This window comes from Danaus plexippus, chromosome 12 (genome assembly GCF_018135715.1).
Source record: "Danaus plexippus chromosome 12, MEX_DaPlex, whole genome shotgun sequence".
Classification (NCBI taxonomy): Eukaryota; Metazoa; Arthropoda; class Insecta; order Lepidoptera; family Nymphalidae; genus Danaus; species Danaus plexippus.
In genome coordinates this window covers 4,854,083-5,951,272 of record NC_083545.1, presented here as the reverse complement: position 1 = coordinate 5,951,272, position 1,097,190 = coordinate 4,854,083, and the positions used below count along the sequence as shown (strand labels likewise).

The window sequence follows — 1,097,190 nt, the reverse complement described above, 5'->3', positions numbered from 1 at the left end:
GATTAAAATTATTTTGTATCACCAGTAGACCATTTATTGCGATGGTTACATATCTTCCTTATCATATTCTGTTCATCATCTTGAGCTGCGAGGATTCCTTTGAACTAGAAACAAGCTTAATAATTAATATTGTAAATAAATATTAATGTAAATTTCATTATTTTAATTTCAATAAAATTACTGAACCTTATGTTGTCTAAATTTTAAACATATGCCATGAGAAGGTGAGTAAATTAAAAATGATTTTTAAATATTAATAGTCCCAATGAAATCATGAGTTGTATTAAGAATAATAAAAAAAGGACCAAACCATATATAATTAAAAGCAAATTGGACATGTGATGGAGAATTTCTGAGATTTATGTGCAGTAACTTCCGTTAAAATCAAGTTTATTTAACACCTTCACTCATTAAAGTTTAATAATACGAGTTAATTGAATTCGCATCGTTTAATTAATATAATGCTCCATGAAAGCTAATCGGATAACAAGCTACAAGTATCGCTGGTAATTATTACAGAACTATGGAAGCTTAGTGGTTAAGCAATTTAAATAAGTTAGTTGTGTCCTTTTAACTTAATGTGTGTCTCTTGTATAACTAATTAACACGGATTTGAATTGATTTGTGCAGTCAAAACACTTTACCCAAAGAAGATATTGAATAAAAAGCTAGTAAGTGATTTTTCTACAACATTTTTAATAACGCTACATTAATATACATATTTTTTGAGATTATTTGTAATATAATCATAACCTGTCTTATAATGGGATTTTTATATAAAACGCTTGATTCTTCCAAATTACATTGTAATCGGAATCGTAATAATTACAGTGAAATTTAATTATTTTGAAAGGGTAATAAGCGAAAAGTGTCATTGAAACAAAGCTTTGTATCACACCCTTGAACTATATATCTATGTTAGCAACGAAATAACCTACCTCGATGAAAATGTGCTTACAATAGATACGAATATATTTTTTTTAATATTGTTTTAAATCTCAAAAACTACGTCATTCAACACAATACAGTGTATGGAAATTCCTACATTTGAGTTATTTAATATGGTCTAAAAAAATAGCGTAATCCCTTGGTTTTGCCACCTGACCATATTTTATCTTTCACATTGAGTAATAGGAAAGATTTGGTGCGGGGAAGATCGATCGATTTTTTATAAATATTAATTGAGGACCATCCAGAGAATTTAAACGATTTGAAAAAAACAACAGAGCGAAAATTTTATTTAATTGGAATGTTGACAGAGTCGAGAATTTAAACTACAAATTTATTACAATTCTATTTATACAAACTACAAATTTATTACAATTCTATTCTCAAGTCTTATATCATTATTATTTTATACTTTATAATTGTGCAAGTTCAAGAGGTTTGAAGCTTAGCAATAGTACGAGAAGAAATATTTGAGAAAATTTTAATCAATTACATAAAAATAAATAAAAAATCCGACAAAAAAATTTAAAATACTTCTTATTATTTAAGAATTTTTATTTGGCTGTCACGAGGATAGAACGAAACGTAATGTGTTTGTAACGTGGTGCCTTAGACTTGGTCTGTTACGTGGGTAAGTAACGAAAAGGCATCTTCTAAAGATATTGACTGATTAGGTATTATCTTTAAGATTTAAGTATGCGAATCTTTAAGATACGTGCAACGATAAAATCATTTACCATATATTTACGATAAAACATACGCATTTAAAATGTAAATATATACGTGTATTCAAGTATAATAAATAAGACAACATTTAAAGTATAATGAGATCTATAACTTTCGCGAGTTTTATTCATTTAAATGAAACTAATATTTTTCGGATATACTACGCGTGCTTTATTTATGTAAAGAACTACATACTCGTGACGTTTCGGTTACTTTTCAGCAACCGTGACCACGTTCAGACGAGATGTGAATGACATTCACACCGAACGTCGTAGTAACTGAAACGTCGGGAGTATGTTGTTTTTTACAAAACTACAGCACGCGTAGTATATCCGAATAATATTAGTTTCGTTTATGTCAAAGGTATTTTTTTCTAGAAAAAATGAAATTCAAAAATTCGTATGTAGTCATTAAATAATGTAAGTTATGAATTGCAAGTTTGATGGAAAATTTCTTTCAAGAAATTGACTATGTAATTTATACAAGGTGCTCTAGAATTTTCAAGAATTTATTTGATATTTTGTCCTTAGTTATTTTTACTTATTGTATATTGGGTACATGGATTTTAATTTACGTTCACATATCCCCTTCCGGATTATCAGGTTGTTCATTGATTTGATCAGGATTCAAATCCAAGAAAAGTCGTTCTTTTATAGTATTTTCATATAGTGTATTTTAATAACACAGTTGTATACTTTAAAAAAAATATTGTTATGAAATCTTATTTCATATTCCTATTTTAAGTTATTGCGTTCCCAATGACGCAGAAAAGTTGATTTCATAATTAAAAAAAAAACAAAAAGATGAATACATATTAAATAACTGTATCTCATATTTTATATATATATATGTTTTTATGTTCTCATTTTATTGGTCCAGAATAAATCTTATATAACAAAAATACAGATATTATCTGTATGTCCGTGATACACTTCATATTAAAGATTCTTGTGTACTTATTCTATACCAAGAAATGTGATCGTTATCAACAATGCTGGCAAACAGATATTTTATTATGTAAGAAACAAAATATTCTTTATACATAACAAAATTTCATATAAAAGAAATTTAATAGGTTATAATATTTTTTTTTATGTATAAGTTGGCAAAAGAAGAGACGGCCTACTTGATGGGCAGTAGTCACCGTCGCTCATGGACATCCGCACCATACATGTTGAGGATGCTTTGCCAACCTTAGTTGTTGAGGAAAAAAGAGGTGTGGGAATAAGGAATGACAGGAAAGGGTGGGAACAGGGAAAGGGCAAACGGCTCTCTCACTTATCGGACGAAACGCAGTCATTAATGACTACTTCACGCCGATCTGTGAGAGGGTGGTACTTCCCCGGTCGAGCCAGCCCATGTTTGAGCTGTAGTTATTTGACCACAGCTAAGCTCTACCACCTATAAAATATGCGAATGGAGTTTGATAAAACTAAAGAAGACAGAGTAAAAAATATTAAAGTTATTGAAGCACTCACGAGCTGCATCACTAGGATGGCTAGGTCCAATTAAATGTTATATATTTATACTTTTTTTCTCGGATTTAGATGTTATTTATGTATAGAAATTTAATCACACATTATTAATTATAATTATCATATAGTCGAAGAAAAATTCAGATGTAATTCTAAGAAAATAGTAGTTGAAAGTAAGGGAATAATGAGATCTAAGATTTTCGCGAGTTTTATTCATTTAAATAAGTAAGAGAATAGTCCTATAAGAAGATTTGAGTAGAAATGAATAATCTCAGACTATATAAAGCGGAGTTACGATAACCATGATAAAGAATACAACCAACAAAAATATTCTAGAATCCTTACGTTAGATAATAAATATAACTGGATTATTATCATAAACAGAATATTTCACAAGGATTTCTATAACTATATAAATTAAAACCAAATACAAAATTGTTAAGTTTATTTCGTATTGTTTTATATACGGTATCAAATTTCTCGTTACAACCATTCAACAATTTAACAACTCGGAACATAATGATTTCCCACAAGTTTCCCTTATTTCCAAGAAGCCAACTAGGCTTGAGGTTGGATTATATTGAAGTGGAAAATATTTTGAGGTTTTGTCTAATGTCTCGGGGCGGCGAGTTGTTTAAAATTTCGTTATCTAATTAATAGGTATTGATATTCCATAAAATATTATAAACGAACATCTCACTTAGAAGATCAACATTATTCTAATCTATAATTATAAGTTGTTTTATTTCATGTTTGGTTATAATCTATATGGTGTGTAAACTTTGCAGTTTAGTTTTCATTAATCGCACAAACTCCGGACTTTGAAGAGACTTTGTAAGATGAACCGCTTTGTGGGTCCTTTCATGTCTACCATTTTATTTAACCAGACGATGTCTATGTAAGGGGACACTGAATATAAAATTCGACTTCAGATAGTAACAACTTAGTAGTATTAATAAATATTTTCATATATTATTGTCATAATTATTATTAGAACTGTAACAATATTAAAATTCAAATTGTTTTATTCCACCTTTTATCGAAAAGTATCTGAAACCAATTACAAACACGATTGCAATGCAATTATAATTTTACTACAATTATACATACATACATACATACACATATATATATATATATATATATATATATATAAAATATATATATATCGGCGCAAGCAGCTTCAACGACGGATGCAACATGGAAATAACTGGCATCAATTATTATAACAACTTATTGGTCGTCGTTACTATTGTTAAAAGTAAAACGAAATCAAAGAGAATAGAACAATGTTTGAATTCTGGTTTAAATATGACGTCTGGACGCACGACAGGGGACTGCAGAGTTCAGCGAGTGCGGAGCTTAAAGAACCTTCGAGAAATACAAGAACATTTAGAAGAATTGAAGTTTCATTTTAAAATATCTGGAACTTACTGAAACAAGTGACATTAGTGACGTCAGCGAGGCTGGCGTCCTGTCTTTAAAATAATGAATTTATAATAAATCCGATATATAAATATATATATAAAATCAATTATGGGATACAGCAAATTTTCATTCAAATCGTTTTCGTTAACAAAATTTTATTTCTCCTTCACTCATTCATATATTATTTCTATCGGCATTTTAACAATTGAAAAATAGTCCTTTCGTAACGGATTAGTAACGGACAGTCTATCAATAACGGATTCTACATGACAAATCGTTGCCGCTATCAGGAACGTTAAGTGTAACGGCTGTCAATTCCTCCGTCTCTAGTTTGATAACGAATTTTTTCAGATAGAAACAACGCAATACGAATCGTTATTTATCAGAATCGTTAAAAAATTCGTTTGTTATAATAATCTTTATATGACGCTATTGAAAAGACGTCACTCGGAGACTTAGTGGATAATAATGCAAGCAGCGAATGGCACATTGTAAGTGCGCTTATTGTTTGAACACAATAACACACACTCTTTGTTACTAACTTCTGTTACCTGCTTCTATGGAAAGTCCAACAACTATTTATAGACGTCAAATTAGGGCAATGTAGTTCGAAACAGTCTTATACATACAACTATATAGCGTAGATGCTAAGCAGAATTTTTAATTACAATCAAACAATTACTTTTCAAGTAAAATTCCACTAATGATATTCACTGCGTTTTGAGCCAGAAAACGCTCAGAATCTTTAAGAAACTTCTGAATAATTTCTTATATTTTATTTTTACATGTATATAACATAAACATGTATATAAAAATATGTCCAACTAATGTAATAGTGTAATGTTTCTGATAGATGGTTCTATTTATTTCCAAAAAATAAAAGGACAGAATTGTTTTTTTTTTTAATTCACAATAATGTGGCTGACGTATTATATTATTTTTTTCAGCATACAGATAATATATAAATTTACAGAAGGTATACAATAATTAATTATACATAAAATAACGTTTCCATTTATATGTACTTAATTCATAGTAGAAATCTTATATAGTAAAAAAAATACAACACACTGAATCTATGACCATCTTTTAAGCGATGTGAGAGTAAAACTGCTTGATAAAGCTTGTAGCTATATATTTATATAAAAAAACGACTACCCACAAATCAAGGAGAATAGTCGTGAAAACGTGTTTACGACTTCTTTAAGTTAAATGAAGACACAATAATTGCAACTATTGCAACATTGCCACGTGCCCAAAGGTTTAATTTAATTTTTTTTTAAACAGATTATAAAAAAATTATATGCAGATAAATTTTTTACTGTGCAACCACAGATCGTCGTTATTACAAGTGATTTGTTTCAATTTCCACTTGTAAATCATCTTAACGGTGCCGCTTTAACGACGCGAATAAGTAACGGCGACGTTTTCCAGTGATTTTTTTAAAATGTTATTCGTTTATCTATGGATCTTATCAATATTACAATCTTGCGTTTAAATATATCTAACGGCAATAAAAATATCTTAGAGAACAATTATTTTCAGTGTCCTAACATTTTTTTTTACAATAGCTGTCGACCAAATTCTTTTTATGTTACGATCACAAAGTATTTTACTAAATCTGAAACAAACCGAAGCATTATATGGAAAGTATTTTGCTATTTTGTAACATTATTGTATTTTGAGAGATGACATTGAATACTGAAGGAGAGGAAAAAAAATATAGACTCATAGATCTGTGTGACCTGTACTGTAAAAGAACAAAGTCGCGTTTGGGAAAGAGATGTCAGCCCTGAGCATTTAATTAGGGGAAAAAGTTGACAGCACTGAGCTCTGGCTCACTTTTATCTTGCAAATAGATCTCATTGTAAATTGCAAATGTATTCCACAAAACAAAAATAAGAACAAAAATGTTATCATATTACCTTCACACGATATTTTATCTCGCCTTTACAAACAGACACTTCAATGTAACTTCTATGTATAGATATAGATTTTATTATGAGTTTTTTTTACTAATATCCGTTGTTTCTTTTAGTTTATCATTACTAAAATTTTCTTTCTTATATTTTTTCAAACATCTACATTTAGCACAAATAAAATCTATTTTTAAAAGCGAGTAAAGCATGACCCAATGTAATTTTTAATCAATTTTCATGACGCAGATTAAACCGTAAGCAATAAATGGTAATGTGATCATACAGATGCAACCATTTAATTATTTACTGGAAATAAAATCGTGTAGAATAGTGACACAGAATAATAACCAAACAGAGGCTATCGTCCTAAACAATTAAGCAAGATGTTATTCCATAGCGTAACACAGAAAAAGTACTGTTTGAGATAACTTTATCTATTTATAACAAGTTCAATCACGAGAAAAGATTAGAAGGACATGTCAATAGATATCAAAAAAATTGAAATATATTTGAATGTAAAATAAAATACAAGTGATTTTTATTATAACCATTAGGTTGTAAAGTCAAGTAAAAATATTGATTCGGATTATGTGTTAAAGGTGTTCCATTATTGTATATTTGGTGACGAAAGAAAAAAAAACTTCATACGCGGCACATAACGATAACATGTATACAAGTATATATAGTTTGACATCTGCCTTTTTTATCTGTGGCGAATAAAGCAAAAGCAATAAAATCGGTATATCGACACTCGAACCCAACGTTCCGTGTCTGAACCATGTCGTATTGATCACGTAACGTTCCTGTGAAATGACACCCACTCTTTTTATATACGTCATATTTAAAAAGTAAATTCTACATAATAAAACGGTCACTACAATGAATCATTGAAGTACAAACTGAAGTCAATATTTTGTACAGCTCTGTTTAATGCTTATGAGTTAACTTGATGAAGATCTTATCGAAATCCGATGCAAGGTTGTAACTTGATAATGGAATCTAATATAAGATTGTGAGATTAAAGTTTTACATTTGTTTCAATGTTAAAGGTCTGTTTACGCGAGGTTTAATTTACATTTTGATATATTTGACGATAATAGTGATGCCTTAGACATGCCCGGGGGAAACCCATATTCAACATTGTCTCGGCTCTTGACACGTAGTAAATTATAAATTTCACTTAACCCATGTATAACAGTTCGGCAAACTTTAATTTTTTTTTTAAACATTTCTTTCTTCAGTAGATTATAACGAAATTATATACACCTAAAATGTAAAAGTATTAAAGAAGTTAAATCTTGACTTAGGAATAAAAAAAAAAGGAAAAAGTTTAGTTTGACGACAAGAAACAAAAAAAAGGTTATTTTCCTGATAATTACAAATGTTTTTATATATTTATGATAATTTATTTTCTATTTTAGTAGAATATAGTTGACAAAAAATCAAGAAAAGAGGTTACATTACATACAGTAATACAGTAAGGTAAAATTATTCATTTTGTCCTCACAAACGCAAAAATGTCTTACTCGTGTCACCTAACATGAAACAGCACTTGGTTTTAAAATTAATATTAATCAAATAACACACACAAAAGTTTTCTGTGTCATATAAACAAATCTGCATACATAGTTATTACTACATAGAAATATTAAAACACTTCTCATTTTATGTACAATTTTTATTTTATCTTATCTGTGACAATTAAATGTCAGATATTTGACATTTAAATGTCGTTTTAATGGTATTCAAATATTAATGATTGCATTAGTAACGTCATACAATAATAATTATTTTCAACTATCATACAATTTTCGTTTATGTACTTTAAATTCGACTGATGAGATTATATAGAATTGGTAATATACATGATAATGTCCAACCAAACCTTTTACTGCACAATCGTATAATAGAATAGAGAATTAATTGTATGTTTAAAAATATTAATAAATAAATGCTAAAGATTTAACAAATATTTATTAGCAATATTATATTATTAAAATCAAATAAAGCCAATAAATACTTATTTTTATCCAAATCATTTAGCAGCAGTATTGACATCAGTGTTTAAGAATTTAAATTAGTAATTAACCAGTATATTAGAATAATACGGGACGAAAAATTTCTCAGCATTCCATGGATTCACCGTCCGGATGTCGGGTCTATCACGTTGCAGAGAGACGAGCTTCAACATTGCCAGGGACTTGCGACCCAGGTGTAGGTTTGAGGGACGCCTATCTAACGCGCGTTAAACGCTCACCTCCGCCGTCCAAGCTCCTCTCTCTACCTAACCAAACAGAAAAATATTTCTTATGAATGACTTAAAAGCACTGAGTGTGTTTTAAACAACTGATAATAATAGTTTGGTTCATCTGATTAATAATCCGATTCTTGGAGAAACTTTTACGGTACTCCTGAATTCTGTGCTTCGTAAACCAAGGTCAAGCATTCATACCAATTCTTATACTTAAGTATGTATGAAATGAAAAATATTTTACCGAGCATTAACACCACAATATTTTCCATTTAATATTTATATGCAAAAATAAAATTAACTGTAGAAAAATAAAGCTAATAAATGAACCAGACAATAAGCATAATGATTGTAGCATAAATAGATAAAAGAAAGCGTCTCTGTCTAGTTTCCTTACTATCCTTAGAGACCAGTAAAGTCCGCTTTGTAATTATTCTGGTAGAGTACAGCTGTTCCACGACCATGTCTTCAGTTCAATTAAATATAAAACGTCATCATTAAAAAAATTATATAACTAGACAATGTTGTTCTTGTATGGTCTGATTACGAGGTTTCGTTTGCTCGATCTATGAAATTGCTCCACAGATTAGAGGTTTTCATTATATTATTTTTGTTCTATAAGATTTACCATTGTTTTTCAATTTGAACAAATTACGTAGTCAGTTAGCTACTCCGAATACGCAGTCGCAACAAACTATTTGGTTATAAATATATATTAATGTTTAATTCAAAATATCACCGAATGTAAAACAAGTCTCGTAAAATTTTCCATTTCGGTGATAACTGAACAATTTGATTGAACATTCGTGACCTATGTAAATTCGGTTACCACTCCTGAAGCCAGTTTTGTATAAACTTGTTTCATACATGACGAATATTCTGTATTTATTTTAAGATATTTTATTTAAAATTATATTTAATTTTGTAAAAAATTTTAATTTATTTTGTATACCTAATAGATGTAAAACATAACCGCTCTTTGAAACATTATGCCAGATAATATCAATGTCAATTTATTATTATAATAATCACAATCATATTTGTTCAAATTGATCTTGTTACGAATTTCCTAATATTTTGATGCATATTTGTATATTTAACTTCAAAACAATAAAATATCTTAAGAGTTATGTTCGGATACTCTAAGAGAAATAAATATTTCTACCTTTTATAAATTGATCTCTAAAGATAAATAAATTGACAATTTGTATCACAAACACGGTCGCGTCTCCTTTTACTGTTATATCCAATTGATCTGAAAATACTTTGTTTTAGAATATTACAATAATTTTTTGACAAATATCCTTTAACAAGAAAAAAAGAAAAAGATAACTTCCCAAGCTTTACTAGATTCAATATTTAAATAAAGATATTTAAGACAAACAGTCTTAATTTTTTAAGAAATTTCTAGTAGCAAATTATGAACTATGTATTAACCGAGTAACTTATAAGGGTAATAAGGGCGTTATAATCATTACGCATGATCCGGACCCTTCTGCTCGATATTTTATTTACAACATTGAATTTACTAACGTGTGAGCTATAATCCAGGGTGTAAATGATCCTAAGTACTGAAATCCATCAGCATAACTTTAGGTCTTGGAATGTTTTGTCGTGAGCTTTACGAGCTTTGTTTACACTCGTGGATGGCTGCTAACTAGCTCATACTAAGTATATTAATTAATATGTACTGGTTATATCTCGGTCAATTTAAATAATAACTTATCATTTATCTTGCTGGGTGGAATTTTAGAATAGCAACTTTTAGATTACTGTCTGCTATTAAATTGAATGTAAGATTTTTGCCTATTATAATTCTAAAATACCAACAAAAAAAATCAGTGACCTGCAAAATTATTTTGTAGTAAGGGTTTCCAATAAATTGTGCAGATACAAATACACGTAATATTTATGCTTCAAAGCTGTTAAATAATATTAAAATAAATGAGCAAAACCAATTTATCTGCATTGTCACTTATCTCTTTGAAACAATAAATCTAGTACACACTATAATTGTCGACAATTCTCTATTACAAAATATCAAAAAGTAGGATTTAATGGCCTGAAATGTTAGATTAAAAAGTCAAATTTAAAAAAAGAATTAACGATGTTAGGTAAATACTGACGTCAAAGAAATAAAAATAATTACATAGGCAACGATAACTTGTAACGGTCCCAGTTAAAAGTACAAATTGTGAAAACTTGTGAAGCACGTACCAAACAGGTGAATTTGTGTTCATCCAAAGGTAATAATGCATAATCCGTTGTCACCATAAAGGAGATAATTCAACTTATAATTTCACATTATAGCAGACATTACTCCCTTATGAGATCGTAAAAGTTCTTATAAATTCGGAGTATCGTGAAAGGTTAACCGTTATTAATTCAATAGTTTCCTATTAACCGACTTCGAGAAGAGAGGTATACAAAGTCTCTAAGAGGTATTTCAATGTTATTACATCATCTAAAACACTTCCAAAAAGCTTAAACTAATAGACATAAAGATGTTTTTATAAAAAAAAAAAGAGTAAACTCCTCACAAATAATCCGAAACTTTGTTCTTGTTACTATCCCAGCTTTTAAAAATTATATTATACGTATATTACATTGAATTAAATCAGAAGACAATATTCCAAAACAGAGTTCTGTGACCAATAAATTTTTAACTTAGATAAAGTTGATCGTGGAAGCTTCACTTGTTTCCTTAAGGTCACAAAACGCACAATAATTATGACTCACATCACAATATTGAGAAGTAATTTCGACAAATAAATAGATTTTTTTAATGTCTGATAAGGATTTTAATAGTTATATTGATTATAAAAATAACAAATGATACAATTTAAAAATAATGTTAAATAAAAGAACTTAATTATAGGTTTTAAAAGAATATACTAATGACTCAATAAGAACTTTAACAAATTTCTCCAATTTCAGTTTTGAGTGTAAAGTTCATCGCAAAATATACAGTTGCGATTTGCATTGAGGAACCACGAATCTACCCAATCAAAGCCTGAAGGTAAATATGACAAAAAAATGCCTTAAGTATTTAAATGAAACTTATATTTTTCGGATAAACTACTCGGATTTTTATTATTTAAAAAAAATCATAATCCCGACGTTTCGGTTACTTTTCAGCAACCGTGATCACGGTAGTTTATCCGAAAAATATTAGTTTCATTTAAATGAATAAAACTCGCGAAAATCTTAGACCTCATTATGCCTTAAGTATTTTCATCGCTATACAATGTCGATTTGCTATGAGGAAACATGTTTAAGACGTAAAAGCGACTCTTGCAAATTTATGGGTAAAATCAATCCTTTAAAAGCCCATCATGTAATTCCTTTTTTACGTTTCGTAAAACCATTTTATACCCTATACGTATCATTTATTAAAAGAAAAGGAATAAATTTATTATAAATAACTAATATGTTTATACCAAGATAAATTGTCAAAGATTTTAAATTAATATTAATTAATAATAGGTATTAACCTCGAACCGTTTAAGGAAAACAGCTTACATTAAAATCGTTCCGAAAGGTAAAATTTGGTGAATGTCCTGTTGCTATTCTTCCCAAAAATTCAATATTATAAAATGAATTATTGAAAAGAAAAATTGAAAGGATTACTGCTGACAATATCTTTAATAAATTTGAACGTTCTGCAAATACGTACTCATCTCTTAATTAAATTAATTAAATCAACGGATATCAAGGGAAGCAAATGCTAAGATGACAAAAAAATGACTTAAATATTTTATCTGACTTTAACTACATATTTTGTAGCAAAGAATGCTTCTTGTATAACCTTTCGTACTTTGTTATATTACATTTTATATTTTAATATCTTAAAATCCTTCAAACGTGCTATTAAAGATCAAACTTTTACAAATTTGCCGCTGTCATCTTTTCCTCTCAATTTTTTTTATTTGTTAGTTCTATCTTTAAACAATATTTGTTTAGTTTATAAATAAAATATTAATATTAATAATGTTTTACTAAGAAAATTACTGCATGCTGACTTGTATCCAATCTATCGTTAGTTTGTTTCTGTTTACGACCGTTAAATGAAATCAAAAACGTATAAAATAATAAAATCTTATATTCCGACACCGAAGAGATTGAAGGTGATTGTGTTTTCCACTAATTCGGTTTTTATCGGGACCGTCTAATTTAATCAGTGTCGAGATTTAGATACCATCTCATGCCACGTTGACTTGGTGGGATTAAAAGTAATACCAGAAAATTATATTTACAAATAAACAGAATAATTTTATTTATTCATTGAGAACACCATTTTTTTTAACTGTACATTCTGTTACATTATTAACAATAAAATGAAATAATATTTCACGTGACACTATGTTTAATGTCGAACATTTTTTCTTATTAATGTGAGCATCGTTTTGAAGTTCTCTCTGTAGAGCTGAGAGCAAATTTTTAGAACGTCTAGGGAAATTACTTTTGAGTATTACAAGAACTCGAACACAAAGATGAAACAATATTCGAATTCTAAGCATTCCTTTATGAAGTATCTAAAGAAAAATTATATACAAACATTTAGATATTCGTAAATTTGATATCGGTTACGTAATTTTTGCAAAGTTAATAAAAATGTTTTGAGGGTGATTTCAAAACTGAACTTAAACCACATAACATGTTGAAAGGTTAAAAATCAATAATAAAAATAATTATTTGAAAGATTCTTTATAAGGACTAAATAAAATAAAATATATACTTGATACCCAATATATTTATTCAATTTGTTTTGCACAGTAACATTCTAATGAGCGGGCACCGTTTCAACACTCAGTTATTAGACGATTTAATTACACTTAACAATATAAGTATGTATGTAGAGCTCTCGAACTACTTATAAATACATTTTTGCGAATTGACTCACAATAAACCCAGCCTATATAACATATATCTTACAATGTTGAAGTTACGCCTTTCCCCTCACATAATCTACAGATAATAAACAGAGTGAGACATGGAAAAGAAATCTACAACAATAAATGTCAAGTCTTTCATCTCATATTTATTTGGAGTATACAGTTATACTTTTATATGAATATTAGAAATGAAGAAGGCATTAATATTGTGTGAATAAAAAGCACCTTTATTAAAGATACCACAAGAATAATCCTATAGACTTAGCTGTTATTGTACGTTAAGGATTCTGCAAAAAATCTTTAGGAAATGAACGAAGCTGGCTAACATTGTAGTACGGAACCAAATAGTACAGTGGTAATTGTTTAAAATGATAATAATGTGATTACAAGTCGAATAAATAAAATAAACGAATTTTTAAATACGAATTATATTAACACAGTACATGTTACAGAATCATGGCAATCTAAATGCACCGAAAATTATAGACAATTTAAAAGTATTTACAAAGTATTAATATCTGTCAAGTCATAAATAATAGACGTTTATATTTTCATGAAACAATATTTAATATATCACAGTGCCGTAAGTTACAAAATGATTATAACTCAGTAAAAGATTTATATAAAACTAATCAATGGGTTAAAGAGAATCACGAGATTTAACAGAAATCATTCAATATTTTCTTAAAAGTTCCTCCGCTGAGAGCATGCCGTCCTGAAAGCAAGGGTTTTTTTTAATAAATTTAAATATTATAAAAAGGATATTAAAAAAAAAACAACATAAAACATTATTACTTTGGTTATTTAATTCTATTTTAAAAACAAAAGATGTACGAATTAGCAGAGAATAAATGTATGATTGGCAATAAAAAGTTGATGGTACGATCTTTGTTATAATCTTTGTATGTCATTCGTGTCTGAGTGTGGGTCTCTGCAGATGTGTGTGTGCGTTAAAATATTCTGTTAGTAACAAAATTACATTTCACAACAAAAATAAAGTTTATTTTGATGAAATAAACGTGGAATCGAACAATAACAGACTATTATAACAAGTGACCTCTCCATGGGCATCAGTCACCCGTAAAATTATACTCATGTTTGTACTAAATATAGTGATATTTATATGACAAATAACCTTTTACCATATTATATGAACAAAATACAATACATAATATTATTCATAATTTTTCAAGTTGTTAATGTTATGAAAACAATTTGCATAAAATAGAACTATATATATATATACAGATATATCTAAAGATATCTTAATATAATGTGTTCATTAAGAACATGATGAAAGAAATTAATAATAAATAAAGACTTTACCTGATTAAGGTCTATGAATTTGAGTACGACAGATCGGACGAAATCGGGGCTATTTATCATTTCATTGACGAACCAATCCATCGGAATACTGTAAAGATATAAACTAAATTAACTAATAATATAAATATGAAAAACACTTGCAGCAACATTAAATACTGTTCGAGTTGAAATGTTCATCATGTGTGATTAAATTACACATATCTTAAACTTCCATAAGCCTTTCCTAAACAAAAACAATTTCTTAGGATTAATATAATTTAAAACATCTTATAAGTCTATTCAACATTAGACCATAAATAGAATGACCTAGAAGTAAGCTAATAATAAGTTATTGTCATTTTTCTTTGAATAGACTAAGACAATGCTATGTTACGAGTATGACAGGGTAGCAAAACTTTGTGACTGCCCACTAGAGACAGATTCTCGCCAGTTTATAGAAGCTCACTATATATCTGACGTTTTATAAGTCGAGTTAATTAAAAAAAATATTGAATATACGTACTAATCCACTTTAATTCTACCATTGATACTTTAAACAACTTATTTTTATTGTCTGTATCTTTTTTTTTTACGTAAATGAAATTTTTATCATATATATAAAAAGCATAGAAACCTTTGCAATTGTTTTCTTTTTCTAATGAGTGTAGACGTCATATCGTTTGGCCTTTTCTACTATAGAAGTAAGACAAAACACAAGGAAACAATGTGATTCCTATCTTTGATTACTGCAATAATATCATTGAAATAGGAACCAATGAAGCTTTCGTACAATAAAAAATAATACGAGATTATTTGTTCAAATAATGACAAACATTTCGGATTTAAAACAAAACTCACTAACGTAAACAGAGATTGCGAAAACGAAATTGCAAACTTTAGCATAAATAAAGTACGCCAAGGAAGCCTGACGATTCTTCAACAGTGGAACAGAGTTAATATTCAGTTATTGAAAAAAAAAAAGTTATTCTAGATATTTTCAGCTTCGTCACGTTTCGTTTTAAATTCTAGGTTCGTTTTAGTTTAACCGAGTTTAGTTTGCCTTTTTAAATCTTACCTTATGAAGTCATTCATGTTCTCTCTAATAAATATATCATTATAGTTCCGTTCCTTAACAAGTCAGAAAACTTTCAATGTGTTACTTTGATTATATATTGAAATAATTCGTATGTATTTCAAGGTTTGACCGACTGCCATTCGTTAAAATGACCTTACCGAAACATATTTTAGTTATAAAATAAAATAGTTCTATGATCATATATATATACTAAAATGAAAAAGCAGTGGTACTTACAAAATGCTTACATTAACCGACACAGAAAAGCATTTCGGTACATACATTTTATTGCAATAAATAAAATCCACGAATTCAATGACAAAATCACAATTTATAGCCATGACATATTCAGTACGATAAAATAAATTGGTATTATAAGAATAGCTAAAAATAATATCAAATCCAGAAGAATCACAAAATAATATGATACCATTTGAAATATCGATAACTCATATCTAAGCTGTGCTAATGTGTGTAAACAAAACGTGATTGATACAAAAATAGAAGATTTGCAACGCTTCTATTTCTTCTGGCAAATTGTCATTTCATTTTCGTAGGCCGTTTTTGGTTTTGTGTTCAAAACATTTTGTAAATATAATAATTCAAATCATAGTCGTGTATTTATTTAGGACTGGTATAAAATCGTGTAGATTGCATTAATTATTTTTTATTTATTATAATAAACCTGTCTCTATCTAACTATGACATATATATAGGATAGAATTTAAATAACAACTAAAGTTAGCTAAGTATAATATTCCGTTGTTCCCATTAAATTATATTCAATGAAGGTATTGTCAAAATTAATTCGTTAAAAGGAGATAATTTTTTAAAAGTTCCATATTAAAAAAAAATCTAATGGATCCTTATAAATATTAAAGCATTTTGTATGTTTTTCAACTCGGGTTTTCTTTGAGTTATTATAAGTTCATTTAAAGGATAAAATTTTGTTTAAGCTAAAAGCTTTATAAGAAAATATTAATAATAAAGTTTATAAGTTACTTAAAATATGGCAAATTTTAAGAATGGTATTAACGTGAGACGCTTCAAAGGTAAGGTAAAAAATATAGGAATATCAAGAGGGGAGTCACTTTGTTATGAAAACGAAGAGACATAAAAACTAATCCAATGCCCTTTATAATAGAGTTTTAAGGCTTTAGTTCTAGAATATGTTATTATTTTTTAATAATTAGCTCACCTGTCCACCGTCTTTTCATCATTACCATTGTCGCCGTCCTGTGATGCCTCAAGATTTTCCCAGAAATTATTCGGCTCGTGTTCTAAAAACATAACATATCAATAAAACTATCCATATAAGTTTTGTAATCACAGAAACATTGGTCAGTTATAAATAGCCACCTTTATTTAATTGATTAAGTTTTCTTATCAATTAAAAGGTAAAAGCAAAATAATTGACGATATCACTATCTCAGTACGTTAACGTCACAATGACATTCCCATAATAGGTAATAAGTTACCACATTTCTGATACAATAGAGTCACGAAATGTGTTGTAAAACACATAAAATGTACGACAAGCAATAATAGGTCTTATTTGTAGACGATAAAACACACATTAAATTATACCAGGTAATGCTTATAAAATACTCTTAGTATAATTACAAAAGCCAGCTAAGCGTTTCCATATTAACGCATCTTACCAATACGTACGCATACACACATATTTTGTAAATGTGTGAGTTAAGCTTACACAAAGCGAGCCATATATGAGTTTTTTTTTTGTTCGAGTTTCATGTTTTAGTGTACGGAACCCGTCCCAAAGGAATTTTCCAGTCAATAAATAAACATTAATTTATTAACGTATGCTTCATAAAGTATTTAACCCACAATTGCCAAATTTCTGTGTTATTGTGGCAATATTGTGAGCTTTTTTTTGTCTTTGATACCTTCATCTCTTGACTCCCTTTTTCCATATCCTCTAGCAATAAGCACATTAGAATGTGGATTGAATGTTCCTCTAGTCACTCTAATTTCTTCCTCTGTCAGAAAACGATTAAACAATCAATGCTTTGATATTTAAAGATACTTGATTAAGCAATTCTTCGTTCTTTTTATATCTTATCAACTGTATATAACAAGCAAAAACCATGAAAGGCACTAATTCCTTCATAATATATAATATATTGAACACTCCAGTAAGTATGATTTATTTATCATCTTAATCTAAATCCCTCTTTAAATTTATATATTTTTGAATGTTTTCTTCTTTAATTACCTCCTTTGGGATCTTCCTGCCTCTTGCCATATCCTCGGGCAATAAGTATTTTAGCATTTGGCTTGAAACTCCCTCTAATCACTCTGACAACTTCTTCTGTTAAAATTCATATTATTTATAATACTGTGAACTAAACTATATGCACATCACCATAAACTTATAATACTACATAATTCTTACTCCGAATATAAGAAGCATGAAGCGGTACACAGTTTGAAAGCGCCGTTTTTTGTATCTGTAAGCCTGATTTTTCGAAGCAATTTACCTTCCTCTCTTAAGTAATCATTATCAGTCCTTTTTCCGTAGTATGTAGCGACCATCAATGGGCCCTTCAAATGAAATTTTTTCCTGTTCGGCTCATCTGTTGAGGGATCAAGACAGTGTGATACTGTGTGAAGTGTTTGTGTAATGTGATTGTCACACGTGTATGCCATAAATATAAAGCGTCTTAATAACATTTACACTTCAGCATGGCCGCTTGTGGACATATTTTGCTAGCAAAAAAGTTCATAAGGAACTCGTATAGGTTATCCAGCATGACACTGAAATGTAAATGTATTAAATACCAGTCCTAAGGGTATTATACACATATAGTATCAGAACACTCTGTTGGTAATTGTTTCCTGAACACAGAGAAGCGCGTAAGAAACCCTGTTAGAAGGTTCTTAAATGATAAATGGATTATTTTCCAAGTTGTTTATTGATTGTGACATTGTTGTGATCATTCCAGCCAGTGGATTAAATTCTCTGTGATACCTTCCGATTCCATATCTGGCGTTCTTTTGCCATAATCTCTAGCAATTCCAACAGAGGGGCTCTTAAAAGTGGGTGTACCACGATTAGTGCGCTCCGGTGGAGGCTGTTGATTGACGTCGCCTTAACAAAATTAAACGATAAAAACATCTTTAATAACATCAATTATATCCTAGTTGAAAACTTTCGCTCCTGTTCCGCTCCATTAGCACTAAAGTGTTAAACTTCTCCTTTAAAATTTAACACCTTATATGTTACAAAGTGCATATGATATTATGCTAACAAAAAAAAATGAACTACGATGATACTTACTTATACTCTTAGTATTAACAAACTTTGATATTAAATATGAGAGACGAATATCGTAGTTATTTTAGTACATATAAGTAAAATTTAAAAGTATATTTTAACTAAAATTACTTATATTATAAAACCTACGCTCAATCCTGTCGCGTTTTCCAAAGCTACGGGCTGCTAGAGTGTTGAAGTTTACCAACCCTCGGGTTGGACGCTCCTGTTTCCTATTGAACCTTCCATCAGGAGCTGACTCCACCGACAACAGGACCACCAGCACCAACGCCAGATGCACCGTGATATTCATGGCTAAAGGATAGTTGAAAAGTGTATTGATGAATTATAATCACAATATGGTTATTCATAAAGAGATCGCTGATATTGCTTTACAAAGCAGCTCGGCTTGAAATCTTTTGTTATTGGTTTAAATATTATTGTTAACTTCTAAATAGTATATAAAATTTTTAGTATACCACAAACTTATACAGAAACTAAGTTTTGAAAATAAATTTGTGATGTCCATCACGGAAACAGGAAGAAAACGAAATGAACGTGTCTGTTAAATTTCACACAGCTTTGCACTCAGCCATAAGAAACTTAAACATAATGGGACTATTCAGGCACTATCCAGAGGTTTTTTGGTATAGACTAATGTACACCCGCCAACACAACTCTCTGTAATTAAATAAATATACAAGTATTAGTGCTTAATAAAAACGAATTGCTCCTTCCTAGATTCGACTGGATACTTTTCAACAATTTTTAACATACTTTTTGTTGAAAACACGGTAAACATAAAACATGGTGTAGATTTGTTTGGATAAAATTTAATCCAATTAATTTAAATAAAAATAGATACTAAGAATTATTTCTTTAACACCCTGTACAGTGTACACTATTGTTACGTACTAAAGGTAATAAGGTGTGACATGCACGGATTTACGAGTTATTACATAAACAACTTCATGCTACGTCTTTTAGTGTTAAACTTAAGTATCGCTATTAAAATGTTTACGAACGAGATTTTTTTTCACCTCATACAGCTTTGTAACAATCACCTAATTATAGTACAAAAAGATTTTATTTTTACATTATTTAATTTAAAATGTTACTAGCTATATAGAAACACATACAACTATTTAATTTGAATTTTTAGTTGATAACTTTTTGATATTTTTAGGAAGTTCGTTGGCGATGATATTATAATCCAGTTTTTTCACTAATCCAAATTTATTTACGAATAGGAAACATTAAACAATGTATTATTATGACGAGTCAGTGACATATATAATAAAATATCTTTCATATGACACTGACGTAAGTATGACTGCAAAATTATAGAATTTCTTTCATGTAAATAAAAATACCTCCGTATATTAAACCCAACGTCACATTTCACTCCCAAACGGTGGCTCTTTGATGTCGTTCTCTGGAAAGTTACTTGGAACGACTCCAATTTACACTTACATATGGACAATGATATAAATTGTCCAATAACACACATATTTTAACTACAGATTAAAAATTAACTAAAAATATATTTAAACGGCTCGTTAATCGAAAAGCAATGCTGATCTAACGACGTGATCTTAGTTGTTTACTGTATCTTTTGATCTATCTTTTATTTTATCTATAATTTAAATTAATAAAATATCTAAAATTTATAAAGAAATATTAAAAAAGAATTTTATTTGTAATTATACATAATGTAAGTAATGAATGAATTACATACGCTCTGTTTTTTGCTTTCTTCAAATCAATCAAATAGTATCTAACCAAATATGCAAAATTCGAGTATCTGTTATAAAAAAATTAAACATTAAATTAAATTTATATGTAAAATAATAAAAAAGAAATGCTTTTAAATTTCAATAATCTTTTAAGTACGTTTTCGTAATATTAAATCAATGTTTTTCCTTAGAGATTACCTTAAAGGTTTAATACAAAGCCAATGAGCTCTCTCGCCGTTTTTTTATATTTTTATTTTGTTGTAATCATATAAAAACTATTTCAGAATTTACACTTTTTTTTTTAAAATAACCCTTAATCCTCTGTCTTCTTTTATTCGACGGACTCTTAGAAAAAGCACCTAGCCTTGATGAAATGAAATCATGCTGATTGCTGCTAAAATCTAATCAAAATTCATAATCATATTATAATTTAATATTTGTTTTTGTATCACCTTTATTAAAATTCTCAAATATAAAATTCGTCATTATATCAGTTGTTATATGTATGTATACTTTATTTAATAATAAAACGAGGAAAAGTAATAAAAAAATTTAAGGTGGAACATAATATCCGCTGATCTTTTATAATTATTATAAAGTAGCCTTTGTCAAATTTTCTCCGACTTTGAGAAAGAAAATTAACATTACATTGTTATCATATAATTGTATTTTAAGCTTTCTCTTTATATTTTTATGAAAGTTTATTTTAAGAGAGATTCGTCACTAATTAATCAATGAAAAAACATATATATTTTATTGTATTTGAATACACAATATTAACTCGAGTTTTATGACTTGATTTCGGATGCAAAATAGTAGAAAAAAATTAAAGTAGTTAATTTAATAAATCTGAGACCTACCAAGAGAATATTATTATTATAAAATTACTTAATATATACCTATATGTACACTAACAACCAATATTATTTTATGCTCCATTAATTTCATACAAATATATATTCGTTCGCTTAACATTAATAAAAAAATAATTTAAAACATCAAAACCTTATTAAAGTATGAGAATAAACAGTACATTTCATACAAAAAGGTCGGATACATTAATAATTTATACGATAACAACAAAAATAAAAGACAATTGTCAAGTCACAGACGATTCTATAAACCATCCACTATAAAACGCGTTGAAGTTGTAAAAAGTCCTCTCGTAGAATGCCAATCGGATATCTGATGTGAAACGGGGAATTAAAATGTCCGCTTGTGATCCTAATGTTAAGAGATCATAAATAATTATCATATTATATAATATTATTCATATATGTACCTCTTACTTTATATGCAAATGTAAGATTTTTTTATACAAAGATGAGAAATATAAATGTTTTATGTTACAACACGAAACCAACCTAGAAATTTACTCATTGATATATGTAATTATATTATCGATTCCCTGTAGTAACGTGAGGTTTTTAATATATATATTAATTAAACGAAAGTGTCACGCTATTCAGCCGAAGATTCTGTTTTTAAATTTTTATTTTTAAAAAGTATATACATATTAATATTTTAAACTGAAAATTTTAATTCATATATATAACTATGTGAGAGACTATAGATGTCTATCATTGAAGAAGGGCTATGAAGACAGTGCTGTGTAGGTTTCAATACAAGTTTATAAATTTATTTCATATGCAAACATTGTTAGTACAAATGTCATTGCGAAAGAAATCTAACATATCAGCTAGTTTAAAATAAAAAAAAACATTATTTACGGGCAGATCGTCAAAGACCAAGTCACCTAAGAATTTTTTTGATAAAGATGTTTCGAATACAAATATCGTTGAACTAAATTATTATCGGATCACAATACAATAACTGTAAAACAATTTTTACAATCAGAATATAATTGCTTTATGTTGAAAGTCGTTTAGAACTTTAATTGGCTGCGACAACTCGACAAGATACGTCATACTAGCCGAGCAAGTATCTTTCATACTGCAGTCCGCTGAGAATATGTTTAATATTTAATAAATGATTTAAATTAGATTTGAAAATTATAGTGACATTGTGGCTTAAGCACAGCCTGAGTAGTTCTGAATTCATATAAACAAATGATAAAATTATAAGTGGACAATATTTACGAAATTAGCTGAAAATGACAAATGCATTAGGAGATAAAGAATTATAATAATGTACAAAGTAATGTAAGGTTTAAATGAAACTAGTATTATTCGGATTTACTACGCGGATTTTATTATTTAAAACCTCGTTTGCCCGTGATCACGGTTGCTGCAAAGTAACCGAAACGTCGGGATTATGTAGTTTTTAAATAATAAAATCTGCGTAGTAAATCCGAATAATACTAGCTTCATTTAAATGAATACTCGCGAAAATCTTAGATCTCATAATGTAAGGTTATTAGAGGTGAGTAAATTGTATATATTGTTTGTTTAGCAAGCAATATTGAACAAGCTGTACAATTTCATGTAACGTAATGACTACTTTAAAAATAACTCAAGCTTTTTGTGCAATTAAGATGAAGTTAAATGGATGTATCTGTTTAGTTTTAAAAAAATAATAGATTAGATTTACATTATGTTTAATATAAATATGAAATCACATGACTTTAAAAAGATCTCAAGATACCTTGGTGATATTAGCTTAATCCGTGATCATATTCCTTATTCCATAATCCTCTTTGCGTACGGCTCTGTGATCGCTGTACCGATGTGTTTGTGAGATTTAAAAAGAGAAAACGTATGAAAAACAAAAGAGCATAAAATATAACACATCATACGACTCAATGTTATATTTTTTCCGGCATTCTCATTCACTCGTTCAACACTCTGAAGCACCATTCACATAAAAGTGAAGTTCATAATTAGTTTTAAAACTATTTTATAAAAGCTATCATTATTTCAATATTATATCAAAAGGAAATCATAAAAAATAATCAAAACTTATGCTTTATAATAAAAATAGTTTCATTCTAACATAGTTTTTGATATAATTAAATATTCTTTTTATTAGTAGCAATTTTTTTTGAGTCGCTTTTCTTGTATTAATAGAAGACAAAAAATATATAGACATGAATTATTTAAATTATATATCTTGATTTGATATATTATTTAGAACTTTTTTCCACTGGCTCTGCCGGCTGTTCTGATGTTTAGAGTTTAAAAAACAATCGCCTCGGTTTGCTGATAACAAAATTGTATTATAGCTTCTGATATATTTATAGAAATGAGCAAGAAGTGAAACAAGGGTCAAATTTGGAAAAATAAGCCCAATGTTAATTTAATATTTATTTGATGGATCTCCAGTATTCTAATATAACAGTAATATAAGCTCTTGAAGCGGAACTGACCTTTATCGTAACTAATATTAAAAATGCTCCGTTTGTTTAGCTCCTTCAACTTTTAACGCTAAGAAATCTTTAATCTGCGTATAGATTGTTAGGATGAAAGTAAATTTGGTCCAGATAAGAAGTGATTTCGACTGACAAATACATAAACAAATTTAAAGCGATCGTGACCCTTAACTCCTAATTAATAAAGGCGACCTCAAAGAGTTGCGGGAATTTTGAAAATTCTAATCAGATCTCTTAAATAAATTAATTATATTTAACAAAAATTTTCGTTCGTTGATTTTAATTAAAAGTATCTTTTCGGAAATAACTTTTCTTACTAAGTTTAATATTAAAAAAGAAAATTAATCATCACATGAGTTATTTTCTCGATTTTTTCGATGCTGTAATATAAAAGATTTTTTAATAATTATATTCACACGTCTTAACAAAGATAAGATCTAAGATATACTTACAACAAATGTAGCCGAACTATTAGTACCATAAACAATATTTGCTTTAGACTTATCCGAACCAGTTTAGTTACAAAGGTTCTTAAGTTCGGAACAAGGATTAAAGCCGTCAAAGATATTGTTTACTTATAAATAATTTATACAAGATAAGCAATATATACCAAATAACACAGCGGCCCGTTTTAACACAAAATGTATTATTAATAACATGTCTATGAACAAATATTTTCTCTTGAAATCCCTTCAAATTTTTAATACTTAATATTATCTATAATAAAATAATGGTTAGTCCTCCTGAAATCGTCATCAAGAGTACTATGACGCTATCTTATAATTTTCATTTCTATTCAGTGATCCATTTATTCGCAACAGCGAAGTAAAAGATGTTATATTATATTACTGTTATCTTAAATAATATCCAACAATATTACATGGAATATAAACAAGTGTAGCTGGAAGACTATAGCCGACGGCAGTACAATAATTTCAATCATTTTCCAAGAATATACATATTCTTTAATAGAAATATATATATATATTCTTACGTTGATAAATTTTCTCTACTTTCGTAATTCATTACTGATAAAGCCTACAAACATTTTTCATGCTATGGAAGTTAAATTAAAATGTATTCTAACACGAACAAACAGAAAGACGTATGAATAAAAGACTAGCTTATTTAATGTCATATAAATAGCTGTTTTGTTTATGAACTCGGACAAATATATCTTTCATACGACGGATTCTCATTGAATTATTTAAATGGCAGCAAGAATTCATAATCTTAATTCTAATAGTTTACTTCTTGTAACATTCGAAATTACATTCGGGAGACTGAATTAGTAATGATGTATTTTTATTTCGTCTTTCACATACCAATATTTATAAGCAAAGGAAAGATTTTTATGGGACTTTATAAAGGTAACTGTTGACAATATGAAGCAGAAATAAACCATGATGTTCTGTTATTCGACTGAAAAAAATACTGGAAAAATAATAGTTAGTGCTAAAAATATATAAAAAAAATATGGCGACTGGTTCAGGAGTTTGATCAAAACATAAAAACCAACAAACCAGATTTAAACCCATCTAACTTTACATATAAAAACGAAACCTAAAAATTTATTCCCTACTGTTATGTTATTGTATTTTGTAGTACTATATCAATACAACATATGATTCAAATAAACGTTTGTTTCCATTGTAACAACATTACTTAACAGTGGAAGAACAAATAGAGTGCATTGTATTCTGTTCATATTCAAGACAAATAAACCTTGAAGTTGTATTAAAGTGGCGTTATATAAAGTTGTGATTATAATATTTGATGTCACCTTAAATTTTAAGACTCTTATATTCATATTATAGTGATATGAGTTCATATAATGAGATTACAATGAGATATTTATATCTCTTTTCTCAACCATATCTACACATATCAAACTCACTCATAATAGTCGAATATCTTAATTATATCTATAATCTATATGCAACATAGAATCGTACGTGAATGCTTTAACATTGTCTGGCAATGTAGAAATAAGTAGCTACTATAAACAAACCCGCTCAGCATCATTCAGTAGAGGTGAACAGAATAAACAAAGCAATGCACTAGCAATCCGTTCAAATCAAATTCTGTTTTGTTAGATTTTGATTCCTGTATTCGTTCCTGTATTCGTGCATGAGACTGTTTGGTGCGGTTATCCCGATTGATGCTCCTCTGAACGATTCACGTATCGTTTCCAGCTCTTCAATAAAAACATCGTGGGTTGCACGTATTTGGATTTAATTTGCATATTTGTAGGCAAGCAGTGGGAAGTTATATATAGATGTTAAATATAAGTGAGTGCATTTACATTATTATTATAAACCAGTTTTCATGTGGTTCGAGAACGCAATTCATTGTTTTATAGAATTTCACTTATTTGTATAGCGAAGTTTCTAATCCCATTCACCCAGAGAAAGAAAATAGGTAAAACAACTCTCTCGGTTTTATAATTTCAAAATGAACTAATTTAAAATAAAGTCTTTAATATGACGTAAAAAGAAAAATATAAATGAGATTGTTCATATATATTTTTGTAAATTAACTTCTCGGTGTTTATTTTACGCCTTTTTTAACTTTGGTTATACACAATAAAAAAAGTTCTAGACGACTACGATATATCACATCATAAAAAGTTTCATAATCTGTTTCAAATTCATAATGCGAAAGGGATTTAATACTGTTATTTTTTTATTAAGTATAAATGTAGCCTTCATACGTTTTTGAGCTGTGAAATAAAAAAATATGTTCAGTAATCAAGAATCTTTTGCGACGTGAATATATCAAACGTACAACACATGAACGAAAGCTCTTAACTGACAGTGTTTAAGTAATCGTAACAGTCTACAAGTAGTAATTGAAAAGAGTTCTTGCTACTAACATAATATAATTGTTTACTATCAGACTGTTGGATAATTTCTGTTCAGCGTGTCTTTGCTCAAATTTGTTGAGTTGTTCATATTCTAAGGGGCTATAATTAATAACCTTTTGTAACAAACTCCGTGTCATTATGTTTTTAATTGAAACCCTTCAACCTCCATTATGAATTAAGACTGCTCACTCGGCTGATATCTCGTTTACATCAAAAACTAAGCCTATAATTAACATTACCTTGTTAATGTACAACATTTGTATGTCCACAAAATTGCCGTTATTACGATGACAATTTATAGTTAAAAAAAAAATTTTTTTTCTAATTAAACCTTCTTTTGAATGATGTTTGATAACTTTTATAAAAATTTTAAAAAAAATACTAGCATTATTGGCACTTAATCGAATAATCATAAACCATTTTTTTTTTACATCATTCTGGGTAAGAACTTTCAAACCGCTGGACCGATATCAACCAAACGTATCTAATAACCACTACTTAATTCACTTTCAAATGAAAAAAGATCTCAAACTTAATTTACGAAAGATATTGTATACAAAGCGTTATACGTATCCTTAAGAGAGTCCAAGATTTACCAGAAGTATTGTACGCTATATGACTGATAGACAAATTATATACTTTATTAAACTCAGAAAATAACTGAAAATAATTTTAATAATATCCTTAAATTAAATTGGGTTGGTTTATAAAAACATTTTCCATATAACTCCTTATGAACTTCCAGATTAAACCATAAGGTGCCCGTTTTCCGCACCACCCAGTCATTATTGGCTGTTTTTGTTTGCAAGTAGAATGCAATTACAGACTGCAACTGTGAATGTAACCCGTTGACTTTATGTTAGAGCAGTTGGTTCCGATTACTTTAGTTTAATGAGAAGCTCTGAAGTAAGGCGAAATAGTTAACGACATAATTGACATACGGTAGATAATGCAAATGTAACCCAAAGTGTCTTTACCGAGGTATTCATGAGTTCAGACAGAATTATACCAGAGATTGTGATCATTTAGTACACTGCAATTATCTTGTATATATTAGTAAAAAGAAGTTTTTTTTTCTTAGAACCAGAATATATACGACGACTATATAAACATACCGCAAATATTGACGAGAAATATTACAATATGAGATAAGAATGTTACAAATATAGCGGAAATGTAAAAAAAGTATGTACATAGTTATAATTATTTTTTTAATTTTTTTTTTCCAAAACCTTTTAATTTGATTTGATCTAAACATTTCTTTAATGTATTTTGAAATCCTATCGTATTAATACCGCAATTATATCGTCGAAGATAAACAAAAGTGTTAATTGAGGCTATTTATAACAGATGGTAAAGCTCCAGGCGGGTTAATATATGACAAAAATAAATAAAAGTCACTTATAGAACCTCCCACAAATAGTGAGCTTCAAATATAATTAAGGGGTAAGCTTTTCTTTCAATATTTTTAACATATTGTTACTGTTTAGATTGTAATTATGTAAACACCAAAAGATAATTAATAATGTAGTTTTGTTTTTTAAAATAACCAAATTTTATTAAAAAATAATTTATTGTGATATATATTATATGATATAACGAATCTCTCTCTAGTTTCTTAGAAGTTTTCTATCGAGTGTTATGTTTCCGAACTTCGAATGGTATTTGCATCTTTGAAATAAATACTTTTTTATTTTTATTTTAATTATGGACAAGAAAATGTTGAAACGAAAAGAGTTTTTACTGGAAATATAAAACGCCTCAATCAATACAATGTTCATAAACATGTATCAACGTGTCAAGACAATAAAGATATATTTTTACGTTGATTATATTTTAGAAACATTTATATTATGTTAGTTTTATATTATATATATGACGTTTGTGAAAATTAGTCACGCTTTTATTATGGCTATGGTCTAAATTACTTGAAACAAGAAACGAGATTAGATAAGGTTAGATGATTTCAGCAATATTTTTTAAAACATTACTTTTTACTAACGTTTTTAGGATGTGACCACATATAAACACAGACAGACAGACATATTACAGTGTACTTATTAGTTTCCCTAGTATAGAGTACTTGGTTCATGCAATAAAGCATATATACACGTATGACAAAAAAATATACAATTAGCTTTTCAAAGAATTAATTAAAAGCTATATGTTTAACATTATGATACACTATGGTTTTTGATAATCATAATTATTGTGTATCTAAATAATATGTAATAATTACAGTAATCCATTGAACAACATAAAAAAAAATATTACAGGAAAACTTAAAGGATTGGAAAGACAGCTCACAATGAATCTTTATTTGTACTTTATATGCAATTCAGATCCTCATTATATAATGGAACGAATATTTGCTCGAACATTTCAAGATTAATGAAATAAAATGTTCATACATTTATCTTTTTTTAACCTTTGAAAGGTACTTATATTGTATTAAAAAAAATTTAAATAAACGTTATTTTATTTGTAATATTATAAAAAAGTTGATTGTCGGTGTAGTTGAATAATATATAAAGACATATTTATATATATATATATATTTTAATATAATTTATTTTAATTGAAATCATTTTTAAAATGCCAAAAACCATACATATAACTAAATTTATATGTCCAACTATTTGCTATTTGTTCAATAACATATAATTTTATCTATATAGCAAATTTTTTTTGACAAACCTGTTACAAATTATCCTTAAAATAAAAAATAAAAGTTTTTTAACGGAATCGTAACGTTACGTGGAATTAATTAATTATTTTTTATCATATTATATACCCTCGAAGCGTTAAAGATTATTAAACACGCTCATTCTCACTTTAGATAAAATCCCATATAGTTTTAGATTAAATTGAATTTAATATTAATATATGTTTTAATTTTTCATTTTCATTTAACCTGAGGTTTCTATCGCTTTGTAGCAATGGTGTAATTTTTTTTATTAACATTATAAATAACATTTGCGTTTTTATTTTTAAAATTAATTTAACTTTTATTGTAGTGAAATTAACTATTTTAATGTGAAAGAGTGTTATTAAAAAATAAAAGATTTTTTTTTTTTAATCAAGCAAGACTAACGCATTCATAAATTATGAACAAAATTTGAGGTTTTCAGGTTTAAATATAATGCACACCGTAATTTTAAAACAGTGTGATGATTTTTTATATTTATTATATTTAATTAAATATATTTTTACTAAGCAGCCATTGTAATTTAGTTTATAGGTCACAAGACACCCTTCGAACTACATGTGCAGTCGATTAAGTTTTCCAAGTTTAAAATAAACACTATTTGAATTAATTTATATTAAATAAGAAAAATATTCATTAATCATTAAAGTTCTTAACATCGTAAATAATGTATAATTTAACCAAAATTAATCAATTTCATAATTAAAAGTTTCTTTTTTCATATTAAAATTTTGTTGCGATTCCACCAACTTACCTCAAAGTTTCCGTAACACAAACCACTGCACTGACGGACACGTTGTCCACGTAAAGTGATCTAACCCGGAATGGTTTAGGCGGGACACAGCAGCCCATTATATAGTAGCGGGTTCGTAGCGCCGTAGCGCGTTCGTAGCGGTTGGTCTACGAACGCCGCGCCCAAAACATCCGTGCGTAGGCCCTACCCTACAGCGTACTACGAGAAGTTCACGATGATATTTCTAGATGATTTATTTTTGGTTCATTAATTACAAATTGGCTCACATTGACGAGTTCATTTGAGGTATATATTAATTGGTAGTCCGATTTCTAGTTTCTTCTAGATTATTAATTTATAATTTATAAAATTTGAAATGGATTTTTAACTTTCAATTACAAAACTATATTTTAAACAAACTTCTACGCTTACGTCTCATCCCTATATAATATTTCATAAAACAACCCCTTACTACTAAATGCGCATCACACAAAGGTTTTCAAAGATGAAATTAATTTTTTCAAAGCTTATTTTTGGTGAAATTTAAGCACCTTCATTTTAATGATCTGACTATGATATTATATCTTGTTATTGATAATTAATATAAAATAATTTCAAGTGAATATGATATACATATTTATATTGTTGAAAATCGTATTTTATATAGAACTAATAATGAATAACAAAATGCAATGTTTAAGCAAGAAAAATAAAGCGTTTCAATATTCCGATAATATTAAATGTTTCTGAGATTTTTTTATTTCAACTTATGGCAAAATATTTATTATTATAGCGAAAGAAATCTACATTTATGATAAAACAGCGAACTAGACAAAATATACGCATACAACACAACAACAATATAATCATTTGTTAAAGCATATTTTAAACGACTTCAAAAATCTGTTACTTTAAAATTTTGAATATCAATAATACAGTAAAACCTCTTACAATCATTGCGAGATTTAATTAGTATCTATATTTAGAATAATTTGTACTAGAAAATTTGATAGGAAAGGTATGTTTCTAACGAGCAGCGGAAGGCGAACAAGTAATATATGGATTGGTTACATAAACTATACATCGAACGGAAAAGTAACACAAATTATTATATATATTAAATTAAAAAAAATATGCTATTATCTTGTTCCTTTCCTGCGATTTCTTCAAAAATATCATAGTTATGATTTCGAAGGAAAAATTTTCAAACAACTTGTATATATAAAACTTTTACAGTAAGTTAATTGAAGCCTTAGTGAATTGTGGTTACTCGAGTTAAATTCTTTATATTCATCGGATGCTAGGTGATACATTAATAAGTAATAAAATATCATCAGAAATACTAGTAAGATGAAATTATTTATTAAAAAACAAGCTAGTATACAAGAAACTCATTAACATAATATTCATTTATATTTTTATAACTGAAATCATTTTTTTGCTTCTAAACTCATATATTCTCTGTTTGTGGTCCTCTTAAAACACACAGAGTAATAAAACCAGAGACACCAAGGTGATTGACACCGAGATGGTTAATGAATTTTGTAAATGAGAGGACTTTGAATACCAAAAATCTATTTGGTACATTAAGAATCTTTATCTAAATGATTCTTCGTAACATTGAGAATGTTTTTCCTCTATATAAAATTAATCTTATACAAGTGACGTTTCATTCTAATTTGTAGGCTTAAAACAAGTTAGCATCTTCACAATACATACAAACCAGGTTATCAATAACCTTAGTTGATTTAAATAAGACAAATATTTTCGGATTTAGTACGCTTTTTTTATTACTTTAAACTACGTAGTCCCGACGCGTCGATTACTTTGCAGCAACCGTAGATGTCTGCCTTTGACCATGCTGTTTTCATCCATGTCAAAAATATTAGTTTAATTTAAATGAATACTCGCGAAAGTCTTAGATATTATTAATCTTAGATGATTATATTGCAATTACATAATGCATAAAACTTAAATATGTATACAAATAAGTAAATAACTTTATTTTTTAAGTTGTACTGTTCAATCTTTCGTCCATGTAGATTGCATCTATAGGAAAAATGACAAAGAATACGACTAACAGACTTATAAAATGTATACTCAAAAAAACTATTAACTAAGAACTCATTTAAGAATAACTCAATAAAAAAGTAACGCCTGTTGAGTCCTTTTATTAATTAAGTGCAAGTATCTATTTAAGTTGTTCTTTTTTTAAACTGGAATTAAAGAATTTCTTTCATTTAATAATATTTTATTTATTACACTTCATGGGTATAAATCTTTAATCTCCGTATCGTTAATGGAACATTGTCTATGCGTTATGCTTATTTTTTCACACTACTTCGCGTTATGCCGCGTTAAGAAATGAATTTCTATAATTTTCTCTTCATATTTCTCTTGATTCGTAAATCATAATGAATGTAGACATTTTAACGTGATGAAAATTCGTTTTCTTTAAGTCATAATGAATATTTTCATTTTCCAAATGTACTTCGCAATTTAATGACACCGTATTATATACTTTAATAGAATGCTTTATTGTAATGGATATTTTTACATCATTTTATTAAGTATTAATTCAAATCAGAATATGAACTCCTAATAGTACACTGTTATATAATATTTCTTACACATGACAAGGGATCAGAAAGGTTCGTATATTGGCACATCGAAGTCACAGTGTCAAACATGATTAGCAGGCGGATATACATGATTTAATTGAAAATTTAAACATTCATATGGTCCCATATAAAACCATTTACAAGTAAATTGACATTATTGTATGTAACAAAGATATGAGTATATGAATTACCCATAAAATAAGTTTCAAAGAAGTATAATTCAATTCATTAGTTACTAAATATGGTAAAGTTGGGTATATTATTTGTGTGTCTTGAATTGAGTATTTTTATGTAGGCTTTATTATTTGTACGTTAATTAGTTGATCACGAAATTAATTTTACATAGGCCAGTAACTAAAACCAATATGCTAGTTTATCCTTTGCAAATATAAGACATTATCATCGGTATAACAATAATAGCTTTGTGATTATTGTACAATAAACTTGTAACAAAACAATAAACGTTAATATATTTTGTTAAATTCTCTCTTTCTATATAAATTTATCTTTAATATAAATTTTGTACCTCATTAGTTTATTTCAAGAATATTTAATTTACTTTCAAACTATGGAATTGTTCTTTTTATTTGTATTATTATTATTATTCTTATTACATTTTTATTACGTTTAAGATTATAATAAAAAATATAAATAAGTAACATCACTCATATTATAAATGAGAAAATTTATAACGGTGTTTTTATGGATGTACAATAATCGATTATTGTTAACATTAACGCAAAAACAAACAACGGATTTCGATAAAACTTAAGTTTTAAATAGGTCAATAGTATAGAGATATGGCTCATAAATACCGTGTGCTTCCGACTTAACAAGGCTTAAGAGATGTTTTGCATTTGAATCCACGCGACACATACTATAAATGTCCTTACCGATTTGATATATAAATATATATATTTAATAATTTTTTTTTTTCTATTTAAACTAAAACAAAAATTTCCTGAGAAATACCATATTTTAATTTTTTTTTTCCTGCATTATATAAAACATTTTTTTTTAATTATTTTATTTGAGAAATGTATTATTAACCTATCATATATATATATATATAACAAAAGTCATACGATTTAGTCATTGCCTATTTCAAAATACAACTTTAAATTCGTTATAAAAACGTTAAACGACCTCTCAATCATGCTAAAATAAAAATGTAAAGTATTCTGAACAGAAATTTAATGTTTTTAGAATTCAAAATAGACTACACTGTCATCTACTAAATGGATACATATATAAGGATAAAAATACATTAATTCCAAGGTTTTGATAATTCAGCTTAATTAACAGGAAGACGTAAGATAGAAATGTTTTTAAAAGAGGCGAAAAATTGATTTGAAATTTATCGTAAGAATTTTCTAAGTTTGATTTTTTTTTAAAATTAGAAGACGTAACTTAACGTATTTCAAATTCAAACTCTTTATTTCTGTAGACTCGATGGATCTAGATCATTGCTTCCAAAACAAAAGTGAAGGACTATTTAAAAAAAAAACAGGACACGGATTCTCCTTAAAAATGTGTAAAGAACTATAAATATCAGTTACTGAAAAGAGCTGAGTAGTGTGTTAACATAAAATACTGATCACAGTTTTTATGATATTCAGTAAATCATTAGCATTTATTACTTCTGCATTATGAATATAATGCAGTTCTGAAGGGTAATGAGCTATGGTATCTTTGGCACATAATTCCTTACGAGATATAAAAAAGAAATAGTCAACTTAGCTTGACCGTTAACGGTTATGAAATCTTAGTTTATTGAAACTTTTTATATTCATCTCCTTCTGTAAATCGGCCATGTTTCCTATATTTAAAAAAACATAGTAATTTAAAAGATAATGTCATTTCATCTAGGCTATCCACAACTTCTTCTGATCTTTCCCATTCTGATATTGCGAGATAAGTAAATTTAAGTAATTTAATTGCAGCCAGTATTTTAAGAGCTTAAGTTTTATGAAAAAAAAACACAGATATTTTCTTTTTTGTATCAATGGAGGTGTCTGTGGGCTACGATAGTCTTACCTAAGTATTAATAGTATTACGTACATGCATGATTTGACAAACCATTGTTGAAGAAAATATAAAATAAAAGAATACTGGCTTTGAATTTTAGATAATGTAATACTAAGCAAATAAATAAGCGTATTTTTACATATGCAGCAAAATAGGAATATCTATTAAATTGTTTAAATAATTTTAGAAAATGTATCTCCAGGGGCAGTCCCGTAACAAATTTGTTTGTCTTATTTAAATATATGCGGACTCTACTACACTTGTTTCGTGAATTTAATAATACGATATAATAGTCCAGACATTTCGTAATAAAAGGAATTTATTATTATTATAATTATTTAAAAAACAGTGACATCTATGGTATGTTCTACATTAAATCTTACCTGTTAATGTCTTACATTGAACTAGACAGAACGATAAGTATAAAAAGTAATAAATAATTATGACTGTATTTTTAATTAGTAATAGTTCTTAGTATATACAATCTCCGAAATAACAATATTTTATAAAAGTTTAAAAATCATTGTCATTACACGTTAATACTGGAACTCGTGAAGCACTTAATCGAGTAAAGAACGTCAAAAAAACTTCACATTATTTTGGGAGAGAGCTGATACCCTTATACTGCTGGACCGATATTAATCAAACTGGATTTCAAACCAAAAAAACCACATCAAAATAGGTCCATCAATTCGCGAGCTACGATACTACAGACACACATATGTACATATATCGACGTCTAACTTATTAACACTTCTATTCACATAGAGTCTTGAAAAGTACAAAATAAAAACTTTATAATTTTAAACACATGATGGAACACTGATAAATATTTAAAATACGTTTCATATAATATGTAATGGTTATATTTCCTACAATATTCATTATACCAGAAACTATAGATAAATAATTTTACATACTAAAATAAAAAATGATATATTTTGTCAAACTTTTGAATTTCCTACATTGGCATTTACAAATGCAAGTTCTTAAAGTAATATTTAACGAAGAAATAAGCTTTTATTTGTTTATTTTATTTTATTTACATATGAAAAAAAAGATAATGATAATTACAAATTCTTTTAAACAAATGATAACTTATCTCTCATAAAAAATGTTTGACCGAAATCCTTTTAATATAGGAAACAAGTGCAAAATTATATTACGATAAATGGAATCATAGATTAGGCCGTAAGATAAATTCTGTGTTTCGTCCAATAAAAGGTCACGTGTTTAATTTGTCCTAACATCGTGTTGTCTTAGTCATTGGTACTTGAATCAAACATAGTTTGGTACTTATCCGTATAGAAAATTTTTGATCTGTCGCCTTAACAGAATATCAAATACGGACACAAAATTATCGTCAATAAATGTTATTTACTTCACGTCTGTCTTAGTAACATAAAGTAAAATAATCATTATTATTTCTGACCTGTTTTTGAAACAGTACATTTCTTTCATTTTCTCACTCTCCGTTTCATATCCGAAGAGTATTGCACCACACAGCTCTGTGTCAAACGCCATCTAAGTTAGGGGTAGCTAATTATTTTAAATTATATCTCAAATTGAAACATGCATGCACGAATTAATTTTAAGTTTCTGAATATTCAAATCGACTCGGTATACCCTTGGAGGTTGGTTAAAACTAGAAGTTACTTTATACCGTTGCTACATATTGTTTTAATAGTCTACTATTCAGTAACTAAATATTATTTTATTGCTCTTATAAATGTGAAGGCAAATTTACAGGTCTTATAAAGAAATTAAATAAAAAATTCGAAATTCGAAATTCAAATATTCAAGAAAATATACTATTTGTAAATGTTTTTTTTTTCAGAACATTTTTTGCTTAAGTGGTCAGGGATTGGGCCACAGATTGAATATAGGGGCTCCAAATTCAATATTTCCTGCCAATATTAGATAATAATGTTAGTTTCATAGGAAGACGACACGTATTACGTCATAAGTCATAACTTAAACACAAAAACTTTTAAAAACAATTTAAATGAAACTAATATATTATCGGACATTCTACGCGGATTTTATTATTTTAAAACTACATAATCCCGACGTTTCGGTTACTTTTCAGCAACCGAGATCACTGGCAGACGAGATGGGCACATCTTATGATTATGTAGTTTTAAAATGATAAAATCCGCGTAGTATATCCGAAAATATATTAGTTGAATTTAAATGAATAAAACTCGCGAAAGTCTTAGATCTCATTATTTTAAAAACAACTTTATTTAGAATTTATTTAATAGAAATAACTAAATGTAAATGCCAAATGAGACAACCGTTGATATCTTGAGTAATTAATGAGTTAATTTGTAACCCTTTTCAGTGGCCTGGGTTCGGTTTAAGAATGAATTAAAGGATAATTACAAAACGATGAACAAAGATTACTGCAGACATTTCTAAAGTCTGGTTATCTAGTTTGAAATTAATGTCTATTTTTACCATTCTCAAAATAGTGCGCGCTATAAATGTCTATTGCGATCGATTATAGATTTTTTTACTTTATCCATCAAATACTTTTCGACTGATTGAAAAAAATTACTTCTTAAGCTATCAATTTACTTTCCAGCCTCTGTACGGACTTAATTATTAGCATCCTAACCAATAATTTTACTGCTTTTTACTCAGAAAAATTATTAAAGGTCAATTATTTATACGAAACCTTTACATTTAGTAATCGAAATTCGTCAGACGTATTTTGTGTTGAATTCAAATTAGTGCCTTAAGTAACACTTAAAAAGCCCACAGAAGTAGACTGTTCTACTAAAATAATACTCGCAATTCAGGCGACATCTTAAAACATCAAAATAATCAAATTAGAATTTGAAAATTTACTTCTGACTATTTCTTTGTAGAAAATTTATATTGTATATTTAAAATATTTCGGTGTTGCAATTCGACAGTTACATCTCAGTATTAGAATGACGATCGATAAGGAGCAAGTTTATCGTGAAACAGATTTATAACCTTTAATTTATTGTCGTTTTGCTACAAACCCAATGTCAAGGATATTTTTTTTGTAACGCTTATCTCGAAACTTTTTGGTAATCCAGCACAAACAAAAAAATAATCTGGATTACAGATCTACTTCACAAGAATTATAATGACCGTTTAGAAACGTTATAGTTGCCCCCATATAGCATAATAGACTACTGAAGTGGAATACGTGCGAAGCTTCGTTATATGTATTTTTAATTCTTAATATTTTATTTATTTGTACTGTGTAAACAAATAAACTATAGGTTAAAAAGATTTAATCAGCATTTTTATCTAATAGGTTGTTTAGTGAAGCCAGTAAGTAGAGAATACATGGAGCGGAAAGTAATAGCAATCCACTGAAAATGCTCACGATAGGCCGATAGGACGCTAAAAATGTTTCCTTCTTTTTCATACAACTCTACTGGATACTTGAATTCATTTCGATGTATTTACTTGAATATCTTCCTACGTTTTTTCTCGGAACTTGACTTGAAAGTCGTTAACAGACAGTCCCACACAACTTATTACACGTGTTTAGTTGATGATTCGTGCAATCCTTTGGTCACACCAACTCCAGTAATACATGCATGTAATACGCACATAAGACCTAAAAAGTTTTACCAAAAAGCAACACATGAAAGTTCTATTAAAGTAACAAATTATGGATTTTAAATTCAGACCAGAGGTAATATTTTTTTTGATAATCATATCTTTAGAAAAACCGGAAGGCCAGCATATTTTGAGAAATAACTTAAATGTTGCGTGGTCACCATATTATAAGTAATGTCTCGGGGCAAGATCGCCATGAGAATTATTATGGAGTTTTAATAGATAATACTTGTAAAAGGTCTTCATTTTATTTCATTTATTACAATAGAAAAACTGACTCGGAACACACCCGAAAGTGGTCCCAACCAGGTAACAACACAAAGCACAATCCACGACACAATGTTCACTACATTATAATTTTCATGGAGAAGTTTCAAGTGCTATGGAAATATTTTTCATAAAAAAATAATCAAAAATTTAAATTTGAAATTAAAAATTAAAATGTTATATGAAGCAATTTTCGTAAAAAACGCTATCACTGTATCTCTTCGCATTACTATAAAATACGATTTAAATTAAATAATATATAACATATGTCCATACAGATTTTCCATTTCAGACATAAAGCAGAATATTTTGTACACACATACTTACGTTACCTCTTTATAATATATATATGTCTATAACAAAAGTGCAATGAATATTTAAATCCTGATTTAAAAGCCTCAAGCAATTATCCGTGCTCCGTTGTCATACATATTGCTACTAGCTTTCAAATCACATTAAAATTTGCATAATGACTAGTCCGAGCACTCAGTGTAAACTAGACGTCTTAATTAGTCATTCAAACAAAAAAAATATGTCCCTATGTTACCAGATGTTAACTATATATAATTTTAAATATTATACAAATAATATGACGCTATCAATACAACATAACACAATGTTAATATGATTACGAGAAAAAAAAATTACAATGTTTTTCTACGTACAACCGTTTTAATAAGATGCCTTTGTACATATGTATTTATTAAGGTATTAAATTTTTATATAAACATGATAACCGTATAAAATGTGTTCCGTTTGTGTTGTATAATAATATGAAATTTATATCATGAAATAAAATTTGATTTGTTTTTTTTAAACAATGTCTGTCAGATTTCTTCTGATCATACAAGCACAGTATGTTCAATAGATTACTTTGGGCATTTCCCATCGGTATACTTTCTGTGTAAAATTACTCAACATGCAAGAAGTGGCAAAAAGTTTATCGCTTTCACTTCACAGTTCCTTTCTGTCAGGATTTTTTATTAAAAAACTTTCAAATATTTAGATTAATTTGAATGTTATAGAGTCTAGCTGTAGTCAAGTTACTGTAGCTCGAACATGGGCTAGCTCGACCGGTGAAGTACTCTCACAGAATGTCGGCATGAAGTAGTCTTAAATGGTTGCATTTCGTCCGATGAGTGAGGGAGCCGGTTGTCCTTTCTTTTTTCCCATCCTTTCCTCTCTCCGGATGTTGACGTGTACAGTGACCTTTTGTTCTGCATTAGCGTTTTTTGAAGTGTTAAGAATGTTTCATTGGCATGTATCCAGGGAGACCCTGCAACTGTGGACCCTGGATCCGACCCATCGGATCGTGCGCCCTGCCATGCCTCGTGCCAACGATACACAAAACTGGACTCTCAGTTCAGACCAAGGGCAAAAGTCTTTGACTCGATGGCTATTAAATTATCGCCATTCTTCTATCATTCCCTTCACCTCAAGGGTTACAACGCATTCTCAACACCACGTTCTAGATTGTCGTGGAGGACGATAGCTCCCATTCCATCAGGTCGGTCGTCTACTTGTTTGCCCCCTTTACCAAAAAAAAAAAATATGTTAGCTCCATAATACTTAATTTTGTTAAAGGTAAGATCAATGAAGTTAGTATATGCCATATGTTTTTTTTTCGGGCCATTGTTTTTACAGCACTGACAGGCAGTGAAGGAAAACATCGTGGGAAACCTGGACATATTATTTCAAATTATAAGCTTGAAATCACCAATCCGCCTTGAGCAAGCGTGGTGTTTAATGCTCTAAACCCTCTCCATGTGAGAAAAGGCCTTTGCTCAATAGTGGGCACCATGGGCTGATGATGATGATAGATAGTTTAACTATTTTTAATGTAAAATATAATAACTAGATACCAAAAATAACTAAAAAAATGAAAACAGCGACAACTAAACGGATAAAATATTAAAGAAAAAAATGAACTTATTCAAATTTTTTCTTCTCATTTATTTGTATTAGTAATCAGCGACATCAAAACATTATATTTTAAAAAGAACTTAATAGTATTAAAGGTAGTTTAAATAATATTCCGAATAAGCTAAGACATATTTATAATCCATGTGACGTCAATACTTTTATACCATGGCGATAATCTTATAAGTAATATGAAAATATTTCCGCTGAGCATCACGTAGCCATCGAATTGGCGGAGTTGAACAAACATGGCAATATTTGTAAAGATAAGAGGCTCTCTAATAGAATCTGAGATCGTAGGCAGGTGGGTTGACTCACGTAAACCAAATTCGGTCAAGAGTAATAATGCGAAGGACACGTCATATGTGAAAAAATTAAAGTATTTATGTAAAAAGGTACGGTGACCTTTTAATATAAAAAATAATACAAGATATTTTTATAACATATTTAGATTTTAAAATATTGGTGCATTTAGTGATTTTACATGGGCTTGTAAACGCATTAAATAAAGATCGCAAAAAAATAATTACAGATTAATAACAAGAATTTTGGACACTTCATCATTGATAAATCGTTCAAAGTATAAACAGTTGAAAAATAAAGTCCTAGAAAAATATCAAATTTAAAAACAATATGGTTATATAAGCTATTTAAAAATATGTACAAATAATGATACCTAGTGATATCAATAACTTTTCTATGAAAAAAACTAGTATGTCAGAACTTAGTTCTACGAAGTCTCCTCTGCAAACAAGGGCGGCAACTCATCTGCAACATCCCTTATGTTGCAGATGTCCATGGGCGACGGTGACTAGCTTCCATCAGGTAGACCGTCTGCCCGTTTGCCCCTTTGGGTCATATAAAAAAATACATTATAATAACAGCTAACAGCTGTCACTTTCTTTGAAACAACGCTTTTAACTCTATAAGCAGAGAAAATAATTACTTTTACTATCAATATTATCCTATTTATTGATAGTGATCTGTAATGATAATTTTCTTCCCCACTTGAAAATTTTATAATAATAATTGAATAATAATGTTTTTATTTTTATTTTGAAATATTAAAACCTCACATTTAATGATCTAGTATTTAAACGACTTTGTCAATGTTTAAATTTTCACCATCGAACTACGAACTTTTACTATGACATTATATGTACATATGTATGTAATATCACAAACTAAATATAACATCATATTTCTTTTTTTTAACTACAGAAGTTCAAATCATTTATGCTTCATTGTGAGGGAATAATTTACAATCAAAACTGTATTTTTTTTTTATATATAAGGGTAATATAAGGTTACTTATATTTAATATAAGGTAAATAAACCGAGTTAAAATAATTAAATGTTCTATTATCACAATAAATTGACGAATTGATTAAACTAACCTTTAAGTGCTTATTTATTTTAACTAATTGATTAACCTCTAATTAAACCCGTTTGATACACCGTAAAATGTCATTTATAAATGTGCTGACTTAACAATTGATTCATTAAGTTGTTAACTTACTGTCAGCGCCATCTGTCTTCAAGTGGCTTTGTAAATTTAAGTACAAGACAATCTAGTGTCAACCATACGAAACATTATGTTTTTAAGGAAATGAGTAGAAAAATATTTTGGATAATATAAAGAAAAAATATGTAAATAAGTTATTTTGTCAAAGAAATACATAAACAATTTGAAAATTTCTTTTTTTTTTAATATCTTTCGTTTTTAAAAGTTTTCTTTTAAACTTCCGTTTTGAAACTACAGGTAATCCGTTACCAGTTTAACATGGCGAATAAATGCCCTAATGAAAAAGATACTAAAAAATTAGGGTTGCGCTATTATTGTTGCCAGTACAAAACTTAAATAACATTATTTTGTATATAGAATATATTATTTTTACCAAGTTTTTTAAAAATAACACTGAAACTTTAAATTTTATAAAACAAATTTAAAAAAAAGTTAATTATAATTGTAGATAATAATGATAGTGCACTTATCTTTATTGTCAAGAAACGTCACATCCGTACAGGTTTGACAACATTCAGATACATGAATTTAATTAACTCCTTTCGTCTATGGTTACAATTCTATATTTCTATTGGCTACGTAAAAGAAATTGAAAATGGCGCGGGTTTTGTCACATCCTGTTATGTGTTGGTGAGTGCATGGCCTCGACGTTGATCCCGTTCCAAGATTTTTATTCCGCTACGCCGCAGTCCCTTTACATATGTAATATTTAATATAATATTATTCGTAATGGTGTTCTGTAAAAGGCCATGGATTTAATGAAAACGGTAAGGATTGTTTAGTTGCAGTATTATATTAAATTTTGTTTGGCTTTTGTTTCTTGTTTTGGTGATATTGAAACTAGCCATTACATTAGAAAAAATATCTCTTTCCAGAATTTGTGTGCACGTGGGAGGTAAGTCTTAGTAGTTTTAATTTTGTAAAAGGTTGTAAACGGTGATTTCCTTAGAACAGAAGTACGGTTTGTTTGATTTGTCAATACATGGCACCCGGCGACTGAGCGTTGTTACGCCATCTTATAGTCCGTTTAATGTTCTGCACTTTTTACCGCTATGAGCTGTTACAAAATGTAATTATAATTAGTCTTTGGTAATAATGTTTTTTTGCAAGGGATTTGTGGTGGAAACGATTCAGTAAACATTGGTCATAGGTATGTCATTTTCACTTAAGCATTGCATCGTATTACATGACTTGACAAACCACATGTGCATAGAAGGATTTGTTGTTGTTATTTAGTCGGCATCAACCCAAATGCATAATAAAATTATGCATGATAGTATACCGCTTTTTCGTTAAATATTTATGGTTTCATTGCTCTCGATATATATAGTTTATACAGTACATCTGTCCATGTATAACCTCTAACTGACATGTAGTGAAACGGTTCAATGTTCATATTGAATTGTCAGACTCGATAATTTTGCATCATATTCAAGGCTAATATATGTATATTAATTAAACTCAAATACTTTTTATGAATATAATTTTATGTTTATCTACGATAGGAACCAAAAAAACAATCGGGAAAGGAAAAAAAAGAAATCGTGAATTTAGAAAACAATATTACTATGTCTTAAATACATGTGCTACCAAATCCAATCATTAATGTTATGTAATTTTAGAATTAATTATGATCAAAGCTCAAAGCTATAAAACAATGATATGAAAAAGGTATAAATTACATTCATCAATGAGGAATAAATTTCGAAAATAAGTAAGCATAAGGAGCAAAGTCCCGCATTAGTAAAACTTGATAAAAAAATTGTTATTATCTCTTTAAGAATCACTTTCCGTGACGAAGTATGGGAGTGTATTTTATTCAGTGAATATATTAAGTTTGTGCTACCATCAGCTATATTTGTATCAAGAAAGAGCTACATGTTGACCTTAAAATAAAGTTTAAAATGTAATAAGTCTTTTTTTTTATATATCCTCTTATCATATTTATCTTGTTTTTTATTGGCTGCTGTTTGTATATTGAGGGGATAGTAGTGTTTAAGTTGGTTGTTGTGGCATCACACGCATGCATGATTGCAATCTCAATTTTTATTAATGTTCATAATATTGGTGTCATTTATTGTCTATTTTTAATATTTTATAAGTATGTAATATCGAATCAATTCAAGCTGTTATATATATACATATGTATATTTACTTTTGATATGAGTGATCCATTTAAAAGTATAAAAAGTCTTCAGGTTGTCCTTCGTTAATAATTATTTGCATTAAATTTGCTTTTAATATTTACTCGTTATCTTTAAGTATGCTTTTATAAGAGAACTGTCCTTCATTTCAATAAGCAATGTCCTTGATTTTGATAAATATAAAATATTTTTTCTTTGTTGTATGTGGAATGGAGCTTATCATATATGTTTGTCAACATAATATATATATTTATACATACATGTCGGTTGCTTATGAAGTAATACTATGAAAGAAAGCACTGGCAGTTTAAGTTTTAAAGATATTGTGTATATTATTATGTGATTTCAGCTCTATCATATGATTTTTTTCATAGAAATAAATGAAAAATAAATCAAGTCTCCGGAACATTATTAACATTCATAGAAGCAACTGAAATTTAAAGTTAAACTAAATGAATCTTTTATGAGAATTGGTGTATGGATATGTATTTAGTGTCTTTGATGATTCGCAATAATTCTACAGGACTACATTAATTATATGTGACATATTACAGGAATATGAGTTCCTAGACTTGTCAGATGTGAAAGAAGCGGAACTAAGCAGCCTGCAGTGCGCTCTCTTCGAAAAAAAGCCCAGAGTTGCGTCCACCGCACCCAACGGTTGGAACGATCCTACTGTAGGTAAGATTAAAGATACTATATTTATTAAAATATAACATTTATATGTTGTAGTTTTAATTTACCATTCTGGTGCCACAAGTTCTTATATCTATTCATATAAATTGAAAATAAAATGTAAATATATATTGGAAAAACAATCATAATGAAAGTCACATGATTTCAATTATTTTTTAATCTAACTCGGTCTAATAAAAATTCTCCCATGATAATTAAACGTCTCCATGTTTTTAATATATAGATTTTAATTAAATTGACACTTTAATTGTGTATACAATTCTTAATATCCCATATTTAAATATCAGTATGTTGGTTATAGACGTTTCATCTTGTTCATCGAGTACGGCGGGAGCACCGACGGTGTCGAGCAGCCTGGACAGCCTGTCCGGCGGCGAGTGCGAGATGGCGCCACACTCGCCACAGCGAGGCGCGGGTGGGCCACCACACGCGCCGCCGCCATACGTCCAGCCGCCGACATACCCGCCACACCAATGGCCCGTCGCCCCGCCAAACGTATACGTCAGCCAAGTCACAGCCAATGTGAACGTTCACGGCTACATGGGCCAGTACTACCAACCTCCGCAGCCACAATACATCCCACCTCCACAAGTTGAACGCCCGGCGAGGAATCAGAGGAGAGAGCGACGAAATAAAAGAGCCCCATCTCCTCCACCGCCGCAACCGCCTCCCTACTATGTGCCGTATTCTCAATACTATCCTGCGGCTCAAGCTCAAGGCGCGCCGCTGTACCATCTGCCTATGTATCAGCCCTTGATGTATGGGCCATATGCATATCCACCTTATTACCCTGAGTACCCTATACCAGTTGAAGGCGACGCTGGTGATAAGGGGCCCGATGAATATCAGCAAGAAGTTGTCATGGAACAAGAAGCGGTAGATGCTTATTATGCAAGCGCTCATTACGCCGCTCCGCCATACGGACCGCCAGTCGATGGAGGTGTAGAATACATGCCGCCTTTGTATCTGCCTCCACCGCATCATCCAGCCCAAATGCACATACCGCAACAACAGTTACATCAACCCGTCCCTCATCAATTCAATGTACATGCTAAAAATTTTGTACAAGGGCAAAATCAAATTAAAAACTACACACCTGACAAGACTCAGGAACCAAAACCACCTGTTGTTGCACCTTCATCTACTCCGCCAACAACGGTATCATCAACGACAGTCAGTCCAGTTGAATCGCTGCCAATCAAAGATCTCAAGATAAACAAAGGACCCGGAAGTCCAAACCAGGAAAGGTCTCCTGAAATTCCAAAAGATGCCACATCTAACTCTAAAATTTCTCCAACTCTTAAAACCGATCCATCAAAACCAGCTTGGACATCTGATAATAAGCCTCAAGAACCGAGTGTAGCTCAAAATACACCGAAAACTTTTACGCCAACGCCAACTACTAATGTTCCGTCAGCAAGCGCAAAAGTCCCCCCAGTTCCTACTAAAGCTCCAAAGGGACCGACAGCACCATTCTCAGCTAACAAACAGCTTCCTAAACCACCTCTACCATCAGCTGTTCCGGTACAGCAATCGGTTACCACACCAAAAGCGCCGTTTGGTAACAGACAAAAGCGTGAAGGAAATTCAAATCGTTCACCATCCACTGAAATGCCAGAAATGGATAAACCTGCACCGATAGAGCATACCAAGCGCGAGCCTCCCCTACCACCTAGCAAGGCGCCGATGCCTATATCTATTACACTGCACGCTCAAGGACCGCCGGTGATTGTGACAAACAAATCTCCTTTTGCACACTCAAGGAAGGTCGTTCCCGTTCCGGAACTACCTCCAGTACCACAGCCTCCACCTCCAGCGCCGACAGCATCAGATTTTCCTCCACCCCCCACGCCCAGAAATAGGGGAGAACCTGTCCCCCCACCAGTGGTACAACCGCAACCGCAACCAGCACCAGGAAAATCTTGGGCTAGTCTTTTCTCAAACAAACCCAGCAGTATAACTACGACAATCGCACAAACAACTGTTGCTCCTACAGAAGAACCGTCAAGCCCAACAACTTTGACGCCGCCGGCTGCTACAAACATTCAGAAACCCGTAGCAAAAGTCCCTCCATATGATGCTTCACCATTACAAACGAATTCAGTAGAAAAACAAATTGCACCAAGGCCTATACCGACGCCCGCACCCACTCTGTCGTATTCAGAAAAGACTTCAGTGAATGCTGTGAGCAATGTTACTACTACTATGCCTCCGGCTAAAACAGCGACATCCCCTACTACAGAGGTTCGAGAAATGCCAATACAAAAGGAAGCTACACCAGCTTTACCACTACCACCTTCACCATTCAGTGATGATCCCAATTCATACAGGATGGGAGGTAAGACACAGTCTCAATGTTATACCGACTCAATCTAAATCACACAATAATATTAATTATTTTTTATTGTTTTTCCAGAGTTTTTGTCTAAATACACGCTGGACAATAGGCCAGTTTCTTTAACACCTCGCGGCCTTACAAATCATTCAAACTACTGCTATGTTAACGCTATACTTCAGGCTTTGATAGCTTGTCCGCCATTCTACAATATGTTAAAGGCGCTGCCTTACCAAACTAGGCGTGGGAAGTCTAGTACTCCAGTTATCGATTCTATGTAAGTAGATAAATTCAATAGTATCTTGTTATACCTTATAGAGAATTAAGCAAATGTTGAAATTTATTTTGAAAATCGTCGTTAAGTATGAATTTAACGGTGTCCCAGTCCTATGACAAGTCTATATATTTTTTTATTAATTGTATATTTGTATTAATTTAAAATGCTTTGATTTTCAGGGTCGAGCTATGTTACGCTTTCGGTCCATTACCGAGCGCAAACCGAAGAGGCCGTGGTGAATCTGGCGCGTCGGGAGCTCCGGCCGTGCCCGCCATGTCGCCGCTAGATGGCTCGGCGGGTCTCCGAGTTTTGAGAGCGTTGCGACCCTTCCCCGGCTCACAAGAAGGTCGCCAGGAAGATGCCGAGGAATTCCTTGGATGCTTACTAAACTCGCTCAATGATGAAATGCTCGAGGTTAGTCCATTAATAAAGCTGAAGTTGAAATTGCAAAATGCAACTTCAACATGCTATTAGTAGACATTTCAAAAGCGTTATAATATTTATCTATTTCGCTCAACTTTGACATAATGTACTTTAAAATATTACTAAATTGATTATTACATAGCAATCCAATTTGTGAAAACTAGATATTTTGAATTTAAAAAAAACTTACACATTCATTGTTGTCACAGATAAACAATAAATTTTGTTATAATGATAATTTGGTCAACAATTATATCAACTACTATTAATTATATAATTCATATATTTTTCAGTTAATAAAATTAGTTGAACCTGAAGAGCCAAAAGATTTGAATGGAAAGCCAAATGGCATTGTAGCACAAGAACAACCCCCAGACGAGGACAATGATGATGACGAGTGGAAGGTAATTTGATATTATTACTTAATATTTAAAAACATTATTTATTTACTTGGTATTGAGATTCTTAAAATAAAGCAATTGAATCTACCATCTATACATAAAGGACAATATATAAAACTATCAATTATTCCTCATCAGAACACCAAAGGGAATAAAACCTAAACATAATTTGTATAACATAAAAAACTTTCATTATACAGTATTCAATCATTTATGAATAAAATATATATATATACTAAGTACCACTACCAATTCGCATGGTCTCTTTACAAATAAATAAAAAAGCCTATTTAATTTTGAGAATGATTAAACTTATATTATGATAACTTTCAAATGGCCGATTTGAATGATTTAAAAATTAATTTACTGACACTGATGTAGGCTTAAAAACGAAGTAATTTTTTTTTTATATATATAAAACCTAGTACCGTATTTATGTAAATAGCTTTCCAATAAACGCTTTAGAAATGCCAATTTCTAAAAGTTTTAAAATGGGTATAATATGTTATGCTTAAGGTATAGACATATGCCACCCGGACTTTTCTGTAGACCTATATAAGATACACAATGCCGCCATATATTATTTTGTTATATCTCAAAGACTTAACACAGCGTTTTTGTTAAAACCTCTCAGACGGCTCATGTTTTCCCGACATCTTAAACAAATATCGTTAATCTACACACAAATCAATACAAAAACTTAACAAATTATGTACTAAAACCTTCCCCGAGAATCACGCTATCGAGCGGTGATAACTGTTTGATAAAAAACGGTGCAGTAGTTTTCCGTTTTGTCGCGAACAGACAGACATATTGATATATATAGCTATATCAATATTAAATTAAACCTTAAAGGTGATGGGTCCTCGTAACCGTGGTGCTGTTGAACGTCGCTGGGCGGCACGTCGGACACCAGTAGCAGATATCTTCAGAGGTCGCACTCGCCTACGTCTTCACAGAGCCCCTAATCATGACGTCACAGATGCCGTACAACCATTCTTCACACTCCAACTTGATATTGAGGTGAGTAATTTTTTATTTGTTTGAATATACTATATATTATATCCTTACATGTATCTTAATAACATTTTTTTTTTTTGAGGTTGTTTGGGTGTTTGTTGCTCTTTCTTGCAAAATGTACTGAACCGATTTTAGTAAAACTTTCCAAATAAAAAGTAACTTTGTCATTAGACTCATATAATTTAATGAACATTTAAGTAGTTCAGCTGCAGTGTAGTTTACATGGAAACACATTTGATTGTAGTGTGAAGTCACATGAAATAGAAAATGGTTGCCACCCATCGGCTATTAAATTTGTTTTATTTTGAACATAAAAAAGGAAAATTATGAATGGTGCCAATAATATTAATAAAGTATGAATTGTAGAATCTTTAAAAGTGAAAAAATTTAAATTTTGCACTACATTACTTGACTGGTTATGAAAATCTATTTGATAGCACTATTAATAATATCCTTTCCTATAATTTATTGTCTTATATTCAACAATGACATTAAATATTTATTATTATTGAAAAATGTAAAGTCCATATATTTTTTGTCTTTTATAGCGTTCTACCACAGTTAAAGATGCGTTAGAACTTCTCGCCGGCAAGGATACTTTGGAAGGTGTATCGGATGCTTGGCAGCAATTGTCTCTGGAACAACTCCCTGTAGTGCTATTGCTGCATTTGAAATGTTTCCAACTGGATTCCGAGGGCCACACAGCCAAAATTGTGAAGAACATTGACTTCCCCATTGATCTCAAAATTGACCCCAGTATGTATTTACTTATAATTTTATTTACATATTAATTATTATTCAGAAATACGAAGTTTTATGAACACATTTCATGATGTTATATATTTTTCGTCTCCGAAAGCGACAAAGTCGCTAACATGTAGAAAAAACTTACTGATCATATAAAAAAAATATTTGTTATACATTTTAATTTAAGAACAAAATTTAAATGTATGTTTTGTTTCAGAAATAATTTCATCGAAGCACACGACTAAGCAACGTCTATACAAACTGTTTGCTGTTGTGTACCATGAAGGTGTAGAGGCTGTGAAGGGACACTATCTGACTGACACCTTCCACGGACAGGTTGGATGGATTAGGTGAATATTTTTTATATATGTATCTATAGATAGAAACATATTTATCTACTTCAATACTTTAAATCCTTTCTTTTGTTATTCAAGCCAGTATAATTTCAATGATCTTGAGTCTTGACCAACTGTCCTGTAAAATTGTTGTTATCTTATTGTACAAAATAATTACCAAAAAAATAATCACAGAAATACTGACAAATTTAATTCTAAAGAGAATAATAGGCAAGCATTAGCATAGTTTTAATGCTTATATATGCTATGATGTCATTTATTTTTCGTCTCTGAAAGTGTAACACACTTAGTTGTAGACAAACGTAACTGAGCATAAATCGCTATATTTTAATATCGCGTTTGTAATAATTACGTTTTGTATTAATTTTAATATAAAATTCCTCGAAGGTACGACGACTCCACTGTGACTCAAGTGACGGATGCCCAGGTGTTGAAACCCAAGCCGCCAAGGATGCCGTACCTGCTGATGTATCGTAGGCACGATACGCTTGCACCTAATCGTCAATCTGGCAAGGCGGAATAGTAACGTATTGAAAGAAACTTATAAGTTCGGCCTAAAGTTATCTGTCTTCACGTACTGTTGTGTTCAGTGATGTGTATTGTGGATGTAAGTGAGGTGTCAAACTTAGTTTTGCACAAGTTTTATATGTAAGTAAATTTATATTATTTTTCCTTTACTCACCCAACCCATTTGGAATTTTTAATTTGGCACAAATTTCACGAGTGCCGCTTTTACTAGTTATCCTTTTAAGAAATGATCAAAAAAAAAATTAATATATTGTCGTTTGTATATAGGAGTAGATGTATATAAATATGTTTTTGTATTAAAAGTAAGTAAATACATTTTGTCATAACGACATCGATTTCAATATATATATATATATGTATAATGAAATTTTACTTTGCATCTGTTCAAAAGTTACGCGAATATATTGTAAAGCTTGTAAATATTTAGGTTTTTGAAAAAAAAATATATATATGTATATTTTTTTTTTTTTTTTGGTCGTAATTGCCGAGACGTAAATATATTTATATGTATAAGCAATGTAAATATTTAAATAACATGTAAATTAATGTGATATTATTTGATGTGAATGTTTCTCCTTGATAGTTTTAAGATCTTGACAATATGGAATTGTGGTATAAATTTTTAAAAAGTATAAAAAAAAATGCGTATTATTAAAAGAAAAAAAAAATAGATGCATCATAAATCTTTATTAAGGAATCCTTGAACGCTGAACGAGACATTCGGAGAATTAAAGTACAAAGATTGTCTATTGTTGTGATAACCGATGGCATGTTTTGTTTTTTTTTTAAATTCACAAACTGTCTGAAATTGTGTAATTCTTTTACTTTGTGATTTCGTACTGTAAATTTTGATGTAAATATGATATTATGCGGAGGAACAATTTGTTTTGTAACTGAAAAAAAAATTATAACGTCCTAAATATCAATAGGTTTAGGGAATGGTTATCGATTAGGAAAGGTGCTGCTTCAATGGACTGAGTATAGAGGAATGTGCCCTTGTTATGTGATAATGTCTGCGCGTATGACTGTTTACTTATATTCTGTTAAGTGTTATATATAAATAGATATATAGTAACAATCTGTTGGCTTCGGTGTACTGTTTTTAATATTATTCGAAAGTAAAATTAAATCAAATATCTAGATCTTATTTGTTGAGAATGAAATGATATGCTCAGGGGTTATTTTTTTTTTGTTTGTTTTTTGGGTGTAAAATCTTTCACTGGTGTGTTTGTTTGTTTTTCTAGTAAGGGAATATTGAAACAACTCGTACGGATGCTGTCGGCTTAGTTATATAGTGTAATGTCTGATCTCACATTTATGTTGTTTGTATCATAAAACACATAATGTATGTGGACATGAATGTAGGCTTACCGGCCGAGGGCTCCGAGTGGGGCCCTTGAATACAAATAATATTATAGCATCAAATATAATGATTAATAGCATTTGGAAGTTTGCTAACGAATAGAGCTTTCTAATTAAGTGTTGAAAAAAAAAATTATTTGTAAAATACAATTTGGTTTTGAGTCCAATTGTAATAAAAAATATTTAGTCTTAAACTTAGTCAATTTAACTATTATTATAATGAAGGTTGCTGTAAGTTTAGTTTTATAATTTTATTTTTAGTACAGAGTTATTTACGCCTAACGTTCTAAGCTTTTATATGTATAACTCGGTTGTTGTTATTTTAATTTTTTTTTTTTTTTTTTGGTAGAATTTACGATTATTTAGTGATATTGGCATTATTTACATAACATCCCAACACTGAATCTGAAGCGATCTTAATATCATCGTATATATATTAATATATATATATGTATATTTTAAAAACCTGAAATGTATTTAATTATACAAAAATTATCAGAATGTATGCAATTATACAAAAGTGATGGAAATCTTAATAGTTAGTGTCGGTTCAGTGTTTTATACAAAAAAAAAAATATTTTAATTTCGTTATATTCTCTGGTAGAATGATAAACAATGAGTATACCATGTAATGCACAAATTTTATTTTACTCAAATGTTCCTCGGATCACATGATGCATGTCACACCCCGCACCATAGATGATAGACGTGTCTAATGTAACAGTATTTTATGACTATACGAACACGCTGTAGAACAAATAGTTATCTGCTTTCTGTGTAATGTTAATTTAAATGGCTATATTCTAGTGTATACTTGGTATGAAAGGAAAATTTGTGCGTAAGACTGACCGCAGGGTTTTTTTTTTTTTGTTTTGTATTTTTTGGTGTTCTGAGCACATAGCTTTTAAGATTCATTTTTCAAGCGCTGCCTTTTAGTTAAGTATCCGTTGCATATTTATTGCGAACTATGTACTGAAGTTGAAAAGTAGCCGGATTTTAATATACATGAAATTTTTTATATCAATGCATTAATGTAATATATTTGCGTGTATGAGTGCAGCTCCGACTCGATATGATATTAGACGCATATATTTTTATCGATGATTCTTTGTTTGTTGTGTTTATTTTTATCGTCTCTGGATGGATGTTTCAACTTCAGCGTGCATACAAACTGTTATAATTTAAATTAATTCGTATTAATTAGTGAATGTTCCTGATATTGAGGTAGTGAGTTCTATGTTTTTGAGTGGACATAATCTTAGCGGCCCCTAGTATGATAGCTCATGTGCCAATATTAATTATTTAATTGGTTTTTATATAATAAACACATGGGCTTTTATTAATTCACTCACTAATTGTATCGATAGTTTTACATACGAATGTAATATAGATGTTTCGAATATAAAGAGGTTTTCATGACAACGCTACTAAAGTAGCGTCCCTTGTAAATCCATCATTGACTTGCTTTTATTATTATTTTTATTTTTTTTTGTCTCACACGCATCATATTTCTAGTCCAAAACTATTAACAATTTTGGTGCAATCAAAGAAATATAACGAATTTGAATACGAAATAGCTGTAACATAGAAATGAATGTGCAATAGTCTGATATAACGAATCTGGATTGTAACACGTCAGCGGTCTATATACTTAGGTTAAAACAGTTACAGTATAATTAAATATTAATTTTTTATATGAGGAGTTCACTATTTAAGTTATGTTTAATTTTAGTTTCTAAGATCCAAGGCTGTATTAAAAGTTTTCCCAATGACTATGAATAAATTAACTCGCTATACGAATTGTATTTTGACACTGTGGTTTGGTGAATTTTTTTCGCTCACATTTTTTTTTTTTATAGTTCTTGTCTATGGTCTTTTTTTTCTGTAACATGTGCACTTTTGTTTTTAACTTAACTCGTGGCGTTCAATATGTCCGTTTTACAATTCTTATAGTGGGGAAATATTTTTTTTTTGTTTAACCTTTAATTTGAAACTTGTAAATATACTCGCTGATTGTAATGGATAACGCCCCACATCGATCTAAGTCCGGCTTTATCCATTACATCAGAGTCCTAAGTTGTTAATGGATGTGTGTATGACTAATTATAAAAATAATCCTTTATTTTGGTAACAAATTGGTGTTATGAAAAAATTTTGTGAATAAAATATGGTGTCATTCTGAATAGTTTTGTTTTATTTGATAAATTTTTATTATCAATATTCACTTCTCCGTAGCGACGATATTCTGTAAAGCGAAATATTTGTACAAACATGGAATTACGGAAAAAATACATTGATAAATTATTTGAAATGCGAACCCGAACTCTAAATTTATAAACGAGGAAAAGGAACGTTAATACGGCCAATGGCAGTAGTGACGTCATCACTAACGACCAGCCGGCGACTGACTCGGGCACAGGCGACGAAGCCATGCCAGATACAAAAGTTATCTGAAATTAATATTTATTTATACATTTTTATCAATATACAAGTTATTGAAACCAGCGACACTACTTGCTTGGTTTTTACGCCCAAGAATATATTAATACCAAAAATTACAACATTCTTAGTCCTAGATTGCTCGGTCGCACCACGTCTTGGAACACAGTATTTATACAAAATAATTCAACTAAAGGCCTATGATTGAAAGGTAATTATTTTAAATAAACTTTTAAAACAGCATACCTACATAAAAGTAAAGCTTTAAGTAGTCGCCAAGTTGGCATATTTAATAAAGAATAATAACCTTTCTTGGAACAAAATAAAACTTTTATGAAAGGTGAAAAATTACTTATGAATATAATGAAGGTCGAATAGTTGGATTGAGTTAAATTATTTATATAAGGGAATTCAAATTCCCAAGTCGATGTGAAATAAAGTATATTTTTTTACCATTTTCTCTTCTAAAATATTTGGCCAAAGTTGAAACTAACATGTAACATGTATGTCGTGGAAAGTTGAACCGTACAAGTCAATATATAAAATAAAAATATTAAATTATTTTTTAAATACTTAACCCATCACTTGATGTTGATTCTTGATACTTACCAAAAGGAAAATCGGTGTCAAGGCCCAACAGACTCTTAAAAATACACAAGGGTATTCCCCCACAGCATAAAATACATCCTCACAAAATGTACTCTGTCCATATTGGTACGTCACTACGAAGGCCACGACTGCTGCGATAGGAATTCGCGGTTTTGTTACAGGCCAAGTCAAAAGGAAATTCAAAATGTACAGTCCACCCTAGAAAACACACATTTTATTTATGCCTCATAACAATATCAACGAAATGAGCTTTAAGTGTTACTCACTTGAGTACATAATGTAATGATACCAATAAATGAAAACAGAAAACATAACAGAATAAGAAAGGTCCAGCTAATTTTTCTCATGGATCTACCAGTAAAAGATGACATAATAGTTTGGACGAGTAATGCCTGAAATAAAAAGTAATTATGTAGATTTTTCATAGCATATTAATATTTATATATATACATACATAAAATACCCGTCTTTTTATTACTATAAGTACTTATTTTTTTTAATGAATCTGTACAAAAAAATATTACCGTTGAGCAAACGGACAAAACAAACAATGTAAAAAAAGTCAAAATCGACCAAAACTGGCTTCCGGGTGCTCTTGCAACAAAGTCTGCCCAAATTATAATGGACGCGGAAGAACCTGTAAACAAAACCGTAAAAAAATTGTTTCTTCTCAGACACAAAGAAAGATATAGAAGAGATCTCTAACCTAAAATAATATAAATTTTTTGAATACCTTTCACAATGTGAGTGCTGTTATTGTCATAATCCCAATTCAAAGCGCCGTGGGCACCTCCAAGAATAAGAGCCGTTGCTGAACAACTGATTTTAGAAACGCCGAAAGCAAATACTGATGTATTCCCAAGCATACGTTTCTGTTTAGGACAATAGGATCCCAACATTATGAGCGTGCCTTGGGATACCGACATTTGAATAAATGCAAATTCCAAAGCCTCTCGCCAAATCTATATAAATAATAATAACATTAAATATCTTGTAAACTGTACAGTTAACAGAATTAAATTGTTAATACAACTAAACAAATACAATTAGGTAGGTACTAGACAGAATTATACATTTAAATGAAACTAGTATTATTCGGATTTACTACGCGGATTTTATTATTTAAAAACTACATAATCCCGAAGTTTATTATTTAGTTTTTAAATAATAAAATCCGCGTAGTAAATCCGAATAATACTAGTTTCATTTAAATGAATACTCGCGAAAATCTTAGATCTCATTAGAATTATACATATTGCAGAACTTTACATACGTATTTACCGATGAGGATTATTTACCTGAAAACTTTCAAAGAGAACATTCCAATCGCAATCATAAAACATACGCGATGATCCCTTCAATCTGATTACACCGAACGCACTCCACACCAAAACGAAAAACGCTAAAGAATCCTTGAAGAGCACCAGCTGTGGATAATGTTTGGTCAAAACTAAGTCTTAAATTACAGATATCCATAACCTATACTGAAAGGAGACCAGAATACATACTTTCGAATAGCTATAGATTTTCTTGCACGCAATGAAGTACACCAGTATCCAGGATATGACGTAATAAACGGATAATTCTGATACAATACTGCCTAGACCCCCGTGCAGTCCGTCACGTTTCAACTTCAGAACAAAGTTACTAAGAAAATAATATAAAACTATATACTGCATTCATTACATTGATATATACTATGTTTTGTTAACCAAACTTTTAACTTACAAGAAGAAAGACTGAGGTGGGGTTTCACTACCAGCTGGTAGCGGTCTATGTCGAGCTGCACACGGCGGATTAGCCGTTGAAGCGCAGTGAAGCCAAGGTAAAAACGAATGAAACGAATGAACTACCAGCGCCAAACACCATGAACTCACAGCACTCAGAGACAACGCCGTAAATGTACATAATATTAACATCGCTAGACCCAGACCTTTAACAACAGTTTCACTCAATGTTAACGATTTGATATTAAGATACTATAATATTTTATGAATATAAAGTATAGCTGTGTTTAAAATGTTAACGTTGCCCTAACTCTTAGACAAAACAGCTCATGAGATTTTTACATCCCTTACATTGTTGCTATTGAACTGCTTGCTACTTACAATTAAACAGTAAATTACGAGTAAATAATAAATAAAACAGTAATGAAAGATATCACTATTGCGCGTCATTTTTAATACCTCGGGCCACAGGAGCCAAATCCCAGCAGTTAAGAACGCCTTTCTTTGTCACCACACCGAGAGCAAGCTCCAGATAGAAAGCGGGGTAGGCAAAGAATACACTGAACACGTTATAGAGGAAAAGGAAGGGGACTAATTTCCGGAAGTCGTGAATGTAAGGTTGCCACCACAATTGTACGATGCCAATACATGATGACATCACCAACTGGCGGTAACTGATATTGTTCGTCCAGCGGTCTACGACCTAAAACATTTAATACGATTTGTCCTTAAATGTATTTAAAAAAACATTTTATTGTGTGATTCTATTTGTTTTATCTGCGACATCAACCGAAAACATCAAATCCTGGCCTAATATTTAACTAATTCAGATATAACCATGGAAATTTATATATGAAATCTTGGAAATACAAATACCAAATTGTCTTCAGTGGATTCCGTATCAACGGTCTCGGTGACTGTCTTCGTAACACTACTCTGCAATAATATAAATTGTGAACGATTGCGTACCTTATAGTTATAAAGAGTTTTTTTTTTTAATATTAATTACCAGACTTTCGCTCATAGTTAAAAATTATTATTATAATCTTCTAAAACATATATTATAAGACGAATACAAAATAACGTGACATTGAAGTTTGAGATAGTTACGTTTATAGACAATTTCAAAAAGATTACATCTCTTTGCGAATTTTTTAAAGAAGTCTATTTACCTGTCTGATGTTTTGGTTTCAGTGTAAAATTCTGAATTGCAACATTCGAAATGAAAATCACTACGTGTTTTCTTTACACGGTACTAATTATAATTCGTTCAAAAAAAAAAACGTTGAGATTGGCAGAATATTTCTGGATTCCAGTGCGAATGAAGCCTTAGCATAAAAAAAAGAAATAAAAGACATCCTTGTTAATATAACAAAATTTATTTAATAACTATACCGATACTGAAATCAAGCTAAACATTAAAAGTAGTAAGAAAAACTAAAGTCCGGAAACCGATTAAACTATTATTTGGCAAAAGGATCGAATTCCTACGTACATTTAAAATAGAACAAACACAAATATGTATTTCTTGTGACAACTAACAACCAAATATCATATAAATACATTAATTAATTATACTATGTGATAATATTAAACAAAAAGTACCTACCGTATCGGAATTTGAATAACTTTAAATTATTTTTGGGTTCATATAATATATACGAGTACTTTGCATTTAAATGTTTAAGTTTCGCTGTTCTCTCATAGGGAGATAAGACACGGATCTCAACCAATAAACTCAAGTCAAATTCAAATCCATACAAGTATTTATTCGTTAACTCTATTCTGAGCGTTTACAGTTCTTCGTTCAGTTATCTTCACGCGTGGTAGTATTAATAATGGTACTAACCGACAAACACAAAACGCTTCGTGTGTAGCGACTACGCGAACTTGTACTAAGCACACCGATCCTAGGACATAATACATTTGTAACATGTTAAAATCCATTACTTCCTATACGGCGACATTAATAGAAATTTCTTAATATTATATTCGTAGCTTTAACAAAAATCTTATTATATAAAAATATTTCATACTGGAAGCTATTTATGATAAGGCAACATTTTTAGAAACTGTTTAAACATGTTCATTACGCGGTTCGTCATTATTCTATTATTGTAAATATGGATATATATACCATTAAAATTGAAATACATTTATTGCTTATATATGATCGGCCGAACCTGAAGTGATAACCTCTAACAAAGCCTTTAAGTTATAATAAGAACTATTCGCAATTTGTTTATTTTATAATCGGTAGGAATATATTTTCAAAGATTTGTGATTTTAATAAATAAATATATATGTGGATTCACAATGACGCTTTGCGGTACCTTAACTACGCAACACTACTTACTATTGATAGTCTTATGGCTTACTACAGAAGGCAGTTGGTTTAAAGTTCCTTATATATAATAACAAGGTCTTTTAATAGTGTCGTACATCATTCAATTATACAAATAAACAAATTACAATGTTTTTTTTTTGTAATATATCAGAAAAACTCAAACGCAAACATAACAAATATTTATTATTATTAAAATATTTTTATTCTATGCTATGATGGTGTTACAGTCCACTGTTACGTGTTAACTGTCAATACTGCCAACTGTCAGCGGCGTCAACTGTAAGTTGTCATGTATCAAACACTGAAAAGGTCCCCAGCGGAGGGTAAGGGCGCCAAACCTCCTGTAACATCAGGCAGGCGGGAAACATCTGGCAAATTCTCTATATGAGACTTCACCTCGGCTTTCACTTCGTAGATTTTTTGAAGTTTTATGTTGTACTCCTAGAAAAAGATACATAATATTGTAACATAGTACAAAAATCTTATAAGTTGATACCATTTTTGAGACTTAACGTAATTAAACAGTACAAAGCGTTTTTGACTGATTAAACATAATATATTGTTATTTTTCCACGAATTTTTTTATTTACCAAACTCTAGACATATGTTTAATTTTCTTACCATGTTTCATTGGCCTTTGTCTCAGTAAGATTAAGGTAAACTATTATTCATATAAAAATATATTTGGCTTGAATTCTTTATATTTTAGTATTAAAAAAAAACATTCTGACAAAATGGGAGTTTTTGTTTTTATGTGAATATCAGAAATCTAACTTAATGAAAAAAACGCCTTTTACACAACATAGTTTCATTTAAAAGGAAAATAAAGTATTGTTTTATAACATAGGAATATCTAAGCTTCGTGAAATAATATGATCAAAGTGCACACCAATTTTTTTTGTCTAGAACTGAATTAATGACTTTGTTTTAAACAACTATCTTTTAACATATAAATTTCCAGTATCTAATATCATTATTATAAAACAAATAATTAAGAATTATGGTCTTTCCAAAAACATTACAGGAAACTAATAGACATTTAATGATCATGTGGCAATAAAGTGTTTAAAAATGAGCAGAAATTTCAAAATAAAACAATTGTTAAAAAAGTCTCATTAACTAATATTATTGAGTGTTAATAAACAAAAAAATTAATAATTTCCAAGTTATTTGTAAGTCATGCAAAAACTGTAACAATACAGAATATTATTTTTTTTAAATTAAATCTTGACAGTGTAATTCGTAGAAGACATTCTAACCTCATTTCAAAAGAAAACTTCTTTAATAGAGTAAATAATAAACTGTATTTAAAAATAGAGAATAATTTCAGAGATTTTCTACAAAAATCATTGAATAATCATTTAATAAAACATACCTCTAAGGTAGCCTCAGCTTTCTTTGCAAGTTCCCTCTGTGCTTGTTCAAAGTCCCTTAACATGGTTGCCACCTTTCGCCGTTTCTCCAATTCTTCGGATAGTCTTAAATTATACTCGGCCAGTAATTCTACTGCTGAATTAACTACAGCGCTAAGACTTAGAGCTGATTCTTTATCTATAAACAAATCATATATTCATTTTAGAATGGTGTATATTATGACATAGTATATATGAATATTTTACAATCAAATATTTTTGTGTACATTAAGTGTATGTGATATGGTTGAAGAATTAAGACTATAAAAAAAAAATGTAATGCGCATGCCTATTGTGTAATGTGACAAACAGAAAAAATAAGGAATTTGGTAGGACTTTTTACATTAAAATATATATCTATGTGTCAAAGAAAAGGAATTTTGAGGGTATTTGAAAATAAAATTGTGAGAATAAAAGGTGTTTTGGTGCATGAGATTTTTATTTTATTTTTATTGATGAAAAATAAAACAGTAATCTTTGTCCAACATTTATTATACCAGGTACACACATTGAATATTTTATCTGTGTAACTAAATTACCTTCTAACTTAGATAATAATTGCACTTCGGAAACCTCTGGGGGGAGGGAGGCGATACGTTCTCGGACAGCTTCATCGCTTGAAGCACTGGATTCAAGTTCCAGTAGGGCCTGGAAATATGGATGTAACAATTACAGCACATATATTAATTTTTTCTATATATGAAGAATTTATCAAAATTTCTAATAAGTATCTCTGGGTTTGGAACAGGGGTGACTTTTATATTTATAATGCAAATATATAAAAGTTTATACCTTGATAAGTTCTTCAGGTTCCGGCGGATCGCCTGGTGGTGTCTTAGGGCTGCTTGAATGATTGTCATTATGTCCATCAGAACCAGCCTTTGATTCAAGTTTAGAATCACTTTTTCTTCTTTCTTTATGTTCTTTTTGCCTCGTCTTCTCCTCCTGCCTAGATTTTTTTACATTGTCTTTTGTTTCTATATCAACAGCCTTTCTTTTAGCATTCGTAACTTCAGTATCATTTGGATCAACTAAAATGTTTACATTAATTTGTATATACATATTTGTCATCATGTATAAATGACCTGATGATTTTGAGTGTTAATGTACCTACCAGCAACCTTGAATTCCTGTATTCTTTCCGGTTCATACACACCCCTCTCCTCCCATATATTTAATATTCTATGTAGTGCATGTTTCGTTTTTGCATTGATACCAGTCTTTGCCATGTGCTTCAGTGCATCTATTAACACGGCCCCAAACTCTTTGCCATATTCCGGACCTTTCTTCTTACTATTTTGTATAACATCGTTAGCTAGGTACATAAACGTTACTTGTTTGCTGTCTTTAGCTAGAATCACGATTTATAGGTTAGGTTTTTAAGAACTCAATAATGTATTTCCTTTATTTCTATTATTATACTTGTTAGATAAAAATTATATAAAACGAATGTGAACAAAAAAAATTCAATAAAATTATTTTTTAAACATAACCAAACGCAAGTAAGTAGATGTTACTTAGTACTTTGTGATTTAACTGTGAATAAACTCCATGTATATTAACTGTATTTACCTTTCAGAAGTTCCTTATACCATGTTTTAACAATAGCGGCATGATGTTTACGGTGATGTATTAGCCATAGTGATAATGTTTGTATACTTTGTTGACTTGAATTAAGTTCCTGTAACTTTCGAATCAACGCATTTTCGGTAAAACCGGACATATTATAAACTAAACTGTTATGTAATTAGCACTTAACACTCAAAAGGAACCATAAATCGAAGAAAAAGATATTTCTAATTCGTAATTGCATTGAAAAGTGAAGTACAGAATACTGACGTTTGAAAAGTTAAAATTCTAGACTTGATTCTTGAACCTCAAGATGATGTTTCGAATTAGCCACAGATATAATAATTGGTTTAGAAATGACAGATATCACACTACTTTTTCTTAGTAAAGTTTATCAAAATTCAAAGTAAGTGTAAGTGATAATAAATTCAAATTAATTAATTTCACAAACATATTACCAAATTCACTCATATTGTTTTTTATAAGTATGCATGAACAGTTGAAACACTATTAAAACAATTAAATAGGTTGTATAATTTAAATTCGTTTAGGAATGACAAATGTTTGTATTTTTTTTCTCTATACTTATTACATTCTATAAAAGACACATTCACGTAGTATTAGTAGTATTCACGTAGTTGTAATTATTATTAATTCATAACAATTTATGTTTAGTTAAAAACTATTAAAACATTACAAACTATTATTTAATGTTTAATAATTAGCACGATTATATAGAATTCCATTAAATAATTCCAGTTAATAAGAATAATAAAAAAAATCTAGAGAAAAAGTAAATTGCCGAAACCCGGGATCGAACCAGGGACCTTTAGATCTTCAGTCTAACGCTCTCCCAACTGAGCTATTTCGGCTATAAACGGTGTTACTTATTTATAGTTGATATTATAAAATGCCAAAATCCGTGATCCTTATAAAATTTTACAAAATACTTATCAACATTAAATTTTCATGAAATTTATTTATTTAGATTTAGTCGACTAGTATACATCATAATGTATTGTAAAAATGTAAATTGTAAACATTTAAAACTTTGACATCAATATTTTCATTTTAATGGAACTTTGGTGAAAGGCGAACACCTAGTACGTACTGTTAGTATGACTTTAAATAATATCAAAAGAAATATCTATACTAACACTAATATCAACCATTCAACAAAATTGGGCTTCTAATTATTTTACAAATTCTATCATCATCAAAATTTCAATAACAGTGCCTGCAACAAAATACTTAACTAAATGTGTAGTTCTATACTTTTGCCATTTTTTTCGTACATCGATGTGTCCGGTTCTTTCTTGTTATCCATTAAATTATTTATTTTTTGTATGGTGTCAAAAAAATAAAATAAAATGGTAGGCAGGACATTTATTTAGTATTAACTAATTTGAATATAGAAAGCAGACTAATTTGAATATAGATATACACTTATATTGCATAATATATCCTTTGAGATAGGTCTAGTTAGTTATAAATAATATATTTATATGAGTCTTACAAAGGAATAAATGACATAATATTTTCCATCATACGGAACTTACTTTACATACCTTACAGTTACGCACCAAACATAATTAACGGTACCCGCTACACTGGTTGCAAGTGTATACTAGACTAACACACAGACACTTTCATCTCGTCTGTCCATGATCATAATTCCTGTAAAGTAATCTAAACTTCGGGAATGTATAGAAATAAAATAATAAAAAATGCATTGCATACGAAACACATGGGAAATACATAAGTTATAAGTAAACTGAGGAATATTTATTACATTATACAAGATGAAATTTATTGTTATTTTTTTATGCATTTTTTTAAATAAAATTAATGAATTATTTACACTGTTTAAGTATTCAGATTATCATACCTAGCTCCTTGAAAATAAATAAATATTTATATTTTTTAATAATCCACTTTAAATTGTGTCATATAAAATAATCACTGAGGCTTCTTAAAATTTTAAATTATGATATTATCCTCCTATATTCTAGAATTCAACAACAATAATTTCAACAACAACAGAACAAGTAATATAAGAAATAAATAATTCCTAAAATTGTTATGAAAAAATAGTAACTAGTCAATCTAGTTATAAATAAATATTTAAAATTTTTCCATTTAATAAAATGACTTAAGAAGTAGATGTTAAAATAAATATTTATAGATGATATCCATTATGAATAACGGTGAAGAATAACCTTCATTGTTTTAATCTTACAATCTCCAATCCCATCCACTAATCAGTAATGCATACCATAAAAAAAAAAACTATTACATACCTACTATTTAAAAATTAAAAGATATCGTCGAAAGTACAGACAAATGATATATGTAGGTGGGTAAATATATTCCAATAATGGTGAACAAAGTAAAAGCAGGTTATACCTACCAAAAATATAATTTTTAATATTTTTATACCAACTCATTATTGAATTCCAAAATCACGTTAGGTTTGCCATAAATCTCGTAAACATAACTTTTGGCATATGATAATATATGAAAAACAGTAATACAGTAACATTAATATAAAAATTATGATAATAACTCGATGTCCAGCTATTAAAGGACCAACTAGACGCGTCGGTCTTTCAACGCACACCTGCGCTAGCGCTCTCATCAGTAAACAGTTTTCAAAGGCGGCATCGCACGCGCCCACCGATCGCGGTCGAAAGCACGACAAAATGAATTCGAGTTTCTAAATTTGAATTATTAAATACATTTTTTTTTGTAATTCGTAATTCGTACTTATTGGACATTTTTTGTTTTATTTTTTTTTTAATTAAGAAAATGTTCGTTCATAAAAATTTATCGAGTGTTTTCGTCATTGTATCGCTGGTTTTACTAGCTAATGCCCAGAAGCCAGGCAATGTCGGTGAGATATAAAATTTATTTCTATTTAGCAGTTTTTTAAGCATTTTTTTATATTTATTTTTTACTGTGCTATGAAAAACTTGAGAAATTATAACTTTCAAACGAATTATTAGAACTCTATAAAATTATTCGTTGTCGGTTTTCTTCTATTTAATGCAGTGATGGTCTAAATTTAAAATTTAAAGATTTTGTACCCTGGTATATATGATACCTTATTTATTTATTACATGAAACATTTATTTTGTAAGTAATAAAAAATACCAGGAACCATTATTAATATACTTATAGATTATATTGATTTTAAATAGCATTATTTCTAATTTCATAAATGACATACATTTGCATGACTTGAGGAGTAAACAATATTTCATGAATTAATTCTTATAAAATGAACTTTCTTTACTTTTTTTTACGTCACATAAAAAATAGGCAGGTGTTTATTTATGAATTATATAATTTATGTCTGATATAGTGTATATTATCGTGTTTCGACTTGAGCCGTTTACTACTTTTACTTTCAGTGACACAACTGAGTGATTTCTCTCTCGAAAACGAGTTAATGCATTGTAGATATATTAAGAAGTATGTATATGCAAATTTAACATAAAAGTAAGATAACATAGATATGTGTCTTCAGATTAAGATGTTAAACAAATATAATACTGAATTTTGTGTTTTGTGACGGTTAAAATGCTACCTTTTTTATAGAAACATTTTTATTCATTAAATTATTTTTAAGACGGCCTCACAAAACATAGTCTAAAACATGTTAAGCTGCCAGTAACATCGATAATTAATTATCTGTTTAACATTTTTGTCAATGTGGTTTTAATAATTGATTATATCCGTGAACTTGTTTAATAAGAAAAACTTAATAAAAATGCTTATTGAATCTAAAATTTTATTAATTTCTTATAGAACTTTAGAATAACTTAATGATTTTCCTTACTCAGTCAAGGTGAAACTTTGAAATTGATTTAAAAGTATCAGAAGAACTCTAATATAAAAAACTTATTTTTTTAAATTTAAAAGTGTGCATAAATTGATTAAAAATAAAACAATGAAAAAAGTTTTATTTTGGACATAAGTCACTAATAAGTATAAAAAGTAAACGAAATACAATGTCCTTTCAAGGACATAAAGTTCTTTTGTTTTCTATAAATTCTTATTTTAAACTGCATTAAAAAATGTCATAGTTATTTTCTTGAGAGTAATGGATACAGTTTTTTTAATATTTTAGTTTAAGTAAATTAAAGTTTTGAAGTATATATATATATATAGAATATATGTATATATATATATTATGTCATAATTTAAAAATTTCAATTATTTAAAAAGTCTTATTGTAGCTTCGATATTTTTTTATTTATTAATAATAAAACGTCATTTTTTAAGGTTAATATCTCTTTATTCTAGATGTACTTAGATCAAGAACATTATGTATTTTTGTTAGAGGAGACTTCTGTCATAGATTATACATACACCTGGCTTTAATTTTTTTCTATCAACTATTCCGCAGCTAAGGTGTTAATTTATAAAGCATCTTATTTTTACTGATATAAGGTTATTTTTAAGGTCGCAAGTTATAAACTTAGATGCCGATCTTATTTCTGATGTGTTCGTAATTATTTAGGTTCACGATTGTTTTTTAGAAAGTCATTGAAGAACTTCAAAGTTAACAGATTCATTTTCACCTGTCTGTCTACCGTTCACAATTTAATATTATAAATAATGAGCTGTTTGGTTTATGTATGTTGGCAGAGTAAGTTTAATTACGTATACGTTTCTTAATAAAAAAGACCTAATTACAAAATAAATATTTAAACAACCAGACCGCGAAAATTGCATGAGAGTGGAGACGCTGCCTACATCCGTGTCAAGGATCAATCTACGGTATGAATAACTATTGTATATATTTATATAGGTATTTTTTTTGTAATAATTATATATATGTTATATATATTGTACAGGTTTACAAAAAAAGGTCTATTTTTTTTAAATACTGTTTTTTGTATGCCATGACTTTATTCACGCTATATACCTAACTACTATTGTAGGTAGAAATTAGATAATTTGATGATATCTGAAATAAAATCTTTGGAGGTCACATGGTTTCTTTTGTATAAGAGAAAATTACTTTTTGGATATTCAGCTTGCTAATATTTTTTAAGATTGCCATGATTAAAAACAATATATATTAAACTAGTTTCTGACCATGACTTCTGCCGTGTGAACTTCGAAATTGGTATTGCACAGAAATGTATTACGTATCATAAAACTACACATATGACAGTCAACCAGAAATGTCATTTGTAGCCTATGTCACACGATTTCATATACTGTGTACGACACACAATACAACTATTATACCATGATTCTGTTTGAACTACACTTAATTCCAAAATAACTGACATCCTATTATTGCAATTTCTTAGATATTTTACTGTAAAGCTTTATCAAAATTTGTTTAGCAGTTATTGAATGAAAGATCTACCAACATCAATACATCCTAAAAATTGTGTAATTTACAATATTAGTGCGATGATTGCTGAATATTGATCGTAAGAATTTCAAATATGAGTCATTGACACTTACATATTTATTGTTTCATAATTAAGCTTTATGCAACAAACAAATAAAAATAAATTAAGTGGCAATAAAAAGCGAAAAGATTTCAGCAATATTGTAATAAAATGCAAAAAAATTAAGTGATATATTTAAATTTAAATATTACAATAGAAATGACATTTTGTACGAAAAAACTGTCACATTAAAATACAGCCAGTGTTTTTATACTTGACCTCTAAGTGACTTTGTAACGTTTTGTTAATAAAGTTGCGAAATATCTAACTTCAACAAAAAAAAATTCAATGACTATATAAATAGCTCCGTTCAATATTTTATTCACTACCATGGGAATCGACGCTCCCAAGTTGAATCAAACATAAAATACTTTTACAATCCTGTTTTTTTAAGCAAACAATACGCTCTGTTTATTTCAATGTTGTTTACTTGTATGGTTGCATTTTGTAATCAATCTCCCGACTTCTCGTGTCATTTTAAAAAGTCCATCAAAACTTGAGAACAGTGATTCGACATTTTTGGCTGTACATCCGTAAACCGTAATAACACTTCCTATCGCTCAGTTGACAGAACATCCACATTCCGCAATAAAAACAAAAAAATTTACACTGACACTCTGACGTAACCGATCTTTGTTGAAATAGAGAAAGTTTGACGGTTTTATTTGTTTTTCCATACATTTGGCGACGTTTTTGACAAATAATTTACTTGTGAACTTGAATACGGTAATGAGTGAAATTTTATTTTACTTTATACTTAAAAAAAAAGTATTAAACATTTAATACATTTGTGTAAATTTTTTAAAACAAACTACTATCCCGTTTCAACAACACAATTTTTTCTTTAACTGTTGTATTATATCGATCTTTACAATATACATGTACACATGTATGTACAATGTATATGTATATAATATGTACATTTGTGGTTATTTAAAAATAACTTTCCAATGAACAAAAAAAAAAGACTATAGATTGTCAAATTGAAGACTTAATCCTTTTGAAATGTTGAATATAAACAATACAGAAATATTAATTAGAAATGATGTATGTGAATTGTAGAACTTGATGAATTTCACATTTTAAAAACATTTTAACTTAAATAATATCCTTATTATATTGTCAAAAAGTCATTTGAATCGATATGATCACCGCATTTTAGTATCGGATTCATGTCGATATTGTGTATCAACGACCTTGAAACGACAATGTAGTGTGGTTTATAACAAAATTATAATTAACATACGTATTATACAATATTGGTCTTTATCATATTCCAAGACGCTATAGATTTGAATATCAAAAACACTTACGTCAGAATTAGAGACAACTGTTAAGAATTTGTTATACAACTTTTGAGGCCTCCATTTATTTTACGATATTAAAAAATATATGAGTTAATTGTAGTGAAAATAATAGTATATTGTTCTGTCAAGGAATGAACTGTAATAGATGGTATGCTTAGGTATTATTTTTATCATAAATTATTAGAATATAGTCGCATGAGATTCAAAAATATTGTTCACAGATAAAATATATTACATAATGTTCAACTCATCAAAACTAGTTTATATTTGTTATATAAAAATAATTAATAATAAAATAAAGCTTATTTAATACATATAATAAAATATATTGCAAAATATAATATTTTTGACACATTCGAAGGTCGATACAGTAAAAGTTGCTTGTCTCCCTTCAAACGACTCCCTAGTTCATGTAATAGCCGCGTGACGTCACAGATTCCATTGCGAGGGATTTCATACGATATATTTTTGTTTCAAACTAACATAGTTTTTTTTTCATTAAATTTTGTCATAAATTTTCCAAATAATAGTGAAATATTAGACCGGAAAGAAGTCAACGGTATTTCTAAATATAAATAAGTTTAAACTATTTTAATTTTCTGAAAATTTACATTAGGAAGTATGATTTTAATGTTAATTTTTCGTTGCTTTTGTATCACCATATAATCTGGTTTTAAAATATTTGACATTTCACTATTTTTTTCTCATGGAATGTAACTTCTTATTTTCACCAGCCAGTATCAAAGACTTGACATGTCTTACAAAAGATGATAATACAAAAAAAGGAAGATCAATAAAAATTAAACCAAAAGAGAAACATGTATTGAAAGAAATATTGCAATAAAGTGTGCTGATGGTCAAAAGAAAATTGTACTTTGTAAAATTTATTATAAGGCATTTTAAGTACTTTATTCTTAAAAATGCCATGGTTTGGTTCTAACAATATACAAATTAATATATATTCTGTAAAAATATTAACTTTTGATTTAAAAAAAATTGTTCACTAAAATCGAAATTTTATCAGAGTTACGTATAACTAAATTTAATTTCAACAATTAACATACAAACGAAAATAGTCGATTATAGATAGAGTAATAATAAAAAATAAATCCTTGTACATAATTTTTAAAAGCAAGAGTATTAGAATTTAGGAGTTGTGTTAGGACTTTCTCATACATGTTAATAAATTTAATATTAATGTGAAAGTCTATTCCTATGTTGGTGTATTCATATTTATTTATGAGGGAACGTTTATTTGACCAAGTAATCACCACAAATTTGTTAGTCAATCTCAACGCAGATAGCAATTAGATTTTTATTATTTTATTCACTTTGTTACCGTGTATATGGATTTATGAATTATATACTGGAAATTCTACATATTTAGTTCGAAATGCGAATTTGTGGTAAGAATGTACTTACATCTATATTAGTTTCAAGGTATTTATCATCGTGCTCAGTTTAAAGCGTGTTTAGTTCCTAAGGCTAAATGACTGGGTCGAAGGCTAATTGAGATGATTTTTTATCATAAACTTAAATGTTTTATCAGAGTTACCTTGTTTTTTATCCGCTGTGAGTGTAGCTACTCTAAAGTATCATCTGCCACACATCAAAATATACTACGTGCTAGACAAAAATATATGCAAACACGTTTATTAATTGATTTTAACCTTAACCTTTGGTTGTTATGAAATTTATGTGAGATGGATGGGTTTTTAAGTGATCTGTAAATAGCATAGCGTTAACAAATTATAACTTTTGCAATGTCATTTGAAGATATGGGAATGCGGTTGATTTTGGAGTTACATACAAGCATAGTGTAGTTATGTACAAGTTTTTATAATTGTATGGTATATGCGTCAAAATGACTTTGTTTGTTCGTAAACGATTTTATATGTTTAAAAAAAAAACACTTCAATTGTTTCGGTTTTTTTATTATTATTTGAAATATTTATATTTGAACAATTTTCAAACAGCCATGTTTCAAACCATTACCCTCGTGTCCTTTCTCATATTTATTTATTTTAATTTTTTTTTCTACAAATTTTATAAAATTTTAGGTATACGAAATTCGCATATACTATTATTGATACGAAATTAGCAACCAGAATATAAAGATTATTTCTATAGCATCAGAAAATATTTTAAAAATTATTTTGACCGTCATTCAACTTAACGTATTGTGATATAATGTGGTCTAGCTTAGAAATTTAATCTTTGAACGCGTGTTTGTACTGATTTAAATCAGAGTTTCATTTTAATCTGTAAACACTGCTCAATATTTTATGACCGTTTGTTAACAATATATTATTAAATTCCGAGTAATTCGATGTAATTGTAAGACTTTGGCGAGGGTTATTTATTTCCGACGTTTCGGTTACTTTTCAGCAACCGTGATCACGGGCAGACGAGATGTGCCCGAAACCGAAAACCGAAACGTCGGTAGTATGTAGTTTTTTACAAAAATAAAGCACGCGTAGTATATCCGAATAATATTAGTTTCATTTAAATTCCTAGTAATATCTTCGAATTGAAAAAAATAAAAAAAACGAATTACTATTAAAACAGTCACGACAACAGCTCGCCGTCAAAACTGTCCAACTCATTCCGTGTTAAAAATCGTTTAGTGTTACAACTTCAATTTCATTTATTTCGTCTATAAAATATAAAATTCATAGAAGGGATCGGCATCGTTTTTAATTTCTGTTTTAATCGTAACTTTACATGTACGCGTTAATTGGGTTTTGACATGCGTCACAATTATTTTTTGTTGCATAATCGAAAGTATCCTTTGTTATAGGGTTTATATATTTTTTTTAATTTACACGTAAATATGTATTGAAAAAATCGTAAGCAATTTTAAATTTCGAGCCTTGAAAGTTGAACGACATGTTTTAATCAACGTTTATTAATAAAAAATATTAAATTTATTTAATTAAATGATTTTTATATATTAAGCGAAATTTATACTTTTTTTTAACATTTTCCCGGCTTTTCCATTACCCTACAGTACAGTACAGTAACAAGTAAGTTCACAGTTGGTCTTGTTATTTATCATTTTCTGTTACCTGATTGCTGTAAATTAATCGAAACTTAATATTTAAGATAATAAAATTGTGTGAATATATCCTAGAATCATAGTTTCATCCTAAATTTGTACTCGCAAAATCTTTCATATCATTTTTTAAACAAAACTTTCTTGTACATTCCAATCTGATCTTATGCATCATAAAGAAAATATATATATATTCGGTTACATATTATATAATGTACAAGAAAAATAAAAAGTATAACTCATATTTAATAACTTTGAAGTCACATTGTATGAATCTTATAGTGGTTTAGCTTTAGAAGAGATTTTTTTTAACTAACTTGCATCATTTATTACGAAATTTTATCACAGAGTTTTAAAAGATTCCTAATTGTGAATATTTGAAATAGCTTAAATCTCGAGAGTTTTTGATTCGAAAGCAATTTAGTTTTAATCAATTGCAAATATCTCAGTGGCTATAACAGTTCTATTTTATTATCAAATGTTTTCTTAATTAATAAATACATTTAAAAACGCGGTTACGATTCATTTAAACAAAGATATATAAAAGTTACGTTGCTTTGTGCTTTCGAAAGAGACTATATTGGCGAGTTCAACAGAAACGTAACAATCGTAAAATATTTTTTGAACTATAAAAAGACGTGTACTAAATTTAATATTATTTTTAATTGCTTGTTACGTATGTTATATAATAAAGAAATTTTTTTTTATTACATTGAATTTAAACTTGCATGTAAGAAGTATGCAGTATTAAGTAATTTAAATAACAATTCTTATTGCTAGAATTTTGGGGGATTCCGACTACGTAGTTGTTAACGTGTTTATAAAGTCGTTTTCTGGTTTGAGGTTTCCTATATTTTTTTAACAACGAATACTTTTATTCAATTAAAACCTATTTGTGATCATATAAATTTATGTAATAAAAAAAAAGAAAGTGTACGAAATTTTTATATCTAGATATTCTGAAATGTGTCTTAAAATATTTTCATTATTGTATATATTGCAAAAGTAATTCAAACAAATTGAGTTCACAATATCCACGTAATTAAACCGTAAAAAAAGAGAACGGTATCTTTTGCAATGTCTTAAAAATGTATTCGGAATTCGGCTTATTTGTAACACGTGACAGATTAATTTTGTTGAAGTGGGATAAACATTGCTTTTTGATCACATAAGGCGCTTTAATTTAATCTCATCAGAATCTAATGATATTTGATAAACAGATCGTCTATATATTTTTGTAATTACAATTTTATTAATATGTTAGATTGCTTTTAATAGTAACTGTAATATAAGACTTGATTTATTAAATTAATTTGTAGTGTTATTTATATTCGTTTGATATTTAAAAAAGGAATTTCTGTTTTTAAACAAGTATAACTTGGTCAACCTTATACAGAAATAAATACGTCTATACGTACCGTTTTAATTTGAGTTGGACTAGTTTATCAAATTCGCTTTAATTGAATCTTGTGTATCTACTTTCTAATCTATATGTATGTATCTAATTAATGGTATGTATCAGTACGGGCTTGAGCTTTTGAATATTCCTAACTACAAAAGGAAATACCTGCTCAAATTGCTTATCTTTCATTGCTAAATAAGTATTGTTTTTGGATCGTAATAATTTTACACAAACAGTGTGATATTTCGAAACAGTTTTGTTAATTCGAAATTCTTATCAAGAAAAAAAATAATTTTAGTTTTTTATTATTTAACATTTTTTTTATGGATTTGATGAGCTCTTGCCAAATTTCAACTCTAATATTATTAAAATGTCATCTAGTTCAGGTTTTATTAATCAAAATAATAACAAACAAAATATTTATTTCTTAACAAATTAGGCATTGATATATTTTCTTGAAAGTACCTACTGATTTTAACACGCGAGTGCGGCAAAATATACTTCAAAATGGTTTACGCGGAAAAATTTGTTTATGTAAACGAGGGAAACAAAGGACCTTTTTTGAGGTGAGTCATTACTCAATCAGGATCGTTGCAGCGTCAGCTTCTTAGTTTAGAACAATTTCCTTAATATATTCTTAGTCCTTGTTTGCAAACTACATACGAAGCATTGACAGTTTATCTTTCAAGAACCTATTTCAAAAATATGCAGATTTTAATTAATGACAATCTGTTCACTATCCGCAAATATTGACGATTCTTACTTGAACCATTTATAAGATTATACAAATTATTCTTGAGTATCGAGATCACAGGTCGAAATACCCCAACAATTTATTTCTAAAACGGAGTAGTTAAAATGGCAAAAAGCTAGGCATTTGAGGTAGCTTCTTGTGTATACAAGAAATAAGTCTTAGCATTTCCGGAGTTGGACTCAAGATGAAAGGCTGGAATCTGGTAATGGGAATCAGTATTTTTGTGCCTCTGCAAAAATTATTTGCTCAGTTAATTTATTCCTATACCATTAATAAAACTAGTACATATGAAATGAATCTTACTGTACAATTGTTTCTATTTTCAGCCGGAAAATCAATAGTTATATGTATTTCTTTACAATAAAAATATATTTTATTGCTCTCAAAACACATTTTGTTTTATATTCGGAGATGATTTAGGGCACACTTATTTGAATTTGACTTGATTTTATTTGACGTGATCCTTGTTTTCATGTAAGTCGGATTACAGCAAAATATCATAAAAGTTTTCATATACAAAGTACTCGTATATGAGACTTAAATCCAAAAAATATTCCATAGTTATTTAAATCCTGTTAAGTAGGTAGTTTACGATATATAATTAACATCTAATGAATAATATCTGACGACAGTAGACGTATCCTGACTTGTTTATCGACGGGTCGTTTCATGTTTGTGATTTTATATATAAACTGTAACAAGTTTAAAACTTGACTTGATAATCGTATTGTGCTAAAACTTGCTCTTGTTGTGTGAAATACTTATACGATTTTGCACTTTATTCTTCTTTATTTAGGGCTTATAATTATATGACAATGTATAATTTTAAGTCGCGTGGAGATATCGATACAATTTAGCGTTTATGGTGTTCGTGCAACGTTTGCTTGTAACGTTACGATCAATTCTTATAGTATTTTAAACACGAAACTGGTCATGGTTTATGTATACGGTGTTCTGGTAAACTTTCGCTTTTGTTACATTTAAATTTATGGCATTTTTTTTTATACAAACATCAGATTACCAGGATTTTGTTCATATTTTTTACAATCGAATATAATGATTTAACGCTTGAGTTATAGTCTGATAAAATCGCTGAAGTAATTTTTTTTTTCGATTTTAAATAAAAATATTTCTTTATAAATAAGTAAGTGAAAGATATAGCTATTTATCCGTAAATTCCTTAAATCGAATAACGTTACACGAAAATTTTATTTACAACGTACCTAATATGAAAATTATAATAAAATGTATCGTAATTAAAAACATAGACGACTGAGCTAGAGGAGAGCGGATTATTGTTTAGTGTTCAAATATTTATTCCTAACAACAGCGCTCCAGAAAAGTCTTGTGAGATGAAAATAATTTAACGCCACTTATAACGGAAAGAGCTTTGTAAATGCAATCCGAAGTTACTGAAAGTAGGGCAGGTTTGTAGACTTTCATACTGTTACAAAATTTACATATATCTAGATCTAGACTGTCTAGAATTCTAGAACAGAATGTTTAATAGTTCTTCAATAAGCCTTTATAAAGTCAGCTTGCTTGTACATTTTTATTGATAACTAAATGATATATTCTTTGTACATATGTATGTATATTTTTGTATATATATTGTATTGTATCCTAATCAAAAATTTGTAGCATCATTAATAAATTGAAGCTTAAAATCTATTCTTAATTGTTTATAGAAGAATCATTAAGAAAAGACCTAAATAATTACGTCACATCCTACGTCATTCTTTACAAGCAGAAATTTATTGTACGCGTTGAAGTGTCTAAGTATAATTTTTGAGATTGATTTATTTATTGACACACATTAATCATCTTAATAATCGCCCTGGGCATGAAATATCATGAATTATAATAAAATCTAAAACATTCCTAAGTTGCAAAGCATTTAATTCAATAATAATTAATGTCAATATGATGGTCATGATTCTCGTTGATGTCTGTTTATTCAATGTTAATTGTATGTAATTTTATTGACCACCTATCGCCTGTTGACATTAATTATTGCAATTCGATGACATTTCAATTAACAAATTAAAGTAGACGTGTAAATTTTAAATAGCTATTAAGTGTAATCAACGGTTTCACTGAAATATTATTTCGATACATAATTACTAATATAATGCAAGTTAATTAAATAGATGTCGTTTTATAGTTGCCGTGCTTACTGATGTTTCGGAATTAACAAATATTATTTGAGGGAATTACGAAATTAATGCATTTAATGCGAATAATATTGTACTTATTATAGGCATGTATTCATGTAGACCAAATCAACTGCACATTTTAATATACATAATACATATTTTAGTAACATTTTAATGTTTGTCTCCCAATGTACATATTTGTTGGTGGTAAAAAGTTCTAATAAATTAATAAAGATATAAAGAAATAAATAAAAAAATTAGTTATACACTTATCGTTATATTTATAGCCTTGTCAACTGTGTTTATTTAAGAATGTAATTTTTTTTATGTTTATTTAACGCCTTAGGCGATGGCTTACATATTTGTATGTATGTATGTACACTAGAATAAAAATAATCTAAGTCATTTAATATGATTTTTGGTACGTAATTATAAATGTGAACGGTTGACGTGATTTAATACAAAACTGCAATTTACTTCGTTATCGTAACTTGCTAAAATATTCGATTGTCCTGATATATTTTTTTTTAACTTTGAAATATAACAAATATGTGTATTAATAATTTATTACGTTTTAACTTTACGTGTTATTTGGAAATTTCTTTACTGAACAAAGTCTATAATAGTTTTTTCATAAGAAAAAGTTCTCGTTTGATTGAAACCTTAGGAGTGTTAGGTTGAAGTAAAGGCAATCGACTATATTTAGAAAAATCCGACCCTTACAGGTAATAATACAGACAGAAATAGGTACATGTAGACATAAAACATTGCGCTTTTGTTAACGAGCTTCTTGTAAAAGTTTATAAGTGTCCATATTTAAATGCAAGTATGATTCTTGTAAATGTATAAAAGCAAGCCGTATCCGAACGCCGAACGTTTCCGAGATCAATCTCTCTCAAAGTATAATTGCTTTTCAACTCTATCGAACCCCGATACGTTCTACTAGTATTCCAATTTCGAATTATTCTCAAAATGGAAAATAATTTTTTTTTTTAAAGAAAAAATATGTTAAATGCGTTTACTGTTTTATGACATGAATAGTAGTAAATTGAATTTTTAAATTAAAATTAGCTTACAACGACTTAACTCGGACAAAAGGTAGAGAGTATAATTCTTTATTCGATTTATCACATACGTAAAATACGACATCGTGTTCAGAAAAGACATACAAGAAGCAATTGAAATTATGACAAATGCTAAACATATATATTTTTATCGTTTATTAATAGTAATTACCCATTTGTCTTATATTTAGTATTTCATATTCGAAGCCTCTTAATCGTAAATTAGTAACTCATTTATATTTGTAAGTATATAATATTAGACATGGTTAATTTCGTTCAGAAATGAAGCTTTGCCATTTGGACTAGACAATATTTGAAATATAACCTACAATAAGTTATTAAGGTTTAAAATGAACTTAAATTTGAAAGAGATTCTTAATATATCTAGTTATGTGATTAATGTGAACTTAAGTATATTATGATATTGTGGTTCATGAGTTTAGAGTTAAGTCAGACATTTTAGTAACTAATAAACATTTTAACAAATTATATGTTAAATTAATGTCTGTTTGATAGAATTTTTAAAACAAACAGCAATCAATACAAATGATTCACTAAATATCATGTTTAATTTAATCACATTAATAATTTTGATAACATAAATCAAATTTAACATATCTAACAAATTGTTCACATAGAACCTATTGATCAAATTGAACATTTTGATCAGATTGATTGAACAGAAGTTATTGACCACAATATTTTTAACATTTTATAAAATTAATGCGTATAAATGTTTATTAAACAGCATACATTGATCACAGAATATATTAAACACATAGATGACTTGATTGTTTCGACAAATTTAAAAGCATTGTTAACGTTGAACACATTGATCAAATGTGATAAGATGAAGATGCGATAAAAATGATAGTTTTTTTTTTATTAACAACATACTAAGATTCGTCAAGAAAAGGGATGACGTTAAAATTTTATAACGTTAGTTTTAATAATTTGAGATTATGTTTTATGTATTAAGATGTGGATGTATGGATCTTTGGTGTACGTCTAAATAAAATATATGTTAGTAACGTATCCATACACTTTCCGTACAGTCCAAGAATTTTAGATACTCATTGATTTTAAATAACAGCAACAAATATACGATAAAGTGCAATGTATAGGCCTTGAATTAAGATGAAATAGAATCTTAACAACAACACAGCCTTGAATATAATATTTATCATATAGGAAACTTATTGTCGCATGTTAAAATTCTAATAGGTCGGTTTACCAAACATATGTAGGTGAGTACCACTGTGATATGTTACGCTCCGCGAGAGCCAAAATACTGTGATGTAACAATTTGTTGGTTGGATTACACGTTGCAGTAAATTACTGTTATGGCATTTCACGCTCTAATTTTAATACAGAAAAAACACATACATAATTACCATATAAAAACAATGCCGGCAAACAGAATTTGAGATCCTCATACTATTGTTTATAAAATATTCATAAACTTGAAGGTATTTTTATCATATTATATACATTGTTATTCACCTAGTAATATCTTTAAGTTATAGCAAAAATGTACTACTTATTACAATATCGGTACTATATATTGTTTGATACTATATTTATATGAAATGACAGTCGATTGATGAATTTATGCTTGTGAAAAACCTCAAAAAATAACAAAAAAAATCAATGATTATAATCAATAATTATTGGACACACTGGCTGACGGACCTACTTTATTTTTTCAGAAGTATGAGGAAAAAAAAAAACTTTAATTTCTATGCAATGTCAAGAACAATAACTGTATATTTGTAATTCATCCAGTCTCATAGAATTTTTATTACATGTTAAAATTCACCATTGAGGTCCCGATTTTAAAGACTCCTTGGACAAAAATAGGCCGTCATATTTTTGATTTACATATGGATTTTGTTACATTTTCGTTGTGAACAAGCATAAAACCTACCGCATTTATATATTAGAAGAATATTTATTTGAAAGCGTTAATCAAATCGACCTTGATTAACACCGTTCGTGGGTGACCTTAAAATTACTCTAATTGATAAATTATTAAATGATTTTATATCAGGGATTACTCACTTTAGAGAAAATTGCGTGTGTTTTTATGTGTGTATAAGAATTTATATATAGGTGTCTGTGTGTTTGTATGCGTGTGTTATGCAGTAAATGTATCAAGGACGAAGTAAAAGTTGCCTTCATTTAGGTTCACAATGTTATCCGGATATTACGTAATAATCCGCTTAAAAAGGAACTGTGACATTTTAGTTTTTACGTGCTTAAATTGATATATAAAATATGATATAAAAAAAATATGAAATACTTCAAATAGAGTTTAATAAGTACATAAAGTTCAATCTACATAAATTAAATATAAAAGGGCAGAACTATTGTTCTGTTTGTATAGAATTTATTGGTTTTTGCTGTTAAAAAAAATGTGCTCAAAATACATAGATGCTATACATCCTACGATACATGAAATTATACTTGCATTGTCTGCATGACTTTCTCCAATGCTCTCAATTTGAACGAGAGAAATTTTATAATCATCAACCAGTTGTTTCGTTGTGAAGGTGTGTGTCAGATCGCTGGTGAAGAATTATGACATTCAATCATTGTATTGATTCGTTTCTGTATTTTAATTTTTTTTTTATTTTTAGCAATCTTAAAAGTTTTATGACAATCAGTAGTATGTAGATTGTGGTATATACAATGTTTTACGTGTAATATATATTTATAATGGAATCTATATTAATATTATTTTGAGACTTCTAGAATATTCAAATCAAATTAACAGTTGAAAGTTTCATTAAGAACTATTTTGACGTTCCAGAGAATAAAATGTTTGACGATTGCTTACTATACTTAAAAAAAAAACTCTTCTAAAATTCATCGATATCATATTTTTGAGCGGCATTTAAATTTGAGCACATAAAATATAGGTTTAGAGTTTGATAACAGGGCTCGTTACGACTATTTCCAGATATCAGTGTTCAATGTTTATAAGGTTTTGTAAGAACGAGAAAAATTAAAAAATAATAAATGTAACAAAATCATATATTTTTGGAAAACATTTGAATTTATCAATCTTCCGTTGCTGTTGTCCCATGATATTTATGTGTTATCAAACTATAATTTACTCATTGTTTGTTTCCAGAAGCGCTTTAACTTTTTCCTGATACACGCGATGTTGTGCTTCCAAAGCCCTTAAAGCGCTCGATGGTCTTACTCCTCCAACATTTACTAAGAAACTTATATGAACAGGGGATACTTCAGAGTTATTCAACTTTTCATCTGGTTTTGTCCTAGTTCTAGCACTAGATTTTATCCTTGAACTGGCTTTGAGAGACTCCATACAGCCTACCTCCGAGTTTCGTTTAACCTCACCCTTGATAACGTTAAAATCGTTCTTATTTGTTTTCTTTTCCGTAAAAGTCTTTTCTTTACGTTTCCTTTGGACGTCAGCAGATTTGGATTTATATATATTTTTCATAGCTGAAGATTTTTCTTGCTCAGTTCTATTCACTAAATAAGAAGTTTTATTTTCTTTTGGCTCCCTGCTTAATTTTTCTGGTGCTTCTCGTTGTTTTGAGGAACTCAATCTTTCAGCTCGTTTTTCTTTGTCCGTTTCTACTGACTTTTTGTAAATTCTGAGACGGTTCTCCATTCTAACTTTCTCTGAATATCTTTGAAGGCTTCTCGCTCGCTCTAGTCTCGGTTTAATATTTTCCATATCTGGTCCCAAGCCACCCAAGTGTACATTTTGTATTGGAGGTACTGTCGCTCTTCTGGCGTGATGCTGTGGCTGCGAAACTTCTGATACACTCTTAAGATTATCGATATTGGTGTCCTCCGTAGATTTTCTTTCTATGTCCACGTTTAGTTGTAATTCGTCTCCCATAAAGTCGTCAAAATATTGTTTAAGTTCCCTGTTCATAAGTTTTTCGTAATATATCTCATTATATGATTCTGTATTGTAAAATTCACCCTCGCAATTGTTTTCTATACCATTTTCAATACTTTCTCTTTCTGTGTCACCAAATTCTGGTGATATAGATCTTATTTCATCTTCATTTTTATTTTGCACAGTTGAAAAATTTGATGTAAACTGCTTACGGAATGTCTCTAAATATGATGTCTTTTTATCTTTCTTAGAGTCTTTGTTCATTAAATAACTCCTCGTCTGAGAATTTTTTAATTTATCATTATTTTCTTTAGATTTTCTAATATTTATGTTTTTTTTTTTATTACCTTTCGGTACCTTTATGAGTATATCTTTTTCATAGAATGGAACAAGAATAGTGTCTACATTCTCTCTTGACTTTTTAACTTTAGCTGACGAATTCTTTTTCTGTCCAATTTCCAAGCTATCTAGTGATATGTCGCTACTTAAATCTGTTTCTCTGTTCATTTTAAGTTTTTAAAGTCATAAACTAAGCTTGAAAATTGAGGCAATGACGTTATAGAAAATTACACTTCATAATTTTTGACGTGAGAAATTTAATTATAAACATTATTTAAAATTAAAAAAGGTGATATATTTTTCGAATGAATATTTAAATATAAAAGAAATATACCTATGTCATATATATAATTTATGTATATAACACTTAAATCATAAAAAAATATTTGAGGTAAAGGTCATTTAAGAATGTATTATGATCGACAGATGTAACTTCCGCGTTATAACAATTTTAATATATAGTTTAATATCATTAATAATGCCCCGGTATTTTATAGGTCAACATAGTTTCATCAAATGAGCATTCAATAACAAAACTATGTCGCATAAATTAACCTTTCATAATTAATAGATTTGCGAATTTTAAAATCTATAACTAATAAGTAGAATTGATAATGTCAAATTATCTGGAAATTTCCTTGGATAAAAACGTATGAAATTTTTTTTTTTAATTTTCTTTGAAAAAGAAAAACTTATATATTTCATTAGTCTAGGCTTCAGAGATTTTGCAGGAATGCAGCTCGCAATCGGAGCGTGAAGTGGTGTAGGGGCGAGCGTGATCATGCATTCCTAAAGCTATTCCTTTAACCTGGAACTCAGCCAAGAAATCTGCCGTCACAGCAAAATGTTGAATGTAGACTTCGTCATTATTCATGTATAAAATAAAAAAAAAAAATTACACATATAAGACCTTTTTAATAACTTTTTTTTTTTAAACGTATGTATCTAGTTTGATCTATATAAGTTTAAAACAAAAATGGTGTGATAACGTATGCGATTGTATTGGTGTCAACTTGTTTGACTTAAGATTAACATTATTTAACAAAAATAGGGATATTAATGAGACGTTAATTACTTATCTCGTTAGGTTTCTGCTGAAAGACGGTCTTGGACGCTCTTTGCAATATTTAATTGGGCCGCATGAAGTATTCAGACGGACGGATTTATTCGCAGATAAAACCTAATTGCAATCTTTATCTCGACGAGCGAATGGAAGTTATGACGTTGAGTGGTAATTATAGCTTCACATATGTTGTCACCTTAGCAAGTTTTTGTAGTAGTTAGGGAATTCTAGGACTAATTTGAATAAAAGTAAAACAATGATCGAGGAAAATACGTCGTGGAAGCAGTTGATTATATCTTTTAAATTCATAACGTTATACAAAATGTTGAACATCCTGAACAACTTTAATAGGATAGATAAACAAAAACGTTTTAATTGGAATATATTTTTATATTGATTTATTGCTTATAAAGTTACAAGGTGTTGAGGTCAATGCAGCTTGTGATATTTGATTTCAAAGTTAAGAATTATAATTAATTACATTTTACGATATTGTCTTTGTGCAAATGATGCTGTTATTTCCTCTTTGCTGGAATATTTTTTTTTTTTTAATCATGCAAAGTAGAATCCCGCCAAATATCCTCAAAATGTTTGGCCAATATTACATTTATATTATTATGGAATTACGAACACATAATTTCTAGAAATGATAATAAAAAATCAAGAAAGATCTTTAGGAAAAAAAACATATTTCAATAAACAGTTAAAATGTAAAAATTACTCTTTGCTATTTAAAGTGCATTTTTACCAAAAAAATATTTTGTTCTCTATTAATTATTATACATCTAATGCCGATATCTCAACGGTATGAACAGCAATTTTCACATTGTGTACAAATTAATATATTATAATTGTAGGTTATTAAATTAAATTGTAGACAGTGTACTCTCTAATATATATATACACTTTTTTATACACACTAGTGCTTTATATGTGAGAAATCAATCTCATACTTTAATATCATAAAACAAAAACTAAAAATTTGGTTATTACTAAGCAAAGCTGTAGGAAGCAGCTAGTGAAAAAATGACCCAGAAAAAAATTAAAATATTTTATATTTTTTTTTGTCGTAAATCTTATTAATATAAAAATATTGCGGGGTCATAGACGACATTATTCACCTCATTAGCTGCATAAGGTTACAAGTTTGCCTCATCCAATTTAAATGATGAGCCGAAAATTAACAATATCACTCTATATTCATCAATAACTATTGACATTTAATATTAATATATTTAGATGGCAGAAATATAAAAATGTTAACAAGTTAAACTGCGATTAAAATTATGTATTAATGACTTTTGAATATTTTTTTTTTAATTATATCGGCTGTTGAATTTGGATTTTTGTCTGAATAAGATTTTAGAAGACTAAAAAAAAAATAAAGTCATGTCAATTAAACAGAAGTAACTGGTAACTTTTCAACTGTAAACAACTGCTACATCAACTATAGACGCGTCCAAGTTTGTTATTACAATGCTAAGGTTGTTAAAAAAAATTGTTTGTGGAATGATTTTCATGCTTGGACAAGGTGATTTGAATTAGGATGTGTTTAGGCTTTAGCGAAACATTTAGGTCAAGGTATATAAATTATGTTAGTAACACGACGCGAAAATACATAAGAAATAATTGTTTTTAAAAAACAATCAGTTTTTTGGCTTCTTTGCCGCGACTCCTTTGTAACTATGTATTTAAATAAAAAAAAAGTTTTTGTCGCGATTGCAACATATGTTTATTTAGAATATTCATCACTTTAAACTTTTTTTATTATTTTGAAAGCGGTTTAATTACGCTAATTGGTAGGTACTTTTATTACATATTACTTAAGAATAAATGTATATTGAGACACAAATATTATACATTCAAATTATAATGAAGGGTATGTAATCATTAAATTACAACAATAAATGTTATTTCATATTGTTGTTTCATAACAGTCTATATTTCAGATTGTAATATTTAAATAAATATTTTATCAAAATATGTATAATATTCTATAAAAAATATAACTTATTAGCCAATAAATTAAACGAATGTCACCAAATATATGAAACATCCACAGATATATTGTATAAAAATGTTAATTTTAATAAAACAGAATCAAAATCGCAAAGCGTTGATTTTTTTTTAATTATAAATCGCACTTGACCCACTTCATGCGTTCATTTAATATATAACAATAGATTATACTCCTTGTTTACTCAACATTGCAATTTCAACTTAATTATTATAAAATAAAGTTTATATTTGTTAGTCCGTATGATTGTAGGCACGATGGTTTAAATCGCCGTTCTTAAAGTAATGACACCGGCGATATTTCAGTCACGATTTCTAAATGTGAATTCAGATGATATAATTTGTGTGTTTAAAGTTTCTATTTTTTCAAGGTTGCACACAATTTATATATATTTTGATTAGTTTTAAACGATATCGTTAAGAGAATTAATTTTAAATTAAGGTTAAGATTTCAATTATCGAATGTCATCCGATCGTTATATATTTAAGGAAGCCCAATGTACAATCACTATCAAGCTTCGAAGTTTACGATCTGATGACATGATCTCAAATATTTACAACCTCAATATAAATGCATTACAATTTCCTTATTTACAAGAAAAAATATTACTTGATAATTGATTAAACTTTCGTGTTATCGACAGCGGATGGTGTTTACATCATAAAAAATTATTAAGTTCTAAAGATTATATTTTTAATGAAATTTTAAACGATATAAACTAGACTTATTCTATCACAATTTAAGCATATGGAATAAAGTTAGGTCACGTGATATTTTATAACACTAAACGACATTATAACAGCATAAGACGTATTAGGTGTACTCTCACAGAAGAAAATCCTTCATTATCGTTAATTTAATCTGTATAGTTAGTTTATTATAAAAAGGAATTATTTTACCCGATCCATTAAGTTTCACATCGAAGCACAGCTCACTATTAAATGACTACGTGACATGTGCATCGCCTATAAATGTGTTGCTAGTGTTGAATTATTAAAATTAATTTTAATTAGATTGTTTTATAGGAAACGGAAAATACGTTATATTTTTTTATCTAGATGAAAAATGCTTATTTAAATTGCTGTTAAAATATATATATTTTTAAATTTCTATATATAAAATAACTTTTATATATTTGTAACATTCATGGAGTATTATCAATACTATTATAATATACAACAAAAACTATTATATATCTAATAATATATTTATTTTGTATTATGAAACATTCTGTTAGCCGGATATAATAATATATACATTCAGTTTAAGTGTATATAGCTGTTAGTGTTAGATTTTGTTGATAAGACCTTTAGAACCTACGTTACCATAGAAACCAAATACTTGTTGAAACTACGTAAAAACTAAAAATAAAATAGTAAACAGTATAAAACACCACATAAATGAGGATCTTCGATTTTAAGGAGATAATGAGAGTAAAAATAAGCGTGGGACGAAAAAAAAATATGCAAATTTGTGATGGGATTACGGCTTTTATATATTGAATTTATGTTTTTTATAGCGTCAACGATATCCAATATCATTGGTATTGGTTTAATCATCCTCGAGAGTTATACTCAATAAAATTACATTCTTATGAGAATTGTTCATAGTGATAAGTAAGGCGCCTTACGGACAAAACATGGTGTGATTTCTTATCTAGTTCTTCGTATTATATCTATTCTAAAGATATTATAGGCGTATATCCTGTTAAACTAGTTATTATCGAAGATTTCACTTAAGCAAAAATTTATGTGAAATTCTTTACTGATCTATTACTCAAATTGATGCTGATATACAGATAAAAAAAATATTTGTGTAAGAAACAAATCTCTTGTATCAACGTAACAGACACGCTTTTGTAATTATTTTTGCATGATAAAATAGTAAATCGATACCCGATAAATAATTGTCTCTCTCGACATTATAAAAATATACGTACTTATAAGTATATATATGTATATCTATTGTAATTAAATATAAAGAAAGTTACGGCTGTATCAACAATGACTTTCGCCTCTCTTTTTGGTAGAAGCTCTTAATAAAAAATACCATTTTAATCACAAATATAATATAATAAATACAACGACTTTCATAGTTTATTTTAATGTTGATACTAAATAAGAATAAATTTAGATTACATTATACTTTAAAGGACGTAGCCAACTCAAGGTTTGGTAATTTATATTTCATACTTCCTTACAAGTTTCGATCCATTACAAAATGTGCTTCCTCGCATTCAAGACATCTGATAAAACGTCCATTGTTCTCTTTACGGCTACTGTTACAATTGTTTTAATGGCAGATCTTATTAGAGTAGTACATAAAGAAGATTAATACTTCTGACATATAAATGGAAAGTATGCTAAAATACTTGTTTTGTTTTAAACTCATAAAGTCATTTACTAAAAATAGTTTTTATATTTTTCAAGGGCCAGTCGTTCTAATTTTAAAAGATGATAAATATAGCGTAAGAGTCATAGCCTCTAGAGAACGGGGAAGCAGATAAAAATGACGTGAAATTCGTTTAAAAAATCTTTTTTTCTTCGACTCTATCTAATTGGTTTTAACGCGAAGTCATTTTTATCTGTCTTTCTCCTTTCTCCGCAGATGTTCGCGAGCTGTCCAGGCAGAACAAAATAACTCAGCAGATTCTAGAGGCCTACATTCAAAAGAAGCTGGGTCTAGCGAGTACAAATGTTAGGGCGCCGTCCATTTTCGATATACTACCAATGAAGAAGACCGAAGACCGACCGATACGCGAGTCATCAGCTAACAGTAGCACCGACACATCAGACTACAATTACCAAGAACAATCAGACGTTCCTGAAAACCAGGATTACGTTGAGGACGACAATTTACAAACTGTTGAAAGCGAACAGATTGATTCGATATATCCAGAAGGTATAATATCTAATATCTATTGTAATAAACAAAAGATCTTTGATCGTAAACATATAATAATTTGCAAAAACACTTTTAAAACCGTACAGAACATATATTAACTTGTTAGGCAATATGCAATAAATTTTGCGTTGATATATTTGGCTTATGAATAACTAAGTAAGGAATTCAAACTATAATTTTAGTTATTAGCAAACGACGTTCGGCAAACTGATTTAACCTATATAGTTTATTGCGTTTATGTTTGTCTGTTTGCAAATGGAGTATGTAAAGGCGTGACAACACTTCGTAATATCGTCGCGTAGATGAAAAACATCTCAAAGTTACTAATTATTGTTGCTTAATATGTTTTTGTTTGAAGTTTTGATACTACCTTGTAACCTTTAAGAGGCGAGGTGTAATTCATTTACGATGTTAAGATGTAAAAATTATTTACAAACTAGGCTTGAAATTTCAACTTACGATGATATTTAGTTTTGTTTGGATCAAAATATTACGTTGATTTATTTTTTTTGTTACACGATACGATACAATACACCAAAACTTATTACAACAAGCTTTTATTTTGCAACATAATAAAGTATTTAAATAATTTAAATTTAACTATATAAAACCTATGAGGCGAATAAATAAGGAATTTCTTTTATGAAATAAAAAAATCCTGATTTCATCAAGAACCGGTAATAAATTTGTATTACTTAGTGAGCCTTGACAAGGTTGTTGGTATTGAACCGGTTAAATTAAGAAAGTAATAAAAAAATAATAAAAATATACCGATTCCTCTAATTCTTGATATTATTATATTGATAAAACTGAATCGTTATACCATAAATTATAGACCCAATCGGTTTACATTAATAATAATGTATGTTATTCCAATAAATGATTACTTTATCTTGTTTCAAGTTATTTTAAAATCTATAAAATATTTCTATTTTAATAATAAATATCTTGCTGTTGTGTTTATGATGAATATTCTTAGTCCAAGTTTGCATCTTCAGACTTTACACGAACCTTTTCCAGTTTCTCATGGTATAACCTACGTTAATACTATAGTATGTGATGATTTACGACTGATAAATTCTTATCGCCCCATACGTAGTGTCCATGTTCATGTATCCAACTTAGAATAAGTGCACTGATTATCTTTGAGATTCAAGACTCTCCTGAGATAAAATCAAGCAGTTTAGATTAGAAGTTATTGCAGGTTCATTGATGAATATAAGATACGAAATTGTTATTAAATAAAAATCGTAATTTATATATTTCATGATCGTTCCTAGAAATATTCTTCTTTTGAATTAAAAATACAAAAAAACACACTTAAAATAATTTTAAACTATATATAGCAAACCTGATAAATATAGAGAATAGATAAACTGAATTTAGTTACATTTAAAAACAATATGATGTGAACATTTAATTTGTATAATAAAATTTTTACAACCAAAAAATATAAATCGGTTTGATGATTGTTAAAATTTTTGTTTTGGTAACAGACTGTTTTGTAACATTTGCTATAATTAGCTCCGCATATAATTAAGTTTTAAATGACAAAAGGTTAATCAGAACATTATTAAATAATGTATTTACTTAGAATTTTATAGATCTCATTTATAGCCCCGAAACAACCATTTGAAAAACCGATAAAAATACATTTTTATTTCGATTTTTGGGTTATCGGAGTCGTAATTTTCTAATTTACATACATTTAATACCCTAAACTTTTATAGCAATTACAATTTAAAAAGTAACAATTTTATATATATATAAAATTAGTTAACTAGTTTGAAAATCAATCAATAAATAGTGAATTAATAGCCATTTAAGGTAACCTTGACCTAATAGCAATTTCTATAAATCTAGAAATACAATTAAGGTAAATGTCAAATACTTCATCATTTTATGCGTCTCATCTGCATTAAAAAATGTCTTAGTATCATCTTTTATTGGATCACTTTATTACTGTTTAGAAACGTTTGAACACATAACAGGATAATACAAACAAACTATATTTAATAAGTTGATTAAGAAGGATAATATCAAATTAAATAGATTATATCGCTTTAAGTAATATGAGCTTTATATGGCTATGGTTTTTTTTGAGCTTTTTTTTTCACTTGTAATGACAGTTTTAACTTTTTCCTCTAGATTTACATACAATATACTTGAAATATAAACTAGTTTAGATAGTGCATAATACATAAGTCAAAATATTCGAAAAAATACGTAATATTTTAAAATAAAGAAATATTTTGGATATATATACATATATATGTTAATAGTTTTGATTTGTTATTTATTATAAAGAAGCATAGATATTTTTTTTTAAATAATATAATAATATTAAATTAATTAATATGGAAATTGAAATAAGGTGCAAAATAAAAAACACATTGTCAAAACAAGCCAAATTATATAAACGAACTAATTAGCGTAATGTGGTGATTTCCCGACATTTTTAACATAACTTGCCTATTAACGTGTTCGGGCGAAGTTATTATGAAGTAATAATAATAATAAATTAAATTCTAAGACATAATAACGTTTTATTAAAAGATTTTATAAATGCTAAGTTATGGCACTCTTGATTTTTCGCGACTGCTGTCGGTGATACGACTTTCATCAATTAATCTTACCTTCTATCCTGACTTTCCATTGATTTCCCGGCGGAATGTTTCCCTCATAATGCCATGAAGAAGCGCAAAAAGACTACGAGTATTGACCTATTTGGGAAAGCTTTGAAAATATTCTCAAAGACCTTAGATGTATAACAGTTTCGTTCATTGAACACGCATTGTTTTTTATGATTGGTTTACCGTTAAAAAATATTTTTTTTTATATGTGCTTAATGACAGTGTATATCTATATCAAAAACTAACTTTTGTGAGAATAATTTGTGGGCCGAGACCAAAATAAATTTAATTGGCGAATGCTATTTACGATCGAAAATATATTTTGTAAAGTTTACAGACTTAAAAAAATTTTACATTCACCAAATAATAATGTCAGACAGTCTAATTTAATCTGTTTATCGTTAATCAACATGTTTTTGTCATTTGGCTTAATTATAACGGAAGTTATTTTTGGATTTCACGACAATTTCTCTATTTATTTTTTTTGACCAGAGAAGACAAAGTACAAAAAAAATCTCATCATCGAGACACTAGTCTGTGACACGACGTTTGATGCTTTCAACTACAAATTATTTATGTTAAGGATATTCACGTTATTAAATATACTATGAGTTGTGAGACAATAATAAATTTATTGCAATGAATGTTTCTAAGGATAAGAAGATTTAAAATAACTAAAAATCTTTAAGATATTAATAACATAACTAACAAAGTTAAAATGAGCACTATAAAATATACAGCTCTATTTGGATTCAATAAAAAGATAGATTACAGTTAAATATGAATAATAAAAAAAATAATGTCTTTAAGCTATTGTTTAAAATTCTAAAAAAATCCTTTCTATCTTTCAGGAAGGAGTAAGAAATACGCCGGTCACACATACGAAAATGAACTAGAACCGGGATATCGTAAGCATAACATTTTTATCATTTAAAGAATATTCTAGACTTTTATTTGAATGTCGCATTAAAATAATACTCACATTTAATACGAAACAAAAATGTCATCCGAGATATAGTGTGACGTACGAAATATTTATATATAGAATAAAATTTCAAAATATCAACCAATAAAAACGTACCGTTGTAAATTCTGTTTAATCTCATAAAAATTTAACCAACATCCGAGTAATTAAAGACGTCATATTAATTAACCTTTTGGGAGATTACACGTGTGATATCTTATATGAAAAAAAAAAATAAAATTGAAAATAAAGCACTTTGACCCAAGGAACGCTCATCTTAATTTATGATCCGCTATACAGGATGTGTAGAACCGTAACGACTTAATATTTTAATCCATTAATTAGTGGAGCATCACGGTTAGAGGTTGTAATTAAAAATGCTGTTAATGTTAAGGTCTGTTGGCTGGTTTGTAAATTAAAGTAATACTAAAGCTTTTGGTCTAGAGCAATGGAATTATTAACATAATGTCTTGAGTGTTTGAGGAACTTTAAACGATAAAATACTTTAGATATTTTGTTTGTCTTGTTTGAACAATCGAAAGTTAGGAATATTATGAGATATCTTATGTGAAACCTTGAAGTAATAATAATTAAGTACTATAAAATGTCAATTATGTTAATTCAGACGTATCATTCCTGAAACATTAGAATTGGAAATATATACATATCTGTATCGATTAGCATAGCTTTTTCGCATACATTTTTATAAATAATTTAAATATAAACGTCGTTTCCTTGGTATTTTATTTTAATTGGTTTTCGGTCAGTGATTTATCGATTTAATTGCGATCTTTGTTCTTTATTTAAAATTTATTTATTTATACAATGTGTTTCTAGTTGCTAAAATTCAAATGAATTCAACCTCTTTCATACGTACTAAGAAGGGTAAATGATTGCATTGATAATGAAAATAACAGTGAATGTGAATAATATAAAACGAAATGAGCAGGACCGACTAGTTTGTAAAGTGACATTTGAACCGGTCAAATTGAGCCAAGGCTGTGATTTTACACATTTGATGTACGAAATGCGAATGTACTACAATTATACTCCAAGTGTCCAGATATAAAAAAAAGTAACGCCCATATAAAATCTAAATTTATGTTCGTCCGTAAAATTCACGATTTGATAAAATAGATATTTGTTTTATTTTCAAACTTATTTATCCATTTATTGATATAACTCAAATAATTTAATGCAAGTCACTTTATTATTATTTACATCAATATATCTCGCAAGGCTTTCATGAAAAAAAAAATTTAACTTTCTTTAGGACATATTTAATGTGACCCTGTAATTTAAACCGTACATTGTTGCAGACATCTTTATAGTTTTATAAAGGATTTTGATGTAATTGTAAATATTAATTAATTGAAAAATGTTCTATTTCCGTAAATAAAATTTATATAATAATTCTACTGTAATATCAGATACCTACGTTTTACAACAAAAAAATTAATAAAAAAAAAAGTTGTTTGGTGTTTTTCAGATAGCATGTAATGTGTTACTGGTTTTATTATATCGGCTATGGCTATAAAAGTTCCCGAGGTAAAATGTTAAAAACGAATAAAACGAAGCACAAAAGCCTAGACTTAACCTTGCCCTTTACATCCTATAGAACATTGCTCTCAATAAGACGCTCTCGAATTGTACAATCGGATACATAACTATTACTTTTATATTCATTTTTTTTTAACGCACATGCATTAATCCAATTTTATTCTTTCATAAAAATAATTAAGACTTTTTAAAAAGATGAAATAATTACACATGAAATAACACTAGCAAAAATATACAAAAAAATCAGATTAATTTTAATAGTATGAAATGATATGTACATTGACTCCGTATACTGTGAAGCCGAGGTTGGCAGCGGTCAATCTATTAGGGAGATGGCCTTGATGAGGCTGGAACAGGTATAGCTGGGACCGATGTATTAAAAGTCCAGGCAATTAAAAACTAGACTAGGGTTGCACTTTCAAGGCTGGTTCGTGGGTTTTTTTTCTTAACATTTGAATCTTCCGGATGTTGTCGTGTTCACGTCTTTTTCACGTTCTTATTCACGTCTTATTCACGACATTTTTGATAATACAAATAAGAAAATAATAAATATTATCGTAGTTTTAAATGAATATATACAATATTTTATTAAAAAAAAAATACTATGGTGATTATTTTGTCTGTGAGAAAATAAAAATTAAGTGCTATCGTCAGAGTAAAGAAAGGAAAATTTTCATGCGAAGATATGCTATAAATTTATTAATTGATGAATTATTCTAAGACAATGCAATAACGAGGTATATTAGAAAAATTCTTATCATACCGGAAACACATAAAGCCTTATGATTTAAACACGTGTGATCAATATCACATACTTAAAATTTATAACTATCTAATACAATTCAAGTGATCTTAAGTAATAATATTTTAGGGAATAGGTTAAGGTTAAACTGTTACACATTAACCTGCGACAAGTATTAATATACCTACCACGAAAATAATATATGTATTGTTTTTTTGAATTTTCTATTCATTCCATTTATTAAAAATTAAAAAAATTACACACAAAATTCTAAATAAATTTTGCCAAAAGAAATTGGTATCGTATCAAAGAATGAGAATAAAAGTTTATTTAAACATTACTAAATAACTTTCTCTGCAGATAGTTTTATTTTTATTTGTTGATAATTTTATTTCTTCGGATTTATCTGTTATATATTAAAATTAGTCTTAAATGCAACGAGTAAAGACTTCAAGTTGTTAATCTCTGAGGTTGGGAACGCGAACTCAGTCCGTATTAAGTATAATTATTAATTACCAACGAACTTATAAGTATTTGAGATGAATCGTAAATGATAAAAAATATATAACATCACATAAACAAAGTGTCACTTATTTCAATGACTGAAACCCTATTTAAGAATGACTCTGCCTCCACAGACTAAATATATAGTTTTGTTTGTTAATTCAGAAACATGGAACTATTGAGTTTTATGTGAACCACAACGTATGATTGAACCAACACGATAACTGTCATAGTTTTTAACTCGTACATCATAAACATATACAAAGGTATTTTCGATTTCGTATCCAGAAATAAATTCTTAAATCACTAAGTCAGTGACAATATAATGCAAAATTTTCGTTATGTTAATAAAAAAAAATAGTTTAGTTTATTCCAAAATAGTTTCAATTTAAAATAAATTCAAAAATTTTCACCCACCCAATATTAAAATGTCATATTATTTTAGAACATGCAGTATTTTATGCTCTTAATAAACTAATAAAATAGTATGACGCTTTTACCAGTTTTCCGTGTTAATGCTTTGTGCGAATCCTTTTCGCCATAAAGGGTGTGGGATTATAAGTAAAATTTATATTCATTTGGTTTCATTTTTACTCTGGCGTCAGTGGTATAAGTTGACTTGTCTGGCCTTTAAACAAAATATAGATTTATTGTACGCAATCGAATCAGAAGGTTTTTGTATTTTATATATTCAATGTTTCCCTTAATATGAAATTTTTATAAATATAATATAAATTTAAATTTTAAATGTGTTTTTTAATAAATTATACTTTACTCAAAGTTATAAGACAGGAATGTTTTTCTGGATTGTAGGATGTAATTGTTAAAGAATGATTAAGCATTGACAGATGGTAAGCGGACACACCATATGGGAAGCATTACTTCTTCACCGAAAAAATAAAAAAATATATATAATATATATATTATTCATGTAATTATATATGTATATATAATATTCTGTAAAATATCTTTTAATAATGCTTCTATTACCAACAACAAATTGAATTATGATGAATGTAAGCAATGCTTCCATCATAGATAATTATGTATACGATTCAAATATGATCCTTGCAAAGGTCAATGATGCAATATGTATTTGAAAAGTTTGCGACATCTTCATCAGAACACGCTTGACCGCAAAGAATGTTGGTGGAACGAAGGTTACGTAAAAGCTTTGCTTATTTTATCATTGTTAATGCCTTAGTATAACAGCAACTAGCGCCGCGCACGCGCGTTCTTTGCGCATTCTAAATAATTTATTTGATTTTTGTGTTTCTTCGTTGTCAGTGAGTAATGGGAACAAACGTGGTTTAATACATTTCAAATTGTTCTGTAAGTGATAGGTTGATTATTGCTGTACGGTTATTAACTTGCGTTCCGGTGATTAATTCTCAAAACATACTTAATATAAAGGTGTCATTTAAAAATGTCTGTAATAGAAACCCAGTCCTGCTATTTCTAAATATCCTTACTGTCAGGAACCTACAAAACCAGTCGCGTACCAAATCTCATTAAACAAATTATATACTTGTTTCAAATTTACGTAGTACTTATATAAATAATATTGACATAAAATTACTTATAAAAATATTTTCATAAATTAATATTTACGTCACATCATCACATTATTTAATTAACACGATATACAATAAACTAATTGTTGTTGATACATTAATTGTAGTGCCTAAGAGGATTTCTCAAAGGCAGTTCAGTTGATAAATATCGTCGGCGATATGAAAAGCCATTGAGTAAATTATCAATTTATTCAGATTCTTCAACGTCGCCTCTGTTGGAATATAATTTTTCATTGCATGATATAAACTTATTGTTGAAACCTTTTAAACCAAGGTTTAAGGTTTTATATCTTTTTTAAATGTATCTGTGAATAGTTTTTCAATTACTGTATATGTTTGTTGTTATTAAAATAAACATATATATTGAGCTATTAGTACCAGGTTAATTACATGACTATGGCTACGATGATGGCTGAATGAAAACTTTTTAGAACACTTTTGCATATAATCTATTTTCACACACAGATTTATAAACCTTAATAAAGAAAGTAGATTTATTTTAACACAAATGAGAGACCAACGTCCATTTATCTATTGGAAATCTCTGACGCTTTCTAAATAATCTTCATATTGTAATATATTAAAATAGAAAAAAATGTTACAATTTAAAGGATGTTCCGCTTTAACCTCGTTCGAAGGTTAATGTTAATATCAAGTAGGTGCTAACGAGTTCTATATAAATATTCGACTATGACGTCATATAAGTTACAGATAATACAATAAATTATTATAACAATATTGGCTCTAAAGATGAAAACCTTCGCTTTTTATTTCAGGTAGATAAGTAACGCATGATTGGCGTGTTTCATAATGTTACCAATCTCATGTAGTAATAGTGTATGGAAAATGTCAATTTCCTTCGAAACCAATCCACGCATAACGTGTCTGCTGGAAGTTAATGCGACATTATCTCGTTATTTTGTTGCATATTCATAGTTTAATAAGTAATTAAACTCGCATCAGTGTTTAAAGTTCGTATGCATCATTTTGAACTGAGTGAATATTTTTAAGGATTTGATTTGCTTTTTATTATGATAAGTTATTTTAAAAACATTAGCTCCACTGTTATCTATTTGTTATATTTAATTATAAAACACATTAATATATATTTGAAAAATGAATCCACAATGCTAAGAAGTCTAAAAGTCGCTTCAGTTTTAAATAACTTCCAATCAGATAAATCAAAATTTTTATTACATTGAAACACCGACAATTTTTTTTTTACTTATCACATACTTGATTCATTATCGGTATTTCCGCATAAATGTTAACCTTCTTTAACAGATACTAATTAAATATATTTTATTTATATTAAAAAACAAAAAATATATACATCGTGTTTACATTGAAGGAAGTAAGAATGAGTGATGTTTTTAAAACCTTTTATTATTTATAAAAAATATACTGTTATATTTGATGAATAGTTCATAAATTACTTCAAATAGATTCAACATCACCTCTGATAAAGCAGATTATTTTTGCCTTTATTTTTTGTTAAAAAGTTTTGATAAGAACAACTTGCCTATTTTATACATCGTATTTTTTTTTTCCAAAAGCGACTCGTTTTCGGCAGTACTATTATCATTGAACATTGTTGTTCTAATTTAAAATATTAACAAGAAAATAGTTTTCAAAAAAATTTAATTCGGCTGCTTTAGTACAAAACATATTGACATCTGGCGCAGCGTGAAGTTTCAAAGTTATAGACGCAAACTTTATTAGTTATCGTGATTGATAGATAGTTTGAAAAGTATTATTAGAATACATTTTCATTGTTCAATACATTAAGGATCCTTTTTGAAGATTCAAATCGTTTACAGGCAACGTTGTGTAAAGATTTCGACTGTTCAAATTCTTAAGAGATGAAATCATTTCGCTGTAAGCATCTCTCTTGTATTGGCTTTCGATATGAATCATTCAGGACATCCTTTTATTTTGATTTATTCCGCGATACAAACTTATCTGTGTACATAAATCATTACGATGTGTACTATAAGCATACATACAATTTTGTTGTGTAAGTTAGGCGTAGTGTTAAAAAGTAGAGACAACATGTCGGTAGTAAAAAAAAAATACAAAATAATTTTTTATTCTTACAGTCCACATAATACTTTTATTATTCATTACGTATATAATATCCCGTTCCGGCCGCCATATTAGAAAATGAAATGACATTACTTCAGTCACAAATTTTCATACGACCAAAGTAAATGTCAACTATTTACGTTTAAATTAGAAAATATTTAAGCTAAATTATTTTTATTTTTATTATAATGTTAAAAATATTGTACTTTACGATATAAAAGTTTATAAACGCCTTGAGACCTTTCATTTATTGATTCATATCATTTTTCAATATGGATGTAGTGAAAGGATATTATTATGATTAATTTATGTTTTTACAATCGTATTATTACATACCAAAATATATACGACCAAAGAAAGGGTAGAAGGACTTATTAAATACATAAATAATATAGATAATATATTTTACCTGGTATTTTTTAAAACTATAAGTAAATTCCTTTTTTTTTAATAAAGCGGGTTTTACCTTCAAATTGAAGCTTTTTTTTCTTTTTTATGAACTCCAACTTCAATATTTTATAAAACTCTTTAAAAAGCGAAATAATCTATTATTAAAATGGAACTTAACATAGTTTTTTCAAATGTTTTAAAACATATTTTTAACCCGTTTCATGTAATTGAATTATAATATTTTATTAACTAAAAAATGTTACGATAATATTCGTTATAGTAACTTATAAATAAAATAATAATAACCTATGCACTTGATACATATATTAAAACGAAATCAATCACCAGAACACAACTAAATACCCGGCTAGAAAACTACCTGATCAACAAACAAGTATATGAAACCCCAGCCATTTGAAGGCAGGATTAGTTTGCGGATAGTGTAGAGGTGTTAGTGACAATGTTCCAACGGCAGTATCTTCCCGTGTTGATGCTCATCATGAGCTGCATAGCGGACACCAAGACTGTGAACTACCAATCACCCCTCAGCGCCTTCGGGGGGAAGTCAGGTAATGATAACCAAAGAGTTCGAACACCAAGAAGTTTCTACTTTCACAAAATAGCAATACATTTCCTCGTTTTATTTGACTCACATTTGTATTTGGTTATGTTACATGTGGTCGAAAAAAAAGTTGCAAGTTGCAAAATACGGCCGCTCAAGGCAGTGGCGGTTACCACATGCAACATTTGCATTTTAGAATATTTTTTTTTATCTCATAGAGGCCATCTATTAAACTATATTTTTCAAATATACGCTTTCTTAATCATAGTGATATTTTCTTTATAGTTTATTCAGTACCAGAAAACCGGAAGACAATTGGAAGGGAACCCATATCGCTAACCGATAAATCGTTAGAAGTAAGCCTAGTGACTTCAGCCCACGGTAAAGAACTAAATATTGAAAAATCTGAGACGTAAATTTTTCTATTGATGAATATTCGAAATCTAAAGAGAAAAAAAGTTTGATTCCTTTTAAAATCGAGTTAATAATAGACAAAAAATCTTACATCACCATATGAATCAATTCTAACCTTTGAAAAGGTTAAGGATGTTAAACTGACTTTTTATTAATAGAATTATATTATTGACTGCTTCCAAAATCAGTTTTTATAAAACTAGTATAAAAATTAAAACTAAATTTTATGCAACTTTTTTTTTATTGACATTTTCAATAGAGTTACTGTCAGAGATAAATGGCAAAAGCTTTGCGGTGTCTTTGTAACATAAAAGACATTGTTTTCAAGACATAATAGGTCATAAATTTATTTATCGATTTTATTTATAATTATTAACATACGAACCAAAAGCAAATGGCGTCTTGTTTTCAATGTCAATGTGGCATCCAGCTATAAATTTAAACTTCAAACCATAAATTAAAACGTCAAACCATAGACAACAATTTTATCAGTTTTAACCTGATAGATATAGAACCTGTGCCGTTTTGTTTTTTTTTTTATTCTTTACAATCATAAGACAGTAACATGTCGTGTGTGACCTTTGGTATTGTAGAAACTTTTTCTTGTAACCTCATCGTCCTAATTGTCCTCTATTATTTCGTGACTGATGAATGTACAGGATAAAGTCAAAACCGAGTTGATCGTTTTTTAATTATGAGTTTTCCTTTATTGCCTTCTTGGTTCTCATTTTTATTTCTATATTTAAAAAAAATATTTAATTTATTATACAATATATACAATTATACTATTATTAGATAGATTATATCTCGAATATAATGGCGGGAATTGGCGGTAAATTGAACAAATCGATGCTGTAAATAATTCTCGATAGTTTTTTTTTTAAATAACATCAGACGTCACTTTTTTATATATTTTTTTCTTTTTAATAGTCTCTTGGCGCCAGTCTCTTATTATCTTATAGGTGTCTTCGTTTATAATAATACACGAATAACTTATGTTAATATAAATAACAATTTTTTTGCAAACGATTGCATAAAATATTCCTAATAAATAAATTTTCCATAGAGAAGCTGTAAAACTGTCACGTTATGATTATTTTAAACGCTTTCTCAGTGTTACGTAGCTGTTTTATAAGAAAATAATGTTTGACGTGTTTGATTAAAATAAATTTAACATTTATGTCAATGGATCATATTACTTATATATATTAATGTTATTTTAATAAATTTTTTCGTACCTTGTTCAGATTGTTCGAGTTGCAACGAAGACGAATTGGGCGTGACGCGATGGACAATGCCTTTACTCAAGTCCGGTGAAAAGAGATACTATCTAGGGATATTTTTTAAGGTAATATTTACTGTTTTGTTTGAAATAAATCTTAACATATTCAATTATTATAATTATTTTTATTTGTTGCTTAAAGAACACGTCTTAAATTACCCAAATATGAAATTACTAACTCATTTGAATAAAAATATATGTTTTACATAGATGAATAAATTCATATCCTAATTTAATTATTAATTTATTTATTTATGTACCATAGATGTTATGTTATAGTTACTGTACATAATAATTTGATACAAATTTTATGTCGAATAAATTTAATATTGATGGTATTTTACGAATATATTATATACATATCGATATTTCCCTATATTCAGTAAAAAGCTTTTAAATAAATACTTAATTTATTTCTAAGTTTAATGACCGAAAAATGTCACAAAGACATTTAAAAAAATATATAGATATATTGAAACCGTATCCTAATTGATTTTACAAATGCGAATAACTTGACAACATAAATAGACGCAGTAATTTCGACGGATATCGACATTAATATTATAAATGTATATGTTAATTAAATAGCCAAAATATAAGACAGTTATGGGACAGGCAAAATATTTCTTTATAAGAAAACTAACATAAAACATATATAGCTATGTATATATAATATATTTTTGAAATCTCGTAAAACTCGATCTTAAAACAAGATATTTAGATTTTTTTAATTAATTATTTCAACAAGAACCACTATATCTAAGATTTTTATAAGTAATTCATATTTAAATAAAAATTACTTTTTAACTAGCTCGCGGGTTTAAATTATGTCTTATTTTATCAGACACTATCATCTGCCTCCCGTGCTTTCGATGGTTAGATTACTCGGTAGAAAACGCAGAACACTGCTGACTAATCGAAACGCCTGAATGGAAATGAAAATATAAACAAAATACCCGAGATTTTAAACCGATAATTAAGTTCTATTAAATCTGAAGACAACGCCTTAAGTATGGCTAAATTGAATCATACCTAAAGAGCTTAAGGTTATAAAATAGTATCCAATGATGAGCAAGGTCGCAGCCATTCATCCAAAGCAAATAAAGCCTCAATTAAACACGTCACATCTCGTTACGCAACGCACTCATCTCAGCGGCTTTCACTTTTTACCGCCACACCCGAATTAGTTGTTAATATGTAATTACAAATAAACATTCGAAAGCTGTGGAATGCATTTTTTTCTAAGTGAATAAATATTCGACGATGTATTAAAACGGATGTTGTTAGCTCCAAAGAGGTTGTTATTACAAAAGCTAGCTCCGAGAATATAATGAGCGAAGATGAAATCGCTACATTAGTCTAAATTATAAACAGTTCCAAGGCTCTTCGTTGATACTGTGAGTTGGTTACGACGATTTGTTAATGAAAAACATCGAAGTAGTTATTTAATCGTATATAAATCTAAATCTTCAGAATAAATATTGATTGACACACTTCACGTAATATAGAACTTCCATAAATATCATCAATAAATGCGGTGACATCGTATCGTGTATTTCAGTTGCAGTGGAATTAGCTTTCCCGGTTAAGCGGAAGTAATATGACGGTCTGCGGACAAACTGACCGACTAATATTATATATAGCATGATATATATTTGAAAACGTCATCCCAATACGATTCCCTTCCAACGGAATCCACTGATTGCTATAAAAACTTCTGTCTCGTGTTTAGAAACTACATTGCATCTCAGTCTGTAATAAACGATATTGCAATAATAATACGTAAATGTATGTATTCTCATTGCCAATTACTGTAATAGTAATAAAATATCTTGTACAAAAGGAGAATTGTTTAGGGCGAAGTCACGGCAAGCCATCGTTTTCGATTTATGATGTATTGAAAAGTAAATAGAATGTCATTGTTTTTCCGTCAGCTTTCTTGTCTGCGGTTACATACGGATTTATAAAAAAAGTGCTAGTTTTTCATGATTTATTGTATTTTAGTTATAATGTATTTGTTCGTACGCTGCAAGTTTTTCAACTTAAGACATTCGCTTTATCCATAGATTCGATCCTCTCATTGAACTTGTCTGACAGAATATAGAATTTATTAGTATTACGTTCGACATAGAACAAGCAAAACTGGTATTCACAATTATGTCATTATCGATTCCTGGCAATTTATGTGTCGTATTAAATTTTTAAGTATGTGCCTTTGATGTCACTGGTGCAGTAAAATTAAGTAAAACGCTATTAGCCTCGTCATACCATATAAGTCCATCTTCAACTTATTTCGAACTTGTAAACAATATGTTATTAGCATTTTTGAAACAAAAACACTTCTGTTCTTTGATGGTTTTTAGAAAGTACTGACAAATGACTATTATTATATATAGTTACATAGTTTGGGAACTGGGTAAACTGCTTTACATTGTTTATGCAGATAATATTAGCAAAATTTTTTTGTATTATTATACAACATTAAATTTAAAATAGTTCAGAATAACTTAAAGTCGTTAAGGATGGGATGTAAGAGAAGCTTATGAAAAATATTTATAAATATTTTTGTATTTATATTGCTTCATCAGATTTCATTATGAATAAAAAATAATGTACTAATAGATTTAAATATTTAAATTTATCATTCATATATACATAGGTTTTTGGATATAAATATATATGACATCAGCATCAGTGCGCTTTATCTTAACAAGTTTTCATCGACAGACTACATACGGAAAGTCAAAAGCTCTTAGTTCCTACATCTAATATATAAATATATATATCTATAGTATAAATGTAGGTTATGAATGAAAAATGGTTAACGCTTCGCACATATGTTATAGCAATGAAAAAGTTATGCGTTAGGTACAGAGAATAAATTGTATTGTTGTGGTTGTAATCGTATAAATGTTACAAAGTAAAACCTTTGGTGTACCACAAGAATATACAATAATAGTTGCGAATAATAAAATTATTTCGTGATATAGAAACTTTGTAGTTGTTTTAAATATTAACTCAAAAATGAAATGCTTAAAAGCTTTTTGGCAATCACTAATATTGATATATATATTTTATTAAAACGATTTATGCATCCTTCCGTGAAGCCTGTAGTGTCTTACGAAACGTGAATCTAAGACAGGACCTCAATTAGAACTCAGAACCCGAAACCGTGATACAATATTTGGTCGCACTTTGTTAACATTTGTTACTTTTGGACTACACCAACTTTACCGTACAACGCTTTAAAATTTCATGTAAATTTAACTTAGAATAACAACATTAATAATTTGTTATTTTAACTTAAAAATTAAAACGGTTTTATATCCTACTTTAATATACAATGAAATTGATATTATAATTTATTTAAAACTTATTCGAAAAACTGCCGTAAAGCTATCGACACTATCTCAAAACAAACTGACTACACACCAAAAACTAACTTTCCAACTGGTACACTTTCACTTATTACTTATTATTATATATAAAATTAGGTTATACAAATTTCAATATACAAATATACAAATATCAATACAATTATACAAATATCAATTATACAAATATCAATTTCACAGACTTTAAGTTTATATATATATAGACTAAAAAAATTGTTTCACATTCAACACGTACCTTGATATAACCTATGAAATTTAGACCGAACTTATTGTCAAACTAAAAAATTCTTTATTTCAACCAATGAAATTTTTCATTCAACCGAATCAATCATATATAACAGCAGACATATTCTGTATCTACATAACAAGGTCAAAAGGCTACCTCTACCTTGAATGCATCAACATCTTTGACAGTTGGCCTGTGTGCTTCACGTCGCGACGAGAGAACGTACGCACATAGCATTGCATTACAATCTTAAGCAGATCTCCACTATGCAAGATATGAAACGATCAAAACATTTATTAAAGTAAATTAAAGATAATAAGTATTATATCTATTTATATGTGCGCATAAAAATCAATGTTTTACAGACCAATTCCAAATAGGTCTTATTTATACTTCCGTTCCGATAATTCATTGTTACAATTGTTTTATTTTAAAAGTGAAATGACACTTGACATTGCTTTAAGAACATTTTAAATTCGCACAAGGTTAAGCTAAATAAGAAATTATATTATCAATGTAGATTATATTATTTTAATGTTATCTGTGCATTATTAAATATTCAATGACTAAATCAACGCATTCTCAATCAAGTATGTTAGTTGCTCATGACAGGGCTCCACATGGCTCGATGAAATTCTAGACGCAATCAACTTGCAATAAGTCTAATAAGCGAACACCTACACTGTATCGTGTAGCGATTAACAGCATTTGTTACACGGTAATATAGCTTTTACGGCCTCAGCAGTAAATCATGTTATGGCTTCCATAATAATTATGTTACTCCCGCTACATTAGTCGCGGTTATTAGGCAGCCGATGAAAGGCGACCCACTTCGCTTGGTATGACGGGAGATTTTGTACTCACTATTAAAATGCTTTCGAATACAGATAACACCTAAATACTGTCACGTAGCTTTAAAATGTAACAGGTTTACGTCGTAATTTTAGTAATAAATGATATCTCGGTTGCAGCTCCGGTTTAAAACCGTTGACTTATGTAACAATGAGAATTTAAATCGTTCGTTATGAATTTAACTGTGAGAATTTAAAAGTATGACACTATACTAAATTAAAGATAATCGTGTTATTAAAATAAATGTTTCTTACTTCCAGGCTAACTGGTTCAAAGCACAACAATACTGCAGATTCCACGGCATGCACCTCGCTTCGATTTCGTCACAAGAAGAGAATGACAGATTAGAAAAATATGTCCGTGAATCAGGTACGTTTTACATTTATATTAATTATCTGTGCAATTAAACTAAATACAGAAAAAAATGGTATTAGCGAAGCTTCTTTATATTTTATTTATGCTACACCAGTATATAAAACAGTTATGTTACTGATGAATAAATGACACAGGTTACGGCAAAGAACATTTCTGGACATCGGGTACTGATTTGGCTGAAGAAGGCAGCTTCTTCTGGCTGGCTAACGGCAGACCTTTGACTTTCGTCAATTGGAATGCTGGAGAACCAAATAACTTCAGATATGAAAACGGAGAAGAGGAGAACTGCCTGGAACTCTGGAACAGAGATGACAAAGGTTTGAAATGGAATGACTCACCATGCTCGTTCGAAACCTACTTCATCTGCGAAGTCCGAACCGATTAACAGGGTTGTTGAGATTGCATTAGACACATGTAAAATATTTAATAACATTATAATATCAATTTGTTAAGTACAAACTCATTGTATACAAGGTCACAACGAAATAAGTTAGATGGAAACAGATTAAAAATCATGAACATTTTGTTGAAATCTGTCAAATAGAATGTCATTTAGTCGCCATTTTTGTTGCGATAAAAGACACAGTGTGCTAGAAATTCAAATGCCTTTTCTATTTTTATATGAAAAATGTTATTTAAAAATCTTTTTATATATTTTTATTGCAATCCAAGAATTATGACGTGGTTCGTTATTAAAAATTATTTATTTTATAATGTTGGCCGAAATAATATGTATATAGATATACAATCAATAAATAAAACATAATTTGTAAGAAACGGTCACTGCCTAATGATCTTTTTATTTCATAATCTGGACAAAGGTCCAAGGACTGTCGTCCATAGTCAAACATAGTGGTAAATACAATAGTTACCTTAGCAATAACTGTAAAAATAGATGTAAGGGTCAAAAATAAAGAGTAAAAAATTATATTTGTTTTTTTTTTTTGAACCGAATGTATTTTTACAAAACATTTATCTGACGATAAAGGCTGAGTCGAACTGAACTGAATTATGTGGGAAGTTAACAGTAACTCCTTTAAACGGATGAATATTTCATGAAGAAATCTCTGTTGCTAGCTGCGCTTTTTAAAATGAATCTAAAACTGGGACACCAATATTTGTCCATAACAGCCTTTAAAGGCATTTTTAGTACCCTTATAGTTTTTTCGCATAAACTAATAACAAACTCACACTTATTGTGATATTTACTTATAAAAATTTTAATTATATATTTAAACTTTATTACTTTATAAAATATCATAGCTATTTTATTGACGTAAGCTTTTTTTTTTTGTCTGAAATTGACCTTTATGTTTGAAGGGGGAAAGCTCTTAACATTAGTAACCCTCGACCTATCTAATCTTTAGAAGTTAATCTGGATCACCTCGGATGCTGTTTTATGAGTTTTTTATATAAAGATACCTCATCTTTGTCTTGTCCTAAACGTTTCATTCGAATATAGAATACGAACAATTTTTATTTTATTTAGCTTTGTGTAATAATACTCGTACATATTTTTGCACTTTTCCAAAATTGATCCTCATTTTATTTTTTCACTAACAATGTTTAACCTTATTCCAGTAACTTTGATGATCGTTGATATATAGATTTGAAATTTAAAATATATAACATCCCACTTCTTTGCCTGCAAAGTTATATGAGTTATATACATATATATATGCGGTTGTGAATACAGAATTATATTAATTATATTTATAAATTTGTACATTCTTATTCTTTAGCTATAATGAATCTGTAATAAATTCGTACTACCCTCGCCTACACAATATTAAAGTCACCTGAAAATGTCTTTGAAAGGGCAAATATTGTTAAAGGATTCATTCTATTGGCTGCACCAAGTGAGAAAACATTGTAAGCAGAAACTCAAGAAATTTTAAATATAAATCTTAAACTGTGTATTATTTCTAAGCAATATATAAAGAAATGGAACATAATAATAATCCGGAGTGCTTTACTTTACTTTACGACATATACATATATATATATCTACATATACATATATATATATATATATATATATATATATATATGTATATGTAGATGTATATATATATGTGTGTGTGTATTTGATTAACCTTAATTTTAATAATAAATAGCCAGGAAAAGTAATATTTAGCAGACGGCGATCTTTATTAGGTCGTTGATCGTTTTAAAACCTTGTTAGGGTTGGTCGCTGCCACTCGTTACTGAATTCGACGATGCTAATCGAATTCTGTTTAAGCTACCTGAAGTGAAAATGTCTATGATAGCTATGATATACTTTTAATATTATGACGAATAATAATATTTTTGTTACATTTTTAGATGTTATACATTTTAAATATTTAAAAAATTGCTGAATTCATTTCATTTCTTGTAAAGACAAAAAGTATATACAAACTTTAAAGGGATATACGTTTTTATGATAATATCATTTAACCTCTAACTGTTTCTTAACATACGGATTTTTTTAATATCTTTTAAATTACATGAACTTAAGATAGATTCATTAAACAATATAATTTCAACATTGAATATATCAGTATGTATTATTTGGTGACATTTTATAACATATCTTGTAGTAAATCATTCTCAAATATTCGTTCACGACACAGTTCTACTTATGTATAAAAATCAGAATCAAAATGACGCAGTAACTGTGTTCCCGATTCAGAACTTTACAAACTGAAATTAAATTTTTCACTTGTTTCTTTTATTTGCGTACAAAACAATGATTTGTATGAAACGTATTCGCCCTACTTATTGAAGGGCTAGAATTTTTTATTGTGTCGATTTACGGATAATATCAAATGTATATGTATGTATGTATTTATATTTTACACACTTAAATCGTATGAATAACTAAAACTAAAGTCAGGTTTACACTAATGAAATACAAGTATATTATTTAGTTAAATGTAACCTTTTTGTGAAAGGACTACGTGCGAACGTCTAGTTTTGAGTACGGAGTGAGTAACATGTACAACTAACTCTCATACCTCATACCTTCTCAACTCTTTGCGAGGCAACGCAAGCTTTCAGTGCACTCCATTGTTGTCTGACCTAGTATCAAACGCGGGGTGAAAGGGACATCATATCCTGAACGTAAGTATCCTTTGCCAACAATGGAAATGAAAAAGTGTGTGTTTTTTTATCGTGTGTTGATTTTAACAAACGCATAATATTTTTCACAACCCTATACGTGTAATACATAATATTTTTCACAACCCTATCTCAACAGGCTGTTCAACGTTAATTTTTATATAAAAACGTGAACCGTTTATAATTCTATCTCGTTTTGCTTTATTGAGAATCATTAACATACACCATATTTGTATATGAATTAAAAGGTGCAGCTACCACTAAGAGCAAACACATTCATAGATATTTCATTTAATATATTTCTTTATCGAAACATAAAATATTTTTTTTTTCATCATTTCAATTCAAGTATCGGGTTAGATGATAAGGCATATTGTCTTATTACAAGCTAATATAGATATTTGATTGAATTAATTTCAATCTATTCCAACAGAATTGAAACTTGGCCCGACATGTGAGTCAGCATTTAAATTAAATCGTCTGGAGTGTGCAAAATTGCCAATCGTAAAATCCGAAATGCACTCCAACGTATTTAATCTCAATTTTTGCAATCATTGTGCTAGATCGATTGTTAATCTTTTTTCGTATTCGCTTTCATTAAAAAGAAACTCATTGTCTTTATTCATATTCATCACAAAAGACGAAACCTTTATTTAAAATCACAGTTTTTATCCATTAATTCAATACAATTCGTTATAAAAAGCGTTTCTATTTAAACAGTTCTGTGGTGAGTTTAATAAAATGTACGAAAAATCTATATTTTCGTCGTGTATTCCGCGTCGTTTATTAAATTCGTCAGCTCTAGATGCGGTATCTCGTTACTTCCCGACCATCGTCGGAATACTGTTTGAATTTAAACGTTAATATTATAAAGTGTGATATACACAACCTTTTATTACTGAATGATAGACAGACTCTTTGGCTAGGTTTGATACAAACTCCATTGATGTCACAAAATATTTTACGATTAGTTCAAAAATTTTAATTTTTTGATTCGTATTATTGTGAATAAGGCTTATAACGGAAAAAAATATATAAAAGATTAGAGAGAGCAATAAAATGTAATCTTTGAAAACGTTATCCTTTAATATTGACAGAGGTCTTTGACATTGGGGCGGCTTAGGAAATGTTGGAGGAATATTAGGTATATCATTGGTAAAAAAAAATGTATGGGAATCGATTTGAAATTATGTGTTTAAAATATTGAAAATATTTCATTTATATGCTTATGATAATGAAACTTATAACTTTAAATCATTTATAATATTATAAGGGCAGTATAATCTTTTGTAAGAGGATTTCATCGTAAGCGGTCATGTTACTAGTTAAGAGTGAGTAAATTTATAAAAGCAAAATATCCTACGCTGTATTATAGTGTATATTCGTATAGCAATAAGAGCTATAATATTTATAAACAAATGCTGACATTATCCGTTTAAAATGCAATGCGTTGTGTTCCGGAAAGCATTGTGCTGTAGGAAGCCCTTTCATTAAGCCGTACTTAAAGGATATGCAAAAATTATTTAAGATATTTCTATTGAAATATAAATAGCAGTCATGCTTACCGTCTCAACAAATACGAAACTTTTATATATTTCTTTACATTTGTAACCAATATATAAGCAAAAGATTCGAATATAATTCTAGAAATAATATCTTTTATATAAATATCGGCCTAGATTTATATGAAGTAATTTTTTTTGTTACATTCATCGATACTAGAGAGAAATCTAGTTAAACTTAATTAAATTACTTAGTAACGAGTGTCTGCCATGTTCTTTATAAAACCGTTATCCTTCGCCGAGCTACATGCATTCAATTCTTATGTAATTTCTGAACTTCTGTAAGTATTTAAATAAGAAATTAATTTAAAACCTTTGCCTTTTATTTAACAAACACACCAACGTATGTTGTGTTATAATTTTGAATTAACTTTCAAAATAAAATTTTCCCAATTGACATCACAAACATTCATGATAATTTTATTGTGTGTAAAACGAAAGTTACAATATTATTTTCTTTAAATACATGAGTACATGAAAATATTTATAGCATTTTTCAGTCGATTTTGATCGTATCCATTTAAGCAAACATTCTTAAAAATATATTTCCTATATTGAGGCTTCCTTTATAAATGTCTTAATAGTAGCAAAAAAAAAAAGAAAAAAAAACTAGATATTTCTATATTCAAGGAATTTTGACCGATTTAAAAGTATTAATAACAAAGTGTTGTTGTTTTAAGAAATTACAATGCAAAACTATTTTTTAATTATAGTTGACAATAGTAAATATAAAATTTAATGTCAATCTCTTAAATCGAGTCTGAAATACATATAAAATATAATTAGCGCCTGTGAAAAAGTAATTACAAAATTTATTTCATTCGCTCATGATAACGCATACAGCATAGAGGAGAAAATAGTCAAATTACATATATTATGTACTCGGGTGATGGAAGTCATTGGCCCTGCCATATAAGTTTAGCCACGGCTGTAATGCGACATGCGACAGGTACATAGAATTATTGTATCATACGAATAACAGAAATAAATACTTTCTATAGAAATCATCAATTATTTTATCCACTATATATCCTTTTAACGTTTTCATTATGATGTATTTTTTCACGTTTCATTATGAAGTTTTATATTTCATTCATTGGAAACAAAAATATCAAAAACAAAAAAAACTTTTCAACATAAATTAAAACACGTATAATGGAGCGATTCCCGTATTGAAATTCCCATGTAGTATTAAATATTTATGCTGCCCGCTCGAGTTAGCGCCAGGGAAGCGATGACTGTATTAAAACAGATTACTTCTACCAGAATACTCGGATGGACTGTAAATTATGCCAGATATTATTATTATAGTGAATAAGGTTAATTTAGGAAACTCTGCTGGTGCTATACGAGAACTAGGTCTCTTTAAATATATGTAAGTTACGTTATTCTTGACGTAATTATGACTGTCGAAAATTGTAATTTTAGTCTTGAATGTGTAACGAAATAAATATATATATATATATATTATCTTTTATACAAGTCCATGTGTCCATAACCGTTACTGGAACGTTTGTCAACGAGCAATAAGCTGAGTACCTCGTATTGTGGTTTTGTGTATTGTCTGTGCATTATGCATTGCTAACCTACTTTATATTTGAGCATAGTTTTAAGCACTACTTCTTTTAACCTACCTTCTTATAAACTACTTTTTTAAATATTACGTATGCAAGGGTAATAAAAATTCGAAACTATTGAGGTACTCCTTTGTAATGAAGTAACCAATATTCCAAAGTGATTTTGGCCCTGTGCCAAATCAATCATTTGCTCTGCTTTTTAGGTTTTCCAGTTAAGTTAAATTCAATGATTGGCTTTACTGTAATATAAAGATTTGAGAAGTATTCATAGTTGATACATTATAATTAGTTTTAATCAGATATTTGTTTTACAGTCTTCATTTGCTTGGGATTTTTAAATAGCAAGAAATACGTAGAAATAAAAAGAAATAATATAATTATTATACATTCTATCGATGTATGTTTTATGTTAATAATGAATGATCTAAAACAACATTTCGTAAATCTCACATCGTTACTTGAACCGACTAATATCGATCAACTAAATGTTGACCTATGACCTTTTCCTCGAGCGATTGTAATTTCTCGTCCCCCGTCCCGTATCTTTCGTGTTGTTCCGATGCTCTACATCTGTCGCTTCTATTTATAACTTGTCTCTTTAATATACTATATAATATTATAATGTAACACCTGAAGCAAAACTTCAAAATATTCCTAACTATTTACTGAACATTTATCCTCAACCTTTCTTCACCCTAATGTCATTGTCATTCAGAATTCAAAGTCATAATATAATCAGGATGTATAAGTAATATAGAGGTCGGCGAATATAAAGGTTAACATCGTCATCCGCTCCCTGACCTTTCAGCGGCGGCTTGGTAATCCTCGGCGCGACATTCCTGAAAGCGTCTCATTAGTACACCTGTGTATGTGAACGAGTGACGCGCACTACTGCAGGCGCGGTGGTGGAAATTCAGCTCTGCGCATGTGCGGCCGCCATTAAAAAATGAATTCCATTTTCCCGCACTGTACGCCGCACGCTCCGTGTGGACGAGTCGCGAGCTATTTTAACGTTGAGAGGCGACGTGTTTTCGGGTGTGGTCGTGACTTGGTGCGGGGGGGCCGATGTGAGTGAGGAATGCGCCCCACGAGGCTCGGGCTTCGGTTAGTGCGCCTCTGCTAGCGGCCGGTATGGCGCCACGCGCCGCCCGCGCCCGCGCCCCAACACTTCAAACATGAGCGATCTGCAGGCCACCTTCGAGTTCTCTGTGGAACTTTACAAGTTCTACAATGTCGATCTCTTCCAGCGAGGGTAAATAACGCATGACTGTTATAGAGTGGCTGATAAGAGATAAGGACGAAGCTATTATTTTTAGCCAGCCGGGTGCTTTTGCGTTTACCTAGCCGTTAGCATAGATCATAATGTATTAATTAATGTGTTCTATCTAAATAAAACTAAGACATATAAAATTCTTCTACAAAATTCTTTAAATATACCGTCTTGAGCATTAAATTATTCAGTGGATTCAGTTATTACGTTTGATACACTTCAATTATCATATTTTTTGTTTCAATCGTGGTATTTTCGTCTGAATATATTGAATACATCTTGAACCGCTGATAATAATTACGGTGTTTGAGTTAGTTACATAACAAGGAATTACTATAACATTCATAATAATGTCAAAGAGAGTTATAACTAAATTACCATATTGCGACGTAGAAGCAAGAAAGAATGTGAATTATTTCACATTTTGCTACAATCGAGTTAATTACTTTAAAACAGACATGTCGATTGACTCCTTAAAGATTCGTTAAATAGAAAATTATTAAATAATCTGTTCGTTAATTGAATTTGTCGCCAAGAAAGCCGATAGTGAGAAAACCTTAAATCAATTTCAGACGGAAACCAACATTTATATTAGTAAGGGATCAGAAGTATATTTTATTTGAATTTAGCAAATGTTATAGTCCGTAGTAGAATATAGAATACATTTTATATATAAGCAAGAATCAATAAAATGTCTCCCACATATATTTATCGGAACTATGTAAGACGTTTACAACAAGTTATAATATTAATTGTACTTAAAGTTTAAGTTTTTTAATTATTCTCGGATCTCTATTTTAATAGAAATCTTTTAACTTCACTACTCAGTCTGTTTAATTAATATTATTTAATAACTTCGCTTTACAAACACAGCTAAATGATTTAAATATCTTTGATATTGAAATAAAGATACATAAAACATAATTTTCGATATATTAAATGACAATAAATATTTTTGATTATAGTAATAGGAAAAATTGGATAACACCCATGATTTGAGTAGATTTACTTGCAAATATGAATAATTCAGTACTGTGGGGTTTTCCGATGTCAGTTGAGACCCCTCAGGGCAAAATATTACTATGTTTCTAAGGAACATAAAGAGAATGAGGTGATGGAAAAATAATGGATTTTTAGTAAGCCTATTTATATACAGACAACAATAATTTATGAATGTTAATATCATATCCGCATTGGAAAGAAGAAAGATTTAGGATTCTAAAGTAGTTATTATAAAATAGTTGATATTTTATGTTACGAAAAAAATAATATTTTATGTCAAAAAACAGAACTGTCGAATGCATTCAATGAAGAAATACTATAACGACGTCTAACAAGAATGATATATAATAAGCAAAATAATCTCGCACCATATCTTTTAACCCATAAAACAAACTCTACCTTCAGATCGAAATCGGAGTAGGTACATATATGGACTCATTTGAATTTATTACCGTCACCAGAAGACGTTTTAATATTGCTATTAATATATAAATAAAAAACTGATATTTCATGGCATAATTTAAGATTATAATGTATTCTGTAACATTTATTATGAAAGATCTAAAGATGCAATTATGATTTTAAATAGAGTGAAGTTAATATAGTACTTTAAAGGCTGGTCAAATATAACCTATTTTTAAGCTCTCCCACCGCTATTTAAATAAATAATTACAATGACAAAAACTACAAACTATTCAGTTATTAAGGTGGTTTTTTTTTTATATATTCCATGAGCTCAAAACATATTATTTTATTCGTCAATTAAACGTCTCCCTTACTTGTCCCCTCATTGGAAACATTTCCGTATCTTGTTTAACAAATTAGACAGATTGGGATCCGCTGTTCTTAATTGGTAGCCGCCCAATATTGATTACCACGACCCTGACATAATCGAAAACGTTTCAGACAAATAATAATATTAAAAAATGAAAGTTTATTTGTTCTGTGAGTTGATACGTTGACTGGCTGGATTGGTTTTAAATATTAAAAAATATAAATAGTTTTATATCAGAAGCGAATTCCCACAAGAATTAAAAAAAAAAAAATAAGCTATAGCATATAAGCAGTGCAATATTATAATATTATAGTTCACTTATGCGACACTCATATGCAACACAGCCATTTAATTTATGAAATAATTCATTTTATATGAATTTTCATATTAACATTTAATATAAAAAATGTTCTGAGATAAATGAATGATATGAAATAGTGATAAAGCTGACATCACTCCGCTAATTACTCAATCTGTTAGTCAACAGGGTGCCTCCGAAATTGGAAAAGCTTTTAGTAAAATATCCGTGTGATGTACGAGTGTATACGAAGTCGGATATAGTATAAATTGAATTTAATTAATGGTTTCTGAGAGTGTTTAGGATGTGATAAAGGAAGACATTTAGGGTACACTATTTTTATTAAGGCGAAGTTAACGCAACATGGTAACTAATCTGATGCCGTTGACTGCTGACCTCGGGGTCAAATGACATTAAGTGCAGTAAACAAGGATCTACCCTGTTCGCGATTTATTGATGCATATGTCCATTAACCCTATTACTGATATCATGTATAAAAGAAATTCTTACATCAAATTATTTATTCCGTAAAAAGATTTCCTTTCAAATGTTATTTGGGATAAAAATTTCACCAACAAATTCGTGTTTATGGTGCTAGTATTTACCATGTAAATTTTGGTTAATACGTTAACGATAACTTAATTTTTGACTTGAATTATAGCTGAACTTTAAATTAAGGTCATTTAATATATAAGGTATTCTGCTTTAGATATATATAAATGTTTGCATCAATTATTTAACAGACCTATTCAATGTATGTTTTAAATACGCACAGGTTAAAAGCTAATATTTAAACTGTAATTAAAAGTAAAACGTCTACTTTCAAGGTAAACGTATTATAGTTGGCACTAAGTAATAAAATATTTTATAATAATGTCAGCAGCCTCAACAAAACATGCGTCAGGTATATAATATATAAATAGCCAATACTAACTTAAATAAATAATATGAAACTTTCCAACTAATATTAATCTATTTGTGAAGCGTCTAACCCATACAGTCAGTTAATAACTTTTCTCTAGTCATATACAATAAATTGCAATAAAAATATGCTCTGAATCAAGTGAATTGTAATTGGAAGACTTAAGCAGAATTATGCGAGTGAATTATCGATTGAAATTATTAAACATTCATTCTTTCATTCATTCATAATTATCATAAATGTTCATGGTTTACAGACTATAACTTCTCGTCTATTTTCTTTAAATCAATCAGCATACCTAGTACATAAAAGTCAGAAATGTCATTCCTTGATCCGTCAGCTAATAAAATTAATCGATGATTTAAGAAAAAAAGTGCTAAAACAGATCTGTTTATACCTAGTGAACTATCTTATAAACTCTGACGTTTTAACACATTAGTTTAAGTATAGTTGTAACCGTAAAAGTTGAAAGGTGAAATACTTTCCGCAAGCTATTATCGTCAGTTCTAAAATGTAAAGATCAGATTAACAGGTTTACAATATGTAGCAAATATATAGATTTATTATCTGTATGCTAAGAACGAGTTTGCATCGGAACAATGCATGCGAAGCTTATACTTTTGCTCTGCCTTAATACTATAACGTGTGGAGGTTCATAAACGAATAACTTTTAACTCTCCGTTTATAGTGTAACAATGAAAATTTGTGTTAAGAGTATTTTAATGTTAAGTTTCCTTATCAGAGATTTATGAAACATTTGCTTTGTCAAATTCGGAAATAATAGAATTCATAATATATTTTAAGAAATGTATAACATTACATATAGATATATTTACATACATTCTGAATAAAAAAATCACTTCTTATATCGATACACGGTTATAATAAAAGGCCGCCAATCCCTCAGTCACCTCTATGCGAGTAGGTTGCGATGCCAACGGATTGTTGTATCGAAACCCGCATTTAATACGAGCCAAAAGATTTACAAGCTTTTTTAAATAACTATTTGACAGCGTTTCATAATAATGCTATTACAGGCTATTGCTGTAATAGTTTTTGAAGATAATTTGAACATGAATTTAATGAAATTATGTTATTTTCCTGTAACAAATATCTAATTCTAATGGTTGGTATTTTATTTCACGTTATCAGAGTCGCTGTTTAATCTTTCTATAAAGAAGTATTGTAATGGCAAAGTGCCCATCAAGCTTCAAATAGCGTTTATTTCAATTAACATACCTGTTATTTTTCGTTGATAGTCATCTTATAATTATTACATATTTAGCTTAAAGAAAAATATTAAAAGTAGTGGAAGTAGCCGAATAAAGCCAGACTTCTATAAAATATCTACGTAATATAAATTATAAAAAGCTATACTTTAAGAATAAAGCATTTATTAAAAATGTTACTGCTATAATTATGATATCCCAATTAAGTAGTAAATAAAAAACAATAAAACTTTGTTGCCCTCTCCGCAATCAAAAAAACATGTATTTTTTTACTCTATACATAAAATATTCTTAAGTAAAGATATTTTTACGGATATTTCTATTTCCGCCAGCAACCCGTATTTCCGGAAGTCATTCACCTGTAATTGCATCAGTGCCAAATAGTACGGTTCCTGCTGAAGATTGTATTATTCTTTAAAAATTATTTACAGAAGCAAATGTCACTTATGATATATATATAAAAAAAAATTCGTTTTCTATACAATAAATATTTTAAATATAGATAAATTTTACACGTTATAATTATATACGTACATATAAGACACTTAAAAAGAAAATATGTTTTTTCGTTTCTGTCGTCCTCATCTCGTCTGCTCGTCTGCTCGTTTGCTATCATCACAGATGCTGGGAAGTTACTTAGTTAGAGTTGCGCGAAATATATTAAAAAGACATGGTATATTTTTAAATAAATATGATACATATAACATTTTTATTTACGTGAACATTCAGTATGTGAATTAAAATTTCAAAATTCGATATTGAGATATACAATTCTAAATATAGAACAGAAAAATAACATCATGTAATAAAATGGAAAAGCGTTACCTGCTTTGTGAAATTTAAGGAAATATTTATAAATACCTAACTTTTTAATATATTGCTGTTTAAAAGACTTAGTTCGTCCGACGTTTTATCTTAATAATATAAAGCTTGAAAATGTTTTTTGAAGAATTAATGAGTATAGCCGTCTCGTAAGTTTTCACGAAAGTTGTTATTAAATAAGATAGAATATAATGTAAATATAATGTAAATATTTGTAACAATCCGTTCGGTAGATAGAGAGGATGAAAATAATTCTAAGTTCATATATTTTTATAATGTTAACAACTTGAAAAGAATTTTCGAAGTTGCATAAAAAGTAAAAAAAATATTAAATCAATCGCAATTTTAAATGATAATACCAAACTAAGCTACTAACATTGAAATTATGCGAATTCTCTTAGGATTCCACACAATTATTCTCATAATTCATATTCAATCTGTAATAAATTTAATTTTTATAATAATAACAAATATGTGAAAATGCAAATAGTGAAAGAGGTAGGTTTTAAAATAAACTATGCTTCGTTAACAGGAACAGCACAAACTATTTATATTCTTTCAAACAAACCCCATTTCTTTGAAAGTTAAAAATAAATACTTCATTTAAAAATATAAAACTTCAACCGTATTTTTTCGTCCTCATTAAATTATTTCTATTTTTTCTTATTGTAACGAAACTTTTTACTGACACAACGTTTTGTAGTTTCAACTCTCCTGCTAAGAATATTTTGTTACACATAGGTCTTCGATCATCTTTTTATAATGAACTTAGGCATTTATAACATTTTTCGTTTTCACAGTAATTTTTCTGAATATTTTCTACTAACATTATTAATAAAATAAATGTGATCAAATATATGTGTTTGTGTGTAATACGGAACTTAGGACCAGAGCCAAAACAAGGTTGGCATACGTTTAACTATGCTTCTTATAAGGTAAAAGTTAAATCCTACGTTGGAGCAGTTCTCAATCCTTTGCTGAATGAACATTGAAGATCTGTATCACTGACTCAAGACGTCTTTAAAATTAGAAAATAACGGTTAATAAATGTTATATTCAATTTTATAGACGGCTGTGACATATTAACAATAGAAAGATATTTTTTGTCTGATTGTATTGGCTTGTCGAAGAAAAAACTTATGTATGTATTGTATTTATATAAATACTACTAAATTATAAATAAATGAGAAACTTTGTGAGTATGTTTGCTGCTATTTAAAAAAAAAAACTTTACAGACAACAGTACAAGACGTAAGTGATAATTTATCAAAAAATTTATGCTCGTTGTTCACCATATCTATTGTTTTATCACACTAATACATTTTCCTCTGAGCTTAATTCTGACGTCTACGAAGATTATTGTACACAAAAACTACTAGTGCATAAACAAGCAAAGACTTATCTACACAGATACATGAATATTTTATCCATGTATGGGTATGAAATGTTGACTTTCATAATATTTATCATAAAGCAGTTTCACAATTAAATTATTTTATCGAAAATATAAAACAGATCAGAATTTACGATGATTCAATTAATTGAAAATATATATGTATTTTAAAAGAGTCCTTTAATACCATAACACATTTATGTTTGTGAAATTGGACAGGAAGCAGTGAACTTTATGCTCTATTGTAGAGCCTTTAATGAGTTATTTATATTTAACAAAAAAAAAATAAAGTTATTGCTGCCAGTGCTCGTAAGAACTTTATAAAAGTTTTGATGAAAGAATTTTATCCTATTTTACATTTCTAGGTTGAACTTCAGATTGGTTAATTTTACGATATAGTGATTAGGTACATAGAAGGAAACGCAAGGGAACATAGAAAATTTATATGTATATGGACGAAAGAAATATTAGTGTGGGTCTTTGTTTAATATCCAAAAGATATGATAATATAATCAATTAGACATGAAGACGAATCATTATATTTTTTTCGAACTACAAACACTGAAATGATTGCGTGGTTATGGATTTTTATGTATATTTTTCTAATTTTGGGAGAGTTCAGCATAGTTTTCTGAAACATAACGAAATATAGCAAACATATTTATTAACTATATTACTTTTATATGGTTAAAATTTTATAATTACCTAGAAACGACCCCGGAATCATTAGTTACTTGTGTGTATGTATAAATAAATTGAAAGGTCTGTTTGTCATTTCCAATTAACTACAGTTTTTAATGCTTATTGATTTTTGCGTGATACTAAAATTTACTAGTTTTTTTCTTGTTACTCTGTATGTTAATTGATGACGAATAATTGTACCTTATCAAATGAGGGACGTATATAAAGTCTAATGTCCTTTTAATCCTTAAAATAAAGCAAACGCTCTACAACAAACTAAGCATTTGGTTGAAATCGTAGTTATAATAAAATTTAAAACAATTGTCTGCAGGCTTTATCAAGTCCGTGTGGGGCTTCGCGTGTCACCAAAAGTTCCAGTGCACATTGAGGCGACGGTATCCAGTGGAAATGGCGCGGCGAGGACTGGTAGGCCGGCCGCCAACGCGTCGCTTATCGGAGGCCTCGCTGCCTCCAGGGCTTTCCAGATTATGTATAGAAACGAGGAGATCACTTTAAGGGACATAGTACACTTTAGAGCCCATCTTTTAGGTGAGATTATTCGTTGTATTGAATAAGCCCGGCTATTTTGAAATAAATTAAGAGTTCTTATTTGGTGGCTACTATTTAATTTCAATCGATCGTCCGAATTGATTCCTTTCAAATATTTAACCTTCAATATATTGTCATGCCTTCAGGCTTATATTTGTCGCATATTATAAGTTATATACGCAATCTGGTAATAAACTAAACAGACATTGAACTCAAACACCAAGTATTTGGTTCAGTGGATACTATACGTCAGAAATTGTCACTGTGCTATTAACCACGAGTTCGGTGTACTTTAACATGTTCAGTCGTTTACACCCTAGTATCTTAATATCTACCATTACAAAAGCAAGTTTGTGGCTAGGAAGCACTTTTGAAAGAGATAAACCAGGACAAGTTATAGCAACACTGGCGTCCCGCCAAACAGGCTGACCCAATATAAAGTAAATGTCCTAATTTCTAAAAACAAAGAACCCGTTATACGTGGATTGCCATTCATTTAATTGTTTGGTTTTTCAGTCCCATCATAAATTTTGGGCATTACATTTAACTAATTCTACCATGATTATTTATTTTTGTCTTTCTATATTAATTAGTTTATATCATCTACCAGTTGATAGCCGCAACCTTAAAGAGTCCTTGGAAAGGGCGGAATGGAGTCTTGGTGTTGAACTCTGGTGCAGTGAGGGTGCCCAGTCTAGTACTTTGACTCCTGTCTCCTGCCGCGTGCTGAAGCTGCACTTTCAGCCTTCCCAGGGCTTGCACTACCATCTGCCTGTGCTGTTTGACTACTTCCATCTCTCTGCAGTATCTGTCACCATCCACGCTAGCTTGGTTGCCTTACATCAGCCGTATATCAAGTAAGTTACAACAGATTTTGAACAGACTAGGAAACGGTTTGAATGGGAGGCTGAAAACATTAAGTATATACAAAATTTTGAAAAGACTTCATGTTAGTAAAATTTAAAGTTAATAATCTGACAATAATGTATATAATAATCTTTATTATCATATGCATAAAACGAAAAAAAACCACACATGTGTGAACAAAAAGATATATGACAAACAAGAAGCTCAAGTTCCAGGGACAATGCTAAGTGGATATACAATAACAACCTTACCTTCAAGTTCTTTTGACATATATTTCAACACACCCAGATAAAACAAAATTCGTTTGTTACATGTCTTTATTTAGGAAGAGCATCATGCATTATGTCCAAAGCTGGTAAGTATTAGTTGTAGCTTAGCTAGATCATAATATAGATATAAAGTAATAATATTATATATTAAATTTAGTTTTTTATCTTCCTACAACTCGTCTACGAAAAGGTAATGCTTTTCGTCATTGTTAAATTTTTCAATCGATGAATGACTAAATTGATTTGTTACATTTTAAGCGCATCTTTTTGTTATAAATAGTATCATCAAGTAAACATCGACTGCTAGGGTAGTTGTAGATTGATAATGACGTAAGATATTTTCTCCAACATTTCTTAGATACATTATCTTTAATTTTAAAATCATTGAAGTAATGACATTAATCAATAAATAATAGTGTCATCAATGAATCTGATAAAATTATTGGTTATTTCATGTAAAACCTTATTATTACGACTACGTACTAACGTATTTTTTATTTCTTGACTACTCAATTTAAGCATGACGATTATCTTATGAAGTACTTAACAGTTGGAAAAGTAGTGCCTTTTACTTTACCATAAATAAGTACTTTAGGATTTAGGTCTAGATATGCATGGAGGTCAAAATTCCATTTCAAGCTGCTATAGAACAAGCTATTGTCCTACTTCCAGCACGCCCCGCTCTAGCAAACAGTGGGGTAAACTGATGAAGAGTGCAGGTTCAAGCTTCAATGCTACTGGCAGCTTGGAGAACATTCTATTTGGATCGAGTGGAAAATGCGCTGGAGGAAATTCAAGCAAAATAGCTCACGCCAGGTATTGTTTTAAATAATCTTGTAGTAGAGTACCTGGATTTAACATAAACTTCTTCATGTTAATTATGAGTATGTATATATTCTAATATTATTAAATCATAACATACTATATAGTGTCATCTGATCTGCCAAATACAACAAAATACAAAAATTTATCTTCTTGGCCATTAAGAATCTTGATTCTTAAAATGTGAATGAACGTAGCGTTTGTGCACTTATAAATTTGTTTTCACAGACAAGTTCATGCTGAAGTTTGCGGTATATTATTGGGTTCATTGGAAGGGCTTCAGAGTGCATTAACTGTGTGCGGTTCAACTGGAGTGTTGTTGACTCCTGAAGAGTCTGCTTCCAACTCTGTGGTCGGTGAAGTAGCACAGCGGATAAAAGACTTGAGTGATTTGGGCAAAGTAAGTGATGTGGATTGGGTAATTAGTTTTTTTTTATATCTCTTATAATTTCTAATATATTTTATTGATTAACATGACTGCAGTTGAAGTAGCGTTATTAATGTAATCATTCAATTACTTTTTTCATTTATATTATTTAGACAAAAAGAGATAGAACTAACTTTAGAGACTATATTTTATTGAGTTATTTTTGATTGAAATAAATAAAATAAATTTTAAATAAAATTCAAATTAGTTAATTTTATTCTTTCCCCATCATGCAAGAATCTAAAATCAAGATAGACTTAGAGAGTCTTGCGTCACAATGACTTTTTGATATAGCTAATGTTTGAGCTATGGATACACGTAATTCATATAAAATATGACCAAGAACAAAAAAACTTACAATAATAACCTATTTTTATTTTAAGAAGTCTGAAGCTGGGGAAGAAGAAGAGTGGGCAATGGGAGCTGCCCATGACATTGCTCGGCTCTGCGCAGAAGTAACACTACGATGGCGTGCTTTTCTTCACCACACCTCTGATAGGCCACACGTTCATCACGCGCTTGCAGCCAGACATCATGCACTACGGTCCGTTATGACAATTTATACAAACTATTAAGCCAATAGAAAAGAAAATATTTTCAAAAAACAGACGCAAAGTATGTTGAAGCTTTGAGAATCACTTGTAAACATTCAAAACATCCCACCCGCCCTCTAAATGTTGAAATTATTTAACTATTTAGTCTTAACTTTTTTTATAATCTATAGCATCAAACGCTTCTCCGAGTGTTTCTTCGTATTGGACAATCCTCGTCATTCCCTCGCTGGCTGTTACGACAGTAACTACCAGTCCTACCAGAGCGTGGGTGAGACCGCCCGGCGTTCGCGTTACCTGGCGCTTCTGCCACCATTGCCAGTACATTGCATTGCTTTGGATGGCGATCCACATATAATGCCTATTATATTTGAGGATAGGTAACTGAATAATTTAAGTTTTTTAACTGAACTCTTATTTTTCAAACTAAAAACATGAAAATTTACTTGAATTCGTTTATAGCACATAAATGAAAACAAATACCTTAGATTTTTCTTTTATAGATACCAGGACACAGCCGAGTTTGCAAGACGGCGATCGTTTTTAAATTCTAACGCCAATAAAGCTGGAAGTGGTAAATATTTTTCACATAATTATTCTTTTTTCATTATGTCTTTTGCTAATTCTGATACGTTTCAGATCCGTTCCTATGTTCGGACCCTGCCGGAGAAGACTGTGCTTGCAGTGTTAGTTCTATAATGGACTCTAGGAGACCGTCATCAGAAGCTTCTCGCGTAACTTTATCATTGCCAAAAAATATAATAGATGTTCTCGAACCACATTTTGATAACCAAAAAGCACCCACAGGTGTGGTACAAGCCACTTTAACATTAGCGCCTCAAAAATCAGCCAGAGGATCTCCAAAGCGAACACTTGTAAAACAACACGTCGTAGAGATGACTAAACCCCATAATAAGCAATTAGAACTTACGGGAAGAAATAGATACATTGTACAAAACAATCAAATTAGCGAAATCCAACTTCCCCCTAATAATGTATTTGCTTCATGTCCTATCCAGCAAGGACAACAAATGTCCAGATACTCAGCCTCAACGCTGTTAGACATAAACTCCGCCAAGAGTACAACAAATGTTTCACATTTAGGTAAAGAGAAAACTGATCGTGATGAAGTTTTCAACCAAAAGCATGATATTACAAGTGGCGTTAGTACATTACCGGCAAGACATAGTAAATCTTTAGATCAGTTAAGAGTATCACAAATGGCGCCTCTAAGTGTCCAAACATTATCGAAAAATGTGAAAAATAGCTCAAACAACTCCGTGAATTATCACAAATCATACGCACCGCCACAACAACAAGTAAAACCAACTACTCTCCCTAGAAGTATTACAACTACATCTTATCCTACTAGCACAACGACAAGATGTGGATCGAAAGGTGATGAATATAGACGTAATATAAACGAATTTAGAGAAAAATATAAAAATCCAGGTAATTCTGTTAATTTTCATGGTTTAAATAATGAAGTATTTCACTCTGTAGGCCATAAGTACGATGGGACAATGAAAGGAGGTAGTAATCAAATTTATGGTTACACTTTCGGTAATCAGGGTAATATGACAGTGAATAATACTATTCGTAATCCTTTAGAGTTTCAAAGAGGCTACAGTGTAAATTTACCCCGTCCTATGTTGCCTCCTCGTAATTCTTATCCACCTGTTAGTGGTAAGACACAAGTGACTGAACAGAGCAATTTAGCTTCTAGCAAACATGTTCATAGATCGAATTCAACTCATGTTTTCAACCCAAATGTAGAAAAACAACACATGGACATTGAGGCCGCACGAAATCAATTAAGACACGAATTAAATTATTACCTTCAAAAAGGGGACTGGAGCTATGACTTTAACACAGGGAGTCTTATTCAAAATTATCAAAAGAAATCGAGTAAAAGTAGTGATGATAGCGGCTTTGTAATGACTTTAGACCGGAGTAGCGATGGAACATCAAAATCAACATATTCAAAAACTCCACCATCAACTCCTCATTCGACGTTACCATCTGTAAGACATAAAAAGAGTCGTTCTAAAGATTCTAAATTAAACCTTAATGGAACTGAAATTACAAAGATCAATTCAAGTCGCGATTCTCTGAGTAGCCATCATTCTGTCAAATCTAGAGACAGCAAATCCGATCGACAGACGCCAAAATCAGATAGAAGTACTCCAAAATCTGAAAAAGAGACACCTAAATCAGGTAAGGCTACGCCTAAATCAGGAGTAGTAACTCCGAGATCTGGTTTAGCTACACCAAAATCGGGTGGAACAACACCCAAAAGTGGTAGATCAAGCGGTAAACCAGAAAAACGAGGAAAACATAAAGCATCCGAGAAAATGACTCAACTAATGTCAGAGGCAGCGTCGTCATCTAGTGATGAAAGCATACCTTTTGAACTGCGGCGCTTAGAATCTTCATCCAGTGTACCTTATAGTTTAGACCACGGCACTGAGCTACGACATTGTCGAAGTGCTGTATCAATAATAGAGGAAGCCAATCTTCACAACAACTTTGGATCAGAGTCTTTGCCAAATTTAGCTCCACCGCCAGCGTTTGAGTCGCCGCCTCTAGATATAACTGATAAAGATTTTAAAATATTACCACCAGATAATTTTCTCAACAAAGATGAAAAACACAGTAGCTCAACATCGAGTCTAAGCGAACAAAGTGGTTGGGTTTCTAGTGGACGTAGTTCAGGCCCTTCTTCGCCGGATAATGGGAGTTGTCAATTAAGTCAAAATTTTCCACCCACTAAACCCACAACAATGACGAAGACTAGTAGCAAGAAAGAGGATGAAGCTACTGAAACTCGGAAAAAAGATGGAGATAAAATTTGCGACTTTAAAAGAACAGTTTTAAATGGAGAACAACTACGGGAACGCCTACTTAAATTGGCGATAAAAGCAGCTCAAAGTAGTTCAACTGAAAAAATAGAGTGTTGTGATAAAGAAGTATGTGAAGAATGTACAATATGTAGTGATTCTATATGCACAGACAGCCAGTGTGAATATAATAAAATGATGCATACCAACGGAATTGATGCGGGATGTAATTCCGATACATGCACAGCCAATTGCTTTCAACAGTATCCTGAAACTAAAGTTAATAAAATTAACCAAAGACATAATTCATTCAGTGCAATTCAAGGAAAGACTTATAGCACTGTAAGTAGAAATTCTAGTGAGGCTACAGTAAAAAAATCACAAACAGTTAGTGATAACTTACATCCATATATAAGAAAGGAAATAGCTTCAAAAACACAACCCCCCACTACACAAGCAGGGGTTCCGGACAAACAGACAGATAAAAAGTCCAGCACGCTAGATAAAACTAAATTAAAAGATAGAATACAATACACAGAAAAGTTAATAGCTGCAGAAATTTTAAGTTTAACTGTCGACAGATCATGTAAACCATTTACACCAAGTGGTGCTGTGAGTGCTACAAAAAAATACCAGGGTAAAGCAAAATCTGAAGTGGATTTGAGTCACTTTGGAACGAACGTTTACGAACATTTACCACCACCGCAACAATTTAGAGATGCTCCACCACCACCAGAACAATTTAAGGTGAACTAATTTCTATTCGTTTTCGTTTTAACACGTATTATTAAACAGAATAATATTAATCATCATTTTATTTGATATACTTTAGGACCCACCATCTAAGTCTCCAATGTTAAGCCGTCAAAGTAGTAAATCTTCAACACCTTCGAAAGGTCAACGAAAAGCTTCTCAGCCTACTACGTTGCAGCTAGACAATCCTCTATATCATGTGTGTGAAGGTATACAAAAAATATATATTCATACTCTTAATAATTACTCATGCTTCTGCTTAAAAGACTAACACTGTTATTGGTCTCCAATTAGGAATATTGGAAAGACGAAAGTTAAGGCCAAACCAATCAATGACTTACAATGCTACACCCTCATCTAGTACACTAAACAAAAGCCAGAGCACAGGTGAATTAGCAAGCAGAAACGAACTTAATAAAGGTAGGTCGCAAACAAGCGTACTAATACAGCATAAAAAATCAAGTCATTGACTGGTTTAAATAAATAAAAAAATCTTTAAACATTTTGCTTCCAGAACAACGCCAAAGCAACCTTATCAGTATTTTTGGATTGGCTGAATCTGAGAGGCTGTTTGTGAAATGTAGGGAAGAGTTTAGACAAAGCGTTAAATACCCAGGAGCGATATATTCGGATTTTCCACCTGTCGAAAATTCCTTGCCATATTTCCATATAAGCGACGAATACAGAATGTTTAATCCTGAAGGTATTGTTTTCTTATTACCACAGAACTTCATATAAAATGTCACTATAACAATGCTTGCTCTTTTCAGGATTACATCTCATCATATGTGTACACGGCCTAGATGGCAATGCAGCCGACCTACGGTTGGTTAAAACATATTTGGAGTTAGGATTACCAGGCGCGCGGTTAGACTTTCTTATGTCTGAGAGGAATCAAGGTGATACATTTTCTGACTTTGACACAATGACGGACAGGTAATTGTAATATTTTATGAACCTTATATTTAAAAGCGCTTCAAAAATAATAAGAACATATTTAAATTTTCAGACTGATTCAGGAGATCATGACACACATACAAAGCTCAAACGAGCCGGCGAGAATCAGTTTTGTTGGTCATTCTTTAGGTACAATCATCATTAGGTCTGCCCTTGCAAGACCACAAATGAAACCATTTTTGGGCAAGCTGCATACCTTTTTGTCGCTAAGCGGGCCGCATTTAGGAACTCTATACAACTCTAGTGGACTTGTGAATGCAGGTAAATTAAAAAATAATCTATATGGATTTGTAATCTACTGTTTAATATTTTGCAAAAAAGGTATTATTTTCAGACAGCTTAATGATAACTTTAAATATATTCAACTTTCCAGGAATGTGGTTTATGCAGAAATGGAAAAAGTCTGGATCCTTACTCCAGTTATCACTTCGTGACGCCTCCGATCCCCGAAAATCGTTTCTGTATCGTCTAAGCGAACGAAGTCAATTGCACCAATTCAAACATATCTTACTTTGTGGTTCAGGGCAAGATAGATATGTGCCCTTACACTCAGCGAGACTGGAGCTGTGCAAAGCTGCTGCCAAGGACACATCTTTATTGGGACAGGCTTATAGAGAAATGGTATATCAGAATTTATAATTTTATGGCCATATATCAGAAAAAGCGGTGTTCAAATATATCGATTGTCACATACATTTATTATCCAACATGTTACGTGTATAGTAAAAATTATATATGTTAAATATAAATTTCAAAAAGTAGGCAAAGAGATATTAACACTTTGTCACCAAGGATTATATTCAAACCAGAATTCTGAGTGTTATAATGTGAAGTGTTTGCTATTTATACCAGAAACTTTCAAGTTCAAAATTACTTTTTCAGGTCCACAATATGGTATCTCCTCTCGCTGCACGTGCTTCCTCAGTGTCCGTCGTTCGTTATGATGTCCAGCACGCATTGCCGCACACCGCCAGCGCTCTCGTAGGCCGCGCAGCACATATTGCAGCATTGGACTCCGACCTCTTCATTGAGAAGTTTTTATTGGTCTCCGCTCTGAAATACTTCCGTTAACTCCGTTATTCTCGTAATGCCACATCTTTATATTGATAATGAAAAAACATTTAATATCTGTGAAGCTCGGGTGTATTGTTTAATATTGCCAAATTTATTACATATTTAAACATTAGCTTTAGAAACAGGATATTACGTGTTTTGAAATGAGCATAAAACATCCCAGATTCATAGTTTTTTAATGTTTTTTTTTCGTCAAACTTAAAAACCGAGTCTTGAGCGTTCTCCTATGGTTTGTTCCTTTTACATCTTAATTCAAATTTTCAATATCTGTGATTAGTGATAAATTTATTTAAATGCTATAGCCTATTATAAAATCCATTTAAACCGTTTTATTTGAAGTTATATCGTTTTTGAACCACAAACTTTCTTAAGTTTAATTAAATACCATTCCTAATACTAGTCTATTCCGAATAAGAAAAAACATAAAAAAGAAAGATAAGATTGTTTTTTTTTTTGCTTTTACAAGTCTAAAAAATACAGAGTTTTTATTTTGGAAATAAAAACTCAGGTATTGTGTAAAATTCACGCGAATTTCGGATTCTACTGACAAATTTCTTTTAGGTTCAACGAGAACAATAATATTACACATCTATCATATCTCTTGGGACTTCTACGAATATTTTTCGCTTTTCTCACACAAAAAAAAAAAAACATTTTTGCACGTGATATTCTTCCGAAACATATATAATCATTACAGAAGCATCGAATTGACCTATGTTGTGATCTAAGATTTTCGCGAGTACTCATTTAAATGAAACTAATAGGTATTTTTCGGATTGCTAAGCGTATTTTAGTATTTTACATTGCAGCAACCGTGATCACGGTCGCTGAAAAGTAACCGAAACGGAAATTATTTCAAAATACTACATACCCCCGAGGGTATGTAGTATTTTGAAATAACAAAATAATCGTAGTAATCCGAAATATATTAGTTTCAATGATATATGTCATAAAGCGCTTAATTATAATATTACTTGGTAATGTGTGATATGAGAGTCCCTGCTGTTACAGCATTTTATTACGATACAGAATTTAATCAGCAATTTTAATTACTCATAGGTTAAGATGGATCTTTACACCAATTAATTAAGACTTTCGAATTAGCAAGTGTAGATATTGTAGATGTTATTTGTATTAGTAATTTATTGATCGTTGTGTATTGTCGTATGAATATCGGCTTCTGGAATGCTAAGCCCGTGACTATTTGGTTTTGCAATTGTTGATCGTTTTCATGATTTTTAAACTATTTCTATATAGTTATACAGGTTTAATGGATTACAATAGGTTTTCTTTGACGATATTTCAATATACTATATTATAAGATACTAGCATTTAACTACATACATACCTATGTGAAAATCTTTAAATCTCCTAATTAACAAGCAACGTAACCTCATATCAATATGTTGAAACACCAAAGGAATTTTACGTAACAATAATTAAAGTAATTAAATCTTTATTTTACTGTTGGAAATAGTTACGAGTTATTATACTGTCATAGTTTATACATCAATAGCAGTAATACATAGAATTTAATAATTATAAACAAGTCAAAAATCTATGTAATATTATAACCGATATGTATAAATAAATTTTATTCGTCAGATTCTCAAACCCTATTCTATATTAATTCTGGTTATCAGATTATAACTACAGATTTTCGTCTCTTTTAAGCACAAGCAACAAGCAGCAGACTTGTAGGTTGTTTTTTGAACAAAACAATACCATTTTTTTGAATTTTTTACGCACTTTTATATTATTTTTTTCTTTATCACTAAGCTACGTTTATTGAATTGTTACTTAAGCAAACGCATTCAAGAGGGCCTTATTACGTATAAGGACAGGCTCAGGCCTTAAATCAAATAATGGATTTAGATTAAATATGTAAATTTAAAACGAATGTTAGACTGATCTTTAAAAATATATGGTATCGGTAAGTTTAATAGGTTATAATTTTGTTTTTGATTTGTAGATATCTTTATTTGATGAAGTTGTTATCTTGCTCTGTCCACTTTGTCTATATTTTTTAAATTGTAGGTAACGTTTTATACAGGGGCTTAGGAATTCTAGTCTTTATTTAAAAGTTTTAGATCAGTACAACAACGTGCTCAAAAATATCGAAAATTTTACAGAGGCTTATGTTACATTTAACTTTTTTATCATCAACTGTCACATGGTTTTCATTGTTATTTTTGAACATGTTGTTATCTAACGTGAAATAGAGTAATATATCAATATTGCCCATGAGCATGCTTTTAAATATAATATGAATTAATGTTGTAGACGTAACAGAATCATTAAAAGAATTGTAAATAGAAAATCTAAATTTTATTTGTAAATTAAATTCGTATGTTAAATGTCGATGTTACACATAAGAACAAATAAATATGCCTGAAAACTTAGTCTTGTTTTAATTTGTCAATAAAAGCGATATAATAGTTCAAGATATCCAATTTAATATTTTTATAAAGCTCTGCAAAATATTTTATTACTTAAATATTTTTGAATAAACTTATGAATATTTATTATTTCGATAAAACTTAAGACTAATGTAGTTACATATCACGACAAAATAAATCAAATATAAAAATCCGTGTCATCCCAATAGTATTGAAAATTCTGAAATTCAATATTTTGACATAGAATACGTAAATATCTTACGAAGATGAAAACTTTTAGTTTTGTTCAAATTAGTATACAATTTTATTTGGTTTTAAACACATAAGTCGCCATCTATTGATCCCACAATACATTAAATTTCCTCTAGCACGTTGTGTCGTGTAATTCAACGATTTTTATATAAAACAGTGAACATATATTTTATTTTCGATTAGGTAAGGTTATATAAAAAATATTTTTTTATCTTTGTAATGAAATAAAAATACATAAAACTAAATAAGATTTACGAATTAAACATAAAATATACATATTTCTGAACGTTAATTTATCGGGCGGGTGGTGGTCGTCAACTCGTCAGTCACTGTCAATTCAGTTGGTGGGGTATTATCAGTGGAGAACGGTTGTAGTGTTAAATAATTATTGTTTAATTAATTTAAATGACACTTTTTTAAACTGTTATGAATTAACTGTGAAGTTTTTTTTTGATATTACAATTGTTATATTTTAAACAAATATTTTACAATACAAAAGAACTGGGCAATGCTATCGATGCTTTCCAGGAGTTATTTATAATATATTAAGTAAATTGTGATTTAAAACAAAACAAAATGGGTAAATTATTGAGTCTTTTGGCCCGTGACGAATCAAACTGTTGTTCCTCACCCCGTTACGATATATTCTTGGATTTCGAAAACGCTGCGCCCACAGATACGGAACGTAATGTTTACGAAGAGGTACAAAGAGTTTTAATAGATTCGGATAAAATTTTAGAAGAAATACAATGCTACAAAGGAGCCGGGAAAGAAATTAGAGAAGCTATAGCTGACCCTTCGACTATAACTCAAGAAAGGGCTTGGCGCGCTGTTAAACCCCTGGTTGATAAATTGCTGCGATTTTATAGCCACTCATTAGAATTGCAACGGGTGAGTTATTAATACCGCATTTAATATCCCATATATATGATTTAAAAACAGTTTGTATTATGAAAAAATATTTAACATACCCTCATATTAAATTGTGAGGGATCATACATGTCTATTTATTTTCGATGATTAATTTACTATTAAAATACTGCAATATTAACAAGGTAAAAGTATAAAATACAATAGATTAAAAAATATATATATATTTTTTAATTTACACTATTTTGCTATATAAGATAAAAAAACAAATAATTTCATGGTAGGATGGTATTTCGGTGTATTATCAAGAGGATGTTTATCCTTATCAGTTGTGATTAATGTAACAAGTAAAGATAACACTCTCCAAAGATACCAGTTATCATAAATGTGTACAGCAAACTTCCTGAAGCCATTTTATTTATTACAAAGATTTTAAAACAGATACATACATATAATTTATGTATAAATATTATGTCTATGTGTTTTTTTTTAAATAAATGCTATATGAATAATTATTATTAAATAATATGTTACTGTAGAAGTGTAGAATATATGTCTAGGACATTTATTGAGCTAAGTGCACACATATATCGGCTTATTTAAGCTTGCCACCCACTATATCCTCTCCAGTGGTCTAACCAATGTATTTTTGTGGTTTATTTATAAGATGTGTTATTTACATGATGTATCCGTCGTAATAAATCATCGTGACTATATAAATGTTATGGAATAATGACGATTTATTCGTTTAAGTTTGCTTAAAAGCATCCAGAATTGTTTTTATTATTTTAAAATAACATAAAAAAAATGCTAAATTTTTTTTTTTTTTAATATATACCTAGATTAATTAATTCCATATTGTAAACAAGCTAATACACATAATTTAATCAATAAAGTGAATGTGTCGTTTGTATAATGTTAAGTGTGTGTTGTTTTTAAATTAAAAATATAAATGGACACAAACAAGTTAGCCGGGTAATTTTCACTCTTCTAATCTTTATAGGATTTAAATGAATTGGTCCATAAAACTAGTAAGTTTTACCCGACTTTTTTTGAGGTTTTTAAATCACACAACAAAAAATATCTGCTAACAATTGATTTTACACATAAATTCAATGCTATATTTAATCAAGACATGAATTTTCATATTACGAAAATCAGTCTAATAAAAAAAATAATGTAAGTTAAATGTACAATATTTTAAATGTAAATCACCGTCGTTAATGTTACGGACGGACATAAATATAAGCACTGTTACAATCGAAACTTCTATTACACACATTGAACCATGAATCATTGACAACAACAAACAATAAAACCGCAAGCCTTTAGAGTTCTGTGTAAATTTAACTGACAATATTTATATGTATTGGTGTGAAAAAAACACTTCGGCTGCAATAAAATGTTGCTCACGATCAACATCCGCAGTAGCGGCCGCAATGCAGACACAGAACAAATCTTAATCCCATCTAACAATACATTAATAAAAATTAAAAATTACATTTATGTCAAAAGGTAACGTCTATAAAAAAACGTTCGGAAATCTATGGTCGATTATTTTTAGTTCGATGATATAATTTTTTTTTTTTTGTCGTTGTTATGTTTGATTTAGTTCACATCGGAGATATTTTTATTTCAAACGTAATTGCCAACGGTATTGGCCGTGACAATCATTCAATCGAGCGAACAGTCACAGCGCGTGAGAATATCATTTATAAATGACGTACAATGTATCCTTTGGGGACGATGAGGACATTGGCTTTGTTTGTTATGTATATCATGAAGTATATATATACATTTTTTTTTTCTTCAAAATACAGTAAATTGTATACAATATGTAGAGTTATACGTAATAATTCTTATCTCTATACTTTACTTGCATTTCCAATCCCTTGATGATATATTTCATTGGCTGTTTTACTCTTCAAGCGCTTATCGTAATCTTGAAATATGTCAATATTAATGTCACGTTATAAAAATTCAATATCTCGTAAGTAAAATAATTCTACTTAATTATTTTCTAAACTTTGATACCAACGAACGTGATTTATTAAATTATTGATTACTAACAAATCGAAAATTCATATATAGTAAATATTTCTATCATATATAACTTACGTATCATCAAACTATTTTAAGCAGATACAAATTGTGTGTAGGTTTAATTTGAACTGACAAAGAAGTTCCTTTTCTCGCAAGAATCTTTAACAAAGTGGAGCTCTATACTCAAAAGAAAACCTCCTTTGCGTTGTACAAAAAAAATAATAAAGAATTTCGTTCCAATTATTCTTTCATACACCCTGTGTAGGATTAATATCTCATGTAAAACGAAAACAAAACGTAATACCATCTACAAACGTACTCGTACATCAGTGCGGTGTCTACTAACATTTAATGAACTTGTTAACTAGATACAAATAGCTGTTGTCAAAATACTCGAATCTCACGACGCTGGAAGATGATCACGTCCTCATTCTCACTACACAATTCCAATTTTACTTACTTTTCCATCGCAAATTAATAAGAAAAGAGATAACATATCTACAAAAACTTACTGTCAGATGAAAAATAAAGAAAAGACGATCGACTTTTATCTATATATATATATATATATAAATTTATATAAAATACATTGCAGTGTATGATGACGATATTAATAAAAAAATATATAAAAATTATACTAAGTAACAAAGAAAAAAAATAGTATAAAATATATAATTTTTATAACATAATAATTTTAAAATAACTCCATAACAAGTCGGGCTTTAACAAGAAATGCATGTTTTACATGGGAAACATATTCTCTCAATGAGTTAGCTATAACTATGACTAAGCAATTCGCTATTTCTACGATTAAGATTGTATTGTTAATAAACAAATCGCTGACTATATAAATAAACAAAATATTCATATACGTGATTTATGTAAACCTCCTTCGTTCCGTTCGGAAACAGCTATTGTAATTACGGTGAAAATGTTTTTGGACGGAATCCAACCAGCTACAACTTTGATAGCTCTTATCGTACCAAAATAGCACAGCCTATTTAATTTTTTTTTCTCTAGCCGCTCGTAAAATAATAAAACTATCCAATTAATCTTATGACATATCAGTCGAATTGTTAAGATTTTTAGAAATATGTAACGTTTCTGAGTCTCGTCTAAATAACAGAAAGTTAATTTTTATTAAACCTTTAATATTTTGTTTTTATATAAATTCAGTCCACTTGATTTAATTAATGAAAAGGCTTTCTTTAATCTGATGAATTAATCAGTGCTTTGTTTTAATCAAGACCGAAGTTGTCAAGGTTTAAGACGCGAGTTCCTGCCTCACTGGTGCTGAGGTATATATATTTATATATTCTTATTTTATATATAAGTTACTTCTATTCATATAAATCTCTAAGGTATAGCTTAGTAGTTAGTAGTTAATATTAAATAATAGAAGCAGACGTAAAATATTGTTCATTTTAATGTCGCCTTCGCGAAACTCGATTACCTATTTACATATCTTAAACACGAACAATCTGGATGTGAGTAACTTCTTCGTATTGCCTGACAATAGTCTGTACGCATTCAGTGCGCCTTATTTGGATCAACCATTTACAGTTTATAAGTTATCTTTGATATACTATATATATGTATATATATATTCATGTTATAAAACTATAAGCAAATATCTATGTATTATATTTGGTCCTTATATGTGAAATTGGCGTTTTGTCGTACTACCCACTTTGATCGATCCCTTTGGTTAGGAATTCAATTATCAAATTTACACAGCTACTCACTCGTGCCTTTTTCAAAAACCGTTATCCATTATCCATATGATAGGTATTTCCATATTTGGTTTTTTTCTTTTGCATCAATCAGTTTACAAAATGAAAAATTTTAAATATTGTTATTATATAATATGTATATAGTTCATTTCAATAGAATTTAACAATCTCGTAAACAAACGTGATCAGCTGATATTGACAGCGACTTGTCTATGTCCCCAGTGATGTGAGTACTTTAAGATACTTTATATATAATATGTTAGTCATGAATTGTGTTACATAAACTTTATTACTTGAATGAATTACAAAATATAATTTTATTTGCCTCAAGACATAAGTAAGACTCGTGAAATGTATATTTTAAATAACTCCGTATTTTCAAATAAAATGTAAACATCTGCGCTGTTCGTATGACTACAATTTAAAAAACGTAGCCAAAACCAGCTGATGTGTAATCATTTATGTACGAGAGTTGTTGGACATTTCAACTCTACCTCGAGAAAAGTTACATAAATATCAAGAAGGAATATTTTATTCACTATATATGTATATGTAATGACATATATATATGTGTAGTTTGCTTATACAAATTTATATTAATATATCAAACTAATAAAGCGTTATGTACATACATATAAACATTTATGTCATCATAACTAGCACAGTATTCGGTTTTTCATTCATAAATATTAGTACATGATAGTATTAAAGTTGATATATGACCAAAAACCCGTACTTAGTTACAGGTCAGGTGCAAAGCTACGTAATTATCCCATGCACCGGGCTAATTTACCTTTTTGTTGGGTGTCTTAAATGGCACAGCTATGGCTATTTAAAACAAGTACCCTTAAGTACAGCCAAGCCACGTCGCACTAAAAAATAATAGGAGTCACCATAAAAATACGTATATAAATACTATAATACGTATACAAACGTGCAACTCACTTATAAGAGAAGCAGGTGGTGGCTCAAAACGTATGGTCCGTACCTATCCTATTTCATCAGCAGGTGCTTATATACGTTTAACTATCAACCTTAAATACGTCTTAAAAATTGTATATAATCTATACGACTACAAAAAGGTGTTTTCGTAAAACAGAACCCAATAAAACATGTGCTCTTCATGTTGCATATTATAATTTAAAGACGTCGATACCCTTATATACTTACAGGTATTTAGGGATATTATAATAGTATATTCAAACAGACATACCGTTGTGGGACACACCTAGCTCAAACCGCAGTAAAATCATAACAATAGTCGTATCAATTTCCTCCCCGCTTCTTTTTCTTGTTGTGTAATTCGACCTTAATTTTATGTGTTCGAACGTTGTTTAACGTCCATACGAACTGTCAAAGATACATATACAGATACTTAAAAAATGTTATCATCTGTTACTATAATTTTTTTCAACAATTACACTTGTATAATATCATGAACGGTTGGATCAAATACGTTACTATATTAAGGTAAAGACCTCACAGGGTTTATAACTTTGTAGTTGGCTCATGTCGGTCAAAGGTTCGTCATAGAGACGCTTTGATTGGTGTATTGCAGGCTTAGCTTGTGAGGGTGGAAATTAATAGTATGTGAGAAATATAAAATGAAAAACTTTGATTATAAATATATATATTGTTTTTATCACCAAACCATAATGTATAGTCCACTATATTATGTCTACATCTATTATAAGTTTAACACAACAATAGATAATTAATTGATTGGTAAAAATCATAAACATGAAACACTATTAATTTATTATGTAAATATAAGATACATCAGATATAAAGACGAGTACACACTTAAAAAGCATTTTATCACAAAAACAAACTTCTCGTTTCTTGTGTGTCTGGCTTATGACCGTTCTGCGGAACCAAATTAATGGTGCATGCCGCATGCGGTACGTTGCACTCGAGATGCTGGCTTGCATGACGTTATAGGACCAGGTATACCACAGATAAGACATTTCTAATTATTGTTTTCATACAGCCAATTAGAAAGCATCTGTGTTGCAATTATAAATCGTTGATTACTGAAGTAGATGTTATTTTTTTCTTTTAAAAGGCAAATTGTATACCTTCCTTTTTATGCTATTAAGCCCGATGCTCATATCTGATTTTGTGACATATAAATGTCAATGAAAAATACGGTTAATAAAATTATATTTACAACAGAGATCTTTAAACATAAGTTGTATCCAAATTTGAATGATAAATTAAAATTTCTATCGATTCGTCAAAGCACATGTTAACAATCTTAGTAAGACATCGAGATATTTACGGCACACTCTCCCGCGTTTTGTTATCGCATGCCGCTAAATAACATCACAAATCTCGCAATTGGATGACAAATGGTGTTAATTAAGTAACAACTGCATATTACAAATGCTGGCAACTTAAACGCTATTATACCTAATTAAATCTATTTACTTGTTGCTTTTCATACGTCGTTTTAGTTTTGGTTTTCGCCTAAGGATTTATCTGGGGCATGGACTATATCTGTTCCAATTGTGATGAACTGCTCAACCGTTAAGGTTTCAAACTGGGACATGGGTTCGGAGAGTGTACATTATAATATGCATGTATGAGACTTTTAAACTGACGTTTGTATTAAATTAATTTAGCTCAGCTTTTAATCAAAACCGATAGATTCTGAATTGGAATTAAATGCGATTGATTCTGTTATAAATATAAATCGTCTAGCGTGTTCAAGAAAATTTTTGACTATGCATAAATTTTGGATAATGTCAGTCACATTTTTTCTTTATGTTTAGTACAGGTGTATTCTATATATTATAGGAATGATAACATACTGGAGAATAATAATAGGAGAATTCATATTAAAACCAAATATCATCACATTTTGGTTTTATTTTTAGTGTTTGATTTGTTACTTACTTGTTGTGAAGCCTCAACAAATGAAATGAACGTACTGTGATCAAATTATTAATAATTATGTAAAATTACTATTACAACTTTTTGTACAAACCAGATCTTTGAGTTGGTCGGTATCTGTTACAATTTTACATTTTTTTTTTTAATTTCGTATAGTTTACATGAATGAACCCCACAGGGAAAAGAAAATTCCGTCCCATTAAATTCTCAATCGATTGCGATAATTATTTTTCAGTTTAAACAAAATCATGACTTTTATTTAGGTTTTCATTAAATTTATCTAGTTTTATGTATCTTTTTGTGTCATTATAAACATTTTTTATCTCCAATAATATAAATGTTAGTAAGATCTCAGCTTCTTCGATACGATTAATACGTTATTGCATTAACTCTATCGGCTCGGTTGATTTACGATTCTTGAGTTTAAATTAATTTTATTAAACACGTGCTTATTCAGTCGATTCCACAGTTACATCTTGGCCTAGTCACTGTTTCCAATATAAACAACAGTTTGACGGTTTTTGTTTATAGACTCTGTATATTCTGCTGAACGCGGAACTCGGAACTCCTGACCGCTCTCTGTGTGCGCGGGCTATGGATTCGTAACGCCAATGATTTATGACTTAAATATAATGAAACTATAGATTTTAGAATGACGATTCCAACCCTTAGTGAGATTATCCTTAATGTTAACATGTCTTAGTAAAAGACGTGTGTACATTATACCACTTAATAAAGTTTATGAAATACGATATTTTTTTATTACAGAGATAAATTTGTGCGTAATTTATCTCAATGCAAACGCCCACTCTGATGTTTCATCTGCAAGGCACATCTGTAATTTAGTTTTATTACAATAATTACATATTATTATTCAATATTGATTTTTTTATACAATACCTATAATATCTAAAACGATCTAATTACATACGAACACTGTTAAAGTGTCAATAGTTAAAAAAAATAATATTTTTGAATCTGGATAATAGCGATTTCATGAAAGAATTTTAAATAATATCAACATTTTTAATTACTTTTTTATCCAGATTTTGTCTCTTATATTACGTTAATCAAAATCATTTTATCAGTTAAAAAATACTAAATTTCAGTAATCATATTAAAAGAGAGACATAATAATTAACAAATGTGAATATTTAAATGTATGTTTGATTTTTCATAATTTTCCTTGAACTCAAACAACTCAAAAATAACAACATACTGTTAAAATTTTCTATTTTCATATTTAATTACTGATATAAAATATATATGATTGAAGTTATTCCATTTCCTCTCTGATAGACATTAAATATACGTGTTATGAATAAAAGTAACAATCAGACGTGATTTTAAAAATAAATAATACAGCGCTTTCGTCGTTTATAATGACATCTTTATTTTTATCCGTTGTTTAGTTTTATTTTATCATATAGTATATATATATATATATATATATATAACATTTTGATCATCTGTCACATGCGATTTACCAACGTCATTTTACCAACCTTAAAATGCATCGTAGATTGATTATAATCAGCCTCATTAGATACGAATAAATTATTGGCAAACAAGAAAATTTCGGCACAAATATAAAGATTTTTTACACTCTAGAACTACGGAATTGATACCGTCTTGTTAATGCGGGACCCTAAAAATACTTGGCGATGTAAGACAATAAAGTTGTAAAAGAATAAGATTGTAAATTTGGTAGGCAATAAACTCTGTTTTATATAAAGGATTGAATTGTTTATAAATAAGGATAATAAAAGGGTTCGCCCGATTTTTTGTATTTCACTTATCCGGTAACGAGCTAATCAAATAAATATTAAACAATATTTACATAATTTAAATAAATACAATTACAAAATCCAAATTTTACAGCCGGCTCTGAGAAATAGATCAATGATTAATCGGATCTTGTTAAGGAGCTATGACCCAACTATCTGGAGCCAGTCAGACATCCCCGCTGTGAACACGTGTTCAAATCGCCATTATACCGTTTACGGCGCATTACGTCATCTGAAACTAAATTCACTGTATGCTTTCGTGGTTACAATATACCTATATATAGCCATACATCAAACCATCAAAAATTATTACTAAACAAATTAATTTAATTATTCATGTCGCAGAACGTTGAAAAATTCATTCTTTTTAAGAAAATACCATGTTATGATTGTATTTATTTTAGAAGTGATCTAATTTGAATATGACCAAATAACAGGATAACCGCAACACACGGGACAGTTTCTTATTTCTGAGCCTCAACGTCATCGGGATGCGAGCGACACGTGACTCACCTCGTAATATGTGACTCAGCGACACCATACCTATTATTACTCAAATTATAAAGGATAACTTATACATATAACTGTATAAAATACACATTTAATGTCATATTGTCTGTAAATTTTGTTATAATATTAAAATTATATTAATTTCGCTTAATATGTAAGTTACTTTAACAAAGCAAGATATTATGAAGTCTATCGGATGTGATTGTTAATTAATGATTTGTGACCAATTAATGTCCTGCTTCAGTTAATATAACTTGTTACAGTAGGATGAATGTCTGCATACATATTATATATAATTATGTGTACAAATATATTGTGATTCAAACATTTTAAGAGGTTAAAAAAATTAAAAACGAATGCTTCATATTATATAAATAACATTATTTAATATTTATTCAAGAATATAGAAATAATATCTTCATTATTTTTATATTTCCACAGCGGATTTTTAAAGAGCTATTAATTAAAATATTAACTTAAACATCCGAACGGGGACAGGTGAAAAATACAAAAATACAGATAAAAAAGTCATTGCAAATATTAAACGCATCATTATATAACGTTAATCAGCCAGGTTTTAGGTTATGGCCATTATAAAATATATTAAAAAAAAATCCTCAAAAATCCAATAAGTTTTCATGCTGTAAGACATTAAATCTTCTGAGCAACCTTAATTATAAGGATCCATTGTCTTTACCGGATTGTACATAACAAGGCCCGTCTCCAACAGGCGTGGATAAAAACTTTAATTAGGTCGAGGGAATCAAGAAAGTTGAATGATTTAAGTTGAAAATGTAAAGAAAATTTATTACGAATAACATGCAAAGCTTAAATTCATTCATGGCTATATTATAATGTTACTTTTTTTTTCTCTAAATCGCAATGACCAAGAACTAATACATAAATCCATTAACGAGGTGTGAACGCAACTTAAAACACAATCTATTGGACATGCCCTTCCTGTAGCATGCAAATCAACTTAACGACACGCTTATACATATTCGCCTGTCACTTGAACTATGTTAAAACAATGTTAGTGTGAAAAATATAAGTATCGATAATGAGGAATCGATATTATAAATGAAGTGCGAATTAACAGCGGAATGTTAACGTAGGGAACAATAACATCCGGTCACTATGGACACGAAACAGAGTGTTTTTGGTTCGCGCTATTTTACCTGTTTATATTTTTGTTATAAAATAATTAATGTAACCTTAATACATCTTCATATATATAAATATTTTATGTTTGTATGTCACTGAACTCCTCATAAACGGCTGGATTGGATTTGAACGAATTTTCTTCTATGCATTTGGGTGGATTCTCGGACGATTTAGATTTACAAATCAGCACAATTTTTTTTAAAACATTTTATACATTTCTCTCCAAGTACAACTCTGATGTTCACGCGGACGGAGTCGCTGGGAAGTTCGGGTTTTGTACTCAGTATTACTGAGTTTACTTTTGATCCTATTTTTTTAAACTTTGAAATAGACAACTTTTTTTTTTTAATTTCAGCCATTTTTTTGTGTTAAGTAAACCTGCTTACAGTATTTTAATATCGACATTATTGAACTACATACTTATTATATGAACCTTTTTTCTAATTCGAGGCGATCAATATTCATATTTAAGCGTGCGAATTTATTTTTTGAACAGACGACCTTTTCTCTGTGGGTCAAATAAGGATCGGTTATTATGCTTGGCCAGTTTAAATTGGAATGTTAAAAAAAATATGTATATATAGTTTGAAATTAGAATTCTGTCTATGACCCAAATTGACAAAGTGTTGCGCTCAAAGAAATCAAACATCACAAAGCTAGTGAACAATGACTAAATTTATGTTTTAAAAATTGTCATATAAATAATATATGTGAAACTGAATACTATATAATAATAAATCAAGATGTTTTCAAGTGGACTGATTAGCGCCAGCTTCATTTAAACTGCGTATGAAGATATCGATTATTGAACACGTAAATAGATGCTAACACCGTCGTTCGTGACAATATTCATATGACGTACATAATCCCTGCCTTACCACGAGTTGGCAATGTCACACCACTTACGGAGAGTTTCCGGTTTTTCATAAACCTACACTGACATTATCATATGCGAAGATTTTGGTTACAACGTGTAACTTTATTTAGTCGGTTTTCTTGTAACGTTTCTGCCTTTAAATTCCCACTCGGTTCATTCAACCTTACTAAATCGCTGCACGTCACGAAACTCCACATATACTCCGATATAAATTTAAACGTCCAGCAAACGATGTCTGTTATAACAGAACATGTAACAAAAACTGTGTTTGCCATTCCGAAACATATTTCACTGTGCAGCAATCAACAATTCCTCTGGAATTAACTGCTCGCATTTTTTTTCGTAACTATGTTCTACCCTCGTCTTTGTGCGTATTTTTATTATTGTTTGTATTTTATCGTTTTTTAAAGAATACGTATTAGACTGGGTTTTATTTCGCGTATTCTCAGATACCGGCCTACCCTTGGTAAATTGTTGTAACTATTTTTTTGACGCGACTTTGTCTGCGTTTTACTTACTACTCATGTTAATACATGATTCTGTTCAAATTAGGCTGGTTTATATTTTGGTTTTCTAAAATTTTCTCATTTACAGTACAAGTCTCTTTAAACATCAACATCCATTTTTGAACGAAAAGCTATTAAGATTATACTATTATAATATATTTTCTATCTATTGCGCTTACGAAATCCTTATACATATATATAACCACAAACGGACAGTCAAATTTTATGTAGGTAAAGAACATTAATACTTTAGCTAGCAGTTTTCAGTTTTGTTTTTCCATCTTACCAAAATAAAAATGTTCCCATTTAATACTACGGTTATATTAACCGGTATTGATACTTATTTAATGTCTTCCAGGTGGTACCACGCTTACTGGGCTCTCTGGTCGGGGGAGCGATGAGTCCCACACAGCATTTGGAGCAACAGCAGGCCTTGGTCAAACAATTCGCTGAAATTTTAGAGTTTGTTCTGAAATTCGATGAACACAAAGTAAGTAGTCAACCAGTAAAATATATCTCTTGTCAGTATCACTTACATTGTGTTTTTTTCTCAGTAGTTGCAATTATTTTTGCTTTTCATGTTTACGACGTCTATACAATGTGCTTGCAAAATGATTATGCAAATTTGATCGAGTTGGTTCTCTCGCTTGTTATAACTCAGTCAATGTGGCTTTTAAATTAAGTTCTGTGCAATTTAACTTGTTTTATGAACTTGCATGCATTAAAAATATTTGTAAGATTGTAAAGTTATTATGTAATAGATAATGTCGCTCTAACGAGACCTAGATCAAGTGTCAGGCCTCCGGATAGGACCTGTTCGACACTAGAATTTATCAAAGCCTAGATCTGAAGAGATGTTGAACTTATTAATTTATCTTTTATGAATTCCTTATGTCGGTATAAAACTTTCATATACAGATTAATTTATTTTATATTATTATATATAACTAACTTACGTCTGCGGCTTTGCTCGCGTATTACACCTCTTTTGAGTTTCATGTTATCGTCTTTATGACGTTTACTCCGAATTTATCAAAAATAAACAGTAGGTATTTCAAGTCAATGACCTTTCGATTAAAAAAGTTATTTTGAAGAACGGCCCTAAATTGAACAAAATAAGGCCCTAAAGTAATAGCATAACGAACATGTTATCGAACTGAAACCTTCCTGCCAATTGAAAGCCTAAATTACTCCTTATGACATTGCCTTCCTGAGAGTGAAATTCTCTTCAAAATTGGTTCAGCCGTTCTAGAGATAAGCCGGAACCAACAGACAGACTGATCAAAATTTTCAATTCAAACATATGTCAATTTGAAATTACAAACAGACACTTCCACTTTCATTAACATAGATATATATTCTTTGTGTTTTCTTTGTAGTATAAAAAATCTGATTGTTATTGTAATATCTATAAACTATTTCCGCGGCAACAAACACCTGTTATGGAAACAACTAATTACACTATTGTAATTAAAGAACAATTAAATGAATCATCTGAATGAATCCAAGCTTGATTTAAATCATTCCAACACACAATAGTTCCGATGATCTCAAAACTTAAGACGATTCCCATTGCATAGCGTGTAACACAACAATTTGCGAGCCTCTTTAATTTATTTACTATCTCATCTTATCTCCATTTATCTATAGATAGAGAGTTCAAATATTATCAAGTACACGGTAAAATTCATACGTATATAATATATATACAAATCTAGTATATGCAGTTCCCGTATCAATTGATACAATTGCTATTAGTTAGACCCGCTGTATACTAGCAGTCATTATTATGTAAACATGTCATTGGCTGATACGACCCTTAAATTAAATAAACGCTTCGACGATTAAATCTCTTATAAATAAAGCTATCTTTTTTTTTTTTATCAAACACTTGATTATTCTATACCTATATGACCTTCTTGATCCTTACGTCATTTCGTTTTTAGTCTTTGTGGTCCATGTTCTACTTACAGCTCTACTTATCTGGTTTTACGTAGGACTCGGTTCAGTAATTCCAACGTATAAAAAAACAAACATAAATATTGCACTTTAATATTTGTGGGAAAAGAATTATGTTCGTGTAATGAATCTTAAATTTTCATTCACGTTGCAAATTAAATGGCACTGTACTTCACTTCACATAAAATGAAATGTCGTATAAGTTTCATTTTAAACGTGATGTTGCAACCTTTTATAAAAAAAAAAAATTACACCGTCCTCTCTGTTGTTGAAAGTGCTCTGTTAATTGCATTCGCATGTGATATTTTTATAAAAAACTATCTATTAATTGTAATTAAAATTAAAATTAAGAAATGTATTGATTATTTAAAAAATATATAGTTTTGCTTAATTATATCATGAATCCATTACTTGGCTAAAACTGAGTGGTTAGAATGGTCAACTTGTTCAACCTAAATTTAAGCTTTTGAAAGTCTATTGATTGCCTTATATGGTCCGTGAAACGCTCCGATGCCACAGGATATAGTGCTGAGCGAATAAACGGGGAATAAGGATGCGTTGACATAAAGGAGGTACTTATTAATATCACAAAGAGTTCCAATTTCAAATCCGAGTATCGGTTCCGATTTGATTAAACATCAAAGTAGGGCGTAAACTGTTATTCGCTTAACTTACGGAGCGTAGCGGAAATACGACCTTATTTCTATTGATATAAGATCTAAGCTATCCGTGGTATTGTAACAAAGAAAGTAGGTCAACGTTTTATTTTGACGATTTTTGAACGTATCGTGCATAGATAATTAATATGCAATGAATAATTTGAGTGAGATTTGTACTTTTGACAATTATTATATGTAGTTAACTATATATCTATTTTTGTATTAATTATATTATACTAATAAAAATAAAATTTTAAAGTCTTGTTGTAGTTCCTATATCATGCACAGTATTAAAAAATTTCGTTTGTCATAATAAATATAAAATAAAATGAGTCAGGTAAAAATATGTGTATGAATTGCCCGCAATCTGATTCACAGCCGATCCGTTTATTTTCTTGTTAAGTGGGTTGAGAATAAATAAATAAATTCGTAACTATTCTCGCTCAGAAACTCCGTAAACACGAGATAACTTTATTATTATGTTTTATTCTGACCGATTAACTGTATTGTTTATTGAATTGTAAATTATATATTTTTTTTTAATTTTAAAGTGTATTTTTAACCTCAAATCAGATTGTATAAATTATTTAAAAAATATATATTTTGTCATTGGTTATATTTGGATATTTATGGGACTAAATTTCATGAATAATTTTCAACAAAATTCAGATGAAGACACCAGCTATCCAGAACGACTTCAGTTATTACAGACGGATAGTTTCACGAGGGGGTCTGATAAACGCTGAACTTCCACCGGGCGAAGAACCCCACATAGGCGCGGAGGTGGCCAACAGAATGTCCCTTTTCTATGCTCAAGCGACACCAATGCTCAAAGTGTTGTCAGAGGCGACCAGCCAGTTCGTGAATGACAATCAACAGGACTTGGAGAACACGACAGAAACACTCAGCACCATGGCGAAGGTCTGCTTGAGGATGTTAGAAAATCCGTAAGTATCCTCACGCTCATTACATCCTCAGTAGCCTTACTATAAGTTTATATCGTCAAACTAAAAATGTTGAGTTTCCAGTTAAATCCATAAACATATGTTGATACTATCCTGTGCGAAGGTTACGTAGGGAAAATGCAACTTTTGGTAGGTGAAGAAATTTTTTAAAAATAGAATGTAAATTGCCTCCAAAACTTTCCATGAATCAACAGAAAACAAAAAAAAAATATTCCTTTAAAGCATCGAATTCTGAGAATGTAAATTCTCTGTGTATTTTCGGTGACCACAAATCATTTCCTTTAGCAACTTTTCGTGCACAACTTTCTGAACATTGTTGCACTGGAAGATCAATTCTTGAAGTTTGGAATGAATGCAGCTTCTAAACTTCAGCCTCACGACATATCGGACATAATCGAGCCAGTGTTTAGATTTTATTTTATAAGAGATGTTACATTTATGTTGTTGGTAGCATGCATTTCTGAATCGCACGTCGACATCCTCATTGCCGTGCAAGGGCGAATTATAGTGATGTACTAGCCCGGGGTCAAGTGTCAAGTGTCGACATATGATAGGACAGTGATGACATAATGCTTCATCAAATACTCTAGGCTCCCCTTTCTATTAATATGATTTTCTTCCTTGTTAAAAATATTATACGTACCAAATACATATCAACGTCTGTATAATATAAATGAATTGCCCTTAGAACATTTATATATTTTTTTGTACAACCAAAAACGAATATTTGTTTAGTCTTAAGTCCTTTTTTGTCTTGAAGCCATACAAAGAAACATCTGTATATAAATATAAATACCGAAAGGTATCGTATCATACTGACATATAATTTGGATAAACTATGACAAATCGATTTTCAATAATGGCTTATCATGTATCAGATGCTATATGGTGTGCCGCTTTTAACACGAACCGTCCTCTGACGTAGGCACTTCCTTATCAGACGTATTCGGTTATAGTCAGTTGATGGGAGACACATGCTGTACAAGTTTAAGCGAATTTAATCTGTATTCCTATGGGCTATAGCTTAGAATTCTATGCTGATTTTTAATGATTACAATGTTCAGACTGGGCTACACCAATCGGGCTTCCCATTGAGTGACAATAGAGCAATGTGCCTTGAATGATAACATTAACAGAACTCGATGACACATTCATAATTAGAATCGCACAAAACGTTTGAGATTTATTCTGCAACGAAATCCGAGTGATTTAATTAGTTTAGATCAACAAAACATTCAAGAACAATAAAGTGGCTCTTAGTGGCTTTTAGATTCTATATCTTTAAAACGTGTTTAAGAAAAACTGCAACAGAATTATGAAAATTTTTAAGTCGAATGAGATAAAAGGCGTGTGATTTTAATCAATGAAATTTCTAACCGGATTTCTTCTCGCACATTTGTTAATTGAAAACACAATAAATACACAATCAGTAATCAGCAGGAGTTTTGCATTGTTAACCCGAATGCCAACCGATGTTAGGCTGTTCGCCAGATATATTGAATAAGAAACCTTAAATCATACGCATTTAAGTTGATATTGCAAAACTCACGCATAATTTAAAACGTTCAAGAATAACCCAAAAATATACTGATGACGTCATTAGTATTTGTCTTAATTTTGTGTATTGATTACTAAGAAAACTGCTGATAAATTATTTCCAATAAATTAGTAGATATTTTTTAAAGTATTTAGTGAAATTATAATGAAAATTTTCATTATTTTGAAATGTCGTTTATCGTTTTAACCTCGATGTTGTTCTCTAGCTGCGTTTTCCTCCGTACTAAAATAGAGGCATATAAATGGAGCATCTCTGTTATAACTCAAGTTTATAGTAAATAATACAGAAAATACGCTTAAAGAACAATTTTTAAAAATTTGTATATTAAATATAAATTGTTATGTCGTTTTAGGCGTTATTTACCAACTATACTATCTTGTAATTACGATTTTAAAGTTAAGGACATGTCAGGTTAATACTAGAATTGATATTAAAATATATGTAGAGTGAAATAGTCATAGACACGAGCGAGACTCGACTCTACGACCTGCGTAATATCGCTTTCAATTTTGTTTTCGACAATAGGTGCGATAGCTTACAAAATAATGAAACTGAGATACAGCATTCCCAAAGACACGGCCTCGAACCTGTCCGTGTAGATAAATTATAGCTCTACATCTTATATTTGAATTTAATTTTCCAACTATATTCCTTAAAAAAATTAGTTTTAGTAAATAAAAAATAAATTAGTTTGTTTTTTTATCATTTTACGGCTGGGGTCCGTACATGTCAGTCTCGACTGTTATAATATCAAACAAGAATATAAATGAAACTAGTGTTATTCGGATTTACTACGCGGATTTTATTATTTAATAGTAAATCCGAATAACACTAGTTTCATTTAAATGAATACTCGCGAAAATCTTAGATCTCATTATGCAAACAAGAATATGTTAAATCGAAACTTTTACAGCCAACTTCGCAAATGTTGTTTCTTTAATTCCACCACCGCACCGTCCGAAGGACGCTGGTATCCTTTCCACGTCTTCACGGATTTTCATTCATATATTTTCGCGTATGATAGGTAACGAAGACACCATACAAAATGTTTATGTTACACTATTAATAACTATGAGAATTCTAATACATATAATATTTTATTTAATTACAATATTTCGTTTCACGATACACACTAGTATTAAGTTACTGAACGCACGACGTTTATGTTATAGCTACAACCATTTCCATTTCACGAGGACCCCCAGCAACAGCTAGATATTCAAAGCAGGTGTACATTAAATCATAAATTTTGGTCACAAGAAAAACTGTTATGGGCGAAAGTTAGTAGTAACTTCCGTTCGTGGACTATAAGTGTCGGATGGTTTTAGTCCTACGATAAAATACGATGTATTGAAAATACAAAATGGAGCCGGCACCCGCACGGGGAAACCATGGAATGTCAGAAGTTTTGTCTCTTGTCAGTCTCATTACGAAAATCTAATTGATTAATGTTATTATCATGAATTGTCTAAAGATATCGTCATAGAAATTTAGCGAATATAAAATTTTGTAAGCTATGTCACCACAAACAAACGTGCTATAATTAAAAATAACTCCATTGTAAATGCCTTTTTACTTTTACAGTAAACTAGTCGCCCAGTTCAGTCGTGAAGAGACGTCTCTCTTGGTACTGCGAGTGATGGTCGGTCTGATAATCCTGTACGATTGGGTCCACCCATCCGGCGCTTTCTGCCGTTCATCATCAGTGGATGTGAAGGGTTGCGTTAAATTCCTTCAACAGCAGCCGCCGCCGAAGGCTGAGCCTCTCTTGAACGCTCTCAGATACACCACAAAGCACCTCAACAGCCAATCCACGCCACGGAACATTCGAAGTCTTTTGGCTGCGTGAGGACACCATTCAAGCCTTGCATGTTGTTGTGGGGATTGATGTGACAATAAACTAATGGGGATTTCTCGCTGGCATTTATTTCGCTGTTTGCTTCTTTGTAGCTTGATCTTTTATATTTATATCGATTTATATAACTATATTAATCATTAGCTTATATAACGTCAATATAAAAATCCTAATACCGAAAGATCACGCCACAATACGAATATTGTATAAGTAGATTAAATGTTGTAGCCTATAGTGATTTGATGATACGTTGTGTATAAGAGATGCTATAAATTTATACCGATTTAACATTTAAAACAATAAGCATAACTAAAATATTTAATGTATTAAAAAAATAAAATTTTCTAAGTGACACAGATTATATCTGTGAATGTAGACTATACATGCTTTTAAAGCGATTACAGATCAGTTATTTTTGAGAAATCTATCCCTTACCCCACAATTGTGCAAGGTTATTAGTAAATGGTGTCACAGATTATATGAGTCACTGTAATGTAGGTAATAAATTAAGATATGTTATAGATTAAATGAAATGTATTAAATAATAAAAAAAAAAACTGCCTTGAAATAATGATAATCGGTTACCACAGAAATTGTGCAATAAGTGAAACCAGTGTTGAAATAAATTTTTGAGAACATTTTTACTACTCAATTAGAATTTAAGATTAATGAAAGGAATTGATACAACTATAACAATTTTTAATACCCACTTGTTGTAGATATATTTTATATAGCATAGGCATATGTATTGTGCAATCTTTCTTGTCTTAAATATATATGTTACAATACATTCTCTGAACTATACGTGACTTCTATACTTGTTTCATAATAAATTAAAATTATATTAAACGGCTGGTAATATGAAGACATAACTGAAGCCTTTAATATATTATTCTGTAAGTACTAGTAATGTAATTATGCATGTACCACTGCCTTGATGTTAACAAAGTAATTTTAAATGGATTTTATATATGTTTTAATATAAATATTATCTATACAGAATATTTAATCTGTGTAGTCGTTGTGCACAATGATGTATGATTGAGTCTATAGAACGTCTTCCACTGATCATTTGCTGTAACTTATTACCTAAATTTAAAACACTAAGTTAATTTACCTATTTACATATATGAATGATTTTCCTATGCAAGATTTTAATATTTTTTTCGCTGTACTTGTTGTCTTCAGAGTATATCCTAGCACAAATATAAGTTAGTTTAGATGTTATGAAGTATTATATATTCATAGTTAGATTAGTTCGTATAAATTGCACAGTTAGCACAATATCGTTGTTTATGTAGTTAGAAGTGTTGTTTATGTATTATTATATAGTGTAAATTTATTAGTAATTCTAGTTATTCCTACCTACCACTGCCTGAATTCAAAACTATCACTTGATTCGTATTAAAAATAAGAGAAAATTTTGTCATAATAGACACTCGTTAGATGTTTAACTCTGATATTTTCTATGTTACAAGAAAAACCCTTTTCAACCACATAATATATGCATTAAAATTATTTTTTATTACTGTTAAAAATTAACTGTCAGTTGTCCTTAGAATGATTGTTACGAATCCATCAAATATTCTATTATAACGATAATCTATTAATTTTATTATATAATTATAAATTTGGTTAATATTGAATTATGAGAAAAATCAACATGAAGTTTTACTACTTATTATTACTATTAATTCTATTTAAAAACATCCTTTATATGTGATCTGTTAACTTTTAAAACAATTTATATGAAAAAAAAAAAATACTATAACAGAAATGATTTTCTAGAAAAAATTCGTTCATTACTATTGAATTTAAGTCAATTGCGTTTAAATATAGTTAAGATGTATTATAAATATATTTTCTTAGTTGTCATTAATTTATTTATAATCAACACACCAAAGTTATATATAATAAACAAATAGGCTCTCCGTATGTGTTTTATTTAACATAACAATATTTTATAATTATTTTATAATAAATGTATTTAAGTATTTGCTGGTCTCGGTTTAAGTATGAGTTTGCCGGTTTCATCGCACGACATGTTGAAGTCGTTCAGCACAGAACGTGTTCTTGCCGTTATAATGCTGGGTGCGATTACTTTTCTATGGACTCCCGTCATAAATAGTAGAACTGGAATATTAATAATGGCAACATTAATCACATGATTGTTAAGTGTTGCTGTGATAGATCCACGGGCAATTAAGTACTATTTTTTTACCATTTAAAAATTGCAAAGCTAAACACTAGCACCAAGATTCATATAAAAAAAAATGAACCTACAATTTCTGGGATATAGTTTCAGTGCTTTCTATAATTAAACCATATTTATTGCCTGGACTAAAGTTAATAACTTTTAGTCGATCTGTTTAATATTCAACAGGAATGTTAAAATTTCTTAATTTTTTGTCATGCATTATGTGCTTAGGAAGTTTTTAAGAGATCTTTTCTTCTCACTCTTTACTTAAATATTGGATTTGTTATTGTGCATATACAATATTGATTTGGAACCAATTCATATTTTAACAATTGAATGCCAATATAGCCATTATGATAAGTGTTGTACTAAAAGTCAAAGCAAACCCTTTAAATTTTTAAAGTTAGAAATACATAGCACCAAATGCATTGCGTCTAGAACTACTATAGACATGAAAATATTTATATATTTTGAATATACTAACCTAGAAAGGTAGACGTAAATGCAAAAAATGGGTGATTCCAGAGAGATTGTGTCAGTGATACCACAGGAGTAAGAGGATCAGTCAGCCAATGCCAGGCGGCTATGGCTGTACACACAGACACCACAGCAAGAACAACTGGAAAATGTAAAAATGATGCTTTATAAAATAAAACTCTGAAGAATAAGTTGTTTAAAGTTTTAAGTACCACATATTATTGAAATATAATTAATTATTAGTTTTAATTAACTGTACTAACTTCTCCATCTCATTGTAGCCGGCTGGAGACATGCTATCACCTCTGTTAGCCGTCTTTCAAAAGCCTTCAGGTCTGTAAGAATTGCTTGCAACATTAGAAAAAACGTATTTTAATATTTAGTCGTATCACAAAGTATATGTTTTTCCCGGCATGAATGCTCTAATATCTTAGTTTTTAAACTTATACCAAAATATTTCTTTTAATCACTAATTAATAGATTTTTCACTTACCATCACAAGCAGTTTGTTCTAAAGACATTACAATTTAATAAATTACTAGTAACTTTAATGACTACCCGTAACAGATTTTTCGAAAATTTATATTAATTAACACTTATCAATTTACGTCTCAAAAATAGATATTATCATTTTTTTTTATTAATACCTAAGGTTGTTTAATGTTGACGAATAATAAAGAAACGAAGGCAAAAGACGGGGAACTTTTGTCACCTGTCAATGTCATTTAAATTGTTATGTCAAGATCAGGGAAGTTCGTTTAAAAATTTAACTGTAGGTCGAACGACGACTTTTTAATGTTTAAAAATATCCGTTAAAAAAATATTATAAAATCAACTTATCACCATTACTGCTAAACGTAGACTGCCCCCATAGTGTGAAAACTGTCCCAGGCTTAAACCGCCCGCTTCGTACCCCAGCCGATCACCTTTTTCATATTGACTGTACATTTTTGGGCATCATTCATTAAGTTTATTTTAATGCGGCCTTTTTGCTAACACATTTTTACTCTATATGTAATTTAACCGCCCAGAGACGTGACTGGCCCATTTCAACACTGGTGTACTTATTCTTCGAGCAATATCCTTAACTTTAGATCTGGCTGGTTGGCTTATGATTTACTTGTGGACCTTATAGGTCCCTAAGTAACTTTGAATTTCTAAAGTAGGTCTTCGGAGAATGACAAAGTTTGGATCTTCAAATAGGACTATCAGGACGAAATGGTTGAAAATTTCTGAATCGTTTGGCCAAGATAATTGTATTCTTGCTAAACTTCAAGAATACCATTTACAGATACGAAATCACAAATGTTTAACAATTTGATTATTATAAACGAAGCTGCAGTATAAATAAAAAAGAGTTTTAATTTTTGAAGTTAATGAAGCTTCTATTCCAATTCCGCGTCCTATTTTTTTTTTATGTTAAAGGCGGCAAATGAGCAGACGGCTTACTTGATGGGCAGTAGTGACCGTGGCCCATGGACATCCGTAACATAGTTGTTGCGGATGCGTTGCCAACCTTGATTGTTGAGGAAAAGGAAGGGGTGGGAATAAGGAAATGGCAGGAAAGGGTGGGAATAGGGTAAGGGCAATCGGCTGAAAACCACTAAATAAAGTTAATAATATAAATTTATAATTACATAACAGTCTATCTTATAAAAAGGTAAAAACAATTATCGTGATATGCATATATTGTAATATAAAAAAATAATAAAAACTAAATAAACTTAAAAGTACGCGTTACTAGGACATATTTGACTTAAAGCTTATGAGATTGCAGGACAAAATCAATCATAATTTTGACTATGTTGTTTAGCATTAATATTTTAATATAATTTATTTGTTAATATGTAAGTATTTTCATTATCGAATATTTCCATGTTGTCTTATAATATATTATATGTTGTCTTATAATATAGTTATAAACTAGGGACTAGGGCAAATAAAACCTCAATTATTTAAAAGTATCCTCTTTCATCATTTCAATTAAGTATGTGAGTTAAGGCGGGATCCTGCTGTTTTTCCGACACGGTTTGTTAGAAAAGTGGCTGTTATCTTATATAAAAAGCAAGTAAATCTGGACAGAAATACAGTTTCAGCTCAGGACGTCTGCTGGCAGCACTATAATTTTAAACCAAAAAATGATGGGAAAAATCACGTTTGCACTTTTCGCCGTTGCGATATTTCAATTGTACTCGTCACCAGTGTCAGCCAATCCTGCCATAATCACTGGATACGAGCCCATGGAAGTGTGCATTGAAAACTGCGCTCAATGTAAGAAAATGCTGGGAGCGTGGTTCGAAGGACAGCTCTGTGCGGAATCCTGTATTAAATACAGAGGAAAAATGATCCCGGACTGTGAAAACTTCGCTTCAATTTCACCATTCCTTAACAAATTTTAAAGAAAGCAACGTAATAACAAGGTCTAAAGTCAATCTCCAGCATTAGATGACGTATTGTTATTTTATTGAAATAAAACCTCTTTAACAATGAAACGTATATTTCTTTGTTTATTATTATTATTTTTTTTTTTTTTTGATTGCTGAAGTCCCAAAATATTGAATACAATCAGGTATAATATAAATTATCATCAATCATAAGTTCCACGTAGAGTATAGTTCTTATGTATATGTAGGTTAATGTTACTTTTCCAATGGGTATTTAAGAAGAAGAACAGCAATATTTTTTTCATTACGTTATAGATAATATTAATTTGGATCCATAAATATTTACGTATAAAACCGTCATACCACATCATAATATGTCGGCATTTCTTGGTGTATCAAAGAAATTTTTTAAATTAAATACAAATAAAATATTGTGTTAATAAATGTAATAATTAAGTAAAAGTTAAAATAGTCATAGTTAATCGATGTGTGGTAAAGGTGATAGAGCCTTGCTGTAGTCAAGTAACTACAGCTGGAACAAGGCTTGGCTGAACCGGGGAGGTACCAACTCTCACAGGAGATCGGTGTGAAGTAGTCTTTAATGGCTGCGTTTCGTCCGATGACGGTTGCCCTTTCAATGTTCCCACCCGTTCCTCTATCTCTTCCGCAATCATGGTCTAAGGACGGTGACTACCCCCTTTCAGGTAGGCCGTCTGCTTGTTTGCCAGCTTTAAAATAAAACAAGAATAAGATGTTTATCGACTCAATAGGATCAAGAAATGTTCTATTTAAGCAACTCCGATACAAATGAATAATTCTCTTCTATTAAGCTACTGTCAGTGTATCACAAATTCAATATATGGTCAAAATCACTTTACGGATAAGGAGGTTACGAACACATAAATTCAATTATACTGGTATTGTGAACATCCGCGTGCTTTTAGTCTCGGGTTGTATGTAATAGAATTGTTTTTTAAGATTGTTATGATCTTAAAAAATCTATTCTATATAACATTGTCATTTGTATGTTATATATTATTTTTCTCATAAATGATTATTGCCTCTTTATCTTTTATAGAGCGTCTTTGCAGGCAACACTTATGTGACGTGTTACTTTTATTTGAAATAATTTAATCACAATGCCTTATTAGACTAGTCTAGGTTTTTCGGAAACAATATCCATGCAGTGATCCAAAATTAAACATTAAAATTACTTGAAACTCTTAAAAGTCTTTCAAGTTACGATCAGTAATCGGTAGCATTAAATATTTACAAAAAAAAATCAATATTTTCATGTCCATTTTGTAAAATATTGAAAATCACAAAATATAATATATAATGAGTATATCAGAATAATTTAAGTTTACGGGACACTGAATTTATTTTTATTAAAACCTGAACGTGTGACATGACCTTTCCTTTTGTTTTTTGAAAATGAAATCTTTATTGGTTAGACGTTTTTCCTCTCTTATCACCATACTTATTTAGTTTTATAAAACAATTCGTGTCTCCTCCATTCTTCGCGACACTGGCAGAATATCCCGTGCACATCTTTGTACGGATGAAGGCCATATTTAAAACAACCAACCATTAATAAATCAAAGGTCTTTGTCATAATAGAACATTGATTTTATAAAATTTATATAAAATGTTTGTAAAGACAAAACAATCTTCTATCGTATATCATTTTGTTAAGAAAAGAGAAATGGAAAAAATTTTTTCAGTCTCAAATTTTTGGAATGTATTGTTTAGTTCGGCTCAAAGTTGTCCTTCGAACCAAATAGAAGGCATTTTTATAATTGAATACTATGCATCTCTCAATAGGGTCATATCCAGTACCCAGTAACGATTTTAGGATTAGCCGACATTGCAACAAGTTAAACTAAATGATGACTAAATGTACGTAAGTAAAACTCCAACCATTGAAGGGAAATTAAGACTGGAGTGTGAAGGCAATATGAAAATCAAACTCTTTGTAACAATCATACCAATGAACCACGAGTAAAACACGCCAGGACGTCGCATTATCTGATGTAATCTAATTCCGTTAAGAGACAATGGTTTTTTTATTAAATCTCGTACTTTTTGACGTTTCCACCATATCCAAATATAAACAAAATATATAATTTTATAAAAATATTAACACATTAAAAACGAGAGTGCCAATTTGCCTAATTAATCTATATAACCAGAAGAGCAATTCTGAAAGATTTAAAAGATATATTTGGTTAGATAAAGAGAGGAGATGGAAGGTGGAAGTTAGCGTTTAACGAGTTTCAGATAGGAGCCTCTTAAACCTACACCTAGGTCGCAAGTCCCATGTACTGTTGAAGCTCCTCTCCCTGCAACGCGATAGACCTGACTCCTGCACCGTGAATCCATGGAATGCTGAGAAATTTCGTCTCTGAAAATTAATAATACCCAATATGGTTGACATATAATTTGAATATAATAATATTAAAAAATAATTATTAACTAATAACATTCATTGCAATATTTCTTGTTTAAATCATGTAAGTGTTATATATTTGGTTTTATTAAATTTTCTTCTTTTTCCATGCGATATATTGCATCTAAAAAAGTTATTTTTTTAGTCTAATATGTTAAATAAATGCTATTTAAAAACCAACACGGACATCGATATGATCAAATTAATACTCAAATACACATATTAACTAGAAATTAAATTAGAAAATAGAAAATACATTTGCATTTGGATTTAACGTTAGTTTTTAAGTTAAAGAGAGTAAATGAAAGTCAACTTAGAAATTAATTTTTCTTTTAGTTTTTTGACTTCTAATATCATAAAAAAACGAATTTATATTTTCAAATTCTAATTTAAAAATTCCTTCGCACTTATCTATGTTCTATGTAAAAGGTACAAAGATTTATACAATGTCTTACTGACTCAGAGAGGAGTGCGACGCCCTGGTGTTTTTCTCTCATGGTTCATTAGTAAAGTGGTTACATTTTGATATAAAAAGCTTGGAAACCCATTTATTATCACACTCGAGTCTCAATACTACTTCCATCAACACAACACTTATTTATTCTAAAATGGTTGGAAAATTTATGTTCGTACTTTTCGTAGTCGCCGTCTTTCAGTTTTACTCGTCGCCAGTGTCAGCCAATCCTGCCATCATCACTGGATACGACCCCATGGAAGTGTGCATTGAAAACTGCGCTCAGTGTAAGAAAATGCTGGGAGCGTGGTTCGAAGGACAGCTCTGTGCGGAATCCTGTATTAAATACAGAGGGAAAATGATCCCGGACTGTGAAAACTTCGCTTCCATTTCACCATTCCTTAACAAATTTTAAAAAAAGCAACGTAATAACAAGGTCTAAAGTCAATCTTCAGCATTAGATGACGTATTGTAATTTTATTGAAATAAAACCTCTTTAACAATGAAACGTATATTTCTTTGTTTATTTATTTTATTTTATTTTTTTTGATTGCTGAAGTCCCAAAATATTGAATACAATCAGGTATAATATAAATTATCATCAATCATAAGTTCCACGTAGAGTATAGTTCTTATGTATATGTAGGTTAATGTTAGAATTCCAATGGGTATTTAAGAAGAAGAACAGCAATATTTTTTTCATTACGTTATAGATAATATTAATTTGGATCCATAAATATTTACGTATAAAACCGTCACACCACATCATATGTCGGCATTTCTTGGTGAATCCAAGAAAATGTTTAATTTGAATACAATAAAAAAATGTGTTAACAAATGTGATAATTAAGTAAAAGTTAAAATAGTTATAGTTAATCGATGTGTGATAAAGGTGATAGCTGGACCGGGGAAGTACCAACCTCTCACAGGAGATAGGCGTGAAGTAGTCTTTAATGACTGCGTTTCATCCGATTAGTCAGAAAGCCGGTTGCCCTTTCAATGGACCCACCCTTTCCTCTACCTCTTCCACAATCAAGGTCGGCTAAGCATCAGCAACATCCCTAATTTTTCCGACGTCCATGGGCGACGGTGACTACCCTCTTTCATGTAGGCCGTCTGCTTGTTTGCCAGCTTTGAAATAAAAAAAGAATAAGATGTTTATCGACTCAATAGGATCAAGAAATGCTCTATTTAAGCAACTCCGATACAAATGAATAATTCTCTTCTATTAAGCTACTGTCAGTCTATCACAAATTCAATATATGGTCAAAATCACTTTACGGATAAGGAGGTTACGAACACATAAATTCAATTATACTGGTATTGTGAACATCCGAGTGCTTTTAGTATCGGGTTGTATGAAATAGAATTGTTTTTTAAGATTGTTATGATCTTAAAAAATCTATTCTATATAACTTTGTCATTTGTATCTTGTATTATATTATTTTTCTCATAAATGATTATTGCCTCTTTACCTTTTATAGAGCGTCTTTGCAGGCAACACTTATGTGACATGTTACTTTTTTTTTAAACTATTTAATCTCAATGCCTTATTAGACTAGACTAGGTCTTTCGGAAACAATATCCATGAAGCGATCCAAAATTAAACATTTAAATTACTTAAAACTCTTAAAAGTCTTTCAAGTTACGATCAGTAATCGGTAGCATTAAATATTTACAAAAAAAAAATCAATATTTTCATGTCCATTTTGTAAAATATTGAAAATCACAAAATATAATATATAATGTGTATATCAGAATAATTTATGTTTACGGGACACTGAATTTATTTTTATTAAAACCTGAACGTGTGACATGACCTTTCCTTTTGTTTTTTGAAAATGAAATCTTTATTGGTTTGACAACAACGTTTTATCTCTCTTATCACCATACTTATTTAGTTTTATAAAACAATTCGTGTCTCCTCCATTCTTCGCGACACTGGCAGAATATCCCGTGCACATCTTTGTACGGATGAAGGCCATATTTAAAACAACCAACCATTAATAAATCAAAGGTCTTTGTCATAATAGAACATTGATTTTACAAAATTTATATAAAATGTTTGTAAAGACAAAACAATCTTCTACCGTATATCATTTTGTTAAGAAAAGAGAAATGGAAAAAAATTTTTCAGTCTCAAATTTTTGGAATGTATTGTTTAGTTCGGCTCAAAGTTGTCCTTCGAACCAAATAGTAGGCATTTTTATAATTGAATACTATGCATCTCTCAATAGGGTCATATCCAGTACCCAGTAACGATTTTAGGATTAGCCGACATTGCAACAAGTTAAACTAAATGATGACTAAATGTACGTAAGTAAAACTCCAACCATTGAAGGGAAATTAAGACTGGAGTGTGAAGGCAATATGAAAATCAAACTCTTTATAACAATCATACCAATGAACCATGAGTAAAACACGCCAGGACGTTCCATTATCTGATGTAATCTAATTTCGTTAAGAGACAATGTTTTTTTATTAAATCTCGTACTTTTTGACGTTTCCACCATATCCAAATATAAACAAAATATATAATTTTATAAAAATATTAACACATTAAAAACGAGAGTGCCAATTTGCCTAATTAATCTATATAACCAGAAGAGCAATTCTGAAAGATTTAAAAGATATATTTGGTTAGATAAAGAGAGGAGATGGAAGGTGGAAGTTAGCGTTTAACGAGTTTCAGATAGGAGCCTCTTAAACCTACACCTGGGTCGCAAGTCCCATGCACAGTTGAAGCTCCTCTCCCTGCAACGCGATAGACCTGACTCCCGCACCGTGAATCCATGGAATGCTGAGAAATTTCGTCTCTGAAAATTAATAATACCCAATATGGTTGACATATAATTTGAATATAATAATGTAAGAAATAATTATTAACTAGTAACATTCATTGCAATATTTCTTGTTTAAATCATATACAGTGTTATGTGCCTGGTTTTATTAAATTTTCTTCTTTTTCCATGCGATACATTGCATCTAAAAAAGTTATTTTTTTACTTTGGTATTTTAAATAAATGTTATTTAAAAATACAACACGGACATCGATATGATTAAGTTAAATGAAACTAGTATTATTCGGATTTACTACACGAATTTTATTATTTAAAAACCACATAATCCCGACGTTTCGGTTACTTTGCAGCAACCGTGATCACGGGCAGACGAGGTGTGAATGTCTGTCAGTTGGTCCTTGTAAAATAGATGATAAATAACAATTATTTACACCTCGTCTGCCCGTGATCACGGTTGCTGCAAAGTAACCGAAACGTCGGGATTATGTGGTTTTTAAATAATAAAATCCGCGTAGTAAATCCGAATAATACTAGTTTCATTTAAATGAATACTCACGAAAATCTTAGATCTCATTATAATTAAGTTAATACTCAAATACACATATTAACTAGAAATTAAAATAGAAAATAGAAATTCATTTGCATTTGGATTTAACGTTAGTTTTTAAGTTAAACAGAGTAAATGAAAGTTCAACTTAGAAATTAATTTTTCTTTTAGTTTTTTGACTTCTAATATCATAAAAAAACGAATTCATGTTTTCAAATACTAATTTAAAAATTCTTTCGCACCTATCTATGTTCAATGTAAAAGTTACAAAGATTTATACAATGTCTTACTGACTCAGAGAGGAATGCGACGTCCTGGTGTTTTTCTCTCATGGTTCATTAGTAAAGTGGTTACATTTTGATATAAAAAGCTTGGAAACCCATTTATAATCACACTCGAGTCTCAATACTACTTCCATCAACACAACACTTATTTATTCTAAAATGGTTGCAAAATTTATGTTCGTACTTTTCGTAGTCGCCGTCTTTCAGTTTTACTCGTCGCCAGTGTCAGCCAATCCTGCCATCATCACTGGATACGACCCATGGAAGTGTGCATTGAAAACTGCGCTCAATGTAAGAAAATGCTGGGAGCGTGGTTCGAAGGACAGCTCTGTGCGGAATCCTGTATTAAATACAGAGGGAAAATGATCCCGGACTGTGAAAACTTCGCTTCGATTTCTCCATTTCTTAACAAACTATAGATAACTATAATACTCAAGACACGATAGATTACAATATTCCTCTATTAAAATATGATTTTATAGTAATAACAAAATAAAACAAAACCAAAATATTCTCATCTTTTCTTTTTCTGAACATATGACATTATAATTTTACACTTTTAAGGACATAATAACAATTTGACTAAAAGATTGCACATAGTAGACAATTCCAAACCACTTTATGGAAAACCATACTATATATATACACCTAGTAAATATGTACACTTATAAGAAAAAGTTAAATTATAATAAAAAAAAATATTTTCTGAGTTTGCTTGAACACATTCTGATAATCCAACATCATGCGAATAGTGTTATTGACGTCCCGCTTTCATATCTTAAACAATATTTGCGACCTTTACACTTATTGCCTTTATTGCTAAAAAAATATCGATCAAGAGAGAGTAATTTCGTTTTTACTATAAAGTACTTTTACTTATTTTTTTTTAACTTCAAAAATTATAGTGTTTCAAATTTATTATTATTAACTAATTGAAACAGTCGTCGTGGATTACTGCAGCGCTCTTTGTTTTAATTGTAGTCTAATAGGACTGTTCACAATTTATATAATAGAAGCTTTGAAAAAGCGTAAAGCGTTCCGCTCGTTTCAGTTGCATTTATTTAGTATGAAATAAGTTATTGAGTTAGAAGGCACTTGGGCTACAAAATAAAACCTCAAGCCTTACTCTATCCTTAATGGCTGCGTTTCGTTCGATGAGTGAGAGCCCCGGTTTGCGTTTTCCCACCCTTGCCTGCCCTTTCGGTTTCCCACCTTTTATTCTCTCTCTTCCTCAGTAAAGAATGGCAACGCATCCGCAAAACTATGTTGCGGATAGTTGTTGTCTATGTTGTCCATAGGCAACGATAACTACCTTCATCAGGTAGGCCGTTTGCTCGTTCGTCACCTTTAGTCCGAGTAGATAACAATATTTCGTTCATAAATCTTTACATATTCGCTGACGATCTCGCAATACTGACACGTAACCCCAAACACTGTCAAGTACTATTAGATGAAGTGGATAGATTCTGTGAGTGGACCGATGGATTGAGGACAAAACCAAGTAAATGTCACTGTCTGTGTCTCGGTAGGCGGAGTACAAAATACACCTCATACGATCCGGGATTATCGTTAGGCGGTCAATGCATTTCTACGGTTACAGAAAATGCACCATTTAAATTTCTCGGTCGGAAGATTGATAATATAGGTCGTACTCCATCTTTGGAAGGTATAGTAGATAGCTTTTTGAACGATCTCAACAAGGTAGATAGCCAACAGATCAGCAACGTAAAAAAAGCTTGGATCTACGATAATTATCTAACTTCACGTTTAAATTGGCCTTTCCTCGTTTATGATTTTAATAAAACCCTTTTGTCAAAGTTAGATGCAGGCGTCATAAAGATGTTGAAGTTGTGGCTCGGGCTCGCGCTAACGGTTGATTCATCGACTTTATTTAGGGATCGCAATAGTTTTGGGATGAGTCTAAAAAGGCCATCGGAGCTCTATAAACACCTAAGAGTTTCCAAGAGATACATCCTGGGGAAATCCCAGGATGACGTCGTTACATCGCTCCCAAAAGACAAAGATGCCCCAGAGCTAGAGTCAAGGCTTCAATTCCACAAGCAGTTTATAATAGGAGCGCAAAGTAACAGAGTAGGGTTAGGATCAAGTAGGAAGGTCCAAGATACGGATATATTGAAGTCTTTTATTCGACAAGACGAGAATGATAAATATAAGATCCATGCAATAAGTTTAGAAATGCAGAACGAGTGGTTAGACATAGGAGATTTTTGCATCCCATTAGCACTAAAATGGCGCACCTTAATCCATGATTGGTCGCCAGCATTGCTAAAATTCTATCTCAATGCGTTCCAGATGACTCTCCCAGATCAGAGTAATTTAGTAAGATGGGGTAAAGGTACCGAAAAGACTTGCTATATCTGTGGGAAGGCAGTTGGAACTGCTAGGCACTTGTTAGTGGGATGTAAGGTACTCCTCGATAGCGGTCAATACTCGCGTCGTCACGATAGGGTTCTGGAAATCATACGTGAAGCGGTTAGTCTTTCGGTAGCCAGAGCGCAAAAGGAAATAACCACAAACGAGCGATCAGTAGGTTTTGTGAGAGAGGGCACTAGGGCTATAAAAACTAATGTCAAGCCTTACTCCATCCTTAAAGCGGCTACGGATTGGACTATAATGATGGATACGTGTGAAAAACAATACAAAATCCCCGAGGATATTTGTGCGTCGGCCTCCAGACCAGACATATTCATGTATTCGCGAATCTTAGAGCGCGTTGTGATGATAGAGCTTACGGTTCCTTGGGAAACCAACATCCCCAAAGACCATACCATCAAGGTCAACAAATATTACGAGCTCACAAACGAACTCACTCGAAATAGGTTCGTCGTGGATTTATATGCGGTAGAAGTAGGAGCGAGAGGTATAACGGCTAAATCTCTCTACAACCTACTAAAAGACTTGGGCCTGTCCAGAACTCACATCAATTCGTTCTTGGAACGTACTTCGAAGGCAGCCCTAGTAAGTTCTTTTCAAATATGGTTAGGTAGGGAGAGGAGCTTGGACAGTGGAGGTGAGCGTTTAACGCGCGTTAGTTAGGGGCCCCTTAAACCTACACCTGGGTCGCAAGTCCCAGGCACTGTTGAAGCTCCACTCCCTGCAACGCAATGGACCCGGCACCCGCACGGTGAATCCATTGAATGCTAAGAGGTTTCGTCTCGTCTTAACGTAGGTAGTTAAAGATAATCGAGGAACTTCGTATGTAAATGACGCTGCATATTTCGAGTTGGCGTGATGTTTGCAGTAACTCTGAAAACAGTTACTTTTTGCTATATTTAAATTGTATCGTTAATTAATACACCCAAATTCAATAATTGGATAAACACTTTATTTCTGTAATCACATGTTGAAGCATAGACAATCTCAGTCCTAAGATCGATCTAAAAAGGTTTAGTGCTGCCATCTAGTTAAACTTAACCACACATTAATGGAATAAGTTTCTAGATATTTTTATTATTTAGGAAGAACAATATTTAATGTTAGCTGTGAAAGGTATGTTTTTTTATAGACAAAACTTATGCATTCATGTTTGGATAATTGAAATTCCTACTGAATAAAGTTCACTTTAGTTTTCCACGATGAATGCACGAACAATCAAAATAGAATAAAATGTATATTATACAATAAAATAATTACCATGATATAGTACAAATAAAAAAATGAGTTTTTAATATATTATAAAAGTAATAAAAAATACATTGTCTTGTTACAAATGAGATTTTGCACACTCATTAAATAAGGCAGTCTTGAAGGACGAATCCAAACATTTTCTTCATGTGTTTAATAACTTAAAATCTTTAAAGATAATAATAAAATATCGTCATATCAAAAAGTGAAAAGGCAGATTTCAATGGCTTCACTACGATAAATAATATTATATGAGTGATGCCATTACCTTACGTATTACATACACATATATAACTATCTGTTACCTGCGACTCTGTCTGCGTAACAGAAAAAAATGAAAATCTTTTAAGCGCCGTATGCGCCCAGCCTCCCGCTCGCGCAAAGATAATGCTTAATATCGGTATCGAGATTCGGGATCTTGATAAAAAGTAGCATTAGTTACTCCTTATTACATCACATGCCAATAGAACTCAAGTCAAAATTTTTCTAGCCATTTCAGATATTAGCCGGAACAAAGAGACAGACAGACAAAAATTTTATAAAATGTTACTTTTGTGTATGTACCTACTGTATATATTTATATGCATGTAGTAAAAAATGGTTATTTCAGTGTTACAAAGAGACACTTCAATTTTATATATTATATATACGTATATGGATGAACTGTCGTATAATATTATGTAATTATTGCCGATACTTTTTTTTTGTTGTAAGAAATAACATGTTTACTATCTGCGACTTGAGAAAGTCAAAGTCTTTTCTTATTCCCCCATCTTGTGGAACTTAGTTTATTTAAATCTATATGTATTTTTAAGTCTGTCTAAATTAACACCTATGCTATCAATAAGAGGGGAATAAAATAAAATAACTTGGGCTATGTTTTATAATTTTTAATGGCTTAAAACTCTAAATAAGGAAACAATATTAATTAGAGATAAATAATTTGTAAAGATAATCCCTCTTCTGTAATATGACATCTTCTATAGGTGGGTAAGAAATGGGGAAATTGAAGCGAAGTTTTCACAATCCGGGATCATTTTCCCTCTGTATCTAACACAGGATTCCGCACAGAGCTGTCCTTCGAACCACGCTCCCAGCATTTTCTTACATTGAGCGCAGTTTTCGATGCACACTTCCATGGGGTCGTATCCAGTGATGATGGCAGGATTGGCTGACACTGGCGACGAGTAAAACTGAAAGACGGCGACTACGAAAACTACGAACATAATTTTTCCAACCATTTTAGAATAAATAAGTGTTGTGTTGATGGAAGTAGTATTGAGACTCGAGTGTGATAATAAATGGGTTTCCGAGCTTTTTATATCAAAATGTAACCACTTTACTAATGAACCATGAGAGAAAAACACCCTAGGACGCCGCATTTTCTGATATAACCTAATTCCAGTAACAAAAGTATATTACTTTATTCTCTTCAAACTGAATTCATTATGACGTTTCAATCATAGTATGTACAGTATGCCTAAAACATGGATCCTAAAAATCTTATGAGGATAAAATGTAATCTGTATGCATATATATGTATGAAATATTATATTTGTTGCTTTTGAAAGGAACTTCGGCTCTCAGGAATAAACTAAAACAGGCCAAATCAGCTGTTATCTACATTTAAAGCAATAGTAATATATTTAATGAATAGAAATATAAATGATCAAAATCTATGAGAATCACAAAATTTTCTTTCCTTAGGCTTATTTATTGATTTGTTATTATACTTTTTGGTATATTTAATTAATATTTTGTCTATGCCATATAAATGATGTTTATAATTTCTGATCTTTTAAAATTTAATAGATCTTATGTTTTTCTTAACAATTGACGCAAATATTCATAATTTTACCTAAACATTAAGTTGGGAAATGAAAAATGCGTATATGCTATGAACCACAACTATATGGAAATCTAAATATAAGATTAAGAAGTAAATTTTCCGTCAGCCAGGAATGGTGTTGACATAAAATTAAGAAATTATATGTATGTATGTTATATTATTATACCTAATAGTGAAAGGTGAATTTAAAATTTATGAAAATCCAAGAATTTATCGAAAATTTTATGGCAAAAAACTATATTTGAAAATGTTTTTAATTTGTTTGAAGAAGTAGAGCGTATAATATATTTAAAATAAAAATAAAGAAATTCTCGTATCGGAATTAGATTACACTATTCAATGCGTTGTCCTGCTGTGTTTCCGTCGCGGTTCATTAGTAAGGTTGTTTTATTTGTATATAAAAAGCTCGTGAATCTGAATTGATATCACACTCAAGTCTTAACACTACTATCTTGTACACAACATTTCATAGCAACAAAATGGTTGGAAAATTTATGTTCGTCCTTTTCGTAGTCGCCGTCTTTCAGTTTTACTCGTCGCCAGTGACAGCCAATCCTGCCATCATCACTGGATACGACCCCATGGAAGTGTGCATTGAAAACTGCGCTCAATGTAAGAAAATGCTGGGAGCGTGGTTCGAAGGACAGCTCTGTGCGGAATCCTGTATTACATACAGAGGGAAAATGATCCCGGATTGTGAAAACTTCGCTTCAATTTCTCAATTTCTTAACAAACTATAGATAACTATAATAGTCATGAAACGATAGATTACAATATTCCTCTATTAAAATTATTCTCCTGTTAAAATTATATATGTAATGAAACGTAAACATATTATATTACTTTCTGTTTTTCTCTTATTGATATCCAATTGCAAATTATATTTCCTGTTTATTTCCTTATGAGATCGTCCTTTACATTATACGAGTACATGTATCAAGAAAAAAAGAATGAATTTTCCTATTAAAGAAAGTACATTTCTTTTGTAATTTTTTTTTTTCAAACTTACGCGTACAAAAATTCAATAAATCATATTAATTCACAACCGTATTAAACTAAAGACATTTACAACTTGTGCTGAGGTTCTATATACTGCGATTTATAATTTAAATCTCATCCAATACTCATAAAATATACAAACATAACGAGAGACAAACTAATTAACTGAGGTAGAACATATTTGAAGGAACCGCAACTCCATTTAATTGACTGGACTTCTTTTTTTTTCTTTTTTTTTATAAAGGGGAAAATCATCATATGACCCCTCTTGTCCTGGATGGGGCAAGAGGGAATATCAGACTCTTACTGACTAAAAAACCCCCATACCTTCTCCTGCTCCGAGCCAGGTCGCGGTACATTATTTCGCTTGCATCCGCAACCCGGCTTGGCAACGGCTCTAGGACCCTATCTGTGGTGGTCAGATGTCTCTTTGATGCACGCGCGGTACGCTACGCGCCGATCGCTTAGTTCTGGTTCTGATCGGGCGACAAGCTACCCTTGCTCGCCGTCCACAGACCAGCGCTTACGGTGGCTGGAGATCATCTCGCGATGCCCAACGCCTGGAGCGTCCCCTGCGGTGTCTGGGGCGTGAGGAGGATCATTCCCTCATGCGCTCCGCACCCTCCTTAGCTAGCGTGACTGCTTCGCAGAAGGAGGAGACGGCTTCCCAGTGCCTCTTGCTCCGCACCATGGCCTGAACTAAAGCCGAACGCGAGAGGTCGCCGCCGCAGATGGCTACCCTGAGGACACGACGGTGATCAGCCCAAACTGGGCACTCCGCCACCGTATGCTCCACCGTATCCTCTGGTTGGTCGTCGCAATGTAATTAACTGGACTTGGTTTTATAATCTTATTAAAAAGTTTCGAAGAAGTTTATTTTAAGGAATAATAAATATATTAATATAAAGATTCGTCTCCGGAACCTCTAAAAGGTATCAATTTATTAAAAAGCAGAAAAAAATATCAGTTGAATATTGAGTTACAGTTTAGCTATGAACGAAAATGTTTTCAAACGTTGAACTTAATATACTATATTTTAAGATGATTTGTAATTAAAGCTTCGTTTTCAAAATGTTACTTGGCTTAGAACTCCGTTTTACAATTCCTTTTATGTTTTCAAAACAGTCGTAGCATTTTTATTATTAAAAGGAAATATTGTCAAAATGGACTGCTAACGTTTCTTTCTAAAACATTTTGCAACAGATAGAAAATGGTGAGTCGTCACAGATTCCGGACGTGAATTTCAATGTTTCTATGAAAATGATGAAAAGAATCTTTCAGTGACATTCGTGATGTAATTAATACATTTTAACTCTGGTTATATGATAATTAAAGGAAGCTGAACCGTACATTGGTTATTAGAAAGTTCTTGAGTGACAAATATTATAGCAAAATTTCAGATATTTAAGATCCCTTCCCTTACAATATTTTAGAATTGAATTTCGATTTTTATTATAGCCTACAATCACACCAATGTATGCCTCGCGTAAAATGAATTTTGAGAAGAAAAATTCTCTACAATTTTAAGGATATGATCAGTGTGAAAACCAGTTTGGTAACAAATTTTGTGACAACTGAAAATGTTGAAACGCTCATGACTAACTTAACTTATAATAGATTAGTGAGTATCGTAACTACAATTATCAACATATGTAAGTTTTTCTAAAATGTGCTGTGATCTCAAAAACTATTCCTCTAAAAATTTCGTCACGACTTTGCAAATAGCTAGTGATTATCGAGATCCATTACTTAAATAATACAAATCACACAAATCTGTTCATTGTAAAAACTCCTTGAACAAACCTTTTTGTAAATAGAAGGTTTAAAAAGTTTCTAACTGTGCCGCTGGAGCTGTGATGCAATGTAGCGAAATCTGGATAATGAAAATATACCTATATGTACGTATGACACGTACCTTTGGTAACAGTTGCTTATAATATTTGTTGTTTAAATAACAATCCTTAATAATATAATGTATAATAAATTCGGATGTACTTCTTTTTATCATTATTATTGTATATATCGGATTTTATTACAAATTCATTGTTTTAAAGACAGGACGCCAGCCTCGCTGACGTCACTAATGTCACTTGTTTCAGTACGTTCCAGATATTTTAAAATGAAACTTCAATTCTTCTAAATGTTCTTGTATTTCTCCAAGATTCTTCATAATCACATTCTTTATGATCCGCACTCGCTGAACTCTGCCGTCCGCTGTCGTGCGTCCAGACGTCATATTTATACCAGAATTCAAACATAGTTCTATTCTCTTTGATTTCGTTTTACTTTTAACAATAGTAACGACGACCAATAGTTTTATAGTTTAACCAAGTTTTATAGTAATTGATGCCAGCCTTGAGTTATTTTCATGTTGCATCCGTCATTGAAGCTGCTTGCGCCGATATATATATAAATTTATTGTTTTTTATTTTTGTTTTGTTACCTATATAAATGATTATCGCAGTAAATTGTATGTTTGATACTTCTTGCTGTTAATGTTCTTGTTATATTTGTTGTTTTATTATTATTATATTATTTCTAAGGAAAGGTATAATACACTCCATGTCTAAATAACAGTGGAAACTGTTCTGGCAAATTGTTTTTACCCTACCGAAATAATTTACTGTAATACAAGCTGTATGTTTTCCCATAAATATAAACAAATAAATAAATACATAAACTCGTGAATCATATTTAATATTTAAAAATTTATTTTATATTGAACAGTTAAATATCTTTTTCAATAATATAATATAATAGTTTATTTTCGTATTAATAATATATAACCATATTTTTTTGTAAATTGCTTAATTTTTTTTTTGTTACCCTGAACAAAGCTTGCTCTGAGCATATATTATTAAATTATTTTTTTAGGTCGTTTACTTATGGATAAATTATGAGTAAATTGTAATGTTTATAAAGAAAAATTCGGCTTTCATGACTTTATATAACTGAAAAAGTAGTGAAAAAAGTTATTTTTAGTTATGCTTTATTTTATTCATAGCTTACAATTATTTTTTTATGAGATAAAAGAAACTTGTATGTCGTAATTATTGTTTTTAAAGTTTGTTAAGAAAGGGGGAAATTGAAGCGAAGTTTTCACAGTCCGGGATCATTTTTCCTCTGTATTTAACACAGGATTCCGCACAGAGCTGTCCTTCGAACCACGCTCCCAGCATTTTCTTACATTGAGCGCAGTTTTCAATGCACACTTCCATGGGGTCGTATCCAGTGATGATGGCAGGATTGGCTGACACTGGCGACGAGTAAAACTGAAAGACGGCGACTACGAAAAGTACGAACATAATTTTTCCAACCATTATGTATTGCTGAGTAAAATGAAAGTGTTGAAGGAAGTATTATTGTAACTTGAATGTGATAACAAACGGCTCTTCGAACTTTATATATCAAAGTGATAGTACGAACGAAATGAATCAGAAAATAAAACAGCAGGATGCTGCATTAACTGACATAATCTAATTCCCTTAAGAAAATATCCTTACATTTATTCTCTGTTACCCAAATGAAATTATTTTCTCAGTTCCGTTATTCATTTGCTAATTCTTATTACTCCTACCAGAAGCAAGACTTATTTATGAATTAATTATCTATAAATAAATAACTTTAAAATTATATTGTCTATTTTGTATGCTTTTGATCAAATTTCAAAATGCGTAATAGATTTGTATTTGATAATTGATAAATATTCTTAAATACATAGACTAGTAAATACTTAGTCTCAACTATACATGAAATTATAATTTGGTACAACACTTTGCTATTGTGGATTAATACAATACAACAAAGTTATTGTAGGTGATACCTACTAATTTAACTTTATTAATGATACACCTTTTTTTTTTTGATGACGCAGGGAAACTCTTTTTCCGAGCCGTCTCACCGGCCTTGGTGGGGCCGGAGAGGATGTGTGAGACTCGAACTGGGCAGGTCCCTACTCACTAAAACCACTGCGAAAGCCATCGGCCCCTATGTTGGTGCACCCCGGATCTGTCAGCGACAGGGCACACCAGCGACTGGCCGGTCGTTGAATGATACACCTTAGACCAATATATTATATAGTGAAATAATACGCAAAGAACAGAAACTACAAAATTATAGAAATTTATGCTTACATACTTGGTACATAGAACCATTGAGAGACTAGTTATAGGAATATTAAAACATAGGACAATAGGACACATACAACAGAATCATCGATTCACACGTAAATAATTCTCATTAGTAAATAATGGTAGTATCGAGGTCAGCTACCCTATTTTCTTAATTTAATCAGTTTTTACAGACAGTCGTTGCAAATACAAAAATACTTAAAAATATTATATGACGATAAAATAAACGAGAATTAGCGTATTACGTAACTTTTATATCAACTAAATTTAAAAAACCATTAGTGTCATAACATTATCATATATATTTATCACATTCATGATATTACCAATATAAAAATAATTAACGTAAAATAATCACACGCAGGGGTGATAAGATATTCTGTTGTCATTCTTATGAGACGAAAGAATCTAATGAACACAATTCAGAATAAACAAATGAGGAATTCAAATCGTTAATGTTGGCAAAATTGTTTAAACCTTCATACCAATATAATAAAGCTAAAAATGAAAACTTTGTTGTCAATGTAAAAATGGCATATCATATTATCTGTTTAAGCGAATGGACGTTACTATATAAACTCAAGAATTTAAAATTATTAAAAAAAACTTGCTTTTAATTACACCTGACTGGTGAGTATTATAATAAAATTATTAAAATTTTATTGGAAAATGCAAGCTTTATTTGCATTTGTAGAGTTATTTGTATTATAATTGTTCCGTATAGTATTCTTTTGTAAAGATTGGTTAAGCAATTAAGAAATATATCTATTATAATACACAAATGATTTATAAGTCTATATTATAATAGCTCTGTGTAATTTCATGACGTAAAAGATTTTTGTTGATATGTTGGCAATTTAATTGGCAATTTTATTTGAAGTTCAATTTGAATTTTAATGTGTGCAAAAAGTTTTACTTCGTAAATTATCGTAATAGTCATGTTAATGGTTCGATTTAATTTTGTTACTATCTATAGTTGTCTCATTAAGAAAAAACAGTATGTTATGGAAGTTTTATTAAAAAAGAATTGTTATTTTTTTAAAGTTAGATTTTTTATTCGAATAAACAAACCAGTAACTACATAAGTAAGTAACGTTTTTATGGAATTCAATTCTTTTTTATTATTTTATTCAATTATAATATGCCTTATCAGCATTATTTTGTAACCTTTATAATCTTAGATAAATGAATCGTTGAACTGATGAATATTTTTGATACTTAATAAATTTCCGTTAATAATGTTTGTGAACCGACATATATTTACTAACAATAAAATATAAATCAATAAGTACAAATCTGAAAGTTCCAATTTTTATTCTAAATAAACTCAATCCAGCATGATGAAAATAAAGTTTTGAGAAAAAATCTACCAATATTATTCAGACTTAAGTCTAATCTCCGTTCTCATTATTATTCTGCAATAGTATAAGTCTCTTGTCTCATTTAATGAAACTATTGACCCGCATAACATGCATGCATTTGGACAAAACTAAATTGACTGAAATTTTGAGTTTAATCTTTAGATATTAAAATCTTAAAAGTCACATCAAGGTTTTTTTTTTAAAAAAAGCCCTTCAATTAAAGAAACTTATGCCAACATCAAATCAAAACTTCAAATTTACGGAAGGAAAGTTTTTATGGTATGTTAAAGTTGAATGTAGCTATTATAGAAAGGATTCTGATAGTTTAAAACACGCAAAGTTATATTAAGAGGAGCAAAAGTAAAGCAAAAAATACTTCCATCCTCGCAATAACATGCGAAAAAATGGCAACTGGAATCTATGTAAAGATGTATTGTATTCAATGTAAAGATTTTTTTTTAAATATAAATACTGTCTGTTCATCATGTAGCATAATAAATAAAACAAACTGATAGAAAAAACATACTAATTCCCTATAATATTATTATTTTTAACTTTTGAACTTATAATTTTATTTGAATTTTTTTAACATATATGCTTATCCCTAGTTTGGACTACTACAAAATTTTTACACATTAAAGTATTGGTGTGGGTTATTGAACGAAAAACGTGAAACGCTTCGTGTGTAGTCTGACAATGCAAACTTATTGTTAGAATAAGTGCAACGATGGCAACGCTTCTTAACACAATACTTTCAATCACCTATTGTATCTACTAACAAGTACAAATGTAAATAAAATGTAAATTACTTTATATTCTATAGTCCATTTCTAGTTATAGGCTTATATAGGCTTTTATATATAAAAATATATAGTACATTAAAAGAAGTTTACGCTGCAACATATTTAAACCAATGGACTATTAAAAACGCACATTATATGATTTAAAAAAATATACACTTGTGTGTCTGAAGTATTAGAATAACCCCTTTTCACTTAATCCATATGGTCCATATACTAAACTATTTTCTTTTTACAACTGTTGTGTGTCCATCTGTTAAAATAAACAAAAACCTGTTTAAGGTATCTACTCGATTTTTTTATTTTCATTATTACATTTTCCTGACGTTTCGATTACTTTTCAGCAACCGTGATCACGGGCTGATGAAAGGTTGCCCGGCATAGTTTTGTAACAATTTCCAGTCCATATTGGTTCACATAATTATATCTAAGATTTTAAAAATCACGTATTTATCCGAAAAACTTAGTTCCATTTAAACAGACAATCAGAAAAACTTGTACAAAGAAAATGTTTGTTTGTTTCACTTTCTTTCTGAAACGGTGGGATTAATTTTGTCGGGACTTTCATTAGCGGATAGAGGATGATGATTTAATGAAAAAAATAACTCCCTCACGCGAACGTAGTCGCAGACACATCCAGTTTTAAATATTATCTAATGGCATATCATGATATCTAGGATTTTCACGAATATTACACTATATTAATTAAAACGGTATACTCGGATTTAACCTTCTATTTCAATCTCGTTTTCACATGAACACGGACGGTTACCTACTGCAAAGTTAACTATCCATCGTCGCGTTATAAATCGATGTTTTTTTAACAAAATATGCGTAGATTCTTCAGTTAAATCCAGAAATAAGTATCCATTTACATTCATTTAAAGGCTTATTTATTTATTTAAACTTTCTATCCGTACCTTCAAAATATAATGAGGAACAATAATATATAATGCCGGCCACACAAGATACAATTCAGGATTTGCGCAACATGTATTGGAAGAAAACTGCGCAAATTTCCGACATGCACAAATTCTGAAAAATTAACTTTTTTCAGAATTTGTGCATGTGCATGTTTCAATTATCAATTTGTGCAATATTGCGTATGCCAAAGTTTACATCAACGTGTGTGGTAGCAGTATCAGCCACCTACATTTGCACGTAAATTTCGCGCCAAAATGAACGAGACTACCGAGGGGCACGGAGTACACGCTATCATAGAAGAATTTACAAATATATATAGGAATGAGCCCTGTCTTTGACAAATAAAAAGTAAAGAATACTAAAGGTACAAAAAAAAAATTAACCACTTTAGTCCATATAATTCGGTGCCTTTTCTAAAGTTTCAGTTTTTTTTATTATAATTAAAATAAAGCATAAGTAGCTCGCTGCATGTACGGACACTTGAACTAATATCACTGAGATGACATTTGTGCAAGCTTGCTCGAGCCGTTTGTGGTCACCCCCGAAATACATGTATTTGTGCAAGTATGAACTTACTCAAGTATCTTGGATCGTCTGTGGCCGGCTCAAATACATAGATATGTAAACAAAACTCCCCGGTGACGCTGTCAAAACCAATAGGGCTAACAAAAGACGAATAAAAAAGACAGTTTAAAAATAATTTTTCCAGGCTAAATCCAACTATTTGGTCCACACAACTTTATATAAAGAAAAATAAACAAAACTATTTGATCATGTTGTTTTATCTCTAAAGTCACATGGCTGTATCAAAATAAAATAAAGATATTTATAATGATTTTGACCATTATCACAATGGTATATATTTCAAAAATGTATAGGTGCATTCACCTAATTATATCAAGTATTTATTCAAAAAGAAACTAATAATTTGTTTGCTTACTTAACATTAGTACTTTGCATTCGCTATGTCTTTAAAAGTATAATAAAGTGGAGTCGTATAAATAAGTTTTGAACACACAAAAAATATTTTGAATAGATTATTGCATATATAGATATGAAGCTAAAAATAAATATATTTTAGGAGGCATGTTACTTCGACGGGTATATAAGCAGCATAGATGGGTAACATCACATGTGAAGCTATTATCAACACAGAAACCCTCGATAGACCTGAAAGTCGACAGCGATGGAGTCGCTATACTTAACTTACAGAGACCTCCTGTTAACAGTTTCAACTTGGACTTTCTCAAAGAAATGAGCCATACATTAGACTTTGTCGAGAAAAATAAAATCACAGCCATGATATTAACATCAGTAAGTTTATTGTAATTGTTGAAAAGTCCTTTTGTATTTGCATAATTTTACGGTTTTTTGTAATTTTGAAGATTTCGTAGGCGTTTCCAAAGGTATTTTCAGCTGGTTTGGATATAAAGGAGATTTACAAGCCTGATGCCGTCAGGTTTAAGGAGTTCTGGTCAACTCTTCAAGAAGTCTGGATGAAATTGTTCGGTGCGAGTTTCATAACAGCAGCTGCTATCAATGCAAGTCTAGTTATGAGTTATTCTACTACTAACAAAACCAGAAGTTCGTAATGATGGATGAATTTTATTGCTCATTCACACCAAAAAACTGAAGAACCAATTTTTATCCATCCATATATTAAAATATAGGATAAAGAATTTATTTTTCAAAATCTTCAAATCATTTATTTTGATTTCAAAACAGAATTAGTATGTAATAATAAATATTTCTAAATATATTTTAAATCTATTATAAAATTGTGTTAAACTTAATTTTGAACCTTATATTGTTCGTGGTGAAGGCCTTATTACCATCTCGTCGATTCCAGGGTCAATCTCCAGCGGGTGGTTGTCTCATGGCAATGAGTTGTGAATACAGAGTAATGACGAAAGGTAATTTTACTATTGGGATGAATGAAACCAGCCTGGGTTTAGTCGCTCCGAGCTGGTTCATGGAACTCATAAAAAATACTATCAATCAGAGGGAAGCTGAATACGCGTTTACCACGTCGAGGATGTTCACCCCTGAAGAGGCATTGAAGGTATTGTACCTACTGTTATTATAAATGTAAAAGAAAACAATACATAATCAACTCTGTATATCAGAAAAGTCATTAATAAAATCTATTTATAAATTAAAACATTTTTACGAGAAAAATTTTAGTTCAAGAATTTCAAAGGTCGATTCATACGATCACATTAAAAATAATCATGTCTGAAATCGAATATTTATAAATACAACTAAATATAAATAGCTTTCTTTCTTAATGAAATAATTTAATTATTAAAACGTAGAAAATTAAGGCTATCTTATAACAAAATTAGTGTAATATTGTTCCAGTGGCAGTTGTTGTTGCTTTTCGTTTATATTGTAATATATTATTATAAGTAATAATCTTGTAACAAAAACTAAAAACTTATTAAAATAAGCTTATTATAATGGCTTATATTTATCGCAACATTTATTACCAGGTAAGACTTATAGATGAGATCGCCACCGACAAAGATGACGCCATTGCTAAATGTAAGATATTCATAAAAAAGTTCGATGAGATAACACCAGCATCTAGAATAAACACCAAGATGAAGCTGAGGGAACCGCTCATTAAAAAACTTCAAAATACAAGACAGGAAGATACGGAGGAAATTTATGAATTGTTCGTACGTCCTGAGACACAAAGAACTCTTCAAATGTACATGCAAAAGATAAAATGAATGCATTAGATTGATATATTATTTAAATTTTTTGATGGCAACACTGACTGTTCATGTAATTTAGAATAAAACTTACTTTTTCTTTTAAAATTATATCTAGTATAAAGAAAAATAAAACATTCACCAAATTATTATTTTTTTAATTTCGTTAATACTTTTAAGTATTTAATTAAGTACTTAGTTAAAAAGTACGAATACGTTTTAGAAATATGAGATGTTTGAATATCTGGTAATAAAATCTATGTTTGTAAGTGTTGATACTAGTTGAACTAGTGATATTAATTCTAATATCACTAGTTCTCATTTCCTTGGACAATTCAATTATAGGAAACAGAGTGGCGTCCTGGAGTTTAGTGTGCACAGTTGTATAGAAAATAGAATCCGCATTTTGGTATAAAAAGCTTGAAAACTCACTGAACATCACACTCACTTCTCAATACCACTTTCTTCGACATAACATTTCGCTACTCTAAAATGGTTGGAAAATTTATGTTCGTACTTTTCGTAGTCGCCATCTTTCAGTTTTACTCGTCGCCAGTGTCAGCCAATCCTGCCATCATCACTGGATACGACCCCATGGAAGTGTGCATTGAAAACTGCGCTCAGTGTAAGAAAATGCTGGGAGCGTGGTTCGAAGGACAGCTCTGTGCGGAATCCTGTATTAAATACAGAGGAAAAATGATCCCGGATTGTGAAAACTTCGCTTCCATTTCTCCATTTATTACCAAACTTTGAAAAAAAAAAAAGGAAAAAATTTTCCCTCGATAACATATACAATTTTGGTTTATATCAATCAACATGTTTCATTTTAAATGACCGCAAAAATAACATTAATAAAGTGTAATCATAAATTATTGTGACAATTATTGTTTAAAGTATTTCATCAAACCTTCCAAAAAAAATTTCAATTTCAATTCCACCAAGTCATCTAAAGATTATCGCTCGTTTCCATTTATCAAAAAGACCGCTTTAATAAAAGTACCTACTGCAGAAATCATTTTTTTTTAAATGTTTTATGTATTATTTTACACAAAATAATTTGTATTGAAGACATATAAGACATAGTTTGGTAACTTAACTTAGTAAATACATTGGTATGTCCCCTAAGATTCTAATCAAAATAGATAAAAATAAATCAAAGTTTAGCAGAAAATTAACATAGAATTGAAAAGTGGGAGAGACGTCAAATACGAAATTGTAAATAAATTATCAAAAATCCATAAAACAAATAAAACACTTTTGAGTAGATTTGCAAATCTTAGCACTATGATTATATCTAAAACATTTATAACATTGCATAAGAGGCGCTTTGTTTTCACTGACACTAAATCGGTATATGGTATACACATTCAGATAATATAGCTGTTGAAAAAGTAATACTGATGGTACCTAATGGTTTTCTTTCACCATTCACCCTTCTCATAAAACGCCTCTCACCAGTAATTTGATGTGAATATTAATAGTAAAGATTAAGTTTTTAAACAATTCTTCAATAGATAAACTTGTGAGAACATCTTTTATTACTCCGATTGTTTTCTAGGCCCGAGCTAATATGTAAGTTTTTAAATCATTTTTAGTATGTAAATCGCAATTTTTAAGAAACGCTTTGGGTTTATTATTATTTACTATTGGGTTTATATATAATTGCATTAACTCGTTTAATATTTTTCACGCCCTTCACGTCATTTTTTAATAAACTGGTAGGTAAATGTTAGTGGATTTTGGTTCCCAAGTTTAGTGTCTTTAGTGCTCTCAACAAAAACAGAGCAAAGCTATTAGGGAATACCATCACGTATATACCAATACACGTGTGTCAATCCATGTTTATATTATAGCTTGTAATACCTATCCTTGACCTCGCTGCTATTGTTCCGCTAAACCTCGTCTCCGGAATAATGTCTCTTAGGCAGTGCCGGCGTTAGGGGGGGGCGTGATGGGGCGATGGCCCAGGGCGACAAATTCGGGGGGGCGCCAAGGTCTGAAGTTGGAGTCTCTTGCCTCTCCTGGTGCAAACCCTCAGAACTGTCCTCTACGCTCTGTGCATATGCATATTTTTTATTGAGATTTTTTTTAGATGGATTTTTTGAGGGTTTGTGGTCGAGGAGCGACTCTAACGATATCGTTAGAGTCACTCCTCGACCACACGGTGCTTACGCTTACGATTGGTGCAATACTTCCACCGCCAAACCGATACGCGTGACACGTGGTAGATGGTGGGGATAACTGAACCTTCTACGTCCGCGTCGTTAGCTCTGGGTAACGCTAAAGGAAAGATGAAATTCTTAATATAATTTTACTTGGGATCAGCAAAAAACTAACACTTGAAATTGCTTCCCTCAAGTGGACGCCACAATATTTTCGCCCGGGGTATCAGTGGCCCTTACGCCGGCACTGCTCTTAGGGGGTGGAGGCCTACAGGCCCCACGGTTGTCCGGGGCGGTATCCCCCAGAGGTGCAAACATATTTTACACTATTTATACTTTTGCTTATTATTTACAACTAATTTTAAAACACCACCTTTAAGTAAATATTGGCAAATTTTTAAATTTCCCGCTTGTAATTTTGAAAAAAAATTCACTTGTAACAATAGTTTTAGATTTGCCGCCAATTCACAAAAACAAATGACATATGAATGCAATAGGTTACCAGAAAGTAATAAAATTGAAATTGAAAAAGTTTTTATTAGCAATATTGCTAACTGGCCAGTTCTAAACATTTTCATTGCCTACGCATATATTACCCACGCGTATATATTATTTATAAATATATTTTATTTATAATGGCAACCCTATATTCTAACAGATTCAGATTTCAGAGTGATAGACGAGAGTCTAAGAGACTAAGAACCGAAAAGTCAAAGTCCGCTTTTGGACTATTTTAAAAGTTTCGTAATAAAATTTTATTTTATTTTCAATTGACAATTACTTTGATAACTTCGCAAAAGTTTGCACGTTACAACTGGTTATTATTGTAAGTTTTGAGTTAGTTTACAATTAGTTTGTCAATTTTGAAATTGTATTAATTTATACTAACACATTTATATCTTTTGCTTCATAAACACAAACTTTGTTTTTATAAATAAAATTGTATGAAGTAACTTAATCTAGTATACTTATTATAAACGCAACTTTTTTTATAGGCATTATGTCTGTTTTACGACGTGTACTGTGCCAAAACAGGTGGTTACCACAAACCAGAGCACTTTCCACTCAAGGGCCCTTAGTGGATTTAAAGGTGGATAATGCCGGTGTGGCTGTAATGACTTTACAAAGACCACCCGTTAACAGTCTTAACCTGGACTTACTCAAAGAAATGAGCAAATCATTAGACGAAATTGCAAAGAATAAAAGTAAAGCCATGATTTTAACATCAGTACGTTTATTAGAATGTTGTTATATTTATAGTAAAATCTGTTGATGTTTTATCAAAAGAGACATTATTTACAGGCATCACCAAAAGTATTTTCAGCAGGTCTTGATATAATGGAGATGTATAAACCAGACCTAAAACGGGTAGAGGAGTTCTGGACAACTCTTCAAGAAGTTTGGTTTAAATTGTTCGGATCAAACTTTATAACCGCTGCTGCAATCAATGTAAATAGACCTTATATTTGTTTGTATGAGCTAGTACAAAGAAAATACACAAAAATTCACATAAAAAAATTATGTATCACAAAATAAGAATAAATAATGTTCACCTTAATATACATAAATTATCTAATCTGTGTTTATTACATACAGCAAGTAAGCTGCTTTAAGCCTCTTTAAAATAAATATATTTAAATTTAGAATTTAAATTAATTACTATTGAATATCTTCAGGGTCATGCTCCAGCGGGCGGTTGTCTTTTGGCTATGTGTTGTGAATATAGAGTTATGACTGGTGGCAATTTCTCGATTGGCCTGAATGAGACCGCTTTAGGGATTGTCGCCCCCAATTGGTTTATGGACACCATGACCAATACCATTCCTGTGAGAGAAGCTGAATATGCACTCACAACTGCTAGGATGTTCAATGTTGAAGAGGCTTTAAAGGTATAAAAAATCTATAACAGGTATAATATAAAGGTTTAAAGAGCGATTACTGTTTGACTTACAATATTGTCCTTTGTTGTTCACAATAGTCATTACAGGCAATCACATCATTAGTAAACAACTATATATTTAAAAGACATTAATTACTTAGATTTCATACATTATTTTATGTTACAAAGCAGTTTTATTGACATGTATGGATTGTTAGCATCATGCTCATTGTGGCTGAATCAGCTTGTTTCAATTATTTGGACTTCCAGTTGAAACTATTGTTCAGCTCTGATATATGAATTCCTTATTAATGCAATTCTTCATTATAGTTTATCCTTAATTAATTTCAGCTTAATGCTTTTATTATTCTGATAATTTTAATACAGTGTCTTGAAAACAGGTTGGACTCATAGATGAAGTCGCAACTGACAAAGATGACGCTATTGCTAAATGCAAAGGATTCATTGGGAAGTTCGATAGAATCCCGGCACTGGCTCGTTCCATCACGAAATTGAAAATGAGACAAGCTGCTATAAAGAGACTACAGGACGGTAGACGTGAGGATCTGAATGAATTTTTACAGTTCGTCCAAAATCCTAAAATCCAGAAGAGCCTCGAAATGTATATACAGTCATTAAAAAAGAAAGCTTAAATATTTTACAGTTTTGCTTGTGCTAGTCCGTTTACAGTTTTATATTGAAATAATCAATAAATATAAGTGAAAATGTTGACCAGAGATGTTTATAAATATTAGCAATCTGCAAAAGTAGATTATAAACATTGCGAAAGTGACCTTATTACATCGTTATCATCTTTTTTTTGTTAACTATCATAAAAATAGAAATATATTATACAAATAATATGACATAATAATACTATACAATTGTTTAATAAATAATTTACAGAATAAGTTCTTTTTTATACCAACAAATTTTCCTCTATTTGCCCTCCGGTATTAAATGCTGCATGAAATGTACTAAGAAGCAAATTTGAATGCTTAAAACCAATGCATCTGACACTAAAAAGTGCATTTGACAAAGTTAATTTAAACATAAAAACTTAATTTTGTTTGTACAAGTTGGGCCAACAGAAATCACCCTATCGGAATAATCTCATTTTAGCAAATGGCTGCCAATCCAAATCTGTTTTGACATTTGATGAATGGAAAGATGTAAAATACAAATGAATAGGCCGTGGAGCGGTACAATCCCCAAGAACGCAGGATAATCGTGTTCATTTTTTTTTGCATAACAATTTTGTCGACAGCACAAACGAATGTCTGTGGTGTTAGCGCAGCTCTCACTCCGTCGCCGATTCCCCGGTCGTCCGACACTAACTGCACAAACACTGCGTTATTTAGCCACGAATCTTAAAGAGTATGGGACCACATGAGACGTTGCCAAGAGTGGCTGGCCCCGGAGCAGCCATTCTACCTCGAATATCGCCGCTGTTGCCGCGGATGCCAAGCTGTTGCCCTAAACATCGACCAGACGCCGTGCGACAAATTTAGCCATCAGCCAAACGTTCCGAAGGCGAATTTTGGTGAAAGACCTGCGCATATTCCGGTACAAATCAGCTGCTGCTTGCCGACCGCCAAATCCGCATAACCTACTCCTAAGCCATCCTCAATCTCAAGGATGAAGTGGCCAATGTCTCGGCCAAAAACATAATGAGTGATGAGGCTACATCCCCCTCAGCGGGTATGTGAACAAGCAAAACTATCGCTTCTGCGGCACCGAAAATCCAAGAGTGATTGAAGAGGAGCTATTACACCCGATCAAAATGACTGCATGGTGCGCTGTTCACAGTGGAGCAGTCATCGGAGCATATATTATTTTTTGACAATCGACGACAGTGGACGTTGCGCGTTTTAGACCCATGTGGACTGAATATTTTCTGTCAATATCCACCTAATTCGTCCGATGTTCTATTGGACGAATTATGTTGAATATGTGATTCTAACGTATATTGTGGGAAATGTGATTCCAACAGAACGGAGCAACGGCACACACTGTACGACCCAATCTGATATTCTGAAGGCAGAGTTCCCGGGTCACCTCATATCTTGTTTTAGAGATTTGCACTGACCAAGAAGATCGAACGATTTAAGCTTTTCAGCCGTTTTTTTGTAGGGTTTTTTTGTAGTCCCATGTTTACGAGATCAAGCCCAAGACTCTCCGAAGTTCCGAAAGTCCGAAGTCCGAAGTTCTCGCCGAAGTGATAAAAAACGCCATAAAACGAGCCTGTATGGCAATCAATGGAGGCGGCGCCCATTTGGGCGATAATCGTGTCGACTTACCAAATAGAATTCTAAAGGTTCAAACAAACATAATCAAACAATAGGATCAAAGTTTTTCATTTAGAAAAAAAAGAGAGCTAGACATCATAGGATGACTTCTTTTGGTCCATCTGGTATACTAGTTTAGTTATTAAAATTAGGTCATTTAAAATAAGAACAGAATTTGATGAAAGCAAAAGATACATACTTATTAATGAGTTGTTGAATTGATTTTTACAAGATTTCTTATTGTTTTTATGTTATGTTGGCCTTGGCAAACAAATTTTTGTTACTTTTCTAAAATTTAATAATTTAAATTTATATAAAACCTTTTTATACTTTTAAAAATCATCTCCCAACAGGGCCGCTGTTTCTGGATCTACTGCAGTTACTGTCATGCTCATTTGCATATCCGTCCATTCCTCTCGCTGATTGTCAATGAAATAATAAATTTCCAAAATTCTATCCCTATTTCTCTTTATTTCATTGCTGAAAATTAAAAAAAAAAAAACATTTATCTATTTCAAATTCCATTTAAATATTTTTTAAGATCGTATCTTTATCATTGATAGAACCGCCATAGATTAAGCAGTTTAATATTGGCACCGTTATAAAAATATGGCTATAAAAAAGGACTTACTCGTTAGTGCCTTGTACGAGTTCATCTCGCCAGGCATTGGCACGAGTCATGAGAAGATCCTCCCTTGCATCGATAAACCTCATGTGATTGTCCGACGATTGAGCAACAAGATTCATCATTTGATCTCTATCCATCATGATCTAGTATTTAAGAAAAGTAAAATATAAACAATATTCACAAAATATTCGTTTATAAATACAAGGGTTCCTATGAAATAATATAAATTTAATTAGCGCAACATTTTATGTTCTTATAGGCAATCAAGTTTAACGATTTATAATTGTAACCAACAATTACTTCTATAATATTATTATTTAAAATACTTTGAAACCGATAATTTTGCAGCATATCAAGGTATAGTCGGAATTTTGTTAATTAAGGGAACGATATGACTAACTTGACATAAACGCATAGAGTTAGGGCCCCTGACGGAATATTAAATAAGTAGATAATCAACTTTTCTTAACACAAATAAATCGACAAAATTAAATGACCTCAAACAGCTCCGGTGGTGCGTCTCCGAGCATAACTTTATTTCCTAACAGCTTGGACAGCGTCTCGAACTGACGCATGGACCACATGCCCTCGTGTTCTCGCCACGCTCCGAACGCGTTTCTCGAAATTTCGAGCAGTTTTGTTATCATCTCCGTCATGTTCACCGCGAATTGAACCCGGGATTCCTGGATTAATTTTTATGTTAGATTTTACTGAATCAAAAATTAAAAATTTAAACTGAGTTGGTGATAAAATAAAATAACGTCATCAAAGCGAACGAACTCGAATTGGTATACTCAATTATTCAGAATTCAAATTATTTAGACCTCGCATTGTTCATAGAGTTGCATCTCTAGGGTCATCAGCTTTTTCCACAGGTCATAAATGAGATCGTTAAACGCTTCACCCGCATCTATAATGTTGGGTTCCAGTTGCTCTAGTGTAGCCTGTTTGGCCGTATATTTTCCTATAATCTGATTCATTTGTTCCACTAAAGGTTTCTTTTTTTCTTCAAATTCAAAAACCACTCTGGAAGAAAATGTTTTACAATAGTCCCTTTAACTCATTTCAAAAGATAGTAAAGAGAAAATTTTGTAAGGTGCCATAAATGACTTACTCTTTGCTTTTCTGTACACTCTCTTCTAGAGCATTGTCGACGAGATCTTTGAATAGTTTAATTTCATGTTGTCTTGCATTGTAAGCTTCTTGAGCAAACTCGACTAAGCCAGCCATGGTTTCGACGTATTGTTCCTTGTACCTAAGGAATTTATAATATATAAACACAACTATTAACAACATTATATTATACTGTGTTCAATTTAATAAATGGTTCTCCTGCCTCTTTGTCCACGCGTATAATGTGACAAAACTAATTTAAAAACTTCTTACTGATCAAAAAATCCTATAAGCTCTCCGCCAACTTTCAACAATAAACTTCCATCTGGATCTTTTTCGAACATTGACTCTAAAAGCTCAGGCCCACTTAAATATTCCACAAAAGAGAGGGCATAAAATTTAACTCTAGCATCGTATTCCTCCTTAGCTATTCTTTCTTTTTCAGCTTTTTCGTCTGCTTCATCTAATTTTCTTAGAAGGCCTCTAAAAATAACCCATAATACTCGGCATTTATTAATTTAATTTGATGACTTTGGTGTGTATGCAAAAATATGAATTCTGCAATCTTTTAAGTTACCTACCGGAAAACAGCAACTCCAGCTTCTCTTTCTTCTTCGGTTACTAATTTATAATCTAAATATGTCACTCTAGTGAGAGCAGATTTTAAGAACTGATAAGTCATAGGGTCATCACAACACGGATTGCCCTTAAAACTCACAGACCTTAGTTTTCGAAAACGCCTCACGTATGCCATCTAAAATTTAAATTAATAATTTACTTATATACATTTTTTAGTGCATTTAAAGAGGTTTTGATGCATAAAATAGAGGATGTAGGTAAGCAATCATGTGTTGTCATTACAAAATAGAGTTACCTCCTTATAATCTTCTATGAGATTGTCACCAATACTAAACACCAATAATTCTTGGAGAGTTTCCATATTCTCCAGTTTTCTTATTCTATTGTGGAATAATGTCAAAACTTCTAAATTAACGAGACTATCTAAATTTTCTATTTTCTCAATTTTATTAAATGATAAATCCAATTCATTGAGACCAGTTAAAAGATCCAAATGTTCAATTTTTTCTATTAGATTATGTGCTAGGGTTAACTTTCTCAATGACTTAAGCATCCATAGATGATCAATTCTTAAAATATTTTGAAATTCAAGCCGTACTACGGGTGCTTCATCTAAATGAACACCCTCTTCTGCGAACAATCTTCCTGCTTCTTCAGTGGGTCCTATGCAACAAAATTAATTTTTTAATAGTTATGACTTGTCTATTCTGTTTATGTAAGTAATTTTACTATCTGAATTTTAAGATAGCTTTCTAACCATATTCCAAAATGCAACGAGTTAGCATGGCATTATCTATCACACCAGGTTCTATATCTGGTAGTATAATTAAACTATTTAATGATGATTTCTCTCCCATCTTGGCAAGAAATAAATATATGAATCAAAAATAAGCTAAATTGTTTGAAGAAATCTAACTGATTAAAATTGGTTAGCTTGTTACTTGGTTACCGTTGTTAAAAACTTATATGTTCGAAAACGAATATTTTAATATTGCTTAGCTATTTTGCAATTAACTTGTACTTTTAAAATTACAAGAAATTACCTACTTTGCAGTTAGGAGGACTTAGATGCTATTTATTATACGCAAAACCATAAAATTTTAATACATTATATTCAAGAGACTTCCTATTACTAAAAAATATTACATTACTGAGAAAAAAAGAAAAGCAACTTGTTTTGTATGGTACATAGTTAAATGAAAAAATATAATAAAAAAAAATGGATCAATAATCAAAATTTAAATTTTACCGATGGTATTAATTAAAATTACTTCAACATTTCCTTCTATAATAATAAAAATACACTTACTTATAAAGCGTAGTCCTTGTCCTAGAAATTTTATCAAAATCTGTTTTTTTTAACGTACTTTAGCGTAAAAATAGTCGTATCATTATTTTGATTTGACAAGTGACATATTTTGTCACAAGGATTTAGTTCTACGTCTAATTAGGTGACAAGTGAAATCTGTGGAAATTATTTATTTATCATAGGATAGATCACGAAAATGTCGTTTTTTGGAGTAGGGAACCCATTTGCTACGCCGGTTGGTCAGAAGATAGGTAAATAGTAAAAAAATAAAACATTAAATAAAACAAATCTTTCGTTAAGAATTGCATTTACTTTTGTTGCGCATTAAGAAATCATAATTTACCTTTGTTATAAGTTTTATCTTCGTTCTGTCTTGAATTTGAAATAAATTTCTTGAATACATATATCGTCATCATAAATGATTGACTTTAATCAATACATTTGACCTTTACTATAGTAAATTAATACTACTATAGTATACTATACCTATACTATTGATGAAACTTGTTTCAGAACAAGCTACCGATGGATCTCTACCATCAGAGAATTGGGCCCTTAATATGGAGATATGCGATATAATAAATAGTAGCACTGACGGACCCAAGGATGCAATTAAGGCCATAAGAAAGAGGTTGACTCAAAGTGCAGGCAAAAACTACACCGTTGTCATGTATACACTAACTGTATTGGAAACCTGTGTTAAAAATTGCAGCAAAACATTTCATGTTCTAGTATGCAATAAGGAGTTTATATCAGAACTGGTAAGTTTAAAATTTTATTTCACCTCTTAATCGGATTACATTAAGCCACTACTATCTGGCACTATACGGGTAGAAACTTGATATTCTGCTAGCTATATATATATAACAAAAGATTATCTGTGATTTATAAACGAAATTCTTAATTTGAACAACAACTCATGAAATTGTACATATTTGATTATGAGTAATATTCTAATACAACACATAACTTATCAAAATTTTGTGCTATCAGATAAAATGTCATTCACAGTGAAATTTATCTCTCAAGAATACATTTTGTTGACTTAAAACAAAGGAATGCTTTTATCATCATATAAATATATCATAAACATTTTATAGTAAATTTATTTGCAATATGTCATATGTTTATGTCACTGTAGATATGTCTTGTGATGTCACAGTTGTAACACTGAATGTCTTTCAACTGTGTTACAAGAGTTAATTGTGACTCATTAAACTTTGTTACTGTAGTGAAACATTTTGTTTGTTTAAAATATTACTAAAGCCTATCTGGCTCAAATTTTATATCTGGTCTATAACTATGAGAAGTATATGACTCAAAGAATTAAGGCACTTTATTTAAGATAGATGACTGTGAATTTTTTATAACAGAAAAAAAAAAATATACAAATGAAAAAATAACAGTTTCTCCATGTTTAAAAGCACCAGACGCTTTTATAAGTGTAATGGTTTCTACTAAACTATGTTGGGTCCGATATTCTAGCTGTAAGATGGGTTGAATATTCAGTATTTAGTACCTAACTCAATTGTGATTGACCCAGCACACTCGCCATGCAGTTAATCCACGGAATGCCGGAAAGTTATCTCTCTCTCCGTCGATTAATCTTGATACATTAAATATACATCACTTTAACGGGTTTTAACAATACTCATTTATAGCTAACTATAATAAAAATTATATAGAGTTTTATTCAGTATATTCTCTATTTCATAATATGATGCAATTGTGTGCAATTTGTTTTAAATGCATCCTTCACCTGCCAATGTAAAAAAATTATATATAATTATTTACAAAGAAAATAATACAAATATATTTAGTAATTATTATTAATACAAGCCTTTAAATATTTTAAGTTTAGCAAACTTTGTCATTAAATAATGGATTTTGAAACTGATTTTTAAAACAATGGATTCATTGCATAGTTTTTTTGTTATATTTAAATCATACAAACATTTCAAAGGTTTTACAACTTTATATATATCTGTGTGACTGTGTATATATATATATATAATTTATTCCATATAACTGCTTCTCTGCATGATGTCACCATTTTCTTAATTATATATTCAACGGGACAACAGTGAACTGGTTTATTATAATATTAATTGATATATGTAAAAACTCCATGGTATTAAACAGTGTCTGTTTTTTTTTTCTTCTTAAATGTGAATGTGTATCATTAAAAAAGAAAAAGTTATTATTATACATATTTTATAATCTGTGCATAGATATAATTTTTTAATTACTAAATAATTTATAATCATAATATATCCCTGTGCAGATTGAAAGTATTTAATTATCAAACGATTTAGAATTCACCTTATAATGACAGAATAAATTACAGTATTTATTAGTTAACATATTCTAAACCAATCCATTACTCAATTAACATTTATAATGTAATTTAAAAAGCTGATATTATACAAAAATGTCTCATATTTTTCTTTACATAATTAATATAAAATTTAATTTATAATCAGGTCAAACTCATTGGACCCAAAAATGATCCACCGACTGTGGTACAGGAGAAGGTTCTCAGCCTCATTCAATGTTGGGCGGATGCTTTCCAAAACCAACCTGAATTACAGGTATGATAAAAAACTTTTCTACGATTTTTTAAATAGAATTTATTCCAAATTCAAATATAAAACAAAAACTATCAATAACAAAGAATATAGATAAGTAAAGTCAACCTCTTTTTTATGTATTCCATAGTCTTTTGTAACCTTGTTTCTATGAAGGTCAAATTTACAAGTATAACTGCTACCATAGTATTGTTTACTGGCTGAAAAAGAATTCTTCACACTCGACAGAACAAGTGGAACTTAATCGTACTTTCATATTTCTGAACTGTTTTTCTTAATCTGAAATATTTTATACCTATAAATTTTATTTTCAAGGCCTTGCATATTTATGCAGTATAAGAATTTTTCTTAGTTATTTTAGCATTTACACGTCATAAAAATAAAAAAAACGATTATTTTTTTAAACAACTAATATGTCGGTTTCGGATATACTTGCAATTCATGCAAGAGAAATTTAATAAGTGCTTTAATGACCGACTAAAAATAAAATATGTATAGAAAATTTTATTTATCGTTTAGTTTTTAGATCATTTATATTATGTATAACGATGATATTCTTTATTTGATAACAGGGCGTTGGTCAAGTGTATAATGAATTGCGCAACAAAGGTGTCGAGTTTCCAATGACAGACCTAGATGCGATGGCGCCAATTTTCACACCGCAGAGGGTAATCTATATAATTATACGTATATGTTTCAAAAAGTACTTCACATTATACACATGCTATGTTTTTAATATCTAAGCAATATAGAGTTAGTAAATTTAAATTTAAATTTCAAAATGTAGAATGAAAAATTCATCGGCACTACTCAGGTCGCGATAGCTTATTTGGTAAAGTAAGTTGAACTTGCAAAGTTCGCTGGTTCGAATCCCGCTCGTGTAATTTCATTATATATTTCTAATTTCAATTATATTTATATTGTGTTATAAATTGTGGAGTTATATAACTTTACTAGCATTATTTAGTATATGGAAAGTACTAGCAATTACTAGTCAAATAGTTTTTAGTTCATGACTTACTCGTTTCCATGCTCGTAATTGTGTTAGAGTAATGGTTTAAATATAGTAACCTCCACAGAGTGTGATTGACGGCGGGGAGCCGGTAGTTGGTTCTCCACAACGTACTATTCCGCAGAACTCTCCAAGTCGACCATCTCAGGAGCAAGTCGTAGGGACAGTAAGACTAATTTCTAATATATATAACCTTTTCATATTCAAATAAAAAAAATACATACGGAGAAAACTCGTAAATTTTATAACCAATGTAATAATCAATTTGAGGTAATCAAATACATTTAAAAAATATTTTTCTCTATCTTTAGATGTGCGTAAGATCTTTACCAATGAACATAATTTAAATGAACCACAGATATATATATTTTTTATCTATCACATGCCATGACCTGTTTACCATAGACTATATTTTACAGATTCTGTCAGACAGTCAGAGCAGTAAGCTGCGGGCGGACCTGTCAGTGGTTGAGGGGAACATGACAGTCATGAACGACATGCTGACCGAACTCACAAGCCTTCCATACACACAGCATCACGAACAAGACATCGAACTACTGAATGTAGGATTTTTCATACGAATATATATATATTGTAAACAGCAGAATTAATTCTTTTTAATAGATTATATTTTTGTTTCATATATGTACTTATTATTGAAATAAAACTTCCTAATCCTAGCCTGTATTTTACGATCTAACATATATTTGTAAATATTTCAGGAGCTAGCAGACACTCTGAAGGCGATGCAGACTCGTGTCGCTGAGCTGGTGGGTCGTTTAGGGGAATCCCCGCTGACGGCCGACCTTCTGCTGACCAATGACCGCCTCCACAACCTGTTACTGAGACACTCCAGGTTCATCAATAACAGGTGAACACACTGTATATAATAGTGACTTCAAAAATTTCAAAAATAAAAGTACAATTAATTCTAGTCTTACCATAGACGTAAATAACAACACTTAAGCATTTCTATTTATAAGTCAACATATTTATTACGTGATTATTACACAACAGGTGACGCTACTGTATACAGTTATACATCTAATTTTTTGAGGGCTTATTCAATACATACTCCGTATGTTTTGAACTGGAATGAATAATAACAATTGTATGTGCTATGTTGTAATCACTTGAAACGGCCGATAGATGTCGCTAGCGGTCGGTTAACATGTTTATTATATTAAATTAACTATTAATTTCTATCTCAATTCTCAAGTCTAACTAAACTTTACTATACTGGTATAATATACGCGGCTTAAAAATTTATTTTTGTTGCAATAATTATTATTTTTATAGAATTGCCGCGACTGGTGGGGCGACGCCATCCGCCATTTTGGGCGCCGCCATGGGTGTGCCGGGCGCCACTTCACGTTAGTATATAATGAAAAAAAAAAAACATTTTAATTATCTGCCATGAAATAATTATCTATGTCATTTTTTTCAGCTGAGAAAAAAGATGACGACGCTTTAATTGATCTCAGTGATGACGTACCCGATGTTGCTAAACTATGTAAGTATATATATGTATTTAATAAACATATAATTGTATAATAATAGTATATATATAATTATATATATATATATATATATATATAAACTATGAACAAGAGACTGTTAAAAAATACTACTGTAGTATTGATAAATAAAATTAAATATTATAACAAATTAATTTAGTGTCTGTAAGCATAATGTGGCTTCTATATCATTATATACTTGCAGCTGTTAAAGACGATACAATCGATAAATCACCAAGCAGTTCCAAGGATGAGTTCGATATGTTTGCTCAGTCTAGGAACGTTACCTATGAGACCACTAAGACGGGGTAAGTAATGACTGCCATTAAAAGACACTACATGTTATATAATATTGTGTGTTTGTTTCTTATTACTATGATATATATTGCTTAGTTATATAGAGTAACTAACTTAATTCAGTGAGACTGACTGAAAATAAAACTACCGGCTTTTATAATATACATGTCTTCCATAATGCATGTATGTATATTTTTGTATTCCAGCGGCAGTAGCTATGCTGATAATGCTGAAGCTCCCGTCGGAGGTCTGGGAACCGCTATGAGGGCTCATAACACACTGGTTAGTATTTACATCTTAGTTACAATATGTTTTATATATTAACATTTATTTTATAGGAAAATAATTACATATAATGTATAGTATATTCAACTTGGTATCCAATTTATTATCTGATTTTTTTTTTTTATTTACGACTATTCGTTCTTTATTTTCAACATTATTTTTGTTGTTTTTCTTTTTGGTTATTTTTATTTTTTTCCCATCAACAGCCGACAGGAATGGATCAAAGGGAATTTGATGAAATATCGGCTTGGTTGGCCCAAGAGAAGGTGACTTTGAAATATCTTACACAGAGTTCACTGATCATTTCGTTTTCATCTCTAGACATGCTATACTCACAGAGTACTTACAATTCATAACTCACTTTCAAAATATCTACAAGCATTAAGTGATAACACATGTGTTGTATGCACCAAGTTTTAATAACTTGCCTGATTTACCATAGATTAGTATTATTTATCCGTAATAAAAATTAAAAAGTACTTATAGTATTGATTTTTCTCACGTTTCCACCGCTTACTGTGTTTACATATACATATGTATTTGCTATAATTTTTATATCATATAATTATAATTTTGCAGGCAGCAACAGAAGCCAACGGACAGGAGAGTGTGACGAGCAGCGATTTTGACAAGTTCCTCGCCGAGAGGGCCGCGGCCGCAGACAGCCTGCCGAATGCTGGCCAGGGGCAAGGTCAAGGTCAGGGTCAGGGTCAAGCGACGCCCCGCCACCGCCACATCAAGAAGGACGAGGACTCTATGTTCGCGCTATGATGTGCTCGTCACACTATTAATTATGTCGATGTAGCTTCACAAACCGGCTTTATAACAAGTCTGTGACGTCAGATTACACACGTTTCGCCAGTCCTGGCATACAACGTGTTCATTACCAGAAACTGTCCGAGTTTAGTCTGATGATGCAGGCTTGTGACAAAGACTTGGTGTGGGTCGCGCGGGCTAGTATGAAACATGGCCGGTATAGGATGTAAACTTGTTCAGCACTGATATGTATTGACTCGACCCTGCATATGCAAAGCCTAGCTGGCACGACCTGCATCGAATGTTCCACATGTAACGGCGTAACACAATATTAGACCGCCTCAGTCATAGTCACACTTATTTCATTATAGTAACGAGGTCCGCTTAGCGTTTCGTAATATAGTTTCCGCATCGAACTGTTATAATCATTTTTAATGTATATCGAGATTAAGTCATTCCAACAGGTGCCTGGCTTTTATATGAAGTGAACGATTACATTATTTATTCAACAAAATATAAAATTTATATGATATAAGTTTTTAAGTGTTATCTGTCACCGTAATATAGTTCGCATATGAATAGAGTGTAAGGGTCGCTACACACGGACTCGAAATACGCAAGACTAATAAGCTAAGTCGTTTGTCAATGGCTCGAACGGTGACCCTTAGCTATTTAGGCTAAGTATACATTATTGTTATATTTGTAAACTCGACCACGGGACTGATGAAAAATGTTGGTGTTTTGCAAGAAATTTGATAAAAAAAGTTCTGTTATCAAACGGGACGTTCTTACAATGTTTGAAATTAATAAATGTCGCCGAAAAACTGCCTATGATTGGAAAACTTTACACGTGTGATATTATGTATATGTTATACATTTTGTAGTTTATTTTATTTCAGCGGTTAATTTGATCGTAATTGTATTCATACAAATGTATTTAATTTTTTTTTTTGTCAGCAAACAAACGTCTCCACACTTCCCGCTTTGTATTTTTATGAATTAACTCTCCAGCCCTTGTTACCTTCGCGTACCAAAGTAGATGCTTAGAATTCTTAACACAAAACTAAGACGCGTTTGTTTACGAATATTTAATATATTATGTATACACGAAATAAAGCTTTCGTAACGTTTTAGACGTCGTGTTTGTAGATTGTAAAGACTCATTCCATTTCGACTCTTAAAAACATTCGTTTTATTGTGATGATGTACGGAACAAGCTTAATGTTAATTAATTTAAAGAGTTATTTTATGTTTCGATCGTTTTATTTAAGAAAATAAATTAATTATCGCAATGAAATCGTTTTTTTTTTCTGTTTACCAAATACAAGTGTTTAAACGCGAGACAGGTCACGTAAAGAAAAGACAGATTATATTCCTAGTGTTATTTATTTATCAATTTCTGTATCCACAACAGACAAACAGATGATGTGGATTTGGCGATAATCATGTAGATATTTACACAGATCTTCAGAATTACTAATAAAATTTTAAGGGAATACGAAAATATGTATATTGAATTTCCACGAAAGCACCTTCTCGAAAACTCTCAAACGTAAAACAAAACAATAAAATCGATACAAAAATATAAACGATAGTTCACTGTCAAGATGATTCCATCTTAAAAATATCTCTTGTGATGTACATAACGATACACGGAGGAAAAAAACATACAAAAATAACCATCTCCAATAGAAAAATTAACAAACTTGTTCGATTATTTCTTCAATCGATTTCAAACGAATGCAAAGAAGAAACCTATTATGATACAGAAATTATAAATACGCTTAAGACATACATAACACGAATTGTGCTGCTGAGGAATAAATTACGAGCGATAAACTACCCTCCTGGATCGCGGTCGGAAGAATACGAGAGTATTTCCTTAGAAAATATCATAGATCATAGACAACGTAGACAGATCAAACCTACCGACTATGGAATAGACAGACATACAACAACTGGACACAGTTGTATAACTATAAAAAAAAGTAAACAGTCGAGCAAAAAATGCAGTTAATATATATAGGATGTTCAAGACCGCACCGGCGATCGCAATATAAGATATATATTATACAGGATGTTCAGAGACCGCACTGGCCTTTGTATTTATTATCATAAAAATATTATTATATAGATGGTGTTTATAGCTCGTCTCGGGGTTGTTCGTGGTCGTCGCTGTCGGACTCCTCGTCCACCGGCACGGGCTCGGCGCCCTCCCCGCCGGTTTCCACGAACTTTGTGAGCGCGCTCAGAGTACGCTCACCGTTGTACTCACGAACCTACACATAAGATATATATTAATACGATACAAATATATTGAAAACGTATTAATGATCCGGTATCAGGACATTAAAAATACTATTTAACTCTCAATAACTTACAAGTTTTCTTTAGAAAATGTTTTGTTATTTATGACTTAAATTATTGTAAATTACTGCAAGATATATTTATATATATAAAGTTATGGCTTATGGTTGCATCAAGTATATGAATACCTGATTGTCCTTGGTGTAGAGCTTGATGGTCGGGAAGGAGGTGATCTTGGTGTGTTCCAGCTCGTTGGCGGTGGCGTCAATTTTGGCGATGACGATGTCGCTGTCCTTCTCGAAGTGCTCACCGAGTTTGTCGTAGATAGGCACCAGTTGCTTGCAGTGGCCGCACCTTCAGCAACATGTCGTGTTTATTATAATGTATGACAATAATATCGAACTAATCGATTTGGTTAATAATCGTTTAACATCGATTCAGTTTGATATTTATATCGATTAAATATTTTTCACATATTAGTCACTGTGTTGTATAATAAACATCAATGTTTCAATGAGTTCATGGACGTCATCGAGCTCGTGAAACCTTGACGACAGACGAATAATTTACATAAAAGAGGTGTTCGGAGTAGTTGGAGCGTGTGCTGTGAGCGGCGCTCGTCGTTAAGATCTCATTGAACACTTGAATAAACAACATGAATTACGTCACCGGTACTATAATTTACTTTCTTGTTACTAAAAAGATTATATATATATATATATGTACGTTTACTACACGTGTCTTTCTAATATTGTATTTAATTAAAACAAAAACGCAAACGTCTTCGATTATAATATATAGAATTTCCTAAACTTTTTATTCACTTCGTGTTAACTTAATATCGTGAGGAACTCGAGCACCGTAGGTACAAAACAATATCGAATAATAAGAATAATGTCTCAAGGCTGCGATATCGTTACAAAGACTTATTTCAATTATATTATCGCTTATTGTGTGCAGTCGGACTAACGCTACTTAGTATTGTTTATAGAAATATGGTACATTTGTGAACAATGTTGCAACCAAAATTCTTAATTTAATTTAAGTATACACATATATTTTGTTCAGTCAGTGTATATGATATTTATCACTAAAAAGCCTTGAATTATATTCGTATCAACAACTGTATACTATAATGATATATATAATATAACTTCAAGCAAAATTTACGTATAACCAAAGTATATAATATTTACCACGGCGCGTAGAACTCCACGAGCACAGTCTTTTCGTTATCAAAGACGACTTCATCGAAGTTGGAAGCGACTAGCACTTTCACGGGTTTGTCGGCCCAGTCCGCGGGGAGAGACTCGCTCAACAAATGCTGCTTCAGAGTGCCGGCGAAGAAAGACTGAACGAATTCCTGAATAAAAAGAAGATATTATATTAACAACAACAAATAATCCACAAAGAGCAGCATTCTACGGTTACCATTAGTTCGCATTATCAAACTACCCACTGTGCGTTTGAATATCAATCATAAGTACTATGTGAATAAAAAAAACTTAAAACGCTCCGTGTGTCGGACTAAGCAAACTTTTGGTTAAAAGTGCAAAGCTATACATAGAAATAATTTACAAATCTAACCGATTGTATGAGTTAAACCAGTTATAAATCTTCATGGTTATTCAGTCAGTAATTATAATCAAACAAAGAGCAAACACACACAGAACATAATCAATTAAAGTCGAGTACGAGCCGTCTAAACACGATTATAGAGTAATGAGAAAGCGAATTAAATTAACACGAACCAAAGATAACGCGAGGGAAGTGGAAACAAAACACTGAATTATATATTAAAAGTGAATAATGATGCATTACGTGGAATTATGTTTGTTGCTGTATTAAATGTAAACTAATTTATTTTTTTTATTAAATTTAAATCTTTTTTGCATTTTGTCCACTGACACAAAATGTTTAGTGTTGCTACAACAAAATATGTGAAACACTACTATTTATTATGTATAATTGAAAAAGGAACACACACACATACACACACCCACAAACACAAACACATACACACACACACACACACACACAGACACACACACACACACGCGCACGCACACGCACACGCACACGCACACGCACACGCACACGCACACGCACACGCACACGCACACGCACACGCACACGCACACGCACACACGCACACGCACACACACACACACACACATATATATATGTCTGACAACCTACTTTATATAATGCATATGGTAATTAAGACAATTAATAATTATCACTATATAATAATCTCGTAACGTTTTTTTTCATGTTCATTATAATTTTTAATTATTAAAAGTTTAAATTTAAAAATAATAACCGCCAACCGTAAAAACTCTAGTCACCTTTCGAGAAAACGAATGTCAAGGTCGGACGTGTTACATTGAAAGTAAACAAAGAATTTAATATTATACAGAACTATTTATATGATATTAAATACTGATTTTAACAATTATTTCTTCATATATTTTTCAAGTCCTGTATGCATGGTTGCAACCTTCAGTATAAAGCTAAGACCACACAAACAACTTTCGGTTGAAAAAGTATAATAAATTTAATTCTTATGAATCCGCTGGTCAGAAAATGTTCAAAAGCTCATATATTTATCACATTTTGACGTGCTTGAGATAATTAATATGAACATAGGAATTTCAAGTTTTGACTGCATATAAAAATTACAAGAGCTACAATAACATTAGCTCAAAGAAGTTTAGTAGGAATAAATGAAAAAAATAGCTCTTCATTATGCCTATTACGTCAGTCTGGCTGTTTCTTCCGGCTCATCTCTAAAATGCCTGAACCAATTATTATAGAACTTCGATTGTACGATAGCTTGTATAAATAATAAGTGCTTAGGCTACTGTTATTATAGAAAGTGTATTTATTATTATTAATATAAAAGAAATATCTACAGGGTGCTAAGTGATATTCACAACTAGTGTTGAACATATACGAGTTAATATATATGTGTTAAATGTATTACCTCAACAGTGTTGGCATTAAGTTCATCGGCCGCTGGCTTGTACTTGGCCATGTCTTGTTCCAGGGCTATGAGACGTACGGATGGGACCTCATCCTTCTTCATACCAAAGAACTCCAGGATTCTGTATAATAATAGTATTTACTGTACCGCCTCCAAATAAAACAAAGACAACAAAACAAATTTATATATAGGACAGTCTGGTTCCTACAAATCACTGTCCGACAGCCCATTATAAATATTATTATTTTATTATATTATAACATATTTATTTTTATATATGCAGTAGTTATGGCAGTAATATATTGTAATGAGATTAAAAACTCCAAAATTTTTTTACAAAACTCCAAAAAAATTTCTGTGAATTCAGAAGTACATATCTCTAAATAAAATATATATATATATATATATATATATATATATATATATATATATGTGTCTATTTGTTACCTCTGATGGTCATCTTCGTCAGTGTCGATGGAGACGGTCATGATCTTGTCTCGGTAGTTCTTGGCAACAGGTTTCAACTCATCGATGTATTTCTCGAAGTGACCGTCTTTCTGTAATTTGATTAAATTTTAATAATAAATAATCAAAGCGTGTTACATCTCTATGAATGAGTCGATTACAATATATTGATGCTGTTTTTCAATTAACTATTTCACAAAATAAAAGCAAAGTCGCAAGCGGAGCCTAGTTTTATGTATTGTAACACAAAATTAGTTGCTACTATTATAATTTTATATAGAAATTTATTTTTATTACAATATAAAACGGCCATGAAGCTGCTACGAAAAATTCTAATTTGAAACACATCCGTGCGATAGGACGCTTAAATTCCGTTACGTAGAGGTCATTCAACTATTATCTATATGGTAGTTGATGAGTGAATGTGAACTTAAAAAAAAAAAGTTTTTTCATAGAAAAAAAATGTAATATCTATTATATAAAGTACAAAAAAATATATAGTTCATAAAAATATGGTTATTAATGAATGATAAATAGAAAGCAACTGTTGTTTGACCTCTAATTGAGAGTTCAGCTAACTGTGTCATTTCATAGAACTGTGATCTTTAATTATGGTAAAAGTTACTTTCTCTAGACGCATGAATAAAGCTCCAATCATTGGTCGGTTAAAAGTTCACGACTTTCAGCTCTTAGGACAGACATATCAAAATATTTTAGTCTGATATTGTTCCACAGATAATATAAAAGCAATAATTGTTAAGTTACACAATCTTATAATGACCCCACGGTGTCAAGATAACAGATTATATCAGAAAATATGTGTGATTATAAAAAAATATCAAAAAATAAATACTTTTTTTTAGACCAATGACTAATATTAAAATAAAGATAGTTTATCTTAATATAAAACTTACCTTGGACAGGAATAAAAGGAGGTGGTATTTGATCTGACCACCGAAGATCTTGGACGCTGTTTCATGAGAGAATTCGACAATTGTGGGCATGCTCTGCATGAACACCCAATTCTTGAGGAGGTCTTCATTCAACTCTTCAGCATCATACTTGACTTGGGGATCTTCGAACTGTTTAAACAAACATTATATTAGTTATTTTGACAAAACTATTTCTGTTTTGACTAAAGTATTAAACTTACTTTCTTGTATAAAACAATGTCGCCAGCTTTAGCTTCCATCTCTTCGATAACTTTCTCATCAGATACAATAGCAAAGATCTGGTCATCAACAACTCCAGCAGTGTTAAGGAAAGCTAATGCCCGTTCAGATGATTGGTCTGGGAAGAAACCAAATACAACAACGAGGTTGGCAACAGTGAGTTCTTTAGCTTGTTCTGCCGAGGCAACTTCGACTGCCGGAGGACCAGTCTTCTTCTTTAGCCATGCAATGATGTCATCAGCCTGTCGTCCGCCTGTTCAAATATAATATAACTAATCAAAACATTTATCACTTGATAAATTATAACTGCCATGATTCAAGTTAGAGATAATAATTTGGGGAAATACTTTTATCAGTCAAGATTGGTTAGTTACTAAATTTTATGGTTTGAAATTTAATATAATTGCATAAATTAAAATAAATTATTTTCATATTCATCTCAATAACTGTATAACTTCCATGATCAATTATTCCTTAATAATAACTGAAAATCTCTCATTTAATGATTAGCCAAAGAAATCGGTAATCAGTTATCACTAATTACACTTGCACATGTTTTCAAAACTTTGATTACAGTAATTCATGCAACTAATAACCATGAATTATAACAATCAATTAGTTTGTTTTTCTAATTAAAGTTAAACTAGAAGGGGTAAGACATTTTTTTACCTGTGTAGTCAATACTGCTGCCTTTCTTGAAGAAAATAAGGGTTGGGTATCCCTTAACTTTGTAGTACTCAGCCAAATCTTGTTCTTGAGTAGCATCTACTTTAGCCAACTTTATAGGAGAATCTTCTTCGGCAAGTTTTGTGGCGGCTTTTGCGTATTCCGGCGCGAGAGACTTGCAGTGGCCGCACCATGGCGCATCTGTGACGTAGACAAAAACTTACAATGCCGCCCGGTACGAAACATACAAATAACATAAAATGGTAATATAACTAAGTAATTATAAGTTTAAAACATGTTTTAGTCATTAATCAAAGCGGGTTAAGTTATATTATCATCTTACATCTTTGACTTACAGAATTCCACTAAAACGTAGTCGTTGCTTGAAATAACAGAATCAAAAAGAGGTTTGCTTAGAACAAGTACATTGTCTTCAGTGGGTATTTCGTCTCCATAAGCGGAACCCAGAAGGGCTATCGCTACTGTTAATAAAACGGCACGCATCTTCAGTTCCCTATAGTCGTATTGAAACTACCGATTTCAGTCGGAAGACGAAACTGATAAAAATGCCGAAACTGCCACTTCATTCACACTAGTACCGTCTCACTTGACGTGGCAGCGTCGAACGTGTGTTTGGCTGTGATTGGTCGAATGTTTTTTTACCCGTCCGTCATGCATCGATTTTATCGTCAATAAATAAAACAATAATTTAAAACTTTTAATTTAATTTCAAAATTACTCCACATTTATGGCTTAAACCTCCATAATAATTTTGGATTTTTATCAATATATGTATTTACTTTAATATGATAGCTTTTTAGTGATAAATAAATTATGCTCCAAAAAATACCACAGAACAAAGAAACATTCGTTAAGCCAGCTACAGTTTGAAAATCTTCACAATAAATGCTTTTATTATATTATTCATTATGCAATTTTAATTTCAATCTTTATTTATAAACAAGACACCAAATGTCAGTTTTGTTTTTGACAAATTTGAATGTAAACATACAACGTTAAGTTGAGGAAAATTTAAACTAATAAGATAACTTTTCCATTCAGATAGAAAGAAGTTATTGTAAAATTCAATATATCCAAAGATTTCTTCTCACTAGTATTGTTTTCTCTAATTTTAAAAGTGTATATACATAAGGATATCGAAACTTTTATAAATTTATTGAATGTAGTATTCAATACTACTTTGCACGAAACAATGAGTAAAGTTTAGTGTGCATCCATATAATGTTTATAGTTGAATCAAATACCTAGAGTTATAATCTCGTTTGGCATAAGATATTGTTTATATTAAATATTTATGTTTAGTGATGATAAAATGTCGCGCTTAATAGTTGTGACATTTGCTTCTGTAAATCACCAATCGTGGCCTTCGTGTCCAAACTAAAGAATATATTTTAGAATTTTAAAATTGGACACTATCCAATTTTTATTCTGGATCATTTTTATAGTTCACTTTTAATAGTAGGTCTTAGCTAAATACGAATCTTTAAAGGTGATGTATATATTGCATAAATATATTTTTAATTAAAAATATATTTATTGATTGCTTACATCATTTGAATATTATAAGAACTATGTATATTAAGTTTGATTTAGTATAAATCCATTCTTCAGATGCCAGAACTCACAGTGAGATCAGAAATATATGATGAATATAACTACAAAACTGAGATGAAACCAAGTAAAGAAGGCAGTAAGTTTGGACTTATAGAAAAATATTTGATGTCTTATCTTATCTGTGGCAATATTAAATATTTACTAATTTATTTTATTTTTAATTTTCCAAAATTAAAAATTTCATTGGGATTTTTTTTACAGTGGTTTACAGTGGTAACAGTTTTTTGTAGTGGAAAATATTGTTTTGATACTCAATTTTTTATTTTTATTTTTACTGTGTTATTTTTAATAAATAATATATACCAAATATGACTACATTTTCAAACCTTATTGTAAATTAAAATGTTTCAGATGTGATATCGCTATTTCCATTTTGGGTACCGGCCAGGAACAATACTTTAAAATTTGATGAAGATGATGACTTGGATGTTGAAAGACGGCATAAGGAAGTAATTAAAATAGGTGATTAAAAAACTATTATCTTTATATATACATCTTAATTAATAGCCAGCCATAAAAATGTGTTATAGCAAATATTATTTAATGTTAAAGAACACAGTTCAAAAACAAAAATCGCTATGGTCGGATTACAAGTATGGCGAGGTGCATTCTTATTGGGCGATCTCTTAATACATTTGGGTGAAAGTTTGAATGGGAAGGCAATAATGGAACTCGGAGCTGGTACAGGATTGACGAGCTTTGTAGCCGCTATTTATGCAAAGAGTGTTGTTTGCACTGGTATGTAAGAAAATTTTATTTAAATTTGTTATATATCTTTGCAATATTAGATATCAAATAAAGAATAAACATGTCATTACACACATATATGAGCAAAAGCTTAGTAAAACGAAAAATTATTTGAATTAGGTATATTAAAATTTTTTTTTTTTTTTAGATATAAATATAGGAGGTATACTGGATTTAATAAAATTAAATGCGAAATATAATACAAAACTTATCAAATCTCAGTTCAAAGTGATGCCACTGGATTTCACAAACACCGATTGGGATGGATCTCTGTTAAATGAAATTAGAAAAACAGATATTTTTATTGCTGCAGATGGTATGATTTTGGTCGTACTTTTAGTTTTAAGGGTTTGTGACTGATGAAGTTAACATATTAATAGGACTATTATTTAAACCTTTTTAGAAAAATATTCAGAACCCTCTATAATCTGTTACTGAATACTTGTTTTATCTTAAAAACTAAGTTTATTAAAGCAAGATAAAGATAGGTCTCTAAGATTTTGATGCTTTAAGCAAATAGTTTTAATACTAGGAGATGCAACTTCGTATTATTTTTCTTATTATGCTCGAAAAAAAGCTCTCGGTGCAAGTTGAGTAAAGCGTCTTTATAGTTTCGGTAGCCAACCATTTAATGGACATAGGTTCCGTTTTCCGGCCCGAAATCAAATCGGTGGTCAAATCTAATTTTTTTATAATAAAAACTACCCCAGATAACAGGGCTATCGAAAAACCTCGACTCGATCGGACACTCGTTTGCCGTATCGTCTCCCGAGAGAATGACCCGAGTCGCCAATGTAACTAGCGTTCCAACTTCCATTCGCTTCATTCAATAATAACTAACACTAACTAAAATCAAGTCGTATTTATTTAAAATGTAAATTAGGTTTCATTTTAATAATTTCTTGTAAAATTAAGAATAATATACAATATTTTTCAGTGATTTACGACGACGACGTTACGGCGGCATTCGTGTCGACCATAGAGAAGATATTGAATATAGAACCGCCAAAAACTATATACATAGTGTTAGAAAAACGTTACGTGTTCACAATAGAACATATGGACTCAGTGGCGCCATGCTACGAAACATTCCTGTCATTGTTAGACAAAATAAAGTTGAATAGTCAATGGACGACAGAAAAAATACCCTTAGATTTTCCCAAATATTTCACATACGACCGTGTCAAGGAACTGGTCTGTTGGAAGATCACATCAAAAAGTATATCGGCACAACTGTGATAACATAAATAATATTAGCAAATACCGTATTTTTATTTTCAACTGAAAACCTTTTTAAATTATGAAAAATTTGAATGGTACAAACAGTTCAAAGTTTCTTTTTCGCTAATTACGTTTTTAAATTCACTATTATATGCATAAACCGACTATCATGATTTTTTGTAGAAATATCTTATAATTTGTTTTATAGTTCTTTTATTTTGCATATCCCCCCCCATGTATCTACCCAATTTTTAAATTCAAGGGTACTTAGCTTGAGGCACTTCCGGTTTTTCTCTTATCATTATCGTTTGTCAAATACATGTAATGTGTTTGAATGTATTCTACTTTCTTAAATATGATTCTATATCTGAATATAAGCATTCAAATCCCAAGTACCGTGAGCTTATCCTTAAGACCTTCGTAAAGGAAACGGGTAGTTTCAATTATTTTGTATTGTAATATATCTCAAAATAATATAAAATTTATGCAATATAAATAAAAACCATTAAAAACATCTGCTTTCTCAAAAAAATTCATTAAAGATATTTTTAGTAACAAATTACATAAATTTTAAAAAATAAATTTAACTCAAGGGCGAAATATTTTATTTGGACCGATGAATTTGGTCTTTATAAATAAACAAAAAAAACGCAACGTCCATTCATAATTTTTAAACGTACAAAAATGTGTATAAATTAACATTATTCAAAATAACTTTCGTGTCTAGCCGACGAAAAGTTAAACTTGCTCACCCTATACTAAAAGTGATATATTCTAGATTAAAATTACTTTTGGGTGGGCCATAGTTCGTTGTATTTTGTTAAAAATGTTTTCCTTAGTTCCGAATTCCTCGCCTGCTGGTCTTTTTCCTTGCTTAGTGTTTCGATACTCTGACCTACACAAAGGTCACCGGTGAAGTGAATTATCACGACTTGCGTGTTGAATGACACATTCTTATCTGGTATTTGCTTGGTATAATTTGTTTGTGGACCAAAATCCATAGTGAATGTTAAGTCTTCAGCTGCAAAAATGTTTGTTTATTAATAAAATATTCACCTTAACCAGAATAAATGATAGTCTGAACATGCTTTTCATAATTTTGATAGAAAACGATACATTAAAAAGATACATTTAATAATAATAATCAAATTACAGGCGTTATATCCTTCCGTGTCGTGAATAGACGAGTCACCGGTACACTCCGGGCCGCAGCGGCCATCTTTAAGAATTCCACGCATAGTAGTTAGTTTACTTATAGCCTTTTCCGTGCTTTTACTCATTTGTTCATTTTTGTGTTTGTCGATATTGCGAAGGAATTTCTTCATCTGAAGAAGATTTTTATGTTAAAATATAATTTATGAGAAATAACAAATTAACTCAAACGTTATATTATTACGGTTTTCGATATTTTCTTAGGCGGATCTTGATACGCCATTTTAGGTTCGCCGGGATTACTTCCTGTTACGTATAAAGTGTTTTTCGGTAGGTCAAAGTCGGAATGCACTGGCACTCCAACATCTAAGATTTCCTTTTGTCTTCCAGAGGTTGTGGAAGATTTGCTGTTTGAGGGCACGTATGCTGTCTTGGCGGAATCCTGTTGTGCTTTCTTCTTGGAATGTCTTCTACGTACAGGAGACTCATCGTCTGATAGACTTTCCTCAGATGTTGAAGGGAAAACTTCGTTAAGACTCAATACTTCAACGTTGCATTCCTCGAGATTGGCTGGGTTTTCTATATCTGACACTTGACACGGGTAATCAGTTGAATGTATGCTTATAAATGACTTTTGACCTGCACACAGCGCAGTTTCCTCTGCTGCTGAAGACTTTTTCGACACCGTTACTGAAAATTTCATACGAAAAGTGCAACAAAAACCGTACAAAACAATGAAATAATTAAGCATCGAGTCTTACCAGCGTATGTACAATTTTTGTTTTCTTCACAATTAATTTGATCTAAAATGAGACATATATTTTTAATTCTTTACTTGTCACGCCAATATACTGTATTTAATTACTATCATTACCTTTGTCTGCATCGTCCACGGTTGTCTGTGTGTCTATTCTACTTTTATCAGTTATTTTATGAACATTCTTCGTGTGTGACATATTTAAACAAAAAATTTCAGTTCGTGATCTTTGTCAAATGGCTTTCCATTTTTCTTTTTATCACACATTTGACAATTCTAATTTTGATATTGTTGGCCATGTTGTTTTAAAGCATTGCCTCGATAAGACTATTTAAAAAGTATTTACTTCATAAAAGCACAATAATGGTTCAAGTAAAACAATCGATACCGAAAATATTAATTATATTTCATTTCATAAGTACAAATAATTACTGAAATTTTCAATGAAAACATCTTTAAAAAAATAACAAAATGTTACAAATTCATTATTGCATTGAAATACTAAAAAGGCTAACGTAAACACAACTAGTATATAGTGACAATAAAGATCACGTCCGATTTGACTGAGGTGATATTTAAGGCAATCGAAGTTAGCAGTCTTATGCGGCGTCCAATAAGTTTCCACATTGGTACATCACTAGCCGTCGTGTAAAAAAACGTAAACACTAGCGTCCTAATGTGAAACAATTCATTATTGATTATAAATAATTCCCGTGGAGGTAGTTCCGCCTAGCGCTCGATATATTAAGTCTCGACAGTGAACACTGAACTCGTATTACAACATCGACACAATATATTGCAAGCATCTGTCATAACCGGGAACGGAACCGGAACACAAGTGGCAATCCCTTGGTCGCTCTGATGAAGTATCCCGGGACTTTGGACTACAATAAACTAACATAAAGCTGAGATTATTGTTTTGTTCTAATCTTTATATTCCTATTCAGTTTTAGTCTTTTGAATCAGTCTATTGAATGATTACAAAGTGCTGTTCGAATAAAGACTTAAATAAGAGATCCTGGATCGGCAAAAAAAAATGACATAATTTATGAAACTTAACTACGCGCCTTCCATTTGATGGACTTAAATTAATCTTATAATTACTGGGCAGTAACGAAATAATTATCTAATCACGTGGCAGAATTCTGTTAAAACATCAGTTAAATCCTTGTAATTTTACATATATTTTTTTAAAACGTACATCCCGATTGTACTAAAAGCCTCGAACGAAGACCAGTCCTGTAAACCGGTTCAATACTGATTATTCGCTATACCGAGCTCTTTCTTTCGGATATAGAAGACCTCTTTCTACTCTGAATGCTTCCGGAAGACATTTTCCTTTTGGTTTCGCCGTTGGCGGGTCCGGGACTAGATGATTTGTTGAAGTTGGAGCTAGCGCTGCCCATCCTGTTGGCGTTCTGTAAATTCGACGTTTTTCTTCTGACGGACGGCGACGCCTCGACGTTGTTCAGCTTGACAGTGGCGTTGTTAGGTTTTTGTTCTATTATCACAGGTTGCTGGAATTTCCCTACGGCGTTCCAGTGGTCCCTCTGCGCCCTCAGCGACTCTCTCATCTTCTCTTTGGCGTCGGCGCTGTCCGCCAACATTTGGTTCAGCATTTGTACGGTTTGATAGAGCGCCACCGGACTCAAAAGTCCGAAATCGTGCAATGAACACATGTGGAGTATGAAATTCCTGTATAGATTCTTCTCGAGCAGTTCCTTGCCCTTCATCTGTAGGAACATCTGGCAAGCGAGCGGTATCTGGCAGTCGCCGACGTAGTTGTACTTCATGACGTGAAGGTTCCACATCTTCATGAGCTCCTTCTCTCCCTCGTTGACGTCGGTGAACTCGTCTATCATCATCATGGTCTTCTGTTGGAGCCAGAGCGGATCCGTTTCGCTCTCGGAGTCGATGTCCAGCTCGTTAGGGTACACCGGCAGGCAGGTTATTGTGTGGTGGTATAATCTGAAAGAATATTATTCTATTTTATTTTACTCAAATTAATAAGAAAATAATTTTAATTTTAATCAAATCTTTATAAACCAGTTATATCCTTTATTTTATTGTGCAGACAAAAAGAATATGTTGGCTGTAATAGTGAGTTTATAACCAATAAATATACCAATTAAAATATATCAATATTACCTATTATGTCCTGTTAGGTAGGGTCTCTGTGCATCTACATCATTATCATCCAGTTCTAGGAATTCTGCCAGACTATGCCTGTGTCTTCGTCGTCTCAACACTAGTAGATGTGTCAGCGAAGCCCTACGAGTGGGCCCCGCGCGTGGGCCTCCGCCCCTGGACCGACCTTGAGCCGCTATCAGGTCGTGAGGGGAGCCCGTGTACGATCCATCATATAACTCGTTGATAGACACATCGATACGAGCGCCACCTGGTATTGGCTGAAACAGATATTGGTATTTTGTTTAATCTATTCAAACAAGAATACGAAAACAGCAACAAAATAATAGATAATTTGACCATATCATACTATCTTTTTCTAATTTTCATATGTCGACATAACTGTATTAGCTATTGTAAACGTCGCGAAATAGTAAAGAGGGTTTTATTATATTGGTTGAGTACACATCGTATAAACTTACAAAATAAGTAAAATTAAATCTTGAGTGGCACAGCTTGAGATGTTTGAGCAGGGAGTATAGCGCTCCGCAGTCGAGGGAGCACCATGGACAATGTAAGTCATCGCAGGCCTCGGTCTGCTGGCGGGAGTTGTTGTTGTATAGGAACTGATAAATGATCTGTTGACGTTTGGATGAATCTGTAGACTCCTGCTTGGATTTCTCTCCTGAAATAAAAAATAAATAAATGTGAAAGTTTTAAAAGAAAATGACCACATGATTAAATCCTAAGTATTGTGGTCCAATATCACGAAAATAACTATTCTATTGATCATAAAAATATATTGATTGCAAATCACTATCTTAAATATGTGAAATTGAAGTATGATGCAATTATCCATAAAAGTGAACTGATATCATAAAGCAGATCATTTTTTTCCTGTATTGAACAAATTACTACATAAAAACAAAATGCACAAAGACCTTAAGGAAAATCTTAAAAAACACTACTGCAAGTTTTGATACCGTTTTACCAAAAAAATAAGTGAAAAATCTTATCTATATACAAATTAAATCTCATTTCTTGATATAACTACTCTGAAGAGAATTATCATACCATTTTTTATTTCACTAGTGGAGCACCTCGGGGTGGAAATTTTCTCTTTGGCAGTGTTATCTTTTTTCACACCATTACTGTCCTGCTGGTAGAGTTTCGGCCGGTTCACTAAACCGTTTGTGGGTTCCTGACTCCAGCTGAGCTTTAACTTCAATAACGGTCTAACTTTGAATATATCGAAAGGATTTGTCTCTGTTTGTAGGTCATTTTCCTGAAAATTATAATGATTTGTTGTTACTTTGATAAGAATGGCATATTTTACACAGATAAAGTAAATATATTAGCAAACAAACCTAAATCAAAGCAGTAAAGAGCATTATATTTAAAATAAACCCACTAACCTACATCACTGAATGGTGGGTGTAAGTCCAAGATAACTTAGTCTAAATCAGAGGCCTGAGCTCAACAAATGTAGAGGTATTTTATTAACAACAAACAAATGTACTTACATTAGGTATAGTTTCCCATTGCGCCATCAGAGCTTTGTGAGGAGATCTGGCAATGGTAGCGCTCCGGCCGCCGGGGGTTACATCATGCAACACTAGATCATACTCCCCGTTAGTTAGAAGACATCTGTTATGTTTGTCATACACTATTAACTCACTGCCATAAAGTTTGCTCCATTTATTATCTGTGCTTGAATTTATATCGGATGATGATTTGAGACGTTTTGTTAGAGGTTCTAAAAAAAGGATTTATTACAAAAATAGTTATTTACTGCCAAGAGAGATAATATTTGCATCTAATAATTAATGATAGAAAACTTTATCAAACATAAAAAATTTATAACATAATATATGAATGAGCTCATTTTGCAAATTCTGATAATGATGTTAAAAATCAGCTAAGTAAAACTAATATGTACTAATAATAAATTATTATTGAAGCAAAAGATAGGGCTAGATCATAGGGAAAGATAACACCAAGGAACACTCATAAAAAAGTAAGTTTTGATTTTTATATATATCATCAAGACATAAGATAATTAAGTAATGAACTGAATACACATTTTAATATATGTAATTTGTATGAAAAAATTTAAGACATCATTTTCATAAACAACAGAGCAGATTAATATTATATGAAAATTATAATAATATTCTGGAAAATTTAATTACCATCATCTCCATTAGTTATTTCTGTTGAACTTGCACCATTACTCATGGAAGCCTTTGTGACAGTTACCCTTAACATGAGCATGTAGGATTTTACATTGGGTCCATGTGAAGGGCTGAAAGTGTCACTTGATATGCTCACAGCAGAGGCCATAGCTGGAGGCTCAGAAGTCGAAGGGTTGAGGGGAACTGAACAACTGCCAACCTATAAAGAAGAAAAGAATTTTTTCATTCTAATTTTGAAATGAAATACAACAAATAAAAAGGTAGCTGTGATTGTTTTTATTTGTACATACAGAAACTTCCACTATAGCTGATGAGCTTTCTTTCCTTTTCTTGTGACATATCTTTAAGAGTAATGTTTCAACTTTCACTTGATAATCACTAGGTTCTTCTAAACTTTTGTCGTAAAAACCCAAAAACGTTAAAGTCATATAACCACCCAGACTGTTAAGCTGTAATTCAGTGCTCTTTTTTAATGTTATCTTTTCAAGCAAGGAGTCCACTTTGAAGCCGATACGGCTTTTATTGCTTCTAGACATCCTACGTTTCATATAAGACAGCGTCCGATTTAAAAATATGGGCTGAAAACAAGAATATCAACAGTTTTTATAAAATAACTACAGCACTAACATTAAAATCTGCATTAACAACCTCAAATACACACCGATAACATATTACGTGTTCTCAAAAATCGGTATATTTGTGTTGGTTCTGAAATAAAAAACAAATTTCAATAAATTAGAATGTGTAAATTATCCACGAGAGAATGCCACTATCTCTCTAAGAAATCAAGACTTACTTTCGAAAGCTTGTAAGAATAGTTCATGATCCGCTTGCAAATGATCTATTTTAGAGTTTTTATTTGTTTCGCTTTCTTTTTCACGCTTCTTCGGGGGCATTTTTGGGTTTATCTATCCAACTTATTACTAAAACCGCCAAGTTCATCAGTTCGTTGACTTGACAGCGTCAGGTCAAACAATAGACAACCAAATGCTTGAACTTCATAATTCCATTACTTCGGAATGTAAAAATACATGATGTTATCATGGAGTAGTATTGGTGACGTAATATTTAAAATTATATACTGGATTAAAGTAGTTCTATCAAAACTAAAATAATCTGAAAAACAAATTCCTCTGCTACTATTCATTTATTAAAAAGCATAATGAAATTTGAAGTTTCCGTTTTGACAGCTTCTGGCGAGTTCAATGTGACTGTTTTTAAACTTTTGTAACTTTTATAGTATGTACTATATTAAATATTCATTCATTCTATAACTGTTGTACAATGATGTTATAATGAAAATAGAAAATGAAGAAAAATCTATTATTTACCATAAAATAAAAACTCTACAGAAAATCGCCTTTGACAAAGGGATAGAAAATGTTTTAAATACGCAATTTAATTGTGATGTTACACACAAATCAGGACATATTTTGTACAATAAAACATTAATATCAGTGAGTGTAGCTTTTATATCGTTACTTGTCGCAAGTTCTGTAATAGAATATTTATTAAGTGCAAGGTGTTTATTACCTATTAACCACTTAGTGTGGGAAGCGACTCGACCTCTTGCTGATTGCGGCTATTGTGAGAATGTTACAAAACCTCTCATATTGTGGAACGTTACAAGATATAGCTTTAAGGTAAGGTTTCTTCTTTATTATTAATAGAGAAAGGCTTTGTGAATCATTTATATTTTTCTTTCAGAAATATGCATATTCATCAAAACCCATAATAGTCAAGAATGCCATAAAACATTGGAGTGCCTCAAAATTTTTTAGCATAAATTTTTTCAAAACATTATACGAACAAACTCCTCAGAGTTATGAAAGTTTGGAGAATGGTTGCCAGTTTTTAAATTTTAAATCTGATCTATTTACTCTGAAAGAAGTGTTTGAGATGCCTAAAGCTAGAGTTTCAAACCAGTTTGGACAAGAGCCCTGGTATGTTGGCTGGTAAGCAATAATATAGACAATAGACATATATTTTTAGCTTATACTGTTAACCAATTAATTGTTATGCTTTAATGTGATATGATACATATATTATATATTTTTATTTTGCACAGGGGCAACTGTCATCCGACCATCTTATCGAAAGTTCGTGAATATTACTCCATACCAGAATTCCTGCCTGATGATGCAGAGTTTCCGGCAACTGAAAATATATTTATAGGATATGAAATGGGAGCGGTCATGCATGTAAATATATATATAAAAAAATTATACAACATATTTAAATGATTTTTTATTTAAAATTACAAACAAAACACAATATAATTATTTTTTAGCTTTAGAGCAATGTTGAGCTTAATCTTATTTTAGATTCAAATGAAAAATATACAATGAAAATTAATTATGTTTCACTTATATAATTCTGAAGGTTGCAATTTGGATCCGGCTAATGTCAATTTTGCTTTCTACATTTCTGATTTGAATTTTTACAACAAAGTATTTTTTATTATTGTCTACATACATACATATCACTTTTATTTTAGTTAGATTATATACCAAGACTGATGTGGCAAGGACAAGTCAAAGGAAATAAAACCTGGTTAATAAAACCAGTGCCGGAATGTGAGAACTCTTGTAGTGAAATCAAATTTTATGTTGAACCAGGCGATGTAGGTGGGTAATCCAAAATATATTATAGTATGTTTATGAATGGTATTGCCAGTTGTCAAAATTTGTGCTTAAAAAATTTCTATGTTAATCTGTTAAAAATTTGTAGTTGGTTATTTTAATCTATTCCTTTACGTAATAGAATTAAGTACAGTATATTATTTTTTTCAGTGCTATTGGACACTCGTCTTTGGTACCATTCTACGACTATTCCAAAAGGTCAACTGTCACTCACTGTTCAATCAGAATATGGCTGATATTATATTTGGAGACAGTTTTCAGATCAGTATTATTATATTTAAAATATTCTATTATTTATTTTTCACTACTCTGATGTGCCATTTTACATTTATACCAAAAACTTTTATTGTATTTTAAGTTTAGCAACTCATTTATATTATTTACATGACTTTTATGATGATTAAATATTTTTATGAAAGGAGTTTTTCATTGGAAAAAATAAAACCAGATATTTCTTCAAATGTTTTTATCTAATTCTATTATTATATCACCGCATAGAATTGGTTAACACATGCAAGTACTCAAAACAGTTTTAAAAACTTATTAGAGGGCGCGGTCATTGCGTGTCATTACCAATCCTTTGAGGGAAATGATTTTTTTTTTTAAAGTTCAAATAGAGATCAGGTTTAAAACACAAGGGACAGTAAGCTCCGACGAATGCAAAGATACTATAATATCACATTATCGTTATATAGCAATATTGTACAGCTCAATAAACTCAAATGCAATTTATGCAGTTGCAAAATAATTCTCACTTGACCAGATAGATGCTAAATTAAAATGGACAATTTTTAATTGACATAGCACAAGGATATCACAAAAAAAAATCAGTACCGTCGTAGGTACAGAGCATACAGTAACAGATAGTATTAAAGTTGAAAACAAATTTGGGTATACAAAATTTCACATAAACAAGCCCCAGCACACAGATTTATATGGTAAATTTATCTATTTATATGTATTTATTATGGCGTATTTGTGCTAGGGCGTTACGAACGCAATTGATAATTTTTAAATATATTGCAACTACCCAAGTAGCTTTCCAGGTGATATATATGATACAAGTGTGTATTAAAAGAACTGCCAAACACCGAGAACAGCATCTTTTATGGCTTCAATATACTGGGCGGGGACCCAGTACACCCAATACCTTGAAGCTTCCGTTGGCCCCAACTGTAAACCCTGAAAAGTAATGCGTTATACTATAAGAATATGCAAATATATCTTTAAAAACTTGAGGATTTAAATTAGAAAAGCAGAATTTTAACACATTATTTTTAATACTTATGCAGAAATATTAATATAAAGTTTTGGGATTATATTTAAAGAGAAAATTAAAATATCTAGATATCTCATAACTCGGCAAAAACTTTTCATATAGTCAGTGGTAGTGGTGTGGTATGAGAATGAAATGAACACTTATACTATGACATCTTATAAGAAATCAATTACATACTAACTTTTACAAGATTTCAATGCATAATATGTAGTTAATTTATATGTTTACTAATAAAAAATAATAATAATTATATGTTAAAATTACCATGATATGATACTCTTCATGTTCTTTAATCGGTTCGGATGTTATACCTGAAAAGGTACATTTGTTATACATTGAATAATAATGTCAAAACCTTCATTACTTCACAGTAAATTTTCTTATAATTTCATATTGCTACTAAAAAATAAAAACTTCAGTAATCATTTGCATAGCATTTTTGATAATAAATTCATTCACATGAAAGTTATTTTATTAAAATTTGTTTGCTGTCAAGAAATTTGTTACTTATAATAATAAAAGTATAGTTTCAGGTAGTAAGAAATTTTTACTTTGACCGAGTATAATATTGTGTTAATATGTTTCTGTTAACTACTAATATACTCAAGGACTCTGTTGTTCGGTTAAAACTATTTCTAATAGATGTTTATGTTTAAAACATTTACTATAAACTATATAAAAAGTAAACATTTGTGTCTATTCTTACTTTTAATGGATGTCATAGCAAGCTTTTCAGTGCGCTCTTTAGTTCCGAGCCATAGTTGATCTTGCTCTGGTTTGAAAGTCAACCGCACTTTTCCTCCATGTTTATTTAACATTCCACTTAATGGCACTGGGGGCAATGGCTCCTATTAACCATAACAAAAAATATTAACAGCTTTCACAAACAATAATTTCTCAAATAAACTTCTGATAACAGTACAAGTTATAATTTAGAAAGCTAAAACAGAATTATTTTAATGCTCGTAATAGTCAAACTACCTTCACTCCTTTGATACCCGGCATCACATCTGGGGGGATGCCTTTATCTAGAACTTTCCTGTGTATTTTCTGCATGCATAACGGTTCTTTACTTGTCTGACTACTATTCTTTTCTTCAAGTATTTCCTACAATAGACATGTTAAATCTTAGAGAATCTTAAGAAAATTCACATAATTTTATTTTAAATTTAAGGTATAGTATCAGAATTTAATACGAAAGAAATATTTAAGATTAGTATAATATTAACCACAACTATAGGATACATTATACATTTCGAAACAAAAGAAAAATACCTTTGGTGCACTTTTCACAGCCAATATGTCATCCATTTTTGATCCAACAAGCATCACTTTCCCACCTTTGACTATACCAGTACTTCGCAATGTCACATTATCCTTAGCCATACCCTTGATTATTAGTTTTTGAGCAGATTGGGGAACGCCGCATATTCGCTCTAAATGAGCTTTAAGTTCTAAGACAGTAGCATCGTATGCAAATGTGATGTCATGTTTATTTTTATTAAAAACTACAGTAAATTCGATTTGTTCTGGGATCTCGCAGACTTCAGATTCTTCTGCAGATTCTGAAGTGCACGCACGCTCAGTGGGAGCTTCGATGTGAGGGCCTTCATTTTCAATAGATTTTGTTTCTAAATTTGGCTTTGAGCTGCCATTTGCTATTAAAGAATTAGGATCCCGATTTTCTGTTGTATCACCCTTTTCTGACGCTGAAAAACACACCATGATTTAGCAAAATCCAGAACAAAAGGACTCTATGAGCCGCTTAAAATTTGTCAAAAGGTTTCTTAAATGCAGGTATTTAATTTTGAATGAAACCTCACCGATATAATCCATCGTTGGATGGTAATGTAAAGGTAAAATATTATTAGTACACAAAAAATCTGTAGTTTCGCTGCAGTTGTTTTGAAAAATAATTAAAAATATAGCCGACTGGCTGACGTGAAGCAACAAATTTTTCATCAATCGTCACAAAATGCTACGTTCAGAATTAATATAAGTACCGCTTTGTTCATAATAAAATATAATATAATATTTAATGATGTAAAACTCATTACATTTAAACAGAATAATTAGTATAGCTTAAAACAAAATATAATATATTTTTTGATGTTTAATTTAAGACACGATAAAAAATATGAAGAATTAAAATCCCTAATGTCTGATTTACGAAAACAAATCAACAGAATTTTATTTCTAAAATATTTAATAAAATTATAAATTTCTTTTCATCAATTAAGCATATAATTTAGAATTTTTGGTGCAGGATAAAAAGTAGCATAATTGGATTGCATGTATTATAATGTTGCTATGGAAACCAATCCTAGCATTGCTAAAATAATGCTAGACATTGTTAATTAAATAGTTTATTGAATAATGTTACATTTTCTTTAATTCGATTTAATATTTAAACAAACAATGAGTTTTAATCTCGAAGATCCTCTAGCGGGAATATTAAGTGATGGTAGTGATGATAGCTTCTTTGATGATGATATACTAGGTAAAAAGAAACCTCAAAAACAAAAGATAACTCAAAATGTAGAAAAGAAAAGTAGTTTATTCGACTTGGGTGAAACAAAGCCACAAACGAGCATTAAGAAAGACGATGATATAATATTACAGAATACAAAGAAAACATCAATTATTGAGGATAAGAATACTGCGCGAAAGGATAATTTAAGCAGTATTTCGCCTACTCCATTTAAACGTACAACGTCAAAGGAATCGATTTCATTTAATAAGGGAGATATCAGTTTTAAAACAACGTCTGATAAAATCGAAGCAGTTAAATCTCCAGCTAAAGCTAAATCAGGTACTGATCTTGATAAATTGGATATTTTAGAAGAATACAATGTTGACAAAAAGAAAGAGAAAGTAAAAGAGAAGAGCAAACAATCTAACTTATTATTAGACGATATATTGGGGGGTCCGCCTTCTAAGCCCACAGCAGCATCGAAGAAAAATGACTTTGATTTAGATTCTTTTCTCGGAAACACTGAATCAAAACAAACTTTAAAATCTTCGAAAAGTGAAAAGCCAAAGCCTACAATTTTGACTGAAACTCAAAAACCTCCGAAAACAAAGAAATCCAGTGAAAATTGGCTTGGTATATTCCAAGATAAAGATGAAGCGGGTGACGAAGAAGAAGACGATATACCTGCTTGGTTAGGAGGTGGAACAAACAAAAAGAAAAAACCCAAAGAGACTAAAATTGAGAGTAATAATGCGCCTATCGCTGATGATATACCGAAGCCTGAAGAAACTGAAACGGAAGAGAAGCAGATCAATATTAAAGAGGTTAAAAAGGAACAAGTTCAAATAGAACCGTCTGAAACATTTAAGTTGAATGTTGCCCAGGAAGATGTAACATTAGCAGGAGCTGCACTTTACTTACAACAACAGGAGTCCCAGCTAATGGTTGCAATGCAACTGAAAGCACAGGATGAAAAATTAGCAGCAATGCAGAGTAAGAAGTGGTTTTGAGATTATACAGCATCACGATTTTTTAAACTTATCTTTATCTAGTTCTTTAAACGTATTTTTTTCTGCAAACTTTAAGTCTTAATAAAAGTATTCTGATAAAAGCGATGTCCACATTTACATAATTTAGTGCGTCAAAAAGAAAGTCAAAGAGTGCAGCACGAGGCTGCTATGGCTCAACACGAGCAGGTGGAGGCGATGCTGAATAGACAGGCTGAGCATCGACAACAGATGCAAGCGATCATAGCGTCACATCAGGAGAGAATCACTCAAAGAATTAAGGTTTATCGTTATAATATATTTTATTGAAGATTTGTTTGTTAATACGAATATCCTAAAAAGAGTTTCCTTTATTTCATTAAATCTAATTGATTTTATAATACATTCATAAGTATAGGATAATAAATTTAGATATTAAGATCTTCATTGGCTCACCTATCTGCATTTACTGTTTATTTTACCTACAGTTGGGTCTTTCAAAGAAAAAATGTTGTAACTTTACCTGAATATCTACAGGCTTTATTAAGTGATTCGAGTCCAAATTACGATGACGTACAAGGAGAAACTGCACAATACGTAGACTCAGACCGGAAGGATAGTCCATTTGCAAAGGAGAGAAGACAGTTGCTGCAACTCGTACAATCTCTGCAAGAAAATCACGATAAAGAAATAGATTTAATGGAAACTTCTTACAGGTAGTTTTACTCATAAATATTAATAAAATAGTACGAATTGAAATCCAAAAACCATTCGATGAAATGTGTTGTAGTCACTTTTATTTTTTTGCAATAGACAGTTTATTTTGTTACAGACGACAATTAGGTTTTTTAGAGCTTTCGTTCGTACAAGCAGAGGAAAGAATGAAGGACGAAACTGAAAAACTTGTTAATTTTTATAAAGAAAAGATAAGTTGGCTGAACGAACACCACCAGTTGTATAGGAAAATGTCCGAAGACAATCTGAATTCACTTACAGATAGACATAAAGTTGAAAACGATATGCTACGAGAACAACATTTGGAGAACATTAAAGTCTTACAAGAACATCACGCTGCATTGATGGAGAATGTTAAGTGGGTTGTTCATCTTTATTAATACCAGTTCGGGCGCCATTTTTCTTGAGCTAATTTCTATCTTATATTTAAGAAACGCGGTTAAACAGGAACAGCTGCTGATAAAAGATTCGGCTGGATTCTCATCAGAATTGCAAGAACTCTTGTCGAATGTTAGGGAGGGTAATGAAAAATGTGGAAAGTTATACGAGCAAATGGAAACGTTATCAAATAGGAATCAACGAGACTCTGAGAGGAGTTTGCAAATCCGAGAAACACAGGTCAGCGGTAAGTTGCAGTGAATTCAAGTTTAATGTATCCACTTAAATACTTTTTAATATTATATTTCAATGTCCAAAGATATGATACAACAGCTCAAAAAGGAACGGGAGTCATTCGAAAAGGAAAAGACTGAAAGCAAGGATTTAGTCAACATGTTAGAGGCCAGGCTTAAACAAATGACAAGTGTAATTTCTTTGAATATAATCAGTTTTACTTGGAGTAATTTTTTGGATACTGTGACATTTTAATCTTTTATCTACAGATGATCGAAGAAGAAACGTCAGCTCTGAGACAAAGGAAGATGGAGTTTGAGTTCGAGAGAGCGACGTTCAACAAACAGACAGAGTTCGCGAAAAACATGTTAAAGAAACAGGATGAGGAAGTTAAAGTAAAAAAATGTTTTAGTACAAAAAACAGTTTAACAATAGGTAGCTATATAACTGTAAATTGATTTTCAGATGTTGAAAGAAGACATCCAGAAAGAATATCACGAGAAGATTTCGAGGATTGAAGAAGAGAGGGCCAAGACGTTAAAGGACAGTGCGTTCGTTGCTAAAGAGAAAGCTTCCATCCAAAGCTTGAAATTGGAATTGGAGGTAAGATGTCGCTATTACGATTCTTTATTCGATATAAAGGGACAATACAATTTCTAGTTTTTCACATAGAAAACCAAAGCTGAACTTCAAGCTCAGTTAGAAGAAATGAGCGAGGAAAGAACGAAACTAAACGCCGACAAAGAGGAACTCCGCATGGAAGAACAGAGAGTCATGTCCAAGTAAGAATTAAAAATGATTTTTTTTTATTACAAAAAAGAAAGTTTCGCAAAATAAATTTATATTTATTTCAGGAGTAGAGATTTGGATTTACTCGCAAAAACGGCTATGGAGAAACAATCTCAAGCCGATAAAAAATATTCCGAGGCGGAATTCCTTCAAAGGAAGTATGAAGATAGGATTAGAAGGATACAAGAACACGTGGTGTCATTAAACAATAGAGAGAAGCAGATCGCGAAAGAAAAGGTCGCTTTATCAAGGGAGAGGCTCAGTCTGCACAATGAAAAGAAAGAGCTAGAAAACAGACAGCAGTGTTCATTGTGCAGGACTTCTCAATATGACGCGTATTTGCCTTACACTGGAAGAGATTACGGAAATTACAACCCTGCCGTTAACATAATAGAGGCGGATATAGCTCAAACGTTTGGCAGGTCTGGTCAAAATGGTACTGGTCTCCAAGAACAGTCCCATGAACCTTTCAAGGTAGATGTAATTTGTATTTGTGTAGATATAAATATAGTTGAGAGTTAATTATTTTCACAGACAGCTTTGCTCCTCATGACATTTCCTGGAAATCGAAGTAAGCTGAAACATTATTTTTATTAGCTTCACATGTATGTTTGTTTGTATGTTTGTAACCGACTTCTTTGGGCGCGATTCTGACCCACTTTAAACGGCCAGATTTCGTTCAAACTTTGTAGATTTATCGAGGACCGATGACAATACACTAATTTGATAAAATTATTCCATTTTTCAATTTGCAAAATATAATTTTTGTTAATTTATATAATTTTCATCTATAGTCGATAAGGTAAGAAACTTAATTAAAATTTAAAAAAAAAAAGATTTTATAAATAAACCAAACTAAAAAGTAAAAAATAAATAATAGTTTAAAAAAACTAAAAAACACGCTTTTTATAGAAAACCGAACTAAAAAATAGAAAATAAATTTTAATAAATTTAAATTAAGAAAATAGTGTCAAAAATTTCAATAAATATAAATTAATAAAAGTGTGAATAAAAAAAAATGAATTTTATTTTTAAAAAAGCGTGGGGTGCTTTTTAAGATATTATTGAAATGATAATCACTCTACTCATATCTGTCAATAAAATATTTATAACTATTGACACCATGCACCCCACGCTTTTTTTTTTAAAATAAAATTTAACACTATTTTCTAAATTTAAATTTATTAAAATTTATTTTCTATTTTTTAGTTCGGTTTTCTATAAAAAGCGTGTTTTTTAGTTTTTTTAAACTATTATTTATTAATTTTAAATATACATTGATTGCTATTTTTTTCTCTATGAACGTAACCGTATTTTGCATGTATTTTAGATAATATATACGAGTACATGGTTAGGTTATAAAAAGCAAGGAGTGTTTGTCTGTTTGTTCCTAATAATGTATATTAAGTAAATTATTCAAATTAACGTTATTTTATCCCCAGGATTACATGGATCCGAAACTGATGATGCTGCGTTTGGATGTCCAGCAAGTCATCAACAATTTGGATCAAACGAGGAGAATTGAAGATAGGAACGACCAACAACAATAGTAAACGCTGATCATCAATTATTTTGATAGTATGAAGTAAATTTATATACACTATTAAATTAAATAAATTTTACTACAAGCATCACATGTGATTTTTTTCGGGTGAAAATAAAAGTCTGACAGCAATATTATTATTGTTTCATTTAATTCATTTTCTATAATTATAACATGTATACTATACTTCATATTAATTGTGTTATCAAAATGTACACAGACATACTCAACTACACTATCCAATATCTCATTGTAAAAATAGTAACATATATTAATTATAGGTACTATGCTATTTATATTAAAAATATTATTAATAAACACGAATATGTTTAATGGCTTTATAAATAATATTAGTGTATATATAATCTTGGAACACATTGTTGCACCGTTCGTGTCCAATAAATCCAGTCTTAGCATAAAATGTACAAGCTGTTGGACGGTCATGCCTTGGAAACGGCTGAAGCTAACCCCAGATCTGTTTAACTATATATTTTAACTGGAGCGTTAACATTCCGATACTACAGCTAGAGATAATCTATACATTATTTACAGTTACAAGGAATATTCGAATGATATAACCGTGGAGCGGGATATTATTTGATATATATATTTTTTTAATTATCACAGAATTTTATCATAAAATCCATTATTAGTTGAGAAAATATATTGAGAGTAAGAGAACAATAAGTTACACAGAGCACATTGTTAATAGGGAATAATTTAGAATTAAATATTATTAAAAATATAATTTTATCCAGAGATGAGTTTGTCATAATGTTTTATAACAAATGGATCTGATCTTTTGATATTCAGCTAATATTTATTAATACAGAATTTTCTATTGTAATATTTGTCTAAAATAAATTTAATCGGTGTTATGACTTCATTTCCGGTTTCTGTTGATATTTCACTTCCAGCAGTTGAGGGTAGTTTTCGACGATCGATAACAGAATTCCATCTATATAATTTCTCAATTGGACGTTTACATCTTGTTGCTCTTTTAAGGCTTTCTGCAACTGAAACATATATTTTAAATTAGATATTTTATTTGACACCAAAATAATTATGGGAAGCATAAAGCGTGAAAAGGCACAGGCGATAATGGGTTCCGTATGAATTTGATGATAAAGCAATTTAAAATTTTGTGTCAGTTAAAATGGGTACATATTTTAATAATTAAGGTAAAATTAAAGTCGAGGGTCCATTAATAGTGGTACATAATCCGTTTCATGCATTTTACTTTGTTATAATGATCCACCCAGCATATAAAGGCATGCGTGTAAGTTATGTCCGTGCATGTTAGTAATGGCGTACCTTTTCCAGCTCTACGCTGTCTGTGTGTTTGCTACCAACGAGCTGCAAAAACGCATATATATCAATAAAGAATAAAGCGAAAGCAACAAAGCTGTTTGATGATCCCAAGTAATATGATCAATGGACTTGGAGAGAAATTTAAAAAATATATTCGTAATCATAATGAGATCTATGATTTTCATGAGTTTCATTCGTTTACATGAAACTAATATATTTCGGATGAACTACGCGTGATTTTTTTTTTGTAAAAAACTACAGATCTCGTCTGCCCGTGATCACGGTTGCTGAGAAGTAACCGAAACGTCGGGATTATGTAGCTTTAAAACAATAAATCACGCGTAGTATATCCGAAAAATATTAGTTTCATTTAAATATTTCGTGATCGTTAGTGAAGGCAAAATTTATAATGGAGTTTCCTATTATAGTAATGAGATTGCTGTGATATTTTTTGCGGTCGTTATGGGCCTTATGTCTGTTATAGTCATAGTATTTACCTCGTGGTCCGACATCTGTGACAGTTCGTGAGCCAGCGAGTTGGTCGCTACCAAGGGTCCACTGACTCCGTCCAACAAACTTCTGCCTTCTTCAACACCACGCGTGAGGATCTGCGCCTGAAGCTCCTCCTGGGTTTCAGTTAAGGCTGGAACATAATTGATGACGTTTTATTTAATGTGTTGATTTCGGTTATGAATCACAGATCGGGAGCAACCTTCATTATCTTTAAAGTAGAAGGCTTCATTACTTTAATTAATAACAAAATTATCTTACGTTTAAAACTAAAAATACATCAAAGTAATAGAAAAAAAAATGTTATTTAAGAACCAACTTAGCACGTTTCCTATTTATACAAGTCTATGTTAATATTTTATTTCTTAAAATTTCATAGCTATATCCTGAACATTATTTAACATTTGCATTTCCATGAGTTGATACAAATCTCACCTCAGTATCCAAACTGTTTGCCATACGAAACTTAAATTATATTTCCATCCGTCATTCTCAGCAACTTCCCTCCAAAATCACACTGCATTATATTACTATTAATACTCATACAATCAATATCAACTGACATTTGTTCTGAGTCCGTAGTAACTCTAGTTCCATGGTGAGTTCCTGTAGCCTCGGGTCGGGGGGTGGAGGAGCCACGTCCCTCATGTCCTCCAACTCTTCCTTGAGCCTCGCCAGTTGTCCTCTCGCGATCTCCGCAGCATCTCTCTCCTTCCTCTCAGCCTCTCTCGCCGCACTCAACTGTGCCGCCAATTCGCTCGAAGCCTCTTGAGCCTCTCGAGCCACACGAGCACTGGTCTCGGAGTTAGCACGGAGAGTTTCAGCTACACCACGTAAACGACCCACCTGTTTGGATTTATACAGTATATGAGTACATTTATTTTGTTGGAATATGTTGGCAGGTGTTGGAAAATGAATTTTCTCACTTTATTTTTCCTTCCTAATCATATTTTTAACGTTCTACGTGGCTAAAGATTAAACCCGTGTGGCATAACCAAGACTATATTAATCCAGGGATTTGTTTGCTATGAATATGTATCGACTGGAACAATCGCTGAGGCAAGTGTTATATCAACAAGCCATAATTGTGATCGCTAAAGACGGATATTGAATTGAGAAAGTTGTTTAAAGTTATAACAGTCGTAATAACGAAGAATGAAACTTCGTATTAAACAGTTGTTATGTTATAATTATACGTTTATATGAATATATTGAATTCAGTGTTTTTAGTATGATATGAATTTAAAAGTCAGGAAGGTTAAAACTGGCTTATATTACTCGTTTGTATTGAATTGTATTTTTTTGGACGATATAAATGGAAGAAGTCAAAAAAATATTTATATATAGAGGTTGTAAGTTTATTGCTTTGTACGAGAAATTGTAGGTAAATTCGAGTCCACCTGTAATTTTATCGTAAGTTTTGTAGAAAATAGACAGCAGTGTTCATTGTGCAGGACTTCTCAATATGACGCGTATTTGCCTTACACTGGAAGAGATTACGGAAATTACAACCCTGCCGTTAACATAATAGAGGCGGATATAGCTCAAACGTTTGGCAGGTCTGGTCAAAATGATACTGGTCTCCAAGAACAGTCCCATGAACCTTTCAAGGTAGATAATTTGTATTTGTGTAGATATAAATATAGTTGAGGGTTAATTATTTTCACACACAGCTTTGCTCCGCATGACATTTCCTGGATATCGAAGTAGGCTGAAACATTATTTTTAATTTTAAATAAAAATTGATTGGTAATTTTTTCTCTATGAGTGTAACCTTGTTTTGCATGTATTCTAGATAATATATACGAGTACATGGTTAGGTTATAAAAAGCAAGGAGTGTTTGTCTGTTTGTTCCTAATAATGTATATTAAGTAAATTATTCAAATTAACGTTATTTATCCCCAGGATTACATGGATCCGAAACTGATGATGCTGCGTTTGGATGTCCAGCAAGTCATCAACAATTTGGATCAAACGAGGAGAATTGAAGATAGGAACGACCAAGAACAATAGTAAACGCTGATTATCAATTATTTCGATACCATGAAGTAAATTTATATACACTACAAGTATTAATTAAAGAAATTTTACTACAAGCATCACATGTGATTTTTTTTAGGGTGAAAATAAAAGTCTGACAGCAATATTATTATTGTTTCATTTAATTCATTTTCTATAATTATAACATGTATACCATACTTCATATTAATTGTGTTATCAAAATGTACACAGACATACTCAACTACACTATCCAATATCTCATTGTAAAAATAGTAACATATATTAATTATAGGTACTATGCTATTTATATTAAAAATATTATTAATAAACACGAATATGTTTAATGGCTTTATAAATAATATTAGTGTATATATAATCTTGGAACACATTGTTGCACCGTTCGTGTCCAATAAATCCAGTCTTAGCATAAAATGTACAAGCTGTTGGACGGTCATGCCTTGGAAACGGCTGAATCTAACCCCAGATCTGTTTAACTATATATTTTAACTGGAGCGTTAACATTCCGATACTACAGCTAGAGATAATCTATACATTATTTACAGTTACAAGGAATATTCGAATGATATAACCGTGGAGTGGGATATTATTTGATATATATATTTTTTTAATTATCACAAAATTTTATCATAAAATCCATTATTAGTTGAGAAAATATATTGAGAGTAAGAGAACAATAAGTTACACAGAGCACATTGTTAATAGGGAATAATTTAGAATTAAATATTATTAAAAATATAATTTAATCCAGAGATGAGTTTGTCACTACTGTTTATAACAAATGGATCCTGATCTTTTCATATATCAGCTAATATTTATTAATACAGGATTTTCTATTGTAATATTTGTCTAAAATAAATTTAATCGGTGTTATGACTTCATTTCCGGTTTCTGTTGATATTTCACCTCCAGCAGTTGAGGGTAGTTTTCGACGATCGATAACAGAATTCCATCTATATAATTTCTCAATTGGACGTTTACATCTTGTTGCTCTTTTAAGGCTTTCTGCAACTGAAACATATATTTTAAATTAGATATTTTATTTGACACCAAAATAATTATGGGAAGCATAAAGCGTGAAAAGGCACAGGCGATAATGGGTTCCGTATGAATTTGATGATAAAGCAATTTAAAATTTTGTGTCAGTTAAAATGGGTACATATTTTAATAATTAAGGTAAAATTAAAGTCGAGGGTCCATTAATAGTGGTACATAATCCGTTTCATGCATTTTACTTTGTTATAATGATCCACCCAGCATATAAAGGCATGCGTGTAAGTTATGTCCGTGCATGTTAGTAATGGCGTACCTTTTCCAGCTCTACGCTGTCTGTGTGTTTGCTACCAACGAGCTGCAAAAACGCATATATATCAATAAAGATTTAAGCGAAAGCAACAAAGCTGTTTGATGATCCCAAGTAATGTGATCCATGGACTTAGAGAGAAATTTAAAATATATATTCGTAATCATAATGAGACCTAAGATTTTCATGAGTTTTATTCGTTTACATGAAACTAATATATTTCGGATGAACTACGCGTGATTTATTTTTGTACAAAACTACAGATTTCGTCTGCCCGTGATCACGGTTGCTGAGAAGTAACCGAAACGTCGGGATTATGTAGCTTTAAAACAATAAATCACGCGAAGTATATCCGAAAAATATTAGTTTCATTTAAATCTTTCGTGATCGTTAGTGAGGGCAAATTTTTAATGGAGTATCCTATTATAGTAATGAGATTGCTGTGATATTTTTTGTGGTCGTTATGGGCCTTATGTCTGTTATGGTCATAGTATTTACCTCGTGGTCCGACATCTGTGACAGTTCGTGAGCCAGCGAGTTAGTCGCTACTAAGGGTCCACTGACTCCGTCCAACAAACTTCTGCCTTCTTCAACACCACGCGTGAGGATCTGTGCCTGAAGCTCCTCCTGGGTTTCAGTTAAGGCTGGAACATAATTGATGACGTTTTATTTAATGTGTTGATTTCGGTTATGAATCACAGATCGGGAGCAACCTTCATTATCTTTAAAGTAGAAGGCTTCATTACTTTAATCAATAACAAAATTATCTTCTGGTTAAAATTCAAAATATATCAAAATAATAGATTCTTTTTTTAATTTAAGAACCAACTTAGCACGTTTCCTATTTATACAAGTCTATGTTAATATTTTATTTCTTAAAATTTCATAACTATATCCCGAACATTATTTTACATTTATATTTCCACGAGCTGATACAACTTTCACCTCAGTATCCGAACTGTTTCAGTACGAAACTTAAATTATATTTCCATCCGTCATTCTCAGCAACTACCCTCCAAAATCACACTACATTATATTACTATTAATACTCATACAATCAATATCAACTGACATTTGTTCTGAGTCCGTAGTAACTCTAGTTCCATGGTGAGTTCCTGAAGCCTCGGGTCGGGGGGTGGAGGAGCCACGTCCCTCATGTCCTCCAACTCTTCCTTGAGCCTCGCCAGTTGTCCTCTCGCGATCTCCGCAGCATCTCTCTCCTTCCTCTCAGCCTCTCTCGCCGCACTCAACTGTGCCGCCAATTCGCTCGAAGCCTCTTGAGCCTCTCGAGCCACACGAGCACTGGTCTCGGAGTTAGCACGGAGAGTTTCAGCTACACCACGTAAACGACCCACCTGTTTGGATTTATACAGTATATGAGTACATTTATTTTGTTGGAAAATGTTGGCAGGTGTTGGAAAATGAATTTTCTCACGTTATTTTTCTTTCCTAATCATATTTTTAACGTTCTACATGGCTAAATATTAAACCCGTGTGGCATAACCAAGACTATAATATATTAATCCAGGGATTTGTTTGCTATGAATATGTATCGACTGGAACAATCGCTGAGGTAAGTGTTATATCAACAAGCCATAATTGTGATCGCTAAAGACGGATATTGAATTGAGAAAGTTGTTTAAAGTTATAACAGTCGTAATAACGAAGAATGAAACTTCGTATTAAACAGTTGTTATGTTATAATTAAACGTTTATATAAATATATTGAATTCAGTGTTTTTAGTATGATATGAATTTAAAAGTCAGGAAGGTTAAAACTGGCTTTTATTACTCGTTTGTATTGAGTTGTATTTTTTTCGACGATATAAATGGAAGCAGTCAAAAAAATATTTATATATAGAGGTTGTAAGTTTATTGTTTTGTACGAGAAATTGTATGTAAATTCGAGTTCACCTGTAATTTTATCTTAAGTTGGTTTTTTAACTCAAACTTTCGATCACACTACGGGTTGAGATTAAGAATGAAGTACTGTAAACTATATGTAATTAGATTCATATTAGTGGTAAGGGTAAGATAAAAGTTCATTGACCTCTTGTTTAAGGTGTGATGCTTCAGCCTCCGCGGCCGCCAGTCTGTCGGTGAGGGCCGCGAGTTGAGCTTCCCTGTCCCTCTCCACACGTGAGATGGCTTCTCTACAACGACGCTGCTCCTCTGATATACGTTCCTCGCATCTGCATTCGATCTGACAAATCGAAGACGGGTCAGTCATTTTCATAGAAGATACCTTAATATTAAATAATCATATTTCTATGTCCACATATAAGATAACACCGTTATACGCAAGCTTAGAACTCTTTAGGTTGTGACTATTTCATAATACAATTAACTCGACTATGTGAGTAGTATACAGCTCGTGTGCTCACCGTTCACTTGAAACAATGACTGATCAGTCACACGCAGCAACTGAACATATGTGTAATTAAGTCAAATCAATATAAAAAAATGTATAATTTAAAACGATAATTCGTTTTTTTTTTACCTCCGATTTCATTCAAACGAGCCTAATTTAATTAATTGCGTACGAGTACTGCACACGCTAGCCTCGATTTGCTAATGTTAAACCACAAATACCTTACAAATTTGTATAAATTTAAGCAATTTCTTCATGATTGTAATGAAAATTCGATGTAAATAATGATATTGATTTCACAATGCTTGAACATTATTTGTCTTATAGATAAATATTTTATAGAAGCCTTACTCCGCTATTTTTTGTATTTATTTCTTTTTGCTTATTCTCTTTTGTCGTCACGCTAACGTATTAAAAGTTTTGTATTAATAAATCTTAGCGCATTACAGTATCGACGCGGGTTACTGAATGTGAAACGGGAATTCGTATGTATGTGACGATAGATACAAATACATTAAGGATGATATTGATACTCAGATTAGTACGATCATGAGGTGAGATTTTAGTTTCTAAAACGACTTCTTTTCCTTTGTTTTTGTCATAAAATATATATAAACTAGATAATTAAGTCAATTCGAAGTAGCACATGACTAGCGGGAGCAACAGACATGCTAATGGTCTATGTATGAAAAAATCCAGTAGAAACTCTATTAAAACAGGTTCAGTAGTTTGTGTGAGTAAACAAGAACAGACATATATTTCATACATCGTTGCGCCATTCCTGTAATGAGAATCGTTTGCGTTCGTTTGATCTCATTGTACTTATATTACACACTACGTGTATACTGTTACAAATATAACGAAATACTCATATTGAACGACAATTAGTTTATCGGAAATTGGTAGTTAAGGAAATTCAAATTTAAATAATCTTACGTATTGACAAACTTGCTGTAAGGCGTTATTTAAGCAAATATTTAATTCATTCAGTTAAGATGTTTGCTATGCCAAGGCGATATTTTTTTCCGATACATAGGGCGTATACGTAAGGTCAGGATATTTTTTTGAAATAAAACTTCTTATGCGACTTCCAAAACGGTTGCGTTAAACGTTTAACGCTTAACTAAAAGAGACAAACCGAGAGGGAATTAGTGGCGCTCGAACGCGTGCACCATGCAGGTAACCAATTGTGACTTGTAAGTAATGTTAATAAAATTTGTCTTAAAGAAACACAAAAAAAATCCTTAAAAATCAATTTCTATCCCTTCCTGTTTCCATTCCAACATTACGAAGTTTCACTTCTTCAACGCAGAGGGACTCAACGCACAATTTTTATTTTTTATTTTTAATCGTTAAATACATAGCTTTAAATATACAGATGTTTGAGTCAAATAATTAATCGTATATATATAAGGAGTACCTCTCTTATCTGTTCGTCCAGCATGTGTACTCTGGATTGTAGTACGGCGTTTTCTGCTTTAGCTCTGGCGTACCTCTCGTCTGCTGTGCTCTGGGTGTCCGCTAGTGACGTCACTTGCTGTTGCAAACGTTGAAGCTGGGAATTGTATTGTGAATTCTTAACATTATAAATATGATTTTAAACATTTTATTCCTGTTCTCTTAATTTGTGCCTAACTTAAAATAAAACTATGTTTTTCAGATATAAATAGTAATCACGCGATTGTATTTTTTTTTTAATTTTAATATTTTCCCGACGATGAAATCATTCCGTCTGCCAATGATCACGGATGCTGTAAAACAATCGAAGCGTCGGGTAAATGTAAAAACTAAAAACATAAAAAAGCTTTGTATATTATTTATATCCTTAAACGTAGTTTCATTCAAAATACGTACTCACTACAATGTAATATATAATCAATATTATTCATAACATGTACAGATTATATGTATATATCGTAATTTCCTTAAAAGAAATTTTACATAATGTTTTTAATATTTAGGACAATCTGTGTCAAGTATAGACAGTGCAGGTTTTGTAATAGAGCATTAAGTGACGTAACACTGATTGTCAAACACGATCGTTATGCGTGTAAAGTTTGCTCGTCCGCTAGTGATTCGTTCTTGACCTTGAATTGTTCTGTGAACTTGAGATGGAAATAACTTTCCACGTACGTTTTATACTGTATTAATTTTATTACCAGCTGTGATTTTATGCAACGAACATCATAAAACTAATAACTATAGTCTTTTCATATAGATTTTATAAATTAATAGAATGTTGTGTTTGTTATATACAATATTCTAATACATAAATAAACAAGCCTGTTGATTAGCAATTAATAGCATTTTGAGGCATTTCCTTAGGTCATGCGGTTTTAAATTAGATAAAATAACATTTCCAATCATTTCTTACGGGTCATATGGAAGCATTAAAAAAAGACTAACATTATTTTTTTTTTTAAATAAACGCCTATAAAAAACTAAAACATATTCATAAAACATTACATTTGAATTTAAAAATGTAAGAAATACATTATTTGCGTGTACAAGGCTTCAAATATTGCAAAGGTTGTATATAACGTCCTTGACATTTAGTGGAACACTACAAAATTAGAGAAAAAAAAGAGGATATTTAAAATAGTTTTTATTGTTTTCGTCTCAATACCTAAGCTCATTATTTCTAATGACATTAGAAATTAGAATTTTTAGATGGCTTCCAACGACGGGGTCTATCGTACCTACTGTTCTTATAGACTAACCAATAACGTAACTTTAATATCCATATTACCTAAAACGTATATGTTTTTTTAAAAACATATATTCTATACTAATTATAAAATTCCGTTTAGAAATCTGATTATTTTATTAACAATTTAAGTTTCATGATTTAAAAGATTTATCAATCCTCCACACGGGCTATGGAGGATATAGTATGTACATTAAGTGGTATGAGTAGATACTTGTATCTGCAAATCATAGACGACAAACAGGAAGGGATTTGTTTAAGTTAAGGAGAGCGGTGAACGTGTCCCGTCAACGACTAAAACTATTTAAATATTAATATATCTTTCAAAATATATTAACGGGTGCAAATATCCAAAATAACAATGACTTTATAATGAACAAGAAATTGAAAAGGCGCCAGAAATGATTCATTTAGAAACAAACACTAAAATGTGCGAGATGTATGTATATAATCTGTGAAATCCTATTGCTCTTATTTTTTATATTCATTACAATTTTATATCATTTTAATTTATTATCTGTGAAAGTTATTGATAGTGTAATAATTATTAAGGTGTATTAAAGATTATAATTTGGTCCAACTTTCACGCGGTGTCATAGATTAAAAATGTACCGTGAATGACAGATAATAAAAAATGAATAGAAGATGGATTCATGAACCATATCTGTTAAGAAAAAACGCCAAAATTAAAATCTATAGAGTAAAAGTTGAGTATAATGCTTACTACAAGTTTGCATCTATGTATAACGACAATCGGAGTATTCACAGTTTTTCATACGTAAAAAGTTGCATATAGTATGTATTGAATGACAAACGCGAGACGTTTCGTATGCACTATGACGATGAAAACTAGTGTTAAGTACATTTCTCTGAGTATGATTCATCATTAATTAGTTTTATATTTGAGTCAGCCCCGTATTCACTATTCGGAGACAGGATATAAGTCAGCTGCAGTCAATTTGTTCAATGAGTCTTTAAGAACGGATAACATTTAATGGGTTCCCTTGTAGTGCTTTAAATCTTCGGCTGCTATATTCAAGTGGATCATTTAAGTTTTTAGTCTGTGTTATGATTAATTTTGACTTGGACGTTCCTCGTCTATAGGGATTGATTTTTGTAGTTTAATATCACTGGTACATAGTAATCATCCGACGGTAAATACAATAGAAAAGTATTAAGAAATATAATTAATACATATTTTAGAATCTTCTAGAACTAAAATTTATTATACTTTGTAGTCACACACATAAAATTGGTAAATTAATTTATATTTTTTGTAAAATAGTTTCGCTTATTTATACAATTCCTTAAAAAAATATCAGAAGTGTTGCCAATACTATGTATGTTATATTAGAATAGATTTTTTTTTATGGCAACATAAAATCATTCCTTCTAAAAATAACAAAATAATGTTATTTAATGTCCTCTGTAATAAAAATAAAGGTTTTCTTGTTGTTGTTTTTTTTTTTAATAATACATAATATATTTTTACAAATTAATAGAACTGTTTATCTGATTATATGTAGAATTTTAATTGATGACATTATAAATCATCAAAAAGGGAAAAAAAATAAAATGAGATTGTCTTTACAGTTCCAATATATGTAATAAAAATATATTTTTTCGTTTTTTTTTAGTATATATTTTGTTTGTGAATGCAAACAGCATTCAAACAGCTATAATTTATTCAGTGAGTTTGTTAGTTAACTAATAAATTGTAACATTTGTAATAAAATAAAAATATAATATATACTGAATATGTATAGTAAGTTTAAATTATTATAATGTCTTAGAAAGATGATTAGAAAGTTGTCTTTTAATTTTATATATATGTACATATATCGTTTTGAGTGGTTGTGACAAAAAAAAGTATGCTATTTGACCTTTATAAATATAATGATACTACAATGAAAACAGCCTTCCGCGTCTATTTAGTTTTTACTAACAGTACATATATACATGAACATATTCATATAAGGTTCAAATAAAGAAACATATATATTTAAAGGAAACCGAGTATAATATTCGATTGAAAACTTGACTAATTGTAAAGCAATATCGTGAAACGAATACGAAGTACCTCACGTGTATAGAATACGTGAAAAGTAGAAATTTAATGTTAAAAAAAACACACTCTTTAAAATGAAAAAGTCGCATTACGTGCAGCAAAACTCGATTCACTTTGAGATATGTAAACGCATAACAATCCCATAGATGTTGAACTGCAAAAATAACGAAGTCAAAGTATTTAAACACAGAATCGACCTGTTTGAAGTCGGTTAAATTGTGGAGACAATCTAAAACTTAGAAACGTGTAGTTGGAATTAATAAACACAATGCAGGTTAGTATTGGTATCACCGAGAGCAATCAGTGGACACAACTGAATGTCTGCTCGTGACTTCCCAGAGAATTTTCTTGTAGCCCGTCTTACAACTTTCATGTATTCTCTAAACACATAATATATTGTACATAACAAGCGAATTGACGGTGAATGTACCAGAAAGTGAAGCGCTTTAAAATGACTACAGGTTCATCGATTCGTATTTATATTTATATTATAATAATTTTTAATGTAAATATTTTTATTCTATTATACGAGTAAGTTGATAATATCCTGAAATAATATCTCATATCCTGTATACGGTTACATATACTGTTACACTATTAATAATCACTGTCATGTTTGCTTCACTCCTTCGTATTATAATGATTAAATTTAAAATTAAAATTATCAGCTCTATCGTTTGATACCGAGACGAATTATGTACAATTGCATGGAATTTAGAGCGTAGTTCACCACGGCTTAGCATTGTCGAAACAAACGGAGACTATAGTTTTTCATTAGTAAACATATAGTTATACTATCATATGCGATGTTTTATGAATGAAAAAATATAAGTTAAATTCATTTATGAAAATCGTAGTGAATTACGTAATGAAACGTAAATATGTACAAGTAACTAAGGATTGGACAAAATATAAAAAGATTCTTCCGTTTTGATAGAAATATGTTGGAAGTTTGTGTAAAGGAGAATAAAAAAGTACGTTTCCCACAGATGATATTAATTTGTAGCAGCAATAAGATATGATCTGAGCGAACCCGTTGACCGGATCGAATCAATAGGAGGCGATAACGGTGAGATCCCCCGATTTATATTAATAAGCTGAGAAACAGACAATTTAGATAAATTGCAGAAAAATAGTTGATAGTCGGAGTTTTTACTGTATACTATAAAAGCTTTAATTTGCTAGACGTGTTATAGACATAAGTATAATTGGGGCATAATCTAAACATTCTATGTTTTGAATTAAATTGGTCCACGTATTTTGTTGGTTATATTATAAAAATACATAATTAATAGCGAGACTGTAGCTTATATCAGATTATACTAGTCAGTTTAGGCATTTGTTTGGTTCTTCGATTGTGTTCAAATAACTAATCAAATAATATATTTCATGATACAAATAAATACTTAAATGAAATTGAATGCTTATTTGAAGTGTCGCTACTTCAAATATTTAAACATAACGCTTTTTAAGTGTCATTGACCTCTAAATATATAATCTTATATATTCGAATGAGAAAATTTCTAAATTTCTAAATATATGTTATAATTAAGACGATTACTTATTAAATATTTTTTTTATATGAATAAGTTTTCCTCGTGTATGCGATCGCGTGAGATCATGAGAAATATGATAAGGAAAATTTTGTTCTGTCAATCAAAATAACATTGAAATCATCTATCTATCTATATACAAGAAGCAGATCACACAACACGCTGCTATCATTGATAACAATCTCGTGTTAGAGTTAAAAACAAGAATAATAAGTGTGATGAAGTCGTATTTCATTAATATAATAAAATTTATCGATCGTGAAATCTATATAAATATGTATGATGATAAAAACGATAAGAAATGGAGAGTGAACACGCTCGTTTTTAAAACTGCGCGTTTTTATATGAAGACGCTCGTTTTTTTAAACTTTCATTTACAAGGTGATTTTATTATAAATAGTTCAAAATATATCGTTTCTTTTATTATTATTTTTTTGTTAATATTTAATATTGAGAAAAAAAATACCTGTATTAGGAATAAAACTCACTTTTTAGTTTTCTTTATCTTTACGAGTTAAGAAGAAATGTCAAATAATTTGTTAGAAATATAAAATTACAGAAATGTTCATATAATTCTTTATTATAATAAAGATAAATAAATATATCACGCTTTAACTTGAAAGTCAATTTAAGTGTAAAATATACTGAATTTTATCACCAACAGAACGAACGACCTTTGACCTTTGATAAACTTCCATGGATTAAATTACTGAAGTAAGTTATACATATATAATTTTTGTTAAATTAAACTCGGAGTCTTTATAAAATGAAATAATTCGAAATGAAAGTCGTACTGCCTTAACCGATATCAATTAAAGATAATTCAATATATCAAATAAACTAAAGCAAATAATATTATGAAAACTATATAAAAAAAACAACATATTTATTATTTTGTATGTACTTCTTGTATCTTAAATATTTATGATGTATTCAAATATCTGATACATTTTGATTATCTAGTGAGTGTTTTATTAAAACAAATCTATCAACGATGACAGATAAGATAAAAATAAAGAAACAATGTTTTTAATTAGCTCCAAGGCTTTCTATTATCTGTGACGGAACTTATGTCAATGTATTATATAAAGAGAATAGTGCTTCTATTAATAATAGAATAATTACAACAAGTTTTACAATCGTAGACCATGCGTTAGTTAATAGATTAATGAGAAGACTTTAGAATGTAAAACTATTAACGGTCGGTAAGTAGTGTGACGTTGCAAACTTGTGGTAGGGTTGTTACTTGTTATAGCAAGGCGTTAAGTCGTAATACTTGACAAGCGTAACCTTTCTAAAGAAACCTTCCGAGTTTTTCCCTTTAAATTCAGTATTATCAATAATTTACTAACTTCGATGTAACTTTTTAATTTCATAGATTTTATGCTAGTTTCTGTTTAAAATTTATATGTTTGTGAGTTTTTAAATGTGAGTAAATGTTTAACTGTCAGACTTGAGTTATTGAGATTTGTTTTTAACTTGTCAATATAATTTCAAAGAATAAATCCTTCCAATATACGTATATCTTCGGTTACATTAAAATATTTTTTTGTTGATCAACTGGTGAGATATTTTTTGAGTTGGGTGCAAGAAATATCAACTGATAACCTTATGTCGCCTCCTCTGATAATCTTTACCGTAAGTGGTAGTGGATGCTGATAGTGATTTCAAATACATCAATCCTATCAGCTGTACAAACATTAAAGAATAATCTCGAACGAAAAAATCACAAGTAAACATAGTTATTACGCGAATTGTTTTAATAGTTTGAACAAGTATTCGAGATCGCGTGTACATGCTGCGGGTATTTAACGCGTATAAAATCACGCAGAACATTTTGGGCCTTATTATGTGTTGTTAGGTGAGATATCGGCGTGGCGGTATAACGGATCTGTTTACAGACGTCGTGGATCGCGTGATGGCAATCGGTGATGGTACCAACATCAGGATCCGAGACGTCGCGCTCCAATCGCTCGATAAAGCACTTTTGTTTTCTATAGCGGTTCATAGTTTTCATAAACTTGACATCTTATTTATATATTTTTTTACCTATTTAAATCATTCTTTATATTTTCATTCATAATCTAAAATTTCAATTTTATAACATACTTTAGGTGTAATTGGAGGCACTTGGTGCGTCGTGTACTATCGTAAGCGGTAAATTCAATATGATTCAATTAAGGACAATAACGGAGTCATATTTGGACGTAATTAGAGCTTTGTATGGTGGGTGTCCTTACTTGGTCTGAGAGGTTGTCGCACCATTGATGTGCTGGCGTCTTTTTACCGCCGTTGACACCGTTGGTCAGATGTGGTGTCAGTGGACCACCAGTGAAAAGGTCTTCGGGGACGCTGGTATCGGACGTGATCCGATCACGTATAGGAGTCTCTTGGGGTCCAACAAAGTCGAACTGACCATCCCACATATCATACTCCAATTCCAAACTGTCCTCGACATCAATTGATTCACCCATATCTCTGGAGCGAGCGAAAAACCCGGACTTCAACATTAAAATGTCCACGGAACACTTCTTTGGCTATTCCTATTATTGCACGAACACATTAAATCTAATCAACATCTAATTTGACTTCCAAAATGGATTAGATTAGTACAGATAAGTTGGAAAATGGCACTGAATTATACAATATCACGTTAACGCGTATAAATAACGTAAGTATTTATAAGAACTTCCATCACACAGTCAAAACAGTTGTTCACAACACATAAAACATTGCTAGCGTTCGTATGTAATTATTTAATTGTTGTCGTATATAAGAATCAAAATATCCGGTAAGAATAGACTGTGTCGGAGTCTATTCAAAACTTTTAACGGTTTTTTTATCATCGTTTCGCGAAACTTCAAGTCCCAACGAGACTGTCAAAGCTTCATTGAATTAATTTGAAATCAATCACAAGTGAAAATTAAGCAATGAGGAGAAAGAATCGCACAAACGTCTGTACGACTTGAAGCGGCGGCTTGAACTAAACGCCCCCTCCGCAGATCGCTTCGGCCTGTGATAATCATTCGGAGGCGTCACACAAACTTTATTCGCTCTTGCACATATGCACTGATGGACGGTCCCAAGGCAATAACCCCTTGCATCGCTCCCCTAGTCGGCTTCATCTCTTTATTTTATGCACCAGGGGTCACCACAATGATAGGTCATTTGGGAGACGCTTTTAACGGGCCCGGTTTAATAACGTGGCATGTTTATATGAGATTTGTTACTGCTTCCTTTTATAATAGATTTACTCATTGCATAGATCGTGGAAATTTCCTGTTTGAGTATCATCGTAATAATAGGAAAATATCGAGAAAGCGAGTATCACGTCATCAATAATTAACTCATTATGCTTGAAATGGAGAAATACAAGAAGTAAATAAGACGCTAAGATTTAATCCGACATCGAAATTGAAGGTATTGTTAGTGAGAGCGTGTGAAATGGTTTGCTTAGATTGAATTGTATCACTGCGATGTTATTCAACAGATAACAGGTGGTCGATAAGTAAATAGATTACTGTTTTTTTGTGTTAACCCTTCCATACATTACTTACTAATCGAGCAACGTGTAAAATTAAATAATGAACGATACAAGTGTCTTCTATCAATAAACAAAGATGATATCCATGTGGCCGCAGTCATTTTACACATACTCATCGCCAGAAATAGAACAGGCACTACATCTTGCTGGTGCTACAGATGAGATTACGAGTGGCTTTGCCAAATTCTTTAAATATGCCATGACTAAGTAATCACGTACCTACAGATAAATATTTATAACTTTGTACGAAATTTACATGTATTATTTAAGATAATCAAACTTTTTCCATACATACATATGTCTTAATAATATTCTGTCAGTTAATTTGTGGGATGTTCTAGATATTATCTCGCATTTTATATTACACAAACATAACAGAACAATAAGCCATTATGTATTTTGTTACTCCGTAATCAGTTGGCAGTAGTAGCACAAGAACTAATGATGCCAATATATCCATGTTACATAACTAAGTGAAATATAATTTTATTATTTTTATTTAATACGTAAATTATACGTTAATTTTGGTTGATGTTGGTCAAGGATATAACATTTGATTAAACGGATTTATGTTCGATATATTTGAAGTTTATTTAACGTAAGCAAGTCTGTAAAGAAAAAAGCGTTTGTCAGATGATAACTCCTGAACTAACCTACATTTGAGTTGGCTGTGAGGTCTGATACTCAAGGATCGTGATGAGAATGTTCCTCCACATCCGACCTCATTCGGTCTTTTGTTAGCTTTTTGTTCTCAGAACTTTCTTTTGAACGACTATCTCTATATTCCTATTCCTACTATCTTGCCATCTTGATGACAAATTTTACATTTCATAACACAATATATTTATCAGATATGATTCGCGTGTTTAATTTTAGATTTTACAAGAAGATTTATCATACAGTGTCCCTGCTTAAGGAAAAACGAGATGAAAGCGACTTTTGGAATCGAAAAGTACATTTTCTTTGTCGCATGTCAGTGAAATGTGATTTCCATTGTTACTGTCTGAAAATTCATCAGAAACGACTGGTTCAGCAGTTATTGAACATGCGATATCTATCGACCCTCAACGGAATCTCCACTGAGTCATGCGATAGATGAGCTACTTTATTCATTCCTTTGAATTTTATTAATATTTCATGCATTATAAGATCGTTGAGATTATAAATATTACGCTGAGAAACTATTCTAATAGACATTACTAAGGATACGTGCAATAGTTACGATTGCATCTGTCCGACAATTTAATGTAATAGTAAATTTCAAATTGATTACAATATTTATTTAAAATATAAACCGTAATGGTAGTAAAATATTATTAATAATAAATAATAGTTTTGTAACGTGTTGATAATATAGACATAATCGGAGGGCAAACTATAGGAAAATATCCGTGGTCCATACGGACGTGGCGATGTATTGAGATAATATTACAATCTCTGTTCATCGATAACGCAACATTTGATATGAATAATGAGATCTTAGACTATCGCGAGTAATAATTTAAATGAAACTAATATTTTTTCGCCTATTTTATCATTTTAAAAAGCTTACATACTCCCGACCGCGATCACGGTTGCTGCAATTAACCGAAACGTCGGGAGTATGTAGTTATTTAAAATAATAAAATACGCGTAGCAATCCGAAAAACATTAGTTTTATTCATTGGATATTAATATTAAAGAAATTTATGACGAAGATTTTAACTTCTCATATAACATATAAATAAGATATATGTACAGAGGTCCCGTATATATTAATTATATAAAAGGTAAAATCTGAACGCCGGCTACATGGATGTTGGTAACGTTTTGTTCCACTTAAATCTAATTATAACAACGACTTGAATACCAGATGATGGAAACGTGTTGCCTACTTCAAATTAAAATAGTGCTATCGTTAGGCGACCTGAATTACTAACACCCCTACAGAGTTTATTACTCCATTAAGTTTTTAAAATTATAAAACATATATTATTATCTGGTTCATTATTTATTTCTTAAAATTTGTCAGGACTGAGTAAATTTTTAAAGTAGGTATTCTTATATTTTATTTGCGATTTAACAAAAAAATAAATTCATTATGCAAATATAAAATATTCTCGATATTTACGATGATTATTAAACAATTTTAACAAATCAGTAAGTTAATTATAAGTATATATTGCGTTCAGAATAAACAATGGTAATCTATAAGTTAGATTATATCTCCCAGGCGTATTTAAACACGGAATCCGCAATCAACTGTAGATAACCGTAGCTATAACTTAATTGTGTAGAACTCATACATTCAGTACAGGTGAATTCGCACGTTGTTCTTAGCGACTTTCATTTTCACATGTTCTTGCCGTTAGATAATTTTATGTCTAACACCTGTAAGGTTTCCCATTAAATTGTATTAGCGAGCAACTCATGTGTAATAAGGAATATGAAATATGGGTGTATTATTGATTTCCTACATATTTACATGAACTGCGACATCCGTTTGTGCTTTATATTAAAGATACCGATCTAATTGCTTTCTTTTGTAACCGATACAAATAACAAAAGTGATTTCTTTTTGATAATATCGGCAGAAAGGTTCACTAAAATATGTCGAAATTATTTTACTATAGACAGTTTTGTTCAGTTTGACGTCAAACTATTAATAAAATACACTATCAAACGATTTTCTTAAAGGGAGCCCGGTTACGCGTTGCATAATACGATTTCTTATAAACTTCTTATTTATTTAAAACTATATATAAGTGTATCAAAATATTCCTCATCTATCTTTCATTGAGTGAATTATATTCGATTGTTCCAATTCATCGTTTTAATCGTTAAGCTATTTCGGCTATCCGCATCCTTGACACGCTTAACCCACACGAGCCCACGCGTATTGTTTTGCTTAAATTTACAATACGTTTAAACATAGATTTCATACAATTCGTACTTCCGTGCGACGAAAACTTTCATACAATCTTCCCGTCTCGCATAAAGTAAGCGAAATTGGATCAAATATATAAAAAAAAAACGCCTGCAGTATTTTAAAATACAGTTATATAATAGCTATAAAAATATTTATAGACAATTTTATATTATAACACACTAATGAAACCATGAAATTAATATGACATAATAAAAACAGTTTTATCGATATAACATAACAAGTACAGTTAATCGATACACCGTACAACACTTAACATCTCGTAGAGATAAAATTTGGTTAGTATTTTGTGACGTATTTTAAATACACTATATATTTGTTCGAACATAAGCGACATTACGAAACCTAATGATAAATTAATTCTGGTATTCACAGCGTTAGTTCTGCATAGCTTAAGTTTATACAGGTAATGTTGCGTGCATTTTCTCCCAGACATTGTCTGTTTGAAACAAATATCGAATTTGTATCTTATGGTATTGGATTAGGGCTTTATTTTAAATGACTGGATAACGCCCACGATACACAAAATAACCCTTGTAGAATTGTTTGCTTCGTTAGAATATTGCGTTGGATGATGTTTTCCAATCTGTATACCCAATATTAAGTTTACTATGTAGCAGTGTAACTAATAGTATATTTAACTACCGTTTTCTATGAGGATAGATAAGTTAAATCTATATAAAACTGATATTTTCGGATTACTACCCGTTTTTTAATATTTAAACTACACGCTCACGACGTTTCGGTTAAACGCAGCAGCCGTGCGGGGAGACGAGATGAAAATGTAAACAAATTAAGTCTTTTGTATACATCAAATTTATAGCATTTCAAGTCAAACAGACGATAATTTTATAGTATATTGTAATAAAATTACTAGGTGAATACAAACAAGTATGAGAAATGTTTTTGGTCGCCGATTTCAAAACGGTCGTTTGTATACATTTATAACCGATAACCTTGTTGTAAATAAACTAACTCGTTTTGGAACGCAACTCTCTTAACTGATAGTTATTCCTAGAATTCGGTGAGCTTTAATATTGCAGGTTGCGACCAGATAGTTAAATAGTCTTTACTTCACTATCGAGCTTAAATTAGTTTCTGGTGTACATTTATAAAAATCTATTTTTTGAATTATAAAATTCAGAAACAAATATATTTTTACAACTTTATACATAGAAAGCTTTTGATTTCTAAACGGAATATTAACAGACTTAGCTCCCGTAAATATATAATTTTGTTTATAATGAAATCCAAACCGAAACTATTTTGTAACATCAAAACAAATACATTATAAACTTAATTATGATTCCATATTGTTTATGATATGAGGCACGCATCTGACCGGAAGGCGCACACGCGTTTCCGTCCGCCATGTTGTATCAAATGAACCGGGACAGCCATTGTTTGATACCTTTCCTTGATCACATCGGGGTCAATGGACATAACTTTATGGTTATGCCTGTTTTATTTTTTTACTAATTAAATTATTAAAAATTCGCAATTAAAATTATTTAGGTATTTATTCTTTTAGTACATTTTCTCGAAATAATGTTACTCTTTCATTATATGATATATATAGTTAACATTTAAGTTTATTTACGTATACTAATTAGTTACGTTAAGTGTTATTGGTTATATATTTTTATAATTTTCTTTAACAGATTTATAATTTAATAAAAAAAATAATTACAATTACATGCAGGTAAATTAAATTAGAAAAGATTAATTCTAGCCAAAACAATTATCTTTCTAACAAATGTCTAAAAATTATGAACCTTCAAGGTCATGTACTGACATACATTTACAGAATTTAACTTTTCAGTTGTATTATTTCGACGCAAAATATATATGCTCATAAATTGGTGAATGGTGTCAGTTAATTCTACAACAATTGTCGATAATTCAGCGAAAGATACGTAACACAGAAAAAAAGACGTTACTGCAACTTCAATCAAATTCCAGAGACAACAGCGAACCCTTAAGCCATAACTAGACATTATGTTTCTGGACACGTAACAAAATCTCATAACGCATTATAGTTGGCTATTAGCTGCGGCCTTAAAAGGTAGCATGCTTGCTAGTGACGTCATCGGAGCATCACCAAGGAAGGAAGTTGAGGTAATGTTAATCGACAAACAATGACTTTGAAATGACACACGATAATAGGAACCAGTTCTTGTACATTGTCATTATTTTCGGGGAAACTGGTTCCTTATCAACAGAAACAAACTTGACTCGGTTTGTTGCTCGAATTAAAATTGTATTACGAATATCATTGCAAGTTTTTATGAAGCGAATCGAATTGTCAGTGCATTCTATGCTGTTTGGAATTCCTTATATTTTTAATATTAAAAGTATAATTAATTAATTGATAGAATATATCAGAATAGCATAAAAGCTATAAATTAATATGAAATTCCTAGTAATTCGTGGTGGGTCATAACGCTCGTACTTTGTAGGCATCACGTGACACAAATAATATATGATACAGACAATAGATGGCGTTGGTCAGTAGCTTTAGTCTCCTTAGGAATTAAGATATTTATACACGTGTGTGATGTGTCCTATGAAGAGGATTTCTACACTACATACAATACTATGTATATTTTTTAACAGTCGAGAATTTTTAAGATTTTTAACCATAACTTATGTATATATATATATATATATATATATATATATATTTATTTATTACAAATATTTATTATAAATAGCCTTGTTATCGACAAACAGCTGGAAGATAATGTCTTTCATCATTAAATTTTGAGTGATATGTTAGGATTTTCTTAGCTTCCCAATAATATATATAACGCGTAAGATCGTAAAATTCTTAAATTCCATTATGGAATAAATTCGTTATTTTCTTAGCAATTTTAAATAAAATCATCAGCCTCATTAATCTCTTACGGATAAATTAAGGATGCATTCTCAATTCTGGCTACCCGCGGAGGTATTCTGCATACCTTAACACAGAGGCCCGATGGATCGCTGCTAATTCAATTGCTCCTACTTTAATTGTTTAATGGGTCATAAATTACCATGACTCTTAAATCTCCAATAACAGAAGACTGTTTTTAAGCGGGACTGAGTGTTATAGAACAAGAAAAGCTAAGACTTATTATTTGATGTATGTTCATTAGGAAACTAAATGAGTTCGTCACAGTCACTTAATGTCATTTTTTTGATTAACCTCGTATACACGGAGAGACGAGTCACCTTTACATGAATACAACTGAAGATTTGGTAACTATTAACCAGTCTAGTTTTTTACCTGGTAACATCGTTTAAATCTAAAATCAGGGCATTTTTAATTGATTTTTTTTTTAACCAAAAGCCCCAGTAATTATGGCTAATTATGTAGATATGACATCTTAGTAGATGTGTATGTAAATATGTTTAGGTAAACTGAATTATATATACAGGTGCCTGCATAAACTATTTTTTAATCAAAAGAGTTTTTCTAATTATACTTGAAATATAATCTGTGGTGTTGCCAGTATGTACGTGATTTTATGAAAACATGCATTTAATATATATACAGTGTTTAATTATTTAATTACTTTTAACAGCTATTTAGTATTTATAGAAATGTATGGATAACGTAATAGAGGTTAAAAATGTGCTATGAAAAAATAATTTCTATGATCTATGAATTAGTAATTAGCTTAATATCGGGTCACTATAGTTCATGATATTTTTTTTTAGTTTTCATTTGTGTGCTCCTATTTATACGGAACGAGTATAACTTAGGGTTCGTTCGTTACAATATTGAATAACGTGGTTTAAATCGAAATGAATAAATAACATTAAAATTGTACTTTTTAATGCACTGCAAAATATTTGTAAGGAGACAAAGAAGAGAGAAAACATGTTATATTTAGCCATGTCCTAAAATAGTGGTGGGATGACATGTGAGTATGAAGCAGTGGTATTGACTCACCTTATAATTAAGTCCTTGTACATCTTCCTCCAGCGATACATCGGAGTACATATCGTCCGCCGGCTCGCCCCCCGACCCGCAGCCAGACGAGTTGAAGGACGACGACCGATACAATTGGCTAAGAAAATAATAATGTTCTCACTTCTTAATTCGCATTAAACAGGACACCTTAGCGTTAATTTCATTCAAAACAACTAGCGACATCTGTTCTAAAGAGAGAAAACCAATGCCATCTAGGGATAACAAACGGTCGGCACAATAGTTTACGTTGGTGTGGGTAGATGGCGCTAAGTTCAAAATATTGTTAACTACTCTAATATTAAGTATAGTTGTTCTAATTATTAAAAACAAATATTTACCTGGCTAAGACATTGGAGCCTATTTGACGTTTTCCGGAACTGAAACAGAAAGATAACAAAGTCGTTTAATAGGAGGTAATTTGAGAAAATGATAACAAATTAGTGTTCTTACTTAAAACAATCTTAAAACTACAGTAGAAACACGACAGAATATAATATATATGTCTGAAAACTATATTTTCGCTTTGATCTTCAGATTCTGGTGAATTTTTAAAAGTTATGTTATTAAATTAACATTACGTAGGAACAAATTTTTTACGTAACATCACAGATATGAATATGATACAAAAGAGTGAGTACCAAACATTAAAATTGCATGATATTTCAAACGACTCACTCTAGCGATTTGTAAAAGTAGGCTAGATAAGTAAGATATGAATTGAATTACTAAATTACGTAGCCGAATGATAATATAGTATTTGAGAGAAAGATGCGTTTCGCTTGTACATATGAAAAATAATACATACGTAAGTAATTACATCAAACGGATTTAATCAAATAAGTTTGGCACTTATTATTAAGAAATAAGTTTATTTTAATAATTTTTAACCAACTTCAAAAAGGAGGTTCCTCAATTCGACCGTATATATGCTTTTTTGTAGTTGAACTTAATATTTACTAAAACGTACAAATAAATGGATTTATGTTATATATGATCTTATTTTAACATATAGTTAGTTTAATTTTAGTTCTCATTGCCGATAATTATAATAATTTTCGGTTACATTGTCAATGATTCTAGTTAACAGTGAAGTTAAAACGCTATATATTTGTATAAATAACTTAAAACAACCGATTCTTATTTTCGCGTAATTCGTGAACGTGCAAGATTATTTTTTAGTTTTATCAAAAATTACAATAAAGATACGAAAGTACATTATGCATGCAAGTGATATTTTGTTGATAATTAAATTTGTTACGTGTTCCTTCTTGTTTCTTCTGCATGCAAGTGATATTTTGTTGATAATTAAAGTCGTTACGTGTTCCTACGTGCCGTTACGTAAAGACAGGACGATGGTGAAACCATGGGTGCACAGCGCCATGAAATTGTCCAAGAAAGCGTTGCATTTAATGCGTTCAAGACCCGCGATTGTGATGTATAATAGACGCTTCAATATAGGGAACCAGATATACTCTAGGTCTTACGATTTAATTAGAACAAAAAATATATATTTTTCTTAATGATTAAAATGTGTTTTACGAATTTAAATACGTTTTTGTTTCTCATATAAATAATATTATGGTGTATAGTATTTGTTCGTTTGTACTTGCATAGAGTATATGTTTGTATATAGTATACTGTATAGATTTTGATGAATGAAAATGGTATTTTGAGAAGTTCCGTTCTGATATGACTGATGAAATAATAAAGATGTGATGTTGACTTAAAGACGGACGATTAGAATTCTTGGTATAAACCTCGTTAACGTTTCTCCGGACATGAAGATATCAATACATTTTACTTATTAGTTATTTGTATTCATCATGAAAAATGCCTGTTGCTATTTGTAAATATTTTCCGTATTCAGTGTTGTTCATATTAATTTCAAGAAATAATTCTTTGAAAAATTTCATTGCGTTTTTAAGTAACAATGTTTTTATACACTTATGTTGTTAATTAAGATATGTAATGTTTATTGTCGTGTGTTGAAATCATGAATCAAATACTTTCAGTGTTTTCGACGATTTTCTCTTCAAACAAACAGTCTGTGACGAACGCGTTATAATAATAACAAAATATATATATATACATATCAATATATATATAACTTTTTAACAATATATAAAACATTTGTACCTACATTAAAATTTTATTCATAGTTTCTTTGTCATAATATTATGATTATTATTATATACACGCTTCTTAGTTCTTGGCGCCGTATTTGAAATATGTTACCAAATAGTTTTATTGTTTTCATATAACATTTTAGCTTACGGCTGAATAAACGAGTCCATTGCCGTCGCATGTCGAACCTTTGAACAATGGAATGGCCACTATAAAACACCAACGCTCACATTGTATTTACTGACAATGATTTATGTGTAAATAATATTTATTTTTATATAAAATACATTTTATTCATATTAAATGTGGATATTGCGTAACTTCTGTTATATACGGAATAGATTTTGGTAACTGGTTAGCCTTAACGAGATACTTTATTTGGAGCATAAAAAAGGAAATGTAAGGTCATTATAATAGAATTGCAACATTTTTAATTTAGCATGAAGGAATTTTAAAATTATAGAAACTTATTAAGCAATAATGCTTTAAAATGGTTGTGTCAAAATTGTTGTTTATATTTGTGTCTATTCAAAAATCGAACACAGATTGTAAAATATATATCACCAAAAAAAATATGTCCAAACCTGTAAGTTCGCTTTCTGTAATGCATGTGTGTATTAAAACGATCCAGCTTAACAATAATATTTAACAGTTAAAATATTGAAAAAAAATTAACACGTTGACCAAACATCACACAACTTGTAACACGTATATCTATCACGACCGTCGACGGCTTACTGACGGTCCCGGGTCCGCGGTTGTGTGAGCCATCACGACTGAGGTATGAATTATCTACAAACAAACCGTTATTAAATTATTAAGTTGCAGGCCGTATTATGTTCGCGTTCAGTTCTCATCACGACTATTGTAATGTCAGTTGCTAAATCTTAGCTTGAAACATAAAAAAAAACGATCCTGCCGTAAACATCCTGAAATCAATGTGATGTGGTTCCATTTTTAAATTATATATATATTTTTTTATCAATGTGAATCAGACGGCTTTTTGTATAATGCCTTGATTTAATTTTTGTATTAGCACCTTTTAACAAATTTCACGTGACACCTGACGACACGTGGGTCTTACTTTAATCTCAAGTTATTAGGATCACGTTGTCGACGTGAAGCAAAGACAGAGATATATAAACCTTATATTAGACACAGTTATATATATTTTTACCTGTTGGCGTCTGACGTTTGCGTGTTAGAAGGACATTTTATTTATACATCTTGGTCAAACAAAGGTTGTTAAAACATCTAACCAAATTTGCCCACAGTCCAAACTATACAGCCATAGGTTTTATATTTACAAGTTAGCGTTATGACGTCCCATATTAATATTAATCGCTGATGATAAATATTATGTTTGGTGTTATATCCTAAACAACTAACAATAAAATTTATTGTAAAATAGCTCTCATATATAGTAACATTATCATACATAAAGCGAGTGTTTAAAATCGCAAATAATATTTTATACAAATCGTAAGAAGTATACAATAATAGCAGCTGAGAAATAATAAGCGGCTTTTAGTTAACAAAAATATTAAAAAAATATAACTTCGTTATTGACATGAAGTTGCACCTTCAAACAGATACTATTACGTGAGAATATTTATTAGTGATAAATTTGAGAGTATCTGTTTAGTTCAACTCGTAGTAGGGGTATACGTCAAACAGACAGTTTTCAATAATTTATTCATTTAACTTCGTTGATACTATCACGTCCGGAAATTTATTAGTCTAGAACTTGACACTGTCTGTATGGTTAGACTATAAAAACACGTGGTAGGGGTATAATGCACAGACGACTAAAGATCGTGATACAACCGTAATATAATAATTTTACGATACATTGCATGAACTCAAGCATCCAAAGCTAATTACGACAGACATTAAAATGTTCACAAATCATGCGAATTAGAACAGGAAGCTGTAGAAGCAATATAAGTAAACGTTATATAGGGTGCGAAACATATATAGAATTTTATAGAGTTTATACAGTGTGATCATAATTGTAACGATTTGAATAACATAGTGAATTTTTTTAGATAAAAAATATGTTTTTGGGATAAGCGATTTACTTAGACACGGAAAATTTGTCATAAATAACAGTTTTATTTTTCTTGGATTATTTAATTTTTGCTTTTTCATAAATATATGACTGAGACTAACTTGGTACACCAGGTAATAAGAGATTTACTTTTTGAAAGGTTTAAAAAAATTTACTCTACAATTCGAATCACTAGTGCCAGAGTAGCAAATTAACTAACTAACTGACATGTATAATATGCTTAAAATGCTAAAATACAGAACCTCCCTTTTCGAAGTCGTTCAGTCGTATAAAACGTTAAGTTTTCTCTGACCACAAATTATAACAGTTTGACCATAAATGTTGCAACGTAACATTACAATTGTTCGAACGTAAAACGTAGTGTTGTGCAAACGGAGCCGCGGCAAGGACAGCAGGCGAAATTAAATAGTTTTGGAGATTGTGAGAACAGTAATTACACGTGTTACGGAACAAACATGAACATGGAATAATGAGAAGAGAGAAGTTAAAGAATTTCATTGACCTTTGCTTGACAGCAGATGGCCAGTGGAGACTACGAATCAGTAAACTGTACGTAGAGAGTTCTATAGTTGGGTGAGAGAATAATGTACGTAAGGTCACCTTACAGATGTACGCTGAAGTGGGAGCGAGAGGTGTAACAGCCAAATCTCTCTACAACCTACAAAAAGATTTGGGCTGTCCAGAACTAATATCAATTCATTCTTGGACCGTACTTCGAAGGCAGTCCTAGTAGGTTCTTTTTATATTTGGTAAGTTAGAGAGAGGTGCTTGGACGGTGGAGGTGAGCGTTTAGCGCGCGTTAGATAGGGACCCCTTAAAACTACACATGGGTCGCAAGTCCCAGGCACTGTTGAAGCTCCTCTTCTTACAACGCAATGGATCCAACACCCGGACGGTGAATCCATTGAATGCTGAGAGGTTTCGTCTCTTGGTTGGTGAGATTGAAGGAGAGAATGGCAGATGAAGTTCAGTAACGAGCTATGTAGACGCCTTAGTTACGATGAGGACTGATCACCATAATGGTGATGAACACGTTTTTACATTTCTTTGTTTCTGTTTAAAAAAACTACTAATAAGATTCGATTAATAGTAAACTGTGAGTTAATTTTGGCCATTTTACGTAATATGCATATATATATATTTAAATATATGTTAAATTTAATTGGAATATTTGATAATATATACGATCAGTTCGGTACATTCTGAATTAATTTTGCTTAATACGTAGAGGTACGTTATTATTAGACCGACAATAGTCTTGCAAATAGAAAAAAAGTTTAAATCTCAGACGCTACCGTAATAGAAGTCTAAAATTGATTGACATAACTTTGGTCGAGAGACATTTAGAGAAATCAAAAGATTAGTAAACAATATAATTTCATTACATAGCTGCGGTTATAAAAAAAAATTAAAAGTATATATTATATATAGAACTATTAAAATAAAAATGTAAGGACGGTTTGATAATTATTTTTGTTACTTGAGGATTTAGAGAATACCTATTTAGCTTGATCCGCTTTAATAGGCTTGTATAATGGATATACGAAATTTAATAAGGTTTTTTTTGGGTACCGTAGCATAGCATCTTTAATCTCAATATAGTTAGTTCCGTATGAATATTATAAAGTTAACCAATGAGAAGAATTTAACTCCTTTTACATAAAACAATTAATAGTTATAATGATTCAGAACTTTTTCTGGAACGTGTTATGAATTAAGCAATCACATGTACTTTTTATAATTATTAAGTAGAAATAGATTAATTGGCATGATTGATTTAATTTTTGTTAGGTCATTGAACTATGTGACGTTGTTTTCAAGCTGTGAAATAACCGGAGGAGGTCAAACTAGAAATACGTTATATTAATTCTTAATGTCAGAGGTCGATATTAGAGGTCAATGTCGTTGTTAATGAAAACATATGACATATGCTGTTATATATGAAACGTCAATTAAATCTGACTATTTTTATTAGGATAACACATTCAACCGACTTCAAGGGAATAGGTTCTGTATTCGACAATCATATAAGCGTTTCGTCGGTCACGTTAAATATATTATAGGTTCCGTAGAACACGATCACGTATATAAAACATAAATCAAGCTGTTTTGTTAATAATTAATAATATAAAATAGAAAATATATACTCACTGTCTCATCGAACCCCACCTTCGATGCGGCAGATTCTCTTGGTGACTAAGGAAAACGACGAAATATAAGCGATAAGGATGCGAAAACTTTAAGCGTCACAACTTACGGTAATAAAACTAGCGTTACTAAACAATAGACAATAAGATAACTATTAAATGACAGCAAAAAATGTGGTGAAAGAAATTAACGTTTTACTTGATATATATAAATAAATAATAAATATTACATAATGGTCTTACCTTGGTGGGGTCCGTCTTAGACTGGTCCTGGTCCATGAATGTCTGTTCAATTGATTCCCGGGACTCCTGTGGCCGTTTTCCAACCTGTTATATTAAAAATATTCGTAACGCAATCCGGACTTTATTTTAATGGATATTAGGTATATTCTTAATTAATAGGTGGATTTTTTAAATTTATCGTTATGTATTAGGGAATTCGCGAATACATAATTCACTCTGTCATATAATTCATAATAAACGTTAATGCATACGTGTGTGTACATTTTTTTTAGTGCGTATATAAAAAAAATATTGGCAGCCTGTTGATAGTTACATTGTTATTAGATGTTAAAATGTCTGCTCTTAAGGCCGAACAAATCCGTATCTGTTTGGACGCTAACATTATCGTCACTTTCTAAATATTTATCACGGAGCTTATATTTTATTTTTTTGTCATCATAACTTCAGTGTTACGTAAAAAACAGATTCATTACGGTGCCTTTGTCATATTTATTGTACTGCAAACAATTCGTACATCTACCTGATCAGGTAACAACCAGTACTAAGGCCTTCGATAGCCGAATCTTTCATATTAATCAGTAGAAGTTAACCATTGAAAAACTCTGTACTTAATGTTCGTCGGTAAATAAATTACGGATAAAACTCATAACGATGGATCTTTGTTTATGGAAAAAATGTCGCAATGTCTAGCCTTTATTTATAACCGGTTCAAAATAGTCTAAGTACAACTTTAAACTATAACTCAAAGAAATATGTATATATATTTTTAAAAGCACAACATAGCTGTCTATACCGTCATATAATAATTAGTTATAGTATATATTATATAGCTGGATGCTAAGAAAATATTTTATATTTATATATATATATTATGTTTCTTTCATATTATTATAAAAAAAAAATTGTCAAAAGATACAATGGGATACTTTCGAACTAAGATAAGTTGACATAAATATATTATCTAAGATACTTTCGGATATTCTAGTACGATTAAGAGGTATTACATCGACAAGATACTAAGCAACAACTGCTTGATACGACGAGATGTTGGTTGTACGAAACAATGTTCCTATATCGTTAGTTAATATTGAACTAAAATTTATTGTTAAAACTATGAAACACAACTAAATAAGACCCTTAAATATGACACACCAGTAAGATATGTTTTTCGTATAATATTTTACTGTAAGATACTGTTTTACTGTAAGTTTTTCGTATCTACATCATGATAAAAAACTAACTATTTTTTATGAGAATTCAAATTATATAATTATATATATATATACTAACGTGGCAGCGGGCGCGGCTTCCCCATCAGCTTCACCATAACATTCATAGTTCTCAGCGTCGGAGATCGAGTTCCCGGGGCTAGAGTCCGCGGTCGACTGAACCGATGCTGTACCGTTCTGGAAGTATTGATGACGTCATGACATTTTAAAATTGGAATCAACTAAATTTCAATACTATTGTACACATACAGTACGTTATTTTAAATATAATACGATAAAAAAAGAATTTATATTTTCTATCACGATCAATATATAAAGTTATTATTTTATATAAAATATATATGGATATATTTTTTTTAGAAATTTTTAAATTAAGAACATGACTTGTAATAGGCATTTGTTGATAAGAGTCTAGCATATTGCTGTGGAAAAGGAAAACAAATTATGCAGTTATTTAATACTAAATTATATTTTTTGTAAATACCTGTAGTTTCCTAGGTATATTCCCTGGCGAGGACCGCGGCGATTTGGTTCTCTGGAACACACTGGGCGCCATCATGACCTCAGGCACCTTTAACTCTGGAAAAAAAAAAGTTCTTATATAAATCACATTGGCATTATACAATAAACTATTGTTTCCAACTTTATTTTATGATGAGGTTCTGTTGTTTCCACCTTTTATTGTGATGATATTAATTTCTTATATACAGATATTGTTGTATGTTAATTTAAAATATTTAATACCTTTCTAGATAAATGATTATCTTCTATGAAAAATTGATGCTTGTTTTTATTATGAGATGGGAATAAATTTTTAGATTTTTTAAAAAGGAAAGGCAACGACCCAAAGTTTTGGAAACAGCAAAAATTTTGCAGCACATTAATTGTGTTATTTTTTTTTCGTAATTTATGAACGATTAAAAGTCTTATCAGGTGACCGATAAGATACTTCTATCGCAATCACTGCACCGTTGTTATGTGTTATTGTAATCGGAACAGTCGCTTAACAAATAATTGCCATTCCAATTAAGATTATTTTTTTATCATGTGTAATATTTATTTTATTTATCACTTTTATTTTCAGTTGCGTTAGAACCTTTTTGTTCACATTGACACGCGGAAACGAAGTTGTCAATTGTAGTGATGTGTATTTTTGGTTATTTTTTAATCTTTTACATGTATTTTTTTACTGTATTTTTTAATTACGGGGTATTCTGATTTATACTCTACTGTAATCTTTCTTATTTATACGAAATGAAAAACCAAAGACGTCATGGTCAGATCAGTAAATTCCTATAAATATATCATTCGTACCAAACTCCTTGTCGTTAAAATCTCTTAAACGTCTCTTTGGCATAAAGAAATATCTTTTTAAACGTAATGCCCACCATATATGACCTGGTTCAGCAGCCTGCAGCAGCAGAGGAAGAGCCTAGCGAGCAGCAGCAGAGCTCGCCACCACGACTCCAATAAACCGACCACATCCAAAACATCACTCTTGAACACCACTACCACATCCGACAATAACGGCAACATTCGGTGACATTTAGTTCTATTGTTAATATAAAACCTCTTTGTTTACAAACTTTTTTATGATATATTTTTGATCCGTTTAAAAATCGAACTAGTTCAGATCTAGTATAGGTTATTTAATTGTTTCCAATCACATGTTTTAATCAGCATGAACTATGAATGCCGATAGTTTTTAGTTACACTCATGTTATAATCGCGAAAATAATTCTTTATCGCTCAGCAGATGTCGGTTGTTATCTCGATCGTATGTTGAGATTGCACTTCGTTTAAACCCACATTTCTATATAATTGAAATATAAATATTATGAAAGGTCTTTTAATTTGAAATCATCAGATTACACAAAAAGTTTTTTCTTTTAATTTCCTATTAAAACTCCTTAGCTGTTAAAATTATTACCAAAAGATCTAAATAAAAAAAATAAATAACATTTTCTTTTTCGGTAGATTTTTGTTTCGGCTTCGTCGGTTATTTTAATTCGATAAAAGCGTTATATTGTAACCCGTGCGTGATAAATCAGCTGAGGTTCTTATAAACGAATTCACTTTCACAACGAATGCAACATTTCTGTCAAATTCGTCTTTACTTGTCAAACGTTTGCATTGTTTTTTTTTCCGCTCTCTTCATCGGCATGTTACTTATCGCACTGATTAACTCCTATTAAATCGGTTTGCACTTTAATTTAAAACGGCATTAATAATTGTCGATGTTACTTTTATATGTATGAGACGTTTAAATTGAACTTGGAACGTAAACTTATAAAAAAAAGAAATCATTTGTTTTTTTTTACTGATTATAAAGAATTTTTTTAGTACTCTAAAATTTATAAAATAAAATAATTTTTTAAAATTCACACATTGATCTGTCTTAACGTGAGCACTAATAGTGCGGTTATATCGAGCTGTTGGTTTAAAAGTATCGTTGTAAGCAGGTAGACCGTTTCGAAACATGTTCATAGCACTTGTGGTCCGTATTTAATTATAGTGTGTTAAAATACCGACGTTGCGTTATCCTCAACTTACGTAAAATATCGATAATACATCCTTTAAGACTTTTTGAATTCCTATGAAAATACATTTTTACCAATCTATAAAAAAACTATTGAAAATATTTTATTTTTCTATATTATTTTATCTTTTTGTATTTTCGAGATAGTTTAAGAAATATTTTGAGTTGAACTGATAATTATTAAAAGAATTGTCTAAAACATTTATAAAACCGAGCATATTTAGTAAATTTATATTAGACAATCAGAAGATCTAGCACGTTAATATTGACGTCGAGTGTCAAAAAGAAACCTCTAAAACCTATTTTAAAAAATAAAAAAAATATGAAAACTTTATGTTAACACACTTAGATATAATATGGAAACAGAACAACGACAAATAAAGATTACACTATCATTACCTGCCAGTATTAAAACTAATTTATATTTATAAAAGGAAATTGTGCTGATAACGTAAGAAGATACATTATAAAGCTTTCACTCATCAGATATTACTTAGGTTATTTAGAAAACGATGATTTCACTATGACATACAGAAGCAGAAAAACAAGTAATACGCCGGTCAATAAAATATGCACTCATTACAAAACTATTAGAAAACTTTCTGTATAATACTGGCTGGAAACATAAAGACCATTTATGGAAATAAAAAAAAAATCACTTAATGTTGCCAACATTATTAACACAGCACTAGTTTTTTTCGTAAAGTTGCAATGGCCGCCGCCGAGCGCGGACCGCCGTCAACTGCAGCCCTGCACCGCGGCTTATGCAACCAATATTAACGGTAACATTGATAAACATAAAAAACTGTTCTTAAAAAAATAACTACGGAGCAGAAAATCGTTTAACGCTTTTTTACTCAATTAAAACAGATTTTACCGATATAACTCAATCGGCGACGAATAAATATTAAAATAGAAATTGATTTCAGAATTCTTATTTGATGCAATTTTATATTCGCTTTGGAATATAATTTTTAACTTTGTAAAGTTAGATCGGAGATGTTTTAAAACGTCATAAAGTTACGACAATTAATTGTTATAAAGCCTAATTTTAACGCTAAGTTATGTTGATATAAGTGTTACATTTTCTAATATTACCCACAATAACATTTGTATTATTAGTATTTATCAGTATAAAAAACCTCAGTAGGTTGTTATAGCTATGGTACTAGCGAGAACGCTGAGCCTACGTTGATGAAATTCAGAATAAAATTATATAGGGTCTCAGATAAACAAAAAGCATGTCGGTCATGTATATTACATCCAGAGATGTTAGTACAAGTTACAATAGTGAATTAAAAATGTCGCATAAATATAATAAAATATTTTAGGACTACGTTTCTGCAATACATTCACTAACTTTAAATAGCCTTGTACTTACGTATTCATAATTTGATAGTTGCAAAGCAATGAAAAATTATATTAATATAAAAAAAATAAAAATATTTTAATGGAACAGAAGAAAATGTTTTCAGCAATCGGTTTCATTGAGACAGAGTCATCGACCTCGTCTTATGCAAGAGCTCTAATTTGTTCACAATTTTGTGATTATATTAAATTATTATTAACAATTTTTTACTATATTAGTGTATTCGTATTGTTTAAGAACTGGTTTTACTTTAGGTGCTATTGGTAATTGATGAGCAAACACTCATATGCTCATGTTGGTGGATAGTAATCATATATGAGATCTTAAGGAGTTAAAAATTTACTTAGTGAATAATCAATAACTAACTATATTCTTAGCAAACGCATCGTTTACCGTTACCCATTCAATAATGTACATGAATAGAGCAATATGCGAATATTTAAATATTAGTAAATATATATATTAGTATATATATTAGTAAATATTAAAACTTTTAATCCTCTGTATGCAAGCGTACTTATACGAGACTCGTATATGTTCGGCGATGTCTGATCTCATAAAATGAGTTATCAAGGTTTTTCTTATTATAATAAATTTCTTAGCAAACATTATTTGGTACTATTGAAAATGTTTGTTTCTTACTAACGCTGTTAATGAAAAATAAATTTTAATCACGTATAATTAATACCTTTTATCAAATGAGGAATTTCGAGAAACAGAGAAATGAACTAAATTTGAGTTAATTATGGACCAGAATTTTATATAATTCTATAAAGCTGAATAGTGTGTGATTTCCCTTATAAGCTAATATATTTGGAAGAAAAATTCAAATAGAACTTAGAGAATAAAAAATTAATCGACACGAGCGGGATACGAATCTACGACCTCAAGAATATCTCGTTTCAGTTTCTTTACGAATCAAGCTATCGTGTCCTAAGTCAGATATTTGCAATAACCAAGAGAGATTTTATGAATGCTGTTGATAAAGATTGTGAGATGTTAATAATCAAATAGGAAAAAATCTTATCAGTTAGAACTTCCGTGGGAAAGTAATGGACATTGTATCGAAATAAAAGCATTCACCAACAGACATTCACTACACGGCTTACATGGAAAGTAGAGCAAAACAGTACATTACTGAATTTTAATGGACAGATAATGGAACATTACGGAAAAACAAATTTTATGATGAGATTACAATTGCAAAATAGTTTAACATCAGGAGAAAGTTATCGCTTTTTAAATTATAACTTAATTTTCGGAATTAACTTGTTAGTAGGATAACAAGTTACTTATGAGTATTTTGATTTATATTTTAATTTTCAATGTGAAGTTTCGATTGGTGTGAACTGTGGACTGTACAGTGACCGTATTCACGGATGGATCGGAATCATTAAAATTATCTCTGGATGAGACAAAACCTACAATATAGCTATATCTAGACATACACTTTTCGTGAGAATGATTTGTATAAAACATGTGTTATTTTCTCTTAATAAAAATTAACTACTAAAACTAAATTAACAACGAAATTAAAAGTTAACGTTTGACAAATACTTTATTATAAACAATATTGAGGCCATTTAAATATGTGTCTTACTAAAAAGAGAAAAATTGTTAGTTTTTCTTTAAGAATAACAAAAATTTAAAATAAATTAGAAATAAATTAATATTTACCTGATCAAATTGCGCTTTATTAAAATCGTTGGACTTGTATAATCTGTAACAATAAAAATAATCGGTTAATTAATTATTATCTGTTACTTTCAAAGAGAGCGACCTCGCGGAATCCGTCTCGGATCGTATAAGAATCGTAATAACGGTTTTGTGTGCCATATATCTTATTACTATGAAGACAGTAATTAAACATCGCATTATATACCACTCTCAAAGCGTATTTATATTGTAAATCGGTAACCAACGGATGATTTCGCCGATTTTTAAAAAGATTCGTTTTTAGTCACGCCCGACACGGATTATGTAATGAGATGAAATCGTGCAGAAAGTTATTTTTTATCTCACTATCGATTTAAGATTATATCTTATTATATGTATTATTTTAGTATTCGAGTTTTGTTCAATGTTTAGTTAATATCTTCTACAATATAAATTATTCAAAGCTGAATTAAATTTAATTTAGTTTAAAATATAATATTTATATATAAACATTATTTTATTAAATGCTACCCACGTTAGTCTAGCGTCAATTCTGATCCAAGCGACAACCCGTAAGACACGGACTTCTATTATTTTCTATTATTTTTTATTTATCAATAACGTGGCCGTGAGGTATTGTAACGTTCATTTTTATAAAAAGAAGGTTTTATATTAAGATCGTGTTACAAGTGAATATAGTATATTTTTTATTAACACCAATGTACATGACTATAAAGGATATCCTTTATTGTGTACTTTTCAACGGAAAACCTAACGGATGTTATCTAAGTTTTTTATAGCGAGAAAGTATTAAACGTACAAACTATTTTTAAAATGTAACATTTTTTTTTTTATTAGTCAAGAACAAACACCAGTTTTAATAAATAATGCCAAATAAAAATCGATTAAATTGTAGATCACGATGAAGGTAGCAGAGAAGGTTATTTAGGCAGTATAACTAAATATAAAGTTATTTAATGACAAAGTTAATATATACAAGGAATTAGCTATGATTTTACGTGCGGTCATGTGTATTTTACGGTGGTATTAAAAACCCTTGTCTTTTGAAATGTCATCGTGGAAATTTTCTTAGTCAAACCCATCATAACGTAACCATAGGTTAAAGCGTAACGAATAAGACATTTGCCGCGTGAAATATTGAATTCAAATATTGTATGATATCCCAAGAAACTTTAATAAATCAATGTATATAATTCAGTTCATCTTAGACGTGTTAGTTAAGTTTAAAAAAATATATGCCTCGAGCTTATGTTTTGTATTTTATATATTATTAATGGAGCAACCGTGATCCTTGAGCAAAGTTATCGTAACATCGGGAGTGTGTAGTTTTTAAAAATAACCGAAAATATTAGTTTGATTTAAATGAATACTCGCGAAAGTATTAGATTAGAAGTTTTGTGACACTCAAAATCTACTCGGAATTCGCGATCCCCGTTTTAAAAACTGTTTGCCTAATCTTATAAGTTTTGAAACTAACGCGATTTCGTTTGGCTCTTGTGATACTGAGGGTTTATAGCCCAGCGATATTTAACTCAACCTCAGTATCATACTGAGAAAGTTCCAGAGAAACCTATGCAGTTCAAATATATATAGAAATTATAAATATATGTAAAAATAAATGTATAAGAAGTAATAACTAAACAATTTGCATTCCGTTTTAATTTACTTATGACAATTTTAGTTTTATTTATAACTTATTGAGTGATAGGGAAAGAGTGGACCAAGAGAAACTACAAATCTCTCTTCATCAATCGAATGACTTTACAAACACCGTAATATTGGATTTCAAATTGAGTAATAACAATAATAATAAGTATAATTATAAAAAAATATAATGATTACTTCTCAATCTATTTATTACTAATGCATTTTCTACCCCCGATATACTTTTTAAGTAGACAATAGCAATGAGTTTTTGAGAAAAGTGGGACACACCAATACTTATCAAACACAGAACGTCATCTTTCGCAGTCGGTTAAAACGCGCAACGGACACCGTCGTGCGCTATTATGTTACACAGCTACTGGTCAGATGACCGGATAGTGACCGCTCTGATTCACAGCCTGCTCAACCTGCTTTTGTTACATCGCATTTTGTTTAGTTAACAATAAGCAAAAGTAATACTTTAAATATAAACTTACTAATCAAGAGACTGAAAGTATTATATATAATTATATTTTGAGATATCGTGGTTATTATGATTAGCGAATTAAACTTATTTAAAACACATGACTTTGTAGACAAGACGACTTCTAATATTAAAACCTATGACAAATTTACAGAGCTCGGATTGCAGCCATGAAAATTCGCTTTTATCATACAGTCCATTGTTGTGAACTTGGCATAGAAAGACTAGTTATGAACTATGTCTTCACTCATAGATTTGACGGGATGGAATATTGCCACAAATCTGTACCAAGCACTGCAAATAAATACCTACTTTATAAGCCCTCAGATAAGTTACTTATCAAACTTAAAATATGGCTATTTTTTATGCTTACTCCAGGTTGGCAGCACACTACAATACGGAGAGTTAATAGTTTTTCATTCATAAATCCTCGCACTTTATAGAACTATGGCAGTTACTGAGTGGGAAACGCGGAAAGCTACGTACTTAGTAGGCGATAGAAAGTAGGACTAAGAATACTGAAATTATAACAAATTATACACATTAATATGTCAGTACTTTCTGTTTTAATTATGTTTTAAAGTATTTTAAATTGTGATAGTCAAAACAAATTGTGGTACCGACAAAAACATTGGTATTAATCAAATTAAATTTCGTTTTATCCGATTGCGAACCTAAAACTGAGGGGGATGATTATAACTTATATATGTATATAAATAATGTTATTATATTTGTACCCTCATAATAAATAGCTAACTGGATCTGACAAATTATTCAATAAATTAAACTATACGCTTTCGGAACAACCTTTTTTATATAAACATATTTTGCACAGTCTTTCTACTCGTAATATCATTGTATACACTACTTAATAAGTACTACTTATATATGAAAAAAATATTTATTAGTGTGTGTGCGTCTCTGTGTGTTTACTGTGACTAACATTTATAATTATTATGCATAAAAAACGTTATTGTCACTTCTCACTATGCTAGAGTCGGCGTGGATGACGTTTCGTGTGATTAGTCATGGCTTAGTACCGGTTTCCGAATGACCCCGAGACTTAGTTCTCATTGAACCTCTTTGAATGGAGAAACTTTTAATGTTTATGTAAGTTTAGAGTACATAAGATATCCTAGCAGATCATATATTACTCACATGTATTTATAAAGGACATTTCATTACATAAACACATATGAAACGAGTTATATAGAAAAAAAAATTAAAAAAATGGAATTTAATTTATATGCGTCGACTATCTTACAAGCAACGCTAGAAATTCTTCATCTTAATCCAAGAATAGTTATATAATAATTTTTTTTATCACAATAAAGGTATATTTTGTCCCACTTAGATTCTTAATACGATTTAATCTATACGAATTACATATATCAAGGATACCTTTACAACGAGTTTTTATCGTCAAACTAAACAGAAAGTATTCCGTTTTTCATTAATAAATACTTCGAAATTATAGTTCTAAGTCTCTCTAAGGTGATATATATGGTAAGTACCATATATATTATTTTATTACGTTACTATATGTTATGAATCGTGGTGGCGTAGAAGTTAAAGGCTTGCCTCTCATGCATGAGGGTATGGATCCGAAACCTGGCAAGTACCAATGTGATTATTTCCGAGTTATACGTACTGTCTTACAGTATTTATACACCACGGACAGGCGGTGGAGGAAAACTCACAACATCGTGAGGAAACCCGGACTCATAATTTATATTATAAGCTTGTAATCGTCAATCCACGTTGAGCAAAGGTGGTGTTAATGCGCTAACCTTCTCCATGAAGAGGCTTTTGCTCAGCAGTGAGCATCAAAACCCTGATGATCAGATTATTATCTTTTACTACAAATAGAAATATTTAGGATATCATTACTTGTTTTAAGTCTTCCCATAATATAGTATTTTTATTTCAGCCCTTATTATATTGAAATTGTAGATAACGACTATAAGATTCAATATAGTAAAATTAATTTATTTCGCAACACAGACGTGTCTTCCTTATAATATTGATCCTACATTTTACTGAGAGTTAGTCAGTGACATTCAGGACTTTTAAACTGGATATTGAAAGGAATTGCTGTCGGACGTGCTGTTCGGTGAACTCAAGTACATTTAAATATCACTTTGATATCTTGATGTTTGCGCGAGTATCTGGCGTGATTCCAAAATACCGAAAGACAGTTTCACTCAGATAGACTCGCAGATAAAGCGCACTATTAATGTTAGCTATAATTGGCATAAGACGACGCGAAGTCTGCTGCCTCGAGAACACTTGGTTACATAAAATGCGAGTATTTATTTATGACTACGTATATTATATGAACTGAAGCATTAAAACAATTTAAAAAAAACGAAATAAACCTTAAAATTGTTGGCTGTAAAGTCTAAGTTCGTACTTTCATTAACCCTTTTTTACAAATATATGGACGCAATATTTTAACTTTCATTTTAAATAACATTTTAATTATGGAAGTTTAAATCCAAAGATTATTAATTTATGGGATAGTCACGAATGCATATCAAACACACATACATTTTATATTTAAACTCATGATCCACTTTAATGTAATGCAAAAAAAACAGATATAGTATTTTAAACGTGACGTACTAAAAATAATGGTTTTAATTTAATCTTGTTTACTCTTAATAAATTAATGCCGATGTATTGGAAATACTCCAAATTTTTATTACATGTTGAATTATAACAAAACTCAGTTCTTTATTAGTGAAGCTATAAATTCTGGGTTGTAAGGCAACTATCAATGAGGTAGGTTTATGTATTTATAGACAATTATGAGATAAGTGTGGTATTTCTTATCGAACTACCCAAATGACTCATTTAAGTCACACTAATGTCGGTACTCTAACACGAATTTGCGTAATTAGATCAAACAGAAAATGTCTTGGTTTAATTCATTTGCAAGTAAAAAAAATATAGATTACTATTATGATTGAAAAACAAGTGACTATCTGTATTTAGTTCCACAATACAAACTCATTGTAACGATGGTCATGTTTTGATTGATTTAAAAATATAGATTTTGACGAAAAGTTGCAACACTACTTTAAATGGGTTAAAGCGATTTTGTTCATTATCATAACACAAATATAATATTAACCTTATTCAGTTAAAATTCAGCAGAAATGCTTATTCTGATTTAGATAAGATAAAGTCTGTTTTCCATGAGATTTATATAGAGAACTCGAATATTGATATGATAACTAAAGAAGTCTTGACACTTTAATTTTCTCTGTTTTCGACAAACCATATTAAAGAGAAGCAATACTTAGTTGTATACCACAAATCAAGCCAGGGATAGAATAACGTTAATTTTCAACCACCCTAAAAACGGATCGTAAAAAACATTACAATATAAAAATAGCTTCATATAATAATTCATATATAATTCACGTTAATATAAGATCTAGAACCTCAAACACTAGTTAGCTAGGTCGATGGAAACTCTTACAAAAACTATGTCCAGCTAGATGTACCTAAGTGTAAACACGACATATGCACATTTTAAATGAATGGTCGCATACTGCGAGTGCATTTGTTATTACAATAGCTGTGTTTTTGTTAACATTTACATATAAAACAAATAAAGCATTGAAAGTTTATTGTGATACAGGAATGTGATTGCAATATGTTGGCACGCGGTGATACTTGTCTCATTTGGAAACTTAAAAGTGGGTAATATTTAATGTTTAGATAGGATATTAGCGCGCGAGGGATACTTGGGACTAAAAAATAACCACATAGCGACTATAAGGCTATAAAATTTTGTATTAAAGAGTGGTGATTTACGAGATTTATAACCACAGACAATCAAACACACGTGCATATCGGTGGTTACATTAAAACTCAGTTAGTTTATAAAGTAGATTATACAAAATTAATTATTACATGTTACAGTGAATTGAATTTAAGTTAAAAAAAAAACACTTTTTCATTTAAATTTTTTTTAAATGTTTATCTAGTCTGCCTGTGATCATGGTTGCTGAAAAATAATCGAAACGACGGAAAAATGTTAAAAAAAAAGGTAGTATCCGAAAAACTTACTTTCATTTAATTGTATATACGCCAAAATCTTAGATATCATTATATAATAGCAGTTATTTTACACATTAGAACTAAAGAAACTATACTAATGTGCATATTTACTCATTTTCCGTATAAACATTTAGTTTCTCTATAACTTTCTCATGTGTTATAAATATTTAACAGACAACAGTGGTATCGAAAAGTAAAATATAACATGCATGTTGGTCTGTGTCGGTTTTAGGTCGTAGGCCAACGAACGAATCTCTATCGATCGTAATATTGTAGGACAAACGGAAACACACGTCAGCTGTGGCTGTATGTTAGATCGGATGTAAAGCCTTTATTACGTAGATAGCTCTGTATGGACCTATAAATAAATAAAAAATAAAAATTTTGAAATAATCTACTTATCTCTCCTTCCTTTAGTATTTTTTATTAAATAACATTTTTTACTCTGAAATACGTGTGAACGCGCGCACACACGCACGCACGCACGCACGCACGCACGCACGCACACACACACACACTCACACACATATAGTGGTCTCTGTATACACGTATGCAATTTTAGATACAACAGTGTTTATATGTATAGCATAAGAGAGCTAAGTCAGTATAATTACCAGAATTTTGCGAAGCCTACATATAGTAACTTCGCAAATACTATCATGAAAAACTGGCAACACCCTGTATGTAGAGTAACGATACAAACTTGTGACGAGCATACTGAGAATGAGTCTTGGTTATATTATTAAAAAGGTAATAAATTGTTTCAAATGATAAAACTTTTATTTTCAAATTAAATCAAACTTTTAAATTCATATTCTTTAACCTTAGGAGAAAACATAGTTCTCGAAAATTCTCGAATATCCTAGAACATAAATTTGGCGAAAAGAATAGTTCGTAATTACTGACAACCAATGACACTATGACATTTGGCAGTGCTTGTGGTTTTACGTCACACAGCACATGACTTAACGTCAAGTGTATATTAATAAACAAATAACAGTTGCTGGTAAAAATATAAGCGGAGTCGTTCAAAAATATTTGTTATTCCATCAGACAAACTCAACGACATGCAATGATAAATACTTTTCAATCTCTAACACATTCAGAAAATAACTGCAGTATTGGTAGAGGAATATAACATGGGGAAAATATGTATGGTTGAATAATTAAAAATTTAATGAGATCTAAGATTTTCGCGAGTTTTATTCATTTAAATGAAACTAGTATTATTCGGATATACTACGCGGATTTTAAAAACTACGTAATCCCGACGTTTCGGTTACTTTGCAGCGACCGTGATCACACACACCTCGTCTGCCCGTGATCACGGTTGCTGCAGAGTAACCGAAACGTCGGGATTATGTAGTTTTTAAATAATAAAATCCGCGTAGTATATCCGAATAATACTAGTTTCATTTAAATAGTTTGTATGCACCAACACTTTTGTGCTCGAAATGTTCGGTGTCGTCTTCGCTCTGATCGCCTGGTTTGAATTTCAGTACATGTGATAAATATTAAAGATAGCGGTGTGATAAGTACTTCGGGATAATAATATAAAACGTGTCATTGTATTTTTTAATTTATCGGATTACAAGGTACTGGGGTGTCAGGCAGTGCTCTATAATAGGAAAAATTCAAAGACGTATAAAAACGTAGTATTTTTAATATGTGACTAAATAAATGAATTACATTAACCCTATTAAGGTTCTATTTTACAAACAAAATTGTCTTAGTATTTATATTAAAAATGCAAATAACCGAACTGCCACAGATAATATACAATATAATTTTATAAATAAAAATTGAGTTTTACATATGCACATTAAAAATTAATAGACAACCGAGTCTCACAAAGGCACGTACACTGCATTAGACGTACATTCTAGTAGATTTCATAGAATTATCATACTAGAACTAGCAAAAATTATACAAAAAACAAATCCCCTTTAAAACAGTAGAATAAAGTTAAATTATAATTCATAGAAAAAAATAATTATATATCTCACTTTACAATTTTGTATACAGTATGTGAAGAACACGAGTTCTGACGCGCTCAAGGTTAACCAGTGACAAGTGGATTGCGAACAACGAAGACGTAAAAATTAACACGTTTTATAAACAACACTCACTGGGACCGGGTAAAATATATTATTAAATTTTAAATATTCCGTTACATTTATTCTGGTTTTCTAAGGAGATGGTGATGAAGTATATTGGATTGTATTAATGCAATTATTTGTTTCGTGCGAAATTCGTTTTTATCTAAAAGCAATAAGAGCTGTAATGCTGTGAACGCGCTAGATAAACTTGTCCGACTTGTTTAGCGAACATATAAGATTTTATGTGGAAACTCTTAATGGGCATTGAATGCCTTTAGTCTTTAGAGGTTAAATTCAGTGGTGGTCGTCATAAAGATATTATGTATATCGATCATTGGTAATACATACCTGGTGATTAGCTGGGTATTTCACGTCTTTGATAATATTATTGATACTTATATTATATGTAGTAAATCTCCAATACAAATGCGCTACAATTTAATGGAAATACGTCTCAAAATCAGGGAGACGTTAAAATAATTTCGTTTCATAACATCCTTAAATGTTAACTAATAATTTGCAACAAGGATATTTATATTCTAGAAACAATACATATATGGAATAACTTATTGATGCTGAGAATGTAATTATTTTATTCGAATTTTTTTTTTTTATTATATTATTGGCCACAAAATAATTTTTAATATAACTTTCAGTGTTAATACGAGTATGATAATCACTAGTTTTTTTTCTGCCGCAAGGAAATATAACCATTTAAAAGATTATCAAAACGCACGTCAGGCTATTAAAGATAGAATTGCAGACTTTGGATAATTTTAATTACACGCCCTTGAGCGTATTGTTAAATTTTAAACAATGGTTTAATAGTTTTCCGTCGAAGGTCTAAGCTGAACACTTTGGGGATTAGTGCCTAATTTTTTTAGTTCTTATAATATTGTTATTGTTTGATTAAAAAAACACTATTTCATAGAAAGTATAAGATTTAATTGCTTTAATGCTATGTTAATTTACTTTAATGTCTGTGAATTTAGCGTAACGTTACCATTTAGATCAGATGAAGACTGATACAAACTTATAAACTTTATATATACTTTTTTTTTAGATCATTTAAGTATTTTTTTAATAATAAGTTTCTCTATGGACCATAGATTAAAGATCTTTGACATTCAAAGTGACGTTATTATGACAGCTCAGGAACATCACTATTCCAATGTTAGCCTGAATAGTGACGGGCAATCTGGCACCAAAATAACCTGATGCACTGACATGCCCTATTTGTATTGTGTTATATTACAGTATAACTAACAAGCGGTTTCAAACAGCTAATGAGCATAAAAATAGTTATAACTCACAAAAACAAAATTAATGCGCCGACACATTATGGAATAAAGTACAAAAGTTTATAAACATACTATAAAAAAAAAGGTACAGTTAAAATGATTTTTTATTTACCGTGAATATTTATTACGACTGTTTTATTGGAATAGAAAATTCCAGTGATTGTTCCGAGTTGTATAACAACGAACATCTGAATAAACATTCATTGTTCTCGGCAATCGCAATATGATTAGCCAGTCACGATAAAGAAGTCCATCGCTAATACAGTTCTCATAACCAACACTGAAGCTGGCTTCTAAAGGATCATCAATTTATTCTTCATACTTCTAAACTTTCTTTACTACATATAAACTGACTTCACTTTTGTCACAAATCACAATACATCCAATTCAGTGGTTCCCAAACTTATTTCGTGCAATTCAAATGAAATTAATTAATTATTGTGAGTTAGTTATATTAGCGCAACCCAATTTTTTAGTGGGCTTCTCAGTACCGTTTGGGCCTGCAGCTCCCACAAGGGGGAGTAAATGTCCAATTTGGAAAAGGCTGATTTAAAGTAACCTCGATTTTGATTTTTGTCGTAATACACCTAGAGAATTAAAGGATTATTTCCTTCACAAAATTTCAAAAAAAATTATATTTTGTAGTAAGGATACGTACATACATCTAAGTATACTCAATTTATTAATAACACTTCCAAAGTATATATTTCGTCGAGCTATATTCAGAATAACCTCAATCAGATCTGAAAACTTCTATACTAACATCAACTTTGTAACAATACTTTTAAATCAACATCAATATGGTTTCAACATACGCCCACCTATCAATAACTAACATACGCCCACGAACGTGATCACAAATAAATGTTACTAACAAAGCAAAACAGGCATCGAAACGCGATTCAAAAACTAATCTAATTGTCAAGGTCGGTTAGGTGCGTACTAAATGTTCAATGGACTAACTGATACAAGTATTTTACTATATTTATTCACTGTTCCTTTATGATACCAGTTACCAGTTATTACCAGATAATACCGGTTTTATTGAAGAAGGTTTTAGTTTAAATATTATATTGTAATAAAATTGGTGCGTGTTAAATTCAAGCTACGATTGGATTCCACGATGAGAGGCAGTGCTGTAAGTTTCTTCTTGTTTCTAGACTTCGCTTGGGTAATACTTGTATGTTTGGGATAGGATGTTGTATTTTGACTTTACTCGACCAAATTGTAAATAAGGAAATGTAATATATATACATATATATGTATATATGTGTATATGAGTATATATTTTTTTATATTTTAAAGTAAAAGAAACCTTTTGTATGTACTTGTTTAAAAGTACAATTTTGCTAAAACTTATCAGATCAACTAAATTATAACGAAATAAATATAAATTACTTTTTATTCATATATACGGAACCATAGTGAATGTAAGATTTCTAACAGATACCTTGCGGTTACGTGAATCGAGCGGTTTAAACAAGCGCAGCGGAGTTAACTGTCACAGTATTAGCAATGGAGTTGATGAGGAAATAATGCTTTTATATTAGTTATAGTGGAGAAGTAATGGACTTAAAAAAGTTTGGACCCATAAACATAGAACCGTTGTGAGATATATATCCTATGTACTTGATAAATGCTATACAGCCATTATGAAGCGAATCAAACTTTTAAGAAAACTTTATTGTATGTTACTAGATAAATTTTGAAAGAAAATAACCCAATTTAAGTTTCAGTACTTGGAATATAAAAAAAAAATACACTGAATTCCGGTCTAATAAGGTAAGCAGTTAAGAAGAATAGCTGAGAATTAAAAAGATTTTAATTTATTAAATATTTTTTTTAATAAATGTAATGGCAGACATTATACGACTTTAATACTACAAGCTTCAGTATAGGTCAGAATGTTTTAGAATTACGTCTATTTTCTTTTGTCAGATGTCCACTATTCCTTAATATTAACATTCGAAATTCAAACTCATTCAGTACAAAATAAATTACTCTCCATTTTCGAATATGGAATTATCAGATTTGTGATATACGATTAAAAGCTTGTAGTTTTTTTAAATTGGCGTTATTTTCATTTTTTTTTGTTAATAATCGTCGAATAAAATTAATCTGATGAATTAGTTCATTCACCGCATTTACTACTATGATATAAAGACGATTGACACGCTATAGAAATAATAAAAGAAATATAATTAAAACTTTTTACTTAAAAACTCTTTAGATTCATTTTAAAATAAAAAAATGATATATGCCAGGAATTATTGGAATGTATGATGAGTTTTAATAGTATTTTTCTGTATACGTTGTAATTGATATAACGTCGCCTTTATTTGCGTCAGTATTTAATAGTTTTACGCTGACAATGTTAAGATTGTTTTCTATTGTTCGAGTGACTAATTATACTTTGACAATGGCCTTCGAGACAAAGAATTATTAATAAGCTAGGCTATATAGAAATGTAATATATTCATCGCTTACTTGATACCGACAGTTTGTATGTTATGAATCGTGAAATGTAAAATAACTTTATAAAGAGAAAACGAAGACTCCATGGTAAGTGACGTGGGACGATACGCATAAACAATGCCTGATAAGAAACCATTCGAAAGTAGCCGCGCTCTATTTAAAATATCCACTAACAAACCAGTAAAAAATCTATACAGATTTGAAAGATGTTTGACGTAATTTCTTAGTAATGAAGGCGTTTGCGTTTTTTAAAAGATTTTCGTACTTCATGTATTCTATTCCATATTATTTAAATTTATATAAATACTATCTAAAGTAAAATAGAAATTATAAAGAAGAATCGATTGGAATCGATTTGAGAACCTCTTTTTTTGTAGGTCGGTTAATAGCATCGTGTTTGTTACAGTACTTATTAATATCGCAACATAATTTCCATAGAGTTTTTAATCTGAACAAAAATCAATTTTGTGTTTTATTTTAGGATTACGTAAGCGAGACGAAAAGTTTTCAAACATAAACCTTTTCCAATTAATTCGTTCTGTTGCGTCAATCATCGAATATTAAATTCACATTATGTATAACAATAACTTCAATGTTTTACAGTTGTGAAAACTTTTCCATATCTCAGATAAGAGTGAAACAGTCGGGAAGGAGAGACGGTAGTCGTTATTTGAATGTTTAGATTGTCTTTGGAACATTTAAAAGTTATTGCTGTATAGCGAGTAACGATGGCAAGAATTAAATTTCATTCAATAGAATAAATATATGAATTCAGATCAATTTGTAAGGAATTTATTTATTTTTTAAGCTTTTAAGTCGTGTTCACACGAATATTTAATTTTATTGTTGGCTTCATTACTATTAAATTCTGTGCAGTATTACTTGGAATAGTCCAATTAGTTAAACAAATTAACTTTTAAAACAAATTACATTTAATTTAATACGCTGGTACAAAACTAAAGAAATCATTTTATGTATTATAAGAGAAATATTAATTATATCCGTACGATCTACTATCGTCTTCAGGAATACGCACAGAAAACTAAATATTCAAATATCTTATAACATAACGTTAATTATCTATTATATAATGTACCCCACATTACCGTTATGAAATAGATGTAATAATTTAATTGTTACAAAATAGTATACATATAATCTTTCGTTTAATTTTAATATCACCAAAGAGGTTTTAAGTATTTATGAAAGAAGGATGTGTGTTATGAGCGTTTAAAAAATACAAGTATCCTAAAAAGGAGTTTTAATATGTCGAACTTTTTATAAACCAGCACCCTAATAAGTGCGGTCACTGCGGCGTATCCTTCCTGTTGAAGGTATGCAGACGTTTTTCAAGACGTGGGAACCTCATATTATTCTGACCTTTCCCCAGGGAATCACATGATACATTAGCTAGTCATTTATGTATCTGTGATCGCATTTCTATTGTCATTGTTATTTATTGAAGCGTAATTTTTTATTCAGTGTATATTATAACGGTATCTCATTAATATTGTATACCTATCTGTTATAGATAATTATGACGTATTTGCTCTTTAAAAATAATATAAAAATTACGTGATTTTATATTAAATTCATATGTTGAATCAATTTCTTGTTAAAATTCTCTTCATTTTAAAATAAAACGTAATTTTTTAAAAAACGTTAACTTATCGTAACATTTACATATATAAAACATTTTACCTAAAAAGGTGTTATATGAAGGTAATATTTTTTTTAATGCATTAAAAATAGACCACTCGCTATATATTGTTCTAAAAGCGGTTCAATTTGGTTCTAGGTTAAAACTATTACATTAATGCATAGCTTGGTTGCATTAAACATGAACAAAATTTATCTGATGTGTTTATCACAAACTTAATTAAAATGAAATATATTCAAAATATTAGAAAATTGATATAAAAATATTTTGAAAAAAAAATTGCTTCACTCAAACCAAAAGAGAATACTAAGAAATTCTTAAGAAAGCTTAAGTTATAATCGCTCTCTGTCGGGACGTTGGAATCTAAAGTTTTATGACAAAGTCATAAGATTCAACAAAAAAGGGTACACAGCTTAAAAACTACTACAAAATAAGGAATTATAATACAAGATGAAACCCTCGAAATGTTAAAATCTATATTAAAATTCCTTTTACAGACAATAATTTAATCTATATCATTATTAAAAATATCTGATAAAATTATTTAAATGAAATATCGTGATCTTAGGTCGGAATTTTATTTGTAAACTTGAGCGCCTGTTTATACACACATTGGCTGTTTGAATTGATGTGTTCGCTTTTAAAATTAAAGAGTGAATGGTTGTCGCCATATTGCCATGGCGCGAAACTAGACGATTGATTTTATATTAATGAATAAGATATGTTATTACCAAAGTTCATAGATTTGCAACCAGTAAAAAAACTAATATATCAAATAAGTTTTTGTATAAATGGGAATAAATGTTTAAAAAAATAAACGCTAAACTGTTTGGATGGAGGTGATTTATATGTTAAAATTTAATATATCATGAATTTACAGTGAACTAAGTAGAAAGTAGGGTCCAATTGGTAAAGAATATTATCGATTGCTTCATGAAAGTCGGCAGTGAGTTCAAGGTGACAACGGCGACCCATTTAGACAAGGAGCAATTATGTAATATATACTAGAGTTGAATGACCTATTTCACCGAATTATATGAACTATTTACAGCTAACTGCCAAACTGGAAGTCCAACAAACATTGTACTCTTTAATTGTATATGAAAAAAGACAGTATATTAAAAAATTAATATACGACAACATAAGTTGATCAACAACTAATGTTTTTTTTTACCTTATACTATACCGTAACCATTTTTGAATGTTTTAAATCAAGTATTGTTATAAAATCTTTACATACCGAATGTCAAGAATCTGTTGAAAGTATTAAGTCTGTGAAGCGGTGAGTCACTATGTCGAAACGCAGTGATGTCACATCCAACAAAGCCAGCTTGCATAACTATCTTTTATTGTACCTTTCTTACTAATTATACACAAAAATTATCTACAAAAAAAAATTACGTTCGGAAATGAAATATTCTTTTTTTATTAAATTTATAAATTTTTAAATTATTGTTTTATTAAATTTAGCGATATAAAAGTTTATTTTAGGATTTTTTTTAATAAACAGTTGTTTCGAACATGTTCTCTAAATAAAATAAAAAAAACTGGCGCCAAAAAAACTTATAAGAATGAAATATACAATTTTATGTAAGTATAAATGTATGGAGTGGCAACAGGTAGGTATGTTATTGGGGACATTTCTCACCCCCCATATAATAGAATATTCAAACAAGACGCGATAAGGGTTGCAGGTAGAAGAGGTGGCACCCCAGTATCACATACACCTGTTGTGTTATTGGCCGTGTTAAGCTATGAAAAGACTGATTATACGTTTTTTGTATTCAAATTAATGTTATTTAAGAGTTGGCTCTTAAGGATTAACCTTTTATTTATTGAATGAAGTAATTTAATATCTGTATATGCTACAGAAATTATAGACTATCAATCTCCTCTGAAGAATGTCAAGTGTTTCAGAATGCACGCTTCTTATTTTTTGCTTCTGTAATAACATGAAAGACCGGGTTTAAATTAAAAATGTAGAGTCATTGTGTGGAAATAAATACATACGATGCTGTATAAAGTAAATGTAATTGCTGTAGGTTAAAAAAGAATGAAAATAATAACTAATGTGTGTCAAAATTATTTTCATACATATAAATTGTAAAGGTTAATATTTGAAGCCACGTAATGTATGTAAAGTTGATGTAGCTTTCTATTCGCTGTTAGATCTCGCTCGTAAAGGACCAGAACAGGTTACCTGGGCGCCCGCATCCGTCTTGATTTACATTTTAAGCTGAACCATGGTAATACAAGTTTACCAGGTTTTTTACGAAATCGTCACTAATAATATAAACATTAAGAAGAGAATTTGCACTTAAATATTCACTAAACGTACCATACAGCTCTTAACATCTTGAATAAAATTTTTAACAGATAACATAAAAATTACGATAGCATACCTTGACGGCTAATTGCCAGCACAAATAAGAAAGCCTCCGACACACACAAGTGAACTGATAACAAACACAGGCACGTTTTATATCTATTTTCACTGAACCACCTATGTATGTGTATTATACACTTTGTGTACAAACAAGTTTGTTTACCACTAACAACACACCTGTGTCGCACGTTGACTGTGCAGTGACTGAATGTGTTGTAAGAGAGAGACGGAGACATGTGGGGGGGAGATAGCCATGACGTGGAGGGAGGACGACCGCTAGACTACAAGAACGCACACTGGTCACGTTTAAATATTCCAGACAAAAATATATTTAAAATATTCATATAATTTTATATCAAACTAATGTATGTTTAACGTTTTAATTTGTTAATACAATGTTGAGTAATTAATTGCATAAGAGGTTGTAAAGTAATGTCGTGATCTTCATTTAGGTCATTAATACGCAAGTAATATAATAAAGGTGTTCAGTGATTTTGTTATTAAATAATAACTTTACTAATTATTGGCAGTGAAATTATCTATTAATTTGACAATTACTATTTTCACGTCTATTAAAATTAAAATTATGGTCATTACAGATTGGATAGGTTTAATATATTTTTTGAAGATATATTATGACGTCATTATTGTCTATAAAAGTATCAACCGTCCCACTGTGCCGTACCTCCTGTTACCTGGCACCGACGATCACGGCGCCCCGCACCTCTGTTTAAAATTTTAAACTTTATGACCAACTAAATAACATTCGTGGTCAGATTACTAACGCTATAACAATTTATGTACAGAATACATTGTTTTTTTAATTTCTAATCGATTTTTAAAACCGAATTAATTCTTATTTTTGTTTAATACACTTTCAATGTAAAATACAGATCATAAAAAGTTTTAGAGAGCCAATAATTCTATATTTCTAAATCATCTGTTTATTGGTTAAATATTTAAAATCTATATTAGAGGCTAGAAGATATTTAATACATTTATATTTTATATGCAAGCCTGTTTTATATTATATATAATTTACATTTCACAATAATAGTGTGATTATTTCCTTATGTGTCAGTGTGTAATTCTATTCAATGTAGGTTTGTTAGCGGTATCTACGAGGAATGTTTTATTTATTTTTAACTTATACAGACAGGTTACGAGTTGTTTAACACAGATAATAAATAATTTTTAGATGAAATGTCTAATTGTAGGTTGGATCGTTTTACTTAATACTACATTTTAAAAAAAGAATAGTTATGTACCGTTCTACATAATTAACACTGAAATTAAATATTTTTTATCTATTTTCCAAAAAAATTAGCTTAATCGGTGACGAAGGTGTAATTTTCTTTTTGCCAAAATATTTCCTATTTACATTTATTTCTCATACGTGCATAATATCATTAGAAAATCGTAGAATATTCTTGTTAAAGATGGAAAGATATCATAAACTTTAACAACTCTCGCAGACTTACGAGTAAGCTAAGAGTACAATATTTATAATAAACCATAGGTTACATATTTTTCAAAAGCCTTACTAAACCTTTTAAGTTAATATATCGAGGTGAGCCATCTGACATCCTTTAAAGCCTCGGTTTCTAGCCCGTATACATATTGCAGTTAATTAGTTAAGATAAGGTACGTGGCCTGCTGTTATACATATTTACTTTACTTATAAATATGGATTTATTACTAATAACTTAATTGATAGAAATGAGTAGGTATAAATTATGAGTGTCGCATTTACCATGACTCGAGCCTGAAGTCTTATTTTGCTCTTTGAAAATTTTTATCAAGACAACTTTTGCTATGTATCCTTGAATAAGGCGGACATTTATGAGGGAGAACGCTTGCTCGTTTGTATCTTCATAACAAGAAAATTAAATAAAAATATATTAAAACATCTTGAAAAGTTAATGTGCAATACCTACTGAAATAAAACTAATATTTCCGGTTTTGCTAAGCGTTTTTAATTAGACGAGTTTCTCATCTCGTGATCACGGTTTCTGAAAAGTAAGCGAAATTTCAGGAGTAGGTACATATGTGGCTAAAATAAAGAAAAAGGCGTAGTAAATCCGAAAATCATAAATTAATTTCAATGAATAGGTGCTCGCGAAAGTCTTAGATCCCTCAATATACAATACCTAGGATCTAAGAGTATGTTGTAGACATTTGTCTCAACTGTCTTATAATATAAATATATAATGTTAGACTATTTTAATTTATGTCATATATATAATTAATAATACATAATAAAATCATCTAAAGAGAAAAAATATTTCAACACACCGTATTAATTACGCATTTGTTAAGAATCAAGATCATAATGGGACACCTTATTTTTAAACAGCTGATCTTTGCTCAGTTCAATTTACCGGCATTCATAACAAACTTAGCAATACCTGCTAAATTTAATTTACATGATTTAAAGAGCACGTGAAATTATATGTAACGATTGTACTTGGCTACAAGTTCGAGGAAATTTCAAACAAACTAGCTACTGAGTACTGACCTCATTCTTGCTTAACCTGCGACTGGTTTTATGGTGATTTCTTAATCTCCGTGCATAGACCGAGCCGCAGTGATTATGAACTTTGACCTACAATAACTGAATAACTTACCACGTAGATGCTTCATGTTGTGTGACGTTTGATGTAGGTACTTTATAAAAATTTATAGGATTGAATTCATTAATACGAGTAACTCCTGGGTTCTATGTGATTTTCATTTATTCTGAAGTAATGTTAATTCCTCTTCCGTACTAAAATAAGTACCACGACTATACTAGTAAGTAATAAGTTTTATGAAAAACGATTTATTAATATTTTTTCAATTCAAAATACTGATTATCCAGAAAGAGTTGTGTTAGATATTGTATCAAATAAGATGAATAAACTGTTTTACGCTTTAGTCGTAAATAATTTATCTCAATATATCTTAAATATCATATAGCATTCACTAATATTCAAGCAATATTAATACGCGCGTCGTAAGTTTTTTTTTATCTGGTTCTAAATAACCTTTTATGTTTAATTTTATTCATTTCCTCATGCCTGTCGCCTTATTACTATAAACATGTTGAAATAACAAAATTTCAAAAACAACCAAATCATGGTTAAATAATAAGTTCGTCGAATACAGTCGGTTCAATACAATTAGTCAATTACTACATACATATTTTAAATAATATGACTAATAAAAGAAATATATCCAAAATTATTATTATTAAGCAAAATAATAATAAAAAAATAATTAATTAACTTTAAGAATGCATAATTAATAATTATAAATAACACACTATCCATTAAGGGTAATATGGTTAGGGTCCGGGGATCACTAAGCATTAAACTCGCAAATTAGTTTATGATAGTATTAAAGCTGTCTTCCTCATATAAAGAGGCACCACTAAGACCTTTTTTTAGTCTCGAATTGACTGTAGCTGTTAACCCTATTAGCTTTGGCAGCGTCACCGGGAGGGCCCACTAATATCTAAGACCGTTCAGCATGCGTTATATCAGAATCGAAGTCCACTTACGGCAAATCGATTCAGTCACACACTGCAAGTGATGTACATTGTACAGTACTTTTAATAGAATGCAATCTTCACAGTTACTGAACTATCTACACGTGAGTATTTTGGTTATTGGTATCCATACTTGTGGGCTCTATCACTGCCCTAGTGATAAGAAGCTAAATATTTTTTTTTTTTGGGAAATGAATACGCGATTTTATTAATTTATTTTTATCCTCTGACGTTTCGATTAGTTTTCACAAGCCTTGATCTCGGATAGTGATGAAATACAGCGACGATTCATGTGAATAGCATTTAATAATGATATCTAAGATTGTAATAGTGAGGGTGTTTGATTTGATACTCTGACGTCTGGAGTATAACTGAATGGAAAATTAATTGACTTGACTTTGTATCTATGTGCTATGACAATCGCTTTCTCGAACGACTTCTAGCTAGTTAATCCTCAGGTTAAATCAAAGGTGATGATGATGATGGTCGCATAATTTTACAACACTTTCAAAAGTACTCAAAAGTTAAGTCATTGGTTTCGCCTACCGGACAGTATCGGTATGAAGCCATGACGCAGATTGCCGTATCAGGATCCTAGTAATTAATAAACTGCTTAGTATATATGGGCTATACATTTCCTCCCGCAGAAAATCGTACGGGACAAGGTCAGAAGACCTGGAAATATACACCACTCGGTCGTATACCGCTATGTTTCAATTCATATACTACTTTACGATAAGCCTTTGTATTTTTTGCTAAACTGATTGTCATGAGACCAAGGTGTGGACCTTTAGCTTTGATTAAGCGTCCATCGTCTGATACCTTAGCCGTCATATTCTGCGGTACCGTCTGGTGTTTACATTGGAAATATAAACGATTTTAAATAGTAACAGGCTGGTAAATGTGGTTCATCACTATAATATTGCTAGAACTGTAATAACGAGTCCCGTCGGGCGATTACTGGTATTATGTGAGCGAACCGTGACCAGCGTATATGTCACATGCAGAATGTCTTCTTCTTCTTCTTTTTAATGTCACTCTATCATGCACTCTCGCCCAGGTTTCTTCTTGACAACCTGGTGCCACCTGTGACTAGGCATATATATTCAGTTGAAAATATGAGATTTTAAGCATTCGCACCATTCACACTTAAGGCAAGTCAGGGCGAAAATTAACTTTCTTTCGTTGTCCAGTCATCATGAGTGTGATTTTTGGTGTATGTGCAGCGACAGCAAACAACAACTTCCTACATGTCAAAATAAAAATAGCTGGACTGAGGTAAAAAGTATTCAGTAACGCTCTAATTTTAGAATACCATCAGTCAGTCAATATGTCATCAGCTACGCTTAATGTTTCAGTAACAATGTTACATTCACCACCAGAATGTCTATTAATTTAAATTCCCAGATTATCCACATAATACTTTACAAAGTGGCAGAGCTTAGCTGTCGTCAGGTTATTACATGGGCTGGCTCGACCGGGGAAGTACCCCCATTTCACTGAAGATCGGCCTGAAGTAGGAGTAGTAGTTCAATAGCTGTGTTTTGTCCGATGAGTGAGGAGCCGGTTGCCTTTTCCCTGTTCCCTGTACCCTTCCAGCCTTTCCCCTAGTCTCACCCTATCTTCCTCTCAAAAATCAAGGTCGACATTGCATCCGCAATATCTCTTATATACGAAATTTCCATGGGCAACGGTGTATATTGCCCATCAGGTAGGCCGTCTGCTCGTTTGTCATCTTTCTTATAAAAAAAATATACTTCTTTGCTCTTTTTAAGTCATACCAAATAATCAATAATTTTTTATGTACAACGTTCAAACTGTAAAATTTACTTTAACACAAAACTATTGTTATCTAACATAAAATCTATTCAACATAAAATATATATTAGTTATTATTATTATTTCATTGCTATGTTTAAAGCTACCATACTTAATAAGATACTCGCAGTTACTAGCAGACTTCATCATCATCATCATCAGCGTATAGGAGCCCACTGTTGAACAAAGGCCTCTTCTCACATGGAGAAGGTTAGAGCATAACTGGTAACCAAGTAACTGGTTTTGAAATACGACGTTTTATTACCAACGAAATAAAAAATAAAAATATGGACAAAGATACATTAAATTCAAGATGGGAGAATCCTTGAAATATGTTGGGTATATTTCAGGTACTATCTTTATGTTTTTTATCACACTCAACAGATGTTTTATCAAATACTAAGGTGATGTACTTAGGTATCTTTTTTACTCTCGTATTTAATAACGATAACGTGACAGTTGAGCGTGACAGTTGACACTTTTTTTTTTATTTTACGAACAAAATGTTGTATTGACGTCTTAATATGTTGGATATTATTTGTTTAATCAACTAACTGGATTATGTGAAAAATAAATTAAACATAGAACATTGAACTACGAGGTCTATGTACATTTCAACCTTTCTTCACGTGTCTCAGATTGTCATAAAGTTTTTGTAAATCTTAAGGCGATTTAAATAATTCATATCTATGGCTTGCGTGTATGTGTAAGTGCATGTGTGTCTGTGTGTGTATAACCTAGTAGTAGGTATAAATTATTCTATTGAAGTCAATTGTAGCGCGAGGTGTAGTTCACTCGATGGGTGTAGTGTGCGCATATCCGTCGCTGGAAAGTTTATGTAGAAAATACGTAAATTAAATTTCCTATATTCGTGAGTGTTTTAAAATAAATTATTTTTATCTAAAGTAAGTAGTAATTATACATTACTTTCTATATTATATAATTTTACAACTATCATTAAATCGTCTCATTGATTTACGTTTTTAATAGTATGTACTTAAATAGATATGATTACTTTTCTATGCATACCATTGAAGATTTATATTTGTTAATTAATTTTTTAACATCATTATTATTAATAGTTTTATTACCTTTAAAGCAATATAATTTGTACATATATATATAATAAATGTCACTTATGTATTACATAGAATTATATATTATCATTGGCTTAGCAATATCAAAGAATATCACATAGAGGACTTGTCAAATTGAACATGTTTTTATTATTTATGAATGATTATGTAAAATAAAATAGTTATTTATTGAAAATAGCGAAACCGCCATATTGATGATTAATAAAGATCGTGTATTGATCTCGATCAATATTAAATATAATATATTAATGATTATTTTTTTAATGAATGGTTATAACCTCAGTATCTAACTTGGTATTGAAGGCAAAATGTATTCGTATATAACATGTATTCGTATATAAAATTTACATATAATTTAAGGAATAATGGCGTACCGTTTGTCGGGCTGGTTCCGCAGCTCGCTAAAGAAGCGTCCCGTCCTCACTAACACCGCCGTGTACGCCGCTTTCTACACCGCTGCGGAGTTGTCGCAGCAAACGTTTAATAAAATATATTCGGTAATTTAAATCGCATCTGTGTGAGGTGCAATCTCCTGTCTGCTAGCTGATAAATGGATTCAGTTTGTATTCGTTATCATATTTTAAATAGACTGGAACGCATGCACGTATGAATGAAATTTATGTGTCAAACTCAGATATGGAGTTTTTTTATAGGAATATGTGAAGGAACGTGTAGTATTTATAATTTAAATCAAAGACTGCCTTTAATAACCCTTTGGCTTCAACACGATTTACTTTATAATAATATTATTATAATTTGAGTAATAATAATATACTAAATTATGAATTATTCTATAATAACACATAGCGTATTGCCAATCAGTGTCTTTACTTTTACGATATAACAATAATTTTCCTTAATTTATATTCTGTACTTTCCGTATTGTATAGCATTGATTAATTAAATAAATTTTGAATATATATATTTTTAAATTTTAAATAAAAAATATTGGCAGCGGTGGGATTCGAACCCACGCCTCCGAAGAGACTGGTGCCTTAAACCAGCGCCTTAGACCGCTCGGCCACGCTACCTATTGACGGTGTTCCCGAAATATCCATTAGAGCCCTACACGGGATTTATGATGCGCTATATTTTTAGACCACTAGATAACCACTGGACAATTTTCAGTTTTATGTCATAGAAACTTGTCCCTTAAATAAGAAAAATCTTGAGATATTATAGTTTAATTTAATGTTAGTTTTAAGAGACAACGATAACTATAAAATATTAAATGAGTATTATATGTTCGGTAACGCGTCTTATCTTAAATGTATGTATCTTTCTTCACATATCCAATAATGCGGAAAAAGCCTTGGATATCAGCTTCGTTAGAAATAACTATAGTTAAATATTATCTCGGTCTAAAAACATCACCGAGGTATATTATAAGAATGCAAAACGACGACTTTTACAAATTATATACGAGTTTCAAGTTTATTTACTTCTTGGCAGTTACTTTATGTTATATTACTGAACATGTTGATGATAATTATGATTTGGTTTTATACAGTCAGATAAGCCAGAAATCGACTTCGCAGCGGCGGGTCGTATAGTGACGGTTGGGAGCTGTCTCTACGCCCCTACACTGTACCATTGGTGAGTGACTTTACGTGGAGGCCTTAGGCGAACGAGTTTTAGACATTACATTATTATTTTTACCACGAGTTTTCACGTATACTATAAACGGAGCGTTTCCGAATTTTATTCATAAGTCTTCGTACATGACAGCATGAAGATTGGGTTACAATGAAAAACAAGAAACGCTGTCTGGTAACGACGAAAATTCGGGTAAGATAATGAGATCTAAGACTTTCGCGAGTTTTATTCATTTAAATGAAACTAATATTTTTCGTATATAATACTCGTGCTTTATTTTTTGTTTTAACAAAATATTCGTTTCACAAAATATTCGTTTCATCCGGGTAAGATGGCTTACTATTTAAGTACGCTACAACATTGATATAGAAAACTAAATCAACTGATAGGTGAATATCTTAGTAAGTGTGACTTAAATATTAACTGATAAAAATAGGCAAGTATGATTTCATTGAGAATTTTAATATGGAATATCTGTTATATAAAAGCTTAATATAAAGAGAGAGCAATACGTAGCACATCCCCTTCTATTTTATTTTGATTCTAAACTCTGATCCTACCCGTCAAAGGCGACATGCAGTCAATATGCAAGTTGAGCAATTGGGTCTAGATTTTAGTGATAAATAATTCCTTGATGAAATAAAACCGATTTTTATATTTTATTAGAAATACATTCCACTTTACATACTTACCTAGTGGTAGTTGTATTTATATTGATAATACATTTACATAAAATACTAGTAAGTAATTAATAGTCAATGTTCCTAGGAATGTCGTCACAATATCAGTTTATTTTTAATACTAAATACTTGCATTTATTTTAGCTTTTTTCGTATTTTTGTTTCATTCCGTTAAATTTTATTACTTTGAAGGTACAAGTTCCTGGATAGAAAATTCGTTGGCACTACTTTAAAAGTGGTCGCCACCAAAGTTCTGTGCGACCAGCTCATTATGACACCGATTCTCCTGGCAATATTTTACACGGGTATGACGTAACTGACATATATTACGCGACTCTGTTCGTGTGATCAAGTTTAATATCGCGTATTATTTACGGAAATTTTTGACCAAATCACATTTTCATACACTCTAAAACCAAATATTACGAACACTAAAAGTTTGTTAGTAGGTTTTTCGCAATTAACATACAAATATACTTTTTATTGAACGCACGAGTTTCTGTTTGTTCTCAGAGAAATGTTTTAAAACGATTAATGTAATGTTAACCTACCGTCATCGACGACCATAGTATGTCACGTGACTATATAACATAAAACTGTTATGACGTAAGCGCACAGATTAAACAGAATTAAAGTTTTACTTGTAGCTTATGTCTTATTCTGAAATCGCAGCTCCATTACGATAAAGTTTCAGAAAACTCCGTTAAGCAGTTGTTTGCGAAAGAGCAATGAAGGTCCACACGTCTCACGAACTTTAAATTTTATAATATAGGATAGGAATGGTAGCATAAAGCAAACAAGGATTGGGACATGTTAATTACTGTTGCAGGGATGGGTATCGTCGAAAGGAGGGAAGACGTTTTCTCAGAACTCAAAGCCAAGTACTGGCGTACGTTTATCGCTAACCAGGCTTACTGGATACCAGCGCAGACGGTCAACTTTTTATTGATGCCACCAAACCTACGAGTTGTTTACGTCGCTTCCGCCTCATTCATATGGATCAACGTGCTCTGTTTTATTAAACGACAAACGACTGACAAGAAATAAAATGAGAAACAATCTGCATGATCCCTAATATTAATTGAAATACTACATCTCCTTTGTCTATACTTACAGCATGAGTTATTATATATGTAATTACACGGAAAATTTCCTATACATAACTCCATACATACTTTCTATTTAAAGCAAATTGTAAATAATATAGAGGACATCTCATATTTTAAGTTATTTGCTAGAAAAAAATTATTCCAACTTAAGTCTTAATCTTAAGATAATAGTGATTTTATTAATAAATGATAATTCAAGCAATAGAATAATGTTGAGATACCTTATATACCTACCAATGTTAAAGATTTAGAAAAATCTTTTTCGTTTGTGTTTTTTTACCTTCAGTTTTTATCTTACAGATTAATATAAAATTTCTTGCGAAAATTACTGTAATGAAAACGAAAGTCCGATTTCAAAACGTATAAACGAAACTTAAATTGTATATGGAGAATGATAATTTCTCTTTATGTAACGATATCTAAGATTCTTCCGACGTTTCCATTACTTTACAGCAACCTGCTGAGAAATAGGAAAGTAAATGTGCCTAGTATATTCGAAAAACATAGTTTAATTATTGTTGCTCAAAGTTTTGCTTATTTCGGTTCTCTTATAAAGCAGATTATATTTTATTCCTTAAACGATTTGTTTGCCTGAAATGTGTTCAGAGACAATAATTATTTGTTATTAAAATCATTACCCACAGACATTGCATAATAAATAGGCAAACGGTACATGCATTTCTAATTTGATTAGAGGAATCTTAGAACGTTATAAGGTTTCATGTCTTCATAATAGTGTGTGAAAGAAAAGTGTTCAGTGTCTGAAGTCTTAGCGGCTCGGAGACAACTTTTAGAGGAAAAATTATATATTTCATCGTCAAGAAATGGAAGATTTAAACGTATTGTTTAATTTGTCAATGCCCATGAATAACGGTTATCAGAACCAGATGACAAAATCCTCGTTTAATATGACGCTAAGTGGAAAAAGTGCATTCATAATTGGAGCTGTACAATCAAGTACCATTGGGAGTATTGTGGTGCTCTCATTGGTAACACTTCTTTTGAGTTTGAACGTGAGTACGTTTCAGATGAGTATGGTACTGGTATTGAAGATGGCAGTTTATATTTTATTTTCTTGTTACAGTACGAAACACTTAAGAAGAAGGTGAAAATGAAAACTGATTCTAGAAGGACATTACAGAAATCATTATTGCTGATGATTTTATTGGTAATGTCACCGATGGTGGTTTTGTTAATTTTGTTGAGCTGCGGATATAAATGCATATGTTACGTAATAATTAAGAAAAAAGATAAACATTTCGCCGGATTTCTCGACAGCTTTGATGTTTTCTGGAGTTTGGAAGACGACGCGACTAAGAGTGTTATTACGACACTCGGGGTGGTTGAATGTGAATCAACTTTACAATTAGTTGACTGCGTCACGGAGAAGTTACATTACATTATTGGCGATCCGGAAGCACAGAAGTTATTTTACAGAAGAAGCGAGGATTATGGATTCTTTTATTGGAGGAAATGTTGCTATGTGGACGTGAACCAATACGTTAGAGTTATCAACGTGTCGAACAAAACAAAGCTAAACGTATCGGATGTGGAAAAGGTTCTCACAGAAGTCTCGTATCAACCTTTACCCTTCAATGACGAGGGTCTGTTTCAGATATTGGTAGTTAACCAAACACTAGACATTGAAAATAAGGAAAATCAGTACGCCTTAATATTCAGAGTCCATCACAGTTTAGGTGATGGGGTCGCTTTGATTGAATTTCTCTGTAAAACTTTGGCAGACGGTAAAGACGAGTCTATTATGTTTTGCATGCCGGAGAGGTGCCCAGGGAAAAGTGACAAATCCCCAGAATATTTATTAGGGATGATGTCAGCATTATATGAAATGTTTAGCTGTTTCATAGACGGTATTCTAAGATATCCTGATGTAAGCTGTCTTCATGGGCCCACTTTGATTGGCAGAAAAGTATATAAATGGATAGAGACAGATGCGAAACTATTCGAAATGGTTATGGAAATCAAAGCAAAGTATACATATGTTAAATTTTCTGATATTTTAGCGACAGCGTTATCTTGTGGTTTGCGTGATTATTTTTTAAAGGTACGTAGTATTATGTTCAAAGTATTTTTTTTTAATTCCTTCATTTCTATTCCCATTCTGTTGCAAGGAGGAGGTTCCTGTTCCTATCAACGCAGCCGTAATTTTGCCAATAAGATTCCCTAACAAAGAAAAAGATGGTTTGAAATTGGAAAATAACTTCACAGTCAGCATATTGGACTTACCGATCGGTGAAGATATAAAGGTTGTAAAGCAATCTATAAACAGACTACAAGAAAGTGCCGACCCTTTAGTGAGTCTCGTTATATTTTAAAATAATGGGAAAATTACGAAATCAATAATTTTAAGACTTCGCTCGAAAAGATTTTCCTTCTATTTAGGTACAGTTTTTCCAATAAATCTTCTGTTTAAATATTGCAGACCAATTATTACTTCCTAAAAATCTGCGGTATAATGCCAAAGGAAATTTTGCGACCATTATTTAATAGTAGTCAAGCTTCTATGGTATTAAGCAACATGCCGGGACCTCAACTGTTAAGTATTTGTGGCGGTGAAGTTAAATCTTTGGTGTTCTTTGTACCAAATAAAGGGAATACAGGTATATAGGTATTAATTAAAATTTTGTGCCAAGCCATAGTCGTTATTGATTGTCATATATTTTATTTATAGGTTTAGGGGTAACAGCCCTTAGTTACGGGGGAGTACTGCGATTTGCAGCAATGGCGGATGCAGCTCTAGTGCCAAGCTCTCAAAAGTTAGCCGTAATCTTGAGAGGGATGGCCAATGAAATAATAAGAATGCATAAAGAATTAGTTCTAAAGTAGTATAATATAATAATAATGGAGTGTAGTCCTGACTTCTCAGTAAAAGGTAATTTACGTTTAGATAATTGTGAAATCGATTCTAAGTTATAACAAGCCTTGAAATTATTTTTATTTCAGTGATGGAGAAGGTCAAACGGAAGGGATTTGTTAAGAACAAAGAATCCTGCTTGTCGAACACGGTATATAAAGTTCGGCAGAAAAAGGGTCATAGAATTTTAGAACGTATGTTTTAATCTAAAATAATAAATATTATTACAATTCGACTAAAGTAAAATTTACAATAACAAACGCACTTACTGTATTTAAATTAAAAAAAAACTAGAAATCACATCCGATACTTCAGTCTCAAGTTCTCCAAAAGTAACAAATTGCACTTTTTTATCTGTAGACAAAGGTAAATACCTAAAAACATTGTATAAATTCTCCTCATACTACACACCAAACTAAGTGTAATGAATTTTCTACTTTATATGACAAACTAATCAAAAACATTCCAAGATATACAAACTTCCGCCAGTAGTAAAGAGACTGCAGCATCCTGTTGACTATTCAGTACACTTTCAAGTTTGTCGTCTAACTCGATCCGAGCGCGCTCCGCCGACGACAAAATGGCTTCCATCGAACACTTCAAGTGAAATAGTCTCTCTTCGTACCAAACTTTCTAAGCATAATCTCATATTAAAATATATATATTCTTTTTGGATATTAAATAATATTTTAGTTTTTTTTTTACGTATATACCTACTCATTGATTTTTATTACCTGAAAGAACCTTTTGCATTTAAGATCTATATATTGTTTCCCAACTAATAATAAAGCTCTATTAACACGCTGCAACTCGTCATCCGTCTTTTTGACACATAAACGTAATGTTGCCAGTTCAACGTCGCGGGATGTTAGTAAACTACACCGCTCGACGTATAATTTCGATAAAATTTCATAACGTTTTAAAAGATCCTCGTACCTTAAACACAGATGTATTTTATGATGTATAAAGCAACGATGTATTATCTAAAACTATTATAGTATTTATTTTTTTAAAGTAAACTTGCAATTAATTATTATATCTAACGTTCATTACTAAATCCCGGTAAAAAGATTGACAATCGTCCATATTGTAATTACTTAGACAATGTTTTAATAAAAAATACTACTTTATTGTATTCACAAAATTGATACTTGTTTTGCAGGCAGAATAAGTTGATTGAAGACAATGATTCGTCAATTTTTACAAGGCTTACATTCTGCGATTTACATGTATTTAGTTTTGAATGGTTTGATTCACCTAAAATGGTAATAATATTTCAAAAACAAACTTATACTCAACGGTAGCCTATATTGACTAATAGTATTTAAAATATATATTATCTGTACCAGAACACTTTGAAAATCTTGAATTAGAAACGTCGCTTTCCCACCATTCATTTATATCATGACTGTGGCTGTGACTCTTTTTGCATTTAAAAAGCTTTTCCTCATATCTTTCACTTTTTTTAATACTTCGCTCAAGTTCCCCAATAATACTTTTGGCATTCTGAAGACCAACTAGGAATTTTTGTTCTCGATTTTTTTGCTGAAATATATAGATACAGATTATGCCAATTTATTTATTGTTTATAAAATATATGTTTGTTAATTAGGGAACAGGTATAAATCACAATACCGATAACCGATTAACGTTTACATATTTAAAATTACTAGGCATAAAAAGATCATTGTTACTATCAAAGGTACTCATTTCACGCATTACAACAGTTTAGATATAATTAGAAAAATAATATTTATTTCAAAGAATTAATATTCTTAGTCGAAATTTAACAAAAAAGTCAAGAATATGACAGAAATTTTTACACATGACAGATAAAAAATAAAGAGGTTTCGCAAAAAAAAGAGGTCAAATAAAAATTACGTGTTAACTTTGTCAGGTGGTTTATTCAACTACAACGAAAAGCATAACTTTTAATAACTAAATCAGTCTAAATATATTATACCTCCTGCTATAACTACATATATTCAATCTAAAATGTTAAAAACTATGGTGCTTTCAAGTTATTTACAACAAAGATACGTCTTTTATCGGCTCTAACATGAAATTATTAATATAGAAATTTCATAAATATCCTGTTACATAATGTAAGCTTTTTATACGGTATTCATACAAATAATTATCTGTATTGTATTTATATACTTTTAACATAGTTGCAGGTCAGGCATTTTTATTGTGAATCTTCTATAATTATTTACAAGTACATTAATTTTCAAATATTTTAGGCATTTTCTTCAGTTCCATTAACTTGTAAAGCTTACCATTTTGCGATGGTTATTTACTAAGTTACAAGGGATTTTTAATATTCATAATAAATAAATTTATGTAAATTTCAATATATCATGTAAATTATTTTATATCATCTGCAATTTATTATCTGTATGAATACAGCTGAGTACATAACAAAACCAATATTCCAAAGATTTAAAAAAAAAAATATTCACCAACATTGGAAGACTTTTGCACTTGGAGCGCTAGAAGCTAAAAAGTATAACAACTACATTATATGGAACAAGTAACAAAATAAAATACTGATTATTCAACAACTGTACAAATCTGTATAAAAAATGTGATGATAGTATAATTACGTTTTTATATTACACAGAAAAACTATTTAGGTTACTCGAGTCGTAGCTATCATGAATGTGACTTTGGACTTTATATACAATGTTCGTTCGGTAAAATCATTAATATTGCACATTTTGTCTTACACAATTATATAAAACAAAATTATTAAAATCTGTAAAACAAAAACCGCTATATATCAATATTGTACATAGGCAGAGTACATTGTGTGTATATATGTCACAAACAAAACAATGCTTTCATATAATACAATATTTTATTGCTTCAATATCTCGTACTGTTTGTGATTAATTTATTGTGACATTAATGCCGTTTCTAAATATAAATACATTATCTGTGTCAATTGTCTTGAATACATACAAATACATTATGAAAAATTAGAAACTTTAAACGAACAATTTCTAAATTTATACATCCAAATTGTTAAACTAAAAATTCTTTCTAGGAACCTATTTCATTCTCACTTGTATAATATCAATAACTACAGATTAAATAAGCAATGGTTCAACAGATATAATGTGATGATAGTTTATATGTATAAGCGAGTACATAACAATACATTTCGTTTAATATTGCTTGATGTATATATAAATAATTTAACAATGTACATAATAAAAATAACATGATCTGTAATATTTGGTTACATTTGATTAAAAACTCTTTGGTACTTCATGTCAGTATAGTCTGCGGTACAATATACATTTAAAGGCAAATAACAGGAACAAAACATCCAAATAAAACAACAATCTTAAAGAATATTGGTTCAATGCAAAGCCAGTTGCAAATAATTGAGCTTTGGAAAATTTCCTTAACATCATAACTGAGATCCACAATCAACTGTATATTACTAAACTTAAAGCATCCCTGTACAGATCATACTCATGAAAACTCCACAAAAATATTTAATGTAAACATTTATAAAATTTAGTAATTTGCAATTGATTGTACTTACGATATTTTCTATATTGAATTGGTTATGTTGTGGAAGAGACGTTTTCCCCACCAGGTCTCGAGGTCAAAGGGCGTGAAGTTTTCTAGTTCGGCACTCGGTGGATCCTGATAGTACAGGGTTGACGGAGCTGGAGATGAACTGCCGGAGCCTTGAGAATTTACATAAATTACATGCTAAATACTTATTATAGAATATAAGTAAAATAACAACAGTATATAATGATTTAAGGATGAAATTAGGTCTATAACCTGTGTATAAATTTTATTGTAGGTGGTGGGTTACATGGGGATTCCGTCTAGGCTATGCAAGAGTTTCTCAGGTTCTTAGTATCAATCAGAATCGTAAAATAATTAAAACATATACTTCAATGTGATAGTCAGTGTACACTATAGACACATTTGTTTAGAAGAAAATCAATTCCAAGAACATTGGATGAACCTTGTGTTGAGGCACACTAATTGTTTCGCTTATATAACAGAATAAAATAAGAAAACAAAACAAGATCACTCCTTATATTTACCAAAATTTTTATCGATTGTAATAAATGTATAATTTTTTCTAACAAACAGCCAACATTGTATATAATAGTGTTTATACACAGTACAATTCCATCAAGATATTTCCATCCGTTTTATACTAATTTATCTCGTGAACTTCTCCTGTTAAAGGGGTATTATTACTATCTAGATCATACCTCTATTGTGTGAGCACTTACAATACAACAGTTTTGTTTAAATTATCTTTTGTGCTCTGTCCTGTTTGTGTAAATGGTCTGTTATTTAAGATCTATTTTATAATAGTGTATTTATATTAGGTATATATATATATGTATGTATACTAGGTATTTATTATTTTGTGAATAGCTTTTTGGTTAAGTTGCACTCAGTTTTTTTTTAATTTTAAAAGAATTTTAATTATGCTATTAACCCTTAATATTAATCTTTTTGTAAGATGCCTGACAAAATCCTCTGTTTTAAACAGTATCAAAAAAAAAAATTATTGTCTAGGCAAATAACAAGTGGTCTATTATTGCCTACAAATAAAAGTTTAACTTGTTTTATTTACAATTTGTTGGCATAAACTAGTCTTATAAATAATACATTTAGTAAGAATTTCAGTATTATTAATTTCTAGAAATAAATATACAAGAAGAAATGTTCAAAACTAATAAGTTTGTTATTAAAATATTATTATTTACTTACCAATTGTACTTGTTGGTGTGGAGGGCTCGCTATCAGCATTGGATGTTTGTGTCCAGGCTGGAAAAACATTTTGCCATAAAATATCATGCGTTTATAAGTTTCCTTTAGATTTGGTAATTCCAAAATAATACTTTTAAGAAAAATAAAATCTATTAGAAATGACTATTATGATAGTAAATTATAATTTGCATTAATTATGTCTAAAGGTTAGCATATTTATACTAAATCATTTTATAAATGCTTTACAACATCCGTTGCACTGCAATCATTAAGTACATTTTAACAAGCAGTGGTCCCAATGGTTTATTGTAAAAAAATACTTCTATTTAATAAATAGTATGAATTTAATTGCAAAATTTTTTTATTGAAAGCATTTTTATCACTAGTGTGAAACTTACTTTCGCTTATATATCTAATCATTTCTTCATGCTGTGGTGTGATCACATTGTGCTGTATTCTTTGATGTACTGTCTTTTTTCCATTGGAATGAAATACTGGCTTAGGCATGCTGAAATATATGAATTGGAAAAAGATATGATTTAACACAATCATGGATTCAGTTGTCACACAAAACAAAATAATTTGTTGATAGTAATGTCGGATTAATAAATAATAATAAAATATTTATTGACAAAAACGTAGTGCTGACCTCCGGTCGGAGGTTATGTAAAATTAATGATGAAACTTTAAGAGTGCACTTCTTGCATCACAATACTTAAATTTAACTTACCTTAGAATTTCCCCATTGTCGGAGTCTGAAGATTTCCTATGAGACTCTTTACGGTTGTCTAATCTCTCTAAATTCTGAGTGAGACCTGGAAATACAAAATATTAGTCCTATGATCGCTCTAGGTTAAATGTATATTGTTACTCAATTGTCTAAAATTTAAAAAAAAATCACCTCTTCGAGTTTTAGCTACAATCTTGCTGGGTCCTTTAGACACTGTATACATTTTAAAATTTTAAACGAAATTCTATTCAACTAATTTCAAGCAAGTATTGTATTGAAATCAACCTGAAGTACAATTTTGTGTTGCCATAACTAACTAAACCGAATACCTAAACTTAACAGACTAAAAAATAACAACACGTGATTTGAACTATGAAAGGTCTTGTTATGGATAGTTGTTAAATAATCTTCAATAAACATATATTTTCATTATAATTAATTTATATAATTTATAAAATAACTATCTCTTTCATTTGTTTCTGTTAATAGGAAGGGATTCATGCAAAAATGATAGAGGGAAGCTTATTAGACGATTAACATCCATTATTTAATAAACCTGACTTATTGTAATGAAAGTACTAATGATATAAATATTTACTTTATTTAATTATTCTTCTACTTCAGTGTTTTGGAATAGGCTGTAAAAGTAATAAAATAACTTAGTATGATTGGAGAACTTTAGGTCCAAGGCCTGATAAGGTGAGTTTTCTATATTCAAATATTTCAAATATGACGCTTTCAGAAAATTTTGCAGAATGGTGGCTTCATGTCTTACTCACTTACCTTTATATTTTTTTTATTCGCAAAATTTCCAACTTATAACCCGCTTTGTTCTGAGTTATAAAAAATTGCAACAAAATGCATTATAGTACGCCATCAATCGTGCTTATATATTTAAATAATTTGCATGTTTATTTTGAACATTACTTCTGTTTTATACATTTTAGCGATCAATAGTCATTAAAATATTTCTCAATAATGAATCTAATACAATCACTTCGGGAATTTTTATACTCAGATTCCACTCTGATTTAATTATGTGAATTGATAAGTTGTACATACATAATTTGTTTTTATATCGTCACATTCAAATATCATTAAAAGTAAATTAGTACATGTTACAAATGAATGTGTTGGTTTCCATTCGACATGAAGAAATTTTATATTACATCCCAAATTATAGGTCCCAAATCAATGCCATCAATTTCGCAGCTTTTTGCTACTATCGTTCAAGTAGGATATAAGAATTTTGTTAAAATCACATTCTCGTACATATTTCAATCCGAAAAATAAAAACGAAAGTACCAATTCGAAAATAACAAAAGAAAATTAAGATCTGTCTATTTCCACGTAGTGAATGACAATGCAGTTTTGTATGAAATACATCACCCGTTGATGGATATGAAAATATACCTACACCTTATGCCACAAGCAATGTATATTAAATATAAAATAAATCATAAATTTATTTTGGATGAAGCTTCGAACACTGTAGTTTCTGTTGTTGTCAATTAATTATGTGCTCATTAATAGTGAAGAGCTATTATTAAGTGGTTCAAAAATGTTCAATACCTAAAAATTTATGTTTATATCTCGGTAAGTATATTATTTAATTTCACATTTTAGATATGCAAATGTAACATTTCCATGAGTAGAAATAAAATTAGATTGTTATTAACGTAAATGAGAGATGAGAGAAAATTTTACATGGAAAAAAACTAGCTACTCTAATTATAGTTCCGAAACTGTTAAAATAACTACTTTTAAACTTTTTATTTTGTAATTTATAATGTAGAACCCGAATTTTAGGAAAAGGTGTACCAAAATTACCAGTGTGCATAAGTTAATCTATTAAACGTCACTTGTCGTTGGCGAAAGGTAAGTATAACGTGAAGATAACTAGGTACTAGATGTACTATTTACTAGATAGGAATATGTTACCATAAATTTATGTTTTTGAAGCACATCAGGATAAAATCTACCGAGATTGACATTTATAGTATGTCTGATTTATTTATAGTATGTCTGTTATAACACTAAGAATAAATAGGATGTTCTTGTCTAGGAAAATCATCCAACAATCTGTAATATTTTTTTGTAATGGCAATGTAGTTTTGAAAAAACAAGAAAGATGTCGCTAGCAGTTGTTTATTCAACTAATCAAAATGGATATAATATGTATCTGTCAATATGTACAGTCTAAGATCCTGACCTGAATCGACCTTCACGGAGCAAATAATAGAATATAACTTATTTTTTAATAAATACATATAGTATATTAGGAAATTTACAAAGAATGGGTTGTCGCAAAACTCCTGAGCAAATATTTTATAATAATTAAAAAAAAAGATTTTTCTATAAAAGTTGCAACATCAAGATTTTGACATTCCGATTAACTGTTTGGTATAGTGCCTTCGTCACCATTTTACCATCGCACTACCCGCCGTAGGGTTCGATTTCCTCCACATCACCTTGATGCATTTAGTTGCAAGACTGCACGTGCGTCGCTGTCATTTTTTCCACGCTCTTGCAGGATGTGGAATGATCTTCCACCCGAGGTTTTCCCAGAGAGCAACAATATGGGGTCTTTCAAACATCAAGTATTCAGGTGACTCCTTCACAAACAAGGCCGGCATCGCATCTGCAACACAAGGTATGTTGCAGATGTCCATGGACGACGGTCACTACCTTCCATCAGGTAGACCGTCTGCCCGTTTGCCCCTTTGGGTCATATAAAAAAAAGACTAAATTTGAATTGCAAACAAAATAATAAATTGAATACGTAACCTTCTAATATAATGAATATCATAAAAAAATATTAAACAATATAACATAAATTAGGCAAATAAATATATATATTAAAAACTTAATAATCTAATATAAACGTTACAATAGTAACTCAAAATATAATAACGGAATGTAATAAATGAAAATATCAATTACTTACTTTGATTTAAAAAAATAATGAAAAATATTTTGTGCAGGATTTTTTTTTGAGAGTCTATTTTTAATATTTTTTCTAATATAATAAGTTTAACACAAAATTAGTTTTTTTTTAATATGTGCTCGGTAAAAGTCGATGTAGGTTCTGATATCAGACTAGTATACTTTTCCTTTGTATCGATTATTAAAAATGATGGTTGAATAAAAAATAATAACCTAACTTTTTATAATTATTTAGGAAATATTAGTTGAGCTCCTGTTTGATTAAAATTAATTTCCTATTTTTTTAACAAATGTCGGTTTTTCTTCAAAAGTAAAATTTTACTGTTATGTTACCAGAATATTATTTTAAAGTATTATGATACTGTATTAGTTCTTTTATAATGTTTTTTACGTATTAGAAATAGACAATTATATTAAAATTGCGATTATAATGAATACTACAATGCTTTTCCTCTAAAGCCCCCGAATTTATGTATTTAATAATCATAATAGCAACACTTAATGGGAGCGCCATCTATATAATTTATTTGGTAATAATTAACGTAGATGAGTTCTACTGTCTTCAAATTTTGATGAGCTAATCCTAGTAATTAATAAATTAAACTGGAAAACTTTGAATTGGTGGTAGAATGCAGATAACTTTACACAATACTACTGATTTCATATTTGTACTTTACAAGGATATTATATTGATTATAATTTATACCGATATCCCGTGTCGCTCCTTTATACGGAATGTAAGTTATGTTTTGTGTGAAGACTACAGATGGCGCTGGTAGATGGTTACCATATTTATATAATTACTAAAATATCTTCTTCCCTGAATCCATTAAGTGCTATCCATTAAGTACTAAATCCATTAAGTACTAAATCTGTTATATCAGACATCTCCGGTGATAGATCTTCTTATTTTTAATTGTATTTTTAGGGTTTATAGAGTGATTTCTAAGATTTTGAGAGTGTTATGTATATATACATAAGTCAGACACGACACTTAGGTTTTTTCAACAATAAGACAATTTTGACTTATCATTTGGTTAAAAATTCAAATAAAATACTACATTCGTACTGGTTGCTTTTAATACGTTATATAATACGGCTTAGGTATATTATATACGGGATACATATGATTTCGGATTAAAATATTTTAGAATAAACATATTTTTAGTAACATGGAATGATTTAAAATAAAAATGTGTCAAAGTTTTTTAAAGTTTACTTTGTAATCCTCTAAAAAAATTTGTGTCAAAGTTAATTGAAATTTCACCCCAGTCTTTGGTTGCTACTATAAGGGGCCGGATTAACCATCTCGGGGCTCCTAGGCGCAGCTCGTTTCGGGCCCCCCCTTTTTCATACCACAACGCAATTTGGATTTTTTTACTGTCTACATACATAATGAAATATAATGAAGATACAATCATCATCACCAACAGACTTCAGTCATCACATAGTTAAGGTATAGGTACGCCTTCCTTGAAGTGTTTTGACTTTCGCCACAATCTACAGGGCGAAGTATCCGAGTCATTTAAAAATGACACAAAGAATAGGAAAATGTTGAATATTTTTATGAAACTAATATAAATATTAAAAAATAAAAATGTACATATTGTACTGATAAAGAGGCATGTTTAAATATTAACCCGTCTAATTTTTTTAAGATACCAAATCGTTTAAAACTTCTTGAAAATTGACCTTTTTTGACACATCATATTCAATACAATTTTTTATAGACACTATTGCCAATGAGTTTAAACGGCTTTGCGAGATTGTTGACCGAAGATAATTTTTGACTAATTTTAATTTAGAAAAATTTCTTTCTCCTGTTGCGGTTGTAATCATAAGACTTCTGTTAGTTCGTAACGCCGTCATCACATTTGGGAATGCTGATTGTGCCATGTTACCATAAATCAGCTCGTAAGATTTTTCGGCAGGTATAGTCTTTTCTTTATTTCCGGTAGATATCCTCTAATTGTGACACAAAGTATTTGAAGTAGACCACTCGTCTATGAATTCGGGTTCTATATCATTGCAATAATTCTCCTTAAACTTGGAGCATTCCTTTCTAATATCCTCATCGGGCTTTTTCAAGAAATCTGTTAGTAATCCAAGAGAGAATCAATTTCACTATATGCTTCTAGACGTCGCGAAAATTCTGTATAGAGCCTGTCTATAACGGGCAAATCCATACTAATATTATAAATGCGAAAGTAACTCTGTCTGTCTGTCTGTTACTCAATCACGCTTAAATTACTGAAACAATTTTCACGAAATTTGGTATGGAGATATTTTGATACCCGAAAACGGACAAAGGCTACTTTTTTGCCCGGGAAAATTACGCATTCCCATGGGAAAATTCAGATGGGTCGATCGCTTTTACACCTAAACTACTGAACAGATTTAAATGAAATTTGGTAAGAAGATAGTTTGGGACTTAAGAAAGGACATGAGTTACTTTTTACCGCGGGAAAACAACACAATCCCATGGGAAAAAATACTTTTCTGGCCAAGGAAGCAAAACCAAAAAACATCGTATATAAAAATGTATTGCAGTAACCTATCTTCTTCTTAAAATGTATTAACCTAACCTATGACAATCACACTTAGTATGGCCTCATCCCATCTCGGCACAATTCAAACAAACGTACAAAAAAGTACAGCTCAGGTTTTTTCATACTACTATACAAAAAACTATCTAATGCGGAGGAAGTCGCGGGTAAAAACTAGCAAGCTTCTATTTCTAATTTATCTCTACTTCTACGAACCACTTCTTCTGCTGATCATTTAATAATTCATATTGTTTAATTCGTGTACACTAAACTTATACGCATGCGCATTAGACCTGGTAAGAATGGGGGTTTTTGGGGTGTCAATAGACCCCGATCCCATTTTGCCCTGTCAATAATACCCACACTTGAGTTGCTGATTTCAGATTACTATATTTGCCATAAATTGTACAAATTAATAGGTAAATTAATAAAAGTGTCTAATACAAAAAAGAAATAGTTAGACATTTACGACACAATGACCTTTTTTTGATTTTTTAATAGGGAGTGCTGGGCCCCTGATCATAGATGGCCCCAGATCATAGTGGGCCCTTAGGCACTGGCTTAAAGTGCCTTATGGATAATACGGCACAGGCTACTATTGTTTTGTTTTGTTCTTAGCTTAAAAAGCTTACTTAAAAAAACAGATAGTATAATTATAGTCCCGACGTTATGACAATTTTTTTTTTTTATAAATTTTGTTGAAAATCCATGTGAAAACGAAAATAGAGGTGGAATACGGTCAAATATTATTTTGTATTCCGATGGATTAAAAAATATAGGAATAAAAAAGAGACTTATTCGAATTTCAAAAAGAACCGAATATTCTAACGTAAATTACCATTATTTTAATATTTTTCACAGAAAAAATTGTGGCAACAATCAACAAACGAAGAATCTAGAATGAAAATGAAATTTAGTAAAATCCAACAGAAACTTGTGAATGTTTATAAGAATCGAACGATTTTTTCGTGGCATAGAATAATTTAGGTAAATTAAAATTTTGTTTTTTAAGAAATATAATGTTTAGCTTTCAATTTTTTTTATCTTATCCTTATAATATTATATAGGAGACAAAGATACTTTTTATTCCATAGATATCGACAAACAGGTTTTACTAGAAGGATATTAAAAATTGTGTACGTAAATTCATATTTTCCTTCATTTGACTTTGTATTTGTCTCATTCTATAACGACCTGCATTATATAGGTAGGTATGTTTAATTTTTCAAACACAATTTATAAAGATAACATAAATCTGTATTCAATTATACGAATAGATCTAACGGAAAGTTATAGTTATTTTTGGTACGAATTACGATGCCCAAAACATCTAACTTTTTAAACTACGCAACTTTTAATGAAGCCATGACACGAAATATAAGTCGTTGATAATAGTTATATAGTTGACATTTAACTTTGATATTAAAAAAGATGTTTATTGTATTTTAAGAGAAAGTAAGGTTATTTTTTATTAAAATATAAAAATTAATTTAATGAGTATTATGTTTGAAAGATTGGTATTTCACATAATGTGGTGTAAGATATCAAATCAATATGTTATTTATTTGGTGTGCCGTCTGACGTATGCTCACTCCAAGACCGCACACTGCACGAGACAGCAGTGACAGCAGAAACGGAAGCTTACCAGATTTTAATTAATAAATATTTCCAAATTATAATAGTAAATTATTGAATGAGATACAGTAAACGCTGCGGAAGTAGTTACGACACAAAGTTGAAAACTCTGTTAGGCATAGCGATATAATTTACTTTTTTCATTTCAAGTGGACAAAGTGATTGAGGTTTAAACCAGTAGTAATAGTTAGTAAAAAAAAGTAATAAAAATAGTAACAGTATTTGTTAGCTGTTTTATTACCATGAATCTAGGTTCTATTTCGATTACTTCTGAATGTATTTTAAATGCTAAAATTCTAATCTCTGTTAGACTCTTACGTAAGATATTTGTTAGTTTTACATACACATGTATAAAATACATGACCTTCGAAACCGACTCCAAACACACTCCACATCTATAATAAATTATTCATTATGTTACTTTCAATCAATAATTCGTATTTATACCGTTATATATAAAATAAAAATGTTGATAACACCTAACACCCAATAGGAAAGACATAATAATATATTCAAGGATATCACAGTTCACACTATTATTTTCTGTTATAAATCTTTATATGTAATTGTATCAGTAAGTTACGTGTGAAAAAACGTTCAAACTGTAGGTATTTTAACAATAAAACTTAAACTAATGGTAGGTACATGTGAAATGTTGTGAATGCATTATATTTGAATATATTGTCACTGAAGAATTTTTACTATTACCTACATGTACTAATGTGATTTTTCCGAGTCATATGTACTTTCTCAGAGTATTAAGATACCACTGACTGACGGTTTCACCCAGCAGTGGCGGGATAACCACACAAGCCCAGCTGGGAAACTTGCTGGAAGGGAGACTACAGCAAGCCTTGGGTTCTAAATAGCCCCAAAAAGTGCTGGTGCAGAAGGCAAGGGGAAACCACTGAAACTGTCTTCCCATGAAAGTCATCACAGATCACTGATACATGATGACCACGACGAGTCTGCAAAGACTCTTGCGACGATGATGATGATTATTTACTCGTATATATATAATTTTATGTTGTAATTTGTTAAATTAAAAGAAATATAATGAGATATATAAATTGAAATAATGAGTTAAGTGATGTGTGTTTCCATACGAACACAATATTATAACTCAAACAACGAGAGAGAAGTCACGGCCATTCAATAGTTTACAATCATTTAAACCAAATGTTGTTAATATTACACATTTACATGTACATATATCCATCTCATTAATATTAAGTTTGCAAGTAAATAATTATGTAAACAATATGTTACAATATATTATTGAATCTTTATGTTTGAATGTCTTTATATTTGCTATCCTTAAAATTGAATCGCATGTTTTTTATCAAAAAAATTTAACCGATATCACAAACAACTTTATCAATAAGAATTACATACATTTTTATTTTTATTTTATGTATACGGTGAAAATTCTTGTATAACATTTTATCGGAATTATCAGAAGACATCTATATTATCAGGAGAATATATCCTAACACATGCTTAAGTTCTTAGCAACACATACTAAGCGCATACACTTTTTCATTCATGAATTAAATATACATTAATAGTGTCATGTGTGAAAATGTGTGAATAAAAAAGTGTTAAGACTCCTTGAGTAAGTAGTGTGATGCACACTTGTGGCTAAGGCACGCATGACTTTATTTAATACTAGCTGTTTCTCTTGGCTTTGCCCGCACATTAAACCGCCTTTGAGATGCGATATCATCTATATGGTTACAGTGGATTTGCCGACTACTTTCAGATAGACTTGGTGACTATTGTTCTGCTTTAGAGCAATGTACTTTCTTTTAACTCATAAAATATATCTTTAATCAGCCTTGAAGAGGTAATAGCTTTGGTAGTTTGAAATTACAAACATTTAATATATTTTTTAGTGTAGATTTCAAGGAGTATATAAAAAAAAAACTTTAAAAATGTAGTGCGCCTGTGTGTGTAGTCTGTATATATATTTTTATCCGTAATTATAATCTATAGCCTCGATGTTTTTCTAGTTTTTGAATCCGTTTATGACACCAAGTCGATGCTCTACAGACTTTCGCTATTGTTACACTTTCACCGAACGGGCCTTTCTAAATTTGTTTCCGTGTGTTCATTTTAAAACGGTGAGAGCGTTTCATTTATTAAAAAAAAATCTATTAGCTATTAAATAATTTATGACCGTGAATTCAATAGATTGTTGTAACGACTAAGTAAACGACGCTGAAATTTATTACATACTGAATACGTACTTTGTGAAATTGTTTTATATATTGAAATAAATAGTTGATATTGAAACATTATATTTTAATTGTAACATCAAATGTAAGCATTATTCAATAATCAATAGTAATATTATTTGCATTAAAGTATATAAAGTCTCGTCGCGTACATCTCGTCTGCCCGTGATCACGGTTGCTGAAAAGTAACCGAAACGTCGGGAGTATGTATGTATGTATGAATGTATGCAGTTTTTTACAAAGATAAATCACGCGTATTTTATTCGAAAAATATTAGTTTCATGTAAATGAATAAAACTCGCCAAAATCTAAGATCTCGTTATATAAAAAGTATTTATTACTTACACGTCTCAAATAAAACAGAATAAAAAAAGATAAAAAGTAAGTTTTTTTTTTTGAACCAATAGTGTTTTTGTAAACATTTTCTGTCAATATTTTTTTTTCATAGCAATTTACGTATTTTTTTTGTGTCTTTTAGAATTATATCGTAAATCATTTAATAGTTGCTACATTTATACTAGAAATATCTCGTTAATATTACATTTTTGTGTTCTGGATGATCGTTCCAATATAGTTCATTAATTCGCATTAAGTTAAATGACATTATTAAAAATCGATTTTTACTATAATAATTTTATTAACGTATACAGTATTAATGCTCTAACCTTCTCCGTGTGAGAAGAGGACTTTGCTCAGCAGTGGGCTTCTATAGGCTGATGATGATGATGATGATGATGATACAATGTGAATCATATTTTGTTTCGTCTTATTTTAGTTTTCGTTGTCTTATAACACTGACGTTAATCGCATTGTACTAAACTGTGAATGAAGCGACAGCGACTTCATTACTGACAGTATGAAGGTTAATAGTTAACTGCAATATATTAAAATGTTGGTAATTTAAATCGTTTTGGACATAAATCTAGCTGGTGAATTGTTTATTATGTTAATATATATATTTTATTACTTGTTTGCACATTAATTACTGCTAAGCGCTTTTTTCGGACGCTATATAATCAGTTTACAGTTAAGACACGTTATTCGTAGTTAGTTTTTAAAGATTATAATCTACATTTTTCTATTTTCATATATATATAAGTACTTTAGATTTTTTAACACGGATGTTATAAATACTCTTAAACGTTTTGAAACTTCGTAATGTTAATTATTTACGTTTTCATTTTGTTTTTATCAATTACGTACAGCATATGACGCAGGCAGTTCTATAGGTAGCGAGTTTTTAAAACAAATAATTGTATAATATTGTATATATGAATGAAATATTTTTTAGTTGCGGTAAAACTGGAAAGTCGTGAACTACATCAATTGCGCATCGCAACGAACAATGGTTTTTCTCACCATGGCTCATGGTTCATGGCGATGCAACTAACGGTATCGCTGGCAAGATCTGACGATAAAACGCTAACAATGTGTACTTTGTTGGCACCAGTGTAATGGATTATTTGAATCTTTGTACGCGAATGCAAATATTTAGTATAACATTACAATAACAAGACACTAGCTGCCTTTCTTTTCCTATTCTATGTACCGAACTGTAGATACATTATGTTTTATATATATACACTTTATGTGTCACGTTGAAAGTGAGATTTTATATTTTAATGAATATATTTAGTCTATTGTTCCACAGAGTTTTGAAATTGTGAGAGGTGTGCCGTTTATGTAATATGTTAAAGTGATTTTGGCTTCGACGCCATTGACGTCAGGAAGCGAAGGGCTATTCGTGTATCCACTATTAATAAAACACCAATAAGTACCAGGATTTGCTCCAACATTAAATATATATATAAAACGATGGCATTCAAGCTGTAAGGATAATTATTTAGACAGTTTACTTGATGATGGAATATTTTATTTGGAATTCCTTTGTGTATTGTGTATACGTACATGTAAAAATACTATTTCATACAAATCCTCAGTTATTAAAGAGCAGCAGTCTTTTAAATAATAATAGAGATTAATTTAACTTCATTGATATTGTTATATACAAATAATTTTAAAGATTTTTTTTCAGCTAATATATTTTTTATGCTGATCTTGTATAATTTGAAATCAAAATAGGTTTTATATGTAGTTGGATTTACTTTTTTTGCGTCCTAAAAGTATATACCAAATGAGCTTCTATTACCTTATATTATTATTTTTTATAAAAAAACACTAGGCACATATTATGATGGCGTAAACATTTTTGAACAAAAAAAAAAACACTCTTTTTGTGTGATAACACGGTTTATCTTTTTCTCGAGAGGACAGTGTCCTATTTGTCACTTTTATCAGTTAACAATAAAATACTTTTAAGAATTACTTTTGCATCTATGACCGAAACTGTTAAAGCATTTTCAAATCTTAAAACCTTATTAACGTAAACATAATTAAAGAAATATACATAAAGTGTTTGATGACAGTCGACAAACATAAAACGATTAATGTATACTGAATAGACATTAATGCAATTTGAGTATTTAGCGCTCTTCGCTTTACACGCTTTATCAATAATTGATAAAGCGTACGTTAAACTATAACAAAACTACTTAAAACCGTGTCAAGCAACAAGCGAGCCATAGCACACGCCAGTCTCGACGCGGCCGCATCTAGCGCGAAAAGTGCAGTCCGGTTTCTAAACGAAAAAATAATACAAATCCTGTTCGCTCGAGACGTTTGCATGTTTTTTTTTTTTTATTAATTTAAAATCAGAACGTATTTGATTTAAAGCCGCTGAATAATAAAAGTGATAGTTGTGTGACCAGTTAGAAATAAAAGTGACAGTAACAAAGGGGATAAATGAATTTACTTATACAATTAAAGTAAGTATTTCAATTAACTGTATGTTAATTATCGTAAACCTATTTTATATTATCACCGTCGCTAATGCTATTAATATCTATTTAACGCTTATATGTATGCATACAAATAGTTACTTTTTACTGTGTCTATATTAATTTTGATTAGGTATATGAATTAGTTATATTGACCTCGTTTTGTTTTGTTTTGAAATTACCATAATTTTTATGATATTATTATACATAAGAATATTTTATTTTTCAATGAAATCACTTTAAATTTGAATCTCTTTAAATTTAAATTTATTATAATTTTCTAAACATTTGTTCATAAAAATAAAGACTTATTACCCAACCTCGCCACATGTATTGGTAAATAAACGTGTAATAAATACGATGCTTGTAAAAAAATACTGAAAGCAATTAATGCCATCTTTGCACTTAATACGAGAATGGCTGCATTGCTTCCCAGTAAATAAATAATAATTGCAAATGTTTCACATTTAAAATGTGATAACAAGGTATTATACGATGATATAAATATTATTTTATGTATTATTAAATACAAATATCTAGTATCTACTTACCTTTTAATACGAAACAATTTTATATTTTATTTTTTGTGAGTGCAATAATATTTTGTTAAAAAAAAACTATTTACTCGCTGCCCTATCATGGTTTATAAAAACTTTGTCCATGTCGTTTCATAAACGACTAAACTAATTTTTATGATCAGCGGATTAGACATTAAGAAGTTACAGCGTAATAAAGAACCATAAAAAAAAATAGCACAAGGAAATAAATCAACATAATGTATATTTAATAGAACACTTACCATCTATTTTATGAAATACGGATGACATGAAAGTGCCGGAAGCATTAATCCTCTTTTTCACGAAAAAAAAATGTATGACATTTTTTATTCATATTTCAACCAAGGAGGTTTATTACTGTAACTCAAAATTATCATAGTTGGACATATTTATCAGTACATTTTTATTTATGATATACAAACTATTTGTTATCATTATACGGCCTTGCGTTTTATGATCAATAACTTTGACATAAATGATCGTTCTTAATTGGGGATATTAACTCAAGATAAGTTATATGTATTCTGAATAATTAATGTGTTAGAAAAATAGCATTCTATAGAAAACTATTAAACGAATGCTGCTACTGAGAAAGTTGATTGTTATTTGTTAATGATCTATAGGTTACATAAATACGCCTTTTCTGCATTTTGGAACGAAAATGATATAACACAAAAATATAGTTTCCGGTAACATATTTTTGAATATTAGATATTTCATAGTGCCGATTTGACATACAACATAATCAATTATTATTACGCAGAAGCTTCCAAAAAGTATCAGATGTTAATATATAAAAACTCTTTATATTACTAGCAGACGCTGCTGGCCCTTACATATACTTATTTGACAGGGCATTACAATAGATGTAGCAGAATCTAAGTGAACGTCAGTTTAAGATTATTGTCATTTCTATGATGGAGAATCAAAAACACAAATTAAATTGTTCCCTACGGATTACTGCTGTCCAAATAGAAAATAAACGAAGCAAATGACAACAGTATCTAAATAACGAACTGTTATACAAAGACAATAACGTATTGTGAACAATGTAGTGAAAAAAAAAATCAAATATCGACCATATTAACATAGAAATTAATTAAGATTTAATTTTAGTAAAAAAAGTACAACTACTATATCTTACTCCTTTCCCATTTTCTTAAATATATTTTAACAACACTTATTAGAGCTTGATGAGAACCACAAAATCCCATCGACGATGTTCTGGTCTCAATCAGCTAAGATCGATGTGATAGATTCAAAATATCTTCAATATTTTTTTCATTTATTTGAAGTTATTCTTGGATAATTCTGATAATTTCGAACATCTTCAGTAAACCTACACGTATACATTAACATGTTTATAACCATTTTATGTTAAAAATAACATATTTTTTTATTACATCATCATCAGCTTTTTATAGGTGGTAGAGCCTAGCTGTGGTAAAATAACTACAGTTCAAACATGGGCTGGCTCGACCGGGGAAGTACCACCCTCTCACAGAAGATCGGCGTGAAGTAGTCATTAATGACTGCGTTTGGTTCGATGAGTGAGAGAGCCGCTTGCCCTTTCCCTATTCCAAACCTTTCCTGTCATTTCCTTATTCCCGCCCCTGCCTATTCCTCAACAACTAAGGTTGGCAAAGCATCCGTAACATCTATGGTGCGGATGTCCATGAGCGACGGTGACTACTGCCCATCAAGTAGGCCGTCTGCTCGTGTGGCAATTTTTACATAAAAAAAGCTCATCGGTGCCCACTGCTGAACAAAGGCCTCTTCGCACATGGATATTGTCAGAGCATTAATCACCACGCTTGCTCAAGGCGGATTGGCGATTTCAAACTTATGATTTGAAATTATAAGTCCAGGTTTCCTCACGACGTTTTCATTCACCATCTGTCAGTTGTGTATCTTAGAAAGTATATATCATCCGGTAAAATTACATTGGTACTTCCCAGGTTTCGAATGCGCAACCTCCAGGCCATCGACATTTTTCTATTTCTATTAAATATTCAACGTGAATGTTCTTATAACCGTTTGAACCAGTTACAATGGAGATACGAGTAAGAAATTGCATTTAATTAATTGTTTTGTACACAGCAAACACCCGCCATTAAACAACTCGACAAGCAAACTTAAGGTTGCAGAAGTTAATACCGCTACCTATTAATTATTCATTTCAACTAACGTTACTTACTATGTATGCTTTCGTATATTCATATTAATTTTATTAAAATCGAATATGCTTACTTACTTCTGTCGGAGTGTAAAAAAATCACACTAACTTTAAAATTTTACACTGAGGTTGTACTGATAATTCTTTATATTCTTAGTAGTTTGGGTTATACCTATATAAAAATATTGTTTTTTTTTTCTATTTCGGAACTAAATGTATCGGAAATCGGAAACGTTGAAGTGTATAATTTTTATGTGCATATAATTTGTTTTTAAAATCACGCTCAGTTGGTATTGTGAACGTCAGTTATCGTGTCCGCATCATGCGAGGAAGCAGAGGTTCCGATAAAGCTATGCCAATGTAACACGCAACACTGACTGACAACGGTTTAAAACATTCACAATAATATTTATGTTGTTTACAAACGTGTCGGAATTTAAAAAACATCCTGGAGATGTATCGGACTGATAATATTTAATTTTAACATTTTCATCATTAATTCTCATTCACATTTCACAATCAGATCATTTGCGGCTACGGTTAAGTGAATTTAGTAGTAGGAAATTTTAATCGCCGCGATTACTTAGTGCCTCTTGAACAAGTTAAATATAACCGCTTTTATAACCGAATTCGTCGTGTAAATTAGCCGAGGTTTTGTAAAATATAACGACGGATATATGACTACAGTACAATAATTATACTGAAATTATTATTCTAGATGATAATATAATCTTCACTCGTATCAAAAACCCTCTAAAATAAGTACATTATCGCATATTATGTATATCATTAATGTCTATGTACGTCTGGCTATCAGTTTCTCCTTCAAACGAAGCAGAATAACTTATTTTTGACTTACACGTAATGTATTTAATATTATTCAGGTTAATAAAAATGTGTCGTCTGCTGGTGCTGGCGATAGTATTGGTGCATTTAGTCAACTGTCAGGACAAAGAAAATGATATAGAGGAATCAACACCGCTTGTCTATGAGTAAGTATTCGGTAGAATATGTCACATTTTACATCCTCGCTCTTCATACGAGGCGTTAAGAGGGTGTTAACGTAAGTTATAAGATAACAAACGGTAAACTAGTCAGTAAACGGTAAACTAGTCACTGCGAAATTGTGGTAAGCACACTAATAACCAATAAAATAAACAGCACTATCAACTTTAAAGAAAATTATAAAACTATTACTTTCGGATTACAACTTACTTACTCGTGGTTGAGCAAAGTAATTGTGACGTCGGGAGTACGTAGCTTTTAAAAAGAATATAATAACGTGTAGTAATCCGAAAATAATAGTAGGTATCATTTAAAGGAATACTCGCGAAAGTTTTAGATATCGTTTAAATAAAAATGTTTTTACGTACGTTACAAACTATGTTATTTTTAAATAAAAATATAGTTGACATGTACGATATTTATTTATCTGTCCGATTAACCTAAAATTCCTTAACAATGTTTTTGAATTTATGCATCGTCATCTACAATTTAAATGCGGTTTTAATGTGTATTATTCAAAAATATGAAGTCTCGTGAAGTTATATTACAACACCGCGTCAGTCTTTAAATCATTTCATTAATTTAATTTTGATTTAATAACTCAAATTAACATGATTGTTGCGAATTAAGATCTGTAAGTTGTAACTTTAGACTAGAATTAATTTGAGACTGTTGTTGAATAGTTGTAAACATTAATTCTGTACATTTGGTTCAAGATAACAACATATACATTATATAATTCCAGACCATCCTGGACATATGAATGTGTGCCGGATGAGGGCTGTCAACGCTCCGATTTTCCGCAGCCGACCCTGAACAGGAGTATGATCTTCGATAGCATCGACCTATGCAGGACCGTCTGCGGCCGCTTCGGAGGAATCTGGCCCAAACCGGTCACGGCGGCCTTGAGCATGCAGACTATTAAGATACATCCGAATTACTTGAGGTATCCTCAATGACATTTATACAAAACAATGTCTATATTCTATTGGTCTAACCCAAAGTGTTACTCGCTAGCAATCTATAACGTCAACTCATATTTTGCATGGTCATTCAGAATGAGTTTGGCCTTTTTGAATTTTAATCTTCAGTCGTGATAATTTAAGGTCACTTTCTTCTAAGACGTTCACATTAATAAGAAACATTTTTAATTATAAGGACACCGTGTTTATTCAATATAATCGTTCGAACTTTCCGCTACACAACATAGAAACTAGATATAGTTGAAACTTGAAGGCACATTGATATTTAAAAGACATAAATACATGAGTTTTATAATACATAATAGATATATGGTTTTCACATGCGATATGTTTCAAAAGTATGTACCTACCCTTTGACAAGAATTCATCCTGAAATAGATTTATTCTATTTTCAAAATTAAGAATAAATTAGAAATATAAAAAAAACACGCAAATTGTTGAAATATTTAAATGAGATTGCTAAATTATCCAAAAATTTCAAGGTTAGGTTCCCAATCACTATCAACGTTTAGTAACCTTCAGAATGTATAATGCATAGCTATCTGGAAACCTTCTTGTTTAAAAATTATTACAATGTTATTTCACTTCACAGTATAGGAATTTAATTTTTTAATTATATATTTTTTTTAATATCAACATAACGAAACTTACGGAACGCAGCCAGAATCAAATTTAATTAAGATAGTTGTTCACAATGAATTCATTATCTGTAGCATTTGTTCGTTTCTGAACTTTAACCTCATCACATATGAACACGTGGTCGGTTCGCAGGTTCTTGGAACGTTCTGACTATAAATATGTCCTCATTAAATACCATGCAAGGGAAATTTAATAAAATACAAATAAATAAAACTAATATAATGAATTCTGTTTACTACATGTTTTGACATAAATGTTTATTATGCATTACGCTAGAAACGTGTCGAAATATATTTCTCCTATCAACTTCTAAGAAGTTATGCAGTGCTAGTACTTTTTAAAATAAATTATTATATAAGTTACTTTTTAAATGTTAATATATATTTTTTTGCTACGTGGATTATTTTGCCAGTAACGTTTTTATTTGTTGGACTTACATTAATTGATTATACATCATGTTTTTAAAAACGTGTCTTTTGTTATATTTTTCTGACTATTGATTTAAATGGTATCTATTGTCAACAAATTAATTTATATTATTAAACATTTTGATGGGTAAATCAACATCGGGAGTAACAAGATTTTTACTGTAAGAAAACTAGGTCTAGATCAAAATTTTATTCGATCATATTTAACAAATTACACGAAAGAATTTTACTTGCTTTGCATTTACAAAAAAAAAAAATGCATTATCTTGTTTTGCAAGAATCTCTCAAAAAAAAAAAACTCAATTTTGCTAAAAATAATCAAATCGAAACTATTTACCTTTACATGAAATATTAAGTTTAGTATTATATTCATGCTACTAATATAATAGATGCGAAAGTTTTTGTATGTTTGTAACACTTTCCCATTAAATATGTGATTAAATTATAATATAAAAATATTAGCATAAAACATGGGAATATTCATAAACGTATATAGGCATTGAATATATATTATAAAGTGAATACGAAACCTTGTATTGTATTGTATATTCAGACCCAAATACCGTGACGATGACGGTATACGTAATTATTTACTGCCGTTTTTCAAGTAACATGTCCTTCATGATGACTGATAGTCATCGATTAAGACACCAATATATATACCAAATATTACTTGACAATAATTATTTCAGGTGATTTCTTATTTGGATTTTTTTTTCTTTTTCCCGCCAAATGGCATAATAGATCCTCCTTTGTGCCCCTGTCCGATGCAGGATTACACATTATACAGACGTATATTTATCTCGTGTAAATATAATGAACAGTCATTTATATTATTAGTGAAAAATTGACATGAAAAATAGAATAATCTCCGAGAATTGTGACGCTTATAACTCGCCTCTTAGTTACGATTTTAGAATGCCCTAATACTAGCCATGTGATCGCGTTGTATCTGAACCAAAACGTATTTTTATTTACGATTTGCTCATTATAAAAATACAAATCTTCTTTTTTATCATTTCTGTTAGACATACTATATTATGTTATTTACATGTCTGTGTCTATTTCTATAAGGTGACATAAAATGGGAGTACGATACATTGCGTCATCACAGTTTTATTTTTAAAACGGCCGTAGGCATAGAATTATATCGCAGAGTTCACAGAAATACTAAGGAGTTATTAAAAATAAGGTTATCTATTGATTTATCGATTTCTGAATAATAACAAACAGAATTCATACTATAAAGATTGAAGTAACTAAAAAGGAATTATGTGCGTGTGAAAATTATCAATGCTATGTCCAAATATGGCAAACAACGGTACATTATTTTAACATACGCATAATATTGAGCGATTCTCATAAAATCTATTCCCGTGTCCTCTGACTGCTGTCCACTCGTCACCAGGAATACGCAAGCGCAATTTATTTGTTCAAGATAAATAAACGTGTAAACGTCACTCGGTCTATTTTGAATGGGATAGTTGGATACGTGCGTATTAATTTACGATTTAATTTTATGATTTCAGGTTCTTGACCTTTGATTTAACATTTAGTTGTGTGTAGAATTTTTTGGAACCGTCCACTCAAATGATAAATCACATTTTTAAATATTTTAAATGAAATCTTTTCATATTAATGTTATATGCATAAATATATAAGGTGTTTTGTTTAGCTCTTTAATATAATTTTTATCGTCAGCTTTTACTTGTAATGCATTTCTTAGATACAAAAAATTGTTAAATCTATAAAATTTCATAAAGATTCATTTATACATAGTTGTATAATATGAGCGGTCATTGCTCGCTTGATAACTGCTAGGAAGGGCTCGCGGACAGCTGTCAAATCTTTTATTTTGTACGAGAAGTTCAGACAGATTATATTTAGCACAAATACATGGTTACAATGACTGCTTCATACACATATTAGCTTAAATTTATTCCTAGTAGATAGTTATATTTAATTTGCTCGGATTTATTTACGTTTTGTTGTGATTTTTTTCATATTCTTAAAGTTTCTAATATAAGCACTAGATCAGCCTCTAAGACTTCACTATAATATCGTCCACCATAAATTCCAAAGATGCATGATAATACAAATGTTTTTGTACATGCTCGGGCTGTAATTTGCTCAGCAAGCGCAATTGAACAGGTGTTTATAATCGAGCAACCTGATTATGAAGCAAGAAGTAATTAAAATTATTGTTATGCTAACTGTATCTTGGTTTATTAAAGATTATTAATTTGTGCCTCGTTTAATGATATCAAAGAATTATATATATTTATTTACATATAAATATATTTGATATAAGTTTATGGCGTGAGATCATCTAACGCCAACGCTAGGATGTGTGGATGTTTATCTTGTGTTTGCGTAAAGCATTTTAGGTTCAATGAACGTTTTATAAGATGGACAACGGTACCTCGACCTACGATCTTTGATCATTTATTTGACAGCCAAGTCGTGAATACAATGTTCAGAATCACCCACTCTCTTCGTTACAATACGACTCTACACTGGAATCATATTTTTTTAATTTTTTATTATAATTTTGCCCTTTCTGAGGTTTCCCAATAAAATTAATTATTTCGCTGCTTAAATTTTAATCTATTTGATTCCAGATTCGATCTTAGCAACGCGCCGGCAGAAACCCGAAAGATATTGGCCGAGATGTCTCAAGTGGCCACTCAGAATATCATAAGTGAATGCGAGGGTAATGTCACGGAGGTCGTTGAGATGCCTGTCATTGTACACATCACGGTCAAAACAGACAACATGAACCTAACCTGGCAGACTGACGAACAATACCGCTTGGATGTCCAGAGCAAAGGTGAACCAAAGTTTCGAAGCACAAAGAAATAATAAAAGAGAATATTTTAAAATTCCATGGACTCATTTCCAGATACCAGCGTCGTGGTTCAAGTTATCGCGGAAACGGTTTTCGGAGCACGCCATGGTTTAGAGACTTTGACGCACCTGATTTCGGCTGATAAGCCAGATTTATCGGAACAATCTAAATGTGGGCTCCGTATGGTAGCGGGTGCCAAAATATGGGATAAACCTGTGTACCCACATAGAGGATTTCTTCTGGACACGTCAAGAAACTTCATCCCTATGGACGATATCAAAAGAATGATCGATGGTTTGGCTACACTCAAGATGAACGTCTTCCACTGGCACGTAACAGATTCACACAGCTTCCCGTTGGAATCAAGACGAGTGCCGCAGTTTACTAAGTAAGCCCTACCATAATATAACATACACAACATAAGATCAAATCTTCGGCTTGTAGTACGTTGTTAAAAAAAAAAAACAGATTTTTTTCTAGAGCAGATGTCATTTTTTTTATTCTTTTTACAAACTTTTCCAAAACAGCCGTGATTATTTCCAAGTTCTGTCAGCATGTATTAAGGTATTCAAGTTAAAATGCATTCCATTATCAGGTACGGTGCTTATTCCGCCTCAGAGATCTACAGTTCGGAGGAAGTACGTGGTCTGGTGGAATACGCTCTCGTTCGCGGAGTCCGTATCTTAATTGAAATAGACTCACCAGCGCACGCCGGCAATGGCTGGCAGTGGGGGAATGTAAGCAATAAGCAACACTACTGTTGGATATACACACATACATGTCACTTATCGTAAATCCCTTCGATCTACCTTCAGCTATTATAATAAGATTTAAAAGAATACATAGAATTTAATGATGTTTTAAAAAAAAAATACATCTATAGATTTTTTTTTTGTTATATTCATCAAAATCTAATTTTTCATTCGAGACACATAAAATATAGACCGCTTCTTGAAAATTATACAAAGACAGATCAGTTCCAATTTTGACTTTTTTATGCGAAGAGTTTGTGACGCAATAGGATTTAATGAAGATGTCAACACATGAAAACAAAGAAATCTTTATTTGAAGATAGAAATGTCTTTCTTGGGGCTTTTAAGTGGCATGGTTTTGTTTAAAAGATACGACCTACGTGCAGTACTTTTAATACTTAAATATATGGTGTTATATTTAATTTGAAAACAATCATAACAAAGAGGATGTTAAATAGTAATAATTCGGTAGCCAAGGGACTAGTTATATTAAATCCACAATCAAGTTGAAGTTAAACTGATATTATTTATTTTCAACATTATTACTTTGTTCTAAATTACAATTTCCATCGTCAGGTTGTCCGCGTTTTCCTAAATGGGTAGCAAACGTAATATACGTCAAGTTAAAAATACGTTGGCATTTTTAATGGTACCGTTTTTTGGCATCTGAACCATACGTTGAGATTGTCAATCTAAATTCTAAACGAAGAGTTGCAGGGTATTAAAACATAAATTTCATACCAAGTAGTACCAACATGTTTGTGTATGAAAAACTGTTATATTGTAATGTAGTAAGTTTAGTAAGGGAACCGTTGCACTACCTACAATGGAATATTTTCGCTTGATGTTGTCGTTGTTTATATTTACAAGTTGGAAGTCGTTACCTATGTCGATATTCACAGGAGTACGGTTTGGGTGATCTGGCGGTTTGTGTGAACGAGAAACCCTGGCGGCAGCTTTGTATTCAGCCACCCTGCGGGCAACTGAACCCCGCCAACCCTGCCGTATATAGAGTATTGAGAGACTTGTACAGAGACATCGCTGAAACTCTCACCAAACCTCCTCTATTTCACATCGGCGGTGATGAGGTATTTCGAAAGAAATTTTCATATTTTTTTTTACTTACCGTCTCTATTGGAAATGAACACAAATAATCGTCTTATCAACATAAATCAAACTTTGAAAAGAGTCAATATATCTCGGGATGCAATAATCACGAAAGTTCTTAGGCCATGATGATGACGTTAATAGTTAAGTACATACATCATTTATTTTTGTTATATCTGATTTATTTGTTGGTGCCTTCTTAGACAAGACCATACTTTGTTAATTTTTTGTCAAAATTAAGAAAATAGATTTCATTTTCGATGCAGTTCTTGCTTCTGATGCGAACATTTGTACAACAGAATAAATAATTAACATTGGATACAATTTTCAATATTTTCAGGTATTCTTTGAATGCTGGAACTCGTCAAATACGATCCTAGAGTACATGCAGACTAAAGGCTACAGCAGGAATGTTGAAGGTTTCATCAATTTATGGTCGGAATTTCATGAGAAGGCTCTCAATATTTGGGATGAAGAACTAGCAGCGATCGGAGAAACGGAGAAGCAGCCAGTCTTAATCTGGTCTTCCGAACTCACACAAGCCCACAGGATACAAAAACATTTGGACAAAAAAAGGTACTGTCTAGAATATCAAAGAACTGAGCCCATTTTAAGGTCACTGCAATTTTTGAACTGTACAAATATTTGTTAGACGTAAGGTGTTATTATTCTAATTGCTCGCCGTTTATCTTCCAGATACACAATTGAAGTTTGGGAACCTCTGTCCAGTCCTTTGTTAATTCAACTGATACGTCTGGGCTACAACGTTATATCAGTCCCCAAAGACGTGTGGTATCTCGATCATGGGTTTTGGGGTCAGACGAAATACTCTAACTGGAGAAGAATGTACGCACACACACTGCCAAGAGATCCAAATGTTTTGGGGGGTGAAGTCGCTATGTGGACTGAATATGTGGATAAAGAGGCTTTGGGTATGTTGTTTTGATATCACACTTCTTTCTGTTACAATCAAATTTAATCAATTATCTTTGAAGCGACGAATGACTATCTGAAATTATGTTGTCATATACACCTATTATCTATAAAAATCTTTCAAAAACTGATATCTTTAGTGAACATCATAAAAATTGCTTAGTCCAATCAAAAATGAGGCCACTTGGGTTAGGACAACAGTGGATTACACATAGATCATTACATAGACATCAAACAAGACTACAAGGAGTATTAAAGAAAACAATGTTAATATCTTATTCCTCAGATCCGAGAGTGTTCCCTCGAGTGGCTAGCGTGGCGGAACGTCTTTGGTCGGATCCCACGACGGGAGCGAGTGGCGCTCAGCCTCGCCTGCAGCGGGTGAGGACGAGACTCGTCCAACGAGGACTGAGGGCGGACGTGCTAGCTCCAGGCTGGTGCGCTCAACACGACACGCGCTGCTTATAGCGAGCTGAGTGATTCGTTGGTACGTTTCTATGCGATGCTTGTACGGTGGTTGACATTTTAGATTGTTTTTAGTCTTCTGCTTACTATGGGGGTTAAAAATACATTCGAATTTGCAAGTGTATAGCGATATAGAATAGGTTTAAAGTGATGAGATCTAAGACTTTCGCGAGTTTTATTCATTTAAATGAAGCTAATATATTTCGGATATACTACGCGGATTTTATTATTTTGAAACTACATAATCCCACATTCGCATATCGTCTGCCCGTGATCACGGTTGCTGAAAAGTAACCGAAACGTCGGGATTATGTAGTTTTAAAATAATAAAATTCGCGTAGTATATCCGAAAAATATTAGTATCATTTAAATGAGGTTTAAAGTGACTATCTATATTAGATAGAAAATTTGCTTCTGTTTAGGGACTAGTTAATTAGGTAGTAGAATTGTAGTAAATAGTTGGATGTGGATAATATAGTTTAGTTACTGATGTACAATGAAAATAAAAACAGCTGTGACATAAATTTGGAGTTGCCAATCTTTTAAGTTAATATTAATTAAATGAATCAATTGGGATCGTAAGGAGCGAGTAGGTGACGGTTTAAGAAAAAAGTTGTATCAGTTATGTCTGGTCGTAAAGCGAAGATAATAGTTGGTTTAAAAATAGAAAACATAAGGATGGTAATAATTGTTACATAACCATTGAGTTTCGTGATTTTTAAGAATACATCAATATACAAGAGGCGCTTAACCTCGAAACATTTACTTAGAATCTTCTCAAAGAGCCGTAACACATAAGTTCGTCTTGATTACAGAAGACATAAAAATTATTTACATTATCTTACTTCTTCTTATTTACTCGAAATTGTCCAAAAATAATAAACAAATCCCGGAAGACTTAATATGATTGCTATAACAATATTTATACAATTATTATTATTGTTTACTGTTTCAATTTATAAAAATAGTTTCATCCAATTAAATTCCTAGTCAAGACCTAGACGTTTCTTTAAATCTTGTTAATTCATATATCATTAATATTATTGTAGATAATTTTTTTTTTTTTTACAGGACGAAAGTCAGCCAGAAGCTATAAAAGCGTTCCCAAAATGTCTATCAGCTGCCGTTTTATTCCATATTCAAAATATTTCGTGTAAGGTTTTATTTGAGTCATATTTATTTATAATTTAAGAATAAAATTTTAAAAAAATAAATTAAACTAACCAACTGATTCTTATCATAATGAAATGAAACGCTCAAATTAGTTTAAGACTTTCATGATTTTATAAAAGACATAAGTTTAAGGTTAATCTCGGAGGAGATCTCATATTTTAGTTCAATATCCTTACTGGATTAATTATGTATATTTTACTTACCTATCAACTTATGTACCTGTTTTATTGTTGACGATTTGTAAATAAGTAACTATGCTTAAAATTATTATTTTTTTTATTGTGATAATAATTTGACGTAATTATGACACGGTGTACAGTTCTTATGTCCGATTCGTAACTTTCACATCGAAGTTGTAGTGTAACGTCGCCTATTATAAACGCTAAGTTACTTTAAAATAAATACAATGATCTTATTTCTAACTATTATTCAATTTACATCCTAAACTAAAACTATAAGGAAAACAATCTAAAATATTACACGTTTTACATTACGCTATCTACAACAGCCGTCTGTCCTAGCCACGATTCTCAACTACGAACTCCATGGAGTCTCAACTTTTTTTTAATTCATAAACCAATAATACTATATGAAAAGATTTATCAATGAAAAACTTTAAATTATTAGTGAGACAATGACTCGTGGCGGGGGTAGCGGTAACAGAATACAAAAATAATAACTAACAGTATCTAAATTCTATGAAATACAAATTGCGTGTAGTAGAAACAGCTTACTTATAGTTACATCGTTACGTTTCTACCATTCCTATCGTTATTCTTAACGGCCATCGTCAGATCGTTAGGTAACAGGTCGTGCAGCACGGTGTCACTTCTGAACATATTTGTTGCTATCCTCTTTGCGAGTCTTTCTGATTCTCTTAAATCATCCTCTTTGGAGTGTGACGTGAGATCTATTTCCGTATCGCTTTCGCTGTCACTGACGTCCTCGCTTCGTTTCCGGTATGCTAGGTTTTCCGGCTCATTTATTTCTTCTCCTGTGCAATGACAGGGATTGCTCTTCGCCATTCTCAAGTCAGTTGGCGCTATTTCGTTGTTGTCCATCTGCTGGGGCATCAGTAATGGCGGGAACGGGAACGGTGGCTGTTGAAGTATCCTGTCGTCGTTGCCGTACGGCATGGGGGGTGGTATGTCATGGGGCAGGGGTAGATTGTCGGACATATTTCCGTTATGGTGGTAAGTCTCCTGTTGGGGTGATTTCATACCAGCACTGTTTTCATTAGACTGTGTTTCTAAATTGTCTTTGGGTGGCGGCGATTCCCCTCCTTCTGGTGACGATTCAGGTGGTTTTGTGTGACCTGCAACAAAAATTAATAATTACACCATAATTTTTCCAATATTTCAATCATTACTTTCTCTCCCAATAAAACTCTTCCTACTCTGTTTATTTTAATTAATTGTGATACGTTCTTTTTTTAAATCTCTTTAACAATTATGAAGCTTACGAATTACTTATTTCATTATTTCTATAATAATTAATAAAAAAAAATTGATTACAATTTAGCGATATGTGAATAAAAATTAAAAGACGTGAATGTTTAAATGTGTTTTCTTTTTCAGTACCAAAAATAAGTAGGGCATCCTTTGATTATTTAAAAATATATACATATTAATGCACTTAATTATTTAAATTTATATAAAATATATTTGCAATTACTATGAGTGAATATGTTGACCATTCCACAAATTTAACGTCTTTAACATTATAATACATTTCTAAATAATTCTAGACCAGGGTTTGTTATTATAATTTAATAAACAAATCAATACAGGCCGTTGGCGAGTGAATATACCCGTCATAAAATATTTTTGTTATTATTTGAAATTACCCCAAAGAAGTATTTTATCAATTTTGTACGCTAAATCATTGCAAACGTCTGTGACGTTTATTTATTTGTTAGTGATTAATATGAAATATATTTAAATAGAAATGAGGGGTTTTTATTATAGCATCGAGATTTTACAGTTAGCATCGTAGAAACTAATTCATGATTCAACTTGCTTATGACGGAAATAGTTATGTAATATGTATAAAATTACCTGATGAAGATGTACCAACCTGGCAGTCCAAGAGGTGGTGTCCCGAGCCCCAAACACCTCATTCTCCAGGCGTCCTGCAAAAGCTGGAGGCGAGCTTGCTTACGCCATTTAGCTCGTCGATTTTGAAACCAGACCTTATATAGAAAAAATTGTGATAGTTTTTAAATTTAAATATAATTCTTGACATGTTATTAGAGTACATGAAACTTATAACAATTAAATATGCGTAATTTTTTTAGGTTGAATGGAAACGACTAGCTTTTATGTATTTAACATGTGTAATTTTAGATTTTTGTTGATAGATATTAGTTTTAACTTTATTGGACAGACATTAAAGTTATCATGATAACAGTGATTTAGTTTAAAGCGATCTCTATTTGCCTACTTGCACTCTCGCTTCAGATAGACTGATTCTCAACGCGACTTCTTCCCTGAGGAACACATCAGGGTAATGAGTCTTCTGGAATAATGACTCCAGCTCGCTCAACTGCTGCGGAGTGAAAGTCGTCCTGTTCCGTCTCTGCCGTCGTCTGCCGAACATGTACTCGGTCAGAAGGTCCCCCGGCAACGGTGACAAATACGGTCCCGCCATTTTAATTTACAAATAAACTATAAAAGTCCCGAATCAAGTTCTAGAAAACATCGCCACTTGGTCGAATTTAGTTGACTACGATCACGCGATCACCGAACAACTTTTACCCCGACTCGCGTGAGGGTAACAGCACTACACTGATTCGAGTCAGGGGAAATACTGTGATATAAACTACCCCGGCTCCACCCTCGCGCAATATAATGGGTAAGTGTGATTGGCCGAACGCCCTAGGGGTTGGAGACGTCATCCAATGGCAGCGAGTTCCTGGGGGTTGTTTAAAATATGTGTAGATTGAGTTATGGCGTATCTGTAAATATAAATTTTGTATAAATGTGGTTAATTTCGCGCTAACCGTTAATGAGATATTGAAATCCGTAGAGTCGCTGATTGAATGTCTATTTAAACGATGTTGTTTTAGAGTTTGCAACACGTTTGGGGCCATTTGAATTGATTTGCACATGTTTAGTTAAAAAAAAATGTTAACTGGCAAAACTTTTTGACGGTTTAGATGAGTAAATTAGAGTTCTTATTATTATTTAGTGATTTTTTTATCGCGGTCAGTTATTTAGCTATTATTTTTGTTGATTATAAACTTATTTACTTCTATATCTTGGATTAATTATTTACCTAATTTTACAACGCTAGCTTTTCCGGCTGAAAATATAAGTTTCGGTAAAATATAAGTTTACTAATCTAATAAAATATGTAAAAATAAAATAAAATATTGAATCATCAATTAAAATTTTTCTAAATTAATATTTTTTTGGCGATGCAACCACAACTATTATTTGTGAATATAAAATAGTTCACAACATTATTGTCTTAAAGAATATGAAGTGACTTTTTCAATAAAAACAATTAATATTTTAATTAACACAATAATACATACAACCTATAAATTTACTTCATGTGAAAATAAAGTACAAAAAATTATCATTAAATGCAGTGTCAATCTCAATTTTATTAGTATAGGTACATATATTTCTCGTTTATTTATAGACAATACCTACTTTTTTTTGTACTACTACTGTACTGGACAATTTTTTTTTTTAAATTTAAATGCTTCGAAAAAAAAATTATATCAAATTTTTTTAATTTGTTATGACCTTTTTATTAAACATACATTTATTAAAAAGTTATGTTGCAAACGATATATTAATGTGTGTACATGGACGCATGCAAAGTTATACCGGAGGGCACTTTCTTAATTATGTTGAAGCGAAATATAATTGGCAAAGGAACGAAACAAACGGCTTTACTAAGTGGGTTGCAGATAACGGAAACTGCGATTACGAGAGCAAATGAATGTTACCCACGCCCCGTGAACATTACAGGGCTGACAGATCTTATTAAGAATAAAGGAGTGTCTCATTTACCACATAAATATGGAGTGTTTCATAAAAAACGTTGTTATACTTAAATACATAACATTTCCGTTCAGCTCAAACTAAAGAATCAGACTAAGATTAAATGTTGTACATAATATGTCGTTTTCATTTTGCGAGGAATTAATTAGAATTGAATTATATATAAGTTAATAATCTGTGGTTAATTAGGAACTATATAAAAACTTTTTAAACGCAAAAACAAAAAAAAAATTAAAGAGCTCCAAGGGATGAACAAATAATATGAATATAAAATTCCTATAAATTAAAAAAACAACAACTTAAGGTCCCTATTACAAAAGTAATTAAGAGCAAGACAGCCCTGTAGCGGCGGCGCGACTACCGCAGCGGCGCTAAACGAGTTTCCGCAAACATTTTAATGAATAACACCTCCCCCCACTCCTCAGAACTCCCCCCCACAACAACCTCACAACCCCCCTCGCCCCCCACAACCCCTCCCCACAGCCTGCAATGCGCTAATTAAACATTCGAGCCATATTGTTTCAGATACGATGCTGAATTTCGTTGCCTTATAATGCGCTGATTAAATTTGGCTTTAATTAAACACAGTACGCGATATAATGTTAGCTGGTATTAAAAACTCTATGTAACCGGAAAGCGTATGTTTCATGTGTATTTTTGCAAGTAAATTTCGTGTGTAATTTGTTTTATAATATAAATGAGAACCGTTCAGATTCCAGTTCATTGAACTCACGGTTTCCAATAAGTATCATCGGTTGTATAATTAAAGTAAATTACTATACCTATAAGTATTTCTCAAAGTCATCGCGTCTTAAAGTAATACCTTATTAATTTAATTGTTTTGTACAATCTCATTATTACAATTGGATTGAGAAAATTTCTTTCTTAGGTACAAATAATAAGGAATTATGATTTCAATGTCATCAAAAATTTATTAAGATGACTTTTAACAATCGATTCTTACAAACACTAAAATAAATCTTGAATGTATATAATCGTGTTAATAGAAATTTTACTCAATACCATTTTGATTATCCAAGCAATTTTAAAATAAATGTAACAAAAATACGAAAATTGTAACCTTCTTATATAACTGTTATAATTGCAGATTTATCGCATAGAAATGTTTAATTTTGACATTAAATATTGTCTTAAAATAATGTTTGTAAAACAATTCAAAAGTGAAAAGAAACAAATTTCAATTAATACTATAAAAACTTTAAATTGTAAAAATTTTGCAATAGAATATGACAACCTTTAGCAAAAAAAAAATATAAACGAACTGTCACTGTCATTACACTTAAATAGCACAGATTATCAAAGGGCTCAACGATTCGTTAGCTTATTTGACACATTCCTCCAAAAAAGGATCATTGTAATCAGGAGTCTTTGCGTTTGGAAAGCTGATATATCACTAAACATCTACATTAGCATATCTAAGTGACAAGTGTCATTACCCCAGACACAATACCAACTACCAGCAGATGAAAGTGCAGGGATGTCGGGCATCTCAATTAGTTAATTAATCTTTTTTCCCGCGTTAAAATAGCATTTATAAGCGAGACGCGAACCAGTGAGAACTGCCTCCCCTGTTACAAGCTGTCTTTAGGGTTGCTATTTTTCTAAATATCCCTTTTATTCCGATGTTGCTAACTTGTTGATATAAGTCGCCTGAAATCCGCTCAAATATCATTCGAATTACAACTCGGCCGAAAATTGTTCACTTAAATTGATAATCGATATTTCGAATCAATTTCATAATAATAAGAAGATCTCAATCGAAACCAAGATTATACCTAAAGTAAACATGAGTAGTGCCATGATGATTACAATACGAATAGCATTATGTTTGTTATAACAGATTTCTAAACTGTTAACTGTATAACGTCAACCCTGCAGTGTGACTAACAGCGTTTAGTTATCTGCTGCAGAGCGGACTGACAATGGATCGCGCGGACGGAGTCGCGAGGCATCTAACTGCTAATCAACTCTACCCAGCTCAAACATCGCATTTCAATCAGGGTTTTGTCTATTGATTGAACTGCTTTTTACACTTGAGCTCATTTCAAATGGCCCGATTATTTAATAGTTTTTAGTTTAATTAACCTGTCATATGCTGTTATTCACCATTGTCTATTTAATTTCCAAATATATATAACAAATTAATATCTGTCGTAACAGATTTCAGAGGTTATATATAACTTTTTAAATAAATGACAGAATATATAAAACCTTTTCATGTATCTAAAAGCCGGATCTAAAACAGATCCTTTTGAATTGTAATCAACAAAGCCCTTTGTATATAAAGATGACTTTCATTAATCAAAATATGTTATGTATGATAGAATGAAGTCTTTTAATCGCAGACACGCGTCGTTTCCTTTGTCCGGATTCATTCGTTTTGTTTTAACACCCCCTTTAACGTTCATACGGCAATGTACACCTTCTTGGAGCTTCTTGAGCTACTCGCACACTTAAGGCCTATAATACATATCACGCATACACGTCTGGTACATCATTGAGGCATGTTAAATAAATTATGTTAAATTAATTATAATCAGTTCAACTAAATGCCAAGTTTTATTTGATTTACTCTAAGTTTAAATAAATAAATTTGTTTGTGGAAACTTTAAATCCCACTGGCTGTATAATTAAGAACAATTTGAATCAGAAATTACTAATCAGTTTGGTTAAAACCTTTGCCTCGTTTTGTTATTCAAATTAAATTTCGATAAGTATTTTTCGGCGAGTGCTATTCGTGTACGACGATTTAGTTTGTCGGAAGCGTTATAGCAATGTTTATAATATTTTAATGCATATGTGGATTGTCACAAGTGTGCTCAGAGCCTGAATGTCTCCGCTTGATATATTTATGATTAAGCATCGCTTCCAAAGCGGCATTGTCTTTGCGAATCCCCTCTGTGGCGCCCCATCCGTCTTGCTTCGCGCCACTTCCCCCTTTCTTTGCAGGCACGAGATTTTTTTAATTATGACGTTGGGCCTTTTTGTCTCAGATATAACAGGGGGCTCCGGGTTCGTCGGATGATCCAGTCGGCTGTAGCGGGTTCGAATTTGGGTGATGTTTCTTGATAGTTTAACTGACTTGTAACCCGTGTTTGCAAAAAACTATTAAGGGTAAAACTTTTCAAGTAATTGAGTTAAAATTTGTTTTCGACCTGTAGGTGTGTAAGTTTTTATAAAACGCATGACATTTTTTTAATCTACAGAAAGAGTCTTCAAAATACCTATTAGAGATTCTTAAAAAAGGAATAGAAAACAAATTTATGAATTCGTTAATGTCAATTCTTGTCAACAAAAGAGAGAAATGTTTTACAAAAAATTTCATAAATCGCAACTTTACAGATTATAGTAATAATAAACAAAAATTTCCACCAAGGTAATAACAAAAAAAAAATGAGTCAAGAAATAAATTGAACTGAGTAAAAAGGCATGAAGCTACAAACGGGCGGTTCGCTAACGGAAGTTTTGATTATGTAGAGGAATTAATTTTCAGGCGCGACGAAACCGTACTCTGGTAGTGTGAGGAGTGGGAGGGAGAAGGAGTTGGGGAGGGAACAACTACGTCCACACCTGCAACGTAATAACTACGAGCAAATCCGTTTGAGCTACGTCAAAGAATAAATTAGTTCACAACTACGACGCCGCTTCGCCTTTTCAATCCGTATTTACTTTTTTTTTATATCAATATTTTTGTCGCAACAAAAAAGTTTTTATACAGATGTATATAAACTTTTTGTTGTTATCATAATGGCGGAATGAGATTAAAATGTTTATAATCCAACTTAATTTGAATATAAGTATTTGAAATAATTATCGTATATTATGCTACTGTTAAAACGAAAGTTTTCTATGAAACTGAAAAAAAATACAATCTACCATTGTACGTACAAATAGCGTACAAAATAATTATAATTATATAGTAAATTATTGCGTAAGCGGCAGTGACCTGTGAAAACTTGCTTTAAATAAAACTATTCAAATATAATTTAAGAGAAAACACAAATTGGACATGATTAAATGGCCATAAACAACATGTTACCTAGAGGGGCCGGTTGTTGCCTTTGTGAGTACATCTCGACATGGTATTATTATAAAACAATTCGTCCCTACCCTGTTACGCGCTTTACACTACCGGACACTATAAGGGAATACGTATCAAAATATGTAATTTATGATGCATATTAAAAAGTGCCTAACATTTTGCACTTAAGTATATTCTGTTATATTATATTTGAAGGCTCATCAAAATAATTTATACGATAAATATTAAAAAAAAAAACTCTGATTTCTATCACACCGACAAACTTTCTTTCGACATTATACAAAACAATATTTTGTGTCAACAAAGGTACAAATAAAAAAATTTCCTCTATAAACTTCTAATATTAAAACTAGAAATGTAAAAAAACTATGATACATCCAAATGTCATGTACAACAAAAATAAAATCAAATTGAATAGAGACTTATAATTATTTGTTCCTTAAGTACACACAAAGCGATCCCCAAAGACTATGCATATGCGCGCTGGCTGCAATCAGCGATTTCTCCCATTGTGGCTCAGATTAAAATTTTAGGGTTCACCCGCTAATGTGATTGCACTCTTTCCTCGCTACGGAACCAACTCTCATGCTATTAATCGCAGCTATTATAGGGGCGGTCTGTTATTTTTAATCACATTCACCAAATTGACATGTAAAAGAAATACAACAATGGACATACACTTGTATTCTATCGTGTGTTTGAATGATTTTATGACGATATTAAAATTTGATTCATTTTGTTTCACATTAAAACCTTTTTCGAGGTCATAACGAACATCTCAACTACAGATAAACAAAGGCATCGAAAGAAATAAATCACATAATATTCGAGGCTGATATTTCATCATAACAACAAAAGACGTCTTGCAGAAATAATAAATGAAAATATCCACCATGAGGCTGAGTAAACTTTTTAATTTAAATCCATTTTTCAATAGCAGAGAGATGATTGAATAGACAAATTGATTGCACGCCGTTGTATTGTCGGCGCCATCGGCTCGCAAAGTTGATTAAAATGGCCGCCCCCGCACCGCTACTTCCCTTCATTAATCCGATTTGTTTATCATTTAACTGTTCTGTTTTTTTTATTCTATTGTTGAACGTATTGTACAATTTTGTAAATTAAAGTACATTTCGTTTTATATTTAAATATATTATGACAAAAATATTTACAGTTCATTTGTTTTATGATGATACAAAGGTGTTTCTATACGGATAATGTCGGCCAAATTGATAAAGACAATTTTTGGTCGTCTTAAACTTTTCTTGACGTTTGACGTTTACCAATAGAGATTTTTAAGGTCTATGCAAAGGAATATTTATTATACTATTAAGGCTTTCGGAAAACTATCAGACGACGAATTGGATTTGCATTATGTAAAAATAGATTAAAGAACTTATACATAATTTCTTTTGTGTATTGACTTTGTTTAGTAAAACAATAGTTTACGTTAGATAGTTTCTCATGCTAATGTTACCATATGAATGAAAATTGTCTTGCGTCTTTTGAAATTGAAAGTCTGAAATCAGTTTCCATAACATTTATGACAGATTTTAACAATCAACAATTTTATTACTTTTAAAACCATTAGGTACTATAATTTCGTTTGTTTTTTTTTTATTCACCATCGACAAGAGGAATATTTAATCGATTTTATTATAATTAAATAAAGTGAATGGGACTTCACCAATAGATAAAGTCCCAACTTAAAAACTTTTCTCTTAGTGTTTTTTTTGAAGTTGGTCATTATTTTATCGGTTTTATTTAACTTGACGTGTTTGTTTGTAAATGTAAAAATGATACGGATATTAATTTAAACGATTATTTGAACGTGTAAAATTATTTACATTGCTATTGAATATTACGCAAAATTTATAACTCGCATCCGAATTAATAAATTCTATTTAACAAATAAACATAATTTGGAACGCAGCAATTCGATTTCATTTTCCAATCAACAAGGGATATTACAGAAATACTTTTGTTGGTAAACAATTAAATTTTCTTTTATAAAAAAAAAAATATAAATCTGTAATTGTGAATGTTTTAACATAACATACAGGAGATAGACGATCACAATATCACATTCAAAAGAATAACTCCCGCCGGTTTTTAATGTAACAGGAAAATGCGCTAAAGCAGATTATCAATAAACGTTAATGCGAACTCATTTCAAATAAAACTCCTGGGAATATCACTTGGTTTCCATTCGGCTCGCATTTTGCGATTCATTCAATATTTTCGGTATAAAATAAATATATTCAATATCCAATATTAATGTATTCAGCGTCGACGGGCCGCGATTTCCATTTTGTAATTTATGTTGAACGCTATGTCTGCTGTCAAAATTCTTACATAAGGTGTTTGCTTTATTTGTTAATATCGACGTATTATTACTCGGGATATTAAAATGTAATTTTATATTTCATGTCATGATTTACTTTGGAATATATGTACATACCTACCTTAATATAAATAATATTTTTGACTCGCTTTCATAACACTTTCAATAAATATAGTTGATGATTTATACAACTAGTAGGTACACGAAATATTTTTTTAAGTAACAAGTATCACAGATACGAAAAGAGGTTTAATAAAAAGAGTTTTCGCATCTCCATATCTGTATTATCTGTATCCAGGGTTGCAAATGCTTTTTTTTTTTTTCAAAAGGTGTTTTTCGTTAGCCATTGTGTTGGCACTACACTATGACACCGTTAATTAGTAGGTGCATGCATGTCCCGGTACCGGCGAAGTAATCAATCTTGCACCTGCTATAACTTGGAATCATAGGAAATAGAAGTGTTATAGCTTTAAGGAGAAAATTTAAATGAAGATAAATTACTTAATACCTTCAATTAGAGATAAATAAAAATGAGAGGTTTACTAATGGTAAGAATTAAATTTTAATATAACAGAAAAACGTACTGGCTGGTTAGAAAAAGCATGAATATTTCGTCGTATTTGTAGCTAATAACAAATAAAAGAAATAGATTAATCCGACTATGACATAGGGTAAAACATATTACGGCTGTTTTAAAATATATCAAACGACATTATATCGTCTGGATGTCACATCCAGAGACCTGGAGCAGGTGTCGCCGGTTGCATTACTTGATGACGTCACGGCCTGCCGCGCCACATATTGCGATGCGGTAATTCGCCTTAAAAGATTGAAGTACCATTTTAGAATCGCGATGCAAGTAATTGTTTGTCAAGAATCCCAACATTCGTGTTTTACGTTCATTGGATTAGCTAAATTTTATATTTTATATATATCCGTACAATTTATATCTGCCAGCCGATGTTACTTGTTGGAATGTTCATTATTTTGATTATTATAATTCCATTCTAAGGATTGTTTTATTAAAGAAAATTAATGAATTTACGTTTTCTTTTATAATGGTAACCCTGAACCGTTATCGTATTCGTTTTAATACGATTTTTCAGTATTGTGTTATTTATTTAAAAAAAAATTCACAATATTCTTGTGGTTTTTTGTTTTAGTATTCATTAAATCTTACAAAAATAGATATAAAATAAATTATCAATTTTCATATTTGGAGTAATCTTTAATTCGAGCTATATCTATTTATTTTATATATATAATTGCATTAGTGACTAATTGCTCGTACAAGATAGAAGTCACATATAAAAACAAAGAGTGTACATGAGATAAAAGGCTTAATAAAAGCTTTGAGGTAAAGATAAAAGCAATCTGCATTCTCTTGTTTGTGAAAACGTCCATTATTATGTTATATTTAATATTTCAACTAAATATAATAAATATAAAGAGAATTCGCAATAAACTTAATTAAGAACAAAGACAATCTCAATAATAAGACCCAAATGTTACTAAAATTTTAGGAAACACTGAATTTTAGTCGTGATTATTATGCCTCTAACAATACGAAACCGAGATTTGATTATGAAGCGAAAACCGTCATTTCAGCATTAATTTTCCAAGTAGAATGGAGCTTCTTAAGATTCCATAAAACATAACAAAGGTTAAGGTAAGTACATTATGATGGAAAATTCAAAAGGACTAAGCAATCACTAAGCGAAAACGGGAATGAATCGCGCCGGTTGGCATTGTGGCCGTGAATGGAAATTGTATAATACCTAAAACGAATGAATGTGCAAGAGCATTGTACTCGGAATATCCCAATTATGTAGCGGTGGAGGGAATATAATCAAAGTGATCCTCCAGTAAGGACAGAGGGAATGAAAAATTTTAATTTCGAATGCAGTTTGTTAAAGCACAATACGCCTCGGGCCTAAAGTAGATAATGTACAAAAATGTTTTGTTTGTATCCGATCGTTATAGCTGCTTTTATTTTTATTCCGTTTCAAATATGGCCAAAATGTCAACCTATAATTACTAGCGTTGCATTATATGAATTTAATTTAAAACAGCAAAAAGGTCGATACCTATATTCTATAGTATAACACAAATATGTTAAAAGCTTTGAAGAAAACGAGATTATTGATATCTCATATGAAACATAACGGAATACTGCACTCTTATAGATTAAAATTTGCCTTTAACTAAAACATAATTACACGAAGTGTATTAGATAGGTTTAAAGCATTAGAAAATTCAATTTCTAGTTAAAAATCGAACCTTTTCAATACGCTTCATGTTTCAGACACCGCTGACCAAAGATTTCGTGTTTCAGTGACGAGCATCCAAAAAAATCAATCCGCCACCTGAAGTAAACTGGTCAGAGCGATCCGTTTGATAAATGGATACAAAAGTCCTGTGGATGCAAGCTTTTCTTTGGATTCTTTTCAATCGAATAGATTGAGTGAATGTTCCGCTCTATTTGAAACTTCAAAATATTTATATTTTGCATCCGTTCCGTAGAATGTTAATATTCAAGAGTAAGCTGACTGTATATAGTTAGAGAATTATATTCTTTAAATTTAAATGCAATAATAATTCATACAGACTATAACAGTCCAAGAAAACTATCAAATTAATTTACATAGAATTAAATACTACGAGAGTTAGGTACACCAAAGGCCTTCTTTTTTTAAATAACAATAAAATTAAAAAACTGACAAACGTACCAGAGTTACAAAGACATTATCCCTAAATTGTATGTACTTGCCAATATAATTATTAAAATAAAAATCAAAGCTTTAATAATTAAATTAATTAAAATGCGGTAACAAATTAACGAGCCACGGTTCATTTGGAGTAATCACTTTACATTTTACTTTACCTAATTCCCTGTCGTTTAATCTGCTGCCCGTGAAAGCTATCTTGCTTTTCGCATTTATCTTAATTAATAGTACTCTATGGCATTATCGTTTGGTTGTTTGACGTAACAATTTCGAATTAAGTATTTGATTTTTTTTTCACTGGCAATGTTTTCGTATCCCTAAATTTTGAAATGACTTTTAGTGTGTTTCTAAATATTAAATTTTAACAGTTTTGTTTATATAATTTAAAATAAATTAACAAAGAAATATTATTGATATGTTTTTTCTAGACATGTGAAAGACATAATATAATAAATAAATAAATTATATTGTATACTGTGGTCAACCAAAATTTTATAATATACTGTTTTTAAAAACATCAAAGTGAAATAAAAAAAAGTAAAAATAGCTTCAAATATATTTAAATTAAATAGTTTGATCGTAAATGTACATCAGTTTACCCTAATCAAGTCCTAATGAATTAGGCAGACCGCAGACTCCGCAAATCTACTAAACTGATGTAAATACCCTTTGACCAAACAACGCTAATTACTATCTACATGTTTTTTTTTAAAAGGGCATGTACTTTTAAAATACAGCCAGTTTCAATATATTGTGTTACAGATAATTAATAAATTTTATTATCATTATCAAATCTTCAAACGATATACTTAATATTTTACTATGATATATTTATAACTTTGAAATTTTACCTAATTTAGATTTAATTCTAAATTCAAAACTTTTTTCGCGGTATATTCGTAAAAATTCAGAGTAAACTTGAATTACAAGTTTATAATCATAATTTTCATTACCACGTAAACTAATCAATTCCACTTATACAATAGATATAAAGCAAGACATCTAGTTTGTGGGTATGTACGGGGAGTTATGGGGTGGCAATTATTGAGCAAATGTAATAGCCGTATTGTGAAGGCTCAGACTCACTGATTACCACGGAGTAGCCCACGCTTTGTTATTGGCTTGTTATGCCTTATGTCATTTGTAGCATAGATCACAGAGCTCCGTCGAATGTCATAATTGTATTTATGACATATGACGCAGATGTATAAATTGTTTAGGCTTGACATTCTGTCACCAACTATATTTCATGTATATTAAAGTACTTTGAAAGGAGCTGGAAATATATTGATTTCCCTTTATTAAATAAACAAAAAAAATTTGGTTATATTCTTTATTTACTTTACAATATGAATATCTTTAGGATATCTTTATACTATACTTATTTGTATTATTGTCAATTAGCATAGAAATACTTAATTAAATGATTGTCAGAAGGTTAGGGGTTATTTAATAACAATTACGTCACAACAATACCTCCCAGTAAGTTTATTGTAATTCTACTCTTGATTATATTTCGAACACGCCCCTTCCATCCCCTATTATATTACAAAGATGATGTTAAAATGACATAAATACCACTGGATCGTTATTAATTTTAAGTCTTAATGTTATAAACTTAAGGTCTTAATCACATTAATATTTATAATGTTAGTACATTGTGATCATTTGATTTGTGTATCAAATAATACACTTTGAGCTTTGCCAATGAATCACTGGTAAGCAAACGTTTATTAAATAATAAAAGAATGCTAATGTAATTAAAATAATTAATTATTCAGCCATTTTTTATTTATAAATTCAATTCCTAATTTGTAGTTAGTTACCGTTAATGTGCACAGTATATTCAGCCAATAGGTATGTATGTTATTCTTATTAATTTCTAATTAATTGCTATATAAAAACGAAAATTACTTTCGAGTATTCTAATAGCTAACAAAACATTCGTTACTTAATATAAAACACTGTATATAAATATTTCCATTAGAACTCTCATCATTACCTGTCCGTTTTCAAAAGAGTTCCAAACAATTTCTCGCAAAATTTTTATTCTTTGAATGTGAAATGCGAAACGTTTGTATATAAATGCACAATGGTAGCGCGTTACTTGCATTGCTAAGAGGTTCTATTGTTTAATGCCACAATTAGTTGTGAATTCTGCTCCGAATGAAAGAAACTGCCCAAGTCGCGGGCTGGACACAGCAACTGATGTTGGACTTATGGTTTTGATCGTTTCAATTCGAATTTATTTTTATCTGTGATATGCTTGACAGACGTAACATTCAATGTCATTGGGTATTACATCATTCGATGTAAAAAAAAACAAGCGAGATATCAATGTATTGAATATTTCAAATAAATCGGTATTTTTAAAAATATCAAATAATTATTAACTATAATATAGAATAGAAATATTTTATTAAACTGAATTTTAGTTACTTGCTTCGAGTAGTAATTTTATTTTTTTAAACAGATATATAAAATATTCAGCAACTGTTTCCTTGTTTTTATTTATAGATATAACTAAGTTTTCTCTGTGGAAAACACATACCGTTCGGAAATCACATACTAGTTTGTATACATAGTGGCTGAATAACTTTAAAGCTTGGAGGCTAACGCTTATAGACATTTTTTATATAATATTAATTTACTGTAAATATTTTAACTGTATATAATTATTGTATGTATCAAGATGTATTGGTCGCGGTATAGGATATTTGGGCGAACGGCCAGCGAAAGTTGGACGCTATTCTGTCAGCAGAATACACGAAATATTTATATGGAATTGATACATGGAGTTTTATTAAAAAAATAAAAGAAATATATATGTAAATTTTATTCAATAATTTTATTGGAATACATTTAATCATTACGATAAGCTATTCATGTTAACGATAGTGAATAACATTATTCAAACTTATGACAAATTAATTTAATAAAAATTTTAATTGTCAAAAAAATAGGAATAAAAAATATTCTTAACCTACTTAAACTACTTTCGGTTAAAATAACTTCATTTGTTACATTTGATTGGTTAACTGAGAAGGCATACAGCAATGTCAAATTCAATTTCTAAAAAACTGTCATAATACCGACCTTTTATAAATTTTCGAGCTGTTTTTCAAAACCCCAAAAGGTATTACAGGGATATTTTGATCTGTTGGTTTCTAACCACAACTTATTGATTATTTCAAGTTTAAGAACAGTATAAAAATATTATTATGTTTGATAATTAGTGACAAGACACACTGGGGAATCGGTAAGAATTGATCAATATTATAATTCGTCCAACAAATAAAAACGTTGTCTTCGGCAAAATATTCCACGATTCAAGTGCGAATGAAGCCATAGCATTCAAAAAACTGATGTCTTAAGTGTGTTAAAAATCAAAATCGTAGTAGTAAAGTACTATGTATTTTAACTTATTTAATTTTTATACATGAATAAATACAATTATAAAACTTCTAATACATTTATATATGAATAAATATCCATGCACTTCTACCCTATATAAACTTTGACTGCGTTAATTCTACGTACGTCCTTTCCCCTAATTTTCTTTAAAAGGGATACGAAGTTTTCGCTTCTACTCTTATTATAAGAAATGATTAGTTGAATATAAAAGGCAACTTTAGAACTACAATTACTATTCAAAAATGATTATTTATAAAAATTATTAGTACTTCTTTTTTTAATGTCATGCTATGGCTTCATTCGCACTGGATTCGGGGAAATTAGTACTTATAATTATTGTTTTTTAGTAACAACATGAATACTGTCACTAACGTCAAAGCTTATTTGACATCTACATATTTAAATAGATTAAAAACATCTATCAAACTTTAAGATTTATTTATTAAATTAAAAAGAATAACATAAGTGTTAAAATTAAAAATATATGTATATTTGAAGAAATAAAGTTTTATTCATAAAGACTTACCTACTAAATGTTTTTTAATATTCTTTACGTGAAGAATGTTTAATATTTAGTTTGGAAACAAATTTGAATTTAGAGAGCATATTTTAAAGCATTTGAGCCAGAATAAGAAACAAGATTTTTTTTTTACATTTTATGACTTTTAAGGGTTTACTAATTAAATATTATTACTGCAAATGTCAAGTGTTATAACTAGCTGACACCCACGACAGTTCCCGTTGTTCACATTAGTTTAGTTTTCGTTAGTGCTAGAAAACACTCTTAACTAAACAGTTGTATGTCTTTTTTTTATTCATAAGTGTATATATATTAAGTTTTAACTTATTATTGTTTTACAGGATCCAGTAGTTTCGTCGTGGTGCGAACGCTATCACAGACCTCTAACATTTTATATGGATTAATAATTTAGAGCCCCGCGACCACAACACATCCGCAGCACGTTCACCTAGACTCCATTGTTGTTAAGCCAAAAAAAGTTTCCATTTCAGCATTGTGATGCTCTTTTGTTTTATAGAATGCACAGGCTTTAGATGGTCGGTTTTTGTGCAAATTGGGGAAGAGTTATACGGCACATAAATTCTGTGTATTCAATACATGAATTTTTCTATAGTTATTCGCTATCGTATCTACTGTTGAAGTTTCAAGTATTATTTGTAGCAACTATTCAGAAACAATGCATAATATAATATAATTTTATTATTCTATACGTTATAAAAGTTATAATTTTATTGGCTCACTTTATAAGAAATTTCATTTTAAATTATATTAAATAAATAGCTGTCAAAAAGTTCTGTCAGATTATAATTTATATGTCAGTTTTGACTTAATCTTTGCCACGGATAACGTAAAGTATAAGCACAGGTGACGTCATCAACTAATGCATATGCAACCTCATCAGCGTACCTGGAAACGAGAAATAATTACCGCCAAGATGAGATGCGACTTCTCGTTATTTAAGGTTGTACTTTAAAGGTATGACACGTCTATGTCTTGGTAGAATCTCTTTTGTAGTTCAGGCCTTTGTTTTTATGTCATGTATAGATTGCTGCGGGATAGTGTTGTATTAATGACAAAGTAATGACAATTTTCTGATACTTGGAGAAAGCAGCGACATCTGTTCGCAAAACTCCAAAAGTTTAATAGGTTGATGATATTATTATTTTTTTTTAATATTATTTGCGGTTTCATTAATTCTGACATACTAATGTTACTGATAATTTGAGCTTTATCTCGCCTAATAATTTATGTCTTAAAACTTTTGTAACGACACAAATGATATAATTTGTTTGAGAAACAATTAAAAAATACAAGTACTCGTAGATACTCTAATATTCATCAAAGTTTTAATATTTTTTTTTATGCTATGGCGTCGTTCGGACTGGAATCGAGGAATATACAGCCAATGTCAATGTTTTATTTGTTGGACATTTTTAATTTTATTAGATAATTTTAATTATAGCACAGATTTAAACGTCGCTATATGTCATAATGATTAGTTTTTGGCTCATTATTTTATGAGTATATATTATAAGAAATGTTTTGATTAAAATTTGGAAATAAATCTGTTTTAATTATTATGTATTGTGATATGCCTTAATATATTATGCAGGTAACTTAACGAAGCACGAAAATATCTTTAATATTCATATTATTGGTCTGATTTAAATTGACGTTTGAACAATAATTAATAACTTACTGATTTATTTCACATTCAGTACGAGTTTTATAACACGCCGGTGAATTAAGTACTATCTAACAAAAATTCCAAACAAGCACACTCCCAATGTTATCGATTAATAAAGATCGATAATGAAATGAGATTAGCGTTTATTACTATATTATTATTATTATTTAACTTTCCTTTTAGATCTGCCTCTCGTGTTGGTCGTATATTTCTTTTATAAATTATTTGACCTAATCCTGTAAGATACGAAAGTTTACAACATACGAATTATTGATAGGTATATAAAATTTATTTGATTAAAACAACTCTCCTTTTATTGTCGTTGTTGATGGTGGCGTTCATATGTTGGATGTGGATCTCTACGAGCTGCCTCACGAGGTTTGTCGTGTCCACGTTCGTGTGTACAATTAATTCGAAGACCTTCATTTGTTCCAGAGCTTTCCAATCCTCTCTGTGCTTAACCGCGACATTGAACAGCTCGTTCAACACGTCCTTGGACTTCTTTATCATGCTCAAAATGAACCCTGTCTTGTATGGGGCCTCGTTTCTGTGCTGTTCCTTCAGATGTTGTATGGACGATACTTTAGTCTGGGTGTCGTGTAGCGTCTGTTCAACGAGCGTTGTTATTTTGCTTTTAAGTCTTTCGTCCTTTTCTTCTTCATCGGCTTGCTTCGGCGGTTCATTCAGATTCAGATCTGAGGAGACGAGCCAATATCTCCGTCCCTCTCTGGTCGTTCCTCTTATATCATCACTACTCATCTCATAGTCATCATGATCCTCATACCCATCGTTACTTATATCCAAATCTATGAGATTTATTCCGAAAGTCTCTTGCACTACGAAAACTATTCCTGTGAAATATTCAAATGTAATCTAAATTATTTTATTGTTTGCCCATTTTCATCTAAAAACTTACCCAAATTATAAACAAAAGTAAGCCACATGGTATTGGATTCAATTAAACATTTTTAATTTAATTTTTTTTTTTTACACTCTTATCATGTTTTTAATTAGTTCTCGTATAACTGTTACTCCATTAAGATGCTATAATTGTTAAATCTGTTGATAAGATTTCTCTTACGGACGCTAAATAGTTTTAAACGGAGAAAACATTAATAAATATGCACTTACTTAGTGTTGTACACATGGTTTATATGTGACAGGTAAACAAAGAGTTATTTGAAAATCATTTTTCTATAATTAAGCTTAAGATAACAAATCAATTAGAAATACGGGTAAATCAAAAATGAAAAGTAAGCTTGGTTCATGATCGTATTTATACGTATCTAAAACAATATGGCCGCGTGAAGAAGATGAGAGTAAGAAAGTTTATGAATGGTTTTGGGAAAGTCAAATTAGGTTTTCTTGATGTAATAGTTGCAGATATAAATATAGATCAGAATTGACAGGAATATATTGATATTAGAGAGCTGCTGCATGTCTATCGTAAGAGGAGGTATTCCTTAACACAAATGAACTACACCGTATGGAAAGGACACAGGCAATTTAAAAAAGGTTTTTAAATTCCTTGTATGCGCCAAAAACTGACCTGAAAATACCGTAAACTGAAAAAAGACTGGAAATCGTGCTTTTATTTATCATAAATCGAAATCGGTACCTACCTAGTAAGAATCTGTTATCAGTCAATGTAGGATAATAATTAGAGCAACAATAAGACAAATTTTAAATATAACCACTGCTTGAATTAAATTACTGTGTTTTATTTATCGTTACAAATATATATATACATAATATATACTATTTTTATCCTATGCGAAACGATTCTATATATATATTCATTTAGCATTGGATTTGTTTTATATATTATATTAATAATTTCACACGCTTTCTTACAGAAAATTTTAGTACTGAGGGACGGAAACGACTCATTCCTTCCTTTAAAACCCGAAAGTCCAAAACTTTAAACTGCTCACATAAGTTGAACCTAAATGCATATGTACAAGTTTTAATTAAAATACGATAGACAATTTTAAGTAAACAAAATAGTTTATTTTCTAAACATTATCCAAACTTAGTAAAGAGTTATGATTTTTTTTATGCTATGGCTTCAATCGAATCGCGGAATATTTTGCCAATGTCAAAATTTGACATTTTAAAACAACTGCAAAATTTCATGACATCTATCAGAAACGTCAAATTAGCCGTGTAATTATAAAATATAATTTTTAACATTAAAAAAATGCTTTTCGCGAGAAAAGTCATAAATCTATCTATATTAAAAACTCTTAAATTGCAATCGAGAAAATGTCATAGTTTATTTGGTATCAAAGATATTCTTCAACAACAAGAGCAGGTAACTCATCTTCATTATCATTTATTCGACGAAATTACCTAATCCTAAAAAACTCTGTTTTTCAAAACTTTTCTTATTTTTCAAATTTTTTTCTTGATTTATATAAACAATAAAATCTTCATCTTTAAACCGATATAATTATTATTTGACCTTCGATATGTTTGTCAACTGTCCCTCAAACTATAACATCAAACGAAATTCGTTTAAGTTGTATAATTTTAGTCTGTTTGAATTGTCGCTAGAATGTATTAATATGCTTATAGTTTATTAGTTTCGAGTGAATTTCTCTGATCCCGTGTAAATATCTCAATTTAAGAGTTTCCAAATATAACGAAAGCTTTTATGTTCAGGTTTTTGTATTTCTCTTTATAACTGAACTGTTACGAGGTTTGACGATTAGTTCTTTGGTTAAACTTTCATATAAATACATTTAGTCTCGCATCTGCCACTACGCATATAATTCTCCTATCTGTTCTTGTATCTTCCTTTAGTATTAAATATTTAAAAAAAAAGGTAATGATTTAAAAAATTAAACGTTACCTACATGGAGTTTGGATATAACACTCTGTAACACACCTACGAACAACTTAATATCTAAAAACACAATCGTACTTTCTGCAACAAAAAAATCACTTCAATTAATGTATTTTATTTACCAGCCGGATGTATTTTCTATCCACCTGGTCAAAAAGCAGGATCATGAAATGGCTGTAGACCTCATAAAGACCCATTACCTCACAGAACACGTGCTGGTGCGAACACGGAAGATGGACCTCTCAAACGACAATGCGCTTGATGAATACCTCGTTAGTCTCATGAAACAGGGTAAAATACTACCATTTTTATTGCTCTATATATCCGTACATACAGATTATAACTTTACTAATGCAAGCAATGGTTTATTTTTAATCTATTTCGTTATTTAATCAATATTATCTGTGCTATAATTATAGTTTTATTTCAACAGGCAACACAATTTTCGCCAAAACAGAAGACGGAAGGGTAGCTGGGATTTGCGTTAATTTCGCGACCAGTCCAGTTGATTGTCAAAACTTAAGAAACTATGCTTTTTATAGACAAGTAAATTAATATATATAATCTGAAACGCTACATTACATAGTGTATGTTTGTATTGTTGTTACATACGAAGCCTTTCCCGTTTCACATTCAATAACCCGCGTTGATACTGTGATGTGCTAAGATTTATTAATACAAAACTATTAACGCTCCGTATATAGTGTGACGATGCCGACTCGGACTAAGCATGCAGAAGTCGAAGGTTTAAATCCCGATAGTGTCCCGGTATTCTCCGTTGTGAAGTCCACGTTATTTCAACCCGAGAACTTAGCTTAGCGCTGTTTTAATTATTTTAACATAATGACATAAAAATCTCCAAATAAATGACCTTTCACACGACAGGACCCGAACACAAAGGATTTTCTTTACTTCAACGCAAAGTTGCAAGAGACGCCTAATCTGTGGAATATATATAAGCAACCGAAGGTTTTCGAGGTAATTTTTTTTTTTTTTTTTTTTTTTACATAGAAATCATCAGTTCCTCAGATTTTACAGAAAACTGCGTTTGTAGATTAAAATGTTGGCAGTTCTACCGGAGTTTAGACGACAGGGTCTGGGTACCAGGCTCGCTGAGAAGTCAATGTCTCAAGCACAAGACCAAGGTTACAACGTCATAAGAATGGATTGTATAAATCCCTACGAGTAATAAAACATTTTGACTCATGCGACTAACCTGTTTGTACTCTAAACATTACAACTCGCATTACTTATATAATCTATGTAAATTTTTCTTCAACTTCGTGCGTTGGTCGTAAAAAATTCAATTGCATTTCGTCTATTTAACGTGTTTTTGCTTATTTTAAGTTTTGCATACATATCTTACATCTCATAAGCAGTATATCCATTATTTTAAGTGGAAATTTTTTATCATAATATTATTTGTTTGACCAGTACATGTTTATATAGTTGTAGTGTTAATGGTATTTTTTAAATAAAATCAAAAAAGAACCCTTATAGAGACGTAGTTTTGTCGTCTGGTATTATATACTGGCATCCTTAGTAGTGAATTCAAAATACACAATATTTGTGGTTAGCTCACGAACACGTACTAAGGTTACCCTACTCTGTAGCGGTAACTCTTGACGAACTTCCAGGACTTGACTAAATAGACGAGTAGGACCTATAGTTGTAAATAGTTATTGAAGATTTTCTTTCAGTAGTTTTAAATTAAACTCCGACGTAAAGATTGCATTAGATATAAATTATCATAAATAAACATTGATATCGCATAAAATTTTCGACAGTTACAAAATAGCGGAACGCCTCCTTCTTAATTGCATAGTGAAGTATCCGCTTCACAAGCTGCGAGGCGCGAACGCGTCTTTCGTAAAACGCAGCTCCGAGCACAACACATGTGTCAGAGTGTACGTGAACACTCGCGTGCAGAACGAGTCGTGCTACGTGAACTCCAAAGAAGATTTGGAGAACATATTCGAGTGATCCTTTGATATATGTAAATTTCAAGTTGTCCTTTGTTTGTATTTAGTAAAAAAAATATACTTAAATTATGTACGAAAACTATTTGTTGTTTTATTTCAAGGTTGTTTTCGGCGTATCGTATCGTATACTATGGGATAGTTGTCTATGAAAATTAGAAGTGATAAATCACGGCCAATCTTTATATTAATACACGCTGGTACTCGGTGAATTTAAATAAAAAATACTCCGACCAAAACCGAAGGTGAAAGCTAGTTTGTAACCAAAGTTTAATTTACTTCTGAATATTTCATGTTATTTGCAAAGCGAGTTTACCGCCATGGAGTTTTTAATCAGTCCCTTTTAATGGTCATTTTTAACTGTGTTAATATTGTAGCGTATAAACAAAGGAGATATTGTATAAAGGCCCTGCAAATATTTGTATGCGCTTATAACACGAGCATAATTATTTGCGAAATAAAACTCGACATAACAAACATTTTATATGATTATTTATTTTTGTAACATGTAGATAAAAATAATTCTTAACCGGTTAAATAAAGTCGTTTGTAGATAGCCTTAATGCGGTCAGTCTTATCTCACACCAGATATGGTTTAAGAATGTTATCTATAAACCATTCTTGTGAGAACTTCAAGTGATCGCCCGGCTGTGAGAGGAAAACTAGTTTACCAGCTTCGTCCATCGTCTTTAAACCCAAGCGATCCTGAAAACAGCGAAGGAAACTCATGTTATAAGTATAAATATATATACATATATATATATATGATGAAAACCAAATCTTTATTTAGATCATCGAAAATGGCATCATTGTTTGAAATTAAACAAATAATTAAAATGATATTAGAGAGAAAAACAAGATTATTTAAGAAAAATCATAATGTAGGCCTAGTACGGGTTCGCATTGGAGTCACACGATCAGTTTCGACGACTGCTGATTCGTGAATCTTCGGGTGTCTTCGCCGATGTTCGTGAATCTCCGTATCGCTACACAAAAAGTGACGGGAAGTCAAAAAAAGTTTACCTGTTTATATAAATCTGTCTCCTGTAACGTCACCAACTTCTTCGCCTGGCCGACCTCGTAGAAGCCGAACCACTCCGTCTCTCTCGGCTGCACGACGCTGTCGTTATTGAACATAACCATAACGAAGTGTTCTAACTTATTCAAATTATCTATGTACGTGTTATTTATTATCAGCTCGTTGTTGATGTCGGCTAGGAATTGACTGTTTTTAATATATTTATCATTGTCCAAAGGATCGTGCCAGTATGTAGCTTGCACGAGAGATTTTTGGACCCAACTGGAAAAAAAAAATGCTTTTGTTGGAATATATCTAACGAGTGACAAGTTATAGAAACGTATTTATATAATTAAACGAAGTTTTAGTCTAGTTCTTAATAAGATGAATGATTTTTTAATTAAATAAATTTATTTAATTCATTATCAGTACTCACGATACTTGCATACGTAAATGTATTCATGAATGCAGTTATGTTTGAATTAAATGTATAAACCAGTCCTATATATTAAGATAAAATATTAAACAATGTTCAATAAAAAAATAATTACATTATTTCTGCGTTTCAAAACACGATTACCGAGCAACAAATTAAAGACAATAATTTTTCATAAATACAAATATAAAACCATAAATTACTATTATTTTACGAAATCTTTTGTTGCAAAAAAACATCTAACTATCGGTATGTTCGACTACGTAAACTCGTACTAATGTCGTTCTTATGTCCGGCATATTGGGCACAAGGTCCGAAGCACATAACAAATACTAAATTGCACTCAAAGAGCAAATATCTCATACACATTACTAATATGAATAGTTTGTACACACTAAATTGCTTTACTGCATATATTTCTTGTAACCAATCATAAGTAATAAATGTATTAAAAAATAACAGCAACAATTTCCACTAAAGGATGAATAAGTACACATTTATTGTAACTCATTTATATTCTCTGAACTACGTAAATTGATCGCATATACAAGAGATTCGGTTGATGCCGAGAATGCAATAATATCAGATAACCTTTGCTTTAAGACCTTTCATATAAAAACAAATTTATCATTTGACTAACAAACAACATTTTCCTCACTGGCGATCTGCCACGACACAATTGTGAAGTATACAAGCATCAGCGAAGTTTTTCTCGATCATGATCAAAAAATATTAAGTAATGACGTGTTTTTGTTAAACGAACCATATATAAACAATAAGCAATAGACAACGCAGACTCAACAAAGATAAAATTATGTCTAAATAGAGATATAAATGTGGTTTATTCACAAAAAAATATAACCCCCTGTTTTATTAAGACGCAATCAATGATGAACAACAGTCAGTTAAAAGGTCTCAATCAAGTAACGGTCATTACACAAACATGCACTCGTATAAAATTAAGATGTTTTTATTATAAATTATAATTGTTTATATTTGTCTATGAATTACACACACAAGCGCACAAGCTCACGCACACACGAACAATATATAATATATTATGTATACTATGGTTGCGATTACTTTAAATTCTAATTTTATATAATAAATTAAATATTGTAACTACATAAATACACAAACTTTCTTTATATTACTTATCAATTTCTTTAAAACACGAAACCTCAGGACTGTGTTTTTTTTTCTATTAAATTAATGAACGCATGTAACTCAATGTCAAAAAAAAATGACGCATTATATAAATATTCATTTGGACTTCCTTTGTAAAATAACAAAGAGCTATTAAGAACGCAATGAGATTTGTTACGTAACATACTTTACAATTCAATCATTGATAGCTCTAAACAATCATGATAGACTATTTATATATCCATATAAAAGCATAGACCATAAAAGTTGTCAGTATATTTTTTTTGTCTTACACGCGAACGTTGACCGTATTCTGACGAACTATATAGTTCTGTAGTTCACATGTCAGAATAATGTAAACAAATAATATATTAAGAAGGACAATTAAGTTGAACTATAATCATTAAGGTTTAAGATATCATCAGTTCTTGTTTGTTTGCTAATTATGAACATTAATAAATTACCAATACAAAACGCATTGTACAAATATTATTGTAAAAGCGATCACTTCTTATTCAATGCCACTGCGATTATATTCTATATAAGTAAAGGAAATCATTAATTATTTATATAATTTTAATACTCACCTATAATATGCGGCAAAGTTAAGAAGTTTTCGGATATAATCACAGGTTTCGTGATGCAATGCAAAACAATGAGGTATTCCGTAAACACCTTGGTGTTGTCCGCCCAAAGTTATCAGGTTCTTTATAGGGGCAAGATTATGTCCACATCTCTGTACAACAGCTCTTCTGGAAATGTAAACAAGTAAAACGCCCAATTATGCAATGACTGAAGTGCTCAATGACACAAAAATGTTAAATACAAACATCGGCTTATTGGAAAGTTTGATTGATGTCAAAAGATTATTATGTAATATTTAAAAAAAAACATTATTCCACTCAACAAACTCCTTTCTGTTGAATGAAGCCATAGTATTAAAAAAAAATACATTGGCTGTTTGATATAATAAAATATAAAATTTAATTATATATGTATATATATTATAAATTATTTTTTTTAAAACCTATATACTGATATTATATTGGAATAAAAAAGTTTTTTTTTTTAAATGCTTTTAATATAACTATTTACTTTTCTTTATTTAAAATTTATTAGATTAAATATTTAAATCCAGATTTGATGTCGTTTGTACAAGTATTAGTCACAAGACATTTCAAAATAAAATCCTATGAGAACCATTGTTATTACTTAAATTATTCTTTTTATCTTAAATTTAACTTTTGTTTTACTAATTAATTAATATTTTTAACACAAATTTAAAACAAATATAATAAAAGGAATAACTTATTTAAGATAAAATATAGAAATATATATTTTTTTATTTAATATTAAATTATATTATAGCTATGTTTAAGTACAGTTCAAAAATTAACAAACAATGAGGTTGGTTGAACTTAAGGCCAATGAACTTTGGTTTTATAGTTCAATATTAATATTATATTTGATATAAATATTATTTTTTAAGTTTAAAATAGTTAAAATTGTTTTATATGGATTAAAATAATTGTATTTTTAAAATAATTACTTACAAAAATTGACTTCCTTGTGAGAATCCTATAGCATTGAAACCATTTTGTAGCTTTGGATCCTTTGAGAGTTTGTCACATACAAACTCAACTTGTTTGTTTGGGTTCATGAAGTATCCATTTTCATAGTCTTCAATAGTAGAATTACCAATCCTTAAAGACAACACATAAACTCCTGGTATCTGACCTTCTAGGAAAGTTTTAAATCCACCAAGGCTAAATGACATACAACAGGTGTCTCCTTAAAAATGCATATATAAATTTAATTATTTTTTTATTATATCGATTTAACTATTATATTGTTTTAACTTACCCATTCCGTGCCATAATACTATAGGCGTTGGATCAGCAAGAATATTTTTTAATAAGAACAATAATGCCAAGCAATATTTCATTTTGGACTAACAAATTAATAATTTAATGTTAATTATAAATACCAGCGACTTTCTTATTAATTTAATTATACAATTTCACCTACAACTCTCACTTTCCCTGACAAAAGAAATTGTTTTCCAGGAAATTATCTTTATAATACTTTCGCGATTTTTTAATAACAATTTAGTATCACACTGCCACTATAGAATCTCCGGTGAACAATGTTTTTTATTTACAAAACAAGTGAGAGAAGACGAGTGAATGACAACATTTGAAACTTATTACCTCTATACTAGAAGATTTAAAATTGTCAATGAATTGGTCGTAACTGCCCTCTAGCGTAAATCTAAATAACTAATAGAAGCTCTTACAACTGCTTACAATCCTTTGGTTCTAATATTTAACAACAGATGGCGCACAACATAAATGGCAGTTGTAAAAAACGTTCATACATAAAACTAAGTGACCAGTAAATATATGAATATCAAATAGTATTTAAACTTATTAAAAATAGGTCCGGACTGTATAAATAAGGTACAAAATTTATCCAATACGTTATTGTACATCCAAATCATTAATTTCAAAGGTCAAGTGATCGCATTTTCGAGCGTTATATAATTGGATTTTTGACGTAATTTCTCAGACTTTAAATAGACACATATCTCCTATTATGTTTATATATTATTATGTGAATATTTTATTTGTAATATCTCATGTTTCATTATTTATATACTACATATTTTTATTTATCAATCGAGAAGTATTGTATGATTGATGTGAAATGTATTAATTAATTCCTTAATTTATTCGTTTATGAAGAAATAAACATGATTTCGATTTTATGGTATATTACTTAGTTAAAAATCATTGCCGTCACCATGCATATAAAAAATTAAATATTATGACGACTGACTGTCAATAACATTTGAACACCAATGATATCGAATAAGAAAAAAAGAAATCTATTTAAAAAAATTGACACGTATATACAAACGTACGGATCTTCTCCTAAGATATTCCGTATTGTTAGGTTTTCATTTCTTAGTTTACTTCTTGATGTGGTCTTAAACATATTTGAGGCCCAATTCAATAAAAGTCCTATTAAATTTAAAATAAAAAAGAAATAACGTTATCGTTTAAGAACATGTGAGCGATAGTGCAGATTTCATTTACTGACAGACGTAAGATCATTTTTAAGTCGGTTAAAAATAAAATGCTTTTATAATTTTGTACATATTTTTTATTCAGACTTACAAAAACAGGTTGCATATACTTACATTTTTTTATAATTGTGCTCGTTGGACTCTTTAAAAAATACTAAGCAACACTATCAAATTAGATATAATAAATGTAACCATCTATACATTTCTTAAAATGTGTAACACTAAAGCCGTGTTCTTTTAAAAATTGGACAAAATAATTCACGTTACTAAAATAGACGTGACATTTTGTATTGATGACTCTATAATTTTTTTTATTATGACTTTCATACATGCCAAATGCGCACATTATATTCATCCAATGTCAATTATTTTAACATTATCTATGGTCTGTCATTTCCTACAATAACCTATTTACCCTATCAAAGGTAAATGTCAAAGTGAAAAAAGCCCGCCGTCAAATCGACGACTGGCAGACAGCATTATATGCGATTATCTGATAATTAAAACTTACAAAATAGATCTGTTCGTTATAAATAAGTTAAAACTAAACTCAATCACAGTCTCGTTCACAAAACATCACGTTGGGATCATATAACTAGATCAAGTAAATACAAAACAACACCGAACTAGATTCGTCAGCCTCAATATATTTACTTATAGTATTCTTTCGGTGTGTTTGAGGATGTTTCGTTGTATGTAAGTTTTTGAATCACAACAGTCGCTGGAATCGGACGAGTCTTGAAATCTTCGGGACGCCATCCTAGTGTGCGTATCAGAATCGTATGTGAGTGTGTGTATGAGCCCTTTCCTCGATCTGAACGGTATCCGGTAAGGCGTACTGCTTTGTACATCTGACATAGATCTGATGTGTCTCCTTAGTTTAGATTCCTTTGTTAGCGGCTTAAACATGAACGTCCCTTGTGAATTGTAGTCTTCAACGGACCTGAAAATAAGATTATATTCAGCATAAATACTAACAATAGGAAACATATAATAGAACAATCGTGAATGTTTTGGAGAATGTATTTTAAACAAGTGTACATGACTACACCATTTGCATAAGATTCTTCATCACGTATCACAAATAAATACCTCTTAAACGCAATCAACATTGAAACGAGACGAACGGTCTTTTCCGATGCCGTTTCGCCGCCGTAATTATTTTCGGCAAGTCAAGCGTGACACGGTTTTTATCCGTTCACAGACTAAAACATTTTCATATTCGTTTTAAACGAATAAAAATAAATTAACCGCGTAAATATTAATCAAACAAAGAGTGGACCGATGTTTGTTTACGTAAAATATTTTTTATCAGAGAACAATCAAAAACATCACAATAAACTGTGACAAAGAGATGTTTAGATAATCAGAAAACATTAAACATAGTCATATAATAACAAACTCATTAGTTTTGTTTTGTCTGCGCCATTAAAATTAACCTTTATTTTATCATCTTCGTGTATTATTTATTCATGGTAATAATTATATTTTTAATAATATCGAATCAATGCAAAGAATTTTTATCGTAAAGAACAAAGGTTTTAACTAGTAAGTAATAAATAGGAATGAAATATTTAATTTAATTTTTATTTTATTTGCGTATATAAAACCTTTCTATAATAGTTAATTGTATGTTATTCTTTAAATAGAATACACTTGACTCTAAAGTATATGCATTAGCGTATTGTATGCTTTATCGTGAGTAGAATACATTTAAAACATACGTTTAATTGTACATTTATCAATGAGTAATATATATAAAAAATAGCCTTGTATTTATTAAATATTTTATTAAAAAGGTATAATTAATTCAATAAAATCTCGGTACCCTCTGCGTTATCAGTAGGTATATGAAAATGCGTTTGTTTTATATATTAAATATGTTTTGAAATAAAAGATCATATGTTGACATAAAACATGTTTAATAAATAATAATGTTTACTTCATTATCACGTAAAGAACTTTTGTTTTATATAAGATTCTATATAAATATAGTTCTACAATAGTCTTTGTCATTGTTTACATTACTGACACAGGTCCGACGGTAGTCCATTATTGTGTGACTTAGAAAGCAAATCATATTAACTTAGACATAAGAATTGGTATTTGATTTTGTTAAAACATTTTTCAATAGTGGGTAATACCTAACACAAAATACGTTTGTTTTATGTTTGAAAAAAATTAAAACTCAATGAGAGCAAGGCCGTGGACTCAATTAAAAAAAAAACGCAACAAAACTCATTCATTTTGTGTACAAAATGTTAAAAAAAAACATATAACTTATAAGCCTCTTCAATTATATAAACGGCGTCATTAACAAGTCAGAATATGCATAGACCTTCGTCTGCCAATTGACAACTGCCAATTGTGCAAGCTGTCCAAATACGAAATTCATGTCGCAAACAAAACATAAAATAGTTATGATCGTTATACTACGATGAAGGCAAAGGTTTTGAAACAAAGGGTTTTGATTAAGGTAAATATATTAATATGTAAATACTCTTTGACCTGGATTAAGATTTCAATAGAAAAATAATGAACATCTTTCATTAAGTTAATTATTATCACATCTTAACCTTTTTGAACGGAAAACTATAAATCCGTGGAAGTTAAGATATAGAAACTCGTGCTAATTACACAGTATCGTTCTAAACAGAATATTCTTTGCATTCTGACCCTGACCGATTATCAATATAATATAATATTCACTATAATATTGTCTTGTTTCCCTAATGATTATTCCTATGAGTTAAAAAGCTTTTAATTTGACATAAAATACCTATAGACTATTAAGAAATATTTCTTGATTATGCCGTACGACAGTAAAACTTTATAACATGAATCGTCTGTCATCTATAGTCTAAAATTTGTATGGAACAGAATATTATAATATATTATCTTCCGATCATAACTTGACAGAGAACGGAAATTATTCTCATATATTTTGTTACACGAATGTTTGTATTCTAAAATATTATAAACAAAATTCATAAGGATATTTACACACTATTTACATCAACATTAAGGAATGTAATTAATAATAATAAATAAGCTGTAAAAGAAATATAAGCAGTTTTTCGTTCAGGAATCTTTTTATATTATAATAGTAAGTATTGGCGTGGGTTGCTAATGAGAACCGAATACGTTGCTTATACAGGGTGTGCAAGGTTGTGATGAGCATTCAAGTTGCGGAATAAGTAATTCTTACGTAGTTTATTATGTACATTATATATATGTACAATAACATTATAATCGATACGTATCTAATTAGATTGTCACGAGAGCTTGCATGTGACTATGACTAATATCAAATGATATTACACGTTTGTTTGTAACTAATAATATTTTATATAGATTTGAATATAAATCGTCTGTAGAGCTTATTGAATTTCTTTTTAATTAATTGCAATTTATCTATATCTAAGATATCTATATAAAGACGCGAATGTAGTTGTAGGATTTAAAACTGTATTTTAATATAAGAAATGAAACTCTTGCCACTTCCTAATAGACAAATATTAATTTCGTTATGTTAGGAGAATAAAAGAAATCTATAAAGATTTTAGTAATCTATTATTTTTCTGTTTTTCATATCTAATGTAATTAAATTTAAGTATAATTTCGTTTTTAAAAACTGTTCACTCTCGATTAGGTATATATTTTTAAAAAGAATTTATAAAACATATTGAATTCAAATACTTTTAAAACTCATTAATGAATTAGAATGCAATAAGCAAAAACAACATCCAATTATAAAACCTCTTTGGAGGTTGTTTAGACTTGTATGATCTCAGTGCGTTTAACAACAAGAACCAATTTAGTTAAGGTCATCACCAAGAAGACCATAACCATTGATGTTTTACTGTACCTGTACAAATATTTGTTTTAAGAGAGACAAAAAATTAGAACGCATAATGAGGTTTTATTTTAAACAGTCACGAAATAAACAGAAAATACTATTTTTTCATATTTAGAAGACAAACATTTCCGAAAAATAGAATATCCCTACGTAAAATGAATAACAAATAAAATAATCAGAACGTTAATATGAGACATTTTGGGTATAATCTAATTTTGAAAAATACGTCATTTTAATTAATTCTTTAACTTTAGCATAGATTATAAAAAAAAAAAAACAGAATTCATCAATACATAAGATGTCACTAAATATGTACACTTTAAGTTGTTGCTTTGATAATTTTAATACTTTATTAAACAAATTTATATTACCACAGTTAGCAATTCAATGAATCTTATATATATATATATATTTAAAAAAAAAATCCTATTCTTTTATAATTTTTTAAATTTTTATAATGCACCAGAATCTAATTTCTGCTATCACAACATACAGACACCAGAATTTAACGGCGTTTTAAAGTTAGTTGTAAATGTTGAAATATCAAAAATAAGGAAAACTAGCGATTAAAATCTAATTTAATAATCATTATTGATTCCAATTGGCTTGATGAAGAAATCTTAATAAATTCAAATAATAAAAATCAAGGTGACAGACAACGGAAATTGAACTCAGATACAACGGATATTAAATACTGACGTAGAAACCTTTGTACAATTATTTTGGCTTTTCTATATTTGACAGCACGTTCGTGACAGAAAATGAGCGCGAAAAAAAAAACATTTCAATCCCTTTAAAAAAGGTTCCACACTGAAAAACATATGATTTTTTGTTAACTTTTTTATAACAATTGGATTACAGATATACGTTGTACTTTTATTTGAAAGGAAATACAAATTTTTATATATTTATATAAACTAAATTTTATATCGAATATTTTAATTTATGGCCTGAATTGTTGGTATCTACAATGATAAAAATAAAATCTACCTAAATATATCACGTTTGAGTTCTAATCTATGAAAATCTTTGAATATTGTATGTATGTAATCTTATTTGAAAATAATTGATTACATCTAAGTGTTATTTATATGAAGGGAAAGTATATTATATAATGCTGGATGCAATCAAATCTAGTTATACAATAGTTGTTAGATTATTAATTGTTTGGCACGAGTCGCTACCGATCAAGGCCATAGACAACGGATTTAGAATGAATCGTTTTGGTAGTATTTTTTTTTCCGTTTTTGATTATCTTTTTAGGAATTCGACGTTTAATAAAAACTCTTTTCTCATTGACGTATATGAACCAGAATACCGGCTTAGTTGTAGAAGAGCTTCCAAAGAGGTTCACTCACAAATTTTCAGCGACCATACACAGATATAAAAAAAAAAAACAAAACAATCAAAGATGTAATAATGCCAGTATTCATGTTCAAGACACAAACTTTTACCAAGCACTCTGATTAGAAGATATGGAGAGACTGCATTTATTATGCAAAGTATCACTTCGATTAACAATTGGCCAAGATTGTGTAAAATATACAGAAAATTCAATAATTAAAAATAATTTTAAAAATTAATAATCTTTCAAGAAATAGGTCTGCTCAATTCAGAACATTGACGCGTGTAGATAATAGACTTGGCGAAAAACAAATTAGATCAAAGTCTCTCTTTAAATAGATTATATAGACAATCATTCATTGCCATCTCTAAGGATGCTGATTTGAAACGATTTATATGAAATTCTATTGACCTCTGGACAGATCTCGGTTTAAAGAGAGGGATTCAACGACAAATAGATCGTAGATCTGATCAATTTTTCCATCCTATAGATTTAGAGAAAAAAAAATCTTAAAGACTAAATCCTAGCTTTTGAGAACAATTTTTTCGCATATAATTAAATACTTAAAGATAATATTATACATGGAACTAAAGTAACTGAATGTAAAAAAACTTAGAAGCTTTAAATTTGATAATATTTTATATTAGATGATGATCGTAGAAATAAAACTAATATTTTCGGATTTTTTTTTTCCGAAAACTTTTGATAATTTTCCCCTAATATCTAATTACAAATTATAAAATAACGCGTAGTAAATAGTTATCTTAGACCTCATTAAATATCATACCACATATATATGTAAATTGAAATAAAAAACACATATAAATTGATGATAATTTAGTTAATAGTAAGAACAACGCAATTTATATCTCACACGACATCTCTAAAAGGCGGGATCTAAAATTATATTTACCTACAATAAGTTATTCGTGTTCTATCTTCTAAAATCGAATGACGGAATAAAACTGTCTCATAATATATCAAAACGCAAACAAAGAAAAGGAAGCGAATACAATCAATATGTTTTCTTGGACATATTAACGTTCAATGATGTTTGTACACGGAACTGAATATAATTGAACGAAAAGAGAATTAATAAAAAATAAAAAAATTATCAAACAGGAAACGCGCGAATAGTTTCCTATTTTTTTTTTTTTACATTTTTGGAGTAAAGAGTTTGTATATTATTAATTTATTTACATGATCGTGCGATTTGTAAGTTATAACGTCTAGTATGTGTGAGTTAGTCCAAAGTCGATTCAAGCAGCGTAAATCAACTCGGAAGTCTATAGAGCCTTCACAAAACATAGTTATTTTTAGACGGACCTTTAATAGCCTGGTTTGCCGTGAATTCGTCTAAATAACTTCTAAATACTTATATATTTTATGATAAATATGATTTTTTTTACAGAAAAACCAATTCAACGGTTATAAAGTATGTTTTTTCTCTAATAATATTTAAATTATTTTTATTATATATTTGTAAATAAAAGCGTCTAGATCGGGCAGGTGCTATATACAATCTGTTACGTGTTATAAGAATTATATAAAAGGTAATAATTCAGTTATGATCCAACCTTGTGGGTGTTGGCAGCGATGCATGTTTTAAAAGTTGTTGAAGTGGGAAATGAAATTAGCATGACTAATAATAATAACAGTTTTGAAGTTAAAATGTTTAGCAATAATAAGCCTTGTATTTAAAATAATTAGTTAATAAAATATTGAATGATTCAACAGAAGGTCCTGATGTGTTACGTGTCTTAATTCTTTTATGTACTTATTGAGAAGAAATTGGTAATATTTAATGATATATAACCTGACGCTTTAAAACCAATGCGATGACTATTGCAGACTCGTTATATTATCAACACATCACCAGCCTATGCCAGCCAGCCAGCACTGCTGAGCAAAGGCCTCTTCTCACATGGAGAAGGTTAGAGCAATAATCACCACGCTTGCTCAAGGCGGATTGGCGATTTCAAACTTATAATTATAAATTATAATGCCAGGTTTCCTCACGATGTTTTTTTCACCGCCTGTCAGTGGTGTCCTAATACTCTTAGAAATTAATACTACTTATAACTCGGAAAAAATGACATAGGTACTTGCCAGGTTCCGAACCCGCGCCCTCATGACCGAGAGGAAGACCTTTAACCTCTATGCCACCACCGTTAGTCCTTACTATATATTTATAATTTCCCAGCTTTGTCCAAGACAATGTGTACCATAATGGTGAGTTTCCATCAGACTTCACAGAGACGGATCCCTTTCTGATTCACATACTACCTTGATATTAGGTTGTACGAAGATTTATGAACGAAAAAACTTCAAACTGCCCGTGTTAAGTTTGACATGAAAATCATACTAAGGGTGAAGTCTATAGATATTCATGTCTCTGGATGTACCAATCATTAAAATCGTTCCAAGTATGGAAATGAAATATTCAGAGGTATTTTCACATTTATAAGATTAGTATGGCAGAATGGTTTAAGACTTAGGTGAAACGTACTTATGTCTTCTAGGTTTAAAAAAGTGTTTATCTTGATAATCTGTGACTTCTTTTATTTTATTCATCCAATTTATAGAATAGTATAGAAATATATATAATAATTTATAACAAATAGATATCTTATGACAGAAATACTTGACGTTTAAAAATTTATACAAGACATTAATTATTATATAATAATATTTTTAGGAAAACGCTTCATAATTTAATGTCAATAATTAAAATGTCATACAAGCAATACATTTGAGATAAGACCTAATAAATTCTCAAGAATTCGTTACCGTAAGGTAAAACACAATCATTTAGATTACATAAATAAATTTTATTGAACGCATACGTTAATTTTACTTCTTTTAATTTAATATATCGTCATATTTTAGTACGAAATTTCATAATATTTTTGTTTAAAAAAAAAAAATGTACAGCTTCATATGTACGTACTTTGGTCTAAATTTAGCTCCCCGGTGAACCTGTCAAAGCCAAGCCGCTAACAGTAATAGACACATAAAAAAAAATAACACATAATTTTCGTAAATAAAATTTTCGGCACACCTAAACATTTAAGTCCAAGAGACAGGAGAGGCGTTCGTTAAAATGTATTAATATATATATTTTTGAAAACGTATAATAAAAACTACTAATAAACAAATAACTTCCGCATCCGCAAGCGAAGTTGCCGGAAGCAAGTGATGTTTTTTTAATTCTCTTGGGCCAACTTTCGCTAGACGTAAGTGGTCCCAAGGAATAATTGTTACTAAAATAACCAATAAATCAAATCTCAGACCAATTAAAGTATAATCATAATATTATATTATAAATACGAAGGTTTATAAGGATGTATGTATGTTGCTAATTCACGCAAAACTACTTAAAGCATTTTGACCTAACTTTAGACGTGTAGACATAACACAGACTAAAAAAATCCTGAATTTCCTGTATTTCGAGGAAATCATTTGTATCAGACGTTAGATGTCGCTGAAGATTAGTTACCATATATATTATTTACCCACCTTATAAATTTCTTTTTGACCCACTATCCCGAGAAGTTTCAGAAAATAATGTAAGAAATAAAATAGTTACTTTCGATAATATATTTCATACTATAACATAGGTTGTATAGCTAATGTCACGTTTATAAATGTCAGTGGAACACAGGGGTTTGAAATTTAAGTGCATCGTGATTTAGGATGTCCTTCATTCTGGAACAACAGACACAACGAGCATCGGAAAATTATAGACAAAAAATACGTGACATAAAATAGTTCAATAATATGGAAGTTAAAGAAACCTCTTAAAAAAAGTTTTCTTTTGTATCACTGTCACATTTTGTATAATTTATGATACAGATGTTTTCTTTTCTTTTCGATAGTTTTTTTTTTTAATAAACCGAAGCAAACGTTCTACATCAAAAATATTATGCCATCATTCCTTCAATACCAGACATGTCTAGCTACATATCTGAATACTGTCACTATACACTATTGAATATACTATAGTCACGTTTGCACGACAATATGAACAGCTGCCAGGTAAAGTTATATTTAATTTACGTGTTAAATAATAAATTATTTTATACAAAATGCATATCGTATATAAGTAGTAGTACTTCACAGAATTTATGTAAAAATATTTAACGTCTGATTTCTTCTGTTCTGGCAATATTCTTCTTTTATATTACATCCATTTTGTAGCAATAATTTCGCTATCAAAACAAAATTATGTAGCAAACGTGACATTTGTTCTGTTTTAATTTCTTAAAAACAAATCAACAAACAAATAATTAATCAGAGTTTTGTTGATTAATGAAACAATTGTAAGAATTCGCTTTTGTTTAAAATACGCATACAGTGGAAGCATAATGAATCGTTAATATCGTTAATGCTATTACGATTCCATATTCAAATGTTAAACGAGTAAAGTTTTATAGATGTATAAAAACTTTTTTGTTAATCACGTAAAGTTTTTAACAATTATAGAAAACTTTCTCATGATTTTTATTGTTACAAGTAGAATTTCCTTTGTTGTTTTTGTTTGGTAATTACGGGACTTTCTTATTCGGGAAAACCTTAACTCCTTATTTAATATTAGCTAAACTGTACCATATCGATTCCGTGTTGGAATATACAAAAGATGACTTCAGAATTTTCTCAGTATTCGCAAGTTTTGTTATCAATGTTTAATTTGTATTACTCATAGATTGTAGTAGATAAACCATTAAAGGTTATTTCGAATTATGACATTTTATTCTGTATTTATCAAACAATCGCATCAAATGCTTAAAAAATGTACATAAATAAATCATAAAGATGCCTAACTAATGTTACCATATCGAAAATACTTATTCCTTTTCATAAATTGTTCTATTTTACAGCATTGTGTTATGGATATGTTTTTACTCTGTCATACACGTAAATAATATCAATTTAAATTTTCAAAACTGTTTGAATCACCTTCATCAAGTGCGTTCGGTACACAAACATACATTTTAATTTATCTAACAGCTGTCCTTCTTACCTTCAAGAATGAAGATAATAAAATATAAGAAAGACGCGCCAAACTACATGAGAACAATTTACAGTACACAACACTTAAAATGTGTGGGTTTCGCATATTAATAATTGTATTATTAGTTATAGTTTTGTCAAATATTATACGCCAGTAACATAAAACTAGTTTTTTTATTAAACAAGACTACTCTATTTATAAACTACGTTTGATATTTGGTTATCTGAATAAATTAGATTGTGTATAGGTTTCATATCAACATATATATATCATTGATAAATAATTTTTTTATGAAAAATAACTTACTTCTGTTTAAAATAATCCGATATTTGGCTGATCTTCCAGAACATTTGCACCAATAGCATTAACAACGTGTTGTTAATCCATGTGTATAACTTATAACAGCTTTCCATTGCACCTTCTCGAGCCCAAAAAAACTTTAACGAAATGTCAGTCATCTAATCTAATTTATATTATTAATAAAAACTTTTGTTTATTTATTAATCGGTGTGAATTTCTTTAAAAGTACCACGCTCAAAACGTACTCGAGTTGATTGTTGCTTATCAGAAGCACCTTGAACGAAAATAAACGACCGATGCTATAGAATTGACCGCACACCGACGCTAGTGCACGCGAACTGAGCAAGCAACAACTAAGAAGTATAAGCTTCGTGAATCGTGAGTTACAACGAGTGACGCTCGCTGCCAGCTCTATGAGTGATGTCAAATGAGTCACTATCGACTATCGAATGTAATGTAAGTGATAACCGCCAAAAGAATTCTCGGCTCTATTACGCTCGATGTTATAACAATAATTTCCAGCTAAATAGTCAGACATATATTTTTTCTAATCTTTTATCTTCATGATAAGATAGCGTTCGGTTTACAAGTAATGACTTTTAAATTATTATTCATTTTATGTATGAATACAATATTAATTGTATTCTTTCAAGGTTTCAACGGTAACTGTCCTCAAATTATAATACTAAAAGACATATTTTTATTAATAAAAGATTATATAAAACCCGTATTTAATTACAGATAAAATAATGATGGCAGAATAAATACCGTTAATAATTAATAATAACAAACCGTGAAAGCTATTAAGTACAGACATAAATAAATCCAGTTTCTGGTTTGACTTACAATGACGCGAATAATAAATTATGTAAAGATTTTTCTCAGAATAAATTTCTCTCAAATAGAATGTCGTCGAAACTTTTACCGATTATTTTCTATAAGTTTAGATAAAAAGTTGATTGATTCGCCATCCCTATAATATATTTATGTAATTCGACGTTAAAAAATCAATGTAGGAAAAGTATTATTGTTTTGAACTATTAGGATACGGCCACGCCTTTGGCATATTTATTATAGTTTAATACTGAAACCTAGGTGTAGCCGTCCATTAAGCTCAAGGTCTTTCAATGTTTATGGCACTTCGTAAACCAGTATAAAAACATAACTTTTAAGGCTTTGACGGCGCATAAACTTCAGTTAAAGTTGGCTCTGTAAATATTTTTAAAATATGGATTCATTATGAATTTATGACCACTACTGCAAGAAACAGAATATTTGTAGGAATTTCTTCTTTTAATTACTGGCTGAATATATATTTTTTTCCATCGGGTCTCATACTGGCACAATCTACAAATGAAGCTGTCAAAGCAGAGCTAAAAGCAATATTCCCCAAACAAAAAAAAAACTTTCGTCCAACTTATATCAGGACATTAACCATCAAATCACATTTTTAGATTTTCATGGAATACTTAAAAAATATTTTTAAAAATTATTTTATCTTCTTGATAATATTTGTTGACCAATATATAAAAGAATGTTTATATCATACAAACGTTTATTATTAATTCATTGGTTCGCTGCCAACCAAATAAAAAATGTGCCTTAAAGTTTAAACAATAAATTTTACTATACGAACATATAGAAACGTCGCGTTTGTTGAACTTTTTTTATCCAATCATTTAATGTACTGGCAAGAAATTCTTATCCATGCATGTATATCCTGTTTCCTTTGTATATTATAAATAAGAATAATTTTAAGAAAATAACTTACGGTTACAATTTTGTAAGAGAAAATGATACAAATATGTATTGTCTTTTTCTTTTTACCTTTATATGAGATTTCGAAATCTATAAAGTACAAATCATAGTGTGTACAATTAAATCTTTATGTTCAGGTTTAAATTGCTTAAAACACTTCTGTCAGTCACAGAACTAAAATCTATTTAAAGCGGCAGCAAATATTTGTTTTGGAATGAGCACAAACGGTCAGTAAATTTATTACGAGTTTGTACCATAAACTTTATACCTACAGTTACACGTATTTTATAACGTTTTCATGTTTTGATAAGTGAATTGAAAAGAGAGCCTTGGTCCTTATGACGGAGAATGAAAAGTATTTTTACAGACCATACACATAGCAGTACATCCCATATGTTTGGCAATTTTATTTTGAGTGTTGGCCCGCGACCAAACATTTGGATGCTGACTGTGCAGAAAAATACTAAACCAACAGATAATATAAAGGTATTCGTTTATTTTTTATTTTGAATGGCATAAAGATAAAAACGTTTTTTGTTAAAAATGCTGTCGCATCGATTATCAACGATGACTTTTTGTTATCGATACATATATTCATGTGCTATAATATCTCTCAAAGGTGTCTTATATAAATAATGAAAAGCTAAATCACATGTTCAGCTTAAATCTAAACATCGCTAGGTAAGATGGGTTCAAAATTTTCTCAAATTTTCTCAAATGAATGTTCCTCCTCTTACTACATGTCAACAACTGACAACTGACACATGTCAGATGAAAAATCAACTTTTTAAAATCAACAGCTTATATATTTTTTTATATTAATAGTGATGTGTGTATTTTTTTAAAAGATTCTGACTATTTTTTTATGATTTTGGTTTATACGTACAATAACCGTTTGTATGATTGTTTACTTCATTACCATTTATCTACATACTTATCTGTTTGAAGTAGAATTGGGAAAATGATAAGATTATTTCATAAGCTAGATAGCTGAAAGTGGAACTGATAAATGAATTTTTTGACGATGCAATAATTGTAACATATATAATAATGAACGGTAATTTTTAATAGTCCAAATTTAGACCACTTCACCCATTGCTAGACGAGTTTAAGAACGTATGTGTATATAAAAAGTATATTTCTGAACGGTTTCGTCAAGGATAGTTAAGCTTTCAATGAAAACTTTAATAAAATAACAGTATTTGAAATATTGGATCCACGGTCATTGGTCCCTATCGACATAGAAATTGGTCATGACTAAAGTCATTTATTAACCTCGCGAGGACAAGGTCATGTGGGACATTTAGAAGCCATCAAACGGCTATGGACTTCAGTGTACTGCCAGCAAAATATCAAAAAATTGTTCGGTTTATAGTTTATTTAACGTGAAAATGTAATTCGGTTTGTGACTAGTTCAAAAGATATTTTAAAAACTGTTTTCTAAAGAATATATGTATTTAAAATTATGTATTTAGAATATTAAAAAATATCTTCAAAATTATGAACCGTATAATGTCTAATGGAATTGACAGTCAAAAATAACATTTGCCTTTTAATATTATTTCTGTCTGAGAGCTAGATATATTTTTAATTTGTTATTAGAACAATTTATAACCTAAAAATAACTTTAAAACATAAAACTTTTATATTATAATTTTGTAATAAATAAAAGATGGGATGAGAAATAAAAAGATTGATAACGCTTAAATTCCTCCATTTTGTTTTTATCGATAAAATTGTGTTGTCCAGGACAATCTTTTCATTTTAAGTTACTAATACCGATAGTAAAGCATAACCCTCTCTTTTTAATTGTGCCCAGTATTATAAAACAATGCTGTTTTTTATAAAATTTCTGTTCAACAACGACTTCTCAAAAACTACATAATTTAATTATTTACGAGTTACGACTGTTCCTGTCAAATCCTTTTATATACGTGTATATTTATCCAGGTAACTGTAAATATAATCTATGAAGGAAATTAAATCAATTTTAATGTTCAAAGACTATATGTATGTCTATAACCCTTTTAAAGTTTAACCCAGATAGCACCGATGACTTAAGCCAAGATTCTTTTATGGGGGTCGACGTCCTCATTACTATGGTATATTGTATTCAGATGAGGTGTAACAGACGCTGGTACTGTGTTACATTCACATGGTTATGTAACACGACACTCTTGTGTCATATAAATCCTATACAATGACGTCTTTTTAATTTACGCTCTGTCTTTCACCAGCTATAACTCCATAAACTGTTATCCCCACTCAGCACTCAATATTATAATCCGTCCAACAAATAAAAACGTTGACATTGGCAGAATATTCCACGATTCCAGAGCGAATGAAGACTTTGTTTATAAAAAAAATAACTCCTTATATATCTGTCGGCTAAACTAAATTAGAAACAATAGTTTTGTTACTTAAAACTTATGACAGGTATATTTAATGAAAATAATACAATTCTATAATTATTAAGGATTATAAATTAAAATTCATAAAAAGATTACTGGTGATTTTTTTGTTTCACAGGCTTTAGGACTTTAAATCTAAATACCTAAACGTGATTAAATTCATACAATTTATTTCAAGTGACGAAATAGACAACCTGCACTTTCATTACATAAAGATGTATTTGTTTTAGCTTGAAATTAAATACATTTATGTTTATATCATATTAAATATTTGCTCAAAGGCAGACATCGCGAGACGTGGAAAATTTTCCGAATACTATTTTCGGTTTATCACAGTGCGCGGGGACCTGATATTATTATGAATATTAATTAAGATTTTTCATACTTTATGTGAAAATCTTTAATATTAAGCCGTTCTTCTCATATTTCATTCGACTCGTCTTCGTCTATGGCAAGTTTAATACATATGTGCACTTTTGTTTCGATCGTAGATTGAATTACAAACACACATACTAATTGTGAAATATAAAACATTAGATTCATAATATCATTCATATGAACAAAACAGAATAACCGAAGCGGCTGTGTGAACTTTTATGTTTTGACATTGTAAAATCAATATTACATGTCGCGTGACTCGTTTTGTTCATCACGTAACAGAAGTAGCTATGATACCTAACTTAAAATTTCATCAGTCTAATGTTGGACCTGTATCGATGGAAACTTCGTAGTATGTTGAAATACATAATACAGATAATAAAAGTATTAACAGTATGTATATTCTACATTGCTGTTAAGTTCAAGGACATATTGTAAAGTTTTTTTTTTAATAATCACACCCCAATCGATCTTCATAAATTCTTGCATTTTTATAATTAATTAATTTAACAGTATATATATTCTTTATATGTTTGTAATGTACAGCCTCATCTGCAATAACTTAGCTACCTGTTGTTTCATTGTTAATTTTTTTTTTATTCTAATTATAAAAATTAATATGTATACAAATTTTGTCTCCATTCCGTTTATATGTTGTCAATTATTAATTAATAATCACAGAATTATATGTCACGTCTTGATATCGGAATTTATTACGATACACTATTTTATAGTGACCGGCGTATATTATTATTGATTTTCACTGGAAGGGAAGGGTTATTACCTTTTGACTTGGTTAATACAAAAAATCATAGGTTCGACTGTGAATTTTCTGAAGTAAAGAACTGCTGAATTCCTAAATGATTATTAAAAACAATTAAATTTATAAGTATTGCATCAGCTGTCAAATAGACAGTTATATAAATATTACAATAAAATAATAATAAAAACTAAGAACTCTTTGGCTTATTGGCTGTAAAGTATTAGCCGTCGCCCCTTCCTTATTATAACTATTGTCCGTGAATAACAAAATAAATTGTTTCTGAATAAAGTGATTAATGCTAAATTAGTTTTGTCATTAGCTTACTAAGTCATACATAAATATAAAGCTATGACTCCTTTAATTATATATTGTTTTAGTTTAAACACGCCATTACGTGTAATATTTGTTTGAGGCGGTAAATTTTATAAAACCACAAGATGTCGTCAATGAGGTTGCTATAGCTTGTTAACTTAAAATTAATATTACGTAATATATAATACAATGTTTCAGAATTCATGTAAAATCGAGTGTCTGTAGAAAGATGAGGAGATTAAATAAAAATAATATTTTGTTACTGAGGCACATTTATTTGAACATGGTTCACTAACATATATATATTTTTTAAGTTTTTGTAAATGAATAATTACAGAAATAATATTTGCGGTCCTTATACAAAGTTTTGTGATAAATAATGTAGAAAATTATTTCGTCAAGAAATTCGTCAATGATTTCCCTTATTTATAACTCCGTTTAAACTTTTTGAGTATTTTACTTATAAATAACTAGTTTCTTGTTTAACATAATGAGATCTAAGATTTTCGCGAGTTTCATTCATTTAAATGAAACTAATATTTTTCGGATAAACTACGCGTGATTTGTTTTTGTAAAAAAACTACATACTCCCGACGTTTCGCTTACTTTTCAGCAACCGTGATCACGGTGAGTGTGTAGTTTTTTACATAAATAAATCACGCGTAGTTTATCCGAAAAATATTAGTTTCATTTAGTTTCTTGTTCTCTGCAGAAATAATAACAGACAGAGTCTGTCGTTTGTACTAGTCTAGATAAATCTCTTAATTTCTCATTTCATCATAATAATCCACTGGTTACACACATTGGATTGCATTAGTTGAAGTAAGCTAGGATCTACGCAGTTCGTCAATGAGGTCATCTTTGAGGATTTTGTTTAGAACATTACGCCATCTAAGTCAATATTGGTCAATTCATACATATTTCACGATCGTGTAAGCTAATGCCAATGCGATGATAATAGTTACATATAATATCTATAAACTTTTCATCATAATATGTATAATATATTGAAATAAAATAAATATTTTTCGCATTACACTAATCGTATTTCGGCCTACGAGATGTCCCCCGGTCTCGTGCCCGTGATCACGGTTGCTGCAAAGTAACCGAAACGTCAGTTAAAATAATAAAATACGCGTAGTATAATCCGAAAAATATTAATTTTATTAAAATGAATACTCACGAAAGTTTTAGATCTCGTTATGTATAATATATGTACATATATTTAATTTGTTATCGATAAGTAACTCATTACTAATTTGTAGAACTAGAAACGCAAAAAAAAAAACATATACTTAATTATTAATAAGTTGTTAAAAACGGAAAGAAGTGTAATAAATTGTTTACCACATTTTACATATTTTCTATTCTCAATTAGCTCTCCGATGTGTAAGAACTATATTGTCGTTTTGGCATTTAGTAAGTTTAAATTATAAGTCCAAAATATAACTAGTCTTCTTTTTGAAAAAATATATTATAATAAAATAAACGCCCTTATTCCATACGACAAACTTCTTCGCGTGACCTCCGCTCAGTACGCAAGATTATAATTTGTCCAACAAATTAAAACGTTGACATTGGCAGAATATTACTATTATAATATTATATTATATTACACGATTCCACAGCGAAAAAGCCATAGCATAAATATATATATAAATATTCAATAAATTCTTATTTTTTTTTCTAATCTAATATTACGTATAATTATCACAATCAACATACATTAATATTTGGTATTTTAAAATATTTCTATGTATTAAATTATTTTTTTTTTTAACAAAAGACACGTGCGGAAAGAAACATCATATTTGTTAAATATATAAAAACATGAAATAACCACTTAAAACTATATCTTTAAATTTATGGTTTAATTACTAAAAAATTTAATTTGTCAAACATATTACCATTAGAATAAGGACTTCTTGTTTGTTTTAGCTTAAAAAATTCAATAAATTATTCTAACATATGTAGATTTAGACTATTACAAATAAGATGTCCTGTGTCAAACAAGGTTACAATTTTATAATTTTTATCTGTTCTAATGTGAATAAAAACCATTTAAGATTACTTCATATGTCGTTAACCTCAATTAAACAAGTTTATTTTATGTTAACTATGTGTATGTGCAGCTGAAATCTGAATATATAAACACACACATGTTTAATTTCATATTTCTATTTTTTTTTTTTTTTTTTGTTATAATCGCCATTCGTTCATTCATGTCATAGTATCCGAACTCTTTGGAATGGGAACAGGAACATTTAATAATAATATTCTATACATGGTAACAGAGACTATACATTGGTGTAAAGCAGAACCCTCTTCAGCAAGGTAGGGTAAAATTGGTATGTATTGTTACAAGTGGCGCCATCTTTGTCGTACTAATTATGACATACTATAAACCTTAGAATTAATTTTATAATAATTATAATACTGAACCATTGTAATTTTGTAATAACAACATTTAAGTATCTTGAAGTATTTGAATAATATAAATACTGGCTTCAGCCATTTTGTACAATACTGGAAGTGACGCTGAACATTAAAAATCAAGACTAAAACTGTACCTCCAACAGTATACTCCAAATACTGGGGCGAGCGTCAGTCAATGAGGAAACAATTGACTCCCGCGTATTTGACCTTTAGATTGTCGTGATTCAAGAGGTTTTTTTTTATCAACACAGAAAACAATACAAGATGATTTACAGTCACAATAAAAGGAATTTATTATTCGGCTGTTCTGTAATCTTATAAGTAACGATAAAAAAAAAACGCTTATTGACAGGTCCTCTGTTAGTAATTTATATATTATCTGCAGCTGTCATTTTCAAAAACATTAAATTTCTGGCAAAGTCACCATCAGGCTGTCTACAAGCAAACTAAATGTACTTTGCACGGATGAAGGCCAAATTATATTAAAAAAAAAAAGTAAATGTAAACCTTGATGCATATATTTCTATTGTTTGCATAATAAAGAACTTCAACGTTCTGATTTTACAGATAAAATACAAGTAATAGGGATCACCTAATGTTCGTAAGGTGTCAGTGACAATTTAAATTCCTTTTTCCTTTTCATTATGGTCTCAAGAGTTGATGATATGCTTTATAACTTATATTATAAAGTACAACAAATTTCTATATTATCTAGTAAAAGTAAATAATATTTTGAGTCAATTTACAGATTCCAACCAAAGAGAAAGACGGAAGAAAGTAAAAAAAAAAGTTCACTATCTCTTTGTAGAGTATGTATATGTCAGTAAAAAGACGCGCTTCAATAAAAAACTAACACCTCCTGAATTCACACGCCGAGAGACAATTTAGTATTTAACGTGTAAACTAACAAATTATATATTTTGTATTTTTTTTTGTTCCGTATTTACAAAAAAAAATTTATAATACAGACAACATACTTACGTTATTTTATAAAACCAACTCCCTCTTAAATAATTTAAATGTCAAATCATCTCGATCATCACTACAAACAAAAAAAACAATAAACATCTTTATTACAAGCCCGTTTAGGTTAAACCTTAGCCTGATCTAAATTAAAGACTTTAAAAAAATTGTAATGAAACTGACATGAATAGATTTATATTTTCTTATCTGTATTCCAAACTTATTTTTTATCTCTTGTTACTAGTAGATCATTAACTATTATTGTTAAAGATTTCTTTTCTTGTGTTACGATGGTGCAATCTTTATATAAATATAATTATTATTTGCTGTTGTTACTACGTAAACCACAGATAATGATAAAATATGGCTATATAAATGTTTCGATATAAAAAGCAAAACAAACATCGATTATATTATTTCACAATACCGTTATAACATAAATGATTAGGAATTCTTTTGATATTTTATGGAAATTTTATTACTATTAAGTATTTTTTAACAAACGATTTTAAATATACTCTGCCTCTAATAACGATCCATTGCTTGTGTACTTTTATGCTATCCAGATTTATAGAAACATTTCTCAATAAAACAAAAACATGTAATTGAATTAATTAATAATAAAATATGATCATTTGAATTTTTTTCTTAAGGTCACTTGATGTGGCTGTTTGACGATGGTCTGTTTAATAAAAATATTTAAAAAATCCAGTTTGGTCGCACATTAAGGAATAGCTAATAAATTTTATATATAGCAACGAAAAAAACAAATCGTAAAAAGTAATGTGATATTTCCTACTGATAATTTGATGTAGGCTGGTAGGTAATATTGATTCGATATTAGGTCGCTTATAAACGATTAAGTAACGCACTCATGTAAGGTTATTTTTATAAAATAATGAAATCCGAGGGAAAATTAATGTCAGTAATTTATAATTTATATTTAAATAATATCATTGTCATCAAAACTTATTTGTAAGACCATCCAAACATCGTAAATAACTTATTCGATTTTGTTTATATTAAGAGAATTACTGTAATATTAATCTATGGCAATACGTTCGGAAAAAAAAAAGAAAAGAAATGTCAGAAAAAAATAAAGGGGAGTTGGAAGGGTTTTGAAAGAAGGTTCGAGAACAGTCGGCGGACACGCGTGAAAAAGAATCGTAATAAATCGAGATTGTAACCTTAGTTGTGTTGGGTTTCATTTGTACCCCATACTGAAAGCCTCTTTACTACACTCTGTTGTTTTTATTTTTCTGTTTATCATCAAGTTTTTTTTGTGTTTTGAAATATATAGCGACGATTTTCGTATTATCATTAATAATAAAAGCATTTTTTCCACGAGTATTTTTTAATGAGGGTGAAGTCTTCAAGGTAAAAATATAAAGTATAATATATACTTTTCAATGATGACTAAAATAATGCTAATGAATTCACGTAATGAAAACTTTAAAGCTTTATTTCCTTTTAAACTTCTTCTACGTAATAGCTGTGAGACCTTTGAGAGGTATCGCTCCTTTCACATAACAAAGGAATGGAAAAGTTTTTTAAAAAAGTCACCGTAATTGCCATGAAAGAAATAAAAAGCAAAAATACATATAAATACTGGCAATATTATGAATTTGATATTTCTACAAGCTGTCGAGTACCTACACACTACACAGGATTTATTATTTGTTATAAAATTCCATAATATGTTTGAATTTAATTGAATTTGTGTTGTTTTATATTTACTAACAAAGTTCGTAATTGCGACATCAGTCGAAACTGTTAAATTTTATTACATTCCTAAGTTAATACCAGATCGTGTCTCCTCCATTCTTCGCGATACTGGCAGAATATACTGTGCGCGTCTTTGTACGGATGAAGGCCATATTTAAAACAATCAACCAACCAAAATTCCATAATATTTCATCATATAACCTGATCCTTGTGTCTTTTCCTACGACAATCTCGTCAAGACGTACATATATAGAATAATAGTGTAAAAATGGTCTATTAATATAATTCAGTGTTGTCTGTGAGTCAGTCCGAGTTATGTGGTCAAGATGGCTTAAGGATTGCGTGGGACATTGTCAGGTGCGAGTTTAGTGCTCGTGTACTCGTCAGGCTCGCCATTAATTGCGCAGTGGAACGTTGAATTGAAATAACTCAATTTTTATTGACTCTAACAGCGAGTGCCTTGAGATTAGCATTTTTTATTTGATGTTTTGTTTGCAACTGTCGTATAATTTAATTTGTTTCACTTCCTGTATGTATGTTAACGATACAGTGAAATTTTGAGCCTTTATGTTTGATAATTATTATTTTATGTCAGCTGTTAAGAAAATTACTGATTTTAACTCAAAGACGTCAGAACATAAAATATGTATAATTCAACCGTGATCACGGGCTTTTCTGTTTCGTCTGTCCGTGATCACGGTCGTTGCGAAGTAACCGAAACGTCGACAGTACGTAGTTTAGAATGACAAAAAACGCGTAGTAATCCGAAAATATTAGTTTTATTTGAATATACACTCGTGGAAGTCTTAGTTATCAATTATCGTCACGTATAATTCAGTCTTATGTTCGGCTCGTTGTCTTTATGCCTTCGACTGTAAAATCTATTGAACATCTTTATCGAGTCGAGTCTTAATTTACAAATCTTTTGTTTTATAAGATTTTATAACAATTTGTTAAAGGTTTGTTTAAAATTTTTAATATCGTCTTTGGATTTAATTTATTTTGATTCAATGGCTGAAAGATTTTTTCATAGCCTATATTATTAAATAATTTCGATTTTTTAGATTTTTAACATAACGATTGAAAATTTTTGTTGTGAATATGCGTATTACCGATCAATTCGTATAAAGATAGAAACGAACACACATAAATATACAGACTAAAAAAATATTTTTAATCTATTGAAAATAAAAAAGTTATAATTCTAAAACATAAGAAATATTTTGATATATTCGCTCATACATACTATACTATTTATATGATATGCCAATTTTTTTATACATACGTTCTTTATATAATTGTGATTAATCAATTTATTGCAATCATATATTGAAGTACATCGTACTAGAGCTAAAACAACTCAAACACTGAAGTAACGAATTCATCTTTTTGTGTTCAAATAAATGTCTTTATAAAATAAATCTTTATTAATCAATCTTTTTGAAATAAAATACTTTTTGAAATATGTTTCTGACAAGAAAAGTATATCTTTTCTTTCACGTTGATTGTCCATGACCTTTTAGTATCATCTACAAATATCGTACGTGAACCATAGAATAAAAATACACCTGTGTATAAATAATCTCATACGTCAATTATTAACATCACTTCTAGTCAATCCCGGATCGTGTCTCCTCCATTCTACACGACACTGGCAGAATATACTGTGCACGTCTTTGCACGGATGAAGGCCAAATTATAAAAAAAAATACTTCTATATTTATAACTTATTTTAAAAAAATACTATTCTTTTCTTCTGTAATTGTAATCGATATCAACAAACACGTCACCTGCTGCTAATAAGAGTTTTGCACATAATATTATTTATTATATCAAACATACAAAAATTACTTTAACATGAATAAAGAATTCGTTAAATTCGTGGTTAAACACTGCGGGAAAATCTCATTTTACCTGATATGTTAAATATTCCATTGTTGGTATTAAATACAGTCTACTAATAAGTAAAATTAGCAAGCATAAGTGAGTATTGTAACGACGTTAACACGAGGCGAGTTGAACTATTACGTTATATCCATACATATTTGCAACGGTTAGATGTTTAATTAGACAAATTAACAAAATTCACGGTCAGAACACGTAGCATAAGAATACTATATTTAAATACTTGCTTACTAAGATTGAAAATACTGTAAAAGAAATTTAATTTTTAGTTACTCAATAAAATTACTTACATATATTTTTTACAATATTAATGTTATTATAAATTAAGTAATACGAATTATTAGATAATATATTTTTAGCGGCTTCGCAAAAAGTCAACTCAAAAAAGTTCCAATTTCCTCGAAGCAGCTGATCCTCAAACCTCAAGGTTCGATAGAAGATTATTACGTAAAATTTATATATATAAGTATACACAACATGGTAATGTCATTAATTGTAAAGATTTATAGTATATTAAAACTAGCTTTATAATGAGTCATTCATTTCCAAGATAATGTGATTTAATTTCCACGAAACATATAAGGTAATGAAAAATTAATATAACTTTTGTTTAGCTTATCACAGACATAACAATTTTTGATATAAAAAAAGAAATGACAAATATCGTATTAGAAAAAAAAGGTTAAATTGTTGTTTCAGTAGAGATTACTTTATTATTTTTCGGGTTTCATTTTGCAATATCGTTTTATATATATACGTACTTGCTAAAAACTGAGGTATTTGAAAATATTAATTTAAGTTTGATTTATTAAAGATCATTGACAAAATCTAAGTGATAAATCGTCTTAAAACGAGGGCACCCTTTATGCTTACATCAGTTTGAATTGTCAAAAGAAGTTTTATTCATATATCTACATCGATACTTATATTTCTGAAGATTATTATTAAGAAAAAATGTACCCTTGTACCTGTGTTAAAAACTTTCAACGATATTGAAATTCAAATTGTTTGCTTGTCAAAGTTTGACTTTGACAGCTGTCATAATAATTAATTGTAGGCCATTAAATACTACAGTTGTAATATATTCGTATTATTTTCGAAATTATTTCCTTTTGTATCACAAACAGACAAATAAGATGTTTTCTATTAATTTATTTACATAATATCTTGTCGGATCAGAAGATGTTATTTTACAATTCAGTGATTGTGTTGTTTATCCGATACATGAACTTGAGTTCACTAGGGATTCGTATTAGATTTATGTATGTCATCACCGACACACTTACTCATTCATTAAAATAACGTTAACTAACTATAAAATTTAATTTTCTCAATCATTAACTATCAATTGATTATTGATTGACTAAGCGTACATTTTGACTGGACATTAATTATAATGTTTACATAATAGATTTCATACAAACTCATACACAATACGGAAGTGTTCGAGTCCCACGGATCGTCTTACATGAGAATATTGTAATGTTATTGTTTAATATGAAGCTGTTCAACATTATTATAAATAATTTACTAGTTACAAAGTCATTTTGTCTATTATTCTTGATAAACAGAGCAAAAAAATTATTTATTCAAAAATCCCTTACAAATGTTTTGAACTTTATACTGACCTTTGAATGAATAACCCACAAAATGGTATTCAAATGAATTTATAGCTTAATATTTAGATAATATGGTTTAAAACAGATCATCGGATGTAGTTCAGAGGATTGGTACAGTGAATTGAAGTGGAGGAGGCGAATTATCTCGTTAGTTCCCGAGTTCTCATCCGGTACAAACTGAGTGTGCCCGCACTTAGAACAATAAACAATATTTTATGATAACGTTGGTAATAGCCGAATATTGGCATAAACAGAGAAGGAATTCAATCGAATTAACATATAATTTAATCTCACAAAATACTAACACCAAAACAATGATTCATGTTTAAATGCGGCGATGCGATCAGGTTCATAAAAAAAGATTTCGATGAATTGCGACCCTCCTCTTTTTATGGCGGTTAAAAAGTTCATTCAGGATACCTGATACCAGTATGAGTTAAGGTTATACGAAAAATGATGTCAGGAGACTTAAGATATATGCTTAATCAAAATATATAATGCTTTGGTAATCTCTCTGGTGTTGTAATATTATATGTTGTAAATTATAATTAAATTTAAGTTAAGCGATTATTGATGGATGGTCAAAACTAAGGATTACCTATTTTTATGAAATATCAACTAACTGTAATAGGAAACTGTAGTTTAAAATCTCTTAATAAAGTTTACTCTTAAATCTCGTAATAAATACATTGATTATTTTCCACTTAAACTTATAAAATACTCTTTAATAGTTAGAAATTTTTTAAAAACTATCATCATTAAGAGAAAAGAAATCGAAGACTTGAAATATCGTTAAAAAATTAAGTTATTATTTAGTGACAAAGTTTTATGATCAAAATAACTAGAAGTGAACAGCCAATATCCGTTGTATGTGACCCTTAAAATATGATGTCAGTACAACAAAAATGTATATGGCAAAATGTTGCAAATTTATGTAAATTATAATCACTTAACGTTAAAACTACTTGTACTTAGTATTATATTATTCTTTTGTAGTGAAGCAAATCGTGACTGCATGTTAAATTCAAGTTACTTCTTTTCTAGTACTTACTTGCATTGTACATTTTCTTGTTTATTACTTTGCTTTATTGTTTTGTCAATTAATGTTTTAATTTGTATTCTCATTATAAGCTAATGACCTTAAGACCCAGTTTCACCAAACTCGGTAGGTATGTTAAATCTAAACGAGCTTAAAGAGACATTTACTAACGAATCTTCCAAAATATAATTTTGTCCGTCAAAATATTTACGCCCAACGATGAAAAATTAACAACGCATTATTAAATATCACGTTAAATGACCGACTACCAAATTATTCGTTGCTATCATAACAGAATAAAATTAAACAATTGTTATCAATTCTTAGCCTTCAAAATCTCATTAACGCCATCTCTTTTCAATTTTGTAAACTATAACATTCTTTATATTACCAAACTGTCATTGTTAAGATTTAGTTTGTTGCAGTTACACGTAATGTGCGTTAGATGGTGTTGATTATAATTACTAATAACGAAGTCATAGACTCCCAAATTATTTAAATTAATTATTATTGGGTGAAGTAGAACGCTATACTTTCGACATAGGTCGTTAATCCACGGAGATGATCTCGCCATTCAAATGTCCCATCCAAACGAGATTTTTCTTGTTTTACAGCCCAGTTATCTGGGGTGGTAATTGTAAAAAAAATTATAATAATTCAGCGGACTACCAATTTCAATTTTAGGTTTGAAAAACGCAACCCATGTCCAAAAAAAAAAAACGATTTACTTAATTTGCACCGAAAAAACTTGCAAAAAATGCAAATACTTCTAGTTTAATTTGGTTTCGTAATTTACAATTGTTGTAGTAAAACTTTTAAAGTGTGCGTTTTCATTGATTATAATTGAATATATGTAGTCATAAAAAAATAATTTCCTTTCAATAAAATAAAACCACAAACATGTGTACGTGTATTTATTTTTTCAACAGTTCCAAGCAGAACGACGGACCAAGAATATACAATTGAAGTCCAAAGTTTTCACTTCTGATTATGGCATTATTATTTTTACTTTAAATTAAATACTGAAATTACTTAAAACTAGTTCTTTCGTATTCTTAATCATTATATGGATATGACGGTGTACCACGTGACAATAAAGAAAGTAATGGAATGATTCCTATAACATAACAACAAAAATGCAGGCTGCCGTTATTGATACGATAAATATCTATAAAACATTATTGCAATTATATCAGTTGCTGTGCTCAGAACAGACCAAGATGAATAAATACAGGATTGTTTGGAATATATAAAGATATATGAGACCTCTTTGCAACTTCGATATAGCTTAAAATATATTAAAAAATTTCGCCGTTAATTTCCATGTTCGAAATTTAAACAGCAGCCTATGACCATAGATTTACATTTTGACATAACATTAAATATCACAAGCTCTCGATAAAAAAAAATCAGCAAGCGAGACCTCCTCCTTCGTTGCGTTCTATCTCGTGACGCACGTAATCCGCTTGTTTCTCGCTGAGACCCAATTTATTGACCTCCTCCTCGAACTGAGACCTGCCTCCCACTCCCACCAGATAGCCGTTCAATCTAGCAGCTAGATGGGAAGTCTGTAGTTTAGATGAGTCCAGACCTAGACTCCGACAGAGATCTTTGTGACCTTGCAATCTATATTTTTGATGATAACTGTAACAATACGTCTCATTTAAATATATCGCTGAGAGAGTCGTTAAAAGATAATTAGAGATAATATTCTTATGTCTCGTGATCAAACACGTGTCACAACATTGTCAATTCCAAATAAAAAATCATTATAAAAATGTTTAGGTTTTATGAGTATTTTGCAAGTTTCTAACTGTATATACGATCGGGAAAACGATGAGAAATATTTCAAAGAAATAGTATGTAAGTAAATTTCTTTGAATAATATTAAGAAGAAAATTCATATACGAACAATGGGAATAAAATAACTATTATTATGAATTACAAATTATATATAGAATATAAACGGTATTGATTTACAACTCTCATAAGACAGATACAGCACAAAGTATTTTATATGGTAGCCGCGCTAACATTTTGTCAGTCATAACACTATGTTTTTTTACGTGTCTGTGATAAAAAAAAATTTATAAGAATATATTAACTAGGCAAAAAAAAATTCTAGCATGTTTTAATAAAATTAATAATTTGGCAACACTGAACACATATTATTATTACTATTATCTGTCAAATATTTCATTATCTATTGCTTCTAATTCGTTTATTTTTTTATTTCAAAAGTTTAACTTCCGTGTGGTTTTGTTTTTACAATAACGTATAGATGTTGGTACAAAGGTCAAGGTTGTGAAAACTAGCACCGCGCATAGCTGCGGTATCGATCGAGCGTAGAATTCATATATGAATGAAAAGACTTAAAGATATTATAAACGCGGTTGTAACTGAATGAGAGAGTTTAGAGAAAAAGTTAATGTTTTCAGTCAAAAAATAGAAGCCATGTATATAACCCTAATCTATAATGTAATTCAAAAGATTTTTAATTTGCACTTTTTGAACATCTTAAATAACATGTAAAATTATAAAAAAAACTACCATCCGTTTTTTTATTCCTTAATTTTTTCCATTACTGTATTATTTTTTAATAAGAGACACAGAGATATACAAATCGTCAAGCTAAGATTTGAAATGTTGATTCAACTTCATTCCTCACTAAGGCTTTGTCTCGTCAAATTATACACTGACAGTTTGAAGTCATAGTCTAAATGTATCGCATATTATGTTTTTTATGCTGTGGCTTCATCGCGTATTGTTTGACATTTAGCAAACGTTTAACGTAACAAATATATGGGACAGGAAAATAGATGACATTCAAAACGGAGGTTATATTCAATTGATGGCGCTAAATTGAAATGTGACCCTGGCATAATAGTTTTGATACGAACAATACTAGCTGCATACATTTGATCTTTATACTTATGTTGCCGTCTGTTCGTCTAGGTCGCTGTAAGTTATTATTCCGTATAAACGTTATATACGTTACGTTCTACGTCTGTATAAACTTTGTGAATCATTTTGAAGGATTGATACTGATGGACATATTTTAATGTTTAACTGTCGCAATTGCTATCTAAGTAAACGCTTCAATTTGGTTGTTATAGTTTTAAATTAGGATCAAGATAATAACTTTATTATAACATTAAAATGAAATTTCGATTGTTCAAAGCACTTATTATAGCTGATGATATAATGATAACTTATATGGCCAATGATAGAACTCACTCCTCCGCTGCGTAGAACGCGTCCGCTGGCGCGATCTCAGTGCGTAAGGGTTCGTTGCATCTAGCCTGCATCTTGTTGTAAGACTGTTCGGCTACTTTGCGCTGTTCCTCGTCGTGGTACAGAATCATAGATTGGTACTGGAATTTATAAAATTATCACGATTGATAACCTTATTTTTTTAAATATTTACTATTATCCTGCTCTCTGATAACTTATTTTTCATTTGATCGGACTGATTAAACAAAATCTTCGCCGAAATATTTCACATACTTTACGTCTATTGACTTTAAATAATGAGAGGGGCGGAAGACATTAATTGAATTATACTGGTAAAAAAAAATGAGATATATTTTTTTATACCTTATTTTTTTTCTAGATGGCGATCTTTACATATGGTAACATTTTAATGGCGTCGAAAAAAACACATACCACACCATGTTTGGTATAAAATATAGAAATATATTGTGAAACGATAATTTTCTTTACACATTATTAACTATGGATAGTAAGTGACTTTTATTGATGTATTATCATCGTGATTAATGTGTCGCTACAATTGAATGAATTGCAAATATTAATAGTCGCGTAAATAAAATTGTCATAGTAATGCTTACGTACTCAATTGTTCAATAGCATTATATCTCAAGATGACGCGTGGATTTAGTTAGAGCGTGTCGATAATTGAAGTTTGTATTTTGTTATATACTAGAGGTGACCCGCGACTTCATTCCAATTCATTTCTCTATGTTTATAAGGTTTTCGTTTAGGAAAAATGGTATATCATTCGATGAAAGTTCAATCAAAAATCTGACTAAATTAGAGAGAATTGAAGACAGGGGACTAAAAAATGTTATCCGTTTTTAAATCATCCAAAATAAAAGTGTTAGAAAATAATTTTATAAGGAATATATATATATATATATATATATATATATTAATTTTTAAAACACATGCACATATACATACGTACACATACATACATACACGTTCGAATATATATCATAGATAATAAAAATATGAACAAAAATATATTCAATGGCGATATCGTACATTTTTAGATGCTATATATAGGCTGAATTATTTAAGTTTTCGCATCACAGTGAAAAAAAATCTTATCTATGATTTCAAAATCTTCGATTGGTTTTTCTCAAAAAAGTTAAAATTAAAATAATAATTATATACGACTGACGTTTAGTGATTTAGTACTATGAAGTTTTAATGGTTTCATGTTAATAAAAGTGAGTGACTACCTGTCTCTTGAGCTTAGTTGTGAGCCCGTACTCGTGGTTCGCCCAAAATATATCGAGAAGCTCTTCGAAGGTCACCGTTTTCGGATCATAGTCTAATTCGATAACTTCTGTGTGGTCTCCTCTGTGAATAAACAATACATTTATAAATAATAACTTATTTTATAATGCCAGATATTGAATTACCATTTGAAGAATACTCTATTTTTCACATGACATATTTTTTTTGAAATAAAAAAAACTAAAATAATTTCAATATATCTGCTAGTAATGTTATCAAAAAAAAAAAGATTATCTATGAAAACGTGTATCGCTAATGGCAGTTCGGCCTCTGGCCTTGGCCTTGTTCATATTATCGGACTAGACTACCTTGACGAAAAAATAACTATGCCAAAATATATAAAGAAAGAGTTCCTTATTATAAGTTTGTATATACATATATGAAATTAGATTTTACTAAGAATACGGTTTTTATTACATAGTATTTTAATGTCTCAAGACAAGTGGACACTTTTGAAATAATCTCAGTAAGAGTTCAACCGTCTTTTCAGACTATAATAATTCTTTCTTCTCCATAATTGTAAATTGTTACGTCACACACGTATATTAAGGGCATCGTTGCCAGATTCAAAAAAGAAATATAATCGAGATACTTTATTCCTGTACTTATCAATCGTTTAATATGTAATATGAAAATAGATATTTTAAGTGTGCACAATTGATTCTTAGTAATAAATTAATTATCTTTGTTTTTAGCCTATAAATCGTATGCCATATCTAGGTGTTTTATTATATAATCTGTTTGAACAACTCACATTGTATTGGCGTGATTTACTCAGATACTTTCTTTCAGTTTTATAACCTGTTATCATTATAAATCTTTACGATACGGTTTAAATGAGCATACCTCAAAGAATATGGCATTAGATTACAATGTAAATAATTGTTTTTAATATATTCAAACAACAAAATATAAAAGTCTCTTCGTATGTCTATTTGAACTTGTGTGGATTTCGAAGGAAGTGACTTACTGCGATAACCGACATCCACGCGAACGAAGTCGCGGTAAGGAGCTGGTATATTAACATTTTATTCAACGCAATTAAAGGTTAGTGTTTAACAGATATAATTGGTCCTATTATGACGATTCTTCGTATTAGATCAATTCTGTCAGTACACGGAGTAGTGCTTAGATAATTATTGGATATAATACTATTGTTTTTTGCAATACACCTGTAAAACGCCACGTGTAGAACAATTGAATTAGACGACTAATCTTCACCTTGACTTATATTGATTTGAAGGCGTCAAGGTCAACTGTATTTTTGAGATTATATGTAAATATTCGAAAACACGTCTTAAAAACGAATAGCATAAATTGGTTTAATTTAAAGGCAAATGTATTAAAATAACGACCCTTATTATACAAATTTCGGGACTGGAGTATTATTAATCGCATCGCAAAAATTCGTATAACGAACCAGTTCCGAGAAGACAATTTCTGAGTTCATTGCCTGGGAAGGATTGCATGCGCGACCTTTCGTTATTACTTTAAATTATGTACTTTTTTTATATAAATTTCTGCAGACAAACCCAATTACATGACCATACGGCTTACGATAAAGCCTTATGAAATCAAAACTTTTATATTTTTATATATCTAGACAGATTATAACACAGAAAATTTTTGTAACTCAAAAATATCGATTATATTATAATTTTAAACTGCGATATAGCTGGGTATAATTTATTGCAACGAATAATTGAATATTTTTTAAAACCAAGCAAGATGCTCGCAGCTAAGAGATACACAAATAGTGTTCTAAATAATTTTTACTTTTGATACTGCCACATGTGAATAAGGATCCCTAAATAAGATTGTAACACGTTAAAAAGATAAAAAATACTTACATATTTCTGTAATGAGGGTTCTTGGTGGTTCCACCAGCGTAACCGACCCTCGTGCGAATGATTCCTGGTGTAGCTCCGAACAATGAGTCGTTGGACCAGAAACACCCCATACCGAAGGTGGCCTTCTTTGTAGGGATGTCCACATCATGTAAAAGCGCTGCCTGTTGAAAAAGGATAAAGTTTTAACATAAACAAAAATATATAAACGACAGAACGAGTACAATGAAGTGTAAATAAAAATTACAACACCGATTCTATTATTGTAACTATTATAATAATAAACTTTTATTAATGAATAACATGTATTATTAATTACCTCGTTTTCTAAAAGACAGTTGTTTTGTTATAAGTCAAGTTATTATAAGGTGAATATAAACAACTGTTCATTATTTTTGTGTGCGGGTAACACAAAGAGTGATCTGTTATATATTTGTAATGTCAAATGTTACAAACAATAATCGCTTCTTATAAATAAAACCTCTTATGACTAGTTTTATGAATGGTTCTCTAGACTTCTGTGTATAATAAAAAAATAATAATATCAAGCTTATTTTCTACTTTTATGAGTAAACATATTTGTTTTTATCGCAATGTATATTTTTGGGCGTTTGACATAAAAGTTATGATGAGTCGGTTCATTTTCAAAACCTATATTTAAATATATTCTGTACCATTCGTCAAATTTGCTAAGTCTCACAAATATGGGTAATTTTTATTCGTGTTCTACTCCATATTGGCGGTGACTGAGAAAAGACTGCTCTGTTTTAGAACAATGAGTACGTGTAATAGAAATGCATCGTAATTCGTATCGTGTCATTTAATAATTCTTGATCTTTGATTGTACTTCTCTTACGATCAATCTATTTCTGTCCGTCCAAATTGTTCTCTTCCCTTGAGTTGACAATTGATGAAACGTGACTTTGGTTACACTCGTTAACAAATGTCACATTCGATTTAAAATCGTTAAGAACGAAGACTAAAAACAGCAATTTTACAATGTTAAATAACATAAACACCTACCGGTCGGTGTATTCCGAGTTTAACAGGTTTCTAGAAGAAATTAATTAATTTGATGATAATGAAACAATTAATCAAGTTTAATTATTTTTTTTTATGAAAATAACAAATTTTGGAACCCCATTAGTATGATAACCAACGTGTTGCCCACGTATTGAATTATCAAAATTTTGTAAAATGTGTAAAATAGATTTTTAAGTAGGTACATAAAATTATAAGTTTTCACGTTTACATCTTTGTGTATTGTTTAGTATTTACTAGAACCAGGATATAAATAAGAAGCATTATTTTAAAATATTTAAAAGAAAAGTAGGAGAAAAGCCTAAAAAATATCTAGGATACGTGACAATGAAAGTTTCTGATAATTAAGAGCGACAGAAGACGGGTTTATTGTTCTACTTTCTCACGCAAAATCTTCCATGTCCATCAAGAGATCTCGAATTATCTATCAAAGTAATAAATCATTCTAATGTGAGCCTAAAAACACTTTTTCAAATACCATCTCAATATTCAACAATAATAAAACATTCGTTTTATTACAAAATATTTCCAAACAATTAAATATGTAAAATTACTCGACATATATTTTAAATATAATTTTTTGGGCAATCAAGTCTATAATTATTTTGCTGGTATTATAATTTAAATTACTTGATTTTAAAAAAGCTTCCTATTTGGCAATTATTTAAACGGCAAGCAATAGTATAAGGTCCAAACAACTTACATTTGTCGGTGGTTTCATTGTGCAAAATTTTCTTATAAGTGTCAGCATACACGAGGATATTAGGGTTATTTTGAATTAAAATGCAGCGCAGAAATTTATATTTATTCCCCGCGTGGTTAGAGCGGTTGAAGAGTGGAGCCGTGACACGTCTTATACCAATAGCGGCCCGGCGAACACTGGTCACCGAATGAATTTAGACATAGATTATAGTGTCAATGCCGCAATACAGTTAACAATATACGCAACTTCAGACCGCTACAATCAAGGATATGTTTAACGAAAACATTGATGTTTAAAATTCAAAAAGTGCTTTCAAGATAAGTTTTAAATTCTCAATAATCTATTAGCAACTTTTTCTATGGTTATATAGATCTTAATTTGAAATAAAAATACTTACACGACTTTATATACACGTTTATCATTAACAATGATATTTAGATAATTCATATAGATGCTTTTAGTGAATTTTTTGGATCTCTTTTCGCTTTATCTTCTGTGTTTAAGAGAACATATTCCATTGCCTTATAATTCAGTCATGGTAATGGTTTGTGATGTTAAATTGAACCAAACTATCAAATCACTCACCACGTCATATTGGCAGGTGAGATAATGATGCAATCTGCTATCCACTTGCGTTACTCGTCAGTTCATCCGGACTAGTTTTAATATAAACAAACTAAACTTAATCGGGATACAGTTTCTTGTGACTTTTTATTTAATGATAAATAATTCCTTTTATTTTATTCGTTTCCAAAGCAATTCTATTAAGATATAGATAGTGAGAGACCCTATACAAGATTCAATATTCTCATCTTTAGAATTCAAATAAGGCTTCTTACAAACATTTAATCGACTTTCTTATTATGAAGGTTTAAAGTATTAGTGTCGCTGACGTTTTGTGAAATAAAAAATGTAGTTAATTTAGATGTGTAGTGAACCTTCCTCGTTAAAAAATGTTACTTACTTCAAAGGTAATAAATAATAATATTATTTTAGAAATTTAAAAATAAAAATTCATAATAATTTAAACAATCGATTTATTCATACAATCATAAGAAAATTAGGAATTTCGATGAAACACCGCTGTTTAAAATACGTAGGTAGGTAAGATATAAATAACGAATAGTTTTTCTCTAATATAGGTACAACAGATGTTTGCATTCATATAATTTAAACATAGAACATTTAAACAGCGGTTATTTAACAACAATACAATCATACGGAAAACATATTTCAATCACAATCTTATTATTTTAGTTCATATATAATTTATTTATCATTGTAGTGTTTTTAATATATTTCTCGTTTTTTTTTTTAAATGTGCGTTAAATAGCCATTGCGGTAGGAACAGTTATAAGGGTGACTGTGTTGCCATTACGAAAACCTTTGCCGGCAAGAATTTAAATGGCAAGCCAAAAATATAATATTACAGATTTTTTTAGGAATTATTATAACAATATTCTCCAATTACGTATAATTTTTTTTTTTAAATATAAAACACTTTATACTATCAAATATCCGAATTGATAACCAAATTTTTTTTTCTATAGGTATATTTAAGGCAAGAAAAGAAGAGGCACTGTGTAGGATACTTTCTACTTTACATAATATATTAAATTACGTCAGTGTGAAATATAAAAAATATCAATATTTTTACTGTATTATATATTAATATCTATTGAATTATTTTATATTTCAATTATAATGATATGTAAGTCCCTAATGAAACTGTGTTCTCTAATCTTCGATGGGTCATTTAAAAAATCCCATATGATTTAATCTGAGAATTTTAAACATTTCCAATGACATTAAACTTACAGTTCTAAAAAACATATAATTTCTGAATAACATCTATCACAAAATTCAATCTGTAAAATGCTTATATAATACTGTGGAAATAAAATAATAAAAAAAATATATATATAATGTTTAAAAGACAATCAGTTTGTGCTTATTCAACTATAAGGCCATTGTATTGCTTCGCTTGTTCCATGATAAATTCATTTTATACACATTTTTGTTATACAATATTATTATATTTTCTTTGCTACACAACAATTCACACGCATAAGTACTTTTTAAGTACGGGAACACTAAACTACCCAGCTCTACTACACTAATGACTAATGATATGGACGTATGAATTACAAATGGATTGGAACTAATGACTCCTACATTAATATATTTACATTATAACATGTTAAACTATGGAATGTTAGCTGCCCTTAGCGATATCACCATTATGAACACTGGATTTTGGATTCTCTCTCTTTTAATATATAGATTAAAATCAATTAAACATTAAGCCAGCAGCTGCAAGAGAATTGGCACAAAAGAGTATTAGCTAAGAAATATAAAATGATGTCATTTATCATAAATTGTATTTCTATCAAATTTAATACAATAAAATCGGTGAAAAAACTTCAATAATATAACTGTATACATTTTTAAAATCACAACTCCCGGTTAGATCACATATATATGAAAGCAGAATAGAACGCTACCATTAATAATATACAACAGCAACAAGACAAATTCAAATTAAAGGCACAATTAATATCCTAGTATTACAATCAATACATGATATCTTCTAGAATATTCTTGAAGAATCTAGAAGGTTTTTTTTTCTTAAATCATACATAAAGGTTACCGCTGTATTATTGTAACACATGGATTCATAGCAAACCATCGGTATGCATGGCCCCCTCACATCGTCAACAGACAGCTGTCTCTACAAATGCTATACGTCAAATCAAATATAGTAGGAAATAGTTTTGCATTAAAACGACGTTTATGATGTTGTTATATGTGATTTTACACTTCAGGAAATAAATAAGCAAATAAATCCAGTCTTAAGATTCCTATTTATAAATACTACCTATCATTGTACTCAATACGAGTGTGTAAAGGCAATGTTGGAATATAAACGGGAACTATGAGAAAATCGAGTGGCAGTTGTCACACTGTATATAACTATTTCGCCTCCCGCATATCACAATGTTGTTAATTTTATCGTATATAAAATTTCAAAATGATTTTGACTTACCTTTTATGATAAGTCAAAAATACAATGATTGAATATATCGACAGAATTAATTATTTACAGAGCGAAATAATATTAACAAAATGATCGAAAAATCAATATATATATGTATTGGAAATTAAATTAATATTTATAAATAAATTAAAAGGACTGGGAATGTATTGAATTTTTTTTATGTCTATGTAAATTGTACGGAATGTTGTATGAAAATAATTATATAATATAAATAGAGAAAAAAATTAAGTTAATTTAGTTAAAAATAAATCGTATAATCGATTGAGCTGATGTACTGTATATGTAAATTCTAATTGGCAAGGCCTTCCGTGAGCAGAAATGGCAACAACCTTCCACTGTCAACGTCATATTTGGGGTTAAAATTGTTTAATTTTAATAAATATCTCTTAGTTTACCAAAAGAAAAATAATAATAATAATAATATGATACATTTGGTAAAACGAGCACACACATTTTGTACTTATGATCCGAACACAAATATGTCGTCCTACATCAATAACTAGATCATATATTTTTTGGGTGAATAAGACCTTCGTTATACGTTAATAGTGATGTGCTTTTACATTATGATGCAGCATCTGCGCGATTTACTGTCACCGACCACATCACTAGTGTTGCCAGTGAACCTCGGCACGATTATAGACGGCGCCGCTTCTTGTATCTGTACTTGGTCGGACTTTGTTTCTGCTATAGAATTCAGACTGTGATTGGCCGTTGAATTCGCGCTATTTTCTACCGGACTCCCATTGGTTCTTATTTGTGCCCTTTGCTTCTTCAAATCGGCTAGTGTTCCTGAAACATACATCGAATATAATTGATAAGAGAAATAATACTAAACTTCTCATTTGCAAGTGCCTTTAAAGAAAAAAAATTTTTTTAATGAACTCTAAGATTTTCGCGAGTATCGGAAAAAACTGATATTTTTCGAATTTATTATGCGTTTTTAATTTCATTTACCAACACCCTCCGGACGTCACATCTCGTCTACCCTTGATCACGAAACGTCGGGGAGCACGTACTTAAAAATAATTATAAACGCATAGTTAATCCTAAAAATATCATTTTCATTTCAAATAATATTAAAATAATAAGTAATAAAGCAGTTGTTATGTTAGACGAAGAATATTAATCAATAAGACGATATAATGAACGTAAGTGGAAGACAAGCGTGTGATGGAATGTGATATTTCTTAATTACGTAGTTACTTTCACGCACATTTACTTAAACAACTCATTTACACAAGATGTGATTTCAAATACAACGTGATGTAACCAGATAACTGCTAGACAAACTAACGACTGTGACTCAAAACTACGACCGACTGCAGTGTAAAATTACCTCTTATTTCTTTGAAAGACAACATAATATATACATTATGAAAAAAAAATGAAAAATTTAAGCTGCGTGCGAAAAGCCAGAAAAATATACAACATACATCTAAAATCAAACCTCGCCTTAATGAAGTCGGTTAAATAGAGCAATATAGAGAGATGATATGAGCATAGACTATACAAGTGCTAAGCAAAAACATATAACATTGAACATGCACTACGGGAGACGTCTTGCCTCATATGCATCCTGGATAATCCAAGTCCCATCCGACTGTGCAAAAAACTGTTAGGACTGTACAATGTTAAAAATCCGGTTGCTTAACGTATGTTATAGTGCTTATAGTTGTCGTAAGGATGCATATAATTACCTGCGTTAATCATGACGGTGACATGAACATTGATTTTACCATTATTGTCTGTGCTGTAGGTCGCTGTGCCACCGTCCGCTATCGATATCTGATCGGCCACCAGCATTTCTTTCCTACCATCTAAGACGTCCTCGGTTTTGAACGCCTCGTTGTCCTGACCCTCCGGTGCTTTTCTCACACCGTTCGGTAATTTCTCTTTATCATCGTGAAGCGGACCCGGTGAGTAATTCGTGGCTGCATTCACACCGAACAACGGATTCGTTATCTTGGGTTGGTTGTATGTTATGTTGTCGTTTGAATCTGTTTCACTTCTGTGTTTCGGATAGCTGTGCTTCGGTACAGCGTAATCGACGTTTCCCGAGTCGTAGCTCTGGTTTGAGGTCGTGGAACTGATTGACAGCCTGGTGTTGGATAAGTCAGCGGGTATGTTGGCTGTGTTCTGATCGTTTTCCACTCCATTTGTGAGACCCTGTAATGAAAGTAAACATAAGTAACCAACCAATAATAACTAGTACAGTATGATAAATCATATTCCTTACTTCATTAGAATTATTTTTGGCTGTTTTGTGATAATTTAGTTTATTTTTTTAATATTAATGACTTTATAGCCAAAATAAATTTGTCTCTTTGAAAACCGACGAACACTTACATAGTTATTACAAAGACTTATTATCGTATTAAAATATCTCAACGAATTTTTAATACACGACCTATTAAATAGAATAACGTGTCCATTATTTATATACGAGATAAAAAACTCAATCAGCAGAGTCCAACTAAAAACATACGGAAACTGCATTTCAAAGTGATTATATCAGAGTGTTTTAATTACTTCAAGTGTCCTTTGTGTATGGTCATAAATGAAGGTAAATGTGTTCCTAGGTTAAGGCTGAAACAATATAATTTTATACAGAAATACGCATAACACTATCGTATTGTGAGCTCGTAAGAAATCGGACCCTTGTTGCGGTTAAAAATATATATTTTATCACACGAAAGATATCACGTGCTGTGTGAAATGAAAAATTAAATTTTAGTTAACATCATACTGTACTTTTTCTGATGAATTCATAACATGTCTTCTATATTTTTCATACAACATTAATATTGTAGAAAATCACAATGCATTAGTTTAGTTTAAACCTAATTGTAACATGTTTTTATATATATATATATATATAAATTTAATCTTTACTTTTGAAAATCTACAAGACATTACAAATATGTGACACACAAGCAACGGTATACAAAAGCGTAAAGCGTCTTTCATTAAAAGTACAATGATGATTATATAATTATAAATAATATATTATTTTTAACGAAATTTAGATCACAGAAGTCTTAAGGTCCACAAAAATTCAACATACCCGATAACGCAGCCCCAACACTTGCGGTTCCTTCCTCATGCGATGCAAATTATCGTTTGTAAGAAACATAATATCCAGAGACATTTTTGTTTTATTTTTTTCAATAAACTTCACATCACTATATCGTAAAATCTGTGACTGTCGTATCTATCGTACATCGTAATGCATTATCTATAGTGCGTGTAACGTTAGGCCGGCGCGGCGTCGGCCGACTGAGTGTATAGCACGCGAATCCACCAATAGTTGGGGAAATCGCTGGAAAATGCGTGATGTGATATCCACTAATGGAAACTGATGCACCGATGTTGGACTCGATGGAATCATCCTGGTGTACACCGAGTCTAGTACGTTCTATCACACAAAAACAACAAAATTGTTTTTACATATAATATAAAAATATAACGTTAGTTTTAGTTACGAAAATACATCCACAATTAGATACGATCGCACATATTACATTATATTGTTAATATTTTTTTCTTAACACGAGTGACATAAAGTAAGCTTCAAGTAATAATCACGTCTTATTACTTTGATTAAAGGTATATGATTTTAAATGTGATTAAATTTATATATAATATTAACAACACACATTAAACATGCCACACCTGAATGGGCTGGTCTTTAAGTCGTTCTAATTTATCAAACAAATACCTAACTGTTGCTAGTAGACGAGCGTGTCAAGGATAAAACTTTGAGTGCACCCAATCACTGGCATATAACAACGTTTAGAAGTTAAGTTCTTTAGATAAAAATTTCGCTATAGAAACTCCTTACTGCCCTCCACTTCACATTGGCTGAATATAATATACACATATACGAAAAAAAAAATGGATTAGAAATAAAAATGAATTTGTAACTTCATTAAATTACTTCAAATTATTCTTATATCAAGTGTCTAATCGTATTATGGCTGAAATTAATTACAATAATAATTTCATTAGTATATCGCATTGAAAGTAGAAAGCGCGGTTGAAAAAACAGCCGACATCATAAATAACTCAGTGTTACCAGTTAGTTACATACGGTCGTAATCATTTCTAACATTTCTATAAAAGTAAGAATTATACCATAAAATATATATATTATAATTTAATATATTTTAAGGAGTTGTACGTCAGTCGTATAATATATTTTATTTCAGAGTACTAGTAAATAACGTTGTAGAAAAAACGTTATAACTGTCATAATTAGGATCGTTGCTTTCAACCAATTATAATAACAATGGACTCGATTCTTGTTCACGCATCGTCCGTCAACGAGTAATCACAACTAGTTCACACTTAAACACCGTCAGTATCGTACTTTTTTCATTTCTTTCAAAGATATAACTTTAAACTTACTGAGATTAATTTGGCTTGAGTGTAATTGTGTTTAATAATAAATAGATGTAACGAATATTTAGGAATAAAAAATTTTCATGCTAATTAAAACTATTCATAACGTCGTCAAAACCTTGTAACTGTAGGTTTTTAGTTTATACATGAAAATGCTCGTATTACCCTACACATGCAAAACAATTAGTTACATATGCAAACGTTGTTCAATCATAAATCATCGTAAATTTTCGTATCACTGGCGATTTACTAATGGCAAACTTTCAAACCGTCGGTATCGAGTTGACCATAGCCTGATAACTGATACCTACAATAACAAACGCATTACGAGATTACTTTTATAGAAATGAAACTAAGGTTTTTGGATTTTACTAAGCGTGTTAAGAGTAACCGACCAAGTTTTATCTCGTGTGCCCGGTTGCTGCATAGTAACCGAAACGATAAATTTCAGATATCATTATTGTTATTAGTTTCACTGAAATGTAAAAAGTCTTAATATATCTATCTACAAATTAAAATTATATTTAAATCACCGAGCTGAAGTTGGGATTATTATTGAAATTTTTTTTATTAATGATTCCAACATGTTAAATGAATTGAACAATAGAAAAAAATTGTCTGGTTAGTTTTTGACTGTAAGTTCAGTTGTTGACAGCTTTAAATAAGTTTGTGGGTTTTTTACGCACAACCAGAGGTCTACTTTAAACTTATGCTCAAGGTAGACTAGATTGGTTTTAACCAATATGGCTTTTTGCACGTCTCTCCGCGGAGTCCAATCTAGTGAGGTGATTTTTGACAATGCCAGCTCAAATGTGACAACAGAATTTCAGAGACAGCCTGTGATTATTTTTTTTATATAATAAATTGTCCCAGCCCGAATACTGTCGTGCTTTTTGTGCAAAGAAACTAAGTTTCCTTGCAGCTTCCCTGGTTTTGAACTCCATGAACCAACCAAAGCAAATTCAAGGATGATTCAACCACTAATAAGTTAAAGCTGTCTGGGTTCAGGATGCATTCTGGGAAGATTAGACGCCATGTGATCGGACCTCTCTGGGCGATGAAAACAGACGCTCGTGTTATGCTCTTTTTCTAACGCTATTAATTCTTGGCTGGATTGCTAACACAACTACTGTACTGTCATCTGCGTAACCAAAATCACTCTGCAATAGAGTTGCGAAGAGGACAATTCCTTGAGAATGAACGTAGGGAGGGACCAATGACCACTATTGGTTGAGACCAGCAGCCACTAATAACTACCTTTAGAGCACGGTCCCTCATAAAGTTAGAAATGTAGGCAAACACACCAGAGTATATACCGTACCTAGAAAGCCTACCAAAAAGGCTTTCGTTCTAAAACACTGCCCAAAGCTGGCGAGACGTTAAGTAAAGCTGCAAGAGTTTTACCGTTGTTCTCCACAGCTCTAACCCGTAAATGTATAACGTGCAGAAAGAGATCCCAGTCTACTGATTAGTATACTCGGTCACTGACAGAGTCATCATTATCTAGGTGTGCCATGAGGTGTCCATATCATAATTGAAATGAAATGATAATTACCAGGCCCTGTACGGCTACCTTCATTAGGCATTACGTTGGAAAGCTTCCACAGTTCATACCAGTTATTAAAGAGGGGGTAAAATTATGTCAAAGCAGGAGGCAACTCAGGTGCACATATTTTTAAACACAATAATGGCTGAAATTCAAACAAGGTTTGTTTCTCCTTTTGGAAACATTTGTTGTTAGTATGGGCAGCTTAACAATTTCGAGGGTCTACTCGTGAATTGCTTGTGTATTTGTACTTCTCTTGATTTCGAGACCGATCACATTCGACTGTGAAGTATTTGGAGGCGATAATGTCTTTTTGTGTCTGAAGTATCACGTTAGTTATAGCGTCCGGACATCTCGCTTGATCTTAAGTAAAGAAAACCTGCCGATATTAAAGTTACAAATTAAAGTCGCAAATCACAAAAGTCGTGAAGTTCTTGCCGTGGAGGAGATTAGTCAAAGATTTTCAATTTCTGTAACATTTCGATGGTCTACATATCTGCAACTATGTCAGAAGATCAAGAAGCAACAAGGGGAAATTCCGAACTTCTCCTATAAAGTACTTGGAAACTTATTCAGCGTATATGGAAACAACCAAAATGGTGCGCATCAAAATCTCCCAAGTTAGACTAGCTGTGCCGAAGGGTACCGAACTCGAGTCATATCAGTAGCGGCACTGAGAGGTTCAAATAAACGTGTCGTTTCCTGGCCACTAATTAGGTTTAAGTTGGGAGGTTAGATTCGTACGTCAGCCATTGTTTTATTATACCGCCAGAGCCTCGTTTTATAAAGTTAAGAGATTTAAGTTTTGTCTTGTCATTACAAGTGCAGACAATCGATGCAACCTGACTTGATTGTTTGATTGAAGTATGTAATGTCACTTTGTTTACCCTTATAAAAATTTTAACGTATACTAATATAAAATGAACTAAATCGTATAAAATTTATTTATGTCTGTCATTGAAAAAAAAAGGTATACATTACTGAGATGTTTTTAAAATCAATCACACTTTCGGCTTGATAGGTTATATGTTATTCAGACAAAGATTTCTCAAGAAAATTTGTATGAGTTAAAAATTTCTACAATTGATAGTTTTAAAAAGCCGTTGCCTGGCAAAATTTTGGACAAGCACCAAAATAAATCATAATATATTCTACTCACGACCTGATCTGGTCTATTCGTTCTATTTACAAGTAACCAGTAACAAACAAAACGATTACAGTATTGACTTTTTCATTTACTCAGTTTCGAAGACCGATTTCCGTAACCTTATTTACTTACCGAAAAGCATAGACAATTTTGTTTATGGACATTCTATTAATACATATGTTTGTACCCATCTATTCTCACCTGATAGTCGTCGTCTCCGGTACTGTCGAAGGTCTCCCTGAGCCTGGCTTCGCCTCGAGCATCCGCCTTGGCCGCCAACTGCTTCTCCCGGAGCGACGTGCGGCGGACGGAACGCACCCTGGGCAATAATAACAGATAAATTACTAGGTGGTTCCCAAAGCCAGTTTGCTACCAAGGAATATTGGTATTTTGACACTAATGTTTGTGATGTATCAATTAAATGACAGTGATAAGTGTGATAATGCTGATAATATCATAGTGTTGTCTGATAAATCTGGTATGGGTCACCTGCTTGCGGAGGCTGTCGAGGAGGACCTCCTGGCCGCCCGCAGCCTGTCCCCGGCCACGCTGGCCGCTCGCCGCCTCACCTCCTCCTGCTCCACGGCCAACCGAAGAATGCGACCCCTCATCTCACCCTCCTCGCAGATATCTGATTACATACAAAATATATAATATATAAAAAGATTCAATATAGAAGATGTATTATTTGGCGCAGTTTCTGAACGTTTATTTATGAATTGTAAATTCAGATAATTATCATGTGAGCATCACCACAAATATGTTTCATCAAACTACAAACAGAGAATTTTCAATATTCCATTCAGAAATTTATACTGACGCTATCACGCTAGAAGACTTATGAATGATCGTCGTATAAAGTTTGAAAATGCATAGTAGTGTTAAGGGCGGTGTTTTAACTTATACATGCTTAAAACTATCAACAGTTGGACGGAAGCTTTTCTGACACATACATTATTATATAACATTTAACAAAAAACATATCTGTAATAACCTTCCATTAATTTTTCATACCTGCTGGTGTTTCATCGTGTTTGTTCCTCACGTTCAGATCGGCTCCGTATTGCACTAAAAGCTCTAACACTTCCAACTGAAACAAAATACCAAAAAAAATTATACAACTAGTGACAAAAAAAATCTATAAAGATTATAGTAAATTGTCAATTAACATTATTTTAACAATTTAACATTTTAAATTATCAAAAAATAGACTATCAGAAAGCCACACCTCATCAGTGCTGAAGTGTCCTGCTACCTCGCACTAGAGAATAAATTACAGTCCTAACAATTACTAATTAATAATGCATGATCGAAAACGACAAGAGACAAAAACAAACGTCCTATTTAAGTAAATTCCACATTGATAAGTAGTCAACAAAGACACCGCAAGGCTTTTTTGTAGTCCCACAAAACATTTTTTTTTCTGAGATACATGTATAATTCGTAAAAAAAATTGCCTTAACGTATTATAAGTCAGTCAGTTACCTATTCAGTTGAACATAATTCTACGGGCCTTGAGCAGACATAGTTCTAATAAGCAAAAACTCTACATCGCTTCTTAAATCATGAATTCAGCACATATTTTACAGTGTTATATGTTTCCATTTTTTAGGTGATATTTTAACCAAAATACGAGTAATTATTATATATGTAATTATTATAAATGCATGTATGTTTATAAGTATAGTTTTTTATTTATGCTAAAGGGGGTAACTGAGCAGATGGCCTACCTGACGGAGGTAGTACCGTCGCCCATGGACATCATAGATTTGCGGATGTGTTGCCACCGTCGATTAAGGAAGAAGGGGAGGAAAAAGTGAGAAAGAGAGGAAAAAAGGAACGGATAGGAAAGGGTGGGAAAAGGGAAAGGGCAAGTTTATAAGTACAGTATACTTACATGTCCCCAACAGGCGGCCGCGTGGACCGGCTGCCACATGTCGTGATCCACTACATCCGTTGACGCACGATGCTCTAACAGAAACTCAACCACTTTGAGGTAACCGTTCGCTGACGCTATATGCAACTGTAATATAAGCTCTTATTTAATACTGTATATTAAATTTAGAAACACTAAATTATTAAAATAAGGCTGTCTACAGCAGGGGAGTGCACAGAGTTTGGGGGTAGGGTGAGCAGAATATGTTTGAAAAAAAAAACACAATTTTCATCATAGTTTCTTTCTCAAAAACATTGATAATATATGCGCATAAAGTTAAATCAGTCCGATCAGTACTAAGATCTTTATATTTTATAAATCTATCAGCTACCTCTGAGCCACGAAAGTACCTTAAAACGATTACGATCTGTTCATCACCGCTTTATGAAAGCTATTTAAATCGGAATATCCAGTGGAGATCCAAACATTCTCATAATTATTATTACTTGAATACACCAAACAAGGAAAGCAAAATAACTTATTTGTATCTATTATAATACAAACTTATTATTTAAACGAGTAACATTACCTTTTTTTAAATTTAATCTAAACTGGACACACATCTTCCCTTTGTAATTATTTTAATTTTAACATCAAACGACAAAATTTCAAATGTACTTGTACTCGTAAAGAAATTAGTTAAGCACACACCAGTACAGAGCCCACAGCTAAAATTTTCCATAATTTGTTAAAAAATTCACTAATTAGCTAATTAAAACTTATTCACTTGCGCTTAGACAGACAATAATAACAAAATGGCGAAAAAAATATTTGTACGATATACAGACAAAATAAATTAATACCTTTTCATTTTAAAAATCAAATTAGTTTCTTTGACGTTTTAAACGAGTAGCGTTAAGGACGCAGTGTCTCTCGGACACTACAACACGCATAGTTTTTGCACACACACACGCAAATGTTTCCTGCATACAACACGAGATTTGAGGATCGTCCTTGAGATTATTTGTATGGAATATATGCACCGAGTAGTTGTGCATACGGCCGCTTTGATTGGGAAGCGGCGCTAGCTGCTAGCAGTAAAAACAAAAATGTTAGTTTTTACGTTGATAGATCGCATTTTAAACAATTTTACCTAATCCTGAATCAAATGACATATTAAATATCTTTAAAAATTCGTATTCCGAAATGTATGATTAAAACTATGTAAGTAAGTAAGAATTAAAAAATATTGGTTGAGTTGTTATATATATAGGGTAAGCAGTGCCTATTCGCATCTATGGTGTGCACGCCACTGGTCTACAGACGAGGGACATTATATAGTTTGTATGATGTCGTTGGTATGAAAATCATTTGAGTGTTTCTATCAAGCATTGCGAATTAATATAACAGACGAAAATAATGAAAGGTGAAATAAAAGACAAATGATTGTACGAGATTAAGAAAAAAATTAAATGTAATACAATTTTCTTTAAATAACATTTCTCCTAAGCAAACGCGTTCGGAAAACTATTTTGCAAGCCTTTGCATCTATATTGCAGGCCACGTAATAGTTTAAAAATAATATTCGTTTGCTATTAAATATATTTCAGTAGTAATCCTTATAAAGCCTTCAAGCCAATTCCTTAAGACATTCTATACTAAACTTTTAATACAAGTAAGGTAAAATTGAAGCTAACTGCGTAACGTTAACGCGAATGTTACTACATAATTCATGAATACAAAAAAAAACACAGGAAATACCTGAATTCAGACAATAGCTATCTCTTTTTACTACTAATAACGTACGCGTGAAAGAGAGAGACAGAGATATATAGTTAAGATTGTGTGCGTATAATACTACGTCACGACGCCAGTATGCACAGACGCTAACATTTCAATGTATTGCCAGCTCGTATTAAGAACTTAATGATGTGTTAAAGAAAATATATATATATTTTTTTAGTATACTCATAAAACATTATTCAGATGATTTCTTCTGTATAAGGAATGTTTTTAATTAACAATGTTTTTTTATTGTTTACTTAGCGATATTTTATTTCTATAATTTCCATATATTGTCGATAAAAACGTTTGAGCTACATTTACAATCTGTATATATTTACCTACGTATTATAAATGTCGTACTGAAACTCGCCAAACAGGCAATGTTTCACGCAAATAAATTATCTTGTTACGGAATGACTGCAACAATTATACTAACGAGATCATTTAAACCTCCTGTAGATTTATTGTTCTCATTGCATGTGGTATACATTATTATAAGCGTTGATCTTATACAATATAAAGTACCACTTTATAGTACTTTTAATTTGGTCCCGTTACGTTATTAAAATGATGTCGATTTTTGTTAAATTTAGAATGGAAATACGATTTGGGACTGAGAATATAGGAATTGTGGTCTACTTTTGGCCTACGGGGATTGATTGCCAGTCATAAGCCATATATTCAACTCACCAAGGTAGCGCCCTGATTATCTCTGGGCTCGTCCAAATCCATTCCCTTCTTCACCATATCGGCCACATCCATCAGCATTTGCATTTCAGTGGCAGCCCTGGTTTCATCGATCAGTCTTTGCGTGACACCCCTAGCTGCCATTTCACTTTCTATGGCGTCCAGGGTCCTCTCTTCCTCGCATATATCGTAGGGCATATTCCCGTCACCGTTCACTGCTAGAAGGTTCGCACCACACTGTATTAATATCCTGACCAGGTTGAGGTTGCCGCAGGTCGCTGCTGCGTGTAGGGGGGTCCATTTCTCGCTGTCTTCGGCATTGACATTCGCTCCATGGTCAAGCAATAACCTCATCATGGCCTCATTGTTGTCAATACAGCACTGATGCAGGGCTGTCAAACCATCCTCGTTTGTCGCGTCCGGTGTCACTCCACGAGCGAGCAATCGTCGGACTGAAATTAATACAATGGTTTCAATAGTGACAATTTTTTTTTTCATACATCAAAGTGTTAACTGACCGTCGTGTACATGGCAAAGCTTTAAAAATTTTAAGGGTTACCTATTTATATAGTTTACGAGTAGGTTACTTTTTTGGTATTATAATATATACATATTTAGAATTAGTCATTACTATGTTCTATATGAGAATATTAATAACTTATGACGTCACTTTAAATGACGTCACCATATAGGTGAACAGAAAATGTAAACTATTACAATATTCATATTTTTAAATCTACATGTTAGGAGATATTATCTTTGTACCTGTAAGTATATTTGTTGTTTTCTATACATGACACAGATTAAAGCAGATATAACTAGTAAAATAATAAAGACTCCTTATCCTTAATATGAATATTTTAAGCCGCAATGATATATTATATATTATATTATGTTAAAATTACGTGAAATGTATTAACGTGTTTCACTGCAATTTGAATAAGGCCGATGGAAAATAAATTGCAGTTCAATGGACTTTACGATATGCGTTACCAGTAAAATAGTGTAACCGAGATCAGACTGCTATTACACCTTTCAGTCACCACTGATTTGCATGCACGCTAGTGTACACTAAGCTTATAATTAAGGCTGAGTACAAATGTACTGTGACATTAAAGACAATTATTTCCACACAACAACAGAGTATATATTTTTATTTCTTGTTAGTTGAAATGTAAACAAAATTTAGATAAGAGATTACTATACTTAAAAATTATTCAGAGTAATCGGTATATTTATTATGAGAAGTATATGGTAGTACATATGAATTGTTTTACCTTCATCGATGTCATTTCTAGCGGCCGCCTCAAGTAACATAACACTATCATTGAAGTATATGTTGCGTTTGTTACTTTTCTCTCGTTTCGTTCTTGTTCTCGCCCATTCCTTCTCCCTCTGCTGCCACAGCTTCAACTGCTGCATCCGTCGTCTGTAAGCCACCATCATGATAGTTTTATATTAATATATATATATATAGAACAATGTATTGTCATAAGAAAGTAACAGTACGCTGTACCCTTTTAGTATATTATAGTGACTGAATGCATTTGATATTAAGTCGTTCATGACCCACTTTCGACGTCATAAATACGAGTTTAATTTTATACGGCTTTGTAGCTTTTTGCAATCTATACCTAACGATGTCGTCCAGTTCGTATTACGTTAAATAAGCTATTTTTAAAACAATTCCGAAATGCATATCGCAATACGATCGAAACCTTAGATCACCGACGCCTTCGCACCTTACGCTAAAGGTCAGAGATAAAGGATAGTAGTTTATTCGGACTTAAAATCACATCAATATACATATATTTTATTGGTTAAATATAACCAACAGGTCAAACGAGTGACTCTAGTTCTCATTTAAAAGAATTAAAAGTATATATATATGGTACGAAAGAAATAAGTAACAGAGTTACGAACATGTCACACAAGTTGAGACCGGTTCTTGAGCCTACACTCCAGGATGCAAGTGTAACAAACCTTTATCAAAACTAGGCCGCTTACACACATACACGATATGTAAAAAAAACTATCAGCTTCAAGTCAACCTGTGCGAGATGGTAACCTTCGAATGACGGTGTGATTGATGTCCGTACGACAGAGACTTTAGCTCGTGTTTTGCCTATTAGCGTGTAATTGATACGTATAAGAGTTTGTTGTGCTTGTGTAGTATTTTATTGTGACAATTGTATATCAATTGACACGGAGTCCCCGCTAAATAATTATGATCCTCGTTCTTACTGCGTACTATATGATATTTGTCCAAAATATAAAAAAATATATATTTTAGGACTCGCTCGAAATTCAAGAGAATTATATTTAAGCCTAAACGTTTCTTGTATGCTGGGAGGTTTTTCTGTTGACCTGACCTTTGTAAGCAATATTGACATTGCTAAATCAGATATCTTTTAGAGCCTTTATCTCCAGGTCATCTGAACCCTATGAGTCGGAAGATATCAGGCTTTACTTTACTGATGCAGCTGGCAGTAGACTGTCACACTGTAACCATCACGTCTTGGACACATTACATCACATTTTATTTTATTCGAATTAATAAAAAATGACTAATATGAAATGACAATGTTAAAAATTCAACATAAATAACTTCTGTCAAACAAAGTCTAAAATTCTCTTCTATTTAAACGTGTCTTCGATAATAATAGTCTGTTGTAAATGTGAACAAAATGTTTTATATTAAAACAACATCCGTGTACGCAGAATAATATTAAAAAAAAATTAATACAACAATAGCCTAACACTAGTTTAGTATAGTGGAACTAAAAAAATGTAATATGCAAATTGGCACTTCATTTTTATATCTAGTTTTGATATCTATTTTAACTATTTAACTATGACTGTATTAATAACCAATAATTTTATATATAGCCGTCATACTTACAAACTTAATTCATACACAGTATTTGTCAAATCATTTCAAACGGTTACAAGGCAAATGCAAAAACTTGAGACAACTTTAATAAAACGGAAAAATTAATCAGCTCTGTATGAATGTTACATTGTTGCCGACCAACGACATTAACACTTACGAATATTTAATCACACCAAATATACTATAACATTCTTTTATTACTCCCCATTCGGGCTAACTGTATGCAGTCACGCGATAAATTTTTAAAATCTAAACAGTAATATTTTTACGAACCTTGATTTATCTTTCTTCATATTATAACAATCACTTTATGGTATTAACAAAATCACTTTTATTAGAATAAACTGAACTCATAAGCAACTCAGCATCGAGACGACGAAAATAAAATGATAAAATACATCAGAGCGTTGTGTTTGACACGAAAATATATTTTATAAATCTCATCACAAACACGTAAGATCTATTAATAATAAGATCATAATATATTGCCATATATATTGCGTGTATGGATGTATAAAAAGTTATATCTTTTACTTTAAAAAAAATATATATCAGTTTTATCAAAGAACCAAGATTACGCACTCTATAAACAGTCCCAGAGGATTATCCTCACTGAGATTAAGATACAAGAGATTGTGGTCTGATATAAATATTAAATATATATACATATATAACATGTTATAAAACACAAACAGCCATACAAAGCGACATGTTATTTTTATACTGGAATTTATTTATTTGAATATTCGTTATGTTCACTCCGTGTGATATTTTGTTTAACATAAGCTTATTTAACATTTAGGTAAATAATAAATTCTCTATATAATTCTACGTCAACATCGTTATCTCGATAGCGTGGTAGTTTTGGACACATGTCCTCTAATACGTCAATATTATCAAACAATTGACGTATTGATAAGATACTATATTATATAAAATGAGGGAAAGCATAAAAAAAAATGCCTCCAATTACGAACAAGTGGGTCAGAACAGCAACGTATTTTCACCAATCGGTTAAGAATATGACTGACGCTTTCTAGAGTTAAGCCTAACTTTTACTAATTCAAAGATGGTCATTGATGATGATCTCGTAATTAGCACTTGGATCTTATTTCGTCTTATCTGATCAGTATTATGTTATCGTTTCAAACGATTTAGTAAAATTATTAATCTTTTAATTTTTCAGATTTTTTTATGTATCTGGTGATATTTGAAAAATAAAATGTCTTGTGCAAAATACACATTACATTATTCTTGCAATAATTTAATCTAAATCCTAGTATTTGTATATACGCGTGACATGTTTGTCGAGGTCAAAAATTGCAAAATTTTTTTTTATTGTTAAACATAAGCCATGCAGATAAAATTCTTATATCCTAACAAATTTAAAATAATTATATACATATATATATATAATACTTTTTGTTACTATAGCTATTGGTTTTTATTTTCCTTATAACTCTATATCAAAATATACTTGTATGTTTCTTTTACAAACTAAGTAAATTATTGTCATTATGGTGGACTGTAACTAACATTACGTCAATATTACGAACCCACCTGAACATATTACGATGAAATATTTTTTCGAACTAGATAGGACAGTGGATAAAACAGATTTTTTGACAGCGGAACACCAAGCGGGATGAAAACAGGAAAATCATTTTATAATACATAATAAAAAAGTAACAAAATTTACTTTAAAAGTTTAACAAGATTAAAATGATAGATAACGTGACCTTATCTTTGATTAGGGAAGGAAACCTCTGATCCTTACCACAAGCTTATATTGTCTCACTACGCACGCAGCGTTTCCAGTTTTTCTTAAATCTTCGTACATACTATCAAGCTACGTTGATACTGCGCTATGTACTACTAGGTATTTCAATGATATCATGTTCGTGTGGCCATAATTATAAAACGTTCATCGAAATTGATCAAATATTTTTGATTGAGGCAAATGTAAAAAAAAAAATCTTAAATGCACCAAGCAGGGAAAAGCATAAAAAAATATGATTCCAAACCGAATAAACAGCAGAAACTTTGCAGTCAGTTTCTTCATAATAAAAACAAGACCAAGGTCGTTTTTGACAGATATACAACTGTTACTTACAAAATATCGTAGTTGGTCGAGCATTCCGCTGAAATTCTGCTCATTCATCCAAGCTCATAGCGATCATTGTGCGTCGTGGGAACGGTTTCAAAACTATCACAATGTACTAGACGGAGATGGTATGAGATAAGGTATTTTACGAGATATAAAATATTGATTACACTGTAATATATATATTTTTTTATATAATAAACTAGGCATTTTGTGTATAGGGTTGTATGAGTATGCGTGTCTATTTATCTTAATATTATAATTCCCGCAGGGTCAGAACTTAACAAATGCATTTTGTATGAAGTCACGTGACCTAGACTACAGATGGCGCTGGTGCGAGATTGTTTCCACATAAATTTATTGGCACACACTAAATCCAAATCTGAAGTCAAATCGAACAAAGTCGCGAGCAAAAATTTGTGTTAATATTTTGGTTTGAATAGGGCGGTTGATTTAATTTTGTTTTGGTAATACAAGTAATGTCTGCTAGTGAATTAAATTTTATATTTAGGTACATGTTCAAAAAGATTTTGATCCATCTTATCTGTTATAAAAAGCCTTGTTAATTACACTATTTATAACTCAAGAACGGCTGCACGGATTTGGCTGAACATTGGCGGGGAGGTCGCTTAGAACCAGGAGCTGGCCAAAAGATACTTTACATTCCGTTAGACCGAATAAAATAAAGTAAATAAAATTTACAAAATTGATTTATTTACCGCCTGTCAGCTATATGTACATTTCTAATTTTTAAACTGATGCAGACGAGATCACGGGCAATAACTAGTTAATTATAAAACTGTACTGTACTGCTGACTCTGAGTTATTATCGTTACATGATGTACGGAGTTTTGACAGTATTTCATTCATAAAGTGCGGACATTAACTTAGGATATTAAATGAGAAACGGAAAATGCTATATATACGATGACCTAGACTGACGATGCCATACAGAATTAGGGTTATATGTATATATATATATATATATCCCTTTTTTCTGTCTATTAATATGTCTTAGTTTTTACAGCGACACATGGGAGTAAACTATTCCTGTTTCACATACCCACATATATATTTCTTTATTTGCTTATAATCCAATCTTGCCTGAAGACGTGAACGGCTCTAAATTTGGGACAGACAAATCGTGATATGAAGCAGAACATATATTTTTCATCAGTGTGATAGAATCGTTTGTTAATCGCCATACATATGAAAAGCCATGCCTTATGAACAGTTGTATAAACGTGTGAAGAAATAAAAAGAAAAAAAATATTATATTATTCGCTAACCATCAACTAGACTACCATTACTCCGAAACATAATAATAAAGATATTTTCGTGTTATCGTTGTATAAAAATATATATAAAAAAAAAACAGTGGTAGTGGTGAGCAATTCGATTTGATTACATACAGGTCTAAATTGCATAATTTTGTTAAGTTTAAGAAATTTGGCCCTTTGAGTGTACATTTTAAAAACCTTTATTGTAATTTTTAAAAAACGAACGAACGTCAAGCGTTAATCACGGATGACGAGTCATAAAACGAATAACTAAATAATGATGGAATTTTGAAAGCTTTTTTAAAAGGTTTTTTTTTTTTTTGACAGGAGTTATTAAAAACCTTTTTGTATATATATATTTTTTTTTAAAACAGTGGTTGATAAAATATGTATACTCCGTATTACATACACTTTATTGGACAATCAATTTATATATGAATATACGACGTACAATATTCTTTCTTTTTAAATTAAATAATATATGTACGAAATTAAGATTGTTGCTCGCAAAGTGAAAGTTAAAAAAAGTGAGAGTCATGACTAACTTTGCATTGGGTGCAATACTGTTGTATCGTGTTGAGATTAATTAGTTTTGTTGAAAATAATTTTCTATAAAGTAATTCAGAATACTTGAAAGGCTAAAATGTATTCTATTTCCTTCCGAAACAGTATATTATTGTCTGTGGATATTTTTATTCATTAATTAAAACAAGTAAACCTTTATTGTATACTTAGATTTATCTTAATTTTATTGTTCAGTTAAGATGTAAACGAGTGAGAGCTAAATCTGAATAGATGTAAATAACATAAACAAAAAAAAAAAAGATTCTCTGTGAACGAGAGAAGGATCAGATTATTTGGTATCAATAAGGATATTTTTTATCTTACTAAATGAATTTCACACACAGTAAATTAATAATTCCATACAACATTTTGCCGCAATAGTTTTTTCAACACAATCAGGATTCCAACCTGCAACCATTTTCTGGTTGCTTTAAAAGATAAATAAATACATATTTAAACTATTAGCTTAAAATTTATTTTATATAAAAAATATTATTGGTCGTTTTTAATAATTTCGGACGTCATTATAATTAATAACAGTGTAACGTGTGAAACAAAACGTGATAACCGAATAACTAGTTAGTATTTAAATGAAACTAGTATTATTCGGTGAAACTACGCGTGATTTATTTTTGTAGAGAACTACGTACTCCCGACGTTTCGGTTACTTTGCAGCAACCGTGATCACGGTTTCATTTAAATGAATAAAACTCGAAAAATCTTAGATCTAACTAGTTAGTAGTTTTGTGTGTACAAAAGTTCTGTTAAATTAAATGTCTTTTTAATACAATATAAAGTTACAATAATTTCTACTCATATCTCGTCGATCCGTGATCTGGGCTGATGGAAAGAAATCGTCAAGTCGTACAATCCTAAATAGTTCTTTACAGTTGTTATTCTATAAGAAATTTAGATTAAAAAAAAATATAGATACTAAGTTTCCTTTTTTTTTTTCAATGATATAGAAGTAGCCGTATAGGCTATTGCCGCGATTGCAGAAAAATCAGGTTAATTATATTTAGCAAAATATTTTTCATTTCGTCTGTATTTCGCTACATAACGCTATAGGAATTAGATCTGGGGATACCTTTGTAATGCCCAGTATTGTATCCCCTACTCATATATATATTATCCCCTACTCACAGCACAAAAAATGAAAAAAAAAATTATATAGAACAGATTTCATTGATTTTCTACAGTAATTGTTTTGTAGCTCAAGGACCAATTGTTTTTATATATATTGCGAGACGCAATTTTTTGTTCTTCACACTTTCACTGGCACTGAGATAAGATGCACTATAATTTTTACGCCTCCAACATATTAAAGCATTTTTAAACACAATTCATGGATTGCCAACGTGTGTTGGCATAAAGGTAAAGTATTGTTTAAACAACAAAATAAAATAAAAAAAATACGAGGAATTTATTGTTATTGAAACCATTTTTATGGCACTCGTAAAACAATTAATAACGTAATCGTAAGTCAAAAATGCCTTCCATGATTTTGGCGAACAACTGATAACAACAAAAACTCAATGAAACTGGCTTTCAAATAAAAGAAACCGCATCCATATCGGTCAATCCGTTAAAGTTACGATGTTAAATACAGGCAGATATCGACGTCAAACTTATAACAGCCGTCTTTTTGCGTGGTAGGTTAAAAAAAAACATGAGCTTAACCAATTACACTCATCTTTGTTATCATTATTATTACAAAATCTCTGTAATCAATTTACTCTACACCAAACTTTCGGAATTAGTGTTTGCTGTAAAACCTTGCTTTATCTATGGCACATAATGAACCTCCGCAAACAAACCATAAATAGAGATATTTCGGTCGCAGTAGAATATGGTATTAGTCATTTTTAAATCTCAATTATAAAGAATTTCAGAGATAAGGAACTAAGTAACGCGTTGTAAATTTTGAACATTATTAGTAACTATTAAACAGAATACTGGTAAATAGTACTGTTATATATATATTCATATACCTTGAGGGTGCTGGTTTCATAAATATCTTATTAAAAAAAAATTGTTTGTCAACAAAAATTTATAAAAATGTTGAGAACTAAAACACTTAGTTTTTAACATTGTATTTTATAAAAGTACTATAAAAGTATCGAAATTCTAAAATAAACTTAATAATTAATGAGCAATCATAAAGATATATTTTACGCCAACACTGCCTCTCACGTTTGAAGGTGAAATTATCTGACAGTTTAATTAAATGTCTCACAGATTAAAAAAATGTATTAAAGCAGACAGTTTAATTTTTTAATATCCACAAATAAATCCGGAAAGGATTATTTCTACAAAAAAGAAAAAAAAACAATATCGTTACTATTAAATATATTTGAATTGATGAATATAAATGCTATTATTAGTTTCTGTCACTTTCTATACTTTTTACAACACCAATGAAATGATTCATAATGCAGGTGGCATTATGACTTATTGGCATACAATGTTCAACGGAAGTAGAATTTTATTACTTAATAGCTTCAACGAGAGTCATAATTAAATGTATAATAACCCTCATCGTTAATAAATGTGTATGTGCTGTTTAATTTAAAATATTTTGTAGTGCAACAGAAAAATAATCTTATTTTCCATATACAGATTATTTAAATATGATGATAATAGATCTTTCTCAGCTGTGGCTGTATATATCATGTCTAAACCTAATTCCATGCTTGCGTATGTCAAGTTTAGATGAAAGTGAAAATCAATTTATGCTATGTAATAAAGTGAATGCTCAATATATTATATGCAAATGAAAGTACATATCTGACTGTTTCATGAAAATTTGTTTAGTAAATTTAGTATGATTTTGATTTTAAACAAACAGGCATATATTCTTTTACTATCTTTAGAATACTATGATGTAATATCAAATTAAATTAAAAAAATCCTCTAAACAAAATAAATTTCGCTACCCTAAATGACATGAAGTCCTTACTGCTACCATTCTATTCTTCTTACTTTAACTTACTTAGAAAAATTATTTAACATTGATAGATGTACTTATTATCTCTGGCTAACTCGGTAACTTAACTAACAGTATTAGTTCTTACCTCCGAGCCAGGTGAAGTCTCTCTTGGGTGGTGAGATGCTCCACCTGAGCCATCTCCGCCACCAAATCGGAGTGCTCCATCCCGAGCTATAAGCAACAAATATTTAGAAGAAATGATTTAAATAAATATTTATAAAGATGAAACATCCATAACTTGAAAGGAGAATAATGAGATACAACTCTAATATATATAAATATGAATATTATTTACAAATGTATAGAATTATAAAATCTTAGAAAATTTGTGATATTAAAGGAAAAGAAAAATTTATCTATTTTAACTACCTATCAGGTGGTAAAAATGTAAACTTTTCTGAGTTAAAATATATTATTTTTTAAATTTACTGAATAAAAAGCACTCCTGTAGTATTTAATTTTTCTCCAAATGACTGCACCAATTAAAACCACTCTCTTATAATACTGAAAATGTATGTAAAGTAAATGTACAATATTTTTTTTTCAAAACTATAACCGTATGTAAAATTATATGTTATTTCTTTTAAGAACATTTGAATGACAATGAAACCTTTTTTGTCAGATTCTTTTCTAATTAGTTAAGCAAATTATGTATATTTACTTAATTAGTGATGCTTCAATACAAGTGTGTTATAGGATTTATATATGTCAGAATAATTACATTCCTATCAAAATATTTTAATACTGAAACTATTTGTTTCTAACTTAGTTTCTAGTTAACTCATAATAACTATGTCCAGTTTTTAAATAACTCCTCACATAGTGAAAACTATGGTAATGATAGAATTATAACTTTTTAAATACGGTTTACGACGACGTCTTATTTTGTAACAGGAATAGGATATGAATGAGTACATACTTATTGATAGCTGAACTGATAAGATTAAAATAAAAGATAAAATGATCGCTTTTCATAACTCTATTTATCTTGTTTAGAATACTTTAAAGTAGCAAAATTATTATAGTTTTTAGTGGGTAAATTTATTTCAAAGATAATATTATCAACGTATTTAGAAAGTACTACTGTTTATCATACATCGCCAGTTATGGTATTTTTGAGTACTCTATAAAATCATTGTTTATAAACTGATATAGCGCTTACCGTTTTGAATTATTTACTAGAATACAAAAGTATGTTTCATTCTCGTCTTCACAGGTTTCAAACACATCACACTTTTAAAAAACACTTAATTTTCTGTGTTAGAAATAGCAAAATTTTAAATGAACTTAAGATAAAGTTTTACAGTTATAAGACATTTTCCGTTATTTTTCATGAAAATTATAAACAGGAAGAAAAACTACAAGGCACCAAGCAATAAGCATACGGGCTAACGAACGGACTACAGATAAAGTATGAGTTTGACTGATGTCGACACGGTCACGTGACAATAATATTTCAAAATATTTTTTGTTTATAACAAATAAATAATTAGAAATATATGATTACGTAATAATTAGGTTATATAGTAATAAAACATATTTTATTTTATTTTACTAGAATTCATAACTGTGCGGTCAAGCGCCATCTACATAACAGTGCATAAACTAATATTGTGAATTCCTTATTACTGCAAGCGGGAAATTCGATTTTTCAAGAACTGTTAGCTACAATATTTTACATTTGGATATATTTCCAATAAAAATACTTAATGTTTTTGAAACAGTCTTATTAGAAAACGACACTTACTTAAACCTAATAAGAAACCGATAACATTTTTTCGCAGTTTTAGAATTCTTTTCAGATATAAAAAGTTCTATCATTGTCATACTTTTAAATAATAAAAAGATATTTGAGACTTGATTTTTTTCTATTTAAAAAGAAAACAACACCGTACATGTATATTTAAAGTCGATGAAATTTAAATAAAATGTTTGAATTAGTTAAGTTTAAAAAATACATTACATACAACGTGAGATTTAAGCAGAATCAACTGTGCATTTTTTTTATGTAGGTCTTAATTTAAGCAATAGAATAAATTAATAACAAGGGCAAGGTAAAGAAAAACAAAGAATAATTTAAATTCATTATTATTTATTTCAAATAATAATGTTTTACAATCTATCGTTTGCTAGAATTTTTGTAGTTATTATAACAAGATTAAAAACAATGACATGTGGTACACTAAAGCTAGGCACTATTTTTTTTTCAATTGACACTCCATAGTTTTTAGAAAGCTTATAATATAACTATTACCCACGTCTATCGTGTTGTTAATCTGACAAATATATCAATCCAGACATAATTATTAAAATTTTAAAACGTAATCATCTATTTTTTTTTAATGAACATTTACTTTTTATCGACCATGGAAGAAACGAGAGTATGTTTTTGAATTTATCATAGTAAATTAATCCTGTCATTTTTGATCATTTTAATTCCAAATCAGATTTTATATTAATTTTTACCTCTTCTTATAAAATAACATCATGATTTTTCAATTTTATTAATATATATTTTTGAATTCAATATTTAGCAAATATACAGATTATTTGTTATACTTTTTACGTTATCTGTGGCGTTGATAGAAGTTTGAATAGTTAATCTATTTGATAAAAATAAATAAAAAAAACTAAAGTAATTACACTCGTATGAATTACAATGTAATGTTGTACTTTGACTGTTTTCAATGAAAAGATATTTTATAATTAGGTATATTGAATAATTCTTTTACCAGATGTGTGGAATCGTCTGTAGAAAATGTATTTCCGAAAACTAGAATAAATTGTTTATCATGTCACCTTGATCTTTGTCATCTGTCAACGATGTTTTAATTTTTCCTACAATTGACAATGACTCGGTAGCCTAAAAAAAAAAAAACAAATATTTTCTTTGTACTACTCTGTACTACTTTTAAAAATGTATGAAACCTTTATTGTTTTGTTTAAAAATCCAAATTTTTATGAGTTGCTGTCATTATGCCGTAATATTCCGAAAATATTTTAGCAAATGCCGATAGTCTACATTTAAAACACTTAGTATTTCCGACCCATAAACGCCGCATGAAGTAAACGCGTACAAGCTTATGTTATTCAGCCCTTTAATCAAATGCTTATTAAAGTAAAAAACAATAAAGGCTATACTATTGTCAAATTTCTATCATCATTTCATTAAACAATAATTCTAAACAACATTTTTATAAATATACTTATTGATGAATACACAAATTTATATATTATATGTATTTACATTATCACAACTCACGTGACTCTAAAATAAAGCTTATTTTTTTTAATTAAATTCAAACCAGAAAAAACACGACATTAATTTCATTAATTATAATAATTCACAACGGGAGTATACAATTTTTAAAGTTCTTTTAGATTTTGTAATGATTTAAAAATGAATCGGAACGAAAATCGGGAGAAAATGAATCATAATATAATAAATTATACAACTATTGTGCTGTATCGGATGTAGGCCATATGAACGAATAAAAACTAATACTAACAGGGATTATTAAAATTAACTTATCGAAGAAACATTTCAACAAACTTTGTGAACAAGCATATTATTGTACGAATTAACCTATTTAGCTCTTAATTTAACTACTTTACAAACAAATTTACTAATAACAATCAATTGCTGAGCTAACATACGATTAGAGCATAATTGAGGTAATTTATAACTACAACTCACTTATTAAAATTCACCACTGACAACGTCAGAAAACAATCTCAAATCTGTGACGTATACGTTCCCTAATACTCATGACAGGAGTAAACACTCGACTATATAAAATACAGCAGTGAACACTCACTTGTGTTAATTATAATAGTAAATATTTTCCAATACCAATGCAGTAAACATTCCCGATTACTACAGAAAGTTGTTAAAACGTCCCAATGCTAGAAACATATGATGGTAATATAGTTTTTCTTTGAGAAGAAGGTCTTCTTCATTCTCATCTAGTCCCCACAGTGTGTTCATAGTTAATAGTTAATAAACACCATTATAGTTTCAGAATACACCGTTTCACATCTGACACAGCCCCATATTAAGCCAGTAAAAGATTTTAGTATTGACCAAATAGCTTTTCTGCGTCTATATATAAGCGATCATTTTTATCTGCCTTCTAGAAAGAGGTTCTCTATTCGACCATTTTGATTGCTAGTGTGTATTTGTGATAGCAATATTCTTCAAAACTCCCGATGCTATTTGGATGAGTTTTGGAATTTAAAAATGAGAATCAATATATGATTATCTTCGTTTTAAAATCGGTAACAAATGTTTTAAAAATAGTATTTTTCGGAGGAGTAAGTTTTATTTTTCAATCAAATTAAAAGTTCTGAAATACATTTACATAATATGTGTCCAATAATTAATCCGTTCACAAGTATAGTCCCAACATTTAGTTCGTATTAAATGTAGGAAATATTACTTTGGTTAAGTTAAAAGCTTAGAAAAATATTGATGAATAGAATTTATGATTCCCTAAAAATATAACAAATTATTAGTAGTAAATACATTCACTTTTAAGGTTAGACAAAACTTTAAAAAGGAATTATACAGAAATAGCTTCATATAATGTCTTATTACGTCACAGGGATCCCCAAAAGTCATTAAAATAGCACTGGCTATCCGCTCGCTGGTTATCACACTTCAGAGATGTCCGTCCAAAAGTCATCTATGGAAATATCTCAAGTGCTAGAATAATAACTATTCTAAAGTCCTATACTTGAGTAGTGGCAGCCTGTCGTGGTTGCCACAACGGGTTACTCAGGTGAATTCATCGGAGGATTCATCGGACGATGAGCTGGTGAGGAGGTTGGTGGCTATGGTCGGTTGTCTGATGAATGATTCCCTCGGAAGGCTCTGCTGACCCAGTGCGAGGCGGCGGACACCCATCCGTTCACTTTCCGGCAGCGACTTGCAAGATTTCTCTTCTGTTATAGCATCCCGAGATAGAGAGCTGGAAATAATACATATAAATATATTTACTTAGAGACATCACCATCATGTCGCTGAAAAATATATATTGTTGGAATATGAGAGGGTAGGAGATTGTTGGAATATGAGAGGGTAGGAGAGGCTCGAACGACATGTAAGCAGTTGTCAGAGCCCAGAAGAGTTCAGGACTCTTTCGTTCGTAACGCGCGTTGATGTGATAGATTAATGGATCGCAGTTTTTCGAAGAGGGTGTGTTGTTTTTAGTTTGTGTAAATTAATAGGGAAATTTTATCGAATATTATTTTTAAAAAGTCAATTTTGATCTTGTTTCTAGAGTATTTTATTATCACAAGTCCTGGCATTTTTTGTCATTTCACCTTTGTTATACAATAAAGTCTTGTTTTAAAAAAAATCTTACTATGTCAAAATATTGTAAGGTATTCTTAATAAAACGGTTAAATTCAAAAACACTCAAGCGATAGTTACTTTGTAACGTTCTTTTCACTTATTCATTTATTGTATATTAAGCTTTTATAGCAACTAACCCAGTAAGTTCCAACATGGATCCTCTCCTGCATTGCCCTCGATGAGGTCCCTGCATGATACTGGCTGGTCGGGAAGAAGCGCCCAAGGGATCAGAGTGGGCTACATCTTCCATCAACAAAACCGAAGGTCCACCAAGACTCGTACTCCTCTTAGACAACAAACTGGGTCCTTGCTTTGCTTGTGATAATAGGGGCTCCCCCTTTTGTGGAGCACACGGAAGAACACTCGCCCTTCAGTGAATCAGCTTTGCTCTCTGAATCTGATACGACTGGCAAGTCTGCAGCTTGTTGTGAGCAAGTACTCTCTCTTCGGATAGACCTATGATAGATTTTGGATGTTTTGGCTTCTCTATACCACCTATCGGATGGACGGTGGTGAAAAATGGGTTGGAAAGAAAAAAGAAAATCAATAAAGTTTTAATAAACATATATTAGAAGCTAAGGACCGATAAATATATTTTTAATTATTATAAAAAGTGCGGATAAAGCACTACGTTTTAGGTGTTAATTTGTTGGAAAGTAAATACATTAAAATAAAATGTGCTACTATTTTGGGATTGATAGAAAAGCCTTTTCTTGAGTTTATGCTAAAACTAACGAAAAATAATAAATAAAATTAGTATAGGGTTTCTAATTATTGCATAAATGTTTTATAAAACTAAATTACCATGAGTCGCATGCAATTTGCAAACGATGACCGTTTGAATTGCAGTCCCTTGCATAGAAAAATATTTGAGAATAAATTCACCTTTTTTTTTTTTCTAAAAACGTCGAAAATTATGACATAGTCTCTAAAAAACCATTACAAATACAAAATCAAAAAGTTTTACAGTTTGATGTTATTGCTTTTTAAAGTGTTTTAAATGTTTTATCTCTGCTGTCACTACTTCTGTGCTTCAATTGTTCTACCTGATTTTTGAGTTATGAAGAGTGTTGTTTACCTAAAAATGTAGCAGACGGCGAGCTGTACGCTAGATACTCCTTGTTGGAAGCCCACGAGGGGAACTCTGATTGTTTGAGGGCTGTCGTCCCTTCCGCCTCCTCCCGTTTCCATGGCAACATGGTCTCCGTAGCCGTAGGGGTGGCGACCCGTCCCTGCTCTGCTATCGTCATGTATGTATCTGATTTAGAAACGATCTATAAATATCCAACCACCAACCTGAATGGCTGGAGTGGTGGGTTTAGACTTAAACTATATTCATATATAGTCCATATATGAAAAAAGTTATGAGAAGAGCAACGGCAATAATTATAATGGCTTTGCTTTAGCAAAAAGTATAAGATTAAAAAATCAAATTAGTCAAATTTACCATTATCATCTGACATTCGTCTTTCGTCCTCTTCAAGGATATCCTCATTTGGAACTGAAAGGTAAAGAGGTATTTTTTATTTATCTTAGAAATGGTTAGAATATAATAAATAACATGCGTCTAAAGTTTGGCAGAAGTCGCATGGAATGCATTGCTAATTCTGATATTGGCAATACTTCAAGTGACTTATGTTTATTAATTTCCTATAAATTTGCAGATGAGTTATACTTAAATTATTCGATTGTATGGATATTAATGAAATTATCGAAAATTTCCATGCTGTTTCATAAACATTATATGACACGAACAAATTATTTCATAGCAGAAATATATTAGAGTTACAAATTTATTCCATGATTAAACTATGATACTAAGCCATTTTCTATTTATCTATCGTTTAAAACATTAAAGTACTAAACTTAATATGATTACAAAGGAAAATATGTACAGAGGGACACTAAATATCTAACTAAAAGGACTATAATTTTAAATACGTCTATGTGACAATACAAAAATGAATTTATTCCACTGCATGAAGATAAATGAATCAAAAAGTTTTTATATTTTTTAAATGACTGTGCATAAAAAGTTGAATGCGACGTGAATCTTTTCAGCGGTGGATTTGTACTAATGAAGCTCTACCTAGATTAAACTGCGCGCTAGGCGTAGCTTCTTTAAACGAACGTTTTAAGACATGTTTCCGACAGTTTATCAACATGCAGCAAAAATACGGAAGCGTAACCAATAAACCTTGTTGTATCCACCAATGAGATTACTTTTCATAATATAATAATCTGATAATACGGAATGAATGAATCCTATTGGTGGAATATAATTCGCTAACAAGTTATTCTCTGTTTGATTTCAACTATTAACATTACACATGCATTTTTATATAATTTTATGATTGTGATCGAACTACAGAATTAAGCATAGATAAACAAAATAACATCGCCTTTTCATCCAGAAGCGTAAGTGTTTTTTTTTTTAATACACATACCGAAGTTGTAGGTGGACCTGTCTCTTCGCCAGGGCAGTGATTTTTCAACGGCCGTTGGCAATATCTCCTCTGGTGTTTTAGCGTACTGCTTAACAATTCTCGCTTTCAGAGGATTGAAGCCAGGCAAGTTAGCCAATTGGTTAAGAAGGGAACTACTGTTCTCCTTATGTGAGGATGTAAGACTGACTTCGTTACATCCGGCTATTTAAGTATCGCCACAGCAGATTTTGAGGCGTCAGATGTTGCCAGAAGGGAAGAAAACGACAATCAAACAATGATAAAAAGCAGAGAGCAAGTTAACTATACCTTTAAAAAGATAGTACATGATTACATTAGCAAACTGAGCGTTAATCGAAGAAGTTAAATATATACACTCATGGACGTATTGAGATAGTTTTTTTAAAATAACACTTTTTTTATAATTCGTACAAGGGGATGGCCCTAACGAAGTTAGTAACTTTATCTAATCTACTAAGACATGTTGTTGCTCGATGCAAAGGCCAAGGTTGAACATCAACGACACTACATGAAAGATTTATTGTACAGAGAAGCTTCAGAAGTCACTACTAACTTCGCAAAATTGATAAGTGGTAAATGTCAGTTAGCAAAACAAGATTTAACTAAACACATTCAAAACCATACGATTGTTAATAACTTTAAGATAACAAGTCTAACGTGGTCTGCTATGTTATTAATTAATTATCAAAATATATCCACGAATGTAATTTCCAAGTCATGTCAGAAAAATCATTAGCAGTGTTAACATAAAAAAAAAACAAACCAAATGCATTAAACGTTCGTATTCGACGAAATGAAATGCTTTAGAAAAAAAATTAGTTTATTTTAGTACATACCAAGTTAGTTCCATTTTTAAGTATATGTTTTTTTTTAAATAAAAATAAAAGTGACGTTGCAAAATAATATTTTAAAACAACATCAAGAGCATCTGAACTTGAACATTGTTTAAATTTTATTCTGATGTTCAAATTCAAAATAGGAATTGCCATGCAGAATACCTACGCGGGGTTTTGGCTGTGAAAGTTATACCGCCATCATCATTTTCGCGACGAGGTTCCTCATCCTCTTGGAGCACCTCGTCTATGTAGTCTGCAGACAATACAAACCACGTTCAAAGAATCCATTATCATCATTTTTCCTTCCCGAATTCTAATTTATCTGATATCTATTACAAATTTCTTAAATACATTTATAAAATATATATATATATTATATCCTTATTAAACGGACCATAGAGAGATATTATTATTTTTAATTTAAAAAACATACTTCATTAAAAAAGAAGTAGACTTTGTCTGCGAATTCACCATAGCAATTTTTGTGAAAATTTATTAACAATAACGTTTGTTTTGAGACTGTGTGAAAAATAACCACTGGAATAAATAACAATAATAAAGCAATGGTATGATCCAATAAACAATATTTTATGTACATTACGTTTTTTAGCACAAGTGTAAGGTGTTTCATTTTCTATCACAAGTCACTAAAGTGTTTTAAGACGCAGAAAATAAATAGAAGCCAACAGATTATTAAATATAAGATAAAAAAAAAATTCAATTCGATGTAATCTAATATACCAATTGTGCTGCAAAATAAAAAGTAAGGATGTCATCAAATAAAATAAACAAAAAATAACTTAACCCACACGTGCATGCGATTGACACTCGTGATAATATTTAAAAAATCATTAAGTACCTAATCTATAATATTTTTTTTTACCGTGCGTGAACTGTTTGGCCGAACCGTTTTGCTGGAACTCGGGAAAAGTTACATGATTTTTCCCATCCTGTAATCAAAAAAAATATATAACAACGTTCAAATCAATCACAATGAAGGCTAGACTAAACATTTTTTTAAAAAACACTGAACATATAACATCAACAGCTATGGACTCCTATAATATGAGGTGAACACCTACATAATACTAAATAAACATCAATAATATTTCTAGAACATCCTAGAACACTTCGTTCACGACTCACTTGCTTCCCTCGTTTACTGCGTTTGTGATGATGCTTCCTGTCTCCAACAAGCCTCCGTATGTTCATATGTGTCTTGTAATTAACCTGCATACCCAGATCACGATCATTTACAGCGTGTCGACTGTAGCTTAATCGACGATGCTGGCGACAAGAGAAAGATTTTTTACTAAGCAAAAGATATTTCTCTTTCAGTCTTCCGATAGATTTATTTCTTTAAATTTTATAGCCACAGATTTACTTTAAGGAAATTATCTAATGTTGATAACATTCTTAAAGTAAAGAATATGATTTATCATACAAAAAAAGTATACTACACGTCGATATGGCTTGCAAAGTTCTTCGGCGAGGAGATGGTGAATTCTGGCGTCAGTCAGATCCTTTTTGGACGGATTGTATTCCAATTCTTGCATATCTATATTCCAAGTAGACGAATCTAGCTGGCTAAAACTGGGGCTGTACAAATAATTATGTTTAATTTAATGAATGTATGTATTTAATAAATGCATAGAAAGTGTAACTGTTTCCTTCCTACCTGCCATTGAAGTTAGCATTGGTGTAATTCTTAAAGATAGCTGACATTGACTCGGCTCCGGATATATTTCCAATAGTTGATGCATTCCTTTGCATATATTCTATAGCGTCTCTCATCGCTAATTTCGAATACGTTTCTAGAATTTTTGGCTCTTGGCCCTGGAACGCACGTTTGGTTGATGCTAGTCTAAATTAAATTCATCACGTAAGTAAGTATAATAAATAATTACCTGATAATTTCTTAGCAGAAATGGTCGTATAAATCTATTGTCAAATCGCTTAAATTTGTCCCTCATGTGGTGATTTCCATGTTTGCCTAAAATGTCCTCTATGCCTGCCATCAGGTGATCCATGAACTAGAAAAAAGTCGGTGACAGATTTTCTTTATTAATTGCTGTTCATGTTCACTTAACTTACTCATACTTATACTTAAAATAGACTTTTTTTGTTACAACTTCATCTATCTTCCAGTACCATTTCTATCGATTTTGATACTACAGTTACAGAAATAAATAGATAGATAAAAAATAGAAAGGCCTTGTTTGTTTTACAAGTACATGGAATAAATATAGTTGTTACCAAGAATTTTAATAAATGTAAGAATGGTACAAAATTACCCTTTCATGAATTCTTTCGTTCATCGTTGGTTTCCTCTTTTCAACGGTTTTAACGTTTAATATCTTCACTAAGGGCTTAATCGTGATCCCTTGAATGAAAACTGTGAAGTATATAACAGCTATTGTCGTCGTTACAAACATTGGCTGGAGCTTTACTACTTCGGGATCTATTAATAGCACCAATGCAAAGGCGACCGCGCCTCGAAGACCTGGTAAATGTAAATCATAAATGGAGGTCACGGTTCTAGTATCCCATAAAAACGTTTATGATTACATATACAAACAAACAAGACATAAAACGTGGCTATTTCTAGAATATTCTATTGAAATTTTAACGTATCAGTTATGTTTCAATCTCACCTCCATAAGACATAACGAACTTTTCCACCGTATTCAATTTGTGCAAACGGAATTTATTAGCTACAGCACTAAATATGTACACTCCTGAAAAAAATTATATTTAATTTAAGTGAATAGTGTAATGATAATATAGAATAACGTTGTCTTACCTATAATACGAAATACTGAGCAGAAAACGATAGTCAACAACACAAACCAAGTGTTCCAGTCATGGTTGTTATTGACAGTAGCAACGCCTAGGAACATAAAAATTATAGTCTCCGACGAAGATGACAGCATTTTCATTGTATATTTAATTGTTGTGTGCGATTTGTGCGATATGTTGGCTTCTACGTAGTTTTTCATTGTAATACCGCAAAACGTTATCCTACAAAATATAAAAAACAATTAAATACCATTGTTACTATCAATAAAATCTAAAAGAGCATATAGTGGAAGTTTTCTTACGCCAGTATGCCACTCATATGGAACATCTCCGCGTTTAAATACGCCAAATATGCCATCACGAATATGAAAATGGGCTCAATTACTCTTACTTCATTCGTGAAGCGTGTAACGAGACCAGTACCAAAACCCCAAACGACCCCAATACAGGTACCACCAACTGCCACCACCAAGAAAGATGCGAAACCAGCCAAAAAGTCTGTATACATAAGTCGAGATGGACCCATCTCTCTGTAAAAAGTTCATATTTATTATAATAGGAAACAATATTTTTCGATTTATAAGTTACCGTTAATAGCAAGTGACTTACGTATAAGCCTCGAACATATGGTAAAGTACAACAGTAACGGCGTCATTTAGTAAGGATTCTCCAAAGACGACAATGTAAAGGACTTCATCAACGTGGATTTCCTCAAAAACCGCGAGCACTGCTACTGGATCCACGGCTGAGATAAGTGCCCCAAATAACAGCATATCTAATAAAGGCGTTGTACATCCGAACATTCCAGTTTGCCCACATGCCCATAAAGAAGCACCTATCATTGAAAAACATTAAAGTTTTTCATTTAGATTCAACACGAATATCAAATAATATAAGATATAATGTTATAGAACTTACCGATCGTAATAGTATTAAATACAGTGCCCACGACCGCGAAAAGCAGAATTGTTCCGAGATGGTCAAAGAATAATCTGTTGGGCATAAAATATCCAGCGTCTAGAATGATCGGTGGCAGCATGTAGAGGAAAAATGTATCAGGTGTCAGTGGTTGCACGTGCACACTGTGGGTACTTAGTAACAACGCGCCAATCAGGACTCCGACGAAAATAAGGAGACACGACTCCGGAAACATCTTCGATAGCTTCGGTGCCATGTGGAATCCTGGAAAGTTAGATATACTAGTAACTGTAGCCCTTTAAGTCGTATTATGACGTGCAATTGTTATTTAGTAGTCCTAAGGATATATATGCATATCGAGATAAAAAAAATATAAGTTCCACAAAATAATGTAACAAAAATATACTTTGCAAGTAAAAATAAAAAATATAGGTTAAAAATATATTCATATTTTTTTGATAGAATAACATTAAACTACAAAAAAATGACATTGGAAAGTCAATTTACTATGTAACTTCTTAAGTCCTTGACATAATAGAAAAAGGTAAAAAAAATATTGAAATATAAAATTTGGAAGTGATGAGGCTTCACAGTTTTGAGAAGAAAAATAAATTAAATTAGTTGTAATGAGTTGTTCATCCGTAGGGACCAAAAGTCAACCAAGATCATTCTCATGTTTTTCTGATATTTTATCACCTGCACCATTTGATGATGTGTATCATTTGGATGACCAGAAAACGAAAAATGCAATACCAGTTTTTCAGGCAAGTTGTTATTCCAAATGTAAGAGCTCTTACAATACTGAAGAATCACATTTATTCAATAGAACATCTTATGTTACAAGTGAAAATTACCATTCCTTAAACAAAAATATAAGCGATAAATCTATGGTAAGATCTACAAGTACTTTGTTTTACGATCTAGATAAAATAGCGAAAAGACATTCGTATCACTCTATGGCGGAAGGTCTGGCTTCCAAGAGTATAAAACTTAAAAGAAATTCTAATAAAACGAATAAAACTTGTTTTGTGGCAAAATCTGAAGCTATTGTTCAAGAGTGCGAAACTAAAATACAGCCAAAATTAAGAGTACGAGACAGCATACAAACAAATTCAAAAAAATCTAAAAGAACAAGTATTAATGAACCAATGTTATCATCGGAAATATTTCTGAATGACGACGGTGTTAGCCAGAAGTGTAACTCTTACGCACAAGAACAAGATTTGCGTCAGCAAAAGTTTTGGTCCTTTGCTAAGTATCGCACTGAATTTACTAACCCTACATCAGAAAAAAAGAAAGCCCGGAAAAAAGATCGCGGTAAACGTACTGAAGACCCTTGTCCGTGCCAATTATTTTCATATGCATGCCCCTGTAGTGATAAAAAATCTCTAACAGAGTTAGCCAAAAGTAGTAAAACGCAAACATTGGCAGAACAAGTAACTAATACTTCTAAGCCATTTCTTGCTGAAGATCAGCTTCTTATAAAGAACAGCACACAATATTCCAAAGAATATGACTGTAATGAAGAAATACAAACGCATTCAGATATTAAGAACTATTCAAATAAATATGATATAATTGCTTCAGCTGGACCAGCAACACAAATGTCTTTGAGACGCGAAACATCAAAAGGAACTGATAAAAATTTGGATATCAAAGATAATTCTCAGAGTAAAACTAAGTCAAAGAAAAAAATTAAACAAGTCGTATGTCCGAATTGTAATGAAAAACTTGACATTTTGAGTACTACTGAAGAAGAAATCCTAAACGCCAGAAGTTCGCCAAACGCTCGTAACAATGGGTTCACCACACCCACAGAAAATATAATTATAAAAAATACTATTCAGAACGATATCGATTCATGTAATCATGATCCTCCCTGCGAATTGGTACCAATTTGTCAAATTTTACCCATAGATAATGTTTATGTAAATACAAAATATAAAAATAAATATTCCGCACATAAATATAACCAACAAAAATCGATAAAAATTACAAAAGGGTGCAGACACCACCCCCCATGTACAGTTGTGCCATCATGTCAAAGGGTTAATGTCTTGAATAACAACTGTGAATACATTCCTCAATGTCTACACCGTCCACGCTGCGTGAATTTACCAATATGTGTTCCATTTTCTAAGACTTTAAACTACGATGACTTGAGTAGGACTGCAGAAGAAATAGATAATACAGAATACAGTCATACTCCTAGATATAAATATCATTTAGGGTATCACCGTGATTCACTGAGTAATTCTGTTGATAATCAATTTAGAGCAGGACAGAATACATGTGAATACGTTAACGAATATACTTCAAGATATTTAATGAACTCTGACCCTATAAAGACGCCTACAACATTTTCACCATTTATATTACCCTCACCAAAACCCTGTCTTTGCTGCAAATACGATAAGTCGTGTCAGTACGACTGCTTAGATTGTAAATGCACATCATCTTTCAAGCACAGGATTAAAAAGAGTACGAGTAGTGATGCTGTGATATATATTAGGGATGTTGGTTGCCAATTTAAATATAAATATATATCTCCTAGAAATTCAACACTTCATTCGAAAATTTCCAGCTCATCATTTGATTTAAATAACACTAGAGCAAATAATTACTACGCAAATTATCACACATTGAGATACGAAGATAAATTCACAAATCCAATATCTGGCGCAGAACTATCGATGTCAACATTCACGACGTCCTCTTTGGAAATTGATGTTCATTGTCCATCTCACGGGAAACATGCTAAAAATAAGCGTGATACCGGGTTTAACCCAGTGTCCAACTCTCCTTTTGTGGCTGCATTTATCACTAACACTAATTCATGTAGTAGGAACTATTTTGACACAGAATTCAGCAGCAAGACAAACAGAAACCGCTTAAATACGTACCTCACTAAATCTCGTAGAAGCTTTTTGAACCATAAATATAAAAAAGCATTTTCTGTTAGACGACGAAGAAAGTCTAGAGCCAACGCCTTGTTTCATTCAAGTTCAAGGAGAGGACCGCTTACACAGAAGAGTTTGTAACATGTTTCTACCCAATTATTTTATAAATTGTGTATTTCTTTTTAAATGTTGAATATAAAGAATATTATTTTGTATCACAATAATTTTTAATATCTTAAACCTGTTGATTGTTACCGCTAAAGTTTCAACAGTATAAATATGAAAAAAAGTTAAAATGTTTTCATTTATTTTTGTCACATAAAAAATCTAAAACTTGTACAAAAGATATGAAAATCGTTTTACCATTTTAACGAAAACATATTGTATTAATTTCCTCAACAAACTTAAAATACATTAGCAGGTTTCGTAGCATGTTGAGACAGCGTAATGTTACCAACCTAATGAAAGTTTACCTACTTTTGTGAATTTAAATATGAGTGGCGCAATTTCTATGTATTTTCAAATAATTACAACAGCCACGTAATACACGTGTAAACGAGAATAAGTTTGAGGGAGAGTCACTGATATATTTAGATTTTAGATGCTTGAGAATTTTCAATGGATGAGAGACTTCTACATACATATGTCGTGGTTTAAATTGTATTTCATTAATACAGAGTTACTAGCTTCGCCTATTAAATCAGATTTATACATCAATTATTTTTTATTTTCCTATTTGTAATATTTTAACAATATATATTTTTCTAATAATAATTTTATCTCGGCCAATTTAGTAGACTTTTTAATAGACTTGCTTCACAGCAAAATTACCTATTTTAGCTAAGCTCGCAAAGAAGATCCACACTCCAATCAGGAACGGTGTTTCAACCCTGTGGAATTCGACCGCAGCAATCACGAAGGTCCTTTCTTTCTTTGGTTTCTGAGTTGTAGTCGCTTCTTGTGTTGTGGTTTCCTGTTGCTGACGGAGTTGTGTTCCAGGGGGCTCGCCGGGCAGAGGTGCCACTGGGCCATCGGTCCAAAGCCGAGCCCGGGGTATGTTGAGATGCCATCGACAATTATGGACGGACTCTGTTTCGTGGTGCTCTAGATTAAAGTAATAAGACTCATTACTTATAAAAATATGTTTGAAATACACAACATAGGTACTTTTTTTTAAGCAAAACTAAGACTAGTGTAATTATAGCCTTAGTTTTAGACTAGTGTTACGAAATTTAAGCCGAGAATGTATGAGATGAAAATAATAACAATATTTTAAAACAATAATCTTATTGACAAACAGGCTTTTTGGGTGGATCTAAACTTAAAGCTTGAACATTTGCGAATATCTGAACGTGTTTTTTATACGTGAATAGATGAAAATATTTGCAATGACTTTATTATTTTCCAAAAGTTAAATCTACGGATGAATATTTTAAAACTGACGGCTCTGACCTACACTAAAAAGTTCAGTTAAAGTAGGTTTTAATTTCTCTGTTCGTGTGTTAAATATTCACTCTTATCTTCGAAACGAATTAAGCAATAAATACTTGGATATCATTAGTTCCATATTTCAGCATTTACTTGTCCAAGAGAAAGTCCTATTGAATCGCCCTGCCATATTCCTAACGTGCTACGGAGTGTTTTGGTCCAAGAACAGAATGCAAACTCTCACTGCTAGATAAGCATCAAAAATTTCTTATAGAAATGTAACTTTTAAACACAGCGTTATGTTAATCTAGCATCAATACATGCTCCGAATGAAAAAAGAAATCGTATCCTTCATTTTGAAACCGTGAAAGAAACCGCTCAATACAGTAGGAAATTGTCGCAACCAGTTTGGAACCTTTACGAAACAGTAACCATTCTATGTATATTCAAGTGTATGGGATCTATTAATACTAACGACGATGTGGCTTGTGCTTATATAGATAGTTGGAACAAAACATAGTGATAATTATGACCGGGGGGGGGGGGGGGTGAACATTTTCAGTCTATAATGAAAACTCCATCACGTATATAAGTAAAAAAAAAAGATTATACTTTCACACGTTATTTACGGTTATCTTGTCTTACGAAGCTAAAAACGGAGGAAACTGTCGATATCGATCTAGTTTATAAGGTTTTTGTTATTATAAATTAACTAAATATATATTTTTTTTTATTTATGCCATGGAAACTTATTTTTTTTTTAATTATATGGCTTCATTCGCAATCGAATTGTGAAATATTTTGCCAATGTCAACGTTTTAATTTGTTGGACGAATTATAATCTTGCGTACTGAGTGGAGAAAATCTAAATATGTATGTATTTTATTTTCAAAAATTAAAGTGACAAATATTCAATCACTATTTTTACTTTTTACATCTATCGCATGTTGCCTGTAATAATTCTGTTTTAATATAAATGTGATTAAATAATTTTAATCGTTTCTGAATATAATATTTGATACAAAGTTTACTGGCCTATATAATACATGATTTATTCAAAGAGTAAAATAACTCATTATAGACTCTTATATTCTCATATTCAATTACAATGTAAAAGCCTAACATTTGTATTGTTTTTAAATAATCCATTACACAAACCTAGCTGCAAAATATTTTTAATCCTCATGCTAAAAATAGAAATGCAAATGTCTATTTAGCCATCGAGAAGCATATTGTCAAAAGTAGCTGGTATCAGCGAATTGGTCGCCGTAGACGTAAAGAGGTTTTCACTTTTAACAAGAAGTATGTCGTTTCGTCCAGAGATTATTTTAATACATATTATCCCTTGATACTTTTATTAAATTGAATATAAAATAATATATAAACAACTAATGTAATATAATAAATGGACTATGTAATATTTTATAAACAATTTATTGTATATAATAAAAAATACAATTAATTAATTGAAGTTTTTGCCACAATGTTTAATAAAATTTTGTTCTTGAAGTAATCAACTTATGAGACACGTGGCGTTTTTAAGTTCCTACATGGGATTTTGCGACAGAGCTTAAATCTTGGCAACTGCGGATTGTATCTTGATTCTTGACCTTAACACGGACACTTTGTATTTTGTTGCGACCTTCACGTAATCTTGAAGCTAAATCAACGGATAATCATTGAATACATGGACAAAATGTTATATAGTTTTTAAAGCAATCCAAAGTCAGGTGATCGAGCCATTAAAATATTCAAATCCAAGTTCTACTACACATTTCAACTTAAATTCTAACTAGACACCACCGCCATTTATGTAGAAACTTTGATTCTACGAACTTATTGGATAGACAGACAGCTATGTACTTAGATATAGCTATAATTAACTTGTCCGTGTCTAGACTATTTAAAACAAGAAAAGTTTTGTCTCTCGTGAACTGTAATTGTATCTCAGTGAACTACTTTCTACTTTTATGGTAGCGTACATCACGGAGCTTATGAGACTCTCACACTGTTAATGGTTTTACTATGAAGAGCATGTGCTTTTTATTCAGACCACCACAAGTTGGAACAGAAATAGATATTTCATAGGGAAACATCGTAAAACTCTTTGACTTCCTGTACTTCATACATGCATTTCAGCGTTGAAGTCATTTGGAAAATCACTTTTTATGTGCAATAATAAAGTTATTCAATATGTGTCTTATCTTATCAGTACATAAGTTTTACATAAATATGTCAATATAACGGTCCAAAGCCATCAAGTTTTATATTGCTTATTAAAATATTATAATAACAATAATGTTTTGTTTCAAGAAGAAAGAGGAACCAATGTAACAATAGAGAAATACTTAAATAAAATAGGCTCTTTTATTCAGAAACGCGTTCGTCGGACAATGAGAAGTAAAGCGGTGGACTACGTAGAAACTTTTTATTAAAATTATACTGAACTATTGATTTAATATCAATCACATAATTTTGTAGGTTTTTTAGATTTTGTTAGTAAGGAAATATTTTAGTATTTTTATGTTATAATTAATGAAATAAAGGACTTTTTTAATAATACGTACATTCTAATGGTATAAAAAGGGAAGGAACTGTCCATGATTGTTTTTTGTTGCTTTATATTTGTCAAGTTAACTTTAATGTAATTTGGTATCCACGGATAATATTCCGGTATATAATACGCAGTGATTTAATTAATGCTTATATAAAATTAGGTACTTACTTCAATAGGGTTTGCTGATGCTACTGATAGAAGCGTGGCAGCGGCGAGCAGGCTTATTCGTTGCCTACAAGCACGACGGCTGAGATTAACACCATGCTTCAACGACGTCATCCTTCTACATTTATTCACCTCGATAACATTAGACACTCCGATCTCTTGACAATTTGTACATAATAATTATATATTACATCACATTTGACACCACAGACGTATGTATATACAGTGAGGGACTGAAGAAATTCTCCGCTATATAGTGTTACGAATCTTTCATTCGTAATGCTGATAACTTACTGCCAATGGCGAGTACCCTGCCAAGGTCGCTGAATATTATTATTTGTTATATTTGCGTTTTATTTATCGGATTTATTTTGATGTATGGATGTTTTATTGCAACCTTAAAATGCCTACAAATCCTGATTTTCCGTTATTTTTATGATTATATTATTTCCATGTTTTTTTTAATTGAACATAAAATGCATATAACGATTGTATAAAACTCGAAACGATTTTAATTCTCATTCTATACAACTAACATGTAGAAGTATTTATATTATAAGATTAAATATAATAATTAATAGAAGTTATAACTAATAAGCCTTCATAATGAGATCTCAGATTTTCGCGAGTTTTATTCATTTAAATGAAACTAGTATTATTCGGATATACTACGCGGATTTTATTATTTAAAAACTACATAATCCCGACGTTTCGGTTACTTTGCAGCATGATCGATGGCGGTAGATGATAAATAACAAGGACCAACTGACAGACATTCACACCTCGTCTGCCCGTGATCACGGTTGCTGCAAAGTAACCGAAACGTCGGGATTATCTAGATTTTAAATAATACAATCCGCGTAGTAAATCCGAATAATGCTAGTTTCATTTAAATAATAAGCCTTCAATTTCCAAAAGTGAAAGCAAATCACAAATTTGATTCATATAAGACCTATGTTCATAACAACGGAGAAACTTTATGGACAATAAGATTGATAAATATTTCGTCAACATTTAGATGGAATGAGGCCAAGTACGAGGGACTGACGTGCTAACGGCGACAGGGAGACGCGGAGTTTCGTCTCAAGGATTCCAAGTCCGTGAGGAACAGTTGAATATCACAAGAATATAATACTCCTATTATTAAATTACACAACCATTCTATTACTGTATTATAATGGTAATTTTATTATAATAATCCTCACATCTTTATTATAAACAATGAACAAATTGTATAACATTAATATACGTAAGTTTAGTGTGGTTGAAAACGTTGTCGGCACGTAACTTATTATATGCCGCGAAGCCTGAACACGTGCAAGCCTTCATTGCTACGTCATAAACATGAAATTCGATGGAAACACACAGTACAGTAAAAAAACCAGCGGTTTCTTCTTTCTAGACGAGGTCAAGTTGTAGATATAGTTTGTGTGTGCATTTTAAGTAATTCTCATGTAATTTTGCTATTTATCTCATAGCATATCACTTATTGACTGACAACGAGTATTGTAAAATATTGGTAAATTTGATTCTTTGTAAATTTCGCTATTAAAACACGACGCAGCTATGAATAACTTTCCAGTACACGTGTTTCATTCGGGGTAAAATAAAATCGAACCGTCTGGAATACAAACTACGAAGCACATAAATATTTGATTTTTAAGTCTCCTTTTAATATAAATATAATTTTGTACAATCAATACATAGTCAGTCTCTACATATTTTATTATTTAAATAAAAAGCTCATGTGAGTGTTTCGTTTCATTTCTTTATTAAACAATATATAATCTTCTTCGTGTCTTAATATGGAATTCATTAAGATAGTGACCTGTTTTATAGAGTAGGCGGACTTGCAAACAATGAACCTGATCGGGAGCTATTGTGCATAGACACAGGTGACACAAATAGGAGAAATAAATTAAAACCTAGAAGTAAATAACTTAAAAAGTAATAATTCAAGTCTTAATATACTCAACTGCGTACAGGAAATTCAATAGTTACTTCAAGCGAAACTTTTATACTACCGATGGAAGAAAAGCCATGAAAATTCTTCCTTCAACTGATCGAAAATACTAGTACTGAGTACATATATTGAACTGAAACTCCCATTACATTTGATTTTAATACATTTATCTCAAAAACATTAAGAATATATAAATTACGATGAGTTATTCTGTCATTTGATATAGTTAATAATATCGTAACACTGTTTATGTGATGGCTGCACGTAGCGTATTACGTTCAAAGCGCGTTTAATCCCACATTACGTTAGAGGCTCTACATGCAACGTTAGCTTCATTTCGATCAGGGTTGCACAATTTAATTACACTAAAAGACTACGCTCTTCTAGCATTTCATAATCAATAATGGTTACTGATGTTGTTTCGTCTTTTACTTCGTCTGTTTTTCATATACACAGTTATTTTAAGATTTTTTCTAAAGAAATTAATTAATAAAGTATAAATTAATATATATTTTTTAACTTTAAGCTTTATTTTATTTTCAAAAACTATGTAATCTTTTCGTTTCTCTTTTGATATCTTCGTGATCTTCTATTACGTCATTCTTAAGTTTAAACACAAAATAAAAAACGTGTACTCAAGAGACCTAATCTGTAAATTTTGTTAATATCAGTGTCATGATATATGAGTGTTTCTGTGAAAAATAAATATCCAAGCATCGTTACAAGCTTGTTATGTATAATTGTATTACAATGTATTAAGATTTAAAACACCACGTGATATAATACAGTCAGATAGATCAATATCAAATTGATTACACCGCTGTCGACTCGGGTATCCCAATGTACTTTATACAAGGAAATTCGCTTCACTTGTCGATGTAATACTGTATTTTGGATTAAAATTATTTAAATTAATCTATTTTTGTTTTAATAATAATAATAATTTGTTTATTTCAGACAATTTACAGTCCATTTGTTAGTTACAAAAAAAAGAACCCTTACAACTATGTTAGTATAATAAATAATGATAATAAGACAAAAAAAATTACGTAAGAAAGGAAAAAAAATTAAGTAATATAATTTTTGATATCCCATTATTCCGGCTAGTAGTATAAAACAAAAAATACGTGTTGGTATGATTGTAAATGTGTTTCTTAGCTGTTTTCAAATTATATCGAAAAAAATTTGTTAGTAAGCAGTAACTTATAGTACGGGTTGTTAATAACACGTGAAAGCGACTTTTTCGTCCTATAAATATCTAAAATGGTTTTCGATAGCAAATTTCAGACACGCGAATGCCTCGCATAAAATCTAGAACATTGTAATTTTAGACCTGGCCTCTTGTTTCCTACCTTTCATGTTATTGGCATTTTTTACCTTCATCGAATATATAGTAGATTTATATATAGAAACGTAATGTAAATCAATGTAATCTGCCTAGAAAATTATGGTTTCTTCAAACGATTTGAGATTAATTTTGAATTTATGTTTTTTTGTTATCGATTACAGGTGATTACATCGCATTGAACAAATCAATTTATTTATAACCCAACAAACATTAATTAAATGTTAACTAAAAATATATCTTAAGCCTGGAGGTATTTTCCAGGAATTCAATGGAACATTCCTAATCAAGTTTAAATTGAACTTATGTACGTAATTGTAAATCTCAAATAATTTATAAAAGTTAAAAAGACGAAGACGGTTAATAACTCCGATGCTGTCTCTTTAATATATTAGTTTAATTTAATGCAAGTATTATGTAAAAAAAAATCTATTTACTTAATTAAAAATTCTATGAAACGGAGTAATTGTAATGCAGGAATAAGAAAAAAGTTATCCGACGTAATGAAAGCACCGTCTATATTAATAGAAAAATAAAAGCAAATAAACGACGCTTAGTTAATTAATAAAATAATAGAATTCCTGTTCGAACTAATAACTTAAACATTCTTTATAACAAATATATATTGTTTTACTATTAAAATGTGTATTTAACAAATCACATGTGTTACAAACAAAAAGCGTTTCTGTTTCTCAAAATGTTAATTAAAAAATGAGAATAAATTAAAAACATGTGATGATCATCAAAATACAAGTTGATAAGAACGAAGGCGATAATTAACTTTCTTTGACGAAACTCTCGAGCTTCACAAAGGCTTTGTTGAAATCATGTATAACAAATAACAATACATATTTTTGTGAAATATATTTTTCATACAATTTCCGACCTTGAACTCCAAATGGCTAGCTCGTGAAATGTTTTATAAAATCGAGCGACGCTGTAAAAATTATGAGAAGAAACTGCTATGAGTTACGTAATACGTTTTATGTAACGGCCCCGAAGTGCATGTCGCTTTTGAATTATATCGTAATTATAAAATTAAGAAAGAATTTAAGAGGAAAACCTAAGAAAATAGAACATTTTTGCTGTAGTGAAGTCCAATTATGTTTGGCGTGGAAATTACAATTCCGGATTGCGTGTAATAGTTAGATCTCTGGTTATATTTATCGTTTAAGAGAATGTAGTAAAACTCCACAGGTTTACTAACTTAAACCACCATATCACTCAAACACAAGCTGGTGGGTTTGAACTCGCACATGGGACATTTATTTTCCGTTCCACAACATATTCTGAGAAAATTTTATGTATTCCTTCATTAAGTAGAATTGTATTTATATACAATTTATAATTATAGGTTCGGAAATGTTAAAATACTATACAAATTGGTTATTTCGCTGGAAGGTTCATTTGAAGTATTTAAAACCAATAATATGGGCTAAGTACAATATCACATAAAAAGCTCAGATTAGATGACAACCGGATACTGGCTCCGCAAGGGGATAGAAATACCATTGACAAATGTATTTTATAATATATTCTGTATTTAATCCTATGTTATATATACTTTTTAGTTTTGACCTTCTTCCATACCCTACCCTATTTTTAAATTAAATGTCTGTGAAGAACTGTTATAAATATGAAATGTTAAAAATATTAATATGTACAAAAAAGTTAAGCTCTCAATTTTTGTACCATATAGAGTATACCACAGACATAACAAAGTTTAAATATTTTATTACAACAATATTAATTAAAAATTTACTGGTAACATTAAAAAATATATATTAAAAAAGCATTTATGTCACTCCCTATTAAAATAAAGAGTTTTTAATGTGCCGCTTTTCGCTATTTCGTCTAGTTGTGCACGTAATGACTACGTAATGAATTGCGTAATAAGTCTACATTGCTCTTTAGGATTTCAAATCTGTATTTTCTGAGTAAAAGGTTATTAACATCTATTCACGAACACTTACATTAATAATAATATTTTTGTAACAACAGCAGAACAATATCACTCTATAAAACTTGCAGCCTAGCCAACTTTAAGTCTAGATATACTGACAGTGCCATCATATTAAAGAAAACTAACAAACATAACATAACATTAACATTTAACATTTGAAACAATGGAACCAGATTTCAATGTTTAATAATAGCTCCGAATTCATACTTTCCGTTTGACCAACCAACTGTATCAGATTGTCTGACTGACCATGACGCTATAACTATTTGTAAGCCGCGATGGGATTCATTCACCATCGACCACTACAATAACACATTTATATCTTGCAATCACTCAGAAGTCGAAGACATCACTACAATTAGTACCAGATGCAGCATAGGAAGTCTTGTTCAAGGAGGAAGATATAAAAAATGAGGTGAACTTGTATATATATAAACAAAACATCTGTATTTGTTACCTCAGGCTAAATGATTTTATTAGCAGTCCGTCTAATGTTGATAGATAAAATTAATTTACATCCCAATATGTTACAAGTTCGTTAAGCTTATTGTTGTAAAGTCTCAAATAACGAGCCTTGAGCGTTACTAAGATTATGATGAAAATATTCTTATAAAGTTGCATTTATATGCATATCGCATATTATTTAATATCCTAAAGGACACGGTGTTGTGGGGGTAAATATTGCAAATAAATAATATATTGAATATAAAAATATATTTAAATAATGAATAGAAAAATGGCTGAACAAATGACATCAGCTTTTAAGTGAAATAGATCAAAAATATGTCTGGTTAAAGATTTTTTTTCATTCATATATAACGAAACGATTACATCATATGCAAAACATCAATATATTAATTTAAAAAAAAATGTTTAACACATTTTTATTACCTCGAAAATTTTGCCACCCAATCAAAATCTTCAAAATCAAAATTGAGATGAATTGTTCAGTACCAGCCATTTTTTAAAAGGAACTTATGTTGATTACTGAGTCGTCTACGAGAATATAATTCAAGCACACAAAAAATATTCAAACTTACTGAGTTGAGACAATTACATTATTATCACTATCAGATAATCTTGTCTGAGTTGAATATTTCTTTGTATAACATACTGACTGAACTGAACCAAATTGAAGTTACAGGAACCTGTGATGAGATAATGTTCATGCAAATTGGCTATCGTTGTCGCTACTTTAGCCACAATTATCCGAGTGTAGAACAACGTTGATCAAAACGTAAAAACTTTAACGCCTTTACCTGTTACTGAATGGTTTCTTAGCTTGCATTAACGTCTAAAAGCTAAACGTGAATAAAATTTTAAAAATTTCACAATTTTTTTTAGTAATATTTAACCAAAGGAACAAAATTTTAATCCATTGATAAATATAAAATGAAATTCATTAAGTTTTCACTTTTATACTCCTCACCCATAATTTATACAATTAAGATAAAACTAATAACGATAAAACAGTGTATAGCATGAAAGGTGCACAGACAAAACAGGACAGAACACTTGTTTGTTTTTAATTACAACTGTCAATTCAAAGCTAAATTGTTTTGAAGACATATATTCAGGAACTCACATCACTATTCGGTTACATGGAGTATTTTACTCCCGAAATCATAGGTTTTCTTTGGTTAATAGTAGTTATAAACAGTATAAGTGAAATTAAATACGATATTTATGTCATACAATTTGTTTATTTTCGAACGACCAAGTTAAATTGACCTTCAGTCGACGCTTTAACTCAAGACTGTTGAAAAGCAAACAGCGCAAATTGTTAGTCAACGTTTGTGAAGTGTGTTTTATGTCGGCAATAAATATATACACGTGGCACATACACCTGGATACATAATATAACTTTATTGATGCTTTGCATATATAATACTAAAGTTATCTCAAAACTATCAAAGGCAAAATGACTATAAAGACGATAATAATAAAACTTTTTGTTCAAAACTATAATACATATTTAAATCACTACACTAAAGAAAGAATATCATGTCAACGATTAACGAATCCCAAACAGTGGACCCAATCGATTAAAATAACCTAGCAACCAAAGACTTCATTGGAAAAATGAACCAGCATACTTACTTATACAATATCCAAAAAAGACCATAATGCTGAAATCTATTTTACCCTCAATTTTAAAAGAAACGTTCGCGTACCTATTTACAGAAAAAAAAACACACAAAATATATACTTATTTCCAGAAAACGATGCATGAGAAGAATTTTTTTAACCGACTTCTATTTGCATAAGGTTTTAAGCACAATTGTATTTATTAAGAGGGGTTCACGCAAAACTTCGTGTTTCATAAATGCATTCTGACCTATGGTTTTCACTATCCTGGTGTGCAATAAATTTGTTATATTCAATTAAATTTCGTTGAAGCTTTCATGAACTCGTAAGAACTTTCTAGAAACGACACAGCTGATGGAATTATTAGTTATACAAAGTTTCTTCATATGTACCCTAAATTTAATCTTCAGTTTCAATGCTTATGAAATTCACTCAATCTTGCTGAGTCTTTTCGTGTTTACAGTTTTGCTAGTTTGTTAATAGTATCTACACGTTTCAATTTCTCATCTTTTAATAAATAATTAATTGTAAAATTTCATACAATACGCTTAATAATACATTTTCTTGATTGAATAAAAATCAAATGACTTCTAAACATTGATTTGAATAAAACCAGCAATTTGCTGCTGTTTAAGAAAATTAAAATTAACAATCTTGTTTTTAAATTTTCCGTGCATATAAGTTATTTCACAAAATACCAACGTTTACAATTTAACGTATAAAAGTTTATAAAAACGCAATTTTAAATGGCAAACTTTTAACGATGTTGTCGAAGGAGTTTTTTTAACAATTTTGTATAATAACTGTTGAGTTTTCTTTGATATTTTTGTAAATAAATCAGACCATTGTTCAACAATCCCACCAATCGGCAGATGTTTCGTGTTTGGAGAGCAAAGATATTTTTTTCTTTAAAATATGAATGGAAACAAAACAAAATACAGTAATAATATTATGTTATTTAAATGTCATTAGATATGAATTTCATTTTAAACTCGCCCGAATGTAATAAAATTTATGCTACACCTTAAATCGACTTATGTTCAAGTTGAAGGTTAAAAATGCCGCAGGATATCGAGTGGTTTGGCTTTAAATGTAAGTTTATATAATACCTCACACGTCTTCAGCTAACTGGTCCACTCACAAAATACATCGAAATAATATATGATTGTTTTTGAATAACCGTTATGCTCCCGTTTCGTCGGCAAACCAATAATGACTTGTCCTAATTAGGGCACAACTGGTGTACAAATAACAACATAGGATCATAAACCCTAAGTTACGTCACAAACAGGACCGTGTTATATAACATGTTACCTAAAAAAAAAATCTATTTACTGCTTCGATCAGTACGTAAGTTGATAGTTAGGCTTTTTTAACTTAACGATGTATTCTCTTTAATTAAATATGAACTTAAATATCTACGCCTAAGATATAAATTTGTATGAAATGATTATTACAATTTTGCTTAGTTTTAATTACATTTAATCAGAAAAAATTTAAGTAATTGGAGTTTTTACGTATTTTTTTTTTCGAAATTTCCATTTTTTTTTTAGCTGAACCCGCCACTGCGCGGTATTTACATAATGCTACCTATTCCATCATAATTAGACAAACATGAATAGTCGAACCAAGAATAACTCACGACCACAGAAATCTTAATTGTCGGCGATCATGTGTTTGATGTGGTAGCCATGTTTGTTGTGTCAGCGAACACAAACTAAATTTAAATTTGTAACACCGTATCAAACAGACTGGTTTATAGTTATAACATGGATGTTATTTAATAGTTTATATATTAATTATAACTGCATTTGTTATCGATCGCGTCAGGACGCGTGGTTATCGCGAGGCACCCAGTGCCGCTACTGTGCCGCCCGCCCGCCGCATTTTGCGCCCTTTACGACTGCGCGCTCAGTCCCCTTCTACTTCGCAGGGATTCTTGAATACAGATCCACGTGAAGCGTTGTCAATAAACCAGCCAGTATTTATTTCAGGCTTAAAATAGTTGTTTAACACACAGTAAATAAATGTTCATAGATATGTTTTGTATATACGTATATACAATCATCCAAACCTAGGCTATATATAAGGATGCTTATGTAATAATGATGTTCGACTTTATCCTTACAGATTTCTTATGTAGCGAAAACCACAAACGCTTAAAATGACACACTTTCATACATTAGAAAACCTTTACATTACCTGATATGTGATTAGATATTTATTTATTTCGTCAATGTTTTTATCAACCAAAAATAAGGTTCATTACAAACTGGTCAAACGTTTATGTAACGAAGGCTCGTGTGGATTTCTGATAAATAAATATCACAATTTTGTATGAGTATACAGAGTAGGTACATTTAGAGAATTGATTTAGATATCGCTGGGTAAAACCTTAAAATTCTTTAAGTGGACACAATTGCTATTGAACTAAAAACTGATAGATAAAAGTTATATATACAAAGTATAGAATAGTCAGCTAACGATCAGCGCTCTGTCTAGACTCTTTTGGTAAATCTCCAAGTACGAACTAAACTGGAATAAATCGTTTACATTTATGTAAAAACCCACATATGGGGAAACATATTTTTACAATGATGTGCATTCTTTTATTATATTTTTGGCTCCTTAAGACCATTTTCCTTTAAAATATAAATGAAATAATAAAAATATGTTAAGGATTAAATTCTATAATTAGTTACGTTTCAACATTTAAAAGCAATCTTTGAATACGACCTGAATGCTGACCACAAGTGTCCATCGTCACACTACATACGGAGCGTTAAAAGTTTTTCATTAATAAACGGTCACTCATTACGTTATTTATTCGATATTTAGTCAGAAACTGGAAACGCTTCTTATGAAAACTTGTACTAAGCGTAGCTATTAAACGGATTTTTGTCTGCAATATCTGAGTTTTAATTTGATCATTTAAATAAACCTAAAAATCCTACATAACATGATTTAAATTCTTACTAGCATGTGCAGTATATCCAGCTTGGTTTTTCGTACAGCAATTGTACGTATTCCAGGAAAATATTATTCAAATAATGTACGCTATGTGGTAAAAAATAAGTGACTTTTCAAATTTCATTGGCAACGGACAAGATTTAGTTTTTTTTTTAATTCCCTGTATTAGTACACAAGCCGCTAAAATAATTACAGTTACATGTATGTATATAACCTATTTAGTTTTTGCTCGTCAAATATAAACTTGTGACTTGTTTGGGTGACTTCAGCGATTTCCTGCTATAGTAAAAATGGACAGAAGAATTTCCTGTAAATTTTATGTAAAAAAAAAATGTAATAGTAATTAGAAGCTCAATAGCACTTGAAATCTATCCTAATTTAAAAAATTTTTATTAGGGTCACTAACTCTTCAAGGTGGCCGGTAAGATTCCAATGACAAACCAAGTTCTGGACGTCCCAACATGTCAACAACAGTGAAACATTGCATTAGGAAAGAAACTGGTTTTATACCTCGATCAAATCGCCGCTAGAGAATTTACTAAGCATAACAATTAGTTCGTGCTGAGAAATTTATTCAGATATGTTAGGTCTCAAACAGGTGTTAGAGTAGCTTGTTTCGAAACTTCTTAATCTTGATTAGAAAGACGTCGAATGACCCTAGCTCACGAGCTGTTGAATACGCCAACGGAGATCCTAATTATTCAGAAAGATCAGAACTGGTGTCAAATTTTAACACTATAGTCGTACTTTGACTATATTTTTACCGTCTGCAACTTTTCTGCTTTCTAAAACCGAAGGTGTTTACAACGATTGAGTAAATAAAAGCTGCATCGATGAAAAAATTCAAGGTTAACACGAAACGTAATTATACGAAAATTGGAAAAACGTCATAAACATATTCGAGGATCACATCGCTGTGAAACACGTGGATATTGATATATATATACAGCCACCTTCCTTTCGCAATATACCCCTTACATAATATATACTTTGAATCCCAAAACGTTTAATAATCTGTTATTTCATATTTTTTTTTGTATTTATATTAATGGAACTATTTGAATTTTCTATTTACTTTATTACTATGACAATAATTTTTCCGACTTTTACGTCCCAATTCAATATTTGATCCTCATAATTCACATTCAAATTTTTTTTATGAAAATTACATATTGGAACTCTTACACAATATCAAAATTAAAATATAAACAGTTTGGCGGGAAAAGTAGTGACATATAAAAATTAATAGTCTGTGATACACCCGTGTTCAATACATTTGACATAACAGCATTATAATAAATAAGATTAAATTGAATCCGATATTCAGAATCAGATATTCTAATATGTACTGAATACGTAATATTCTTCGCTGAATGGAAATAGATAAATTACTAGTTCTAGAAAAACTATTTCGGAGAAAAGCTATTTTGTATAGCTTCTATCATCAAATATATTGTATGTATATAATTTTGTAGAATTAAACGGCTTATATCATATTTATCTAAGTATTTATGTATGTTGTAACTTATTGTTTATTATGTTTGTGTGTATGTTTTCAATATACCTAATTACGACTACTTATAATATAGAATATACTCCCATTGTTTGAGAATATCTAGTACGATAAAGTAAAACTAAATATAATTAAAAATAATACTATTTTTGTAACTAGTAAACAACTTTTTGTTTTATCAAGTACAAGCTATCAATCAATTGACCGTCAGACGAACAATCACAGCGATGTATGAGTTAAATTAAAAATGGACGAGTTTTTAAAAATCGATGTTATCTAATACCTGTTTAACAATAAAATCGATAATCGGAATAATAAATCGCACTTGCTAGGCTTCGTGGTTTCGTGTATGACAATGTCTAATGAATGTGTGAACGAACAATTAAAATTTTTTTTTTGACACATCCCTATTTCCACGTGACATTTATAAGACCATGAATATTGCAAATAAAAAGACTTTAAATGGAGAACGTTAAGACATCTCGTGTCACGTGGTCAGTTGTATTTAAGACATCTCGTGTCACGTGGTCAGTTGTATTTAAGACATCTCGTGGCACGTGGTCAGTTGTATTTGGCTTCATCAATTAAAGACTTAAGTAATTTTAATTAACTATTACATAAAACGGTAAAAAAAAAATTTTTTGGACCCTTTGACTAAAATCCGTTCTGATGGTTCAATACGAATAGAAGTCATTGAAATACAAAATTCGCAGAAATTTTTAAGTTATTTATTATTTATTTCTCATGTACATTTTATTACGGCTTTCTTTTTATTAATCAATATGCTATACCTACGTATAACTACATCATGTGTATACGAAATACTGTAATAATTAGATAATATTTTTAAGTTTCTACCGTAAAATTAAAGTAATTTGGTATTTCAGCTTAACTAACTTCTTCACTAGTTTTTCTGTAAACCACTCACCTGTAAACAGTAACCACACGAGTTAGAAATCTCAAACAGTAGTTATTAGAAGTTATGTTCTCTTTATTAAACATAATATTAATATACGAACGATTTATAAATATAATAGGTATATTAAGGCTTACTTTCATCAAGTCAACTTCATGTAAATAAATACAAGAGCTTCCATTGTCTAGTTACTTTTGAGAACTGAAGCAAATAGACCGCTAAATTGAAACATTTCTTAGTCAATAAGGCAATTACATAGCATACATGTTGGAATGAAATTTATAAAATAGCGATAAATTATATATATGTAAAGTTATAACGAATTTGTTTTTTTAATTATTTTATACAAAAAGTAACCGGTGAGTTGATTCTTTTGCATTATGTCGCGACACCAATCTCCTGTTAGCGTGATCGAACGAATCCAATTACGACAATTGAGAACACGACCAGTTTTTTAACTTGTTTCGACTTTAAGGAAGTATGTTATTTAAGGTTGTATCTTATAATAGCTAAAAGCTTTCACAAACACGAGTACCCTCCATTAATCTACATTTTCTCATCTAGTTTTCTGGTGAACAAGATTATTGGAATAAGTAATACAGGTATAAATAAAAAATATATTTATTAGTTTGTTAAAAATATATGAACTCGTATGTATCAATAATTTAAAATATATCGGAGAGCTTGTTTGACCTAAACGACTATTTATGGTAATGTGTGTTTAACGTATCTCCCGACTTTGGACGGGTGAGGGAATTCGGAAAAGAAAAACCAAGAAATTCATTCACTTCGGATTTTTGAGGGTAAATTAGTTCCCTCGTTTCTGTTTGCGGTAACATCACCAGGTTTGCACAAGCACAGACCACTATATCAAGTTCCCAATCATGATAGCGATGTCAACAACAACGAGGAAAAGATACAAATAAAATAAATACTGCTTATTCCAAACGAAATATTATTAATTAAAATATCAAACCACTCAACTCTGAGTAAACGTCCTGTCGCATTTATCTTGTTTGAAATTTAATTACATTGTATTGTTATTCGTCAGGAACACCCTTGTTGTCGCTTACAGATGATATTGCTTGGACAATATTAATACCTTGCAAGCGTCATCGCTATAACGGAGTGACGTCAGGAGAAGAAAATACTCCGTCTAAAAATATAAACACCCAATAAAACCTGTACTTTTCCACTGTTATATAAAAATATAGTAATTTTAGATGAATTACTTGTGAACAATGAATTAATTAATTGTGATTTTATATAGGAAACAATAATTTACTTTTTGTGTTACATAAAATATATCAATATTTTTGGTCCTCGTGCGTAAAAATAAATTTTAGTACTAAAACTTACCAGTAATTCTCTGTTCATTCTGTTGATTAAAAAATGTATAAAAAGCGACTTAAACATAATTTTTTGTACATATTTTTCTATACCTCACTTTAGCTGTTAACCCTATTGGCTCTGACGGCGTCACTGGGGAGGGTATTTCTCAACAGGAACGTTACGTGATACAATTAAAGAAAAATCCACACAAATTATTTCAAATAAATCCAACTAACGTTATAATAATTTTCGTTCATTATTCACTCGAATAGTTCTCTTACTAAACGGATTTTGATTAAGCTCCTCTTACTATTGGATTACCATGGCATAGTGTAACAGTTGTATCGTATATAAACTCCTTATCACGTATGACACAGACTGCATATGTCCCTGACGGTTAATTACAACACCTATTGTTTAAACACTTTCCTCTCAGGCCTCTCTGAGTCCTATCGCGAATTTGATGCGGCCAAAGTCGCGAGCAAAAACTAATACGATATTATTAAAAAGAAATCTATACGTATATATTACTTCCACTTACAACACGCTGTTTACTTTTATAGTTACTAGTTAAAAGTGACCTTGCTCCAATAGTCCTAATGGTCAAAACTTATTATTTGTTAAATACGGCTCGGGATTAATAAAATTATAAGTCGCTTTTGTTTTTAAACAAATTTATTATTTATGCTACTTAACGCAGTACTTTGAAGATAATGTCAAATTTAATGTTACGTTTTCAATTTTTAATGGCCACACGTAATATACATATATATGACATTATTCCAAACCTCCATTTTTTCTGCCACAGTCGGGTTAAAACAGATTCATTACCTGTTAAGAAGGTATTTCCTAATTAGACATCGTTTCATAATACGTACGTTTAGCGACAATCACATCAATTATCGACATTATATTAAATGTTCTAGACATTGAAGGGCTAGTTGAGAATCTGATTAGACCAACAGACGGCATAATGCCTTCCGGTGTGATATTCATGATTTATATCCCGTCAAGTAATTTCGAAAACATCTTGAAGTACGGTAAACGTGGTGATCTGATATCTATTAATGATGCCGGAGAGACACCGCAATTGGAGGTTGAATTGCGTTATAAAAAAGCAAAGAATATACCAATACAGTTCACCCAGAACCACTACGATGTGTTCAGCGCAACCCTGGAAAATATAACGGAGGCAGACGAATTTTTTACCATGGAAAGCGTATGTGTAATCAATTATCAGCATAATTTTATTCACAACTTTTTTATACATTTTCTTTATTATATGTTGTATTAAATATGTTTTATATGATTATTACATAATAATTTTCTTTCTTATGCACTTATATTTTTTTGCATCTGTCGTCACTTTTCCTCGATGGTAAATTTCTAGTAATTGCAATCTACTTGAAAATAAAATCCTATATAGATTTTACAGGAGTTGCTAAGAAAGCTCGATGTGGAGCAAGCGATATGGGTCAGCGATAAACCAGGCAACTACTACCAGGTCGCGTTCCCTCTACCGACAGGAGACCAATGCGAAACCATGTTGCATTGCCTCACGCAATTGGGCATTGGAGTTCGTAATAAATCTATCGTTAAGTAGGTTTATGACAGTCATGACCTCAACATATATCATAAGCTGACAAAAAAATATAATTTATAATAGTTCTGGGTTCAATATTTAAGCATAGATAATAAGTAATATTAAGTAGGAAACAATATTACAAACAAACATGTTGTGACATTAACTTGTCCTGTTTCAGCGTACTGCCGTGTAATGTAGTGCACGCCGCTTCGGATCACGAAATTGAAGACGATGAGTCACTGCTGTGAGTTGAACTAGTTTTGTCAAAGAATGTTTAGAAGTCCTGAGATACCTCACATTAAAATCTGTTCTCAATTCCATATTTATTCTATACGAATAACATCGTTTCAACGATTAATAAAGTGCTTTTTCATAAACAAAAGTTGATCTAATTAGAACGCCTGTGGTAACTGAATTCTAAAATTTTGACAGAACGAGAGTTGTCAATTTCCCTTTTTCGTATAATTATTTTGCCTTATATCAGTAATCAGGGCAATGTTATATTCTACTCGTTATTATCATACTAATCTATATGAACACGAGCTATATTTGGTTGATATTTATATTTCTACAGAGCTATATTTATATATATCCCTACCATATAAAATGGATATTGTTTTATAGAAACGATAACTATATTTATAAATGAAATACTGTTGACGCTCTGTACGTAGTGTGATTTGGTAAACTTCGTGTAAGGATACATTTAAATTTTTTTATCATTTTCAAGAAGGAAAAATGAAGAAGTAAAACGTTGGCGCAACTTCGTCGAATCAATCAGATCTAAATTGACAGTTAAACAGGTAGTGGACGGAGTCAGGGGAGGCGGCGAATTGTCATTTGACTATCTGACGTTGATTATAACTGCCGAGTGAGTGTTTGTACTTCCAACTATGTATTGTACGACATTCGTCAATGGAATATAACTTACAAAAAGTTATTATCATCAAACAGTCATATGAAACGCACTCATAATTAATACATATTTTATAGAAATAAACTATTTATGTTGCTACGTTGATTTTGCCATTTTATTGATGTAATTTTTTCAATTTTAGTTCCTTGGCTGCTTTGGGTCTTGTGGAAAACAATGCATCAAACATAGTAGCCGCCATGCTGGTTTCCCCGTTAATGGGCCCCGTCATGTCAATTACGTTTGGTACAATTATCGCTGATCGAAATCTTGTGAGAAGCGGCTTCGAGAGTCTTATATTGGGCATGTTCCTATCTCTATTATTCGGTTTTATATTTGGGCTCATTCTCGGAACTACGGAAATGCCCTGGGGTTTTGGTGATTGGCCCACTGAAGAAATGAAGTCAAGGTAATTCAGTATAGATAAATGAGTAAGAATTATGCCTTAGTTATTCTATAATGAACAGCGAAGAAATCTTGATGAACGTAGGATTATAAAGTTTGATAGCAAACAAAAATAATATAAAGCATCCTTACCTTAATAGACCAGTTTGTCTAAGAACCTTAAGCAATGCTATTTTCAGAGGTAATGTGCGGTCATTATGGATGGGCGTCCTTTGGGCTTTGACCTCCGGGACAGGTGTAGCCCTCGCCCTACTTCAGGGCAGCGCTGGCCCACTGATAGGCATCGCCATATCTGCGTCTTTGTTACCACCAGTTGTTAATTGTGTTAGTAAATAATACATCAATTATGAGCCATATACATACATATATATATATATATATATATATATATATAGTTTATTGTATTTGTTTTAAAGTAGTATTACTTTCAAACTGTCTATTAAAACACTGTTCAGAAACAACTGTCCGAGTGTTTTCCAACTCTCCAATTGCTCTTTAAACAATTAAAAATGTATAAATGCAATGAACTAAACGAGGGCGAATGAATATAATACATTTATAATTCATAGCTTTTTGTGTATCCTTTTTGTCCCAGTTTCATTGTGAGACATTTATAATTTACGTGACGTCACTTTCTATCCCAAGGGCTTATTCTGGGCATTGGCATGTATATGGTTGTTGTACCCGGGCGTCAAAATACCACACATCAAAGGGGAGCCTTATTCTGGTAATTCGTCTTACGTCCCACTTTATCATGACTACTTGCCGATAGAATTTGCTATAAATGGTGAGTTTTTACATATATGAAATAATTGATAGATATGATAATAGCTAGTGACAAAATTAGTCGTAACAACGACGTTTCAACAGGTATTGTAAGCTGTTGTCTTACAATAGTAAACGTCATCTGCATATTCATAACCGCGATAATATTTCTAAAAATAAAAGAAGTGGCAGCCCCGTACACATCGACGCCGGACTTGAGACGTTTCTGGGAACAGGACATCAAGGTGGCAAGGGAAGCCAACCGTGCAAATTTACAGCAGGCTGAGGACGATGAAAGGACTGAGTAAGAAATGATATAAACATGAAACTAATATTTTCGGAATATTAATAGATGAATGACATACACATCTCGTTTGCCCGTGATCACGGTTGCTGCAAAGTAACCGAAATTTTGGGAGCATTAAGTTTTTTAAAAATAATAAAACAACGCGCGGTAAACCGAAAATATTAGTTTCTTTTACATGAATACAAGCGAATGTCTTAGATAACATGACATAAGTATGTTTCAATTAATCCACGAAAAACAAAATTTCCTTTTGAAAATTTATATAAAGGTTATAAAATCCAAGCAATTTATAGGAAATAAAAAAGGTTCTATCAATAAAAAGGTTCATAACTTTTGTTTGTATATTGCATGTATGTCTAAACATATGTTTTTTATGGACCAGCTGCTTCCTTAACAGCTCGCTACGATCCTAATGTTATGGTTCAATAAACAAATGCCTATTAATTTTAAATTGTACGAGTTTGGTTCATGTTTTTATAATTAAAATTTGTTTCAGTAAAGTATTATTGAAATGTGTGCAATAGTTTTCTTAAATGGTATTTATTAATATAATATTAAAGTATAAGACTCAACCAACAATAATAATAGCTATGACTTTTGGAAAAACATTAAGGGTTTGCTTATTTTTAAATATCGTTTTATAATACTGTTAGTGTTATTTAAAAACTTTGTTTTTTTTTTATTTTCCTGTAACAATTTTTTTTTATTATTATTTTTTAATAACTTTTTGGCCTATGAGGGTTTAAACTTAAAAAAATAATAAGTTAAAAATTTGGTTCCCATTTTCAGATTGGTGTTAGAAGACATGAATCAGACCGATGAGGGGGTAAAAGAAAAACTGGAAGCGGCCGTCCAAGAAGCACTCGACGACGAAACTTATAGAAAAGTCAAAAGAATGAGCTATCAAAGTCACAATGCTGACGAGGTTTGACACCTTTTTTTATTATCAAAACGAAAAGTCAGTTAAGACAAACAGTTCAGGAATGAATAAATAAAATTGCGAATTCATTTTGGAATGCTAAAAATAACCTTTGAACTGTTAAACTCTGCACAGAAATGTGTCGGCATTTTTGCTAGAAAATACATTCTAGTTCTGAAATTATATTTCGAATTGGTTCTGTTATTTAAAGCTTGTGCGTTCGTGATTCACAGTGATTCATTAGATATGAAGTCAAATATATTTTTCTTAAAACTGATTAATTGTGAGTAAAACAAAAAAAATACACTTAACAAGGACTTGTAATAAGAGAATAAACCAAATAAGTGTTAATCATTAACAAGTTCACAATCATGATAAGTTATTTATATAATTTAATATTAAAGAAAAATTATATACAACCTTGCCTATCTCAATTAACAGTAAACAAAACTAACAGCGTATTTTCTAAATTCTTTACCATCTTAAAGTCTTGAAGAACTCGAGCTTTATTTGGTAGCCATTTCATTTCTAGAGAAACTTTTCAAATCTTTAATTCATAATCTATTTATAATTTCTTAGGTAATCCGAACGATCGGTCTACACCCTCGTTCTCCGCCATCTAACCGCTCGAGTGCGATTGGTTCGGGGGTAGCAACCCCTCATAATAAGGGCTCCAATGTCAATGACATCGTAACACTGGACAAACTACTCACATCGTTGCTAGGACTACAGAATAAAAGGCCGAGATCGTTCAGGTCCCATTTTGGATCTCCAAGAGCGAGCAGGCTGCCTACGTTGCAGGAATTTGGACAAAATAGACGCATAGAATCCTGGCCAGAGAAAATATTTGAGGATAGCGTAGTCAGAAACGTTATTAGTAATTTGAGAGCCAGTAAGAGAAATTCAAAAATTTCGGCAACTGACGAAACATTTTTAACGCCGAAGTAATTTTTATCTGCTATGTACTAATTCCAAAATTAATATTCGCTGAATAGAGAGTTACTAAAGTACGCTTCGTGTATACTATACTTAACATAATAAACAAGTTAAAACATTAAATGATAAATCTTTTTTTGCCACGTACCCGTATTTTTTTGTTAAATTTTTAAAATATACCCGATTTCTATTTTGATAAATTCAATATTGTCATCTGTTCCTGCCTCTGCCTCTGCTCTCTTTGATGCCTCTTTTAACTGGCAATAATCTGTTTTATAAGAAATACTTGGCTCAAAAGGACTCGTATCCAGAGCCGTAAAAACATTTACAAAAAATAAGAAATACTTTCTAAATATAAATGACGCAATTGCCTTGGATATTTATAAAAATAAACCTACTGGAAATTGCTAAAATACTCTGAATTGTATAGTTGGTGTCAAGAAAAGCATAGAAAGACTTACGTACTTTAATTATGTAGTTATTACTGTATTTATTTAGTTTTAACGTTATTTCAATAATTCAATAAATTTTTATCCTTTTATTTCTCATGCCTATAAAACCTAACACGAAATAATTTGTCTTTGAATATTTTTAAACGCAATATGTGAAAAAATTTTTTTTGATAAGAGGATCTTTGAAAATAAAAAAATAAATAAATATGAACTTGTATATAATATAATAACAAAATAATAGGTAACAAATTTAATTGACATTATTTTACAGTTATCACAGCCGAGCTACAAGTATCTGCAGAAACATTGTATTCTTATAATATACATTTGTATACAAATATTACAATAATATTACAGAACCGTCTGGATGTGTTGTAAAGTTTGTACATACATATTATGTTATAATCTATTTAAAAGACCAGTTAAATTATAACAAAAAAAAAAATGGTAGTATTACTTTTTAAGTGACTTATTGTGCTTAACCTGTGAGGTATATACGTCATATCCTAAGGATATAGTGTTGTCATATAAAACTCTAAATCTAGTTGGTAGGAAATAAAAATTTATAATCTGTGCCGGCGGCCACACCATCCACTCCGCTTGGTACAAAGTTGTAAACTTGTCTCTAACTTCCTCTTTAAAATTAGCTACAGGATCTTTTTCGAATAATGCTAAACTACCGAACAATGTTACTATCATTATGGGTGAAAATATAAATTGATCTAGAAGCAATTTCTTAGTAACCATGTTGAATGTTTTACCAATAATAACCTTATCTAACACTTTGTACCAGTGGTGACATAGCACACCAAGTGCAGCACCAGAAAAGCCCATGTGTCTCGTCCTTTTGAAATCATAGTTATCCTGATCTCCGGTATAAATTTCATATGTTTGTTCCATCAAATCACCAACAGATGATAGACTCACAGATATCGTAACATTTGTATACAATAAATATTTATCACTAAACGCCACTTTCACTAATCTTCGGAAACTAGTTGCTGTATTGGATGAGCGGATGTTGTCGGCTAATCGTCTCCAAGTTATACCAATCGCTTGCATTTTATGCTAAGCCTGAAAACCAAAGATGATATAAAATAATATAGGTCCTGTATAAATCAGATTAAAACAAGGCAATATGGCAGTGGAAAATTTTATTTAACTATTTAAATTTCATATGAAGAACATTTTCAATATTTTTTTTTAGAAAATAACAATTATTGCAATTTCGATTCTACTTTTTCCTTTTTATTTGTCTTGCTGTGTTTAACATGAGATGTGTATATATCATAGCCCAGTGAAATTGTATTATCATAAACTACCCTATATTTGGTAGGCAGAAAGTAAAAATTTATGATTTGAGCTGGTGGCCACACAACCCACTCGGCTTTGTACAATTTCCAAAACTTGCCACGAACCTCTTCGGTAAAATTATTTAAAGGATTTTCTTCAAAAATCGCTACAGTAGCAAAAAATGATAAAATAATAACAGGGGAGCAAATGAATTGATCAAGCAAGAGCTTCTTAATAACCATATCAAAGGTACGACCCGTGATAACTTTGTCCAGAATTTGGTACCAGTGATGACATAAAATGCCAGCCGTACAACCAGAAAATGCCATATGGGCAGTCCGTTTAAAATTAATATAGTCAATTTCTTTCAAATGCAATTCATAACTTTGTTCTAATATGTCACCTGTGCTCGATATACCTATTGATAGCAAGACATTGGTGTAAAATAAATATTTTTTACTAAAGGCTCTGTGTACAAACTTTTGGTATGTATTACATGCTTTATAGAGCAATCTTCTCATCAGAACCTAGAACAAATTTTTAAACTTTATTGATGTTAATTGAGTTAAGGAAAAAATATAAATATCTATATATAAGTTCTAGTACACATATATGTCATATCTATGAAAACACAGGCATGTGACTTTTGTATCTCACATCGGATAACTATTGCTATTTTGATTGTGCATGTTTTCGATAAGCTACTTGGTAATGAATTACGTATAATATGACATAACTAATATATTTTTAACTCATGAAATAGACAACCGACGAAATAATTAATTTGTAACATCTTCAGTAAATTTTATAATAATTATGAGCTCTCAAATGAAAAGTTATTCAAAAATTAAATGAAATTGTTTTTTAATACGATAAATATACTTACCTTTTCGTTCGTATGTCGTGAATTATTTTTAATATATTATTTTAATCTTTAAGTAAGACTGTTACTTTAAGTAATACTTAAAAATTATTATAACAATTTACACTAAATTGTAAAATATGGGAATTACGTTGATTTTTTTTTATATGTGTATATTATTTTATAACCTTAAAAATATACATAATGATATGACAGCCTAAAGACTATGAAGAACATACCTATGAAAAGCCCATGTCAGATATCAATGTCATTTTATGGCTACATTTTCAGTTGATTGATAGGCTTTGTTATTTTATTTATAAAATTATATATCTATGGTCCCAATTTTTAACGGAACCTTTGCATTTATAATAAAAGAAATGTAAGAGAATGTTTCTTACAAATTTGTAATATTTATGTTCTACTTAATTGTATATGCAATAGAATGTTTAGAATGTGCTATATATAACATAAATGTAATTATTTAGTTATATTAGAGGTCCAGATCTGAGTTTAATCTTCTTTTTAATTGCCAAAAACTACTGTAATATGTATTATGTTTTTGATTTATTAATATTTGTATTTGGTACATTATTTGGTACTGTAAATTTAAAAACTAAATAGTTTTAGTTGTACAAAATATGGTTGTAATTAAATATTTTATAATTAATTTTTTAAATAGTAGTAATGTACATTATATTGTGTTTGTATATTGTTTTAGGTAGCATTCCTCACTAATTATTTCTATTAGATTAAATAAAAGATAATAATAAGATAATAGGATAATAAATTTAATATATATATATATATATATAAACGGAATAGTTTCCTCATAATAAGTTAATGATTACATGAGATTAGCGGGATGGACTATGCAGGTTGTTGCACGGAGCAAAGGCATAATACAAGAAGTAAAAACTCGATTTAGTTTTGACATATGTCAATTGTCAGTCATAATTTGTCGATTTCGGCTTTAATTGAACATTTATGATTGTTATTTAAATTTCCTTGTAATTAATTTTTTTTTTTTCTAATATAATTAAATAATTTTACTTAGTTTATAAATTAATATTTTTTTCTTTTTATTAACAACTCCATCATGGCAGGTTAGTGATTTTTCCTTAGAAATATTTATTAGCGCCTTTTTCAAGCAGTATTTTAAACAATTTGTTTCTGTTGCAGATAAATTAACGCTCGATAAAGTTGCCATGAAAGATCGTGCAACGGCACATCTTCGAATATACGTTGGGGGGCTTACGGATGAGGCCAATGTAGACGAACTATACAACCATTTTATAGAGTATGGCCAAATTGACGGTATCATAATAAACAGAATATTCGGATTTGTACAATTCCAACAGGAATCAAGCGCTAATGATGCTATAGCAAAAGCAAATGGAAGTGTTTTTCAAGGCAAAAAGATAACAGTTAGAGCAGCTCTTAGAAATAGTGGACCAAAACCGTAAGTGTGTTTGAATTAATATGATTATATAAAAGAAGTGTCTAAATTAATAAATTTATTAAGATTCCTGAAAATTTGAACTGTAATATTTATTATATTTCAGCAGGGAAACAGAAACAGTAACAATTAAAAACGACATTCCTCCCGCTGCACCTCTCAGTGATAATAAAATGCCTGTTCCAGAAGAGGTTCCTGAAGAACAATATGACAATTATGGAAACTATGATCAGGGTAAGAATAAGCAATTTTTTAAGGTACATTGTTACACAGGTTTCATGACTTAAACATCATTTGAATTAAATTTAATTAGAAAATACAGATTCTCAAACTCAAGTAGAATTATCATTCAAATCTCTAACCTTTGAAATCAGCTGCTATTTGGACTTCTATTCATGCTAAGCTCCTTACTAATTTTAAGAATTTGACTATGTAAATTTTAACTATCGCGTTACATGTTAAGAGATCCAACTAATTTCCTGTAAATTTAGGAATTAATTAAGTTTGTTTAAACATGATAATTATTAAGAGTTTGAGTTTATTGATTTTTGTTATTTAACTGGCACTTAAATAAGTTTACTTAAAATATTTCATAATTTTTTTTAACCACATTGAATGTACATTAAATATTTGTCAGGTTATAGAGAAGAAGACTATGATGATGGTTACAAGGGTTGGAACGAGCGGGACGTATCTCGGGGAGGCTTGAGGGGGAGAGGCCGCGGTAGAGGCAGAGGGAGGGGGAGTATAAGAGAAAACGATGCTAGGGGGTTCAGGGACAGATCACCACTAAGAGGTAACTTAATTGATAAAATCTTATAAATATGACCTGAAGATGTTAATAATGTTTGAAACTAACATTTTCGGATTACTACGCATTTTTTATTATTTAAAAAAAAAAAAAATACTCCCAATGTTGCAGTTTCTTTGCAACCGTGTTCACGGCACACATCTCGTCTGCCCGTCTTATAATAAAATTGTAATCAATATATTTTGTTACATAATATAGTCACATATAACAAACCATAGCAGTATACAATATAAAATTAAGGTAACACTTTTCCCTCGTTTTCTATTAAAGTAGCCAGAGGTGCTTAAAGCACCATATTCTTGAAACATGTTAACCCAGTTGATTTTTAAATTATTTGTCAACCTCTTTATAACATTGAGTGTTTATGAAAAATAAATACTGTTTTTTTTATATATAAAAGTAAATTATGACTCATAACAAGACCTTTGTAGGTGACTGGCCCGAAAGAAACTTTGACCGATACACACAACCTGATTATCCGAGAGCATTACCAGTACCTGAAAGGAATGACTGTGAGATTATTGTAGTGTCAAAAGCTTTAACGTAAGTAAATTCAAACAATGGTTATGTTGATGAAATTTAAGAAAACAAAAGATTTTTCAAGCATTGATTATTCTTACAGAGAATATGCAGAGTACATAGAAGAGCGTCTGAAGAGATTAGGCATAGTCGTAGACCTTTTATTCCCCATGGAAGATGTGCCAATAGGCAAAGTGCTTGGTAACATTGCGTCACGTGGATGTCTTTACGCAATACTAGTTATGCCAACGAACCTTGAACACAGATCTCTCACGCTGACCATATTACATGGACTACCGCAAGGTACACTTCATTACATATATTTCTATAGTTTGCCTTAACATTAGAATATAGTGTATATGCTAAAAAGTCTAATTGTCTTCATGAAATGTCCATTATGACGTTCTCCTTTAATTTCACGTCAACTATTAGCTCAAAGTACCTTTAATGTTAAAAACACAGTTATACACTTATATAGTACTACATCACCGACTGCTTTATACCTATATAATTCTAAATAATAGTCCAGTTTCATAATTTCAATTAATCTGTATCAATAAAATCATATATATCATCAGGTATCTGCATTAAATTGATTATGAACATTGTTATTAATACATGTTCTAACGGTCTTTCATCCTCAGAGCACCGCAACATGCCTATAGAAGACGCGTTGACGTTAATGTCGCGGAACTTCCAGGAGGTGCAGAGGGGAGGGGCGCGGGGGAGGGAGGCGGTGTACGCACTTCTGGGACAGCTGGCTGACGGACGAGCGCTTACCGTGCTGCAATACGACAAGGTCATCGAGTACCTCCAGGTACACACATACATATTCTCTAATCCCATCTGGTATAAGTATATAGCATATACCGTATACGTACGCTCTGAAACAAATTGCAATGAAGCATGTTGATTTAGTTTTAGCTTAATTATATGTTATTACATCTTATTATTTGACTGATAATTATTGTTATTTATGTAAAGGACAAGATTTTGTTCTTGTAAATATTTGTTTTTCAACCGTCTAATATTATCTCTTGTCCAAATGGCAGCAAACAAATTTATCACATACATTGTTCCACAGGAACGCAGAGAGCAGCAAGTTAAATTAGAATTAGGGGAACCGACGCCAGCACCGAACAACAAAACTCAAGTTGATTTGCAACAGAGAATATTAAGTATACTCAATGACAAGAAGACGAAAACCGAATCACCTCCCGCCCCGTCCCCGCCTAAACCGGAACAAAATAAACTTCTGAACGACCCGACGGTCAGAAAGGCTTTAGATTCCATCTTGCAGAAGTTCATATAAGTTAATGAAATTTACATCAAAAGACCTACTATGTAGTTCTTTAATGTAAACTTTTTTTTTTTTAATTTCCAGCTTTTTTGTACATGAATTTTATTTATGAATTAAATGTGTTAAGTAAATATAATTCTTTTTATGCAATTTTAAATAAATTTGTCAAGTTCAAACCAGCCAAGTGAGAGATAATAAACATGATTGTCATAATATGTAAGCGATAAATTTAAGTAAGAATAGGTAATAAAGTAATTTCTTAATATATCATTGTGTTTATATTAAATGTAAATAAAACTCAGGCCTAATTTAATGTTATTTTTATAGTTCACATATAATCATGGTGTACAATGTCTTTACAGAGCTAGCAGTTGACCGGTGATTCAAAGACAAACAATGGTGAATTTTATTTTACAAACAACACGAAACCATTCGATAAATACTCTATGAACTAAGTTTTGTTATTTTGTACACATAATATCCGAATTATATAAGCTGCGTCTACACATACCGCATCGATACCTAACATCCGAGTAGCATTACAGCCTTTTATACATAACAAATTTAAAAAAAAAAAATCATGCAATATAATCGATTTGTATTCAAATGTTGTAAATATAATATAAAGGAATTTTATATTACAAAATTGATTACTAATTCTATAATAATGAAACACCGCCAGCGGTTGTCGTGAACTTTTATTTTTCAGGACAATTAAAAATATTTTTTTTTTTATAGACGATACCATCAGTTATTGAGGCATAGATAATTAATGTTGGCAATAAAATTATTGCGGAGTCAATGATATTACTTTTTTTTTTTATAATTTAGTATGTAATTATGCTTCGAGATCAAGGCCTGACGTATTTAGGTCTTTCAAAAGCACAATCATCGTAGTTAATTTCAAGAGTTGTTTGCTATACAAGATATTTAATATACTATAGGATAACATTAGGAATATCCACAACTTACTCTATATAAACAAGTCCACATACGCCCTTACTACTATATCAACTAAATGCGATCACACACCATTCGATCTCCATAAAGCTATGTTTGGAAGATTTGGTGTCAATTCGGAGTTCGAAGGGTGAGCGCCTTATATACAAGAGATTTCAGTCAGATATGACCATGAGGCTAACGACTTCAGGCTGTTCCATGTTATTGTCAGATAATCTAAGATGTTCTTTCCGGAGGGTCTTCTTGCTTGGAGGGGTCAAAGCCTTCTTTAATGTGTCCACCGGTACCTTTAGGATCCAAATCTGTAGCCCAGCTGAAGTGCATCAGGGCTAGGTGGGAATTTCCAAGTTTGTTGTGCACCTTCCCAAGTAAATAATAAACTAACGATTCTCTTGGTGCAATGTCTTTCAAATGATGCAAGTCAGATAGGGCGTCCTGAGGTCTCCCCGCTCTGAGCAAGACTGAAGCCCTATGAAATCTGCACAGAGGATTTTCTGTGTCCAATGCCACGGCTCTTTCTAAAGTAGCGAGCGCTCGGTCCATTTTGCCTAAAGCGGCTTGTGCCAAACCCAGTTGGCATCTCAGGACACCAGAATGGGGATGCACAGCCAGGGCTCTGCGAATATGAACCTCTGATGCTTTCCAACGTTCCTGTCTGGCGTAAACCGTTGCAATACCGAACCAGGCAACGTAATTACGAGGATCAATACTTACAGCCGTGCGGAAACTTGTCAGCGCTTTATCTGTTTCTTCAGCTACAGCATATTCGTGACCTAACAAAGCATGAGCATATGCTGCTTCGGGGTCGATTTGAACAGCTCGCTTGAAGAATTTCAAAGCTGTTTCACGCTCTTTATGAAGTGAGAAGCAGTTACCGGCTGCTAGCCATGAAATTGAATTGTTTTTGTCTAATTCGACTAACTCTTGCGCTAGAGCTGATAACTGTGCTTCACGTTGAAGATGCCATAAACAAGTACTATATATATCCATCCCTTCAGTTCTGTTTGGGTGTTGTTTTCTTATTTCGGCGAATATTTTAGCTGCAGCGTCGTATTGTGCCAGTTCATAGTGAGCCCGAGCGATCATAGTCTGAACCCACGGCGACGCTAGCTGTTTGGGCGGTATTTCTTGAAATAACTTAATTGCATTCTTACAATCTAAAAGTGTTAGGGATTTATAAGCCTCTCCTAACTCTTTAAGCAGGTTCAACAATGCTACACCATTCGTATTCTTTGGCGTTATCGTAGGCGTTAAAGTTTCTATATTTTTAGTTCTCTCATTGGTGTCAGAGTTGCTTTTGATATTTTTAGCTGTCCGCTGTTTATTTTTTCTTGGGCTTTTTGGTGCGACAAATTTCCTACTTGGTGACTTATTGTTTTCTTTTACTGAATAACTGCTATTGTTATTGCTAAACAACCTTGACGATCTCCGGGGTGCCGGACCAAGTGTACATCTTGGACCGGGACTGAACACGGCATCTTTCAACTGACCAACATGTGCTCTTAATGAGTTAACAATCTTTGGAATAGCCTTCTGCTCGTTTGAATCTGTGAGAGTTGGCGTATATAATATAGGAGATTCTTCCATAGGTAGCATTCCGAAAGACGGTGAAAATGGTATTGGGGCCATTCCACTAAAAACACTGTGCATCCTTTTCACAGGTGCCTGTGTCTCGGGTGTGATGCTCGTTGACATTGTCATAGGTGTACGATTTGACACATTATTTGGAGTAACATTGGCATTCATATTAGCATTATTAGGAATGTTACTATTAACAAATGATATATTCTCTGAGTTACTGACTAGATTAACTAATGTCGATACACCAAATGTAAATTCAGCATTGTTTATTTGGAATACCTGATGAGGTTCTACTTTTTCACCCATGTTACATAGTTGCAGAAATGATTTCCACATGAAGGGGTTAAGAGCGAGTGCTTTCCTTGAGGCATCAGCCGCCTTTGTTCTTCTTTCTGTTGTATTAAATATTTTTGCGAGTAGTTGCAGAGCGTAGGGTGCCTGTTCCCCAAACTCGGAGGCAACAATGTCTAAATTTGTTCCTAGAGCAATTTCAGCATCCTTGTACCTGAAAATTTACAAATATTATATATACAAGCATCTAATATGAAGGTAAACATTAGCAATGTTAGTAATGGTGGTACCTGTATTTTGTAATAAAAGAAAATTTTACTTTGACTTATTTTTTACTATTCGCAAGATCTAATGAAAGACATGAATAAAAAAATAATTAAGTACACATAGTCTTATATAATTGCAAATATTCAGAATTTTCACAATGTACATAAATACGTCATAAGACGTCTTAATTATCTAAGAAACATTGTTTTAAATCAAGTTCCTTTAAATTTAATTGTTTTTATTCAAACCTATTTTTAATTGTACTTAAATTTCATTTGCAGATACATTAATAGTTTATAAATGTATATTCATTTATCATGTTTAGTTAAATGATAAGCTACAACAATTAGACCAGTTAATGACAAATATTCCTCATCAGATCATGACATTAAAGACATTAAGCTAATGGCACATTAAGTTCGATTAGAAATAAAATATAATATATATATATATAAATACAAATATTTGTGAGCTTGTATGAAATGAAGAGTTAAAAAAAAGAAGGAAAATATTTTCTATAATACTTACAGTTTTAGATCTACACAACATTTAGCTAAAAGAAATCGGGCCTGTGGCAATGTAAGTGGTATATTTTGTAGCAAATAATGGGCTTCATTCAGACGTCTAGCTCTGTAGTAACAAGTACCCAATAAAAATGCAGTTTCTTCCGATGCAACTGCAACAATAATAAGGACGAAATATTGATTTTTTGAATAATTCAATGTAACATAAAATCGATATAATTTAATGTTTTCGTGATTGAAATATAATGTTTGAAACAATTCAACCATATAATATTACCCTCAGCGTGTAATCTCTCAGCCAGGAAAATAGCATTGTCAAATTCATAATTATTAAGACAATCCCAAACGATAACCTGTAGAAAATTAAAATGGACAATATACATTTAAAGTATTAGAACGAATATTGACAGATTTTGGAATATTTCCGAACACCCACCTGTATGGGCTCTTGAACGATCATTTTTCTAGATTATTGTACACTTGGATGATAATAAATACTATAAAATATTTCACATAGCTAACCACAATCGTTACACAGTCACAAAGTAAAATAAAAACGTTTCTTTTACGACGGACATTTTCATTTCAGTTTGTTGATTGTCTATGGGCGGATGATTGTTGTTGCGAAAGCTAGGCTTCGCTCGATAGTATTTGATTCTTAAAAATTGCCATATGTAAATAAAAAAACTTGTGGCTACTTTCATGGTAAATTTCCATTTAATATATTTAAGGAAAAAATATAATTTAGCGATACAAATTCAGTTTTACAACACTAAATCACTAAATATGTTTAAACTTATACGGTTTTCAGTTTTGTAAAATAATAGTGAAAAATAGAAAAAATAGTGATTAGGCATTGATTTTGTTTCTTAATTATTTATTTCATCCCCTTTTCCGTTTAATTATACTGTTATATATTTTTATTTAACATTCAATATAAAGCTACCAAAGAACTTTCTTACATTTTTATTCAATCTGTATTCGTGATAAGTAAAGTTCTCCATGGAATGAAAATGAAATAGCAATAGCGAACGAATCGTCACCAAAGATACGAGTACGAGTGAAGTGAAAAGAAAAATAAAGAAAAAAGATATCAAACAGACTTCTGATACATTTAAATTTAACATATTGGTGTTGTGGATGTGATTGTTTACCTTTAGTGTTTATTGTTATTGTTTCGTTACTGATGTAGACAAAATCGATGAGATTGTGTGTACAGTAAATTCAGACAATATGTGCTGTGTTGATTGCGATTGACATCTGACGTGAAACAATAGGAAAACGTATCTTAAAAAACTTCATAAGCAATAAGGTAAATTTTATTAATATATCATCGGGTTAAGAATATTCTAGATTCCAATAAGTTAATCATAATATTATTGGAAACCATTTCGCTATGATTTGCCAATAAATGATTCCAAATTACTTTACAGTGACCTCCACACGAGATCCGTGTTATTTATCATTCTTTAGTGCATTAAATTGCTCAAGCCGTTATGTGGTTTGCAAATGATGCATTAACGCTCAGATTGTTCCACTTATCATCTAGGTGAAATGAAATGGTGCTTGCACATCTTAATGTGTGGTTAAATAATTTCACTTTTACATTTTATAAAACGATCCAAAGTTTGTGGGAGCTAACAATATGTTATACGTCTCTATTTTTTCAGCTGTTATTAATGCAAATAAAACATACTAGTCTCTTGAAGTCCAATTTTTCCATCATATATTTATACATTGCTACAAATATTTTTGTTCTTATCTCAGTCCTTATTTTTTTCATATTTCCGTTTGTTAACAGCCCAAATGTGCAAACATATATTCATTAACAATTTAACGAAACTGACCTTGAGAATGATCAAAACAGAAGGGGAGCAGATTTTTTTCATCTGTCATACTATTACCAATTTTCATATTATTTAACTATGTTGTATGTTTCTTTTTATTAACAGAAAGATATATAAGAAATGATTGATTTTGAGAAGAACATTGTAATCAATAAATCAATAAGATGATTGCATCATTTTTGTGCATCATATTCAAACTCTGAGTAATACTGTTATATCTGTTGAAATAAAATAATTAATGATCTAACCTACTATCTATATGTTAATTAAATGATATCTGTTAGATCACACTATGTTTTCGTTTCAAAAATTCATTTATACGGATAAACATGTCATCTATGAAAAAAAAATGCCAATAAGGTATTATATGTGTTCAATAATAAAATAAAATTTTAAAATATTATTTTCTAACAGGCTATAAATTAAAAATATTAATTGACTACATATTAACAAGTTTTATATACTACAGTATTGTATGTCTTAAATCTGTATTATAAGCTAATATGTTTTGCATCAGAATGAGTTCAACGGAGACGATCAACGTAACGGCTCAGCCGCTCTCGAAAGCAGTTGAAGAGATCCTGAAGCCGCTCCAGGAACCGGTGTTCCTACAGACGAGAAGTGCCCAGGTCATTGCGGGGATATTTGTATGGACGGCACTGTTCATTACTTGCCAACAGGTACATTAAAATGCTTTCATGTAAGCGGTTGTGGGTCCCTGGGGTAATAATAATGTTTTTAGTTCACGACTGTTATAACAACTCTTTTTTGTCTAAAATAGATTTTGATACATAAATACAAATACAATGTCCGGAAATTTATGATATAATTAAATGTCTATGTTATATTAAATACATACATTTCAGTTTGTTCCTCTTTTCTAGTTATTGTAATAGCACAAAGTTATGGTATGAGTGATATAAATAGCCACAGTATTTATTGAAAAATACCTTTTATGTGACACATGAAGTTTATGAGAAGTGTATATTTTGATAAAAAACCATTGACAGATAATAAAATTAATGTGATGTTTTTACATTGTTATTTAATTGGCTGTAGATAAGCGAAACTCTTTGCAAAGGAGTGTATCAACTCTTATCTGTGGTGATAAACATTAGTTCTGATGTTATTTCAGGGGCTTTCAATCATTCAGTGTAATAATTTAATACAAATAAACTATTTTCTATTTCATTTTTAAAATTTATGTTTGGTGCTCTGCTATAGACACAGTTGTTATTTAATTTTAGATTGTTATAGTAAAAAATATTGTCTATTAAAATTACAAGTTAAGTGAGGATAATTAGCTAGCTTTTCTGATGTACATGAATCGTAAAATGTGTATAGAAATAAATAAATAATTTGGAGTTTTAAAGCAATTTCTATATACAAATCATTATAGATTTTCCCAAAGATAAAAATATGAGTAATCAAATAGGCCACATATGTTTATATTGTAATAAATTCAGATTTATGTTATGATTAGTTAAATTACTGTTCATAATCCAGTAACAACGGTTACACAACTGAAATACGGTTACAGTTAAATGGTTTACGTTCAAATAATCTTTGGTTTATGCATACATTAACATTTTTTCATATGCAAAGAAACCATATGGTACAAGAAAATAGTTAGTTATAATGTTTAAAAAAATACACTGGTAAATTCTCAACTAATAACTGTAAACTTTTTGGTTAAAGACTGTAAATATTTTTGATCTGTATAAAATTGTGTAGGTATTGGCGTTAACAAAAAAATTGGGACGTCATTGGACTCTAAAAATGATTTGTCGGTTTTATATCTTTTTACTTAAAATTACAACGAAAAAGTTTTATATCGTAACGTTATTAAAGTGTCATAGCGTGGTACATTTATTAGTTTCGCGCCAGTCGTGTTTACTATTTTTCTTAGTGGAACTTAGTTTCAACATAACAGGTGAAAGTCATACTGATATGGCAAATGGCAATCACGGTAACATACATTAAAAATTTTTGGATTAAAATATTTAACGCTATAATTTTTGTTTTCTATTTTGTCGTTGAAAAATTTGTGTATTATATATATATTTTTTTTATTTTCATATTCGAATACGAAATTACTATATTTACATATTTTATTTATCTAGCAGATATTAATTAATGTTATTATTAAATTTAAATGAACAAATGAATCCGTTTATTTAATTAATTAAAATAGGATAAATTTCAATCCAGATAAGATTGCAGTATTATATAAAAATCATGTTTAAAATTATTTTTTATTTCAATTCTATAGAATGTTCTAGATTTTTTTTTGTTTATTATATATAATCGTCCCCAAAGTCGTTTTAACAACTTTTAAACTGGCAACTCGTGAAGGTCGTCTAAAGACCTGAATACATTACAACTAAAATTATAAAATAACAACATTACACGAAATAGCCAATGAGAGTCAACATTGATTTTTACGTGTGCTGCAAATTATAATAAATTATTTCACTATATAAAAACATAAATAAATGTAAAGGCATCACATTTCAAAGTTAAAACAACATATTTAATGTATAGTGTGAAAGTTTAAAATTAATTTAGCAAAAACTTCCGTGTTTTACTTAAAAATTAAAGAGTTCATATCTTCGCCAGTCACCAGTCACTAGGTGCGGCCTTGGCGGAAAGCAACAAGCATTTTAATGCTTTTTAGGTGCTCGAAATTGCTAAACTGGTTTAATATCGATTTATTTGGTCTGGTCTGAGGATTTTAAAAATCATATGTTATTACTTATGATTATAGTAGTGTATTGCTACTATGGGAAACGGGAATCGATCGAATGACAGATTGTAATTTAAAAATGTATTAAAACATTATGACATTAACGACTTAATATTACTTTGTGACAAAACTATGATTAAAAAATTATTAGAAGTCTGAAGTAAGGCTAACTTCATAAGGCGATGTGTTCTTTGTTACAGAATAATGTCTTATCGGGGCTTTATAGGTTTACGTCTAGCTAATGGAAAGTTATTTTTAGTACATAAATCGAACTATTTTCTCACTAGCTGCTACCTCCGACGTTGCGTAATATAAGTTGCACCTATCCTATTTAAACTCACACTTTAATTTTTTTTTTTATCCAAATAATTCACAATGATTTAACTAATAATATATTCTACATGAATGAAGAGAAAAAAAAATCGTTCATAATAATTTAATTCTATTTTAAAGTTTTTTTTACTAGGATAATTGAATAATAATAACTATGATATTTGTATCGATTGACACCAAGATGGCGTTGAACCTTTAGCTCGCGTGTAATAGAATATGTGAAACTATAATGTAGTGTAAATATATTAAACCAATACATTGCAGATTTATCAACACCTCCGTTGGTACACGAATCCGTCTGAGCAGCGATGGATAGTACGTATTCTTTTCATCGTACCAATCTACGGATGCTACAGTTGGATATCGCTGCTTTTCTTCAATGGCGACTCTTACTACGTCTACTTTTTCACAGTCAGAGACTGTTATGAAGGTAATTATGTATGTTACATTTAATGAGTTATTACTATACAGTCGGCAATTAGCGGAATAGGTTTTGATTACTTAAACTGTTCGTTGGTAGATGTTAAATATAGACAAAGAATGTGTTGGAAGGCTTAATTGTAAATGCCACGAATTAATTATAATTTTTTACCAGTTATTACGTACATATACTACTTAATATTACATACATAACACAATAACTATGCATTAATTGAAGTAATTAATATTAGAAAGAGATAGCATTGATTTATACCAAGAAGATCTTACGAACAATGTGATACCAGTCACTATAAATCACGTCCTTGTTGTAGATTTTTTTTTAAATGTCAAAGTTTAAATTTGGAACAATCTATTATGCTACTATAGATTTATATAAATAGCGTTATAAGAAATTTCTTATTGATATTACTTGAATAATGAAATTAATGCCAAGTAGGTAAATATACATCACACATCAGAATATTCGTAAAATACTAATAAGTAAATTCGAATGACAATTTAGATCGGATGTGCCTTTAGTAAGTCAAGGACACCCATAAAATATGTCTAACTAGTTTCCGCCTGCGACTGCGTCTAAGCTCAAAGAGAAATTTATAGTGTCTTAAAAAATACACATAGTGTAGTAATTACCTGTCAACGACGTCTATCGACTGTGTCATGAGATTTCATAGCCGTTCTGACACAATATAACTATGATATCATGATCATGCTGTGACACTGTTCTGGGATCAACTACATCCTATATTTTATCCGGATGTATCAACTACATTATTGTAAAGTATCATCAAAATCCTTTAAGTGATTTTTGGTGTGAAAGAGTTAGGAACATACGTCTTTAAATCCTTACAAACCTGTGTATTTATAATATCTGAAGGATATAAGGTAAACAGGATTATTTTCAATCTAACTAGATTAATGTAATAAAAAAGTTACAATGGAATTAATTTTGAATCGTAAATGTTCTTATAATAGACATGTTTTTTTATATGTAGCGAATAAAAAATAAATGAATCATGTTAATTCAAACAATAAGTATTTTGAATCACAGTCTTATCTTATCAACATAACTATCTAAATCTGTTCTAAATTACAATCACATATAGGGTATTTGTTTATTTAAATAAAATTTTGATTCCATTATATGAAGTATTAGAAATAATTCTCAATTTTTTTATCTTTGTATATATAGTTGATTGTTTTAAACTATTTAATTAGTATTTTTATAGTAATCGTAAATAAATATTTTGTATTCCAGCGTTCGTGATATACAGTTTCCTGTCTCTATGCTATGAGTACCTCGGAGGTGAGGGTAACATAATGTCTGAGCTGAGAGGTCGCCCAGTGAGAGCTTCCTGTGTCAATGGCACCTGTTGCCTCTCCGGTGCGACTTACACTATAGGCTTCTTGAGATTCTGTAAGCAGGCCACGCTGCAGTTCTGTCTGGTGAAGCCGGTTTGCGCTTTCATCATCATCTTCCTGCAGGTTGGTGATGAATTCAATCATAGTTATACATATTTTTTTTGCTTGTATGTAAATCCATTATTGTTATTGTTTAGTGTATATTTATGTTTTTAGAGTTGTGTATATTGCTTTTTTTTACAACATCAAATTGGCACACTGTGGAGATCTATCGCATGTCGCATTACAGCCGTCAGTAGTGAAGTCAAAGCTAATGTGAAAATCAATCCATCAATAACATATAACCTATGTATGCCTGAAATGGTCATTCAGTATGCCAGTATGGCATAAGATTATGATTGCAAAAAAAAAAAAATAACAATTTTACATCTTTTTTTATACCTTCATGATATGATAAAAAAAAGAAAATTCAAATTATAGAATCGTTGACTTGAAGTTACAAATGATTAAGAGCAGAAAATGATTTTAGCTTAAATTTGTTAAAATTTATATTAAGGTCAGATATAAATATGTAACCAAAGATATTTCTATGCTTTATAACATGTATCTATTAATATGTCATTTAATGGCTTATTACGTAACAGCTTTGAAACAATTCTTAAATAAAAATTTGATAGAATATCGTAACTCAATTAAATTTGTAATTTTTTACACAATCATGTCAATGATATGTATTGATTTTAATTAAATTCATATTATTATTAATTAATTAATTTTTTTACAAGGCTTCTGTATATTTCTATTATTACTCAAACAAAACTAGCAAATTGATATTAGTGATTTTTTATGTAAGGTATAATGATTAAAGAATAAAAAATCTGGGTTATTGTTCAAGAATAAGGTTGGATCATGTAAAAAACATATAACATATATATACATATATATATATGGTGGGATATGGGTTTTGATTGAATAGCATATACTTAAAAAAACAAAAGCTTTATTAGCTCAAACACAAAACGTAAATAAAGTATACTTAGTTACAAAAGAAAACGTTGCCACCTAAAATTTTTTTACATCTCTAATATTTTGTTTACAGTCCTCTGGCCACTACCATGATGGCGATTGGACAGCTAACGGCGGGTACCTGTATATCACCATAGTGTACAATTTCTCCGTGAGCCTTGCTCTGTATGGCCTGTTCCTGTTCCTCGGAGCCACCAGGGAGATGCTGAAGCCTTTCGATCCTGTGCTGAAGTTCTTCACCGTGAAATCCGTCATATTCTTGTCTTTCTGGCAAGGTTTGTGAATACATGATTGTAGTTATTTAATTTCATATCTATTCGTGGATAAAACTATTCTTAGTAACGACTTATTATATCACTTTTTTGAGATCACCACCAAATTACCAATATATTAATTATTAGATTTGTTTAATGATATAGAATACATTGATATTTCTTCACATCTTATTAGAATAGGATACTCACAGTTAAACAAGATTTATCTCAATAATATAACCAGTTATAATTGTTATAAAAACAGGTTAAGAAAAGATAGGTTCTTTATTTTTTTTAAGGATTTTTGTTAAGTTCCATATTTCACATTAAGAAATATAAATGTAGGAAACTTTTGGATTATGTAGTCTGAGTCGGTTGTCGCTTGCTCTATCATGAAACCTGATAAGTCTGGCGGATGAAATGAATGTAACACAACTGAACTAGCAATAAAAATAATAATAATAATTACATCTTTTCGATGATAAGTTAAATTTATTACAATAATTTTCATCTCCGGTCCCACAGATGTGGAGTTTGAGATATGTAGTAGGTATTATATGAATAATAGTTATCGTACTCGTTCCAGGCGTCGCTCTGGCCATAATGGAGAAGGCGGAGGTGATCTCTCCTCTGTTCGACGCTAACGGAGTCCCCACCACTGCCGGTACCGTGTCCGCCGGCTACCAGAACTTCCTCATCTGTATAGAGATGTTGGCCGCCGCTGTGGCGCTGCGGTACGCCTTCCCCGCGGCCGTCTACCGAGCGCACAGGGACACACACCGCTCCGTCACCATGCAGAGCATCTCTAGCAGCCTCAAGGTACACAGACACACACACATACAGGCACAAGTACTAATACAGAGTTACATAAGCATTACTCGCTGCGAAGACAATTAATATTGTATTTATTTATGAAGAGCTTTTGATAGCTATTCTGTAAGCTTCTAGTTTGTGATCGGCTGGAGGGACAAATAATTAATAATGTCCTTGAAAAAAATAAACTCGAAAGAACCTTCAAAATTTCGGTGCGAATTACATTTTTGCCTTTACATTATTTCTTAACTAAGCTGCTTTATAAAAACTTTTCATCGAAACCTGTTCCATGTTATTTCCTTTAATAACAGCGATTTAAATAATATTAATTCGTCCAAAACGATGCGTATTAAATAACATTAGTGCGTCAAGTGACTCTATTGCTGATAACATTCCAGGAGACCATGAATCCCAAGGACATAATGACGGACGCCTTCCACAACTTCCACCCTCAGTACCAGCAATACACGCAGTACAGCTCAGGTGAGTGCCGTCCCGACTGTCGCATGTCGCCTGTTACCTGTATCATTTGCTGTTAACATTACATGCGTAGAATGGTTTTTATATAATAGACATTGGTTGAATTTTAATGCTCGATTTAAGTTTATATTTTATATGGTGAACTACACCTATATAATCTTTCCCATTTCTAATGTTACATCAAAATTAATGCAGTAGCCATTTTGTATAAATTTACGCTTCGTGTCAGATCGGATTAAATACTTTTTGGACTTATTGAAATAGTTTATATATACATATATATATGTCATTTGATGTATTCTGTGTACACGAGCGTTGATTTATTTATTTATTTATTTTTATTTTATCATTTCCTTTTCGGTTTTAATCTTTCAGATGTCACTTCTCACCTGCCTTATGAGAAACTATAAATGCTGTGCTCTGCATGAAGTGCATTGCTGTCATTTATGCATATACCGTGGCATGATAAATGAGAAACAAAAAATATATGTATCATGTCCCCTTCCGCGGAGCATGAGAGCATCATTGCATTTAAATGTAATATTAATCGATAAAATTAACACATGCTGGTGATTTCACAATGCGGCCTTATATCAAAAATGTTTTATGTCCCTTGAGATTTTTTGTTCGAGGTTATTTGAAAAGATAATTATTGGATAAGTATTGGATTTCGGTGCTCCGTCAACCTTTTAAAATAAGTTTCACATTAGTCAATACTGTCCGTCGCTGCTGGGCTAGTCCGATGTCTTAAGTCGGTTCTACACATATAAATGCATGATTTAATTTTATTGCCATTCACAATGTCCTAGTTTAAAAAATCACTACCCGTGTAGGACCGGCTTAATTTTGCTCTACGATAATAAATGAATAAAAAAACGAATTAAATAGGTTTTTTTTTTAAATCTTCATAATATTTAGTAATAATAATCTAAACATTGCCATTTTATTAACAGTCAACTTCTTTTGTACTTGACATTACGTGTTAGTGTGTTATATTTTTATTTTTCTGTGATTTTTTCTTTTTTTTTGTATTATTTTTGTTATGTATCATAGAGGATTTAATCCGGTAGTTGTTGCGAATATTAATTTTGTTCATAAAGTAACTTGATTTGTCACAGGTAAGTTGATATGTTTTTTTCCCCAGAAAATGTTTGTTAAAAATTAAAATTATAAACAGGCAAATATGTGAATAGCTTTGTATTTATGCGTCCTGTAAATGTTCTGTTTAAAATATCTTATTTTAAAGTTAAAGTTAGTTGTGTAAGTATTTTTTTTTTTTGTATACTTTGAAATTTTGAGATTTTTCTAATATTCGCAATATCTTCATTACTATTAAGAATTGAGCTAAACAGCTACGGTACCAATAGTTGATTTTCTGTATTTTGCGATTAATTAATAAACGATTATTCTACTCTAAACGTAGATTTTTATTTTTGTATGTTATATAAGTGTGTTTCATAGAATAGGCCACTGAAAATGGTAAGTAGAATATATATCATTTCCGCTTCTTACATTTGGTTGCAAGCATGTCGCTATGAGTGTTGTCAGTTGAAATGTTCGTTATTAAATTATATCATTGACTCGTAACTTACAAAAGATAACCTTTTTTCATATTTCTTATACATCACCATATTTCTAACACCATTTTAGTATTTCGCGTGTGAATTAAATAACTACTTTATTTTTAGTACGAGTAACATAATGCTAAACACTGACCGTATCGAGGATTTTTGTTTTGAAGATAAAGTCGAATCGTAGTAAGAAAATTTTATCCCAACTGCAATACAATATAACACTTTCATACTGAATTAAGATTAAAGTGATTTAAAATTAAAATTAAAACAATTTTTGATGCAAAGACTTCACACGGTCAAGAAATTGAATTAATGTTTTTATAAAAATCATACAAAAACAAATGTTACAGGTGTTTCACTTTTCATAATATTCACTAACTTCTTGAGAAACCAAGAGGTTCCTTTTTGCTGAACGTATTTTTGGCTCAACACTTGCCTATATATTAACACGCCTCAAACACTTAGAAACACATTTCACGGGATATAACTAAAATGTATTATAAAGCAACGTTTTAATACAATGATTTAGTGATGAGAGGCGCGGGGATCGGTAACCGTGGTTCTGAAGAGGGGACTGCCCTAGCGCCTCGACCTCCGCCACAGCGCGTGTCCACTATCAGCCACGCTACAAACTATCACGAGAAAACGACGCTTCTGAGTTCCGATGATGAATTCCAGTGAATCTATCTTCAGTTTTTGTTGTTGATATAATATTTTTTATCTGTTTTATCTATGAATTTTTTTGTCTATGGTTATCGCTCTCAGAATTTTTATTTACATTTGATGATCGAAGATTCAACAAATTATAGAATAATTTTCAGCAAGCGATGTGATACGTGCATTTACAATACTGGCACTGTCGACAGTGTTGGAAATATCTGCTATTTCACTACGAATTTAAAAAGACTTTATATGAGCAGATAATAAACAAAAATTGTGGGTAAATATGATATTATTTGTTTTTCTTTTTATAATTTTATTTCTATATTATGATTTCAAAGTTTATGAATAATATTTTGCTGAAACACGACGACTACGGCGCACTGAGGATACTTACGTTGTATAGTAAATTAAAGAGTTACTAATTGTATTACACGAAAGATGTGTACACATTATATTATTACAAAACTAAGTAATGCATCTTTTATTTGTCTTCATAAACTTGCTATATAGGTGAATATAGTTTCTTAGCGTATTTACAGAAAAAAAAAAATATAATAAAGAATGGTAATTTTTATCTTGATGTAAAATAGCGCCCTAAAATATACTTTATATCTTCACATATAGATATTTACTGATGACAATTAGTGAATAACAAATCTTAGAATTTTACTGTATCTTAAATATATTGAATTCAGGTTATATTTAATGCTCCCAAACGAATGTGTTAAAGCATAAATATTATAGCTTCAAAATCCAATATAATCAGCCACTGCCTGAACCTTGTACAGATATTTAATAGATAGTCAGTTCAATAGATAAATAAATATACAATTCAAGTCCCACTTAAAATCTTCAGAAGGAAAGTGCATTTTAATGTGAAGCAGAAAGTTTTGTACATATTAGAGCTCAGAAAGGAAATTATATAGAAGCACGGCACCCAATTTTTATTTAGATAGCTAAGTGTAAACTATCTCTGCCTGAGGCCCGCTTTAAATACAAAACTGCGTTGCTTCGCCGTCCAATAATATTGCTATGCACTCCCGTTATACTGATTTCTAAAATAAAATTAATATACAATAACCGCCTGGGCCTTATAAATGCATTTTGAGATGACACTAACCTGTCACAATGCATAAGCTGTCAAAATTGAACTATTCGTATATTTTATTCGGCCATAAATACCGAGTAAAGTAGGCTACATTTAACTCTCTCTTAAAATGCATTTGTTTGGAATAGTTTAAGTAGTTCTAGTTACTACGCTTTCGATAACTGAATAATTTTTATATTTTTACATAACTGTCACTTAATTTTTTATGTATATATGCATATCTACACCCTCTACATTACATATATTTCTGTAGAAAATAAGACAATAGTAAATTTTGCATATAATGCATTTAAATAAACAAAAAAAAAGCATTTCAGGAATAATTTTGTTACTAGCGTTTTCTTGTATTACATGACTTTAATATTTTTTATTATTTTACTGGTTACATAAATTCAAAAAATAAATATAAAACATAGATAAGTATATGAAATATAAATATGATATTCTATTTCATTGTATTTACGAATTTTTATTTGTAAATATAATGTGCATCGTAATTGTATTTTAAATAATCAAATGTAATATTGTTATAAGTAAGAAATAATCTTCAATAAAATATTTCTTCTTTTTAAATTGATTTGTATTGTTAAATTAATTTATCTGAATAAAATATGTAGATCGTATTTGTCAATTATCTTGACTTTTATTCAACAAAAAGATGGGCTATTGGATGATAATTATTGTAACTGCATGTAGGCCGAAACTGTGTAGATTTTAAGAACCTATTTTCTTTATTACCTATTAAAAAAGAAGAAATTATTTTTGTAAACAGAAATAGGACATTCACCAGGGCCGTTGTTAAAAGCTGAACAAATTAATGTTAGATATATGAATTAAAATGTTTTAGCTCCAAGTTTTTAAGACTATAAATAAACGATATTCAAACAAGTCCGGTATTTATTTTTCGTACTTTAAGAACCCATTAAAGATTATCGTAATTAAACACACTAAGGAATATACGAAATAAAACGGCGATTTTAATAATATATATATATATTTTTTTTAATAAAAATATATACCTAATTATTTAGAATCAATGTCCTCTTATTGCTTCTTTCTTAATAATATTGAGGCTCAACAAAATACACCTTAGAATACAACAAAACGTCAAACTTCTCATCAATAACAACATGAAACACTTTATTGTATATAGCTACAACAAACAAAATATGTAACCGCTCTTACATTAGGTGGATATAAATTAAACTTTATAATAATTATAAAATCGACAAAAATAGTGCGTGTATGTACCTATATATTTTTTTTTCAAATATTGTCGTATTTGATCGTAAAGTGACGTTTAGTGATATTGATTTTGACAGTTAAAAATGGACTCCTTCATTCATAACATTCTTTAACCGTCCAGAAATTGATTTTGTGTTCAATTTATAAAAAAAGCTTCAACGGCAGATCACAAATGATTTTATAACTAGTATCTATTAGCCACCATTGAAGGCATCTAAATCACAATTTCTATCTGGCTAAGCCCTAGTAAGAGAGAAAGAGATATGCAAAATTTTCACAACTTATCATTCACTATAGAGATATTAACTGAAGACTACACTTAGTTACTAATTCAGAGGAGAAAGTCAAGAAAATTAAGATTTTATTTGAGTTTAGATAAGTTAGGAATCGTTGTTGCACTTTGGTTCTTAGATTACAGCACAACCAAGTGTTCTAAAATTAATTCACACTAACGTGATTTCGCGCGCTTTGGTTTATATTACGTTACATAGTGCGAAGGAGGTTTTATGCCAAGAATAAAGTTCATTTTGAAACTGCTAAGCAGTGTAAATTAATTGTCGATTAGTTTATTATAACCTAAGACTAAAAATATTTCGAGAATTCTAATCAATAAATTTGAGGAATAGTAAATAGTTTTTATATACACTAAGTAAGTAGATTGCAAGCGATACAAGAAAGCACCTTGTTTATTACAAAAGGTGAGAGAAATTACATTTAAATCAGTGGAGAAGAATCTTACAGTAAATGTACATTTTAGCTTAATATAAAAATGTACTTTAAGCTGGACCAGCCAGACCTTTGTCCCGATAGCATCACAATGTTAAAACCTTAACGTTTCACTTGTACTCTCAAATAATATTAAATTTTTATTAAAATATTATTTTTAATACACCATAACATTACTTCTTATGTTAATGCGTTGTACCCGTCCGTCACACGCTGACAGTTAAACGGTGTGTAAATAATTCTTAGACCTTAGTTTTAACAATTCCGAATCTTAAATCATCGATGTATTAGTTTTTTGGAATTTTTTTTTTCTTTAATACTAGTTTTAAATCAAATTTAATCGTCCACAATTACACTTTTTCCTCATAAAGAAAGCGTATTCATGCTAGCTGCCCTTATATAAAAGGTGTAAATAATATAGCATTCACTGCAATCCCTTGTATGTAAATTATACTATCATATTCAGGCGTAAGCTCAATCGCACAAATGAACACAATACAAGGGGAGTAAGGCGGACGTAGCATCAGCGTAGAGGTCGTAGCCTCGTAGACGTTTGCTACGAACAACGTTGTAGCGCACGTGATCTGCAATACAGATTATATTTTAGTAGAATGTAATTGAGAAATATATTGTTTGACTAATAAATGTGTACAATTTACATCAAAAATTTTAAATCTATGTACACTAAAAAAAAAGGAATTCACATTTTCCATACTACAACTATATTAAATGTACTAATATCTAAAATTATTTATAAATCTAAAGAATTTAAAAAAATATATAATATATCGAAACCTTTCAAGCTATATAAAACTCCGCCAACGCTATGTGTTTCATTTTCAAAGCAAGGTGAAATGATTCTCAATAAAGGGGGTTACACACTCGAGAACGGTCAAGTCTCTTACCTCGCTCGTGAGAACGAGCCTTTTGTTACAACCTCAGTTATGATAAAGTTCTTTTTATAAAAAAAAAATCCTCATGAATAGGAATCTAAAAAATTAAAGTCGACCTTATTCAACAGTATGTGGTTTCATACTGGAGCTTGGTTTTAAAAATAGTATTGTTGCAGTGAATAAAACCTCGGAGACCTAGCTGATATTTTCCTTACAATGGAATGAATGGCATGCCTCGAGCTGTTTTAACTAGCATAAAAGATTAGATAGCGGTGGAAACGAATTCAATATCTCAAGCTAGACGGCATACAGAACGGACAGACAAAAGACATAATGGCGTAACCTTGTGATGCCAGCTGGTGCGGGCAATGACGTAATCACAAAGACTCGGGGTTCCAATTCACTGAAGGTATGATCCATGCACAACCGCCGCTGAGTATAAATTGATAAATAAAATAAAAATTGCATAAGCTTTTGCAAAGGCATTGAATGTTTGTGTGCAGTGAGAGCCAACGGTTTCCTATTCAATGATACCTTAAACATCGAGCCTTTTTAAACACTTTATTGAAAATATTAAATAGTTAGAATTTTATACTATCAACGAGATAATATGAGATGATAGCAGATTTGAACGTTAGGAGAACGCTTGTTAAGAGTTCACAGAGACACGAACTTGTGTGTGATACGTGTTAAGTGATACTGAGACGTGATGAGAAGTAAGAAGACTGTGACTGTACTTTTATGGATTACGTCCATCGTGTAATGAGAATGTATTAAATTGTGTGCATAGTAGCATTGAACAAGAAATGATGCATACCTTTGCGGCGTCCTGTGCGGGGAGGCGGGCGGAGACGCGGCAGGGGTCGCTGGTGCTGAGGCGGCGCGCCTGCGGGAGTACTCACTGCCGCCCACGGCTACCGCCGATCCGCCAAGGTCAGACACACGGGTCATGGAGAGACCAGACGCCGAACGAACAGGACGGGAAGGGACTGAGGGCAGTCAGAGAAATGGAGTCACTCGTTAAGTTAGTGATAGCATCATTATAACGGCTGGTGGTCACTAGCAATAATCTGATATTTTAAGTAAAATAAAGACAAAGTTTGGTAAATTAAGTAAAATAAAGCCAAAGAGATCATCAAGGATAGGAATGTTGACCTACATCGCTGTTTTTTGTTCTCAATAATAAATTGTTTGTCTATTTTCTGTATTTACTCTTAAACTGTATAGTTACCTCCAGTATAACTATAGAGGCCGGCTGGCGAAGATCGCGGCCTATAAGCAGACGCTGTGGACGTTGTGGACAGAGTTGATGGCGATCTCTTAATTCCGGACGGTTCCTCGTTTGTGGTAGACGGTCTTCGAGGTCTTGGCTGTCTTTTAGAACCAGTTCTGCAGACGCCTAGAAGAAATAAGTCGAATCGAAGGTTAAATTGCAAATCGAGTGCCAAGTTTGAATTAAATTCTACGTGCTAAATGAAGGTCTAGCTTGATATTCATCTTTAAAGCGTAATTTCCCTAAACGGACAAATGTAATCTTTGCGTTCAACTAATGTGGCTATACGATTAATGAAAAATAAATGAAAATAAGAAGCAAGCAGCAGAAACTGTGAAAATATCATTTAGATATAGCGTATGTTGAAATGTGTTATGAGTTCCTTAGCTTTAATCCCTTAGAAAGTAAATCCATCGTTATAATGTGGCACAATCAATGTTTGTGGTGTATGGCACCTATGTCTATATCCTGACATCTAGACATCCCACACATTGCTATTGATCTACTTTAAAAATTTTGAATGATATTTACCATAAAAATTTGACGTCGAATTAAAACCAGAAGGTATAAAGCCAATATTTTGTTCAGCCGAGACGGCCTAGACACCTGACCGCGTTTGTCGCTAATGAAAATGTCCGTCACAAGTTTTTTGACGTACCAGACTTTCACGTTAACGAATTCATTATTAAACACCGTTAGAGGAATTAAAAGCAAAATAAAAAGTGGCGATATTTTCATGATTTCTTTATTGAATAAAACATACACAGACATTACTTCTTTAATATCTAAGAGATATTTTAGTTATCGTTGTACATGTGAAACAATTATATAATCTAGAACTCCTAGGTTCAATGTCGTACCAAAAACCCTTCCTAGCTAAGGCACTTATTACGATATAGGTATGTCTAAGGTAGTAATTGCTTTGACTTAGGTCAAGTACCACCGAGGGAAAGGACGTGAAAATTACTGTTTTTTTTTTTATTTTTTATTTTTAAATGAGTTTTATTTTATGAAAAAAGACTAACTAGGGCCTCAAATGAAAAATATTCTTTTTTGTTCATGGTATGGCTATTGACAGAATTTTATCGTAGTTAAGAAATAATGTATAGCTTTAGCATTGCGAAAAATCATTAGAATCACGTAACAATCAACTAAGAAGAACACTCAAGATTTAATTTTTAACGTGAAAGACTTACAATTTCAGTTACTTAATAAAAAAAATGTTATTAGTGATATTATAAAAGATTTTCTTTCCGAGAATAATCTACGTTGGATTTAAGTATGCGATGTGATTAAATAATAATAATATACCTACATATTATTTTTATTTACATTTTATATAGCAACACTTTTTTATAACGACAGAAAACATAACTACATCAATTCCTATCAACCGAATACAATAATCACAACGAATCAATAAATATATATTTAGTATAATTCAAAACAATGGTTTTTACCACAATGATTGTAAGGTATAAGAATATATTTTTAAACAAGATATAGGCAAGATTGCAGCAAAATAATTAGAAAACCTATAAGCTTCTACGTACCAGTGGGACACTGCCGTCCCATAGAGCACTTGCCCTCACAAATAGTTCGCTGGTTGAGCATCGTCTGATAGGAGTCAAGCATCACTCTGCACTCCGAGAGGTCACTGTCAGCTAGCGCCAGCGACGGATATCGCTCTTTTAAACGTCTCCTCTCCTAGAATTGTTGATTGGATTAATATAATTCAACTAAATATAAGCTCTACTGGTATTGTAATATTAATTTGAACGGGTTTAAAAAAATTCAGATTTAAACGAGTACGAGAATAGTGTTATGAATAGTTTACCCACGCATGAGAGCCAATCTATATAAAAAGCGTATCTAACTAAGCTGCATACACAGTTGAATTGTGTAAAAAATATATACCTGGGAAAAATTAAAATAATTAATGACTTTGAAGGAGAATAAAATTGAGAAATGATAACCAGTATTGTATGGTAATCGAATAGAGTTTTACCAATTTTATATTTAAAATATTTTTCTTAGTTAAACTTTCTACAGATTTAGATAAATTTTCAAAGATATTAAACTGTGAATGCTGTTTCAATGCAATTGAATTTCTTTATTAAAATAACAATATTTGTGACGTGTTCAAAGCCTTTTTGTTTTCAATACACGCTTGTGTATCAACGCTACCGGTAAAATGTTTACGCTCCACAAAAAAAATATCCGAAACATATCATGGACTTATGTTTTGAACTGTTTGTTCAATAAAAAGTTTAAAAGCTTGTTCAACGCAATATATATATATATATATACATTAGTAGTAAAAGAAAATTATTGAAATATACAATAACAATTATACTTATTATAAAACGATTTAAATGAAACTAGTATTTTTCGGATAAACTCCGCGTAGTTTATCCGAAAAATACTGGTTTCATTTAAATGAATAAAACTCGCAAAAATCTTATATCTCATTATTATAAAACGAACGTAATTTTTCTAATGATAGATAAAATATAAACACTTAACATATTTTAAAACTGTGACCTTTATGGCATTTAGAACATATTATATTTATGCAATTAAGTTATCAAAAGCAAAGAAGCCTGGGAATTTTATAAAAATATCTCCCATTTTAGAAATAAATCAATGATTCAGCTTCTTGTTATGTCTACTGATACGAAAATATGGATATGATGCAAGCGTCCTAGAATGTGGTTACCATCATTTTTTATCTATCATTTTTAATTTTATTTACATTAATAGCGTAGATTATTTTTTCTGCTTTAAATAACATTCATTGGTTAATGTTTCAGTTTAATGAACAAAAATATTTAATGTATATTCCGTTGTCAGTTTTCTAACAAAAAGCTATAAAAATGCGTCGTATAGTTTTTCCGTTAAACATTATGTTACATATGGAAGCTTCAGTGTCTGGCAAGAACAATGGCTCCGACCTTATTGGACTTTTTCTTGCGAGGTTTCATAAAAAATCAGGTGGAATCGACAGATTTGATAGATGTGGAGGAGCCAAAAATATAAGTACTGTCTTGTTAAGCAAAGCGTTCAAAATATTAAATATATCACTTGTGTGGTCAGTTACGCGGGACAGGTCTTAAAATTATATAAAAATTTACATTAATTATAACATTGTGAATATTTTTTTTAATTAAATTCAATAGATACAAAATAGTAAATTAGTTTATCTGCTTCGTAAAATCTTATTGATATCAAATAATAGAGAAGAGAGACATACGAATAAATTTATTAGAAATATAATACACTCAAAGTATTATAAAAACTCGTAAACATTGAACGGAATAATTTATTTATACTTAAAAAGCTTTTTATATGAGAATGAATTAAATTGTGGTTTACTTAAATTCCGTTTTATGAAAATATATGATTCGCTTTAAAAACTATTGCAGCTGAATGAATTCATTAGTTATTAAATAATTCATGGACGGAATCACGTTTCATGGAGTCCGTGAGATTATAATTATAAAACGATAATCACGTTCTTTTATTGATTATAAGATCTTAATACTTTTTATGTCATGCTTATATATTGAGATGGTTCTAATTCAACCAAAATACCGACCATGTAAAGAATTCTTCTTGTTACGTGTCCACCATTCATAACAAATATAATTGTTTCTATATGTAACTTAAATACATACTAATTACACGCGTATCTCTTAAATTGATATACTCACTTCCACAAGCTTATACGTTTCAAAGTCTTGCAATTGCCTCTGAAATCCAAGATTAGGGTTGGCGACGGCTCGACCCGCTCTGACGACTTTCAATGCTTCACGCCAAGTCAGCGGAGTAACTGACATTATGTACGCCACAGCCACAGTGACGCTGCGAGACATCCCTGCCAGACTAGAAAATAATGATATTAACGTATATGAAATTAAAATTCTCCACCCGATATCACAGCCGCCAAGCTCTATAATGTAGAACTCGCAAGGAACATTGTCATATAACTCCAGTCATTAGTTACGTGCTGATACTAACAAAATGGTAGACCAATATAAATAATAGATTGATATTTTATTGTTAAATTAAGCATTACACCCAATGTCATAAAAATTATATACTTATTTTTGTCCCCAAACTTACACAAACACAACGCCTACAAAAGCTACTGCAAGCCATAGGGTTCATCTATAGTAACATTATTACTTCACTAATAAACTCAATTTACTTTAGGTATCCAATTTTCTTCCTACAAACCATTTATCATTAGGAAAGCAGTCATCTATTATAGAGGAAGAAATGTATGGAAGTTGGTGTTAGAGACGTAGTAATTCTTGTGGGAATAAATCAGTCTTGGAAACAAAAAATCTACTATAACAATGATATTTTTCTAAATTAGACATAACACTGCGTATAACGATCGTAGCTCTAATACTGGAACTATTTTATATCAAGTACGTGTATAAAAGTTTAGCGTATCACTAAAATCTAGAGTCGCAGTGTAATTCTAACTAAACAGTTGATTTTAAAAACTCATATTTATTAGCTTTAAAAATAATTTGTATTTACCCTTTGCTAATTAGCGGCAGAGCAGCGTTGCGGGAAATATTACGAAACCTTTAATGAAGCGGTCTAGAAGCATCTCGTGGAACAAGATTTTTTTTATAATTACCTATCATTGCTTAAAAGAACAAAACAGAAGCATAATTTTTTGTATCCAAATATATTCTCTCACTATCATTTGTACGCTTTGTCTTTACCTCTTAAAAACCACATTATCCTTTTAATTACATAAATTTTGTTAACGGTTTACATAATCAACAAAAATTTTATTAACTCAATACAAATCAAATTAAACTACCTCGATACACAAATATTCCTGTGTAACAGTATGGTAATGCTCATTCATAAACACGAAACATTTTTCTTTTAGTATTCAAACGAGAATAAATATTATTAAAACAGAATTCGAAACTAAAAAAAAAAACAAAATATTTGACTTTATAATTTTGTATAAGAAGCAAATTTATTCGAAAAATAAATATTAATATTAATAAAATATTAATAAAAATAAATAAAATTCTATTTTTAAAATGTTACGTAAAAAACCTAGAATGTGTACAGATATAACGCAAACAGTCTTATTTACGTCATACAAATTGTAATTTATTAAAATCTAACAGAGGGTGTGCTACCCACAATGATGTCCGCAATTTGATTAAAAATTCACGACTACCGTCGTTTTTGGGGCTTTGTTGATGGTTTTTACGATAAAATTATGTTCTAGGTTATCATTTATGAGAATAACTTCGTTGTTTAGTACAGATTAAGATATCTGATTTCATTGTTTTTTTTTTTGTTAGTCGCTTAAAGAAATTTCTTTTTTTTTTTATAGAATGAGGCTCACTTTTAAAAAGATACTTTTACCATTTGCACAATTACGGTATAACGCAGGTGTTAACGGGGTCTATGGGAGTCTTGCTAATATAAAATAAGAACGGTGGTAGTTGTTCATCGGGTCTTATACCATTTTTTGTAGCTAAGTAAAAAATAAAAAACTATATTTACCTTTCGATGAATTACAATAGAAAAAATACTAAGGACATAATTATAGGACCATTTATTCAAATGGATTAATAGCACTGGTTTTTTTAAAAAAGTTATGAATTTAGGCTGTATAAGAGAATTTCTTTTAAAAATGTTGACAAACTACCCGTCAATAACAAATATGAAGCAATACTTTCATGGCCTTTTCATTATACATTTAAGGTAATGGAGGTAATATAGTCCCAAAAAATATAAGATCACATACATATGTGACTGTTATGTAACTGAATTGGCCAACTGCCACGTATATTTACGACAGAGGACGTTTTCATTTAGGGTTATAAAAGATTTGCAGGTCCTTGTATGTAAACATTGTTGATAAAGATATAATAAAAATGGATTTAAATGTAGATTTTAAACAATGCTATAACAACATGGTTGTAATAATACTGGTAACTTTGTATTTAAATAAAAATAAAGAATTTTCAATATAATTAATTAATGCAAGTATGTTTTTGTTTCACTTATAAATATTTCTTTATGATAATTCTATTAGAAAACTATTTATTTATGTTGTATGTCCTTATCTTTTTCTACTTAAGCATACATTTAAAGCTTAAAGCCTAGGTTACCAGTTACAAAATATATAATGTGAAGGTTTAATAATGTTTTGGAAGAATTTTTTGTAGATTATGGAGTACTTGTTAGTATTTAATACGAGAGTTGTCTGAAAGAGATAGGTATATATTGCATCTCTATCTTTTGAGTATTCACGAAATACATAAAGATATTTATATTTTCATTATTTGAGAATAAATTCTTCAAATTATATTTTTCTTTATACACAAATTTTAGCTCTATATTGTTATGTTGTATATTCTTAATACAACATATAATGGTACGTAGGTACAAAGTGTGTCGCGTGTGATTGACTGCCCTTTGAATGTTGAGATGTTTTTAAGACCAAAATAGTAAAATTTATTCTATGGTACATTGAATATCTAAATCAAATTTATTTGTTAATGATCGGATATTATTCATTTGATATTTCGTTTCAGTATTCAACACGAACTATTTGAAAAATTTACAAAATAAACCTGTGCTCTAAATTTACCAATATATGTAAATATTTCACTAGTAATATAGGGAACTTAATTAACGAAGTTAACAAATGTAGTGACGGGTTCATTGACCTGCACTACCTAAAAATATTGAGGCTAACGTCCAATGTGGATAGATTATTTATTTTATTTATTCAATTTAACCTGTAACCGTTTAAATTTAAATTCATAAAGTAAATATGTGTGGAAGTTATTTCCAGCATAAGTGTGAAGAATATTTTGTTATAAGAGAAATTCGATCTCATTAAAAATTGCGTGATTTGTTTTTTGTTTTACTAAGAATGCATGATATATTTTTCTAAATAAAAATATATTTCTCATATATGTAATGTAAAATTTGAAGCCTTAGCTTAGGTTAAAATGTATCTTATAAAGAAACCTTTTGCCTAAATACTGTAAAAGTGGTATGTAAATTGCATTTGCATCTATCTTCGAAATGTCTTGTCCTTTAATTTCATTTCTAAGTCTCCACATTGTGTCTCTGAACCTATTTTGAAGTACCTTTTGTCCAAGTGGATGTCCTCCATACCAAACTTTTGATTGGTGGTCTATTTAGGCCGTCCTCACACGTTAATTATTTTTCTTCTTTAGATTCTCTCCTAGATAAATTCTCTCCTTCTTGTGCTCATCTAATACTTATGGGAGACCTGAACACTGCCTTATCAAAAATGACTACAGAGCTCAAATATTAATAACCTTTTAAATGAAACTAGTATTTTTCGGATGAACTACGCGTGATTTTTTTTTTTTTTGTAAAAAACTACATACTCCCGACGTTTCGGTTACATTCAGTCACCGAAACGTCGGGAGTATCACGAGTATAAATCACACGTAGTTCATCCGAAAAATACTAGTTTCATTTAAATGAATACTCGTGAAAATTTTTGATCTCATTATTAAAAACCTTGATTTTATCTTTTAATCTTTCAATCCTTCCCTTGTCTGCAACTCAGTTTCCTCCAAATCTGTTTCTCTTCTCGATCTTATAATTGTGTCTCAACCTGAATTTGATCGGTCGTTTGGCCACGTGCCATCGCCTTTTTCTTATCATGACCACATTTTCCTAAATTATAGTAGGACATCTACCGTAAATCGTAAACGCCATACAATTTTTCGCCGTAGTCTAAAAACTATTAATACTGATGCCCTTATGTCTGACGCACGCTGTATAGACTGGATTCCTCTTTACGATTCCGCGAGTGTCGAGGAAAAGTGAACTTTTTCAATTCTGAAATATATAAACTATACGATGTCCTTGCTTCTATGAAACGTATTCGAGTTAGGCATTATCCAGCACTTTGGCTTACTTCAACAATTAAATTCTTAATGGCCAAACGGGATAATGCCAAACGTAAATTCAGAAAGGATCAGTCGCTTGATAACCATGCTGCCTACAAAAAGCTGCGTAATTTCTGTAATAGAATGTGTAAGGAAACAAAGCGCCTCTATTTGCAATACTTCAAGCACACAAATGTGGAGCTTCTCAAACTCATTACATGTGGGTAATCATTCCAACTGTAAATTATTCCAAAATATTACCTATCTATAAATTAAATAATCATTTATCCAATCCTCCGATGTCCGTGCCTTCATCTCATAACAAGTATTCCCTAATGAAAATAGCTTCCGCCTCCCCATCTAATGGTAACTCTTTTTCATCTCCCATTATAACAGATGATGTCGAGAAATCTCTTTTATCCATTTCTTCAAAAGCTGTAGGTTTTGATAAAATTAGTGTTGACATGCTTGTACCAACACTCAGCATTATCTTACCTATATTAACTCATATTTTTAATTTTTCTTTTGTATCAGCAACATTTCCTATAGCTTGGAAGTCGGCTTACGCTATCCCGCTATCTAAACTGCCTAACTTGACTTTGCCATCTCACTTTAGACCTATCTCTATTCTCCTTATCCTTTCTAAAGTTCTTGAAATCATTATTCATAAACAACTTTCTGACTACCTGTACCACAATAATCTCCCTAGCCCCTTTTAATACGGTTTCTGACCCCACCATAGCACCGGTTCTGCTTTACTGAAAGTAACAGATGATGCACGGTACGCTATGAAGAACAGGGAACTATATAGAGCTATATTAGTTCTCCGAGACTTCAGTAATGTATTTAACTCGGTTGACTTTGACATTGTATTGGGAACCCTCTTCTCCCTCTCAATATCTCGATCTTTTATTGAATAATTTCAATCTTCAGTCCGAAATCCGATGAGAGCTCCTCTGATTGGAATGACACATATGCCGGGGTACAAGGCGGCGTCCTGTCTCCTTTACTCTTGTCTATAGATTTAAAGATAATATTTCTAAAAATATTTCTTCTCCCTACCATCTCTATGTAGATGACTTACAGCTCTATAGGCATGCTCCACCATCTACACTAAAGGTAGCTATCGAGGCTATTAATGAGCAGTTGGTATCTATACATAAATGGACAAATGATTTCGTTATGCTAGTGAACCCAAATAAATCTTAGGCGATTATTATTGGAAGCAGGCAAATGTACAATAAAATAAATTTTGACATCTTGCCCTGTATAATGTACGACGAGGTGACAATCCCATTTCTAGATCGGGTAAAAAACTTAGGTTTATAAATGGATTGTCGTTAGTCGTAGACAGCTCAAGTGAATGAAGTAAGTAGAAGAGTTCATTTTACATTACATTCTCTTAAACGTCTGCAAAACACCTTCCTTTTAAAACTAAAATTATTCTTGTACAATCTCTTCTTCTTTCCTTACTCGATTACGGTGATATTTGCTAGATGCCACTGATGCGTTGCTCGATAAATTGGATCGGTTTCAGAATTTATGCATCCGTTTTATTTTCGGCTTGCATAAATAAGACCACATTTCTGAATTCTGCAGTAAGTTAAAGTGGCTTTCCATCCGCTTCCGCTGGAATATGCATGTTTTAACGCTAATGTACAATATGTTCAAACATTCTTCTCCTCCGTACCTGCTTAATCGTTTTAAATTTTCCTCCCCCAGAATGGCTCTTGTGTTATACAAAATTCTCTTGATATCCCCTCCTTAGAACAAAATTTTTTCGTAAGTTCTTCTCTGTCCAAGGTGCACAACTTTTGTACGCACTCCCACTTTCTGTTAACAAAAAGAGTCCAAGTGCACTTGTATTTAAACATCGACTTAAGAGACGTCTGTAATGTTTTTTTATTTATACTATTTTGAGACAAAGTGGTAAGTATATATTTAGGTGTATACCTATGTATATATCTAATATATCATCATCATCGTCGCAAAGGTCTTTGCAGACTCGTCGTGGTCATCACGTATTAGTGATCCTTATACATCGTGACTTTCATGGTAAGATAGTTGCAGTGGTTTCCCCTTGCCTTCTGCACCAGCACTTTTTGGGGCTATTTAAACCTCAAGGCTTGCTAAAGCCTCTTCCAGCCAGTTTCACGGTTGGGCTTGTGGTTATCCCGCCACTGCTCGGTGTTTTTTTTTTTTTTTGGTTTCGGGTTGGAAAATCCTCATGGAGCCCCGTCGCCCTCGGGGAAGGGCGAAGGGGACTGTCAGACTCTTACTGACTAAAAACCAACCCGTGTTCCTCATGTACCCGTATGTCAAAGGGGCGGGTATCGCCAAAGCATTCGTCGCCACCCCCCCGACAAGTATTGACCCACCAGATGGTCAGGTGGGCCCCGTCAGCCGCTCTGCGGCCGTCACCCGGCCACAGGACTCAACTATGAGGCGCGCGCGGGACACACGCCGCCGCCTCGAAGCCTGCAACTGTTCGGACGACACGATGCCCCGAATCTGTCGTCCACAGGCCGCGCTCTACGGTGGCCGGAATTCGGCCACCCTTCGGCGCCCAATGCGTCTGCTGCGGGAGGGGAGAGAGAAGGCAGCCTCTCTCTCTCTTTCCGCCGCCTCCTTTGCGAGCATCACAGCCTCGCAAAAGGTGGCGGCCACTACTCGGTGCTATCATATGTATAATATCTAATTTTCTATTATTAATATTTTGTTTGTATGCTTATATATATATATAACTTCTTTATTATTTTTTCTTTCTCTTTTTCTATTGTATCAACACCACATTCCTTGTCTTATTTCCTCTATCAAGAGGGTTTCTGGTAGAGATCTCTTTTAAGAGATAAGTTACCCTTTGTGCAACTTTTTGTACTTAAATAAATAAATAATATATATATATTTTATTTTTTTAAATTTAATTTTTTTATATGTTAACCTACATATTTTACAAAGAAACGACCATTGAGTAAGGTTTCTAAGGGAAATTTTTTTGGAATAAAGTTTGAATTCACGCGTCAATATATTAAGAAAAAAGTCCCAGATCTTTTACCCCATTTTCCAAGATGAGTAAAACAAAATTATATAAATAAAATTGACAGGTTTTTCATACATAAAATGGTATTACAGCTGTAAGTTAATTACTTCTTTTTAGGATGTATAAGAATGTCTAAAGGTTTTTCTTCACTGAATGTTATTTACAGCTAAAATTTAAGGCGATTTTTTCAAGTCTGACTCTACTAAATTTATAGCTCGTCTTCTTTCACCGTCACGAAAGAAATTAGTTCTTTGATTAATTAAAGTACTAATAATAAAAATTTTAAATATTAAAATTGTAACTTATGCAATGTAAAAATGCTCAGGTATAATTTATTTGTCGTCCTCACTTAATATATTTTTGTTTATTTAGTATTTAATATATTTAATAGCAAAGTGAACACTCACCAATGTATCAAGACATTCCCTTCTCTCAGTCTCGCAGCGTGTATGAAGTCATTACAGAGACTGAAGTATTGGGTGAGATTCTGATCCGGAGAATCTGACGCCATGATGCATAAGTAGTGTTTATCCTGTCAAAGATGTGTTTACAAATATAGAAGCCTTTCTTCTAGAATATTCTAAATTGATGAAAAAAAAATCTGATCTTATACGAAAAGAGCTAATTATTTATGAAAATTATCTATAATAAATTGAAAAATTTAATATAAAGACAAAATTTGCGTTTGTAATCATTTTATAGATTAAAGAAATAAGAGTAGTGGATTATTACTCAAGATGCTTTTTTTCGTTTATAAATTATATGAAAATCTAAACAATAATCAAAATATATTAAAAAAAAATCATGAATTATAAACGTTATTAGGTTACGTTACAACTGAACAGTAAAAAAATACTCCGAGCATATATTTTGAAAGCGGAATTCTGTAAATGCTGGCATTAATTGCTGACTTAGCATACTCAAATGAAGTGAGGGCTCGAAAAGTGCGATGAGTTTATGGTTGGTAAGTCACACGTTCCACATATATCTGTGTAAACGATTTGCGCATAAAAATTGTGGTGTTTTAAAAGACCTTTTCGAAAATTCTCGTTGATTTTTTTTTACATAAGCCAGAAGACGAAGGTAGAAAATTTTTTTTTAGCGGTAACACTTCTATTTACATACGAAATATTATGTGAAGTTTTCATTTGAACTGTTCTATAGATAATTCTCTTCTTTTGTATTGAGAGATACAATTTTATAATAATTAATGTAGCGAAGACGCTTTGATATTATCACCCGCGTTGAAGTTACCAAGTTCATGCTATTTATCTTTAGGGACACACAACGTTGGAATTCGCTTTGGTGTACGTGACACGACAGCATCAAAATAATATACTATTTTTGGAGTGCGTAAATTTCATCTAACCAAGCAGTTACATAGCACAAATTTAGAAATACAATTTTTATTTCTTATGTAAAAGCAAAATAGATGTTGAATCTCAAATTGAAATCAATATGTTTTATTTCGGCTAATAAACATATAAGTGTCGACAAAAACAAGGACAAAAAATCCGAAAATCTACCATACCATATAAAATAGAAATAGTAAAACATGAGTTGCGTGTCATTTGTCCTAAGTAGTGTGGTTTGTAGTTAAATTGTAGCAAATGAGAATCATGAAATTTTTACAACCAATGTACGCCAGACGTTTTGCGACGACAGACTTCACTTAAATATTATTTATACTAGGACGTAAAACCCGTCATAATTTATGACTTTCAAATGATAAGCAGTGCTTGTCATAATACGTGATAAACATATATAAAATTATAAATATATTAGTACTGGCTTCGGCAAAAAAAAAATCTACAGTCAGCCTTATTAAATGTACTGAGATAACTGACAACATTGCGAATTTTTCTGAGCAAATAAAATAATAGCAAATAATTTTAAAATATTTACATAATTAATATATTTAAGTTAGGATTAGAGAATCAATTCTATGTCTATATCTGAATTGCTAACAGAGATAAAGCCTGAGGGATATTTTGAATAAGTAACGAGGTACGAAACTAGCAACTTCGTATTATGAACGTCCATTATGATGCCAAAAGTTTAAACTAACTTCTGTATATCATAAATGTTAACCGAACGTATTATGTTAAAACCAAAATAGGAAAAAAAATGTAACCAACACTGAATATAATACAATTTTAATCCTAATTGTTCCTTTTGTATTTCTCTTAACAGAGATGAGGCTGGTTTATTGATATTTTTCAGTATGGCAATCGAAGTAAGTCGGGCTGTCATGTACTCGGTAACATCTGTTAGCAAATATTACAAACCAACTTGGTCGAAGTTTCCAAAAACAATGCTGTGGATTAAATAACGCCGCTACAACTTCGTGTGTTGTTGGACGTCACTGAACAGCGGGGAAAGTTTTACGAGGCATTAAAATGATAAAGTACCGAGTATAAATGTTCTTTACAGTGACTATACGGATCTGTGAAAATGTTTCATATCTTTTGAAGATATTTAAAAAAAAATTTAAGAGATCAATAGGAAACAGGTTGAATTTCGCCTTTAAACGCTATTAAGGCACCAGGTGCATTATATCTTTCGGGTGTAAAGGTATTATGATACAATGGAAAAGGAAAATGTATATAAATTAAAATAGGAAGGATTAAAAAAAGAATAAAAAAAAACTACATAGATAATGATCTTTCGTGAGAAATCATAATCAGTTTCGTTTACTTTCAGTCACTACAACCTATACCTTTATCACAAAGAAACAAACAAAAAAATTATATGCTTGATTGGTTGCAAAATACTCTGCGTCACAGACTGTAAACGTTGAATATTCATAAATCTCGTTTGAATATAAGGATCGCCGCTAGGTAAATAACGTTAGATCTTTCGTCTTTTATGTCGGCAGTCGGGACTTCAATATATTTCCTCACAGTTTATATGCAAGGGATTTTCTTATATAAATGGAGTTAAGTTCTTGGCATTTTATAAAGACGTAGTCGGTGTAAGCCGTTTATAACTTGTTATAAAATATAGATTTTTACAAAAAAAAATGTGTTTATAACATTTTGGTAGATATAAATTACGTCTAATTTAGTAAACGCACTATCCTAGTAATAGCCTAGTTATTATTGACTTAAAAATGTCTGAATTGTAAGTGGAACGAAACGCAGATGGTGACAATTGTGCCCATTCCTTGATTTGTGCATTTGAGAGTTGCTTTGTCCCGATGCAAAAAAAGTTCTATAACGAAAAGATAGCCTACTTGCATCTGGTCGTTACATACTAAGTAGGACAATATAAGAATCAAATTGTGCCATTCCTGAATACGCTCACTAAAGCGTATATGTTTGTACTCAAGGTTGAGTAGATTGCTTTTAACTAAATTGTGGTTATCTATAATCCTCTTCAAACGTCTCTCCATGAAGTTCAAAACTGTGCCGTGATATTTGCCACCAACTCAAATATGACGCCAGTATTCGATACAACCAGATCTCAGCTTTATAGAGGCAAAAAATGTGTTACTGAGGGCTGTGCTTTTCTAGGACGAAGAGTTTCATTGTAATAATGTCGCTCAAAATAAGGTACGAGAGCGCCTCAATATCCCCTCGTTTGAGTCAGTCTGTATATTCCAATGATATATTCAGCGGAGGAGTGTAGATAAATAAACGACACGAGTGGAGATCGTAAAAGACACGCAGATACATCCTGTAATGGTAGACCGTTATTTTCAGCAAAAAGAGAGTTGTGGAGACAAAACACTCCCGAGGAAACCCAGGAAGTCTTAAATCCTGTCAGTCAAACCGGGGTATACCAGGGTAACCATATCTCGAAAGCTAAGAGTTATGTGTAAATAGTATAAATAATGCACTGTACTATTTTAGTTTTTTTCTGTTCTATGGATCTGTTTATCCATACTAATATAATAAATGCAAAAGTAACTCTGTCTGCCTGTCTGTTACTCAATCACGCCTAAACTACTGAAACAATTTGCACGAATTTTGGTATGAAGATATTTTGATACCCGAGAAAGGACATAGGCTACTTTTTACCCCGCGAAAATGACGCATTCCCATGGGAAAATTCAGGCGGGCCGATCGCTTTTACGCATAAACTATTGAACAGATTTAAATGAAATTTGGTAAGTAGATAGTTTGAGACTTAAGGAAGTACATGAGTAACTTTTGACCATGGGAAAACAACGCATTCCCATGGGAAAACAACGCATTCCCATGGGAAAACTTACTTTTCTGGCCAAGGAAGGAAAAACAAAAAACATCGTATATAAAAATGTATTGCAGTAACCTATCTTCTTCTTAAAATGTATTAACCTAACCTATGACAATCACACTTAGTATGGCCTCATCCCATCTCGGCACAATTCAATCATACGTACAAAAAAGTACAGCTCAGGTTTTTTCATACTACTATACATAAAAAACTATCCAATGCGGACGAAGTCACGGGTAAAAGCTATATGTAACTAATTCTGAAATTTACGCGGACGAAGTCGCGGGAAAAAACTAGTTATAAATAAAAACCTCTGGACAAGATCTCCCGGCTAGGTTAACATTACGTGTAAATTGTTTTAGTTTGCGAATTATCTTTGCATGACATCCCTGTATCTCTTAGTTTGTCCTTGTGACGATTTATACAAAAGATGTAATGGATTGAATAAATACACCTTGGTATGCCTTTGAAGTTTTCAGAAGCAAAGCGTTTAAAGTAAACAAACAAAAAACAATATTAGTGTTAATTATATTGCAGTATTCCATTTGGGAGTTTTTTCTTACATAATTACTTATTACTTCTTTCTATTTATAATATGTTTAGGTATTTTAGTCTCGTGACAGTTCGGTGAGCCAGTAAATTAATTATTTAGTAGGTAAAGACTTGATCCTTACTCTCTAAGACGATTTATCATTATATAATCTCGAGATGATAGATTTTACTAGTGTAGATACATAGTATTGTATTTACACAGTAGGTTAGATATTTTTAGGTTTGCTATACATATGTATCGATTGTTTGTACACTGTAATATCAAACGTTAATAGTTTTTAGAGTGCTGCGCCAATCCCATAAAAACTGAACAAAGAGTAAAGTTAAAGAAGGCTACGGATATTTAATCGTGCGTTTCAACAATACAAGCCTGCCATATGTTAATCCATACACGCCAGGAAATTAAAATGGCTATGACATCGAAGAAACTTACGTTGTAAAAAGCTGTTCAGACAAAATAAAACAAAAGGATTACTTAATATTTTTATACCAATACATTTTCGGATGATTTGATTTGTCTTTAAATTTGATTTACTTGGAAAATATGTTACCTAAGTCATCAATGCCCTTTGAAAGCATCTTTAAAACTTTCCTATATATAGCTAGAGAGACTAACTTTTTAATCTGCGTATTTAATGGAAACACTCAATTAACGTTTGTAGACAAAAGGTTATTGCTATCCCTTATAATGACAAGGTTTAAGAACTTTCATTTCAATTATGGCTTTTATCCAAAGATTTAAATGAAGATATCTTAATGATTTTAATTTAATTTCAAATCAATACTTTACATGATCATATAGAAATCCTTTGACACATACATAAACAAGTTATAAGAGATAATATATTTACATAAACAAAAAACAATTTCAGATTTATTAACACTTATCGTGACTTAATATACATAGAAATTTCAACACTCAATGTATTACGTCATAGCTGTATCTCATCTCTATCTCATTACAAACAAAAATATAGTATAGTATAACTTAAAGAAAATGAATAAAAAAGTTTCTGAAATTATGACCACGCTTCACATTTTCATTGATATGTAAAAACCTATACTCACAGCGTGTAATCTTCTGGCCGCATCATGAATGGAGAGGATGTGTGTTATCTTGTACTTGTCCAGTTGAATGGGATCCTTCGAATCTCTGTAATTACCCACGTACAGGCCCGGCAGCACCTGCAACAATAGAGTTCATGTTATATGGTGATCGTTATAGTTATTATGTTGTTTGTATGTATTTTATTCTGATTATTATAATCTCAGTATGTGTAAGTAGGTTTATAAATCATTTATTGATCAACGAACTTCACTTTTTGAACGAAATATCTAATATTAAGTATGGCAATACTAATAAAACACTTAAAGGGCTGTTACGTACGCGGTATATATTATAAAATAAATGAACATCGCCGGGGCAACGTCGTTGTATGGATAAAATATCATATAACGAGTGACGCCGCTGACTCCGCGGAACGAACACCAAGCCGTCTGACCCAGAAGATTCCTGATACCACACAAGCTATGGAATGGCATTGCTATCCTAACATCGGGGCAATCATGTAGTCTTAGGTATAGGTTATAAGTTTTAATGTGTAATTTTTTTATTATAATATACATATAAGTAAGTTTCGTAGTTTTCCTGGAACCTCCGGTGGCCACCTTATATAATTGGGCTGTTACATAAATTTATATTTTATATCATAAAATTATGTTTGTATAAATTTATTTTTGATGTAGAAAATTGTATATATTTTGAAAAAACATACAAAATTTTACTATTTATATTCGTTTATATTGTCTTTTTTAATGTAATATAATTACATAGTGAGATATGGCCACTGCACTTTGATTATTTTATAAGTAAAACATTGATTGCACGAACGTAAAGAGGATTTAAGCTAGATTGGAGTCTAATTATAGCAAGGTATGTTTTGGGTCTTTGCATAATTTCTATGAAATAATGAAATTTCAAAACATAATATAATTACAAACTATTCCTCCGATGTTCGGGCCACTGTATCATTTAAAAAAAAATTACGATTTTCAGTGCGATGACACGAACAATTGCCAGAAAAAAAAGGAAAAGCAAGTTAATCATTTTATTTGAAATACAAATACAAATAATGAAGCCAATACAAACAATTAAAATAACCTTAATTTGAAATTAAATTGTTTGTGGTATACCCATTAAACACACATTATTTGAGGTCAAAGGTTCTACAAAACGGCAATATCATATGTCAGGATCTATCATTAAATATGTTAACATTCAAACATTTGTTTCCGCTTGAAAAATTACAAAATAAATATTTTTATGCGAAACAGTTTAAAAATAACAAAGCAATATTCAAAATTGACGTAAAATATTACAAATAGGTCACCGAAAATATAAAAATAAGCGACCCTTACGTCATACAGCTCTGTAAGTGGAATGCCAGGTTGCTAATGATGACAGGGCAACACTAGCAACTTGTGCAGTCGCAATGTACCGCTTACAATCACATGGAGTGGCTCGTTCTGGTCGTGTTTGCATTCAATGCGACGATTTTAAAACAATAATGTTAACCGTTTTAAAATTTACATTTAATTCTAAAACCGTTGATAGCTTTTCTCGTTTCTTTATATATTAATAAATAATAGATTTCTAGAGATCAATAGATAACAATAGTTACTGGATATTAATAAAAATGCATCGGATTAAGACATGTTGCCTTTTTTAGATTAGATATATTAAATAGGCAATACTTTTTCCTTCTAACGTAAATTATTCAGTAAAAATACTCGTTTTAACATTGTAGAAGGTTTTGTGATTAATTCAAACACCTAGACACAGTTAAAAATAAAAAACAATATATCACAATTGTTTAAATTTTCTACGTGCGTATAAAATAAGAAATAAAATATTTTAACTCGGCAGACACGCTTAAATTTCATAAATAAATAGTGAAGAAAATATTAATATTAGCTGAAATTAATTTGCTAGACTATGCCTCTCGTAATAAACCCGAGAATTTCGCCGAGCTATATTTAATGAGGACAATTTAATTACACTGGCATTACTTGTACAGCGTGGTCTATTTATGAGGAGAAAATTAGCTCCCTTAGTTAGTGATGAGCTACACCATCCAACAAGACTTCAGGCCGAGACAATAGCTACGCCTGCTCTGAAAACTATAAGAATTGCAACTTTTTTTATAAAATAGGAATGCCTATCGTAAAGATATCTTCTCATGAAACCTAACCAGATATTTGTCTCGTAATTTGTGTCATAATATTTATAATTTTAGAATGTCACATCAGATTAATTCCAGTCTCTGATGCCAACTTTCCATTTTGTGACGTCATTAGAAAAATTTCCAATCAGGAGCACTGTTTTAGAAGCCACAATAAGGCATATATTTAAAACGTCTTTCATAATAATCTTTAACGTTTTTCTTTATAGTCCTTGCATGTTATTTTTTCTTAGGAGCCCATGAATTCCATCGTTTTAGAGCTATTCTCTCGTCACTGTTATAAGTTTAAAGTAAGAAATGGTTTTCAAGAAATTTCTTCAACTTCTGCGGAAAAACGATATCACACAGTTCTATTAGATTATCAAAAGGATCTCTTTATGTGAGTTCTTAATAGGTTTTGGGAAATCCAATATATAAAACCAATTTATTCTAATAAACGAGGTTCATGAGAGCTAATTTTCTTGGATAAAAGATGAAGTAAATAATGTCGTCCTGAGGTATTTAACTTTGTAGATACAAAGAGGGAAGCTGAGTATAAGGAGCGACATATAAACTGCTTTGAATTTAGAATCTTAGATGATAAAACATTTCTCAAAACGGATATAAAATGGAAATAACTAAAAATGATATTTGCATTTAAATAGAAATATTCGAATTTTCTTAAAATTTATGATACACAAATATATATTATTTATCCAAGGAGTTATTACTCGTCCGGAAATTGAATTCGAAAAGAGACAGGAATCGTTTGTTAATGAGATCTATACAAAAAAAACTCTAATTCCATTTCTTGATCCGTTTTAATACAAATATATATATAAATGTAATAAATAATAAATCAGTGAAAACAGTGATATGTTTCTTGTTTAGTTAATATAAAAACATATATAATTATTTTTTTAGTTTTATACTGAATAAACGAAAATATTTTTACAAGAACATATGATTTTAATATGGTCAAGGTTATTAGCAGTAAGTGTAGTGTAGTTGCAGTTAAAATTCTTTTAACAGTTAAATCGTATTATAACATGCTTAGATCTTGCAATTACGATATTAATATTGAGGTAATGTTGAGGTAATATTTAAATCGAAATTTAAATTAGAAAGTCTTGTATAAAAGATCATCGTTACGAGCAGGATTCTACCCTGTAATCTCCGGATTATCGGAATGCAACCTGAACAGGATATTCCACATCAAACACGTTTAAAATATTCAAATTGCAAATTATGACACTAAATTCAAATCCTGGAGATAGTTCGGGATGTATTATAAAAAATTACAAGACAGTATTTTTTTTTTCATAAAATTTTTACATCCCATTAAATTGTTTTATTAAACATCTTGAATTAAATAACACGTTGGATTCGTAATTTTTAAGACTGTCCACGTGGACCTCCGAATTAGTTTCAGAGAGAAAACAATGTTGTTTGCTCAAAATAATATATATGTTAACCGAGTGGTTCAGTCAGCTGTGTCAGCGTCATGTCATGGGACTTCACACAAAATACATCTGTTATGACCAGTTCCCTCGCGAAATACATGGAAAATGAAGGAATAAGTTACTGTGATGTATGTACTACGTATGTCTAACTAAAGTTTTTTTTTAAATCATCTGGTTGTTTATCTTTAATGCATGATAAAGCTACTGAAAAAAAATTTTTCCCCTTTTAGTATTAGTAGGGTACAAACCCAACATTATATTCAGAATTTATAGACTCGTCTCTTTATGGCTTTTATATATTATATACATACGTACATTTTTTACGTCTTTTACAAATTGCCGAACTAAGAGGGTCAAATAAATTGGATAAATATTGATTTGTCACTTCTCAATAACACGTTATTTTAGTTTTTAATGTAAGATTTCTAAATAACTAGTGACATATGTGGTATAGTACAAGTTATTAAAAAGTCACTGAAGCTCTTTTCTAATAAGCACTAGCTTAGTAATGGCTACTTATACGAGGTAGAGGTGCCCCTAATTAGTGAACGAATTTTGTAACGACTTCGACCTGACCTTATTTGAGAGACTGGTATCTGGCACTCCCCCAATATAACCAGTTCACGTGAGTTATAGCGACCTGGCTATATGTATGCGACTTCATCATTCATATTAAAGAAGTTATTGTCATTGCAAAATATATTTCAATATAATAAAATATCAGTACTTGTATAAATAACGTTTCATCCTTCTGTCGGATGAATCTCACGTCGCAAATGTTGCTGCGTTAAGGACAATTTATCTTCACAACTGATTACGTTGGTACCTAACGCGGTACGCTACGTCATTTCCTCTTTAACATGTAACTCCAAGCGGGCAACATTTAATAATTAAGGAAGTTAATAATTGATCCAATTGTACTTTATGCAATAGTCAATCGATACACGAGCGTATTTAACCAGCCCATCGCGTATACATTGATCGGACGTTGTTCGTTCTATATTAATAGGTATTTGATTTTCGTTCAAGCGATATGATGTACATCTATATCACTTAAATGTTTCATGCCTATATATAATGACATAAATGTATAAGTTTTATGTCTGTGTGTTTATTTGTTTTTGTTATAACAGGAATAATAGCAAAGTGGTATTCGTTTATCACAAACAACGCTTTGTAGGGAAGCATTTGTATTGACACGAACTATCAAATCCGCGTGTAAAGTCGTCAGACTTAATACACTTATTATAACAAAAAGGTTAAAACTACATGTTTTTTTAGGACAAAATCAGGTGCATATTAGATACATTAAATTAGATTAAATTATATTTTCAGCTAACACATAGCTAATGAACTATTAAAATATCAAACAAAAATAATATTTGATTTTATTTAAATAGTTTTTTTTGTACTTTAATATTTAATACGTCTCTAAAACTAAAAAGTTATGACAAGTGTCTAGTAAAAAATATTACACATTTTACTTACGACGAGTCACAATTTAGAATATTAATTTGGAACTTTTAATTCGATTTTATTAATTAAATTACAAAACATAAGACCATCCATTGGTTAAATAATCCGTTAAAACTTTGTAACACTGTTATAACGCTAACCGTTACGTGGATACCATTGGTTTCTTGCTTATTTACTGCATTGCAGTTGCGGATTACAAGCCAAACTTCGTGATAACACTTTATCAACTAATTTATTATAAATGTCATACGTAATAATTATTTACTACAAACAATTTAAATACTTTTTACGCTGATACAAATTAAATAATGTTTCGTTCACATTAAAACGTTTTATTTACTTCCATAATTGACAGATGTAACTCTGGATACGGTTTCGATTAAACCAAATAAAAATTAAAGATATATGTTTAATATAATCTATCATTTAATCACAAAATGACATGATGTCGTTTATTATCATTAAGACAACAAAGTTTCTAGTTGCAGGCCTATATTATATCAAGTGTTTAACGATCCTCAATGAAGTCGACACTAATAAGGCAAGACAGACGTGAGACTTTCCAACAAATACATTAACGTACAATTATGAATTATTATCGTACACTCAACATAATAAATGTACACCTACTTTAGAGATACGTACCTACATGTATCTAAAAGTAGGACACGAACAATTTTTTTTCTCATTTTTATTATGTATATGAAAATCTTTATCTGTATTGTTTTTGTACCTTAAGAATGATGTACTTCGATTTCTGTAATGAGAATTTTATTGTGTATTCTTTCTATCCAAGAGCTCCTTGTATATATTTTTCTTTTCTAAACCTTACATTAAATCTAAGGGACTGCAAAAGCGGCTAGATTAATTAATTTACAACAACGAAGCGACACTAATTTGTCATTTCGGCGTATCGCAATTGAGGTCAAAGGCTGACGGTCACAAATTAATATTGTAGTAATCGCCAATCTTATTATATATATAAATGGAGTTAGTTGCAGACAAATGTACATTATTTGTTAAATTTGTTATTTACGCTTATGTATTTCACGTCAAATTAAATGTGATATAAGTGTCATCTCGACAAATTATGTGTGAGATACACAATGTTATCTCGTAATTCCGTGGTACTTCGTAAATCTTTATCGTTCCTACGCATCATTAGAATTTAGAAACAGGTTGAAGGGTTTGATGTTAAAATTCGTCTTCAAGTGTCATAAGAATTTGCTCTTTGTCTTAGATTTTTCGTAATATTCATATAGGGATTGCATATAATTATTTTTTGTCTATCAATTGTTAGTTACTGTACACGTATAAACTATTTCTCTTTAACAATACGCCTAACTTATGGTACGCAAATTATTGTATTATTATATATTAATGCGTCATTATTATAAAATATGTTTATTTAGACTATAAACATTAAAAGTTAATGTGTTTTTTAAAGAAATAATCACTTAAATAAACCGTCTCTTAGAATTCGCAAATAATGTTTGTGAAATAGGAATTCTTTCAATATTTTTTACTTCCACTTATTTTGTACATTGTTTAAAAATCAATATCTTTATTCAATATTAAGAGATAAGCGTTTATAACGTTCCGTGAATGATTTTTTGTCGGAAAAGCCTTTTGAAAAACTCATCATCGCGATGTACCTGTGATTGGTTGGGTCACCCATAAAATATTTCGATAATTTTTTTATTGCTTTTTAACGACAACAGCATAGATATTTCAACCCGATGATGCCAACACGAGTCGTCTTATTATTATCATCATCAGCTTTTCGGAGCTCACTGCTGAGCAAAGGCCTCATCTCATATGGAGAAAGTTAGAACATTAATCACCATGCTTGCTCAAGACAGGTTGTCGATTTCAATCTTATAATTTGAAATTATAAGACCAGGTTTCTGCACGATGTTTTCCTTCACCGTCCGTCAGTGGTGTCTAAATACTCTTAGAAAGTAGGTACATATGACTCGGAAAAGATCACATTGGTACTTGCCAGGTTTCGAACTGGCGCCTTAAGGTATGAGTGGCGGGCTTTTAACTTCCAGGCCACCACGACTTCCGTCTTATTAAACCCTTGTTAATTGTTTATTATCTGATCACATGTACACATATTTACTCATAGTTTCCATCGTCACGGTACATACGGAGCGGTAACAGTTTAGCTTTCATCAATATTCGTACATTATAGTATTAACGTAGGTTATTTAATGAGACAAGCTCAAAGTGTCGTACGTAGTGTGACGAGGCAAACTCGGACTAAGCATACCTACTGATCCAATTTATCACAGTCACTTAGAATAACACGCGTAAAGTAACTATGAATATTGAACACTTCATCGTACATGAATGTTGTTGTTCAGACATAGCTTCAAATAATAAACGGCTTCTCAACGAGTCCCCTATGAGTTCAAACCTGTAACAACATACCTAATATTTATTCGTGTTGATACGTGACTTTCGGTAGAATATATGAAATCATGAATTCAACTAATTTTATGGAAGCGATTATTGTTGTATGTAGTGTTGGAAAAGAGTGTGATAAAATTTAATTTTTAATAAAGAAAACTTAACAACAGGAATATCGCCAAATACGGCACTCACTTAATGATCTATAGGTTTCAGTACTCCATTGAATCCTATTGATATACTTTGAGCATTTTCATACAAATACGACACTCTTTGTAGTGAAGTTAATTCAATGATTCTTTGAGGACTTTTAGCACAAAATAATCTTTTAAGGAATATTGAAATTTTGCTTTGTAAGCACTCCGTAATGAAGGAGATCTTAAAAAGTTCACAAATTTCGTCAGACAAGAGTACAGATCGCAATGATATAGCACGCTAGGTAACACCACTCTTACTTAACACTGTAATTTTTAAAATACCTACACTTGATTAACACATTTATATCCCCGAGCGTGGATTACAGCGGCTTGGGAGTATTTTAGTAATAGATATTTCAGGCTTCATTAATTATCAGCTTCAATGAACAGAATGCCGTGTACATGTGGGTAATCTCTAGTAATACGGAGACAGGGGAATATTTGTCTGTTAGCTGGGAAATCTGACAAAATGTGATTATATGGAAAACTCCTACCGAACCAGCCCACAAAGTGGAATCACATTGATTTTCAACTACCTCTGTATACTATTAGATTTAAAAAAAACAACGAAATTTTAAGGTTCTTTTACACAAATGAGGCTAAACCCTGTGTGTTGTTACTAAAAGAAAAGTTTTGTATATATTATTAAAAGACACTGTTCAGAAATATTTTCACCTACACATCTAAGTCTGAAGTAATTTCACTACTCTAATTTATACCTTTTACGACGATTTGTGTTTAAGATAATCCCCAACCTAAAGATAAAAAACTTAATGAAAAAAAAAAAACCATGCCAAATAATTATCTCTTTATTGGCCGACCTTTATAGAGTTCTTTTAGCCTGCAGTGACTTTTACTAAAATGGAATCTTAATTGAGCGTAAATCGTGAGTGTCACATATTATCTCGGCCTTCAAAGACTTTCTGATAAAAGATTTAAAAATAGCTCAAATGCCTGGATATTTTGTTTATAAATAATGCGATAGAGGTCTCTAGTAAGCGTCACAGCAAAACTAGAATTCAATTAAATTTATAAGTTTTTTATCATATTTGATCATTATTTAAATAATCACATTACGTTTGTTTGTTTTAAAAAGGATACTATTTTTAGTAGCACTTAATGTTCAGTGTACACTGTACTGATTCTTGAACCTATCAAAACTTACTTCATATAAAAAACATGGCAATGCAAGGCGTTGATATCAAATAGTAAAAGATGATTCGTAAACTTAACAAGTGCGTAATTCATCTTATTCCGAGCGACCGTAAATATATAATATAATTGTTTCTAAGAAGCCTACGGCTTATACGAACCTAAATAATTTAAGCTAAAATTAATAAATAAGATAATAAACCAAGAATATAATATGACAAAATTATTCATTGTAAAAATACTGTTTAAAATCTTAAAAAAGTCTATAACAATGGACTTTTTAAACTTATTCGCGCGTGCATAAACAATATCGTCTTGTTCAAAGAGACTTTTAGCTGGTGAATAAAAAAAATGTATATTTGTAGAGCTTACGAGCTAAATATATTTCCATTACATTTTACATGTCATTACAAGAAACAGCAATCAGAACCTTAAGTAAAATCACTAGGAACGAGATAAATAGTCAACGTGCCTTGAAAACAAATCAGAACCCGTCTATGTATGCATCTGTATTGGTATTCAAATAATAAATTGATAAAAAAATATTTGTAAAACGACTACTACCTATTTTTTTTTATAATTGATTTAAATTTTTTCTGATTATACACCTTATCTTATACTTCAGGAGTATGTTAGATGCGGCAATTTTTTTTCGACATTAAGTTAAACACAATTACTTATGACGCTACGAAAATTCTTCTACAATAGAAATCTAATCCACAATACGGGTTTAAATGGTTACTACAGAAGAAAAAGAAACTACAAACGAAATGCTGTTACTACCAATAGTTTAGGCTACTGTAAAAAAAATACGTCAGAAGCAAACAGGTCACTATAAACGAATTTATACTTCTACGATTGTTAGAAAATTACTCTGAAAATAAGTTTTTTGTTATTTTATTTTTGAGGGTCAATAAGCAATGAACATATAATTACATAATATTAAGAAAATGTTTAAGGATTTCCCACTAATTTTGATAGTTTCGATAAAACCAATAAATAAATATATTTTTTCTAATATTGTTGAGCTACTAGCCTACTACAACAACGTTTAGATTCCATTGGGTACAATTACATATGATTCATTAATTCTTCAGAATCAATTATTAAATTTTTTATTTATAAATGTTTCACGAGTGAACGTTCACAAAAAATAAAATTTTTAAATGAGTATGAACAAAAAAAAAAATCAGAAAACTATAAATATAAATTAATAAGAGGGAAATAATAAATATATCTATTTTCAATATTGGCCGCCAAGTACAACTCTCAATTCAAACTGTCTCATAATATTGATAAAAACTATTGTATGATTATGGAGTGACTAGCTAGATTAAGGATTACTGAAATACAAAAAAACGGAGCGTGGCTTCAACGATGAGCGGCTTTATTCGAGAGAGAGACAGAGACGACGTCTACAGTCATAAGTCACAAATTAGGATGCGTTCACAAATATATTTAAATTGGGACTGCGTTCATATTTCAACAAATATCTACAAATATATATAAAAGAAATTAGTTAAACTACTTAAAACCCAAACACGGCTGCACTCTGCTGGATTTGACTGTAATGGGAGGTAGCTTAGAACCAGGGGACGGACATAAGAATCTTTCCATACCGTTCGACCGAAAAAGAAAAATAACTTAATAAAATCCAAAATTTGCTTATTGACGACCTCTAAGGCGGAACACAGTTCGCCAGGAGAGCTACACATTTCTAATTCTGAAACTGTGGCGGACGAGGACGCGGGCAAAAAGTAGTATTTTATCAAAAAACAATTCTTTAGATTCAAATTCGCGTAGAATCATTTAACTGTATAAAAATTTGAATCAGAAAAAGCAATTGAATCATGTTGAAGCGATTATTTTAAATTTCATTGGGTTGAATAAGCCTCTTGACGGCACAACGCGTTATAGAGAGCGGTGACAAAAAAAAATGTTCCTCAGCTCATATCTCTCTTGATTTATAACCATGCTACATTTAAGTTCGATTAACTTTGATAAAATATATACTTATATAATATTATCCATTGACAACTAAACTTTTTGTCGTCATAAACACATCTTTAAGCATTAAAGTGGAGAATAAGATATGAAACGCTTTATGTTATATTTTAAATTATGTAACCGTGTATGCGATATCGGAGAGTACAATTCAAATATTATGTGAATATTAAAAAAAAATAATGCAATCTTTTTAATAAAAGACATTTTAACAACACAAAAAAAGAAGAAGGAGAAAAAAAACCGTCACATAATGAGATACGAGGTGGCAAAATTAAGCTTTCTTTTGAAAATCTGTTGGATTTCTATAAAAGATATAGAGAATAAATGATTTAAGGCCGTCGTCTGTAAACACTTAACATGAGACAGCCTGCTTCATACTTCTTCTTTGGCTTAAAAGAGAAAATTCTATACATTCAGTTTTTTATAGAAGACCTATTTTGCGAAAGAAATAAATTGACTCCTTTCAACATTCATATATCTCAGAAGCGGAAAAATTGTATATTTACAAAGTAATATTTTCTCTAACTTAATATCATTTGTTAGCAATTTACGTAAAAGATTCTATTTTACGTAAAAGATTTCTTCCTTTAGGAGCAATTTGTGAGGTAATTTCGAATTTCTTTATTAGCTTTTTATTTAACGACGCCATTTTGAATACATACACGTAGTTATATACGTCTTGATTGCTTATTTGAATTTCCTTTAGTTTACGACATAGTTTTGAATAATTTTATTGTATTTAATATACTGAATAATGAAATGAATTTTAAATTCAATAATAATAATGACTTTCGAAAATTATTCATACATGGTAACGACATTTATGAATAGGCACAATATAAATATAAATAATGAAAGTTTCTGTTATTATCATGACCACATTTTTCAATTTGTAAATCTGTTCGATTATCATGACAATTTTCCTAAAGTAAAAATTAATCACCGCTCTTTTCCGTGGTTCAAATATGAGCTGAAAAAGCTATAAGCCCAGCGCTAGCATGGCTTATTTCGTCTTTAAAATGACCACTCGGAAAGTAATTGGCCACATTATAAGGGTGACAGATTTTCGTGTAATCAGTTACGTCGAAAACGTAAACCTTGCTTCTTCCAAGCTTATACCTGAACTTAATTTTCTGACATCTTAATTTTTCCACAAGGTAAATGTAATTAAAATGTCACGTCATCCCTTCTTGTTGCTGATGGTCTCAATCTTTATTTCACTGTCATTCATCTGGACCTCACACTCCCTCCTTAACTTTTAATTTCTAATATGTTGTTAAATACGATATAAGGAAACACGTATTACACCTGGGTCGCAAGTCCCAGGCACTGTTGAAGCTCCACTCCCTGCAACGCAATGGACCCGGCACCCGCACGGTGAATCCATTGAATGCTAAGAGGTTTCGTCTCATTTAAAACGACTGCCCGGAGAGTCGGGCTGACGCTGGAAAGACAGTTGACGCTGGAAAGACAGATGGCGCTGGAAAGACAGATGACTGCTGGAAAGACAGCCGAGGGTAACGGCCTAGCAAGCCCAGCCCAGGATTTACGAAGCTAAAAGTCCTATTAAGAAAAATACCCCTAGGACAGTCCGAGAGGGGGGGCGAAAGATCTGTCCACCGGTCGATATAAACGGCGAAAACGGCGCGAATACGGATTTGAAATGCCCTACGTGCGGGAAAAATTACAAGAGACGAGCCTGGTACATTAAACATCTAAAAACACATAATGGTGTTGAAGCACGACAATCGTCGGTAAGTTCTTCAACTTTCACTGCGGATAGAGTTGACCCTCATGTATCCCATGGTGAGCCATTAACTGGAAACTACCAGGAGTCCATTGACATCCGGACACGTCTTAGCATTCCAAACATGAAACAATCGACTTGGAAAGTTCACGACGACAATTTAGCGGACCTGTTAGAGCATCCGGGCTCGAAGCAGGATTTGAACTCGCGAGTAGAAACTTTCCAAAATACTATTTACGACTACTTTAACGAGCAATATCCACCTCGAAATCATTACGCTCGCAAAAATAAAGACAATTCTTTCAAGATAAAAATGAGGAGGAAAAAACGGGAATTAATAAAAAATCTACGTATAGCCAAAGCCCTAGGCGACAATCACCTTAGTCATCAACTAGCTAGGGCGTTAAGATCAATTCTAAAATTAATTCAAGGAATATCGGCGCAAACCGCAAAAAATCGCGATAATTTTGGACCGGGCAAAACAGGAAGTAGATTTTGATAAAAACCCTTTTGAGTATTCGAAAACCATTTTTAAGAAAGAACGCGGACAGCTTCTCTTGACCAATGAACAAATTTACGATCATTTTAAGAGCACATACGAAGTGCCTAAAAGTGTAAGACTCTATGCGGATCCCAACGATCAAAAACCTGGAATTCCTCGTTTCGATTTCCACGGCATCCCTCCAACGCTAGATGAGATAAGTATTCAGATAAAGAAAAAATCGTCTAAATCTGCGCCGGGACCCGATGGTATCCCATATATAGTCTTTAAAAAATGTCCATCGGTTCGTAAACATCTCACATATATATACGATAAAATCTGGTCAAGGAAGCAAATCCCGGAGTGCTTCGGGAAAGCAATTTTTGTCCTCATTCCCAAAAAAGATCGAGTCACAGATCCGAAAGATACTAGACCGATAGCCTTAACAAATACTATATCCAAAATCTTTTTCTCAGTTCTACAAACGAGAATGACGCGATTCATGCTCAGCAACAGGTATTTTAGGCCAAATCACCAGAAAGGGTTTTTACCCGGAATTTCTGGATGCCTAGAACACAACACTTTGCTGTCGGAGAGTTTAAAAGATGCTAGGAAAAGCGAGAGGCAAATTACAGTTTGTTGGATAGACTTAGAGAACGCGTTCGGGTCGATACAACACGAATTGATGCTATTCGCGCTGAGATGGTACAACTTTCCGCCCCTAGTTACCGATATGATCGCGTCGTATTACTCAAAATTAAAGTTTTCTATAACAACTAAAGAAGGCCATTCAAAAACTTTTAGTTACAATGTAGGACTATTTCAAGGTTGCTGTTTGTCTCCAATTGTATTTAATATTGTAATTAACATCTTAGTAGATAAATTAAGCAGCAACGAGAAAAAATGGGGGTATCGGTTCAAGTTTAATAATAAATACACGGAATCCATTTTAGCCTTCGCTGACGATCTCGCAATACTGACACGTAACCCCAAACACTGTCAAGTACTATTAGATGAAGTGGATAGATTCTGTGAGTGGACCGATGGATTGAGGACAAAACCATGTAAATGTCACTGTCTGTGTCTCGGTAGGCGGAGTACAAGATACACCTCATACGATCCGGGATTATCGTTAGGCGGTCAATGCATTTCTACGGTTACAGAAAATGCACCATTTAAATTTCTCGGTCGGAAGATTGATAATATAGGTCGTACTCCATCTTTAGAAGGTATAGTAGATAGCTTTTTAAACGATCTCAACAAGGTAGATAGCCAACAGATCAGTAACGTTAAAAAAGCTTGGATCTACGATAATTACCTAACTTCACGTTTAAATTGGCCTTTCCTCGTTTATGATTTCAATAAAACCCTTCTGTCAAAGTTAGATGCAGGCGTCATAAAGATGTTGAAGTTGTGGCTCGGGCTCGAGCTAACGGCTGATTCATCGGCTTTATTTAGGGATCGCAATAGTTTTGGGATGAGTCTAAAAAGGCCATCGGAGCTCTACAAACACCTGAGAGTTTCCAAGAGATACATCCTGGGGAAATCCCAGGATGACGTCGTTACATCGCTCCCAAAAGACAAAGATGCCCCAGAGCTAGAGTCAAGGCTTCAATTCCACAAGCAGTTTATGATAGGAACGCAAAGTAACAGAGTAGGGTTAGGGTCAAGTAGGAAGGTCCAAGATACGGATATATTGAAGTCTTTTATTCGGCAAGACGAGAATGATAAATATAAGATCCATGCAATAAGTTTAGAAATGCAGAACGAGTGGTTAGACATAGGAGATTTTTGCATCCCATTAGCACTAAAATGGCGCACCTTAATCCATGACTGGTCGCCAGCATTGCTAAAATTCTATCTCAATGCGTTCCAGATGACTCTCCCAGATCAAAGTAATTTAGTGAGATGGGGTAAAGGTACCGAAAAGACTTGCTATATCTGTGGGAAGGCAGTTGGAACTGCTAGGCACTTGTTAGTGGGATGTAAGGTACTCCTCGATAGCGGTCAATACTCGCGTCGTCACGATAGGGTTCTAGAAATCATATGTGAAGCGGTTAGTCTTTCGGTAGCCAGAGCGCAAAAGGAAATAACCACAAACGAGCGATCAGTAGGTTTTGTGAGAGAGGGCACTAGGGCTATAAAAACAAATGTTAAGCCTTACTCCATCCTTAAAGCGGCTACGGATTGGACTATAATGATGGATACGTATGAAAAACAATACAAAATCCCCGAGGATATTTGTGCGTCGGCCTCCAGACCAGACATATTTATGTATTCGCGAATCTTAAAGCGCGTTGTGATGATAGAGCTTACGGTTCCTTGGGAAACCAACATCCCCAAAGACCATACCATCAAGGTCAACAAATATTACGAGCTCACAAACGAACTCACTCGAAATAGGTTCGTCGTGGATTTATACGCGGTAGGAGTGGGAGCGAGAGGTATAACGGCTAAATCTCTCTACAACCTGCTAAAAGACTTGGGCCTGTCCAGAACTCACATCAATTCGTTCTTGGAACGTACTTCGAAGGCAGCCCTAGTAGGTTCTTTTCAAATATGGTTGGGTAGGGAGAGGAGCTTGGACAGTGGAGGTGAGCGTTTAACGCGCGTTAGTTAGGGGCCCCTTAAACCTACACCTGGGTCGCAAGTCCCAGGCACTGTTGAAGCTCCACTCCCTGCAACGCAATGGACCCGGCACCCGCACGGTGAATCCATTGAATGCTAAGAGGTTTCGTCTCGTCTATAACATATAACATTATGTTGCGCCGGTATGATAAATAGAATATGGCTGTCATAGACCATCACATACATTATAATTTTATATTGTTTCACTGTTCCCAATATTTAGCGTAAAACTCTGCTCATTCCGCTCTTGAAAGTCTTCAATCACTTTTTACCTTTCCACTACCATTCCGTTTCAATCTTTCCTTCCTATCCACGATTACGGAAACTATTATTCACTAACAGTATATCCTATTGCTGTAAATAATCTTCTCGATCCCTTCTGTCAGGTTTTCGTCACTGTTAGCAATGCTTTTAATGGTGTTGATTAAGACCTCTTGTAACTTCTATTTCCACCATAACCAAGTTCCTTGTAACAAGTATATTTCTTCCTATTTTATTATGGTGGTCAGACGCGTTGTTGCTATGTAGTCTTTAGCGTTCCTCAAGGCCATATAAAGTTCCTCTTCTTTTTTATATTTTATAAGCGAATGTAAGCTCTGTTACATGTATGTCCAATTGGCAACACTAACTGTCCATGACTTGCAACTTTTCAAACTAATGTTGCTTTAACTCAACCCAAATAATATCTCAATCGGGGCTGGCGATTACGGTATACGTATTGATCTGGTTTGGTCTAACGTGATGCTTAATTGCGGGTAGTTCCATACAATTACCAAAAAATGAATAAAATCCCGTATCGAAATTCGATAATCAAAAAATTTCTTAATTTAAGCTGTCTAAAAAAAGTGTAGGTATCCATATACATCCCAAATCACCCTAAATACGGGCAGGAAGGGAAGCCGGGGAGTTTTAGTGGGTATTCCCAGTGCCAATACCATCAGGCGCTGGGCGACCCCCACACAAAACTCACTGTCGAGCCAGGGCAGTGAGCAGTCTGTAAGAGGATTTCTGCCCAAAAAAAAAAAAAAAAGGTATCCATATACAAAATTGCAAGTTGAATGATAATGTAAAGAAAGTGTCGCAGATACTTGTCACCTCACTTCATCCGTTATTAACGCCTTAAAAACTTTCTTTCTGTTAAGCCTGTAGTCAGCTTATTACTAATACCTACTTACGACTTATAACTAATACCTATTGGCTATTGTTGATCAGGTTGATGAATGCTTTTCGAACCATAATAAAACACTACTAAATAATTATGTTTACTAAATACATGCATTTTTGTTCGCAAATTTCATTATATCTTATTAAAGACGCCAATTACAACAGTTAGTCAAACAGAGCGTAAAACTCTCAACTTTTTAATGTAGATTTTTATAACGAACAGCATTGTTCTTGGAGCAATCAGTTTCTTTAAACTCCTATACAGATATTTGGATTTCTTTCTGACCAGTTTGATGTAAGCTATTCGGCTCCCCGACGATTTGCCGGAGACTATATGGTAGGGTTTCTCGAGTGATGCTTTAAAATATGAAGCATTTTCTAAAGGATCGTGAATCTTAATTTCCATCATACTCTGCAAACTGTAGCCGTTAAATCTATTATTATCATTACCATACGATTTTTTCATTTATTTTTCTAGCTTAAGACCTATTTTCATGAACATCCCTAAGATACAACTAGGCCTATGATAGGGTAGTTACACCTTTTACCTATTTTTAGTGAATAAAGCAGATGAACTGAAAAGCTCCATAATAAAATTTTGTATTATAGACATATAAGTTTTCGCTTAAGTCCAAGTAGAGTCAGATGCTAGTAAAAGATAATCTCAAACTATTGACGCTATTCCCGGGAGGCTTCGCTTGCTTCTAACAACGGTGAGCGGGGTCAATAGAATAGATTGAAGTAACTTACCACAATAAACGGGAGAAAAATATCGTAATTCTCAAACAACTTTCAGCATTTTATGAATTTATTTTATTCATAAAAAGGTTAATTTTGCTTTTGATTTTTGCAGTCGGGTAACATTTGTAATATAGTAAGTTATTAAGCGATCGATAAGACATATGAGCTTTAGAATTATCATAGACACACAAATATTATATGATACAAATAAATTTATACTGTGATTTTAATATGACTTAACCAAATTGCGTTAACTGTATTTTATAATTAAGGATTTGAAGAAGATTTATAATTTACCAAATTTGCCTTCGACTCTTAATTTGAATCCCCAAAGAATTTTATCAAAATCCCACTAATAATTTCGAAAAATATCAAGAAGTTAGAAACTTCTTTAGCATAAATATTTATAGCTATTAACGTTGCTAATGTTCTTTTATTTCATCATTCATCAAGTCTAACTTTAAAATTACTTTCTGTTTACTCGTAATTGGTATCATCAAGATAAAAATGCTCAAAGTAAAAATGCTCTATTCCAAATAATAGTCGTATTATGATTGTTTTGTTTGGAACACATCGTGTTTCGGGTCGTGGCTATTTCGTTGCTATATTTGATTAAAATACAGATTACTATTTAAAATTATCTGGGTCGTATATTGACCTTTTAATAAATACAATTGAACCGTGATTAAAAGAAAAGTAATTACCCACCAAAACACGTCGGAGCACTTTATATTTGTGGTATTTGATGAAAAGCAAATGCAAAAATATGCAAGCTTTGAAAACGTTTTGCGATTACTCGTTCTATTTTAAAACAACTATTGTCTGTGATACCGATTTTTTCCATAACAATGGATTGTGTTTTAATATAACCTCCTTTCCCCATTTGATTGAAGAGAAAAAAAAAACAAAGATGGAAGATAGAAGTATGTATAAAATGTAAGATTTGTTGTTTTTTGTAATAGTTTCCTTCTGCCTTTAAAGTGGGTAAAAAGTCTATGTTATTCTGATTTCATATAGATTCATATAGATTTGCTTTTTAAAACAATCTATATTATAATAAATGAAAGTCTATTTTCGTATTTGAATACTCTAACTAATCTAAGACTTTTGCAAGTATTCGTTTATATAAAACTAATATTTTTCAGATTAATACGCGTATTTTATTATTTTAAATCTACATACTCCCGACGTTTCGGTCACTTTGCAGCAACCGTGATCGCGGGCAGACGAGTAGTTCAAATTGATGGAAATTAATTATTATATCTTTTAAAACACAGAAGATGGATGAAGGTGTTTTTCCACCAAAAAGACTAATGATATGTAGTTTAAAAAGGGAGAGAAGTTACTTTAAATTGGAGGAAAGAAAGCGGACTCTACAAATTACGACATCCTCTAGCTTTTCGAACGTAACGCGATTATAATATCAGTGTTAGATCGACTTTCAGAAAGCCATTCGTATTCCCCTATTCGGGCTGGTCCATGCCAACTACAAAACACATATAAGATAGTTTCGAAGACCATAAACATCCCTATTTCTCATTAAAGAAAAATATAAGCTGTAAAATTCAAAAAAAAGATTTGGAAAAAAAAAAAACATAAATATCATTATTACCTCATTAATAAAACATGATCAATGATGAATCAAATTTGACGTGAATTATGTTGGATTATTATTATACCGCAGTATTTGAATATTGCTTTTAGAGTTATTGCCAATTTTATGTTGCGGACCGTGGCGGACAGACTATAAATACAATTCGTTAAATCGCCAAGGGATATAGACCGATGTTATATGAGGGTAGTTTTATATTATCTATCAATCAAATGTAAACAGTATCATATCTCACTACACTGACATTTGTTTGTTACGAATAAAAAACATTTCAAAATTTTATCATAAAATATAGGGATTAATAATAATATACAAACATATCTTCATATATATGTATGTATTATGTTGATTTGTACAATGTTTTACATAGAAAATTAACTATTATTATTTCTTTCTTGGAATTTTCCTCAGCAATGACGTTCAAGGTGAATAAATGTACTGTGAATTTTTATATAAAACTTTTCTTTACATCAACGTTGTTTTCATGTATAGTATATTTAAATATTTTCTGGTTGAGAAAATTCTTAGCTTTCCTTAAGGGTTATTTGTTTTAATTTTTCTTGTTATAATTTGTAACGCACAACTAAACACCGTCAACTTTTTGATTTTACACACAAAGCTTTTTTTTTACAGCTTGACGTTACCTTTTAAAGTTACTGAAATTTGTCGCAAAAAAATCAGTTGAAATAAATTACAAAATAAAGCTATACAAAATTTTACAGCTTTCAAATAATATAAATAGTTTTTCATCACTCTCAACTATAAGTATAAAGAATAACCGATAAATATTATAAAAATAGTGTTTGAAACTTGAAAATTATGTTACTAGTGCAAAATTCAGCCCTAAATAATAACGGTAATTTAACTCCGTCTTTGTTAAACAGCCCAATAAGTAACGGTCATGAATCAACAATGACCGGTAAGAATCCATTGTGAATGAAAAGACCCGTTCTATCGACGGCCAAAACACTAATACCATTATACTTCAGACCCTCGATATAAAAGAACTGTTTTATTACTATAATATAAACGTATGAAATCTTAAAAAGTACCTATAGATGTTTATTTTTTGAGTTCTCTAATTATGTTGCCTTACGGAGTCAGGAATGAAGTTTTAAATGTAATTTTTGCAAATTGTTTACGTAAAAATAGATTAAGTAGACATGAACGAAGCCTTTATTAAAAAAAAATTAAATAGCAAAAACATGGGACCTAAACATTATTTACACGAACAGGATTCGAACGTGCAATGTCCACATTATCACATTTCAGTTGCTTTACAAACTAAGCTATCGTGTTCTGACTCGGGTCTGTGATTATAATTAAATTTTTTACATTGTAGTATAGAAAAAAATAAGTAAATACGTCATCACAGATATAAAATTATTATAATATTTATATTACGTTTTGAACATCAATTTCGAGCGTCTAAATTAAGATTAAAATTCCATTTTATAGCGTTCCAGATACGACAGTTATATAAAAAATCTTTTATTCATCGATCCAAGTCAAGGCACGCTAGATTTATTGTTAAAGCAACTTGATATTCCGGAAGTTGCAGGATACCGTCCTTGTCTGTAGATGAATTTTTCATATTATATTTTCTATTTAAATATCAATTTAAGAATAACCTCAACATTTCTCAAATGTTTAAACATAATTATACAACATTATGTTTTAAATGAACTCGGTTTTTCGGTTACTATCGTTTATTGGTTTGTAACCAAATAAGCCCGACGTTTCGGTTCCTGTACAGCAAACCTGATCGCGGGCAGACGAGATGAAAGTTTAAGTCAGTTATTCTTGTTATTTGTCACCTAGCGCCTACGAACTCTTAATTTTATTTGTACCGCTCTGTTACACGTACATTTTCATATAAATGAGTACACGGGAAAGTCTCAGATACGGACAAAATATTTTATTTATATGTATTTTAAACAATCATCTGTTACTTGGTATTTGAGAGTGTTAAATCTAAACGAATATGTTTCACGTTCCGAACCAGTGAACATTAACATGGTGCAAATGAAACAAATGTAGATACATATAAATTGTTATATATATGTATATATATATATATATATATTATTGAGTGAAACTTTAACAACGATGTCATGCATGCATCATGTATTAATTCCAACGTTATAATGAATCACACCAAGTGCTTTATATATATGTAAGTATTTTATATTAATCCTTTTAGCATTGAATTAATCATATGAAGGGGTACAACTTATTTACCTATGTTTGTATCCTTGTAATAACTAACGAACTTATCGGATAACTAACTAGTTTAATGAAATATGTATAAATAATGTTGATTTTGTATCAAAGTGTTAAAATTGCGAAAGAATTCATCCTAAACTGAAACTTTCTTTCCATTATATTAACTGAATCTTTCATTGAGAGTTCATATAAGATAATTAATTGTTAGTATTAAAAGTTTATTAATAGGTGTACTACAGTGGATCAAAAATATTTTCAACTAGAATAATAGAATAATAAAATTGAAGAACCGTTTTTCGTCATACGTAGGTACTGACGATTAAAACGAGCACGAAATATCGAGATTTTAACAAATTGATGAAACGTGCCGTGTTCAATGACGGAGAAGGTTTTATTGAAAGTATTGATACTCATTTTAGGTCTCGTGAGATTTTTGAATAAATAATCTAACATTGTGGTTACGAAAAAACTTGTTTGAAAATAGTCCAACTTTTCTGTAAATTGAGTTTTGTAAAAAATTTCAATATACTCACCTCCAGTAAATTTTAAGAAGTGAATTTTCCATAAGAATAGAAATAAATTGTAAACCTATATAATACTTCAATAAATATTTACCTTTAGGGGGCTATAAGGTTTAATATGATATATAAGGTTTAATTATTTTAAAATATTAAAACAACATTGCTTCCTTTTGTAATATCTTTTAGAAGTGAATTTGACAAAAGTTGGTACAACATCGTGATGATGCTACAAGCTACGATAGATCGCAACAGCTACGTTCACATTACGTAACCTGACACGCTCCCAAAATCCGCAGCATTTGGTAAAGATATGTTTTTCTGCACTTACCTTATTCATACCATTCCCCATTTTGGCTTCGTCTTCTATATTTATTAACAAATTAACAATTAAAATTGGTTCTGTCCAATTTTTAAAAATAACAAACATTGAAATTTAATATATTTCATATAAATTATTTTCATTGTGATTATCGTAAAGAATTAATCGTGTCAAAACGTCAACAGAGCGCGTCACTATGGCTACATTGTTGACACCGGTTGTCACGCGAAATCATCGATATCTTAATTGACACCTGTAATTTACTGGTAAAATTGGAACGCACGCGATTCGTTTTTGATAATAATGCTGACGTTTTTATTTTGCACGCGGCTTTGTGTTATTGATCGTTATAATTTCGCGGCTTCGGAATTGTTTTTTGTAACTGGACGTGCGCTCCCAACCAAGGGCTCCGCGCTACTGGTAAACGGCCGGGATTCACTGCGTCTATAAACCTTCGGAGCTTGACGCTCGCAGCCATCGATATCGATACTCCTTTTTATATTTATTTTTTTTGTATGTAGTGCTTCCATAAAATTCTGTATAATAGAGTAAAATAAATATGAATTAATGAAAACTCGAAAACATTTACTCACTTTTAATTTTTAATTTAACATTATTATAAAATGTAAATATCCACTAGTCCATAACTAGTCCATAACTAGTCCACTTAACTATCTCACAAATACAAATAATCTCCTTTTTTCTAACATAGTTAACTATCATATATGTAACTTATTAAAATATATAAAAGTATATTAATGGTGGAATATGAAAACGAATATAGCCTTTGTAACTTTGAACTCTGACAAGCTTTGCATTGTCAGTAGACATGTTTTTTAAGACTTACCTATAAATAATACGACAAAGGACCTGCCGCCTCTGATGAACTGACGTTTAAAATATATAATAAGAAACATATTATATAACAAGAGTTTTAATACGGGAATATGAACCAACTAGTCTTATGTTGAATATATTTTGTCCTTCCTTGATACCACACACAATGAATCGCAAGTAGTGTGCTCTATATAATGCATCTATTCATGCAAACACGCATGGTATTCATGATTTTTAATATTCAACACTGTAGTTATACAAGAAAATCTTGTTTAAACCTAAATTACACACGCAGTTGCTGTTACGTGTAATTAAACTGGTAGTTACTTAAAAATGCTTTCGATATCTATACGTTTTAGTTTAAGGCTTATATTTATAGATTGTCGTTATCGAAATGTTGTATCAAAATGAAAATAGGCATATTATTTGATGATGATGAAAGAAGCCTGCTTGGAACTTAAAAAATAATAATCGTAGGTGGTTTTTTTATAATACTTAGGTATAAATAAATATTATGAAATATTCAATTTCTACACGAGGGAGTTATATTTAAATTACACGCATGCTTGCACGCACGCACGCACATGCATTGTAAACGTATTTTTTGATGGTGTGATGAATGCCGAATATGGAATTCTTTATTTAAAAAGCTTATTATTATTTTATGGGAAATGGACTCTTTATGATGTCTGTACCGTTTCTTTCATTTAGACGCCTGCTTAGTACTGATTGATAGCTAAAGGTTTGATTGCAGCAGTTCATTAAATACGTAAACAGAACTAAATTATTGTTATCAATGCACTATTGTACTATTTAATATCTGTTACTTATTTTTAATATAGCCATTGTGGTCTGTTCGCTTAGCTCATTTAGGTTTACAATCTGAGCAATTCATCTAGGTTTTAAAAGAGAGAATTTTTATAAAATGTAGAAAACAACGCTCAGAAGTATTTTTTTTTTTAAATCTTTAATAGTTATAGCGAAATATCTGTTATGAGTAGGTAATACTGATTTTTTTTTTTGTCTGGAATCGTTTCGTTTGTATATTATGATCTTCTTACATCTACCCTATTTGTGTTTTCCTCTAGTAAATTTGACGACAATGTTGTCATCATTAGGATTTTAACTAACGAAAATCATTATTTGATTACGAAAAATAATAAGAAAATTATTGGGGCAGATACTACATGATATATAGATTTTCGATTTCCGTTAAAAAACTATTAATCAACATCTTGCTATTCTTCATTGATTCTGGAATTACTAATGATATTTCGAAGATTAAATCAATACAAGACACTATAAATACCACTAAAATCCATTTAACATAATCACAGTGGTTTCAATTTATCATAATTTTATTTTATTTCATAAGTAATTGGCCAATATACAAATATGAATATAAATATTTCAACAATAGTTACTACGAAAACTTTTAACGCTATATTAACTAATAATTTTGCAATAGATGATATTCTTTAAATTGGAAACATCTACATGAAGTAAGTAGGTATAAATTTTAATGAGCACATTTTTTTTAAATCGATAGGTACGTTTATTACTAATTTATTATTATTATTACCAATTAATATCAACATAAAAACGAAAACTAATCCGCCGATAAAGTGAAATAGGTATAAAACGTATTTAATGTGTTCGTTCGAGGTAGAACTACATCCCTTAGGAATTTCAGGGACTTATAATGATTTATGTGGCTGGCGATCATATTGAATCTTAATCGTCGCTTAAGTGACAAGAGATTGCTTGCCAAGTTCGTAGCATCTCAAAAAATATATAACATAAACTATTAATCGACACATTTAATAGAAAATATTCTAGATTTAATAACTGCACTTCGCTCAAGTAATTAGGTATCTTATTAACATAAGAGAATAACCCAATCATCTGATTAGTTCCAGTGCTATATCAAAGCGTTGATGGCGAAGTTTCATTATCTTTAGGTTACAAACGTATCTTTGATTGAAAGGCCCATTAGTTGATTAAAAAAACCGCGAAACTAGGTAAGCTTTTGACATAATGATGTTCCAACTTCCATAGAATGATGTTGTTTAGTACGTAGTTATGTACACTCCAAGCCATTCATTTTGTTAATATTATCTGGTGTCCCAAGAAATAATTCATTTAAATAATAAATAGACAGTTTATGAGTTAAAATATACTTAAATTACACTTTACTCGTATTACTAGTAGAGGAGTGCATTTGTTGGTTTTGCCTCAACACTATAAAAATAAAGTACGTTGTGAATTTTGCGTATAAACTTTCAGTAGAAAGGCCGTTGTAGAAATTATAAAGTATAAAAAAATTGCTTTACTCCATCGTTACCTATGTTTTATATTCTTCAAAACCATCATTTAATAGATAAGGTTTATTTATACTTTACATTTTTATAATTATTATCAATATCCAAACTAAAAACTTCAAATGTCCTCGTTTCATCCCACTAATTTGATATTTAACTCTTTAAAATGTCAATATCTCAATATATAAAACAAATCGGCGCAATTCTTATTCATTGAATAATCAACAATTGAGGGTAGTTTTAAATTTTAAATTATCAGGTATCACCTGCATAGCCACCTGTGCAAGTGTAGTCACATTAATAGGTGTTGGTTGGTATAAATAGAGGCGAGAGATTAAAAATAGTCTCGCTCGAGCCGTTGCAGCGGTCGGACATCTTCGCAGTAAAGGATTCATCAAACCAGCTATGAGAGTTACCTTTAACAGCCTTAGAGCCTGACGACAGTCAAGAATAAAGTCATTAGTAGCGTCAGTTATGCTGACGTCACTCTTTTAAAAAACGTCAAAATTGGTTCTAACCCCGACCTATATAATTAACTCCTATTTAGCAGTTACTAAAAAAAGTCAAATGGGATAATGACATCTGTCATTGGATTAAAATATATCGTCTTTTTTAATGGTTTTCTGTATACACATACAATAAAATTCAAACAAACAAATTATAGCCTCAAATCAAGTTTGTCTGCTTTTGATATTAATAATAATAAATAAAATACAACGAGGATCTAACAGGAACCTAAGAAACATTACACAGAAAACGAAATCTTATTTACATATAATAGAAAAAGCTATAGACATCTCTTTCATGTCAATAAAATATATATCTTTGGGTGAGACATTGTAGTTAAATAAATAAATTTTAAACGAAATATATGAGAGTGACAATAATATATTTATTTTATTTTATCCTTTCACTTCATTTTTTACTTTTAAATGATATCAAGCTTGAAGTAATACTATATTTATAATACAAAAAAAGTATTTCCAGACTACTATTAAGACTCATTTCCTTGATCGAGCCACTAATGCCAAGCCTTGTATAATTAGAGCTGTACCAAGCCACCATTTAAATGATGAAACTTCATTAAACATTGCCACCCCAATGATACCCTGTAATTAATAATATATTTTTTATCTACAATATCACAAATATTCTTACTTTCCATAAACAAAATATGTTATGTAAGCACTCTATTTTATTATTGTAGTATTACAATTGACCTACAGACAAAATGTAACTGGATGCAGAAGATATAACTGTCGGGGCTACAGAGTTTGAAGCTGCATCTAATGATCTGAGGTAGCATCGGCAGCCCCATGTGTTTACTAAAACCATGCTTATTAATAACACAGCCCATAAAAAGTAACTGTCACCCTGTAATAAACATATTATAGTAAATAAAGAATAATTTGTAAGAATATTACACAATCCATTTCATATTTATATTTAATAATTTTGATGCACACTGCACTGAGAATGATGAAATTATAACTTAGAAGAATAATTTTTTAATGAAACATTTGTGTTTTTAGCAAAGTAAATCAACATACTACAACCACAGGAGTCCCTGACAGTTTCCCCAACGTACTGCCAGCTGAAGACCAAATACCAGCCATAAATGCCTCCCGCAACATTTTTGCAAACCTTATAAGCGCTTATTCAAAAATTTTGACGAATATGTATGGAAAGTATAGAGATTTTTAACGCTAATTCTTATCAAGCATTAAAACTTTAGCCATATCTTTTATGACTCATTAGATTTATAGGCACTCTGTTGCAACAGTGAGGTAGTTCGTTTTAATAATAAATGTATAATGACTTTAAAATGTATTTAATTCCTTTTTGTACATAATAATACATTAAAATAAACATTCATATTTAATACTTATTACTAATTAATAGCTGTATAGGTACACAGGAAAAGAACTTTTATGTTGATTGTACGGCCTCATGAATACCGAACTAAGAAGTAAGAACTTTTACAAATGACATATATGTTTTTTCACTTTGACATTGGCATGAATTGTCATCAGTAAGTATTTTTTTTATTGCCCTAAACATCTTGATTTTAAGTGCTACATAATATCTATCGTTTTTGGGTAAATCAGACATAACTTCACTTTCACCTTCATTATGATGGAAGATTCATTACCTCCATTATCAGTCATAGGACTCACGTTAAGAGTTCCTTTATTTATTGACAGATATTTCAAAACTGTTAATTTTTTCCTCTTAACGATAAGAAGATTTCATCTTAAATAAAATAACTAACTGGCTTAATATTTAGAATCACCAACAATAAATGGAGTGAGATGTATGTGCGATTGAAACATTTGGTTCTTATTATTATGAGTCTAAGCATTTGTTTTTCTTAACCATAATAAACTTGTGCAATTGAGTTAAAGCATTTATTAAGTAAATAACAAACCTTGTTCTTACATCAACCGACTAGTTACATATTTTATATACTACTCATTTTATATACATACGAATAATTCATGCTAAAGCTTATAAATATTCTAAGAAAAATACTGGTCACATTTTTCAGGAACACTATAGTGAAACAAACCGTCAATAATGAAATGACATTACATTTTTACATTAGACATACGGTCGTTCAAGATTGTATACCTATTTATATTTTATTGTTATCTGCATAGTCAAATCATTGATACGCGGGTTGTGAATAAGAAAGTAGTATTACTAAGACCTCAGCAGTATAAGAAAAAAAAAACAAGTTCCTATTGCCAAATTGTGAATTTCAGAAGTGATTTAAAGCCGACTACTTTTTCTGTTTCAATTTATTCTTACGAGTTTAGAGGAACATTTATTTTTATTTAGTTTTATTATCATACTATACAAAGTAATGATGGATATCATTAAGAGCGGAGATAATGTTTTATTGATCTGGAATAACAACGAACCCAGCGAAATTAGCAATTTAGTTAAAGAAATACAGTCTATTCAGAATGTTTCCGTAGCTATGGAGAACTCGAATATGATAGCCGAAGGTGAGACGATGCTTACATCTAGTTATAAATTGAAACAATTATTTAAAATCAGGCACCCTTTAAAATAAGTTATTTTGTATGTGTTCATGTTTTAATTGACAGGATCAAGACCACAAGCATCATTTGATGTGGTGATATCGAACTGGCTCCAACCAAATTCAGTGGAACACACAGACAGTTTGCTTTCAATTATTATAAAGCTGCTCAAACCCAGTGGTAAATTAATACTAAAAGACCAAAAAGATATTTGTTCACCGTTAAAACTCAATGGTTTTCTTAATGTCATCAAAAATGGTGATCATTATTCAGCCGAGAAGCCTAAGTTTGAGGTAAGATTCAGTTGTTAAGGGGTTAACTGAAATATATATTTATTTAGTTTATCTTGTACTCAAAATAATTGGATAATTATTATGCTGTGATGTTAAATAATGACCAATAGACCATTATGTCTTAGAAAAATTGATCAAAAGTATGCAATTACAGGTTGGCTCCAAAGCATCTCTTAAACTTAAGAAGCCAGCTGTGTGGAAGTTAGATGATACTGTAGAAGAAGCTTGGACGACTAAGGGTGACGATGAAATAATTGATTCAGATATGCTCCTAGATGAGAAAGACTTGACAAAACCTGATGAAAAATCATTAAGAGGCAAGTATTATATCCCAATACATTTATCATAGCAATATGGCCCTACCTTGACTTATAGTATCGTAAAATTATTTCATTGTAATAAAAATGGAATATAAAATTAATGCAAGCAATGAACAGTAAATAATGTTTTTTTTTTTTAAGTTGAAATATTTTTTTTAAGAAAAGGTAACGATACTTTACATTAAAATATATAGACACTTTCTGTAACAACTCAAATAAATAAACTAGTACTGAAACCTCCATTCTATTGTTAAATTCAATTAAAGAACAATTTTTTTTATTCAGCCTATATATAAATGGAAAATATATTTAAAAAAAAAATGATATAAAATTGCTATCTAAAACTACAATAGTTGATAATGTACTGTCATTCATATTTATCATGACGTAAATGTCCGTCGAGGTTTTGTGTTCCAATTACCTGTTGTGGAGGTTCTGTGTTCCAAACGATTTCGTGCCAACATTGAGTAATGGGGCCACAATTGTTAAGGACATTGACTCAAACAATAATAATGCAACAAAAGAAGATGAATGGAAATTTTTATTATATTATGCCTCATTGATGATTATGTTGCGTCTGTAGAATATACGCTATTTTGATATACAAATAAGGATTTGACAAAAAAAAATTTCATATTATGTTTGACTAGTTGAGAAAGTTTTCTTTAGGTCAGTTCATTGTGACGATGTTCATCTCACATGTTTTATTATGGTCATTACATAATGAAATTTCAAAATGTGAATTAATATTTTCTTTACGAATAAAAATATGAAATTAATATATCGCTCTCAGTTTCAGCATACTTTCGATGTAAATAAATACAGCACGACTATTGTTGTTAAAAATATTATTCGAATTCACTATCGTCTATCGACAAATTTAATAAATATCAATGTCTATAATAGTCAAAATTGTTAAATAACTATACACTAGCTTTATATATATATTATTAATGTTATATGTAATGTAAATATATCACTCTTTGCTCAAAATGTTTTTTAACTGTCTCGAAACGTATCAATTGAACGTGTTGTCGAGTTTTTCCTTGAAAAATGTACTTTAAACGATTCATTCTAGATTTTGGGTTAATTTTATTATTTGTGTTTCTAGTGTGCGCCACCACTGGTAAGAGGAAAGCCTGTGCGGACTGCTCCTGTGGTTTGGCTGAAGAGTTGAGAGGCGAAATTAAGGATACACCAAAATCTTCCTGTGGCAGTGTATGTAACCTTGATTATATTTTACTACCTATTCCGTTCCGCTTGGACTTCACACTTAAATTCCATACAAATTGGACCCATATTGGACAGTTTAGCTGTAAAATTAACCTTCGGACAGAATTATATCAACATATATAATGTTATAGCAGTTAGTTTGGATACAAATTAAATTATTTGATTCAAGGTTGACTTCATAGTAATGTTTATACATAATACAAAATTGTAATGCTGTTATAAATTTTTTCTTCTCATTTATATTTCATTACTTACTGAACTATACTTAGTTTTTTATTTTATAAACCACTTATACATATCTGTAGATTTTAATCAGGAAATTATAAATTATGTCATCATAATCTGTTTATTATACATGCTGGGATTGCGCTGTTTGACATTTCCTCGATTAATTCAGAGGTTCGAATCTTCCTTGTGTCGACAACTTTTTATTCTTTGAAGTTCAATTACTATGGTATCCATTTAAATCGAAACTGCTTTAATGTTGCAAAACATAAGTTCTTTTGCCTTCAAATCATTTGCAGAATATGTGTATTTTTTTAATACACACATTTACCTCTAAATCTTAATTAAAGACTACTACTGTGAATTCTTTTGCTTTTAACTGCAGATGTTTTTGTTTTTCACCTTGTGAAAATATAATTTTTCTATAAGGTTTCATGCTTTTTCAACAATGAGCAAAAAGCCTTTGAAAAAAAAAATGATTTCTTAGTTTTAGTTCTAATGGGTAATGTTTTTTTCTAATTTTATTTCCAGTGCTACTTGGGTGATGCTTTCCGCTGCGCCACTTGTCCGTACCTAGGTATGCCTGCTTTCAAACCTGGAGAAAAAGTTGTCTTGGATCTCAAATCTGATGTTTAGTTAGCAGTTTAGTTCTAGAATTCCACATTGTGAATATTTTGTTAATAAATTCTATAGATTCCAATATGCCTGTTTTCATTGAAGTTATAAATTATTCTCGTGGTGACTTTGTTATTCTGATTTAATATTTCAGTAAGCGGTTTATAAGGTTATGAAATCAAACAAACAAATAGCAAATATTCAATTATACATATTCTCTCTTTCTTTTTACAAACAGTTAACTTATTTTAAACATCTCCCTCTATAACATTTTCATTTACATTATCTGAATAGTACTCGTCTCGATCTACAATAAAATATATATTTGCCATATTTGTCATATAATAACGATTAATATTTAACTCTTATTTAAATGACACATTTCCCACACTAACACATCGAAGACAGCTGATAAACATACGAAGTAAGTTGAAACTTGAAAATTAAAACAAATGTCAATAAAATTGTTTATGTTAAGATGTCATTATATATTATTGAGGCTTCACCACTTTGGTCGTTACCTTACCAGAAAGTTATATCACACCGATAAAGAAGCACGAATCACATCTAGCTACCAAAATAACTGTTTAAAGTTATATTAAGGGATCATCTGATATATATGAAAATTGGTTGTCAAGTGACAGTAGCTAAGTGTGAGACGAGCTTATGGCACTATCATGTGTCAACTTTTTATAGGGTTGCTATCATTAATTAATATTACTATGTCAACCATAACCTTAGAGAAAGAACAATCCCCTAAGACCTGTACTGGCCACACCTAATATTGGCAACAAACAGTTACATTTAAAATTCTTTAATTTACCACTGTATTGTAATTATTCTTATAACATCTAATATCTCAGTCATGCAAATAACATCCAAATAACACATGCACCCTATTTATATATTTTAAAAAAAAAAACAATTTTTAATTGAAAAAGTTACAAATATTTGGGCAATGCAATAAAGAAATAACCAGTGTAAAAAAATTTGTTAAACACGTGGAAAATACAATTTTATACTTATCTATATATTTTATGATATAAGAGTAACATAATGCTTTGTATTTATTTATTTTGAGAAGTAAAATTCAAATTTAAATTAAAGTACGACAATCTTTACGCAATGCATTATGTTACTACAATTTAATAATATTTTACTGTTAATAACAAATGAATGTCTAAATAAAAAATTATGAATTTTTATATGGTTGCAGTTGCAGTGGAACTAATTTAAAATTGTGTTTAAGAAAGCAAAAGTATTTTTAAAAAGTGTGAAGGAATGAAATAACGGGTGCCCAAGCAAGAATTAAACTGAAGTGATAACACAGATTCAGTTTTTACAAATAATTAATTGACCCATTAAATATCCCTATCAAAGGCGCGAAAAATATTTATTGTTCCAATAACCAGCCCTAGATTATTAAATTTCCTAGCCGGCAACTCTTTAACCCACACTAAAAGTTTAACCAACCCCGAACTTTGCACTTTATCGAAATAATTAAGTATGCAATGTTGTGGTATTGGATATTGTTAAACTTACTTTAATTTTGAAATCTACTCGTTCAGATAAATGTTTCAATTACATTACTTCCAATTAATATGGAGTTGTTCACTTTTGTGCGAATTTAGATTTCCATTCTATTTTATAGACACGGAAACCTATTTATGATTTAAGAATATTATTTGAAACTCGGGTTTTTTAATTTTGGGAACGTGAAGTATTTTTCCAAAATATCTAAATGACAGTCATGGGGTTATAATATAGATCTTTGACAACAATATTATTATGTCATTATTTTGCATAATAGCTAGTAAATGTCATTGAGTAGTTCTATTTATAAGCAATACGTTTTTTTTATTTGTTTATCGCGATTGTGCTCGAACAACTCCACAGATAATCTCATAGCACCCTTCAGTGAAAATAATTTAATACTTTTTGAATTTAGATTTTGGGAAATAATACTTTTTGTAACGAATTTTGTACTAAACGTCTGTCTATCCCGAAACCGAAGCGTCGCGCCTCTAAAATAAATGCTCCTATCTTCATAATTTAAGTAATATCGAAGAAACTACTAACCCACAACATTCAGTAAAGCGTCCCAGTCTTTTTAAATGTTTATTTTCATCAAATTGAGATCTTGTTTAGACTTGCTAGCGACGACCCGCACTGACTTCGCCGTCCGGGGCCGTCGCGAGGAACGAGTCTTAGTTTGTGAGGTAGGCTTAGTCATGATCTAATGATAGCGCCTTGTTAGAAAATACCGATTAATAAAATGAGATCTTTCATTACATTTAAAAATAATAATAATAAAGACGATAAAACTAGAATTACATACATTATACAACAAATTATTAACTTTTTTTATGACACCTTCCGCCGTCGATGTTCATACTCTATATGGTCTGACATTCATAACCGTATAGCATCATATCATACGATCAAGAGGCATGTAACGTCGTCCAGATACAATCAAACCATAAAATCAAGCCGTTCATATAAAAACCTAATTACTGGATGGGCTTACAGCAGTGTTGTGAACAGTGGTGCTTTTGTGAAACGGATTTAAAATTATTCTAATTAAAAATTGTTAAGAAATTTCCATCTGTAAGTTGGATTGAGTTCAAATTGTCCATATTATGCAAACTATAAAAATAATAGATTTGTTAAAACGTTAACATTTACTTAATATATAAAATCAATTTGATAATGATATGGCATTGCTCTTGTCTGACAATATATTAGCGATATATGTATATTAATCACAGACTCTACTTTCATCATTATTTTTTTTCTTTAATATAAGATTTAATTTATCTGCGTATTTACTTCCGAGTTTACAATAACTATACATTTCTTACCAATAACGCGCTTAAAATTCTAACACATATATTTTTGATCAAGCAATACATCATATCTACTCTGACCAATAACTACAAAATATCACAGTCGGTGTGTTAATTATGTATACATCATCTCATAGAAAAGTTATGTGTATCACACGTGGACGCAGCCGATGGGCACGGTGTTCCGACACCATGACCATTGGACATATTTCTTTATATATATCATTGTTATAACAAAGTTTATATGAACGAATTATTTGTCAGAATTTTTTTATTTTTTATTATTGTATAGAAGCAATAATTCGGCGCCTAAATCTCACTACAGGAAAGGAAGGTTCAAAATTAAATGTATATATAGATTTAAATTTGCTCGCGGGTACAAAATAACGATAATGATCGCGGATATGTGTGCAGTCACAACCATTGAAACGAACTAAATAAGCTAGACTGCGGTTACATGTGAAGGTTATACGGTTAGAACGAGGATCAGTCGGTAAAAGTTGACTAAGTCATTGTACCTTCCGTTTGTGTAACGCACTGCCGCGACGACAGATTTGGAATCTCATAAATTATCACAATATCTAACCTACATTAAGATCTTGGAAACGTATTCTTTGTGCCCGGAATAGTTTACGTTTAAGACAATGAAATGCATGGTACATAATCAAATTAAAATGTTACTTTCATTTGGTTTTACCAGTTCCTATTCGAATATATATGTTAGCTTTGGTTGTAAATAAGATTGTTAAAGACACTACTGTTAGAAACTGGCTGTTCGTGTTCAAAATACGCTTAAATTTAGGTATCTTGTAGCAAAACTATTAGCACCTATTGAGCATAATCGAGAGCTTTCAAAAAGGAAGAGTAATGTGTTGCGTTTAACTATGTAAGCAGTAACTGGCAATAAACTATGATCCCTTTTATAGTATTTCTACTTTATATATTCTTAATTAAAGTATAATACAATAGCTATCTGAAAAAATATGGCTTTAGGTTTACATTGAGTAATTTGTCAGTTACATAAAAATTTAGTGTAAAATAATTTTAAAACACATTACGTTAAACATAGTGTATGTTCGTTTGACCTAACAAATAACATATTTACAACATTGTACACAAACGCGTATAGAAGCACCCGATAGAAAAAAGCACCTAGTTTCCGAATAGAATATAAGCGTACGGTTGCTGATCGCTAAGGAAACATTACATGACGGTCCGTAACAACACACGATAATAAACACGACTTAACTCACTGGGGGCGATCAATGTAACTATTCCTCGTTTCACCACATTATTAAATGTTCCTTCAGCCAGAGTTCAGACTTTCGAGTCTCGAATTCTGTTCCAATGAATCAGTTGATTGTGTAAGAACAACAATGGCGAGCTAGATTTCACTTTGCTTAGCGAGCTAGCGTTTTTTCAGAGGCGGTCCGTCGTCTACATCGGACGCCGACCAGCGTCTTTTGCTGGCGTCTTCTTTCACGCTGAGGTTCTCAGGGTGAGTCTGAGGAGGAGCGGGACCGTGACTGATCGCTGGCGTCGTGTGCTTGCGGGCGACCAGAGTCACACATAGATCGCCAACTTGCAATCTATGAACCTGCAGTCCATACCGCGCTAGTGTGCGCTCAGGTTTACACGAAGCCCAGCCTTGACCGTATACGAAGAATGGGTGTTCTACCGTCGATTCTAGCTCCACCTAGCCACGAACAAATAAATGACTGTGGTCAATATCATGTTAAGAGTATGACATTCTGTTTGCGATCACTGATAAAATAATGCAGAGGTAAACATGGTACGTTTTGATGAATTATCTTACGTGATAAGGCAAATTACGGCTTTTATCAAAGTGATAAATTTAAGTTTATTAACACTGATAAAAATAAGGAAATGTGGTAAAGCTAACCAATATCTAAAGGGAGCAACGAACCTGGGAACGATTTCTATCGTAGGAGAGAGTCAGCGCGAGGCGATCCCCGCGCTCGTCCAAACGAAGCAATGTACATTGCGTGAGTGTTAGTTCTCCGCTACGCTCTGCACTCATCATAAAGTCTTCTGTACGCATCTCTTCCACCTTCCGCAGAGATCCGTCTTCTAAACGTATCAACGCTCCCTTACAGAAGTAAGGCGTTGGAATACCTCTTTCAGGTGAAGTTGGAGGCTCCTGAAAATTTAAACATAAACAATGCAGAATTATTACTATGTTACATCATTCTAAACTTAATATAGTTACTACGATGATGTCATGGAGTTCGTGACAGATAATATTCATTATTATTCGAATCGATTACACTCGTGGTAGACAGTATCACGACAACTTAATGCAGTGTTGTTTCAAAACGCTAATTATATAAAAATATTGACCTCTCTCGGCAGCGGTTGCGGCGCCGGTGCGGATACTGGCGGTGAATGTGGTAAATGTGGGGCTGGCGCTGGTGGTACGAAGCCCGAAGTGGGTCTCGGCCGCAGAGGGTAGGTCGGCGGCCTTGTTCTGGTGCCGTATGAGATGTATGGGTAGGGGGTAGGGTGTGGCAGGTAGGGGTAGGATGCGGGGCTAGGCGCGAATGGGCCGGGGGCTGGCGGCGCCGGCATTGGATCCCGACGACGGGGTGGGTACCGCGGGTAGGGGCGCGGTGGAGGAGCGATGAATTCCGGCGTCATGCTGGGCGGCGGGTACAGCTGGCTGAGCTGCAGCTGAACCAGCGCCTCGCCGGGGAGACTCGCCGAGATCATTGGACGAGCTGGAAAGAGCAAGCATACAATCTTTAGTGTTTTCGTATCATGGAAGTTTAATAAATTTGAAGCTATTGATCAGCTGAGTTCTTGGCTGGCTCAAATTCTTATTTCATTACTATTTTTAGTATATATGTGTTATATAGGTAGTTCTTTTATATTTCCTTCATAATAGTAAGTTAATGATTTAGTAATTATTCAGATGACCTCGATTAAGGAACTGAATTTACAAAAACTATTATCATTAAGACTCTATACATATCACGTAGATATTATTAAAGACTTAAAAGAAATGATTGGGTCCAATATAAAAAATATGCCCTCTACTATAAATTTCCAAGATCCTCTCAAACCGCGTGGTAAAGAGATAAGAATGTGGAGCAAACGGCGTCAACATTATAAATAGCTTTTATTTGTCACATAAAATAACTTAATAATGAAATATAGGTTATGTAACATTAATAAAACGTATTAAATCTCTTACACAGATCAAAATCTATAATTTCAGAAGTAAAATATCCTCCGTGATATATTTTTTATATCCAAGCCTCTATACGGCCATCGTTAATATCTTCGAAAGAGGGGAGAATAAAAGTTGTTAAGAGATTGTCAGCATTCCTCGAAGTCCGCCTGAAGCGATAATTTGAAGAACAAAGAAAGAACGCACCTGCGAAAACAATGTTATACTGACATACTTAAAACACCAGAATAATACATAATTGGACGAATCGAAATTCAAACTTTCATAATTTGTACGCTTCACATCTTCATAAACATTGTACGTGTTTTCGTAGTCAAGGGGACAGAATCTGTGTTGCTTTATATTTTACTTTTAAATAATTCCAAAACTTAACTTGCACCGATCGATTTGCATTCGAGTGATAGAGGCAATGAAAAGTGTGTTGTACAGAAATAGTTGTAGAGCTCCCACAAATCGGATTTCTAGTAAGCGCAGTCACAGCGTCATCATCTTTGACAGTGACGAAAATTCCATTAATTCGCCGATTTTTTACTTTAAACTTGTTATTTAGGAAATAATCGTCGTTAACAATAGCCAGCAATCTCGAAGTGGGGCATGTCCAATCTTATCAATCAGAGTAGTCGGAGTGTCGATGTAAGTCGTGACAAATTCATATTTTTATTTCGAACATTGAATTCACAATTACCTGCTTTTGAAGAAACTAATTCAATTATAATTTGTTAGGCAACATCTAAATGGTAAAACAAATTTGTATTATATAATAACTCTGGTTCTCGATCTACAGGTGATCCAGAACACAGATTATTTTGTTTAAATCATAAACGGTTCTTTCGCCTAACAATCGTTATAAAACTTTGACTAAAACTTATTTGGGACAAATAAAATAAGTTCTAAATTAATCTTATTAGGTCAGATAACCTAAAACCGTATTCTAAATGGACGATGAAATTTCATATATTTTTATACAAGTACAAAATAGTTTTAACTGAGAACGAGAAAATGTCTACATCTTTCCTGGCTAACTGAGTCACCATTTCGTGACTAACTCGTTAAAAATTCAAGCCAATTAGCCAATTCCAACCACACATAGCCTCCGCTATTTCTGTCATTTCACAGGGGTTTTAAATTGTACTATTGATCGGTGAACTGCATATATATATGGCAACACTGAAAACCTTGTCTATTAAGACTATTAAAAAGAAACCTGTTGTAATTTTTTTTATTGGCCTTCGAAATGTTAAATCGTAAAAATATAACCTCTGAATTCTAATTTCTGCTACAACTTGTCTTATTTGAACGTACCAAACGGCGCCTGTTTTTTTTATTATTAAAGTATTAATTAATTTAGAGTTTCTTGTAACATCTGGACACTGCGAGTAGATTTAAATCAAATCCAAATCCGTCCAGTCTAATCTTAGCCGGTCAGAGATTAATGTTGTAAATGATATTTTTTATAAGTGCCACGTGTAATGTGCAGTGAATAGACTAGATTTTGACGTTAGTCTCAGAGAAATATCAATCAATGTCATTGACATAAACTATGTTAATATTAATTATAGATCCCTTCATTATAATTAATATTATGTATACAGTATAGTCTTCACATGATATATCTTTATGTAAACATTTATTTTTGATAATACCTATTTAATCTAACATCCGGCGCACGTTCGCCAGTCGGTTTGTGAGCGTAGGCGCAAGGTCGTTGGTTCGCCGGTTGCTTGAAAAACTACCGATGAATGACAGTATATACATATATAAATTACACGTGGCGCATTAGTTGCTCGATTATAGAAAGACATTTTTCCTATTATAAAAAGTTATTAGAAATCAAGGTTGCTCTATTATTATAAAAAATAGCTTTTCTTTACGATACACGTGTTAATATTTACATATTTCGTTCAAGTCCGTTATTTTTTATTATTCCACATATGTCAAGCTTTCATTAACAGGTCAATGCTGTTTGCGTTGAATTACTTCAATTTTTAAGTTATTACAAAAATGTTACGATCATAAAAGATAAAACCAATTTATATATATAACAATCAAAAATTACTATAGTTAAAACACATTAAATAACTTATCAATTTATAATATCGTATTCAGTAACACCCGGCCCAGTCAATCGCGAATAGTACTGGTAAATAATAACAGTGTGAAGCGTTCGATAGCGCACGCGTAACCCACTTCCGTCGTCCGTGACCTTGCGGCCGCCATTCAAGTCTTACACCCCCACCCTGTTCACTCACACCCTGGGGGTGACACCCTCGCCTGGGTTGTAACATACTTTGAGCGTTAGTTTTGCGAATCGGTACAAACAGGGCTGTCTGGTACCGAAAATATATTAAGTTTCATGTTTTTATTTTAACATTATAATATTATTTAAAATGTTTAAAATCTTTCTGCTGTTTAATGTTCTTTTATATCTGTTCATCAATAAAATTGGCAATGCACTTTTAAAATCAGTTAAATAGAAAAAATAACCTTCTGTTTGAAATGAAAGTTTTGATTAATTTCAAGTGAAACCTGGCACGTCATAGAACGAACTTTAGAAAGCCGTTTGAACCTAACATTGTTTGCCAAAAGTGTCTGACGGATCGATGTTGAAGGTGTTAAAAATAATGCAACTCTGCGGCACATTTCCAGTTAATAATAATAATTCGGCTCTAGTTGTTATTTTGTAATGAAAAACGGAAACAGAAAAGCAGCGGCCATTATACCGTCAAGCAATAAACATGCCATAAACTCAGAGCTTTTAAACTTCTACAATATCAATAAAAGGGTTATTTTTAACTTTTAGAGACAGTTTCTATTACAATTTTACTACTTCCAAACGGCCTGAATTCACCTGGCATATAAAAATGTATAACGTTTTTAAGCTAAGATAGGATATTTAAATATAATTTTATATACTTAACACAAAGTAATTGATATGTGTTGATTGAAACAAAGGGTTTGAGAAACATAAACCAGGTCATATATATTATCACATTGGCAAGAGTCGCAGACGGGCAACACAAATAGTAATTTATATTTATTTTGAACGTACTTATTTGTCAGTTATGCTTTGATACGAGCACCTGTCACAAACAGCTGTCACCGAATAACTTGTCACGGACCTACGCTCTTACACATCCAATGCAAGTGTAGAATAACAAGTGTCATTTAATATCTATTTCGTTATTCTTTTTATTTATATTTTCATCTTCATTAGTGATAAACAATTTCCTAGAACGCTATAAAAGCTTTATTATGACGTGGAGCGCGGCTAATTGAAATGGTACACTATGGATGTGTGAGTTGTGTTAAAATGACGACAATGCACTAACACATTTAAATATTTTATTGGTGTGTGTGAACCGTCCTATTAAATAGAATCTAGTGTAATCTATTTCTGTATACGTAGTTTAAATAAGTAATAGTTTTGTTGAGTATGTTTTAGGTAAAATGTATATTTGTATAGATGTATAAGGTTAGCTCCGTTTGCCAGTCTGAATGAACGCTGATCGAGTCACGCGACGCCAATTACGTAAACCCCAGTTGCCAACGTACCACGACTTACTCGTTTGCAGCAAAAACACGCCTGACGTCTTAATTGTATTGCAATAATGTAAATTATAGTTGCTTATTCAAAATAAAGTTGTCATATCAAGAATTTTGCAGTAATGAATCGGAAGTTATGAACTTTTAGAAGAAATGCTCTTGACAACGCCAGATTTTGCAGCGTAGTTATTACGTTTTGACTTAGCGGCCGTCAGCTTTTTTGTAGCCTGGATATTATTTTTAAGGTTTACTGTGTAATAGAAGTCGAGGCAAACAAGCCGCCTACTTTCGAAACGCGACATCCGTTGGCTGAACGGAGCACTGACAAACGTTTATTAGGTATTTACACGCTTACTATTGTGCATACCCGCCGTCGTCGCCCACGCATCTTGCGTGCTGAAATGTGTGAAGTCCGGTAATGGGCGCCATCAGAGACGAGAAACTATTTAAGATGTACAATCTAACAATACTAATGGACATGAATTCTCATTGTCCGTCACTAACTTCTTGGAAACACCGAAAACTGTGCTTAAAAAAACTGTGTGGCAATTATTACGCTCGTTTGAAAAAAAAAAAAAAACTTTGTTAAGCGACTCACAGAATCGAATTGCCACATTAACATTAATTAGACAGTTCAATGACCGACACCTATTAGCTAATTACGTTTTAAACCTAGATTAATGAAATACTAGATTTCTAGCTCTTTATGCAGTTTTCTGATATATTGTAAATGATAGTGTATGGCATAAGTTTGTGTAGAGTGAGATGGAAATAGTGGTGTTATATACCTTAAGGCAATTTATATACTAGATTATATATGTAATGTTATTTTAATACATTCTTCTGCTATATATATAAAGATATCAGTGCAAACGAGTCTGCGATGTCCTCGGTCACTTTTATCATAAAGACACAACAACAGGGCAGATATATGTACATAAATACTTTGATATGTTTACATAAACACTGAAACGTTACATAACGTCACGACATCAGTTGCTTGATGGTTAGTAAAAGCTCTGTTTGCTATAATAAATACATTCCGCAGGTAAAACATATGACTACAACAACACTTCACTTCAGCAGCTCCGAGTGAATCATTGAACATCGGAATCGTAACTGATATATAACATAACATCGAGAAAGCATTTGTTAATGCAAACAGTTTTAATTGTGTTTGGGAAATGTGGTTTTAAACTGTCAGAGTCCGCCTACATTCGGCCCCGCTTAAATTGCTATTTTAAAGCATCACCAGAATGGAAATCTAGACGAACGAACCGGGTCACTTCTATAATCCATTTTCTATTGGTCAATTATTTTAGAGCATAAATTAGGCCACAGACAGATGTCCATGTAAGTGAAATAAATAAAGTATGAATTTATAATTGAGATGGTTAGGTCGATGTGTTCAATAAAATATTCATTCGGCTGTATGAAGCAGGCATGAAATCATGTATGCCTCGTATGTTACCCGCTCAGGTGTCCCGAAATTAGGTCCAGCTACAAATAGCCAAATAATATTAGGTATAATTAGACAGCTCCACAAAAGGCTTTCAAAAGATTATAAGGGGATCAATATTTACTTACAGCTCTAAATTTTTCTTGAAATAATATTTGTCTTGAATTCTAATATAAAGCTAGGGAAGGCATATATGTGTTTCTGACCTTAAAATCCGCTGAAACAACAATGTGTAAGGGCTGTTGCCAAAAGAATCAATCAATGAAAATATAAGTGAAATTAATTAAGACAGGATAATACTGAGATGTTTGAAATTAAGTGCAAAATGTTTTTTTCACTTAACTGTTTCTTATAAGCGTAAAAAAATATATCATCACTCTCAATATACAAGATGTATATTTCGGTTTTGCGTTGAAGATTTCGTCGAGTTATCGTCATATAATTCTACTGAGTGTCTCGGTACGTTTTATAAGTCAAAAGACAATGTTGTTTCCATTCCATTCTAGCAGTTGTATGCGTAGGCGAATCTTGTGATGAATATAAATGGCTGATCTGAAGCGCGTGACTAAGCCACCTGCAGGATTTACCAGCGATTGTATGCTAAAATTTAAGTCCAATACATTATTGTCATTCAGTGCAATGGAAACTACCGTAGTTTTACAGACGTAACGGTTGTGTCTTACTATATTTTTACAAACACGACGCCATTGAATTGTTAAATAAATGAAGGCCAACATTAAGTTGAAATTTAGAAGTTTAATTCGTAAGAGGTTCTTATCGATGAAGTGATTAGGGCGTGAATTATTTAATTATTAATATTAAATCTGTCGATAAGTTTGTTATTACGTCTCGTTGTTGTAACCAGATGGTTCGATAGTTCGAAACGAGCTAATTTTGTTCAGCATAAGCTTGTAGTTTTACTGATAAAGGTTGACATGATCCAAGTGTACTTTAATGACATTATTATCTCATAGCAATTATAAATAAAAACACAACTATCGCGGTCAAAATAAATCACTAACGATAATTTTTGTTCGAATGACACGTGTACAAAACAAACTTAGCTATTGATAATGCTTTGTCATTGTATAGATATCAAAAGAACGTTAAATTATACACTGTTAGGTAATAACGTAATCATATAATGAATAATAAAAAAAATTATAATATAATATTAAGAATTGTCTAGAACGATTGATCATTTAATATTTTTAATTAAAATACAAGAAAGGAGCTATCGTAGTACGTCGATTTGAAGACGTTAGACTATACGGCATTAGTACTATATTATTACCTTGTTACAGATGGGTAGAAACAGTCGCTGGAACTGAATTAATGTTTTTTTTTCTACACAGTATTATGATCCTTACTTTTTTCTCAGTATATAATGTATTCGCTATTTTTTTTTTGTCACAGTGAACTATTTGTAAAATGATATGATATCACTTAATGTCTCTATGTCACTACACCTGTTGAGTTAAAACGATTGAAATCAATAGCCATTGATAAACACAAGCCAGCGAAATATCAGTAAAGACGTCAGCGATAACAGTTATCGATATATATTTTGAATTTTAATAATCATTCATGTTATATCAATAAATCGGACTAAAATCGGAGACATCGTGGAAGCCTTCCATCGATTTTCGTCGACATTGATCTGTCACATCACTTCGTCTTATTCAATTTAATTAAATTGTTAGAACATTCAATAAACCCAAGAAATCAAACAAGGTTCTGATTGATATAAATTGATATTGAAATTAGTTTTAATTTATTTATAATCTGTAATACATATAACAGCTGAAATAAAACATGATAATAGTCTATTTCGGAACAACCGCTTTTGTGAACTTGTTGGTTGTATTTTAATTGGACCAAGACGCGGTGAAATTGTAGAAAAACGTTAAATTTTATAATATTCAATAGATATACGACATAAATCGAAATTAGGCCGTTTCTTCTTATATTCCTATTAGGAGAATGTTAATAAAAATATTGCAATACAATAAACACAGGTTAATATTTGAAATTTATCTATATTTTAGATATCTTATGATTTTCTTTTGTATTCAATAATGCTGTACTTGTAAAATTAAATTGCATTTGTGCTAGTGTTGGGTAGTATGATATATGAATGGTTGTTTACCAATTTAAAATAAAGTTTTGTGTTTATAATCATTACCTGGTGAACATTATGGTTATCAGTTTCTAGAAAGAAACAACTATTTATATAAATAAGACTCAAGGCAACAAAAATATATGTAGTACTACCTATATATATTTTGAATTTTTAGAAAAATCTCTATTACGTGAAACCTCCCGATGACATCTCAATATAAGATTGTTTACTAGATCTTACTCTCTTTCAACGAACCGTCTTCTAAAGTTGGATTTACGCATTTTGTTATAATTAATATCATCTGAAAAAATATCTGTATTATTTGCGATAAATAGTTTATGCAAATGATCACGTCAATTAGTGTACACTTAAACAAAACGGTGTTGACATATGCGCACGCGCATTTCAAGGAAACATTTGTCAATGGGCCGGGAAAGACGTAATCACGTGTTTTCAAAACGCACCTTTCATAGGAAGGGAGAGGAAATACTCTAAAAACATCCTTATATATATTTTTTAAATATCAATATTTATCAATTACGGTAAACATAAATTTACAATAGTTATAAAACAAAAAAATCGATAAAGATTTACAAAAAGCCGTTTATAAAATAAAAGAAAAACAACAGATAATTAAATCAAATTGATGAATAAACAGAATTATTATGTTTCATATTTAAAATAAAAATAAAGATACGACCAAATAACATCCGAAAATTGCTGATGAATCCTAACCTATCTGAAGGACTTGCATGAAAGCCAAAGTTCTGAACTTCAAGAGAAAAAATATATTATTTTATTTGAAGATAATATTCTATATATTGAGAAAACAATATTTACCCTGAAAAACTTTTATTAAATGCTTAGACCTATGCTTAAAAAAAAAGTTGTATTGAAAAAATAAAATGCTGAAGCTAATCGTTGCAGGTAGAATAATTATAATTTAAATAATCCTTAAGCTAAAAATAAAAACAATACATAAAATTTTTAATATGGCAATAAAACTATGAATAATAATATTAAAAAAAAATAATTAAACTAATAGTAATCTTGTAAATAGGCAACATTGAACTTGAACGGTGCGTGGAGTGACGTCACTACACGTGCGAACGCAAGGCCGCTGTCATATCGCAACAGACTGTAACGATTTATATTGATTTGTACCGAAATAATGACTTTATGAATGATTGTTCGAAAGTATTTATGCTTTCAACGATACACCAAAAACTAATCTGTCATGTATAGATATATATTTTGTAAGTTTTCAAAGGAATGATATTCGATATCGACATGGGAATAAAATATTAAAATCACAATTTTTAATTCATATACAATATTTCCGAGTTAACATAAATTCGATGATGTTAAAATTAAGGGAATGTTAGATGTCAATCGAATAGGGGAAAGAATTTTAATGTTTAAATTAAAGGAATGAATTTAAAGACAGTATATAAATAATTTTAGCTCATAATTTTCTATATTTTTCTAAATGCCATTATTGTCTGAAAAAAATCAATGGTTCTTTAATTGCTGTTTAACTTACGTGGTATTGATTTTATCCAAAAACCTAGGCTCTAGCCAACGCCTGTAAATAAGCGAAGCGGAATATTCCACTCATACTCACTGCGAGAATTTTCCTCATTTTGAGGCTTAACAGGAAAATATAAGACTATTATTATTTTAAACCTCATTAACATAAGGAGTGATCAAATTGATACGAATGGACAGCGAATACTTTAGTGGGAACGAGAACTTTTATTTATAAATATTATGAATGAACGAAAGAATGAATGAACAAACTCTAGACATGACAGAATAATGCATAAACATCACGTGACGATAAAAAATGATATAACCTGTCACTTTATACCTTATCGATCTTCGACTTGAGATAAAATTTACTTTTAAAATAAAAAAAAACTATTGTTTGGATTTATTTTAGCATGATTCGTAAAATTCATACATCCTTATCAATAACTACATAAGCTGAAATAAATATACATATAATAAATCAAACCTCATTACAGATCACTCTAGTATAAGATAGAGAAAATCAAATAGATATAACAAATTAACAATTTAGATCTTTCTCATTCCTTAGCGGTGATTCAGAATAATACAGATAACCTACATGTAAAATTAAAAAAAAAAAACAAATTTAATGCCTAATCAAATGTCCGTTTGGTAATTTTATATATCGTCTTATCTCAAATACTATTATCAGAAATGATAATAGAATTACAAGGTTGACTCGAACACATTTATATTAACTACATTTGCAATTTTCTTTTAAACAATACGAGAGGAAATGCCACTCACATGTCACATCATATAATTGAAATGCCATGAAATTGTGCTACGTTATGTACATAAATTTTATGATTCTGGCACCCATCTAAAAACCGTATAATGATTTTCTAATAAACCTATAAACTAATGCTTGTCAAATAAAACAAACACATTTATAAACACCCTATAGGAGTCATGCCAATAAATAATGGAATAAAATTAAAAAGTATAATTGACATTTACCCCATAGAGTATAGAGTAAAGAGTATAGACGATAAAATTATATTGTTTTAAAAAATATATCTCTTTGATGACTTGCTAGATAGATAAATGTTTATGAGAAGATATGGAAGTCATTATAGTATCTGTTGACCATTTTGCTTGGCCTTCTTGCATAAGTGGCATTTCGCAATCCGCTACGATGGAGCGTCGAAAGTTATGATGCAACAACCATTGATTAGAGTCGTGAATGTAACTGGTTATCTAATATATGTAATTTCATTTTAATAATTTGTTGTGTTCGTTTCCATTGTCAAATGCCATAAGTGCAATTTTGCAATTCCACGGCACTTCCCAGCTCCTTTTATGAAATATACATATATTTTCTTTATTTCTGTCAGAGGAATACTATAAGGGCTAATTGTTTTGACTGTTTGTCAACATAGAGCAAAGGTAACATAACAAGCAGTGTAGGGCTCGTTGACAAAACAAACACCTAAATTCATTGTTTAGCAACAATGTGTTATGAATATTATTTAAATATAAATGGCTTTGTTTTAACCATTGTTTACTTCTAAGAAATAGCATCACAGAAATAAAGTCGGCGTAGGTTATCTATCCTATGTATGTAAGTTTTGGTCTTCACAAAGGTATTATAAATATAAGACGGAAAGCGACGAAAGAACTATTTTTACTTAATCAAAGAAGATCCGGTTTATAACACAGAGGAGAATATGACTTGAGATTTTATAATTTATATTATTTAACAGAATTTGTATAAAACCAACAAATTTATTATATAAAATTATAGTTGTATTTGTAACCAGATTTTTCCAATGATGTGAAGTACCATTACCGTATAAAAAAATAATACATAAGTATTTTTATTACTAAATTTCACGAAGGGTAAAAGGTAAAAGTACACTTCCTAATTTCCTACAGCAAAACACTTTATCAGGTAAAAAACTAACTTCATATTGTTGTTATAAACTTGCCAGTGGATATGATATTTCTACGTACGATGACAATGTCATTTTCGTAATCGATCAAGACATTTTCCTTCCCCATATTTCAACTTCGCATTATCTTATCTGCTTTCAGAGAAATTTTAGAAAAAGTTTACAATACTAAATATGTCACAATCGCAGTCTTCATTTTTGAAATATCTCGGTGCTTCAAATGTTTTCTCAGCTCAGTTATGGGAGATAGAATAATAACGAAGTGCAAAATATACAGTAAAACGAAACAGTGCCACCGTCAGTACTTTCAATGTTGACACATTGAAATAAGATACCGTTGTTTCGGCCGTGAGAATATTATTCTTTTCGATATGGTGCAGAGATCTCGTTACATATACTTTTGTCTTGTTAACGGATAGGGTAATATTAATTAAGATTATAGCCTACAGTTGTATTAATTCTATATAAATATTAAAAAAAACTCTGTAATAAGAATCGTTAATAAGCGCTTCTGGGTCCTCATATCATTTATTTCAATTGTTATATTCGATAAACAGTTGGCCGTAAATAAATAGATTTAAATCAATACAGACAAACCTATTTAATTTAGTATTGCATGTTTATATATTAAAGATTCAAAAACTTCCGAAATTATGATAACCTACGTTATTCTTTACAGCTTATTGACAGCTGGGTCTCATAATATTTTATGTAACAAGCGTTTAAGTTGCAGGTATGCGAGTTATCGTGGTTCATGCGGTTGATAGTGCGATATGGCGTAGGCGGTAGCTCGTTACTTGATAATAACTAGCGTGCATGTGTGTGTTACACGGCGCGTTGAAAATTCTTTGTTTTCTTTGCAACAGCCGCTATTTATCTGAGAACTGGTCGTATATTTAACAAAGCATCATATAGACATGTATGTGGTCGAATTTCGATCACACATATTATAGGTATTTAGTTAAGGACGTTATAGCATAATAATAAGATGTTAAAACGACGTTTTGTTGTCATTAGCATATAATTTGATCTATAAAAAAAGGTTCTATTGAAAAGTTTTTATTCACATTATATTATTTAGGTTGGCTAAATCTAATGTATGGTTAACAATTTTCAGGTAAAAGTTAATAATAGAGATTATAAATTTATGTGGCTATAGATCAGAATATGAAGATATGTCTGAATATTACTTTATTAAGCATATTAATTAAGTTAGTAACAAATAAAGTCAGGTCTAGACAACTTAAAAACTAACGTATTATAAACGTTTGGGTCGATAAAAAGTAAAAACTCTTTGGAGACGTCGTTCTGTTGTTTTTTTTTTAAATTAAAATGTTTGTGAACTTAAATTAAACGACATTTTGTGTTATTTATGAGTAATTATTTGTTTTCTTGGCCGCTATCTTTACGAGGCTAATGGTTTGCATTTATTTTATAATTGGATATCATAATAACGTAAGCAATTAGTAATAAAACATGTTTTAATACCTATCTTACTACTGTGTTGATTAGCTATCGTATTATAAGCGATATACTAAAAATGATGTATGCTTTAAAGGGAATTGAAATTAAATGGAAATTAAAACTCAGCAACAAACGTGATCACACCAGTGATCACGTTAATCGAACAAATAAAATGTTACATTATAAATAAAAAATCGAGTCATGTTAAAAACATAGCAAATGTTAATAGGAAAGACTATAAATTAGTTTTATGTCCAAACAGCCGCTATCCATTGTTCTGGTGAATGTGAATGAATGAGTGAACGGTGCGGCGAATGTACTGTTTAAATAGTTTTTGTACATTCAGACATGTGGATTAAAAAGTTCATTTTTGCGTTTCATTTATAATAACATATTTTGAATACTATAAAAAAAAATAAAAATGGATATTTCAGTGAATGAATATTTCATTAAAAAAACAACAATTATGTGTTAAGGAAAAGGTGAATCTAATTTTAAATCTCTTTTAACCAATAACGGTTACATAAATGAGGTGTTCTGGCCGAGCCGAAGGTCGTGTGATATTAGGCGTTGCGTAACGTAGTTTTTTTTTGTTTACGTGTGACGTGAATGTAAACAGTTTTCATAAATATAAAAAGCAATTCCCCAATTATACAAACATTAATATATTATATTGTTTTGTTTAAGAACGTTTATGTATATGTATGAATCGTTATTATCCTATGTAAGATGGATTCTCGTGCACAGGTCGCAGTTTATCCGAGGGTCAAATGTCAGTCAGCGCGTACTTTTCCTCTTTGTTCTAATTTTAAAACATTAATTACTATTGGTAATCCGCTGTTTGTAGTAAAGGCTAGGCGTGACTCGTGCGTGACTTCTGTCAGCGTTTATTAATAGTAACATTAGGAATGCAACCTCCACGAAGGACTCTACAGTGTTTGTTTAAAATGAGTTTAGTGTGTGGTTAGATATTTTTATGTCAAAATAATTTGATTACAAGAAGCGAGGTTACTAACATGGACGGGTTTAGTAGCAGAACGTATGTTACGATCTACCAGGTTAAGGTAAAGTCATCGACCATCACGCAAGGCCGGTTGGATAATTTATGTATCTCTCGTGTCTCTATATTTAACCAAACTTTCATGTTTTTATTTCTCTATAAATTTTTAAAACAATGTTTAAGTTAAATTGTGAGAGTAAGGCGGCTAGAGAATACGTATATAGGGCAAACGGGCGCCGGCACGAGTGTTGGGAGTGTTGCGAGTCGCTCAGAAACAACCTAAATAAAACGGGCCAGCAGGGAACAGTCTACAGACTACATTCAGTAGTGTACAGCCGTCTCGGCGGACGGTGGAGGCACACACACGACCGCACTCAGCCATACACGCCCCCGCAACGCACACCACGACGCCTCACACACACATAGATCCTTAGACGAAAATAAAATCCACTGGTTATGCGCCATGCAAATAGACGGCACATAACAGCGTGGAGCGAATGAACGAGCTGATCCTTACGTTTCGTGGCACTGTCGCAAGACGGTCACGGACGCAGCATCTCAGGCCGCGGGTCAGTATCGCCAGTATACACCGGTGGAAAAATACAAGCGGTGACGTCCACTCACATTCGGCACTCGCGAGTCGCGATATCGTTCCACTGCGGTCACTCGGTTGTTATATTAGAGATTAGCATGTATGATATCATAGAGTCAGCGGCGTACGGCGCGGAGGACGTGCTGCCTTGACGCGGCTCGCGGCGCGACTGGCACTACGCGTAGTGAGTGGCCGTGGTGCGGGGACGAGGAAACCCGCTACTAGTACGGCCGACCCACGACCGGGGGCAGGGGGCAGGGGGCAGGGGCAGACGCTGGGGGGGCCGGGGAGCGGATTAATCACGTAGTAAGTATGCCCTGCCTCCCCTCACCCCGCCCGCCGTCCCGCGCACAGAACCTGCGCGGCTACATGAATAAATACTAAATGCAATGAACGCTCATCGTGCCAGACTGAAACCGGACACTTATCGAAGTTAAATGAATTCCTGGGTGTGCGTTGCCACCGACTGTTGTCGGACGGACACGAGGCGCCGCGGTGCGCACCTCACAGCGACGTAGCTTGCGAGTTGTGATGCAATTATACGAATGCCTCTATGAAACTTATCAATTGGCTGTTAAACATTAATGATAAGTCAACTAAGACATTACTGTTATTCAATATTTGCTTGTAAAATCATTTTCTTATTTCATTCATAAAGTTGAAAGACATTTTAAAGCTCGACATATTAACCAATATTTCATATTATTGTCACATATTTGTTACGTTTCTTTCCCGTTGCTGTGTATAATTAATAGTTGTACATTTCATAGAAACACTGCGAAATGTTCCTTAAATTGAAACTAAGACACTTATATTTTATAAAGATGAGTTAATACAACACAGTTGTAAACATACAGACATTACAAAACCGTAAACTCTTCTCAGAAACTAATAACTTGACTCACACGAAACGAGAGGCCAGTTTAAAATTGTTATATACATTTTGGAATAAACGTTATCTTAAATTAAGCTTTAAAATTAGTGAATTTCCTAATAACTGATTTATTTTGACAATCTCAGCTCAATTAACAGCCACTGTTTAAAAGGGCATGACTTACGTAATATTTATCTTCAACTCTTATTTTTTGGTGAATCGATTATAAATTAAATGACATTGACGTGTAATTGAATTAAAACTGACAGTAATTTATTATTTATAAAAAATAATGTATTGGGAATGAAAAAATAAAGAGAAATGTGAGATTTATTGCTACATTAATATGTACGTATCAGAATTTTACGCGTTGATGTCTTTGGTAAGGGCCATCGATCGATTTGTAACGCCTTTATCGAGAAAGGTCCCAACTTACTCGAGCCTAAACGGCCACGTGAGACCTTTAACTTTTTGGGTCAGCCCATTTTAGTATTTCAAACAATAAAAATACTGGAAATATATCAATAGTTTTCAATGAAACGAATATATGTGATATCAATTGATATGTCAAATGCCATAGTTACTGTCAGTTTGTCTGTTTTATTTCTACGGCTGAATTATTTAACCGATTTAAAAGAAATTTTGCAAATAGGTAGATAGAGTTTGAGAGCAGCTCATGAACCCAGTTTACTTTAAACTTATCAACTAATTATACTATAAAATCAAAGTTTTTAATGTCATAGAAAATGTTGTCATAAATAACTAATCTTCCATTATATTTCAAGTATAATAAACATACTATTTGATGTAAGAAAAATATATATTAGCATCATGTTATGGTTAAGTAGAAATTAACTTAAAAAATACCATATTTACTGTCTCACTTGATGCAAGGCTCTGTGTTGGACCTACTTTATTTTTGTAAATAAGAGACTCGACAAACGAGTTCGATGCTGACGCTGACGTGTTTAGGAAAGTCTACTTGATTTGCCTCGGCGATGGCCTGCCACTGTACAATCATTAGGAGAGAATCTATGAGACGATAGACAATATAATAAATAAGTCTGGATTCCGTTTGAATTTGATATTAATTAAAAATAGATAACCACAACTTACGCCTTCAGTGGTAGTTGGTTGGAGCGGTTATAAGTTATCGTAAATTTGTATGACGTTTGTACAAACAACATTTTTACACAACACAATTAAATGGCTATTACATGAAGGAATAATAATAGAAACTTAAGTTTGTAAAATTAATTATATTTTTAGCATAAAGATATAAATCCTCCAAAAACTTATTATTTAAATACCACCTAAGGCTAAATTATAAATAAAGTTGAGTAGGTAGCAACTACTGTAGTAATATCGCTCTTCTCTACAGTTCTGCTTTTGGAAGTGAAACTTCTAAATTCTAATGCGACTTCCAACAAGGTTGCGTTAAACGTTCAACGGTCCTGGAGGGGGGATAGAAAGAAACGGGGCGAGATTAAATGGGTGGCTCAATTGTGAATTGTAAGCAATGCTGATAAAGTTTTTCTTAAAGAAATACCTAATATGGGTTCCCTAAAAATTTATTTTATTTTCATTTCAGCTCCACGCGCTATATTAATTAAAATTTTTTTCTTTATTATTATTATTACATGTTTATTGATATATATATAGCATGGTAGTTCACGAACGCACCCGTCGTCACGGGGCGCGGGTGCTCCGCCACGCGGAACTCGAACATATCTGGACATATGACCTTCGCAAGCGGAGTTAGTTCAACTTACACACTTAGGGTTGTAACTTGTTAAGTTCTATACAAAATAAATACAGATCACTTTTATATTATATGGTTTGAATATATCGATTTAAATGAAATGTAATTGTTAATTTAGAACTTAATAAATTATGATATATTTATGACTAATTGTATGATTTGAGATAGATTAACCTAAGTGTGTTTGATATAGTTAGTGTATATGCGGTTAAATATCCCCTTTTATTGACGAGTTAAACATGTTTGGACATGTATGATTTTCTTTGAACTCGCACTAAAACATAAGACAAAAAAAAATATTGTTAGTCATTTATGATATAAAATATACAATAATATTGTCACTTGATAATAAATTGTATAAAATCTTAAAATTAACATCATTGTCAAATAAAAATTAGATGCTTGTGAAACACTTAAATTCAACAACAGATAATAACAAATATAGAGCGATGTTTCACGTTATTAATTTTTTTTTTAAATATACTTCATACATATCTTTATAAAAAATGTCTATAAATCTTAATACATAAACTTTAATCTATCAAGACTTTAATAGATATTGATTAATATTAAATTAAGTTATATTACATACGTATGAAAAAGAAAATTTAATTGAAATCTAATTATGACAACACTAACGAGTTAACTTTCTGAGGAATATTAATAATTTTAAATTATCTCAGAATACAACTACATAGCTACATATTAAAGAAACACACAAAGCTATTTCCGATGACGTTTAGTAGAATAACGTGAGTCTCAGACAGTTACAAATAATAATATATGTGGTGTAAGTTGGTGTAACAGCGTCATTGGAGGGCACAACTGATATAATATATAGTCTGGATGTAGTGCAGTCTGCTGACTCGTTATTAGAACATCACGTCACCAGAGACGTCTATCGGCCTACGCTTCTGTTATTGTGCCATATATATTTTAACAGCGACTGTTTGACGCGATATGAGTTGAGGCTGTAAGTTTGTATGTGTAATTTATTTATAGAAATTATTTCATATATATATATAGAATATTAAATTTTAAGATATAAATGAAAACTCTTCTGTATGTCTTATAATGTACGTTATCTATAAAAATAGTATTAAATAATATATATTTAGGTAAAAGGTAATATGTTATATCAATTACTCTATCTAGTTTGGCAAAACCCAATGCCACGATAAATATCAAAATAATATATCAAAAAATCACACATTGTGAGCTAACGACAAACTTCTTCGTGTTTTCTACACACACTACTCAAGATAAGCAAAATATTCCACCACTTCAGTGCGATTGAAGCAATAGTATAAAATTAAAAGATTATCAACTGAATTTACATAAAATTGATTAACCATTCGGTTATTCTGAATGCATTGCAAAGAAAAGAGGTTATTAAATGAAGGCCCCAGCTGTTTCAGTGTGCTAAAACTTTAACCAACATAGTTACTACTTATGAATATACAGAGAATATACACAAAGATATATATATATATATTGTATTTTTAAAAACGAATAAAATAAAAATCGCGATACAGTTGACAGGTCATAGTATGCCCATACGCTGTCATTGGTAACAATCTATAAAATTTGTATCTGTACAAGTACAGATAAGTGTGTTGAATTCTGACCTACCATCACATCTATTCTCGTCAGCTGCCGACGTACTTCAGAATTCAAAGTGTATTTCCTTTATACGCATACAAAGTACATAATTATGTCATAAAATTTTATTCATACATTTGTATAGTTATTACACTTACGTACATACGTAAACCCACATTATTAATGTATAATGTTACAATAAAAGATAGATTTTTTTCGTAATAGAATTACCTTCCGAATAACGTCTTTGTAATGTTATACTTAATTCAGCATTAAACACAACACAGCCGTCATAACAACATAGCACTTATTTTGTTATGATGCCATGGTGCCGTGTGCCGTATCTATTTTTAATCTGTGGTACGCATTTCGTCTATTATTTGTTTAGAATTAAATTTAAACCACATGTTTATTTTGTTTTATATACTTTTTTAAATTGGCAATGTCTAGCATAGATCTTGGGCGTTCAGCCAGAATAGGTAGAGTACGCTCTTTGATGTCGATATCAATTACAATTTCAAACGTATATTTACAACTCACAAAACTCGTTATTAATTTATGATGGGAATAATTTAATACGTCGTAATATTAATCATTTAAAATTCAAGTCAAATACAAAGGACAGGTTAAAAATCACTACAAAAAAATATTGTCGCAAATACCATTTATTTCTGATATAAGTCTGGCCGATTAAAAGGTTATCCTTACAATGACTTGTGATAGAAAATTAAAAATATCTTTTTTGTACAACCATATGAAGACGAAAACCGCGACTCTATTTCAAATTCAACCAAAAAATTATAATTAGAACATAACAAGACAAACCGTCCAACAAAAAGTCGCTCAGAGAAACCGCCGCTGAGTTTTATGAAACAATTTATTGTAACCTTATAAGTCATATCATATCGATCTTTAAGAAATTTTAATTGTCATACTAATTGTGAGGAATGACAAAAAACTTTTGTTGCTGTGTCGGCAATTCTTCGATGTAAGCGATCGCAGATTATGAGTCCTCTTAGAAGGTGCACGCTTAAACTCGTTAGGAATTCTCCCTAAAGATGATTTAGATAATTAATTTGATATATGTAGAAAAAAATAAGCTCTTACTTCAAATTATTTTTTTGGCAAACAAAATTAAAAAAATATATATATTTTGTTTGTTAAAACTTAACAGGTTTTTTTGCAATAAATAAATAATAAATTACAGCTGTATTTTTTTTGAATAAACAAGAAAAATATAAATTTTAACTATTACATTTTCTTTTAATTACGTATTTCGGTAAAAAAATATATGACGCAATGTTTGCAATGACATTTATTTTATCAACTAATTAATTATTTATCCGAAATTTGGAAATAACATAAAAAATTACTTAATAAAAGTCATTTCTTAAATTTAATTAAATTAATTACTTGTTTGTAGTGACGTCGAGTTATTTTAGCTTATCATAGATTATCTAATATGAGACAGATAAGGTATGAAATCGTAAATTCCCCCATTTCTTTCTCTGTACAAATAATCTATGCTTATTATTTAAAAAATAAGGTGTACATACTTTTTTCTAATAAATATGGCCTGTTGAATTAAATCTGTATGAAGGATATATGATTTAAATGCACACTATTTGTAAAAAAAGAAAAATATAGTGTAAAGGTCTGTTTGAACTAAAATATTATCAAGTAGCAACAATCTCAGTTTAAGTACAACTACTGTTGCTACCCAGTACATAATTTTAACTACATTTAAAACGTACTAGCTGCCAAATGTATCTGCGGATCTAAGGCCAGATTCACACGAGAGAAAAAAAAATTGGTTAAAAAAATCGAACGCTTTTATAAAAAAAAAAAATTAAGAATCCTTTAAATGCATTCCTTCCTCGGGTTTCGCTTTTTTAAGACGTAAAAATATTTTCTACCAAATGCAGCACATTTGCATTTTGTGATTTTTTAAGACGAAAAGTAGCAATCGGAACTGGAATACAGTTAACTCTGAATCAACAGATACAGTGATACGGAAAAGTAGAGTTTGTGGACATTGTAGGACGTATTGAGATATTGCCAGTTAAATCTTGTTGTTATTTTCAAATATTTTTAACACCATTTGACGAATTGTTGTCAGTAGTGATTCCTTAAAGAGTATCAACATGCGTATGGCAAAGACTGGGTTTTAAATAACTGTTAACTATTATTATAGTTTCATAAGGTCTATTTGATGAAACGCCTAACACAGAAAAAACAACACTGGTTTATAAAAAACCATCGCTTTGATGAAACGTCGTATTTACGTCTATTTGGTAATACTTTTCTATAAGAACGATTTTTTTTAGCTGACCTTAAAAAAATCTTCCGTGCGAATCACGAGTGAGGTCTAAATATTAACAAACATAAAAGAGAAGGTTTTAAATAAATTTAAAACTCAACAAAATCGTACCTTCATATAGAAAAAAAAAGGTAGAAATAAATAAAGGTATATTTTTAATCTGTAATGTCAAAATATATTTTTACAAAACATTGACTGTGACGAAAACAAAACAGTTTCCTTCTTTTTATCGTCTACTTGTTCGTTCTTAAATCTCCGAAACGACAGGAATGATTTCAAAAAGGCTTTAATTTAACCACGATTGGTTTCTTATAAAAAAAATATAAGCTGATATAATAAGTATGAATGAAGACGACTTTTAAACATTGGAATGTGAAAGTGATATCGTATATGGGATAAGAAGATAATAACTGATACCTAATTTCGTGTATAGAATTTTAAATTATTATATCCTATAGACGTATTATAAAATGTATGACATGACCAATATTATCCTATAAAACCTTATTTGAATAAAAAGTCACCCATACATCCGATACATACAGCTTGTGGATCGTCGTGAATAAAAAGAAATGGGTGTACTTGTTAACATGAAGTTTACTTTAATATGTAAACAAATAAATATAATTCTTGCATTTGTTTACTTTAAGCAGAGCGAGTGAAATGGCGCAGACAGGGCGTAGTAGGGGCGTCATTCACACACAGAATTAGGTCAAAAGTACGCTCGATTTTCTCACGGAACCCGGGAATTTGGTATTCATTCACATTGAAGTCATTCAATATTAACTTAAAATTATTTATATTTGAATCAATTTTATTGTACTGACATGAGCACGATTAGGACTGTGGTTAATATTAATATAGAAAGTTTGATATTAGTGAAGTCCCGATTACATTTTAATAGGAGGAGATTTATAAAAAAAACATTGCAAATATATCGATAGAAATCATTTTTTATGGGTACGTTGCTGTGATATATTTTTAAGTTTGATATTTTAGTAATTTTTGCCGCACGAATGGTACGCAACTAATTACATAATGTGAAAGAGTTTAATGTTCAAAAATGTTGAAGTATATTTGCATGCGTAAATAGGTCAGTTCTTGGATGAGGGCTGCTGCGGCCCGGTAACCGACTTGTACAAGGGCGCACCAACCCCCATCGCTGGGTGACCCCCGGGAATATAGTATAAATACAACTAAGTGAAAGTTTAAAGCAATTACCAAAAATCTGAGGGTCATACTATGTCGGTTTTAGTGTCAATTAAGTAGGAAATTTAATACGTTAAATTTATATAAAATATATAATATCACTTTAAATTATATTCCAGGATATAAGTCACTCGTATATTTTTCTTATTTAACTTAAAACTGCTATTTCCTGACAGTATTTTCGTAAAGTCGAATTTAATTTATTTATTTGCTTTAATTAATTAATTATCAAATAAGGTCAAGCGGTAAAGATAAAATCTGCCGTTTAAGCCTAGCTTAATTAACAAAACGTGAACCAGTATACTATAAGACGTAACAAACAATCATAACTAAATGTACATAACTCAACTTTTATACTAGCAAAATCTTTATAGAATAAAATGTCATATGATCTAATTAATGTATTTTCTCTCATCTAAATACAAACATCGTTTGAAATATGCTCGCAAGAAGTCGTATATTTAGAAATTATTCACTAAACAAGTTATGGAGCTTGATACCCATATAAACACATGTATTACACACACTTGTGTAAAATGTGACATAGCAAAGCCTGCTTACAAGCGTGGAGAACAAACACATTCAAAACCAGCAATGTGTGGGTGGGCTGTGTTTGTAAGTGTGGGCGTAATACACGGAGCTTTCGTGATGCAGCCTTGGCCGCAAGACACGTGCGTCAATAGGGATGACTGTAGCAAGCTATCGTGATACAAACCATGAAATTAATACTATAAATATAAAATTAAAATAACAGCAACATTACCATCTATGCATTCAAATTGTATTTACAATCAGTAGTATTTTTTTTTTATCTATTTATCGTTTGAGTATAAACAAATTGTTAATTATAATATGATATTTATCAAATAATGATATAAAATATTATATTTTTTTATATAGGTGGAGACGTATACGAAAAACAAAATGAAACGAAATATCGATATGTTTTCATCTCTATTGGGAAGCGGGGGTAAAGTTCACCCCGCGGCTGCGCGGCCGGCTCTCAGCTGAGCGACACGTGTGCACTTCTAGAGTAGTTGTAAACTGTAGTATATGTAATATGCTTGCGTTACGATGTTGCCGCGAAAGTCAACAATTTATACACTTAAAATGACACTGTTTTTGTTTTATTAACTATCTATTATGAGACCACGTGTCTCGTTTCTTACTTTGCAGCAGTTTAATAAAAACGTTTTTTTTTTAAATAACCGAGTAAATCCGATACTAGTTTCGTATATGTATAATAAAAGTTTTTTTAAATGACTGATTAAAGTTTTTTTTTTAGTGTATACAAATGAAGATTACGTCCAACGTAATTGATCAAAGATATATATTTGTGAAAAAGTACACAACATTTCCTGTACCATCGCGTATGTATGAAATAAACATTGTATTTGCAATGAAAGAAAACAAACAACAGCGCTCGCCTATTATTTATTCATTCCCTTACAGATTCGGCCGTCACTTTGTTTTGTAACTGCAACGATGAAGGCGATATGCGCTCGCGCATGATTGCATTCTCGGTGGGACGAGTTACCCATATGGCCAAGGCTAGGCCTTTTATGGCTCACATAAGTGGCCACTCACCCACCGACTGAACGAGCCAGTAATATCAATGAACCGGCCATCAATAAAACATGTGGCACTAAGCCAGGAAAGGAAACGGCGAAATGAGAAAAAGAAATATTTGAAAAAGGCATGCTATGCGTACACTCAATCGCGATTGTTTGTGCCATTGGAAAGCATTCAATGTAAAGCTCAGCGTACACGATATGAATTATCGGAGGCCATTACTTTTTTCCTCAGCTCAGTTATGTACCATATTCGTCGTGATTGATTTCATGTCATTACATAACTGGTATTTGCTGTGAGGCCGTTTTTATGGAGTTCGTTGTTTCATTGAACGGACGTGTACAAGGTTCTCGACAGATTCAACCTCTGAACTCTGGCGAGATATTTATCGATGGGTACAAGGAGGCGGATAAAGTAACAAGTATAAAAAGGGGTCCGTGGGAAGCCCGCTGACCGCCGCGGAACGCATTCCACTGTAAACAATAAGCCGAATACGATTATCGAAAATAATAATTAGTTGGAATACAAACGCATAACAATACTAATTTATGGAGAATCTATTATATGCATGATTACATATGACTATTCAATATGTATTCGTCTGTCTAGATTTGTATGTGATGGCATGTTTATGAACCGACTGGTAGGTTTAAATATTGCTTTGATAACGAGAGCTAAATATAATGCTTGTTAAAATGATTTTTATTTGACGACTTTAGTGGCTATATTATATTATTTTCGTCCGTTAATTGGTCCATCACGACACCAGCGGGTCTCTGTATCAGGTTTGTGAAACGACATTCCATCCTCTTATTTTCTGGGAACAATGTTTTTTAACAGGGATACGGAATGTATATTTTTTTGAACCGGTGCGTATGATTTTTCATTGAAATTAAAAAGAAAAGGCATCACGCTCTTAGAGACGTAATAAAAGCAACTCAGAATGCCGCCGGCGTTTGTGGCCCTCTTTTTGTCGTCTGTAATTCTTCGCTTGTTCCATTACATACTGATAAATAGGTACACGTTCATCTACGGATATACGATAGTTTTATATGGAGCGGGAGAGAAAACCCGTATGAATTTTTGTTGTCAATTTTGTCTATATAAAGCAAACGTAGCTCGTGCGGGATTGTTTTGACGGTATGGAATGGGACTGCAATACAAAAAATATATTTATCTTATGAAGAATAAGTTAAAATTCGATATACTTATTTACGTTCAATACACATACAGTTCTGTAGATTAACAGTATAATATAAAAAAGTTGCTTCATAAACTAACGGTGCCACGTTAATTTAAAAGGTAATTCGATGAAAAATTCCCATGAGAGGGGTTGAAGCCCGACATCTACTCACGCAACCTGTACTCACGAAACGCGTGAGAATTTTAGCAAGTGTACTTGACCGATCGAGTTTTAAATTTTAGGTACATTATATTATAACTGTAATGTTATAATTAATTAATTGAGCAGCTTTCGCTCGTTTGATAGCTTGATCAGAGCCCGTACTCAAAGAGGTAAAAGAGGATCATTTAATGAAGAATACAGAACTACCTACAAAGTTAAACTTATAATATTCGTTTTCTTAATTTCCTATACCTCTTCGTCTCTCACAAATCCCCTAAAAACAGAAATGATTTTAACAGGAACGGAAGGAACAGGAATAATTTTAATTATTTCCTATAACTTCTCAAAATAAAGAGAACAAATATCGTAAATGTAGAAATAATACTTCGCATTACAATAGTACTGAAAAAATTTAAATGTACTTTATACTTTTTTACATTTTCCTGTTATTACTTGTGATTTCCATTTAGCATAACAATTTTCAAGTGTTGTGTAATGTGTGTGTATTCTCTCATATCCCGGTGAAAAATTACAAATTGTTAAAGATCTCGATTCAGGATTCCAGAGATTCGGTATAATGCCAGAATATAAATGTATTAAATTTCAAGAGGTTTTATACAAGGAACGAAATTAAAGTTCACCAACCAACAGGTACCTTAAGGTTTCCCAAGTCAAGTCTAGTTGGACACGGATAATGACTTAAGTCGTTTAAAAATTTCTTACAATAAAATAACATATTTTGTTATGCATATCGCTAAGGTTATATCATTCAAAGTATATGAAAGCGAAACTTTTAAGATCATAATTAAAATCTCTCTTTAATTTATAAACAAAATTTCGTATATGATCATAGAGCCATTACAATGATTTTAACGAAAAGAAATGACAAGCTAACTCGAATAAAGACTTTATTTTATTCTAATACACTTCGTGATCTGCAATATTATATATATTTATACATAGAGTTACGAAATATTTTATATACAATTGTGCCTAAATACATTCAATACATTCTTACTAATCATTTAAAAATTTCTTACGTACATCTTCTTCACTTTGAAATGTACTGAACAATTGCTTATAATCAGATGTTATAAAAAACATCTCCATTAACAATTATATTATTATTCCTTATTAAATATTTAATGTTAATGGATGATAAATTTCTCAATATAAATAACCCAATAATATATATAAGAGATAAAGCATGTTAAAAGTTTCCCATCTATCTGGACCCTTAATAACCGCTTGTTAGCTGTGTAATAATAGCATCAATGTGGGGCAGTGCGTGCTGAGTCTTAAAATAGATGCAAGTGCGAAATGTTAGCTATATTTATTAAATACTCTGCTAAGTCACAAAACAAATGATTGTCGACAATTAGTCAATTATCACGAGGCTGCGCGGGCGAACAGATCGCGTAGCGCAGAAGCTGTAGTGATCACAGAACATCGATTAATGTATATACCAAAAATACTAACATTTCTCCTATCGTTATACACATGAATTTTGATATAATATTTTTTTAAGATTTATGAATAATACCCGTAACTTTTAATATTGGATATAAATTATTATTATCACATTTCAATGTCTATAATTACAACAAAACGTTTGAGTACAAACAAGCGGTTTAGCGAATTGCATTAATGACGTTAACGTTGTAATTAGATATTTATCGACAACTATGGTAACAGAATCTTATCGACATCGAGTTTCACAACACTAGAGCATGGTTAGGTACAGTTGCTGCGTTTGTGTAGAGACAAGGACGTCGACCCCAACAACCTTGAGCCTCGCAATTAATTACAATCAAGCTTAAATCTACCAACTCTGTTTAATATTGTAATAGAATAAATAATACTTTCAGCTTTCATTTGTTTTATATCATTAAATAAACGAATGAAATTAATTTCTCTATTTAATAAGCAAAAGTATATTAAATATATAATGCTTATAATATCTTTAAAATAAAACAGCCCGTAACACTATATTCACTCAACAAAAATTCAATACAAACTGATGACATGCTCGCGCTATTCGGGTAGAATTAATATATAAAATTTAGTTATCTGTTGAACAAAGTACTATAATTGAAACATGAACACTCACCTCTAACACTGAGACTCCTACAAGCAGCACAAAGCGTTTAACGCAAGCGTTCGACGAACGCACTCACAAACACAAAAGCGAGTACTTTACTACAATTTTACTATACTCGCCAGTTGGTACGGCTGACCAAATATCCGCCTCTGCAGTCTTAGAAAGTATTTCCTATTCGATATACATTGAAGCGTCTCAAATGTCTTATAAATAGACCGTTGTGTAAAAGCGTCAATGCAATGTAAAGTGTGAGATCGTGCAGCAGTCGCCTGTTTAATCTGTCCGTGTCAGGATAATGACCTGAGCACGGCTGCGCCCGCGCAGCTCCCCGGGGCCATAATAGCGACGCGTACTACGAACTACGTTCTTTATTACACAAACCATTGTTATGGCTATGTGGAGCCATGCCAGATATTTAAATTGTTACATTACAAACTATAAATATAATATCGTATCGGAACAACATAACATAATTTTCTAGCATAAAATCGTTGCCAATTAAAACGTTGCACATATTCGTAAATATAACAATAAGTCATGAAAAATTTTAATGAAAAATGCACTTGTTTTTTTAATCAATATATAAATTAATACATTTAAGTCATTCATAATGAAGGTAATGAGATAACGTTTGGTAGATTGGCCAAGAAAGTATTGTTATTATTCATTGTGTATGACGGTACTGGTTATATCCTTGCTGAGGCATAATTATTTCTTATTTTTGTCATAGTATATTATATAACACTGGAGGAGTGAAGAGTAAGCTATAATATATCGATACTGACCACGACACTTGAACAATTATTAGGAAGCTGAGCAATGACGTCATTATTAAAAATATCTTGATATGAACAGAATTAACACTTACGGTTCATGTTTAGCCCCAAAATTTCATACTATAAACTGACATGCGTCATGTACTTGTAAAAGAGAATATAGCTAGGATTAGGGAAAAGACGATTCTACATTTCAAAATTATGTTTGTTTCATCTCAGTTGACCTTAAATGGTTATTATCAAAACGTCAAAGCGTATGTGACGTCTCTATTGTTTATTGCAATAATATTTTGATATTAATATGCAATGTTATTTTTTACATAAAGTAGGTGAAACTAAAAATACTGTCCAAATCGATACCACTTGACTGTTTCTGAACTGAACTGTTTTTTTTTTTCAGAATAAAACAAGGTAATTGTAGTGGTTAATTCCATTGATAAAAAAAAGTTGGTTAAAAATCTAAGATATGGGACAAGAGTTTTTTATGCTTCATGGGCGTGGAATCATGGATACACTCCAGCGAATAATATTGAAACAACTCACATTCAAATAATAATCAATGTATAAATATAATGACATACAATATATATAGTAAACATAACTTTGAGACATTTTACAAAGCTCAGTATTATCTTGAATGTTTGCTTCACAAATATGAATCATTTACAAAACCGCTCTGTGATATGTGAATGAGGATAAAACGATGTTTACAGAATTAGACTAAAATAAAACACGTCTAACACATGCAGAATATCAACGTTTAAATCTCTCAAAACGTAAACACAAAGGTTCGAGTGGATGTTGTGCAAATATGTTGCAATTTTTGGCACGCTGAAGTTATTTCGTGTATTACCGTGACTTCCTTGCGGCTAAGATTTATGACGTTGCATTATTTTTGACTTTCATTCTATAAATATTTCATGTTTATCGTGCTCTCCTGTTATTTTATATAAATATTTTACTAACTACATGCAAATATATCTTTGACGAGATGCATAATAATCAACTTGTCACGTGTCTAACGCTCTTATTTGAATATTAATTGTTTCAGCTCTGCTATACTTCGCCGTACAACGGTTCGACTCAATAATTTATTTATTCATTATAATAAATTAAAATTATTACTTACCGACGTCTAGACGATATTACCGTCTTTGATATAATTTTATTTATATGGAAAAAAAGGCTGGTTTTTAATTGATTCGAATGAATATAGTTTACCTGTTATATTTATTGCGAATATATGTTTTTACACTTCAAGTGGCATAAGATTTAAATTTATGAATTATTTATAGATTAATTCCACTAGATAAAAATCGTTACATCCAAAAATTATGTATTTTTTTTTTATTCGATAGCATCATCAACATGAATGGCGAATTCTTCTGCCCACTTACTGGCCTGAATGATTTCGACATTCTTGGCTCAGCTCGGATAATCTGAGAAAAAAAAAATATAACGCCCCGCAACGTAAATAAGTTCACTCCCAGATTGAAAGTGCTCACAGTGGCACGGAAAATAAATCACGACAGTGGCACGCTGGGCATAGCGTATTTTTACGCAACCCAAGCTCTTTGTTTATATATAGTTAATGATGTTGGCACAGACGGCTGGTTATTCAACCGGGCACATTCCGCGACGGCTCCACTTTTTGCTCGCTCGTCCGTCCTCCGTCCATAGAAAAACAACCAATTAGAGCTTTTAGGGCCGGAATTACCGTCCGCTCTTACACCGCGCCTGCGCAACTTAAACATCACTCGCATAGTCGCACACAACTCGAACTCGGATTCCAGAAATGTTCCTGTTTTGTTTTTTAGGAAAAGCTTTCAATCTTGGCTATGCTTTTAGACACAAAGATACAAGTCTCACGTGTACTTTTATTTATCTCGAGACGGTCGTACCTTTTCATCGAAATGATGTATACAAACGGATTTAAGTATCGCCTTATGTAATGGCAGAGGCGCCGCTGAGACTTAAACATTTTTCGATGGCTATCGATTACCTAACACCAAAGAACTTAAATTTATTAAATTATATGCCTTACAAGGTTTAAACTTTGTCGAACTAAAAATATTTCACTTCGTTCTTAACTAGTGGAATGCGAAAGGCAATATTTATGTTTAAGAAAGAAAATTTAAAAATAATTTATTAATTGACGTTTTTGTTAAAAGCTAAAATATTACACACTGAACATTTTTATGTAAGAGATGCCAAAAAGTCTATAGATACTAAAATTACTAAGTGGAGTCGAGACGATTTTACTATCGTTTATGGATACCTACTTAATGTTCAACTACAGAACCTATATTTATTTGTGTCGTTAAAAATAATCCAGAAGTTAGAATCGCTTCTACATTACTTGTATCGGTTTAATCTTGGGTCGACTGACGGACAATGTAGGGGCAATAAAAATAAAAAAGGTTACTTTTACGAGCACACGAGACTGATAAAACCGATCACGGAACAAGCATAACAAAAAGATGATGCCAGTCCCGTGGCGGGCCATCAATATTATTCAACTTTTTTCACATTATCGCTATCAAATTACCCGTAGGAATGCGTAGTAACTTTACCGTGAAGTAGCCAAACCTACGTGTCCGATTACTGTTTAAAATTCCATTGAAACTATTTCTTTTTGTATTTTTTTTTATGACGATTACTAAGTTTTTTTTTCTAGGACTTAAATATGCAACCAGTTTTATATTTTAGCTTTAGGCTCGTTCCATATTAGTATATAGTTTGCAATTTTGTTAATATAATTTTAGGTCCTTCTTTGTGACTTATTTTTTCTATTCTACCCACACAACAAAAACTGAAATGCTTATCTTCGTCTATATTATATTTGATTTAGCACCCACTTCTATAATGGCTCTTCAAAAATTTGTATTTGGGGAAGCCTTACCATTTTTTTTCCAAACAAAAAAATGTGTACCTGAATTCAAGTTTGGCGACTCCGAACCTGTTCTGGCGGTGTTACTACGAAATTACGTTAGAAAAAAATATATCAATAGCTACGGTATGGCGCTAAGCAAGAAAAAGTATTGGTGTATGACACTCTATTGTATTTTTAAGTGCCCGTAGATAACTCACACCGGCGCTTACTTTCAGAGATTACCTACCTGTGGCCTGATGTAGGAACAATCAGCTATTGTCAGTGACTGCTCGCTTGGGGGCGAACATTTACCCCATATAGGTATAATTAAAATTAGTTTACCTTCATTTTGTATGAAAGTATATAGATAGATATATGATTGAAATTTAATAATTAAATAAGTATAGATAGATATATTTTTGATAGATTTTTTATCTGTGTTTAAATTATTTTTTTATATAACTACAAATATCCAAAATTAATTTCAGCAATACCTCAAGGAGATTGAATGTTTTTAAATTTTTGCCACTAAAAATTTTTTTTCCGTCAATCACATGTAAATTTTAATATAGATTTCTTCCTTCTCAACGATTAAGACTAAAGTTATCTATCTGCTTCTCGGACACAAAATATTAAATTCCATCCATATCGTTCAATTGCTGTTATGACTCAGTAGCAAACAGATAAAACGCACTCCCTTAATTTCGTACACATAATATTAGTAGGTCATACGAAATTAATTTACTATAATAATGTTTCATGCAACAGTATTCTCACAGTAAAATCATTAGGCGTGGTTCACAAAGCACAATGGGACATATTGGAACCATGTGTGCAAATCTTCGATTGTCACGTTTCGACCAGATTGTATTAAAAAAAAAATAAACGTCAAAGGACCGAGATCGACTTTGGCACTTCATCAAATATAAATTTATTTTCGGACAATACAAAACCCAACCTGTTCGTCCTTTGTCACTTCCACAGAATAGATAAAAAAAAAATGTAACGTATTGTGCGTAGAAATACAACCTGAATTATTGTTTATAAGTTTCTCTTTTGTATTTCGAGTGGTCTTCTGAATCGATCTTTTGTGTCGCACGTAATCCCTACTCTACTACAAGTGTAACATAAGCTTGCTTTTTCTTGACAATATCTAAAGATCTTTTAAATGCAGTTAAATGAGCCGCTACCCATTGTTTCACGGTATTAAGGTTTTGTGCTATTAAATAGATAATGTTTCTATATTGTACTATTTTTTATATTCAATTTTTTTCTACTTAAACTAAGAATAAATTCATTCTAAGTACAGTAATTTCCACAAGAAACGTATTAATTTTCAATGGATAAAAAAAAAAAAAAAATCAATTTTTTTTTACTATTATTAGTACTAAAATATATTGTAGTTGCATAAGACCTGAAACAAGGAATTCAAGAACATCTATTTCATACAAAAAAATAAAAGATGCATCATTTTAGCATTAAAATATTAAACTGTCATGCTTAGTGACTAAAATATAAAACAAGTTAAATAGTCCACGAGCAAAGTAACATTTCTTCAGATTTTAAGCTCTTGTTAAAAAATAATCCGTTACCGAACGTTTTTTCATCCGCCATCTACATTTAGGAACTGGAGTTATAACGTTAACGTTAATAATACACTTATTAAGCAAATAGTCTTTCAAAGCAGCGTGAGATGGCGCTTACATTAATTATTTAATAAAAAGGTACTGCCTATATACAATATATTAATACTAATACCCTAAACAAAAAGGTTTTATATGTTGCAATGAGCATAATATAATAAAGCAACTGAACGCAACTGTCAATACTCTATCTTATCAATGTCCAATATGACATAATTTATAACACATATTTGTGAGGATTTTAATATTATTTACAGAACAAAACTCCTAATGATCTGGATAACATTCGTCTTATAGCAACATGGAATATATGTAGACGTTTCTAATATGAATTTTCATAAGAGCTGTTACACATCTCGCAGTGCTGGATACAAATATCGGACGCTGTCAACGAACACCGGCGAGAGGAAACGGAGGCACAGCAAGGAAGAATCCACGTTCGATAGAAAATTCAAAGATTTAAAAAACGAAATATCTTCGAGGATATTAAACGAGGTTATTAAATCACAAGACGCGAGGAGATCAATACAGGAGAGATTTGATAAAGTCGATGCCAAAATCAATTCGATGGTTGACGTCCAGAATTCTATTATTGAAATGAGAAAAAACCTGCAGCTGGTGGAGAATCAGCTGATGGAAATGACTGAAAAAGTGGACCTGATGGAGAAACAAGTTGGAATAAGTGAGAACTGCAGCCTGCAATCTCGTAAGAGTTCTTATTCTAAGACGCGACCAATTTTCAATACAATCGTCGAGTCCAGTACATTGACGAATTGAAATATATGCTCAAATGAAAATATAATATTAATTCACTCATAACAAATTTTAATAAACACTTTGCCTAATTATATCATCAATTTTCTTTTGAAATAGACGTAGAATATAATTATTAGTCCATTTTATCTCTGCTAGGACTTATGTTTAATAAGTTGTAGAATTCATAATAAAAAATAAACATACACCTATGACCATTCACCAAAGAGTTTTTGCATTCGTTTAACAAAGAATAAGAAAAAAAAAAAAAAAAACAAGACAGATTCACATAAATGAACAATTCTTTTATTTGATATCAGATTTCAATTTACATAAATGCGGTTCGAAGATAACATCGATACATCTACAATAAACGATAGATGACATATATTGAATCATTTAAATTTCATAGAACCGTTAAAAACGACACACGAATTCCATAAAATGAGGGTAATGAGTGGAATAAATGAAGGTTACTGAATACATAACCTCAAACTACTTAGTAGGTTATAAAAATGTAATACTCGCTGTCGCAAATACAATGTATAAATATAAATAATTAATACATTTAGAAACATCAGTACGGTACAGTATTAAGTTTAAGTTATGAACATTTTTATGAAAATACATTTATTATATCTTTACAAAGAGTTTTTAATCGGGACCCTACGTATTAAAACTATCGGACTGTACAATATTTATAATAGAAAATAATCTTACTTATATGGCACAGTCTAAGAAGCTGTTGGAATAAGCTGAACAAATAAATGTGGTGATTACGAGCTGGCTCAGTAGAGGCTGTGCTGTATTGTTCTATGAACAATTAAATTATATCCACAGATATGTAACACAAACAACGATACAAATGTGTACTTAAATTAAGACTAGTATAGAATACAGTACCACAACAATACTCCTACGATTTTTCATACTTAATAAATATTTGAACTAATTTAAATGCTAATAACTGCGGTGAAACCACATTAACATAGACAATCAATGATTTGATATACACAGAGTCTTAACATAAAACACGTACCCATTGATATCTAATAGCTATTAGCAACGAAATAGATTTAATTAATTTTATCTTGCAACAGAATTTTCTAGCGAAACTTATATATAACATCTAAACACTTTGTGCGCCAATTTAAATGATTTGCTCATTAAATTTATTATAATTTGGAATTTACTATAGATTTCGGGCCTAAAATTAATGATTAATATTTAATAAACACTGAATAATAAACAGCTGAGCTGCGACGAAATATTAAAAATTAAAGCTACTTAATGCATTTTAAACATGCCACATACATTTCGTAGTGTCATGTCACAGTACTCACTGTGGATTCTATACGTAATACTAAATTCATTTAAAATCTTTGCCACATTCTCTATTACCACATATAGAACATAAAACTTTGTTTTTTTTTACATTATTTAATAAATGCAATATTACATATCTTAATTATCACATATAACATCGAAGATTCTGATACACTAATTAGTCGAATAGACAGACGAAAGCATGAATGAGACCGTGGAAGCAGTCGGAGCAGCAATTGCTCTTGGACGTTCTCCGACTGTCTTCGGGTTCGAAACACGGTTGCTTCAGTTTTTTTGGTCGTCGTCCGCAGAGTTTGCTGGGTTTGGGCTCTTCGGTCGGCTCGGATCTTGGACTCAAGCAGACGGGTGCCGCTGCGGGTTCGGAGGGTCGCGGATGCGCCCAACGACGTAACATCGCCTCCTGCTCCGCTCCTACAGGTACGGGGGCTGAAAGTTTCCTTGCTCGAGCTAGTACCAAAGCCCGCTCGATTGGTTCCAAAAGTTCCAGAGCTAAAGCTCTATCCAATTCTTCACCAGCAAGTAAAAGATAACGCGGGCAGTAGGCTAGTTCCCCGAGCGCGGCACGTTTATTGCTCGGGGTGAGCTCCCTCTTGGTGCGTTTGCAAGCTGCAATACTCCAGCGAGATAGCGCCTCCGCTAAAACTAGCTCACTGGAGACACGTAGAGTGTCTCGTTTCACTATCAGCACAAGATCTTCGTATGTCAGGTCTTCAAGCTTTTCATGAGTGAGAGCCGCGTCAGCATTGTCGTCGATGACAAGCAGGGCGTTATGAGCTAAAGAATCGCACCACATAGCGCAATGTGAAAGAGTCCTTGCAGCGGCGTCATTTTCCAACGCTGGTAAAGGAGGCGCCGAAGCAGCTCCAGGTAGCCTCGCGCATAAATATCTTAAATCACGCAATATCTCAAGCGCGACCTCAGCGTCTAACATTTCATCCAGCCGTTTTGCACAGCGCTCTGCAAGTTGCGGGCACAGAAATTTATAGGCGGCATTAAGAGTGGCTCTGGCAGTAAACACAGAGGTCAACTGTGTGGGTTCGCAATAGTGGTAACGAAGGAGCTGTTCGAAGCCTCGTCTGTCGATATAATCTACGACAATAACGTCCGCTTTTGTGGAAAGTAACGCAGCGAAGACAGGACTGGTTGCAGCAAGGACGCGCCGATGACCCGGAAACCGGAACGTGTCTCCATTGATTCCAGCGACAAATACTATGTCGCTTTGCTTCTCGTTATCGTATAACCGGGCGTTCTCATCTATTCGCAGCTCGCCATATTGCCCGTACTCATGAGTGCTGATCGCTTGGACACCAGAAGTAGACGCTTGAGAGATCTGACTTTCAAGGCAGATGTCGGTGCAGGCTGGATTAGTTACGATCGTCATTGTGAATGTTCGTTAACCCTGAAACAGAATATATAGCATACATTAAATGTGTTTGACGAGTCGAAACGCGCGTAACAATTACAGTGCATATTGCTGCTAATGAGTTTTCTTAGCACCCTTTTTACCTCGGTAAGGATATCAGTGCCATATAAAGTATAATTATAACCTCTGTGTTCTTACTATTGTAAGTGTTAAACAGATACTCAAGGGGAGTAATACGTCTGTAAACAGTCTATACACAAACCTTTTAAAGTTATAATAACTTCCGTGGTCACGTTTTATATATAATTCACTTATAAATAATAAGATCGTATATAATTATAGTTTGGTTAAAAATTTCAATCTTTGTAGTATTTCATGGACTATTTATACTTGCCTAAAAATATGTATATTTACCTAACAAATATCAATATATGATATGTAAGAATAAAATTAAATTAAACTCAACGTCAATTTGTCTCGATTGAACTAAATTTAGGTTTTTATATCAAAGAATTCCAAAGTGCGTTTCACGTCAGGCATTGCTTACTTTGATCATCGATGCGTCACATAACAATCTCTGTAGGCATCAACAAAATTATTCGCAGAACTCACAAACACACTCGCTCTGTAAGAACTAACTTTGTACGCGAGCGGCAAGAGGATGGATTTATAAAAGCGTGACACGTATCTATACACTAAATAAATTTAACCGTTCCTAATCACAGCAAGGGTTAACGACGATTTAAATATAATATGAATATATAAATTCCCTGATTTTAACAAATATTCTTAATATGAAATTGGCGTTTTGTCGTATTGTCTTTGGTCTCAAGTATCTCCCTTTTGGTTAGGAATTCCAATATCAAAATACAGGTATTTACTCAAGCATTTGTTCTCCAAAAACCGTAGGTAATCTATATTTTTTTTATTTTGGTTATTTTCTTAAGGTACAAACAAAAAGGCCCTCTAAAGAGAGCGATAATTGCAACGTACGCTGTTATATATAATATAACATTTCTTTAACAGAAATATAAAAATTTTCGTTTTTGTTCGTTGCTCTTTCATGGAAAATTAGTTAATTTATTAAGATAAAACTTTTAAATGTAGCTCAGACATCAGAATAATATATAGGCTATAAGTAGTCCTGATATACTTTCAACTTTCAGTCAGGACGTAAGAATTGTGTTTGTGTGAAGTCACGAGACACATATAGATGGCGCTTCCTTATAGTTATCAAGTAAATTCTTTATGCATTCCGTTCATTTAGTTGTCATAATATTATTAAAATCAAAAAATAAACTACTGAGTAATATGTGAAATATAAACATATAGGAAGTTATTTAAAATAATATATATATAGACAATCTTTTATATTAGACAATCTTTTTATTATCTGTTAACAGATATATTATGCAGAAACATTTCCGGATCCAAAATAATCTCTTAATTATTTAATTTTAATTTATATCCTCTGTCCGTGAAACAATCTTTTAATCTTTCTCATTATATGAGATATTTATTATTTATTATATACGGCTATTAAGGTGGTTAGCATAAATCTGAAGTACCAATTCATTAAATGTTGCAATATATTTATAGTCTATAAGAGAATTCGTTTCGAAATGCGACACTACAATCTGATGGCTCCTGCCGACCTACATACATTCGCATAGCTTGTCTGAAATTACCCTATATTTAAAGAACGAATCTCAGCGAGCTTACGAAATTGCACGCAGCTCTTATAGCTGTAACGTTATATGTGCCTTTTAAATTTATAAATACATGGTCGTAGTAATCGTATTTCGTGGCGGTCTTTTATTTTTTTATTATATAAAGTAATCGAAGTAATCCTATCTTTTATTGTGAGTTTTAACAAAGTCTCTTTATAATTTAGTTTGGCCAAAAGTTCTGCTAAGACGAGAACTTTGTGTAACTTATTATTGTTACAACCTACAAGACCAAGGAATAAAATATTTTAAAACTACAAAACGTAAATTCATTCATAAATTATTATATGTCTTTGTGACCTGTAATTTTTTTTTACCAATCTAAAACTCGGCCAAGGTCGTATCACAAACAGATTTTTATAGCTTCCTCATTACCAATGGATCACTAAATTAGTATCATAATTTGATTATAAACATTTTTCCCATTTTTGTTTTCTTAATATAAATCTCTGTTGGAGTTATTTGCTTTTAATATTTTTTTCTACTTTGTTGAATACGTAATATTGCACTGACAAACGTTTAATGGTGGGATACCGCAATAAATATTTTATTATTTTTAATATCGATCTCCAGAGTATTTGCAGTTTAAATATGTAAAATAGTACGAATTTATATTAAACAAAGATTCATTAAAAGAGATGTTAATCATGGACAGAATAAAACTCACGATGCGTGTATCCCGGGTTAAGCAATACGATGCAACCTCGTTCAAATCAAGGCGGTCACTTCTTAATTACCTCATACTAAATAACGACTAAGAAAAAAATACATAACACCTATGAATAAAAGATTAATAACAATAATGTTATGTTATTATCAAAAAATCATATTTAGTACTTCAAATCATTTTATTCCACCCTGTATAAGTGATTTCAATAAAATTATTTCGAGAAATGAGCTCAAACTTGACTGAACAAGCTTGATATTGTATCGTCTGTAACAATTGGCGCTATTCCGTGACTGCGGTTGTTCATTGTTAACAACAAACCCTGCCGACCGAGAACGTAAAATAAAACAAACTATGTTAATTAACAGAGGATTTGTTCATAAAAATGACACATACATACTGAATATAATACGACATTATATTATTTGATTAATTTAAGGAGAATTGTTCAACTAATAAAACGACTAAACATACAATGATGTGTTTTTTAAGCAGCAATAGTTTATTTTATCGATATTTATAATAAATATGTCTTAATTTTTCTACGTAATGTGTTTATGGTCCAAGTAGTAAAGCCTTTGTTATAGAAAAATGCATTCTGATGATTATAGTCTACTAGCTTTTGCCCGCGATTTCCTCCGCGTGAACATCAGAGTTCTCTACCACTACGGCCAAAATCCAAAAAGCAGTTTTTGATTGATTGCATTGATTATTACGGTTCGGGATCGGAATGAAATATTTTATAAGATGATTATTTGAATTCTGGGTAGGTGAGTCCATAAAAGTTTTAGTCCATACATTCGTTTTTACTTATAAATTAAAAAATATACTAATATTTTAAATATAGAACATATAAATAATTGGAATTGCTTTCATTATTTTATTCTAACTATTTTTGACATTTAACAAAAAAAAAAAAGGAATTGAAATGAAATTAAACGTCGCGTTTCCATAATATTAACGTAAGATTTATAAAATAGTATATTGATATATAAATGAATCACTAACACATCAGAGTGAAAATGCTTTTGTTGTTATTTGTGAGGTTAAATCAGAAGCGGCTGAGTATCGGAAATAGAACTGTGCGACACGCGGAAATGAATGCTCCAGCAAATGATCTGAGTACGTTCATATTAAGAATTCGCTTTTCCTTAATTAATTATACAAATTGTTGTCTTGTCCTTTATGCTATAGACAGCCTATATCGGCATATACTACCCTAAAAAATAACTTAGATTTATAAAATATAAATAAATTATTCAAATAGGTACTATTCATGAATATCTATTAAATATCCAAGTTAAATCTTTTATTCAAGTTATCTGTTTATTTTGTTAAGTTTAAAATCTTTTTTTACGTCCATTCAGTAAGACATCAAGAGTATTAATGCACTCATTGTACAAAAGAATCCCTCGTTTTCCTTTAAATAAGTATATTTTATGCAATATTGTGCAAAATACAATATATTTCAAAACATAATTAGTCATAACCACAAACTTAAAATAACATGCATCTGTGGCTTCCTTTAAGAACACAGATATATTACAATTATACTCTTGACAGATATATTTTTTTGATCAAACCCATTCTGCCGATATCGTAAAATACAGATGTAATAAAAATAGACATATCAAATAATGTGATAATAACAAATTATTCACAATTAACTAACTTTTGTATAACATTTGTATGTATTTATCAAGTTACTGTACAAACCACCAATGACAGGAACAATTACCACACACATCTTTTCAGCTTTACAAATATTTGTCACAACACTATGTAAATTTCGTAAGAATTCCTTATAAAGAAATACGACATTGGAAGCTAATAGGTTATTTATTAAACTTATTTGTTAAGTGTTATTTTCTGTATATTTTTAGTTGAAGCCTTTATTGGTCGAACGCTAGAAAAAAATATAACCTTATATGATATTAAGTTGTCAAATTCACGAGATTACATTAAAGTTATCGAGTAACTTGCCAAACTTACTTACAGACGATGTTCCAAAAAAAATTACCATGAAAATTTAACTTGTATATACTGCTTTTATTTATTTTATTTTAAAATATTTTCAAGCCAAGATAACTGAATTTACTGCATAAAAATGCAGAGTATATGAAATAACCAAATAATGACTTTATATTCGATGCAAGGCTTGGCGCCTGGGCCAGAGCGTGCCGCCCTATATTTAGGTAACTAGGTCAAGAGTGTGGATAGATGTATCTTCATAACTTTTATGCTTTCTATAGTTACAGAACACTAAAGTAATAAACTAGTGTTCTTACAAACAAAACACTTTTTTTTGTTGTGAAGATTCTAAGTCGTCGTTTGAATTATCTTAAAATGAAACGTATGCTTATAAAATGAATGCGATAGTTTCCCGCGTTATATTAGAGTCATAGACGACTTAAAATTTTTGTTTTATACAGCCATATGCTTTGGATACATATAAACTCTTTTCAAATCCGTTCAATATTTTTTGCATACTATACTTTAATAATATTGATTTTTTACTTTTGTTTCATAAAGTTATTTTCCTTTGTCTTAATAATGACCGTTCAACGATAAATTTTCTATTCGTATCATGAATCGAATGATTTGTTATTTCGATAAATCTGTTATTTACGTCTAAGTTCTGGTATTCGGAATATAAAAAAGCCATAAAGATCCAACTTCTAAGGTCAAAATCCTTAGCGATGACCGTTGTTACAGATTAGAGCGATATTTTGAATCATACATGACGTAATACTATCAAATTCGATACACGCATACAATGATTTTAATGTCAGAATCCTTTAATACATGTAATTTTTTTTAATCAAATCCTTTGCAACTTATGTTAAACAGCCAGTAATAAAATATGATTTAAGTTGCCAGTAACTTAATAGTGAATCCATTGCATAAAAAAATTATAGTGATATTATTATTTTTTATTTTATTATAATATGGCCTTCATCTGTGCAAAGACGTGCACAGTAATAGTGATATTGAATTAAAGCTAAATATGATTGCAATATGTCGAAAATTTAAAAAGATCCTTATTTATTTTAACTGTCATATCGACATGGTACCAGTTTGACTTCAATATAATTTCTCAAATTAAAAACTCATAAAACATACAAAACCAACAAGAAACGTTCCCTTTTTAAGTTATATATAACAATTATAAAATAACAAACAATAAAACAACAAATCTATATAGTTGTAAAGTATAATGCAACAGTAAACAAAAAATAATAACAACACTTGTATGGGACATGCGTATAACTTTGCGAACACTATATGAGATTTAATGTGCTTTATAAATAATTGAAACGTTGCAAGTCTGAACTAGGGTTAAGATATTTATGCGTTCAGTAACAAACATGTTAATATACCGTTATACCTTTTTTGTAATAAAAAAATCTAATAATTTCATTTAATATTTAAATTAAATATAATTAATTATTGTTTATTAATTAACTTAATTTTATTTTCAATTTTGACAGGTTTAATGATATCTCACAAACTTCTTTTCGTCTAGATATTAAAAATACTAAGGGTATCTAAATAGTTAAGTACAAACAGCCTTAAAAATCATAAACCAACGTCGCAATGGGGTTAAAAATATTGTATGAATGGAAGGGAAATTAATGTATATGGCAATTTACCCCTGCTGTCGTTAATCCAATAATTAGCTTGTTTCACGCTATTGGATACCCGGGGAGATATTGCCTTTCAAACTCGTTATGTGTCATTCATCCTTTGACGTTTTACTCTCAAATTCATTTGTCTAAACGATAACAATGTTATCAATATATATTTTAATAATTAAATTCATAGTGAAGTTATATGGAAGATAAATATAAAATACTAATGTATGATTGTATTATCGTTATAGTTCTTAAATACAATTTTTTTCACAAAACATTAACGATAGTTTTGCATAATTGAATTTCAAACACACTAACATAGATACGTCGAAAAAAATCTCATTTAAAATTAAAGTAACTTACGTATAGTTTACGGCAGCTTAATTATTCTTATATCACTAACGCTTCCTAAAGCACCAGAAACTAAACTGAACAAGTAAACCGGGGAGCTACATTATTATACTCTTAACATTAATCAATTTCCAATAACAGTGGAAATGTATCACAAAATTTACCATGACTGAAAAATTTCCGAACGCTCCAACATTATGACGGCCATATTTATAATAAGTATCGTTATTAATAAATACGTCACATAAAACAATTATACGGTAAATATTGTTATAAATTATTCATAGGCAATGATAATATAATCAAATTAATAATCTTATGCTAATAGTTTATTTACCTGTTAGATTTAAACGCAACGTATCAATAAAACTGAAAATATTATTTATCGTAATATATTACGATACAAAGTAATTATAAGATTTCATATGCCTAGTCATTGTTTTAAACTAATAAAAAGTAGAATTATTAAATTTAATGCAAATAAATCGATGACAATTTTTAATAAATCTCATTTTCGTTACAAAACATAACGCATATAATTGTTTTGCTTCTTAATAAAACTGAGAGTATTTCGATTTCTCGGAAACCGTTTTATCGACCACAATTCGCTCGCACTCTGGCGATGTGCCAAATATTATAAAAATTACTAATAGGGTGACTAATTTAAAAAGCAAATTAATTTTTAATAAATTATTCGAGCAGTGATGAAATAAATGGCGTGTTATTTGAGGAATAATTGTGGAATGGATATGTAGATATCAATTTTTTTTTTAAGTTTTTATCTATAAACTGGTTTGAGAAAAATACATGTATTTAAAAAATAATGTTTTACTTGCGGACCATTTTAATCGCATCGCTTTATGTATCAACTTGAATTATGTCGAATTCGAATTTTAATGTATTTAAAATAAATTGCCACATATCGATAAAGTGTTTTGATAAAAAAAAAATACATTTTAAATTGTTTTTTTTTTTTCTAAATGGAAACACTTGAAAAAACGTTAAATACAACAAATAAACGAAAATGTGTGTTCAGGTGATTTATTAAATGTCATCACTTGCTTTATATATTCAACAGGTTACTTTATAGCTAATATATAAAAATCAATATCACTAATTAATAAAATGCACAACCACAATTACCTGTGATAAAAACCAGGCTCACATCTCACCAGCACAAGCACAGACACACCGTGTTATTGTGCCAGCACAGAACGTCCGTGCTGGTTAATGTTATATATGCGCGCGCCGCCCGCCCTGGAAAATCCCGCACCGACGCAGTGCGCTTTCCCGCGCTAATATTAGCAACTGTTTTCGCGTTCGGACTCGCCAAGCTTCGCAAGTGCTCTGAAAGAATCCGTACCGCGCATGCGCCGTCCACCTATCTACAGGTTAAGGATATTGACCAAGCTGAACAGTATTTGAAACAGTCTGATCATAACATGTACTATTTCTATATTAGCTTACAATGTTTCACATACAACCACATAAACTTTGTTTGCATATGTCAGTAAATATATTTTGTATAATGCCACTGTTATTTTTAATCTGTGATTATTATAACAATACGTTTCCAGACGAATTCCTGAATATTATTTTTATAAAACTTTACAGTAATGTCAAAAACATGTAGAGTAAAATTTATGTAATAGTGATTGATATAGCTATTTCAGGATGAAAAAAAATTCTTTCATAACTTAAGAGAGGTTCAGTTACGCGAATAATAAATTAAAGATTATCAAAACAGTAAAGTAATTGCTTGAATTACTTTCTCTACACAATATGCTACTAAATTTTACTACAAATACATTTTTAAATTAATGATATATTACATCTAAACCAAGGACGTGAGAGGGATTAAGAATGAAAGTACTATTGATTGTTCATTTCATCTTGGTCTAGACTGCAGGGGAAAAGCGAGTTACGACGTCGAGACTGCAAACGAAGTCTGAATAAGTAATTTAGACTGCTTCTTTTCATAATAAGCTCATATATATAAAAATCAAAATATACTAGCTTTTTATATATACTATGATATTATTTCATTGGAAATAAATTCCTTTTTAATTATTATAATAAATGTATAGATGCATAAAATCTTAAAAACTACATTCAAGTTAATAATAAAGAAGTGTTTAAGTCGGATAAAGAAATAAAATTTCTGTTTTGAGAAAAAATTTTGTAACTTTTAAGCCATACTTTTTCGTGTTGATATGACAAGTGCAGGGAGTGATTGTTCATTTTCTGCCTTTTTATACCTGAAGGGATACTGGAACAAGTAGATATATGTATATATATATTTTACGTAATCTGTTCAAAGTTTTGTTTTAAAAATATATGAAGAATAATAACATATAACTAACTTTATAATTATGAGGCAATTGCATAAAATGGTATTCATGATTAAAGTGAAATATACTCCGATGAAGTGAATGCCGTGGTAACAAGTGATTAAAAACAATAGTTTTATTATTTACTTCTGATTTCTACTATAAATCTTTTTAGTTAACCTTGATCTACATATATTCTATGACACTTATAAAAAAAATAATTTCAATTATTATTAAATGACGCCGATAATAAGAAACTAATTTACTATTACGTTAACCATGAGAATATCAGCTATTTTGTTTCTTAAAGTTTATACTTCCACTGAGGTTTTTCCTTAATTTGTCATAAGTGTAATTAACCTGACACAATGTGTTATGCTTGGCATTTTACACCTCTTATACTGAGACTCGTGTCAAGAGCACTCTATATTAAAAAGAGGTTTACGACGAAATTTTGTAAGTACATTCGACTATTGTTACGAGAACCAGTGAAATAGTCAAGGGAAAAGCCTTGAAGGCATTTAATTAATAAAATGTATAGATAATGTAATAATATTATTTCTGTGAAAGCATTTCTTTTAAGTGGCGCCAATTTATAAGTAACTAGCTACTAAGTAATGAATAAAACAAAATAATCAATCTGAATAACCATACAGTAGTAGCTATTTTTTGTAATACATCAAATAAAATAGTTTTTTTAAGAGAACAATACAACTGTTCATATTCTGTACAAGTCAGTCGTAAATGACTCACGCAATACATTCTCAATAACACATTGTACTTGAAGTTTTAATCTTTTGCTTATTAGCATTCTATATTTACCACATTGAATAAAAAAAATTACGACTAAATTGGTTTTGGACTGACCGCCAAATAGTTCCTATCACTCCGGAAGGAAAACGTAGGTATTTACTTAATTCAATATTATAATGGTTTTGATACAAACACACTCTTATAAAATAAGAAAGCTATTCCTGAAATGATACTGTATACTGTACACAGTATGTTATATATAATATGAGTATCAAAATTATATCTCCATAGCTGTTTAAGCAATGTGTTATAAAATGTCGACAGAAAATACCATTTAATAAAGGTTTACGGCATAATAGAACCTCATTTGCCGTGTTCACATATTGAATTAATACTATATCTTATCTGTGGCATTATTGGATTAGTCCGCTTTAGGCTCTATGTAATCAATTACCATTTACCTAGACGATAATGGCTGACAATATTTTTAAACAATAACCTACTTTGGCTATAGATAAAAAGAAGCTGCAACATACACCTTAATGGACATGAATGGACTTAAATCGTAACAAGTGTAACGAAAACGTTATATGATAGTTCTGCCGTATACTATTACAATTTTTTTATTACTCACTAAACCAACTCTCAATTTATTCATAGGTCTTTAAAAGGTGTATGATAAAAGCAATTTGATATGTAAATTATTAAATAGAATATACTCACAGATTGTACAAGAATCTGTAAAACGTTTCATATATACTTAATAACAGATGTATTTAAATTTGTCAGTTGACAGCAGATATCCTGTAAATTATTTCTTAAATTCCATCCTATGAGACACTCAGAAACGAATTTAAATAGCAATTATATAGCAAGTTATTCACATAGTGGTAACAAAGTAAAGATAACTGTAATGGAAAATTAAAAATAACGTTATAAATGCTTTTCTAATACGATATTCGAAACAATATATAATAGGCACATATTGTATATAAAAAATATATTTCTCAACCATATTAAAACCTAATTCTCTCTTATCACTTGTTTAATTTTTTTTTTTAATTTTACGGCAGAAATTTCTGAAATTTTTTGTTACATACATAATTAATTTGGGCTATTTCAGCATTTTACTCGTGATTGAGTAACTCAGAGATACTACGAGTAGGATTGTATTATAAGATTTTTATTTTAAGGAAACTAACATCTTAAAAGGTAGCTAGAGAACATCACATATTAATATTGTATATATGATATAAAGCGAAATAGAAATCTAAAATACAAATCATTTTTTATACTATGGCTTCATTCGCACTGAAATTGTATAATATTTTGCCAAAGTCAACGTTAAAATTGAAAGTTATATACAAATATGTCAAGTATTCAAAGATGGAAGAGTAATTTTTGACATTGACAAATCTTAGCTGTCAATTGTCATGTTAAGACTTAAGAGTTGTCAAAAAATTTACATTACTACATTGATACATATTTGTAATTTGTATTGTAAAGAAGTATTGTTTCAAGTCCTTGAAGTAAAAAAAACATAATTCATAGTTAGTTCTGAATTATGTACATATGAATATTAAGAACATTATTGAAGTTTACAAATTCCAAACAAAACACACAATGTCATCCTTTCACGAAAGGCAAAAGAATTTGTTTAACACTCTGAAAAATGCTGAAGAACAGTGTGGTTACACTGTAAAAAGTAATGCAGATGAAACAAACTTTAATGAGATTGATAGACGTACCTATCAAAAATTAAAGCATGAGATGAAACAGTTCCGGAGAAAAGAAAGTATATTCAAAAGGCAAGAAGCGAGCCTTCGTCAATGTTTACGGTCTAAAACACAACCGGATTATATTAAGAATCCACAAAAATGGGTTTATTACACACTGTCAGATGTAACCCCAGATCAAATGTCTGACAAAACAAACACAGAAACAGCTCTCGCATTTATTCGTGAAATGGAAGATCGCGAAGAAAATAAAAATATGGAAGTTAGAGATGACACTGGGGCTGTATTTAAAAAGCCTGTTTTTAATATATCAAAAACCATTAAACTTAATTCAGAGGAAAAACAACAACCTGTATTTAAGAGTAATAAAATAATCATGCCAGAGTACGTAGTTGGAGTGTCAGGCAAGAAGCCAAACAAGAAACCGGTAATCAAAAATCAAACAAATACAGAAGAAAAAAAAGTGGAATTGAAACTCAATCATCTTTATAAAGACAATGATGATGATGATGGTGAAGATTTTACATAGAATATATGTATTTCTTAATCCTTAGTTGTAACATGAGTTGTATTTAATATAATATACATAGAATTTTTTATATATCAATTCACAAATAAAATGTCAATAGTAATTGTAAAGGAGAAGTAATTGGTTCTCTCATTACAGTTGGTTGCGAGTTATTTTTGTTACCTAATTGTTTTAAACATATTTACTAAAAATTTTTACTGGAACCAAATATGGATCCTGTATTTATGACACTTTGTATTGAATACTGCTTTATTGTTTATTAGCTACAATTTTGATGAAAATTATTGAGATCAAATAATCGTGAATATTATTATATCTATGATATCAAAAAATACTGGATATCACATCCAACACATACATGAATATAAGAATAGTGTAAAAAATTTTAGCAGTCGGTGACAATTGTGTTGTTTTTATAACTACCAATGTAATCTCAAATAAAATATTGAAAATGTTGCCAGAAAACAAAACTGGTTCATAGATATTCACTTTTTTAAACTTTTAATGATAATTTAGATATCTAAAATACTACAAACACATCAGACAGTGATGTTATCACATTTTTAACCTTATGTTCTGATCCTAAAACAAAAAAAAAACAAACAGTGTGTAAAAACAGTTTATTGCTTTATTCTCTTGTTGGTAAGACCACAATATTATCAGACTTCACATCGGAGTTTTCAGTTACTTCTGGGGTGTCTGCAGCAAAAGCACTAAGATCCCTCATCATTGAGTAGGCGTCTTCCCCATCAGCATAATATTTAGGCTCAATTTCTAAGATTTTAAAACCAAGGGAATTTGTGTACAGATTAAGAGCAGCTCTGTTGCTTTTCCTTACATGCAATGACACATACTTGGCCTGTAAAAAACAATACAATTTTTAAAAAATACAAGTAGAACCTAACATACACATGTTTATTAATCACATACTTGGAAACACTCCACCATAGCCAAAGAGGCTTGATTCATTAGTTTTTGTGCCAAGCCTAGCCTTCTATGGGACCTCTTAACAGCCAAGGATGTTATGTGCCCATGGCGATTATCTTCACCATCTTCTTCCATTTTTGCCAATACATAGCCTATGGAACATGGATATTTACGTGTATGCTTCAATATTAAATAACAAAAAACCTGCTAAAAGAGCATGAGTAACTCACCAACAATATGTCCCTTCTCATCTTCGGCAACATAGCTAAGCTGAGGCCAGGACAATCCATGGTAGAAGTAATATTTCATTTGATAGTTTTCTGGCAGACACAACAAGTTGCAGTGCTGCATGTTCATAAGATCGCTTGGACGAGCGCAACGTATATTCATTTTGTATAGGCTTGAATTTATAAAATACTAATAAAGATTATTATTCACGTCTAGATTTTCTGGCTTTAGGTTGTCGTGTTTCTGATGCTGGAGGGGTATCCGACATCCCCCCAATAAGCTCACGAACAAAGCGAAATTTAGACAGACAACACTTCCATACAATATACCAGCCTGAAATAAAGAAAATGCCAATTTGCGAATTAAGATTGTTAATATCTTGTAACTTTAATTAACAAAGAGCTACTTACAAAATAACACAAATGCTAATACTAAGAAAATACTACAGAAAAATGTTATAATAGCCAATATCACTTCCTTCATATTATCTACGTTATATTAATTACAAAGGACTAAGGAACACGTTATGATAGTGGAATGCATTTACCCGATGTTTTAATATAATTTCTTATGTATATCGTAATGTTTAAATACAAAAATAAATCATATTGTACTTCTAATAACACTAAACTACAAATGACTTAGTGTGAACGGTGGAGAGAATAATATGCTATAGAAAATCAATTTCTTCCGCCATTTTGAATGGTCGGTGATCCCATAGAAAATAAACATACCTGACACAAATTGAAGTATAAATCAAATAATATGTGGGACAACGATTAATATTATTGACCTACTAGTACTTTTAAATATTTCTTAAAAAAAAGTCATCGGCTATATTTATAATTTATAAATAACCTCAAACGATTATGACGTTTGACATGTGTTTTTTGAGTATTAATGTCACTTTTTGTATATAAAATTATATTTTTATATTTGTATATTTCAAAAGAAAACATTGCAGATACCTTTTACTCTAAAAGAGGTGCAATATTATTTTTATACGACAACCTGATTGTTTTTTAATAAAAATCGATACAAAAATAATACACTTAAATAATAAATATAATATACATTAAAGTCACAAAATCTTTATATTAAAATTATTCAAAAAACTTTTTACAAATCTCTGTTAAATAAATTATTTTCATATAAATAGTAAACGTTGATACTTGATAAAGTCTAAGCTCAAGACAACTAAAAAAGTAGTTAGCAACACTGAGATTATAAGCTTGTTTACAAATTAAAAAAACTACTACCTTCAAAATACAGATCAAAATGATATAGAGCCTTTTTACTTATTGCGATATTTCAGAGTTTTAAATATATGAGTTTTTAAACAGATTTTAAACGATAAACTTAGAAATTAGATCTTTTCACCGACAAAGTATTATACTTAAATGATGAAATATTTCAACTAGAAATAAAAATCGTAAGTTAATTATAATCGTAAGTTAATTAAGTTGATTTATACACAAATTTAAATTTAGAAAAAATATTTTAATCTGAATAATGCAAATTTAGAGCTTAATAGGAAAAATTTTATAAGAAAAAACGTATATAAATTGAAATAAATATTTTATTAAATCCAATACAGGTAAGTGGATAAGAAAATCAAAACGCTCACAATTTATTTATATTTGTATTTTCAGCTTATTACATTGAAATACGACTTACCCAATATAAATATGGATGAAGACAATGAGGAAGAAAATACTTCTTCACAGTTAGTTTCGTAAGCATTTTAAATATTTGGAAGATAATTATTATATAGTTATAGAAACTAACAAATATTTTTTAGATACAGGAGTCCTGCATACTCAAAAGATGAAGTTCAGGCATTGGTGAAGCAAGTGGAGGTTTATAAACATATTATACTAAATAAATGCACTAATACCACAACAAATCATGCAAAAGAGGTAGCTTGGCTCAAAATATCGAAAGATTTTAATAAACAAGGTTTCAGAAATCTGAGAAGCGTTGACAGTTTGAAAATTAAGTGGGATAATCTTAAAAAGGAAGCTAGAAAACTGTCGAAGAACATACTTGATGTTAGGCACATCGAATTTGATGATGTACTTAGCCGTATAGTGACAATGATGAGTGAAACAGAAGAAAATCCTTATAACACAACCGATGGGATACTTCAACATATAAATGGTGGGAAAAATATTTTATTTAATGTTAGTGATGTTTATAGTTAAAATATACTGTTTTCATTTGTTTTCATAGATGCAAATGAAGATAATCAACAAAAGTTCTGGGAAGAAAACTATGATAACTCTGAAGGTGATGATTCAAACGGTACATCCATTTATCGATTTTTTATTTAATATTATTCTTATGATAATTATATTAATATGACTTGAAAAACAATTTCAGATGGAGATGAAAGTGAAAGGTAGTTAAAATTTCAAGTTACAAACAATTCATTTACTTTTCATTATAATTTTTTTATATATTCTTTAAAAACTCTTACCTTTTCTCCTAGGTTAAGCAGATCATTTAATTTTTCACCACAGGAATGCAGTCTGTTACTGAAGTGTGTGAGAGATGAAAAAAAGCACATATTCTCTAAAGTTGGCACAGGGAAAGCTATTAAATTGAAAAACAATGCCTGGTCCAGGGTAAATGTTCAGTCACATTATTAAAATAAAAAATTTAATACCATACATTTATTAAACATATACCGCCAGATAACATATACATTCAACAAACAAAGTCCGCAAAAACGTACTACAAAAGTTTTAAGAACAAAGTTCAATAATATGAAGAGAATGGCTAAATGTGTTGGTTTCAAGGGTTTTAAAGATCAGAGCGCTCACAAGAAAATAAGCGACCACGAGGTGAGATAAATATGAAATTAAGATAACAATGTTATTGATCTACTTATAACCATATGTGTATACTAGGTTATTAAGACTGAACCCGAATTTCAATATAAAGACGATCCTGTTGACGAAGAGAGCAATGACATGGAAAATGCAACTGAAAAGGTCACTCAAGATCTAACGGATCCACTCAGTTTAGTACTAAACGGTGATTCAGGGATAGGTATATATCATTTATGTACACACACACACACATTTAATAATTTTATTATTTTTTTCTAATTATAATTATTCCCACATCATTTTAATTCTTTGCATGATATAAAAAAAAAACTTTGACATAATTTCATCTTACATTATATATAAATATTTTTTTTGTATTTCAGATTCAATAAGTCATTTTGGTTCCTGCAGCACAGATAATAAAGAGATTGTGAAATTAAAGTTAGACCTAATAAATTATCAGCTGGAGAATGCGAAGGTAAATAGAATATTATACAATTATAAGTAAAAAGAATATTTTAATATTTATATAAATAATTTCATATACTTTTTTTACCAAGTATAGTTTTATGGTAAAAAGTTGTGTTTTGTATTACCTCAAATTAATGTAAACATAATGATCAAGACTTTCGTGTGTACACATAAAAAAAGGATACGTTTTAAATTACAGTTGGAGAGACAAAGAATAGAACAAGCGGTTGCAGCAGAGGCTTCAGAGCGGCAATCAAAGAAGATAGAAAGCTCGCTTCGACTCCGAGCAGCCAGGCTGGCTGCTGTAGCCGAGGAGCTCAGACTACCCTCAAACCATCCAGCGCTTCAATACACAGCAGAGGAATTACATGCCCAAGAATACATGCAACAATTTCAATAAATATAACAAATAAATTTTTAATTATTATGTCCTCTGAGTTCTTCCTCCCTTGTACTACATTATGACAGCAGTCCTCCTGAACAAGTGTTCAAGATTCGTTTGCGAGCTAGTGACGTTTTATCATATTTGTAACTTTTATATATATATATATATATATATATATATATATATATATTCCTTGATCATTTAAAAATTTAATTTATAATGAATGGGATCAGGATCAAAAAAATTTAGACTATTAATTTCTATAATTCTTAAATCTCAAATATAAAATAAAAAACTTACATGCCAGTAGCATGGACAATGGGGGGTAGAATTTATTTGAGCTTGCTCTGATGGTATGTATATTTTATGCATGAAAATGTCTTTAATTTCATCTGTTACTGACAGTTAATACTAGTAATAGCTGTCTTTTCCTACGAAAATGTGAGATCGCACCATAGAAAAGAATTGGATTCACTTACTAGACAAATCTTATAGTGTCTGAAACGTGGGTAGATATATAATAAATAGATCCTAAATAAAATCATCAGCATCAGCCTATCGGAGCCCACTGCTGAGCAAAGGCCTCTTCTCACATGGATAAGGTTAGAGCATTAATCACCACGCTTGCTAAGGACGGGTTGGCGATTTCAAACTTAAAATTTGAAATTATAAGACCAGGTTTCCTCACGATGTTTCCATTCACCTTAAATAAAACATTAAGCTGAAAATAAAAGTGACGAAGTTATTAATGAAACAAAATATTAAATACGAAATTTTTATTATTAACTTAATTGCGTTTTACAAGATGATTAAATTTAAAGTCATTAATAAAATTATTATTTGTACAATTCCGTCTAAACCTAGCTACGCTGCCACATCTAGAAAATATATTACACATTGCTAATATACAACATGTTTTTACACTGATACAATACTTATCATCGAAACTACAGCGAAATATATTCATAAAATACAAGTTACCGACGCGCGCTCGTCTCTGGGACGGGCCTCGTCTGACGTCGCTAGGGCAGTTTAAATGCGTAACAGTTACATACATCTCATAACGGACTATATTTAAACAGCATTTTACGTTTCAAATTAATGTTACATATATATATAATTTACTTTACATTGTTTTGATGGTCGAGGTATTTATTTCTTGTGGCGAGTTTATCGAACACTTATTTTACATTTCTTATTTGTTTAAACTTCGTTCGTCTTAACAATCACGAGGCGATGTATTCACACGTACATCTAAACATTTAGTTACAGATAAAAGCATAACTTTTATCTTCTTTCGTCCGTCAATTATATCCACTCGTTCGGTGTCAAAGGAATTTCGATAAAGCCGATATCATAAAATTCTAATAAAAAAAAAATCACAAAAGACAAATTTACGTTATAATTGAGCCATATAGCTATTTAATTAATATCCCAAAATCAGTCACAGTAATTGAACTTCTAAAACAACTTACATCATTAATTACATCATCACGTAAAAAACGTTTGAGGAACATTACAATTCAATCGCATTCAAATATCGAATCCGAAGTCTCAGACATCACAATGACAAAATCTCAACAAATTCTCCTAAGGGATATGTCAGTGGTATGTACAAGCGCGTACGATTATTTGTACCGTTTTGAACATGACACGCAGCCACTCGACGACGCACAACATAAGACTCACATTTTACACAAAAAACATTACATTGTGCGCTATTGTATATCAATGGACGGACAACTCAACTCACTAAGGCAAATGAGCATCCCGAAATAAAAACGTACAGTCAAAAATTCAAATAAACTAATGGCAGCTCCCGTTATTGTATATGGCAACATTGTTTACTTTAGAAACTTTACATAGCTATAGACTAATCGGCAGTCTACCTTCAAGTCGCGTATCCGTTACTCGATTTCTTTGGTTATGTTCCGTCCACGCGAGCGTCGCCGGCTCGTCGGCGGCCGACCGCAGGCCCGTGGAGCGAGCTGACATTAAGTACACAAAATCACGGGTGACAATAGATCACCTACACAGCCGTCACACCGACTGCAGCCATCAGCGAGGCAGCCGGGCGAGGAACTTGTGGACATGGAGTCGCTGTAGCCGGTTTATAATACGGGGAGGGTGGTGGTGGGGTGAGGTGCGAGCGGCGTGAGTGGGGTGAGAGGTGTCGTGGTGGAGGACGGCGGCACCGTGGTAGAGGGTGTGTCTTGAGGTGGTTCGGCCGCTCTCACTAGGGCTCGTCTCAACTCCTGCGCCCTGGCGGCCAAGGTCCGCGCCGCCTCAGCCATCTCGGCCACCGCGCTCGCGCAAGGGAACTGCAGCGCCGCCGCTTTAGTTTTGGCCACGGTCGCCGCTAACGAGTCCGATAGTGCGTCCGAACACCTTAGTATTTTTGACTTCAGCCCCGAGTGCTGAGCGCTCCTGCAAGTGATATATTCAATGATCAGATAATCATATAAAGCTTCTGAAATTAAATAAACTTCGGCCTTTATGGCATCTTTTATTATATTCCTGTGAATGTCCAAAAATATGTATAAAAACATAGAACGATGGCCACAGGCGATGTTATAAAGAGCATGCTCCGAGCATTGCATGATGACTACTACTCGTCTGTCGCACCTGTGCACGGTGTCCCCGACGTGTACGATCCTGTGCGCGCTGAGCACCACGAACTTGCCGTGTGCGAGGAACACGTCAGGCGGTTGTCCCATGTCGATGGTCCTGAGGAAGGCTTCCACGGCGGTCGAGAGGTGCGCTCCGTACGTAGCCGTCTGCGCGGCGTAGAACGCGGCCAGCTGGCGATCATCCGCTGGAAGGCGGGTTGCAGCTGCTACAGCACTCACCTGGACAAATTAGCTTTGATTATAGAAAAATGCCTATGGGTATATATAGGTTCTATTCAGTCTTTATTGCAATTACTTCTGCTTTTAAATTATACTTTTTTTTTGTCCAGGCGTCTCGTATGTTTATGGACGCCGGCTTGGTCGTCATTGCTTCTAAATTTTGAAAATGGAGATATAATTTTTCTTTACAATTTTGTTTGGTGAGGTGGAATGAATCAACACGTCAATTGAACTAACCTAAGGTTTGGTGTAACGTCCTGCCAGTGTTCATAATGTATGATGTCTGGCGAAGTTACTTTGCCTACTAGTCACACTAACGTGACCTTGTTAGTTCTCAAAGTCCACATTACATTCTCTCGTTGACCGACCTCGTAGCATTTGTTTTAATGCCTTAATGGGTATATTGATTGATGTCCTTACCTCGCCCGCATGGTCCGCGTCGCGGACGAGCGCGTCGAAGGAGGCCCTGAGTTTGTCCGGCAGAGCTGCCCGGATCTCGGCGTTCCTCCGGCCAACGGCGCTCCTAGACTCCAACCTCACGTAATCGTACTCCTCAGTCCACTCGTGTTCAGGAACTGTCGCGGAACGCCTGGAAAGTGAGGCTTTAATGAAAGTATTTTCCAAGGATTCGTGATCGCTCATAGAGATTGTTGCAATTCTTATAGCTTTAACCCGCTGCTGACTCATTTATCTAATACGTATTGAAATCAAAACAATTCAATGAGAATCTTAACCAAGTTTTAAATAATTTAGATTTACGTACCTACAAATTAAATTGTCTCTAACCCATTTACCTATTCAGGATTAATTCGTGCACTTAGTCAGTTGATTAACATGACAAAAATTATATCTTCGCTGACATAAAAAAATATACATAATTCATTGCAATTTACTAACAGAACCCCGCGGCGAACGATTGTCTCAACGGTATCAAAGTTCTTAGTCTCTAGTCGCGACCTCGTTCATTCACAAATCCCTCTTTACAGAGTTCAGTATAATATAGACACGTGACATTGGCGAAATCTATAAGGAAACGCCGCTAGCTAATAAAGAGAGAGTGAGCAAGAGAGATAGAGAGAGTGAGCGAGAGAGAGAGAGAGAGAACAGTATAATTAGTGGAATGTTTTCCTAGATCCTACATCGGACAATACCTGAACAGTAGTGAGGCGTTTCCGTGTATGAAGGACGCGGCTCGGCGCACGTCCTCGGTGAGGGAGCGCGCACACGCGACGAGCTGGTCGAGCGCGTCGTGCGTGCCGTCCGTGGGCTCCCTGTCGCGCTCCAGCCGCTCCGGGGCCCAGTCGCCGGCGTCGAGCGCGCTGGTGGCCTCGTGTGTGATCCGCTCGGCGTCCTTTAAAGCCTTCACTAGTGGCCGTAGCTTTACTGCGATACCTGGAATCGAGAATTCCTTATACACTACATTTCATACAATTGCTGTTACGCTTGTGTCAAATCTTTTATGACAGCGCAGTTTTCTCTTGTGAAGTTGTGATCTCATTCGACGTTCTGAATAATAATATTGCTATCTCAGTTGACACTTTTCATGTCTTCCTAAAATCTTTATAAAGTTCGTATCCAACGTATTAGTTGCTACAGAAATCAATATATTATCGTTTTTTAAGATGGAATCAAAACTTTAGCTCTATATTCCTCTTGGTCTCACAAATATAAATACCGGCGGGTCCATAATGATAGTGTCGCACCTTTGTCTTGTGCATCATGAGCGTTGGCCAGTGTAGCGTCAGCGAACACGGCGAGGTCGTGTAAGGCTGCTCGCAGACGAGCGCCCGCAACACGCACGTCTAGCACGCGCGGTCGCAACGCCCCGCGCCGCCGCCAGCCCGGTGTGACATAGGACAGCAGGCGGGAAACTGCCGTAGACGCCTCCTCCTACACAGTAATAACTCATTGAATGATTCTGCATAAAACTATTTTTAGACTTAAGTTAAAACCATTTCAATATAGTTCTCACCTGTAACCGTTCTAAGGCCTCCATGGCGGCGTCGCACGGCAGCGGCAAGGCTCGGGATCTGGGTACATCATAAGTGCTGGAAGCTGAGTTCGCTGAACTGCCCGAGTTGGCGGAGGCGCTGGATGTGGCCGACGTCAGGGAACCCGTGCCACTGCAGGCGGAGTCCGCACTGGCCGGCCGCGGCGCACGAGGGGCGTCGTACCAGTCCCCTTGCGACCGGGGACAATCGTACGTACCGATAATACGTTGAACCGGCATGGGAGCCCGAGGGACATCGTAATGAGAGCATTCCTCGATCTACAAACACCAAGCTAACGTCAATACGACTTCCGCTGACGCTGTAAAAGCCGCAGGGCTGACAGCGATATACATTAAAAAAAAATTCAACATACTGAGTGTTCTAAAATCTTTGATAACGTTCATCTTATTGTTAGTAACGTATAAAAAATCAAGTTTAAACTAATAAACATAACATTTAATTCAATTAATTCTATAACGTAATCTCTTAAGCGAATAATTATTATCCGTACGAAACGATCTGCTCGAACTAGCACAATAAAATCGATACATCAACAATATAATGGAGACATCGAGATCTGCGATTGCTATCTGTATCCGTGACGATGATTTACATCACGCATACAGTATTAAGCTTGAGGTTTTACTTGGTCATGACGAGTTAAGGATATATGATATTATATGCATATTTTGAACGCCGTATGTGTACAATAACTGACACAACACCGAAGCGTCGAGCCATATGTCGTTATGAGGAAAACATATAAATATTTATCTTTATTTATATATATTTGCTTACTTTTGTGAAGGCGGGTGACTGTTGTGAGGGGAGTGGTTGGTGGGCGACGGGGGCGGGGGTGCGCGTGCGTCGCCTCTGTAGAGCGGAACTTGCGTCGAAAACCCCGGCCACTATACGCAGCCTGTTTCCGGGGCATATTCCCTAAGAAAAAATTTAATAGAAATATAATCCAGCCGTGAATATCGTCTAATAAGTTGGATGAACAAGTTATTTGTTATATTTTGTAATCTTTTAGGTGTGCATTTGGATGGATTCTTCATCTTCTCGCGATCTTCTTACTTTCCAATTCTATTTCTATACTATAGAGCTATCAGTTCTTTTCCTAATACCTGTCTTCCTCTGAGCGAGCAGAGCCACCAGCCCTCGCTGCCGCCAGTGTTCTGCTCCAGGACTGTGAGGAGGTCGCCTCGTCTGAACGCCAACTCGTCCGGCGACTCCGCTATATTGTCGTACAACGCACGCGCCATACACTATAACAATATACGCACAAATAAGAATGAGAAAATAAATATATATAGAAAAGTCATATTATATATAAGGCAATAATTTTGTACATACAGCTTGCCTAATAATAAGTATATAAGCATAAGGCTATAGACATGAATAAGTTTACTAGGTACCTTGATACAAAATAACAACTCCTTATATTTTATATATTAAATAAAAAAAAAATCGTTATCATTCTTTTAATAATGCAAGACTGATTTTTTTTTCTGCTGTCCATTGAATCGCAAGTATGACGGCCATTAATTTCATTTTACCGCACACAAACGAAATCGGATGATGAACGTCCTCACATTAATCCAATTGGTCTCGATAACTGGTGGACCAACACACTCCATCAGGACTAATTACAGCCTCAATAACATCAGCACAGGTCTCGGTTATAAATATGATTAATGAGAAAACATGAAAGTTTGCAAGTTCATCCAAAATTCATCTCCCGTTCAGCGACAGCTTTGAAATTACTCGGTAATGTACAGTTGGCTTAATAACTATTCTGTAACTGGGTATTAAAATTTGACACTTCAACACATGAGGTAGGGTAGAGGGCAGCTGCGGGATATTAACTGTGGTATACTTGCATTATGATACAGGCATTGAATTAAATACATTTCGTACGAATCGAATACGGCTTTAAATAAACAGCCGTCTGTATCGTTGCAATAAAAAACTCATTTTTATCATTTAAATAATATTTCAATGGCAAACAGTACGTTTAAGATTACTCCGTACAATATTTTGCTGTCTCTGAGTTGTCATGAATCCAATAACGGGATTGCACATCGGCAATTTCGCACTTAACATTCGTAAGTGATCCCTTACCATTAGTTTAGAACGGTAACTACACACGGGACGTTTACTGTTACGTATTAGTAACTTTTCGTACATGATAGTATAATTATATACATATCTATGAAGAGAAAACTGGAGACGTTCCGTATTTGGTTTGACGATGCAAACTCGTGGTAAAAACATTTGTACTGGTGCGTCCCAAATGTACTGATAATGATGTATTGCGTTGTGCAACTGATTGTGAGCCCGACGCCCGTGGGCGAACCGTTGGGGCAGGCCATGTCCGTTTCCGATCACCGCAATCGTTTATGCAACCGATATAACTTTAGAACAATCACAAACCATTCACATTTAACAGAATGCGGTCGTTGTATTGCATCCTTTAATTAGTACACCGCCAATGGTCCGTGGGGTATTAACATGGCAAGATTTAAAAAAGATCTGTATGCTACATGCTCCTTATAGAAAATGAAAATGTTTGAAATAAAATATTGATAAATTTATTACCCCATAATTTGATCCATTTTGAAAAGCCTTATTTTCATTGCTAGAACAGACAACGCAACGCGATCTTCTTATTTTCCGTAAGAATCTGGTCAGATACAGCTTACTCGCCATTTCGATGACCATAACGAACGATTAGCAACAAAACACTGAGCTCGTACAAAACAATTGATTAATATAAGTTCGGCTTGGAATTATTGGAACTGACCTTAGATGACTCATGCACATCTAACCAAATAACATTACGTCACTCGCGTACGTGCATTTTAGGTTTGATTTATTTTGCTTTCCACACTAAAACCTTCCTATATTGCTCATAATTTAAATTGGGAAATATACATTAGACTTACGTAAACCTTTTATGTTAGTATTTTTTTATAAATAAGTGTAAACACAATTATTTATATTTGTTTTCGACACTAAATGTAGTTTTACCTTACTCGTATTATAAAACATTCTTCTTTGATTTGATAGTTCAGATAAGAAGACTCGGAAGACTTGACGGCAAGCAGAGACATTTTAAAATATTACTCTACTTATAAAAGTGGACGGAAGTAGGTTACTGTTGAAAAAACAACTTCATGACTTCGAGATACAATGAACTTCTCTGATATTAAAAAACTAGCTTACTTTGGGTCAACCTTGCAGACTTAAAAACCAAACTTAGCATAAATTGAAAGTGATTTTGCATTGATGAATAAATGTTAGCCTATTAAGAATTAATGAGTCGAAATCGAATGTCACTACGCGCTATACAAAGCAGGTTAAATAGGTTCTCGAACTAATCGTATAGTCCTAAAATAATATCACATTTAAATATACCTACATGTACGACAATATTAACCAATGCATCTAGAACTGTGACAAAACTATCAAATCCATTCCGATAGATGGATGTTAGGAAACTATCGAACGTTTTCGGTAAGCCGCAGATCTAAAGTATGACAAGGATGCTGCGAAGCGGATTCAAGTGAATCATGTCTCCATTCGCAGAAGTACAGCCATGAACAGTGGGTACGCATACCCGTATCTCGTATGAAACGGTGAGGTCACTGACTTTCAACATACACTAATAAACTATAAATTAACTGAAAATTTTAAAAATTTAATTCATATGAGACACGAGATTTACTAATTAAATATAATGCTTGCTATATCTGTTTATTTACTATTCCATGCTGTGAGTTATTCATCTTGTCCTATATTTTAATAATTTGTTATTGTATTTCTATAAATAAATTAACTAGACTGTTTGATCACTTATATATTTAATATAAATAACAATTCTGAATAATGGTGTCATCCCACGCGGCTCCTTAAAATTATCAAGTTAATATTTACATACACCCACAAAAGGTAACAATAAGGGTAACAAATCATTGTTGCTCATAAAATAACATTTTCTGAGAGAGTTCATTGAACTTTACTTAGAAGGCGACGTGGCGATAAGAAAATGACCTTAATTTTTCTACCCTTCGCAGAACTTTATTATATAAAGGAAAAGGTCAATAAATAAGAATAATTCTTTATAATTATGACGTAAACATATGACCTTATGAATGGATATTAAAATAAACATAATAATATGTATATTAAAATTGTTTGTTTTGTCTTAGAGGTAGTTGCGGTTGCGGCGTTCGTAATAAATAAAAATATCTAATTGAAGATGACTACAGCCTAAGGAATAAAATATAGATTCAAGTTGTAAAGGCAAACAAGTGGACCTTCTATTGTAATTGTAAATTTACTGTGTTCCATTTGAATGTATAATGCTCTTTGAGATAAATAATTAGGGAAACAAGACAAGACCGGATCCGAATAACGTCCATTTCCTCTTAAGTTACGATGCTCGTTTTAAAAAGACTTATCTCTGCTGTTGAAAATCTTATGACAAATATGAAATCAAAAATATTATAATAATTTAGTTTAATGTTTAATATTCTGAAAACGCGTCTACTCGCATTAGAATGATATGACTAGAATTTGAATGGCCGTGACTGGTAAGTGACCTAAGAAGGTCAAATTCACCTGTAGTACGCTAACCACTACGCATGCGCACTTTGAAAATAGACGGCTTCATTAAAACTTTTTTTTTTTTAATTTGAAACCGTTCGAATGGCTATAAATAGACATCATTCTGCTTACAAATTAAGAGTATTTAAATTTTCAGGTGATACAAACAATGAATCGTAAAAATAAAATGTCAAGTCATTTATTTATATTGAATGATTTTGTTAAAACAATTCATTGTGTGAAGGATATTTTATTTGCTAATTGTCTATGCTTTTAGTTGTCTGTGGCGTGTATATTACAATGACTATCTTAATATATTTTAGGGATAATTTTTGATGAATTGTTTACTAATAAAATAAATATCATGCATAAAGCTATTGCTTTATTATTATCAATTTAGTAAATATGATTATTATCAATTTAGTAAATAGAGAAATATCTTGAATTTTACACATAATACACATTTAATCGATGTAATAAGATTGCATCATAATAAAATGGCTCTAACACTTATTATTATTATTTTCTTATTTATTATTTCTTTAAATTTGTCACTGATATAAATAGATTCTGATTTAACGTAAATAAAGAAAACAATACAGTAGTGTAAAAACATGTCGCTATTTGTAAAAGGAAAACCAATTAAAAATAACTCAAACAGTAATAAATCAATATTTATTATTTATACAAACGAAAATCGAAAGAAAAAAACAATATCTTTGTTTAATTTAATAAAATTTTTCAGACATCGACACAATAGTGATTCCTGTACAGTAAAAATGTATCAGGAAGAGATTGTGGCCACTTAAAATAGTCGTAATCGAGTGGCGACGAAGCGTGGCTGAGACGTCGCTATGGCGCCGCGTCGCGACCGCATATTTTTTTTAAATTGAACGTTTCGCTTTATAATGTATATTATTAATTCATTTAATAGGACATTACTAATACAGGTCGACAGTTTTTTTTGTAAATTCTATGCACATTTGGAGCGCTGCGGTTGCTGTACATTCGATTTGATTTCTGAGAATTTCAAAGCAATCTATTAAGTACATACACAGTTCTTTTTAAATGATTTTACGAATTTTATGCGACTTTTTCATTATAAAAAAATTAAAAGATACTGACCTTACAATTTACAAGTTACTTCTTTAAGTTTAATTCAAGATACTAAGAATTTACTGTTACATACCAAAAGACACTTCAAACTTTTTGATAACATCAACTCGCTCAGACATGGAAACCATTAAATAAAGCTGGAAGAACAATTTTACGGCGAAATGTTAATACGTGTGTCAGATGACACAAAAGTCACATAAAAGCGACATGTAAGCGGTCGCGAAAACAGTCCACTTGTAGGAATCCAGTGCGATAATCATTCAGATAGTAACGTATGAAAAATGAGCGTTCACATCTAGTCGACTGCTTTGCAAATAACCCCCTCGGAGTAACAAACGCAATTAAAATGTATAGCGACAATTCTAAGCTCGTATTTTATTCATATTATTAAACCAATTAGCATACGGTCGGGAATTTTGTCGTTGTATTAATAACTATAAAGTCCGACATACACAACCCACTCGTGAGAAAAATATCACACCAGTGTTTGTATTCCCATACTCCCATAGGTGACAGACACGAAATGCGATGCCGCGTTCGTCTCCAATGATAGCAAATATCGCCGGGATACTACGTAACTACACCATCGTAAAGACATTGATGTCATGGCTACTACTTATCTCGCATTAACATAAATAATCTGTATAACCGTTCTTATCTTCAAATAATTCGTTTTGTAATGCATTTTTTAATGGATATATTAACGATTCATACGATATCTTTCATCAATATTTATCTTGTATCAGAAATCGTAATTTTTTTGTATCATGATATTTACCGTTTAAATACATAAGCATAGTTTCATACTGATTGTGAAATTTTATTCAGATTTATTTTTATCGATCTAAATAAGTAGATACGCGAGAACATAAAAACGAAATGTTTTAAATTTAAATTCCAAATTAACTAATATATTCATCAAGTGAATTGAATAAAAACATCATCGCGAGAGACCCGCGTATAGAATTACGAGGGGAGGTTGAGAGACATTCAATGGGAAGGGAGTGGGGTGGGGAATAAAGAGGCAACATTCCAAAGACGAGCTGGTGGAGGGATTTTAACACAATTTTGCCACTGTAACAATCATTGAGACGCCGTATTAAACAAAAAAACTTTTCAACAATGAACTGTGACTGACAGTTCGGTAGGTCTTTTTTTTGGTTGGCAGTAATTATGAACGTTTTTGCCTCCATTTTGTTGCTCTGTTAACCAATTTGTCTGGGCAGTGATGCCAACCTTACGAAGCCACTTGTAGCTAGTGCCGGCTCGAATGATTTGGCGTCACTCCAACTTTGCACAGATGCATATTAAGTAGTTTTAGTGCACTCATAGATGTAGTCCATTAAAATATAAAATATTTAACAGTAATAGCGATTGAGCAATTCTTATTACAAAATATATAGAATATATGGCATCTATTATAAAATTACGAAATTCGAATTCAGTATAATGAAACTACTAGTTATTTTAGAGATACATCACGTATCGGGTCCTTCAGCACTCCCCGACAGTGTGAACTTGATAGACAGCACTTTACAATTAAAACAATTTCTTTTCCAGCTCCTACGCCACTCCAGTCTGTCTGATTAAAATTCAGCCGGAGTGCTCTTTTATTTGCACTCGGTATTATGATAATTCAAGGCTTTAATTTTGGGATTCGTATGCTTATATTAAAAGCTTTACATCTAGTATTCCTTTCAGATTTTTCATTAAAGTCTGCTTATCTAAAACCGAAACTAGTGAGATGTTTTCAAAATACATATTTAATAGAATAATATGATAATAACTTTTGCGCTTTTAATTTCTCAGGAGCTTCTTTTGATATGCACATAGTTAATACAAGGGTATATTTAGTTGGGGGTGCGACAATCAGACTGGGCTACATTATGCACAAGATGACACCCTCCATCCGGCGCTGCTCAAATGTTACTCTAGAATAGATTATTCTAATGTCAACTTACATTTTGTTATTTCCGACAAATTGAATATTTACTACCAAACCCGATGTTTTAAACTATTTTGAATATTTCAATTATTTACGTATCTGTAACATAAATATGTATATTCTGTATATTTTAAATATGTGTTCCGTTTTTATTTATTTCTTTTTGTATCTTTTTCTTTATGTAATTGCGTTTAAAAATTTTATTGGCATTTTTTTTTTATTAAAACGTTTCAACCTATATATTTTATTTAATTATTTTGAAACGCACTTTACTATGTCCGTTATAACCAGTTGTCTTATCAAAGTAAAAAACTAAAGTCATGCATATTAAACTTATTTTCCGGAGTAAGATTTTAAATAAACTGTAGTTATACAGCATGCAATCTTCAGATGTCTCGGTGTTGGAAAGTCTAGCGAAGTTTTGCAACGCCCGCCAACGGTAACGACTCTCTAGAGATAAAGTAAGGTAGTGTCTTTTCAAACTTGTTCCCCTCTTCAAAACTTTACACTATTTTTCTTAATGCAATTTATAAACTCTGATGCTTTTCCAGGACGTTATAGAAAACGGCAGAATCCAATTCTGAAACGCCAGTATTATATTTTTCAGATTTTATTCATGTTCGGAACACGTTCGAAACTAGGACATTAAACGAAGCAAAAAAACTTTTAGGTCATATAAAAATTCAGCTTCATAAAACTGAACGTGGAATATCAACAAAATAGTTTTTTTCCAAACAGTTACAATGCAGCAAATCTTGTCACCCCGTCTCCCCAGGCCACGTCTCTTGACAGGGATAAATTCTGTGGCACCCTCTTTTATCCGTATAGATTATATACAGTCGTAGAGCTTCTACTCATTACTGTGCAATACACCCTCGATGATCAAACAATGGTATAAAAATGTACATTAAAAACAGACATGGCTAGCGTCAATTACTGAAGATGAATGGCCGTATATAAAATTACTATCAGACCAGCCTTTGTTCTTTCCCCAAAGTGAAGTAATTAGAATCGATCCAAAAAGGTTATTAATTATGCTGCGCGTTTCGTGGATTAATTAACATTCGCGTGGAGGTTTCTAAAGATAAACGGAATACATATACTCTCGATATTAATATTTTCTCTATTTAGTTCCAAAAATTTTATACATTCGACATAAAACGCTATTCTAGATTTATTTCCAGCATTTCTCAAAGATCTCTGTTGGCAAATGGGCTCGATTTTGAATTCCGCTTACGATAGGATATGAATAAGAACCGAGTGCTTTATTTAAGAGTTCTCAGTCACAATTATTACATCATTGCGGAAGTCGGTCAGTCGAAACTTACTCAGATTTTAACTTCGATAATGTGTTGACGTTTTTGTATACAGACATATTGATGAATAGCCTGTCGTCTTGTCGCTTCTGTCCGTCCACTAAATGCTTTATTACTACTGATATGTTATTTCTGAGAATTGCTATTAAACAATTTCGTCCAACTATGAACCGTACCATAATTATTTTTAAGGACACATGACCCGCTTGTCATTAACGTGATAATCATGTTCATTGAAATTATCGAAGGAGCCTTCATATGAACATTGGGTTTAATATATATAATTCAAAACCAAAATAATACATACTGAAAAAAATCCTGTTATGTAGCAAACGGTACTTTTATCGATGTAAAATAATTTATTTTACTTAGCACGCACGTTTCCTTTCCCATTGCCAAAGCCTACACGAGCAAATGTAGCGTGATCAAAGCTTCTACAGTTATAAAGGTATGAAACATCTCATATTACAACTATAATCACAAATATGAATGTTTTTATAATGGTAACATAAACTTACTTACATAAGCACACGAGTCCCATAGATTTCGTTTTGTAAACGAAACATGTACCTCACTGCTTTCTTTTGTTTATTGTTGCAAATAATGAATTATTAATATAACTTTAAAAAGCACGTGACGTATAAATATAATAATTGTGGAATTTCATTTGTGATCTACAATAAAAAAAACAATAAATAATGTTGTTTTTATATACATATTTTGATATCTAAATTGAAGTTGACACCTCATCCCGCTTGACGTATTAATGTTCATTGACTTCTAGTGTTCAGTGTTGCCTCAAATTAGGTTACACCGTTCCGAGCTGATGAACACACGTGTACACCACACGTGACCTAAGGGTGTCTAAAAACCGAATATTCGTATGATTTACTCCGTATTAAAGCTAACAATTATTTACATAAATAAATTGCAATTATTTGTATCAATTAGGTAAATAATTTACAACGATAAATATACTCTCTGCTTTTAACTGATAACATTGATAACGAAACAAAATATGTACTAGCAAAATTGTAGAATGTAAGTGATTGCTGTGTACAGCTAATGTCGACATTGCCACTTCAGTACCCATACGATCTGCCCTCTAGTGACTAATTATTGATATGTTTATGACGTACTCCAAATATTCCCATTTTAGCATAAATAACCCTTCCGGAATGATTATGCACCCTTTACCCTTATTTAATTTGAAATCACTATACAATACATAATGCTAAACGTTTATGCCTGCCATTTCTATATATATATAATATTGTTTTTAAACACAGATTTATCAATGTCAAATCTCGGTTGTATATTGTAACTTCGCACATACAGATAATTAATCAATCACTGCTTAAATATATGTAAAACCACAGAATAACGTCTCGGCATGTTTAATATCTGTACTTGAAGTAGAGTATATCCTTTATTACATGCGCCATAGGTGTCAATCTAGACGCCTCAGACATGTGTCACAAGAAAGGCGAAGTGCCGAAGTATAATGAACATGTAGTGCTAAAGTGTACACCCTGCACTCGGATACGTTTTACAGTCAAAGCTGCACGAGAATAGACGGCATGTTGAGTTTATTTCATGTCAGAATACAAACAAAGATTCCTTGTCGTCTGAGCGTTTAAATTTTGATAATCATTTATGAATTCAAGGCTACTTTTAAACAAGGACGATATAATTTATGTAAAAATTTTTATAATTTTTTTCATATTCAGCATATTTCGAAGAGATTCATGCGTAAATAAAGTGAAATCACTTCGTCTCCGCACTCGAAGATCCCTTCTTATAAGTGGTTTTGAGGCAATTTTAAGCGAGGGTGAACGTTGTATCCAGAAAACGGATCTGTTATATGTATGTAGCTATTAGGACTGGAGGAGTGTTATTGACAAGCTCGAATAACCGTATACGATAAAAAGCAACCAAAATTCATATTATGATTATTACAATATTTTGAAATAAATATCCGAAACATTTAAATATATTTGGAGGGCTTACAGTGTAATCTTATTTTAATTCCTTGACGTTTCGAGCAGGTGTTGCCATTTTGGTTGAAAAAGGTGCTTACAAAATATGAGAGTGAACCTATATCACAAAACTGGAGACGTGGATTTGACAGGATGCTTCCTAACAGAGCCTGTATATTTTAGTCAAACACCAAGCTTTAAACTAAAGAATAATTTATAAATTTTAAAATATTACTTTGCCACAAAATTTTATATTTATAACATATACCTATTCATTTCTCGAATTTCAAACTTACAGTTATATATCGTATGTTAGAATTATAATGATAAAAAATAGTAACCATTATAATAACAATTATTACATAGAAATAAAAATATAATATAAATTGCTCGTAAAACCACAGATAAGTTTTGAAACTCTAGTTATGAATGGAATTCAGATAAAATTATAACCTATAAAGATAATAGACCACCCGTGTTGTCATTTAATAGGCAATAACGTGATGAATAAAATCTACTCTCTTCATTATAAATTATTTTTGTATAGGGCGACAAACGATCAACCCTAAATGGCTTCAGTTGGCTCTGGACTCGTGGACATAAATCTTCCTCATACAAATATATTGTCTTCCTTTAGATTTGATTGAGGAGAGAAATCAACGAAATGACATAAATAATTGAAGACTCCATTAAAGGACAGAATATAATGATTTATCCTTTTTAAATAGTTTTTAGACAAGATTATAACTCATATGCAATCCTAAAGGAAAATCTAACAACGCGTCACCTCGAAACCTGTGAAGTAAAACTCGTAAATCAAGTCCTAGTAGCGTAAAACAGCATGCTTTTACAAGAACTCGTACATTTTTATTAAAACAAGCTAAATTAAAGCATTTTACAACTGAGCACAAGCTGTTAAAACGACTTCGTATAGAACACTTCATTAGCGGAAGTTTTCATTATCAACTTATACAGGTCATACTAAAGATTTTAATAAAAAAATTTTTGCTGTAAAACAAAAGAAAAAACATTAAACTTATACGTATTCGTACCAAAGTGCAGTTTGAAGAAAACACCAACCTTTTTGACATCAAATCCTCAATTATAAAGCCTCCCTACCATGGCTTAAAACTTTTCTCTCTGATTGAAACCAATTCAATGGTTTATCGGTGAAATGTACTCACAAGTCACAGAGCATTCGCATTCATACTAGTAAGGATAGAATGAATTTTATTCCGACATGTTTTTAGACCCGCATGTTTTTTTCAAATCAAACCAATGGATACATCCTGTCTGGTTATTTACATCCGCAAAATCTTTTGGTATCAATAAAAAGTAATATACGCAAATGATTATCAAAATTGCAAACTTTCAACCATAATTTTTACAAACATATTTCGTCATGGCATACCTACTATAATTTTTTTGAGTAAAACTCGTATTTTTGGATTCGTATAAAACTTATACAATTCACTACCTATATATCGATTAGTATATATTAATTGAAAGTATAATTCATAAGAATAGGCCTTATAAATAATATATAATAGCAGACATTGATATGGTAATTGTATACAGAATGTCGTTCTGTAATTGCCTTTGTACCGTCTACATGAATGGATATCGAACAATAAACTACATGAGATATGTTGTTTATACTATTTAAAGAGACGAATAGCTCACAGTACGTCTTATACCAGCGTGATGATAGTTTTATTGGAATAACTAGTCTTATTTGTTCTTTCAAGAGTTATTTTAATCTAACTCTCGCCGCTCCGTCTGTGCGACGAACGTTGCAAATTATATCGACACAAATACATGAATGAATCCTGGCATTCTACTCATAAAAATAGCAATTTAAATGAATGCTAAGCTAATTGTTTTATCTATGGATGAAAAACGTCACTTCCCTTACAAACGTTGATAGTGAAATGTCATTATTCCGACAAACGCGTGCATAACACACTAGTGACGTCACAAGCAGGATAATCTCCGACCGTCTAGTCAGAGCACGGTCTGACAGAGGGTGCACAACGTTATTAGGATTATAACCGAGAACCTTGCATTATTAGGAATTCATATAAAATATTACTTACGGTTCTACCGCTTACGTTTAGTATCAAGTTACGATAATATACAAATTATATATAAAAAATCTACAAACAAAGATTTACTGTCATACTTATGGTTTCCTAATAGAGAGTTCTTGAACATTTTAATTTTACAAACTTTTTTTTTTGAATATTCAACCAATTTGGTTAATCCTGAGAAAACAACAAAAAGCCAGAACTCGGCTAACGTCTAACAAAGTCATAGTAAACAAACAACTTTATGGAACATCGTTGTACGGTAATCAAAGTTTATTACCCGCTAACAAAGCAGTGGAATTAGAGATCCATTCAAACAATCCAGTACTAAAAGACAAAACATTAATTAACTGTGTCTATTCAATCAATCGACACGCGATATTTATCAAGTTACCATTAATATTAGTTTTAATATATAGCAACACTATAAAGAAGCATGGCTGTTAATTAGTATAGTGTGTTACGCATTAAATAAACGCATGCTTCTGTAATTGTACTGTTTATAAACGAGATATTTGCTGGTAATATAATAGTCAATAGCTTCATTTAGTCAAATGTCAGATTCCTTAGGCGAATCTACTAAAAGCAGATATTAATAAGTAAGCAACTCTTACAAGTTTCAATAACAGATAACAAATGAAAATTTTAAATTATTCGTATACTTATATGTACATAGTTACAAATGAGATTACAATCGACATTATTTTTATTATTAATTTAAATTACGCTTTAACTTTTTCATATATTCATTTAAGTAAAATTTTCTGTTCTGTCAATCACTAATATTCATTACTGTTTTGAAACATTTATTTGTTCAAAATTAAACCGGCTCCAACAGAGTTTAATATATCGAACACACACTCTCGGCTTTTTCATTTCGCTAAAGGGTTTTTTTGACGTTAAAGTGGTTCTAATTACGGTTTATTACTTTGAGCAGTTCTTCAATTTATTAACGTATGGTTAAAAGCAGAACTTTAGTGCTAGCTTGCATCGATAAATAAAAATTCGAAAGTATGAATATTTTTCATATAAGACCTTAATAAATATTTATAATTTATAACAGACGTTTTGTTTTTTTTAACGCTCAGTTCGTACCCGGTTTTAACAGTATTGACACTTACTAAGACACATTTTGTTCACAGTTATTTCAAACCTATTTAGAATTTGTAGATAACTACAAAGTTTGAGTTTTGTATCTAAACTGGGTAAATATATTTAGGAATTGCTACATTACCATGAGTGTACCATTATCATATATTTACATTAACACAATAAGTGACAAGTACAGTTCTTGTGTCCATTTTAAACGTTAAGAAATGTTTGTAACAGAAATCTATACAGAACATAGGAATGCGTCCGTAATGAGATACGTTGGACACTTGTTTGTTTATCAACTGATTACACGCACTCAGCGCTTGAACTACAATAAACATTAATGTTATTTGATTATTACAATATTCACTATAACATGTGTGCAGAAAAATATTATGACATTTTCTTTTTTTTTTATCTTAAAACACCAATCATTTTATTTAAAATGACATATAGGTATACAGATAAAAAATAATTTTAAAATTTACGTCAAAGTCATATTGTTATTTTTATGGTATGATATCTATATTATGGTAATTATGTCATGGTATTTTATAAAAATATCTATTGTCGATTCATTGCTTTCTTATCAATTTGACCTCGGATGATCCTACCGTCACTGTCACTGGGTTCCATTCACAGCGAACAATCTCCGTCTCATTCATCATAAGCTTAAGACACATTAAAATAAACATTAATGATTTTGAAGTAATATTCGATATAATGCAATTAAAGAAGAAAATGTTTGTATATTTTTTTTATTACACGCAAATCATTTTATTACACCTTACGTATAAATCATAATCTCTCGAGGTTATAATGATAATGTCACTAATTTATCAAAATTTATGAAAATAACACGTCATGAATTTAAATTTTTTAATACAAACGTTTATTTTATAAGCCATACATGTGTCGAAGCGTAAACAAGTCAAACAATAGCATTATGTAATGATATACAACTGTTTTGCAAATCTATAGACGATTGACGCATTAGATATACAGTGATGGTTAGTTAGAACAATAATTATAGACATCTAAAATGGGACGTTACTTGAAAGCAAAGCACTGATTTATAGCAATCAAACATTTGAAGGTACTAGAGGAATTTGAGTCTTAGTTTATTCGGTCGGAAGGATAGTAATTGATTGTGGTAACAGTCAATAGGCGCCGTCGGCGATAAAGGGGCACCCGGCGACCTTGCGCATGCGTCGCCCGTCGCGACTCCACCAGGGCCTCGATGACCGGCCTGACCCGGATGGGAAGTCAGTATGTCATCACACGTCTATTATTATCCGGATGGTGAAATGTGAAAATATATTACGGTTATACTCGACTTGCTTTAAAAAGACGGATTTTCTGATAAACGCATGTTAGTACTATGAGAAAATCAAACAAAAGATCCACATTCAATAAAAAATATTCAGGAAACAAAGTTATTTATAAGTTAAAAGAGAAAAATCTAACGCTTTTTTATATAAAATCGACATATAATGACAAAAAGCCTCGCATGTGATAAATAAAAACGGAATAATTTAACAGATTGCAGAATTATCTAGCCAGTAATAGACGATGGCAACCCTGAACGATTATGGACACAACACGACGTGTTGAATGTTAAAATACGACGCGCCCGCGCCGGCGCCACTGAGATGCACTAAGAGCTTTCTAAGCATTAAGCCCTTAGGCTTATGAAAGTACTGTTCAGAACATCGATGACCTATCTTTAGAAATTGATAGTAACGAGGTTAGTAACATACATTAAATACTTATCTTATCTGCAATGCGACTTAGTAAAGTAGAATTAGAAGGGACAAATATACTCGTAAATAAAACATTTATAAATACAAAAAGATGAGAAAATTTTAATAAAACGGTAAGGTAAAATCAACTTCCAAGACAGATGTTTATCCCCTGAAGACATGAAACACGCCAGTTGTGTTTCTCCAGCTCAAGATTACAACTTCGATACAAATCCGTGAGCAACATCTAATCGATTTCAATAAATAATTTACCGAAAATAGAACTAAATATGTAGCGGGTAAGGTCCAAAATATAAATCAGTGAGAGATAAGTTCATGTCTCAAAGACACCTGAGGCGCCGTAATACGTAGACAGGATTATTTTTAACCCTAAAGTCTAGGATTCCTCAGAGTAAACAACAACGAAATACGAGATCCCACTAGATTAGAGATACAGACTAAAAATATCAGAGCCCGACATTTTTGCTGCCGGCTGATAATATCTAGACTGCAGTAAAACAATGGAAGTCTTTGTAACATATTCTTTTGAAATATTATCATTGAAGCTTATATATAGTCTTCATATTTATATAATTAATATTAATTTTATATGCCGCTTATTTGCATATTATATCAGTAACAGCCACATAGCTATTTAATTAAAAGAAATAAAGAAAAAACAGTATTTTGTTAAGTAGGATGAGAATCGCGAGCAATAATTTCATTAACTGCCAACAACTTTTGCTGCAAAAAAGACAGAGTAAATATACAAGTTATACGACAATTCGAAACTAACTTGTGACTTAACATTGAGATCCTACGATGAGGATAATATTTGATTTCACGCGATTAGGAACAAGCTGTAGCGTAGAAAATCAGTTTGAAATATAAAAGCGAAGAAGTTGAATTACAACATACGTACACGTATTAATTATAAACTACATATTTCTTCCCGCGTCTGGTCTGCGTAAATCCTTAGTGTCATTCGTAAGCAAAGCTTTTTAACAAAAAAGTAAGATACGCAAACAAATAAACAGAGAGAGACGGAGAAAAATTAATTAATTATTATCATTTACCTTATTAGTATGACTGAATAATGCAAAAAAAAAAACTTTTATGTACATACATATTTATTAAATTATAGAATAAAGGAATCGTCGCATAACAGTAACTATATATATTTATTATAAACCCACGACATGTTAGGAATTTATATAAAAAATCATAATTTATTACTACAGCAAACACAAGACAAAACGATTACTTACGATACAGTCCAATAAGGAACAAGTTTCTCATAAACGTACTTAGAACGCTCAGCTAACATTTAATTACGTATAAAAAGTATATGACGCATCTCAAGCTAAAAGGATTTATTGAAGAATATCATGCTGTACAAGAAATTTAAACTTTTTCTATAACGTTAAACGCAATTATGCGATTCTTGTTCGTTTATTTCCTGGCACGGGGCCATTTTAAACTTTGACTTATTTTAATTTAAAATATCAAATCATTAAGTCTTTTAATTAGACGAATAAACGTGTGCTGTATTATCATAAATTTATCAGCTCGTTTATTAAACAAATTGATATAAAAGTATATGCTTACACGTGAAATACATTTTTAAATTCAATTAATATGTATTTAAGCGGTATAGTTTACAAATAACGGTATCTTATAATCATATTACGTTATCTTTAAACTAAATTTGACTGTATACGTTTTTTTGAACCTTAAAATATACAAATACATTGTAGAAGCGTGAATGTTAAACTACAAGTCGTATTCAATAAAGTTTTAAGTTACATGTGAATAGGCGAAATATAGTGCTTTTGCTGACTTGACAACTCGTGTAAAACTGCTAACTTAGCTACTCTTTTAAATAATTTCACAGTCGAAAAGGAATGGCTTACATTTAAATTACATTCTGTATTCATTTAGGCCAATTAACGATTAGATAGCGTCTTATCTGGCTGTCAAGGACAGTAATTATATTTTATAATAAGTTAAGCAAAATATTTTATTTTATCAGATTATTATAAACGAAAAAGATGTCACTAATTACAAGGTCGTTGCTTTATTTTAAAAATAGTCCATTTATTTTCCCTGTTAGGCAAAAATTGATTTAAACACAGTGTAAACAGGGGTCCAAGTGTCAATAATTAAGTTAAAAAAACAGTATGTGGTGGGGTGTCGAAATGCATGTTGGGGGCCATTTACATTGAGATCTGTTACACATAACATAAACTCTCGTGTATTGTAACGAATACTCAGTGTCTTGGAATAGCTAGAATTTTCATACAATTCTAATCTGAAATTTCTTTGCCAACGGCAGTATTTTCTTCGGTTGTAGTTGCGATAAATTTAACCTTTCTCAGCAACCTGACAAAGAAAATAATGTTGACATTATGGCGTATTCCTTTGTCTGGGATTCGCTAAAAAATTCACACAGCCATCACATCCCAGTTACAGCCATTGGTGACCGGTAATTCACGAAATAGCAGAAAAAAAATATTTTTATTTCAACATACCTACAATCGTTTCACAAATTAAACGAGGGACATAATAAATATGATGTAGATAAACAACGTCGGGTAATATAAACTTGCTTTAATCTGGAATTGGGTGCAGTGTGTCCTAAACAGATGAGTAGTCACGCATCGCTGGGCAACACCGATAGGGCACCCTCGCCGCGGTTCACCTCGTTCCAACGTCAGAGGACATAATAGAATATTTGAGCTCATACATTTCCCAGGAGACGTTTGGGTAAATGCAATTTACACCCCTTTAATAAAAAAAACTTAAATAATTAAAGCGGATTTGTTTGTTCTGTCATAAATACAAACTACATCTCTCTGACACACACGGCATTAGTATATTTAGTGGTGAGCTAGACAAAGAAGCATTTCCAATGTAATTAATTTGTCCCGGATAAGTCATCGCGTTATAACCGTAAAACCTTCCCATAGATATATTCCGAGAACGCGTAGGTGTTAACTAATTCCTAAAAATGATTCATAGATTTTAAAATGATGTTTGTTAAAACATTTAAAATTTAAATATGCTATAAAATAAGTAAAACAAAAAAGGTTTTAAGTCCTAAAAAATGTTTTTTAAATTTAAAAGCAAAACAAACTAATTAACAAATCACAGCGTACAAAGAAAAAACTAATGAGAATCTTCTGAATACTTTAGGTGCAATGAAATCGCTGGCAATAAGGCCTCAAATAAATAAACTCTATAAAGGGGTCAGCGGATTTCCAATCACGGATATTAAGAAGGGTCGAAACGACCCGACATCTACATTTTGTTACGTCATTCAATCTATACAATGGCCAATGATAATGTTCCGATACAAATTAAAATTTAACCGCATTATCTAAAACACGTGGTACATGGTTAGTTACGTGATTACTTGTTATGAGATAAGCAGACGTCTTTTAAGCTAAACACTGCTTGTAAATGCACACCCTGTTAAATCTCGACCAAACGGTCGTGAGGTTACAACGTAGTGGAAGATAATATCAATGTTATGTACATAACTTTAACGTTACACAGTGGAACAGTGGGCGAAGCTAAATAACAATGGGCAGTTTAAATGATCTTTTATATTAAAATGTTCTCTTTACTTAAGATTACCCAGCAGCATTGATAATTGCCGTAGAAAGAAACAAAACCCATTTTATTTCTAGGCCGCTTTCTTACGGCCATAATTAAAAGTTATATAACAGTGTTTCTTTAAAAAACTGTAACGTAATTTGTACTTCGTCATGTGTTTTAGAAGTACAGATAAAATAAAATGAACTCTGTGTACGTCATATCCGCTGAGAAAGCATAAACGAACGTCATATTATATTATTTGCTAGTTTTATTACCAACATGCGGTCTGAAGTGGCCCACGTGCATATTATTATTTACGTAACTGCCGCCGAAGGGTTATTTTCAGTTAAGCACTTAACATCCACATAATTCTTTGAATATAAATAATAAGATGGAATCAAATATATCCGTTGCAAGAGGAAAAAGCCAATCAAACGAATTTACCGTACACACATTAACTGTTAGAAAGAACCGTTTGTACTTATAACTTTCAAATATCCGACCTCTATAGCGTCGCTAAAATCAATGAAGCACGATTGTGATTTGCGATTTGCGATTTGCTATTTCTTACAATCGATACTTCAAAGATTAGTTACTTTACGACTTTGGTCACTCTGTTCCGGAACTAATGCCCACATGGCGTATGACGAATCGGTAATTTGATTTATGCTTGTGTTTCACATGTGACTAAAGTTAGATATATTTGCATTGTAATGTAGAATTTCTGATAAGTTTCTTGTTTTAACTTAGTAATTTCAAGTGTTGTGTTTTTTTAATAATTGGAATGGGAATGATGATAAAAATTCAAGGTCGTGAATAAAAATTGTCTATCATTATCAATAATCAAGAACAGAATAGTCTGAAACATATTTGTTTATATCGGTACACGTGAAAATTAAGTTATCAAATGTTATTAGAGTTAAAAAACAAAACGTTTAGTCGTAATTGAACAATTTTCCTTTTGTCTGATCATCAAAAAATTGTTTACAATCAAAATGATATCAATCACGATTCATGAATCACAAGGTGCGTAATATTCTGACATTTATACTTTAAATACATACCTACTTATTGTTAAATAAATATATTATCATTTCTATTATCAACCAAACAATATATTGAACGGGTATAATAAGTAAGTGAATGTCTTAAATTAATCTGATGATATTGGTATCTTGAAAAAAATATTACAATAACATTTTTGCATAGGTTTTTAATAAAATTTTAAATATACATATTTTAAGGTGTATAATATATAAGTAGAAATATTCATACTTTCAATACGTAACAAGTATCGAATAAATAAAAGTCATCAGATTTTAACTTAGTTAACTATCAATTTATGTTGTACGTAATTTATCTCGATAATTGAAGTTTCTATCTCAGTTTATGATAAAATTTAATAAAGGTTATATTCACACCATGACAAAGTATATAAGTAAATTGAAAAAGAAAAATACTTATAACACATTATTTTGTAAATACAAAAATCTTGCGTTTTTTTTTTGTAGCAAGTCAACAAAGTCGCCATTATCTATATTATAATATTTAAAAAAAAATCTGTTTTCTCAATTTACACATAGCAACACCTACCTTTATCTTAAATACATATTTTTAAATTAATATATACAAAAAATTGCACACAATGTCTACATACATACTTTGAGTGTATATTTATTTTCATTATTTTACTATACGTAGAATATTCAGAATCGCTTGAAATGAGAATCCTTGAGGTGGCGTGGAAATCAATACTGAGCTGGGACTAATTGTCGAAACACAGCTGTTATCGATTGCTACCTAATTACTTAACCAGGGTTTACTACACCCATTATAGGTCAAATACTTCAATTAGTCTAGTGTTTGTGAGGCTCGTAATAACCTGTTACTTTTAGCGGCTTTGCTTTTAATCTCGGGTAATGTCCTGTTGCCTAAGATAAGAGCTATAATCTGGTTAATGTTCTTATACATCTAACCTTCTTTTTATTGTAAGAAGTTGTCAAAATTTTATACTTTCGTGTTAGTAAACAAATAAAAAACGCCATTTTATCGAAGAGTAACTATAATGTATGCAAATTTGAATCCAAAGAAATATTTATGCTCCAATAAATATAAATACTTTATTGGATTATTTTGATTCTGTGATTATCTTAAACGCCAATAAAAATTGCATTTATATCAAAATAAATTAGAAACACGATAAGTTCAATGTAACTGAAACGTCGCGTCGGGTGGGAATAAAAATATAATATACGACTGTCCCACAAACATAAATATTTAAATGTACACCACGCATCTGACGAAAACCTTAAATAACATTCAATTAAAGATATTACCTACTAATACACTTAACATTTTATTGGTGGGTAAAATAAAAAGGTCCCTTTATAGTTGTAATTATATGGTTGGGCATACTTTATTGCGACTATGTCCACAGTCCTCTCTTAAAAAACGCGTCACAAGATCAATAATATTAGTAAAGGGCGGAGTCACACGACCATTTTTTACTTATACGAAATTCCCAAATTAAAAAAAGTATTAATGAAACTAACCTGAACTGTGAATGGGTGGTCGAAATAAATATTACTTTTGTACACACTTGAACTCGCATGTCATGTAATTTTTTATTTGGCTTTCTAAAGTCTGCAATGCGTAAAACAGATTTGATAGTTTTCAGAATATGTCGACTTTACTATGATAATGTACATAACTTATATATATATAACTCTTTTAAAATATAAATAATCTGATACTCATAATAAATCAATTTATCGAAAAGTTTTTATGATTCATATTTCTTAACAGCATTCCGTAAGAGCTGAGGACAAAACTCGAATCCGAAAGACTTACGTTGTATTTAGTTACAGAACAAAACATATGGCATCCATGAACTGTTTTTGAACGGTCACTCAAAGCAAATATTTGCACAAAAACTAAAACGCTCACATCCAAATATGGGGCCATTAAATACGAATTTAAAATATGTTAGGACGTCCTCGAACAACCTTACATACCGAGAATGCTACCTGCTTTTGTGAGGATAAAATGTTTTACAATTGAGAGTAACCCGACCTGATTCGTTTATCGATCGTCCGCCGCTACCTATTGGATTGTAGCGACCTCTAAGCCGACATGATAATGCCAGTGACCCACTACCTCGAATAAGTTACATGTGCATGGCCATATGGTTCCACGATAGTGCCTCAGGCTAATGCGTTGTATCGACTTGGTTTGCTTATTGGACAGTCTCTATTCATCAAAAAACCTTAATGGATTCATCACCTCATACAAACGAATTATATTCTTAAATTTATTAAAATTCTTCATTATGAAAACGGTCCCCAGAAACTTTTTAAAATGTTAATGATTGATGAATCTCTCGCGTCTTGTTTTGTGACGGGAGACATAAAGAATAACGTAGGGATATAAGACACGTGTTGTGTTAGCCACAAAGAGTCCAAGACAAAGGCTTAAGAGAAATTGTCTTTACGTCAATTGTCAAAGGCTTTTGTCGGCGACATATCTCACATCTCAAACGGAAAATTACCTAATAATTGATAGGTCAATGTTCGCTGGAATCTCCTTTCAAAATATTTTATGCGTGAAGGTAAAAGATGTCAACTTTGAAAACTGTATTCAATAAGGTGTTAATGAAACGAACTGCTATCTCGGAGTTCCAGCAGTCTGGAGTGAACCTTGAGTACTAGTTACTAGTACCTTAGAAATTAAGATCTTTCGATAACATTCCCATTACAATTATAACTCCTTAAGGCGTCGGGTTCATTAACAAAACACATAATCTTAAAGTATACTAATTATGAAAATGTTATAGTTTACATGCATATATAAAGACAAATTTATAATATTTCTACAATTCTGTTATTAATTATATATTTAATAAATTATTCAATTCGAATTACTTACAATTATCGAATTGTTATAAAATCATGAAGCACACACCTGTAACAAAAATAAAACGTTATGTAACAAGTTCACACAAATATGAAAGCAAATAATCTATTAGACATGTTTATAATGTAAAAAATGACAGCATTTTAAGCTGTACAAGAGGTGTAGGGATTTGGAGGAAATAAAAAGTAACGGTAAACTGCCTTTTTTTTTGACAGTCTTAAGTCATGAGACGTAAGTTTTAGGCCTACAGGCTAATAGATGACAGATGAGATATTCTATGCTTTATTGAGACATGATTTATAAAAACGTGAGTTTAGTCGGTCGTCAACCCCGCTACTTGTTCCTCGAGGATAATAAAGATACCTGCTATCACGACTTTGTTTACGATGTCTGGTTTGGACAAATAGGAATATTTATTTCTATAATCTCATTAGTGCTCAAGCTACGATACAATAAATCCCACTGATATTATTATCAAAGCGAGTATCTAAAGAATGACTGCTTGTTGTCTTTTCACGTAAAAACTACGGGACGAATAAATACAGATAAAAAACACGGGTATAGACAAAGCAGATCAGAATGTCTAGTAAGTCTATGTCTGATCGTCTTATTTGGTGTTCATTAAAAAAAAAAACGACTATTAGAAATACTCGGATATTTAAATTGCTAATAAATCAGTGTAACGATAGCAATAAATAAACTCGTTTAGATGTGTGTGTAAATAAACAACGTGTCGTGAAATTTGCATACGGCAATATGTCTGAGAGGATGTGAATTGGGTTCACTCTTATAACCAGACTGCGGTCACTTTCAGATGAAATAATTAAGATGCTTCCACACTGAACATTTTATATCTGTAGTGCCTTTAAGTTGTCATAAATTTATTAATGAAATGTTGTGAGTATGAAAGCCCCTTGTCATTTAAGATAATAAATCTTAATAATTAAAAAGTCGTGATACTTACAAATTTATGTAATGTATTCAACCAGTTTTGATGAGTGTTTTTCATAATCTTCTTTTTTTTAAATTGTTATAAAATATGCACTGGAATATGTAGTATTTTTTTGTGTTGCCATTAAATTATAGGTTAATTTATCAATTCTTTTTTATTACGGTTGAAATAAATTAAAAAATTAAAAAATATTTAATATGGTAACATATTAGCTTCTTACCACTTTTGAAATAAGATAAAAAAACGAACAATCGATTGGACAATAGATTAGCCTGATAAGCTTTGACCTTAGGGTCGAAGAATAGGCATATTTATATTAATTATATTCAAAAGATATTCCAGATCTATATCACATCTTGGGAGGGCTGGGATTCAAGAACTTTCTTTTAAGTATTTTGTTTGTTACCATTATCTTGTCCATGAAATTTGTTTTGGAGGCACATAAGTTCGCGGTCTGTAATTATCAGCCGTATCCTGGTGCAAAAAAACATTAAAGTTTTAATTCGTTTTACGTGTAAGTATAAATCTTATTTTAGAGCTATCTTTATATCTCGTGAGCTTTTTAAGTTTTGTTTTTGTTACTGTGGCAGTTAGAATTATAAAACTTTACGATAATCCAAATAAAGAATTAGATATGTTTGTAATCCGTTTGCCATTTCGCTGACATAGGATAACAGAACATTAAAAACTAAAGTTGTCATATTAACGCTTAAAATTAATTTAGTTTTTGTTAAAGAGCCTACTAATTAATATACATCGAATGTATAAATAGATACAAATTTATTAAGGAAATATAAATTAGATTATCTACGAAGTATCGTAGTTCTGACACCAATACGTTCTGACAATCAGAAATGCAGGACAATTTACGTCATAGGGACATGTGCCACAGATAACTCGTGGCGCCATGTGCAGTTAAATATTGAACATAAATGCATTGTCTGTGAAGATTAATATTAAAATTGATAATTAACATTTGTAGTTTATTAAGCCTGCAGATACAACGGAGCCTGTCCTGGTTATAGAGAACGTTTCGTTTATTTCGAATATTGTTAATGATATAGAAAACGAACGTTTCCGATGTCATTATTTTTAGTTATAAATCCAATGCTGGTATTTCATGATTCGTCGTCTTTTATGCAATTTATAGTTAAAAAATTTTGAGATTAATGTATTTTAAAGGCTTTGTACTTTATGGTAAAGAAAAAATAGAAAAAGTCGTGGATCATACATCAAAGCAGAAGAAAGTTCTAGATCCGAGATCACTTTAAGTAACAAGCTATTGATGGTCGTTTGAAAACGAGTGCCTTTCATTGGAGACTGATGAAACGTCACTTTAAAAACTTAACGCTTTGTTAAACCAGTCATTAACTGAGTTGTATTCATATAAATAACGTTGTTGTGTTGAAGAAAAAAAAATATATATCATAATTTAAACTTATACTTTCATTTTATGCTTATCAACACAGTGGAAGTTTTATGCGAAGATTTGTGGTCTTATTAAAATAAATCTAGGCTAATGTTTGTAGCATACGCATCAGTGCAACGCTTTTTATGCTTAATTTAATGTCTACATTCGACGCTTCTAGTTTCTACAATGTCTACTTTAATATGTCTAGTCCCAACTTGTCCTAAATCTTAAGCAGTGTTTTTGAAAAACGAAGTGTTTTATAAAAAACTTCTGGTCAATTTGAAATGAATGAAACAATCAAAATTCACAGAAAAAGTGCAACTAAGAATAATATTTTATAATTGCATACAACTGTTTTATTTATAAATAAATTTAATTATTACGATTTCGACATAACTTCAATTAACTCTAAATTTGATGGCTATATTAACATTTCTTTTCAATTTAATTGTTAATTACCAAACAAATTGAGCACGATATTTCGAAATTATAAACCAAACATTTTAATGTAGAACAACAACTTCTGAAATATTATTGAATGAATAACTCTAGGGTCTACTTCATTGTGTTTATTAAAAAAAATATATATAATATTTTTTACTCTGTTGAATAATTCATTGTATTGATGTCAAGTGATTGAAGTTGGTAACATTCGACAAGATATCATAGTTGTTTTTGCATAGCCGTCATGTTTTGACGTCCGTCGGTGTGTTTATGTTCTTGTCAAACCGACACAATGACAGTTGAGGTATTGTGACTGTAACCTTTGGAAACAATGTAACACACATATTTTTAGACGGACGAATTATACAGTTCCGAAAAAAACTAAGCTAAACATTAATTGTATATAATTATTACAAAAAACATTTAAACTAAACTATTTTCTTTATAAGCTAGTTACAGCTTCCAAGTAGTCATTTGTCCCAAGATTTCTTAATATTATAATACAGGAGCTAGTTTTATTGTGTCACGATCACGACTGTCTACTAGGAGCGTGCTATCGCCGGATATCTCAGCACGAACTCTTAATGCCCGATTTCGGTTCAAAATGCGACACTTACTCGTTACATACGAAATACCTGTTCTGTCTGAGAGAAATGTACTGATAAAAAAAAACATCGCCACGCCGAGACCTTTTGTGACGTAATTACTATAATTCCACGATAATCTATAGTCCAGTCATATGTCGATACAAGAACAGGTCATTTAGTTACCATAAGGGGCTGGAAACTTTTTATTTTGTTTACTTATAAACAAAATGAAGTTGTAGAACTTGTTCCTTATTAGTGTCGTGAGATGTTAAGAGAAAATAATAAATATAAATAACAATGGCAGCAAACTACTTCACAAGATGAATTTTACGGGCGGTACAAAATTGAATTACTGACACTTTATCCCTATAACGATGTGAAACAATTTCAACATAAGAAACAGCCTCATCAAATGTTAACGAGTATTCACTGACATATAATCAAAAAAAAATATTATTTCTAAAATCAATCATAATAACAGCCGACTTTGTTCATTAGAAAAATATAAACCTGACATCAATAATGAAATACAACCGATGTTATTACAGCCATGAATGATAATAGCGCTAGTAATGTGTTTCATACACGTCGTTTCTTAAAATCGTGAGCTGATATCAATTTATTCAAACCGTGCGATGAATTTGAAAGGGTCCATAATAAGAACCGCTCGCGTCTAGCTAGTAGCTGCGTGTCACTAAACAACACTACAGGGAATTGTCGGAACATTCTATGGTGTTTCTGAACGTATATCACGTGAAGAACAATAAGATATCGGCTACTAAAGAGGTCAAAGAGAAAAGAAACCTTTTTGGTATAATAATAATACGGTTATTGTAACGTGTATTTAATATTAGTTATAATATTATAACATTAGATCAACATGAAACACGTTTAACACATTATTATTTAACGTATATTGGAATAGAACATACAATACTATTACGAGGTTTTACTGCCGCGTATTGTATCCGAAAGACATAAATTCATTTTGAAAGATTTTTAAAACTTATATGCTGTTTAAATCCGGATAACTTATGATAGAGTTCTAATAATAAGGATATAAATTTTGTCTTTTCACTTTTTTTTTTTGTTTTTAAAACATGGTTGAAATTTATTCATCCTTATTGGAGAAATTTAAATTACGATTCTGTTTTAAATCTAATAAGATTTATTAATTAATTAATATGTGAAACGAACGTGTTAAAGGTACAGCGTGTCTAGCCTAGCCATTGTTGACCGCTAATATACATAAAGCCTTCACCAGACCAACCACTTTCGCAAAACGTGGACCGGCTTTTAGCAAAAATTTGATCAGTGAAAGTCAAATACGTTGTGCCGTAGAGAGCCTGTAGGGAGCTCGATTAAATTAATCGTTTCTACTCCACGGCTTCGCTAGATAAAAACGGTATGCAAAGGCTTTATTAAAGAGAAATCTAGAGTGCTTTATGAACGGATAAACTGTTTCCCGTTTGTTACCGAGAACTATAGGAGCAAACATTTTAAAAATGTGAATAGGTTAAAGCTTTATCGCTTTGATCGATACGAACGCCGTATCGATTGGTGCACAGATAGTTATGTCTTTATATTACGCCGCGCGATATATATTTTTATTATGACAATAAAAATCTACATTGTAAACAATAATCGTATAACGTTTTCATCATACAGGACACCGAGATATCGGACCACCCGTGTTGTGTCGAGTTGATTCATTAATATTTTAGTGGATTTTAACAATTGAGTGAAATCTGTCAAGCGGATATCGATTCAGCTCCCGATGAAAACGATCTGAATACTTTACTTGATTTAAATCAATTAAATGACAATTCCAATCAACGATTTCGAAAATTTTTATAAAGAAAGCCATTTATGAGATGAGATGCACATGATTTATTGTACGATGAGACGTCAAGTTTACAAAGGTAGTATGGTCGCGCCGGCCTATATGGAGTCAATTTGCAGTAATGCCGAGAACTTCAAGTCACTTTTTATAACATAAGGTCGTTGACTCGCAACTAAACAACACTCGGTGTTAAATGTCAATGTACTTTGAGATGTCCTTATGACGTAATAATTATAATTTGTCAAAAAAAATATTTCGAAATAACCATAAAACGAACTTTTTTAACTCTTTTTAGCAATGTTTCGCTTGTGTATCGTGAGGGGCTACACTAATTCCTTATCGGACTGTCTATTACAAAAGAGAAACAGTAAAATTCGCATTAAAATAATATAATTATTAAAGGATTACATACAATAAAGGTGTCATCATAAAATAATCTGTTTTGTTACGTCAATGTCAACAACACCGCGTTAATATATATTTTTAATTTCTATTTCGGTTACATAATAATACGCATTCAGCCAATTTCAATCTATTACAGTGAAGATCTTATTACTTTTCTTTATAATCATACCCTGGCTGGCATATTTCCACTTTATAGAGGATGCTGGTATTTATATCTTTCTATTGCACACGGAAGCTATCACAAGTATAAATGACGGTAGTAACTAACTGTACCTCATATTAAACTAAGGTTTAATGAAGTATTTAATGTAATGATAAATTAGGTTAAGAGTTCTGGCTGCTACCAGAAATTTATTCCGACGAAAAAAAAACTATTAAAAACTCGAAAGGCTATTCAATTAAGTTAAAACCAAGCACGACACACTTCAAACGACGTCTTTTGGTAAATGAACTGCTTTCAGTTTAATAGATGGCTCTTCCTGATGAAATACAGACTCGAGTTACTTAACAATATTAATGATTTTTATAACTTAGAACAGAAAACACAAAACAAGGGAAACCTTGCACTCTCTCATATTCTTTATTATAAATATAGATCACTCATACGTTTTATAAATGTCATTATCCTTTATTACAGACCATAACAACATTTTATGCCTATATTATTAAAGTTATCCATAATAGTTAACTTGTACGTCATTCAACAAGGGAATCTACTTCTATGAGGCGCTTAAACAAATAACTGTGAATATTCCTTCATTACAACATATCATTATTCGAAAACTAAAAATGGCGTATTATTTAAAATAAAATAAGTTCTATAGTTTTTATTATTTATGAGTGACAGACGTCCTATCACTTCTAGAAGGTATTACATATATATAAAATATATAAATAGACACAGAACCTAAACGTGAATAATGACGCTAAGTGCTTGCTAATGACTAGGTAAATCTAAATCACCATACGCGTATGTAAAATGGCCTACTTACCTGAATACGTCACAAATGACGGATCTTCAGCCATAATATATAGTCTGTGGTGTCAAATTACTTTAATAGTTTCTAAGATTTTCATAACAGGTACGAGTTTTAACGATTCTATTAAAAACAGGAACGCAATCCAATAACTCTCTGATGAATCCGAAAACATATTGGGTTTCATAAGATTTTTACAACTTCAAATAAATTATTCAACAAATCATAAGTATAAAAGGATTCTTAATTAATATGATCTATGAGGTTCTTTGCTTTAAAAATTAATCTGTGCTCATTCTAAATTGCTATGAAACAAGTTTAGGAGAACCGTTGAATAAACTAGCCGGAGGATAAAATGGACTAACAATGAAATGTGTGAAACGTGACTTCACATTACATTACATCTAAGAGATACGCCGCACTTGCCTTTCTGCAAATGTAATATCATCTCCTCTTAGATCTCAGCTTAAGAGATTAAAATTCACGACAGCAAAACACCATAGCAATGGCGGGCCAGTTTTTGTGCAACTTTTAAACCGAATATAATTTTTAATATAAATATAACCTATCAACTCCTCACTTTAATTTCATAGCGCACTTAACGAAAATTGAAATTTAAATTGAATCGTTAACTTGGCTCTTTTAACTCGCATGTAAAGCATTTTTAATGCCACAGGTCCGGATAAACTCGTAAGGTCAGGATTTATAATTTACCGAATGCACTGTGATTTCGATTTACACGAATTCAACTGATTTTTCCGGACTAAAAAGTAAATATCCTTTTTCTTAATTAAGTAGCTCAATCCGTGTCGAACGGTAGCTGACTTTGAAATAGTCCAACCGACATACCATTGACATTCCATCAGCAAAGCTAACGTCTATTGATCTATATAGTCTGTGGCAGAAGAAACTCTTTTCACTGCAAATGGATAAAGTTAAGACCTTTTAATCAAGCGACGGCAATCAGAGCCGGTATTAGCTCATAAAGTCGTATATGATGAGTTATTCGGTTTGCGTTGGGTTAAGTGAGAGCGTGTGTTGGCTCTACAAGACGAATTTATCGCCAAAGGCTAGGACTTTATTAGATATAAAAAATAAATTTGTGTCAATTCTAACCTGGTTTCTTATCATATTGAACCGTAGACGGCCGTCATTCGGCCCAGTGATGAGAGATTATATTGCTCCCAAATAATTCAGAGCCTCGTACTACTCTAAACATCAAGCTTTAGTTAAAATATACAAAAATAAAATGTTCACATCACATACTTCATCACTGTAAGCGATGACAAACAATTATTATAGGTCTTTGTGAATAACTGTAAAGATAATACACACAATATTTAATTGTCAGTAAAGGTTAACAAGAGGCTGTGAGGTTTTAACGTCGCTGTACACATGAGCTCTACATTTTGATTCATATCCACATTCAAGGTGTTTCCTTTATTAATAAAAATGAGAAATACGAAACTAATTTTATTATTTATCATCACTACACCAACATGAAGAGAATGACGTTATAATATGCATCCAAAAATATACTGTTCAATAAGACGACAATAAATCAATTATAATAATAGATGCTCTTTGTAAAGAACTAGAAAAGAGCACAGGTCCGTCTAGCCCGTAGCCAGGAGAGTATGGCCTCGTTGTGCCACCGTATAAGGCCCATGACGGCCAACGGGCTTGCGACACCCAGTATTTAGGCTTAAGCTCTGAATTGTTTATGTGAAACTTGCATACGCACAATTGTGTTTTAAATGTCAAACATATCTTATTTAAAAATTTTAACATTTATAAATATGAAATATAAACTAATACTAAGTTTTCTCAAAACTATATTAACATTCATGAATTTAAGACAGAGGCTATAAATAACTTCTACGTAAATGTTGAATCCTTGGCAAAAATTCTCCCAACTTCCAAACTGGGGCGAACAATCGCTTCTAAAGATACGGGAGCGATTGGTCATTATGTCTCCAAATATGGGATGTGGAGAGCATTCTCCAAAAGTGGACCAAAGGACGCCGCAGAGGACGGCTGGCAAGAAGTCGAATTACCGGCTTCAGGGTTATTTAAAGAACTGATAGTTCCGAGAAATCACTCACGCAATGCCGTACTACTTTTGTTATGAGATGATGCACCGGTTTTTTTATTAATTAGCTCAAAGAAATCATTGCTTCTGATATTTTAAGCGTGAGATATGATCTTTTTTACTACTAGAGACAGGTTTTTTAAAGTTTTGTTCACAGCACGTTATCAAACCCTTTCGTTATCTTTACACGGTATCTTAGTCACCTTCGATAGCCAATAAAACTTCTTATCATATTATCTAAAGGTATCCTTATCGATAACAGAACTATAGGAACTGTGACTTCACACACGACATACGATAACAATGTAGTACTAACATAATAACGATATTGAAAAAATTTAAAACAACAATACACATCAAACAAAATTTGCAACAATACATCAAAACATCGAAAGTAACTTTTAATTTGTAACAATGACTTTGTTAGCTGCATTACGATGACAGAGCGTCACATTTACTCCGCACATTGTACGTGGGTAAATGACCGAAGTACAAATGATGGTATGCATCCACATAAGGTTCTAAGGGCCGAATACATTGTAACACGTTCTGTGAAAGCATCAAGCATCAGAACTAAGTCCAGTTAGTAATGCGGCACAAAGATTGAAGTCGCCTGATACAGAAATAGGTTTTGCGCGGCAAATAAATGATATGGAAGACAAATGGGGAGCTATCCATTTTGTGTTTGGAATCGAGTTATTAATGATAAAAGTCGATATATCAACACGTTAAGATATATAGATTTTATTTTAATGTATAAAAATAACGGTATATCCGTCTAAAAGCTATAACAAATATGCGGAAAACGAGGCTAATTGGAGCTCTAATGAAAAATCGACAGGCGTTAATTTGCAGTCAATTATCGTTCCACAGACGTGACAACACTCAACAAAAAAAAATACCACAGATGGCTGTATACATATTTATGTCAGAGAAATATAAATATATACATTTATTTATTTATTTTACACAAGTCCCATCATAGAGTCCGTCAAATCTTATAAGTAATTGCACAATGAGAATATATGGCTCGTACACAAATAAAAAAACTAGCTTAGTCCATTTTTTATTGCACAGTTTTATACTAGACCCAATTGTTTAGTAATATAGCAAAATACTACAGCCGACCATTAACACAATAAGGTCGACGACTAAGATGCATACAATGTACAAAGATAAGGGTAGATTTAGATTTCATAGTTAGTGATCTCCCATTATACTTTTGTTATCGACTATATAGGAACAAGTTGGCGTCGTTACCGATCCATTGTTATCATTTCTATATCGCTTTATCAATTACGATCTCGGGAACTATTTATTGACAATTTATTAGTTTGTCGTGATATAATTTGTCATTTAAGTCACTTTCTAAGCGGATCTAACAAAACTTTTGAACCACGCTTACGATGTCTCACCCCGTGAGTGTTTAATATATTGTACTTAACTATTATCAATGATTAATATTATTCCAATGTTTATCTTATTCTATTGACGGATATAATGACGTAACTAACTAATTTAATGAATGTTTAAAACAAATGTAAGTTATGAACCTATCTGTAAATGTTTAAGCAATACATTTTTTTGTATTTCCACTTATAAACTTATATTACATGATTCTTGTAAAGACATGTTTGAACAATTTCTATATGATTATTTTATCTGTTTCAAAAGTCCAAGCAAACAGAGGATATTGCAATATCGGTGTTATCGTTCAAAGTGAAGACGTTTTAGACATATTTTCTTTAAAAAATTCCGGAAAGCTAATTATAAAATTACTTTCATCTAAAGTTTATAACCTTAAAAAAAGGAAAAATATTATATTAGTAGATACGAGTTTGTCAACTAACAAAACATTGTTTTATTATGATATGAAAAAAAACTCACAATCATATTACAGGAAATATTCTTTTAGGCTCGTTTCATAGAACGAAAGTTTTAATGTATGCTATTTATCACATGAATAGTACGTAAGTACATTAAACCGAAAAAAATCAAATAAGCATCACACGCGAATGGTTTACAACAAACTGTAAAGTAAAAGTATTTGACAACCCTGTAGTATCCTTAAATAGAGCCCAACCTTGCTCTTACGGATCGATAGAGCCTTGAACTACGACCGCAAAACCTCCCAGAAAACCCGACGGCGTGATGCAAATACAATTTAAAGTAAAACATTTTATTTACTGCGTTTATACGATATGAACCTACTTATTTTCTTCGTATCCCGTGTTGTGACTATCAACTCTCTAATCATAATAACATTATAATGCAAATTGTGTATATATGTCGTTAAAATATACAAATGCTATAATTAAAATCAATTTACTATATATTATAGAATGTAATTTAAAAATACATTTTATGATTTGACCATTAAATCCGGTTACGAGGGAAAGGGTGGGATATAAATATTTAAAAAAAAAAACATTAACTATAATAAATTTGGAAGTTAAAGGTCTTATCTTAGTCATGGCTAACCAATAAAATATCTCGGCATTATCTTTAAATAAAGACTCCTTCGCAATCTGCAATACTGAGAACAAACCGTAATTTAGATAAATTATTTAATTTCAATAATATCTGTATTAAAGGGAACCGCGATTTTAGTGTCATATAAAAAAAAATAAGCGTTACCTTATCTTAAACACTCTACCTTATAATTTCAGTAATTTCAGAGAACCGTCCGTTTCTGTTTATTATGTAATTGGCGATAATATTACATAATGAATGCTTTATGTCATTGTAATATAGATATAGGGTTTTTGAATAAAATACTCAAATCTGATGTATCATAAAATTTTGTATAGATATAATGAAAACAAAACCCTCAGTCCTTACATATAACATTCTGCTTAAAAAACAACCTCTTTATGTAACAGTAACATAATCAGTCCATAATCTTCTGGTTATAGTAACATTGATTTTTTAATTAAAATTAAGTACCTGCCTTAAATTTTACTGCCACATTAATTTATTATATCTCATATAAACAAGCATGTATATGCATATATCCGCTCACTGAGAACTCGACTACTGATATTCAGTGACAGTAAATAAGGAAGAAAAATAGAACTTAAATTATATACAGTTAAAAATAAGTTTTCCATGCATCCGTATACATATAATATTAAAAGAAAATTTTTCTTCTCTAAAGTACGTTTGTATTGTGCGTATGTACGAGGGAACTTCTTACTCACCTGCGTGGGTAGAACAGTCTCCCGGTTGAGGGGTATCGACATTTTGCTAGCGGCGCCGCCGGCCGCGCCCCGGCGCCCCCTGGCGTCCCACCATCCACCGAGACAACACTACGGGCTAGAACCCGCCCGCTACGGACGCGGTGGAAAACACTTTCCCGATATCGAATGCAACAAAAAAAATATACCGACCGGTCACTTCACAAAAAAATTCTCATCTCAGCTATCTCGCTAGTCACAGACGGAAAACATGAAAAAACAAATACGATATATATTTTTTTAATATATCGGACATCGGCGCAACTCACGTCCGCTCCGATAAACACGAGCGTACGACTGACGAGTGACGAGTGACGTACAAACCACAGAGTACAGCGCGCAAGCTCACCCCGCGCCTTCTGTGCGCGAGCGGAGTCAGTATTCGGATCCCACTACCGCGTGGGCATGGGGTCCCAGAACCACCTCCTTGGACCACAGACACGTGCCTCGCCACGGACGTAGTGCGATTATCGAGCGCGCGTACACATGCGCACTTCGCACCACTATTTGTGGCTCATTCATTTAAAGGTATCGCACGGTACACCTGAGTAAATATTATGCACCTGACAATAGGATCGCTATAGCGAACCGCTCGGTTCCCGCACAGCATAATTACTATCAACCTCTAGTAATGAGAATATGATGTACTGAGCAGTAATAAATGTGTTTTAAGAGTTAAATTAAAGAAGGTATATAATGATTTATTTTTTCAAATCTCATGAAAAATACAAAGAGATTATTGCACTTTAGAAAATATAAACATATGGACGTGAACGTAAAATTTAATTGGAACGAACACAAATAAATACTAATTACATTTTTACGTTGCAATTCTAGAATGGATAAAATTTTCACAATTAGTATTTCTCAAAGGCATATTTTATGCAATATTCATTGTAACATTCTCTGGTTTTATAAAATTCATATGAAAATTCTTATTGTGAGTTAATTTGAAAGTAACTTTTGAAACATTATTTCTTATAAGGTATTAATATAAGTAGGGTGTTAACTTAGGAATTGTCATACGTGGGCGCTTCTCGAGGTAAACCTAAGTTCAGGTAGTTCGCCCACTTTTCCTTTCCTCTACGTTCACCGCTCCAGATTACGTCATTTGCAAATTATCGTAGTTTATTATAGAATAGATGTATTGGAAAAATCACTTGCCCACGGACGGTAGGTAATCAATAACAGAAGATAAAAATAAATAACGAACATTTTTATTCAAAATCGCAGATTATAAAGTTACATATGCAAATTAAGTTTAATAACTTTTTAAACTTTATATAAAATTTTTGCATAATTATAGGTAAGTACATCTCTGAAAAACACCGAATACCGGATTTTGAGTTTTGGACAGCTCAAAGGTATAAATTAAGATATACTTTTGTTCTGAATCATTAGAATTCAGAGCTTCTATTATTTAAATTTCTGCACGATAAAACTGTTTACTAAAATGAGGTCGTGTTTATTATAAGTAAATTATACAAGAATCTGTTAACCAAACTACGTTTGTATCATATATATGTTATGATATTCATTTGGGAAAAGTTTAAAAATAAACTTTAATTTTTTGTATAACTACTTACTCAATTACTCGAATCTTTTTGATACTTTGGTCACTGAAAACGTAATTATACAGTACTTACTTCCATGTAAATAATTTGGACCTTAAGTATAATATTTAAAAGTATTCTTTTTTATTCCTTTGATTTAATTCTAAAACTCTACGTTACTACGCCCGCACGAAGGTATTTTCTGGCGATCACCGAATTAATTTTGATATAAACCAACGAATTGTGCTAATAAAAGTAAGATTAAAACAATTTTTTTTTTAATTTCATAATGTAATTTGTAAAGAAATTTATGATATTTTATATGACCAATAATTATAACTACTTTACGCAAATATACCTAAATATGTACACGAGAGAATCTTGCAAAATGTTAACTTTGACATATCCATAACAATAATAACATAGGTTATATAGGTTACGATCTACATATTGCAGTCGCATATTTCGTCCACATTCCAAACAAATATCAAATTACCTGAACTCCATCCATAGCACCCTCAACCATGGTCCACCTCCCATAACTTGTCATTCCGATAACACAAACACTATGAATAGTTACTTAATGAATCAAATCAGCGTCAGGAAATTACAAAAGCAAGTTCACTACTGTGACACTGGAATGGCAAATAGACTATTTAGTGCTTGATTAGCACAAAGTGTGCAAATCGGTCGGCCGATTGTGACTTGTGTACCAGTCCGCAGATTGAAATTGATTGCCGCAAGTTATATTCATTGACGTGATTGAGTTGAATGGATGAAATGGACCTTGCGATGTTGTTATGGACATGACGGAGTACCTATCACTGGTACTTATTGATGTTGAAATCATTTAACCGAAGATACAGTGGGAATTTTATGTCATTTAAAGTTTAGTATAAAACTTTTATATAAATATATTAAGCTAAGCTGCTCTAAATAAATATAATCAATACAACTTTTTATACGAGACATAAAAAAATAAGAAACATTTAATTAGTAAGACTTCTTGATGATTTAGTTTAGTAAAATAATATAAAAGGACAAGCTTCGTTATGTTTAATGAGCAAAATTTGTTTGAAAAGCTTGGATAAAGCCTTTTCAGTAAAGTTATTTCTTTCGTCTAAAGTGCATTGACCCTCTGTACAGGACGCCCTCTGTTTATTTGACCAGTTTTTATGCGACATTTTTCATTGTATTAGTCTGTAATTTAATACATCGTAAATATTTAATATTTCGCTGAAAATTAAAGTGTCAATAACTAACAATATACGCACACATACTCTCCACTAAAAAAATCATTTAGATGTGACTAATGATCTGGCTTTCTAATTTTCTAATTAGGTCATAGGGACGCGTGGCATAAGTCCTAATTGTTTGTATATGTACAATGTGTGTGAAACAAAAAAGGCAAGAATTAATTATTATACAATCTTTGACTACGATGGGTCATCAGTTAAAGTCGCCTGGCAAACATAACTTTAAAAATTAGCCCCTCCATAGCCAGAGGTGATACAAAATAATGGTACCAAAAAATTACCCTAACTAAATAAACGACTAAAATTGACATAATTTCTTGATGATCATTGCAAAGGAACATATTTATTAAAATATCAATATAATTTATAATTTTAATATTGTTATTTTAAGAACGAATTTAAATTTTTTGTTAAATACTAGCACCTAACAAAGTGCCATTTCTTATAACATATAAAAGCTTCCTTTTTTAAAATAAAGGACCGTGTTTTTGTGGAAAACTTACTTTCGACACCAGCTGGTAATGGACGAACAAGACTATATAATATAATCTTAATTTTAATTTAAATATAGTCTGTAATACTTAATAATCTCTAAATTCTCATATTTTTTTTTACATTACATTTCAAGCAGTTTGTGTGTATTGCACATTATTTTGGTAAAGCCGTTATTGCGTTTCGTTAATGCAAACTAACACCGTTTTAAAATTACGACGTCTAATAAAAATATGCGTGATAATACTCAACATTTAAGGTTAAGAATATAAGATACAAAAACTTTCGACAATTAATGGAAAGAAAATCCAGTTGTAAGGGATAACAGCATTATTTAAAATGAAACCAGAGTATTTTTTATTTCTGAACTGCGTTTATTCATAATTTAATAATAATACGCTAATCTTCAACTGTGCCTTAGGTAATACTTTAACTCTTTATCATTCCAACCCGACCGGATATTCGTTTGTTCTGAATTTTGATTTACACTTATAATGTTATGTAAATCAGTATGTGACAAACATTACTAGGCCTTTATCTAACGTTTAGAAACCTCGTGGGTCTGCATTGTCAGTACAAAAAACAATATCTATATGTAAATGCTTGTAAAGTTGGAATTTAAATCGATGCACTATCCTGTGACAAAATTTCGCCTATTGCTTGCTTCGTCTACTCAAACGTAGATCTCTCTCAATCTCATATTGTCGTACGTCAGTCCTTTCTAAGAAGTCACGGCGGTCCAAGTACCTGAAATAAATGTTAACGTTTATTTGGAACTGGCAACATTTTATGAAAAAAAATTAATAAGATATTCTTAGACGAATCAATTCTTATTTCAAAACTCTTTTTTTTTACTTAAATTCTACAAATTAAAAAAGTTAAAAGTAATATGTGACTGTGATTATATTTCTACACCTATATACCAACATATATAACAAAAACACTCTGCAGTATAGTTTTCATACACAATCAATCTAATAGAATTCATATAATGTTAGTTACAAGGGTGTTATAATAGAAATCTATTTTTTTACCCGGCTTTTCCTTTATTATGACTAGTGATCTCCTCCTCTATGCCCTCTTCCCTTTTATAAGTGTTCCAATCAAGTTTAGATTTCTCTAGAGTTGACAATTTGTTCTTTTTATTCAGCTGTCCCAGAATATTAGAAAGCCCTTTGCCACTACCAGACGGGCTTTGGAATTTGCTTACTACGAGATAAATACACTGGACTTAAGTACAAGTAACATAATATATATATATTTATATTCAAAAAATATCTGTATACCTTTTGGTGCCTTCTCCTCAGTTTTAATTTTCTCCTTTATTACATTATTTTCAACAACAATAGTTTCACCTGCAAATTCAAATATTCTTTTCTCCCGTTCGCCATCTTGTTTTGTATCATTCTTAACACTTATATTATTTTTAGGCGGCAATATTGTTTCGGGTTTTGTGACATTTATTTCTTTAGATTCCTTAGCCGGCAAATCTTCCTTGGGTTTTCCTAAGAACTTCGCCCACACCTCATCCTCTCTCTTTTTTATCTCCTCGGGATCAAGGGAATCCTTTTCGTCATCTTTTTCATTTTGTTCGTCATTCGAAATCTCAGTAATACTTTTCGCCTTTATTTTCTTTCTGCCTCTCACTGGCTGTTTTGACTTTCGCTTTTTAGACTTAGGTGTTTCTTCTCCATCAGGCTGTTCTTCTGATTCATTACCAGATTCTTCTTCTGATAACTCAGTTTGGCGTTTCAATTCACTCTCTCCAGGCACGTAAAGTTCATCGCTTTCACTATCAGAAGACATCTGAAAAATTTATATGTAAATTAAACAATAAAGCAACTTATATTTCTACATGACGTCTGATTTTCCATAATTATTATCGCAAGTAATGTTTATTTACTAGGGTTTCTTCAATAACACTGTGGCTTAGCTTGTATTTACTGATTCGATAGTTGTTACTTAATTAGTAATATTCATTGAATTTTTGTAAAATGTGGCTAATTAAACCAGATAAATGGGGAACATTATTCAGAAAAACGAATAAGTAGCTTGTGTAAGCTTTACTACAATAATAGTTACAACATTTTAAATCATGATCATTAATAGAAACACATTGACAAAAGTTTGTTTTATTGAACTTAAAATACATAAAGGTGTGGCAAATATTTAAACAGGTTTCTTCCTATTTCTGTTTCTGTTCTTAACGTTTGATACTTCATAGAAGTTGCTCCCGGTTTTCGTTCTTTTGTGTGCTCTTTCGACTGCTCGTCTTTGTTTGGCCGTCAATTTATTTTTCACCGGTGCCTCTGTACCCTCATTTATCTTCCTCTTCTTTTTAGACACTTCTTCCACTATGAACGTGCCACTGGCTACTTCTAATTTCTTCCTCTTAATTTCTTTTACAGTTTCAGGATCATTTGTTAAGTGATCTTCAACATCACTACATACATCCTCATTATCGCTGTAAAAGTTACTTATATCTGAATCACTATCATCATTGTCTTCACCGTTCTCTTTTTTATCTTCCTCCTGTACTACACTGTCGTCATTCTGTTCATCGATACCTTTCAATTCTTCGGGAATCGAAACTTCCTCAAGGGGCCTCACATCATCTTCATTATCAAATTGCAGGCCTACTCTTATTTTAGCAAAGTCTTGTGCTATCACCAGTTTGTTTACTGTAAGACTTGGTTTTTCTGAATTCTCATCTTTGGATTCATTGGATTCTGTAACTGACTCTTGAACTGCTTCTTCCGCTTTTTCTTCTGGAACCTTCTCTTGTGATTCTTTTGGTTCAATCTCTTGCTGTTTGGTCAAAGGAACTTCAAAGCCTTCAGGAGCAACATAAAAAGGAAGTTTACCTCTTTGCCAATCATTCAGCACCATTTTTGCTACCTGAGCTATATCAGGTTCACCTTTCTTCAACAGTTTACCTGTTCTAGCTGCAAGTTTCTCTAAGAATTCTGTTGCCGTCTCAAAACCTTCGACTTTATATGTTTTTATTAAATACTCCTTCCTAACTCTCTTCAGAACTTCCTCAATATAATCTTCAGGGTTTTGTACAAGTTCAACTCTTACAACACCTTTAAGAACTTTTTCAGTATCAGTTTCTGCTGATGGGTAAACAATACCCGGACAATCAATTAGATAAATTCTTCTCATCAATGTTATGTATTGCCATACTTTAGTTTCACCTGCAATAGGGGCGACTTTACACACTTTCTTTGCTCTCAGTGTGTTTATAACAGATGACTTTCCAACATTTGGGTAACCAATCAGACCAACACTGATTTGCTTTTTATCTATATGTAGTTTAGCAAACTGGCGCAATAAATTGATAAGTGAACCTTTACCAAATGGATGAGTCATTGAGGCATGGAAAGCTACCGTAGGATATTCTGAACTAAGTATGGCAACCCATCTTTGTGTTACCCAATTTGGGACTAAATCAACTTTGTTTAATATAAAAATCAAGTGTTTATGTGGTTTTTCCTCTCTGAGGAATTTTTCAACATACGGACATCTGGTGCCCATAGGGTCTCTAGCATCCAGAACTTGCAATAAAACATCTGATGAATCTATTACTTTGTACAGTTCATTCCAAATTCTTCTACTCATACCAGCTCCAAAGATCCATTCTCTCTGTCCCTCTCTGACACCATCATCATCACGAACCCGATCTACATCCTTGGTTTCATCATATTTTTCTGTATTTTCCTCTACAGCCTTTGATAAAGTTTGAAGGTCATTAAATTTCAAATTCACCCTCTTCCTCTGTTTTTTAGGACCAAATGTTTTGTCAAAACCTTCTGTATCTAACAGATGAACTCTAGCATGTTTAGCCTTTTCATTTAGTAGCGTAATTGGTAAATTGGTAGGTTTCATTATAACTTGGTATGGATTTTTAACAGCAGCTCCAAACTCATCTTGGAACTTCTGTAACGCATTCTGTGATATCACTCTCGAATTACCAAACCACTTTTGGTTTGGTTCGACACGAGCTTGACTGCCTGATGGAAGCCAACCTTGAAATGGTGCGGGAGTTAGAATTTTGCCAGTTTTATCTCTTTTGGCCTTGAAGTTCCTATACATTTGAAGCCTTTTTATAGTTCCCTTTGTTCGAGGTTTTCCTACCCCTTGAAGTCCTTCTGTAGGCCGTTCAGGGTTCATAGAATGACCAGATTTATTGAAACCCTGCTTCCGGGGTGCACCCGGTGCGGACCTCACTTTCCCCATATTTAATTTGTTTTTGCAATTAGAAAACTAGAAATGGAGTAATTAATTTCACAATACACCTTAAAACACAAAATTATAGGTTATAACTTGAACATGGCATTCGCATTTCGATCTACAATTGCCATAAACTTTGACAGGAAAAAAGCGCACTAACTTCACTCTGTATTTTTTATTATGTGTAATTACTAAGCACCACAATTATTTTAATATACCTCACCTTATTTTACAATTGTTATGGTAGATAGGTTGCCAATTTTTACACAATTGCCGAACTAGAATAACTTCATAAATATTAAATATACAATTTTAACCGTTTCTGTATCCCAGAAGTCAATACTTCTGCTAACTTCACGTCATTCTTCAAATTGGTGTTTGTACTCTTGAAGAGTGGGGAGCGCAGGATTTTATAATCAAGTTGCCACAACATATATTATTGATTAATTTTAAGCTGCTACTTTTATAAAATTATATATGATGAACCTACATTACAATATACAAAACATTTTTTCTACTAAATTTTCCAAAAAAATTCAATTTTAATTTGTGTTCAGTGTAATAGTTATAAAACGAAATAACTGGGAATTATAAAAGATAATTTTATAAAATAGACATTTTGATAAATATACATGAGTTAAAATAATCATTATCATATAATTTCCTTGATTTTTATTTTCGACTGAGACTTCATTCACACAGAATTTGTAAATACTTTGCCAATGTTAACTTTTCCATTTATTGTAATTTGTAACGAATTACAATTTCTTTATTTTTTATGTTTCATAAAAACATGAAAATCCGATGTTATACTCTACGATGCACATTAAAACCTTTTAAAATATCTATGTTCTTTTCACAGATGGTTGATGATTCTAAATCTATTTTCTGTGTGCTGTCAAACAGAAATTGACAGACTTATTTCAGAAAATGAATTCTGCTAAACGATTAAAACCTTAATATTAATTTAAAACGATACATATCATTAAAATTTAAACTATAAAATACTTAAGGGCAAGTGAGTTTATATATGTAAAGAAGTGCGATCGAATTCCTTCGATTTCGAAAACGACCTTAGTGTTGTTTCTTTTTCTGTTATAAAGACTTTATAGTTATAACTAGCCCGATGCATGCAAGCATCAAGTTTTATGGGGCAACATGTATGACATGTTGTCTGAATTCCGAGTCTCAGAATTTGATTCGTTTGTGAATATATTAAAATTGACTCCTATCGATCCTTTAGATACTTTTGGCGAGATGTGGTACCCAGTGTTTCTGTGGTCTCTGTGTTCATCAGTGGTTGTCCACACCTGTGCGGCTCTTGTCGCGTTTGGTACTCTTAGGAAGCATAAATATGGAAAGTTTTTTCCAGTGTTGCTAATAATAATGGGTGTAGTGTGTCCAGTGACTTCTGGTGTTGCAAGTAGTGCTGCTATCGCGTTTATTTACCGTGCCGCTAATCTAGCTATGCCTCCTATTCATGCCATGATATGGGGTGTAGGACAGACTATTCTAGGAGCTGGAATTGGCTTCACTAGAATTTTAGCTACCTTGTAATAATAACTTAGCTGGTTTTTATACAAATAATATATATGGACTTGCTAGTTCAAATCTGCAGTAATGTCAATTATAATAGTGTGTTTAGACAAAATGTAATCTTTGAGGGATGGTGCTGACTTTGCATAATAACATAAGGTGTTACACTAAATACTCATTAGAATTATTGAAACACTGTCAAAAGTGGCATGATATCTCATTGAAAGCATAAGTTTTAAGCATTATAAGTGTGTATTGCCTTAATAATTAGATGATATAATGTATTAAAGTTACTTAATGAATAACCATATGCATAGTGTGTTTAAGTTTTCCATAATAATTGTATTGTATATTTTTTTAAATCATTAGTTAATAGCTTTTATATTGGAAAAAGATTTAATTTCTATCAATAAATTTTGATTGGGTCTTAATTTCTAAAGTACCTGTTTCCGGCATCATTGCATTCCAACATACTAATATAATGGTAGGGGACGTAAATATCATGGTAGGGGGTGAAAATAACATGGTAGGGGAGGGAAATATTAAGGTAAAGGGTGTAAATATAGTAGGGGTTAAAATATCATAGTAGAGGATGAAAATATCATGGTAGGAGGTGATCATATGAGATATATTACAAGAATGTCTTATAAAGTTTTATGTTGCCTAAGTAAAAAGCATAAAATCAAAGATAATGGTCTGTTATACATTTTTAACCCTATAACAATACATGTTTTACTTGCTATGTACCTCATAAGTCAATAATTTGATTTTCATATGTAAAATTCTTTATATAAATATGATATATACAAAATTATTTGTGGCATCAATTCACACTGATTTAGTTGAAACCCACCGACAAACTCAAGTCATAAATAACTATATATATATTTATATGAGATGTAGCTTTAATGTAAGTGCAATGATGTAAATAGTTGTAAAACTTATATAGAAAAATGTATATGTCTGTGGTATTTTCGTTAATTTTTATTTTAGTACTTATAAATGTACATGAGGTTGCCGTCGCAATATTTCTCGCTTTGTTTATCAATTTAGTATGTATAATTGTCAACAGCATTAATTATAAACTGGCAATGTTTCTGTTATTTTATGAAGATTGTATTTGTAAAAAAAAAAAACTGATCATATAGTTAAATTACAGAGTAAATATAAATAAAAGTCCGGTTTTCATATATATAGACATTTTGAAATATAAATTCAAAATAAAAATTTTGTTTAAATTAATCCATTAATGGTTACAATCTTTTCATTAAAGTAATAAATTAAAACTCCTTTGTACATATTTCACAATGAGACAGGAATCAATTTTAAAATATTATTTTTTTTATATTAAATTTAAATAACATTTTGAATAGTAACTTTATACATGAATATATACACAAATGCTTTATTAGAGAAAATACTATCAATGATTTTATTGATAAGTTTTGTTCTATAACCTAGTAAGTCAGTTATTTAAGATATAAGAAAAGTTATTCTAAAATATTCTGACTATAAAGTGCTGCTGTGAGTATACTTTGTGAAACTTTTATTTAAGTTTGAATTACATCTATCACTGTACTCGTCTTCATGGCTGAGCTCGTGTATCGTTTCTTCCAACATTAAAGGCAGGTTGAGATTCAACTCGGCGGTGGCTAATACATTCTGAAAAAAGATATGATTAATGTATAACACAAACTATATGATAATACTTCATTATGTGTATATTTATGTTTTAAAAATCTTTAAATAATTTACCTGTTCGTCATCCGCTGTCCTAAGTCTGCTGACATGTTCTTGAAGAGATTTTGTTTCCGACGTAGCATCTTGTAAAGCTAATTTCAACTCTATGCACTCCCTTCTCGTGTTGGATAGTAATCTTTCGGTTGTCCGCAACTTCTCCTTTAAGTCCTCCTTCTCAGATTCCAATTGAGTTTTAACACTAGACAGATTTCGTATTCTATTTTCATATAACTTAATTTCTGAATTATCGTCACTTTTAGGCATCTTGTTGCTTTGTAGATTGTTGCACATTTGTTTAAGGCAGCTAATATTTTGCTCCAGGATATTCTTCTCTTCTGTCATCAGTTTTATTTCATTTTCTAATGAACTAATCTTGCAGGTCATAGCTGCTATTCTAGCTGACTGACTGTCAATAATGTGTTCTTTGTCCACAAGTTTCTCTTCTAAATTTTGAATTTTACTAACATATGACTGAAGTTGCATTGATTTAGACGCGGACTCGCTCTCCAATGAGTGATTTGTGTTTTCTAAAATGTTAGCTTCGACAGATAAACTAGCAAAGTGTTCTAACATATCTGATCTTTCGGCTTCCTTTTGAGATAAAAGCTCCTCAATTCTTCTAATTTCAGCTACGTAATGTTGCAATTGCTGTTTGAGGCCGTCGACGTCCTTTTTAGATTTTTCTAGTTCAATTCTCGTTATTTTCAAATGTCCATTAGCATCGGCTAAACTATTTTGTAAATGTTTATTTTCCATCACCGATGTATCCAGCTGCTGTGTCAGCCTTAATATTTCACCATTAAGGAAAGTTATTTGTGATTCATAGTCCACTACTTTGTGTTCGCTTACTTTGTTCATATTAAGTTTTCTCTTTGCGTCACTCAATTCATTTTCGAGTTTACTTAACTCATATGACTGTGAATTAAGTTTCTGTTCTAAAACACTTATATTTTCAGTTTTCTGATCTAACTCAATGACTAGTTTGTCCCTTTCTTTATCTATTAATTTGATATTATCTAATAAATTCATATTGTCATTTCTCAGTTTTATAATTTCAGACTGTAAATCTCTGCATTTATTTTCCAAAGTTTCGTTGCTGTCTTTCAGTAAGCTGAGTTTCTTTTGTAGTGACAATAATTCGTTATGTGCCTCCGCACTGCTTCTTTCCGTTTCGAGTTGTATATTTTTTATTTGGTTTGCTAATGTCTTCTCTTTGATGTAATCAGATTGCATCTTTTTCATCTGCTCTCTTAAATAATTACACTCTTCTTTTAAATGATCGGCAGACGCTTGTCCGGTCCTATGGCTCATTTTGTATGAACAATTTTCTTCTTCTAAATGTTCCATTTCTTTGACCTTATATGCTAAATCTCTTTTTAACTTATCAGCCAGCTCCATGGCTTCCTTGTACCTCATGTGGTATTCCTGTTTATCTTTCTTTAACACCTGGATTTCTCTCGACATATCGTCAATTTTTTCATTAAGTTTTTGTAAATCTTTCCTACAGTAATCACCCCTATCATTAGTGTTCAGAGACTTGTATTGACTAACTTGTCTACTGAGAGATATATTTTCTTTTGATAGCTCTGTATTTTCGTCATTCAATTGTTTTATTATGTCTTTATAATTATGTTTGCTACCCTCTTCTGTGTTATATATTTTTGTCTGTAATTCGTCATTTTCCTTCTTCAACATTAGAATCTGTTGCTCGCTTTTACATAATTTGTTATGTAGATCTCTTATGAAGCTGTTATCGCAAGACAAGCTCGACGATGCTGGAATTAAATCCTTTTCTCTAGAGGCATGTTTGTTGAAAAGATTTATGGTTTCAGATAATTTTTCTTCAAGACTTACAATATAAGTTTCATATTTCCTTCTTTCTTCTTGTAATAATTCTTTTAATTCTTCCTTCACTAGATGGGGAGTGTCTTTAACAATTTCTGGTGTAACATTGCTATTAAAGTTTCTATTGACCTCTGTTAGTGACACAATTTTTTCTTGTAAGCTCTTATTGAGATCTACTAGATCTTTAATTTCTTTATGTAGAACCTCTTTCTCCATCAAAGCAGCGGCTAAGTTCTCTTGGAGTTTTTGGGTATGGGTGGAACTATCTTTTGAATATCTCTGTGATGCCTCCTTTTCTAATTCTGAATTTTTCATACTCAAACCATCTAATCTTGTTTGCAGGAAATTCATCTCATTCATCATGGACGCTAATCTTTTATTACAGTCATCTTCAAGTTTTAATGCTAATTTATCCACTTGCTGCACTTCCTCTTGAAGCTTTTTATTCTTATCTGCTAGAGACAGAGCACGGAGCATAGCTTCGTGTTGTTTCTCAAGACTACTAGCTACTTCTTTCTTCAGTGATTCGTTGGCTCTCTCCAATTCTTTCATTTGCTTTGTTAGATTTTGTAGTTTAATGTTAGGTTGTTCATTGTAAAAGTCTTTACTCACAGCTGTAACAGGTCTGCCTCCATCTAAAAGTATACTCAGTCTAACTATTTCATTATCTCTCTGTTCAACTTGGTTTTGAAGAAGAGTTATTTCGTCACTATACTCAGCTAGTTTTTCCTCCAGTGACTGTATAGTTCTATTCTTTTCCATGGCATCTTTTTCATAAGTGTTTGTATCATGACATATGCAAACTTTGGATGTTAAACAGTCACCTCCATCTTTTCTTTTGCTCTTATTACGGCTGCTCTGTGTTTCCGCACATAACCCTCTTAAACTGAGATCTCTTATATCATGTTGTAATTTACTTATCAATGCTTCCTTTTTTGATAATTCATCAGTAAGATTTTTGATTTTACGTCGGCTTTCTTTTGTTATTTTTAGATGCTCCTCTTTAACAAGCATAATTTCTTTATGTAATTGATTGTTTTCCTGTATTAATTTAATATTATCACATTTATAGGGTTCGGCTTCAATCATAAGAGCATCTCGTTGCATTAGGGCCTCTTTGGATAAATCCATATAATGTTGTAAGCTACGGGTAGTTTGTAGTAAATCAGCAACAATACATTGAACTAAAGGCACCGAATCCAATGACAATGTATTAGTATATCCTAGATCTTCAAGTTTCCTTTTTAAATCAAAATAAACGTCACCCATTTTCACTATTTTAATATTACTAAAATTAAGTTTCTATTTTACTTTATTATCAGCTAAAATTGCAACAGTAACATTTCATATTAATAATATAACACAACAAAACAATATTTACATTATGATTCAAGACGGTTGTCTTAGCAGTTCACATATTATATCCAACCGTCAACGGTCAAATGTCATTGACATTAAAATATCTCCTACATCCTGCGTAATAACAATAAGGTGGTTTCACAAACCGCCATCACATTGGTTTATTCTTATTGACAAACTTTCCTACTTCAAGCATAAATGTAAAATACAAAAAAGGCATATTTGTTGAAAATATTTAACAAAAAATTACATTTGGTAACATTCGTTACTGATATTTCAATAATAAACTTTTATATTAAAAAAATTTAGGGAAAGAGGTGACTACGATTAATAATAATAATATCCTAATTATCAATAATATAAAAGAGAGAAATGAAAAAGAACAATCTTCATTGATATTTTAATATTTGACATTGATACTTTTTCTAATAATATGATTTACATTTATTTTAAGTTTACCTCGTGTACTTTTTTCGCCTTTTCAGACATTTAAAATCTTAAAAGTCAGAGATAAGTCACAGGTATTAGGTAGTTATACCTATTGAACTTGTTAATGTTTAGGTGAGGCTGTATCTGTAATGTCATTTGATTATGACTTTTCAGAGTGACAAGAAAAATAGTTTTTTATTTTCAAAATAAATATTTTATTTTTAATACAATGTGATGTGAGAGATGATACAATTGTTTTAATTGAAATGATTGGAGTTCATTAATCGCTCTGCGAACAAATGACTGAGGATGTGAAATCTCCAATACACAAATACTTATTATACTTACCTTCTTCCGTTTCATAATCATAAAAGATGAATCCGTATAAAGATGTAGAAGAGAGTTCTTTCGTCGCGGCACCACATCTTACATATGAAGATATCGCTACTAAGTTGCTTAAGGATAACTTATTTTTAACTGCCCTAGAACTTCATACGGAACTTGTGGAAAGTGGAAAAGAGTTACCTCAGCTGAGAGAATTCTTTTCAAATCCTGGAAATTTCGAACAACATGTTTCACGCGCGTCAGAAATGGGAACTATTAGTAAGTGTTACTGTTATCTATAGTTATGTGTACAGAGTAATATGATTTACTTAATGCTCATTTTAATTTCCTTTAGATCGAACTCCAAGTTTAGCGACATTGGATTCGCTGGATACAGCAAGGTATTCTGAGGACGGAGGTGGCGATCGAGCTGGTAGTGGTTGTGATGTTGCTGTTTTAGAATTTGAACTTAGAAAAGCTAGGGAAACAATAAACTCTTTACGAGCTAACCTAACACAGTTTGCTGGTAATTTTTATTTAAATATTATTATAAATTGAACCAATACCTACTAAAGAAGTTCATAACTTTCTATGTACAGTTCACTATTTCACATGCAACCATTTATATTATTAATTATATTTATTGCCAGATGAATCACCTCTTGACAAGAACAATTCTGAAATCGATAGTCAAAGGACACTTAAACCACATGAGAAAAAAGCTCTCAATTTTCTTATAAATGAATATCTTCTTCTTCACAATTATAAACTAACGAGCATTACATTTTCTGATGAAAATCCAGATCAGGTACCTGTACTCTACTTAATCTACCTTTTCATGTGTAATGTATTTTAAAAGAAGAATATTAATAATAGTGAATTATTGTTTAGGAATTTGAGGATTGGGATGATGTAGGTTTAAATATTCCCCGACCTGCAAACCTTATGTCTCTATTCTGGGGAAGTACACGCAGCTTAAGTGTACCGAAGGCAGATGTTGCAACATACACAGATTTCTCATGCATAGACAGTGAATGCCAAACGGATTTGGATGAAAATGTGTGTGTGAGTTGTCAGACTTTAGACCATGAAACAGATTGGAGCCATGAGGTGATTTGACTAACATTCACTAACATTACAACCATAATACTGTTTTAATTCTTATCTTATACACATTGTTGTAACTTTCTTTTAAAAGAAATTAATTTTCAATAAATACTATTTTAGAATTTTCTGAAGTATTTCCAGCCTGTAACAATTCATTAATTATTATTTATTATCATGTGTGTAACCTTGTGTAGGTATCAGTACAATATGGAAACATTTACATGCATACGAATGAATTACTAACAAAATATTACTTAGCATAGTAAAAAATACCAATATTTGTGTTTAAATCTTTTATGTGATAAAATAATATTAATATACATATATTCTGTGTATGTATGTCTATTGTGATGTTTTTTTAAGTGTAATCTTGTACCACTTTAGCTTCTAATTCAGGTGGAAGAAATAGAACTATTGAAACAAAAAATAATAGCTCTCGAAACAGAAAAATTAAATTTCCAAAAACTATATGATGCTGCCATTGTTAGTCTCAACACGCTAACAAGTCCGATGTCGGAGAGTAAAACACTGGAATTACAAATACCAGATGAAAAAATTAATTCGAATTTAAAAGATCACTTAGAAGATATAAAACCTATTACGTGCATGGCTTTGGAAAACCATTATGGCAGCGGTAATTCAACTCACAGTGCTACGCCTGAACAATTTGAGATGATCTATGGTGATAAGAATAATTGCATGTAAGTATTACTTATATATATATATATATATATACATAAGGGATTTTTCTGTTCCAACTGTCACATATTTTATATACTTTTTGGTTATCAAACTGTTTTTTTAATTCTGTATGAAAATATCAACCTATCAGATGCCTATCATCTGTGTGATATGGCTCATTATAAGAATATCTTTTTATGCCCTAGTGTTGTGAGACCTGACATTCAGGAATAAATTAATTATTTTATATATGCGCTATAACATTGTAAAATGTAGTTAAATTCCTTACCGTATTTGTCGGAAATATAAATAAATTAATACATATATACATCTATACGGATGATGTTTATAATACCAATAGGTATTTTTTATAACAGAGATTAAAAATCAACATATGCATATTATGCAAGTTACGTATATAACTATGTATGCAACTGCGGAAGATTTTTTTTTTTCACCTGTAGTTCATCTAAATTCAGAATAACTAGATCTGTGTGTCGCCGGGTTACGTGTTGTGCTGACATTAAATTGAAATGTGATTTGCACGTAATCTAATTCTGTATTTGGTGTACATGCCTACGCTTGCGTAATACATTATTGGGGAAATATTACGTTGCAAATGTTAAAAAAAAAATCTTTAAAAATAGGCAATTTTGTTTAAGTACTTTTATTTAGCTTAAGACAGAAAATATATAAAAGTTAATATTCTAACACCACCAGAAAATTATTATCTAAATGAAACTAATATTATTCGGATATACTGCGCGTGCTTTATTTTTATAAAAAAACTACATACTCCCGACGTTTCGGTTACTTTTCAGCAACCGTGATAACGGGCAGACGAGATGCCGAAATTTTTATTACGTATGAAATAAACAAGTTTGCAATTTTGATGTGACAAACAGTTAAATTTATGAAAGGACTTTCGTTGTGACAATATTTTTTATAATTAAACTTCCATTTACTGTCACATCATTTTCTCAGCCTGTGTATAAATAAATGTCAAAATATTTTTCTTGTCTGTTGCATATTCATTGCTAATCCGATATATATGATATAAAGACCGATATTACTTTAGAGAAGCACTTCTATTATATATTCATATATTAAAAAACTATACATATTTTAAAATAAGTATTACACAATCGCTAGATACTATTATATTAAACTATTTGTTTAACATTCTTTAATATGAATTAAGGCTTAGGCTAGATATTTTTTCATCTTAATAGATTTATTTTATTAATTCTAAGGTCAAAGAAGGACGGTTCAAACACCAGTTCGTTTGAGCCGGCTGTATTGGACAGTGTCCGAGGATCGCCGAGACGAGCCAGTGTTACCACATTGGATGAAACTCTCAGCATCAACGATGCTGGCGAATGGACCAGGGTTCACTATGAATATAATACTGTAGACAATAACAAAGAAATGTGGATCGACAGGTAATAGACATTTTATATTGTTCCTAACTATACCATATTGTCTGAATCTTTATTTAGTATAAAAATGATGGTGAAAATATCCTGATCTCTGTATAATTTCTTCATTTCATATGAATACTGTTACTATCCAATACAAATATTCTTTCTTATTATAAATAATATACATTAGAGTTTTGTCTCTGTAGCATGTATAAAAATATGTAGTGGCTCAATATTTCTCTATAATATAAATTTGCCAATACAATTGTGTTCCACATATTTCTACACTAAAGCATGTAGGTTCTCTTGTACTTGCAACCCATTTAAAGAATAAACAGACATAAAGCCAGGTCTGCACTAATTAAGAGCAAAATTATTGCATATTTCACTGCATTCTTGTCGGATGATGTATGTAGAGAGATTCTTATGTTACTACTAGGGTTGCCTATATATTAAAATTACTGAATACATAATATAATTATCAAAATTCTTATTACTGTTATTAATAATATATTTTTAATAATTGTTTTATATATTAAATTTCAGTGGTATACCGAGTGCCCTGAAGGATATGATAATGGGTTGGTGTAACGAGGCGTTAGGTACAAACGGTCCAATAAACAATGATTTACTTTTGGATCTCGTTAATAGTGAGAAGACAATCACACTGTCAGGATTATTACCACTTGTCGCGGACACGCTGCCGAGGGTAATCAACATGTGTTTTATAAATATAGAAAATTAAATTATAAGTATTAAACTTAACATCCTAAATGATAATTTTGAATTAGTTTGAATTAGTGATGATTACAAGAATTGGATTGACGAATTATCTCCCATATGTTACTCTGACGTGTAATCTACAGTATTGGAAAGTTTTATCAAAATCAGTTCAGTATATCTAAAGTGGAATAACAAACATTCACATGCTCATAGATGCTTGTAAAGAAATACATTATTATTATTAATTATATAGGTATAATCCGATCTATTATATTGAAGTATCAGTTACGTATTCGCACTAATAGTACCAGTAGTACATATGAGGCCCCTCCATACAGGTGCTCCCCCATACCTTAGTGTCTCGTCGCGGTGAGGCCGCAGCCCTGGTAGCTGGTGCAGCAGCCCTACTATCTCCAGGTGACGCCAGGCGATCCAGACTCCTGCATACACTTCTCACACTATACAAGAAACCTGATCCCGAGGACGCGAAGATCATATGCGAAGGTTGTGTGGATTAGTTTGTGACTTATACGTTTTTATTAGTAACTTTCTATCGTCTAAGCTGATATACCAAATGATTCTTGGGTAAGACTAGATGAACAGGATGTTGTGAGAAAGTTAAGAGTAAAACGAATAGATAACACCCTGTCGATGTAATGATTGGCTTAATTAAGAATTTCTATTTAAGACACGATAGCTTAGTTAGCAAAGAAACTACAATGCAATCTTTCGGGGAGTCGCAGTTCGAATTCTTCTCGTATCGATCAATTTTGTTTTGGTATTTTCTATTAGAATTATAAATTCAACTATCACTTCAGTGTTCCTTTAATGCTGATGCAATTATAGTAAAAGTGTAAGAAAAAGTACAAAAAGTAAGCTAAGTTTTTTCATAATTTAGAAAACACACATAAATTAAAACTTTAGCAGAGTTAGGAAATAAAATATCAACAAACCTGATTTCTGACATTGCTGTGAATAATTTTTATAATATCGTTGTTTATATTTCAGCAACACGTCTCGTGGTGAAGTGGGGCGGTAGTGGGGAGGTTCTGTCGTCTATAGCTGAGCTGCTAGGTTCAAGGTCGTCCGAACGAAGAGTTCTAGCCAGTCAGATCTGCTTGGCAATAGCGCCTTATGTGCCGATAGAGCTGTGCACCTCACTGCTACTGAGTTTGGTGCTGCTGATGAGCGAGTCGAGTGAAATAGAAGTGAGAAACGTCGGGCTGAGAGCAGCCGTCCTCATATGTCCAGTGGCGGAACACAAGTATGGACAGTTGGAGGATTGCATGTTTAACTTCCTGAGAGATAAAGACGAGAAGATAGTTAAGGATACAGTGAACGTGTTTGTACCTGTCCTAGCGAGGAGTGCCATCATATCTGGTGAGTGGGAGGTACATTTTATCAAACCGGCATTCACCAAAAACAGTGATGGTCTGAAATAGAAAATAATAGATTTTTTTTCACTTTTTGATTATGGATGGATGCGAATGGCTGAAACTATTTTGTTATTACTGTCACTGTCAGACAGCTGATGTTATACTACTTGCGATACTTTTATATTGGAAATTTAAATATATGGACTGACATCCCGCATCGATGGAACTGTGTCCAGGGCTAGGTGGTTATAATAATGGTCACGGGATTCATCTAAGTATTATGTTCTAGGTAAATTCTCAACGGATTTATTCAGCAAGGTGCTAGCGAATTTGAACAAATCTGGCTCAGACAATGAACGGAGGACAATGATAATGTATTTGGAGGTTCTGCAGTCGTTGGCATCCTCCGAACTGGTGTACGTGACCAATGTACAACTGGTCAGGGATGTGAATTGTGATATTGTCATGTCCGAAGTACCGTTGAGTGATCAAATAGATGTATATAACATGAGTGATTCTGATAGAGTGTTGTGTGTGGCAATGAACCGCCTGCTGAAGGAAGATCCCCATACCAGATGGGCCGAACTAAATTGGTTCATTGATGTGTAAGTGATAACTATCATGATATTCTCATCTCCTCAAGGCTGGACAATATTACTACCTTATAATTAGCCTTCATTAAATTTGACTGACTTATTATTACACATTATTAAATTTGTTTTAGTACCTAGGTAACACTTAAAATGTTTAGAAAATGAAAAACGTGTTAATGTAGAAATTTGCTAGTACTTTTATTGTTCTTTGAAGTAATCTCTGTTCCTCTCTACACATCGTCGCATAAGTTGCAACCACTGAGAAAAGCAGTTGGCCTATTCTTCTTTACGGGTCTCTTCTATGGCATTTTCGTACGCTTTCATCGCATCTTCAGACCTCTTAAAGCGAATACCTCGAATTTTATCCTTAGTTGTTGGGAATAAATAAATGTCGCAGATCGCCAGGTCAGGACTGTATGGCGGATGACTCATTATCTCGACACCTGCTCCAGTCAAATCTTCAAGAGTCCGTTTTGCGGAGTGCGCTGAGGCATTTTCGTGGTGACCGTGTGGACTTATGATTATCTCTTGATTTCCGGTTCGTAGCAATATATCCAGCTTTCATCACCTGTGCCGATTTCAAATACGGCATTTGGGTCATCGCTGTTCAACTTATCTAACAATTTCCAACACCAGTCCATGCGAAGGTGTTTCTGGCAGTCGGTTAAAGTGTGGGGAAACCATCTGGCACACACCTTCCTGACGCCTGAATGTTCGTGTAATATTTTTTGAACTTGACTCATACCAATCCCTAGGCCTGCCCGTATCTGCTGATAGATGACTATCTTATCTCACTCTATCATGCTTTGCACAGCACTGATCTTCATTCAGATTTCTAAGTCCACGCTTAAACTCATTAACCAAATGAAAATAGTGGCACGACATGGGCTTCCTGGCTTCATTAAGAAATACTAATCGCAGCCTGCTATAGCTTTGTTGTTGAGTAAACCCACAACGAAGGTCATAATAAACCATTGACCGGAAATTTTCTCGCGTTAGGCACACTTTTATGAGTTTTAGATTTGCCGCCAATTCACAAAAACAAATGTCAAATAAATGCAATACACCAACCACATTAGGTCACTAAAGAGTTCTAAAATTGAAATTTAAAAAAGTTTTCATTTGCTCTGTTTCTAACTGGCCAGCTCTAAACATTTTCAGTGTTACTCGCGTATCTAAATGATTATTTAATTGTGTAGAATGAAGAAATCAGCACATTTTTTTTTTTATTTTCTAAATTATATTAAATTATATAACAATTGTTAAATATATTGAACTATTAGTTCCCATACAATAATATCCATTTCCAGTAAGATCACATCTAAATCCTGTCTATGTAAATTTAAATATAATTAGAACAGCTTCTTATCAGTTGCTAACGACATTAAAAATCAGTAATTGTGTGTTTCTAAACTACTTTTATTTTTCAGTACAAAACAAATTTTAGATATAGGAATTAAATACAAAGCGTTGAACCATCCGGCGGTGTATGAAACACTTATAACATTATTCCATGCATATGTTGATAAGTTCGGACATGACTTCACGGCTGCTGTACTCAGCGGCGTGTTTACTGAGATTATATTGGATTTAGAGAATAAATTAGAGAAATTACACGCCATTAGTGTGGACAGTATGGTCGTTGTGGGCATATACCTGGCGACTGTTTTGATTGAAGTAGAAAGTGTCGATCAACAAGCAGAGTTCTTACAGAAGTAAGTTGAGTTTTTTGTTGCATGAAATTGTGTTTCTGTGTAATCTGATATGATATTAAAAATTTAATTTTCTAGATGGACTATGTATAGCAGTATAAGGGGTTTGCCACCAAAAATATTATCGATTCCCTTGAAATGGTTGTCTCAGCAGAGGCCGAGCACACTCAACACCTTCATACATCATTTACGAGAATGTAAGTAAATAATAAATAGAAGCTGATCATCACCACGTATCAGTGCACATATCCTTCATGATATCAATGTCTCATTCCTTTAATAAATTTTACTTAATAAATATCAATTTGATTATAAACATAAAAAACAATAGTATAACCAAAATCAACATTAAACTCGATCTATTTTCATAAATTATCTTGTTACGTTGGCATTGTGTTTAAGTTCAAAGAAATTAATGTATGTATACCTAAACTCAACAACGTTTTGATGTATTAAAGAAAAGAAATAGAATATTTCCTTGGGTTTTCACTAAGGGCCTAATTAAGGCCTAATTAACTAAAGTCCTATGATTTAAAAAACTTTAGTTAGCGTTAACTAAATCATTTCTTGTATGCTTAGTTGCAGCGAGCAGTTGTGACTCATCAAGCGGCAGTACTATACGGATGTTCATAGCTAACCTTATAACGGAGTTTGTAAACACGACGGATGTCAACGAGGACTGTATCCACAACCAACTGTTGCCGGCCGTCATCGCACTGCTCTATGATGATGACGTGTGAGTATGGAAACGGTTATTAGAGGTTTGTTCATGCAGGATGAGAGATTAGGCCAATCTGCGTTATCTCCAGTTAATATAATATTTGCGGGTAGATATATATAAGTGGAACGAGTCGGGAGATAAGTTTTCAACTAGGCTTCTACTAGGCTTGCGTGACCTTCAGCCCACATGAAACTCTAACTCGCTAACTTCATGAAACTTCCTCCTCATTGTAACATCAGTTTCCTTAATATGACGCCCACTTAGTAATGGAATTTCCATAGCTCATGTTCGCTGAACCATACATTTGTCACTTTAAATAGATATATTAAGTCTGTGACTAAAATCTATCCAATTAATTTAATGATTACCAAGTATACATACTACAAACAATGTATAAAAAATATATACTTGTCAGAAAATTTCAATTTCTCTACTAAATCCACTGATCTAATGCTAAAGTGTTTATAAAACGATTAATTCCAGATCTGTCCGCGAGGCGGCGATAACGTCGTGGGGCAGCGTTTCAAGGTCGTGTGTGAGTCGAGGGTTGTCCTGCTCAAAAAACTGCTGGCCGGCCTTCGAGGAGGTCGTACGGAGACCGCTGGTCGGCAGGGAGTCAGCGCGCGCAGCCGAGGCACTCGCTATGCTGTTACTACCAACAGACGGACAAACAGTTTGCGAAAAAGGTAACAGTGTGGTTATAACACCAAAAGTCTAGAACTATATAGTTGTGAATTAAAATTTATCCTCCATACAAACAAAATTTATAAAAAATAATGCTTTTCACACATAAAAAATTTAACTATCTGGTGTATTGACCAAAGACTGGTGTATAATAACAGTAACCTCTTTTGCTCTACTTTACATTTCCAGTCATAAAGTATTGAAGCTGCCGAACGCGATGTTTTCTCACATTTTTCTTGTACACAGCGGTGTCGGTGCTGTGCTCGTTGTCTATGAGCGTGTCTGTGGTCGATAGTGAAGTGATGTCGTCTCTGGCACCGGCGCTTCAGTTAGCGTCGCATCACTGTCCCCAGCACCCAGCACTACTACCAGCTCTCAGGTACACAGACAAGTAGACATGAGCGAAGCTTTTTTTAAATTATTAGATATTAGCAATAACTTCATTACAATCATGTCCCCTAAATTAGGAGTATGACAGCTTAATCACTTCTTGTGTTCGAGCTGATAAAGAGCCAAGGTTTAGAGTGTTCAGCGTCCTACTAGAATCTAATAATGGAATACGGTTGCACATTTAACTGCTATCAGGGATCTTTTAAGCTTCTTCCCAACCAAAAACCGGGGTTTATTCCTCTACTGTTAACGTTGAAGACGTTTGGTGTATGCCAGAATGTCGATTGTATATTATCAGCTAAAATATTTTATAGTCGGAGCTAGTAAAATGAATACTGTGTCGACAACAAAATATGATTTTAATAGCGTTAAAATTTTAATAGCGTTAGATAAAATCATTATCCAGAGCCATAATTTCAAAGGTAATTAAAGTTGGCGTCCTTTCCAAAGTGATGGTTGTCTTATTAAAATATTGTGTTGATTATCTCATCAGACACTATTCTGAGATGAAACTTAACCCGACAAATTCATGGCTATACTTGCGGTTAAAAACTAAGTTCAAAAACTCCTCTGTAACAGGAAATTAGAGGAAATCGTCCAATCACCTTCTATGGCCCAATACAAGCCAGCAATAGAAGCCCTTCTCCACGTGGCCGGTACTGAGGCTGTAGACAGTTCCCCTCGGTCCAGCAACCTTCATACAGCGCAGGAAGTTGGCAGAAGAGTCACTCAGATCTTCCAGCAATCCAAAACCAACATAAACCTTCCAAATATATTTAGAAAGAAAACTTAGTAACATCTTTTGTACTCGCAGGCTGCATTACAGTGACATGTGCGAGAGGCAGCTGAGATTTAAAAAAAAAGTGGCAGTAGAAGAAATTATTTTTTTCATATATTTTAAATCAAAACCCGAGGCCGGTTGGACCAGACATTTTTTTAATACCCTTTAAGGTCAAAAAGGTTTTACTCAATTTACCTCATTTATTATGGCTTTCCTCTGTGCCGAAGGTTTTAATTAAAAATAAAAAAGACACTACCTGGTATTAAACCATTTCATGTAAAACAGATAGTATCAAATTAGTTACTTAAGAAACATTATTTTCAATATTAATATCTTATTGGACTATTGATTGTTCATAACTCTTCTGACAAGCACAGCTCTTGTTACACTGGATAGAATGTTATACTCTATATACTTCTCCTACTGTTTAGTACCAAAGCTTCCGAAATCAATGTTCTATCACCAAAACAGGCTGATCACTGATCACAGATACAATTATTTTATAGTAAATATTGTTAAAAATATATATTTTTTATCTTCAGCAAATTTCTACTGTTTATAAATATATCATAGTATATTTTGTGATGACAATGAAATTATTAAGATTATTTCTCATATAATTAACATATAGGTGTCATTTATTTTTAATTTTAACTTAATAAAAAAATCTTCCTTGTTGTATGTGATGTGCTATATTGATTGAACGCTTCGTACTTTTTACTTTATTGTTTTACATATTCCATCCATTTTTCATTAACATTAAATATATTTATTAAATTTATGGAAATCTACCAATACAGCTTAAAGAATTTGAGCTATATAGCTATATTTTTTTTAAATCATAGTAAATAGGCGTATGTACTTACTCACAACATTCCTTATTAGTTTAAAACCGGCAATAATAACAGCTTTATTATTAATTTTAGTTCAGTACAAAATATTTATATAGTTATATATAGCATAGTTATAAGTTGAACTCTTAGATCCACTAACTATTCCCTGGTGCTCTTCGTGCTCCCAATTTTCACATTGTTTTAAAATTTCACCTCACTCGAATAAAAGCTTATTTTAAAATATATTAAATTTATTGGCCTACACTAATGAAAATAAGCCTTAATGTTGAAGTTACAAAGCTTTATTTCCATTGTTACTATTTATATGCACTCTATCGTCGTTTATGCTGTGTTAAGTTTTAAAAACTTGAAATATTTAAAGTGGCAACATTATAAAATATTTGTATATAATCTACCAGTGAATCTCCTCGATGCAAAAACATTGTGTTTCGCTATTTGTGATAGGATCTTATGAATGACAAAAAGATGTACCTTAACATGACAATGTGACATGATCATGTGATATATGTATATATATTATATATTTTTATCCTCGTTGAATCAAATGCTGGATGTTTCTGACGCATGAAATTTTGGGTTGTGTACTAAAATAGTTTAATATATTATTTTTAAACGAAATTCTAGTTTTATTTTCTACTAATAACCTTCAAGATGCCGAATGTCTATGTTTACTGTATTGTTTAGAGTAACGCACTCGTAGCGCGCAGCGTCAAGGTGGGGCGGTACTAACAATTTAACAAAAATTTTTTACATTAAAATTTACTTTGTAAAATATCAAAAAAAACTTCTGGATGCATTAAAAATGTATCATTTAGTACAAAAAGGTAAGGCCGAAATAAATGCCTTACCTTTGAAATTAAATTTTATACAAAGTCGTCATTTAATACGGCTTTACATGCTTCTTTAAATAATTTTATTAACGCATATAAACATATATACAGGATGTATTATGGTATCTTATATCGAGGAGGTGCAGCTGAAATTTATAATCTACAGAATAGACCATTGCGGAATATAAATGAGCTAAGATAACTTGAGATTTCTTTCTAGAAGTATTTAAACACGAGATCTTAATGTAGATATATCAAATTTTGTTTACTCGTAATGATTTGGATTATAATTTGAAAACAGTAACAAATATAATATAAACACTAGAAACAAAATAAACTTTTTACTCTTAGTTTTCCCCTTCAATAAGTACAATAAATAAGTTACTACAATGAGATTGAAAATGAACGGAACGAAAGCGATCATGATTCTTAAAGCATGACATCACAAAACGCCTACAAGCGTTTGAAATGTTGAGTTGCCGGCGAATGTTATGCATTAGTCGGACATAGGATGCAAAAAAAAATCGAGCTTCAGCATATTCAGCTGTCCTTTAATTGGAGACTGTCAAAAAGGGCAAGACAGAATATCTCGGTCCATTGCGATGGTTCAACATATTTAATTCGTACAAAATTGTGATTTACTATCAGTGACCGGCATACTCTTACGCAAACAAATATATCGGTTTCACTCAGTCACAATTGACAACTCACTCACTCACTCACTCAATCACTAAGTCACAATTGACAACTCACATTTCTACAGTATACTCTTTGACATTTTCTCTCAACTCTTGAAGTTGGAACTTAATACTGCTTTCAAATATTAAAGGTCTCGTTCATTTGTTTATCAATTATTTTAATTCAAGTAAAATGTCGGAAAAACATTTACAAAGCGGTAAATATAATGTTAAATTTGTATTTGCTATTTTCTTCACGAACAATACATCGTAATTGTTATTGTCTTTTTTTTCCAGGTGATTCACTGCCACCATTTACCGGAAAATTGAGGTTATTCGCAATGAGATTTTGTCCCTACGCCGAAAGAAGCATTCTTTGTTTAAATGCAAAAAAACTTCAATATGATTTAGTTTTTATAAATTTAGATCACAAGCCGGAATGGATTTTCCAATTCAACCCAAAAGGTAAGTTACGTATTACAAGAAATATACAATCTAGTTACCTTGAATTAATTCACATACATTGACTATGTTATATTTTAACATCATTTTCCTCATGATTGCATTTAAACTATAAAGGCTGATATATAATTTTTGTGTTTATGTAGGAGCAGTACCAGCCTTGGAGTATGAGGAAGGTAAAGCCATTTTTGACAGTAATGTTATCAATGTCTATCTTGACGAGAAGTATCCTGAAATACCACTCCAAAATTCAGACCCATTAAGAAGAGCTCAAGATAAATTGCTTGTTGAAATGTTTGCTGGGGTGAGAATTAATATAACATCCTCATATAAGATTCTAGTATTTTTTCACTTGTTTTTTAATTCTATTCCATTAATACTAGGCACAATCCGCATACTACACTGCCGCATTCAATCCTCAAGCTGTTGAACCAAGCATGGTTGAAAACTTTCACAAAGGACTAGATCTCCTGCAAAAGGAGATTGAGTCTCGGGGAACTAAATTCTTAAATGGAGATGAACCTGGGCTCGTTGATTATACCATTTGGCCATTCTTGGAGAGGTTTGAAGCTCTTCCAATTCTAGGACAACAGGAATTTGCCATTGATAAATCAAAATATGAGATTCTTGTAAGTCTATAAGCAATACTTATAAGAAAAGTCACCAATAGGTGGTAGAGCCTATTGGTTGTATCATCAATTATATAAATTATTTGTATCATATTAATATTTTCTATCGGGATATTTCCAGATAACATACATGGCAGCCATGAGGGATTCACCTGCTGTTAAAGCATATGCCTTAGCCCCTGACACCCATGCCAAGTTCACAGAGTCTCGTATTAAAGGAGACGCCAATTACAATATGTTGGACACAAGCGCTGTATGTTGCATGAGACCAAGAAAGAAGAAGGAATAAAATTTGAAAAATTTCCAACTCCCCAATATCTTAAAAATGTGCTATCATATTCATCTTCCGAAAATACGATACATGCATTTAACAATGTATACTTAATACAATAAAAGTACAAGTCTTGACTGGTTTTTTTATTTCAAATCTGTGAGTACATATAAGTATTTGATATGGGTTCGTTGTCTTAAGAAATGTAGCGGTAACAGTCTAGTAAAAGTAAAATAATAATAAGTAATTATGTAGTTTAATATTTGTAGAAAAATCTATGCTACGGTGAGAACAGAAATACCAAATAAAATAGTTTAACCTGAATGATTTACTTAAATTAACTAAAGATAAGATTTAAGAAACGGTTTTAAATCATATCAGTACCGAAAAATTGGCATTTATCAAGTGAGATAGGCACTTGCTTTTAAGTGTTTTATTTATTTGAGAGACATGATTTGTTTGATATAGAGTACAGACAAACATATTAATAAACATTATATATGGTTTATTTATCTTGGATACTATTCTGAAAAATGGAAAATGTGGTTCACATAATATTATCTAAACCGCACGTAAGATAGGCACCTCAATCAGATAATAATAAAGAATTAAATTTATAAAAAAATTGTGTCAATTGCTTTTTTAAATATAATAAGAAAGTGAAGATTTATAATTTAATTTCCTTGTTTAACCTTGAATGTATGAAAAGTTGTATTTTAAAATAATGACAGTGATGTCTAGGTTTACGTTTACGTCAAGTTGTTTATAGAGCGTGAGGCGTAACCTGAGCAGTGAGCTTTGCATTTGTGTGAGTGCACACAGATAGTGTAAGTGTGATGTCAAATAGGGGCGTGCCTCGTGCTTTTCTAGATTTGGACCGATTCATACTGCTTTTACACCTCACCTTCCGCACTTTGGTCTTGTAGCAGCATGACGTTCTTTAGTACTTAATATTTAGTTTTTATGTTCTACTTATACCTGAAATAGATTTTAACATAAATAAACGAAGAGTACTAAAACCTTTAAATAGCCAAGTAAAATAAATTTTCTGTAATTTAAATAGTTATTTTGAAGACATTACTAAAAAAGAAATATCAAGTGAAGAAAAGTTCGTATATATATTTTTTACATTTTTATTTAATAGATTTAAATAAATAATTTTTCTTGACATAATATTTACATCTGGCCTTTAACAAGTTTTGCTTATTTTATTTTTAATTTAAATAGCTCTCCCACTTATGTTATGTATATAACGGCACTATCACCTTTAATGACGAATGCAACATAACAATAACTCGAGGCTGTCGTCAATTAATATAAAAACTTATTGGTACTTATAATTATTGTTATAAGTAAACTGAAATTAAAATCTGTTTAAAAGGAGAATAGAACTATGTTTGAATTTTGGCATAAATACGACGTCTGGAGGCGCGGCAGGACAGTTCAGTGAATGCGGACCGTTGAAGAATACAGAACCTTCAAGAAATACAAGGACATTCAGAAGAATTAAAATTTCATTGAAGGAGATGAGAAAGCTATAATTAATACTTTCGAGCCTGAAACCCGTTACTCTCGTGATATTCTTAAATTTTAGAGAACATATTTACAGTTCAAAAAAAGATATTGCCGACTTTTTTCGCAAAGAAGGCTGCTGTGGAGACATGTCACTAAGGACAAGTTGGATATCTTCGACGCATTTGAAGCAATTATTGGTTTGGTGGCGGCGAAGTGCCAGCACCCGGAGGATCGTAGCCGGAGATGTTTCCGGTGCGGGAGTTCGGGTCACAAGGCGGCTGAGTGCGAGGCAGCGCCAAACTGCTTCTTGTGCGAGGCTGCCGGCAAACAAGAGAGGGCACACCTGCTGGGGGCAAGCGGCTGCGTCGCAAGGCCGTCTCTCCCCGGCACGACAGCAAAGACAAGAAGGGCGCCAAGGAAGGCCCGGCCGAAAAAGCCCAAGGCCAATGGCGAGGGAGCGGTTCCCGCCTCGCTTGCCATAAAATTGGTTGCCTAACCCGTGGGCGGCGATCGGGGGATCACCGCTCACATCAAGAGGGCCCGAGAAGCAAGCTCCTTAATGTCCGGGGAGCTCTCGGAAAAGCAAGCGGCAGCACGTCACCAAGCCGCCGCACTGGGCAGAGCCAAGCCCGGACGAAGCCGGGAGAGGAAAGCGCTGCGGGCTCGTGGTAGTCATATCAGTTCCCACGTCCCCCGCCGATAGCGCAGAAGGAGGACTTCGGGTGGTTTTGATGGGTAAGAATCCCACATGCCCCGGTCGCGTCCTCCACGCGGCCGGAAGTCTTACGAAGATTTCCCCCGCCAGAAGAAAAAATAATAAAAAAAATTGGTATGGTGGACGACGAACGCTTGAGGAGTGAATTGATGAATGTAAAAGCAAAACTGTACCCGAACTTATTTCGGTCGCTTCATCTATAACACCAAAGAGCCCTTACTCACGACAATCGATTTCAAATGATAAGGCTCAAAAACGAGGCAAGTTTACAATCGACGATAGACATACTCTTTACTATAGTATTTGCAACAGGTCTGGTCATCACTCCTTTCAGTGCCGCTACAAAAATGATGCTGGAATTCAGTCGAAAGTTTATTTGACTCCAAATACCCATCCTACTACATCTACTACGAGTACAGTAAAATTTTGTTCTTTTTGTGCTAAGCCCTATCATACGTTTGAATGGTGTTTTCGCTGGGAAAAGAGATCATATCATCAACTCGATATCAACCGGTAAATGTGCTCTAAATAAAAAGCATGTCCGTATTTGTGAATTAAAGTACTAAAGCTGGATGCAGTATTCGATAGTGGTGCGGAATCCACCGTAATACGCGGAACAACTTCAAATAGAATCTGTGGGAGTAGAAAACGAATCGTAAACTATTTGCGTAGATCAGGATCAGTCCCTGTTATTTCAACAAGTAGGTACATTAACAGCTTTTGTGTTATAAACAACATTAAAGTAGAAATACTTTTCTACATAGTTCAGGATTTTGAAACAACCACCGATATATTAATTGGAGCTGATTTGTTACATAGAACTGGTCTAAGTGTACATGTGACCCGAGTGTATAATCAATTTGCATACCTTTTTACTCAAGGTTTCACTAAAACCCGAGTGAATACAGGTAAGCTTGAAATTCGTCTAAAAAAACAGATAAATGATGATAAATGATGTTGAACGAAGTCCTTATCGGTTGACTCCAGTCGAACTTTAGCATGCGAACTACTGATACTGAAAGCAGATATTACTCATACGAACTCGAAACTTTCGCTGTTGTTAGGGCAATCAAACACTTTAGACATTACCCTAAATATTACAATGCCCTAAAGGCCTCGGAACACAAACGAGATATGTTACCCCGAATATATCGTTGGTGGACTTTTTTACAACATTTCTAATTTATCATTGAATATAGAAAAGGTGAACGAATGCTGCACGCAGACTTTTTCAGTGAAATCCGAGTCCTATTGCAGTAAATATTTTGACAAAAACTTGGAATGGATCAAGGTAGAACAATATCGTGATCAGCAACTCAGATCAATTATAGAAGGTCTCCGCAATGAGGAAAAATACGCGGTTATTTACTGGAAAACTACATGTTAAAGCATGAAAGGTAAAAGCCAATATTAGGTTACCTCAAACTTATTGTGGTTCCCAGATCTTTTCAGTGGAGCTTGATAAATCATTTACATACGTCTATGAAGCATTCCGGTTTGGAGAAGACTTTAATTAAAATATAAGAATCCCGTTACTTCGAGAAGGTGAACAGTTTCATTCGTGAATTTATTGAAAAATGTGAAGTGTGCAGAACATTCAAACAGTCTTCGGGTGCATTTCAAGTGTAGTGACATCCTATACCAAAACCAACAGTTACATTTGAGGCTATTGACATGGATAACCGGTAAGCTTGAAACTCGCAGCAAGTATGTGTTACATCGTTACAGTAATAACAAGAGTCAGTAAGGTACTCTAGGAGCTTTAAAAAGAAGATTCCAGAAGGGTGATTTCGTGTAAATAAAAAATAATCCCAGAATCAGACGTCCCCTGACTTAAATTTAGTGAACCATACGAAATTCAGAAAATAATTGAGAACGATAGATATCTTGTAAAGAAAGTGATGGGGCACCATGGAAGACTTCGTAATAAGCACAGGACCAGCTACGTAAAGCCCTACAAATGGGATTCAATCACCGTTTTCAACAAACAGAATCACCATCAAATACTCAAGAGAATGGAATTTTTGTAACATCACAACAGGATTCGAGGGGTAACACAGTATTCTTAAACGCGCAGCAAGCTGAACCATCGGGAATAAGCCAAAATAGAGAAAATTAATCTGAAACTAACAATGACTCTTCAACTACCCAATAAAAATCCGGTGAGCGTATTTTATATTGTTCAATTTACTTCTGTTCAAACTCACTTTATATTTCGTAGCTATTTGATATGTGATATTCAAATACTAATTTTGAGATATATACTATAAAAGATGCATTTGGCGTGCGGATCCGAACCATAAAAAAAAAGAATAAATAATAATCTAATAATCATATTGTAGGCGGTTGGAGACTTCCTATGACATATGTTACAAATGTTCGAGTAATGCCCCAAAGCCATAAGCAGCTTAAATAAATGGACGTGATATCATGACTTCTTCGTGTCACGATGAGTCATAATAAAAAACGTCACCCATACGACCACAACTAATTCGATAAATATAACTATAATAATATAAAGTTATCTAGGTTTACTGTGGAAGTACCTAGAAACCAGCGCAGATCACGAATTAGAAGTTTTGAACCTGGTCCATCTGCTCTATGAGACCTGCGATTAGAACAAGAAAATAACAAAAACCACCCAAGAGAGCACATATAACCAGGCTGGTGCAGAGCACGCGCCGCCTGCCAGAATGGCCGTATCGGCGCTATTAGCTTTAATGATGGATGCAACATAACAATAACTTGAGGTCTTCAATTATTATAAAAACTTATCGGTATTCATAATTATTGTTATAAGTAAAACGAAATCAAAACCTGTTCAAAAGAAGAATAGAACTGTTTGTCTTTTGTTATAAATACGACGTCTGGAGGCACGGCAAGACAGTTCAGTGAGTGCGGACCGTTGAAGAATACAGAACCTTCAAGAAATACAAGGACATTCAAAAGAATTAAAATTTCTATTTAAAATAACATGGTACGTGCTGAAAGAGGTGACATTAGTGACGTCAGTGAGGCTGACGTGTCTTTTTATAAAAACAACGAATTCGTGATAAATCCGATATATATAATTAAAACTTAATAAAATTTAATTCTAAAAGTTTTTTGTCCGAGTGAAAGTAAAGGAAAGTAAATAAATTTGTGTGAGTGAAAGTAAAGCTTACTACTCTACCTTTACTTTCACTCACACAAATGCAAAGCTCAGTTTAAACCTCGCGCACTATACCTGATTGTAAATTATTTTATTGGTACAATTAATACATGTGAATAGTCATAGAAAATATAAGATCTGTATTTGAAACGCAAGCAACTATTTTGTTAAATTTAAAATTAGATAATACATGTTAAATAAGATAACGTGATAAAAAAAACTTGTCGCAAGTAGTAACCATGATAACGTCTACTCTGACTTTTGCCATGCATATTCTCGTGTCATCGTATAAATTGTTGGGGCCAGTCGGACAGCTCTTAGAATACGTTTTGCCTTACAGAAACATGTCCTCCAAGGCTATCACTGGTAAAATTAACTTTAATACAAAGCACTTGAAACGAGGTAAGTGACGAATGTTCTTTTAAAATAATGACTTTGCCTGCTATCATGTTTATAATGAAATAATTTGACAATTTCGAAAGCGATAAACGTTTGATAACTTGACATTGATTGCTATTATTTGATAATTTATTTTATCAACTAAATGTTGTGCAATTTGTTCAGGTATAATTTTTTTATAGATACTTATCATTAAATTTGTTTACGCCATTTATTTTATTAAAAACAGCTTAAAGAAACGTCATTAGTTTTATAAACCGGAATGAATAATAATACAATCAAAAAGTTTTTTTCGATTCCAATATACACCGTATTAGACACACATACACACCACGGGAAAACACAAGTTTCGTGTAATAAACAAACAAAATAATAATTATATATTTTTTAAACATACTACCTATAACTTTGACCGTTGTATATTAAAAATATTTCCGATTTTCAAGCCTCGTCACTGTGTATCTTAACTGTAGGATAGTTAAAAAGCAATCATTAATACTTCATAGTATAATTATATTATTTCTCTAACGACTCACTCTGCTTAAGAAAAATATACATGTCATATAAATAATATTTATATAAGGTGTCTACTTAACAAAACCTTAAGAGTCCTTAAATAATGTGATCATGTTTATTTATCATAACGAAAACATTAAAAATAAGAATTTGACATATTAAAATTATTTCCATTGTATCCATTATATTTATTTAAAAAAAAATGATTTTATAACAAACAAACTTTATTTAAATATGAAACCACATACCTTACATGTTTCAGGAGATCCGTTACCGCCCTATAATGGAAAATTACGAGTGTACAACATGCGTTATTGTCCTTTCGCGCAACGAACCATTTTGGCGCTAAATGCGAAACAAATGGACTATGAAGTTGTAAATATCAACCTTATGGACAAACCCGAATGGCTGACGAGAAAAAGTGCATTTGGTAATTAATTTCATTAATTTAAAAATTCTAAAATTAAATGTCATAATATATAATAATAATTTTGAAATATTTTTTTTGAAATTTTTCTCGCATAAATTGTTGAACATTATTTCCTAGTAAAATGTTTCAGGCAAAGTGCCAGCAATAGAAATTAATGAAGATGTATGTATATTCGAAAGCTTGGTGACAGTTGAGTATCTTGATGAAGCGTACCCACAAAGACCCCTGTTGCCAAAAGATCCTCTTAGGAAAGCTTTGGATAAAATTTTAATAGAGGCTTCAGGACCTGTAAGATTTTTTTCATTATATTTTACGTCTTCCCTTGCAAAGGAAAATAAAATACCTATTATGCTATTCTGCTTAATAACATAATTAAAAGTAGCTTAACTTAAGTATGCTATGGTAAGATTTAGTGAAGAATTCCTTGATTCCTACATATTAAAATATGCCACTACTATTTTAGATCCATACAATGATGTTCAAAACAGTCAAAATGCCAGATTCAATAACCGAAGACAACTTAAAGGCGTACGAGAGCTCTTTACAATACATACAGAACGAACTTATAAATCGAAAAACAAAATTCTTAAGTGGCAACGAACCGGGCTACGTGGATTACATGATATGGCCGTGGTTTGAAAGAATTGGGGCTCTCAAGAAATTCGATGAACGTGCCGGGATAGATTCTAGCAAATTTGGTTTACTGGTAAGTAACTTGATCTGCACTAATCTATAATTGACATTCATAACTGTTAATGAACTTTGTTTCATATTTATTTATTGTGATAAGTTAGGTTCCTCAAAAAAAAAAAAATGTATCTTTAGATTGCTTTTCATTTACAAATCACCATTGCTTGTGGAATTATGAAAAAAATTTGGAATAAGAACATTGCACTGTTTAAGTCAAAGTAAAATTGTGTTAATAAGAATCTTAGAACTGGCCATATATAAGTGATATATCTACTACTTTTTTTTTCAGTTGGAATACTGCAGTAATATGGCCAAGGACCCAGCAGTTAGTGATTACCTACTGCCAGATGACATCTTGTTTAAATATTTTGAAGGTTACAAGGCAGGAGCACCCAATTATGAGCTTATGACTGAAGAGTGACATGAGAATATGCTTAAGCAATGAAAATAATGAGATTATGTATATGTTAAATGTTTTATACGAATGAAATGGTATATCGTGAGATTAAAAAAATCATCAGAATATATGTATAATTTTATTCTTGTAATTATACTATTGTCTAATGTTTTTATATTCTTTTATATATAACTTTAAATTACTTATTTACCATGTTTTATTTTAGCCTGTCTGTACAAAACTCAGCTATAATAATAATTAATGATAATACTGGCAACACTTCAGGATATGAATGAGATTGTGATTTACAAAAATATTTTATTTTACAGCTAAACATATTTTAATAACTTACAAACATATGAACTATAATTAATAATTTCATAATTTACTCTTATAGCATTTGGAAATAATGCAAATTATATATTATATGTAGCGTGTTTCAATAACATTTTACTGATGCCAAAGAATTAAAACTAAAAACGAATTGAGTTTTAATTTAATATAATTTATTTTAGTAATTCATAAAACAAAAAAAATCACACTTCTTAAGTAAAAAAGCATACAAAGAGTTTCAGAAAAAGACGTCTTTGGTGAAACCCGTCCAAACACATTCAGAAAATAAAGAAATTATTTGTTAGAAAAGAATTTTTTAACTTTAAAGTACAAAAAAAAAAAAAATTATAAAAATGTCAAAAACATACATTATATCCCAATAATGGTTCTTATTATTATTTAAATAGATCATTGTGGGTAATGTCATAATTTTGGATATCTGTAAATTTATGTCAATATTGTTAATTACAACTAAAAAAATATGAGTCAAAATACCTAACACTAATTTAAATTAACCATGATCATAATAAAACTTATTAATACATTTTGTACTCTTAAATAATTAAATATGCATTCAGTCTTGTAACTTAATCTTTATATTTTTGCCCAGCCGCTTCCAGCTTCGAAGTTATTATCTTCAAGTCTGTATTTTTGTCTAGTTTCAGATATGTGGCGTTCCTAATTTCATGAAGTTTGATCCAATCTGGGACTTCCTCGGTCAGTAGCTTTATATCCTTTTGTAACTCATTAGCAGAGACATTAGATTTGAAACTGCTATCAAGTTTTGAGAGCACTATATTGAGTGCGAGTACATTTTTCCTCTCTGTAACAAATATATTCCTTAAAGTCCTCGCCAAATCTGGAAGGCGAGTGTAGATCAGGTATTTATGTTCAGTTTCCGAAGATCTAGTCATTGCTTCGAATGCTTTAGCTGCTTGTTTAGCTTTGACCTTTTCCAATAAGGCCGCTGGTAGATTACGAAGGGCAGGGTTCAAAATTTGAATCCCACTTGTTGATGGTTGGCTTATCTGAGTAGATACATTCTTCTTTGGGGATTCATTTAAACCAGTGACAGCTTTTTCTTGTTCAGTTAAACCTCTTGCTTTAGCTTGTGCAAGTTTTTCAAGTGCTCTTTCCATTTTAGTATTACATTTAAAAAGTTCTCTGGCTTTTGCAAGAACATCTTGGGCTGAAGAGAATTTTTCGGTATTTGGCAATTCGGGCAGTTTAGCTCCATCAATGTCTGGTATCTTTTCAAGTTCAAACTCAGGATGCCATCTCACTAACTTATTGTCAGGGATTTCAATCGGAGGATCCAGAGTTGAGAGAAATTGAGCATGGTGCTTTTTCACCAATTGAAGTAAAGTATTGTAGAAATATCTCCGCCTTTCAAGGAGAACACTTGGATTCATGATTTTGATATCATTAGGAAAATTGGGAGATATGATGAGTTCAAATGTTTCTTTGTGATTTGTAGAGGTAAAACTCTTAATCTTCTGTACTTCAAAGTTATAAAAGTCAGGGACTAAGTATTTTATTTGCGCCAAATGTTTTTCACAGAAGCTTCTCTTGAGCATTTCTTGAATAGAAGGCTTCAGTTTATTGAAAGTGATCTTTTCATTCCTGTTATAGAGGAGTGCGACAACCGTTTCCATACCTCGGAATAGCTCAGCCAGAAATCTATAGTGATGTGGCAGCTGAAGATTGGATGGAGCAGCCAAAGAGGCATGTCTGATGTATGCTGGTACCTGGAAGATTAGAGAAGCATATTAAAACATTATCACAATAATATATACCCTCTACTCATAAATAATTGATTGCTTGTTAAGAATTTAAGAAGTCTTATATAAAAAAAAAAATAAAGATATTTTTTCAATAAAAACATTCACAAATGATCAAAAATAACAATTTATGTTTTACTAGTGTTTAATACTTTGTGTTATAAGATAAAAGTATATAAAGTAAAAAAATCATAAAATTGAGTTGCAAATTAGAGGGCCCATTGTAACACTTATTCTTTGGTTTCATAATTACTGAATATGTGGTTAATTAATAAATGAAATACTTTGAAACTTACTTTGCTTGGACTTTTGATAGGACTAACAAAAACTTTTCTTGGAGACAGTAAAGGTATTTGCTGACTTGAGACACTGTCTTGCTTCGTAGGTGACAAAAACTCATGACGATTTAATGATTTCTTGCTAGGACTGAAAAGGCAATAAACGATTAGTATCACCGAATTTGAATGTATTATGAAATTTAAAAAATAGGTTAATGTTATTAATTACCTCTGGGGTACATCCACATTAATAGATTTAAACTCTTTTAAGTTCTTTTTATCACTACTTTCTTTTAGTTCCTGAATACCTTTGCTAAGACGTTCCGCTGTAGCTCTTAATTCGGATAATCTACTGCTGCCAGCTAACCTCTTTTTGATATCACCCAAACATAGTTCTTTTCGAGCTTCAGTGACGTGTTCCGTTTTGGAGGTTTCACTGTTTTTAGCAATATTAGAGACATTTATTTTTTTACTGAAGGCAACAGCTTTCTGTTGCTCTGATGTATTTTCAGGTTTTTTGGTCAACTTCTGCTCCGAATCTAGTTTCTTGGAATTTTCAACTTTGGTGACATGGTTTAATTCTTTGCCATTATGTAGCAGTAAATCATTTTTAGGAAATGGAGATTTTCTACCCGTTTTAGTGATTGGATCTAAACGTTCCAAGTGTGCTATTTTATTCTTCGTACTCGCTATGTCTTCCGTTGCTGGTCTTTTTCTACTGTTAAAAAATGTTGTTAATGTCGTTTGAGACATTTTACTTTAGTATAAATTAATATTGCTGACTTTTCTGCTTAATAGGCTAGATGTGATTTCCCTCCAAAATCCGTTACGAATACAATTATTGACTTCAGTCTTCAAGTTTGAAGTATCTTAGTTGTCAAAAAATTTAAAGTAGTGCTGTCAATCACAGTGAATAGGAATGAAGGGTGAATAGGGAAAAATCGGAATTGAAGTAAAACCTACATAAGTAAAATGTGACTCTAAAAAATCTATAAACCACTGCATATAAAATGATATGAATATAAGGCACAATACTTACTTTTCTACCAGCACCATTAACTTCATATGAATTTTATAATAAATCGCCAAAATAACTTTCTCTATATTGATATGTCTTCAATAATTGTATCGAATTATTTTAATTTTGTAGATACTTTTATATCGGAACAAGTAATCGCAATATTTCTTAAAAATTATTTCTAATTGAAGATTTTAAATGTTTGTGTAAAATTTTTAGCAAAATAAAAAAAAAGTAAAAATCAAGAATAAATATATAAATAGAAGAATATAAAAATTTTAGCCAAAATACCTTTTCCAAAATTAATTTCATGTTAAATTTTGACATTCATTTAAACAAAAAGAACCTCATATGAAGTATAGGTCGTATATGTGTTTTATCTTACCCCAACTCTTCATGTTTCTGTTCAAAGAAATATAAACTCTTGAAGTTTAATACTGTCCTAGTATTAGAAGTAATTTTTGACATTGATAATGAAAGAAGAGCTAACAATGTCACTGATTATTGTAGAATACAATGACATTGTTTAATAATTTAGTTTAACTGAATGAAAGTTACAGTTAGAAGAAAAATATATTTACAAAAATCAATTTCAAGATCAAACCTTATTTTAAATAATGCAACCTAAACCAATACTAGTGAAGACACAAAATGACACGAAGAAAAATGTAATCAATGCACCTAGCAGAATCGTTAGTAGACCAGATAATCTTGAAGGTGGTGAAGAAACTGAAATTGCAGCTCAGATACATGTTCCACAAGATGGTGGTTGGGGTTGGGTCGTGGTTTTTGCAGCTTTTTTTTGTGTTTTTATACTGGATGGAATAACCTTTACGTTCGGAAGCTTATTAAATGATATTGCCAAGGATTTAAATGTTGCATCATCTTTAATTGCCTTGGTAAACTCCATAGCTATAGCAATTTATTTTATTGCTGGACCTTTAGCATCGGCATTAATAAACCGTTTTGGATTTAGAACTTGTGTAATGTCAGGATCTATTTTAAGTTCAGTCTCCTTATTTATTGCTTATTTTGCCAATAATTATACATCTTTTTGTTTGTTTTATGGCGTCTTTGCAGGATTCGGTTTTTGTTTAGTTAATATGGCATCTGGACTCGTTGTTGGATTTTATTTTGAAAAACTTCGTACTTTAGCTTTATCAATAGCTACAAGTGGGTCCAGTCTTGGAATTATGCTACTTTTCCCTCTGAACACATATTTAGTAAATCTGGCAGGTTGGCGTACAACGACATTGTTGCAATCTGGTTTGATTGGTATTACATATTTTTTAGGAATGACTTTTCAGCCATTGCTGTCATTTACTGTTGTTAAAACAACAGAAGATCCTACACGCACTGTTACCTATTTGCCCAATTTATCAGCTGCTGGAATGAAAGCAACCGTTTCACGTACTAATGTCGATGAATTGGTACCTACAAAAACCGAGAGATTATTTGGAGCTGTGTCAAATTTAAACTTTCCTACAGCTGCTGCCGTCGTTGAAGAGGGTGCGACTCCATCCAGTACACAACCTGGTACATCGACTGGACCGATATCTAAACTTACATTAACAGCCAACGCACCTCATGGAGGCATATCTCAGAGACAATTAAAACAAGTTAAATCAATAATTTCAAGATCTAGTGTTCAAGATAAAACGAAAAAGGCTATTGAAATCACAGTTAACGTGGAACCACCTAAGAAAACCAGTTGCTGGGGGCGTTTATGTCGTTGGGAAGAAGAGGTACCTCAATCTCGTCCAATGTATCGGGACGATGCGTTTTATGAAGGAAAATTAGAAAAACTCCCTGCTTATCAAAAAAGTAAGATTGCTACCGACCAATCGAAAACCGGTCTTGAGTACCAACTAGCTGTGTCTAGAGCAGCTACTACGGCTGATTTGGGCGAAAAAAGAGGCATTTTTACCACTGCTGTCAGAAGAGTGCTGGCTACAATGATGGATCCAAAGCTTTTGAGAAAAAAATCGTTCTTGAGCTTATGTTGCGCAGGTTTAATGATATATGTTGGTTATATGGTTCCGTATGTATTTATAAAACCGAGAAATGTTTTGGCTGGCCTAGATAAAGATCATTGTACTATGATGGTGAGTTCTATAGGATTTGCAAATTTTGTAGGAAGGTTAGTTCTGGGAGGAGTCGCCTTTAAAGTGAGTCCCCTAAAGGTATATGTTTTTGCAATGCTTGTGGCAGGTATCGTAACAATCTTATCAGATTTATCATTTAATTTATACTTCCAATACGTGTATTGTTTCGTCTTTGGTTTTTTTGTGGCCAGTGCCGCTTCGTTAAGGAGTCTGGTTATAGTGTCTTTATATGGGTTGGACAACTTAACAAATGCAACAGGAATTATAATGCTATTTCAAGGTCTCGGTAGTTTAGTTAGTACGCCTGCAGCGAGCATACTTATTGACACATATGGGTATTCAGTGGCGTTTTACGTGTCTGGGTTATTTATAACAGTTGGTGGTCTTATATTGATACCGATTTCAAGATTGGCAATCAGAGAGCAAAAATTAATTACTGTATCGGAAAGAAGAGCATCAAGTGATAGGAAATAAATTAATAATAAAATTTATTAACTTATCTAAGGATATTTTACCGAATCAGCTACTTTTATATTTTAATGAAAATATATTTTGTGTCTATGTTTTTTGTTTATCATTGTGATATCTTACATTAACATTATTTTTTATTTCAATATTTGTTTAAAATTTTTGTGTATTATATAAAAGACGCAGTTAATACTGCAGAAGCATTTTTTACCAGTACATCTGGATAATAAAGGAAAGAAACGGCTCAGTTTAGCAATACATAGGTGGTTTAGCGAACAACAACAGCAATAAACTTATTTTTAATGGACAAGAACCTGTAACGAACACAGAGTGCCACTAGAGTTTGTTTCGATCGGGTATTAATATTTCACTGATAAAACGATCATAATGAATGCAAATTAACAATATGGGATAAAATATTCGTCCATTCAAGCAAGATTCCTCCCGAAGACATCCTGGATTTCATTTACCAGACGTTTTCTGTCTGATCGAATTTCCATACAGAATTCTAATCATAGATTTCTATCATTCCAGCTTAGAATTGATACTAAAAACGGGCTGCTGCTATTATTACATTTATATGAAAATAGTTTTAACATTTTCATAATTTGAATTTAAAATCTTTCTATCTGTCTAGAATCATTGAAGACTACTATTATAATTTTATGTTTACTTCATAACTTATTTTTTTAATTTGAATTTCATATAATTACTCTTTTAACTTTACGATATTTTTTTTGTAACAAATACAAATATATTTATAGGCGAGTACAATTTAAGGATCGTTTAATAAAATAATAACATAATTTAATCTGTAATTTTATTTTCCTTTTTTTTTTACAATAGGTAACCCTGAAACGGTTCATGTTCGAGCGCATTTTGTTCTGTCTGAAACCGGCCGCCATACTCAAACAAAAAGATTGAGATGAAAAGATAAATTTATTTTTATTGGAACTTGTTGAAAGTGTTTTAATTTGCTAAATGAGTTCTAAATCAGATGTAAATAGAAGAGTACTCGCCATTCAGGCGAAAAAGAAGAGGCATAAATTAGGAAAGAAAAAAAACCGTGAGGAAGATCACGGCGCTGGTGGACAGGGAAACGGGCTGCGCAATCAAAACCAGAATCGTCTTGAACCTACACATAGTTCATCTAATGAAACGATTGAGGAAGACGAAGATGAACAATACGCGTGTAGCGACGACGAAGAGCAGGAAGATAGCGCCGATTATTGCAAGGGTGGTTACCATCCTGTCAAAATCGGAGATCTATTCCTGAATCGCTACCACGTCACTAGGAAGTTGGGTTGGGGTCACTTTTCTACTGTATGGCTGTGTTGGGATCTTGTGGATAAAAGATTCGTCGCTTTAAAGGTTGTCAAATCGGCACCTCACTTCACAGAGACGGCGTTGGACGAAATTAAAATCTTAAAAGCTGTCCGTGACAGTGACCCGTCGGATCCGAAGAGAAACAAAACTGTTCAACTTCTCAATGATTTCAAAATCACTGGAGTAAATGGCACTCATGTATGTATGGTTTTTGAAGTGTTAGGGCATCATTTACTGAAATTGATTCTAAAGTCTAATTATAGAGGGATTCCGCGTGAAAATGTAAAAACCATTATACGCCAAGTTTTGGAGGGCTTGGATTACCTTCATACTAAATGTAAAATAATTCATACTGATATTAAACCTGAAAATGTGTTAGTGTGTGTTGATGAAGCTTACATCCGCAAGCTAGCAGCTGAAGCTACAGAATTACATTCCTTGGGCCTTAGGTTACCCCATTCCCTTATAAGCACGGCACCTAAAGAATTTCAAGAGCAAGTTGTAACTGGTAAGATGAGTAGAAATAAAAAAAAGAAATTAAAGAAAAAAGCTAAACGACAATCAATGTTACTTAAGAAACAGATGGAACAGATTGAAGAAATCGAAGAACAAAAGAAGGGTTCCAACAGTGAAACAGCACCTATGTCCCAGGACAATGATGACTCTCCTCAAACACCGGAGGAGGTTAGTGTCATAGAAAATACTCGATCCGACAATGATTCTAACATTAATGGGTGTAATGATATGCAAAGACCCGATGATGATGTATTTGACACTGATGCTGAATCAGTGCAAGTGAGAAAGCAGTACATGAGTGGGGATGACGCTGGTACTCCTATGTCCGAAGGGGAAATGACTGACACCCCACCTTCTTTCAATTCTCAAAATAAAGGAAAAACTGAAAAGAGACCCGACCCTGCATTTGATGTTTGTGATGTCGAAGTTAAAATTGCTGATCTCGGTAACGCTTGCTGGGTCCATAGACACTTCACAGAAGATATCCAGACTAGACAGTATCGTTCCTTAGAAGTTTTACTCAGTGCGGGCTACGGTACTTCTGCAGATATCTGGAGTACGGCTTGTATGGCATTTGAGCTGGCAACTGGAGATTATTTATTTGAACCTCATTCTGGTGATGGCTACAGCCGTGATGAAGATCATTTAGCACACATCATCGAGCTACTTGGAGACATTCCTAAGAGAATTGCAGGTTCAGGGAAGTATTCTAAGATATTTTTCAATAAGAAGGGTGAATTGAGAAATATAACAGGGCTTAAACCTTGGGGCCTAGTTTCTGTTCTTACTGAAAAGTATGAATGGAGTCAGAAGGATGCAGAGGAGTTTGCGGAGTTCTTGAAACCTATGTTAGATTTTGATCCGAATCGGAGAGCTACGGCATACGAGTGTCTCCAGCACAGTTGGTTGCAGGTTGAAAAGTCAGAACAAAATGAGTCGGAGGATTAACTGCTCTCTGTCAATGAATGTTCACACATTCATGAAATCAGTAGTGTCAACATTCTATGTATTTCTGTGTTTTACGTTTTAATCAAAGTTTATTTATGGATTTGTTTGTGAATAGTTTAATTTGTATCTAGATGTTTTGTTAGCTGCCCTTGTTTTGAGAGTTAAATTGTGTGCATATGAGAGGATATTGTATATGAACATCTTAGTCAACCATACTCTGAGGTAGCAATGTATATAATACAAATGTTCCTCATGTCCTAGTATCTAATTAGATTGGCATTTATAAATCTCCAAATTCCCCAAAATTGTACAGATAGCTGTAGTAAAAATTGTGATGTATGATGACATATAGACAATATAGGTTTGGTCACATAAAGTTAGATATGATAGTTGACATAGTATTGCACCATACCACCTAAACTGTGAAGAATCATGCAAGATTTTGCATGCATGTAGCCATTCAGGTAGTAAATATGTTCACATAGTTTAAGTTTGTCTTTTATCACTATCACAAAAATCTCATAATGTAAACTTAGAGATAAGACAGTATTTGTAAAGCCACTTTTCCGAGACTGCCTTTTTATATATATGAATGAGTCATATAAAAAAAAAAACTAGGAATGGTTGCAATCATCTGTTATCGAGAGGCAGTGACACAGTGACCTTAACCAGTTAATAGTTATATTATTTACCATAGATCCCAATTTACATGACCATAATTTGTATTAATTATATCTGCAAATTTACATAAATAAAATTATGAAACGAGCTTGTTATTATGGATTTTTTACTTTATATCCTTAGAGATGTGAGAATGAAGAGTTAATAAGAGTTTGTTCTTGATATTTTTGATAATCCTTAAAAGTTTTAAAAATAGGTTACATATATATATATTAAAAAAAAGGTTATATATAATAGTAATGCTAATTTTAATTTTATTAGGCTCTAGGCCTGAATGGTGTATGAATAGATATATGGTTTCCATTTAGGAGGGGCAGGAAGTAATATAGTTACTCCCACTAAGGTTATTGTACACTAGGGACAATGTGCTATTATGATTGGAACACAATGTTTGGTAATATGCTCTGATTTTAATATCTGTGTAAAAAATGCTATGAAATATACTTATATATATTTTTATTAAATAATATTATAAAAAAAGTATGACTATAAATAGATTATACATCTTGAATATAATTATTTATATATAACATGGGCATAGTAAAATCATTGCACATTTTTAACATGAGTAAAAATATTAGTCTGAATAGATAAAATTTGTGCTTTAATAATGGCTTTTAAGAGAATGAAAAAAGTATGTTCAAATAGCTTAATGTCATGTCTTGTTTATAACAGATAATGTAAATAAAGATCAACCCTATGCATTGTTAGAGAAACAGTAATCGCTATTCGGCTACTCAATATTGTGAAAATATTTGAAAATGGAATTAAAATCACACTTTACGAGTGATGCCATGTTAGATTATGTGATGTTTAATATCGTTACAGCTTAAGTGGTAGTTGAAGCATCTCTATTAAGATAATTTGATGTAGGTGTTAGTTGATCTAAAAAAATATTAGTATATTTTCCCATACTAGTCGATGCATTTAACCAATCCATTCTAGAACTGTCAAGATGTGGTCAAACAGACATTATCTCACAGAATTGAATAAAGAACTTATAAACCATAATGAATTAATATCATTAAATCAACCTGTATATAAGATTTCTTTATTTTAGCTTGTATTATTATTTGTATAGTTTAAAAAAAAAACAGTTTTATAGATATTTTAAAATTTTATAATTGTGGCTATACAACTTTTTGTCGGTTTCATTAGTTGTAATTTCTATCTTCAGAGTATGGTAGCATGTCTTAGAGAAACAGAATTTCATATATTAGAAGTGTGTCCTTATCAGTTAAAAAATATTTTTCTTATAGGATTACTTTTTTCTTATTAAATAACTTTTGGTGATAGGAAAATTATTGATTAAATAAACCTAATAAGGTTTGCCTGCTTGGCTCAGCGTTAGTAGCTGTTTAATTTTTTCAACAGATGGCGCTGTTTTTGAAACTTGATGAATTTATAGAACAATATCTTTGTTATAAGAACTAAATGAATATCGATTAGTTTTAAAATCGATTAATATTTTTGGACATAAAATGAAATAAGAGTGTTTGAAACGTAATCGTGTTATTTGTAGATGGAGCCGTTGTTTTTTTTGTCCATAGATGTCTCTTATATGAGAATTTTCTTGACCCGACGTCCGCGTCGATCACGTGGGGTCTTTTAAAGAATTACATTATTAATAGATAAATTTTGTAGAATTTAGGGATATTTATTAATTTCTGATATGAGTAATAGAATAAACACAAAAGGTTTTATTGTAATTTTTTTTATAGTAGACGCGTTACAAAAGAGTATTTAAAATTGTGATTTTATTTGGTCAAGTTCACTAAGACTTAGAGCGAAAGTAGTAAAAATATTCAACTTATTTTTACAAATTTTTTAGAAAAAAAAACTACATTCTGGTGAGTTTATTAACAATGAAAGAAAATGTAATGCTTTATTCGGTATTATTTCGGGCTTCAAAAAGTTAGTAAAGAAAATTAGGTTTGCGCATACAGACGCCGTATGTCTTGGCCAATCAAATTCGTCTGTATCTAATAGGATGAAAAATATTCCAAGTGGACATCGCTAGCAGGATTTGGCGATTGAATTTTATAGTATAAGGTGGACCTTATACTATAAAAGTCAATTCGTCCTCATTGACAATTTTACTCTCCATCTGTCTTATTGCGTCTGTTATGAAAAAGGAGGTTATATTTTTATACTGTCTGAACGAAGTATGTATGTAAGAATTAAAATTAAAAATGTGATTGCGATGTCAGAGAAATTAAAAAAGAATTATACGTACAATTTAAAATACATGTACCTAAAAAATAAGATTTAAACGTATACATTATTTGAAAATAAAATTTTCTTTAGAGAGTTTAAGGTAAAACAATATATACTTTATTTTATATTTTATTTCTTCTACTTGACGCCTTTTTGAACATCGAAGTCATATATTTAAAATCGGATTTGAGACAAGAGACAAGAATTACTAAATGTCATTGTTTTTAATTTTTAATATAATTTTATTCCTTGATTTAATATCAACGTGTTTATCAATTAATGTACATCCCTCTATTCGGATATTATCTCATGTAAATTCGTAGTATTCTTTTATTTTTTTAAGAAGTAGTAATTTTTAAACAATAATTTTAAAGGAATTTATTTATTTGTGTAATGATTGAAAATGAATTAAAAGCGTGATGTTATGAATCCACTCATACTAGTAGTAATTAATTCAAACATTTTTACTTCATCTAGCACTAGAACATTGGTTTCTTTAGTCAAGATCTTAATGAAATATTCAATTTAAAACTTTTAACTGTCGAAAACAATATGGCTGATGGTGTTGGCAGTGTTGGTACTTTACGACGCATGCGCGTTATAACAAAACTCGACCTTCTCCCGTCCTTAACTTTTAGTCGATGGCACGCACTGTTATGCCGTACATGCAAATAAAACATAACATCACTTTCCCTTTCATTACTTTCTGTTTATAAACTCGCGTGTGTAAGGTGATGTAATTAACATTCAGTGTTGAAAGTTATACAATAACCGTTCTGCTAAAGGTTTGTAGTTGGTGTTATATGTTATTTTTTTGTATATATAACTCTAAAATGAAATTACTTTTGATACATTATATTATATATTTTTTTATCATTTCAATGTCTAAAATGACCTTGACCCTAAACCCTATCTATGATAAGAGTTTAAAAACCTTTCATAGGTCAGATTAATAAATATTTTTTATGAAAAATTATTTCTTTTAAAATATTTAAAGTAGTGGTTTATATTTTATTTGATAGGAGATGTTAAATTATCTAATCTCCTTATTTGCTTCCTGCAATACATAGTCTGTAATCTCAAATTTATTTATTTATTTAAACTTTACTCGATTGTTTCCAAGTGATTTCACATTTTTGTAAATAAATATTCTTTAACTTAGGTTATTAGCCTCTGTTTTCTAAAACTTCTAAGTGAATCCGGCATGTTCCATGAAAAATATATGTATTTTTGAAAATAAAACTAGCCGTTGTCATTAAAGTTACAGGTTCAAAATTTATGAGAAATATGGATATTATTGCATTGGATTTTTATGATGTTTTACAGTGTCGTCATTGTTTATAGATGAAAATTATAGATAAAAAGTTGTAGTCTCATAGCATGGCCAATACACCTCGTTTGATATAACTTATAAGTGTTGAACCAATTATTATTTTTTTGTTTAACCGTCCGCAAATGACAGGTATTCAGAAACAGAGAACAAGAATCCAACGCAATATCTTGAGTGCGTCTGGAGGCTATTTTAATGTTATGGTTATTACTCTTCTATAAAGTTAAAATTGACAGGATCGTAATGAACTTAATAGTTGACTGTTATAGATGGTTTTATTTCCCTGGACCTTGACATAAGATAACTTTTAAAGTTGTAAGTGGTGTACCATTTCTTTTTTCGGTTAATTTTGTTTTTTATACAACTTATCTTATGTAGTCATACATGATTACTTTGCAAATAAGAAACGTTGTTAAGGGGAGTTTTGTGATTATTTTTTAAATTATGTATTATTGTAGAAGTGTAATGGAATATTTTTTAGTTATTATTGTTGTAAATCGTCTTGTATTAGTTAGGACGGGTTTCCGAGTGTCATTTGACGCAAAAATGTCATAAATTATCATTATTATTGATTTCCATTTATTGGCTTAAGTGAGATTTATTTCAGTATTGTCTGAGCAAAAACTCAATTGCAGTGCTGCGTTTAAAAAGACGTTACCGATTTATAAAATATTCTTTTCGGACACAGAGAACGAATTTTTTTTGTGCATATTATTGTAAACGGTACGAATATTGAAAGAAAACTTAGTTTATGATTCCATAAAAAAAACCATCAAACGTTTTTTTTATTTCCTTCAAGTGAAAGTGATTTAAAACACCAATCTCTGGTTTTATGACTTGATAACACTACATAAGATATTTTAACTATTTTAAGAAAATGTAATTACATACTGTATACATTTTGTTATACCTACATCAATCAGATAAGATAATCACAGTCAAGATTTCTATCTTAAAAATGCGATTAAAAAACGTAATTTCCGCGTTTGAGTGAATTTATTGTTATTAGCTTCACATGTATGTTTGTATGTTTGTTTGTAACCGACTTATTTGGGCGCCATTTTGACCCACTTTAAACGGCCAGATTTCGTTCAAACTTTGTAGATTTATCGAGGACCGATGACAACACACTAATTTGATAAAATTATTCCACTTTTCAATTTGCAAAATATGATTTTTGTTAATTTATATAATTTTCATCTATAGTCGATAAGGTGAGAAACTTAATTAAAATTAAAAAGCAAGCTATTATAAATAAACCAAACTAAAAAGTAGAATATAAATAATAGTTTAAAAAAACTAAAAAACACGCTTTTTATTGAAAATCGAACTAAAAAATAGAAAATAAATTTTAATTAATAAATTTAGAATGAATTTTAAAAATTAATAAATTTAAATTTAAAGAAAAGCGTGGGGTACTTTTTAAGATATTATGGAAATGATGATCACTCTACTCATATCTGTCAATAAAATATCTATAACTATTGATACCATGCAGCCCACGCTTTTATTAAAATAAAATACATTTTTTTTTATTCACATTATTATTAATTTATATTTATTGAAATTTTTAACACTATTTTCTTAATTTAAATTTATTTTCTATTTTTTAGTTCGGTTTCCAATAAAAAGCGTGTTTTTTAAACTATTATTTATTTATTTTCTCATTATAAAATATTCCGATGTAAAGTGCGAGGAATTCTTTTTATTTAACAGTTAAACTTAAAGTTAAAGGTTATCACAAATCTAAAGTTTATAATATTTAAGTAAAAGGAAATTAAAATACGTTTTGCATAATCCTATCTCATTTGGTAAGGGTTATGGTGGACTTGGCAGCTCATTTCTTTGACCTGCCAATTATGTCGCATGATAGAACTGCGGTATTTCAGTGTTCGTTTTAAAATATCACATGCCAGATCATAGTTCGGTTAGACATGGTGTCGGCCAAGATATTTTCGATGACGTGACTATCATACGCCTTCAGTTTCTGTTATATAATCTAAAATTATGTTTCAATCGAACAAGCAATTTTGAAAGATATTTTGAATTAAATCAATTAAATTGATTGTCGGGGTTGTTATATAGAGCAATCATACATCAAAAATACATTAAAACGCTGGACACATATTAACATAACTCAACTAAGAACCGTCGGAATAAAACTGGCTTACAATTGAAAGGAACCGCATCTAAATCGGTTGATCCGTTTGAGAGCTAACAATATAAAATCCCAGAGGACATTTGTGCGTTGGCGCCCAGACCAGAGATATTTCTCTATTTGCGAATTTTAAAGCGCGTTGTGTTAATAGAGATTATGGTTCCTTTGGAAACCAACATCCCCGAAAACCATGCCATCAAGGTGAACAAGTATTACGAGCTCACTAAAAATAGGTTCTTCGAAAATTTGTACGCGGTAGAAGTGTGAGCGAACGGTTTAATAGCTAAATCTCTCTACAACCTACTAAAAGACTCGGGCCTGTCTAGAGCTAATATCAATTCATTCTTGGAACTTTCTACGAAGGCAGCCTCAGTAGCTTCGTTTTTAATTCGGTTAGGTAGAGCGAGGAGCTTGAAAGGTGGAGGTGAGCTTTAACGCTCGTAAAATAGTGACCCCTTAATCCTACACCTAGGTCGCAAGTCCCAGGGACTGTTAAAGTTCCTCGCCCCGCAACGCGATCGACCCAGCACCCGCACGTTGAATCCATGGAATGTTGAGAAGTTTCGTCGCATGTCAAGATCAGATACACAGCCAACAGTCATTGACGTCAATTTTATAAAATCCCTCTTTTGGGTCGACGTTTAAAGACGGGATCAACGCAATCGTGGACTTACCTTGACGTCTCAACTGGGTTGCTCTGACCATTCTCACATGTCAACTCTTCAACTTTTTACTGCTTTAATTTCTTAATAAAATATAGATTAACGGCATAGTCTCGTTTAACATTTCCATATGAAATGAAGTACCTAGTAAAATGGTTACGAATCTTTCAAATAATTTATAATAAGCATCGATTCTTGAATGTATCAAAAAATATTGTTGGGATTAAATATGCCTAAATATGTAAATAAAACTTTTTTCTTTAATGTCAATCGTCAAGAATCAAATATTATTAGTGTAAAACGTGAAATAATGTTGATATTCATAATTTTGGAGTATCATTAAAGTTTAATTTTTTTTGAAGATAGTGATTTATTAAGTAAAATACATTTAAAAAATTGGTTTACATTTCAAGCCCGTAAATAGATTTTTACAGACTTTTTTATATTTTCTTTATACGTTACTAATAATCTCTCTTACATTATTTAAATAGATTTCTATCGATTATGTATTATTGATATTTAAGAATCGCGAGTATTCATTCAGACAAAACTAATATTTTCGAATTTACTATGGCGTTTTTTATTATTATTTTAAACTACATACTCCCGACTTTTTGGTTATTTTGCGACAACCGTGATCACGGGTAGTAGAGATGAGAATGTCTGTCTGTTGGTCTTGTCATCATCTACCGCCAACGATTGCTTAATTTTCTGCCGTACCACTGTGGATGCCTTCAGAACGCATTCATTGTGTCTCGAGGTCCTGCGGGCCACGTACTTGGGGTTCTATATTTTTTATGAGGAGTTCCCAGGTGTTAGATAGATTCCAGCCATCTTCTCTATTAAAATTCTGATGTTTTTTAATTTCAATAGCCTGAAGGATTAGTCTCAGTTTGTACCTGTCTTCACGAGCGAGAATCAGCGGTTAATCAAACGAAATGTATTGACCTGGTTTGCTCGTTGTATCTGTTTGTGGAGTTTTTCTTTCTTGATAATATTACGTAGTCTTGCACTAGATGGCGCTGTTCATAATGCAAAACAAAATCGTTTATCATTGACTGTGTATTTTTAAATTGTAAGTTTTATAATCTTAAAACGTAATAACTGTAGTGAAATTTTTGCTTTTAATACATTATTCCACTTTAATGCTTATAGTTTATAAATGGTCGTTATCTTTTGGAAAAATACTAAGAAATATAAACAAACTTAACAATACAATAATGTTTGTTTGATCGTCGATATATGCAGAACAAACAGTACTAAGTGAATACATAGATAGCTCATTGTTTCTTAGCAGTCGGTGATTAAAATGAGAATTAAATTCTACAGAATTTAAAAGAATATAGGTATATTTATGGATTTTACATACTTAGTCACATTCCACATTTAATACTATTTATATATTAAATCAAACAACATACAGCAGAATTTACTATACGACACAGTCTACAAAACCCTGGTACATTGACCTTTGCACTAAAGGGTTGAAAGATAAGGTGTTTGTAATTAGTTTGTCTCGTTAGGTAATACTAATTTAGTATATCTAGTTTGTTTACTTCGACATTTAATTAATATATAATACTAACATCATCCCGCAACTTTATTCGGATAAACATAGTTTTATTTCTTGAAAGAGATTCATTAATATCGCCAGAGCATATTTAAAAATAGACAAACACCCATCCATTCTAACAAACATTATTTGATGTATGTATATTGATGATATGTTAGTGGCGTTACAAGACAAAAGTTTAAGTGTTCAAAGAAATTCATTGCGCTTGAGACTTTCCTGCTATTGCAAAAATAATTTAATTTGACGCAACTTATTATTTATTTTGACGTTGTTTGTACTTAACGTTATCTTTCTATATTTTGACGGACGAAATAATTTATAAATATACCTACGTATAATATATAATTATATATCACACGTAAATTTTGACATTTCTTTAAAATTAAAAGAAATATTTATTAAATAAAAAAATATATTATTGTGGTTAATGCCACTAAAGCGACGTCTAGCGGCACTTATAAGAATGTTACATTAAATACAAAAAACAAAACCTTTGACGTATAATCTTTGTTAAGCAATGGTTTTAAGGAATCTGAGATGTGTGGTTAACCGCCAACGAGAATGACTCCATTGTTGAAAGCCCAACACGTTCATGTCACTGAAGCAAACTCCCAACAGACGTTGGATATAGATAATATATATAAACAAATCAATCAGGTAAACATGTTGATCATAGATTAAATTACATAATATTTCTTTGTTTATTTTTTACCAATGGCTTCATTCGCACTGGAATCGTGGAATGTTGGCAATGTAAAAGTTATTTGTTAGAGGAATTATAATCTTGATATCTGTGTGGAAGAAACACGAAGGAGTTTGTCGAATTATAATTATTTACAAAGAAACGGAAAGTGACAGTGGGATAACTAAACTTAACCGCCAAATTGAAAAACTGACAGTTAAAATGTTGTTCATATTGATTTTTTTTTAAATTTTAGTATTAATTTCGATCATTCGTACTAAAAATAACGTGATTAGGTAAATAACTAAACTCTTGTCGTATATGGTAACATTATTCGATTTTATGAATTATTTAGCGAGCGTGTTTTCACACTGAGGGGATAAAATTTAGTATCTTAAAAATCCCTTTTTATATGATATCTATCTGATTTTAATCAATATTTTTTTCTTCCATACTGTTTAGACTTTAGTTTCTTTAATATTCGATGTCATACTTTCTAAAAGAATCATTGAAATATATTATGACAATAATATTATTGCTAGAACTTATAATGCAAGTTAATTATTTTGTTATCTCAATGCTGTGTAATTTTTATTATTTATATTTGCGATGTTTGACGCGGACAAAGCGGGTCAGTACAGAGCAAGCACTTAGTTAAATTGAATTTACCAAGGTCCTAAAGCAAACTTAAATACACTGTTTGTACGTACTGCAGTCCTTTATATTATATTTAAAACCTGCTTTATATGGCAAAGTAAATATGGCTGAATCTTATACCCACATGTTGGAAAATATTGGAGCCAATAAAATATTATTCTTAAAACAATATAAATATTATTATATATTTCTTCTCATCACTTCTTCTGGTATAATATGAGCATCAAAGATAAGATATTTATTTATTTATTATCTATTTAAAAACGAAACAGTCAATAAATAATGGTATTGGAAATGGCCGGCATGATAAAAGAGGTGAGATTAAAATTAGAATCTTTATTTTAATTAGGACAAATGAGGTTTTATATAAATAAAAAAAATTAAAAAGGTTTTAATGGAAGTAGACAGGTCGTTTTCGAATTTAGTCCCCTGATCGGGTGTATGAAATGTTTTACTATATGCACCTGCTTGAAATGGTGTCGGATAAATATAGATGCAACGACACAGCTGTATTTGAACTTTTATTCACTTGTGCCAATTTTTCTCTCGGGCCACGCCCCTGCACTCACTTTATTTATATACATAAAATGACATTGTTTTATAAGAGACAGAGCCGGTACTTTTCCACACGCCAACCCCCGGCGATAAGACGAGAAAGTTGGCTGTGAATCATTTATTTAATTTAATTTCAATTATATATTATTTTATTAACAATTACGTTTTTTGTTCATATGATCAATCATGTCAATATTGTCGATTTAAAGGTTCTTTTATGGGTCCACATGAGTTTATTAACTAAAATAAGTTAACGCTATACTTGATGAGTAGCTAAAGTCACGCGGAATAGGGAATAGCAACTTGAATTCTGGATATCAAGTGACCGGGACTCAGTCGTAGCTCCTGAGTCGCCGGCGCGTGTTCTCGTGAAAGTCGTTAGGTCTTAAAACATCTATCGTGTTTTGTGATCGCTTCTAGGATACAAGATGGATTTGAGGGTGAGTATTTCATTATAAATATTTCAATGCTTCATTTTATTTTAATATGATTATACGGCTGTATAATAGCGACCTTTGACAAAAGTATGTCTACCCGACCGAGGTGAAGTCAGGAACATTTGCAGTTATCCAAACATAAAAATGCTGATTTTTTTTTTAACAATATTTATTAAAAAGCATTTTAGGTTATTCACTTTTATAAAAACTGTCCTAAAAGTGAAGTCATTAGGAAGTCTATTCAGATAATGATTTAGCTTTAATAATAGAGTTAAGACATATTTCTTTCAACGATAGTATTTATCTTATAAAAAACGTAATTTCTTGTACCTTTTCGAAGCAAAATAGTCAACATAGTTTAAGGAAAAGGCATTTTATGTTCAATTATTTTTGCATATTCGCATGCTTTCAATAAAAGAGCCATGCGCCTGTACCATAAGTAAATGAAAAAGCATTTATGTCATGAATTACGTTACGAAATAATAATTCGAGATGATTTACTAAGCACTAAAGATGTATGAGTTACGTCTTCTATGAGTAAAGTTAATTTTGTATTTAAATACAATCTATTCTTTTGTTTGAGCAATAAAGTTGAACTTATGTATGAAGTAGTTGTTGTTTGTTGGTTGAATGTACGGTATTTATTATAATTACTATATGAATATATAAAAAGAGACACTGCAATCGACCGCCTTTATTTTTATTTTGTGGATTCGGAATCCTCATTTTCTTTTTTTTTTTATTTAACTAAATTTAAGAACAAACCTCAACAATGCGACTGGGTTTTAATACTTGAATTCAGCTTAAATAATAACAAAATTAAGTGCTGTATAATGAACAACGTTCACAATAAATAGTATTGTTATAATTTAAATTTAATCATTATATATATTTAAAACAAACAACCTATTTATCAATGTCACATTGTTACCGAGCTACGATCGGTGAAAGTAAATATGTTTGTTTCTTATTTACATCTGGCAACATTTAAGTAATATAAAGATAAATAATTATATAAATTAATAATATATAGTACATTAAATTGATTTTAAAATTGAAATAGATTGTAATTTATGCTGATAGCTTTGGAGAAATGCCAATTTTAGCGGGAACGAACATTCGGTATGATTGAATATTAATTCTTTATAAAACTTTCTTATATATATCTGTTATATCAATTTACTTAAAATTAATTTTAATAAGGAGTTATCAAATATATTTTTATCAATAACATAAATTTTAACAATAAAAACAAAGTTTTGTGTCGTCCGATAAGGGCAATAAACCTCTTTAAGGTAATCACGTTCTGTTGCGTCTATGACGAATAGTGATGGAGCTGTCAGTGTTTTTGACCAGATACTTGTAGGTATAGGAATCTTGCATAAGTGGAAGAGGCTGGTTGTAGTTCAACTATGTAACTTGTTTGTTATTTGCTAGTATATTTAATTTTTTTTTTTTATATAGATACAGAATTACTCGTTTGTTTTATCGATTACTATTGTCGTTAAACCTTAATTAATAAAAAAATAATTAGGACACAGAAGTAACGATGAGTGCGCTTGTCTTACTAAGAACAGTTATATATCCGTATGTAATCGTATTTAGCCAATAAAAACCTTGAAACTGTCGGTGTTTACGTTGTCGATGGACTCGTATTACTCTTACAGGTCGTTATATAATAAAAACATCAATCTTTATTATATGAGACGTACTTCAATAGAACTGTCTCTTCGTATGACTGTGTTTAAGGTTCACGATGTACGGACAAAATGTCTTACATGCTTAAAATATTGAACATTATTCCTTTAACATTTATTAATTAAAATTTATATGACATTTTGGGTCCAAAATTATAGATACATAATTAGATTTTATAAACTTAGAATGTCAAGCGGTTCGTCTGTAAGGAATATGGGTAGAGAATATAATATAAATTATGGAATAAAGTAGAATTTACTTGAAGTAGTATTTTTGATACACACACTAAATTACCGTGAAGTTTCTGAAAAAGATATTATAGTTTATGTTTTTTTTTTAATTCTCACAGGCCACAAAGAATCAAATATAAAATTAAACCTCCATATTTACATGTAGTATTAATTAAGTTGTGCGTTTTATATTATTAAAACTGACGTTCTAAAGGAATTACTATAGTATATAAGAATCGTAAGCAGGGATGTTTCTTAGTATAAACAACGTGTTGAATAATAGTAAGCGACCCGACCCTTTAAGTGGATTTTGATTCGCGTATTAAAGATAAACTTTCTTCAACTAGCCGTGATGAGGTCGATCGGTTATCGTGCTGTAATTTCATAATAAACATGAAAGTAAACATCCCAAACATATATGTAAATTATAATACAACCGCTATTTAAAAATATTCCTTGTAAATATCGATGCAATATCTTAAAAAAAAGTTACGACTATGAAGTACGATTTTCAGTATCGATCTTAGTTATATCTCAATCACAGATTAAACACAAACCATAGACAAGGATGCGTTATACTTATATTACTTTTGACAGGTTATCATTATTATTCTATTTTCATAAATTTACTCACACAAATACGGTAATATCTTATTAGTAACTTATATAATATTTAGGGCCCGTGTAAGTGAAGGCTGATGTTACATGTGCGTTTATGAGCATGTGTGTGTTCGTATTAAATAGATAAAATCAAATGCATCTTATTATGCTCATTAGCGGGAAGGTTGTTTATTATTTATGCATGTAATTCGTTTCCCATTTAAAGCGGTGAATGTACATAAGCACTTAGATGGTCACAAGATTATTTTCTATGTCATAGCAAAAAAAGAGCATTTGAATATTTTTATGGTAAATTAACATAATTTGCATTAACGGCGATGGCAATGGTTGCTACCATGGCAAAGTTAACATTTAAGAGCAACTGCGAGTGTAGGATTTTTGTATTATTTAAAAATATCTCGTTCGCCGCCTTTGAAATATATTTTTGATTTTCCTTGTTTTGATAGAGGTTGTATTAATTTTGAAATTCAACGTTGTAATTTAAGAAATTCGTTTTAAAGTTCGTCCGTTACTTGGTATGTGATTAAAAAGATACAATTAATGTTGCATATTTAATATAAAACTCTCTAATAATCTCTAATTAATAAATGATACAGAGTGCAATGAACTCTGTTCAAGTTTACATACTCAAATGAAAGTTTAATTACTTTGAAACGACTTGAAGTCTTTATTGTTTATCATAACTATTTTTTCTAACAATTAATTTAATAAATATGACATTACTATGTATTTTAAAGCTAAGAAAATAGTATTTGAGTAAAAATAGTATTAGCAATCTGCAGACCGGTAATTATATACTCAGGGTTTATTCCGAGTAATTTGCATACCACGATTACGGACACCAAAGGTTATCAAACGAGTAAGCATGTCCCTAATGGAATGCCAATATTAAACACGTCTTTTGTAGTTCGAAATTATTTTTTATCTATATTTTGCCCTTACATATAGAAAACTCTTTTTTTAACAAATCAAATGTCTCGCTTTTAAACGAATGTTGATAATATTGTAATAAATATCACGCCTGTTGATGATATAATCTTTAATGACAATAATAATATTGTAATTTCCTTAATGTTTACGAGTCGAGATGTCCGGGAGTCAGCACGATATGGAGCTGTTTATTTCACATTTATTAATGACAGAACCGCTGGAAAACTTTACACTTATTGATTTGAATTTGAAATAAAATTGAAGATATTACCCTAATTTATGGTAACATTGCGGTGCCGAATTGTTTAAGAGTGTCTTTCAAGATATTCGCTTTTAGAATGAAGTAGTGTGAAAACGCTTTAAAAACGAGCAAAATCTTAAATTTTTACAACCTAGAAGAGAACTTTAAATTTTTATTGAATTATTTCTTATATAAAATTTTAGATACCTTTGAAAAATGTAAACAAATATAAAATGTATGCTTAAAATTGCATGCTCGCAAAGTGTTTTAGACCACACAAAGAAGTAATGATATAAGAGTAAAAATTTAGTATTAATTAAAAGTGCAGATATTACTAAAACGGGTAACATTAAAATCTTAATAAAGTATCTCAAATTAAAACAAGAAACCTAAATAAGTTAAATATTAAATTAAATTTAATATAAGTCTAATGTATTCCGAGCATAAAACCTTTTTATATGGATCTTGAACTAGGCTGAATAATGCCGTGTGCATTATTCATATGCGTTCTATTTTCAAATTTGCATATTTAGTGGATAGCGGGCTGTATCAATGTATGTACGTATGCCTGTGTCCGTGTGTCATGCTGCGTGGTCGTCACGCTAGCTTGAGTGAAACGTCACACGTGTTCCCTTCCTACTCCTACGCAATTCTCCATACAGATTTGACGTTGACCTAAAAAAGTGACATTGAACAGAATTATATAAACTAGTTACGTACTATTACGTTGTGATGTCGTTATCTTGATTTATCGTTAAAATGATTGAGTTGTGTTTAAAAATGTTAAGATTTAAAATAGAAAGTTATATAAGTATACTATGCGAAACGATAACTTTGAAGAAATTTTCATCTTAGGAGGCGTTGTTGATCTGAGCGTTACTTTCAAAAAGAATAATTTTCTGTACATATATTACATAAATCTCCATCATTATATATATAGCAACATTTAGTTCGAAATTCCTTCGCCTTCAATCTATTTTACGTTTTGTCATCGAAGGTTACAGATCCGCCCGCCCTCAACAAACAGCTGAGTACATTGAACCCGCGCATTTGAATCGAAATATCTCTCAAATTGATACGCTCCAGATATTGATTAAAATTTCCACTTTAACTGCCGAGTGTATTTGTATTCAGATACATTGAATTATATTTATATACAAAAAGTATTAGCAGGATAATGTTGTCCAACTATTTATATGATCAGCATCACCAGCCTATCGGAGCCAACTGCTGAGCAAAGACCGCTTCTCGCATGGATAAGGTTAGAGCATTAATCACCACGCTCGCTCAAGGCGGATTGGCGATTTCAAACTTATAATTTGAAATTATAAGTCCAGGTTTCCTCACGATGTTTCCTTCAGCGACTGTTAGTGGTGTCTATTATTAATGTAATGCCGCTTAAATGTGATATACGAGTATATTTATATCTCTTTAAATAATTCTATGCATTTCGTCTCTTCACTAAGACATTCAAAAGTCACGAGTCTCAGTCTCAAACGTTAAAAACTATTGTATATTAATTTATTTGTAAATGTAATTTAGACCGAAAAAAAAAACTATATTGATCAAATACGTCTTTATTAACGTCCTAAGTTTATAAAGATTTTTTTTTTAAATTAATAGTATTCTTTGGTTTAAAAAATATATCTTAAATAATCCTATAATAAACCAATTTTTTTTAAAGAAAGCATACTTAATTTTTTACTTTTATTGTAAGGTTAATATAATACAACGACACATTTAGAATTCTCTTGAAAATTACCAGATTCTCACAAAACTTTATCGTAACAGTAATAGGAGATAACGTGCTCACATTAAACAGTCAGTTAAATTTATTCAGTAATGTGTCAAGTAATAGCTTGTTGTTTATTCAATAATATTGTAACGGTTTGTAAACCTTTCTACTAGATCGCTTGAAGTCATACATCATAATATATGTGCTATGAAGATATATTAAATGTAAAACGAAGAGGTTAATGATGTATATGACCGACCTATTACTGCTTTTAGAAAAACAAAATTGTCTCTTTTAATTTACTAGTTTAGATAGTTTAAATTAAAAAATATATATATTCTATTATTGTCTTAATATAACGAAATAAATAGTTTAAAACTAAGTTGATAATTGTAAAATGAAATTAATTTTTTTTATTGTTAGATAAAAATAAAACCAATTACACGTTGCATCTATTAATTTAATTTGTCTATAGATTAAACAAATGTAGCTCATGCCAGCGAATAAATGCATGGATGCAATATAAATTGTTATTCGCGTTGCGAAACTTAAAGTCACCTGAGAGTTTTGACCGAAACGAGAAATGTTTGATTAGAGGGCTTTTAACGATGATAACGTGTCTTATCTTTGCACGGGTGAAGGCCATATTATAAAAAAAGTGTCTTATGGGTAACTTCAATCATAGAGAAAAAAAAACAAACTATTCTTTTTTCGATGAGATTATTTAAAACGATTTATTTAGAATATTTTAAGTCTTGTATGCGTAGAATATAGACTTGATTAAACATATTTTTACAATCTGTCCACAGAAAATAATGAAACTAATGACATTTGGGACTTGTATATTTAAAAACGGTCTTCTTTACTTGATTTTTATATTATATAATTAAAGCTACGCAGATGCTTGGTTCTGGAACGCAATACAGAATTTTAAATTTACTTTCTGAGTATTTTTTTTTAAATGTTCAAATTTTCAAACATCTCAACCAACGGAATCTAAAAATAAGGTTGTATATGTTTTGTTTGCTACTCATAATTTAAGAATTAAAAACTATAACCATATTAAACGATACAGAAATGATTTTTTTTTGCAAAGTTGGCGTAAAATTTTGTCGATTTCAATTCTATTCGTAATCGTTTAACTGATCTCGAATTATTTTGATCTATGTATATTAGTTTACATGTTACAGAGTTAATTTTGTCGAGCAGTATTATTGTTTGTTACTGGCATTAGTTATCTTATTATCTTTGAGAGTTAGATTATAATTCGTGTGTTTATATATTTTGTTTTGAAGTATATTTTGAAGTACAAGTAATTACTCATGTCAGACAATTTGTTTTGGTCAATATTAAGTTTCTTAATTAAACAAAGACTTTGTTATCGGATTATATTTAGTGTATTATTTTGCCGCTACTTCGCCTGGTTTCATATTTGAAGCTAAGAGGGAAAGATATAATGTTAAGCAATATATATGGTATCCAAGCAGCAGCCACGTCTATGAACTGTGTCACTCGTCTTCTAACACCCATACATCCTTTAAAAACTTTCACATTTACTAGGAGTAATGTGTTTAATTTTCCTTAACGTACGGACTTGGAGGAATAAATAGATGTTATTAGATATTTATAACGAATTAGTACAGAATGTAACGAATATAAATTGTAGCCTTTATATTGTATATATACTTATTTAGCTTATATATAGGATTATAAAAACAGAAACTGAATTTTTCTGCGCGTTCAGAAGTTTCGACAGGATTAAAATACATCGATTCATCTAACGTTCAAATTAACAATATTAGGTATAGAGTAAAGATAATTTGTATAACAATTTAACTATGCTATAGGCTATATTTATATTTTAATCGATAAAAAAAACAATAATATATTATGTATCATTTATATACAAACATTATGATGTTAATTAGAATGTAGTATTTGTGTTATGTAAAACGGGATTTGTAAGAAACAACATATTGGAATCCACCCTATGTATATAGCTGTGCTGGCTAACAGGATACCGGTTCGACCACGACATTCCTCACAACAGGGTTACCACTGTTAATTAATAAAATAGCCAAAAAACTATTAAATTGTCACAAATATATGCATTTATTTGTTAGCATTGAGAAATCCATTTATAGTTTTTCTCTATAAATATTCTATAATTCAAATATAAAAATCATAAAAAACGGTTGGTTTATTCCGGAGAATAACAAAAATAGACTAACTAACGTCATTGCGTTTATTTAGTGAAACATAAAAATTATTTTAAAAATGACTTATGTCTTTATATATTTTATTTTATGACAAATTTTCATAATAGTTTTCGGTCCGAACAACAAGTAACAGTTATCTTGACAGTGACATAAGATAGACAGTGACAGTTCTAATACCTTGAAGCGGTTAATGCAAAATATATTACACCAGTAGTTCGTAATAGAAGCAATATCTAATATAAAATGAAACCTTTCGAAATTCCTCGTGTGAAATATTGCAATTATGTTTATAAGATAAAAGTTATATGACAAGGGAACAGGTTTAAATATTCGATCTGATTTTATTGTTTCATGTGCTTATATCCTTGTAGCCATAGCACTACCGCCAAAAAAAAATATTTTATTTTATTTTTACTGTTAAAAAAATGTCACTAGAAGTAATTCGTTTACAGTAGATATATCTTTAGTTATCAATGGCGGGAGTTTCAATAAAATTTCTCATTGAACCGAAAATCGAAAATAATCCACAGAATTCTCAAATATTATTGCGAGTTTAATAGATATTGTATGTTATTTAATAAAATGACTATAATAAATGTTCATTAATATGAAAATGTCAAATAAAAAATAAATTTTGCTTCTTATTTATTTTAAAACGTTTTTGTTTTAAAAATTTCTTTTTAAGTTTGAAAAAGTTTTAATAGAAACGTCATTATACACGATATCAAGTGTTTGAAATTTTAATTGCATCATATTTCATTATATTGAGGTTGGTTTTGTGATAATATTGACATCAAATAATTTCATTATAAAGTGATGTATTTATGTAAATCGATATATTTCTTATAAAATAGGAGAGCTTGGAGGATTTATAGTAATAACATATAAATACAATGCAATTGATTTTAAATAAACCATATAGTTATATAATGTTTTAGATTAGAATAATATACAGCACAATATATACTATAAATGACGGTATTACAATAGCCTAGAAGGTAAGCCAATTAGATGAAATAAATAAAGTAATGAATTTAATTGTCTTACAAAATATTTTGCTACATAAAAAAGGAACATTTTCGTTAAAGAATCAGGTAACTGAATACATATTCCTTAAATTTCTATCCAGACAAAATAGAGGGGCGTTTTTGAACCTGCTTTGACTGGAATTTAAAACTAAGACTTGTTAATAACAAAACGTCAAAATGACACAGCATGTTTTTTTTTGGGTTACAATTTATAATTTTTATTATTATTATAAAAAAATTCTATATTTAAATTATACAGAATGTATTTTAATACAAAATTCCTTACTATAAAAGTATAATAGATTTATTTGCTTACTTACATGAATTGTAATATAAATAGTTTTAAATGAGATACGAGATATCATTCTATGGAGCCAATTAGAAAGTATATGAAGGTGATGTTTATTAAATAATTAATTAATATGCATAAACAATTAGTTAATTGGATTAGACACAAATATGTTTTGTGTTATGGATTATGTTTTAACACGTGTAAAAATTAATATGTATGTAAATTGTTGAAGACGGAAGTTTGTTTGTAATTTGACTATTTTAATACATTATATTACACATATATTTGTGAACATTAATATCAAATACATATAAAATATGTATAATATAATTTCTATATACTAATATTAACAATACGGACATTTCTATTACCTATAATGTCAAAATAAATATTAGAAACTTGAAAAGGAACATTGTTGTCGGTTTATTCTGTTTGCTTTCAATTCCTACATTGATTGCTTGTTTTCAATCGGTTATTAATAACTAGGACGACATGTGATAGTTAATATTAGTTAAATTAAATATACTTTTTATATACAAAATAAAAAGGAAATTAATTTAGGGTAACATTTTACTTTGTAACAAAAGAAATACGATATGAAGTGGTATTTTTTTTTCGTCCAACAGTTTCAAAGACAGCGGAATTTAGACAGAACACATTGAAATATATATTGTTAGTATCAAAGTGTGCATAAGAGCATTTCCTAATAATGTTTAAGGAAGATGTAGCATGAGAAACTTGATTTTTGACATAATTAAACAAATTGACCTTCATCTATGCGACGGCCTATAGGGCGCCATATCACGCACCGGGTCATGAACATCACGCGGTCGACACGTGAAATTTATGTTACTCTCATATTGGACAGTATCGACGGAATCGATGGATTATCTTTACATTAGTGTAAACAAATAATGAGGTGGTGAGATTGATCGCATGTCTAGAATTAGTATTCTATGCGCGGCCGCAGTCTCGCGGCTGACAGCTCATTCGTCTGAAGCGCCGGCGACGGGTGGCCGTGCTCGAACGTCGTTCTAAATTCAAAACCTACCCGCATATAAATAGACTTGAATGATTAAAAAGTTTAATTCTATTCAGCCAGTATAAAAAAAAAAATTATATGTGTTAAACAACTATAATGATATAGGTATATTGTTTGTGTGTACTTTTTATTATAGTGTTTTAACAAAGTTGGTGCATTGGTGAGGTGTTCATGAATTCTCCAAATCTGACTATGTCATTGGAACATCAAATGCCGGTGCTTATGAAAAAGGTAATTGAATAAATAGTATTTATTATAAAAAAAATTCGTCTAATCTGCAAATTCAAAAAAGTTATGTGATCTGTTCGGAACCTTGGAAATCTTCTTAACAAGGTTTTTGGTCAAAATTAAATCGCGTTAAAGTTCAATAAGTCAACCGACGTTTGACAGTTTTGCTTAAATAAAATGAATAAACGAATACTTTTTTAATTCATTTATTTGTTATTACTTCGGTCGAACATAATTAATATTTATTTTATAGTTTTATTTGGATCTATGACAGTAGAAAGTGGTATCATATTAAAATGATAATGCTGTTGAACTGGGATCTGTGTGTCGGTGGCGATAACGAGTTTTTATCGTATACACTAGCCTTAGGAAACTACTGTTATCGCTGCTCAACTACAGCTAGTAACGCCATTGTACAAGATTACTGGACCTTTCTCTTGATTGTCACTTCATTGATTTTAACCAACGTAGACTTTTCTAGATGTATAATTGTTTTAATAAAATATATTAAAATAAAAAGTAGTTGTCCATGCCTTAACAGGTTATAGGTATCGAGCTATCTATAATCTATGATATGCTTGGAAACAGCCCCTTGAATAAAAAGTTAACTACATCTGCCCGCAAGCCAGTTTATGATTAAAGCCTACCTACAAAGCCTGTAGGCTTGTTGGCCAGCACCTAATTACGATAAAAAAGACTCTCTCTAGGGTATTGAAGGCCGATTTAATTTATGGCCAATGCTAGCGTTTATGGGATTATATTTTTTGTCGTCATCTTATATATAACAAAGATGTATAAGTAGACGTATGTGTAAATATATAGGTATATATATTAATTGCATTTTTATCTTGATCTAGTTGAAGTTGTTTTGAAAGTTCGTATGAAGATTTTTAATGATAATAATATTTTTGTTATCGATTCCACCAGTTATGCACATGTATCAGGGTATTTTATTAATAAGTAAATAATCATGTATCTAGATTACGAAAATATGTCACAGGCATTATATTGATATTATTTAATAGATAGGCGGTTGAATTATGCCAAGTAATGACTATAAGAAATTTTGTTTGCTATGTTAATGACGTTTCTTGTGCTATTTTCCTTCGCGTAATCATTTATCTGTGTGGTCCTAGTAACTTATAGGCGTAAACATAATTATGACTTTCCAAATATAGTTTAAGTTTGTCATATTTAGGATATACATTTTTTTTTTATTTAATAAAATATGAATACAATAAAGTGGGATCATTGTAGTTTTATTAAAAAAAAAAAAAAACATTTACGTGGGAACGAAAAATTTTATATCCATACGAGGTGATCCCTTATTTGAATTGTTTGCTTCACTTACTTGGAACTGCAAAAACAAGAGACAACATAAATTATGACATGAAGATAGCTGTGTATATTTAGCTTATTAAAATAATTGTCTTTGACCTCACATTGGATAACTATTTCTGTATCTGAAGGTCAGATCGGAACGTATAATCACATACACTTGTTTTGTCTTCTCACTGCATGTTTCCAAAATAACCGATGTCTCCGAGAAACTGTTTTTAATAACAAAGTCTTTATCGGCTCCGCATTAGGGATTGCCCTTACATGAGCATTATATTAATTTTTTTTTAAAGATTTAATACAGAATTAAGCCTGCCACGTATTTTTTTTTCATTAATGTTATTAGACAATTTTACATTTTACATAAAAATAGCTAATAATATGTTCTATGTACTATGGTCTAATTGTTATAAAATTTATATATTAATAAAAAGTATGCTATTTTTTTTTTACTAAAATAATTTCTTTGGAATGGTAAAATGGCAATTTAAGTCTGTGATTGAGTTAGGTTATGTGTACACGCTTTATATGACAGGCTGCATACAATGGGAGATTCCACAACTAAGTGTAGCCTAGCACTTAAAGGAATAGTTTAATCATAGCCTACAACAAACCATAGAATCGTTTCACAGAGATATATTAAACGAAATTACTTCATGACAGGTTTTAGTTATTTAACTAAAGAGTTTCCATTTAAGTGTTTGAAATAATAACAAATAATGCACGTACCTACATTTAAACGAAGACGAGAGACGCCATTTTTAAATTGCCGTTGTTAGTTGTTACATTGCATTTTAAATTTATTTCGTTTAGATTCAATTCAATGGAATATATCCTTTGTAATCTTATTATTTTATCCTGAGTCATGTGATAACTGTTCGCGTCATGTTATATATCTGCCAAATTTGTGTGAGTCAATGTTTATATACAAGGTATAGATAAATCGCCGCCAAAAATATTTTGATCAACGCTATAAAATATTTGACGTAGCTACTGTTGGCAGTCCTTTTTTGTTTTGTGTATATAACATTACATTATTATGTTAAAATAAAAGAAAATAAAATAAAATGAGTCTCCCTATGTGTTCTTTTTATAACATAAGCAATAAAAAATATTTTAAAATACGCCTATAATACATTCATTTAAAATGTGATTTATTATCAGTAGAAAAAATTTCACCCATGATATAGAGATTAAAACTTCAAGATATGTCCTAGAAGTTGAGGAATAGATTAGATTTTTCCTAAAAAAAACGTGTTTCATCATATAAGTAGATATTAATGTGTTATTTGATATGTTTGGTGTTCAATTGACGTAGTTTACGTGGGAAATGGATCATAAAATCAGAATAAAAATAGATTTCCTCCGGACATGTATAAAGCCAAATTTTATTACGCCACCAAGTCGTTGCGTGATGCACACATTTCTTATGTAGTTACTAGATATATCTCAATTCTCATGTTATTATATATCTCACGTTATCATATACGATGCAGAAGTGCTTTTTATTTAATATCCAAAATGTCCGACATCATTTTTTATGTATATTTTTGATTATAAATAGTCTACTGGAAGCAATATCTCAAATTTTTATAAGTATAAAAATGAAAAGTCCAAGAGCTCAGCATAGGTGCTACTATCCCCAAAATCTAAGATATACATTGTCCTATTCTGACTAAAACTTCTGACATATGTTTAAATAAAGCTAAGTTTTACGGATACTACGCTTTTTTATTATTCTATATATCCACGGTTTCATCTGCTAGCGATAACGATTGCTGTAAAGTCGAAATGTCGGGGTTATGTAGATATAAAATAATAAAGAGCGTCTAGTATCCGAAAAAATAGAAAATCTTATGTATCATTCTGATATACAGCAAATAATAGTATCCGTACCACGAGTTTCAATTGGCACACTTCATACGGAGTCTTTAAAGTTTAATATCACACAGCGACGTAACTACTATGTATTATATGCAAAGCTTTGTGAGTGAAGAACTGGCAACGCTCCGTTTAAAGTGTGAAAATAAGACTTTTACTTGTGGTAAAATTGTTTTAAATACGTCCTCTTATTAGGTTGATTATATATAATAAAATTCCTAATATATAATCAGGTATCTACCGGCTTGTCGTGAGCTTTTAGTGGGTATTGCCATATTGGTAAAGGTGTAAGAATTTAAAGCTCGGTAATCATGAAGGACTGTTACAATAAATATGCATAATACATTCTATTACGTCTTATTTGGCGTTGGAAATCTTTATTGCATTTGTAAGATACCTCCAGATAATGATTAAATAATGTTAAACTCACGATTTCTTTCTCTTTCTGTAACCAACATTTATGTCTAATGATCTTTCATATCTTGTCCTATTTAATTTGATGTGTTTATAGAATTTTATCTTACTAAGTTTTCGTTATCTTCAAGGCTACATACAGTGTCCTTCTTTTTTATATTCGTATGGCAATGTCCTAAACTTAAACATTAAAATTTAAAAACAAACAACAACTGCGTTATTTTTAATATAAAATATAAAATGTATTTTTTTTTAAAGTAACAGTATTTTTACGGCTACTTATATATTTTTACAATTTTTCTTAAACCTTTTCCTACTATCACGATTGCACGACTCGTGTGGACATTAACATAAAACACATACTTACATTTGTTCGAAAGGAGGTTTATTTTAAAAGTTAGTCATTTATTTTGACTTTACTTGGTTGAAAAAAGAAATGCTCAGGTATATAGAAATTTTAATTTGCATTATAAAGTCTCTTAATTAACATTTCCACGTTTCCACTAGAATATTAATTTCAAATGTAATGAACCTGTCTCTTTACAATGTCATCAGTTGACATTCAAGTGTCCGAAATAAATGAAGACAAAAATACCTACAAGTAACGCTTAAAAACGTCGACGAATGCGTTAATATAATTTTTTTATTAATATTATTTTGGTTACGACGACGTTAATTTAGCTAATGTATTAAGGCATTCAAATATTTTGTAAACACATTATCTGTTGTTATAAAAGTCTGTGATCTTAAATAACATCACACGATCTTTTTATTTAAAATCAACGCCGAATGTGTTCTCCATATAGGCAGCTCAGAGGTCAACTAGCGGTCATGTTTGTCAAGATCGGCTATGTGTAGCTAATACTTCATAACAATGCCAAGGCGTGGAATTACTTCTAGTGTTATGTATTTCTAGCCAGAATTAGAATAATCACATGATTTGTTCAATACATAAGTATTCTGCTTTTAGATATTAAAATTTATTTCAGCCTTTTTTTATAACCACGTTTCCTATTATATATATTTTTCTATAATAACCGAGTATACATTCACGTAGAAATATATTATATATACATTGAGATTAATACATCTTTATATTTGTGGCGTAACCATCATATGTACCCACAATAATAGTAATGTTGATACATGACGTATGTTATCTTAAGTCGGGACACACAAATATTTTTTCTCATGTATTTTTCGTAAGAAAACTATTAGCAGTCAGTTTAAGTATGAAATGTTATCCTTCTTATCAATTCATCCTTTTTTACTATTGTCACAAGGATATTTCTAGAATACTGGTGTCAAAGTAAACATATATTGGACATCATTTGCCAACATGGCGTCTTAAAAGTTATATCACCTAACATTCTGTTTACAGATGATCAATTTATACCACTCTTAAAGTTATATACGGATTCATTAGTATGACTGAATTAATTCTTTATTTATGTCGACTTAAATTCTTTTTTTTTTTAATATGGCCTTCATCCGTGCAAAGACGTGCACAGTATATTCTGCCAGTGTCATGTAGAATGGAGGAGACACGATCCGGGATTGGCTTTTCAATTAAATAAAATTTAACAGTCTCGACAGAAGTCACAATTATGAACTATATATGTTGATAGATCTAAAACAAGACTTAAATCCTTGTTGTTGTAAGCGACGTGGCAAACGTCATGTTGACACTTTCAATACCTAAATTGGTGTTGTAATTGTGTTTCAGATTCTATACGACAGATATTAGCAACATATTATAAATTTTTAAATAAATAGCAAACTTTTTTTACATATTTGGTTTTATCAAAGGACTATGCATATCAAAGAATTCTCCTACAAGTGTATGACTATATTTGTGTCTGCGTTAACAAACAAGACATTCTTAAGTAATGACTTTGTAGTCGAGTATCATTTTGGATTATTTTAAGATACAAATATGTTCAGAAATAGTTTTTAGACGCATCCAGACGCTTCGTGTGATCAAATATAACTAATGACCACGTGCTTGGCACTGACTCTGACTTTTCACTTTTTTTCCCACCGTTAAGTATATTTTAGGATGTTAATGGCTGGAAATGATAATATTTGTCTATTTGTTTGACACTAAATAATTTTAGGTACATTATATATTGGGTTGTCGAGCACGTGTTGTTAAGCAGACGTATTTGAGCATTACATAAACAACATTTTGTATAACTCAAAATATTTTAATAACATACAAAATAATCATCATTTATTGAGATCTAAGACTTTCGCGAGTTTTAATCATTTAAATTATCATGTGATCACGATTGCTAAAAAATAACCGAAACTTCGGGAGTATGTAGTTTTTTACAAAAATAAAGCACTCGTAGTATATCCGAAAAATATAAGTTTCATTTAAATTTATCATTATCGTTGTATTAATTCATACCAACACTACTTACTAATCAGCATGAGAGTACTACATCTATCTATACATACTATAAAATAAAGTACCCCGCCGCGTCTGTTTGTCTGTCTGTTCGCAGTAAACAGAAAAACTACTGCACCGATTGTAAAGCGGTTTTCACCACTAGATAGCGTGATTCTCGAGAAAGATTTTAATATATAATTTGTTAAGATTTTTTATTGGTTTGTGTGTACATTAACGATATTTGGTGAAAATGTCGGGAAAAAATGAGCCGACTGTCAGCTTTTGACGAAAACGCTGCCAAAACCTTTTAAGATATAACAAAACAATGTATGGTGGAATTGTGTATTCTATATAGGTCTACAGAAAAATCCACGATGGCATATGTCTATCTCTTAAGAATAGCATACTATATCCATTTTACAACTTTTAAAAATTGGCATTCCTAAAGCGTTTATTGGAAAGCTATTTACATAAATACGGTACTAAGTCTTATCAAAATAAATTACTCCGTTCTCAAGCCTACATCAGTATCTGTAAATTCCATTTTAAATCATTTAAATCGGGCGTACCACTTGAAAGTTATCATAACATATTTTAATAATTTTCAAAATTAAATAGGTTATTTTATATTTTTTTGTAAAGAGCCAGTGCGAAGCGGGGGCTGGTACCTAGTAAATATAATAAGTTTATTTACAGTTTTGTATAAATAAATGCAAGTTACTATTTACATCAAACGATGTAATCGTCATTGTAATTAAAACAATAACAAAAGGGATATACTTACTTTATAATAACAGTTATTCATAACACTTAAATCAGAAACGATAAGGGGTACACTTGAGGTCGTTTTCACTTATTTGTAAACAAAAGTTGTATAACAGCACTTAGGTCGTTCGTAGTTAAAGCAAATAGGACTCATTCGATGATATAAATTTGCCAATATCTTTAGCATTCGCCGCTGTTATCGACGGGTTCACTGACCGCCTTATCGCCCCACTTCATTGAGTTTTTATAATGATGAATGCTATCTTGTATCTTAATTCCAAATCTATTATAACTCGGGTGGCGTGTTAGTTGTGTATTGTTAGTAAATATTTAAAAAAAATACATGTCCTAATTCAAAAAACAAATCTTGTAATTTCCCGTTTGTCGTTATGTATAAATACATTATGTCACAAATATATTCAACGTTTTATAATAGTATTTGTCAATACATTTCGAGTTTATTGACCTCAAGAAATGGGTTGGTTTGTTTGGATAACGTGAGATCATTTGATAGCATTGCGTTTATGAAAAAAGATTATTTGTTTTCTTTTTTTGTTGATCCTCATCATAAGAAAAAAAAATATTTCATATGAATGAAAATTTATACATATACTGTACTTCTTATAGTGCAGCAGTTAACTTAGGCTGTCTGAATTTTTATAATTTTTTTTTTTTTTGCAGTCAAATAATAATAAAAAGGGCGCCGAGTCAATATGATATTTTAATTCATACTACAATTTACTCTCTACATAAAATTAAGACGATTTATGAAAACAAAAATAGTGATTCGAAGGAAAATTTATGAAAGTAATTTTGTTTTTTTTTCCAATGTCATCCAAGTATTCTTTATAGATATTCGTATTGTTGTCGTATAGAAAAAACTCACTACCGTATTAGCGTTGAAATCCTGTCCCGTTCAGGAATGCAGTCTGCATTTCCTGTTTTGTATATTTATGTTAATTCATTAAGCTGATGTAAAAAGTCTTCGAAAGTAATACTTCCTTCGATTTCTCGATACATTTCAGTTTTATATTATTATAAATATTACTATTAGTTATTCCATCGCTTTGATTGTTCTTTTTATAGATGTTATATAGAAAAAAATATTTAGTAGTGTTTATCCATACTATAATCTGTAATATTATAATATTTTGTTTCAACATTACAATTAATAAAGTACTGATTTACTGTATAAAACAAAAACATAATAGACACTATTCTCAATTCATTTAAAACAATGACTATTAATTTGTGGTTTTACTTTAATATGAATGGGATTTCCAAATAAATTATTTATTTATTGACAGTTCCTGAACGTATGAAATTAATTTTGACAAGACAAAATAACACGTCATTGCTTGATCGTGTAATATTTTTTCTTAGATTTATGATAATTTGTCCTCAATTATAACTTATAATATATTATTATTATCATCTTCATCTGTATCATTGAGTCTATATCCGCAGGAAGTATAGATCACATCAGGCATTAGACTCAGTTATTTGCGTGACGTAAAAACTTTTGGCAGCCGTCTTTTGGCACATGGCGTGAAACGACCGTGGGCAGATTGCATTTAATTTATAGTTGCCCCATTTAAATGTCCGGTTTTGTATGAAATGAAAATGTCTTTGAAATTAACAATTGCGTCGTTTGAACAATACGCTTTAATTAGTGACGATTTTGGTATGTTTTAGACGCGTTTACAGACGTATTACCAGTCAGTGGTTTTGTTTCCATCATTTTAATAAAAACCAATTGGAAAATGGTTTGAAGGAATTGAATTAGTTCACTATTTTTATATACTATACAAATAATTACAATTAACAATATCAACTGCCAGGACGATAAATGTAAATCTCTGCTAATGAAAACCACCAATGGAATTAAAAAAGAAATTATTTTGTTTATTTTTGACATTCATATAGGGTTTTCAAAACCGGTGTCATTTCTGACTTATGATTTATATTTTTTTAAACTACCATCCATTCCTTTTAAATAACATTATTGCTAACTCGAAAGTAGTCGAAGTTTAGAGAATTTTTTACTATAAGTAAGCAATAGGTATGAGATAATAATTCTAATCAGATGAAAAATAACAGCCAAATTGGTTTTGTATGAAAAAAAGTTTGTCATAGTCAGAATATATAACATCTCGAGCAACTAAAATCGATTGAACCAGAGAAATCGATTCCCTTCCATCGACTAACACAATACAATTCTATTGTTGCTATGTTGAGTAATTGAACTTGATTTTATCCAATCTGAATATGTTAGTAAGGTCATGGTCTCTGTAATTGTTTCAGTGGAAGGAATCGTAAACAATGAGGTCATTTACATTTGAAAGTGAAAAACTGAACGCAAAAGCCATTGTACTGCACGTTTAATTCATTCGTTTGTAAACGACAACGGCTCGATGTCGACCAGCTTATATTACATTCGTATAATAAACGTGATGTTTTGAGCTCTATATTAGTTCTGTTTAAAATTTAGCGATAAGCCACATCCAGCCATAAGTCTGAGTATCTACAGTGTAACAAAAGAAGCAAATAGAAACGTTCAGAACAAACGATTTACACTTGTGCTAAGAAAATTGATAGCATGTGAATTAAACAATACATTACACGTGAACACTTATCTTTAGATATCACATATAAGTGTACAAAAATATGATGTTTATGAATTGATAATAACAACTGGAATGTTAAAAAATATATACTTTATCATTTGGAAATAAATATTATTAACATTTTTTTTACAAATGACTAAGATAATCTTATATTAAATGTTCTATATGTCCCAGTATGTGAGATGCATGTTCGTGGAGTATCAATCGCGAGAAGGTGGCACACTTGAGGCCTTATCAAGGTCGTTCACATTTAACATTCAGATGTCGTGTCATGACACTCACTATTAATACTTTCTATGTTTCGTGATAATAAATTAGGCCATGCAAAAGTTTTTAATATATAAACAATTTTCATTACTAGAGAACGCATTTGTTGTGGTGATTTCATTAGTTTTTCGTTACTAATTAAAGCGGTGGATCATAAGTTCTGCCGTCAGTCTTAAAACTGCGATACGTGCATTGGAGCTGTACATTCAAAAGTGCTTTAATATGGGCTGGTTTAATGTGACGTTCTCCATATCACAGAGTTTTTTCCGTCCAACAAAGTCGTGTAATTTAAACTAAAATTCGAGACTGTTTTCATTAATAGATTTTTATCAAATTCCAGACGCAGATGAGTGGAGATTGCGCGGGGTCACAGTGCGGTTTGACGTCACTGCTGCCGATGTCCTGTCGCGGGAGAGCCGCAGCGTTCGCGCGCGACTTGCATTCAAGACTGCGTAATTTGGGAGCATCACATGACGGTGAATTGGAAAACAGCTGGCTGGCCAGGGACAGCGCACACAGGCCTACCAACTCGAACCACTCACGTGACATTGACACCTTCTACGACTTCGAGCTCGAGTGTGAAAGTCCGTCTAGTCCTGTTGATGAATACGTTCAGTTCCCGGACAAACACAACGAAGATAAGGATCCGCCTTTTTATGATGTAGACTCAGATCCAGAACATAAGGAGCAAACCAAATCGATGCTCAAGCAGCCCGATAAGGGGGTTAATGGATTTAAATTTTCAACAGCATTTTATACGGAATCTCCAATAAACTTCCAACCATCGTCCAAAGAAAACGGACATATCGATAAACCACTCTATTCTCCTATCACTTTTGAAGGCTGTGCTCGGCAGAACAGTTTCGATGAGGTTGATTGCGCACAACCTTTGAGGCCTTACGACACAGAACGACTATTTTCACAGTTTAATTCAAACGACAGCGACTCAGAATTCGAATCGGCTAAGAGCGATCCCTCTGAAGGAACAGACGACGTTACACAGGATGATACCCTCTCACAAAATAACTTAGTGGATGCTACCGATGCATTTTCAATTACAGATACCGAAAATTTGCAAAAAGGAAATGTTCCTGAATATAGTGTGGAAGTTTCTTTAGCAATTTCGGAGTGTCAGACTGTCGATAAAACTGAAGCGGAAACAATTTTAAATAATGGCTTGACTGAAACGGTTACCAGTGAAGCTCTCAACGAGAACGATTCATTGTCAGTTCAAGAAAATGATTCCAGTTCACTCGATGCAGAATCTAAATCAGAGGACGATGGTGAAGATGATCGACCGCAGCGAGTACGGAGATGTTCATCATTAAAAACTGGGAAAACGCCGCCCGGTACTCCCGGACGTAAAAAAATTGTTCGATTTGCTGACGTGCTTGGACTCGATCTGGCGGACGTGAAGACCTTCATGGATGAAATACCGGTAATACCAAAATCCGCTTACGATGATCTCACTGGTTGTGATGTACAAAATTCCCCTCCCACGAGACCACCGCCCCGTCTAGGGGCATTGACGTTAGTTCCTTTATTCCAAGTTCCTCGCGATGTAACGGAAAAACTAGAAAGGCAAAACGTGTGCTTAGAGAGTTCACGTGTATGTGATGGCGTCCATGTAACAATTTGTGGCTCGGTTCGAGTACGTAATTTAGATTTTCACAAAACTGTACACATACGCTACACAATGAATCGTTGGAAGACCTACACGGATTTACAGGCGAACTACGTACAGGGCTCGTGCGACGGATACTCGGACCGCTTCCAATTCACGTTATACGCACCTTGTATTTCATCGGGCCAAAGGTTAGAAATCGCCGTCAGATTCCAATGTAAGGGGCAACAGTTTTGGGACAACAATAGCGGAGCTAACTACTGCTTCGATTGCTTGGCTCTGGGTAATATCCATGCTACATCATCGCCGATGACGCTACATCCGACTGTTGACTGGCACCCATCCTTCTACTGAGTGCCATCTAAGAAAGATGAAGGTTTCTAAGCGATGGTAACGATCGATCGAAAGTGAGGAGCCGGCAGGTCTCACATTGTATCATCGAGGAATGTCCTCAAATAGGAACAATTCTGTGTCCGTAAGGTTATGGGACTGCGCCAATTGGTGGAAATAACAATACGAGGCTTCAATTAGAACATTTGTGATATGCGAGTAGAATTTAGAATTTAAAAAAAAAAGACGAGTTTCGTAGTGATTCGTCCGCGTGCCATTTGATATAACGACTTATTAAATTTTTAATACGATAGAATAATTCTAGTCCCTGTGGACAATAAAAAGCAATAAATCGGTCCTGAGGAGTGATTGTTATCTATGGTCAGGCGTTACCTGCCACTATTGTTCCTTTGTATATATCGAGAGGTAAATTCTGAATGATATTATTTTACATATTCAAATAATGCCTATTAATATTATATAAAAAATTTTTCACGTAGTTAAATCGATTCATTCACTTTAACTATGTGTATGATAGAATGTTATATTGAGAAATGAAATTTATATCGAGTTAATTTTATTAGATGTAATGATGTTTTGGAGCTGTTTAAATAATATTTGGATTACAAGTTATAGTTACAGTTGATACACACTTTTAAATATATATATTTTTATATAATGTTATCGATCTATAACTAACAACCTTTATATTTTTTTACGAACAACATGACAAAAAATGTATCCTACGATCTATATTTTAACTATTTGAGATTATAAAATTAAATTATTATTATACTTATTGTTAGATATCAATATTAAAATCAATATTTATTATTCTTTATTTGTACCTGAACTTTTAATGTGGCCATATATTGCTATGTTATTTGGAGAAGCAATGTTCTGTATCTACGTTTGTTACTTTGACTCCTGTTTTAGCAATAAATTTACGAATAAATTTGCATAATATTTTATACTTGATGTTTTATTAAAACAATCTTATTTATTTAACAAGAAACGTTCCGATGAAAATATTAGAAATATGTAAACAAAAAACCTTATTTAAGAAAAATATTCGAAATATTGAAAAAATATGAGTTAATAGTTTGAAACAGCTATAATGTGTATAAACTATGAGAAATTTTCATAACTTTATAAATTAGATGAGATAAATGCTGTGATGATGAAAATTGATGATAAGTGTAACTGTATTTTTTATTTTATAAAAGCTATATATTTTGTTTTGCTTCATCTTAATATTGTGTCTTATAATTAGTTGATTTATCTGAAAAATTGTAATTTTTATTCATTAGTGGTGGACAATGAATTAGAGGTCATTTATCATGGGTCTCTCCTAGTGTTGCCCAAATGCAAGAACAAGACGAGACTTGGGCAGGCTTGTTCTTGGTCTTGCGTTTATACACCTGGTCATGGTCATGGTCTTGGTATTGCACTTCCAGTTTTGGTCTTGGTCTTGTTCTTGCAGCAAGAGTCTTGCAAATCTTGCAATTAACTATAACCCTGTCGCTATTTATTAAACGTTACTTTAGACATTAGAACAACACAACAGAGTAGGTACATTTTGAGCTTGAATGAATAAAGGCGTGATAAAGATAACCCAATTAATAATTGTCTAAACATTTTATGAGAAATTCAAAAAATCAACTGATACCGGTTGGGGTTTGAACCCACGACCTAAGTCATCAGTGCCGATGCTCTAAAACCAACCAGCTGAGCTATCAACTGTGTCCCGCGGAAGTCAGTCTGTTTCTTGATAACCGTTTTCATTTAATAATTTTCAAAGTACTAAAACATGGTTTGAACATGTAGAAAACAAAATAATGACATTAACTTGACTGTATTTTACATGTAAATGAATATTTGCAAAAATATATTGTGATACAACAGTCAATATATCAGTTTATTTATTGAAACAGTTCTCTCATATATTATTATATACCTGCTCCTAAACAGTACATAAATCTTATTGCACGCTTTTTATATTATTCGATTACTTTGTAACACTTGTCCTCTGTGGCGGCTATCAAAGGGTGTCAAATATTGTTCGTACGGCGCGGCGTGTGACGATTGTTTGTATTCGCAATTTCTATGAGAGCTCAGTACCTGACTTTTGTTGATGCCGACAAGGCACCGCTCACTATCACACACAATGCCGATGGTCTAAACTAGGCATGCATTCTTTTTTCTTTTAATGGATATTTTCATTCGCTATGTACGTTTCTTTATGGTACCTAGTGTTCGTAATTCGCGTAAGTCCAATTTTCCACAAAAATTATGTACTTTTTATCTCATAGAGTCCCTAAGCGTACCCGGAACTCCTGTACTAACTCCATGAAACGACTTGCAGTCTTAACTGCAAGCGCAAGAGTCTTGCAGGCTTGGTCTTTTCTTACTTTAATCTTGCACAGTCAGTCTTGGTCTTGGTCTTGGTTTTGTTCTTGCATTTTTGCAAGACTGCAAGACCAAACCAGATTTGTCCAATTTGTCCAACACTTGTCTCTACTCGTATATTCCTATCCATACTAAATCCACGTATTTCGTAAACAGTGTCATTGTTTCAATATTTTACCTACTATTACTAAACTGAAAGATATTTTGTGAAGAAATGATTTTAAATACAAAGGAATTTCGGATGTCATCCCACCTAAGTCCTTACATACAAAAGTACGTGAATATTTATGTTTGATAGCTATGCTATGCTACTTTTCTTGTTGCTAGCTGGTCTTATATTTTTCCCAAAAAAAAAACATTGTGTTTTCCCCAATACTTCTGGACAGTAATCGGAAAGAGGCGAAGTATTTTTCAACACATCACTAGAGCGGGAGCAGATTCCACATAGCACACGGTTTAAATGTCTAATGACAGAGAGAGTAAGTGAGATTTTTGCTTAATACGAAAGTTATTTTTCGGTATTGCTACATATATTTACGATTGTGAAAATAAAAAGCAGTTTTACTTTAATATGTTTTTTATATAATTTATTAATTTTACATCTATTCATATCACATTTATCAGATGATATTGTAAATTACTATTAGCGATTAGCGCCGGAATCATTTACCCTAGGATGAGGAAAAAATATTATACAAAAGGAACAGCCTATAAATAATAAAAATATAATAGAAGACGTTTTTCTACATAACATTTATAATATACTTATAACTAATAAGCTAATAATTTAATAAGTAATGTACATTAAAAAAGTAACTAGTAATTTTGAATATTTCATCAGATCTTATTCAACTTTTAATATATTATATTAAACTAATTAAAGAATTTACTTCGTTGACCTCAAATATATTAGCATGTGTCATTATACGCGGCCATTAAAACCATGTATTTCACGTCTGTACAGACCGTTAATAAATATAACGCTAAAAACAAATGACATAGTAATTGATGCGAGAACCGTTCCAAGCGGCATACACGCAACGTTGTAAAACATCACAATTTATTTGCACAGAGTATAAATATATAATTTAAAGGCGGTTGAATACATGTGGGAATTTATTTTAATCTGTGACTATTGAAATAGTAATTTTTATATTCTACGTATTATTTTTTGACAGAAATTGAACACATTTTTTTTTAAATTTCAATATGATTTCTTAATATTTCTCTATGTTACAACAGTCTTTATTACTATACCATATTGTTATATAAGTGTGTTGATTGGGTTTGTTTGTGTGTTGGAAGTATGATCGATGGATCTCTGAGCGCCTTCAGTTGTAAGTGAAGTCTCTGTTTGCAGAACTCGTAGAATTCAATTTCTCTGGTGAAGTTTGCTCGGACGATTTGCTTAACAGCCTCGGAGACGGGTAGTTTGAAGTGGTTCCTATTTATTCTGTTGAATGTGTTCAGCTCCTCTGCAATATAAATAGCAATGATTACGTAAAGATATATATTCTGTTTAGACTTTACATTCTATTCCAGAAACGAACCTTTTACGAGATCCTTTAAATGTGATTGATATTATTTAAGCGCTTAATTTGTATTTAAATATACATATATAATAAAATAAAAAAACCGAAAAATATTTCTGATTTCTATACTTTTTATAAATACACATATTTTTATTTTTGATAGTTTTCAATATACCTATTTAATGTACGAAGGTTTCATCTCTTCCTGAATTTGGATGTGACGCAATAAGTTTGAGTTTAAATGGAAAACTATATATGCTTATTTCAAAATATGGTTCTTACATTACACAATACATTATTTTTCATTTGATATAGGTCTAGAAAGAACTTGTACTTTACTTTCTTCTACTTCTACACTCACATAATACAATCAATTGTTTTATTACGTACCCCAGTACATTTTGAGTGCGCCCGTAAAGAACCTGGGTATGTATCTCTCGAAGGCCAGCAGCGTTGAATTCAGGTCTTCCAGCACTCCAACCACAGCGTACTGCTGTTCGACAACTCGCTTAGCTCGTTGTAGCGCCTCCACACTGTTGAATGGCCTGTGACAAGACATAAGGTGGTAAGTATACATGATTGGCTATATAAACTTTATAAAACTATTGAAAAGATTAATTGTGACACTATTGAACATGATTTTAAATTATATGTTAGCGAAAATGCAAAGACTTGTATTTATTACAATTAAAAAAAAATGTTTTTGATAAAAAAAAATTATTAATGATAAATAAATTTAATTTGAGAGCAGTATAAATAAAGGAGATTTTGTTTTTTTTTGTTCGATCATTGAAAGGGAGTAATAAGTGTACGAGTAATTACTGGCTTTAAAATAACAAAATATTTTTCAGCTATTTGAACTATGTGTCAATGTTGCCTGTTAAAAAAATAAATATTATTGTATGGAACTATGGGCACAAAATAATTTTTCTTTTTTGATTTCTACATTCAAATTACCTAATGAGATCTAAGATTTTCGCGAGTATTCATTTAAATGAAACTAGTGTTATTCGGATTTACTACGTGGATTTTATTATTTAAAAACTACATAATCCCGACGTTTCGGTTTGCAGCAACCGTGATCACGGGCAGACGAGAAGAGGGCAGAGGAGGTGGGATTATGTAGTTTTTAAATAATAAAATCCGCGTAGTAAATCCGAATAACACTAGTTTTATTCAAATTACCTTTAAGTATCTTTGTAGGTAGATAAATAAAAAAAGATTTTTTTTCTTGAAACACTACAAGGCTGTTAGTGAATAAACCTCTCAATTAGCATGGGATAAAAAACGAAGATATAAAACCCCATACAACCTATTAGTTTGTTGAGCTTTAGATAATGCCTTATCTACAATTCATGAAGCAATCATTGACGATAAAGCAAGCCCGTGTCAACAATTACTTGTAACGAGAGAGAAGACGGCGATCGGTGGCTACGTGGAATGACCAGTCGTAAATCTTATACGAGATTTATATGACAACATCAACGTGTTAGCACTTTAGATTTACTACCGCACTTAGATAACATTCGGCTAGATTTACTGCGAACTGAAACGCAATATGATAACGCATATTACGGTGATAGTGTTACAATTACAAAATTATTTCATTTAGTATCTAATCTAATAATTAATAATTAATTAATTAGTATCTAATCTATTTAATCTAATTTAATATGGAGTAAAGCATTTCTGGATTTAAATTATTACTTATAATAACTTTTTTTTTAATTTTTTTCATATCGTAATACGTATATTTTCTTAATATTATTCTATAATAACATAAGACTTACGTGCACTGTGGTTCGTGTCCGCAGAAGAACAGCGTCTGTCTCCTGTGGTCTCCAATACCCTCGTGAGTCTCGCCCTCCAAATAGCGACACTCGCGATCGCCGCTTAACACGCACGTCTCAAAGTCCTGCAAGATATTATTAGTTTGTTATGTTTTAAATTCCTTATTGATCAATACAGTGGAATGTTATGTATTCATTAATATTAAAATCCATTAAAACATTTAGAGTTGTAACAAATTACTTGATCTATCGATATATTAATGTTGTTTCAAGTACGAGACACATACGAGTATATGCTGTAAACGCCAATACTTATGATTTTTTATTCGTAGTATAACTTGTATTTTTAGAACGCGGACGATTTATGAATGAGACACGTTAAAATTATCGTTAAAATGCTGAAGGTAGTTTAACTGTTATTCAGATTGTGGTTAGCATGAGCTGCTAACGTCAAATTAAATGAAAAAAGGAAGAGTATCATAACTACTTATGAAACCGTCAGTATTTAAGTTAATGCGAAAGATAAGACAACTGAATGAATCTATCTAATCTAATACGAGATAAGTCCCCTAAATCAGTTACAGTTTACACTAACGTGGGATATAATTGGTTTACTCTTACTATAAACAAAAAATTACTCACACGCAAACTTAAAAAATGAGGCAAGTTTAATTTAACGTTAAGTGAGCGTGTTTGGGTCAAATAAATCATTCAATTTGTTTTGTTCGCTTCATTATAGTACATTGTAATGTAATTGGGTTAGTAGATTTAAAGCTACGATCGAACCTTTGTTTCTTTGTTTGCAAGCCGAGGATGAGCGACATTCAGAGCTTGGAAGCCAGTGATAGAAAAATAATGTTGAGTTTTACGACACGAGAGATCGTCGCAATATTATGTTCATTAAATAAGTATATATAATGTAAAATTTTTTGTTAATATTATATATAATTTTTTTTAAATATTATGTAAAATCTCTTTTATTTATATTAAAACATCTTTTAGTTTAATAATTTGTCAAGCATCTTTGAGTTTCCTATTAAAATTATGTCAGAAGCTGAACGTCTCATAATAAATTATCTAGCAGGAAGTAGTTCAGTTTCTTAAGACTCATAACAATTTAACTGTTAAAATTATAAGACGATTCTTGTGAACCATATTGTGAACAATTTTTTTTTTTAATTTTTGTATCCTGAAATTATTAAAAATCCATCGATATCCGAATACCTATTGGATTGATATTACATTTGCAATGTTTTTAAATTATTGTGTTGACGCAAAAAAGAAGGCTTGTCCTCAATGTATGTATGTAGGTATGTATCGTGAGTGTACATTTCTAGCTCAGAAACAGGTTATCGGAATGTACAAATTGTGCGTGGTTAATACAAATCTCCTGGAGCAAGTGTAACTGAATTACGAACATTAAAATCAGAATTAAATTACGCGGATATAACTAGTTTAAAAAGATTTTTTCCTATTTATTAAAAAATATTCGAATAAATGATGAATATCAAAGATATTTATAATGCTAAACATATAATGCACATGCAATATTTAGATTTATAAATAAAATAAGACTTAAATTGATAATTTACCTTCAAAGGAGAGCAATTCAAAAAATACTTTTCTTTTAACTATAATTATTATAAAAAATATATGGATTCCATTAGTTTATAAGACAAAAAATTAATATATTTTTTACATGTTAATACATACGTCTCATTTTATTTATAAATGGGCATGTCTTTTAGAGTTGCTCTTACGGCAGGACATTACCCCCGCACAGTCGTAGACTATGAGTGGACTTTTTAAGCCCTAATTAGTACAACACAGTTTTTGTTCGATCAAAACTAATTTATTTTTTGTATAAGTCCATTTAAAAAGTTGATATGAACACTTTGTTCGGCAAAAGCGGAATAATTAATAGGAAAAAATGTTTTTTTATTTTTTTGCCAAAATCATACGCACAGATTAAGGCCTCATACTCATCAGTCATCATTGTTATGGGGAATATTTTTAAGTGTGTTAGAAAATTAATCTCTTTTATGCATATACAAAACTATGACGTCATAGTTATCGATTCCTCTTTTTTCATTTACGTGTTAATGTATACAATCTTAAACGTCCTTGTAAATGACAGTATTTTATTGCAAAATACAAAGTGACACGCCATTATGTAATGCCAATTAAAAAATTAATTACATAGCATAAAAAGGACTCGCCGCGACTTGATCGGCTGTGATCGCCATTTTTTTTCTGGCATTATGCGTTCAATAAAACCAATTTGTCGTTGAAAATTAAAATATCCTCCCGGGTTTTTTATAAGATAAAAAAAAACCGAACGCTAAGGGTCGCTGTACTCGAGTCGGTAAAAAGGTGGGGCTATTATTTATACTGTATTATTAATTCTCATGTACTCGTTTTTTTATTAAAACACATGTTATTACTTTCTCGATATAACAATAAATGTATGATTTTTTTTTTTTAATGGTACATTCGTATGCTCCTATTTTATGATTGGGTTTTATGTTCTCGGGTGAGTTTTGATATTTTTTTTTTTATAAAACATCGGTTACGTTTAATGAGAATATTGTTTGATATATTTATTTTTTAGTATAAAACTTATAATAAAAGCTCGTATTCGTTCAATGAAATGTCGTTTCTATCAAAGAGAAATTAAATACAATATTCTCCATAACATTATTAGTGTTGTTATTATTAAAATTATAATTTTTTCTCCTTCGTAGGAGTTTAAATGTATCAGTTTAGCGAATTAAGTGTAAGGAACTCCGATTTATAAAAATATAGGTGCAATGTCGAGTGTAAAATTTTCTTTAGTACGTGATAGATCATTCGTCTATTATCAATGGATTGTTCATTGTGACAGCGAGCTTCGCAGCGTGGGAGAAATAACAAGCATTATATTGGTAATAATTTATTTATAATGTCTTATTATCTGCCAATTCAAGGCATACGATGTTTAGGAAATTTGTAAAAAAATTAGGTGTATTTCGGTTACAGGTAGGTGGCCGAGTTTACGAATGTTCTTTGATCTAGCGATATTCTAAGAAATCTAGAAAATTCCGTCACGACTTGGAGTACCGTGTTCATACAAACATATAAATGAATTAATTATTATTATTCGTTCGGGAATTTTTACGCTTTTTATAAATTTCATGATTATGAAAAAATAAATGAAACTTACAATTAGTTCTGAATTACGTAATCTATAGATTACCTCATTGGATATGACTAACTTGTACAAGAAAAATTCAAATCTGACTGATAATGTCAGATAGTATAGTCTTAGTTAGTAGTAGTAGTTAGTTAGTAGTTAGATAGTTTTCTATGGAAGGAATATTATGAATGAATATTAAATACCTTCTTTAACCACGCTGGATCCGGTAGTGGAAGGTCAGGGAAGGCTTGTTTCCTTTCCACGTAGTACCAGGGGGCGCGCACGTAGTAGTACCACGAGATGACGCGTTCTACGGGATCACGAACTACGTTCACGTATATCGGAGAAGGATAACCGAATCTGGTGAAAGGTGAGTTATTGATTTTTGATATTTTATTTATTTATAAAATTAAAAATAACATAATATATAGAGCACGCACAATACAAATATTAGATTTTTTAGGACATACGTAATTGGAGTTACATTTTTCTTTCAAAGAAAATATTATATAGTGTAATCGATGTATTAAAGTTTTTGAAATTAAAGGCAGGTCTTGTACATTTCCATTTACAAAAAAAAGCTCTCTGTGTTAATAATTTATTCAACCACATGTAGGTATAACAAACTGTATCATGAAAATATTTAATTCTCATTTCACTAGTTATTTCATTTCATTAATTACGACTGTTCTTTTATAATATAATGGCTAATGAGTGAATTTATTACAATATATTTTTTGTAAAGATGCTGTATTAAATTTAATACTTATTAATGAGAAGCCATCATATAAACATGATGTTCAATAGCCTTAATATATTTTATAGAGCACTTAAACATGTTTGCGACTGCACTCGCATATTGCTGTTTTATATTTCGTTACTGGCAACCCCGTTGATTTCCTAATCATAATTTTTCAAGCGGTTATTTACGTTCTTATTGTTCGTTACTCATAAGTTAATATAGCCTTTTTTTTTAATCTTTCTTATTTTTTTATCTATTAGTAATGGATTTTTATTTAAATCTTTTCCATATAATTAATTAATTCAGGTAAAGCTTAACTCGAATTATTTTCACTGTTTCCAAGATTATTTTGCGAAAAGACGGACGCTTTAATTGTATTAATGAACATTGAACACCTATTGCAAACATGTTTCAAATATAAGAAAAAAATAAAACTAAAACGAGAATAAAAAACTGGGAAGAAGGAGGGTACTCCTTTATTTAATTGTAGCATAAAGAAGTAAAAATAAAAAAAAGTTAAAAATACAGTCGAATTATATTACTATTTTTAAGTCATAAATCACGTGTATCATAAAAACTTGTATAATGAACTATTGTAAAGCCTGCGGAGTAAACATTATGATGGATGTTACGAATTACGTTTTTTATATGTGCCCGAGTGGTCCTGTATTACGATCTGCAAAAGAGAGAGCGGATAACGATGCTGCGTTCATCTAGCTCTCAACTTGTATCTAGCACAATATTTTTCTACTCTGATTATTCAAAGAAATTTGTAACATACGTTATTTACTTCTCACCTTTTTTTTTTATTCTATTCGTTTTCGTATATTAACAGGGTTTTTTTTTTAAATAATTTACTTCCAATGATATTGTATAAAGTTTAATATTGTGATATTAAGAGGATTAGATGAGAAGTATGGTTTATATGAAGTGTATAGTAATCAGTTTTGCTAACCTGGTAAAGTTAGTGTAGCAGACATGTTTAATGTACGAGGCCGGCGGCGCGTGTGACGTCACCACACTGGCTAGAACTTGCTGGTTAGCAGGAGCCAGGCGGATCGTCTCGACACGCTGCACAGAATCTCGGTGGAAACCTGAATGAAAACAGCTTGTAACTTCCATTCAACTATAAATCTAATAAAATCAAGAATTATATGTTCAGATTGATTAATTACTGCAGAACCTTAATGCGTTATTAGTTTTATGACGGAAGCATCGATTTAAATGGAGGCTGCCGTGTCTCAAGCCTTAACTGAAATGAGTTGATTCACTCCTCCTTAAACATAACCTTATATTGTGATTATAATTAGATAAAGTGATGTAAAATAATTCAAAATACGTCAAGGATTTTCTGCGTTTAAATAACGTATGTACATATCCAATAAATTTAGTATTATTTTATTTATACTGTATTATTAAAAAAATATTTTGCTGCAATATATGACTAACATAATAGTCATGGATAGAACTCTATTGAAATTGGCAGTATGGTACGAGTGTCCATAGTACCAACATTCAAATAGAAAATATAATGACGTCCCTTACTAATGTTAATAGTTCGAGTTAATAAGCGATTTCTTTGTTTGGTTTGTGTAAATCTTAGTAGAGGGTACTTTATCCACTTTAGTCCTGCTAGGGTTATTATTAAATTAACGTCTTCGATGGAAAATGTAAGTAAAAGGTTTCTTGGTATATATTTATTGCTCTCGTAGTGGGAATAATATGTAATTCAAATAATATTTCACAAGGGAATATATATAAATATATATGTATATATATATATAAGATAGAGTTTTGAGACTGTTATCAAGAGCATTTGGAATCTGCATCCAAATGAGGTTTCTACGACTTTGCATTTGTTAAGTTTGTATTTTACTGAATAAATTTTTTTAATTCTAATGTCACTGGAAAAGCTACATTGAATATTTTTATTCTTCTGTTACTGTCTGTTTCTTAGCGGCCATGTTAATTAAGTGACTGCAGTATGAATATTCATATACCGTTGCAATTTCCGTTATTGTAAAAAACTTTCATACAATGTTTGTAAGCTCTAAAATTTAAATTTAATTTGTTTTATATTAGGTTCATTTAAATGTTCTGAATATATATATATATATATATATATATGAAATTAATATACTTCGATTTATTGACTATCTTATATAAATAAATTCAATGTCCTCGTATATTTACCAAACTGATTCTTTATAGCGAGTCGTCTTAGTAATTCCATGAAGGTCTGACTGCCGACCTTCGGCACTCTATTAAAGAACAACAGCTCTATATCAGCTCTCGCAGTATTATTCAGTTCCCAGGGCTCTGGTATCACTTCATCTGGTGCATCCAGATCTTCCTCCGATCTATTCGTCTCTTCTAAAGTACGCTGCGGTCTACTGCGTTCCTATTAACAGATATATTTTGTGTCATATAAAAACTTTTTAGTACCTTTGTTTTTTCTTACATTACTATGATGGCGTCATTCATTTTCGTGTATCATTTTCAAACAGTGGTTTATATAAATCTTCCAGCAATTTTTTTAGGTTTTTGAAATAATTTCCGATCAATTTATGCATTGTCGTTGATCGAAATGAAATATGTTGTCAAGTTTTAAGTTATATTCTCATAATTTGACTACGGCTCTATAATTTTTATAATGAACTCACGGCTCCTGTGTTTCTGCGTATAGCCTCCAAGGCTTCTTTGTATTCTTGAGCTGATGCATAAGCGTGTTCGGAACGATCAGTCTGAATCTCTGAAACATCAATTAAAAACTTTATTCGTATATATACATTTATATGTCAACTTTTAACAGTTCCCGCTTTATAGTTAAGACAAAAAAATAATAATAACAATACACAGAGTTAGAAATATAAAACACACATCATAGTTACACTTAAAGCCCACAAAGGCTACATCCGATGAAAATTAGGCATAGACGTAATTACCAATAATGATAGCTATAGAGGAGACCGTACATAATGCATTCACAAATTAGGCGTCTAATTCATGTCTATCGAAAACCGATAATTTGCATCCGGGAAGAACATAACTATTTATGGAACTTCGATACTAACTGCGAAAAAATATACACTTTTCGGTCACTGACATCGAATATTGATGTGAAATTGATCGCATTGTAGATATGAACAAACACATTCTCGTCGAATTTATTATTGAAGAATAATTTTATTTATTAATATGTTGATTTTTTTTAAAAGATGGCCGACATTTTTTTATCATAATAAACGTGTGAAAGAAGACAACTTTAAACTTTTAATTATTTTTAAAATTGACTTAAACATTAGGAAAAAAAAATTATGGGAATCGACAACAGTGTAATAAAAGATTTTTTATTTAGTCATTTTTGGAGGGAAATAAAGATAATCGTCATTCGGTGACACTTTAAAAAGTATTTACTATCAATTGTTCTTACATCAAATCCAGTAGAATCTGCTCTAATAATACATAAAAAGAAAAAAATGATTTAATGAAAAATCGGCATTTGCTTTTATCTGTCGCATTCAAAGCGGCATGAATTTTATCATTCATAAATCTTATACGTCGTGTAACGGTAATGTCAAACCAACATAGTTTCAATAGGAGTCGTGTCAGAATGGTTCCGTATACTAACGTCCACTGAAATTGTCCTTCGCAAATCTATAATGCATGAATCGAGTTACACGGAGGTATGTTTGAAACTTAGACTTTAAAAGCTAAAAAACAAAACAGTGAACCTTATCCTTCCAGTTTAACCTTACAGTAATTTATATTTACATCTCCGTTATAACGATCAAAATGACGTTGGTTAAGCCTGTATATAAAATAGGTGATTATCAAAATCTTTCTATATAAAACAAAAAGCGTCATCACTTATTTAAAATTGGTTTCAAAAATAGTATTTCTATTAATTAATATATAATTATATATGCCTTTAGTGCAATCGAATTTGCGAATGCAGTCAAACAAAAGCTCTCAAAAGCATTTTGTGTATCTGACGAAACCTGCTGATAAGTTGGTATTAATATATGATTACTATAGAATAGCTGTGGATTTCAAAACTGGCGTACTTAAAAATATTTAATATATAACATTTCACTAATTACCAACAACATTTTATAATCGAGGACCTCTGAGACTCGCGAGTAATCATTTAAATGAAACTAATATTTCGGATTCATCATCATCATCAGCCTATCGAAGCCCACTGCTAAGCAAAGGTCTCTTCTCACATGGAGAAGGCTAGAGCATTAATCGCCACGCTTGCTCAAGACGGGTTGGCGATTTCAATCTTATAATTAGAAATTATAAGACCAGGTTTCCTCACGATGTTTTCCTTCACCGTTTGTCAGTGGTGTCTAAATACTCTTAGAAAGTACATATGATTCGGAAAAGATCACATTGATACTTGCCAGATTTCGAACCCGCGCCCTCACGTATGAGGGGCGGGCATTTTGACCTCCAGGCCACCACGACCTGTATTTCGGTTTATGCCACTATAATTGATTGTATCCTGACAAGTTCTTAAAATTTTATTCATATAAAGCAAAAACAAGCAAAAATGACAGTGTGGACGTAAAAATACGAAACGAGCGAAATTACAATATATTAATTTATATTTGGTGTAATTATTTTTTTCATGAATCATTGCGATATAATAGGACATAAACCAAGCGGAACAAAGTTTCAAGAAACATCTACAAACATCATATTAAAATTACAAAAGTACTAGGCAAAATTTTATACACGATTACTTTGTTGTTATATAAATTTGTTTTGTGATTATTATATTTTTACAGGACGCAAAAAGTTTTGCAAATACTCGTAATATATTCAAATAACAATTTGAATAAGGATAAATCTAAAAGATTTCGCGGGGAAAATCGTTTTCCTCTTGGCCAATGAGGTTATTTGCTTCTTTTATAAGAACGTTCCTTTTTTAAATTGTGATGTTGGTTGCCAAAATTTCGATATTAGTATACAAATTTAAAACCAAGTCTAACATTAAATAATGTTCTTTATCCTCGTACTCTCTCAAATAAAGCTAATACATGTGGAACGAGACAATAAACTTAATAGTAAACCATTAAAACCGAACAAAAACTCGAATATGGTGGTAACTTTCTTACAACGGTTTGTAGGTCACAGACAAAAGTTATGTCGTACAAAAACACCAGCGAACCAAAATCACGGCGTAGAGCTTAGAATGTTTAAAAAAGAAATATTACAACGAATAAAAAAAAGAAGCCATTTGACTACCATTAGAGCGGGCAACACTAATAAGGCATTCGGAAGTGAGACCACAAAAACTACAACTTCATTTTGAATAATAACGCAGTGGGAAAAATAAATAAGACAGCGGATACATGAGTAATAATGGTGTTTAGTGTGAAAAAAAGCCAGAGAAGCCGTCATGGGTTTCCGGCGTTATTATAATTGTTGTTGAAACAGATGATAATAACGTAAATTTACTTAATGACGACTTCATTCTTAACTTCTTTACTTCTATGTTATTTTATTACGATTGACACCACTCTCATGGTCCATTACAGTTATTACTTATCACTAGGAGTTTAACCATCACTTATATAATCAGCTCAGTAATTCTCACTATTTAAATACAACTATATAATAGTTCAAATAATACATTTTATAGTTCAGTGTCTATTGAACGTAATTTGTAGGTTTTTTTTATTCATTCAGGTATATTAAGAATGAATTTCTCTGAAACTTTATGGATGAATGACAAAGACGTGACTGTAAAACTGGAATCGAAATTTAAAAAAAAAATCTGTCATAACACAGACAATATAAATTAACGGCGCAAGATTTTGCGGTAAGGAAATAATGACATAACTGTGGTCTTTAAAATCATAATAGGCAATAGCCTGAGGTTAGTCCTAATGAACGGTATTTACTGCTACGTAATAGCAACGACTGTACATCATCATATCTAGCTCCACTATATGGACGAACGCACACGGATTATTTGGCATTACCCATTAAAGTTACATACTATTGAAATTTGAAACATAATGAATGTTAAACTATAGGAGAGTTAGTCTGTGTGTACGAGGAACAAGTGACTGATGTTTGATTTATGAGGCTTTACAGTAATATAGAAATAAGTATACTGATATTCATAGCCATATTTAGTCATGACATCGTCATCAGCTGACGGTGCTGGAAATACGTTTAGTAATAAATAAATCCTAATTATATTTTGGACCTTACGTGGCATTTCAGAGGTGTTGTATATTATTATATAAAATTTCTTTAAATTATTTACTTTAATAGATGAATCCTTAATTGGATGTTGGTTACTCAGGAAATATAAGATAAGATCGTTAATTTAAGAGCGTTTACAAAAGTCAGGTCGAAGTTTATTATTTTTATGTAATTTATTAAACATTTATATATAAGATTGGAATAAATGGTGATAAATACATATATATATATAAGGCATCACAAACTAAAGCGTTCTTAGATATAATTATGTTCATACGTATTACGTCAAGAATAGATTTCAGAAACTTGCTTTTAGTGTTAAGTGTTATGTATAATATACCTTATTTTATGATGAATAGAATTTAAAATATAACATTAATAAAAAAATTATATTTACAATGTATTTATTACAATTATGCAGATTTATTTCAATTATTGGTTTTACTTATGCGTTTTAACAATTTCTTTTTTAAATTGTGCATGCGTGAGAACAATTGAAATGGTTGGTATTGTTGCGTAGAAAAATTACCATACTATATAAAGGGAAACTATAGGTAGACATTATTATCAGCATGTCGGTTTGATTGGCTGGAATTCAAGCCTATAATGTTATATTGGAGATCAAAAAATTATACGAAGCATTCGAGTCATAAACGTATGACATTACAAAAAAAGTATCCTTTTTGAGTAAAAAAATAAAAAACAATAATAATCTTTTTACATTTTAATATTTTAGATAAAAAAAATTACGCCTATTAAATTTATACGTCGCCAAATTTATTTCATTTTTTTTTAAAATTCCAAAATCTTTTTTTTTTATACATAACCTTGGTTTACCTCAGAGAAGCCGATGTCAGATATGTACATTTCAAGTGCTTGATTTAATTGGAATAAAATGTTAGTTATAAAATTAAAATTCTCATACAATATAAGAATTATTTAAAAACATTAAACACGTGATGAAGTAGTGGTTCTTTTAGGTTTTAAAAGTGTTGTGTAGTAACAACTAATATTAATTCAAAGAAATCTTTGTTCTCACAATTACTGTCTTTTCTACAGTATTTCTTTAATCTGTTGAAATATTCGAATGTTTGAGAGTCATTCCATCAAACCATTCTATTTTCAAATTATTTTTAAAGCTCATATAGTTATTTGCAGAATAATTGTAACAAAAACAATTTTTTTTTATTGATATCTGTATTAATTATTGCTGTAGGATATCTATACTACTTTTTCTTTAATTAGAACTGGTTTATCTGTTGTTCGTTTGTTTTAACGGATCTTCACCAGTAATGATCGCTCTCACAAGTTATGTCTTAGAAGAAGCCATTACGGATACTATCTTATAATTTAGAATTAATTAATAAAGAACTATTTATTTCTTATATACTGGAATTTGATAACAAATATGCTGAAAAAAAAATATAAAACATATATTCTGTCTAATATATATGTATATATTTTTTATATACGTGTTGCTAAATAAGTATTGTACATTGGCAGAATATGGCAAACCATAGATAATGTGTACTTAGTATAGACTATGGTTCTACACGCATAAATTAATTGCCATTATCTGGCTATTCCCCTTTACAGAAGCTAGATCCAGAAGATTATTACATAATGTATGCAAATTGTGCAACGCTGCTGACTGGTTGGGGCAAAATCTTTAACTGATTAAGGCTTACTTGATAAGAATTATTTAAGTTTATTTATAAATACATCTTCAACAGCCTTATATACCTTCGTCTAATAAGCACGAGTAGTAAGTAACTTTTTTAAAAACCAGTTATTACTGAACGAACTTTTAGAAAATTACGTCGATTAATTTTAAGTACCTACATTATTCCAAGGAATATCTTCTACAATTATGTAAAGTGCTGAATTATCATGACTTATCGTGACATGACCGAGGTTGGGTCATGTTCGGAATTTGTAACTCATATAATACGGATTCCCGGGATATCTAGATCCATGAGCAATGCTTTGAGGCGCTAGCAGAGCCATGGTAATGACATTTACAAAGCGTGACTAAGCGGTACTTTGACAGACGCATTTAATGTTGAATCTTATTATAATAACATAAGTATCGAATTTGTACGGCTGGCGTTAAGGATTAAAAGACCAAATAACACGAATTAAAAGCTTCTATATTTCACGTTAATGTAGAAAATTATAAAAGTATACATAATAAATTATATTTTATGGGAAGGTAATTAAAAATTTTATATATCGATCTAGTCTAACGCGATAACGGAATATTACAGAATTAAATAATTTAAAACGGTCGTTTGATTATTAATGAATGTTATTTAGGAATAAATTAATAATATATCATTATTAACCGGGACTGAAACGATTAAATAATGTTAATTTTATTAAAATCTAACAAAATAAGGACGAATTTTTAAATTAAAAAAAAATATATAATAATAAATTAACGGATATATACTTAATATAAAAACTTAGTAGCTGTAAAATAATAATTATTAACCCAAGAAGCCAAATGGAATATTTCAGTGATTAATTTTAGTTTGAAATATAACTTCCGATGAATAAAACAAGCGAGTGTGAAGCGCTTTTACCATTTAAGTCGAAGGAGCGTGATATAGAAATGAGGTTGTCTTAACAATAGTTTGTTAGGACGATAAAGGAATCATGAGAGCCTTCCGGGTTCCTGTCCAGGGAGGATCAACGACCGACCTCATGGACAATGGGACCCGCTTTAGAGCCCTTCAAAGCTTCATGATTTAGAAGCCTGATTCTTGGATTGATTTTATTATAAATCCCTGAATATTAAAAGGTTCATTCAGATAATAAATCCGATTTTATATCCTGGGTCTGATGCATTACTTAATTCTTTTAACTGACGATATTAATTAAGTTTAATTTTATTACTGACTTCCGTAATACCGGAGTATATGAGCGATCACAAATTATCCGCTTCTTTCTTAAATCGTTTAGTGATGTATACAGTCAATTGGGATATTAAAATTAATTTATCCTACACATTAGACATATGCAATCATAAAATGAATTTATAAAACAGACTCAATATATATTTTTTTATACGGATATCGCAATATCAGATTACATGTTAGTTTTAACTGCAATACTTACTTGAATAGAATTTTTAACATTTTGAGATAAAATAATATTCATATGAAAGAAACTCTGTATTTTATTAGTAATCTAAATAAACAACATAGCATACTATAAAAATACATTTAACAACATTAATATATACCAGGAGATGCACCTTCGCATTTTACTCCCGCTTCGCTTTATTTAAGGTCTCGGTGCGGATCAAGTGAAGCGATGACAACGTTTTGTGGACATGAGTTCAGTTTTCCGGCCATAAAATTGAAATTGGTGGTGCGATTAATTTTTTTTTATATATATATAAAAATCACCCAAGATAGATGGGCTATCGAACAAAACCACCTCGACTCGATCCGACATTTGAATGCCGAGATCATCTCCGTGGATGAATGACCTGAGTCGCCAGTAAAGGGTGCCGATCGCGTCGCTGGCTTCACTCAATAAAATGATACTAAGTTTTTCGGATTGAGTCCTGTAAAGGAACCGAAACGTCGGGAGTATGTAGATATAAAATAGTATAAAACGCGTACAATCCGAAAAACTTAGTTTCATTTTAATAATTAATGTGTACACGCGAAAATCTTATATATCGTTTAGTATATATTGTTTAATATAGAATTTGATAAAAAAAGTCGTGATCATTATCTAATTGTATTATTCCGTTAAACTTTTATATAATTATTTTGTTTTCATTATTTTGATTGAGAGTTAATTGACTATGTTAAGTTTTAACTATTAATAACTATCCAGACGTAACATTTTAAATCACGAATCTAACATCTAAGTTGTGTTATATGCTGCAGTTGCTCATGTAAACATAGCCTTAGTTAACAAACGAAAATAGCCAGTGCAGTTTACTGCAATATGCTCGCGGCTTATAAGAGTCGAGTAATGTATAATTTCAGCTTGTCGGTCTATTTGTTCATTTTATTACGTCAGAGTTCTTTACTGTTCGTTTATAAACGAATTAATGCCTGAGAGCAAAATTTTAATATGTATTTCTAGATGTTTCCTGTATGTAGAAGATTTACGCTATGTAGTTAACGTTTCCGTGAAATTTCACTTATTATACAGATATCATAAAAACGAGAACGCGCGGTAACATGCGAGGCTGCTTGCTTTACTCAATTACTAACCATCCAGCTAACAGATGTTGGATAAAGTTATGTACGTACGAAATTAATAATAAATGATTTTTAATGAAGAACAAAAGTACTTATGAATTACTAATAACATGCTTCATAAACATATTATACAAAAACTTCCGTATTTAATCATAATTAATTATCTTTCTATTTTATTATAATTTAATTTTATTATTAGAAATAAGATTTAAATTATATACAAACTGACTTCAAATAAATAATGTGCCTACATTAGCATTAATCGTTTAGATTTAAAGATGGCGCACGAGTTACATTCGTGACCTATCCCAGTGTCATGATCTAGAGTCTAGACTAAATCATAATACAATGTATTTAATAAATATGAAGAAATATTGTCTGCTTTAAAATAACATTGAATTTTCCAATAGACAATAATTCTGATATATAATCTGTACACAAACATTCAAATGTCATTTTTGCCGCCAAAAATCTGTAGTTTAGAAAAGTTTAATATTCATTAAAACAATTTAAGACTTTAGCAATCATTTAAATTCCAACCTTGTAATGGTTATCATCGGAACGCCAGCAATAATTTGAGATCACGCTTCTATTTGCCATCAATCAAATTAAAGAGTAACTGTTTATAACACTTTACTACATTTAGTATTGTATGTCAATCATAAAAACATTAGTTATGTCAGGAAAGAAAATAACCTCTTAATATGGGTCAGATAAAAAAATATAGCGATTTATATTAAACAAATAAATGAATAACACATATAACATTTTTTCACTGGCAATAAAAAGATTTATAACTTCATGATATGAGAATTATTTAGTTTTTTTTTATAAGCCTTGAGGCTTGAGCACAAAGCATTGTGCTATTTTTGACATTCCGTATAAATGTGTGTATGTCACTCGACAGAAGTTTATCGCCGCGAGAGCTGGAATGCTTTGAATTTTTCATGAAGATTTATCACAATCATATTTTATATACGTTTAATAAAAGTATAACTACAACAAGAACGAAATTATGGGTTATTAAGCATGAAGTTATAAATAAATTAATTATATTTTTAGTACAATTACAACAAAAACAACGAATAATTATAGTATTAAATGCAAAACCGACCGTGGTTTAATTATAATGTTTGTGGTTTTGAACCAAACGGTGAGTATTAATGGTGTTTTATATAGGACTAATTGACTTAAATTAGTAATTTATAAAGCTCCCGTAATCATAGGCTGTGTATGTTTTGAACATGACGTATCAATTAATTTTACTTCATGATACTTTTTATATGTTACATAATTTTATCTAGCACTCGGTCTACGTTATTCAGCCAATATTAATTTCGTTAATAAAATAAGCACAGAAGCGTTTGAATTTGCATAGATTATGTCGTAACATCATTAGTGCATCAGTAACATGTCTAGTGGAGTGCAGAATACCTAATAAGGAAGTGGTATGAGCGTGACCCGCGTGCAGAAACTTGTGGTCTAATGAACGCATACCAGCACTGAGCCTTATTAGTCTGTGGTAAGTAAAACGCACCATTTAAAATGTTATCTATAATTTATGATCAGAATTTCGTCAGCAGATGTTTCTGGAATTTATTTTAATATTGATCTAAATTCGAATTGTACTGTACATAAGAATTATATGTAATCTGTAATGTATTGTATAAATATAAATTTCACTAAAATAAACTTAACATGAACGAAACGTTTCTTTAAAAAGTTTTAAGACAATAAAATCATGCGGAATAAATTTGTGAATTAAAATATTTACTTTCTTATTACGGCAATCATCAATGGTAGTAGGGACGATCAGCACTATCATATTTGTTTCGACTCGGAATTATGCTTTTAGGTAAGTATTTTTTAAACGAGCAACATTTTTGACTTCATATAAATTAAAGCGGATGAAGTATAAACGTATGTTTAATATTATTTAAAAAATAAATACGTATTAATAAATAGTTTATAGGTAGATATTAATATGAAATAACATTTATATTGGCAACGTGTGAGACTGACAAGCTTAATGGACTTGGTTTGAATCTGAATAGCTTCATTATTATCTCTTGATGTTTGGGATTTTATTCATTATGTTCAATAATTTTATTGAGTCTGTAAGTCGACATTTTTATTACATATAAAAAGAGGTTATTTTCAATAAGTGCCTTGTTATTTATACGCGTTGTTTTTAAGATAAAGCTTTTGCGTCCAAAGCTTTCGCCTCGGACGTCTTTTCTATCGCAGTCTTATCTTAAATTTTTTTTTTTAAATAAAATATTTTTTTAAAAAGATTTTCCCTTTTTAAAGCATCTTTACGAAAGGCTTTATTTTTCGTTTATATCCTTTATATGGGTTTGTTTCTTTAAATTAGTTCTTTTCTCTATAAAATTCTCACAAGTGGTATATAATATTCCTAAATTGTATTTATTTATAAAAAAAAAATATATTTAATATGAAAAAAATCTTGTTAATTTTAATATTTACGTAACTTCCGTTCCACGTATCATTATATGTATAAAAGATGTAAGTGTCTCCCTTCATAACTCGCCTTTTAATGTTCAAAGGTTTTGGAGCGTATTCTTCCGCTGCTCTAGAAGTTGTCAAAGTAATTAGGTCATGATATACTCCGCGGTCTTTTCTAAGTAAAAAGAGAAAATTTAAACTAGTATATTTTTATTTAATCATATTTGATATAGAAAGTTTTTTGGTGAATTTCACTCGTAAAATAGATTATAAATAAATCGTCAGCGATTGTATCGATTCGAAAATAGATCGATTCTGACCGCATAATCTGTAATGTATCGAATTGTCAGCAATCGAAAATCACTGGACGGTGTAAATGAAAACGACGAATTACTTTTAAGTTTCAATGCGAGTGAAATTCGGGCTAAGTTGGAAGTGTTGAATGTGCGTGCAACGCCATAATAATAAAAAAGTTGAATTAACGGATAAAATATATCACAATGAAGGACTTTTTGCAATAAATATTGATTATAATAATTTGTTTATTAAAATGACAGTTATTGGAAGTGATAATGAGTGTGACCTATTGTTTGTAAATGAAAAACTATTGGAATGATACTATTTGCATAAACAACAAAATTAAATTTCTTTCATATTCGTAATAATAAAACAATTTAAAAACTCATTGTAAAAGAACAGTTTTTTGGAATAAAAAATTTAAATAAAAATTTTCCAAGTCATATTAATTTAAAAATATGTAAAATATTATATCTTTTGTACATAATATTAAGGATATATTTAATAGATAAAAAAAAAACTTGAACCGTTAAAATTTAAAACGGTGAAAAATATTTGTTGGGCATTAACGGTTAAAAATAAATAAAACATTAAAATGACATTAAAACCTCTCCGTCCATTTTGAACACATTAAATCATCCAATTAATTATAATCTGTATTTATTATCTTCATTAGTAACGAATTTTTAAATAGTGTCATTGACTCTTAAAATTCTACTTTCTTTAACACCGTGAGATTTAAACGGTTGAATTAACAGACGTCATTTGTTGTTGTTTTCATTTTAATAGTTAAATGTTGCCATATAAGTGAGTTTTTTAATTAAATAATAATTTCAAGTAACACTTTATTAAACTTCGATAGAAATACTTTTTTTTTTGTGTGGGATTTTATTTGTAAATGTATATTAAAGATTTCTTTCATATCACAATCACGCTTACTGTCAGTTAGGTGGTTGAAGGCGGTGACGTCGTTGAGGCGCTCCATATTCCTCAGCTTGGTGTTGAGATCCCTTGTGTGAAGAAACAGGAACAGGGTACAGGATACAGCGACCAGCGCAACCAACTGACTCGTCCTGAACAAAACAAATGGCGTTAAAAATAAAATATATAACCAGAAATAGATTCAACAAAATATAAATATGATACAAGCGTTTTGTTATTATTATTACAACTGAATACTTAAACTGACAATTTGAGTGGTAGTATACTCTGTGGTAATGTTATTAAGATTAATATTTTCGGATATATATATATAAAACTTTTTTTAACTTTCCTCATTATCTACTTGTTTCAGGTATATCAAAACGCATGTATTACGTAATATGTCTCTTATTTACAATCTCTGAATGTATCTATACATTCTTTACAAACGTTTTACGATGATTCCCATCACTATCATGTAATCACTTTCAGAAATGTCATAATATTTGAATTATTTAAATGATAGATATAAAATATATATATGATTGTAGGTACTTTTTGAGATCTATTTGCATTATGTTATATATATTACGATAACGTTTAATGTAATTTAATTATTCCAACCAAATGTTTTTATAATAATTTGTAATTTTTCATTGTCCAATTTTATTTTCAAATCCAACGAATAAGCTTAAAACACATGTAACAGTATTTTTTGACACTAAATATAAAAATTTAAGAACGATTAATTATTTTTTTTCATTCAGTCAACCTTACTTAACACAGCCAAATGTCGTGTTTGGATTTTTACATAAAAAAAAAACACGTCTCATTGATTTTTTAATAATAAATTAATTATATTATTTGATTACAAAACTTTACAAAGTTATTGTATTACAAAAACATACAATAGATTCAGTATCAAAGACATTTTAAAAACAATAAAAATTAATGAGAGAATCTAATTTATTTGTTGACATCGATCAGAACAAGTAATTATACAGCTTCTAAGATTATTTTGTATTTAGAAATTTATATTTTATGAATATTTACGTATCCATTTATTTCCCTTTACAAATTAAACTTTCTCTTTAACCTTCGTTACTGAGTCATATTAGCGTAAGATATGACCTTAATTTTACAACGATCTGTATAAAATCCAACCGTGTCACATTTAAAATGAAAAGGTTTTATTCCTCGACAGAACCTCCCGAGACGGTACAGAATAAGCTTCACAAATCCTGTCCAAGGCAGAGAGGATCATTTGATACCTTAGGCACAGTTTTGTTATGTAGAATTTCTTAAATTAGTGCCATTATAAATATAAAATTGAAGAACACCATCCTTCTCACGGTTCTCGTGTCTGTGTTAATTTTCCCTTTCGGCTTTCCCTTTTAACTTGCGTATCGAATGCCTGATCCTTTCACCATGGTTCGCCATTTTTGTTTGACATGGCAATAACACTTTGTCGATTGTAATCGATTTTATAAAATACATTAGAGTTTATTTATTTTTTCATTCTTGCAAAGCTTTTAAATATAATTGAATTATTATAGAAGTAGGTTTTCATTGATTCAGAAATCTGTATCATAGTTGACAGGGAGATGGTTCGTTGTTTGTGACAAATTTGTTTGTTTGGTAAAGCCGAGTTAAATTTAAAATCTCAGATACATAATTTCCTTATATCTTAGGTATATTAATAAAAGCTAGTCTTAGTTGGAATAATATCTGATAATACAATATAAATTCGTTGACGAGAATTCCAGCGCAATGTTCCAATTCAATAAACGATGTCAAGTGAAGGGAATCAATTATACTTTCATTTAAATGAGAGAAAATCATGACAAGACTTTTCCCTCAAGACGCTTTGCTGTTTGAATTATTCTTAGTGATTTTTAACGTGAGACGTTTGAACATCAGATGTTGTCCAATTAAATTAACCTAACCTTTCTCTGTCTATTTATGGAAGCTGATTGACAACGCGCAAACTAGTCAAACAGTGACTTCTCCTGATTTCAATGTTTTAGTTCATCACTACACATTGCTTACTTCGACTTAAGCTCATCAAACTAGTGTATATAGAAAAAAACGCAGCTACAAGAATGTAGCCGCAATCCACATCCATTGTTATTTGTTAAAATGTTCTACCTAATACATTACATGACATACGCACGTGTCGAATAGACCGCCTTTTTTGACAGCACTGCGGCGATGGAAATGTCAAAATGTCTTATTTGTGTTAATTTTTTTTTGTTGTCATAAATGACAAGACATATTGTAGCGTAACAATTTCTTTCTCCACAACCTTATGTTCAATAAAAAGTTGATAATGTCTCGATGGAGTAAGTTGTAAGTACAACTGACATATTTTAAAAGATATGAGACACTTTCACTATAGCGACCGCATTTAGTATGATGGGGCAGAAAATTTTTACGAATTCAATGACAAGTACAAGATTTTTTTGTGTCATCCATACATACGTCATTTGTTAAGAACGAATAAACGATATCCAAAGAGTAAAAAGTTAAACATCGCGAAGAACAGTGCAACATATTTCTTTACTTATATATCTGATGTGACATCCACTTCAATTGCTCCTATATTTAGAAAGCAAGAATACAGTCTATACGTACTTTTTGCAGCCACAGTCTACCATAGACTATCTACGTCGTGAATACTTTTGCCCGACCATGACAAGAATTTTCTCAGAGGAACCGTTTACTGATTCCTCACCCAAATCTACTACATGATTAAAACAGAGACTTTCAAACTATTAACATATTCACCAGTAAATTTAGTTTTAAAATAATAAGATACTGTTATTTTTATAAATTTCATAACATCCAACGTTGTACAGCTGTTTTTAAATAAAAAATTGCTGCTATTAAATGCGAGATAAATACATTGACTTGAAATTCCAATTAAATTGATATGATTCGCTCGTTCTAGAGAGTTTTAGTCGTCGTTATAACACCGATCGATGATTGAGAAAGAAAATATTTAAATGTTTATTATAATGGCTTAATTGAATCAATCGCGTATTCTTTGAATACCTTTAAGTTGAATTAAATATCATTAACGTTAGTTGCAACATTCGATCACGAGATGGCCTCTTAAACTAAATGCTATAATTATTACATTACTAACAGTACAATTGTATTCAATTACATAAACTACATAAATGGTGGTGTAAAAATAGTATTTGTTTAAAACGTAATTGGTGAGTTATTATAATTTTCATATTATTTTAAATTAGCTTCGTGCAAGTCGTATACGTCTAGTCCGATTCGAAATCGTCACGCAACATTCGGTTGGTTATAATTTTCATGCATAAATATTCGCAAATTATTGTATTATCGTAGGTTATTTAGTGAGTAAAGGGCAACGCTTTTTATATAGTGCAATATTGAAATAGCTGAGCAAATAATAATGAGATCCACATGATGCATTGAAGAGCAACACGGCTAGATTCCTAGATGTTGGCTATGGAGTGCTTTATACTATTGTAGAGTAAGCCTTAATTATATTATTCAATACTTACTATATTTTGACCAATCAATGTCAAGTTTAGATGCTATCAAACGACATATTGAGTTAGCTTTATTAGTTTGCTTGTATTGGTGGGTGGATATCTCAAGGCCTCGTTCAAATCCCATCCTAAACGATAATCTATTGAATCATGATTGACTACATACAAATATTCTCAAAATTAGTTCAGTAAGTTCTTGTGAGTGACAAACACACAAATTTTATTATCAGATATTAGAAAACCTTTAATAAAATTTTATACGCTTTTCCTTATTTGTTTAGTAACCACTGTACACGAAACATTACCGATACTTAAAGCACGAGTTTTCTAATAAACAAAGCGTTGTAAAAATTAATAACACTTAAGTTAATGTGATTCACTGTAAGATATCAAGTTTCAGTGCAGGTTTATAGGTGTTTAACTTAACAGTTATTTGTGTCCCTCGGAAATATTTTATTCGAAACTATAAGTTCAACGGTCAATTAAACGCAAAGTTCGATCGCAAAAGGTTTAACGATCTGTCTGTTTGTATGTTTTGGTCAGTCACTAATAAAAAGACAATAGTTGTGACCAATATTAATTTTTTTTGGGAGTAAACAGCTCGCATATAAACACAGATAATTAATATTCGCATAAATATACGATTTTGTAGACTCATTCCGCCAGTAACAACTAGTTTGTGACATCAAGTGAGATTTTAAAAATACAGAAAGTTTTGAAACAACATTTATGTTGTCAGAATTATTGACCGACGACATTTCACATTCACGTACGACCACTCAAATGTTATGATAATAACACTTACGTGTATATTCGAAGAGCATTCCAATTCAGTACACAAAGTTACATAGACATTTTGTCCTTCGTCTATACATATAAAACGTCGGATTAAAGAAAGGAAAGTTCCTTACTCAGTTAAGAATAAACGTGAAAGTCGTTTCGGTATTTAGGACTGCGACATGAAATATTAACATTCTCATTAAAATGAAATAGTAATAAGGTTATCTTAATGACTTTATACAGTTGTAAGTTGTATTGCAGATACCGAAGCTGTGCCAGCCGTGGCAGCTTGGAATCGAAGATGTAATTTAGTGTTATAAACGTGCATTATTGGATATAGCATTATGAGCTATAAACTTGAAGGATAGAAAGTTCTGATTAATAGCAAACCTAAAGTGTAGGCGATTCGAAAGCTGGGTGCAACCGGCCCGCCTCTCGACTTTCCATGTGAGATGCACTTTCAGATAGAAAAAAGAGAATCCGATGATCGCAGATCGTAATTTTGGAGATAAACATTTAGAAATACTAACGAAATTATTTTTTTCTAAAAACCTCTTTATTAAAATATAAATTATCATTTGAAACGAACAACTTATTATTGTAATAAGTCTTGAATACAATACGTATTGATGAAGATATGTTAAGACTAGATATTAGGGGAAAAAATAATCATTTTAACATATAAATTACAATATGGAAAAGTCTATATATATTATTAATCTATGATAACTTTCGCGTTAGCATTTTAATCGATACCTACTTATTACTTATTAGTATTTGTAATTTAACCTATTTTTCATAACGTAAACAATATAAAACAATACGTCACTCAAACGATATTGTAATTTAAAATATAGTTCCACTATTGTGGATTGGCAACTATTTAAGACAAAAATAATTCAGAATATCAATTATATGATGCCATGATGTGATAACTAGACTCGCCGTCGGACTTGTAATTACGGCGAGCGTGCCATTTGCTTTTACATTATTGTACGTTACAATGTTATTTTAATATGTTTTAAATGTGTTCGTATGTTCATGCACTGTAACTGAACTAGGCAAGACTTAAACCGTATTAAATAAACACCAATCTTGATTACATCTGTAAGAATTTACTAGCGCTGTCATAAATCGTATATGCAAATTAAATTGTTCAACAGAATACTACAATTGAAACGCGTATAGGGATGTGACTCAGCATTATAAGTCCGAAGAGGTTTTATTATAAAAATAATAATATTTTTTCATTATACAAATAAAATTATTTTATTAAATGAATTTATTTCCTATATATATGTAATCATCGGATGTAATTAAATAATGACAAAGATTATATAATGATGTAAATTATTATAGCGGAAGATTTCATATTAAAATCTTTTAGGAAATAAATTTTTATATGATTTATTTCTAGAATATATAGTCTGTATACCAAGCGAGTATTTGCAATTTATTTTAATTAATGTATTATATAATCTGCTTTCTAATACCGATTTGGATTATTTTCTAAAATAATCATGTGATAGTCATCCAAGGATTCGATAACATAACGCCAGACGAATAAATTTAAATAATCAAATAAAATTTTACCTATAGATGTATATTTTGACAGATTTAAGCAATTTTTTTTTTATTTGTTAAATAATCTACGAGAATCTTCATCAAGAATATACTCTCACTTTCCGTTCTAAAGCGTGGGATCACCCAAAGCTCCTATGATCTATTCTATTATAAAATACACTATCATATAACGACTTTTACTTTCAAAGTGAGATTTGAATTTAGATATGACATCACCGTCACTCCCATGTTAAACGTAATTTGAGTATTGAGTGGACAAGATACAAACAAAAACGAGTTCTCATCGTTTATAAGAAACAACTTTCTCAGAGATATTTTGAATTTGTTTTTGTTAAAAGATAAAACTTTTTATTAGCTTTACGTTTTAATTTGTCAAGATGACAGTAATGGTTTTATGCTTAGACAATATAGATTATAGAATTTTCAGGTGACATTGGCAGAATGTAATATGCATGTTCCGAATGAAAAGCATAAATCATAGAATTGAATAGAATTGTAAGTCAGTACATCTTCAGAATTCAAAGAAATTCGCAACACACATACCACGCTCCGCTGCCTGCGCTCAGAAGATTGCTGTAACTAAAGACACACGAGACACGATTTCACGAACATCTATTTTTTCTTGCAACTTAATTAAGTATAAATGGAACACATATTACTACAAAATTACGGAGATATGTCACAAGCACAGATTATCTACGGGTATGAAGTGAATTGTTCCCTTAATTGGAGTTTCGTGTTAATTTTGAATCACCCGAATTTTGACTGTGTTTCATCAGTATATGTTTTTCTTAAACCCTATTTTTAATTTAAAAAAAAACGGGAAAGTATTTTTTTAAGAATGACCTGTGTAAACTAGTACTGAGAGAAACAATACAATATTTTACAATATGATAAATTATAGCATAAAGTAACTTCTATTAAAGGACGTATTATTTATTGATTTATGTGAAACCAACTTTAATTATTTCACAAATCATATTTTAGCATGATGTGATATATTGATTGATTTCACCTCTTAATAAGATAATAAAATCTCCCTCAGGAAGGAACAACTATAGACTAGAAACGCACTATTAATCACAGACTACATCAATAATGCATCGGCAATAAGTCAATGTGGACGGCCATAACAGAAAATTACGTCAGATTTTCACCGTAATTCATCTTAAACAATTCAGGTATTCAAGAAAAACAAGACACAAGATAAAATCTACAGCAATTAAAATTCTTGATTCTAATATTTTCCCATGTTTTCAAACAAGTCGTGAACTATTTCTCTGATCAGATATAGGTGATTATTAAAATGCCATTTTTATCACAGGCGTTTGAACATGCAAACAAAAATTCCTTCGCGCACATTTCATACAACGCAACGTTTCCGTTATAAAAATTGAGCTTAAATTGTTTTATAATCTGTGTAAGGAAACAAATGTAACTTTTTTTCTTTCTAACCCACATTCTTTATTTAAAAGAGGCGTGCCTATGTACGGAGAATTGACTTAGTTCTTTTGAAGTTTTTGTTCGTATTTCTTCCATTAACTACCGCGGTCCATAATAGATCGAGCTCCAATATCTCTTTAAGTGTGTTAATTAAATTTATTATTAGCTCATTATTTATACAGTATAGTTTGTATGTTACAAAAAAAAATATATAGTTATCTGAGTTTGTGTTCTCACTTACTAACGCTAGTGTTGGCACACCAAATTTTCATTTTGTAATAGAAAAAAATATTTATTTCATTCACCCGAAAACGTTATCATTATTGATTATACTACTTATAAATTAAACAAATATATCATGAATATAGTTGTATTCTAAGTCAAACGTAAATAATTAAAACTATATATATTAAAAATATTAAAAAATAAATATGGACTTCATAAAATTACATAAATAACCCTATATATTTTTATGAGGAATATATATCTGTATTTACAAATATAGGGATGCTGGTGAAACTCATTAGTACGAGTACAGCTCGTTTAAATGAAATTTGAATCATAGCAACACTAGCTATGCAACGTTGTTCTATTCACCCCAAGGCGCTAACATCTAACAATTTACAGCCATTCAAAATCTAATCAAAACTAGATCGTCTCTCTGATATCTTCATATCAACTCAATTGGATCGCTCTTAAACTAATCTATATGTGTTCGAGTTTAATAAAAAATAAATTAAAAAACCTTTTTTTATTGATATCATAAATATATAAGCTGTATTACAAAATGAAGTTCATATATGTCCCTTTTTGTCGGAAAAATCTGATTTTATTTCAGAGATAAACCTTTTTGAATATTTTGAGCTCTTTATCTCTAAGTGATCCACAAAAGTGGAACGAATAAGTGGTTATATATCTGACATTTTATTAAACCAACATATCGAACATATAAAAAGGGTTTTATGGTATTACTGTGATTTAGATTAAATTTCCTTACAAAACAATAATAAAATATTTCACACGTTGTCTTTTACACGACATTATTTTAAAGGTAAAGTTCAAAAACTTGTAAACAGTTTTATCACGCTATTTAAATACTTCTAAAACTTGGAAATATTTGGTAAATACTTCTACAACTTCCAAATATCCAAATTCAAGTCCACGATTGAACAGTGAACTGCCAATGTAAACACAAATTCGAAAAAACATTTAAATGATTTGAAATAAATTAATAAAAAATGCAGTTGTACTAAAACATATTTATTATCTCATTTGTTATTTGTTAATGATACATTAGCTTACTCACATACTCATAAGGTATATAATCGGCGCGTAAAGCAACGTCGGTTATCGTATTTAGTGATGTCAATCCATCATGGCTGGGCGGCGTTCTTTATACATTGAATAATGTATGCGGTAACATTAGACAAATTAATCGTCCGTTTATATTTGAAGATAATTTATTATCCGGTTCAATGGTTCTAACGAATTAGTATCTGTGACTGTTAATTTTAATGAGAATAATGTTTACCTTTTTTTATGTCTGTTCTATCTGTGAAGGTGACTACACTTTTGTTTATGGTATTTAATTTATTTTTTTTAATGCATTTTTTATGCAATTTTTAGACTACATTTTATAAGATTCCTTAAAATGTATGATATACATAAAGTAATCCTAAGATCAAAGATGATCTTTAAAAGTAAATCAAATGAATATATGAATCCATTAAGTTTTTGCTTTCTGACAGATGACAAGACATGCCGCAGCTTTGACGTTGTTTTGATACCGAAAATAAATGGCTCCGGTGCCGTCAAAACATAAATAGCATTAAGATAAAAGTTTTACAACCGTTAGTTAGCACTTAGCCGCTGTTCAGACATAAGACCATAGTGATGTTAATATTTCGCGGTTCATTAAACGGCTGTTAACTTATCCATACGTCAAATAGTTCTATTAACCGATACAAACATATTAATTGGAAACTAATTACGTACGGGAACAAAAATATCAGCAAATGTATTCGCCAATTAATTAAAACAGAAATAATTGTATTAAAACCTTATATAGAATGTTAGATCTTACTCTCTTGACCACAGATAGCCATTACATTATACGTTCTCACCTGTCAACTTATCTTGTCATCTTAATCTGTCACAACTGGAATGTCAATTCATTTTTGTTAAATGTATAAACTCTGATGCTTCCTTGGTTTATTATCGTTCCGTCTTAAATACGCTTTCACTATTTGACAAGATGTCATCTTGAATCGTTGACGATGCTTCAGATGTTAGAACGGGTACTTAAAACATTTTATATCATCCTAAAAGATGATGCTTGCTTTAAACATGTTTATTATCTAACACTCGTAATATTTGTTATATATAGCCTTATTCAATCAGTGATCTGTTTAACACTATAAACGTGCTGTTATGTATGTATGTCGCAACTAAGATCGTAATAGTTTACTGCGTTAGTACACCCATTATGTACATCCGGTAGTTGCCACCACATAATATAATCGTAATTCATTTTTATAGCTTGTATTACTATTTCGTTAGTTACTGTATCTAAAACTGGACATAAATAAAAAATATGCACAAATCCTCGGAAACACTATAGGCAAAATAAGATAATGAAATCAGCTTTTGTATTATTTTTCATATATTTTTTGATCTGAAGTTAAAACTGACCATAGACAAAAATATATTTCTTAAATATAAATCCTCAGAAACTCCGTTATAAGGTATATCTAGATAATGGAAGCGACGTTTGGATTCGTTTTGATGGTATTTACATACAATACGCTGTTTGGGTCATGTTAGAAATTTCAAATACTGGGTCGCCACAATTTAAAAGGAGATTGTTTTAGATAACTGGGAACAACATCTTCATTGCGTATATAATTTGCGATCGAAACCATACAAATATAAAATTGAATTTGTCTCTAATAATATATTGACAGATTTTGTATGGTACCCACTTCTTTATTTTTATCAAAAAATCCGTTTTTATTCCTCATAATATACAAATATTATTGATAATTTCCGTGTCTAATAATAATTTGATTCAGAATTTATTTTTGGTTTTAATTAGGCAGCCTATCTAGGACGGCTATAGATAATATATCATAACTACATACAACATAATAAGTATAAGTTTTTGAACGCTTAACACCTGCTTCTTCTGCCTTGAATTAAAAAAAAGTGTAATTCTTACTTGTGAATATCGTATATTAATATTTTTAGACTTTTATAACATTATCAATGTCTATGCGAACGAATTCGCAGACACAAGCTTGTGGTTAACGTTCAGACAATGAAATATTTATATTAAATAAATAAACATTTTATTAAATTTAAAAAAAGAACTCTTAAAATATTTTATTTCAAATGACTTACTGAAAAACTGAGTGCAGTTTCATAAATATTAAACACTGTTAAGTTGATGATTACTGCACAAAACGCTCAACTTGAATGGACAAAAACGATAGTAAATGAATACTAGAAATTATAGTATCTGTTAGTAAATTTAAACGTATTTTTGTTTTATTTATTTAAGCCTCAGAATCGGACATTTAAAATTTATAAAAAAAAATAATATTGATAATGAGATCTAAGATTTTCCCGAGTATTCATTTAAATGAGACTAGTATTATTCGGATTTACTGCGCGGATTTTTATTATTTAAAAACTACATAATCCCGACGTTTCGGTTACTTTACAGCAACCGTGATCACGGGCAGACGAGGTGTGAATGTCTGTCAGTTGGTCTTTGTTATTTATCATCTACCGCCATCGATTTCTTAATTTTCTGGCGTACCGCTCTGGATACCGGCAGAATGCGCTCACGGTGTCTTGAGGTCCTGCGGTGTGGTTACGGACATGGGATTTTATATTTTTATGAACGGAGTCCCAGGTGTTTGATAGATTCCAGCCATCTTCTCTATTGAAATTGGGATGTTTTTTAATTTCAATTAATTGGCTATTGAAATTAAAAAAATTATGAGTGAAAATTTTTTAACGTTTTTTTTAATATTCATTGACAATATCAACGTTTTGTCATATACAAATTATCTGATAATTTTTTTATCACAGATTTAATAAAGTTTGTAAAGTTGAAGGTGGACTTAATTTGCACTTCAGAACCAATTTGTTGGACAATATAATAAAAACACAAATGTTATAATACTTGCTCGTAACACCGACGCCGCGCCGTTCGCTATTTTTTTATGTCTAAAAAATTCTTATGTGTAAGACAAACATTAAACATTATTAACTTTATATTAAACCAAGACCTAATTTATTCCGTAAGGGCCAATTTTATACGAAATAAACCTTACAGAATATAAATGACATCTCTTCCTTCATTTTTATATTCATTGCATTCTTTCACAATAACAATAAATAGAAAAGTTATAAAGTTAATTTACCTATTTGCTTACAAACATTGCCAGACAAGTTAAATGTTATAACATATATTTAACATCTGTATTATACTATTTAAATTTATTTTTGTAATCTGTGAAAATATACAAAATAATGCCATTAGACTTTTATCAGAGAACGTGACCTCACGTACGTTGCGGTATATACGATATCAACATAGCAATAGCATATCTCTTAATAATTTGGGGTATTTTTTATATAATTTAATAAATTAAAACTGTGTTGTCCGTTATTTTTTCTTTATAGTGTAACGTAGTACGCGGTGGAATGCAGAGCGGCCATGCACCGTGGTTTTTTAATGAATGTTTTATCACTTTTTTCTTATATTGTATTTGTTTAACATGTTTCAAGACTACACGAAGCAGCTGTGAATTAATTTAAATATTTTCCAGTTTAAAATTTATTAGCCTTTGTTGCAATTTAAAAGCAAATTATACGTGAATACCTTAATAATACCAAATTACATTTAAAAATAGAACGAATGTGACAAATGAATTTTTTTTTATTTTTTTTAAGTCTATAATTCAAACACTTTTACCACAGAGGTGTATCATTTTATGTCATATAAAATGTCAGTTTCAAATAAAACAGTCAACAGTTGTCAATGTCACTGCGGTCTTTATGTGCGACACGCCATTGTCGAACAGTTTCTTAATCGCCGTCGCTTGCAGATAAATGCATTAATCCATACGCTCTGATTACCAGCTACAAAAGATTTCAGCGGACATCGCAATGACCATATCGGAGCTGATTTACAACTTCCTTTCCGATGTATCGTGTGTGGGACATAAAGGAACTATAATAGACTTATATGTTTAATTATATATTCTAGAGAAATTAATACAGTATGAATAACTAAGTACAGGTAAATGTTTCATACAATATGTCTTTTAAAATTTATTACAGGTGGCAATGTTCTTTTTAATTTCATTCATTCATTCACTCTTAATCATCTTCGATCGGAAAAAATTAATTACTTTATATTTAAATACAAAATGAAATAAAGTTTTATTCATAGACAAAACAATAGTAGATTGTAATGTAAGTATAAAATTTCATCAGTCGTTTTCAATTCGTGACATAAGAAAGCAGTTCAGGAAAGAAGTCATGGCCAGGATAATGGATCCTATTGTAAATGTATAATACAATTTTATTAGCATACTAATATATATATATATATATATATATATATATATATATATAGTATATATATATATGGCTCAAAAGACTTGATGATTATTAAGAAAAAATTAAATTATTTTGTAAACCAAATGAAACACTTGTAGATATTTAGATTTCCATGACTTACAAATGGGAAGGTAAAGATTTTTAATAAAAAAAAAAAACGTTTTTAAAGTACATACTTAAAAGGTTTTATATGATTTAAAATTAAAATGTAAGTTAAAATTCCGTAACACAAACCTCTCCGGTGGCCGTACGCTACGTGGGCGCGTTATCACAAGATCCTCAAATAAATTTTATTAATGGAAATGAAACTTCAAAAAGAAATCTATTACCAGTGATACGTGTTCCGTTTGTGTAAGAAAATTAAGTGTTGATTATATGAGATAACACAAGCTCGGAGTTACGCAAACCGAAATGATATTACACGTGCCTACCTCAAATGATTTTCTAGTATTATAAGTAACATAAACGATACTACTACCCGGAACACAATGCCTAGCATTATCTCGTTTAAAGAGCGGTTAATATCGAAATGTCCGTATTATCTATGCTTAGCCGCGTCCAAAATGGAATAATACCTCGAAATTTATATCCGAATCAATGTACAATACCGTTATTTATAGCACGCACGAAATTGATTACCAGCCCAGATATTGCAACCTTAACAGATAGATCAATGAGTTACACGCGCCACTTTTCATACAATTGCTTTTTATCCGATTTACTTCTTTTCTAACTCAGACAGCTTCAGACGTTAAGCGTATCTTTTATGTAAAGTCCCGTGTATGTTATATAGGGCGTTTTAAATGAAGTTTCCATTGTTATTAGTTAACTATATTAATATATTTTTAACAAGTTATAATAAAAACGTTACTTCTCCGAATGTGAACAGTCTCAGTATGGATGTGGTGACAGTAATCAAGTAATCATGACAGCTACTCAGAATTACCATGAGCCGACCCCATGCCACACTTCGAAACACGTCCCGCATCCCAAACATATTTGCCATTCGGGACATTAGTGCGAATTAATGTTGCTTAGAAAGTCAATGAACATTGTCTATAAAACGTATATCCCCGACTTTCTCACTTACTCTAGAATTTTATTGTTATTTTGGTCATAATTTAGCAGTTTTTAAAAGAGTTTTCTTAGACAACGTTAGATGACACAGAAAGATAGAAATGCAGCTATTATGTTTATAACACATACCTATTGAATTAATTCCGCAAACAGTTATCACACCTGAAATCCGTTGATGAAACGTAAAGTGAAGAAAATTAAGGAAACGGAAATTTAAAATAAACGCCTTTTACGACATTAGTACCTAGTTGAGTATATAATCCTTATTCACAAAGTAAATATACGAATAGAATAAAACACGGAGAATAATAGATAAACCAGGAAAAACATTTAGCTATATGACTCTCCTGTTATATAAAACAATCGAGCGGTAAATCACTGGACAATGTGAAAATGACCCACATATATGAATCGTCCTCGCATCTCACAACACAAACGCACTATAATAAAAACAGAAAGCAATGATTAGAGTAAACTTAAAGATAACTAACACAAAATAAATCTTCAAAATTGTCACATTTTCTCATCCTCAAGTCTCCTTGTATTCACTGGATTTATCGGAAAAATTTTTAACGGTCCGCGGAAACTGTTAATGTTTTAGTTTATTTAAAAAAAAATTACGTCCACGTACCTATTGACCCCAAGTGCGGTGTAATGTAACTGTACCGCGGCCGTTCAAAACAAATTGTTTACAATAGATTTGTTATAAATCAAGTTTGTTTGTGAAGTTGTTTACAATAATAGGAATCATAATTGAGGTTGATTTTCTAGTCACAGTTTTCCCGCCTGAGAATTTCTTTGATTTTATGCAGTTTAGTGGAACAGCCCACGTAATGCATTCGATCTTAGAAATCGCTCAAACAACTGTTCACTGTGCTTGAATGATCAGTAATCGTTTTAATTGTTGTTTTTTATAGTAACTTATGTAAATAACGAAATCTAGTAACTACTTTCACAATGATTTAACAAGCATAATTATGATTAATTCACGATGAAATACGTAATAAATATTATATCTTTTCTTTATGTTACACGTATATTTAGTAATTTAATCAAAGAATCAAATAAGCTAAATGTTTTGGAAAATAATAAATAAATACTGCAATTTATCGAAGTATTTTTTTATATATATGTATATTGTCCAGACATAATATAAATAATTAATTTGGCGCTATAAGAGGATCAAGTGAAGCGTGTCTGACTGCGTTGTAAACTGTGAACAGATAACACGAGCGTCGACCTGCGTTCAGCCGACATTGACATTGATTACGGAAAGAGTTTTTAATAGTGTTTATTTTTTTTTTATTATCTACTGTCGTTACTATCTTTATTTACAGTCATCAAGCATTACTACCGGTTCTTGTGTGTGGTAAGTAATTATACTTACATAACCTCAAGTAGATACTTTCACGCAAACAGTTTTAGTTAAAGGGTAGTACTAGTTTATAGATTTCAATTTATAGTAAATATAAAATACTTTTATGAATATCAACTGTATTATTGTGACATACGAGTATTAGTGATAAAAAACGGTGTAAATATGTCGTCTGCAAATTATGTAACCAGTGAAAGGAAAACACAATACTTTTACGTACGTTAGGAGATGATTGCGGCCGAATCAAGACGACAACTCTTCCGTGAATAGTTTTATTTATTATATTTGAAGTTCTACGTTAGAAAACAATCATTTCACTTGTTTTGCATATGTCAACTGACGGCTTACAAGAAAGCAAAAGTTCTAAAACTAATAATGCGGTAATATCTTATGCATTTCTCACCATTGGCGAAAGGTATTATAAAAGTTCTGTGACATCAACAAGAAACGAGACACTGAGATTACTAGTGTTAATGAACGCTACGATAACACCAGTTTTTGTAGCATAATATACTTTCTTGTAAATGGCCCTCGCCGCCATTATGAAAATGACATTGACAACCATTAAAATGTGGTTTAAATTCAATTTATTTTATTCATATTGCCTAAGTTTTATTTAAAAAAAAACACTCATTACATTATATCCTCTTCAATGTTTTATATAATAATAAACCTTTTTTACGTAATTAAATATAACGCAATGGACCCGGCACCCGCACGGTGAATCCATTGAATGCTAAGAGGTTTCGTCTCGTCTTTCGTCTCGAAGGGTTTCTCAAAAAGTAAAGGATTTATTTTAATTGAAGATGTTCATCGGCGCGTCTGGAAGCTGTAAATTTTCTTCACCATAATATTTAAACATAACATATATTTTTCCTGCGTCGTTGGACTTTATAATATTTTATAGCTTCTGAACAATATAGCAAAAATAAATTTAAATTCTGTCCCGTATTCTACATAAACTTTGACGTATGGTTTTATTCTCGCTAAATATAAAGCTTTGAAACTTTAGTACAACTGAAAAATAAATATTTTAAAAATATGAAGTTTGTATCAATAATATTGTGTGTATTACATATTAATATTTTAATTTATAACAATCTGATTTTAGACAAATTATTATACGTACACACACGATATATTTAATCGTAATATATATAATAATACAAATGATGTTTAAAAATATATATAGCATATTTACGTCAACAAAATTGGCTGTATATTGGAGTCCATTGTATCTATTCTGATCGCGAAACATGCGCCATTTCCAAACGACAAAAAACTTCACGACCATCCTCATTGTGTCAGTCACCTTTCAGGAATTATCTTTCGTACTATTTAATCGATTTTAGATTTGCTTCACATCTACAAGAATGACTGAACTCCTAAAGACACGGTGTAATCGGCAAATAATAGTTTATTTTTCTTATACAATCTAAAAACTGTGTATAAGTATTATTTCACGCAATTCATGCATTTCTTTTGTAACGTCAAACTTTATGTTCAATACTCATTTAATGTCAGGCATGTCTCTAATGGCACATACGTAAAATAAAATCAATTTAATTATCTACAATTCAAAAATTCTCTTTTAAATATGTTCGTAATGTTTGTATTTTAAGAAACGTTCTTCTATTACGTTTGACGAGTTAATGTCGCCGTGATTTGATAATAGATGGTCACATTACTCCCGTTTTTCGTTAATTGTATTTGGTTCAGATCGTGCGCGTCCTAATGGAAATTTAACTGTTTCCGAAACTTTAAGGGAAATTTGAGCAGATTCGGTCACGTCCACGTTAATTGCTATAGCAGCAAATAACTATTGAAACAATTATATAAAGTACTTCTCACGTTAAAAAAATTGTTGTGTACGATTGAAAATAAAAAAAATTGAAATAAAAAAAAAATTAAACATACATTGCACATCTATAAAATATAAAATCTAGAAACTAGTGTTTTAAAAATACAATGAAATACGTTGAGTTTGAAAAGTGAAGTCGCTTTTTATAAATTTTTACAAATACAAAATTGTATTAATGATTTCGTTCATCTTGACTCATTGGATCTTTACAAAGTATAGTACAAAATTCACAATAAGCTGTCAAAGCAAGATAATAAAAGAGGTCGATAAACCAAAAAGTTTTTAATATAATAGCAGTGTTGGCTAGTTAGCATATCTATTGACAGGAACTCACCGTTTGGGTACACTTATCCTCCTTTGTCGAAGAATGTGTTCCATTGTTTTGTCTTTTTTCACTGTTGTCAACTGTCTCACAGTAAATTATAGCGAACTTTCACTTAGTTCCGAGAGAGCTCCGCGTATACACACCTCTTAATCCCTTTACACAGAGTGTTCATATATTTCACAGTCCACTAGTAAACCACTTCAAATTAGACGAATCAATGAAGTGTGCGTTTTACACGCCCCAATGATTTACTCTGTAAGAAATATAACATTTCATTATTATATGATAATTATTACATACTAGACACAGTGAAACACTAACGAATTTACTGAAATAACTTAACTGTAAACATTATCAGATACTAAATTTCATTTCTCATATACTAAATTTATTGGAAAATGTTAAAAGATTTACACATAAATATAAATGCCTTTGTAAGAAATGTTTGTTTCTTCACTTCCTAGAAAACGTAAGAAAAAAATTCAATTTGTCGAGCAGACAAAATACATTTCAAGAAAAGTGTTTATTTAAAAGATACGACAATATAGATATGTGCATTAATATATAACGTTTATTTATAAGAGCCCTTTATTTATGTCTAATATATGTATATAAAAAATGCAATTATCATTTCAACATTTTCAGAAAAAATTGATTCAAAAAATTCTATCTAACAGCTATTTAAGTAATGTTAGCAAAACTTTCCATAGAAATAAAATGTCTGCTTAGAATAATTTTAAATAAAAATATTTAGGTATGTAAGTATCAAGTAGTCATTTAGTAACAGTGTCATCCTTATATTTAATGTTATATATCCAATTTAAAAGGAATATTTCATAAATTTAGAAATATAAAACATTGCTCTTACGTTTTCATTTAATTATTCAATTATAGTTTTTTATTTCTTTGTTGATAATTTATTTTATATTTTAACATGAAATTCTAAACCAGTTACCATTTAAAAATTAAACTCCGTTTATTTCTTAATATTCTTTAAACTTAATATTATTAAATCGTTCATCGATTTTAAGTAAATCTCACAGCTGCAGGACTTTGAAAAGTAAAAATAATTTTTAACAAAAAAAAAATATCTCACCATATTATATTAACAACGTAAATTTAATTTAAAAATAGAAAATAAAACTAGTCGCGTTTACGCGTGCTTACAAAGCTCGCAGCAGTTTAGAACGTGTCACCGCTCAGAGGTTAAGCGGCAAACTGCCTGCGGACAAACAGAACTCGCTACGGATGGTTTAGAATGGGGAGAGTTTAAAGAGTCGAACAGAGAAATGTTTCCCCAGCTCCAATAAATCTATCTCAAGTAACGTGAGTTAGATATCTGTGTATATTGCTTATTAAAACTATTATTTATTCTGGTATACGAACACTTTCTTGTTAGACAACAATATTGTTTTGTTAACTTATGTAATTATTAAAGTTTTGAATACATATATGTGAAAATTGTTGTGTTTGCCCACGGTGGATCCAAATTTAAAAAATACTATAGAATTTTATTTCTATGTCGTATAAACTTCATGAAAAAAATATCTTTTCCGTAATAATTGGAACACCAAGACTTTACTCGTATTAATAACTTTAATAGACTCGACTTACAACATAATATTTTATTTTAATAAAATAAATAAATATCAGAAAAATGATATCCAAAACTGTCAGATGAAATAAAGTAAAATTTTCAACAACATACCTACTTATCATAAACTGTCACATTTTAAAATACATGTGATGATTTAAAGGCGATCACTTGATTTTAGCATCCTAGTATAGGCTGGTAAGCTTTCCGTGACATTTAACATCAATTCTTTCAGCGTCAGTTGAGTGGTTTGTCTAATATTGGACCGAAATTGGACGTTCAATTGTGAAGAACCCGAACAGAAGCCTACTCCTAAAGTAATAATGAGATGCCAACCATCGACGATCTTAAAATGCCGGAGCGTTGCAAAACCGCGCAACTTGTGTTCGCCAGTGAAGTGAACATGACTCGTATATTTGGAGGGATCATCGTGAAAGGAAATAGACACTGCATACCTTTATCTTAAATATTCGTATAGGTTAAAGGTGTAATCTGATAACATGATTATAATAATACAAAGACAAGCATCGGATTGTTGTTTTATTTTTTATCGAGAAAATCATGTCTAAGATAATTAGATATGTTATTATTTTACTAATATAAAATAGCACCCGGTGTTAAATATAAAACAAACTGCAATTAAAATATAAGGTTTGTAAAAAATTTAAAATCTTTTGTTCTGTTCTGACGAACTTGCGATTTGCATGAAATACGAACAACACGCAAATAGTTAATCGAGATAGAACATGATCCAAGATTCTTTTAAACCAGGTTTTATAGTCAATAAATATTTTATTAACTTCGATTCTTTTTCTGGCTATCTTTTTATACGAAAATTTTAGAGAAACTATAAAAAGCATTGAGCGGTAACTCGGTAGGAACATTAATAATAATTGGAAACTTACTTTACAAAAATAAACTGACGCAATTTTTTCAAAGTTTTAATAATGATTAAATTTCAGGTGACTTTTTTTCTGCTAACCTACTACCAGAAGATGATATTGATACATTATTTGTATTTTGTAGGCATTAACTTATTATTAGGAAAAACATTGACAAAGTTGATTTCAAAGCTAATCTTTTTACATGTATATAATATTTCGAGATAACTAACTTTTCTTACTTTGTGTAATAAACTAAATGAATAAAGCTAAGTGTAGTAATTTGAAAAACTTATTCAAAGATAACAAATAATCTACTACCGTGTTCCTGTAAGCTGAAAAACATTTTAATGTTTAAAAACTTATGTTTGTATTTCCATATGACAGGTAGGCATTTATTAAATCTTAGGATATATATATAATGGCACTGATTTAGTAATATAAATAGTAATTTGCGTTTCCTATAAAATTAAGTTAGTCATTTCTGAATTTGAATTTTATACAAATATGTAAAATAAAGATAATATTACTTTTTTAGGTAGGTAGGTGAGTGTATACAGTTAGTATTATTAGTAGATACTATGGTCAGGGGTGAACTATATAAGAACAATGACATTAAGTATTAAAGCCGTTATAAGTATTATAAGTATTTAAACCATCCCAAAGCCAGGTAAAATATAAAAACGCCGTCTTTAATATAGGAGAAAAATTATTATGTATGTACATACATCTTTTTTTCTAGATCATTTAATATCCCTGGTAAAAGTTTACTCATAACGGCCAAATAAGGACAGAATAACAGTTTCAATTAAAAACATAGTCAGACACTTGTTTCTTTTTTAATTTGGATGATTATCACGAGATCGTTGATAACCATAATAACGAAAACAATAAGTGGAGGTGAACATTTGAAATTGTTCTACAGTCATGCGATGCGATTTTTCTCATGATCTCGGTAAGGTTTCAGCTTTGTTTAACGGATGTGAAGTTAGTATAGACGACAAAACATTGAAATTCTATAGCATACGACACACGTACCCGTCGCTCAAATAAAGTACGTACAAACCTATGGCCGTTATTGCTCTACCGTTGTTCGAACTAAATTAGATTTATGCTTCATATATCTGACTCAGCTGCATCACGTATGAAGCAATCCGTTAACCGAGTGACGAACGAGGTATTACTGTAAGGAAATTTCTTATCAAACGACTTAATCTAGAAAATTGTCGAATAAAATTTTTGAACGGAAATTTGTGATGTCAAACTGACATTTAATGTTTTAATTTACGTGATCCTACGACATGAAAAATAATGAGTACATACATCTAATATTCCTATTACTATATAATATACACATTTTCCTTGTTGTTCATATAGAAATGATAACTTGTCAAATATAATATTAGACCTTATAGGCTTGCAATTTTATTATATTAATAGTATAAATGGACTTATTTTAGAATGCGAGTTTAATGAGGCATGTAGAACTAAAGAACCATTAAAACCCGCAACTTTTTTTTTATTAGGTACAAACAATTTCGTTCTCAAGTTTGCGTTGACTAAACAATATAATGATAGACAGTCTTCCAATACAAAGATTTATGTTATTTACATAATTATATATCTAACCTCATTACCATAGTTCACAATAGCTGTGAGAATGTCACAGCCTTGCGCCAATACTATAACACTAACCCCGCTACAAAATTTCAATATATACCTCCTATCATCTCGAAGACAGCTGCAGATGAGATAGGTTATGAAAACAAGACCACCGTACGTATTATTTATTAAAGAGATGTCAAACAATATCTCGCTTACATGTGAGTCAACAGATCGCTTACAGTCCACATCTAAGACAATGTCCCTTAAATATTAGGTTAGTCTAGATATAATGCTTTAAACTGTCCACCCACTACTGTAAATTTAATTATTGTTTCAATAATATTAAATTAGTACTTATGTTTATAGCATTAACGATTATAGAGAACATAAAATGGTTTATTGTACAGTATGCTTACCATTGTTTTGCAGTCACACTACACACGAAGCGTTTCACGTTTCCCATTAACTAAAATACGTTAATACGTTAGAAATAATGCTCCGTATGTAACATGATAATGCGATTTTTGGCTAAACAAATAGAGAACATGTTTCTAAATTTACAGCAAAAGCACAATTAAAATTTACTCGCAACTTATTATTATATAAGCAGTATATATATCCCAACCATTTTAATTCAGGGAGATCTTTATTGAACTTTTAAATCATTATATATATTTTAATATCATGAAATACAAATGTTCCACACCATAACCTAGTCACAACACAAATAATAACAATGCTTTAAATAAAAGTGTCCTCAATTGTTTCTTGGTTAACTTTATACATGATATTGTTATTTACTTACACATTAAAATTATTGAAAGTCTTTATTATTGCTTTATTTTGTTTTACGTGTGAAACTTTTAAGTTATAACTTTCTCAAACAAAAAAAAACATTCCATGTACCGCTAGCAGCAACATATAAACTATCATCTGTTATGGTAAGAAGATATTCTACAATTGTCCGGCTTGAGGAACATACAAAATTTAAAACAAATTTATTTAAATACAAAGCGATGACAATAATGACAACACAGAACACTAATTAGCACTTATTTATGATTTAAAAATACACTTATTATCCCTAATAGCACTATATACTTATTTCCTATATAAGCATGTACCTATCTATGTCACAGGTGATATAATTTTACCCCAGCCCATATAAACAAATACCGTTGAATATGAATACATCAATCCAAACTGGGGTCCGGGATCCCGACGGTGGCGTTTCACACTTGGCACGTCCGGAGGCGGTTTCTCAGGATGATTGATCCCTAATTCCCCGTTACCGTAACAGCCTATTATCGTCGTGTTTGGGAAAACAGCTCTAAAACATTCCTGCTCCCATTTGTGTTTCTGATCCCTGCCCACACATGACAGTTTGATACAAGCGCTGTGCTCAAACTGTGGGACTTTCTTTGAAAACTGTAAATATACAAACATAACAAACTTTTCAGAACTTAAAGTTTGATAATAGTACTCATAAGAGACATTTTAAGTAAATAAACCATTTATTTTAAAATAATTGTGATCATAAACTTAAATATAAATATAAACATACATACACACAAGTTGCAACACACAGATGTGTTTGACTAATTGTTATAATAATGTAGTAATAAGTAAAAAAAAATTATTGTATATATAATGTACCTCATTAATGGACTGTTGTATCTTAGCCTTCGTCCAATCAGAAGATTCAAGTATTAACGAGAACATATCAAAGTTAAATTCATTACAACCACTTTTAGGAACTGTGAATATTCCAATAGAGATCAAGTTGTCACTGATGAAGTCATTATTCTCGTTGATACTGTCCACTATACTGTTGAGATCATTCCGCTCAAATACAGTGTCTTCGATAATGCATCCACCCAGGGCATAAGGAACATCTGGTTGGCTGAAATATATGAAAATCACTACTTATAATGTCAATAAAATATGTCTACCAATTAATGAATAATATCTGTATACGATAAATTCATTTAGGACATTTTGACATATTAACATATAGTATTTACACTTACGCCTCTTTAAAATAGTTCAAAAACACTATATCTTCAACAGAATGTAAAAGGTACTTGTCCGTTACATATACAAGGACTCCTTTAATGATTCTCTCACTGGCTATAGAGTCGACAACACTGCAGATGTTTTCTTTATAGGATTTCATATTTATTGTATGAAATTTCACATTTGGTATGGCCGGTATATAAAGGCCGCCTACAAACGGGTGTGATCTCACTTGAGTTATTACATCCTGGTATGTAACAGAGCTAGCCAGTGGCATGTACGTTAAATAATCAGATCTGACAATTGTCATGCAGTCCTTTGGTGCGGTACTGTATTTGTAAACAATGTCTAACACTGAAATATTAAAATGTTGATCAGCACTTTAAATTAATTTAAGTATAGAATTGATTATCAAGTTAACTTACAAGAGTGTTCCTTGGTGCAGGGCGGATTACATGGACTTGGCTCCATAGTCGTACATTTGCACGTCATTCCAAAGCCGGCGGGATTAGCAAATGTCATGACAACTAACGGTTCATTATAGAAGTTGCCAGATTTCTTATATATCATTCCACATGTTAGCGAGCGAGAACAGAAGTCTATTGTAAAGTCTTCAGGTCCCAGTTGTTCCTTTTTCAATGTCTGTAAAGCGGAACACCATGTGCTGCAGACTTGGGCACACAATAATTTGTCCTGCCATGATAGATTCCCAAGTATTTTCTTCACTATTATATAGTTCAAAATAACACTTTCTAGCAAATTATTATTACATTTTAAAACTTCTACTGGTCTGTCAAGTATCGCCTTCTTCTCAATATAAGCCTTTATATGTTCATCCAGGTGTAGTTTAAAACATCTTGTAGAAACATCAGTAGCTTCAAGATTCTCCTCCTCACTGTCGCCCTGCGTCCCCAAATAAATATCGTTCGGGGACTTTCCGGACATACTGGCTTTGTTAAATCTCAGTTACAATATCATCATCACTGCCTCGGTTAATAGGGTCTCCTTTTAATAGTGCCAATATGAAGCAGTAAACATATATGAAGAAAAATAGCAGGTAATAAATAATGTAGATCATTACATCTCTCAAATGTTTTTTAAGTTGGCCTCTATTGTATATTTCGGCCGGATCGTATGCACCACTATTGCCTCTGGGTACAGTGAAGTACTCAAATGTTAACCAAATAAACATAGGCAGATTGAAGAGGAATAACAAAATCTGCCCGTTTATTAATAATAAAAATGTAACAAAACAATGTGCGATGTATTTTGGCAGTAGCCAATAGTTAAGATTGTCACAACACTCCTGAGCGTTTAAATAATCACATTCTAAGTCGGATAAAGTAATGATATAATAAACTAAAACAAACAAGATCCCACAAATATCGACCAAGGCTAAAGAAAACAGCAATGTTTCAGCTAATATCATAACTATTTCTTCCGAACTCTTGATTAAGACTAAATTCCGGATTATGTTGTTTTAAAGACACACTTTTATTTACAAAGCCATTGCATCTATATGACATGAATTTTTCAAACAGTTCTATTGAAAAAAATATTTTACGCTTCTTTATAATCTATTTCTAATCTTGAATTACTCCGGTTTAAATAATTTTACGTGACCAATTTTTGTACATTCAATCTGCGATCTGTCATCAGTCCTAAAAACTTGCAAGCTGTATAAAATCACAGATTAAATAGGAAATCAGTCATATTTATAATTTTTTTATGAAAAGGACAAATAAAAATTGTACTTTATTTTATCAGAAATAATATTTTTGTTTAATATTTATTTATTATTATGAGCATAGTTTTCCTATTATCCTAACTATTTCATTTACTTCAGTTCATTTCAGAGTTCATTTACTTTTACCATGGAGGGGACAATCATTTTGATAATAAATAATCTTTATTTCATATAAAACTTCATCGAAAAATTGTTTTTGAATTTTTGTCTGCAAATCGATAATCGATTCTTGAGAGTTCGAGACAAGGAAAGTTTCTGTTACAAATAGTAAAATTTTATTTGAAATCTTAATTTTAGATATTTTTTTCTTTTGGTATCCAGTATTGTTAGTGTCTTGATATACGTGAAATCCTTTAAATTATTTTGTTTTTACTCTCAACTCATTCATGAATGTACTAAATTTATTAATTAAACTAGCAGCCCGAACAAATTTCGTTCTATCAAGGGTTAAAAGTTGTATAAATATAACGTTTTTCGAGTGATCACCTTATATATATTACAACAATAACAGAAATAAGTTTTAAATTTTGTAGACGACAATACTTTATATAAGGTATAAAGAACTTTATTTCTCATAAGAATTTAACATTCACTTACAATGAGATACAATGAACATTTCTATACATAAAAAAAAATAGTTTTAACATCTGGGCTATTGGATATAAAAGGCTCCCTTTATTTACTATAGCGAGGATATTAAATGATTTTTTAGTTTGACTTTAAACATCCCTATACTATCACATAGTTTTATTTCGTATGGTAGTTTGTTGAACAGCTGTACTGCCTCAAACAGTATTGTTTTTTTTACCATAATTAGTTCTTACATAATCAATATGAAGTTTATATTTATTCCTTAAATTCGAAATATGCGATCTCTCACAAATCCTATCTCTGATTGAATAGAACCTGATTTAATTTGTTTGATTTGGATGCATGTATAGTATGTGTATAACTGTGATATATTCATTATTTTTGTTTCATTATAAAGTTGTGTCGTTGGAGTCAAATGGGGATATTTATCAATAGATAATCTTATTTTGTATTCTTTGTAAAGTATTGAAATTTGAAGTATTAGCGCATCCCCAAACCTGTATTAGGTATTGTAAATGAGATTTTACTAAGGAGTTATATAAAATGTTTCGGATTCTTTTTGGTACACAAGTTGAGATTCTATTGCAGATTGCTCATAATATTGATTGCAACTTTGTTCTAATATGGTTAATATGTAGGTATCTTGAAATTTAGTTTGTCGTCTAACCATAAGACAAGATATTTTCCATGATGAGAGCGCTGTAATATATCGTTGTTTATCGTCAGCGGAGTGAAGTCAGGTATCTTTTTATTTTTAGCAGAGAAAATAATAAATGAAGTTTTAGGAGTATTGATTGTTAATATACTCGATGATACCTATTCTAATGCTTTATGGTATAAATTTTTTTTATTTGTTTATTTGACGTGTAAACAAATACCTAATGCTAATGCTTTCCCGAATCGGCAGCAGGCAACATACAGTTGTCCATGAGAAAACAGAATTATCAGATTAACGGTGCAAATATTTGAAGACTGACCCTGTGATTTACTTATGTTCCTTCCGAAAGCAAACTGGAAATTGCAGCTGCGCATTTTTTTTAATTTTATTTTTTTAATATAAAAACTTTCCGTGGGCATTAAGGATCACCATCATCATCAGTCTATCGGAGCCCACTGCTGAGCAAAGGCCTCTTCTCACATGGAGAAGGTTAGAGTATTAATCACCACGCTCGCTCAAGGCGGATTGGCGATTTCAAACTTATAATTTGAAATTATAAGTCCCAGTTTCCTCACGATGTTTTCCTTCGCAGTCTGTCAGTGGTGAAATACTCTTTGAAAGTACATATGACTCGGAAAGGATCACATTGGTACTTGCCGGGTTCTAACCCGCGCCCGCACGTACGAGGCATGCTCTTAAACTCCAGGCCACTACGTCTTTTTAAGGAACAGACAAAAGGAAAATTTGCTCAATTGGTAGAACCATTTTCAAATGATGCGCTTAGCAACATCCATTTTTATTTATATAGTTTAACCCTGAGATACTCTTGTATAGGTAATAGGGCAACCTTAAAAAGATTTTCTATATATTTACTTAGATTATTGCTATTTTCACAATTACAGTTTCTGCACTGTAATATATTGATCTGATTTATCTTATTTTTAGATTTTATGTTCTGTTTCCCCAATATCACACGAATATGTCCAATTAACTTATCTAATTAACTTAAAAAACGGTTTTAGTATGTATCTTGTGCACATTATAAATATAAAGCGATTAAACGATTGGAAAGTAAATAAAACAACATTTATGTCAAAGTTTTTGTTTCAACAATTTCTTATACTAGTAAAGGCTTGGTAATTATTTACAGGGCTTCATTATACGGCAAGGTAGAAAGAAAAAAAACAAAATTTTACTCATGACCAATGATGTCACATTAATGTTATGAATACTTGGCTCCAAGTCCGAGCTCCCACGTAACTACTGATTTATGATACGCATAGAATACAAAGTATAGTGTTATAAGTTTGGGATATAATGCACTGTTATTGACAATAATTCACATACAGCGATATAACGAAGCCGGTACTAAATTAAATATGATGTAAAACAGCTAAAATTATACAAAAATTCAGCACTGTGTATCACCTCAGATATATTATTAGAAAACAAATGTTAAAAACTCTCCTACAATAATTACAACAATAATAACAAATATGCAGATACATAGTTTAATCAAAACATTAATCTCACTTAATATTCCTTGTCACCAATATATGCTAGCCCTTAACAGTATTAGGAGTAGAACTTCAGCAGACTAAAAAAAAAAAACTTACCATCAGTGTAAGCTACACCGTGCAAGAAAATAATTGGCTAGAATGGATAGGTATAATTTAGATGAGCAATTAGAATTATAATAAATATTAATGTTTAAAAAAAAAAAAGTTAGTTTACCTTATTTAAATAATGGAATAATACTTAATTTTAGTAAAGCAAAACACAAAACATGTTTAATGATATATATTTTTTTTTAGTTCTCAAGTTTTCAAATTATTCGCACGCTGGCAGGTTGGCAATTACCTACAGTGGTTGTTGGAGCTGAATTTTTTTTTTCTAGCTTGGTAATTGTTATTATAATATTTTAATCCAAAATAATTTATATATATATATATACTTTTCACTACTTATATGTTTATAGCACCAAAGCTTATGTGAGCGTACTTCAGAAATAAAGTACTCTCACATGTTTCCACCAATATCGTTAATACCCAGACCGTTGGCGTTATAACTTAATATTACATACAAAATTTATAAATAATCTCCTTGTGGAAAAAAGTTCATGATTAAAAATTGTAATCTTGGCACAATGGGACAGCAAAAGCCACTTTCGTTGTCAGAATCGGTTTAAAAAAAAAAATAAGACTATAAATGCAAATAATGGCTTGATATTCATTCCGATTTACAAAATTATAATTTTACAAAGATGAACCGCGATAAAGCCGAGGTGATAGCGAGGAACACGCCACACAACTAACGCTTAGCACATTACATTATAAATCAGAACAAAATTAATGGTTGTCTCAAGAGAACAGGATAAATAGTGATGTGACAAAAATTATGCAAACAATCTTATATTGCAAAAGAAATATTATCGATAAAAGGTGCACCTATCCTAAGCTTTAGACAATAAACTGGAATGATACATTTTCAAGAATGTTGCGTTCATACAATATTTATAATATATACTTTAGAATTAATATAAATATATTTTTAAAATTAGGAAAATTCGTTGAGTCATTTACACCACACTAACACCAAAAAAAAAAAAAATTAAGGGTCTATAAACTTAAACAATAAGTGGAAGTAGTAGGTACAATTTACAAACAATAGTATAAGACTGCTTGCATAATAATCTGTTTAGAGCCGGCTACCTAGGTTTATCTAAATGAGTTCATATCTAATATTGTTCCCAAACTGGCCCCACCCATGACGATGGCTTGTCAAAATGCAGTTTGCCCTCTCAATAGATATTTGGATGTTCCCTGTGATTTATTTCATTGGCATAGGTCATCAGAGGTCACTGCAATATGCATTTCAACAAGATTGGAATGTCATATATGGATATGGGAAATAATTAAAATTTGATGACAGTTAGAAAACGAACCGCACATTGATTGATGTGTCACAGTCGCATCACCCAATAGAAACAATAGTTCGTACTATAACGAAAGATAAACTTCACTAAGTTAAATTTCCCCTTTTAGTTAGACATCGGGCGGAATGCAGTCACCCACAACTATGTCGAATATTATTTTGCTTCCTTATATACATAAGTAGATAGGCCTCAGTATATATACGAGTTTAATATGAATATGTGAGCCAAGTATGCCCTCGCACGAGCTGGTGATGGACGAATCACACTCACTAATAAATAAAACACAAATCACTTAAATATACAAAAAAAAAAAAATTAACATCTAGCGATACAAACATCCGTAAGAAACATTAAGTACATGTATTGTCCTTCACTATCATCACCGTAAACACTATGTGTTTGACAATTAATCTAATTATAGTCCAAAGTCTTCATCACGGAGGCGTCACTGGTAGACTAGAGTTAATTTTCGCCATTATCTCACTCACACTGTCCGACCCGCGGACTACGAGATCATGTTGTAATGCTAGAGATACACTAGCCCGTCGCGATATGTAGACACATCCACAACCACCGTCGGCGATACATTGTTAGTCATACTTATTATAGGACACAGATGGAACGGTCCCTACACAACACGACACGGGACAGTAATGCGTTCCCGGCTTTAGAGAGCGTCAGTGACGTAGTGGGGTCGTCCGGGGTCAAGTGGCGTCGTACTCGATCTTGTCCCAGGAGTAGTGCTTGCTGGCCGGACGTGGGGCCGCAGGTCGCAGCACTCCTCCCAGCACCGGGTCTGACTGGGGCACGTGGCCTCTGCCGAACACGTTGGGTATGAGCTCCGTGCTCATATATTCGTAAGGGTCGTCCACGTTCATGTCGGCCCCGAGCTCGTACTCGTTGAAGTCGAACACGCACGGCCGCTCGTCGTTGAAGCACGGCAGCGACAGATCGTTCATGTCGCCGAAGCCGGTGCGCGTGTGGTCCAACATGTCGCCGTTGGTGAGCGGCGTCATGGACATCCTCTCCGGGACCTCGTCGTCTATGTCCATGGCGTTGGAGGGGAACCCGGACAGGAAGTCGTCGTGATGGCTGGATATGGAGTCCGAGTTGCAGAAGTTGGCGTTGAACTCATTGTTAGCCAGCTGGTCGACGTTCAGATCGGAGTCTATGTCGCACCTGTTGCTTATGGAATTTAAGTCTGTATGGCTCATGATGTCGTTGAGCTCTCTCTGCAATTCGTCCGCAGTGAGCGAATCTCGGACGTGCGAATCTCCTAGAATGTCGTCGCTGAGTACATCCGTGGGCGTGTAGTCCCCCGACCCGGCCGTGAGGTAGCCGGTGTCGATCGATCTGTTCGAGGACACGTCGCCGACAGCAGACGGCGGTAATTCACCATTTTCTACAAGAATTTCTAAGACATCGTTCATAATTTGACTGTCTTCGGCGTTATCATGCAGGGTGGTGGTAGTCTGCTGAGTTAAAGGCGGTAATGGTGGTGGCGGCGGCGGTGGTGGGGGGACGGCGCGCTCGGGTTCATAGTGTGCAGTGGGGAGGATGGCTATCGGGACCACTTTAACACCGTTCAAGATATACGCCGGATTGACAGGTTTCGTAGGTGTGACGTCAGAGGTTTCATTGGAAGACGGAGACGTCACCGTGAAGACGAGACGATCCTGTGTAGTGTCGGGAGCGGCGAGCACATACCGCGGGGCGGGGGGCGCCGGCGCGGGGGCCGGCTGCTGCAGCGCATCAAGCTTGGCTCGCAGCTTGGTGACGCATACATATGCGTGAAGTAAACGGCGGCTGTGGTCGCTAGCTGCTGCTCCCGCTGCCTCCCGCCGCACCGCCTCCAGCTGCTGTCGTGACTCTTCTAATTGTCTCTCCAACTCTTCTATGAGTCGCCGCTGCGACTGCACTATGTCCTCTGAAGGCTCTGACTCAGCCCTCGACTCCGGCGACGCGACTGAAGCCGGGGAGCGAGGAGTCTCCTCTTGCATTTCCCTGTGGAAGTTCTGAAGGCGGTCTATCAGCTGCGGTTTAGGTCCGGACACCCGCAAGTTCCTCCTCTTGCACTCGGCTCTGAGGTCGGACACTTTCATCTCTTCAAAGCGAGCCGCTACCAGAGACGTAGAGGCCGGTAGGGGCGGCGGCGGCGGTGGCAGAGCGTCCGACGAATCCGACGCTATGGACGCCGACGACGGCGCCGGCGAGGCGGGCAGCATTAGCTGCAACAGCAACTGCTGCTGCTGCAGTAGAAGCTCGTACGGGGTCTCCATAGACCCGGAAGGCGAGGGCGCAGTCTGGGCGTTCGTCGGACCTTTGTATTCATGGAATTTGTAACGTGGTTTTATTTGTTGCTTCAATTTTGGTTTCCTTTTCTTAGGTTCCTTGCCGGGTGCCGCATGCTGTTGCGGCGTGCTCTCACTGGCGAGCGTGATGCTCACAGGCGATAGTGTAGACGGCGGGGAAGGGGACGGAGACACCTCTTCCGGCGGACCGTAGTAGGACGAGGGGAGCTGGGGCCGGCCAGACGCACCCTCACTGGTAGCCTTGAATGGAAGGATGCCACTTTTCACGGCAGTTTCAATATTCTCCTCCGTATGAAGGATGTTCTTCTTAATCAGCTCCAGCGGCCCCGGTCGGTGAGATATTTGATTATTCAACTGATCGGCTAGCCGCGCCTTTTTTAACATTCGCTGCTTTTCGGCCAAACTTGGATCCACGTGACTTTCCTGAAACAAAATTATGCCCGTATTGGTAAAACACATCACAGTAAAAAATACTTTAAGCTTCGTCTGTATATCCAAACCAACCTGTTCCAAGATATGTCTACGCTCCAGTTCCTGTCGATCCGGTCTACTTTGAATCTTGGATTTAAGGAAATCGCCCGTCTTAGCTCTCTCTAATTGCTTCCTTCGTTCAAAATAAGCCGGCGGTGTTTTTAACGCTGTAATATAAATTCGTGATTTGTTTCAGCGCAATAAAAAGAACATCACTGCTAGAAATTCGAGATTTACGGCTAATATTTCTACTAGTTTATAATAACATAAAAAATAGTCAATTTCTTTGCCAATCGTTTAGAAAATCTCATTAGCCGAGGCATTTAGCCCGTAAATAAAACTAGCGTCTCCCACGCATTGAGACGCGAGCTGCGCAGGCGTTTGGGCGCCTCACCAACAGTCGTCATCGCATTACAATAACATTACTAGTTGTCCTACGTGTGTGCTCACTGACTAACAACAGACAACATATACTCACGCGGCATGATGCCCTGCTGCACCAGCTGGTTGAACGAGCGGCGATTCATCAGCTTCACTTTAAGCGCTGCAATGGGAACGACACAGTCAAATTCTATCTCAGTAAGCCGTACATTATGTGCGCATAATTATATTCAAGCAATAATTTCCTCAATCTGACCAGACGAATACTTCGTTTTCCTCTTGCCGTTGTTTATGGTTATCGGATATATCAAAAATTGTATGCTTGGGCACTTAAAATTAATTAGTACATGGGCATAAAACGGAATTAAGGTATTCCAGACAGTGACGCCGGGTGACGAATACCTACGTAATGGTCCAAAGTGTGACTACGTTATTGATACGTCGATTGATACATTACGATAACATCTATTGGGAGGGCATCGTGGCTTATAGGCGTAGGCGATAGCTATAAGAACGTTTCCAATATACTGGCCTATACGGCCGACAACGCTGGCGGGCCGCCAACATAAACAAACACAGCACAAGCGGACTAGTGCTATGCCGCGACCGTATTGTACAGCACGGAGGAACATTCACTACCACTGGGCCGATTATTGTGGGTTACTGGGCGTTCAGAACACGCGTATAGTTGTACAAGTTACAACGTCTACATCTTTTACGAACGATAAAAATATATTATTAATTTGAAATAAGCTTCATAATCTTGATTCCAAAAAACGTGGGCGGCTGTATGATAATATATTTCAGACAAAAAAATATATATTTATTGGATCCCAGAAACAAATTATGTCCTCTCATTTTATATTATATGTAAATTTTAATAGTATTATACAATATTGGAGTTATTTGCGAGCGAGATTATATTTTACCAGCAGAACGAGTGTTCGGTAGTTCTAGATGGTATAAATGTGAGATACGGTCAGATATACACAGGCATCCAACGGATGAAGGTTGCATGGAGTTCTGTCTGCTGCATAATATATACAGCCACGGTGACAGAACACATGTTGAATAAATGTTATAAAAATGTTTGTCACGTTTTCGAGTAAGGGTTGCGTGAATCACTGTCTGCTATTTTTAATGCTCGCTTATTCATATTGTTATTAAGAGCTGAATCCGTCACATATGAAAACTTCGTAGTGCACCGAGGGACACTGTTTTGCATTCCTCGTGATACAATAATATGCACATTTCTGTTAAGATACCAATCAAAAAGTCGAACAAGCATACTAATAAGCACGCTTATTGCCGCAATAGTACTAACTTTAAACCTCATGAACCAGTAAATCGGATGTATTATAGTACAATAATTTTAAAAGTGAAGATTATTTATATATAGGAATTATATGTATGCTAAGTCACCGTTATATATGTGTTATAATTACATTCTTTATGTTTGTCCATGGCCGGTTGTAACGGGCTGTCGTCAACTACAACCTTGGGCGGGGAAAGTCGCGGCGGCGAGCTGGGCTCGCTCGTACCGCTGTTAGAGGCTTGACGACCGGCCATCTCCTCCGCGCCCGAACTATAAACATTGAAAACACATTGACAATCACTTTATTATATATTAACTTATTATTGGACCTCCCGACATTTGTAATATATATATATATATATATAAATATATATTACATTGTCTTCCTGGTTTGAATAAGATTAAAATAAAGATTATAGCAAACCACCTACACACAATACCTTCACCTTTTTTTTCTATTAAAACTTAAGAAAACTTAATTTTATTCCCAAGATTGATGATTACGTATTTCAATGTACACTAACCTGAAGGTGTCGTCTTCAGGGGGTGTGCAGGGCGAGGCTGGCGAGAGGGGCGAGGAGCGCTCCCTCCGCGGCTGCTTGAACCACTCGGGGTAGATGGCGCTCAAGGTCTCCACAAGGTCGTGGTCCAACGTGACGCGCCACGACGCGCGCCCCTCAGACCCCTCGGTGCCACCGCCACCGCCGCACGTTGAACGGCTCTCTATAAACATAACATATAAATACCTATTAGAAAATCTGAAAAAACAGTAACAAACACAATCACTTTGTTCTATGTGTACATACACATCCTGACGATAAAAGGACAAACAGCTGAAAACTACAAAAATGTTACAGTCGGTACAAAGTAACCTGATATCATTAACTATGAATTACTTCACACAACACAATAAGTCATTTTGTATATCCGTTCATAGAACGTTAATAAAATAATAGCCAGCTGTCGGAAGTCACTCGTATAAAATACATCGATAGGTGTGTCAAGCGTTTGACGGTACAATGAACGTACTGAAAGCTAGATCCGTTACAACAGAGCCTACATTGTAAGTAAGGTTAAATGAAACTAGTATTATTCGGATTTACTACGCGGATTTTTAAACCGTGATCACGGTTGCTGCAAAGTAACCGAAACGTCGGGATTATGTAGTTTTTAAATAATAAAAATCCGCGTAGTAAATCCGAATAATACTAGTTTCATTTAAATGAATATTCGCGAAAATCTTAGATCTCATTAAGTAAGGTTAAATTTAAACTCAACAGGAATATATGTAAAAGGCAATAAGACATTATTTTTAATGCATTTTAAATAAATAACGAACGTAACAATAATTTATATCTCTGTATCGTCTACTATTATTCTCGTTCAACATTTTCAAAATCAGCTTTCACGTAAAACTTGCGTCGAATCGCTAGAGGCATTAAATCCTCCGTATGCATGCAGAAGATGCATTCCAAGCTTGTATAGATAACGTATTTATTGCGCATCGATACAGCGGATATAAACGAGTCTATAAAAAAAATTTTCAAAGGCTCCTAACAACATCACGGCACTGAAACATTTTATAACTGATGAAAGCAAGGCCGGTGGCGCGTCTTTATCAGTGTTATAAATGCACGAAATACATTCGTTGCTCAGTCATAAATATTATACGTACACACTAATGCGGAAACTATCATTATATTTAGATGAAAATTCTTTTTAAATAAACCGATGATTACATTTTAGACCTTAAATGGACATCAAATAAAAATAAACAAGCAACTATATAAAAAAAATGACACTTGTATGTAATGTATATATGTACCTTAATATCAATAAGTACGTGATTGTACAAAATATAAAAATAACCATTTTGGCAAACGCACTGATATAACCGAATGCCAATCAATTATAATTCAATTAATCACAGATACACAACAGCGACCTTTGAATAGATTATAATTTATAACATATCTATGGTGTCAAAGAAAATGTCTCAATCTCACCAGACACTAGCTGTTGCTAGTGTGTCCGATAAAACCGATTTGTTGTTAACTTGTTAAAATTTTAAAACAGTTGGTATGGGATGTTTTGATGCGGCAATAAAAGATGCATGAATTTCGCATTATCAAGAACATTGTATTTACATAAATACAGACAGAAAATATATATATATTGTTAGCTTGATAGCCTTTTATTATTTTATACGAAGCTAACATTTTTTTATGTAATACGTATATATAAAAGTAATCTGTATACATTTCTATTAATAAAACTAAGATATTACGTGATATGTATAAGCCGCGACCAACATTACGGCAGGTCTTGCATGTAACTTGTAAATATAAAGAAGTTGATCATAGGAATATTTTTTTATGGTACGGTATATTTAATAATTTATAGCGCATTAATCACAAAGCTCCGCTGGCTGTACGCCAATTTTTTTTTAATTGTTTCTGTAACGATAACAATATTAATCCGATGCATAACAACGTCCGATATTTCCTGTTTATTATATCCTTAGCCGACTATTGAAAGGTCCCTCCAAATAAAGAACTAATTTTTATTATTTGACAATTTTTATATTTTTTTTTGACAATGGCAACACTGATTGATGATTGTCAAATGCGTATATTTTTTTTATGGAAACTGTCATACCTTAAGATTTGAAGACAAAGCAGCAACAGTAATCGAACTTTTAGCAATATGATGTATGAGAAAATGATTTTGATACTGTTATTAATGTGTATTTAACATAATCACCACGCACACTTGTTAGACAAAATAGCGTAACATACATCATACGTTAAAACATTTTGTAAACAGATCGACGCACGTGCGTACTAAGGGTGACTCATTGCTAACTCGATGTGTAACTAGATGGCAAACGTACCAGAACTTAAGGCCAATACCAACGGAATTGAAATGTCTCGTTAAAATATTATTAATTCGGTAGAATATAGAGTACCTAAAGAGAAATATGCACTAACGGAATCTATCGATATGCCCGTCTGTAGTACACTAGCAGTTAATTGTTATCAATGAAAAATGGTATTGCAATAACAAAACGTTGAGAAAAAAAAATGCTTTTTTTGTTCGCGTTTTTTTTTAACTTATATTTTACCCGACTATTCGATTACTATGCGCCGAGAATCCGAGTAACTGACACAAAACTAAAATTAGTACATTTACTCAAAGTTCACTCGTAAAATTTTAAGAAATGATTGTCTTTTTAGGTTACACCAATAAAATTATAATTTAATCATACTTAAAACAGTTATTACAAATATTAATGTAAGCACATAAAAGATCTTTAATAATTTATTTACCAAAACATATTCAATATCAAACACCTGTCATGTTGTGTTATAGGACAGGTGATAAAATATCTTAGGATAATCGAAGATTTACGCTCACATTACTAATAATCCTATCTGAATCCTAAACTATAAATGTCAAACACATACGTGTCCCAGGTATTCAGACGTATTACGTGGCTACGATTTGTCAGTCTCACTCCCACACCGTTTTAATTTTATGCATCACGTTTGTGAATACAAAACGAATCGGTGCCTAAAATATTTTTTCGCATTGTAGGAAAATCTAAAACGTCACCTTGCCTTATGGAGGGAGGACGGCGCGACGATTTACAGTCAAGCAAGGGATTCGCACGCTGCTGGAATTAATGAAGCATCACAAGAACACCGACGTGGAAAAACATGATAGCGTGATGCCAAATCTATTTACGTTGCATATGGACATGCCTGCGTTCTCATCTTTTGTAAAAATTTAAAAAAACAAAAGGGCATCCCAAGAACTAAGACAAATAAATCTCTAGTTATAAATAAATGTTAATGCAAGAAGTATAACGGGTCATCATCATCATCATCAGTCTTAAAATAGTAATAGATAATTTTTAAACATGGTCCTAAATCGTAATAGTTAAATTGAATCTTTGTATATGCCTTGCAATGCGTCTATGTACTATGTATGTATGTATGTCCGAGTGAAATCTTCATTAAACTGAGTTTTTCTTAACTAACACACCTAACGTTATAACGTTAGGTTATACATATATTGTTTCAATAAATTCGGTTACGTCATCTATCTAAGGAATAAAAAACTAATGATTAATTAATTTTCATGATGGAATAATAAAAATGTATAAATTTGAATAAATTCATTTTTGAAAATCTCTCATCTCAACTCAGTACATTTCATCCTTTTACATTCCAATGGTATTTTACGAGAAGAGAAGCACAGAGTACACCTTAACAGTTTAAGCGGTCCTTATAGACGAAGTTATACAGATTAAATAAGAAAGTTGTACATCTCTGTCACTCAATTTAGTTAGTCACAATAATGTGGTCGTTGTAAGTTTCCTAGCGAACACTCTTTCAAGGTCTTTTTTAATGTTTATAGTGTATTCGCATCCAACGCTGGTCCGTCCATCGATGCTTGTTATTGTTAGTTTGTATAACGTACAACGTTAACAGCTTTTTTGATTTGTTATTCTTAACTATCACACATTTAGGAAATCTACTGAAAAACAATGTTTTTACGCCCCATATTATATAGCATTTTAAGTTTTACATATGTGCTAAATATTTATTATTATCAATATGTATGTAAGCTGAGGGTTAAGGAATTAAACGTAATTATTATATGATGCAAGAGTTACTCCAAGTTGCACATTCTGATGCAGAATCAGCTCACAATACAAAAACATTCAACATTTGCTATAAGAAGCATATTAACATGACAATATATAACCCATGACAGATGACTTTAGTATAGAGCTTTCCTGATAATGTATTAAAATCTTTTTTGAACATGCGAAACCAAACTGTATATAAAATAAAAAAGCCATAAAAACAACTGTTTCTTGCATAATAAACATTATTTAAGGTACATTTAGAACTCAATTTCATTAATCTCGGAGACAGCACGAATCGTATCTCAGGTACTGTGCAGACATAATTGTCGTTGCGTCATTGCCCTTGCATGCCGTCTGCGCAGACTTGGCGCCACCCCAGTAACTTAATAAACAACGCTTTAATTATTCCACCATCGTAATAAAAACATGAAATAAAAGTTCTTATCCTATACTGTTCAGTATTAATATTTATATTCTTTATTCTCAACGATGAATATTCTTAAATTTCAATTTCCTTTAACTCGCTGTGTATGGGAATTCTGACGGATGTCTTATATAACGGATGTATAAAATAATGCTTTGAATGTTTAAAACATCTTTAGGGGAAGTTGTTCAATCCATCACAAGATACAAATGAAGTACATAAGTGTAGATTGACTTCTGAGAAACGAAAAACAATATCAAAAAAAAAAAAAACTATTAAAACTTGTAAATAAAAAGTAATGTAATATAAATATAGAATAATTTATTTTATTTTGTTTTTATAAGACAGAATATAGTCTCTTGATACTAATAACGAGTTTTTTAAAACGTATGTTGTATTCCTTATTTTAAAGCTTTTTTTTCACAATAACACTGAGATGTCTTTGAGATTGACGAAAATAAGAACTAAAAAATATATTTTTTGAAAAATTATACTTTTCCCTTATTGAGTCTAAAATTTTAGGCTACCGACGGATTACGCAATGTAATTAAGTCTAAATGTTGATGTAAATAATAAAAACACACACACACACACATACAAAGAGAATAAACGCTCAAAAACTGAAATGTTTAACAAAATTTTAATTACATAAAATGAAGACAGAAACCACGATCCAAATAGCGAAGGCGAGAGAAGCAATATAAAGCTCTCTTTGAAGACAGCTAATTTGTTTGAATTGGAACTAAGTAGGCCAAAGTATATTAATTACAACATCTCTAGTAAATTTTAAAACTGTATTTAATATTTATGTTTTCAACAGAAAAATAACGTAAATACTGACTCCTCACATCCAACATAGCCGCTGTCAATCAAGACGTCATGTTTTTGGAGGTGGGTTTTTTAATGTGTGACCACCGTTTTAATTATTACTGTAGTGGTACCAACGGTGGTGGCGAGAGACGACCACCGACCCAGTTACTTGACGTACACAACGACGTGTTTACGCATTCCTGGCCCAGGCTACATCACGGATGATCCGCTATGGTGTTCAAAAACACTATTTATGAAACAGAACTCGCTTTACGAGGAGAATCATAAATGTTTGTTAATGTTATTTTATTTCTACGAATAGAATTGTGAAAAGACTAGAATATTCTGTGAAAGTTGAGATTAGATTGGCGTTTGCAGAAAACATTTACATAATATTAATTTAACGCCCGCTGTGTTCTTAAAATCATATTACTGCGATGGCTAGGTCAGTAATCGAGATAGCAATACAGAGTCAAATTCCGTAAGTTGACGTTCGAAGGCTTTAGGGGTGACGTAACGACTGCACGCGACACTGACCACGTGGGCGCCTCCCGCCCACGGACCTAATAGATCACTCGTTCCAATTATCATAATATCCCACTCACCCAGTCACCTAGACCCCGACATCTTGAGAATTGTTAAGTATAAATAGTTCCGTTAAATACCGGTTTACTGGAGTAATGTTAGAAACACAGACATACGTATTGTAATACATATTCTGGCTACACGTAAATTTATCAGTAAAAATAAAATATTTGGTCTGAACTTTGTATATTAAAGCAAATGATTTCTGTCACAAACACTAAACAGTCTGTATCTGACCCACTTTCAGCTCATGTCCGATACCTTACGTCGGAGCATCTGAAAAACGTTCTCCTTCTACGATAATTATAAAATATTCTTAATTTTAACTACATATAGGAATGATTTCTATATTTAGACTGAATTAAATGTACCAAAATCATTGATGAATCCCACAATGAGACCGTAGAGATATTTAGGGCTAATAAATTATTATGCATTACACATATCGACATTTGGAACGATTCACGGCGGTTCAGAGGCGAGATGCCCATTGCACAATCCATTTATATACATGTGTATATCAAAATGTTTGGCTTTCTGCTCTAGGCTAAATTCGGATCTCAATTGACTTTGTAAGACGATGAATGAATCGCCGACAAACTGTAAAGTAAACGTTATGTACCCTTTTCATCCGACACTAAGCGAAGACGACAATATTTGTAAATCTTTTAACGCATCAATAACACTGATTCATTCTTTTCGTAAAATTTAATTTTAAACCTTAGTACCTTCACGGTAATTTGGGATGAATATTTAACAGAAATGATGAAGATCGCTTAAAAATAATGTATGTGATTAATGAATGGACCAATATATACCACTAGGGACCACCATTTTTGGCATAAAAACCACCTAATAACGTAATAGGTAACATATCAGAGCGATGACGTAAAAGGATGTTTTCAGCCAGCCGGCAACGGTGGCGGGCTGTTTATCGTCCGAGCACAGTTAGAGCTATACCAAGTATCGCCTATAGAGAATTGCAGCTGTAAAAACACACGGAATTACAAACTTCACATCTAGCATTAAAGATAAATGTACAACAGTACTACGATAGCAAAATCTATTGAACAAATTACACTGACACACTCACAGCAGACCGTACACCCACGTGAATGGTTATAATATAAAACTATAAACAAAGAAAATGCTTTAGCGTATTTTCCTTACTGTATCACTCAAGAATACTTATTTAATTGAATACTAACACAATAAACTTGTTTGTGTTACTTACGAATGTATAAAGCTTCGGCCACATCGTTTATTTGCTTTTCAAAATCTCAGACTCATATGCGTACATCTAGAGGAGAGTATGAAAAAGGTCAGAGAGTACGAACCGAACGAATATACATAGTTATTAAAGCAAGCGACAACTACGCGTCGATATAACTAATTAATCAATTATATACCAGGGAAGGCAAACAGGAAATTTATCGTTACAATTCGATCGTAACATTTAAAAATATTTATAATCACCGTTATAAATAAGTAACACTTATTGATAAATATAAAAAAAAAACTAAATAAAACGAAAACTGCCGCCCAATGATAACCTTGCTTAAAACATTAAGAAATAATCTATTCACGGCTTTGGACAGTTATAAATTTTATATTTCGTCAACTCCGGGCCAATTTATTTTTTTAAATATTATTAAACAAGAGACATTTTCAAAAAAGAAATAAACACCTTAACCATTAATTTTAAACAAGTCTATTGAGTATATTAAAAAAAAAAATAAAGAAAGAATCTAAAATAAATACAACACGTATGTTGTAGACATTCAGCACTATAAAAAGCTTAGCATTAATAAATGCTTGCGTCGTAATTTCTCTCCGATTTAATTCGATTCTGAATGCCAACAATGTTAACATACCGAAAAATAATGACTTGGGTGGCTATAGAAAAAGTTGTTACGCAACAGCTGGTCGGGCTGATCAGAAATAACTTTAATATATATATATATATATACATACACATGTATTTTCTGAATAACTAACAGCGACATACTTCGACAGTATCTCATATAACCGGGCTATTATTGCTAGTAACATTACAAAATATACGCCATCAACGCAGATTCAAAGCGAGGCTGTCCGCTAATGCATAGAACGACTGATGGGCTACAAAAAAAAACTACTCAATTCTTTTTTGTTCGTAAACAAATACATCCAAATAGATGCGTGTATTCTGTATCGATTCTCGGTCAGAAGATGGAATGTTTTCAAACCACTTTATATAGCCGAAATGTCGACCTTGAGACATTTTCTAAACATTCACTAAAAATATTTTTTCCTGGTAATGCTAGTCTATTTTAACTCAATAATGTGTATGTGCAATAAAAGTAATTTACTGCTAAGTTTTTTTTTGTGAGATATAATGTATTTACGTTAGAACAACTAGAATAAAAAAATTTCATTTGAAATTCAGACGTATTGTTTATTTTTAAATATTTTTATGAATTATGAAGGAGCAGACTCGTCTTGTTCTGCGTGTCATTTTGATTTCAAATGACAAATTGTAATGACATTTGAATTAGGACCGATTCACTTAAAAATTAAATATTAAGAGTTTTAATACATAATAATATATACTGAGACTCGTGAGAAATAAATCGATACTTTTTTATAGACTTCGTTTTTCATAAAATCTACCAGAAAATTGAAAAAAATGTCTTAAAACATTTTGAACTTTCTATGTAGGTTCTTTAAACAGTAAACTAAACAATTGGAATTTGTAAACACATTATCTCACAAACAATCTACAATAATATGGACGGTTAAATATTTTTTTTTTGTTTTACAGAATCGTTTGTTCAACTGTCAATTACAGCACAAGTAGTTGAACGATTATCAATTTTAATTACATTACATTAGAGCACAACACTCAACAACGCAATTAGTTCTAAAGTTAATTTAAATGTTATTGGCAACTGAGCGCAACTTGTAACACAGCGGTATGGCAGTGTGTTTTAATTTCCACCGACCGACAGTGCAGAGTCACATGTTCACAATCTAATACATAATTCATTTCCTTGGCAACATATAAAACCTTGTTGCTATCACAAAACAAATGGTCAAATTAAACGTCACAGAGAAGAAAATTCTTTTAACAATATATTTTCTCCGTCGCATTTTGTAACGAGTGGACGGTGTAGTTTATTTTTGTTTGAATAATTATAGACAATAAATATTGCTGAATAAATTCTACTTTACAGCTTAATACCCTGTGGACAATGACAGAGTATTAAAAAAAAAAAAGCATTGTAGCAACCTCATTAAAATAGATATTTAATCTGTATTAATATAATAAAATATGCGGATGTAGCACGGTTTATGGTACGGCGCCATATTCTTCATATAAGCAACAGGTAAACCAGGATAGCGATTGGAATTTTATAATACGTATATAAATTACTCAACAAAACCCTTAACCGTGGACAACGATTATTGCTTTATTAGTATATAATCTTATTATAAAGCCATTAACATCTTCCCGATATAGGCTTATCTATGAAGGCAACATAATTGTATGCTCCCTGTATCATAATATATCTTGACTTATTATTTCCGAACTTTTTGGATTTAGCAAAATTGAGTTTCTTTAGTCTCTGCAAGAAGCCGATGTTACCTATTACGAATCACGCTAAGGTATGACCCTGAATTTCAGACACTATTCAATATTATACGTGTTTAAAATTTAAGGCAAGGTTTGGCTTTACTCCACATTGACTACAGAATGCCGTACACTACAATAATAATCCAATAGTTCCAGTTTTAATGTATGAGAAATACATAAGAAATAATTTTTATACAAATCGGTGTGGAGCTCATCGAAACCAAGAACTCATTTCGTTTATTTTATTATTAAAAATAAACAAAAAAAAAGTTACATAACCGACTTCGCAAGGAGATATTACCTGTAAATTGTAATTTACAAATACTTTAAACTTCATTCTGACACATTATGTGCTTGTTCTCTTCACGCTGCGTTCCACCGACAGATTTCCCGTCCCTCGTACTTTGTAACCTTAACGACCTACTTCGACGAAAACAAGAAAACGTTAACCGTTTATTATAAATACGCCTTTATGACATAATTAGCTTAACATAGGAATTTAATTCAACGCTCGCACAAAGCCATGACATCATATTTGATATTTTAGAATAGTGACTTTTATAAGATAATTTCACTAGAAAATAAGCACCATTATTAACACGATGTGTTGTACTTTCTATGTTTTATTTTACTGAAGATAATTCAGGATAATTTATATATATATACATATAAAAGTAGATTAGAAAAATTTGGTTATAAAATATATTGATTTATAACTGACAGGCGGTGAAGAACAACATCGTAAGGAAACCTGAACTTATAATTTCAAATTATAAGTTCGAAGTCGCCAATCCGCCTTGAGCAAGCGTGGCTATGAATGCCCTAACCTTTTTCATGCGAGAAGGGGCCTTCGCTCAGTGGTGGGCACCAATAGGCTGATGATGATAGCTGATTTTTCTTTCATAGTTACGATTTCTATACTAACTATTATTATGATATACATATGTACATGTTGTATGGATATTTTAATAGAGAAAAATAAGAGCTTTTAACATATTCAATGCCGATTGCAACCGCATTCTACATTTTGATATTGAAAATTTGATAGTAAAATAACCGTGGGAAAAGGAGGCTCAAATAGACAGAAGTACAGACAAATAAAAATCCTAGTATCCACAGTAATAGGGCGCCACAGTAATACGGAACGGAAGTAGTGGTTTAGCTGATACATCGGCATTCCGCAGCCAGGCACGTGATGTCTTCCATTCATCCGTCATGTTTTACGTGTGCCACGGTCCTGCACACATTGGCATTGTGCCGGCCATACGATACAACGGAAAACTATTAACATATCACAATTGGCATAAGTAAGTATACACTGAAAAACATATTTATTACCCCATTTTATTATCTGCCCTTCGATGAATATGTTCATTTGAATTGTCAGTTCATTTACGACGCCATCAATCAAGTGAGAATATGAACGAGGCGGATGATAGCGTTTCTTATCTCGCCCGTTTAAATATATAATGGCATGTAAACCTTCATATGGACACTTGCTGCAGTTGGTTACTTTGTTATTTTATTTGTCCGCTTGTTCCGGTTAGTCTCTGAAAACGTAGTCGTATCTAACGCGTGTCTCACTAGCGAGTCACTGATATAATTTATGTGAAGCGTTTATGAAAGATTGTTAATAGTGTATTATAAACATCGATGATATTGTTAACCACGTCAGGCATACACTAAACATAGTAATGTGGTGTCTATGTAGTGTCCCGACAGGCGAATAACAAACGAGCAAAGCGAGTTCTGTTTTAGGTCAACGTTGAACAAATACCAAACGGGTCGTTCGGCCGCTTCCGGGGGTCTATTTCTGATCGCCATCCAAACGACGCCAAGCACCTATTGCACTGTACGGTTTCGCGATTCGGTCGGTCATAAACCAGATTTATTAACCTATTTATCATAAACCAACCTGCTAAATGATTACACTCACAGGTTTCCCACGATTCACGATATTGTTAGATTAGATACAACGACATGCCATAAAAGAAAATAAGTGTCCGGTAATGGTGAGATCGTTCGATTAGTTAAAAAAAAAAAAAAAAAACAGAATAAAACAATTATATTTTGCAGAAACGTCCGTCTGATTGCGTCAATTCAACTTCTTCAAACCTATAATCTAAATAAGGAGCAAAAGTTCATCGGCCTCTTTCGCCGACTAGGAAGAAACGTTCAAAGACATTCAGTATAATCACTCATAATCCAAAGACCACCAAAAATACTAATTATAAAAAAACGATGACGATAAAAGCTGGTCATGACTCCGTCGTAGACAACGGCAAAAAATATAAAGTTTTCCATTTTATTTTTAAATGCAGACACTTCACAAGTTTTGTTTAACACGTGTAAGAAGATAGTATGAAATTATATAGGTCACTACTTGTCAACTATAGTGTTCCCTGGGGATTTTTTTTTCTCAGAAATGTCAAAATATCAAACATTACACTTTCCCCAGAGCAAGACTCGCGGTGACGTACTTTTTGGCAAGCGTGACCCGTGCGAGGTGGGATACGTAAAGGTGTCGTGATGAGAGCACCTCGCCCAAATGTTTCAGAAGTCTCGCTGTCATCCATAATACAGAAATACCATTAGCGTCTGTCAACCGACTCGGCTTTAGCTTAAAATTCATTCAAAACATGGCCATTACTTACAATATTCTATAACATACTTTTTTTTTAAACAACTTAAATAAAAACATGTATAATGTGTATAAATTTTTATAAATTGACAGCTTAGGTTGGGTATATTTTTGTAAAGGGAATAAAACTTTTATAACTCTGACGAAAAAAGATGACCAATAAAACCTCTTTACACTCCTGAGATAACATAATAAGAAGTTCATAGAAGTTTTTTTTTACATGAGATTTAAATTATATTTATATTTAAATAAATCTTACTATGTATAGAAAATGTGACAAATACCATTTTTAATAATTTTAAAGTATTTTTTTAAATTAAAAAGCCCCGTTTAATCAATGATATCAGTATACAGATGAAATATAAAACATTAATTTTACAGAAATTATTTAAAAAAAAAAAAAAAAAAAAAAAACAAGTGCATTTGTGCGTAGGCGACAGGCATTTGTCGAATTATTGAGCTAAACTACGAAACCTAAACGTGGAAAAAATCTTGGACCAGTTCCAAGCAGCTGATTGATGAGGATGGTCATTTCGTACACGGCCAATCACGAGCTTTTTCATATTATTTAGCAAAGTAGCGACGTGTCTATTTTTAAGACGCGAAAAACAAGCTCTATACCGCTTATTATATATTTTTTTGATAGTTGGACGAATAGTTCTATTATGCAAGCAAAAATAATATTTCCGAAAATTATGCCTATTATTAAAATTAATCCAATAATATTCTTCGTTTTTTTTTTAATCGAGAAAAAGCTGTGTATTTGATAAATGATATCATTTTTATCCAAAACAATATTTGACACAATAATAGTCTTATCCAAAAAAAACTAGCAACTCGTAAATTGGAATAGCTGTCTCGACACAGATACTAAAACAACAGACTTTATAAATATATATATATATACATCATAATATTGAACACACAAAGCGATAGCGTTTGAGATATATTTTTTTTTGTATATAATTCGTTATTTTCCTAACCTGATGCGTTTAGTTGGGATGTTTAGTTAGAGGAGGAAGTGGAAACAGGCACAACTTTCATAGCAACTATATAAATGAAACGTTGCAGAAATTGAAAATGCCGTTCTAGATACACTTCGTATATTTATTTTTATACATTTCCGAGGATTTTTATGTACTTTATAAATATACTATTTTACGCTGTGTTCCCTATATTTTATCTAGTATAGAATTCGTCTGTAAGAACATATGTAGATGTAACAATAACAGCTATTTTTAAATAATAAATAGTTAAAGTAAAAAAAAAATCAAAGTGAAACTAAATGGATAGTTAAATTATAGGATATTTATCATATAACGGCAATTGCTCACTATATATTAAAATACTTATATTAAGACGGAGATATTCACAATACATTCTGTGCTACTTATTGTCTGTCTACTCACCGGACAGTTGTTGCCAAACATTTAGCGATTCAATAATAAGAGGAACGTGAAGGTTAGTTACCTGAAAATATTAAATAAACAATTAGTTTTGTCATTAATGCCATATGTATGGGACAATCACAAAATTTAATATAAAAAATAACATCATACGAAAAAAAATTTTAATAGACGGTTGCGTTAGTACTTAAGATAATCGATATATTTTCCTTAAAGTAATAGGATTGCTTCTTGTCAACTAAACATAAAAGAGACTTTTAAAATTCAACTACCTTTTATTTAAATTTAAACACTTAAATAACTTTATATATAACGTGGTTTCATTATTCGTATCTAGATAACATTGATTAATGAGATACATTAATTAATGTAGTAATAAAAGATTGTGGTGTGCTCCTATGAACAAAAAAGATGCAAATAATTTATTTACAAAATATTATTATTTAGGGTGTATTAATCGCGAATCATAATTCTTAATATTTACCAAGTAATTGGAATATGGCTATGGAAATGAGATACTAATATGTAGTTACCAGAACCGAGCACCATTTACTTCAGCCTTACCACTCCGGGTATGTGTAATGCGACATGCGATATATGGACGTAAAATTTGCTTAAATAATAGGTTCCTGTATGAATTATATAAAATACTACGTGCCGTGACTTTATACATGTATAGCGCTCAAAAATGACTCTATAAAACTTAAATTACTTCAGATATTCTAAATAACATGACCTTTCTCATAGACTGAATTACTTTAACCAAACAAAATTTTCATAATCCAATGTTAGATCCAGACATTAAAACAGCCAAACAGATATTTCCACTGTGTGTATCGATTTAGATAACATTATATCGTAACTCCAGTTTAAACCAAGAAAAATGTTTAAAGTGTACAAAATAGCAAGGTGCTAAGTTTATAACAGAAAAATTAATGGAATGAATGCAAACGAAAACATATCTTATGTTTATTAAAACAAGTAATAATCCAAATAAACATTAATCTATTACAGTGACGTTATTAATTGGTTTAATTAATTACAGCAACTACAACATATTCCTTTGGCTGTTTACATGTTTGCGGTAAACAGTTTTGGACGGAAAGACAAATACTCGAGACAATACATTCGACATGTACCCATCCCAGCCCACGCGCTGCGACCTCACTGACAAACAAAATTTATTTATGAATACAATGTTTTTGTAACATTTTCACTTGCTACCATTAAGATAGCGGCGGATATGTATGAACGGATGTAACTGACGGATACGTATTAGAAAAAATACTTGCATTGATATAAATATTACGCCGCTGCATTAGGCGTTACACTTGTGTAACATAGAAATTTCTGGATGCTTTTAAAACATAAAATTAAATATATTGCACATTTTTTTTTGCGGTTCATTATCTATGGAAGATAGCCAAAAAATTTCGCTTCTAGCTGTTATTGAGATCCTTCATTCGTCCTTGTGCACAATTGACAGTACACCTACATGCTTAAAGATCCACCCATTAGCTCGATAGTGATGTTTACTACTGATTGTTTGTTACTTAAAAATTAATATTGTTAATACGTATATCATAAAGAACACGTAGCATTCTTAATTTTATTTAAACTTAACTGTCATTATTTCCTTAAGATGAAATAGAAATACTATTTATGGATCTCGCCGAAGGTAATAAATTCAGCGTTCCCACTATGCTTCTTAAATTGACGACATACCTATTGTTTCAGTAGAATTATGTTTTAAATACAAAGAAATATTATTAAGAACACCACCTAGACAAATTTTTTTCGTACAATATAATCTAATATAAACTATGAAAGTGGAAATCTAATGAGATTCACATATAAAGTTTGATGAATAACACAGTTACGTCGCTACAACTATGATATATTAGAAGACAGCGGAGTGTGGAAACGTACTGAAATATCATAGAATTCACGTACATTTATTTAATAGGTCAGCCGTCTCAAGTTCGTTAATCTCTGAACTGACATTATTTAGTGAACAGTGCTAGCTATGAGCGTTGTATCGACAAGCCAAAAGGATCGGTCATTCTGGCCGAGTACCAAGGAACGCGGTATCGGTACTAACTAATGTGCATTACGAGGCCCAACTTGGCATTTTCGACGAACGTCTAGTGACCGGTTCGCAACTTTGTCGCAGACTCCCCTTTCACCTCTATCGTTAGTCATAACGCAATAATGGTTTTTTTTTTTTAATAATTCACAAAATCTAATTCAAGCTCCGTGCAACGTATTGTACTGTATGCATTCGTGTTATAAACGTAATGTAGCAGACAAAATTTTATCGAGCCGTGAAACATGTTGTTTGCGTTGGACGTTCTCTAATGACAGGTGCATCGAGTAACTGTTATTTTAGAGCACTAATCCGTTCACGCTTTCTTAATTTCAAACATTTTAGTTATAAAGCGGGAGAATCTTTAATAGTTTCGTTACGATTTATATTTAACATCTCCACATATAATTTTAACTGTATTGAGTTATCCGAGTTGTGGGTGCAGGATTACGAAACGAGCGTAATGAAGCGCCAAGCTGTGATGAATCTTGGATCGGTGATGCCGATGAGGATGACGCCCCCATATTGCACATTAAAGACAAAAATAAATTCGCAAAACTAAACAAAGTCAGAATTTCCGGCAGAGACGGCTGTACCGACTTCAAATAAAGGGATTTCATTAAAAACTTATACGATTCGAGAGTTTTGGTATAATGTTAGATGCATCCGAACGCTATTGACCCACATACGAACAATAAATATGTATCATCTTCACATATTTTAGATATTAGAACCAATTTTATATGATTATAATGACGTACATTTACATTATTTAAGTGAGTCACATGTTCAATATTAAACTATCTATATTGGCAACACTTGCCACACCTGCTTAAAGACACATTTATTTTATAGATGTATTAATAGGTATTGTAAAGAATGATAGTTCCATTCTCTAATCTATATAAACATTATAATATACGTCAGCTGTACACAAACTACTATTAAGATAATCTTAGTGCCATTCATCCCATACTTTTCCCTTGTCTAAAAAATATCTTTATTTTAATTTATCTTTTTACTAAGTTTTAAGAAAAAGGTTATAAGACGTAACACTAACTCTGAATATATATTTTCTAACACATTCAAAAATTTTATAATAAATCAAACCACGCCGGCTAAATGTTATAATCTGGTTAACAACTAAATCATTGTTACGTTGATAAAATTTAAAAAGATTCCATCAATACTATTTCATATGTTATGAGTACTAAAAATTTTACGACAAAAAACCGAAACCCAAATTTCTTAATTTTCATTTGTATATAACAATTCTCCATCAGGCGAGGTTAACGAGACTTTTGATCGTCGGATTAATATTTTTATTAGCGAAACGCGATTACGTGTAACGACTATTGAATAGTTTGTTTATTTTCAAAATTATAGATTTTTAACGCGTTTTATGTTACGAATAACGAAAGTGATTTATCCTGTTAACATCATAAATGCGTTTGTTTCTATTTTAGTTGGTCAACCGACTAGATGAGACTAGATGAGGCTAGAAGGCTAGGTTAACTATATACTTTATGTATACCGAGAATAACTAAAATAGATTTCCCTAAATTCATTCCTAACGCTTACAAAATCCAAGATAAATAAATTTTCATATTAGAATACATTTTAATCACAATAACAAATGTGCCTAAGCGAGTTGTCTGTTGTGACAGTTTCAATGTGTCTGCTATGACAAAATAATTGCTTTATTAAATCATGTAGCAGTTTCGTATCGATCAAGAGACATTGTTGATCAACAAATTAGTTTCATCGATATGTTTACATGATATAAATACTCATCCTTGCCTTCAGTCTACGTGACATGGGAGCGGTAATCCCTAGCTGGCTCCCAATGTCACTGCTCTATAACACGTCTCTAACTAATGTTGTAAGCCCACCAGAAGCTTTATTTTTCTATTCAAAAGTTTTGTACAAATTAGTTTACATTCAACTATTTCTATAATATATCGTATAGTATACTGAAAGTGTTATAGAAATATAATATACATATAAAATTTCTTATTTATATTAACAACGAATGCTATGTTGAAACGTTACTATTTTAGTTTTTAATGTTGACCAAGTGGTCGCCGTGTTTGTTGCATTGTAAATGGATGTCATAACAAAAATTTGACCTAATTAAAAACTGTCTCTTTAATTTAAACGAATAATATGCTCCTTTGATACATTAAGACAGAGAATTTCAGACATGGAAACTCTATTGGTGTTACGAGTAACAAAAAAAATATAGTATTTAGTTTGATATCTCACATTATAAAAGATTAAATTCGTTGGCATCTTACAACTAGAAAAACAAAATAATTTTCCATAGCACTAATAAAATATTTAACTCGAAATACTTGGGAAAACTTAGTAATACAAACAAAATTGCTTCGCCTTTTCAATTATAACAACAAATGCATTAAGTGCTTTAATATAATTATAATAAAATATATAAATATGTATATAATATAAGAGATAATTTACGATGTGAATTAAGATATATGCCTGACAATTAACACATACAGGTGAGGGTTAAATAAGATGGTACATGGCTAGAAACCGAGAGTGGGTAATAGTCTACTTGACACGAATCCAAGATGCTGTCTCGATTATGTTAATCCAGTTAATGTGATAACACCCTAAGATTTCAGAAGCACCAGCTCTTACAACACTAGCTTTAAGAAACTTAATATATAGATATTCCTGGTTATAGGCAATATTCACTAGGCTCTAGTGTATTATATATATATTTTTTATGTTTTCTTGCTTACGTACAAGTGATACCAACACCACTGTACATTCCTATGAGATTTATTATCTGACCGGACAAACTTACCACCTGCCGCTTTACGAGTTCCGTCTAGAAACAAATATATAAAACTGTGTACATCGTAAAGCATAACAATGAGGTCAAGGTGGACGGAGAACGAGGACGTCTCCACTAATTACTCATCTATTTCAATATTTTTTTTGTATTAAATCTAATATTATTCTCAAGTAAAAACTAATTACGATATTCTTGTATAACTGTCATGATTTTCGGACATGTGTGCATGTAGCCTTATCACGACTTTGATGAAATTTTAAAATAATGTAACTTAGGCATAAAATTAAATATAGGCTATAATTTATTCATAAAATTCTTTGTATATCCCATTATCAAGGCATGATAATTGTGATGTTTAAGTCACGTGACGCAGGCTATATCTCTGTCGGTTGGTTACCATATTTAATATTTTAAAACATTTTATAAACTCCCCTCAAAGCCATTTAACGATATTCAGGTAGACGAAATCACAGGTAAAAACTAGTAGGTTTACAAGAAAATCTGACATGAACCAACTAAATATGTACCTACGCATTGTTTTGCAATAGGAAAGATAAAATCTATCTATCTACAACCATATATACATAATAATATTTTTGACGAGCAAATTACAAACGATTCAACAAAGATAAAGAAATTATTAGGCTAGTGAAAATAATTATGATAATCTTAATACGTGATAACTTTACCGACGCCACGTTCAGAGCGAGTTAACAAAAACACAAAGTTTAAATTCTACAAGTGGTTTCCATATGAATTACACAACCAGAGACAGTCAGTGCCAAAATTCTATTTGTAACAACAAATGGACACGGTATATTTAACTGCAACCCATAAACTGCTGAACGCATACTAGACGACAATAACAGTAAATCTAGACGAAACAAAACACAATACATCACTGGCTCTTGTTATGGTAATTAAAATATAAAAAATTATTACAGCCGTATGTCATACGGTTAAAATTTAACCCCCGTCACTACACAAACTATTGATAACCGTTAATTTTATAACCTAAACATAGTCCGTTTAATAAAACAACGTGTAGAACTATTCATTTCTGCGAATAATAATGAGTTTGTTTTCGATTCCTCGATACAAACATTCCGTTCTCTTATGTGCGACAGAATTACCAACAACCCATACGCCAACGCCCGCTGCATAAATAGAATCATTTTCTTGGATGGAAATTCACGACTTTTATACTAGATCCGTCATCAAAACTATACAAATAGCTCAAGTCACGGCCTATTTGCGATCAGACAAAACATTTCGTCGATGAAGATATATTACGCAAACCAACAAGTTTTGTAAATCATTTCTATGTGAGAAAAAAAAATAACATTAAACGTAATGTAACATCTTTTGCATACCGAAACAGATCTATAAAATGTCTTGTTGAACTAAACAGAAGCGAGAGAAAGAAAAATAAATAATTGTGTTGAATAATTTTGTTAGACTAGCGAAAGCATAAATTTCCGACACTATATCTAACTGAAAATATATATGAAATCCACTTACAGGAATAATTTAAAACATGGAATAGAATATAATTCATTGATATTAATTGTCAGTGATTTTTCATTATTAATAAAGATCAATAAAACAGCAGTCGGTGGTGGATGAAGTGGTTGATAGCGTGTTTGATGGCCGACGGCGCTGTGTCCGCTGGCACGTGCCACCACCTGCCACTACATAGCGCCGTCAAAACATCAAACCAGTCCTGAACAATATTTTAAGCGTACAATGTGACTAATTAAATAACTCTTATTGATACACAACCTGTAACTTATGAATGAAGAGGTTTCATGTACGATTCTCTTTTTTTTTTTTTATACGTACTGTTAATATACGAGTTACTGAGATGTTATTGAGTTAACGTTTGTATAGCGTAAGACGTTTTGGCTTTAATATTATGTACGTGGTAAGTACATAATAAAAAGTCACGTGTGAACTGACTGGTCATAATATTCTGCTCTTTTATTTATTATTAAGTCTAAGACAGACAGCCAACATTGTCAAACTGACAATAGATATATATATTTTATTGTTGCTATATTCATATATATAGACGTTTGATTTTACGAATATTATCTTTGAAAAATAATCATAATCTCCAAGGTGCAGACGATCGTTGGATCTATCTATGTTACTAATAATATAAACATGTATTTATATACAAAACACTACACGACATTAACGTTTAATAAAATTAAATTACAAAGGAGCGACGATGACACGATTTGGCAGCACTAATTGAAAGGTGAAATGCGTTATAATTGCATTTGTTGATTTATATACATATTCTAATATAATTATAGCGAAATGATTTAAATTATTCTGCATTATGCTGCTCAATATAAAACTTATCTGATATGGGGGCACATTTCATTTATGTCAAGTGTCCGCTATATAAATACCTACTGTTTTCATTGCAATGAAAATTATTTCTAAAATAATGCATTAAAGGCACCGACCGTTATTTGGATCCAATTAATTTTATTACGTTTAGAAATTTTAAGTTTAATGATTTGATCTGATCTGAAAAATACATTCGAATGTCTGTATCAGAATACGAAATCTATCGATTTTTTTTTTTGCAGTTATCTTTAATTTTTTAAAGGTAAATGGATATTTAAGCCTGTGTTTGTGAACGTAAAGGTCGATCGTTACCAACCTTCTTAGTAGAATTACAAGATTTATGAATAAAAAAAGTTTGTCATTGGCAATCGTATTTAAAAAAAAAAACCATTTTATTTTTCAGATCATATATATATTCGTATTATATTTTGTTTGAAGAAAACCATCGTAAAACTTTAGACATACCGTAATTACTTTTTATAGAATTAATAAAAATTAAAGATAATTATTTATGTAATATTTTTTATTTATGTATTTAACTATAAATTTTCGGTCTAAATTTAGAGTAAAAATAATATGTATTAAAGATTTCTATGATGTATGATGGTGGGAGAAAAATTAATATTTTCTTCCTTAAACACAAAATTTACTTTTCTCGGTAAGTCTGATCAAAAATTGAGGCAATTTATATATATATGAAAAGAGCGTAACAAGTTTTTTCCCTACAGCTTAAAAGATAGTTCGAGTCCAATACCAATATATTTTTCTCGTAAATCTTTTTTTAATTTTCAAATAAAATTATGCATTCCTTGTACAGGGTGTTTTATTTAAGATATTTAACTTAAGAAATCAGAAACCGATCTTCAAAACCAATAACATCATAAGCCCAGCTTCAGAAAGATTAATTTGCGTGAAAAAACAACAAACAGAACAGTCGAATAATATTGATATTGTCAATAAACATGGATGCGTGTGATATTCGACCAAATTAATGTAATTGAAAATGGCAGTGTATACCGACAGCGGCGGCTGTAATCTTCCGTTGGTTTAACATTTGTTTACTCTCTTGTTACATAATAAGCCCGCGTTCCTTAACTTCCCCAACTCTAATAATACAACTCACTCACCCGATAACCCGTGACACATATCACATCCAATGACTAAGGAGTCACTGGACATAAATCCCCTTAGCCGGCCCGTTAGCCGAATTTACAGCCCGTCAAATTAGCATTTTATTGTACATTTCACGCTTTGAATCTCGATCCCGTTAAAATTCTACCGTAATTAATTATAATAGTGAAAGATCTTTCTCAGGCTCGTCTATTCATCGTTTATACAATTTCGTATTTAAGCCTTAACACGTAATTTTTTTTTTACTCGCAGCTGATACGCGTTGGCCAAGAATGTTACGAAAAAATCGATACATAAATTAAGTTAAAATACATATGTTAGAAAATAGTAACTTTGTTTTTTTTTTGTTATATTACTGATTAATTTACTGCTTGGTTGAACTTTAACTGCCAAAATCGCAATTTAAAAATTTCCTTTTAATTTTTTTTTTTTTATTCACATCAATTTAATTTAATCTTTTTTTTTTTAATTCTTTTAGAATGTTCTAAATAATATATGTTAAGCAAAAAATGTATAAAAATAAAATTATTTTTATGATTTTTTTATTTCATGCACAGCACTCACAATATTTATAATTTATTTTATGTAGAGTACGTGGTCCGCGTGTTGTTAACAGGGAATTAACTTCAGGATTAACTTGAGTTACACAAGTTTTTAAGGTTGCGTACTAAACCGGACTTAAAGGACGGGAGAACCGGAACTTTATAACATTTTGTGGACTATCAAATTTTATATCGGAAACGCTCAAAGATATAATATCGTAATTAATATCAAACACTTAAATCTGTTAACCCTAACATTGTCAGTCTGTGGAGAACATAAGAATATTAGGGTCACGTTCCGTTATAATAAAATTTACCAATAATTTGTCATATATCACAAAAAAAAAAAAAATGGCGATAACATTATATTAAATTGGCGAACGAAACGCAATCTATACGAATAAAAATTATAATATACATATATCCATCATATTGATTTGCACTAATTTATTTTTTAAATCATCATCAAAAATTTATAATGCGATTGAACGGTCATACCTTAATATATATTTTAATACGGAACACTCGCATGCAGAACATGAGACTTTTTTTTTTAAATACAGTACAAAAAAAATCTGAAATAAACATCCAACAGGTGTCATTGGTAACTAAATGTGTAATAGTTGACAATTAATAACATGAAATGTTTTGAATACACATTAGTAGATGCAACCTATTAGTCAACTTCATCTTTTTGATTTATTAGCTCCAGTTCACTCACGCGCCGCCCTAATAATCCTCGGCAGACGGCAGACCCAATGACACAGACACACGCGTTTTATAAAGTTCTCGTGTTCGACTATAAATGTATCAAGCTCCTTATTATGTAACTATCAGAAAATACATAACGTAAAAGCTCAATACATAGTGTTATGTGAACATTAATAATTTCATAAAAATAATCTATATATATTTTTAATAATTAATTTTGAGATACGACTGGTGAGCGGCGTAGGTAAACAAGTGTGCACGTGACTGGTAACGCAAAAACAACAAAACTATGTCGAGTATAAAGCAAACATATAATTGAATTATCTTAATATTTATCCGCATGTTAATAGTATCATGTTAGAGACAGTGAGAACGGATGGTATATCAAAATGTTCAGTAGAGGGCTGACGATAGCCTACCGTCGCAGTGCTTGCAGCGTTTGGGTTCCGGGGGTGAGAGGTCGTCCCCAAACTGGCGGTGTCGTACCGGCATGGCGGCGCATCCCGCGCCGGCGCCGCCACCCGTGTCGAGGTGTAGCGCTCACCTCGTGGACCGATCCTTCAGCGGCTCGGCAGCCACTGAGCCTGACCGGTCCGCCCGCCCCAGCCGGTAGGCGGCGCCCGTTTGCAAGTTATTTTGGTATCGCGTGACTCACAGCTCGAACTGCAAAGTTCCTGATCAACCGGCGCCCGCGCATCTACAGGCTTTTCTATTCCACCCTGACTAGATCTACTGATACATCTTGCTGCTAATATAGCATGTACATTATAATGACTCCATATTTAATTTATTTCATATTTATTAAATCAAAAGTTAGAGGTTCCATAGCCATTTTCCACATGGAAAAGTATATAAATTTTATAAATTATTGAAAATGAGGATCAATATGTTCCATTTACTTGTGCCAATGACAACACAGCTGTCATGAATGCGATAACATTGTTATATATATTTAAAACTTTGTTTGAATCATAAAACATTAACATCACTGACCTCGTCGAACCCATTTAAAATCTAGGCAGTTTGATAGTATGGTTTTATTGAATGTCTTTGGAGAAAAACTCTTCTCAATTTATAACATATTTTTATATAAATTATAATAATTCCATCAGATGTCTCTTTAACTTTTAAATATTCACTTTAGTTTTAACATTTGGTATAAATAAGTCTATGATATTGTGACCTTGTTACATTAGACACAAAATTAAAGCATTTTCTTATAATTAAATATTATTTACTTAATGTATATTTCTTTATAGGCTGTATAATTTCAACCCTATCGTAGTAAAGAAATTGAAATATGATGTTCCGAAGTTTGCAGGGTTGAATCTTACAATGTTAACAAAATTTTTATCTTTTTTTTTCTAATATTAATAATCTTTTTATGAAAAGATGAATATTTTCTTCTCGCTCATAAAAATAATATGAATTTCTCTTGAGAATCATTATTTTCACTATAAAAATAATAAGTAATTGATATCAAATTTAATGTTTAAGTCTTTAAAGCTAGTCAGTCCATTAATTTTACAGAAACATAAATTTCCAATAAAATTGTCCGCTAATGTTGATTTCATAATATTTTTTTAAGAATAATTATGAGTCAGGTTTAGTGTTCTAAACAAACAAAACGATTTCCAAGTGAAGTGTCAATTTTGAAGAAGTTTGTGGAAGAAGAGAAGAGAAAGATAATATTTATTAAATAAAGTACTAAAAAACATTATTTAGTATTTATTTAATAACAATAAATTCTTAATATTTATTTAGAAATAAATTATGCCTAAGTCTAAAGCATTTCCATCATATAAGTTTATATTATAGAAAATGGTAATATACTATTTTAAATATTGTATAGAACCTTTTAAATGTTGTATATCGAAAACTAAACAAATACATGGTTACAAAAGTAATTTATATCTATAAAATAGTAAATAACGTACCTAAATATTTTATTTTAACATTATAAGTGCCGTTTATCACTGTATTGTATGAAGATATATTGAAATTTGTGTTATAAATATACCGATACTGTCACCGAGACAAAAACCTGATATGTAAGACAACAATTAAGAGACGGGCCGATAATTATAATTTGCTAAGGCGCAGTGTCTGGTTGCCGATAAAAAATGACAGTTTACTTATATTTTCTGCAATAACAAAATTTTTAACAAATACTTTTACAAATATGTTCTTACATAAAGAATATGTTACATGAGGACACATGAAACTGACAAAAATATTTAGATAATCGTGAGCAGATTGTTGTAGTGGGCGGTTTTATAAAAAAATAAACTCACCTGTTAACAGTGTATTGACTGACTATTCCCCGCCTGGATGGAAACATAAAGGAGCATATTATTTACTAAAGAAATACACTAAAATTCCGTTACACCACGTCACTCATTATTTTATTGCTGTAGAATAGAATAGATAGATAATCTCTTTCTTTATAGTTTTCTGCGGTCTGCCATTTTGAATTTTAATATTAGTGTTGCTATTAGCATGAAAAATAAACATGTAGTTGAATTTTTGTTTGACTAATTATAAAGCCCTGCGCACAACTTTTGAAAATGTACGAGATATACGTGTTTCTTTTATTTGAGGAAAGTGATTCCTTAGAAAATTATATCTAAAGGTGTCTTAAATTTTTAGCCCCTGATTTAAAGCCCTACTATGCTAGGTCACTATATATAGGTGGAAGTTTGAAATCCAAAAATAATGAGATCTAAGACTTTCGCGAGTATTCTTTTAAATGAAACTAATATTTTCGAATTACTATGCGTTATTTTATTATTTTTAAAACAAGATACGAGACATCTGCCCGTGATCACGTCACGTGATGAAACGTCGGGAGTATATAGTTTTTAAAATAATAAAATAACGCGTAGTAATCCGAAAATATTAGTTTCATATAAATCCAAGTATAGTAATGTATTAATATAACATGATTGAGTCCAGTGACAGTTCTGCTTGTAAAAATTACAAAAACATATTAATATTGCTATCTCTTTTGAACTTTAACATTATTATTTAGTTATTAAATACAATGTTTTATTATTTTTCTGTCTTTAAATAAAAAATACTGTTTATATTTTCCTTTAATTATGACGTACAAGCTGTGCAATAAATCTTAATTTTTTTTTTCTTTTATCATTAATTAGAAAGACAACTCAAAAAGACTTAGCAAATTCAATCGATGTGTTTATTATAAAAATGGATACCAAGTAAAACCGGTTGAACGCTTTAGGATTTTGTAAATCAATGGAATCAAGGAGAGGGTTTACAATTTATATGGCTTGTAAAAAGAAAATAAAACACTCTTTTGTCTACATTGAAATTGGTAATTTATTTACTAAAAGTAGATAGGCAAACTTCTATTTAACCATCATAATTCAGATTAATGTTGTAAATATTTATTTTTAACAATTAAACATATATCTAAAATAAATAAATATAATGTAAACTTTGTACATAAAACTTAGTTTTATAATTTCGTCTAATTGCCAAACATTATTTACAAACAAGCCGTTGAAAATTTATGATTATAATCATTATTTATTAATATTATTATTATATAAAATAAAACTATGCTTCATACTAAAACAATAATTTTTTTTTTCCTATTAATTCATACAACATCATTGTTGTCGGTGATACACAACATATTATTTGGAATGGGCTGTCGTTACAAAATGCATTTTATAAAATTAAAACATAAACATGATCGTGATAAGTAACAGCTAATAATATTAGTAACTGTTGTAATATACATTTTGCTAACCGAGTATCCATATACCCGTATATAACCAATGGGAAACTTTATTATTATACAACACCTTAAACCTTGTCATGATAGCGTGTACTTGTTAACCAGAAAAATATTATATAACAAAAAAATTATAAAAATTATTCAATTAGTTCGCCATAACCTTTGACATTCTCACAGTTACCGTTCTGTTTCAAATGCTTCTTCTGTATAGTTTTCATAACGGCAATTTCTTTTTGTTCCTTCTTAGAATTCCTCTCTTCGAATTCCAGTCGGTGACGGATTATTCTCTGTACTATGTCTTCTGTTGTCATTGTGTTGCCCGAGTTTATTGTCTGTGATAGATATAGTAATTAATATACACAAATGAGCATCAAGCAGTAATGGAATTTAATACCTATATATAACATTTAGAAAATCATATAAAATATAATCTTAATTTTGGCAGCTGATTACTAGCACATTTAAATGTTCTGCATACCATAGAAATGTATTTAGAGATCCAACGCGTTCTAAAAATAATGAATAAATGATTTCATTCAAAGAAAACACTTTAAAAATATTCTAAAAGCACTTATGATGAGGATGTTGCCCAGATTTATCACCGTGATATTTTTATTCTAGCTAGAATAGTAAGAATTTATCAAATTTTGATGAAATCAGCATATAAAATTAAATCAAGCCTTTGAATATGTTCAATGGGCTGTTAAGAAATATGTCAATAATTATCCAACACACTTTTTTCTTTATAAATAATGTTAATACACATTTTTTTTTTTTGATGGTTGAGTACGCTTGATACTATTTAAAAAAATATGTATAACTTTCATAATAACTCTGATGTCATTTAAGTTATTGGAAATATCGTTACCTGATACAATTGCTATTTGTTTGAAAATTAGCAAAGAATATTTTTTTTTATATAAAAATTATGATATATATAAATTCAAAGATAATATCTTCTTGGTGTCATTTAATATATAGTTAATTATTTAAAACCTATTTAAATTAATTACATTAATTGTCTTTTTATTGGGATCCATGCATAACCATTCATTCAGTTACTAAATCATTCGCCGACTGTATAAGGTGGTCGGCTTGATCAGGGTGGTTTCAATGTTTACCCATTATTCCAGTCAACCTGGTTGGTCTTTCTTATAGGTATCAAAAGCTAATAAAAAAATATTACTCTTTTAAAAAGAAAAAATTAATTATCCTATTATATAATATTTGTATCACCATATATCTTCATTAATATGAATTTCAAACTGTTCGTGTGAAAAGTGCATGATAATAAGAAAAACTCCATCTAAATTGAAAATGATTTTTGAGAAAAACTGAGTGACACAAACATACACAAATAAAGCCTGGCTATAGAAACTCCTTCGTGCAATATGTTATTATCCTTTAGGTGTTTCTTAATAAATGTACCACAGTACCTTAAAGCAGCCCCGTTCCTTGGGCACCTGGTACGGATCAGCTCCGTCCTTGTCGCTGGCGATGGGCGTCAGTCCGTGACACACCACCTTCACACCGAAGTGGTCCATCAGCTCAGCCGTCACGCTGTACGGAGCCCCGATCACCACCTCGTGCACATACTGGGAAATACATCATATATCTTAAGGTTTTATGCATAAACCAGGCTTATTGGATAAAATATCCTGGAGTTATATACACACACACGCAAATATATATATATAAAATATAGGATTATATATATAGGATTTTTGACAAATTATAACATGATGGTACAGGATATCGTTTCAAGTATTCTATGTAGTTGCAGCTATACCGCAGTTGAGAAAATGTTACGCAAATCACTAAGTACTGTGAATATAGAATAACACTCACAACAGTTGTATTGTACAGTCAAATGTTAGAGATCGAGTGAATGAACATATAACTCATTGATACTATACGGTAGGGTAAAATATTTTTTATTTAATTTCAAGCTGGTTGAGATGTAGACATTGAGGGCAATACGTAAAAAAGTATTTCAAAGACGTTGTATCTTAGTACTGCTTTCAAACAATAAGAAACTACCCACACATGTTTTTCTGGACATTATTAAATAAAAGGATTCATTGGGATATAAAACCTCATCAATAATATATATTTCTTTGTTAAATATACTGTGTGTAAAATGTAAATTGAATGTGTAAAATTAATATTAATATATAAGGTTAATTTTTTTTATTACATTTATTTTCGTTATTTTTCACAATTACATATTATAATATCATTAATGTTTTTAATGTTAATTAACAAATACAATTAATATATCAATCAATGACCTTGCATTGTGCTATCTAGGGATCAATTTTTCTGATAACATTCCAGGCATGTCTTTCTTTAGGTGATAATGGATCAAAAATACAATACAAATTAATGTTTATTTCGTACATTTAGAAAATAAACAATAATAATTATGTATGCAATTAGCAAGACTATTTTTCATTTAAGTTTTAATATAACACATAGATAATATAATACTATGTTAACTTTCTGTTTTAAGAATACTAAATGCCACTCCATCATACTTGCATTTACATACAAGCTTTGACAACATGATGCAGAAAAAGAATATTAACTTTTTTTTAAAGAGCATCGCTATACAATTGTCTCTTAATATTTTTTTATTGACAACGATCCAACAAGGGTATTTATTTTAAACACATCTGTAGACAATAAAATTAAAAAAATAATCTGTTTAATTCTTTCTGCTAACATTTATGTTTAAAGGCCAAAAAAAAATATCAGTCAAAAACAATTTTTTTTAGCCATTCCGTTATATAAATATTTAATATACATACCTTACAAGCCAGCACGGACAGGACTCTCTCGTGAAGGTTCATGATGGGGTAGTTGGAGCCCTTATACCTGTTGACCTCGAGGTCAGTGTGGAGCCCTACTATGAGAAAGTCGCCCTGCGCGTGCGCCGCCTCCAGGAAGTCCAGGTGGCCGACATGGAACAGGTCGAAGGCACCAGCCACATATACTACCTGAAAATATACACAATGAGGAACATAATATAACATATATCTTACTATATATATCTATATATGTTACTTGACGACAATTAAATTTGCAACATAATATGTTAATGATTTTTTTTTATCAGATAAATAGTTTAAGAGATATATCGTAAAACCTATTTCAACACTATTTTCAAGACGGCGGCCTTCGGACAGGGTGGCGACTCCACAAACTTCGTTTTAGCTTTCACTGACCCCACACATTAAAAAATCAATTTGCGTCCTCTAAAAAGCGCAAGGTAAGGTCTACAAAATGTATAATTTCAATGAACTATTAACGAACTGAGGAATTTGATAACAAAGACTTTTTGGGTAAGAAATCACGATAAGAGTTATTGTATAAAATTTATGACTTTGAATTGAAATGGGATTTATGGTGAGGAACAATACATCAGTGAGATTTGGTTCACCTAGATTACGCGAGAACAGAAAATTACACACATACGGACGCTTAGAAACTCATTATATTATAGTTTTTTTTCATATAGATATCATAAAACGTTACGTCGTATTACAAATCCACCGGTACATGACATAAAATGTGTAAAAAATATATGATTACAATTTACTACAGATATACTTCAGTTTTAGCGGGTAGGTTAACTAGGTAGCCACCAAAATTAGAAATTTCTCTTTAAAAATAAAGTCTGCACGAACACCTTCTCTGCCAGGGGTGGTGTAATATATTCATCATACTTGTACATCCCTTTAAAATATGAGCCAGGGACCCATAATTAAAAGATAACCTACATTTTTACGTCTCCGTACTATTTAAAATATTAATAATCGATCTATCATCCAGCAATATAAATTTCATTTAAAATTCATCGATACACGTACATTAAATCTAATAAGTTTGATATGAGTGTCAGTGTGTTACATAAAAACTATAAAACCGATTTAATCGATAATGTATTAACATACTTAATTTCATGCAAGATTAAATTTTGGAAATAAAATCTCGTTATTATATTTATAAAATGAGCATTAGAATTGTTCGTATCAACGATTTAAAATAAATTAAATCGCTCGCATACATTGTAATTATATTAAATGTATGTACATTACTTGTTTTTATTCAAGGTGAAAACGTGTCTTATACAAATCACGTGGCGGAATATTTTGATGAATTTTAAAAATCGAACTTTGAACCTCACACACATCAGCTCATTACAAGGACGTTCAAATATAATGTAACCAGTTTATAGCTATGGCAACTTTTGCATGTTTTTTTTTTAATTATTAATATTATAAAAAAAAAAACTAATAGAATAAACAAGATTACGTCAAGTCTCGAATAGCATTTTAAAAGTTAATTGATTCAAAATCTTTTAAATTAAATGTACCTATAAAATCGTGAGTCTTTCGTAATTCTGTGCATTATTCCTAGTTATTTATTTATCGCAACAATCTTTGACCCTTTAACTAATAAAAAACTTTTCATAAATACATTATACATGCAGATTGTGCTCATTCTATGTAAAATACGCATAATGACGGTTAAAAGGGAAATTACGATAAATATGCATTTCCTTATCTAGTATGTACACATTTAATATTATTTTTCATTATCATTGTTAGTCGCAAGAATAGTTTTTAGTAATCGGAACGACTATATTTAAATGTCAAGGTCACAATATAATATTATAATGACTGAATAGAGTTGTGCCAAATGGAAATATATATAAAAATATATATTCTCTTACTTTATCCGTGGGCTTTGGTGAAAGACCACTGCTAAATTGTATAATTTTCTGTGTAGTAGGCAGGAACTGTGAACAACCGGTGTATGGTGACCTCGCTGTGGAATCCGTCCCAAGATTTGATGAATGTTCCAGTTCAACTGAATATTCTTTGTCACCTCTCCTGAAAGTTATGGTTACTTAAGTGCCACCATACATCACATCTGTGGCTAATCAATATACTTTTTCATTGTATTTTTTATTATTAAAAATGCAAATTATATTTATATTTTATAACAATTTAAGAAAAAAATCGCTATTTAATAATGACTTTAAATCACATGTAAAAGCAAGAATGCTGTGGAGTTAAGTAATTCAATACTAAATTAAATACAGATCAATGTACATTTAAAAAACAATACTGGAATATGTAAAAAAAATATAAACATTACTTTTTTAATAATAAAAATAATGAAACAAAATCATTGAATTTTGAAATGGTTGTGGCTGAGTAGAAAAAAAATTATATATAGAATTTTAGAATCTATACTATGAACATATGTTCAGGGCATAAAAAAATTAAGATGAAATGAAATTACTTAAAATGTTCTCTTGTCAGCAGTAACATTCTTCCGACCAGATCTGTTGTTGAAACTCCAGCAGTCCTCTTCACCTCTCTGCAAATGAAAAATTAATCTACATCCTCAAAAAAGAACTATCAAAGCTAAAAAAATTTAGCAAAAAATAACCCAACATTTATAAAAGCCATGTGGCACTATAGTTTCAATCAAATAAAATTTTCCCTTGCATGTAATTTTAAACAGTAATGAGAATCTATATTGATTCCCACAATTGTTTCTTTATGAATGTTCCTTTACCTGTATCTGCCGGCTTCTTTTACTAAATGGTATGTATCGATTCCATCCGCCGTTACTGTTATGTCATCTGAAAATAAAAATTTTACATGATACAATTTGTTAAACATGAAACAAAAGTTTTATTACAATTACAAAAACTACTATTAACTATGCCAAAGTTTTAAATTTTTAGTAGGTTAATGATAAATAGTCTATCTTATAGTAAATGTATTAATATAATGCCGAATACTTCGCAATTATTTAAAAAGCATATCGCACCTCCATGCACACAGAAATCACACTGGTATTTGTCTAATGTTTCTAATGTTGTCACATAAGGTGCACCCTCCACCACATGGTCGACCCATTTGATTGCACCAACCATTTTGTATCTCTCCTGCTGTGTGAACACAGGTGGACCTTTATGTTTGGATATTTCTTCATCCGTGTGCACTCCCACAATCAACACATCTCCTAAGGACTTTGCTTGCCTTAACGAGTTGGCATGACCAAAATGTACCATATCGTAACTGAAATTTACAGATTACTATTACAATGTTATAAGTTTATAAATATTATGACTATTTATTTAAGTCAAACATTCATTAATTGTAATGTTACAATTAAAACAATTATTTAATTATGAGAAAACATTACAATACAATCATTTTGAATATGATTTTTCTAATAATGAACCATAGAACATAATTACTTTGTGGTTTTCGTTAAAAGATATATTTAAAGGGATAATTTTAATTTTTTAAGTAAATCATTGTAGAATTTATTCTAAATTGTCATTGAAAGAAATTACTATCTCACGATTTCAATGAATATTTATTCATAATAAATATTATATGAGAAATTTTTTATAGACTTATTAAAATAGCCTAAATTAATGAGAAACGAAGTATATAAAAAATAATAAATCACTGAATTACATACCAGCCATCACACCACACGCGTATTTGTTTATTATCGTTCTTATTGTCACTCATTTTGGGTTATATAAATAGTTAATTGCAGCTTTTAAGAGATAAATACGATTTTGTTGCGATACAAATAATTTTAAAATGAGAAATATTTTGACAAGGGCACTGTCAATTTCAATAGCACTCTAAAAACTGATAATTGTCTGGGGCGGCTACTGGCTAGACGAGGCGAGAGACCGACAGAGATTGAAACAATGAATGATGAACGAATCGAGGCATGAATAATGATTTGTTGTATTCTCGCTGGGACTTCGACGCAATCGATGAGACGGAGTTCGTGTATGATACTATTATAAAATATTACCTTATTACAATTGTAATATTATTATCTACAAACGAAAAATAAATACTTTGAATTCTAAAAATAAAAATGGTTAAAAGCCCGTTGCATCATAGAATTAATGTCAGGATTTATGATAGGGCGTTTTAACAAAAAAAAAACTGGATTCGTGGCATATAACTGATAACAACTATTTTCAACTGACTTCTAAATCAATTATTAAATTGTATATATTCTTTTATATTTCAAGATAATGTATATAAATATGTAGCGTTAGATCTGCACTATAATTTTGTCACCTCAACAATTTTGTAAACTATATACCTAGGTAGAGCACATTTTCATTATAAAAAAAAATCTTTTTTTATAGAACAAGAGTCAATGAGAGATAGGTAATGCATAATTTAAATAAAACACTATAGGGCAGTGTTAGGCTCTTATCATGGCCGTCACAATTGCGTAATGACGAGTATTTATTCATATAAACATATTTTAGATACGTTTAATTTATCTTATCGAATAGACCCATGTAATTGGCTAGAGAGAGTCACGCCACTATACTGAATCAAAGTTTATTTCACGAAAGGACCGAGCGATGGTTACAAAGTTATCTTAACGTTAGTCGTTATGATTTATGTTTTGTACAAGGACAATGAGTTATAATAAAAAAAAATATTTGATAAGTCTTTAGTATTATTTTTTTAAAAAAAAAAAAAATTAAAGATGCTTTTAATTTATCAATTATTAAGTATTAATCTTTAGAGTCAGCGACACCACCATTAGTGATGGCAAAGGTAACTTCGCTTTCAGGTAAATCTGGGGAATCATATATTTTGGCGATTCTATTTTCGCCCCTTCCCTTTCTAAGATATATCCTTGTGGTTGACGCGTGGGCCAGGATATTACCACCTATGGGCTTCTTTGGATCAGCTTGGAATGATAATGTGGCACCAGGGTCTGCCGTCATCTGATTTGTTATAAAAACAGCAACATTATACTCTTCGGATATCTGTTTTTAAAGTAAAAAATATATATAGGTATAACAATTTAAGTCCGTATATAATTAATATAGAATCTGTGGTTCTAAAATAAAAATACATAAATAAGCTAAATGGTTTTAAATTTATATTCGTAACTAATATTTTTATTATTATTATTTATATTTTAGTGTGTACCTACGAATAGATAAATAAATGAACACAAAATCCAAATGATTTATTTCGTAATACATCAATGACCTGTCTCTTGGAGATAAAATAATAAAAGCCGAATATTTATCGGTCGTTGTTGATCAGACATATACATTCCCGGATGCTGTTTATCTGTTAACCTTGTGAACTTTCATAAGGACAAAGCGATAACCAAATTATATATAATCACATATCCAAAGGATTATAAAGGGACCTTTTGCAGGCGTGATAGCACTTGTGCGAGTTTCTGTTGTCTATCCGCCAGTTCCCCACGCCCCGAGAAGTCCACTCTAAACAACGCCATGACCGAATCTATGATCAGTAGTTTGAACACGCCGGCCTCTTCGTGGAACTTAGCAGCTACAAAGTCTAGCAGTTCCGCCTAGATATGTTTTTTCGTATCAGTAATTAAAATGAAAATAATGACCAGTAGAGCAATATAGGGCTGGGATTATGTAAATCGTATCTGCAGTGAATTCAAAAGCTACGTTTATTAATCACTGTAAGCTCTTAGTATGTCGTTATGTTATAAGTATCCGAATAGGAAGTGTTTTGGAAATAACGCTAATGATAATGACAAGTTAGGTACATAATCCTTTAAAATATATTGGAAATTGAGCCCATAACTCATGAATACTTTTAAAAATTGTTGATAATTCTTATTTTGTACAACGCTTAGGAAGAATTTGCTCAAAATGTCCCTAAAATTAAAACGAGGATTTCAAAAGTTTGGTGATCAAATAACACTGATTTAAACAATTACTTAATTACTTCTAACCCGAAACATTGGCTTTTTAATATATCAACTTTTTGGAGCAAAAAGCAGTTACTAAACTTTTATAGTTTTTTGAACAAAAAAAAATTAAGTTAGAAGCAAACTATATTCAAATGTAGAGCAAAGCTTGTGTAACCTTTTTCTAACGCAGACATGCTAACGTACTCAGCTGACCGATTTATTACTTACAGAGATAATGATAATAATATATCAAAAGCTTGATTATATTGAAACGCATCAGACGCGATCGTTATGTTAATTAGCTATTAGCCATACGGATATAGGAGTATTAAGGATAAAATTTATTTAAAATAATCACTGTGGGTGTTTTAAAAGTTTTTTTTTTTTTTTGTTATATGAATAAAACTTAAATGATGACAAAATTCATATGATTGACAAAATTCATATGAATTAGAGAGTTCTGCTTCTAAACACTTAAATTAAAATTACGTTCGTGGCAGATTTTATTTGTTTATTTCCTCCAAAATAATTCTGTTTTGTTATGTATAAGTATTTTTAAATATATACGTGAAACATCGTACGCGTTACGCGTTACACGTTGTATTCAAACTTATTTTATATATTATAACGTTTAAATTCATTCATTCGTTCATTGTTCTAATCATAGACAACATCTTACCTGGTGTTCCGATGTATAAGCTCTCGCGTATAAAACGTTGTCCAGTACAGCGTTTTGTTCTAGATTAAATCTGTCCGCAATGGGTCTCAACCTATCAGGACGGCTACATGGATCTTAAGGAATATGATTCATTATATTTTTATATAATATATAACTGGCTATACCATTTTTATCAACGGTCAAAGTTTCGTTACATATAATTTTAATTTGATTTACATTGACCTTGACAACAAATCGGTTAATCTATAAAGCAGTAAACTAGATCGTGTAATTTCTTTAACCGATTTTTAACATACATGAAAAATGTATCAACATTGTTCTCAGTCATCTCAGTCAAAACTACAGATTAAGATAAAAAAAAGAAAGTGCATGAAATATAGGACTCTAATTAAGTATCGAATTTTCATATAGGTCAGTTAGAAACTTAAAATAAAATTTAATTTATTGTAACTAAATACACATCGCGAATAAAGGATACAAAGTGTGTTCAGTGTCTAGAAACATGACCTTGCCACCACTGTAGCCAGAGGAATTGGGGATTTGTGTCGTAACGCAAAGAGTATGAGATAATTGAGTTTTGCCAGTTCGGAATTCGCCGAATACTTCCGTTATAGACATTGATTCTATACCTCCAGCCAAAAGTTTACTACAAAGGTTACAAATTAGTGTTAATTTTTGTTGCTCAAGCCTAAGAGTTTGGATGAATTAAGTGATCAAAGATTAAAAAAGGAATTTATGATAACAATTCACAATATATATCGTAATTACATGGGAAAAAACAAACATCTCAGAGTGGCCACTGAAAATTTTGCAAAGATTAAAATATTTATATAGAATAGTAAATGAAACGTTTTGTGGACAGTAAGTAGATAATTATAACCACCGGCTTAGTAAAATAATATTTTACTTTTGATTATACTCACTCAAACTCGCTACTACCAGTACTTATTTTAAAAACATGCTTCCGTTTATCACTGACTTCTAGAGCGGTCATAAAACCTAAAGAGACGACTTTTAAACAAGCTTCCTTTATTTTTTCTACTTTCGCATCAGAAAATCCTTTTATATTACAAAGCTTCTTTTTAGTAGTCATTTGGATTCCTTTTATAGTACAAATGCCAGCACCTTTTAACTTTTTAATATCTGCTACATTAATACCATGCTTTTGTAAAGTATCCACATCTTGAAAGAAAATTTCTTCTTCGTCATTTTCAGAAATATTATCATCTAGTGTTTGTTCCAACATTAATGATTAATAGTATAATTTTGAATAATATTTTTAATTATTAATAACCAAGGGACCGTTCTGACATTTGCGATTCCCGCGTTTTTCAATGATATATTTTTTTATAGGTTAATGATACACTATGAAATTTGATTATATCACCCCATTTAGAGTACCTAATAGGTGAAATAAAAATATCATACATATTTATAAAATAAATGTGAATAGCTAGCTTATCTAGTAAATGATCGATTCACTGATTTTTACTTTTGGATTTTCAGACAAATTGTAAGTGTGGGTCCTTAAATAAAGGAGATAAATTTATTTTCTTAAAAATCATTGTACTTACAAAATATATGTATGCATGTATGCATGGGTGCCTATACGATTTAAATTTAGTATAAAGACCTTATTTCTCATAAGAATTTACATTCGCTTAAAGTGAGATACAATGAACATTTCTATACATTTGCAAAAAAAGTTTAAACATCTTGGCCGTTGGATATAAAAGGCATTCTCTATTTACTATAGCGAGGATATTAAGTGATTTTGTTAGTTTGACTTTAAACATCCCTATACTATCACATAGTTTTATTTCATCTGGTAGTTTGTTAAATTAAAGCTAGTAAAGGATATATTTTTCAAAGTTAAAATCAGATTATATAGACACCAATGGAAATATATTTTTTATTAAAAGTCTGTGACCAATCAATTGACAAGTGGCTTGAGAAATGACGTACAATATTTTTAGTCTATGACTATTGACTGTATGAATTTAATTCTGCCATCAGAGGAAAAAAGGCTTGATGCGGCGCAAATTGAAGATATTTTTAATAAACATTTATTAATTCATCGAGAATTTACCGTCTTATTCAGCTCAGTTAAGGTAAGGGAGTAAGTTAACCCTACGGCCGTTTAAAAAGTGATTATTTATTATGTTCTTATATATTTCCTCCTATATAACAGCCATGTTGAAGTAGTGTTGATTTTACTAAGTTTTCGTCGGTTTATTGTTTATATAGAAAGTTAAAAGTTGTCCACAAGTAATGTGACAGACCCAGTTTTGTTTGTGTTGTGATTACAAAGTTGAAAAGTCTTTACAAAATGAAAAGTGTTATAAAGTGCTTCCAATTTTGGCGTCGAGGCGTCATCATTAAGGTAAGGCTGGATGTGTCTACAATATCCATCAGAACGTAGTTCTTACTAAAAAGTTCACCTTATTCTATCGGAATAAAATTTCTGAGTAACGAAATTAAAAGAGACTATTGGTAGGGATAGAACTTTTTAAAGCCCAGATGTTTATAAGGTGGCAGCAATATAATATTTTACACTTCGTATTCATTATGAATTGTTATATTCTTAAACTGATATGTACGTTTTTGTTATAAGCAGGTATAATAATTATTACATTTATTTATTATTTTGTTTTGCCCTAAAGGTAAGGCTAACAATTTATATATTATATATTTAAATATATATACATATATATATTTATATTTAAGTTCAATATATTTTGTCATATTAATAAATATAGAGTGCTTATTGGGAGTCTCTACCTAGTCAAGCATTGAATTAAGAATGCTATATACGATTTACAGAAATGGATTCTGAAGATTCTCGTGATGCCACTGGAGATGGCCGTTCATCATCCAGCAGTAGTAGCTCAAGTTCCAGGAGTCGCCGTAGTTCATCATCAGATAGTTTTAAAAAGAATCCCAAGTCCCCACCTCAAAGACCCAAATCTCCAAAATCTAATGGACCCCGTTTCCACTCCCCAGGGAGTCACTCTCAATCACCTCACAGAAGTTCTGACAAAGCCCCACAGTCACAAGATAACTTAAGTGGTGCACATTCAGACATTAATTCACCAGAGAATTCAATGCCTGCTTCTCCTTTTGGGCCAAAATCTCCTGATGCCCCTAAGTCTCCAAGTGAAGTGGGTTCCAATATAGGATCTCCCGAACAACCTGAGCACTATTCATCCAATCGTTCAGGAGGTGAGGGTCCTAAAACTCCTCAATCTCCTGCTAGTTCAGTAAAATCTGCTCCAGGTTCACCAACTAGTAGATCCCAACCAATATCACCCGACTCAGCATCCCAAATCACAAGTCCATCTAGATATCGTGATTCTTGGTCGCCTTCCTACAATAATCGTAGAGCATCTCCTCATTCCTCCCCTACTGCTTCTCCTGTTAAGAAAAATGACTGGAGTCCTAAAGAGAATTGGCGACGGCATACAAAGGCAGAACAGAAAATGGTTCCCACTCCAAGAAATAGAAGTAGGTCGGATTCAAGTCGATCCAGTCAAAGTTCATCATACAATAAGAGAACAAACACTAAAGATCCCGCCACTGAAGAAATATCTGACGGTAATTATTGCATAATAGGTTTTTAAAACTAATTTGAATAAGTTGTAAAAACTTTTTACTATTTTTGAAAAGGGGAAATGGAATCGGATCAAGAGGACAATAAGTCCAGACGCAAGTCTCCGAGCAGCGAGAAACATGAAAAAGAGAATAATATCAGTCATGAAGATTTAAGTGATGTGTCAGACGAGGACTCCGACACACAAGATGACAATAAAGACATGAAGGTAACTAAACATAAGTTCTTAAACAGTATTGCTCTTTTTTGTCATTGTTTTTCTCCCTTCCTTTTCCATCCAGTTTTGGATACCTTACCTGTAGTGTTTTTTGTTTATAGACCAAACCAAACCCCCCATCCACTGATAAGAAAAATGAAATTTTTAATGGTAATGATGGTGAAATTTCACAGCTGTCTTCTATTTGGAGGGTGGAAAGAATGCTAAAAAAACAGAAAAGGTAAGTGGCTTATACTTAGCCTTTATAAAGATGTGGGAAATTTTCATTGATTATAAGATGTGATTTTTAAGGTGTCACAAGAAAAAACAAACAATACAGAAGACGGCGAGGAACAGTTGGACTTTGAAGCTGAAGAAGGAGAGTGTATTGAAACGACAAAGACAAAAGATCAATCTAACGGGGATGTTGATAGTCAGAGCAATGAGAAAGGTGAGGCTGTGATAATATCAAACACTATTTTGAAAATTTCAAACTATAATAATCAATTTAATTATTAAGGTACATTAATTATATCCCTTCATATTTTAGATTTTATTTTGTCTTATAACATAGTTAGCCTTTTTTATGTTAACTATAAAAAAATTACATAAAAAATATTCACAATGTACAAGGTTACCTGACATAAAAGAGTATAGGCAGTTTATTTACACACAATACTCCGGATCGTATCTTGTTACTGCTGGTGTCAAAATGTACATATTATTTATAGAAATTATCCAATTATTATAAATATGGATTACTTTACAAACTATTGGCCAATTTTCTTAAAAAAATTATATAAATACTGTCTCTAATATTAAGTAATATATAAATATACATCAGTTGGAGGCAGAGTCTATAATTTAATAGACTTAGTGATATATATACAGTGGAATCTCTACAACTCGGACGTCGTCGAGTGGGAATTCTGAGTAAATCGAAAAAATACACTATTCCCTTCCGCTGAACCCCTAAATACGTGGTATCTCGAATTAATCAGACTTTGTAACTCAAACAAAAAGATACTTCCCTGCGAGGTATTGATAGTACGTATTTATACTCTATAAATCAAATTTCAATAAGCAGACTTCGTACGTTGTAGTTTCTCCGAACTCATAGGAATAAAATTCACTCTACAAGTCGAAAAATATACTTAGAAAACTTGCCGTTTTTAAGTCAAAATTCTAACAGTTGAATCCTTTGTATATCGAAACGCTTGTTCAGTCGAACACTCCTTAACTTCAAAATTTTAGAATTCCCCTTGACATTAGAGTTATCGAGATACCACTGTATATCTTTTTGGATATTATATATATATAAATACATATATATTTTACAGAGGAAGTGAAAGCGGGTCGTAGATCGCGAGGTTCTTCTCTAGAAGAGGGCGAGGTGTCTGACGAGGCAGAGCGTCGGCCCGAGGAGAGTGAACCGCGACCGGTCTGCAGATTCTTCTCACGGGGCGCCTGCACCTGGGGAGTCAGCTGCAGGTGATGTGTGACACAGGACGGTATTAAATTAAAACGCAAATGACTCTTCCATAAGAGGCAGTAAGATAAAAAAATATATATGATTAGGGTTACTTCAAATAATTGCACCTTTATAAGGGTGACTTAACTTTCTGTTTTATTGGCTTTTAATTCAATCATAGTAAAAGTAAAATGCCTCTCACATAGAAGAATATGAAACATCTCACATATATTAAATATTGATGTTGGGAGAAACTTGGAATATTGTTCTATGTAATAAGTAACGAGCTTTAGACTGTTGATCATGACTACTATTCTGTAGTTTATAGTTTTATACATGGTGTTGTTAAACCAATTCTGGAACAGTGGTACATAAATTAATATTGTAAATTTTATTAGAGGAAATAAAAATGTTTGTTAAGAAATAATTATAAATTTATACAATATTTAAATCAAACAATCAATATTTTTTAATTGTAATGTAAATGTACATTGAAAGTATTGAGCATGTCCAATGATTTTATTATCAGGTTCCTGCATCCCGGTGTAACGGACAAAGGTAACTACAACATGTTTGATGTGGTCCGAGGTGTACCCAGTGGAACCATTCCCGCGCCGAGGGACTCCGCCCCGCCAGAGTCGGCCTGGGAACGGGGATTGCGGACTGCCAAAGAAGTAAGGATACTGATAAGATTTTGACCGATTCAAAATTACTAATAAACTACTTCTTTTACATTAAGTGTTTTTTGGTAAATAATTTTTCCCAATAAGTTAAGGTCGTCAGAAAAGCTAAACAAAAATCTATGTTCTGATTTTTGGAAGTTAATAATTAAGAATTATGTTACTTCTTGTCTATGACTACTTAGCTATGTTAGATGAACGTGACTGGTAGTTCTACTTCGCTTCAAATTTAGCTTACGTCGACCACATATAAAGAAGCAGTGACGCGTATTGACAGAGTCAATTGAGGCAGTGTCGTTGGGTGCTTTGACGTTTGGCGAATTATGACGGGTTTGTTTTAGATGGTGAGAATAGCAAACAAGCGGAAGGAACAAGACATGGACTTCGAGGAGAAGAAGCTTCACCTCTCGGTCGGGGGCGTCGTCCATGATCCTGACGCGGAGCTCGCGTACGCCGCGGCCGCCGTGGGTGCTTCGCCCCCTCATGACCTACCAGCCACACACAGAGACCCGGAAATGTACAGGTAATTATACTATATTAACAATAACATCTAGTTGGAAATGGACACGCAAATAGTTTAACAGCCTTATAATTGTATGTATATATAAGTTATTTAAAAAGGAATATATATATAAATAACTAACAACAGATCCCCGTATGGTGTGATGTACCGCGGAAGGTTCCCTCGTCCGCCGGTGGACGAGAGGTTCTACGAGCGGGAGCGAGGCTACGAGCGGGAGAGGGTCTACGAGCGACCTCCCTACTACGAGGACATGCCTGTTCCTGACGATATGACGTATCACAAGGTTCGTAGCATCGCGTCCTCACATCCGAGTGGTCGGCTGGATTATTTATACCAATCTAACATTTTAATTCTACTATATATAACTGGTCAACAACCTATCGGACGCTGAAACATATAGCGAACCGCTCGAATTTAATCATGTATATTAATTTTGTAAATGCATAAATAGTACGTTGCTTAAGAAATAATATATCTGTTTCCAGCGACGGGTCCGGTCATCCCGAGAGGTGATCGTCCAGCGGGCGGAGGTGGAGCGGCGTGAGGGACGGGCCCGCGAAGCGCGGGACGGACGGGACGCTCGGGACGGAAGGGAAGCGCGGGACGGGCGAGGGGACGAGTGGGCCGACCCATGGATGAGGGCCGAGCCCGCCGCCAGGAGACGACGACCGCCTTCATCCGAGGACTCGTACTCCTCCTCCAGGTAAAACATGGCTGATGGCTGTAACATCCACGAGGATGTAACGCTTCCCACTACCGTTGTCTGTTCAAACAATTGAAGATATTATTTTTGTCACCATATCGGTATGTCTTTATTGATTTCAATTCCTAAATATATTTGTTTTTTCTTAGATGTGTTCATTATAGATTAATTATTTGTTATATATCTATAGTTATTTTTTTTCTATTTTTAACTAGTCCGTATTTAGTGGTAGTGAACACTGTTACTTGTTAGGCAAAAAGGCGAACTATTTATTGATTGACAAATATCTTGCCCCGCTTTGTCCCGTCATCCCGGCCGGGTTATGCTTCATCATAACTAATGTCGTGGTGTTTTGGTTTTCACTCACGAATCTCATCTTCTCGTAATCTTCTGCATGTACCACTCGGGGTTCGCCGCTGTGTGTGTATGTGTGTGTTATGTTGTGCATGTGTGTGTGTTTGTGTATATTTCTATGAATGTCTGCACGTGTCTCCCCCACACCTCCTCCCGGCTTCCTCTTGAGCCCACAGCTCTTCAAATTCCAGTTCGCGTAGTTCAGGCAGTCCTGGCGCGAGGCGTAAAAGAAGAGCATCATCATCATCGCGACAAAGGTGAGGAATTATTATTATTTTGCACGACTGTGATGTATCCCATAGTCGATAGTCTAGACTGACCATTAATGTTATTTATCATAGTAATTAATAATTGAATATTATAACAAATTTTTATCGAAGCTTGTTCATGGGGTGCCTAGAAATACTCGTAGCGTATTTTAACATATCTGATAAGTTACATACTTAACATCAGTCATGGACGGTAACCCATACATTCATAGCTAACGGCCATCTTTATTGTCAGAAGACATGAATTTATAACTAGATGAAATTGAACCAACAGATTATCACCGTCGGTGATAGTACGCGAGCGACGTCTGGCGACCGCTCGTGCTACGGCTATGAACCCGCCCGCTCCTCGCAGACGTGCGCCCTCGCCGGCCGCCGCTCGCCAACTGGCCGTCAACCCGCCGCCGCCGGTTCCACACAGACATAAGGTATATAACACACTACTGCTATATGTACTGATCTAGTGTGTTTCACATAGTGGAAGACAAAAGATTTCATTTGTATATAAAAATGCACTAGTGCTACTTACATTTGTTTTAGCACTTTGATTACTATTGTACACTTCAATATGACACGAAATCGCTAAAGAAACACTCTCTCATATCAGTCAGTGACCTTCGAATTACAAGTAGTGATGTGATCTTATTTTCAGGATGAGCTGGATCCGTACGGTCGTAACAAATTATCGAATCGCAGTAGAAATAGAAAGAAATATTCAAGATCGTCGTCTTCGGGGTCAGGTAATATAATATAACTACGTTATTATTGTATATATCCTTCTTATATAGAAATAACTGTATATATATATATAATGTACACTCCCACCTATTGTAGAGTCATCGTCATCGTCAAGTGAATCTGAGAGTGAGTCGCGATCGTCTTCGACTTCTGGAAGTTCTGGGACAAGACGCGCACGACACGCTCGACTGTTGAATGCAGCGGCCAGACCGAGGTAACCTATCTATAATAATACACACATTTATATATATATATAAAAACATAGTCTTCCATTTTAATAGATGTGTCTAAATAATATACTATTTTCTGTTCAGGATGAACGCTAAGCCTAATTCAGGATTACCTGCAGCAGTGTCGACGGTGACAAGCAAAAAGGAAGCTTCAAGTGACAAAGGTATGGTATAAAATAATTTTATTGCTAATTTTTTTGTATATATATTTAATTATACATATAATTTTCTAGAAATAACGGGTAAAAAACGATCAGCCACGTCACCGGTGGGTGGAGCGCCGGCCAAGAAATCTGTGTCTAGAAGGGAAGAGCTGTTGAAACAGCTGAAGGCTGTCGAGGACGCCATCGCCAGGAAAAGATCCAAGATATAGCACAAGGAATACCTCTTCATGGAGTTATTCGGATGCTCACGTAATATCGCTTAAGGCTTTCAAGGGCATTTATACAATTAGTTGGTTTATGGGTTCGTAAATGTTCTCGCCTTCCGACACGGCGTGCATGTAGCTCGTGTACACGTACACGTACGTGAGGCATTCAATGTACGTTTGAAATGTATTACTTCGTAAAACATTAGAATCAATGAACGTAGGCTTTAAGTAATGTTAGATAAATAAAGCGAAAACCTCGTTTTCACATGTTGCTGTATAAACTAATTTTATTTTTTAATAGATATGACAGATGCAGATTTAGCTTAGTGTTTGTTGTACGTATCATTATGTAACAGACCGGATGTTAGGCTCCGGATCGAAACAAATACTGTGACATTTGAGAGAAAAAGATAAAAAAATCATTATTTTGAACGAATATTTTTTATTTCCTGTGTAATGATGATATTATATCCTACGGTGTTTTAATTATATTGATGTTTGCTAACGTATATTTTCTGGAAGTAGTATTTCTGATGAGAACCTGATTAATTCTTTGCTCTAATAGCTGGTTGAGGGCGTTGAGGGCCACATAACCGATTCCGCAGCACCTGGCTTCTGAAAAACTAAATGCTGCTTGAGATATATATCCCATGACCTGCCGGCTGGGAACATGTCTAACGGTTTCAATGCTAGACGGGAGCCATAACTCTCTCATACTCTTCACGTAATCTGACGGTTCATGTTTGTTATGTTGAACTTTTTGCTTCGTAACCTGAAATTGAAATGCAGTAATTAATTAAAAATAATACTTGGAAATTACTGATAATGAAATCGAGAAGAACTCCCAACACTCTAGAGCTTTTAACCTGATTTAATAATTTCTGTTTTGCTTTCAGCTTGATTTGTCTTCTTCTTTTTTGCTTCAATAACTTTTTATGTTCTTGTCTTTTTTGACGTCTCAATTTTAGATTTTCATCTGTGTGGTGAGGTTCCATGACAGGATTTTTGAGCACACATCTTGCGGAAGTGGGAAACATATCATGGCATGACTCGTTAAATTTCCTTTCCCTTCTACTTTTACATATAAAGGTATCAAACAAGCATCGCAGTTAGCAATATGTGGGATTTGCTTTTTTCTGTCTATACAAACCTGAAAAAATATATCTATATAAATGTTCTACATAATTTAAAGTGAAAATTTAACATTAAACATACCTGTAATTCTTCTAGTAGCACTTTATCTCTAAGTACATAAAATTTTTCTTGTTTATTATCGCTCCAGTCTTTTAATAAAACACTCCAGGGACATTTAAATGGGCTAGGGACAGCGAACTTGATGTAATTAACTCGTTTGCTGGGTGGTCTTCTAAAATACTTTTCTTTCAGTTCTGATTCTAATCTCATCTCCTCTAATAACCCAGCTTCAGAGTCAGGTGGCATGTAAATTTCACCCATTTCCAAAGCAACACTCTCTGTCTCTCTCAGACCGCCCGATCTAGCCCCAAACATAATAAATGTTAACCAGAATGGAAGACCATATTCCGCTGGTAAAATTATGTCCCATCCACTACCATAGCCTGAAATTTTTTTAATAGTTTTATATATAGTTTCACATATAATTCCATTTAATCAACGATACTTGTACAAATAACGATGTAAATACAGAAAATGCTATTTTTTCATTGATAAACCAATGATGATAAGTCAAGATTTGTACCCAAATTTTTTAAGTTCTAATTTAGTGGGACTGGTACTAAAAAAACACATACCAACTTTTTTATAAAAGGAATCTTGGGAACCAGGTCTCTGTAGTAACACAATGGGAAGGTTCTGTAGGAATGGATCATCCTCATTTACCTCGCCTGGTATAAGCTGTGTCTGCGTTATATGTTCAATGTATTCGGAGTTAGTCACTTTATTTCTCTTAATAATATCACAGACCGTCTCATCCCATAATGGTGATCTGGATGTATGTGGTGGATTATTAAGTAATAATTCAATATTACATTGTTTAGTACTTTTTATTTCTGCTTTAGTTCGTTTTGAGGGTCTACTTAACCGAGGATCTTTTACGACCAAACCGATAATTGCACCCGGTGGCATATGTGCAGGGGAGTTCATGAGACCAACATTCTCCCAGTATTCATATTTTTCCTTGAGAAATAAGTTTGTATTCCTTGTATGCTGTGCTCTAACCACTTATTTGTTTCAACCTTTCCACATCTTTAACACATTTCAGTGACTTGACTAACACTGCATGACTCCTTGGCCCAGTCAAACGGAATCTATTGAATAATTTATATTTTACATTGATTTGCACTTCAGAATATTTAGTACTTATTTTTCTCTTTTTAGTAGCAATTGTGTCCGTCTCGGCACCTGAAGTGATCATACTCTCACCAGCTTTAGTTATATCATTTAAAAGTAATTCCACTTGTTTCACTTGAGATGGATGAACAAAGAGCCAAAGTTCTTTATTAGAGTCATTGATACACACCCATAAAAATTCAACTTTTCCAACAAATCCAAAGGGGTAACAATCTTTCATATATAAATCATAGTACCTCTTCTATTGCCTTTTAAGAAAGCTTTTGCACAGATACCTAATCCACAGTTGTTACTAGTTATGTTACAAAAAATATCTTTTATACTGTCTATTTGACCCTTAATTTGAATAGGTGTGTAATAAGAAATATCTTGCAAAAGACAATGTGCAGAACTGGCTCTATAACAAGCTCTGAATGCTTTGTCGCAGGGTCGGTGTGGTAGACGGTGACCCCAACGCTCTACCATATGAAATCGTTTCGCATGCCATATGTGGGTTTCGAGCCATATTTTATTTTTCTGCCGTCTATTGTATTCGTTTAAAAGGTTCGTAGGACGGCGTCTGAACTTGCGAGATGGACGCTTTTGTTTTGGAGGTGATCCACTTTTCTTTAGCTGTTCTAAATGTCCTAAACGTAACCGTCTAGGCAAACGTTTACAGTTGTGGCTCATAACCCTACGACGCATGTGAACTGGTAAGCATTGAAAAATTAGTTTAGTTTTACTTGGTCGTAATATACTTTCGGTCATTGTTGCAATTTCAATGCTTCGGGCGGCAGCAAATTTCAGGCTATTTGCAGTATGTGGAAGATGTTCAGTTCCACCTAAAGCAGCATCAAATTCCGTTGGTTCCATTTTGCACTTTCGATGTTTTCCTTTTAATTAATCTAATTCGTTAGTGTGATGCAGTCACACATTTTCTAACCTCAGTGTTTGTATTGTCACTTGTCAACTGTCAGATTCCAATTTTGACAATTGCTAATATTTGGATTCGTTCTATTCAGTTGCTTGTACTGGTAACAAAGTTACAACTAAAAGTAAGTCTTCATTTTTTCTCTGTATTTAAGATATGAAAATTTTTGGCTGCTAATAATAGAAATAATATGTAATCGTTAGGTAAAAAATTTAAAAAACAAATGTTATAGTTTCTTTTTATATTATTCTTGATATTTCGTCATTTGAATTGCTTATACCTAGAAATAAATCAAATAGTCAGATATATTATTTCTTTATATAAATATGAAAAGGAATTTTTCAAAAACCATTAAATTTCCACAATTGTTAGTGATGTATCGTGAAAAAAACTTTTTTGTTGAATAATCTTCTTACAAGTAATATTTTAAAATAAATTTAAGCAGTAATTTCTATATACTTATTATTGTATTTCAATTCTTATCTCAAAATATGTTATTTAATACTAAAATGACTTTAAAGTTAGAAGTTTTTGAAAATATTAAAACTATTTTAAGTCAATAAAAATGATAGCAATTTTATCTCGAAATTTAATAAATAGAATTATTCGCTTATTTTTCTTAATTTTATATGAATTTATTTTCTTGTGTAAAATCAACGTAAATTACAATCTTTCTAATCATCTACCGCCATTCGAGGATAGGTAATCTTACATATTTTTGCAATTAGGTGTAGGTTCCATTTAAAATACCGATACTTAAAACGAATTATTTATCCAGTATTTTTCTACATACGTATAAAACTAATAAAATATATATTTTAGCAACTTACTCATTTAAAAGGTCAATTAAATGAATGAAATGAAAACATAATTAAATGTCACTTATAAAATTTACCTTTAAAGGTTTAGTAGTGTTGTTACTTGGTCATTTGCCAAAGATGGTAGGACAATTTTCAGGTTTTTAAGTGTAAGGTTATTTTTTTATTTTACATTTTCACCCCCACCGTAATCCTCAGCTTCCTTGCAATTTATGTAACAACAATAAAGAGGAGCTGTATTGACTAAGGGGTGAGTTTGCGGCGAGCGAGGTGTGGAGTTGTGTTAATTGTTATTAATCAAGGAGCGGAGAGGAGCTTTGGGGAGAGGATAGGAGAGAAGAGATTATTTAAATAGCATTTTTAATTATAATTATTCATTATTTTTTGGGAATTGGGAATAAACAAGTGACTTACCAAGAAGTCATACTGATTTAATTATTTTCTTTAAAAAATCAGTTTAGTTTTGTAATAAAAAAAATATCCTGTTTGATGTTTTAGAACCAATTTTAAAATAAGAATAAAAGCATCATTGATTTTGATCTTAATTAAATATGGGGATACCGCCTAAATTGAAACTTCGCCGTTGAAGTCTAAAAAAAGTCCATACTATTATGATTATGGTGGTGTTTAGGGTGATAGTGATGGATGACCACGATTGTGGCTTAAAATTTATGAAGAAAAACTAAAAATTTACCATTGCGAGGGATTGAGGTTAATTAAAAAATCTTACATAGATCAAAATCGCACTTATAAATGTAGTTTATTAAAAAAATTTAATTATGAAGTTGCTTCATTTTGAGGTTCCTTATGCTAAGAACAAGTTGAACTATTTCTCTGTAATTAATTTATAATACTGTTATGATTTGTTTAATTTTTTATGATTTTATTTTCTATAAGTTCTAAAAACCAACTTACGTACTTATTCTGATGCTTTATATTCAATTCTCCATTAGATTATGATAATAATATATGTCTATACACAATCTATATCTAAAATAGAAAGTATCCAGTGACACAAACGTCACTAAAACAAATGTCAATTATTACACGGACGCGAATATTGGTTGTTCAGAATTACTTATCTATCTTTAAGCATATATATGAAACGGTACTAATTTAGCGTTTTGTCAAGTCTATTTACAGTAAAAAGGTAGTTTGTACAATTAATATAATAAATTCATATTAGAAAAGGTCAACCTTAATTACGCTATGCGATGATAAAATAGTGTAATATTTCTTGCTATATAAATCGGAATGTTGATCCATAAAGGACACATTAGAAACGATTGCAAGATGGAAAAAGAAGGTCGATGTGTGGCATGGAGTAACACTGGATTGACAAAACATTGTATTAAATGTTAGAGAGGAAAAGTGAGAAAGTTGATATGTGAAGTGAAATAACAACAAAATATCTGACTAGATATTTCACTGGGATAACGCGTTTACCGTCGTTAGTGTTAATTCTATTTACCATCATGTGGCCTTGCACTGTCCAAGCAAGTCAAGAACCATCCAGTTAAATTAAAAAAATATAATAATCTTTTCAATAGCATAAAAAATATTTTGTACACTGCATATAAACAGGATTAGGATATGATAAGTATTAAGGTATGTATTAAGGTATGTTTGTATGTAGAAGTAACAACTAATAATGATATAGAAGACATCCAATACTAAATGACACGGCCTGACGGCCATCATAGTATTCTTGGTATTCAGTTTCAAGTATGTTACCCTAGTTGAGGAATTTGACTACATGTATCATTTTCTTTTTATTTAGGTTATAATTGTTAAAAAAAAACTTATAATATTCAAACAATTAGCAACAAGAGTAAACAATAAATAGTCATATACAGTGATAAGCGTAAACATTTTACAAAATTTGTTATATTTTTATCTTAATAACTCAATCACAATATATGCATATATATATATTCATATCAATACAAACAACAATTAACATAACATAAATAATAATAATCTAAATAAGACATTTACTTGAAAAATATACATATTTTTATTAATAAATACTAAGATACTTTTAAAATCTCCAAGTTGTTCTTCAAGTGTACATGTTCCAAAATTCTTCATAGTTTTCATTCAACTCAGGAACAAAATTAGCTTTCACAATGATCTCAGAATACATGAACAATCTGTCAAATCATTATGAAAACCAGTTTCGTAATTCCTTTGTCTTCTGAATCCTCTGTATCTTCATATACGTCTCGGTCGCAGATCTTCCAGCTCGCATGTTGTATCCACATTCCAAATATTCCTCATTGCTCCTTGCTAGGCGTAATCTAAACAACAATAGAGCGTTATATCAATGGACTTGTCATCGCTCGATTGGCCGAGGAATGCGGGCATGGGACGTGACGCGGGGGCTCGCACCCATTTACCGCAATGACATCATGACAGTCTCAACGACATCCCTGGAAAACGACACGCTTTTATTAATACATATGACTGAATGGACATTCGTCATCGTTTAGCGTTTTAATCGAAATGTTATACTAATATAGATATTATGGAGGCGTAGTAACGTCGGTCCATGCTCCACGGTCCTTGTCCACCCACCGCGGGGTCTAATAAGACCCGCAAATGGCGACAAATGTGTACACTGAGGAGTGACGACGTCCTTGTCGCCTAGATCGATAGATAGCATAGTCGTTACAATCATTTATAAAACCAGCTGTTTCCACTCACAGAAGGAAACGGCTGGTTATATAAATATTTATCAGCTGACCGCCACTTAGAAATACTAATTTTATTTAAATGTAAGATATTTGAAATATAATTGTTACTTTTATTATATGTAATGCAGACAAAGTGTTTAAGTAGCTCAGTCGTCGGTGTGTGGAGTACACTGTGTAGGGCGGCGGTGAGGCAGGTGCGTGCAAGGCTTGGAGTGACGTCACGTCCGTAACATTCAATGGGTTCTCACTATGTGGGCCACACGTGTCATCCTCCCGTACCCCCCCCCCCTCCCCATATACACACCACACCCGCACCAACAATTCTGCTCTAATTGCTGACAACTATGGGAAATAGCGCGAAATATATTTGTGTCAAGAATTACTGTTCGGTCGCGATAATGACTAAGCTAATTTATAGTTCAGCGATAAGTCAAATTATCATTGAAATGTAACGTACATGTGTGCGTTTTTGTGTGTGTATATTTGTAGTAATAAATCGTTTAGGATGTGGGTAGTTCTGTGAATTGGGTCAGAAAACCGGAAAGAGGATGCGGTTGAATAATACATTTTTATCAAAGCCATCGTATATAGGTTAGCGTTCGTTTAGTTTTCTCGGTCCCATTTAAGATACAAACGAGGGCGGCCATGTGACTTACCGAGAAAGACAATAACTTTTAAAACGGAATGGTTAATGACGAAATGAGCCGGTGTAGGAACGACGAGTATTTAGGACAACTATTGATAGTGTGCGAGAAACGGTCGGTCTCCTACGAGGACGCGAGATCACGAGAACACGCGGCGCCTGCGAGGACTTTGGAGCATTTACATCGATGAATAACGTTGCTATAAAATACACAATACTAACTGTTATTAACAAATCAAATGATACTTATACTAATACAGAGATTAATCATACACGTGCGTAATTTGTTAATTGTACAGCGAATGAAGTAGAAATAATGCACATGAATAAATATCTTTAACTAACTATATAAAAACAGCACGCGTGCTAATTGTAAGAAGAAAAAATATAATAAATCCACTTTAAAGAGAAAGGTGATGAAAGGTGTAGAGTGTTAGAACTAGAAAGTAATTTATATCACAAAGGATTACTGTTTTATTTGATGGAGACACACCGAAACGTTCCGAGTCTGGTATGTAGTAAACAAATAAAGAACTGTAAAGTCGGAATTAAGATCATTCCTTATCAGTGAATCCGAGGCGATTGTGAAGCTGTACCGGGGACGGGCGGCGGGCGGCGGGCGACGGCGTAGGAATGTCGTAGCACGCGACCGGCGCAGGTAGAGAGATAGGGCGAGCGTTCGCCGCACTAACGGACAGTTATTTCGCAGAGCATAGGAGGCTGGCGTGAATGGCCGGGAGATGCAGTGCAGCCGCAGTGTGACCGGCCCGCCCGACCCCTCCGCCGCATTCCTCGCGCCGCTAGCCGCTTGCGCAACCTCCGCTGCATTCCATTCATAGCGGCGCGCGACTCATTAAACACCGCGGCTCTCCTCGATCACAGCCGCCTCTCTATTCGCAGTCGTCCTCACCTTCCAGAAAATATAAAACGAGTGAGGTTTTTTCAAATTTGGAGCGTTACGCCGCATTTCTTGGTAAAGTTCACGGCGGTCAGTCGCTGTGGATTCCGTCGGCCGTTGACCCGACCGCGGCTGCTTTCTCCGTCTAGCTGTTTGCTATTGGAACGAATCTATTGATTGCAGAAACTCAGTTTACACATGAGCGTGGAAAGTAGACTTCGGAGATAATGACGATGTAATCGATTTATATAAAAAACTTATAACTGCGGAATACGTACGTACGTTTACGTCACGATACATGTTTATAATAACAGAACATTTACACACACAGACGACGATCGCTGAACAGTGTGAATCATTACCGGCATCAGGCATGAGATCGATAATGTTTTATTGTGAGAAATAATCTATCAGATATAAAAAGCGGACGGCGTGTGTGTTGTTCACACGGGGATTTCCCGATATCGGAGAGGTTCGAGTTACATCGGGACGGGCGGAAACGCATCTTCGGTCGAAGACGTCGAGGCTTGAGACGCCAAAGCTCCGACAGAGGCTGCGGGCCGTACGAATGTCGGTGAAATGTCACCAGGCTGCATTCCGAAATATTTGAAACGACCTTTATGGCGCGAAAGAAAGTGTGAGAGGGTGTCGAGGGTGAGGCGCGGGGGGTGCCGGAGGGTGAGGGGCGGCGGCGGTGGTGCACGACCGTGGGACAGCGGCGCGCGGGCCAGTCGCACGGAGCACCCCGCCCGCGCCTCTCGCATTCCAGCGCCTCCCTCCGAATTTATTCAGCCGCGACCCGCTTAGCCTAGCCCGCCGTTATTATTTAGTAAACATCTGACAGGTGGAAATTATATGATAACCGATCTATCTGCGCGTAGGAATACCATGCCCTTTTATGTCTCTTGAATGTTTTGCGTTTTGTCAGTCGCTCTGATAAGGTCATGATAAATTTATAACACTAGGATTGCTTGTCTAAGTTAGAATCCAGTTCCGATGGTTGAGGAGTATCAGCCAACTGTTTTGTTCCACGTCGTACCACGACCTTATTTATTATGTTTACAGAATTTTAATTCTGACAATCAAGCACCTAATCAATATACAGCGAGGCAGTTCCTTGTACAATGTTCTTTAATGTTTTGAGAACGAATTTTTTATATCATCATAGTTTTATATTTGAGAGATCACCGCCGAGATTTAGAATGTTATTTTGTTTCGTATTATAAGCGCGGTGTAGTCGGTGACAGGCGCTGGCGGAGGCGGTGGCGTCGGCGGAGGTGGTGGCGGGCGAGCGGGCGGTCTGTCGTAAATAGCCCGCGACGGTGGCGGGCGCTGCACCGTGGTGCGGTCATGTGCCGTCCGCCGGAGCCAGACGCTCAAGTCGTTACTCTATTTAAAAACGTCGTCGTCGCCCGGCGGGGAATGTGCTGGCGACCCGCAGCAACGGAAACGGCACACTTCCAGCCCGGAAACTATCGCCTTAAGGGATCAAATACTGACATCTACGACAGGGGCTAGCACGGTATACAGTTCATGTTCGTGCGCCACCGAGACTGCTCACTATTGCCGTCAGAGTTCTACTCATCATATTGACAACTGTTATTTTTGTATGGCTCCCTTGGAAGGCTGGGAGGTATAATGTCTTATCGATAGATGTGCGGAAATCATCGTTAGGTTTGTTATGTTCGTTGATTTCGCTAGTGTAAGTCCACCCGGTTTCGTTCCGCTCGGCGCGGGTCCACCGGAGATGGGCGTGATAAATGTAAGTCATCGTAAATAAGAGACACGGAGATGGCGTTCAAGCTCAACGTGCACTGAGTTACATGGGGGTAAAAAACCTTCAGTTAACGATTTCCAATCCCTTACATGTGTTCTTTGAGATTTACTCATTACTGAGCTAGACTTATGAACTGCAGTATATATTAACTTAGGAAGTTCATATATTTGAGAGGCTTTAGAGGTATCTTCTTTGTATCTATATTATTAGACTCGTTAAAACTCTTCAATATCAAATTAAACTTACATCAACGTGTGTACGTATTTCTCACTCAACCAGAATGTTTTCTAGAGATATATTGATTTAGATATAAAAACTTGTATTACGATTCATTATTTATTTCATATGATATATTTGGTGCAAGCTACGGGAATGCTACGAATATCGCTACGTCATAATTAACTTCACCTAATTAATATCATTATACCCTACAGAGCAATCGAACGACAAACATCCAAGTTAATTTCTTTGCTGACTAATCGGATTCCTTTACGGTGTCGTTCAAAGCACATTTTGCAGACAACTCAAATTCCTTTCGATTGCGTACCGAGTTGTTAATTTATACAAAGGAAAACATTCCACCGGCGTGTCGTGTGACTGGGGTATCGTTTACAGAAAACTAAAAAAAAAATACTATAAATAACAGAAACTGAGAGCTTTGAACTGACGGTAAGATAAGGAGACGAGGTAGAATATTAAAGAAATGTGCGTTTATTAGACTAGAGATTAGAAAATTTAGTATTTAAAACTAACTGGTGACCTTAGAGTGGAATAATTTTAATCCCAAACCTATTATTAGACCATTAAGCCAGAAACTACTCAGAAAAATAATATAAATGTGTAATATTCACTGATAGCAACTTTCATCCTTCAGTAGTTATTCGAGTGAGGTTTCCAGGGCAATGTCGCTGTCAGGTCGACTAGCGGCGCCTGTAGTCTCTCGAGTCTATAGTCTAGACCTACATTGTGTATTGTTTCATTAGTCCGTAGTTCGGCGCCAGTCGATTTGCCGCATGTATTATTCAAAGCGGCTCGCGACCTCCCAGCCCCCCCAATTTCGTTCGCCTTGTCCCGGCGCCACTAATTACACTGTGACACTTTGCACGGAATTAATTTATTTATAACAGCGTGTTTCCCTCCAGTTACTGGTTAGTTGTTGTAAGGAGTGCCGCCCGTGTTGGACCTGCCCATTGTATGCTGCGACTCCCCTCGGCAGGCCTCTGACTGCGCAATCAGTGTGGTCAAGGTTCCCCTAAACTACCTGGCGTCCAGATATTAGACTTGTGTATTTATGTTAAAGTATACACTATAAGTTTGCGACCACTAAAACGTCTACCAGTTAGATTCGGATGTCGGCTGTGGTGGGGTCAATTAAAATATTCGTTATCAAATGTAGTGAAATTTGAGTGACGCGCCGAGCGAGATGTGAGGCTCGGTTTAGGTGTAAAGGTCGTTGACCGATAAGGTTCGTGTAACGTCGACCTGATGTTTTAATTATTTTTGTTTTGGCTATGTGTGTAGAAAAAAAAACTCGAAAATTTTTCAATTATACATGAATTGAATCGAGAAATATATATGAATATATATTTTAAAAACAATTAATTAATAGTGTGTCGTTGTGGGCAGGTTGTATCGCGCCTGTAAGGTGCTTCTTATCGCGCCATTGTTTTCACCGACAGATTTATAACTTCCCTTTGGCCCCAATAAGGGCCCGTGACCTCAGCACCTACTCTACTCAACGACGCAAATACTCCGATTCATGTTTACTATGCCCCTATAACATTTATAGAACACACACACACACACACACACTACCGTGTTTTATTTTATTATCATCCAAAATGTATAGATTCCAATGTATCAATTAATTTAGATAATTAACTGTAACATTATTAAATAATGATCGAAGTCCAAATGTTTCGTCTAATCTAGATATAAGTATGTTGAATGCGGATTATGTTGTACGTACCTCGTGTGACGTCACGGTCTAAAACACTCCCCGGCCTGGTGAAAAACATCATGAAGCAGCTATCCTGAAAATGTTTGGAATTGTTCTTAAACACATGGAAGTAAAATGATATAATTTTTCTGATTTATAAATGAAAAGTTATATATTTTTTTTATAAATAAAAGAAAAATATATTTTTGGCAAAATCGTATGTTTTCAACCGTTAACCCATCGGTCGTTATATGGGTCGCTGTTGCTTCACAATCCTTATCTACCGAGATATGGTGGCGCAACTAGGCCAAGTGACCCTCCTTAACCCACAAAACAAAAATATTGAGCAAATGTTTACCAATCATCAAACTGTAAGGCGTCATCTAGATTCACGGCGTCCCAGCGACGGAAACGCTGCAACTACTTACGAGAATCCGACAGCACATACGTGCCGAAACACAACTCGGTAACGATATAGAAATGTCACGACTCAAATACTTTTTGTTAGACAAAAAAACGCCGTGATCCTGCTGAAGGAACGACCGGCTAAAAAAACGCCGGGTTCGAAACGCCGTCGACGTTAACACTGATAAAATTAAAGATACATGTGAAATAGCCGCATTTTTTCATATGAAAGTTGTTATCAATGTTTATTATGGAAATAAGGCTAATATTAGTTTCCCAGCGCTTCAACTCTCGATGGGAAATGTCGTGACACGTACAATGACAAAATAACATATTTAGGCAATTATCAATTTTTCGCGCTAATTTTGTCGCTCGTTACTGTTTCTTTTTTCTAATTGATTTTTATTGCACATTGTTTTTGAGACGTAATTTTTTTTTTATTAATTGATAATTATCTGTTACATATATTTAAATAAGCAGATCTGTTGGCATTGGTCTGACGCTTTTTATATTTATATAGTTATATATTTATTTAACATACGCTACTATACCATAAAATGTGACTTATTCGTAAAGGATGCACCGTTATATAAAAAAAAATTGTATAAAACTGTAATCGGTCAGAAAGATTTTCAGCCGACTTAATAGATCGGTGTGTTGTTGGAACTGGTTGTAGTGAACTGAGGTCATAAAAAGAAACAATTACCAAAATCCCCGTGGTGTCTATGATTGCCGAGTGACGTCATAGAGGCAGGCGATGTCATGTAGGTGCAATGGAATGCGGCTCGCTAACGTAACGGTGTGGGAGCGGTACACGACTGCACCGAGCGCTCCCGAGTCCCAGGGCCGGCCGCTGCGATCGCTCCTCTCAGATAAGCGAGCCTGCTATACGAAATCCAATAAGCCATTTCCTTGAAGCTCTCACAGGCACCGCGTCTCAAAAAAATTACCAAAGCCGAACAAAAAAGGCCCGTGAATAAGGCGGGAGCGCGAAATAAGAATGGCCCCGGTTCTGGGAAGGCTCGGCGCCGGTGCAGTCTTTACAACCTTTATAATGATCGCTTTTTGTGGCGCGACCCTTATTGGCTCATCGTGGGGCTGGGAACCGCCGCTGACGACTCGTACCACACTACAGTACACTACAGTATAGTACAGTCAGACAGAGCGCGAGCTATTTACAATGATAAACGTCTCCGACGTCTGACCGGTACAGTAATGTTATTTGCATATCGGGGCCGTCTCACATGCTAGTTGCACGGCTCGTGGGACTCCACTCATCCGTCGGTGGGAGGAAGTGCTTATGAAATGTGCGCCCACGCTGCTAACGGAAGCGGAGACGCCAGTAGGCGTCGCGGCCGAAATGTCACCGTCACTCTGATATGACATATCAGGAGCGGAGGCAGAGGCGGCTGGAGGCCGGAGGGCGGAGGGCGAAGGGCGACCCTACGTCAGCAACATGTGAGTCATTTACACGTGTCGCTGACGTAGCACCTGATCGACATTATCATATTAAATAAGGTCCCTGGACAGGATCGTTTACACATTCTGAGAATTATGACAGATCTACATATTTGCTATTTAATTTCATAGAATATAACATGTTTGTCGAGTAACACATCAAATATATGTTATGAAATATTTTTAGTAAGAGAATTATTATAATAAAAATGTTCTTTCTCTAGCGGAAGCTGTAAAGAGTTGTTTGGAATATTATTTATAAGATAGAGAGATATTTTAATAGGTTTTCATTAACCTCCATGTCGAAAAGGAAAAAAATGTATTGTTTTTTTAAGTAATAAATAACATTATTTGAATAACATAAAATATTTTACGTGGTAATAGTTCTTCTAAGAGTCTAAACGGTCTGGAATGATAAGAAAACGGTGTAAAACAGGAGAGATATTAAGGGCAATGAACAGGCGGGGGTGAGCGGGGTGTTGCCGTAAGCAACCAGTCGTTAGCAATCAGCAACCAGCAACCGGCAACCAGCCACCAGGGTCACGCTCCGATGACGTGCGCCCTTCGATAACGACTAACATCTCATTGTTCCATTTATTACTAACGTAAAGATCTCTATCACGACTTTATTAACTCATCACCCGTCTCCACTGAGGGTGGGAATATTTTGTGATGACAGAATTTTAGCCTTCGACTACCCTCATTTTAAGTGTAATTTATGACTTATATCTATATTATATTTTAAGTGACTGTTGAGAGGAATCGAGAACGTATCATTTGAAATATATTTTAATCTTACGACAGCCGACGCGGATTTCCATCAACAAATAGTGGTTCATCACAGTTTTTCACTTAGCACACTGATTCACAGTTAACGAATATCGTCCAACGGTCGGCACGAACGTCACTCGCTTTCAGCACTGAGCACGGAGTCCGGAGCGGCTCCGGGGCGAATCCCGAGTGAGCCCGGAGGAGCGAGCGGGTTCACTAAACAGACGCGATAATACAAAAAGAAGTCAGAGGTTACGGTGTTATCGACGGAGACATGAATATTCGAAAACGCGAGGGTCACGAGTGAACGCTCGGCGTAGCATCGCCCCGCGGCGTGAATGGAGCGACCGACATTTTATGAATAGAGGGACGTCGCTCATTGACCTGAGCGGCGTCAGCGGCGTCGCCGGCGCCCAGCCCGCCCGCGCCGCGCCGCGCCACGCCACGCCGGCCGCCGCGCCGCGCCGCCCGACGGACATTCCCACCGAACATGGCGGCCGCAGGAAGTGCGCAGCTTACCTACCGGGACGTCCTCGCACCGAGCCGACCGACGTGCGAGGACCCGCATGCGCCGACATACATACGACGAAAAGTGCGCGCGATCACTAACTTAGGAATAAATTATTCGCACTGTTATCTAAAAATATTCGTTTGCGTCGCAGAGCAGAGGCCGCGGGGCGATCGGACGCGGAATCGCACACGCGAACTGCTTCCCCGCCGCGGGGAGACTGATGAGGGCAGGCCGCGCCGGCGCCGGCGGAGGCTCCGGCGCACGCGCACACCGCCCGCCGTCCCGCTCCGGCGCCGCCCCGGCCCGCGGGAGGGAGCGGGACGGAGACAGCTCGCGATCACAGCGCCGACTCGTGAACACCAATAGACCGAAGAGTAGGGACAAATATTCGACCTTCACTACGCGCACGCACACAGCCGCCCGCCCGGCTCCGTGTGACGCACACAGGCGCACGCGCCTCGCGAATCGTTCGCTCGCCGCAGCGCCGCTGTGCTACTTTTGACAATTTTTCCAGAAAACTGACATGCAGCGTCGCCGTGGACGAGACGCGCCTCGCCACGTGGCTGGGGGTTAGGTACTCCATGTACCTGACACACCTCACACACCTCACACACCAACCAACGACTCTATTATACATAGAACATTTTTCAAAATAATCAAAGAATTATAAAAATCGAAAGCGTCGTGTGTCCAGGGATCGGTCCACCGATTTATTGAATGAATTAAGGTATATCATTAAATCTTAGGGAAACACCTATATGGTCGCATTCCAATAATAACATATTTATTACTAAAGTCATATAAACACAAGTTAATTGATTAAAATAAAAGAAATCAACAAGATATCGACATATCAGTATATATATAGCTTTTCCAGAAATAAAAAATATTTGTATTTTTTTTCATTTTCATTCGGTTATTGTCATGATACTGAGGTAATCACAAATTTGTAGAACTACCCACATTGATGATGAAAATACTGAAGCATTTATTAGGGCGCGTATTTCAAAACTGTTTCTACCTACCTTTTTAAGCGATTAAATTATTTAATTTTGATTATTTCTATTCTATTCGATATTATTTAGTGACTAAATATTAAACTATCACTTTTCGTTGAAATCAATTTGATCCATAAATCCACAGGCTAAGGCAGTTTTTCCAATAATATATCCGAATAAGTACAAAGATGAAATATAATAAATATAAGTAAATAAAAATCAAAAAACCTAATGGAATTGCTTAAATCATTTAAATGAAGTTCTCTTCGTATTTTTCTGTATCTCATTTAGGTTATTTTTTATCTGTATTCTACCTACCTTACTGGAAATAAATTGGTAATAATTTAATTAATATAAATTGTTTAAACTAAAACGAACTTAAATTATGCATTTTTATATTTTTTTCTTTGCAACAATTTTAAATATTTAAACATGAAAATATATCAAACGACAGATACGTTTGAATGGAAATAATAATTTAAATTCAATAGAAATCTATTGAGTGACATAAAATTGGTTTATTTTATTATTTTAAAATAGAAGCAAATGGTATTTATTAAGTTAAAACTATACTGAAGGATGACAACACTGAAATATTAACATCAAAAAGGGAAATGTCGGGAAAATAAAATTTCTTTTCATTTATAATACCAAAAAAAGTAATATTCTGAGGATTTTTTTAAATAAACATGCTGATATGAAGATCGTTGACAGAATAAATAAATATATACATATATTTATATTATTTGAAAATTACGTTTATTTTAAAAAAGTTTGCAAAGAGTAATTTAACCCTTTTATTTAACCAAAACTATACTTATAAAATCTATATTTTTTTTTATAAAAAATATTATTTTAATTCAAAATATTTTAATAAGAAATCGAAGAGAAGAATTTTATAGATATTTTTAAAATAATTCAACTAACAATAAAACATCAGTCGACATTGCTTAACCAGTACACTTTGAAGATATTTCTCTGATAAAAAAAAAATATTTAAAAAATATATTTTTTGTAAATTTTTATTATATAACACGCGTCATTATCAAATGAATAGTTAAAGATTCAATAAATTAAAAATATAAAAGTGAATGTCCCGACAAATGTAGGAAATGTTGAGTGTGTGAGTTGATTTTATAAGGTGCACAGGAACGGTCGGTTTTCGGTTAAAAATATGTTAATATGTTGAATTTTTTTACTAGTCCGTATAGGCGCTGAGTTGTACAGGGGGATGGTCGGGGTTAAATGTATCAAAAGTCACCGTCAGTGTTGCCACACGCGCCCGTCTTCCGCCCGCCGATACATTCAAACGAGCAACACACGTAACCGACTAGAAAACATTAAAACCTAACTACAAATAGTATGTCGCATGAGAATCGCGGTTTATTATTATTATTTTAATATAATTAAAATTAAATATACGGAAAAAATGTAGCTCAATGCCGTCATATCTACCTATATGGCGGCCTATTTCTTTTTGATACGTTTATTTGAAACAATTACAATTCGATGGTTCTCTGATAATTTTTCCATTTCAATATATAAAATTAATATTGATGTATGTCTTGAATCTCGGGTCTCTTTTCGTCGGAATTCCATATTGTTATCTGTACAGGGCCCAAGCTACCTTATCTTGGTCTCAAATTCAGATAAGTCGCTGCTTTTGAATAAAATAAAAAAAAAATTACGCATCGCGACAGTTTACTTTTACTAAATATATTAGTGGCCATAAAAACATCTCAAATAAAATGAAGTAATAAAATAATGTAGAAAAAACCATTAATGCACTTCTGTAACAGTGTTGCCAAAATTTTGATATATGCTTACTTTCAATTTTTAAAACATTTGAAATCTTTTATAAGCTGTAGGATTGAGTAAATGAAAAAAATCTAGCAACCAACAACATTACGTGTATAAATTACTATTAATATATTCTTAAAAGATAACTAACGAGACTATTAACAGAAAACGCAAAAGTACTATTTAGTAGAAAAAAATAAGAACTGGCAACACTCTTTATTGGTGTGTCAAATTAATCGTTACGTTTGAAACATCACGGAATGTTGCGCTCAAAGAAATTAAAAGTTCCCTAGTTGGACTGAACTATGTTCATCGAAGTGATAAAACATTAAAAATATATTTTTATTATTTATACGAAAATATTAATAATATAAATGTCATCCTTTAAAAATTAAACAAAAAGGATTCTAGGCCGTTATGAACATCACTACAAAGATATAAAAGAGTTTCACTAACGAAATTTTACGTTATGTATTACAATTCAGATTAAAGATACAATGGTAGGAAGATTTAGTACTTATTTGAGTATTCCGAGTAATATTTGGCGAAATGTGGCAACTGCTGTGTGGCTTGTGGCGAATGGCGTGCAGTCGTCTTCTCTCAGCCGTGACTTCCGGCCGGGGTCAGCGAACGGAGGGCCGATCACTTTCTTGGGCAACCCTTCGAGATGCCGCCGTCGAGTCGGGGGTAGTGTTTATTCATGGAAGTCAATCGCAACTATTAATATGTAGAATCGATCGCTAACAGATCTATCACACGTGTAGTTCGCTAGCCTTCTATTTGTAAACCAGCGCTGAGGGCCGCACATTCCTGACGTGCCTCGTGCCCTGCGCTCACACCAGGCCATTAGCGGCGAGCTCCCGATACCTACACGGACAGCTCTAACGGCTTCCATTGCCGGTTACAGCACCGTGCTCGTGACGAGACACGGCCTTCCAGAGCGTTGGAGAGCGAGCAACGTGTTAGTGCCGTCTAACGTCAAATGAAGTCCAAGTATGTGACTCGATTCTCAAGTTCTATTAAAGGCAATGCTACTGTAACTGTCAAATGCGCTATATTGTTGGGAAGATCTCGTTAAATACCTACACCATATTTGGTGCACTGTATACTGATATTGTTGCTCATTGTATTAATATTCCGTCTGTATTATAAGTTGGTTTTAAGTTAATTTAATTTTTACTGCAATTAAGTGGTACGGAGTTGTTTCGTTTAAAGTGAATGGTTATTTTTGAGTTCCAGAAATATCTTTAAATCATTTTTTTACTGATTTGAAGTGAAGAAATGGAAGGATAGCTTAACAAAAATACATTATTATTTATGTAATACCTCCATGTTACATGAACACTGTATATTTGAACCTTCTAAACAATAATTTTGTTCGAACTCCGTTAAACCTAAACTTAACCAAGAAGTTTCTATTCAACGGAATATCAAAATATCAAACATATAACAATAAAAGAACATTAAAATAACTCAAGCCAAAGTTTTCACAGATCGATAAAAACCCAGAGAATAAAAAAAAGCAACGTATGTTTTTTTTTCTTCTAAATTTTTCAAAGTAAATCCTCAAATAAGCCTAACAATAAATGGTGAGCATTGATAATGAGGTGTACAGAAGTACAGTTCCCGCATTCCGATGAATGGGGAGCGGGCGCCGGGGGGAGGGGTCAGGGGGGCCCGTGGTCCGGGGGGGGGGTCCGGGGGGCGCTCGCATGCCTGCGCGTGCGCCACTACAACAATACTAACAATCGTTACAACAATTTCTAACAGGTGTCCACTCCAAAATTTTCGGTAAAGCTGACAGTGGCATATTAAACAGCCCAACTATGGATAATCCAAAAGCCCAAAGACCATGGAACAGCTATTTTAAAGATACATACCTTTTGGCCGTACGTACTGCTTAAGACCGTCAAAATTTGGACTAAATTTTAAGGCATTTTAAGAAAGAAAATCGATATTTTCGACAAAACATCGACTTTTGAGCGAATCCGACACCACTATCAGATCTCGTAGTCAATTCTCCTTGATCTTAATGATAAAAACGTAATATACATCCTTCTAATATTCAGTTCTAAGTGAAACATCATTTGGACTAAATCAGTTAAAGGTATCAAAGCGAGATGTCGGCTACGTGTCCGAGGCTGTTCAATGGGCGAGTAAGGGTCGCTGTCTAAGTAGGTACTAGTTAGTGGAATGTTAATTTGCGGTGCAGTGTCATAAGTGAGTCACGGCGATCTTCGACCAGCGGCCGGCGTTGGATATTAAGAACATGTTCTGTCGGAATGCGGATGCTTCCAAGAATTAACAGCTAGGCGATCTATTTGATCGATTCCTTCCTATGATTGTGTCATTGTCGAATCACGCCAACAATCACGTTTTTATGTCACATACGTTTTATTTATGTTCGTCTTGTATTCTGCGCGCCCATTGATTTGTCTTCTATGATTTCTTTTTATTATAATTGTACTCTACTTACACGATTGATGTGAACGCTGTATAGTGTTTTTTTGGGGGGTAATCTTCACTGATCTATTATTTTGGATTATCTGACTATGTCAGTGCTTACGTTGTGAGGACTTCGTTGGTTCTAGCGTCTCTCGTAAGGTCGTGAACTGGGAGTCGTGCGAGCTAGACACTAGACAGGACACACCAGTACGTTCATGCAGACAATAATACAAATGCTAGCTTTAATATCAATGAAGACATTCCATTATAATGTCACCGGTGTAGCAACAATGTAAGTGTTGGAGCAGCTTGCGTGTCGCGTGCGGAGGCAGGTGCGCGGCCAGCCGGCCTCCCCTACACGAGAGAATCCAGCACGAATTACTGCTTATTTAAACCACGGTGGGTGTTGATCTAAACCAGTAATCATTATTAACAGCCACCAACCACCGATTACTAGTTTTATTCGTTTTTGAACTAATTGGTGACCTCCTTGGTTGCATAAATTCGTGAAGACAGGTGCGGTTTTTAGGCCAATCTTGATACACAAGTTAGTTACAAAGATAAAATGATAAATGTATAGATGAACTACTTATTACCTTCTTGTGTTGGACGAATGACTTTTTTTTTTGTGTAATGTAGTCTTTTGTATGAAGTTGGCTGAATTTATTGTAATCTGAAGAAGTCACTTGAATATCAGAAGTTGAAATTGTATGAAGGACTAATTCCTTACCTCACCGCTCAAGAGATGCTTGAGGGTCTTACAAACATGAATTCTTTTCTCGTTATTTTAACTGTTCTACTCTGATCTAAGCCACAATACTACAAAGGTCTTTTCAACGAGGTCGTAGTAAAATACCTTGGAACAGCTGGAGGAATAAATTAACATGGAAATAGTAAAACTTCTGCAGAATGTCTAATAAATAGACGTACTAAGTGCTAGCAAGTTTATATCCAGGAATATTATGTATACTTAATGCCTGTTAAACATATACATTCTATCGTTATAAACCAAGTTGTCATCGTCTGTTAACAAATTGTAAGTCTCGTTTTAGATTAAACAACATAAGGTATGTATGTTTACCTATTTTTAAAATGATATATTATAAGTATATATACATAAGTTCGGCGATCGATATCGAAAGAATTATTAAATTTATATGACTCTAAACATGTATATAACTAACTTTATTAAGATTTTTGTTTTATTCAAAAGTAAATAAATTCTAACAAACAATACACAAATCGTATCATCGAAAAAGAATCAATAAGGACCATATTGAAACAATGTCCAGAACGATTTAACTACGGTTAAGTTATAATCAGAACTCCAAAAATAAATGAAACAAGCAAGACTGCGTATCGAGAGGTTTAGTTTAAGTTATTTGTACGTGTATTGTGCGTTTTAAATATTCATAACGTATTACGGACATGTCCTCAACTATGATAAAGTCGGGTTGGCACCGACAGAATGAAAGTGGATCAGGGTTTGTCAACATTCGGTGTCAGCTGGCCCCGAGACGATAGCTGTTATCGACCGAGGGACATAGTCCGCTCATTCACAAGTTACTCCATTCATACTCCCGTCATCGCCACGCGAAAACGAAACACGACCTTCGTTGTAGAGATGGAAGGTTCAGAATCGCGCACGGCGTTCGTCAAGTTGGGGGGCAGGCGAGGGGCCGGCGGGGAAGTAGATCGAGGATATCGTGGGGTCAGCGCGGATTGCAGGCGCCCGATAAACGATGTCGTTAACAATAAACTAATAATACACAATCGAAATACACAAGTAACGAGTCGATCGATTACTTATAATATATGTTATTTATGTTATACACAAAACACACATTACAGCCGCGTGTGTTGGAAGCATGCGAATACTGACAGTGTCGACGTTTGCTTTAGTACAGCGTACTTACATTGTACTGGTTAGGAGTTCTAATCGGATCTCCAAGTGACACAGTCATCTCGTGGATTATTCAAATTGAATCATTGGCAATTCGTAGTGATGACACACACAGTCAAGTATGCCATAGATTCTGTGTAAGCCTCATCCGTCCTCGGGAGTACCGAGACTTGAGAGTTATGGCTTCTACGCTACCATGACGCTCATGTTACACTCATGACTCACAGCATTCGAAACAATATTTCATAACATTTAGCAAAATCTTCAAGAATTCTCCCAAGATCGTAGGATTATCCTCACGAGGTCAGTATTTCGACTCGGTTCGCCAGGACGATCAAATACCAATCGTGTGTGTCATTAATAGAGTCATTATTCCGTCAGCAGAATCATTGGAAGCGTAATGAGAGCGTATATTCCTATATGTTATATAAAATTATACGCTGCGCAATAATTCTTGTAGTGCGTAATTCTTAATCTAATGTGTTTGATCGAAGGTTACTTCTGTTAGAGATCTGAACGGACCGCTGGTCACCATATCATCATATAGATGCCGTTCATCAGCTAGAGAGAAAAGTTCTTTACAACATAGGCATGCCTCTTATCTGTTAGTTCCAAGATGTAGGCGCCATCACAGATATCCTAGCCGTATATCAGTAAACGATTTGTTTACACAGTTAATCGTAATCGTATCCGGTGACCCGTTTAAAGTGTTCCGTTCCGTTATTGTACGCGTTGCACACTACCAGGCGCCTGCGATAGTGGCCCCCAAAACATTAATTCCGAACAAGATACCAGGAATTGTATAACACCAGCTATATTTTAGTATTTATCTTCTCGATGTTAATTACGACATCCTGCTAGAAAGTAGGGGTCCCTGACATATCAGCTCGGGTGATGTATTTGCAACTTCTTAATTAGGATTCCTTGTTACGGAGCTATCGGAGCTGATGACGTCACAACAAAAGCATAAACTAACGAGCATAGGAAGCAGGATTAACTGTCCCCATTGATAAAGCATGAATGAACCGCTGGCAATAAAACATGCCCGCAAGAAGTCGCCCCGTTCACAAATTTTTATCAATATATATATACACAAAAAAATTGATTGTGAGCCCGCGTCTTATCGCTGGCCTTATTAGAGGGCGGAAGCGGCTCGGAGTCGCTCATTCATGTTGTACGTATTTATTTTACAACATGCAACCCAGATAGTAGCTGCCATACGAGGATCCTCCCGACCACCTTTAACCTGTTGCGCTCACTGTACACGAACATTTATACAGAATACTATAGTTTGATGTGAAATTATAGCATTTGGTATTCGATTGGTTGTTTACAGATAAGATGTTTGTTGTAACGTGTGTTTGCTTCCAACCGTCTGGAGGTTGGGAGCGGAAGTGGTGGAGGGCTGGCGGCGAGGGCGGGGGCCCGCGCGGGGCTTGCGGGGTTTCTAATTGCTGGGTTTCGGGAGGTCACATGATAACCCGCGCCGGAAGCCGATAGCACTTTAACGTGGCGACGCCGACTCTCTATCCCATGAACACCCTGAACCAAAGACGCCCCTAGCGACATGGGAATAAGGACCACAATATGCCGACCGGCTAGCGGTGCACTTGATATTGGGTTTTGGTTATTGGGTTTTATTACGGTCAATGGAATTTTTTTTTCGATATCGAGCTCTCAAATCGACCTATGAAAACATTGTGAGATTAATATATATTATTTAAGTGGATGAATTTAACCAAGACTTTATATGATTTCCGTAGTCCCTCAAACAAAGTTGCCGTTAAGACGGGCTGCATGTTCCAAATTCAAAATGTCCGTATACATTCTATTGGATTATAAAGTTTTCAACCGTGCTGCGTTAACAGGATGCTTGTTATATTTTTCCGTGTTATGTGAACGATAATTCATTGGAAAAAACCTATGGGTTCCCAGTAATCCATTGACGTCATTCCAATAACACGCTCTTTGTTCCTTGTTTGAAAAAATATATCCCCATTACGTACCTTATATTGGTATTTTAATGCTTATCATATATATTTTTTTATTTTCCCGCCATTATTATATTTTTTAATGAAAATAAACAGCCAGGTCAAGACCTGTAAATGAATTCCGTAAATAATAATATAATCGAACCGTACCTTCTCGTTTGTTATACGAACTGTAATTATTCCTATACATTTCCTCATCTTAAATAAAGTGTTATCGTAATGTTGTATTACATTTTAATTTATTAGCTGTATGTTCTTTAAAACTTAGGTTCCCATTTAAAATAAAGTAGGTCGGTTAAAAAAAAAAGTTACTTTAATTTAATAGATATGTTTACATTATACGATTATAAAAATAAATGAAATAATTTTTTTATGCTATGGCTTCATTTGCGCTGGAATCGTGGATTAATGCCAACGTCAACGTTTTAATTTGTTGGATGAACTTAATTTTATATTTATTAAGTCTATATAAACAAATTGAGATAAGAAATAACTTGAATCAATAGAAAGACACGATAGCTTAGTTTCCAAACTGACCGGGATTCGACATTACTATAGGTGCAGGTTCTAAACCTGTTCGGATATTATATGAATTTTAAAATCATTTTATTGCATTTTTAGTACAGTCATTGTTTTTCGTTTTTCGTTATTGCGTGTTAAATATGATTAATTGTATAGTAGAACTTTGTGTCTATTTTTTCATATTAAATGAAGGTTCGTGACTCATAACCTATCAGTAGGTAAGTAATTTCATCTTTTATTTAAATATTGGGTAACACAATAGTTAGTAGTGATGACGAATTTAAAGTGAAATAAAAAAAAATGGCGTTATTAAATAAAAAGTTAAGATGTTGCAATCGATTAGTTTAAAGGATAAGATTTATGTATATATAGGTAGGTATATTCATATAAAATCTATTTATAGAAATGTGAGAACTAAATAGATATTTCGTAACGACCATTTTGTTGTTGAAGGATCGTTAATACAAGATGGCGGATGGATGGATGGCGGATTTGACGAAATTAATTTTCAGAATATTTATTGTTTAAATATAAACATTTCAAATATATCTTACATTATAATTAATTAATCTTGAAATATATTACTAATATTAATTTTAACTCTCATTGCAAGAATGATTTTTTTATTATATTTTTTATTTTTATAATAATTTTTATATTTTATTTTAAAATTTCATAAAAAAATATATAATAGTATTGTAATAAATATCTATTGTTTACTGATTAATTAACATAGTTATTTAGGACACTCCCGTTTTGAGGGGAGGGAGGAACAAGGGTTCGAATCAAATTGTTTAAATAATAATCACATCTCAATGAAGATGAAAGTCAAAAATATACATATTTTGTTACCAGTACCTACACTGTACACACGTCCGGAACATTTATTCTCACTAAACAAACAGTTCCAAAATATATTTTATTAAATAATAATTGATCTCTTATATATAAATTCCATTAACCTACCACAATCAATGTTTAATATCTGTTGAACATTTATAGTTCACGTAGGGTACAGAAATGCAATATAAGGGATGCAGCTGTCTCGGCGCGTGCGCAGGTGATCGCCAGAACACAACTAGCATACAATAGATGAAAAAATTTGGGGATTTTGATAGAGATTACAATGTGTATGTTACTTATTGTATATTTATGGTATAGTTATTGATAAAATCTACCGCGTCTCAACTCACACTGGCTATGATGGTACGAGAGTTGGGATTTCTGAACGATCGGTGCTCGAATTTGATTAATCAATGATATTTACGATGTTTTTTGTAATGAAATTTACTGAATATTAAATATATCTTATACTTTATATTTAGTAATGATTAAAAAAAAATTATATATTTTCACGTCCTATTTTAAGACATTGATGCCATTGATATATGGACATTTCAGTAAAGACGTTTTCCAGTTTATTCTTCTTTTTATAAATCTCTTATAAGTTATTAATCTTAAAATACAAAACATCGGCTGAAAACAAAACGACACTGCGACTATAATTGTCAAATAAAAAAAAAATTACGTCGTTTTTAAAAATTAAAAAATAGAAGAAGAGAATTTGTTTTTAGAAATTTTGAATTTGGAACGATGTTGTTATAAAAGAGCCAATAGTGTTACTGTATTGTAGGAAATGGTAACGCGACTACTTATAACATGTAAATATTTTTGTTAAGTTTATTATTTATTTAACTGTACGTTTAATATGGACGCCAACGTATTTTCCCAGGTCAGTGTAATGTATTCCGCTAATTTAACAATACGTTTATCGAACAATCTTAAGGTCGTTTCCTTTGAAAGGGTTGCCAGCACCTGCCGCCACCACCTGCCACCGACCGAGCTACAACCTGTACCTAAAGATTTATAACACCACATCCAGATTATTATTAATATATAGAGATAATTAATTTATATCTAATAGTTAATTTACAAAGAAATGTTTTCGTAAATTTTAAGATTTAAATACAATATAGTGATATGCTTTGGATTCGGTTGAATTTAACGTATATGTAGTTTGTTTATATGTTTTTCTGTGATAAGTTAATGTACTAATTACAGTAGGCACCTATACGTAGGGTAGACGCATATTTTTTATTCCCTCTAACCTTTGAAACATCTCGATAGTGTTATCTGATGACTTCATATACCTACCTATATTTTAAACATAGATACATTTATATTATATTTACTTTATTTATATTTAAATTATTATTTTGTATAAGTTTATAAATTTAAATTATATATGTAGGTGTGACACAAAATAAGTTATTTCAGTTTATTTTTTTTAAATAAAATTTGTAAATTAAATACAAAGAGAAAATGTTTATTAGGTAGGTGTATAAATTATTATGTATGTATGTATATGATCTGTATTAATTAAATACATAACAAACGTTCCGAATTTTTCCGTCCGTTACTATTGTTTTCACTTACAAAAATCATTAAACAATAATTAAAAAAATATATATATGAATAAAAATATATAACGATTCGTGTTGTAATAAACCGGAATAATTTACGAAAAATACTTAAATAAATAAAAAAATACATGTAGTTATATCGTTCAGTTAATGGTTATATATAATGTTGATTTATTTATTAATATATAATATAATTATTTTGTTGTGTGTGTGTGTTGTGAGGGGGGCGGCGGTACGGTCGGCGGCCAATGGGCGCGCGCAACGCCTCCGCCTGGCGAGCCCTACCGGGGGGGTTTTTGTGACAGTTTATCAGCCGGCCACCCCCGCGCACCCCCACACCACCCGCCACCAGCGCTCGCCAGCCGCCACCACCCACCGCCGCTCAACAAAAAATTACACAAAACCACCACATAATCACACACATGAAGCACCCGAGACGCGACGTCCGAAATGAAAAGTACCTTCAGATTGAAGCGATCTCTACAATACTTGTATGTACCTATCCTTATATGTCAGCAACCTCACATACATACAACCCTCTGAAGATGAAGGTGGGAGCGGAAATACGGAAGATATAGAACACTGCCTACTCAATATACGGTTATAAGGATATAGAGTAAGTAATATATTACATTAATACATGTTATATGATTTACGAAAGTGGTGTCTCGTCTGCGGACCCTCGTTGTGAACTGATCACGCTGGACCCTGAACATTTTACCGTCACCAAAGAGGCGCGGGCCCGGCCTCAGCAGCCGTCCTAACACCGAGTCCCGGTAATAAGACGGGCCGTAAGGAAAATTGATAAAAAAATTCCCTCCGTGACGTCACATCCGACGTGAGATGAGAATATACGGACGAACACACAAATGAGACGTATAATGTTAGTTTCATTGAATGTATGTCCGTCTGTACCTACATTGTGTCAGCGATAAGCCAAGAACTAAGAGACGTTTCCGAAATAATCTACACTTTAAATATGTTTACGAGATAACGGACTGTATGGAGTGTAAAACGATCTGTCCGCCGGTGACTCGGAGTTAGGATACCGAGGATTGAACAGGTAATAAATATACTTACATATAAAACACATGATATTTAAAATACTCGTAAGTACGAAGTATATATTTATATGTAAAAAATTAAATAATACAAAGCAAGAGATACATACATAAAATGTATTAAGTAGGTATATACTATATATATATATAAGTAAAATAATTCGTTCGGTTGTAAATAAAATACTAAATCAATTATGATGATGTTCCGCGTTTAAATAGATACACATTCAGGAGTCACAAAATATAACTATAGGTGCCTTTGTCATGAATCTCTTAAAAACTAACGCAATTTAATTAATTTATACACAATACATTATATATACAATGTTTGATGAGTTTCAGAGCTATCGCTGTTAAATGCGTACTGATACATGTAATTTGACATATTAAAAAATTATATATTAATGTGTAAGAAAATACGTCATTAGTATAAAAAAAATAAAATTGATCTCATAGTTTAAGTGGTCGTATATGACATATGTGTGTTTGTCATTCGTATAACTGCTGAACTTATCTCATTTCCTAATAAACTCACTGTCTGCGTGTAAGTATCTTTATACACTTGGTGCTTATTATCCAAGTACTGCTTTCGTTTGTGTCAAGTAAATTTGATTTCGGGTATACTATTTTTTTGTTACTTTCGATATCGATTAATTAAAAATATATATTATTTAGGTAATATTATTAATCGGTTTAGATTCAGTGACAGCCGAACATTGCCGAACATAGCCGAAATATGCCGATTAAACCGATTTACAAAGAATAAAAAGACTTAATTTCTTATTAAGATAGATATTACTAAATATAACTTCAATTCTAATTAAAGATAAAAGTGTAAAAGTAATGTGAATTTAGTACTAGAATTATCTTTACGCTTCCAAATTAACATAAGCTACGATTTCAATTGAGATATATATATATATATAAATATTTATATAATATAAATACAGTTGTTATCACACAGGAACTTAATTTGTTTTATATATAATGAGGTTTGTAATTAAGTGAGTTTTATTACGTCCTTGGGTTCCCGGGTGTGGACCGGAGGGTTGAGCACACGTGGCTCACACACGATAGATTAATAACAAAAATCATTAAACCTTATCATAAAGGCATAAGGTTCATTATTTAAAAGAATATTTTATTATTATTTTTTCGTTTGAATATAAGTAAGTGCCTATATATTTTCGTTCATATCCTTTGTGAATACAGGAAAAATGTCATAATTATATTTTCCTTATAATAGGTATATTATATATATGATTCTTTATTTAATTTCTTGTTGTTATTTTTTCTTATTTATCTGAATTATGATGATTTTGTATAGGTATGTATGTTAGATAAGTTTTGTTTGTGAAACAAATATTTTTTAAGTTAATCCGCATGAAAATAACCTATACCTTACGGTTTAGTTAAGTCGTTTTGTGCCAGTTAACAATTCAATAAACAGTTAATGTCTGTATGTTAAGGAAATTCACAAAGACAGCTACGGATGATTACGAAGATTTAGCAAAACAAAAATACATTGAACTAAACATGTTTTTAATATGAAAGTGATGATATCTCGTTAGGAATAGAAAGAAATAGGTTTTGTTTAAAAAAACTGTAACAAACAGGATTCGAACCTACGAATAAAATATAAAGCAAATTAAGCGACGTATTTAAATATTTTTATTCATACAAAATACTATTTTTTTATTTAAACCACATTTTTTTCTACAATTTTCGAGTTCTTTTATCATATTCTATAATTATAATGACTTCAAGAGCTTAATTCTCGGATACCTACCGCTTAAAATTTTATACAACAAAAAACCTATATAGAATTTAAAAGATTTTAAGATTATTTTTGATTTTTAAATAAAATATAAAAAAATATATCTTAAGTAGGTAATATTATCAGAGAAATTTCAATGAACTAACTTTATTACATTATATTAAATTTCGTTGTGTATAAATATATTTACTTAAATACTATAAATTTGATGGGACTGTGTTATATACGTTTAGTTGTAAATTTAGATATATATATTTTTATCAATAGATAATAACAATAGTCTACCTATCGTTTTATCAAGTGCGGTAGCAAAGGAGGTATGTACCTACTGGAATAATGACATTATTGGTCCGTGATAACGGCAGGAAAATTCCAAACAGTGAGGTTGCGATATATTGAAAAAAAAAATATATAAAAAATTAAAAATATATATTACGTGATAAACACAACCAAATAACAAACTTGCTATTAGTGCTTTTCATTTAAACATTATAATTTTTAACTTAATCCACGCAAACGGTACACCGAGAACAAATGTATTCAGTAAATATGTCCCGGAATGATATAAAATAAATACTCACAATAACTATTAATTATTACTCGTTCTTCCCACGAGACATTCCCGATGAGCTTTTGTTGGAATCATTATAAAATATAGGTTTTATGAATTATTCAGACCATATTCGCGGGTAAATTGAGTAGTTTTTTTTTTTAATCGTTCGTCAATTGGTACAAAGCACGCGCGCCGACTGCCTACTTGGGGCCGCCGGGGTGCACGGACACGCCTCTAAACATATAAATAATCATCGAATTATTGCTATAACATGCATTTATATACGGAATTAAACGATTTTTGGCATTATTTTTTTAATTTTTATACATTGCGCTCTGAAATCTTTGGCTGAATGTACCGAGCAGTGTATGCAACAATGTAGATAATGGCGTCTCGTGTTTGTGTGCGTCGGACAGCGTGCATGTGTGCGTGCTCGAATATTAGTGTGCGTGTCGTGACGAGCTGTGAGTGTGTGTGTGCGGCCCACCAACGAGGTTATCAATCTTTAATGAGTCGCTTATTATTACTATTAAAAAAAAAAACGCGACTTTACATACCTCGTTTGAGAATCTTTACAGATTAGGTAAATTGTTTAATATAATTCTATGACGAAATATATATATAGCATGTAAGGTACGGATCGGTCGGTAACAAGTCATTATACTTAGTTGTAATCAGTCGTTATTTGTTAATATTAATTAGCGAGTTTATATAATTATATATAAGTAGTTGGCGTTTATACATTTACTCGAACATGAAGTTAATTTGTCACGGTTTGCTTAATGTTTATGAAGGATGTGTGTTAAGACGCGATCTCCGAAACGGCGCACTAAATAATATGTGTACAACACGCTGCTTGTACTTGTGTTAGATTCATCATATATATTGAAAAAACATTTAATTTGAAACAAAAAAAATATATTTAAATATTCAGCATATTCATAGAAAGTTATATAATTATTGAATCGAAAACATAAAGTCCAAAAAAACGATTGTTCATGTCAAAGCTGTTAATTGTCGTGTGCTTAAATTGTGAGCAGCGATTCTTAAAAATTTATAAATAATCTTAATGATATTTTAATTTATATATTAAACATTTTATCAAAATCTCAAACTGAATCGTGATTTTCCATTTTAAAGGACGTGCAAATTCAATAACATTTTCCGCAGTAGGTACATTGTATAGGAAAGTGATCGTAGTATGATATGTATTTGCAATTGAATTTGAGTGTAGCGTGTCGAGTGTCGAATGTCGTGTGTCGTGTGTCGAGTGTCGAGTGTCGAGTGTCGGGTGCTCCGCTGGCCGGTGTCTGGTCGTCGGAGCGGCCGTCGTTGGAATGCAACAGGTAACCGATTCCAGGAAGGCCGCGGTCCGTTACCGTGCCGAATATCTCCGGCAGTCAAACGCGCCGACAAGTGCGCCGACCACTTGCGACAACAGCGTGCGATGCACCGCCGGCCCCCCGGCCCCGTAGGACCCCGCGGGCACTCGCCCCCGGCCCCCGCGGACCCCCCGGCCTCCGCCGCTGCATTCCAAACGACATTAAGTTAGAAACCAGTCGCACGATCGTGAATCCCACAGCATTCTACATCATAACCCGGAGCCCGGAGTACGCTCTTATGATGGACGGGACAAACACTATCCTACCAGTTATCATACTTCCTGATCTAACACTTCCTTCGTTGTAACGAAACATGTGATGGTTCTTAAAATAGAGTCCCGCCATTCTCACCCGGACCCCCGTGTCTGATGATATAATTATATTCCCAAATAAAGTTAGGGAGTCCCTCGCACCCCTGGCTGATCGCTCCCTGCGTCCACTCTAAAAATAAATAGCTTCATTCAAACCGCACGACATGATGCATCTGGAGAGTGGAGACGACTCATCTCCTACTTCCTGTCAACATCACCAACAATGATTAAGAATTAACTATAACAAAAGTCATCAATGAAAAGCTCTGTAACGAAATACATTGATTGTAATATTGTGACTTGGAAATTAGGAAATTGTTAATGAAATTATAATTTATTATATGTGAATAGTGAACTACAATAAATGGCGTTATAATTGTATTTTTTCAATGTTATCATCGATAGAAAAAGCACTATAGTTCATTCAGAAATAGATCACTACAGAAAACAGGGAAGTCCTTAACGACGGTTAAGAATCGCATGAAAGTTGGGCTTAGAATTATGTTTAGACTGAAAGGTGGCCGTGGTTGTACATCAAAACAAGTTTGTAATATAAAAAATATATATCACCCGTGCTTTGAATAATTCAAGTCGATTAAATATATTTTTCTGCGAACGGTACCTAACAATGTTGTCATTATTGGTAGCATTGTTTCCGGGATCCCAGGGAATAGTATAATGTTTAACATGTGCTGGGATATTTGGTAGACATATATTATTATTGTGTGCTATAGTGTGTGATGTGCACGTTTTAACTAAAACATAACACAAGTATCACTTATATTATTAAACACTTAGACTTAAACAAACTTTAGAAATGTAAAAAGTTAGGATGTCATCAAACGCATAGGAAACGCTTTACGATCCCAGAATTATTTTAAAAATAGAGTCGTACGAAAAAAAATAGTTTCACGTGACACCGGAAGTCACACCGGAAATATCATGGCTGTATATTTCGAGCGAGGCGCCCCCCGCGACGAGTCTCTATCATCCAATAATAAGCGGGAAGTAATCTAGACAAAAGTTTAATTTTAGAATGCTAGGAATAGAACGAAAGGTGAGCCTGAGCGGGCCGGCCCCGACGGTTAAAAATAAATGGCGTTTGAGCCGGGCGGCCTAACGCGGGCTCGCAGCCCACACCGCCACAACGCCATGCCACGCCACGCCACGCCACGCCACGCCACACCACGCCACACATATCAAACAACCATAACATAACTATAACATAAAATGTCTGCATTAAATCACTATATTAGTTATCGTCTCTGATGTTCCCAAAGGCGCATTTCACACGAGCGACAACAGTCATAAATCAGCGTGCGTCAGTCGAGGCCCTGTACTGAGACGAGGTGGATGTGAGCGGAATCTCTCAGGAGAACGACACGGCCGGCGCCAGCTTTCTTACGGGTCACTACTAATAAGGAGCTGGCCATCCCAATTTAACGGCCATTACCCACTGTCGCGATACTAACAACGGATTTATAGTCGGATATCGTTTTTACAATACAAATATATATATTAGCATTGAAAAATATTTAATATCCTTTACGGTTTCAATAAAATTTAATTATATAATTAGAATGAGATTCAACGATGAGTAATAATATAAAGCGTCGTTAATGGCGGCTAAAACTAAATATTTCTCAGTAATTAATTCAAATGAAGTCCATTTTCAGCAGGCGGATATCGTGTTGCCGTGATGGAGCTTCCGGATGTCCATCGGATGTGAGCAGCTCGTGATCTATCAACACGACTTCATACGCTTCCATCCGCACTCATTGTCGGGATAGGGATAGACGATCCAACTGTCTAAGTTTGGGTACGAGACCAACAAGATTAGAAACGTCTCATTGGTCATAAAAGTATTTTGGTGTTATACGTAAATTCAATTCATAATATATATGTGAAGGAATATATTTTCTTTGCAAGTGAATAACTTCAATAGTAACAAGAAGCGAGCGTGGTCTTGTTAGGAATTGGTCGATTGTAACCAGTCAGGGCTACTTAGCGAGTCGACACGTCTTAGAGGACGTCCATCGCCCGTTCCCACGACATATTCCTCGACCATACAAGGAAATAATTTAAAACCATCCGTTGGAAGAGCAGCTTTCGTTTCGTCACATCCAACTAATGAACTCAATTTTCCCCCTTTTTTAAACGTCATTAAAGTTTGACCAACGTGTCGATTTGTATTAAGGTCTCTTTTACTTGGTTCTTAAATTTCTTGAACGTGTTTTCTCCACACAGCAGGTACCCCAGATTATACCTCATTCGTCTAACAAATAAAAATTATGACATTGGCAAACTCATCCACGATTCCAGTGCGAATGAAGCCTAATCTTGTAATTGGTTTTATTTATTTTTATAGTGTTATGTAGATTTTCAGACGAAGTCGCGTGTGAACGCTAGTGAATGTTAAATTGCTAACTAGGTGAAATGCATTGGCTTGCGATCTGTCAGCGAGGGATGACGCGACACTTCCAAGAACAGACGGCCTCCTCTTACAACGGCAGGCTTTGACACACGGACGCTGTGTTTAAAATGTTATATATATATATATATTATTATGTATTAATAATATATTTGTTTAGACTTTCAGCTTTTAGCGTTTAAATAAAAGTTACGTCAAAGAAATATGTATCTTATACCTATTTTATAAGGTCCATTTCTCAATGAAGGATCTTTTATACTGTTAGTACATACTTGGTAGTTAAGTGTCTGAAGCCATTGTTCCGTAATATTATAATTTCATGTATTTAAAAAAAACACGTTGTTTATATTAAAATTTTTGAAAGAAAAAATAGTATTTATAACGGGCAACCAACAATATTAAATGTATTTACAAAAGAATTGTTATAATTTAATTTCCACGTCAACATTTTTCAAACTAAACCTTTTTTACGAATGCGCGTCCTAACAAAAGCAGCGATATTGAGAATGTAAGTGAAGAATGAACGGTCCGTCTGTGGGTCCTTCACACACCGACACGCGCCCGCGTACACGGCCAATGGTTCGTTTGCACACTCCGCTTACTATTATCAAAAACAACGATAAATTCCATCGCAGACGGACTTTATATAAATTAGGGTGATGTGAACTTGCAAGAAATCTCAAATCGTACATCATTTAATGCTATTTGGTTCGAGCGTCATATGAATGAGGTCGAGGGACGAGGGACGAGTCCGGGCGGCGTGTACTAAGATATTCTTAGTGGTTCATTCAATTACGGGGACATGGGAGTGGGAGTCGGGGGACGTCATTGAAGGGCCGGGGCGGGGGGCGGGGGGGAGCCGGGAGCAGGAATATTCAAAGCGTGAGAACGCCGCGCGACCCGCATGCCGCCACTACACATATCTCACGCGCAACCTCTATACATCCCGCCGCTCCATAGTAGACTCTAACACGAGTTGTTAAGATCGCTTTCAGCTCGCGTCGCGCGTGCGGTTATCGCTGAGAATATTCGAGGACAATAGTTCTCTGGTTTAGGTTCAGTCGGCGTTGGCCCGGATACGATCGATACACGCGTCCGCACGACACGACACACACGACACACACAACACTAAGGTACATCCGAACCTATAGTTCCCCGTCTCGCGCCTAGGGCCAAGCCTTATTATCCAACATTTTTCAGCCATTTTCTGTACAGTATACAATACATTACATTTATGATCACAAGGCACTCGCTTTCCTCGTCTCTCGTAAGTCATCACATGTACTTGTAATTCTTTACATCGGCCGATGACATAAGTCGTCTGATATCTGAAACTGCGCAGCGTCACGAGTTAGGACGACGTTAACGGCGTATTTACCGTCAGACCCATAGTACAGTGGGCGTCACGTTATATTTTATCGTCGGTTAGGTATTCCGATGGTCTGATTTTATTTTTGCGCTACAAAAAATAAATATTTGTGTGTTGTCGTGTCGTATCCGTTTGGCCGCGTCGTTGCCGTCACAAATCGAAGAGTCGATTGCGGAGCATCCTAAATATAGACGTCTGGTGACGTAGACGGACAGGCGAGGAGGAAAGAAGAGAAGAAGAGAGAGTAGCCTTCCAGTTTAGATCGTGATTCCAAGCATATATTATAACGGCGGTAATGAAATTGGGGAAATTTAGGGGGTGAGGGGACTGGAGGCGGGCGGGGGGACGGCGACGAGGGGGGCCCGGGTCGGTTTCGGCGGGGCCGCGCGGGCGTCGACCTCGTGAAAGGAGCGCGGATCGCCCGGTCGCCTTTTTACGCGCTCTTTCCCGCGCCGCCGACAACCCCGCGGGCCCCCGGCCGCCGCCCGCAGATACCGACACAGTCTACACCAACCGACGCTCCGTCTACAACCACGATAATTAAACATTTAGTTTTCCTTATACGATATTAAATATACACGAATAATTGTCGCTCTTATATAGATTCGTGTGTACTCGAAACGTTTCATTACGTTATTAAATGAATTGAACGTGTAAAGCAAAAAAATACTTAAAACATTATTATGACATGTCGTTAAGCATTGTATATTTATTACACGCGACAACTGTACGGATATTTTATTAAAGTTTTATAATAATCTATTGCAAATCTTTATTTAAGTTGTATAAAACCATATAAATGTATGAAAGTACAAATATAAACTTCATAAGTAATTATATGTGCGAGTATGTACTAGCGGGCCGTACGTTGTTGTCCCCTGGCCGCCGCTCCGCCGCCGCTTCGCCCTAATTAAACAATAATCGAAAAACTACAATGAACGGGCGCGCGGCTCCGTCCTCGGTGTCCCGCCGCGCCGTCCCCCCGCAGCCCCCGGGGCTCCCCTCGGCCCCGCCGCCCGCACGCCTCGTGACGTCACCGTTGCACTCCTCATTATCGCCTCTCGGCTGGTAGAGCGCTCTCACTACTCACAGCAGACATGTGGCTAACTTTATTTCTATAATGTATATAGTATGATGGCGGAGCGGCAGTCTCCTGGCAGGGCAGCCAGCGCCGAGAGGACCCGGGGCGCGGAGCACGTTAAGAGAATGTCAGTTGTTGGCGCTAATGACTGTAAGGATGCGGACGCGTCTCTGTCCATGTTTGTTGTCACAGAGTCGAGAGCCGATACTTTCTTCAACGAGACGAACATTAATTCTGATATTGGTGTATCGACGTCGGCTATTAGATTTGTCGTTATTGAGAACGATGACAGATTTAATTCCCTTAATGGAGGTGTGTGTGTTGTTGGTACATATAAATGTTTATAACTGTTGATGGACGTGTCTCAGTGTTGTCTGTTGCCGTCCTGTTGTTCTGTCTAAGCTGACCGGTGTCGTATGAGCCGTCTGGTGGTAGGTGGTCGTGACGTCACTCGCGGCTATTTTTCGACCTTTCTAATTAGCCAAGTCACGGGTTGTCTAAAATACAAACACCGTTTAGAGTTATACAACTATCATACATGTCTTTAAAATAACTTGACGAAGATTAATCCCGTGTTCTCGGATGTTTTAAATGTTAACATTAAACAACAAATTTGTTTTTTTTTTTGAATTCCCGTTGAAATGATAAATAAAAATTATATAATGTATATGTGACTTTGGTTGTATGCCTACAATTTTGATAACATATAATAAAAAACACCGAAAGGTTCCGCGAGTTTAAAAAAAATATTACCGAAAATCGAAGCGGTTAAAAGATTAAAAATTGATTAGAATTTCTTAACTACAGTAGAAGAAAGCTGACAAAGTTATTTGTGAAATGATATAAGTAAGAAGTTAGAGACGAGCTTGGAATTTCTAAAAACGTTACTTTTGCTTGGGCATGATTGATTTCGTGTGCATATACTGTGGTAGTCATTCGTATAATTATAGCTCGAACAATATTATATCATACGCCTATGATTATAGAGTTCATTTTTAAATAACACGCTTTGACAACAGCACACTTAATGTTGGGTTGGGGCCTGTCTTAAATTGAACTAATTGAGTATGGCTGCACGTTGTACGTATGACGTTAGCCTTTCATTCTTGCGTTATCACCAAGTTATAATATAAAAATAAAGAAAATATATAAATATATGTATATTATTTTAAAGAATAACAAAACAAAATTAAATATTATAATTTATCAGTCTCTGAATTACGCGTATTAAGGGTCGGAGTACACGAATGATGTCACGTGTGTATATAACCTTAGTTTGTGATAATCTGTGCCATATTTTTCTATAAAATTTAAATAAAATCAGTAACGTCCTTTGCAAGAACATTTGAATCGCATAATAGAATATTGTCTTTTTTTTTTGTTTCATTCGCAGTCCTCTGTATTTGCTGTTTCTTGACGTCACTGTCTTTAGAGTTTAGACCAAGCTCGCCGCGTTTATTCGATAGTTATAATCGATTTTGATTCCGATAAATTCTGTTTCATAGTTTGTTTTATTCCAAAGTTAGGTATAAATTAGAATTTAAATATTTATTATTTGAAAATATTCTTCACATATTTCTCAATAAGTTTTTTATCGTTTAAAACAAAAAAAATCAAGAAATAATTTTTTTATTATTTTGCTTTTATTTTAATGAATAGAGATAGCAATTTTTTATAACACAGTCTCCTGGATATTATTTTAAAAACAAACGAAAGTTTATCGATTTCGTCTCTTTTCTTTGGTATTTTTGTTTTGTAATACTAAAGACTCTGTCAATGTATCGTATTGAAACAAGAAAATGTCTATTTTGTTTTCAAATATTAACGCTAAATTACATTGTTTGTTAACAAAATTAAAAGAAAATTCATAAGCGCGCTTAAAAACGTGACATAGTCTTAAATGTCCCGAAAGGTGATAAGTGTGTTGGAGATCGTTATGTAATAGTCCAATGTGTCTTTGTTCTCGTGCGATGTCCTCGTGACAGGTGCAGTTCCTAGGGCTCCTGCACTCTTTGCCGGACACCGCGGAATGCAATTCATTATACTCGGCTACAGTACATATTAAACTGTCACACAAAACGTTAAAGTTCAATTTCCCGTAACAGTCACAGCAGCCCAACTCCACGGTCCTATACTGTGATGGAAGCGATCGCTTCCAATCGCATTCGCAATCAGAGGAGTGACGTCAGAGGCCGGGCTGGTGATGATGACGTCATCACGATTATACAGACATGCATAACTTACTGGTAGATCTGCGTAGCATCGAGTCGGGTCGCGTCAGGTCCCTTGGGTGGTGAGCGCCGCCGGTGCAACGTGTGCGGGTCGCGGGCGCACGCGGCCGACTGCAGCGGGGGTTCCCCGCCGCCCGATAGATTGTCAACAAACAGAATGAATGGAAATGAGGTCGCTGCTTCGTGTACCGACCACCGACCACCTAGCACCTACCACCGCCGGGCGCGTCAAGTCTTTCTTGTTATTGATAATGTTTCGTTTCGCCCGTCCCACAGACGCGTCATTCATAACTATGCAGCGGCGCAGATAACGCTCTGTTTACAATATATGTGTAAACATTGCATTGTTTATTAAATTTCTTTACTGTGAATTTTTATTGTGATATCTCATTTTTATTTGATTCCATAGACATTTGTTGTTTTTTTGTTGTATGAACCATGTATAAAGAGTTTCCAATGTATTGTACATTGTAACACAGATCGTGTGTATGTCGGAACACAACCGTGGAGGTTATATATCGGGTGTTTAGGAATTCGTGTATTTGGGTGCGCGAGCGCATCGCACCCGGGGTCGTTGACCTCCTAACGCCCTTCCATACAATCCCTGTCCACATTCAGTCACCGAATGTTACATCATCGTATATTGTCACTCGTTAACAAACGTACCCTCGAAGTTACGTTACCGAGATAACCCAACAAATCTAATAAGGGAACAAAATGAAACTCATTTCAATAATAATAAAATTATATTTCATATAATTTTTACATACTATTTTTTTAATAAGACGCATCTTATCAAATCGCTTTCCAAACATTCCAGTTACGGATACAATTGACTTAATACAGATTGAATACTTAACCTAACATCACTGGAGACATTTGGTTCCACTAACTTACTGTAACCGCTCGGTTACGCGCACCGCGATACAATATATTGTCAATTCGATAGAAATATTTACAGCGTAATAAATTATGTTATATGAATAAACATCGAAAAATTCTGCCAAAAATATTATATATATATTGAGTACTTAAATTATTTTTTATAATATTTTTATATGAAAAATAATTACGTCTTAATCACATACATATGTTACTGAAATAAAACACTTAATGCTAAAATTAAATTATATTAATCCATATAATTATAAATAAATCAATATTCATCGCCGGGTCGTCGGAAATTTACCTTCGTCTTGTACAGTTTTGTGCAGGAACTGTTTCAAACTCATTCAACACGTAATACTTATGGTCTGTCCGTAAGTCCTCTTTTTATTATATATTTACAAATCTTTAAAATCCTATACAACGGAATATAATACATATTGAGATAATTATATAAATATACAATTAAAAACGTCGCATACGAATGTAAGCTGACGGTTGTAATGAATAAAAAACAATAGTTTTATTTGCATTTAAATAATTATCTCGATATTTATGTGTGTATACATTGGTATGTAGGTATTGAGCTATGTAGAGCACCGGTGTTACCCCAGCCCCACGTCTAGACTCATCATAACCACGAAGCCGACGATGCAGCCCCAGGTCGCCAGCTTACCGTTGCCGCTGTTCAGATAAGACACATTTAGAAGAAACAGAACAAGAAGATTCAGCTTCTTGTATTGATTGATTACACGAGAAGAAATTTAACTAACTACAGTATACATGTAGCCTCAGTTACTTCATGTGTAAGACAATTTAGTTATGTTTCAGCTATACCTATTTCTCATAATCTCTAGAACGAGTTTAGATTTTTAAGATAACCACAAAAAAAAATGACATGTTTACATTGTAATAAAATCTCTGATTACTTTCATGCGTACAAAGAATCATTCAAAGCATCAAACACGCGGACATGAAGGAAGAACGTTACAATTCTGTATGATGAACAAGCAGAGTGTGATGGGAATAATCAGTTCGGAAACGATCTAATATAATGCATATCCGTTCAGGAATAATCTAGGTTTGTAATATTTAACGAATAACCGATAATCCGTTATGAATTACGTGATTATGAAACGCGTGTGCGGCGGCGCTAGTCTTACGTGCTGTTGTTAAACAATCGTCATTGATGGCCGGACGGAATCCGCTAACTGGAATTACGGCCCATTACAATAATACGATTCCGCGTACTTACTTGCATACGGATTACGGATCGGGCGATTCTATTGTAAAACGCGGCCGTTCGCTGGAGACTGGACCGGCGCTCGTTCATTCGTTCGTTTATGATACCAAGTTTAAGCAGGGAATTCTGATGTCGGTTGTGTCACAGTACGCGTCAGTTCACGAACTTTCTTTGCCGTAATGTAAACAGGTAAAAATTTTTACGCAAATCTCCATTCACGATATCAGCTTTCTTGTTAGCACGCAACATAATACATTCGATATGATATGAGTTCAAATTGTTAGGCGCAAACGGAGACATTTTATTGAGTAATATGTCTTTATATCAAAACATTTGTGAAAGCGTAGGTGTTAATAGTGTATATATGTTTTCGTGCCAGTCGATCGCTTGTATGTCATATATGTGCGGTGCTAAAAAATAACAACACGCAGCTTCATTCACGGTTTTTTAGCTGAAATAGCCCGGTCATGAACACGGCTGGTAAAAATAAGGTGAAAGTACGAGAGGACTATGTTTTTTATATCTGAGACTTTCGAGACTATTCGTAAAATAAAAAAGCGTTGTACATCCGATGATATGATTTTTATTAAAATGGCTACGTTTGTTTTAAACTGTCTATATATTATATGGGCGAATGAGCAGAGACGGGACACGGTGGGACAAATATCGAACCGTATTGCTCGGCTATCTCGCGAGTTGCGGGATTCGATGGTGCACGTTTCAGATAATTTGTTGATTAAATTCTGTTAAGTGAAGTGTAATTTTATTTCTGTTTGAGATATTTGTATTATTTAAATGCATCCGAAAAGAGACGGGATATTCCGTGTCTGTATAAGTCGCGTTAAATTTTTGCTACATTTTCATATAAAATTATTAATTTACTGATGCTTTCACATTATGACAGATAAACTATAGATTTAAACGAAGGTTTGACCTGTTTTTTTTGTTAGAAATGGTCAGAAAATATACTCAATATAGGTTCTATATACATATATAATGTCATTAATAACCGTTCAGAATTCCTCGTATATTGATACGTAGCTGACAAACAGACGGACAGGTATACGTGTACGTAATTTTTTGAAATCATTAAAAAGATATTACTACTATACTAATTTTAATATATTTGCATCAAGAATAATTATTGCAATAAAATTGGATTAAATTTGTACACATAATAATCATTTCTTTTAATTTTTATATAATATAATAGATATGTTCATTTAAATGTATTAAAATGTGTAACTGTTCCCGTGTATCACATAAACTATTAAATATAAACAGTAAATAATAAAACGTTATATTTTTAAACTTAATAGGCTTTTGTATAAACTAATTATTATTTGTAGTTTCGGATGGTTCTGTTGTAATTATCATTGTGGTGCGCTATGCGGGTCGCGTCCGGCGCGCACCCGGGGTGGACACACGAAAACCGTACATATATCAAGTGACATCGTGCGCGGCAATCCAGGGACAGGGGCGTGTATTAACGAGCTGTTACAAATGAGATGACGGTGAGCACGATCGTATGAATTAGGTCACGTGTAAGCTTTGAATGTCTTATAATTCGACGACTACCGTAACGAGGAGTGCCGTCTGCAGTGTGATTGCAATCCTGGGGGTAGGTCAGGTCGCCCGCTCTGGATTCCCAGACGGTGACGTCACTCTTTAGACAAACTAGAGCGCCATCCCCGACTCCGTCCCCCAAATGGTTTATTTCACATTATTTATTATTATTGACACAGCCGAGACGGCGACAAACCCACGCGCGGACCGAATTTACCTAATAATGTGCCGGCCGCCCGCCCGCCCGCCCTCCGCTCCAAATAGATGGAGAGCCGCATTCGCAGACGGATGTATGTTATATACTAATAGCGTTACACATTAACTACGAAACACACACACACACACACACACACACTCGTCGTACATATATATGTATTAATCATTATATAATCTTAATAATATCTCCATTATATTGATGTTTATAAAAATATTAAATTGTTGTTATTTTTAATATCATTCTCACTCCTCTAACTTATAAAGGATTTAATTATAGAGACTTTATTTTATTAAGATTATTAAAAGCATCGCTTGTTACTCATTATAAACAAACACCTTTCTTTGCTGTCACACTAATGAGTTTTTAAGTCGTGAACGTAATATTAGTTTTCGACTTGTGTAGAATTTAAATCAGCGAGTTGTTATGGATTAAATATTTTATTGTAACAATGAAGAAAATTGCTTCAAGATCTATCGTTAGTATTGTCGTTCGTAATGAAATGTTTACAAGTGCTGTTTAGGACAAACAGTAAGTGCTGTCGGTGGACGGTCGATGGCTGAGTGAGTTCATGAAACAGTAGTGTATATTTGAAGGATTACAGCGGGGGCAGTTTAAAGACAGAAGGGTCTCGTGTTGTGCTATAAGTGGACGTCTATTTTAGTAGCGACGACAGTTGCTGCAACCGAGACGCAACGTCTTCTATATAAATACTAAGAGCATAAATAAAACATTCACGACACACATACATCATACAGAATTCTATAAAAACAATACGATGAATATTTTATCAATGAAATATTCTGAACGTTCGGAAGTCAGACGCAGTAAGAACAGACTTATTGCTACGTGTGAGTCTATTGCATAAGAAATTTTTTAACGTTGGTACCGACTAAACGAATTCTGACACCAACTTTCTGTTATGCAACAGCGAACGGTGAGTGAAACCGTGGGAAAAAATGATAGGAATTCCAATGAGATCAATAAGTATAACATTATTTACAGAGTGAAAGATCACATTTAATAATATTCGTTTGAGATATCCGCAAACAGGAATCCCATGTAAACTAAAGCGAACGAGAATCTCGCGGCGAGGGACGGGCTCGGCTCCGGACAATATGGGAGACGGACAAAAGTGATGTCGCTAAGGGGAAGTATCCGAGGAGTACAATAGATCGAGGAGCCCTAACGGTATCCAGGGAACATTGAGCCTTACAAGCGCACTTCAAACATCAATCGAAAGGCCAATATTAAACAGAACAATCCGACAACGTCGCCGACCCTCGTCAATCCAATTATGACAGGAGCCTGTATTTCGTGCCTCGAGATTTTGCGACGTAGATAAGGAGAGCTCCGTAACACGCATTACCAAGTGTCTATGAGGACGCATTAACGTATTTATAATGGGAATGCCACTAGCGTTTGAAATGAATACGGTATTGGATATATGGGGATTTACAAAGGACGTTATCTGGTCCACACTGACATTGAAAGCCGGATCGAGAGCCGCGTCTCGCGAGGGTCAGAACAAAGAGACGAGATTCTCGTATTTTTTGGGTCAATTTCAAGGTCAATTTAAGCTTTCATTTAATAATGCAAAGCGAAAAATTCTACAAAACAAATTATACTTGTAAACATACCGAGAGGACCCTCCGTGTTGTAGATTTATAAATGAGAAGGACACGTGATCCTTTTACTACGACGCCATTCATGTTGTTTAGATGAATATACACGATCACTGAGAGGTGATGTACTTCACAGAATGTAGGAGAAAAGATGGAGCAATGAGAGTTTAAGAGCTACGTGTAACAAAAAAATGTTCATCCAGTTGAAAAAGAATAAGACTTTACATAGGTATAGACATGTTATATTACTCACGATGCGTTAGCCTCAGGTATGATGTCATCAGCGACCACGTATATCATGGCGCCAGCTGCGAATGCTAACGCGTATGGCAGCGCCGGCTGGGCCGCAGCCACAGCCACAGCTCCCAGGACACCGAACACCGGCTCGACCATACCAGACAACTGGCCGTACCTGGTTGGATGAAATACCGATAAATATAGCAATACTTTGCATTTCGATCGACTTTTTATGTTCATTGTCATATTAAAAGTAACGTCTCTGGTGGAAAATTCCATTCCAAAACAGCTTAGCATATAGTTTTGAGGTTGTAAATACAATGTCACAATGTATTATCGATTATGTTCTAGTTGTTATGTTTTGGTTATGAGTAAGTGTGATGTGACATTTGTCCCGTATCCGGGTGGTGTGGAAGGCGTAGCGGGATGGAGGTCCGCGGCGACTGGCGAAAGAGGCCGCTAACGAATTGTTTTGGTGAAAGTGCGGCCCGGTGGCCAGACCACATTCCTACGAACTGGTCGACGAACCGCTTGTGGGAAATGCCGCCATCACCACGGCATCACCGTACCATGCTGTGCTCTTCACCATCGACCCAACATTAGGGTGCCCGCTAACATCCAGACTTTCAAAATGCCGCTGAGTTTAACCCGGATTCCTTGTTTCATTATTAACTTGTTGTTAAATTTAGTTTCCAATGTAACGACGCAATTTGTGACGTAGACGTTCAATTCATTTTGGGTCTATATAAATGTTATGTTAGTACAGAGATGTTAAGATCTAATTTGACATAATTACAATAGTTAGTGTGTGTGGACTGTGGTGATGGGTGCGAGGAGGGCAGCCCGTGCCCTCGGTCGGTCGACGTGACGGCATGTTATCGCATGCATTATTCAACGAGTGGCGAAAGCGGCAATTTGCGACAATATCCACTGATTCGCAGAATCGGCCGACTGTCGAGTCGCCGACAAACCATAAAACAGGATGGCCGTCACTCAATAACTATGTTGAATTTAAATAAAACCATACGTTGTTTGTTTTGTTTCGTTTCGGTCAGTCGATTAAAGAGAAAAATAACTGTTGGTTACAGAACTCCTTCATAAAGCCTCGAGTAACGAAGACAATGTACCGGGATGCGCGAAGCTCGACTCTCAACATAAGCTGTTAATGAAATCAGTGACTGTTTGTTAATATATTGGCAATATGTTACGAGTAGCTGCGAGACCTAGATATATGTTTCCCACGCACAAGTAGTTCGTTAACGAACGTCATCGGTGAAAAAAAAAGAATAAACGAGGCGATCGAGCAGTCTAGAACGACATTCGAGAAGATTAGGTGCGGCGAGGCAACATGCGCACCGCAAACCGGCCGCGATTGCGCAGATCAGCGCCATCAAGGCTGGCAGCGCGCGGCTTCCGCGAGCGAGTCTTCGGGGCCGCGGCTGCTTGAGGCTGCGGTCGCTCGGTTTAATTATTTAACTGTGAAGGTCGATCGCCCGAGGCGGCCGGCGACTGGTCGGACGACGGTCAGACAGTTCGCCGCCCGCCAGACGACGAGGCACCGCAGCGACATCGCACATCACATTCACGCAGTCACAATCACGACATAGTCACACTCTGGTCTACTGGCGGCAGCTGGACGATGACGACCAGCGCCCAGCGACCACCGACCACCGCCTCGTGCCGGATACCGACATAGCGCCCCTACAGAAATACATCATTTGTACCGTCGTTGTATCCTTTCAAACTATCCAACATGACATGTCTTAATTTGACGGTATTCATGAATATTAATAAGCAAATTATTCAAATCCGTCCGATTCTGCAACTAACTAATTTGTCAATAGACTTTAAGCACATTTCACTTGTAGAAAATTTGTAGGAATGTCACAGCCATCCCTCACTACACTCGTATGTCCCATCGGGTTCTCTAACACTACGAGACAGATTTCCCATCCGGTGTGAAATATTTTCTAGAAGTTTTGTCTACGACAATGCATAATCATATCTCAATTTAATTATGTCATAATTTAAAAAAAAACATAGCCTAACGTATAACTGAAAAAACATGAGACTTAGACACTGTCATCCAATACTGAAACAAACAGCTCAGATATTCGGGTCTGGTATGAGAGCTTTTTATTATAAAAGTACGAATTCCATCTCATTATAAGAATGAGTTCACTGTAAGTAGAAAATCTTCGTGGTTAATATCATATCTGAGCCCTGGCTGAGTTTCCACTAATAGAAGCTATAAGTCATATCAAGTAAGTGATTGCAATGGCCGCATACATGAAAATATAATCAAATCTACGCTAGTTAGTTGGTCGTATCCCGGGTGTTTTTCGCCGTCGGGACCGAGCGACCACTTGTTCGTTTCTTGCCGGAGCTGCATTCCTTATTCCAGCATTCCGTCCAACAAAGCCTACTACTGCATAAACCGATGCAGCTAACTTTCAAATATTTTGAACATATTTAGGGAATGCTGGATCTCATTACATTTTCCTTATGGACTATTTATTATTAGATTAATTTAAAGGCTGGTTATGTTTGGATGTTTAGTTTTGTTGAAATTGGCGTCAAAACGAGTCTCTTGACAATTTTTAAAATTTAACATAAACGAACTATTAAAACCGATCGCTATATAAAATTGCAGAATCAAACGGTTGCATGGGAATTAAGCTCTTTATCAAACTGCATATAACATAAGCCAACACGTTATCCCTCCTCGTCCTATTAAATGATTCCTACTACTTATGTAAACATCTTTAAGGGCTGCAACGAGTGGACATGTGTGTTATGTTTTATGACGTAGGAGAGCGTGTCAGAGCAATTAAAAATAATGCATAAGGATAATGGCATTGTACCGGGGTCGTCGTACGCATTCCCCTCCGTCTTTATTCCCGCTCCTGCTCAGCCCAAACGTAACCATAAAGTAAGGAAACACTGGAATAACGAAACGGGTGAACTTAATTGATTTTGTAGACGTTAATGAACTCGCTTTGAATATTGATAGATGGAATTTATAATAACATAGTTGATATAATGAATATTGAGACGCGGAGGTACGAAATGTGTTATAATGTCTGATAAACAGATATATCGTAAATTTGAATGAAGCGTAAAACAATGCGTGTTGGAAGTATATTGTCGCATCCAAAACGAGAAGGGGCCCCGTTTCGTAGCTCCGAAACCAGCGGTCGGGCGGCGCCAGGAGTTCCGAGAACCCGGTGGAATGCGACTATTTACAACTTTTACCTATTTGGTAAGGTTTACAGAACGCGTGCACGTACAATAGCAGATGTAACCTTTGCTTCGGCCATTTGAGCATGCCTTCATCGGCCATGTATATTTAATCGATGAGTTAGAAATGTCACACGTAAATTATGATGGAATCCCATCGTCGCTAAGTTCGCTGCGTATGTATGGGCTGAATCTAAAGTTCAACGATAATTACATGACGATATTTATTGTCACACACTGGAGAGAATTAAAACGTTGCTATAATAACATGAGATATCGTCGGATGTTAAGAGAACGGTCGCGAAATGTATTATCCTATAGAGGAATGGGGTCGCTCAGTCTGGCTGGGTTGGCATCCGGCCTAACGACGCGACGCATTCCCCATCTAGCCACCAAGCTATCAATTAGTGCGCTCCACAAATGTAACGCCATGTTATATATACATGTGCTGTTGTTAGGAAATCGACGGACGGACGTTTTAAATTCATCTGCTCGCTTACTTACCAGAAGGCTCTCCAGACGGAGAATCCAGCCGAATGGAGGGGCAAACTGACGGCCAGGCCCTCGGGGAAGTTCTGGATGCCGATCCCCAGCGCTAGATTTCTAAACAAACAGAATGGTTCATATAATAATGTGCTCCTTATTATTACTAAGGCTGAGGCGGTCATTTTAAATTCGTTCTCAGTCTTATATATTGTCATTGAATTCGGCTGTTGCACGTGAAATATAAATGTTTCCGCTCATGGCAGATGTGTCTTAGGCGTAGGCAAAGAATGTCTAATTATAATAGTAATAGGTGAAGTAAGTTCATATAATCGTATAACAGTTTTTCGGATGCCATTCAACGTCTCTAACGTGACGGGATCCAAACCGCATTCCTCGACGTATACCATCGCAACGCATCATTAAATTTTCGAGATGCGTTATTTACTCATCCGATGATTGCGTTATCAGTTCGCTGATATATAATATAGTTTTTTTATAACATTTCCTTTATTATATACCATTTATAGAGCATCCGCTTTTTGTCCAAAGGCTGAACGCATCGCAAACCTATTTGTTGATTTCTATCGACTTTGAAGAACATTCCGATTACCAATTACTTTATTGACATTTAGGTAATAATGTACTCCACGTTACAGATGGCCGCCCACGCGCTGTTCTCGCTTATGGCATTCGAGACATCATCTTGATGACGCGAACGATAAAATCTGCCAAGATAATTGAATTGAATCATACATAAAGCTGTGTACACATTACTTCCCATATAGAAAACAAATAGGATTTTATTAATTTTCAACGTGTGTTTGTACATGTCCTAGCGCATTATCAGAACATCTTCGGTGAAAAAGTTCAGGCAGTTTTTCTTACAAGCTCGTTTGGAATTTTTGCGCCAATAGGAATGTAACAATAGCGTCAAGTTTCCAAATGTCAGTTCTGTTGATGTCATACGTCGCATTCCCCTAGGCGATTGGAATGCTATGCCCAGTTTGGCGTTAACTTTAAACGATTGTTTGCTCGCTTCGGTCACAAACAATCTATATCTATATAGAATTTAAAATCTCAGTTCAATTTACGGAACTGTGTGTGTGATAGTACATGTTTACTGAGCTGTATTAGATGGGAGGAAGAGGCGACATTCCACGAGAGGACGCCACATCGCACCTGCCATCCTCGGCTAGGAATGTAGCTAACTGTACAGCCTCCGAAGCCGTTAAATCTCAACTGTTCCCGCATTTAAAGGTCATAGCCGGTCTTACGTAATGCATTATACTTTGAATTTGAATATAGCTAGGTTTTGTTTACGGATTCGCTCTAATTTATATTTGTTCGTGAAATAAGTCTATGTATTTTATAATTTATGCGTATCGCTTATATGTTTCAAAAACTTAAAATTACTCAGGCGTTTTGTTAAATTAAATTTTTTTCTATCATCTGTTCATTTCTGCCATCTTATTCACAAATTAAATATTTTTGTATGATAAAAGATAGTGAAAGATAAGGCAGTAAGAATTGGTAGAATAGGGAGATTTTCTTGAATGGGTTAAAAATCACGCGGCAATAGCCGAGAGGTGAAAGCTGCTGCGGGCGACTTACGATCACATAGTCTAAACGCATCTATCATACATCATTATGACAACACAGATCAAAGTTAAATGTTCAAAAACATCATAAATACTACATCTTAATATATTTTTACTAAAGCGGTTATTTATTTTATAAAAATAAATTCAAAACGGTTTATGTTACGAACTTAATTTATAAAGTTCTCATAAAGGACACGCTAGTATTAAATCTAAATATAAAGCAACTTCGAACACCGTCCGTGAATTTAGTGTTCTGTGTATATTAATATAAATTAATATTAAAAAAAATATAAAAGTAACGACAAATATAAAACTGTTATGAAGATACGATTGATAAAATATATAAATTCCACGGCGGAGTCATTGACACATTTGATACGAATCAATTAAGAATTCCTATTTTATATAAAATCTTCACGCTTATACTAAAATATGTATAAATGTATCCAATGGACCATAAAATTTTGCAGTGTCGGTCATCGGGCGCGAGATTGTAACGTATTTCGACATCGCCTCAAACGAATCAGCGAGTTTATTATGTCAACAGACAAGTATAGAAATTTTATAAGTGAACAGAGGAACACCGGATATATCCGGATTCCGATTGCGTAACAGACGAGACCATTTCACTTTCCGACCTACCCGGAAGTGAATTCCTATGCACGATCATACGGCGCGGCCGATATTTACGACCGGCCGAACGTTATGGACCTTACTACGATGACTTAGAGTCCTAGCGGACTCGGTCATCAGAAAGCGTCGCGCCGAACACAAAACGCCAAAACGGATGTGAATGTCAGACGGAGACGGACAAAATGTGACTTAATCACGAGGGTATAGAGTCGATATTGTCCTTGGAGGAAGAACGATCGCGAAAGTAGCGGCAACTTTCACGACACGTTAGGATGGGGGCGCACGACATGACGGCCCATTGACGACACCCTGACCCACATACCATAGATCCATTCATGAAGCGGCCTCGAGCGCAGCCCTCACCATGGTGTACATGGTATTTCCACCAAACATTGCATAACCTCGCTTTATTGTCGCAATCGTTGTTACGAGGACGCAGACGCGCCGACATCATCGCACTTGTTCAATTAGAGCCTTCTAATAATATACGCACTTAGCTTAAACACGACGTCTGCCGTACGCCGAACGCCCAGCTCCGAGCGCCGTTCACACACATGTATAAACGTACATTCATATCTAAAAATCTATCAGATTCCTCTCAAGGCTTATCCTTATTTTCTTCAACAATAGATTTTATGATTATCCGAAATTAAGTTACACGTCATGTAGGTAATTTTTTTATTATTTAGTCATATTTGACTATCAGTTAGGTAATAACGAAATACAAAAAGTACGATTGCATTTACAACTATTCTAGCCATCTTTTTAAGGATTATATAATTGTTTTCTTTTCTGTTCTTTCCTCATGTACCTACTATGATAATCCTTAACTTCTTTACGAGTTTCCCTATCAGACAAAACAAAATTAAAATTGCTCCAAATAAGAAAATATGTCAAAAAAAAATAAATTAAATGCAAAATAGAAAACGAGGATTACAACGCTATGGAATTAACAGCATTTAATATAGAAGATTATTTTTGCTCTACGCACGTCTTAGTTTATTGCCATACTTTACTATAGTGTTGTCATATAAGTAAAGAAAAAATATTTCTTTACTTCTCAGCCTTATTTATTCTCTATTATAATTATTTCTTCAATTTCTATGAATCTTCGAGTCTGTTTAATGGAGCAAGACCCTCAGTGGGCAGCCCTCAGTGAACTGTGGGGACGAAAGAACATCGAGGGATAAGTGAATCCACAAATAGAACGAGGGTTCGGTTGACCTAAAAACTGACTGCCGTTTCTTTTATTGGTTCCTCATGTTGTGACTCAATTGAATTTGTAGGTTTATGTAATATTTATTTAACATGTTTCGTTACAAGTACGTAGTATGCTTAAGATGAATCGGTGTGATTTTCCTTTCATAAATAAATATGTATAAATTATAAGGTGCTTAAATAACTCCAGAACTGTTTGTGAATTATTGTTTCACATACAAAATGCAAAGAGAAACTGAGAAACTTGAGACCGAGACCGAAAAGCTTTTAATAAAAAAAAAAGCCACGAGCGCTGATTTATAATATTCGAATGTAATTAAAATGTAGAAACGAATTTTTAGTTTGAGGTTGTTGCGCTAGGTAGGTATCGCATGCGAAAGTGCAAGGGTGTGGGAGGGGGAGGCGGTGGTGGAGTGGGGGGGACGGCAGCAGCGCAGCCACCGGGGGAGAGGGGGGGAGCCGGCCAGACAGCGGGGCTCCGCTGGGAGGCTAACACCAGCCTCTTGCCTCCGCATAGCTGAGATCGACATTGCGCGAAAGCTGCCCTACTTACACGAGAATTGTATAATCCAAGTACTGAGAATAATTAATCGGTACAAAGGACAATGTTACACGACTCATATGTATGTTATGACGAATAGAGATTTTATAAATATAGGTATAATATATATTTTGCCTTACGTATATATAGCAAATGAATATGCGGGACGCGAGACATTTATTCAAAAACAATATCTATCATCACGGCGATGTACCATCCGTTAGATGGAACTGCGTTTCATATTACCCGTTGGTTGTGATCGTTGTATGTGTAATTAATACTCACATACATAATAGAGGAGACTAGTCTAGGGAGGGAGGATGGTGGTGTGGGGGGTATGTTCCACCGAGACCGCTAGTCTCACTTTAAAGTCTGAAAACAGCGCAGACTATTAGCGAAGTCTCCGCACTCTTTAACCGTGCTCGAATAGTCCAACAACGCAATTAAACGATTCTCGCCATTACTGTATACAATATTCTTTATTATATACAAAGATTATGATTGTTATAAAAAAACATGAAGGACATCCATCAATAGCTAAATATAAATTCGCTTAATTTTGCTCATCGCGTGACATGTGTTCGAACTGTGTAGATAAGATTTTGAAATAATTAAGTTAGACTAAAAGATATAACATACATATAAAAAACGAGCGCGGATTCCTTAATATAACTAATTAAATTATTAATACTTCATTAGTTAATTGATTAAAATAGAAATAGAAAACGAGTCTATTAAGGAATTCATATCTGACCACACCGTTTGATGTACACTCGTCGGAATTTGACTGATAACTAATTACTACAGACATTATTAAGTTGCAGACAAAACGAACACATAGATCTCAATAAACTTACAATACATTAATTAATTATAATACAAACTAGAGAATCGTATTCTACGCTAGAGACTTAAGAATCGCAGCGCGTAACAGTGTCACGGTGATAAATATGCTCATCGGACCTCCAGGATGGTGGAACTAAGCCTATGTTAGAGTGCATCAAGACTGGCGGCGGTCGGCGCCGGACACGTCATCAGGCCGCATTCCGTGGCGCGTTCATTCATGTTGAGAGAGCGAGAGCTAGCGGAGAGGCCTCGGGCTAGAGGGAGACGGGGACACCAGCGCCGTTACCCTGCATGGGAATGCAATTCGCGCAAGCGCACGGATTTGATGCCGGACTCGCGTTCCTTGACACAGAGCCATCCCAGCCCTGGCATCCTATCGGAGAACATCAGCGACGCGTCTGTTCGCATCGAGCGCCGGTTTCCTGTGAGAACGCCGACTCGTTTGTCCACGTTGACGTCTCACGCTAGGACGGTAACTATATACGCCGTTCTTTAATTTCGACATTTCATAATTAACATAAATTTCAATAAGATTTAATAGGACAGAATTAAATTAACATTAAAAATTCATGAGAGACATCCGATCGATTAAATGAGAAACAAGGACGGCGGTCGCCCATGAAACAAAGGGTACCGCTACGTTGGCCAAGTACAAAGTTCTATTACAAACCGAGAGGAATGTGGTCCGGCGCGGCGAGCGACTCACAGCTAGCTTCAAACAGGTTAATATTATTCAACCTTAAGTACTAATGATAATACATCAGAGTCGTTAACATATTTTGTACATAAATGTCCCTATTCGAGGCTATACCAAAAATTTGTACTCCGTTATCAGCGCGCTGGTTGTCGCGGATCCACGGTGGAATAAAACGCTGTACTCAGTTCCGATACAGTTACTAGTCGTTCCCGGCACATCCGGCTGTGAGCGTGCAGCAACGAGTCGACAACGAGAAATCTCAACAGAGAAATATATGAACAATAAACTTACAACGAATCGCCACTTAAGTTTCGACAACTTAATTTGCGTGCTGTAGAGAAAGGCAATGCCAAGTGCCAACATTCCATTACATCCCGCTTAACATAAACAGCATCATAACATGAGGAAAACTGTACGAGTTTATTTGCCATATATTATTCTAAGTCGACTATAGAATACAATGAAACGAATTGAAATCTTTTTTAACCTATTGAAGTTTTGAAATATCTGTCCGCGTTAAAACAAAGATGGCTGACAATTAAGTTGTTAGCGATGTCCAGCGATGAAATTTATATGATGGGCGATTTGCTGACTGTCGCAACCTGGAGGCCGGCCAAAAATGTCACAATAAAGAGAAAGATGTAAACACAGCCGCATTCTGATTTAAAAAAAAATAAGGTCGAATCGGTAAGGTCGTCTCGTCTGTTAGCAAGACGTCTAGCCAAAAATGACTCATAACTGTCTGTGACTTTATTATTTTTGAAAATGAACAGCGAAATTATATTACATGTGTGATTCTTTTTAAAACTATCAGCTAAACAATCTACGAGGCTTTGCGGACGGGATATCGAAATATAAAATCGAAACGATAAATAAATAGAGTAAGCTTATTTGATGCTGACATTCTTGAACAGATAACGTTGATGTAAGTTAGATACAACCTCGTTGAGCGGTATATGTAAATAACTTATATATTTCTAATACTTAAGTTGAGTCAGTGAATGACAACACCGTGTATTTAACAAGTAAAGGCGCCGGCGCGGATTTCCTTCGACGTTGCATTCCCAGCGATCCATCGACGTTACTCAGACACTAGCGATTATAACAACTATATACGTGTTCCGAATATATCATTAACAGGACACGTGACAAACGTACATACAACATTCACATCCGACATATTATACGTACTTTTTTTAATTATACTAACGTATACTTACAGAGTGAAATTTAATTTACTTGCGACGTCTGAATTTATTATATATGTATAAGTAGGATAGAGAATATAGTATATATAGACTATATGTAATTACGAATGATTTCTATATAATAAATACATTAACATTGATACTGATGTTTCGACCAGCATCAGTCAAGATTAAGACGGAACCTCAATGGATGTTCGGGTGTTTCCGGAGAGTGAGCCTCAGTCTCATACTACATGCAGGTCGCGGTACTCTGGGACTGCATGTTATTCACACAGCATTACTCACCCATTCACATAGCTCCCGTGTCAAGGGCGGCATCAAACTGACGAGATTGTACACTCAACTAGCAACATAATGGATTCTTGGAAAAACTATTCAGATCACAGGAACCCATCCGCTTTAACAATGATTCATAGCATAAATCATGCAGCATTGGATTCCATGTAAAACAAATATTATACATTTGTTTACCTTGGTCCCGTCTATGTATGTAAGATATTTTTGTGATACAAAAACAATTATGATACACCAGATATTACGATAATGTAACGATAAATAAACGATCACATTCTATAATAACATGGTAGAGGTTTTCGCCTTTAATGGGAAAATCGGAATATAGTCATGTAAGAGGCAATTACTGCTCCAATGACGCGATCACTGACCGCTGACGTCCAACATGACGTGAAAACGCTGATCCTGACGTGCTCTATTAAAACAATTAAGTGTTATTTTTATATAAAAAAAAATATTAATAATCTGTGAATGGATATGGACGAATGAAATGAGTCAAATATTATTTTAAAAAAGTTTCCGTCATCCCATGACACATATAGCACTGTTAATAGTGAATGAGTTATGAACCAGCAGTGAGTCATTATCGCGCGTGTCCGCAGCCGAGGCGCATGCTCACAGGAAATCGTAAAAGCGCATCTAGACCGCGCGCATCTTCCGCCACAATATCCGGTACGCTTTCGCCAAATATCCTTTAGAGTTTACAACCGTAGTTCACTGATCCGAACTATTTACGTCCGATGTTAAACCTATCTCACGTTACCGTTGTTGCCATAACTATTCCCCACAATCCAATATGTGATATATATAGCGATCTCATAGAAACATTATTCTAATATTTTTGTGAACGTCATCTTAATATGATATTTGTGGAATTTTTAACATTAAATTATCTGTCTGTTGAATGCAGAGTTTGAAGCCATTGAATACAATATAATTGATACAATCCTCCGCAAATTTTATTATTTTGAAATCGCTTTGGATTAAAAAAGAAATATATTAAGATATTGAAAGATTCTGTATGTATGAAATGAAAAGTATCCCCCCAACATAAGTACACAAGCTAGGACGAATAAAAATACACATTACTTGAAACCAATATTTAAATGTCGATTCACTACAGCCCAAATCTTATGGTCATTCACAAAAATTATCGCAAATACGAAAAAAAAAAAAAACAACATTCTTTAAAACCGAAACTAAAATCCATAAACAATAAAATTCTGAAAGTCATTCATAAATAGAATCAGCACAAAAATAAAAAATGTCAATATGAGCGAGAGAAAGTCGGTACGTAGAGGAATTCGTTATGAAACACCATGGCTGGGTATTGTTTGTGGTGGTGGCGGTGGCGGTGGGGAGAGGAAAGGGGGAGGGGGGAAGGAGAATTAAAAAGTAAACAGTTGCGCATACCATCGACGTAGGTACCACCTAGCGCACGTGGTGCATACCAATGGGGTCATGCACCAATCACGGGGGCAGAGCGGGTAAAAACAAGTGCATTTTACGTAGTTATGAATAAAGACATACATATTATAATTTATTTACAGATTACGAATCCACTTTTCTTTATTTGGTTGTTTGTATGTATGTGTTTTACACAAAAACTATAGAACGGTAGTACGTATGTAGACTATAGAGTGATGTCCCTTGCAGATAGCAAGCAAAACTCTGGGCAGAGCTTGTATAATGGGTATATATATTATAAATTGACTAATACAAACATAGTATATGCAAGTAAAGTGCTAATTATTGCTATCTCGTCTTATGTATCGGTATATGCTTTTGTGAACCAGTTCCGAGCATTTGTTAATTGCCTCCATTGCACACAAACAACTTTGTGCTCTGCGTCCCGAGCTATAGAATTTAGATTGTAACGACGGGATCGCCATATTTTTATATTTTTAATTGAGTTTTAATAAGAAATCTTTGTAAAAACAAAACCAACATATTAACGATATTTCGCGAAAGGCACCACCGCTGTTAGACGGATGCATCATTAGCGCCTCGTTCTCGCATTTTATCCGTGCGAACTGAAAACTGTACTACATCCCATGAACGTGAAATAACAGGCAGACAAAAAAACTATATAAAATATATTATTAGTTATAAAAACTTGTGAAATGAACTTAGGAACTAATTCATTTATTATGGCGTGATGGAAACAATTGAGAGTTAACATGGCTTACGATCACTAACTCTTCCTGGTACCGTAATATGACCATAGTACGAGTTCGAGACGATGGTTTGGAAGTTTCTCATTCATAAATACGTTGCTATCGCATAAACTATATAACGTTTTGTGAATGGAGAACAATGAAAGTGTAGTATTTCTAATTATATTGCTTTTGAATAAGTACTCATAACGCAACTCGTATAAGTAGACAAAGATCTCTAAGACCCGTAAAACATGCATCATATTTTTTTTTCTTCCGTTTGTCAGTGTAAGCCTTACACTAGATAAAGGCTTTTATTTATATATCTTATAAACATCAAAGGAATATTTTCATTGAACAATGTAACACGGAACACTTTTTTACCATCTTCGCTCTATTTAGTCTGTTATCGCAAAGCCATGTATATCAAAATATATCTTCAAGGAAATGTATAAATACAATTCAATCATTTATTTAACAAAAAAAAAAAATTAACGTCACCAAATTCATGACGTTTTTATTTACAGACGCCTGTTGTAGTTCATTTGGTAAATTTCAATTAGATTTGAAACGTTTAAAGTGTGAAACAAATAACAGTGAAATATACGAGAAATCTACATTAATGAAGAATGTGAACAAAAACATCGATCCTAATGTGTAATGAAGTGCGCCTTTCTTACTGTGCAGTGCAAGTGAATTCAAAAGAGTTCCGATGTTAGATGTGTAACATTAGGCGGGCTTGAATTCCATCCTGGGAAAGCGGCAGAAAGTTCGGCATGCGAGGGTCGCAGGCTTCGTAGGAATGCGGCCGGACCTGCCCCCCATGCCCCCCCCCCACACACTTTGCTCCTTAACTCATGTCTAAATGTGCGCGGATTTTCAGACGCCATGCTATATTGATGTACCTTTTACCATTTCATCTAAATACATTTTTTTCTCATTTATCATATAATTTTGCGTTCAACATCGATATTACGAATTTTTTTTAAATATAAATTCCGATGAATTCAATACTTTTATTTGAGAACATAAATAATTTACAAAAATAATTTAAACGACATTATAATGATTTTAACAGACAGATATTTTCCATAGGTTTACATGTGTCAGGCAAGACATTATTTTACGCCTTATTAGTTCGCGGATCCGATCCCGAGACGACGATGTATTCACACCGGAGTAACAAACAAACAAACAAAAAAAAAACAAATGACACAGCAGGCATAATATAAAAGGTAGAAAACAGCACCAAAATCCGTAGAAGGAGCGAACGCCGACACATTCCTCCTGACGAATCGTAAATTAGAGCGAGCGCGGTCGGCGCCGGCGCAGCGAGGAGAGCTTGTTACGATATTTGAACAAATTCCCGCCGGTGTTAATCTGCATAATAACAGCGGCGGGCACAAAGCGCTGCCGGCCTCCATTACGAGCGGGCGCCACCCTCCGCTCGGGATACTGCCTCACCCGAGCCTCGGGCCACTTAACATCAGCATTAACTATGTAAATTAACGCTCTTGTAAGGTACCAGTATATACCTCACTATCATAATGCCATATGAATTATATATTATATACGTAAAAACTTAAGGCGATTTTTATTTCTATACAGATTACGAATGTATTCAGGAGAATTTATATCATAGGTGAATTTTCTTTCATCTCATTATGCTGACGTATTTCCAATAAGCTAAACACAATAGCGCTCTCATTATCTAGTTGTAACAACAACCGCAACTTCACGCAGTTAGTTCCGATGATTTTGCTCGTTAAATAATCTTAACTGTTGCGGAAATGTTATTATTTACGTTGAAAAACATCACCGTATTTAGTTCAATGGCAGTGAGGAACTTGTGCTACATGCATCAGGCAGGGAGGCACCGTCAGCGGGCATACGTTTTAATAAAACTATTTTCAACCAAATCATCCTTATTCAGTTGCGGTTCACGGAAACGGGAATGTGAATACTCGACATCGGTAACAAAACGTTTATGACATTTGAATGATACTGACGGCGGGTTAACACTGATGAAATACCATAGAACGGGATGAAAATCGTACAGAAATTATTTTATTTATGATAGGTTTCAAGTAACAGCTATTATGGAATTCCGAAGGCGATCGACGGGGGGGCGTGCATCCACCCGAGGTTCTAGGAAAACACAGCTGAACGACAGGCGAACAGGCGACAGCGGGTTTTATTATATTCATTTTAAAATTATATATAAATTGAAGGAAATGACTGGGAAAATTTAAAATAGGTCTAATAAAAATACGCTTGCTTTTTTAAATACCGAGAGCATGAAATGTATGAACAATATTCGGACATCCTATATGACGGTGATCTGATCCCAGACGTAGCTTAGATTTTTTTTTAAATTCCCTTTTATATTAAATTATTTTAAACAGAGCTCTTTTCGATCCCTAACGCTTCTTAGGACACAAAAACGAATGGTTACTTGCCTATTACAAGGTTTCAAAGCAAGTGACAGTTCTTGTGTCACAACTTACAATTCCATGTCATTAATTAGTAAAACACGCACAAGGATTAATTGTCACTTTGAATAAAATCCTCTTTTTGCTACTCTTCTTAAAGCGAACCTACAATTATGTCTTACAAATTTCTACTTATTTAAAAGTGTCGAATGTTTTATGAGATGGCTGTTTGTTATTTAAGAAGTACTTACTTTCGGGATTTTTATGATATTTTCAAAACGTTTAGATATTATTATTTGATTTAACTTAAATACAATTCAGACGAAGCTGGATGCTACTACGAGTATCTCACATTTAATACGACACCAAAGAAACGCTTGGAACAGTCCGTCAATTATTTCGCAACTGATTCTTTGAGACACATTTTGTTTAACACTTAAGGATATAAAAAAAGGGGGCGAAAGGTATCGTTGTGAGTGTTTTATTTTTAGTTCGAAACGTACGAATTATATTTGTGTTTAAGAATAAAACGTCCGACATTTGTTTACCAAACAGAATTCAGTTTTAGCGACCGTAAGCAACTATAAAATATGTGTACAGCTAGCTAATTTTTAACAAATGAAAATAGTGTTTTGAACTGTTCAGACGACTTATTATGCATTTGTTATGTTTTCCTTAATAATGTTTCCCTTTAGTTACATTTACCATTCAGTACGTACGATGGTCGAGTCCTTACGAAACGTAATCGTATTTTTTCAACAGTCAGTCGTAGTAAAATATTTAAGATATTACAACTGAACAGTTCAAACGGTCGTACAGAACTCATATTCTTAAACTTCGTTACATTTCACGTTTACAAGCCGACACAGCTTTTGGTCATTGTTCTAGTATCTAAAAATAATCTATAACAGAGAATGACACACGGACCGGCGCGGACCATCGTTTGTACATGAAATATATTGCAATTTAATAAATGTAGGATAGTACGCGTGGAAACGGCGAGTATGCGTAATATCATTATCATAGGTATGGGAATGTAGGTTTGAACACGGCCAAATATAGACCGACGGAAACTTTGGTGCGGGTGTAATTTTTCTTAAATTCAAGCCAAGCTCCGTGCTGTGCCAATATTAAACGATTGTAAGTATATTCTGGTTGCACCCACGCGGCGGCACAGACGACGCGACATTTCCTCAAGGTTGGTGTACAATGATGTGGCGGGTCGGTGGAATTTTCAGTGAAACAGTTTCATAACAGCGTAGTCGGTGACGACAACGTCTGCGCGGTTGGCGGTCAACGACCCCGCCCGCCACGCGATTTGGCTCTGGATCTACTATCCAACATCACTCCTCGCCAATACTAGTACCACCACAACTAACCCATCTCACTGAGGACATATCTTATATCCTACGACTGCTCCATCTTCTGTAATCACGATTCGTAAATAAATTGTTTATATCCGGAATAATTAATACTGTTACAATATATTTTATTCCATACATTCAATCCACGTGAACGTCTTTCGCGGTCATTCATTATTGACAAACTTATCCCCCTGAACGATATCTTGGAATAGCTAAATGACTTGACTTATAAGGGACACGTTCACCAAATTATATAATATGCTATTTGAATTAAATAATATTGATGGACCTAGAATTCATTTACTTCATTCACGCTTCTCGATCGATATAATTTTTATATAAGAATCGATTAAAACAGGTAAGACTTATAAGTCATTTGAAATAATCACTGTTGTATGTAAAATGTATTAAGCTTTGGTACGTTTAAAATATTTTATGATCGTCTATTGACGTAACAGAACCAAAGGACATTCAGCGCGGAGTGGGCGTGATAGTGATGATATGAAAAACCGTTTGAAACTACACAGTTTTCTTCATTTTGAAACGATTTTTTTATTCAAATTTATATATTTTTTTATAGTTCGCCAAACGACCACCAAGAATGCCAGTTATGAACCTCTGTCAACGTTATAAAAGACGTGCTTTTTTTTAACAAGCGCTCTGGAATTACATTACGGAATGGGTTCACGTTATATATGATGATTTTATGAAATGTGTTTATAAAAATACCTTTTTTTTATTAATTAACGGTATATCCAAATATAACTATCGAATTAAAAAAATCTAAGACGTATGTTCAAGATAAAAACAAAAATTTTATTGCATACACTAAATATAATATATTACCTATATATGTGTGTGTAACTTCAAAGGTACTCTTAATACATATATAATTGTAAGTGGTGAGCTAATCAGTTATTGTCGGATCCATAGTGGAGCTAGTTTCATCCCACTTACGGCAACTTATCAATGAAATTCTTGCAACGGCGCCCTCCGGTGTCTCGGCGTCTGACGTAACAAAATGGCGACCACAATTCCAATCGCGCGCAATAGATTTTACCGTATTTGGTTATATTTCCATTCGTTCTTATTTATAATCTATAGTGGGTTTTAAATAAATTATCACATATTTAACTTGCCTATACAGTTTAGTTTAATTATAACGTACATTAATTTTATGCACGATTTTTAAAACATTGTCACACTCATGAAATTTTACATAATTGTTTATGGAAAAGATTTCCATGTTTCTATAAAAAATATTATCATTAAAAAGTATGTATAATGAACACCTGATAATATTCAAATGAATTAAATAAATGTATCACACAAAGCTTAAAAAGACTTATAGCGCCATCTGTATTATAAAAATGCAATCAGCATTATTTCCCATACGACCTATCGTATAGTTCCTCGGCACAGAGTACCACGTTTTGCCGCTAGATGGCAGTAGAAGGGCGTTAGTACATAATTTAATGAAATAAGATAAGCCCAAGAGACAACGTAAGAACACTGTTTATTTTCTAAATTTACGGTTACAAAATAAATAAATTCAACGTTAAAGCAATCATACGAGGTTTGAAATGTTTTAAAAAAAATTGCAATTAATATTAAGATTGCGATTGGACTGGAGTGTCACAATTAACTCCAAACATATAAAAGACGCTAAATAAACTAAGCTATTCATTGTTCTCTAATGCTTGCTTATGCTGAACCAGTGATAACATTTCCACATGTATTGTGAAACGGATGTAATTTATGTCATTGATTTGATTTTTTTTTTATTTTCAATAAAATCATTGTTCTATTGTAATAGGGATATCTTTTTGTTTCTTTATAGCATAATTCTTCATCTGATACGCTTTTTCTATGGTTTAAAAGGACAATTAGAAAATTAAAAATTTTAGGTAAATAATTTTTGTTTCGTGAATCAACATTGAACATATACCGGTAGCGACATCTAGTGAGAAAAAAATAAATCAGTTTACAAGGCTTACTTAGCCCGATCATATCGATGGTGTGGTCAAATCCGAATTAAAATAGTGGTCAAATAACAAAAATTCCCGGAAAGAAAAATTTTGCAAGTCCCTATCGATACTGTGTGTTTCAAAGATCGGGGTCAATGGTCAAAATTTGAGGGCGGTAAGTTTTATAAAAAAAAAAAAACCTCAAACCAAAGTTATAGATCTCAAAATTATCTACAACCGTCCTTATAATTCTTTTCCTAAGACTTACCGCTCGTGAGACATCGCGTTTCTAAGAAGTCACATTATACGTTATAAGCACACATGTCCTTTGAGGTAGCGTACTCGGCGCCTTTGTCACCGTGCTCTCCCCTGTACGCCTACTCTATTAACTGTCATAACAATGTTAGGATAATTTAAGGGAACAGTATACCCGTCAAGTTGTCGATATAACTTTCTTATTGCTATTATTATTGTTAACTGTTGTTTTTGAATTTAATTTGAAATTTGAATCAGATTCATAGTCTTGAAAAGCACAAGAATCTCCCTCTATTGCACACAACTGACCAATTGGTACTTACAGCGGGACACAGAAACCCGAATTTTTCACAGCCGCATTTGGCACTACAACCTTTTTTGCAATTACAAAGAAATTGTGTTGATGAGTTTTTCCCTAACAAGGACTAAACCAGCCCCAGCTCTAGTCTTCTGTTGGTAGTCCAGCCTTGTTTAAACTTGATACTACACTAGAAACAGACCTACTAAAACTACTGATAGTACACTAATAGTGGTAGATACAAGTGTTGAACAGCAGATGCCGATGGTGGAGGAAAACATGATAGTCGTACTTGTCTTGTTTCGCGATTATTTTTTTTTTACAAAAGTTAAGTGTCCGTATTTATCAATGCAAGTAATTTTTTTTGGAGCTCTACAACCGCAAGAAGAGAGCGAGTAACTTCCGCGATTATTGTTTAAGGCCTGGAAACAATTTTGAAAATGTTTTTTTCGTATACTTTGAATACTGACGTTTGCCCCTTTCTGTGCACTGACGAAGTGTCGCAGCCGGGTATCGCATGTAAAAATAAAATATAGTTTTGGCATTAAGGATAAGCAGATAAATTTTTTGAAGAACGTAAGACGCGCCGAGTACGCTACCTCACAGGTGGCGTGGGCATGTGTGTTTATCACGTATAATGTGACTTCCTAGAATCGCGATGTCTCACGAATGGCAACTCTTAGGAAAAAAATACCGATGATTACTTTTAGGTTTTAAATGATTTCACTGAAGATGCCCACGGTTTATTTAGCAGTAATTTGATTTAGTAGCATTTTTATCAAATTTACCACGATCACCACAATTTAATCGCGTTCCGATAACTTTTACTAGAATCGTTAGAACAAAACTATAGAAAAGAGTGTTACATTGATGAACATGAAATCTAAGAACACAACTTTGGACTGAGATTCTTTATGACCTCAAATTTCGACCTTTGACCCCGATTACCTTTTGAAACACACATGGGATCGAAGAGGACTTTAAAGAAAATAATTGTAAACCCCAGCTCTCCAGCAATATCTGGTTTTCGGGAATTTCTGCAACTTTAAATGTCCGTGCAATATCCTAGGTTTCAAAGCCACCTGCAGCTAGGTCGGGTTCGGTCACCGACCCTACTAAGTTTAATATAAACGAAACCTTTTAAGTTCACTCGCTCGATACTTCACCAATTACTAAGTTTTGTCAAAATCCTACCACCTTAAAATAAATACCAAATTCTCAATACGGTTCATAGCACGATAAATTCATTAAATTCAAATCGAGGCTCCTCATCATCATCAAGGCATGGCAGAAGATTGCTATGCTATCCGTTATCACTAACCTGGCGCTATGGAAGGAGGCTGTAGGTGATGAGGCAGCCGCTCCAAAGCCGACCCCCACCGCCAGACCTTCGGGTATATTGTGTACTGTGATGGCCACAACCAGCAGCATTATCCTCTTCCACTGTGACTGACGAGCTTCTAAGGCTCGAGCCACGCTATCCCGCCTATCACCATCTCCGTTGTCAGATTTCTAGAAGTAGCAGGACGTTAACATTATAAACTGTACATGTAATAGAGAGAGAGAGGGGGGGGGGGGAGAGAGAATATTAAAAATATCGTAAGCCTTTGAAATACATATGTTATCTGAAAGGTTAGGTTTGACAAACGAATTCCTATACATAAAATACTTTTTTAGCAATATCATCCGATGATTACTTTACGCGTAATTTTTTTAAAACACATTTGGAATGCAAGGCTCGAGATGATTTAGTCATCATGTCCATAGATCGTATTTCACTTCATACATCAAGGTTAATTACTTAAAACTAATGAAATATCACGAGAGTGATTTTTTAATTATATTCACAAGTCTCAATTATGTCTCAATTAAGTCTCAATTTAACAAGCACATAATTTAAGTAATTTCATTTATTAGGAAACATGAATAATTTTTTTTTGGAAGGTTAGCTATTTTCTTTGAATACTTACAGTGTACCCGCAATCACTTCAAATTTTAAATTACACCCGATACATCGCAAGTCATTACAATTTAGGTTAGTTTGAGTATTTAAGGGTGGAAAACTTATTCAAATAAATAGATTTTTCATATCAATGGAGTTTTTGAAACCAGACAGTTTATACGCAAATAATTTAACGAGAAAGAAAAGCGGTCTAAGTCAAGACATTGACGGAGTCGTTATTGACAACATCCGCCTATCAATGGATAGCATCTTAATCAATGAAATAGGAAACGCTTGATGAAGTCGCTTTAAAAGACAAGGAAAACCATAAAGAGTTGTCCTAATGGTGCTATACTAGTGAGAGAAACTTGTTATTCACGTGAACTATATTTTCATGTTATTATTAGTACTTATTAGATATTAGCATTTTTTCTTTATTATCTGATCTAATAGTCGTAAATAAATACCGTTGTTTGGCATCACTATACTCTCAATCTTCATTGATTCATTTAAATTAAACTAATATTATTCGGACATACTACGCGTGTTATATATTTGTAAAAAACTACGTACTCCCGACGTTTCGGTTAGCGTTGTATATACGAATAATATTAGTTTCATTTAAATGAACAAAACTCGCGAAAGTCTTAGATCTCATTACTTCACTGATTGATATGTGTGTATCAAGAGAGTTATTTGTAATGTGTGTCGTAATCAATTAAATATACCTACTTATAATAAATTTATTATATCGAAAAAGAAATATCATACAATACATTGATCTTCCATATAAATTTAGTTTTTCAAATTCACATTTCTCGGTTCGAATTTTTGTTTTTAAACTCGTGGCTTCACATGATCATGCATATTGAGTTCCGACTCTTTTATTTTGTACCTAAACTGTTGCCTTGCAACTAAAACCGACTTCAACAAAAGATATTAAAAAAAAAATAATTGAATTCTATACTTCTTTCGTATTTACCGATAAAATTTATAAACTATTTCAATGCTCTAACACGACTGTTGATTACAGATTTGGAAAAATACCAACCTCCTACATATTCATTAGCTTGTCTGAAATATCAAAGATAATTTGAAAAAAACATATAATTTCTAAAAGTATTGCAGCGCTTCTGTTTACTTTAATCATAATTTGGGTGTCGTGGTTCGAGTGAATAGGCTCTTACTGAGTTAGTATGTGCGTATCTACTTCAATTGATCTGCCAATATAAATATATAATAATAATGCTCCCGACCTTAGGGTTACTGTGCAGCAACCGTGATCATAGACAGGCGAGATGAGATTTCTCATCGTCGGGGGTTGGTAGTTTAAAATGATGAAACAACGCGTAGTACATCCGAAAACATTAGTTTCATTTTAATGAACACCCTCTATAATCGAGATAGGGTAAAATTTATACAGCAAGTACAAAATAAATATATTGTTATGTAAATTATAATCTAAGTTAATTTACCAGAGAATGCTGCGAGTTGTGGTGGCCCCTTCTCCTCTGCGCCGTGTGCTGGTTGCTGATGCAGTCCGCGAACTCGGCTGGCTGGGTCTCCATGGTCACCACTGTAGGATTGGATGGTCGCCTGGCCAGCGCCGTCATCATCTCCAAATCTTCCACCTTCTCTTTAGAATCCTTACTCTTCGTTATAGCTGGAACGTCACATCGCTTAATAGACTCGACAAATACAACAATAAATAAATAACGCATAATATAACGTCTTATTATAACTAAACAGGTACGATCACGCCACGTGTATGTGACTGCAATGTTAGTTTTAATTACTATACAATGTTATATTTTCCATATTATATATTTCAGGCCATAATAAAATATAAATCCGTACCATTTTATTACGTCGCCGTTAAAAAGGTAAAAAAAAAATAGTTAATAAAGTGTTATTTTAATGAAAAAAAATGACCAACTTCTGATAGATAGATAAAAACTTTAATTAACTTCGGGCACATTATAGAATACAAGTAGAATATACAGATTCAGACCCTAAAGTGACGTCATTTTAATATATAATATTAATTCCCTTTACATGGATTATATTTTTATTAAAGATATTTTAAGAACCGAATTGTGAGGAATAGCATAGTTACATTACAACCTTTTTGATGTAATACTTTTTAAACGCCTGCGTATTTTTATTGTATTTTTTTTTAATCTGCATTTCACTGTTTACTTTTCAAGTGTATATACAGGATATAAACAATTACCGCGTTGAATAAAGTATGAAATCGATTGCAGTACTTTTGAACGAAACCATTAAAATTAATAATACGATAAAACGCTCTAAAGCCTGTATACTAGCTAGCTATAATAGAACTGTATACTAGCTTTTGCTGCCACTTTGCTTGGCAGTTGGCAGCTACTTGAATGATGTCTATATCTATATATAGGAGAATTCTTCTCTGGTTATAATGGCTTATATTCACCACCATGTCTAACGCGTATGGAAAATTTCATTTTAATCGAATAAGTGGTTAGGGAACGACAGAGTAACATGCAAATATATTTCCTTACGTGGACTTTTATATAGATTTTAAATCAATTTTTATAATTAATTTAATAGAATTAGAAACATTCTCAAACGATAGTTTCGGTTGTCGAGTAACAAACATACACGCAGATAGATAATCACATGTATATTATATCCATAACCAAACACTGATAACGTTATCACAAATTACGGCTATTTATTAGTACTGATGTACGCATATATAAATAGCGGTTTAAGTGGAAATTGAAATGATGATGCTAATGTCTTAAATACTAAGGTTCCAGTAATGTAGGGCCATGCAACTTCATTAACATAATTTCCTGACAAAATTTAAATGAAACAGAATCTTTTGACAGCGAAAGAACTAATCATAGTTAAAATTGAGGTTGAATTAAAATTTTAGATTTGCTCTTCATTTAACTACATTGCGGATAACTTTCTCAATTATTAGTTCTTTGTGGGAAAGTCAGATAACAGCATACAAATATGCTATGAATTTTGTATAGATAAGACATGGAAAAAATTAAGTTTAATTAATTACTTTCCTAAGATATCTGACCGAGAATCTTGATATATTCAGCTTTTATATTGGCGATAGAAATCCAGTACTAAAGAAAGTAAAATCTTGTTAGCATGAGTGTTAATTAAAAAGATGGCTTCGATAGTCGTCGAAATATTCATGAATAACAGATATTTCGATGAATTTAATGAAAAAATTCAAAAGTATTAGTTTTGACGAATACCAGCTGATCTTTTATTACTAAGGCCAGCCATAAAATGTATTTTTTAATGACGTAATATTTATACCTTCATATTTATTTAAGTCTCAGCCTAAAAAACTATCCTATTCGAAAGCGCCACCCTTCACTCTTGTACAGGATTTTAATCTGTTTGGCCATAGATCTATGGGTTAGGCACTATTTCTAAAGGAAATCATCAATGTCAGCGTGAAATTTAGAGAAGACCAGTAGCCATGTCTTCTAAAACTGACCACAATTTGAAGTTCAAAAAGGTTGAGGTCTCATCTAGATAAGGGCAAGTCTTCAGCTCTCATAGAGTTCGGAGCGCTGCTTTCGAGCTAGGCATGAATAAGCATGATAAATCAAGAACAGATACAGATTCCTGATGGAAGTCCATTGTATATTTTTGAAAACTGTATTGCTGAGAGGTTTAACAACATGATCCAAGACTGCATCTTTATATATCCGAGAAATTTTGACTCCTTTTTCACAAAAATATACTTTTGTGACTCCTTGATAAGACACGCCCCACCAAACCATCAGTGGCGCGGGGTGATGACCACGTTGTATCTTTCCGACCACTTGAGCAGCTTTTGTAGAACTGTGAGCCTACACTTTGCTTTTATACCTACACTATCCTTTTGCACATTGTAGTGTCTTTCAATCGTGAAAATTGTTCCATCGCTAAAGAGGATATTTCTGTTATTACTGTGCCTTTCACCTGCCTTTCTCCATGGAAGGCGTATTGATCGATCCGCTCTCTTTAATTCTAAAGATTGATTTAGGGCGAGTCTTTTATATAGACGATGAGCACCGAGCTTAAGACTTATTTGATAATACGAAAGACTCATAACGGAAATCTTCCTATTTCGTGATAAGATTTTTGGTTTCCTAATGGGGTGACGACGAATTTTGACATAAAGAACTGGTCTTTGACTGAGGAAGTTTTATTGTATCTGTTGATAGTACGCTGTACGAACATACGGCTGATACATAGCCTTTGAAGTGCCTCGAATATTACAGACGGCTTCATACCCAATTAGTACGAGGCGATCACTGCAATCTTATTTTCTTTAACGCATGGGGTGTTACTGTTGTATAAATACCCAAATTGTAATTTGATAATGAACACGAAAAAATATAACAATGTCCCAAAATCGAAAGAACTTTTGAATATACGTGTTCCAAATTCAAAATAATTAAATAGTATAAAAAGCATGAGTTTTTATGTAACAGTATTTATTGCCAGACTTGTTATAGTCACGTTATAATATAATGTATAAGTAGATGTGTTTTAACTCAAAAAATCATCGAAACAACGGCAAAGAATACAAAAGTTAAAATTAAACTATTTCTAGTATAAAGACCTAACATTAAAGTTCTGAGTTATACGCAGTTAATTTGTATGCGTGTGTTGTAATTAATTTACGGTTTAAGGAAAAAACTGTTTTGAAAATATATAAAAAACTAGTTTTCCGAGGAGCCAATTCACTTAAACTCAATGAATCATTAAATAACCTAACGGTTGAAAATGACTTGGTATTTTTATTGAAAATTGCGAATATCTCATAACAGGTTTTTGGTAAGAGGACGGGTGTTAGTTACTTTTTCATTAAAAAATAGTTTAATTATTTTAAGAGTTCACACATCGAAATGACACATTGCAATCATGTCATTGATATTTAAATAAAAAATTTAATTAGAAAATATATAACGAAATTCATTTTATTACATATTATGAATGTTGTGTATATAATATATAATAATGTTATGAAGTGGAGTATTTATTATTAATAAGGACTAAGATCTAAAATTATATACAACGTTGGCTTCCCATTCAAATAAATAAATTAACTCATTGACACGATCAGGATTCGAACCTACAACGTGAGGAATGTATCGCTTCAGTTGCTTTAAGGCAACGTGTCAACTGTACCTGATGATGACAGATGTTTTGGATTTTATTTGAATTTTTTTTATCACTACGATGCTCCAAATACCTCATGATAGGGATACATTGAGCGAGGAATACGACAAAATTATTAGTGAAGTATCGACTTGATGCAAAAATAACGGACTATATTATATTATTTATATAATTAATTACACTAGTATCAATTGAATTACCTTTTTTTTTTGCATACGTCAGCTCTCTACAATTTCAAAATATAGAAAGTAATTCGAGAGCAGTTAAATTTATAATAAGTTTTTGGGATACGAATGGTTAAAAAAATCGAGCAGTTTCCAAAGAATTTAGTTTCATTTTTAAATACAAGCGAAAATCTTGGATATCATCATGTGAAACAGTTATATTTTTTTAAATTGCAATAACATATATTGTTAAGTTAATTAAGTTTTGAATTTTAAAAGTATCTAGCATTTAATAAAAGTATTAATTTATATTAAAAATAAATTAAAAAATATTAAGAATACTGCTTTATTTTTTTAATTATTTAGAAATTTTCAGATATTTATTACATCATTATACATACATATTATTATCAGTCATCTATATATTCTATTGTATAGACTTTTTCGTGACTACCCTCACCTATCTTACTACAGCCCCTCAGAGTATCGTAATGCGAACGAGTTAAAACTTGGTACGCTTTGTGTAGATAATAAACATATCTCTAACAATCACAAATACACTAACATTATAAATTCAAAAGTTTGTTAGGATGTAGGGACGTTCGTTGCTTTCTCACGCAAAAACTTCAAAATCTATGATGATGAACCTTTACTTAAATATATATTAGACATCCGTCACCGCATTCCCTCTCGTCACCGCACGATTATGTTTTATATAGTGTGAAGTCACGTGAAACGCACTATAGATGTCGCTTAGGGTTGCAAGCAATTGACATATACATTATACAAAGACTATTTATAAATTTTCACTCTAAACGTAATCCCGAAGTCCACGAGGACCAAGTCGCTTACAAAAATTTGTGATAGACACACATATTGCAAGATTTAAACCACACATTCAATCTAAATGTAAAAACCAAGTAACTATATTAAAAAAAATATTCAAATATATTTTCCATTAACGTACTTTTGTATATTTGATGGCCAAAATCTAAATAATATTCTTTGATATATAAACGGCAACGAAATGACTAATTGTTTTATTCTAGAACTATGAAGATTATTTATGAAACTGACAAGTAGACAGAGATAGATTTATGTATAATTCATATATTATACATATACATGTATAAAATGCCATGGCATCAATGGCTTCATTTATAAGAGTACCGTTCTTATCTTCATATAAATCAACGTACTGCAGCGTCCGTTTAGATAACAATTGGTTTACCAGTAGTTTGCATGTCACACGACACACTGAGAGTTTCCCGTTTTCATTCAATAACGTACGTTAATACTATGCGCTTTTCATGAATGGAATACTGGAAACGCTGAATACATAGTGACGTGCAAAATTGTGGTAATCATACGGTATGGTACGAGCATTATAAGGTAAAATAATCTTATTGATTTTTCTATATAAAATAATAATCATTAAAAAAAATTAATTGACTTTCAAAAAAAATGTACGGGACATATGTTATTCTTAAACAGGGCATATATGTTGGTATGGTTACGTAGAATCTGGCCATGAAGAAAAATATATACATTTTTACATAAATTTAATTTTTAATACATAAAAATCCTCGCAATGAAAAAACTTTGCGATAAACTAGTTAGATGTACTCTGTGTGGATTGTTTTGCTTATTATTATTATTATGAGAAACAACGTACTTAATTATGTATTACTTCATACATTTTACGGATTTATTTTATACAAGAAATATTTAGTGAAAACAAACTTTTCAATTTAGTAAAAAACTACTTTAGCTTCATTAGACTTTAAGATCATTTTTCCTTGCACGATACTACGATACCTAGTACAGAATTATTCGGCACTTATACTCATAGGCTTTTTGGCTAGGGGTACGTTTTAAAAATATATATAAATAATAAAACCGTAAACAAAATTCAAATATCGAATTCTATGAAGTCTTTAAAAAAACCGTATATCGATTTAAGGTGAATATTTTTTAAGTTAACTATTAATATAAAACAGTTGTGCAAACAACAATAAAATATAAAATCTTTCACACAATGACATTGCTTAACTCTGCTTCGTATTTACTATGTGAACGATAAAGACTTTTATAAATGAAGGTATATTTTGACAATGTGTATGATAGTACAAATAGTTTATATCTTGAAACGAATTATCAGAAGACAGAAAATTGAAAATAGTATCGAAAGACCTTTAATATTATCAACACACAACTAATTTCTATTTTATAAATTATTATAAGAGTATTATCAAATGAAAATGTAAAGTTCCTACTCTTTTAAATGTTCATACAGTCCACTGAAGACTGCCGCTACAGGCGACATTATAAAAAAAATTCAAAATTCGAATTACCAATGTGAAGGAAAGTTTTTAAAACAAAATGAGGTTTTATAATATGGCTGTACAAAAAGAGTTTAAGTCAATAAAAGTCTATGTTCTTTTGTCAATCCAAAAAAAAAACAACCTATCAAAAACATAGCGAATGTAAAGTATTATCTTGCAATTGCAGTATGACTTTCAATTAATTTTTTTTGAATGAGTTTTTAGAGGGCATTATGTCATTTCCAGCAAAAGAATGATTCATTGTTCTATTTATTTGTATTGTAAAATATTTAATCAATAATAAATTACAGTCACACAAATTTATAGACATAGGAATAATAATTAAAGTGATATTAGTTTTCTTATCATCTCTGTCACTAAACTAGTTTGTTTCATTTTAAACGACTGCAATTAAACTTTATCCTGTCATAAATCAAGAAAAATGCTACAGCAAGGAAACATAATTTTGTACCTTTTCTGTCAACAATTGAAGTAGATTATATAGGTATTACAATATAATTAATATAAACAAAAATCTATGTCAAGTTAAGTACTGGCGACATACATGAGGTTTAAATGAGACGAGAAAAAAATAATGACAGTAAGTTTGGAAGAAAATAAATATGGCGTCATAAAATTTAAAATTTCGCAAGATTATTATAGATAAAAATAAAATCATGTTACAAGTTGTATGTAAACTGTATGGAAGATAATTTTATAGCAACACCACTGCTTACTTTTTTATTTTACGTTGTGATATGATCTTCGCAAGAACATCATGAAGAACATGAAAAATATTTTTTCTTTGTGAATGAAATATTAAATTTATTTAAATATAAATAATTATCTCATTAAAATTAAATTATTATTATTGTTCTCTTAATAAAATAATTTCATAGATTAGTTTCCAACTTCATACTTAACGGTCTTACATAGGAAAAAATCTACTCAATATATCTACCTGATTATTAAAATTTTATTATTAAGTAATTATTCCTGTGACAAATAACATAAATGTGAATCGAATTCGTAATTCATTCTCCGCGGCATCATTGTAAGTTTTCTTTTCAAATTTTATAAATTGTAATGATATATTTAAGGTGATTGTAAAGCAAATTTTTGATGAATATGAGAAATCCAGAAGTATATTAAAGAATGTGTCAACATTTTAACATATCATAGATATTTTGTTAATTTTTTATTTGATGTTTGATTGATAGACACAATTTTCTTAAAATTCGTGAAGAACTTATAATTTCATTTGAATAGAAATATAATATTATTATTATTATTATTAATAGTGATGACTGATGCCCAATATTTATTCGTATATGTAGGTTAAGTTGAAGTAATTAACCCAAAACCGACTGGGAAATTTTTGAGTGCTTTATAGACAGGACGAGTGTCAAATTTTTTAGTGAAAACTTTCTTTTCAGGCCAAATGAAAAAATTCTTGAAGAACTTAAAATTTCATTTGAATAGATATATGTTTAGTCTTTTGTATTTAATAAAGAACAGACTAAATAAAATCCTAATGTTTTATGAGGAAAACTAATATAGGTAACTAAGTTTTAGTGACACTCTAGAAATCATCAGTGTTTATAATTATAATGATAGGTTATGAAAATGTAAATAAAAATTAGAAAAAGTTAAATTGGTTATATCAATAATATAAATTATATATAAAAACTAAAGAATTACTTAAAACAAAGAAAACTAAATGACCATTACAATAATTAAAAATTCAAATTACTCTTTTAAAACAAAAAAAAAAAAACAAGAAAGAAAAAGATTTTAAAAAGTAAAAAACAAATTGTTTAAATAGAACATACTCACATAACATCATGTTTGTTGAGTTGAGTCCAAGGTAATCAAGAAATCTGTCTGTCCCAAATACAAACACAGCACCAAACAAGAAACCCACAGCTACCGGCAGGAATGCATACTGCCCTTTGTCACCATATAATCCAGATTCCACACACATCTCAATCGCTGGCTCCAATAAGGACCAGTAAGAAGCTGCCGTCATCACACCAGCAGCGAAACCCAGCGACACATCTAGTAATTTTCTCTGAAAGTAAACAAATATTCCAATTTCAAATATTCCACGGATCCAAAGACGATCTTTAGAAGCAAGATTCATTACATGTTTTCCTCTGATAAAAAACACACATCCAGCCCCCGCTGCAGTTAGACCCCACGTCAGAATGGTGCCTAGAAGGGCTTGCGTCACAGGACCGTAACCGGGAAGCATTTTAAATTTTTTTTAAGTAACTAGTTTCAAGTTAAGTACTATTTCCAACACATATTTCAAGTTATGTTATTAAAGTAAGTCAATGTTATCTATCACGATCTTTTTATACCAATGCTCCACATGTTTATCGTACGAACTTTTGACAACACATAACTGATTGCTGTCATAAGACGTAATCTAGCCTCATATAACTAAAGTTTGACACATACTTATGTCAAATGATAAATGTCAAATTGTGTACATTATAATTTCAGTTGTCAAAATACCTGTTACAATTTTTTTTATTTTTTTTTTTAAATCAGTTACAGAAAAAAATATAACTCATTGTAAGTACAATTGATATAATTATAAAATTTAAATATCAAATTTCTTCCACAATTTTATGATATATTATATTATGTATTTGTTTTTAGTATAGTAAATTGCCTTTAATAAAATATATCTATAAAATAACTTCATTTTTATTTTAATTTAAAAGTTATAAATAAAGTTACTATTTGTATTTTCAAATATTTTTAACATATTTTGTGTTTCTGAACGAAGGCGATGCTCTTTCCGTTTGCTTCGTGTTGTTTTGTATGATCAAAGTATCATCATAAACTTTTTTTCAAATAATACATTGCAAAAGGAATTCTTCATTGCTTTTATTTGAATATTGGCCTAAATCTGATTTATTTTTATAAATTCCTTTACTTTTGTAGATTAATGTAAAGTACTTAGCCTTTGTACTACCGTATTTATGTCTACCACTTCAATACTTTGATATTATGTATATTACAATAATCGATAGTAGTTAATTTCTTTATTGATTTTATTATTATTATTTTTAAATTATCATAGGTTATTTAAAGTTCCACAAAAATAACAAAATAAGTTGTCGTAGGATATTAATAAAAAAATAAATATGTATATTTCTATATTTTTTTGATACATATATTTTTGAAATAATAAAAATACATTAATACTATATGTACATATAATGTTATTTGGTGTTCTTGAGACAACTTTGTACAAACATTGTAAAGTTGACGCAAATAGCTACGTCCTCGGTTATTGAGATAATTCTTTATTCTATTTAAGCTACTGTACGTGCCGCGTTGAACGTTCAGTTAAATGTAATATATTCTCATATAGTGTTATCTTAACTTTATAAGGCAAATTAATACCTGTTTTCTAAAGTACTTAGTGTATTTTATAAGCATAATAAAAACGGTATTTCGTAAAAAAAATGCTTATATTAATATGGCGACGTTGTGATTTATATTTTATAGGAGATAAGGAAGTTTGTACTTCTTACTCATACTCGACGGTCTATAAAAGAAAAGATTTGTACCATCTCTTTCATTCCTCTCCCTATCTCTGCTAGTTCAACAACACTGGAACTGTTATTTTGTTGTGAATAGTTTTTTTTTTTATTTTTTTTTTAGGTTGAACAAATTCTGAGAGAAGAAAATTTTTATACAGATAAATAAGTTTTAAATGAAAAGTTTTTAAATTTAAAACTCTATGTTTATTTTATTAATTATCCTTCAATGAACGTTCCAAAACGGTTAAATTGAAAAAAATAAAATAAGTAGGTTAGTATTTTAATTTCTGCAGTTTTTTTCAAGAAAATTTAACTTTACCCTTAAACTTTAATTACCCTTGACTATGTTGACAATAAATTTCTCAATTTTAATCAAAGGTTAGTTAATAATTAAATTTATAAAAGCCTCAATTTGTTATAAGAAGTTATATTATTTCTAAGTAGGTTTTAAGATTCATTGAAACGAGTTATTTGAATAAATAAATTCCATGTTTTGTTCTTATTTATTTGACCATAATTACCAAATAAGGTTGACAGAATAATTAAAAATATTAGAGTGAAAAGATAATTCAATGCATTAAATTAATAAAAAAAGGGAGATTTTATTTGGTTCACTTAACGAAAACGATTTAGGTACTTATTTATCTTAATAGTAGTGTGGCAGTATACATTTTTAAACAAAAGTAAAAAAGGTTGCATATAAAACAAAGTAATTTTATATAGTTAAGTTTGTTATACTCATTATATTCCCAAAATTTTGAGATAATAAAAATGAAATGTTTCTTTTAGGAACATTCATTAAACACTTCATTGACCCTATCATTACGATTGTTTCCAATTCTTTATTATCTGTCTATTTGCGACCTCCTTCGTATAATTTGTTTCATTTGAGATCGGAAACCGTTATTTCTTTGATGACGATGATATGCAATACCGGAACATATTTAACTATCTTTTGCATAGACTTTTGTACCTCTATTAATAAATATCCGAACACATTTAAATATATAAGGTATATTTTTATGTATTATTATGTTATAAACATAATTTTCACAATATAAAAGGTACAAACATAAATATAATGTTCTTTGCGAGGAAAATTTATAGAATTAGAAGGTACCTATATTTTTTTTATTGAAGTTTTTATTTCGCTATGTTGTAAACATTCTGTTAATCATTAGTCATTACATCTTCTACTTAGTTATTTCTACAGCTTTATTCGTAGTTTGGGAGAAACGGCTACAAACTTCTACTTCTACTACTATTACTATTTGGATGTGTATGCCTATACTCTATGAACACAACAAAAAATATTCTTTAGAACATCACAACCAAGGTAGGTATTCTTTCATGCAACCACATTTACCAAAACACAAATAAGTAAAAAATTGATTGAATTTTAAACTGCGTCAAATTAATATTCGTATAATTTTCATCTTGTAACAACGAAACGTTATTGAGTAATTGTTGTAGAGATGGCGCGATGTATGCAACGTTATCAAAGAGGCGGTTGAAACGTCGATGGATCCATCCAGCGTATCGTAAGAACAGAGTATTCCGCTAGATCGTCATTATTTAAATTTTCGCTGTACCAGTCGTTAGTTGGTTCCGGTCCTCGGTTCTGTCCTATTTTATTTTTCTCTGAAATTACGATTAGTTCAATCAAAATCACAGCCGGTCACCCGTAATGGATAACCGTGTGAACGACCCGTTATACAAACAAATCAAAAGTATAATTATCAAATTCATTATTTAAAAAAAAAATTAAAGATATGTACATATATAAATCCTATTTACTTTAAGAGAATATGAACTAAAAGCATTCGATGTTCAAAATATCAAATTCATTAATTCAATAATGGAATTCGAGATTGTTAGCAGCAATGGCGTCGAAAGTCTAAATGTTCTGAAGTTTAAAGTCTAACCAGTTTTATATGATGCGCATTAATGATTTTCATGCACGTCTAGTGATTGTGTAACGGGTACGATTTACTGTATATATCGTTTTCGGAGTCCGGACCGGAGACGTGTTGTCACGAGCACGCGGAAGATTTCAAGATCATCAATCATAGAATTCGATTCGCACATCGTTGTAATGCTTGCAAAAACAAGATGGCACGCGCTCGACGCTCGTGGCGTTTCCCTAATGACTTCAAATACAACTTGTGTAAGAATGTACAATAAATTGCATATGTAATTCCTGACTGCTAAATTATGTTCTCTCTGACGTCAAACCAAATGCTTATTCTCAATAAATGTTTAAACCTTTATTAATATTATACGAAGATATACATACGACTAGCGGAAAACATCAGCCTAGTTAGTCTTTGATTTAACATTCCATTTCTATGCTCCAAAACAAAAAGCATTGTTAAATAACCTTATTTAATAAATATAGCTATGTTATGTGTATACCATAATATAACAGTGTATTATGATATAAGAGTATGTTCTCTCGTTGCAACTTAAGACTCGATCAATTTAAATTACTTACTACTATCAATACAGCTGATCAATAAACAGCTCTATAAATAAACCTACGTGTTCTTGAGGATATCGAATCTTTTTAATTTTCAGATTTACCATGATTTTACCGTATATTTATTATACAATACATAACTTTAACTTTCCCTCGAAATCGTACATCTTTAAATATATTTTTTTATATTTATCTGATGATTTGGGTTAAACCCGCAACCTAGTTCGTGACCACGACGGATAATGTTCAAAAGTGGGTGGTAGGTAGGCTGTATGTTATATTTCATGACGTAGAAATTGAAATTAGCAACACAATTTCTTAACTTTCATTTCACCGCTTGTTTAGGCGTTTCCCGTTTCGCATTCAATAACCTAAGTTAATGTTACGATGTTTTACGAGTATATAAACCAAATACTGGAAACGCTCCGTAGGTAGTGTGGTTATGCTAACGTGTGGTAATAAATACAGATTGAAATGTCAAAACATTATTTACGAAAACCTACGACAAGTCATTATTTATAAGAAGCCAAGAAAAACGAAATTTTTCATATTCTTGGACCTAAAGATTTATTTATTTTTTAGCGATTAATAATTATTTGCATACATATATCCTCTATTAATTAATGCTATTTATACGAATATATATATATATATATATATATATATATATATATTTATATGCAGATTTATTTTAGTACATATAATTGCCGCCACCAACATTAAATACATGTCTGTCAACATGTCATTTGATTGTCCGAAAAATCATCTGTTAGCGATACAGTCATCTGAAGATGATCTAAGTAGGTAAGTACGAAATCTTATTTATATAATATGGTAAGAATTTGATGTACAATAAAGAGTAATAAAAAATTTAATGGATATTTAATTTTGTTCACGTTTCTTAAACATGGTTAGGTGCAATAACGACAACAAAGGTAATTGTTTCTTTATCTTCGTAAGAGTAAAATAATTTTTTAAAGATTTTGTATGGTATTTGATTTTCTGCTATTTTAATTATTATTACATATTAAAATAGGCTTACGATGTTTCTTCAATATAACGGAAGAAATAACTTTGTAGCCAAGATATCGCTGAATGAAATTCCCGCTTTATCTATCACCGTACGGTCACCTGTCATTAAGGTTTTATATGCATTCTCAGATAACAAAGTTTTTTGTTAATCTGTGGACAGTATTGAAGTATTAATTAAATCTATAGTTTTGAATATAAAAATTGTAGTTTAAATAATTGTTTATTATAGTACCTAGTCAATAATTTTTTTCTAAATGTAGGCAAAATATATCTATTTAGAAAAAATAGGATAGGTGCATATCTTTAAGGATTAAGGTAATATTTTTTTCGGTTGTAAATTTAAGGGAATGTTATTCTATATAAATTACTAACACAATTAAATGTAGTTCCTACAAATTTGACAGTGATTATTTGTATAAATACTTAAACTCCTTTTAATTTCACCCACGTAGCATTTTAATTTAGAAATTTAAACTATTTAAACATCAATTTTTTTGTCTTGATTTTAAGGCATTTAAATCATTTGAATAATACTATGCATTATAATTAAATTGTCTTTATTTTAAGGCATTTCAATTATTTGAATTAAACTATGCGTTATAATTAAAAGTTGAATATATATTAAATTAAATCATCAGTTACAATTTACTAATAATATCTAAATAAGGCATCTAAAACAAACATAAAGAATAGACAAAATATCCATAGAAGTTATTAAATTATTACAATTTATTTGTGTTTTACTTTTATTTATTTATATATTTAATAACTTAATAAATACCAGCCAATACAGGAATGATATAAAATAACAGACATATTGCATACAAAAAGCTGTTCTATTGTCAAATGGAAATCTCTTCCAGACGACAAGAACTTTTGTTGATTTATCCATTGTTTTATTTTTCAACAACGTGAGATAAGTTGTCAATTTCACTCTATCATATTCAGTACTGTATAGGTACATATTATCTACAATTATTAAACGAGAACATGGTTCATTTATTACAATATTACATGCAAATTTTCCCAACTCAAATGATGTCCTTGAAATATTATTTGTTAAGAAGCTGTTAAATCAAAGGAATCATTCTGTTTGTAACTGAAATTGGAGTTTTTAACCACGTTTAGTGTTTATTATATTAGTAAACACACGTTAAAACGTATTGGATATGTAAGTTGGCAACCTACTCGTACTCACAATACTACACCACAAACTACAAGCCATTGTTTGTTTCTCTGAATCTATATGGGTTAATAAATCAAATAGTTATCTGAATTCATCTCAGATATGATTGACTTTCTATAAAGATTATAATTACAAATCATAGTCTACGTGGCTTCGGACAAAAAGCATATTTAGTTATCTTATCTGTAATCTACGTTCGGTATGAAGACCGAGCAGCGTTCGCGACCTGAAGCCACTGTCACTCAATCAGTTAGATTTCTCTCAAATGTCACGGCAAAAGCATCTGCGGTTCGCGATACCTACTACTAATTCCCTATAATCCGAGGCCAATCAACCAATCAGTTATGTAGATCACGAGATTGTATATTTGCGAGTTCTGCTATCGTGAGAACAGGTGGTAGGGGCCCTCCCAAGCTTCTGTGGGCTAACTGTCCGTCGGGTAAGTCGAGTGCACAGTGCTTCACGGAGTCGCAAGCGCACCACGCGTCTTCCTAAGTGTTCTTGCGCGGGAAAGCTCACTAGACTTGCGCGTTCCTTGAAGCTGCGTAAAATTAAGAGTGATCGTGTATTATAAAACTAGTGACTGTTGCAGGGTTGTCACTTGTCATAGTTTTTGTTTTGTGGTTATATTAGGAAGGTAATCGGGGCAGATAGTTTTAACGGTTGGTACCGCGCTCGAGTGTGGCAGACCGCAAGCATGACGGGCGCCACCAGCTGTCTTATAGTGCTGCTGCTTTTGGTATGATTTGTTATTTATGTTTTTTAGCGTTCAAATATCATTTAGCATAATAGCATTTTAGTATACTTTTAACGTAACAAAAAAAAAATAAAGAAATTTGATACGTTCATTAATAGCTCTATTTACTATATGAAAACATTGAAACAGTTAATTATCATAACAGGACAAGGGAACCATTTCATTTTTCCAATTAAAACACAACAAGCAATGAATTATTTACATCGCCTCTGTAAACAATTGGCCGTGTTGCAAAAAGCTTAACGTATCTTAAGATCTCGGAATGAAGATACATATATTGTATTAACCTAGTGTCGTGGCCTAGGGGTTAAGCTGAAAGGCTCGCCTCTCGTGCATGAATGTGCGAATTTGAAACCTGGCAAACACCATTCTGAATTGTTTCGAGTTAAATGTACTCTCTAAGAGTGTTTAGAAACCATTGACGGGTGGTGAAGGAAAACATCATGAGGGAACCTGGGCTCACAATTTCAAATTATAAGTTTGAAATCCGCCTCGAGCAAGCATGGTGATTAATTCTATAACCTTCTCATGTGTTCATGAGGTCTTTGCTCAGCAGTGGGCACCAATAGGCTGTTGATTGACCAAGTGTGAACAAACGCTAATCTAGAGAAGCTGGTCTAGAAGAAATATTATTAATATCATAAACATATTCCTTTTATAATATAAGAATATATAAAAAGATAAAATTATTACAACGGTTAATAAAAAAAAAACAACAATTATAATTTCCTGGCGAAAAAAAAAAGACGTTTAAAATGTAACGGTTCTAATGTAATTACGACATTTAATCACATGAATAGCACAGAAACGTGATCGAAACCATTAATATAGAATTTCACGGTTTGGGATTTTTTCGAGGCACAATATACCATACGAATTTGTAAGAAGTTAAGACTAACAAATTTGCCGACTAACATTATGAAGCATTATTTACGATGACGGATCTGTATAGAGAATTTATGACATTTTCATTTAATATAAGATCATATATTGTATGTATTTTTCAAATAAATTTATGTAGTTAATTCCATAGTGTTGCCATTGTATGTGTCTTAAATACACGCGCAATCTACATATACCTCCTAATATTATGCATAAAAAATAAAAGTATATTACCTTCATTGAACCTTCCGTCGCCGCGCTGCACTCAAGCCATAAAGTTTAAGTATTATAAGGTATGAATATGTAATGACTACGAAGTATAAACCATGTACTTCTTGTTGTTATGAAATAACAAGAACTTAACGTCCATGCATAATAGCTTTTGGTGTAAAAAATTAATATTACTAGCAACAATATTACGTTATAAAAGGTAAAAGCGTCTGTCAAGTGTGTAATAAATGCGCGTGCGCAGAGCATATAGCTCTTGAATACTTTTCTATCGGCATTGAGCTTTCGTTGTTAGATTTTATTTAACCCGCTACTAATAAGATATTGTTATGAAATAGTTTTTCAAGAATCTTAACCTAGTGAAATACAAATCAGCAAAAAATAAACATTTATGAAAACAACAGATAATAACCAAGTTCCTTTTCTATTTCGATTATATTAAGTTTATACATATGTACATACATATAAATAATGACAGTTGAATAAGAAAAAAAAAATCAACTATATTAAAAAAAGTCCATAAAACAGCGATATGTTATGAAGTTTTATATACAAAAATGGAAAAAAAACCAGATAAATAAAGATCAGACAGCGATTTATAAAACAGGTTAAAAGCTTTAATATTTTTATCCGAATATACTTTTATGATCAATAAGACCTAAAATATTTTCGTTATTTTAAAACGAAAGGTCAGAATTCACTTTAATGTTCAGGTAAAGAATCATCATATAAACTTCAGTCGAGAAACGCATAATTATGCGTGCATGTAAATTTTATTGTTCACTACGTATTCTTATTCGGTTATTTCACGAAAACTATCAGTTTTTAATAATTGTATGTAAGATTGTCGCTGGTATGCCTCTAAATAAAACTGAGGTTTTTCAGATGGTTTCTTATTATTGTACAACTACATACTTCCCACGTTTCGGTTCCTTTTCATCAACCGTGATCACGGGCAGACGAGATAAAAATTCGTCAGTTAATGTTATAACGTGTAGTTATATCCGAAAACCTTGGTTTTATTTATCAGTTTTTAAGTTCGGCATCGTGTATCAATACGTAACAATACGTTGTAGGTGTACTTAACCATGAAAGCTACTGCAAAAATTTTGACTTTAAATCTCTATATTGTTCTTAATCTTACTATAAGTTTACTAGTGAAACTACAAATCTACGGAGATGATCCTATCAATGTTATTAATGAAAAAACTTAAGTTTGACGTTGCCAACTTGAAGTAAGGGTACTGCTTACTAAAAAAGTTATAGGAAAGATCGCTTTGTTCTTAAGAATCAATTAAAAACTAAGACATTTGAGTATAAAACCCTCATTAACGGTCATATGAACGTAGATATAGCCTTATGATTATAAATGTATTATGAGATCGTACAAAAAAGGCGACCGCGTCTTTAATCGAGCTTACTAGGGTAATATTAATTTCCTTCTGACTGCGTTTGGTATTAACATATCATTTGTAAACGTAAGAAGTCCAGTAAGTAATATTATATTAAAATTTGCTCATGTAATGGAAAATATAACTTTTTTACTTTTAATGTTGATTTATCTCAGAAACAGCAATGCAATCTAAGAAGCATAAGCGCAAAACTATTTACAATCATTATTGTATTATATTTGTCTGTATGATATTAATACAGATTTTTCGAGTTTTAATTTGAAAATTAAAACTATAAAAAAAAAAAATTAAAACTAAACTCGAAATTTCTACTTAGACTATATAGTCGCTCATATAGGAAGGACTAAGTATATAGTCGATAGAATGCTGTATAGGAACTATGAGCCCAACAGTCTCAGTACCTTTTTTGCTATATTTTTAAAGGATTTTCATATTTGTCAAATTAATGTCTATGGGGATAAATGAAACCTTACAAATATTTCCGTAGAAATTAATTTCTAATGTGATAAATATCACATATAAAGTTTGCTTTGCTCGTTCCGAAATTTACAGAAACAACCAGATTTTTTTTTAATTTATCGTTTATGTTTAGGTATTGATTAAAAATTGCAAAAAAATATTTATTTTGAAATGGCAGACATATTTTAATTTTATTTTAAATATCAAATAAAGATAACGTTCATGGCATACATGAAAATTTAATTCACACAAATTTTTATTTATGTATTTCATAGAATGGAATTCAATCTCGTCTTACGATAAAATCCATTATAATATTGCGTAAGTGTTTTACACAAACGCGTTCCCTACAGATGATTATAATATAATCAGGCATTTGATGACAACTCGCCTGAGAAAGCGATAAAACAGCGTGGGACAACACACTAAGTTAGGGAGAATTATATCTAATTGATCCTTTGTTAACACATATCGTTATATCTCGACAGGAAACAGGAAGTGTATAGTGAAAAATGTCATAAAGAAGGTTTTAAGTAAATGAAAATATATCTTTTATTTTATCAAAATGTAGCAGTACTTATGCTATCGTAAGGGCAATCTGTACAAACCATGTGAAAGGTACAATCCGAGAACCGCCTACAAATATCGTCACAACATCAAAGGCACGTTTAATTTAATGAGATCAACCATTCAGGCAGCTTTTATTTTAAGGCATTTAATTTAATGAGTCATTTAATGCAATGTTCCAAAAAAAACTCACAGATATAAAATTTTGCAAATGTTTTTAATTACGTACGTTCTGAAAGTAGAATAAAATAGTACTTAATATATATTTAACAGTGTTAATGTTTATAATTATAATTTACTAGTGTACAATTTAAATTCTTTTGATCTGTATTATTTAGATAAAAAAGAAATTTACGTAGATATATTTATATTACAAAACACGGTATAGAGATTAGCCAAGCTTAAAAATAAAGTAATCAGTGTGACATTCCTTCACAAGTCATCTCCAAAACTAAACAGCCATTCGGTATCGATTTGCTTTAGTGGTTTACCATTAAATTACGGTTGACTTTAACCGTAATAATGAAACTGTACCATATCGTGCTATGACCGGAAAAAGTAGGCAAAAAGAAAATCGTTATGAATATGATAGGTTCACATTTATTCTAATGACCTTAAATATTCAAACAACATTTATGTCTACATAATAAAAATAATATTTCCAAGATATGCTGGTCTTGGATGACACGTGTAGGTAAGGTAAAGTCAGTTGTTGAATTAAATCTGGTTATATTTTTATGAAGTCACTCAAAACCTCGTATAACCTTTATTTGTAATTATCACATACATAATGTATTTATATTCTGAATATAAGATCTTTGTATATGAGAATAGAAATACATTATAATTTTAATTTCCACTGGATAGCACTTAACTGACATTCCATCTGTTGGAAGATGGAAATAAACACGTCGGTGGTAAACACACTATCTCAATATATAATCACAAAAGACCGACTATTATTAGGTTAATTTTATATATATATTTTTGTCCAAATATCGTCTCAAGGCAGCAAAATAAATCTATACCTCAATTTTTGATTTAATTCATAATATTGTTGTAATGGAATCTCACATCTAGACACTTTTTTAAATTATTTATTTTCGTATAAAATATTTCTTTTACGTGTATTTAGTGAGTTTTTTATCTGATCAAAGTTAATTGGAAACTCGGTACGATTTTGTTAAATATATATGTATTTGAAAGGCTTGTATGCAAAGTATTCTGAATTAAAGTAAGTCTGATTTAAATTTGATTAAAAAGAAAAAAGAAATTTATTCTATTAGACATACCTCGGTGAAATACTATTAAGATAATACCAAAAGATGAACATTAGAACGGTGAAAAACAATCTTGGTAAAATTAATAAAGCGCAAAGTGGAATTCCTTATAGTAGGTACATATTTTTTTGTGTGTTCCTTGTAAAGTTCGTACATGGAGAATAAGACACGATAACAACTTGAGAAAGATCAATTAATTTTTAAGCCTTCACGCTGGATAACCAGAGCGGAACGCTTTTAGGAAAATCCCGTTCGCCAGACTCCCAATTTGCATACATGAATGTACTAACGAGTAACGTATAAGCAAAGGTCAAACACAAACCCCTTTAAATATATTATTTGAAGTTTTAACGGTAAATGACATTTACTGCGGTCCGGACAGCATTATCATCAAATATTATCTGTGACAGTTCCTAATTGAAGCTGAAATACAAAGTAGATATTTATATTTTAAAAAATAAAAATAATTGCAAGTAAACCCTTTTTTGCACTTTGTTTATTTTATGATTAATAATGTACATAAATTTAAATCATGTAAAAATTTCGATTGAAATATATTACCACTATCTAAATCTTGTCATCTTAATACAATCTAAATATTGCTAAATAAAACAGTCTTGCCTAAAAAGGATGGTATGCATTAGTATGGCCGTTATATTCATTTTAAAGTATGTATATTTCTTATACACAGCCGTTACTGATGAATATTTAAAAAAAAAATGCCATCTATTGTTGACGATCTGAACTAGAACAGTAGGACTGCAAGTAACAATAATGAGAACAAATGAACAGTAATCGTTTCTTACAAATGATTGATATTTTCTGATCACGTATTAAATTGATATCATAGATGTAATGGCCGCAGTTGTCAGTTGGCCGTCCAAAAAGATCGTATCGCTTGACATAAAATTTTGCGGTTTATTTGAACTGATTCGTCTGTTCTGAAAGCGGTTGTTACTGGCATTACTATTTCTTATAGAATTATTTTTACTAATGTCACCGGTCTACCTGTCAGAAGCGAAAGTGTCAAAATTATACTCATTATTATAAGAATGTAAACTGAATGAAGCCATAGCCTAAATAAAAAAAAAAAGGATATATTGTTTACTTTTTTCTCAAAAATATATCAATGATCGAATATCTTTTTTAATGTTTCTATGAATTTTTTTTTCCAAAACGACCTAAGATTTAAAATTGTGGCTTAAGACAGTTTTGAATATTCCTTACCATTATTTTAGTCCAAATATTAATTATTATGACTTTATAAGGAAAGTTGTGTGCTTACCCCGAGTTTGCATCGCCACATACATACGGAGCTTAACAGTTTTTCATTCGTAAATCTTCGCACGCTATAGTAATTTTTTAAAACGCTTCGTATGTAATGTGGTAATGCAAACTTGTGCTAAGCATGCTTACTGAACGAATGGTTTTATAACGGCCAACTATAGCATGTACTTATTAACTAACAATCGCCATTATTTAATATTCGACACATTTTCAATAAGAGTTTTAACATTCTCTTGAAATAAATAATGCTAAAACCAACAAAGCAATCAAAACCATCAGTTTATGGCGTGTAAGATTTATCTTTAAATGCTGTGACCGCTGTGTAAAACATTCATCTTAAATACGAATTAGTTGTGTAAGATTTAAATGACTTTTAACCATATATAAGACAAAGTGTTTAATTGTGTCCGTCTGAATGTTTGAATGTTCATTGTTTCAGGTTCCGGCCATCTCAGCACAAGATTACGACGGTGAGTGGGAACAATACAAATTAAATACGCACATACGCTTCGGATTTGACTGTTTAAGCGATGAGCGTTTACGATTTTGTTTCATTCCCTCCAGCTATAATATTAATAATATTAATATCTGTTATAATCAATGTTTTATTTTAATTATATTTGCTTGGTTGCTTTCTCTTAAACTGTTTATGAACTTAGATACGGTTATATTATTATTAAATAACTATTTAGATACTATACCTATTAGTAAATTCTTCAGAGTCAGCTTGAATCCTTTGTATTTATATAAGGAAAAAAAACTTATTTACCGATGTTTTCAGTGACTGATATCCAATGCACATTCGCGACCACGGGCTCCGGTATAAGGGACTCTGTATCAGCATTGTTAAGGAAGCCCGAGGGGTTCCGCGGGGCTCCGTTGTTCGCTGACGACCGCGCTACAGACCCTATCTCAGATTCCGTCTGCCAAATAAGACCTGAGCCCGAGGATCCCACTGGATTACTATACAGATTACGAATAACAGATTTCACGAAATGCGGCGTCCTAAAAAGAAATGTATGTATTTGACGCATTAATATTGAAAGTGATATTTAATATAGGTTTACACCATTATAGTGCAAGTTAATAGTTAAATCTAACAATAAAAGTGTAGGACCATAATGTTTATGCTGACTGAATGTATTATGCGCTCCGTAGTTTATTGCCGTTTCAGCTACATTGTAACAGTCCCCTCAACTGTATGGATAACAAAGACGAAACGATAATGACATTTTCATTACGAGATAACGATGTGACAATTTTATATAAAAATTTGTTTCGTCATTCAACTTATTCTAGCAGCGTTGATATATAGTAAAAATTCCGTTAAAATAACAGTATGTACTGCTTAGTGGAGTAACAACGAGGCGGCTCTGCCATAGTATTATGCGAGCCGAAGACCGGTAATATTGAGGCGTTTTGTGGAAACCGAGCCATGTTCAACAACGTCCATTAATAACAACTGTGCTCTGTACATGAATACTTGACATAAATATGTCATTTATGAATTGTGGTACATACAGCAAAACATTGCCATCAGCAGACGATTATTTTTCGTCATAACAGACACGTTATAATTCAGGCCTCATTGGATACCTCTAGCTTGTTTTGCTTACCTCAATAAAGATAATTAAATTTGAGTTATGTTATTAAATATAAGTGAAGGTTTTTATATGTGGTCGAGTTCGGTGCTAAATCAGAGACATTATATCAACATTCAGGATAGTACTTTCAAATTAAATAGCTATTTATATATATTATTCTTCTCATATATAGATTTCTATAATAAATAATTTCTAGACCGCAAAATAATTGGTTGAACAAGAAACAGGAAAAAGTAAAATTCTTCTTATATAAAAAAATCTAAACTTTTAATCGAAAATTACTTATACGTCGATATTCAAATTTGTAGGCGTGTTATTTATACATTTTGAAACACTACGATCGGAAAGAGAACAAAGTTGTTCAAGTCTACAATATTTTTATTTAATATGTATTTTCCGTGTTAGGGTTTCGTGCACGTTCGCATCTGGTTCCCCCAGTTCCCGGGGGTGGTGATGCAATCGGACCAGGAACTGATCATCATGTGCAAGCCCCCCGAGCCCACCATCATCGAGAACAAGGCAGCAGGATTTGCGGGTAGCTTGTGAGTACGTTACACTAACAAACCGTTGCCGTGTGCTCAGTACTAGTCTCATAACCAACAATCACGACAATTGCTACATTTTTTTTACATAAATACATCCATATTATGAAGTACTCGGCACTTTTCAACGATATAAAGCCAAATACATAAAAAAAAATTACACATTACTTTATTTAAATTTAGAAATTAATTAAATTTAGAAATAAAAAAATAATTATATTAAATCAAACTTTATTCAAAGCACTATATATTTCAGTCCGCACGGCGCTCGCGTTTCCGGCGTCGTCGAAGAAACTCCGGGCCGTCTTGAGTATGAAGTAGCGCTGTATAAGGAGGCGCCCCCTGTGTCCCGACACTCAAACCACTCATTGGATATGCCTGTTGACCAGGTAAATACTGTACGTCACCACATGTAACGTTAAGCTTACCAGCACGTTCGCAAATATACTTAGTATAGGCTTTCATATAAAGTGTAAATAATTGCTGTTCGCTTGTTTTGGTCAAATTTATATGCTGATATATTTTTTAAACTAGGCTGTTCCAATCGGAACTAAATTACAATTAAGAGCACGCATCAACCCGGATTCAGCCTGGCGACATATCAAACTCCTAGAGGTCGCTGTGTCCCCCGACCCTGATAGACCTCACGCTAATGGAGCTGTGTTACTCGTGAAAGACGGGTGAGTTCATATAAAAAATATATTTTAAAGTATATTCCTTCTAATTTTACCAAGAATATCTATCGTAATATTTTTTTCTTAAACACAGATCTTGATAATAAATTCAACAATATATACAAAGTAAATAAGAAATAATACTCGCGAATGTAGAATATAAATCACATTTAAACAGCGAGACGGCGAACGCAAGCAAACAGAATCTATTCCGCAGTAAATAAATTCATAGTGATTAGTTCCAGCCTAGATAACACTGACAAATTTAGAAAACAATTATACTCAGTAAATTTATTTTCAATTGAATTACGTTAGAGAATTGTTACTTAGAGTCGGGTAGTATTAATCTCCGTTATAACGTAAACTCAGCTGCCGGAACAGAGATTTCGCATCTATCATACCACACCAGCCGGCCAGGTACAGGGAGCGTCACAACGAAGTTTTTTTGGACTTCGAAGCGTTCCTCTTGGCTTCCATGAAGGAGCGTTCCACTTTATGGATCCACTCACAGATCAAGGCGTGTATGGACGCAGCTGACTGTCAACCGGACTACTGTCTCGACTTATATGAACCGTCAGGTAAAATAGCAACATTTTTTATTTTTAAACATGATACCTAATTTAAAAACCAATAACACATGGTTATTCAGCCAAATATAAATAAAAAAATGCTTATTATTTTTCTTTTTAAATATATTCTGAACGAAGTAAGCACGTAAGTTTTATTGTGTTATATAACCTTAATATTAAAATTAAGTAACGTGAAATCAATACGAATGTATATTCTCCATTTTAAGTAAAAAGGCATTATGTTTGATATAAATCTTTAAACTTTTGTTATTAAAAAGAAAATATTTAGGAAAAACAAATACAATTTGACATTGTAAAATTTTTAATTTAAATGTTTCCTATTAAGGTCACGGTCGTCGTAGAAGATCGCTGCCAGAAAACGAGACAAAGACTATCTCAGACAGCCAATATACGCGGTTCAAAGAGAATCTGGAGTACTCGGTGGTGATGCCGGGGGAGTTGTTCCACAAAAAGTCTTTGGAGGCGACGTGTGCCACCTCCATGATGGTCGCGGTCGCCCTCGGAGCTCTGCTCTTCATGTCCGCCTTATTGGTAATATGTCATAAACGTATTTGTTGCCGACAGAATTAGCAATAACGCGATTCTATTTCTATTTATGTTTGCTATCTTTCATTTAAGCAAGTATAATAAAGATTATGAATTATTTTTTGCAAATTTAAAACAAAAATAGCAAAAAGGCTTTTTTTTCTATAAACCACCGCTGTATAAAAACGTAGAACGGTATTTTAATTTATTTTTAACTAACCGACCGCCAAGTGTGGAACCCGATTTTTCAATACACAGTTTAATATTATATATATGTACCTACTTAAAAAAAATCTTTAAAAATTATTTATAAATACTAAATAAGTATCTAGTAAACATATATGTGACATGTTCAGCTATTAAAATTTATCAAGCTTACTCATTTAGTGTCGATCATTAAATTTTAAAAATTTCATCATAACCTTCACATTAAAACGATTGGTTTAACAGTGATGAATATTTCCCGACATTATAGGTTAAGGTCCCAATTGTGTTTTATATCCTTACTGTAAATTTTGATTAAGACTCATAGATCTTTTCATTATTCTTAACACTCGAAAGTCTTTTTAATGACGCGCTATCACTACTCAATTAAACCTAACCAGCTTAGCGGTAAAATAAAATGTTGCTTACTCACCTGACGCCTCTCCGCGTCCTAAAAATTACATTACGACAGGTTTCTGCGTTAATACAATAGTTTGATTTATTCTCAGATGTGCTATCTCGCTACTAAGTTGAATTCAACGATGCTCAAAAACAGCAGTCTTCAAACACCAACTGGGAAAGGATTTGAACAAATATTAAGAGAACTGGCGCATCACTCACTCCCTGACACGGGCTACACGGGTCGCCCCACCGTACAATAAGTTATAACTTATGAGGAATAAGGAATTTTAATTTGTATAATATGTAATAATAATATTATATTGAGACGCGTTCAGAAATCCCGAATAATAATCATTCCGAATATTAACTTTAAATGCGGATAAAAAAAAAAACAAAAAAAAACTAAGTTACATTAAAAAAAAATACATTTTATATGCAACGATTAAATATTTTTGAATAATATTATAATTCCAATGTATTCAAACATATGCGTCTTCTTTACTGTAAGTGCTAATAGATAGTGTTTTAAAAAAAAAATAGTTTTTATTTTTTCAATTAAATAGATATTTTATAGTTGTAAAATAAGAAGATATCATTGCAATTGAGACAACTTTTTTATTATATTTTATTGTACACTTAAAATATAAGTTTAATTTATTGTATACAAATAGCAATTTTAAGGTAAATAGACATAAGATGAAAGTAAGTAATTAATAATGAAAACAATCTTACATTTATTTATCTATAGATTTTCTGAGATTACCTCGAATACAATATAATTAATTTTATAGGAAATATATGTTTAGTTTTTAGATTTTAGAGTTATAAGATCTTATGACTGAAAAATATTATATGGTTATAGTTTAACTTAAAAGCTTTTTCAGTCATGACGTTCAAGCAAAATTATTTATTTTTCAATTTAATTTTAAACATTTTGATGTTTATAAAATTACAATTAATTAAATAAATTATTTCTTATTGTATAGAATGATTGATATTGTAATATGTGTCTGCAATAAATATTTATCACAAAATAGATTTTTTATTTTTACTCTCAAATTGGAATAAAATGTCTTAGATATATTATTTAGTTTTATGTTTTTGGCAAATGTTTAAAGATAATCCAACAAATTAATTGAGTATTTGTTTAGTCCGTAATCCAAATTTTTTCCTGATTAGAATATGAATAATGTCGTATTTTCTTAACTAAATTAAATATTTTTATTTATATTATTTCAGTCTAGAAATATACGGCAATTGTAATGTCAGTATTGAACTGATGAGGCTGTAAGGAGACTGAACGAATTGTGGGAAATACGTCACAACCCCGTGAATTGGTTACAAAAGATCACATAAAATGATTAGATGAAGTGAAAACCTCATAGGAGAAGTTTCTCTTATACTAAATAAACGGTAGTTTCAGATCAAGTAAGTTTTTAAGAAAAACGGAACTAAAGTTACGACATATCGGTAAAGAATGTTCGCTTCTCGATATACTTTATTGATTGAAAAAATTACTTTTTCAATTTTAGGGAAAGTTAACAACCATTTTATTGAGGCTGCAATTATAATTTTATTCTTATAATAATTCAAGAAAAAAATAGCAAAAGAACTTATATATTGATCTTACTATAATATTATGCAAAAAGGACAATCATTGTTTCCTTTAATCATACTTAAAACATACCTACGAAATTTTAATAACCCATAGGACTATCGAATCTATTGTTACTAAATTTTTGTATTGACTATAACGGAATATTTTTGCAGTCGCTGTTTCTATTTATTTCATTTGTAAAACTTATGTTACCTAATTTGTAAATTATAAGACGGTCAATGTAAAACGAAACCTTCCCAAGTTGACACTGTCAAGTGTCACTCTACTGTCAAACTTATTAAAGATTGAGATGGTTAACCGCCGTAATATTTATTTCCAATTGAAGTTTGAAAAATTTTCCCGACGTGGAGTTAAGAATTATTACATTCCTCTTCGCTATGAGCAAACGAACTATTAAAAATCCAGATGAGTCGCAAATAAACGTAAAGAAGACCAAGGGACATTGGGCGATGGGTCTATTAGAAACGATGAAGGACCCAAAATCTATATATAAAGAAACCGAAAATGTTGTTGTCATACATGATAAATATCCAAAAGCTAAAATTCATTATCTCGTATTGCCCCGGGATGAAATTAGTAGTATATTTAAGTTGAACAAGTCACACATAACTCTCTTAAAAGAATTTGGTTCTATATTTCACACTATTATGGAAGACCACAAAAATAACACTTTGCGAGCTGGTTTTCATGCAGTTCCTAGTATGCAAAGGCTTCATATGCATATTATCAGCACAGACATGAATTCTGAATGCCTGAAAACTAAAGTACACTGGAACAGCTTCACCACTAGCTTTTTTATTCCATATGATGGTATTTACGATGAACAAAAAGTAAAAATTTTATTATAAATAATGTTCATTTATATCTTAAGTATTTATTTTTTCAGATTTATTAAAGACACTCGAAGAAGATGGTGTAATACAAAAAATATCCAGTGACACACATAAATCTCTGTTATCTCAACCTCTGAAATGCAATCAGTGCGAGTTCACCCCAAAAAACATGCCACAGTTGAAACAACATTTATTAAGTCATGTAAATAAAAACCATTTATAATTATAAAATATATATCATATTTTGCTTAATGTTATATATGCAAAGATAAAAAATTGTGCTATCTGATTTTCATATTTGATTTTTTTTTATCACAAATCTATGATTTATATAATGTTGACATAAAAAAAAACATGCACTCACTCTATTGCCAAAATATATAAGAACAAAATGTAAATCATTTGTTCGATTAGGTAATAAATAATGATCATATTATTATTCTCAGTTTCAGAAATTTATGTATTTGTTATGCCATGCCAAATATAACAACTCTTTAGTGTTATTTATATTTAAAAATTCACTTCATTACATTCACAAAATTGCCACAAAGGCAAAATATATATAAAGTCATGTGATAAGTCTTATTTATTTATATGACTGCAAGTCAACTATTTTATGATACATAAGATCTACTATTTGTATGCTATTCATTATAAGTCATTTTTACAGAATATTTTACTCGATCTTGGACTCTGTGTACTCATGAACGAACTACTTGAATCGCTCTCCGGCTCTTCCTCAGGAGTGTATATAGCTAGATTACGTCTCTTGAAAACCTTTGTTGTAGCACTCGGAGGTGTTATACAATCTGATGTATTACTGATAGATAAAAAACTATTTTCCGGTGTACAAGCTGATGTTTCTCTTGAAGCGTCCTCGTCATTCCCACTGGGTGTTATTGGAGCAGGGAGAGAAAGCTTTGAACATTTGAATGGTGTCTGTTCAATAATGTCATCTTTCTGTTCATTCTGATTATTTTCAATTTGTACACGCCTTATAGTTCTGCCTGAACGAGCGATTATCACCTGGATGGGATCATCAATACCTAACTTTTCACATAAATAAGCGGTTTGGGGGTTTAGCACAGGTTCTGTGGGTGGACATTTTGGTGCACCAGGCCTATAAACCGGTGCAGTTTTGACGAATGAATCATTGGTTATTATTAATGTATCTAATAGACTTAATATTGCATTTTTCTCTTCTTCACTTGGTGTGAAATCATACCTGTAAATATTTTTAAACAAATATGATTAATAGTGAAAAGTATACTATAAAAGGGAATTATTTTGGATAAATTTTTATTAAGAAAAATTCACAATCTTACCGTTCATCACCTCCAGGGCCAGGTAGATGACAATCTACGTTCTTGACGGATAAAAGATGATTGGTATTTCTCAAAATTGCCAACCATTCAGGATCATACTTTAAAGTCTTGTCACCGTCATACTCTGTTGCTAAATCTAATATTTGCAAATGCCTTCTTCGTGGCAAACATTTATCTAGAGCAAGAAATTTTGTTTCCCGATTATTGTCATGATTAATAACAGCAGCAAATTGGCAATGCAAATGTGCAGCAAACCAGTACTGAGGCTTCAATGTGTGTAACAACTTCTCCGCTGGGGGACTACCTAGTTGGTTTGACTCAATATCATCTCTGGAAAACAAAAAAACATATTAGTTGTTGTGTATTAGTTATATGACAAGTGTAATGTAGATCAATCATTTTATTATATTTAGTTCCGTCATACAAATTTAATATAGTTTTATTAGAATACCACATTCATTAAATTTAAAATCATTTTTTAATGAAGTAGTAAAACTATTCACACTAAAATACATACCGTAAGAATGGTTTCCTTCTTAGTAAATTCTCTTTATCCCCATAACTAGTGATACCCCTCGGCCAATCATGTGATAACATGATGTGGATGTTTTCTTTCATTTGACTTAACCGAAACACGTCCAGAGATCTTATATGATAAACTGATCTCAATGAACCAGGGGTGTAAGGAGGACATTCCCAGAGACCTTGTAAATAATCATGGCCTTTAAATATTCCTGATAGTCCTAAAATAATGACATGGAATCATATAAACAGATAATCAAAATTACAAAAGGATGATAGTATAGCTCAAGAAAATTCAAATATTATCAGAGACAAATTTTAATAGTGCTGTCTTTATTATAAATTGAATTATTAAAATACCTCCAATTCGTAAATTGCCAAACTGTACAACACCGGCTCTGCCCAAGAAGTATATGTTTGGTGCAACCCAGCCACCATATGGCAGCTCTTGTAAATAGTTTGAAGCTTCATGATTGCCTCCAATAAATAAAGTTAATACTGGAGCGATTTTTTCACCACTGTAATATCTATATATAACGGGGCAGTCTCATTAGTAAAAGTATTTATAAAAAGCAATTACTGCATACAGTACTTACTTGTAGAATGTACATATGTTTTGATATTTCTCTGGTACAGCCATAGCCCTAAGGTCATCATTATTGCGGACTGATTGAAAATCTCCACAACATATTAACAAATCCACGTTTATTCCTTCTCTTCTCTGTAATTTCTACACACTCGTATATCTTATCCAATTCACCATGTGCACATCCCTCTATAGCAATTTTCATTTTATTTATATGACTAGATAACAAACTAGATGTTACAGGAAATTATTATACTTAATAAGTATTTAAAAGTGATAAAGTTCACTTGTTTAATAATAGGATCTAAATTAAAAGGACGCCAGTCGCACATGACACTGACAATGTGAGTTGACAGAACATTTGAACTTTGACAGTTATTATAATAATATATGACAACAGATGATTAAAATTCTTTAAGTAAAAGACTAAAGTCATAAAGAAATCTCACAACAAAAATATATACTCAACATAATTAAATTAAGTTCTTAAATAGCCACGAGCATTCATTTTCTAAAATAAATTTCTCGAAGAAAGACTCACATGGAGCTACTTTTTATGACAGGCAATATAATATTAATTAACGATCAACTTCAATATTTGGAATACTTAAAAGTAACATTACATAAAACTAACATACTATAAAAAAATATTCAAGTAGAACACCCAATACTTAAACCTAACTACAATTAAAAATAATGTGTTAAAATAGCAAGAAGCTTTGGAAGTGTATTATATAATATTTTATCATTTGTCACTTTCTGTGTTAAAATTTATTGCTACATACTATTCTTTAAGATCTACATAACGAATCCACAGGTACAAATATTAAAAAAAAAAAATATCACGAACATTTATAACTGTAGAAGACTTGCTATGTATATCCATTTAATTTTTAAATGTTCAAGTACACTGAAAACATCGTGACAGGCGACTATATTATACGAAATGTGTGGTAAGGTTTTAGTTTATAGTCCAAGGTTTATTTTTAAAGCTTATATCGAATCTTAAAGGTTATTGCACATCCTGCCCTTTTTTCTTGTAAGTTTTACTTTTCATTTATTCGAGTTATTCTCAACAATTCCTTTCATCCGCAGTCTCGGATAGGTATTTCACCGTGTCGCATATAACATAGAATGACGTCACATAGCAAAACAGGATTTTTTTAAATAAAAACTCACGGTTTAAGCGTAGATATAAAATTTTAGTCCAACCGGTTGAAGATATTTAATTCAAAATTAATTTACAATATTAAACCTTAACATTGCAGAGTAAATAAAACTTGTTTTTGAAATTATAAAACGAATGAATATTTGTTTCCCATTGTACCAATTATGCCACAAAAATAAAATAATCTTAATACCTAGATCTTGTTAGGCCGAATTATTTACATATTATTTGTAGTAGTCATTTACTTAATGTGACAAAAATAGCCGAATACGCTGTATACCGAATTCTTAGTGAATATTAGTTGCAAATATTTTTTTTATCTACGTACATAACTGTCCGAAATAAGTAAATTTTTAATAAATAGATATCAATAAGTTGGTAAATGGCCATTACTTTAAGCATGGTTTGGTTTCAATAGCCATAGAAAATAACAAAATGTGTATTTAGCGCGATACTAGACAAAATGTAGTAGATTTTAAGAATGACAACAACTCATCGTATATCCTATCTTGGTTAATAAGTTACTTAAAGAATATGATGTCTTGTAAAATGGTTATGTGTTTTAGATATTTATCGGTTTATTAATTTAAACAGACTAAAGAACCCGCAATAAAAAAAAATACTATCGTAGTTAAAATAACGAATCGCTAAGATCTCGTAAAACCAAATAACTACAGAAAAAATAATACTATGCTAGCGTTATTGTATAATGATTTAAAGTAAGTCCCACAGTAACCTAACACCGAAACAAAAGATTCTAGAAAACGAAACATTCCACTTTATTGTTCATAAATTAATAACGCCGTTTTTAAAACTACAACAGTAGACACATCGTCGTTTTAAGGCAAATGAGTTATAAATTATTGTTTCAGCATTCGTATCCACCTTGACAGCTCAATTAGCGGATTCTTGCGTGAATTGGAAAGAAAATTAGATCGCGATAATTGACCAACTGGTACGTTTTGAATAAGTTAATTTGTGAGTTCCTATCATTTGTAACCCAAGATCACATTTCACAGCCACCGTTCGTCCAAAAAGGTTTCATTTGTTTCAATATACTAAAGAGTTTTTATTGTTATTGGTGTTTTCAGTGACTTTATATAATAGTATTATATTTTATTGACATGCCGTAGTTTATTGAACGTGAGTTCATATCTCGCGGAGAGCACGGACCAAAGATATATGCGCGGGCGCAGTGACGTCAGAGCGGTCGCGCCAATGGCACAGGAGGCGGTTCTGCCTCCCCATTACCGCCCACTTGGATACTATTTTTTTAATATTATATCATTTAAATAATACAATTAATAATTATTAATATTATCATTTATTTATACCTCATTAAAACTATGAAAACTTAAAAAAATAAAAAACGTAGGTATTATATATTACGTATATAAAAAAAAATATTTAAAGGTTACTAATATATGATACTAAAATAATAAAAGTTTCATTATATTACAGTAATATACACGATAAATACAAAAATATAGATAAAACGTTTGAGGTAAACAAATGCCGACTTAAATAAAATACCTAGGCGTCGAGCACAAGGAAAGCTTTATAGTCGGAGCGCGCGAGAGGAGCGCACGCGCACCGCGTTAGAAGAAATAATAGTTAGTATAGAATCAGAGTGAAATGAGCTGGGATCAGGACCGACCCGAGAAGCTGGAGATCAATGAAGCTGTCGGCAAGCTGCTGCAGTCATTCAACTATGATACTATCGTGCCGCAGCCCAGCAAGTAGGTTACATTACGTTATTATTTATATATCCTTGGAAATATTAGCACTGGCTGTATTTTTATTCGATCGACAATATTTTTTTTTTATTAAGTGACAAAGGAGACATAACGGATGCATTTTAAAAATATGACTTAAGAAAAGTTCTATTTTTATGAAAAAAAAACAAAACATTTGAGGAACTGAAAAAATATAATATAAGTGGAAAAATATATTTCTTTTAATAGTGTGTGTTATGTCTTGATAAAGAAAAAAGGTATTTCTTAATGTTTGAAAGAAATAAAATTTAAAAGCACGCTCGTGAACATTATCGCGAAGCTTACATACTTATTTTTCGTTTCTTTTAAGTCACTTTAGTTGAAGTGCGCAACACCCGTCGAAGATAGTTGAAGTACTCGCTGAAGTTTGCTTTTCTTATTATTGTACTAACTTAAAAATGCACAATAAAAATTATATTGCGTGGTCTTATTAAGTTAGGAATCAAATGTGTACTTACGCATCAATTATTAAAAAGCAAAATCAAAAATACATAATCTTCACGAATATAAAAAACATATTATTAATTATTATGACGATTTTTAAGTCTGAGGTAAATGTCAAAATTATTTGTGTTACTTTTTTAAAATCGAAATATGTTACCAACATTTTAAATGTCTTGAATATTAAGAAACCTAATTGGGAACTTTGGTGACTCATTAAAAAAATAATAGACTCATTTATCTAAAATATTAAACTAAGCCCAATCTTCACTTAAGTCTCAGCTCTTTTTAAAAACAGAGTTATATGTTCTCACGACATCGTAGTTAGTTTAATCAATAAAACTTTTTATTAATGTTAATTTAGAGTTTTCATAGGTGATAACAAAAAGACGATGTTTCTCAGATAAACTTTGAATTAGCTTTCAGTACAAGATAAATTCAAGTGAAATGAACGAAAAATCTTATCACAGTCGGGATATAATATGTATAAAATAGTTTAATTTAAAGTTATTTATTTATTCATCTTTCCAGTGTTCGGGTTCGATTGAGAAAATTTTTGTCATACTGAATAAAATCATTTTCATCACTAAAACTTTGATCATATTCCTCGAATATAAGGCCTCATTAATATTAAGGTCGTACAAAAGATTTCGTCACTATTTTTTATTTATGGTTATTGCGAGGCTTAATATACGATTCCTTTTGGAAGTAATATAGTGAAACTAATGTTATCTAATCATCATAATTATTAATTTAATTCATTAATGTTTCAAAGTTCAAACAGAGTGTAAGTGGTATAAAAACTATATTTTATTAAATAAAAAAACAACTGTCCACACATTAATTATAATTTAATATATTGTGGCACGCGTGAGGCAATTTATTGAGAGATCATAGTCCAAAAATGCAGTTCAAAATTTTGGAGACGAGCTAATACTCTCACACAGCTGGACCAATGGTAGCCTTATCGTCGGTGGTTAAAAAACCCATGATTATAATTATCTCTGAATTCATCTATATCACAACTGACAGATCGTTGATGAGATTATATGTTAAAAACGATGTCAAAATCATGGTCACAAGTTATAAAACAAGTCACCGCTTTGTGACTGAAGCTCAGTAAATCTCAGAAGGTTTCCTTAGAACGTAATCATTTGTATAAATTCTGAAAATAAGTCTGTACTTTGAATACCAAATCAATTAAATATGATCATGAGTTAGGAATAAATATTTTATATCACAAATTTCTTTGAATTAAACACTTAAATAATTATCCGTTGTAATGTGTACAGAGTGCTAAACAAACTAAACAAAGCCATTTAAATTTAAATCTTGAGCTACATTTAAAGGTTTTAGTTTTGCTTTAAAAAACTGTCTATTTTTATAATTTCATATATACCAATATTATTACTGTACATGGTACTTTTTTAACGTAATTATATACATAGTTTTATAAAAATATTTCAGATCTTATTTTGAAACGCAAAGCAACGTGAACTCGAATATTATTATTACAAATAATTAGAAATATCTATTGCTGTCATAGAAATGGCATTTTATTAGGAGAATTTAGAATTGGCTTAAAAGTAGGGTTTTTATAGAACGGAATTATATTTACGAAGAATCACTTTCTCTAAAGAAAATATATGAAAAAAGCTCGAACTTTCTTAACACATTATCTTAATTAACAAAACCTCTTGCGATACCTTTGTGCGTGAATGAGAAAATAGCTTAGTAAAAGTATATCAAGGATTCAAAAAAATATTTTAGCTTAAATCCTCTCCATTATAAATAGCATTCGTAAATGCAAAATTTTATACAAACTGTCTTTAAACTTAGTCCATAAAAATATGGAAAATATTCTGTCCATTTCACTTCGTACAAGATAAATATTCCGTTAAAATTAATAAATTGTCATTAGTTGATAAACGAATTCTAGAGTATACTTGAGATTAGTAATACGCCTTGAAGTATCGGAAAATTATAGCCTAATTACTTGGACATATCTCGTAATTACAGTTTAAGATAGCGGAGTCGACCCGGGGTCGGCTCCATGACACCGGCACTCGATATACAGCCTTATTGAATCGCTTTCATCTCTTATCAGCTCCTTGTTTATTAATTTCCTATCGGCTGTCGGTTTTTTACTTAAGATATTAGCTTTTAAATCTCACCGCATTTGTAAATTTCGATATGTCAAAGCTATAGTCATTGTCTTCCGTATCTTATGGAGGTGGTTACTAAATATTAATTTTCTGTATTAACGTTACTTGGGGTGCGTTCGTGTGACGATTTTTATCTTCTTCCTGTTCTACCGATTTATTTCCGCATGAAGCGATAATGCGCCTGCGCAAACATTCTTTTTATAGGGCTCTTATCTACCTACACAAGGGAGTACCCCACAAATTATTATCTTTCAAAATTCAGCAGTTAATTTTTATACTCTGATGATTGACATATATTTTTGTATATTCATATATTCTTATTAGTGACGGTGAAAGGAAGAAACTTTAAAATTGTATTGATATACAAAACGTATGTAAGGATTAAAATTTCTCGCCCACCACACCGGTTCATGTAAACAGGTATGGTTTACGAATCTATTGTAGCCTGGCTTGTAAGTGGGGGTGCAAACACGTTCAGAGGAACCGCTCGCGGCTTACCCTATGTACACAAGCACACACCGTCATGACATTTGAACTTACACTTAACTTTATGTTCCTCAGGAATTTGATCATTATAATACAATCAATATAGAGTTGTACTTTATTCGTTTCTTTATTAAATCATATTAAGGGTATATTTGTAAAGCCAAGTTACAACTGTACCCATTAATTTTACATTTATTATTTCTGTCCCATTTGTCATTGTACATAGCTTTAGAAATGATTACTTAAGTGAAAACATAAGAAATTTCCGCTTCGAGACTTTATATGATGTTTCATTCGGAACTAAATTAAAAATTTGTTTTAAATATTTACATCAACACATCCAAATCTAATTTCCGGACGTTTTTCAAGTATTGACAGTACGTAATCTGGTAGTGCTGTGTTGTTAGCGTGTCGGCGGTAATGCGCGCGTTTAACACTACATACTGTTCATTACCATATATGGAATACTACCATTCGCTAAACGTTATTCGCGAGCAGTTACCACATAACGTACTTTGTGATGTCTCACGGTTTTCACTTCTAAATCTCTGGTCGTTTTTATTGAATGTCAAAAGAAAATCTACGCCATACTTCTACAGTTTACTTGAAAAATTTCGTCATTATTTTACCTATAAATTTCACGTTCTTTAATGAAAATAATACTGAATGGTGTAAAAGAAGCACTCCATGTCACCTAAAAGTTAAATGTGAATCTACAAACAAGACAGCTAATATTATTTATTTACATAAAATAACACTGAATTTAATTGTAATAATTCTTATCTATAGAGATAACATAGTTTTATCAATTATCAACAGTTTAAAGAAAACGACGGAGTCCATCGACGAGTAATAGTCCAAGTGGACTGGACGCTATCAGTGTTTGTGGACACAGATGTTTTCCCATACATCATAGGGGTGCAACAAGTTCTTGTATAACTAAATCAAGTACCACAAAATGTTAAACTTTAAGCATTCCTATCTTTTAACACAATTGCTGCTTATAGCATATTTAAAACAACATTTCTTATATCATTAAGAAAGTTATAACTTACACTAAAAATAATGAAATGCAAGAGACTAGATATTATACGTTCTAAAAACCTATCATTTTGTTAGTAATTGTAAATTTAAATACAAAATATAAACATCCAAAACTATAAAACAATATAAATTTCTTTATTAGCACATATACCACGCTATGATATCCGGGATGGAGTCGCCAATCGTATTGCATTCGCAGAAACGACATGGTTTATCAACGCAAATAGGACGCATATGTTAACAAACGTGGCTTCTTTTCTACCTATTACATACACACACACATAACACAAGATTATATATGTTCGTATGGAGCTATTTAGACACATCCTCTTTATGTATCTAAAACATGTCGTTCTTATCTATATTATTATAATTTTCCACCCCTGAACCACTTCATATCCCTTTTAAAGTTCAACAAATGAGCGTTATAAAATATTCAGATATAATTTTTCCCAGGGGTTCGGTCCAGGTGTTTCACCTATACATTAAATGTACTAATCCGTTATGATAAAGCAGTCAAGTGGTACCCGTGATGACTGACTCCAGCCACTGTCGTGTTTTACAACGTCATTAATTGTTTTATGGAAGTTGTTAAATTGAAGGAGATAACTGCTACAGCTTCTGGGGGATGTTTAGATATCGACAACGGAGTGGTGACAGATATTTACGGCCTATAACCGTTATATAAACTGTATATTGGATATTTTTCTAAATAAATTTAACATTTATTGATTAAAAAAAAAAATCTCCACAATATTATTAAGATTTTTGTTGAAGACAATGTTCAATGAATGTATTAATTGGATTATCGTTTAATATAAATATTTAAATAGCGTTGATATGTAGTAGATATACATAAAATAAAATATAAAAAAAATATATTAAAATAGCGTCAGGTTCTTGTACATAATAATGATATGACATTGAAATATGTACGTAGTTTACAATTTATTATTTTGTTAAACCAATAATATTTTGAATTCAACAAGCAAAGAAAACTCGTAATACTATTCGCGACATTAGGGGCTGCGCGGGCGCATCGGTGAAGGCAGAAATAGCGTGGGCGGGCTTGTCACGGACGACAGCTATCTACATTCTGCAATGTTTATGACTTCCTCAGCCAATGGCCTCTGGCCAAACCATTACATCGATATACCTTTAGAAATTACTGAAAATTACACAACTAATAGTTATATGAATCACAATTAATATAAAATAACGCGTTCCAAGGACAGTCACTACAATATTACAAAATGTAATTCTAGTGGCTAAATAATTGTTGAGTGAATTATACTACATAAGAATAACTGTTGTTTTGGTGAGAATTTAATTAGAATATATAGATGTTCGCTATTAAAAAATAAAAAAAATACATATATGTAACATAGGTACGTACAAACTTTTCAAATTTACGTCGACGAGGCGACGAAGTGTGTTTGAAAATTAAAATAAAACAAAACAATAAAACTTTGGCACTTTGAATGTTCGGATACTATCAACATAGCCTCTGTTTAAACTATTATTCATTACAGTTCCTGAGGTACTTCATAGATTGCTTTTAAAACATCGGCTCAAATTGTAACGAGCCAGCGTTCAGTGTCGTATGGGTTTACGTGCCACGTGTTCAATATTTTGGTAACAACAGCCTTGGAATTCGATATGATTTACGGTAGGCTTTTTTTTATTGATAATAAATTATTGTTGATACTTTGACAGCTTAAATAACGCGAACGTAATCTTATTGAGTTGCACTAATGTCGGGCAAAGCTAGGCGCCAAAGTCTGTTTGGAGAGAGGGATGTTTGCTAGTCTTTGATCCAAGCACTGAAAGTTTTTGACACGAATCTCAAGCTCGTTTAGAATAATACACTGATTATAACTGTAATAGATAGATTATAACAACATTGATTATGACGATGATAGTAAGTACTTTATTTGCAATTTTGTTTCTCTATTTTTAATTTTAAACCCTTATTAATGATCAAAAATTTAAAATTCATAGCAATGTTGGTGTATTAGTATTGCTTATGATAACATTGATTTCAATAAATATTAAATAATTTCCATGATAATGAACTTTTTTTTTAGTTACGACTTGCCTCAGCTGTTAGCCTTATTGGCTTTTACAGCGTCACCGGCAGAGAATTAATATGTACACTGTAGTGATAAACACGTGCCCAATATTCTTTCTGTCGCACGTTTAAAGCTAAACACATTCATATCCTCTTCGTTGTAAACACAGATGTACGTCGTAGATGACTGAAATCTGGCGTAGTAAATCATTATGTACAACAAAAAACTTTTTGTCAAGGCCCAAAGACGGCGCGTTTGGTAATGAAAATGAAATTAAACTTTAATCTTTAAACCTTTTAAATTACTTTTATTTAACGACACAACCGACTTTCGAGTTAACGTTGGTTTATTCAATGCTTTAAGGGAACAATTAATGAAAAGGGATCATTTCTTTCCAAGATGCAGTACTTTTGAAATATTTTATACGACTTCGAAATTGTTAACTCAAATTTCGAGTGATATTTCAGATTTCTGTCTCATTCTGTGCTGTGTACGTAATTTTAGGAAAACATTTTAAAGCAAATGCAAATACCTATATTTCTAACATATATGTAGATATATATTAATTATTATCTAGTGGACGTTCATAATCTTAGTTTATAAAATAATTCAGTTCATTGCCGTATTCAAAGAAAAATATCACATTAATTATAAAGAATGTTAGTGTAATTTTTTAAACTAATTATATTCAATTTCATATTCTTTGTCTAATCGTAGGATGTAATTTATATATTCACATGTAAGCACATAGCTGTATGACACAAGTATCTGTGATTGTCAGATGATGTTACTAACCAGATGTCGGCGCGTGGTAGGTCCCTATAAAAACTAATCAAACGCTTCTTAATATTGTCTCTTGTACACTGACCGTGATTTAAATACGCTACACAATAGAAAACTTCACGGCAGTCATTTATAATTGTAAAACTTACGTTGCCATGCCGTTGCAGGTAATAAAGTTAAATTGAATTTTATTAAGCAATTCGAACTCCTTACCAATAAACAAGGAAACCGATCTCAGTTCGCCGAACCACTAGGTAATTATTTCGTTTCATATCGCTTCCCGAGAGCGATCCGTTAGAAATCGATCGACTTTTAGTGGCGTGTCAGTATTTGAAGAAAAAAAAAACATAATTTATTGTCAGCTCCGAGATCGCGAGGAAACCCGAACGCTGTGGAAAAATAAAAAAGAGTAATAAAACGAGAGATGTTTACGAGCGTAAAATGACGTGGACCGGCACTTGGGCCGTTTAAAGATTTACATTCGATTCACGAAACCGAACTACTCGTAAGAGTTAAACAGAAACTACATGAAGGGTTTTCGGTGTTAGTAATTTATTTTTTCCGTTGCTAGTAATTATCGTTCGTGCGCCGAAAGCCGAAACCATCAAGTGTTATCGGCGGTCGAGTGTGCGTTCCATATTGGATATGTCAACATTAGCTTTGCTTTGTGTTAAACGCTGATGCATGTACGTCTAAATTCTAAGCAACAACTTAATGAACGAATTTCAATCTTTAGATATGTAGTTTTAATTATGAACATTATACACTTAATCATATAAACTTAAGAAGGAAGTAAATAGGTTTTATATAAGTCTATATTGTTATGGCACCACCCGGTAGATGAAGTCTGTTTGCGAACATGAAGAATAAAAATCAAAGCAGAATTATTTCATAAACTTATTCAATAATATGTAACAAATATTGTGCTTCATTAAAAATATGAAATGCAGGTAGAATCGAATGGGAACAGTTAGTTGATTAATGGTTAATACGATTGTATCAATTCAGGGGCGGCGGTTGCATGCGGCGGGCTCATGTGAAGCGCCCCATGAATGCTTTCATGGTGTTCGCACAGGCAATGCGCCGTAGGCTGTCTGAACAACGGCCGTCACTGCACAACGCTGAACTGAGCAAATCCCTGGGATCCATGTGGAAGTGAGTAACTTTATGATTATATGTTAATATAGTCTTCTTATAACATCGGATGTACAGCGGTTGAAAAACATAACTTTCAATTTCTTTTATACAATGTAATACGTAACTAAGGTAGCTTTGAGTCACAAAAATTCGCATAAACTAATAATCACGTTATACAAAAATTTAAAATACCAACATATTACATTTACAAGGAATACTTCCTGTAATACCTGTAATTCTATTATCTATGTATTAATTTAAACCTGACCAAAAAAAATCTATATTTGGTACTTTGGATATCTATGGGTACTGTAAATTATGCTCATTGCTAAATAATAAATTTTGAATTATGCGAGTATAAAAGTATCATTTAATTATATTAAAAACAAAATGGCGCTGCGATTTCTACGTCCGTCAGTCCATTCCGCGGAGACTCCGTATCTTAATGAGTACATCGACTATGAAATGGCCAATTTCAAGTGCTGGGGTTGAGAAAGTAGACGGGGAAGGCATTCGAATAACTTTATCACGTTGTAATAGGGACTATTATTGTATGTCGTTAAACGAACGTGCGGCGCCCAGCAGAGCGGCGTGCATCGATTGTTTACTCATTAAAATACTATCGCCGCTAAGTGACGTGATAACATCTCTAACTGTCTCGGCCTTACGCCGGCGATGTTAGGAAGATTTTTTTTTGGTATGTTGGAATCATTTTCGACCTAAATATTCCTTTGGTGTTATATGTTTGGCTTCATTTTTAATATTGATTTTATTTGTTTAATTCAACAGTATCATATATAAGTATAGAGTAGACTGAAATCCATTTCAATTCTATGTCCGGTTATATTAAAAGAAGTCCACGTAGACCTCGTTCATGGGTAATAATAAAAATTGTACATATTAATGGACATTAAAATCGAAAGCAAGAGTATTTATTGTTAATAAATATTTGAAAAGCATCCGTAATATCCACGGGCCACCCGCGATCTTTTATTGTAGCACGAGAATGACATGCCCATTCGGAGCAACTCTCAAATCTTCAAAGGAAACAGTCGGTGAGGAGATGCTGATAGCTCTCACGATAACTGTCCGCGACTCTAGAATTAAAGGATATATGATAAACGCAAATGTTTATCGTATAATATTTATGTTTTTTTTTTCTAAAAAAACTTTAATATTCATGTTACGTACCTGATTTTAGGTTGAAGTTTAATAAGAAGCTCTTAAATTGAATAAAAAAGATAAATAACAGTAATCTACGCGTCATTCGGGCATGATGAATAGTTAAACAAAAGATAACATAGGTACATTCTTGAATCCCACACATTAAAATTTTCTCGTCAATAATATTAGTAGTGTATACTGTATAATAGTGTAATATTTTATTTCATCGAGATGACTAGATTAAATTCCACCACAATTTTACAAACCAGACAGATCTCTGATCACGGCACATTAGCGACGGCGTTGGCGCACACGCATCTGGAAATAGTTCAGATAGTATCTCATGCTATAGTTGCATACTTAAAATTATTAAATAATTATATATTATACGCGAACCTAATAACATTCCACGAAAATACATTACGATGTTCTCGTTGCAAATTTACATTTTCAATTTTAAACGCGATGTCGTATAACTATTTTAAAATTCCGCAGGAGCTTGAGCGAAATGGAAAAGCTACCGTTTGTTAAGGAAGCCGAAAAACTACGGACTCAGCACAAACGTGAGTACCCCGACTATAAATACCAACCTAGACGTCGCAAGCCACCGCCTACAGCATCCACGAGACTAAAACGGGAACCTACACCAGAAAGATCTCAAATCGATTTCTCCCGCATCGAAGTCGATGGCGCCTTACTAGCTGACGGACCGCCAGATGGCGCTGAGCTCGACCAGTATCTGAAACCAGTACCAGTGCCGGACTACCACGAGATGCAGCCACGCTACACCCACACCTTATCCCATCACCCACCAGGGCTGTATACCCCTGTGCCGTCACATTTACACCCTCCGTGTGACTGGCAACACTACCCGCATCCATAAGATAAATGAATAGATATTAGAGATATCCTGCTCATCGGAATCGTAGCCGTAAAATCTCATATCAAAATAGGTCACAAATGTCTTGCTATTGATATCTATGTAAATAACAGAGGCCTCTACAACGCTAACTTCAGCACACGTGCGTTTAATCACAACGCAATCGGGATATAACTTTAAGGAATAATTTTAAAAGTTTAAAAAATATGCCGCAAGTCTTTCGAATTGTTATAATGTATTGTATAATGAAGGAGGTAGTTAGGGATATAAGCCATTTAATAAAATAATAACAGATTGGGTTTAGCCTTAAGTTTCTCGTAGGTATATTTAGTGTAGTATATAGGTGTACGTTTAAGACGTTGTTATTAAAAAAATGCTAAGAAAGCCTCAGGTTCCAAAGCTTAAATTATATTTCTAGATAATAATTAGTGTGTAAGTTATAATAAAAATAATATTTGTTTTCCTTGTAAGTTATTATTGTGATTAATTATTATGTACTTTGTAAAATTTATTTTAAATAAAAAAAAATCTAGACACAACGACTTATCATTTGTTTGGAATTATCCGAATATATTGTTATATATATATATATATATATATATATATATATATATATATATATATATATATATATAATTACCTAATAAAAGATTTCATTTATATTGACAATAACGTTACACTTTATATTGGCCATATACAAATACAATCTGTTATCAGTTTTTGAGACGAAAATTACAGAATAAAATCGAATGACATTTAAGACGAACTTTTCTAACTTAATTGTTACTCTGTGGCGTTCAGTGGTAACATAGTTGAACGCCTGTGAGTAGTCGCAAGAGCCGGATTAAGCAATTCAAAGCCTGTAGCAAATTCTGTTTTATATTTGATCCACTGTGGTGATTTATACGAGGATGATTAAGATTATTTCATCTTTTCGTCTGTTTCGTATAGATACTAAACTAGTAAGTTGTGCTGAGTAAAGATGAGCGAGTAAAGACGTTAAGATTATGCTGGGTGCGTAGGCCATACCACTTTGCTAATATAGTAAATACGATACTTCCACTATTTTAAATTTGCTGAGATTTCATCAATTATAACGGGAGATTCCCAAATCAATACAATTTCAACCGTTGGAAAGTAAAAATTAATTTACTTTTCAACAATTAGTTGTAATACTAATTTGAAGGTATTATTTAACCTTTGATTATTGAATTCGGTAGCTACGTATTTCATTATAGCAATATATTCAAAGAATTTTAAGGATGTAATTAATCTTAATACAGAGTTATAGAACTACAGATTTAAGTAACCATAATTTATATCAACATACTGCCAACAAAAGGTTATATATCTTCACCCCATCTGTTGTTTATTGTTAAAGTTGATCTATTGAAATATATATCATTCGAAAATTTAAAATAAAGTAACAATGTTTTTCACAAAACATGAATTATAATTGAATATTAATTTAGAGATATAAAGATATACATATATATCTTACGTCAGTATATAATATTATCTTATACGAAGCTAAATTCTTGTAACTGCACCAAGACGACCCCTGGCTGTCTTCCGGCCGTCGGGTCGCTCTCACAGAGCCTCCTTGTTCACGTATCTTATCCACATTTTGCGATGGCTAATGAGGCCGACATCAGTAAATTATTTAATTATTCACATTAAGAGAATTCATGATATGATTATCGATTAAATTATTGTCTGTCGGTGTATACAATTTTATTTTATTATGATTTTCATTTAGAATATGCAGGCGACTTTGAAATAGATAAACAAAGCTATGACTCCTACGTATTGTAATTAAGTTGACATAAAGCCATTAATAAACTAACTTTAAGTATCGTTTACACCTAATTTTCAGGTACTATCTATGTCGAACTCTATTTAAATAGATACATACATTACAAATGATATCGGAATAAAGGATTTCGTCCTTCTAAGAACAAAAACAAAGGGAGGTGGTGTTATGAAAACGTAATGGTGCATCAACGATATTAAGATACAGTGCAAATGGTCCGTTGTAAGCGCGTGCGGCAGCTTGGGTTACACAAATGCAAGCCGAATGACATCCTATCCGATAACCGACAAACTTTTTGCATCTAACATGAGATGTTAATTAAATGGGCGGAGGATACCACGCTCAATTTTATGCTCTCAATGTCTGTTTTTTTTTTCACTTGTCAATCATAATTTTGAACTCAAGACGAAAATGACGCAAATACCAAAGACCTTTTTAATGTCTGATTTGTAGATTTTTAATAATTTTTTTCTATACTTTGTTAATCTGTCAACGCCATTAACGAAAAAAAAGTACAGATTAAATCAGATTTTTTTATTAGGCACAAAATTTGTTTTTGAGTATTTTAATAACGTTTTGGTCCTTGTTCTACATATTTTTATTAAGATTTAAAAAATACATCAATAGCTTCCTTAGCGGCGTAAGAAATAAATTTAAAATTTTCTAGATGCACAACGACAATGTTCACTTTTCTTAATGTTAAGAGTTTAAATTTTTAAGTATTTAGTTTAATGAATAAGTCATTTAAAAAGTTATGGATTATTTTATGATTATGGCTCTAAATAGTAAATAGTGCTCATAATAAAAATAGGTATAAACAAAAACTTTCATTTAAATTCAAAGACAATAGACTTCCGATTGAATTTTAAACTTCAAAAACATCAGTCCGTGTGAAGTAAGTCCAGTTACCAGATACTGTAACTTGTAAGGCGATACCTCATCGTCTGGCGAACATCGTTCAGAAATCAAAACCAACAATGTGAAAGTACCACAAGTGCCAACATGTGTACAATACAGATGAATCATTACGTACCGTTACGTCAGATATGCTCTGAGGAGTGAGGGCATTGAACATTAATGTATACTATACCTAACAGCATCCTTAACATTGGCAAAGTCAAAGCTTACTTGCATATCTAACCTCGTTTCTTAAGTCTGAAAATAACTATATGAACGTCATAAAAGCCACATTTAATAAATACCTCCCAATTATTTCCTCTAAGCTTTTCAAGTACAAAAATTAAGAAAAATAAGGAATAAAACTTACAATCTTATAATTATGAATGGGTTAAAATGTTACGAAATAATTTTTCTTAAAAAAAAATAATTATCAAATTTTTTAAGCTTAAGCACACTGACAGATTGCAGTTTAAATAGTTGTTATTTAAAATAAAATTTAACTTAAATAAAAAATATATAAGGTAGTTTAGTCAGAAGCTCGTAGTAAATACACAATAAACACAAAAACTTAAAGATTTTTTATAGAATATCTAGTACGCTATGTAACATATTCGTACATATGTATATTATTGATACTATGAACTATAAACTGTTTATTGTAAACTATCTTTATAATTATATTATATTAAACATAGAATTCCCGATATTATAAATAAATAATTAAAAACATTATTGTTGTTCAAGCATATCTTAAAAGTCGTTGCAGATAAGGTCGAATATATTTTTATCAAGACAAGAATAATATAAAAATTACCGGTTTTTTTGTCTACCAAGAAGTGAAAATTTATTCTAATTAGAGATGAAACAGTTTTAAAATAAGTTTTACATTAAAATTTTATATTAAAACGTATAATGTTTGAGAAACAAATGAAATGTATATTGTATAGTTTTGAACAAATAAATCTTAACGATACAAATCATATACTCGTATATTCGGGACGCGTAATATAGCGCAGGACTGCCCATGAGTTCATATTGTTATTTATCCCGTGACGTAAGGTTTATTTCAAATAAAGTACCTAACACCATGACGCTTTTGAGTCAAACTTCAATTATATTTAAAATACTACTCTTATTACCTTAGCCAATTTATAAATTTAATGAACACTAGTACAAAATGACAAGAAACGACAATATGTTCTATGTAATGAGGATTAGTTTTTGACGAGAAATATTCCGAACTTATTAAGCTATATAAAATAAGTTTAATAATTATTTTTATTATAAACACAATTTTGTCTACCGTTTTATATACATATATTAAATATAAAACTAATATAAGATAATTTTCAATCACTCATTAATAGAATGAAAAGTTTTTAACAGAAAAGACAGCCAAATAAATATTTATTGGACAATAACTATTAGTTAATTTACCCGTTGCATAGTTGAGTTTTATTTTGCTGTAAATACAGTTTTATAAACATTTACTAATGTAGAGAGAAGTCTTCTCACTTATTTCGTTATCATATCTTCATTATAATTAATTATAATACTTTAATTGGTGTGAAATATTCGTACCCTTCATTATTTATGCCAAACAAACTTATCTGGAATACAAGTTACAAAAATTTGTTTCAACAATGATTACATTAATTAAAACGAAAATTATTAATTTAAAATAGTAGTAATACTACTTTACTTCAATCCTAGTACTTTGCAACTCGCTTCAAAAAAAAGATGTTCTTTACAACAGTTTTCTTTATAACACAACATATGTTATTGAATTAATATTTATTAATATATTAAGTATATGCAGTTTACCTTTTTTATTTATTACAATTTAGTCAGAACACATAAATGACAAACCAATCTGCGAGTAATTTTTCAATATCTATGCAGCTGTCATCTGTTGCCTCACAGAGTTCTGTCAATCGTAATTGGCAATTGGCATTTCAGTATTTACTTCAATGTACTTGTCAAACTCAAAACTACATGAAGTGATTTTAATATCTTAAAATTGTATAGTATTACAAATATTTTAGTGCTATTACCGCATTTTATTGAAAGTATAACAAAATTCCTGGAGATGAGTGTTCGGATTTTGATTTAATGGCCAAACTGTCGAATGGCTGGATTCAGCTGGTAAGTGTTTAATTGAAGTTATTGGAATTGATTGCCTTCGTTTATTGTTCAAATGTTTCATCACTCTTCCCTCTTTATAATTTAATTAATGATACACTTTTTTCGCAACTCTAAAATCATAGTTATAGCAAATTGCTTATTGTCAAGTAAAATTTTTGATAAAATTAATAAAATACTAGATACCAGCCCCGGCTTCGTACGGGCTCTTTACAAAAAATATAATATAGCCTATTTAATTTTGAGAATTATTTATCTTATATTATGATAACTTGAAAATGGTACACCCGATTTAAAAAGTAATTTACAGACACCGATATAAGCTTGAAAACGAAGAAATTTATTTTGATAAGCCTTAATACCGTATTTATGTAAATAGCTTTCCAATAAATGCTTTAGGAATGCCAATTTTTAAAAGTTGTAAAATGTGTATATTATGTTATCTCTTAGGTAGACATATGCCAACTTGGACTTTTCTGTCGACCTATATAAGATACACAATTCCACCATTATTATTTTGTTTTATCTCAAAGACTTTAGGCAGCGTTTTAGTTAAAAGCTCTCAGACGGCTCATGTTTTCCATACATCTTCATCAAATATCATTAATGTACACACAAGTAAATACAAAAACTAAACAAATTATATACTAAAACCTTCCTCGAGAATCACACTATCAAGTGGTGATAACTGTTTGATAATCGGTGCAGTAGTTTTTAGTTTAACACAAACATAGAGACAGACACCGCAAGGGGCTTTGTATTATAATATTAATTGATTCTTATTGGCAGGTATCTCTCTGAAGCTTCCAGGTAATTATTGAGAAGTCAAAGAAGCGAAATGTTCCTTAAAAGATGTACAATTGCGTTTCTTGTGCCCTGATGACTTAGAAGAGGTATTGACTGTAAATTTTCACTTTTAAAAGTTCTTAATGTATAAATAGTTATTTTTCAACACACACTAAATTGTGCAATTATGATAGGTAATAATATTATTTTTACAATGAATAATATGAACACTAAATATTTTACTGAGTCACATTACACTCAGCACTATACTAATAATTTAAAATATTTAAATTGTCATTAATCAATACGATGGTTACTTATTTCAGGTCCGATGTCTCTGCAGGGATTGGTTTCCAATAGAATATCCACAATCATGGTATGAAGACATAACTTCTTCGGAGAGATTTTTTGCATTAGCAGCAGTTTATAAAACGCAGATTATTGGCTTAATAGTTGCAGAGATAAAACCTTATTTAAATTAAACGCAGAAGACCGCGGCATATTGTCCCGATGGTTTGCATCAAAGGATACTCTCGTTGCATACATTCTTTCATTAGGTAAGACTTCACTTTAGTCTAATGAAATAATGATTCAAAGATCTGAAGTCTTTTGCAATGATTAAAAAATGATAAACATATGTTGGCAATAGATTATGAAATAAAAACTAGTGTTTGAAACACCAATTAATTATCCTGTTAGTCATAATATACATACATAGAATTAATTCTAGGTGTAGTCCGGGCATATCGTCGTTCAGGGGTAGCGACGATGCTTCTGGATGTACTCATCAATCACCTCTCAGGACCCATACCACAGCCGCCTCATGAGTATCGAGTCAAAGCCATATTTCTGCATGTACTCACTACTACAATGAAGCCATACTTTTTTATGAAAAGAGAAGGTATAACTCTGAGGAGGTTTTATATATTGCTTTGACTGTAATTTGTTTGTTATCTGTTTTTTTTATGACTCTTAAATGAGATACCTACTAATGTACAACTGTGATAAATTTAAATATTAAGGGTAGTTAAGTTATACATATTTCAGTGGAATATTATCAAAACAGATCTATCTATAAGTTTATTTTTGTTGACTTCAATAACGTTTATTTTTGGACGAGCAAACTGATTATATTTATAACTTATTGTAATTAATATTTTATTGAATATAGTATCATGTTGTAGATTCAAACTGCACTCATTCCTGCCATATTACTACTCGATAAAGGGTAGATGTAAAGACGGTTCACATATGTGTACTATGTGAACGGCGGCCACGCGCCCTGGGGCTGTATGATTACGTGAAGTACGTGGCGCGGACCGCATGGAGAGGGGGCGGGCTCTACCCTGGCTGTGGGGTAAGTTGACCGCCCTCACCATAGCCTGGCACAGGTTAGTGTACACACGGCCTTATACATCATGCTGCCAGAACTAATAATCATATGACACCTATTGTGGACAATCGTTTAAGTCACAGATGCCATATCTACTGTGTATTTTACTATCAGTAGCATATAAAAAAAAAAACAACTGTGGTTTGACAAACTTGCAGTACCGTGCAAGTGCTGTGGTTGAATATTGTATTATGTTTCGGTTATGGCATTCTCTGATAATACATAAATATTGAGAGTTATCTAAAATTCACTGTTTGCATATAACAATACCTGTGATGGAATTGAGGAAATTTTTACGAAAAAAAAGCAATAGCAGACTATTATACACTTAAAAAATTAATAACGACCTTATTTAAAGCATCTGTGAAAATATTTGTATAATAATATTAGTAATAATATGCTTAAAGTTTATTCATTAACAAAATCGAATTTAATATTTAACAATTTTACATGAATAGTGATTTTTACAGACGATAATGTTTAAGATATAGAACCGTTCGCCATTTTGAACATTGTTTAACGCTGAAAAGGCTATTGGATAAGGCATATAAAATATTGTTTCAATTTGGTTATTAATTTTGTATTTTTTTCTTTTAAATACACGAATACAAATTTTATCCAGTTAAGAGCCGCGTGTGTAATGGAGCGAGAAAAGTGTTTTCGCGCCATCGACATTTTGTATTTCGAAGACGCCATTTTGATGTAGGAAAGTCATATCTTTAGCCGTCAAAATGCTGAGAATTGGTATAAGTCGATAAACATTTATCGTTTTTTTTTTTTTTGTAATCGGCTGATGATAAGTGAAAAACAGTTTCAGCCGACATGGCCTCATTATTATTTATTATCGGAACTTATTGCTGAACATTTGTAAAAAAGATTCTGTATTTCGTATATTGTTATTTAAAATTTTGATTTAGTGATTATTTACCCAGGAAACCATATGACATTACACCGATTTTGTACGAATTATGTAAAAATATGATATTCCTGTTTTACATTTTGTGTTTAAGTTATTAAGATTTCTATAAAAACCACGCTTTGTTAAATCCAAAACTTTTTAAATGTACGGCCGAAGGTTTAAAATTTTCATCCTCCTTGAATTTATTTGACAATTTTGATCTCTACATCTCATGTCGTTATTGGCGATAATGTATAGGTATAAATTTTTATTCAAATCTTAATTAACCTATAAAACGAAACATATACAACTTTTTTAAGGTTAATTGGTTAATTATTAATATACTTTTTTTTTTCCAGAGAAAATTGCTAAAATAGGTTTAACGCAACACAAATGTAATGTATTGTCACAATTTTTTTGTTAATTTCAATAAAAAAATCTCCTAAGACTATATCAAAAATGTTCATTAGTATGTATAATATATAATCTGTGGAGGGTTCATTGGTTTCAACGGCCATATAGTGCCATGTTTAATGTCGAGACATTCGGAGTAAGGTGCCTGTGTGTTCACTTAACTATAGGAACAATCTTGTTGTAGTCGTTAAGGTAATTGTAATTATTAAATTCCTGTGCTTCTACCATTTAGTTAATTCTTAATTTAAAAAAAAGAAACCAAAGTAATTTATTGTTTATGTACTGAAATTTAAGTATTAATTTTTTTTTTTTTTAGTTAAAAATAAATTATTTTGTAAATCACTAATAATTAAATTATTATCTGGTTTTATGTGATATTTGTTCCCGATAACAGATAATGTTAAAATACTTTCGACAGCAAAAATATAATTGATTTAACTAGCAAGTACGTATTGTTGATGGTAATTTTATTATATTTATTGAATTATAATTTAAAACTATTTTTTTCCTTTAAAAATAAATATCATTGTTGACCACTATTTTCGTATTTTATTTTCCTTTCATTATATTAAAAAAAAATATTTTTAATACACAACTATGAAACAAATTGGAAGCTTGTGATTGTTTTAAAAAAAAAATATTAATGGTTCCTACCTCACATTTTTATATTTTCTCCCTTTGAATACGAATTTTTTTGTTTGTATTGTTTTTTAATAAAAAAAATAATTTTGTCTCAAGGGTGTGTAAAACAAAAATTAAGTTATAATCAGCCTTGTGCTACAAACGGAGCAACTCTTTAACTTGGTTGTAGCCTTGGCTTAGTGTAGAGACCCAAAAGTAATGTCGATTCTCAATTCCTTTTAAAACACTACATTTTTAATGTCTTATATTCTCCGCCACCTTCAATAAACTTTTTCCGTCTACTTAGTAAATTTTCGTCCAGTGATCGATAAAAATTAAGCATTGTTTCAGCTAATAAGGCATTTTGCATATCATTCAAATGTCTTGCTACCTAAAAGTATTTCAGCGATCGGAATAGATGGGAATCCGAAGGTGCAACATGGGACGGATATGATGGTTGAATCGGCACCTCCCACCTCAGTTCAGGAATTCTTCCTACGATTCGCATCGCTCATTGCTGTCGTGCTTTAATAGTTGAGAATGACGCCTTGTCGATTAATAACTGCTGGCCATTTTTCTCTCGATGCATTTCCATTGCGAATAATTATTCACTGTAGAGGTCTGAATTAACAGTCTGTCCAGATACTCCACTGAGGACACAAAAGCGCTTTTTTGAGGTGAAAACCTGACTTACAAGCACTGCGATTGATTTCTTTTGAGCTATGTGTCATACAGTACTCATTTCTTATCTCCAGTGAACAAGTGAGCAAAAAATGTTTACATATTGTATCTTTGGAGCAGTAAGTTGCATGTATTAATCGGTCTGCCTCGTTCTGTTTGGACAGCTTATATTGGACCTTCTTTGTCCATTTTCCGAATCTGGATCAAATGTTTTTAGACGGTCAGCTGAGGCTGGTTTAGACTTAGACAATTCCGACCTTAACAAATCGTCCAATGTTGATGGTAATCCCGGTCGATAAAATCACAAACATCAAAATTACCTTTAGGTAATTATCTTTGCTAATTTGAAAGTGGAAAGCCTTTAGCATTGACGAATACAAATATGCATTCGAATAAACATCACGATTGTTTTTGATAGCAACCGTCGCATTATACCTCGCGAAACTCAAAAAATATGCAATGGCAGATGTTAAACTCTTCAGGTATTTGTCTGATTATTTTATCCAAAATTACAAAAGAAATTGCTATTAATTTTTCTATAAGTAAAGATCTCACGATAGCCTCACAATGTCTTTGGAAGACTAAACAAAGGAATAAATCTGATGAATGACGAACAAGTATTTATATACGCGGAAGCGACAACATTCCGGCCTCCGCAATAGATAGATAGATGAATTAAAATTCGTCAAAGAAAAAGTTTATTTCAAAAGTTAAAACGAAGTTAGATCACCATAAACTGTCACTAAGGATAAATTTTAAAACTAAAAACATTGATTTCAACATAGTGAGCAGTCAGATCTAACCCAAATTATAAAAACTACAGTCAAAATAAAACAATGACAAACAATTTCCCAAAATTTTTAATTTTAATAATTGCTTCTTTTTTTCATCAACTATGTATGCTGTACAAACTATATTCGCTTAAATTAGAATTAGCAATTAATAATTGCACGTAAAAAAAACTTAACAAATAGGTACTTTCAACTTTTCGTTTGGAATGAACGATTCTTACATTATGTAATATATATATATATTACAATACTTAAACTACAAAATGAGAATCTATCAACAAGCAGTCACAATCGCCCAATGATATGTTAAAATTATTTGTGTTTATTGCACTAATAAATGTATGAAAGTGCGTGCGCAACTACGGGCTTGGCTACAGATCGCGAGGCGTATAGGCGTCCATACTGAAAGTATGAGTTTATTACGACACGAGGTTGCTTCGGTCGGTGGTACCGCCTTTGTGATTCTGGCCCTTGAAGTCTTTGAGGCGAATGGGTGAGGACTCGCTGCCCGAGTCGCCCTGTAACATTATAATATGCTTTATATATTTCATCGTAAAAATTAACGGTTGTTCCGAAAATAATTACTTTTAATTTGTATATCAGACAGGATTTGTAAAAGATCAAATCCTTCAATCGGATTATCATATATATATATATATATATATATATATATACATGTAAGGGTATATGATGCGTTATAAGACATGTGAACGATTAGCATACATTGGCACCAAGAGATGTAGTCTCTTGCAGGAGCAGTTCGCTGTCGGTGCCGCGAGCCTCTTTATTCTTGAGAATAGATCTGGATCTTGAGTCACTCTCTAGAGGCCACCCGCCACCTCCACGCTTGTTACCATTTTTACCTAAAATTTTCATCCCATTTAATATTCGAAGCAACTCATTGAATATTTTTCAAACATTCATTTACCAAATAGAATGTGATGATTGATAATTCTCGTCGCTATCCCTCTCGGCGGCCTCTTTTCCTCCTCGGACCATTCCTAGCAATAAAATTAAATTTTAATGTGATAAAAGCTGCCATCATTGTAATATAAGCAAAACGAAGCCTCGTGATAAAGCGATCATGTTTATAAAAATCCTTTCAAATGTACAACTTTGATGTTTTGCTGTAGACAAGTTGATAATTATATATATATAACAATTTTTTCCCTACGCAAGCCACGTCTTCATAATGCGACCATAACATTAATAACAAATAAAACATGCACACACAAAGATAAAATGACATATAAAAATGAAACGCGCTTGCAACGGCCTGCGTGTACCAAATGATTTAATATACGCAGACTGACCTGTTGGAAGCGCGCTTTTCTGTGTTTAGGCTTGGCGTCGTCGGTGGCGGCGGGCAAGTCATCCGCCTGTGGTTGTGTCGACAACGAAGCCTCAACTAACGCCTCACCACATCCCACACCCGACAGACTGCCACGCGAGCCGCGCGGCGAGACTTCGCCCTGCGAACCTTTCGCACACAATACGCTCCCTTCCCCTGAAGCGCTCTTGCGCACACCGTTAAATTCAGCAGAAACCCTTTCCCCGCCCCCGCCCCCGCCACCACCGCTACCATCCAAAGGATTCACATACAAGTTTGAGGAGTCGTTCTCACCCGTGATGTCGCCCTCTGAAGGAAAAGGGTGCGTAAGGCATGATGCAAATGTATCTGCAACGTAAGACATAGACGCATGTCGAGTCGCACACCCAACTCGTTTGATACCGGGGGTGACCTTAACACAGGGGTAGGTTGTACGTGCTGGCTGACCATACAGTTTTAACGTAGTGACAAAACGTTCTTATAACACCTACAAATTATAGGGTGGTGGTTGTCTTAACTTGTGTAATATGGACTGAATATTATATGTATAAAATGGTAGCGATTCAAAACAAACAAGACAAATATAATAAAGCAGGTATGAGGTACCGTATATAACATGTGAGACGTGAAAATGAACTGGGCTCAATCTTATTTTTGCTACGTCCACGTCCACTGGGACACATGGTTAAGATGGAAATATGGATACACCACACGGACAATATATGAGATACATACCAGGACTGTCAAGGCTGTTGGGTGTCGCTTCTGGTAAGGCACGAGGCGCCGGGTGGCGTTGTAAGCAGGCCAACTCCACGCACACAGGTTGTCGAAGATCCGACGTGGCCATGGGCATCAGTTGCTCGGCGTCTATGAACTCTTTGTAACCCTAGACGATACAACAATATCATCAACACGTGCACTTCTTAAGGTCTAACCTACGGACCCTATTCCTATTTACAATTTACGATTTCAAAAACTATAAAATAAAAGTGCCGTCTGAACATAAAAACAAACAAAATATTACATTGTATCCGTGCTGTCTACAGTTAACAACCTATCCTAACGTAACCTAATCAAGAAAAAATCTAATATTAAAAGGTTCCTTTAATTTGTAACATTTACTTCTATAACCAGTTCCTAATTCATTTTGGTATAAAAATTTTTACAAATTAAAATATGAAGCATGTACTTACGGATGAAGCTGATAGAAAAAATAATATGATTAAAAATAAGGTTAACACGTTCACGTCAATGTTAGAAACAAAACCCAAATCCGTTAGCATTATAAACAATTTATGTTAATATTTAGTACCTTGAACGTGCAAAAACAACATTCAAACTCAGAAGGCAGCTGATCCAAGTCAAGCTGTTTTTCAGCCATCTTCTTTTCCTAAAAAAGAGAGAATATTAGTTGTTAACTCTAATTATGATCAGTATTTGTGATGTTATATTAGTGAACAACGATCCCTCCTGTGATATCCATATCGAACGATTGAAGAGTCACGTGGATTTATGTCTCAAAGTCATATACGATTGAATCAGTATGCTGGAGCCATACCAGTATACATACAGAACATTATGAAAATATAAAAACTTTTGATATAAAAAATTATGTAAGAAAAGCTCTATAACCGAATTTTGTATATAACTACTTATACATAGTAAGCTGGGCTACAGCTTTTTTGGTGAAATGTCTTACTGGAGTCGGTTCTGGGTTAATAAGCAAGCGTTTCTCCGGCGTGCCCAAGCCCTCTGTAGAATAGCGAAGGTCCTTATTAGGACTGGTCTGAAACTACGTCTCAATGTATTAGTGAATGCCTTAATAAAGAGCCAACTACGAGTTGATTAGTTTACAAAACTATGGTAGCGGTGATTTTGCTTGTTAAATATAACACATAACCTTATTTAAATACGACTTGAATGAGTCGTTCAGACAAATGATCTTAAATTTGACCTGTCTGTTACATATTACATACAAACCTGGTCATAACATAAGATATTAAGCTTTGTAATAGTAAATCAATACCCACAATCTACTTTTAATGTGCAGCAAGATAATATGTAATGTGTGGAAAATGACTACGTTATTTATAGATAAGAGGCCTTACAAACTTACCTGATTAGGATCAGTCGCCTGCGCTATCTTATTGGCCATTGCATGTTCGTATTGCTTGTAACAACCTGTGGTGGCCGGCGCTTCGCCTTCCAGGCTAGTCGCGTCCGCTTGTGACAGGTTATGTCCTGAAGAGACATACCATCTTAAGTAGCAACGCTTTCACTATTTTCTTCCTATTACTTTCATTAAGCGTTCGCATTACCTATGTATCGTATATAATAAAGTCATGCGATTAAACGACATTCAGAACAAATGAAGCGGCGTGAAATACACAACACATTTACACACGAACAGTCTAAAAATCCAGCGTTCTCCGGATACACACAACGTACAGTCCACAGAGTAAATGAATGTTAGTTTTTATGAAGCGTTAGGCTTACGCTGACAATGTAATCGACCTTAGATAAAGTGTCTTCGTCGCACATCGCAAGCTACACGCGACGCGAACCCCACCCCAAGCTACGGACATAATAATAAGGGGTCGAGTATGACGAGTGCGCGATAGTAGTAAGTAGCTCATCTGGTGTCGTCTCTCGCCTCTATGAGGACGCATTTGTCACCTGAAGACAAGGAATAAAACATTCTGATACACCTCTTTGGAACGAACGGGTGAATATAGCTGTAGCTGCGATGTAACGTGAACTGTTCTGAGTTTGAGTATGCCTGCGAGTCCGGAGAGCTAAACAATGCACCGTGCATTCAAATAACATCCATCACATTCATTAACACTGATCGAGCATTGGAACAGAAAGCATGCGTGCGAAAAGTAAATGTTACGAAAACGAGACACATGACATGGAGAAGCGGAAGGCGTGTCCGAAACACTGGAACACTCACCTGTGTCTACTATGACGTCTATGAGGTCCATGCTCTTGGCGAAGGCGTCGCGCAAGTTAATGTGGTGGAAGGAGACTATGGAGCCCTCGCGCTTTGCACGCTCGAGGGCCTCGCGTCGCTTGAGAGCTTTTTCACGCCGCATCTGATTCTTGTAAAACTCGGCGAAATTGTTGACGATAATGGGAATGGGTAACGCAATTACCAACACGCCGCAAATACAGCAAACTGAGCCGATGACCTTGCCCAACGGGGTCGTGGGGTAAATGTCACCGTATCCGACTGTGGTCATGGTGATGCCGGCCCACCAGAACGTTTCCGGAATGGAAATAAATTTAGTTCCCGGTTCTTCCTTTTCGGCAAAGTATGCCAGTGAGGAAAATATAAGCACTCCCATCGCAAGAAACAACATGAGCAGTCCAAGTTCTTTGTACGAATTCCTGAGAGTAAAGCCGAGCGATTGCAGCCCGGTGGAGTGTCGGGCTAATTTTAGGATACGCAATATTCGCATGATACGAAAGATTTGTACAACACGACGCACGTCTTGAAATTGATCTGTCGCGTTCTTATTGGTTTCGAGTAGAAAAAGAGACACGAAATATGGCAAGATAGCCAACAAATCAATTACGTTCAGTCCACCTTTGAAGAATTTCCATTTATCCGGCGAGGCACTAAACCGCAACACGTACTCGAGGGTAAACCACGTGATGCAGACCGCCTCAACCATGGCCAGCTGCGGGTTGTCCATGGGTGTGCCCTTCTCGTCGTACATTTGCATTTGCGGAATGGTGTTCAGAGTGAGCCCTATTGTGGACAGCACGATGAAGAGGATCGAAATAACTGCGATCACCTGCAAGCATGTACTGAGTGAGCGACTTGCGCTCCCCGCCACCGTACTGTCGCACAGATATACTAGGTCTTGTAAGTATTGGGAGAATAGTAGATAGTTTGGACAGTAAAGTATAACGTGTACCTTCATCAATTATGCAAGTGTCTATACATATGTATTTATGATATATTTGTATTTACAATGGTTAGGTTGACATTATAAATTTGAGCAATGTAATAGGTATGTATGAATAAATTTGTAAGTAAAGTAGGTTGTTAATATATACAGATTTGTTTATAAACTGATTGAGCTAGCTGCAAAAGTAACGGCCTTAATATTATTGCGTAAATTTTGGTGTAAAAATAACATCTATTGGTGTCGATAAAATGTAAGTAGTGTTGTGTGGTCGAAGTGTAGATAAGAAAATTACATGTAATTGATGAACGGAAGAGCGTTCACGTTAGAACGCGCGTCCGTCCATACGTCTGCGTCGCTCGGTTAGTAAGATCAGTACGACGAAGCGGAAGCGCTGGTGGGTTTCAGGGGGAGGGAGGAAGAAATGGATTCAGGGTGCAGGGGTAGTGAGACGCCGGTGAAGCGAGGCTCGGCCGTGATGGGAGCCGGCGCGGGCTCGGGCCGCACACTGCGCACGGGCGTCCGCAGGGCGCAAGCTCCGTCCCGTGCCGGCTCACACGAAGGCCTATGAGCAACGCCGGCGGCGGCTGGTCACATCGCGTAAGCCCATCCCATATTTGCAAGTTTTGCGACAACAATTAAGCTTTGTTTTTTTAAACTCTCTGAGAACTATCCACGCTGCTGTGAACATTAAGAATATATGTAAAAAGATATAACATGGCACATTGTGCCCCTATGACATTAGTTACAATGGTTACACATTTAAAATATACAAAAATAAATCAACTAAGATTACATAAAGAAAAAGTAACTACAGCACATGACGATTAAGAAGACAGCTGTATTCCTGATGTGTATATGATATAAAGATATTTGTATAACCTTCTTGAAATATATATATATATATATGTACATACATATATATAAAGATGTAAAAGAAAATATCAAAGTAAAAGGTTATGCTATAAGGTTAAGAATAAAAAATATTTTTAATACAGAAGTAAGTTACACAGGCAAATAAAAATTTCTTAATAGTATGCAATATACGTGCTGACGTAAAATATAAAAATTCAATAAATAAAAGTCTCAGATGATATGTTAAGACAGAAATTGTGGTAAATATGTAGGTATTAACTGGATTCTCATTCATAGCAATACCCGAATATCTCGAAGAAGTTTTCATTGCAAAAGGTGTACTTTTTTTCAAAATTATCAAATTTTCCAAACCCAGACAATGTTTTTAATTCTTATTACTTCCTTGATAACATCCAATTGATAATATATTTTATTTTTCAAACAATTTGAACTTTTTTTTCAACAAAACCTTTGTTAATAATTGTTACGTTTTTTTTAAATAATATAATTACAATAATAATTAATTACAAGTTTAGTACACAAACAATAATAAGTTGTTAGTCGTTTTCCAATTGCAATAATCGTTTCAAGCGTTCATAAATTAATTTTATATTCACGCCAGGATTTATGGAAACGGAGGTAGATGTATATTAACAACTTAAAATTACACATAAAAGTTTTATCACGTCACGTCATACTTACTCGACTGTTGTTGCGGAAAAGCAGAAACTATTGATAAGGAGTTGTCAAAGAATTAGCTAAGGCTAGAACAACAGGCATCAACAAAGCACCGATCACTATACAACATCGGAACACAACACCACAGGTCCAACAACAGAAATACTTATACATATATTAGATGTTATTCATGCACCACATAAACATTTCATGCCCATCTTTGAAACCGAAGAGTATTTTTATAAGTAACAGCTAATTCATAAAAACAAAATACATGTAAATACAAAGTCCTTCAATCATCTCCAAATCCACTGTTGTATTCATTATAATACAATCGTAATATCGTGCTTAAAATATATGTGTGATTTTGTTTTATCTCTGAATTGGTTTTTTATCGTAGTTTTATTAAAAGAAGTGTCATTTAATTGTTGTTTTTGTGTTATAGCTCACAATGTACAAAAGCGTCTGATTCTACTTACTTTCATATAAATTATGAGAGATATTTAGATAATAGGCAAATTCATGATACCTTTGATAACTCTATTATAATTCCTTGGCAGCTTGCTAAGATGATAATATAAATTTTAATAATTGACACAGTTCAATATGATGTAATACATTACCCGAGCAGCGATACTCGTTGTAGGTTTTTCAAGTAGATCCCACAGCCACTTCTGGTATTGGGCACAAGTGCCCTGTCCGAATTCCTCTTCTTCTCTCTGTCGCAAGCTTTCAGCTTCTTTTCGCATCTCCTCGTGAACATGTTCCTTGCGCTGGTGGTACTTGTGCTGGCAGCACGACTCCAGATACAGTTCATCCACGCCCCAGTACTCGAGGTCATCACTAAACGCCAACACGCACATCTCATCCACTAAATGTAACTTGCCAGTTCGGTAAAAGTTTAGAATTGAACTAAAACTCTTCGGATGTCTGAAAATTATGCCAAAGAGGCAGTTTTATTGAATTGAATAACACTTTTATCAATTGGCGATAAATGATAACGATGAACAATGCAGAAAAAGCAGTGACATTAAAACAATTCATAAAATATTAAGATAATATGAATTTAAACTGAATACAGAGTTAGTTACAGACGCACCTGTCAAAGAAGTACTCATTATCCTGCAAGGAGTAATCATCGCAGAGTTCGGTTATAGCCTCGTGCGTGTTGCAGTCTCGAAGTCTTCCGAGACGAGTGTGAGGAAGACGCTCGAGGGTTCGCCACAAAACTTCATGACGGACACCACCAACATTAATGATCACCCGCTTACTGAGAGCTTTCGCCCGAAGCATCATAAACGGCTCGGGAGGTAAAGATGACATCGATCTACGGAAAGTATGTTTTAATATTGGATCACCAGCTTCACTAATTTTATGTTATAAATTATAATTATGTTAGCCATGACTTCTAGAAATCAGATGCTAAAATATATAAGATAAGCCATCAGACCCGTAAAACAAATTATGTTTTCTCTTTATTGATTTTACGTTTTAAAGATTACTTTTTCTCATTTAGAATTAATTACATAATATTGACTCTTAATTTATGTATTTGGCTGTCCAATTTTTAGTCTGTTTTCTTGTTATGTTACTAATGAATCAACATAGTCCATAATATAAGTGATGCTTATGTAGTTATAATATTCTACAATAGTGGTCAAATTTTAAAAAAGAAATTTGCAGGCATTCGCTGATTACTCGACCACAATAAATGTATGCTTTACAGTATATCTGATGTGTTGTAACCTAGAGTGTGCTCTTTGCAGCGCGGCGGCCGTGGCTGGCTGCGCGGGCGCCGGCGCCGGTGTGAGGCCGCGGTCGAGTGGCGCATCCTGCGCGGGCGCCGCAAAGCCCATGGGCGCGCGCGGGGGCGAGTCGCCCACTTGCCAGCGCGCGGCGCCGCGGCCCGCCCCCTCGCCCCCCATACCGCTAGCTCATCTTGCCATCCTCTGCCTCCCCATTTGCCTCTTATCGCTGATCGCTCTGAAAAAAGCATGAAAGAACTTTAAGAAATATAAATCACTTTTACTATAAAAATATTTCTGAGTGTAAACATTTTTATATGTTTCTATCTGTGTATATTTTTTTTCTCTTTTAAAGACAACCCAGGTTAAATTGGAAATAAAAATTACTTAAACTTTGCGTAAGACCTAAATTAAAACGTAGGATTGAAATTTAAAACTCGAGAGCAAAATTTACGAAATCAAAATACCTTCCTTGATTATCACTATTCCGTATGTCATAAAAATATGAGAAAGTGGATAATACAACAATATACCAGGTTTAATGGAAATTTTAAAGTTGTTTTTTTAACAAATTAGTACAGGTAGCAACTTACAATATAAACAATAACAAAATTATTCTTGTATATTATTACACCATCTTTTTATTATAAGGTAACTGGTATTATTTTTGGCTTTAAAAAGTCTAAATCTAATTTATGAAGGTCAACAAGTTATGTCATCGGAGGCACGTAAAACAGAAGCATTACACAGGACAAATCAAGAGCCCAATGGTGAACAAATAACGGTTCAATGTTTGTCGGGACACGGCGAGGAGTGGGTGGAGGTGATCGATTATGAGATCGGCGCGCCCTATATCAAGCCCTCTGATCGACTTAATCTAATAACACGTGTTGCACTAAGTCACACAGATATTGAATATTCACCTAGTTATAATACGGGATCCTCTACTGGATAGCTGTTAAGTGATGAAAGTGAAAGAAATAAATTGGGACAGTTTGTTTACACAGCGGGATGTTTGATGCCTTCAATCATCGCTGTGGCTGCCCTGATAAAAAATCAAATCACATGATGCGATCATCAATAGTGTTTATTCTATTCTATTCTAAATACGTATTGCCTCGGTGGATTGTTTTTTAGAAAGACTACTTCCGTTTTTGATATTAAAGCTATTTTAACGCTGCGGTGCTAACTAGTCTTTTAAGTCGATAAATTGTTTCGATATTTTTTCATCAAAGAATAAGAAGAGTAAGAAGCTTCGATGTCTGAATCAACCAACACTCTTCATTAGTTTTGTTTGTGCTCCTATATAAAAAGGTTCACCTATTATATAATATTGCTACAAATATCCTCGCATATATAATTAAAGATGTATGCATTTATTGTTATGTCTAAAGTGAGATCGTTTTTGTTTACAAGATGTTGATACGGCTCTCACAGTTGGGCATTATTCCAATAAACAAAATTAATATCATAAATACGGAAGTATATTTAGAGATTTATTTATTAATACAAATTGTTGGACATATTTAGAAAACACATCCTAAACAAAACAGTTACACATTACACATTAATATAACTTATTAACATATATTACTGACCTGTGGAAAGCGTAATATTGATCAAATTATACAAAAATTTATTGCAAACTAGTTATTTTAGACTAAACCTTTGTTTATATCAAAAAAATTAAATGCCAGATAAATGGCATACGAGCTAACGGCCAGCGGTAAATGTTAACAATCGCGATAGATATCCACAACATAAGAGGGATTGCAGATGCGTTACCAGCCTGAAATTAGTGACGCATGCTCATTTATATAAATCCAACATAATGTTTTAAATTCATATATCTGTTCAAATATACTTTAAAAATGCGAAACATCTTGCAGTTTAAACTCAAAGTATTATATATTAAATGAGGTTATTCAAGACGATGATTGCTTTAAGAAGTAACTCCAGGGTCAAACTGAATATTTAATATTTTTAGTCTGCGACAGCGGCGTTGTTGGACTTTTACCTTATGTCGAGCACTTTAAACTTTAAAATTTACTTTAAAAACATTAGTTATTTTACATTTTCAATATAAAGAAAGACAAATGGTTCGTGTAAAGCTATAAGAAACTGCAAAACCGTTTTGAAATTCTACGAAACTGACGTTGAAGAGCAGTTTTAAATTGGATGTTAAGTGACAAGATGAAAAGAACTTGAAAGAAATATCTCTTAAGAGATTGTTTATTAAAAAGTCGAGAGGTCTAGACTAGTTCTTATCTAACTCTTAGACTTCACGATTGAGAGACATGTTACACCCTGCTATTTGAAGACGATCGACTTTCACAAATATAAGAAAGATATTCTGCTTTTGTTTAAAAAATCAATTAAAAGCTTCAGAATTTGTCGATAAAACATGAAGCTCTATGGAAAATATGTTTAGTTTTATTTCCTGTATGTCATTGTTTACGTAAATGTATGGTGTGACAAAAATGTTACATGAAATAGCAGTCTATTATTTCCGCTCTTGGACAAAGAGCTTTTTGTTTTCGCAACTAAATTGCCAGCGAGACATTTAAGGGTGGCTGAAAATGTGTTAATTACAGCAACGGTGGAAACAATGAATTGCTTTTTATATACTATACTAGCTGTTGCCCGACTTTTTCCTCATATTATATTCCCTCTAAAAAGTGCACCATAGTACTTAATTATTATGTGTCATTTGATTTCTAGAATATCTTTTCATCACCTTAGTCAGTAACAATAGGGACAACACAGGAGAATAAAAAATAAATAAAAAAGGGTACATAGAGTCGTATTGAGAACTTTTTCCTTTTTGAATTCTATCTTATTTAAGCATACTTTTTAAATCTTTTACATGTACACTTTAGAATCTACGACGTCCGATGAAATAACCAACTTTTACGATGGCGGTGTAATGTGTTGACAAATTATACAAATCGTTCATGTTAGTCATTTGCTATACTACTAACATTGTATCCTTAGCAGGAAAACTAAATGGACAGTACTGTGCTTGGTCACTTGTGTATATTTCTTGCAATAAATAGTATAGCAAACCTTATTAACACATTCTTAATGTTTAAAAAGTTTGTATGAAAATCGTATTTTTTTTAATATATGCATTATAATTTTTTTTTGTTTTTAAATACAATAAAATACAAATTTATTGAAGCGAATGTACTCGGTACGCTCCGTTGATACTCCGGGTCCATTAAGGCTGAGACGTCACCCTGTCTGTTTGTGAATAGTCACTTGCGCAAACCTAATATATATGAAAATTTGTTGTTTTCCTTCTTGTTATATACAGTTACGTGTAATTGTAAAGCGTAAAAGAATACCAATTGACTTTAATTCTTTATACATAGAATATTTCATGACTCGTTCGGAATGATGTAATCCTAAATAATTAATAATGTATCTCGGACTCGTGACATCGTGCTTTCTCCTTCCGTAAAACTGGACACTGGATTTTAAAGTTCTACTTTAAACTTCCAATGATTTTCTTTCCTATAGTCTATACATTTCTTTACCTTGAATTTGAAAGAATCACGTACAAGTTTCACAACTTAAAAGCCTTATTATATAATTAATCGCTTTTGGATCTTTAAAATCTATGAACTATGGAACTGATCTGAATGAAGTGGAATATATGTTAAGGTTATATTTACAATTGACCAGCTTACAATGAACATGTTCTTTGAGACATAAAAAGTATTAAAGGATTTCCAAATAACTATATATCTGTGTATAGAATCTTAAACTGATAATCGTAAGTCTTCTATTTTACACGTGAATGTTACCCAAATAGTCGTATGAGTTGTAACTTATATCAAGTTAAAAGCTCTCAAAGGCCGAGTGTTACGTAACAGCTGTTCTTCGTAAGTCGGTTAGCTTTCTGACTACTCGTTTATTTACTACCGACGGCGCCTTCACGCCTGTGCCTTACAGATCAATACGGAGGCTGTCTTCAATCTACGTCACTAAACTACCCCCCCTATTACAATATTACCTACTTTATTTTGCGACTTACTCTACTTTGAGTCTTTATTTATTTTGGGTGTATGTCTACTAAATAAGCTATTTTTATTCACTATGTTATTTCGTGAAGTGGATAAGGATAATATATTATTCATAAACAAAGTAGAAGTGTTTTCGTCTGATATCCTTATCATACAAAGTTGCAAATTACTTTTATTATTTACGATACGTTTCGATGTAATCGTCACCACATACTTAGGTATAGTGTCGAATACATTTGATATGGAGTTAGCGTGACGTGGCTGTAGAAGCATCTGATTAGTAAAATATACTAATATAATTTCAACTTTATTTAAAATTATAAAAAAATACATTTAACCTTACAACCTTCTTAAACTTAACCTTTCTTTAAACATTACAATTTTTGTACAACCATATAAATACGAGTAATTTTCCCGACCAACCTCAAGCGGCTAAACGATGGATGCGGTAATTTATTAATTACAGCATCAGTCGATATTATTTCACTATCATTATTTAATCAAATAAATATTTACTTAGATAATGAATTGAAAGTTTTTAATATAAATGTAAATTGAATTAAATAATATTGATAAAATTTAAGCGGATTATTAAGGGTTATAATCCTATATAAAAAAATTACTGCCTAAATGTCTTATATGAAGTAGCTTATAATAAAAATATAAATCTAGAAGTTTTATTGCTTACATCACCACAATTTATAATCTGGCTAAAGAAACTATTATCAGATTTTATTTAACAAAGCCTGTTATTTTGTACACTATTGATCTTTATATTATAAGTTAAACTTCAGTATAAAAATTAAAAAAAATAACTTGTTTAAATTTATTTAATCTGTGCTTGTTTTCATACAGTATTCTGTTTTCCTCGATTTTATAAATTTATTTTCCATTTATATTCTATGACCTCTTCAGTGTTACATAATTGATAATATTCAATAATAATATTTTCTACACACACACACATATATATAACACGACAAGTAAATATTTAAAAACTGGTAAGCATATACAGTATCAAATGTCAAATAAATTCATATTTTTTAAAAAGCTTATCGCATTTCGTGAAGTTGGCGAATAACCAAAGATAAACGTCTGCATGCACGTAACAGTGAAAAAATGAAACTGAATATTATATTAAAAATAAAAAGTTTCATGAATTATTTTAGGCAACGAAAATTTTATACTAATAATAATTACCGAAATTTACCTAACCAAAGTTATATATGAACGACATAAAACCAATTCCTATTAAAGCCTCAACACGCACTCCTTAATTTAAGCTCCTTCAAACTTTTCTATGTATATAAATAACAAAAAATATTCCACGTAAAGCAAATATCGTTTCGGACAAACACACGTACTGGAAGCATTCTGTATTTGGTATGTCATTAGTGCTACGATCCGTAGACTGCGTATTCGTAGCTCCCTACGTTACCTTTGACCTTTGATCGTTCCGGTTAATGTCTATACAATCTGTTGTAATTGAATCAGCTCTCATGAATAGTATATCAGTACAGTTTCCATGCCGACAATCAAAGCAATATGCTGATCCATAATTGCCTATTCTGATTCAGCACACGCCAAGTTCGTTTCACCTCTAACAATATAAATATATCATGGATAAATCTAAACGTTAAAAACACCATCAACTTACACAAACTCTATGCATCAAGAATATATTTATTATTCCTTATAAATAAATAATTACCCACTTATTAAAACTAATTTATAACAACTGTTAGGTTCCCTGCAAGAAACGGAAATAATTAATCCAACTAACGCGGCGTGTTATTTATTAAAAACGATTATTTTCTCATAACTGAAAGGCATTGAACGCCCATTAGTTGTAAATATTGTATTTTCTTTGTAAAGCTGACATTTAAAATGAGGTCTCTTGGGCTTTTGATGTTACCCTTTCCTAATAGATCTGTCCGGAGTGATATTTTGTAGCTACTTGTTATATTCATAATTATTTATTATAAATATGCTTTAATCATATTAATGAATTAGCAAATTAGATTTCGGTGTTACCATACTAAAGATTAAATCGCATGTCCTTATGACTTATCACAGTAGAATAAATTTTCTAAACGATTAAGCTGACGCAAATTAGAGAGAACGACGCCCAGCTAATAGCAGTTATTACGGCCTTGTTTATTTGCCCCTTTACGATAAAATTCGCATCTTCTAAATCACAACCAATTTTAAACAACAGATAATAAGTATCTCGAAATCTGTAACAAAAATACACAGACGCAAAATGAGACATAAAATGTTTTTTTATGCTTGTGTTGACCAGTTTGGTTGGTTGTTGCTCACATTAAAACGCTATTACGTGTCGTTCGGGCCTGTTCTCAATATGTATTATATGTCTGTCTGTATTTATAAAATATGTATATACAATATTCCTAATGACAGTAATTTTAAATAGGTTATAAATAGATAAAGCGCAGTAAAAATTACATTACCTACAAAATAACCAGAATATTCTGATTAAAATTTTAAATTTATGTTACTAATATTAAACATAGTTAGAAATATATTTTACAGCCTAGATAAGCTTTTACTTAAGATGAGCCATGTTCAATGTTCTCGGACTCTGTAATATTATATTTTAAGACGTTATTGACTTGACATAACAATGAAATTTATAAATACTACAGCAATTATGATAGCGGCGACGCCGGCCAGTTTTGCCGCTGCGTGACAGCGAATAAGTGACGTGTCCTCCGCATTTAGACCGGCAAGTGTTCTTGGCATGCCTCCCGGGTTCTTCCCGTTTTCAGTACTGCTGTACGGAATTTTTACACTGACTTTCGACCGGTCATTCCCTTGGATAGTATGTCTATTTAAATTTTAACGATGGTCCATCCCATCCGTGTTATTCGAGTTCATTTGAACTTTGAAATTATTTATATTTTAAAGTGTCAAGTCATAATCGTATCAATCTAATTGTGATCAAATTTTTTGAGTGTACAATTTATTAAATTTTCATTAGTGACACGAACATATGTCATGCTTTTCTCAGTCAGTGATGATTCAAGCCATCGCTCGCGACCCATCAACATGTCTTGTCGATCAGAGCGTAATCATTTTCAATACCGCCATTCCTCACTGCTCTGACTCACACAAACGACATTACGAAAATGTTCCAATTCTTAAATTCCGTTGATGCTAAAAGCATTTCATATTGACGAGGTTTACTGATACTTTTCAATACATTTATTGTTGTTTATTTATTATTCATTTCGTGAGCTTATCGCTTTATATCTATATAATTTTTTCATTTATATCATATACTTTGTAGACATTTTACAAAACTAAAACGTTACACTATTTTATTGATCGTAACGCGTGACTGGTTTTCAATTCCGCTCATTACAATTCAATGTAAAACCAGCATTACACACGATTTATGGACGGAATAAAAGCTGTTTGATGGATTTGATTATGTAGCACAGTTTCTTTTAGTATGAGATACGTAAAGTTACTATGAAGTAGTACGTACATACATATATATATATATAGTTATTGCAGTACAGGTTAAATCTTTCGTTGCAAATTAAACGTCGTGATAATATATATATATATGTTTTTGTCATTGATTTTAGCACAAATCGAAAATTATTGTCTCTAATTTCACCTTAATATATAAATGAACTGACATTCCTCACAACAGACTGTTTAAAATTTATTCTAAAATTATCTGTACTCTAAGTATTCGTGATACACTAACGATTAATCTAGATTTATTGTTATGTATGAACACCGAAGCATCTGCTCTAGTAATACTATTACTGTTAAGTGAGTTCATTTCAGAGCTATACTTAGTAGAAGCTGATCGCATTATTACTCCAAAAGCTTTTCATTGAATTTTCTAAAATTGTTTGTGTACTTGAAAAAATATATTATTAATCTTTATCAGATTAAATTGAATTTAAAATAATTGATTACAAATTAACATCACTCTCTTAAATATAATATTTTATGAAAGTGTATATGGCAATTAAACTAATGATATTTTTAATGACATATGTGTTAAGCGTTCAGAAACGTGAGGCGAAGATCTAAAACATTCAGCTCTCTTAGCACCTTTTAATTTACGTTTACATCCGCTTTTTATAATTTAATTTTAATTAATAGACACATGTATTTATTTTATTCACTGATAATTTGACATATTTTTCGCAATCACCATTCCATCAGTTTTCTTTAATAACAATATTTATAGTTACATACACAGTACTCATAACATAAATTGATGTACATATATATATAATAGTGGAATACTTGTAACAAATTTTCTTCAATAATACTATTATAATTTTGATTTTTAATACTACACCAGTCATGAGTTTACTAATAAAAGGTTTTGCATGTTTTAAAAGTCACTTGCATTCACGTCTAATAAAGACGAGATTCGGTTTGTTCTCTTCTCTAAATGACATAATGCCTTGACGCTCTAGGGAGATATTTTTGTCGTCTCCTTGATACAGCCCTACCGCATTTTATACTTTAATATTAACTCTTCCGTCATCTATAATGAATGCCGATATTATATAGCCAAGCAATTACGTGACTTTTCTGGCGCCAAGAAATTTCGGATGACCAAAATATAAATTTATCCTACGAGTTAGAAATTTCACATGTCTGGTCACTCTGGTTGAATCGTTAATAAATATACTTAATATTTTTGTTTAAGACCTTAATTTCATAAAAAAAAAATGGCGTCATTCAAAATTTTTACAAAAAGTGCGATGTACTTTCCTGAGCTTACGTCAACGATCTTATAAGTAATGAAATATCGGGACGGTAATCCAGTCCAAGACATTGACCTATCTATATGTCGGCCGACTAGGACCGCATGCACGAAACACACTGGGCAATAAATAGATACCGTGCGATATTTATGGCACAGCTGCTACGTAGGGTCACGGCCTAATTCAATCTTTGATTGTATTATGCAATCAACAAAGTTGGATGAGGACCTGAGCTTTTAAATTAAAACGGATTTTCTTTTTCAAAGTTATTAGTTAAAACTGACAGTTTGATAAACAATAATGAAAGCCAGCTTTAATTTTTCGCGACTGATTACGTCACAGTTCAATGAACCGTATTGGTTTTAAAGAGTAAAAGTAGCGCACTGAATTAAATTCGAAAGCATAAATTTTTACTTCAGCAATATGAAATGATAAAAATATTATTTATTATCGTTTTTAACATTTCAAATACAATCATGAATTCTAGAACATTAAAGCTCATATTTCTTTCGAAGTAATGAGTGGAAATATCATTTTATGACGTATTACGTAAAAATCTTTGTACAAAAATTGATATACGAAGTACATATCTGTGCTTTGATTATTTTGCATTTGGACAGGCTTCTTTAAAGGTTTAAAAACTCCCTTTCGTTTTATCATAGTCGTCTTTATCTCCGACGACCTAATAGTAACTCATCAAATTGTTCTCGAGATAGAACTAACGATACAGAAAATTGTGCTTCAGAATTTCCTTCATAACAACATATTTCAAAGTACAGTTGAGGAACTTCACAAATATTATGATCTGAATGAATGAGTAGTCTCAAATTATTATTGTAAGCTGAGTCTGAAGAATGAAGACATTAATTTAGGCTCGTTTTGATTCCAGAAATTAAAAATCTCCTTATTTTATGTTGTTTCCAAACACAATCCTGTCAAAGTTTGAAAAAAACACACAGGATATTTTCTTGAAATGTCAAGATAAAGATCTCTAAATTTATAACTCTACATACATAAGTGTATGTATAACGTATGTTGGTATCGATGTTTTGGCATTAGCTAGAGTTTGCGGTTTTCGTAATTTTCAAATAAAAATCTTTTAAAATCGAGTAAATAAATTTTGATCTTAAAATCTAAATCGGTTTTATACATCCGGTTATAAATTAGAATCTAATTCGCGGTGGCATCCTATAAATATTTTTAACCTTCTTTTCAATAAACATCTTGATTGCCATACAATTCATTATCAAAATGATATTTTAAGATACATCCATCTTTTCATGCATGCTTTGTATGTATATATAACTATAGTGAAGACAAGGGTTGCATGATACCGACGTGTTTGACTGAGCGCGACCTATAAAGTGTCTAATTTAATGACTGTCAATAATGAATAACGGTCTAATTTACGATCAATTCTGTTATTTTATGACACATCGGCCAGCAGCCGGTGCGACATCGAACATAGTATTCTAATTAATAAATAGATATTTTTATTTTTTGCGAATAAAACAAAACATCAAATAGGACTTTGGTTAGTTTGAGTTCTGAGTGATGACCAGCAACCGTCAAACGAGGATAGAATCATTTTATGTAATTTTATTTACTTTAAAACATAACAACAATAACTGTCTGTGATTAAATACTTCATTAGATCGAATTCTCACATCAAAGTGTGGAAGTAGGGCGTGGTGATTTTTGGAAAATTGGTTAAGTTTTGGAATATAGACGGTACCATTGACGTTATAATATGAAATTCAGTATATCGCTATAAATCACAAATTATATAATATTATGAGATTTCAAATCATTGAAAAAATTTTAATATTCATAGGTAAAAATTTTTTTTATATTTAAATATTTTGTCATGTCGCACACATTTATTTCATCAAACCAAATACATAAATGATAAAACATTACTTAAATAAACTACCTCACGTATAACTCACAAGAACGTTCAGTGTTATATGTTACATAATGTATCTAATTATTAAAACATTTAATTATTATAATTAATATATATAGCATTTAACAGCGGTAATATTCAGCTTAAAATATTTAGATTCCATAATCATTTGCATGTACTAAATTTATTTAAATAAGTTACATATTTTATCTGTCATGTGTTAAATAGTTAAGTAACCAGAAATATGGGCCTCCTGGACTAATACGCTTACTCCTAGTTTACATCGTCAAGCTACTTCCGGAGCGTTAACTGTTTTTCATTCACAAATCTTCACACATTACAGTATTGATGTAGTTTACTGCATTAGAAACCACCAAAGCTTCCTAGGTAGTTTGACAAAGTAAACTTGGATTAGGCACACCACAGTCTAAGTCTTAGTCTTAGTCTTAGTCTAAGTCTAAGTCTAAGTCTAAGTCTAAGTCTAAGTCTAAGTCTAAGTCTTTAGAAATATCAAAACACATACACTACATGAAATTACCTTCATGTAATTATTTCCAATGTAACAACAAAGGATCATTTGCTACAATGTTTTTTGTCGTTATAGGAAGTTAATCTCTTATTACGAGTTCTTGTAACCTTACATACCTCGCCTTCTACACATAAATTTTTTATCTACAGCGGGTGGTTTTTTTAATGGGCATAATTTTAAAAATGATCCGGAAACTGTCACATTTAATTAAAACCTTCTAAATTTCAGGTTAAAGTATGTTGATATCATTATTATCGCCTTAAAATAATTTATAAAAATTTTATATAAAAATCTAACATACATTATTGCGAGCGCTTGTATACTGAAAAAGAAAAATAATCATAATTTTATTTATTGTACATACAAATTCTAGATATAAGGACATCTATACACCAAAGAAAAGACAAGAACGAAAAATGGGGTGAATCCAAAATAGACACTGGGTCTCGTTGCCGCCTCTAATCAATAACCCTCAATGACCTATATACAGTTCTCCTACAATGTCCTAGCAAGCTATAAAAGCATATTTTTCTAATTTATCATTATAAAGGCAAACAACATTATATGTTCTAACATTTTCTTTATTTACTTGACACTAACAAACTTTTTAATCATAATTTTAAACATATCAGATTCTCTGTACATAAAAATAAATAGAATAAAAATTATATAATGCATTATTTACTCCATATAAATATTATATTTATATTGATATACATTTTTGTAAGTTTTTAGAAAAATTAAATATATTTTTTATTTGTTTATGTGGTTCCAAGCTCAACAACACTAAGTACCTATACGGAACTGATAATTTTATCTTTTAGACAACCTTCAAATGAATAAATAACAAATCTAAAAAGAGTTTAAATAACTTAATATATATAGAAAATATACGATAATTTTGAACATATATATATATATATACAAATGCATTTAATAATTCTCTAATATAAAGAGATTAACCCAACTGTATTAGATGAAGCTGAATTTGGTATAAGTATACACAGACATGACTCGTAGCTAATCTTAAATCGGTGTCGCTACAGGGAACTGTTCCATTGAGTTATTCACTCTTCCGTTTACTCGTAAAACGATATGATTTAATGCTAAATTACAAGCATGAAATAGCTCTTAAATATCACGTAAAATATAAGTTAAGAGTTGGATTATAAGATCTATCTAATCTAATGTTGTCCAGCTTTGATTTTGAAACATACTCCTTCCTTGTTACGAATAAAGTGGGGTGTCCTTCAAAGAACACGAAGAACATTTAATGCTCTTTAAGTACCCTCAACTTCTCCTCTCTAGCTTAAGTGGAGCATAGCATTTTTCACTCCCATCACTGTTGTTTGCATCGGGGACAATTCGTAGCCTTAGAACTTGGGTTACATTTTGCAAGTTATCAAAACGCAATTGAATTATAGAAGTCTCTGTGGTTGCCTCTAAAATTTTATTCCTTTTAACCTTTAATATAATACAACGCCATTCGTGCATGGCCTTTTTTTAAATTTTATGAAGATTATTAGAAATTTATGTTACGTTATTGTTATTATTAAATCACATCAATCAATGCTAAGCTATCAAAATTTCGAATTAACTCATTAATATGACAAATCTTAAGCCTTAACCTTAAAAAAATAATATGATTGTATAATAGATTGTAAAGACATACATACACATCCCGTAGCAGTACAAGGAGAACTACAGCACATTTTTCAGGTCAAACTCTACTTTCAACGGCAAACGAAACATCTCGCATGTTGCTATGTAATTTATTATCCGAAATGTACTCTTTCTTCCTTCATTTCTTTATTAAAATATAACATTACAACTAAATGGTAATCAATACGCTAATCATAAGGCTATTAAACTTCATTTCAGTCTTCCGCATCAATACACGTATGTCAAATCTTTTGTAGATTATCAAATATTTCTAAGAAACTATTTTAGCAGCTCAAGCGTTGTACGTCTGTGGGTTTACATCAATATGCTATCAAATCATACAGCAATAAGCTCGGAAAGCTTTCACAATTTTTATATAAGTACCAAAAAGAATGATAGCATCACTCAAAATGAATTCATCTTACGTATCGGACGTAGGAAAATAACCTTGACAATCATATATATTTCCAGAAGGCCGGAGTGCTCTGAAATATGATTGTTTATTTAATTAAAATATATTTAAATACGTTTTCTGACCTATAAATTGTTGTTCGGATTGTTGGACGACGTCTCATCTGGCGTCGGTTTTAAAAACACGATGCTTGTCATAACTTTGTCGTCTAAAAATAAATGATTCAATCAAACTCTCAGCTAACTGTAACGCTGTTTCCTTATAGTTTTATGATCACTATAATCGTTGTTACGTGCGATATAAATACTTTAATTTTGACGTCTGTCATTGATAAAGATGTATAGTAATATGATATGATTGCAAAATTAAAATGTTTGTGATCTTTTTTTCGACTGTTTTAATATCTGATGAGATGTGAGACTTTCGCTAGTATTCATTTAAATAAGACTAATATTTTTCGGATTACTGTGAGTATTTTATTATATTAGAGTAAATTAACCGAAACGTCGGGAATACGTAGTTTTTAAAAATAAAAAAATACAAGCAGTAATCGGACAAAATATTAGTTACATTTAAATGTTATAATTTCTGTTATGTTTATTTTGTTAGAGCAAAATAACTAAAAATTTACTCGAATGTATCGGACGGATGTGGCTCATTAATGAGGATTTACCGCTTTTCCCGCCGTGTACACTACTAACTCAAATTAGCAACATTTATTGTTATACCATGATAATTATCCCGTATTTAAGGAACATAACGGTTGTTTGTCCGGTATAGCTTTGTGTTGTAAAATGCTTTATCGTTTCGAATCCAATCGCCTTTCCTCCAATTAGATCGATATGCTAAGTTAATACTAACTTTTTTCACGACATTCTCTTTATAACTAAAAAGAGATTAAAATAAGAGATTTTTCTATACTTTTTTTTGGAAACATTTATATCATAAGTTATATTAATTTCACTCTTGATATACACCAGACAATTTAAATAGTGTTCAACTATTCGTTGTTAATGAAAATAAATTCTAAGGACATAGAAGTTAGTTTGATTAGCTATGGACAAAACCGCGTAACTAAGTCTCCATTATTACTACAAGTTTTTCATCGTCACATTAAGTACGAAGCTTTTCCCTTTTCTCATTCAATAACCTACGTTAATACTGTAACGTGTGAAGATTTATGAATGAAATACTATTAAGGTTCTGTATATTGTGGAGATGCAAACTTTGGGTAAGTATAATGTGAAGTAACTGCTTGCTTAATATGGCACCCGTAGGTCCTCATTATTAAGTATCAGAATAAATTGTTTAAGACTAAATTAAGTTTAATAAATTCGAATACTTAAAAGAGAAAGATTGTACATTGATTTACTGTTGGAGGACCTGACAAAAACGTCATAAGGTATACCTAAACCTGCATAAATCTCACTCACTTGCTTTCGTATTTTCAATTTAGTAATTAAATTATTAAAAAAATAATTTTCTTTTAAGGTAAAACTTGGTTAAAACTTACTCAATTTTTATTCGAAACCTTATCCTAATAGGTTCCTTTTAAATTTGGTTAGATAGAGAGAGGGGAGTTTTGACGGTGGAGGTGGCGTTTAACGTGCTTTAGATAGGTGACCGTCAGACCTACACCTGGGTCTTAAATCCCGGGCTCTGTTGAGGCTCCTCTCCCTGCAACGCAAGAGACCCGGCACCCGCACGGTAAATCCATTTAATTCTAAGAGATCTCGGCTCATAGACAAAAAAACTTAAATGATGCAACAGTCAAAATGGAGTTTTAGCTTAAATATAATCTACAACACGTTGATCAAACAATTATATTATAAAAAGCGAATACAAAATATATGAAGAATGAAATAAATGAAATTAATTATTCATTTGTTTTATTTAAATGCCAAAAGAACGAATGAACGTTATTCTAAAATATTATTTTTAATCATCGATACTTACTGCCCCTACATTTTGGATTCCAAATTTAAACATCGAATCAGTAGTCTCACAGTCAATAAATGCGACCACTTTAAACGAAAGAAATTCACATCAAGTCATTGTAAATATAGCTTCTGAAAACACAAACAATATCGCAGATAAACGAACGTACGTACTACGCTCGTGATTTGTGAACATAATTATTTGGGTTAAAATTTAGGACAATTTGATATAAAACAATAAATTTATCTTTAAATTGAGTTTCATCCAGATAAAGCTTTATATAGACTGTTATATTTCAAGAAAACTTTTATATTTATTACTTTATACTAAACTCAGGAGAAATAATATTCTCAAAGATCAATTTTTTTTTCACGTTGCCTAATTACCGTCTGCCGCGAGGCGATAATATTGTAGCATAAAGCAATTTACTTAAGTGGATTAAAAGATATTATCCGAACGTACCTGAGACTCTTTTGGTGTAACAAAAAATAAATATGATAATGAGTATAATAAGGAAAAGTAATTACTAACCTTATAGTCCAAAATATATGTATACCCAGAACCAAAGCATAGCGTTTTAATATAATGTTTCCGATAAAATAATCACTCGAAATATAAGTAATCAATACAATAAAATACAAACTACATATGGCTTATCTTTAACAAGATATAAACAAGGATACATTGCTACAATTAATTGACAGAGCCTCGTATTATTTCCGCTGAATGTAGACTAATGATCTATACGAGAAAGTAAATAACAAGAACCAAGGCCGTAACTAAAATAGGGCATTTACTGAATAGATGAAAAACATTACAAGGACAACAGCAAGCCGAAAATATTTAGCCCTCACGGATCACACGATAGCAAACAAAGTCCCTCGGAAGTAACCCACTGGCGACCAGCCAAATAATTGCAAATGGAATTGTTCGTTAAAGTATCTCATTAAATTGCTTTAGAGTTCAGTAATCAATTTCTATTATTAAATATTACACCTCAGATTATACCAAAAACAATATAATCAAAAGCTCCATATGATTTATTTACGGAAACATTATAATCCTCACTCAGGAAATATAGCGGCATGACAAACATGCGTTACTTTTGGCATACCCAGTTTATATTCCTTTGTTGTCCTTACACGGAAATAACATTTGTTGGGACCGAACCTGTTTGTTTCAGACATATGACACAATCAAATCAATCTTTATTAAATGTAATGGTTTATTTTTAGCATGTGTTATATTAATGTTGCTAGTAATGATTTCGTGGATGTACGAGCCAGATAAATATATCTGCTGTTATAAGTGTCGCGATAGTCACCGCTGTGACACGCATTAGTTAGAAGTGCATCACCTCTGTAGCGCAGAACAGGTGACGTTGCAGAATTATGCGGGAGTCGACGTGGGCGCCTGTTGGACTGCCAGCCTCTGATGCCAACTTGCTGAACTGGGGCGCACAACGTTCACCAAAAATGTGGTGCATATAAAGACATTATTTGTGAATGATGCGTCCACTTGTTTATTGCTTTGATGAATCAACTGTGTTACATGAAATAAAAATATCTAAAAAAACTTTGTGAATTCATTATCTATGATTTTCATACACTCAATCTTTTTTTTTCAATTTGTGATGTAATGTAAATGTAAGGTTGTAGTCGAAATTTCACTCGGGGCCGCTCCCGGTGTAATAAAAATGGATTTTATCGTTTTGGGGTGAGTCAGTGATAACATTTTTCAATTATTGTGAAGATATTTCAAATGTTGCTTATTTGGTGAAACAGTTTTTCAATGTAATCTACAGAATTTCTAAATTCAAATCATGTTAAGTTCATCTGATGATGAACTGCATTCGTGTATGAATAAAACGTTTAAATTAGTATCGTGATGTGTCGACTAAGTAGTAAGTGAAGTTCACTCATTTATAGTTTTGTTTCTTAATAAAGGCCATGTGAACAATAGTGCATGTAAGAATATACAATAGGTATTATAAAATTGAAGTATAAAGGTATATACTTTACATTGACACTATATCGTAAAGTTCGTCTCTTGTTAATCAATTAATTCGATAATATTCAAGTATTAGTGTATATTAAAACGTCCGAAATTCGAAGGTCAGATCCCTTTGAATTAAATCGGTTTCACATCTATTTTACGGCTACAACAGTACCCTAATTATAAAAATTCATTCAGTAAAAGTACGCCTTAAAATTAAGGTTAATTTTCACTGCTACTTAGTCAATTAACACAGAGCTTATTTTAATTAAAAACTGGTTATTTCTTCCTCATATTACATATATAACTATTCCCTCTGTAACAGCTACGTTATGTATATTCTGGCACTTTCTGCACTTTAGATAATAATCCGTCTTGACTTTCATAAATAGGTCAGGGCTGTAACATACAAAACATATTTATTTTTTGGCAGAAATTTCCGATACTATCTCTGAATAGTTATGTAATGTAGCCAATAATCCCGAGTACAGAACTACTTCATTTTACGAAACATTTCTCTTTGCTGTGCTGTTGAAATATTACATGGGCCTTATCTTAAACTTTTCTATATTCAATATACCTGAAATCATATTGTATTACATATAAAAATCTGTCAGTCTCTCTGACAGCAGTTAAGGCGGCAACTTTGACATATGACAGATTATGAAAAGAGCAAGTTTCAAATAGATTCGCTGAACCGATTATTCTCTCTCTAAACTGAGATTGTTCTATTATCTGTTTAATAGTCTGATAAGAAGTGATAACTATTTGCCACACCAATTCCATGTTATCAGGTGTCTAACGATGTTTTTAATGTTAAAGTTATCTCATCTGCGTCATTGCTCGATGGCTCGATAAGTACATAATACATTAAGTTATTCCGACTTGGCGCTTATAAAAAACGTTCTCATATGTTGTTTGAATTAAATAGTTTCGTTTCGTCTTATATACTAGGACTATAGGACTAGGAATATTTAAAATAATGAAATAATATGTTTATAACTTTTCTGTAGTCGCAGTAAACTGCTAAAAAAAATGCGTAATAAATATTTTAAATATATTAGCGTCAGAGGACAGGAAATTGATCATAAAATTAAAAATCGCATTGCAGTTACATAGGTCGTATTATTAACAAAAACGTTGAAGAAGCATTGCAACTCTATTAATTATAAGTTAAAATGCAAATATCACGTCAATATATATATGTTAGTCTGTCTCGCGACGTCCTTACATCTTCGTAAGTTTAGGGTCGGATTTTAACCTATTACCTCATAATTTTTCGTAATAATTGATAGTTATTAAATACTGTTTTAAATATTACCTGAAGAAAGTTGTAAATTTTTACGATTTACTAAAACGATAGCTTTAAATTGATAAAGATTTTTAAGTAAGAATTATTTTCCTTATAAACGAAAGCCTTACAATAGTCTTCCGTCTTCATATAAACAAAAACTGAAGATTCGAAATTTAAATTTAAAAAAAAAACATGTTGGATTTCATTAACTCTTATAAAAATGTCGGAAATATATTAATGTATAGGATGTTATTTCATAAATGTCATGTAACTTCGTTATTTTAATTAGGTTATTGATCGATAAATCTACAAAAATACAATTACAATTAAACTTACCCTAAAACGGGGAACACGAAATATAGAACCTTTTTTGGTCTATTTTAAGACGTCTTTACCAAAGGTTAATAATATTTTATTTTTTTTCTCGAATCGAATCTTCCAAATTCTATTACTTTCGAAGTAACTCTAAGTTTTTCAGGCTAATATGATTTATAAAGAGAAAATGTCGGTCGAGCTTTTTAAATTTTCACGACAGTTTTTTTCTATCTCAGACTGCCATTTCCGTTTACTATGTTGCTATACATATCTGTTTTAATTTAATAAAAAAGTTGATAAATTACTAAAACATTTCCTTTCAAAGACATTATAAGAATCTTGCATGGTTTTGTCACTTTCCCAATTAAAGATTACAAGCGTCGGTGGAATTATCATCTAAAATAAAACGAGGAATTAAAGACTGATTAAAATCTAGCCTTGATGATAATCTGTAAACAGCCCGGAGTTGGCAGGTCGCTCGTGGAATGCTAACGAGATTGGACCATTCCTGCGTACACGATCGTTACTGCTTTGATGGAGCCTACTTACAGCTAAAATTAAGACATACTTACACGAATTCCCTTAGAAATGTTTAAGAAACATCATAATTAATATGAATTACTAACGTTCCATTATATTACTTATAACTTCTATAACATTTCCATGACTATTTCTATGTTTTAGTCAAAACAAATATAACCAGTAATTGTTTCGAAAAAATCTGTGATACCTTTTACGGAGCCATTCCTTCCTTAGTTACATCAATATACAATATGGTAGATTTATATCATTTTGACTAAGGAATTATAAGGTTTTATTTCATAAGTAATATAATAGTATATAATAAAGGATTATTTCAAAAATATTTTAATAAAATAGTTGCATTTACATTTATAGAGCGGAAGTGATTTTCAATTGATAATTTGATTTCATTTTTAGAACATAGTTTTTACTTCATTTAATTATTTTAAAAAAAAACTGCAAAATATTTTATGATTTGAAAATGGAATAAAAAAAAATAGTATTAATAAAACGATATACATGTGTAAGGTCATAGAAACGATAGTTACCACGTTGGAGTTGTAACTAAAACAGCGCAGCTGACAGTAATTCTATAGGTAAATGAGAATATTATAATGTATGGAATTCAATCAATTTAATGTTAACACCAAGTACTCACGACGTACAACAGTAATTATGTAAGCCAATTTACTATGTAATGCGCAGTTTCACAATTTCAATTACATAAAAGGATTGTGTAAAGGTTGAAACTTTAAAAAAAAGAAAACAAAATAATTATGATTATTTTATAGCAAAAAGTATCTAGTCTTATAGGAAAATACTCTCCACGGTTCACACCTAATATAACCTTAGAAATTCATTTATACATATACACAGGTTATGAATTACTTGTTACTGTAAATAATAAAATAAAAATTATTCATATCTTCATATATGTAGAGCAAGTAAAAGTCTGCTACAAAAATATGATATAAAACTATCGATTACCTATAAGTACTGACATATAAATGAATTGATTTTTTATATAAAATTCACTTCAGCTTAACGGTCATTTAATATTTTCCAAAATTGTATTTAAAAATAATAATACTCAAATCCTTGATTATAAAAAATATCTGAAGTAATATAAATTTAAAAATCTATCACGCAAGTATTACTGAGTAATCTCAATATTATAACATATATTAAAAAACAGTTTTGAAACATCTGTCAGAGAAAAGAGCTCAAAAATAACTCGTAGGTTAACTTTGATATGTAAATTCAATCCTCATTTCGTTCGGAAATTATGTTGTAAACATATTAATCTGTCTAGTTCCATCAACTATGACAGCTGTAGTTTACTTATCTATAATATACAGTCAGCTAGTCCAGTTAGTGTTTATGATTGTCGTAAAAAAACGTACTTTATTTGGTTAATAAATTATAAATATTGTTTTATCTACAAATATCTTAAGAACTTATTGACGTATCCTACTAATAAAACGTTTTTTGACTCTTGACTTTGATTTAAAAAAATGATAGGTTTTATAATACATGTGGCATTCATATAATTTATCTGTATTATAAAAATATATTTTATATTAATAGTTTATTAATTTTTTTTTCATTTTTAATATAACTAATGTGTAAAAGTATTTATATTTATTAAATGTATATTATTTTCATGATGCTAAAGTAAGGATTATATGCATATATATTTAAGAACAGAAAATAGTATGTATGTTGATACAAATTGCACGGCAATTAAAAATCGATTTCTGTAACAAAACACGATGTGGTAGGTACCTTCTACCACTTTAACTAGTGAGGACGACAACGAAAGATCAATAAAGTGTCCCTTAGTATGTATTTCAAACGTCAAATTACACACCAGCAGTTCCAACTCGTTCCATTTATAATTTGGAGGCAATACGGATATATCCTATGATTAAAAATGGTAGCGTCCAAACCGTCAGTATCACCGTCGACGACGGGACCTCGTATTAATGTTACTGTTTATGTAACAGGTAAAAAATGTTAAATAATTATATAATTGGACTACAAAATCTACTTCATGCTTAATATTCTTCGTCTTTACCTATAACAAATATATAATTTTTATAATGCGATTTGCAAATGTGATTGAATTATCTGAATATTGACATAAATAAATAAAACCTTAATCAAAATTTTACTATTATATGAAAGAAATACTCAGCTAGCTTACCTAAATAGACTATATAAACTTTATAACAAATGTTCAAATAAAGGGAAGCCGGTCGATTTGCACGAAGCAGAACTATTATTTACTTACATTGTGAGTCAAAGCTGCCTGGGGCATAATATAATTGACACACTTAAGAACTGACTTAGTTTTACTAAGTTTTTTTTTTGTTTATAGTGTTGCAAAAAATACTAATATATATGTATAACTAGTAGGACACAGATCTTTATAGTTTAGTTGCCTAATTATAAATTTGATTGTACTTTAATTATAAATAACGTTGCATCTTATCTTAAGAAATCATATTTTGTTACTAAGCTAGCTGTATAGCGTGATATGAAAATAGAATATAAGCTGGGAGAAATAAAATGTATTTAACCTCTAGCAAATGTATTCCAAATTAAAAGCGGGCCTAACAAAAAGCTTACTGAAAAAAAGTACTTTAGACAAAGCCGGGAGAAATATTTAAGTGTATATCGCTAACTCATATTAATAATTAAGCAAAAACTAAGACAGGAAAAACTCATTGTATATAATTTTAATGACATAAGATAATTCTACTAATCTACATTAGATAATAAAATTTGTGCTCTGTGTGCACTTTCACAATAATGTCTCGCTTCATGTGCCTAGAAAGTATTTTGGTAGCTTTCGCAAAATTTGCATCATTTGTTTCGCAAAGTACCTGAAGTTTTTCTTAAAATATCTCTGAGTAGAGTACCAGCCAAATTGGTTACACATACCTATTGCCAAACGTTGAGCTTTCGAGTGTCTTAGTTGCGAAAATGGGTCACTAACTGTCATGCACTTACAGCAATCGATGGAAATTCAACGTGTATTGAGCACAGAAAAACCGTTTCTAAGGTTTTTAAAAATTCTGTGTTACGTTATTCAATACAAGCTTGTTAGCTTTGTTAGCTTAAGAAAAAAAGTTACAGAACAAGCTTCCATTTGCAAGCTTCAAGTGCTTTGTCAAGCCGTGAAGTTTGCCTTACTTAATAATGAATGGGTACAGTGTTTACCTTCTTATATGACCTTGAAGGAGACAAAGTGGTGAACACGTCCACTATCGATTCTAATCCCACGTGTTTAATCAAAGAAAAAGATTCGAAGTCCTTAGGTAAATTATTAGTTACACTAATATCTTTCACTATCACAGAAAAATCACTAAGCTAGAAATGGTATGGTATCGAGCGAGAGACGGGCGGGTAGTTAGACGCGATGCACAAAGAGATACACTATTGTCAAATCGAGCATATCGCGGTCAGACTGGCGAGGCGGCCGGTTGCTCACTGCGCGATGCGTTATTCGCGCCTGTCGCCCGCCCCGCACGCAGTCGCCCAAAAGCTCATTCTGCGCAACGCAAAATTTTCCTTCCTTTCAGGACGCTTCCCTTTAAAACACTTTAATCGCTCTCAAACATGATTCTCTAAATATTTAAGTAATTTATTATGTGTCAATGACGTCATTTCGTGGAAGAGAAAGTTAAAAGTCGTCATATCTTGCTATCTCATGTTTAACGTGTATGTTAAGAACTAGAGAGTCATTAAATAGATTTAAGATGTATTAATGAACCAACATATATGTTGGTTCATTATCCGTATTTCTCTACTCCTAACAACAACAAAAACTTTCTCTTATATGTTTTAACAAGAACACGCAAAAGTTTTCAAAACTCAGAACTTTAAACATACTTTTATGAATCGAATAAGGTTTCTAAATTCACAAGCTATAATAGTGAATTTTAAAGATTTTTGGTTACTATGGCCACTTAAGTTTTGGTTCAAAAGTAGTTTGTTTGCTTGTACGAACAGCCTCTTGACTGTATACCCTATTTCTAAAAAATCAGTACTTTTATGAAAAACACATCACATTTTTTTTTTTATATAGGAAGTCAATGTGGTATTCAATTTGCGTTTCTTATTCCAGATTAATTATAATTATTAATTGTAAAAATTTAATACCTCAAAAGCAAACTCAACATGCATAGCTACAGAAAAAAAAATGGAATTTTCCCTGTCTGTTCAACCTCAATTTAAAAACTTAATATACATAAGCACTTCATGGCGTGAGGCATAAAAATTTAAATAATTCTATAAGAGGGATTTTAAAAAGACAATATTTAAAATTAAAAACAAACTAAAAAAAAGAATAACTAACCATCACTCACAATAATAATACAAAAACAATTATAAATTATCGTAAATTTAATGCCACTATAGTCTTTGGCAGTATATTTTAATTCTGTATAGTTATAGTTAAATAGCTGGATAGCTAATCGCTAGTTTTTTAAAAGATAACAGAGACTTTTGAAAATATCAGTTGTCCAACCCTTGTATCATTCTGTTGGTTGGAACGTTTCGTACTATATTACTCCTAGCATATATTCACTAAAAGCGAGCTTATTCCTAATAAGATATAAAGAAATTTTATTTCAATATCGCCAGTACAGTCTCGATTAAGTGAAACGAGCTGACCCCTAGGCAATTCAGGTCATTCATCCAAGGAGATGATCTCGACAACTGCATGTCCGGGCGAGTCGAGGTTTTTTTTGTTCGATAGCCCAGTTACCTGGAGTGAGTTTTATCAAAATAAATGGAGATCGGATCACCAATTTCAATTTTAGAGGTGGAAAACGGAGCGCATGGCCAAAAATATGGTTCGGCATCGAAACGCTGAGGTTGCTTCATTCAACTTGACTGGAGAGCTTTTTTCGAGCGAAGCAAGAAATAAAGGCGTAGCTGCATCTCTCAGTAATCCTAGTAGACAAATCTGTACTATTTATTCTACTAACAACACTGTCAGGGATATATTTCAGATAATAGTTTTAATTTATTGTTACCACTCCATAATGATTGAAAATCAGAGTACATTTTCATAATCAATACATCAATAAATTATAAATATTGTTAATACTAGCCCAACAACCTGTCAAATGCCTCTTCCAGGTCCGTGTAAGTGTAATATGTTTACTCTAAGCTATCCATAACCTATAATACGTGATGAACAATTGCTAAATTTCACAATGAGGGCCCTTTTATTTTTTTTTTATCATCAACTTCCCGTACGGTGTAACTTAGGAAGTACTTAAAGATTTAAAAAAAATACAATATTTTCATGTGTTTTCCACTAGCAGGTCTGAAAATTAACACTCTTACCTTTTTTTACTACAGTTTGCAGCTTAATTGAAACCACTAGAGTTAATTTTTTCATGAAGTTAAACTTTACATTAGTGTTTTGATTGAGTAATAATGTTTTATGTTCTACTTGTAGTTTAAACTATAGAGTTCGATGAAGTTTAAAAACCGAGCATACGGGGGTAGCCCATTTTTTTATTTCATTAATGTAAACACTGAAGATAAGATCTAATATTTCATGGTATGCGATGCTTACACAACTGAGAAAAAATTGTTCTGGTGTAAACTAAATTTGATTAAGGAGATGTCCATTTGATTAAGAACTATTTCTCATGTTTTTTAATTATTATTCACACAATATTATTTGTGAAAACGTTCAAAAGTATATTTGATGAATGAGACTAAATCTACTCATAGGGAAATTGTTTTTGACTCTAATATTTATCCAGTATAAGGCAAAAGATCCGCTCAATTTTTTTTCCACGAGTTAACCTATAGTATTTATGCTTTTTAAAACCACTATCGAAACGCCTCCATGCTCGCTTTTTTAAATCTCTTGACTCGTGATCACAGAAAAATACATTGTAACGGCCATCCAACAAACTATTATCAGAAAATCTAAAAACTATAACATAGAAATTGACGTTAAGTATCGCTTAGTACACTTTCCTTTAACATTCAGATTAAAATTTTTTCATTTTTTTATTAAAATATCCCAATGTAATAACTTATTAATTAAAAACATTCCAAGAAAAACAGTACAAATTTTTTTTTAAATGATGATACTGGACTACTATCTAAATAAATTTTCAAAAAACTAACCAAACACAAGCCATCATTTACACCATATAACTTTTGGAGATACAACAAAATTCACATTTACTGAGTTTTTATGACCGTTGTAAAACATTTTTAACGTAGAAATATGAAGTTTCAAATCCAACATGCACAGTAAGATTTAGACTGTAAAATTATTAGCATATGAAATAAATTGTAATCCGTGATAATTTAAATCTATTTGTTTTGCTTTGCTTTGGACCATACCTACTAGTGTTATATTTTTACGATTTATTAATCTACAACAGAATATTAAACATATTATTTAAAGTTAATAAATAACATCGAAAGTGTTAAGTTTCTAGGAACTGTTCATCGGTTTCCGCCACTATGACGGATGGATCAGCCGTCATTAAGAAAATGGACATTTTTTATTTAAGTATTTATTATATAAATCAATTTTGAGCTTATTATTATTTGTGAATTACCTACTCAATATTATATATTAAGATAAAAATTGTTAAAAATAAAATTAATTTTGAATTTGGAATCATCTATTTTATACGTTTGCCACTGAATTTTTTTTATTTTGGCATGAATAAATAATAAAATGTTTCGTGATATTATAATCTAGTGGAATGATAATGAGAACCGAATCGCTGTAATTTCATGATATAAAGTAGGTATGCAGTCAAATGAGGTTTTATAATAATCCGTATATAGGTATGTATTAATGAAGTGTGTGCCGGACTAGTAATAGATACAATGAAACCACTTTTGTTTGGAAAACAAAGAAACGGAAGGTAAGGGAAAGAATTTTAAGAAATCTTGTTAGAAAGGAATAGCTTTTATCTCGGGAGATGAAACACTTAGAATTACGTCTATTTTAAAGCTTGAGACTTGCAGCCTATCAAGACGCTCTATTCCTTTCTTAACTGATAATTTAAAAAGTATAAATTGAATAAACTACTTGAAATCGGTACGCAAATAAGATATTTTTTTTAGGGACAGAGAAAAAAATTACAAATAAGTAATATTTAAAAAAAAAAACGATTTATTTTGTTAGCTCTAAAGCAGCTTCTAAATGAATCATCAGGGTATAAAGTGTTAATTATCCGATTTAAATCTTGGTTGGACACAAATTTTCAGGAATTCATCAGATTTGTAGACTGTTTATCTAGTCCGGATCTTAATACACTGTGTTATGATATATTTAGATTAGTTTTACAGAGTTGAACTTGATACGCCCTAGTAGTTCGGAATCTCAAAAACAATCCATAAGCTTAGCTGTTAAACTTTTCCATAGAAAGAGATATGATTATGACAACTATACTCAGCGTTTAAAGGACTGTATTGCAGCCAACGGAAGCAACAAAGAGTACTTCGACTACACTTTACTTATTTTTAATTGTTTTATAATAATATATTAATCTGACACAGTATAATAATAGTAAACGTTACTTACAATAAATAAATTCCTAATTGAATATATATATACAATATTAAGAAACGAAACCTCTTAGCATTCAATGGATTCACCGTGCGATTGCTGGATCCATCACGTTGCAGGGAGAGGAGCTTCAACAGTGCCTGGGACTTGCGACGCAGGTGTAGGTTTAAAGGTTTAAACGCTCACCTCCACCGTCCAAGCTCCTCACTCTACCTAACCAAAATTGGAAAGTACCTACTAGATCTGCCTTCGAAGTACATTCGAAGAATGAATTGATATTAATACTGGACTGGCCATGCCTTTTAGTATCTTGTAGAGAGATCTATCCGTTGTACCTCTTGCTCCCATTTCTACCGCGTACAAATCCACGACGAACCTTTTTCCCGTGGGATCGTTAGAGAGCTCGTAATATTATGGTCTTTGGGGATGTTGGTTTCCCAAGGAACTGTAAGCTCTGCTATCACAACGTGCTTTAAAATTCGCGAATACATAAATATGTCTGGTCTGGAGGCCGATGCACGAATATCCTCTGTGATTTTATATTGTTTATTTGTTTCTCATACGTATCCATCATTACAGTTCAATCCGAAGTCGCTTTAAAGATAGAGATAGACAGTAAGTCTTGACGTTTGATTTTATAGCCCTAGTGCCTTGTGCTTTCTTTCACAAAACCTACTGATCGCTCGCTTGTGGTTATTTCCCTTTTCGCTCTAACACTATAAATAAAAATGCGAAAACAATGTTTTCTGAACCCCATCAAAATTTATAGTAATAATAGTTGTATTCTTACTTACCTTAAAATTATAATAAGCGTCCTTACCATTTCCGCGAGAGTAAAGAGGGACAAGGTTTCTCCTAAGGATTTTATGATAGGGCAAGACAAACATTAAATCACAAATTACCTAATCAAATTATTAAAAAAAAAAATTATCTCTACTTATAAGTCCCAGCACAACAAACTTGCCAATTTACTCCTCTTACTTTACAACTACAATTTACAATACATTATTTTCTTTTTGTACAATTATTAACTATTTTATGTAATAGAAAAGTATTTAATTACTTTAAAATATTTTTACAGGCAAGAAATTAGATCTTTATACCTTGAATTTCACAAGTTACGAATTTAAAATAGCTTGTTTTTCTCTTAAAGTCGTAAACGCTAAAAGGTACAATAGTTTTTTAAAAAGAGGTTAAGACAATTTTTTCTTATTGCCTATTTTTAAATAACATTCAAGTGAGTCCCTATTATTTCATCTCAACGCGTTCCAGTTGACTCTCCCAAATCAGAGTAATTTAGCAAGATGGGCTAAAGGTACCGAAAAAACTTGCTATATCTTAAGGTAAGCAGTTGGAACTGCTAAGCATTTGCTGGTGGGATGTGGAGTACTCCTGGATAGTGGTCAATACTCCTGGTGGTACTGCATGTCTTCTAAACCTAACTACGGATTGTTCTGAACTTGTTATGAAATACGATCACTACTATTGTTTTTTTTTTAAACTTAATATTTACTTCACAATAGATATATCGAAAGCCTTCCTGTCTAATATCCCAGAAATTCGTTAAGGGTAATTCCCGCACAGCATTAAGTGCGTCGTCTCGTTATAGTGGACGTTTCAAGTTTCATACAGTTAAAAAGATGAGAGCACGTTAAAGTAACAATCTTTCGACAACTCCCTGCAAGCTACTACATCACATTTTTAGAGATCCTGATAATATTAATAGTCTTAGTGATACATGTACGCAGAATTCATTGACGAAGAGAGCCGTCTGTAGAGTAGTCGAATAATGAGATCTAAGACTTTCGCGAGTTTTATTCATTTAACGCGTGGTATATCCGAATAATATTAGTTTCATTTAAGCGTACTCGAACTTAATAATTTTATTTCAAGTCTTCTGTGGGACACCTCGATCATATTAATCATTCAGTTTTGTGAACAAGACCAACAAAGCGAATACTATGACACTTCTCTTATATCATTTTTGTCATAAAATCCATATCGTTTGACTGTTAAAAATAATTCACAATAAAACGAGTACCTAGTTACATATTCGTTTCATTTAATTATTTTAAATATTCAGGAAGCGGATAACGGAATAATGAACAAAGCTGTGTAATTTTTTTTAGTTAAACTTAAAATGTTTTAAATTGGAAATAAAAAAGTTTATGGTATCTAAGATATTAGCCTGTAGACATTTAAATGATACTAACTTTTTCTGTTACTACGCAAATTTTATTATTTTATATCTACATAATCCCAACGTTAATACGTACGTAGATGTAAATATAAAATAATAAACATGTAGTAGCGTCCGAAACACTTCGTTTAATTTTTAAAAAGTTAATAAAAGTATAAAAAAAACAAAATCCCTACACCAAAAAAAAGTGTTTAGTTTAGTAAAAAATCGTTTAGTAAAAATTTTGACTCTAAGAATGAAAATAAAAAAAGGCGTTAAAAAATCTCTCAAAACTATCTGAAACTTAACATATATTATATAATTATATAAAGTATTTCAAACGTTATTTTTTTTTATTAGTATTTAATATATATGTTCATATTTACATCTTCGGTATTTAAGAATCAAGTTTAATTTTCTACGTGCGAAGGGTAGTACGTCGTAAATACGTCCATTTCTTTAATATATTCTATGTATACAATCCATTATGAACATGACATTTTCAAGTTTGTAGTCTGTGGTAAACGTCCGGTATAATGAGATAAGAGAATAATAATACTAAATGTTTTGATACATTTGTAAGATTTTTTTTTCTTTTATTGAAATAATAAAGCTATTAATTATACATTGCCACTTAAAGTGCCTTATACGTATATGAACTGAGATATGGTCGTTTAGTTATTATTTAATATGTCTAAATGGAAGTTGTGCCGCCAAACTTTCGGAAATGATGAATTTGAATTAAAAGAAGGTGAAGTAACAATTGGCAGGGGTGTAAATAATACAATAAAACTTTCAAGTATAGTTATATCGAGGAACCATTGCTTAATTTGTGTCAAACAAGATGAAGTAGTTATCACCGATTTGAAGGTAATTCGTTATAAATATATGTTCAAAGTATTTGTTATTCTAATCAAAACCAATATTCCTTTAATTACATTTTCTAAATTATATTTTGTAAGATTTTGGCAGCATTTTTATTTTCTTAATTTTATTTATTTATTTTTTTCATCTTACCTGAAAACTATTGTATTTATTTGTATTGGTAAAGCAATTTTTTTTTAACTAAGGACTTAAATGGATCTTTTTGACTTTCTTAATATTTTGGTGGTACTCAATGAAGAATATTTATTTCATAAAATATTTTTTTTATATTTCTTTCCAACATACTCTCAGAAAATTATTATACACAGCTATTTAAATCTTCTGAAAAGTCGTCCTTTTGAGTTTCTAACTGTAAGAACTTGACTGACAAATAACAATATTTTAAGACATCTTTACTTATTCTTTGTTAATTTGTTACTTAGCTTTACCAGATTAGTGAGTTTAATAAATAATTAATAGTGAGATTTGTAACTTAGCTTTACCAGAGTGACAACATATTTTTTATCCTGGATTCAGTCTCACCAAAAAAATATTTCCATGGTTCAGAATTTTTATTGTCTGCTTTTCATTTTCTAGAGCTCCAATGGTGTGTATATAGGAGTAAAAAAAATAGCACCAGAAATCCCATATACTTTAAGTAATAATGACATTATAGGCCTTGGTTGGGCAATCGGAGCCCCTCTAGGAAATATAAAGGACAATGAAAAGCATATTTACAAACTAGTCAAAAATGATCCACCTGAAACAAATTTAAAACGTAAATTAGATATAAGGGAAACTATTCCCATAGTAAATATTATAGAATATGGGCAAAACAGCGAAATCAGTTCAAATGGTAGCAGTTCTGGTGAAATGATAAACAGAACGGAAATTACTAGTTTTGAAGCAAAAAAAGCAAAACTTGAACCAAATTTCATTGACCTAACTGACGATCATAATGAAGATTTTCCACAAGGTTTCATTAGAAATAAACAAGATTATTATATTATTAATGAGGAACCTGAAATCATACTTAGTGACAGTGATTACGACGCCGAGTATAGGTTTGTCAGATTATCAGAAAATTTACAAAAACCTTCTTTAAAAATGGAAAAACCAGACACTTCCATGGAAAATTCTACATACAGTCAACAAGATGATGATATCGAAGTGGACTCAGATGAAGTTGAAGAAGTAAATGAACCTGAACTATCAGATAAAACACCAAATAAAGCATTATTAAAGGACTATACAAACAAAGAATGTAACGTATTGGACGAAATAAATGAGAGTGATAATGATGACATTGTTATTTACAAGAGACCATCCAAAAACAGTAATTTTCTATCATTCCAACAAACTGATAATAATTCAAATACAGTGAAAAAATCACAAATACAAGAAATCAGTATATGTTGTGGAGACAAAAAAGAATGTCATGACACAGAAAATATTACACAAACAAGTTCAGAAGAAAAAAGAATCAATGGAAAATCATCAAAAATAATTCCTAATACTCAACTACCTGCTCCAATACTAAATAAAACCAAAGCTAAAAGTAAAGCACTGAATATCATATTATTTTTTAATTTATTATTTCAAAATTTAACTTGATTTTGTTTTTCAGAAAAATCGAAGGATCAAGTAAAACAGTCAAAAACGAAAAAAAATAAATCAAACTCAATGAAAAAACCAAAATTAACAGATTCTCAAAAAGAGAAAAGGAGACAGAAACTTAAAGAAATATGTGAAAAAGAAATTTGCCCCGTGACACACTCTAATGTTAATTCAAAACTACATGAAAATAGTAAAAATAGTATAAGTACAGACAAAACACAGAACCCTAAAGATATCCCTACGCTACAAGAGATTGAAAAAGTGAATAACAAAATAAAATCTTTTACTCAGTCAAAAAAACAAATTCAAACTATCGAACCTCATGTAATGAAGCCTGGGAAAACGAGAACCGCTCGTAGTAAAGCTAAACATGATACTGAACCCAAAGATAGCACAGATATAAATATGAGCAACGATCCTAAGACACCCGCAGTGGTACAGAATGAGGATGTCAACAATATTAAAATGGCCAAGCAAAGTCAAAGGCCCTTACTAGTCAATCCACATATAAGCTTGTCACTAAGAAATAAAGTTCTCATAAAGATCCTCACATGGAACCCTAATTGGCTTGAGGAACAAAAGAAACAATCCCAACCAGCTCCTATATTAAAAAATGAAACAGCACTTTTGACGCTATTTTTATCGTTCAACAACTGTGAACAGTATGTCGGGTATGGACACTTCAACATAAGCCCTTTAAAATGTATCGCATAGAAATAATATTCATATTAATTTATTGTTATCTCCGCTTGCCTCTAATGCCATCGGTATATATATATATTTTTTTAAAGTATTTATATACAGGCATTGGATAAAATTATTATAATGTTACAGTCCTAATAAACCTAGAAAAGAAATATGTATTCGAATTGATAACCCCCTTGTTTGAAGTCGGTAAACAGAGGAACATTGAATGTTAGAACGTAATTAATATCATAGATATTTTTATCTGGCTTGAGTGTGTTCGGTTTGATAACTATCATTTTATTTATAGACAAATGAAAAATTTATTACTCATAGAAATATGGGAATATCTTACACAGGAGTACAATTATCCAAACAAAAGGCAATATTTAAATCTTCAAATTGAAACTTTACCTCCGAAGCCACCCAAGGAGAGGTATTCTGAGTTATTTACCATAACTGTTAGAAGTAAGTAGAGCATACAAACTATTAATATATATATATATATATACACTACCGGTCAAAAGTTTGAGACCACTATAAAAAAGTGGAGAAAAAGAAATAAAAGTCAATATTTTTAATACTTTTTGAAAAATAGTTTTTATTTTCATGTTGCTCACAAGATTCAAAATTAAAATTATATTACATGAAGTCTTGAAAAATACTATGTTTGAAAAAATACACAAGTGTTTTTATACACATTTTTCATCAAAATAGCCTCCTTTACATTTAATGACCTGTTTAACCAACCTTGGCATGCGAGCAATTAATTTAATTATGGTTTCTTGCGAGATATTACTCCAGCTTTCTTCTAATGCTTTCCACATGGCCTGCTGTGAAGAAGGACATTGTTCCCGGACGTTTCGGTCCAGCTCTTCCCACAAAAGCTCTATAGGGTTAAGATCGGGGCTTTGGGGTGGCCATGTCATATTTTTCAACACCTTTTCTGATTGTTTATTGTCTAAATAGCCCCTACATAATTTTGAACTATGCTTAGGATCATTGTCTTGTTGAAAAATAAATCCTTTGCCGATTAACCTAAGCCCGGAGGGAATAGCATTTTTCTCCAAAATTTCTTTATACTGCTCCTTTTTCATAATTCCTTTAATTTGCACCAGATTTCCAGTTCCATAGCCTGAGAAGCAACCCCAGATCATAACAGATCCGCCACCATGCTTGACAGTCGGGACTACACACTGTGGCATCATCTTTTCTTCGGCAGAACGTCGAACGAAAATTCTTCTTTTTGAACCGAATATTTCAAATTTAGATTCGTCACTCCAAAGTACTTTTTTGAAATCTTCTTCGGTCCAGTCTCGATGGGCTAGGGCCCATTGCATCCGTTTTTTCTTATTCTGCGGTTTTAGAAGAGGTTTTCGAACAGCAACGCGACCAAACAAGTTGGCGTCTCGCAACCGTCTTTTCACTGTAGATACTGACACAGGTTTTTCCCGAGACCTGTTGACTTCAACACGAATTTGTGGGGCCGTTAGGCGTCTATTTCGCTTGCTGGTTACCACAATAAACTTGTCTTCACTAGAAGTAGTAGCTCTTGGTCTTCCGGAGCGCGGACGATCTTGATTACTGCCAGTTTCTTTGTACCGCACAATACTGCGATGAACACAAGTCTTCGATAACTTGAGTTGAGATGCAATCTCACGTTCAGATTTGCCTTCTTTATGGAGAACAACGATGGCAGCTCGCGTTTCAATACTAATTTCGCGAACTTTACCCATTTTAGAGACGTCTTCACTGTAGGAACAACGAAATCAGATTACCTGCAGATATTCGTAGATAACCATGAAAATATGGGGTTAAAATAAAAATTCTAAAATATTTTAAGAATTTAAAACAATCGCATTGTAAGTTAAAGTAAAATAAAATAATTGTCAGTTGCTGCAACGAGGTAATAATTTTTTTGACAGGCAATTATCATCGGACTCTTCCTGGGCTCACATTGAGGTTTGGAAACAATGGTTGTTTATTGCCTTTTTCTTATCTTAAATACAAAAGAATAAGCTTTTAGGTGATCTTTATAAACAATAGAATATGCAGGTGTGCAGATTACTTTTTATCACCAATGTTTTGAAAATATTTACTAATAACAAAAGTTCTTTATTAGTGGTCTCAAACTTTTGACCGGCAGTGTATATATTACTTCAATGCAATATATACTAAAGAGGTCTTATCAGTAAAGGCCTTATTGTACACCTATATTACTTGATTTGTTCTAGTGTGTAACAAGATATACAATATATAAATATATAAATCTTTCAGTGCTAATGTCCACAAGCAGCATGAAACTGGTGCCCCGGCACGGTGATATAATGATATTAAAATTCAGGGAACACAATGAGAATAATTCATATAAATTAAAATTTTGCTTGATTCACAAAGTCGATTATATATCATCTCACAGTAAGTTTTGTTGTTTTTAGTGAACGTGTTACTAATTATATGATACTATAATATAATATTGATTATAAAATTTACAGATAACAAAACAATTGTTCTATCATGCCACGTCACTTACTCCAGTCTGTTTAAGAGCTTGCAACCGGGTGATGTGCTGACCGGGGAGAACATAACTAATATAAACAAAGAACTATCACTGTTTGAAGCGATGAAAGTGCTGGAGAGATCACCTATAAGAGAGTTCATATTGAAACCTGACCCGGCACAGTATATTGATATTGATAGGAATGTGTCCGCGGGCACAGAGTCACAGGTATAGCAAGCAGTTAGCTCATTAACTCTATAAGTTAACTGTATCAATGGGCTAAGAGAATTGTTAGAAAACATTATACATTAGTATAAGGATAGCATCATTCGGTAGTGAACCGTATCTGCTTATCAAAATTATCTCTTTTTTCCTGTTCTACTTCTATGAAGCTCCTCTTAAATACATAAACTCCATGGTTGATTTCCGCCTTCTTCATATTCTAGTTCTCCATCCGCCCTTACTGCCATCAAAACCTGACCTTTCGACATTTCTTTCTTTATTTCTTTGGTGTGTTGTTTCTACTATTATGTTCTCTAAATCTCAAGGAATAGTTTGGTAGTTTCTAGTTTCCTTGTGTTTGGAGAATGTAATTACTTGTAAAATAAATAAACACCGAAAAGTCAAAACGCTGTTACTATTTTCAATAATTTTTGCATCCTCTAAATTGAGAGAATCTCAGAAAAGAAAAATAATTTTGTCATACTGAAGTTCTATTACAAAAAAAGGAAATTCCTGCGAAGGCTGCTAAAACTGTTGTGATGTTTATGGAATAAAGCAGTGCCAAGTAGAAGTAGCAAAGATTCATTTCAAGGTTTTGAAGTTCGAAGCGGGGTATCACTTTCTAACGACAGCATTTTAGGGACCCAAGGTAGAATTGTCAGTATTTATCGTATTATAATGAAATTCAGTATTAATTCTGAATTCTGTAAAATTCTGAATGTTACAAAGGCAATGGACACGAAAGGAAACAGATCGTAGAAAATTCAATGAAAAATGAATTAATATAATGGTATCTGAGCTTTTTAAGTTGCGCCGTATGTGACAGGATTCATAGGACAAGTTTGTTTATAAAAAATAGAGATCTTTTATCAGGATACCCACAACCCAATCTGCAATTTAGACTTCTCCCTTCATCAACACCTACTTCAAATTTCGACCTCTCAGAGGCATTTTGACCCTTTAACCTGAATTTCAAAGTTACTCCACAGTCGGACTTCCACAGTCCACCCTTCCCCGTGCCTCTGTCAAAACCATTACGAACAGCATATCACAACATATCAGACGCGTTTCAAACTACTTGTGGCATTCTCTTATCAAAAATCAAAACATACTATAATAAATTGATTTGTCAAGAGTAGCAGTTCCGTATTCATAATATTATATTCTCTATTAGAATTGAAATTAACTTTTCTTTGGTTGAATTTTGACTGTCTGTTATTTCAGTGGACGGCTGCGTTGAACGACAGCCAGCGGCGAGCTGTAGCGGAGTCTGTCAGCGCCGCTCTTGGTTCTCAACCAGTATTGAGAATGATACAAGGACCACCGGGGACCGGTAAGGAAACCTTTCCTTGGATACGTCCGCTGTTACCCAATTAGCTACGTGTTTACTGGTCATAGGGCAAAACTTAACTATTCAGGGCACCTGCTTCAATTGTATGGTTTGGTCGAAGTCGTTGGGGCCAACATTACATTATTTTTACTTATTAGTTTTTCCTTCCAAGTGTATGACGTGTTCCTAAAATATTTTAAGTCCAATTTTTTATATTCCCCGTCTTTGGTGACCCACCCAAAGTAAGCGCGCACAGCCTTACTAATTTTTTTCAAACCGCTCAGCGTTTTTGGTGTTCGTCCAGATACATGTTTCATATTTATTACCTTTTTAAGGAAAGTCTAGAGTGATATGCTCCATCGTAATGGCGTACTTTTATGGAAATTCAATGAGAAAACAAAGTAAAAGGGGCAAGATATTGATTTGTGCGACAAGCAACGCGGCCGTCGACGAGCTGGTTATCAGGTTACTGAACATGAGAGAGACTCTAGAGGAAGGTAAGAAAAGGCACAGAAACGATCGCTGCTTCTATATTACGTTGTGCTCTGCGATTATATTTTGTCCACGTCGTTTCAATTACTCCGTCTCCAGTTTAGGCCCGCCTATCTCGGCGAGCCTGGCTGTGTTGTTGTGGGCTGTAAAATTGAGACTTCCTCAGACTTCTAACCGTATAATTTGTTCCATTTATTCATAACAGGATAGTAAAAAAAAAAATTTCGCAGCGATTGCAATTCCCATCGCTCAACGTGCACCTCGCTAACAGCAGAGGTCTGCTTTGTAATCTCTCCCCAGCCCGCATCCTCCTAGAGACTAGTCTTCACAACCAAAAATTTTTTTTACCTTTACCCAAGCTTTTCAAAACGTGTCCTTGGAATACACAAACTCTGTCTTCAGTTGTTAGATATGAAAATCCTCCCAAACCTTAATTTTAGGCAGTTCTTTAAGTACAAAACTAAGACAGTTGCAAGGAAACTTGGGTGTCCTTGAAAAAGTACGGCTAAGCTTCCTTGTATACCTAGCATAAGTCCAATCGTATGTGAAATACTGCCGCCAGTTTTGGGCATGTGCCGTGGGGAGACGTGAAAAACAGCTTTCAGTGACCACAACTTGTGAGAAACCTATCTAGTTAGTCTAGAAACAGGCGAAAACTAGCCTGGGTCTCGCTATTGTATAGGATATACTTTGGATTGTGTGCTCAAGACTTTCACGCTTCAATTCTTACGTCCCCTTTGGAACATCGGAAAACAAAACGTACGCGGATTTTAATCTTTTCATTGTAGATATTACTCATAACCGCACGGAGCGATACGCTTCCGTGTCTTCATGCACACAGCAAAAGATAGGAATGGTTTGTCTAAACATTGTGTCCTCCCAATATTACAAATTGAATGTCTTCAAGGATAGGAGTGAATAGCCTTCTTAGATAGTGCGTCCACCACTAACACTCACTCCACCTCCGAAAAGGTGAACAAAAAAATGATTATTTGTAGGTGAACGTTTCCGTCTAGTCCGTGTTGGGCGGCTGGAGTCCATGCATAAAGACGTCAGAGACGTCAGCACGCAAGCAACGGCTCAGAGGGTACTCATGCGGAGAGAGGACTCCAACAGTGACGTCACTAAGGAGGTGAACTGGCAACACATGCATCTACACAGATACACTTCCTGACGTTACACAAAAAATAAAATAAAACAGGCAAACATTTACTAGAGTTAGCTATGTTTGACGCATGAATGAAAATCTTTTTCGTGACTGACTGAAAAACTCAAAAAAGAAATTGGTTATCACAGAATATTTAACCAATAACACGATGTACAATTTGCTCGCCGAGGAGACATGTTACTATACAGCGTGTTCATTATGTCGTAGATTGCTCTTAATCAAGCCATGATCGATAGATGGAAGGCCGAGAAGGCGACCGACCCGGCCAGGGCCGCGTACTGCGACGACCGCGCGAGGTACTTCGCTAGACAAATAGAACTGGTAAATTTATCATACCGTGTGTTTGGGGCCCGATATAATGCTTGACTCTCATACAGATAAACTAATGCTTTCACATTACTTTTTGTCTGCAAAATGTAATTTACATCGCATAGTTATGCTTTTAACATTGAAACAATTTCAAAATTCATTTCATTCGGGCATATTGCGTTTCGGTTGCTCTCCGACGCGCTTGAGTCCAGGGTATTATTGGAATGATATATGTATTGTGCTCGTGTAGCTTCGCGGCGGCGGCGTGCGTCCGGGCCAGCTCGTGGATGTGGAACGTCGGTTGGTGGAAGAAGCCGACATCGTGGCCACAACCCTCGCCAGCTCAGTCAACCACAAGATGCGGGGGTGAACACTTTTAATAGAGAATATTCTGACAACTTTTCATTGGTTTTATAGCATCATCGTTCGTGGCTTCCGACCCAATGGAATATTATTATTGTCTTTTTTTAAGTCCGGTCTCCAGACCGTATGTCACAGATACATTTGACTTTTCACGTAAAACTTTTCAATCTGACTTCAACATGGTACCCGTGTACAGGTTGAGAGGTATCGAACTTTGCATAGTGGAGGAAGCCGGGCAGGCCATCGAACCCGAGACCTTGCTGCCTCTGATGCTGGGAGTCAACAAGATGACGCTGGTGGGAGACCCGCAACAACTGCCGGGGTACATCTGTTCGGAGGTGAACTAAATATTATATACTATATATACGAGTCAGCTTCAGCCAAGTTTCTAATCTATTTCGTACAAGTTTCTAGGGGGACATTGGTCTACCTACCATTCGCTATACATCCATTACAGCATGTACCTGCTTAGGTAACCTACAAGATGCCTACGTGATGATTCGGATGACGGATTCCGTCACAGTACTTATAAATTTTGACTTCATTAATCGAGGCGTCTTGTAATTCTGAGGGCAGACTTAAGGGACATTTAATTTCTTACTCGTTATATATTATATTTATTTGTGTAATAGTATCCGATGTTTAACACCAGCTGATCTAATATATAGTATCTGCTAACAGCGAGCCAAGACGCACGGTCTGGACAGGAGTCTGTTCTCCCGCTTGGCCGCGTATAGTGAGTGCTGGGAACGGCCACCGTTGGTGCTACTGGATCGCCAGTACAGGATGCACCCCACCATCGCCGACTACCCCAACAGAGCCTTCTATGGGGGGAGGGTGCAGTCTGTGCCCCCACCACCACTCTCACTACACCTACCACCCTACTGCATACTCGACATACCGGGGAGTGAACATGGTAGGCGACATTACTTGTTACATAGTACCCCACTGATATTATCATGACGAAACGATTTGTGAAGATGTTCGTTGCTGTAGTTTGATGAAACCTTACAGTGATATAACTCACTCATCAGCAGGAGACATAGGCTCTAACATATACTTGAATTCCGAGCATGTGACGTCATAACTGTCATATTTTTCATGGAGTCAGCTGATGGACTACAGATGTCGCTGCCGGTTGGGTACGATATCTATTGTCTCAGCAGCGAGCCCCTCATCTCGACGCAATCGAAACAAGTGAATACTAAAAGATTTATTTAAAAGTGTCCTAATATATGTAGACGAGGCGTGGGGCGCGGCCCGGGTGGCGCTGGCGGTGTTCTCAGCGGCCCGAGCCCACAGCCCTCAGCTGTCCGTGGCCGTCATCACACCGTACGTCGCTCACAGAGACTTACTGAGGAAGTACCTCCTGGAACTCGACGAGTGAGTCGCTCTGCTTTCCACACAGCGTCCAACAAAACATTGAGGACTTAATAATTTAATACGCACTTCACCGTTAGTTTACATGACTAATAAATCCATTTAATTTTTTTATCAAACTCGCTAAACCTTTTTGAGTATATATAACCTTTGTCATGTATATTAAGTGTAACTATAATATAATCCGTTTTTCATATATTTTATTAATATTCTGAATGTTTAAAGATCACATACTATAAATATGATGTCTGTCAAGTCCAGGTCTGCTCGTGGCGTGGAAGTCAACACGGTGGACAGCTTCCAGGGTCAGGAGCGGGACCTGGTGGTGGTGTCGCTGGGGCGGCGGCAGGGCGTCGGCTTCCTGGCACACGCTGGACGGATGAACGTCCTCCTCACGCGAGCCAGACACGTCCTCATACTCTGCCTATACAAAAACGCTGTCGAGGTATGCCATCAGCTTACATAACGTTCGATTTAATACCGACATGTACACCATCGACCACAAGGCTGAGAATAACACACTGGGATCATGCCTTATTGCTCCGAAAATTGTTCTTTTTTAGATAGATATTTAGTGAGGGATACTTTGTACATATAAATATAAAAATAATCCTCGAAACAAAGATCCTTACTCATAATGTAATTCTTTAAGTAATCTTAAAAATACATTTGGTGATCCCACACTCACACGCGCGCGCACACACACACACACGCACACACATACATCCATTTTATAATCCAATATTTTATTATTATTATTATTTTGCAGAAACACGATCAATGGCGTACTTTAGTCAGAGATGCCGAAGAAAAGAGCTTGTTCAAGACCCTCCCCAGCTACATGTGCAGACCCAGCGGCCACTCTGCCAGGCAGGCTTCCTCCAAGGAAGTGTTAGAATTCTTAAGATCTAAAAAGAATAAGCATGGACATAAATGATTAAGCTGTGCTTCGAATTATTGTATTGTTTTATAAAAAATCCACATTTAATATGAAAAATTTTGTAAAGTCATTTACAAAATTATATACATACATATGGTTTACAAACTGAATGGAATAAGACATGTTTAGATTTTTTAATAACATGCATTTTAACGCATTCTTAATTATAATATGACCTAAAAATAAACATTATCCAGACGTAGTACAAACGCTGTATGTACCTATATAATGCTTTAAATCCCTAAATACTATCGATGATAAACAACTGAAGTGCTACAAAATAATAAAATTACTGTTATGATGAACGCATCACTTTCCTACCATAAGCATAACGTTTGCCATAAAAACAAACCAGTTGTTATTAATGCTTAAGGTAAATTTTTAATTCCTTTTTTTTATTTTAGTATATAAATGTCTGTTATATAGACTTTTATGTTTAAGTTTAGAATTTAAAGACATGGCCGACAATAATATTTAGCATTTATTATTCCACTTACATCACTAGCGGGTTCGAATACGTTGATGTAGTTAAGTCAGTGTTGCAAGTGATTAAAAATCTAACAGTTGCCACCATCATCATTGTTAAAGGACTTCAAAATGGTTGCCTCGAATATTGTCAAGTTTCCTTAATTTAGGAATTTAATTAAAACCTTCATATTATTGAATAATACAAAATTATTCACTGTGTAAATAAAATAGCCGTTAGAAATAATGTGTCACGACGTAATACAATCAGAGACGCGGAACAAGCTTTAATGTTTCTTATCAATTTCCTTCCTTTTTCACTCGCACCGTACAAATAATTTTGTATAATGAAATAAATATTTCGTTTTGACATATTATTTTTCTTTACATTAATTTAAAATGTTTTTGAACATATACAACAGTGTTTTATCATTATATAACAGTTTTTTAAGTCCTCTTAGCATAACCCGTTTATAGTCACACAGGATCGATGTTCTTGACCCTCGTTGGACAGACGGATAATTTCTACCACAACTTAAGCAAATCAAACAAAAAGTTCTGTCTACCCCAACTCAATATATATTTTTTATATTTTAAACTTTGGTTTTAAAATTCACTTGTATGCAAAACTAACAAATGCTTTCCTACATATTATATACAGCCTATCAACATGCTCCAGATACCTGTTCTATAAAGTATGTAATAGAAAAATATATTTTTATGTATTTAAAAAAATATGTCCCTTCTCAACCAATGGGCAGTTTTTTTCTGACTCGATGACGATTTCCAAGAGGTTTTTAAATGAAATCTTTTAAATATTTAACTGAATATCCCTTCAAACGACATAAAATTTAGATAAACAGAATTTTTTTTTGTATAGTAGTATAACAAAAAACCTGGGCTGTACTTATTTGTACGTATGTTTGAATTGTGCCGAGATGGCATGAGACCATGCTAAGTGTGATTGTCATAGATTAGGTTAGGTTAATACATTTTTTCCGTCTGACGCAGGTCTTCACCGGACACGGGTGCTTTGGTGATTACTTGTGTCGGACGGCCAGGAGAGAGCCGGGAAGAGGCTGCAATGAGTGCGACGCTGCAGTGGACTTGGTTCAGCACACCCCCGAGGTGTGCCCGAGATGGGCTGCGCAGCGCCAAGACCTTGTGGCGGCGCTCGGCGGAGTGGACTTGTCGTTTTCGAGTATCGCGGAGAAGATGCTCGAGAGTGACAGGTCCTGGCTGGCGGTGTCCTCCTTCTGTGAGACGGTCATGTCCACGAAGGAGACATCTGAGCGGGAAAGGGAGGATGCGGCTGATGCACTCTCCCTCCGCAGACGACGGACGGGGTGCGCAGGAGGCGATATTTGCAACGCCTCCAATAGCGCCCCTGCACTCCAGGCTGGGGTCGGGCTGGTAACCCGGCTCCTGTGAAAGCCCGGGGTCGTCGGGAAGATCCTAATTGCCGAGATCGCCCCCTTTCTCCGAGGGACGGTCTTTGCCAGGACCGGCCAGTCGCTGGTGTGCCCTTTCGCTGACAGATTCGGGGTGCACCAACTGCCGATGGCTTTCGCAGTGGTTTTAGTGAGTAGGGGCCTGCCCAGGCAGAGTCTCAGACATCCTCTCCGGCCTCACCAACGCCGGTTAGACAGCTCGTAAAAAGAGTTTCGCTGCGTCATCAAAAAAAAGGTTAATACATTTTAAGAAGAAGATAGGTTAAGGCAATACATTTTTATATACGATGTTTTTTGTTTTTCCTTCCTTGGCCAGAAAAGTAATTTTTCCCATGGGAATGCGTTGGTTTCCCGGGCTAAAAAGTAGCTTATGTCCTTTCTCGGGTATCAAAATATCTCCATACCAAATTTCGTGCAAATTGTTTCAGTAGTTTAGGCGTGATTGAGTAACAGACAGGCAGACAGACAAGAGTTACTTTCGCATTTATAATATTAGTATGGATGAAAAGTAGCCAAAGTTATCTATATTATTATCCTTTAATTTCCTATGTATTGCTTATCAATAAAAAAATACATTGTTTCGTTGTTATATTCCATAAAAAGCATTCCTGTAAGCGTAACCTCAAGACGAACAGGGTTACTTTCTCATTCATAATATTAGTATGGTAGTAGGGATATTGGCGATTAAAATAAGTAGGTAGGTACGAATCGAATCGAGTGAAGCCACAGGCAACAGTATTAACAAAAATGACGAATTTTAGGCAAACATTAATCTCCTCTATCAACCATTCTACGCCTTCTACTAATAAAAAGTAGCCTGTTCTTTCCTTCCTCATTAAGTGTCTAAATACAAAGTTTCACTGTTATATTTCCAAAAATTACGATTTTCCATACGAATATTCATCACCTGTTATTACCCATTCTCCCCCATTTTTGGGGGGACAAAACGTAGCCTATGTTGTTCCTCAGGGTCTATTCTATCTCTGTACCAAATTTGATCAAAATCGGTTCACTGGTTTAGGCGTGAAAGCGTAACAGACAGACAGACAGACAGAGTTACTTTCGCATTTATAATATAAGTATGGATATATATTTTCTAAATCAAATCATAAATAGGTTTATCCCGTGTTGGGGAGGTCGGGACACTGCGGGAAAGTTAGCGTTCAACATTTCTGAACACATCGCCCAGGAAGGTAACAAATAAAACGGAACATTATAATAAGATGTTTTTTTTTATCCATTTCAGCAAAACGCTTGCATCAATTATTAAGAAAAATATTTGTGTGAAAGAGTATTCTTACACTTTCATAATGTAACATTCTCATGGTAATTAACAAAAAAAAATTATTTAACAGTACCTTTTACAATAACTAAGAAATAGGTCTAAGTAAATAATTATATCACCTTAACAACTAGAAATACATGACGTCGAACTGAGGACAGGAAATAAATATAAATGCTACGTACATAACATGTATGGAACACTTCATGAACGACGATGTTTGTATGTCTGTCCGGCTCGCTGCGACTGAACGCGAGCACTGAACCCGTGTACATCATATAGGTCGATAACACATAAACAAAATGACTATCATATGCGGGGGTTTGTTACAAAAGTATAAGCCCGTATAACTTACTATATAATAATCCGATTTTCGACTGAGTGTTTTATTTACAAAGAAAACTTATCAATCAGATGAATGTCAACGTATAATTGTGGCTTATTATACAAAAAATAAAAATATTCCTCAGGAAACATAGTTTACTACATAATACTTCAGAATTCCAACGAAATCCAAGTGAAGATAGTTTGAAAATAGAGTCAGTATTTTAAAAGAGGATGCTTCATCGGTTGGGTCTTAGGAAATTTTTGAACACTGATGTGATTTAAGCTAAGCCCACACGGCGTCGTATCGGCTCGCGCCATGTTTTTCTAAATGTTAAACGCGGATCCGAAGCCGTGTAGTGACCGTTGTAACTTTCATTTGTCGTGATCCCCGACTGATTCCCGTCACCTGACTATTCACAGCTATCATTACATTTCACATTTATTGCTATCACTTACAACACTATCTTAATCAATAACTATTCCAAAAAAAAAAACTATTTTATCATTTGTTTATTATTTTTTTTTGTGATACATCGACCTGATTTCCAACCGACTTCAAAGATGAGGTAGAACAAATGTCTGACACGAATAAACCGCTTTCAAAAGAAAGTCACCGCAGGATACCTTTACATTAAATTCGCTCGACTATTTAAGTAGATAATTTAAATATCTCTATTCGTCAAATAGCTTACAGCGTAGTTTTTCTGTCAGATAGAAAAGATTACATATTTTTCATCGAAATGCTTTAGTAATAGACAAGTAGCGTGATTCTGGTAAAGAAATTACGAGACCAAATAAAACATTCTCAGTCATCACAATATTACAGTCGCATACATAATTATGTTACAGGATATTTCTGTATCACACTATCAGTTTATGTTACAAAGGCTGACATTGGCAGTACATAATTTAACCCACTACACTCTACTGTAACAATTAATGGACTTCGCGGCGTCAGCGGGTCATTCTTGAAACACCTCCTCGTCTATCAACATGTCAATATTAACCACCTTAACTAGTATTAGCTTAAAAATGTTCTAACTATATAGTTCAGGGAGTCCGTTCACGTATATACACAGACAACATTCCGTTGACCGGCCAGGGTCAATGGTGGCGGGGGTAGTGGTGGTTGTTGCTGTACCTTCAACAGAAGCGGCTCGTTAGTTCACGCGGTCAGTAGTCTCACGCGCATATAATACTCATTCCGCCTCACCTGTTAAATCGTTTGTACTTATTACTGTGGTGTTTGTTGAAGTGGTGCGTGGGTCGCCTGTCTCCGCGGTACTTGAAGTTGCCGCCCCAGTGCAGTTTGTTTTGTTTCTCCTGATGACATATTATTTTATTAACACATTAGGTATCAATATGCAGACTAAGTCAATAATCTCTTCGTCGCTAGCGTCACGCACCTGGAAGGGGTTGTAACCGTTCCTGTTATTGTTGAACCTGTTGTAATGGTGGAACTTCTTTACTTTCTTAGTCCGGCCTCGGTCCATATCGTCCGTCGCTTCGAGAGCGCGTTTCCTTTCTTCGCGTCTCTCTTCGAACACCTGATGTTTCAAAAATGTTATTAGTACAACTAAATTATCCATACTGTGAGAGGTTGTCATACCAGCTGGGGTTTATGGACACAAATTTTACTAAAAATGCACCTTAAAAGCTGTCACACAGCTCCATCATGGGTTGTCTTTGGCCGACAGTGATTACTTATCAATAGATGGAACGTTTACTAGTGTATTGGAACAATGTTACGTTAAAATTGTGCATTGTAAGTTACCTGTCGCGACATAGCGCTGTGAGTGCCGTTCCAGGTGGAGACGGGGGCGCCATACCCGCGGTGCGACAAGCCGTGCAGGTGGCGTGCTGTCTCCAAGTTGACAGTGGGTGCGGCGGGCGTGACCGGCACCGTGGTGGACCCGGCCGGGCAGGCGGCGACCACCTCGCTGCGGTCGCTGAGCGGCGACATACTGCTGACGCTGGTATTCGGACTCTCTTCGTCGCCTCGCCTCTCCTCTTTCTCCTTCGCCCTGATTCGAAATTCAAATTGCACTTAATAATGACCAAAAACTTCAGATAATAAAGTAATGTAGCGTGAGTTACTTCTTGTTAGTGTCTCCGTTGAGACTGGGACTGAGCAGCGGGCCGCTCTTCTCCTTGCAGACGGTCCAGGTGTGATGCATGGCCTTGGTGGTCACGATGAGCGTCTGCGGGGAGTCGCACCTGCTGGGTTTCTGTTTCCTGTTCTGTTCCTTGTCGTCCTTCTTGGTCTTGTCGTCTGCCGTCCTCTCCCGCTCACTCCTCTCGTCGCTGCTCGACTCGGAGTCGTAAGGGACCAACTTGGACCCCATACCACCGTTTCTGTGCACACCGTTAGCCGCATCGTTTTTATTCATTTGTTCTTCGAGTTTCTCTAGCGGCGATTTTGATAGTTTCACTAACTTACCGGCCGAGGCGCTTTTCTCTAACATTTTGTTACCTACATTAGTAATGGATCTAAGATCCGAGTCACTTTTTGATATTTTAGGTTTGCTTTGGCTCTCTTCCCCGTTCTGCTTCTTTATTATAAAACTAATTTTGATATCCTCGTCTACTTTCTGTGCACTCTTGTCTGCGCCATTCAATATTCTCGTCCCTTGGGAAACTTTTTCTACTTCACCGTTCTGTTTGACGACCCAGGGTTCTGAACTTGAATTGTTAGACTCCGATGATTTGCTGAGTGTTGAGTTCAGTATGACGGGCTTAACGTCTGCTTTTGAATCCACTGCGGTGGAATTCAATGTGATGGGCTTCCTGTCATCGTTTCTGTAGAATGTTAGTTTTAAAGGGCTCTTGTCCCTGTTGAGTATGTTTTCTGGTAACTGAGGGCCGTAGACGACGTTTGAAGTTGAAGCAGTGGGGACCACTGAATCTTCAATTGTATTATCTTTTTCAAAAAACATAATGTAAGCGTTAGTTCCCAGGACTGCAGATAGAGGGATGGGCCGGACACAACTATCATCGAATTGGTAGTAGTTGCTGTTAGGAGCCTGTCCTATGGCGGTGTAGTGGCCCGAGTTCTGTGATGGTCCGAGATGTGTTACAAGACTGACCAGTTTGTAAGACTGAAACAAGTAACATAGTTTCAAATATCAATATTCACTCACTTAGTACATCAATATAATCGCCATCTCTCTCTCAACTCACCAACTGATGAGGATTATTTTTATTATAAATATATTTGTTAAGATTAATTTTTTTTCTAAACTGCACATGCTTTGATAACTTCCCACCGGCCAGAGAGAATCTCTTGAGTGCGATACAGAGCACCATCGGCGCCCTCTCTATGAAGAATTGTTTGGTTGCTGACACCTAAAACATAAAAATAGCTTTTAAACTTACAATTTATAGAATAAGAAAAACATATCCTTTAATCAACAGAACAATTGTTTTTACCTTCTTATTACAAGCTTCACATTTATAACCTAAATCTTCTAGTCTTTCTCTGGAAAAAAATGAGTCCAAAGCTTCATCCAATGTTGAATGTTTTCTTATATCCAAGAGCAAATCCTGCAAGGCATCAATGTTTCAATAAAATATGAGACAATTAAACAGCTATAACTTATTATTGAATTTAAAAACAAAATTATTACTTGAAAATGTTGGTAGGTGGTTGAAAGATGATGGCAGGCCAGACAACGGACGGTCGAACGAAGGTAACCACCGAGAATCTGATTCAATGGGGTGGTTTCCTTGCTGTACTGGTCTAGTTTGTCTGCATTTATAAGCCGTGAGAGGTAACACTTTTCCATAGCCTCCACAAGATATCTGCAAACACAAGTATTCTGTCACTAATCATTTCTATATAAAGATTATATCAATTACAACTATTATCATAATAAATCTACAGTAAACAAAAAAAAATTAAGCCAAATTTGAAAATGGAACTGCTACTTATTCTTGCATTAATTTTTTTTATAGCAAATAACATCTGTTAAAAATATTTTATATTAATTAATAATACAATCAGTTGTAATGAAAATTTTCATAGACAGAACCACAGAATTAATATTACAGAACACTTTTAGATTAATCTGTCAATGGAACCAATCAAGCTGAGCTGGTAAGAGCTGGCTGGTTTACAGTTATACAAAATTTTTGATGTACTAGGTTTAATCATACACTTGAATAATATCTATACCTCACCTAAGAAATTCATGGGCGTCTTCCTGACGACCTGGTGTAAGATGTTTACATATGAGCCGCAACTTAGAGTACACTTGCCAAGGCTTGATTGCTGCTCCGCCACTCTTCTGAGTGGCCATCAGGGTTGCTCTCATACCACAAATAACGCAAGCTTCTGTAATTCACAATTTATGTAATATAATAAATGATTTGAAATGTATTAACATGAAATTTTTTATTGTATAAATATTTAGTAAGGGACAATCAGCTCAAATGTGTAAAGAAAAACAATATGTATAAAAGTATCTAAGATAAAGGCATGTGCACATTTAAATGGAAATTTGCTTTTTGAATACTATGTATTTTTTATTATATTATAATTACATAACCCCGTGTTTCGGTTCCATTATAGCAATCGTGATCACAGTTGCTGTGTTGATTCAAAAAGTTAACTTTCATTCGAAATGTTTGTGAATTCTAATAATATTGTGGAAGCCTTACCTTCTTGGTTACATTTCTCAGCATGTGTACAATCAGATACAAGCCAATTAGCGAAGGCAGGTACATGAAAAAGGGCTTGTAATGTTGAATTGAGGTAGCAGGTGTTACCAACATTCTGCATACCTGCTCCCGCTGCCCAGGCACTTTGCCATCCCAATTGTACTTTTTCAACAGGAAAGAAAACCCTCTTAGGTTTTGGCAACCCTTCATCACCATTTTTGGAGTTCTCTGTAAATATTAAGACCAAAACCTTAATGAAGTTGCCCTTGCTTTCCTTAATTTCGATTAATAGTATTTAAATTAACTATAAATTATTCAATTAAAATAATAACATATATACTAACTATAGTTTACAGTACTTTATTATTCTAAGGAAAAATTAATTATAAACAAATGCCTTCTATGTTATACAGATTGTTTAAAAATAAAAAACAAAGTTGTAATCATTATTAAGGTAGACACAAAAATCATCTGGAATATAATTATTATGGAAAGTTTTTTAATAAAACAAAATTCTTTACGGAAGTAAATATTGACATCGTGTAAAGATAACCTCATACAGTTGTTAAATGATATAAATACTATTACAATTAAACCCGAAGTCTTTTGCAATATATATTTTCTTACCTGTATTTTGATTCACCGAATTAACATCTTTCTTAAGCAATTTACTTTCAAGCACAGGTTTTTTACGTATAACCACGTATTTAGACTTCAAACCATCGAGAACATTGCTTTGATAGTCACCAGATTCTTCAAATTCAATTTTAGACAGTAGGACACTCTTTGCTGATGAGTAAAGTCTTCTATCTAATAAGGAAGAGTTTGAGGAATCTTCTGCAGTTAAAGACAAACGCAATGCGCTGGATACTGGGTCACAAATTGAAGCGGGCATTTTACCTCCAAAACTGCACTATCACTCCACGAATATAGTCAAATTACAAAGTTATACATGATAATACTTAAATTTCTGAGCAATAATTTATAAAAAGTTGTTATATTATTTAATCATTAATACAACCATGTGTATATACCCAAAATACAAGTTCACGGCACGAAAAAGGGAAAACGCACACAGTCCAACCATACGCGAAGATAAAATCCATAGACGATATAGAATATATACATCTTGAATAAGGAACAGAGGCTAAATATAATAATTAAGAATAACGCCATGTTAATAAAGCAATAAAAACAAAAAAAAATACCTTTGTTTTATTTTCAATATAATATTAATCTCTATCATATTCCAATACAATTGTAAAAATTTCAAGTTTATTATGTAATTCATGTGTAAACAATATAAAAAATCTTATTTCTAAAACTATAACTATTTAAAACGATGTGGTTTATGGATTATAACCAAACTTCGTTAAAAATAACAACTTTTGCAAGTTTTATTAATTTCATTTTATGATATATTTCCTCATGTTACGTATCGTATACCTGAAGTAATTCAGCTTTATGTTATCTAATTCAAACAAATATACACTTTAGTTTTAAAAAAATTAATAAATGGCCACAAGGCAGTCATTGACAATAGAAACGAAAATTGCCTTTTTGTGACATTTGTCAAAGTCAGCATTAAAAAGTGCTAACCTGCTCTTTGAGCAATGAGTGAAAGATTTTTATAGATTAAATATAGCGTCATTTCTAATACATACAAGTAATTTGAGGATCTCATGTAATTATTATACATTTAAAATAGAGATTATACTTTTAAATTAGTGCATTTCTGAGTAGATAGTGAGCGCCGGTGAAATAGTGATCATGGCGAATCCGTCATCAGGCGTTGGTAAGATTTCAATTTTATTTTTAGTTACTTTTTAAGCGATCATTAGAATTGCCTTTAATTGCACACAAATGTGTGCTTCTTTGTTTATTCAAATTTAATTTTCGTTTTCCTTTACAAGTGGTGCCGAGAAATTTTCGTCTGCTAGAAGAACTTGAGCAAGGTCAGAAGGGAGTGGGCGATGGCACGATCTCTTGGGGTCTCGAAAGCGATGATGATATGACTCTCACTCATTGGACTGGCATGATAATTGGACCCCCTAGAGTAACTTAATTCATATTATAATTATTTATATTCTATTTAAGTATTTTTATAAATAATTTGTAACACAATATCAAAACCTTGGCTATAAAACAGTATTTTTTTTACAATATTTGCTTTATGATGTGTTGTGTTTTGTTACTATAAGTGGCATTCCTAAATTAGATTAGATAAAGTATAAGTTATTGATTGGTCTTCATTTAACATCTGAAAGTTGCCAATATGTTGAATATGAAACAATATATAATCTACTTAACTCATTCATATTAAAAAATTGTGTTTCAGACTCCTTATGAAAATAGGATGTATTCTCTTAAAATAGAATGTGGTACTAGATACCCAGATGAGCCTCCGACCGCTAGATTTATTTCTAGAATCAACATGAACTGTGTCAACAGTCAGACTGGACTTGTGAGTCATACATTTTCTTTCTTTGTTTGAAAATTATATATTTTTTACATTTTGATTCTTGTTACAATTCTAGGTGGACAATAGACAAGTCCCTATTCTAGCAAGATGGCAGCGTGACTATACTATCAAGACAGTGCTTCAAGAATTGAGACGTCTTATGACTCTTAAGGAAAACATGAAGCTTTCCCAGCCTCCTGAGGGGAGCACTTTTTAATGTTCTCAAACATGTCTCAATAACCCAATCTACTCCAGAATATGCTGAACTATAGCTACATAACCATAAGTCCCTCTATCATTGCCATGTTTTGGTTTTCTACAATATTGGCATAACCAAATATCGTGTATGCTTTTAAGTTAACATTATGCATTTATTGTATTCTAATATATCTAGCAAAGCAAACTGTATGCTTGGACCATGTGGATTGGGTAACATGTGTAATGTACAAGATTCACTTCTAAAATGGCTCATCACCCACTTAGAGGGTAACACCCAAATATTTATCACTACCTAAATTATTGTGGCCTTCAAAAAGTCAAACTTGCTTTTGTATAATTAGACCTAGAATTACTGATATCTTGTTTTAGGTGAATGGTGTATATGCCTATAATTTTAAACTCATAATAGCTTACTCGTTTGAAGTGAACGTTTGACTTTATGAATATAGGTGTGAGGCCGAACCTACATCAAACAAGGCACCTAAAGTTTAAGGGTTAAAGTTATTTCTATAAAAATATAATCACACAGATTTATTTTAATTTCAATTTACTTTAAAGTCAAGTGTAAAATAATCAAGGTTTTTTTTCTTAGATACATAAGATAAAGTACTCCATTTCATGAATAAGGCTTGGCATTACTATGTTTAAAGACAGTTACGGTGGTAAAAAAAAAAAAAACACTATTATACATAATTAACACTATTACTTTTTCCCTTAAAATATATCGAATTTGCGTAATTTCGTTAATAGAAACTAAAACGGCGAGTCAAATTGTTTCATAGCATATTATTTTTACCAATGTATAACTAGCAAAGGTAAATAAATCAAATAAAACTGTCTGCGGGCTTTTTTATTTTCATAATGATTTTTATGTTTTGCAAAATATGTCGAGTGTGGAGGTTATTAATGAAATAAAAAAAAAACTCATTGAAATATTTAATATTAATACAGGCAGATAATTCCAACTATTATTTCACATTATTTCGACAACTACTAGAAGCTTAGTAGTACGCGCCAACATACATACGGCCAGGTACACATTTATTAGAAGTTCTGATAATTATTCCGATTATTAAATATATAGACACATCAAATTGTAATCAAAGCTAGATAAAAAAAATTAAAACTGGCATTACAGTGTTGCCCTTTTAATATGTAAATCATATTTCCGGTAATTCAATGAGGACAATATAAAATGGACCTAACATTAATTAAAATACTCAATTAATTTATTATTTAATTATTACTCAATATGGCTTATAGTATTATAACTGTACACAGTAAGAAAATATACAAAAATATTAAATGAGGCGTGTTTAATAAACTCATAAAAATTTTATTTTCTTGTATAGCACTAACCTACTTTACGGAGGGAAGAATGTTTATAATGATGTTTTACACAAAGCTTCAAGCTCTGACCTTTAAGTCGATTTTATAATCGTAGTTCTATACACATAAATAGCGTAATAAAATAAATGTAACAACTACACATACATCATATTGATCATATTTAAATATCTCGAATAGAATAGACTCGTCAATATTCTACAGATTACTACAATTTAAATGTCTGAAGAACGGACAAAGTGCTGAAATTTACGTAGTTTTACTATGATATCGATTAAAATTAAATAAACACAACATACCACTCCCACAATCTTTGAAAAATATGTTAGAACTAAATCCTCACAAATACGATGCAATACATAAGCAAATAAAATAATCGTTTAAATATAAATACACAAATAAATTTATTCCTTATCTGGTAATTAGTTTAAATAAAATTATTCCAGGTCAACTAAAATTAATTAATACATGTAAAATTATCCGAGCGGGATATAAATTGGTTATGTTGTGATAAAAATTCTATCCAGTGTTTATAGTGAGAATTTTTATAATTTTACAAGATACAAATTAAAAAATATGACACATGCAATTACAGTTGAAGTATGAGATGTATTTGTAAAGTTTGTGAAATGACAATAAGAATATTTATGTTGATATAAAAGTCAACATATCCGGTTCATATGAAGTAATTGAGAATACAGATCCTTTTAACATATATGAATATATGGAATTGTAAATGTTAAGGTAGCTATTTACACACCATTACAGTTTGTACTTAATGGCATTATGCTTTACAAATCAACACTAACACTTAGTGCGAAATAATAATAGATCTATATAATTATAAATAAAAAAATAAATGTATACAATTTCCATGACAATAGTCCACAAAAAGATTTGGGGACGGAAAAGTTCAAAAACATAAGAGAATTAAGAGGAAACTGGGGCTATGGTTGCTGTTCGTTAAGTTGAAACAAAAACATTCAAAGGCATCCGTGACCTGAACTTTAGTTACAAATAAAAAAAAAAAAACAATACAGTTCGGAAATTTAATAACACAAAGACTATACAATAATGGTTACACGTATAAGCGCCCATAGCGACAATAGAACGAAATGTTGTTTGAAATACTGATTGGCCATACCGGCGTTCGGCTCGAGACAGCTAAATAAACGAATCACTACTCTTTGGTACAAATATTTCGCAAAGTTTGTTGCGGTGTGCACGGAACAATGTTTGCACATTAGAGCCTGTAGTCAACATTTAAAATAAAACCTATATATAAAAAAAAAAAAATCCAAGTCAGCTTACATTTTCCATATAATATGTTATATAGACTATTATTTACAATTAAAATAAATATGTACATAAATATTTTTTTAATAGACAACATGTAACAATAAATTTTCAATTGCATATTAATCACTACAAATAATTAAAAACAACTTCATGATATACATACTTCGGTACTTACCTACGCTACACTGGCAACTGTTTGTGTTAATCGAATTGGCAAATAAATTGATTGTTACACTTAACTTCTATATAGACTGATTATTTATTGTAAAAGAAGTACTGACTCATGTTTCTCTACTGCAGTAGTGATTATGTTCTATGATAGAAGTTTTAACTTAAAAAATATGTAGTAATTTCTCAAACTACTATATGCCTCAGCACCAAAGCAGCACAACAATTTTTTAACGTCACCATTGCAGTGTCCTTGGAATAGTTTTTAACAGTACTGGAATCATTTGGTATTAGTTATTGCTTCATATTGTCAGTCATGTAAATTGTTTATGAGAGACGCTCGCCCATGAACGTTACAAGATAATTAATTAAAATACAGAACAGATATTTGTATTTCAGTTTTTTTTTCAAATTTATAAATGTAACATTTCTTTTAAATTATTTCCCTATTACTGTTATTGTTGGCACTTAAATAATATATACATATGTATTTAATTTGTTCTGACAGAAAAAAAATAATATATAACATACAAATGTCCCTTCAAATTGAACACTGATAAATTATCTATAATAAAGCATCAAAGAATACTAAGGCACCACATTGCTAATGAAATCAGCACTAAGAGGGGTTCAAGAGTGAGGAAACCACATATCGAATACACGGACAATAACTATCTCAATAACAGTAAATTAATAATATGATAAATTGTAAACTAACATCCAATTTTCCACAAAACCTGTGTAACATATATTATAATTAATAATTTAGTGCTATTTAATATATAATAGGAGTACTGGAACTTTTATTGGCATTTTTAGTACATTTATTTTCAAGCCCCGTTTATTTATTTTTTTTATAAAATTCAGTTCTCATTCACTTCACCAAACCTATTGAAACTCTTAGGTCATTTAAAGTGAGTACCCATCAACTGAATTCTGACCCTGTTGACCTAATATTATTTATAGACATTATAAATGCATTACATTGTTTGAATCGAAACATATCAAAGATAGAATGGCCCCTTGCATGTTACAAAGTTAACTTTTCTTTTTAAAAATGTTTGAAAGTAATAAGGTTTATATAAAAGATGTCTAAAACTACCAGTATAATTATTTGGCGATATAAGGGGCAACCATATTATACTTATATTATATAATCATTTTAAGAACATTTACAGACAACATATATTATGTTGACATATTCAATGAGATATATAAATATGTCATTGCTCGTACATACATGATTATAGTGTCAGGGTCTTATATGTACTCATAACAAATAGGCTGTTGAAGAGCAAGTGGAGTTTATAGCTAAAGTTTGTTCGTACATTTAATTTATACCTGTCTGGGTGTAAGTATATATGTGAAATAAATATAATAAAATTGTATATAAGTATACTTAAATGTGTAAATTCAAATAATCAACGAACTGAAATGATAATGTTATAGAAGATTCATTACAAACATCCCAGCTCGATATGTTATGACAGTCGAGAGGGATAACATATTATTTAATATGCAATATCATCAGTCATAACTCGTTCAGATCATAAGACATAAGTGATAAATTAACAACAATGACAGAAAGTGTTATGGATGGGGAAATATATCGAGACTTGATTTTAAAGTCTTAGGGGAGAAAAATAGGATACTCAGCATAGACCATGCAGCCGGCGTGCGGAGGGCGGTGGTCGAGCGGCTGCCAGGAGACGTAATAGAGGTCTACCGCATAGAGCCACTAGACCACCGCCTGCCCACCGTGTCGAGCTCGCCTCCTCCACCTTTGAAAATAAATAAATATGTATGTAAATTACAACAGTCATTGTTTATGGTACAGTAATGAACAGTGTAGTTACTTCAGCTATGCGATTGAGTGAACGCGATTCTCTTAATCTACTCTCTTTGCGCGCGGCCCTCCTACGTCGACCACCGGTACTCCCCGCCGCGCCGCGTGCATCACCCGCCGCGCCACCCCCTCCCCCACCCCCACCACCACCACTGCTGCCACCGGACGAATTACCTCCTGTGACATTTTTTATATAATAAAATCAAGTAAATATAGTACGATGCAAAGTTATAAAACCAGAGAAACTATATCTAAACAAAGATTGGCCATCTAATATAAGGAGTGAGTGACTGTGAATTTAATATACAGATGTCATACGTTTTTATCTAATAATAGTTTTTCATACCAAATACATCATAGAAAATAAAATAAAGAGATGCATAACAGAAAAATTTGTATTTTTTATAGTTAAAATATTGTTGTAACTGCTAGTGAATGAGATATCATCATCCGTCCCCTAGGCATACGCCTTATAACATTGAGGGTTTATAAAAAAATAGTCAATTCGAGACCGTGCGCTGTTGTAGCTGCGGGTGGTGTGGGGTGAGGGGCGGGAGCTGCTCGTCGTGCTGCGCCTCGTTCCTGACTGTCACTGGAGTCATCGTGTGAGTCGCGTCTCGCTCGCTCCCCGGGCGCGGCGGTCTGCTCCCCGGCCCGCTTCTTCTTCTCGGAGTCGTCGTCGGACAGGTCCGAGGACGAACACGAACCAGCGCGGGCTCGTCGTCGACGACAATCGAGTCTCTGCCGACGGGCCGGCGCTGGCGGCGCGGGCGCTCGACGACCGACATCCGCTACGGCTATAGTCACACCGCAAGCACCTTCGCTTCCACCCTCATCCAGGTTCACCTACAACAGATATATTACATAGATAAACCCGTTTAAAAAAAATAGAATGTCGATATTCGATCGATCGAGGGATATAGAAAAAAAAATTCATTTTGATGTTTTGCAAGCAAATATGAAAGAAATAGAATAGAGAATTATTTGCTTATTAGAAGACTAGACAATGTTCCATAGAAAATGTAATATTTGCTTGCTAGGTATTTGGCAGTGGTATTATAAGACCTTAGTGAGGTTGTCTGCTAATAGTGCAGGCCGTGCGAGGTGGAGACGCCCCTCGGACCGCGAGCCGCGTCGTGCGTCCCCGGAGCGGGTGGCGGCGGCACCAGCACCTTCTTCATCATCTTCTTCTTCACGCACGATGCTGCATTTGCGTGAACGCTGTTAATGATGACATTGAAGTTGAATATTAATAATAGTTTAACGCAGCCTTGCCAAAAGTGGGCGATAACACCCCTTGTGGACGAAGCAGGTCCAAAGGGGGGTCGGTAAGAGACCCAGACAAAAATATTGGTGCGTTGCATAGAGGTCCGAGAGGTGTTTTGTAATTCCATCCAGCTAGGATAAGTTACAGTTGTTTTTTTTTGAAAAAAAAGGGGGGCGTAAAAAATTTTATTATTCTCAAAGTGGACAGTAGGCAAAATAAGTTTGGGAACCCATACTTAAAAGAGCTATAATTTGGAATTATGGAAACATAAATGTAGACTATGTGTGAAAATATCACAAATTCTGTTTACTTTCACTTTTGGAGTGTTATTAACCTCTGGATTTATTTGATAGTAATGGCAATATTATATTATACTATTAATTTATAAATAGTTTTTTGTTTATATCTCACGGGTGGCACATCCTGTGGTGTTCGTGGTGCAGCAGGTATTTGTGGTGGCGCCAATAAACTTTTATTTGTCCTTGACACACCCAGCACTTCTGGTCTGCGGGCCGACTGTCTTGCTTCTTGCCTTTTAATAAGAACACATATTATGAAACAGCAGATATACAATTACTAAAACTTTGAACAGTAAGTACCTTTTGGATCTCAACTTTCTTTCTGCCAGTAAATAATAAGTAGCTGTTATGTGGTTATACTCGTTCTTTTCTAATTGTTCAAGAATATGTTCTTTTGTTCCAATGGCACCATTGACCATTCTCTGTAAAATTGCAGTGCGATCTTCTTCAGTCAAATCTTGTTTGGCAACTAGTGGAGTATCAAAGTCTTGTACAGTCACACCTTCCCCTGCAGTGACCCATGGATCGGATGCTATTTCAGACAAAGTTGCACGCTTTTCTGGTTCCCTTATTAGCATTCTACCTATAAGCCTATTGATAATTTTTTTTAAAGTAAAACTTTTGTATGAATAAGTAAATTTTAATATTTTTAATTAATAGCAACACTGTCATACCTTTTACAGGAATTTGAAACATGTGTTGGTATGGTGTATTTACAATCCATAATCATAGTCAGTGTTTCACTATCATTGGCCTCTTGGAAGGGTGCTTGTCCACACACTAACATGTACAATATAACCCCGAGTGACCACACATCAACAGCAGGAGCATCATATGAATCACCCAATAAAATCTCAGGAGCAGAGTAAGCCAAAGAACCACATGACGTCTCTAACTTTTGTCCAGGACAAAATTTATTACTAAAACCAAAGTCAGTCAATTTCACTATTCCTAATTTTTCAAAAAAAACAACATTCTCAGGTTTCAAATCTCGGTGAACCACATGTAACCTAAAATAAGAAAAGAAATTAATACAACACAAATCTATTTCATTAAATAAAAATATTGAATAAAATTTACCTGTGACAATATGAGATAGCGCGGACTATTTGACGAAAGTAATCACGAGCCAGAGATTCTGAGAGTCCTGATTCATGCCTCATGATATAGTCATATAAATCACCACCATCACCTAATTCTAAGATCAGGTATAACTTTGTTTGGGTATCAATGACTTCATAGAGTCTTACTACATTTGGATGTTGAACTAATTTCATGCATCTGACCTGAAATGAAAACGAAAATATATTAAATATATATTACACACTCTTATTCCAAACAAATCTAAAAAATTCTATATATTACATATGTATTAAAATAGAAACAGACTTACTTCCTGGAATAAATGTGATTTCGAGACATCATCTAGCTTGCTTTTATCTATAACTTTCACAGCAACCTTTTCACCAGTAAATACATGTCTTGCCAGTTTCACTACAGCAAAATGTCCTGAGCCAAGAGTGTCCAGCAAGTCATAAAGTCCTGCTATTTTAGTATCATAGGCTCCACCCCCGGTAGCAATGCCACCACCGACACCTCCCCCGCAATTATTCATTATTTGACTTTCTGTTACAAAACAAGCAAAATTCTTACAAGAAGTTATATAGGATTAGAGTGAACATTCAGTTTAAATAAACATGAGACATAAGTAATAGTTTTCTTACATTAAAAGTAAACAAACAATAAAATAAAGATAAATATGAAAATTGCTACGACATAAACACAATATGTATTGGAAAATAAATATGACTTATACGATTCTAAATTAAATGAAACACGTCAGGTTCTATTAACGCTTTAAATGGTTTTGAAATATTTTATAATTAAAATTCAATATTCCACTATAATTGTTTTGTACTTACGTGTATATACTTATAAATTTAAAACAGCTCATGAAATCCCAAAACTGAAATTCAATCCAGCCACCCAGTTTCATTGAAATCAATACAATATTATTATATCTCTTATATTATACACCTACAAATATTGCACGAATATTTTCAACATAGCATTTTTTTAGTTACAAAATTGATAATATCGAACGCAAAATAGATGTATCAAGTTCTACCATTTCGCCATTTCTCATAAATCGGTTCAGAAACCGTCTATATTTTTATTCAAAGGTGAAGATTTTAAATAAATGATATTAATATTTGTTAAACTTATTTAAACAACTTATAACATTAGGAAATATAATTTTATTTGTAAATTATGTAAAAAGTACGAGGGACAAAAATAGTATTCAATAATTACTTAAACGTAAATTTAAATTTTGAAATATTAGAATTCTAAGAAATTTATTTATTTCATTATATACATATGCTTTAATTAATGATATATAAATTTATGAATTGTACATGTACAGATAAATGTACAATATTCAAATTTTCTGTCGTCAGTACAATAATTATATTTTTTGTTATACCTTCAGCAGCAATGACAATTGACAGTTACCTTACAAATGCTTTATAGTAAATATGTTTTAGATACATCAACATTTTAGCTCTCGGTGAACGATCTCCGCAGTATTAAAGTTCTTATTCTCTAGTCGCAACCTTGTTCATTCACAAATCCCTCTTTACACATTTCAGTATAATATCGGCACATGACATTGGCGAAATCTATAAGGAAACGCCACTAACCAAAAAGAAGAATAGTAAATATGTATTTTTAATTTTACAGTGTCATTTGAATATATTTTTTTATTTAGTAAAAACGATAATAACACGATGGTATTAGGTCATAATATTAACGATATTGTAAGGACAAATGATGTACACATTACCCAAGATGTTACATTTGATACAATGCTCCTTTCTTCAAATACTTTAAAAGGTCTCAAAGATTCCGGATTTCTTAAACCATCGCCAATTCAATTACATGGTATTCCTTTAGGAAAATGTGGCTTTGGTAAGTCCATTCATAGGCATTATGAATTGTTGAAATATTATAGTATAAAATAAAATAGATGTAAATACTATTGTATGCTATAACTTAGTTTTATCTTCAGATTTATTACTGGAAGCCAAGTCTGGGACTGGAAAGACCGCAGTCTTCACTGTCATAGCTTTAGAAAAAATAGATTTGAAGAAGGGCTTGCAAGTTGTAATACTTGCTCCGACTCGTGAAATAGCTTCACAAATATGTGATGTGTTAAGGCAAATAGGATGTCACTATAATGGTATGGTTCTCAAGGATTTCAAATTAATTTTCATCGTTAATTGAAAAACAAACTCAGATGGAAAACATTAACAAATTTTTATATATTACAATATGAGCAAGGGCCTTTTGCTTGGTTAATACAAATAATACTATACTTCTACTTTTGCTGTCTTAAGGGATAAAATTAATTATTTGGCCTTCAAATTTCATATTTTCAAGTTGATACAAAGATTTTTGTACCAACCTGAGAATTTTATACATAAATGGTTCCTCAAGTAATAATAAATCTACAAATAAAACAAGTATATTATATTTTCTATAGTGATTTATTTTGTGGAGCTCACCATTATCATAAGATTGCTTAAAAATTAAAATAAATTTATTATATAACACAAATTTCAAAAGTTATAGATTTTTTTAAATTAAAAATCACAGTCTGACTCAAGATCTCAATTTTTCTTTTCAGTTTTTGACTCAAACTAGAACATATAAACATTTTGTCATGTAAATTATATATCGGTTAACATATTTTTTCAGGGTTGCGCATCGAGGTTGTGATGGGAGGGCTACCAGTACAAGATGATATAGAAAAATTTAAAAATAATAATGTTCATGTTGTAGTCGGGAGTCCAGGTCGTTTAAGGCACCTTATACAAAATAAACATATGGATGTCTTAGGAGTGAGACTGCTTGTTCTGGATGAAGCCGATAAGTTAATGGAGAAAAGTTTTTTACCTGATATAAAGTATATCCACATGGTTCTGCCAAAACAAAAACAAGTTATATTGAGTAGTGCCACCTATCCAGATGAAATAAAAGAATTTATAGGGCAATTTGTGCAAGATCCTCAACACTTATGCCCTAATAACAACTGTGTACTATTAGGTGTTGTACAAAAAATAACAACTGTAAAATATAATAGTAACATCATAAGACAGACAGAGTTTAGATTCCAAGAACTCTTGAAAATATTAACTAAAAAACATTTCAAGCAATGCTTAGTATTCTGTAACTATCAGGGAAGAGTCAGTGAAGTACATAAATTATTAACAAAGGCAAAGTGGCCCTCTGAACAGTTGTATGGCAACCAAGATCAAATGGACCGGCTAGACGCCATCAAAACATTACAGGAATATAAATGCAGGATTTTGATATCAACTGATCTAGCTGCTAGAGGTATAGATGCATCAAATGTAGATTTAGTGGTGAATTTTGAACCCCCCTATGAGTGGCAAACATATTTACATAGAATTGGTAGAGCTGGTAGATTTGGTTCTTATGGCATGGCAGTTACCATACTGAGTGAAGGAGCAGAACATACAAAGTTCTTAAATTTATTAGATTCCATGAAATTAGGTAAATTAGAGTGTTTTTGGGATGACAATGTGATAAACGATGACAACAACAAGAATTTAAAAGACTCGGAAAATATTATTGCACAGAACGCAAAATGTACTAATGGCAATTATGAGGAGCTGTGGAATATTTTATGTGGAGATGATAAAGTTACAAACGGGGAAGACGTGAAACTAGAAAGCTTCGATGAACTTTTGGATTCCTTACAAAACAATAAAGTAGAATCTAACAATGGACCCGAAACGTTTCATAGTTTACTCGATTCTTTTAATAATAAATCGCCTTCAAGAGACTTGGATGTGAAATATAAAAATATTTGCATTCCAAAAGAATTTTGTCAAAATTTAAATTTATCTTTAGCTTTCAATGGAGAGCCTTTGGACAATCACATGGTAGAGAATGTGACAAGGGAAATTGAAGAAATTAAAGCAGACAATTGCAATAATGACGAACTAAAATTAGTATTTAAAGAGTCGGATAACAAAAACAATTTTGAGGTGCATTGTGACATTAATTTTAATTCCACTGACGACCTGGGCCATAATGAGAACGATGTGATGAAAAATTCTTCAAATATTCCTGAAAGTGCCACTATTACATGTAACAACGACAGCGTTTGGAAACCGAATATGGAATTCGAAAAATTACAATTGCCAACAGCTTTTTCTAATGGAAAAAACATTTATTCGGAAAAGAAGATCTCAAAAAAGGTTAAATTCCCCCACAATAAGAAAATCATTGAAAATATTTCAGATTTCCCTGGTAATTCATATAAAACCACGAAAATGTCATCAAAAAAATCTGAAGACCCTTTAATATATAATGAAGACGTAAATTCAAATTGCAATTCGAAATATATGCACAAAAATAAAAATCGGAGTAAAGAAGACCAATCGAGTAAAAAAAATTATAACAAGAATCAGTCATATGAACATTGGTATAACCAATTAAAAGTTAGGGTTAAGTATTTCGAAGCAGCATTGTATATAGAGGAACTAAGTAGAATGTAAAATATTAAATAACCTGTGATTTAATATAAGAATAAATATAATGTATTGTTGCCATTTGTAAATAAACTTATTTATCCCTTTAAACTGAAACGTGATTTCAAAATGTGAAAAATAATTAAGAGCGCTCCCATTCATTATATCTACGAAACAGTGGCTCGTAGGGATAAAAGTATTTTTACACTTTTCTTGTCGACAGTTACTTTTGATGTATAATTTTTTACTGAGGTATTAATAATAAAAAAACTCATTTTTTAAAATTTTTAACTTGAATAGAATTTTATAGATATGGGAGAAAATACAGAAATCAAGTTAACATAATTATTCATCATATAGGTATATCTACCCAACTGACTATTGAACGTATAATCAAAGCGAAGTTTAGAATTCTTAACGCGAGAGGTTATCAATAATTATAACCGTAAGATTGAAAATCTTGTTTTAAAATTGAAATCTTACCACTTTACGTTGACTACGTTTGTATTTTAAAGGTCGAAAAAGGAACAAAGACTTAAAGTATTTAAAAATGAATTCGGAGGCAAAATAAAATATTTAAAGTTCGAATTAATTTATTTTGTAGACTAGAAATTGAATAGGTTATCAAAAAGAACACTTCTGTATAATGAATCTTAATATTATTATTTTAAATTATTTAATTAATGATCAGATTCTCAAATAACTGCACAAGACCTGATTTTTTTTAATTCCAAATAACCAAATAAGAAGCAAGAGAACAGTTCGTTGAAGTTCTTCCAAATAACCTATAACAAATTTATTATTTTCAAAACTTTAGTACCTACGGCGATGGTAATTGTTATATTATATAAAATCTTTGTATGACTAGCCTTAATACTAAATATTAAAAGGAATAATAATACGAGTAGAAACAATTCAAGTCTAAAATCTACATTACAGCGTTCCCACAAGTCCCTTTAGTTAGAATAATCGAAGTAAAACATAACCATATAATGATAGCCTACTAGTTAACACACAAAACTCTTTATGACCCATATCTAAATATTTATGAAGTTCTTATATAAAAATATCGACTAAGCATATGAATTATACGAAATTACATTTAAAAACTACATACGTAATTAAGTATTTTTTGATCATGACTCGTAATTCGTATTTAAAGGTGTTCTTTTTTTTAAAAAATGAGATAATGAACAAAAAAAAAATATAAGTTATATTTTTAAATATGAAGTCTCATGCATACTCTAAGCTTTATAAATTCTACATTTTTAAATTTTTCGACGTAATTTTAAAAGGGAAGGTAATGAAATATCCTAATGATTGTAGAATTGTTTAAACTGACAAAATACGGTGGATTGTTAGTTTAGAGGTCATACATAATTACATATACTCACAATAGATGTATACAAAATTGTATAAGTTAAACTTAAGTTAATAAATATTTATAATGTAACATCAAACAATAGCCTCACAATATTACTACAAAAAAAAATAATTTAGTGTTGCATCTACTATATTCTTCTTTAATCTTTCTTCTCATGGGTATCTAGAAATAATTGATAATAATTATTAACAATGGTAATACATTTATTGAAATTAATGAAGTAGAAATAGTAGACATACCAGTAATTTCCTCATCATCAGCATCCAAAATGTCAGCACAGCATATAGAATAACAAATGAGGGAAAGAAATCCAAGCGGTAGTCCAAAGACGAGAGCAGTGAGAACTGGGTTCCCCTCCACATGTTTATCAAAGTTGTTCTGGCTTCAAAGAATCCTCTATAGAATCTCACCATCCAACCATTTCCGCCATAAGTCTATAATATTGTCAATTAATTTAAAATGTATTTTTTTTAATAATATTTAATCATAGCATGTAACATACAGGTGCAGTTTGTTCATGTATCTGTTCAAGAAACAAAATAACAGCTTCGGGAGTCATCAGAACTGGGTCATCGTCAGGAATGTGGTGGTGGTTGGTGGTAGAGTTGAGTACTATCAAATATGGAACCGCCAACTCTGACATTGCTATCGAATTGGCTAATTCCGGATTTCCCATCCAACCAAACTGGAAGTGATGATGCAACTCATGTTTCTTTGATCTAAAATAGATTTTTTTAAGGCACATATTAGAAATTTATTTTTTATGTTAAATTATTTTTTATGTGGCACTTATAGGATTTATGATTTGCATGAAAAAAATTTTTTTCAGATTACTAGTTTACCAAGTTAAAAAAAATACAAATAATATTTTTTTGTTAGGAAATTATCTATGTCCATATTTTTTTTTTAAATTAGTAATACAAAGATATTAATACACATTAGAAGGCTCATGACTATTTTGGTCAATATGGTTGCCTAAATACATTAAGATGAAGCCATACCTTATAATGCTCTCAACCATATCCTTGAAGTCTCGTTCAGTTTGTGTGATTTCATTTAATTTATTTTCTGATACAACAGCTATCACAATATATTTTTTAGTATCCATTAAATCATTTATGTTAGATCTTGATATCTTTGGGAAAAACCCAAATCTCTCTGAATTTACCCATCTCTTGAGAGTAACGTTTAATGTCTCCCTGTCTTTGATTATTTCTGGTGTGGCTATAAATAGGATTGAAATACAAACTATTTTGAAGTTATTCATGTTATAAAGAAAAAAAATTGATGTAAAAATGTTACCTGTAAAATATATTATCTCATTGTCTTTGTGGACAAAAACAGCAGTATCATTTGGTGGCTTTAAGTCATTTTTTACTACCTCATGAGACATGGCATAAAACCAACTATGAGCTTGATACTTCTCAGCATTGGTCGTAAACATTTCCTAGACATTTATCAGAATATAATTTGCTGAGCTGAACAAATATAGTGTATAGAATAATAAATTTAATATGTACCCATAGAGGTCCTTGCTGTTTTCCAATATATCCAAAGAAAACATTGTGTGAATCTTTCAAATATGCAAAGCTTTCAGTATGAGATACAACTTGAACAGCTGGTTGAGCCATCCTCATGGCATAATTTACCATGTCTTCTTTTTCTCTTTCTCCAGAATATTCATGCCAGAATGGTCCTTTTATACTAAAATTATTAATAATGAATTACTTAGTAGTAAAAAAATTAGTATTTTTAAGATAACAGAAAGTCTTTCGCTTACAACATGATGGTTGGAAAGGCTCTCACTTTAAAGTGAGTAGCAACAGCACTAAACCGAGTACAATCAACTTTAGCAACTTTTATAGGGCTATTATATAAAGCCTGTGCTACATGAGCCCATATTGGTTCAATTCTTCGGCAGTGAGCACACCAAGGAGCATAAAACTTAACAAACCAAACTCCATCTTTGCTGATGTCAATAAACTTATCACTTAACTCTAACACTCTTGAAGATGAAACACTATTAAAACCTAAAAAAAAAAGGATATATAGTGTAAAAGTTGATAAAGACAGCATTATACAACTTCGTTACATTTTTAAATAAAGATTACAATGTAAAATCTTGTGTTATTAACGCACCCAAAAATAATATACAGATAAATCCAAATAAGAAGTTCATTTTTCTAACTGTCGTTTATAATATAATAAATTAAAAACATAAAAGCGTATGCTATTAAGGGCCACTTTAATATTTTAGTTATTTTTAATTTTATAAATTCTTTATCACTATCAAAAGTACATATATACTTTATGCGGCGTCAACACCCTTCATAAGTAAATGCAAATCACACACCGAGATTTTTGTGAATAAAAAGCCTTTAGAAAACTGACATTTGACATTGACAATTTTTTTGAAATAAAACACGTTCACGATATTAAAATAAGTAACAAAGTATTCAATACCTCTGGTTTTAAGAACATTTGGAATCGTAAAATATATAAATTGTATAAATAAAAGCTAAATGAAATATTTAAGAATGATTCTTTAAAACAATTTAATAAATTAAATTTTAAAATCCTCATAATGATGTAAGGATTTATTATACCTGTTAGTTATTTTTAATGAACGATATATTTATTAGCACAATATTAAATAGGTCGAAAAATACAAATTAAAAAATATTGCTTTTATTTACTTATTTTTAGTGTTATTGAAATACATATATGTGAAAATGTATATTTATATTGATTTACCACAGACACTACATCACAATCTATTTTCCCATACAAAGCTTAAAATACATTACGAACATTAATCTACGTGAATGTAAATTAACCTTAAAATAAAAAAACTTATTAAACTTTATATAGATTTCATCTAAATAGTTTATGTCATAACTTTCACTTTGGAGCGTTATTTAAATCACGTTCCATGACGCTGCAATTGCGACGTGCTGTGAATAATTTATTTGCATTTCGTTTTCAAAATTGTAGTAGTCATCGTAATCTAAGTCGCCATTACAAGTTATTACGTAGCGGATACCGTTATTCGGAGTGGGGACCCGGACGTGCGAGGGGGGTGCGTATCAACTGTGCGGGTGCGGTTGTAGAGCGAGTTTACTCTGTCAGTCGGTCATTACGGTATTTCTCAGTAGTGCGTCCCACATTCACGATCTTGAAAGAAAGAGTGACAATGCCAGAACACAAACCGTTTCAACGTTTACCAAAAAATGTTGTGCCCAAACATTATGAACTGCATTTGGTGCCAAATCTTGAAAAATTTACCTTTACAGGGAAGACTACGGTGAAAGTATCGGTAAGTGGAAAATTCGCCGTCGTTATTTGAAAGCATCTAGTTACATGTGACGTTTTAATCAACGTATACCTTTTTTAGATTGTTAATACTACCAAAGAAATAGTGCTTAACAGTTTAGATTTGGATTTAAAAAGTGTAAGACTCCAAATCAATGATGGGGGTTCAGTTTCAACACTTAATCCGGTGGAAGTACGACTTGAACCGGCTGATGAAACTGCAATAATAGTTTTTGACAAGCAGCTTCCAGTGGGTGAAGCAACTTTATATTGTGAATTTATTGGGGAAATAAATGATAAAATGAAAGGCCTGTACCGTAGCAAATATCTTACTCCTAGTGGAGAAGAGCGCTACGCTGCCGTTACTCAATTTGAAGCGACTGATGCACGGCGATGTTTCCCATGCTGGGACGAACCTGCCATAAAGGCAACGTTCGATATTACTCTTGAAGTACCGACTGATCGTGTAGCTTTGTCAAATATGCCTGTAAAAGTTGAAAAGGTGAATGGTGATAAGAAAGTAATGCAATTTGACACAACACCGATAATGTCTACATACCTTGTAGCCGTTGTTGTGGGGGAGTATGACTATGTTGAAAAAACATCTCGCGATGGAGTGTTAGTCCGTGTGTATACTCCAGTTGGCAAGAGCAAGCAAGGCATGTTCGCATTAGAGGTAGCCGCAAAAGTACTGCCATATTACAAAGAATATTTTGACATTGCCTATCCTCTACCTAAGATAGATTTGATAGCAATAGCTGATTTCTCTGCTGGTGCCATGGAGAATTGGGGTCTCGTAACCTATAGGGAAACATGCTTGCTAGTTGATGAAGAACACACATCAGCTGTTCGTAGACAATGGATTGCGCTTGTGGTGGGACATGAGCTTGCACACCAGTGGTTTGGCAACCTAGTGACAATGGAATGGTGGACGCATCTCTGGCTCAATGAAGGCTATGCTTCATTTGTTGAATTTCTTTGTGTTAATCATTTGTTCCCCGAATATGATATTTGGACACAATTTGTCACAGAAACATACATAAGGTAAATATCTCCTTTTTTTTTTAAAGTTATGTGTGTTAATCTATGTTTTTATCTTTGATAATCTTATTAGATTTACGGTCAATAGTGTTTTTCTATAGTGTTCATTACCATTGTTTTTTAATAACCAAAGAATGTAAACATTTTTATCATGTGTAAAAATATCAAATTGGATATTTGCCAAATATGAATTACTGGCTCAAAAACTGACTTGAAAAATATAAATTTGGCTGAGAAATAATAAAGTTTTGGAAATATTCATAAAGGCAAATAATTTTCAGAATTTTATTAAATTTAAACCATTTTCAGAGCACTCGAATTAGATTGCTTGAAAAACTCCCATCCTATTGAAGTACCTGTTGGTCACCCATCAGAGATAGATGAAATTTTTGATGACATTTCATACAACAAAGGTGCATCAGTAATTCGCATGTTGCATAGATACATTGGGGATGATGATTTCCGTAAAGGCATGAATATATATCTTACCAGGCACCAGGTATAAATTTAATGTCACAATAAACTCTGTATATTCAAGGTTTTTTTAAGTAAATTTTTCTGTATTTTTTAGTATAAAAATACATTTACTGAGGACCTTTGGGCGGCTTTGGAGGAGGCCTCTAATAAGCCCGTAGGTGCCGTGATGTCAACATGGACCAAACAAATGGGTTTCCCGATGGTTGAAGTGAGTATTGAATACAATTATAAATAATATATGTATCTACATGCCACTGACAACAAGTGATCATATACTTTTAATTATCTTATGTAAATTATATCTGTAGCTGTTGATATAAACTTCTTATATGTGGAAATATAATTAATAATGTATGTATGTTTTATCATATGTTTGCAGAACAATTCACACTTATTGTTATCCTACTTATAATACAAGTATGTGTTTGTGAAAATTTATATTCATATATGTGTTTATAGATTAACAATATAGTTTTATTATAACTTAGGTTGGTTTTTATTAAAAAACTTCAATAATGTTTAATTATTTATTAAAGCAGTAATTAATTTTAAGTAACTAAGTATTTTACATGTATGAACTACATAAACAGCTTGCAGAGTAACTTAACTATACATAAAAAGGTTATATATGACTTTTAGTTGATATAATCTAGTACTTAGAATATTTGCTATTTTAATTCTATTTAGAAATCTGTTTTATTAATAGTTTAATCATAGGTCAGTTCCGAGCAGCGTGGCTCTGATAGAGTTTTGAAGTTAACTCAGAAAAAGTTCTGCGCTGATGGCAGTCAGAGCGACGACGCTTTGTGGATGGTGCCCATCACTATATCCACCCAGGAACAACCTTCGAAGGTAATTAAATATCGATTGCAATTCATGGAAGGTCTCACAATCATCTTATCATATATTGACATTGACACATATTTTTTGTATTTCCGTACTGATATCAATCTCGCCTTATCGATTTATCGCTATCTCATTTCTATACTACTGTTTAACGTATTTATTGTTTTATATCTGATTAATTTAAATGAGCGTATGAGATTTTATGGTAATGTACAGAAAGTATTGATATATGTGGTCTTATTTAGATAGTACACAGTTCATATCCATTTGAAAATTTATTGCACTTAACATTATAATGGTATAAATATGGAATAGTTTGTTTGTTTACAGTATACAATAAGAAATAAATGTGAAATATTTAAGTAACCTAGTCTTATCTACCCACATTTTGAGATTTTAAAATGTCTTTATGTAGATACAATTTTTTCTCATATAATATATAAAAAGTATTATAGTGTTATATATATGACTACGTATCCATTTAAAGTTTCATGAACTTTGTGCTAGTGTATTTCAAACCAGACGTTAAACTATGAGTACAGACTTAAAAATTACATGGAAATGTAGACGCAATATCTCTAAGGCCTTGTCCTGAAAGTTGTAAAAATTGTGTCTGGCAAGAGGCCAAGAAAGTAACCCCTGTATGCTCGATAAGAATGAAGTGAGGAGGAGCAGTCTTCTACAAGCTCAAAGAGATGACGATGAAGAACATTAAACCAATTCTCGGAATATGTCGATCGATCGGTTGGTCGACTATAGGTATATGTTAGTTGATCAATTGGTCGACTATAGGTATATGTTGTTTGATCGGTTGGTAGATCAGTTGATCGACCGGTCGCTCGACTAGTTGGAAGATCGGTTGGTAGATTATTTGGACAACCAGTCGCTCGACTAATTGGATGATCAGTTGGTAGACTAGTTGTAAGATCAGTTGGTCGACCGGTCGCTCGACTCGTTGCACGATCAGTTGGTAGACGAGTTGGGCGACCGGTCGCTCGACACATTGCACGATCAGTTGGTCGACTAGTTGGAAGATCAATTGGTAGACTAGTTGCACGATCGGTTGGTAGATTAGTTGGACAACCAGAAGCTCGACTAGTTGTAAGATCAGTTTGTCGATCGGTCGCTCCACTCGTTGCAAGATCAGTTGGTCGACTAGTTGGAAGATCAGTTGGTAGACTAGTTGCACGATCGGTTTGCAGATTAGTTGTCCGGTTGAATAAAGTATGTCGAATAAGGGAAATACTGTTAGTCGACTGGTTTTTAGATTAGTCGTCCGATTACTTGTTAGTTAAGATAGTGGATATATTATTCAAACTGTTGGTGGAAAAGTTGTACAATCAATTCTTAAATATCTTTATGTAGATCAGCTGGCAGACCGATTGAAGGAAAAATGGTGCGATTAAACTGACTGATTGAAACCCAGTTCGCAGCAATAGGATCTCTTCTAAATTGCAAGCTAATTTGAAATACACAAAATTGTAACTAGGATCAATGATGTCACCTATTGCATTCAGGAGAGTTCCCAAAGCCACGAAGATCTTCCACGTGGATCGCCTGGCGGGTTACCACGGATTTAATGGTGCTCGGAACGAGCATGTCTTAAGAGGGGGCAGTGTTGCGCCGGCTTAAAGATCGCCTTAGCAAATATTGTTGAATATTTTCAAACATTGTGGCCGCAGTGCCATCTCGTGGCGAGGGGACGAAACTATGAATTAGCTAACATTCTTAGCGTTAATGTTTGTAAACAAGTTGAAATTCAAACGAGAACGTTTGAGAATTTTCTAGTAATCGGTTTGTTGTATACAAAAGGGCCACTAAATCCGTTTTGTTTCCGTTTATCGAGAAGCGATAGAAACGATATTATCTATGATCGTAAAAAAATGAATATTATACCGTGTTTATATTGTTAATCAAACCTTAGCTGATAACAATACTTTTTAATTAAAATGTTTCAGAAAATGTCGTTATCTATCAAAAAACAGAACTCTTCTAGAACTGTCGAACCATTTAATTAGTCTATTTAATATTTATAAAATATTCAATAATTTTAGATGTTAAAAAAGTTTTGTTATACCAAGTATAGTTTGTTTGTTCCAGATAATAAAAATATTAACTTAATAACAAAATGCTCATATTATATAATTAGACATAGGAGACAGAGATTTATTTGAAAATAGAATTTATTATTTTTTAACATGATAAGCATTTAAATATAAAAATTACGTTATAATTATTAGGAAAATCTTAAATAATATGGTTCGAATGATATTAACAAAAACCGTTGAATTAGATGCTTCTTGATCTAAAACATATTCTGGCAGAATTGTGAAGTTTTTTTTATTCAGTATTATACACTGAAACAATTCCACATAAGCTTTGATGGTGGAACATCACTCAGGAGCTTGAAATTCTCATTACAATAGCGCGTGACCATAGCCCTATCTATAAATAATTATTTAATATATATTTTTATAAAGGCCATATACAGGACTAGTATAATACATTTTTGTTTATACATATATCATTTGTAGCTAATTTGTTTTTTTTTTTTTTGTAAATCAGCTCTCAAAATGCTAATATTACAGATCGTATTGTGTTATGCATGTTATGCTGTTATATGATAAATTTTCTTTTATGTGTAACATCTTAAACAAAGACGGCACTGCTTATGACATTGGACGAGCGATCCGAACGGGCCGACTGTGCGGGCGGTGTCATTAAGACTTGGAAACAGTCGACGTCACTTTTTACAGTCGAAGTCGGGAACGCTGTGAAGAATGATAAGACTGACAATGTAAAAGTTTATATTACAATTGATAACATACAACATTATGTAGATTGTGCATCGAACGGATATATTTACATATATTTTTATACATAGGTGTGTTCTTATCAAAAACTTGTTTCAATATGACATCGGTAGTTAACTTCGTGTAGGTTATTATTAATTAGATAGGCTTATATAGAAATATTATTACATGGCAGTTTAATGTTTTTTTTTATATCTATAGAATCTAATTTGTGTATTGTTTTACATGTTAAAGGAACCGAAACGGTAAAAATATATGGATATAATAATTTTAAATTGTTTTTTATTTCCAGGTTGCATTATCAACTGTTTTGGAGAAACGAACACAGGAGGTAGTGTTGAAAAATGTCGCCGAAGATTCGTGGGTCAAGCTCAATCCTGGAACAGTAAGAGATTATTATCATAATAATGAATACGTATATAATATAAGGGAGGCCTATGTCCAGCAGTGGACCTCACATGGCTGAAGAGAGAGAGGGATATATATATTATATATATATATATATAATATATATATATATATATAATATAAACGATGTTCATTTATAGAAATGTTTTTTTCACTCGTTCATTGTATTATAGTCATGCTTATAAACTTCTACTACCATTCATGAATTTTATCGTCCGACAATATATTCTAGTGTAATGAAAATTTAGGAATCTATTAAAATTATACAATTTATGAGCCCATATCCATGGATAGACAATAGCAGTAATAAGATTATTCCAGTTACATATTAACGTGTGTTGAACACAGGTGGGGTATTACCGCACTCGTTACCCGGCCGCCATGCTGGAGCAGCTGGTGCGTGCTGTGAGGGACGGCAGTCTGCCGCCGCTCGACAGGCTCGGACTGCTGGATGACTGTTTCGCACTCGTTCAGGCTGGACACGCACACACATCCGAGGTACACACACAAACACACACACACTATATATATACAAGAGAGAACGTACTAAGTTATAATTTGCTAAAAGTGAATAAATAAGTCAAAAGTATTTCTCTTATTAAATTAGAGGTTCAGCTTAAGTAAAAAAAGTAGGTCATTATTAAATTTTTTGGTAGTCTAAGTCCTTATTCAAAGCATCTACATTACCTTATAAATAGGTAACAAACCTAAAAATCTCTGTCGACATTATTTACATTCGCCAACACTGAGGTGTTGGCGAATGTAAATAAATAATGACTTTCCATTAACCAACTTATACATTGTTAGTACGTCAATTAAATGATAATACACAAGCATTACAATATACGATTAGAAACTGAGGGCAAATTAAATATATAAATAATTTGTATTGTGTTCGGAATCAATTATTACACCCAAATACGTTAATTGGATAAACATATTATTTTTGAAGAAAATTAATCATTCATACAGAAGCGCATAGACAATAAGTCTTAAGATGGAACTGAAAAAAAAAGTTTAGTGCTGCCATCTAGTTAAACTTAACCACACATATTACAACTCCTATACGCAATAACGTAATTAGCAATATATGTCGTATCAATTGATACATGTCACTCTAGTTATTGTACTTGTTACAGTCATTAAAACTCATGGAGGCGTTCAACAACGAAGCCAACTTCACCGTTTGGTCGTCTATTTCAAACTGCCTCGCCAAGCTGAGCGCTTTGTTTTCACACACCCCTCTCGACAAGCCGCTGAAGAACTATGGCAGGAAGTTATTTGCTAACGTCACCCGTCGCCTGGGATGGGATGCCAAAGATAAGGAAAGCCATCTCGATACTTTGCTCAGAAGCTTAGTGTTGAATAAAATGATCAGCTTCGAAGACCCCGACACGATTAAGGAGGCTCAGAGCCGGTTAGTGACTGACATTAGTTTTATATATTAGTAGTTCATTTTACCTCAGACGAGAGTAAAATCAGTTAAATAATTCACAATATTACATTCTTTTTTTTAGCTATACATATTTCGTATAAGTTAGCACTGAAGTAGAACCCTTGGCATGTTTTGGTTTCGTCTCATTACATACGGAACGATTCAATTTCTTCATTCATAAATCATCTCAAGTGATAATATCAACTTAGGCTAACTAATGGAAAACTCGTAAAAAACTAAAACTTTTTTCTGTCAATGTAACAGATCATTCTACTCGAATGGTTCCTCTGATTTAAAGTCTTTAATCACAAAACTAATTTAATGATTGCTTTTTTTAAGTGCTTGTTGTTATTATGAGTTATTTATTATGTTTTAGCTTCGAGAAGCACCTGTCGGGCGAGTGTACCCTGCCGGCGGACCTGCGCTCGGCGTGTTACCGCGCGGTGTTGGCGAGCGCCGGCGAGGACACCTTCGGTCGCTTCCTGCAGCTGTACCGCGCCGCTGACCTCCACGAGGAGAAGGACCGCATCAGCCGAGCTCTCGGGGCGGTCAATGACCCCGCGCTGCTCAAAAAAGTGCTGGAGTTCGCTATATCTGTAAGTCGATTATTCACCAACTCTTAAGTTTTGAAAAATAATAATAGGTTCTTTATCAATGTTTAGTCCTTGAGTCAATGATACTTACTTACCTTTAGATAAGTTTGTAACAATAATGAAAGAATAATAATATTATAAATGAACCAAACTTATGCTTTTCTGTTCATTAATAATTCGTTCATAATTCATTCTTTCACAGCTAAAAAGCATTTTTGGATTTACATCTATAGCTGTTAAATATGCGTGTCTATTTTAATTTCTTCTCTTTAAAGGACGAGGTTAGGGCACAGGACACCGTCTTCGTCATTGTGTCGGTGGCTTTGAGCCGTAATGGACGGGATTTAGCCTGGCAGTTCTTCAAGGACCATTGGCAGGAATTTATGGACCGTTACCAGGTATGCATTAAATAAGTTTCTTCATTTTATCTTAAAAATCTAAAACTACTAAGTAAATTATTTGTATTATGATCAGGGCGGCTTCCTGCTGGCTCGGCTGGTGAAGTCAACTACTGAGAATTTTGCGTCTGAAGCATGCGCTCAAGAGATCGAGGAGTTCTTCCGCACTCATCACTCGCCCGGCACTGAGCGGTCCGTGCAACAAGCCTTGGAGACCGTCAGGCTGAACGCGGCCTGGCTCCGGAGAGACCTCGCCTCCACCACCACGTACCTCCAGCCTTATCACTGATACGTGCGTTACATACTGTTGTTAAACATTTTGATGCAAATTTTACTTTAAATTAATTTATTCAATTTCTTTTCACTTAGCCGTAGATAGCGTTATTTAAATTTTATATTTACTGTTAAAAGTATATTAACAAAATTTTCTTTTACAGGCCCAAATAACAAAAGACTGAACATCCAACGAAACACTATATTTATGTTTAGCGAGCCGTGTCTTTGAAAAATTCTATTTCCATGATTAGTCGTTAGCTACTCAAGCATCCATATAAACATATATAGGTCGAAATGAAAGAAAAACTTGTGTTGCTTGGTGTTGTCTCTAAGTGGCTTAAAAATGATTCATTACTATATATTTTGTATGAATAACGCTTATGGACGTAGAACAGGATATTGTTAAATTTTAAAAATAAAAATTTAAATATTCTCCAAAATGAAAACAAAATTTATGACTTTATTGTTTTAAATGTTACAAAAACAAGTAAAAATTATAAAAATGTTTCTTTTTATTATTTATCTAATAACGTCTCTGTAATTTTTTTATATTTGAGCAATTTGTCTGTATCCCCTGCCTTGATTGCAGAAGCTCTTGTATTAAAGGCTGCTTTATAAACATGAATATTATCTCAGTTTTCTTCTAGAATATAATTATCTGTTTTCAACTTAAAAGATTAGATGGTTTAATTTGTTGTTTAGTCTGTGTTATTTCTATTTTTATGAACTATTTTTTTGAGCGTAATAATTATTTAAGTTTAAAAAAAAACATTGTAACACAGTCTATAAGTTATATATTTCTCTTTGTATAAAAATTATTACTTTCTTGTTGCTTATTTGCGTTCATTTCATCAAATTTCATATAATATATTTTGTTGCGTTTTCCCGTCTTTATAAGTGGTCCTAGCAGATAGGCAAATGTATATGTGTAAAAAACTTTAATTTAAACTAAGATATTGTTTTAGTTTCAAAGGTGCTCTGTGCATTGAAGTTTTTTTTTCTCCATTAAGAATGATAATATATACCACAAAACTTAATATAATTAGAATGCTTCAATATTGTTATTATTAGACCTCAAAGCTATTGTTTTACTTTTCATATATATTAATGATTTTTAAAGATGTGATGTTAGTTGTGTTAACATGGAGAAGTGCAAATTGTGATGTATGAATTATAATCAAAGTTACCATCACTTAGTGTCCCATTTGTTGTCGTGATTTATTTGTAAGACTGTTATTGCAATAAATCGTACAAAGGAGTTGTTATTTATTTTTATAAAAATGCGTAGATTCCTGGATATAACAGAGTAGAGTATGTTGTGAGCATACTTTAATACAAAGTCATTACTTTAAAATTTAAACTGACATCCTTGAAGAATATCGAATTAAGAAAAAAATAATCAACAAATAAACAGCTCGTCTAGATTAACTTACGCCAGATACTTTTCAGATAATAAAACATTCAATAACTCGATCAAAAAAGTTTTTCTACATATAAACTGAGGAAACTGCTGTAAAAATTGGAAGTAAGATAAGTGCTTCAAACAGTATACACAACATTGAAAAGGTTAAGCAAAAGCAAAATTTAAAATATGCTATGATAATTAATGGGAATAATCACATTATTCAAATATTAATTTTGAGTAGTAGAGAAATCGCAGATGTAAGGACAAAAGTTTCTTAAACAAGTATTTTTAATGAAAAAAATATTTTTTATTTTTTGTTGTCGTCATACCAGTTATTTTATTTTTATCTGTGTACAAAGACTGAAGTTCTATGCTTCTGCGTTAACTTCTGTGTAAAGCACAGACTATAATTTCTTTTGAATTCGAGTGACAGCGTCATTCTTCAGTTTTCGTAATTTTGGTTTTGTGTGTAATTTGTGCCTTTAATTTTTAATTTTCAATAACTGATAATATATATTTGTTTCCAATGAATTATATAGAAAAGTATTATTACTGAAAAAGGTTTATATTTAAATAATGAAGGATTTAAAACAAGAAACACAGTTATAGGTTTGTATGAAAGTCATCGATTTTTATATTTACATCCTTAATTTATGTATCAGATGAACCGTATATTTTTATATCAGTTATATTTTTTCTCATTCAAAATAAATTAAATAACAGTGTTTTAATTAACATTATACCGTTTTATAGTATAAGTCGATTTACGTAAGCGGTATAATTCACATTAATGAGACAACAGTAGTTAGTATATGTTTTTTCGCAAATACTTAGTTCCATACTTAATTCGTAACCAATTATTTAATTACATATTTTATGAGTTGAAAAATATTTTGTAACATATGTGTTAATTTTAGAAATATATTTATCGCAGTATCGTTGCAAAATAAGCTATATAATACATTTCAAATAACCATTCAGAATAAAACGCTATATAAAAATGATTTTCTTTAAAATAATTTAATTATTTGTAAACTTAGGCCAGTAAGGCGAGCTAAGATTCTTATTAATATTAAAATAGTTCGTTTTAGTTCATTCATAATTTCTGTCTTCAAGTCTAAAGCTTAGCATCGCTTTGCTAAATATCAATGATTTAACATTATGTAATTTTATTTTAATCCAAACCATTACTTTTTGTAAAGTTGTTAAGAATTCATATTAAGGCCTTATATATGATGAATATAGTAATTATAAATTAAATATTATTAATTTTCACCTATGTATTTATTTATTTTTTTCCATAAGAGATAATTGAAGCTTATGAAATAATATTTAATTTAAAGCGCGGTGGCGGGCTGTGAACACGGAGCGGGCGGCGCTGGCTCCGGCGGCGGGCGGCCCGCTGACACCATACGTCGAGTTAAAGTGAAGATGTCGTCGGTGTCAGCGCAAGGAGTGGTCGAGCGCGCTTCCGCGGAGCTATCCCGCCGCATAACAGGACTGGGACTGCGAGGTCGTAAACGTTCGCCGGGAGTCGTCGAGAGAGTAGCCAATGCCTTGTGCGGGCCTGCCACCACCGCCCCACCGAGGATACCCCGCCGGAGACGACCCTCGCCGAGACCGCTTGTGTGGAGCCAATTTATTATAGAGGAGAGATTCCTGGAGAAGTTCTTTCTGTATTTCAATGGCAGCGAAAGAAGAACCCTTGCTCAAGTCTGTACTAAATGGCGTGATGTCCTGTATTCTTCTCCCCGTTGGTGGAACGGCCTCGTCGCTGTTCTGGATTGTAGGGAACTACGATCTGAAACTGGTTGTTGCATGCAAAGATTTTACAATTCGGTTGTGAGGAGGGGTATCCGAGGATTTGTACTAATATCTGCAACAGATGATGATATAAATGAATTAATAAAACAGTTTCCGCTCTCAGCTCATCACATACATGCTATTGGTTTAAAAGGATGCACAATAACCGATCGAGGTTTAGAATCAATACTTGATCATTTACAGGTAAGTCACCCATAAACATGTAATTCCATTAAATTCATTTTAACTATTAATTCCATTAACTATGATAATATTTTAGGTTCTCTTTGAACTAGAACTAACAGGCTGTAATGAAATAACCGAAGCTGGTCTCTGGGCTTGCCTAACTCCTAGGATTGTATCACTTACACTTACCGACTGCATTAATATTGCTGATGAGGCTGTAAGTGCTTTACTATAAAATGTTACTTTACCTTATCTTTGTTTGAAATCATTCAGCATAATAATTTTAACTAACAAAAAAAACCTCCAGGTGGGTGCGGTTGCTCAGCTGTTGCCGTCGCTATATGAGTTCTCATTGCAAGCATACCATGTGACCGATGCAGCACTCGGTTATTTCTCACCAAAACAAAGTGCCTCACTCAGCATCTTAAGATTACATAGTTGCTGGGAGCTTACTAACCATGGCGTCGTTAACATTGGTAATCACCCTAATTTAGTATAAATATCCATAAAATTAACACTTTAATTTGAACTTAATTTTTTATTTAGTTACTATATCTACAGTCTATTTATTTGCTCTAACTCTAAATAATACCAATTCTAGTGCATTCTCTGCCGAACCTGACAGTGCTGTCCCTCAGTGGATGCAGCAAGGTCACTGATGAGGGTGTGGAACTCCTGGCTGAGAATCTGCCGCGTCTACGAAGCCTCGATCTCAGCTGGTGTCCGCGGGTCACTGACAACGCGCTCGAATACATCGCCTGCGACCTGAACCAGCTTGAAGAACTCACGTTGGACCGGTTTGTTTTAATATTTTTTTATAAAACGTTGTCCTTATACTGGTAATAAATTAAAAAAAAAACTATGATGGTTTCTAAATTCAAACAGGAAAACTAATCCTTCGTTGATATTCTCTGAAAAGTTTATTTAACCTTTTTATTATGAATGTAAAGTTAGTTAATAGCTGTTTTTCACCTGTTTGAAACACATGACCAGAGGCCAAAAGGTATTAACTATTTTATGAATAAAAAAAATCTATAGAATCAATCTAAGCATTGAGATGGTGACGTCACCGGTATAAATCAGTAAATTAAGAAATGTATAAACAGATGTGTGCATATAACGGATATCGGCGTGGGCTACATTAGCACAATGCAGTCGTTGGCCGCGCTGTTCCTGCGCTGGTGTTCTCAAGTGCGGGACTTTGGTGTGCAGCATCTGTGCGGCATGCGAAGTCTGCAGCTACTGTCGCTCGCCGGTAAAGTATAATAATTTTAATATAATTACGAAAATCATAAAGAACCAATTTAATAGTATGTTACATAAAGAATCAAATTTTTATTTAAAACATAGTTATCGGAAGCCTAGCCTATAGTTTTCCTAACTGTTTTTATGTACACAAGGTTGTCCGCTTCTCACATCCGGTGGCCTCTCAAGCTTGATCCAATTGAGGCAGCTACGAGAACTCGAGCTGACAAATTGTCCGGGAGCATCCCCTGAACTGTTTGACTACCTTCATGAGCATCTACCGCGTTGCCTCATCATAGAATAAGGTACAATTAAATCATGAATCGGACACAAGCTGTACAATAAATAACAAACATGGTTTGTAATAGATTAGATTGATTTGTCAATTTATAAAATTTATGGATATAACAACAGCTAAACCTTCCGACGCCTTTAATAAACTTCAATTCAATAAGAGAATGCTATACCTCTAGATGTATATTGTAATATAGTTTTGCATCTTTTGTAATTACTTTAAACTCGAGATGCTTGATATTCATGGATTTTATATAAGTTTTGTTTGAATATTTACAATTAGTATTTTTGTGTACAGTTTGAAACCTTTACAAACTTTCTAAACTTTTGTACTTTTTGGTGGTATATAACTTTTTTTTTTCACCCCAATACTGTATATAATATGACCTCAACTTTATTTGATTTCTATAATCTTACGCCTTTAATTCTGTAAGGTTATTATAATAAAGAAATATGATATTAAAACATGACTTCATACAAAAAGAACTACTCATGAAAGAATTACATACATTATCTGACTTTGAAGATTTTCACTTTGAATCTAGTAGAATTTACCAGTTTCTAATAAAAAAAACTTTCTCTTAAACTTTGTTTTGGAATAAATCAAATCTTTTATTCTTAGCAATTGCTCAATATATATATATATATTTTTTAGTACAAAAGTTTACATGTAAATGTAGACAAGTTAAATTACAACAAATAGATAAAAAAAGTCTCGTGTTTATGTAACAAAAAGTAAAACATCTACTTAGTCTGTACATTCTTTACTACACTGTTAATTGTTTAATAATATTGTACTTTTTTGTTTTGTAAAAAAAAAAAAAAACAGTACAGAAAAGTTGCTTATAAGGGTATACGGTTACAAAAATTACAAAATAAACTAATAATTCCTGATAAATAAGATTATAACTGTCTCTAGTCACTCTTGGTCATAGATTTAAGGTCAAGTAAGTAATTTTCAAATTCGAACACATCTGAAAAAAAAAACATTGCATATATAGCGGTTGCTGCATTTGAAACTTATAATCCTAATGAACTGGCTTTAATATATAGAAATTTATGACAATCTAATTATGTAGATAGTGAATTGGCTTAATTTATATATTATCTATGGTGCATTAGATAAACTTATTGCCAGTAGCTTTTCAGAATATTCTAGTCAAATTTTTGATAATTTTAATGGCATTTATATTGTGTTATTATTTTTATTTCATAGTCAAAACATGTGAATATTGTTTTAAATATATTTTTTAAATGACTTATTCTCTACGCATCCTCATTGGGTCCATGCACTTATTATATTATCTATGTGTATTTATATTTTATTACTATACCGTCCGAAGATATTTGCAAATGTGTGTGTGTGTGTGTTTGAAATTGGTCATATATTAGCCATATATTCTAGATGTTATAAAAAGTATTAATTTTTTAATGTTTGTTGTGAGATCAAGTATAGCTGCAAATATAAAATTTGTATGAATTGCCACATAAATACATTAGAGTTAAGTTAATTCTCTGTAGTATGACTTTGGGTAAACAAATAGTTGAAAACACTTTAAAATTTTATTTAAACAATAATATTTTTATTATTTTTTTTTTTATAACAATAATTTTATGTTTCCAAAGTCCTACTGATTGTAGTAATGTATGTTTATTTCTGACTTGTATTCTTAGACTGCCTAGATATAAGGATATTTATATTGAAATTAAATCTTGTTGGAGCCATTTGTGGCAGATAGATTTTTAGATGGTTACAATACATAATAGTATTCAACAATCTAGTCATAAATTTAGAGAAGCACATTTGAAATGATATGGCTAAATGGAATGTTTAAATGACAAAGACTCGGCAATTATCTACTAAATGTACTCTAAGATATTAAAGTATTTGTATTTTATTTTTTTTGCCTTCTTTTAATTAATTTCTAAGACAATAACTTTTCTATGTTGTTTCTTTATCTTCTTTTAACCAGGGAATGTTAACACTTGTTCAAAAGAATCATATGACATTACTGAAATATTTTCTGTACATACCTAAATGAAGATGTATAAATAATTAATTAGCCCTTTAAATGTAATAATAGATTTAATGTTGTTGAAAATGTGACTTATTCATACTTCTAACATAATGGTTGTAATTAAAACAATAAAGCAATACCATTTATCTGCTTATTTTATATTATTTTAGAAATAAAAAAAATTTACATAACAAAAACATGATCGCGACTTTAAGATGATATTTTTTTATTATATTTTTTTTTTGCATATATTTTGAATCTACAGTATCAGTTGTGTGTTTTAAATATATTTTTATAAATGTTTGTGAATAGCTATGAATAGAAATCAAACTTTGTTAGAATTTAAATAAGTTTTTGTTACGTATGTTCTTTTCAAACATGTTTAAGTGCATATGTAACTTTTGTAAATGATTGCACCCATTAGATTAGTATTGTTGTGTGATGTTTTGTGTTATAGTATTTCATATTTTCAGTCAATCTTCGTAAATACACTTTATTTGTACAAAAATGAGATGATATAGTGCAATATAGATGTATTGTTTCCTATGAAGTTTTATTTTTTACCTTTTTTTATTAGTTAATGAACATAAAATATGTTGACGTATTCAGATGCTTCAGAGTATCATTATAAGAAATAGATTTTGTATCTTCCGGTGATTATGTACTTAATCTTGTCTTTTGCAATGTAACGAAATAATAATTATTCTCAGCGTCTTTAATAAAAACACAATCTATCTACAATTTATTAAGAATATCGATTTTATTTTAAAATATCCCAACAACTGAAGTAACAGAAAAATTTATTAACGAAAGTTTATTCATGTTCTTTAAGATTTTATAGTCGTATTCGCAAAAACAGGGATGCTAGGGGATTTAAACCAAAATCTGAAAATTATCTATTACATCAAATGACATTTGTTCTATATTCTGTAGGTAGTAAGTCATTAGTAGTATCAACTGTCAAGCTGTCATTTCAATGTTTTAAAGTAGTAACCGCGCGGTTTGCTATCGGAATTTATAATATATATTATTTAAAGCTTAAATAAATAATAGTTTGAAAAAGCAAAGGAGTATTGAGTACACCACTGTTCAGTATTAACAATCTATTTTAACTTTTAGACAAAGTAATGGAGTTTGTCGATGCAATACCGGTAACGTTCAAAGAAATAACTCCAAATCATAATATTCCCGAAAAATGGAAAGAAGTTGTATTGAATACAGGTAATTTTACTTCTAGCATTTTTAAAAATTTTGTATACTCGTATATTACAGCCTAACACCAATATCTGTACCTAATTATAAAACTTGTGCTTTTGTAGGAGGTACTCACAGTACATTACAAGATATAAAATTACCTCACAAAGCTGGCGGCTACTGGTACAAAGATTCGAAGAGAGCCAATACTAGGAACAGATTCATTTACTGGTAAATTTATAAATATTCAAACTAGTTGCCTAGTGATATAGAGTATATATATATATATATATAAGTAAATATTTTATTTCAGGCAAACTACATCAGATTCTATTGAATTGTCAGAAGCTTCTTTAGATGTTAACTTGTCTGGGGCTAATTTGAGATGTAAAGTTGCAGCTGGGACTCCACCATTAAATAATTTAGAGTTTTACGAGAAGACGTCCTCACAACAGTTAGTTATTTTAGCTGCTACTGTCTCTTCTGTACATAGATTAGTCTTTCCTCATCCTGATCTTCTGGATAGAAAGGTAATGTAATATTTTCAGCAGGGTTATACTTTACAAAGAAATTTAGTTTTGTTTTTAATCTGCAAAAGTAAATAAAATATAACATAAATTATTTATGAAATAAAAATCTGTTTTTTTTTTCTATTCAAAGTTATATTTTGTCAAGTTATTTTTCTTTGTCTGTATATCTTTGGTATGTGGTCATCCTTGAAACAGTGAAAAATTTTTTTTATAGCCACTTAATAGTCGAAAACTTTATGGAGTAAGCTTCGTAAAAGGAGTATATCCATCTTTTAATATTTATTCTTTCACACAATAATGTTAAATCTACTTGATAAATAAATGGGGAGAGATATGGATTAAGCAGTTGTATAGTTAGTTATGTTATATTATATATATATACATACATCTAATTTTATATTTTATTAATTTTCAGTCTACATTTGGGTCTATGTGCAGCATCTGCCCTTCCATATTTCATGACACTAGCTCACTGAACAATCCAAACAATTACTACATACTTAATCAATATTCTAACACAAGTAAGTTATCTGAACGTTACTTACATATATAAAATTACTTATTTATTGATAGTATGAATTTGTTTATAGATACAGGTGTGGCACATTCCTGTGCTTCCCTGCTGAGGGACAGCGGAGAGGCAGTTTTTGCTTTGGCATTTGGATATGGCGGTGAAGGAGGCCTTTTATTAGTGAAGTTGCCGCTGGCCGGCTCAGCCGTTACATTATCATTAAAACGAGAATCAACCGTGCCAAGATTCTTATCTGGCATCACGGGTGCTTTAAGGTAAATATAGAAATATTTTAATTTCTTAAAAATTTTAACTCTAGCTGGATGGATTAAAATTGTAGAACTATATATAAGTTTTTGAATTTAAATTTTAAATAATACATACCAAACCTATGTTATATTTTTCATGTTTTAGGGGAAAAAGTGATGGAGTTGACACATATGGTGTGGTTCTGACAAACGGCTTGGTTGTTGCTATATGTGGAGATAACTGTCTCAGAGTGTGGTCGCTAGATGATGGTGGTGTACCAACAGCTGTTTCAACGTCTTTATCCCAGACATTGGTTAAACCAAAGCCTCCTCGTAAGTCACTTAACTAGTTAATTTAATTTATAACTTAAATTTGACTATCTATTCAGTAAAATAGATATTTTCTTTGCATTTTTTTAAATAATTATTCTATTTTTATAAGAGAATTAATTTTCAGCTCATGGTCACATGCTGCAATATACAACAGGCTTAGATGGAAGTATAATATTGGTAGCTTATTTATCATTCCCAAATGAATGTGAATTTGTAGTTATGAAGATGCATGATGGGGGTGTGGGTGCTGCTAGGTTCACACAAATGTGTCACATCTTTGGACCACAGGTACTTGATTAAGGATCTAAAATATTATTTATAATATATATTATGATTAAATATATATCGTATCAATTCTTATTATTTGAATAACTAATAATTGAGGGTAGTTGATATTATGAGATGTCAGCCACGTAACCACCTGCGTTGGTATAAATAAAGGCGAGAGTAGAGTTTAGGGATAATCTCGCTAGAGTCGTTGCAAGGTAGGGTCCTCTTCGAAATAAGGGATGGGGTCTGTGGGGTTACCTTAAATACCTCGGAGCCTGATGACAGTAAAGAGTAAAGTCATTGATGACGTCAATTATGCTGACGTCACTCTTTTCAAAAACCATGGTTTGTACCTACTCCGACATATATAATTTTTTTATATTATTTCAGCTGGATCTTCTTGATTATACAATCGGTTACGGAGATGGTAACCACGTCATTTGGGCGCTATGGACTCAGCCCGATGGTGACGCTGTTGTTACAAGTAAATAAATATTCTAAGAACTTTTTTATAATAATTTCACTTCTGATTTTCTTTATTTTGCTCTCTTAACTGTTTATGTTGTCTCATAAATCAAATGAATTTTTTTTTAAATTTGCGACTCTAAACATATCAGACATATTTTCAATTTGCCTTGAAGTTCATGTTTTATAATTTATATGTTTCAAAAATATTGTCCCTTCAGTTTGATTAAATAATTATAGTTCCATATTTAACTCTTTTAACTATTATATAACTATATTTTGACGATATATATAATTGTAGCTACTGGCATCGGTCCGGAGGCGCAGTGGCGCGCCGTCGCTGGTCGCGAGCTTCCGCCCTCTCTTCCTCAGTTGTCTTCACTCAACATGTACCGGGATCGGCTACTCGCGCCGGGACTCTTCCCTCCGGCCGTCATTCGTAAGGCATTGGTTGTGAGTATATTTACATATATTAATGTCAGCTTTTTAAAGTCATACTGTGACGTTAACATAATCTAAATACATACAGTTAGTTAGTTCTTAAATACTTCAGTTGTATTTTAAGAACATTAGTGTTACTAATATTAATATGAATTGCTATTATGTTCCAGATATACCGTCGTCAGTGGGGTGGTGAGGGGGGAGAGGGGGATGTTGATTTGGGGGAGGCGTGTGTGTCAGCGGTACAGGCAAGACTGCGAACACTCACCGCACGACACCAGCCAGCCGACCATTCACACCTCATGCATAAGTAACTATGACATATATATATATATATATATTACCAAATGACGACTCAATCACTCACACAAATTCTCAATTAATTATGCTGCTATTAATTCAAAAAACCATTCTCTCAATCGAACACAGACTCACTCATTCGAACATTCATTCACTCACTTGTTTGTGATTAAACTAGAAAATATACTCTTACTTCACAGTGGCTTTGAAAACCACACAACTGGATAACATACTACATAGTTGTTCATTTGTTAGAATTTCAAAATTGTGTTGCTATCATAAAATCCATAAAAAAATGTATATTTACATATGTATCTTAAAATACTGTGTAATATTTCCTTGGACCTGTATATAAACTATGAGAAAAATTCTTAAAATTCACAATATATTTATATTTACAGATGCTGGACAGATTTATACAGCTGGTGCATGCAATACATGGAGGGGCTGCAGAAACCGCTCGGCCTCATGGTGTCTAAACATGTAAACTGTTGTTTTTTGTCACATTCTCTACTACGTTACTAATCCCTATAATAGTAATGGGCTGCAAAATTTAATCAAAACAACAACAGGAAATCTTTAATATAAATGATAAATACATTCCTTACAATTTAAAATTTCTCAAGTAATTTCTAAAAGAATTGTAGTCAATGACTTATAAATTTTAAAATTCTAGTATAAGGAGTCAGAGTCGGGCTGGTGGTGTGGCGTAGTGAGGCGGGCGGGCGTCTCCCTCGTTAGACAGTTGGAGCCCTACGAGCGAGTCATGTTGTCCCCGGAAGATACATTGCCTGATACTGTCTTCAGTGAGTTACACATTACAATACTATACTAATGAACTATGTTTTCAGGTTGTTGCATTTGAGGAAAACATTATTTAACTACTTAATTCGATTAATATTTAAAACATAATGTAATTGTAATGATAGCTAATACTACTTGCTTTGATGACTTTGTCATACGACATTATATGTTGAATTTGACATGAAATCAAGTGTACTCTCTAGACTCTAGTGTATTTTGAACTGGCCATCAAACACTAGTCAAATAATAATGCATTATTTAAATCCTAGAGTGGCGGTAGATGATAAATAACAGGACCAACTGACAGATATTCACATCTTGTATGCCCGTGAGCACGGATGCTGAAAAGTAACCGAAACGTCGGGATTATGTAGTTTTTAAAATAATAAAAAGTCGCATAGCAAATCCGAAAAATATTAGTTTTATTTTAATGAACTCTCGCGAAAGTCTAAGGTCTCGTTAAATTCCAGTTCAAGTCTTCAAAGTGAAGGGGAACCGATATTCCGAAATATAACCTAATACTAAGTAATAAATACTCAAGTCATTAGTTGGATATGTGATAATATATGTATTAATATATTTGCAGGAGGCAGTGGGGAGGTGGGTCCGGTGTCGTCGGAGGCGATGCGCGTGGTGGTTGCGGGGGCGAGGTGGGAGCGTGGCGCCACTCCGGCCGGGGCCGCGGAGCTGGAGAGACGTCTCTTCGCGTGTGCTGCTCCACAGCACCGTCTGCTGCCGCGTCTGCTACATCTGCTGCTGCAACCCCCGGAGGACGCCGCTACGCCCGTTAGTACACACAACACTTATATATTTAATTAAATGTTTTAATATAAATAATATAATCTTGATGTTATTCATTTTAGGCTTTACATTAACATGAAATTTGTTTGTTTATTAAAGCCTTATACACCATGGCATTGATTTGTTTTCTAGGCGATCAGTCAGTCAGTATATATATCGCTATTATACAACAAGTATTACACCATTCGTATATTTAATACTGGAATATTATAAAAAATTATGTGTGTGTATAAAGAACAGTTAATATATTTTTATGATTGTTTAAGTCTCATTTGGACATATATTTAATTTATTGTTTATTATTCTTATACTATTCTATTATAATAAAGCACATACTTTAATTATTTGTGTTAAAAATAATTAAATATATTTTAATATTACACTTCACACGTATAAAATCGATAAATGTATTATTAACATATAGTAAATATTTAACAGACGCCACAAAGCATGTTTTAATTTACTTATAATATTACATTATAGACGCTGTCCCCGGAACAAATCGATGAAATCTCAGCCATCTTGGAACCGATCAACGATTTGCAGAATGCGGTACTCAATTTAAACGAAGCCCTGAGACTGGACGTTCCGGAGATAGATTCTAGTAAAAGTATAAACATAGTAACGATAGACATAATATTTTAAGAATACATCATAGGTTATTTATTGAAATGTTTTCAGGTGACAATGATGATACCGCTGAGTATGATAATCTCTTTGCGAGCGATCTCGGAGTAGCTATAGTCACTGAAGCTATACGACAAATGGCTGAGATGAGGTACACAGATTTATGTCTTAAACACTATATGATTTTACCTATATTTGTAACAGGTAGATACTGTGATGATTTTTGGCGTTACGTTAATTGAAAAAAAAACATTAATTTCTATTTAAATTAGATTTAGAAAGTATGTCAACGATTGCTTTTCATGTGCATATCTTTAAAATAGTTATTTGAAATTTAAAGTATTATAAATATGACAATGATCTACAAGATGTATTAGCCTCACGTACACTTGCATGATTTTATTTCCGATAATAACTTTAATAAGAACGGTTCCCTACTTAACTTATTGTTATTGAATTGAAAGTTAGTTTTAATTTTTATCATAACTCTATAGATATTCGTTGTTTTTATTTTGCTTGAAATCTTTTTTTCAATCCTCTCATGTATCATCTTTATATAGGAAGCATATGTAGTAACTAATTACATTTTTTTTTTTGAGTACAAAAAATCTATGTTAGATTCCGAAATATATGAAAATTATATATGTATATTACTTGTGTTCAGATGTCGCGTTGTCCGCGGCGCCCTCGCAGCTCTCGGCGCGGCTCGCGGTGCGGGTGGGGTCCCGGGCGCTGGACACTGCGCCGTACACTGGCAGGCCTACCGAGCGCTGTTGTGGCTCAGGGCTGCCACTCACCAGTCACACGATAAGTAATTATCGCGTTATGTAAATTATATTTCCAAAAGACCCCAACATGCAATAATTTTATGATCCCTAAACAAAAAAGAGTACAAACATGCAATAATATTATGGTACACATGGTAACAACAAAGAGTGATGGACTAAGTTTTATTCAACTTATTCAAATGAATAGTAAATAATGAAATGTTAGCTTATCATAAATTTATGTGTATTTGATGTGCCGATCTTCGGTTAAAATTCTATATAATCATCTCAATTTACATAAATCGGAGTGACGTAATTTTCATATAAAGATAAGTCTTTTCCAAGCTATCCCTTAAATGAGAAAACGCATTTCAGAACGGGTTCATCGGAGCTGTTCCGATTGAAGCTCACCGCTCTCGGCGGGGAGAGTGCAGAGGGTTGCGGGGGTGGGGAGGGGGCTTGGAGCGCAGGGGGGGCGGTGGCGGCCTACACGGCGGCGGCCGGGGGGCACCGCGCCAGGAGAAAGCTGGCGGCCGCGCGGGCACCGCTACACTGGCACCAAGCACTACCGCTCATGGCCTACCATCTCGCATATCAACTGTATCCTTTACTATTACGACAGACGATTATTATGACGTTAAAAATTAATTATATTTTTTTAAAGTGATTTAATTTATATCACACTTTTTTGAGTATCACACAACAAAATAAAAACTATCATAGAATAAAATTATATCATAGAGTTTTCATAACTCGACGGATCATCACTTAAAGGTATTGAAATATAATGATTGCTATATATAATATTAATTATATTTTACACTACAAATAATACTAATAAAAGGACAAAATATATGTAAATTTATATAAGCAAGGACCAAATATTCACTTAACTGTATAACATATATATAATACAAAAATTATTAAGAGTAGTAAATAAAAAAAAGGAAAAATAATTCTAATAAAACCTCATTATAACACAGATAAAAAAAAACAAACAAAAACGATTATTACAGTAATGTACAATGAACTATTCGGTATATAAAATATTACTAAAGAAAAATAAACAATCACTGATAGTGTGGGACGACTTCACGCCTATTCTATCAAAAATTAATTTGATTGGCAAATATATTTAATGCAATATAGACAAACCGATCGAGATTATGTACACGGATGAAAATCTTAAATATACCAAAAAGACAAAACCATGGCAAGCAGTTAGAGATAATATTCGGCCTGTTATTTTCTCCGTTTAATATAGTGTTGACAGTTATGGGTTATTTAACAATCAGTGAAATTTAAACAATCCAATGTCCTTAACATTAAATCAGCTGGGCCGTGAGTGGTGGCTTCGAATTTGGTTGGTGGCTGGCGTCCATCAACCAGCCTCGCCTTGTACAGAGCTACGTTGCCCTACTGGAGCCCTGGTGCGAGTGGAACGCCTGCTCACGTAAGTTATTTCGCTTTATATAAATCGATCACCCAGAAAACTACACGGAAGTCGTGTTGAGAATTCAAGGTTACATTTAAGATAAAGACTGAGGAGTAAGGATTCGATTAGAAATCAGCCATGGATGTATAGAATATATTTAAACAATAACAACAATTTAGTTACTAAGAAGAAATTACATTCTTTTTTTAGACATAAAAAAAAAACAAAACTGAAATATGTCCTTTTAAGTTATAATATAAGAAAAATATTTTTTTATTTTATTTATAAGAAAAATGACTGCATAAACGATCATAATACTTTTTCTTTGTTAATAATATGTATATTAAAAAATGGTCTATACCCAAGATAGTAAGAAAGTAATGTTTTTTTCATTTAGTTCAGCCAATATATAAGATATTTCGTACCCAGGCCAGTTCATATTGGGCATGTCGCTATTGGAGCTGGGCGAGTCGGAGGCTGCGTACACGTCGTTCTGCCGCGCTGCCAAGGGTGTCAGCACGGAACCCTTCCTTAGATCGCTAGTGGCGCCCCACGACACCGCACTCACGCAACACCAGGCGCTAGTATTGTACTACATGAAGGTTTGTTCGACTATAGGCTATGGAATATTTAAGATCCTGAATATAAAAAAAATATATAGCTCTTACTTAGCTGTTCTGTTTTTAATTCTAATACTGGTGACCTCAAGTTTTCACTGTAATACTCAACATAACATGCAATACATAATGAAAATAAAATTTAAATATATCAATTACTTTATAATGAAAAGCGTCTAACGAAATTTAAATTTCTAGGTCATCAAGTTATTCGAGATCCATGATGCTGGAGCCTGCGTCGTGAGATTAGCGGAGACGGCTATCAGTATAGCTGATAAGGATGACCCTAATCTGGTAAAGGAAATCTATTTGAATTATTAATATAAAATCCTCTCTCTCTACATATTAAATAAGTTACAAAAAGTTCTATTATATTTAGATTGTATTATAAAATGAAGAAAAATTTACGTATATGATATAATTTACCCTTTGTACTATCAGAATGGTAATCGTCAGGTATTTCATAATGTTTCGCAGGCAATGTTCCAGTGGGTTGTATTCAAATGGCACCTGTCCGGTGGCCGAGTGTCCCGGGCCCTGAGTGCAGCCGCCGCAAACCCAGCAGCGAGCGCCCGAGCAGCCGCCGCCGCTGCCCTACTCACTACCCTCGGTTAGGAACATTTATTAGAAATATGTTAGAATTACCCAGAGTTAGTGGCGGGATGTACATAAACAATTCATATTATATTCCATTGAAAAAAAAAAATTACTCCCGCAGTTTTGTTGCTTGAATATATGTAGTTTGTATGGAAATTATAATAGACAAAAAAAGTAGTGCCTCTTAAATTTATTTTAGTTTTTAAATAAATCCTCGTACGGCATGACGTCGATATAATTTTTAATTTAATCTGTGTCTTTATACCTCCAATGTCATGTTTAATGAGTATTAAAATGTGTCATTATAGCGGAGCGTAAACAGCTATCGGCGCTGGTGTCGTGTGGGTCGCTGGCTTTGGAAGCGGAGCGAGCGGCCGCGGCTCGCGCCAAGCTGCACGACCCCTACCCACACAACCCCTACTACGATTTCCTGTACGCGCTGCATCTTTCCAGGCATCACTATCGAAAAGGTACAATCTTTATAAATCCACTTACAATCATTCAACATCAGATACTGGTTGCTTGTTTTGGTTTGTGTAATCTGATCCAACAGAATAAAAAATAAAGCTAGAGTGTTCTCATATTTTTCATATATCATAACCACCTCATTGGTTATCTTATAATTATTATCAACGAGTCTAAATTAGTCTTAAGTATTTTTTAAGTATATCGAAAAATATCTACTGTTCTTCTTTGCCAAGCATACGATAAGTAAATCACTCTGTCATCCCATGTTTAATGTATGAATCGATTTTTATTAAATTTAATATGATTTTTATTAATTCATATTAATAATTAATTCTAATATTTATGATCGCCAGTTATATTATAAATTCAATATACAATAATAACTATATATTTTCATTACTTTAACTATAAAATAATTCGATACGATAGGCTTCAGTTGTCATAGAACACCTACATATAACCTAAGACAATTATGGTCATATAGTTTGTATATATAATCTGTGGTCCCCGTAGCTGCGGCGGTAGTGTACGAGCGTGCGGCGCGGTGTGCGGGCGAGAGCGGCCCGGCGCGCCGGCGCTGGCTGGCGGCGGCGCTCACCTGTCTGAGGCTCGCGCAACCCAGACACGCCTTCCTCGCCAGACCGGACCGGACGCGGAACTCTAACGACGCTCTGCAGGTACCATACACACTTCAAGATAGTTCAGGCCAGATGGGTTTGAATAAATATTAAACGGGCCCAATTACAACGACAGTAGCTAGCAATAATTTAGTAAATTTTAGTTATATAGTGATAGGAATATGATTTTAATTATCTTAAACTTAACGTGTAATCACCTGTTAACGTCAGACGTCAAAATTAATTTCCTTATTTATTTTATAACCATATGCAATGCATAGCACGAGTTCGCCACACTAAACTACATACGGAGCGTTTCCCGTCTCTCATTCCAAAACCTAAATATAACGTGCGAATATTTTTGCGATTGGTGATTACCGCTATTATTATAAATCAATAGATACAAAATATATTTTGATAACGCAAATAGTAATGTCAACAGAGTGATAAGTAGTCTCAAGTACCAATGACCTTTTCAACAGTAAGAATTTTAAGTTCATAAAAGTATATAGTGTTTAGAAGAGCACTTTAAACATAAAGAATCTTTTGAAATTATTATTTTTAGCTTATAAGATATATAGCGAAATTTTAAAATGTGCTTCACATTATTAAATAGATGTACATTGATTTCTAAATGTCAGAGCATTTTTTTTTTTTAGATTATTGGTCCCGAAGAACTTGCAGCCGAATTACGCGAGGAAGTTCCAGAATCCTTAGATCCGATTCAGCAGGCTTTACTCAGTTAGTATTCTGTAAATTTAATTACTTGATGAGTGCTCGCATTATTTTTACTTATGAAATAAAACTCTCTGATAACAATTTTGTTTAACAGAAACGGATAACATAGATTTTGACTACTTATATCCAAATTTGAAAGAAGCTGATCCGGAGACTCTTCTAGCGGTGATGAAGAGGGCGATCAGTACCGGCCAGTTTATGCCGCATTGGTTTCTTCAAAGGTTTTTGGTAATTGTATTCCTCCTGTTACACCTCATGTCACAGCTCTTCTCCGAACAGATCATTGTTAAGATTGACGCTGCAATTTCGTATTAATCTTTCTTTCTCTTTAAGAACATAACCGTACATTAATTTGTAGATAAGAATTCGGATCTAAGATTTAGACCCAAATTTAGTACAATTTAGTACCAAATTCTAGTTTGTTAAATTTAAACGGGGGATTTACTAATTAACTTTTAAAAGTATAATTGTCTGTCAAAATATTAACGTCCTTGATGTAAAATTTTGCAGCGCATTATTAAAATTACTATTTATTTCTATCTTGTATATATAAAATGTAATATATATATACACATATATATCATCTATGTTTATAGGAGTTGGAGCCTAATTCGTGTATTCGCGCCATGCTGAGCGGCGGACGGGCTGTGGAAGCTGCTGAACTGTGTTGTGCTGCACTACGTCGCGACGCCCTGGCCCTTGTGCCGACCACCAACGCACCACCACGCGCCTCGCCACTGTCACTAGCCGACTTACTGCTACATGAACTGACTGAACATGATCACAATCCAAGAGTCAGAGAGGTATTTGTATTTCCCTAACTTATCAGTATCTTAATCGGAGAGATTATCTCAGTCCTAGGGAGTGTCGTGATATAATGTTGTTAATTTTTTAGTATAAACGTTTTAAATTAATTAAAACCTGCCATTGTAAAATCGTTAATATTATCCCAGAGGATATTTGTGCGTCGGCGTCCAGACCAGACATATATTTATGTCCACGAATTTTAAAGCGCGTTGTGCTAATAGAGCTCACGGTTTCTTGTGAAACCAACATCCCCAAAGTCCATGCCATCAAGGTTAACAAGTATTACGAGCTCGCTAACGAACTCGCTGAGAATAGGTTCGTTGTAAATTTGTACGCGGTTGAAGTAGGAGCGAGAGATATAACAGCCAAATCTCTCTACAACCTACTGAAAGACTTGGGCCTGTCAAGAACTAACACAAGTAGGCCTAGTAGGTTCGTTTCTAATTTGATTAGGTAGAGAGAGGAGCTTGGACCGTGGAGGTGAGCGTTTAACGCGCGCTAGATAGGGGTCCCTTAAACCTACACCTGGGTCGTAAATCCCAGGCACCGTTTAAGCTCTTCTCTGTGCAACGCGATGGAGCCGGCATCCGCACGGTGAATCCATTGAATGCTGAGAAGTTTTGTCTCATACTTTAAATACATGCCACTGACTTAAATTTTTTTTATTGTAAAAACAAAATTAGTTAAAGAATTAAGTAGCAAGATATAGGTATATACTTTTTTATAAGTAATGTCTAATAATGATTCACTTTTATATCCGTTTTTATTTACACTGATATTTAATTTGAAACTTGTTACAGGTTTACAATGACTTGCAGCTGATAGTTGAAGAGTATACCAAAATGATAGATCGCACATCGGAAGACCTAAAACTATCACAGTTAAAATACGGAATGACCAATTAGTCTGTTAAAACTATTTTTTTATGTTCCAAATAATAAAGAAGCATTATCATTATTTATTTATTTTATTAAGTAAAAACCCAATGCAGAAAAGCTGTTACTATGATATATGTGTCACATAATATTGAAAATGATCTTTAAAAATTATTTATTAGTACAATATCAAGCTTTTCTATAAACTAACAAGTTAAATAACGGTTTTAACTCCATCACAGTCATAAAATGTAATAAATGTCATGTTAAATGCCCAACTATAAACAATCATATAACCACACCCGTACTCATTAATCTATCCACCTGATTAAGTATCTACTTTGACATGTTAAATAAGCTTATCCGTAAATATTAATGTTTTTTTAATTTCACTCTCATTATGGTTAGAACTAGACGAAATACTTTTTCATAAATCAAAAACATCAAAGCAGCAGTCATGATTGTTTGTAATAGTTTAGCCTCTAAGCCTCTAAAGAGAGTTGCGGGGTGTTTTTTGATGTCCTTAAATAATGGTTTGAGACTGGTGCCAGCTCGCAGCCTTGATTGAAATAATTGTAAGGGATAAGTTAAAGTGGTCGCTATTCCTTTGGCTACAGCTCCTACTGCAAATGCTGAATATATGTCAAATTTTCCCCTTGCCATTATTTTCCTCTTTAATGACTCATAAACCATAAATTGAATAGCGGGATTTGATACTAACAAAAGTGAAGGCAATGTACCAGACCAAAGACCCTTTACCCCTTCTTTCTGAAATAATGTAAGGAGACCTTCAAATAAACTAGAGTATGAATTTTTTTCTAACTTCATCCTTGTATTAACAACCCACAGGGGTGATGTAAGAAGTACATTAACACTACCAGCAACCATTCCAATTAAAAGATCCCTCGCAGCTGAAGGAGATGCTGAACTTACTCTACGTAAGGAATGGAATACATAAAAATAAACAAAATTGGACACTGATAGTGATTGTAAAACAGGACCTAGTCCATGGTAAAGAGCTTCGATTCCTTCTTCTTTGGTCAATTTAATAAGTAATTCTAAGGTAGTCCCATGAAGTTTTTTAGTGTCATCAACTGTAACAAAATTAATATAAATAAATTTACATATAAACCACAATATTTATTGTTAAACTTAATTATAAGGCTACATTCTTTGATTAAAAAAATGTAGTAATGTATATATTTAAATACGTCATTGTTTATCATGTTAATTAGTACCTACGATGTATTTACCTTGTAACCTCGACCGAATCGTATCCAAAGGATAAAAAGCAGCCATTCCGACCACACTGCCCTATTAAAAATAGAATAATGATTTAATAAATAAGTAAGTATTTACTCGTTTTCATTGTAGTTTTATAAAAAAAATTACAAACCGTAGCTCCTGCTATCGCATGAGTGAGCGTCTCGTAACTTAATAATGATGAAGTCATTTTTATAAATGATTAGCTAATCAACGACACCAATAAATAAAGTCTCAAATTAAAGTTACAACTGAAATTAAATATTATAATAATTTTTAGGTCACCACAAATCTTAGACCTCTGGACCCAAGTCCAATTGAATACCGACTGGCGACTAGTCAAGTTACATACTCGTAATTGAATGGTCGATAGTGACAATTGATTAGGTAGTGGTAAAATGAAATTTAAAAACTCTATGAATCGATGATTTTATCTTTCAAAGATTAAAACAGAAATCTCATACATAATTCATAAGTGAGTATATTAATTTAAGGTACTTTACTCAAAATTAGCCATGTACTAATGATAGAAAGAAAATTTGGTGATTGTATACTAATTTCTAAGGTAAATATTTTTTATTATTAAAAGTTCTTACATTAATTTGCTGTATTAAACTTTGTAATATATTATAAGCAATATAACTTTCAGTTTTACAAAATATTTTTTGCCTTTGCGTAAAGCATCTTAAGGATTTAAAACATTTGAATAAAAATGAAATAAACTTTAATTCAATTTCTAATCTAAAGTCATTGAAAAATTCACTTTTAATTTGTTTGAAATGTTGACGTTTCTACTATTGCCGAGCTGTCATTTGTGAGCTATCAAACAAAAACAGCTTCAATGATAACAAATATCCTATATTAATATTTAATTGTTACTAAGGAAAGATCCTTTACAAAATGAGGGTATTTTTGGCAGAAGATAATCTTTGCGCTCAAAATTTATTGAAGCTTGTTTCGCACGGGAATGCGATACTTGCCGAGATATTAAGACTTAAAGATCACGTACCCAAAATATTTTTGTAAGTGTAATAAACAGTTTTATTTAATATGGTTGAAGGTGATCCGTGGCCTGTGGGCAATTTTAAAAGTTTAAATAGATTAAAAACTAATTCAAGGGATATCTAACTCATACTTTGAACACAACAATAAATTCAATCATAATAACTTCGATAATTGTAATTGTGATACTTACCAGGGCATATGTATTCAATATATTTGACTTTTAACACTTTACATGGAGTACTTACAACTAAAACACATTTTGTATCATTATTAAGTTAATTCCATACTAATTATTATAGATTAGAAAACAAGGAGATTCAGCAAAATTATCAAGATGTTATTATGGATTTTAGTTACTTTAAAATCTCAGAAATGCAAGAAAAGAAAATTAATGCCAATTCAGTAAGTAAAGCTGTTACATCCAAATGAAAAAGAAATATTTCTTCATAAAGAAAAACTTTCATCAAAAATCTGGATATTGTTATATTGAAAGAGTATCTATTTTCAATAACCAAATTTATATTATAAAATTTGTTCATGAGATCTGATTTAGATGAATATATATTAAGAATTATTCAATCAGAATTTTATTTTATTAACATTTAAAAATAAAATACTTCTATGTGAAGAGATGTCACAGTTGAAAACTTAATTATTCTTTTTTCCTAATATTTAAACTGATATTGAGGCTCTTTTTAGAAACTCCAAGACCTGGATGATGACTTGAAAGAAAAGTATCTGGAATTAATCACTCGGTTTTATCTGCTATTTGAGAATATCTATCAGTATATAATAGATCTCAATACCTTTGTAGAACAACTGCATGATGGAGCATTTATACAGCAAAGTATGGAGACTGTTATGAAAGATGTGGAAGGGAAACAATTACTGGTAATTATGTGTATTTTATAAACTAGGCAATGTACCAAAGTATTTTTGGTCTCATTTGCTCGAAAAGAGCTCTCGGTCCAGGTTGAGTGAAGTGTCCTCAGCACTTTGGTGCCGAATCGTTTTTTGGACGTGGGTTGATTTATCCAGCCCTAAAATGGAAATTGATGGCCCAATCAAAATGTTTTTTCATAAAAACCATCCCAAATAATTGGGCTATCTAACAAAAAAACCTTGATTCTATCAGATATGCGGTTACCGAAATCATCTCCGCGGGTTAATGACCTGAGTCGCCAGTACCGTGGTGCGCTCGCTTCGCTCAATAATTAATTATTAACAACGGATAATTAATGAACTTTGTTCATTTTCAGTGTGAATCCCTGTACTTATATGGGGCAATGCTTTTGTTATGTGATTTATATATTCCGGGGAATGCAAGGGAAAAGCTCTTAGTAGCATTCTACCGCTACAGTACCAATCAGTCGCAGTCTAACGTTGATGATGTTTGTAAATTATTAAGAGAAACCGGTTACAATCAGCAGCATGGGAAGCGCCCATACGATTATCCTGTGGAATACTTTAGGTATTTGCAATTTAAAAGAAGCGAAAATTTTTTTTAGGGCCTGCTCTTAATATCTTCTTCATATTCGTTTCAGTCGTGTGCCCATTCATCCAGATTTTTTAGAGAAGATAATTGGAAAATTAAGATCAGAGGATATTTACAACCAGCTCACAGTGTTCACGATACCAGAACACCAGTCGTCTGCACTCGCCACTCAGGCAAGTATGCTTGTTGTGTGTTTATTCTTCACACCCCACTATTTACACTCCGATACAACCAGAATGAGGGAGATTGTTGATAAATTTTTCCCCTGCAACTGGATCATACCCGTCTATATGGGTGTTACGATGAACATAATCGATTACTGGGATGGGTTTAAGGCAGCAAAAAATTCACTCAATAATACATGTAATACGAAAAACGTCAAAGAAATCTATTCGAAGAGAGGCAACTCGGTGCAGCTGCTGATAAACAAAAGTCAGCTGCTGTTGAAGGAAGGCACCTTGACTGATGACTTTGTTCTCGATAACATCAGTAAGATCATAAACGTTATATTGAATTCAAATCACGTGTTGCGTTGGTTGCTGTTACACAACAGTGACGTCATATTTTTCGATAACAACAAGAAGAGTAAACAACTCAAAGATCTGGTTATCAAGGAATCCGGGTACGATCCGGTCAAGACACTCGAGCTCCTCATATGTACAGCCGAACTAGAGCTGAAGATACGTGAATTCTTAAAGAAACTGCTAGATTCCAGAAGCGAAACGTGGAATAGAAATAAAAATATAGCACTGGACGCCGTTAAAAATTTATCAGAGTTATTTTCTGGTAGCATCCCGAAATTTACTAAAATTGATGAAAACGAACAATTGAAGCAGTGGTTTGAAAATATAGCGAAACAAATATCGTCTCTGAACGAACCCATTACATCGAAAACAATAAAAAAAGTCACCCAGCTGTTACAAGTGCTTGATAATGTTGAAGAGTTCCATGGAATTAAAAGTACTTCGACCGTTGTACAGTTAATATCTGAGAGCAAGGACGCCCTGAAGAATGTTCTGAGAGCTGCCTCATTGAAGGAAGACTCGCTCGTGACCTTGGAGACTGTAGCAGACTTTAGTTACGCATGGTGTACAATAGATCTGTACACGGTTCACATGCAGGATAGCATCAAAGAGAATCCCGCTGTAACGAGTCGTTTACGAGCTCTGTTCTTGAAACTGGCGAGTGCCATGGAAATACCACTTTTGCGTATTAATCAAGCGCAAAGCGACGACCTAGTCTCCGTCTCGCAGTATTACAGCAGCGAACTTATAAAATATATACAAAAAGTTCTTCAAATTATTCCCGAGATGGTATTTAAGATTGTCGAAAAAATTGTCGACCTCCAGACATGGAAGATCACGGAGGTACCAACCAGGATAGATAAAGAGAAGCTAAGAGACTACGCTCAACTAGATGATAGGATGGAGGTCGCGAAGTTGACCCATTCAGCTTCTATGTTCACTACCGGTAATAAAAGGATCCCTTTTTCGAGATTCCTATATAGTCATAATACTCATAAATTTTTCGTTGGCAGGAATCCTAGACATGAGATCAACTCTGGTCGGTGTCATAAGAGTGGATCCGGCGGAATTACTGGAAGAGGGTCTATTGAGAGAACTAGACGGCCACATCAATAAGAAGTTTTTTGAATTCATTGAGCCGCAAGCGAAAAAAAATAACAGTTTGATGAATAGACTGCAGAAGCTTGCGGAGAGTATGGAGGGTTACAAGAGGTCTCTGGAGTACATCCAAGACTATATAAATATCCATGGATTGAGAATCTTACAAAAGCAGGTTAGACAGAAATGATGCATATTTCTCTAACATAAAGTTTCTTTGACGTGTTAATGGACTTTTAAAAATCATATCATTTATAATGTATATAGAAATAAAGTTACAATAGGAGGTTAGATGCGGTGAAAGATTTATAGTTAATATTTGTATATAAAACAGGTGTCTTCAATTATAAATCAAAGTGTTTCAAAGGAGATAAGCATCAGGAAGGGCGTGAATCTGGTCGGTCCATCGGCTGGGTTCATGGGCAGCCTCGCCAGACAGGTGGCGCAACTCACTGATGCCAGGTACAAATATTAATCAATACATATTATAAAACAAAGCCCCTTGCGGTGTCTGTCTGTATGTTTGTGTTAAACTAAAAAACTACTGCACTGATTATCAAACAGTTATCACCACTCGATAGCGTGATTCTCGAGGAAGGTTTTAGTATATAATTTGTTTAGTTTTTGTATTTACTTGTGTGTACATTAACGATATTTGATGAAGATGTATGGAAAACATGAGCCGTCTGAGAGCTTTTAATGAACACATTGCCTAAAGTCTTTGAGATATAACAAAATAATATATTGTGGAATTGTGTATCTTATAAGGGTCTACAGAAAAGTCAGCGGTGGCATATGTTTATACCTTAAGGATAACACACTATATCCATTTTACAACTTTTAAAAATTGGCATTATTACATAAATACGGTACTAAGTCTTATCAAAATAAATTACTTCGTTTTCAAGCCCACATCAGTATCTGTAAATTACTTTTTCAATCATTTAAATCGGGGGTACCATTTAAAAGTTATCACAAGTTTAATCATGCTCAAAATTAAATAGGCTATTTTATATTTATCTTAAAGAGCTCGTGCGAAGCCGGGGCTGGTTCCTAGTACAATTATATTGACAGAGTAATGAGAAAAATGACATGGTTTCCTATAATACATTTTTTATGGTTACAGAATATGTGTTTATATAAACATATGCTCATCCTGGTTTGATGCAAAGTCTCACAATGAGGTTGTGAACACTAAAACATTTACTAAGTTAAAAGAGGCCATCGGTGTTGTTGGCCTCCATGGCTTGGACACCCTGTATGGCTACATGATAAAGAACCAGCTACAGCATTTTCAGAATATATTTAGAAGTCATCCGGAAAGAAATGTAGTTAGCACGGATATGAAAGATTTCGACCAGTTTGTGCTCAAGGGACAGAAGTCGTATCAGCAGTTAGCAGACACTGTTGTACAGATTGGTACCTTGCAACTACTGAGAAAACATATAGCGTATCAATTGAACACCACTTGTAAATTTGATTCTGCACAATTGGAAGCGTCCTTGAGAACTATGAACGAGTGAGTAATTTAAATTAATACTTTATAAAAACTCTTTTATTTTTGCTTATTACATAAACATATTTCTTTGCATTTCTTATGACAACTTAAGCCAATTTAACGGAATGTTAGAAAAAAAGGTTATATAAGTTCGTAATGCTGTAAGATTTTATGTCAAATCCCGTCGTGATCGCATAAAAAAAAAAACAAATGGAATAATCCTAAAATATGCATATTTAACAAATATATCGTCTATAATTGTAATCTCAATTTGTTAAATTTTTTTTTTCTCATTGACATTTACAGATCAGTTTTAAACGAAATCAAAACAGGAAGTAAGTCAGGTTTTAAAACGGTTCCTTTAGCTTTGATGCAAAACTTAGAAGAGTACCTCAGCCGGTGTGGAATTTCGGAACCTTATGATAAAATATATCTAAAGAATGCTAATGAGTTGGTAAATATTGATATGGGACGATTGATGGCTACTGTGTTGATATCGCAGTTAGCGAGGCTGCAGCTGTGTCAAACTACAGGTATGAAGCTGTACCTACAAAACTGGTGTAGTCTATACTCTATAGATTACGCGGTTCATGATCCAAATGTAAAAAAAAAAATGTCAACAATATTAATTTGATCCTTAGCACGTCCAAGTCAATAACTGCAAATTATGGTCTCGAATTAATAAAAGCGATAGTTCCTTCAATAGCCTTTAATATTTTATAGGTTCTTGACACAGTCCATAAATGTATTTCTGTTCAGGTGACTTAATATCGCGGAGAACCGGCGACAACATCGACGGTTATCCTCTGTTGGTCGGGGCTTATACTTTATTGCGTCAATCCAAGACTGAGAGTATTGATGTGTTTGTTGATTTCTTATGTCAATACTCCAAGGTCGCTGCTGCGAACAGGTCGGTTGATTACACACTGAATGACATTGACATTTACGTTACATAAGGACCAAGGTCGCTAGATGGTACGCCCGAGACCGTAGAACAGTACGCTTAGTCTGAGATGGTCACTACATACGGAGCTTTAACAGTCTTTCATTAGTTTTTAGCGTGTTATTCATTGAGTAACCGGAAACACTTCGCAGTTAATGTAACGTTATAAACTTGTGCTAAGCTCTCAATTGCCAAACATTCTTCAAGGTCAGCGCCTCGCTGACGGTGAAAAGCTGCCTTATCCTTTTCTCTTTAAGATTACTTTTACTACTCTCTTTAAAACTATTGACCATTGGCGTCTTTATATACATTTTGCCTGATAGTCTTGTAGTTGATGTAATGAAAAGGCAATCTAGTATATATATGTATTGTAATATTATAGTTTACAATTTAATCATTGAGACGAGTTTACAGCGCTAAGTTCCGATGGCGACTGCCGACCGAAATATAATCATTTATTAATTTAGTATGAAACACATCGAATATCGGTTTGTTTCTAAGTGCCAATATGGAATGTGAGTTTCGCTTACATTAATAACATCATAATATATAAAACGTAGGCACAGCATTATCGGATACCTAGAGTAATTTTTGGCTTTCTCATACTCTTTAAAAAAAATCTAAGGTAGCTTTTATTATGTATCAGCTAGAACCAACAGATAAGGTTGATACTTAGAAGGAATATATATGAGTAAATAAATTACTGTTGTTAATCTTCAAGTGACAGCCCCAGGCTGGATTATATGAAGTTATTTCTATTACTACTCCTTCTAATACTACTTTATTTACTTAGTTTTAGAATTATGGCACATATATAAGAAAAATTCATATATTGACAACAATTGAAAAACAGTTAAATTTTAATATATTAATTTGAATTCTATTGTATTGAAATAACACGCTGGCCTTTTTTTTTAAATAACATTCTCATTTGATAGGAAGTGTAAAATTGATTATATTAAAATATTTACATTTTCAGACATAAGGGCGGTGAAACTACACATGATGGGGGACTAACCACACAAATACTAAGACTTTTCTGCGAGACATTCAATTACTCCTTCAATAAATTAGAAGATAAGCTACCACTGGCTTTACTATCACAATGCCCTCAAAAATGATCTCTTCACAACTATACTATATCATCAATAATATTTTGTGTTACTTTTAAAAACATCTTTTCATATTAATAGTATATTATTTGTCTACTTAATGAAATGTCTATAATGTTACGTTTACAATAAACAGGGTTGGAGATTATCTAGTTATTAAGATATACAAATATATATGATAATATATGATTCTTATGATAATTAAATTTATTTATACTGATACTAAATTTTCATTTATCATAAAGTTTACTCTCAGCACATCATTTATATTTTATATTGAATAAATTAATAATTATATTTTTTGCTTATTTCCTAAGATGTCTATCTAAAATTTTGTCGTGCGAGTTCAGGGTTAAATTGTGAATTATATTTTGGGACAACTTTCTTGGGCTCTTTTTTCTCCGTCTCAACAGGCTCAATACCGCTAAGTTTACTCAAAAACATCTCCGTTTTTGCCCTTTCCTGCATTTCCCTCTTTAATCTTGCCTCTCTTAGTTTTTGTAATTTTATTTGTGAATCACTTTTATGTTTGTCTTTTTTGCTAGTTTTACTTCTGTTACTTTTGTGCATGTTCAATTTATTTGATTGTGTGTCTTTGGTTTTGGTTGAGGTTTTGGGTTGACTGCTACAGTATTTTTTAAAAGTGTTCATTGGGTCTAAACTTTGTTTTGCTTTCCAAGCTACCTCTCCATCTTTTTCATCAAAAAGTTTGTCTTTAGGTTTACCATCTGCATCTTTCAAAACAAGCTTGTCATATGTGTCCTTTATATCTGCTGATCTTGAAAATCGTGACGATTCCGGTGGTACCTCATACCAGTTCTTCTTACCGAGGGCTTCATTGGTGTCTTGTCCTAAATAAGTTAAATAACCTATCTTTTTTTCATATTCTTCTTGCTTTTCCTTTTTTTCTTTATCATGCTCTTTATTAGTTGTTTGTAAAGCATGTTCGATATCTGAGAACAGATTAATATGTTCTGCAGGATTATTTGTTTCTGTTGTTTCTAAAGGTTGGGCAAAATCAAATTCTGACAATTTTAATTTGCTTTTCTGTTTTAAAACATTAAGACGAGCCTCCCGATCTGCTGCTGCGATTCTTAATTGCTCTTGTCTTTCTTTTTCTGCGGCCTCCGCTTCATCTTTTCTAACTCTTGCTATATTTTCTTTAGTTCTTACGTGCCATCTATATTAGGAGTAAAATGTGTGAATTATCATGTTCTAATTATAATAACGAAAGTAAATATAAAAGGATCCAAAAAAAGCAATTTATATTATATTTACCTTTTTTTTGGCAATATGTTCATTTTTACTTTTTAGTGTTTAAAAATACAAAGATAAATAATAAATATTGGATGTCGCAAAATATTGTTTGACGGATTTATCAGTATCTGTCTGATGTCACTTCGAAGAGGGCAAGGTACAGATAAAATGAAATAAAATAAGACGGCTATTTGTATATTTCTCGAGTGATAAAAACCTAAAGTGATGAATATGGCTCGATATCATAAAAAGAGTTATATAATTCACTTAATGAATTATTACATTTTCATTCGTATCATTAACGTTTTAACAATTCTGTGTTGAAGATTAAAGTTGAAGTAAAATAAAAACTCTATTAAATTTTGTATCAATTGTTACACGCAGCTGCATGTATTTTAGACATATTATTTAAAATATAATTTATTATTACATGGTAGGAAAGGAATTTTAAAAACTATGTTAATAAAATAACATGTTCAAGTGAAATTATTATTATATTTATTTTATTTAAGATTTATTCAAATTATTGTTATTTAATAAGAAATATCTAATTTACTTTTCGATATAAAAGCTAGGGTGAAGTAAAGACAATGTAGAAACAGTTGACGGCTAGATTTCTACAGATAATGAAACCGTCCATAACTATTCCACGTATATATGGCGACTCTTTTTTCTCGCTTGGAAATGAAATGCACCGACGCTTGATAAATAGAATAAGTGTAATTAAACCCATACGGCTTGTTTAATACTAGTAGATGGGAATTAACTAAGAGTTTTGGAAATTTTTTGTGCAGTTTAATATATTTATAATGTGATTTAATAAGTAACACTTTTATTGCGTTTGTTTGATTTATTTATCAACACATTAGGTTATATTCAATCCGAATTAAGAGAAGATAAATAAAATTTAACACAAAATGGAAGCTGTAGAAGAAGTTTCAGCGTCTGATGCAGCTCCGTGTGTTACAAAATCCGAAGACAGCGATGTTGTCGCTAAAGACTCTAATGAGGTTTGTACGTCAAATGGGGTTGAATCCGCCGGAAAAAATGAGGAAGCGCATTCGGATGTGAATAACACTGAGAAAATTTCTAGTGACACGGTAAATGATTTAGAAGCTAAAGCTAACGATATACATTGTAATGACATTTTGGTCTCAGAAAGCATCCCACCCATGGAACACGATGTAGAAGTAGAAGAAGTTCATAATAAAGACATAGTTATCCAAGAAAATATTGAAGAAGTTGAAACAGTCGAGACTGTTGTAACTGAAGTAATTGTAGATGATACTGAGGCCGAATCTGAACCAAGCAAACAAGAGGTTGTATCAGAAGCTGTAGAAGAAGTGGTAATCCCGACCAATTCGGAAGAAGTGAAATTCGAAACAGAAATACTTATTGAAGAAAATGATTTTAATGAAAATGTATTGACTAATAATGAAGAAATTGATTCCTCAACTTACATTTTAAATGACTTGGCACCAAATATTGAATTAAGTGAAGTATTGAGATCTTCGGATGTTGCCGATAACAGTGAAAATAATAATAGCACAGACAAACAAGAAGTATTTAATAAGGAGGAGTTACTGGATATATTAGAAGGGAATGATATAAATGAAGAAAATGATAATACTGAGCCCTTGAAAAGTAATTCAAATAAATTGTCCGAAGCTGAAATAGCCTTAAAGCAGCTTTCAAAACTTAAACGGAGAAGAAATAAAACCAAAGTAGTAGAAAAGGTATCAAAGGCAAACGCAGTAAACAATAAATCTCATAAAGTTGAAACTGAAGTTGTATCAGAAAATAAGCCACAACAGGATGATCAAAAGAAAAATATTGTCAAAGTGTTGGTTATGGATTGGGAAGATGAGGAAACGGGTGAAGGCCATCAGCCTAATAACATTGTTGAAGAAAGTGAAGCTTTGTTAAAAGATACCGAAGATGTTAAAATAAGTCAGGACGAAGTTATCAACCAGACTGGCAATGATGACCAAGTTACACAAGATTCTTCAATGGCAGAAGATGCATTACAGTCATCTGATAAAAATGAAGAAATCCCCCCTCGCAGACTGAGCAGAGTCATAAAAAAGAAAGTAATCTTTGATCCTGACAACCCAGATACATTTACAAAAGGAAAAACTCCAGTTAAGAGCAAAGAGATTTTTTGCAATAAGGATCAAACGCCATCAAAGAAATTAAAGCCTGACCCAAACATTCAAAGGTCCAAGTCAAAGTCCCCTCTGTCTAAACTGCAGTGGAAAAAACCATCTCCTAAAAACAATAAGCAAAATAAAAGATTATCAGAAGTAGACAAATTACTTATGGACGAAGGGGCAGTGAACATGATATACCAATTGACTCCCGAAGCAACCAAAGGAAAGAAGAATATGAAAACTAAAGCCGAATTTATAAAAAAACTTCAGAGCTCCACACCAGAGGGCAAGGAAATGAAGTTTAGAGAAAGAAAAAAGGAGTTCATTAAGTACGAAGACGGAGAACCAAAGAGAATCCTCAGCGGCAAACAAAGAGCGTCCTTGAGCAGCTCGGTCAAGTCTCCCGCCAGCGAGGATTTCGAAACACATAGTGCAGACGACTCCATTATATACAGACGTCACTCATCAAGTTCATATTCCAGTAGCTGTATGAGTCCCCGACGCCTCAGTGATGTTGAAGGAGGCAGTACAAACAGTAATACACGATTGTCACAGCAGTCAACATCCACAGAGAGTCCGGCTGACATTAAAACAAATAGCAACGTAGAACACGAGGGACAGCCACCGAGAGACATGTTCAATCCTGAGTCAGACAATACGCCGGCTAGTGAAATAATAAACAAAAGTGATTGCCTGTCAATTAAAGAGAAGTTAAATTCAAAACTGAGTTTAGCCCTCAACAAACGGAAAAGGGAAGCCTCTAAGAGTGAGAAACCGGCGAAACAGAAAAAGATAGTGAAAACAGCCGAACAAAGAGATAACGTACTCGTTGTACCAAAAGAGGAAATCGATAAATTTAATTTCGTATCGATCACGCTCGATCAAAGATTAGCTGTTATAAACGTCCAGAACACAGGGGACAAAATCGGGGTTGAGGTATGTGAATTATGCAGCCCGTTGACTGACTGAGTCAGTGGCCTAATATTAATATATACACTTTTTGCAGGTTTTGAAAGAGTTGGAGATGGCTTTGAACTATATAGACAAAAGAAAAGACATATCAATCACTATGTTCTCATCTCATTGTGGAACCGTCTGCTCCTTGCTTGACCTGGCGCTGCTGGTGAATGAGAACAAAGAAATCAGGGTTCATCACGCTACAGAATTAGCCGAAACTATTAAGTAAACATTTAACATAAAAAAAATAATATATAACCATATTTGTCTATAATGAAAGTATGTAAGAGCTCATGGGTGACTGTATAACTTCAGAGGCCTGCTGAGCTCCGCGGCCCGCCACAGTAAGTTGGTCTGGTGCGGCGTGGCGGGCGCTTGTTCCGGGCTGTCTTTGTCCCTGGCCGCTCTCAGCGACGTGTCCGTGGCGGCTGAGGACGCGATCTTCGCCCTCACCGGCGCCGGCTCCTCTCCCCTACTTCCTGGGGCCGCTGTCCTCACCTCGCGATGTCAACTATCGCAGGCGCTTGTAGGTTTATTTATTTATGAGAAAACATACAGCTTATATTAAAATGAATTATTACGGCAGGGCCAAAACAATGTGCCGGGACAGTTACACAGTTGATGAGAAAGAAATAAATAGTTAAAGAAAAATATAGCTAGAACATTAACAGAGGGAGTATCAAACATTCAATTTACTATAATGATCATTTATAAAGAAAGCAAAAAAAAGTACATCTGAATCTATTTCACATTATATTATTTAAGGATTGTTCTTTAAACTACAAATAAAATTAAAGGTATTCGGATTAAAAATTTCACTGTTATATAAACGATTTTGATCACTACAGGACCGGATATGACGTGGCACTCAAACAATTTTAAACGTATCTCATTGATTTATTAAACTACATTGATTATTGACAGTTATTTTATTTCACAATATAAGATGACAATTATTTAAATTTATATTAATGTATACTTAACTTTCTCGATTTTGTTATAAATCACTTTCTGCTGTACAAGCTAATATTAAATGTCAAAATATTCGTTTTTTATGAACCACATGGTCTTTATATTTTGTTTATTTCTGGTGTTTAATTAAAATTATATATATTTTTAGGTGAACGACTTGTTCATATTCGGCCGTCGCCTGACAGCGTCGGAGGCGGTGGCGGGCGGTCTGATAAGTCGCACCTTGTACCCGGACAGACTCGACGAGCAGATGCTGAACATAGCCAAAGACGTGGCGGCGCAGCCGGTGCAGGTGTGTAACGTGATCAGTAATCCTCGTAGCTATCCTCGTCACTGAGAGCTTGACAGCGGGCACGCCAGCCCCTCCCCCGATACAGCGGCTCCGAGATCTGGATCTGCGTTCTTCCGCCGCTGTGCACGCAGATGTGGTTTTTGGGACACAGGCACGACTGATACAGAGATAGCAGGACGTCGTCCACGTTCCCGCAGACGTCACCGGTTTTACAGAGCGGCAGAGACGAGCAGCGATATGTTAGGTTTGTGTCGCTGTCTTCGGTTTTTAATTTCCAATAGTTTGGTTTCGGGCAAAGGCACCGGAGGCGTATCCTCGGCGGCGCGAGCTGTATGCTCTGGCGGTGCAATAGTTCGATCTCATCGGGACTCATGCGCTCGTACGCTGTTTCGATCTTGAGAGGCGCTTCGTTGATGGAACACTCCGGCCATTCTGTGACCGGATTGCAGAACTAGTGAGAAAATAGTATTCAATATATATGTATGACATGATTCATGAAACAAAATCATGAAAGCAATTTATACCACGCCGGTTTACAACCACTTTGAGAGTGACATTGTCTCGCACCTGCAAGTCCGATCGGTTGTTCAGTTCCACCAGTCTGTCTCCTGACGCGATCTTATCGCAGCGCGTGCGTCGGGAGCACCGGCAGAGCCGCACCAGGGCCGGGGGGCGCCAGTAGCGGCGCAGCAACACCGAGCACGCCTCGCCGTCCTCGCAACGGGGAAGACTTCGCTCACTTTCCTCCTTAACACACAAACATACGCACACACACATGCGAACAATGAATATAACATAATAGTTTTAAAAAAATATATAACACTCACTAGTCCATAATAGTATAAATCCGTTTCCTCGTTCTCGCCATTCACTGTTGAATATTTAATAAAAATGAATACATATATAACATTTGCTATATACATTAGTGTGTTTGGTCGGAGCGACAATTAGGTTCGTGTTGTTTGAAGATTGCCTCAATAGGTCACAACCTACATCGATAAGATAATGTTAGCGTCATAGAGGGGTGGACGGATTACAGACGGGACCTCGTTGAAACGAATCGAAATATTTATTTAACAGATAAAGCTAAAACACCAAAACAGATTATATAATTTATATGCGCACGCTCCTATAATAATTAATACTTATATTTTTTTTTTGCAGAATGTGTTATTGAAGAAAAGACTTTTAAATTTGAGGAACAATAATACAGCTGAAGGTGCTTTTCTCTCGAGTCTGGAGTCCGAGCGAGAGCTTTTCGTGGAACACTGGACGTCCGTGGAAGGCCAGGAGTCGCTCCGGGCCGGTCTGGACGCCGCCTAATATTATGTATTTTGTATTAATTTAACACCAAACAAGAATTACTGTCTACAACATACGCGTGTATTTTTTTTCTTAATATTGAATGGTTCGACTGTTGATTATCATGTATTGTAAATAATGAATTTTTTATATCAGATTGAATTATCGAATGTTAGATATTGATTATTGAATTTACAATATATAGTGTTAACGGTGGAAGGGAATTTAAATAACGACTTAAATGTTACGTCGGTTAGTTGGTGTGTGGCCGCCACCGCCGCCTGCCGAGGACTGTTAGTTAAATTGTTAGCGTTAGTGAAGGTCGCCGAGATCTAACTGAGGATGTGCGGCATGTGGCGCGTGGCGTGTGGCGTGTGGCGTGAGTGTCTTAGATGTAAGCCGCATTTAAGAGTGTTGTTTTATTTTTGTCTGATTGTAACTTAATCTCACACAACACTAGCCACGGAGTTTATTCATTGACCTTACATTAGTTGAGTAACGAACGGTATATTATTATATACTATAGTTTTAGGTTGAAAGACTGTTATTTCGGTATATTTTTCATTTCAAAAAGTCGACCACCGTTCTCTGGTTAGTTCAGAGGGCGGCTCCTTGTTATATTTAAGTCTATAGACTTTACTATCAATATAAAATGTTACAATTTAAATTGTTTATGTCTTTGTTTTGGATGTTTGAGTTTATCTTATAATCTAGATTTTTTTTTTTTCAATTTTCAGCCAAAGTTCTCCATTGAGCTATCGCATCAATGTCGTGGCGATCGGTGTGTAAATGATTCTTATAGGTGCAATTCATTCCTTTTGTTTTAAAAAAGTCCTCGTTTTATCGAAAACGTAATGTATTTCCTTTCGAATCGGTTACAATTTACTTAGTTATAGATAAAATTAAGTTATTTACATTTAAGTATAGCAATACCTAATTGTTTTTTAAGAAAATAAAGTGCCTTTAATAGTACTTGTATCTTTGAAATTTAAACATCTGGTTTATCGACCCAAAGCGGTGTTTTGTATGTGTATCTCAATTTTTTATGTATTTTAATTTCAACATTTAAATGAAGCTATAGTAGTATAACTTATACTAATAAAGTTGAAATTATAAATCTATTATCGTAACTCCTTAGCAATCTATTGATACTCTCCTCAAGTACAAGTGAGATATACATTATATGAGAGCGATTAATTTAGAGCCATAGCTAATGTTACTTCTACTCTGCTAGAGCCATTATATAAGCATGAAGATGTACGGGGACTTGTATCAGCATAATCTTTTTTTTCTCTGGCAACTCCGAAACATTAATTTTTATGTTTTTTCTCTCCTGAGTTTATTTTCCCAGTTCACTGTCATTCATTCAATTTCAATGAACAGCATCACTCATGTGTTCCATCTCTCAGGTCAAGTACGGGCTAGGAAAAATTGAAATAAGTATTTTTCTAATGCACAATTTACACATGTTGACATAGTTATCAATATTTATATATATATCATCAAAATATATGTAGAGTATAAAATAAAGAACATAATATATCGGTGCATTGTTTTATTTAATGTTACACTCTTTCACTAACGTTTGATATGATGGGCTTAGGTCTCGATTTAAAGAGTAGTTTCTTTCTAACGATCGCCTTGACTCTGTACGAAGTTTGACCTCCGTCCACAGTCTTCTCCATGACTGCCATAGGTTGCTCCAGCTTGACCTCCTTGCCGGTGAGCACGTGGTGGCCGAGCACGAGCACGGGATGTCGGTTTCTTTTGAAGTAATGCAGGTCCCCCACCACCGCGGGTCCGCCGCGATCGTCTCCCTCCACCTGCACGAGACCCTGCAGTTCCACTATCGCCCACTCTGATATTCCGCCCGTCTCGTTCTCGCTAAAAGAAAAATACCGCTTTAATTGTGAAAACATATAGACTTCGGGGAAATGAAACGCCGTGACACTTATAAATAATTTATTTGTATGAGCAACAGAACGATACAATGACATTTTGATCGCCATTATCAAAGATAGAAACAGTTAGGAACAGTAACGACAACTGAAAAATAAAAATTCTATAAAGATTTCCAACAGCCGCGCACTTTAATATCTGAACTTCTTGAACAGTGGGTGCTTGTTGTGGTGCGAGGAGCGCCTGTGTTCCAGGTACAGAGCGTCGTCGGCGCCCGCCAGCGAGGCCAATGACCCCGCGGTGCGCCTCGCCCCGCCCGCGCTCCCCGCACCGCCCGCTCCACCCTCCCTCTCCTCCTCGCAGTCCGTCTCTGACGCCGCGAGAACCTGATGATGAAAATGGAAAATATGTATGTTTAAGTAGTCAGACATTGATAATTATATATTTGTGTGTTCTGCTCTTCCCGCACCCGTCATCACAGATTTCAGCCCTCCCCTGATCATTTCTATTTTAACATTTTTGAGTGTTACAAATACATATTATCACTACATGGCAATAACATCAACCTGTAAGCCTTTTATTTGTTGCCTCATGCTTTGATAGGTAATAACTTGTACTCACATCGACAACATCAGACCATTACACATCTAAATAAGACATATTTTGGGATCTAATTCAACAAACATCGCTATTAAAATGAGAAAAACTTGTTTTATTTAAAAGTATAAGCTGCTGTTTCGTAACACGTGTCATGTATGCTGTATGTCTGCAGCTTACTTGTTGCAGCAGCATCCCTTGTTCCTCCCGAGTTCCGTACAACAGATCGGGCTCCTGGTCCATGCCCTTCAATTCTGTAATGACCTGCAATTAAACATAGTTATTGAGCACGCTGTTAGGTGAATATGACGAGGTTTTATTTTAGTCAATATTATCTATGGGAGCTTATTCAATACAGTTCTTAGTCACTTCAATTTAACATTTTTAGAACTATTTTGCTTTACTAGAAAATAGATGAAATATAAATACGAAGTGCAATTTTAATTGTTCTATAGTTTGGAGAATTACGATATTGACTTATGTTAAATCAAAGAAAAATGATTTTAAATGTTATGATATCATGGTATACGGGTAAGGTTGTCAAAACCTACATACTCTAAGAAACATTAATACATAAGCCGTTATATAAGGGCCCTTATTTTGGTTACTGTAACCGAACGTGCCTTGTAACTGTAACCCTGGTTCACAAGGAACCGCTGTCTCTTGCGACTGTACGCCATCTCCAAAGTATCCTGTGATACTAATGTGTAGAAAAATGCGTTGTACTCCTCCGCTAGCGCACCCTTCTTCGCTCTTAATATACGACCTGTAATTATTTTGTTCATGTCATTGAAGTTAATCGATCATTTATTTATACAAACCAACGAGTAAAGGTATTGACAGCCATAAAAAATAAAAGATACTAATTAAAATTTTTACATAATGTAAGTAAAATGTTACTTTTAAACTATCTATTATTATGATCAGGATATATGTGTTATAACTTTATATTATACTGCATTTACAGTTAAAGTTCACAAATGTTATTTTGCTCAATGTTTAAAGATTGAGTATTCGTATTTTTTACGTTACCCAAACGTTGCGCTTCTTGTCTCCTAGAGCCGCCGTGCGAGGAGATTTGTATGAGAACGTTCGCCTCGGGCAGGTCGAAGCTGGTGTCGGCGACTTTGCTGACGAAAATCGTGTTAACTTTAGGGTTGAACTTGAAGTTTTGAAGTATCTGTATCCTCTCGTTCTGGGACGTCGGGCCGTAGATGTAGGGCTTGTTCATTTTGACGGCGTAGTGTCTGAGGGCGAACACGTTGTCCGAGAACACTATGGTCTTGTCCCCGCGGCGCTCGTGGTAGCGGACGAGGAACTGGCAGGCGCGGAATTTGGACGGGTTCATTACATACAGCAACATTTTCTTATTGATCCTGGAACAGAATCAATTATTATGTTTATATGAAACCGGATTTCTACTGCACACCGTAATATGTCAGCGTGTTCAAGATTATATGATTTAAATCCAAATAAACAACACAGGCTCACTTCACATAACAAGATGATCGTATTGTTGTAGTGACAGTTACACGCTTGTTTTGGATGTGGCAGGTTGGAATTCTCAAAATAAGAAGTAAATATTAATTTCGATCGTGAGTAATGAAGTTTTTTACTTCTGCACGAGGTACTCCCGGTAGAACTCGGGCGTCATGGGACACCAGACCTCGGCGCACTGGACCCTGGCGATGTAGCCGTTGGCTTGCAGCTCCAACCAGTTGGCTTCGTACAGCTTGGGGCCGATCAGGAAGTTCAGGTCGGCTATCTTGTCGTCCTCGCGGAGGAGCGTCGCCGTCAAACCTGCGTCGACTCATTGTTAAGTTCAATGTCCACCACACGCGGTGTAGCACCCTCGCCCGCACACTGGCTCACACCGCAGAAACACTCTAACATTTCAATCAGCTCCACTTCCTCCTATTCGTGGGCGTGTTCTAATCAAATGTAGTAACAAGCTTGAGCTCGTCGCAAACTTATTCTCTCTATATAATAACCGTTGATTTTCAAGTTCAACCGTTACATTATCATATTTTAGAAAGGTAATCTTTATTTATAAGGTATATTTCTTTGACCTTCCTACCGCGCATATACAGATGTACAGGTAATATATGTGTATACATGATTAATGAGCTAGGATTATCATTCCAATAGTAAGTAAAGAAATAAAAATTCATCAACTTGAGCAGGATTTAACTTCAACCTCCGGTATTTGCGGATCCTTTGACTCGAGACGATGTACTTTTCATTATGGAATATGTGTTTGATGCGCAAGAAGTTATATATATCATTAACCCAGCTTGGCGTGGGAGTGCACTATGGTGAGCACCCGGCGGAACATCTTGGCGGGGATGGTGTGCACCTCGTCCAGCACCACGAGCCCCCATTCCTGCGCCTGAAGCCACTTCATGGTCTGCTCGGCCTCCCACGAGCGGCGCTGGCCGTGCGTTATCATGGAGTAGGTCGTGATCAGGATGCCGGCGCCCATCGGCTTGTCCTTGGCCTCCGACGTGAACCTGTGAATTAATATATATTATTACTCAACATTAATGCTAACAGCTGGGATTCGTGTTATGTAATAGACTTGGGAACACACGAAACCTCTCAGCATTCAATGGATTCACCGTGCGGGCGCCGGCTCCATCGCATTACAGGGAGAGGAGCTTCAACAGTCCCTGGGACTTGCAACCCAGATGTAGGTTTAAGGGGCGCCTATTTAACGCGCGTTAAACGCTCACCTCCACGGTCCAAGCTCCTCTCTATACCTAGCCAAATTTGAAACGAACCTACTAGGGCTGCCTTCGATGCACGTTCCAAGAATGAACTGATGTTAGTACTTGACAGGCCCAAGTCTTTCAGTAGGTTGTAGAGAGATTTGGCTGTTATATCTCTCGCTCCTACTTCAACCGCGTACAAATTTACAACATGAAGTTATAATTTTTCATAAAATTTTCTAACCAAACTGAATAGCATTTGCTTCATGGTTCGGCATAATTATAATACTCATGAGCACTCACTAGATGGCGTTGTTAACAACCCATGCATACCTGCATATCATACTGTCGTCGGCGGTGGACCAACACTTGAACTGCTGTTTCCATTGTTCCACGGAGACTCCTGAGTTGCACAGCACCAGCGCCCTCTTGCGGACCGTGCACACGGCCGTCACGCCCACCAAGGACTTGCCCGCGCCGCACGGCAACACTATCACACCTGACCTGGAAATTAAAATCAACCCAATTATAAAGACTGTCGGATTAAAGGTTTTAGTACCTATGAAGTTTGTATTGCCCTAGCATCTTTAGGAAAAAAGTTTGGTAAAAATGTGACTGTCGGGAAAGCGACTACAATACTGGTTTTATTGAGTGTACTGAATTAAACCGTCGTGTGACGTCACCTCGCTCGGCCGTTTCCGAACATCTTCCTGAGACTCTTCTCCTGGTAGGGTCGCAGCACTGCTGTAGGTTTTAGATCAATGTTAATGTCAGGGTTGACGGCGTCGTTGCGGAAGTCGTACTCCGCCAGCAGCGGATACTCCAGCTCGATGCAGCGTTTTTGTATCACCTGAAATAAACAAAAAATTTTTTTCCTTCTTCATCTGTCAGTTCCTGATACCAATATTATTACAATAGTGATAATATTTTTTATCATTATTTCCGAGAAAATCAGATTTTGCTTATTTTTTTTTCTACTACTGTAAAATTTGCTGAGATTACATATATAACTATTTTGTTATATTAGTGGAAAAGGTCACCTGTACCCTATTCAAGTTGATAAACGAATTATCGTACAGGGTACAGGGAGCTGTAAACGATGATTCAAGGCCCTAGCCCATGCCCAGCACCCTGTATCATCATAGTACAGGGCTTTCCACATGTTAGTATATATTTTAAGCTTATTGTAAGTAATGAATATATATAGGTTCTATAATAATGAGTATCAATAAGTCACTATGTTTTTATTTTGTTGAAAAAGATATTTATATATTATATATTAAATGGGTCAATGACCTCTATCTTATCTGGATCAACTTCGAAGGCAACAGCGGTGTTCTTCGCGGTGATATCGGTTGTCTCCTCGTCATCGTCATCCTTGTCCAGTTGTTGGTAGAACTGGCTGATGTCTTCAGGAACCGCACCGTTAGCAGCGGGTTTGTCCTCACCTATTATATGGACAATGGACCTTCAATAATTTGACCTTCATACAAGAACCCCAGCTATAGGATTTCTACCAGTATTATATCAGTGTCTCGATCAACAAAATACTTTCAATGGTCTCTGGTAGCTACATAATATAGAACAATCAAGATGTGATACAAATTTTATATTATTTTAATCAAGGCAAAGAAATATTAAACCAACATAATATGAAAGTTAGAAAGATTGTATGTAAAGGCAAAGCTATAGTTCATAATCAATGGCTTTGTGATCATCATCATCATCATAATCAGCCTATCGAAGCCCACTGCTGAGCAAATCTTCTCACATGGAGAAGGCTAGAGCATTAATCGCCACGCTCGCAAGACGGGTTGGCGATTTCAATCTTATAATTAGAAATTATAAGACCAGGTTTTCTCACGATGTTTTCCTTCACCGTTTGTCAGTGGTGTCTAAATACTCTTAGAAAGTACATATGATGGTTTTGTGATGCTGATGGTAAATGTTTGTATGGTCCAAGTACCCGACCAGTCTTAACTGCGGTCCCGGGCGGTGCGGGCGCCGTAGTAGGTAGAGCGGAGGTGACCAGTTCTTCATCTCCGTCTCGTCTCAGTCTACACTGCTGGATCACGGGATCCTTGAGGAGCTTCTGAAGAACATCCACGTGCTTACTCTCCACTAGATATCTGCAATAATAATTTATGATATTCAAGATGCTACATCATTATATATAATATTTATATATATTTGAAGCATGATATGTTTAGGTATCAAATAGTGTTAATAACAAAATGTTGGCACTAATAGCTCCTTTTTCTATAATTATCTCTATTAATTCTTCTTCTTTTGACATTCTGATATTATAAATAAAGTTATATGTTAATCTTATTTACCTGTTATGTTTCAGTACAAGCTTTACTTTGCCATAAGACAAAGTACAAAGTGTGATGAATTCTATGATACCGGCCGGAACGTTACACTTACTGAGACGTTGTAAATATTCAATTATGTCATTTGTTTGCAAACCCACAGAAACTGCTGCATATAAACTGTACGCTGTTAATTTATACTCATGTATGTGCTGAGGCCTGGAAAGAATTATACGAATTATAAAAGGAAAACGACATGGTTTAAGTTCCTTTTGGTGTTTTATTAGACTGCCGTAGAAACATCTATAAATATATATATATCGGCGCAACGACATTTAAAACCAATATAAGGGATAGTTGTTTGATAAGTATTTTACTTTGTTCTATAGATTGTTGTGTGATTTGTATCAAAGAACAGTAAATGTTGTTCTGTATTGTTATATGTGAAGATAAGTTGTTCTACAAGTTTTAGTAAAACAAAAACTTAAACAGTAACCATTTTGTAATCAATGTTATTCAATTATGTTCTCTATAAATGATTAAGAAACAATTTAAGGCTTAGATGGTTTAATAATTAATTACGAAAAACTTGTGTAAAATACCCTATGAAAACCATTTATGTTTGGAAATGTTGGTGGTGGAGACTGTAGTGTGAGAGCTATCCAGGAGGATGTTTATTAAATTATTAAGTGTTTGTTACTATCCGAAATAAAGTAGTTCGAGTAAGTGTAAGTGCTTAATTTGTGAAAATGGATACTGTTGGAAATAGTGTTAGTGAAGACAGCATTGCTGACGCCACAGCTCTTAATAATCAGTTGGATATGGCTCTTCCACATATATATATTAAATATAGGGAATTCCATTTTAATCATCAAATTATGAGACATTATTTTATTATATCATACCTTGACACTGGCTCAGCAATAGCAATTAAAAAGTCATGAGCATGTTTATAGACTGGCGAAAATGACTCGAGAAATATATGACCATTAGGAGCCACCCACAGCGGACGACTGGCATTGTCGGGTTTGAGTTCCATTTGATTTCTGTAAATTTGATGAAGGACATAAGAGAAAAGCATCTCTGTAACATGTGACGCTATTAAACACTTCAAATAATACTATGTCTTAATATTCTTATCGTCTATGAAAATGTAAGTTAGACTGGTTCAAATAAGTTGATATCGAAGCAACTGTGTTTATATTCCGACTGTGGTTTTTGAGTATCAAACTTATAATTTATTATTTAATTTCTGTATTAATCAAATTTTTGTATTTTAATACGATTACCACTTTAAAGTCCTAAGAATAAAATCATTCAATATTATGCACCTGTAATCTTTAGCTCCAAACTCATCTTCAGGGACCTGGTCGTTTTTCTCAGCATCCTGCAGGGCCGCTCCCGGCACTCCAGAACTTTCAGGGTTATCATCATCCACTAAATCAATTGTCACTTCCTCATCTACTTTTTTCTTTTTACCTGAAATTTATTTTAATAGAAATTTATTGCACAATAGTTTTTTCATGGTGAGTGTTATCAAAATGAAGTAGATTTTTTTATGAAGTATTTATTTAATATAAAATTATTATTAAAATGAACATCCAATACACCGACTAACTACTTAAATGAACTTAGGCACTCACCAGATCTGTCGCTTCCACCTTTGGAGTCATATTTCCTGAACTTTTTAGGGGGTCCCATTTTATGATTTGCTACAGAAAACAATGTTATTTAATTTCAATATGTAGTATTACAACGCATGGGCTCTTTAAAATACTACTACTTTTATAAATGCATGGGCTTACCTTAATCTTGAATATAAATTAAAATAAAAACACTCTTTCACTACTATTTATGGTCGCTTTTCAAAATAAAAGACACAAAGACACGTCCTTTTAATTTATATTAAAATGCCTGTTGTGTTTTCGTAATGGTAATTTGTATCCACCAGACTTCATCTTCTTGTCAAATAATTATCAATTCTCTTCATTTTTTTGACTTTTGACGTACTTAAATGTCAATATATTTCGTACAGTATATAAAATTCGAAAGAACGAAATTTGAACGATATTTTTATAAAAGTACAAACAATATGCGCGAATGCAGAAATTTTATTTATACATCATTTTCCAAACAAAATAACAGACATGTATCATGTTTTACTACAATTATACAGAAAAAAATATATTTTATAAATAAAATTCATATTGTATAGATGCTTTTTTATTCCTATTATATGCTTCTGCCACTTTTGAAATAACACTTGTTGCAGAACGAATAGGAACTAGGAACCAAGATAACTAAAAAATGAAAATGTGAATACTAAAGAGTAAAAACTAAAAAGCTCATATTGAAAGTGACGGCACCTGTCAATTGAATATTTATTTGGCGCTAAAATGCCAATAAATAAACCGGTAAGAATCTTATCTTAAGCTGGTAAGAGATATACTATTATTATAGAGCTGGTAATAACCAATCAATTATTATTGATTCGTCTATTTTCAAGTCATATTCGTATGAATTGGACTAAGTAATGTACATTTCATATTGGAATCAATTTAAAGCTGAGGTTAAAATGATTACCTTTTTATATAAATCTGCATGATCTTCCTTTTTCTGGGCAGATATTTGCACTTTCACAAATGTTTATATATTTATATCAAGTGTTTCTTTATTGTTTGAAAAGTAATTCGTAATTGATTTTTAGGTTAACTACAGGTGACATCAGAATGTTGTTTTATTATTCTCGGTGTGTTTCATTATACGCAAACCTCAGTTTGTCATTCAATCCAAAAAAATATTATCCACTTATGCCATGATACAAAATTGTTTTTGAGCTTAGATATTCGTAAATAGAATATTTGAAAAGAGGAAAGTTCTTTGGTTTAGAAATTTTATATTGGTTTCATATAATGTAGTCTATAAAACGGAATTATATTTTTAGTACATGTTATTAGTTCACTGCTACTATTTCTATTTACTTGTGGGCCTTATGTATCTCATTTGTTTTCTTTTTTATGAGGATTTGTTTTAATACATTTTAATGTAGTCATGAATTTTATTTTCAAAGTCAAGACACAGCAATTTTACTATTCTTTTGTTTTGTGGATATATCGAGTTTAGAAACTAAATACTAATTTCTCATAAAATGCCTTGAAAAGAAAATACAGGCAGTCCTCTAGTTACGTAATTTTAACTTACGTCGCAGAATGATTATCCTAAAAGTTTAATTTATTACTTTTTTTTAGATATTAACATTTTCTCATTACATGTTACTAAAATTAATAACACACAAATCCCAAATATAATAAACAATTTCGTTAGTACATAAATATTTATTTAAAAAAAACTTTGTTAATTATATATATATCCTTTTTTAGAGTGGTAGTTTTTTTTTATTTTGAGTCCATCTGAATCCTAATTATAAAGTTTTGCATGTAGGTAAAGGAATAAAAATATATGTCTTAACTTGGGTACTTTTTTAACCTAATATGCCGAAGTTCAAGGATTGCCTATATTTAAGCAGAAATTCGTTGAAATGTTTTAAATATAGCTAACATATTTTGGTTTATTTTTAAATTGTATTTAGCGAAGTTTAAAATATTGCTTATTTAAAAATTTTTTATTTGACTTACAATATGACTATTGTTCTTCAGGTGGAATGTCATAACTTTGATTTTAAAGTAGTACCTTCAATCGATTGAATTTAAATTTTGTATACATGTTTATAATTACAACAAAACATTTCCCACAAACAAGAAATGTAAATTTTCTTTTACGATTTCTAAAAAAGTATTTATTACTGTTGTTCTTGTATCAGAATAGACTTTACCAAATAATTTCTTTAAACATCAAAAATGCAACTTTTTGATATCTATAGAAATTGATAGGTCCACATTGATCTCCAGATTCATAGGTAGTTGTTCTAATAACGGGTGGACTGCATACAAAGACATAGTACTAGACAAAACCAAATAAAGTATAGAAATTTATATATTTTTTTTATATGAAATAAATTTTGAGGATGTACATCCAAGCCATAATAGCATTAGATGGTAGAAGATTTTTTATATTCAAAACGTTATTAAATTGTATCAACTGTATGAAGGACAAGTCACATAGGAAGATATATTTTGTAGAAATAAAAATCCTGTATTCATTATTGGTAGGTCATAATTTAATGTTTTTTTTTTTTTAAATTAAAATTTGCTTCTGCTTTTACTTATTTATATGACAAATGGAATATTGTTTGATATCTACATTAAATATCTATTCTGTGAGACTATTTTAAACAACTTTTATATTTTACCAGCATTTTTGTACAAGGACAGCTCCACTACCATCTCTTAAAATTTAAAACTATTACAATAGTAAGGTACAATAAATTGGAGACACACATTAAAAAATAGCTTGCTCATTTCAGCTTACATACAATGTTTATGGCCTAAGAATCCGATCATTAGCAAGTTGAAAATAAAATTTTGCCAATACGATGAAAAAAAAACTATTATGTCACATTAAACACATTTCTCCTACAGATGAACACATTAGAGCATTGTTTTACCTAAAGATCACATTCTCGATCAAAGGTATTTGTTATAAATGTAATTATCAATTTCATAATAATATCAATTCTCAAAAAATACATTACTGTTGTTGTATGCAATGCAATAAATTCTATAGCATTGCGTCAATCATAAAAATAGACAACAAAATTTACTTAAACAATCGTTATCATTTGCTAATCTAATCAAAGAAATAACAAATTTTTACTTATGTCATATTATTAATTAATGTATCATTTAACTTCCAATTTATTTAATATATTACTGGTAATATTCAACTAGCTATATTTGTAGGATATACTAAAAATACCTACATTTTATAGGACATCATGAATTTAAATAATAGCATACTAGTATCATGAAACTGAATTTTCATGACGTATAATAATAAAATACTGTTTTTTTTTTACACAGCATAACAAAGCTTCTATAGGCCTGATGTTCACATGTTTCCTTTGTTCGGTTCGTGTGACATCATACACAATGCAAAAGGAGCGGATGAATTAACTAATTCTTGTGTGAAAAATGTTCAAAAAGATTTTGAATGACATAGAACTATGTACTCGAAACGCTACAACAAAATAAATATTTTCCACCCCGTTCAGAATTTTGAATACAATATATATGATAATTTTTAATTCATATACATTACAAATCGTGGTGATTGTCGGTCATTATTTTGAACACCATAGAACTAATGTGGAAACGATCAAAGCCTTACATAAGCTTTTCACACTGATAAATACAACATCGACAAACTTACACAGATGAATCTTGTGAGATGACATTGAAAATAAAGACATGTAAAGATCTCGGTACCCTTCAGATTGATCTCTTGTATGGGTGGGTGTTGAAAACTTAAATTAATGGAAGGCATTCATATTTAGTGTTCATAAAAACAACTAGATCGGTTTGTGTGGCATCAGAAACAATGAATGGAAATAAACTTAAGTGTTAATTTGAAAGAGCACTTAATGTCTGATTACAGAAAATAACAACCAAGTCTCTTCAGATAGCTGTGTTGAACTGCTTAATGGTTTTTGAAAACTAAATATATACAATAAAATTTGCAATTGCAAATTAAATGAATTCTCTAATGACTCTCTTACAGAATTATTTAAAGTTGACGTTGTTGGATTGCAACAGAAATTAGCCTACTTGATTTTTTTTTTAAATATTTAGTTATGTTAAACAAGTAAAGCAGGTGAAGCACGCTCATTCATAGTTTACAAGTAATAAATACATTTATAACTAATTCAACCAATTCTTATACATTGACTATTCTCTGTTGAGTTTATGTGTATCCTTTACATTATGAACTACTTAATTATTGTCATTTTGACAGAACTAATGTATTGAACGGCTGTATCAGTGTGTTGTGATTGTATTCGACAGACAGCGGGTAGATGGAGGCAAATACAGTAAGTATTAAAATATTTCAACATAAATATGGAATGTAGCAAACACTCAAATCATAATGACCGTCATATTTTGGCATTCGGTCATCACATAATCTAATATTAAATTAGAGACAATATTTACAATAAAATAGTAACTATGCTTTGTAAATTAATATTCCTTGCAATTACTGTACTGATATGCATTATTATATATTATATATTTAAATAAATATAAAAGTTGTTTAAACACAGATATTTAGCAGCTGGATAGAAAGTAAACTTTAACATAGGTTACTTAAACGTGAACTGTACACTGCAAGACCTTATAGCATACTGTTGACTGACCTCATTCACAATATACAATCAATATCATCCAAGGTTAAAACCGAAAGATTTTTTTTAAATATTATATATACTTTAATTGTTTCTATTTGAATTAATTTTACCTAAGACAACATATTCAATGTAAACTTCATAGTGTCATCTTTTTTATTTATTTCAGTCTTAGTTTTCAAAAACTCAAAGACAGTGCGAGGAACACGGACGCACACTCTATGCAACGCCTATAACAGAAATAGCGGGCAGTGAAACCTCGTCTAGTTCAATAAAATATCAATAGAAACAATTAGCTCTACATCTAAACCGCTTAAAGTATCAAGACTAGTCACGCTCGGCGGCGTCGTTCGACCGGTCCGCACTGTCACAACACGACCCTGTCACGACACATATCACAAAGCACGCGGTCGGGTGGCCCGTCCCAAATAAATAAATTAGCAAGTCTATAATACTCCGGGACGCGGACGCGTGCACTCCGGCGAGTCTGATCGTCCCGATAATGGAATGTAAGCGTGATATGAGGGAGGGGCGGCGGGTCGCTCGGTCACGCGTCGGGCGGCGGCGAGGGCGCGGCGCGGCGCGGCACCATCACGCAGGGCGGGGGTGCGCTGGTCGGGAGGAAGGCGGGCGGCGGCCGGGCGCCCATGCGGACCCACCAGCGGGTCGCCTTCTGCAGCAGCCCGTCCTTCTTCCCCCCTCCGCCGCCCGCCCGGCGTCCCGGCGGCGCGTCCGTCACGCCCGCCCACTCCGGCACGTCGCTCACGCATTTGTTCGGTGGAGGTTGGAAACTGCTTCTCGTCAGCTCGTCTTGCTGTAATTGAAAATGATATACTTAATTTAGCTGTCTAAGACATCATGCCATTATGCGGTTGCTTTTTGTTGTATCTCATGGCTATCCAGATGCTACTCGGACCCGAACTAATAAAACGGGTGCCAGAAACTATAGATGACACAGACAGGGGCTTACCATTTCTATTTTATCAAAAGTTTACATAATTCATATATTTTCGGAGAAATGTACATATACATACTTAGAATATATTTGACCAGCGAAGGAAAAAGGAGTGTTAGGTATGTGTTCTATGTCAATGTGCGTGTATATATTTGTGGCATCATAGCTCTGAAACGGATCGACCGTTTTTATGAGGTTTTTTCACTTGAAAGTATCTTTCCTTTTGATGGTTCTTAGCAGTTTGATTAAATATCAGTCCAGCAAAAGTAATAATAGTAGTTTTTCGAAACGATGTAAAGATTTTTGACCTATCGTTACTCGAAGTGCCTCACGCTATCAATATTTTCTAGAAATACATTTTTATAAGACTTTATTTGATATCGGTGGTTAAGGGGCGACATTAAAACGTAATACTTACGGACCTGATAAGGGACTCGTATCTGGAGATGTGCGTCCCGGCCGTACTCTCCGTCTGGCAGCTGTATGCTGGGCGGCAGGCCGAGCCTCTCTGCGGCGGCGGCGGAGCGCGCTCTCGTCTCCTGCTCCACCATCTCCTGCAGACGTCCCACCATAGCCTGCAGTCTCTGCTGCTTCTCCCATTCCCTACAAAATATACAACAACACAAAAATTAACGAACATCTTCAGTAGATTAGAATACTATTAACGTTGTATCAATTGATTGCGACATACGTCCGTTGAGGGTAATGCATTTTAATTTGGTAGTTACTCAATTAGTTTAAATAATTCAACAACAAGGAATAATTTGTAAAAACTATATATAACATATATTATGAAGAATATTTTTTTTTCAAAAGTATTGATTCCAAAAACTTTGATAGTTTAAACAGTTTGGGTTGAAAATAGTCTTCTTTCATTATAAAAAAAAATATTTTTGTAACTTTGAAATTTGTGTCCTGAAATAGGAAACAAATTAGAAAGAGCAGATAACTATAATAATGACAACTAAATATTTGAATATGGCTATCAGTTGTATTTTTGTCAAATTCTTACTTATAATGAAACAACTTTAGGCCTAAATGAAAAAAAAAAATACATATTTAAATTTAATGGGCATAAATTGTCTTATCAATATAATTAAATTGTTTAGTATCTCATTAAATTGACTTCTATGTATATATAATAGCTTTGGGCTTAAATAACACCGATCCTAACTCTTGACAGTTACGGCAGTTTAAAATATAAGATTTTTGAATGTCCTTAAAATATTAATAAATTAATTTTTACATACAAAGAAAAAAGTGATTATGAAAATATACATAAAAAAAATTAACAAAAATGTATTTATTTCAATGAAGAATATTTTGAAATATTAATAATAATAACATAAATTATATAACAATTATTAAGTAGAAAAAATCCAAATTAAATATTTTATTCAACAAGTGGTGAAACAAAACATTTTATTTATGTTTTAGGTAGTTGAAATTCTGTCAAATCTTTGGGAGTAGAAATTAATAATATATATATAAATATATAAGTTGTATATTTAAAGCATAGACAGAATGGAGTCAGAAATACAAAAATGATAAATGGAAATCTCACATTATTAACAAATTTCCTGAAGACAGTACAATATTGGAACCATTAACAGACTAAGGTCTTTATAAAAACAATGGAAGTCATTTCATTAAAAGGAATTAGTTAACATGAATTGAATAAAGCTTGTTTTAGAACACAACAACACCAAATAGTTGTGATGGTGTTGGTGATGGTAGAGGTGACGGAACTCACAGTGTGGTATGGTGGTGCCTGTGGTCGTGACGCAGACGCGCTCCCCCCGGCGCGCCCAGCCGTTCCATGCCCGCGCACCCCGGCACTTGAACCGAGAGCATCTGTAAATCACAACACACTGCTCTCACTTATGTGGCTCTCATCAACATTAGCCGTCAAGCCTACCCTGATTTAACACTTTTCCAATGCTCGGTGATGACTAAAACAATCTTTTTAATGTCAGCCATCATCGTTAGCCACAAATCCTACGCTGGCTTAAGACTATTGGTTATTCAAAATAAAATACTTGGAAACCAATAATCATGTGAATGTATCGCAATCTGCTAATTAAGGATATTGCATTCATAGTTTTGATGATACCCAGTTATTTAATAGGGTTCACTTAACATTTTCCCCGAGATTCCTGGCAATGTGTACATAACTTTGGTCAGAATCAGTGTACTTATAATTATCTAGATCTGCATCTAGCCGCAGCATGTAAATGACAGTTATAAAACAGGCCCACAGCTACATTTATTTTCCTTCACAATATATTCTATCATAACCGTATTGCATTATTCGCATCATATTTAAAAACACTTGTTTTTTTATATGTTTTATTACAGTGACCTTTCAAGTTGACAATTGAAATTTCTAGAATAATAAGAGTGAATGTTCTGCATTTACATTGCCCTGTATTATCTGAATATTTCATTATCTTTGTATGTATCTTCTTAAATCAATAGCATGATTTTTATCAGTCAAAATGATAAATATAAACATGACATTATTATAACAGTGAGATGTTGGAAATGCTATTTTTATAATGTTCTATTTTTATAATGGTCCAAGTGAAAAGACAACAAATACTTTGAGTATGTAAGACTGTTATCTTTTATCTTTTGAAAAGATACATTAGATTTTTTTTCATATACATGTTTTTTTATAAGGAGAAAAAAGTTTTAATATCATTTGAATAATTCTATAATTAAATTAATATTGTTTATAGCTAAGTGATGTTTAGTTGTGATAAGTGTTTTACAAGAATGAGTGTATTTGAACAAATGTGTTTCTTGTACTAGATTATGTTTAAGACTTTAATCAATTGGAGCATTATGCTATATACATATAAAGTAATAATCTTTATTTATAGTGTTATATGTGTTAGGAGATCATTTATTTAAATTTTGCACTGTGAAAGTTAAAGTGCCTTCACTTTTTTTTACATTTCATATTTATGTCATCTAAATAAATTAAAAAAAACTATTTTATATATGTGAAAAATCCTTATTTAATAAGATCTATTGCCTACAATTGTTTAATACTAAATTGAAACATCAGAAACTGACATTCCTTTCAGTAAGGTTATATAGAAGTTGATAAATATTTTTTCTTAAACATATTTAGTTTTTTTTTTTTTTTTATAAAGCACTGTCTATAGAAAAAATCTAAAATTATAATGAAAAGAAATTTGTTTACCACATTTTCAATATTTGTCTCAGCTGTTTTACCAAGATTTAGATACACACATCCATAATGTTTTACTAAAGAAAAAATATACTTTGACATAATTGACTTAAATATTTCTTCCATTCCATGAATTATATTAATTTTGTGTTTTATCTGATTTTACTTTAATATCACTTGTTTCAGATTTATCATTTTAATCATGATAGTTCAAAAAAAAAATGCTTTTTATTTATGCCAATGATAATATTGATAAATTCTCATATTATTAGGGGCTTGGAGCTGGTATCCGATTCAATAGAAAACATTCAAGAGTTGTACAGACATAATCGAGTTGGCATGTCACGACCATCGCGAGAGATGATTACGGAACTGTCTGTCATGAGAATTTATTTAAATTCACACAAACAACGTCTGGCAGTGACGTCGCTATCGGCGCGGCTCTTATCACTTGGCACGCTCCCGCCGTCTCGCGATCGTCCGAAACTCGGCTCTCGTTTCTACTTCTAGTCTTTAGTGCAAAACAATATTCTCTACCCCAACCTCATGATTTAAATAACGAGTACACTCTTTAGTTTTTAAGTAATATTATGCTGTTGAAAGTTATATCTGAGTCAAATTGTTTATAAAAGTTATCGCAATCGCAGTAACGATGTTTACGGAGTTGGGTATTTTTCGACTTACTATTTGAATCAGTGTTGGCCGCAATGGTGTATGTTTCTGCAGGGTACAGAACTGTTTATTTCAACTCCCTCGACACGCCGTTGGATTCACTTGTAGACAAATCGATTACACTATCACGGTTTTAACGAGCTTGCTTTTTACAACACTGCCACTCATATTTTCAAATTGATTATAAAAGCTTTAAATATTTAAACAAAACAATCACAGGGCAAAACACGGAGACTACAACACTCGTAAAGCGCTTTTACAATAATTAACTATCATTCACTAATAATTAAAAATATGGTTTATATGCAATAACACTATAAAAATAAATAATTTATTAAACAAATATAACATATAAATTCCACTATAGCGAATTTTGCAACAGATTTACTTAGCACTCTTTTTTTCATATTGGCAGGAAGACGCCTGCCATCGAACGAGTCTTGTTGTTCAATGACGCGGACGCGTCGCGGTGTTCGCAGTGGCGTAGCGGGGAGAACGGGCGGGTGACGGTGCACCGGCTGCCCCGATGTCGCCGCACACAAAGTAACATTGTGTAATGTTGATCACGCACACTAGCAAACAGTCTGTCTAGTTGTACTTGTGTGCCTCATCGAAAGCGCGATGATATTATTATGATGATATAAAGTGTGTGAGTTTTACTAGTGATAGTGGGCGTAGACATGTGTACATTTAGAGAGCACACATAGATATCGCTCGGTTGCTGCCACCGCCTCGTTTATGTATGCGCACCTATAATTGTAATAGTAAGCGGTGACGCGTTTTGTCGGCTCCTGAGACGAGACGGTTGGCATTGCTCAATGATTGAGCTATACTCAAGTTGTACGTAACAACTAACATGACAAAAAAACATTGTCCTAAAATTGATAAGAAGTATTTATTTAAGTGTATGAAACGGTATGGACATTATAAAATTATTAATGAAAGTTGTGATTAATTTATATAATTAAATTTAATTTCCCTTCGAACAAAATTTAAGATAAAGTTAAAACAGATGTCAATGGCAATATTTCTAATATTTTCTAATGACGGTCACCTTGGATTAAGGTTACTTAATCAAATATGCTGATACAACTGGGTCATGATAATTCTTTACGTCCTGATATAATTTTACAATTTTGTGGTAACAAACTTACAAATATTATATTTTTGTTGTGGTTTAAACCGGAATTATTGTTATTAATATTTTAGAATAAAAGAAAGACAATATTCTGTGTGAAGCTACTACAAACGTTAGGATTGAATCGTGTTATGTTAGAAAATCGATAATTTGTTTGTTTTGTAACAGAAAATACAAACTCGTTCTTGTGAGGTTTTGATTTTGCAAGATCTCGTCCATATTATATGAAAATCTGTTTTTGTATATCTCAGCAACTTAAGATATTAAATTAGTCTTATATATTTATCTTCATAATATTATATATTCATTACTAGTTATATGTTTGTGATATAGTCGTTACTAGATCTAAGGATTCGGAATATGTTTTTCACTTCGATACAAATATAGTTAAAATATTATCGGTATTGTCTATGGTAGACTTGTACTTGAGTCGAAAGTATTTATTGTTATCGGTAATATTTTAAATATTTAATAATAAGAAAGATAGAATAATATGATTATCTCTATATATAACAAAACATATGCTTTGGAAGATTTCGAGTATAATACATGTTGGTTATACGCTTGATTGTGTAAAAACTACTGCATTGGTAGATAGGACATTAAGTTCTTAATTCGTTATTATGTCAGGTTGAATGTGAGTGGGTATTTAACAGACGTATGAACCGTGTGAAGTCGTATCTTATTATTAGTAAAAATATTATCGATGTCACATGAAAAAACCTTTCGGATGATATCATGACAAAAATCCAGATAAAATGGACGATACGAAATTTTCGCGCTGATATGTTAGAAGGGCTAAGTAAAAATAAAATAAATGTTTTTCATGTTTAATATTTTCTACATTATTTACTGCACAAGGTGACAAATTGGTGTAAGTCTGCCTTTCTCCATGAGATATAATGTACTTATGTATATTATCGTAACCTATATTAAACAGTATCTTACGGGGTCGTCGGAGACGGTACGCCGGCGCAGGTGCGGTCGCGCGAGCGCCCCCGCAGCGCAGAACAACACGGCGGCCACGCATGCGCCTGCCCACCACCACCCTGAAACTAAATAAATACAATTGGTCTTTGTGTTGCCTTATGAAATAAATTCTACCATATAGAGTGTATCACCTTTAATAGATTTTTTTTATATCACTTTTTATGTTTATGTATGACATTGGCAGAATACATTTCGTCTAAGACCATAATTAAATATTACAAGAGAACGTTATCGTTTGTGTCAACTTATCAACTAAATTGGAAATATTAAACACATACCTAATATAAATGCATCTTCTTCAAAATAATACAAATTGTATAAAGTTATGTAAAAAATAAAAACTGTTGGGATTCATTTATTTCTTATTTAAAAAAATATTTTTTATGAACAAATGAGCAGATAAAGACCGATAATCTACTAAAAAAAATATCATTTAAAAGGTATTTCCGGCACAGCATTTTTTATCAAATCAATCAATCAATGCGTTACGTTTCGTCTAATTTCATATTTTATAATTGTACCTTTAAAAGTTATGTTGTCGATATATGGGTAGAGATTAAGATAACGCTGGAGTTCTAAAAGGTGCAAAACTGTGCATTGTAACACTACATAAATATTCATAAATCTTCACACATTGTAGTATTAAGATAGGTTATTGAATTCCAGTTAGTTTTATTAAGAAGTACAATAAAAGCTTGTTTTTTTAGGATTTAATATTTATAACGACGTGGTTTGCGGCATATGTAGTACCTAAAATATCTTTTACTTAAATCTATAAATATATTAGTAGGATTTTTTAGATTTTTGTAAAATTATGTTAAAAAGGGATTAATTATCGAAATTACTTGGTATATATAACAGCAAGATCAACTTCATTGTATTTTTTGGACTGTTAAACCCTGGTCCTCAAATTTAAGAGGATTGTATACATAGGTATATTGTACTATTTAAGGAAACGAACACAAATTTAATGAGTTATGTGATTTTAATCCGGATTTCCATGGCTAATTCCCACCTCCAGCATCGGACCCCGAGCCACACCATGCTCATTAACGATGAAAATGCTCGTTAAAATAAAAGAGCTCAAATTCCTATGGCTATCCCCTAGTATTCTTTCGATTATCTCTGTCATCATAATTCTGCATTATCATGTTCAAAATTATAGCTCAATTAGAAACTGGCAATTACATTGACTTGCCTGATTTAATTACAGACAATGGGACCTCTAAAATTGAAAAGTCTAAGACAACCAGCTTCATCATGAGATCAGATTCAGACAGGTGAAGATAAACGAAAGCTTGTAAAATAATTTGTGAAACACCTGAACCCTGAACACGTATAACATATTCCTCCGACGCTAGAGTATTCACCTTCAATTGTATTTTTATTTAGATCAGATGCACACTTCATGGAAAACAGTCTCGATGAAAAAAAAAAACAATACACGTGTCTATGACATTAGATTTTATTTTCGGAACATATTTAGAGAACCTAAGTACCTATAAGTAATTTATTAAAAAAAAAATACTTTGATTTATTAGAAAATTCTAATTTTTTTTTTTATAACGTGAATTTGTTTGTTATAAGTCAGAGACAATACTGTGGAGTAATAAAATCAGGTAAAAAACTGTACGTTTATTGAATAAGAATTGAATTATTATTAAGAATAATGAGTTAAAGACGTGTTATTCAATATTTTCGTAATATAAATTTAATACTCATTCATATAAGCAGAGGCATCAGAAAAAGCTTCTTGATACGTACCATTTTAAAATGAAAAAAATATTTTTTTGATGTTTTATTATAATTACATTTTATAAATTAAAAAATATATATATTACTGAATTATTTTAATACAGTCCCGCACTTAACAAATTATGTGATTGATAAAGTTTATGTGTGAATGTTTGTTACTCAATCAAGAAAGAAGTGTCTAATCGAGTGATTCGGTTGGTATTTTTTATTGGTTGGTATACTATAGTGTTGGCATAGCTCCTAGGCTACTTTTTGTCCCAACGGAATGTATAAATCCTGCAGATTGGGAGTCGTGTCTGCCGGTAAAAAGTTGTTCTACATAAAATGTCATAAAATCCTTTTTAATTTTGTAAAGAATGAAGTATTTTAAAATTTATATAAATATATTTGGCTTGGTTATGTTTTTGATTAAATATTTATAGGTGGTAGGGCCTAGTTATAGGTGGTAGAGCCTAGCTGTGGTCAAGTAAGTACAGAATGAACATGGGCTGGCTCGATCGGGGAAGTATCACCCCCTCACAGAAGATCGACGTCAAGTAGTCTTGATGAGTGAGAGAGCCGGTTGCTCTTTCCCTGTTTCCACCCTTTCCTGTCATTTCCTTATTCCCCCCCCCCCCCCTAAATAATCAAGGTTGGTAACGCATCCGTAATAGAGATGTTGTGGATGTCCATGGGCGACGGTCACTATAGCCCACCAAGTAGGCTGTTTGCTCGTTTGCAACGTATCACATAGAAAAATATATATATACATATATTGAATAATTTTAAAAATATTTTTAAAGGAAAATTGATGTACTATCACACTAAGTTTCGTAAAAGAGATCTTTAGATTTCGTTCATAATAAATCCGCAGTGTCGACGTGGTATAAAACGCATCGGGCGGATGCATCGGTGAAAGCTAGTTCCACGTGATCTGGATGTTAAATGAGATCACTGGCTAGAGTGGAACGGTCGAAGGTTGCGGTCGTTCTTGGCCAAAACAAACGGCGTGTGGACGTACGTACTCGACAAAAATTCGACATCGTTCGCCCAAGAATGCACGGTGCGGCTATTTTTAGAGTTTCGAGGAGAGCGGGGGCGGCGGCTACGTCTGGTGGCGGTCTGCGGGGCCTGCCACCCGATCACTGAAATAGCTCCTCCAGCTGGCGATACCTGGCCACGTGGCCAGCCCTCGCTGCCTACCTCTTCCCATCCGGTCTATAACTAATGATAAACGTCTTTCGTTCTATATATATTCCTATAATATACCTCTTCTTGTATACTTTTATTAAAGCGTTCGTGATTTCTATATAATTGTACGTAATTCTTATCAATTATGAAAAACTTTGGTCAAAAAATAGCTCATATGTATGTATTCTTCAAACAAATACTATTAATATTATAAAAATGATTGTATTCTTCAAACAAATTCTATTAATATTATAAAATCGAAAGATTCTAAGTCTGGACAGATGGTTATAACTTTTGAAAGATATCGATATTTCTCTTTATTTTTTTTTTAATAAAACTATACAATAATGTTAGGTTCATATTACGTTATATTAGATATTGGTTCATTCAGCCATTACGTCTCTATTAAGGCAAGCAATATTTTTAAACTAGTTGGAGTCTCAGAATCGGTGAAATAAAATACTTTATTAAAATATAAAGTAAAAAAAATTGTAAGGATTAATAGTAAATAAAGGGCCTCTAAAGTTCACATCTGACACGGGCTAGACTGCGAGTTGCGACGCCCTGCGGCTTCATGGCGATATCCCAAGATAGTTTTGAAACGATAAACAAGAGTCAAAAGTAATAATAGAAAACGAAAATTTTTAAGTGATTTCGGTCTACGGTTAAGAGCTCCGTAAATATTTTTTATCAACTTTAGTTATTCATGGATATTTTTATTATCATTGTTTTTGAATTTTGTGAGCCGTATGGCTAGATTATTAATAAAAGGTAACTAAATAATTTAATATAAATTATAACAATTCATAAAAATATAATCCTTGCAGCTTTAAAGCGATATTTGTTTATTGTGTGATATAAATGAAATTGGGGAACCTTAATGGAGGGAATTATGAAGAAGACGGTAGCTCCGTGAAAATATAAATGAGACGTCAAACTTTTTGTCTCAGCAAGATTCTAACATACTTATAAATTTCGAAAAATTAACTTATGTAATTATCAATGTAAACTATTGAGGAAAGAACTTCGTTAGATAACAATAGATAAATTGAATATTCACATCTTAGGACATCGGTTTTCGTTCGACGTAATCGTGTTGCTGAATAGATAAAGTTTTCGGCCTCCTATAGTTGGGATGGTATACTTCGGGAGCGGGGCGTCAGAAAAGGATATAGATTTCAGGAATATCGTGTGCGGAGCAATAAGTTAGTGAAGTGATATGGGGCGGTCAGAGGGGTAGGTGGAGCCGGCTGGGACGCTGCGACGTCTGTCTAGACAGAACGTAATTAGGAAGGTGAGCGTAGGCAGCGACGGGCACTTGCGTCATATTCTAATTAATAGTGTAACAGGTAAATTGTTCCTTTTTTATCCTCACGAGTATTTAGAAGAAGGAAGTCGGTGACATAAGCCCACTCAAACGCTCATTGTTAGTCGTTGAGCATATCCACGGTGGGGGATTTTGTCTGACACATGTTTTGGGTTTATCAAAAAAAAAAAAAAATGTGCATGTTAAATAATTCATGAATAAAAAAAATTGTTCTTAACATTTGTGAAGACTGATGGAACATATTTTAATTGACGTACCTAATACGACGCGAGAATTATATACATCCTTTAAATAATACATAATATGTACATGATATATTATATCGTTTCCTCCAAGTTTATTTCTACGGACGTCATGATGTCTTAGATTTCACTTATAGTGTTTAATTAATAAAAGGATATCGGAGATTATCATTATCCTGTTTGTAAATAAGACTTCAATGTATATTAACGAGGTTGTTTGTTTTGCATCTAATTAGTGAGTAATCCGTCAATGATGGGCGTGTCTTGAGGTAAGCGTAAGCGGCTGTGGAAGTTTGTGTTAATATTAGGCTTGTTTGTCAACGTCGTGTGTTGCTGATGTACGTCGTTACTTGGCCGCTATAAATACCGTGACAGGGCACCGCGTCCCATGCGCTCCGTCAGCCCGCAGTACCAAACGAAATGCACTTACCGCAGCAGAGACGCGAACAATTGTTTACGATCAATGCACCAAATCGCCGGCTACAATGATGTCACCGCGCTTATTGATTGACGTATATCGGAATATTTCATGATATCTATGAGCCTTGAGTAGTTTACAAATAAGATCAAATATTATCTCGATTGGCAAATATATTTCCAAGAACGTTGAATATTTTTATAATAACAGTAATATTATTCGCATGACACCGTCCGTTCCTATGAAAATACAATTTGTTTTGCTATAAACGGAGCGTAGAAGTCGAGCCTGTAAGAATAACCCGAGGTTATTTCCATCAGAGACGAGCGTCCAACAAAATACCCTCCTCGTACGACAACATTGTTGTACGGTACTCGCTGCGGTGATAAATTACGGATAAAATTATAATGTCTGTGTGTTTTGTTGCGCTCTCAACGTCTATAGTATTTAATGCGTTATTTCGCGAAGACAGAGCAGCTAATTGCTTATTGTATTTTCTTACTCTGAGAAGATGTTAAGATGAACAATAAAAATAGATTTTAATTACATTTTGTCAGTGTTTGTAATGAATACAAAATGAAAATTATGACTCCATTATTAGCCAATCATGGCATGATATACAAATGTTGTTGGTGAATCGTGATTGTGTTAACGTTTTATCCCAAGTCAGTAGTTATCTTGGTTAGTTTCCATAGTAAGTAATATTAGTTAATCAATTAGTTTAAAACAATTCTCGTCGTATAATCAAATAGAACCGCAATCCACACGTCCTGTTTCCATTTTAATAAATAGAACATCTCTTTGAATAAATTCTCATGAAATTTGTGAAGATATAGGTGAAAAGAAAGAGTTTTTTAATTTATATTTCCAAAAAAATAAATTAAACTCGTAAAAGGACTTGGCCAATTCCATAATTACAGAATTTTTCTTTTAATTCCTTGGGTTATAGGAATGTTGGTATTAGCCGTCTCAAATTTTTTTAATATAATTAAATACTAATATATTCACACTAAGCAATACTTCACATAGCTTAATACGCATTGTTAGAATATGTCACGGCCTTGATATTTTGCTACCATTACTCCGATATAATCACAGTTTATTAAAGCTAGATAAAATAAATATAGAAACTATATTATAAGTTAATAATAAAAATAAAAAACAAACGCATGTTCTATATCACCTGAGTACATTGAAAGTATTTATGCGTGAGATCTATTTTAATGAGAGCTTTACTTAGCCTGCCGCTGAGCTTGCATACCGAGCATTCATTGAACGATGTTTACGGACTGTTTACGTTTACGATGGAGGTTCTCTTGATAATAACACCAGTGTAATGAAATACAGATTTTAATAAAAAAAAATGGATTTGTTTTTTATATAATATATAAAAATTCTTACGGTTGTTTATGCAACCGTTTTTAAGAAAAAAAAAAAATTATAGAAACGATATAGGAGTTTCCATTTTTTTTTAAATTAATACACAGTCTATTTGTGATTTCATCTTAAGGTGTTTGCTAGTGCGTGTATTTTATTTAATAAAAAGAAGTACCATTAAGAAAATAGGTATTTTTACAACAACTGCCAATGATTGTATACGTCTTTATAACATAATATGACTCTATAACATTGTATATATCTATCATACACTATCTTCCAAGGACTGAACAGCGACGAGTATCAGGGATACTAAAATACCCAGAGCGCAAACAATTTGTGATTTACATTAATAGGCGTCACATGTGTTAAAATATAAATATGTTTTATGTTGTAAACAAACACTTTTAAGACTCTATATAATAGTGAACAGAAGTCAGTCTAGAAGTTGTGTTACGCTTTGTGGACCATGTTCAACTGGATATGAATCAAAGCGTGACAACATGATTTCACTTTCGTTATGTGAAGTCACTTCATTTTTCTATATATCCCTTTAATTTTTGCGAGTGCGTGAGGGCGCACGCGCGGTCTCAATTGTTTTCTTCGTGTTTCGCTGTTTATTTTGGGCGTGCGACGGCGCTGTGCAAGCCATTCGTGTCCCTGATGTCCCCTGATACCACTACAACACCTTGATATTCGATCATCTTCACTATTACTGATAAATAACGTCAACACTCTAAACGACATTTAAAGTATTTGTCATAATGTCATAACGGTAGAGACCATTCGGTTACGCATTTATTGTGATTTTAATATTTGTGCTAGAACTCACGGATTTTTTACAATCGGTTTTGCTATTGTCTAATCGAACTTGTAATTGCATATATTGTTAATAATAATACAGGTTAAACTTTTGTGGAACTGACCCAAGAGAGACAAGGCGACTTATATTTAAATTATTATTAATTGTTTTAATCATATAAATAGGTTTGTAGGTTGCGATAGGCACAATATGAATCAATACAACTGCGTTATATTGCGTAAAATACTTTCTAAGTTAAATGGCAACATTTTAATATCCCCCACAGCGCTTGTTAGCGTCCTTTTATTAAGTACTGGAGAAACAATATTCTGTACAAGGTTAAACAACATTGTAGATAGAAGATTGTCCTCATAATATATGGTATACATTTTCCTTCTACCGGTTTTTGCTTCTAACATCTAATGATGAAAGCAAATAAGATTATATTAATATCTGTTTCTTAATAATCATGTTTTTATGAACAGATCTAAAGTGATAAATGAATATGCCCGCCCTTTTCCATGACATGACACGAGCCAATTTAACTTAATTCTTTTTATTGAGCTTCTCAATTCATCACATCGAGACGTTCGCCCCTCATATAATCCGCATCGCGTTCGTTGGTATGATACGTTATTATTCTGTGCGCGATTTAAAGACTGTTTAATGTCCATTACTTAGGAAATGGAGTCACGTATGAACCATTGTTCTTAGGTAAAAGAATGGCCCTTTCATATTTTTATTTATATACTTAGAAACTATTAGAAAGTCGAGATGACCCACTCACATTATACGACTCGTAGCCCACACCAGTACCATCGCCACAAACGCGTTTACCTAGTTAAGACATATTTGGAAGATTGTATTAAAATCGGATATATGAAAGGATTCTTTCGTTCCTGTTACAAGTTTGATATTCTAAAGAATCTCTTGATGAAATTTTTGTTCCGTTCACACGCCGTGGAAGGTCTGTACGTAGGAGATATTTCGATGAAATGATTTCATTCAGCTATTGTTATTTTTAAATTAAAATCTACGAACCATGTCTCGAGGAAACGTTTGTGGGTAGAATAGATGATACCGGAGACATAGACATTAAAGACATTAAAAACTCTTCGGTTAGAATAAAGTAATAAAACGGATATAGGAGATTTAAAAAAATATATATGGAAAATAGCTAATATACCTATGTGTATGGCTTTTGATATTTACATAAAAAGTTTAATTATATTTAATATAAAAAAAAATTGACACAGAATAACAAAAATATAAAAGAAATATCAACGAATTTATGTCGTACATGACATAATTAGATAGATATTATTATTTACAAAATAATATTAAGGAGATGTGATATGTTTATCCGGTATAAGAATAAGACCCTTTGATGTTTTCCAGTGTGGAGCGGAATTGGCGCAGGGGTAGCGAGACGGTTCAGCCGACACTCGTTTGAGGAGTTGAGGCCGTTCCCGGCCGATGGCCTCGCGACCTATTTCCCCCTCCCCCTGGCAAGTCTGCCCTCATCCTTTATCAGCCCGATAATATCAAGAATGTACGGTCGATACTCTACTTACATATATATGTATGTACGTATTACGTATTTAAGTACGCTATATTGGTCGCAAATAATAAATATCTAAATAAATTATGTTTTTTTTAATATCAATAAAAATACACACCGTCGATCGAAAATTCGGAAAGGATTCGATGGTGTGACGTCACCGCGAACAGTGCATTGTCTCGATGACCCCGATGTTTTGTTTACTTGACTCGTGTAGAGCCTTTTCTATTATATAAATATAAAACATATATTCAAACTACTATGTTAAAATTATAATAAAAGACATAAAAATAACGAATGGCTGGTTTGACCTTTGACAAAGTGCAAATTACCTAAAAAAACAGGTCTGTCTAAAGTCTGAACTGACAAAGCGACATGAATAAGGGGATCGCGTCGTATAGAAATTGTTTGGGAGATTACTAACGCGTGGTGAGTAATAAGCGATGGGAGAAGGGACAATGGTTACGGCGAGGGACCCACAGGCCCTCGGCGGCGCGCGACGGGTGGCAGGCGGCAGGCGGCAGGCGCTGGTAGCTGAGTCTGACGGCAGCGCGCGTTCGACGACCTGCCGTCTCAAGGCCGCCTTTACACGTGCCACCGGCTGCTTCCTGCCGCCGCCATAACAAACCTCTCCCTTCCCCCTCCACCTCGACCTCCCCCAACCCGGGACACTAAAATGTTCCTAATTCCCGATTCTAGGTATCGCTATACAAGGATTCGTCGAGTTTGATTTACATGCGATAGACGGGATTAAATGAGATGTCGCTACGTTTTTTTCTTTAAATTCTTTGGTACCTGTTTTTCTGTGTATATACTATTGAATTAATTGAATATGATCGATCGAAGTCAAGTCACATTGTATATTGAGCTTCTAAATTATGATAATGTCGAAATCAATGGTTATGATTTCTAAATAAATAAACAATCCGCTATTATAATACACGAAATTTATTGAATATTTTTATTTAAATAACAGTTTTACTTTCATTAATCAGCTTTAACAAAGAGCTTCTCGATAATCTTATAACTATTGAATACTCGCTGTTTCATGCGACTTCGCTTGCGGAAATTCATTTTATATATTTCGAACCAAATCATATATGTATATAGATTTTTGTTAAAATAATATGAAGATTTTCTTGATTGCTGGCCAAAATATGTATACTTTGCCTACAGGTCTACATTTATAATCACTTTCAGTATTATCTGCTTTTGTCTTAAATAAAATAATGGGCAGCAATAATCTCAACCACAGCTGATAAAAAAAAAAACTAAGCGTGTCACCAAAGATTCCTTATTATTCAAAACTTCTATTTGAAAAGACCAGCGCTAGGCCTTTTATAAAATAATTAAGATTATGCAAATTTTTCTTTGATAATTCAAACAAGATATAACCATAAAAAAAACCGGACAAGTGTAAAACATTTTGGTATCCAGAGTTCCGTGGTCGCCGACTTCTGTTAAATTAAAAAAAAATATTAATCTTATTTTACTGCTACAATAATATTACAACTCGCGTTACTCATATATTTGTACACATTTAATTAGTATATGTGAGAAGTTTTTACGAATTACTTTACAGTAAACATGTTAACTAACAACTTTAATCAATAAAAGAAATGAGAAATTTTGTAAGAAAAGAGTAATACAGTTAACTATATTATTAACTAGGTACCAGCCCCGGCTTCGCACGGGCTCTTTACAAAAAATATAAGATAGCCTATTTAATTTTGAGCATAACTAAACTTATGATAACTTTTAAATGGTATGCCCGATTTATATGATGTAAAAAGTAATTTACTGATACTGATAAGGCTTGAAAACGAAGAAATTTATTTTGCTAAGACTTAATACCGTATTTATGTAAATAGCTTTCCAATAAACGCTTCCAAGGTATGCCAATTTTTAAAAGTTGTAAAATGTGTATATTATGTTATCCTTTAGGTAGACATATGCCAACTTGGACTTTTCTGTCGACCTATATAAGATACACAATTCCACCATTATTATTTTGTTTTATCTCAAAGACTTTAGGCAGCGTTTTCGTTAAAAGCTCTCAGACGGCTCATGTTTTCCCAGCATCTTCAACAAATATCGTTAATGTACACAGAAGTAAATACAAAAACTTAACAAATTATATACTAAAACCTTCCTCGAGAATCACACTATCAAGTGGTGATAACTGTTTCATAATCGGTGCAGTAGTTTTTCAGTTTAACACTTTCAGAGAGGGACTTTGTTTTATAATATGTAATGATTACCATTGAAAAGACGAAGACTAGGGGTGTTATAACTTTGACTTCGATGTCTGTCTGTCTCTGGTGTGGTAACTCTTAAATGGATCGACCGTCTCCGACGCAGCTTTTTCATTCGAAAGCAGGTGTCTTTGGGATGGATCTTTGCTATATTTGGTTAATATTGGTCCAGGAGTTTAAGAATTCAGTCTCATCTGTACTAATGTAAGACATTTATGGGATAGGATTGCTCGATTAACTACTTCACGCAGACCAGTATCATGGTTAAATGATAATTCGCGTGTTTTGAAAAATTTATTAATATTTATTTATTAACTTAATAATAAAGTAATTGACTCATCAAAACGCCGAATGATATGTAATATCAAAATCGCGAGTTATATTCGAAAAATACAACATTATTGGAGGATTAGTCTGTCATAAACCGCAGTCCAAGGTGGACATCTTATCATACATTTTGTGCTCTAATATCTGTTACTAATAAGTAACAGCTTAACGCAACGTGCGTGCAAGATTTGAGATTAATCTGATGCGAGATAATGAAATAGCAATCTCAAAAGATTTTTTACAGCATCTTCCATGCTTTAGAATGTAAAAGCTATCACGAAATCATATTATTAATGTATTAAAGTAGATTTTTACTTTTGAATACTTTGCTTTTTGTTTGCTTTCTTTTATTTATGCCATGGCTTCATTCAGACTGTATTTGTTGAATATTTTGCGAATACTAATATATGCGTCATAATATAATTTTGAACACTATGAGGAGTAAAAACAAGGAGTTTGTGTAATGGAATAAATGATTTTTGAGCGTCTAGAACAACATGAAAATTCATGAATGATATTCTCTATCCAGATAAATAGTATAAAGTTAACGATAACAAGAGGTTTAAATTATTATATTTTACACAAAATATAGACAAAGGTACTACGGAACAAACTTCAAAATACTAAACATTAATTGGACGGGTATATTTGCGTGCGTTTTATACATCCCTTAATCGTTCATCATAGGTCTTAGTAGAGAGAAGGAATTGAGAGATAGGATGAACATAAATTGCTTTTATAAATAATTCAGTTTTTGGCCTTTTGGGAACCCCAAAACAAGATTACGCTTACAGCATATGAGATGCCAAAAAAAAAAAAAAAATTAATAATAATAAGAAAACGGAAATTTATTTTAATTTTATAAAAAAACCTTTTTACATTATTTTGTATATTATATCCATTAATATTATTTAACTGTTGCAGTTGTCAGTTTGATGACTTTTAATTTATGGTGTCTTAATTTTTTTTTTAAGAAAAACTATTTGACTATTATCCAGAAAAAAAATTCCATGCTTCAATATTTCATAATTATATATATATGAATAAACATTATATTAAAAAAAAATTAAGACATTTAATTTTTTAGTGTAGTTTATAACATTCTGTTACGCAACATGACCTCTTTCAGTTTAACTTCAGTGACTTCCTTTATAAATAAACGTTATTGTTAATTAGGAAATTCGTATTTTAGTATAAACTGAAAAGCGAAACTCGGTAACTTGCTAAATTCGAGCTTCTTCGAGTCTTATAATAAGACTATCAAATGTGCCTCGCCATAAAATCCACACCCCTCTAGAATTTTATTACATAAAATATTAAAGGAAGAAATTATGTTCGTTGGAGGAATAGAAATGAGGCAAAAAATTATTCCGAAAGTTACAATTTTATTGAAGTGATTTATTTGCGATAGGTTTCTTGAACATTCAAATGTGTACATAGTACTTTATGTCTGATAATGTGTCAATGTCTGAAGATGTTAATATGTTTATGTAAAAGAGGTTACGATTAAAACTTTATATCTGACTGGTTTAATGGGGACAGGTAGTGAATTTCGTAGTCAGACGGCTTCAGCGGAGAAAGGTTTATTTTGTAAAGACGAGGAGTGGTACATTTCTAAGACGAGGTTATTAAAGATCGGTGATATTTTGAATGAAAATGATGAGGCTTTTGAACCTAGTGTGTGAGATGTGGGCGAAGATTGAAGATTAAGAGATGTCTTCCCAGGTGTATCTACCAACACTTGGGACATAATATTTTAGGTCAAATATAAAAAGGATACTATAATTTATTAATGAGTCTTTTTTGTTTTTAAATTCAAAGGCTGTTGTAAATTTTGAAACTGTATACGTAATATTTTATGGAAATATTTTATAATAATTTCTTTAATATGATATCAAATATTTTAATATGATATCCAGAAAATAGGTAAGTGTTGCTAGAGCAATTTTTAGAGCCATTAAGTAAGTAAAATACAGGCGGTAATTATAGGTATAGATGCATCATTCAGTGACAGTGGTTAGAGTTTTAATACCATCTATATTTACGCGATTTACAGCATTAAGTAATATAAAATGAGTATAAAATGAAAAAAATATTGTATAGACATATAATGTTAAGCGAAAGAAAGCTAAAGTAGGTATCTCATTAAAAAATAACATACAACTATCAAAAACAATGATCACTAGAGACTAGCATAGTTTACTATAAAAAAATATTTATCAGTGAAATTTACAAACAACTTTTTGTAGACAAAATAAAGTTAGTGAAACTTGATAAGGTGTAGAGGACGTCTGACTGACTGGCTTGAACAGATAACGCTTATCAAAGTATAATGATATTTATAATACCTTATCTGTCAGCTGTTATTGATAATATATATACGCCTCATTTATTTATTTCAATTATTTCTTTTGTCTTCTGCTTTTATTGATTATATTAAAAAATCTGTTTTTTTTATAAACAGAATTTGCTTCAAAGAAACGTAATTTTGTGTACTGCAAACATTAATTGTTCTTTATGTTTGTTGATGGCCAGAATTCGTTTTAGACGTCTAATTAGAAAAAAAAAACGAACAGAAAAGAAAAAGTAATTTAACTTTTAACTAAGATCATGTCATGGCATGATAAAAAGGAATTCAGTATCCGGAATTAATTTGTAATTTTAATGTAAAGCAGAAATGAAATAAATCCGGTTTTTTCCGGATAATCGATATAAAATTAAGTGTCCGCCGACCTGTTCTATGTGCTCGTGGTTCTCGAAGAAAGTCGTTTAATTATAATAAATTTTTGTATTCAAAATAATCAATAAAAAGGTTAAATTCGAGCAATTAAAAGTTTGAAGACGAGATGGCAGACGAATGATAAGTATAGGTAGCATTGTAAGCTTTTGTGATCATAAATCATTATGATGCAAGACTGCGGGGTATGTTAAGTGGTTCATTCTGAAGTTACGATGTTTTTACATTATTCCTTCGCCTTGTATGGTATTAAATATAATAAATTCGAACGACTAAGTTGCAGACGTTTCTTATAAATATTATTTTAGTATTCCATTCTATAGAACAATAGAACAACGTCGAGAGCAATCCAATGAAAACATGCGAGCTATACATTGTTCGCGCTTATCAAAACAGTTGAATGGTTATTATTTATTGTAACTGTGACCCGTCTGCTTGGCTCGATAATGGACGTATCGGAATTCCGAGTACCATTACGCAGACATTCATTTAGGTATAAAACAAGCCCTTTACTCCAGACTTGTTATCGTGACGCAAATTTCGGGGAGGCGGAGGTCCCTGCCTCATCCCTCTCTGGTCTTGGAGGGTCTCGAGAGCGAGGGCTGTCTGTGAAACCTTCGCTCTGATAACCCACATCCGTCGCCCTCAGACGAAGTGCTCTCGCCATTATTTTTATATCTCAAACAGTTTTTATCTTTCAATATGTTTTTTATATGCATCGGTATTGTTGAACATTTTAATTTGTTTTGTCTACGGCTAGTCGTTAAGCGTTATCTGTTACTTTGGTTTATGTATGTATATCTGTTGTTTTAAAAACAACTTATTACTTCACTCGGACTTCAGTTCTTTTATAAAACATTTTTCCATATGAAAATCTTAATTCTTAAAGTCGTAATGAAGTCAACAATAATATGAAATTTTATTATAGGAAGACCTATTAAACCATACAAAACATGGTAAATATGTTTTGCCTTATCTATAATTCTTTTAATCAATATACGACACGGTCTAAGAGATGAAAGTAAAATATTAAAATCTAAAATAATGATAATTTTCTTGTGTAACAACACTAAGAATGGTCTGAATAAGATAACTCTGTCGAATTCAGGGTACCATAAATTACGGATGAAAAATTTTTATCTCCTAAATTACGCTATGATAAGAATTCGAAGTATGTATTTAGAATTTGTTATAAAACCATGAAATATAAAAAGAAAATACATATATTGCAAAAGTCGCTTGGATTTTAATATAGTAACTATATGTTTTGCATATTAATAAAACTGAATAACTTATGTTTAGTTTTATAAATAGTGTAATAAAAATATCTGGAATCTGGGGTACGGTTAAATATAAAGAAAAATGTTCTTTTTAAATAGACATAGGTTTGATATTGTATTTAATATGAATAATGAGGTCCAGAGATAGTTGTCAGATGTGTTGTATTACATTATTTGTGTTAGTTTGACATTAAATCTGTATTATTAAGATTTGGTTACGCTCGAACATCATCTAAAGTCCACGACATGTGCTTTCTATGAAATCGAGCAAACACATGGCTTTAATTGACAATAGATTTATACAGCAGATGTTTATTTTGTATATATATAGCAATCAAATAAATCTCTACCATTATTTTTTTGTATCATACTTATTATTGTGTGATATGCTTCGACATGTTCAATTACATAATTGAAATAAACGTTTCTGACTTCAAACCGAATGAATCAAGTCACATGTCGTGTCATTCGGGTCTTTCGCGAAGGCAGTGGTCAGTTTGAACGGAAGCAGTACTGACCGGTGTGTGGGGTCGCGTCGGTCGCGGTTGTAGGTGTCGTCGGTGTCGGCGGAGTTGTCGTTGGTTCGGTAAAGTTGGAGGGCGCACGCGCGCAAGCCGCGCAGGCCAGCGCCGAGGGAGCATCGTTGGGGGCGCGCGCGGAGGGCGGGCCGGGGGGAGGCGCGCAGAGCACGACCAGCCGCAGCAGCGCCACGCACCACCACCAGAGCACGGCGGCCAGCGCGGCCCGGGGCCTCCTCTCGACCGAAATACGCGCACCGTGGGGCCGTGCAGTGCGCTCGGGGCCTCGCTTCAGCCGGCAGCGTCTGAACCGTTCGGATAGCGGTCAGGAAGCGACGCGGGAGCGCGCGCGCTGCCACACGGCGACTGCGGCGCCGCTTCCGACGGCGCACGACCGCGCCCGAACACTATTTCGGGAGCGACGCTCCTCGCCGCCCGCCCGCAGTGTGCTGCCAATTTTACGCGAAATTGCGGGCGGGCGGTGATGCGATATGTACCGCGGTTGCTTGCATAGGTGTTCAGACCCTGGACGTGAACGTACTCTTGAGTTACGAACCTTTTTTCATTGATAGGGCCGCCGAGGAGCCCGGGGAGCCGAGAGACCCGCGACCTGAGCCGTATCTTCCGCGCGACACTTGCGCCGCTCCTCCACTTAAAATAGTCCTCCGCGGACGTGGTGCGCCGTGCGGTTCGTGTCAATAGACACAATGTCGCAGCAATTGGCAAGGAAACAGAGACTCGCACTATCTCACTGTCTCGCGCACTGTGTTGTGAATTCTTATGCACGGTTTATATTTAGATGTAAAATTATTTCTGATATAGATAGGTGTTTGACATTACGTTGAACTCTCATACGTCGGGAACTTCCACCTGTATAAATATTCATTTTCATTCTTTTTCATCGACACTATTCATTTTTATTGAAGTGTCATTTTCTACGAGCGATAGAATACTCAATAGAGGCTTTTTAGAATGTCCTCACTATTGTGAAATAATTTGCCTCAATAAAGGTAATTGTAATTAAACTAAAAGCTACTGTAATTGAAAAAAAAATCAATATTTTTCTATTCAATTAAATCTGTACCTAGAGTTCTATTAAGACATTTGAATCATTCATATCAAGATGTAATGTATATACGCACTTTTAAATCATTTCTTGTTTTAAGCTTTTTAATAGTTAATTATAAATGTATGGTTTTAGTGATGAAGTAAATAAAACGATCTTTACTTTTACTGCTTCCAGGTTTTATGAGTAGACAAATTCTATGCCTATTCCATTTTAATGGTAATGTCTTGAGTAAATGCTAGTTTATGAACTTAATCTATCAATATTAAAAAAAAATCCAATGTAAATTGTCATGTCTGTGGCTTAACGTACAATTTGATATTTTTAAATAGTTATGTAAATGCTGGTCAAGCGAATATCAGGAATGACCCTAAGTTTTTCGGATACTACGCTTTTTTATTATTTTACATCTACATGTTTCATTTCAAGAATCATTTGAGGCCACTCACAGTTGAGCAACAACCTGCCATGTTTCTCATGTGAAGGGAGTAACTAATACAATAGGCAACATCTTCAAGAAGGTTTTTTATCAAGACAATAAATAAGTCACACAAAAAAGTGAGCCCATTTTTGAGATTGATTAAGAGTACCATTCCTTTACAACAAGCGGGCTTAAATAAACTTGTTTCTGACTGTGGCTTGTCATACATTGGAACGACAAAGAGAAGCATCGGTATAAGGGTAAAAGAACATATCTCGCATATTAAAAATAGGCGTGCGTCAAAGTCAGTAGTGTGTGAACAAATAATGAACAAACCAAGCCACTACATCCGGTTTGACAAACCACAGATTCTCGTTCGTGAAGACAGGTATATAACGAGGTTAATACGCGAGGCTATTGAAATTAAAACAACATCCTAATTTCATTAGAGAAGACGGTTGGCAATCATGCAACACCTGGGATTTACTCATCAATAATATAAGATTCCATCTCCGTGACCACATCGCAAGGCCTCAAGACAAACTTAGCACATTCTGCGTGCATCCTGAGCAGTACTCTAGAAAACTAAGACTAACGGACAGACACTTTCATCTAGTATGCCCAAGCTCACGGTTGTTGGAAAGTAACCTAAAAGTCTTGAACATACAGATATATAGTAATAAAAAACGCGTAGTATCTGAAAAATTTGATTTCATTTAAATGTGGAAATCTTAAATATTATTATGAAGTTTAGGATCTTAAAAATAAATGATCTGCATAATTACATTGTTGAAAACTTGTCGCAGGTTATAAATTAATATAGTCATAGGGACCTCGATATAAGCCAAAGTGCTAGGTTAGTAATAGCATTGTATTTCCTTTACGATACCAGGAATCTTCTTGGTTCCCACGTCGTGGTGACGGTGGCGCGGAGTCAGCAACCTCACATGTTACATAATATCTTGTCCATACAATGGTCCTGTCCCGACTTTGTTCATCTCGTTAAGCTAATAATTTCAGATAGCAAAATAAAAATGTTTAAATGCAAATTATTTTGACTCTGATAAACTTTTTTCACAATTGGACTATCAGATTGGGTCAGTGATGTGTCAGTTGACTTGACTTGCCAGTACATCTCTTGTAAAAAGTTTATAGGAATTTGGGACATTAAATTTTGCTGCAAGTGAAAAGAATATAAGTATTTTTCAATGTTGAACAATTGCTGACAAGTTATGAACTGGTCTCAAGATACAATTATAACTTCCACGCGCATATTTATTAACCATGCGTTATACCTAATAATTTTATACTCACTGATGACGTCAGACAAGTCCTCTCTAAGCAGAAAATCTACCGACGTAGTTTCGTAAGAAAATCAATACATTTAGGTATAAAGTCGAGCCTAGGATTAGTTTCTTTTTTAATATTTTTTTTTTTATATTTTTTAATACTTTTCAAAGAATTGTATGATTTGAATTTCTGATGTAGTGTATTTGGTTTGTATGTATAACAAGCTGCAAGGAGGACAAATGTAAAAGTAATTTCGATAGTAATATCTTTACTGATACAGAAAAGTTGAATCATGACAATATTTAGAGTGAACATTCAAACTTTTAGAGCTTAACGTCTTACTTATTTATCAACGGCCAGCTCAGCATTCAGCTATCTGCATTGTATTTTGAATTGTTGTCATTTATTTAAAAAAATTATAACAAAATTGACAAGAAAGAAAATAACGATATTTACGACTTTGGCGAGTATTCATTTATATTTATTTAAAAGAATGAAAATATTACAATCAGATAGCAATCAGTTCCTGTCTTTAAAAGGTTCTATTTAAGTCAAAGATATAATAAATGATTATTGGGTGCATATTTTTTTTGCTATGTACGCGCCATTTACAGTTTCCGGTGAATTCTTAAGTGGCCATGAGATGTGACGATAAAATTAACGTTAAATGATTTTTAATTTTCTCTGACCTATTAATAAAATCCATGATAAGCATATCAATTACGCTGCGGATAATTAATTATTCATTATAATTTGTTCAGTCTATGCAAGTATCGTCTTTGCATTAATACATTAAATATTAATTATCTGTTTAGACGTCTCTTGACTGTATATATTTTTTATACGATCCTGGACAAGAAATGGTCTGTTTTAATCCCGGACAACTAACTTGTAAATACAATTCAGAATAACGTTCTTATTTTTTTTTATCTAAAAATTCAGTTCCATATTCAAAAATTTTTCACTGAAATACTTTTTTATACAGAAATTATTTTATTAGTGAGCTTCATGACATATTTTTATCTGTTAATCAAAATAATGAAAATTTTTAGTGATTGTAAATGTGGAATACGCAAATTAATAGTAAAAAGGGCTTTCTTAAATTTAACCGATATTTTAATTACAAATAATATTAGGATATGTTTTTTAAATATTATAGCACAGATTTATACATTTTAATTTTGTGTCAGAAATTACTTTTTATTTGAACTTAATGTAACACCTACTATAACAAATAGAATTTTGTGGTAAATTGGAATTCATCACAAAAGTATTATTAAAAGTCGTGTTATATCTCTATACATGTATATATATATATATTTGCAACTGCACGGACATTTTAAAATGATCTATACCTATAGACTGAAGGGTTTATAAGTGTGTCTTATGACTTATGAAGTTATTGCACATTAAGTTATTTATTTCATTATAACTAATACGCAATAAACAGAATAAAATTTGTGAAACATAGTCATCTTTAATACAGTGTTATATAAATAAGGCAACTTTTGTAAACTTGCAGTCGTCGATATAGGAGCTAAGGCTAGCTTAAGTCTGTGTAAAAGAATGCGGGTTGTGACAGGCTGGTAGGTCAGTGCACCGTGATGCACAGAGCATATGTTGTCAGAGTACCCCGCGGCCGCTACACCCTCCCAGCTGGCGTGAAATGAGACAGCGGTCGGCGATTTGAACATTCAAAATAATTATGGCATTAATGATTTTAGAAACAATGATGGCACTTATAAATTTGTCAAATAATGATGGCATTTATAGATTTATCAATGCTCGATAAGAAATTATGTGTCGGATATAGAATGAAATTTAATTAATAAGAATTTTTTTTAGTGTCCATTTTCATTTAATACTTTTATGTAGATAACATATATAATAATAGTTACGATAGAGTTTGGAATGATTATCGTATTGATTATTCGGTGGATCGAATAAAATTACTAGTTATTTACCTAGCACTGCTACCAATATCAGTATAGTATTAAAGTTATGTTATTTTCCTCTGACTTGGACCATATCGACTGCCCGCACCGGTTACTTTAAATTTTCATTAGCACGGGCGTTCATTCGCTCGCCACTGCCGGCAATTACATTTTGCAATTTATGAATTGTCTTTTTATTTACGACGCTTTTACTGATATTCGCATTTCCGTCGACAGTCCCAGTATTTTACGACCTACAATTTAATGTGACAGCATGTTCCCTTTAATTGATATAAAAACTGCGTGAATTGTAATTGTAGGCACCATTTGTGGTCTACAATTTGTTATATTTATATTTCGCCGTGTTATATCTGAAAGAGACAATGTTGGCTTTATCCAGAACATAGTATAACGTATCTAAACTCGTAGGTAGTAATATTTAATTATGGAAAGTGAAAACTCTGAAGGTTACCTTAATAATTATCGTTTAAATATAATGTCGACTCGTTGATGTCTTTTGTACTAAATGGTATTTTGGAATGATCTGACAGGCTGTTTAATATTTTATTCACAAATAATATATAATTTGGGAGAATTCTTATTTCAGGGCAGCAGTGGCCAGACGATTGTGAATTATAAAGAGTGAGCGCATAAACATTGCCGTGGCTCGACGTCGCCATGATAAGATTACATTCATTCTTTTTAATTAAATGGAAAGATAATAAAGACGATGACAATCACTGGCTGAATGACGTGAATATTAAATAGTTTTTTTTTTTTAATTTTACAAACCAATGTATGATATATCAGGTCAAGACTTTGTATCATTCGTCTTTGTTTACCTTTGTTATATTGCGTTTTAGGAAAAGATTTTACTCATTTTATATTAAATCATATCAATGAAATTAAGATAGAAGGCTTTAATATTTTGTAAATATTTTAAAGAATGTAAAACAGGTTGTTTTTAGAACAATCAGGATAGTAGCATTATTAACTCAAAATGATTTTTTACAGCTTCAAAAGTATAACGCTAAGTATTCCAAATCCTCTATATATTTATTGTTTATAAAACAGTTAATATTTTACGGTACATGCCAGTGACCTCGCCGAACTCGGCGGATATACCGCATGCAGAATGCATTCAACAATACTTTTAATATAAGCCACGCTGAACGTGTACTTTCCTTTCTCATCCTAATTCCGTATGACATATGACAAGTGTTAGTACAGAAAAAGTTTCGGATTCAGTACTAAATAAAAAATTTACATATCTTGAAATTTTATTAAATTTGTCTGTGCAGACGGTAAATATTATATACTCTGTGGTGAATTAAAAAATATGTAAGACAATGATCTATGTCTCATATGTCTAAGAGTGGAATTAGTGTGTGTGAAGCTTAACAAAGGTATTGTTGTGCTATTAATAAGCGATTCTCTTAATCAATGTGGTTATCAGAGTTCGATGAACTCTTGCCTTATCGCTACTGTTTACTTTACTCTTTGTTCTCTATTGTTTTAGTAAAATTAATGTCCACTGCCCTAATATTACCTAGTATAATTCGTATACAAAGTAACATTAATTTTGCAAGTTAAGTTATCGGAGGAATTTAACTTTAAAGATACCGAAATAATAGTTTACGCTGTTTATTTTTATTTGTAATGTAGAAATTATTAATTCAAATTTAAGCAACAGAATAGTTCAACTAAACTAAAACAAAAGGTATATTATAATGAACAAGAAATATTAGTAAATTCACTATAGAAGTATCCGAGAAACCGCAAAAATATTTCAATTTTCCGGTAAATTGTTAAAAGCATACGATAAGATAAATTTATTGGGGTAATAATCGTTCGCTACAAACATTCTTCTGTGAGATATCGTGGAATAAATAGCAAAAGAATATAATAGCCATAATATTGTTTGATCTTTGTCAGTACAAAAATGATATTATTTCGCTCCCTACATTAAACTATTATATTCGGTTTAAAACAAATTTCATATCACTTCGTCACAAATTTTATAATCAAGAAGCGACAATATCGATGTTGTCTTGTTTATTTATTTTTCACATTATGTATACCCGTAGTACTCTATCTATACCTGGTTACATTATTTGTAATGCAACGTAAAAGGCGTCTTGATTATGATACAAAATAAGTCCCGGCTACTTGTTAATGTTATTGAATCCTTTGGTATTTTTTAATCGAGTGTACCTTGAGTGCTAGAGGTCAGGGTGTTGGTGTGTGTGTGTGTCGGTGCGGGCCGGCGCAGCCTCCGCTCGTCTGCGGCCTGTCTAGACGGTCCGCCGCCGCCCCGCTCCGCTGCACCCCCTCCTCCCCTCCGTCCTCCGCCCCACCAGAACCGCTTGCACTCCCCGGCGCTCCTTTCACTGCACCGGCTCACCTGCTGTTTGCCCTGCTTGCCACCTTCAGTTGCAGACGAGCAAAATGTACGTTCATTTCAAGTCGGGTTGATGTATTCAGACATTGTTTTTTATCAGTAAAAGACTAGGTACATATTGTAGATATATGTTGTTTTAAAATTAGGTGCCACGATTTGTATGGTATATCTGGCCTGGGACGCTGAATTGATCTATCAGAATATAATGTTTTCAAATAACTACTACATTTTTCTGATTAGATAATACGGACAGGGTTTTTATATCTAAACTAAACTAAGAATGAAAGCGATACAAAAATATCATAAAACTTACTGATATTATGACAAGGACAAAATTCACTTTAAAATGTACAGAAAGTTTTTAAATTTATATACATACATAGTTGTGTTTGAAGACAAAACTAAAAAGGCATTTGTTGTATGAATTCCAAATAGTATTCATGTACCCGCATTCAATGTACATCAGGCTGACTTAAAGGTTCTAGTAGAGTTACGATCCCACTTCCACAGGAGCGTAATAAATTAAACAAGCCTGTGTACAGAATACGAATAAAACGGATATCATGGGACAAACACCTGCCGATGTTATTGATGTACAACGGCTGAATTAAAATGTATTATATTGTATTAATTATACTTCGGATATAGAAAACAAAAAAAAACTAACAAATAATAACATTAGAGTATTTAGGTATATATATAAAAAGTAAACGGAAAGATTTTCTTCCAAGGAATGAACGGGTAGTTAAAAATATAGCTATAAATACGTCGGACTGATTACAAACACCGGATTCCGCAAAATGATTTCATCATTCCTCATGACGCACACATTGTCTACATCAATATTATGTGTATCGCACGAAATATTGACAAACGGTAGTCATTACGAAAGACCTATACAGAGAATCGTTATACAACGCCACTCTAACACAGTATTTAGTTTGAATCTTGTTCGTTTAAATCATTATCATTGTTACTGTAATTATATTCATGTTTCATTATGACATAGGAACGTATTATTTTTATTTAAAGTGTCGTCTCGTACAGTGTAAGTCATGTAATTTTAAATAGAGGCGTAATTCCTATGTGTACGTGCCGTCTAAATAAGTATGTGAAAGCGTTGTTTTATGACCTCCAGTAATAGTCTGGTCTCTAGACACATAGTCATAGTCTAGAAATTCCGCTGAACAGACGGGCTTTCCCCGACAGAGACCGCGATCATTGTAGTCATCGGTCGTCATTGTTGTTTTAACAGCCGATTGTTACAGCGTAGACGTCAATGCAATTTTGTTGTATAAAGTGCCAGACGTATCGATTATTTCGAGGGCAATGAATCAATCGATCTTCATATCGATTTTATACTATTTATGATTGTTATTATAAATCAGTCTGCATCTGACATAAATATAATTATTGACATTAGCCACTACGTAATATTAGATTTATTTCTAACGATGTGCACTTGGTTTGTTGTTCAGTGTGCACGTCAATTGAACGTGCTTTTGTGTGTTTCATGCCGATTCGTAATGTGTTATATTACGTTATCACGATATCTAAGTGTGATATTTGAGTCATTTTAATTGTTATTAATAATAAAAACTTAAATAGTATGGAAGAAATATGTTTCAACACGTAATCATGAGTTCCTTTTTTTTTAATACCGATTAAACTATAATTATTCTTGATATTAAGAGTCCATATTACTAAAAAGTGCTTTTTTTTTACCACTAGATCATATCTTTTTAAGTATGTGTTTTTAAACAAACGTCAAACGCCAACGCGGTATAATAACGAAATAATTTTGCGCTCTATATTCCATTACCAAACAGGCTGACATCAATTCTAAAACGATGATTTTATAATGTGTTTAAAACATGTTGTGTTCTGTTTTATGATCTCGATGCAAAAACACCGTTTTTATGGTCTAACACATGCAAGTATTACGCGGTTTGGTCGCTGTCGAGACCTTATAAAAATTCGTCTGCACTCTGTCTAGACGTTTGGTTTGTGACGTTGGTAAGCCAACAAACAACTTAGTATGTATCGTGTATAATTGTTGACATACTAAATTAATTCTCGATATTCCATCACTTATTCATATCCAACTGTCCGGTTGCGATTGTTTTTAGTTGTTAGCGTTTTTTAATATAGTGTTTGTTATATTAAATATAAGTAATTAGTTATTTACATACATTTATATATAAATCATTAACTTTAATTACATTACATTAGACAATTTCCTTTACATTAAAAGATTATGATAAATGCTCGTGATATATGAATATTGAATAAAGGTGTTAACAAAAACATTACTAACATCATTGTTATCTTTGTTTGTATCATTTAAATTATAATTGGCATTTCAAATAGATCGCTCTCTAAACATATAATACCCTCTTTGTACGTAGCATTAATTTAAATTAGGTTTCTAATTATGAACTCTGTTAGTACAATTTTGTGAGACGTCGGGTTTAAAGTGTTTGTAGAATGTAGTTTTAATGAAATTTTCTTGTCGACGCGCCGTTACTAGATGTGGCAGGCAATTTAGACTCTCTAAAGGCGCCTGCAGTCGTCGCTTTCACGTCTCGGACGCCGCTGGAAGCTTCGATTAGATTTAGAAACTATCGCTGTTGCATTTCTTAACACATTACGTTATCATACAATTTGACTATAGAAATGTCCGTAATTTATAGTGTACTTTTTTTTTTGTCTCACGTTTTTTTTAATATTAATAATAAGTACAGGTTAAACTAAACCTTTCGATACGGAAATATCGATTAAGTCTTTACGTTGTGGTTTCACTATATAGAAGTTATAGTTGTAGATTATCTATTCACGTTAACCTTTTGAGGCCTATCGGATTTTAATACAATTTTACAATTAAATTTAAGGTGTTTGTAGAGCTTCATATGTTAGTCGTGATATCATGGTATGACTAGTTGGATTTTTCTTTAAAGATGTAACATGTAACATACAAACAATTTAAGCCCGATGATATATTTTTATTAATATTTATTTGTGTTTAATTTTGGTTCATAATTATATTGTGTCGAGTAATTATTTAAATTTCTTCTCTCAGAGGTTAACGTTCCCTGTGTCAATGCACATGTTTAAACAGTTCATTTTCATGTTTTGCTCAATTCACACGTTTGAATTTAAAGTTTTTGCATGTCTGCATATATTAAGTTTATTATTTTATAATAGCACTTAGAATAATAAACCTGGTTCCGTCCGAGTGGATTCCTTTTGTGTTTTTTTACTGACATATTTAAAATACTTAGTAAAAAAAAAACAACGCTGTCAAAAATAAAGAATTATATTTTGTACCAGTGGATTAATTGTTTTTAAAGTTTTACTTCTTAATAAAAAATAAGGTTTTTATAAATATTAACTCAAGTGGGCAATGAAATTCTAAAGATTTAGAGCAGTTTTGTTAAATGAGTCATAACGTTCTCTAGATACATAATTAAACTGAGAGAAAGGTTCTGCATTAAACTGAATTACTAGAAATTTAACAAAGCAATAGTTGGTCCAGAAAAATGTAAGATCTTTTACTTTTACGCATGTCTGTTTGTTCTTTATTCAAAAACTCAAACTGCTGAATATTTTTTTTTTGGAATTTGAAAAAAAAAAATTAATAAGGCAAAGCAAAAGGAGTTTCTAGAAAAAAAATTATTGTCGTTTCAAAATTTTGTTCCTCTTTAAATATTATTGATGTTTACAGTGTAACGTAAATGAATTGCAAAGTGCGAAATGTTTAATAAAGTTGTTCCATTTTCCATCATTGTTATAAATGTTTTATTTAAAAAATTTATATATATAAACAAGTATTGCTCTGATCACATGATCAAGTGAATCGTTAGATTATTTCTATGCACCACGCAACTTACAGCTTGCTGTACAAAAGAAATAACCAGGAGACGAGTCGAAAGTCGAGAAGTTCTTTAAAGGTGGACTTTAAGGGTAGACCCAATAGTAGAACCATTTTCCTTGGTGACACTAAGAACCGATAGTACCTACTATATGTATATATGTATATATGTATATACAAAACCTTGCTTCAGTCTTAACTCTCGAGTTTCATTAAGTAAGCGTGTATGTAGATTTATGATTAATTAGAATAGAAGAATTAATTGTAATTCTAATAAATTGAAAGATGGGTTCTTACAGGAATCATAATGAAACATAGAAGCATTCAAAGTATTTTAAACTGATTTGTGTTAACTGTGTTCGATCTATTTTCTATATCACGAATGAGATTGGATCTGGCCGTACCTTACAATCCTTTAAACTGTTAATATAATCAGTGAGTAAGAGTCTTGCTGAGAAAAAAAATTTTCATGGAATATTAATTCAGTTTCGTGGAAAACTTCAAAATTTCGAGATATTCTCCCCAGCGTACACTCACTAAAGACCTGTGTCTTCATGCCTACAGAGTCATTCAATAAAAACATTGAGTAAGATAATCACGCACAGTAAAGATAGTCAAGGAATAAAGGATAATCAAACATCAACAAATATAACTATTTTCTAAACAAAATCATCCTTAGCAATAAAGGACACTTTGATGGTATTCTTGATGGTCTAAATTGTCACATTTGGGGTTCAGAAAATCCAAATTTCTTTATTGAAAATAGCGGCACTGTTTAGTCTAGATTTTCCGCTGGAAGCTTCATTAGACCACATTATTTTGAAAATGAGACTGATCAAGCAGTGACTGTTACTGGTGATCGCTATTGTATCTGATATCACCCTACTTTCTGCCACAGTAAAATAATTTTGATTTAGATGATATGTGGTTCCAACAAGATGACTCCGCTGGCCATACAACGCATAAACGTTTTTGTTATTACATCAGAATTTTTCTGTCATTTTGGTAATTACAATTAGCTCCTAAGATATTTTTATAGTGTTAGTGAAGTCAAAAGTCTATTAAAGAAAAACAAACAATCACTTCCTTATTTGAGGAGGAAATTAAACACTTCATCAACGAAATTCAGTCACATTAATGCATATTTAAACTTCGATATAAGACTGTCTAAGTGTTAGAAGTCGAGACGTTGGGCTGTTGTTTTGTTGTTATAATTCACTTGAGAATCAATCCTAAAGACAATAAACTATGATTTCAATTTAATTCAAAACTTGCTATAATTTTAGGACACGTATGTAACGTTTCTCAAGGGTGTCCTATCAGACTTTGCGAAAAGAAAGGTCTAGTAATAGATCCATTGCCGCTTTGCCGCCATTTGCTTTTGAAATTGGATGAGGGTGTAGGTTTATTAAATAAAGTATAAGCCACTTCCAAAAAGGAGTTTTTTTTGTGCTTCTAAATATTGTTTGTTATTTAAAAATACATACTATAGTGAATGTAATTTAGATGGGCACGATAATTTGTCAGAAAATCAATAAGTTGATGATTGTGTCCATTCTAGATTTACTAAATGGAAACTTATTGAAGCGTTCAAGAATCTTCAAGAAAACCCAGAAAAAAATATATTAATTTCATTACTCCAGTAGACTATCCATGTTTCAATGAGTAAAAATCCAAGGTTAGACTTATGCAAGAAGAAAATTTCAAACAAAATGGGATAATAACCATCACTATTTTATAATTGTTTTCTTAGACACTTAACGATGAAAATTGTAATGAAGATGACGTGATAATGTCAGGTAATATTTGAGAAACTGTGAAGTCAGGGAAGGTCAAAATTAATAAGGTAATCAATAACACTGACATTAATTCTTCGGCTGGTTTAGATACTATCTTTGTTAGAAGTGCATGTACAATGACTACATACATATTCTGATGCTTTATAATATATATATCCATAAACTCTGGTCCCCTGTTCCACTTCAT

At 31.8% G+C, this 1,097,190-nt stretch overlaps 96 protein-coding genes, 4 long non-coding RNA genes and 2 other non-coding genes across 174 annotated transcripts; 45 read left to right on the top strand and 57 right to left on the bottom strand.

Annotated features, from left to right (window-relative positions):
• Window positions 1–13,524: 13,524 nt before the first annotated feature.
• Window positions 13,525–30,759, bottom strand: LOC116772592 (allatotropins-like). The gene is made up of 8 exons (XM_061522288.1): window positions 30,691–30,759; window positions 19,450–19,614; window positions 19,015–19,134; window positions 18,524–18,619; window positions 17,930–18,022; window positions 17,221–17,302; window positions 14,969–15,056; window positions 13,525–14,357 (listed from the first exon to the last, which is right to left on the bottom strand). Exons 2-8 carry the CDS (start codon window positions 19,610–19,612, stop codon window positions 14,316–14,318), a joined length of 684 nt encoding a protein of 227 aa, XP_061378272.1. The 5' UTR covers window positions 19,613–19,614; window positions 30,691–30,759; the 3' UTR covers window positions 13,525–14,315.
• A 12,488-nt stretch (window positions 30,760–43,247) lies between these two features.
• LOC116772248 (uncharacterized) lies at window positions 43,248–55,108 on the top strand. 2 transcript variants are annotated; one of them, XM_032664344.2, is made up of 11 exons: window positions 43,255–43,403; window positions 43,512–43,531; window positions 45,335–45,457; window positions 45,778–47,814; window positions 47,893–48,088; window positions 48,268–48,502; window positions 48,805–48,915; window positions 49,768–49,935; window positions 50,481–50,688; window positions 50,897–51,029; window positions 51,423–55,108. In XM_032664344.2, exons 4-11 carry the CDS (start codon window positions 45,861–45,863, stop codon window positions 51,556–51,558), a joined length of 3,141 nt encoding a protein of 1,046 aa, XP_032520235.2. In that variant the 5' UTR covers window positions 43,255–43,403; window positions 43,512–43,531; window positions 45,335–45,457; window positions 45,778–45,860; the 3' UTR covers window positions 51,559–55,108. The 2 variants fall into 2 exon arrangements, with proteins under 2 accessions (XP_032520233.2, XP_032520235.2); XM_032664342.2 differs by lacking the exon at window positions 43,512–43,531 and having other exon boundaries at window positions 43,248–43,403; window positions 45,335–45,461.
• On the bottom strand, window positions 55,099–58,802 carry LOC116772249 (sodium-dependent serotonin transporter-like). The gene is made up of 12 exons (XM_032664346.2): window positions 58,710–58,802; window positions 58,577–58,636; window positions 58,160–58,403; window positions 57,702–57,906; window positions 57,482–57,620; window positions 57,272–57,400; window positions 56,707–56,935; window positions 56,498–56,610; window positions 56,240–56,365; window positions 55,974–56,171; window positions 55,244–55,375; window positions 55,099–55,170 (listed from the first exon to the last, which is right to left on the bottom strand). The coding sequence occupies exons 1-12, from the start codon at window positions 58,722–58,724 to the stop codon at window positions 55,147–55,149; spliced, it is 1,614 nt and encodes a 537-aa protein (XP_032520237.2). The 5' UTR covers window positions 58,725–58,802; the 3' UTR covers window positions 55,099–55,146.
• Window positions 58,803–60,211: 1,409 nt separating this feature from the next.
• LOC116772565 (regulation of nuclear pre-mRNA domain-containing protein 1B) lies at window positions 60,212–63,352 on the bottom strand. Its single transcript, XM_032664795.2, has 6 exons — window positions 63,032–63,352; window positions 62,574–62,810; window positions 62,252–62,490; window positions 61,999–62,107; window positions 61,423–61,598; window positions 60,212–60,488 (listed from the first exon to the last, which is right to left on the bottom strand). Exons 1-6 carry the CDS (start codon window positions 63,180–63,182, stop codon window positions 60,342–60,344), a joined length of 1,059 nt encoding a protein of 352 aa, XP_032520686.2. The 5' UTR covers window positions 63,183–63,352; the 3' UTR covers window positions 60,212–60,341.
• A 475-nt stretch (window positions 63,353–63,827) lies between these two features.
• On the bottom strand, window positions 63,828–63,900 carry Trnaf-gaa (transfer RNA phenylalanine (anticodon GAA)). Its single transcript has one exon. It is a non-coding gene; the product is annotated as a tRNA-Phe (tRNA).
• A 1,773-nt stretch (window positions 63,901–65,673) lies between these two features.
• On the top strand, window positions 65,674–106,919 carry LOC116772625 (C-type lectin 37Db). Of its 3 annotated transcripts, XM_032664859.2 has the most exons (6): window positions 65,674–65,921; window positions 88,150–88,443; window positions 91,931–91,987; window positions 101,122–101,222; window positions 105,890–105,998; window positions 106,139–106,919. In XM_032664859.2, exons 1-6 carry the CDS (start codon window positions 65,837–65,839, stop codon window positions 106,387–106,389), a joined length of 897 nt encoding a protein of 298 aa, XP_032520750.1. In that variant the 5' UTR covers window positions 65,674–65,836; the 3' UTR covers window positions 106,390–106,919. The 3 variants fall into 3 exon arrangements, with proteins under 3 accessions (XP_032520750.1, XP_061378234.1, XP_032520751.1); XM_061522250.1 differs by lacking the exon at window positions 91,931–91,987; XM_032664860.2 differs by lacking the exons at window positions 65,674–65,921; window positions 88,150–88,443; window positions 91,931–91,987 and adding exons at window positions 96,031–96,181; window positions 99,247–99,467.
• Window positions 81,259–82,727, bottom strand: LOC116772624 (DNA ligase 1-like). Its single transcript, XM_061522377.1, has one exon. The coding sequence runs from the start codon at window positions 82,628–82,630 to the stop codon at window positions 81,356–81,358; it is 1,275 nt and encodes a 424-aa protein (XP_061378361.1). The 5' UTR covers window positions 82,631–82,727; the 3' UTR covers window positions 81,259–81,355.
• A 6,313-nt stretch (window positions 106,920–113,232) lies between the features above and the next one.
• Window positions 113,233–129,857, top strand: LOC116772591 (uncharacterized). Of its 3 annotated transcripts, XM_061522266.1 has the most exons (17): window positions 113,233–113,497; window positions 120,969–121,186; window positions 121,797–122,043; window positions 122,379–122,408; window positions 122,995–123,138; window positions 123,373–123,544; window positions 123,955–124,115; window positions 124,296–124,502; window positions 124,626–124,696; window positions 124,762–127,709; window positions 127,795–127,924; window positions 128,010–128,135; window positions 128,230–128,418; window positions 128,486–128,651; window positions 128,725–128,933; window positions 129,046–129,293; window positions 129,555–129,857. In XM_061522266.1, the coding sequence occupies exons 1-17, from the start codon at window positions 113,421–113,423 to the stop codon at window positions 129,741–129,743; spliced, it is 5,532 nt and encodes a 1,843-aa protein (XP_061378250.1). In that variant the 5' UTR covers window positions 113,233–113,420; the 3' UTR covers window positions 129,744–129,857. The 3 variants fall into 3 exon arrangements, with proteins under 3 accessions (XP_061378250.1, XP_061378251.1, XP_061378252.1); XM_061522267.1 differs by lacking the exon at window positions 122,379–122,408 and having other exon boundaries at window positions 113,234–113,497; XM_061522268.1 differs by lacking the exon at window positions 128,010–128,135 and having other exon boundaries at window positions 113,235–113,497.
• Window positions 129,858–132,725: 2,868 nt separating this feature from the next.
• On the top strand, window positions 132,726–152,393 carry LOC116772426 (CYFIP-related Rac1 interactor A). Its single transcript, XM_032664621.2, has 4 exons — window positions 132,726–133,288; window positions 145,141–145,272; window positions 148,070–148,347; window positions 151,508–152,393. Exons 1-4 carry the CDS (start codon window positions 132,974–132,976, stop codon window positions 151,770–151,772), a joined length of 990 nt encoding a protein of 329 aa, XP_032520512.1. The 5' UTR covers window positions 132,726–132,973; the 3' UTR covers window positions 151,773–152,393.
• A 1,311-nt stretch (window positions 152,394–153,704) lies between these two features.
• LOC116772404 (nuclear envelope phosphatase-regulatory subunit 1) lies at window positions 153,705–155,161 on the bottom strand. Of its 2 annotated transcripts, none has more exons than XM_061522251.1 (4): window positions 154,946–155,161; window positions 154,716–154,799; window positions 154,460–154,594; window positions 153,705–153,911 (listed from the first exon to the last, which is right to left on the bottom strand). In XM_061522251.1, the coding sequence occupies exons 1-4, from the start codon at window positions 154,971–154,973 to the stop codon at window positions 153,766–153,768; spliced, it is 393 nt and encodes a 130-aa protein (XP_061378235.1). In that variant the 5' UTR covers window positions 154,974–155,161; the 3' UTR covers window positions 153,705–153,765. The 2 variants fall into 2 exon arrangements, with proteins under 2 accessions (XP_061378235.1, XP_032520484.1); XM_032664593.2 differs by having other exon boundaries at window positions 154,716–154,787; window positions 154,946–155,159.
• Window positions 155,162–174,531: 19,370 nt separating this feature from the next.
• Window positions 174,532–179,942, top strand: LOC133319096 (enoyl-CoA delta isomerase 1, mitochondrial-like). The gene is made up of 5 exons (XM_061522260.1): window positions 174,532–174,624; window positions 178,161–178,393; window positions 178,474–178,620; window positions 178,929–179,141; window positions 179,572–179,942. The coding sequence occupies exons 2-5, from the start codon at window positions 178,166–178,168 to the stop codon at window positions 179,812–179,814; spliced, it is 831 nt and encodes a 276-aa protein (XP_061378244.1). The 5' UTR covers window positions 174,532–174,624; window positions 178,161–178,165; the 3' UTR covers window positions 179,815–179,942.
• Window positions 179,943–182,624: 2,682 nt separating this feature from the next.
• On the top strand, window positions 182,625–184,748 carry LOC116772542 (enoyl-CoA delta isomerase 1, mitochondrial-like). The gene is made up of 5 exons (XM_032664763.2): window positions 182,625–182,784; window positions 182,954–183,186; window positions 183,261–183,407; window positions 183,635–183,847; window positions 184,239–184,748. Exons 2-5 carry the CDS (start codon window positions 182,959–182,961, stop codon window positions 184,488–184,490), a joined length of 840 nt encoding a protein of 279 aa, XP_032520654.2. The 5' UTR covers window positions 182,625–182,784; window positions 182,954–182,958; the 3' UTR covers window positions 184,491–184,748.
• Window positions 184,749–186,044: 1,296 nt separating this feature from the next.
• Window positions 186,045–189,367, bottom strand: LOC116772538 (dynein regulatory complex subunit 3-like). The gene is made up of 9 exons (XM_032664759.2): window positions 189,203–189,367; window positions 188,741–189,108; window positions 188,448–188,620; window positions 188,140–188,349; window positions 187,868–188,008; window positions 187,578–187,779; window positions 187,251–187,436; window positions 186,757–186,896; window positions 186,045–186,605 (listed from the first exon to the last, which is right to left on the bottom strand). Exons 1-9 carry the CDS (start codon window positions 189,300–189,302, stop codon window positions 186,458–186,460), a joined length of 1,668 nt encoding a protein of 555 aa, XP_032520650.1. The 5' UTR covers window positions 189,303–189,367; the 3' UTR covers window positions 186,045–186,457.
• Window positions 189,368–189,865: 498 nt separating this feature from the next.
• Window positions 189,866–197,506, top strand: LOC116772541 (target of Myb1 membrane trafficking protein). The gene is made up of 13 exons (XM_032664761.2): window positions 189,866–190,005; window positions 190,268–190,515; window positions 192,238–192,345; window positions 192,915–193,010; window positions 193,422–193,520; window positions 193,774–193,917; window positions 194,077–194,225; window positions 194,654–194,727; window positions 194,802–194,867; window positions 195,077–195,179; window positions 195,375–195,450; window positions 195,660–195,719; window positions 196,033–197,506. Exons 1-13 carry the CDS (start codon window positions 189,951–189,953, stop codon window positions 196,222–196,224), a joined length of 1,470 nt encoding a protein of 489 aa, XP_032520652.2. The 5' UTR covers window positions 189,866–189,950; the 3' UTR covers window positions 196,225–197,506.
• A 70-nt stretch (window positions 197,507–197,576) lies between these two features.
• Window positions 197,577–204,432, bottom strand: LOC116772539 (protein disulfide-isomerase). The gene is made up of 9 exons (XM_032664760.2): window positions 204,162–204,432; window positions 203,809–204,006; window positions 203,121–203,392; window positions 202,882–203,049; window positions 201,950–202,059; window positions 201,503–201,623; window positions 199,713–199,879; window positions 198,705–198,870; window positions 197,577–198,488 (listed from the first exon to the last, which is right to left on the bottom strand). Exons 1-9 carry the CDS (start codon window positions 204,307–204,309, stop codon window positions 198,351–198,353), a joined length of 1,488 nt encoding a protein of 495 aa, XP_032520651.1. The 5' UTR covers window positions 204,310–204,432; the 3' UTR covers window positions 197,577–198,350.
• A 397-nt stretch (window positions 204,433–204,829) lies between these two features.
• Window positions 204,830–207,448, top strand: LOC116772684 (methyltransferase-like protein 22). Of its 2 annotated transcripts, none has more exons than XM_032664945.2 (6): window positions 204,830–205,027; window positions 205,438–205,516; window positions 205,792–205,902; window positions 205,993–206,178; window positions 206,336–206,503; window positions 207,125–207,448. In XM_032664945.2, exons 1-6 carry the CDS (start codon window positions 205,019–205,021, stop codon window positions 207,424–207,426), a joined length of 855 nt encoding a protein of 284 aa, XP_032520836.2. In that variant the 5' UTR covers window positions 204,830–205,018; the 3' UTR covers window positions 207,427–207,448. The 2 variants fall into 2 exon arrangements, with proteins under 2 accessions (XP_032520836.2, XP_032520837.2); XM_032664946.2 differs by lacking the exon at window positions 204,830–205,027 and adding an exon at window positions 205,035–205,315.
• Window positions 207,449–207,996: 548 nt separating this feature from the next.
• LOC116772402 (uncharacterized) lies at window positions 207,997–209,603 on the bottom strand. Its single transcript, XM_032664588.2, has 5 exons — window positions 209,435–209,603; window positions 209,322–209,363; window positions 208,805–209,250; window positions 208,562–208,733; window positions 207,997–208,429 (listed from the first exon to the last, which is right to left on the bottom strand). The coding sequence occupies exons 1-5, from the start codon at window positions 209,514–209,516 to the stop codon at window positions 208,194–208,196; spliced, it is 978 nt and encodes a 325-aa protein (XP_032520479.1). The 5' UTR covers window positions 209,517–209,603; the 3' UTR covers window positions 207,997–208,193.
• Window positions 209,604–209,702: 99 nt separating this feature from the next.
• Window positions 209,703–214,703, bottom strand: LOC116772401 (polycomb protein suz12-B). The gene is made up of 9 exons (XM_032664587.2): window positions 214,436–214,703; window positions 214,301–214,347; window positions 213,930–214,217; window positions 213,637–213,838; window positions 212,968–213,200; window positions 212,519–212,729; window positions 211,927–212,129; window positions 211,466–211,725; window positions 209,703–211,285 (listed from the first exon to the last, which is right to left on the bottom strand). The coding sequence occupies exons 1-9, from the start codon at window positions 214,533–214,535 to the stop codon at window positions 210,586–210,588; spliced, it is 2,244 nt and encodes a 747-aa protein (XP_032520478.1). The 5' UTR covers window positions 214,536–214,703; the 3' UTR covers window positions 209,703–210,585.
• Window positions 214,704–214,705: 2 nt separating this feature from the next.
• LOC116772403 (uncharacterized) lies at window positions 214,706–216,699 on the top strand. Of its 4 annotated transcripts, XM_032664592.2 has the most exons (6): window positions 214,974–215,096; window positions 215,188–215,282; window positions 215,347–215,594; window positions 215,708–215,840; window positions 216,137–216,266; window positions 216,432–216,699. In XM_032664592.2, coding segments are annotated over exons 1-6 (693 nt in total). In that variant the 5' UTR covers window positions 214,974–215,095; the 3' UTR covers window positions 216,518–216,699. The 4 variants fall into 4 exon arrangements, with proteins under 4 accessions (XP_032520481.2, XP_032520480.2, XP_032520482.2 ...); XM_032664590.2 differs by having other exon boundaries at window positions 214,706–215,282; window positions 215,347–215,582; XM_032664589.2 differs by having other exon boundaries at window positions 214,706–215,282.
• Window positions 216,700–216,732: 33 nt separating this feature from the next.
• LOC116772557 (ubiquitin domain-containing protein UBFD1-like) lies at window positions 216,733–219,544 on the bottom strand. The gene is made up of 6 exons (XM_061522171.1): window positions 219,384–219,544; window positions 218,836–219,269; window positions 218,542–218,667; window positions 218,267–218,408; window positions 217,825–217,871; window positions 216,733–217,463 (listed from the first exon to the last, which is right to left on the bottom strand). Exons 1-6 carry the CDS (start codon window positions 219,520–219,522, stop codon window positions 217,353–217,355), a joined length of 999 nt encoding a protein of 332 aa, XP_061378155.1. The 5' UTR covers window positions 219,523–219,544; the 3' UTR covers window positions 216,733–217,352.
• A 332-nt stretch (window positions 219,545–219,876) lies between these two features.
• On the top strand, window positions 219,877–224,832 carry LOC116772590 (fas-binding factor 1 homolog). The gene is made up of 11 exons (XM_061522384.1): window positions 219,877–221,026; window positions 221,171–221,322; window positions 221,557–221,735; window positions 221,852–222,112; window positions 222,186–222,379; window positions 222,452–222,558; window positions 222,636–222,761; window positions 222,832–222,969; window positions 223,039–223,148; window positions 223,221–223,629; window positions 224,598–224,832. The coding sequence occupies exons 1-11, from the start codon at window positions 219,979–219,981 to the stop codon at window positions 224,703–224,705; spliced, it is 2,832 nt and encodes a 943-aa protein (XP_061378368.1). The 5' UTR covers window positions 219,877–219,978; the 3' UTR covers window positions 224,706–224,832.
• LOC133319119 (rab11 family-interacting protein 4B-like) lies at window positions 224,827–227,511 on the bottom strand. Its single transcript, XM_061522341.1, has 5 exons — window positions 227,501–227,511; window positions 227,083–227,444; window positions 226,507–226,652; window positions 226,013–226,054; window positions 224,827–225,714 (listed from the first exon to the last, which is right to left on the bottom strand). Exons 1-5 carry the CDS (start codon window positions 227,509–227,511, stop codon window positions 225,574–225,576), a joined length of 702 nt encoding a protein of 233 aa, XP_061378325.1. The 3' UTR covers window positions 224,827–225,573.
• Window positions 227,512–227,552: 41 nt separating this feature from the next.
• On the top strand, window positions 227,553–228,666 carry LOC133319118 (uncharacterized). The gene is made up of 3 exons (XM_061522340.1): window positions 227,553–227,578; window positions 227,938–228,130; window positions 228,426–228,666. The coding sequence occupies exons 1-3, from the start codon at window positions 227,553–227,555 to the stop codon at window positions 228,531–228,533; spliced, it is 327 nt and encodes a 108-aa protein (XP_061378324.1). The 3' UTR covers window positions 228,534–228,666.
• On the bottom strand, window positions 228,661–278,739 carry LOC116772324 (rab11 family-interacting protein 4). 5 transcript variants are annotated; one of them, XM_032664468.2, is made up of 14 exons: window positions 278,508–278,649; window positions 262,372–262,414; window positions 257,271–257,365; window positions 256,848–256,963; window positions 255,558–255,641; window positions 255,319–255,363; window positions 249,311–249,349; window positions 248,952–249,069; window positions 233,634–233,768; window positions 231,893–232,045; window positions 230,915–231,197; window positions 230,341–230,486; window positions 229,849–229,890; window positions 228,661–229,550 (listed from the first exon to the last, which is right to left on the bottom strand). In XM_032664468.2, exons 3-14 carry the CDS (start codon window positions 257,343–257,345, stop codon window positions 229,410–229,412), a joined length of 1,377 nt encoding a protein of 458 aa, XP_032520359.2. In that variant the 5' UTR covers window positions 257,346–257,365; window positions 262,372–262,414; window positions 278,508–278,649; the 3' UTR covers window positions 228,661–229,409. The 5 variants fall into 5 exon arrangements, with proteins under 5 accessions (XP_032520359.2, XP_032520355.2, XP_032520358.2 ...); XM_032664464.2 differs by lacking the exon at window positions 262,372–262,414 and having other exon boundaries at window positions 278,508–278,739; XM_032664467.2 differs by lacking the exons at window positions 262,372–262,414; window positions 278,508–278,649 and adding an exon at window positions 258,175–258,337.
• Window positions 278,740–284,587: 5,848 nt separating this feature from the next.
• LOC116772254 (mpv17-like protein) lies at window positions 284,588–288,276 on the top strand. Of its 2 annotated transcripts, none has more exons than XM_032664356.2 (5): window positions 284,588–284,743; window positions 285,296–285,432; window positions 286,446–286,531; window positions 287,404–287,516; window positions 288,041–288,276. In XM_032664356.2, exons 2-5 carry the CDS (start codon window positions 285,301–285,303, stop codon window positions 288,256–288,258), a joined length of 549 nt encoding a protein of 182 aa, XP_032520247.2. In that variant the 5' UTR covers window positions 284,588–284,743; window positions 285,296–285,300; the 3' UTR covers window positions 288,259–288,276. The 2 variants fall into 2 exon arrangements, with proteins under 2 accessions (XP_032520247.2, XP_032520248.2); XM_032664357.2 differs by having other exon boundaries at window positions 284,612–284,709.
• On the bottom strand, window positions 285,885–285,966 carry Trnal-aag (transfer RNA leucine (anticodon AAG)). The gene has a single exon. It is a non-coding gene; the product is annotated as a tRNA-Leu (tRNA).
• A 150-nt stretch (window positions 288,277–288,426) lies between the features above and the next one.
• LOC116772253 (uncharacterized) lies at window positions 288,427–291,879 on the top strand. The gene is made up of 6 exons (XM_032664355.2): window positions 288,427–289,333; window positions 289,405–290,382; window positions 290,450–290,632; window positions 290,761–290,938; window positions 291,010–291,210; window positions 291,282–291,879. The coding sequence occupies exons 1-5, from the start codon at window positions 289,145–289,147 to the stop codon at window positions 291,162–291,164; spliced, it is 1,683 nt and encodes a 560-aa protein (XP_032520246.2). The 5' UTR covers window positions 288,427–289,144; the 3' UTR covers window positions 291,165–291,210; window positions 291,282–291,879.
• On the bottom strand, window positions 291,375–292,971 carry LOC116772589 (uncharacterized). 2 transcript variants are annotated; one of them, XM_061522207.1, is made up of 6 exons: window positions 292,828–292,971; window positions 292,539–292,737; window positions 292,344–292,449; window positions 291,927–292,128; window positions 291,673–291,825; window positions 291,375–291,546 (listed from the first exon to the last, which is right to left on the bottom strand). In XM_061522207.1, the coding sequence occupies exons 1-6, from the start codon at window positions 292,909–292,911 to the stop codon at window positions 291,490–291,492; spliced, it is 801 nt and encodes a 266-aa protein (XP_061378191.1). In that variant the 5' UTR covers window positions 292,912–292,971; the 3' UTR covers window positions 291,375–291,489. The 2 variants fall into 2 exon arrangements, 1 of the variants encoding a protein (XP_061378191.1); XR_009752785.1 differs by lacking the exon at window positions 292,344–292,449.
• Window positions 292,972–293,076: 105 nt separating this feature from the next.
• LOC116772256 (MAPK regulated corepressor interacting protein 2) lies at window positions 293,077–296,999 on the bottom strand. The gene is made up of 5 exons (XM_032664358.2): window positions 296,852–296,999; window positions 296,681–296,765; window positions 296,349–296,458; window positions 295,951–296,007; window positions 293,077–294,896 (listed from the first exon to the last, which is right to left on the bottom strand). The coding sequence occupies exons 1-5, from the start codon at window positions 296,901–296,903 to the stop codon at window positions 294,757–294,759; spliced, it is 444 nt and encodes a 147-aa protein (XP_032520249.1). The 5' UTR covers window positions 296,904–296,999; the 3' UTR covers window positions 293,077–294,756.
• Window positions 297,000–308,621: 11,622 nt separating this feature from the next.
• On the top strand, window positions 308,622–322,362 carry LOC116772382 (chitooligosaccharidolytic beta-N-acetylglucosaminidase). Its single transcript, XM_032664552.2, has 11 exons — window positions 308,622–308,869; window positions 312,499–312,606; window positions 313,365–313,565; window positions 317,291–317,499; window positions 317,572–317,905; window positions 318,113–318,254; window positions 319,172–319,357; window positions 319,717–319,952; window positions 320,073–320,308; window positions 320,596–320,796; window positions 321,846–322,362. Exons 1-10 carry the CDS (start codon window positions 308,847–308,849, stop codon window positions 320,775–320,777), a joined length of 1,857 nt encoding a protein of 618 aa, XP_032520443.1. The 5' UTR covers window positions 308,622–308,846; the 3' UTR covers window positions 320,778–320,796; window positions 321,846–322,362.
• Window positions 322,166–325,265, bottom strand: LOC116772383 (retinal homeobox protein Rx). Its single transcript, XM_032664553.2, has 3 exons — window positions 324,390–325,265; window positions 324,024–324,138; window positions 322,166–323,262 (listed from the first exon to the last, which is right to left on the bottom strand). The coding sequence occupies exons 1-3, from the start codon at window positions 324,594–324,596 to the stop codon at window positions 322,688–322,690; spliced, it is 897 nt and encodes a 298-aa protein (XP_032520444.1). The 5' UTR covers window positions 324,597–325,265; the 3' UTR covers window positions 322,166–322,687.
• A 4,291-nt stretch (window positions 325,266–329,556) lies between these two features.
• LOC116772550 (uncharacterized) lies at window positions 329,557–345,626 on the top strand. Of its 3 annotated transcripts, none has more exons than XM_061522369.1 (6): window positions 329,557–329,645; window positions 343,691–343,856; window positions 343,999–344,111; window positions 344,451–344,543; window positions 344,620–344,750; window positions 345,353–345,626. In XM_061522369.1, the coding sequence occupies exons 2-6, from the start codon at window positions 343,736–343,738 to the stop codon at window positions 345,546–345,548; spliced, it is 654 nt and encodes a 217-aa protein (XP_061378353.1). In that variant the 5' UTR covers window positions 329,557–329,645; window positions 343,691–343,735; the 3' UTR covers window positions 345,549–345,626. The 3 variants fall into 3 exon arrangements, with proteins under 3 accessions (XP_061378353.1, XP_061378354.1, XP_032520667.2); XM_061522370.1 differs by lacking the exon at window positions 329,557–329,645 and adding an exon at window positions 341,792–341,880; XM_032664776.2 differs by lacking the exon at window positions 329,557–329,645 and adding an exon at window positions 342,848–343,031.
• LOC116772551 (uncharacterized) lies at window positions 340,359–341,739 on the bottom strand. The gene is made up of 2 exons (XM_061522371.1): window positions 341,634–341,739; window positions 340,359–341,568 (listed from the first exon to the last, which is right to left on the bottom strand). The coding sequence occupies exons 1-2, from the start codon at window positions 341,659–341,661 to the stop codon at window positions 341,006–341,008; spliced, it is 591 nt and encodes a 196-aa protein (XP_061378355.1). The 5' UTR covers window positions 341,662–341,739; the 3' UTR covers window positions 340,359–341,005.
• Window positions 345,627–346,014: 388 nt separating the features above from the next.
• LOC116772552 (palmitoyl-protein thioesterase 1) lies at window positions 346,015–350,351 on the bottom strand. Its single transcript, XM_061522255.1, has 5 exons — window positions 350,008–350,351; window positions 349,698–349,935; window positions 348,732–348,896; window positions 346,568–346,844; window positions 346,015–346,249 (listed from the first exon to the last, which is right to left on the bottom strand). The coding sequence occupies exons 1-5, from the start codon at window positions 350,087–350,089 to the stop codon at window positions 346,124–346,126; spliced, it is 888 nt and encodes a 295-aa protein (XP_061378239.1). The 5' UTR covers window positions 350,090–350,351; the 3' UTR covers window positions 346,015–346,123.
• Window positions 350,352–351,286: 935 nt separating this feature from the next.
• On the bottom strand, window positions 351,287–362,114 carry LOC116772560 (uncharacterized). Its single transcript, XM_032664787.2, has 2 exons — window positions 361,757–362,114; window positions 351,287–352,175 (listed from the first exon to the last, which is right to left on the bottom strand). Exons 1-2 carry the CDS (start codon window positions 361,906–361,908, stop codon window positions 351,887–351,889), a joined length of 441 nt encoding a protein of 146 aa, XP_032520678.1. The 5' UTR covers window positions 361,909–362,114; the 3' UTR covers window positions 351,287–351,886.
• Window positions 362,115–377,960: 15,846 nt separating this feature from the next.
• On the bottom strand, window positions 377,961–385,385 carry LOC116772492 (peptide methionine sulfoxide reductase). The gene is made up of 5 exons (XM_032664704.2): window positions 385,196–385,385; window positions 383,455–383,615; window positions 381,547–381,667; window positions 380,297–380,433; window positions 377,961–378,703 (listed from the first exon to the last, which is right to left on the bottom strand). The coding sequence occupies exons 1-5, from the start codon at window positions 385,241–385,243 to the stop codon at window positions 378,469–378,471; spliced, it is 702 nt and encodes a 233-aa protein (XP_032520595.1). The 5' UTR covers window positions 385,244–385,385; the 3' UTR covers window positions 377,961–378,468.
• Window positions 385,386–387,209: 1,824 nt separating this feature from the next.
• Window positions 387,210–410,928, bottom strand: LOC116772556 (protein phosphatase 1 regulatory subunit 16A). Of its 5 annotated transcripts, none has more exons than XM_061522235.1 (10): window positions 410,691–410,928; window positions 409,614–409,699; window positions 400,976–401,127; window positions 399,702–400,150; window positions 397,248–397,373; window positions 396,365–396,440; window positions 395,840–395,981; window positions 395,552–395,669; window positions 389,954–390,422; window positions 387,210–389,045 (listed from the first exon to the last, which is right to left on the bottom strand). In XM_061522235.1, exons 2-10 carry the CDS (start codon window positions 409,691–409,693, stop codon window positions 388,813–388,815), a joined length of 1,845 nt encoding a protein of 614 aa, XP_061378219.1. In that variant the 5' UTR covers window positions 409,694–409,699; window positions 410,691–410,928; the 3' UTR covers window positions 387,210–388,812. The 5 variants fall into 5 exon arrangements, with proteins under 5 accessions (XP_061378219.1, XP_061378220.1, XP_061378221.1 ...); XM_061522236.1 differs by having other exon boundaries at window positions 389,993–390,422; XM_061522237.1 differs by lacking the exons at window positions 409,614–409,699; window positions 410,691–410,928 and adding an exon at window positions 402,865–402,964.
• Window positions 410,929–411,600: 672 nt separating this feature from the next.
• Window positions 411,601–438,181, bottom strand: LOC116772751 (sodium/hydrogen exchanger 3). The gene is given in 23 exon segments (XM_061522137.1): window positions 411,601–414,498; window positions 415,022–415,194; window positions 415,238–415,335; window positions 415,338–415,379; window positions 415,963–416,142; window positions 416,332–416,385; window positions 417,332–417,532; window positions 418,352–418,438; window positions 419,045–419,135; window positions 419,332–419,472; window positions 419,646–419,784; window positions 419,864–420,021; window positions 420,093–420,218; window positions 420,480–420,688; window positions 420,840–420,923; window positions 420,989–421,206; window positions 421,287–421,514; window positions 421,594–421,819; window positions 421,903–422,166; window positions 425,634–425,834; window positions 425,837–425,906; window positions 428,956–429,263; window positions 437,954–438,181. Coding segments are annotated over 22 exon segments (3,294 nt in total). The 5' UTR covers window positions 429,067–429,263; window positions 437,954–438,181; the 3' UTR covers window positions 411,601–414,305.
• On the top strand, window positions 422,406–425,083 carry LOC133319076 (uncharacterized). Its single transcript, XM_061522136.1, has one exon. It carries the CDS (start codon window positions 422,529–422,531, stop codon window positions 424,941–424,943), a length of 2,415 nt encoding a protein of 804 aa, XP_061378120.1. The 5' UTR covers window positions 422,406–422,528; the 3' UTR covers window positions 424,944–425,083.
• A 5,796-nt stretch (window positions 438,182–443,977) lies between the features above and the next one.
• On the top strand, window positions 443,978–448,995 carry LOC116772701 (uncharacterized). The gene is made up of 10 exons (XM_032664970.2): window positions 443,978–444,261; window positions 444,469–444,641; window positions 444,806–444,871; window positions 445,358–445,498; window positions 445,686–445,949; window positions 446,125–446,269; window positions 446,591–446,732; window positions 446,816–447,014; window positions 447,807–447,942; window positions 448,516–448,995. Exons 1-10 carry the CDS (start codon window positions 444,016–444,018, stop codon window positions 448,882–448,884), a joined length of 1,881 nt encoding a protein of 626 aa, XP_032520861.2. The 5' UTR covers window positions 443,978–444,015; the 3' UTR covers window positions 448,885–448,995.
• A 530-nt stretch (window positions 448,996–449,525) lies between these two features.
• On the bottom strand, window positions 449,526–451,742 carry LOC116772671 (mpv17-like protein 2). Of its 4 annotated transcripts, XM_032664930.2 has the most exons (3): window positions 451,504–451,710; window positions 451,036–451,144; window positions 449,526–450,398 (listed from the first exon to the last, which is right to left on the bottom strand). In XM_032664930.2, the coding sequence occupies exon 3, from the start codon at window positions 450,384–450,386 to the stop codon at window positions 449,778–449,780; it is 609 nt and encodes a 202-aa protein (XP_032520821.1). In that variant the 5' UTR covers window positions 450,387–450,398; window positions 451,036–451,144; window positions 451,504–451,710; the 3' UTR covers window positions 449,526–449,777. The 4 variants fall into 4 exon arrangements, with proteins under 4 accessions (XP_032520821.1, XP_061378342.1, XP_032520819.1 ...); XM_061522358.1 differs by lacking the exons at window positions 451,036–451,144; window positions 451,504–451,710 and adding an exon at window positions 451,719–451,742; XM_032664928.2 differs by lacking the exon at window positions 451,036–451,144.
• A 684-nt stretch (window positions 451,743–452,426) lies between these two features.
• On the top strand, window positions 452,427–455,835 carry LOC116772297 (nuclear receptor coactivator 5). Of its 2 annotated transcripts, none has more exons than XM_032664420.2 (8): window positions 452,427–452,585; window positions 452,662–452,941; window positions 453,048–453,172; window positions 453,576–453,734; window positions 454,181–454,292; window positions 454,372–454,571; window positions 454,913–455,085; window positions 455,353–455,835. In XM_032664420.2, the coding sequence occupies exons 1-8, from the start codon at window positions 452,579–452,581 to the stop codon at window positions 455,578–455,580; spliced, it is 1,284 nt and encodes a 427-aa protein (XP_032520311.2). In that variant the 5' UTR covers window positions 452,427–452,578; the 3' UTR covers window positions 455,581–455,835. The 2 variants fall into 2 exon arrangements, with proteins under 2 accessions (XP_032520311.2, XP_032520310.2); XM_032664419.2 differs by having other exon boundaries at window positions 453,045–453,172.
• A 38-nt stretch (window positions 455,836–455,873) lies between these two features.
• On the bottom strand, window positions 455,874–459,824 carry LOC116772296 (cell division cycle protein 27 homolog). Its single transcript, XM_032664418.2, has 4 exons — window positions 459,628–459,824; window positions 459,469–459,544; window positions 459,196–459,343; window positions 455,874–458,614 (listed from the first exon to the last, which is right to left on the bottom strand). The coding sequence occupies exons 1-4, from the start codon at window positions 459,649–459,651 to the stop codon at window positions 456,745–456,747; spliced, it is 2,118 nt and encodes a 705-aa protein (XP_032520309.2). The 5' UTR covers window positions 459,652–459,824; the 3' UTR covers window positions 455,874–456,744.
• A 377-nt stretch (window positions 459,825–460,201) lies between these two features.
• On the top strand, window positions 460,202–520,997 carry LOC116772323 (transmembrane protein 184B). Of its 4 annotated transcripts, XR_009752784.1 has the most exons (9): window positions 460,203–460,503; window positions 461,556–461,718; window positions 464,382–464,547; window positions 465,814–466,040; window positions 467,017–467,218; window positions 467,784–468,016; window positions 468,409–468,493; window positions 519,753–520,252; window positions 520,769–520,997. XR_009752784.1 is itself a non-coding variant. In XM_032664462.2 (8 exons), the coding sequence occupies exons 2-8, from the start codon at window positions 461,557–461,559 to the stop codon at window positions 470,743–470,745; spliced, it is 1,227 nt and encodes a 408-aa protein (XP_032520353.1). In that variant the 5' UTR covers window positions 460,202–460,503; window position 461,556; the 3' UTR covers window positions 470,746–472,723. The 4 variants fall into 4 exon arrangements, 3 of the variants coding, with proteins under 3 accessions (XP_032520353.1, XP_061378186.1, XP_032520354.1); XM_032664462.2 differs by lacking the exons at window positions 519,753–520,252; window positions 520,769–520,997 and adding an exon at window positions 470,594–472,723 and having other exon boundaries at window positions 460,202–460,503; XM_061522202.1 differs by having other exon boundaries at window positions 519,753–520,997.
• Window positions 472,811–515,524, bottom strand: LOC116772330 (dual specificity protein phosphatase 22). 2 transcript variants are annotated; one of them, XM_061522203.1, is made up of 9 exons: window positions 515,072–515,524; window positions 492,761–492,877; window positions 487,348–487,472; window positions 479,686–479,857; window positions 477,526–477,679; window positions 475,931–476,098; window positions 475,517–475,688; window positions 475,043–475,131; window positions 472,811–474,390 (listed from the first exon to the last, which is right to left on the bottom strand). In XM_061522203.1, the coding sequence occupies exons 1-8, from the start codon at window positions 515,168–515,170 to the stop codon at window positions 475,077–475,079; spliced, it is 1,062 nt and encodes a 353-aa protein (XP_061378187.1). In that variant the 5' UTR covers window positions 515,171–515,524; the 3' UTR covers window positions 472,811–474,390; window positions 475,043–475,076. The 2 variants fall into 2 exon arrangements, with proteins under 2 accessions (XP_061378187.1, XP_061378188.1); XM_061522204.1 differs by lacking the exon at window positions 475,043–475,131 and having other exon boundaries at window positions 515,072–515,522.
• LOC133319084 (uncharacterized) lies at window positions 519,099–519,901 on the bottom strand. The gene is made up of 3 exons (XM_061522205.1): window positions 519,771–519,901; window positions 519,445–519,594; window positions 519,099–519,329 (listed from the first exon to the last, which is right to left on the bottom strand). The coding sequence occupies exons 1-3, from the start codon at window positions 519,852–519,854 to the stop codon at window positions 519,222–519,224; spliced, it is 342 nt and encodes a 113-aa protein (XP_061378189.1). The 5' UTR covers window positions 519,855–519,901; the 3' UTR covers window positions 519,099–519,221.
• An 81-nt stretch (window positions 520,998–521,078) lies between the features above and the next one.
• Window positions 521,079–524,038, top strand: LOC116772515 (anamorsin homolog). The gene is made up of 5 exons (XM_032664733.2): window positions 521,079–521,231; window positions 521,334–521,560; window positions 521,715–521,877; window positions 522,992–523,098; window positions 523,870–524,038. The coding sequence occupies exons 1-5, from the start codon at window positions 521,087–521,089 to the stop codon at window positions 523,972–523,974; spliced, it is 747 nt and encodes a 248-aa protein (XP_032520624.2). The 5' UTR covers window positions 521,079–521,086; the 3' UTR covers window positions 523,975–524,038.
• Window positions 524,039–524,144: 106 nt separating this feature from the next.
• On the bottom strand, window positions 524,145–543,846 carry LOC116772329 (ataxin-1-like). The gene is made up of 4 exons (XM_032664477.2): window positions 543,583–543,846; window positions 529,161–529,537; window positions 528,727–528,960; window positions 524,145–528,495 (listed from the first exon to the last, which is right to left on the bottom strand). The coding sequence occupies exons 2-4, from the start codon at window positions 529,527–529,529 to the stop codon at window positions 528,208–528,210; spliced, it is 891 nt and encodes a 296-aa protein (XP_032520368.1). The 5' UTR covers window positions 529,530–529,537; window positions 543,583–543,846; the 3' UTR covers window positions 524,145–528,207.
• An 18,052-nt stretch (window positions 543,847–561,898) lies between these two features.
• LOC133319120 (uncharacterized) lies at window positions 561,899–562,581 on the top strand. Its single transcript, XM_061522343.1, has one exon. It carries the CDS (start codon window positions 562,061–562,063, stop codon window positions 562,508–562,510), a length of 450 nt encoding a protein of 149 aa, XP_061378327.1. The 5' UTR covers window positions 561,899–562,060; the 3' UTR covers window positions 562,511–562,581.
• Window positions 562,582–562,770: 189 nt separating this feature from the next.
• On the bottom strand, window positions 562,771–572,930 carry LOC116772469 (BTB/POZ domain-containing protein 6). Of its 2 annotated transcripts, none has more exons than XM_032664671.2 (2): window positions 572,720–572,930; window positions 562,771–565,232 (listed from the first exon to the last, which is right to left on the bottom strand). In XM_032664671.2, the coding sequence occupies exon 2, from the start codon at window positions 565,212–565,214 to the stop codon at window positions 563,991–563,993; it is 1,224 nt and encodes a 407-aa protein (XP_032520562.2). In that variant the 5' UTR covers window positions 565,215–565,232; window positions 572,720–572,930; the 3' UTR covers window positions 562,771–563,990. The 2 variants fall into 2 exon arrangements, with proteins under 2 accessions (XP_032520562.2, XP_061378326.1); XM_061522342.1 differs by lacking the exon at window positions 572,720–572,930 and adding an exon at window positions 571,589–571,680.
• Window positions 572,931–576,098: 3,168 nt separating this feature from the next.
• Window positions 576,099–578,412, top strand: LOC116772695 (uncharacterized). The gene has a single exon (XM_032664962.2). It carries the CDS (start codon window positions 576,232–576,234, stop codon window positions 576,922–576,924), a length of 693 nt encoding a protein of 230 aa, XP_032520853.2. The 5' UTR covers window positions 576,099–576,231; the 3' UTR covers window positions 576,925–578,412.
• Window positions 577,530–578,241, bottom strand: LOC116772627 (N-alpha-acetyltransferase 11). The gene is made up of 3 exons (XM_032664862.2): window positions 578,082–578,241; window positions 577,855–578,003; window positions 577,530–577,783 (listed from the first exon to the last, which is right to left on the bottom strand). Exons 1-3 carry the CDS (start codon window positions 578,239–578,241, stop codon window positions 577,553–577,555), a joined length of 540 nt encoding a protein of 179 aa, XP_032520753.1. The 3' UTR covers window positions 577,530–577,552.
• Window positions 578,413–579,329: 917 nt separating the features above from the next.
• LOC116772675 (uncharacterized) lies at window positions 579,330–581,812 on the top strand. Of its 2 annotated transcripts, none has more exons than XM_032664935.2 (10): window positions 579,330–579,511; window positions 579,732–579,805; window positions 579,881–580,239; window positions 580,312–580,383; window positions 580,462–580,480; window positions 580,571–580,706; window positions 580,776–580,925; window positions 580,992–581,133; window positions 581,297–581,391; window positions 581,584–581,812. In XM_032664935.2, exons 2-10 carry the CDS (start codon window positions 579,768–579,770, stop codon window positions 581,782–581,784), a joined length of 1,212 nt encoding a protein of 403 aa, XP_032520826.2. In that variant the 5' UTR covers window positions 579,330–579,511; window positions 579,732–579,767; the 3' UTR covers window positions 581,785–581,812. The 2 variants fall into 2 exon arrangements, with proteins under 2 accessions (XP_032520826.2, XP_032520825.2); XM_032664934.2 differs by having other exon boundaries at window positions 579,732–579,814.
• A 718-nt stretch (window positions 581,813–582,530) lies between these two features.
• Window positions 582,531–624,201, bottom strand: LOC116772668 (breast cancer anti-estrogen resistance protein 1). Of its 7 annotated transcripts, none has more exons than XM_061522276.1 (10): window positions 624,006–624,201; window positions 610,022–610,057; window positions 587,737–587,877; window positions 587,408–587,548; window positions 586,591–586,887; window positions 586,322–586,508; window positions 585,770–586,010; window positions 585,039–585,207; window positions 584,395–584,618; window positions 582,531–584,196 (listed from the first exon to the last, which is right to left on the bottom strand). In XM_061522276.1, the coding sequence occupies exons 3-10, from the start codon at window positions 587,872–587,874 to the stop codon at window positions 583,881–583,883; spliced, it is 1,713 nt and encodes a 570-aa protein (XP_061378260.1). In that variant the 5' UTR covers window positions 587,875–587,877; window positions 610,022–610,057; window positions 624,006–624,201; the 3' UTR covers window positions 582,531–583,880. The 7 variants fall into 7 exon arrangements, with proteins under 7 accessions (XP_061378260.1, XP_061378258.1, XP_061378259.1 ...); XM_061522274.1 differs by lacking the exon at window positions 610,022–610,057 and adding an exon at window positions 621,921–622,148 and having other exon boundaries at window positions 624,006–624,200; XM_061522275.1 differs by lacking the exon at window positions 624,006–624,201 and adding an exon at window positions 621,921–622,325.
• Window positions 624,202–625,610: 1,409 nt separating this feature from the next.
• LOC116772670 (craniofacial development protein 1) lies at window positions 625,611–629,874 on the bottom strand. The gene is made up of 4 exons (XM_061522257.1): window positions 629,714–629,874; window positions 626,544–627,063; window positions 626,292–626,466; window positions 625,611–626,004 (listed from the first exon to the last, which is right to left on the bottom strand). Exons 2-4 carry the CDS (start codon window positions 627,061–627,063, stop codon window positions 625,911–625,913), a joined length of 789 nt encoding a protein of 262 aa, XP_061378241.1. The 5' UTR covers window positions 629,714–629,874; the 3' UTR covers window positions 625,611–625,910.
• Window positions 627,374–629,630, bottom strand: LOC133319095 (nucleolar GTP-binding protein 2). Its single transcript, XM_061522256.1, has one exon. The coding sequence runs from the start codon at window positions 629,494–629,496 to the stop codon at window positions 627,427–627,429; it is 2,070 nt and encodes a 689-aa protein (XP_061378240.1). The 5' UTR covers window positions 629,497–629,630; the 3' UTR covers window positions 627,374–627,426.
• A 519-nt stretch (window positions 629,875–630,393) lies between the features above and the next one.
• Window positions 630,394–631,545, top strand: LOC116772690 (transmembrane protein 170A). Its single transcript, XM_032664954.2, has one exon. The coding sequence runs from the start codon at window positions 630,649–630,651 to the stop codon at window positions 631,045–631,047; it is 399 nt and encodes a 132-aa protein (XP_032520845.1). The 5' UTR covers window positions 630,394–630,648; the 3' UTR covers window positions 631,048–631,545.
• A 121-nt stretch (window positions 631,546–631,666) lies between these two features.
• Window positions 631,667–636,126, bottom strand: LOC116772521 (centrosomal protein of 135 kDa-like). Its single transcript, XM_032664738.2, has 2 exons — window positions 632,782–636,126; window positions 631,667–632,688 (listed from the first exon to the last, which is right to left on the bottom strand). The coding sequence occupies exons 1-2, from the start codon at window positions 635,878–635,880 to the stop codon at window positions 632,536–632,538; spliced, it is 3,252 nt and encodes a 1,083-aa protein (XP_032520629.2). The 5' UTR covers window positions 635,881–636,126; the 3' UTR covers window positions 631,667–632,535.
• Window positions 636,127–636,519: 393 nt separating this feature from the next.
• On the top strand, window positions 636,520–648,384 carry LOC116772337 (RAB11-binding protein RELCH-like). Of its 6 annotated transcripts, none has more exons than XM_061522425.1 (16): window positions 636,520–637,002; window positions 637,079–637,249; window positions 637,374–637,531; window positions 637,615–637,782; window positions 638,215–638,531; window positions 639,765–639,953; window positions 640,479–640,641; window positions 640,994–641,159; window positions 641,664–642,035; window positions 642,321–642,636; window positions 644,055–644,339; window positions 644,415–644,533; window positions 644,916–645,072; window positions 645,541–645,743; window positions 645,988–646,120; window positions 646,711–648,384. In XM_061522425.1, exons 1-16 carry the CDS (start codon window positions 636,774–636,776, stop codon window positions 646,922–646,924), a joined length of 3,360 nt encoding a protein of 1,119 aa, XP_061378409.1. In that variant the 5' UTR covers window positions 636,520–636,773; the 3' UTR covers window positions 646,925–648,384. The 6 variants fall into 6 exon arrangements, with proteins under 6 accessions (XP_061378409.1, XP_061378408.1, XP_032520380.2 ...); XM_061522424.1 differs by having other exon boundaries at window positions 637,615–637,788; XM_032664489.2 differs by having other exon boundaries at window positions 637,615–637,833.
• Window positions 648,385–649,331: 947 nt separating this feature from the next.
• LOC116772526 (pyrimidodiazepine synthase-like) lies at window positions 649,332–650,772 on the top strand. Its single transcript, XM_032664743.2, has 5 exons — window positions 649,332–649,491; window positions 649,571–649,738; window positions 649,882–650,039; window positions 650,119–650,364; window positions 650,486–650,772. Exons 1-5 carry the CDS (start codon window positions 649,467–649,469, stop codon window positions 650,651–650,653), a joined length of 765 nt encoding a protein of 254 aa, XP_032520634.1. The 5' UTR covers window positions 649,332–649,466; the 3' UTR covers window positions 650,654–650,772.
• Window positions 650,773–651,637: 865 nt separating this feature from the next.
• Window positions 651,638–658,654, top strand: LOC116772525 (pyrimidodiazepine synthase-like). Of its 3 annotated transcripts, XM_061522243.1 has the most exons (6): window positions 655,538–655,842; window positions 656,357–656,418; window positions 657,194–657,361; window positions 657,492–657,649; window positions 657,825–658,067; window positions 658,341–658,654. In XM_061522243.1, the coding sequence occupies exons 2-6, from the start codon at window positions 656,361–656,363 to the stop codon at window positions 658,470–658,472; spliced, it is 759 nt and encodes a 252-aa protein (XP_061378227.1). In that variant the 5' UTR covers window positions 655,538–655,842; window positions 656,357–656,360; the 3' UTR covers window positions 658,473–658,654. The 3 variants fall into 3 exon arrangements, with proteins under 3 accessions (XP_061378228.1, XP_061378227.1, XP_032520633.2); XM_061522244.1 differs by lacking the exons at window positions 655,538–655,842; window positions 656,357–656,418 and adding an exon at window positions 651,638–651,743; XM_032664742.2 differs by lacking the exon at window positions 655,538–655,842 and having other exon boundaries at window positions 656,058–656,418.
• Window positions 658,655–658,738: 84 nt separating this feature from the next.
• On the bottom strand, window positions 658,739–661,786 carry LOC116772659 (DNA replication factor Cdt1). Its single transcript, XM_032664909.2, has 3 exons — window positions 661,070–661,786; window positions 660,859–660,988; window positions 658,739–660,529 (listed from the first exon to the last, which is right to left on the bottom strand). The coding sequence occupies exons 1-3, from the start codon at window positions 661,591–661,593 to the stop codon at window positions 659,369–659,371; spliced, it is 1,815 nt and encodes a 604-aa protein (XP_032520800.2). The 5' UTR covers window positions 661,594–661,786; the 3' UTR covers window positions 658,739–659,368.
• A 619-nt stretch (window positions 661,787–662,405) lies between these two features.
• Window positions 662,406–664,528, top strand: LOC116772514 (monocarboxylate transporter 6-like). Its single transcript, XM_032664732.2, has one exon. The coding sequence runs from the start codon at window positions 662,476–662,478 to the stop codon at window positions 664,435–664,437; it is 1,962 nt and encodes a 653-aa protein (XP_032520623.1). The 5' UTR covers window positions 662,406–662,475; the 3' UTR covers window positions 664,438–664,528.
• Window positions 664,529–665,292: 764 nt separating this feature from the next.
• Window positions 665,293–667,997, top strand: LOC116772347 (SRSF protein kinase 3). The gene has a single exon (XM_032664510.2). The coding sequence runs from the start codon at window positions 665,413–665,415 to the stop codon at window positions 667,219–667,221; it is 1,809 nt and encodes a 602-aa protein (XP_032520401.1). The 5' UTR covers window positions 665,293–665,412; the 3' UTR covers window positions 667,222–667,997.
• Window positions 667,998–670,749: 2,752 nt separating this feature from the next.
• On the top strand, window positions 670,750–701,049 carry LOC116772333 (glycogen-binding subunit 76A). 3 transcript variants are annotated; one of them, XM_032664484.2, is made up of 2 exons: window positions 670,750–670,904; window positions 698,465–701,049. In XM_032664484.2, the coding sequence occupies exon 2, from the start codon at window positions 698,471–698,473 to the stop codon at window positions 700,100–700,102; it is 1,632 nt and encodes a 543-aa protein (XP_032520375.2). In that variant the 5' UTR covers window positions 670,750–670,904; window positions 698,465–698,470; the 3' UTR covers window positions 700,103–701,049. The 3 variants fall into 3 exon arrangements, with proteins under 3 accessions (XP_032520375.2, XP_032520374.2, XP_032520373.2); XM_032664483.2 differs by lacking the exon at window positions 670,750–670,904 and adding an exon at window positions 678,036–678,176; XM_032664482.2 differs by lacking the exon at window positions 670,750–670,904 and adding an exon at window positions 688,159–688,440.
• LOC133319113 (uncharacterized) lies at window positions 689,705–690,661 on the bottom strand. Its single transcript, XR_009752816.1, has 2 exons — window positions 690,505–690,661; window positions 689,705–689,794 (listed from the first exon to the last, which is right to left on the bottom strand). It is a non-coding gene; the product is annotated as an uncharacterized LOC133319113 (long non-coding RNA).
• Window positions 701,050–703,589: 2,540 nt separating the features above from the next.
• Window positions 703,590–742,705, bottom strand: LOC116772562 (heparan sulfate 2-O-sulfotransferase pipe). 3 transcript variants are annotated; one of them, XM_032664789.2, is made up of 10 exons: window positions 742,567–742,705; window positions 741,480–741,723; window positions 723,880–724,013; window positions 712,390–712,478; window positions 711,920–712,127; window positions 710,682–710,820; window positions 709,188–709,344; window positions 705,810–705,934; window positions 704,410–704,564; window positions 703,590–703,962 (listed from the first exon to the last, which is right to left on the bottom strand). In XM_032664789.2, the coding sequence occupies exons 2-10, from the start codon at window positions 741,521–741,523 to the stop codon at window positions 703,739–703,741; spliced, it is 1,275 nt and encodes a 424-aa protein (XP_032520680.1). In that variant the 5' UTR covers window positions 741,524–741,723; window positions 742,567–742,705; the 3' UTR covers window positions 703,590–703,738. The 3 variants fall into 3 exon arrangements, with proteins under 3 accessions (XP_032520680.1, XP_061378174.1, XP_032520681.1); XM_061522190.1 differs by lacking the exon at window positions 742,567–742,705 and adding an exon at window positions 742,426–742,442; XM_032664790.2 differs by lacking the exons at window positions 741,480–741,723; window positions 742,567–742,705 and adding an exon at window positions 733,322–733,659.
• A 3,013-nt stretch (window positions 742,706–745,718) lies between these two features.
• LOC116772399 (uncharacterized) lies at window positions 745,719–748,511 on the bottom strand. Its single transcript, XM_032664584.2, has 4 exons — window positions 747,992–748,511; window positions 747,581–747,920; window positions 747,207–747,453; window positions 745,719–746,978 (listed from the first exon to the last, which is right to left on the bottom strand). The coding sequence occupies exons 1-4, from the start codon at window positions 748,509–748,511 to the stop codon at window positions 746,679–746,681; spliced, it is 1,407 nt and encodes a 468-aa protein (XP_032520475.2). The 3' UTR covers window positions 745,719–746,678.
• Window positions 748,512–748,521: 10 nt separating this feature from the next.
• On the bottom strand, window positions 748,522–748,995 carry LOC116772400 (protein cornichon homolog 4). The gene has a single exon (XM_032664585.2). It carries the CDS (start codon window positions 748,993–748,995, stop codon window positions 748,522–748,524), a length of 474 nt encoding a protein of 157 aa, XP_032520476.1.
• Window positions 748,996–751,648: 2,653 nt separating this feature from the next.
• Window positions 751,649–784,269, bottom strand: LOC116772265 (uncharacterized). Of its 2 annotated transcripts, none has more exons than XM_061522166.1 (6): window positions 784,065–784,269; window positions 758,501–758,699; window positions 758,107–758,246; window positions 756,759–756,824; window positions 756,314–756,447; window positions 751,649–756,232 (listed from the first exon to the last, which is right to left on the bottom strand). In XM_061522166.1, the coding sequence occupies exons 3-6, from the start codon at window positions 758,228–758,230 to the stop codon at window positions 754,202–754,204; spliced, it is 2,355 nt and encodes a 784-aa protein (XP_061378150.1). In that variant the 5' UTR covers window positions 758,231–758,246; window positions 758,501–758,699; window positions 784,065–784,269; the 3' UTR covers window positions 751,649–754,201. The 2 variants fall into 2 exon arrangements, with proteins under 2 accessions (XP_061378150.1, XP_032520268.2); XM_032664377.2 differs by lacking the exon at window positions 784,065–784,269 and adding an exon at window positions 782,190–782,405.
• Window positions 784,270–785,087: 818 nt separating this feature from the next.
• On the bottom strand, window positions 785,088–792,296 carry LOC116772554 (ethanolamine-phosphate cytidylyltransferase). 2 transcript variants are annotated; one of them, XM_061522316.1, is made up of 8 exons: window positions 792,050–792,296; window positions 791,387–791,637; window positions 791,129–791,195; window positions 790,850–790,927; window positions 790,275–790,431; window positions 788,347–788,535; window positions 786,973–787,131; window positions 785,088–785,868 (listed from the first exon to the last, which is right to left on the bottom strand). In XM_061522316.1, exons 1-8 carry the CDS (start codon window positions 792,100–792,102, stop codon window positions 785,674–785,676), a joined length of 1,149 nt encoding a protein of 382 aa, XP_061378300.1. In that variant the 5' UTR covers window positions 792,103–792,296; the 3' UTR covers window positions 785,088–785,673. The 2 variants fall into 2 exon arrangements, with proteins under 2 accessions (XP_061378300.1, XP_061378299.1); XM_061522315.1 differs by having other exon boundaries at window positions 790,275–790,434; window positions 792,050–792,295.
• A 792-nt stretch (window positions 792,297–793,088) lies between these two features.
• Window positions 793,089–796,284, bottom strand: LOC116772497 (meiotic recombination protein DMC1/LIM15 homolog). Of its 2 annotated transcripts, XM_032664708.2 has the most exons (5): window positions 795,905–796,284; window positions 795,460–795,627; window positions 794,982–795,084; window positions 793,781–793,948; window positions 793,089–793,385 (listed from the first exon to the last, which is right to left on the bottom strand). In XM_032664708.2, exons 1-5 carry the CDS (start codon window positions 796,225–796,227, stop codon window positions 793,128–793,130), a joined length of 1,020 nt encoding a protein of 339 aa, XP_032520599.1. In that variant the 5' UTR covers window positions 796,228–796,284; the 3' UTR covers window positions 793,089–793,127. The 2 variants fall into 2 exon arrangements, with proteins under 2 accessions (XP_032520599.1, XP_061378292.1); XM_061522308.1 differs by lacking the exon at window positions 793,781–793,948.
• A 678-nt stretch (window positions 796,285–796,962) lies between these two features.
• LOC116772588 (zinc finger CCCH domain-containing protein 18) lies at window positions 796,963–804,557 on the top strand. Its single transcript, XM_061522339.1, has 15 exons — window positions 796,963–798,575; window positions 798,648–798,799; window positions 798,910–799,028; window positions 799,096–799,238; window positions 800,128–800,278; window positions 800,788–800,932; window positions 801,280–801,461; window positions 801,588–801,744; window positions 801,947–802,164; window positions 802,695–802,775; window positions 803,062–803,215; window positions 803,440–803,527; window positions 803,622–803,739; window positions 803,840–803,919; window positions 803,989–804,557. Exons 1-15 carry the CDS (start codon window positions 797,807–797,809, stop codon window positions 804,126–804,128), a joined length of 2,697 nt encoding a protein of 898 aa, XP_061378323.1. The 5' UTR covers window positions 796,963–797,806; the 3' UTR covers window positions 804,129–804,557.
• On the bottom strand, window positions 804,548–807,621 carry LOC116772744 (ribonucleases P/MRP protein subunit POP1). Its single transcript, XM_032665017.2, is given in 7 exon segments — window positions 804,548–804,897; window positions 804,992–805,131; window positions 805,134–805,275; window positions 805,341–805,702; window positions 805,895–806,321; window positions 806,323–806,690; window positions 806,693–807,621. Coding segments are annotated over 7 exon segments (2,352 nt in total). The 5' UTR covers window positions 807,306–807,621; the 3' UTR covers window positions 804,548–804,597.
• A 2,429-nt stretch (window positions 807,622–810,050) lies between these two features.
• On the bottom strand, window positions 810,051–818,933 carry LOC116772447 (uncharacterized). Its single transcript, XR_009752806.1, has 3 exons — window positions 817,246–818,933; window positions 816,165–816,228; window positions 810,051–810,481 (listed from the first exon to the last, which is right to left on the bottom strand). It is a non-coding gene; the product is annotated as an uncharacterized LOC116772447 (long non-coding RNA).
• On the top strand, window positions 818,932–820,467 carry LOC133319100 (uncharacterized). Of its 2 annotated transcripts, XM_061522284.1 has the most exons (3): window positions 818,932–819,360; window positions 819,431–819,653; window positions 819,794–820,467. In XM_061522284.1, the coding sequence occupies exons 1-2, from the start codon at window positions 819,126–819,128 to the stop codon at window positions 819,643–819,645; spliced, it is 450 nt and encodes a 149-aa protein (XP_061378268.1). In that variant the 5' UTR covers window positions 818,932–819,125; the 3' UTR covers window positions 819,646–819,653; window positions 819,794–820,467. The 2 variants fall into 2 exon arrangements, with proteins under 2 accessions (XP_061378268.1, XP_061378267.1); XM_061522283.1 differs by having other exon boundaries at window positions 819,431–820,467.
• Window positions 820,468–844,284: 23,817 nt separating this feature from the next.
• On the bottom strand, window positions 844,285–880,599 carry LOC116772410 (zinc transporter ZIP11). Its single transcript, XM_032664602.2, has 7 exons — window positions 880,324–880,599; window positions 880,014–880,248; window positions 871,981–872,168; window positions 869,885–870,075; window positions 853,072–853,170; window positions 849,344–849,502; window positions 844,285–845,126 (listed from the first exon to the last, which is right to left on the bottom strand). The coding sequence occupies exons 1-7, from the start codon at window positions 880,429–880,431 to the stop codon at window positions 845,048–845,050; spliced, it is 1,059 nt and encodes a 352-aa protein (XP_032520493.1). The 5' UTR covers window positions 880,432–880,599; the 3' UTR covers window positions 844,285–845,047.
• LOC133319134 (uncharacterized) lies at window positions 857,438–863,456 on the top strand. Its single transcript, XR_009752829.1, has 2 exons — window positions 857,438–858,364; window positions 863,343–863,456. It is a non-coding gene; the product is annotated as an uncharacterized LOC133319134 (long non-coding RNA).
• Window positions 880,600–886,879: 6,280 nt separating the features above from the next.
• On the top strand, window positions 886,880–898,107 carry LOC116772726 (uncharacterized). 2 transcript variants are annotated; one of them, XM_061522382.1, is made up of 9 exons: window positions 886,880–887,173; window positions 893,746–893,776; window positions 894,088–894,323; window positions 895,316–895,452; window positions 895,709–895,850; window positions 895,987–896,132; window positions 896,496–896,704; window positions 897,042–897,247; window positions 897,955–898,107. In XM_061522382.1, the coding sequence occupies exons 1-9, from the start codon at window positions 887,132–887,134 to the stop codon at window positions 898,105–898,107; spliced, it is 1,302 nt and encodes a 433-aa protein (XP_061378366.1). In that variant the 5' UTR covers window positions 886,880–887,131. The 2 variants fall into 2 exon arrangements, with proteins under 2 accessions (XP_061378366.1, XP_061378367.1); XM_061522383.1 differs by having other exon boundaries at window positions 886,881–887,173; window positions 895,709–895,841.
• Window positions 898,108–899,731: 1,624 nt separating this feature from the next.
• LOC116772397 (aprataxin) lies at window positions 899,732–900,593 on the top strand. Its single transcript, XM_032664579.2, has 2 exons — window positions 899,732–900,275; window positions 900,352–900,593. The coding sequence occupies exons 1-2, from the start codon at window positions 899,843–899,845 to the stop codon at window positions 900,519–900,521; spliced, it is 603 nt and encodes a 200-aa protein (XP_032520470.1). The 5' UTR covers window positions 899,732–899,842; the 3' UTR covers window positions 900,522–900,593.
• Window positions 900,594–900,726: 133 nt separating this feature from the next.
• LOC116772600 (lariat debranching enzyme) lies at window positions 900,727–903,072 on the bottom strand. Its single transcript, XM_032664830.2, is given in 6 exon segments — window positions 900,727–901,523; window positions 901,624–901,953; window positions 902,141–902,366; window positions 902,506–902,672; window positions 902,742–902,861; window positions 902,863–903,072. Coding segments are annotated over 6 exon segments (1,491 nt in total). The 5' UTR covers window positions 902,937–903,072; the 3' UTR covers window positions 900,727–900,949.
• Window positions 903,073–903,631: 559 nt separating this feature from the next.
• Window positions 903,632–916,376, top strand: LOC116772761 (sex-determining region Y protein-like). Of its 2 annotated transcripts, XM_061522373.1 has the most exons (4): window positions 903,632–903,684; window positions 904,772–904,854; window positions 913,674–913,820; window positions 915,462–916,376. In XM_061522373.1, the coding sequence occupies exons 3-4, from the start codon at window positions 913,687–913,689 to the stop codon at window positions 915,847–915,849; spliced, it is 522 nt and encodes a 173-aa protein (XP_061378357.1). In that variant the 5' UTR covers window positions 903,632–903,684; window positions 904,772–904,854; window positions 913,674–913,686; the 3' UTR covers window positions 915,850–916,376. The 2 variants fall into 2 exon arrangements, with proteins under 2 accessions (XP_061378357.1, XP_032520945.1); XM_032665054.2 differs by lacking the exons at window positions 903,632–903,684; window positions 904,772–904,854 and adding an exon at window positions 905,380–905,638.
• Window positions 916,377–920,512: 4,136 nt separating this feature from the next.
• LOC116772687 (N-alpha-acetyltransferase 60) lies at window positions 920,513–924,731 on the top strand. The gene is given in 12 exon segments (XM_032664951.2): window positions 920,513–920,704; window positions 921,491–921,501; window positions 921,504–921,533; window positions 921,536–921,594; window positions 921,814–921,958; window positions 921,961–922,044; window positions 922,218–922,352; window positions 922,355–922,388; window positions 922,672–922,727; window positions 922,730–922,774; window positions 922,777–922,827; window positions 922,830–924,731. Coding segments are annotated over 12 exon segments (759 nt in total). The 5' UTR covers window positions 920,513–920,687; the 3' UTR covers window positions 922,922–924,731.
• A 1,605-nt stretch (window positions 924,732–926,336) lies between these two features.
• Window positions 926,337–957,678, bottom strand: LOC116772273 (potassium voltage-gated channel protein Shab). 7 transcript variants are annotated; one of them, XM_032664392.2, is made up of 13 exons: window positions 957,397–957,677; window positions 934,809–935,045; window positions 934,162–934,389; window positions 933,686–933,992; window positions 930,569–931,415; window positions 929,732–929,856; window positions 929,315–929,407; window positions 928,928–929,005; window positions 928,351–928,501; window positions 927,599–927,963; window positions 927,214–927,286; window positions 927,009–927,148; window positions 926,337–926,803 (listed from the first exon to the last, which is right to left on the bottom strand). In XM_032664392.2, exons 2-13 carry the CDS (start codon window positions 934,985–934,987, stop codon window positions 926,705–926,707), a joined length of 2,685 nt encoding a protein of 894 aa, XP_032520283.2. In that variant the 5' UTR covers window positions 934,988–935,045; window positions 957,397–957,677; the 3' UTR covers window positions 926,337–926,704. The 7 variants fall into 7 exon arrangements, with proteins under 7 accessions (XP_032520283.2, XP_032520280.2, XP_061378122.1 ...); XM_032664389.2 differs by having other exon boundaries at window positions 927,599–927,924; XM_061522138.1 differs by lacking the exon at window positions 928,928–929,005.
• Window positions 957,679–964,429: 6,751 nt separating this feature from the next.
• On the top strand, window positions 964,430–976,849 carry LOC116772375 (uncharacterized). Its single transcript, XM_032664543.2, has 16 exons — window positions 964,430–964,787; window positions 965,379–966,339; window positions 966,409–967,069; window positions 967,393–967,550; window positions 969,360–969,500; window positions 969,578–969,810; window positions 971,029–971,137; window positions 971,470–971,631; window positions 972,625–972,758; window positions 973,002–973,115; window positions 973,354–973,469; window positions 973,663–973,804; window positions 974,148–974,382; window positions 974,708–974,849; window positions 975,108–975,291; window positions 975,616–976,849. The coding sequence occupies exons 1-16, from the start codon at window positions 964,608–964,610 to the stop codon at window positions 975,781–975,783; spliced, it is 3,840 nt and encodes a 1,279-aa protein (XP_032520434.2). The 5' UTR covers window positions 964,430–964,607; the 3' UTR covers window positions 975,784–976,849.
• A 2,066-nt stretch (window positions 976,850–978,915) lies between these two features.
• LOC116772346 (ubiquitin carboxyl-terminal hydrolase 36) lies at window positions 978,916–985,074 on the bottom strand. The gene is made up of 11 exons (XM_032664509.2): window positions 984,598–985,074; window positions 983,971–984,198; window positions 983,491–983,644; window positions 982,938–983,112; window positions 982,741–982,854; window positions 982,492–982,656; window positions 981,409–982,409; window positions 981,086–981,335; window positions 980,718–980,858; window positions 980,525–980,634; window positions 978,916–980,452 (listed from the first exon to the last, which is right to left on the bottom strand). The coding sequence occupies exons 1-11, from the start codon at window positions 984,863–984,865 to the stop codon at window positions 980,416–980,418; spliced, it is 2,643 nt and encodes an 880-aa protein (XP_032520400.2). The 5' UTR covers window positions 984,866–985,074; the 3' UTR covers window positions 978,916–980,415.
• A 473-nt stretch (window positions 985,075–985,547) lies between these two features.
• On the top strand, window positions 985,548–987,489 carry LOC116772412 (ubiquitin-conjugating enzyme E2 variant 2). Its single transcript, XM_032664603.2, has 4 exons — window positions 985,548–985,765; window positions 985,884–986,026; window positions 986,309–986,434; window positions 986,508–987,489. Exons 1-4 carry the CDS (start codon window positions 985,741–985,743, stop codon window positions 986,646–986,648), a joined length of 435 nt encoding a protein of 144 aa, XP_032520494.1. The 5' UTR covers window positions 985,548–985,740; the 3' UTR covers window positions 986,649–987,489.
• Window positions 987,490–987,570: 81 nt separating this feature from the next.
• LOC116772586 (SNF-related serine/threonine-protein kinase) lies at window positions 987,571–995,014 on the bottom strand. Its single transcript, XM_061522148.1, has 10 exons — window positions 994,799–995,014; window positions 994,270–994,502; window positions 993,957–994,162; window positions 993,551–993,886; window positions 993,177–993,467; window positions 992,989–993,109; window positions 992,376–992,531; window positions 991,823–992,156; window positions 991,321–991,487; window positions 987,571–991,245 (listed from the first exon to the last, which is right to left on the bottom strand). Exons 2-10 carry the CDS (start codon window positions 994,489–994,491, stop codon window positions 991,117–991,119), a joined length of 1,962 nt encoding a protein of 653 aa, XP_061378132.1. The 5' UTR covers window positions 994,492–994,502; window positions 994,799–995,014; the 3' UTR covers window positions 987,571–991,116.
• A 364-nt stretch (window positions 995,015–995,378) lies between these two features.
• LOC116772585 (probable ATP-dependent RNA helicase DDX20) lies at window positions 995,379–998,516 on the top strand. Of its 2 annotated transcripts, XM_061522378.1 has the most exons (4): window positions 995,379–995,592; window positions 995,676–995,846; window positions 995,947–996,117; window positions 996,636–998,516. In XM_061522378.1, exons 2-4 carry the CDS (start codon window positions 995,744–995,746, stop codon window positions 998,462–998,464), a joined length of 2,103 nt encoding a protein of 700 aa, XP_061378362.1. In that variant the 5' UTR covers window positions 995,379–995,592; window positions 995,676–995,743; the 3' UTR covers window positions 998,465–998,516. The 2 variants fall into 2 exon arrangements, with proteins under 2 accessions (XP_061378362.1, XP_032520705.2); XM_032664814.2 differs by having other exon boundaries at window positions 995,379–995,846.
• Window positions 998,517–999,012: 496 nt separating this feature from the next.
• Window positions 999,013–1,002,168, bottom strand: LOC116772620 (protein disulfide-isomerase TMX3). The gene is made up of 8 exons (XM_032664853.2): window positions 1,001,961–1,002,168; window positions 1,001,602–1,001,851; window positions 1,001,342–1,001,525; window positions 1,001,124–1,001,268; window positions 1,000,823–1,001,045; window positions 1,000,324–1,000,540; window positions 1,000,061–1,000,255; window positions 999,013–999,983 (listed from the first exon to the last, which is right to left on the bottom strand). The coding sequence occupies exons 1-8, from the start codon at window positions 1,001,998–1,002,000 to the stop codon at window positions 999,906–999,908; spliced, it is 1,332 nt and encodes a 443-aa protein (XP_032520744.2). The 5' UTR covers window positions 1,002,001–1,002,168; the 3' UTR covers window positions 999,013–999,905.
• Window positions 1,002,169–1,002,646: 478 nt separating this feature from the next.
• Window positions 1,002,647–1,012,678, top strand: LOC116772618 (puromycin-sensitive aminopeptidase). Its single transcript, XM_032664852.2, has 12 exons — window positions 1,002,647–1,003,137; window positions 1,003,216–1,004,177; window positions 1,004,484–1,004,673; window positions 1,004,746–1,004,859; window positions 1,005,369–1,005,503; window positions 1,008,603–1,008,695; window positions 1,009,067–1,009,216; window positions 1,009,858–1,010,135; window positions 1,010,530–1,010,749; window positions 1,011,022–1,011,144; window positions 1,011,221–1,011,436; window positions 1,011,582–1,012,678. Exons 1-11 carry the CDS (start codon window positions 1,002,754–1,002,756, stop codon window positions 1,011,431–1,011,433), a joined length of 2,862 nt encoding a protein of 953 aa, XP_032520743.1. The 5' UTR covers window positions 1,002,647–1,002,753; the 3' UTR covers window positions 1,011,434–1,011,436; window positions 1,011,582–1,012,678.
• Window positions 1,012,679–1,013,264: 586 nt separating this feature from the next.
• Window positions 1,013,265–1,018,917, top strand: LOC116772644 (F-box/LRR-repeat protein 16). Its single transcript, XM_032664888.2, has 7 exons — window positions 1,013,265–1,013,434; window positions 1,014,169–1,014,832; window positions 1,014,909–1,015,031; window positions 1,015,122–1,015,290; window positions 1,015,416–1,015,611; window positions 1,015,921–1,016,069; window positions 1,016,215–1,018,917. The coding sequence occupies exons 2-7, from the start codon at window positions 1,014,257–1,014,259 to the stop codon at window positions 1,016,361–1,016,363; spliced, it is 1,362 nt and encodes a 453-aa protein (XP_032520779.1). The 5' UTR covers window positions 1,013,265–1,013,434; window positions 1,014,169–1,014,256; the 3' UTR covers window positions 1,016,364–1,018,917.
• On the bottom strand, window positions 1,017,170–1,019,046 carry LOC133319125 (uncharacterized). The gene is made up of 2 exons (XR_009752823.1): window positions 1,018,936–1,019,046; window positions 1,017,170–1,017,327 (listed from the first exon to the last, which is right to left on the bottom strand). It is a non-coding gene; the product is annotated as an uncharacterized LOC133319125 (long non-coding RNA).
• A 297-nt stretch (window positions 1,019,047–1,019,343) lies between these two features.
• LOC116772615 (nuclear pore complex protein Nup160 homolog) lies at window positions 1,019,344–1,031,898 on the top strand. 2 transcript variants are annotated; one of them, XM_061522420.1, is made up of 27 exons: window positions 1,019,344–1,019,592; window positions 1,019,691–1,019,796; window positions 1,019,879–1,020,095; window positions 1,020,511–1,020,616; window positions 1,020,686–1,020,881; window positions 1,021,021–1,021,187; window positions 1,021,312–1,021,475; window positions 1,021,848–1,021,941; window positions 1,022,224–1,022,375; window positions 1,022,534–1,022,673; window positions 1,023,065–1,023,146; window positions 1,023,340–1,023,469; window positions 1,024,054–1,024,253; window positions 1,024,752–1,024,872; window positions 1,024,950–1,025,046; window positions 1,025,560–1,025,706; window positions 1,026,038–1,026,262; window positions 1,026,997–1,027,115; window positions 1,027,527–1,027,699; window positions 1,027,913–1,028,008; window positions 1,028,192–1,028,324; window positions 1,028,620–1,028,781; window positions 1,029,293–1,029,456; window positions 1,030,056–1,030,137; window positions 1,030,229–1,030,362; window positions 1,030,731–1,030,937; window positions 1,031,742–1,031,898. In XM_061522420.1, exons 1-27 carry the CDS (start codon window positions 1,019,499–1,019,501, stop codon window positions 1,031,844–1,031,846), a joined length of 3,813 nt encoding a protein of 1,270 aa, XP_061378404.1. In that variant the 5' UTR covers window positions 1,019,344–1,019,498; the 3' UTR covers window positions 1,031,847–1,031,898. The 2 variants fall into 2 exon arrangements, with proteins under 2 accessions (XP_061378404.1, XP_061378403.1); XM_061522419.1 differs by having other exon boundaries at window positions 1,024,752–1,024,878.
• LOC116772445 (peroxisomal membrane protein PMP34) lies at window positions 1,031,890–1,033,449 on the bottom strand. The gene is made up of 3 exons (XM_032664643.2): window positions 1,033,213–1,033,449; window positions 1,033,070–1,033,130; window positions 1,031,890–1,032,910 (listed from the first exon to the last, which is right to left on the bottom strand). The coding sequence occupies exons 1-3, from the start codon at window positions 1,033,267–1,033,269 to the stop codon at window positions 1,032,189–1,032,191; spliced, it is 840 nt and encodes a 279-aa protein (XP_032520534.1). The 5' UTR covers window positions 1,033,270–1,033,449; the 3' UTR covers window positions 1,031,890–1,032,188.
• A 429-nt stretch (window positions 1,033,450–1,033,878) lies between these two features.
• Window positions 1,033,879–1,041,182, top strand: LOC116772584 (WASH complex subunit 5). The gene is made up of 11 exons (XM_061522421.1): window positions 1,033,879–1,034,101; window positions 1,034,384–1,034,486; window positions 1,034,784–1,034,975; window positions 1,035,344–1,035,555; window positions 1,035,629–1,037,049; window positions 1,037,117–1,037,376; window positions 1,037,536–1,037,663; window positions 1,038,328–1,038,720; window positions 1,039,006–1,039,232; window positions 1,039,459–1,039,609; window positions 1,040,622–1,041,182. The coding sequence occupies exons 1-11, from the start codon at window positions 1,033,980–1,033,982 to the stop codon at window positions 1,040,761–1,040,763; spliced, it is 3,351 nt and encodes a 1,116-aa protein (XP_061378405.1). The 5' UTR covers window positions 1,033,879–1,033,979; the 3' UTR covers window positions 1,040,764–1,041,182.
• Window positions 1,039,994–1,042,174, bottom strand: LOC116772332 (leukocyte receptor cluster member 1 homolog). The gene is made up of 2 exons (XM_032664481.2): window positions 1,042,033–1,042,174; window positions 1,039,994–1,041,934 (listed from the first exon to the last, which is right to left on the bottom strand). Exons 1-2 carry the CDS (start codon window positions 1,042,053–1,042,055, stop codon window positions 1,041,076–1,041,078), a joined length of 882 nt encoding a protein of 293 aa, XP_032520372.2. The 5' UTR covers window positions 1,042,056–1,042,174; the 3' UTR covers window positions 1,039,994–1,041,075.
• Window positions 1,042,175–1,042,643: 469 nt separating this feature from the next.
• On the top strand, window positions 1,042,644–1,049,228 carry LOC116772706 (uncharacterized). Its single transcript, XM_032664981.2, has 5 exons — window positions 1,042,644–1,045,097; window positions 1,045,168–1,045,343; window positions 1,045,434–1,045,644; window positions 1,046,239–1,046,382; window positions 1,047,547–1,049,228. Exons 1-5 carry the CDS (start codon window positions 1,042,929–1,042,931, stop codon window positions 1,047,703–1,047,705), a joined length of 2,859 nt encoding a protein of 952 aa, XP_032520872.2. The 5' UTR covers window positions 1,042,644–1,042,928; the 3' UTR covers window positions 1,047,706–1,049,228.
• On the bottom strand, window positions 1,046,379–1,047,358 carry LOC133319138 (uncharacterized). 2 transcript variants are annotated; one of them, XM_061522417.1, is made up of 3 exons: window positions 1,047,210–1,047,358; window positions 1,046,950–1,047,129; window positions 1,046,379–1,046,833 (listed from the first exon to the last, which is right to left on the bottom strand). In XM_061522417.1, exons 1-3 carry the CDS (start codon window positions 1,047,303–1,047,305, stop codon window positions 1,046,396–1,046,398), a joined length of 714 nt encoding a protein of 237 aa, XP_061378401.1. In that variant the 5' UTR covers window positions 1,047,306–1,047,358; the 3' UTR covers window positions 1,046,379–1,046,395. The 2 variants fall into 2 exon arrangements, with proteins under 2 accessions (XP_061378401.1, XP_061378402.1); XM_061522418.1 differs by having other exon boundaries at window positions 1,046,950–1,047,126; window positions 1,047,210–1,047,320.
• Window positions 1,049,225–1,057,923, bottom strand: LOC116772707 (chromosome transmission fidelity protein 8 homolog). The gene is made up of 2 exons (XM_032664982.2): window positions 1,057,784–1,057,923; window positions 1,049,225–1,049,568 (listed from the first exon to the last, which is right to left on the bottom strand). Exons 1-2 carry the CDS (start codon window positions 1,057,801–1,057,803, stop codon window positions 1,049,250–1,049,252), a joined length of 339 nt encoding a protein of 112 aa, XP_032520873.1. The 5' UTR covers window positions 1,057,804–1,057,923; the 3' UTR covers window positions 1,049,225–1,049,249.
• LOC116772708 (general transcription and DNA repair factor IIH helicase subunit XPB) lies at window positions 1,049,428–1,057,913 on the bottom strand. 3 transcript variants are annotated; one of them, XM_061522415.1, is made up of 16 exons: window positions 1,057,006–1,057,209; window positions 1,056,844–1,056,912; window positions 1,056,532–1,056,679; window positions 1,056,106–1,056,246; window positions 1,055,225–1,055,419; window positions 1,054,860–1,055,017; window positions 1,054,185–1,054,336; window positions 1,053,572–1,053,738; window positions 1,053,222–1,053,392; window positions 1,052,470–1,052,690; window positions 1,051,797–1,051,980; window positions 1,051,213–1,051,556; window positions 1,050,804–1,050,946; window positions 1,050,361–1,050,444; window positions 1,049,774–1,049,969; window positions 1,049,428–1,049,568 (listed from the first exon to the last, which is right to left on the bottom strand). In XM_061522415.1, the coding sequence occupies exons 2-15, from the start codon at window positions 1,056,899–1,056,901 to the stop codon at window positions 1,049,775–1,049,777; spliced, it is 2,361 nt and encodes a 786-aa protein (XP_061378399.1). In that variant the 5' UTR covers window positions 1,056,902–1,056,912; window positions 1,057,006–1,057,209; the 3' UTR covers window positions 1,049,428–1,049,568; window position 1,049,774. The 3 variants fall into 3 exon arrangements, with proteins under 3 accessions (XP_061378399.1, XP_061378400.1, XP_061378398.1); XM_061522416.1 differs by lacking the exons at window positions 1,049,428–1,049,568; window positions 1,057,006–1,057,209 and adding an exon at window positions 1,057,784–1,057,913 and having other exon boundaries at window positions 1,049,633–1,049,969; XM_061522414.1 differs by lacking the exon at window positions 1,049,428–1,049,568 and having other exon boundaries at window positions 1,049,633–1,049,969; window positions 1,057,006–1,057,210.
• A 1,432-nt stretch (window positions 1,057,924–1,059,355) lies between the features above and the next one.
• Window positions 1,059,356–1,084,974, bottom strand: LOC116772390 (serine/arginine repetitive matrix protein 3). 7 transcript variants are annotated; one of them, XM_032664562.2, is made up of 6 exons: window positions 1,084,778–1,084,974; window positions 1,084,222–1,084,526; window positions 1,068,411–1,068,517; window positions 1,064,207–1,064,307; window positions 1,062,872–1,063,056; window positions 1,059,356–1,062,312 (listed from the first exon to the last, which is right to left on the bottom strand). In XM_032664562.2, the coding sequence occupies exons 2-6, from the start codon at window positions 1,084,342–1,084,344 to the stop codon at window positions 1,062,046–1,062,048; spliced, it is 783 nt and encodes a 260-aa protein (XP_032520453.1). In that variant the 5' UTR covers window positions 1,084,345–1,084,526; window positions 1,084,778–1,084,974; the 3' UTR covers window positions 1,059,356–1,062,045. The 7 variants fall into 7 exon arrangements, with proteins under 7 accessions (XP_032520453.1, XP_032520452.1, XP_061378207.1 ...); XM_032664561.2 differs by having other exon boundaries at window positions 1,084,222–1,084,974; XM_061522223.1 differs by having other exon boundaries at window positions 1,062,876–1,063,056; window positions 1,084,222–1,084,974.
• Between the last annotated feature and the right edge of the window lie 12,216 nt (window positions 1,084,975–1,097,190).

What these genes read in the sequence shown, in the direction of transcription:
- LOC116772592 (XM_061522288.1), bottom strand. Translation starts at nt 19,612, where the DNA reads ATGAATATCACGGTGCATCTGGCGTTGGTGCTGGTGGTCCTGTTGTCG. An exon ending in TGATTACTTAAGAGAGGAAG is followed by an intron (nt 18,023 to 18,523) that starts GTAAATTGCTTC and finishes GTTTTCTGACAG; the next exon opens with AGGAAGAAATTAGAGTGACT. An exon ending in AATTCATAGACCTTAATCAG is followed by an intron (nt 14,358 to 14,968) that starts GTAAAGTCTTTA and finishes CCTTGCTTTCAG; the next exon opens with GACGGCATGCTCTCAGCGGA.
- LOC116772248 (XM_032664342.2), top strand. An exon ending in ACTCCAGTTATCGATTCTAT is followed by an intron (nt 48,089 to 48,267) that starts GTAAGTAGATAA and finishes TTTGATTTTCAG; the next exon opens with GGTCGAGCTATGTTACGCTT. An exon ending in TCAATGATGAAATGCTCGAG is followed by an intron (nt 48,503 to 48,804) that starts GTTAGTCCATTA and finishes TATATTTTTCAG; the next exon opens with TTAATAAAATTAGTTGAACC.
- LOC116772249 (XM_032664346.2), bottom strand. An exon ending in AAATCTATAGCTATTCGAAA is followed by an intron (nt 57,401 to 57,481) that starts GTATGTATTCTG and finishes CATTATCCACAG; the next exon opens with CTGGTGCTCTTCAAGGATTC. An exon ending in TTTTGTCCGTTTGCTCAACG is followed by an intron (nt 56,366 to 56,497) that starts GTAATATTTTTT and finishes TTTTTATTTCAG; the next exon opens with GCATTACTCGTCCAAACTAT.
- LOC116772565 (XM_032664795.2), bottom strand. Translation starts at nt 63,182, where the DNA reads ATGTCCGGTTTTACCGAAAATGCGTTGATTCGAAAGTTACAGGAACTT. An exon ending in AACCTGAAGAACTTATCAAG is followed by an intron (nt 62,108 to 62,251) that starts GTATAAACTTTT and finishes CCATATTTCCAG; the next exon opens with GCCCTACTGGAACTTGAATC. An exon ending in ATTATTATCTAAGTTAGAAG is followed by an intron (nt 61,599 to 61,998) that starts GTAATTTAGTTA and finishes ATTTGTTTATAG; the next exon opens with ATAAAGAATCAGCTCTAAGT.
- LOC116772625 (XM_032664859.2), top strand. Translation starts at nt 65,837, where the DNA reads ATGTTCGTTCATAAAAATTTATCGAGTGTTTTCGTCATTGTATCGCTG. An exon ending in TGATTCGATATATCCAGAAG is followed by an intron (nt 88,444 to 91,930) that starts GTATAATATCTA and finishes TCTATCTTTCAG; the next exon opens with GAAGGAGTAAGAAATACGCC. An exon ending in AAAATATGTCCGTGAATCAG is followed by an intron (nt 105,999 to 106,138) that starts GTACGTTTTACA and finishes TAAATGACACAG; the next exon opens with GTTACGGCAAAGAACATTTC.
- LOC116772624 (XM_061522377.1), bottom strand. Translation starts at nt 82,630, where the DNA reads ATGAACAGAGAAACAGATTTAAGTAGCGACATATCACTAGATAGCTTG.
- LOC116772591 (XM_061522266.1), top strand. Translation starts at nt 113,421, where the DNA reads ATGAGCGATCTGCAGGCCACCTTCGAGTTCTCTGTGGAACTTTACAAG. An exon ending in CCTATTATATTTGAGGATAG is followed by an intron (nt 124,503 to 124,625) that starts GTAACTGAATAA and finishes TTTCTTTTATAG; the next exon opens with ATACCAGGACACAGCCGAGT. An exon ending in CAGAAACGAACTTAATAAAG is followed by an intron (nt 128,136 to 128,229) that starts GTAGGTCGCAAA and finishes TTTTGCTTCCAG; the next exon opens with AACAACGCCAAAGCAACCTT.
- LOC116772426 (XM_032664621.2), top strand. Translation starts at nt 132,974, where the DNA reads ATGGGTAAATTATTGAGTCTTTTGGCCCGTGACGAATCAAACTGTTGT. An exon ending in ACTCATTAGAATTGCAACGG is followed by an intron (nt 133,289 to 145,140) that starts GTGAGTTATTAA and finishes AATGTCTTCCAG; the next exon opens with GTGGTACCACGCTTACTGGG. An exon ending in TGAAATTCGATGAACACAAA is followed by an intron (nt 145,273 to 148,069) that starts GTAAGTAGTCAA and finishes AACAAAATTCAG; the next exon opens with ATGAAGACACCAGCTATCCA.
- LOC116772404 (XM_061522251.1), bottom strand. Translation starts at nt 154,973, where the DNA reads ATGTCTTTAGAACAAACTGCTTGTGATG. An exon ending in GGCTACAATGAGATGGAGAA is followed by an intron (nt 154,595 to 154,715) that starts GTTAGTACAGTT and finishes TACATTTTCCAG; the next exon opens with TTGTTCTTGCTGTGGTGTCT. An exon ending in ATTTACGTCTACCTTTCTAG is followed by an intron (nt 153,912 to 154,459) that starts GTTAGTATATTC and finishes TTAATATTCCAG; the next exon opens with TTCTACTATTTATGACGGGA.
- LOC133319096 (XM_061522260.1), top strand. Translation starts at nt 178,166, where the DNA reads ATGTTACTTCGACGGGTATATAAGCAGCATAGATGGGTAACATCACAT. An exon ending in CAGCCATGATATTAACATCA is followed by an intron (nt 178,394 to 178,473) that starts GTAAGTTTATTG and finishes AAGATTTCGTAG; the next exon opens with GCGTTTCCAAAGGTATTTTC. An exon ending in TAACAGCAGCTGCTATCAAT is followed by an intron (nt 178,621 to 178,928) that starts GCAAGTCTAGTT and finishes CGTCGATTCCAG; the next exon opens with GGTCAATCTCCAGCGGGTGG.
- LOC116772542 (XM_032664763.2), top strand. Translation starts at nt 182,959, where the DNA reads ATGTCTGTTTTACGACGTGTACTGTGCCAAAACAGGTGGTTACCACAA. An exon ending in AAGCCATGATTTTAACATCA is followed by an intron (nt 183,187 to 183,260) that starts GTACGTTTATTA and finishes CATTATTTACAG; the next exon opens with GCATCACCAAAAGTATTTTC. An exon ending in ATGTTGAAGAGGCTTTAAAG is followed by an intron (nt 183,848 to 184,238) that starts GTATAAAAAATC and finishes TCTTGAAAACAG; the next exon opens with GTTGGACTCATAGATGAAGT.
- LOC116772538 (XM_032664759.2), bottom strand. Translation starts at nt 189,302, where the DNA reads ATGGGAGAGAAATCATCATTAAATAGTTTAATTATACTACCAGATATA. An exon ending in TCATAGAAGATTATAAGGAG is followed by an intron (nt 188,621 to 188,740) that starts GTAACTCTATTT and finishes TTTAAATTTTAG; the next exon opens with ATGGCATACGTGAGGCGTTT. An exon ending in GCTGGAGTTGCTGTTTTCCG is followed by an intron (nt 188,350 to 188,447) that starts GTAGGTAACTTA and finishes GGTTATTTTTAG; the next exon opens with AGGCCTTCTAAGAAAATTAG.
- LOC116772541 (XM_032664761.2), top strand. Translation starts at nt 189,951, where the DNA reads ATGTCGTTTTTTGGAGTAGGGAACCCATTTGCTACGCCGGTTGGTCAG. An exon ending in AGGAGCAAGTCGTAGGGACA is followed by an intron (nt 193,521 to 193,773) that starts GTAAGACTAATT and finishes TATATTTTACAG; the next exon opens with ATTCTGTCAGACAGTCAGAG. An exon ending in AAGACATCGAACTACTGAAT is followed by an intron (nt 193,918 to 194,076) that starts GTAGGATTTTTC and finishes TAAATATTTCAG; the next exon opens with GAGCTAGCAGACACTCTGAA.
- LOC116772539 (XM_032664760.2), bottom strand. Translation starts at nt 204,309, where the DNA reads ATGCGTGCCGTTTTATTAACAGTAGCGATAGCCCTTCTGGGTTCCGCT. An exon ending in CTACGTTTTAGTGGAATTCT is followed by an intron (nt 204,007 to 204,161) that starts GTAAGTCAAAGA and finishes TCTACGTCACAG; the next exon opens with ATGCGCCATGGTGCGGCCAC. An exon ending in GTGGAGTTCTACGCGCCGTG is followed by an intron (nt 198,871 to 199,712) that starts GTAAATATTATA and finishes ATGTTGCTGAAG; the next exon opens with GTGCGGCCACTGCAAGCAAC.
- LOC116772684 (XM_032664945.2), top strand. An exon ending in TAAGGAAGTAATTAAAATAG is followed by an intron (nt 205,903 to 205,992) that starts GTGATTAAAAAA and finishes TTAATGTTAAAG; the next exon opens with AACACAGTTCAAAAACAAAA. An exon ending in TATTTTTATTGCTGCAGATG is followed by an intron (nt 206,504 to 207,124) that starts GTATGATTTTGG and finishes AATATTTTTCAG; the next exon opens with TGATTTACGACGACGACGTT.
- LOC116772402 (XM_032664588.2), bottom strand. Translation starts at nt 209,516, where the DNA reads ATGTCACACACGAAGAATGTTCATAAAATAACTGATAAAAGTAGAATA. An exon ending in CAAAAATTGTACATACGCTG is followed by an intron (nt 209,251 to 209,321) that starts GTAAGACTCGAT and finishes TGAAATTTTCAG; the next exon opens with TAACGGTGTCGAAAAAGTCT. An exon ending in CACGGAAGGATATAACGCCT is followed by an intron (nt 208,430 to 208,561) that starts GTAATTTGATTA and finishes ACATTTTTGCAG; the next exon opens with CTGAAGACTTAACATTCACT.
- LOC116772401 (XM_032664587.2), bottom strand. Translation starts at nt 214,535, where the DNA reads ATGCCCCCGAAGAAGCGTGAAAAAGAAAGCGAAACAAATAAAAACTCT. An exon ending in ATTCTTACAAGCTTTCGAAA is followed by an intron (nt 214,348 to 214,435) that starts GTAAGTCTTGAT and finishes TTTTTATTTCAG; the next exon opens with AACCAACACAAATATACCGA. An exon ending in GATTTAATTTTACTTATTTT is followed by an intron (nt 211,726 to 211,926) that starts GTAAGTTTATAC and finishes TATCTGTTTCAG; the next exon opens with CCAATACCAGGTGGCGCTCG.
- LOC116772403 (XM_032664589.2), top strand. Translation starts at nt 214,935, where the DNA reads ATGAAAATAGAAAATGAAGAAAAATCTATTATTTACCATAAAATAAAA. An exon ending in TTACAAGATATAGCTTTAAG is followed by an intron (nt 215,283 to 215,346) that starts GTAAGGTTTCTT and finishes TTTTTCTTTCAG; the next exon opens with AAATATGCATATTCATCAAA. An exon ending in GAGCCCTGGTATGTTGGCTG is followed by an intron (nt 215,595 to 215,707) that starts GTAAGCAATAAT and finishes TATTTTGCACAG; the next exon opens with GGGCAACTGTCATCCGACCA.
- LOC116772557 (XM_061522171.1), bottom strand. Translation starts at nt 219,522, where the DNA reads ATGAAAAATTTGTTGCTTCACGTCAGCCAGTCGGCTATATTTTTAATT. An exon ending in TCCAACGATGGATTATATCG is followed by an intron (nt 219,270 to 219,383) that starts GTGAGGTTTCAT and finishes TGTGTTTTTCAG; the next exon opens with CGTCAGAAAAGGGTGATACA. An exon ending in ATGAAGAGTATCATATCATG is followed by an intron (nt 217,464 to 217,824) that starts GTAATTTTAACA and finishes ATTACTTTTCAG; the next exon opens with GGTTTACAGTTGGGGCCAAC.
- LOC116772590 (XM_061522384.1), top strand. Translation starts at nt 219,979, where the DNA reads ATGAGTTTTAATCTCGAAGATCCTCTAGCGGGAATATTAAGTGATGGT. An exon ending in AAAATTAGCAGCAATGCAGA is followed by an intron (nt 221,027 to 221,170) that starts GTAAGAAGTGGT and finishes TACATAATTTAG; the next exon opens with TGCGTCAAAAAGAAAGTCAA. An exon ending in GCTTGAAATTGGAATTGGAG is followed by an intron (nt 222,970 to 223,038) that starts GTAAGATGTCGC and finishes TTTTTCACATAG; the next exon opens with AAAACCAAAGCTGAACTTCA.
- LOC133319119 (XM_061522341.1), bottom strand. An exon ending in ACTACGGACTCAGAACAAAT is followed by an intron (nt 226,653 to 227,082) that starts GTCAGTTGATAT and finishes ATTATGTTCCAG; the next exon opens with CCTTAACTGAAACCCAGGAG. An exon ending in ACAGCGTAGAGCTGGAAAAG is followed by an intron (nt 225,715 to 226,012) that starts GTACGCCATTAC and finishes TATATGTTTCAG; the next exon opens with TTGCAGAAAGCCTTAAAAGA.
- LOC133319118 (XM_061522340.1), top strand. Translation starts at nt 227,553, where the DNA reads ATGTATCGACTGGAACAATCGCTGAG. An exon ending in CGACTGGAACAATCGCTGAG is followed by an intron (nt 227,579 to 227,937) that starts GCAAGTGTTATA and finishes TTTTATCGTAAG; the next exon opens with TTTTGTAGAAAATAGACAGC. An exon ending in AGTCCCATGAACCTTTCAAG is followed by an intron (nt 228,131 to 228,425) that starts GTAGATAATTTG and finishes ATTTATCCCCAG; the next exon opens with GATTACATGGATCCGAAACT.
- LOC116772324 (XM_032664464.2), bottom strand. Translation starts at nt 278,727, where the DNA reads ATGTCTCCGTCTCTCTCTTACAACACATTCAGTCACTGCACAGTCAAC. An exon ending in AGGTGGGGTTCGATGAGACA is followed by an intron (nt 249,350 to 255,318) that starts GTGAGTATATAT and finishes TTTCTGTTTCAG; the next exon opens with TTCCGGAAAACGTCAAATAG. An exon ending in ACTACGGACTCAGAACAAAT is followed by an intron (nt 230,487 to 230,914) that starts GTCAGTTGATAT and finishes ATTATGTTCCAG; the next exon opens with CCTTAACTGAAACCCAGGAG.
- LOC116772254 (XM_032664356.2), top strand. Translation starts at nt 285,301, where the DNA reads ATGGCGTACCGTTTGTCGGGCTGGTTCCGCAGCTCGCTAAAGAAGCGT. An exon ending in CGTTTAATAAAATATATTCG is followed by an intron (nt 285,433 to 286,445) that starts GTAATTTAAATC and finishes GGTTTTATACAG; the next exon opens with TCAGATAAGCCAGAAATCGA. An exon ending in GCCCCTACACTGTACCATTG is followed by an intron (nt 286,532 to 287,403) that starts GTGAGTGACTTT and finishes ATTACTTTGAAG; the next exon opens with GTACAAGTTCCTGGATAGAA.
- LOC116772253 (XM_032664355.2), top strand. Translation starts at nt 289,145, where the DNA reads ATGGAAGATTTAAACGTATTGTTTAATTTGTCAATGCCCATGAATAAC. An exon ending in TGCGTGATTATTTTTTAAAG is followed by an intron (nt 290,383 to 290,449) that starts GTACGTAGTATT and finishes TTCTGTTGCAAG; the next exon opens with GAGGAGGTTCCTGTTCCTAT. An exon ending in ACCAAATAAAGGGAATACAG is followed by an intron (nt 290,939 to 291,009) that starts GTATATAGGTAT and finishes TTTTATTTATAG; the next exon opens with GTTTAGGGGTAACAGCCCTT.
- LOC116772589 (XM_061522207.1), bottom strand. Translation starts at nt 292,911, where the DNA reads ATGCGTGAAATGAGTACCTTTGATAGTAACAATGATCTTTTTATGCCT. An exon ending in AAGATTTTCAAAGTGTTCTG is followed by an intron (nt 292,450 to 292,538) that starts GTACAGATAATA and finishes TTACCATTTTAG; the next exon opens with GTGAATCAAACCATTCAAAA. An exon ending in AATGCAAAAGGTTCTTTCAG is followed by an intron (nt 291,826 to 291,926) that starts GTAATAAAAATC and finishes GATTATGCTTAG; the next exon opens with AAAGTTTGGTACGAAGAGAG.
- LOC116772256 (XM_032664358.2), bottom strand. Translation starts at nt 296,903, where the DNA reads ATGTATACAGTGTCTAAAGGACCCAGCAAGATTGTAGCTAAAACTCGA. An exon ending in GACAATGGGGAAATTCTAAG is followed by an intron (nt 296,459 to 296,680) that starts GTAAGTTAAATT and finishes CATATATTTCAG; the next exon opens with CATGCCTAAGCCAGTATTTC. An exon ending in CACACCAACAAGTACAATTG is followed by an intron (nt 294,897 to 295,950) that starts GTAAGTAAATAA and finishes TAAATTCTCAAG; the next exon opens with GCTCCGGCAGTTCATCTCCA.
- LOC116772382 (XM_032664552.2), top strand. Translation starts at nt 308,847, where the DNA reads ATGAATTTACTTATACAATTAAA. An exon ending in TTCACATCGGCGGTGATGAG is followed by an intron (nt 319,358 to 319,716) that starts GTATTTCGAAAG and finishes CAATATTTTCAG; the next exon opens with GTATTCTTTGAATGCTGGAA. An exon ending in TGTGGATAAAGAGGCTTTGG is followed by an intron (nt 320,309 to 320,595) that starts GTATGTTGTTTT and finishes CTTATTCCTCAG; the next exon opens with ATCCGAGAGTGTTCCCTCGA.
- LOC116772383 (XM_032664553.2), bottom strand. Translation starts at nt 324,596, where the DNA reads ATGGCGGGACCGTATTTGTCACCGTTGCCGGGGGACCTTCTGACCGAG. An exon ending in TATCTGAAGCGAGAGTGCAA is followed by an intron (nt 324,139 to 324,389) that starts GTAGGCAAATAG and finishes TTTCTATATAAG; the next exon opens with GTCTGGTTTCAAAATCGACG. An exon ending in ACCACCTCTTGGACTGCCAG is followed by an intron (nt 323,263 to 324,023) that starts GTTGGTACATCT and finishes TTTTTGTTGCAG; the next exon opens with GTCACACAAAACCACCTGAA.
- LOC116772551 (XM_061522371.1), bottom strand. Translation starts at nt 341,661, where the DNA reads ATGTGGCTTACTTTTGTTTATAATTTGG. An exon ending in TACTTTTGTTTATAATTTGG is followed by an intron (nt 341,569 to 341,633) that starts GTAAGTTTTTAG and finishes AATATTTCACAG; the next exon opens with GAATAGTTTTCGTAGTGCAA.
- LOC116772550 (XM_032664776.2), top strand. Translation starts at nt 342,918, where the DNA reads ATGCTTTTCGCGAGAAAAGTCATAAATCTATCTATATTAAAAACTCTT. An exon ending in AGCAACCGAAGGTTTTCGAG is followed by an intron (nt 344,544 to 344,619) that starts GTAATTTTTTTT and finishes CTGCGTTTGTAG; the next exon opens with ATTAAAATGTTGGCAGTTCT. An exon ending in GATTGTATAAATCCCTACGA is followed by an intron (nt 344,751 to 345,352) that starts GTAATAAAACAT and finishes AATTTTCGACAG; the next exon opens with TTACAAAATAGCGGAACGCC.
- LOC116772552 (XM_061522255.1), bottom strand. Translation starts at nt 350,089, where the DNA reads ATGAAATATTGCTTGGCATTATTGTTCTTATTAAAAAATATTCTTGCT. An exon ending in AGTATTATGGCACGGAATGG is followed by an intron (nt 349,936 to 350,007) that starts GTAAGTTAAAAC and finishes TGCATTTTTAAG; the next exon opens with GAGACACCTGTTGTATGTCA. An exon ending in AGACAGATTTATATAAACAG is followed by an intron (nt 346,250 to 346,567) that starts GTAAACTTTTTT and finishes CGCTGTTTTCAG; the next exon opens with GATCGCTTGGGTTTAAAGAC.
- LOC116772560 (XM_032664787.2), bottom strand. Translation starts at nt 361,908, where the DNA reads ATGACTGACATTTCGTTAAAGTTTTTTTGGGCTCGAGAAGGTGCAATG. An exon ending in TCGGATTATTTTAAACAGAA is followed by an intron (nt 352,176 to 361,756) that starts GTAAGTTATTTT and finishes TCTTATTTTCAG; the next exon opens with GTCCGTTGAAGACTACAATT.
- LOC116772492 (XM_032664704.2), bottom strand. Translation starts at nt 385,243, where the DNA reads ATGCTGACACTTATAAGAAAATTTTGCACAATGAAACCACCGACAAAT. An exon ending in CAATGAAACCACCGACAAAT is followed by an intron (nt 383,616 to 385,195) that starts GTAAGTTGTTTG and finishes CTTTTTCAACAG; the next exon opens with GCAGCGCTTTTACATGATGT. An exon ending in AACCCTCATTACAGAAATAT is followed by an intron (nt 381,668 to 383,454) that starts GTAAGTATTTTT and finishes GTTTATTCACAG; the next exon opens with AGGAGACCACACAGAAGTTA.
- LOC116772556 (XM_061522235.1), bottom strand. Translation starts at nt 409,693, where the DNA reads ATGGAGCACTCCGATTTGGTGGCGGAGATGGCTCAGGTGGAGCATCTC. An exon ending in AGACTTCACCTGGCTCGGAG is followed by an intron (nt 401,128 to 409,613) that starts GTAAGAACTAAT and finishes GGTGGCTTACAG; the next exon opens with ACGACGGATGCAGCAGTTGA. An exon ending in TAGAAATGACATCGATGAAG is followed by an intron (nt 400,151 to 400,975) that starts GTAAAACAATTC and finishes TATTAATTTCAG; the next exon opens with TCCGACGATTGCTCGCTCGT.
- LOC133319076 (XM_061522136.1), top strand. Translation starts at nt 422,529, where the DNA reads ATGAGTTGTTCATCCGTAGGGACCAAAAGTCAACCAAGATCATTCTCA.
- LOC116772701 (XM_032664970.2), top strand. Translation starts at nt 444,016, where the DNA reads ATGCCTTCCGGTGTGATATTCATGATTTATATCCCGTCAAGTAATTTC. An exon ending in ACTGAAGAAATGAAGTCAAG is followed by an intron (nt 445,950 to 446,124) that starts GTAATTCAGTAT and finishes TGCTATTTTCAG; the next exon opens with AGGTAATGTGCGGTCATTAT. An exon ending in GAGGACGATGAAAGGACTGA is followed by an intron (nt 447,015 to 447,806) that starts GTAAGAAATGAT and finishes TCCCATTTTCAG; the next exon opens with ATTGGTGTTAGAAGACATGA.
- LOC116772671 (XM_061522358.1), bottom strand. Translation starts at nt 450,386, where the DNA reads ATGCAAGCGATTGGTATAACTTGGAGACGATTAGCCGACAACATCCGC.
- LOC116772297 (XM_032664419.2), top strand. An exon ending in GGACAGATCACCACTAAGAG is followed by an intron (nt 453,735 to 454,180) that starts GTAACTTAATTG and finishes AGACCTTTGTAG; the next exon opens with GTGACTGGCCCGAAAGAAAC. An exon ending in GTAGTGTCAAAAGCTTTAAC is followed by an intron (nt 454,293 to 454,371) that starts GTAAGTAAATTC and finishes TTATTCTTACAG; the next exon opens with AGAATATGCAGAGTACATAG.
- LOC116772296 (XM_032664418.2), bottom strand. Translation starts at nt 459,651, where the DNA reads ATGATCGTTCAAGAGCCCATACAG. An exon ending in TCGTTCAAGAGCCCATACAG is followed by an intron (nt 459,545 to 459,627) that starts GTGGGTGTTCGG and finishes AATTTTCTACAG; the next exon opens with GTTATCGTTTGGGATTGTCT. An exon ending in TGAGAGATTACACGCTGAGG is followed by an intron (nt 459,344 to 459,468) that starts GTAATATTATAT and finishes TTATTGTTGCAG; the next exon opens with TTGCATCGGAAGAAACTGCA.
- LOC116772323 (XM_032664462.2), top strand. Translation starts at nt 461,557, where the DNA reads ATGAGTTCAACGGAGACGATCAACGTAACGGCTCAGCCGCTCTCGAAA. An exon ending in GCATCTCTAGCAGCCTCAAG is followed by an intron (nt 468,017 to 468,408) that starts GTACACAGACAC and finishes ATAACATTCCAG; the next exon opens with GAGACCATGAATCCCAAGGA. An exon ending in ATACACGCAGTACAGCTCAG is followed by an intron (nt 468,494 to 470,593) that starts GTGAGTGCCGTC and finishes ACAATGATTTAG; the next exon opens with TGATGAGAGGCGCGGGGATC.
- LOC116772330 (XM_061522203.1), bottom strand. Translation starts at nt 515,170, where the DNA reads ATGTTTGTTATTTTTAAAAATTGGACAGAACCAATTTTAATTGTTAAT. An exon ending in TGGGGAATGGTATGAATAAG is followed by an intron (nt 492,878 to 515,071) that starts GTAAGTGCAGAA and finishes CTATTGTTGCAG; the next exon opens with GTGCTGCCGGGCCTGTACGT. An exon ending in GGGACGGCAGTGTCCCACTG is followed by an intron (nt 476,099 to 477,525) that starts GTACGTAGAAGC and finishes TATTTCTTCTAG; the next exon opens with GCGTCTGCAGAACTGGTTCT.
- LOC133319084 (XM_061522205.1), bottom strand. Translation starts at nt 519,854, where the DNA reads ATGTTGCGGGAGGCATTTATGGCTGGTATTTGGTCTTCAGCTGGCAGT. An exon ending in CAGGGACTCCTGTGGTTGTA is followed by an intron (nt 519,595 to 519,770) that starts GTATGTTGATTT and finishes TGTTTATTACAG; the next exon opens with GGTGACAGTTACTTTTTATG. An exon ending in CATCCAGTTACATTTTGTCT is followed by an intron (nt 519,330 to 519,444) that starts GTAGGTCAATTG and finishes TATTAATTACAG; the next exon opens with GGTATCATTGGGGTGGCAAT.
- LOC116772515 (XM_032664733.2), top strand. Translation starts at nt 521,087, where the DNA reads ATGATGGATATCATTAAGAGCGGAGATAATGTTTTATTGATCTGGAAT. An exon ending in CCGAGAAGCCTAAGTTTGAG is followed by an intron (nt 521,561 to 521,714) that starts GTAAGATTCAGT and finishes ATGCAATTACAG; the next exon opens with GTTGGCTCCAAAGCATCTCT. An exon ending in TGATGAAAAATCATTAAGAG is followed by an intron (nt 521,878 to 522,991) that starts GCAAGTATTATA and finishes TTGTGTTTCTAG; the next exon opens with TGTGCGCCACCACTGGTAAG.
- LOC116772329 (XM_032664477.2), bottom strand. Translation starts at nt 529,529, where the DNA reads ATGATCTCGGCGAGTCTCCCCGGCGAGGCGCTGGTTCAGCTGCAGCTC. An exon ending in CGCAACCGCTGCCGAGAGAG is followed by an intron (nt 528,961 to 529,160) that starts GTCAATATTTTT and finishes TTAAATTTTCAG; the next exon opens with GAGCCTCCAACTTCACCTGA. An exon ending in ACGATAGAAATCGTTCCCAG is followed by an intron (nt 528,496 to 528,726) that starts GTTCGTTGCTCC and finishes GTTCGTGGCTAG; the next exon opens with GTGGAGCTAGAATCGACGGT.
- LOC133319120 (XM_061522343.1), top strand. Translation starts at nt 562,061, where the DNA reads ATGAATTTTCATAAGAGCTGTTACACATCTCGCAGTGCTGGATACAAA.
- LOC116772469 (XM_032664671.2), bottom strand. Translation starts at nt 565,214, where the DNA reads ATGACGATCGTAACTAATCCAGCCTGCACCGACATCTGCCTTGAAAGT.
- LOC116772695 (XM_032664962.2), top strand. Translation starts at nt 576,232, where the DNA reads ATGAATATTAAGAACATTATTGAAGTTTACAAATTCCAAACAAAACAC.
- LOC116772627 (XM_032664862.2), bottom strand. Translation starts at nt 578,241, where the DNA reads ATGAATATACGTTGCGCTCGTCCAAGCGATCTTATGAACATGCAGCAC. An exon ending in TGAGAAGGGACATATTGTTG is followed by an intron (nt 578,004 to 578,081) that starts GTGAGTTACTCA and finishes CATGTTCCATAG; the next exon opens with GCTATGTATTGGCAAAAATG. An exon ending in CTATGGTGGAGTGTTTCCAA is followed by an intron (nt 577,784 to 577,854) that starts GTATGTGATTAA and finishes TGTTTTTTACAG; the next exon opens with GCCAAGTATGTGTCATTGCA.
- LOC116772675 (XM_032664934.2), top strand. Translation starts at nt 579,768, where the DNA reads ATGGATGAAGACAATGAGGAAGAAAATACTTCTTCACAGTTAGTTTC. An exon ending in GATACTTCAACATATAAATG is followed by an intron (nt 580,240 to 580,311) that starts GTGGGAAAAATA and finishes TTGTTTTCATAG; the next exon opens with ATGCAAATGAAGATAATCAA. An exon ending in AAACGGTGATTCAGGGATAG is followed by an intron (nt 581,134 to 581,296) that starts GTATATATCATT and finishes TTTGTATTTCAG; the next exon opens with ATTCAATAAGTCATTTTGGT.
- LOC116772668 (XM_061522273.1), bottom strand. Translation starts at nt 589,333, where the DNA reads ATGGTCATCGAAATGGCGAGTAAGCTGTATCTGACCAGATTCTTACGG. An exon ending in TCATGATGCACAAGACAAAG is followed by an intron (nt 586,011 to 586,321) that starts GTGCGACACTAT and finishes TCTCGATTCCAG; the next exon opens with GTATCGCAGTAAAGCTACGG. An exon ending in GTCGGGGACACCGTGCACAG is followed by an intron (nt 584,197 to 584,394) that starts GTGCGACAGACG and finishes TATCACTTGCAG; the next exon opens with GAGCGCTCAGCACTCGGGGC.
- LOC116772670 (XM_061522257.1), bottom strand. Translation starts at nt 627,063, where the DNA reads ATGTCTTCTGATAGTGAAAGCGATGAACTTTACGTGCCTGGAGAGAGT. An exon ending in TGAGGAGAAGGCACCAAAAG is followed by an intron (nt 626,467 to 626,543) that starts GTATACAGATAT and finishes TTTATCTCGTAG; the next exon opens with TAAGCAAATTCCAAAGCCCG. An exon ending in CATAATAAAGGAAAAGCCGG is followed by an intron (nt 626,005 to 626,291) that starts GTAAAAAAATAG and finishes CATTTATTTCAG; the next exon opens with GTACTTGGACCGCCGTGACT.
- LOC133319095 (XM_061522256.1), bottom strand. Translation starts at nt 629,496, where the DNA reads ATGGGGAAAGTGAGGTCCGCACCGGGTGCACCCCGGAAGCAGGGTTTC.
- LOC116772690 (XM_032664954.2), top strand. Translation starts at nt 630,649, where the DNA reads ATGTATGACATGTTGTCTGAATTCCGAGTCTCAGAATTTGATTCGTTT.
- LOC116772521 (XM_032664738.2), bottom strand. Translation starts at nt 635,880, where the DNA reads ATGGGTGACGTTTATTTTGATTTAAAAAGGAAACTTGAAGATCTAGGA. An exon ending in GGACAGCGGATGACGAACAG is followed by an intron (nt 632,689 to 632,781) that starts GTAAATTATTTA and finishes ATCTTTTTTCAG; the next exon opens with AATGTATTAGCCACCGCCGA.
- LOC116772337 (XM_032664489.2), top strand. Translation starts at nt 636,774, where the DNA reads ATGAATCCGTATAAAGATGTAGAAGAGAGTTCTTTCGTCGCGGCACCA. An exon ending in GTCAGAAATGGGAACTATTA is followed by an intron (nt 637,003 to 637,078) that starts GTAAGTGTTACT and finishes AATTTCCTTTAG; the next exon opens with ATCGAACTCCAAGTTTAGCG. An exon ending in CTAAATTGGTTCATTGATGT is followed by an intron (nt 642,637 to 644,054) that starts GTAAGTGATAAC and finishes TTTATTTTTCAG; the next exon opens with TACAAAACAAATTTTAGATA.
- LOC116772526 (XM_032664743.2), top strand. Translation starts at nt 649,467, where the DNA reads ATGTCGGAAAAACATTTACAAAGCG. An exon ending in GGAAAAACATTTACAAAGCG is followed by an intron (nt 649,492 to 649,570) that starts GTAAATATAATG and finishes TTTTTTTTCCAG; the next exon opens with GTGATTCACTGCCACCATTT. An exon ending in TTGTTGAAATGTTTGCTGGG is followed by an intron (nt 650,040 to 650,118) that starts GTGAGAATTAAT and finishes CATTAATACTAG; the next exon opens with GCACAATCCGCATACTACAC.
- LOC116772525 (XM_032664742.2), top strand. Translation starts at nt 656,256, where the DNA reads ATGATAACGTCTACTCTGACTTTTGCCATGCATATTCTCGTGTCATCG. An exon ending in TAATAGAGGCTTCAGGACCT is followed by an intron (nt 657,650 to 657,824) that starts GTAAGATTTTTT and finishes CTACTATTTTAG; the next exon opens with ATCCATACAATGATGTTCAA. An exon ending in CTAGCAAATTTGGTTTACTG is followed by an intron (nt 658,068 to 658,340) that starts GTAAGTAACTTG and finishes TTTTTTTTTCAG; the next exon opens with TTGGAATACTGCAGTAATAT.
- LOC116772659 (XM_032664909.2), bottom strand. Translation starts at nt 661,593, where the DNA reads ATGTCTCAAACGACATTAACAACATTTTTTAACAGTAGAAAAAGACCA. An exon ending in AATGTGGATGTACCCCAGAG is followed by an intron (nt 660,989 to 661,069) that starts GTAATTAATAAC and finishes TTGCCTTTTCAG; the next exon opens with TCCTAGCAAGAAATCATTAA. An exon ending in CTATCAAAAGTCCAAGCAAA is followed by an intron (nt 660,530 to 660,858) that starts GTAAGTTTCAAA and finishes CTAATCTTCCAG; the next exon opens with GTACCAGCATACATCAGACA.
- LOC116772514 (XM_032664732.2), top strand. Translation starts at nt 662,476, where the DNA reads ATGCAACCTAAACCAATACTAGTGAAGACACAAAATGACACGAAGAAA.
- LOC116772347 (XM_032664510.2), top strand. Translation starts at nt 665,413, where the DNA reads ATGAGTTCTAAATCAGATGTAAATAGAAGAGTACTCGCCATTCAGGCG.
- LOC116772333 (XM_032664482.2), top strand. Translation starts at nt 688,381, where the DNA reads ATGAATTCTCCAAATCTGACTATGTCATTGGAACATCAAATGCCGGTG. An exon ending in TGCCGGTGCTTATGAAAAAG is followed by an intron (nt 688,441 to 698,464) that starts GTAATTGAATAA and finishes ATCAAATTCCAG; the next exon opens with ACGCAGATGAGTGGAGATTG.
- LOC116772562 (XM_032664789.2), bottom strand. Translation starts at nt 741,523, where the DNA reads ATGGAACACATTCTTCGACAAAGGAGGATAAGTGTACCCAAACG. An exon ending in AGGATAAGTGTACCCAAACG is followed by an intron (nt 724,014 to 741,479) that starts GTGAGTTCCTGT and finishes TGTTTTGTTCAG; the next exon opens with GACGAGTCAGTTGGTTGCGC. An exon ending in GGACACGAACCACAGTGCAC is followed by an intron (nt 704,565 to 705,809) that starts GTAAGTCTTATG and finishes GTCTTGTCACAG; the next exon opens with GCCATTCAACAGTGTGGAGG.
- LOC116772399 (XM_032664584.2), bottom strand. Translation starts at nt 748,511, where the DNA reads ATGTCCGGAAAGTCCCCGAACGATATTTATTTGGGGACGCAGGGCGAC. An exon ending in CTGCACCAAGGAACACTCTT is followed by an intron (nt 747,921 to 747,991) that starts GTAAGTTAACTT and finishes TTAATATTTCAG; the next exon opens with TGTTAGACATTGTTTACAAA. An exon ending in TTGAACTATTTTAAAGAGGC is followed by an intron (nt 747,454 to 747,580) that starts GTAAGTGTAAAT and finishes CATATATTTCAG; the next exon opens with CCAACCAGATGTTCCTTATG.
- LOC116772400 (XM_032664585.2), bottom strand. Translation starts at nt 748,995, where the DNA reads ATGATATTAGCTGAAACATTGCTGTTTTCTTTAGCCTTGGTCGATATT.
- LOC116772265 (XM_032664377.2), bottom strand. Translation starts at nt 782,262, where the DNA reads ATGCCGGTACGACACCGCCAGTTTGGGGACGACCTCTCACCCCCGGAA. An exon ending in ACGCTGCAAGCACTGCGACG is followed by an intron (nt 758,700 to 782,189) that starts GTAGGCTATCGT and finishes TTATGTTTATAG; the next exon opens with AGAGCCGTTCAACGTGCGGC. An exon ending in GTAGACATATCTTGGAACAG is followed by an intron (nt 756,233 to 756,313) that starts GTTGGTTTGGAT and finishes ATTTTGTTTCAG; the next exon opens with GAAAGTCACGTGGATCCAAG.
- LOC116772554 (XM_061522315.1), bottom strand. Translation starts at nt 792,102, where the DNA reads ATGAGTGACAATAAGAACGATAATAAACAAATACGCGTGTGGTGTGAT. An exon ending in AAAGAAGCCGGCAGATACAG is followed by an intron (nt 790,928 to 791,128) that starts GTAAAGGAACAT and finishes TTTCATTTGCAG; the next exon opens with AGAGGTGAAGAGGACTGCTG. An exon ending in CACCAAAGCCCACGGATAAA is followed by an intron (nt 788,536 to 790,274) that starts GTAAGAGAATAT and finishes GTATATTTTCAG; the next exon opens with GTAGTATATGTGGCTGGTGC.
- LOC116772497 (XM_032664708.2), bottom strand. Translation starts at nt 796,227, where the DNA reads ATGTTGGAACAAACACTAGATGATAATATTTCTGAAAATGACGAAGAA. An exon ending in CTAGACACTGAACACACTTT is followed by an intron (nt 795,085 to 795,459) that starts GTATCCTTTATT and finishes AGATCCATGTAG; the next exon opens with CCGTCCTGATAGGTTGAGAC. An exon ending in CTTATACATCGGAACACCAG is followed by an intron (nt 793,949 to 794,981) that starts GTAAGATGTTGT and finishes AAACATATCTAG; the next exon opens with GCGGAACTGCTAGACTTTGT.
- LOC116772588 (XM_061522339.1), top strand. Translation starts at nt 797,807, where the DNA reads ATGGATTCTGAAGATTCTCGTGATGCCACTGGAGATGGCCGTTCATCA. An exon ending in TAGTCAGAGCAATGAGAAAG is followed by an intron (nt 799,239 to 800,127) that starts GTGAGGCTGTGA and finishes TATATTTTACAG; the next exon opens with AGGAAGTGAAAGCGGGTCGT. An exon ending in GACTCGTACTCCTCCTCCAG is followed by an intron (nt 802,165 to 802,694) that starts GTAAAACATGGC and finishes TTGAGCCCACAG; the next exon opens with CTCTTCAAATTCCAGTTCGC.
- LOC133319100 (XM_061522283.1), top strand. Translation starts at nt 819,259, where the DNA reads ATGGCGGCCGCAGGAAGTGCGCAGCTTACCTACCGGGACGTCCTCGCA. An exon ending in CGACATACATACGACGAAAA is followed by an intron (nt 819,361 to 819,430) that starts GTGCGCGCGATC and finishes TTTGCGTCGCAG; the next exon opens with AGCAGAGGCCGCGGGGCGAT.
- LOC116772410 (XM_032664602.2), bottom strand. Translation starts at nt 880,431, where the DNA reads ATGCTTCCCGGTTACGGTCCTGTGACGCAAGCCCTTCTAGGCACCATT. An exon ending in TTTTTATCAGAGGAAAACAT is followed by an intron (nt 880,249 to 880,323) that starts GTAATGAATCTT and finishes GTTTACTTTCAG; the next exon opens with AGAAAATTACTAGATGTGTC. An exon ending in TCCGTCTGGAGAGCCTTCTG is followed by an intron (nt 849,503 to 853,071) that starts GTAAGTAAGCGA and finishes TCATCCAACCAG; the next exon opens with GTACGGCCAGTTGTCTGGTA.
- LOC116772726 (XM_061522382.1), top strand. Translation starts at nt 887,132, where the DNA reads ATGACGGGCGCCACCAGCTGTCTTATAGTGCTGCTGCTTTTG. An exon ending in TTATAGTGCTGCTGCTTTTG is followed by an intron (nt 887,174 to 893,745) that starts GTATGATTTGTT and finishes TCATTGTTTCAG; the next exon opens with GTTCCGGCCATCTCAGCACA. An exon ending in TCTTCATGTCCGCCTTATTG is followed by an intron (nt 897,248 to 897,954) that starts GTAATATGTCAT and finishes ATTTATTCTCAG; the next exon opens with ATGTGCTATCTCGCTACTAA.
- LOC116772397 (XM_032664579.2), top strand. Translation starts at nt 899,843, where the DNA reads ATGAGCAAACGAACTATTAAAAATCCAGATGAGTCGCAAATAAACGTA. An exon ending in CTTTTTTATTCCATATGATG is followed by an intron (nt 900,276 to 900,351) that starts GTATTTACGATG and finishes TTATTTTTTCAG; the next exon opens with ATTTATTAAAGACACTCGAA.
- LOC116772761 (XM_032665054.2), top strand. Translation starts at nt 905,535, where the DNA reads ATGAGCTGGGATCAGGACCGACCCGAGAAGCTGGAGATCAATGAAGCT. An exon ending in ATCGTGCCGCAGCCCAGCAA is followed by an intron (nt 905,639 to 913,673) that starts GTAGGTTACATT and finishes GTATCAATTCAG; the next exon opens with GGGCGGCGGTTGCATGCGGC. An exon ending in TCCCTGGGATCCATGTGGAA is followed by an intron (nt 913,821 to 915,461) that starts GTGAGTAACTTT and finishes AAAATTCCGCAG; the next exon opens with GAGCTTGAGCGAAATGGAAA.
- LOC116772273 (XM_032664392.2), bottom strand. Translation starts at nt 934,987, where the DNA reads ATGGGGGGCGAGGGGGCGGGCCGCGGCGCCGCGCGCTGGCAAGTGGGC. An exon ending in AGGCGACTGATCCTAATCAG is followed by an intron (nt 929,408 to 929,731) that starts GTAAGTTTGTAA and finishes ATTGAGACGTAG; the next exon opens with TTTCAGACCAGTCCTAATAA. An exon ending in CAACAGCCTTGACAGTCCTG is followed by an intron (nt 927,964 to 928,350) that starts GTATGTATCTCA and finishes CTTACGTTGCAG; the next exon opens with ATACATTTGCATCATGCCTT.
- LOC116772375 (XM_032664543.2), top strand. Translation starts at nt 964,608, where the DNA reads ATGTCTAAATGGAAGTTGTGCCGCCAAACTTTCGGAAATGATGAATTT. An exon ending in AACTGTGAACAGTATGTCGG is followed by an intron (nt 967,070 to 967,392) that starts GTATGGACACTT and finishes TTTTATTTATAG; the next exon opens with ACAAATGAAAAATTTATTAC. An exon ending in GTCAACCACAAGATGCGGGG is followed by an intron (nt 973,470 to 973,662) that starts GTGAACACTTTT and finishes ACCCGTGTACAG; the next exon opens with GTTGAGAGGTATCGAACTTT.
- LOC116772346 (XM_032664509.2), bottom strand. Translation starts at nt 984,865, where the DNA reads ATGCCCGCTTCAATTTGTGACCCAGTATCCAGCGCATTGCGTTTGTCT. An exon ending in GACGCCCATGAATTTCTTAG is followed by an intron (nt 983,113 to 983,490) that starts GTGAGGTATAGA and finishes TTGTGTTTGCAG; the next exon opens with ATATCTTGTGGAGGCTATGG. An exon ending in AAGTACAAACGATTTAACAG is followed by an intron (nt 980,453 to 980,524) that starts GTGAGGCGGAAT and finishes CTTCTGTTGAAG; the next exon opens with GTACAGCAACAACCACCACT.
- LOC116772412 (XM_032664603.2), top strand. Translation starts at nt 985,741, where the DNA reads ATGGCGAATCCGTCATCAGGCGTTG. An exon ending in TGATAATTGGACCCCCTAGA is followed by an intron (nt 986,027 to 986,308) that starts GTAACTTAATTC and finishes ATTGTGTTTCAG; the next exon opens with ACTCCTTATGAAAATAGGAT. An exon ending in TCAACAGTCAGACTGGACTT is followed by an intron (nt 986,435 to 986,507) that starts GTGAGTCATACA and finishes TTACAATTCTAG; the next exon opens with GTGGACAATAGACAAGTCCC.
- LOC116772586 (XM_061522148.1), bottom strand. Translation starts at nt 994,491, where the DNA reads ATGAATAATTGCGGGGGAGGTGTCGGTGGTGGCATTGCTACCGGGGGT. An exon ending in GCTATCTCATATTGTCACAG is followed by an intron (nt 993,887 to 993,956) that starts GTAAATTTTATT and finishes TTCTTATTTTAG; the next exon opens with GTTACATGTGGTTCACCGAG. An exon ending in TAGCAGACAACCTCACTAAG is followed by an intron (nt 992,157 to 992,375) that starts GTCTTATAATAC and finishes TATCTGTTGTAG; the next exon opens with GTGAACCTGGATGAGGGTGG.
- LOC116772585 (XM_032664814.2), top strand. Translation starts at nt 995,666, where the DNA reads ATGGTATTAGGTCATAATATTAACGATATTGTAAGGACAAATGATGTA. An exon ending in TTTAGGAAAATGTGGCTTTG is followed by an intron (nt 995,847 to 995,946) that starts GTAAGTCCATTC and finishes TTTTATCTTCAG; the next exon opens with ATTTATTACTGGAAGCCAAG. An exon ending in AATAGGATGTCACTATAATG is followed by an intron (nt 996,118 to 996,635) that starts GTATGGTTCTCA and finishes ATATTTTTTCAG; the next exon opens with GGTTGCGCATCGAGGTTGTG.
- LOC116772620 (XM_032664853.2), bottom strand. Translation starts at nt 1,002,000, where the DNA reads ATGAACTTCTTATTTGGATTTATCTGTATATTATTTTTGG. An exon ending in ATGGTTGAGAGCATTATAAG is followed by an intron (nt 1,000,541 to 1,000,822) that starts GTATGGCTTCAT and finishes AATCTATTTTAG; the next exon opens with ATCAAAGAAACATGAGTTGC. An exon ending in TGATGATGAGGAAATTACTG is followed by an intron (nt 999,984 to 1,000,060) that starts GTATGTCTACTA and finishes AATTATTTCTAG; the next exon opens with ATACCCATGAGAAGAAAGAT.
- LOC116772618 (XM_032664852.2), top strand. Translation starts at nt 1,002,754, where the DNA reads ATGACGCTGCAATTGCGACGTGCTGTGAATAATTTATTTGCATTTCGT. An exon ending in TATATCTTACCAGGCACCAG is followed by an intron (nt 1,004,674 to 1,004,745) that starts GTATAAATTTAA and finishes TGTATTTTTTAG; the next exon opens with TATAAAAATACATTTACTGA. An exon ending in ATTAAGGAGGCTCAGAGCCG is followed by an intron (nt 1,010,136 to 1,010,529) that starts GTTAGTGACTGA and finishes ATTATGTTTTAG; the next exon opens with CTTCGAGAAGCACCTGTCGG.
- LOC116772644 (XM_032664888.2), top strand. Translation starts at nt 1,014,257, where the DNA reads ATGTCGTCGGTGTCAGCGCAAGGAGTGGTCGAGCGCGCTTCCGCGGAG. An exon ending in TTAATATTGCTGATGAGGCT is followed by an intron (nt 1,015,032 to 1,015,121) that starts GTAAGTGCTTTA and finishes AAAAACCTCCAG; the next exon opens with GTGGGTGCGGTTGCTCAGCT. An exon ending in GAAGAACTCACGTTGGACCG is followed by an intron (nt 1,015,612 to 1,015,920) that starts GTTTGTTTTAAT and finishes ATGTATAAACAG; the next exon opens with ATGTGTGCATATAACGGATA.
- LOC116772615 (XM_061522419.1), top strand. Translation starts at nt 1,019,499, where the DNA reads ATGGAGTTTGTCGATGCAATACCGGTAACGTTCAAAGAAATAACTCCA. An exon ending in GCCTCATGGTGTCTAAACAT is followed by an intron (nt 1,023,147 to 1,023,339) that starts GTAAACTGTTGT and finishes TTAAAATTCTAG; the next exon opens with TATAAGGAGTCAGAGTCGGG. An exon ending in TACCATCTCGCATATCAACT is followed by an intron (nt 1,026,263 to 1,026,996) that starts GTATCCTTTACT and finishes ACATTAAATCAG; the next exon opens with CTGGGCCGTGAGTGGTGGCT.
- LOC116772445 (XM_032664643.2), bottom strand. Translation starts at nt 1,033,269, where the DNA reads ATGACTTCATCATTATTAAGTTACGAGACGCTCACTCATGCGATAGCA. An exon ending in ATGCGATAGCAGGAGCTACG is followed by an intron (nt 1,033,131 to 1,033,212) that starts GTTTGTAATTTT and finishes TATTTTTAATAG; the next exon opens with GGCAGTGTGGTCGGAATGGC. An exon ending in GATTCGGTCGAGGTTACAAG is followed by an intron (nt 1,032,911 to 1,033,069) that starts GTAAATACATCG and finishes ATTTTGTTACAG; the next exon opens with TTGATGACACTAAAAAACTT.
- LOC116772584 (XM_061522421.1), top strand. Translation starts at nt 1,033,980, where the DNA reads ATGAGGGTATTTTTGGCAGAAGATAATCTTTGCGCTCAAAATTTATTG. An exon ending in CACGTACCCAAAATATTTTT is followed by an intron (nt 1,034,102 to 1,034,383) that starts GTAAGTGTAATA and finishes TAATTATTATAG; the next exon opens with ATTAGAAAACAAGGAGATTC. An exon ending in TATCCTGTGGAATACTTTAG is followed by an intron (nt 1,035,556 to 1,035,628) that starts GTATTTGCAATT and finishes TATTCGTTTCAG; the next exon opens with TCGTGTGCCCATTCATCCAG.
- LOC116772332 (XM_032664481.2), bottom strand. Translation starts at nt 1,042,055, where the DNA reads ATGAACATATTGCCAAAAAAAAG. An exon ending in AACATATTGCCAAAAAAAAG is followed by an intron (nt 1,041,935 to 1,042,032) that starts GTAAATATAATA and finishes CTCCTAATATAG; the next exon opens with ATGGCACGTAAGAACTAAAG.
- LOC116772706 (XM_032664981.2), top strand. Translation starts at nt 1,042,929, where the DNA reads ATGGAAGCTGTAGAAGAAGTTTCAGCGTCTGATGCAGCTCCGTGTGTT. An exon ending in GAATTAGCCGAAACTATTAA is followed by an intron (nt 1,045,344 to 1,045,433) that starts GTAAACATTTAA and finishes GTATAACTTCAG; the next exon opens with AGGCCTGCTGAGCTCCGCGG. An exon ending in TGGCGGCGCAGCCGGTGCAG is followed by an intron (nt 1,046,383 to 1,047,546) that starts GTGTGTAACGTG and finishes TTTTTTTTGCAG; the next exon opens with AATGTGTTATTGAAGAAAAG.
- LOC133319138 (XM_061522417.1), bottom strand. Translation starts at nt 1,047,305, where the DNA reads ATGTATATAGCAAATGTTATATATGTATTCATTTTTATTAAATATTCA. An exon ending in ATTTATACTATTATGGACTA is followed by an intron (nt 1,047,130 to 1,047,209) that starts GTGAGTGTTATA and finishes TTGTGTGTTAAG; the next exon opens with GAGGAAAGTGAGCGAAGTCT. An exon ending in ACAACCGATCGGACTTGCAG is followed by an intron (nt 1,046,834 to 1,046,949) that starts GTGCGAGACAAT and finishes TTTTCTCACTAG; the next exon opens with TTCTGCAATCCGGTCACAGA.
- LOC116772708 (XM_061522416.1), bottom strand. Translation starts at nt 1,056,901, where the DNA reads ATGGGACCCCCTAAAAAGTTCAGGAAATATGACTCCAAAGGTGGAAGC. An exon ending in ATTGCTGAGCCAGTGTCAAG is followed by an intron (nt 1,055,420 to 1,056,105) that starts GTATGATATAAT and finishes AATTCTTTCCAG; the next exon opens with GCCTCAGCACATACATGAGT. An exon ending in GCACTCCCACGCCAAGCTGG is followed by an intron (nt 1,051,981 to 1,052,469) that starts GTTAATGATATA and finishes GAGTCGACGCAG; the next exon opens with GTTTGACGGCGACGCTCCTC.
- LOC116772707 (XM_032664982.2), bottom strand. Translation starts at nt 1,057,803, where the DNA reads ATGCAGATTTATATAAAAAG. An exon ending in ATGCAGATTTATATAAAAAG is followed by an intron (nt 1,049,569 to 1,057,783) that starts GTAATCATTTTA and finishes TTTTTCTTTTAG; the next exon opens with CGAGAACGAGACGGGCGGAA.
- LOC116772390 (XM_032664561.2), bottom strand. Translation starts at nt 1,084,344, where the DNA reads ATGCTCCCTCGGCGCTGGCCTGCGCGGCTTGCGCGCGTGCGCCCTCCA. An exon ending in CGACGCGACCCCACACACCG is followed by an intron (nt 1,068,518 to 1,084,221) that starts GTCAGTACTGCT and finishes GTATTTATTTAG; the next exon opens with TTTCAGGGTGGTGGTGGGCA. An exon ending in AGGCACCACCATACCACACT is followed by an intron (nt 1,063,057 to 1,064,206) that starts GTGAGTTCCGTC and finishes TATATTTTGTAG; the next exon opens with GGAATGGGAGAAGCAGCAGA.